This window comes from Sarcophilus harrisii, chromosome 3 (genome assembly GCF_902635505.1).
Source record: "Sarcophilus harrisii chromosome 3, mSarHar1.11, whole genome shotgun sequence".
Classification (NCBI taxonomy): Eukaryota; Metazoa; Chordata; class Mammalia; order Dasyuromorphia; family Dasyuridae; genus Sarcophilus; species Sarcophilus harrisii.
This window is the reverse complement of record NC_045428.1, coordinates 17,235,227-18,388,659: the sequence shown is the minus strand read 5'-3', so window position 1 is coordinate 18,388,659 and position 1,153,433 is coordinate 17,235,227. Positions and strand designations below refer to the sequence as shown.

At 38.8% G+C, this 1,153,433-nt stretch overlaps 4 protein-coding genes, 1 long non-coding RNA gene and 1 pseudogene across 9 annotated transcripts; 1 reads left to right on the top strand and 5 right to left on the bottom strand.

Moving 5' to 3' along the window:
* The first annotated feature begins 116,784 nt into the window (after nucleotides 1-116,784).
* CARD8 (caspase recruitment domain family member 8) lies at nucleotides 116,785-172,120 on the top strand. The gene is made up of 19 exons (XM_031957591.1): nucleotides 116,785-117,044; nucleotides 130,456-130,487; nucleotides 133,408-133,464; nucleotides 137,730-137,768; nucleotides 137,872-137,910; nucleotides 138,005-138,043; nucleotides 138,143-138,181; nucleotides 144,800-144,847; nucleotides 147,505-147,546; nucleotides 147,635-147,681; nucleotides 147,789-147,838; nucleotides 149,556-149,773; nucleotides 149,864-150,114; nucleotides 155,063-155,197; nucleotides 157,900-158,038; nucleotides 159,993-160,046; nucleotides 160,321-160,401; nucleotides 166,372-166,641; nucleotides 170,569-172,120. The coding sequence occupies exons 1-19, from the start codon at nucleotides 116,989-116,991 to the stop codon at nucleotides 170,580-170,582; spliced, it is 1,650 nt and encodes a 549-aa protein (XP_031813451.1). The 5' UTR covers nucleotides 116,785-116,988; the 3' UTR covers nucleotides 170,583-172,120.
* Nucleotides 172,121-180,236: 8,116 nt separating this feature from the next.
* On the bottom strand, nucleotides 180,237-187,751 carry IL12A (interleukin 12A). Its single transcript, XM_031957589.1, has 6 exons — nucleotides 187,421-187,751; nucleotides 186,044-186,189; nucleotides 183,203-183,310; nucleotides 183,059-183,100; nucleotides 182,825-182,965; nucleotides 180,237-180,878 (listed from the first exon to the last, which is right to left on the bottom strand). The coding sequence occupies exons 1-6, from the start codon at nucleotides 187,449-187,451 to the stop codon at nucleotides 180,687-180,689; spliced, it is 660 nt and encodes a 219-aa protein (XP_031813449.1). The 5' UTR covers nucleotides 187,452-187,751; the 3' UTR covers nucleotides 180,237-180,686.
* Nucleotides 187,752-271,066: 83,315 nt separating this feature from the next.
* On the bottom strand, nucleotides 271,067-847,258 carry LOC100913944 (schwannomin-interacting protein 1). Of its 5 annotated transcripts, none has more exons than XM_031957583.1 (8): nucleotides 846,696-847,258; nucleotides 431,906-432,658; nucleotides 312,746-312,864; nucleotides 288,531-288,648; nucleotides 287,122-287,319; nucleotides 285,432-285,555; nucleotides 279,734-279,827; nucleotides 271,067-271,727 (listed from the first exon to the last, which is right to left on the bottom strand). In XM_031957583.1, exons 1-8 carry the CDS (start codon nucleotides 846,756-846,758, stop codon nucleotides 271,676-271,678), a joined length of 1,521 nt encoding a protein of 506 aa, XP_031813443.1. In that variant the 5' UTR covers nucleotides 846,759-847,258; the 3' UTR covers nucleotides 271,067-271,675. The 5 variants fall into 5 exon arrangements, with proteins under 5 accessions (XP_031813443.1, XP_031813444.1, XP_031813445.1 ...); XM_031957584.1 differs by lacking the exon at nucleotides 846,696-847,258 and adding an exon at nucleotides 478,553-479,252 and having other exon boundaries at nucleotides 271,099-271,727; XM_031957585.1 differs by lacking the exon at nucleotides 846,696-847,258 and adding an exon at nucleotides 433,130-433,266 and having other exon boundaries at nucleotides 271,099-271,727.
* A 12,800-nt stretch (nucleotides 847,259-860,058) lies between these two features.
* On the bottom strand, nucleotides 860,059-1,033,424 carry IQCJ (IQ motif containing J). The gene is made up of 6 exons (XM_031961111.1): nucleotides 1,033,412-1,033,424; nucleotides 1,033,119-1,033,148; nucleotides 1,019,112-1,019,203; nucleotides 879,642-879,706; nucleotides 875,653-875,733; nucleotides 860,059-860,721 (listed from the first exon to the last, which is right to left on the bottom strand). The coding sequence occupies exons 1-6, from the start codon at nucleotides 1,033,422-1,033,424 to the stop codon at nucleotides 860,508-860,510; spliced, it is 495 nt and encodes a 164-aa protein (XP_031816971.1). The 3' UTR covers nucleotides 860,059-860,507.
* Nucleotides 885,549-886,611, bottom strand: LOC100934697 (annotated as a pseudogene).
* A 20,140-nt stretch (nucleotides 1,033,425-1,053,564) lies between the features above and the next one.
* LOC116422190 lies at nucleotides 1,053,565-1,075,931 on the bottom strand. The gene is made up of 5 exons (XR_004232741.1): nucleotides 1,075,345-1,075,931; nucleotides 1,074,609-1,074,762; nucleotides 1,058,176-1,058,277; nucleotides 1,053,894-1,054,010; nucleotides 1,053,565-1,053,682 (listed from the first exon to the last, which is right to left on the bottom strand). It is a non-coding gene; the product is annotated as an uncharacterized LOC116422190 (long non-coding RNA).
* Nucleotides 1,075,932-1,153,433: the final 77,502 nt, after the last annotated feature.

Here is a 1,153,433-nt window from a genome sequence, read left to right as displayed (position 1 = left end):
ATGTTTGGGGTGCTATTGTGAGATGACTCATGACTTCACTAAGAAGCTTTGTGTAGACCAGGGGTCCTCAAACTATGCCCCCGGGCCAGATGAGGCAGCTGAGGAAGTTTATCCCCCTCCCCCAGGGCTATGAAGTTTCTTTATTTAAAGGCCCACAAAACAAAGTTGTTGTTTTTACTATAATCCAGTTCTCCAACAGTCTGAGGGATAGTGAACTGGCCCCCTTTTTAAAAAGTTTGAGGACCCCTGGACTGTAGACTTTAAATTGGAGGCATGTACAGGATAATAGTCCTGATGTATATGTGTGCATGTGAACATCTGCCTCTACTTCCCCCACCCACCTTGTTCCTCAGATGGTCTCAACTTACCTTTGCCACAAAAACTCTCATTTTCCATTTTCTCTTCTCAGCTTCCAATCCCTTGAATCTACTTTTTTAGCTTTGCTGGCTCTCTCTGATCCAGAGGGATTCTGGTTAGAATAACTCCAAGTTACTTAAGATTTAAATGTATGTTTGTAAACACCCCCATTTTGAGTGGGTCCAGAGGCATTAGAGTAAAACTGGGTTCTTTTTTTTTTTTTCCTGAGGCAATTGGAGTTAAGTGACTTGCCCAGAGTCACACAGCTAGGAAGTATTAGTGTCTGAGGTCAGATTTGAACTCAGGTCCTCCTGACTTCAGGGCTGGTGCTCTATCTACAACACCATCTAGCTGCTCCTATAACTGGGTTCTTGATGCTAATCATGCTTAAGAGAAAATTGCTCTGAAATTAGGAACTGAACAGGGAATTCTGGGAAACTGCATGAATGGAGTAAAGCATTCTGGGAAAGTGACTCTTGGAGACAGAACTAATAGAAAGCCAGAGTCTCTTAGGGAAAATGACAAATACAGAGTTAGATATGCATTTCATTTTAAAGCCATTTATTCAGTACCTATCATATACCAGACACTTGATTAAGTGTTAAAGATACAAAGAAAGGCAAAAATGTTCCTGAGCTCAAAGAGTCTAATTTAATCCAACTCCTTCCATCCTTTAATGGAGTATCCATAAATGTAAGTCAGAACATGGGTTCAAATCCCATCTTGGTCAAGTCACCTCTGGGGGCCTCAGTTTCTCCATATTCAAAATAAGAGGATTAGACTTAATGGCCTCTTAGTTCTTTTCTCTTTTTAGCTCTATGATATTGGAACATGATAGAACTAGGGGATGGAGCCCCGGTGACTAAATATGGGCCTCTATCCCCTTCCAGGGGGCCATGTATCCAGAGCAGCAGACAAGTTAGTTCAGAGAAATCGTTTGATAGAAACCTCCTAAATACCAACAACAAGGGAGTGCTCCAAAACTAGCTGACCTCCAGGCTTCATGATGGCCCTGAAGAAGGGACTTGAGGGAAGTAGTAGAGAAGACCTGAAAATGGGACACAGAAACACAGACTCACACAGATGAGAGGAGAGGAGAGGGGGGAGGGAGAGAGAGACACACAGAGAGAGAGACACAGAGAGAGAGAGACAGAGAGAGACAGAGAGACAGAGACAGAGACAGTGAGAGAGAGAGAGAGAGAGAGAGAGAGAGAGACAAGAGAGAGAGAGAGAGAGAGAGAGAGAGAGAGAGAGAGAGAGAGAGAGAGAAGAGAAGAGAAGAAGGAGGAGGAGGAGGAGGAAAAAGAGGAGGAGGAGGAGAGAAAGAGAGAGAATGAGAGAGACAGAGACAGAGACCCATAAAAAGAGGCAGAAAGAGACAAAGCTAGATACGCACACATACACATAGCTAGATAAACTAATATATATCAGTTTAATTGATATAATGATTGATTGATAATTGATATAATAATATGACATATGTACTCATCAATTAAACTTAAAAAAAGAAAAGAAATAGTTTAGTGTTGGACAGGGAATAGTAGATAGGAATGAACTATCAATAAAGAATAATTGCTGAAAAGATTGTACTATTTTAGGGAGAACTGACCTGGGATATGACACAGGAGAGGTTCTAAAAAATCACAATAGCAGCTAATGATGGCTGCCATTTATATGGTACTTTCAGGTTTTCCAAGCACCTTTCACATAGTATCTCATTTTATTCTCATAGCAACCACTAAGTGGCATTATCATCCCCATTATTTAGATGAGGAAACTGAGGCTCAGGGAGGTTAATTGATTTGATTAGGGTCACACAGCTAGATTTAAATTCAGCTCTTCCTAACTGCAGGGCCGGCATTCCTGAAGAATGATCCAGCACACTACGGAGTGACAGGAGATGGGGATACTTATCTGTCCTGAAAATAAACGCTCTCCCTGGAATATCTTCTCTCTGTGTACTTTTAAATAGCTGATGGTATGTGTTCTGCAGCAGAGGACAATCACAGAATACAGGAGGGGAAAGGTCTTTAATCTGGGACTACAGAGTCCTTGGCTGAGAAGTACCCCAGGAGGCAGCCAACAAAAGCCAGCATGGAGACCCGATATCCAGAAGGAAGGAGATGCTAGACAGCCCCACTGTCAGACCGCAGCTGGAGCACTGGAGTCAGTTCCAGTTACCACATTTTAAGGAAAGGTATTGACAAGCTGGAAGGCATCCAACAAGTGGGGCCATGATAGTGAGGAGCTACAGAAGCGTAGTGCTAGAAAATCACTGAAGATGCTTAGCTGAGGGAAGATAAGATTTAGGGGCTGCAACATGATGGCTGTCTCCAAATATGTGAAGGGCCCTTGTGTGAAGGAGAGATTAGACTTGTTTTGCTTGGCCCTCGGGGGCAGCCATGGATGTTAGAAACAATCGAGTTTCCAAGTGCCACATTTAGGCTCAACGTGAGGGATGAACAAATGAATAAAATGCATTTACGCAATGATGACTCTTTTCCAAGCACTGAGCTAACCCCAAGGATACAGATATAAAATCGAGATTATCTCCATCTTTAGGAATCTGTATTCTAATAGGATGGGACAACACACATAGAAGAGCAGTTACTAGGCAGAGATGTTCTGATCTGTTGGAAATGGAATAGTAGGAGAGTTGATGAATCCACTTCTTCCATAGCAAGGAGAGCTTTTCTCAAAGCAAGGAGAAAAGGTGAAGGGAACAAGGGAGAATATGTATGAGGTAGCAAGGTGGATGAATAGAGAGGTGAAGAATCAGCAGGGCAAGTCTTGTCTAGAGTAGCCTAGATACAGTGATCTATGGGAGTTTGTATTCACCCACTCACCCATTCACCAGGACATAGATCCAAGAGAGAGAGTCTGAAAGCTGTTGATTCAGTCCCAGGGCTTTCTCTCTGAAGATCCAGAGATCTGAGAGTCTGGTATAACATCAGGCAAGACGACAAGAAGGTTTTTGGGGGAGTGGGGTGGTGGTGATGGAGATGACTATGGATGTGAAGCACCCCCCCCAACTCCTGATAATTAGGGTTTTCTAAAAAAAATGGAATTTGCTTTCCTTGGTACATGTGAGCATTGTTTTCATGAAGGTTTAGTAAAGATAAAGAAATAAGCATATGAAATAAAAATGAAATGAAATATGATGACTTCTCAGCCTTCTTTTTTGGATAGTAATAGCACACATTATAGTAGCTCAGAAAGCTTTCCAGTATGAGACATCAGTAGCTCTGCAGAGAATTGTGGGGAGCTTTGTGGGAGGTGTGTTTGATCTTGGAAATAACTGAAGTTCAAATGTTTTAGAGTATTGTGTTGTTACTCCTATGGGTGGTAACTTGTAACAGAATGTACTCCTGTGTACATGGGAGAATTTCCTTTGAGATCTAGCTTGCCATTTTGATTAAATTATTTTGTTCTGTGTTCATTTGTCTTTCATATAATCTCACTTTTGGGAGAAGGAGAAAGAAGTAGAAAGAAGAAAAGAGAAAGGAGGAGAAAGAAGGAGAAGGAAGGAGAAAGATTTTCTTTTCTAGAAGAAAAGAAAAAAGGAGGAGGAGGAAAAGGATAAGGAAGAAGAAGAAGCAGAAGAAGAAGAAGAAGAAGAAGAAGAAGAAGAAGAAGAAGAAGAAGAAGAAGAAGAAGGAGAAAGAAGAAGAAGAAAAGAAGAAGGAGTAAGAGGAGGATGAAGAAAGGGAGGAAGAGGAGGAGGATAGTGATGATGGATCCTGAATAGAAGCTTATCCAAAAATAGATGCTTAAACCAAACCCAAATGCTTTCTTTAGGAGGCACATGTTTAAGGGGAATCTAGGCTATAAACACATTGTGAAATCTGTTCCATTTTGTATCTATTTGTTGTCTTCCTGTGAATTCTATTTAAGAATGCTCTCAGGATGATGCATCTCAGTTGCATATGCGTTCTGTAACTTTATTACTTTTTCTACCTTTCCAGTCTTCTAGGAGGTGATACTGCTCATAACCTTCTACCATTCTCTTGCAAAGTGTTTAACAAACAAGTTTGTACTCTTTACTAAGGTTGCCCTTGGCTTCCATCTCTGTCTGCTTAGCAAGGAGATCAAGTGTTTGCTGGCTAAGGCAATTTCTCAACACTTTTGGCAGATGTTTTACATGAGCTAAACTTTTGCAGGAAACAGAGATAATCAAGGTCAATCTCTCCCCCTCCCATTTTCTAGGATAAGAATATCATGCAATATAATTTTAGGGGTTTTAAATATCTTTATTAATAGTGTTTTTTAATGTTATTTTTGAGTCTATCTGTCCATCTTCTCTATCCTTAATAACATAGAAAAAAACACAAATAAATTATATCAGCACATCAATAAAGTTTGGCAGTATATGTATTTTCCCACATTCATAGCCAACCTGCACCTCATCTCTCATATCACAAGGAGAGGAGAAAGTTCACTTTTCTTTTTAAACATTTTAAAAATTTATTTATATTCTGAACTGAAACCAAATAAAATAAGCAATTTACAAGGTAGCAAAAAAAGAAGATTGTACACAAAACCATGAGTATTGTATGTAGCTTGCTTTGCCTTTTAATGATAGATTCAAATTTTAATGCTATTCTGTTGAAGTCTTCCCTGTTTGTATCCTCTCTCCAAAACTACCTTCAATTTAACTATTTTGAATATGTTTGAATTTATTACCTTTATATTTATGCTACATGTTTTTACGCACATTTATTTTCTCCTTCGATTAGAAAATAAGTTCAGCAATCTTATAAAGTCTATTCTTTGCAGAGATCAAAAAAGAAGAAAAGGTCTCAACAGTGATGTTTATAGCAGCACTTCTGTGGTGATGAGGAACTGGAAACTAAGGGGCAATGATTGGGGAAATGACTAAATTAATGACTATTATTGTAAAGGAATACCTTGTGTTATTAAAAATGAGGAAAGATATTTACAGAGAAGTGTGGAAAGATTTCTATGAACTGATGGACAATGAAATGAGCAGAACCCAGAGAAAAATTTATGTTATTCCATCAATCTTATAATAACAAACAATTCCAAAAGACTTTAAAAACTCTAATTAATTTCTTGTTCAGCATGATAATCATGGAAATATAGATAGAAGAATTGCACATGTTTAACATATGTTGGATTATTTGCCATCTAGGATAGGGGGTGGGGGGAAAAGAGGATGAAAAAATTTGGAACACAAGGTTTTGAATATTGAAAGCTATCTATGCATGTGTTTTGAAAATAAATAACTTTATTTTAAAAATTATAGTCAACACAATGATTCCAAAAGACTGCCCATGAAGAATGCCGTGCACCTCATAACAAAGAGATGATGGTCAGAAGGAGAGACACATTTTTGGATGTGGTCAATGAACTCAGCTAATAAATGAGGGGGGGGGGAAATTAAGTCTAAAACCTGCTTTATAATTCCAATTTTTCCTTTCTTCATTGCTATTAAAGGAACAGCTCACTGGACAGACTCTTGTATGTAAAATTATTATAGTAAATTCTTTGTTGTAGCAAATAATTAGAAAAAGTGAGTGTCCAATTGATTTATGGCAATAAATTATGGTATATATATGAATGTAAGAAAGACATGGACTTAGTGGAAAGGAAATTGGTATCCCTGCTAGAAAGACTTGAATTCAGGTCCCACCTGAATTAGGACTGTAAGTTGATGAGAAGTGCTAACTTGTACAGGTAGAGGGAATTTCTTCATCTGGGAGTTCCCAAGACATTTATGAATGATTGGAATTATCACTGCAACATAAGAAATGACAAGGAAGACAAATTTAAAGAACTTGGCAAGAGCTGTAGGAATTGATACAGAAAGAGAACTAAGAAATGATGACCACAGTCATGTAAAGAAAAATAATTTTTCTACTACAGCTAGCTCCCGTTTATATATTATTTTAATATTTATTTAAGGTTTGCAAAGAGTTTTCCATGTGTTATCTCATTTGATCCTTACAACAACCCTCAGAGGTAGATGCTATTATTATTCCCATTTTAAAGATGAGGAAACTGAGGCAGACAGAGGTTAAGTGCCTGGGGTCAGCAAGTGTCTGAGGCTGGATTTGAATTCAGTTCTTCCTGACTTCAAGTCCCATGTACTCTTCACTACATATGCGTGATCAGTTCCGTGATCAATTGGCGACTTCAGGAGACATGGATCGTATGTAGTTGATGTGGTTTGTTTGATTGTAGCTTATTAATCATAAATAAGGGCTTTGTGTAGTTAAAGAAAGAGGGGACTTGCATATTTCCTCTTTGAATATGAACATCTTAGAAACTGTCCTCCAGTTTATTTTATTTTATTTATTTTCCAATCAAAATAAAGAGTCCCATTTTCCTTTGCTGTGGTTCTCTTAGGCTCTCAAGGTCACTTCGGACCTTGCCTCTGGATAGATAAAACAGTCCTATTTCTAGCTAATAATAATAAAGTTCTCCATCAAGGCCAAAATGCAGATGAACCAAAATTAGTTAGTCTAATGCTAAGAGAAAGTAGCTGAGGGATAGGAAAGATTCCTCCAAACCCGGAGCTCTCTGGGGAAAAGAAAGAACAAGGAGTCCTATGCTCAAGTGCACATCTGTCTGTCTTGTTTGTATTCCTTTAGGAAGGTTTCCGCTGGGTTGTCTGGGCTCTGACTCTTTCTGCCTCAATGGCTTCTAGCTTTTGTGCAGGGGCAGGGAGAAGAATTAGCAAGCACTGATAGAAACGCAATAATCTCCAAGGGAAAAAAAAGCACTAAAAGAAGAAAACAAGGAGATTCAGAAGGGGAACATCAGAACAATTTTGTTCCTGCTATATTACATTTAATTTACACTTAATTGTAAAAAAAATAAGTTCACTGCTTCATATATAATTGCCTTTTTGTGCCTTTTTTTTACACTGAAATGTTCATGTTTATTGAATTTATGTTAAATTCATAATAAAAAAGGAAAAAACCTTATCCATTAAAGGATATTAGAGGTCATTGAGTCCCACCCCCTCATTTTATTTTATTTTGCCCTTATAACCCATAAGAATAGTCAAGCAACACAAAATTTCTACACTGACCATCCAAAATTGGGTGTCTCATTCTACATGTTTAGTATATCACTTTTCTATCAAAAGTTAGATCATGCTTCATTTTACAAATGAGTAAATTTTATTCCGTAAAGAGAAATTTGCTTCTAGTTGTCCCACGCCTGAAACACACTGTCTCCTAAATTCCACCTACTGACTTCCATGACTTTCTTTACATCCCAATTAAAATCCTGTCTTTTGCAGGAAACCTTTCCTAACTGCTCTTAATTTAAGTGATTACCCTCTCTTACTTATTTTCTATGGATATTGTATAGAGTTCTTCAGCACTTGGCACAACGCCTAGCACACAGTAGATGCTTAATTAGTGTTTATCAATTTATTGATTGATTACAGGTTCACTGAGTTCTAACTCAGTTGTCTGAGAAAGCAGACTTAAGTCGAGGATAGTAAAATACCTGCTTTTGTTCCCTAACTTAGGAGGAGTCCAGAAGAGTTTGTAGTCTCCTGCATGGTGGCTTAGTAGTGACAGATCCATGGTCTTGCTTTCTGGAAATCACCCTAACATCCCTCATGTCATCTCTATTCCCTCCCCACACTACTTTGCTCAGATTTTCCTGAAAATCCACATAGATATATCGGTACTGTTCAGTTATATGCCAGCTGCTATGTCCTATCTTTTCTTTCTTTCTTTTTCCTTACACACTTGTCCCACCAGCCTAGTTAGGGGGACAACCACTGCCTTTACTGTGCAGGGAGGAGGACAGATGGCTTCCAGTCCTGCCTCTGTCACAAACCAGCTGCATTGGCTGTGGGAAATTAATTTTTACCCATCTGTAAAATAAGAAGGTAGCCCACATAATTTAAGGCATAATAAAACATATGTTTTTGGATACTGCCAGTGTGGGAATTTGTTTTGCTTGGAGCTTTGCTATCAAACAAAACCCACCATTCTTTTTGCTTCTCTTCCATGTTCCCCTCAAGGCAAATGCAGCCTATTTCCTGAACCTCAGAGACTTTCTCTGTCCTGGAAAGATAAGGCACCTCTGGCTGAGACAATATAATTTTAGAATTACTAATGGCAAGGCGGCAGAGTCCTTCCATTGGGGGGGGGGCTTTCCCCTAACTTCCCCATTTCATAGATTTGTGTCTTTCCCTTGTCTAGCCCTCTGATTGAGCCATCCCTTCCCCTCACCTGTGGCTTAACTGCAGAATCTCTGACTTTTGACCTCTTCATAACTTCAGGTAGTCGGCCCGGGAGCCCTTTTTTGGATCTGAACCTGTGATTTCTTGGTGTGGGCCTGCCAACTGTTCTTCGAATTGTGATGTCCCAGAGTGGGCTGAGGGAAAAAAAGGCCTGATGGGTAGTATTTGTGTCTTGGACTTCCAGAATCCAGTCCCGGAGTTCCATCCACTGAGCCACAGAGCTAGCAGTGACTCCTCCCACTTTGCTGCTCTCTTCTCTGAGGGACTTCTCCTTCTGTGGCCCCATCAGTGGTGAGAGTACCATCCTTGCCTTGCAGGAGCTATGGAAGTCCCCTTTCCTGCTTCATTTGGTCCTAGCAATGGTCCTAAAACAATGTTAAAGCACAACTAGCATTTCTATAACATTGCGAAGTTTGTAAAGATTTATGTATTTTATCTCATTAGATCCTAACAACCAACCTGAGGGAGGGAGGGACTGTTATTAGCTTTGTTTTATAAATGAAGAAACAGAAGTTAGGGTCTTGCTCTGGGTCATATGCTACCAAGTCTGCCTCAGTTTCTTCATCTGTAAAATGGGGCTGTAGGGGACAGTGTGGATAGAGGGCCAGGCCTGGAGTCAGGGAGACTCATCTTTTGAGTTCAAATCTCACATTTCATACTATCTAGCTGTGTGATCCTGTTCAAGTCACTTTACTCTGCCTCAGTTTCCTCATCTATAAAATGAACTGGAGAAGGAAATAGCCAATCACTTCAGTATCTTTGCTAAGAAAACTCCTAATGGGGTCATAAAGTATCAGCTATAAGTGAATGACTGGATGATGATGGCTGAGAAAATCTTTAAGCTGCATTGGTGAAGAACTTCTCCAAACTTAACGAGGTGGGGCTACAGAGGACATTTATGTGGTTCATCTCTGGTTATCCATACTCAGTGACTGCCCAGCTGGCCGAGATTTCCCAGATCTGGGCTCTGCCAGAGCAGTCTTGGAGAACCTAGGGCTAGTCTATCCCCTAATGAGGCATTAGGGGAGGACTTCAGCAAAGATTAAAGCATTTACTAGTAATTTTAAAATAATTTTTAAAAAATACAATCATAGAAAAAGCCACATACATGTATGAATACATGTATATATGTAAACTTTGGAAAATATTGATTTATGAAAAGCAAGCATTTGGTGAGGAGATTTCTGGGGAAAATGTTTCCTTCTTTCTCTTCCCCCTTCTCTCCTTTCTGTCCTTGCCTCAGCACTAAAAAAGAGCAAATAACAAGTACTAGGGGGAGAGTCCCTTTCAAGATTTGGATCCCTTCCATCTGTAGCTCTAAAACCATTTGAGAAGCTTGAAGTCCAAAGGTTTGGAACAAACCCCAACAACCAGGGCTCCCAAACGGTTTACGACTCGCAAATACTTTCTTGTTGAGCAGAAAGAAAGGAGGTTCCCGTGCTGACACATGACTCTAATTCCTTTCCAGACGAGGTCATTTCTTCTGCTAACAAGCTTGGAACACATCCAGAGACAAAATCATTTCTTCAACTAAATTAAACCCTGAAATGCTGCAACAAAATCATATCAGGAGCCCCAAGCTGTCAAGGTTCCCAGATTCCAACTGTGGGGACTGGATTTAACATCTTCCCCCTCTCTGCTGCTGGTGGGTGTAAGAATGATAAAGATTAGGATTTGATCCTAATAATATTTTCCTTGTCATAACAATAGCTCTGCTTAATGTCTAAGATAATAAACATGTCTGTGCGGTGACTTGTTACCAAAAAAAAAGGGGGGGGGTAAAAATCCCCTCATTCTTTTTTTTTTCAGTCCTTCTGCCCAAATGATTATTAGCAGATATTTGAATATTAAACAGAGTTCACTCTAAATCATCCAGATGCTGTAATGTCTAAGATTCAGAAAGAATACTAATTGTTACACTTGGAGCATCCCAGAAATCCAGGGGAAGGGCCTTTACTAATAATAATAAAAAAAGCTCTTTATTTTGTGGGGTATGTGTATGGAGGGGGGAGTTTTTCCAAACCACAGTTTGGGTTAGTCATGCACTTTCTCAAGAGGCAGTAATGATATGGTCATGAATTCTGAAGAGATGATTTCATATTTTCACTGTTATTTACAACTTAACTCCCAGACTCAAGCTGCTTTCCATTATTTATTGTTAAATATAGAAGCTCATTCTTGCCCGTTCATTTCTCCCCTTGGGGATTTTTTTTTCTTTGTCCCCCTCCTCAAGTCCCAGAGGGAGAGGGAGAGGCCCCTATCTCGTAATATCACTTTTTTGGTGACTCTTCAAGGTCAATTCAGATCCAGAAGGTGAACCAGACCAAATGCTCAGCAATTAAAACAAAAGTCGGCATTATGTTCTCTTGGCAATGTTCTAATTTGATAGAATGTTTTTCATAATTCTAACATATTTACATGCTTCCAAATGCATACACATACGTGCAAAACCCATAATACATCCATCTATCGATCGCTCTATCTAGATGCATAAACACACAGAGTCAATGGAAATATTATATAGGTTAGATTGTAGAGTCTTTCCTCCCCAATGAATCATATAGACAGTAAACAGATGAGCATTTAGGCAGTGGAGAGAGCTGTCAGCCTGGTTATAGAATCATCTTCTGTGAAGATATTCAATGTTCAGCTCAATCCCCGGGGACCGGGGTTCAATTATGGATAATGAATTCTGTCCTGTGATGCAAAGAGACAGAATTGATTACCACCAGTGAAGTTCCATTCAACCCAAATGACCCAAGGATGACGAATGGCCGGATAAAGGCCGATCCACAGCCATCAGCACTCCGGCTTCGGCCGCTCCTACCTGTGGGTTGCTCCGTTGGAGTTAAGTACCTGGGATTCTATATCGGGTTTCCGCAGAGAATTTTTACAGATGTTGAGCGCCTGAGATCTCATAGTGACTTCTCCGTTTCAGAACTCTAAAGAGGAATGAGCAAAATATATGTGTGTGTATACATATGGATGGATGGATATATATTTCCTTTTTTCAGGAGCTATGATACTTAAAGAATCATTCCAGATAAGACAAGACTTTAAAAACCATCACTGGGCAAATTAATTTGATTAATGTATGTTAAACTAGTCTCCTAATTAATTCAAATTGACCACATTGACTAAGTATAAGAATGATGAAGTTCACAACTTGATTTTGTTAATTTTTTTCCTTGTCATAATGTTGTCTGATGAAAATTTAAGATACTAAAAGTAGAACTGTTGGGTTTCACTTTGGCATCATGAAGGTCTGAGTTCAAATCCTGCCTTAAACATTTATTTAGCTATGTGACTTGGGCAGGTTACTTAAGTTCTTTCAGCCTTGCTTTATACATCTATAAAATGGGGATAATAATAGTGCTCACCTCCCAGGATAGCCATGAGCCATATTGGTAATATTTGTAAATACTTTGCATACTTTAATTAATAAATAAATGCTAGATATTTTTACTAGTCTTCTTCCCTAATGAAAGGAGGCAATTAGATATCTTCTCCACCTTACTTTCTGCAGTTGGCCTTTCCCTCTTGAGATTGCTGCCTACCTACTCTGTATCTATCTTGTATATGGCTAGTTATTTTCATATGGCTTCCCCTACTAGAATGTGAGCTCTTGAAAACAAGGACTATTTCCCCCCTTTTTTTGTAGCCCTAGAACTGAGCACATTACCCCTTCCCTCCACCACACACACTAGATGCTTAGTAATTTTTAATTAATTGATTGATAATGAACATTTACTACAATTGTTCCCCTTTTATTTTTATTTTATCATAGCTGTTTATTGACAGAACATATGCCTGGGTAATTTTTCAACATTGTCCCTTGCACTCACTTCTGTTCCAACTTTTCCCTTCCTTCTCTCCATCCCCTCCCCTAGATGGCAAGCAGTCCTATACATGTTAAACATGTTAAAGTATATCTAAAATAAAATATATGTATTCAGATCTGTACAGTTCTCTTGTTGAATTGCTCCCCCTTTAAATAACATCTCCTTTGAAGCATACTATTGATGTCTTTTGGATTTTTAAAACTAGCACAGTGATGTCTTGCTAAAATTGCTCACCCATTATTGAACCCTTCTTTGTACCTCTGATAAATAGTTAAGCATAATGAACCACATAGGGACCAAATCTGATAATGGATACAACATAATATACCCATAGTCCTCTATCTTTTCAAGAAAAGGGTGCGGAAATGCTAGATTATTTTTCTGGATTATAAGGAAAAAATATATCTATCTATATGTCTATATGTGTGTGTGGTGTGTGTGTATACATATATAACATCTATGGGTATATTTTTACGTACATATATACATACCTATATATACTGAAATATCTACATGGATATATATATATATATATATATAGCAAATGTATATGTATAGCAAATGATTGTGGCCTAAAAAGACAAAAGACAACAATAAAATTAAAATATAGTTAAGCACAACAAATGAACAGGGTTAATGCACATCTGTTCATGAATGCACCATTCTGCTCCCATATCCTCTCTTCTCTAGCAAGAGAAAGGAATCATATTGCATCACATGTTGTCTGAAACCAAAATTAGATGCCTTAGAATGTCAAAGCTTTGAATGTTAGTTCAAATTTGGGGAGCAACAGCAATAACTGACAAATTATTTTTTTTAAAGGCCATGGATAAGAACTTACTAACTTCTCAAAAACCCATGATTGCCATGAGAGAGCAAAAGAGTAACTGTAGACCTTTTGTAATTTTAAACAGGCTTTTCACAATAGGATTGTCATGTAAGTTTAAATAAACTCAACCATATGCTGATTGACTGAGCAACATCTGGCTGGCCCATTTGACCACCCAAAAGTAAGTTGTCCAGTAGCCAGCTTGAAATGAAACTGTAAGGATATAAAACTTGTTCAAGAAATAGTAAACTTTACATACAAAAAATAATAAATTCTAAACCCCAAACCACTTGAGCTGGCAGAAGGATCATGTACAGGGAAGAAGGGGTAGTGTAATCAAGAGATTTGCAAAATGGCCTATGGGAGATATGTTACCACTTGGGCAGGATATATTTGGGAGCCTGCCAATTCTCAAGGGAAAATATAATCTGTGAGGATGGGAAGAACTATCTTTTTCACTGTGAGGTGGCTCAAACAATGGGAGTGCTGAGCTGGGAGGTAAAATGTGTCAAATGTATCAAGGAAGAGAGAATTTTTCAGATCCTTGAGGGGAGAATAATGCCTTTTTTGGCTCTGAAGGAAATTATTCAAGATTTTCTCCCTTCCGTCCCCTCCCCACCACTTTGTCACCCTATTGCAATTCATAGTTGTTGAGAATGCTAGGGATCTGAGAGATCATTCAATCATTAACCACTCTCCTTCCATTTTGGACAAGAAAATCGAGGCTCCAGAGAAAGAAACCAATTAATTGACAAGCATTTGTGAGGCACTTACCACATGCCAGATACTGTGTTGGGTACTCAAGGTATAAGTAGAGGTTGCAGAATATTGACTCCAAGGACAAATATTGAGCCAGGGAAAGACTTCTAAATGCTTTTAACACTCTGGGTCCTATCCCAGATCAGTGCTCATTAGCTAAGCTATCTTGAGCTTCCTCTTTTATTAGAATGAAGGGGCAGGGATCTGGGTGGGGGGGATAGATTTGGATATGGGATGATAGGAAGTAGAGAAACATCAATTCATGGGGTCCCAGATTTAGAGCTAGGAGGGTCTAGGGAACATCTAGCTTAATCTTCTCTTTTACGGATGAGGAAACTGAGGCTCAGAGAGGTAAAAATTTTGCCCAAGTTTGCATAGGTAGTAAGTGAGACAGAATTTGAACCCAGGACCTTTACCTGCAGAGCCCATGCTCTTTCCATTGTACCGCACTCCCCTTTTTGTCTTTGTCTTCCACACATTTTTAAAATCAGGGATTTTGAGCCTGGGATCTGAGATTTTATTTTTTTAAAGAACATTTTGATAATGACATTTCGATATAATTGGTTTCTTTGGTAATCCTCTCTCTTTTATTTTATGCATTTAAAAACATGATTCCAAGAAGGGGAGCCCTTGACCTTTCCAGACTGACTGCCCAAGGGATCCAGGACATGAAGGGAAAGACCTCAGAATCTATGGGAAGATGCATGAAAATATCCCAGGGACCATTCTCAGAGAAAACTAGAATAGTAGAAAGAAATTATTAAGACAATCTAGCCAACATCCTCATCTGACTGAAGAAGAGACTCAGCCAGATTAAATGCCTTGTCCGCGGTTGCCCAATAGTAAAATGAACTCAAGTGGTCCTTACTGTTGCATACACCTTGATTTTGCAACTCTTATCACTTTTCTAGGGGGGAATCAATGTGAAGAGTATTTTTCCCAATTCAGTTCAATATAGTGGAAAGTTTACAGATCTGAGAAGAACGGGCTTTGGTGCAAGGGGAGGAATGGGGAGAGGAATGGACTTTCCCCTGAAGGTTTTTAGCAAAGGCCCCATGGCCAGGCTTTCAATATCTGGACATGGGTTCAGAAGATCCACCCTTCCAAATTCTGATATTTCATGATTAGTCGTTTTGATTTTTGTCTTGTTGCTGGACTTTGATGACTCTCAAAGAGAGAGGGGCTGATGACTGTGCAACGCTGCTCACTTAGATCCAATTCATGTGCAAGCAAAGACATTACTATGTGATGTCACTGGTCCTCTTCGAAAATGAAGGATAAACAATAGTTTTGTAATTTGGATCCTATGAGCTTGAAGCCCAGCCTGGTCCCTGACCCTCCGTGTAGCTTTAGGCAAAGACTTCAGTCTCTAAATCCTGGCCTCTTACTGTGCCCATCCATGCAGCTGCAACATGCCATCTAAGCAACTGGAGGATTGTCGTGCTTTCCACAACAGCTGGATGAGCTGGCAGGAGGGAAGGAGCTTCATTCATCTAACCTGAAGTATGTGTGGAAATGTTTGGACAACTGAGACAATGGTGTGACTCGGTGGGAGGATGGGTTAGAGAGTCTGGATTGGAGTTCCATTTCTGCCTCTCGTTATTGTGTGACCTCAAGTCACTTCCCTCTTTGAGCTTCAGCTTCCTCGATGGTTAAATAATGAGGTTGGGCTAGGTGGCTTGAATAAAGACATAAATGGCATGCTCATCAAACTGGGAGCTGGCGGTAATTGGAGAATGACTACAAACATGATGGATGATAGTCAGGATCTAAACAAATCTTGACAGGATGGAAAACTGGACTGAATCTAATGGGATGAATTCAAAAGGGATAAATGTGAAGTCTTACATGGAGGCAGAACCAAAAAAATCAATTTCCCAAGCTCATGGGAGAAACATGGTGAGAAAACAGTTTGCTTGAAAAATATGCAAGAGTTTTAATGATCCCCAAGCTCCTTTGGGACCATTACAAAAGAAAATGGCATCTTGGAGAACGTGAAGAGAGATGTGGGTCTCATCATACTCTGTTCTCCTCCAAATGCATGTAGAGTAGGATGTTCAATGCCTGGCACCACGGTGTAAGGAGGACACTGAACAGATTAAGATCCTACAGAGAGTGATAACCTCAATAGTGGAGGACTTTGTATGTCAAGGACTGGAATTATTAAGCTTGGAGAAGGCTGGCTCATTGCCTCTCCCATCAGTCTGTGAGCTCTCTTGAAAAGCAGGGGCTGCCTTTTGCCTCTTTTTGTCTCCTTAGCTTCACACTGTGTCAAGCACATAGTGGGTGTTTAATAAATATTGATTGATTGAAGAGAAGATTCAGGGGTAGCCAGATAGTCTGGTTTAAGTATCTGAAGGATTATCACGAAAGAAATGAGATCTATTTTTTTTTTTTTTGGCCTGGTGTGTATGCTCTGATGTCATGTTTTAACTTTCTTTATGCTTCTCCTCTTGGCTGAGACATTAACATAAAACAGTTAATGAATTTGACCTTGGCCTGTCTCTTTATGCCTGTCTGTGCTCCTTCTGGAATAGGAATAAGGCTCCCAGGCACACTATTGACATGACAGCATGCAGATCTATGGTCTGACAAGAGAAGTGCAAAAACGTGATCGGGAGAGCAGGTTTTGGAACATGGAGCAATCTTTTCTGAGCTACTAGAATCTTGGGCAAATTTCCTTTTATTTAAAAGGAGGGAGGGAGAGTGAACTGGTGGATGTTGTTCTTTCTAGTTGGGAGGCAAGACATCTCAGGGTTGGCTTGGCCAATAATTAGGTGTGTGGCTTTGCATAGGATCCCATGGTCCTGAGAAGGTGCTGTGGCAGTGTCTGATGCCATTGAATCATTAATGGAACAAGAACAGCAGGTCCTTGGACTAGTAGAAAGGCCAGGGGGACAAAAGGGCTCTAGTCCTTAGGCAACTTAATTGTCATGTCTGGGCTGTGGAAATGTTACAGAAAAGAAATGTGGAAGTGGACTAAAAGATGAATTCCAAAACTTCTTTAAGATGTAATTAGATACTAATATATATATAAAAAACACTTTAAGGTTTGTAAAACAAAAATGCATCATAATAGTGTAGATTTGGACTTTGAAAGGATCTGAAAGGCAATTGGGTCCTAACCTCAAATTTTGTAGAATATTATCTCTTTTGATCCTTATGACAGTCCTGTGAGGTAGGGACTGTCAACATCCTCATTTCAAAGATGAGGAAATCCAGACTGAGAGGTTAAGTTGTTCATCTAGGGTTCCACAGTAGTAATTATCTGTGGAAGGATTTTAGTAAGCCCTATGCCAAACTATTTCTGAGAGGTTTTTCAGCTTTGAAAGTCCAAGAATATTCTTTTATTATGGCTCTCCAGCTTTTAATATACTTCATAAATGTATAATTTAAAAATCAAGAGCACTGTTTTCCTCCTGTGGCAGTGATATGTTTGATGAGACTAGAAGCTGCCTCCCATTTTTAGTCTCCAAATTTGGAAGGGCACGAGTTTCATCAAATAACCAATTTTTTGGCAGAGACATTTTTTAAAAATGTAAATTGTGAGCCCTATTTTCATTTTCTTAAAATAAAATGACTGAGTCTTCTTGGAAGCAATTTTGGAGCAGATAATGAGAAGCCGAAAATCAGGGGATGTTATAGTTAGTGGAATCTACGATCGGGATCTCCACAGAGATTCTACCCTGTGTGATTGTGGTGGAGCCCTTGAAAATGCAATTCAATCCATTAATAGGCATTTAATTAGTTCTTACTTTGTGTCCAGCACTGGGTATATAAAAAAAGGTAAATATGGTCTCTGCTCACAGGAATTTCGCTGACATAATATGCAAATAACAATGTATCTGCACACACACACACACACACACATATATATATATATATATGCGCAGATACATTGTTATTACATATACATATGTATACATACAGATACATACATATATATATATATATATATATATATATATGTCAGCCATATATATATTAATGTATATGGGATAGCTAGGAGATAGAGCACTGATTTTGTCAGGAAGGCTCATTTTCCTGAGTTCAAATCTGGCCTCAGTCATTTATTATCTTTATGACCCTGGACAAGTAACTTAACCTGGCTTTTCAATAACCAGGGAAGGAGGATGGTTTCATTGGATGGGAGTAAAACATCAGGACACAGAAAAGGCAGAAGGAGATTAGATTCTGAAAGATTTTCAAATGCAGAAGACTTCATATTTGATGGTGGAAGTTATAGGAAGCCAAATAGCATCGTGAAGGGGTCCGGTGACCTGCTCAGGAGTGTACTTTGGGAAGATCACTTTGAAAGCTCAGTCGAAGATGGGCTGGTGTGGGAAGTGATGAGGTAAGGAGATGAGCCATCCAAGTGTGAAGTGATAAAGCTCAATGCTAGGATGGCGGCTCACAGAGAAAATGACCAAGCTGATCTTTTCTTCCCCCTATCTCAGGGCTAATGCTTGGGGGAGATAAGGAAGCATGAAATTGCTTCTTTCCACTTACCTGGTGCAAGTGACCTGCCAATATCCATCCTTGAGGTAAAAATGTCAATTTACTATCACTAACTAACCACTTACTGTTACGTCATGGTGTTATGCTGTTAACTCAGCACCATAAATGATAATAGTAGTAGTAATAGTAACAGCAACAACAGCTAGCATTTCTATAGCACCTTTACATTTGCAAAGTGCTTTAAAAATATTGCCCCATTTTACCCTCATAATAAATCTGAGAGGGAAATATTATTATATGAATTTTAAGGATAAGGAAATTGCAGCTGAAGGAGGTTAAGTGACTTGTCAGAGTCACACAGCTATAAATGTCTAAGGCTGGATTTGAACTCAAGCTTTCCTGAGTTCAGTGAGTTATGTGGCCCAGCTAGGTACCAGGGAATAGAAAGACAAAAAACTAAAAAGCCAAATCAGACAGACAAAAACTAGTCCTAGAACTCAAAGATCGTATACTATAGGAGAAAATATGACCACAATTAAATGAAACAAACAAATAAATATATAAATACAGAGATGAATTAATCAACAAAGGAATGAAAGAATAGATAAATAAACAATGGCTAGCATTTATAAGGCCTTAAAGTTTGCAAAACATTTTATATATACATCTCTCTCTCTCTCTCTCTCTCTCTCTCTCTCTCTATATATATATATATATTTTTTTTTTTTACTACTTTGGATCTTTACAAAACCCAGGGAGGTAGTGCTATTTTTACTCCCATTTTATAGATGAGGAAACCAAGGCAGCAAATGTTAATTGACTTGGCCAAGGTCACATGGTATTTGAATTCAAGTTTCTCTTACTTCTTAGACTCAAGGAACTTCATCACTCCAAGCTCTATCTATTGAGCCACCTATTTTGTATTTATGCAAAATAAATACCAAATGATTTTTTTTAGGGGTAGGGGATGGGAAAACACTAGCAATAAGGAGAATTGAGGATCAACTTCTTGTAAGAAATGGTACTTGAGTTGAGCCTGGAGGGAGCGACAGATTCTAAAAAAATGATAAAGAATTTATGAAATGTCTACTAAGTGCCAGACATTATACTAATGCTGGGGATATAAAACCAAAGGGGAAACAGTTCCTGCTCTCAAGCAGTTTCCCTTCTATCAGGGAAGAAAACATGTTCATAAATGAAAATATGCAAAATAAATACCAGATAGTTGTTTATGGGGGAAGGGAATTATAGGAGGATAATTTTTTTATGGATGTGCATCAAGGGATAGGAGAAATCAGGAAAAGCTTCATGTAGAAGTAGTATTTGCACCAAGCTCTGTGAGAAGGAAATGAATTCTAGGTATGTAAAGACAGATGGGAGAGAAAATGTGATTAAGGACTAGACTGGTTTGGATAGAACATGGAGCATGTGAAGGGGTTAGTAGCATGAAATTGGTCTGGAAAAGGTCTGGAGACAAGTTATGTAAGTCTTTAAATGCCAAATAGTGAAACTTTTAAATATTTCATCCCGAGGAAATAGAGCACTGTTGAAATTAATTCAGCCCAACTCAGCCTCTAGATCTGCCTTTGTCAGATGACTATTCTTTACTTTTTCTAGCTTATCACTGCCCTTCTCACCTCATTAATGAGTACTTGAGAGCCTTTCACACTCACCACACTGTGCTTTTCTATTTCAATCTCTGTCACTGGAGTTGGGAAAAGGAGAAAAACCAAAAGATTTGAGAAATGCAACCCTGAGCATATTCCATGTAGCACTTCCAAAACCTTTTGGTCTCTTACCCAGAGACATATTCAGCAGCTGATGGCCACCACCTGGGAGCTCAGTCATGGCATCCCTCCGTAACCACAGGCCCTGAGTCATCCAGGCTTTGATTAACGAATTCTCTTGAGCCAAAAGACAGGCCTCTGATTCTTGGATCTTATACTCATTAGCCATGTGTGATTCCAGGCAATAAAAACCTTTATTTTCAGTGATACTGTTGTAAAGGAAATACTAGTTTGGGAGAAAGTAAGTAATCAGCAAATCTAGGAAATTTAAATCCCCTTCGCATTTGATCCATCCAACTAGGCTCCTAGAATGTTACAGAAGACCAGGTCCAATTACACAGCTATTTTTACAAGTTTCGCTTTGTCTTGAAAACACGACAGATGAGTTGATTTTGTTCCATCCAGCATCTTCTCTGGAAATATGGAGATATAATTTATTTTCTACGTCTCTATAGAAAAACTAAAAGAGCCTTAGCTGCCTTGGAAGCGCTCAGATGAACATGTTGAACATGGGATCAACTTGATGATATCCAGAAACAACAAAAAGAAACCTGGAAAAGACCCAGATCCAAACCATGAAACACAATACCACACTTGCCTCCTCTGTGAGCCTGACCTCCTTCCCCAGGTACCTATAAAATCCTCCAAATTTGTGGTATTATTTTAGGATTAAGAGAATGTGCTTGGGGATAAGTGCTCAACCTACCATCGCAATATCTCTTCCCCCATCTCCTTCTTTCCTTTGACATTATCACTGCTGTGGTATGCCATGCCAGGAAAGGGAACCATGTCCATTTGAATTGCCTTAGGAAGGTTCAAAAGATCACTGGCAGGATAAATACCCAACAAGGAGCTCTTTTCTAGAGCTGAACTGCCAGCTTCAAACTCTATTGCAGAGAACACAACTATATTAGACTAGACACATTGTTTGAATGCCAAATATAATCCACCTAAAAGACTATAGGGGGCAGCTAGATGGTGCAGTGGATAGAACATCAGCCCTGAAGTCAGGAGGACCTGAGTTCTAATCTTACCTCAGACACTTAACACTGCTTAGCTGCATGACTTTGGGCAAGTCACTTAACCTCAACTGCCTCACTTTAAAAAAAAAAGACTCTAGAGAAGAGGTCAGAAGGAGTAGTTCATGGGAGACAATGGCAGAGGACTATCCAGGATGACAGACCCTCATTGGAAAAGGTGCTGTGCTCTGTGAGTGAAACAATTGCAATGCTCAAAAGAAATGAGATGTGCAAATTTAGACATCTTCACTCCAAATGTTCATGTGGACTATTTATGCCTGATCTGTGAGAGAGCCTTCTGAGCTTTTATTGGTCTGATCAGCTACAGTTAACACATTACATACAGATGTCATGTTGGTTCTCTTCCAGCACAAAGGGGAATAGTCAACCAGTTCTGGTGCAAAACCTTATCAACTCGCGTCTAGGCTAATGCAATAGCCTTTTGGCTAACTGGTCTACCTGCTTCAAATCTCTCCCCACAGCAGTCTACATTACAGTGGTTCTCAAACTTTTGTTTTCAGTCTCTTTATCCTATTAAAAATTTTGAGGATCTCTCCAAAGTGTTTTTGTTTATCTGGATTATATTTATAGACATTTTCCATATTGGCAATAAAAATTTTTTTTTTAATTTGTAGACCTTCTAAAAGGATTTCAGAAATCCCCAGGATTCTCTAGACCATACTTTGAGAACCACTGTATAGGACTCTCTCTTTCTTCTGAGTGGGAATTTTCTCCGGCTGCCTTAGAATACCTCCTTCCTCACGTCTACCTTCTAGCTTCTAAGGCTTCTTTTAAGTCTCAACTAAAACCCTACCTTTGGCAAGAAGCCTTTCCTAGCCCTTTTTTATATTAATGCTTCCCTTCTGTTGGTTATTTCCAATTTATTCTGTATGTAGTTTGTACATAGCTGTTTGCATGCTGTCCCCAGCCCTCCTGATGTCATTAGTTATTGGTAATTTGAAGGATGAACAACTACCACCAGGGATTTGCATAAAGTCTCTTAACAGAAAGAAGGGACTTCTAGAGAAGATGTTGTGATTAAACCTTATTACAAACATTTCTTAAACATGTGCCTTAATGATAGCGATCTTGATGGGATCCTTGGAAGCCAGTGAGTCATTGGGAAGGGTGTTGACAGAAGGCTTTTGTGGAACTTAAGCCACCCTTTGTTACAGTGGGCACTAGCTAAATTCTCAGTTACTCCCAGACGCAAGTGGGAGAGGGGGTGACATTATCTTGTCCTTAAATTACAGTGGACCCTTGTTGAATGCCTTGTCAAATTCCTCACAATGAAAAAATTATATGACTCCACATTTACAGTATCCTATCAGAAGGCCAAGTTATGATGTCAGCCTCTCAGGTTATTTTTCTCCTATAAAAGAATCTACTGGCACCCCATTTCTCTGCTAACTTTAGGGTTGGCCTGCTTACTAGCTTCATAATAGGTAACCTTTTTGGAAACTTATCCCACCGCATGTCAATGGCGTGATAATGAAATCTTTGCCTCTTGATTTGGAGATGGTCTAAGTCGAGACACCTCATGACACTGGCCTGAAACCCTAATATATTTTTGAGATTCAACCCCTGCACCTCAAAAGTTTTGTGTTTAAGCTTATTCCTCCTATTGAGTCTGTATTTGTTGAAAAGAGTAAACTAGATTCTTAGGAGAATGTCTTATTCTGTCTTTACCATGTTATCTAAGAATAATAATCACTGCCCTCTGGTAACACAATCTACCAATTCAAAAAGAAAATTGGGGAATTCTCCTTCTTCTCTTCTTCCTTCTTTTCTTCTTCATTTATTTGTTTTTATTGTTTTTGAAGAAGCTGAGACAATTTATTTTTTGTCCAGTATGGTTTTTACTTTTGATTTCTTGAAATACAGCTCTGAAAAGTCAGGCTTTTAAAAACCTATTGTGTTTTAAGTGGACCTACTTGTCTCGCCTGAAACCGTAATCACTCTGACTCTCATGGAATGGCCAATAATAGCCCTTAATCCAAGCCTCTGTGACTTATTGTTTGGGTTTTAATGTCTTAGAATGAGCTAGGTAGCGATTGTTTTTTGTTATGGCTAGGAATTCCGAGGCTCTTCCCCTCCCAAATGCTATCTTTGTGATAGTAAATTGAATGTTCTGAAGTATGGCCCCAGACAACTGAAACTGGGGAAACACCTTAATTTGGAAAGGTCAAGGGCACCCAGTGCATTCTGGGCTACTGTCAGTCATCAGTGCCTTAATCTTTGTCTTGTCAGTGGACTTCACGATTCTGGAGGGAAGAGTAAAGCCTACTCGTGCCCAATTCACATGCAAGTCAAAACCTTGCCCTTATTATGTCATCGGTCTTCTCTGAGAACAAAAAAGGACGACAACATGAGCTCCTTGAGGGTAAGGATTCTTTTTGCCTTTCTTGGTATCAACACCTGGCACATAGTGAATGTTTAGTAAATGTTTTGTTGACTTGACTGAACAAGCATTTATTATAGTGGGAAAGAAAAAAAAAAAAGCATGAATGTTGAATTCTTAAACCATGGGAAATAGGAAATTAGGTTCCTGCAACTCTTTGAATGGTAATCTTTCACTAAATTGCCGAAAATACACTTTTATGCCTACAATTCTTTATAAAAATATTAATTCTGATAACATGCACTTTTCTTAATGCAGTAACCATGAAATAACCCATAAAATGCAGGGGAGAGGAGAGGCAAGGGATTTCAGAAGAATCTGGAGATAGAAAAGTAGGGGAAACCTACCATCTCTAATCTCGCTTTTGACTGTTTGATTGAACTACTCCTTGATGAAAAGCACATGTTTTGGGTTGAGTTCCCTGCCCCTGGAACTCTGGCTTAGGGCAGCTGAGCTCAGCTCAGCCCAGTCAGGTTCTCTGTCTGTAGGAAAGGGATGAGGTGGGGGTGTGGGGTCTTGTTCAGAATTCTTGTAAGAGGTCAAAGGTGACCATCATTCATTTACCCACAAATTTTCCAATTCACTCATTATGCACTTAAAAGGTTACTTCAATACTTTCTGGAGCAGAATCAGGAACACTTTTATAAAAACTTTCCTCCTTTTTTGTGGATATAACAAATCATTGATTGTTTTAACACTGACTACACATTGGGCCCAGAGCCCAAAGAACTTGCATTATACTGTGGGGGCACATTTATAACACAAAAGTTGAGTTTAAAAGGCAAACCATGGAAATCCATAAAGAAACCATAAGGAACATTTTCCTCTACTACAGTAGGGTGAGCAAGACCAGTGAAGCACCTAATTAATTACTAGCTACTCCACAAACTAAGGTATTGGATCTCTCAATTTTTTCTCTACTGAATGTGTACTGTTGCCAATGAGAAAGTAAAAATGAGTTTACTAATAAAATATAGAAATGTTTGAAGTCACAAAAGTAAAAGGGGAATGTTAAAACTGACAATAAGTGTCAATCAAGTAATTACAAGGTGATTTTGGAGGAAGGGTACTAGAAAATCTTCATGTAGGAGACAGTGTTTAAGTTGAAGAATTGATTCTCTATTCCTTTCCATCAAGTAAGATCTATTTTCTCAAGGGATTTGTGCAGCCACCTTCAGAATTTTAATTGACTTTATGGTTGGGAATTTTCCCACCAGGAAAAAGGATTAATGTCATTAGGGAATCAGCCCCCTTCTTCCAATTCTTGACCAGGAATTCCTCTTTTTCTATCAGGAAACAGCATTCCCACTCTTTGAACTGGCCAGTGGCTCAGCAACTGCATTCTTATTTTCTCTTTAGTCATTAGTTCCCTATTGGCCATTCTGATCTATCATTTCCTTTGTAGAGATGATGGGGTTGGCGGCTCTGCCTTCTTTCTAGTATTCATTATCATTATATCATCTACTCCAAGTAATGGTTTCATCTATTCTGTGATCCTTTTTTTCTCCACACAGAAAAAAATATATCTTTCCCTTTGTGTTGTCCCTAGCTTCCTTTGCCAGCCTCAAGTTGTTCTGAGTTTTAGCATCTCACAGAATTTTATAGCATTGTGTCAAACTCCTACTTATCTTCAGTTACTTGGCCCTGCTCTCATCTTTCTTTATAAACTCTAAATTATTTGATGAATTCTCTTGCATTCACATCCATCTCTTTAGATAAATTCCATTTTTCCTTTTTGTTGAAATTCTTTCCTTTTGTGTCTTTAGAAAGTCATCCTTGAACATTGACTACTCCTCTTGAGCTTAATGCTTTCTCTGAAGCATTTTAGTCCTTTACTTCTTCCCTACCTTTCCTCTAAATCTTTTAGAATCCACTTTCCCCAAATCTGCATGTCAAATTAGGCCCAGATTTCCTCACTCCCATAACAAAGTCTTAAATAGAGAGTTTACTCCCCATCTAAATTTTATACTTTCCATCTCAGTTATTGAGGATCATGTCCAAAACCAAATTTCCCTTTATTGATTCCTTTGCCTATTAAAGGATAAAATTATCACTAAAGCAAGTCAAAAAGTTATTTTCTCCTATGTTTTTGACAGAGAGGAAGGGAGTTCTTTAAATATCTGGATAATTGAAATTTTTTCATTATTATATCACTGTCTATTACTCGTTTCAGGAATTTGATTTGTTCCCTAAAGTCTTTATCTAGTTCCCTTTTATGTCCAGATGGTCTATAGTTTATTCCGATGACAAAAATCATGTCTGTTCCTTTCTATTTTGACCTACATCCAAATAATCTCTATTATGCTTCCCACATGCTTCAATTTCTGGATTTCCTCACATGAGTTATTTTTTTGATATGCAATATCCCATCTTTTGTCAATCTAAAGCCACAGACCAGTCCTAGGTTTTATCTCACAATGTCTCAATGATAATTTTGAGGCCATATTTTACCACTGTGTTAACTTGTTCATTACCGAAACTTTCAGTATGCATTTATAAACATTTGCAGCCATAGGTCTTTATTTCATTATTTATTTATGGTGGCCACTAGGAATCTTTATTTTTAACCTTTTTTTGCTTTCTTAAATAGTATTTTTTCCAATTAAAGATAATTTTCAGCATTCATATTTTATAATATTTTGAATTCCAAATTCATCTCCTTCCTTCCTCTCTTTCCTTTTCCCCAAGATGGTAAGCAATCTGATGTAGGTTATAATGTGCAGTCATGTAAAACATAATTCTATGTTGGTCACAATGTGAAGGAAAAAAAAAGAAAAAAATAGAGAAAGTGAAAATAGTATTCTTTGATCTACATTCAGACTCCTCCCTCAGTCACGGTTCTTTCTTTGCATGTGGATCACTTTTGGTCATGGTCCAAAATATTATCTTGGTCATAGTTCAAAATATCGTCTTGGATCACTGTATTGAAGAGAAGAGTTAAGTTAACCATAGTTGATCATTACACTACACAATGCTGCTGTTACTGCGTACAGTGTTCTGGTTCTGCTCATTTCACTCAGCTTCAGTTCATGTAAGTCTTTGCAAGCTTTTCTAAAATTCACCTGCTCATCATTTCTTATAGCACAACAGTATTTCATTACATTCACATCCCACAACTTGGTTAGCCATTTCCCATTTGACAGGTATCCCTTCAATGTCCAATTTTTTTGTCACCATAAAAAGAGCTGCTATAAATACATTTATAAAATAAGGGCCCTGGGTTTTTATTATTGTCTCTTGTGATAGATTTGCCTCCCATGAATCTCTGGTTATCTCAACTGACATTCTTCTTTCTTTATGACCACTCTATAATATTTAACTTAGGAAATATAAATAAGCCATCTTCTATATCTTCTATCCTTTTAAAAGTACTTTTTGACTAAATATCCAAATTTGATGACATTAGGGATTATCAAATCCTACTTTTCAGATTTGACAGATGAGGAAACTGAGGTCTAGAGAGGTTGTGTGATTCTAAAATCTCTTCCAGCTCTAAATCCAATGATCATTGAACCATAGGATCATAGATAGAGAACTCAAAGATGTCTCAGAAGCCATTCAGCCCAATCCCCTCCTATTATTGATGAGGAAACAGGCCCAGAGAGATTAAATGACTTGTTATACAAATAGTTTGTTAGGGAGAATTTGGATTAGATTATCTTTTCAGAGTCAGTATCTTTTTCTTCATACCATATTGACTGATGAAGATACCTGCATTTTCTTTTTTGCCTGAGCTCTAAAGCAGGACTCTCTGTTGAGGATCATTCTTTGGTCAACCTGAGTGCCAGCTAGATAAGACTCTCCCATATCTGAACATTAAAAAAAAAACAAACAAAAAAACAGCATTTCATGTCCTTGTACCCTCCTTCCCTTTCCCTTTTGTTACTCACATACTCTTGCACCAATCTACTTCCTTCAGAAAACTTGCAGAATCAAAAAGATGCAATGATTAAAGGTTGTTGCATCCTATCTAAATCTAGCTTCAAGGGTCATTGTTGAGAACAATGTTCCCAAGCCTCCATAATAAGGGCCAAAAGGATACAGGCATCTTCTGTAGGCCACCAGATGCCCAGGCTGTGGTCTGCCAGAGTTTTCCTGAAATATTTCAATCCCTTGGACATCAGTGCCTCCAGATAGATCAAACCTACCCCTTCCTTCCTCACTCCCTGTTTGAGTGAGTCCTTTCACTGAACTTATTTTGCTTCTATTCCTTTGTTCAGCCTTTCTCCTTCCCAGGAAGGGCTTTGGGAGAAATCAGACTTGATGTTTATCCTTAAACTTAAGATTGTAGTGAATTTATAACTATAATATAGTTTAGAGAGGAGGATGCTTATCCAAACTGGAATTTATGAATTGAAAATGGGGTTTTAAAAATGTTTTAACTGCATTGAAAAACTTCAATATGACAGAAGAAACCAATTTTATTGAAATATAGTTATTGAAAAAATTTTAAACAGATTTTTGAACCTCAAATTAAAAATCCCTGCCCTAAGTAAATAGTGAATAAAATAAAGTTTGTACCTCGTGAAATTTAGAATTGGAACTCACATAGTTCTTAAACGAATTTTTTACTGAGTTCTTCTTTCCTGACTTAACTGAACATTTATTAGGTGCCTACTATATGCAGAACACTGCTAGGCAATGAGAATGTGAAGATGAAAAATAATATGATTTCTGATCTAAAAAGTTTATAACCCAGATTAGAAACCTATAAAAATAAGGACAATGAAAAGTAGACTATGATAGAGGCAAATACCAAGGACTCTATGACAATTAGAAGCAGATGATAATGCTTTCATATATTATTTGTCCTTCTTTCTCTAAGAGGATCATGATGTCAGGGAGATAATGCCATGCCACGCAAGTAAATCGGATTGAAGTGAGAGAGAGAGCTGTGCAGTCACCAGCCTTACTTTCTCCTCTGAGTCATCTGAAAATAGTGGTAAGATATAGATCAAGAAGACTGGAGATGAAATGAAAATTTTCATTTAGGGTAATCATGGAAGGCTTCAAGTAAGAAGTGACAAGAGATGGATCTTGAGAGCAAAAATGAATTTCAATATATAGAAATGAGGAAGGAATGCTTTATAGAAATGGGGACAGAAAAGAATCAAGTGGCACAAGATCAAGAAACTGAGTTTTTTTGTTTTTGTTTTTTAATAGTGTGTGGGAAAGAGTCATGGTATTTATTGATTGTGGTCCCTTTCCTCTCCTTCGTGAGGCACTCTGATGTGATACCTCACCCAGGTTTGCTCTCCCTGGCTGTTCTCAGACTTCAAAATATCTCCCAATTCCTACTTCCTTTCTATCAAAATTCATATTCCCTCAGTGCTCTATCCTCAGTTACCTATCAAGAGAAAAATAATTTAGACTAAGGTCTATACGACTAATAACAGATTTATGTGTTATCTTACCAGATAATTTAAAAGAGGTTGCTTGTCAATCCAAACCTTACTCTTCCAGAGCTAGCTTGGCTCTGTCTCCCTCTCAGAATCATAGAGATGTTCTTAAGAGTTTGGGGGTATTTCTTCTCTAAAGCCTACTATTCAAGCTCCCATTCTGGCATGAGCTCTTAACTGCCAGTGATTAATTTTCCAGTTTCATTTAATCCATTTACATCAGTTTGCTTTTATAAAGGGATATTTACTTCCCAGATATAGCAAGAACAGAATTATAAACATTTCTTCCCAAAATCTGAGGAGACTCTATCCAAAGTACCTTGTTCCTGGGAGGGCAGGATTCCAGTTTGTAACCCATTTCTCAGAGGATGACATCTTGTGTTGCTCTGCCTTGCTCCCTCCTGGGCACTCTGCTTTGTAGTAGGTGTCGCATCTCTGTTCCTCCCCACTAGGTGTCCAGATGGTTTGCAACAACGTAGTTATTTTCAGTCAGCTCATATCCTTGCTACTATCCAATACAGATGCTGTGGTTAGTAAAGCACTCCCTTTAAGGGAAAGACTACAGCCCTTATCAACCACTTTCACTCTCCGTTGGGGAAGTGGGGTTTGTAAGCCTCTCCCTGAAGGGAAAAGTCAACAGTCTCCCCCTGAAGGCAAAAGTTCTCCTCCTTCCTCAATTGCTTTCTCAGTCAGGGGCTTTGCAGTTTTCCTTTGCTACTACAAACAAAAATACCAACTGCATGTGCCAAGGTCACACTTGCTCTTTCATCTCTTCTTTTTTTTAAACTAACCCCTATTCTATAGCATCCACTGAGTTCCTCAGTTTTACTCCCTTCTGGATTAAGGCCAAAAATTAATTGTATTTCTTAGATTTTATTGCATCCCCCCATAAGCAAATATCCCTGGGGTCTAGCCTTCTCAATTGAAAAGAGGCTGAGAGATACTGCACCCAAACTACTCCCTTTTTGCTCCTCTGTTTTATGCATATTTACATAAGGGTTGAGCTGAATAACCGCAGAAATGGTTAATCTCTTTTGCCCAATCTCCCCCAACAACAAATCTCAATCTCTTCTATCTCTCTGGCCTTTCTACCCATGCATTTTTCTTGTTTGTTAATTAGAAAACATAATTCTCATTGACTTCAAAGTCCATTTGCTTAAACAAATCTCGATCTGTTCTATCTCTCTAAACTCTCTCTCTCTCTATACGTCATTGTTTGTTAATTAGAAAACATAATTCTCGTTGACTTAAAACCCCAATGGCCTAAACAAAATGGTGTAATGAATCTGTCTCTCTTTTTTTTTTCTTTTTTGGATTAAGACTTGGATAAATAAGGCAAAATTAGTGTCCCAACAGTCTAGAGAGCTGTTGAAATTATTTCTTATGCACAAGTCAAACCACTTTTCAGTTCAAAAATTGCCAGTGACATCTTATTGATTTCTAAGTGAAATTCCCATTTATTTTCTTGACATTCAGGGTTATCCAAAACCTCGCAGCTGAATTTTCCAGCTGTATCTTATATTATTCCTATCCACACACTGTATACTCCAGCCAAACTAGACTTTTCTCTGTCTCCTCAATGTCATGTACCTCCTGGATCTTTTCTTAAACAGTTCCTCATTCTTGACATAGAAAAATCTTAAACTGGAATGCCCTCCTCCTCTTTGCCTAATGAATTAATAACACTTATATGCATATTATATGTTGAGATATAAGAGAAGGGATCGCTTTATTCTTTATGCTCGAGTCACTAGTGTGTAACACGATGCCTGATCCACAGTGCTTAATGAATGCTTGTTGTTTCATTGAGAGCAGGAATATTTCACTAGTTATCTTTGCATCCCTAATGTTAGCATAATGCCTGGCACCTAACAAGCTCTTAATGAAAACTTGTTGATGGATTGAAAACAAGGTCTTTTTTCCCTTGTATTTTAATTGTCTTTTAGAGGCCTTTTGGCTATAGCGTGGATCCATGAAATTCATTTCAAAAGAAGTCTTTTTAAGAAAGGGTCCCTTTATATGGGACAGTTTTATGACCCTTCTAGAGACAGGCTTCTCAAAGTTTGGAGAGGGAGGAAGCAGGTCCATGAGCCTGAGCTGTCATTGAGAGTCTGCCTTCAAGATGCTGTGGACTAAGCCTGGAAATCTATGAAAAAAACCTTGGCTCCAACTTATGAATGTGGGAGCATTTTGGAAGCTCACTCCAAAAAAATGCAAAAAGCATAAACTCATCATTGACTAATAGACATTTCCTCGTTCACAGAAACCTCAGGAATTTTAAAAACCGCTCTGTGGGCGAGAAAAGTTGGAAAAATCCAAGTCTGATTTTTGCTTTTCCCATGAAGTCCTTGTTACATCAGCCTCATCTCATTATTAAGTATTTTTCTACCATGAGCTGTAAAAGTCTCCTTGAGCAACCAAGCAGCTGATTTTATCATCAGGATGGAAAAGGTTACTCACTGTCCATCCCTTAGTGTTGGGGGAAATCTAAAATTCCCTGGCCTTAGTGAGGCTTTGATTGTTTGGGATAGCAATGACTCCCTTATTTATGTCAACCAGACCCTCCTGTTATCTTGCAAGGGAGATATACTTTAATTTGGACCTGACATGGAAATCTGAACAAATAATCTAATGGCAGCATTCTTCAAAGACCTTTTGTTAAAAGAAAGGCAGAATAGACCTAGAGCTGGAAGAGGCCCTGAATGTCATTAAGTGCAACCTATTCATTTTATAGATGAGGAAGCTAAAGTCCCAGAGAAATTAATTGACTTGGCCATAATCAAACAACTAATTAGTACCTAAGGTAAGATTTAAGCCCAAGTCTTCCTAATTCCAAACCCAAAACTATCCACTATCTCAAACTGTCTCTTGGGCAATATGAACTATTTCAAGATAGATAAACAATGAAAGAAATCCAAATATCCCATCCTACCCCTATCATGCCATGCTCTATGATGGACCAAAATATTATCTGGAGATGCTAAAGATTTGCAAAAAAGAAAAAAAAAACATAATATATCCATCATCATTCTTTTTTGGAAAAAAAAATTATGTTGCTAGCTTTTGTTTTTACATTGCTTTAATTTCCCATTATATTCCTTGCTACTTCCCCACCCAGAGAGTCAGCAAAGAATTAAAAAAAAAAAAAAAAAAGAGGAAAAGTAGTTGAGCAAAATTAACTAGGTCAGCCAGTCAGTAAGCAGTCATTCATTAAGCATTTACTAAGCATGAGTCACTATGGCAAGCCCTGGGAATACAAAGAATAGTTCCTGCCCGAAATGAGATTATATTCTAATGAGGGAGAAACATCCAAATAACTAAGTACAGATAAGATTTATGAAGCCTGGGATTTAAACATTCAAAGCCCAGCTGCTCAGACTGGGATAATCCAAGACAGTTCTGAAGACTCCAACACTCTGTCCTGAGACTCCAAAAAGAGGGCTCTTGAGATCTAGGAGGGATGAACCCTGGAAAGTGGAGGTCCAGACAACATCCCCAAAATACCAAGAGGGCTGACCATCCCTCCTAAAAGCACATCAGGGGACAGAGCCTAGACCTGGCCCAAAGCCTCAGTTTGATAATGAAGGATGGATACAACAGTAAATTTAAAAAAAAAAAAAATATTATTATTTTTTTAAATATTGCAAATCCATTCCCATAATCACTTCACGCAGAAACTCAAAAGTTAAAAAAAAAAAAAAAAGAAAGGATTTTCCATAAGGATTGCATGAATTTTACATGAATGAAGTCCTGAAACAAGAGATAAAAATGAAATAAGATCTTAAGGGAAAAAAATTAGAGAATTATAAGTAGGTTAGAAGAAAGAGTGGTATAACCTTAACCAAGAAATAGAATCTCTAAAAACTAGAACAGATCAAACAGAAATCACTGACTCCTTGAGACAGCAAGAATGATTTGAGCCTTTTAAAGAAATACAATTTTGAAAACTTTGATCAAAGCAACAACCAAGCTTTTCTCCAAAGGATCTATGATGATGTAGAGCACCTGAGAAGATTATGGTCGATACAAAGTACAGATATTTACAATTTTGGATGTAGCCATTGTATACATTCATTTTGCTTGACTATATTTATTATTATTTTTTTTTACACAGGCATTTTCTCCCTGCCTTTCTTTCTCTGGGTTCAGGGACCAGGAGCATGGGAAGAGGGGATTAGATATGAGGCCAAAAAGAAAAAAAAAAAGAAGGCAATTGTGACATTTTAAAAAATACACAGAACAGAACAGAAAGAAGTACGGAAAAGTAGGACAGTTTTGAAACTGTAGAATTTATCATACGCTTAAAAAACAAAACAAGTGGTCTGAAATTGATTCTGGACAGGTCATAGTTAGGATTCATTTTATGTATAGGCTGGACTAGAGAGCCACTGAAGTTTTTGCTAATGTTCCATTTCTATAATCCATATAATTTTCCTCCCTGGGGACATTTTAAAAAAATAATCTTTTATTGAATCTTTTGTTCACCTCTTCCCCTTTCTCTTCTCCCAGAGAGCAGTTAGGTATTATAATAAATAGAGGGCGGGACTCATTAGGAAGAACTGAATTCAAATCTAAACACAGACTCTTATAATGTGATTTGGGTAAATCACTTAACCCTCTGCCTCCATTTTCTCATTTGTGAAATGGGGTAATAATAGCATCTGCCTCTCAGGGTTATTGTAATAATCAAATGAAATAATAATTTGTAAACTGCTTAGCACAGAACCTGGTACAAAGTAGCCACTGTATAAATGTTAATTCCTATTATAATAATTATTATCCTTATAACAGAAAATTTGAAAAAAAATAGTTCAGCAAATCTAATCAACATATCGAAAAGTTGGACATCGTATTCATTGTTCCACACATATAGTTCCCCACCCTTGCATCTTCTCATATCACTTATTTGGGGCCAAACTTAGTCATAATAATTTTGTAGCATTCACTTTCACTTGTTCCCTTGTTGTTCTTTCCCTTACACTGTTGTCATCATGGTATATACTGCTTTCCTGGTTCTGCTTCCTTCATTTTGCATCAGTTCTGATAAGCTTTCAACCTAGGATCATTCCTGAAGAAACACGCTTCCTATTCAGTTAAAGAGAGCTTGAAGTCAGGGATGAATTCTCTGCTCACTTTCCACTAAGACAGAAGACTACAAATTATATTGTAGAAACTAATAGCATTTTAGACATAGTGCCGGGTTTTATCCACCCCACTAAGTTGAGACAGAAAGAGGGTATGATAACAGTATATTTGAGCCTCATCTCATGGAGTCCATGCTTAAAAGCTGTGGTGAGGAGGTTCACTGCTGCTATAGCTGCATCTGATTTTGAAAAAAAAAAAAAATAGGAAAAAAGTCAATACTCCCTTCTGCTGTTGTGATGACTTACAGCCATCCCCTTCCTTTTCTCCATGTACTCCTTGGGCAAACAAGCCTTTTAATGCATACAAGACACAACTGCAGAAAAGCCCCAAGGTTGGAGGGTGTGGAGACTCCTTTCATTTTTTTTATTCTGTGAGGTTTTCCTCTAACTAGATTCTTTCCAGCTTGAAGATTTGATGGTTTCTATATAAAGGAGTGAAAAACCCTTCATTAGGCTACCAACATGGGGGATAATGAGAAAGACTGGGCTTGATCTCTCCATGCTGCCACAACCTGGTTTCTCACCCAGCCTGGCAGATGGATGGAAAGTGAAGTTTCTAGCCCCTCATCTCTTTATTAGTGTCTCTGTCACCTCCACTTTCCCCTGTGCTGCTAGAACTAGTTAATCCCATGGTGGAGATCACCAGGACTTGGAAAGGACTCCATGGTCTTTTGGTGTCCAAGTACCAGGCAGAAGATACTAATAGAGATCACTGTATTGACAATAATGATAAAATAATTATAAAACTTGGCCCACAGAAGGCGAAATGATGGTAAAACTCAAGTTCCTTCCAGTAGTTAAAGCTTTAAAATAGATTTTTTTGCTTCTGCTGCTGGAATGACTCGGCAGATCTCCAGAGTTTGCCCTCTATTCCTAGAAGCAAAGTTAACATCTAAACTTCCAGAATCAGATAATTATGACCAGTTGGAAGGAGCATTGGGCCAGTGCAGGAAAATCCTCAGAAACATTCCACAAATCAGGGGACTATTCCTTAGAATGTTTCCTCAGCTGTTAACCAATCAGTGCTATTTGATGCTGACAGAAAACATTTCCTTGAAGGCCTAGTGGTGGATTATTTGTTCAAGGGAGACCAAACAAGGGTGAAAGAATTGTTTGTAAAACACTAAATGGATTCACTCTTGGAAAATAGAACTTTATAAAAATATGCCTTTTTAGAAATGGGGGAAATTATGCTTGCTTCTGTTCTGATACTCAAAAAACCTTTTCTCTCCATAATTTTATATTATAGACTTTGTCATCAATAAAACTAATATTGAATTGGGAATGGGACAGTATGGATTTGGCCAGGGATTTTACCAGTGTAGAGAATTATTAGTGAGAAAATTTCCTTTACTTATGCTAGTTGGCTCCTGCTCAATAATTTAGAGTCTTAGAGATCTGCCTGGGAGTTCTAACAGGGTTTGTAACTTCCACGGGGTAATGTAAGCAGAATATGACATAAGACATGATCCCAAGAGTGACTCTTTGCTTACAAAGTCCTCCTGCCTTTCAACACTGAAATGAACAATTTACAAAATGAAATCTCTCTCTCTCTCTCTCTCTCTCTCTCTCTCTCTCTCTCTCTCTCTCTCTCTCTCTCTCTCTGTTTCTCTCTGTCTATCTCTGTATTTAAATGAATGCTATAAATGCCAACCTTATGTGAAGGTACTTTAAAGTGCTTATAACAAATGTCTGTTTCTGATTGCCTCTTCCCTCACCTCTGTCTCTGCTTCTCCTTCTCTCTTTCTCTCTCTCTCTCTCTCCCTTTCCCTCTCCCTCTCCCTCTCCCTCTCCCTCCCTCTCCTTTTCCCCTGTTTCTGTCTTTCTCTGTGTCTCTCTTTCCTTTCTCTGTCACACACACAAAAATCTCTAAACTTCGAACATGCTATTCATTTACAGTCAATTTAACAAAGATTAAGGCCAAAGAGAAGAGACTGCAACTTAAATCAAGATAAAAATCAATATTCTTTAGGAATAGTCAGATAAAAATGCTATTGGCTATAGAAATTTCCTTTCTCTCTCCATATGAATAAGAGCTCACCATGCTGTAACACCTTAAAGATGATAAAGCACTTATAAAGGATCTCTGATAAAAGTGGTACAAAGATAAGGTGGCTCAGCAAATAGAGTACTGTGCTTGGAACCAAAAACCCTGAGTTCAAATTCAACTTCAGATACTTTCTAGTGGTGTGACCCTAGGCAAGTCAATTATTTTCTCTCAGTCTCAATTTCTTAGTCTATAAAATGGGAAATAACCCTCACGTTATTGTGAGAATCAAATGAAATTAAAATATGTAAAGTTCTTTATAAAGCTTAAAGCACAATATGGATGCTTATTATTGTTATACAGTTGGGTTTTCAGGACTGTCAGCAGCATATACACTCTACCTCTCAGAAGCTCTTTAAACATGGGGCCTATGACGGATGGTGTTTTTCCAAGGACCAGCCTAGCCAGACAGGGAGTGGCCCATCACCCTAGGGTGAGGAGTTGTTAGGTTTGGCCATGGGAATCCATGTGTGGAAGGATCAATACCTGCATTGTTGGACAGAAAGCCATTCAAAGATTGTAGAACTGATGCTTGAGGAGAAGGCATTTTGTTGGGTTACATAGCTAATGAGCAACAGAACCTGTGCCCCAAACTGGCTTTTTCTGTTTATCACTTTAACACATGACTTCCCAATGCCAATCTAGTAAGTGACACACTAACAGCTCTTCCGAAGAAACACTTGGGAGGCGATAGGTGATTCAGTGATTGGTAGTCTGAAAGACCTGAGTTCAAATTCTGCCTCAGATACTTTTTACCTATGTGACTCTGGATAAGTCACTTAATTTTTCTCAGGCTGTTTCCTATTTGGAAAATGAGAATAATTGTATCTACCTCCTAGAGTATAATGTATAATAATAAGTATAGCACTTTGCAACCCTTAAATGCTATAAATAAATGGGATTTTAATCAATTAATATAATATTTAACAAATATAGCTAAAAATAATATATTAATTAATAAAGCATGCATTAACATATAAATATAGAGAAATTATAAATATAATAACTTGAAATATATTAAATGAATGTATAGATACTGGCTATATGTGAAGGTACTTTAATATAGCTATAAATAATATAAAATTGATCAATAAAACATCCATTAATATAAAAATATAGTGGAATTATAAATAATTTTTCATAAATCTATCAAATGAATGCAATAGATGCTATGTGTGAAGGTACTTTAAAGTACTTATAACAAATATCACACTAATATGATTATGTATGTTCTGTATAACTTGGTAGATAAACAACACAATGCAATGGAGGGTGTGTGTGTTGGGGGTAAATTGGTTCTGAGTCAGAAGAACCAGATTGAATCCCACTTCCCAACTTCTTGACTTTTGAGTTGGGATAAATCATTTCCCTTCTATGGGCCTCAGTTTCTCAGCTGTGGAATAAGGGAGTTGGACTAGGTGGTCTCTAAGATCCTTTACAACTCTAACCCATGATTCTATAAAGGAGTTTTCTAAGACTCAGAGAAAGGTTTTGTCACTTGCACATAGCCACCTAGTTACTTGGTACAAGTGGTACCCAGATACTGAACCTTGGCTGTTGATAAATAGTAACTATTTATTAAGATGCCTAAGTGAAGAGTGCCCAAAATAACCTGGAACATCTCATCAGAAGAACCATTAAGGAGGATCTAAAAATGTACGGTTTTTGTTTTCTTTATTAAGAAGACTTTATCCTCAATATTACCCTAATTAATGAACTTGCTATGCTCTTTAGTCAATACTTTTTCTTGCTAAGGATCAGTGAGTTGGACCGATTCTTCCCAACTCCAAGGCATCTGTTCTTTCTTCTTTCTGTCTCTCGTGACAGAGAAAAATCATTTATCCAGAAAAAGGACAAATCTAATTACTTTGCTTCAAGGAATATTTTCCTGTGCATAGATGCTGGACTGGCAAATGAGAATCCTCTTCCATCCTTTGGAAAAGAGCAAATGTCTGGACAGATACATTTGATCTCTCCTGAGAATTCTCCACAAAGTTATTCTTTGGGAAAGTGTGGCCAGGGATCTGGTAACGTGCTTTACTCATAAAGAACTACCCCCATCTGCTGGCTATAGTTAGGAATTAAATGTGTTGGGGCTTAAAGGATGCCTTATTTGGGGGCTGTGTTGGTATTTGATCAAAGCTCACACTGACCCTTTCCGCACATCTCCTTCTCCCCTCAAAGGTTATCCTAAAAGCTAGTTCCCAGTAGTGACTCCTGGATGAGTTCTGCTTTACCTCATCCCAATGATAAACACTTGTCTTTTTGAAATGGGTTGGATTAGGGTTAGTGGTATATATGTATAGATCTATAGATCTATCTACCACTAACTATATACATGTATATAGATATAATCTGTACCTATATTATATATAATCTTTACATTGTATATATAAATATAAATATATATATATATATATATATATATATATATATATATATATATATTATATACAGATTGTATCTTCCCAGGAAAATGAACACACTTGGAAGACAGGACTTATTTCCTTTGATCTTTGTGATTGGGACACCTAGCATGGGTCTTTGCTCATAAAGGTTTGTTGACTGAATGAATACTCATTGGTTAGGTATGGGTAAGCAGAAGCCAAAGTTTGCAGTTGGGTTTGCTACAGGAAAATAGGACAAGAGTGCCCCCTCTTGCTTTGTTTGGGGAATCTCCTATCTAGGCAAAGATTATTCAATCCTTCATAAAAGTCTTTCATAACATACACTACATATCTTTTATTTTTATGAAAGATACACAGGATGGCCAAATGTGGTAACCAATCAGGTAATACATGCAAACTAGACTGTTCTGGAGCCACAGAAGTCCATGGAGAGATTTCAAGGACTTTGTGAAATTGATTGGGGACAACAAGTCCAAATTTAACATTTCATTCATTTATTTAAAGATGTCATCCTAGATGGGCTAAGGGGCTTCAGCAGACTGCTAAATGGGTCCAAAACACATGGGTGTATGGTGGAAAAAAGCTCTGGATTTAGAATTAAAGGCTCTAGATTAAATGTCAGGCTCCATCATGTATTAGTTATATGGCCTTAGGCCAATTATTTCCAATTTCTGGGCTTCAGTTTTTTCATCTGTAAAAAGAGAAATTTGCTCTGCAAAGTTTTTTTTCTTCCAGTTTTCATTATGGGAATCCTTGATTTGCTTGTAGGTGGTAATCATGATGCAATTTGAGAACCAGCCCCAGTGAGTAGGGAGGGCTAAAGGAAGCTAACTCCATTTCTTCCTCTCAGGGAAATTCCACTTAATCTCTTCTGAGCTCCGGGATGTCAAGACTCTATGTCAGGTGCATAAAAAGCCTTCTTAAGGCAAATTGTCTCATAAATGACTTGTTGGAATCAGTCTGGGTCTTCCTGCTCCTTGTCTCTTAGGCTAGAGTATTCTCTAGATTAATTACTAGTAGTCTATGGCTTTGGGGGCTTACAATTGTGGTGCATGCCAGGTAACTAGAATTAAGTGATAGATCAGAGAATTATTCTCGGGGGAAGAAGGCATTGCTAGTAGCTGGGACTATGATAGATTTGGAGATTTTCCTGCTTGTCCATATTTTCCTCCCCCTCTCTTTCTCCATATATTATATATGGATATAAAATCTATACATACATAATATATTGTTGTTTTAAAATAATATTTTATTCCCACCAATTACATATAAAACAATTTTAATGTTTATGTTTTTAAAAATTTTGAATTCCAAATTTTCTCTTGTAACTTCCCTTTTCCCATCCCCAAGAGAGTAGTAAGCAATGTAATATACATTATGGATGTACACTCATGCAAAACATTTCCATAGTAGTCATTTTGTGCAAGAAGGAAAAAGGAAGGGAGGAAGGAAGAAAAGAAAGGAAGGAAGTAGAGAGGGAGGGAGGGAAGAAGGAAAGAAGGGAGAAAAAATAGAAGAAAGGGAGGAAGGAGAAAGGGAGGGAGAGATTGAGAGGAAGGAAGGAAAGAAGGAGAGAGAGAGAGGGAGGAAGAGTTAGAGGAAAGAAGGCAGGAAAAGAGGGAAAGAAGGAAGGAAGGAAGGAAGGGGAGAGAAAGAAGAAAAGTGAAAAATATGCTTCAGTCTATTGAGACATCGGTTCTTTCTCTGGAGATGTATAGCATTTTTCATCATGAATCCTTTTGGATTATCTTGGATCACTGTATAGTTCAGAATAGCCAAGTCATTCATAATCCTTCATTGTATAATATTCTTATTACCATGTATAACATTCTCCTGGTCCTGCTCACTTCACTTTATATCAGCTCATGTAAGTCTTTCTAGGCATCCTTCTTGTCATTCCTTATAGCATAGTAATATTCCTTTACAATCATATATCACAACTGGTTCAACTATTTCCCAGCTGATAGGCATCCTCTCAGTTTCCAGTTTTTAGCCACAATAAAAAGAGCTGCTATGAATATTTTTGTGCAAATAAGTTCTTTTCCTTTTTTAAAAATCTCATTGGGATACAGACCTAGCAGTGGTACTGCTGGTGGTTTTATAACCTTGGGTATAGTTCCAAATTACTCTCCAGAATGGTTGGATCATTTCACAACTCTACCAACAGTTATGTCTTCTGCTTTCGACAAGACAACTGAGGTCAAGATTGGGTCAAGCTACTTTCAACCTTGGGGACTTTTTGATAAAAAAAAAACCTCAAAAACAATTTTCCCGCTACTTAGGGTTACTTTGGGGACATCAGTAGTTTTCTCTTATCTTATCTTAAAAGGAAATGCAGTCAGTTACTATGTAAGTACTTGAGCAAACACAACATTAGCTATAGGACAGGAAAAAAAAGAGCTTTCCCTCAAATCTATAAATAATCAAGCCAACTCTCCTTTTCTGTCTTTCATCAGGTGAGCCCATGATCTGCTTGTAGCCAGTAATTATGATATAATGTGAGATTAAGTACCAGTGAGGAGGAAGGAGATGCAGCTAGATCGTTCAATGATTAGAGGCTGGTCCTCCAGTCAGGAAGATCTGAATTCAAATGTGACCTTAGACACTTATGACTCTGAGTCTTGGAGAGTCACTTAACATTTATTTGCCTTAATCCACTGGAGAAAGAAATGGTAAACCACTCCAGTAGCTTTCCCATGAAAACGCTCACGGACAGTATGGTCCATAGAGTCACAAAGAGTTGAACATAACTCAACAATAAGTGTAGGAAGGAAGAGCTGAATGAAACTGGAGCCAAAATGCATTTCAAGAGAACTTCAGTTTATTTCTCCTTGGGATTCCACCTTCCACAGGGATTCTTATTGTCTTTTATACTAATTATTGTATTTTTGCTTTCTTTTCATAAGGAAAAAAAAAATTTCAGGTTACTAGAGTATAAAAAAATCTCCCTTAATCAATCAGCAACCAAGTTCTGTGTCAGAGATACAAATTCAAGTACTTGGAAGGAGCTTACATCTAATGGGGAGATAACAAGTAAGGCTATATTAATAATTATAGCATAAATGTAAAGGGAACAAATTCCCACAAATGCAAAGTAATGATATGCTAGGAAATTTAGGACAGAGGACACTTGTAATTTCTGCTTTGGCATGAAGCCTTTTCTGATTCCTACAGCTTATAAGTACAGCAACTAGAAAAGGCTTCAAGCAGATGCTGAGAATTCAACTGAAGCTGAAAGGAAGAGAAAGATCCCTATGAGTTGGAGGTCAAGGAAGGAGTGCATTTCAGGCTTGTGGGAGGGTTGATGAAAAAACAAGGGAATTGGAGATGTATGTCCCATGTGAGAAAGAGAGAGTGAGAAGGCCACTTGACTGAATTACACAGTGTGGTAGATGGAGTCATTTTCTATAAAATTGAAAGAGAAGTTGAGACTAGATTGAGAAGGGATTTAGAATGTATATTTTATTTTTCAAAAAAGCAACAGAAAGCCACTGGCATTGATTAAGGCAGTGACATGATCAGGTTTGTGCTTAAGGAAAATCACTTTAACAGCAGAATGTATGATGGAGGAGAGTAAAAAAACTATGAGACCCGGAGGCCAGTGAGGAGGCTGGTACAGTAATCCAAGGGAGAGGTCATTAAAGCTGAAATGAAGGTAGAAGCTTTGTGAAGGCAGAAAAGGGGTTGGATGGGAAATACTAAAGAAGTCAAAGACAGACAGAAATCATCCTAGCAACACTTTGGGGGGTAGCTCAAAACCAGAAAAAAATAGCTTCTCTTGATTTAGAAATGGCTACATAACATAGAGTATGTGAATAAATGAACAAATTAAAGAAAAAGCATTGATTAAGCACTTACTCTGTACCAGGAACTCTGTCTAGGTAAAAAGGAATACTGGAATATTATTATACTCTGAAAAAGAACACACATAAAGAATTTAGTGAGGGGAAAAAAAAGATCTGTCTCAATTAATGCTAGGCAAGGAAAATAAAATGTGGAAAACAATTTATACAATGACTACAACAATATAAATGAAAGGGACAAGGTCAAAGTCCTGAAATTAGAATGAGCAATCTTGGCTTGAAAAAAGACAACACACTAACACCTTGTGAGTAGAAGTGATTTTGTTTCAGAATTCGGAGAGTTCTGTCTACTGTCAGACTTGGTGAGAATATTAATTGACTTTTCTTAGACAGCTGCTTTTTATTTTATTTTAAGGTCACTGAAGTTAAACAGAGGTATGTACAGAAATGACTGAAATATAGAAACCCAAAGTTTTAATAAAACTTTTTTTAAAAGATTGATAAAAATAAAAATTCAAAGAGAGAGAAGAGAGATTAAAGGGAAGAGAAAGAGATAGAGATGAGAGAAAGAGAAGGAGAGAGAGGGAGGAAAGGAGGGAGAGAAAGAGGGGGAGAGAGAGACAGAGACAGAGAGAAACGGAGACAGAGAGCGACAGAGAGACATACACAGAGACAGAGAGAGAGAGAGAGAGAGAGAGAGCGCACACTGACTGCAGAGCTCAGAAATATCTGTGGCTACACTTCCAGCTAGGGTCATGGCAAGACTTAGGTTTGTCATCTGAAGTTTAATATTACCTGTGGCTCTGTATATCTCTTTTTGGGAAACTCCAGAGACATTTTCAAATCCATAACAATTAACCCTGAGAATTAAAAAACTTTGTTTTGCCATTTGCCTAAGATAAACTTCAGATGAACATTTTTGGTCTCTCCATTTTTATAATCCCATTCTTGAAGAAAATAGTTGCTAAAAATCAACCTCAAGCACATAGTAAAGATTTCATTGCTATAGAAATGAAAATTCTTGCCTTTACGAATGTTGAAAGTTGCAAAGATAGCATTGAAACATTGGGATTTCTTCAGTTCATAAACATTTCTAAGGAAAAGCCAAGTTCCCATTGGTTTGAAACAAGGATGGCTTTGTGACAAGTCCTTACCCAAAGTCGATTTCAGAGGCCCCAAAGCCTCCAACAGCAAATGGCATTGTCTAGATACTCCTTGGACCCATGACAAGGATAGCACAAACGCTGGGTTTGTTCCAGGAGTAATATTCTAAAGAGGAGCCTTCTTAAGAGAAAAAGCTCTGTCGATTCAGTCTTCTAGTTAGGAGTTGGTGATGACCTTTTGCCTTTCTGAGAGCAGCTCAATCCAAAATGACTTTTCTCTTTTTAGGAAAAAAGGCTTCTTTCTGTGTGTGTGTGTGTGTGTGTGTGTGTTTAGGATTTGGAGACAAAGAGCTCATTTCACAGTTTTGCCCATTAGCCTGATAGGGTCCCTTTACATCTTGGCTCTTTGCAGCTGGGTTTTCTAAAAGGCTGGACATAAGGAACTGTCAATGGGCCATTTCACTACTAGGCACTGGGAACCTTGTCATAATCCCAACACAACCCCAATACTGAGATGGGATGCCTATTATTAGGGGCCTGGCAATAGGATAGGATTTTCATCACTGCCCATCACTGAACATCAGTTCACAGCAGATGGGTTACTGGGGCATCAGGAAGGAAAAGTTTCATGAGCCTCCAAAGAAGAATGGGTCTCTGAGGGTCTTTATTCTAACTCCTTCCTGTTCCGGAGAAAGTAAGCTATCCTGATTTCCAGAGAGGAGAAGAAATAGATGATTAAATTTGCTTCCATCTCCAAGCCGGCAAACTGATAACCAGATAGAAGTTATTGTTCATGGTGTTACCAAATAGGCTTGGTCTAAGGGGTCATAAGTCATAGGAGACAGACCTAAAGCTGAAGCCACCTGAGATTTGCTCCTGAGCACAAAGCCATTGAAAAACCTCCAGACATAAAGCCATTAAAAAACCTCCAAACACGAATATTCTTCTTACAATACAGAGTAATTGCAATCTTGGAATAGTGTAGCATCCAAAGAATCGAAGTCATGGATGATCCCAAGGGCCATAGAGAGAAGTACTTCTATCAAGAACCATAATTCCAATGATAACCTTTGTTCAAGAAGCAGCTTAAGGAATGTTATTAAGGAAAGGACAAGGAGACGGTTCATTCATGTGGTGAGTGTAAAGAATAATCAATGAACAGTGTCCATGCTCTCTTAGCATATGCTTGACTCTTTGATGCAGCCTCAGTAAGTGTCTGGGATTAAGCTAGGTGCCCTGGGTACTCAAGTTCGCACAAACCAAGACTCCTGTCCCCTAGGATTTTTAAGTCTCCTTGGGGGAGAGTAGACACATACCTGAAACTCTTGAGTGTGACACAAGAGATAAAAAAATAACGAATGATTCCAAAGTGTGACACAGACAATACAGTCATGGAGAAATCACTAGAGTCAGCTGGAACCACGGCATTCAATTTTGGTATTCCATGGGGCAGCTAGATAGCACAGTGCATATAGCATCAGACTTAGAGTCAAGAAGAATTGAAATAAAATCTATTCTCAGATATTTAATCTCTATTAGGAGATGTATTAGAAGGTGTGTCTGTTCAGATACCAATTGGAGTAGGGATCCTCTAAGGTATCCCTTCCAGGTCTGAGGTTCTATAATTCTGGGAACTATGAAAATGTTTATTTTACTTCTAATCCGTCATCTTGATGCTTTTCTTTTTTTTTATCTTATCATGGAGAAGTCACTAAGCATGTGCCTCAGTTTCCTCATCTGTAAAACCTCATCTAGTATTTCCCAGGGTTCTTGTGAGGATCAAATGAGAAATTATTTGTACAGTGTTTTGCAAACTTCAGAGCACTATATAAAGGCTGGCAATTGTTACTGAAGCAATATGTAAATACTAATTATTATTACTACTCTATTTTAATATTTGAGAGGGTCAGAGATTTCATCAGTGTGGGTATGTCCACCACCGGCGCCTTCCACTCCTCCATATTTTCTCATACTGTGTGATTTACTCCCCATAATCCTTCACAGGAAGCTATGAAACATTGGATCAAGAGCTTGCCTTGGAGTCGCCATGACCTGTGACACACACACATACCCACTGAGGGATTCTGGGGAAGTCTCTTCACTTCTCTTGGGAACTGCATGTGATCTGCAAAACAGCTAAACTTAAACAAGATTAAAATGTAACTGGGAAAAGTTTAACAACAACAAAAAAATACAATAAAACATAAATAATGTTTTAACATAAGTAATGTTAATTTGTGGTTTTAACAAGTAAAGTTAAACTTAAGAGATGTTAATTTGTGGTTTTCTAAGTCAGTTTGTAGCCTGCAGGGATCCCTTACTATTTGAGATTGCCTCCTATACCCTAGGCTAACTCTTTGAGACCCTAAGTTGTAGAGAAAGTACTGAAGTGTGCTAGTAAATTGGGTTTCCTCTTCTAGGAGGTCCACATATGGTGACAGATCAGTTCTACTTCTTATTGCTGTTCTTCATATACACCTCCACAGAGGGAGTTCCTTGTCTAGGTTTTTGTATTAGAGAAATTACAGGTCCAGTTCTTAGCCCCTATCCCTCTTTCTCAAGTTTTCTTTTATTCAGTTTATAGTCCTTTTGATTAGATTTGAAAGGGGAAGTGACCTCCCCCAGATGCCATAGAAAAAGACAGAACAGGATTTGAACTCACATCTTTTGACTAAAGAGGGAGCAGGGAGTGTTCTTCCACCACCAACCTTATATATCATATATCACTACATGCTGTATGCATTTGTGCTTATTGAATTGCAATGAAAACATTTAAGACAGAGAAAAGAATGAGCAGAATTTTATGTGGAAAAGGAAGTCATAAATAGGTACTGAAACTCAGAAAGATCTTACAGATGTTAAAAAATCAGCTGAAGGCAAACTTGTGCCTTGCATGGGCAGATGGAAAGGTTTAGAGCGGAGGTGCAGAAATCATTTTCAAAAAATCCTCCTCCTCAGACCTGTTTGAATCTTGTATAAGCATCTTGTTTAAATGGTTGGGGCTGGCAAGGGGGGGATTGACATCTGGTATGGCAGGGACATCAAAGGAAGGCCTCTTAGTAACAGAATAAGGCATTGCTCTAAAGCATCTTGTTATTGATCGACTTTCTTTGCTTCCAGGATAGTTTTCTTATTAGATCAGGAGGCTAGACCATCTGTATTCTGAGATTTAGCAGATCAAGCACAATGCTAGGCACAGAGCAGGTGCTCAGTATATACTTCTGAGCCAGACTGATTTCTGATTGATTTTTATATGTATATGGATGGAACTGGAAGGAAGACAGGATATATAAAACTTAGCCTTGGGGCACTAAAATGTATAGGATACAAAAATTTTATATAATAATTTAAATTTGGCATGTTTATTAAATTTGGCATGTTTATATAGAGATATTAGTAGGCTAGGAACAATTTATTTTAGCACCTAGCTAGCAGGAATAATTGCTAAAATAGGAAGATAACGGTTGGTAAACACAAATCTGTGAGCCAGTATAGTACCTAATCCCTGATTGTTGCTCAACTGAATCTATCTTAATTAGTTTTTGTATTATTTTCATGCTGTGAATTACAAAATTTATCTGAGGGTCTGATTTCTTGTTTGTTTTCGTGGCGTGCTTCTTGCCCAGGAATATACTTCGCTATAACTGTGTGCATGTGGTCAGTTTAAAGTTGGTATGGACAGAGATCAGGTGCCCTCTGACCTGGTTAAATAGCCATCTAAGCCAACCAAAAAAAAAAAAAAAACAAAAAAAAAAACCAAAACAAAACCCTCCCCTAGCCGGGAAGCTTGAGTGATACTTCCCAAGGAAACCAAGATTGATGGTGAATGGTCACTTTTGAGGTTGGCAGAGCTGTGGAGCAGAGGCATAATAGTCAGAGTCAGCAGCACCAAAGGAGCTTGAAGCCAGTGGAACCCTTCCTTCCCTTTGGAAGTTGCCAAGAAGCATATTTGGGGTTTTATGTCAGGAAAAAAAAAAAAACCCTTCCTACCAACTTGTCCCAAAGTAAGATAGGCTGTCCTAGAAGGCAGTGAGCTCCCCTCCTGGGAAGTCTTCAAGCTAAGCTGGGTGACTTCTTGTTGGGGATCTGTTAGAAGGTGTGTCTGTTCAGATACCAATTGGAGTAGGGATCCTCTAAGGTATCCCTTCTAGGTTTGAGGTTCTATAATTTTGGGAACTATGAAAATGTTTATTTTACTTCTAATCCCTCATATTGATTTTTTTTGTTGTTGTTCTTATCAGCTCCCCTATCCTTTCAAGTTGGACCTTCTCTTATAACAGAGAAAAACAATGAAACTCAACCATCTAGTTTGGATACAATATCATGTCCTACTTGTCTTCCATCTCTCTTATGTGGGAGAGGAACTATTGAACTGGAGATAGTTGATGAAACACATTGGATCAGAAGGGAATAGCTAAGGTGATATCCAATTCTAATAGAAATGGATTTCTACTGCCCCATATTGACTTAGAAAGCCATAAGTTCACTTTATGTCATAGGGTACTTTCATTTCATTAAACATTTTCTAATTATATTTTAATCTGATTTGGACCACACTGGGAAACTGTGGTTCTTCATGCTGTCGATGGAAAGCTATGATCGCCTCTCAGAGGGTCTGGTCTGAAGGGAAAAGTCTCAGATTTGAACTCGGGTCTTTAGAACTCAGTTTCCTTATCTGTAAAATGAAGGAGTTGAACAGTACTATGAAAAGAACTGACTTTGAGGTCAAAAGATACAAGTTCAAAACTTGCTTCTAACACTTGCTATTTGTGGATGTTCTTAAGAAAGTCATTTGTTCATCTGTAAAATGAGATAATTTTGCTTCCCTTTCACTCTCTGATACCCTGATTGTCTTCAGCTCTAGGACTTATGGGGGGAAGAAGGGGGAAGTAAGGATATTAATGGACACTTTGTCTTTGAGCAGTGGGATCTAATTGAAAGAATACTAGATTTGAGGATGGAATTCTGGCTTCACTATTTATGAATTGTATGACCTCAAGCAAATCATTGTACTCCTCGAGGTCCAAGTTTTCTCTTCTATAAAATAGAAATAACAATATTTTATCTCCTTTTGAAGAAATGCTGCTGGGTCCACAGGAGCCAAAGTGGACTTTGCCAGCCAAGGGGTCTTCTGACCTGAACCCAGATAAGCAGTTTGCACAAAATCCAGTTCCAGGGGATTGGCTCCCTTTTCTCACACTGTTTGACTCATTAAACTTTTAAAATGCCACATCAGGGAAAAATGATGTAAAGTTTAGATTAAGGGTCAATTAGATAGCACAGTGGATAGAGTACCAGCCCTGAAGTCAGGAGCCCCTGAGTTCAAATCCAGCCTCAGACAACTACCATTTACTAGCGGTGTGACAAGTAAGCATGTCACTTAATTCCAATTGCCTTCAAAAAAAAGTTTAGACTAATTCATAAGTAGAGCTCCCCCCTAGAAAGGAAGCAGTAATAAAAATAAAATAAAATAAAATAAAGGTAGTCAGTTTACAGTATGAATCAATTATAGGATTATAATTTATTCCTACACACAAAAGGGATGCCAAACACAGGACCATCCTAGTAGCACATTTGACAAAACCAAACTTAAGGCAGACTTCAGTCATTTAACTTATAACTAATGATATATCTTCTAGGAAGTTGGTACTTAAGCCTCAGAAGAAAATAAAACCATTTTCACGACCACTAACTATACATTCTATATTTCCTATATTTCACTCTAGCTCTGCCATGTCCAAATGACTTCCAGTACATCTTCTGATCAAAATGGCCATTCTTGGGTCAATACCTTTTGTGAGCAGCCATCTCCTGCAATAAGAGGCTTCCCTGCCACCAGCCACTTACGCCTAATTGTGCCCATTATCTTTGGACTTTTCAGACTCACAAACCTATACACAGCCGCTTCATAAGTTTTCTTCAGATCAGCAAAGAATAAGCTCAAAAGAAATAACCCAAACCCCAGCTCGTATCTGACAAGGAAAGGGCATGTGCTTTAGAAGCTGCGTACTCATGTTGTATGGAAACTAAGGAGGAGGACTCTGACATCAGGGAGGGATGCCATGACATCGGATTGAAGTGAGGGAGGGCTGGGCAAGGTCACCTACCTCACTTTCCCCTCCACAGCTATTTGGGTTCAGTGACCCGATATAGATCAGGACGACTGGAGGTGGCCCCAGATGTAGTAGGAGACCTTGGCCATTTTAAGCTAAGGTCTTTCCCTGGTCTCACTTTGACTGAAGCAATGCTTAATCAGTGATTAATGTCTAGGTAAGAAATGAGGCAGAAACCAAATCATTTCTAATGGAGCAGTAATGAACTGAACTAGCTATACCCAGAAAAAGAACTCTGGGAGATGACTAAAAACCATTACATTGAATTCCCAATCCCTATATTTATGCCCACCTGCATTTTTGATTTCCTTCACAAGCTAATTGTACAATAATTCAGAGTCTGATTCTTTTTGTACAGCAAAATAATGTTTTGGTCATGTATACTTATTGTGTATCTAAGTTATATTTTAATATATTTAACATCTACTGGTCATCCTGCCATTTAGGGGAGGGGGTGTGGGGGGGTAAGAGGTGAAAAATTGGAACAAGAGGTTTGGCAATTGTTAATGCTGTAAAGTTACCCATGTATATATCCTGTAAATAAAAGGCTATTAAAAAAAAAAAAAAAAAAAAAAGAAATGAGGCAGAGAATGGCCTCTTAACTAGTAAAAAAAAAAATCAATCTGGGAGAGTTTCTCAGAGGGGGATAGTGGGGTATGGGATAAGGCCAGTTAACTAATCCTACCCTCTCCTCAGGAAGCAGTTCTGACCTGATTCACTGCTAGAAAAGAAGAGGGAGACCAGTAGATGGGTCTCTTTTAAGGGTACCCTTTGTCACATCAAAATGCAAACCCTCGAGCCCCAAGTCATATGAATTCTTTGTAAATTGTAAAACACTAAACAAGCAGCAATATTAAATAATAGGACCTATGTATTCCTGATTATGGGTGTAGAGGGCGGTATATAGCCTTAATAGGTTTGTCAGAGACTCTTTCCTGATTAAGCCAGTCAGCTTGGAGCCAGGGGGGCAAATCATGACAAAAGCACCATCCTCTTCAACCTCTCAGGTAGATTAAGTCCTATTCCTCCCTATTCTTTTTCCTCCTCTCTTTCCTCCAGCCCATCATTCCTCTTACCTTCCTGCCATCTTCTTGTGCATGTGGATCCTAAGAAGGCAATGCATTACATGGAATCCTTTCTAAGCCTGACTTCAGTCAGAGTGTTGACCGCAAGGATGATGGTACCCTCAACAGAAAGAAGGAGTTCAGAAGAGTTGTGGACCTAAGAAAACACATACAAAATGCTGATTTGGACATGCTGAGTTTGGGATGTCTGTTGGACATTCTAAGAGGCAGTGGATCATCACCAATGGACTTAGCTTTGGAATTGTCAAGGCCCATCTCTTTTTCTTCACCTTTTAAAAAATTTCAATAGTATTTTATTTTTCCAGTTATGTGTATTTAATTTTCAACATTCGTTTTTGTAAGATTTTGAGTTCCAAAAAACCCGAACAAGAAACAAAAAAGATATTGAGTTCTGAATTTTTTTCTCCCTCCCTCCCTGACCTCCTCTCTCCCTAAGGCTGCAAGAAATCTGATATAGGCTATATTTGTCCAGTCATTTTAACCATATTTACATATTAGTCATGTTGTGAAAGAAAAATCAGAACAAAAAGGAAAAACCACTAGAAAACAAAACAAAACAAAAATTAGTGCACTTTGATTCATATTCAGTCTCCATAATTGTCTCTCTGGATACAGATGACATTTTCTATCCCAAGTCTATTGGAATTGGTAAGACCTACTTCAGACACATGTGGCTATGTGAACCTGGATAAGGCATTTTTTAATCTCTCAGTACTCAGGTGACTTTATGAGTATAGATTTCAGGGAAGGTGCCAGTGGATCCATGGAGTTTCCTCATCCTGAAGCTTCAAATACCAATGAAAACATAATTCCGCCCTCTATCACTATGGGACATATGCTTTGGCCATTGTGAGTTTCTTTTTCTTTTCTTTTCTTTTCTTTTTTGTCATCTTTTTTAAATAGCTTTTTATTGACAAAACATATGCATGGGTAATTTTTCAACACTGACCCTCGAAATTTCTATTCCAACTTTTCCCCTCTTTCCCTCCCCCCCCTCTTCTAGATGGCAGGTAATCCAATACATGTTAAATATGTTGAAGTATATGTTAAATACAATATATGTATACATATTTATATGTGGTTTCTTTAATAGGATAAATGCTGGTCATCAAATTAGGAAGTTTCTCCTCTTGCTCTTTTTAACTCAAAGCTCTGGGTTTTAGTGGATGCTTTCTTGGTTTGCTTTCCTTAACATCATCCCAGACTTTTCTTCCCACAACCCTCTCCCCAGAAGGATTCTTATCCTGGCATTTCTGTCAGCTCAGCTCTCTCTGACCTTCCCACTGTCTGCCCATCTTCCTCCCCACCTCCCTTTAATGCACTCAGCACTTTTGCTGTTCTTTGATATTCTCCAAGGGATAGTAGATTAGAGCTTTACTGAAAATTTGCATCTTAGGCAGAAAAGAGCTCTGGAACACTCCGAGAGGAAAAGGACACAAAGATCAAAGTGCTTTGGGAACAAAAGAGGGAAGGAGGGGCCATAAAATTTGAATGAGGAGACTGGAATAACAGGTAGGAGAAAAGTTGTATCTCATAAACATCTTGTGGCTATAAATCTGAGAAAGAAGGAAAGGTCAGGGCAAGAGAGAGAAAGAAAAGGAATTGTATGTTACGGTGCTTGATTTAAATGGAGTAATGCAATTCTGGTCAAAACATTCAGCTCCCATTCCATTATCTAGCTTCAAAGGACACAAATATATCAGTTCCATATTTAGCTGATTTGTAGAGAAGTCATCTATTTAATATTTTTCCTTGGTAGAGCTCATCATTAAATGTCTTACTGTAATGGAGCAAAGCATCATTTCTCAAGCTAAGGGTGAGGTTCCCAGAGAATAAGTCACTTTTGTAGTAGTCATAGAGCTCCCCGGCTATTAATAGCTGACATATTCTTTGTTAAAATGCTTTATATACATTATGTCATTCGATCATCATGATGAGCCTGGGGGATATTCATATACTAAAAACTACTCTGTGATCTCATCAATGTGACTATTCCTTCAACAATGCAAATCAGAGCTCAGCCATGATGCTTGCCCATCTTGCTTGGCCCTTTTCCAGTTTACCCCCTTAGTTCATTCACCAAAGGAGATTCATGCTGCAGATATTGTCCCCATTTTGCAAAGAGGAAACTGAGGTTCACAGAACATGAGTGATTTGGTCCCAGCCACACAAAAAGTGTTAGGGGAGGAAGGTAAGATCTCCTCGTATTATAAACTATCGTATCATTGTTTTAGAACAGGAGACCCAAGAGGCTTTCATTCAGTGTTCTCATTTTACAGATCAGGAAACAGAGGCTCACTCAGGTTAGATTTGTCTGTAGTCACACAGCTAATAGGACCAGAAGTCTAAGACCAATAGAATCTCTGAGCAGCTCCCATAGAGGCATGTAGCTTAGCTTTGACTTGATCTGAGGTGTTCATCCCAACTCTTACTCACGCTGATGAGTCAGGTACCCAGAGTTTAGCTACTATGTTCCTTAGGGCTCTAGGGATACCACTGAGGCACTGGAGACCATCTTTTCTAGTGCTATAGCTCATGAACTCCTCCTGGTGTGCTTTCTGACATAGTTATCAATTGAGAGTTATTTATTTAGTCAGCTGGACTCCTGCCCAATATATGTCACATTCTCCTATGAACAAATATAGAGTCTAGGGGAAAGTGAGCTCAGGCTTAGAGTTAACTTATAGGTCATGCCTTTGTCCCTTGCTTTCTCACTCCCCCTCCTCAGTTCCAACCTCGCCTTTGGAGGGCGCTCTCTCAAGGAATATCTTTACTGAGCTTTCAATAGAGCTGGAAATCTGCATCAAATATGTTCTTTGTTCTAGACTCTGTGACCAACGTCCGCTTTCCTAGAAGAGATGATAGAATCTCAATAGGAAGAAGGGAGGGTCACCAGACCTCACTTTATGGAAGTCACAGTATTGGATACGGGGGGACAGTAGAAGCATATGTGCAACTAGAATCTTCACTTGTTGACATGTATATTTCTAGATGTGGAAATCTATGGGCAGTGTACATTTGCTGATAGCAATACTGAGCACCTGATGGGGACCTTTGAGAATTAAAGGAAAGAGTTTTCTAGGCTGGATTTAGTTAAGACTTAGGTTGGCTTGGAGTTACAATCCCCTTGCCTACAATTCCATTTGAGTTATCAAGTAAATACAGGTTGCAGTGACTACCTTGGGAGCTCCATGAAAGCAAGAATTATCTGAACTTTGGATCTTCCTCAGCACCTAGCATGGAGCTCTAAACACAATCTGAATACAGAACCGATTTAACAAGTTAGGCTAGCAGAGACATTTTTAGAATGGATTCTAGATGCTACTTTTAGGTAAAAGCTCAAAAAGGAAGAATGTTTTAAAGTATTAGGATGGCTTTTTTTCTGTGTGTCGGTTACTAAATGCCATATATCATGCTTCAAGTCTCCTTATTATACCACGCAAGTGTGTTAATTTACACAGAAGCTATAACCATATTACAGCTAATTAACAATTCCATAGGAATCTTGCTTATTCAAGGCCAGCTGCCTACTGGGAAGGTAAAAAAGAGCTGCTATGAACGTACAATTATTAGGCATTGGGGAGAGAGGAGTAGCTGCTTGGGAAAAGAGGTAATAAACTTTGAAACTAATTAGCCCAAGATCTTGGACAATTGGGAAGTATTTATTAATGACTTCTTATGGGACTAGGCTGTACCAAGCATTATACCAAGGAAGCAGCCATGATACTTGCTATCAAGAAGTCTACAAAACACCAAGGGAAGTCAGGAATAACTATCTGGAATAATAAGAGAACCATTAGACAAAGAGTTATAGTATATATGTAATATATGGTTATTCTTAGGATCCCACCAGAAGTTGTTACATATAAACAACTAAAAATACATTATAGCGACGAGACGGTATAATTCAATACAATGGTACATTACAACCTGGCTCCCACATACTGTTGCTTGTGATTCATTATTCCCCTTTACGTATTTTCTGGTTCAGCCAAAAGGCCTTCTTATTAAAGTTTAAAACTGCACTAAGGATTTGGGACATTAGCTATATATACCTATAAATATACATATTTTTGTTCAGTGATTTCAGTCATGTCCAGATTCTCCATGATCTCATTTAGGGTTTTTTTTTGGGGGGGGGGCAGGAACAAGAGGAAGAGGGGAGAGAAGGAGGGAGAGGGAGAGAAAGAAAAGAGAGGAGAGAAACAGTGTGAGAGAGAGACAGACAGAGAAGAGAGAGACAGAGACAGAAAGAGAGATGGGAAAGGAAGAAGAGAGGAAGGGATAAAAAGAACAGAGGAGAAAGATATAGATTGGAATCAGTGGCCCCTCCCTTCTCCCCAGGTCACCAGCCCTGCTTCTAAGGAATCCCTTGTACCCATCATCAAGAGGAACTAACTTTGTGGAGGAAGGGCCCTGGGCCACCATCCCCACCACTAACTGCAGACTAACTACCACCAGCAGAAATCCAAGTGCAGCCTCAGAAACCATCTTCTCAGTGGATCATTCATTGCCCAAATATGTCTTTCTCTTCTGAAGGCCTTGCCTTCATTTGTCAGCATTGATGAATTCACAAATTGTGTTTCCCCTAATGCCACTGGTTTCTTTCTGGTCCAGGGCTTCATAGTTTTGAATGTATCTTAGTGGAAGATGTCAGAAATATAAAGTAGGAAAAAAAATTGCATTGATGAATTTTACTAAGAGATAACTTCGTTCCTATGAGATGTTGTGTGACTCTGAGCATGTCATTTAACTTCTATTTGCCTCAATTTCCTCATCTGATTTACAGTAGGGATAATAACAGTACCTACTTCCTAGGGTTATGGTAAAGATCAATTAAATAATGATTGTAAAGGTCCCTAACAATGCCTGGCACATAATAAGCACTAAATAAATGTTAACTATTATTACTATTAAAAATGTTTAAGTATTTACTTTCTCTCATCAGTGTCCTCCTTGGAGACCTCATCATTGCATGGAGGTAACCCTGAAGTCTTGAAGAGAATTCCAAATAGAGTGCAAACTTGAATAGGTAAAGGCTTCAAAGATTGGTCTGACAATGGATTGTGTGTCTGGTGCCTGAGGGGCCAGTGTAGTTAAGTTCTGATAGGGTCACTGTTAAAAAGTTTTCAATTACAATTAATTCACAATATTCTAACAAGGCATCGAAGGTTACCATGAATGAAGTGCTTATGCTGATGAAATAAAGATCTTTGAAATATTGAGGTTTATATTTAAAGCCATAGAGTTTAAGAATCGGGATCCGTGCCTTCTGAAGCTCACCTCTGCCACCAATTAGTTAAGGGCTGATGGGCCTTGTCCTCTTGTCCTCTCTGGGCTTATTCTCCCCTATAGAAGAAGAGAGTTGGACTGAACGGTGTTTTTCCTCATAAGATCCTATTTCTAGAATTGGCAGAGAACTTAGAAATTATCCAATAAAACTTCTTTCATTTTACAAAGAAACTGAGGCTGTGGATTTGGAGGCTGTGACTTGTCCATTGTTCTAAAGTTAGTAACATAGGATTTGAACTCAGGTTCTGTGGCTCCAGAGGCAACACCCATTCCAGTGTACTACACTGCATCTAAGTGATCCCCTTTAGCTTTTCTGAGTTCCTGGCTAAGATCTATAAGTCATCCCATGGTCTCTTTCCCAGCTCGGTTTGTGCCTGTGTTTTGGACCGAGACCTATTCTTTATGCTTCCTGCTCTCCAGCTGCAGGTTCTAAGGAGCATGCTGGGAATTAACTAATGAGATGAAGGTTGTTCATCCCCTATCCCCAAGGCACTTCTTTGTTTCAAGCTGCAACAAATCAGAAAGTTGGACAAAAGGAGTGAATTAACACAGTTAAAAAGTAATCCAGCATCCCCCAGAGGGCCTTGGGATGTAGATAAATACAGCAGTTGATACAGCAGACTGAGGGCTAGTAAACTGCAGCATCTCTTCAACATGATAACTTTGGCCTTGACTATCCTGTACGGATATGAACAGCTCCCTTTACTGTGGATTTCTTTTCCCTCCTTCTTAAAACCTCTGCCTTGGATTGTTTATTTTCCTTCATCTTCTGTGAAATTTCTCTCATAGCAGAGACTGCCATTCTTTTAGGAGTCAGAAAGAAGAGATTATAGAAGCCTGTCACAAGATGGAGAATGAGCTATATTAATGGCTAATGTCTTCAGGGCAGCTAGATGGTGCAATGGATAGAGCACCAGCCCTGAAGTCAGGAAGACCTGAGTTCAAATCACTTCCTAGTGACCCTGGGCAAGTTACTTAACCCCAATTGCCACAGCAAAAAACAAATAAACAAACAAATAAATAAATAATGTCTTCAACTTTCTTCCATAAATTGGATTCCCTGGCAGCTGGACTTCCTTTGCATCTGCCGGGGAAAATTCCTACTCCCACCTTCTCCCTACAGATGGAAGGTCACTGGACTCAATTGCTCCAGCCAAAGGCTGACAAAGGCTTCTATCTTTATTTATTTTGCTGAGGTGATTGTGGTTAAGTGACTCACCCAGGGTTACACTGCCTAGGAAGTATTAAGTATCTGAGGTCAAATTTGAACTCAGGTCCTCCTGACTTCAGGGCTGGTGCTCTATTCACTGCACCACTTAGCTGCCCCCAAAGGCTTACATTTTAATGGGTCTGTTTAATGGTGTGCCCATTCACAATATCATAAGAGGAAAGAAAGCAAAAACTCAGCTGTGAGAGAGGGTGGATTTTGTTTTAATTAGCCTCAATCATAGTCACAAAGGAGAGTTAGAAGTAGAAGTGACTTTAGAGGAGCTGTTCTCATTTTGCAGAATAGGAAAGTGAGGGACAGGAAGATAAGTGCTTGTCCGGACAAGGTAATGAGTGGCAAGTTTCCTACCCAGATCCTCTGACTCCAAATGAAGTATTCCTTCCACTGTGCCATACTGCCTCCCCATATCATTATGCTCTAGCTTATTGATTTCACACCCACAGACATATACACACACACACACACACACACACATACCCCCACATACACACACAGCGTGGTATTCAGCTGTTAATGAAGTGACTGGCAATATTGCTTATAGGAATCTATTTTGTGAACCCCAAATTAAGATACACAGTCAATGAAAGAGTTTCCCTGTTTAAACCATGTTTTTAGGATCACAAAATTCAGGACCAAAATGGACCCTATAGTTGTCTAGCTGAGGGAAGGGAGACCCAAATAGGCTAAGTAAGCAACTTGCCTCAAGTCGTATAACTAGTGAGTTGAAAAGAAAGGATTGAAATCTAGGTTTTCCAGTTCTAATTCCAGGACTCTTTCTGGTATACCTTTGGCTGTGTAGAAGGCAGGATCATCCCTAGAAATCAGGGTCACTAGTTGTTATACTTGTAGGTTACCTAGCACAGAAATTTCTTCAAAACATTCCCTAGTGAATGCCCTAGATGGCAAACCCATCCTTTCTGCTCACAGGAAGAAGTTGCCTTTATATGTAAGTGTAATGGGGCCTTTGGAACATGCCCAATTGGCTTAAGATGGTGACATCCCTATGGCGGGGCTTGCCTGGGGATTCCCAGGCCTCTTAAGACAAAGGATTTCTGGGTTTCTTTACTATATATATATATATATATATATATATATATATATATATACTTTCATGCATCTTAATGATCACACACATTCATATACACAAGCAGAAAAAAAAAATCCCTACCTTCAAGGAGCTTACATTGGAAAACTGGAGGACAGCCTCCAAAAAGGGTTCTAGAGAAGAGAGAGACACAGAGAAGCAGAATCGTGATTCTGAGGCCCACAAAGTCAGGAAGAGGTTAGGAGAGGAATGAAGGCAAGCTGGACCCTAAAACAAATATACTTCAGGAGGAATTCACCAAAAAGAGACAAGGCTGGGTTTTACAGAGGAGTTATATCATGATAAGCAGGTCGTGGAGACAACAAGATGTTCCAGGGCAAGGAGATCCCAAGCAGTGAAGGCAGTTCCAGAATAGGATGGTAGTAGATGGTTATGAAGTCAGAAAGTCAGGAGGGAAAATGAAGCACTTGAGAGAAACAATGAAAAAAGCATATTTTGACTTGATGGAACTAACAATGAGAATCATTTAAAAATGGTCTGAGCTACCTAGAGCAGTGGCGATCTCAGTCACTGGAAGTTTTAAACTGAATGTAGGGAATCTTGTAGAGAAGGTCCCTGCTCATATGTGAATTGGCATAAGTGTTTTTGAGGTCCCTTTTATTTATGAGACTCTGTTGATTATAATTTGTGACTTCATTAAGTCATGAAATTTGAAAAGTGAATCCTGGAGAGACAAACCAGTAAGTCAGGCTTTCCACATTTCTTAATTTGAAAAAACTATTTCTTTAGTTAATATTTTCATTTCATGGTTAAAACTGACTTTTCAAACTGACCTAAAGGAATCCAATTAAAAAGCTTGAGTTTCAGGGTTTAGATCAGAGGGTATCATCATGGGTTGACTCTTCTAAGAATAAGATCTCATGACATCAGCATCTTCTTAAAGTCAGCCAAGATGAGATGAATTTATTCTTTTACAATGTACCCTTTGAACTGAATTATTTAAATACCACAACCTTTCCTTCATTAAACAAACACGATTGGTGTGTCTGGGTGGAAGAAATTTACTGAAGCTTTGCGATGTAATTGACTGGAAGAAGTATTTGTATTTCTCATTTCTAAAGCTTTTTAAGGGTCACAAAGTCTTTCTTCACAATAAGCCTGTGAGGTAAGTAGTAGAGGCATTCTCATTTTTAACCAGTGTGGAAACTGAGGCTCAGAGGGCTTAAGTGACTTGCCATGATGGATAGACCTATAGGTAGGCAGAAAGAGAGAGGGGGAGGGAGGTAAGGAGGGAAGAAGGGAGGTGATTAGATATTTAAATATATAGATAGACTGATAGAAAGAGAAAGTGAGAAAGGAAGAAGAAAAAGAAAAAGTGATTAGATAGATATTTAGATAAATAGACAGACATAGGCAGATGGATAGATAGAGATATAGACAGATAAATAGACAGAAAGAAAGACAAATGATTAGATACTTAGCTAAATAGATATATAGATAGACTGATAGAAAGAGAGAGTGAGAAAGGAAGGAAGGCAGGCATATAGCTGATTAGATAGATATTTAGATAAATAGGCAGGTAGATGGAGGGATAGATATATAGAAGACAAAAAGATAGACAGGGAGAAAGATAGATGATTATAGATATGTAGATAAATAGGCCAATAGATAAAAAGATAGAAAAAGAAAGATATTTAGATAGAGAGAGACTGATAGAAAGAGAAAGTGAGAAAGGAAGAAAGAAAAAAGAAAAAGAAAGGAAGGTGATTAGATAGATACGTAGATAAATAGACAGGCAGATAGCTAGACAGACAGACAAACAGGTAAATTAATACATAGATATTTAGATAAATAGACAGGCAAGCAGGCAGATGAATGGATTGATAGATATATCGACAGATGACAGATAGAAAGATAAATGATTAGATAGCTATATAGATAAATAGGCAGGCAGATGGATGGATAAATATATAGACAGACAAAAAGATAGAAAGAAAGATAAATGATTAGATAGATATGTAGATAAATAGACAGCAGAAAGAAAGAAAAGAAAGAGGGAGGGAAAGAAGAAAGAAAGGAAGGAAGAAAAAATTGATTAGAGAGATACGTAAATAACTAGACAGACAGAAAGATGGGTAAATGAATAAAAGATATTTAGATAGACCGGCATATGAATGGATGAAAAAGCATTTATTAAGAATTCACTATATGTCAACCACTGTACTTAGAACCAGGGAATATAAATACAAGCTACCTTCAAGCTACATTCTAATGAAAGAAAACAACATATGAAAAGGACATGAAAGTAGGGATAAATAAAGGAGAATGTGGGGTGGGGAAGAGCAAGGTTGCTGGCAAAGAGAAGTTCAAAGTGTGAGGAGTGGAGGAGGGAGGGAAGTGAGTGTGGCTTGAGCACTTCATGAAATGGCAACCCAGGCTAGAGATTCCCAATCAGAAGACAAAACTCCAAGGTAGAAGCATCTCTAAAGTCCGTCTAGAAGACTGCTAGCAAGTAGGTAGAGGTGATCTAGAGAGTGAGGATGGTTGAGAAATGTAGAAGCCAGAATCCAAATCCAGGTCTCCTGGATCTAGATTATATCCCGTGCCAGACCCTGGGGAGGCCCCAGAAATACAAAGACAAAGGCAAAAAAGCTCTAGCCTTCAAAGATACTACATTTTAACAGGAGAGAGAACATGCACATGTATGTATGTATGTGTCTATGTATATTCATGTATACCAAAAATATCCCCAACCACCTCAGGAGTAAGGCTGAGCAGAGAGTCCCACACTTTCCCCACCACAGCACAGCATTGTGACTTCTGGAGGGTGGGACAAGGTGGGAGAAACAACTCGCCATCAGAAGAAAGTCCAGCCTTTTGAAACTACCTGAAACCAATCAGTGCCGATAAAACTTTCATTCAGATGGTGAATTAACCCTTTTTGCTATTCCAGTCTCTCTTCCAGGGCCAGAGCCACATCGGGGCAGTACCTCCCAGCATGCCTTGGGGCCCTCTTTACACTCAGTCACTTGTGATATGAATCATAATATTTCTCCTCAATTCCCCTCATAATAGTTGTCCCCATTGATGAATCAATCAATCAACAAATAAGTATTTATTAAATACTTACTGTATGTCTGGAACTATGTTAAGTGCTGTAAATATAAAAGAAGGCAAAAGACAGTCCCTTGTCCTCGAGAGGCTTACAATCTAACATGCGAATATGTACAAAAAAAGGAAATATTTTTTACATTTTTTGGTACATTCTGCAAGTATTTGCAGGATGAATGGGAAATAACAGAATAAAGACACTAAAACTAAGAAGGGATGAGGAAAGCTTTCTGTGTATGTGGTAAGGAGTAAGGTATAAGAGTGAAAAGACTAAGAGGTCTGTATGGAAAAGAAAGGAAAAAGAAGGGAAAGGACTAATTTATTATTTATTTTATTTTATTTTATTTTTATTATGATAACTTTTTATTGACAGAACCCATGCCAGGGTAATTTTCTTTACATTATCCCTTGCACTCACTTCTGTTCCAATTTTTCCCCACTCTCCCTCCACCTCCTCCCCTAGATACCAAGCAGTCCTATATATGTTGAATATGTCCTAGTAGGAAAGGACTAATTTATGCAAAAATGTAGCAGCTCTTTTGTGATGGCAAAGAATTGGAAATTGAAGGGATGTCCATTATTTGGGGAAGGGCAGAACAAGTTATGCTACATAATTGGGATGAGATACTATTTTGTTCTAAGAGATAATGAGCAGAATACTTTCAAAAAAATCTGGAAAGACTTAGGTGAACTGATGTAAAGCAAAATGAATAGAATCAGAATGATTCAGAATCAGATTCTATTCACGAATAGAACATTGTAAATAGTAACAACAATTTTGTGTAATTATCAACTATGATTGACTTAGCTGTGAGCAATACAGTGATCCAAGCTAATTCTAAAAGAGTCATGATAAGAAATGCCATCCATTTCCAGAGAAAGATCGAGTCTTAATGCAGACTGAAGCAAGGTATTTGTCACTTTTGGTTTTTCATGAGCTCTTTTAGTTTGGGGTTGGGTTTTGTTTTGTTGTTTGGGTTTTTGGTCTGTGTTTTCTTTCACAACATGACTAATATAGAAATAAGTTGTGCATGATTGCACATGTATAACCTATATCAAATTGCTTATTATTTCAAAGAGAGAGGAGGGAGGAGGGGATCAAAGAGAAAATTTGGAACTCAAGACTTCAAAAAATTTATGTGAAATGAATGTTAACAATTGTTTTCCATGTAAGTGTGAAAAATAAAATATTATTTTAAAAAAAAAGAATGGAAAGAAGTCACAAGCATTCTGAATGCTAAACAGAGGAAAATTACTCAGCTCCAGTCCTTAGTAACATGCCAAAAAAGGTCTGCCTTTGCCTTCATAGATTAATCATAAACCAGACATTCTTTATTTACAATTAGGTCTTGCCTTATTGGAGATGAGAGGATCACATTTTGTTTGGCAGCAATATTGTTATTCAGGCAGAGAGAGGGGGGGGATGTTATGATAAAAAGAAATATTAGAACTTTGCTAATATTCTACTAGGAGGAAAAAAATAGAATCAAGCCAAGGGAAATTAAGTTAATCCTGTTATATAGAATTTACTATTTTTTGCTAGACAGCTCCTTTCAGTTGTTGACTAATTGAATATGAAACCCATTAAAGGACAGAGTTAATTTATCATTTGAATGAAGGAAACTCAATTTCCTTGTAGAAATGGCCCACTACAGTCTATACTTCAAGTACTCTAAATTTGCTCCATTTCCCCAAGTAAATTAAACCCAACATTTCTGACTCTAATATTTCTAGCTCCGAAAAGATTTGTGAGGGCAGAGGGGAGATGGAAAGTAATTTGGCTTAAAAAGAATCACAAACCTTTGAATGTCAAATCTTTCTAGTGCTATTGTGTTTTTTCATTAGGTTATTTGTAAATATCTATTCTCATTGCATAGGAAAGGGGAAAAAATGGATGAACGAACTTGCTATGAATGTAGTTACTACGTTTCAGACACTGGAGATAGAAGGACAAAAGAAAGACATTCTAATAGAGAGAGAAAACATCTAGAAGGATGGTATCCCAGGGAAAATGAAGTGGGAGGTATGAGTGGAACCACCATTTCCAGAAATAATGGTAGTTGTTGATTTGATTATTGTTCCCAGAGCAAGTAGTAGGGAGTCTAGGGATGGGGTAGTAAGTGTCATGGAAGGAAAATTTTGTAATAAGGGAACAATTGTCCTAGTATAATATATGGCACAGTATAGTATAAACCAACATATTAGTCATAGCATCCAAGATTTAGAGCTGGAAGTGATATTAGAGGCTATCTAGTCCAACCCCCTTATTTTAAAGATGAATTATGTGACTTGCCCAAGGTCTTATAGCTAGTAAGTACCAAAGGCAACATTTGAACCCAAGGATACTTTGCACTGTATCACATTGATGACATGTGGTTGAGTGCCTGGAACTGGCAAGGTGTAGTAAACTCTAATGAAAAGGTTTGGGGATGTAAAGGGAAGTCAGGTAAACACTGAAAGTTTAAGGATTGGTTAGAATCCCTGATTCTGAAAGGCAGAGGGGATGTCAGGTATTTTTTAGGACAATATGCACTAGGTCGCCATCCCCTCTCCAGAATCCTTGGCGAATGGTTACCCAGTTTCAGCCTGAAGACTGCAAGTGATGCTAGAGCTCATGTTCTCCAGAGGAAATCCAGTTCAAATTGCTCAAAACTTGTTTTTCTTATATCAAACACAAATCTGCCTCCCTGAAATTTATTAGAGTTCAAATTGAAGATCTTTGATGGCATTTCAGAAGCTATAATAAAACATATGAAAAGATCAGAAATTCAAGAAGCTGGAACTTAATAGAGTCAGTTGGAATGTATTATGAAGTTTGGGAGAAATCTTCGTTTGAACATGAATAGCCATAGGTTTTCACCTGAAATCAAATCTTCATGGAATTATGGAAAGTTTCTCTTTCTGTGACTTTATTATTTGTTCTTCCAACTTCTTTTAAAGATTGCTTTTTCTTATTTCTACATTATTTTTTCTAGCTGCTATAGTTTGTTGGGTGAAGGGAGTATTACAGAATCATATAGGATACCATGGTGGTCTTCTCTGGTGAATCCACTGAAAGCACCAAGAAATGGAATAGCTTCTCCCGCATGGACCTTTATCCTGATTTCACCGCTTAGCTCTGTGGTCTGTTCCACAACCTTCTTTTCTGTTAAAAATGTCAAATCCTAAACTCACTGTGAAGAATGTATTTTTATTATGGACTTATGCATGAGCATTACAAGTATGCTCATCTCTGCATACAAAGAGCAGATTGTATATGAAACAATGAATCTCTGTTACTTAAAGTTTTTTAAGCATTAATAAATTTAACATAGTAATTCTGATAGTCTTATTAGCCTGCATCTCTTTTTAAACTTTCTTCTGCTCTCATTTATGTATTTTATAAATGTTGCATTGACATACTTTTTTCTTTTTCTTCCCTCCTTCTTTCCTTTCTTTCTTCCCTCCTTTCTTTTTTTTTCTCTCTCTCACAATTATCACACACCCTCTCTAATTCTGTTGTGTTTTTTCTGTTGTGAATCTCTATCGTCATTTATAGAAAAGTTGGATGCCAGAACTTTTTCCTATCAAGAACAAAGAAATGAATGGATGAAAAAAAGCAATATTAAGTACTTACTATGTACCAGACACTATTGAATCCTGAGGCCAGAGAGACAAAAGATTGTCCCTATCCTCAAGAATCTTATATTCTGATAGGGGAAGACAAAACATATAGAGTGATTGCAAGTTCTCTTGGCTCATGAATCTCCATCTTCATGCAAAGAAATTCCCTCTGGTAACAAAGAAGCAGAATCAAGCAAAATAGACCCAGACATTGGCCATGTCTAACAATGTATTCATTCTGCACTTCTAGAATATCATCTTCTTGTCAAGAGGAGGGAAAGTGTGATTCATCATTGGTCTTCTATAGTCGTGTTTGTCCATTGCCTTGATAAGAATTCTAAAGTCTTCAAAATTATTTTCCTTTACCATGTTGTAGTCATTGTATAAATTGTTCTCCTAATTATCTTTATTTTATTCTGTATCAAATATATATGTCTTCTCAGATTTCTCTAAATTCATTTCTTTTGTAAATCTTTATGGATTTGGAACTATATGCCATACTATATTAATATACCGCAACTTTATGTTAAATATTTATTAAGTACTTATAATGTGCCAGGTACAGTGGGTACATATTAAAAAAAAGAAAGAAAAGACAGTTCCAATCCTTAGGGAGCTTGGAATCTAAAGAGGGAAAATAATTAATAGAAAAAGAAAAAAAAGAATTCACAAAAAGAAATGGAAGATATGGGATACTAGAGGATACCTAATCAGGAAACATGATTATGATGTTAGAGTCAAAACAAAACAGAGCAGCTAGTGGCAAATAAATTGTCTCAGCATTCTCCAACTGATGAGTAAAACGTTTCTTTTTCCTGTCTTTTTTTTAAGTTTTTTTTTCCTAATTTAAAAAAAAAACATAAATATTTCCACAGATATTTTTGTATATGTGTGTCTCCTTTTTTTTTTTTTTTTTTTTTTTTTGATCTCTTTGGTGTATGATCATCTAATTGGAAGCTAGATCAACTGATAGAAAGAGCACTGAGTCAGGAGTCAGCAAAATCTGAGTTCAAATTTGGCATCAAATATTCACTAGCTATGTGATCCTAGAGTGTAAATCACTCATTTAACCTTGTCTGTCTCTACTTCCAGAGCTGTTATGAGGCCCAAAGGAAAAAAAAAAAAACTTGTAAAGTACCTAGCACAATATCTGACACATAATAGGTGCGATATAAATGTTAGCTAGTGGTAGTGGTGGTGTTATTGTTGTAGCGGCAGTCGTAGTTGTAGTAGTAGCAGTCGTATTTATAATAGTAGTAGTAGTGATGGTGTAGTAATAGTAGTAAATGTCATAGTCATAGTATTAGTAGCAGCATATTAGTAGTAATGTAGTTGTAGTAGTACTCATAGCTATAGTAGTCATAATATTTATTAGTAGTGATGGTGGTGATGGTGGTATAGTTGTAGTAGTACTTGTAGTTGTAATAATAGTAGTTGTAATAGTGGTGGTGGTGATGGTGGTATAGTTGTAGTACTTGTAGTTGTAATAATAGTAGTTGTAATAGTGGTTGTGGTGATGGTGGTATAGTTGTAGTAGTACTTGTAGTTGTAATAATAGTAGTTGTAGTTGTGGTTGTGGTGATGGAGGTATAGTTGTAGTTGTAGTAGTAATAGTACTAGAAATCTTAGTTATAGTAGTACTAGGAATGGTGGTGGTGGTGGTGCTGTAGTTGCAGTGGCACTCATAGATGTAGTAGTAATAGTAGTAGTAGTAGTCATAGTAGTCATAGGACAAAAGACATTCACAATTTGGGGATTTTTGGGGGGGATGGTGGAGTCTAATTCCAAATATTCTGTACTGTATTTTTATTTATTTTGTTAGATACACCCAGAATGGTCCCTGGATTTGCCATCTCTTATCTCTGGAATGGATCAAAGAAAGATAAAGTGATTTGTCGTTGTTGCTCAGTCATTTCAGTTATGTCCAGTTCTTTGTGACCCTACTTCTTGGCAGAGAGACTGGAATGGTTTGCCATTTTATTCTCCAGCTCATTTTAAAGATGAGGAAACTGAGGCAAACAGGATTAAGTGACTTCCCTAAGGTCACACAGCCAGTAAACATCTAAGGCCAGATTTGAAATCAGGAAGATGAATTTTCCTGACTCCAGATCTGGCACTTTATACACTACACCACTTAGCTGCCCTTATATATGTTTGGGGGACAGGAATAACAGAATCAAAAATCCAAAGATCACTGTTATTCCGTTCCACAACTCTGGAAGACCACTGGTAAAGGCCATGTACCATGAAGTTCATGTACCTATTGTGTGTCCATAGCCCTCTTATCCAGAGATTAAAACTTTCAAAGAACTGTAATTTTAATGTAAAAAAAGTTTCAAGGTTTGGGTATCATTTCCTTTTTGTTTTTATTGCTGAGGCAATTGGGGTTAAGTGACTTGCCCAGGGTCACACAGCCAGGAAATGTTAAGTGTCTGAGGCCAGAGTTGAACTCGGGTCTTCCTGACTTCAGGACTGATATCATTTCTTTTTTTAATCAGTACTTGAATCCCCTTTACCCATGAAACCTTTCACCAGAATCACTTGTTAAATTTTGCAGTCAAACTATTTTATTTCCTTTTCATTTCTTTTGCTCCCTGGAATGGTACCAAAAACCAGTGTAATAACAGATGTCCAACAAAAAAATATCCTCAAGAAGCTTGAGTGACCCACAAGCCAACTCTTGAATAAGTGACAGTTGGCTACATGTATTTAAATTTATTTTCAACTATAGCAGCTAAGAAATGGACATCTGTCCCAGAAAACATATATACACACGTATGTATATGTATATGTGTATACACACACACACACACATAAATATGTATATTTTAATACATTTTTCTCAAAACAGATTTGATCTTAGTTTGCTTTGAAGGACGCTCAGTTTTTTCATTGTGGGTGTTTCACTTACTCAGGTCTCAGTCCTTCTATAGTTGCTGATCTTGAATAATTATTATTTATATTTCACCTTAAATCTGCCATGGAGGATCTACTCTATATGTTAGCAGCCTTCCATTAGATTCATCAGTCCATCAAGAAAGCAATATTCTGCAGAATCCTAAAATCTGTTTGCCAGGAACTCAAAGGCCATCTTTCCTAGCTCTTACCCGACCAAGACTCCCTTTGCTACATCTGTGACAAGCAGTCATGCAATCTCTACTCTAGAACCTTTAGTCAAGGAGAACCCACCACCTCCAGACATAGCCCATTTCACTGTGGCTTCCTTTCCTTGACATCAAGTCTCAGTTTCCCTCTTTGTAGCTTCCACATATTGCTGTTTCTAACTTGGATCTCTGGAACCAAGCCAGGAAAAGGTGAATCCCCTTTCCAAAGGACAACCATTGAGTGCTAGAACAGAACCAATATATTCCCCTGGAATGAAGTCTTCCTATAAGGACCCTGTCTTTGGCACCTCATCTGCCCTTGCTGGATACTCTCTAATATATCATCATACTTCCTACACTATACTGTGTCGCCCAGACTCAAACCCAACACTCTTTGGCCATGATAGCACGTAGCAGGAAAATCAGCTCTCTGTTCTTCAAAGCTCTGCCTTTCTTAAGGATGGCCAAGATCTCATTTTCTAAACATACATACTAATAATCAAGTCTTTGACTTCTGCTTCTCCCATACAGGGAATCATTACTCGTACCAGGCTCATCCTGCCATCTTGTACTTTGATCCTATCTTTTTATTTCCCTATAAAGTACCTGCTATTTAGATTCTTCTGGGATTATGATGCTTCATGATCCCCAGCCATACACCATCACTGGGCCAATGCTGATGTTAAAGGGAAGGACTTTTCAATGACAGGACATTTTGGGATCATTCTGAGACCTGATAAATTCTGCATGGTAATTAAGTTCAAAATAAATCATAATCTTAACTTTATTTAATGTATATGTAATCCTTGTTTCTCATCTCCTGACAAAAATTATATCTGGAAGATTTTCTTATGCCTTATGGTCTTAGGAGCATAGACTTGGAGTTAGAAGGGACCTTTGAGACCATCTACCCTAATTACTTCATTTTGCAGAGGAGGAAACAGAATCTTTTTAAAGAGATTCCTAAGTTCCCAATGGTGACACAACTAAAACATATCAGAGGCAGAGTTTGAACTCATCTTCCTCCTGATTCCACTATCTATTATATCATCTTTCCTCTTACTTGTTTGCTTTCAAGAAACCTCAGAAAATCTCTGCATGGTTTTTCTATGATACTGAGACCAGTTCCCCATTCAAGTACATAGTGTTCCAGAAAGAAGGAAATTTAAGCTCGTGGCTTAAATTTCAGAAAGTAGCGAGTTTTGTTGTATAAATAGAGAAAAATGAACAATATTCTTGGGGGGAAAGGGGCAGAATCTCTCCCATGAACAGCCTTTTCCCAGAGATCTGTGAAAATTTCTAGTCCCTTGTGCTTCCAAGGGCTTTTCCTGTCTGTGATTCCCAGTTAAGTGCCTTTGGGGGATGCTCTCTGGGGCTCTTCCCAATGAACTTAACTGTCCTATGGCAACTTGGGTGCCTCAGTCCACTCTGCAGTTTCCTCAGTACCCCAGCAGAGGTCACTAAGTTTCACTCTAATCTTTGCCTTCAAAGTTTATTTGTGTTTTTACTATCAAACATCTCTCCATGACCTGCTTGCATCTTTGAGCACCAGATTCTCAAAATTCTAGAGGTTTCTCCTAAGGAGGATTCTGCTCGTTCATTAAACAAGTTTTTTTGTTTTTATTTTTACAATTACTAGTAGTAATGGCAGTGATTTCATTGGTATAAATAATTCCCGGATAAGAAAATTTCCTCTACCAAAGCAATTAGGTCCTTTCTGATTATAAATTCTTAGTGACCTTGTCTTGGACACAGAGAGGCCCAGGCTTGCACAGTTTATATATTTCAGCTACAAAATTAGCTCTCTCTATCCCACTATCACTGGATTCTCTCAATAAGATAATCCTCTTTCATTTACAAAACTCAAAGTTCACACAACCTTTCACCACTCAATCTCATTTGATCCTCACGACTCTTAGAGACAATACAGATATTAGTGCCATTTTATAGCTAAGCAAACAGGCTGAAGTTTAGAGATAAATCCAACTAGTTATTAGGATTTTAATTGGGATTTGAATCCAGGACTTCTTGACATGAAGTTCTTCCCTTCTCATTCCCAAAGCACACAATCTGGCACTGGGGACCCATTCATTCTACGGTGTCAGGGGCTAGTGAATCAAAATGTTAGCTCTATTAGGAGCAATCGCCTTTTAAATTAAATGTGGATCTAATGGATAAAATGCGGGATGGTTAGTCGGGAAAATATGAGTTTGAATTCTGATTCTGATTTTAGCCTAGCAGTAGCTGTGCAACCGCAGGCAAATCACTTAATTTCCCTGTGCCTCAATTTACTCAACTGTAAAATGGGGATAATAAGAGCACCTACTCACTGAGTTGTTATAAGGATCAAATATATGCAAAGTGACTTTGCAAACCTTGAAGTTCTATTTAAATGCTAACAATTGTTATAATTATTTTATTTTATTTTATTTTATTTTTTGACTTTCAACATACAGATTTTTATTTTATTTATTTTTTTTAATTTAATAGCCTTTTATTTACAGGATATATACATGGGTAACTTTACAGCATTAACAATTGCCAAACCTCTTGTTCCAATTTTTCACCTCTTACCCCCCCCCACCCCCTCCCCTAGATGGCAGGATGACCAGTAGATGTTAAATATATTAAAATTGTTATAATTATTTTAAAAGAAGATCTTTAACCCCAAGTCATGAATCTCTTAATGGTGTGGTGCTAGATAGGGAAAATATTTTTTAAATAGGATATCATCTTGACTTCTCTTAAATTATCCCACAGAGGTGACTGCCTCCATTGTTTGTGGGTAAGACCGACATTGAATTTGGACTAGGAAGACCTCAGTTAACGCTGCCATTTACCAGCTGGAGTCAAAGGACCTGGATTCAAAACCCATCTCTGCCACTTTAGCAGCTGTGTGGCTTTGTCCAAATCCCTTCATTTTCTGGGACTTATCTATAAAATGAGGGGTTTGAAGACTTTATTGTCAAGAGTCGCTCAAGAAGCATTTTCTAATTAGATGTCAGTTCTGTTCTTTGGAAACCAAAAGCTCAGCAGGCCTGGGGAGGAAGTACAATGCAAGGGGAGTACAAGTCTGGAAGAAATCACTGAAGAAAAGAACATGGGGCTGGTGGAAAGCAGGAGGGGAGTCTGAAAATATGCTGAAAAGCATTTCCACTGTTGGAAATTGTAATTTTCTGCTCAAGAGACTTCCTAAGCTATTACAAGAGGAGTTAAGTGTCATGGAAAACTGCAGGAAAGAGAATCACTCAGGATCATAGAAGCCAAAATATGGCATGTCAGTTCTGGGCAGGACTCGGGGCTCCTAGAAAAAAATAACATTTGATATCTGGAGAGTGTAGATTGCATAATGGTGAGTAAGGGGAAAAACCATCCCAAATGATGAAAAAAACTGGCCAAGATGTAAGGGAAGGTAAGCAAGGTGATATTAATAAGCGTAAGGTGAACGTGGTGCCCAGGGTGGTTAAGTTATTCTGAGAATTGGCTGAGACCATATTTTCCAACAGATCCGGATGACAGTAGAAACAAAGCTGATAACATTGAGCATGGAAGATCCAAGATAGTAAAGTGATTAGAAAGGGTATAAACTCCTCCAAACAGACCTAGAAACAGCACCAGATCAAATCCTGATGGGGAAATCTAGACAAGATCATAGTGAGTGTGTGTCTCTTGTCAAGATTACCTGAGGCGTCTACTCAGCCAATGTGTTGTCCATCTGATGTGCTAGTAACTATGTCTTCCAGTTACGTTGATACCATCCAACCAGGGTTCTGCTCATGAGAGCTAATGGCAAAGGTTGTGGTTGAGGTGATTTTACAGTGTCAGATTAGCATCGACTAATTATCCCTATTGTCAGTCTTCTCTGGCTTTTTGTACTCCTTTACTCTGGGTCTCTTCTTCTTACTTGTCCCTACTCCCATCCTTCTCATTCCCTACTCTTGCAAGGGCACTCAGTATATAAAATGGAATAAGCTTTATTTTATTCCTACAGAAAATGCCAAAGATGCTAAAAACTTGGAGGAACTATGATAATAATTTTTCATCTCTGATTTCCTTTGATTAATTTTTATGTTTGCAGCTAAGGGCTATTCCTTTTGCAGATTTTGTTTAATTTAAAGTCTGAGGCGGCACAATAGATAGAGAGCACCAGGACTGAAGTTAGGAGGATCTGAGTTTAAATCTGGCCTCAGACACTTAACACTTCCTGGCTGTGTGACCCTGGGCAAGTCACTTAAACCCCCATTGCTTCAGCAAAAAATTTTTTAAAAAATTAATTTAAAATCTGTCTTCTATTAATATTAAGCTCACTTGAGCAAAAATAGTGCTCACTATTGCTCCAGGGTAGAAGAAAGTGTGGGAGAGGTGCGGTATTTGAATGACTACCAAACTGAAGGTCTGCAGAGTAGTTGCCTGTGAAAACTGGACAGCATACCACCCCATGGCAGGATACTTAATCATTTCCATTTGAGTTGTTTTAGGAGGACTCTGAAGAGCACCTGGCAGGATAAAATATCAGACACTGAGGCCCTTTCTGGAACTAAACTGCCCACCAGCATTCCGACTCTACTGCAGAAATCTCAACTCCCTTGGGCTGGCCACATTGTTTGGATGCCAAATGTATGCTTGCCAAAAAGACTATGTTATGGAGATCTCACACAGGGCAAGTGCTGGCAAAGGTGGTCAGGAAAAGTGATAAAAAGGCACTCTCAACACCTCTCTTAAGAACTTTAGAACTGATTGTATGACATGAGAGACACTGGCTCAGAACATGGCGTGCCCTCATCAGGGAAGCTGCTGTGCCCTGTGAGCAAAGCAGGATTGAATTAACTCAGTAGAAAAGTCCCAAATGTCCATTTGTGTTTGACCCTTGGCAGAACATTCTGAGCTCAGATTGGCTTGATCAAGCCACAATCAAGCACTGTAACTTGACTCTAAAATGGTGATGTCATTTTGGTATGAAGGGCTTAACCAGTTCATTTTACAGATGAGAAAACGGAGGCAAATAGGATAAAGTGACTTGCTCAGGGTCACACAGCTAGGAAATGTGTGAGGTTAGATGTGAATTCAGGAAGATGAGAGTTCAAATCTAGCTTCATACACTTTACCACCAACTGGCCCATAAAGTCAAATAGACCATTTTATAAATGATCACTTAGTACAGTGCCTCACACATAATAAATATTTATCAGAATATGACCTTGGAGGTAATTGAAAACCACACTTAGGAGATGATTGAATTGGGGGTAGAGTGAGGAAGAGGGGGAATAATATAGTCAAACTTTTGCTTTAGGAAGATCAAATTGACGGCTAAGTGGAAAATGAATTGGAAAGGGGAAAGAGTTGAGGCAGAAAGACTAATCAAAGGGGTATTTCAATAGTCCAGGTACAAGGTGATCACCAGGATTAGAGAGAGAAGGAGACATAGGAGAGAAGCAACGAAGCAAGAAATAAAAAAACATAGCAACTGATTGAATAAAAAGGGCTGAAAGGGATTGAAGTTCAGGATGACCCCTAAATTTCGAGCCCAGGTGACCGAGAGGATGATAGCACTCTACAGCAAGGCTTCTTAAACACTTTCACTTGAAACTCTTTTTAGTTGGAGAAATTTTTATACAACCCTGGATATATAGGTATGTACAATAGGCATATAAATCAAACATTTACTGATAATCAATTATAATTTTACTACCCCCACATTCAGTTACATGACCCCATTTAAGTAGCTTAAGCTTTACAGTAACAGGGAAAGCAGGAAGAGGGGAAGATTTGGGGAAGAAAGAAAATAAATTCAGTTTTTGAATTTAAGATGTCTATGAGCCATCCAGTTAGTAATGTTCAATGAGAAACTGGAAGTCAGGAAACAGGTTAAGATTGCACAAATAAATATGAGAATCATCTACATGAAGATAAGAGTTGAATCTATGGGAGTTGATAAGATTATCAAGTGAAATAACATAGAGATTGCGGAGGGTTCAGGAGAGAGCCTTGAGGGACATCCATGGTTTGTTAAAGTGACCTGGCTGAAAATCCAGCTAATGCTCAGAGAGATAGGAGGAGAAACGCGGAAGCAGTGTGATGGAAATCGAAAAAGAAGAGAGTATCGGGGAAAGAGGGTGATAAACCGTGAGGAAATCTGCAGAGAGGCTGGAGACAAGATATTAGTTCTGTTAATTCAGAAATCATGGTTAACTTTGGAAAGAACAGCTTCAGTTTAATGATGAGATCAAAGGGTGGACTTTTAGAAAGGAAGGGAAGGTATAATGGTAGATAACTTTCTTGAGGAGATTAGCCAAAAAAGAGAGAAGACATAGAAAATGGTAACTAGCAGGGATGGTTGGGTCAAGTGAGAGGAGAGACATAGGTGGGGTTGTAGGTAGTGGATGGGGAGCCTGGAGATAACAGAGTGGGACATCCAGAGCCATCTCCAGCTGTTCTGATCTATATTGGGCTCCTGGACCCTGATGGCTCTGGAGGAGAAAGTGAGGGAGTGACTTTGCCCAGCCCTCCCTCATTTAAATCGAATTGCGCTTCATGGCATCACTTCCCTGAGGTTAAAGCTAAGAGTGGGGCCGATAGAAGGAGCAATTTTCCTCAGTAGATGGGATGGAATGAGATCATTTATGCATATGGAAGAGTTTGTTGTAGCAAGAAGGGCTATCTCTTCATGAGAAACAGGAAGAGACTGTATCAGAAGGCATCTCAGGGATACATGGGGAGGGGAGGAAAATAAATAATTAGTGCTCACATAGCACTTTCAGGTTTGCAATCACTTTTGCAAAATCATCTCATTTTCCCTTCCTCAAAATTGTAGGAAGTAGGTGCTCATATAATGCCCACTTTGTATATGAGGAAACTGAGGCAAATAAAAGTTTAAAAAGTTGCCCCAGGTCACACAGATAATGTCTGAGGTAGGATTTGAACGTTCTTCCTAAGTTGAGGCCCCCATGCTCTATCCATTGTTCCAGACTATCTGCCTGAATTTTTTCACCAAGTATATTCATTCTAACATAACCAGAAAATTGCATCTCTTGCATCCCCAGTTCCAGAGGATTGATTAATTCATGAATTTAATATTTAATAAACATTTATGAAGTGCCCACAGTTCCCATTATGAGCAGCCTTGGGTTCCAAAAAGGAATAAAGGCAGAATCAATGATTTCCAGGATCCTCAATTTTACTCCTCTTAGCTGAAAGAGTTGGGGTGGGGGTGAGGGATGTGGAGAAGCCATAGGAGGTTTGAGGAGAGATGAAAAAGATCACTAAAAGCTGCTCTGTAGAGTGGACCAGTCAATAAGGGAAGTGAGAAGGGACCACCCTATTGGAGTGAAGACTCCAGTTAAGATTACGCAACTTAAATCTGCTGCAGACTTAAGTCAACATAGTTTTACGATTTTTTTCCAGTTTGCGTGTAGGAGCAAAGACAGCAGATGTTGGGAATGATGCAAGACCGAGACTTAATAGGGCAAAATTGTTGATAATAAAAGGAGGCAAGGGACCCTAGTGGACAGTGTAGGGTTGCCTAATTTGTCAAATGATTAAGATGGGGGAGGAGAGTGTTTAGGCTGAGCTAAAAAAAACAAAACAAAAATCCCTCTCATTATTTTATCCTCCCCAACCAGTGGTGGTAAAGCTGGATTGATTCCATTATTGGCTTTGGTCAATGTCCTCAAGAGATTTTTTGCTTGTCTGCCAATGCTGCAATATGGAAAGTTAAAAAGATACGCCCCCATTCCATTCCACTCCCTGCCTAAAGGCTGGGATCTTGGGTTAGTTTTATAATTCTTCCAAGAAAGGTCTTAAAATTTGAACTTCAGGCTCTTTTAGATTTTCCCTGGAGGGAAGAAACTAATGGAGCCATATTGTCTTCCGTGGTGCCTTTGTGGCCCCAGAGCAAAACCCCCACAGCTTTGGAGGCAAGAGGCAGCTAGAAAGAGCTCTGCCTCGGAGCTCGTCCCCAAGGCAAGTTCTGTGAGGATTTCTGTGTGGTTGGGAAGAGAAAGTGAGGAGAGTACATACAGACTAAATTCCACAGTGACGCCTCAGAGTAACAAGGTAAAAATAAAACAAACAAGTAAAAGCAGGAAGAATAATAAAGGAAAGGTAAAGGGAAAAGGAAACTAAGCTTCCTTCACCAGAGGGAAAGTCCAGAGCCAAATCAACTCACAAGGCTTGAGGGATTTTTCCAATGTGAATTTGGAACTTGGGACAAATAGAGATTAATCCTTGGCTCTCAAGGGAAAAACATGTTTCTTCAAATGATCTAAAGCAATCCAAATAAGAGATCCCAAAGGAAGCTGAGGTTCATGGGAACACAGAGTTTACCTTCTGGTGACAAATCTATTGATCAGGCTTTTGTAGGCAATGGATGGGGTGCCTGGAGATAACAGAGTGGGGCCTCCAGAGCCATCTCCACTTGTTCTGATCTATATTGGGCCATTGGACCCTGATGGCTCTGGAGGGGAAAGTGAGGGAGTGACTTTGCCCATTCTTCCCTCATTTAAATCCAATTCACTTGCACTTCATGGCATCACCTCCCTGAGGTTCTCTCCCAAAGAGAAAGTGCTCAGGATCATCAAGAAAACCCCATCCTCTGGATCTGGAGTTCAAAAAGATTATGAGAGATAGGCACTATTGTTAACTCCCTTTTGCAATATTAAGAAACTGAGGCAGACCTTAAATGACTTGCCCAGGGTCACATAGCTAATAAGTGTCTGACTCCAGGTTCCTCACTCCCTCTACTGTACCACCTTGTTGCTCTTAGTTTTACAATAAACAATTATTTATCTGTCTTATTTTTCCTTTTGAAGAAATTTAACTTAAGGCATAGAGAATGGACCTATGATTTCATTAAAATAGATAACTCTAATAAGGAAACTTCCTCTATCAAAACAGGTTAACCCCTTCTCTGAATCTCAGTTTCAGAGAGTTGCCAGGGAGGGATGATAGTGGCTGATAGCTTAAATGACTTAACCAGAGTCATAGAGCCAGTTCAGGGCAGAGTCAGGGTTTACTCTCTATCCACTATGCCATGTGCCTCTAACTTTAGGCATATAATTTATATCTAGGTCAATGTAATAAAATTGAGCATCCTTGAAATCATTGATTCTACCTTTATTTCTTTTTTGGAATCCAAGGATGCTCATACTATGGGCATTTCATAAGTGTTTATTAAAAATATTGAATTTATGGATTAATCAATCCTCTGTACCTGGGGGATATAATCTTCTGGCTATGCTAGAATGAGTCAACTAGTGTTAACTGATTGCCTACCAGAAGCATAGTGTTACAGGACATTGTGGGTGATTTTGAAAAGGTAGAAGTCCCTATCCCTTAGTTTGTAAACTTCAGGTCATGAGTGTTTGGGAGCTGCAATTTGTCTAAGAGAGAAGAGTGAGAATCCAGGAGGGGAAACAAAGAGAGTTTTCTTTGGGAAACTTTTTTTTGGGACAGTATATTTATCCATGCCCTCCTGGGGAAAAAACGGGAGAATCAAAGCCACTAGGTCAGTGTTTCTAAGTGTTTGCAGGATGTTAAGCAGGAGCAAAACATAGAATTGGCTTGGGTCTCAGTAAAACAGTTGGCTTGGTTTAAAAAAATACTGTAATAAATCTTAATCATAGTAAGCCTGTAATGAGTCATAATTGCCTGTCCAGATTTTTTTTTTTTTTTTTTTTTGCAAACTGTCCCTCTCCCTCTTCCAAATGAACAAACAAAAAACTGAAGACACCCTGGGTGAGTGCAGAAAGCCAGAGAGGACTGTGGGAAATGGGCTGGTTGACAATGGAGATAATGTGGAGGGACAAAAATAATTGCTGGGGAATTTTATCTGTCAAATCACTAATGATTGCAGTCTTCTCTTTGACTATAAAACTACAAAACAAACATTTCTACAACTTTTGGGGAGGAATCTACACCTTGGACATAATCTTCTGTGCATTCCCTCTTTGTCCTCTTTTCCGGCCCAACATCTTAGCAAAGAAAAGACTGTATGAGCATGTGATTCACTAAATGGATCTGCATAATGCCCGTGGAGAAATAACGCCTGTTTCATATTCAGGGTCATAATAATTTACAGGTTCCATCTTAGATGAGGAAGGAGCATCCACTGTGCAGAGGTTCCTATGGTTTGGTAAAGAAAATCCTTCAGAGATGAGTCAGAACAGCCTGCAGAAGTCAAGAAATCTCCAAGTTGGATGGAATTTCAAAGGCTCTCTAGGCCAGCCTTTACCTAAACAAGAATATCATCATAATATGTCCAACAGATGCTTATCTAGTCTTTGTTTGAAGACATCCACATGGGGAGAACCCACTTCTTTCAGTGGCAGCTCATCCTACTTTGGGCAGTTCTAATTATTAGGAAATTTCCCTTATGTAAATCCTACATTTGCCAATCCCACCATCTGGGACCAAGCAAATATACATCCCCTATCTATACATCCCCTCCAATACATGAACTCCGCCATCCTGCGTCTGCTAAGTCTCTTCCGTAAGCTAACCAGCCCCAGATCCTTCAACTGACTCCTTTGTGGTTCACCATACTCGCTATTCCCCAACTTGGCTTCCACTGAGGCCTTTGAATAAAGATTAAAATCGAGATGTGAATATGGTCCATCATCTGTGCTTTGCCAATTCAAATCCAATGAGACTGGGATGTGGCTGAAAAATGACTTGGAGCTGACATCAGTGAAAGAACAGGGAAGGTTTCGTTTCCTCCCTCCCTTGTTGCCTGCAGAGGACAGAGATTCACATCCAAATTTCTCTGTTTTCTTCATTCGTGATTAATTTAACGTTTAGCCAATTAATTTAATTGTTAGATAATTCATGAAAATAGTAGCACCAAAAAGCCTGAAGCTTGGGATAATGTACCCAGCCCCCAGGTGAACAGAATTCAACATCAACTGGAAAAATGAATAAACAACAACAAAAAGAACCTGACCATAAAAAGCTACTTTGGTGACAATGAAGACCAATACAGAAATTCAGAAGATGATAACAAAGTGAAAACAGCTAGAAGCAACCCTCCCAACTCTCCAAAGATGTAGATTAAATACAAGCCCAGCGAAAATTCCTGGAAGAGCTCAAGAACGAGCAAAATATCATTTTAAAAAATAAAAGTAATAGGAAATGGGAAAAGAAATGAGCAACACAAAACAATAATGAAAAGAGAATTAACATGGTTTTAAAAAGACACAAAAATGCTGAATAAAAGACCTTAAAAATCAGAATTGGTCAAATGATAAAAGAGATTAAAAAAAAAAAACTTCTCTGGAGAAAAAAACTCAAGAATTGTGTTTGCTCGTTCCTTATGCAGATTTTAAAAGGTTTTCCAAGAAAATTTTAATGACAATTAAGAAAATCTGATGATCAAAATATATTCAGTTTCTTTTCGTTTTACTTTTTTTAAGTGGTGGATTTTATCTCCCAGCTGCTCAGGGTTGGAACTCCAAGCTTGGCAAAGCTACCGCGTGGCTTAGTCACCATTGGCAATTTATTTATTTGGCTTTCTCTCGGGTTAAAATAGGCCCACAGGGACCTGGTTTAAAATGCAAATTCTCCTGGGAATGGTTACACCTAAAGCCTTGTTTATACTGAGATGTCAGGACCAATTTTTCTTTGAAGCTATAGTAACAACTGAAAAAAATACCCTCTGGGGTCAGGAATGGCATTCTGTGGGTACAGGGCAGGATAAAGAAAAGGGAACCAAAGTGTACTGAAGAAAAATTTTGTCTATTGCAAATTCTGGCATATGTAGGCAGTCTACTCCTTTTTTCTGCTTTGGGCTCCTTATCCCAGAATCAGGCTGACAACATTAACTTCCTCAGGGTTCTCAGGGAGTGCTGGCCACTACTGTCATCAGTTTAAGCAGTGAGTGACTACCATTTAATATCAATTAGCTTTTATAAAGTCATATTTATTACCTCAAAATAGCAAGAACATAAATATAAACAATTGTTTCCAACATCTTAGGGGTACACTCTTCCAGATCACCCAATTCTTTGGAGACAGTGGGTTCAGACTTAGCAGAGTTTCTATATAGCATTGTTCCAACCAAGTTTGCCATGCAAATGCTTCCTCCCTGTGACTCTATAAAGTTAACCTCAATGTTGCTCCAGCATAGACTCAAGTCCTGGACTCCTCCATTCTCAGGCTCTCAGATGCCTAGTTCTCCAGACCTTTGGAAACTTACATAGCCTCCAACTTTCTACACCAAATACAAAACAGAAACACCCCCCACCCCCCAACAAATCTGAGAATGGATAAAGGACATAAGTCAAATTATTGAGCAGAGAGTTCAAGACCTCTCCCTTTACTGCATGGTTGTATTGCAGGAAGGGTCAGCTGTAGAGAAAAAATCCCAAGTCTCAAGCAGCTCAGGTCTTTGGAAGGTCTAGTTTCAGTTCCTCAATTGCAGAGAACCAAAAAGGCTAATATCCACCCTGTGGTTAGCAGACACAGCAGTCACACAGTGCGTACAAATGCTCCAAAGTCTCTTCAAGATGCTTCCATCTCAGTCATCACAACTTTCCTGGAAATGGACTCCAATCAGCATGACTCATAGGGACTGGGCCAGTCCCCTGTATTGGTCAGTGCTCCAGCACACATGTTTTTTTTATAAAGCATTACAGTGACCACAAGAAGCATCTGTGTGATCACTGTGATGGGTGTTAGGGAAGCAGTTTCCTGCAGCGGAAGATGTTCCAGATGTGGAATCAGGAAAGTTGGTTTCAAAGTCAGACTTCAAGAAAACTGTGGGATTGTGTCTGTCTGACCATCATTTTCCTCCCCTGTGATACAGGGAGGGGCGGATAATACCTGTACAATATATCTCCACAAAAGTCCTGTTCTCTACCAAAATGCAACTGTGTTCTTTTTTAAAATTTGCCTTAGGAAAAAATAAAATAAACAAAATTTGCCTTAGTTTGTATCTCCAGCCCTTAGCACAATGCCTACTACATAGTAGATTCCTAATAAATTTGGGTTGGTTAATTGACTGCCTGCTGTATCATCATGTCAGAAAGGTTATGGTTGTGGAATAAAAGCAATGATGGCTTCTATTATAGACTGGGAACACTTCAACAGTAGTTTAAGTGTAAATGTTCCAAATGGGAAATCTGCCCCACAAGCAAAGAAGTGATATACTACTCTAGAAAGTAGGCCATCATCTAGCATGTAAACTGAATCCATATTCTCCTTCTCACTAAAAAGAAATCCAAAGAAATAGAAAGGGGCATCCGCATGGAAGCATGACTGAAATTCCCTTTGGGTGGCTAATAAAGAGCTTTGTTATTCACTGAAAGGCAAAAAGAAAGCATTATATCATAGCACATATGATCAATTGGCTTTCAGTGTTCATCAAGCCAATAGTCAGCTAAGAAGCAGGATTGGGAAAGTGCTAGGTTTAGAATTAGTGCTAGATAAAACCTCAGATTAGCTGAGGTCTGAACCTCAGCTTTATCACTTGTGGGATCTTTGACAATTTATTTATCCTTTCTGAGACATAATTTTCTCATTTAATAAGAATTATAGCTAGCCTATATATATAATATATACATAGCACTTTAAGGTTTGTAGAAAGCTTTATATTATTACTTCATTTGAACCTCTGGGAGGCAAATGCTATTATTAGTCCCATTTTACAGATGATGAAACTGAAGTACCCAGAGATTAAGGAACATACTCAGAATCACATAGTAAATGGATGGAGCATGATTTGAACTCAGATCTTCCTGACTCAGGGTTCAGTATGTGAGCCACTTTGTTGTCTCTGGGTAGCCTGAGCCACATGATCTCAGAAGTTCCTTCCTGCACGAAATCTATGGTACTATGATGAACTCAAGAAAAAGACCAATATGAAGGTAATTGAAGATAATACGGTAATAATTGTTATGGAGAATGAAGAAATCAGGGAAAGTCGACAAAGAACCTGACTAAGGCAATCTCGGGACCTGTTGGCTACAGTGTCATAAGACTTGGGGAAAATGGTTAAAAAAAAACCTGGGAAAATGTGCTCCATGACAAAGCAATGAAGAAAGGCAGCTAGCGCCTACAAAAGGCTCCAAAGCCTCATGCCCATGAAAAATATCATGGATACCTTCTTTAGCAAATGAGTCAAAGGGTGCCAGATGTGACAGCCTTGACCATCATTCCCCCAAAACGGAAAGCAAAGCAAAGCAAAACGAAACTCAAACCCAAACTCCAAACAGGAAACCAAGCACTGCTTTCCCCCACAAAAATAGAGCAAAACGAAACAAAAGAAACTGGCTGCATCTATAGACATGGAATTACTGGTTTCTGAAGTGGAAATTATTACTGTAACAACGTATGCAATTTGATCATCAATTAAAACAAAGGTCAATATCACATTAAAAGAAAGAAGATTAGATTTTTAGTTACTCAGTTAATTTTTGTTGATTACTTAAACTATATTAAATATCATGAATATCTTCTTTAGTAAGTGAGTCAAAAGGTGCCAGATGTGAGAGCTCTGAGCATCATCCCCAAAACCAGAGAGCAAAACAGAGCAAAACAGAACTCAAATCCAAACTCCAAACAGGAAACCAAACACTGCCTCCCCCACAAAAACAAAAAAAAAATTGACTGCATCTTAATGGACTGGGAATTACTGGTTTCTGAAGTGGGAATTATTACTACTACAACTGTATGTAATTTGATCATCAATTAGAGCAAAAGTCAGTATCATGTTAGAAGAAAGAAGATTAGGTTTTTAGTTACTTAGTTAATTTTTGTTAATTATTGAAATTATATTCAATATCATGAATATCTTCTTCGTGAGACAAAAAGGGCCAGATGTGATAGCCCTGAACATCTTCACCCAAAACAGAAAGTATAATAAAACTTAAACCCAAACTCCAAACAGGAAACCGAGCACTGCTCTCCCCTCTCTTCCCCGAAAAACAAAACAAAACAAAAAAAGAAGTTGACTGCATTTTAACAGACAGCAATTACTGGTTTCTGAAGTGGAAATTATTACTGCAACCAAATATAATTTGATCATCAGTTAGGGCAAAGGTCAATATCACAGCAGAAGAAAGATTAGGTTTTAATTAATTGCCTAAATTATATTAATTATAATTATACATTTAATATGACTGTAAATGATATTAAGGAATAAAGATAAGGAGAAAGCAGTTTACTACTATCTCATAATCAATCTCACCTTTTTAAACAAAGTATTGACTGTCAAATGGAGAATAGACAAAAGAATGTATTTTCTCCAATAATCATCATTTTTAAGGCTTTTTAACTGATGTAAAATAATCACTACAAGAGGGAGATCAAAGGAGGTCAGAAGCTGCATTAGGGAGCAAACATTTCTTCTCCTTGCTGAGTGGAGAGAAATAAAAGCCCCAGGCAACTTCCATTTGGAGCACAAGCTCATTTTAAAACGTTATTATCGGGATGATAGAACACTGCAAGCCTATCATCCATCCCCACTGACAACCAAGAATGGGGGAAGGGAAATGGGTCCATAGAAAAGTATCTCAAGAACATTTATAAGCAAACCAGGAAGACGGGCAACAACTTCAACCTGCACCCCCCCCCCAAAAAAAAAAATAAACTGGTCAGATGTGTCACTATTACTAAAGAGAGCTACTCTTGTGACAGTTTCATCACTATATTTGTAATCTAACACCTTCCTTCCTAATGAGGTAGACTACAGAGTGGAAATGGTGCTTAAGAAATTGGAAACTAGGAATAACTGTGCCTGCCGAACTACACAGAAAAGAAATCCATTCTGGAGGAAAGCACGTCAAGATCAATTTCAAAGCTTTCTCACAAAAAGAGAAAATATCCCCAAATGGAGACAATTCATAAATAGCATTATTATGTAAAAACATTATCTAGAAGACGGCAGCAACTGCCAGTTAGTATTTCTCATTTCCTATTTTCACAAAATCTTGGAGAGTCGGCTTGGTTTAATGGATGGTGAACTAGGCTCAGAGCCAGGATAAGCTGAGTTCAAATCCTACCTCTGACCCATGATGGCACTTGTGATCTTGGACAATCATTTAATTCTTTCATGTCTTCAGCAACTCTTTTAAGACTATGTTGTAGAGAACAGGCTGCTTGAGGAAAGGAACTTTCCTCATTTGGGAGTTTCTTATATCAAAGAAAACATGGATCTCTTTCCTATTTCCCTAAAATCTTGATGACAATCTTCTCCCACGGCAGCAAGAGTATTCCTGATTAAAATATCAGAAAACACAAAACAGCCTTTATAGAGAATTTTCTCTAGCATGTCCCATCTGTACAGTACAAAATTCTGCTGTTTGTTCAGTTTTTAAAAAGTAGAGCAAAATGCAGTTTTAGAAACTGTCCTATAAATATGTGAAGATGGAACCACAGAGATGGCTTCATTTACTTGCTCTGCTGAATAAATGACCAAGGTTAGATTTTGGTGCTTCCCTGCATGCTCTTCTCTCCTGTTCGCCATGGTCTGCCACCACTCACCTTGGCTTCTGCATTCTGCCCTCCTCAGCTATAAATACCAGCTCTTTATCTACAGAGAAAATTCCCTATACCCACCAACTGAGAGCTGTGGCTGACAAAATGTGGTCTGTAGGGACCACTGGTGGCCTGGGGCATCCCTTCAGGAGGCCTGTCCCCCATCTTGGAGGATTCACATATACAATGTGAAAACATTTGGCCATGTGCTTCCGACATGACTCTATTATTTATATATGGACATTAAATAAGCTTTAAAAAAGCCAGACCTTATGATTTTATGATTTATTCAAAGCGGTGCCATTCTCCTAATTAATTCAGACAAGGTGGGTCTGTTTTTTTGGTTGGGGAAAGAGGTGGGGATTACTGATCTGCAGGATTTGTGCCCTAAATAAATGATTTGTTAATAAATACATTATAAGGTTATAATTATATAATTATAAGACTATCATTAGCCAGGATTCCATTCGATTCAATAGTCATTTATTGAGATCTTAAAGTACTATTCAATCATTTCAATCATATCCAACATTTCATGAGTTTATTTGGGATTTTCTTGGCAGAGATATTGAAATGGTTTGCCATTTCCTTCTCCAGCTCATTTTATAGTTGAGGAAACCAAGGCAAGCAGGGTTAAGTGACTTGCCCAGAGATGCACTGCTGAAAATGTCTGAGGCCAGATGTGTCTTCCTGATTCTAAGCCTGTTGCTTAATCCACTGATCCCCCTAGCTGCCCCTGCTAGTATAGATAGAAGTGCTAATTATTTAGCCCATGAAAAGATTTTCAAAAATATGTTATGAATATATATCATGTATATGTATATGTATATTATATTATGTACATTATACATTTTACAAGTGCTGTATAGTAGATAGAGTGCCTAGAGTCAGAAAAAACTTAGTCCAAATCTGACAACTTACTACTGTGATCCTGGGCAAGTCATTAACTTTGCCTCAGTTTCCTCATCTGTAAAATAAACTAGAGAAGGTAATGGTCAACCACTCCAGTATCTTTGCCAAGAAAACCCCAAATGGAGTCATAAAGAGTCAGACACAGTTGAACAACAAAAGGCATTTTGTTAGAAACAGGACTGATGGGGAAATGTGGTTTTCATAGCTAGAAAAAGGAACCATAGGATCATGTGCAAAAGTGCAGAAGTAACTTTTGAATAGGAAAGTGTGGGAAATTCTGAGTTCTTCAGAGAAGATAGGGTCACCAAGTGACACAGTCAGCTGTCTCAGGAGTCAGTTGCAAGTAAAGGGTGCTCCTGTTCCAAACTAAACAGAACCACGAGCAGTTGGAGCATTGCCACTGTTAAGAAGCGAGCTGACTGGGTAGACTTTGTACAGCTGGGTCCAGGTGAATTTATTCCTTCTCTTCTTCCTTCTCCTAAATATCCATATAAAGTATAAGATTTAATCTTGAATGTATATTCAAGTTCTCTATCTTTTTATCTCTGTCTCTGCCTCCCTCTCTGACCCCCCCCCCCTCTTTATAGCTATCACAAAGTCCATTGTCCATGAATAAACTTTATTATAATACCCATCATGTTCTTGGCACCTAGCACTAGCAACACAAAGAGTTACTCTGGGACTTTTTTTTTACACTGGAAGTTAGAGTGGAACTGGAGACTTTTGTTCTATATTCCTATGGCCACAATCAAATCTATATCCTAAGTAATAGCATTCTTCTCTGGCAGCACTCTTGAATTACATGACCTTTCATGCTAGCCTAGTCTACTTTCTATTTCTTATTGATGTTTAGTCGTTTCAGTCATGTCCAAGTCGTTATGACCCCATTCGGGCTTTCGTGGAAAAGATACTGGCGTGGCTTGCCGTTTTCAGCTCATTTTACAGATGAGCAAACTGAGGCAAACAGGGTTAAGTGACTTGCCCAAAGTCACACAATTAATAAATGTCTGAGGTCAGAGTCTTCCTGAATCGAGGATGGCACTTCATCATCTAGTTGCTTCTTGTTTCTTTACCTGAAGTGCTTACTTGACAAACAAAAGTCTTATGTTGATTTCATGATGTAATTTTTCCTTTTTTTGTCCATCTTCCTGTTTACTTTATTAGAATTACTTGGTGTCTTATTGATTTTTATGTTGTGAATTGAACAAAAAAACCTTTTAGGTATTTTAAAAATAATTCTCATTTCTTTGCTCTTATAATGATTTCCACACAAAAGTCCCACGAGGTAGGTAGAAAAATATTACCAAGCCCCTATTTCTCTCCATTGGGCGCTCTTCTCTCTTCTGTTCCTTATTGCCTCTCAGAGGTTCAAGTTCCTTCTTTATACAGATAACTCCAAGAGCTTTATATGCAGCCCTAGTGAGCACCAAGCTCACATCAGATGTTGGATAGCTCCATCTGGATGGTGATCATAAAGGTATCTCAAACCCAGCATGGCCACAACAGAATTTATGATCTCTCCACTTTAACCTACCCTGATCCTCGCTGCTGTTTTTAAGATGGACCAGATTCTCCACCTCAGAGTCATCTTTGCCTTTCTTCTAACTTTCATTTGTTCTCCTTAGTCAATGAGTTTCCAAATCTTACCACCATAACTCCTCTCGAATCCGAGCCCTTCTCTCCACTCCCATGGCCATCAATCCAATCCAGACCTTTACTGCTTCTTGCTTGGACGACTTCCATAGCCTCTTACTGGCTTCCCAGCATCTAACTTCTATCTCCAATCCATCCTCCATAGAGCCGACAAATTAGAATTCTTAAAACATGAGTCTGTCCATGAATATTATTCCTTTGCTTAATAAGCCCCCGATTGTCTTTGGGATAAAATACAAACTCTGTTAACATTTGAAGCTCTTTACTCTCTTTCTAGGGTGATTCCTCTTTATTTTCCTTCCAAACTCTACATTTCAATTCCTACTTGAATGTCCTACTTGCTGTCCCCCATCCCTACATACATGATAAGCCATTCCTCACTTCCATGCCTTTGCAGAGACCATCTCTCCTGCCTGAAATGCTCTCCATGCTTTCCTTCACTTCTCAGAACCCCTTTGTCTTTCAAGGCTCAGCAGAAGAACTTCCCTACTACTTCTGGTTACTTCTCAGTGTTTTCTTTATAGTCTTTCTCTAGAAAATGTGGATGGCAGAACTTGTGACATATCATCTCTTTCAGTTGTAGTAGCTGGAAGAATTCTGATAGTCTTCCATCTGCTACTCTACCTGCCTCAGAGGCTCAGCAAGATGTTGGACCCGAGAGGGGGTGAGAGTGGCCAGCAGGATCCAAGAACATCAGGCTCCAGAAGCAGAAGTCTTAGCTCAGAATGCTTTCCTGGGCCCCTTCTTACCACTGACTGTCATCTAGTCAGTAGCTCTATCCCCCACATAACTACTGTAGGATTTCTGTGGTCCACTGGGGCCTGGACTTTGGCTCCACTTACCCAGAAATCTCTGGGAAGTTGTAAATAGACAGTGATACTTTATGAACCTTTTCAGTGGCTTAGTCTTTCAAAGATCTCTTCTATAAAGACACCATGTTGCCCTTTATAGGCTCAAAAAAAAGCAAGACATTTTTCCTAATTCTCCCAGTTTTTAGTGTTTCTCCCTTTGTGATTGCTTTTAGACACGTGTATAGAGATATACACAACCATAACCACATACATATATGTGTGTGTGTCTAAGGTTTACATGATTACATGTACACACCAGCATGACTGTGGGTATATGTGGGTGACTGTGTATGTGTGTATATGGAGAGAGAGACAGACAGATAGATGACAGGTGGGTGAGAGACAGAAAAAGAGACAGGAGAGAAAAAGAGAGAGATAGAGACAGAAAGAGTGAGACAGAGAGAAACAGAAAGAGAGAGAGAGACAGAGAAAGGAGAGACAGAGAAGGAGGAAGGGAGAAGAAGTGAGAGAAGGGAAGAGGAGCAAGAAGGAGAGAGAGAGACAGGGACAGAGACAAAGAGCAGAGTTATCTGTGTCTAGGCCCTCTTTGAGGGCTTCATTTTCACGCCGGCATCCTCAGCCCTTATACAATGCCTAGTGGCACTTAATAAATCCTTGAAGAGTCGTCCTCCCTTTTTCCCATTTTCAGAACCCGAGGCTTAAGAGTTTAGTCCCAAACTGCACACTTAGCCCTGGCAAGAACAGGAAGCGCCGCCCCCCCACCCCCCCTCCCCGCCACTACTGCCTGGCTCTACCCTGGAGTCAGTGTCAAGTTCGTCCTTTGGGCTCTAATGCTGTGCTGTGTCTTTCTTCCTTCCGGTGGCCTTGCTGGTTGGCAGGTGTCCTAATTCGTGTGTATTATATATGTGTGTGTGTGTGTGTGTGTATGTTTTGTATATATGTGTGTGCTGTGTGTATTGTGTGTGTGTGTATTTCTCGGCCAGGCCTTGGCTCTTCCCCAGCCCTCTCACAGAGCAGGCCCTGTCCTGGCTTTCCAGCTGCCCCCTCCCTCTCCCCCTCCATGGGAGGGCCCTGTCTCTCCTCTTTGGGCCCTCCTCCCTCTGGCCCGGCAGCTCCTCCCCGAGCTCCAAGGCGGGCTTTTTCCAGGGCGCCCGGCTCGTCTGGGGGCGCCCACTTGGGTGACTGACAAATTAGAATTCTTAAAACCTGAGTCTGTCCATGTATATTATTCCTTTGCTCAAAAAGTCCCCGATTGCCTTTAGGATCAAATACAGACTCTGGTAACATTTGGAGCCCTTTACACTCTTTCTAGGCTGATTAGTCTATATTCCTATCGTTCCCGGGAGGGAAAGGCTGAACGGACATGATTCATTCAAGGTCAGCACTTGGAGCTGCGAGGTCTTGTTTTCTTCCCCTCAGCCTCCTGGTTGTTTGAACTCCGGAAAATCACTATTTCCTTTTACTGCCTGTGTTCTTTGAGAGATAGGGTTGGCGGGTAGCAATCGTGCTGGTTACAAAGACATGCTTTTGCAGTCATTAGCTGTGCAATCACTGGCAAGTCACCGTCCCTATATCTCAGTTTCCCCGTCTGTAAAAGAAGGCTAATACCAGCACCTGTTAGTGTAGCTCAAAGGACGGATGCAAGAATTCACTGAAATTAAACAGACCTGCTTAATGAGGTGTATCACGTGCCCTTTTTGCACCATACTGAAGCCAGAATCATGTTTATAAGTGTATAAAAATAAAACATACAGGATTACCAAGGAGACCAATTGCACTAGAATGCAGTGGGAAAAAGTATTTTAAAAGTCCGAAGACTCCAGGGTAAGAACTCCTCCCTTGAAGGAGTATAGAAATGAGAGCTCTGACTTTGGAGAAAAGCAAATTTCAGGTGGAAATTTGCAAGGGCTCCTTTTCTCCGGTTTGTAAAGCTCATCTGATTCCATGTGTGGCCCGTGTACACACTTAAAGCATGCTGTGAAGATCACCCAATTTGCACCACCATTCTCCTCACTGCAGTAAGCTGCAGCGTTTCTCCGCTTTGGACAAAACTTAACTCTCCTTGTGTAGAAATCCATGTTTGCAAGCCAGGGAGCTGCCATTTCCCAACAGGCCCGCTGGATAGTTTACAAAGCCCCGCCTCGGAGCCAAAAAACAGAGATGAATCCAACAGATTACAAAATCATGCCCTGGTTCGTTTGGGCAACTCGTTATCCTGCCATCCAATGAGAAAAGGCAAGGCTCATCTCCTAAATTTTCTGTAGCTTCACTGGAGAGGCTGTTGCCTGGAGTGCCAGATCCTCTGGGAAAGATCGATTGAATTCAACAATTTTAAAGCACATTAAGGTAACATGGAATGACGGAAAGAATACTGAACTCAGGCACATGGCCAGAATTTGAATTCTAGCTCTGCCCAAGAGGCCTAGATGAGTCATTTCATCTCCTTGGGCCTCAGTTTCCTTATCTGTATTAAGCTTCTCTATGCAGAGAGAAGGAAGGAGGGAAGGAAGGAGGGAGAGAAGGAGGGAAGAAAGGAAGGAACAAAGGAAAGAGGAAGAAGGAGGAGGAGAAGAAGGAAGAGGGGGAGGAGGGGAAGGAGGAGAAAGAGGGAGAGAAAAGGAAGAGGAGAAGGGGAAAAAGAAGAAGAAGAAGGGGAAGAAAGAGAAGGAGAAGGAGAGAAAGAAGAAGGAGAAGGAGAAGAAGGAGAAAAGAAGAAGAAAAAGAAGAAGAAGGAGAAGAAGAGAAGGAGGAGAAGAGGAAGGAGAAGAAAAGGAAGGAGAAGAAGAAGGAGAAGAAGAGGAAGAAGGAGAAGGAGAAGAAGGAGGAGGAAGAAGAAGGAAGAAGGAGGAGGAGAAGGAGAAGGAGAAGAAGGAGGAGGAGGAGAAAGGGGAAAGGAGAAAAGGAAGGAGAAAGGGAAGGGGAAGGGGAAGAAGAAGAACAACAACAACAGGAGGAGGAAGAGAGGGAGGTAATGAGAAATGGAAGGAAGAGAGATGAAGATAGTGAAAAATGGAGGGACAGAGTGGTAGAGAAATGAGGAGAGATGGGGAGACACACACACACACACACAGAGACAGACAGAGACAGAGACAGAGAGAGAGACACAGAGAAAGATACAAAGAGAGAGACAGAGATAGAGAGAGAGACACACAGAGAGAGGCAGAGACGGAGACACACAGAAAGAGAGACACACACACAGAGAGAGACAGAGACAGAGACACAAAGAGGCAGAGACAGAGAGACATACACACACAGACAGAGACAGAGAGACACAGAGAGACACATAGAGAGAGGCAGAGGCAGAGACAGAGAGAGACAGAGATTCAATATAGATTTGATGTTAAGTCTAAAGCTCTTTGTTAGATATTTCCCTTTGTACTCCCCTCCCCCCCCCCCATCCCCATGGTGTGGTCTCCTCCTTTACAGCAAATCTAAGAAGATAATAAAAATCACTATACTTGGATCTTGAAATACAGCCCATTTGCAATAAATAAGCAAGATAAGCAATTCCTGTTTGCCAGGCAGTGGTGAAGAAGAGAAGGGAAGGAAGTAGAGAGGGCATAAATTTACCTGGTCCTAATGTCGTCACCAAATCAACAAGCATTTATTAAATGCTTATTATTATTAAGTACTTACTGTTATATTGTGCTAAGCTGGGGCTAGTAATAAAACAAAAAGAGAGTCCTTGCCCTAAAAGAACTTCTATTCTAATGGAGAACTAAACATGTAAAAGGAAACTCAAAGGTGGGATGGCAGATGGTTTGAAGTGTGAGTGGTAGGTAGCCATGGTGGAAAAATTTGGAGAGTAAATGCTCTGACAAGGCATGTCCAGGCAGGTCACTATTTAAATGGATTGGTGAACCAGGCAAGGCTCTCACTATTCATGATTATATTCAGCTCTGGTCATTGTCCATGAACTCCTGGGATTCCTGCCTCCCATAATCCTTTAATTCATCCACACAATAAGAACAAAATTCACTTCCTATCAGTTCACTTGCCATAAGAGGGTATAATATAAAATGAGAGTTGGATTAAATGATCTCTGAAATCTTTTCAGCCTAGATCCAGATCACAGATCCATATGCAAAGGACAAAAGTGACAGCTTTCCCTAAGGAGTTTCCAATCTAACTAGGAGATAGGGACAAGTACATGAATAAGAATAAACCTGGGCATGATAAAATCTGTTCTAATCAGACTTTAAATTTACAGGGTATTTATATTTCAGAATTTGTTTTGTTCATTGTTTAGACTTTTTAAAAGTCTTAATAATGCAAATTAAACTTAAAAGTGTGTGTCGATACATTTCTCCCCAGAGAGCCTTCAGCTTAGATATTCAGCAGAACCCCACTTTATGGCTCTAAAGACATTGCATAAGCCCACCTGGAGGGTGAGAGAAAATTCAGAGAATGACATCATCACCAAACTGAAGGCTATTATTATGATTATCACTGTTATTGTTATTGTTATTGTTATTATAGTTGACATTTATATAGTAGTTAAGACTTGCAAAATACTTTTTATCTCTTATCTCATTTGAACCTCATAACTCCTTGATTATGAGACAGGAAAAGTCCAGACAAGGAGACTCTTCTATTGTGGCCTTGAAGGTTAAGGTGACTACTATTTGAGTACTATGGTTTGTAAACAAAGATGGGAGGAGTCCTTTTTTTAAAAAAAAAAAAAAAACCCTTTTGGTTTGTTATGTCTCTACCTATATATCTTTATGTTGATTTCAAGTATAAAATGAAGTAGTTGCATAAGGTAACCTTTAAGGTCCCTAAATGTTTATTCCTTTGGAATGTATTTATCCTGATTGCTTGGTGTTGGAAAAGTAGAATTACCCTTGGGGGCAGGGGAGAGTTGCCTTAGAAAACAGCCTCTGACATTAGATGAATGAATGGATCACAATATGGGATGTTTGTTCTTTTTGTTATTGTTTGTCATCTATTCTCAGTTCCCACAGTCCTCTACTCTCAGTTCCCGAAGTCCTCTCTCTGGGTGCAGATGGCTCTCTTTATCACAAGATCATTGGAATTGGCCTGAATCATCCCATTGTGGAAAAGAACCAGGTCCATCAAACTGATCATTAAATAATCTTGCCTTTCAATTGTTAATGCTGTAAAGTTACCCATGTATATATCCTGTAAATAAAAGGCTATTAAAAAATAATAATAATAATCTTGCCTTTGCCATGTCCAGTGATCCCCTGGTTCTGCTCATTTCACTTAACCTCAGTTAATGTAAGTCTCCCCAGGCCTCTTGGAAATCATCCTGCTGATTTGTTTCTTATAGAACAATAATATGCAATGTATAGTCTTAAAGAGTTAGCTGGGGCATTGAGTCTTTTAAAAAGACTTTAAAAGGTGACTTACTAAATATCATAAACCAGCATCTCTCAGAAGCAAGACTTGAACCTGTCTGTCTCTGTCTCTCCATGTCTCTCTTTGTATGTGTGTCATATATATACACACACAGATAAATAGCTATATCTCTATTTTTATTATATACATATTATATATAATAAATATATTCATTACAATACATACACAATACAATATAATACATATTCAATACAATACATACATTATAAAGAAATGTGTTGTATATTCATACATGTATATGTAAATTATCTCTTTGTGTATCTCCTACTGAGTGGGCAGTTCTTCATGGCTTGGTGAGCCATCATGTGCAACAGATAAATCATGGAAACCAAGGAACCAACTAGGAGCTTTCCATCTCCTTTGTCCTTTAGCTAAGGTTCGGAGCACATGTGACTGACCAAAAAAGGCTAAAGTGCAAACTAATTTATTACAAAGATAACTAAAAAAGCATTTAAATGATGATTTAAGATTTGCAAAATCCTTTGTGAATATTGTCTCATTCAATCTTCACAATAATCCTGAGAGGGAGTGCTATGATTATCCTCATTTTACAGATGAGGAAACTGAGGCAGGCAGAAATTAAGTGACTTGCCCAGATTCACACAGCTAGTAATGTGTGATGCTGGATTTGAACTTCAATTTTCCTTATTTTAGATGCAAAGCTCTATTCACTACACTATTTTTTGTGCATTCTCCATATGATGTCTTGTGACACACACACATACATGTGTATATATATATATATATATACATATACATATGTATAGTATATATTATATATATATTATGCATGTATATTCTTCCATATTGCTAGATAACATATACATAGTTACATATACAAATGTATAGATGTCTATTTATGTAGCATCATACACTCATAATGTTTGGTAATTCCATATTATAGGGGAATAAGATTTGATTCCAATAGAATTTTTTCACCTACATTGAAATCACAGTGCATCTCCCCAGCATTCATGACCTCACATCCAACAATCACGTGCAGCAGCCTCTCAGTCTCCCTGTGTTCCACTGGGAAATGAGTAATTGATCTTTCACTTTTTGACTCAGCTTTGCCTTTATTTTCCCCTGGGGCTCATCTTTCTACCACAGACGTGGTGAACCTGCCTTGCATTGAGTAATGAGTGCTTCATACTGTCTTGTTGACCTTTATTCCAAGACTTCATTTCAAAGAACTTTCTAAAAAAAGATTTTATTGTCTTGTCAGAAAAACTGAGGCATCCATTTAACAGCTGGTGTCTAAGTACCCTTAGTAATTCTGGGAAAGATATGTAAATAAGGGGCAGGTAAGTAGGGATGGTCTGCAATTAAACACTCATTTTAACATATTCATGATAAGGAAGATATGGATATTCCTTGCTTGTGGAGTCACTGAAATACCATGATTCTTTTTCTTCTTCTTTTTAATAGCTTTTTATTTACAAGATATATCCATGGGTAATTTTACAATATTGATAATTGCCAAACTTTTTGTTCCAATTTTTCCCCTCCTTCCCCCCACCCCTTCTCCCAGATGGCAGGTTGACCAATACATGTTAAATATGTTGAAGTATAAGTTAAATACAATATATGTATACATGTCCAAAGAGTTATTTTGCTGTACAAAAAGAATCGAATTTTGAAATAGTCTACAATTAGCCTGTGAAGGAAATCAAAAATGCAGGCGGACAAAAATAGAGGGATTAGGAATTCTATGTAATGGTTCATACTCATCTCCCAGAGTTCTTTCCCTGGGTGCAGCTGGTTCAGTTCATTACTGCTCTATTGGAACTGATTTGCTTCATCTCATTGTTGAAAATGGCCAGGTCCATCAGAATTGATCATCATATAATATTGTTGACATATATGATTATCTCCTGGTCCTGCTCATCTCACTCAGCATCGGTTCATGTAAGTCTCTCCAGGCCTTTCTGAAATCATCCTGCTGAATACCACGATTCTTAATCATGAAGCCTCATGGGAGAATATTTGTGTTGGAAGTGGTGGGGGGGAGTGTGAAACATTAATTGTGTAGAAATCATGGTAAGTTTTACACTTGCTCTAAATTCAATTGAGCCTAATCATTCAACTAATTCACATTTCTCTTCTACTTTAGGCTTTAAAAATACTTTATCTATAATGATCCCATGAGGTAGATTAGTGGATTCTACAGTCTATAGTAGAGATAGTTAAGTGATATCCCCATGATCACACATTTTCTGAGTATATAAGGTAGGAATCAAACCCATGTCTTCTGACTGCAAGTCTAGTTCTCTATAAATTATATATACTGTGCTACCTTTCTTCCTGTCCTTTTCATTTTTGGATCCAGTTCACGTCCCTCTGCAATGATGTTTCAAGAAATAAGTCCTGATATTCTAACTCATGTGGCCTGGCCATTGAATTGCATCATAATTTGAATAATATCAATCTTTCATCCACTTTGTTTTTCTAGTGTGTATTGGCTAAGCCAATTTAAAAGGACTGTGAATCTCTTTAAGACAGCACTAAAGTGTTCCAATCAGTCAACAAACATATATTAAAAGCCTACTGTGTGCTGGACACTGCACATACTGTGTACTGCACTGCACTGGACATGAAGAAAGGCAGAAAACAGTCCTTCTGTATTTAGATAGTGTTTGCCAAGTACTCAGTATATGTTAACTCATCTGATCTTCATAACTCTTGAGTGGGTACCATTAGTATCCCCATTTGACAGATGAGGAATCTGAAGCCCATGAGGATAAATGACTTGGACAGGGTCACTCAGATTGGGGATGTTTGAGGCAGAATTGAAAGTTAGCTCATCCTCACTCCTGTGCTCTATCCACTCTGCCACCTAGCCATACTCATTTATCACAGTGGTTATTCAGTTCTGTCTGACTCTGTGGCCCCATTTGGGATTTTCTTGGTTCCTGTTCCAAGACCATACGGGGAAGACAACTTGCAAACAACTCTGCTCTACACACACACACACACACGTGTATGTATATATATATATAGATAGATAGATAGATAGATATATAGATAGATATAAATATCTATCTATATATACAGAAATACACAATACAATATATGTGTAATAGCTAAAATGATGCCCTTCTTCTGAATCTATCTGGTCAGGTCCCTTAGTTTCCTGAGACTTCATTTTCTTGAATCCTACCATTGGAGCAGCAAAGGGAAGGTGCTAATGTGACAATTACAAAATTGTCACTGATAAAAATAGAAGGTGAGCGGAAAGTTGGCAGGGCCATTTCTTCTCAGGCTTATTGGTTATGGAAGTAAGCGTACTCCCCTGTCAGTCTCGGAGTGGCCACTTTGGACAGACACGAGGGACAGATAAGAGAGACAAAGAGAAGTGAAGTGTTTTCAGCTTTAAGTGGCCCAATTTGCTCCTTGTAAGGAACACGGGGCAGAGCCTGTGAGGTGAGATTCATGGAGTCTCAGTGGCCAGTTTGTGATTTGGAACGTCACAGGCCAGAACGCCCTCTCAGAAGGGCCCTGTTTTCTGAAACGCCACATGAACATCAGGAGAGACAGTGAACTTGTCCCTGAGAATCCAGGGCTTTCGATCGGGTTTTCCATCCACTCATTTATAGGAGCAGACAGCAGAGACTTAAGTGTTTTCGAGCTGGAAAACCCCGAACCCCAGAGCAGTTTGATCATTATTAGGCAAATAAGCACCATCTGGTTTATAGCCTAGCCTGCAATAAGCAACACTTCAAAAAATTGAATCTCCACTTCTCATAGAAGTCACCTTTCTGTTGTTATAGCTGCTAGACCCTCAAGCCTTCTACCTCTCAACAGACCATCAGAGTAGCCTACTAATGGCACTCCCTGACTCAAATTTCTCTGCTCTTCAGTCCATCCTCTATGCTGCTGGCAAAGGGCTTTTTCTAAAGTGCAGATCTGATCACATTGCTCTGCTTGTCTCACTCAGTAAACTCTGATGGCTCCCTATTGCTTTTAGGATCACATAATATGTCCTCTATTTGGCATTTAAAGCCTTTTCCAGTTTGGCCTGTTATCCATCCATTTTTTAATTAATGCCATTCCCTTCCACTCTCTATATCCATCTTGACTTGCTAGTCTTCTCACATGTGGCTCCATAAGTCTCCCTCTGCTTACAATGGCCTCCCTCCTCATTGAGATGCCCTGGCTTTCTTCAAAACTCAGCTCAGTCTCTTCCAGGAGATTTCCTGGTTCCCAGAGGGGACCCCGATGGCTACCTTTCATCTGCTCCAAGTTTATCTTGTCTACACTGACATATATGTTGTCTCCTCCAATCGAATGTAAGCTTTTTCAGGACAGAAACTGTTTTACTATTTGATAATTAATTTTTAAAAAGTCATTATTATAAGCTTTATTAGATGCCTACTATGTCCCAAGCATTGTGCTAAGCACTGAGGATCCAATGAAAGGCAAGCCTCAATTCCCCTCTTTGCTCTTAGTCCATTGGCCCCAATCGTTGATCCTAGATCTGCCATCTTGGACCAGGCAGAGCAAGCCTATTCCCCTAGAGCTGGAGGGAGGTTTAAAGCCAGAATCCAATCCCTCCTTTTATAGAGGAGAAAATTGCCTCCTTCCCCAAGGAGGAGCTTGTCTGGGGTCCTCCAGAAACCCAGGATCTGAGGTGGGATTTGAATACAGGTCTTCGTAGCTCCCAAGTCCTCTGCTATCCCACCATGCCCACACTGCTGCCCATGTCAGTGCCTTTCAGATATTTGCATTTGTAAAATTTGTTAAAGCCTGCTAAACACTTTCTCTTTTCTTCTTTTTCTAAATGGTTATTTTATTTGTTCTAATTACATGTAAAGATAGTTTTCAACATTCATTTTTTATAAGACTTTAAATTTCAAATTTCTTCTTTTGCCCTCTGTTCCACCTCCCTCCCCAAGATGATCAGTAATCACATATAGGTCATACATGTGCAATCATGTAAACATAGTTCCACATTAGTCATGAACAAAAGGAGAAAGCCATCAACAACAACAACAATGAAAATGAAATCAATATGCATTTATATTGGATTTAACATATATTTCTATCATGTTTAACATATATTGGACTACTTGCCATCTAGGGGAGGGGGTGAGAGAAGGGGGGGAATTGGAACACAAGGTTTTGCAAGGGTTAATGTTGAAGAATTAACCATGTATATGTTTTGAAGAATAAAAAGCTTAAATAGGAAAAAAAAACCCAAAAGTAAAATTATACAAAGAAAAAAAAGAAAGAAAATAATGCTTTGGTCTGCATTCGGCCTTCATAGTTCTTTCTCTGGAGGAAGACAGCATTTCCCATCATGTCTTTTTTGCCAAGCACTTTCATATGTGACCTTTCCAACCAGCCTCAGTGGGATGTAGGTGCTCTTGTTAGGCACAATTATTCCTTGGCTCCCCTCTAGGTGCTGGCCTTCACCCTCTGCACTTCTGGCTCCACCAGGCCCTTGGGTGGGCAGCCTTTCCTACTTTTCCCCCTTTCTTCCCTATGTTACCTGCCCATTAGAATAGAAGCTTCCTGTGACTGGGACCTATCCTTTTGCTTGTGTTTATATTCCTCACACTTAGCACAATGCCTGACCTATAGTAGACTCTTAATAACTGCTTGTTAATTGACTGATTCCATATACCCCAAACTGAGGTCTTCCTGATTCCAGGACAATAAGTCGATGAGAGATCTAGACTCTTAATTTTTATGTTAAACAACTCCGGAGATTATTTTTGAGACAAAATTTAAAGGTCTTTTCCTTCTACTATGGCATCTTAAAGATTTTTGCCTTCTGTATGTGAAATGAGGGTGAGTTTTTTGGCATTTGTTTTGGAACTTGGGAGTCTGCCATTTGGTCTTAATTGGTTGCAGGCCCAATTAACATTCAACATCAAGTGTTCCCCTCCCAGACTCCCCAACACCTCTGCTCCTCCCCCATTCTTCTTAGGGAATTTTTTAGTTTAGAGGAAATAATTTGCTTTAGCTCTTTTTCTGGTGCGCCAAATAATCTTGTGGTTCCTTTTGTGTGGTTACTGCCTCCACCAATGCAGACACTCCCCCCGCCCCATTTTCAGCAGATGAGTTTATGAATTTCTGTGCACAAAAACCAGCCAACTTTCTGGTTACGAGACTCTGGATTTTGCTAGGCTGGTTCTTGCGGACTGATACTCAAAGCGTTTCCAGATTTGTAGTCTGCTGGCAGAGCCTGCCAGGTTTTGCCACCTCCACAGTCTTCAAGACTCTGAAGGCACATTAGAGATTATGACCTTAGTGATGATCTTATTATGGAGAGGCACTGGAGGGCAGTGGATAGAGCATTGTATCCTAGAATCATGAAGACCAGAATTTATTCTTGCCTCAAACACCTAATAGGAATGTGATCTATCATTTAACCTCCATCTGACTCAATCTCCTCATCTGTAAAATGGAGGACAATAACAGCAGCTATTTGCCACAAGTTACGAGGATCAAATGAGATAATATCTATAAAGCACTTTACAAATCTAAAAGCAATGTAGAGATGTTGGCCATTATTATTTTAAATAAATTTTGGAATATTAGGATTCCATCCTGAAGGATGCTCTGGGATATGAAAGGACTTCCCTGGGATAATTAACACAGAGACTATGAAAAGCATTATTTCTTATTCTGATTTCTGAGAAACGGATTTTAAAGCAAATATTGACATTAGAGAATTAGAACTGGAAGGGACCTTAGAGGTCAACCCATCTTTGTATTTTACAGATAGAAAAACTGAGGCATAGAAAAGTTAAGTGACTTGCTCAAAGTCATGCTGGTAGTGTCATATGGCCAACATGATAAACCAGGTCTTCTGACTTGAAATAGAATCATATTTTTACAGGCATAGTTCAAGCTCATTACTTAAAGAACTATAAAAAAGCAAACCAAAGAAACTACTGGTAAAATCAATAACTGACTGCCCTACTGATCAATTTTGCAAACTTGGTGTATCCTAACTCAGTTAGAGCAAGACAGAGGATTATTTGTTACTTCTCTTCGCTCAGTGCTAATAACCCTGACTGGCTAGAAGGCTAAGATGGAGGCAGATATTGTAGCTTGGGCTTTTGCTTTCTAAAATATTTATTAGGGTGATTAAGAAACACATGTTGGGTTAAATAAAGGTGACTCAGGTCAGATTTTAGCCTTCTCTCTGAATTTGCTTGCTCTTCCAAATGGAGAATTAACAAATACTCAAAATCTTAGAAAGGAAATAAATACTTTGCCAAAGAACTGGATTCTCAAAGATAGCAAAGAAAAATGCCACCTTTTTGATTGAAAATAGGGTGGTACAATGGAAAGATTCAACTCTCATGCCCAATAACCTTTATTACTCTTTGACCTTGAAAAGACAATAGGACTGGTCACTAAGTCTTGGGTTCTAGTTTTGACAATGCTATTTATGGCTTATTGAGTAATTATGAATTTATTATGATTTTCTTTATTAATTTATTATTAATTATGAGTAAATATGAGTTTAATGAGTAAATTATCTAAAATTGTCTTATTTCAGGGGAAAACGTTGCCTTAGTCATCCATTAAAAACCATCTTTGATGACCAATAATTCTGAGAACTTTCTCCTCTCTGGCTCTCAATTCCTTTATCTGTGAAATAAGAACATGAAATAATATCATCCCTATGGTTCCTTTCAGCTCCAACATTCCATGATATTGGTGTTTAGTTATTTCAATCTGACTCCTCACCCCCTTGTTTGAGGTTTTCTTGGCAGAGCTACTGGAGTAGTTTACTATTTCTTTCTCTAGCTCATTTTACAGATGAGGAAACTGAGGCAAACAGGATTAAGTGACTTGCCCAGGATCCCGCAGTGACCCTGGTATTTCAAGTGCTTCACCAGCTTTTCCTAATTGAAGAGTTTCCAAGAAGAAATCATGAACTCTGGGCAGTACCATCACACCCAATTTCATATACACCATGTCTAATGTTAATGTAACTCTTATATCTGAACCCCTTGCACTTATCAGAATACTAATTTATAATTTTTTGGAGGCTCAGGGAGCCTCCTTATATTACTCAGGGCAGTGATAGCTAACTTTAGAGTGAGGAAGATCTGAGTTTGAACCCTACATTAGTCATAGACTAACTGTGACCTTAGGCAAGCCATTTTACTTTTAAATGTCCTCAAGTCCCTCTCTAAGATTAGAAGTGGCCAAACAGATGTTGATTTGCATCTGTGAGAGGGGTGCCCTCCAGGGAAAAATCTCTTGTCCAATGGTATCACTAGCTCAGCCACTTACACAAAAATATCAGAGAACTTGGGAATTCCTGACTCCAAACCCAGTCCTCCCTCAATAGGTCACATTACCTCAAAAGTTGAGGAAACCATGATCTCAGGATTCGGGGTTCCTTTCCAGCTTCTCATGCTCCTCCTATAGGGAATACCCAGTGCACTGCTGCCCCTTCTTAAAGCCTTTCCCACTCGGAATAGCCTTTCACAGTGCCCACCATCTCTTCAGGACACGAGGAGTTGAATTCAATTAGCCAGACAAATCTGATCAGACCTAAGTAGAGGCTAAATCCTATCCAACTGGAGATGTTAAATGTTCCAGGAAAATGACTACAGCATGTAAACATCCTGCTCTTAAACTCAATAAAAACTCTGTGGTTACCCAGCAGTCACATTCACTTTCTCTCCTCTCCACCATCTGGCGAAATGGTCCAGCAGGATCTTCCAGGTCTTAGCTCCATTACAGCCAGTACTTTGAATGCAGGGAGGGGAAGCGGGGCTGAATGTTTATCCAGTAGTCGGCTCCCGGAGGAGCTAGGACAACCAAGTGCCATAGTGAACAGAATCAGAAAGACTCTCTTTGTCAATCCCAGTGTAGTCTCAGACACTTTCTAGCTAGTAACCCTGGGCAAGTCACTTAACCTTGTTCACCTCAGTTTCCTCATCTGTAAAATAAACTGGAGAAGGAATTTTTTTTCTTTCTTTCTCTTTTTCCTCCTCCCTCTTTCTCTCTCTCACATCTATCTACTTACCTTTTTTTCTCTCCCTTCTTTCTTTCTTCCTTTCTTCCTTTCTTCCTTTCTTCCTTTCTTCCTTTCTTCCTTTCTTCCTTCCTTCCTTCCTTCCTTCCTTCCTTCCTTCCTTCCTTCCTTCCTTCCTTTCTTCCTTTCTTTCTTTCTTTCTTTCTTTTCTTTCTTTCTTTCTTTCTTTCTTTCTTTCTTTTTCTTTTCCTTCCTTCCTTCCTTCCTTCCTTCCTTCCTTCCTTCCTTCCTTCCTTTCTTTCTTTCTTTCTTTCTTTCTTTCTTTTTTCTTTCTTTCTTTCTTTCTTCCTTCCTTCCTTCCTTCCTTCCTTCCTTCCTTCCTTCCTTTCTTTCCTTTTCTTTCTTTCTTTCTTTCTTTCTTTCTTTTTTCTTTCTTTCTTTTCTTTCTTTCTTTCTTTCTTTTTCTTCCTTCCTTCCTTCCTTCCTTTCTTTTTCTTTCTTTCTTTCTCTTTCCTTCTTTCCTCTCTCTCTTCCTCCCTCCCTTCCTCTTCTATCTATCTATCTGTCTGTCTATCTATCTATGCCTAAAAGGCAGTTAGGTAGTACAGTGCATAGAGTATTAGGCCTGAAGTAAGGAAGACTCATCTTCTTGAGTTCAAATATGACCTCTGAAACTTATTAGTTTTGGAATCCTGGGCAAGTCATTAACTTTGCCTCAGTTTTCTCATTTGTAAAATGAGCTGGAGAAGGAAGTGGTAAATCACTGCAATATCTTTGACTTAAAAAAACTCAAATGGGGTCACTGACTCAGACATAAGTGAAAAAACAGTAAAAATATATTTATATATTTATTGTATTATATGATTATTGAGTAATATAGAATATATTATACATTTATAGAATTATTACATAAATTTACATCTACAAAAACGTATTGTTTATATACATGTCTTTACTCTCTCTATTCCCTGCAGGATGCAAAATCTCCTACTCAGGGAAGGGTTAGAGGCTCTACTATGGGGGTTGAGGGTGGGAGGAAGAAGAAATCGCTTCTCCTGTCTTTCTATCCTCTCATAGAGGTCCATGGGACACAGTCCACAAAATTGCTTTCTATCTCAGCTGTTTTACCTTTCTCTCGGAGATAGCAGCAAATTTGCTTTTGAAGGGCCACTAAGAGCATGGCCAATCTTGGGCTCGACAACAGAAAACTGACTCTCCAATTCCATTTTAGAGAATTCCTTTACTCTTTTGAAATGAGAAAGAGATAGATCTTTTAACTTCTTTTAATGCTTTAGTTCCCTGCTACTTTTTTCTGGGTGTAAACCAATGGAACTTTGAAGTGAGCTAGGGAACCAACTTTCTTGCTCCACCCCCAATATAGAGAAACTGTATCTTAAAGAAAACAGATCAAAAGCTATTCCTTTTAAGGGATTTCTGGTGCAATGAAAAAGAGATACCAAATGGCCTTGGAATAAATAGATTGTGTTTGAAAAGATAAGGAATATTCACTCAGTCATCTAGAAAATAATTATCAAGTATCTACTCACACATGTGCTCGGTATTGTGGAGGAGGGACACAAAAAATGAACCAATTACCCTAAAAAGTGGATATATTCCTAAGAGAAAACAACATGTATACAGATAAATCAATCCTCTGTCTCTGTCTCTCTGTCTCTGTTTGTCTCTATCTCTGTCTCTCTGTCTCTTGTCTCTGTCTCTCTGTCTCTGTGCCTCTCTCTCCTTCTGTCTCTTCTCCCTTCTTCCCTCTCCTTCCTATGCTTATTTCCTTCTGTCATATGTTTCTTTGAAGGTGGATAGCATCTTCCTGTATAGGTCTAAGTCTTGTCATGTTTTTCTAAATCAACCAGCTCATCATTTTCTACACAACAGCAATATTCCAAGCCAATCACATCCTTTCTGAGAGCTTGTCTATGAATTTTTTTCTGCATTCTTTTTATTCTTGACTATCTAGATCTTATTTATATAATTTTAACTTAAAATAACTGAAATTATCCTTTTCACTTTTCAGCAGTGTTCTTCCTTATAGTTTAAGGTCTGATACTGCTAAATTTACTTCCCTTCCATATTTTTATCCTGGTTTCTTCAGAGTACCTGACTTTTTGCTCTTCCAAATGAACTTTGTTATTATTTTTTCTAATGTAGTAAAGTAATTTTTAAATAATTCAATTGAGATGACATTGAATAAATAGATTAGTAAGGTTTTATTTTTAAAATTATATTGGCATTATCTACCAATGAACAATAAACATTCAATTATTTAGATCTCAATTTATTAGCATAAAAAGCATAAGTTCATATAGTTCCTGTCTGTATTTTGGCAGATGTGTGCTTGGTTCTAAATATTTCAAGTGGTCTAAAACAAGAGTGAATGATAATGCTGACCCATAGTATAGTTTCTCTATTTTTCACCTTTGATTAAATCTATTTTAATTTTAACTTTGTTTGAGATCATTACTATTCCTGCTTTTTTACATAATAAATTTTACTCCTGGCCTTTATTTTATTTTAGTGTGTAGGGATCACAGATTTAGAAAGGACCTCAGATTTCACTTTGCCTGAATATTTCACTTCACAGATGAGGTAATCAAAGTTCAGTAAGAAATTCCAGGATCCTGGGCAAGTGACTTAACCCTGTTTACCTCAGTTTCCTCATCTGTAAAATGAGCTGGAGAAGGAAATGGCAAGCCATTCCAGTATCTTTGCCAAACAAACACTCAATAGGGATCTCAAATACACTATTGAAAAACTACTAAATATTGAAGAATAGATTATTCCACATGTTCTAAATCCATTATCCTCAGAGACCCAATAATGCAGATTAGAGAAAGCAGAATCAGAAATATAATACAGTGATTCAAAATTACAAGGATCAGGACTCAGTTCATTGATTTAGGGTAAGCCCAGGTGAGACAGCTCCTTTGGTCAATGTAAAAATACAGCACCTTTAAGGAGAGTGAGAAGATTTAGATGTAAAGCAATTTGCCCAGTGTAGGAAAGATCCCACTCTATCTAGTGCTTTTATACTTGGTGTTTGTTACTGCAATAAATGTACAATTTGTAGATCTGACAGTTAACAAAAGGAGACTTAATTAGTCATAACACAGGAAGGATATTCAGGGAAGACACCAGATTAATTCAGCTGAGTCTGCTTGTTCAGCTCTTTGTTGCCTCTAACAATCAAGCATCAGGGGAAAGGTCTTTGTACTGGTTTTTTGGAGTCAGGTGACCAGTTACATCTTGAGAATGAGTTTAATACTTTTGAAGGAAAAAAAAATGAGGCTAGTCCACATGTCAGGGCAGGGCTCTCAAAAATATTCCTCCTGCTACACACAGGATCACTCTGCCAGGTATTCCTAGCCCTGAGGCCAGTTCTCTACATATCATAAAGACAAAATAGAATCTTTGAAAAAAAATTACAGAGGAACAAGTGCAGGAGGGCAGTGAATAAATGTTAATTGAAATTATAGTGACATTATATAATGATGTGATACAGTACCCTCTCTTTGTGAATGCAAAGGATCATGGGATATTTTCATTTCTTATAACTGAAAGCTTACATAGATGTTTTCTTATTTGAATGTGACATCTCTGAAATCAGGGAATGTCTTTCTTTTCTATTTGTGCATAGAGTAAGCACTTAATAAATGCTTTATTCGTGTGTGTGTGTGCATGCAGATCTGTCCACTACTTCAGCTCCCTTACCACTGGAAATTCTGGTTCAAAGCCTTCAAGTCTGGCTTGCCATGAGTTTATTTCGGGGTTGTTGTTCTGTCAAGGTCAGGGTTGATCACGATTAGAAATAGCATCTGCTCTGTCTCTTAGAGGACAGCATTGAAAATTCCTTCCTGGTTTTTCAAATGATCATTTCTCTTATGGGAATAATGCCAACCAAAGGCCTTCTCACGTTCAAGTTCCTTCAATTGTTTATGTTTCAGTGAGTGGGAGTCCAGAGTCCATCGGATCACTTGGGGCTAAATTGTCTGTGCCATCACCCAGAATGACCCACACTTCCTGGAGATAGAGAAAATAGTCCTTCAACTCTTTTCTAGATTAAACTCACTATAGTATGGGTAATTAGTAGAATCCCTCATATATTGGACAAGGGACCTTTCATAAAGCTTGACAGGGGCTCTAGATGCTTGCTGGGATACAGGCAACTTTCTGGGATGCTATCCAAAACCCCTGATTGGTCCACTGTGACTAAGGCTGCATCAAACATGATTGATAACTGAGTCAGGAGGATCAGATACTCCTCTAGGAACTCCCCTCCTCTGGGATCTATAAGGACAGATCAGGAGATATGGCCCTGTTTTCTTTTGTCATTCTTTTCCAGTGCTTTCTCTCCCTGGGATACCCAGCATGGGAGAATAAAAGAGGAATTTTTTTTTTTTTTTTTGTCTCCTCTGCCCTCCCAGCAGCAGTGGCAACTTTCAGAATCTGTCAGAACTCCCCTGCTTCCCCTGCCCCCCAGCCAATCTATTCCAAAGCACCAGAAAAAGATCCCAAAGAAAGCAGAGCCATTTGTCCTCTTTTGTTTCATTTATAGATTACTGAGGGAGAAGGTTCCTCTACAAGAGCTCTGCATGTCTTTCTCACTAATTCACTTTGACAAAGTCCTAATCGGTGATGACAGATCAGCACTTCCCTGTGTCATTCTCGGAAATAGCCTATCTCTCACTAAGGAACTAGAGCCCACATCCAGCTCTATAGGAGGTCTCCCAATCCAACAGCTCATGGAACCCCCCAGTTACTCATTCTGTGTTTAAATGGGATCTATAATCTCATCAGTGTGTTTATTCATCACAATCTTTCCAGAGCCCCGCCCTCATCATGTGCAATTCTTATCCACCTGCTTCCTTAAAACTACTCAAGACTTTCAAGTCTGCTTTTCTTTAATATACCAAGGGCTTACTTGGGCTGCCATTTTATTTTTTCTCATTCTTCCTTGATTGACCTGTCTCCTTTCTGAGTCCCTCATGTCTGTGACATGTAGTCCTCAGTGGTACTGTAATATCATTCTATTGTAATAGAATGAGCTCTGAGCATGGAGGTAGCAAACTTGAACTTAAATCCTTTCTTAAATAATCAATTAATTTATTTTTATTAAAGCTTTTTATTTTCAAAACTTATGCATGGATAATTTTTCAACATTGATCCTTGAAAAACCTTGTGTTCCAAATTTCTTCCCCTTTCTCCCACCCCTCCCTTAGATTGCAAGTAATCCAATATATGTTAAACATGTTTTTAAAAAATGTTAAATTCAATATATGCATAATATTTATACAATTATCATGCTGTACAAGAAAAATTAGATCAAAAAGGGAAAAAATGAGAAAGAAAACAAAATGCAAGCAAACAACAACAACAGAAAGAGTGAAAATGCTATATTGTGATCCACACTCGCTTCCCACGGTCCTCTCTCTGGGTGCAGACGGATCTCTCCATCCCAAGAAATTGGAATTGGTCTGAATCACCTCGCTGTTGAAAAGAGCCACCTTGTTCTCAAATCCTAAGTAGGTCTGGTACCTGCTCTCTGGCTGACCTTAAAGAAATCCTCCTATGTGTCTTCAGGAAAACCAAGACATGGAGATCACCCTAAACCACCATAAATGCAAATATTGCTACTGCTTGGAAGAAGAAATTAGCCTCATTACAGACAACAAATATGATGGGAGCCACGATAGTTCAAATACATGGTAATCTAACAGGTCACTTCCTTTGGAAGGGAAAGCTAAAGGCTAGTTAGAATGGATGCCAAAGCCTAAGACTAACTTTTGACTGATGTCAGCTTCCCGTATATGCTAATGTCTAGTTGGGAGTTTATTTGGATCTTAGAATCTAGCAAACATATACCTTGTAGCCGAAAAGTTTAACACTTTGGAAGGTCTGCAACAGTATCCCTTAGAAAAAACAAAGTGATCCACAGTGATGGATTTGCCTTTCATTTTGTAGACTTGCTTGGATACTTGGTTACTGTGTCAGAAAAGAATTCCCCTTATACAAAGTTATAATTCTAAAAGTTCTTAGGGTTTAATTGTCATAAACTTGAATTTTAAATTAAAAAAAAAATTAAATAAAAAAATTTTTAAATTTTACAATTTTGAATTTTAAAAATCAAGTCTATTTGGTAAGAGAGTTTTGGAGGAATGAAATTAACCATTTAAGATGAAGTCCATTGTGAGTGGAAATCAGGGGCAAAGATTCTCATTGGGGATGGACTGGATGGGGGAAGCTAGGTCTGGGGAGAGCCCTCAGGACAGAAACCTTTAGGAGGGGATGCTTGCCACATCACTCAGAGTAGGAAAACTTGCTCTTGCTGAGAAGTCCTCTGTCAGTGGGGAAAACAAGGCAGAATAAGTTGGAGCAAGACCACAGAGATCACTTGGGATGAATCCACCAGAGGGATAAAATTGTACCAATTAATTATTTTTATTAACTAGGTTGGAGCTCCATTATTTATAGCTGAAGTAGGACAAATGCTCCCAGCCCCTGGTACAGAACACTAGACATCTTGTTCTCTGGGAACAATAAGGTATGCAATGTGAGGGATCATTGATATTCAGAGGTCCTCAAACTACGGCCCTTGGGTCAGGTGCAGCAGCTGAGGATGTTTATCCCCCTCACCCAGGACTATGAAGTTTCTTTATTTAAAGGCCACAAAACAAAGGTTTTGTTTTTCACTACAGTCAGCCCTCCAACAACAGTCTGAGGGACAGTGAACTGGCCCCCTATTTAAAAAGTTTGAGGATCCCTGAATATTAATCAGTTCCGTGTTGAAATAAACTTCTCATGTCAACTTTAGTTGGTATTTTGTCTTTAGGTCTTGATTGGATATTGATCAACTTATTTAACTTCCTTGGGCCTCAGTTTCCTCATCTGCAAAACAGAGAATAGTATCTAAGTCATAGGGTTGTTAAGAGAATCAGATGAGATGATATTCTGAAGTGCTTAACGTAGTGCCCAGCACATAGTAGGCGTTTAACAAATATTTGTCCCCTTCCCTTAGTGGAAGATTTCTTAAAGGATGAGTCATCAAGAAGTACAAAATAGATAACATTAATTACATAAATAAAACTAAAAAGCTTTTATATGAACAAAATCAATGTTTAACAAAAGTGGAAGAGAAACTGTGGAATAGTAAAACATCTCTGATCTAATGTCACTGATGTAAGTCAGATTTCTAAGACATATAGGGAACTGATGCTAGTATTTAAAATGAAGGACCATAAGGAAAAGAACTGTTTTCAAAAGAAAAATTGCATATTATCAGCAACATATGAAATTCCACTCCAACTCACTAATAAGAGAAATGCAAATTAATTCACTCATACCCACCCAGTCTGGAAAGATGATCCAAGTTGGAATAGACAATGTTGAAAGGGTTATAGGAAGATAGATGGAGATCCCAAAGAAATGTTGGTAGGACCACTCTGAATATTAGTCAGTAAGGACGTATGTATGAAAAATGATTAAGCTGTTCACATCATATATCTATATTCCAATATATGACAAGAAATTCTGAGTTTTTTTATAATCTCCAAGAAGTAGAAACAAAGTAGGTTCCTAAATGAGGCTTGGAAAACAAATCAACAAACAGAGGAATTCAAAAACAATGGAGCAGTATAATTGTGCAGCAAGAAATAAGAAATATGAGGATTTTAGAGAAATATATTTATATGAACTGATACAGAATGAAATAAACAAAGTGTTAAAAACAAACAAAGTATTTATAAGGATATAAATGAAAAGATCACCAAAAGGAAGTTCAGTTCTGGGTAACTGAAAACTAGGGTAAAGATACACATCTCTCCCAGAGATATCCTCCCCTAGAAGGAAAGGTGACAATGAGGGTTTGTTGTTATTCAGTCATACTTGAGCCTTCATGACCTCACTTAAGGATTTCTTAGCAAAGATACTGGAGTAATTTGCCATTCCTTTCTCCAGCTCATTTTACATATGAGGAAACGAAGCAAACGGGATTAAGTGACTTGTCCAGGGTCACACAGCTAGTAAAATATCTGAGAACAGATTTGAACAAGATCTGTAAGATTTGTACAAGATAAGTATTTCAAAGCCAATAATCCACTCTATCTGCTCTATGCACTGCACCAAATAGTTGCCTAATTAGGTTGTATATAAAGTCAGGGATTCTTGTATGGTGTTTTTACTTAGCTGGTGGGGAGAAGTCTGATACAGAGAAGTTGAAAGGAAGTATTTCTTTTTCTTTTTTTTTTTTTTTTTTTTACATTTTTTGATTTAAAGTTTTGAGTTCCAAATTTTATCTCTTTCCTTTGTTCCCTCCCTCCCTCTCCCTGAAGCTATATAGATTATACATGTACAATTATGTAATGCATTTCTGTGCTAGTCATTTTATACAAGATGATTCCGAAAAAAAGAAAAAAATGAAAGAAAGTGAAAATAGCAAGTTTCAGTCTGTATTAAAACAATAGTAGTTCTTTCTGTGGAGCAGATAATATGCCTCTTCATTAGTCCTTTGGGATTGTCTTGGATCATTGTGTTGCTGAGAATAACAGTCTTCTCAGCTCTTCATGGAACAATATTGCTGTTACTGTGTACAACTTCTTCCTGGTTCTGTTCACTTCACTATGATATCAGTTTATGTAAATCTTTCCAGGTTTTCCTGAAATTTGCCTGCTTGTCATTTTTCATAGCACAATAATATTCCATCAGAATCATATACACAGCTTATTTAGCCATTCCTAGTTGATGGGCATCCTTGGAGGGAGTATTTCTGGAAATAACTATGGGATTATTAATAAATGTATGATTTCTTATTTTCTCAATAGTATTTTGTTTTTCCAAATACATTAAAAGTTAGTTTCCAACATTCATTTTTATAAGACTGTATTCCAATTTTTTTTCTCTTCCTCCCTTCTCTCTCCCTTCCCAGACAGCAAGCAATCTGATATAGATTGTACATGTACAGTCCTTTTAAACATATTTCCATATTTGTCAGGTTGTGTAAGAAAACTCCCACCAAAAGGGGAAAAAATGAGAAAAAAAACCAAGCAAACAAAGGTGAAAATACTATGCTTCAATCCACGTTCATTCTCCATAATTTTCTCTCTGGATGTGGATGGCATTTTCCATTCAAAGTCTTAAGTCCACCACAGTTGAGCATCACATAATCTTATTGTTACTGTGTACAATGTTCTCTTGGTTGTGCTTATCTCAGTATCAGTTCATGTAACTCTCCAGGCTTTTCTAAAATCAGCCTACTCATATAATTTCTTTCTTTCTTTCTTTCTTTCTTTCTTTTTTTTTTTAAAGGATTAGACCTCATGCCCAACCAGAAAAAATTTGGATGGATATAATTTGAATGGTTAGTTTAGGAAAATAAGGAAGAATTTTATGGCACAGGCACAATACCTGGAACATAGAAAATGCTTCATAAATGCATGTTGACTTGATTGATTCAACTGATGATCCTCAACCATTAGAAATTAATATTTATAGATTCAAATAACTATGGCTCTCATAGTGTTTATTGCCTGGAATAAACTTAACTTCTTACTCTAAGCTGTAGCAATATTCCCATTTATGACAGTTCAGGGTTGTCATGACTTGACCTTCCTGAAAACACATACCCCAAACACCAAAGGCCTCTTTTGATTTTTTTGAGTAACTCTAGGATCCTACTTGAGTTCTATCTCGCTAGGATCTTAATGCCCGACAACTAGGCCCTAAGGACATCTAAACTTCTGTGCTCAAGAAATCAATAATCTCTATAATAAAAAAAGTTAAAGAGCAGAATCAATCCAGCCACTTTAATATGATTTTTGTTATCTATGAAGACAGAATTATACTAATATATACAAATAACATATAAGAAATTATTTTAGAACTGGAGGAGACTTTAGAAATCATCTCCCCTCACCCCATTTTACAATTAAGGAAATCAAGGACCAGAGTAGAGCAATATTTCCTGAAGAAATTGTTTTCGTGTTTCTCCTTCCAACATAAAGGCCATTAAGTTTTCACAGCTAACACTATGAATGTATGAATTTAGCATACGAAATTAACACTATAGAGATATTCTTCAGCAAAAACAAAATTTCAGGCTTACTGAAAAGGTGATTTAGTTATGTACTGAAACCCTCTGACAGTTAAAAACACATTAGGTAAAGGAGGAATTAACTTATACCTATGAACTATTCCACAAGAGTGGCTGAATCTTATTACTCCTAAATGTTGTATATGTAGAAGCAATTGTTTCTTAAATGATATTTATACCTAATAAGTCTATTAGCAAGCCAGAAATTGACTGATGGCATATACACTTAGAGAGAACTAGCGCTTAAAAAAAATATTGGGCACAACTGGAAAATGTGATAATATACAATACTGAATTTTCCAAATAATAAGTTTAAAGTACCTTTGTTCAATCATTTTCAGTTATGTCCTTCTCTTTGTGACACCATTTAGGATTTTCTGGCAAAAATACTGGAATGGTTTGTCACTTCCTTCTCCAGCTCATTTTACTGATGAGGAAACTGAGGCAAACAGAGTAAAATGACTTGTCCAGGGTCATACAGTTAGTAATGTCTGAAGCTGGATTTGAATTCAGGAAGATGAGTCTTCCTGACATCAGGCCTGTACCACTTAACCTGCCCTTAAAGTACCTAAACTCCCTTTATTTAGATAAGTTTGGATGGTTAGATGCCCTTAAACAAAGAATAAGTCTACACCTTTTCAACCTTTTTTTTTTTTTTAAATAATTCATTGTCTTCCTTATGAATATTCATCATATCATCTTCTGATATAATCTTCTGAGTTTTTCCCCCCTGTATCTTCCTTGTAATATTCTTTTGTCAATTGTCACCACGCCTAGACCTTTTCATAGACTATCTTTTGCTATGATCCAAGGAACCAGGTAACTGATGCTGATAAGAATTCTGTAATAAAAGAGTCATTCTGAGTTGAGTGAGGGTATAAATCAAAGGACACCAATTTAATGAAGAAGTTCTTTTGACTGATTGAGGAATCACAAAGGACTTTTTTCTATTTGTTTCTTGATTTCCAGCTAGATTTCAAATATTGGGGTGTTCTTTATATAAAGGAACAATTGATCAGATATGTAGGTATCAAATGAAGTGGCTTTTCATTAAAGTTGGCCCAAAACAAGGAAAAAAACCCTGTTCTTTAATTCTCATCTTTCAACATTTGAAGATCAGTTGATTATACGAGGACTTCTTACACATTCTGTACTTGTGAGAAATTTTATGTGTAAAATAGGTATACAAATCATACATTTGCTGCTAATAAATCACTAAGAAGAAATTTATTTTAAAACAATTCTTTAGTACACATATAACTTTACTATTTATTAGACATGAAAACAAATTTGCACACTAATGAGATGGATAGGCTTGTTTATTTTTACATAAAGAATTAAATTTTCACAGTGTATTTAGTATTTTACTGTTGCCAAATTTTTCCATACCCCCACATTCAGTTACTTGACCCCAAATGGGGCGGTGATTCACAGTTTAAAAAGCTTTGGGTTATCTGACACTTCCTTTGTGATGTCCATGAGGTCTGACTGAATAGATTCCCTGTTACTATTCATCAATCACCTCCATTTGCAATCCCAGACTCCTCCCTATTTCTCACTCCCTGTGATTAGCTTTTTTTTTTTTTTTTCTTCCAAATCTTCATCTCTCTTGTCCTTTTTCTCTGCTCAGAAAGCTACCACCCTTTTTGGGATCCTGCACAGCCCCCTCCGCTCCCCATTTGGTCTCTATGATGAAAATTTCTCCTCTCTCTGATCCATCCTCCCCAAAAGTGGTACAAAAAGTAGAATTCCTAAAGCATAGGCGGGATGCGGTCATTTCCGAGCTCAATACAGTCCAATCCATTATAATTCTCGGTTTGGCATTTAGGCCCTTTAAAAATCTGGCTCCAATCAACCTTTCCGATATATATTCTTCAATCTTGTCAAATTGGTTTTCTTGTTTCTCCCAAAGGATGGCCATTTATATGTGGTCTCTGAGGTTTGTCTAGCCCTCAATTTAGAATGCCCTGCCTTCTAACTTCTGCCTTCAAGAATCCCTTGTTGCTATTGTTAAGTTGTTCCAGTCATGTCTGACTCGTGGATCTTCTCAGCAAAAAATACTGGAGTGGTTTGCCATTTTACAGATGAGGAAACTGAGGCAAACAGGCTTAAGGGACTTGCCTAGGGTGACATAGCTAGTGTCTGAGATCAGTTTCCAACTCAGGAACTTACGCTTTATTCATTGGGCTCCCTAGGTGTCTTTCCCCGCCTCCCTTCAGATTTCTTGTAGCCTTTAGGTTGCTGTTACTGTTGTGGTTTGATTAGTCATGTTTGTGTTCCTACTTGTGGTGGTTGCTTTTCTTTTTTTTTGACCAAGATATTGGAGTGATTTGCCATTTTCTTCTCCAGATTATTTTACAGATGAAGAAACGGAGGCAAACAGGGTGAAGTGTCATGGCTAGAAAGTATGGAGGTCAGATTTGAACTCCCGAAGATGAACCTTCCTGATTCCGGGCCTGGCTATGTACTATGTCGCCCCTTAGCTGCCCACCATGAATTCTTAGCTTCCTTTCAAGTTAGCTCAAACATCACCTCCTCTGGAAGGCCTTTCCCTGTGCCCCTAGAGGCTAATGCCCTACTCCCTTCCAAGTCATCTTGTATTTATTCTGTATAATATTAGTTGTGTATTGTCTATGTTTCCCTTTCATATAGAGGCAGTCTGACATGATGGAGAACCTGCCTTGAAATTTCTCTCTGTGGGTGAGCTATGGTTGCCTGAGCAAGTGGAAACCTCTCAGGCCATCCACAGTTGCTTGCCTCCTTACTCTTATCTTCCTCTCACCCCAACGTAGCCTCCTAGAGGTAGGGGCTGTTCCTTATATCTCAAGTGTCCTTCCTGGCACTTAAGAAGTGCTTGCGAAATGATTTGTAGGAGGAGAGCTTAACTTTCCTTTGGCAGTCTGGAGAAGCTGCCAATCTCTGAGCTTGAGACTTGGTTGTCTATATTCATGATGGAAGGAAATGGCTCATTTCAGTTAGAGGTTACTGATAAGAAACTTTTTTGTTTCCATCCAAGTTCAGGAATCTCTGATATATATGGGTGTCTGTTGACCACTAAGCCACACTTTTTAAAGGGTTTGTTTTCCAGTATTGGTAAGGAAAGGGGGAAGGGAGGGGAGAGAGGAGGGAAGGGATGGGAGAAAGGGGGAAGGGAGGGGAGAGAGGGGGGAAGGGAGGGAAGAGAGGGGGGAAGGGAGAGGAGAGAGGGAGGAAGGGAGAGAGATTCCCACACACGGAGAAGATAGAGACAGACAGACAAACAGACAAAGACACAGACAGAGAGAGAAAGAGAGAGAAGGAGGGAAGGGGAAGGAGTAAGGGAGGGAGACATACAAACACAGAGAGAAGAGAAACAGACAGAGAAAGAGACAGAGAGAAGGGGAAGGAGGAAAGGAGTGAAAGGAGGAAAAGAGAGACACAGACACAGAGACAGCCCTGATCTGTGTTTGTAACTTTCAATTAATGTTTGACTTGTCAGTATCCAAAAGGATCCTTGAGCACAAAACGTGCAGAAGACCCCTTCTTGCACACACAAACCTGCCCACGAACACGCATTCTCCCCTGCCATTTGGAGAACACCATTCTCCATTTTGACCACCTGGGAGAAAGCAAGTCCCCGGACTGCATCCACAGCGACTCAACGAGCCCCAGGACGAGCAGAGGTTGCAGGTTGCAGGGACAAAGGAGGAGCGTGGAGGCTGGCTCTGCAAGGGCCCGGGAATCGATGAACATCAGGCCTGGAAAGCGTCGCTCTCGCACTTTCGTTTTATAGAAGAGCCAACGACAACTGCAAGGGCTGAGCGTGAAAATACAAGGCTCGCGCTTCTCGGTGCCGTTCAAACAGAAAGTGGCCAGGCAGGTGCCTGCCTGCCGTACGGCATTGGTATTAGAAGCACCGCCCCCTCCCCCCCCCCTTTTTTTTTTTACAAAGAAGGAAACTGAGGTCCAGGGGCTTGTCCGGGCTTACCTCCCCCTCCCCCCCGCGGGCGGGAGAGATGACATCTCGGGATCGCTTAAAACCAACAGAAAACCCCAAACAAACCGAAGGCGGGACTCGGTCCCGCGGGCACTGAAGTCTGGGATTGTGTTGCTAATGAGGCGTTGAGCCCAGCCGCTCCGCCCGGGCTCGGAGGAAAGGAGCCGGGACTTGAAAATAGCCCAGAATTCTGCCTGTTTGCCCAAGTGTCTGAGCCAGAACCGGCGCCGAGGATCCCCGAGCGTGGGGGAGCGTGTGCGTGTGGGGATAGCGGGAGCTTGCTCCCGAGCGGGCTCGGCACAGCGGCAGATGCGCAGCGTCACCCCCCGCCCCCCGCCCCCCTCCCTCCGTCCCTCCTCCTTCCCTCCCTCCCTCCCTCTTCTCCCTCCCCTCTGCGGGCTCGGAGGCTCATTTCTCCCTCCCGCCACCCTCGGGCGGACGCAGCGCTGGCCTCTCGCCGCCCGCCGCGGGCTCGGCTCTCCTCGCAGCCCCGGCTCTCCTCGCAGCCCCTTCCCTCCCGGTGATCCCCTCGCGCGCAGGGCTGTAAGGTGCGGGGGGCCGGGTCTGGCGACCATGAGCCGCAGTCGGGCCAGCCTGGAGCGCGAGCGCCAGGCGCAGGAAGAAGATAGGTGAGAGGCGCGCGGGCGCCCGGGGCACGCAGGGGGGCACGCGGCGGGCTGGCCGCCAGACCCGCTCCGGCCGCGGGCGGGCGGGGAAGACGGGGCCCACGGGCCCGCGTGTGGGGAGGGGGTACTCGCCGAGGGCGGCGGGGGCGGGGGCGGGCAGCGCGGGGCCCGGGGCTCGGCGGGCAGGAGCCGCTGGGCTGGGAGCCTCCGGCGGCTGCTCTGGATCGTGCTCCGCGGCCCCCACAGACTCTCGCCTCAGTTCCCATGGCCCGGGGAGGGAGATTGAGAATCAAAGGGGGGGGGGCGCTCGACATCCTCCTCCCCTTAATCTCCCTCCCCTCTTCTTTTTCTCCTTTCTCCTTCTCCCCTTCATCTCCCTCTTTCTCCTCTTCATCTCCCTCTTTCTCCCCTTCATCTCCCTCCTCCCTCTCTCCTCTCCCTTTCTCCTCCCCTCTCCCCTCTTCTTTTTCTCCTTTCTCCCTTCTCCCCTTCATCTCCCTCCTCCCTGTCTCCTCTCCCTTTCTCCTCCCCCCTCCCCATTTCTTTTTCTCCTTTCCCCCTTCATCTCCCTCTTTCTCCCTTCATCTCCCTCCTCCCTGTCTCCTCTCCCTTTCTCCTCCCCCCTCCCCATTTCTTTTTCTCCTTTCCCCCTTCATCTCCCTCTTTCTCCCCTTCATCTCCCTCCTCCCTGTCTCCTCTCCCTTTCTCCTCCCCCCTCCCCTCTTCTTTTTCTCCTTTCTCCCTTCTCCCCTTCATCTCCCTCTTTCTCCCCTTCATCTCCCTCCTCCCTGTCTCCTCTCCCTTTCTCCTCCCCCCTCCCTCTTCTTTTTCTCCTTTCTCCCTTCTCCCCTTCATCTCCCTCTTTCTCCCCTTCATCTCCCTCCTCCCTGTCTCCTCTCCCTTTCTCCTCCCCCCTCCCCATTTCTTTTTCTCCTCTCCCCGTTTCTTTTCTTCATCTCCCTCCCCCTTTTCTCTTCTCCTTCCTCCTATCGATTATTTGAACCAAAAAGGCTTTAAAAATTAAGTCACTAATCCCTTTTGGGCCTAAACTTACAGAGTGCACAGAGTGCACAGATTGTTCATCTTTTGGTTATTGGACTCCTCCCCACTTCCCTTTTTTAATTGTTCATTTCAGTTGTGTCCCCCTCTTTGTGACTTCATTGAGGTTTTCGTGGCAATGATCCTGGAATGGTTTGCCATTTCCTTCCACATCTTATTTTCCAGAGGAGTAAACTGAGGAAATCGGGGTTAAGTCACTTTCCCAGAATCACAGCCATTGAACTCAGAGCCTCCTGACACCTGGCTCAGAATTCTGTCCACTTTGCTACCATTCATTGAATTGAATTGAATTGGTTGGAACTTGAATCTTGGCATGTAATTGTGGATTGCTTATCAGAACAGTTGTTTTTAATAAAAGTAGTGAGTGACCTGTCAGCAGTCTGGAAGCATTTACATTAAGTGATTATTGTATGCAAAACTATGCTAAGTAGGGAGGATACAAAGAAAGACTGGATCATTTGTACAGGGTTTGTTAATAGAATTTGTTTCCTCTTGCCCTTTGGGCAGACTGGTGAGGCTGCACCTCACAATCACATTTGAAAATACATAACATTAATTTAATAAAAATAAAACTAAATTATAAGATTGTAAAGGAAACTTGCTTACATTCAAATACAATTATTTTAAAAATGAAAGAAAAAGATTTAGAGGGGCCTATTCTTATAAAGCCAGCTTATTAAATTATAGGTGATGACCTCAAATGGGGTCTCTTACTAAAGGTGAGGTTTGTGAAATTATGATATATTATCAGTAAATGTTTGATTTGTATAGCTATAGCTATATGCCTGGGGTCATGTTAAAATTTCTTGGGTGAAAATGGGTCACAAGTGGAAAAAGTTTTAAGAAGTTCTGTTCTAATACACTTGTGCATATCAGATATGTACACTCGGTCTGGCCTTTCCATCATTAGCAAAATCTTGGTACCTGGGTCCAGAATGTATTACTGTGGCGGTAGGTACTCTATCTAGAAGGCCTACTGGAGAGATGAGAATTCTGTCTGAACATTGTAACATCTCCTTCTAGGGGCTAGAAGGGAAAGAAAGGGAATAAACATTATCAGCACCTAGCTACCTTTATACTTGATGGAATATGTGTGTACATGTATATAGAGTGGTAGATTTAAAGCTGGAAGGGACAGCATAGGCCTTCTGCTCCTACCTTTAGCCATTTAGGTTTAGAATGGCCAAGAGCCTGATTGTATCAGATAAGATAGGAAATTGGGTTACCTGACTTCCAGTACAATACATCCTTCCTCTGTCTCTGTCTCTGTCTCTGTCTCTATCTCTCTCTCTCCATATATATATATACACATACACACACACATAATAATGGGCAACAGTTGTCTTTTGCCATTGTATTCCCAGCATCTAGAACTATTCTGGTACTTAATTCCCAATGATCCATTGATTAAATAACTGTTGAGTTGATGTCTGGAGAAGAAGCTGGTAATCACCAGAGCCATTTTTATATAATCCTCTTTTCCTATCATCCTAAATCCATAGCATCTCTTGAGAAGTTCATCCCCTTCATTGCAGAGACCCTGACTAAGGGAACTTGCATTATCTAAAAATCTTGACTGTTGGGCTCACATCCTGCCAGCCAGACTAGGAACTCACTTGCTGCTTTTCTAAGTAAGAGGGCAAAGGATCCTGAAGCTGAGAACCTTCCTGACTTGTGGAACAGATGGATTGTCTTTAGAGAATTGACTCTCTCTGGGAGAGTCCTCCCTAAAGAGGGAGGGCTAGAAGTAGCTACCTTTGTTGAATAGATCATCTTGCTGTGGCTTCTGCCTGTTGGGAGGAGATGACACTCAAGGCCAGTAGGTCATTGTTTTTTCACTTTTTATCAATTTTTAAAAATTTATTTATTAATTTTAAGCATTTACTTTTATAATATTTTGATTTCCATTCTTTCCCCTCCCTTTTCCCTCTCCCCAAGATAGTAATCAATCTGATATTGGTTATGCATATACAATCTTCTTAGACATATTTCCACAGTAGTTGTGTTGTGAAAGAAGAATCAGAACAAAAGGGAAAAAATCACAGAAAGAAAACAACAACGAAAAGTGAAAATAGCCTCATTTGATTTGCAATTAGATTCTATACTTCTTTCTCTGGATGTGGATAGCATTTTTCATCATGAGTCCTTTGAACTTGTCATAGATCATTGTATTGCTCATAAGAGTAGAGTCTGTCAAAGGTGATTATTTACACTGTATTGTTAACAGGTGGTTTTCACATGGAGACTTTTGAGAGAGTTTTTCCTGTATCTGATAGCTATTAATGGGGTCTGTCCCCACTAGAAGCCTGGCACCGGGCATGGAAGGAACACCAAAACAAATCTCTGCTCTCAAGGAGATTATATTTTAATAGGGAAGAGAAAATGTAAACAACAAGATTTAGAGGGTAGATGACCTTCTTGGAAGGGAGTTAAAGGTAGGGGGATAAATATGTTAAGTAAGTTTTTGAAAATATAAAAACATACCAGTGTTGCAACAGTTTATAAAAGCCCATGGGCATGGGTAGAGTGAGGCAATCTGGTCTACACCTTCCAGACCCCCATGTTGCTACCGATTATTCAGAATGTCCTACTGCATGGGTTTTCTAATATTTGTCTCTTTTTTGTCTTTTTTTAATGTAGTTTTTAATGTATTTTTTTATTTTTTAAAGCTTTTTATTTTCAAAACATATATAGCGATAGTTTTCAACATTTACTCTTGCAAAACCTTGTGTTCCAGATTTTTTTCTCCCTCCCTTCCCTCCTACCCTCTTCTCTAGATGGCAAATAATCCAATATATGTTAAACACATAAATTTTGATGGGAAAAGAGGCAAAAAAAAAAATCAATTCAACAAGGATTTACTAAAATAGGTCTTGAGAGAGGCAAAAAAGGACAGCCTCTGTCCTCAAGAGATAAAGATTCAGGCCAGTTCCAATGGACTTGTGACAGAGCATCTGCACCCTGAGAAGGACTGTGGGAACTGAGTGGGGATCACAAGAGAGTGTTTTTATTTTTTGCATGTTCTTTTGCACGAATTTTTTTTTCTTTCTCAGGTTTTGATCTGATTTTTCTTGTGTAGCATGATAACTGTGGAAACATGTATAGAAGAATTTATTCAAATTTATGTGGCACATATGTTAAGAGAGCTGATTCAACCACAAGCTTTATGAAGGCAGAGTGTATAAACCTGACTAGCTTCTTTCTTTTTGGATTTGACCCTTGGATTTTCACCTGAGGGAGGTGAAAGGTTATTTGCAGATTGAGGCAAGATTTTGTCTGCTGAGAACAAAAGAGCTTCACGTGGCTTCGCTGAGATAAGTTCTTGGTAGGTTATTCTAGGAAACCTCCTGGCCCTTAGTTAGGCTCCCCTTCTAAAGCTGGAAGGACCCTCAGGGGCCACCCAGTCTAGTCCAGATAGGGAAACAGGCCCAGGGAGGGGAGGCCATCAAGGGAATAAGTGTTAGAATGAGGATCTGAACCCAGGATAGCAAATTTTCTTTCCCCTGCAATGTATTACAGAAAACACTAAATTTGCAGGGTGGGTAAAGAAAAAAAATGTTTTTAAGATCAGGATTTTTTTTTTTTCTTCGAAGGAAATAGATGCTTTGATATATACATATTTACTAGAGTGAACTTTTATACACAAATAGAGGAAATCTTTAGTTTACCTGTGCCCTCCATGTACAAACCGGAGCTGGGCTTCCCTGCAGCTGAGACTGCTGCTAGGGTGGGCCCTGTTTGCTTTACCTCCTGCAGGTACTGTAGATCCTGAGGTCTGATTTAGTGGCAGATCAGCCTGTCAGTGACAAAGGGAAAGACAATGGGACAGTAATCTCCCTCCTCCCTGACCAAAACTGCTCCCTTCTTCCCTAGCTCCCACTTTAGGGCTAGTGTGTGGGATGGCACCCCTTCCTCTCCTCCACAAATGAGTGAGAGCTGGAATGATTGAGAAGTAGTGGGGAGAGTGGGTGCAGAATTTGCCTTGGAGTAGAATGGAGCCTGAAGTCAGGAAGAACTGGGTGCAGGAAACTTAGGCAAGTCATTTAATGTCTGTCTGCCTCAGTTTCTTCAACTGTAAAATGGGTCTAACAATAGTATCTAAGGTTGTGAGTTTGAAATGAGATACACACAGACACACACACATATTTATTGCTTAGCACAGTGTCAGGCATTTGGTAGGTGCTTAATAATTCCCCCTCACATCTCCTCTTCCCACTGAAATCTGGAAGCCCTGGATTCAAAAACCTCCCTCCTGGGGTGAGATTATTTCACTTTCCTGATCCATAATTTCATCACTTTTAAAATGGGGCAAATAATCCTTCTGTCACCCACCTCGGTTTGCTCTAGGAATCCACTGAGATTTGTTTGAAATGTTGGGCAAACATTGAAGCAGCCCTCTAAGTGCCATAGAGAAAAATGGGAATGATGGATGATGGATGCCAGGTTGTTCTGGCAGAGTCCTCCTCTCTGCCTGTGACTTCCACCCAAACCCTCATCCTGTCCTGTGCCATTCTGCCTTCCTCCACTGCTTGCCCCAGGTCAGGGCCTGCATTTAATGACTTAGAGGTGGAAGAGTGGTTTTTTCACTTACTGACTGGCAGGTTGAGGCATGTGGTTGGTCAGAGAGAGGAAGGGAGGATGGCATGAAGAATCAACCCCCCCTCCCCCCCCCGTTCTGTTGCCAGAGCATCATCCTACAGTAGGACCCTTGTATTTTCCCTTTAGGGTGTTAGTGCTAGTATAGTACCAGACTTGAGGTATATTATGTTCTGTGGGCCCCAACATGTAGCATGGAAGTATGGGGCACCATGGTTTAAGAAAGACATTGATGAGATGGAGAATGTCCAGCTGAGGTCAGTCAGTGAAATGAAAGTCCTTGGCTCCATGCCATGTAAAGTAGGGGAAGTAAGTTAGCTGCCAGGGCAAGGAAGGGATGAGGTTCCTTCTAGGTGTTATTTAGTGTGAAGAAGAGAAGTCTGGTTGGTGCTGGGGGAGAGTGAAAGTTGTAATTGAAGGCCTGTTATGTGGACAAGGAATTAGTCAGATTCTGTTGACAAAGAGACAAATCTGGCAACCCACTGGAGCTGTCCAGTGGTGGAATGGGCTGCCTGGATTCCACCTCTCAGAGATCTCCAAACAAAGGTTCAGTGCCCACGTGTCATATATGTTGTAGTGAGCATTTCTTTTGGGCTGAAGCTGAGACTTGATGGCCACTGAATCCCCTTCGAACTTACCAACCTAATTGTGAGGCTTTTCACATGAACCTAGTCTAGTGTTCCCTTGGAGAACAGCCTCTTCTCCAAGACCCTGGTTATAGTGACTATGACTTAAATGCAGTCTCTTTATAAACAGCATTTTGGAGCAGATTCAGTTGATCTCATTTACTTCCTCATTTTAAGTTTTCAATTTTTGCAGGCAGTAAAAAAAAGATTACTCAGACAGCAACTGTGGTAGCCAGAATGCATATGATCCGGTAGGGGAAAAAACCCCTAAGGACAATAAACAGGAAGTCAGGTGGATTGTTGTAGTCCCAGGTCTGCCCTATTGTTCCTATAAAAATCCCAGTTCTGCTCTTCCTTTCTCCTGATTTTATTTCCTCTTTGCTGCCTCATCATCTCCATATAACAAATGCAAAAAAGGAGTATCATAGGATTATGTAATTGAAACTGGGAAGGGTCTTATAGAACATGCAGTTTGATATCCTCCTTAATCAGATGAAAAGACTGAGACACAGAGAGGTAAGGTTCCTGGCATATAACTTGGAAAATACATGAGGTGAGATTTGAACTCAAGTTTTCTTTAGTTCATGATGTCTTACTGATGAGAGGGCATCTCCTCAAGAGTCTCATTTTCTAAGTAAAAGTGTTCTACCCCAGGAAGAAAGAGATTTTCAGTTGCTTTTTCCTCTCAGTACAGCCAGTCAGTGAAGCAGACACGGACTCTACATGTGAAACTAAGAGTCAGCAGCCAAACGATTGTGACTTTGCCTTTCTAGATACAGAAGATGACAAAAACAACAATAACGACCCCCTTTAGTTCCTAATGTAAAAACCAAAAAAAAAAAAAAAAAAAAGCTTTTTTCATACAGGAAGACAGACACAAAAGTTGGTTCTGTTGGAAACTATACATCTCTATTTCTGACTACTTGCCCTTATCTCTGTTACTTTCAAAACTGTCCTGTTTTTCCTGTGCTTCTTTCTGTTCTCTTCTGGATATTTGTTTTTATTTGTTTGGTTTTTGGCATTTCTCTTGCTAATCCTCTTCCTCCACCTTCATCCTTGCACTAAAAACCTAAAGAAAGAAAGAGAAAACTAAAATCCTTTTAAACAAATAACAAAAAAAGAGTGTCTTGGGTTCACCATCTGTCAAGGGATTCATATGGGAGAATGGATTTTGGTTATGATATTCCTGTGTCTTTATATCACACTTCATTTCTGGGTATAACCAGGGTCTTAAAGAAGAGATCATTCTCCAAGGGAACACTGGACTAAGTTCATCACATTTCATTTTATCTCCAGATTGAAACCAATAAACAAAGAAAAACAGTTCTGCAAAAAGCACTCCTTGCATCACCAATTCTGTATTTGTATATCATATTCTACCAGGGATCCTCAAACTTTTTAAATAGGGGGCCAGTTCACTTTCCCTCAGACTGTTGGAGGGCCTCACTATAGTAAAAACAAAACCTTTGTTTTGTGGGCCTTTAAATAAAGAAACTTCATAGCCCTGGGTAAGGGGAATAAACCTCCTCAGCTGCTGCATCTGGCCCGCAGGGGTCCGTAGTTTGAGGACCCCTGTTAACTACACCTTCACCTTTGCTTCTCTGCTATGGGGAAGCATTCGATCGCTCTGTCTATAATGAAGTAGGTTTTAAGCTGATCTGCTCTGTATTGGTTGTGCATGAGTTATTTATTCCATTTTAAAACAAAAAAATCATTCAGTTAAATTTGTTACATAAGACGACAATTAGGGACCAACAAGCCAAGAAAACGCTGGTTGGCTAAGCTATTTTCACACTTGAGCCTTTTGTCAACATGTCTGTCTATCCAAGTTGTTAGAAACACCCACCGATTGGAGTGGAGGTTCAGTGTTAAAGGTTAAAAACATTAGAACTGAAAGTAGTTCTTAGAACAATAGAAATCTGAGTTTTATTGCAAGCTTGGGAATCCCTAGAATGAGTCAGTGTGTATGCTTCCCAAGACTGTAGACTATTGAGTGTTCTGTGCTTGTCAGCTGAGCAATCTCGATGATCTCTTGAAAATAAGGGTGGAGAAAGTAGGGGAGGGAAATTAGCTCCGGGGGCAAGGAAAGCAGTATTGAAGAGGAAATAGAGCTTGTCTACAATCCCAGAGGAGCAGAGGATAATTGTTTGGCCTGTCCCAGAGCTACATCCATGACCTTTTTTGTGGATGATTCCTGGGTCTGGATATCTTCGCCCAATCTCTCCTCATTTCTCCTGGCCAGGATCTCCAGTTGCCTGTTTAGTGTCTCTGCCTGAGATATTCCAACATCACCTCAAACTGAACATGTTCCTAATGGAACCCTTCATCACCCTTCATCATCTAGCTAACTCCTTCCTTCCCTTCTGGATCTTTGCAGTTTCTCTTAATGGAGCCGCCATCTTTCCAGTCACTCAGAAAGATTCTTCAGAATCATCTTTGAAATTTAACTCTTCCTCTGCTCTCTAATTCTGGTCAGGGAGCACATTGTTGAGTAAATTCTACATCAAACATCATTTCACTCCCCTTCCTCCCTTTATTCCCCTTCTTCCCCCACTTCAGCTCTTGATTCCCTTTCTCTTGAACATTTGCTTAAAGCAGCATCCTTGAGGTTTTCTTGCCTTTGGTGTCTCCCAGCCCCAAAGCAAACTTTACCCCAAAACCAAAGTAATCGCCTTAATAGATATGTCTAATTATTTTCTTTATTCAAAAATCTTTGATGTGTGCTTTTCCATTGCCTATTGAAATGATATAAATTTAATTTTTAAGAAAAATCTCTTCCTTCTCCTTCCCTTTCTCTCTTCCTCCTCTCAATTGGGAGGGGTGGGGGAGAAAAGCAAAGCCCTTATAACAAATAAACATAGTTAATTAAAACAAATTTCCTTATTCTCCATGTCTGGGTGTCTCATTCTGTTTTCAAAGCCACTTCTTTGTTAGGAAGTAGATATTACTTTGTCATTGGTCCTTTGGAATTATAACTGGTAATTGATTGGAGTTTTTTTTAAGGAAGCTAGGTGACACCATAGTGCTGGGCCTAGAGTCAGGAAGATTCACCTTCCTGAATTCAAATCCAGCCTCAGACATTTACTAGCTATGTGTCCCCGGACATGTCACTTAATCTTCTCTCCCTCAATTTTCTCATCTATAAAATAAGCTGCAAAAGGAAATGAAAAACTATTCAAGGATCTTTGCCAAGAAAACTCCAGATGGGTCACAAAGAGTCAGGCAGGACTAATCAGAGTTCTTACATCTTTCAAAACTGCATCTTTAAGATGTTGTTTTATTCATTATTCCCCTGCTTTTGTTCACTTCTCAGTGCCCTCAGTTCATACGAGTACATTTTCTGTCAAATTCAAAAGATGGTACTTTTCACCAGTGCTTGTGGCCCAATTTGTATTCACACACCCCATTTCCTCTTCAAGGGCCTTTCCGGTCTGATTGCTAACTGTCTTTCCCACCTTGTCTCACAAGTCTTATTTTTCTTGTTCTCTTATGTGCCAGTGAAACTGGGCTAATAGCTATTTCCCTATTTTGATGCTTCTGTGAAGAAGTCCTTCAAAGCAGAAAGCTCTGCATTTTGGAATAAGATCTTGGACTAGAATATTGAAGAACTCTGGGTCCCTGCGATGGGATGATTTCTTGAAAGAGCTGGGGATATTTAGCCTAAAGAGAGAGAGCTCAAGGGGGGTTAATAGGGGATACAGATTCTTTCTCGAAGGGCTGGTGTGTGAAACAGGAATTAGAATTTAAAGCCCATCTCAAATGTCCTTAGCCCAGATATCCTTCTCTTCAGCCTCTTAGCCAGAAATGACTCCTCTCCCAGGATCTCTTCCTTGTTCCTCGCTGAATCTCTCCTAGACACAAATCACATTTGGCTATTTATTCATTCATTCTTTTGCTTATTTATCATTTTCTATTTATTTGCTAATTATAGACGGAGACTGTTAGGTACTGGGAGATACCTTAGGGATCATGCAGTTCATCCAGCCAGCCAACCAACCAGTCATCTCTGAGCAGCACAGTGACCTCTCCTGGCCACCGCCAGCATCTTTATTGTATTTCCTTACTCTTGTTTGCTAAAGGAGAATTTATTGGGCTCTCGCCTCATGTCAGTAAATATTTATTAGGCACTACTCCTGTGCTAAGCACTGAGGATACAAAGAAAGATAAAGAATTGTCTCAGCCTCAAGGAGATCACAGACTAACAGGAAAACAGCATGCAGATAACCATGTTATATAGGGGACCAAAAGGAAATGAGCAACAGAGGGAAGACAGTAAAATGAAGGGGAAGCAGGACAGGCTTCTTGTAGAAGGTGAAAGGGAGGCTCTTGAGCTTTTTGAGTTGGGTGAGGAGGGTTGGTATGGCTGCATCTGTTCTGTCAGAAGAGCATTTTGCTGGCTGATGGATTGGTTCAGGAAGAGACGTGTTAAGTGTTATCAACAGGCAATTGTAATATTCCAGGTATGAGTTGATGAGGGGACTGTACTAGAGTAACGTCAGTGTCAGAAGAGGGGGAGTATTTGAAAAAAGTTGTAAAGTGAAAATCTACAGACTGTGGCAACAGATTGGCTCTGGGGATTGGTGGCAAATGAGAAAGTGGGAAGTTGAGAAATGACATCTAGGTTGCAAGACTGGGTGACTGAAAGCAGAGTGGTGCCTTATTTGTGGGCAGCTTGGTGGTGCAGTGGATTGCGCCCTGGGCCAGGAGTCAGGAAATCTGAGGTCAAATACAACCATAGACGTGTACTAAGACATGTGATCTTGAGCAAGTTACTTAACCTTGTTTGCCTCAATTCCCTTATCTGTAAGATTGAGCTGGAGAAGGAAATGGCAACCTCTGCCAAGGACAATCCTAAATGTGGCCATTCAGAGTTGGGCATCTGAAACAGCAAAAACAGCAAATGTAAATAGGGAAGTTTGGGGAGAAAGCCAGTGATCTTGGTTGAGTTTGTGTCCTAGATATCCTATAGGCAGTTGGAGATGTGAAACTTGGAGATCAGTGGGTTAGGATTAGGACTGGATAAATTGAATAAATATCTAGAGGAAGAAGAGAGTCCTGGGGAAACCCTTAGGGACCCTCATGATTAGGAGGCTTGATTTGGAAGAAGATTCAGCAAAGGATCCTGAGGAGATCAATTTGGAGAAGAATCACAGAGAACAGAGTGATCACCAATGTCCAAGGAGGTGCAGAGGGCTGAGTATTGAAAAAAGATCACTGGTTATGGTAACTGAGAGATCACCAGTGAGCATGGAGAGAGTGGAATGATGAGGCTGGAATTCGGGCTTTGCTGTCCCAGGTGGTACAATCTGGATTCTATGACTTGAAGACATGATAAATGCCAGAACTTTAGGAGCAGATAGAAGAACAGACAATCAGGAACCAGAGAGTGACCCTACAGCTGTGTGACTCGGTGGGTGCATAAGGTGCTGTATTTAGAGTCAGGCAAACCCGAGTTCACATCTTGTTTCAGATCCTTGCAGCTGTGTGGATGTAATGTAATCTCTGGAAACCTCAATTTTCTTATTTGCAAAATGGAGCTATTAATAATACTTTCTCTGGCTTATGAAGAGCAGATGATATAACATAAGCAAAGCACTTTGCAAGCCCCAGAGTTCTATATTAAATGCCAGTTTTATGTCATTGCCTAGAATCAAATGACTAGGTACAAAGTAGAGAATTATACTATCTCTGTAGGTGCTAAAGATGGGTCAGTGGAAAAAATACTGGTTCTTCTTTTTATTATTTATTTAATATTTTTATTTTCCCCAGTTACATGAAAAACAAATTTTTTTCCAATTGTTTTTAAAACTTTCAGTTCCAAATTCTCTGCCTTCTTCCCCACCCTCTGTGAATTGAGAAGGCCCATGTGAAGTTGTACAAAACAAAAGTACTGGTTCTTTAATGAGATCCTGAGTTCAAACCCTTAATGATCCTGGGCAAGTCACTGAATACCTTATTTCTTTATCTGAAAAATGAAAACTTGAATTAGATGGCCTCTGAGGTCTCCTCTAGCTCGAAAAATAAACCCACTGAGTGATGAGAAATTCTTCTGTTAAATAGAGAATAGACAAAAAGAAAACAAAAAAAAGATCCTGCTCATATAAACATTTCCTCTGTTTTTTTTTTTAATGATAGGAAAAAACAGGGTAAAACTTGATGCCCCAAGATTGGGGAATGAGTATACAGATGGTGATGTTAACTGTTAATGGAGGGTGATCCCTTGAAAGGGAAAAATGCAGGGATTATCAGGAAATATGGAAAGACATCGAAAGTGATGTTGGAATGATGTCCAGTGAGGGAAGGAATAGATAGTCAAACTGGACTATGGTTTTTTTAAATTAAAAAAAAAGAGGAAGACATGATAAAGACATTTTAGCAAACATGTAGAAAGTTAGGCACAAGAAAATATATGGTGAGTATGTTGTTATTAATCAATTACAGTATATTGTATTTAAAATAATTCAGATTATGTAGCCATATTGAGTTTGAGGATTTTTTTCTTGCTGTTGTAACAAATTTATAATAAAAAAAATTAACAGTTCCTCAGTATTAGAATGTCCTCTACCAACTAAGGTGCATCCCTTCTGTGACTCAGTACATATGCCCTAGGGAGCTGTCTGAGGCACATAAAAGGTTGAAATACTTGAACCCGTATTTTATGGATTCCAAACCTGCTACACTTACTGCTACATCTGAGGAAAATATCTGAGTTGTATGGAATAATTTTTTATCATTGTATTTTTTATTCTGGAAATTTATCTTTAGTATTTTGGGGAAAGAGGAGTAGGTGAAGCCATAGTGTTTGAGTGCCGGGCCTGGAGTCAAGAAAATTGATCTTCTTGAGTTCATATTCTGCCTTAGACACTTCCTAGTTGTGTGACCCTGAACAAGTCACTTAATCCTGTTTGCCTTGGTTTCTTTATCTGTAATATGAGTTGGAGAAGAAAATGGCAAACCACTCCAGTATCTTTGCCAAGAAAATCTCGAATGTGGTCACAGCAAACCCATTGAAAAAAAACATCACACATTTTTGGGAAAACATTTTATAATGGGCATCTTGAAGAACAGCATAACCATGTTGTCTAGAAAACATTCTGATTTAATATCTTGTTTTATTTTTTCCCCCATTCTAGTGGTTATGATACTCTCTCTTCACAAGATAGAGGTATGGTCATTTAAAATCTTTATGTATTTATTCGAAGGCTGAAACTGTACTCAATAGCCATTGTTTTCTTGGTAACTGGCAACTGATTTCCTATTTCCTGGACAAAGACGATGTTTTGTCAGACTGAGAATCTTTGCAATGTCATAGAAAGTACAACCTCCAACAAAAGTACTTTGTGGTTATTTGAGAATTAAAAATGAACCATCTTTTTAATTGACAGAGTCAATTAAAGCTCCTTTAAAAAATGGAAAAGAAACCTAATGAGAAATCAAAGGAAATTTCCCATAAGGTCACAATAAAACTGGTAGCATAAATGAAAAAAATCTGAATGTAAAAAATAGAATAATTGAAAAGGTAAATAACATCAGAGTTGCTGTTTTGACATTAATTAAATTGCCATCTGGGCAGTAAAATAATAAAACCAACATGACCAAAAAGATAAAGGAGAGGAGAGATCCCAGTACTGAGTTAAAGTTAAAGAGTGCTAAGTTTGAAGTTAGAAAAACTGGCCTTGGATCCCAGTTCTGCCTCTTATTAATGGTGTGATGATCTTGGGCAAGTGATGGCTCTTGACTTTAGTTTTCACATCTGTAAAATAATAATAATAATAACTAGATTTTGCAAAGTGTTTTAAGGTTCACAGAGTGTTTATCTCATTTTACTCCCTTGACGGCCCAAGGAGATAGGTTTTATTAGTAACCTCATTTTACATATGAGGAAACTGAGGCAGACAGAGTTAAAATTACTTTCCTAGGATTAGTTTCTGAGGCTGGAGTTAAGCTTGGGTCTTCTGAACTCCAAGAGTAAAATGTAAATTGAAGAAGTTTCACTAGATGACCTTTTAGAGTCCCTTCCATATTGAAATTGATGATCTCGATTAAAAAAAATAATTACACATCTTGTATCAGAGATATGCTGATCAGTATTTAACAAATGGCTCTCTGTAGGAAAAAAAATGTATACACAACAGTTTTAACTTCTACATGAATATTTTTGCCATCCTTATCTTGAAGTCTATCAGGGATCCTCAAACTTTTTAAATAGGGGGCCAGCTCACTGTCCCTCAGACTGTTGGAGGCCAGACTATAATAAAAACAAAAACTTTCTTTTGTGGGCCTTTAAATAGAGAAACTTCATAGCCCTGGGGGAGGGGGATAATCCTCCTCAGCTGCCGCATCTGGCCCTCGGGCCTTAGTTTGAGGACCCCTGCTTAGACAATCAACAATAAGTCAAATCCTGATTTGTAGCATAGTCAATTCCCAAGGTGGAAATGCTGGCACTGAAAATTTAACAGTGGGTTCTTGCAAACCTCCAAAACTGGATGCGGAACACCATCACTTTGTGCTTATCAAATTGAAAAAAAAAATGAGAACTCTTAATGTGTATGTGGGGAGAAAGTGTGTGAGAATGTAGAGAAAGAAGTATAATATGAAACATCTGGGAGAATTTCATTTTTCTTGGGACTCAATCTGACCATACAGTAGAAGAGTGATGAAACAGGTCTTCTGTAGCTCATGACTCAATGATTTATTCATCAAAATATATTCTGACCATGTAATTGAAAATTTTTGTTTTTATGACTTTTTTTTTTGAGAGGTAATTGGGAGATTTTTTTTAAAAAGCCATACAGAATTTTTCATAATATCTTTGTAAAGAAGGAAAAATTAATTCAATCTCAATAACAGATAAATGATTGTGGAACAGTTTAGTGGAATATGAGATGACCGGCCTGTTCCAAGTAAAAAATGTGTGAAAAATGCCTGGAAAGATGAAATGATAATGAAACAGTGGACAATAAAGGAAGGATCAGAGAAGCAGCAGGAACAGACTGATTTTTTAATATTAAGAAACAACAAAGTGTCTGTATATAGTCGTATATGTGATATATATGACTATATATGTATATATGTATATGTGATATATATGACACGTAAAAGGACAAGGAGACAGGAGAAAAATATATTGAACATGTTGATCTTTGTTACTGAGGTATACTTTTATGATAAGTCATTCAGGTTATGTGGTCATGTTGAGTTTCTTGTGGATTTTTTTATTGTTATTAAAATGGTTACTTTTATAGTAATCTTTCTACCAAACAAAAGGAGCTCACTTTATCTCTTTGTTGAACCTTGTATCAAGGATCAACTCCTTGTCACATCAGGAGTAAGTGTTTCCTTCCCCCCACCCCCTCCCACCTTATTTATTCAACCTCATTTTGTGTTATTTTCTAGCTGAGGAATCATAATCATTTTGCCAGATTCCTTAGAGATCATTTTCCAGGGAGGAAACTGAGGTTCAGAAAGATTCAGCAGTACCACTGGCACATACTTAGTCGATCAAAATAAAAGAAAAGCATTTGGCTGATGTGGTTAAATAGACTGTTGGTACAGGAGTTTTCTGTTACACAATAGATCTAAAAAAGTAGATATTCCGCTGCCTCCTTTATTGCTTCCTCAATAACAGGGAATGTTAGCTCCAAGCTGGTGGCAACAAAGCAGACCTTACAGTTTCCTTTGTTTAAAGTCGGCTGATGACTAAGAAACCAAGTCAAACCCTGCCCCACCCTGTGGTAGATGATTTATTTGGTTTTTTGTGACAATCCTTCCCCTTACTGGATCTAAAATAATTTCCCTGCTAGAATATAGGTCAAATATATTTTAAAGGCATGCGTTTGATATTCGAGCCTTGTTTTTGTGATGAGAACTAGCCAAGGTGAATCACCATTGAAAGTCAAGGTTTGAGATGGATCTCATGTCAAAATCAGTGATTGGATTGTGAAGGAGACCTGTTTGTGATACATGTGGTCCTGGCTTATGGGATTAAAATAGACACGAATGGGGTGGGGATCTTTGCACTGTTTATTCACCTTTGTTTTTTACTTATATTTTGAATTTTCCTTTTCCCCCCGCCTTGAATTTAGAAAGTTTATCAGAGCTTCCTGGTGATTCCCAGAGTATTTCTTCAATCTCCCAATCAGGTATGGAGAAGATTCTGACAGTTTCATGTGTTGACATATGTTTGACAGTTTCAGATGGCTGGAAAGCAGATTAATCAAAACGTCAGAATGCGTGATGATTCTTTATTGGGCAGAATGAACCCGATTGGCCCTGGGGGGTGGCCGTGCTGCCTGGTTATAGTTCTGTTCTGTCGTGTGTAGCCACAGCCAATATGTGACTATTAAAAAACCAACATCCAGCAACACCTTGTTACCTGTAGAATGTTTTTGCAGTTGCTAATTATAAATTCCTTATTGTAGCCTTGGAATCTAGACCATCATTCAGGGCTCGCTTCAGAGGCTGCTTTGCCCCCTTGTTCCTGCCCTCCCTATCCAATTACTTTGTATTTGGTTGCTGTGTATATGCATCATACTTTCTTCTGCACTTATGTTATATCTCTGCCTTGGAACAGAAGTTTCTTTAGGGCAGGAACTCTCCATTTTTGTCTAGTTGATTCTTTTTCAGCCTCCTAAATTGAATTGAATTATGTATGGTCTAGTCTTTCAGAAGCTTCTGCATGAGATAACCCTTTATTCCAGACTGGCCTTTTTCTCTAGGCTCATACTTGTGACAATGGAGGGGATAACTAACAAAGTTTTGTCCAGATGGGATATGTCTAAACACAGGGATGTGGCTTGGCAAATAGCCTGGGAAGTCTTACTTTAGTCTAGCCAAGGCAAAAGATGGCTCTGCAGTTTCTTTTGTTGTATCGAGGCAGCGTGGCCCTGGGGGAGAGAGCTGGGCTTGGGAGTGGGGAAGATTTGGATTCCTATACTGCCCCTGACACTGGCTGGGTGAGCCTCAGTAACTCTCTTAAGCTGTCTCTTACCTTGGACAGCTTCCTAGTGCTACTCAGTGACCCGTGGCTCCTGATCTGTCCCATATCTCCTCACTGAGGAAATCCCAGCTCTTCCTTGGCTGACCCATATATTGTGGGAGGGAGGCTAGGATCGAGGTGGCTAAGTGTTTCTGAAGACCAATGCAATTGTACCTATTTTGGAGGGGTCATATTTGCTGTTTTACCCTCAAAGTCATGGTCCAGGGTGGCTGTTTTTCCATAGTGGCTTGTCCAAGCTCCTATGAAAAAAGGCCTAACAGGTACTACTGAGATAGGGAATCAACTCCATCTTGCCTGATATCAGACAGGCTTAAATAAGAACAACTGCTAAAATCTACATTTAAATAATGAAGAATGTTATTAAAGGGGGAAAAAGATAGCGGTGTTATTTGTAATGGAAAAGAAACTGGAAACAATGTACTTGCCCAGTGATTGGGGGAAGAGTGAATCAAACTATGGGATTTAAACATAATGCAATTTTTTTGGGCCCTAGGATATGACAAAGATGAAGACTAAAATTCAAATGAGAAGAATGCTGAATTTGGAATTTGAACGTCCAGATTCTTATTCTTGGCTCTGACAATTAACTGGTGTAATTTCAAGAAAAAAACATTCATCTCTTTGGGCCTCAATTTCTTTATTTGTAAAACGGGAAGATTAAACTAGATAATCCCTAAAGATCCTAAATTCTGTGATCTTTATTCTGATTAGAATGGGCAGGGTATATACAGAATCAGAATATAAGTAACAAGGATTGGATCTGGAGCTGTTATTTCATTTATGTAGGGAATGACCAGATAAGAAACCTTTTCTGTAGTACTTCTGAAAAGTGATCTAGAGCACTAGAGCTTGTATCTCACCCATTACTGTAGATTTGACATTGTAAGGAAATGCAAAATTTGCAAGAGATCTGACAGTTAGCAAAAGGGAATTTTATCAGCCATAGCACAGGAAGGATAATTAGAGAGGAGACTATTTTAATTCAGCTCAGTGCTGCTTCTGTCTCTTTGTTCTCAACCAGCTGATGTTCCAGTATCTGAAGGACATATACCTTGTGGCTTTTGGTTCTCAGGCAACCAATTAAATCTTGAGCCTGGCTTCAGATTCTTCATAGGAAAGAACCAGCCAGATCCACATGGCAAGGGCTTCTTCTCCCATACTCGGGATCTCTCTCTCAATGTGTATCAAGGGTGGGCTTGGAACCCAGAACCCTTAGATCAGATTTCTTCTCTATTACATCCTAATAGAAAAACAAAATCCTCAAGGAAAAGTTTGCATGAGCAAAGTGAAGAAGCCATGTTAATAGATTTCTCTGGGGTCCTACAATCCAGGTTCTCCAGACTCCAAACCCAGTGTTCTATCCACTAAGCCACCTCACTGCCATTGTGGGATAACTGGGAGACACTAGGCTGACTTTTTGGGTCCCTCCCACCTAGCTACCTTTTTCTTCTTCTCTCTCAGGGGCAGCTTCCTGCTCTACAGTTAAACCACCAGGTGGCACTAATAGCCACCCACCTGATCCTATTCTGTTCTGCCCTGGAAAGTCCCTTGTTTACCTTGACGTTTATGACCAACTCCTAACTCCACTAGGAGCTGACAGGAAAACCTAAATTTCCAGGAGCTGACAGCCCTTAATTCTGCCTCTTATGACCTGCTATTCTAAGGGTGTGGTTCGTGTGAGTTTATTTAAAATGATTCCCCTTCCAACAGGAAGCTCTGCTGTAAATGATCATAAGATTTTTTTTAAAGGACATCTGCAACACAAGCAAAAATAGGCAGATGAATTTAACTATATACATCATTTTAAATTCTTTGGTATAGAATCAAAGAAATGTAATGGAGTCTCACCAACACAGCTTCCATTTCAATTAATAAATCAATAAACATTTAGTAATCAGCTACTCTATACCAGGCATTGTACTAAGTGCTAAGGATACCAAAGGAGCCAAAAGACAGTACCTGACCTCAAAAAGTTTACAATCTAATGGGAAGAATGGGCTTATTGCAGCTGGGGACTTCTCATTATTATTATTATTATTATTTTTGCTGAGGCAGCTGGGATTAAGTGATTTTCCCAGGGTCACACAGCCAGGAAGTGTTAAGTGTCTGAGGCCAGATTTGAACTCCTCCTGACTTCAGGGCTGGTGCTCTATCCGTGGGCCTTATTTTCAGCAAGTTAATCCTCCTGTTTCTCCTCCCTATTACTTTATTCCTTCAGACACCATAAAGGGGCTCAAGACTAGCCCAGCTTGGTATTGGAGATCAAAGTATCCTGGCTAGAACTAGAAGTTTCAAGGTTAGGGCCTAGTGGAGACAGCCAGTTGAATCCAGTATGCCAGCTTGGGCAGTGAAGTGGGAGCGGGAGGGGAGAGGATGGGCTTTGTTATACTCTAAGCTTGTACAGGCCTGAACAATAGAAACTGCCTTTATCATTTATCTCAACTGCATATGAAAGATTCCAGGCTCTTACCTTTTCCCCAGAGTGGAAAAACATCGGGGCACGATCTTGGATGGGAGATATTTCCTTCATTTTTGTCTTGGAGAAAAAGGAAATTTAGATTACCTTGGGGACGAGAGAAGGTAACACCATTTTAGCCAAACCCATTATTTGAAATCTTGACCAAAGAACTAAGACATATCTCTCTCCTTGCTGCCAAGAAGCAAAACTTTTTTCCCCCCATAATTTTTATTCTTTCTTTTATTTATATTAGAGCCATTTCTTGATGTACTCTCCTATAGCATCCTTCCATTGTAATAAAAAAAGAGGGTCTAGTAAAGCTTTCTGTGTATGACCCATGACTCTCCACTCCTTCCCCCCAACTGAACGTGGGCAAAATTGTTTTAATCATTTGCTCTCTTGGAACAATGTTGGTTATTGCCTTTGGTCAAAGTTCAGTTTACAGTTATGTTTTTGCAATTACTGTGTCTCTCTCATATTGTTTTTGCAGTTACTGTGACTTAGTCTCCTGTGTCTATTCTCTTCCAATTGCCTCAGCTCCTATAGTTCCTCCCATTTTCTAAAATTCTTCATATTTATTATTTACTGCACAGTAATATTCCAACACATTGACATGTCATAATTTATTTACCCAATCGCCAAACTATGGGCACATCCATTTTCCAGTTTTTTTGCTACTATAAAATGCTATGTTTTGAATACTGTTTGGTATATTTGGTACCATTTGATATCCATGTTAGTTAATAATGGGATTGGGGGATGTGAACGGTTTAATATGAGCCTTCTCATTTTATAAAGCATGCTTCTGACTTAAGCAGTTTAACAAAATAACATGATTAAAACAGAAAATTAGATGATATTAATTGAATTTTAAAGTGCCTTTAAATATTCTTTTTAAAATGCTTGTTTTTTATTGTTTGTTTAATACATGTTATATGATTTTTATTTAGAAGGAAATAATTCTGAGAGGACTTCCGAAACAGATTCTGGTGAGAATTCAATTAATTGAATTTTAAGTTTACTTTAAGTATTTTTAAAAATATGCTTGTTTTTTATTGTTTGTTTAATACATGTTATATGATTTTTATTTAGAAGAAAATAATTCTGAGAGGATTTCTGAAACAGAGTCTGGTGAGAATTCGATTAATTGAATTTTAAGTTTAAGTATTTTGAAAATATGCTTTTTTATTGTTTGTTTAATACATATTATATGATTTTTATTTAGAAGAAAATAATTCTGAGAGGACTTCAGAAGCAGATTCTGGTGAGAATTCAATTAATTGAATTTCAAGTTTACTTTAAGTATTTTTTAAAATATGCTTTTTTATTGTTTGTTTAATACATATTATGTGTTTTTATTTAGGAGAAAATAGTTCTGAGAGCAGTTCTGAAACAGAGTTTGGTGAGTTTCAAATAATATTTATTTATTTATTTATAAATGAGAAAGAAAATAAAATGCAAGCTAACAACAACAAAAAGAATGAAAATGTTATATTGTGAACCACACTCAGTTCCCACAATCCTCTCTCTGGGTGTAGATGGCTCTCTTCATCACAAGACCATTGGAACTAGTCTGAATCCTCTCATTGTTGAAGAGAGCCACGTCCATCAGAATTGATCATCATATAATCTTGTTGCCGTGTATAATGATCTCCTGATTCTGCTCATCAAATGATATTTATGAAAAAAAACTATCAATAATCAATTATTCTTAATCATTTAAATGACTTAGTCAAGTGACTGTAATCTTTCAGCAGAGTCTGGTGAGTTTCAAATGATATTTATGAAAAAAAACTATCAATAATTAATTATTCTTAATCATTCAAATGACTCAGTCAAGTGCCTGTAATCTTTCAAGAGCCAGGAATCCTCGGCCGTCTGCTATTCATAAGTGATTGTGCCTCTCGCTGAATCCTGACCAGTCTGATGGATGCCATGTTTTACTGTGATTATTCACAATAAGTGGACATGCCGTTTCTTTTTAAACCAAAGTCATACCCAGCGGGCTTAACTATCGGGAGATAGTTGTTATGGGCACTTTGACAGCCGGGCAGGACCTTGGGGAAGACAAGTCGCTCCAGGGGCTCACGTAGCACATAGGTTTATAATTGGCAAATGAAAGTGGCAAAACAGGATGATGTGATGAAGAATGATAGGAAGTGGTTGCTATGGGAACAGGTAAATCTCTGTTTTTATTGGCCTGAGTTCCTAGCAGCCGTGTTTGTTTCATGCTCAGTGTCATTCTGAAACTAATTAGGACGGTTTTCTTTTGTAGAGAGTCAAGAGTCAAGTAAATGCACTGTCTCTTGCTTTTTATTTTTTTTCACTGTTAAAAATCAGTAGAAACCCGGGAACTCTTCAAGTTTAAGGTTTTCTGGTTCATCTTGCATTGTACCAGCTTAAATGATCATTTCACATATCTTTTTTTCATTTCGTTCTTCATTTTTGCATCACTTAATGTGGCACCTCGTACATAATATGAGATAATTTAGTTTTTGTATTAATTATGTATATTTTAATGGGATGACATGATTTCAAATATTTTTAATAAAATTATTTTTAAAAATTGAAATTTATGTGTGGAGGTACCATGTTATTCAATAAACTCCAGTTGCTCCAATTTAGCTCTAGAATAAAATAAAACTTTGCTTGCCAATTAAAGCCACAGTCTCTTCAGCTGGATGGATTCCCTTCCTGCCCTCTCCAGTCCAGGGCCTTCTGTTCCTTGGCCTCCCTCATTTCTTGGGGTACCATCTCCTTCCTTGATCCCCGGGCTGACAGTACCTCTATATCCCAAATTACTTTTATATATATAATTGAATATAATATGGTGTATGATCGTATATAATATTGTAATCATATATATGTGTGTATGTGTGTGTATATATATATATATATATATATATATATATACACACACATATACACTTATATGGTATACAAATACACCGTGTACATGTGAGTATATATATATATATATATATATATATACTTCTGTCTATATCTACTTGTATATCTAAAATCTCCCCTAATAGAGCGGATTCTTCTTTGAGAAGCCGCTTCTTTTTGTATTCCCAGTGCCTAATATAGCACTTGCCTATGGTAGGTGCTCAATAAACTCATTGATTGATTGGGACACGCGGATTATGTTAACACTAGTAATACTAGCTACTGCGAGCAGCAATCTGCTCCTTTACTGAGAGGCAGTACGGGGTCATGGAGAGAGTAATGGGCTCAGAGATAGGAAAACTGATTTCCTATCTGCCATGTTCACCAGCTCTGTGGTCAGGCCATGAGCAACTCACCTTAGCTCCCTGAGCCTCAGTGCCCTCGTGTGTAAAAATAGTAATGATCATAATTGTGGTCGCCACTCCCTAGGATATGGGGGACGCCCAAGTGAGATGATGTAGTATAACTCGCTGCAATTCTGAAAGTACAATATACATTTTAATAAAATGGGCATAGATACAACATAGCAACCTCCTGATTCTTTGCATGTTTTAATGCAGAGAGTCAGGAAGCACCTGCCTTTAACACTTACTCATTTGTGATTCCAGGAAAGTCAAATCTCTCAGTTTCTCTAAGATAATTTGTTACTGATCGGTTAGGGAGGAGGGGGTTTCTACACTGAGAGAGTGTCCTAGGCTAATGAAATCAAAAGGCTAAACTGCACCCTTCAGAATCCTCAAAAATGGGCACAGTGGTACCTGTAATGTAAACTGACCTCCCAGGACTGCTGGGAGGCTTCATGAGATGATGTATATAAAGGTCTTTACCAACTTTCGAGGGCGTAGAAATGGTACTGGACTTGTATTTGGGTCTTTCTGACTAGGTCCAGCGCACTGACCACTAGAACACCGTTGATACTCAGTGTGTTGTCATATTGGCCACCAGTGGACCCCACGTTCATCATGAACACTTGCTGGATTGGGTTGGACTGGACTGGATGTCTTTTGTCATCAGGAAGCTAGCCAGGGACTGGGCTAGCGGGGCAAAAGCCGCTGGAGAAGCTAGGAGCAGGGGATGGGAGAGGTTGTTGCTCTTGGAGACCCGAGAGGATGTGGCTCAGGGCCTGTTGCTGCAGACAGAGTAGTCAGACTCCTTATGGGAAGGGCCAGGGCGGGCAGAGGGAAGCAGCAGGGCAGAAAGCCCTGGCAGTCCCAGGGTGGCTCTCTGCGGTTGGGATGCACTTAGGGCTTCGGAGGGCCATTATCTTAGAAAGCGCGGACCTACCCACTTGACTCCATCTCTCTCAGGCATGCTGGCTGTGAAATGGCTCTTAGCCCCGTATGTCAGGGCCTTCTGTGGAGCTAGGGAACCAGCCTCCTCCTGAAGCTCATTACAATGCTTTATCCATAATAAACACCAGGAGATAGTTATTCTCTCTTCCAAAAGGTCTTGTTCCTTATTCTTCTGGCCCGAATGGGCCCCACAGGGAGCTCATAACTATTAAGCTGGTTAGCTGGGATGAGGTACTTGTCTTCTTCGTTAGAAATTTCCTTCTGGATGCCTTCTATCACAGGCCTGTGTCCTCAACTGTCATCCAGGAAGGGTCAGGGAAGGAATAAAGATTCATTAAGCACCTGCTTTGTGCCAGTCGCTCTGCTAGTCGCTTTCCAAGTGTCTCATTTGGTCTTCACAGCAAGCTAAGGAGGGAGGTATTATTATTGTTCCCATTTTACAGTTGAGGAAACTGAGGCAGACAGTGATTTGCCTAGGGTCTTACAGCTAATGTCAGACTTGAACTCCAGGCCCTTGCTCTGTTCACCACCCTATTTGGCTGCCCCCTCTCTAAAGGTCAAATAATTTGAGGATTGTGACTTGGTTACTTGGTTACCTTTTATTCTTTGATTTGCCCTTCCATAGAGGAACACTGAATCTCCTCATTCCCAGGAGATGAGAGGGGGTGGCGGAGTGAAGGGAAGCTTTTTTCCAGATGGCAGAAAATGAGAGTAGAGAATATTTTTGCAGGAAGAGGAGAAGGAATTCAGGAGAGAGAGGAAGTGATTGCTTGTAGGAAGGGCCAGGTGGAGCAAGGCTGAGAGCTCAGAGAGAAGGATCTGCCCCGGGAAAGAATTGGAGATGGATGATGGTAAGGAGATAATTTGACATAATCCATCAGAAAGCACTTATTAAGTCTGTTCTGTGGTATTGTGACTAGAAGTCATAGGTCGGAAAACCCGGGATTAAAATCCTACCTCTGACACATATTGGAAGACGTTCTGGGCAAGCCGTTTAATGAAGGTAAGTCTCCAAGTCTGTGAAGTGCCTCAGTAGTAAGTGACCTCCACTGGCAGAATGAGTTTCCTCTTCTGGGAGTTGCCTAGATTGATGACATAGCTTATCAATTGGTATCTTACCATGGCCGCCATCTTGAGAGGCAGCAAGATGCACTAGAAAGAGTACTGGATGTGGAGTCAGAGCCCGGGTCCAAAGCAAGAGGTGGGTACCAGATGATCACAACGGTCGCTCCTAGCCCTGAATCTGTGATCCTACCTGTTTGACCTGGAGCAAGCCATTCTTTCACTGAGCCTCTGTTTCTCCGGGTTGAAAATGGGACAAATAATACTTGTTCTGCCTGCCTTCCATTGTCATTGGAAGTTGGATTCAATGAGGTGATGTAAAAAAGGGCTCTGTAATGCATGAAAGACTAAGTAACTATTTGGTTGTTCTCTTGACCACCTAGGAGAGAAGCTAGAAGGAGGTTCTCATTTTAGTAGTGAGTCCATGTGTTCTTGTTGAAGGAAAACATTAGCTTGTCTCCTGGGGCCAGTAATAGAATGGAAAGAATATGGAATCTGAAATTAGAGTTCTGATCCGAGCTTTGCCACTTAATATCTCTGTGATCTTGGACCCTTGATCTCTCTGGCCCTCGGGGTCAGAGGTAAAATGTGAAGGTTGGACTTTGACTTCAGAGATCTTTTCTGGCTTCAAGTCTGTGTTTTTGTGATTCTCAGGAAAGTAAGAGTACAGGACATCGGCTGCTGGACAGGGAAATTATTGGAGGCTAAGGATGTGGGTAAACATCAACCACTACTGAAGAAGCATTTGGAGCTGGTCCATTGGATGAGCTGATGTGAATTTGAGGGTGTGAGCAACACTGTGATGGGAACAGTCATAGTGATTCTTTTCATTTCTTACAAACCATTTACTCGTCTACAAAATCCAGCATTTCGTGGAAATGGTTTATTTTAAAAAATTGTCTATTTTGGGGCAGCTGGATGACACAATGGATAGAATACCAGCTCTGAAGTCAGGAGGATCTGAGTTCAAAGGTGATGTCAGACACGACACTTAATTCTTCTTAGCTGTGTGACCCTGGGCGAGTTACTTAACTGCAATTGCCTCAGCGAATGAATGAATGAATGAATGAATAAATAAATAAACGGTCTATTTTACATACAGTGAACTATCACATAGTGCAGATGTGGGCAAAGAGGAAATGGAAAAAAGAAATGAAATTCATAAGTAATACAAAATTTGATTTTAGCCATGTTTTGTACTATCTCCAAGGTATAAGATTTTTCCAGTATAGAACTTCTCACTCTTTTCCCTGACCAGCCACAAGGTAGCCAAAAAGCAAGGTACCAAAGACGAGGGGCTGGTGCAGCATTCCCATTGAATAGCAGGCTCTTAGGTGATTTAGAATTCATCATCATAACTGTTCTCATGATAAGAAATGGATTTTTAAAATTTAAATACCATTGTTGAGTCATTTCCAATCTTTTCGTGAGTCCATTTCTAATTTTCTTGGCAGATGCTGGAGTGATTTGCCATTCCCTTTACCAGTTCATTTTATAGAAACTGAGGCAGGCAGGATTAAATGACTTGTCCAGGGTCACATGGTTAGTAGTAGTAGTAGTAGTAGTAGATTGGATTTGAACTCAGGAAGATTCATCTTCCTGATTACAAGACTAGTGCTCTATCTACTTCCTCACCAACTGTCTATAAATAATGCACAAATGCAGTAATCCTTAAACATCCTTCTCTAGACTCTACCATCCCCTCCCTGTCCCTTCTTCCTCCTGTATTCAATGCTTTGCCCTGTGGCTGCTGACCTCTTCTGATCTCATTGTTTGCTCTGATTAACTAGAAAACGGACGGTTTCCGCCCTTGTCCTTCTCAAATGTTGCTGTTGCCAGCGCGGGAGCCCACGGGAGGGTCTTATTAGATGCTGGTTGGCTGGGACCGAACGGTGACTTGGAGGTCCCCTTTAGCAGCAGCCGTCACGGTACAGGACTGACTGGCAAGGTCCCAAGCAGTCTGGTTGGGAGGGAACAGTTAAGGTCATGTTGAGGTAAAACTGATGGGCATCAACCCAACCATTGTTGACTCAACAGCTATTGGGAAAGAAGTAACTGAAGCAAGATAATTCATTCTCTTGCTGAAAATGAACGTGGCCTTGGCGCTGTTTAGCCTAGATAAGCTGCAGCCATAGCTACAGTTCTTCTGCCCCGAGGTTCCCTGGGACCTCCTCTCCATTGGGATTCTTCACCTGGGCACCCGTGATTGGGGAGATTTCAGAGAGAGTGTGGTGGGAAAAAATCCCCCTTTATTTGAATTTATCTCTAAGGGAAATTGAGCTTGGGCTTCTTTATGAATGAAAGCTGGGAAGGGAATCTGTGGGGTCTCAGGCTGCCACAGGACAGTTGGAGAACATCCGCCAGATCACGAGTGCCCTGCTAATACCATCCCAAACCTCCTGGGCCTTGCCATCTGCCCGATCGCTGCTCCCTTAGCCTCACCAGCCCTGCCATGGTGTCAGTGGGAGCTTCTCCCAAACAGCAACTGCCTAATTTGACTTTTCACACCCCCAGCACGTAGCACAGTACTTGGCCCATGGGAGTGAGCACTTAGTAAGTACTTTCTCATCTGTTTTTCATTAGCTGCCAATCTGACCAGCTCCTCTGCCCGGGCCCCTGGGCTGCTGTGGCTGGCTTGGATTACCCTGGTCTCAGATCCACAGGCTGGGCTCACTCACTGATGGATATTAATGAGGTTGGATTACTTGTCTCCACAGGTGAGGAGCAGAGTGAATCTTCAGCTGAGGAATCATCATTCTCCCAAGGTAAAATGAGGTCCTTGATTGCTCCCCCTCTACCTGTGAACATCCCTCTTCCTTCAAAGGCTCAGAGACGGAACTTGTTAGAATGAGAGTGAACTGAAGCTTATATTGAACCTGACAAGATTAGCATTAGGGAAAGAGGTTTCTGAAAGGGGGATATGAAATCCTGGGCTGCAAAACGAGTCCCTGTTGCATTCAGTCAGTCAGCCAGTATTTACTAAGCACCTACTATGTGCAGCACTATGCTAAATAGTGTAATATAAAGAAACACCAAAAAATGGGCTTTGATCTCAAGGAATTCTCAGTCCAGTGGAGGATTCAGCCTGCAAATGATTGTGCCAAAAAGATGGGGGGGGGGGAGGGGAGGGAGAGGGGATTCAGGGAAGGAGAGGAGAGGAGATGGAGACCTGGGAAAGGCTTTCAGCAGAAGGTGGGGATTTGGTATTTGAAGGAAGCCAGGGAAGTTGGGAGTCAGGATAAGAAGGGGGAGCATTCCAGGCCTGGGGGCAGCCAATCAGGAGGTGCAGGGTCTGGTTTGAGACACAGCCAGGAGCCTGACTTTACTGGATCCAAGAGTCAGGAGACTTAATCCTTAGGGATAAGGAGGTAACAAGTTTAAACTGGAAAAATTGGCCTCTGTTTTCCGATTTGTGAAATGAAAAGATGGGAAGAAGTGGTTTCCAAGGCCCTTTCCAGTTCTCAGGCTATTAACTTGATTCTGAAGAAAGGAGGAAAAGGTTTTCAGTTTTCTCAAGTTGAAATGTACTTTTGAAAAAAAAAATGGAGCATGTTAAAAGAAAACTAATAGAAGGGGACAGAATCTGTGGGGTCAGAAGACCTGGCTTCTAATTGTATGTTGCTGTTTATTAACTTAGGTGATCTCCCACTTCTTCAGGCCTCGGTTTCCCCATTTGTAAACTTAGCAGGTTAAATTCAATGTTCCTTTTAGCTTTAAATCTCAGATCCCCTGATCTCCCCAAATGTGGATCATTGGCCTGCTTGTCTTTAGATCTCAGGGATATGCTTTAAGGATTCCAAGGAAAATGGATGTGGGAAAATATGAGGAGGCAGGGTTTGGCCAGGTAACAAGCATTTATTAAATACCTGCTGTATGCCAGGCACTGGGCTAAGCTTGGCAGATACAAATACAGGCAAGAGTAAAGAGATCCTGCCCTCAAAGAGCTTACAGTCTAAGGGGGATGAGAGTGGTAGTAACAGCATGCAAAAGGGAGTTGGAAAACTGGAGGCCAGGTACCTCTGAGGGAGTCCAGAAAATCAGACTGAAGGTGGCTCATCCCAAGGCAGAAGACTTCGAGGGGCTGGAGAGCTGTTCTAGGGAAAGGAGGCTCCGGGCACTGAGGGAAGTTCCAGGGAGGGAAGCGACTGAGGCATGGGGTCAGGGTCTGGGAGATCAGAAACAAAGCTGGGAGGTGGGGGGAATTAGGAGAATGGGGGACAATGGAGGGACCAATATTTGTAGTCAGGATCTGAATTCAAACACTAGCTTTATCACTTACCTGTGTAACCTTGATCAACCACTCATCCCTTGGTCTCAGTTTCTTCTCTGTAAAATGGGATTGGACTAGACCTTTAAGATTTCTTCCATTTTTTTAAATCTTTTAATAGTATTTTATTTTTCCAAATACATACAAAAATAGATTTCAACATTCACCTTTGCTAAAACTTGTGTTTCAGATTTTTCTCCCTCTCTCTACCCCTTTACCCCCTTTCTCAAGAGAGCAAGCAATCTGATACAGATTAAACATGTGCAATTCTTCCTAACATATTTCCATGTTTGTAATGCTGCTCAAGAAAAATCAGATCAAAAGGAAAAAAATACAACCAGAAAAAAGTAAATAAATAACCACAACAACCAACAAAGGTGAAAATACTATGCTGTGATCCCCATTCAGTCTCCATAGTCCTCACTCTGGATGCGGATGGCTCTCAAGTCTATTGGAATTGCCTTGAATTGTTGAGTAGAACCAAGTCTGTCACAGTTGACCATCAGCATAATCTTGTTGTTGCTGTGTACACTGTTCTATTGGTTCTGCTCACTTCACTTAGCATCAGTTCATGTAAGTCTTCCCAGGCTTTTCTGAAATCAGTCAGCTCATTTTTCTTATGGTCTCATCCAGTTCTAAATCTATGGTTTTATAATGTTTTGTATCTATACATTATTTGTATCTATTATAAATTTGTGTCTATAAATTGCTGTTAAAAATGAGGTATTAAAAAGCAGCCATTTTGAAAATCATATATTAACTTGTATTCATGGTTGTGATGTAGAAATTTTTTATTTTTGATCCACGCCTATAATTTTTTTTACCTTTGGGGAACTCCAGGTATGGATAGTCCTGTAGGATACCTCATAATAAGTAGGGGATGGCTTGGGCCACTGAAATAACTTGACTAGATTTCCCTAGTTGGTCTGTGGAAAAGTTTGAACCCAGATCTTCCTAGTTTGAAGAGAGACAGAATGGAATCCATAAAATTGGCTTTCTGTCCTTTGGGGTGACTTGGACCCCTCCCTGATGCTGACACTCGTGCCTTAGTCAGCTGTCCATATAAAGACTTGCCATTGCATTGTGGGTATGAGAGAGTCTCCCGAAGCTTTTCTCACGTGTTTACACGGCCTGGTTTTTTTTTCCTTTTTACAGTGGAAGACCTGACGGAGGGATTCCCGGCTCCTTTCCCATCAGGTATGGCCTCCGCTTGACAAGGGGTTCATTTTACAGAGCGTCAATAATATTCACAGAAAGTAAGCGAGATTTTCTCTCCCTTATTTAGGGTTTGGCTGTTCTCCTGCACACTGTGGACACTGCATCACTGAGAATGTAAGTGGACTCAGGATCAAAGGGGCTTTTTTTTTTTTTTTTTTTTTAATTTTACAAAGAGCCCCATCCAGTCATTGACCCCTGTGTGTTTATCTTTTTATCTTTAGAAGCAGAATGAGCAGGTGGTGCCCAGACTGCTTTCCAGGGGACAATTTTTGTAAGTGATCCTGAATGTCATATTAGGGCAGCTTCATGCTTTTTAAAGACTTTACCCATATCCCAGATCAGAGAGTCTCCAAGGATTCGTTAACAAGTCATTATGGGGCCTTTCTGTGGTGTTGTGTGGGATGGTGACTCTTACTCGAGGTTGGCCATTGGGCTCTTGCCTCTGCCTCTGGTCTCTGTTTTTGGAAATCTTAGCGCACTCAAAGGCTCTTTCCCCCAAAGCCTTCCCTGATCCTTCCACCTGCAGCCCGTGGCTCTTTGGAGCAGCCATTTCTCTGTTCCATTTAGTCTCATTCTGTTCTGGTCCAGTCAGATCTGCTTGCTAATTACCCGACAGCTGGATATTAGCTTTGTTATTCTCTGCCTGCTTGGGAGGTGACTCGATGGCCCAGGAAGCAGAGGGCTCGGGCTTTGGGGTCGGGATCCTCTCTGTGTGAGCCTCTGGTACGGGCTGGCTGGGTGACCCTCAGCGTGCCCACGAGCCCCGGGCGCTGCTCTGAGAGCAGAAGGGACAGGAGAGCTGTCCGTCCGTATCATGGGGGCAGGGCTTGGGTCCGGGATCCACAGTGTCTGCATGTCTGTGACTGTGCGTATTTGTGCAAGCATGTACCTGTGCGCACACGTGTGGGTGTGCAGATGCAGGTGTTCTGTGTCTCTGCACATGTGCTTGTGCCCTCATGCATTTGTATGTGCACATGCCTGTGAGGGCGTGTTCATGCACATGGGTGCCCCGTGACAGCATACCTAGTCACAGGTACATGCATATTGGTGTGTGTGCGCATGAACACACATGTCCGTGTATGACTGTAATGTGTAATTGTGTGTGCATGTGTGTGCACACAGCTGTGTATAACAACTCTTTCCGTGCATTTGCTTTCCTGTGACCCTGTGTTATTTTGTTTTTAATTAGCTGTCTAGCAATCTGGGGAGGGATCCATTTGCCTCACCATGTGGTCCCAAGGGGCCATGAGACAAATAAAGCTTAAGAACTTCCGTGGTGGAGGGAGTTTCCACAGTGGCACTTTAGCCCATTGACCACATTTGAGGTTCAGATCTTATTTATTCCCCCAGATCATCTCCTCCCCTGCTAGACTGCCCCTTGGGTGAGGGCAGGGACCAAGACTTCATGATTTTAGTGCCTTTCCCATTCACCAAAGCAGGCACTTTTTCTGTGATTATTTCCAATTTCTCTTGGATACGTATAGTTGTTTGCTGTTGTCTCCTCCATGAGCAAGAACAATGACTATTTTTTTTTAGTCTTTCTTTGCTTCCCCATCACTTAATACGGTGCCTGACATATCACAACCAATCAGTAAATGCTTGTTGATTGACTGACTTTTTGGGATGTACAGACCACGATTTAATCGATATAAAGAACCCCCATAACAAGTGCAGATCCACCCCTGGTAGATGGCGCGTGGTTTTGGGGTATCACCTGGGGTTGCCCAAAGCTTGGGCCTGAGGCCATACATACTACAACAACATGTTTCAGAGGGAGGACTTGAACTCAAGCCTCTCAACTCTGAGGCTGGCTTTCTACCTTGTACTGCCTCAAATAGACACTTTGAAATGAGGGAATGAATTCTAATGAGACCATCCTTGGTCTTTGAAGTAAATTAAAAACTTAAATAGCTTTTAAGTCATTTTTTCCACAAATAATAGAGACAGTTTTAAACTAACTCACTGTTAACATAAAGTATCTGATGCAGGTTGAAGGTGGACTGTGAGGGAACCTACCAGTGTGCCCGGACCGGCCTGATTTTTGAGGTCAACAAGAAGACTGACATCAAGTACTCAGTTTTGTCCTGGAGCAAATACGCCGACTTGGTGGTTAAGCCGTGGGTTGTTGGCGGGCCCTTATTCGACGTCAAATGTGACCCCTCCATCCTCGTCTCCATCCAGTTTCCACATTCCCTCTGCTTGGGCGGTAAGTGTCCTCAGGCCTCCTGTACCTGCTTAGAAGGACTTATTTCCATGGCAGGCCAGCAGGTAACAGCGCCTTTGCACCTCTTCACAGACCACGAGTCCCTGATGACGTTCAAGGTGTTCCACATCACAAAATCCGGTCCCGCTCTGGAGTCCACCGTAGATCACTCCAACACCCACGTCAAGTGGCACGTGAGCTCCCTTTCTCCAGTTGGGCCCGTCATTCAGGCCCAGGAGACCGTGCAGCACCACGGGGCAGTGATTCTGTACAAAGTCATCGACGGCCATCCGTCCTTGTCCTTCCGCGTCTACGTTGCTACAAATAACGACTCCTTCATCAGGGTAAGGCCATTTCAAGCATCTCCAGAGTTCAGTTTCCCTTGGCATCCATGGGCCCCTTTTAGCTTTTAGATGCTCCTGTGCAGTTGCTTTGCAACCTAAGTGAGTCCCAGAGGCCCGAGGCTAGCAAGACCGTAAACGCGCGGTGCTCACTACAAATAGTCCATTTCAGCCCAACTTGATTTATCACGCTAGGGCATCTTCTGTACAAAGGTACAGATTTACTTCACCTCATTTGCCTCAGTTTCCTCATTTGTAAACTGAACCAGAGAAGAAAATGGCAAGTCAGTCCAGTATCTCTGCCAAGAAAGCTCCAAATGGGGTCACAAAAAGCCAGAGACAATTGAAAAATGATTCAGTAACAATTATCATAGTGAAGGGAACCTGTATGGGGCAGGTAGGCTTCTGAGTATAAGCCATTTCTTGTGTTCAGAAATGAAATATAGTTACTCATAATAACTTAAAGGTTGCAAAAAGCAGTTACGCTGGGTTCATGAGGAGTCAACCCATGGCTTTGGGGACAGTTTGGTGTATTCCAGGGATAGGAGGCCGACTTTCTAATCTGTTTCTTGTGTGAGACATCACAGCCACTGTTCTTGGACAGGGACTGGGGTGACACAAGACTTAGATGGGAGACTGTCCATCTCCATTCAGTTTAACCTGAATTGGAGGCTGCTGCTGCTTTTTTTTTTTTTTTTTTTGCTGAGACATTTGGGGTTAACTGACTTGCCCAGGGTCACACAGCCAGGAAGTGTTAAATGTCTGAGGCTGGATTTGAACTCAGGTCCTCCTGACTTGAGGCCTGGTGCTCTATCCACTGCACCACCTAGCAGCTCCCAATGTGGTTTATTCTTTCCATTTAGATGATTCTAGTCACATACGTAGTTTATAATTCTGCCCACCTCGCTTTGCCTTAGTTTGTACAAATCTTCCTATACTTCTCTGAATTCTTCTTATTCAGTGTTGCTTTTTTTGAAATAGATTTTTATTCCTATCTTTGCTTTTGCATCAGGTAGCTTTTTCCTTGTATCCTTCAGAGAGAAACATTCCTGTTATCAATTTTTATTTTTGGGGGTGGGGAAGAGGGAGAGAGGGTGAGGTATTTGAGGATAAATGACTTGTCCACAGCTAGTAATGTTGAGTGAGGCCAGATTTGAATTCAGGTCTTCCTGATTACAGTGCTGATGCTTTATCCTCTGTGACATTGGCTGCCTCCCCCCAAATTTTTAAGAAGCGGGAAGAGCAATCCAGTAAAACCCATCAGCACTATTGAAAGAAGCCTGATGGGAGAGGCAATGATTGACAGCCATGGGCCCCCTGAGTTCTTCAGAGGGTCATCTCCTGTCTGGGGCCAAGAGTATTGCTTTCCAGCATCAAGTTTTGTGGCTGTTGTTCTTTCCATTTCCATGGCTGTGATCACTGTGGGTACCATCTTCCCGGCTCTCTGTGCCTTGTCATTTTGCATCAGTTCACTTAAGTCTTTGTGTGCTTCTTGGTATTCATCATATTTGTCATTTCTTACAGCTCAAGAAGGTCTCACTACACTTATTTGCCATCCTTGGGCTCCCCATTCTCCAATCAATGGCCGTCTTTGTTTCCAGTTCTTTGCCACTACAGAAAGTCTTGCTAGGAATATTTTGTTGTTTGTGGGCACTTTTCTTTCTGTCTTTAATCTCCTAGAAGCCTGTACCTAGCGGTGGGAACCCTCGATTGAAGGGGTATGGACATTTTATATACTTTTTTTTTTTTTTAAGTGTAATTCTAAGTTGCTTTCCAGAATGGCTGGGCCTGTTCCTGGGCCTGTTCCTGGGCCCGGTCCTGGTCCTCGCTGCCGCTTACTCTTCCAGAGCTCTGCTAACACTGGCCCTTTTCCTGCTTTGCTTTCTTTGCTGGTTTGTCATGTGAAATGCTAACAGGCACTTATTAAATATTTATTATGTGCCATATGTTCTGCCCATCACTCAGTCTTGATACATACATTAAACGCTAAATACATATGTCTTTTAAACTTCAAAATCGTGTATTGAAAACCACTTTTTGGGACATCTGAGGCAAGGGCAGGAAATAATGATTTGACTATTAAAAAAACAACAATCAACCTGAGCCAGGTGATTTAGGCTGCAAATGAGGCTCCACCTTTCTGACCTAATCAGCAGTTAAAAATATTGTTAAAAATTTGTCCAAAGATTTTTTTTTTTTGAATCTCAGCAAAACCACTAAATGCTCAGTAGTTTGAGTGAAATGGGGAATCCTATGGGTTAATGAGAGATCTGAATTATAGAAGGTTTTCCTTAAAATTGTGACTTTGAGTGCTGTGTAATTGTAATGATCAAGTTTGTCTCTCCCCTGCAAAGAGTGGGGGAGATAGAGTTCTGTATGTTGCATGTCCTGACAAATTCTTAGCTATTAACTGGTGTTGCCAAACTGAGTTTGTACTCTAATATTCTTTATTCTAACAATAATAGTAGTAGCTTGCATTTATATTGCACTTGAAGTTTGCAAATCACCTCAGAAATATTATCTCATTTGATGCTCACAATAACCTTAGGAGGTAAGGTATCCTTTCTCTCTTCTACTTTTCCTTCTGCCTCTGTCTGTTTCTCTCTGTGCTGTTGCTTTCACTCTCTGTCCCTCTTTCTTGCTATTACTCTCTCTCCCTCTTGCTCTCTCTCTCTCTTTCTCTTTCTTTCTGTCTCTTTCTCTGGCTTTCACTCTCTGTCCCTCTTTCTTGCTGTTGCTCTCTTTCCCTCTCACTTTTGCTCTCTCTCTCACTCTTTCTCTCTTGTTCTCTCACTCTCGCTCTCTCACTCTCACTCTCTCATAGTTGAGGAAACCGAGGCAAGCAGTGGTTAAGTGGAGGAGTAGTTAAGGAAGAGGAGGAATATATTTGAAAATGAAGGTGATATGAAAACAAAAAGCAAACAATGAGTTGTTTTTTTTTTTAAGAAAATAGATTAGCATGTATTTATTAAAAATTAAACAACAAAAAAGCATAGTTCTGTTATTTTCAAGAGTATAGGTCCTTTGGATTCTGCACTTGTATCTCTGCTGACCAGACCACTGTGACCCCCCTCCCAGGAACTCCCTCCTACTTTTCTGGATCTTGTGTTTATGGTGTGGGGGGCCCCTTTTGAATGCATGTGCCCCGAAGGCAAAACTCCTTGGGTTTTACTATTCTTGATGTAAGTTAGCTTGTCTAGCCCTTAATCAAAGCTAAATTGCTCAACTGACCCAAGTAGGTGAACTCCTTCATTAACATATCAATTGTTAATGTGTTAGAGATGTTAAAAACTTTTCTTTCCCTTTTCAATCTGGTTAAAGCAGCTCTGCCTTCTTATTCACAGAGTCATTTACTTGAGGGAAAATTCTCTGATTACCTCCGGCAAACTTGCCTAGGTAGAAATGCCACAGATTCAGAATTTGTGACTTTGTGCTTAATAAGGCGTTAACTAAGAAAAACAATGGAAAGAAGTTGTTTTTTTTTGGTTTTTTTTTTTTAAAGCTTTAAAAAGCTGCTTTGATGAAGTTGAGGTGAGGAATAGAGGCCCCGGGAGAGAGGTCTGGTTTTTTAAAGGAAGAAAATACACTGAGGAAGGAAGTGCGTTTCATCTGTTATTTTTAGGGTTTGTGGGTTTGGGGCCCTTTTTTTCCTAGGGTGACTTTTCCTGTTAGACGGAGAGGGAAAGGTAGCCCTGACCTCTGCACTCAGGAAACCTGGTTGGGTCCTAGCTGTGGCTGCCCTGTTGCCACTTGGAGACACTTCCTTATTTGTAATCTTGGAATAATACTCTCATCCATCCCTCTCCTCTTAAAATAGGCAGTTAGGTGGTGCAGTGAATAGAGTGTCTATTTGGAGTGAGAAAGGAGTAAGTTCAAATATGACTACAGATACTGTGTGACCCCGGGCAAGTCACTTAACTCTATTTGCCTCAGTTTCCAAAATGAGCTGGAGAAGGAAATGACAAACCATTCCAGAGTCTTTGCCAAGAAAACACCAAATGAGGTCACAGAGAATCAGACCTAATTAAAATGACTGAACATCAGCCACCCTTTCCCCCCGGCCCTTCTGCTGGCTATGAGAGGAAAACAAAACAAGAGATCAGTTCAGGAAATCTTCCTATTATTCTGTCTGGGACCTTCCATTGGGAGCCTGCAATGAAGAAACACCAATCAGGCTAAGAAGCAGTAAGGCCTAGGAGACAGCGAGGTATCCCAGCAATCTCTAAGACCCAAATGGAAATCTTGCCTCTGGCCCATCCTGGCTGTTTGATTCTGGGCTGGGAAGCTCCGTCATCTGTCAGGGTTCTAGGCAGCACCTCTAGAATGATACATTGAGGAGAAGGTACTAGTCTGCACTGGGAATAGGGATCAAATCAAAAGGCTATTTGAATTAGAATGACAATACCCAGTGCTCATTCACGCCATACTCTAGAAAAGGGAAAGCTACTAAAATATGGAGATGTCGGCAAAGAAATCAGCCATGTGGGGACAGACTGCTCCTTCCTTTTTGGCCTGTCTGCTGCAGAGCCCTCCCAAAGATACCTGAGCTAGCCAAAGATGAGTTTCCATCCCAATCCTTGTATCTCATTATAAAAAGCAACCATTGTGTTTCAGAGAATAAGTGGGTAGCAGGAATCCTAGCAGAATGGCCATTACCTGCCCTTGGAGCCCTTCTCTCCAAACTCCACTGAAAAAAGGGGGGTTGAAATCATGATGATGACAATGACCTTATCCACAGAATTCTTCCCTGATCATTCAAGTGTGAGGGTCCGAGGAGCTCCGGAGGAAACAGGCAGCTTTCCCTGCTTCCTTGTCCCTGAGTTCCTGGACACTGTTGCTAGCAGCAGCAGGAAAGGCCGGGGTGCTGGGAACAGGTGCCTCTTGGCTCTGTTCTGCCTTTAGATGTCCTTCCGGGGTTGAATTCCAGCTTAATCCCTGTTTTCCCCTTTAGGATATCGCCAAAGCTGTCAAACACTCTTCCAAGAAGTTCATGAAGATTGACAAGCCTCCCGTGTGTCTGAAACTGCTGGAGAATGGGAAGCGATACCGCCTGGTCAGCGAGCCGGAAGCCGAGATCACCCCGGAGGTTGGTGACGTCTTTATGTTCCATAAAACTGAAGAGGTCCCTTTGGGGTCTGGTATATAACTTTCAAATCACCAGCATTTAGAGTCAGGAAGACCTGAATTCAAATTCAGGCTCAGATATTTGCTAGCTAATGTGATGCTGGCCAAGGTACTTAATCCTTCTGCTTCAGTTTCCTCAACTGTAAAAATGGAGATAATAATAGAACCTGCCTCCCATGTTCTGAGTATCAAAGGAGATATTTATGTAGTACTTAATCCTTAAAGTGACAGTGATTATTGTTACCATTATCCCTAATTGTCTTGAATTGACTTTAAAAAGTAGAAAATGAATTTTAGACTTCACTTTGTCTTTTTGGTTTACCCTCCCTCCCCCTTTTAGTTAGGGTTTAAATTAATTAAAATCCTTTTAAAAACTACTTAGTTTCAAATGAATTAAAAATGGAAGATCCATGGGCTATTGTATTCATTGCTTATATCAGGAGCCTTTGGTTTGGAACTCTGGTTTTCCTTTTAGTATTTGTGGGATCTTTGCTAAGTCATTTAACTTTTCTGTGCTAAATCATTTAACTTTTCTGAGACTCAGTTGTTCCATCTGCAAAATGAGGAGATTGGGCTTCCAGCTTAAATCTGTGGTTTTGTGATAAAGGTAGAAGGGACTGGGGAAGGGAGGAAGGAAAGTCGTTTGGAGCTTCTGTTGACTGGGCCATTTGACCAAGAATCACCTTGATTTCTTTGATCATTTGCCCCGCCTCAGAATGGCCTTATTTCTACAAGTGGTTTTTTAAAAAGAGGTTCTTATTCTCTTTATTCCTAGCCACAGTTTGACTATTCCCTACTCCATGTTCCCCTCACTTGCTTTCCAAAAGTGTCCTCAGAATACTTTGATCTATGACAATGAAACTTGTTGTTTCTTTGATCTTCACAGAATATCTGCATGGACCTGGGGATCTAGAACCAGAGCTTGCTGTTTAGCTTTTTATTCCTTAGAATTCCAGATTACAAATACATTGCCAATTGCCATAAATAAGCCCTTCCATGATGTGAGAAAAAGCTGAACATTTTACAAAAGCTGAATTTGAATTGGGTTGGGAAGATTAATAAACTAATAGAAAAATAGGATGTGGTTACAGCAGGTTGGGCAGGTGCAAAACTTCCCTGTAAGAAAGACATTTTCTTACGGTGCTTCAGATGGCATGCAGAATTGTGTATAATAATATGATGTTCTCTAGGAGCACCACAAAATTAGAAGGCCGAAACCCTGATCCCACTTTTGGCAACTGATTAGAAATATTATGTAAAACTTTGAGAAGGTTCCTATGAGCATGGAGTCCCAGAAAGTAAAAAACAGTGAGTTAGGGAGTAGGGGAAAGATAGGGAGTCCCATCGATCAATTAGTTCTGAAACCACTTAAATATACTATCTTGCCATTTCTACCCTGTTCATAAAAACACCACACTATGCTTTGTAGTAGATTGAATGCTGGATTTGAAGTCACAAAGACCTGAGTTCAAATCTTGCCTCAAAAATTATACAAGCTCTGTGAATTTGGGCAATTTACTTAACTTATTTGAGTCTTAGTTCCATACACATAAAATGAAGAGTTTGGATTTGATTTTTTAAAATTTCCCTTTCAGTTCTAAATATACAATCTTGTGATCCCTTTGGTTGAAACGCTGATATTCCATCATATTTTTTCCCCTCTGCTTTCTCTGTTTTCTCATTATTTAAAATTTCTCATTATTATTATCTAATTAATTATTACTAGTTCTCATTATTTAATATTTTATTTTACATGTAAAAACAATTTTAACATTTTTTCCCCCAACTTTTTGAGTTCTAAATTCTCTCCTTCCCTTTCCTTCTCCCCTCATTGAGAAAGCATGCAGTCTGACATAGATTACGCATGTGTAGTCATGCATAACGCATTTCTCCGTATTCTGTGAAAAAAAAAGACACATAAAATCCAATGAAAAATAAATTTAAAAATCCAATAATAAATAAAGAAAAAATGTACTGGATTTGCATGTAGGCTCTTGTGAGCTTGCTTTTTAAAAATACCTATAGATATATTTCAGTAACAACATTGCAAAGGTAGTTTTAGTTTCTTTTGTAGTTTCACTTGTTCCACACATAATAGATAATCGATTTTCATTGTAATCTTTTGTATTTTATTTAATGTATTTAAAAATTCTCTGGGAAGAGCTCTGGAAGGTTTTCCAGGCTCCCAAAGAGGAGGTCTATGATCAAAAAAAGGAGAATTGTGTGGCAAAGGGACATGCTGAAAGGAATATGGACGATTGGGTCAGTTGTCATTTGTTCTCTCATGAGGACAAATTGTTTTCCTGAATGGTTGGTGCAGTAAAGCTCAGTTTTATGGGCCTTTCTTCCCACAGCCCTTCCAGCACTGACTCTTAGCATCTTTTCTCAACTTTGATAAAATTTGATCACCTTGGCCACAGTGCATCTGTGGCTTTAGCCTTACACAGTGCCCTTAGTGATGTGTTTTGCTGTGAATAAGCATGTTTTTTTCCCCCTGAGAAAATTAGGGTTAAGTGACTTGCCCAGGGTCACACACAGGAAGGGTTAAGTGTCTGAGACCAGATTTGAACTCGGGTCCTTCTGACTTCAGGGCTGGTGCTCTACCCACTGCGCCACCCAGCTGCCCTAATAAGCGTGTTTTTAAAAAATTCTTTCGGCTTATAGGAAATTGAATTTGTCGATGGTTCCCTTCTGAAGTTGAAAAGTTACATCGAAGTCTTTTTGGAGCAACCTTTGGAGTTCAAGTTGTCTTTGGTTGAGCTGGAGTCTGACGAAATTGTTTGGAAAGCAAAACTCCGAGAATGTGAGTGTTCCTCCTGTTGGCTGAGGTTTGTTTGCTTCTTCTGGAGGGAATTAGTGCTTATGTCAACCCAGGTTCAGGTCCTGACCTCAATACACATTGACTGTGAGACCCTGATTCTCAGTGCTCTAAGCAACCCCTGAAAGATATACACTGTAGAAAAGGCATTGGTCAATGCATAGACAGAGGGACTTTCCTCAACTTGGAATTCCTTAGGCCAGTGAAATGACGCGTCCTGTCCCTTTTTTCCTGTCCCTTTTAATGAGCTCTCCCTGTAATAGTGGGAATTCTGATCTTTAAATGTGGGATCAGAACTAGGTCCCAGATGACAGAAATAGGAGTTTGTCTTGAAAATGAGTAGATCCTTTGAAAAGGGGATTGGGCTGTTTGAGGAAGTCAGGAACCTTTTGCTAGGATGGGAGAGGGGGAAGGAACAATGAGCCCTGCTCAGGTTGATGGATTTTTGGTCAGGTTGATCACAAAGATCCATTCTAATTTTCTAAACACTCTGATTTTGGAAAGCTGTTTATTCTGAATCCTTTCCTTCCAGTCCCTGTATAAACAGTTAAATCCTTATATGATACAAAGAATCACCGGATAACGAGTCAACAAACTCCCTTTTTGTCCTTGCAAATAATCTAGTTTTTAATTACTTAGTCTTCAAGTCTTAATTCGTATAGTAAACGACTCCAACAATATAGAATCTCTTCTTGCTTATAAGCAGGAGATTCTGAATTTTGACATATTTTAATCAACAGTGTTTGCTTATGTTGCTGATCAATTGAACATTTGTTGATGTTTTCCTTGTTATTTCTAGATTTGCATTTCTAGATTTAATAAGCTTAGAATAAATGACTATTTATCACTCAATACCATTTCTATGGAAATAATATTCACAGACTGTATAATAATAATAGCAACAGTCCAAGGAAAATGATGAAATTTCATTCTTTACTCAACTGATAATCGCTTTTAAGTGTTGGGGGAATAGAGATAGAGGGACTTAGATAAGAAAATTTCTTGATAGTGAGATGTGAACCGTTATTATCCTATTCTTTTTGTTCAGAGTCAATTCATTCATCAAGATTTTCCCAAAGTTTTAGGGATTTCTATTAAATGTACCCAGAGAAACGGGTTTCATTTGACGTTTGAATTGAAATAGAATCGTCTGCCCAGTTCCGTGGGAGAGGCAAAAACAGTTTGAGGATTATGGCTTCCCATGGACAAAGGAGTTGGTTTTCAGGGAAGCTTCGAGGAAGGAAGAATGTCTGTTCCCAAAGCTGTCTTAGTTCCAGATCCCAAACCCACCTACCATCTGGTGTCCTTGCCCGTACAGGAAGGGGCCGCTGCAGGGAAGCAGATTAGGTAGCGGGAACCGTGCCAGCGGTTAGAGGTGACTGACTGCTGAGAGGCAATGGACAGGCTCCTGGAAATGGGGGCAGAGGATTTCAAGTATAACTCTCCATTGTAGGAGTCGAACTAGTTCAAAGGTCAAATCCAGAATGACTTGAAATATCAGATCCAGAAGCTGGGCCAGAAAGCATCCTCTAAATTTGGAGAGTAACGGGTCCAAGTCAGGGAGAATTCCATAGAGAGCTAGATGAGGAAAGCGTCCCAGAGAGTGAGTTTGGCGCCCGTAATGGCTTAACTCCCTTCAGCAGACATTGAGGAAGGGCCCAGTGGGTGCAGAACCCAGTGACGACTTGCTGCTTCCTGCAGAGTCAGCCCAGGGCCAGCTGCGTGTGAGATAGCCCCCTTCCCATGATGGAAATCCAGAGGTGGCTTTCTGGGACATCCTGCCGACAAGCCAATAAAAGCAAATCAAGCTCAGATTGTTATTCTTCTCCCGGGAGCATGGGATTACTTCCACTGCCCTGGCACCTCCTAGTTCCCCAGTTCCTCTCCAAAATGCTTTTTCGTTCCCTTCCAAGATACTCATCTTTGAATATTTTAACAGGTGACTGGATCCAACATGATCAGAACCAGAATATTCAGAAAAACAACACAAACAGTAAGTTACCACTTTGCATCTATGGGACATGGCGTGTAAAAAACCCAAATCAATGGATTTATTTCCTTCTGCCGCCCTGCACAGTGTCTGATCTCCTGCTCTAATGCAAAAGCATGGCAAGCGTTGCTTGAGTTGGGGCCTGGGGGGGACCCTTCTATCTCTTCTCCTGAATCATTCTGTAATTTGTTTCTCTCTGAATCTTGACTTTGTGCTCCGAGAGGAAAAAGGGTGAAGGTGAAATCAAGAAATGAAAGATCATTTGTTTTATCTTTAGTTAACAGAAGACGGAAAATGAGTGACAGTTTACCTGAAGAGGAGAATTGCGTGAAAAGAATAAAGCAAATTGATACTTCAGGTGTGTAAAACTTTTTGATCAGTTTCAGTGCTTGTGCTCACCCCCATTCCCTCAGTGATCCCTCAGCTCATCTTGTGGCCCAGAATTTCTGTCTCCCTCTCAGGCTGCCCTTCCCACTTCTGCCTCAGTGGCCTTCTAAAACCTCAGCCTTGACTCCATTGTCTCCCTGCACACACTCCATCAGCGTTCCCATAAGCACTCACTGGCCTTGGATAAAGTCTGAACTCCTCAGTTTGGGAGTGTAGGCCCTCCACTCCATGGCACCCAGCAGGCCCTGCCCTCTTGCCAAACAGAGCCCCTCACCAGCGCCCTGAGCAAGCTGCCCTTCTCCTGCTTCTGTTTCTCTGTGGAAATCTTGCCCATTTCAAATGCCACATGCTTTTTCAGGATGCTTTCTCCACCCTGCAGTTCCTCCCAGAAGTTCTTGTTCTCTCTCCCCTTCTTTTCCTTCTCTATTCCTTTCCCTCTCTATTCCCCCTCTCTTTGCCTCTCTCATTCTCTCTGTCTCTCTCTTGTCTCTCTCTCTCTCTGTCTCTGTCTTGTCTCTGTCTCTTTCTGTCTCTGTGTCTGTCTGTCTCTTCTCTGTCTTTCTGGCTCTGCCTGTTTCTCTTATCTCTCTCTGTCTCTTGTTTCTCTCTCTTTGTCTCTGTCTCTTTCTGTCTCTGTGTCTGTCTGTCTCTTCTCTGTCTTTCTGGCTCTGCCTGTTTCTCTTATCTCTGTCTCTTGTTTCTCTCTCTTTGTCTCTGTCTCTTTCTGTCTCTGTGTCTCTCTGTCTGTCTCTTCTCTGTCTTTCTGGCTCTGCCTGTTTCTCTTATCTCTCTCTGTCTCTTGTTTCTCTCTCTTTGTCTCTGTCTCTTTCTGTCTCTGTGTCTGTCTGTCTCTTCTCTGTCTTTCTGGCTCTGCCTGTTTCTCTTATCTCTGTCTCTTGTTTCTCTCTCTTTGTCTCTGTCTCTTTCTGTCTCTGTGTCTCTCTGTCTGTCTCTTCTCTGTCTTTCTGGCTCTGCCTGTTTCTCTTATCTCTCTCTGTCTCTTGTTTCTCTCTCTTTGTCTCTGTCTCTTTCTGTCTCTGTGTCTGTCTGTCTCTTCTCTGTCTTTCTGGCTCTGCCTGTTTCTCTTATCTCTGTCTCTTGTTTCTCTCTCTTTGTCTCTGTCTCTTTCTGTCTCTGTGTCTCTCTGTCTGTCTCTTCTCTGTCTTTCTGGCTCTGCCTGTTTCTCTTATCTCTCTCTGTCTCTTGTTTCTCTCTCTTTGTCTCTGTCTCTTTCTGTCTCTGTGTCTGTCTGTCTCTTCTCTGTCTTTCTGGCTCTGCCTGTTTCTCTTATCTCTGTCTCTTGTTTCTCTCTCTTTGTCTCTGTCTCTTTCTGTCTCTGTGTCTCTCTGTCTGTCTCTTCTCTGTCTTTCTGGCTCTGCCTGTTTCTCTTATCTCTGTCTCTTGTTTCTCTCTCTTTGTCTCTGTCTCTTTCTGTCTCTGTGTCTCTGTCTGTCTCTTCTCTGTCTTTCTGGCTCTGCCTGTTTCTCTTATCTCTCTCTGTCTCTTGTTTCTCTCTCTTTGTCTCTGTCTCTTTCTGTCTCTGTGTCTGTCTGTCTCTTCTCTGTCTTTCTGGCTCTGCCTGTTTCTCTTATCTCTCTCTGTCTCTTGTTTCTCTCTCTTTGTCTCTGTCTCTTTCTGTCTCTGTGTCTCTCTGTCTGTCTCTTCTCTGTCTTTCTGGCTCTGCCTGTTTCTCTTATCTCTCTCTGTCTCTTGTTTCTCTCTCTTTGTCTCTGTCTCTGTCTCTCTCCCTTTCCCTTTCCCACTCTGCACTCCCTCCTTTGGGCTCCCCAAGCTCTTGCTTAGTATCCCTTTTATGGCACTCGGTCGTTTGGTTGTCCAACTGTTTGTGACCTTATTGAGGTTTCCTTGGCAGAGACACTGGAGAGGGCGGCTGTTTCCTTCTCTCTCTCATTCACATGTGAGGAAACGAGGCGAGCAGGGCTGAGTGACTTGTCCAGGCGCCCACAGTCAGTGTCTGAGGCTGCATTTGAACTCGGAGAGGAGTCTTCTGATGCCCTCTAGTGGCCCCAATGACCAGATTTTATTTTCCTCATGCTTCCTTCCTACATCTTTCCCTGATTTAACACCCGAGTCTCTTGCGTAAAAGGGGCTTCTTGTTTTGATCATTTTAACAAATAATCAAGCAGCGTCAGGGGCTCTCGGCAGTGGCAGGCGAGGAAATGTTCAACCATCGGCTCTCCCCATTCTCCCAAATGCGCACTTGACAGACTTAAACGTTTCTCCGCTTTAATGACGTTTTTCCTGTCACTTTCTTAAACATAGACAATAACAAAATTAATCGAGGCCTGCTGTGGAGCAATTGCCAATTTCTGAGGTGCAAACCTTCGCAGAGAAAAGTTAACATTCGGCTCCCCACTCTGAGCTCCCTCCAGCACGCCCCTGCGTCTAGCAGATAGATTGCTGGTCTTGAGTTCACTTCTGGCTTCAGACACTTCACTCAGTTTCACTCAGCCTCAGTTTCCTTAGGTGCAAAATGAGAATTCCCCTAGCACCTGACGCACAGAGTTTGAGAACTGAAAGATTCAGATGGAAAGTGCTTTGCAAAGCTCAACACACCACATAAACACCAGCTGTCATGATCATGATCATGATCATCATCACCATCATCACCATTATTCCCGAGTGTCTTGCAGACCCTAAGGTAGGCACTGGGAAAACAAAGATGAAAATGAGCTTGTTCCTGTCTCAAGGAGCTTTTAGTCAACTTTCCTTCCTGTATACCCCAGAGTACCTCGCCACGTCTTGCACATGGCAGGTGTGTCTTGTACCTAGTAGGAGTTTACTAAGTGTTTTTTTTTGGAGGGGGGAGGTGGTTTTTATTTTTAAAATTAAATTTAATTAAATTAGATTTTATTAATTATTAAATTATTATATATTATTAAATTAAATATATTATTTTGTACCATACATTTTATATTAATATATTATGTATTAATTAATATTAACATATTAATTAATATATTATATATTGGTTAACATTTGTATTTTGTACATTAATTATCAATGATTTTAACAGAATATAATTATAATTTAAATTAAATTATTAAATTAATTTAAATTAAATTAATAAAATCATAAGTAACTTTTTTGTTTGTTTGTTTTTCTGAGGCAATTAGGATTATTCAGGGCCATACAGCTAGTAAGTGTTAACTGTCTGAGTTTGGATTTGAACTCAAGTCCTCCTGACTTCAGAGCCAAAGCTTTATCCACTGCGCCATCACGCTGCCCCTATGAGGGACATTTTAAAAACAACTCAGCCTTGTGACAGGCCTTTCTGGGGAAGTACAACTTGTTTTGAGAGACTGTTGTTTAATTCTTTGAAAAATGTATCCCTGGGGGTGCAGTGGTTACAGCACCAGACCTGAAGACAGGAGGACCTGAGTTCAAATCTAGCCTCAGACACTTAACTTCCCCCCTGTGTGACCCAGGGCAAGTCACTTAACCCCAATTGCCTCAGGGGGAAAAAGTGTGTCCCTGGCCGCCCAGGCTGTACATGCATGGGCTTTTCTCTGACTTCCTGAGTGTCTATTAACAGAATTAATTAATCAATGCTCTTGGTGCCCAATTTCTCAAAAGTTAAGAAATGGCATCATTCTGGTGTTTAGGAAAAAACAAAACAAGACAATTGTTAACCAGGCAGCTTAAGTACTTCTCTCTAATTTCTATTTCAGGTTTTTTTTTTTTTTTTTTTAATTTTACGCACCCTTTTAAAGGGAGGTTTTAAAAGTTAGAAATATCCCAATTAGTATAAATAGGACTAAAATTATGAGTATAAATAGGAACAATTAAGGGATGAGAATCACAGCTCAGACTTGTCTTTGCTTTCCCAGTCTGGGGACGGAAGTGTTTAGAAGGGACCTTGGGCCTTAAGCTGCCCAATCCTGGTGCTCTACAGGGAGGAAATAACCTTGGGGGGCCCTGGGTGACAGCGCTACAGAGGTGCCTTGTGTCTCTCTCTGTCTCTCTCTCTCTGTCTCTCTCTGTGTCTCTGTCTCTCTCTGTCTCTTGTCTCTCTCTCTGTCTCTCTGTCTCTCTCTGTGTCTCTGTCTCTCTCTGTCTCTTGTCTCTCTCTCTGTCTCTTGTCTCTGTCTCTCTTGTCTCTCTCTCTGTCTCTCTCTGTCTCTGTCTCTCGTTTCTCTTGTGTCTCACGTGATCCTTGTGTTAACTCTGCGGAGGAAGGGCCGGGCCATTATTATCCCCATTTTGATGGGTCAGAAAACCGATGACGAGTTGAGAACTGAGGCCGGAGCCAGGGCTGTGAGCAGCGGGCTTCACATTGAGACGTTCGGGAGAAAGGAGGGACTCAGTGCAGAGCTCCAGCTGTTCAGGCCTCCGGCTGTTCCAGGCATCCACTGCCCCAGGGGCCTTCAGAGCACGGCACGTCAGCCTTGGCAGCTTCTGGGCCAGCGGGCAGTCACACAGCCCGCTTAAAAGCTGCCGCCGCGCAGATGTGAGCTCCGTTGTTGGGGGCGTCCCTGGGGGGCCTAACGGAAACCTCCCACACGCATGCGCACACGGGGTCCCAACAGTTTTAAGCAAGTACAACTTGAGCCTGTGAGAAGTCCGGGTCAGCACCTGGAGGCCTCAGAATCAGCCCAGTCGGGGTCAGCCCAAGTCCTCGGTCTTTATTCTTGGTCTTTAGGGGCAGGAGCGAAGGGGACGGAGGCAGGATTTACGGCCAAAGTGACCCTGGCTCGTCTTACTCGGCCCCCCTTCCTTCCCACAGTTCTCTGGCTGCCCCGGCAGGCGGAGCCAGCGCAGGAGAGGGAAGGGCCGTTTCCCAGCAGGGGCTCATATTGTCCCTAATTAGCCCTCGGGGCCCTTTACAAGCCCGCGGGGGACTTTTGGGGCGCAGCTTGTGTGCGTCTCTGCGCAGGGTCCCCGCTGAGGTGACGGCCGAGGCAGCGCCCACAGAATGAGTCTCTTTCTGGGGGGAGGGGGGAGGCAGAGCCCGAGACAGGCAGGTAAGGGACTTGTCGGGGCCCCGCCGCCCGGCCTGTGTTTGTGAGGGGGAGGGGGGAGGGTGATTGCTGCTCTCCCCAGCGCTGGGGCTTCTCTAAGTGGGCACGATACGGAAATATGGAAGTGACGTCATCGCAGTATCTAGAACCAGTTTTGTGAATATCTAACCCCCTCTAACCTGTGCCCACTGCTCCTCCCCCCCCCCCATCCTTACAGAGAACCTTCTCATGGAATATAAGGGAAGAGAAAAGCTCCAGCCCCCCCTCCCCCCGCCCCCCAAGTCTGACGGTCTCCGCCCCCCTTCCACAAAGGCTGAAGCTCCCGCACATTCCGGGACCCCCCGCCGGCCTGGACCATTATGGGCTAACGTGACATGGTGCCCGGGGTGAGGGGAACGAAGCGGCCGCTAGAGGGCGCTGCGTCCTTTATTACGGTTCCTTTTTTCCAACCTTGCCCAAGAGCGGAGGAGGCTGGTCCGGGGCACCGGCCTCCTCCCTGGGGAGCGCTTTTCTGCAGGAGATGGGGGGTGTCGGGCAGGGCCGGGTCTCGCCTCTTTTCCTTGCTGCCGCCCCGGTAAAAGTGGGTCCCCCGGAGAGCCCCCGGTTTTAACTGGGCCTTTAGGGAGAGGGATGCTCCGAACCCCGAGTCCGCGCCTTTATCCAGCGGAGCCCAAGGCCGGGAGCAGGCGCCTCTCCTTCCCGCGGTGCCGCCCTCAGTCCCGGCCCCGCAGGGTCCCGAGAGCCTGGCTCCTTGTGCCGTCCCGGCTCCCTCCCTTATTCTTGTCGGCCTGCCTCCCCCGCGGGCCGCTGCCGCGCTCCTCCGCGTCCCCGGCGCCTGGCCCCTGCTCGGCGGGCACTTAGCAAGCGGCTGTGCGCGGACCTCAGGGCGCCCCTCCCCTCTGCGAGCGGTTACGGCGCTGAGTGGGCCGGCAGCGTGGCTCAGCCCCCTCTCTTTTCAGACCCCGCCAAGAGGGAGCTGCTGTCCGACAAGCAGCTGATGACCCTGGCCAGGAAGTTTGGGAAGGAGTGGATCCAGCTTGCCGTGGCCAACCTGGGCCTGGAGATCGCCGACATCGACGCCCTCCAGGAAAAGGCTGACGACGTGACGGTTTGCAAGTTCAGGATGCTGAAGAAATGGCAGGAGAGGGAGCGCAGCAATGCGACGCCCAAGAACCTCTACAACTGCCTGGAAAGCGACGTCTCCATCGAGGTCCTCGACATCCTGAAAGGTGCCGGGGGGGGGGGGGGGGCCCCAGGAACGACGGCTCCCCTTGGGGTCTTGCGCCTCGGGGAGCTAGAAAGTCGGCCTAGACTTGTTTGGCTTTACCGGAGAAGTCCGAACTAGGGGCCGTTGGGAGATAAAGTGGGTTGTAGAGCTATCTGTGTCACGCTTCTCCTGCCGTCTGGGGCTTCCTTAAAACGCCTCCCAAGTTCCCCTTCGGTTTCACGCACTGCCCTGCGAGACAGCACAGCAGTGCGCCTAAAATGAGAGATGCCTGTACAGGTAGCGCCTGCCTAGGCAGAGTGTGCGAGGGGCTTGGCCGGTGAGCGTTGGCCTTTGTGCTGTGAGCTGGAATGGACAATGAGCTGGTACAGGGGTGGATGAATGGAGCTCTCGGAGCGGGACAGGGGTCTGCAGGACTGAGGATAACTGCGAATTATATGTGTTTACCAGTGCATGCGCCAATATACACCCGTACACATATAGGCACATGCATGTTTACACACACAGATAAGGCATTTTTGAAACTGTTGTATCTTCCTAATTCCTCTGGTCTATGGATTCTGATGTTGGTTTCTGGACTTCATGCAGCTCCATCCTTTTCGTGGAAACATTCTCATATTCCTCCCTAGTTTCTCATTTAAAAATCCAGATAGTTTGATTCCTCACTTTCCGGATTTCTCTACTTCATTGCCCACCACTCTCTCACACGGAAGAAGCCTCTGGCCTTTGGCCCTCTGCACCGATTGGAGAGTCTGGACCGCCATTTCTCGAGACTCCCAGACCCTGATGGCTTCATTTTTGGGCCTGCCCCTCACCCTCCTTCCTCTCTTTCAGCCTTGTCTTTTTAATCGCTATCCTCTTCCATTAGAAGGTAAAACTCCTTGCCTTTTGTTGCTTCTCCTTGTAACCTCAGCCTTTAATCCCAGACTGACAAATAGCAAAGGGCTAATAAATGCTCCATTCATCCATCTCTATTCCAGCTCATTGTTTATTCTGCTATAATATTTATTATAATGCTATAACAAGCTTTACAATACAAAACGGTCAACATTTATTGATAAAGTCCTTTATATATTTTGCATATTTGTTACCTATAAAGATAATAATCATCATCATAATATTGATGATGTGAATAAGCTTGTTTATGGCACTGAGTGTTTCAGAACTAATGTTAGTGTCATAGATCCTGCTAACGCCATTTCAGCTTATAATCGAGATCAATATATTGTCTTTTTAACAGCCAGAGCAGAATATCTCATCATACTTGTCCCTGACAAATGGGCTCCTCGTCAATTCTGGAAAGATCAGGGGTTTTAAAATGAATTAATTGTTTTTCTGTTAGCTATTGAGTAGCTGGTGCTCTACAGTGCTATGTCAGGGAATGCTTCTGTTTTATTTGTAGGGTAGATATTTGTAAAATTAGGAAATACGATGTTTGTTTCGCCAATGTGTTTTCTGTGTCTTAACATTTTTATTACTGCAGATAGAAAGGAGAACAAAAGGGGAAATGATAGTACAGCATTGGCAGGTGCCAACAGTAGCATGAGGCTTCAGTCCTTGGTCCCCTGATCCTGGATTAAGGTTTTTTAACCTGGGATTTTGAAACTGGGATTTAAGAAACATTATACACACACACACCAATTGTATGTGTGTACGTGTGTGTGTGTACATGCATGTGTGTATGTATACATTTATATAAATTTGAATTCAATATCATAGTTTCCTATATGTTTTATATATTTAAAACTATTACTCTGAGAAGATATCCACAGGCTTCCCTAAACTGGCTGCCTAAATAGTCCAGGATAACCAAAAAGATGTCTCCCATTTGGTTTTCAATTATAGATTCATCATTTTCCCCTGTCATTTATATGATATAGGATAAAAATTTAGATTAAATATTGTTTGAAATCAAAGCAGGCCAAAAAGTATTATTCCCCTTTCTTATTTTTTAAAGTTATATTGGGAACCCAAAGAACTGTTTCAAAACTACGTGGTGGGCACCACATTGCTCCTTCCTTTATTTCTCATCTGGTGTGATGGATGAAGTTAGAGCAATCTGGTTCATCATTTTAGCTTCTTATCCTTGGGCACCAAATAGATTTTGAATAGCTCAGTAGGGATGGAACTTATGGAACACAGAAACCTTTCACAACATAAACCAAGGGGATGAATTTTTTTTGGAATTTTGAGTAAATTTCTCTTCATTTTTCTCCAAAAGACACCCACTCTAAATTGATTATATGTTATTATATTATTTTTCTTTTTTAAAATTTTTGTCTGTGGGTTTTTCAGCCAAGGGGTCACCTTTAAGTGCAAATTAGAAACTTTCCCAGAGCACCAAGAAATTGTTCCTTGCCTTGGGATATGTATAGAGTAAGTGGGAGGTAACCTTAGAGGAAGGGGAAAAACTTCCTCAAGAAAAAGCCTTTGAACTCTCTTGGAAGAATCCAGGGGATATGGGAAGAGATGAGGAAAGAACCTTTCAGAATCAGGGACAAGAGATGCAGATTCAAGGAGGTAGAGGATGGAGCGTCATTAGCAAAGAAAAACAAGTAAGCTGGTATCCATAAATTATAGAAGGTGTTCAGGAAGCAGTAAAAGATTGAAAAAGTAGAAGGGGACAGGCTTAAATGCCTTAAATGCCAGATGGAGAACTATCTTCGAGACTAGGCATCCTTGGAGGTGTTAGGCAATTTCATATTGCAGAGAAGGGGCTGCAGGGGGCTGATGGGAAGCTTTTCATGGGGAGCTCCTTCCATTGATCTGGCATTTAAATTGCTTTCTTTCCCAGATATATTCCCTATTAGCATTGAATTTCCCTTGAAGCTAATAAAAATCATTGGGCAAAATTAACCCTTGCTGTGACCACTTCACGCATTGTATACATTGCGGTAGCCCCGTATGCTCACATCTCTCTGGAGAGAGGAAGGAGACATGAGGGTGGAGGGAAGGACATGGGAAAGAGAGAGACGGATATTGGTCTTTTCATGGTGACTTTTAATTTCCTGTTGCTCTTCATTGATATTATTTTAGTTAGCATATATTTTTTCATTTGATTCTGTTAATTTTATCCTGTTCTCTAGCACTGAATTTCCCTTTCTTGTAGCTAGTAAAAACCATTGGGCAAAGTTAACCAATACTGTGACCACTTTACCCAGTATATGCATTGGGGTATCCCCATATGCTCACACTCTCTGTAGAGAGGAAGGAGATATGATGGCGGAAGGAAGGACATGGGAAAGAGAGACCCATACTGGCCTTTTCACAGTCACTCAGGATTTAACTTCCAGTTGCTCTTCATTGATAGTTAACATATATATTTTTCACTTGATTCTGGTAATTTTATCCTGTTCTCTGGACAAATTGCTTCATCCTTATCTAGCAAACGAGCTGGAGAAGGAAATGGCCAACCACTCCCCTACCTTTGCCAAGAAAACCCCAAATGGAGTCAGAGAATAGTTGATTGAACAATGACAAAAACATGTTCATAGATGTGTACTATGTGTACAAAAAAATAATACTTTTTGGCCTGTCTTGATTTCAAACAATATTTAATCTAAATTTTTATCCTATATCATATAAATGACGGGGGAAAATGATGAATCTATAATTGAAAATCAAATGTGAGACATCTTTTTGGTTATCCTGGACTATTTAGGCAGCCAGTTTAGGGAAGCCTGTGGATATGTGGATAAAAAAAAAACATGTTTAGTATTTCAGCAAATTTCTCGTATTCATCACTTCTTTCGTTAACTAATCAGTGAAAACTTAGTTAAGCATCTACCATGTTCCAGGCACTGTGCTAAGTGCTTTGGATACCAAAGGCAAATAAATGACAGAACCTACCCCCCCAGGAGTTCGCAATCCAAGGGCACTCCTATATTTCCTTGTACTCACCTACATGTGTCTTTTTTTTTTTTCCTCACAGGTTTCTTGGCATGAATGTGAAATCTTAGAAGAATCTCTAAAAAATGGAAACTTCAGGAAGCTTTTTAAAGAGTTTAGACTCTTCCGAGTGTCCATTACTTGATGCAGCTTCAGGATTATAAGCCAGTGATGAAACTGTTCCGACGTTTCATGGATAACTACATTTTCGAGGTCAAAAAAAGCTGAGGAAAAATGGAAGATAAATTGGGCCAGAAACTTGAAGAGAGCAAGGCAGGAGGGAAGAGGCTAGAATATTGAGAATGTTCTTTCTCTCTCCCGACTCCCGACTCTCTCCCTTCTTTCCCCAAATCAATGTAGCATTTGCTTAGATCTTCCATGGTGCTTGAACATTGTTGACCTTTTAGCTGCAAGTGAAACGTGATCATTTTTCTTAGGAAAATTGTGTCAGGCATTTGAAGCCTCTCCAGCCGAAAGTGGTGGCCATATTCTTGATGGTAATTTCAGGTAGCTTTCCTATAACATTAATAACAAACTCACCTTCTTTCTGTTATTTAATGTAGAACCTGCCATACGCACCCGCCTATGCATGCAAACACACTCACACATTCTCTCATTTGTCCTGGGACTCCTTCCACCCCTGGGTCAAGTGTCTTTTTCCTGTGGAACTTCATCTTCACTTCCCTGCGGCTGTGCCTTGGGATTAGCTGGATTGCAGACAGCCCACTTTGTTTAAGTTGTGGAATCATGTTCCCTCACTCAGGATGAAGGGAAAGGTATGGAACTTCTTCCTACCTTCGGGCCCTTTCAAGTGGTGAACACAGACTAAAACCTTGATCTTCTTCTGCTGTCAAAGGATTTCAGGCCATACATCTCCAGTGGGTGTGTGTACAAGCCAACCACTACAACTACTTAACCTCGCCTTGCCAGGGCCAAGATGCTGAGCCCCGAGCAGAGCCAAGGAAGGATTGTTCTCTCTTCTCGTGGAAGATTTTCCCCAAGGAATTATAGGGCCACATTGGTTCTCTTTGGTTATTGATTTGTTTTTTGTACACTATTGTGATAACCCCCTGAATCTGGTCTATTTGGGGGGGCAGGGATCGAAATGTCTTGGACAATTGTACTAGCTACAATCATGTTTAAGAAGCAGAAATGGACTAGGAGGTCAGTGGTCTGTGTAGCATCGAGAAAAGCAAAGGCTGATGTTAAAAGGACCTCTACAGAAATGATATCCAACTTTGATCTACAGTGTTTAATACGCTGTATTAAAGATAACACTTTTTCAAAAAATAATTCTTGTCTATGAGTTAGGATTATTTTTAATATTCAAGAATCCATTGGGAATCTATGAATTTCTTTTTTTATATGTGATGTAGCCTAGAAAATAAGGTGGGAGGTAGTAAAGGTAGGCTTTTAAAACTATATAAATGGGCTTAGTTCAATTTTTATTTTGACTTTTTTAGAAGTATGCTAAAAAAATGTTCATTTCAACAAACTTCTGCAGAATGAGATAATGTGATATTTTCCACCATTTTTATCAGCTTCTCTTTGTGAGTAAATAGGGAGGAGAAAATAAATCTGCTTGTGTACAGAAGTGTTTGTCTCCTCCTTTTCATGTATTTTATGCAAATTGATTGCTTGGGTGTGCTCTTAGATTCTGCTCCTGTTATTAATGAAAAACAGCATGAGGTACACTTCAGAGGGAGGCAGATTTGATATCCAGAGAGAGCTGGTTACATGACAGTGAGCAAAGTCACTTAACTGTTCTGACCCTCAGATAATAAACCTTGTTGAGAGCTGTGATTTCACTGGCACATGAATCCCCTGTTCAGAAAACTACTTCTCTCAACGTGGAAGGGCAATATTTCTGTATCTTAAAGAATTGTTTGGAAATACCAAGGTTCAGTGACATCACCAATAGCACACAGGCAATAAGTGTTAGAGCCAGTTTTTTGTTTGTTTGTTTCTTTTGAGGCATAATAGTTTATTTTTTCCCTAATTATATATTAACCTATTTTTAGACTTGTTTTAGGTTTTGAGTTTCAAATTTTCTCTCTTCCTCCCTCCCTGAGATGGTAAATAATCAGAGATAGGTTGTATATATAGTTACAGTGCTTGAACTCAGATCTTCTCACTCTTGATATTCTACTAGACTATGTTACCTCTTATAATTTTTTTATCAATATTTGAAAATATGATCATTAAGAAACAAAACAAAACACCAAAGACTAATATAAACTGGTGGCCCCAGAGGACAGAATTAGGAATAATGGCTGAAAGGGCACGGAAGTACATTGACTTGACGTAAGGAATATTTTCTTAATGAAAGCTATATGGAAGTGGAATGTCTGCCTTCGGAGGTAATGGGGTCCCCTTTGCTGGTTGTTTTCAGATTTGTACAAGGTAAAACTGAGTAGCTTAGACTAGATAACCTGTAAAGTTCCATTTACCTTTGCATCTTTATAATTCTATGATTCTCATGTCAGTGTGGCTTGGCCACAATGAACTGAACTTTTTCCAAGCCTGATAGCCTATGATTCCATTTTCTGAATTGTAAAATGGGGCTGTTGGCAGCCCCCAATTATCTGTGAGGATCCAACAGAAGCAGACATGGAATGAGCTTTCGTTAAATCCTAAAGTGATAGGTAAAAGTCAGGTCTTAATGGTTGTTACTAATTTATTCATCCGCTTCCCTTTCTGGGTCTGTTTTTCTGTAAAATGGACATTGTGGTAACTTAGTATAGATTGAGGCTTTCTTAACCTGGGGTCCATGAACATTAAAGAAAGATATTTGGGAAATTAATTGATTTTTATGTGTTTTTTTATGCATTTGAACATGTTATTCTAAGAAGCACACCGGCTTCACCAGCTGGGCCGACAAAGGTGATCTCAAGGTCATTTGTAGCTCTCACATCCTGGGATTTTTTGGATAGGATGAGTCACTTTCTCTGGCTCGGTTCCAGGCAGGTTATTGTCAGCAGTTCTCTAAAAATTAAAAACAGGATAGAATCCTATTTGTTTTCTTTTTCCCCCTATATCTTACTCAAAATCAGGCCCAGCCCAGAGACTTGTCCCCTATGTGTCTCAGACGGTGTGTTATTATTATAAACAGGCAGATGGATAGCTGGTCCTCCAAAGTGTGTCTTGCTGATTGGTCTCTCTCCACGACAGCAGGGAGTGCGCTCTGTAAATTTGTTTGTTGCGTTCAACAAGAAACAAAATGCTTCCTTCTTGCTTTTTCATGAGGCTGTAAGTTTTCAGTCCATTTTCTCATTAGGAGACCATAGGGTTCGCTGATTTAAAAGAATAATCATAATAAAATAAAACAAAGTGTCCCCGAGGGAGAGCTCCGTTTTCAACAGTTGGTGTAGTTTATGTTTCCCATAGCTGGAAATCTCTCTTTGGGGCTAAATACCTATTTAAACATGTCAAACCATTTGTTAACGGGTGTTGTCCTGGAAGGATATTGAGGGATTTACTACTGTAATGATAGGCATTAAGTTTACAAGAGGGCCCCTCATTCCTATCCCTTAAGCGGTAGCTCAAGATAATCGTTCCACATCTGGTAAATACTCGTCTTGTGTTTGGATTTCTGGGATAAGTTAGGATGTCAAAATTGGGAAAAGATCTTGAGTCCGACCATCTGGTTTTATAGCTAACACTCTGAAGGCACAGGAGTGGGTGATGACTTGTCCAAAGTCGTTCAATGTATACCTCTGCCTTTACTAGTGGCTATAATCTTCCAACCCTTATTATAAAATAATTATATAAAAATTACGCTAAACCAGTCTTCCCACAGTGCAGTTGACTCAGTCGTTGAAGCTTGACGAAGAGAAATGGAAACTTCTGCAGGTTATACCTTGTCACTGGGTTGGAGACCCTATGATGAACCTCTTGTCTGATAGACTCATCATGAAGTTGACTATATCTGTTTTCAGCCACATCAGTTCATAAGACATGAAAGGATCGAAATCTCTGTTGGTGAGGGGAAAACTCAAACCTGGACGCCTAGATCTTCGAAGGAATTTAAAAAATAACTTCTTCCAATGACTTGGTTGTGAAATTGGAATTAGAGTTATATTTTCAATCAGAATATCTAGGTTCAAATACTCCCCAAATGCTGAGTGTGTTTTCCTGAAGCAACTTCCTAAGTGCTAGCTAAGTCAAAGGCAGCAAAGTACTGTGGAAGGAGACAAGGGGCCTAGATTCAAATCCTGACCCATAGGTATACTAGCAATCTGACCTTGGGTAAGGTAATTTACTTATATGGACCTCAGTTTCCTGATCTGTAAAGTGAAATGGCTTTTAAGGTCTCTAGTAACTCTACCTCTATGCTCTTATGATCCATTATATCATGTTCCTTTTGTCCTGTTGCTTCAAAATAATTAGTTATTTTGCTTATACAAGTTAACCTGCAAAGGGATTTTAACTATAAGTTTCCTTATAGTTCTAAAACTATGATTCAAAATAAATTATTGGGACGGGAAATATCTCCAGTTAAGGGAGATGGAGTGATGGTGACATGTTGGATTTGAAGGACAATTGCCCAAATAGTGCTTATATTATTTTATATAGCCAAAACAATGGGCTCGTGGATTTCGGCTCTTTTCTTCAACAATAAGCATATATGATTTGAAATGAAACAAGTAAACATGATTTTGAATTTTGAACCATTTTAATTCTGAGGAAAATATTTTTCTTTGAAATGTTATTTACCACTTTCTTGAAATATCATTATTTTGACTACGTGGGATGTTTTTTCTTCAAGAAAAAGTTTATTTTGGGGCAGCTAGTTGGTGAAGTGGGTAGAGTACCATCCCTGAAGTCAGGGTCTGAGTTCAAATCTGACCTCAAACACTTAACACTTCCTAACTGGGCAAGTCACTTAACCCCAATTACCTCAGGAAAAAAAAATCAGTTTATTTTCCCAAGTTAACTTGGAAATATAAAGCAATGAACTTAGTCTTCCTCCTTGTTTATTCATAGAATAGGCAAAAAAAAAAAAAAATTAGGATCTGGGTTCAACTCTTGGTTGTATTATACTATTTAATACCAGGATGATTCTGTAAAATCACTTCCTATTTCTGCATTTCAGTTTCTGCAACAATTTGTGCTCCACATCCCCACCCCAGTTTACAGAATTATGGAAGGCCTAGATTAATACTGTCAAAATCAAATAGAGATTGGGCCACTAAAGTATAATAAGGATCCCTCAGGCACCTGTTGACTTAGAAAATCACAGTTAACATGATTTATATTTTATTGTATTTTTATTTCTTTTGTTAAATAGTCTCTCTCCTCCCAATACATTGTAATATAGTTCAGCCTCACTAGGAGTGTTGCCTGAATGCAGACATCTTTGTGGTGAAGGGTAATAGCCACTGGAGGGGTAAGGAAAAGCCCCATTTGATGGTAGAATTTGAGCTTTGCTTTCAGGAAAGCAAAGGGTTTTAAGAGAGAGAGATGAGGAGAGAGTACAAGTTGCACACTAAGACTTTCTTGGATGGACCCAAGCCTGGAACATGGCTCTGAAGGATGTTGCTCATTCAGAAAAAAAAAAGGTGCATTATGGTAGGGAGGGAGGGGAATGATATATCTTAAGAAGGAATACATGTGAGGAAATCCAAGAATGAAATGGAGAGCAATGGAGGCAGAAAGGCAACAATAATTACCACTTGACATGTCTGTAGACCATTTGCACACAAAGGAGGAAAGGCTGAGGAGTGTGGGAGGCAAATACCAAGACTGGTACATGATGGGAAATATGTTAAGGCTTTCTGGACAACTGCTGGAACTCCACCAGATGCAGGGCAGCTAATAAATGATCCATTTGTTTCCAGGCAAATTTATCCTTTGAAAGGTGGAGAAGCCATCAAGGGGAATGCGATTCTTGATCTGCTCCCAACCAACAAGCTGGAACTGGTTGATGGGGTGGAAAGGATGGGAGCTTTGAGAAAGGGAAATTTCATCTTAGAGTTGGTGATAGGAAGTGAAAGGAATTGCAGTCATGCACTTTTTGATTTTGGGAAAAGACATTTCAAAGTGTTCAGAAGCGAGATAGATAGGACCTTATGGACTAAAATTCTCTAGGGGAACTGAGCCAGGAGATAATCGGGACTTTCAACAATGAAATTCTGAAGATACAAAGAAAAATGATTCTGATGAGGAGGAAAAAGTGGAAATCATCTAGACGCATTGATATGAATAAACTGAGAACATAGCAGCCAATAGATCTTTTCTTTTTCTTTAAAAACATAGGTTCAAGATGGAAATAAGGTTTGGCAAGTAAGACTGAATAAAGTTTCATCTTCCCATCCTGTAAGAAAAGCATCAGGAGAGTTACAACTTAGGAGAGTGAGAAAAACCAAGAGCCCCCAAAAGGATGGTTTTATGCAAGATCTAATTGGGGAATTTTTTTAAATCAAAGAAATAGCAATATTTTGCAGGATAGAAAAGATGATAAGAGACCACAGAATAATTGCTAAATTTGTATTTTGCTTGTTTATTCTGCCAAGCAAAATTTCCTTTGAACTGGAAAGGACAGAATAAAGATGGTTAATAGGGAATTGCTACTCAAGCTAGAGAAGGGAGGTACCAATAGAACATCTGGCTGTTGAGTTAGCCTGGCCTAGAACTCCAGTCTTAGGGATCGGAAGAACTGGCAAATATGATCTTGCCAGCCACCTAGGACAGATCTTGGAGTAGTCAGGCAACAAGCACTTATTCAATAGGAGAGATAGTGCTGAATTGAAGAAAGACAATTGTCCTGATTTAAAAAAAAAAAGATCATGTAATTATATAAATATGCATGCTTATATTGGATTTAACATATTTTGAAAATAATTATAACTTTTTATTGCCAGAACCCATGCCAGGGTAATTTTTTACAACATTATCCCTTGCACTCATTTCTGTTCTGACTTTTCCCCCCCCTCCCTCTACCCCCTCCCTCAGATGGCAAGCAGTCCTATACATGTTAAATTGGTCACAGTATATCCTAGATGTAATATATGTGTGCAGAACCAAACAGTTCTCTTGTAATATTTTTTTTTTAACCACGTTTAACATATATTGTATATTTAGGGGAGGGAATGGGGGGAAGAGAGGGAAAAAACTGGAACACAAGGTTTTTCAAGGGTCAGTGTTGAAAAAATTATCCTTGCATATGTTTTGAAAATAAAAAAAAACTTCAATAAAAAATAAATAAAAAAGATCATGGAAATACTTTGCATAACTGCATATGTATGATCTATATTAAATTGCTTATTTTCTCCTGGAAGAGGAATGGTTGGAGAAAGAATTTACAATGCAAAATTTAAAGAAATAGATGTTAAAAAAATTTTACTTACATGTAATTGAGAAAAAAGTACTGAAAAAAGGATGACAGTGGAAAAGGCAAAATATAGGTCAATGAACTTGACCTTGATTTTTGGGCAAAATTCGAGAATATTTTATTAAAGGGATGGGTCATTAGCAAATTGGAAAATCCCAAAGAGCCAACATGGCTTAATCAAATACAGGTCATACCAGACTAACAGTGCTTACTTTTGTTGAGGTCAATAACTGATGAGATCAAGGAAAAGCTATAAGATTTAGGTTAATGGGATGGACAGATCAGTTTTTGAGGGTAGGGCAGACATGAATATGCAGGGAGATAGTAGGCAAGCCACCGGAGATATGGAGAGAATGAAGATAATGAAGATAAATGGGAGTTGATGATAAGAGGGCCAATCTGCTGGAGAAGACTGGATGTGGAGAGATTGGCTGTGGCAAGGAGACTGGACTAAGTCTTCATGTGAGATGAAGGTGAAGATAGTGACAGAAAGATCTAGGTGATTTGGGAGGAAGAGCAAGAAAGAAAAAGAACTTCTAGGTGAACAGCCTCAACTTTTTCTTAGTGAAATACGAGACAACGTTTTTAGTTGAGAGAGTGGGGAGAAGAGAAGCCATAAGAGTTTTGAGGAGGGCTGAAAAAATTTGGAAAAGCTGCTATGGTGAGTAGGAGTTAATTGTTGTAAGGTTAATTGTTGTATAGTCATTTCCCAGATATGTCTGACTCTTTGTGACCCCATACTAAAGTGGTTTGCCATTTCCTTCTCCAATTCATTTTACAGATGAGAAAATTGAGGCAATTGATATTGAGCGTTTTGCCAAGAGTCACACAACTAACTAGTAAGCGTCTGAGGATTGATTTAAACTCAGGTTTTCCTAACTCCAGGCTTGGTGCTTTATTTACTATGCTATGTGATTAATTATCTAGTGAATTAATTAGGGAGGTGTAAATGGACTGCCTTGCAGCAGTGAGGGCCCATTTGGGATGAAGTAACAAATTTAGAATGAACCCATATGGGATGGTTTCATGATTTTCTTTAGCTTCCTGCAGTACCAAGAGGAGTGAAAAAGTGGATAATGGGAGTAACCCAAGGCTGAAGTTTAAGGCAAGATCTTTTCTATGATAAAATGGCCAGAGACTGGAAAGAAGAGGATAACATAGCTTTAAGTGGCTCACCAAGAGCTGGAGAGAGCTAAGGGAGAAGAGCATAACTAGTGCAGCACTGATGACCTGGGAAAGAACAGAGAGGTCATGGCTTCGGATGTCACAGTGAAAATAAAGAAGACCTGAAGCTTCACAGCTCAGAGAGGGCTGGAATATAACAAATCAGATAAGAGGCCTTCAGAGTTCACAAAGTGTGTGTTTGTGGGAGGTGACAAGGCTAAGTTATGACCATCGGTCACACAAACAGAATCTTTAAGGTCAAAAGGGAACTTGGCCATCATCTGGTCTAACCTACATCTAATACATTCTAAACTTAGAAAAGTTCTCCAGCTTGAAAAGTTTTCCAGATGGAAAACCTTTGGTGAGGAAGAACCCATTTCTCCAGGAGGGGTGTTTGGGCAGCTCTAATTGTTGGGATGCTTTTCTAATCTTAATTTGCTTTCTGCAAATCTCACTGCTACATAGGACTTCCATTCTAGAGCTCTGCAGGACAAGCCATACAGCACCCAGAGAAGTGTGAAGTTTTCAATGATCTCAAGCTTTCTTCTAGCATAAAACAAAATATTTTAATGCCAAATCTTCTGGTAGCCTTTTAATGCCTTTTTCATGAGAGAGATGGCACAGAGTAATGGAGGGAGAGCCAGAATCCCATTTCTGACACATACCAGTTGTGGGACCCTAAACAAATAACTAATCAAGTCTCAGGGCTCAGACTGCCTCAAAATGGGCTCTCTAAGTTGCAGAGTAAGTGCTGATGAGCATTAATGGAGGGAGTTTCCTTGAAGGGAATTCCTTTTGCCAATGGTATCATGGGTTTGGTCCAAAAAAATAAATAAATAAAAGATTATTCTGGTTAAAAGGTGAAATGGAGAATGGAAGGAGGAAGATCTGGGTTCAGTTCAAAAGATTGTTGATGACTCTAGCTGACTCACAGAGTCTATCCATTATAGTTAAATTCCTGACCTGTTTATTGATGAGAGGGCTTTTCACAAAGGAAGGTCCTTATACCTTTGAAACCATAAGTCCAAATCCCACCAAAAATATTCTTCTGGTGATATTCAATGGCTTCAAAGCATGACACACCACAATCTCTGTATCATCAAAACTTTATTCATATAAGAACAAAATTCACAGAGAATGCCTCAAATTTATTAGATAATAAATATTTGAATAAATATAAATAAATATGTTACTTTTCAACATGCTTCCACAAAAACTTTAAAAGGCATAAATAAATATTTCTGAATAAATATTCCTGAATAAATATTTCTGAATACATTCAAGTCTTCCACGTTTCAGACATTTAGGTACAGAAATAGCTTATAAATACTTGTTTTCCCTATCAAAGTGAAAGAGGAAGATGTTTAGTCAGAACATTCATTTGGTCAAGAAAATCAAGATGATTCCATCCATTGTAAAGTTAGTGATATACTGATCAAATGAATGGTTCGTATTGACCATATCTTTCATGGACTGTGCTATGGAGAATGTAAACAAAGGCAATATAAATAGAATAATTTAAGCAAAATGATATGGAACCCAGCTGATCCTCCCCTTTCCCTAATTCCCCAAATCATTCCCAATAAAAACTGCTATTGGGTAATATCTCATGGAAATTTCACAGGAATTCCCATGATGGTGATGATGATCTTCAGGATCTCTGCTTATCCCAAAGACCTGAAGCCACTGGGTGATGAGTCCTTTAGGAAGCACAGGTAGTTCCTCATTCTATCGATGGTCACAACCCGGATTCTAAAAGCATGAAGGAGGAGGCAGAGCTTGACTTTAGCCTTGTAGAAGTCAGGTTCTTTGGGTGAAGGGGTCACTGTCATGTTTTCACTACTGAAATTCAGGGCCTAGGACAGTAAGAATAGAGCATGACATAGAATGTGTTCCAAAATGAAAACAAATCTATCAGAAGAATGGGAAAATCCAGCATTCAGCTCAGATCCTCTACCACAGATCTAGAGTTGGACAAGACATAAGGGACCATCTACTCCAACACCCCTCATTTAAATATGTTTTATATTTAAAATTAGAAAAAAGAATTGAGTTGTTCAAGATGGTGCCCACAGGAAGTGACCAAGTCAAGCTTTCAATCCAGGTCCCCTGATTTCTAAGTCTCGGCTCTTTCCTCATACTATACTAACTTCTCAGTGATTTCCCAGATCTCAAGCTTGGTCTCCCAACTGACTTTCAACCAGATGACCAGACAGAAGGGAAGACATTACCCACAGGGTAATGGACCAAGGGCCAAGGACCAGTTAGAGAACTTTGAAAAATCTCTAGAAGCCTGTTTGGAAACCATCACTTGGGAGATGGTAAGGAACAATCCAATGAAGATGGTCTCTACTGCAATTCTCGATTATTTTTAAAGTGTTACATTAAAAATTGTAATCACTTTAGAATCAGAATCGATTCATGTAGTTGATCAGAACTATTTTAGTAATCTCCTATGACTCATGATTCTCCATTTAGTTCTTTCCCAAAGTTAGCGCTTTCTCTCAGTTGAAATGGCTTTATATATATCTTGTGTTTTTTTTAAGTTAAGTCAAATCAAAAAGCATTTATTAAGTACCTACTCTGTGCTAGGAAACAAAGAAAGGCAATTCTTGTCTTTAAACTCACATTTATGGGAAGAGACAATATGCCAATGACGAGGCTCCGTACAAGATATAGACAGAGTAGATGGAAGATAATTTGGGAAAGAATGGAGATTGGAGATTGGAGATACATATATCTTTTCCTAGTAGACTGCATTTTTTTTTTTCTGAGGCAATTGGGGTTAAGCCCAAGGTCACACAGCTAAGAAGTGTTGACTGTTGGAGGTCAAATTTGAACTCAGGTCCTTCTGATTTTAGGGCTGGTGCTCTATCCACTGCACCACCTAGCTGCCCCGACTGCAAATTCTTTAAGGACAGGAACTGTTTGGTTTTTGTCTTTGTATCCCCAGTGCCTAGTACATAGAAAGAACTTCATAAATGCTGGGTCACAGGTTGAATGACTTGCCTATGATCAATAGCACATAGTAGGCACTTAATCAAAGTTGGGTCACAGCTTGAGTGACTTGCTTATGATCAATGGCACATAGTCGGGACTTAATAAATCTTGGGTGAAAGGTTAAGTGACTTGCCTATGGTCAGCAGCACATAGTAGGCATCTTCCTGAGTTCCAATCTGACCTCAAACACTTCCTACTAGTCTGATCACAGGCAAGTCACTCCAACCCGTGTGCCTCAGTTTCCTCATGTGTAAAATAAGTTGGAAAAGGAAATGGTAAGCCACTCCAGTATTTTTGCCAAGAAAACCCCAAAGGGAGCTATGAAGAGTCAGACATGACTGAACAAGAACATTGCATTGACTCTTATGAACACAGGACATTGTAATACTACTATGCTAAGTACAGTTGCTGCTATCATTCAATATACACATTCAATAAATACTAATAAATCAAGCACCCCTGTTCTTTGTCATCTGTAAGCTCCTAGACAGTAAGAGACTTTATTCTTAAGTCAAGTCAATAAGCATTTATTAGATGCCTACTATGTGCCAGGAAACAAAGAAAGGCAATCCTTGACTTCAAGCTCACCCTCTAAGGGAAAGAAACTACATGCCAATAATTAGGCTCCGTAAAAGATACAAAAAAAGTAGGCAGAAGGTAATTTGAGAGAGGATGCATAACTCTAGAGCTTAGCATAGTGCCTGGCTCACAGTAGTCATTTAATAAATGTTATATTGATCGACTGACATATAATACAAGTAAATAAACACAAGCAATATATATATATATATTTTTTTTTTACCTGCATCATCTCATCAATAGCAGCCAACATATTTTGATCCAGAGAAATCTGCCTTGTAGGGTCCTTTGCAAGAGTTTCCTCGACCACTTTAAACTCAGTCTTATAAGTCTCCAGATCCTTATAGATGCTCTTAAGACACAACTGTTACAGGATATAACATAAGGTTAGGGAAACATAAAATTTCACCAAAAACTTTTAAGAAAAAAATCATAATAAGGGAGCTTCCTGTTTTACCTTAACGGAAAGTTTCTCTTTGGAATCCAGGCAACTTCCATTCTAAAATCAGAGAAGTCAGACATTAATGATGAAAATTTTCCCCGTTGGATTAGAAATGAAATTCTTTTGAAGAGGATAACAAAAGACAAAAACCATTTCTACCTTGATCAATTCTGGGGGTAAGCAGACCCTGCCTGTGTTGCTTTCGGTGATATCTTCATGATCGATCTCTTCCAAGGAACAAGAGTAAAGTTCAAGTTTTTGTCTTGCCTGTAGAAGAAATAAAGGCACCAGATTGATCAGTTTCTCAAATGTCCTATCTGATGAATTTTACCAGAATTTCACTAGAATATTAGGGTCAGCTTGGGCTACCCTGACTTCCATCTCCTTGTTCTGTTCAAAATCTTATCAACCACAAAAAGATAGGAAACAGCCCATTTCAATCACGCGTATCTCTCTTTGATCCCCCACTTCAAACATGCTTCTTTCAGTGATTGTTTTCTATTATACAAACAGCATCAATCATTTCAACAAAATGGGCTGATTAGTACCCGCCCTTCTTTGATACTTGTTTGTGGCAAATAGCTTTTTTTCCTCAGACAAATCTTTTTTCAAATATAATTTTCAAAGAAGGAAACATTAAGGATGCTTTAAAAAAATTTCCCCCCCATTTTGACCTATGATTTCATGAGTATAAGGAACTTCAGCTATGGAAATTCCCTCCAATGAAGCAGATAGGCAACTTCATGAGATTGGAGTCCATAGAAACATCTTTAGAGCTGGGAAGAACCTTAAAGATCAGACACTCCAGAAGTTTTATATTAAAAAACAAAAACAAAAACAAATAACAAACAGAAATCAACTTCTTTCTCTACAAAGATACACTGTTTGTTGCTCTTTGCAAAATAAGTAGCTACTTTGGCACTTTGTTCCAGTGAGTTTGACAAGGTGAATGCTATGACCCCCCTGAGATTAAATACAGGAGCTTTTCAACTCAATTACTGTTACTTGGTAACTGACAACTTTCACTTAAAACAGGACTTTTTAAACTTTTCCCACTCGTGTCCCTTTTTTGCCCAAGAAACTTTTATGTGACCTCGGATATATAGGCATAAAAAATAGGATGCGAGTCAAACATTTATAGATATTAAATCATAATTTCTCAACCCTCACATTCAGTTAGAGACCCCATATGGGTTCTGAAAACCACAGTTTAAGGAATTGGGGCTTAGAACAAACTTTCTTCTTAACAGGAAACAAAATAGCTTGTCCTGGTCGGACTTTGAGATTATCAAAACAGTATACAATATATCCAATCAAAGCATTTTTTTTCTCTCCACCTGATAAGCTATTCCTCAGCTTGGTGAGCATCCCTTGTGTGCAGCTTTGGGGCACAGTGGATAAAACACTGGGCCTGAGTTCAGGAAGAACTGAGTTGAAATCCAGTTTTAAATACTTCTGGTTATGTGATGCTGGACAAGTCACTTATGCTTTGTTTGCCTTAGTTTCCCCATCAATAAAATGAGAATAATAATAGCATCTACCTCTCAGAGTTGTAAGGATTAAATGAAATAAGTGTAAAGTACTTGCCACATAAGTACTATATAAATGTTAGCTGTTATTATTTTTAATCAAGATTGGGCTCAATGATGGCTTCACTTTGTGAAGCTCTAGGAAATGTTAAAGGAGAAAGCCTGGGTTGAAAGAGATCTTGTGGCCTGGAAGTAAGATGGAAAAGTGTTTCTATAATATCCAGTATGGAAATACCTAAAGAAAGTTTTAATACAGTGTCAGGGTCACAAATAGAAATATCAGCTCTTCTACAACACAAATTAGGTTTGAGTACTTCCAAAAAGATATTGTTTGCTTTTGCCTTTTAAAATGAGAAATCCAGATGTTACCAGGAGCAGGAAATAAGATTGGGAGTTTGTGTTTTGGGGTGGGGGACGGGGATGGTTTGTGATTTAATTGTATGGAAATTCCCTCCATACTGCAAGGCTACAAATCACAAATTGGAGAGTCTCTAAGACCCTATTAAGAGAGTTGCCAGTGCTCTAAGCTTTGAGTTTTGGTCTTCTTTCAAATGGGCGTCCAAATAATTCTCAGATATAGTGAAACTTGGGGAAAACAAAGCCTTTGCACTCACAAGATCTCTCAGTTCAAAGCTCTAATGTATAGAGCAAGGGAAGGGCCATATTAAGGTAACAGGGCAAAATAGAAAATAGAAAATCTGCTCTAAATTAGTTGTCGCTGGCATTATCTATGCCATCTATAATAATTCAATTGCATCTTCCTCTTGGCCAGTTTCAGAACTTCCTTCCTTCCTTCTTTCCTTCCTTCCTTCCTGCGCAGTTTAATGATTTGTCCAGAGTCACAGAGCTAGTAAGTCTCTGAGGTAGGATTTGAACTCAGATTCTCCTGACTCCAAGACTAGTGCTCTATCCACTGAGCCATCCCACTGCCTTCAGAGCCATTCTTAAACAATCAATTGATTAATGCTCTTTTACTAATGTCTCCTTCAATGATAGTTAACCAGTTTGATAATTTAACCAACCCTTTTAAGAATGGGGGAACTGTCTGTTGACAGCCACATTCAACTTTAAAAATCACACAACTTTGAAAGGCTTAAGAATTCTTGCTCAGAGCCAAAACCAACTACAATTAACTACGATTCCAGAGAACGGATGAGGAAGCAAGCTACCCACAATCTAGCAAAGAGATGAAGGACCCAGGGAGCAGAAAAAGACACTTCTGGACATTTTTTGACGTGGGCAACGGGGGAGTGTGATTTATTTAACTATGCATATTCTTTATAAAGTTTTAGTTTTCCTTTTCCCCTTCCAGTGGGGGCAGGGAAGAAGAGAAAGTAAATGTTTTGGGTTGAAAAAATTCAAAACTTTAAAAATTACTTTGGTCCCTTTCGGTGTTGACAAGGAAAGAGAGGCACATTTTAAATGCTACAAGACTCTAAAATATCACAGAGGAAAAGGATCTTTGCTTTACCTGCTGAAGAGTCTCAGTGACGGTCCCCAGTAGGTTCTTGGAGCCTCTGAGATACTGGTGCATGCTGGGTTCAGACTGGATCACAGGAATGCTCTTGACCCAGTTGACTTGGCTAAGGCCAATAAGTATGGCAATGAGGAAGGTATCTGGAAGAGAGAGCGTTCATCTCAAGCTGTCTTTCTCTTCTCTTTTGGGGGTACAGACATTCTGATCAACAGCATATCTATTCCTCCCCTCCTCTTCCCCCCAGGGTTCAGATCTCTCTCATGCCTTATTCACTGCTTCCTTCCCTTTCCCATGTCAATCGCTTCGGGAAGATCAATGCCCTGACACAGGTTACCTACTTTCCCACTTGTCTCCCAGCCCAGCTTGTCCATCCACTAGATCTCCTTTGCTGTATTTTGCCTGCTCTCTATCACATTTTCCTTTCCCTCTCCACTCCTTCCCCAGCCCTTTTCTATTCTTCAAATCTCTTTTCTCAAAAAAAAAAAAAAAAAAAAAAAAAAAAAAAAAAAAAAACAGCTCTTTGTTGTATGCTTCCCCTGTTAGGGGGTACAATCCTGTTGGCAATTGCCATCCTGTGGATGGCTAAGGATTTGAGGGAAGCCATTTCGTTTCTGTGCCATCCTTCTGCGTTCTTGGGCACTCCACACAAAGGATCTGTAGTCACCGGAGATATTCAGTCCTAAACTGAGCAAGTTGTTTTTTTTTCCCCCCTCCTGAGGCAATTGGGGTTAAGTGACTTGTCCAGGGTCATACAGCAAGGAAATGTTAAGCGTCTGAGACTAGATTTGAGCTCAGATCTCCTGACTTCAGGGCCGGTGCTCTATCCACTGCACCACCTAGCTGCCCTGAAAGGATTATCCAAATCCATACAGGTAGGAAGGAGCAGAACTGAGGTTTGAACTCATAGCTTCAAAGCCCGGATCCACCAATCGTTTCCTTTATCATAAGATCCTAGATAGAGTCCAATTCCCTCATTTCCCAATTGGGTAAACTGAGTCACGATGGGACTTGGCCAAGGTAGGCAGCAGAGTTGGGATTTGCCCCCACATTGCCTCACACCGGATTCAGCATTTTCCCTCCTGGACCTTTCATGGACTCCTCTCCTCTCCTCCTTTAACAGATAAGGAAACTGAGGACCTCAAAAGGTACCCAAGGTCGCATGGTACCCAAATTGGGCCATTCGAACCCAGGTCTCCCCTATTCCAGCTCCAGCGGGGTTCATTACAGGACCCTGCTTCTGCCGGAAGGCTGGAGCTCCTCCCGATCGCATGCCCTGCATCCCGCCCCCTCCGGCCCCTCGGCCCGCGTCCCGTCCCCAGGCAGGGGGCCTGCAGGGCCGCCCGAGGGCCGCGGGTCCCGGTGACTACTCACATCGGAGCTGAGCGTCGCGACGTGGGCCCATGACGAGAGCGGAGAGGGAACGAGCGAGCCGGGCCGGGAGCGGGAGCGCAGGTGGGAGCCGGATGGAAGGTGGCCGGGGGGCGGCCCCTTTTATAGCGAGCGTCGGGACTTTCCTGGCTCCTCTGGGGCCCCTCTCGCCCCCTCCCCCTCCTCTCTTCTTTCTCTCTGTCTGTCTGTCTCTCCCAAGCTCCGGCTTTCTCTACCTCAGCTCTCGGTCTCACGTGGAGCCGGCTTGAGCCGGGCTCTCTTTCGGATTAAGTGTCCGGGCCGTCCATCCCACTCATCCCGAGACCCGGCCGAGCCCGGGCCGCCCGTCCCCGCCCCGCTCCGCCCCTCCCCGCCCCGTCCTGCCCCGTCCCGGAGCCCGCCCGGGATCCACCGCCGCCGCCCCCGGGCAAAACCGAAAGCTGGCCTTGGGAGTGGGGGCGGGGGTACCTGGCACAGCCGGCCGCCGCGAACGCAGCCCCGGGAGGCGAGGCGCTTGCCGGGGGACGCGCGGCGACAAGTGTCGAGAGCCGTCGAGAACCGGGACCGCTCTGCCGGCGCCCCTCCGCCACAGGCTCCCAACCTCAGGAGGCCCTGGGCGGGAAGACGCTGTTTAACTGGGTATGACTTTGGCGGGGGGGGGGCACAATCAGCCTCCCTTAGCGCCTGGTTCCAGGGAGCTGATGCCCTCGGAGGCCCTTTTTTATTTTTTAAAATCGCTTTTAATTTCCACAACACACGCAAAGAGAGTTTTCAACATCCACCCTTGCAGAACTTTGTGTTCCAGGTCTGTCTCCCTTTCCCTGGAAGGCAAGCAATCCAATGTATAGTAAACGTGTGATTCTCCTGGGCACAATGATCCTGCTGCACCCGAAAAATCAGATCAAAAAGAAAAAAAAAAGGACAAGAAAAAGAAAAAGAAAAGCAAACAACAATAACAACAAATAGATGTAAGTCTTATGTTGTGATCCACTCAATCCCTGGGACCTCTTTCAGGTGCAGCTGGCTCTCTCCATCACAAGACCATTGGAACTGGCCTGAATCATTATTGAAAAGAGCCACATCCACCAGAGTTGATCATCCCATAATCTTGTTGCCCTGTACAATGTTCTCTGAGGCTCTTTCTCTGATTTTATGCGAATCTTTAACTAAATTTCATTAGTTTCTTAAGGGGGAGTGTCAATGAACTTGGTTTTTAAATCAAGTATCTTGGTGGCTGTAGTGCAACGTAATTGGTTCCTTTTGTATTTTATACATTTAAAAACATTTTTTTTTCCTGAGAAAGGGTTCAGAGAAAGACATCACCAAAATAGGGAGAGGGAGCCGTGACAAAATGAGGAGCAGATTTCACCCATTAGACCAACATTTTCCCGGCCAGATGGAGACCACAGTGGACTCATTTGTGCAAGAGAGAGAAAAGGCAGTCAGATTGCTATGTTGCCACAGAAGGGTTAAGGACTGGAGTTGTGATTTCCAAATGTCGAAGGCTTATAAGGTAGAACAAGGAACCAAAAAGTTCTCCACAGGTTTTTGGGGCTGAAATTCATTAGGCGTAAATGCAAAGATTGAGGTTTGGGGAAAAAAAAGAATCTGACTTGGAGACTTGCTTAGAGAATCATTTATCCCATATAACAATAACAACAACTAAGAGGTTCATACTCTGAGCTCAACATGAATCATTGGTGTGAATTTGTTGTTCAGTTGTGATTCTTTGTGACCTCAAAGATCTTGGAGTGGTTTGTCATTTCCTTCTCTGGCTCATTTGATAGATGAGGAAACTGAGGCAAACAGGGTGAAGTGACTTGCTCAGAGTCACACATTAAGTGTCTAGGGCATATTTGAATTCAGGAAGAGAAGTCTTGGCTTCAGCCCTGACACTCTGCACTCTGGCATCTTGCATGATTCAAAACAAAGAGAGCTGGGGTAGTGGCAAGGGTTAGAAAGGGGCTGGAACTATGATGTCATTGGGATAGGGAACTCTTAGATGAGGAAATTCCCTTCATCAATGCAAGTCAGTCCCCTTTTCTGCCACTTAGTCTTGGAGAGTGATAGGAGAGACCAGGCATCCAGAAATAAGGAAATGATGGTCCCTGAGCACTCTGTCCCAGTCAAAGCACACCTGCAGTATTGCAGTATATCCCTTCTGGCTGTTGAAGTGTGAGGAGACTAATAGATGGTTAAGGAGCTGTGTCCTGTAGGAACAACTGCAAACTGGGCATGGCAGCACACGATTATGTCTCTCAGTCATGAGCAAAAGGGATTAGACTTGTTCTGTTTGGATTCAGAAGGCAGCAGCAGGATCAGTGGGTGGAAATTAGGAAAAAGGCAAATCAAAGCTTGATGCCAGAAACAACTTGGATGTCTTGGGAGGCGGAGGGCTCATTTGACTGGAGCAGAGGGTGAAGGATCCCTCATTGAGTGAATCTTACTGGGGGAACAGATTGGGTTGGATGGACACTGGTGTTCCTTCCAACTCGGACTGGCTGGGAACTCTTCAAAATGTGCAGAGCACTTAGAGTATGCTATTTCATTTGAATCTCAATCCAAATCTATAACTGGCACAACCACCCCCAGTTTGTGAGTTGTAGAATCTGACTCACCTAGATGAAGTTACTTGCTTGGGGAGCTCACTTGCCAGTGGTCATTGAGGTAGCTTATGCCAAAGGCAGGACTGGAGGGGTGAGACTTTCCAACTTTGGACTATCACCCTTTCCACTATAGTAGGTAACCCCTGTTCTCTGTGTGTATACAGTATAATGGAGGGAAGGATAAGTACATATAAAAATATATTGGCTTAATATAAAAGTTGACAAATACACATTTCTGTGTATGAAGAGAGAGAGAAAGAGGGAAGAGGGAAGGAGGAAAAGTGAGAGAAAAAGTGAGAAAGAGAGAAAAGGAGTAGGGAGGGAGAGGAGAGAGAGACAGAGAGAGACAGAGAGAGAGAGGAAAACAGAGGGAGGGAGGAAGAGAGAAAGAGAGAGAAAGAGAGAAACACACAGAGAGAAACAGAGTCAGAGAAAGATGGAGAAAGAGAGAGAGAAGTTGGGGCCAGGTTACAGAAGGCAAAAGACATCTCACATGGGATTCTGGTTTAGAGTAAAATGTTTTGGGTGGGAATCATTTAGGTTCTGCCCCTCTGTAAAACTTTGGGCAAATAGCTAGAATGTTATAGTGACAAGATACCTCCTTTTCCTCAACTGTAAAATGAAGGAGTTGGATGAACTGTAAGATCTCACGGGTGGTTCTTAATTTATGATTTCCTAGTCATCAGAGAGTAACAGGGGAAGGACCTGTGATCTTGTTCTTATAGGAAACTCTCAGTTGAGAAAAGTCCCTCTACCAATACAAGTTGACATTCTTTTTGCCACTTGGAGCACTGGGGTAGAGTAGAGGTTTTGTTCCTTTCTCAGGGTCCCACAGCAAGTATGGGTCAGAGGCCATCTCTTTATCCATGACTCGATACCATTTTGAACTCTACCCAGTTCAAATCAAATTTTAAAACACCTACACGGTCGTTCAATGTCTGCTATGTGCCAAATACATGCCAGGCACTCAGCAGACAACAGAAGGATAGCTGAGATACAATCCTTAAGGGAATAAGCATTTAAGTCGTGCCTATTGTGTGCTCCCAAAGATGAAAGTAGGAGAAAACCCCTTGCCCTCCCTCATTTGTAGAGATGGGAGCCCGTTGTTGAGAAACATCATACATACTGTCAGCCTCGGTTATGTATCAGTCAGTTGGTTTTGCTGAACTATTTTTATCCATCATTCTTTTTTTTTATTCTTTGTTACATGAAAAGGCTTACTGTGTAAGGGGAAGGGAGAAATCTCTTCAGAAATGAGGATGTAAAAATATAAGATAGTGCAAATTAAATTGAAATCCCCAAAGACAATGGTGAATTCCATTGTTGTGGATGTTCCTGGAGAGGCTGCTGCAGAGAAGTCTACCAGAATGGGGGTTTTTGGGTGTTTGCATTGCTCTGCCTAGCCACAACTCTGGGTGGGCTCAGATGCGGCTTGTTGGCCCACATGGATATTCCACCCAACTCTACTCTCATACACTGATTTCATTTTCCTCGGACCAGTTGTATGTTACCACTCTTGGGTCATTCCCTTCTCTTTTGGCAGTGGTCTGCCTGATTTCCCTAGAGGAGAACCTAGTCTCTTTTTAACCCCCCTCCCCCCATGTTGAATCTAGCTATCATGTCCTTGTCCCCATATTGATTCTTCTCTGTGCTCCATATCCTTAGTTCTTTCAGGCGATCCACATATGGGGAGGTCTCAAGGCTCCTTATTGGATTGGTTTTCTTCTGGATGACATGTCAGTGTCCATCCCTAAAGAATGACACCAGAACCAAATACAACACTCAAAGGGTACCATCATCTCCATTGTGGATATCAGGCAACCTATGATTGGGCTAGTCATTTTAAAATATCATTTCATTGACGGCATCTGCTTAGTTCTTTTCTATTTCTTCTCTTTCTGTGGAAGTTTGTCTACCTCAGTAACATCTACTTTTTTCTTTCCTTCTTTCTTCCTTTCTTTTTTCTCCTCTAATTCTTCTTTTCCTTTCTGTTTCTATGATTAGCTGGCCCCAATTTGAAATCAGAATATATTTAAAATATCTGTTATATTTTGAATGAAATTTGTTCATATTCTGAATTTTACAACCAAGTTTTGTTCTCTCTTTCCTTCCTTCCTTCCTTCCTTCCTTCCCTTCCTTCCTTCCTTCCTTCCTTTCCTTCCTTCCTTCCTTCCTTCCTTCCTTTCTTCCTTTCTTCCTTCCTTCCTTCCTTCCTTCCTTCCTTCCTTCCTCCTTCCTTCCTTCCTTCCTTTCCTTTCTTTCTTTCTTTCTTTCTTTCTTTCTTTCTTTCTTTTCTTTCTTTCTTTTCTTTTCTTTCTTTCTTTCCTTTCCTTCCTTCCTTCCTTCCTTCCTTTCCTTTCTCTTTCTTCTTTCTTTCTTTCTTTCTTTCTTTCTTTCTTTCTTTCTTCTTTCTTCTTCCTTCCTTCCTTCCTTCCTTCCTTTCTTCTTTCTTTCTTTCTTTCTTTCTTTCTTTCTTTCTTTCTTTCTTTCTTTCTTTCTTTCCTTCCTTCCTTCCTTCCTTCCTTTCTTTCTTTCTTTCTTTCTTTCTTTCTTTCTTTCTTTCTTTCTTTTCTTTCTTTCTTTCTTTCTTTCTTTCTTTCTTTCTTCCTTCCTTCCTTCCTTCCTTCCTTCCTTCCTTCCTTCCTTCCTTCCTTTCTTTCTTCCCTCTCTTTCTTATATACACATACAGATACAGACAGATGCACAAAAAACTTTAGTCAATCCTTCTTTAAAATGCCAATGAAGTTAAGTTGTTTTTAACTTAACTTACAGTGCAGGTTAAAAAATGTATATAGAATCTGGGAAGGATAATGAAGATGAAGGTGCTGGTGGTAACTGTGTGTGTGTGTGAGTCCACATCCAGAATTTTTATCTCAAATTTGAACTAATCTGACAAAGTATATTGACAACGGAGAAATTTGGTTAATTATTAACATTTTAATGAAACTTTCCTATATTTATTAACAAAATGTCACCATTTAACACACATCACCCTACTACTTCCCTCCATGATTTAATGAATTAGATAGATTTATTTCATACTGGATTATTTTTCCTTAAGAAAATTGGCATATTTTTTCTAGACAGTATTATCTTCAGGGACCAAAGAGCAAACAAAGAAAATATTATTTTTTTCTTAAAATTTTTTTTATCACAACCTATTTTGCAACCAATATTTCCTTCATTTCTTAATCTCTCTCCCATTCCTCTTCCTAGCGAACCATCCCTTGTGATAAAAAATTAAAAGACATCTTATGTAAAAGTTCAGCAAAACCAATCAATGTTTCAGTCACATCTGAAGTATATGCAAGATTTTCCAAGTCTATAGTGGCCCACTCATGCAAGGAAGGGAAGTGCATATTCTAAACACGTCTCCAGAGCTGAGATTGGGCATTCTAATTTACAAAACGATCAGTTTTCTCTTCCCTTTTTTGTTTCATTCTTTTTCTTTCCATTGTTGTGATCATTATGCATCTTGTTCCCTGGTTTTGCTCACTTCATTCTGTCTCTGATCATTCAAGTTTTTCCATACTTCTCTGAATTCTTCACATTTGTGGTTTCTTCCAGCACAGTAATATTCCGTGACATTCACGTACCACCAGGAAGCAGGTGTTTTCAAAACCCTGGGGTTGCAGATTGGTTCTTTGTCAAGAGTAATGACAACCATCTTTAAGGTACTTCCCCTTCTTTGCAGTCATCCCGCTATCTGAGGTGGCAGAACAGAAAAAGGAAAGAGACTTGTGGTTCAGAAGAAGTTTTTATTTTTATCTACTTCAGGGAAGAAGGAAAATTGTGTAGATTTTATGTGTACAGTTTTCTTCCCTCATAGGATGTAAAGGAAGGCTCTATTTCATTCTTAGCTTTGCATCTCTAGTGTTTGCCACAATGCATGGAATAAAGGAGACATTAAATAAACACATATTGATTGATTAATTAGTTAGTTATTCAGTTGGTTGGTTTAGGTTAATGGCTTCTATTCAAGGAGAGTGCTTTGAAAATAGTTCAAAATGTGTACAGCTGTAGAAAATCAAAATTGCCTAAGCTCAGAGTGGAAAAAACACCCAGTGGCCATCAAAAGCCTGACCAAGAATCCTGATGGACAAATGATGTTGTAACCTGTATTTGAAGCCGCTTAATAGGAGGAACCCACTCTCTCTTGAGGCCTTTTGACAACTTTATTGTTAAGAAGCTTTTCCTGATTTGGAGCTAAATTAGATTCTTTGCAGTTTTTAGACAGTAATTTATGATCTGCCTCAGACACATTTCCTTAATTTATGGGTATTCTTAGTAAATTTAGCCTAATAACTAAAGTCTATGCTTCCATCCAAAAGTTTAGAAACCAGACTTTAGCTTTGACTATATAATCCTCCCTAGAAAAATGTTTCTTTTGCTGACTAATCAATTCATGAAGAGTAACTGCTCACTCTGGAAAATATAGGAATGAGTCATTGAGGTTAGGGAATATCCTACATACTCATTGCTCTAGTTAAAACTTCAACTCATTTAAAACTGATTAAAGGAGCACATAACAAGCAACAAGCTATTTAGTTTTCTCTTTCTGGTTCATAGGAGATAATATTTCACGTTTGGTCAGAAATTCCCCACTTCCTTGGAAATTATTAATGGATTGCAAAAGCCAATATTCTTGACTTTATTCCAAGACCAGTTCTTTTTTTTTTTTTTTTTTTTTTAAGGCATTTAAGTAAACATTTTGAAGATCACAGACCTAAATTTACAGCATTTCTATTATTTTATGTGTAAATAAGTAGTGAATACATTTCCACCCACTCACTTATTCTACTAAACATTCGAAATAATTATAATATAAAATAATAGATAAGTTAAATATGAATAATTTTTTAAAAGTTTAGTCATTGGATTAATTGAGAGGCACACAATTGAAAAATGACTTTGTTTCATTTATCTGATTTCCCCCCCTCCCCCAATTAATACATGTGATTTCATTGCTCTAAGGAGCTCCTATTGTATAAACTCACTTTACACAGTACTTCAGCTGCTCTGCAACTTAGAGTCTTAGAGACTTGTCTGGGGCTCTGAGAAGTTGTGTAATGAGAATTGCACGGTGAACATGGAGAAAAGCAAAAATGGGCTCTCTGTCCCAAGGCAGCTCACATTCTAATAGGGTAGACACCATGCAAATAATTATAAATTATAATAAAATATGATAAGAAAAAAATTAAAAATAGATCTATCATCTATCTATCATCCTCTATCTATCATCTATCTATCTATCTATCCATCTATCTATCTATCCATCTATCTATCTCTCTATCTCTCTATTATCTATTTATCATCTGTCTATCTATATCTATGTATTTATCCACACATACATATCTCTTGAGCCATTGCCAGCTACCTTTCTAGCTGACATTCTGATTCACTGATCATTGACTAGAAATATGGTGTCTTGTCTCCCCAAAGTGAAGGATCTAGGAAACCACCTAAATTAACCATACTTTACACACACGCACAACACATGAATATATATGCATAAATGATGAGTACATACATGTAATGCACAATGGGTACTTACAAACATGTGTTTTATATGTATGTACATGTGTATGACTATAAATACACAGATGGATGCATATTTCTCCTTTTCCCTGAATTTATCTGAGTCTCTGCCTATTTTTCTCTCTCATTCTCATTTCTTTCTTTTGCCTTTACTACTTATAACAGAATAATATATGTACATATACATTGTTTTTTATTAAATTACTCAGAGAAAAGCCTCCAGGAAGCCCTAGAAGAGGCAAGAGAAGGTGAAAGTAAAGCATGTGACTGCTTCAGTTTTGATGTAATAATGAAGGTTCATGTCCTCAATCATAGTACAAACCCATATGTATATATTAAAATATATAAGTGGATACGCACATGCATGTGAATGGTGACAACAGGGCAAATAGAGTGAGAGTCTTGGAGTCAAGGAAATACTGACACTCATTAACTCTGTGACCCTGGGCAAGTCATGTAATCTCATCAACTACCCCTTTGTCCTGGACTCCTCATTCACACTCATAATATACACCCAATACTGTCAAGTCTTGAAGTCTCTGCCTTCACAATGCTCTCTATGCTTACCACTGCCATCTTAATTCAACTTCTTACCCCTTCCTGTCTAAACTATTGCAGCAGCCTCCGCAGTGATCTTTCTGACTCAAGTCTCTCCCCACTGCAGTCCTTTTGACACGGAACATGCCAGTAATGTCCCTAAGTGCAGAGATATGTGACTCTTATACTCAATCAATCCCTATTGGTCCTCCATTGCCTCTACGCTCAAATACAAAGTCCTCTGTTGAACAACCTGGCCCCAACTTATTCTCCTTCCCTCCACATATACTTCTATCATTTAATCTGTCTATCTATCTCTTTATCTATCTGTCCATCCTTTATATTTATGCTCTATCTATTTTGTACTTTTCCCATTAGACTGTAAGCTCTGTAAACAAGGCTTGTGCTAGTCTTTTTACTTGAATCCTCAGGCCTGGGCACTTAATAAATTCTTTGATTGATTGATGTAAGTAACTTCTGAATACCTCAGGTAACCCCCTACAACACAATCTATTAAATCATAGAGGGTTTGCTTGGCAGCGGTGAACTCCTATAGGAATTTCCCAGCATAGATTGGCAAAAACTTGAAATGCTGGGGATTTGCCTCAAGCACGTGGAGGTAAAATTCTTCTTCCAGTTGTCCAGCTAGAAAATGTCAGAAATGGTATTTGAATTTGAATGTTTCTGCCTAAATTTCTCTTCTCTCCTTTCTGTTCCCCTCCCTCCCTACTTCTCTCCTCCCTTTCTCTCTCCTCTCTTCTTTCTCCTTCCCTTCTCTCTTCTCTCCTCTCTCTCCTCCCTTTCCCTCTCCTCTTCTCTTTTCCTTTCCCCTCCCCCTCCTTTTCCTTCCCCTTTCCCCTCCTCTTCTATCATCTATCTATCTATCTATTTATCTATCATCTATTATCTTTCTATCCTTTATATTTATCCTCTACATATTTTGTACTTTTCCCATTAGACTGTAAGCTCTGTGAACAAGGATTGTACTAGTCTTTTTACTTAAATCCTCAGGCCTGGGCACTTAATAAATTCTTTGATTGATTGATGTAAGTAACTTCTGAATACGTCAGGTAACCCCCTACAACACAATCTATTAAATCATAGAGGGTTTGCTTGGCAGCGGTGAACTCCTATAGGAATTTCCCAGCCCAGATTGGAAAAACTTGAAATGCTGGGGATTTGCCTCAAGCACGTGGAGGTAAAATTCTTTTCCCAGTTGTCCAGCTGGAAAATATCAGAAAGCATATTTGAACCTGAGTCTTCCTGTCTAAATTTCTTTCCCCTCCTCTTTCCTCTCCTTCTCTCCCCTCTTCTCCTTTCCCTTTCAATTTCTTCTTCTCCTTTCTCCTCCCCTTCCCTCTTCTCCTCTCCTCTGCCTTCCCCTCTCCTCTCCTCCCTCCCTTCCCTTCTTATTCCCTTCTCTTCTCTCTTTTCCCCTCCCCTCCCTTTCCTTCCCCTTCCCTTCCCTCTTCTATCCATCCATCCATTTTCTTTCTCCCTCCTTCCCTTCCTCCCTCCCTCCCCTTCCTTCTTTCCTTCCCTCCTTCCTTCCTTCCTAAAAAGTTAGGGCAACAGGATCCAGTGGGTGACCTTGGCATTTTCTGTGTGTGACCAAGCACTCCACATTACCTGCTGCAGTCACCTTCATGGCTGTTGGCCAAATTGTTCTCATCTGTCCATTCCTTCGGGGGAAGTCTTCCCATGATGCTTGGGGTACACATCCCTCTAATTCACTGATGGGTTTGAGATTTTGGGTTCCCCTCATCCAGGTTTAGCATGTTTACTGAGGTGGGTTTACCAGGATGTGGCCACTGTGCATCCTCCAGCTTCTCGGAGTCATGGGTAAGAATTGGGTGACAAGTGAACACTGAAGATGGATGAGTGGCCCTGAAAAGGGTTCAGTAAGCCCTTATATCAGAGATACTAGTCTACCCTGAACACCCATGCACCTCAAGGTAGCCCGAGTGTAGGTGTGTGCCTGTGTATATGAGAAGATGCCTGTTGTTGTTGTTACAGAGTTTTGGTCGGTAGCCAAACCGAAGGGCTCCCCCCTTCTCCTGCCTCCCCCTTTTAGTGCTTTCTAAGGTTTCTTTAGGCTTCAGGATAATTTCAATGGCCTTATCTTCATCATGGAGGTGGGAGTAAAAGATAGTCAGAGTTGGAATTTAGTAACTCTAATAAAACTGGGAGTTCATTTATTAATTCATTCATTATTAATTCATTTATTCATCCATCCATCCATGTCAAAGGTCTATTCTAATATTTCACGATATTAGACAAGATGATAATGAGATGACACATTTGCCTATTTGGGGGAAGGAGAAGTGTTGTCCAGGAAATGTTTTTTATTCTAAACAGGGATCTCCTATTCGAAGTCTGACTTCTTAGTTTTACATAGGAAGAAACTAAGATCAGACCTATAAAAAAAAAATCACATTCAGAATGAATTGTTCTGTCTGCTAAAAACCTGCATGAAATAGGATGAAGGCAATATCCTAGCCTCTTTCTGAGGAAGGTTTGTGCTGTAACACAGGATTGGATCGCCAAATGATGATATGGAAAAGCATCAGCATAAAAAAATTTTATGTCAGTTATGATTATTTAATCTCTGCCGTTTCCCAGGTGTATCTTCTCTGCCATGCTGTTGATAAACAATGACAGATGAAGTGACCTGGGAGTTTCCCATATCTCTTGGAATTGAAAATAGAGATGGCAAAGAAACATGAAGGAGAACAATGGGCAACGGCTGATGTTCACCTTAGCTTCTAAAAAAAGCTGTAATGGCCCAAGAACACCTACTACCCTGCATGTTTTCTGGAAGCTGAAAGTGTCACTTGGATCTTTTTTATTTATTTTTGCTGAGGCAATTGGAGTTAAGTGACTTGCCCCAGGTCACACAGCTAGGAAATGTTAAGTGTCTGAGGCCACATTTGAACTCAGGTCCTCCTGACTATAGGGCTGGTAGTCCACTAGCTGCCCTGTGTTACCTGGATCTTGCTTGGGCTGTTATGCACAAGTCTTGCCACTTCCCATGCTTCAAATGCTTTTAGGCAAGATGGCCATTTCTCTCAAATTCTACCTTTGTGTTATGTGCTTATTGTCCAAAATGAAAGATTTTTTTGTCAACTTCCTTAGGAAGCTGCTATTGTCTTTGCATTCATGGTGTTTAGCATAGTGCTTGGCATACTGCAGGTGTTTAATAAAAATTGATTGTTTCATATAGTGCTTCATATATTTAGTAGTGTGGTAGAGCTAAGCTAGATTCAGATCCTGATCTATTTGGATGATCTCTGAGTCACTTAACTATTTGGACCTCAATTTCCTCCTTTGGAAAAAGGAAGGAGTTGACTTCCAAGTGGTGCTTTACTGTCTCTTGACACAGTGTTCTCATTAACAAAAAGCATATTTGGCTAGGACTCAGCAGGCTGTTCATTCCCTTTCTTTTATCTTCTAAATAAAAGTTTTATATTTGTTTTAAATATATATCTTGCCCCAGTTTTAAAAGAAAGACTTTATTTTTTTTCTTAATTTTTGTCTAGTGATTTGTTTTTCTCCAAGAGATTTGTAGGGGAGTGGTTTTTCCCATTAGTCTTAGTTGATGGTAATTTTCAACGAAGTTGACATGTGAATTTCTCTTTCTTTTAGATTTCAATGGTATCTTATTTTTCCAATTCCATGTAAAGATAGTTCTCAACATTAATTTTTGTAAGATTTAGAGTTCCAAATCTTTTCCTCCCTCCCTCCTTTACTCCCTTCCTCTAGATAGCAAACAATCTAATATAGGTTATACATTTGCAATCGTTTTAAATATAAATATATTAGTCATATTGTGAATGAAAAACAGAATAAAATGGAAAAATCACAAGAAAGAAAAAGCAAACAAGCAAAAAGGTGAAAATACTATGCTTCCATCTGCATTCAGTCTCCATAGTTCTCTCTCTAGATACAGATTTTATTTTCTATCCCAGATCTCTTGAATGGTTTTGGATCACCACATTATAAAGTCTATGTCTATCATAGTTGGTCATCACATAATCTTGCTCTCACTGTGTACAATGTTCTTCTGGTTCTGCTCACTTAATTCAGCATCAATTCTTTCTAGGATTTTCTGAAAACTGACTGCTCAATATTTCTTATAAAACAATCTTATTCCATTACATTCATAGACTATAACTTATTTAGTTATTCCCCAATTGACAGGTATCCACTCTTGGCAAATCAATTTCTAGAAGTATAGGTTCCTTTGTGTGTGTTCTTGAGTTTTGATTTATGTTTTGAACCAATAGAGAGAAGCTGTGTTATCTTAAAATCCAATAAATGGTTGACTACCATCTTCAAAAAAGCCAAAAGAAGAGTTTTGAACCAGATAACTATATAGATAACCTTCAGATCTCTTCTAACTTTGACATTGTATGATTAGAAAATTAAATTCAAAGGAAGCTATAATTTGGTTGGCAAGTCTTGGAAGACTGGGTTGGAGATGGAGGACCTGAGCTCAATCCCCAATTTTGCTACTTCTTATTTGTGCAAAATTGAGCAATTCTTTTCACTTGCTATTTTCAGCTTGCTCATTAAAATCATACATACTTAACAATAATAATGCTAACACAATTTGACAATTGTTTAAGATGCTGAAAATCATTATGAAAATAAATTACTATTTGTAACAATCATTTTAGTATCTTCTATTTAACAATATAGGGAAATAGCCTCTTAGAAAATTTATTTATATATAAAGCTTAGATTTATAGCCACAACTAACATACTGATTTCTTTTGCTTGATCACTTCTTTGTTGTTTTTATTTTAGGTGAGGTCATTGGGAAGTAATAGCAATGTTAAAAATAACAATAAAAAAGCATTCCCTTACATCTCCTCTATTCCCTATGATCATTATTTTCTAATCTTAAAAAAATTTTATTTAATCATCCATCATTTTTTTTTCTTTCTTCCAACTTGGAAAAAAGAAGAAATACAAAGTCCCTGTCACATATGAATATAATCAAGCAAAACAAATCCCCACATTGGTCATGTTTAAAAATGTGTGTCTGTCTGCATATTACTTTATCATCTATACGTTATGAAGTGGACATCATTCATCATCATCAATCCTTTGGAATCATGGCTGCTCATTGCACTGATCAGAGATCTTAAGTCTCTCAGAATTGTTCATTTTTATGATATTGCTATTATAAATTGTTTTCCTAGTTCTGCTCATTTTACTCTCTATTAGTTCATACAAATCTCTGAAAACATCCCTTCCATCATTTCTTATACTATAGTTTTCCATTATGTTCATATACCATAATTTGTTTTACCACATCCCAATCTGTAATAATTTCTTTAGTTTCCATGTCTTCACCACAAAAGAATGCTGCTATAAATATTTTTAGGGACATGTGTATCATTTAACTTTTTCTTTGAGTACAGTTTAGTAGTGGTTTCCCAGGGTCAAAATGCATGCTTGGTTTAGTAACCTTTTGGAAATAGTTCCTTTTTTCTTTCCTAAATGGCTGGATCAATTCACAGTTCCACCAACAGTACCACTACCCGTCAACCTCTTCCTACCTACTGGATCTGTCTTACTTAAGTGTCTCCAATCTTTAAAAAATCCTCACTTGATCCTAATATCCCCTTTAACTATCATTTTCTTTGTCTCCTACTTTTCACAGTCAAAATCTTAAAAAAACTTGTCTTTTCTTGTTGAGCTCACTTCCTCCCTTTCATTCACTTTGCAAAAAAGCTTCTGATTTCATCACTTAGCTGAAAGCACGTTCTCTAAGGTTATTCCCTGATCTCTAAATTGGCAAATCCCATGGCCTTTTCTCAGTCCCCTAGGCATTTTTCTGGATACCCTGGGAATATTTAGTAAATAGAGAGAAGCTATTGAAATGGACCAGATAGTCTTCTATGTAGCAATTTGCCTGACATCTCTGTATCATTTAACTTCGGTGATCATCCTTTCCTCCTGAATAGTCTCTCTTCTCTAGGTTTTTTTTTTTTGTTGTTGTTGTTGTTCTCTTTCTACTTAAGCCCATGAAAGATGCTCAAGTTAGATTAGACAAGAATTTATTGGGCATTTATTATGTGTCAGGCACTGTACTAACCACCAGAAATACAAATACAAGCAAAAGTAAGGACCATTCCCACCTTTAAATAGCTTATAGTAGACAACAAAGCATAAAAGTAAGTTGAACAAATGATGGGAAGTAACTTTGAGGGAGCAAGGCAGCAGAGTCTAAAGAGATGAGAGCAGAACTAGGTAAAGCATCATAGTTAAGCGACATGGTCTTCCAGCAGGATCTAAAATGAGAAAATTGATACATGAGGATCTGGTCCATGGGACTTAAATGCCAACCACTTTCTCCTTTATTCTTTAAACATTTCCAGGACGTACCACAAAGTCCATGAATGTTTGGAACGGCTTTTTATTTTCTTGATGGAATACACTGAGAAGTTATATAATCTGCTTGAATAACTGGGGGTAGAATGAGTGGAAAGCTGGTCTGACAAAGAGAAATCTTTGAGGGGGAAGAAAGGAAGCAGAGGGGACGTAAAGATCCTACTCTCAAAAAATACTTGGTTATGTTTCTCTCTATGCCAGAGATCGTGTCTTTGCATGATGTCCTCTCTATTTTCTTGTTAAAGCTTGTTTGAAGACTTGAACAGGACCAACTTCATTTAGGAGATGTGATTTATTGTGACCATAAAAACAAGCAAACAAAACCCCAAGAGAATTTGTATTAAACTCCCTTCTCCTACTGCTTACCACTATGTGATCTTGAATAAGGCATTTCACATCATGGAGTATCAGTTCCTTCACTGTAAAATAAGGAAATTGGATTAGATGTTCTCTTCTTCCCCTTGATTTTTTTTTTCCTGAGGCAATTGGGGTTAAGTGACTTGTCTGAGGCCAGCTTTGAACTCGGGTCCTTCTGACTTCAGACCCATACTCTATCTACTGCACCATCTAGCTGCCCCTTCCCTTTGATTTCTAAGCCTAAATACAAGAACACTTCTTGTAGAAGCCAGGACTGCTTAGAAAATTTCAGATCACAGTATTTTAGAGACAATCAAGAAAATAATATTTATTACTTTATAATCAGAAAAAATAATTATAACCAAACCATTATTAGTCAGATTCACTGCCAATTTCATTTATCTGACTTGACCTCAAATGAGTTTTGAATGTTCCCATGGAGTGAAAATATTCAAATGATTGCCTTGCAGCCTTTGAAAGCAGTGCTCAAAGGTAAGTGTTAAAAATATTTTAAGCACCTAAAATATAACCACATTAACAGTGTGTAAAAAAGTTCGCCTTCAGGGGCTGCTTTGAGCAGATCAACACTCATTTGATGTACAAATATGGATTTTAATACAAAATGCACATGGCAAAGGAAATCATCACTGACAGGGTTTTATTCAGAAGTTTGCCCCAAGTCCAACTGGGTCTAAACAAAATCTCCACAGGCTTTGTGGAGATCCACAGATCGGCACCCTTTGAATCAAGCCATCAGATTAAAGTATTATCTTAAGGAACTAATAGAGTGTTTGTGCAAAATGATAAGTAAATCTTAAAATTATATAAAAATGGCTACTGTTGTTATTATTCTTTGAAAGACGCCACAACAAAGACAGCTTAGTTTGATGATGATTTTGGTTGTTATGAGAATTATAAAACAAGGAGAGCGCTATTGTCATGAAGGATGTCTGTCCAGTGCAGAGCCAATCTTTCAATTAAATATTTACTAAATACCTACTATGTATTAAAAGTTCTGGGGTTACAAATATAAAGTATTAAAAAGAGCTTGCATTTTATGATAGACAAATACTTGTTGTTTGTCCTTTGTTCTCAAAGAGGACCATGACATGCTAATAAATTGGATTTGAATGAGGGAGGGCTGTGCAAGGTCACCTACCTCACCTTGCCCTCCAGAGCCATCTGGGTTCAGTGACAAGATAAAGGTCAAGAAAATTTAAGATGGCCCTGGATGAAATGGGGAGATCTTGGCCTTTTTAAGTAAAAGTTTTCAACAGGTCTCAGTTTGACTGAGGCAACACCCATTCAGTGACTAAGGCTTTCCCCTAGTCCAAAAAGAATCTGTGAAAGAGGAGACAATATACAAACACAAACGGCAGAAATATGCCATGTGGCCGACCCAGGCTTAACTCTGAAGCTCAGGCCAATTTGAAGACACCAGCACTTCCAGCCAATGGAAAAAAGGTTCCTTTTAATTGTGTGGTAGGGCAGTGAAGAACGTCCACTCATGCTCCAGTTTGTGATTAACCCAGAAACAGCCCTCTAGTATATTCCCCATGGGTAATGCAGATGGCATTTACACATTCACCAGACCCCAATAACACTGCGCCCCATGTGAAAAACTTCCCATCCCTGGCAAACAGTCAGGTGTGTACTTTGAATATTATCTAGCATCCTTTTCTTGGGTCTGAGAAGATGCTCATCGGACCCTGCTAACACTATGTCCCATGTGAAAAACTTTCCATCCCTGGCAAATAGTCAGGTGTGTACTTTGAACACAATCTAGCATCGTTTTCTTGGGTCTGTAAAGATGCTCATCGGACCCTGCTAACACTATGTCCCATGTGAAAAAGTTCCCATCCCTGGCAAATAGTCAGGTGTGTACTTTGAATACAATCAAGCATCGTTTTCTTGGGTCTGGGAAGATGCAGAAACCTTTTTTTTCATTTCACTTGCCAGTGTCACCTGAGAAAGTCTCATTTTCCATCTGGCTACACATCTTTGAACCTCATCATGCTCTCTAGAATCTCATCATCCTGCAAGATTACATCACCCTGAAACTTACACCCCCTCACTGCCCCTGGCTTCCAGGTCCCTCCCATCTTCCTTCTGATTGGAGAGAGTCAAGACTAAATAATGGAGAGCTCCTCCCACATCATGACTGATGAACTGAAAAGAGGTAATGTAGTGTGAACTACAATTCCACATAGTCAGTGGAAATCACAATGATAGGGCAGCTAAAAAGGGAGGGGGCAGTGGGCAGAACATTGGCTCTGGACTCAGGAGGACCTGAGTTCAAATGTGGCACTTGACACTAGCTAGCTGTGTGACCTGGGCAAGTCACTTGAAAAAAGGAAAGAAAGTCACAATTATGTCCCAATAGAAACTTTTGTGGGATCAATAACAAAAAAGGGAACAATTCACAATGTTTACCAACTTTACAAAGTTCTCAACAAATGCCTGGTATTGTTTGCTTGAATGGTTTTTCTCAAGCAAAACAAAAAAAAAGGGGGGGGGGAGGAAGAAAGAAAGGAAAGGAAGAAAGAAGGAAGGAGGAAAAAAACCCCAAGGATAAAATAATAGATTTCTTGCCTTAGAAATCCAGAGTTTCCCAGACCAAGTGGAACTTTTCCCATAGAGAAGTCAGCTGTGGTAAGCAAAAACTCTGCCATGGTTTTTTCCATACATGATATCATCCAAATAGGGTCTGCACAACATTTTCTAGGGATCTTTATGCAGAACATACCAACATTTCTCTAGGCGTGCCTGTACCATAATGCAATCTTAGGAAAGACACTGCCAAATTTCCCCTGGCTCCAAAGGGTACCTCAGTTGTCTCCCAATAGATCCCAATGACTTCAGGATAATCCAAAAGGAACTTCAAGCTTATCGGACAGGTTCAGTTAGGAAAAGGACAAAATCAAATACTTGGAGTTGCTCTGAACATAGGCAGATTTTATGAAGTTTTAGGGAATATTGATCTCACGATAGGAGAAGAAATTGCATCTCTTTAAATGTGAAAGGAAAAAAAAATCAACACTTTCCAACCAGTATTCTTGTGGTATAAACTCTATATTTTTCATTTTAGAATCAATACCAATATTTACACAAGATTCAGCCATACAAGTATCTCTCAAAGAATCGATAAATGAAAAATTTACAAAATTACCTTAATGGAACTGAATTGAAAGGAAACATATCCTGGAATAATAATAGCCAACATTCATAGAGTGCTTACCATGTGCCAGGCATTGTGTTAAGCTCTTTATGATTATTATTTCATTTGCTCCTCACAATCCTGGGAGGCAAGTGCCATCATTATCTCCATTTCATAGATGGGGAAACTGAGGCAAAGACTTGTTCAAGATAATAAAGCTAGTAAATGTCTGAGAATGAAAAACCCTTCACTTCTGATTACAGCCTAGTAAATTTTATGTACTATGCTACCTAGCTTCCCTGGGTGGAGTGTGAGAGGGTAGTGATGGTGGAGAATCAATAGTACAATTATAATTTAAGGATTTTTTTTTAGTAAATTTCTCCAGGATCCCACAAATTTAGTGTCTCTAAAACTTAAATTACAAGGGAGAGGGACTTTCTAGTCATTCTCTTAAATGTGAAGGGCTTTATTTTATCCTGCAGCAGGCCCTACATGCAACATGGTTGACTGATCCCATTTTCTCATGGCTGTAAGTTCCTTCTTACTTTAAGATTATTTTTAAGATTAAGACTTTAAGATTATTTTGAAGATTACTTTCAGTACCCTGAAGGGTCTGAGATCTCTCTCTTAGTGTCATTATCTTAATATTCCACCCCATCCCTGGTGTCCTCTCATTTTAGGAGCCCAGTCACTAGCATCTTAGTTCCATTTAACTAATTAATCTAACTTTTACAAAGGAATATTTATTTAGAAGCTATAGCAAGAACAAATATGCCAACATTCTTCCCATCACCTCAGAGACATAATCCTCCATGTTATTTACCTCATATTTACCTTGTCCAATCCTTCTTGGTTACAAATAAGTTAATGTGGACTGTTATACCCGGAGAAAAAGTTCCCTTCTGCCCTAAAAGCTTAAGTCTGTTAATCCACAGGTTCCAAAGACTGAGCTGTCTGTGGAATGGCCAAGTCGTTCTGCTTGGGGAGATCTTTCTTTAGTTACCTCTTAAAGGAGGAGTCCTGAAAAAGCCTGGTAAGTGGTACCATGAATTATGCATAAGGGACTTATTTCAAGTCATGCATTTAAAATGGGCATTAAAAATATAACCTTGATTCTCTGTTTTCTTTGCAACCAGCCCCAGGAGCTCACCAGCACAGAAGCAAAATGGAGTCTGATTGATTGGATTGGAGACATTTACATAATGGGAAATTTCTCACAGAGTAAAAAGCCAATCCCATAGAAACAGATGGCTCCTAGCTGAGAGCCACCAGATTCGGTTCTCGGATGGCTCTCTTTTGGACTTCTCTTTCCTGTACTAACTGATGGATCTGTCATGCTGATCTTCTCAATCCTGACCTTGCCTCTATTCCACAGGCTGGAAAATGGCAGTTAAATGGGTTGCTGAAACCTTCAGATAGAAGCAGAGGAGTTTCAAGAGCTCCTTCCATCACATCCTGCTAAAGGGGCCAACAGAAGCCAATGTCTAATCTTGTGGTGATTCTCCATTAGGTTCCGGTGTCACTAATTTTTTATGGATGAATCACATTCTGTATTGATGTGAGATAATTCCCTCTCAGCATCAGGGAGACCTAAATACAAGAACACAGAAGAAATATACATACCAAGTGAAACCAAAGGAACCAAGGAATAGGATGATCAAGATTGTGACTCCACAGGGTCATCAGATGACTTAAACTCACCATCAAGAAAGCTGTGATCAAGCTCCAATAAATCCATTTGCAGAACTTCTATAATGGATCTACCGATAACCAGTAGAAATCCTTCCTTCCAGATAACCTAAAATTGGGCCAACTTCTGTGACTCAAATCTTACGGAAATGGAAACTATTCAATTGCCCTTCTTATAATAAAACTAACATTAGAATGTCAGACCTTTTTTTGTATCTTCAGCACAGTGTCTGGTACATAGTAAATGCCAAATAAATGCCTATTGACTGACTGTCATTCACATATATTACATGTTCTACAATTTCAGAGTTTCAATGATTGTCTTGGGAGTGCTTTTTCAGTAGCTCAAAAGAAGCACAAGGTGCACAAATTCGTCCATTTTAGCTGTTTAGATGGATTATTTGTGCTTGGCTTGTGGTAGAGCTCTCTTGGCTCATGCTGGTCTGATTAGCCACAGACTACATTATTATAGATTAGTCAGACACATTGTATGCTGACCCTGACATAGTGATTTCATTTTGGTTCTCTTGGATTACAAAGGACAACAGCCATTTTTGGGATAATTAATTAGAGAAATTATGACTTGAGCCCCCATCCATATAACATAATTTATTATGGCCAGTCAGATAAACTCAGTGGCAAAAACATTTGATCAAAACAATGGAAACAACAAGGAGGCAGTCACAACTGCAACTTTTAGCTCTAGATGGGATATAGTGAAATTTCCCTTTAATTCCTCTGATTCCCCAGTAGGAAAGTAAGATGGAGTCACTTTAGAACTCACAGTGCAGGGGTAAGCACTTAGAGTATCTGACTCTTAGAATTTCTTTTTAAGAAGTTTTCCTCCTTGTTTCCCCTTCTACCCAAAGGGACCAGATTTAAATTAAATGTCCCATTTTCCTGGGAATGTTGCAAATGCCATAGGTGTGCCTGATGGCCAAAGAGTTGATTCCCTTCTTTATTGGAAGTCTTTTAACTATGATGAATGTGCGGGGTGTGTGTGTGTGTGTGTGTGTGTGTGTGTGTGTGTGTATGTCTTGTGTATGTGTATGTTGTGTGTGTGTATGTCTTGTGTGTGTGTGTGTGTGTGTGTGTGTGTGTTTAAAAGGTATAATTCCAGCTGAACTGGCCAGCCAGCCACTTTATCGATGATTTTATGCAGATTGACTCCTCTGTGTCTTGGTATCCCACACCAACTCAGATCAAGCACCTTTTCTGATTCCTCTCCCTCTTCCTCTCACTGTTAATCCCATGCCCTCTGAAACTGCTTTGTATTTATCTTATATATATCCTGTATTTATTTATCTGGGAACATAGTGCATTCTCACAGTAGAACAGTAAAGCCCGTGAGGACAGGAGCTGTCTCATATTTGGGATTCACACTAGCAAGTCAGCCCATAATAAATGCTTATTATTGTTATTGCTATTATTATAAAAGTCTCTCCCATCTCTGGAGTTATCTGGTCCTAGTTACAATTTCTGGCTTCGAATATTCCATGGTAAATTGTTCCATGTAATTTTCTTCTGACTGAATAATTTGCTATGCCCTCCTACCCGTGCAGACACTGTGGGAAATAAAGTCCTAAGAGCTGTCCACCTCCATCAGTAATTTTACAAAATGCTTTATATACATCAACTCCTTTGATAGTCCAAACCACGCTGCATGAAGGGACATTAAACAGACGTCAGCCCCAGCTTGCAGATGAAACTCGGAGGATAAATGCTTTGCAGGGATCACATAGCTACTGGGGTTCAGAGGTAGAATTTGCATCCAGCCATCCTTTCTACGTTGCTCTGCTGTCTTTCCTTTTATGATAGACAGGAACTGCAGCCCATGGAGTTAGCAGGCTCAGTTGTGCTTTGAAGCCCATTTGGATGGTCTGCTTTCCTTCCAGCTCAGGAAGGTTAGGATAAAAATACAGCTTCACTTCCATTTTGAACTTTTCACAGTAGCTTTAAAAATGACCTTAAAAGTGATCCAGATCAGAGTTCTATATACATACTAACACATATGGATATATACACACATGTAAATGTATGTGTGTCTATCTATCATCTATCTATCTATCTGTCTAATTTTTAGGGGCACAATGGATGCTGCTTTTTACATGAGGATTCTGGGAAATATAGTGATGATGACCCCAAGATGTGAACTGGGTAGACATGGGAACCAGTCTGTAAAGACTGGTGAGTTCTAGGAGCAGTCACAGTAGCAACAACAACAGTAGCAATCTAAAGAGAAGAAGCAGATGTGGGAGAAAGGGGAGAAAGGGAGAGAGGATGAGAAAGAGAGAGAGAGAGGCTGTGAGAGAGTGGAAAAATAGAATTGAGAGGCTGCTACAAATGGGAGTCCTGTCCCTCTCTTCCCCCCAGGATCAGCCACAAGCTTCCAGAAGGGAGCACTCCAGAATGGGAGTTGGGCTGATCCCTTTCAGCTGTGAACCCCTGCAATGGAGGGGCCATTTCTTTCACCTCTTCCTCCCTCCTTACTCTCCCCTTTTATCCAAAGGAACCAGATTTAAACCAAATGTCCCATTTCCCTGGAAATGTTGCAAATGCCATAGGTGTGCCTGATGGCCAAAGACCTGCTTTCCTTCTTTTCTGGAAGTCTTTTAACTGTGATGAGTGTGTAGTGTGCAGGTGTGTGTGTGTGTGTGTGTGTGTGTGTCTTTAAAAGATTTTGAAAAGTAGTCTCCACACTATCTAAGACAGAACTTCTGGGTTTGCTGGGCTAGGGGTCTATCTGGGAGCACATTTTACCACTATTTTATCCTATTTATAAACTATTATAAATTTCCAAGAGCAAAATGGAAAAGGAAGTGCCTTTAGTTTTATCTACCCCCTCAGAGATAGAGAAAAAGAGAGACAGACAGGCAGACAGACAAACAGACCGACAGAGATACACACAGAGAGACAGAGACACAGAGAGACAGAAATAGAGAGAGAGACAGAGGGAAAGATAGAGACACACAGAGGAGAGGAGAGAAACACATACCGAGAAATATACAGAGACAGACAGAGACACATACAGAGGAGAGGAGAGGAGAGGGGAGAGAGACAGAGCCATACACAGATAAGAGTAGAGAAACAGAGAAAGAGACAAAGAAAAAGAGAGAGAAATAGACATAGAGAGACAGAGAGACCCAGAAAGAGAGAAAAGGGAGAGGAGAGGTGAAGAGGGGACAGGATTCATTGCCTCTACTAGTAGAATGTAAGCTCCTTAAGGATAAAATCTGTTTCCTTTTGTCCATATAGTATCACATATCTCTAGTATAGGAAGAGGGGGAGAGGGAGAAGGGAAGAATGGGAAAGGTGGGGGGAAGAAAGATTCCCCACCTATGCCATTAGAATATCAGTTTCTTGAGGGCAAGATTTCTTTTTTTTTCTTTTGTCCTTATATTTCCTCTACCTAGTATGGTGACCCTACACTTAGCAAGTGCTTAATAAAAGTTGAATTAAATTCCATTTTTGGCCATTGTAATTAATATGAGTTAAGATCTCTCTCCTCTCTCTCCTTTTCTCCCTCTCTCCCTCTCCTTCCTCCCCTCTCTCTCTGTTTGCCATTATGGTAGCCATTTATGAATAAAATTTTTCTGAAATCATGATTGCTTTCTTGCTTTCTTCATTTTCTTCATAGATTGGCTCATATAAGTTAAGAAAAACCTCAATTTTTGGAATTCTGTACATCCATCATTTTCCCCAGTGCAATGATGTTCCACTATATCCCATGCCATGATTTATTCAGCGATTTTCTTGTCAGTGGGCACCCATTTTGTTTCCAGTTTTTGCTACTGGGAAATGTGCTCCTATGGACTTTCATAGTGTTTTTGGTCCTAGCTGGGGCCCTAGAATTGATGTGTCAAAGAGCTTGACCAGTTTGGTTCTAAAAGATTCTATAAGACTACAGGTTTAGAACTGGAAGATATTTGGATAATTCCAAATTATTTTTCGTAATAGAAAATGCACTACATCTTAGTTTCTTGATTGGCAATCTCATCTGAGTTGGTCAAACTCTATTCTAGAGAGCCTTCCCATCTCTGGCGATCTCTTCTTTCTCAATATTTTACATCATGAATCTATTTAAGAAATAGAATATTCTCATTTTACAGAGGAGGTCTGATGCCTGGACAGGAGAAGTGACTTGCCTAAAATCCCTAAGAGAGTTAGGGTTTGAATCCTCTGAATCCATATCTAAGACTTGCCTAAAATCCCTAAGAGAGTTAGGATTTTAATCTTCTGAATCCATATCTAAGACTTGCCTAAAATCCCTAAGAAAGTTAACGTTTCAATCCTTTGAATCATTATCTAAGGTTCTTTCTGATACTTAGCACGATGCATGGGACTCATGAGTGCCTAACTCATGCTTGTTCATAGACTCCTTGACTCTTCCCTTCCCTTCTCTAAGCTTACTATATACTACTCATTTAAGACTTCAGTATACTTCTCAAGTAAGATTAGAGCTAGAAGAGATCTTCATGGTAATCCAGTCTTGTATTTTTCGTTTTATAAATGGAGGAGCTGAGATTCATAAAGGACAATGACTGGCCCAAGATCGAGTAAATGACCAAGTTAGAATTTGCACCCAGATCTTATTCTCTGTCAGTCCAAAATGAGGGCAGAGCCTCTGTTTTCCATTTCTTTCTATTCTCCAAGAATTAGTCTGATGCTGACTGAATGTTCTCTCCTGCAAGATCTTTATTCCTCTGCCTGGAGAAGAACACCGAACCCAGCACCTGCACCAGGAAGGCACCACCATAACCAAACCCAACACACGCCTCAGGAGGGCATCAACCTGCTCCCAGGTGGGGCTGGGCTGAGACTGAGGGATGTGGAGGCTGAGAGGAATTCTCCAATGGGGCTCTTTCCGGGATGTCCTCGATTTGGAGAGTACTTCCCCTGTAGCTTGTGGTTGAGATCACTGAGTGAAGTCACTCTTAGCCAGAATTGTAATGTAAAAAGGAAAGTGCTGGATCCCCTTCCCTCTCATGGGCCCATTTTGACAAGACTTGCCAAGAGTCTGGCGGAGGGGAGCCCCAGATCTGCTGACTGATGTCCAAGCAAGGGAGGCAGCCAGGAGGTCAAATGACAGTCTACAGCGGTTGTTGTCTGGGAGAAATGAGGACAGCAGCCTTTTTTTGTGTAGTAGACTAAAAACTCCCAATCAGGCTGTCTCAATTTTGACATTTCTCAGAGCCCAGGATGGTATTCTCTACCCCATCTCCCCTTCCATTCATCTTTTTTTTTTTTCATTGAACATTTCTTTTTTCTTTCTTCTCCTCCTAACTGAGCAACAATAACAAAAGCCAAAAAAAGCTTTTTTTCCCTCCATCTTTTTGTTATTTTATTTAATGTCTATTGTGGATAGAGGGAAAAGAATAAAAAAACTCAACATTATGGTAAAAAAAAATCAATTTTCTTTAATTATGATTCATTATAGACCTACATACAAATCACTAATATCATACATTTCAATGTAGAAATGGCACTAAACTAGATGTATGGGGTTATACAAGTACTGTAATCTCTCAGGACTTCAGATTTCTCTTCTATAAATAGACACAATTTGCTGAAGTAGTTAATTTTCTTTCAGCATGGACAATTCATGATTATAAGAGTACAAACACTTAACTAGCTGTTTCTGTGTATTACCACACATATATATGTGAGAGGGAACTTAAAGGAAAACATTAATTTATATCCAAAAGCAATTATCAATTGCTTTATCAAATACAGTTTTTGTAACAAATAAGAAAATTCTTGTGTCAGCCATATCAAAAACCATACATTTTGTTCTACATCTCTGTCAGGAGATGGGTAGAGGCTTTATCTTCTGTTTTCTGGAATTGGGCTCAGAAATCTCAAACCTTTCCAAGTTGTTCTTACTTACAATGTTGTTATTGTCTCGCATGATATCCAGATTCTTCTCTTTTCATTCTATGTTAGTTTTCTCCAAAGTCCCTCATCTCCTCATTTCAAATAGCACAATAATATTTTGTTATATTCATATATGGTTCAGCTAGATGGTGCACACTCTGTGCCTGGCCTGGAGTTAGGAAGACTCATCTTCATGACTTCAAATCTGGATGAGGTTATTTACTGGATGCATTATTTACATTATTATTACAGTACATTTACAGTACAGTATTTACATTACATTACAGTATTATTTACTGGACCCTGAAAAAGTCACTTAACTCTGTTTGCCTCAGTTTCCTTGTCAGTAAAATAGGCTGGAGAAGGAAATAGCAAACCACCCCAGTATCTCTACTAAGAAACCCACAAAACGGGGTCATGGAGAATCGGACACAACTGAAAACAAGTGACTAATATTCACATACCGTCATTTGTTTACTCATTTCCCAAAAGATGGGCACCCTCCTAGTTTCCAGTTCTTTGCCACCACAACAAAGAGATGCAGTAGATATTTTTGACGTACTTTATCTCTTTCTTCGATCTCTTTGGTCTTTGGTGCTGGATCGAAGGGGAAGCAGTTCCGTGACTTTTTGGACATAATTTCCACTTGCTTCCAAGAAATCCAGCCCAATTTTCTGCACACATCAGTTGCGTGATAAAATCTTGTTGAACAAATGAATGAAGGGGTTGAGTAAAAGTTTGCAAAAAGAGAGTATATTATAGTGGAAGGATTCTGCTATCTAGAGTCAGAAGAGACCAGGGCTGGAAATCCACCTCAATTAACCAATTAGAATAGGGACTGCAGCTGTGATTTTATTGACATAGGGAATTCCCGGGTGAGGAAAGTCCCTCCATTAATGCAGCTGGGCATCTTTTCAGTGGCTTATCTTAAAGAGCAGCCTGTACTCATAGTGAGAGGATGATTTTCCTAGGGTCATCTAGACAGCGTGTGCGAGGGACATGACTTGAATCCAGATGTTCCTGGCTCTAAACAATGAATTAACAAGGATTTTAAAGCTCTTTCTGTGTACCAAAACATTGTGCCAGCCTTGGGGGTACGAGGGCCAAAGGGAAACGTTCCTTTCCTCCAGTATCTTTCAGAAGAGACAACATGAATCCAATTTTTACTGCTAGGTGACCATAGTTGAATCACAGAACCATCCTGAACATTTGTTTCCTCCTCTGTAAAATGGTGCCAGGAGTCAGGGACGTTTCTGTTTTGATCGTTTTTGCATCTGTAGGACCTTGGCACATAGTGGGTACTTTTGTTGTTTAGTCATTTTGTGGGTTATGAATGACTCTGTGATTTCATTTAGAGCATTTTTGGCAAAGACACTGAATAGATGCTTAATGCTTGATTAATTGGATGAAAAGAAACTCTTAGTTTCATAGATTTGAAGATCTGGGGCTGGAAGGGCTTATAGGACCGAAGAAGCCACATTTACCAGTTTTACCTATTAATGCAAGGATCTGGGAGGTCTCTGTTTGGGAGATGGCAGGGCATAGAGATGTCTGGAACTCTGTTTTTCAGTAAAGGCCCAGGGGGCAGAAGAACATCTCCAATGAAGAGGAAGTGAGAGTCCTTACTGTGTGCCTTGCTACGTTAAAGCAAACCAACTAACCAACCCTTCTGATAAGCAAAGGCTTTGGGGGTTATTCTTGGGAGCAGGAAGAGTGCAGGGTGCTTGCTCCATCTCATTAATGACCAATCAAATGCCCTCGCTACTGTGGCCCAGTTTAGCGTGTGAATGCTCAAGATAAGCTCCTAACCTTTTCTTTCTCCAAATAGACTGTGGGAGTTGCTGTGGGTGCAGGACTCTCCAGGCTGGAGATAATGACAATCCAATTTGCCGGTCACACTTTTCTGTCCCATGCTGACATGTTGCAGGCGACTTGTTGGAGAGTTGTGTGATATTTCAGATAGTGCATGCTGCTTCTGGACAGTGTGTCAGCACCAGAATGCTCCCTGCTCCCCAGGGCCAATTCTGAGAAGCACCCCCAGCCTTTCTACTCCTCCCCCCCGGCTCTATCTCTTTGACATTTGAGGGGAAAGGAAGAACAGCAGCCACCAGCAGGAGAGGAAGGCTGCCACATGAAGCCATGAAGATAAATTAAAGGAAAATTAGCTGATGGGAAGGTTTTTGGTTAATAGTCCATTATAATGTGAAGGAACGATTTTTACCAGCGGTAGTGGATGGATTTGTAAGGAGTGTCTCACCTCTCTGGATCAGAGTTTTCTCATCTATAAGGAGCTAGGCTAGATGAATTCTAAAGTCTATTGGGGTATTTAGCTTACGGTTTATGATCCTGGATGCACAGAGCTCCTTGAATGGGAATAAATAGGGAATTTAAAAAATCCCCATTTCTATGTGACCCAGATTCATGAGTTTCAACTAGTTTTGTGAGCTTATTGGGGTAGCTTAGATTTACAAAATTCATACATAATGCAATTCTCTCCTTCTCTCTGCCTTTCCATGTTTATCACCTTTAACCCACTTATCTTCCTTTGGCGTCTAGCTCAGTTCAGTTCGAGTGTCTGCTGTCTACAGAACACTAGAGGGATTAGACAACAACACCATTAAAGCAAATAATTGTGAGGTCTTGGGGGGAAAGATTGCAGCCAACTTGAAGGAATAAGGGAAGGTTACTTGGAAAAGATGGTCTTTGATCTGGCTATTAAAGAATAGGCAGAGATTCATCTGGTGAAGAAGGGGAACAAAGACATTAAAGGCATGGAAAATAGAATTATTCAAGATTCAGAAATGAGCTATTAAGTGACTCAAGATAGACTGACAGCTGGCCTTTTCATATACAGTGGAGCTATTCCTTCTTCAGAACTTTTCGAAGGTAGAGTGCTTCCTTGACATCGGAAAGGTCTTCCTTCCTTTTACATGTAGTGTTTGTCTTTTGCCACTTCCAACCTTCAGCTTTATTTATAAAATCTGTGTAAAACTGAATATATTCTGATTATCACTTCCTGGAGCTTCATGAATGGATTGTTTAGTCAGAAAGAAATGGAATATTGAGTCAGGTGCTTATCGCTTGCAAGAGCTTGATCTAATGGATAGACCACTGGGCTTAATAACAGCAGGAAAATCTGGGTTCAAATCCATCCTTCAGACACTTCCTAACTGTGGATATCTCTTCCCCTCTCTAGACCTCAGCTTTTTAATTTGTAAAATGATGGGATAGGGCTTGACCCATGAGGCACTTCTCTGTTCTGGATCTGTGATTCTTCTGATTAGCTCCTTTATCTCCAGTACCTTGGGAAAGCAGGTGAAATTACAAATGTGATCAGGTAAGGTTTTTTTGGGTTACTTCAGTTACAAAAAACATTTTAGCTTAGGTTTGGCCAGTGAATTCAAACCACAGATATGGATATTGTATAAACCAATGATAATTTATATTCAATCTCCTCTCCTATTGCTAAGCCATTCTTGGGCTTTCTAGTTTTCTTTTCTATGAATATACTTGGTTTTTGATCTGTTTGTTTCATTATAGAAATGAAAGGAAGCCAATTTGGTTGCTGGGGAAGCTCTAAATTTCCTTCTCATCAACTTGCTTCCTTTAATTTTGGTATTTCCAATTCTTACGTAAAAAGGACATTTTTGGACCCACAGCTTTTTGTAGTGCAAGGAATTGGAAATTGAATGGATGCCCATCAATTGGGAAATGACTGAATAAGTTATGGTCAATAAATATAATGGAATATTATTGTTCTATTAGAAATATTAAGCAGGAAGATTTCAGAAAAACCTGGAAAGACTTCCACGAACTGATGCTGAGTGAAGTGAGCAGAAGCAGGAGAACATTGTAAAAGTAAGATTGTGTGATGATTGACTATGATAGTCTTAGTTCTTCTACAGTGATCCAAGAGGATTCAGTAGACTTGGGATGGAAAATGCCATTCACACCCAGAGAAAGAACTATGGAGACTGAATATGATTGCAGCATAATATTTTCATCTTTTTTGGTTTGCTTTTTCTTTCCCGTATTTTTTCCCCTTTTGGTCTGATTTTTCTTTCACAACATGACAAATATAGAAATATATTTAGAAGTATTATACATGTTTAACCTATTGCTTGCAGTCTTGGAGAAGGGATAGGTGGGGGAGGGAGGGAGGGAGAAAAAAAATTGGAATACAAAATCTTACAGAAATAAATGTTGAAAACTATCTTCATATGTATTTGGAAAAATAAAATACTATTGAGGAAAAAATGTTCTTTTTGACTGACTAATCAAACTTTGGAGATGTCCACTCTAATATATTCAATGTGAAATTCACATGACATATTTATTCCAGACTCCTGGCATTTCTCCCCAAGTATGTCGCACATAGCAGAAAGTGTTGCTAGCTGTGTTTGAGTGTAATAATAGAATTCACTGGCTCTCAGGGCCTGGGATATTCATCCCTTTCCACCAAAGACCCTAGTCTTGAGGGAGTGACTAGCTTTTAAAAAAAGAAGGTTCAGCCTCCTTTTCCTTATTGCCTGGAATTATTTAAAACCTTGCCCTGGAGCCTTGGGGAGAATCACTTAAAACTTAGGTTTGGTTCGTGTCAAGGATCTCCTCCAAAGGGAAGTAGAAAATTCTCAAATATATAACATCTTTTAGCTACAGGATGGCTATTTATTGTTCCACAAAAGAAAGGTGTATATACACATTTGTAAACTTCATAAGTGCACATTGACAAGGACAGATATGAAACGGTGGCTTAATTATCTTGTTATACTCTCCTGGGAGTATAATATGGAGTATTTAGTGATTGTTTTGAAAAGGCATTCAACCTTCACTTCAAGTTATTCAAATAACTCCCTCAGAGCCGATGTCTTCTGGGCAAGTTAGACCAGGATTTGAACCCATCCTTTTTGACGATCATCTTCTTCATGGAGAGAGTTGGAACAGCTGAAGTAGTTGTCGCCCAAAGTGCAGCCGGTACTGACAGAGGAGCCCAGCACTTTCCAAGAAAACCCCTCCTGAAAAGTCCTTAATTTTTTTTTTTAAAGACTTCTGTCCCCTTGTTCTCATGGAGGCAAGGAATCATGTCATCCCAAAGCACAGAACACATGGCCCATGGGAAAGGGTCAAGGCAAATGTATGACTCAAAGAACTCCATATTTAAGGACTTATTATTAGCACATGTCATTTTGGAAGAGGCCCAGCAACAGGTAAATTGATTCTTTAACCAGAGCTGATCAATTAATAAAGGAGATAAATAAGGTAATTCTCTAACCTCTAGTCTCAGTTTCCTCATCTATAAATGAAGAGGTTGAACTAGGTAACCTTTGAAGTGTCCCTTCCAGTTCCAGGTCTGAAAGTTACATTACATATTGGCAGGAGGAAAAATCTTTTGGGAATTTTTTCCCCTAACATGTTTTTCAACCAAATTTTCTCAGTCTTGTAGTTCATCCTTAGAAAACGTTCACAGAATCAGAATTTAAGAGTTAAAGGGACCATCAATGATCATCTAGTCGAACCGACATATGAGAAGGAATCCCAAATATAACCCATCAACAAGCAATCATCCAGTCTGTGCTTGAAGGCCTTGAATTAAGGTGAGCGCAGTACCTCTCATAGTAGCCCATTCCACTTTGAGACAATTTTAATTATTTGGAAATCTTTCCTGACATCATCTTTCAGAACTTCTTCCTAGAGACTCTCTATTTTTCAAACTTTAAAAAAAGTTTTAAAATTTATTTTAAATCTAAGCAAAAAAAGAAAAAAAATGCCATGAATATAATAGAAGATAAGAGATGATTCAATATAAGGCATTCAATTTCTATGTTAAGAAAAATGATATAATAATTACTACATATTATTTTTAAAGCTGTCCAGCTTTCCTTTGCTTTTTTGTAGGTTTTCTTTTGTTCTCTATTGTACAATTTTTACTCTCCCCCAACTCAAGGAAGCTACTATTAAGCATACAATACATAGATCTCTATAAACATATACTCATTTATACATATGAGTACACATATACATAAGACCATTCTATGTTTATTTCTACTTATTCTCTATCACCATCATCATGGATAGCATCTTCTTTCATAAATCCAAATCTCTCCATGTTTTTCTAAATTAACTAATTCACCATTACCTATATCACAGCAATATTTCAATACAACCTTATTCTATCTGAGATATCCATGAAAGTTCCCTCCACTCCCGCTATTTTTCTGCCTTCTTTCTATTCTTGGTTACATAGGTTTTATTTATATAAGAAAATTTTAATTAAAAAATTTTTTTGCATTTGAACAGTACTCTTATCTTATAGGATTGTTTAAAGTCTGATACTACCAAACTTGTTTCCTTTACATATCCCTCTCTACTCCATTCCACTCCAGTTTCTTTGAAATTCATAACATTTTGTTCTTCTGAATGAACTTTGTTATTTTATATTATTATTTTAGATAATATAATAGATAATAGATGATAATAGATGATAATATGATGTCATATAAATATTTTTCATATACTATATTTATATTATATTATTTCTATAAGATAATTTTAAAAAGTAATGTACTTGGGATGGCTTTAGATAGGTTAGGTAAAAGTGTCATTTTTATTATATTGGCTTTGACACCCCAAGAATAATAAATATTACTTCAATTATTTAGATCTAACTTTATTTGTGTAAAAAGTATTTTATGTTTATATTCATGTAGTTCTTGTGCCTGTTTTGGCAGGTAATATTGTCTAGTTATAAAAACAATATTGAATAATATGGCAGACATTCTTTTTTTTTTCTCTTTTGATTAAATCTATTTTAGCTTTGACTTTGTTTGAAATCATGATCACTACCTCTTCTTTTTAAGTAATAATTTCTATTCCTGACCTTTATTTTATCTTTGTGTGTATCTCTCATTTTCATAGTGTTTTCTGAAAACAACTCTAAAAACAATTGTTGAATTCAAATTTTTAATTTGTTATCAGTTTCTATTTTATGGGTAAATTCATCCCATTTACATTTTAAGCTATAATTACTTATTGTATGTTTCCCACCTTCCTATTTTTCTCACTATCCTTCTCACCTTATTTCTGTTCCTCTGCTTTCCTTCTATGCACTACATTGCCTACCTATTTCTTAACCTGACCCCCCCCCCCAAGAATTCCTCCCTAATCCTCATTCCACCCTATCCATTTGCCATCTTATTTCTTTCTGAATTTAGAAAACTTTCATACACATACACATGCATTCATGTTGTTCTCTTTGTGACCCATTCCCAATGAGATTAAGTTTTCAGCATTATCCACCTTCCCTTACAAACTTTTTCTATATCAATTTTTTTTGCCTCATTTTATGAGGTAATCACTCCTTTTTTATCTTCCTACACATTATTTTTAGAATCACCCCATCATATGCAGCTGAGATCAAGCCTTTCTTTTACACTACCCAAATAAAAAATGAGTCATAAAAGAACTGATAATATTTTCACAAATAAGAAACAAATGATTTGACCTTATTGAGTCTGTTAAAATGGGCCATTAATGTTTATATCTCTCCTGGATATTATATGTCAAATTTTCCCTTCAGTTCTTCTGTTTTTATCACAAATACCCAGAAGTCTTTCAGTTCATTAAATGTCCCTTTTTCTTTTTTCCCATTAAGAATTATACTTAAGGGCAGCTAGGTGGTGCAATGGATAGACCACCAGTCCTGAAGTCAGGAAGATCTGAATTCAAATGTGGCCTCAGACACTTAACACTTCCTAGCTGTGTGATCCTAGGCAATTGCCTCAGGAAACAAACAAACAAACAAATAAATAAATATAAATTAAAAAATAAATAAATAAGAATTATACTTAACTTTCTTGGCCAAATTACTCTTGATTGTAACTTCAACTCTTCTACTCTATGAAATATAGTATTTCAAAACTGACGGTTTTTCATTGTAGTAGCTGCTATGTCTTGTGTAATCCTAATTGAAGCTTCATGATATTTAAATTGTTTAGTTTTCTTGTGGCTTCCAATCTTTTCTCCTTAACCTAGAAGCCTTGAAACTTAATAGTCATGTAAGTTTTTCTTCTGGGATCTCTTTCATGTAGTAATTGGTGGATTTTTTCTATTTCTGCTTAGCCTTCTTGTTCTAGAACTTTAGAGGAATTTTTTTTGATAATTTCTTTAATGATTTCTTTTGATAAATTGTTTTGATTTTGGTTTATTATTTCTTTGTGTCCTAGAACATTATTAGCTTTTTTCTGTCCAATATTCCTTTACAAGGAATTATTTTCTTCCTTAAGTTTTTGGTTCTCTATTTCAAGTTGACTGTTTTCTTTTCATAATTTTCTTTATTTTCTTAAATTGCTGTTATTTTTCTTTTTCTAATTTTTTTCTCAATTTCTCCTATTTTATTTTAAAAGTCCTTTTAAAGTTCTCCTAAAAAATCTTTTTCTGCTTGGGACCATTTGACATTTTTCATTGAAAAAAGAGTGACTTTCAGTTCCATTATCTTCCTCTGAACATGAATTCAGATCTTCTATGTTCCTATAGTAGCTACTTATTGTTGGTTTTTTTCTCCTTTTCCTGCTCATATTTCTCTCTTTATTTTTTAAAAGCTTTTAGCATGATCCAATTCTAGGGCTGAGATACAAGTCTTGCCTACTTTTATTTTCTGAGTCATTCTACAGCTCAATCTTGGGCTTCTTCCTAAATCTCCTAAACCAAGGTTAGTGCCCCTAGTTATGATGTCCCACAAATGATCTTGCTCCCTGCCATCCTTCCAGTGGCTACAAACTACAGCTGTCCTCTATACCTGGGAACTGAAACCAAGGATTGTGTTCTCATGCAAGTATCCAAAGCCAACAGGGTCCCTTCCCTGCTCCTTGTGACTGCATTCTCCAAGTGTATGCTAGTTTTTCTCTCCCCCCCTTCCCCAGGGCAGCAGTTCACTCCAGGACATGTCTGGTCAATGTAGCTGCACCCGACATCCCTCAACAACAGAAGGTCTTTCAATCTTCTTTTACTCGGCTGTCAGACCCCTACCCCATTGGGGAGATGAAAGCTTCTATCTCAGGCTGTCCCCCAAGCCCAGCTTGGCCAGGGCTTGTTATTGATTCTGCAGAGTTGGGCTGGAGGTGTTTGCAAACCTCTGTCTCTGGAGGCCAGGTCTTTCCTGGAGTCTTCTTAGGTTGTTTTAAGAGAGCACAAGTGCTTTAGCCTGACTCTTGTTTATTTTCCACTCTTCTACATTCCCTCTGAGGCAATGATCTGTCTTTTTTCTGTGGAGGAAATTTGGAGAGCTGAAAGTTTTCTGAACTACTCTGCCTTCCCAGAATCTTCTCCCCTCTATTCCTCAAACTTTAACTTTTTTAAGACTTTCCATTGAAGTAAGATTTCAAGATAAAATTTTCCTAATGGATCCTTTGAAATATGGAGAAATTTCCTAAAAATAAATAATTGATAGAAAGATGGTTCTAGATGGAGACCAAGAACATTGAACTTAATCTACAATTAATGGTGTGAGATATTGGTCAAATTATGGCATCTCCCTGGGCTTTAGTTTCTCCATCTGTAAAACAAGAGTTCTGAACTCAATGTATTTTAAGACCTCTTCCAGATCAACTCTAGTTGTAGGAACTTGATAGTTCTAGGAACTGTCCTGATGGAAAAATTACTTCCTATGCCTCTGTTGGATTACAGCCCTTGTTACATTTTCTTGAAAATGATCTATTAAGTGATTCTGGTATCTTAAGAACATTAAGGAAATTCTCTTAATACATTTAATGACCTATGTCCAGAATTGTGTCAAGGATCAAATGAGAAAATATTTGTAAAGTACTTTACAAACCCTTAAAGCTCTCTATAAATGCTCAGTGTTATTCATGAGCCTTCGAGGTTTGTCCTTGCGAGCCTGGGTTCTGTGATTCTACCCCCCAGGGTCACAGGGCTAGTATGTAACTGGCATTGAAGCCCAAGTCTTTGTATTTTCCACCTGATGCTCTTTCTATTCCCTGCCCTGATTTTGAATGTTCCTATTATATCACTTCACACTAGAATCTGAACATTCCCCCTTGAGAGCTACTCTATCCCTGGGATAGTTTTCCACAAAAACTTCCAGTCAGCCTCCTATCTCAGACTCATCCAATTCTTATTAGATGCTTAGTTCTCTGCTCTTCCACTCAGACCACAGGATCATAGCCCCAGGTTTGGAAGTTACCTTGGAAGTCACCATTAGGACTCCTAATTTTACTGACAGGGAAACTGAGGCTCATAGAACTAACAAGATGCTCTCAATGTCATCCAGTAAGTGGTAGAATGTGGGTTTTCTCACTCCAGATCCAGTACCTTTCCCACTGCATTTGGCTGATAAAAATGAATGTTTTTCTGGGACACTGATGCACCGTTGGTGAAGTTGTGAACGAATCCAACCATTCTGGAGAGCAATCTGGAGTTATGCTCAAAAGTTATCAAACTGCGCATACCCTTTGATCTAGCAGTGCTACTACTTGGCTTATACCCCCAAAGAGATACTAAAGAAGGGAAAGGGACCTGTATGTGGCAGGTTTGTTTGTGGCATGTTTGTGGCAGCCCTGTTTGTAGTGGCTAAAAGCTGGAAAATGAATGGATGCCCATCAATTGGAGAATAGTGGGATAAATTGTGGTATATGAATGCTATGGAATATTATTGTTCTGTAAGAAATGACCAGCAGGATGAATACAGAGAGGCTTGGAGAGACTTACATGAATTGATGCTAAGTGAAATGAGCAGAACCAGGAGATCATTGTATACCTCAGCAACGATACTGTATGAGGATGTATTCTGATGGAAGTGGATTTCTTTGATGAAGAGAAGATCTAACTTAGTTTCAATTGATCAACGATGGACAGAAGCAGCTACACCCAAAGAAAGAACACTGGGGAATGAATATAAACTGTTTGCATTTTGTTTTTTTTTTCCCTGGGTTATTTTTACCTTCTGAATCCAATTCTTCCTGTGCAACAAGAGAACTGTTTGGTTCTGCACACATATATTGTATCTAGGACATACTGTGACATATTTAACACATATAGGACTGCTTGCCATCTGGGGTGGGGGGGGGAGGAAGGGAGAAAGGGGAAAAGTCGGAACAGAAGTGAGTGCAAGGGATAATGTTGTAAAAATTACCCAGGCATGGGCTCTGTCAATAAAAAGTTATAATTATGAAAAAATAAAAGTAGATGAAAATAAATTTGTATGAGATCCCCCAAAATATTCCTAGTTGTACTCACAATTCTGTAATGTAGTAAGTAGATACTATTTCTCATTAAAATTGTCTAAGATTGAATTTGTATAAGACATTATGTAAACATAATGTAATTGATATGATGTCACTTTTTCAAAGCACAGAATTATTCAAACAGGGAAACTAAAAGTCTCAGTGGAATATGATTCTAAGATCATAGTGTTCAGTAATCCTTGCTCTTTCATAATCAAGGGGGAAAAACAATTTTTCTTTGGAAATCAACTTATTTTTGAAGTTAATAAGGGGCACAACATAAAAAAAAACAAGGAAAAAAGAATGGTTTTTTGTTCTATTCTGCATCATGGAAGATCCAATATTAAACATATAAGTGCTGTATTTTCTCTTGTTTTGCAAGAATCCATATTCCCTCTTCCATTTCTCTGAAGGTGCAAAAAATGTAAACATTGCGGCAAGTTATGAATGAATTCATTTCTCTCGCAGCGGCATTTTCAGGAAGTCATAAGATGGGTTGCTTCTGCTCTCAGAAACTCTCAGTCAAGTGCCGTCTTGCTCTGTGGGAGACACTTCCACATTCTGGTGGTGTCGAGCTCACACCTGGGAAAATTTCTCAGCCTACACATTGCTGGGTGTTTCAGTACAAGTTGTCAGTGAGCTGATGTGAAATCTGAATAGGAACAAAGGGGGAGGGAGCAAAATGGGGCAGTACGAAGCTGTCATTTCAGAAGGGATTTCTTGACATCATAGAAATTTCTCCTCTCTGGAGGTGTGGTCTTTGATGCCAAATTATGCTGAGATGAGAGTGAGTCTTCCCCCATCACCTTGAAGAGAGAAAGAGGAACAGGTAAGGGCTCGGTTGGATTCTCCAAAGAATTCTTCAGAAGTCTTGAGGATATTCCACAATTTCCAGAGACGAGTTGAACTTTCACAATAATATAGGGAGGGAGGTTTGCACAAACAAAATTAAAAAAAATTATGACTGTCTTGTATTTTTACATGACCTTCATTTCCAAATATATCTTTTCTCTTCCCTCTACCCAATGAATCATTTCTTGTAACAAAGGCCTTTTATTTTAAAGAGAGAGAAAAAGCAATTTAGCAAAACTAACCAATACATCAACTATATCTGAAAGCATATGTAATAGTTCATACTTGTAATATTCCACATATATAAAGAAGAAAAAGAATTCATTTCATCAAGTCTTCTCCAGGGCCAAGTTTGGTTAATAAAACTGTATAGCATATAGGTTTTAGAGGGTAATTTTCCCCATTTACATTGTAGTAGTCATTGTATACATTGTTTTCTTGGTTCTGTTTGTTTCAACTCTTTCCATGAATGTCTTTTTGAATTTTTCTGAGTTCCTGGTATTTATCATTTTTAAAAAATGATTCAGGATTATTCCCTTATAGTTAGTTTTTACTCTTCCTCAAAATTTGGATATCTATTTTGTTTCCATTTTTTCCCCAATATCAAACATTCTGCTATGATATTTCAGTAGATATGAGACTTTTCTGTCTTTGATCTCCATGGGCAAGTATGTCCCACAGTGGGGGCTTTATGTCAAAGACATTCTTGTCACTTTTAAAAGCATAATTCACAATTGCTTTCCAAAATGGTAAAACGAACTCCCAGCTCTACCAACAACACATGCCTGTCTTTCCCTAGCCCCTCCAGCATTGACGATTTCCACTTTTTGGTTTTCTTTACTAATTTCCTGGGTGTGGGATGAAATTGAGGTTAATTTTTACTTGGAATGGATAATTCTTTTTTCATTAGCAGGACTAAAATCGGGGAGGTATTAGGTGATACTAGTATGCTCTGATGTCAGTCAGTGAATAAATGACAAATATTATAGCAAAATCTCTAGGCAACCCCAAAACAGTGCTCTGAGATTTAAGGTAGTCTGAAGCCTATTCTGCTTGTTCAGAGGAGGAAAAAAATTAGCCTGAAATAATTCAGAACTGAGTTTTGAATTTATTTAGAAGTGGCTCTCTCTATTTCTGAGTGATCCTTAGAAACAAGTTTTGAAAAAAATATTATTTTAAACAAATAGCTCTCTCTAGGTTTCTAAGGGCTGTAGATTGAGAGCTGGAATAGACTTTAGAGATCATCTAATACAGTTCTGCTTAATTTACCAAAATTAAGTCTCAGAGAAGGAAAGTTACTTGTTATTAGCTCATACTAAGAGTAAGCAGCAGAATTTAAATACTGGTCCTTGTGACTTCAAATCTAGGATTCTGATCTAAGGCTTACATCTTATTCTGGGTACTTAGTATGTGACGCAAGCTATTTTACTCCTTTGAAGTTCTGTTTGCTCATCTGTAAAATGGGTATAACAGTAGAACCTACTTTATACAGTTGCTGTGAGAATGAACTGATTTAATGTACATCAGTTTGCAGTCCTTAGAGTTCTAGAATGTGTTTGCTTTTCCTCATATTGTTATTATTTTCTTTCTTTCTTTTTCTCTATTTGATAGAATTCAGATTGTCCCTGACCTGGGAGAAACTACCTTTTTACTATAAAATTTTTAGATCTGTTATTCAGCAGTCTACTTCACAGCAGTCAAAATGTTGTTTTATAAGTGAATAAAAGTGTCAGGATATAAGTTAATAACAAAAACAAGAAATAACAATAACCGCGCAATCTCTGATGTGCACTAGTAACTTAATTTTTTTTCTTTTTTCTTTTTTTAATAGCTTTTTATTTACAAGTTATATGCATGGGTAACTTTACAGCATTGACAATTGCCAAATCTTTTGTTCCAATTTTTCCCCTCCTTCCCCCCACCCCCTCCCCTAGATGGCAGGATGTCCAGTAGATGTTAAATATATTAAAGTATAAATTAAATACCAAATAAGTATACATGACCAAACCATTATTTTGCTGTACAAAAAGAATCGGACTCTGAAATAGTGTACAATTAGCCTGTGAAGGAAATCCAAAATGCAGGTGGGCGTAAATATAGGGATTGGGAATTCAATGTAATGGTTCCTGGTCATCTCCCAGAGTTCTTTCGCTGGGTGTAGCTGGTTCAGTTCATTACTGCTCTATTGGAACTGACTTGGTTCATCTCATTGCTGAAGATGGTCAGGTCTATCAGAATTGACCATCATATAGTATTGTTGTTGAAGTATATAATGATCTCTTGGTCCTGCTCATTTCACTCAGCATCAGTTCGTGTTAGTCTCTCCAGGTCTTTCTGAAAGCATCCTATTGGTCATTTCTTACCGAACAATAATATTCCATAATATTCATATACCAATTTATTCAGTCATTCTCCAGTTGATGGGCATCTACTCAGAATAACGTTAAGTTTGATGTTCCAGATACTCTCTAAGATTTGAAGTTGCAAACAGGCATTGGAAGAGGGAATTTCCTCCTCTGAGAGTTTCCAATACCTTGGAAATGATGGGTCATATCTAGTTCCAATTCTTTCCTCTAAACACTGCTGTCTGTTCTTAACTGGGAGCCAGGTCCAGGTTAACTGTCTGGGCATTCCAGCTCCCTTCTAGATTTGGGAAAATTTTCACCTGCAATAGTTTAAACCTGGAGAAAATGTCTAATCTATTACCTGGAGTCAGAGGTGAAATCCTTCTGAAGAGTCAGGTGATTTGGAAATCAAACAATAGCTTTGAAGATCTTGAAAACCAGAAAGTTAAATAGAATTCAAATGTTGTGGGGCAGCTAGATGGCACAGTGGATGGAGTACTGGCATGGGACTGAGGAGGACCTGAGTTCAAATTTAGCTTCAGACACTAGATGTGAGACCCTGAAACAAGTCACTTAATCCCAATTAGCTTGCAAAAAAGTGCCAAAACTCAAATGTTGAGACCAGACAAATACTAGGATTGGGAAGAAATGTTTACCTTTAAGGAGCACCAATAACATTGGTTATTGTCTTTATAATGGTTGATAAAGCATTAGCTTCAGCTGAACCCCCAGGAGATGAATAAGCAGGAATCCAGCTCAGTTTTCAGGGTTTTCTAGAGACATTAATTCATTCATTCCACAAATATATACCTATTCTATCCTACACATTTTAAATACAAAATCCAAAGTGAACAGTCTCTGTCCTGATGGAGTTTATAATCATAAGGAGAGCAACACATACACAAGCCAGTATAAAATAAAGAGAACTGCATTTCTAAGAAGAAAGAGTACTGATATCTGGGTGGGGTGGGAATGAGGAAGGGCATCTGCTAGGTGATGGCAACTGACCTGTGCCTCTAAGGGAGCTACAGATGGGTTAGGAGGCAAAGGTGAGGAGAGAGCACTTTGTGGACATGACTGAGAGCCTGAGAGACAAAGATGGAGGATGGAATTTCATGTAAGGGGAACAGTTAGTTAGGTGGGAATGGAGAATGTGTGAAAGGAAATAAGAAGTAGAAAGGCAAAGAGGAAAGACTGGAGTTTTGCTTTTTGCAACACAATTTCAAAATCCACACACGCTCCCATACAATGCTCATCTTGAACATCCTTTTAAAAAATACCAAGAATTTAATTGATGTGGTTTTGAGATCACCTTAATTTCTCCCTCTTCCTCCCTCCCCTCCCTGTCTCTCACCCTACTTTTGTCACATTAAAATCCATTTCTTGTCTCTCTGGAGCACACTGATCAGAGCAAAGATGATTCAGGAAAGTCATCTCAGTGCTGAGTCTGACTGTAGATACTTGACATAGTGAGACCTTGACTGCTTTTTGCCTTCTTCCTCCTTCGGTCTCTCATCATTCATTTATTGAATGAAGGACGAGAGTTTTACAATAACAAGGAAGAGAAACTCCCTTTGCAAGGGACACGTAAGCTAATGTGCTAGCACAGACTTCCCATAAGTCTTCATTCAAATTTTTTTGGGGGCTGCCCTTTGTAAATGATTATTAATTACTAAATTGAGATGCTTTTTGACCTTTCTTTGCGGTCTGAATCTTTAGAATTGTTCCTGGGACATGATAAGCACTTAATACATGTTTGTAGCCTGACCGATGGACTGAACTACTTCAATATCTTTATACCTTCCATTTGAATTAAATGATATAAATTGTGCACCAAATCCCTATTATAGTCAATAAGGATCATATAAAATGACTCAGATTTGAAAATTCTACACAAATAGCATTTAACGGATTTATTAAGCACCTACTATGTGTTATGGGCACTGTGCTAAGTGAATGAATGAATCAAAATGTGTTTTCTATGTGCCAAGCACTTGATAAGGTGGAGATACAAAAAAGAGAAGCAGAGATGGTCCTTGCCCTCAAGGAGTTTACTATGTAATGGGAGAGATGATACATAGAGAAGTAGAAGACCAGCAGGAGCATTTTGATTCAGAATCATCCGGGTATGGTGAATGGGGACCTAAGAATATAACTGAATACAGCCCTTCCTTCCAGGAGCAATGGATGAGTTGATTTGGTCCTGGCTACAGAACTTGAAGTAGGGTAGGGAGAAAGTGAAGAGTAGAAAATGGCCTGGGGAAAATGAGAATACAAAGAAGCGGGTCATTCTCCAGCATATTCTAAGTTCCTTTTGGGCACAGAGTTTTTGTTTGGCCTTTGTGTCCCCAGGGTGTAGTTGAGAGCCTCATTTTTAGAAGGGCTTGCTCCCTAGATCTGTAATTCTCTCCACTGACACAAATTAGCAACATCTCTCTAACTTTAGGATTTAGGGGTTATGAGGAATAAAGTGACAGCTAGGAGATGTCAGTGGTAGGACCTGAACCTTAAGTGTCCCCCTATTTATTATAGCAACCTGTCTAAGAAGTATTAAATAAACATATACTGGATCAGTTTTATTTACCCATAAAGACAAGGCTGAAGGTTGTTGAGGTTTAGGCTTATAACTTGCAATCTGGTTGAAATAAAAAGTTAAACACATCAATAACTCAATGGCTATATGAGCACATCCACGTGGGTATTTCCATCCATTTGTTCATATAGCAACCTGACTATAGTTTCCCATCCTATTGAATAATCAACAAACATTTATTAGGAACTTACTACTCTGAGTATGACTATGATGATGAGTACTATTATTAATACTAGCTGACATTTATATTTCACTTACAAGTCTGTAAAAATGCTTTACAAATATTATTTCATTTTATCCTCACAGTAATAATGGGATTCAGAGTTAACGTTTATCCCCATTTTACAGATGATGAAACTGAGTTAGCTAATGAGCACTTATTAAGTGCCATTACTAGGTGCCAGACAGGAGCAGTTAGGTGGTGCATATTGAAATTTGCATTCCTGGAGTCAGGAAGACTCATTCTCCCGAGTTCAAATATGGCCTCAGGCACTTACTAGTTGGGTGATCCTGGATAAGCCATTTTACTTTATTTGCCTCAGTTTCCTTATCCTGAAAAATGAGTTGAAAAAGGAAATGGCAAACCACTCCAATATCTTTGCTAAGAAGACTCCAAAAATAATCATAAAGATCAGACACAACTGAGAATGACTGAACAACAATAACATATGCCAGGTATTATGTTATTCCTGAGACCGCAACAACAAAGGAAAAACTAGTTCCTGCTCTTAAGGAATCCATGACTTAATGTAGTAGATAGCATGACAAAAATGATATGTAAACAAGGTATATGCAGCATAAATTGAAGAAAACCATGAGATGGGAAATAACTAGCATTAAAGGGGATCAAGAAAGATTTATTTAACCTTAATTCTGAGGTAAAGCTGCCTAAAGAAACATAGATAGTAAATGTTTGAGACTGGATTTGAACTCATTTTCTTGATTTCTGAACCAGTGTTCTAACTACTGAACCACTGAGATGTCTCTGTGCTAACTGCTGAGGATACAAAAAATAGAATTCTTGTCTTTTTTGCTTATAGAACCCTGAAAGATTTACTCAATGTAGTTTTAGTTTCTAGTTTTGTTGTTGTTGTTGTTGTTGTTGTTGTTTACAATTCATTGGTAAAATGAGGGGTCTGCAAGAGGTGGCCTCTGAAATCCTTCTTAGCTCTAGATCTAAGAGTCACTGAACGTTGCTGCTTCCCCATGATTGAGTCATCTTCTCTTCCCACTATTCATTTCCTGTATGACTTCCTGTGTGAAGGGCATTGTTGGAAAGATGTTGCAGCCTTCTCACACTTAGAATGTGTCTCTCCTTTGCCTTTTTAGCTACCTGTAAATTCGATTTTCTGCAGACTTTGGCATTCTATTCGAATTCATTTCACCAAACATTTGTTAAGCACATATCTGTGCTTAAAGCTGTGTATAAAGCTGTATGGTATAATAGAGAATATATTTCTCCATTTGGAAAGGTCCGGGTTCAAATCCTCTCTCTGACACATGCTATGTCACTTAGATTTTCAATGTCTTGGACAATTCTCTCAATCTATACATCACTAGCAAATGCCAGTGTATAGTGATGGAAGGAATTTCCTCACTGGGAGATCCTTATACTAATGAAATCACAGACAAGACCCGAAAAGGAAAAAATAAGATGCAAGTCTCTGTCCTAGGTGCTGATGGTACGAGGACAAAATGCAAAGCACTGGCAGCCATCAAGGAGCTTAAGGTGTTTTACAACACTAAATGGCTAAGCATATGCATCTTTTGGGCTGGGAAAGTCCATTCGCAGCCTTAATCTCTGACTTGTGCCCGGAACAAGAGGAGAAAAGGTAAAAAGTGCGGAGAATTCTAAGATTTGCAACCATATATTCCAGAAGAACAAAAATGATGCTCAAAAGATAAATGAGCATGTGTATATGGGCATATGGAGGAGCAGTCTAGGATCATTAAAAGCAAGATGCAATAGATATTTTTCATCCCTTTTGTTTTTCCTCTGTGTATTTAAGTTGTTCTCTTGGAAATTGCTTTTTTTAAATTATAAAATAATTGACTCCTCTCCCATCCTACCTTTTTTCAGTTACCAACAAATCATAAAGGGACTGGCTTGATTTAACTTATCTGATGGGTAGACCATTATACAAAGAACTGGCCAAAAGCAGAAGTAGAAGCTATAATTCATGCCATCTTCCTTCAGGTGAGCAATAAGGGAAAGGATCTACTAATGAGATTAGAGAAATTCTGAATAATAAAAGCCAACCCCAGTAAGCATTTATTAAGTGTTTACTATGCACCAGATTTATATATCCCCTTGAAATCTAGGTTAAGGTTTCTGATAACAAGGGAGAAAAGAAGAGGACCTATCTTCATAGGACCTTGGCTGATGGTTAGTGGATGGAACACAGATGAGGAAACAATAAAGGAGTAAAGTAAAAAAGAACATTTGGACACATAAGAGGAGAACCAGGAAAGAGCAGTGTCATAAAAACCTAGTGGGAGGAAAGAGTATCCAGAAGGACAAGATGACCAGTTGTGTCCGATATTGCAGAGTGATAAAAAAAAAGATGAGGACTGAAAAAAGGCCTTTGGATTTGGTTAATTAGAAACATAGGTAACTTTGAAGAAAGCAATTTCAGTTGAGTGGTGATGTTGGAAACCAGAGGGTTTTGAAGAGAGTGAGTGAGATTGAATCATGGAAGTTTCCTCTACTGGAACCTGAAATCTTAGGAATTTGAAGGACTTGGGATTTCAGCGACTTTTTAGAAACCTTCTCTCATACCTCTCAACCATAGTTATGCCAGAAGCTTTCCTGTCATCCTGCCTCTGATACATCTTTCCCTAGAGGAAGAAATTCTTCCTTTTATTCATAAAGAAATTAACAGCTTGTTGCAAAGGAAAATTGCTTAGGATAGAGCTGATTCATGCAAAATGAAAAATCTCTTCTTCCTATTTAATTTGATGAATGATACATGTAGTTCATAAGACTTGGAGCCCAATTACTATCCTTTCCTCCTATAGTATTACTCCACTCTGAGTCAGTCCATATTAGTTTTAAAAAAAGACTTTCCTTGTCAATTCAAGTGGTTTGTTTGCCTTGGTCACACAGAGTGAAGAATGAATGATTCAGCCTCTATGAACTACTCATTGGCTTCAGAGGGGAATTCCCAAGCAATACCACTTCAGATTTTGGTGGGTATTTCCTTGGTATAGTACCTGATCATAATACCTGCTTTTTGAGCTTCCGTGGTTTGGGATCCAGAAATAGTATTATCAGAGCTCCTCACTCATTTTTAGCTGAGATGTAGCATGCCATCCAGGCTACTCAAGAGGGAAGCTTCTGTATTTTCATTTCTCCTATTCTCTAGGAAACAACCTAGGTGCCATTGTTTGAAGTTCTTCTACTTCTCTGGAAAGTGTCATTTCAAGTCTTGGATACTGTTTAGGTTATTCTTTTAATTATTCCCCCCAAATCATCACAGCACAGTCCAGGTTGCTCTTGTTAGAAGTAAAGAAATGAATTATTTCAAACAAGAGAAAGGAGCTCGAAAATTTAAAAATACAGAAATGGAGAGTTGGAAGAAACCATCTAGTGCAGCCTATTCCTGAAAGGAATTATCGATATAACGTGTTCAGTCTCCTGACTCCCGACTCTTGATCAGCCCCTGCTTAAAGCTGGGAGCACTGAGGACAGCTCCCTTCCTTAGAAAGCTTTGGCCAGTATCAAAATTAAATTTTCCCTGTTAGAATTTCCAATCATTATTGAACCAGCTACACCCAGCAAAAGAACTCTGAGAAATGAGTATGAACCACTACATAGAATTCCCAATCTCTCTATTTTTGTCCACCTGCATTTTGGATTTCCTTCACAGGTTAATTGCACACTATTTCAAAGTCCGATTCTTTTTGTGCAGCAGAATAAGTGTATGGACATGTATATATATATATATATATATATATATATATATATTGTACTTAATTTATACTTTAACATATTTAACATGTATTGGTCAACCTGCCATCTGGAGGAGGGGAAAAATTGGAACAAAAGGTTTTGCAATTGTCAATGCTGAAAAATTATCCATGCATATGTCTTGTAAATAAAAAGCTATAATAAAAACTTAAAAAAAAAGAACTTCTTCTTAGAAAAAAAAGAATTTCCAATTATTTCTCTTGAGTAGAGGTAAAGATTTGACACTTAAAGGTCATCACAGACTGCTTCCAACTTACCTTTGCAGGCTTTCCCTCAAAGTCTTTATGCTCCAATCAAAGTGACCAGGAGTGCTTTTACACAAATGGTTCTCCATGTTTCAATACTCTTTCTATTCATCTCCAGCTCTTCAAATCTCAAACCTTTTTTAAAAGTGCAGTGCAGGTGCCACCTGTCATGTGAGGCTTTCTCTCATACTCCCAGTCCTTAGTGATCTTTTTTTCTTAAAATAATTCTGAATTTCTTTGTATACAGATTGTACTAAGTGATTTCTGAACTCATTGTATCCCCTTAGTAGAATGTAAGCTCTTTGATGGCAGGCACTATTTTATTCTTGTCTTTGGGCAGAGTTTCTTGAGTATATAATCAAAATTCATTCAGTTGAATCTAGTCCCACCTCTTCAAATCAAAAGTGTACCTGTCAGATGAACATTTATTAAATAACTTCTTTCCTGTGCTCAGTTTGGGGAATTACAAAGGGAGATAAAACCAGATGTGCTCCCCAAGATGTTTGCATTTGATTAGGGGAGAAAAGTTGAAATTAAATTGCATATACAAGATAAATTCTGAGTAGATTGTAACCTCAGAAGGAAAGCATGGTTTGGGAGCAGAGACAGGAAAAGTTTGCCTCAGTGGGTAGGATTTAGGATAAATCTAACAGAAATCCAGAAGACAGAAATGAGAGGAGAGGAAATTCCAGGCTGGGGAGAGGAGGTGGAGAACACAACCATTGCAAAGATCTGGAGTCTGGGGTTGTGGAGCATCAAGCAGGCCAAGGTCATTGGTTTGTAGAGTGTCTGGAAGGGAGAAAAAGGTAAAGATGTCAGAAGTGTAGGAAAAAGATTATGAAGGTCTTTAAAAGGGAACAGAAGGTATTCTACTTCATCCTGTAGGGAATAGAAATTCACTAAAGTTTATAGAGTAGGGCAGCAACATAAACTTTAGGAAAAAAACTAGGAACTGAATGGAAGATGGACTGGAAGGGTGAGAAAAGTGAGGCAGGGAGACCATCCAGAAGCTAATAGCAGTAGTTAAAAGGTGATGGGAATCCATGCAGGGGGTGGCTATGTGAGAAGAGAGAAGGGGATAAATAATAAATAAGAGAAATGTTATGAAAGTAGAAATGAAAAGATATGGAGAGAGGCTGAATATATGAGCTGTGTATGAGTAAGGGATTGATGATGGTTACTTAAGTGTGAGCCTGGATGATTGGGAAAGCGGTGTTACTCTCAATAGTAACAGAGAAGTTTAGAAGAGGAGCGGATTTTTTTTTTTTTGAGGAAGAAGGTAATGAATTCTGTTTGGGATATGTTGATGCAAATCCAGTTCAATATACTCCAGAGGCAGTTGGTAATGCTGAAAAGAAGCTAGTGCTTGATAGAAAAATCATCAATGGGGAAATGATAATTGAACCCATAGAAGTTGAAATCATCAAGGGAGATAACATAGAGGGAAAAGAAAAAAGGCCTAGGACAGAATATCGAGGAACACTCATGATTAGTGGGGATGATGTAGATAAAGATTCAGCAAAGGAGACTGAGAAGGAGCAGTCTGAGAAGTAAAAAGAGAAACATGAGAGAGCAGGGGCCCAAAGACCTAAAGAAAGTAAAGGAAAGTGATCAACAGTATTAGAGATTGAAGAAAAGAAAAGAATAGTGAAATATTGAAATTGAAAATTTGAAAATAATGAAATGAAAAAGAATAAAAAAATAAAGAAATAATAAAAAAATGAAAGACTGAGGAAAGGCCATTAGATCAGACAATTAAGAGATCATTGCCAACTTTGGAACTTGGCAGTTACAGTTTAATTATGGGATTAAAAACCAGGACACAGAGTGCTAAGAAGCAAGGGAGAGGAGAGGAAGGGAGGCAATGAGCATACATGAATTCCTCAAAGAGTTTAGCTAAAAAGAGGAGGAGAAAAGATGTTGGATGATAGAGAGTGGGCCAGGATGAATGAAATGTGGTGTTTTCAAATATGAAAGAGGTACCCTGAAACTTGTGGGCAGCAGCAAAGCAGTGGGTAGACAGGGCAATATTGAAGATTAGTGAGAATGGGGATGGTAACGGGGAAATCTGCCAGAGATGAGAAGATGGAATGAAATCAAGGATACGTGTAGGATGTGCAAAGGTCCATTAAGGTATCTTGTCAAAGGTCAGGGCTACCTCTTCATGTAAGGTAGTGGTGAAGGAGGAGGAAGCAAGTGAAGACATGAGTAATAATCAGTGAGAAGGAAAGCAGGTGTGTGGGATTCATATTGAATAGCTTTAACATTTTCAGTGAAGAAGAGGCGACATCCTCAGGTGAGATGGTGGAGTCAGAGATTGCTGTGGAAGATTTGTGGAGGGATGGCGAGATTTGAAACAGTTGCTATGGGGAGTGAGAGAGTGATTTCTTTTGAGGGGGGGGGAGTGATTTGATCAGGGAGGTTTGCCTTCATGCAAAGCCCAACTGAGATTGTATGACATATTTGCATTATATAGGCAGACTCAATGATACATGATTAGATTAACTCAGAAGTTCAGACTTGACCTTGGAAGTGGGACACTTGTGGATGATGGATGGTAGGATCAATGTATGACTGGTTCTGTGAGTAGTTGGGGTGGAGGGGAGAAGTAGGACATGGCAGTTGAGAAATGGAGGTAAGTAAAGGGACTTGCAAATGTATTAGTATGTATGTTGCAGTACTCCAGTATGATTGAAGGAGATGAGCTGGCAAGGAATACTGTGAGTCATAGACTGAATTTACTGAGTAAGAAAAGAGAATATGAGAGAGGTCAGTTGATAATAGCTGCCACTGTCTGGATTGAGTGATAAATTTGGACTGACTGAACCTCAAAGGAGGAGAGATTGCTGAGTGATGGTGGTTGAGGGAAAGTCTGGAAGAGGCAATGTGAAGCTCCAACTCACTCACCAAGAACAAACATTTGGGAGGATGAGAGAAAGTGCTACCAGTATTAGAAAGGGGAGCCCAGAAGATTGTGTCATCAGCAGGGCACCAAGTCTAACTGAAAGCCAGAAGACTGAGGGAGTGCTTTAAGATAAAAGCAACTTTGTTACTTAAGGTGTAGACATTTCAGAGAAGGAGCAGATAGACGTGGGATGTAACCCTATTGAGATCAAATTCTCTCCTCCCTCCTCCTCCTTCTTCTTCTTCTTCTTCTTCTTCTTCTTCTTCTTCTTCTTCTTCTTCTTCTTCTTCTTCTTCTTCTTCTTCTTCTTCTTCTTCTTCTTCTTCTTCTTCTTCTTCTCTCTCTCTCTCTCTCTCTCTCTCTCTGTCTTTGTCTTTCTTATTCTGTCCTGTCCAGCCTTTTCTTCTCCTCTCCTCTCTAGTCTATGTAGTGAAGCAACTTGTCTGTTCAGTAAGAGGGAAATCATAGCTTTAGAGCCAAATGAAAACTTGGATTCCATCTAGTCCAATTCCTCCATTTCACAGATGAGAAAATGGAGGGTCAAAGAGTTAAGGTCTCAGAGATTACACTGGTTCAGTTAGTGGCAGAGCTGGAATTCACACTCATGTCCTGTTTCCAAGTCCAGTAATATTTCCACTGCCTCATATCATTTTTCATAGTCAACTGTGAAGTTGCCTCTCCACACTTCTGGGTTTTGGGGGGGTTTCTTTTTGTTCCTACCACTGTTATGACTATACCAGGTATCAAAGAAGATTTGGCCCATCTACCCTTCTTGATTGTGAATTCCAGAATGAACATCCAATCTCACTATTACTTGGAGATCCCAATAGAAGCTTCATTGGTGAGGGGCTCTGGTTGATTGGGGGGCATCCCCTGCACTCTTCAAACACTTTAGCTGAGGGATGACATCATAGGGATTTCCCTTCTCTTGCTTCTCTTGCTCCTTACACCAAGTCCCTTTGGTATTTTAAAATACCAGATTTTTTGTTTATTGGTTGCATGTGCCCTAGAGTTTCATTTCATGGAATCATAGACTAGAATCATGGATTCAGAACTAGAAGAGATTTAAGAACCACAACATTTTACCAAAAAAAAAAGGAAACTGAGATCAAGCAATTTAACCAGGATCACACAGTGAAAATTATTTGGGTTCAAGCTAAGTCTCCCTTGTTCCACATTTCATGGATTGCTTGTGAGAGCTATGTTGTTCCTCTGCGAGGTCCAGAAGGCAGGACTGCCTCATCTAAAGAATGCTCTGTGCGTGGTAAACACTTGACAAATGCTTTTTTTTTTATTACAAAAAGGACTTTTATTTTAAGGTGTAGACGCCTACCCAAGAAGAGAAGAAAACCAGCTCTCTAGGTTTCCTCTTTTCTCTAGGATCCCTTTGGCCGATCTTTCTCGGTTCTCTGAGTTTGGTTCCCTCTGGTGTTCATAATGACAGAACAAGAGCAGTGCTAGCGTTTAGCATGAAACAGCAGTGATATACAAAGGTTGCTTAATTTAGGAACAAAAAATGAATTTTTCATAGCCTCACGATATATGTTCTAGGAAAATAGAGGTTCTCACCTGCCCTCTACCTTGTCTACAAAGCTTAGGAACTGGATGAGGTCAGAGAAAACCAAAGGGAAGAAAATGTTTAAAAAAGGAAGGTCTGCAAGATTGAGGGATTGGTGTCGGCTAGGGTGTGTGTGTGTGTATGTGTGTGTATGTGTGCATGCATGTGTACACACATGTGTGCATGTATGTGTTTGTGTACATGTATATGTTATAAATGTATGTATATGTATGCATGTGTTTGTGTATATGTGTATATTTAATGTATGTATTTGTGTGTTTGTGTGTATATATAAGCTCTTCTTCTCTCCTTGTGTGGTTTTTCATGTTCTAGATCAGAGCTTCTCAAACCCCTTTTAGCCTGAGAAATTTTTATGCAACCTCAACATATAGATATGTAAAATAGGCATAAAAATTAAGCATTTGCAGTTAATAAATAATAATTTGCAACCCCATTATTTATGACCTCATATGGGATTGCAACCCATAGCTTAAGAAGCTACCCAAGAGCACCATCCATTGTGGGTATAATTGACAGAGAGACAGGCAGTCAACTGTCTGAGAAGCAGAGAGAGTTGGATGTTTAGCCCCGATCGTTTTCTGTTCTTCTGTGGAAAGAATAGCAAGTAGAGATGGATTGTAGGAAAGCTGAAGGCGGTTGGACAACAGTGCCTCCCTACAAAGGCACTGAGGAATCTGATATTTTGGGAGGTTGGAGGGGCAGAATGATGAGGTGCCCTGCTCAAGGCAATGGGGAAGCTCAGAATGTGCCATCCAGGTCTTTGGAACCAGTGCTTATTCTTTCCTCGTTCGTCTCTTTGCCCACTGAGACCTACTTTGACCTTATCTTGGCTCTGGTTTTTAAAATTTGGTAGAAATCACTAATCAATCACAAAAGATTCTGAATCTTTGGAGTTGACCCTGCATGAAAAGTACCTTTGGAGCTAGACCAGAAATTCTTTGGAGCTAGACCTTTTTATTTCATTGAGTATTTGCTCAGTTAACAACTCTACCTCAGCTCCATCACTCAACAGATTCTTCAGTTCCACTGTCCGCTTTGGTTCTTGGCTGTAGACTGTTCCATGACTCCTTTTCTCAATTCAACATTATATGCTTTTTTTTTTTGTTTCCTCATATTGGTTTGGTGAAGGAAAGGATCCAATGGGGAAATGGTGACTAACATGGCAGAAAAGAGTTGATGACATTCTTTGTGGTTCAGCAATAGGCCAGTTGCCACAGAGCCAACTGGCTTCAGAAGTGGGAAAAGAAGGGTACACTATTAAAGTCTTGTTCACAGACAAGGCTTTGTAGCCTTGAAATTAGGGCTTATTTGTAAAGACACACTTCATCTGAGAAGAGTAATACAATAAATATGTAAAGAAGGCATTGAGTTTGTATCAGAGGACTTGGGTTCAAATCTCAGTTCTTATTTTCTGAATAACTTCTGGGCCTCAGTTTCCCCACTGATAAAAGAAAAGGGATTAGAGGATCTTCTGTTTTTTAGCCTAGGGCCTTATAAATTCAATAAGACTTTCCAAGTTTACAGTTTTGCTTTAAAAGAGTTCAATTTGATTTTCTACTTGAATAACTTTGATTGGTCTTCAGTTTCCCATCAAATTGCTTCTTTGATTTGCCTTCAAGGGATGCACAATGACATTTCTCAAGAGAGAGGGTGTTAAAAATAATCTTCGCATGCTTCATTCATTAAATCCTTCCAGAGAAAGAGGGGAGAGAGAGAGAAACAGAGAGAGGTAGAGAAACAGAGAGAGACAGAGACAGAGACACAGAGAAACACAGAGAGAGACAGAGAGACACCAGAGACTGAGACAGAGACACAGAGACAGAGAGGGAGAGAGAAATACACACAGAGAAACAGAGACAGACAGATATAAAGAGACAAAAAGACACACACAGAGATAGAGACAGCGAGAGACAGATTCAGAGATAGAGAGACAGATATTCAGAGACAGAGAGAGAGATAGACACACAGAGAGGCAGAGAAACAAAGAATGAGAGAGATAGACAGACAGAGACCATCATGCACACACAAAGGACATTAGAAAAGAACAAAGACATGAGCATTAAGGGAAGAGAAAATACCTGTCTCCAGCTCTAATGCTAATGACTGACTTTTACAGAACATCTTTGAGAATATTGTAACTGTATGCATAGTATCTCATTTGATCTTGACAGTGATTCTATGAAGTTAAATGCTACATTCCTCTCACCCCTATGTTGCTGATAAGGAAACTGAGGCCCAGAAAGGTTAAGCAGCTTCTCCATTGCCATATATATTATAAAGGTCAGAGGCAGGATTTGAACTCTAACCACTCCCAAGGTTCTGCCCTGAGCCCCATCATATACACTCAGATTATTTCATGTGGTGATCTCATCAGCTCCCATGAACTCAGTGATTATCTTTATTCAGATGATTTGCAGGTCTATTTATCCAGGTTTCATCTTTTTCCTGAGTTCTTCATTACCAACAGCCTACTGGGCATCTTGAACTGAAAGTCCCCCAGACATCTTAAACTCAACACATCTGAAAATAAGCTCATTATCTTCCTCCAGACCCTCCCCTCTTCCTAGCTTCTTTGTTGCTGTGGAGGACACTGCCACCTCCCCAATACTCAGGCTCTCAATCTGGGAGTCATCTTCTATGACTCAATGACTCACCTTGTCTCTCTTCCATCCCCTCATATCCAATCTGTTGTCAACATTTATTGCTATGCCTTCTGCCCATTCCCATATATGCCCTCTTCTCTCTTCTGACACTGCTATCACTCTAAATCAGATCCTTATCCCCTTATATCTGGAAGAGAAAACCGAGGCAGTCACACAGCTAGTAAGTTTCTGATGCCAAATTCAGATCTTTCTGACCAGGTCCAGCACCATCAGCTGCCAAGAGGGCCTATATGTCTCTGGAAAAGCAAAGATCTGTGGGCAGGAGTGCTGAGAAGTCTGTGCTTTTTCAGCTTCTTAGACATCTCCACTACCATGGAGAGCAATGAGTTCAGCAAGCCACATTACAGGAGGTGAAAGATAATGGAGTGAAAGTGAAAGGAGTACAGAGTACAGGAACGTCAGGATCTTGAAGGCAGAGGCTGGTTTGGTTTGTGGGCCTTTTCTGAGTTCCCAGTGCCTTCTGCAATTTGGCACTTAGGAGACTTTATTGGATCGATTCGGGTTTCAGGAGACATCACTGTAAATATTGAGGTCCCTAGGAAAGGCTGAGGTAAAAAGAAAGACTATGGGCCAAATCTTGAACTACTTAAAGAAGGGAAGAGAATGAGTTAGATTCTGGAGAGGGGAGATGACAATAAGGACATGGAAGGGGTGATAGAGCCAGAAGAAATGTGTTTCCAAGGTAGAATTTGATGAGAGATGGTGACAATGGGATGTAGAAAGTAAGTTGTTTCCTCCTCCTGGCCCAGGGTATTGGAGGGCATGAGAGTGAGTGCCCAGCTCTGGAGCAGATGTCAAGGGACTAGCTGTCTTCCAGGAGAGTTTAGGCTTCTGAGCACCAGAAGATAAAATGAGTGGAAAGAAGAGATTCTGAAACTTCTCACTCCTCCCAGGCTCTGTGAGAACATGTAATACCATCCTTAGTCTGCCTTTGTTCCCAGGCACGCTATGATTCATGTATAACCTGAATACTATCCTAGGCTGCATTAGGAGAGATATAGATTCCAGTCATAAGGATTGAGAGTCTCATTGTATTCTAGTTTTGAAGGTCACATCCTTAGAGCACATCTGCTCAGTTCCAAATGGTACATTTAGGAAGGAAATTGGTAGATGAAAGAGAATTCAGAGGATAGCAACCAGGATGGTAAAAAATCTTTTTTTTTTAGGCTTATTCTTTAGAACAAAGAATATTTAATTTGGCAAAGAGAAGGCTTCAGGATCTCATGACAGCTGTATTCAAATATTTGATGGCTTCCAACTGGATCCACTGTAATGAAGCTTTTCTCCTAAGAGACAACAAATTCATCCATCAATAACCATTTATTACATTCCTACTATATGCTGGGTGCTGTCCAGGGTACTGAGAATTCCAAGACAAAAATACCAAGACGATCCCTAATCTCCAGGAATTTCTTCCTTTCCCCTAAGTATTCTTCAACTTTTATAACCTCTTTCTTTACCCAACTAAAGCTGCAGCATCACCCTAAGGCGCCCCTTCTCCATGATCTTGAACTTGTCATTTCCTTCTTTCCTCCTCCCCTTCTTCCTATTTCTGTTGAGATCACCATTCTTCTGGTTACCTAATCTCATAGACTGGCAAATTCTCTTCCCTTTCATTCACCCTTCATAGACAAAGTAGGTGCCAAGTCCTGGTGATTCTCTCTTTCTCGGCATCTATCCAATCCATTTTCTACTCACTCTATTACTGTCCTACTTTAGGTTCTCATCATCTTTCACTTGGACTATTGAGTAATTTATAGTTCTTTATCATATAATATTATCATTATTGTGTATAATGTGCTCCTGGTTCTGATCACTTCACTTTGCATCAGTTCTTGTAAACCCTTCTAGGTGTTTCTGAAATCACCCTGCTTGCCATTTCTTTATAGCAGAGTAAATTTCATCACAATAATATATCACAGCTTCTTTAGTCATTCCCCAATTGATGGCCATCTTCTCAATTTCCAATTATGAGCCACCACAAAAAAGCTGCTATAAATATTTTCTGTACTAATAGGTTCTCTGCTCTATTTTGTGTCTGGATTATAGGCTTAACAGTGGTATTGCTGAATCAAAGGATATGTACAGTTTTACAATCCTTTGGGCATAATTCCAAATTATTCTCCAGAATAGTTGGTTTGGTTCACAACTCCAATAACAATGCTTTACTATTTCAGTTTCCCCACATCTCCTCAAACATTTATCATTTTTTCTTTTTTGGTGGTCATGTTAGTCAATCTGATACATGTACCTCAGAATTGTTTTAATTTGTATTTTTCTAATTAATAGTGATTTAGAGCATTTCCCCATATGATTATACATAGTTTTAATTTCTTTGTCCGAAAACTTCTTGTTCATATCTTTTGACCATTTAACCATTGGGGATGACTTGCACTTTTAAAAATTTGACTCAGTTCTCTATGAATTTGAGAAATTAGTTCTTTATCAGAGTTATTTGTTGCAAAAATTTGCTTCCAGCTCCTTTTAAGTTTGATTGCATTAGTTTTGTTTGTGCAAAAGTTTTTTAATAAATTTTTATATAGTCAAAATTATCTATTTTTCATTTTGTAATAATCTATATTTTCTTGGTCCTACATTATTTCCTTATCCATAAATCTGTGCCTTTTCACTGGCTGCTCCCCAAACCTAACCCCTCTCCTCCAATCTCACCCCCACTTATCCTGGGTTTCTTTCAAAATTCAAGTCAAATTCATCATTGGTAAGACTCTCTTTGATTACTTTCCATTTACACCATGGGTACTTTTAAGTACAGTTTTTTACATATTCTCTCCCTCATTCGAACATAAGCTCTTTGAGAGCAGAGATTGAGCTTCTGCTTTTTTGTCCCCCTAGCTTTTGGCCCAGTGACTGATAAATATTAATGACAGCTAGATGGTAAAGTAGATAGAACATTGAACTTGGAGTTAGATAGACCTAAGTTCAAATACAGCTTCAGAACTTAGTAGATATGTACTCCTGAACAAGTCACTTAGTATTCACTTATCTCAGTTTCCTTATCTGCCATAATAATGGCACCTACTTCCCAGGGTTGGTGTGAAATGTAATTAGATAATATTTATAAAGCACTTTGTCAACTTTAAAGTGCTAAATAAATGCTGGTATTGTTAGTAATAAGGGCTCAAAAAATCCTTGTTGATTTATGCTGAACAGACCATTCATTGTTCCTTGAGCTTGACCTTCTACCACCTCCTGTTGCCTCTGTGTGTGTTCATGAAGGCTGGTTGGTTCCCATTCTTGAGTGCTGCTTAATGCTTCATCCCTTTTCTGCCTTCAGAATCTTTTTTTAAAATTTTTACCTTTGATGCAGGTACCACCTGCTCTTGGTATCTGTTTTTGTTCCTTCCAACACAAAGTTCTCCCACCAAATCCCTTTGTTAGCTTTCCCTTTCAGCACTTAATCATATTTAATGGTATCATTTTATAACCTGTATGCTTCCTACACTTCAAATGCAAACGATTTGAGAGAAGGAACTTTGTTATTCTTATATCACCAATATCCAGAAAAGGGATTGTACTTTTGGAGACAGGACTTTAATTTCTGGGATTTAACAGGTAAGGAGTTTCCAGAGAGGCAATTCCCTCTCCCATTGATGTTGGCAACTCATCTTAGAAAGTTGTTTCAGAAAGTGAGAAGTGAAGTGACTTACCCAGAGTCACGCAGCCAGGATATGTCAAAGATGGGGGTGGGGAGGAGAGAGATCATACATGGTAGGCATTCAGTAAATATTGGATGAATTCCTGTCAGTTTTGCCAGAAGAGACTAGAAGGTAGCCTTGGATGCTGCCCATATGTGAATACCTAGGGATGGGTGCTAAACCTTGGGATATCTGATCCATAGTGGGAGATTCTGATCGATGAAGAAATGATTTCCATGAAAGGGGGAGGGAGAGAGAGAGAGAGAGAGAGAGAGAGAGAGAGGGAGAGGGAGAGAGAGGAGGGAGAGAGAGGAGAAGGAAGAGGAGAAGGAGGAGGAGGAGGAGAAGGAAAAGGAGGAGGAGGAGGAGGAGGAGGAGGAGGAGGAGGAGGAGAAGAAGAAGAAGGAGAAGAAGAAGAAGAAGGAGAAGAAGAAGAAGAAGAAGGAGAAGAAGAAGAAGAAGAAGAGAAAAGAGAGAGAAGAAAGAAAAGAGAGGAGAGAAAAAGAGGAGAGAGAAAGGGAAAGGGAGGGAGGGAGGGAAAAAGGGAGGAAGAGAAGGAGAGAGAGGGAGAGGGAGAAATGAGGAAAATGAAGGAGGGGGAAGAAAAGAGTTAAACACTTGGGAGGTAGGTATAAAGGCATTGTTTAGCCACTCAACTGCTCCTCAAGTTTTGGGGGAGATTGTGTTGCTGTACTAGTGTGAATAACAAGTTAACAAGACCTGAGGCAGGAGATGGGTGGGAGTGATATTGTTTAAAGAAAAAGAACCGAGGTCAGCATTTAGTTTATAACCCATGAGTCAGTGGCTGACCGGGCTGGTGTGTGGCACTGAGATAAGCAAACAGCCTGGAGACCCTCCCAGGAGAGAGGAGATTTGGCATGAAGTGAAATGAAGCAAGCATGGCATACTGATCAGGGCACTCGGAGTATCAAAGGCACACTCCTTGCTGGTCTCCTTGGGCAGCAGAGCTGCTGGTTATTTAGGGAAGAGGGCAGCAGTTCGCCTGCAACAAAAGCTCAGGGGGCACCCCCAGAGTGATCTCCATCCCATCTGCTTCAGGGACCCCTGAGGCAACATTCACTTTGCTGGTAAACTTACTGTTGGCTCAGCTGGAGCTCATGTAGTGTGTGTGTGTGTGTGTGTGTGTGTGTGTGTGTGTGTGTATGTGAGAGAGAGAGACAGACAGACAGACAGACAGACAGATAGAGAGACAGAGACAGAGAGACAGAAAGATGACACAGAGAAACAGAGAGACAGAGATAGAGAGGGAGACAGAGAGAAACAGAGAGACAGGGAGAGCAAGAGAGACAGACACACACAGAGACACAGACAAAGAAAGAGACAGACAGAGAAACAGAGAAACAGAAGAGAGAGAGAGACAGATGGAGAGAGAGAGAAAGGAAGAAAGTGCTTGCTTCTGTGTGTGTGTGTGTGTGTGTGTGTGTGTGTGGTGGAGCTGATTGTTTATCATCATGTCCCCCTGGATCCAATCACCAGAAATGTCCCTACCCATCTGCTTGCATTTCCTTCCTCAAATCTCAGCCCTAACTGAAGATTGATGGTTTGTTCCCTCAAAGTCAGGAAAAGGGCAAAGGAGGCCGTGGGCCTCTAGGGGGATGGAGAGAGAGTGGGAAGGGCCCAGCTGTCAGGAAGCACAGTTGTTTGTCGAGCTGCTCCTTGTCTTTGGGGATTTTTCAGTGTGATTTTAGAAACGCATGGAAGCAATTCTCTCTGGCTGACTATGAAGTGAGCTGGGGTAAGGGGTGGGGGTGGGGAAATAAGGAAAGTCAGAAGTGCATTGACTCCCTTCTTGACCATATTCTGCATCTCATATTGGGAATATCTTGATTTCCCAAATCAACTCGGATTTTGGTATAGATCCAAGATTCTGGCAAGTGATTCTTATTCTTTAGAACCCCGTCATGGGTTAAGGAAGAGATATTTTGACTCTTAGGATACATAGCTAAGTTTTGGGGTCCTGGCTGTGAGCTGTCATTTATGGTTCCATTCATTCATTTTTGAGCTTCTTTCCAAATCCAGCTCAGAAACATTTTCTTGTATGGGACTTTTCCTGGTCTTTCTAGTGCCCCCTCAAATTACTTTGGATTTCTTTTGTGTGTATAATAATAGTAATTAATAACAATAATCATTGGAATTTACATAGCACATTAAAATTTGTAAATCACTTTATAATTATTGGGGTAACTAGCTGGCTCAGTGGATAGAGTTCTAGGCCTGGAAGAGATAGGAAGACTTTTCTTCCCGAGTTCAAATCTAGTCTCAGACACTTATTAGTTGAATGATCCCAGGCAAGTCACTTAGCTCTGTTGTCTAAGTTCTTCATCTATAAAATAAGCTGGAGAAGAAAATGGCAGACCATGCCAGTATCTCTGGCAAGAAAACCCCAAATGGGATCATGAAGAGTTGGACATGATTGAAACAATTCAGCAAAAATAAATTATCTCATTTGATCTTCACAAAATCTTGTGAGGAGGAGCCATTATTATTCCATTTTATAGATAAGTTAACTCAGGATGAATTATATTATATTATTTGTGTTCTCACCATAAATGTCTGGGGCACGATTTGAATTGATGGCAAGTCTATACTCCACCAATTGTGCTATACTTATATGAATGTGTAGATTCATTGAATTTGAGTGGGAAAAGACTTCAGAGACCATTCTAATCTAACTCTCTCATTTTACAGATTGAGAAAAATCAGACACAGACGTGGGAAGTAATTTTGAAGCCAGATTCTTTGACTCTAAATCCAAACCCAGTATTCATTCCATGCTGCCATCTATGTAGCTCCAGAAGAGTAGCAACTATTTGCATTTTGTCTTTGTGTTCACAGAATATAGCATTGTATGGTCTTGTGATGAAGAGAGCCATTTGCACCCAGAGCAAGGACTGTGGGGATTGAGTGTGGATGACAACATAGTATTTTCACTCTTTTTGTTGTTGTTTGTTTCCATTGTTTTCTTTCTCATTTTTTCTTTTTGATCTGATTTTTCTTGTACAGTATAGTAATTGTGGAAATATATATATATATATATAAGAATTGCACATGTTTGCTATATATTGGATTACCTGCCATCTAGGGGTGAGGAGAAGGGAGGGGAAAAAATTTTGAACACAAGGGTTTGCAAGGATGAATGTTGAAAATTATCTATGTATATGTTTTGAAAATTAAAAGCTTTAATAAAAAATATAACATTGTATCTGGCACATAATAGGAGTTTAATACATTTTTATTTATTTTTTAAATTTTAATTGTTAATTTCCCCAAAGAAAGACTATTTTATCTAGGAGGTGTTAGAGGAGGGAATCTGAGATGGGTTCCCTCTTCCTATGTGTGATCTATCTAGACAAGATGAGAAATCACATGATTAGCCTCATTATCCAATATGAAGATCTTTTGGCAATAGTTACCTCTTTGTGACTTTGGGATTATCAGAGTCAAACTTCTATATCTCATTTTCAAAAGTCCTCTGCCTTCTGCTCCATTCTCAGATTTTTCTAGCACTCTTGAGGTCTGAAATGAACTTCAGGAGGAAGAAAAATTCAAATCTTCTTTTAACTGATATTAATTTTGTGTACTTTGTTATCCTACAGAACAACATATCCTAGAAAGAAGCTGATGGACAAAGTTGAGAAACAAAAAAAGGGGAAATAAGATGGAAAACCAGGTGGGGGAGAATACGAAAACTTGTTATAATTAATCAATTTTCAGTTGTTTGATTCCATTAAATTTAACTCAACAAGCACTTATTAAGTGACTATTATATACAGAAACTGTGCTATGTATGGGTATACAAAAGCAAAAAAAAAAAAAAAATCCCTGCCCTCATAGAGTTTATATTCTTTTGGGGTAAAACGCCATGCACATAAATGAATACAATATAGTTACAAGGCATATTGTGGGAGCAGAAGTGAGGAAGCATCAATTATCACTGGAGGAAAATGATATAAACTGGATTGGAGGAGTTGACTTAATATCAATTACACCATGTTGGAGTGGTTGTGGAAAGACTGGCACATGAATATACTATTTTTTATTAAAGTTTTTTATTTTTCAAAACACCTGCATGGATAATTCTGCAACATTAACTCTTGCAAAACTTTGCATTCCAGTTCCCCCTCCTTTGCTCATCCCCTGCACTAGATGGCAAATAGTGCTATATATTAACATTATAGAAATAACTAATATACTATTAATAGAGCTGAGAAAGCAATTTGAAATTATGCTCAGAAAGGGACAAAAATGCTCTTACCTTTTCATTCCTTACCTTTTGATCCTGAAATACCATTGCTAAGCATATACCCCAAGGAGGCCAAAGATGAAAAAAAAAAGATAGACCCACATCTGCCAAAATATTTATAGCAACACTTTTAAATCAGAGTATAATGGGGAACTGGCTTCCTCTCCCCCTGAGTCAGCAAAAATAGAGAGTATATGATAAGCCTAATGGGGGACTGGGCAATGAGTCGAATTCTTAGGAGCCTGGGCAAAGTGCTCAACTGACACAATTCCATCACAGACTTTAGCTTGCAAAGACCTGCTATAACTGGCTTCAGTCTGCTAATGATGCAGTGAACAGAAGTGTCTTTGGCTGAGGATGAGTGATTGCAAACAGGGCTATACTCAGAAGATATTAACCGACAAAAGGATTAGACAGACCTCTTGGTTCAATTTTTTTTCTGAGCTGGTGGAATTCTAGTGAGAGAAGAAATGGTGATATAAAGGAAGAGAGAAATAATGTTAACTGCTTCCCTGTAACTGGGGTACTCTCTTCTTCTTCCTGCTCTTTAGGGGTGATTTCCTCTAGATAGCTAATGAGCAATTGGATCACCTGGAATGAGCAGTATAAAAGATAGCGTCAAATCAACATGTTAAGAGAAAATCTTTGGGGTTGGGGATGTGGGGAATGGGAGTCCAAGTGGAATGGGCGTGAGGAGGAGTCCAGGACACAAGATCTCATGGTCACTAAACTCTTTGTGAATCCTCAGGATTATTAGCACAATTTATGACCCATAGTAGGTGCTTAACAAATGCTGGTTTACTAAAAGATTGATTTTGTTCATTCATTTTTAATTGTGTTTGACTCTTTAAGATCCTATTTGACAGAGATATCGGAGTGTTTTGGTATTTCCTTCTCCAACTTATTTTACAGATGAGGAAACTGAGGCAAATAGGTGGCCAGAATTACATAGCTAGGAAGTTTCTGAGGCCAGATTTGAACTCGGGAAGACGGGTCATTCTTCTTGACTTTAGACCAGACACTCTATGTCTTCTAATTGCCTGAGCTTATCCAGGTAATAGGACGTGTCTGGGACAGGGAAAAGCTCATTCCAGTTCTTGGTCACCAAGGAAGGAAAGAACTATCTGGTAGCTTTCTATTTGTACTTGTAAATACATTATGAGTGTGTTGCTTCTATCACTGAGGTGCTAAGAGAGAGCAAGCCCTTTCTGGGCACCACTGAGAAAACCAAAATAGGGAGCTTAAAACCAAGAAGGTACTAAAGGATCTTTTCCTACAACAGTCTCTAAGGGAGGAGAGAAAGAGAGACCTTAACTCCTTCCAGAACCTCTGAATATCAAAGAAAGAGGAGGTTTTTCCAGATAAGATCTCCTTTATACAGGAAAGTTCCCAATACAATATATTGAGGTAAAATACGTGGCTAACAGTGATCTCCCTGAAGTGCAAGTAAAAGTGCACCTTTTACCTGAGGGTAGCCCTCCCCCCACTATCCAATAAACTCGAGGTCCCTCTATTACCTCCAAGATCAAATATAAAGTAGTTTTTGGCTTTTAAAGCCCTCCTTCACCAGATGACTTCTTATCTTTCTAGTCTTTTATCTTTACTTATCATGGACACATGATTGAGTGATACTGAGCTCCTAGTTCTAAGCAGGAGCATTTTATCTCTTGGCTCCGGGCATTTTCTCTGGCTGTCCCCCTTCCCCAATAACTGGAATGATCTGACTCCCAATCTCTACCTCCTGGCTTCCCCCACCCGATCTCCTTAGATGCTGATACCTTCATTCACATTTATTTGTTTGTACTTGGTTGTTTGCATGTTGACTATCCCATTACATTGTGGTCCTTGAGCTCCTTGAGAACAGGGTCTTGTCTTCTGCCTTTCTTTGCACAGTAGGGGCTTAATAAATGCTTGTTGATTTGACAAGGAGAGAGAAAAATGGATTGCCAACTTTTGGGCAAAATTCTCATTTGAAATAGATTGGGAATTGTTGGACTGAGAATGGGAAAAGGACTTCATAATTTTAATTCAGAAGCTCCTCATCTTTTCCTGTCCTGGAATCTCTTAGCAGTTATTTGATGAAGTCTATGGAGCGTTTCTTATGACAGTGCATAAATGCATAAAATAAAACATATATGGTTACAAAGGAAATCAAGTATATTTTTCAAAAAAAAAAAAACAAAAACCGATCATGGTCCCAAGGTCAAGATTCAGTTCAAAGTCCTTAATTTTACACTGGAAGAAACTGAGACCCAGAGAGATTGGTGACTGCTTCTAGATCATTCTAGTCAAAGGAACAAAACCTGAATTTGAACCTAGACCATCAGGGTTCAAATTCTGCTCTCCTTTCCCCACCCCACCCCAGCCTTCACTCCAAAAAGATTAAGGGACAATTTTGAATGCTTTTGCAGGAAATGTGAATATATTTTCAAATTCTTTGAGCAACAGAATAAAGTGACCTTCCTAAACAGAGTCACGAAAACTATCTGCCATGACTACCATGTAAATAATCACAAAACAAACAAAAGTGAATGAAGTAAAATTACAAAGAACAAACATGGGTCCAAGCAAAAAAAAAAAAAGTGAGAAGCCATCACAACCCCATTCTTTGGTAGAGGTGAGAGATTTGCTAGACATGGGAGGGTGGGAAGGTGATATGTTGCCTTTATTTTCATATTCCTCCCAATATATATTTTATCCCCAATGTCTTAGTACATTTTTAAGCAATGAAAGCTTTGGGATAACCTGCATTGACTGTTTTTCCTGGTTTTAAAAAAGACATTCTCTCTGACACTCTCTCTCTCTCTCTCTCTCTCTCTCTCTCTCTCTCTCTCTCTCTCTCTCTCTCTCTCTCTCTCTCTCCTCCCTTGGTCTCTGTCTCTCTCCACTCTCTTTGTCTCTGTCTTTCTCCTCTCTTTGTCTCTCTCCTCCCTCTGTCTCTGTCTGTCTCTCTCTCACACATACATATCTATTGCACATGATGATAGAAGGAGGGTTATGAGGAGAAATTCTATAAAAACAAAATATATCAATAACATATTTTTAAAATGGAACTGATAAAAATAATTTGTAGAGGAATATCAAAACATTCCTTTTCCTTTAGATATTTGGTTTAAATAAAGTCCTGTGATTTCTCATAAAGACCTAAATGTTCCATCGTCTAGCTCAAATCCCTTGCCTTATAGATCAGGAAGTTGGAAATCTCAGAGAAGTGACTTGCCCAAAATCACACAGGACATAAGGAGGCAGAAATGGGAGCCTGGAATTCAGCTCCAAACCAAATAAATGCTCTTTTCGTTGTCTTTTGCTCTTCAATTAAATTCTAATATTCCTTCAAAGCTTAAGATCCTGTAATTCTATAAAATGCTTGATTTTTTTTTTTTTGCTAATTTCTAGAGAAAGATAGAGAGAGAGAGAGACAGAAAGAGAGGGAGACAGACAGACAGACACACACACACACACACACAGAGAGAGAGAGAGAGAGAGAGAGAGAGAGAGAGAGAGAGAGAACCTATGATAATATAAATGAAAACAGCCCTAAAAGGGGGAGGGGGAGGAAAAGCCAAAGATTCCCCCAAATCAATTTCTAAGAATTTCATTTCTTTTTGCAGAATTTGGAATTTTTTTTTTTTTTTATGGAGTTCTCAGACATCCATAGGGTAGAAGCCCAGAAAGCTATTTTGACAAACGTATTTGCTAAATTTACGCAAGTTTACCAGTCTGTGGAGTTCTGTTAATTAGCAGGGTTATCACAAAGATGCTTCCTCAGGGCTGGGCTTTTCCTCCTAGGCACTCTCTATCCCTTCAGGAAGGTAGGACTTTCTACAAGCTTTGTAGGAGAGGTTTTCCTCTCAAATTGGTCTCTGGGAAAACAATGGGAAGGAAGGTGGTACACGCCCCATCTCCTGAGGCAGCCCAGCTGGTCTCAAATCTTCAGCCAGACTGCTGACTCATTCATTCATGGCTTACTCTGAAGTCTCGGAATGGATTTTTTTCTCTTGGGATTTTTTTTTTTTTAAGATTAAATAATTATCTTTCTCACAGCTCTGAACTTCTATTCAGAGAATAGAGGGGAGTTAACAATATATGGAGCTTGTTTCTACTCTCCTGGTCACTTATTTACAATATTTTTTTGCTGCATTACAGTAAGGATAAACATTTGTGGCAATGAAATGACCAAGTACAGTTTTTAGACACAAAAGATGAAGTAAATAGACAAGTAAAATTAAGGACAAAGGTCAGGTTTTGGAAAGGGAGAAAATCCCTGGAGAGAGTATGAAGGGAAAAAAAAGGATGGGAAAAATGGAGGACTCATCCTTTGTGAGTCTGCTTTTAGGGGGAAAAAATGAAACAGCAACTTTTCCAATAGACCTTGTCTATGGTACATGATCCATAGGGTACCCAGCACCACTCTTGCAGTCCTAAACTTCTCCCTTTTCTGCATATTACTCTGGTGGTACTGTCCCTCTTCCCCTCTCTTTCCCTCCTTTCCCTCCCATATTTATTTGTCCACAATTCCTTAGCTAGGACAATAGATCTTAGAATCTTATCAATCACTCTCTGCAAGTCCCCAGGTTAAGGTAAATTTGGGGATGAGGAGAAGGGTTAAAAAAAAAAAAAGCAAGCACTGGGAGAACACTGGGAGCTACACAACCAGCAGGGCCCTTCTCCATGCAGGAACCTGATAGTGCCACAATATACAAAGACAATAGAGAGAAGGGCCAGACATAGGATTTTATTGGTATAGAGAACCCCTTCTGAAGGAAACTCCCAATATTTTAGGTTAGGCAATTTATTGGCCAAGAGAGTTGCCTCAAGCAGAAAAATTAAATTACCCAGGATCACATAGATAGTATGTGTCAGAGGTGGGATTCTACATACACACAGATACATATACACATCCCTACTATATATGCAAATACAGATATGAATCAATTCCTACTTCCAAGGAGTTTACAATCTTTTCTTTTAAAATAGTGTTTTATTTTTTCCAAATATATTGCAAAAATAGTTCTCAACATTCACCTTTGCAAAATCTTATGTTCCATTTTTTTTCTCCCTCTCTTTCTCCTTTCCCCCTCCCCAAGAGAGCAAAAAATCCAACAAAGGTTAAACATGTACAATTCTTTTAAACATTTCTATTATTTATCATGCTGCACACACACACACACACACACACACACAATCAGATCAAAAAGGAAAAAAAAAAACATACAAGAAGAAAAAAATCCAAGCAAGCAAACAACAACAACAAAAAGTGAAAATACTTTTCTTTGATTTGAATTCAGTCTCCACACTTCTTTCTCTGGATGTAGATGGAACTTTCCATCACACGTCTATTAGAATTGCCTTTAATCACCTCATTGTTGAAAAGAATCAAGTCTATCACAGTTGAATATCACCTAATCTTGTTGCTGTGCACAACATTCTCTCAGTTCTGCTCATTTCACCGAATGTCAGTACATGTAAGTCTCCTCAGGCCTTTCTGAAATCATCCTGCTGATCATTTCTTATTGAACAATAATATTCCATAGCATTCATATCCCATAACTTATTCAGCCATTCCCCAGCTGATGGGCATCCACTCAGTTTCCAGTTCCTCGCCACTATAAAAAGGTCTGCTATAAACATTTTTGCACATGAAGGTCCTTTTCTTTCCTTTATGATTTCTTTGGGATACAGACTTAGTAAATATATTAAGCATATATATCAAAGTGTACGCACAGTTTGATAGCCCTTTGGGCATAGTTCCAAATTGCTAGGAGTTTACATTCTAATGGGGGAGACAACAAAAATGTTTTTAAAAAGCATAAATATAAATAAATATCACATATTTGCACAATGAATGTGTGTACATAGATATTAAAAACACCACATTGTGATGGAGCCATCGTCCATCCTTCTCAATATGTATTTATTAATTTTGTATTTATGCCATCTCTATTTTTATCCATCCTATTGTCTCCCCCACCGGAATATAAGCTCTTTGACACTAGACATTTTTTCCTTCTTTGTATCACCCTGCCTTGGTTACCATCATACTTGGCACATAGTGGGTGCTTAATAAATACTTGTTGATTGATTATTTATCTGATAGATCTGATGTTCATTTTTTATGCTAAGTGTGTCACCAATGATCAAATTTAGCTCTGATGCGTAAAGTATTGGGTTCAAGTTCTGGCTTTGCTACTTATATAATCTTGGCTAAGTCATTTTCTGGACCTCAGTTTCTTTATCTGAAAAAATGAGATGTTTGAACTAGATAACCTATAAGATTCCTCTCAGTTCTAATTCTATGATTCTGTGATTTTATTGATTATAAAACTGTAATCAAAATTATACTATGAACATAGTACTAGAATTAGGTCAGCCTCTTTCTCAACTTGTTGACCTCTCTTAAATCTTCTTTGTCTTGTTTCTCAGGCCAGGAAGGGAAGTGGTCCTACTCCATTCTTTAGTGATATAGCTCAGCAACTCACAAAGTTTTCTTAGACACTCGTGGATAGATAAGGGCCCGTGGCAATGAGCTTTCATCAAACCCAAGAGCTGTTGCTTGTTCATCAGAAAGACAAAACCGTCACAGTAAGAGGGTGGAAATTTGTTTAGACAATTATTGATTTTGAATTCTTCAATCAGAGAGACCTTAAAGATCACAGGGTTCAATGCCCTTCTTTCACAGATGAGTGTATGAGTTCAAGTGATTTTCCTGAGTCGAAATCAGTAGAACTCCATCTGATGTCAGTGGGAAAGCTATATCCGCAGCCCCCTCCCCTTTATACAAATGTAAACACTCACATACATGTGTATGCATGCATGAAGATTATCCATAATTATCCATAACTCTGGGTATGCATTAAAAATGTCATATTGTGACAAAGCCACCATCCATCCTTCTTAATATTCTGTCAAATGGTGGTACCAGTCACTGTGCTGTGGGAGGATCACCTTTCTCAGCAAAAGCCTGAATGTTAATGATATAGTCAGGAGTGCATTGTACACCTGCATGGAGGTACAAGATGGTGGGATGAGGTTTGGGAATAGCTGGTGGTTTAGCTTCATTGGAACACTGAGCATATGAAAGGGAGTCAAGTGAACTCTGGCTGGAAAGGTAGATTGGTGCTAGAGATATCAAGTCAAGGAATTCATATTTTATTCTAGAAGCCATATGGAGCCACCGAAGACTCTTGAGCAGAGTACCAACATATTCACGGCTCGTTCTGACACTGTGTGAAGAAAGGTTTGGGAAAGAGAAAGACAGGAGCGAAGGAAATCAGCTGGGATGCAATTACAGAACTGTATCCTTGTGAGTGAGAAGGGTCTGAGTCAGGATGGGGCTAGGGGCTGTGAGTGGAAGGAGAGGAACAGATGGGAAATTGGGATTGACAGGACTTGGCAGTTGATGAAGTGCTGAGGGAGGTAGGGGAGGGGGAAGCTTCAGAAATGACTCTGCTGTGCAATCTTGTCAACATCACTGAATGATGCTGGTGGTGAGCACTGCTGGTGACGGACTGGCAGAGAAGACAGTCAGTGTTCAAGTCCAGGGTTCACAAAGCTGCCTGAGAAGAAATGCAGTTTTGAGGGATATGGCACTTGGCGGAGGGATGAAGGGACACTGTTTATCTACAGTGACTTCCTCTGGGCTTCTGTCTACAGGGGAGGGAGTAGATGAATTTTGAGGAACACTCTAGTTTGGAACCCTAGGAGCCTGGGAACAAACATTTGTTTGAAGTTTATGCCTTGAAAAATGGACCTGTGTTTTGGGAGCACCACTGAATAGAGATTACAAGGTACAAGACATGCTGCTGGGTGCTATGGGATTCACATAATTTTGGCTAAGAAGTTTCCCTTAAGGAGTGTGTTGAAGAATTAGACCAAGAGTTAGTAACAGGTGGGTCTAGTTATAGAAGGTCCCTGATGGCAGGCCACAACCATAGAATGAGAGAGCTTGGGAAGGGAAAAGTATAAGCAAAAATTAGAGCCAAAGCAAAGAGCAGGAAAGAAAGTAGATAGCTACCATTTGGGAAAATGCTGAAAAAACTCTGCTATACAAATGGGGCAGGATGGGATATTGTCAACACACACCTCTCTCTCTCTCTCTCTCTCTCTCTCTCTCTCTCTCTCTCTCTCTCTCTCTCTCTCTCTCTCTGTGAGAGAGAGACACACAGAGAGAGACAGAGATACAGAGAGAGACAGAGAACCTATGATAATATAAATGAAAACAGCCCTAAAAGGCAGTCAAATTCTGATTAATTCCAGTAACCAGTTTTGGTGCGGGACAGATAACTCAATACAGCTTCTTCTTGTTAGAGAGCCAGCAGGCTATACGTACAGAATGGGGTAAACACTATCAGAAGCAATCATTGTTTTGGTTGATTTTAACTTTTCTTTTTGTAATAAGAAAAGGTCCAATGGAAGTGAGTGTATATTAGAACTGAAAATGCCATGAAATAAAAGGAATCCATTTAAAAAATTTAAAAAAGTAATACTTTTTTTTTTTAGAAGAAAGGAAAATATACAAAGATATACACTGAAAAATATTGGAATTTCAGGCTACACTCAAGTTTTTATATGTCAAACATGTGGGAAAATTATTGCCTGTGCTTGGTCTGATTCTGTCTGACAGGTGTGTAATGCTTTCCAGATCATATGTTTTCTTGAACATTATTTTATTTCAGCTTTAGAACAATCACATATGTAGCTATACCCACTTTACAGACTTGCCACTCAGGCTCAAGAAGATTAAATGATTTGCACACCGTCACAAATTGGTAAATGGCACAGAGGGAACTCAAATAAGTTCTTCCTGACTCGCTTGAGGAGGCAAAATGAGTAGTGGATAGAAAGTTTTTGGATTTGGAATGAAGTAGTTCTGGATTCAAATTTTGCCTCTGAAACCTACTTTCTGTGAGAACCCTGGTTCTCTTTATCTTGACCTTTCTTTGTCTTAATAGAGTTGTTATGAAGCCAAAATGAGATATAAAATGCTTTTCTAATTTTTAATATGTTTATAAGTTAGTTATAACATTGTTTGGGTGTGCTGGTAAATGTTTAACAATCAGTTTTCCTTAAAAAAAAAAGCATTCACTACAAACTTTTAAATTTAATTTGCACTATTAACATTTTTCTCTATCATTTTCTTAAGACCCTGCTGCTTGAATGGGCAACATTCATCATTGAGATTAGATTAAATTAAAAGGGGCAGTTAATTGGTGTAGTGGATAGAGTATCAGTCTTGAAGTCAGGAGACCTGAGTTCAAATTTGACCTCAGACATCTAATACTTCCTGACTGGGTGACTCTGGGCTAGTCACTTAAGCCCAATTCCTCAACAATAGCAACAGCAGCAGCAGCAGCAGCAGCTAGATGGCACAGTAGATAGTGTACCACCCTGAAGTCAGGAGGACCTGAGTTCAAATCTGACCTCAGACCCTTAACACTTCCTAGCTGTGTGACCCTGGGCAAGTCACTTAACCTCAATTGCCTCAGCCAAAAAAAAAAAAAAGGAACAAATTTAACAAAATAAATAAAAACACAATAAAACATTAATTTTAAAATGATCTCAATGTGCATTCGGCAGAGATCCTTATATATGGTTCATGTGTTGTTCCGTTGTTAAGTCCTGCCTGATTCATTATGACTCCGTTTGGGGTTTTCTTGGCAAAGATATTGGAGTGGTTTGCAATTTACTTCTCCAGTTCATTTTATAGATGAGGAAACTGAGGCAGACAGAATTAAGTGACTTTTCCAGGCTCAAAGAGCTGGGAAGTATCTAAAAGTAGATTTGAACTCAGGAGGATGAATCTTTCTGACTCAGAGGCCTGATGCTCTGTGTACTATGACACCATGTAGCTCAGTTTGACTGAGGCTATACCCATTCAACAGTCCTCCCTCACTTAAATCAATTCACTTGCATGTTATAACTACTTCCCTGATGTCATGGGATGTCATGGTCACGGTCCTGAGAACAAAGGACAAAGCCACATCTAGCTGTTAATTAATAATAAAAATCCACATGAAATGACTAATTGCTATGGCAGAAATATTCGTCCCCTAGTGGCAGGCCTCTGGTGAGGAAGCCCGCCATGCTGGCTACAGCCGTCCTGTTTCTCTGATGACAGGCACACAGGCTGCTGCCAGAAAGTGTGTGAAGGCTTCCCAGCCTCGGCAAAAGCTGCCAAATTCTCCCTCTGCTGTTGTCGTTTTCAGAAAGTCAAGGTCACCTCCACATAGGGAGAGCCGATAAATGGTAAACAATCACTCCAAGAAAAAAAAATTACCCATGAAACATTTTTTAAGCTTAATTTGCATCATTGCCATTTTTTCCAGCACATTCTTAAGTCTAGACAATCAACAAAACAATAAACCAAGCCGTGATCGGTATCATTTGCCGATAAGGTATAAATGCTCAGACTGAATATTTAATTATTGTCTGGATGTGGTTCAGGCTGGCTCCAGCAAATTCTGGCTTTCACACACAAAGCATCAAGTAGAAGATGGATTATTTGTTGTAAAGAAATCCCCCAAATCTTTTGCCCTTCTGTAATCTCTTCCACTGGGCAGGAACTCATTTCAAGGATGCAAATAGCAACCCATGACTGTTCATACGATGGGCCTCGAGCACATAAATTTACCAGAGGGTCAGGTCTTACTTGAATTCTGTCAATGTTGTGGGGATCCCAAGGGAACACATGACTTGTCCATCATCCTTTGCTCTGGCAAAGGCTGGCCATCCCCTGGTCTGGCTCGGTCATATGGTGCTTTGGAACCCAGCCTTTGTCCCAACTCCTCACACTGTTTCTTTCTATTACCCTTTGGGCCAGATCGTAGGGTTCCATGATTTTCGACCATCCAGAAGCATCAGAAGAATATGACTCTTTGTTTTCAGGGAAAATTGGAAATATGTAATTATTGAGAAAACTTAAATCACGTTCAGTTGGAGGAATATGTTTCAAAGGCAGAGACTATTTAATTTCTGCCTGAGAGTATCTGGCATCTAGCATCATATCTGGTGCCTAATAAATGCATGTTGATTGATTTTTAGTTTGGATTCAAAAAGACCTGCCTCAGACATACTCCTGGGCAAATCATTTGACTTTTCTCATTCTGAAAAATAGCATCTGCTTCCCAGGATTGTTGTGAGGATCAAATGAAATAACAGATTGATAGAGTGTTTTTTTTTTAAACCTTAAAACTCTATAAATTATTTATTATTGTTGTTGTTCTTCACAGTTCTTAGCTATGTTATCCTGGAGAAGTCATTTGGCTTTTCTCATTCTGAATAATCTCCTTCCCAAGATCAAATGAAATAACAAATTTATAGAGTGTTTTTTAAACCTTAAATTGCCATAAATTATTAGGTATTATTGTTGTTTCTATTGTGTATTCTATTGGATCCTATTTTCTGGTTAGTCTTGGGTGGCAAAAATGATTGTTGCTGGGTATTGGCTTTCTTTTTTTTTTGCTTTCTTTTTTTCTTTTCTTTTTTGCAGTTTCTCTGGTCTTTGTCATTGCTGCAGAGCTGTCTGGGATCAGGCTCTGACTCTCCTAGTCTTCAGCCGACTATACTTGGCTTTCTTTGAGGACTCATCCCTGAATAAACCTAAATCTCCATCATTCCTCCTCCTTCTGGCCCTCTCCATTACCCTGCTCATTTCTTCCCTATCTTCTTTACCTCTGAGGCCCTCTGCGATCTGAGCAGTCTATATCCATCTGTTCTCCAAAATCAAGGCAGGAAGGCAGCAATTCTACCATGGCTATTGCCCATACACTCAAAGGTCTCTGGTCTCTCCTGCAAGGGCTGCATCCTGAAACAAACTGAAGCTCCCTAAATCCAATTGTCTCCTTCTCTCCTTGAGCATTGCTATATCCCTGGTTCAGGCCCTCACCCCCTCACAAGTCTTCTTGTATCAAGTCTCCCCAGTGAGCTCTTAAAGTGATCTTCCCAAAGTTTAGGCAGATCTGACCACATCCTCCTCCTCCTCCATAGTCTTTTGTGGCTCCTTATCATCTCCAAGACTAAATAAGAAATCCTCTACATGGCATTCAAAGCTTTTCATAACTTCCCCTACATCCTACTGTTCAGTCTTTTTACATTTCTCCCTGCCATGTACTCTGATCTACTGCCATTGGTCTCCTTGCTGATCTTTGAACAAGACACTCTCATCTCTGAATTTTAGGAATTTTCATTGGTTATGGTCTCCTTCCTTATTGAAGCCTCCAGGCTTCCTTCAAATCACAGATTAAACCCCACTTTATAAAGGAAATTTTGCTAATATCTTTCATTGAATTATTTCTTTTTTATTCTCTCTGAGCTCATTTGTACATATTTGTTTGCTTGCTGTTTTCCCCATTAGATTATAAATCACTCTAGAGCAGGACAGCATTATACCTTTTCTGCACCTGTAGCACTTAACTTAGTGTCTGGTACACAGCTGGTGCTTAATAAATGTTTATTGACTGCCTGATCATGTTTAAAGTCCCTTTCCACTCTCATATTCTTGAATGATGGCACCCGAACTTGACTCCCATTGTAGCTCTTAACCGTCCCCTTCCCCAATTATGGAGTGTCAATGTTCCCTGGTTTACTCAGATAAATTTCACAAGCGTGGCTGGTGATGCAGAAATCAAAAATGAAAGGCCCTCAGATTAGCTCAAAAACCAAGCCACAACTCAAACTCAGCTTCCCAGCCCTCTCTCCTTACTTTCATTTTCAGTTCAGACAGAGGCAACTTTGAGTCTACCCATTTCCTCTTGGCTTCTAGGGATTGCCCAAAGTCTCGAGTCATGGGAAAACTAGGATCAATTAGAGCAGAAGCTGCTGCCTTGACATTTATATTATTCTTAGCATGTCTGAAGAATCTTTGTGACCACTCCTTGACTTTGCTCCCCCAAACTTATGAGAAATCTAGCTTCCAGGTTCCACTTAATATCTTTAAATTCCCCAGTGAAACTGGGGAAGACTCCCATTCATTTAAGGGGGAAAAAACCCATTCTTAAGATTGAAGTCAAGGAGAAGAAACTCCACCTTTTTAAAAATAGATATTCATAATTTTGTTTTTATCTTGCTTAAAATTTCTTCTTGCTTAAAATTTCCATTTTATCCCTCCTCACCCCCCTGCAAATCAATCCATGTAACAACACTCTTTTTTAAAGAAAAAAGAGAAAGAAAAATCAGCCAAAATGACCAATACATAAAAAAATGGAAAATAGATGCACTATTCCATACTTGTGTATTTCTCACCTCTACAAAGGAGTAAGGCTGAACTAGAGGAGCTTTTTTTCACACCTTTTCTTTGGGGCTATTTATTCTTTGTAATTTTGCAACATTTACTTTTGATTGTTTTGTGGTGATTTCTTTCTCCATTTACATTGTTGTAGTTGTTGTGTATATTGTTTTTCTGTTCTGCTTACTTTGTGTCAGTTTGTGGAAGTCTTCCATGCTTTCTTGTATTTATTACATAAACTGTTTCTTACAGCCCAGTACTACTCAGTTACATTTGTATGCAATTTGTTTCACCATTTCCCAATCGGAGGGCATCAAGTTTGTTTCCAGTTCTTTGCTACCACAAAAAGTCGTCTGATTTTTAAAGGAGCCAAGAGAGGGGTTCCACTCTAAAGACAAAACAAATAGAGCTTCCATGATGCTTCAGCTTGTTTGAACACAGTTCTTTGTGGGTCGATTTTCCCATTAGACTGTTAGCTTCTTGAGGGCAAGGGCTGGCTTTGCCTCTCTTTGTATCCCAGCACTTAGCACAGTGCCTGACATGCAGTACGTGTAGACTACAGCTTCATGGATTTGACTGACTTGATTTATCTAGAACACTGAGAATTTGTGTCTTGCACAGTCACACAACCAAGTGTGTGTCCCCAATACGACTTCAGTCTAGGTCTTTCTGGTCTTCTGGGCTGACCTATCCATGTTGCCTTACTGTTGCTAGTCCTACTAATGGAAGGAAATAACGTTCATTAAACACTTACTACTTTTAAGGACTTTGCTGGGGATGCAAACAGAAAAAGAAGGCACTTCCTGCTTTTAAGGAGCTGGTGCTCTCCTTGAGTGTTCTGTTAAAGGACAGATGGTTAATTAGAACAGACCTGGGGAACAAGGAAGGTGATCCCTGGGGAGGGGAAAGGGACAGGCTTCCCTGAGTTACTCCTTCACCCTCCCCACCCTTGGTACTTGGGCTACAGGGAGATGGGAAGGGAAGGAAAATCTCCCTTAATTATATCGAAAATACAATTATAAACACAATAGTAGCTTAGTGGTTTTTTTCTATTTCTGGAATCCCACTGAAAAAAATCAATCAGATAAATAGGATTTATTAAATACCAACTGAGCACTGATCAGATCTGTGAATTCAAGGTTCTAATGGGGGAGGCAACTTGCAGGCAATTGCAGGTAACAAGATAGAGATAGTTGGAGATAATAGAAAGAAGGTATTCATATTAACATTGAGGGGATGTGGAAAGACTTCTTGTAGAAAGTGGGACATCAGCTGAGTCTTGAAGGGTACCGGGTACATGAGGAGGCTGAAATGAGGAGGGAGAACATTCTAGGCATGGAGGTGGGGGTTGTCAGTGAACACACAGGGAGCTGTATCTTGTTGGAGAAACAGCAAAGCCTCTTTCTGCCCTGATGGAAGGAATAGCCAGACAGGTGAGATGACAAATCCATTTAGGTAATAGCTGACATTTATGTGGCATTTTATACTTTGACAAGTTTATAAAGCATTCTCTGCACAGGAGCTCATATAAATCCTCCTTGCAACCCCATGAGGTAGGTGGGTATTGCTACTTTCCCATTCTGTAAATCAGGAAACTGAAGTTCAAGGACCAAATAACCTGCTCAAACTCACCTGGCTAGTAAATGGTAGAAGCAGGATTCAAGTCTGGTCTCTCTCTTGACTCTAACGTCAGGGCTCTGTCTACACTGAACCATATTCTGAGTTACCTTGGTGATATTTATTCCTACTTATTAAAGAGGAGGGACAGAGGGACACAAGAGAGAGAAACGCAGAAAGAAATGAAGAGAGAGACAGAGGAGAGACAGAGAGACAGAGATAGAATCAGAGACAGAGATAGAGAAACAGAGAGTTAGAGAGTTCCTGGAAGGTGGGAGGGGGCTGCCTCAGATAAAGTCGGGCTTTTAGAGCTGGGAATGAGCACAACCTCCAATTCTTTGGAGTCCCAGGGATTACAACTAACACCAAGGTGTGACTTTCATTTTCTGTTGTTCAGTGAAAATGAAGGCCCCATTGTCCCATTCATTAGCATTGGAGGAAAATCCTTCTCGTAGTCACCTGAAACCAAAGTCACTCAATAAACTTTTTGCCTTCCCCCACATCCACAATCCTTGGAGGCCAGGGCTGGCTGGAGGCTCCCGGTTATTGAGAACTAGGGCCCCTCTATCTGTCCACATCCCATCTTGGGGCTGAGAAAATTGGTTTGGAACTGGGGTTTTAATTGGACCCAGATGAGAGCTTTGAGGTTTTCTCAGCCAAACTCACTGGACAGTTGGTGTTTCTTTTAGGAAGCGATACCCATCTGTGCACTTTAAAAAGGGAAGTGGATGTCTTGACTCTTGATTCAACGGGACAGGGTGGAATCTTGGTGCTCTCAGGCTGGGGCAACTGCTATGCAAATCAGCCCTAGCCCCAACCTCTGGGGAAGGTTCCTAGGAAGGAAACTAGGCAGAGATAATAATGGAAATAAAAACTAGCCAGCATTCACTCCAGACTATTTTGAGGAAGGCTCTTTCAAACCCTTTCAAAAAAAAACAATGAGGACTTTTTGTCAGAAAATAAAGGGCTGGGATATGAACAGACAATTTTCAGATGACCGAATTTAAGCCATCTATAGTTATGTGAAAAAATGCTCTAAATCACTATTGATCAGAGAAATGCAAATTAAAACAATTCTGAAGTACCACCTCATACCTCTCAGAGTGGCTAAGATGACAGAAAAAGAGAATGATAAATGTTGGAAGGGATGTGGGAAAACTGTGACACTAATGCATTGTTGATGGAGTTGTGAACTGATCCCACCATTCTGAAGAGCAACATGGAACTATGCTCACAGGGCTATCAACTTAGCTATCAAACTATTCATACCCTTTGATCCAGCAGTGTTTCTACTGGGTTTATATCCTAAAGAGATATTAAAGAAGCGAAAGGGACTCACATGTGCAAAAATGTTTGTGGCCGCTTTTTTGTGGTAGCAAAGAATTAGAAAATGAATAGATGTCCATCAATTGAGGAATGGCTGAACAAGTTGTGCGACATGAAGGTAATGGAATATTATTGTTCTACAAAAATGATGAACAAGCTGATTTTTAGAAAAGTCTGGAAAGATTTACATGAACTGATGCTGAGTGAAACAAGCAGGACCAGGAATACATTATACATGATATCAGCAAGAACGTGTGATGATTAACTATGAAAGACTTGGTTCTTCTCAGCGGTTCAGTGATCCAAAGCAATCCCAATAGATTAGGACAGAAAACGCCATCTGCATCCAGAAAAAGAACTAAGAATTCTGAATGTAAATCAACACATACTGTGTTTACTTCTTTTTTCTGTTTTTTTTTCTTTAATCTTTCCCATGGTTTTTCTTTTGCTCTGACTTTTCTCTCCTAACGGCATTCATAAAGCAATGTGTATTAAAATAATTCAAAAAGAAAATAAAGGGCTGACACTTTTAAAGTCTATTTTAATTCTTCATTATTTATGCTAACTTGGTACCTAGCACAATCTTGGCATACATTAGGCACTTAATGTATGCTTGCTTATTGATTGATTAATTGTTGTAGGAGAAGTTGTCTAGCCAGTCAAATTCGTTTTGTTTTTCATTTTGGAGCCAAATTTAAGGCTCGATAGTAGGGGAAAAATTCTAAGGTTTTTGCTGTTGTGAGTCATTTCTTACTCTTTGTGACCCCACTTGGGGTTTTCTTGGCAAAGGTACTGAAGTGGTTTGCCATTTCCTTCTCCAGCAATAATCTTGTGTACATCAGTCCCGTTTTACAAATGAGAAAACTCAGATTGAAAGTGGCTAGATTGGTTTGTTCAGATTTATGGAGCCAAAGTGTCTGAGAGGATCTGAACTCAGGATCTGATTCCAAGTCCAGTGTTCTATACTCTGGAGTCTTCAGCTGAGTTAGACCTGGAAGAGATGTAGACTCATGTAGTCTGGTTTTTCTTTTTGTTTTTATGCCTTTTCCTGCTTCATTGTCTCCTCTTTGGCAGGTGGTGGAACCCAGGGACCTCTTCTCAGAATCTTGTCTTTAAAATGACTCACAAAAGACATCAGTTATGTTGACAATTATCAAAACATGGCGAGCTATTTTTTAGTTGCCCCAACCGTGTTTGTCTCTTTGTGATCCCATTTGGGGTTTTCTTGGCAAAGATACTGGAAGAGTTTGTCATGACCTTCTCTCGCTCATTTTACAGACAAGGAAACTGAGGCAATTAGGGTGACGTGACTTGCGTTAGAAGGTTGGGATGAAGGTTTTCCTCTGCTTCTCCTCCTGACTTACCCATCATTTCAAAGGTGAATTCATTTCCATCTATACAAGACACACACCCCTAATCCTTTTTGTTGCAGCCTTCATGACTTCTCTTAAAAAATTGCTTACTATGAACAAGCTTTCCCATTAGGAAACAAGCATTCCCTGCCTAGTCTGGGTTGATGACAACAGACTTTATTGATGGCCTCCCCACTGGGATGAGAGTCCTTGATCCTTGACTTCACTGACAAAGAGATGAATCTTCTTGGTTGAAAGCTGGAATTTTCACCTTCCCTCAACCTCAGGGGCCTCCTCTTGATTTCTGGATTAAATTGTCTTTGAGTCAAACAATTTTTTTAATTAAAATTTTTTAAAAAAATTCAAAACAAATTCTCTGTACTTAAAAAAAATAAAACTGAATTGCAAATGTGAGTTGGGGCTTTAACCCCAGAGACTTAACTATCACAGGATGTACAAGACTTTGTCCCTGGAGAAAAAGTGGGGAACATGGGAAGGGGCAGGTATTTTTTCTGAGGTGATCAGGGTAAATGATTTGCCCAGGTAAGGATCAAATACAGATTTGAACTCAGGTCCACAGGCAGGACTTTATCCAACTAACTACCCCTGAAGTGGGGAATTTCTCTCTGGGGACTAGCTCTGTCTTCCTTTGGGGTCCTGCTCCATTGTCAGGAACCCTCCCTGTGGTGCTCCTCTCCTGGGATGTTTCCCCCTTAACTTCTGCAGGGATGGGAACCACATCGTCCCTTCTCATTGCATGATAGGACTTCACAGCTTTCTGTCTGTCAGTTAGTTGTGAACCAAACAGAGAGGTGTAGTTAGGCCTCCATATCTCTGAGGGAGGAAGCAGAAATTGCCTGAACTTTCTCATCTGTGCCCACACCAGAGCCACCCACCATTGTTTCCCGATTGCCCAAGGACAAAATGCTTATTACTTACTAAAGAGGGAAAAATTTGAAGTTAAGTAAAAAAAAAAAGTCCTTCTAACCACAGTAAAGAGGAAAATGGGCAATCTGATTAATGGGGACTGTGGTGAACTTTATATTTGGGTTGGGGAAATGGATTCTTAGACCTAGAGAGTCATTTCAGCCATGTCTAACTCTTCATGACCCCATCTGGGGTTTTCTTGGTAGAGATATTGGAGTGCTTTATCATTTCCTTCTCTGACTCCTTTTACAGATGAGGAAATGGAGGCAAATGGGGTGAAGTGATTTGCCCAGGGTCACACAGCTAGGCAATGTGTGAGCCTAGATTTTAATTCCCGTCTTCCTGACTCAAATCCCTATCCATTGTGCCCCATGACTCTCCACTAAGAAGTGCTCTTAGGTAGTACTCTTTCAATCTCTTTATTTTATGGATGAGGAAACTGAGACTAGGGAAGCACTGCGGTAGAGTGGAACACATCACCTCCCCGGGTTCCATTCTCTGGATCTGTAGACAAATGAGGGCTGGACAATATGGCTTCTGGGACCCTTTCAAAGGTTTAAAGCCTATAATTTTGGAAGCAGAAGGCCTGGGTTCAAATTCAGTCTGTGATTTGCTACCTGTATGATGACTGCTGGGTAGCAGGTAGGTCAGTGAAGCTGTCCTGGCAGCTGAACATGGCTTTCTGTTCTTCCTGTCCACTCTGCCACTACTAATAGTTTGTTTCTTAAAACCAATTGGTTTTAGTGTTGGTGAACGATTGATTTGTTATCAGTGCTCTGAAGCAAGATCCTTTTGGGTTCTTGTTTATTCTTGTTAATTAAAAAGTCATTTTAATTGGTGCCCAGCCAGAACATTGATGTTCATCATTTAATTATGATTAATTAAAGACAACCTCTTTAAAGCATCCTGAAAGATCATTATCTTGGGATGAATGCTATATCTCATTTGTGGAGAAATGAACGTAAATTCAGAAGGAAGTTTGTTCCTTGCAGGATTCAGATTTGGCAGGAGTCGGGGCTCTCCAACTATGATCCCATGATTGTGGGCCAGGAAGTTAATTATAATAGCTCACACTTATATAATTCTTTAAAGTTTGCTAAATGCTTCACAAAATTGCCTTCAATGATTTTCACAATAGCTCTTGAGAGGTAAATCCCATTTTACAGATGAGAAAACTGAGGCAGACAGAGGTTGGTGACTTTCATAGGGTCACCCAGCCAGAAAGAGTCTGAAGTCACATTTGAACTCAGTTCTATATTCGACTTTGTCAAAAGCCATAGGATAAGAGAAGTAGGTAGAAAGGGATTTAGAGATCCTAAGTTTCATGCTTTCAGGATTAGAAAGTTGAAGTGGTTTGACCAAAGTTATATGGTAACTTGGTTGCCGGAGACTAGAACTCAGGCTTTCAAATTCCCAGTTCCCCATTTTATTCATGGATACACTTTCAGGATATTTAAAGACAATGACTTGTCCTACTATGTGCCAGGTACATAATCAGTGCTTAATATATGATTATTGTTTGATTGATTTCTATCTCCTACCTTTGGTCACTAGTGACATATGGCAGAGAATAGGGTGGCGACTGAGAGGATGAAGGAGGTGGCCTTTTACTTTGAGTAACTAATTTATAAAAAAGGCCCTCATAAAAAAAGCCAGAAAGACCGAGGCTGGAAATCAAGATCTCCCAGGATCAATACAGGCTGTTGTTTAGTTGTGTTCAATTCTTTGTGACCCCATTTGGAGTTTTCTTGGCAGATATTCAATAGTATGCCTTTTTCTTCTCTAGCTCTTTTTATAGAAGAGGAAAATGAGGCATCAGGAAGTGAGTTGCCCAGGGTCACACAGCTAAGTAAGTGTCTCAGGCTGGATTTTTTTTTTTTTTTGCTGAGACAATTGGGATTAAATGATTCACCCAGGGTCACAACAGCTAGGAAGTGTTGTGTCTGAGGTCAGATTTGAACTCAGGTCCTCCTGTCTTCAGGGCTGGTGTTCTAACTACTATAGCATCTAACTGCCCCTCTCAGGCTAGATTTTAACTCAGGAAGATGGGTCCTGATTCCTAGCTCAGTACTCTGTGTTCCATGAGGCATCCCAGTTCAACTCAATACTCATTACCTGCCTGTTGTCTACACTAGTCCATGATTAGACTTTGGGTCCAAGTGGGTGCCCAAATATTAGCTCCAACAGAATTTCAGCGTTAGAAGGTACCTCAGCATCCACTTACTCTAACACTTCCCTACCTTCCTCCATTTATGACTAGTGATTGTCCAACTGCTACACGAAGGACGAAGACTTTTGATGAAGGGACCCACCCCACCTCTCCTGGCAGTCCATTCCCATTTTTGGTCACTCTCTGAATTATGAAGTTTTGTTGACAGCGGGCCACCATTTGTCTCTCTGCAATTTCCACTCTGTTCAATAATGTTTCTAAAGAATTTTCAAGTCCTTATAAATTCTGGGTTTCTTTTAGGGTTTTTTTTTAGGGTATTGGTTAAGACTGATGGCCAGTGAGATTGCTTCTGACTCTGAATTCTATCCTTTTGGGCAAAGAAACAGTCCTTCTTTGAGTTCAGATCAACTCAGAATGCTTGGGACATCTTATGATGCAGTCTCGTTGCCTCCCTGCAATTGTTGACGGAACTGGCTGCGATGAACTTGCCTGCACTAAAAACCGCAAGATGGAGAACTTCTCCCTTGCAAGGCACCATGTCTACTGCTGAACAAAAAGACATATCCTATGAAACAAATTTTCAATTTTTATTTTACATATTTATACATAAAACGTTCCAGGGAAACTCTCTGAATCCAGCTCAATGTTAATAGCACATCTAAAAATGAAGGTCAGGTAGTCAACATTCACAAAATGTTGAAAACTGATTAAAATATCCAGATGACGGAAAGCTACAACTTCACGACGAGGCAGGCAGGTATGGTTTGGACTTGGATAGCACCGGCTTTGACAGCTTCTTCTTTAGAGTGAACTACAGTGAAGAGTAAAAGTAGGCAATGGGAAAGGACGGGTCCAACTGAAAGTCTCTAAACAAATAAAAAATAAAGTTAAACTACCCTCTGTTCCCAACCATGGTTTGTAACAGCATGGCTACTGTACATTTTCTTCTCATAACTGTATTTTATTAAAATGCCGGTTATTTAGTGGCACGAGTTAAAATTAAAATAAATTAAGAAGCAAAGGCCAATCACTGGACATGAAGCTTCGGACATCATCAATGACTAACACTGATTTTTTTTTGTTTCTTGGTGCACCCCTTCAAGGGTGTATCCACATTTTACGACCACAGAAGTACAATAGTTTTCGAGCGTGGTCTCCTGGTGGGGGCTCCGGGTTCATTTTGCTGGCATTTTCTCGGCCAAGTGCTTCTGCTGGCTTTCAGCATGTCTGTAAAATTAATCACAAGATTCATTATTTTACTTCCAAGAGAAAGACACTCCACAGTTCTCTGATTTTCCAGGGATGGCACCAGTTGAGCAAAGGGTCAGATCAGCTCATGAAGAAATATATTTCCAAGAACCGCTAAACTATACTCTACTAAGATCAATTTAATTTGTGGACAATTTCTATTCCATATAATTATTTCTCAAATAAACAGTTAGATAAATTGTGGGGTTCTATCCACTAATCAGGGTGTCTGTAACAGGTTCTTTACTTTGTTACATATCCTGGTCAACCTCTGGAAGTCTGATGAAACCCTTGTACCCCTTTCTCAGAATCATGTTTTTAAAAGCATAAGCTACACAGGATCACTAAGGAAACCAATTATATTGAAATACATTTAAAAATGTCAAATATTTTATGTGAAAATATATTTAAAAACCCAAGTTCATACCCCAAGGTCAAAAATGCCTAGTTTCTAACCTAATGGTGAGAAGGGAAGTCATAGAATGCATTGAAAAATGAAGGGATTTAGGGAAAGTTCTATGGAACAAAGGAGGTTGGCCATTGGGAAGTGTCAATAATTAAAAAAGAACCCAAGAAAACTTTTATTTTGAAGGGGGGGAATAAGAATAAACAACTTCACAAAATCCAATTGCACATAAAATAAACAAGCCAAAAGAATCAAGTAACCTAAGGTGCATGATGGGAATCTGAGATTATATATATATCCTTAGTTTTACCAAGGTTAATTGGTATTTTATCACATTTATCACAATTATATATTCTATATTAATACAGAACATATAATTACATATATAAATCATATAATAAAGGAAAAATAATAATAATAATTAACATGTGTGTTAAACAAACTTAATTAATTAAATGTGTGTTAATTAAGCAAAGTCTGATATAATATCTTCTCTGAACCCCTTGGTTGGGTGGTTTTGGTGAATGGAGACTGGGTCTGGTGTCAGGAGACCCGGATTCAAGGCCCGCATCTGATGCATCCTGGCTGTGTGATCCTGGACATGTCACTGATCTACTCAGGGCAATTACAAATTACAGTGCTAATTCCAAGGTCAGGCGACTGAGTCTAGATCTTGACTCCAACCAGTCAAAGTCATTACTGAATACTGCTCCTGATCATGTTCATTTTCGTACAGTTCCATCACCCGCCTCCCTCCCCAGATCCCTCATTTCAGGTGTTTATGGCTCAAGGAGCCAGGAATGATCTTGTCACACACACGAGCAATATGAGCAGGAGGCCCCGTGCCAGAGCGGGTCCTGCCCAGGAAGCCGCTCACGTGGCCAGGGAGCCCGAGGCTGCCCAGTCTGACAGCAGGCCGAACAGCGGGCACAGGAAGGTGGAATGGCCGAGTCCAAAGCTTGCCTCATGCTAACGAGCACTAATTAACCATGTTGTTTGGGGAAAACGTGCTCAAGGATAGCAAAACACAATGGATTCACCCAGATGGTTTTTGGAAATGGCCAGGCTGGCCCGAGAAGGGAAATGCAAGCTCTCCTCTGTCCTGGGGAGGAGAGACACACTCTACTTCCCGGCTGTTGAATGGTTGGGGATGGATTTCCCAGATGGTGTTGGATTGGTGTGAACCTCAAATGGAACAACTTTAGGGAGATTGTCCTTCACATCTCTTTAAGGAATATGGCAGTACACAAAGTCTCCCTCCCTGTCAGAGCTTGTGGCTCTGGGGATGAAAACATTTCAGGACGAGAGAAGCAGAAGCCAGGCAGGAAAAGGTTAAAAGCATCAGTCATCTTATACCGAGAAAAGACATCTGGAAGGAAGGAACACTCAATCCCGTCTCCCAGTGTCCCTCTGGGTGCCCACAGAGAGCCCTCTTTGTTGGGCCTGGCTCCTGAAACTTGGCACGAGGAACAGCGAGATGCCCAATGAGCTGCCCCGCCTGAGACTGTGGTGCCAGGAAGCCCAGCTGATGACCAGATAGCAAGCATCCACTATGTGCCAGGCTTCATGCCAAGTCACTAGCGCTGTAGCCAATTCGATTCAATTTAATTCAATTCAATAAACATATAGGATATGGATACCAGGGGGAGTCCAATCTCCTTATTTTTATAGATTAGGAAACAAGTTAGTGATTTGTCCAAGATCATATAATTAGAAAGTGTTAGAGCCATGAATCAAAAGAAGGGCCCTTGTTCCAGATACAGTGTTCTTTACTCTCAATGTCAAAAGTACTAACTTATCCTTGTTGTGTGTGAAAGTATTTGTGTTTGTGTGTGAGTGTGCATATGTTTGTGTGTGAATGTGTGTGTTTGTGTGTATATGTATTTGTGTGTATGTATTTGTGTTCCTGTGTGTGGGTTTGTGGGTATGCATTTTACTTTTGAGGGTGGGGTAAAAGTAAACAGGATGGGCTGGGAAGGCTTTAGAAACCTCCCAGATTGCGTATTTACTTGAAGGTGGAGTTGGCCAGGGAAATGTTGCTCCTAGAAACATTGAAAATACTCTATTTCTCCCTCCCTGTAAGATGAAAAAGTGCAGCCCTCATCCCAGTCCCCCATGTGAAGATCGTGCACTCCCATCAGTGCACTGGGGACGGGGTGGCGGGACTGACAGCTCTGCCACAATGTGATCTCCTCAAACTTACTGCATCCCCATCGAATGATTCACGTTTCCCTGTGAACTTATGCTCCCTCTGGGTTTTCCTGGTTACTGAGGGCGCCCCCCACCCCCAGGTCACTGACATTCTGAGAGTTCCTCTCACCCTTCCATCTCCTTTACCTCCCTCTACACCATCTCTCACATGGGCTGGGAGGATGGCAGCTTGTACAGTGGGAAATCAGAGGACATTCAAGGGCCGGCTCTGACTTACCCTCGATGAATCACTTAACTTATCTGAGGCTCAGTTTCTACATATGTAAAATGAGAAGCTTAAGGAACTGGCTTTTAAAACTACACATCAATGATCTGCCCCCATTCTCTATTCTGGATGGCCACTGGAAACTCATCTGGATTTGATGAGCCTCCCTGACTCCAGACTCATCTCTTTCTGACACAGATCTTAAAACATGGATCTAATGAGGTCCCTCCCTTGCTCTGGAACCACTGGTGGCTCCTTATGGGTTCTAGGATAGAGTACAGATTGCTTGGCACTTACAGTGCTCCACAGTATGTCTCCAGTCAGCTTTTCTTGATTATTCTTCCCCTTTATGCCCTCCAGATTGCAGACATATTGGAGTGCTAGTGCTCTCAGGGACTCAATAAGAACCTGAAGAAACAGGGTTGCCTCTGACGTCAAAGGACCAGGGGCTCCTTTCTCTACCACGTGTGAACTTCTCTGCACTTCGTCTTTTTCAAGTTTGCAATGAGGGATTTGGCTAAGATCACTTTTCTTCAGCTGTAAATCTACAATCCTATGTCTCTCAACTCCATGCATTTATAAAGGTCATTGACTCCCCTTGGTTTGTTATTATGTAATAATAAAAATACAGTATAATAATCATAAAAATGTAAGAATAAAATATAGTATAATAAAATAATAGCATAATAAAACAAGTATAGTAATGACATATAATTATAACATATGATGTTAAATATACTATAATGATATATAATTATAATATATGATATCAAAATAGTAAAATAATAAATGACAGAATTATAATATATGATATTAAAATGTAGAATAATTGTTATGCAATTATGTGATATATACAATGATAACATATGGCATTAACTATAGTATAATGATATATAATCATGATATCAAAATAGTAAAATAATAAATGACAGGATTATAATATGATATTAAAATATAGTCTAATTAATGATATATAATTATAATATTGAGCACTAAAATAGAGTATATTATATGCTGTGAAAATAAACATTCCAATATTTAATAATTAATGTGGTAGAAAAATTAATAAGTGATTGTTATAACTATTTAATAATAATTATTATGCTTGTCCCTATTTGATACCAGGGGTGTAGCTTAATAAATGACATAGAATTAAAATGTGATATTAAAATATAATTAATGCTATACAATTATACCACATTAAAATATAGTATATGATATGCTACATTAGAATAAATATCCCATATTTAATAATTAATATGGCATCAAAACTAATGAGTGATTATTGTTATAACTTTAATAACATAATGATTATGCTTGTTGAATGGAATTGATACCTTGCTCCTATTTGAGACCAGGGGTTTATATTTAGCTTAACAGTGCCATGAAAACAAATATTTTTAGCCTGTGGTCTCTGCAGTACTTTCTGCTGTGAAATGAGCGTGAAATATATTGCAATTATAAATAAGGGAGGAAGAATACTGCTCATTTCTCACCTCCCTCTTTTAACTCCCTTTTTAAAACTGAAAAATGCTACTGCTGTTCCAAGTCCTAGAGAGGCGGTCTTTATTCTCCCTGACAGGATTCATCAGTGATTGAGAGTTCAGATAGCTGTGTCCGGAGAGCTTTCACAAGGGACAGAGCCCCGGTTGGTTAAGCCGGTGTTACTGTATTTGTTCTGAGGGAAATTTACTCATTGGGGTAGCATGGGCTTATGGTCATATAAACTCATTATACTGTAAAAATCTTATTAATAATAAGATTTGCAAAGCACTCTACAAATGTGATCTCATTTGAGCCTCACAATAGCCCTGGGAGGTAGTTATTATTATGACCCCCATTTTACAGTTGAGGAAACTGAGGCAGACAGAGGTCAAAGGACTTGCTTAGGGTTGTGCAATTAGTAAATTACTGAGTCTATATTTGAACTGAAGTCTTTATGAGGTGCTCTATCCACTGTACCATCCAATTGTTTTAACATCAGATAGCTATTAAATATCTGAATCTACATTCAGAACTTGGATCTTTCTAACTCCAGGCCTATTAAAGTGCACGCGCTCTCTCTCTCTCTCTCTGTATATATATATATATATATATATATATATATATATATATATATGTGTGTGTGTGTGTATACATATTTAATAATGACTCTGAGGTTTTGGGTCTACACGGCACCAATGAGTCATTTCCCTTTTCACATCTCTGTGTAGGTCTCCTCTGCTCCAGTCCCTGCTCCTTTGGAGGCCCCTGCTGATCCTTCTACTTCAGGTACCCTGCAGATACAGGGTCTATCTCCCCCACCCCAGGACTGAGGGCAGGGACTCTTATTTTTGTTTTTCTTCCCAGCCCCTAGCACAGTGTGTGCCATAATGGGTGACAAGGAAATGTTCTTCCAGTTCCCTTCCTACAGTTTCCTTCCAGGTTGGGCTGGTCTTGAATGCTAATCTTATAGTCCCTTTGCCAGGGTGATCCCTGAAGCCTCTTAAATATGGCAGAAACATCTTCCATGAGAACAGTCTCTAAGAATCCAGGATCCTCTCCATCTTACCATGAAGCCCAGAGTAGGCTGTTATTCATCATCATTATTAGAAAAATTAATTTTATAAGTTTAATATAATTGAAGACAAGACATCACTGTAAGTGCCCTAAACATTACTTTTGTAGTTTGTTTCCTATTCTCTTCCTTGAGAGGATACTCGATCACCTAGATTAACTAGATGTGTGCTCTTGGCAAATATTATATTTGTCCTTTCACCTGGACTATGCAAATGTCTCCCAGTTTGGACCCCTGGTTTCCAATCTCTCCTTCTGATCCAGCTGCCCTATGTATAATCCTCCTGATGCCTTTTGGACTGACCAAAACTTGCCTTGCTCAAGCATTCCCTGTTGTCTCTAGGACAAAGCTCACTCTCCATTTAACGTCCATCACAATCTGGCTCTTGTTGATCTTTTCAAACTCACTGTTCATTACTCCCCTTCACACAACATGTTCCCCTGAAACTAAACTATATTTCCTGCCTCAGCATTTTTGCCCAAGCTGTACCTTATGCCAGGGATGTCCTTCAAGGCTCACCTCAGACTTGCCCAGAATCATTTGACTAGTTAGTGCACGGTTAGAATGGAAGCCAGATTTTCTGTCTCTGAGCTCGGGGCTCTTTCCTACCTGTTGGGGCCCATTAGTCCTGCTGGTCTGGACCTTGTTAGTAGAGATAGCCCTTGGCTCAGACACTGCAGGACTTTTAGTCTTTGTTCCACCACCCAGTCCCACTGGGGGATTATGGATGAGGTTTTGTTTCCTCATCTATAAAGTGGGGGCTTGAGTGAGACAGTTGCTAAGTTTCCTTATGCTAGCAGCAGACTGTAAACCGATAGCGGTCACCTCCGAAATTCTGCCAGTCGAGACTTCCTAGCAATCAATGCCTCCTCTTCTAGACTCCTCAGTCTAGGCCCCGGGGAAGAACACAAAGGCCCAAATGGCCTTTTGGGGTATTTCCTTCTCATGTGCTTCCTGCCATGGTCATCTGTTTCGTGGGTGAACTTCAGAACTGTGCCACTGGACCGACTTTGACCTAGTTTGTTGGCGTCTGAGGGAAGGAGGATCCGCTGCCCCTTGGCAGGGAGGCTACTGGAGCTCAGGCCAAATGAGAGAGTCGAGTTTGTGATTCACCACGCAGGAAGGGCAATCTGTCAGCAAGCCTGGGGCCTGGTAGAAGCCAGGGCCAGGCAGGGCTTTTTCTAAGGCTACCTCCCACACATGGGGAAGGGTGCTCTCCATGGCCTTCCTGGGTGGGCTCAGAGCCCCTTCCCCACTAGGGGCAGATGAAATCAGTGGAGGCCCCATTGGGAAGTCTATCTTTACATGTGAGAGCCCAAGACTGCCTAAAAGGTTGTGATTCAGTGAAAATGGACAGGACTTCTGTGGTGGCTAAGAAAGCAATGCATTTAGTCAGGACTGAGAGCTGGAAATGGTGGTCATGGAAGGAACACTTTTTATGGGGCCTTTAAAAAAAGACCTGCCTCTTCTGTAGAGAAACAGCCAACTCTCTCTGTGTGTCTCTGTCTCTCTTTCTCTGTCTGTCTGTCTGTCATTTGTGTTTCTGTCTCTCTCTGTGGCTCTGTCTTTGTGTATCTGTCTTTCTCTCTGACTGTCTCTGTTTCTCTCTCTTTTTCCCTCCCTCCCTCTCTCCCTCCTTTCTCTCTTTTTCCTCTCTCCCTCCTTTCTTTCTCTCTCTTAGCTGTCTCTTTCTTTTTCCCTCCCTCCCTCCCCCTCCTTTCTCTTTCTGTCTTTCTTTCTAAACCCTTTCTTCTATTTTTTTATTTTATTTTATTTTATTTTTTATTTTATTTTTTTTTATTTAATAGCCTTTAATTTACAGGATATATACATGGGTAACTTTACAGCATTAACAATTGCCAAAACTCTTGTTCCAATTTTTCACCTCTTACCCCCCCACCCCCTCCCCTAGATGGCAGGATGACCAGTAGATGTTAAATATATTAAAATATAAATTAGATACACAATAAGTATACATGACCAAAACGTTATTTTGCTGTACAAAAAGAATCAGACTCTGAATTATTGTACAATTAGCTTGTGAAGGAAATCAAAGATGCAGGTGTGCATAAATATAGGGACTGGGAATTCAATGTAATGGTTTTTAGTCATCTCCCAGAGTTCTTTTTCTGGGTATAGCTAGTTCAGTTCATTACTGCTCCATTAGAAATGATTTTAAACCCTTTCTTCTAAACCCTTCTTTCTCTTTTCCCTCTCTCCCTCCTTTCTCTCTCTCTTAGTCTGTCTCTTTCTTTTCCCTCCCTCCCTCCTTTCTCTCTCTTTTCCCTCCCTCCCTCTCTCCCTCCTTTCTCTCTTTTCCCTCTCTCCCTCCTTTCTCTCTTTTCCCTCTCTCCCTCCTTTCTCTCTCTCTCTTAGTCTGTCTTTTTCTTTTCCCTCCCTCCCTCCTTTTTCTCTCTTTTCCCTTCCTCCCTCTCTCCCTCCTTTCTCTCTGTCTCGTATGTGCTAGATGCCATGTCGGGTTCTGGGGTTACAAAGACAAACAGTTCAGTAATCCCTGCCCTTACTTCCCCCTGGGAACGATGGTGGTGATCCAGCAAGCCCATCACCCGAATGCTGGAGATGGTGTCCCTGTCCACAGCACTCACCTAGTCAGATCTTCTATGTCAACCAGCATGGCATCTTGCTCCGTGTGCAATTCATCCCGGATGAGTAGCAGCTGCACCAACTCTTCGTTCAAGCCTGGGGCCGGAGCAGAGAGAAACTACCGTCAAGACATTTTTTTTTTGAGCTGATTTTTCTTGTGCAGCATGATCATTGTGGAAATATATACATATTCACACATATTTAACATATATTGGATTACTCGATGGCTAGGGGAGGGTGTGGGGGAAGGAAGCAAAAAATTTTGAATGTAACATTTTGCAAGGGTGAATGTTGAAAACTTTCTATGCATGTGCTTTGAAAATAAAAAAACTTAAAAAAAAAAAAAAGGGCAGCTAGATGGCACCAGCCCTGAAGTCAGGAGGACCTGAGTTCAAATTTGGCCTCAGACACTTAATACTTCCTAGCTGTGTGACCCTGAGCAAGTCACTTAACCCTAATTGCTTCAGCAAAAATTAAAAAAAAAATTAAAATTAAGAAAGAGGCAAATAGAGACACAAAAACAAACAGGGAACTAGATTTGGCCTCCGGGTCATAATTTGCCAGTCTTTTCCTTAAAAGAAAACAAGCAAGAAGGCTTTTACATTAGGCATATGGAACTAACATTGATCACTGCAATGGACTTGATTACATTTGGTTTTTAGTAGGTTTCTTCATTTACATTATTTTAATCAATCCATTTGTGTAAATACTGTAGTCCTCCTGCTGGGAACTACTGTCTACTCTCATCTCTGCCTTTTTAAGGGACAGCTCTGATGTTTTCTCCTCCAAGAAGGCCCTCCTGATTTCTCCAGTTGCTAAAAGATTCTTTTTTTAAAACGACATCAACTCATCGACGTTTGCTCAGTAGAACATAAGCTCATTGAGGACAAGAACAGTTTCATTTTTGTCTTTTTTTTCTCACTGGTTGGTCCCAACTAAACACTTAGTAAATGAAATATACCAGAGTAGGTCTGCTCTGTATACAGTAGGCACTTACTGCTTATTATCTTGGTTTGTGTTGTTTGCTCTGGTGTGATTTGGTATGGTATGATATATTCAGAGAACATTTATTTGTTTCTTCTTGCTATATCTTTGAAGTAAATATCCTTCTACTTATAGCTATCTGATGTTAAGTGATTAAATGGAACTGGGTTTTAGTCTCTGGCCCTTTAATAAAGAAAGGAAGACAGCTGGTAGAGGCTTGAACTAATCACAGTAGAAAAAAAAAAGCCCTCAGGCGGCCTTAGACTCTTGAGGGGCAACTGGTGCATCCTGGTGTGAGAGAGGAACAGAGTGATTCGCTATGTGAGAAGACCTGGTCTGGGATAAAATTAGGCCTTTCTTATTTACAGGGAGCCCTCGAGAAACCCAGAATTTTCTTATTTACAGGAAGCCCTCAAGAGATCCAGGACTTTCTTATTTACAGGAAACCTTCAAGAGATCCAGGACTTTCTTATTTACAGGGAGCCCTCAAGAAACCCAGGATTTTCTTATTTACAGGCAGCCCTCAAGAGATGCAGGACTTTCTTATTTATAGGGAGCCCTCAAGAGATCCAGGACTTTCATTTTTGGATACTCTAATTTTAGGGTTCTTGAACAATTAGCAATCTATATCTATCTGTATTCTTACAAATGGCTATAACTGTACAGTTGGTTTTTTTTCCAGTTGTTAGCTTTCTTTAGCCCCTTCAGTGGAGATGATTTTGCAAACTTTCACATTTGTTTTTGCTTGATATTTAAAGTGTTATTTGCTATGCTTCCAGAACCTGTGCAAGTATTGACACTGAATTTAATACAAGAAATACGGACGTTGCATCATATCTGATATCTTATTGTGAGATAGAAAAGAAGAATCCAACTTTCATACTGATAATCCGAGGCTGCTACATCATGCTCAGTGGTCTTCTATCAAGACCCACCGATCCTAATCCTTAAAATCACCCTGGGGAAAGATGCCTGGAGTCAGCCTCCCGGCAAGAATGATGTTATAAAGAAGTAAGAAATACTAAATTAGTAGTACCATCTGAAACTAGAAGTGCAGCAGAAGAACTTAATTAGCCTCTTGGGGGAAGGTATGCCAGTAAGAAAAACAACAGCAGAGACCTGGAATAAAAACTGCATCTGTGGAATAATTCCAACTCTTATGGAGTAAGAGTCACATGTGCTCATTTGGCCGGGGCTACCGGAAAGGATGACTAAATGGCGTGTTCTTCTCTTTCCATAATGAGAGTTCTCCCAGGAGACCTTAAGGTTTTGCCTCAACAGAACTAGGCTTGTAGGATTAACGGCCATCTGAACACCTCAATGTGGCAAGGGGACACAGAGGAAATGGAGGGACAAAGCAAGAACATAATAAATACTTGTAGATTGGCTACTTGCTTCTAAAATTATAAATAGCAATGTTAATTCAAGATCCAACGTGACTTGAACTTCCCAAAGAAAAATGGAGCTGCTACTAATAGAGATAATGGGTATTCCCTCTTTGGAGGTCTTTAAAGAAAGACTGGATGACCACCTGTTGTATTTGGTGCAGCATGGGCTGGACTAGCTTGGTCTCTAGACCCCTTCTAAGTTGGAGAGTCTATGAACTAGAACCTCATGCTGATCCTTGAAAAACTACCAGATAACAACTTTGTGATCTCAAAAACAGCAAAGAAATGAACAGTAAAATAGTGAAATGTACTTTATAGCATTCATAATTATTCATTCTCTATGAAAAAAACAACAACAACTGCAGGCTAAATTTTTTTTTTTAATTTAGGGAAAGGAAATCATTCCAGATAGAGAAGTAGCAGCTTTATTTATACAAATTTTGCAGGGCCAGATTATTTTCTTCCTGAGTTCCAAATAGTTTGCTAGTGTAAAGAGATAGGGAGTTGAAGTTGGGCTTCCCAAGAATACTCTTATACAATCATTGCCTTGATGGCAGTTCTGAAGTATTTTCATATTTTTCTTTACAATATTATAGACTTGATGTGAATTCTTCTCCTGGTTTTCCCCCTTAATTCTCCCTGAGTTTATATAAATCTTTCCAGAGTCCTCTGAATCTGTCCCTTTAATTATCACATAAAAAAATCCCATTCCATTCTATTGATATGCTAGGACTTGGTTAGCCAGCCCTCCATGGATGGACTCTTAGTTTCCTCGTTGCTACATCAAAAAGTGCTACTATGAGTATTTTTGTACTGATGGAAATGTTCCTTCTTTTTTTTTTTTTGAACTCTTTGGGATATGAACCTGGTAAGAAGTATTGCTGGGTCAAAGAATATGTACAAAGCAGTAACTATTTGGCCTTACTTCCAAATTGTTTTTTAGAATAATTGTATTAAATACTTAGTTTTCTCTCTCAATCCTTTGTTTGGTCAAGAAGTCTTAAGTGTCATTTTACCTCCTAAGCTATCATGAATCCAGATCAGGTAACTTTTGGAGGCTGATTGTGGGATATGGCATGAAAATGCTGATGTGAATCTAATTTCTGTCACACTGTTTTTCAATTTCTCCTATAGTTTTTATTGAAGGAGTTCTTCCAACAGAAGTTGGGAGCTCTGTTTTTTTTCCTAACCTACTCTATACTATCATGCTCATATGTTTCTACATCTTGTATTTCTGATCTCTCCCACTGATCTACTTCACTATTTTTAACCAGTATTAAGTAGTTTTGATGATAACCACCTTTTGAGACTGCTAAGTCCTCTTGTTTCCCATTTCTCCCCTATTTTTCTCATGAGATTTTTGATTGTTCTTCCAGATGAATTTTGTTATTATTTTTTTTCTAGTTCTATAACAAAACCCTTTGGTAGTTAGGTTGACATAAATTAAAAAAATAAATTTAGGTAATATTGTCACTATTGTATTGTCATGACCCAACCATGGATAATAAACATTTTTCTGTTTAAATCTTTTATTTTTATTCCATTGTTACCGTCCAGTCATTTTCACTTATGCCTGACTCTTCATGATTTGGGTTTTTTTTCCCTTGGCAAAGATATTAGAGAGGTTTGCCATTTCCTTCTTCAATTCATTTGACAGATGAAGAAACTGAGGCACATAGGGTTCAGTGACTTGCCTAGGATCATACAGATAGAAAGGGTCTGAGGCTAGATTTGATTTCAGGAAAGATAAGTTCACCTGACATCAGGCCTGGTACTCTACCTGCATTATCTATTTCTTGAGCTCAGATTCCTATCTTATGCTCCTATCCCCTTTCAATCCTCCTGTTATTAGTTGTCTACCAAAATTGAAGTTTGTTTTATCTGTGGTTTTAGTTCCCCCAACTTTTATCTTTCCTCTTAAACTTCTTCTTCCTTGTCCTTAATTAATTTATTTTTTAAATTTAATGTAGCAATACACAAGCTATTTTCCCTCTTCCTCCCCCCCCCCCCCCCCCATCACCCTGGTCTTTGTCTCTCTGTCTCTCTCTCTCCACATCTCTTCTGTTTGGTATAAATAAGAATGGGGTTAATGTTATTCCTGCACCTCATCCCTTCTTCCATTGTGCATATTCTTCTTATATACCCCAATTATAAGAAATAGTAAGTATCCCATTTCTCTTCCTCATTTCTTCCCTAGCATATTCATACATACTTCTCTTTTATTTCCTTTGTTAAAGTCATCAAAATAGAAAAAAAAAAAACCAACCACCAGTCCCTATAAATAAGGGGAAATTAAAATCGTCACTGTGACCTTTGAAGTCATTGGATTCTAACGAAATATACCTCTTTATTTTCCATTATATCATCAGTTTTTTGGAATTTTCCTCTTCTGGATTTATATCTTGGTTGTATTTTGATCCATAACATTTCTTAATAGTGTTCAGTAGGTATTCTTTGATTCATTCACTCTCGCCTCAGCTTCTGATTTAGGACTTTTTTGGGGCCTCCACTTTTTCCTACACTCTTGAATTTTATAGTTAGGTCCTGTTTGGCTCTGACCCTACTTTCCTGGGCTCCTACTTCTGGTTTCCACTTTTGTTGAGTTTGCTCTCTGAGTAGCGTCCAAATACCAGATATGGGGTCAGCAATTTGTGGCTGATTATCCCTGGTTAGGATACTCCTATGGTCTACCACTCTGTCGCCACAACTTCCCTGGTTGCAATGCTGCTATAATCTTCCAACCCCCCCTTCTCCCATGGTTTTCCACAGGCAGAACTGTGCCATGGGCCCATTCATCTGATTTTGTGTTGGTTTCTCTGACGGGTTCCATCTTTCAGCAACCAGAACTTCTTGCTTTATTTTTATGTAGTCTTGGGTTGGATGAAGGAGCTAACTGAAATTTCTCTTTGAATTTCTTGATCATCGGTCAGTTTAATATTCTTTTTAGATCCTGTAAGTAGGAGCAGTCTAGAGCTGGGTCCTTCTGAATTTTTCATACCCTCATCTTAGCCAGAAGTTGCTATTTCCTCCATATGAACTAGATGACTACCTAAGTGGGTATTCATATACTTGTTGGGTAACTATGAATATAAAGATATCTAGGTTATCCTCATGCTTCATTTTAAAACATTCAATATTTTGTCATATAATTAACTCAAGGCATAATTACTTATTTATGTGTCAAATCCTTTTAGCTGACTATAAGCTCTAGGAAGATCAAGACTATGCTTTATCTAAAGTTTATCTTTCTGCCAGCACCTACATATAACAGGTGCTTAATAAATGCTTGTTGAATTCAGTTGGACAAAACAAGGTGTCTTATACTTACTCTCTATTTGGGAGTGGAGATCATTGACTATCACTTGTAGTTGCCCAATGGTCATATCTCTCAGGTCGGTAGGTTTTAAACTTCTTTTCATCAAACATTCACTTATATGAGGCATATGTGGCAGCTAAAGATTGGTAAGGAAAGGGAAAAAAGAAATAGAAACTGCCTGATTAAAGTTGAGAAATTCACCCATCATCATCATCATCATTACTACCACCACCACACCACTATCATCATCCTCATAATACTGATTCATATATATATGAGACATTCTAAGGTTTACAAAGAACTTTCCTCTGATTAATCCTATAAAATGGGTGATCAAGGTTATAATCTCAATTTTGCTAGATGAGGGAACTTGAGACTTGAGTTCATACAACTTGGAACTTGTTGAGATGGGAGTCGAATCCAGATATCTATTTCTAAGATCAGGGCACTATCCAGTCTTCCATAAAAAAGGAAGAACATTTATTGCTATTTGGTTACTATTAATTTAGGAAATCTACTTTTAAAGCATCTCAGTTTATATCTTTCTAATAAGGGTGCCCTGGATCAGTAGGTGTACATATGGTTTTTACCCAAATATTTTAAAACAGTTCTTATGTCAAAAACTTCCTGACTGAGTTTTGGGAAAAGATTATTAAGCTGGGAGTCTTCTGAAGGGATATAGCTAGGAATCTAGGGTACCTGAGGGCTTAACTATGGAACCAAATGAGTAGCTAGAGCTCTCTGATACATTATGCAACCAGGGCTAGAAATATGTAATATGCAAATAAGGAAGTTGCTATGATCATACATTTTAATGGATGTATTTTTTTATTCTGCTACTTTATTGAATCTACTGATTATCTCAATTAGTTTCTTTGCTAATTCTCTAGGGTTTACCTAAGTAAAACATCAGGGCATCAGCAAAAAAAGGAGACTTTTATCTTTTCTTTACCTATTTTTTCCCTTATGTTATTGCTATTACTAGTATTTCTAAACCTATGTGCATAACAATGGGGGAAAATAACATCCTTGCTTTATTTCTGCATTTGTAGGGAAAGCCTCTATCATTACCTCCATTGCTAATAATGCTAACTTTCGGCTTTAGGTCTATCATTAAATCATTTTTAAGAGACTGAATTTTAAAAATTCTTTGGGGTTCCAGAATTTCTGAACATAGGACTAGTATGACTTAGGGAAGCCGATTAAGACATACATATTTTGGAAAAATCAGCAAGAAATATGAATTCCCAAAATCCTGCAATTCATGCAAGAAAAATGGGAAATTTGGTAGTGTAGAAAGGACAGTGGGTTGAATGGAGGAGATTGGTTGAAAATAAAATTTTATTACTAACTCCCTATGGGACCTTGAACTAATTTTCTTCTCTCTTGGCCTCAAATTTCTATCTGTAAAATGGGGTAGAGGAAAGATCAGATGCTCTTATTTCCAAGGTCTCTTTTACATCTAAGGTCTTTTTCTAATATCAGTTTCCCTTTTGAGAAATCTTTTGTTTATATAGTTTTCATCTAGTAAGAGACAAAATCCTGGGAACAAAAAGAATCACAATGACCTGTTTCCCAATAACATTAGGTACTTTTCTAAAAAATGCCATTGAGAAATCCAGGATTGTGTAACTCTGAGTAAGGGAGGACTGAGATGACATAGGCCACTTGGGAGCTTTCTAATCGTCGTGTGGATACTTACGAGATCGGCCACTGGAGATTTTTTCCTGTTTTGCTTCTCCACTTCCACTTGCATCTTGGCCATTGGTTTGGCCATAGCGAGAGCCATCTTGGCCTCTGCCTGCAGCTTCCTTTGTCTGGTGAGGAAATCCATGTCATCCAGGGATTCTGACTCCTCTTCAGTTGTGTCTCTGTCAGAATAGGAAGAGCTCTGCTTGCTCTGTGGGGTGACAAGGACAACAAAGATCGAGAACTCCTTTAATTTTTCCATGTTCCAGGAAATGGACACCCATTAGGGAACCAGATAAGCACTCTTCTATTCCACAACAACTTTGAATATCTGAATGCTTTGGACTTGAATCAATGTTCACTTTCCCATTCATTCCCAAACAACTCCCTACGTTTTTGGTGTCCTTGGTGCGGAAACCAACCCTCCAAATGTCTTTTCAATCAATGCCAGGAGCAGAAGCTTTCTGATTTCAGTACAAGCAGGATGTGAGGGAGATGATGCAATAAATTATGAGAGATTTAAATTTGTAAAATTAAAACTTTTCGTGATTGGGTCTATTTTTTTTTAATGAGTGGCCAGACAAAACAAAAAACCGTCAAAGTTCGTTCTGAAATTTAATCCAAAATTTATGCAATCTGGGGCAGAGCACTTTGTTTGTGAAGAACCTCACTTTGTGAATCAAATGAAACTATGACACTCAACCTGCAGAAATGAAGTAATGATCTCAGGATCTGATCTTCTATAGAGAAAATCACCTTTAATAGTGTCTTCCCAGGCCTTCAATGCTTTGCCTTCTCATCCCTCCCCACCCCCCGCCCCGGATTCTTTATTTTCCTTTGAGATTCAGCTCAGGGAATACTTTCTACATGAAGCCTTGCTAGTTACTCCTGCTCTCCCAACAAAACTACTTTAATTGACCTTGTGTGCCTTTTGAATCATAAATTTAGATGTGGAACAGAAGTTGTAATTCAACCTCTCCCTTTTATGAAGGTAGAAGCTGAGGGTCAGCAAACTTAAATGACTTGCTCGAGTTTACCTAGTGAATGTCAGAGGATGGATTTGAACTCGGGTCTTCCTGATTCCAACTGAAGCACTCTATCTACTAATCGGATGGTCTTTTTGATACCAACCAATGATGGTTGGAATTTCTACTTAAAAGCTTACGTGGGAAGGGAATACTCCCTCATATACTTCCTCCATTGGAATATTCAACTTGCATTTACTTCAAAGTCACTGTACAACTTTAAACCTCATTTGTACTTCCAATGCACCAACATTTCTTTCTTCAAGAACTTCCAAGAGGCTTAAAAATGGGAGAAATTTCACCTGATTTTTCTGCCACAACTTTTGTCTCCCAATGAACCAACCAGACGAGCTCAGTGAAGGGACACAATGGGAGTTTAGTATTGCCATGGGCTTACCATAGGTGACAAAGGAGTGTCCAGGCTTGTTTCTGTCTTACTGTCATCTGCATCACTGTCTTTGTCACTGCCGCTGTCATTCACAAAACAAATCTGCAAATTCATCCCACTTTGTAGCCTGGACCAGAAAAAAAGGAGGGAGGGGGTAGAGTGAGTTAGAGTGAGTTATATAATTTTGTGGTTTTCTTCTTCAACTGCATTCAGATTATTTCCTTGAGAAAAAGGTTTTCAGGAAAGTACCAAAGAGGCAGTGACTTGAAAGCCTATGTGGAGAGAGAAAGAGAGAGAAAAGAGGGGGTAGGGATGGAGATACAGAGAGAGAGAGAGAGAGAGAGAGAGAGAGAGAGAGAGAGAGACAGAGACACACACAGAGAGAGACAGAGAGAGAGAGAAAAAGAGAGAAAGTAAAGAGAAAAGGAAGAGAGAGATTAAGAGAGAGAAAGAAAGGAAGGAAAGAATAAAAGAAGAAAAAGAAATAAAGAAGTTTAACTGTTGATACACAGTAAATATTTGATGCTGGACAACTAACTCACTTAGCTATTTGCTGAATGTGCCAGGTAGCTCTCTAACATGCTGTTACAGATGACTGGTTAATGAGTATCCATGAAAAATCATACATCTGGAAACTTTCTCTGGTGCCCCCCCATCCTCCATCATCTTTGCCAAAACAGTAAAATTACTATTGTTTAGAGTGTCTTAAACTGCATCCAGGAGATTGCATTCCTTGTAACTGCTCACTTAATAGTGTGATCCAGGGCAAGTCATGAGCCTTACCTTTCTCTCTGTTGGTAAAGTGAAAAGGGGGCTAAATTTGGAGTTGGGAAGCTTTAATAGTTTCCAACTGCACTAAAGGATTTGGGGACATTCTACATATGTAGCAAATCTTAAAGTGCTAGGCAAAAGGCATGTTTCATTTTTTAAATTCTGGTAATCAGTTTCAGAGGCATCTCTGTGAAAAGAATGGGAAAAGCCTCATCTTCCACCATGTTGTTTGGAGTTGGAGCCAATGGACCACTATATATATATGTGTGTGTGTGTGTGTGTGTGTGTGTATAATTATTATTATTTTAAAGCTTTTTAGTTTTCAAAACATATGAGTGGACAATTTTTCAACATTAGTCCTTGCAAAACCCTGTGCTATAATTTCCCCCTCTCCCCCTCCCCTAGATGGCAAGTAGACCAATATATATTCAACATGGTAGAAATATATGTTAAATTCAATATATGCATACATATTTATACAATTATTGTGCTGCACAAGAAAAAAAGAGAAACAAAATAAAATGCAAGCAAACAACAACGAAAAGAGTGAAAATGCTATGTTGTGGTCCACACTCAGTTCCCATAGTCTCTCTCTGAGTGTAGATGGCTCTCTTTATCACTGAACAATTGGAATTGGTTTGATTTATCTCATTATTGAAGAGAGCCAAAGATGGATCACTTTCTAATTGATTTCCACTTCCAGCTATATTCAGATCTGCTGGAGTCTTTAGAAGGACAAAGATGATTATTGCTTCAGGTGTTTCCTTCGCTCAGGCTCTGTAGTTCTGCCACAGGTTAGATGCTCCTAAATACCCAGAGCAAATGTTACCTCACTTGGAGGAGAATGCCTTCAGGAGGAAAACCCAGACAATTTTTTCCCAAGTAATTCATAACAGAAACATCCTAAGGGGGCTTGCTGGAGAATATTTGCCAACCATCATCATTGGGAGTTTGTATCCTTTTTGAAACTAAAAAAAGACCAGTACCCACAAGTATAGGGGACTCCAGGCACTTGGAGCTCTCAAATCTCAGAAATAACTGGGAATTCATGGACCCTCTAGGGTTCCATGGATGGATCTCTGGAGACTATGAAATTGGAAAAAAGGACATCTCCCTATTTTCACTAACCTCTAGCTATAAAATTATTTTGAAGTATTCTTTTGAGAAGGTAGATCTCAACTGACTGCCAAAGGGCTTTGACACACAAGGTCAAGAACTCCTACTCTATGAAGACTTGGTGTTGAACACTTGGTCTGCAGAACCTGGAAGACTGGAAGAACCTTTTGGAGCGAGATGGATTCCAGGAACCTGGCTCTCCACAATGTATAGGCAGCTCAGCCCCTATGGAACTGCACGTCTTTGGTAATCGAGTCCCCAGAGGTAACTTAAAATATATCTGTAGTATGCATTGTTCATATGCGCATGTAAGTCACTCTGAGAATCTTATTGTGGGACTTAAAGTGTACAAGATATTCTTTAAGAAGACTAGATTTGCAGTCAGAAGTAAATCTCAGATTTATCACTGATAACAACTTTGGTCAAATCACAAACTTTTGGGGGCTCAGTTTCCTTATCAAACACTTGGACAAGATGTCCTTGAGAGTGTCTTCCAGCTTTAAGCCTGTGGTCCATTGCTGTTTGATAATTAGTTGAAAAGAGCACTTTCCATAGTCCTTTCCTTAGCCCCAGTCTTCAAGAAGGGAGAGGAATTAGATTCCCGACTTTATTGGTATCAGGAATTTCTCTATGAGGGAATTCCTACCAATTCATAGAGTTGACTTTAGTCTTAGAAAGCTGCCCAGAATCCTGAAAGGTTTGGTGATTTTCCCAATGTCACACCATATGAATCCAAGGTGGGACTTGAACTCAGGTCTGTCTCATGATCTTTCCCCTAGTTTCCCAAGAATTGCTCACTGGACTAATCTGAGCCAGGTTATGGGGTCCAGAGGATGATGGGACTGGATTCCTCCTAGCACTACTGTCTCTTCTCTATGCAGAAACAACTTCTCAGATGCATTTGTAATTTATTTCCACATAGCCTAAATGCTAAAGGGCCAGTTCTCACAAAGCCCAACAAAGAGACTTCCTTTGATTCAAAGCAATAAGGAAGTTGCCAGACAACAGAGCGGCAACGGTAGTCTGGTGCCATCTATTGTTGAAATCTGTGACTAATAGAAGTTTTGAGGGCTTTCTACTCTACAGCACATCTGGACTCCCAGAGCCGGGGGCTATGCAATAATGGCCATCCATCAATCTCCCAAGCATGAATTCAGTGCTTTCTATGTTCCAGGCATTGTCAAATCGATGGTTTCTAGGAGAGGATGGAAGCTTCCCTGGAACCTTTGAGAACACTGGTCTTCAGGTGCCATGTCTTCTCCCTTGTATGAGACTGGCTTATGGTTTGATGCATCCATCCATCTCTCTCTCCTTTCTCTCTTTCTATTTCTATTTCTGCCTCTCTGTCACTGTCTTTCTCTGTGTGTCTCTTGTCTTCTTTCCCATTCTCTCTGTCTGTCTCTTTTTTCTCTCTGTCTCACTCCCTCTATGTGTCTGTGTATATATGTATATACATACATACATACACACAGAGAAGGAGAGGGAGAAAGAAAGAGAGGGGAAGGGGGGAGGGAGAGAGAGACAAAGAGAGTAGAGACAGGAAGATATAGAGAGACAGAGAGAGAGAGAAAAAAAAAAGAGAGAGAGAAACAACGAGAGAGAAAGACAAAGAGAGAGAGAAAAAGAGAGAGAGAGAAAGAGAGAGAGAGACAAAGACAAAGAGGGGGGGGTATAGAGAAATAAAAGGCAAAGAGACAGAGACAGACCACATAAAGAAATGTTCCATATATAATAGAAACAAAATCTGAGATCCAGATCTAGAAGATACTTCAGAGACATCTAGTCCAACTTTTTGCATTTGAAAATGAGGAAAATGAGGACCCAGTAAGGTTAAGGGATTTGCCTGTGGTTACAAGAGCAGTTCATATCAGAGGTGTGATTTGAACTCAGGCCCTTTGACACAAGCCTCAGCGCTCTTCCCACATCACCAGAGCTAAGCTTATTTAAAGCCTATAGGTTTTCATCTTGAACCACTGTTAATTCTGATAATAAATTCTACAATCCAGTCCTAAAAGATTCCCCCTGGGGGGATGAAGATTTAGCACTGCAGACCAAACCAGAAGCATTTATCCAGTCTAATACTTCTAAGGCAGGAGAGTGCAAAGGGAAGTGGGCAGGATTTAGCAGTCGGAGGAAATAAAATAAGAAAGCCCCCTTGGGTAAAAATTCAGGAAATCGCCTTAGTACGGTTTTATCACCGTGGGAAGCTGGATAGACTTTTTTCTAGGGCGAGACCCATAATTCCTTACAGAACTAATCACCAAGAATGTGACTCCCTGGAAAAGGAAATGATATGACATGACAGCGAATGGTTCAGAAGGGATTGTAGTAAAACTACCTTACAATGAGCTCAGGTTTCAAGAGGGATTCATTTGCTTTTCACTGAGTTCTGAGCACGGATTAAGATGAAGGAGCCTGCACATGATTCCCGGCTCAGCTTTCCGAGCAGCTACTTGAAGTCTGGGGACAGCTGAGTCCTCTTGCTGGAACTTTTGTCCTGTCTGGAGCAGGGTGATGGATGAGACAATCCCTTGTCTCACCCAGGAAGGGTTCTGCCCAGAATGCTTTCTGAGAGGCAGGGGACTATGGCAGCGGGATGCTGCATACTCCCTTAGAACCTTGTTGTTCAGTTTTGCTTAAGAGCCTTTCTTTGTTATATGGAGGAATTCGAAGGCTGGGATCAGGAAACGACTAGCTAAAACAAACTCTCAAAGACATAAATATAAAATTAAAAAAATGAATTCAGTAGTAAGTCTAAGTCATTTGGAACTTTGAAAGTCATTTTAAGCAAAAATAAAGAGATACTTTCAGCCTCTTTTATTCAACAAGGATTTATTGAATGACTACTATGTACTGAGAGCCATGCTGCTCATCATTTAATTTGTTCACAGACAAAAAATAAAAAGACTTTCAATCCCATCGAATTTACATTTTTATTTTTTAGGGAAGGGGAATGGTATGAACATAGGAAAGAAGATAGAAATATATATGGGAAATAGACACAAAATCATCTGGTGGGAGGAGAGCAGTAACCACCAGAGGGAAGCTGGTGCTTGGAGAATTTAGGATTTGGGACTCTCTCCTATTGCAGATCCCACTGGTTCTAGACTTTTGCAGATGGCTTCCTGCACTGCTGCAGTTGGAAAAAACACTGCATCTTTTGGTACTGAATCCCTCAGAACTTCCCTTCACTGGTCTTAAGCAATAGGCACCCAGTACCCATTGTCAGGTTCATATTCCAGTCTTTCCAGCTCAGTGGGACCCATAAGGGCTTATGTTCCACTGGCAAAGCCTTCAAGAGTCCAAGGTCACCTCTCTGCTACAAAGGAGGCATCGGAAACAGGCTTTAAATAGAGAATCCACTTGATCGGGGAGAGTTTCAAGGAATTTAACCCAGTAATAAATATTTAACACAACTATTCTCTGAAGGAACAATAAATACCCTTTAAGATTAATCTTCATTATTAGCATTTTGTTCAACATTTTATTAAGTCTAGACAATCAACACAGCAATAAATCAAGCCTTGATTTGTAGCCTTTGCCAACTTTTGAGGTATAAATGCTCACACTGAAAATTTAACAATCAATTCTGGTCCCAGGATCCTTTTGAACCTAACTTAGGTTACTCAGTTACTGTTTGTTCTGTGGTGCATCTAATGTGATGTGCCATTTTAAAGTAGGACTTGCTGGCTGGGGACCCTTCACAAAGATCAGCATCCTGGTTACCTAAGGAACCATTTGTCACCTATGCATACACAGCAATGAACAAGAAAAGATGATGTCTCACAGTTATTGCCAGGGAAGGCCAGGGATCTGAAAACAGGAGAGAATCTCCATGGAGAAGGCTCAAGAAGCATTAAATGAGAAATGATCATTGAACCTTTTGGAGAATTCAGAGGAGCTAGAAGTACCTTTCTGTGTTCTAATGATGGAGTCCTAATCATGAAAAGAAGTGGAGGAGAATGAAAGAGAATTAGGGTGAGAGGAAGCCAGGGAGGGAAAAAAAAGGAGAAGGGAAAAATTGAGAGGTAGAGGAGGGGAGAGAGAGACAGAGACAGAGAGGAGAGAAGGAAACACAGAGATAGAGAAACAGAGACATGCAGAGAGAGAATAATGTCTTAGTTAATCCTTTAATGTTGATAGATTTTAAATCTAGCCCTTAGAACAGGGAACTCAGTCAGTCTAATTCCAATACTCTATCTGTCTGCTATCCCTTTATAGGTGCCATTATTCCCAAGGACATCATGAGTAAGTTTCAGAGCCTGAGATGATGGGTAAAGTTTTTTTTTTTTTTTTAAAGGAAGAGAGTTCTTAACTACTAAGAAGATACCAATAAGATAGATTGAAGAACGGCGAATCCCCTTCATACAAAAATCTCCTTTAGCTTGCTCTTCCCCCTGCCCCCTAAGAAAAGTAAGTATAAGATCCTAGATGAAGAGTTGAAAAAGTCTTTAGGGGTCTTTTTGTCCAATCCCCTCATTTAAAAGATGAGAAAACTTAGGCCTTGGGAGGTCACAGATTCATAGAACTAGAAGGGACTTTAGGACTCATCTAGTCCAACTTGTTCATTTTACAGATAAAGAAACTGAGGCTTAAAGAGTAGAAGTGATGTTACCTAGTATTAACAGAGTGAAGAGTCATATCCCAGTGCTCTGATTTCTAATCCAGTACTCATTTATTCCCCCCCCCCCAGGAAATACTATCCTATTTTTTTTTTCAGAGCAGAGATAACCTTGGAACAAATTTGCAAGCCACAAGCAAGTGTGACCCAGACACCTCCCCAAGGCCACCCGTCTTGATAACTTTCTCTTTAAGGACATTCCTGAACAACAGGACCATCCTCAAGCTGCCATTTGTAGACAGGAAGCAAGATCAATATTGAGAAAATAAACATGGCGCGTCTTGGTATCTGCTTTTCTTTCAGAGCATTTTTAATGAAGGTACGAGGGATTAGCGGATAGTCATCCAGCCTGGGTGAGTCCTTTGGCCCCTCTGAACTGTAGTTTGGTCAGGTGAAAAGTGGAGATGATGATAGCATCTATGAGACAATGTTGTTATGAGGATCAAATAAGGAAAATAGGGTGTCCTCAATGTCTTACTGCAGTCCTTTGCAAACTTTAAAGCCATAGATAAAATATATGCCCTAGCTATCCTCTCCCTCTCCCTCCCTCTCTCTGTCTGTCATTGTTTCTGTCTCTCTCTCTTCCTCCCTCCCTCCCTCTCCCTCTCCTTTTCCTTTTCCTTCTCCTTCTCCTTCTCCATTTGGTATCTGACCATAAGTAAGCTGAGAATTAGGCAATGGGTTCCCTAGTACTTCGAGTTCTTGGAATGAGTTCTGCTTAGAGTTCAGGCTTAAAGTTCCCCAGTTTGGATTTCTAAGACCCAGTGACTCTCATATACTATTTCATTCTGAACAAAGCCAGGAAGAACCTGTAAGAAGATGGTGATGTTGGGGAGAGAATGGGGGAAATGGAGACTTGGGTTAGGGCTCAAATCCTGTTTCTTACTCGTATGCCCTCAGGCAGTCATTTCATCTTTCCAGTTTCTCATTGTAAGATGAGGCAGTTGGACAAGATCTCCTCTTCCTCGCTCTAATTGGATGATTTCTCATCCAGTGGCTTCATTTTACAAAAGAGTAAAAAAAAATAAAAATCCATAAAGCCTAACTAAAATTCAGCTGACTTCCCCCAAATCACACAGTCCATCCAGAATTCAGATCTTGCCTTTCTTGGACTCAGAACGCACTAGTCTTTCTACTTTTTGATTTTGCCAGTGTGGGTACTTCTTCCTTGGGCCCACGTCAGGGCCCTGACACTACCCTAGGACATCATTTCCCTAATTGCAATGGCCCAAATAGAATTTACCCACCAATGGCCAACCTCCTAAGCATGAAGCTTTCTTGCTTTGGCTAGCCCCATCCTTCCACAGTAGGTATAAATACAGCTCCCAAGTGGCCTTCCTCCACTAAAGGCCTTCCCAGCTTGACAGGACCTTGGGTCCTGCTGGCTTTGCTTTTGAGAATTCAGGCTCACCTCTGTGCCAAAAAGGAGTGTCTGAGTCATACTTTAATGGAGATCCAAGAATAACAAATCATAACAAAGACAGGTCGCAATTATTTGCTTCCTCTTAGAAGGATTTGTGCAGTCTTTATTGTCAATCCACCACAGGTAGAAGTTTCCGTGTGTTTAGCTTTTTCATAAATGCATTTTGCATTATCTGCCTGAGACGGCTCCAAAGCTATCTGCCCAACTATGCTATTCTTGACTCAATATTCCCAATCCTTTCTGGGATAGGCCGTTAAAATACATTATTTTCCATTTATTTTAATGGCTCTTTGATGCATTATTCATAAGCAGTATATATAATGAATAATCACCCATATTTTTATGCCATATCTCTTTTTCTATTTCATGAGGATTTCGGAGGGGATGGAGCATAAAATATGAATTACCACTATTCAAGGGCAGCTGTAAACACATGCAATTTTCCTTAAAACTTGTTGCCTGGAGAGAATATGGGAAATGTTCAGATTTGCGCAGGATGGGCTTGTCATTATGGGTACTTTAAAGTACCTGCATGTGTATTACACACACACACACACACACACACACACACACACACACACAAGCTGATCCATATGTTTGGATAGAGAAACATGGCTTTGGATTTTGAAATGAGGCACAGTCAGTAAAATGAAATTGAGAAACAAAGGCACCATAAAATGTGATGGATGATTAACAATAGGCTGGGTTACTCTATGTATATGTATTAGATAGACAGGGAAGAAGTATTTATTAGTAAAGGGAAAAGGGGAAGGAAAAAAAAAGCCTTTAAGTGCCTACTATGTGCCAGGCACTATGCTGAGCACTTATCCAATATTATCTCATTTGATCCCCTTGACAGCCTTGGAAGGTGGGCGCCGTTATTATCCCCATCATACAGTTGAATAAATAAATAGCTGACATTTCTAGAGTGCCTACTATGTGCCAGGCACTGGGCTAAGTGCTTTACAAATATCTCATTTGATCCCCTTGACAGCCTTGGGAGGTGGGCGCCATTATTATCCCTATCATACAGATGAATAAATAAATAGTAGACATTTATATAGTGCCTACTATGTGCCAGGTACTGGGCTAAGTGCTTTACAAATATTATTTCAGTTTTTTAGATTATTCCCATTTTGCAGATGAGGAAACTGAGGCAGACAGAGATTAGGTGATCTAGTCAGGATCACACAGGGTGTATTTGAACTCAGATTTTCCTGCCTCTCTCCCCTATGTCACATAGCTGCTTTTAACCCTACTGGTTACCAGCCCCTGTAATAATGACTTCACAAATATTATCATGTCTGATCGGATCGATGGTAGATAGAGAGAACAGAGGGCTTTATATGTGTGGGTTAGAGATTTGACCTGTGATTGAATCAATATTGGAATCTTCCAAATAAGGGACTCCCTTCTGCACCTTCTCCACCACTTATGGTCTTAGGGAGTCTCCAAGAAGCAGGGAGAGGGCCAAGGGAGGGAAATGACTTGGCCAAGATCACACAACGAGACTGTGTCTCTCTAGCCAACCTCAGTTATCCTGAACCAAGATGAAGTTGGAGGCCAGAATCTTGATCCGACTTCCATTATTAGATGGTCCTTCTGGGCACTTTGCTGGCTTTGTGCTTCCAGAATCTGGCTCGGTTTGTCTTTCCAGACTAGATGGCACACAGTATTCCTGCTCACTAGCCCTAGCTACTGGCCGGTCTCCTGGAGACTCCTTGTGCAAGCTATCCCATTTCCCACCTCGGGATCTTTGCACAGGCCATCTCCTCCTCCCCTGTGCCTGAGAAGCTCTGCCTGCCCAGTGCTCAGTGCCTCCTTTTAGAACCAGCTGCCTCCTCCCACAAACCACCCATCTCTCCCGTCCTCACTCCATTTGCTAGTGCTTCTACTATTGCCTTCGAATTGCTTTGTATTTCCTGAGCACCTATTTCTACTGACTTATCTGTGTCCATGGCATCTCCCCCTGGAGATCTCCATCTGTGAGAGTGAGTAGCGTTTAAATTTGGTCTGTGTCTCCCCAGGGTCAAACCCACTGTGTGGCACAAAGGGCCAACCTACAAAGTAGGCTGCTTATGCAAACGTCTCCTGCGCTGAAATGTGCTTTTACATTTATGGCTGAATAAGCGGACGCCTTATTTAGGAAAATCAAGTGGCTCTGATCATGGGGGTGAGAGGAAGAAGAGCAAAGGATGAAGCTAGAAGTGATGGGGAGCCCGCATTATACGCAATCTCTATTCCCTTCTCTCTCCTTGACCCTCTTGCTCCTCATCACCATTTGTTGGCTCTGTTGGCCTGCAGCTCTAGGTAACTCCTGCATGCTGGCTTCTTTTTCAGTCATATCCAACTCTTTATGACCCCGTTTGGGATTTTCTTGGCAGAGATACTGGAATGTTTTGCCATTTCCTTCTTCAACTCATTTTGCAGATGAGGAAATGGAGGCAAATAGGATCGAGTGACTTATTCAGGGTCACATAGCGGGTAAATATCTAAATCTGGATCTGAAGGAAGATGAGTCTTCTTGACACTAGGAATGGTATTGTATCCACTGTGCTACCTGGCTGCCTTGCCTGCTAACTTCTCTGTTTAAATTTACATCATCTCCTTCTTTAGAATATAAGCTCTTTGGGGCAGGGTTTTTTTTTCAGGCACATAGTAGGTCCCCAGCACATAATAGGTGCTTATAGATGGAAAATCTGGAGAAAATCATGAAGATGATGCTAAATCTGCACCTGTGTCTTAACTGAGGCAGAGCAATCCTTTTTATTTATCTTATTTTGCATCTTGTGAGTGGATCATTTACTGCAGATAAATGATGAACTATTTGCAGAAGATAAAGGTAAAGGCAAAGAAGGTAAAAATTCATCTGCTAGACGAGAATGATCCATGCACAACCTGGAAAGGAAATGTTTATCTTTTCTTCTTCTTTTAGGAAGTTCTCCCAGTAGATGAGCAGTTGTAGCTCATTAGCAGCTGGCCAAAGAACCAGCCATGTCCCCGGTAGCCTTTAAAAAACAAACCATGCTCTAAAATGTCTATTAAGAGAGATGCCCCAGAGTTTGACAAAGGGGGAGGAGGGAGGGATTTCTTCCTCTCTCACATCAGCATCCAAAGGAGCAGAGACCTTTGTGGAGTGAGTCACGAGAGGCTGAGACAGCCATGATGGTCCAGGTTGAGTTGCAGAGGGAGCACGTTCAGGAAGCCCCCAGGTGAGGGATGGTGAGGGGGGAGCAAGGATACAGTGAGAAAAGAAAGAACAATGCAGCCCCGTGTTTCCTTGGCTACTGGTATTCCCTAAATGGATGTCTTTCTGTCAGCGTCCAAATGGGCCTATTTTATCTTGGGTTCCTTTTTTTCTTCTCTGACTTTTCTCCTTTAGGGATTTTGTGAATTGGCTCCCCAAATCATATCTCGACAGAAGACTCCCGTCTCTCCATCTCCTCCTTGGATCATTAGTTTCTCATTTTCAATTGCCTCGTGGGTATCCATGGCTGTGTATCCCATCAGCACTTCAAGTTCAACATGGGCAAAGCTGCCTTCGTCATCTGCTCCCACAAAACTGGCCTCTTCCCTGACTTCTGTGGAAGGTATAACCATTTGCCCAGTCAACTGGGCTTCAAACGGCTTTGGCTTTCTTTCTCTCCTGCCTCCACATCTGATTCAATCTTACCCCAAGTCCTATAAATAGAATTTCTAACTGTCTTCATATCCATATCCTCCTTGCCATTCTCACAGTGCCTGGTACACAGCAGTCACTTAATAAATGCATGTTGATTAATTGCTTACAGAGACTACTGGAATAGTTTCTTAATTTGGGTTTCCCCCTGGTGCTCTCAGTGCCTGAAGAATATTTCTGTTTCTTACTCCCCTCTCTCTTTTCCTTCACAGTCCAATCCTCCCAGAAGTATTCCTAGGTATCTTGGTGGTACAATGAATAGAGCACTGGAGTCCCGAGTTCAAATTTGACTAAAAACTATTAGCTGTGTCATCCTTGGAAACCTTTGTCTCCCTCAGCTTTCTTGTGTATAAAATGGGGATAACATCATCACTCCCAGGGTTGTTGTGCAGATAAAACAAGGTAATATTTGTAAAGTGCTTCACGAACCTCAAAGTGCTTATAAAAACAAGCTATTTTATTATTATGCTAACAATCAGTCTGGAGTTCAGTCAAAGCGACTTCTCTGTTCCTTACATCCATCTGGCACTTATGTGCCTTTGCATGGGCTGGGCTTAATTGCACACAAGCCAGATGTGACTTTAAATCCACTTTTCTCTCTTTCCACCACTCAGAGGCAGCCTTCAAATCCTGATCCCTGGGAAGGATCTTTTGGGACCTGGAGAAGGGAGATCGTGTCCTTTCCCAGCCTTTGTCCTATGGTTCAGATCAGAAAATTGACCCCATCCTTAATCTGCTTGGACAAATGCCCAGAAGCAAAGAGATGGAGGTCACAAAGGTGGTAGAATAAAACATCCTTTTCTCTCTGGGAGATTGTGTGACTATTATCATTGAGAAGGCACTGGCTTGAGTTCAAATCCTGCTTCAAGTGCTTCCTCACTGATCTGCCTCCCCAGATCTCTGTTTCCTCGACTGTACAAGATTGCCAAGATGACCTCTGAGGTCCCTCCCAGCTCCATATCTCTGGTCCAATGGAGCCCCACATCCTTTTTTCTTTTTCCTTTTTGGAATAAGTCTCAAAGTTCAGATACTGGACACATGCACAGGCTGAGCGATGCTGGGAATCCAGCTAGCACTAAGTGGCCATTAAAGCCTCTCACTGTTCGAAAAACAAGCTGGTTGTGGTTCTCAACGCTTGCCAGCTCTGGCTCAAACATCACCACAGAAGCCACTTTTTAGGATAATTATGAAAGCTGGGAAAGGACAGAAGCTTTTCATCTCTGCAGCCTCAGCCTACACGCCTTCCCTATGGTTCTCTGGAGGGCCATGACCACTCGGCTGTTTTATGCCTGGGTCCATTTCCACCACTAACAAATACTCACACATGATTACATTTGGAATGCAAAGATGCTAATGTAGGAAGGGGGGTGGGGAGAGGAGAATTAGAGAGCATGCTGGGTAATTCTCTGCCTTGAGTGATGCTTCTTTTCTGGTATTGTGTTTCTATCTTGAGTCAGACAAATTCAGTTTCTCTTAACTTGGGAGAAGAGTAAAGTAAGAACTCAAGCACTAAATATTTTGTAAAACTATAAAGATCTCATTAGAATAAAAAAGGGAAGATGAAAAAAGGAAGGGAAGGGAGAAGCAGAAAGGGAAGCAACAGTACTATGAGGCAGCATGGTCCACAAGTGGAAAGGGTACCAGCCTTGGGAAACCCTGCCTCTGATACTACCCAAGAGACCTTAGGGACATCATGGGTCTCTCTGGACCTCAGTTTCTTTATCTATAATGTATGATGTGTTAGTCTCTGAGGTTGCTCCCAGTCCTAGCTTGAAATCCAATTAACCCAAGTCAAAGCCTTCATGACCAATGTAGGAGATCTTGTGCCTGAAATTATTCAACATCACTTCTATAATGTGCCTAATTCTGCAGATTACCCAATGATCTCTTATTGGCCAAAGTTAATTTTTTTTCCTTTCTTAATACTATTATTTCTTAATTTCAACAGTCCGGGGCACTCCTGGCCATCATTTTCTTCTGGATTCTCTCTCCTGTCTGAGTTTTCCTGAGGCTCTTCTCTCGATTCCCTTCCTATCTGTTTGACCTACCTCAGTCTCCTGTTTTCATCCATCATCCATGTCCCATTCTGTACCTGCGAAGGTACCAAGGTTCTGTCCTGGGTCCTCTTTCTTTTTTCTATGCTCTCTCACTTGGGGATTCCTTTAGCTCCCATAGGTTTCAGACTCATTCTATGCCGACGATCCCCAAATCCACTGATGCAGTTCTAGTCTTTCTCCTGAGGGTCACATCCCAGTGGACATCTCAAACTGGATTTTTCTGAGACATATCAAATTTTGTCATGCTCAGAGCTGAACTCATTATTTCCCTTTAAGTTCATCCCTTCTCTAATCTCTGGAGGCCACTACCATCCTTTTAGTCATCTGGGTGCTCAATTTTGAACTCATTTCATATATTCCCTCAGTTGCCAAATTTGCTGTTCTTATTGTTGCAATATCTTCTGAATATCTCCCCTTCTCTCTACTTGTTCAGCCACAACCCTCATTCAAGGTCTCATACCCTCTTCCCAGACTTAGTCCACTTGGCTTCTGTACCTCAAGTCACTTCCTACTCCAATCTACCTTTTCATGGCTAGATATGACCTCTACTCAGTGAACTCCTATGGCTCCCTATTTCCTTGAAGATCACAAAGAAACTCCTGTGGAAGATATTTCAAGCCCTTCTCCACTCAGCCCCAAGTTGACACACAGTCCTTTCCAGCCATTCCTCTTCTGCCCTCTCTCATCTCCATGCCTTTGCAGTGGCCATTGCCCTGGGGTGAAATATTCTCCCTCCTCCCCTTTTGTAATCACTGCCATCTTTCAAGACTTAGATCAAATGCCACCTTTCATAGGAGGCCTTTTCTTGTTCTCCCAGCTCCTAGGTTCCCACCTCCTCCACCTTGATTTGTTTTGTTTTTCTCTATAATTCTGTATGTGCATGTTGTTTCCCTTTTAGACCATAAGCTTCTTGAGGGCAGGGGAGATTTTGCTTCTGTCCTTGTGTTTCCAATGACCAGGACAGTCTCTGGTGCTTAATAAATGAGTGTTATTTGCATGTCTTGGTTGATCCAAGGGGCAGCCATTTAAAGACTCCCCCATCCCTTCCCCTCCCACCCAAAGTACATTTTTATATCATTAAGCTAATTTGTGAGTGTTTGTCCTTTGGGAGCTCTGTGGGCCTTGTTTGATCGGGCCATGTGATCTAAGGGGATCCCTTTTTCTATTGAATATATTCCAGGATTTTTAATGTCTGTGGAATTGCCTACATTTCAACTAAACAGAAAAGTGAGACTGAGATTCTCCTGGCTGCTTTGAACAGAATTACTATAGATCATCTTTTAGTTTAAAGCCTGGAGGCCAGAATTTAAGGTTTTTTTTTTTTTTTTTTTAATATTGTGATAACATAGTAGTTTCACTTTTTTATAGTTGTTTACTTGCATTTTGTTTTCTTTCTCATTTTTTTCCTTTTTGATCTGATTTTTCTTGTGCAGCATGATAATTATGGAAATATATATATATATGCATATGTTTAACATATTGGATTACTTGCTGTCTAGGGGAGGAAGTGGGGGGGAAGGGAGGGAAAACAATTTGGAACGCAAGGTTTTGCAAGGGTGAATGTTGGAAATTAAATATACATATGTTTTAAAAATAATAATAATAAAAAAGAAAAATATTGTGATAACTACATTTTAATATAATTGGTTTCCTTTGTAATTTGATGTATTTTATTTAGAGCTGAGAAGGGATCCTTAGGCTTCGCCAGAATGCCTAAGAGACCAAAACACACAAAAGGGGAAGAACTCCTGGCTTTAGAGGCAGTATGGTACAATGGCAAGAGTCTCAGATTTGGTTCATGGCTCTAACACTTAAAAGCTCTGGACCTCTCTTGTCCCAGTATAAAATGAAGGTGAGAAAATCCCCTACCTAGTAGGATTGTGGTGAGGATCACATGGTGAGCCTCAGGGACCTTTAAAGTCATTGAATCCAACTGTGAGGAAGGCAACCCCTCTGGGGACCAAATGAGATCTAGTGTGGAAATATTCCAATCTTGTGACAAGCCATTTTTCATTTTTTGGCTCAGATGTACACGGTATTCCCAGTGGGGAAATACCCTCCACCAATGATTGTTCAGCAATTTTTTGTCTTAGAGAGGTGCCTGGGGGCACTGAGAAGTTGCTAGTTATAAGACAGAGTCAGGGGATTGATCATGGACGTGTCCAACCGTAACTCAGCTTCCTTCAATTCCCTGCTAAAATCCCACCATTTCCAAAAAGCCCCTCCCAATCTCCCTAATTCTAGGGCCTTTCCTCTGTGATTATTCCTAATTTATCCTGTCTTTATTTTTTTGCACTTTGCCTCCACTAGACTGTGGACTCCTTGAGGGCAGGAACATCTTTCCCCTTTGCATCCCCAGCTCTTTGCACAGCTCCTGGCACATGGTAAATACTTAATCAAGGCTTGTTAATTTAATCCGTTCCTTCTTTCACTTCCATCTTCCCTCTCTTTTGCAAACAAGAAAGGTTAAATAAACATCGGCTCTCTTTGCTGGTTTTCCCCCAGTACTGATGGATGGATGGATGTTAAAGACGCTATTTCTCTTTCCCTTGGCTGGTTACACAACTAACCTCATAAGCAACGATCACGCAATGGGAATTAGGGCCTGGGTAATAAAATCCCCAGGGCCACCCACTGATGATGCATCTTCATCTTGAAAGACGAATTCTTCATAGAAGATACTTTAATTAACATTCCCCTGTCCAGTGTAGCCATTAAAAAATATAAAAAGCAGCCCTTTGGCCCTTTCCTCTCTACTTCCCACTCCCTTATAATAAATGCAGGCAATTTAGACCTCATGGGTGACCCAAAAGAAAAAAAAAATCACAAGTGAGGGTCCAGCTGGGGATGCTGCTAACTGCATGTCAAAATGAACTCGCACAAAATTAATTGTACGTAATTAAACTGGGCCCTGTGACACTGCTTTAAAGGCAGCTATTTATTAGACAAAGGAATAGCAATTTGCTGCTTTTTTAGCTCTGGAAAAAGAATAAGATTACTTTTCATAATTCAATTGATTTTGATCAGATTTAATTTCTTACATGTCCCTTTCTCCCTCCAAAAAGTTCTCTTTCAAAAGGGAACATCAGGGGATAGACTTTGGACATCTGGTCATGAAATGGCTTAATAATCATTGTAAATTTTCTAATAAAGTCATCCATTCAGCTCTCACTAACTTAGAACATGTCATCACAAGGATATAACTCAAGCTTATACCTTAATCTAGGAAGCCAATTGTATAAATAAAGCAATGTAAGTTCCTGGAGATTCTATGTAGTCCTCCTCTAGAAGATATCTTCTAAGAGCAGTTTTTCCTTGCCACGGCCTGCCGGACTCAGCTATACCACAACTTTGAGTCAAAGCTAATTTTCCCACACTCCACTTGGAGTTCATCAAAACCATTCTGGCCCCATTCCTTATAGGAGAGCACACATACCTTATTGCTGATACCAAAAACCAAATAATTTTATTTTTCCAAGATCTGATTTGCCAGGTAAACATAGCCATGGAAGTCTGGATTTGTTTTTATTGGTCAGATATGCCAGGTAAACATAGCCCGTGGAAGTCTGGATTTGTTTCTATTGGTCGGTTTACCAGGTAAACAAAACCATGGAAGTCTGGAATTGTTTCTATTGATCAAATTTGCCAGGTAAACTTAGCCCATGGAAGTTTGGATTTGTTTTTATCTATACATCACACTGACAGACACCTTCCCACTCATGAACTTGCCGTTAGTAATACTATATCCAAACAAATTTTTAAGTTAAATTTTTATTTTTTTAAATTAATTTTTAAAATTAAAATTTAAGTAAAATGATGTTTTTTTTCCCATTCGACTTTAAATATTCACAATACTGCTAGTATATACTCCAGTTCTGGAAAAGGACAAGAAAGACATGGGAGTCTGGAGTTGAGGGCTGTTAGGATCTTAGTGACATGTAAGCTGTGATCCCCACCAAAGCAGCTGCTAACACACCCCATTTCCCTGGGGGATCTCTGCTACTGACAATCATCTCCAGTGCCTGGAGAATTGCAACATTTCCTCTTCTCAGAGCACAACCTCATTAATTACATTTATACTTTATGAGTAAGGATGCCCAAGACACACAAGTGAACACAAAGGGTGGGGTGAGATACAAGAAGATGGGAGAGAATCTTACTCATTAAAGGGGCTTCTTGACAACATTAATTTCCCCACAAATGTCGCGAGCCAGAATATAAAACAAAACGTCCATGTTTATATTATAAAGGCTTATCCTGTCCTGTGTTATTTTAGTACTGAAATAAGTTTCCATCCCCTGCATTAAGAGAAGGATAAACAGAGGTATATAATTTTTTAAAAAAGAGAATATAACTAAATATAGTATCTCTTTTTCTTGGAGTGGACTGTGATTTCTTTGGCATACAAAGCCCCCAGGAAAGACACTCCCTCTATCATTGTTCATTAGCACTTTTTCTATAATTTACAGTCTCAGTGTAGACCCAGTGACTCAAGGAAGGCCCATGAGACTGAAGAGCTTGATGAAGGAGGGAGGGTCACACAGTGTGTGTCAGGGCAGAACTTGACACTCGGGGAGGATGTCACCATGTCAGCCCTCCTGATTTGGAGAGATCTACCTCATTTTGTGGTATTTATTCCTTTACTGATTTTTGCCCCACCCCACCCCATCCCACTTTTATAGATTTTGCTGTTGATTTTTCTTAGGTGGGAAAAACATGTCCAAAGTTGGAACATTTTTTAAAATGCTGTCTGAGAGTATCTATGAAATAGCTTTTTGAATTTTTAAAAGCATTGCCTGTATTTGCCCCCTTTTTGGTAAAGTCTCAATAAATAGTCAGAAGATAAGCAAAGAATATAGGGAGGCAAGGAATATAGGAAGTGGCCATCTTAAGTATTAGTAGGTCATTCAAGGCCATTCAAAGAGCTTCTGGGGGTTATCATAAGTTTCATTTCCACTTATATTATGTAACCCGTTAAACTTGACAGAAAGACAACTTTGTGAGCCCACAACATCCTGGAGAGCCTAGTGGTCAGGGAAACCAACTGAGATGATATCATAGACCAGCAATGAGACAGAAAAAATGGAAATAGCCAATCTCTAAGCCCTTGAGGCTGTCTGAATATGATTCATATAGAGTAGATGCAAAATTTACTTATAATAGTTAATTCAATTTATATAAATACTAGACTGTAATAATCAAAACAAAGGAAAAATATACAGCAAGAGCAAGATGCCAACAATAGAACGGAAAGAAAGCAACAAAAATCAAAATGGAGTATTGTATAATTATAATGGCCACACTTGATTCTACAGAAGAGATAAGGGAATGTATCCCTTCTTCTGTGTCCCACATGCATGGATGTGAAGTGCCATATATATCCTGGTGTATTTATGACTGGATTGGTTAGTTTTGCTAAGATGCTTTTTTTAAATTTATTTTTTTATAAGATACTGGGGAAGAGGGATATATTGGGAAAATAAGGTGACATCAAAACATGCCATCAATAATTATATATTTTTTAAAAACGTTAAAATAAACCGTATTCTTGGAAAGCTAAATTAGACACAGCCCTATAATGTCACCCTTCTTGCTCAAGCACCAGCTTGAACTGGCAGAATCTGATTATTCTTGATCATAACCGGGGTACATTTCATCAGAAGAATGACCAAATCTTGGCAGGAAAAGGAACTTTTTGAAATTCCTTTAATCCAGTGTTTCTCAAAGTATGGGCTGGGGACTTCTGTTGGTCACCCAGAGCCTTTTGGGAGTCCATTAGATCAAGACAATTTGCATTATTATATTGATATTTTAACATTTAATTTGGAGGAAGCTCAATAATTTTTAAGTGAATAAAGGGGTCCTTAAACCAAATAGCTTGAGAACCACTATTGTAACCTACTTTGCAGATAAAGAAAGGGTATCCTAGGGAGGCCCAAGTAAGTCATCAATTTATTGACTATTAATTTCTCTGCCTATTACCTTTAATACGAGTGCGTGTGTGTGTGTGTGTGTGTGTGTGTGTGTCTATGTGTGAGTGTGTGTCTGTGTGTGTGCATTTATACACAGGTTCTGACTCATATTTCCATTGAGCTCTTCCAGATCTCTAGGGAGAGATTCAGTCATATACAACATTAATGTATTTTTAAAATTTTGCTTGAAAATGAACTAAAAATGTTAATATTCCCTAAAATGTTTAACTTATAAGGTAGAAGAATTACCCATAAATATAGAATAGAAGCCCAGGGATTATCATTGGAAGTTACTGATTGTAACTTCTTTGTTTCTATTCTTTGAATGCAATTCTGCCTAATTCCTACTGGCCCTTATGTTTTCTGTAGATGTAGCATAGCTTCAATGCAAAGAACCAATACAGAGCTAATGATACATAGCTTTAAAGGTATTTAACTTGTTGGATTATCTAACAGAGTCATAGGGCAGTCTATGATATGATGGGTTGATAGGTGGTGGAAATGTAGTTAAACTGTGCTTCTAGAGGAAGCAGGACCCTGGAATATGGGATGGATGTTTTATCTAAAATGAGATCTAGAGAGGCTGGTTTCTTCTCAAAATCTGTCATGAGAACAGATGGATGGAAAAGATACTGGGTTTGGAGAAAGATGATGCTTGTTCTAGCCCCGCACGGCCATTATAGAGCTTTGGACAAAGTGTTTGATCTCTTTAGTTACCAACTGAAAACACTTCAGCTCGTAACCTAGGGATATATGATCTAGGGATATATGACAGATTCTGAAACAAAACTAATTTGTCTTGAATAATAACAGTGATCGAGTCTCATCATCCATGATGGTCATAAACGACTACATTTGAATACTACTAACACCTCTGCTTTCAGTCTGGTGGAATTCTCACATGAGGGAGGCTCTTCCTCTGCTCTGTTAGCAGACTGAATAATGAAACTTCAGCAGGCTCCAAGGCTTCCTCAATGAGACTCAAGCTACTCAGGAGACCAGCTCTACGATACAGAGCAGTGCATGGTTGGAAGCCTAATTTACTGAATTACTACAGCAGGACAATCTAATTTTCCTGAATGGGAGTGACAGATGAACAATGAGCCGAACCTAGATCAGAACAGAGGTAGGAAAATGTGCTAATTTTTATCTGAGAAATTACGAAGCTACAAAAAGTCCACTTAAAAAAAAACACCCATATTTTTCTGGAGCTACTTTACAGCTACAAACCTAACATGATGATCTCAGAAGAATCAAAACTGAAGTGACCCAATGACCAATGAAAATGCATCCTGAATAAAAGTGGGTTTGATGGGGGCCTGCGAGAACTTTGGTGAATCTAACTCTAAAGCCCAAATTTCTAGTTAGGGTTCTGCCTGGCTATAATGTGCATAACTACTGATATTGTTACTATTCTTTTTTCTATTGGAATCAAAGTATAGATTACTTGTAACATACTACAACTGGAATTGTTATATTTCAGTCCTTTTTTTTTGATCCTGTGACCCCTTTTGGGGTTCCCTTGGTAGAACTACTGGAATGGTTTGCCATTTTCTTCTCCAGTCCATTTTACAGATGAGGAAACCGAGGCAAACAATTAAATGACTTACAGTCATGTAACAGGGTCATACAGTGCGTGAGTATCTGAGGTAGGATTTCTACTCAGGAAGATGAGTCTTCCTCACTTCAGGTCTGGCACTCTATCCACTGAGTCATCTAATTGCACTAAAACAAGTGATAAATGAGAGCTAATAAATGATCTCCCCTCGAGTTTCCAATTTCGCCTTTTAACGTAGAAACTCTCTAAATGAGATAATATTTGTAAGGCACATTGCCATTCTTAAGTACTATATAGAGCTAGCTATTGCTATTATAATTAAGATTTGGAAAGTGCTTTATCTATGTTTTCTCATGTGATCCTCATAACAATTCTGGGAATTTTGTGTATAATTATCCCTATTTTACTGTGGAGAAACTGAGGTTGGGAGGGCTTAGTAAAAGTCTAAAAGTCTAAGACAGAATATGAACTCGGATCTTCTTGCCTTCCGGCCCCAAAATCCCCCACTGGGCCATCTTGATGCCTCTTGGACATAAGATAATATCAACAAAGATATATAATGTTAGGCCAGAAAAGGGGAAGGGCTATCTTCTGTCAACAGTGAGGAATAACAGAGGGGAGTTTGAGTGATATACTAGCACTCAAAAGGAAGGCCTTCAGTGTGCTGGAAAGATCTAAGATGGCTGCAAGCTTTAAAAACCATGTGGGCCACTTTTCTTATTACTGTTATCCTTGTCTTTGGAGGAGATGGGAGGCAGGGAGAAGTAGGGGAGGGGAGATGAGCTCCACCCTGATGGAAGAGTGTTTTCCTTGCTGACTCCATCAGGGATCCATCAGCGTTCTACATGGCTCTCTGCAAGAGCCAACTCTGCAAGAGTTGTGGAACTAAAATGGGAACCATCAGTCTCATCATTTTACAAATGAGGAACTGAGGGCCAGAAAGATGAGGAGATAAAGATTAAGATTACAATTATAAGAGGATGATCTGGGTCTCCCGACTCCAGAGATTTTTCCATTATAACATTTTGATACAATCTGCCCCCCAATTGGCAGAAGAGCTCATAATGGTTTCTACTCAAAAAGAAGATTTTATTTTTCTTTATGAGGACCTTGGAGAAAAAAGGGAAAGTTTCTAAGTTGAAGAGGGATCCAGAAACTCAAGGTAAAAGTAGCTTTGTCCTCACCATTGCTTAGTCAGAGGACCCAGGTTCAAAGCTCACCTCTGATCCTATTTGTATGCACTTGGACTATCATTTAAGCTTCCTAGAGTTCCACTTCCTCCTCTGTAAAAGTTGGAGGTTGGCCAGTAGACCTTGGGTTTCCTTTCTAGCTCTGGATTTGTGGTCCTAGGATCTTTGTTTAAAATAAGGATCAGGGCAGCTGGGTGGTGCAGTGGATAGAGCCCCAGCCCTGAAGTCAGGAGGATCTGAGTTCAAATCTGGCCTCAGACACTTAATATTTCCTGGCTGTGTGACCCTAGGCAAGTCACTTAACCCTAATTGTCACAGCAAAATAATAATAATAATAAAGATCATCATTTGGAAGAAATACCACCAACACAGCATACTGAAAGAGCTGTCAAAGAAATGGTCTTAAAAAAAACCCAAAGGGAAGAAAAAAAAGCTTGGGCAGTCATGTACATCACCCCTAGCCAAAGCTATAATGGGGATTCTGGTGCCAAGGGCAAGCTTCACAAAGTATTAGCAATAATAATGATTTTTATATGTGTGTGTATACACACACACACACACACACACACACACACACACACACACATATATATACATTCACATACGTATGAGTGTGTGTGTATCTGTATACAGACATACGCACACAGAGGGGCAATCAGGAGTTAAGTGACTTGTCCAGGGTCACATAATTAGTGTGAAGTTGTTTGGATTTGAATTCAGGTCTTCCTGACTCAAAATCTAGCACTCTATCAACTGTGCCATCTAACTGCTTCAAAAGACATGTGGGAATAAAGAAAAGCAAAGCAAAAGGCAGGGCAGCTAGGTGGTGCTCTTGACAGAAAACTGGCCCTAGAGTCAAGAGATTTGAATTCAAATCTGACTTTAGACACTTATTAGTTGTTTGACCCTGGACAAGTCATTTAACTCTAATTTCCTCTTTAAAAAACAACAACAACATGTGAGAGCCTCTTCCAATCAATACTTGAACCACAGGGTGACTCACTTCTATTCTGACAAAAACAGACTCCTAATTGAAATGAGTTTATAAATTCAACTGGCTGAGTGTAGATGGGGGGGGAGAGGTCACAGGGCACAAGGACTCTGTGGGACCCCAGGAGGCAGCTGGGAGTAGGGGTCAGGAGCCATACCATGGCGTGGCTGCTTATTTTAATTATTTACTCTCCTGAATTAGTTGCTGAGATTCTTTGTTTCCACTTTATCGAAGGAGCACAGGTGATGCCAGTGCCCGTATCCCAGCTGCTCTGCCCTCTTTGCACTGACTGCTCCCCAAGGGCCTTAGAATCTAAAATAAATTCAAATGATCCTTCAAAAATCATCAACTTGGGGACAAATGAGCATGAGAGTCACCATGCAATTCCGAGCACGGACCCAGAGTTCTTAGAATCACCCTCATTCCTTCCAGCCGCGGCATCGCTTGGACGACGCTGGCAGCTTCGGGAGGGCTTAATGGAAATGTTGGTGGGCTGCCACCTCGCTTTGGCTGCTTTTGGGGCTGCCTCAGGGTGTCTCGATTCCATCCTGGCAAATACTAAATTATAACTGAAATGGGTCTAGAAGAGTGAAAGATAGAAAGCTGACCTCAGACAACTTAGCCAGTGGAAAACAAAAATTAAAAAATAACAACTCGGTGGATCACCTGAAACTGAGAGGGGCCACTTTAAGGATACCATTACCCAAAGACCTTGAAAAACCAAGGTCATCTTTCATTTAGGACATTTTCTGTCCAACTTCAGGCAGATATAAAAAATGATCAGGCGGGTGTACGCGTGTAGAGCGACATTTTGGAGACCATGATTTCAAGGAACATTCGACTCACCGGGAAGAAAGGCTTGGTTTCCCACTTTTGCTGCAGCTGGTATAGATTCCTGGGCCATCGTCAAAGAAACTCCCAAGAGCCAACTTCTGTCTGATGGATTCTCTTTCATTTTTCTGTGCCTAAAATTTGGGAAACAGAAGCAAAAGTCCCGATAAGTGCCCCGTGCTCGACTTCCCTGCTGCTTCTTAGATCTGCAACACCAAAAGGCAATTATACTCACGTGGCTGCCCCATGACAAAAGTGGCAGAAATGTTTGTGGGAGCCCCAAGTGCCCTGGGCTTGGTGCCTTGGGCTGTTCCCCTAGGTGCAATCGGTTTCCATTTGATTTCATCATTTCTCTGCAATCGCTGTGATCACCTCAAGCTGATCTTTGACAGGAGGGCACAAGGGGATTGTACAGAAGGCCTTTCCTAATCTGCCAACATGTTAGCACCATCCCTTCTCAGCTTTCACTCCCTCTACATCTTACATATCTTGTATGTACCTGGTAATTTCTATGTCAGCTTCCGCAGGAGAACGCAGACTCCTTAAAGGAAAGGACTTATTTATTTCTTTTTGTTGCTTTTCTTTGTATCCTACTTACAACAGTACCTAGTGCATAGTAGGTGCTTGATAAATGTTTGTCGATTGGTTGAGAAGACTATGAAGATTTCTCTCTACTTATCAACTAGTCTAAACAAAGACAAATGGGAAATGATTCCCTTCAAACCAAGAGGTCTTTGTATCAATGACATGGAGTTAGAGATTGAGATCAGGAAGGGACCCACCAGAGGTCATCTGGTCTAATGCCCAGAGGAGGAAACTGAGGCTTGGGATAGTTAAGGTCACACAGACATAAAAGGGGAAGCTGGAATTTAACCAGGTCTTCAATCTCCAAACCCAGTTCCATTTCCATACCATCATCTTCCTTGTAAACACGGCACCTTCTTTTCCCTGTCCCAACCTTCTCTTCTCTAATCAATCAACATGCATTCATTAAGTGACCACGGCATGTCTGGCACTCCTGCCATCTTACTGAAGATCTCACCACTCCCTCAAGCCCTGCAGAAGCCATCCTGATTTTGCAAGTCTTGGAATGTAGGAAAAAATTAATAATTAGCATTTATATAGGATTTCATATAATTAATTGATTTGCAATTTGGAGCAGAACTGGGGCTGGAGTCAGGAAATCCTGAGTTCAAATCCCACCTCTGGTACATATTAGCTGGGGGATCCTGGGCAAGTCACTTAATCTTGATCAGTCTTAGTTTCTTTATCCACAAAATGGGAATAATAATAATAATAATAATAACAATATCACCTACCTCCCAGGGCTTTTGTGAGGTTCAAGTTAGGGAACATATGTAAAGTACTTTGCAAATCTTAAAGTGCTATTGTTATGATGATAATTAAGATTATTGGATTTGCTTTGTTCATGTACTTCATCCATTTTTAGGAGAAAAAAAGTCAGATTGGGTGGGAAAAAGGTTGTAAAATTAGACTAGGTGTGATTTACAACATCTTTCCTTTCCCCCATGGGATCTCACCAAGACAAAAGCTTTCTAAATATGGACAAAACAAAACAGAAGGAATTCTGGATAGAGAACAACTATGAGAACTTGGCTTTCCAAGGATATTGCATCATTTTTGAATTCAGAAAAGGGGAACAGTTTGTTGATCACCACATCACATCACAAAGTCAGGGTCACAGATCATAGAATGACAATGTAGGAAGGAACCTTTGGTGTCATCTAGTCCTTATTTTCTTGAGGATGACCCTGGGGATCAGAGAGGTCAAGTCATTTGACCAAGGTCACAGAGCAGCTATAGCAGCTATAGTTAAGGAGGGACCCAAAACCTTCTGGTTTCCACGTAGTATCTTCAAACACTTCAAGCACCAGTTCTTAGCTCTGCCTTCTTACAATCTCCCAGATCCCAGGTAGAACCAGATGGATTTAGGAGATTATATGAACTAGAGCTCTTCCTTTTTTACAGATGAGGTGGCTGAATCTCCCCAAAAGTAAAATGACTTCTCCAAGATCACACAAGTCAGAAGGGGCCAGGTTGGGATTCAGAACCTGGTCTGCTGAATCCAAGTGGGGAAGAGAGAGAGGGTTCAAACCTATGATTTCAACACTATGGGCTACTCCATGTATCTAGAGTCCATCCCCCGGTACAAATCAGCATTTCCTCTGTAATCTATATCATTACAAAGTTGCTACGGCATCCATGATCATCAAATCAGTAGGTGACAATGGCGGGATGTGAACCCGGGAAAAATCGACTCCAATCAGGAGTCCCCCCACCAAAGCAGCCTGCTTCTATCTGTCATTCTTAGCCCTTCTCTTTTCCCCTTTTGGCACTTATCTAAAGTGCTAGGCAAATTGTCTTACTTGCTCTTTTTTTTTTTGTATTATATAATATAGGTAAATAATAATTGTTGCAATACAATTATAATGCAGATTTTACAGATTGATTACTAGTGCTTTCTATGGTAACCCCAAGCCCTTAAAAAGCAACTAAAAGCTTGTAGAGATAAATAAGAATAACTTTAATTTTATTCATAACTTTTTCAACTTTGATATATATACATTTGGAAAATATAGGCCTGAGCACCCGGGGCCATCTTGACAAAATAGAATTAAGTATCTCTTGAAATTAACCAAATTTCCAAGATACTACAATCTAGTAAAAATACCAAATCGAACCAGCTTCATCAATGTCACTCTGGTAGTTATTTTTCCCTTTCGATTTAAAAACTGTGGAAAAACTCACCAAATTTCATATGAAAACCAAGACCAAGCTTCTTAAGGTCTGAGGACTGAGGCGCTGCAGTGGATTTTTAAAGAACGACAGTATAGAATTTTAATCAATGATGTAGAGGGCCGCAGATAATAGGGGAATTCTGGGTAAGGTATAAGACCATTTAGCCCAGAGGAAACCCGATATCTGTGGCCCTCTACAAATTCAAGGACCGGCCATATTTGATAGTGAAGCAGAGAGGTGCTGGTTTTCTGTGGGTGGAATGAGACATGTTTTGCCAGATGTGGACTTTGCATTAATTTGTTGTACTTCTTCATTAGAAGGGAGCGTTCCTTATAGAAGGAAAGCCACTGGAACTGTGTCTGTGTATATGTTTAAAAGGCATCAATTTATTCTTTTTTCATCAGTCACAAAGTATCCGTCCAACGTGTTTTCCATTGCCCTATGCTACTCAGTATAAAAGTCCAAATAAATATTTGTTAGATATTGTTAGATATTTATTAAATAATAAATGATTGTAAAGAGTAAATATTGGTTAAAGAAAAATATACACAATACATAATGATATATTTGGCACTGATGGTATGGCTAAGTTTGACACCCTTATTGAAAAAGTTGGCTAATATATTCTAGAATATTTTTTAATTCATGAAAAAAGGTACAGGAACACACTTTTGATTTCATAACTTGGAAGATTTAACCTGATGGTGGAAACGGATTGAGGGGACAGATTTTTGTATCTTAAATTACTGAACATTAGCCAGTGCCTCAAAACTAACACTTGCCTCCATTCTCTAATCATCTTCATCTACTGAGATACAAAGCAGTAGAGGAGAAAGCATATCAGTCTTGAATTTTTGAGGACCTGGGTTCAAATTTCACTTTTAAAACTTAGCTTGGCTGCATGGTACACGGAAAGCCACTTCTCTTTTACCAGCTTCTAACTCGTGGTGATAATAATGGCACCCACCTCACTGGCTTGACAGGAACAACTGGAGGAAGGAATGGAAATATTTTTGCCAGTATTTTATAATTGCTAAAATGCCATGGAAGTGGAAGCTCTTTATCATTATCATTTTTGTTGTTGTTACCACTATTACTCTAAGGCCATTTTCTGAATATTTCAGGATACTTACTACTAAAAAAAACCCTGCAACATGTCAAAGGTCTGTGATTTTGTGAAATGGAACTCCCATTTTAGATTCCTTAAGACAACAGAGAACTCAGAAATGAGAGAAGCTTAAAAAAACAATAACAAAACAAACTACAAAATCCAGCCCATTACCTATTCCTCCCGGCCAGATGAGATTCATTCATCTTCATATTGTATGTTTCCCCTGAGCTCATTGCCTCCGGCCTTCGAGACCCCATCCTTACATTCCCCTCTGCTCCTACTTCTTTTTCGGGTGGTTCTGTCTATGGAAAACATTAGCCAACTAATGAAGAGCCATTCATCTTCATATTGTACGTTTCCACCAAACTCATTGCCTCTGGCCTTTGAGACCCCATCCTTACATCCCCTCTGTTCCTATTTCTCTTTTGGGTGGTTCTGTCTATGGAAAACGTCAGCCAACTCTCTCAATAAGGACGTTGACCTCATCTACAAGACCAATGCCAAATATATCATTATATATTGTATTTTCTTTCTTTTTTTTCTTAGACAATTCCACTGGGGGCAAATACAATTCCAAGCATTTGAAATAATGGGCTACTGCCAAACTTAGCATCACTTATTACGCATTCAATCAATGTGCTGCAGTCAGGGCCAGATGATTTTATTTTTTCCTGAGTGAGCCCATGGGCATCTCCATGCATTGGTAAGTTCCAAAGCTCTATTGTTTTCCCAGGAATAATGTCCTCTGGATTCTTCCTCCTCTGACCCCGGGAGCCCAAACCAATGAGGCAGGGAGAGGAGCAGCTGCACATCACCCGCATATCTCCCCAGCACATGAGGAGCTTTGGCAAATCTATTTTTTCTGGCCGTGGCTAGAACAAGCTGTGCCCATTTCCACTCTCAGAAATCAGCTTTTGGAAATACTCAAAGCGCCCACGGGGACATCTTCAGGCTGCTTGTGATTATGAAAAGCACAGACTCAGATTCCCAGACTGAGAATTGGAAGAGGCCTCAGAGACCCGCTGGCCCAACTTCCTCATTTAAGGTTCAGCAAACTGAGGCCAGAAGGGGTTAAGTCGTGTGCCCCGGACCAGGCAGGGAGTCAGCATCAGAGGTGGAATGGATTCTTCGCCCTCTGTGGCCAAATCCCTTCTTGCCATCGTAACCGAGGGGAAGCAGGAAAGTAGTTCAGAGCCCAATAAAGCAAAAATCATCCTTGGATTCAGTTGTATTTAGCCCTGGTTTACCAGTGCTGAACTTCTCGGTGCCAGCTTCTATAGCAAGCCCACCAAAGCTCACCACGACTCAAAGAGCAGAAAAACTGGAACTTGCCCCTGGCTAACAGGGCTTTGCTTCAGGGCACTGACATGGAGTGAGCATCTCCATGCCCACTCTTACTTCACAGGCCTGTAGAGTCATAGGTCCTCCTCCCCACTCCAGCAGCCACTGGATATCTACTTTCGAATTCAATTCCCCAAGTGGAGGTCTGGCCAATACAGGGCTTAATGGTAGGGCTGTAGGAGCTTAAGAACCTTTCAGAAACAACCCCATTTCCTTCTCTCCCTCCCTCCCATCCTTGTATGTATAGTCAGCTAGGTGAATCAGTGGATAGAAAACCAGTCAGGAAGATCTGTGTCCAAATCCTGCTTTTGACACTTATTAGGTGTATAACCCTAGAAGAATCCCCTAGCTTTCCCCAGCCTGCTTTCTCAACTACAAAAGGGGAATGATAATGAGAGCATCCAATGAGAGATCTTTGTAGATCTTTAAAGTGCTATACACTCTGAATGTTATATCTCCACCACCTCCACCACTAACCATCATCATCATCATCACATCTGTACTATTTCACACTCAAAGTAAATAAGTACAAAAAAAATGGATAGTTGGTAAAAGGGAAATAAAGATAAAACTGTTTGGGGACCATCGGCCAGAAAGAACCTCAGGGAAATCTAATCTAACCATCTTGTTTTCCAGCTGAGAAAGCCGAGACCCCGAGTTACACATACACACACATATATATGTAGTTCATACATGCATATATGTGTATGTACATGTGTCTGTGTATATGTGGCTACCCCCAAAGATAGCAAGAATCAGGGGCGCAATCTGGACTCAGGCTCTGATCCCAGAAGTAGAGCTCGTTCTATGGGCTTCTTTCCAATTTTATATGAAGAAAAAGATGCTTATAAATGTCAGATGACTGGCCCAGAGTCATATAAGTAGTCAGTGGAAGGAGTGGAATTGGAACCTGAGCCCTGGGCCTCTGAGCAACAGTACTGCCAGTCAAGGTGAGCGGGGATGCAGATGGCTCCCACCTCCCAACGGCTGATTCCCCTTTCCAGTTTGCCCCTCATATGGGGCTCTGGGCTCACAGTCCCAGCTCTTCTGGGCTACTTTTGTTCTAGTAACAGATGCCTCTCTCATGGGTTCCTAGCTCTCAGTTTTCAGGGACTCCAACAACCTTGTTGAGGCCTCTGGATGACAGTCATCCAGCTGTTCTCAGCCCGTCTCTCTCCTCCGCGGGAACCCACAATGATTTCTGTTGGACTATTTTCATAGTTGATTGTGAACACAAATATACACGCACACATGAACATTAATAAGAATAATGATAGCCTGATCTCTTAGTAAGACAATAAAAGGCACTTCCATGGATGTTAGCTCATTTAATTGATTTCTTTGAGGCAGCTAGATCATGCAGCAGACAGGGTTCTGCAGTCCGGGCAAGCTGGATTCGAATCCTGCCCCCAATACTTACTAGCCCTAGATAAATCACTAAAAGATTGAAGCCTCAGTTTCTTTGTCTGTAGGAAGAGATGGTTGGAGTAAATGGACTCAAATCCTTTCTGGCTTTAATTCTATGCTCTTCTGATCTTCACAATTACCTTACAAAGTAAGGAAGGCAGGTGTGATTATTTATTTTATGGAAAAGGAAACTGAGCCTTAGGAAAGTTAGTGGAGACCTTGCCCACAGTTATTGGGTAGTGAGTGAAAAGGCCAGGTGTTGGGTTTAGACATCCTGATTCTAGTTGCAGGGTTTGTTCTCCTGTTCTTTGTTGCCTTTTTGCTAAAGGGATGGGGCAGCTTTCCCCTAGAAAGGGCCTCCAGGGCCTATGGGAAGAGATTACTTAACTACATCCAAGGTGGAACCAAGGCTATTTAGGGAGTCTGTGGAAGGACTATGTGCCGGGTACAGTGCCAGGATCTAGGAATACATATCTAAAGAATAGCATCACAGCAAAAAGGAAGAAGCTTACATTTGAATGGGAAGAAAAAGGAGAGGCTTTAAAAAGTACCTACTATGTGTCAGACACTATGGATTTAGGGTTACAGTCAGAGGGCTAGGGTTAGATATATAAAATAAATGGAAGGAGAGTTCATAAGAATTAACAAAAGTAATTAACTACTAGGTCATACTTTTTTTCTGGGGGGGGGGGAGGCAGAATCAGTAATTGGAGAAGATCAGTAAAGAGTTCCTACCTTTGGTTTCTCAGAGCAATTCCTAATTCCTCAAACTAGTCCAATCCCACCTTAGCAAGCCAATGTTTTTTTCCTTCATGAAGTCCAACAGATTTCCCTGACCTAATCCGAGAAGATTTACTCCTTCCTGCTGATGTAACTTGGCCCATGTAAGGAGCTAAAAGGGACTTTATAGGACATCCAATCCAATCTCCTTGTTGTATAGATAAGGACATGGTGAAGCTAGTCAATAACTGATTACTAGATAGCTAAGGTGGGCCAACTAGGCTTTCGTCCCAAAGTGTCAACATTCGGAGGATGGTGAACTTTTTAGCCAGTAGAAAAACAACTGAACCCAGCATTAATTACAAGAACAATTAGTTAAATTAGGAAGCAAGCAGATGGTGTCCTTCCTCCCCCCATTGACTAATTCATCCTAGATGAGCTTTCCCACCTGTACCTGGCCCCCTACCGCTCATTTCCCAGCAATAGCCTCCTGGTACCCCAGGGCATCTCCAGTGTCATTCCAAGACCAAAGATTTCTTTTCCCTACGCCCAGCTGAATCCCTCTTACAAAGTTGCTTTGAGAGCATCTTCCATGATGCTTTGGGCGAGGCTCAGAATTGCTGATTAGGGGATTTGATGCTACTCTTTCTCCCACAAACTTCCTGATACAAATGTAAGCCTAAAATGCCATACACACACATACAGATTTCTTGATACAAATACAAGGTTTAAATAGCTATATGTGAACCAATATAATATGCCATATACATATATATTTATTCTCTCTCTGTCTCTCTCTGTCTTTCCCTTCCTCCCTCCCTCCCCCCCCCCTCTCTCTGTCTCTGTCTCTCTCTCTGTCTCTCCCTCCTCCCCCCTCCCCTCTTTCATTTGAATTTACTAAGAACTGGCTTCATATGGCACATTCCCCATAGGCCTTAGAACGAGGCTAATTTAGATTGTAAGTTGTTTGTGTTCTTCCCAGGTTTTGCCATATGGTCTGTTTTGAAGCAATTAGCATGAGCCTCTGGCCTCCGTGGGATCTCCAGCCTCATGATTTCTGGCATCCTCACCCTAAGCAGAAGCTGCAGGGAATAAGGCTGTGAATCTGGAGCCCCTGATGTACAATGCTATCCTCTTTAATAAAAGGGTTCTCTTGCTCACTTTCCCAGCCATGCACCGGCGCCTCTGTAGGAGTATAGCAGGGCAGTTAAGTTAGAGATCGTCCCTCCGAAAAACCAGTTGGAATCATGGGGAACAGTTCACTAAACTGTTTATACCCTTAGACCGAGTAACCCCATGCTCCTGGGACCATCCTCTAAGGGCAATGACAGAATGGAAGGCACCCTATGGGAATACATATCCCCAGCAACTCTCTTTGTAGTAGCTCAACTTTGGAAACACAGTGGGTGCCCGTCATCCAGAGGATGGCTGGACAAAGAATAGGACACAAGTACGTGGTACAAGAATGTGGGCCACCTGAAACTCTGTCCTGCGACCTTGGACAGCCCCTCTGGCTTCCTCCTCTTGGTGGTGGGTTGGGAAGGAGTCCTTTGAGCTCTCAAGTCATCCCAAACTATGAGGGTTTTTCTTTCTTTTCTGACATTGACTGGACACATGTCCAATCACTACTATTTATGGTTCTTTCTTATCTTTGACTCCTAAGTCCCCACACTGGACATTTGTGAACTAACTAGATAATGAGGGGCAGATTAGGGAGGGTCTCCTGCAGAAAATAGGAAATGAGCTGAGCCTTGAAGCAGGAGAGAAATTTCAAAACACTGTAGCTTTCCAAACTACCAATAAGCCTTATATATCATATGCTGGCTGTGGAGCTGGGAGTCCCCTGTGTCAATCCACAGAAGACCTGTTGTCATGGGAGGGTTAAAAAAGTCCAAGAGTTGGGAAATCTGAAGAGCCCAAGAGAGGAGATTCAAGGGCCCTGTTGCTCCCTTTGGTTTGTTTTCCAAAGCGCTGGCATGTTACCAGGCTCAGTAGAGGAATGGGGACCTTTGGATACAGGCCAAGTGATTTTTAATAAGCTTAAGGGTGAGAATTGTTTTTTTTCACTATGCATCCTTAAATATAAAATATCTTTGTGTGGGGTAGACACTGCCAAATGGGGCCAGCTATAACACTCCTCTATGATTACTCTTTACAGGCTAATTTAGATAAATTATTTTATTTCAGCTACATAAAACAAAGCGATTTAGTAAGGACCTACCCTCCAAAGCATTGTGGTAGGGAACAAAGTTTTAAAAATGGTGCCATCTCTAATATTTAGGCACTTACAACCTATAAAGGAGTATATGGTCTGTTTGAGAATGAACATATTATTTTTTTAAAAAGAGGGTTACAAAGAAGAGATGGGGGCAAACTATTCATTATGAATTCAAGGTGGGTAGAGCGCCATTTTCAGTGGGTGTTGTGGAACCAGGGAAGGCTTGACGAAAGAGGAAGCACCTTATCTGAGCTTTAAAGGAAGAGAAGGATTGTTTGCAAGATAGAGATGAGGAGAAACACTTTTTGTTGGAATAAGGAGTAGCTTTCATGAATCCATATCAAGAACAAAAAATCAACAGCAATATGGGATGCCCAGGGATCATGTCTTCTCCCCTTACCCTGGGGAGGGGGGGAGCTGAATTCATTCAGCTTTGGAACTCTACCCTGGGGCTGAGTCACCCTGATTGATGGGGGAATGTCAAGACCATGCTTCCTATCCCATCCTGCCATCCTCTGGGAAAGTGGGGTCTACCTAGCCTGAGGACCGTGGCACCTGTTCCAACCCCCTCTTGCATTTCTCCCCTTCCTCTGCTCTATTTACCCATTCCTGAGATGTCACCTTTTCTTGAACTTGACTATCCTCTATAGAGAATATCAGAATAAATGCTCCTGGAGGGCGGGGGCTGGCTCCCTTTTATGTTTTTGTGCTCAGGACCTGTTCAGTGTACAAAGTAGGTGCTTAATATTCATTCCTTCTTATCAGTTGGCTGGCACATAGGATGGAGGAAAGGTAACAATAGGAAATGGGTTGTCAAGATTGGAACCAGAAGGTGGCCAAATATCTGAAATTGTCCCCAAATCACAGGCACTTGGGAGGGGGTCACATCCTGACTGACTGAATAGGGAGGTCAACCCCTTCTTAGATGGCTATGGCTTTTGTCAATGGGAACTAAAGATTAAATGAAGGATACCAGGAAAGCAGAAGATGGCAAGGTTTGGTATCAGATCCTAAGATGGGGTTAGGAAAAGCAAAGAGATGGCGAGTTTTCCTTCTGTAGGGCAAGACTGAGCGCTAGGAAACCTCTGACCTCATCTTGTTTACCTCCATGACTTCCTGCATAAACAACTCTTCCAGGCTAGCTCAACTTTCTAATTCATCCCATCCTCCCAACCCACTACATAATTTCACATTGCCAGAACTTCTGTGCCGATGAGGTAATCTCTATTTTATCAGCTGGAACGTCTCTGAAGTAACAAAAAAAGTCTGCTCATCTCCACCAACATCCCACCGTCCGTACCAACATCGATGCTGCAAAACACGTCCTAACTGTTCATTAAAGTTTTGGCTGCTCAGTACCCAGGAGAATCCAACTTCAAAGTCAACGCCAACAGTGGAAGATGTAAAATTAAAGGAAGCAGGGCTGTAAATAGCCTGGAAGGAGCCAGGGACATATAATTAATAATAATGATGATAACAACAATAGTGATAATAACTAGCATTTATGTGGCACCATAAGGCTCCCGAAGAGCTTTACATATGTCATCTCATTTTATCCCTACAACAGCCCAAGGACAGAGATCCTGGTTATTACTCCCATTTTAAAGATTAAACAGCATCACACGCTTGTCTCCACAGACTTGTCTGAGGCAAGATTTGAATCCAAGTTTTCCTGCCTCCAAGCATAGCACTCTGCCCACAAAATTGCCTATTTGCCTGAAGGAGAGATCAAAAAGATTGAGGAAGCTACAAAAAAGGGAGAAGCAGGTAACTAAAGGAGAAAAGCAAGATGGAAAGAAAGAACAGCATAATGTGAAAAACTGAGAACAACTGTTGAATTATAATTCACTTAAAATGTAATTATTACTTAAAATGTGCAATGTAAAGACAATAAGAGATTAGCCTTGTCGTTGAGCAGCTTATGGGTGATAGAAGCTGATTAATAATAATAATAACAACAAAGAATACACAAAGTTATTTCAAGAAGAAAAATGGGAGGTGAGAGCCTGCCTGGCCAACCCAATTAGAAAAGTAGATGGGAGGCCGACTACCAAGCGCTTCGAATGTCAGGCTGAGGATTTCTTCTTTTATCCCAGAATCAGGAAGGAGCAAGATTTCTGAGTGGGTAAGTGACAAGATTAGGTTGGCAGCCATGTGGCAGATAGACTGTGACATCAATATTACAAAAATGAACAATCCCGCAGGCTTTTATAAGTTGATGAAGAATGAAATGAGTAGAACCAGGACAACAATGTATACAGTGACGATGATACTGTAAAAACAGCCAACTCTGAAAGCTCTAGGAACGATGATCGATACGGTAACTCCAGAGGACGGAAGATGAAACATAGTCTCCATTATGGAGAGGTGCGGGGTGGATTAAGGGTGTGTATGGGATGGCACACACATACACACATGTAAATATACACACAAATATATTTATTCACATATAGAAACATGCATCCATATTTTGTATACAGCCATTGTATACAATTTATCTGATGAGACATATTTGTTAAAACAAATTTGTTTTGCTTTTTTTCTGCAATGGGTAGGATGTAGGACCAAGAGAAAACAGGGATCTATTTTTTTAAAAAGAGGTAGCATGTGTATGTGTGTGGAGGAGTATGGTTTCTTGCTGTGAAATGTTGCAAGCACTTCAGATGAGGTCATCGAGGTATTAATTTTATTGGACAGTCTTTGTTTATTACAAAAGACCTTTTATAGGGTAGGAACAATTTGTAAATGTTTGTAATTTAAAAGAATCCCTCCTTAAAAACTTAGTGGTAATAAAAATGGGGGGATGGAAGAGCCTGAAAGCAAGGAGATGGGTTCAGAGATAATAGCAAAGTCTATGTGAAAGGCGATGGTGATGGTGAAGATGATGATGGTGGTAATGAAATGATGAAGATGATGGTGATGTGATGGCAATGATGAAGATGATGGTGAAGAAAGCTTTCATTTCTATGATGCTTTAAGATTTGTAAAGCACTTATCATGTGGTGTTTTTGAATAACCCTGAGGTAGGTGTTTTTATTATTTCCATTTTACAGATAAGGAAACTGAGACAGTTAATCAGCAATCCCAATCCCTTTAAACAAACAAACAAAAAAATAGGTGAAACTAATCAACACTGGATAGAATAAATTGCTGAAAATCTGGATAATGATAAATATAAAATTATATAACTACTTATAAATATATATTCATACAAATATTTAATAAAAATATAAACTACAATCATACAAATATTACATAAATATAAAATATATGTAAATTATATAAGTATAAAAATAATAACTGGAAATCTGTCATCTGGAAAACTACCAGTAGGATACAGTAGGTTCAAATCCTGATTCTGCTACTTAATCACCTGTGTGACTTTAGTCAAATCACTTTAACTTCTCAGACCCTCAAGTGCAAATCAAAGAGCAAAGGGGAAAGGGCAGATCAGATGACCTCTGAGGTCCTTTGCATTTCTAAGTCTATGATCCCCAAGTCTACACTATGAATGAGATTTAGAAAACCTACCAGATCAAGTCCCATAATTCTGTCAGCACTTTGTGAAGCACTGTATAAATAGGCCTGATCATTGTACTATTTATTAATTGTTTAACTCAGAGATATTTCAAGTAACTCGAAATCCCTTCATCAGTTAAAAGACCCAAACCTGTGAAGACTAAGAGAGGAGAAAGGAGTCATTCTTTTAATTGTATAGTAAGAGGAATCCTTAGCTAGGATGGCTGCTATTTATTATGTTTCTAACAAACACTCATTTCTGTTCATCTTCAAAAAGACACAAGAACAGCTGCCAGCAGACTTTAAATATTGTTCCTTGTAGCTTTTCAATTTTTCATGTGTTTCTCCCTAACCTTTTAACATAATGGGACACAGAGAGCAGTCCCCATGCCAATTGTCATTAACATATATGTGTAAAAATATACACACACACACGTTTTAAAAAATGCTACAAATAAAGCTTCTTTTCGTCTGTCCAATAGAGCCCACCAACACCCTTCTAATGTAATATGGAATGGCCCCCCCTTTTTTTTTTTTGGTTTTGCTTTCTAAGTTATACCTATTTTCTCTGCTGAGAGAAATTAGAGGCTTCATTGTCTGTAATTTTCATCATTTTCTTCCCTCTTCCTCAATCAGTATAATTTGATTTATCCTTCAATGATGGCTGCACATCCGCCCAATTTTGCAAGTCTACTGGGTACGTACGGTGATATTTGATTTGATGAGTCTGTGAGATTGGCTTTCTAGTGTCTGCTGGCTCTGGCCTAAAACCCATCTATTTCATGGGGAGTTGCTAAAAACAAATTAAGAGATGTTAAGCAGTAAAGAAAGGAGAAAGATGGCCTGGATATTGTAGATGGAGGATTCTGGAAAGCCAGCTGTCTCCTTCCGTCCCATCTGGCTGGAAATGAGTTTTGAGAAGCTATATTTTTTTTTCATTACCATATCCCCATTATTATCAGACAACAGTGCCGTACCGACTTTGTGGGCCATTAGGCCCTTCCTTCAGGAAAGGGAACAATTACATCACCTTTTCCTTCCTCTGCCACCAGAGAATCTAATTTTAATTACAGGAAAGTGACCTTGACTAGAAGACTGTTTTGTTTGCTTTCCGAATGCTCCTGATAAAATCGACAAAAGACATCCATCAGTGCCTTGTCCATCAGCCTGTACAACTCCACGCACAACCGACACATGTGCTCGTTCACACATCTGAGGAATATCTCATTTTTGCCATAGGCTAGAAGATGGCAAGTGTCAGAGGAGAAACTGCTAGAAGATCAGTAGCAATCTGCTGAGGGTAACGTTGTCAGATTCTCTTTCTCATCTAACAAATTCTCGCTATTTTTGTCATATCTATTTCCCTGTCAACTCATCAGGACCGCCACTCAAGGGATCCCTTTTAGAAAAATGGAACCGGCACCCAGCCAGGCTACCATCAGAATTACAGTTCTAGCCAGGAGTCCGAACTGCCTTCGCCTGAAAAGGTGGGCACACATTCACGGGTAAGGGAGAAAACTCTACTGGTTACATGGATACCGCAAACGTAACATTTCTCAGACCTGAGTACGAGAGCAAGGCCTGAAAGCAAGACGTCCCAATGGATTCTGGAAATCTGTGGGCAGGGACATATCCTGGGAGTCTCGTCTACTGCTTCTTTGTAATCACCAGTCTCCATTGCCTTTGAAATCAGCCTAAACATTCTTTAGTTAGGATGAGATAATGATTCAACAATGCAACTCTGTTTTGTTTGGTTTTTTGTTAAGGCTATTTCAAACTCTGTTTCCTGCTTTTCTTTGCGATGTTTCAGATTACCGGCATACTGTTCACTTGTTCCAGAGACCTGGCGCTGACTTTTCTAAGCCCAGAAAGTCAACCCAAATCAATACTTGATCTCCTCAGCATTGGTAAGAATGTGGCTTACATTTTCGCCAGCCCATCTCAACGTCGACTTTTTGTGTACGGGGGCCAACTGAGGAATGAAGTTCAAGAACAGAAATATCACCTATCAGCATTGTAATAAGTATCATGGAAATCAATCCCAGGGGTGGTTTTTGAAGGGGTCCACAGGATACGCATTCTACTGATTGTCTGCTCTCCCAGACTTTTTCCACAAAGAAGGCAGCAGCCGGAGGTGTTCGGGTTTTGTGACTCGGGAACTTATCACTGAATGTTGCTCTCACTTTTCCCTTCTGTATAATGCATGATTCCCAAAGGCTCCTTTCTGTTCTTAACAATCTATGCTTCTATGACACTCATTCCTTATTTGGAGCCCAGGGAAAGAAGTGAGAATGAAGATTGCAATATTTTTCTATTGGCCCTTACTCTATCCCAAACATTTTTTAATATATTTGAATAAAGGTTACTTAAAATACATAAAATAGACCTAAAAAACCTCATATTCACTTACAATTTGATTTACGATGTAGGAAAAAAAATCACATTCTGTAAATTCAGGTTAAGGAACTAGGAAGTGCAAGCAGACAAAAACAGAAGACAATTTCCTCTTTTCACATTCCAACCTTCAAAAGAAATTCAACTCACAAAAGAAGAACATTTAGTCTCATTGCAAATTTTTTTTTTTTTTTTTTTGCAATATATTAATCTGACAGAGGCAAATAGATGAGGACTCAGATCCTGCTTCTGATACTTATAAAACACATGGCTATAGATAAATCACTTAATCTCTCAGTGGTGAAGGCCAATCTCTAAGATTTTAGGTAACAGTTTATCAGTATTTGTGAAGGGGAGTCCCCATAAAATCAAAGTTCAAATGCAAATGGGAATTGATTTCATAAAATCGTTTCTAGACCTACCGGGGTGGGACTCGTATATAGGGAGCGAACTCATACTTGACTTCTGAAAAATTAGAAGGGGGAAAAGAAATGTGGCGAGTGCCTGTGGACAGACAAGCCTATACTCTCTGCTGAATGTCATGACCTCAGCCATATAACTAAAGCTATTTTTACTTGGGTCTGTTATTACCCGACAATTACCATATTTAAAGTTCCCAAAATATACAAGCTAACATTAGAAAGACTCAACTTATCAATTATGTCTCCCCTCTCCAAAAGGCCCCAGACAACTACCTTTTCACAAAAGTGACTGTCATATTCTTCACAATAAAGATCATGTATGTCAGATACCGACAAGGAAATTAAACTTTTCAGGATGAATTCATTGCAAGTGAAATTTGTCATAAATGTTGCTGAAAAATGCTCAGGTAACATCTGCCAAAATGTCCCATGAGCTTTTGGAGATGGTGCTCCAACATATATGGTCTCCTTTTTTTGTTTTTGCACAGTAAAATGAAATGAAAGAAGTCTAGAAGCCAGAGAAAAAAGGTTTCCTCCCCACTCCCATGTCCACCTGACATTTAATTCAGTCACGAACTTCATTTAGCTTTCTGGATGTCACAGGTCAAGCTACTTACCAAAGGAGCTCTTGGACCACTATAAATTTTAATTCTCTTTCAGCTAGGAAAAAAGCATACCCCAACAAAGAGTTCGACAAGCTCTTTTTCTATCTCTTACCTTCTTATAATTCCCCTCTATGTCCATTGTGGACATTTTGCCAATGATGTCAGCCATTCCATCACTGTCCAGATTCATTCTTTAAGTCATAAAAATTTCCCGGGAGAGAGAAAATCCCAGTGTCCCAAAAAGCTTACTGTTGTGCCCAGTATCCAAGAACCTTTACAACTTTTCATCCTTTAAACACGAAGAACCAAGGGAAGGCTAAACCGTGGCCGACGTCCTTGTGGCTGGGTCTGTCAGGGACGCCACCCCGCACTGACTTCCCTGCCCGTGTCCCTCATGCTGGCACAGGGACAGCTGCCGGTCACTCGACACAGTTAGAAGCTGACTCCTTCCTGACACCTGGGCCTCTGGAGCCCTGCTCTCACCACCATCGGCCGTCACCTCCCTCTGAAGAACTCGGCCCTCTCCGAAGCACCTTCCTTGCCCCGGTTAGAGGAAATGAGAGCTTCCAGGCTGGGCCAGCTGACTCAACTCCCGAGTTCAACAGTAACTGTGGGTTGGAGCAAGACGGCAACCGTGCTCTGAACTGATGGCAGAGCAGGATAAAAATAGCCAGCAACTTGCCTTGCTGACTTCCCCCCGTGTGGGGCGAGCCGGCCAGCCGGGTATCTTATGACAAAAACTAAATCGGCAGGACTGAAGTCTTCAGGGCTGTGAGCGAGGGGCTCCGACTTTTTCTGCATCAAGCATCACATTTCCAAACCAGACAGATGTCAACATCCCCTCTCCCTCTGGCAGCCTGGAACAATTTAAACATTGATTTCTAGCACAGAGGAGCCCTTCTGTGAGCGCCCGGAGTCGGAGCCGTGTTTCACTAATCTAGTTGGGGGCTAGGGCAGGAGGGCATGGGCTAGGTGGAGAGAGGGAAGAGCCCTCAGCTTTTCTTTCATGCGAGGGCCGGCCTTGTCACAATGAAGGCCTCATCTTGCTATTGCTCATTTGAACCTTTTCCCATGGCTTCTCACTCTGTTTACTGATTATATCCAGGGGAAAGGATTGCACAGCTGGAGGATGTTTTGGTGCAAGAAGCAAATGAGACACACACACACACACACACACACACACACACACACACACACACACACTCTCTCTCTCTCTCTCTCACACTCCACACACAAATAGCTACTCACATTCTTGAAAAATTCTTTCCTCTGCTTTAGACTTGCCAGGCTGAATAATATTGAGGGGGAGGGGAGGGGAGGGTTAGCCTAGTTGGCTTCGGAGGTCCCTGCCAGCTCTCTGTCTCAGATCTGATTTCACTGACTTAGTCTGTCACAAATGCCAGCTGTCTGTAAGGATTTATATCATCCAGATTACCTTGTTCTTATTTTTTATATAGAATGTATTCATTCAGCCTATATTTAATAACATTTTTTTGATTGATCGGTATATTTTTAAGTGTTCATATTTTTTTCCCTGATAAAAAGCAAACTTTTTGAGGTGAGGGATGATTTTGCTGTTGACTTTAAATCTCCACTACTTAGCAAAGTGAATGACCTGTGACATCCTCAAAGGCTAAATGAAGTTCATGATTGAATTAAATGCCTGGATCTCAGGTGGACATGGCTGGGGGGGGGGCGGGGGGGAAGATAACCTTCTTACTCTGATTTCTAGAGTTCTTTCATTACATTTTACTGTTAAAAAAAAAGAGACCATATATGGGTACCATATAATAAGAGACCATATAGGGGCTCCCTAGTGCATATTCACATAAAACACAGTGGTGTTTAATAAATGCTTATTGGTTGATCTAAACAATGAGTAGTCATGGGTAGGTAGGGCGGGGTCTTGGAGCTGGGGAGGGGCACGGTGGTGAGTTACTGTTCTTTGTCACCAAGCCCTAATAAGCTCCTTCCACTTGCCAGGCACTAGGCTAAGTGCTGGGGATACAAATAAAAGCTGTATCTACATTCAAGGAGCTCGCCTTCTAATACAGGAAACACCATGCAAATGTCTACGTATGAACAAGACATATAACGAATAAACTGGATGATAATCAGCAGAGGAAAAGCACTAACATGGAAATCTGAGAAAGATTGGGGGCCATTGTGATGGCTCGGGAGCGAGGCGATGAAATCTTAATGCTGTTCCTTGTTATGGATGCTCTTTGCTTTTCCCTTATGGTTTGGGTAACTGCACATTACCCAACCACTGGAAACAAGTCTCAACAAAAAAAGAGAATTAATGGAGACAGAGACATCTTTGTTCAAATTCTTTGTCCAGGCCGCCATACGTGGAAGGAAAAATACATACTGCCTCGCCTCCCCTTTCTTCCCCCTCCCCAAATTTAAGTAAATAACAGTGCTAAACATTTTATGGGATAAGATCAGTGGACAAAGCATTTGAAATGTCTACTGCACTTTGCATACATTGTCTCATTTTGTCAGAGATCTTGGTTGCACATGGAAGGAAACTCATTCTGAATTCAAACCAGATGCAAGCTCAGTCCCAAGGGAGCCTCAGTCAGCCTCTGGAGGAAATGGGGACAGAGATAGGTTACAATATAGGCTTAGAGCCAGGAGGGACGTCTTCCTCCCCGTTTTGTGTAGCTTAGGAAAATGGGACGACTGACAAAGGTCACAAAGACAGTAGGTGGACAGTAGGGAAATCTGCTCTACCCATGAGTCCCCTCTCTAACTTAGTTCATACCAAGTCAAAGTATTTGGTGCCTTGGTAGTTTCTGTGCCAACATGACAACTGTAAAACTTTCTCTTCTTTCCTTTCTCCTCTCCCTCCTCCTCCTCCTCCTCCTCCTCTTTTCCTTCCTCCTTCCCTTTCTTGTCTACATTGTTTCCCCCCAATAGAATGTGAATTAATTGAGGGTAGACACACTTCTTTGTTTTTTTTTTTTTTTTTACCTTTCTATCCTACAAATGGAAGGATGATTGTAAATGGCAAAGTAAATAACTGTTATCAGTGTTTGCATGTACATCAACACATACTTTCTTTAGCCAACCAATCTTTAGTTTCCTTTACCAGAGTTGAATGTAAGCAGGAAAATCGACTTATTTGAATCATATTTTCTTTCTATTCCCCTAGCCCTAGTATTAGTGTTTATCCTCAGGTATTTTTTTTAATGAGAAATTCTGTTTTCATAGAAAAAATAACAAGTGGGGAAGTGTGATGCTCTCTGTTAACTGCATCTCTGGGAAGCTGAGCTGTTCTGATCATTCCCAAGTGAAAAAAAGAATATTTGATAATTGTATACATAAAAGATGGCTTTCCCCTCCTTCCCTCGAGGTGGAGGTCTGAAGGAGGAAATCCTTTCTTGGTTTGAATAAAGAGGAGGGAATTGTTCCCCCCCCCCCATATCACATTAGAATTAAATCCTAAAGAGCCATGTTTCCTTGAATCAATAGCTCTTCAATATGTTCAGACTTTGGAAGGGTCAAAGAGCTTCAGCAATTCTAAAACTTGCGAGCCAAAAGCTGAAAGAACTAGGTGGGACAGATATAGAGAACTGGGAGTCAAGAAGAACTGAATTCAAATACAGTCTGAGATAAATTAGCTGAGCTGAGCTGCACAAGTCACTTAACTTCTATTTGCCTCAGTTTCCTCACTTATAAAATGGGGATAATAACAGCACCTATTTCATAGGGCTGTTGTAAGGATCCAATGAGATAATATTTGTAAAGTTTGTTGCAAATTTTAAAGAGAAACAGAAATAAATACTATTATCATAGATAGCTAGGTAAAGCAATGGACTGATTGTGGGCCTGGAAGGAGGAAGACCTGAATTTGAAATCTATCTCAATTATTAGTTATAATGAGCAAGGCACTTAAATGTTATCTGCCTCAGTTTCCTCAGCTGTAAAATAAGGACATGACAAACTACTCCAGTATCTTTGCCAGGAAAACCTCAAATAGGGTCACGAAGGGTTGGACACAACTGAACCATATAACAAATTATTAGCAACTCTATGAGTGCTTTTCCCACCACTTGTGAGCCATGCTTTGGTGATATAAATGCCAAAGTTTCCTCAAGGAACTTGCATATGACTAAGAAGTTTTCTGGTTACTGCACTTATGTCATCTGTCTTTACCAGACTTAAAAAAAGGTCCCCTTTATTTTCTTCAAAGATGCTTACACTCACATTGAAAGATTGCTAAGCACCTCACTCCGCCCAATCACAGTGCTTTGGACATGGGCCAATTCCCAGGTATAGCTCAGAACCCAACTCAACCTTTCTGCATGATTTAATTCAGGCCATGTTCTGAGGCACTGTCCATTCCCTTGATGTTGCTTCTATCAATGGAGCTCCCAATCACAGTAGCTTTACTGGGGTTGCTGTCACACTGTTGACTCAAACTGAGCTTGTAATCTCCCCCAAAATACAAATGAACAAAATTGCCAGGTCACTAAATGAATTTTAGCTACAGTAGAAAAATAGACTACAAAGATAACATTTTGTTTTAAAAACACAACTTTTTACAGATAGTGACATACCATGTTTTATTCCTCTTCGATTCTCTCAAGCTTGCCGACAAATGATTATTCCACAGTGTCCCTAAAATTTACTTTCTTGGTATAAAAGAACCCTAAAATATTTACTTGCCTAGCTTTGGGGGATCTTTTTTTCACAAAGCACAGACTTATTCATGAACTCGACATTTATTTCTAAGTGAATGATTATTCCACTGTGTCCCTAAAATGTACTTTCTTGGTATAAAAGAACCCTAAAATGTTTACTTGCTAAGCTTTGGGGGATCTCACATCCTCACTCATGAACTCAACATTTATTTCTAAGTGAATGATTATTCCCCGTATCCAGGAGTTTCTGGGAGCCCTCTAGTTTTCTTCCAGCACCGTAAATCTATGAGTAAAGTTAGATCTTGAATAGGGAAGAAAAAACATTTTCTTTCTCTTGGCAGAGCAGTGGGGAACTATGGGGGCAGAATGCTGCATACTTTATCAGAAACAGTTACTAAAAAGCTTATTTTTGCTTAACTATTTCTCCTTGCTAAAGAGAAGGGTTCATTTCTGGGGCTATTAAGGGGGTTCAATTCTGGGGAAAAAGTTTATATGTGGAAGTGAGGGGCAGCTAGGTGGTGCAGTAGATAGAGCACCAGCTCTGAAATCAGGAAGATCTGAGTTCAAATTTGACCTCAGACACTTAACCACTTACTAGCTGTGTGAACCTGAGCAATTTACTTAACCCCAATTGCCTCAGCAAAAAACAAAAAACAAAAAAGAAAGAAAGAAAAAAAGAATAAATAAACAAATAAACAAACAAATAAATGAATGAATAAATAAAATGCATTTACTATTAAAAAAAGAAATGACTGGATTACGTATGTATGTATTTATCTGTATATCCATGTTTGTATATGTGCATATAATATATATATATATGTATATATATATATATATATATATACATATATATATATATTGAAAGCCTTAAAGACACACTGAGAACCTGGAAAAATGCTACATTATCATCATTCATATTAAGAATGACGTCTTAACCGTAATTTATTTATATATCACCAAAATATTTTTATTAAGTGTGGATAGCAGGGGAGACTGTAGTGTAGTAAAGAGAGCATAGAATGGATGTGAACCCTAGCTTTGCTACCCACTTATCTGTGTGACTTGGGCAAATCACTTCATGTCTCTGTGCCTCAGTTTCACCATTGAAAACTGAAGCATTAGAATAGATAACTTCTAAGATCTCTTCTAACTGTAGTGCCATTATCACATAAATTGCATTTCTGCCTTCTCATTCTGTTGGCCCAAGCTTCTTCCCTCCACTGTTAACACCCCAATTCCATATGTTGTACAAGCTGACACCAGATCTGTAGCTCTCTTTTTCAGTGAACCACACTTTTTATGGCCATTTGAGCTCTGCCTGCTGAAAAACAGATCAGTTGTTTATAAACACAGAATTCAAGAAAAGTTGGAAATAATTTCTCTAATAATTTCTCTTCTATTGCAAAGTTTCAGATAGGTAAAAACATAGAAGACCATAGTTTTGAGGGGTGGCTCTGCTATGAAGAGTTCAGAGGCATGTGGACTCCGTGATGTCATCTGCAGGGCCCTAAGAACCAATGCTACAAACAGTTCTTCTAAACTTGCTGAGACTCAGAACAAACAACACGATTTCATTCAACTCACTCATTAATTTAGCCCCTATTCCAGGCCCTCCCCCAAAGAGGAGAAAAATTAAATAGTCCCTATCTTCAAGGAGTTTACATTTCTAGCAGGAGAATCTTATATGTACACAGATAAGTCAATAAGAGCAAATAAAAAAATAATGGAAAGACATTTCAAGAGGGAGAGGCCATTAACCACTAGAAGGAATCAAGAAAGGATTGAGGGAGGACATAGTACATGAGCTCTGTATGTTTTCCCATTGGAGTTGCCTTGGATGTCCAAGCACATGGTACGTGCTTAATTTATCACTGATTGTTATGAGGGAATCTAGGATCTCTGAGAGACAGAGGTGAGGAGAGAGAGGATTCTGGACATAGAGGTCCAGATATGCAAAAACATAAAGATAGAGATGCCATATTTTATATGGAGAACAGCTCAGTTGATCAGAGAAGGAATGGAGAGTGCTATAATATAAGCCATGGTGGAAATCTGTTCTTCAGAGTAATCCCCTGGGAATGATCTCTTCCAATGATGTTACTACACCTTCCAACTCAATGAGTGACATATGTGCCAAAGCTTCCATTGATAATCATCTCTAAAGTTACATATCTTGTGAAAAGTTATCATGTCCTTTAAAAGATTTTAGTTGTAGCTGTCATTCCTTCCCTCCGTACATTTCTACTTTTCTCTATGAGAGAGAAACACAAATAAACAAATGTGCAAATAAATAGGTGATAGAAGTGATAATACAGATAAATAGATGACAGAGATAGAAATAATGAAAGAAGGAAGGAAGGAAGGAAGGAAGAAGGATGGAAAGGAAGGAAGAAAAAAGGAAGAAAGAAAGAAGGATGGAAAGAAAGAAAACAAAGAAAGAAAAAAGAATGAAAGAAGGGAAGAAAAAGAAAGTAAATCAAGAAAGGACAGAAAGAAAGAAAAAGACAAAGGATGGGAAAGAAAGGAAGAAAAGAAGGTAAGAAAAAATAAAGAAAGAAAGAAAAGAAAAAAGAAGGAAAAAAGGAAGAAAGAAAGAAGAATGGAAAGAAGAAAAAATGGAAAGAAAGAAAGGAAGAATGGGCGGAAAGAAAAAAAGAAGCATGAAAATTAAGAAAGGAATGAAGGAAGGAAGGAAGGAAGAAAAGAAATTAAGAAAAAATAAGTAAGGAAGAAAGAAGGAAAAAGAAAAAAAGAAAGAAAAAGGAAAGAAGTGAAGAATAAAAAGAAAACAAAGAAAGGAAGGAAGGAAGGGTGGAAAGGAAGAAAGTGAGAGAGAAAGAAAATAAGTGAGTAAAAAAGAAAAGAAAAAGGATGAAAAGAAAAAAGGATAGAAAGAAACTAAGAAAGAAAGAAAAGGAAGGCTGTAAAAAAAGGAAAAAAGGAAGAAGAAAAGAGAAAGGGAGGAAGAAAGAAAAAATAGAGAGGGACAATAAAGAAAAGAATGAAAGAAAAGAAAAAAAGAAAGAAAGAAAATCAAGAACTCGGTTGGGCTCATCTCTCCTGTGAGGTTGAGTTTTTGTCTGTGAAGCTGTGATCTCTTATCCTGTGGCTGAGAAAAAGGGGATTGTTTTACACGAGACTGGAAAGCCTCTGTTGCCCCCCAAAGCATCTGTGCGGGGATTTATTGCAATCCAGCTGTTGCGTTTCCTTCTCTCCCCCCATAACCCTCCTCTTCCAGGAGGAGGCAGGCAGATTCTTTAAAGTTTGGCTTCTGTTAGCATGGATGTTGTTTTGTAATCACTGGGGTTTGAATCTCAACCATGGGAGCCCAAGGACTGCTCTGAGCATGAGCACTTGCCAGCTGTCTTCCTATCTCACATTTGGCTGTGGAGCGAAGTCCGGCAGAAATTCTGTAGAGTATGTCCCTCCCTTTATTTTCAACCTTCTTTTTGGGGAATACATTTTTCAGTGTCTTATCACAAGATGATGGATTTGGAAGTGGGAGAGATCTCTGGAATCTCCAGAGCAACCCTTCACTGTATAGCTAGGAACAGGAAGCCTTGAGATGTTTAAATGTCTTGCCCAAGGTAACCCAGGCAACACATGGCCACGCCTACATTCTAGACAAGATGCTGCAAGTGTGTCTTTTCTCCAAAGCAAACTACACATCTTCGCAATTCCAAACAACAAAAGATTGACTAATGGTTAGTTTCTGATCTTACCCAAACTGAAAACCTAAAACATTTTTCTATTAAAAAAATCAAAACTGAAATATTATCTCTACAGAATAAAATATAGAATGGCTTATTAGAACTTGTATTAAAAGAACACATTATTACATGTATCATGTGGGCCAATAACATGAAATGTTACACGAGCAAGGCTCAAATAATCATTAACCAGTTCTGTGAAAACACGATGTCGGGTGACATGATGTCATGAGAGAGAGTTAGTTCCATGGAAACGATGCTATGAAGTGGGTGAGAGGCCAAAGATGACCTCTAATTTTGACTTTAATGTAAGGAAATCACTGACTAGCATGGCAATCAATCTACCAAATAAGTGCCCATCACGTGCCGGGCTCTAGAAATCCCAAGACAAGAATAAAAGTGTCTGTGGAGCTTACGTTCTATGGTGGAAGAGAACCGGTCAATGGGTGCATAAATACATGCCAGGAATGGGGACCAGACCTGGGGTATCTAGAACTCCCAGGAGGGAAAACTCCCTTTACCAGTGCAAGTCGGTGCCTTCTCTGCAACTTCTAGTCTCAGAGAGTTGCCCTGAGAGAGTAAGTAGTTTCTCCAAATGGTTTCATGTAGTCATTATCTACCAGGGGTAAGAGTAGAACTCAGATTTTTAATTTAATTTATTTAATTTAATTTTTTTAGAACTCGGATTTGATGAAGCTAAGCCAGCGTGGCTCATTTCTAAGGCCCTTCTTTTGTGATATCCCAACTTTCACATAAAGCGTCACATCCATTATTTCAGATCCTGCCCATTTTATTCCCACAGTTATTCTTGATAAGGAAAAACTTAGCTAAGTGGAATACTGTACGCTTGATACAATATTGGATTGAATACAATATTGATGGGGTTTGATGCTACCTCTTTCTGCATGAAAGAGAAACAGAATAAAAAAAATATATAAGGAAATTTGAGGTCAAAGCTCCAGCATTTGGACAGATCAGAAAAAGTCTTCTGCAGAAGGCGCTGAGCTTTAATGGAAACGATGAATTCTAAGAGGCAGAGGCGTGAGTGGCTGACATGGGGGGGGGCATTCAGTACAAAGCCACAGAGATGGGACATGTGTCTTTTGTGGGGATAAAAATATCAGTTTGGATTAAAGAGTGTCTGGAAGGAGTTGAGGGGGAGGAGGGAGAAATAGGTTATAGGATGGTTAAGTTTTAGTCAGAATGGGAAGGATTTTAAGTACCAGATGTATTTAATGTATTTCATCCTAGAATTCACAGGGAGCCATAGCTTTTAGAGGGTAAATATTTTGTGAGGGAAGCCTGTGATATTCCATTTAGTTAGTTTTTTTCCCCTATCAAAGGTGACTGTGGGAATAAAATGGGCAGGATCTAAAATAACTTGAATATGATGCCTTATGTGAAAGTTGGAATATCACAGATACACAGAAGAAGGGCCTGAGAAATGAGCCATGCTGGCTTGGAATCTCAAATATTCTCTGCCTCCCTTCCCCCCTCTTTATTTTTAACCATTGCAGTCTGGGTATTCTTTTCAGCAAGCCGCCAAAAAGACCTAGGGTGTCCTGCTCTAAATTAAACTGGTAGGATCACACTCGACCCACTTTCCCCATCTGTGACCTAGTTTACAGACCTCTTATTCATTTGCTAAGTCTGAACACAACATTTCAATCAGCAGTTTAGAAAATGTGATGTTCCTTCCCCCCCCCCCATGGGGTTCAGTATTTGGGGGTGTTAGTTATAGAATTTTACAGTTGAAGGCTCCTTAAAGGCCATCCAGGCTGGTGCATCCTTCCCAAAGGATTCATACTATTGTCATCTAGACCCCATCCAAAAACCTCCAGAGAGGGGATCCCCCTCTCTCCTGGGGCAGCTTTCATCCTTGGCTCCCCCGCCTTTCACACTTTGAAGACAATGCTCATGTCTCCTCTTCTAAGCTTCCTTTTACCAATTCCCACTTGAAAACTCTCAGCACCCCAATATCTATCCCAAATTGTGGTGATACCCAGGATGGAACACAATCCTCCGGGGTAGGGGGTCTGATGGGGAAAGAGACTTTCTTTGGATACTCTTGGAACATTCTGACGCTTTGGGGAAATTAAGGGGCTCCAGTAAAAAAAAATGTGGGAAGTAGTCAGAAGTACTTTTTAGGGGGAAAAATATCAGCAAGAAAGCCAGTATCCTGCTGGATGTGTGGCTGCAAAAAGATATGAGAGGAGTCAACCTGACCAGACCCCTTTATTTTATAAATGAGGCACAGAGTCCCGGGGATAGGAAATAGGATGGTCAGGATTTGCATCTGGATCCCCTGCCTTTAAGATTCTGCGTCCTTATACCTTTGCCCAATTTGTATGTTGGCAAAATCCCCTTTGGTGGATCTCTATAAGCTTTTCCTGTAGATTCATTGGTAAACCAGCTGATCCCTATCATCCCAGTTTTGCTACAAAGCCTTACTGTCCGTGTGCTGGGATGTGGCCACACACCGGAGCATCTCAGACCAGGAAGGTGCATGGAGGCTGTTTCAGGAGCATCTGTAGAGATGGGTTTGGAAATCCAAGCTCAGAGGACAGCTCTTCTCAGCAGAGAAGGGAGGCCCCCTGAGCCTCGCAGCCAGACACCCTGAGGAGGGAAGAGTTAGGGTCCTAATCCATTCCCAACACTAGCTCTGCCATTAGCCACGCTGGTTCTGTGCCAGAATAACTGGGAGCATAAAACAACAATAAACAAAAACAATCATGGCCGGGGCTGTGGGGGAAGGGAAAGCATTAAGGAGTGATTTCCAAATTTGTCCACTCAAATCCAGTTTTGGAAAAAGGAAAGACTTTGAAAAAAATGTAAATGTATACTTCCCCTGCCCCAGGCTTCTGGGTTGCTATTTTTCTAAGGTATCAGAGATAATTTGGAAGAGAGAGCTTCTTAAAAGGTACCAAGATGGATTCTGGGGCCAGTGCTCTTCCCTGAAGAGACTGGCTCTGTTCCAAGAGTGGAGAATGGAGGTCGATAGCTCCATCTCTTAACACAGCTCCAACCGTAAATGACATGGCCCCCAATAACCTCCTCATCTCTAATACACTGCTAAGGGGTGGGGGTGGGGGAAGAAGGAGGCAGCCAGCTTCAGCCAGCCCCCAGCCCAATGAGTCAGGGGCTCTAACGCGCTCTGAATCACCCAGATTACACTGGAATTATCCTCGGCTCTCTCGGCTACAACATAAATTATAGAAACGGGCTGGAAGCCAAGGGAGGACCTCAGCCTATCTCCTCCATTCTCAGGGCTAACACTCCAGCACAGGTTCTAGTGATCACTTTGGTGATAATAATAATCTTTATATTTCTATTTAGGTTTTGCCAAGCACTTTCCCTAGGCAACCCTGTGAGACTCTCTGCTTTATGGATGCGGAAACTGAGGCTGGAAAAGACTGTTTGACCTTTCCAGGTTCATACAACAAGTATGAGAGGCAGGTCTTCAGCCGGCCACCTTGCTGCCAAGGCAATCTCTTTATGGGGGTCTTCTGATCACCCACCCCTCTCTGCCCTAGAATCTCTCCTTGGGGCAGCAGCCATTAAAAAAAAATCTTTGCAGTTAGCTAAGCATTTGACAAAACAAACAAACAAACAAACAAACAAACAAAAAACAAAAGAAAAAACCATCAGTGGCTCCCTATTGCCCCAAAGCAGGACCAACCCCCTCACTTTATAAATGAGGAAATGCTGTGATTTCTTCAAGATCCCACAGATACCAGTAGTATTCCAAAATCATTTCTCCTTTTGAATCCCTAGTCATCGAAGGATGCAAAGCTCTATAACTTCTTCAGGAAACCTCGGATGCTCTGGCTCAGGAATCACTTACCCCCAGTTCTAACTAAGTTTGTGATCTTATGCCCTCACATAGAGCTTTGCTTTGGACTCTCTAATACACTAATGATGCAATAGTGTACATTACTATTATTGTATGCTCTATTCATTCTCAGGTGAAGTTCTCCACCTTGCCCTTTCTGTTTTCTTCCCTCTCTTTCCAGCTCTCTATTATGAGTTGTCCTACCCCATTAGAATAAAAGCTTCTGGGGGGAGATGCTTTGCTTAAATCTTTATACATAGCACTTAGTAGTGCCTATACATAGTAAGAAATCTCACCCTCCTTTTCTTCCTTCCTCCCCCTCACTCTCTTCTCTCTTTCTCTTTCCCCTTCTCTTTCTCTCCCATTCCCTCCTTCCCTCCCTCTGTCTCTGTCTCTCCCCTCTCTCTTTTCCCCATCTCTTTCCCTCCCTCTGTCTCTGTCTCTCCCCTCTCTCTCTTCCCCATCTCTTTCTCTCCCCTTCCCTCCTTCCCTCCCTCTCTTTCTGTTTCCGTCTTGTCTGTCTTTCTGTGTCTCTCTGCCCTCTTTCTTTCTCTGTGTCTCTGTCTCCATCCATCCATCCATCCATCCACAGACAGTAAACTTCACATGGGGAAGGAGCTGGTGATTCATCTAAACTTATTCCCCCCAGTGCCTAGCCCAGCCTCCAGTTCACAATAAGTTGAGCATGAGTGAGGCCTTGCGGTTTAGTATATAAGATGTCCAACCTCTTGGGTTGAACTTCAGTAAGTTAACCAACAAGCATTTATTAAGCACCTGCTGTATGCCAGGACCTATGATCAGAGAGAAACAGTTTCTGGCCTCAAGGAGCAGATTCCCCAGGAGGAAACAACATGGATGGATGTCAGAATGAGCAGAAACTGCCCAGGGAAGCAGGAGCTTAGTCTGCATGGGAATCCACTGGATTTCTTCCCCATCAAAACTCTATAATCACTTAGACTCTATTCCCTGCCAAGGCATTCTTCGTTCTCTCAGCTGCCACCATGTTTTCTCCTGCCTACACTGGTTAGAACCTTATTATTCTGTGGCTCCTTTCCAACTTTGCCTCCTACTCCCCCAAAACAGGGAGAGGGGATGTTCCGCCCTACGTTGAAGCGCTTCCCTAGCAGGTCTTGGCTTCTCCCTCTTGCATACATTGGTCTTTGCCATTCTCCTCCCCCGGACCTTGCCCTTCGCTTTGCCTCTTGGCTTCTCACCCATTCCCTTCAGGCCCAGTTCAAAGGCCGCCTCCTCCATGAAGCCAACTTGGAGCCTGCAGCTAGAAGCTATCCTTCCTCTGAACAGCTACATAATTTGGTGAGTACTTTTCTTGTGGTCTTTATCAGGTATCAGTCTTGCATTTTGTACCTTGCTTAATTTTTGTTGCAAGATGGTGAACTCCAAGCACCAGGTTTTCTACAGCTTTGCATCTTCTCTGTGTGCTACAAATACTTAAGAAATATGTATCAAATGAATGAATTGATCAACCAACAATTTTGGGCTCTACAAATAGCACTGGGCAGGCCCTGTAAGGGATGTAAAAATGCAGAAAGCCAGGTCTTAGTCCTTAAGAGACAACAGATCTGATACCGGATGACTTAAAAAATCCAACTCCTCTGCATCCATGGAGGTTTCTAAAGAGATGCCCTGGGTTCATCCAGCCTAAGATTTCCCATGATCCAAGAGATGGCCCTTAAATCCCAGGTCCAAGTTTCCTAAACTTCCTGTAATGAGCTAGAGCTGGTGCAAACAGAGGCTCTTTCACTTCCATACCCAAGGCTGCCTAGATCCCACCCCCAACCTTCCTAACAATAAATCTCTTCTTTCTTGGCCGGATGCTATCATCCCCCGAACCCCAAATTCCCATCCCACTCTAACCCTTCCCTTCTTCGCAATGGCAGTAGGCCAGTACCCTGCAGGCTTCCTACTGGGTTGAATGCTAGACTTTGGACCTTCTCATTTGCCCCTCCATCATACCAAGAAAACCTTAGGATCTTTCTTGCCACTCTTCAGCCAATCGCCTCTGTCTCCTCATTGTTGTCTTCCTCATTAGAATGTGAATTCCTTGAGAACAGAGACTGTCTCATTTTTCTATTTGTATTCCCAATTCCTAATAATGCTTTAAATACTTGCATTCTGATGAAAATCCTCCCCAGATCTAAAAAAATTAATGTTTCTATATTTACTATTTTAAAAAGATATTTAGTTTTTAAATCAATAAGTAATTTAGGATTAACACTAAGTTTCTATGACTGACATCTGCTTATTATTTCAGGTACAAAGTTTCCTTTCTTTTTCGATTTCTTTTAAATCCATCAATTAAAAACATTTCAGGTTTTTTTTTGTTAGTACACAGATATTTTCCCTTAGTGAAATAGAGATTCCATTTTGAGGCGCCTGCTCTTTTTTGTTGTTGTGGTACATTTGGAAGACCACTAGCATTGTTAACCTTTCTGGACTCATAGAAAGCATTTAATAAATCCTTATTCATTAATTTATGCACTCATTCACTCATCACAGAAGAAGTTTACAGGTGACATTTGTGTTGTACCCATTATAAATTGTGATCCTTTTTGGACTATATCTTATAATCAATGTTTATTTTTTCAGGAAGGGGGAAGGAGAGAAAGAGAGAGAAAGATTCTCTTCTGGGTTTCTTTAAGTTTTACTAATTAAATATTTTAGAACACAAACCTGTACTAAGACAAATAATCAAACATACATATGTGATTTAGTACAGTGGGAAAAAAAATTCAGAATTTGGAATCAGGTAACCTGGGCTTGAAACTTGACCTACCACAGATTTGCTATCTGTGTGACCTTGGACAAATTACTCTAAGGACCTCAGTTTCCTTATCTGTATAAAAAAAGAGGGAGGGGGCGTAGGACTAGATAGTCTCTGAAGACTCCCAGTTTCTATAAATCCAACCCCAGTAACACAGATGCCTAATAAATAAAACCCATAAGAGGCCATTCACCATTTCTCACATTCTTGGGACGTAGCTCCTACATCAACAGGCATATTCATATAATCTGACAACAAAACAACAAGACTAATACAAGTCAATGGTTACTTTGGAAAAAAAAAATCCCACCATATTGAATATTTTGACAGTGAGTGTTAGCAGCTGCTGGCTTCCAAAGTGCTTGAGAAGAGAAAGTTTTGCATTAAAGAAAGAGCTTCTTTATTTCTATCATTTGAGTCTGGGCCACAAATGGATTCCTAAAGACGCCAGCTCTGAAAATGAATTTGCTCATGGTCAAAGCACGCTGTCATCCAAGTTAGGAGACTGGAGTTTGTTATTAAGAGCCTCAGTTTCCTCGTGGGTCAAATGAAAATGATACTGGGACTTCTCAGGGTGATTGTGACAGAAGAACTTGGAAATGCACTGGAAAGAAATGCGAATTATTGATAATAATACTAATGAAAGTGTTTTTTTTTTATTTTTTAAAGCAAGGAATTTAGCAGTTTTAATTTAAGTTTTTTTTTTTTTTTTTTGCTGAGGCCGTTGGGGTTGAGTGATTTGCCCAGGGTCACACAGCTAGGAAGTGTTAAGTGTCTAAGGCCAAATTTGAACTCAGGTCCCCCTGACTTCAGGGCTGGTGCTCTATCCACTGCATTACTTAACTGTCCTAATTTTCATTTTTAAAAAGATTAAAATCTGCATCCACCCATTCCAACGTACATCAGTCGAGCACCCACTGAATTAAACATAATGGATTCAAAGACAAAACACAAATGATTACTGTCCTCAAGGAGCTTAGAGTTGACTGAGTGAGAATCACTATAGAGACAGATGAATACAAGTATAATAATTTGAGGAGGGATAGCTAGAGTGCTATTAATTTAGGGGAGGATGAAGGAATATATCCTAATCTTCCAAAAGGAGTTGGAATACCAGCTAAATCTTGAGAGAAACTAGGGATTTTGAGGAAGAGATGGAGGGGAACTGTTTTCCAAGCTCGGAAGGGAGAAGAAACTACTTCTGCAAAGAAACAGTCAAGAGCCAGAAAGCAGAGGTGAAGCAATGGTCTGTTTCACTGGATGCAGAACGCAGGAAGGGAGGGAATGTAAAAGCAGGGAGTCTCTGAAAGGCACCGAACTGCTGATCTTCCAGCTGACTAAGGCAACCTCACCTGGCCTCTCCCCATCCCCTTGGAGCCAAACACTGAGGAAAACAGCCCTTCCCCGCACCCAGCCAAACATGGCCTCTGGTTTGACTGGAAGGCCTAGGATTTTTGAGAAGAATGTTTTTCCTTCAAGGCTAATAAGCTTCTCCCCACCTTGGTCTCCGCCCTGCTCCATGTAACCAAATAGCAAGTGGGTTTTAAAAGAAACTCTTCTTGCGTGACAGTTCTAAGTGAAGAACATCATTAAGATGCAAAATCCAATACGGCCTCTTCCTAATGACCCACTTGTGCATTTATTTTTCTGGGGAGGGGCTGAGCAGCCCTATTAAAGGGAACCTGTTAATGGACAAGCTGAGTTCTTTAAGAGGAAAGCCATTACTATGGTCTAATCACTTCCCGTCTCTCAGTCCGCTGCCCGAGAAGAACAATGGGCGTGTGCTCCCACTAACCCCCCAACTCCCAGTAGTGGGTCTGGAGGAACCTCCATTGCCATTAGTAGGTTACACATCAATAAATCAACTCAACCAGCATTTATTTACTAAGAACTGTGCCAAGTATTGTGCTAGGCAGAAGGGATGGAAGGGGGAATAGAGGCCAGTCCAATCCTATTACCCAGCCTTAACCCCGTGTGACCTCAGGCAAGTCCCTTACATCTCTTTGAATCCTCAGTTTTCTCATCTGTAAAATGGGTGGTCTCTGAAAACCATTTCAGTTCTTGAGTAATGATCCTATCACCATCTAAATTGGAAACCATGGTGCTAAATCAGCATCGATATTAAAAAAAAAAACAAAAAACTATCAACCACACATTTCTCTAGAGCTTCAAAGTTTATAAAAGGTTTTAATCCTAATAGCTTTGTGGGGTGGGCTGTATTATGACCCCTGTTTTATTGATGAGGAAACTGAACTCAGTGACATTAAGGGACTTGTTTACAGTCACAGTGTGAGAATTTAAACCCGGGCCCTTCCTGATTTCAAGCCCAGTGCTCTTCTCCATTACATGAGTTCAACACAATTAAAATGGAGAAAATGGCAAGGTAATGATGGTAAATCCAGGCAATCCAGTCTCACCCTCTTTAGGGACCCCTCCCTCTCCCTCCCTCTCCTTCCCATCCTAGTCACTACATACATGACAAATGTAGCTTAAACTGACAAAACCCCAAATGGCAGAACCCTGGTTCTGAAGATAGAAGAATACTTTTCTTCAGCTCCAAGGTCTCCACAGAGGGAAGGACCCCCTGTCACCCATTTTGTCAAATGCCCCGAAACTCCATCTCCTGAGAGAAACACCTGCTGGGCTCAAGTAACAGGTCCCACGGAAGAAGGCACAGCCCAAGTTATGGAATTACACACTCCGGGTCTGGGTAGCAGTCTGTCCTCTGAAATCATACCCCCGCCAATCAAGTGCCAGCACCGGCCTGGCACTGTGGCCAGCTGTTCAATGCCACCATTAAAAAAATAACACAAATCCAGCTTAGCTCGTGATCAGTAACCACTGCCCTGTTGCGGCCAGCTCCCGAAGGGATCCAGGCAATCCCAAAGGAATGGCTAACGACTGCGAGGCGAGCTCTCCCAAACCCACCGAATCCCAACTCGTTTCCTAACTCCAAACATCGAACTAACATGGGCACCAGCCGCGAATGTACTGAGGGAAAAAAAGGGCTAGTTTGCGTCGGGTTCCGAAACCTGAGATTTTCCTGCTACGTTTATTGCCCTTTCCGGGCAACATCCTCGTTTCAGGAACCCGACGAGCCCCCCAAAACACCCAGCTGCAACTTGAGCCGAGTACAGGACGGCAGAATGCAAAGCAGGGAACGTTTTGTAAACGCCTAGTTTCAATTATTGGCCCCTCTCCCTGTAATTAGCCAAGATTGGACTCAAAACGTGGGGGGTGGACCCGTTCCCACACTGAACCCGAGGAGGGAGGCCATACATTTTGGCGTTATATAACACTGAGCGGAGGGGGGGGCGTTTCCCCCACTGTCTCCCCTTCCCTGAAATTCAATTACATTAAAGCCCCCTCCCCTCCCTCTCTCTCCTCCCCAGGCACCCAGAATGTGCAGAAGCGATTACCTCTATGGATTTCCCAACACTTGAAAGGCCAAAGAAGCAGGATTTTCTGCTACATTACTCCCAGAAACCCTAATTACGATTCAGAGGTTGTTACGCTGGGAAGGGGGAAGCGGAGGGCGGCGAAAGCCCTGGGAAAACGGCGAAAAGGGGGCAACCTGCTGCTGTGGGAGAAGCAGCCGGGCCTCCCCGCCCCCTCCGGCCCCCTCACCTGATACGAGCAGTTTTCCTGATGGACCATCTCAGAGCATCATAGAGGGCGGCCAGCAGGACGGACGACGGGCTCGGGGCGCCGGGGGGCGCCGAGCATCCGGGGGACAGGGGCCGGAGGAGCTTCCCCGCAGGTTAAGATGGATGCTGCTCCTGCCGCCGCCCGCTCGCTCGCTCCCGCACCCTGCCGCAATGGTCCTGTCCGCCTTCCCCAGGAGCGGAGCCCGAGCCGAGGCAGGCGAGGCAGGCGAGGCAGGCGAGGCAGGCGAGGCAGGAGAGGCAGGAGAGGCAGGCGAGGCAGGCGAGGCAGGCGAGGCAGGCGAGGCAGGCGAGGCAGGCGAGGCAGGAGAGGCAGGAGAGGCAGGCGAGGCGCTCTCCCCGGGAAAGCAGCGAGCAGCTTTAATAGCAGGAGCCAGGCTGCGCTGGGGGAGGGGGCTCACTCATCACTGGCACAATCAGCCAATTATATTATAGGCACAAAGAAAGGGATCAGGGCCCGGGCTGCTGTGACCTTCGGGTGCTTTATGAAGGCAGCCAACTAATGTGCAAATGGGCGAGCCCTCATTAAAGGGAAGAAAACCCCGAGCGGATCAAAAAGGAGAGCCGGAGGCCCCTCCCCGCGGCCGCTGACCACGCCGACCTCCCGCCGCATCCCGGCCGAACAAAACGCTTAGCCACCAAGTGTCAGCCGCGAAAGAGCCTCAAAAATCATTTTATTTTGTCAAGTTTTAGCAGATTGGGGGGGGGGGGAAGAGAAGCCATTCTGGATTTGGTCCCGCAGAGATAAGCATTATGGGGGGTGGTGTTTGAAAAACTGCTAGAAGCTCTCGGAAAGCCAAGAGCCATGATGTGTCTGCACCCGGAAAACACTATTTTGCAGTTTATTCAATTCGCGCTTGCATTGGGGCTTTTTCTTTTTTTAAGCAACAGTAAATAGCTACTGGGCTTCCCTTCTCCAAATCACAGGGGAATTATTGTATTGGATGAAAATAACTGGAGTTCGTTCATTTTTCCACATGCAAATTCGGGGAACTCAAGCTTTGGGGAACCAGAGCTTTTCAGAAGGAGGTTTGCTCCTTTGGAAAGTGGAAAAGTCCACTGGAGGAACCATGTTTTTTCCGGCCCTTGAAAGAGATGACAATTATACCTAACGGATGCTGAGAAAAGAAAGCTTCCATACCGGGAGGGAGGCAGTAACTAAGGCAGAGAGACCTGGGCTTTCCCCCAGGGCGTTTGCCATCTTTCCGCAGTTAGAAACAATAGGGCTTGGCATCTAGTTAACAAGAGTAATTAGGAAAGAGAGGAAGTCCCTCCTCTGCCCTGCCCTGCCCTACTGGCCTCTCAGTCCCCTCTGCAAAGCATGATCCCGGAGGGCCATGAAAGACAATAAAAGATTTCTCATATTTTCGCAAAACATTTGTGGAAAAACACACTTCACCTCTACACAAATTTCTAAAACATTTTAAGCCTGATTATTTGATATAGGAAACGACTAGATCCAGGATCTTCTGAGGCTGAGAAAGGAGATTTTTCTTGAAAAATAAAAATAAATTAAATAGAAATTCTTCTTTTTTCTCACAACACCAAATATAATTCCTTAGTTGAAGTTTGTTGATAGTGTTGATCCACATTAATTGTGGGCTGATTGAGCAAAAGACTTCTCCAATCCCCACCTTTCTTCAAAAAGGATATTCTCCATCACTCATCCTAGTGATCAAAAAGGCCCATTCCCAATGACCTCTCTTACTATCGAGAGAAATCAAAGGACTGGAAAAATCCATACCTTCTTTAGTTAGGGACTGGGGGAGACAAAGCCCTCCTCTGTCTTTACAATCAAATCAGCATGTTTGACAAGTTTCCATATCAAGAGCAATCTGATAGATTGGTATGAACCAATGCTAGGAATTTTTGTTAATGGCCTTTTGATTTTCAAATTATTTTCTATATTTCCCTGAAAGAAAACAGAAATTCACAGCCCAAAATATCGAGACTCAGGTGGAAGTGGTGACACAGATGTACCAAAAGGCTTCAGAGTGGGGGAAAAAGAGATATCAATGTATAGCAGGTGGAAAAAAGGAAAACAGATTTTGATTTGATTCCACAGACATTTATTAGGTTCTCACTGTGGTCAGGGTACAATGTAAAGGCGGTCATGGCGCAGCAGACTGATGCTGGCCTCAGAGGCCCCAGGAAGGCCAGGGTTCAAGATTCCTCACTGATACATACTGACTGTGTGACACTGGACAAGTCCCATAATCTCTCTAAAACGATACAATATAGAACTAGAGAAAATTAACTCACAGGGAATTCCCTGGAGGGATAAAATCACAGATGCAGCCCCAAAATAAATTAGAACCTTAAGTTATTTGCAGGGGACACATAGATAAAACCAGGTATTCAAGATTTGAATGGAGAATGGACTTGCCATACTTGCCTCTGTCAATACCAACTATGGATCGGTTGCCTTCAATAGGTACCTAAGTCCAAGAGAACCCCCTCTTTCCTCCCTGTCCCAGCCCCTGATTTAGATCCGCTTCTGGACAGCAGCCCCTAATCCTGGGAAGTAATCCTTGTGACCTGCTTTCAGTCAAATAACCAACCAGCATCTATTAAGTGCCTACTATGTGCCAGGAGCTGTGCTACATGCTTGAGATACAAAGAGAAGCAGAAGGTGGGCTCTGCTCTCTGAGAGCCTCCACAGCAGCCAGAGCTCCTAAAAGCCAAGGAAAGAAAGTCCTCATTACCAAAGTCTGTAGCACTGTCAGATGGCTCAGCTGATAGAGTCTCGTCAGCAGAAGTGACAATAATGAAGATGTATTATCAACTGAGCTATCACTAAACCCTAAGGACCTCCGTGACCTTCCCATCAGATTTACTGGGAAAACCGTCTGTTTCTTCTGCCTCCCCCCTTTTTGTATGTATATCCATGCACATGTGACATACATATATACACAATACAGACCTAGAATACATATTCTAAATACACATATTTGTATATACATAATGTGTTTACAGAATACATGCATATGTACAAACACGTGTATATGTGTATATATACACATGTACGCATCCATGTTTGGGTTATCTCTGCCATTAGGATGTGAAATCCTTGAGAGCATGGATTTTTAAAACTATATCGCTAGTACTTAAACCGTGTTCATTCATTCGTTCATAAGTATCTTCCTTCAATAAACTCGTAGGGAATACAAAATGTTAGAGGAAAAAGGGACGTATGATCAATCCCATCTTTCTCATATTAACAACCATAACAGACGGGATGATAAATGGTGGCCTGTGGTCCCTTTCTACTTTGATGGGGACTGGAACTGCCATTTCATTAATACAGAGAATCCCTGGGTAAAGAGTGATGAATGGCACCTTCTGGGTAATTTTAGACTGGATACTGGGAAAGGGGAAGGGACTTATTTAGCCAGCTGGGGTCAGAGGCCAACTTACTCTCGATGTAACTACAACATGTCATCTTTCTTCTATCTGAACCCCTTAATATCTGGATTCTAGACTAAGAAATTCTAACTGTGCTTAAGAGCAGCTGTTCCAAGAAAGCAAGAAGTCCCTTCTTAAAGGCCATAAGAATGGACTCAGGGTGGTCAGAGTTGGAAGGGACCCCCAAAGACATGTAGCCTCGAGCTGTTATTCTACAGGGAGCAAACTGATGAAGGGCAAGAAGTTCAGAGGTAGGATTTGGACAGGAGTCCTTGGGCCAGCAAGCCATACTTAACGTAGATACTCCCGTTGATTCAGGCTCCGACCCCTCCACCTGCCAGAAGGCAGCCTTTGTGAGTTGCTGTACCTGGGAAAAGCCATCGGTGATGGCCACCCTTGTGTCCATGAATCTCTCGGATCCTAATGAGCCCGGTTATCTTAGGACCATACAGGGTCCAGCCTTAGACCTGTGTATACGCACTGACTTGAGGGTTGGTGGGACCTACCAGAGCTGCTGCTCTGCTGGCGAAGTCTCATCTCAATCCTACACTATATTAACTCACTGGAATAGGTCTTTAATGAATCACACAGTAAAAATTCCATGATTGATACATATGGCAGAATTCCCAAACGCCTCACATCTTCACTTTCAAAATCTACCTAGTGTTCACTCAGGTGACCATAGTTTAAATCCACTGCAGCACAGAGCACTAGACCTATCGTCAGGAGGTTCTGGATTCAAATCCTGCCTCAGACATGTATGATAAGCACTGTTATTCTGATCAAGGCACCATCTCCCCAGATCTTACTTTTCTCATCAGTAACAGGAGGGCCTCCAAGATGACAAATGTTTCTGAATTTGTGTCCTGTGATCTATAAACATGCTTTGTATTATATAAGTGGTTTCAAATATGCAAAAATGATTATTTTGCTGACTTTTTAAAACATTATTATCACAGTCCCATAAGCAGTTCCCTCTACCACACTCTTCTTTTTAACAAAATGGGAAGGGAAGGGGCAGCTAGGTGGCCCAGTAGATAGAGCCCCAGCCCTGAAGTCAGGAGGACCTAAGTTCAAATCTATCTCAGACACTTAATATTTCCTGACTGTGGGACCCTGGGCAAGTCACTTAACCCCAATTGCCTCAGCAAAAAGAAAAAAAAAAAAAAGGAAAGGGAAGTAGCACTTCCCATAGAGGCAGACATGCATTGGGCAGTCACTCCTAAATGGTTCCTTGCCCCTTGTATTGAAGGTTGTACATGCTCTTTAACAAGAGATCAGGGCTAGGTGCTTGTCCAGCTCTAAAGGAAATGTCCCACTCATTTCCCTTTTCAAAAGAAAAGTCCTGTCTGACTGTATATAGCATTCCTACATCTTTAGACCCCATCCCTCCGAGAAGAGGAAAGAAGGTTAGGAGCTTCTGCAAGAGGCTCCCTACCCTCCACCCCCACCCCTAAAGGAGGAGGGTACTTGCATACATTACATAAGTTCTTAAAGACATTTATCATGAGTCACTGCCATGAGCTTCGATGTTCCCCCACTGTTCACACTTGCTATTCTATGAATAGTGGAGGTGACTCAGAAACTGCTTAGGAGAGAACAGATTTCTGAAAATTGTAGCCCAAATCTTGTCAAAAAACACTTCAAGGTGTAAACAAGATTAAAAACAGAAGAACTCAAACTTCCTTCCTTTTATAGTCATTCATCGAAAAGGACTTTGTGCAATAAGTTACCCTGTGGTTTGTGAATGCAGAAAACTTTGGAAGGGAAACCAGATGTTAGAGGATTATTTAAGCCAGAAATACTTCCCAAAGTAACACTAGATGATATTTTTAACTAAGTGAAATATATCAACGAGATTTGACTTTGGTTGTTGGGAAGCAAACTTCAACAAGTATTTTTTTTTTTTTAACAGCTATCTTCCTTTTGAGGCAATAGGGGAAGGAAAGAATTTTAGGGCTGGGAGAGACCAAGGAGATTGGTTCAGATCTCTTATTTCACAGATGGAGAAGATAATGAAATGACTTGCCTAATTCTTTAAAAAAAAATCTTATTGACATGTTGCCTTTTCAAAATCTTCACCTCCAAATATATTCCTCCTACCTTATCTACCCCAATGAGCCAACCTTTATAACAAAGAAAAAAAGTGGGAAGAACCAATTCTGGCAAACAAACCATTACCAAAACTAAGGCTGACAATTTAATTTTCCAATTTGGCAAAGAAGGGAGGAGGCAGGATTTTTTTCAACTCTACTTTAGTATCAGCATTCAGGTTTTTTCTTTTTTATTCTTGTTTTCACTTTCATTGTTGTAGTCATTGTGTATATTCTTTTCTTGGTTCACTGATTTTTCATCAGATCACATAAGTCTTCCTGTGTTTTTCTAAATTCCTCAAGTATATCATTTCCTATAATAGAGTAATATTTTGCATTATGTTTATGCAAGACCACTTTAAACATTTTCCAATCAACAGGCAAATATTAAATATTCTGTTTCCAGGTCTTTGTTGTCACAAAAAGTGCTGCCATGAATATGTTGGTATATGTGAAGCTTTTCTTTTTGTCTTTGACCTCCTTGTGGCGTATACTAAATAGTGGGATATCTCTGGATCAAAGGGTACGGCCTTTAAGTCACTTTTGGGGGGAGGCATGATTTCAAATTACTTCTCACAAATCAGATTAGTTCATACTGGTGAAGTATTACTAAAGTATCTACTAAATGGAATGAGGGTCCTCCCTCAATACTCCTTCCTCACCAACCTCCCTACACCCTTCCTTACCCCTCCTCAGTGGTAAACACAAGCAATCTTGCAAGCTTATGCTTGAGGGTCCAAACTTTTGGTGGACTTCTAAGAGAACCACAGAACAATAATGAGAAACTCCAAAAAAGGTCAAAAGAGAAATAAAATTCATCAGAAACGCTTATTGAATTAAATTAAATTCAAGTGGAAGCAACCAGGAAGGTGTTGGAAAGATAATCCTGAAGCTCTGAGAGAAGAGAGGGATAGAGGTAGATATTGAGTGATTTCATGGTGTTCACCATTGAAACAGAGGAGCAGACAGGATCCCCAAAGGTCAGCATGCAGAATGGAGAGACTTGGAGGGGACCTGTAGCCTTAGTAAGGAAAGTGGATGGCAAGATAGCAAAAGAGACTTGGGTGATTAGAGGGGTGGGAGAACCACAGAATCAGAATTATGGAAATAAGACACTTTTAGGAATGGGATGGTGGTGAACAACAGCATTATTGCCAGCCCAAGGAACAGTCCACTAGATCCATGATGTCCTGAGGTGGGCATTCTGACAATGCAGACCACAACTGGTCAATGTCTGTCCACTCCCCTCAACAATGGATTATCTGAAACATGGGAGGATGGGAACGGAAAAATCGAGGTCATGAGATAGGCGACAAGGGATTAGTCAGTGACCTCCCTGGGAGCTATTTCAGTGAGGTGGTGGTGATGGAAGCCAGATTTCCAGGGAGTAAGGAATGAGTGGGTGTGAGGAGCTGGATGGCAGGGATGTCAGAGGCATACGGGGTTTACAGGGCAGAAGGGTTAAGCAAAGGTATTTTTTAAAGGTTCTGGACATATCTGTTGGTTGAAAGGGAAGACTGAGAGTGACTGATGAAGCAAAAACAAGGCATAGAGAAGGAAAGAAGGGAACAGCAAAATATCAGGGTACTTAGTGGGATGAAGCCAAAGGTCACTTATCTGAATAATGGTCCTAAGCACAAAATCAAATATACAAGATTATGAAGAATTTATAATATGAAAGTAGAGTTTTAAAAATATATTTTAAGTATAAGTTCATGGGTCCAGATTAAAAAAAAAACCCAACATTTGATCTAGATGAAGTCTAAGTAATGGCAGATCAATTTTTGGGTCCTAGAGGAGACCACAGGCAGACCAGTCAGCCAGGATATGTGTGTGTCTGTCTGTCTATCTATCTATCTATCCCTCCATGCATTCACTTTAGAAAGGGCCAAACCAGTCTTGCCTTGAGAATTGGAATCCTAAGTGAGCACAATGAGGTGGCCTCATCCCCCACACTCTCAGAGACTCACCAAGTACTGGAGCTGAGAGGGACCTTGGGGATAATCTAGTCACTTTGGAAATGAGGAAACTAAAATTGGGGGAGAGAGCCTATACTTATCTTTCCATTTATTTGCTGTTGGAAATTCCCTTAATGGGGACAAAGTCCTTAGTTCCACAATTCAGATCTGGGACAAACTAACAGCTCTCAGGAAACTGGAGTCTCAAATTTATCCATTTCCCCCTACCCCCCGCCCCCCCACTCCCAAAGGAAGTAGGGGATGAGAAAAAGTCTTCACTTAGAATGAAACTGGTTTACCTCAAAACATAATCATCCAGCAATTTATAGGACTCCTCTCAGATCCTTTCCTATTTTAATAGAAGCAAGAGAGCACAACCACAACTAGCATTTACATAGCACTTTAAGGTTTACAAAGCACAAATAGATTCTATTATTATTCCCATTTTACAAGTGAGGAAACTGAGGCTTCCAGAGATTAAGCTACTTGTTCATGATCAACAACCAGTAGATGTCCGAGCCAACCTAGTGGTTTACGTAAGTAAAAAGATAGTAGATGATAAAGAGAAGGAAATTGGATATGTTATAATGCCAGGTATTCTATTTCTTGTCTTCTCAATGGGTGGTAGAGGGAGTGAAGGGAAGGAAAACATTCAGAACTGGAAATAAAAAAAAATAAAAAGGGGGAAAGGATGTAGGGGTGGCCGGTTGGGAGGAAATGGTAGATGCTGTGGATAAAAAGATGGTAGAGAATCCTCAATCAGGATTATATGTAAATGAGCAGGCTATGCTTCGGAGACAACTAAGGGCAGTAGTTCCTCTAGTAGCTAGATGGTTGGCAAAGAAAAAAAGCTGGAGAGGAGGGAGTGAAGTGTGAAAAGTGCTTTGATAAGGCTGAGTATGCATAAATGTAAGAGGCTATTCTATTAACATAATAATAATACTGATAATAATTTAAGGTTTTAAAAGATGCTTTACTAGTGTTATCTCAGTTGATCTTCATGACAATCATGGAGAATAAGTATTATTGTGAGCCCCATTTTACAGATGAAGAAAATGAGGCAGACAGAGATCAAATGATTTGCCTATGGTTACCCAACTAGTAAATGTCTACAGCTGGATTTGAATTCATCTTCCTGACTCCAAGTCCAGGGTTCTATCTACTGTGTCACCTCATTGCTTCATAATAAATAATATTATTATTAAGAAACAACATTATTAATAATTAAATATAATTAATAATTATAATTACCATCCTACCACTAATTTTAAGAGTTCCTTTCATACTTTATCTTTTCACTTAAATTCTATTATCATCTCAAGGAATTCAAAAGCTTTTCAGATACTTGGAAGCATATTTTGTAGGCTGGGGAATAAAACCTACTTTAGGCTGACAAGACAGAACAGCTAGGTGGTAGCGTGGATGGGACACTGGACGCGGTGTCAAGAAGACCTGAATTCAAATTCTGTTTCAGACATTTTATTAGCTAGATGGCTGTGGAGTGTCACTTAACCTATTGTTCTTCAGTTTCCTCATCTATAAAATGGAAATAATAATAAGTCTTACCTAAATGGACAGTTGTGAGGCTCAAATAAGAATTGTAAAGTATGGTGCAAACCTTGAAGTGTTTTATTATTATTATTATAGTTTAGACTGCTCCATCTAGCTTAGATCCAATGCTCAGGGTCATTCATGCATGCATGCTGAGCTTTACATTTCAAATTCAGATTTCTCCATTTTCTAACTGTGTGGTCTTGGACAAACCACCGGGACCTTTCTGGCCTTCAATTTTCTCATCTGCATAATAATAGGGTTCACACTAAAGCTTCTTTCCCCTCAGAACTCTCTAGGTCCTGAATTAGCTTACTTACACTTGCAATATCCTTATCACAGAATGGCGAGGCAGTAAGGTTTGCTGGCAGCACAGAACAACACGGGCACTAGAATTAGATGGTTTGGATTCCAGTCCCTATTCTTTCCTAATCAAGTGATCTTGGTAAAGTCATTGAATCTCTCAGCCTAAATTTTCTTACTTTTAAGATGGAGATGAGATTAGTTATAAGGAAAAACTCTCCAGGGGTGTTATTTGTGGAAGGAGGGATATAGGTAGAAATAGGGATGAGGTTAAAACAAGAGGGTATTCTATTAAATTAATTATTATAACAATATATTATTATATTATAATCTATTAATTAATTAATAATAATATTGATAACAATTTAAGTTTTTTTCCCTGAGGCAATTGGGATTAAGTGACTTGCTCAGGGTCACCCAGCCAGGAAGTGTTAAGCATCTGAGGCCATATTTGAACTCAGGTCCTCCTGACTTCAGAGCTGGCGCTCTATCCACCGGGCCACTCAGCCGCCCCAACAATGTAAGTTTTAAAAAATACTTTACTAATGTCATCCCAGTGGATCTTCACAACAATTAAGATTTATTTTTTAAACATAATTTTTACTTTGAGAGGATCAAACAAGCTACTGGACATCAATGGAGTTTTTAAGACCTGGATTGACATCCTGAATGTTATATTACTACCAGTCTAACCTTAGACAAATCACTTCAATGATCTGAGCCTCAGTTTACTTATCTGCAGACAGAGGTGTAGGACCAAATGGCCTCCAAAGCCACTTTCAGCTTGAAATCTATGCTCCAACTTCAGTGGCAATGCTTACTTTAGTACTGAAAAAAGACTGTTATTTACATTAGTACCAACTGGGGCTGATGTCTTTTGCTGGGATCTGGTGATTTTTAATTCTTTGAAGTCTTCTGGGTCTTTTTTTTTTTTTTTATCATAACATACAGCCTTCATCTCTAGGGTATTAGGGGGACAGAGTCCAGACAGGCCGGAGGAGGCAGGAGCCGCTCCATATACTCTAGGGAATTCTAGGTTTCCTCAGACATAGGCTGAAACTCAATACATTGGACAGCTCTATTGTATCCCAAGCCCATCACTATCTCCCGCCCTCCCCCTCCTCCCCCCCACCCCTGACATTAATGAGAAGCTTTGTCCAACAGCACATGCCCAAATCCTCATCGATTGGCCATGGGCTGGAGCCACTCCCGCCCCTTCCCTCCCCTCCACCCTATATTCTGTCCAAAGCTTATTGAAATTCCCACAGAACTGGAAATAGCAATGGATTCAAAGGCTAATTTGGGCAAAGTTTGCATGTTTCCGTTCCAAATTTGTGTCAACTTCTAAGGAACAGTCCCTTTCACTGGATTGTTTGTGAGGCTGAGGCTTTGAACACAAAACCCTAATCCCAGGCCAGGGAACAGAGGAGACCAAAAGTGGTTTAAACATGCTCGGGGGCGATGAGGAAGGTTCTGAATGAAGATAAATGTTTAATGTGAGCGTCATGGACAACCCAGGGAAGGACCAGCATCTGGGTCCACTCCCTTCTTATTCCTTCTGGGTAGCATGAGCACACACACACACACACATACTCACACACATACACACACTCATACTCACAATCACTCACACACACTCACACACACACTCACATACACACACACACTCACAAACACACACATACTTACACACACATACACACACTCACACATTCACACATACACACACACACACACTTATGCACACACACACTCACACTTATGCACACACACTCTCTCACACACTTATGCACACACACTCACACTCACACACACTTATGCACACACACTCACACACACTCACTCACACACACTTATACACACTCACATTCACACTCACACACACACTCACACACTTATGCACACACACTCACACATACACTCACACACATGGGTGTGAATAAATATATGTAGGGTGTGTATGTGTGAATCTACAAGTATAAATATGTAGTAACACAAAGACACATGCCATAAAGCTCTGGCAGACTTTTATTATTATTATTATTTTTTAGCAGAAAAAAAGGTCTGATAGTTTAAGAAAATGAAACTTTCAGGGGTAGGGAGACTTAAGGGAAACAATTGACCTTCATCTTGTAGAAAGGTGCCCCCTAGTGGATAAATCAAGATAAACCAGGTGACATCTGTAGAGTGAAAGGCGCTTAGGGGATTTTGAGTCTGTCCCCGGTACAGAAATGTGGAAACTGAGACTCACAAAGGTAAGGTGACCTGGCCAAGATCCCACAGATCCTATGTGACAGAAGCAGGATTTGAACCCAGGTCCTCTGGCCGCAGATGTGGGTAATCTCGCTACTGAGCAATGTTATTTGTATAACATCTTGTCTAAAAGGGATGTTTTCCTGGAAGCTGTCTTGTTTTCCAGGACACTTTTTTGCAATATACTACGGTGTACACACCACTTCCCACAAATTTGTTGAAGTTTCTCTATTCGGTAATTCTTGGCTCTGAACCTATGATTTTTAGCGATATGGGGAGCTCCCAGGGCAGAAACTCTATTCACTGATACAGATCGCCAGCTCTTAGTTACAGGAGAGAGTTAGAGAAGTGCTCCTTGTGTGTGTTAACAAGCAGACCTGAGCACTCACTCCAAGCTTGGGCTCTGTTCACCATGGCACGCTGCCCATATTTGAAGTCAAATCAACCTTTGAGCTTAAATGATCAAAGAGGTTCTCAACTCCGGGTCCATGGATAGGTTTCAGGAGGTCTATGAAGTAGGATGGGGAAAAACAATGGCTTTATTTTGCTAAAATTGGTTTCTTTGAAGTCCTGTGTAATTTATTTTATGCATTTAAAAACATGATGGTGAGAAGGGTTCACAGGCTTTACCAGAGAGACCACCCGGGGGGGGGGTCCAGGACACAGAAAAAATTAAGAACCCTGGGTCTTTCTGTCTTTCTCTGCCAATTATATACAATCACGTTTATAATTGAGGCAGCTTTGGCAGAGGACTGAGACACCATCTAGAGTAAGGAAAAGCCAGTTTCAACGGATGCTTCTGACACAGTGACTGTGTGACCCTGGCTAAGTCAGTGTCTCAGGACCACAGGAAGAGGAGGACCACTGGATGAGGGCTGCCAAGCCCTTTTCAGGCTGCACTCCATCTTTGCCATCCACCTGGTCCACCTAACTCTCCCCTATGGCTCCAAGGAACTGTGGGGTGTACAATGGCCGTACCTTGGTAAACCATTTCAGCAGATGGGCTAAACTTGGTTGAGGGAAAGCAAGACCCTACAGGGAGTCAGGGGTGTCTTGGGAGGATGAGGACAATTTGTTCCAATGGCCACCAGGCAGCTGAAGTAGGTATTTAGAGCTTGATTAGCCAATGAAGACACATCCACTGCATCTTGAGTCATTGACAGTTATCTTGACTCTGTCCTGCCACTGGCCTGTGATAACTCTGCGAGAACAAGATTAATAATTCAGGAAACTCTGCCTCGCTTAAATCCAATTTATGCACAAATCGAAAGACATCACCCATATCATTTTACCATTTTTTTAAAACCTGTCTCAAGTCCTATGGCAAGAGGTAAGTAATGAAGCAGCAGGTGCAGACACACTGAGAGCTGCAATCCCAACCCTAATACAGGTCGCCCAAGCCATAGGATCATCTTCTCACTGGGATTTGGTGGCTCCCTGCATGTCTGGGGAGCCTTCTAAGGACTGCACTGCTCACATCCTGGTATGAGGAAAGGAAAATTGTCTAAATTATCTACTTATTTAAAATCGTCTGCTTACTTAACCCCGATCCGATTACTGCAGCAGGTGGGGATGTCATCCTGTGACTGAAGGACGGACACACACACAGAGTACAAAAACTCCTGAAAAAATTATCCCATCCATCATCAATACATAGAACATTCACACATTTACAGACAGCACAAAATCCAGTAGACCTGAAAGATGAACAGCTCTTGTTGCAAGAGAACTCAGCAGGTATCACATCCAAATAGCACTCCTGAGTGAAACAAAGCTGGCAAATGAAGTCTGAGCAGAATACATGTTTTTTTCTCAAGTGGCTGCAGTGAAAGGGAATGCTGTGAAGTTGATTTTGCAATCAAAACTAATCTAGTCAACAAATTTGTAAGCCCACCAAAAGGAGTGAATGATAGGCTTGTCATAATGCGATTGCCACTTGCAGGAAAATGCCATGTCACCGTCATCAAGACCTATGTTCCCACCATGACAACTCTGATGAGATAAAAAAGAAATTATTAAGACCTGGAAAGCCTTATCATCAATGTGCCAAAAGAGACCAAGATTATCATTCGGAGTGACTTTAATGCAAGAATAAAGACATGGCAGAGCATCTTTGGGAGGAATGGAGTTGGAAACCAGTTGGTCACTTACTAATGAAAACTTGTGCATCTCATGACCTTCTCATCACCAATACTGTCTTCTATTTACCTAAATACGATACAACTTCATGGATGCACCCTTGCAGAAAACATTGGCGTTTAATAGACTATGTGATTATAAAGAGAATAGACAGTGATAAAGGTAAAATGTGGTGCAGAGTTCTGGAGTGATCATAGACTTATCCTCTCCAAATTAAATACTCTCAATCAACAAGGCAAAATGACTATTACAAGACTTGATATCGACAAATTAGAATGCTTTTCTGAGGGGGAAGAGTTCATTGCTAACTTGGAGGGAAAGTTGGGCCAACTCATAGCTGGCAAAAATGGAGCAGAAAACGAGTGGGCAGCTTTCAGAGATTTGGGGTGTACCAAATGCACTGCATTTATTCATCTGATTAAGAAAATTTGCAAACATTAAAGCCGGTTTGATGAAAATGATGGGGAAATTCAGAGGTTGCTAAATGAAAAACAAGAATTCCACAGGGTTTACAAGCAGAATAATTTATCCATTTCTAAGAAGGCAGTGTTTAACTCCATCAAAAGTACAAGCAAAGGTTAGAGAGATGCAGGATTCCTGCCTCAGTAATAAGGCAGACGAAATTAAATTTTATGCTGATAATAACAATCCAAAGCACTTTTATGATGCCCTAAAGACTAGATAAAGAAATATGGTGCATCTCAACTACTCAGTGCTGATAAAGCCACATTGATTAGTTATAAGGACATGATCCTGGAGAGATAGGCTGAATACTTCCATAGTGTTCTCAAGAGACCATCATCAATCAATGCTGAAATCACTGACCTTTACCTAGGTTGAAGTCAATCCTTTTCTAGTCAAATTTTTAACTGAAGAAAGGGTTTTGAATGCCATTAAGGGCCTCTCCTGTGCCAAAGTATTTGGTAATGATTTTATTCCAGCTGAGATTTATAAGGTGGTGGGTCCATTACTCATATAAAAGCTGATTGAAATTTTCGAGTTATATGGCAAGAGGAAGTTATCTCACAGGAATTCAAGAATGCCTCCACTGTCTATCTCTATAAAATAAAGGAAATAGATTGTCCTATGACAACCACAGAAGGACCTCTCTCTTTGACTTTGTTGGCAAGCTTTTCACCAGAGTCTTCCTTAATAGGTTGATCCTTCACCTGGAAGACGACCATCTACCCGAGAACTACTGTGGGTTCAGAAAGGGTTGAGGAATGGATGATGTGGTGTTTCTGACCAACTTTAGGAGAAATGTCAAGAGCAGAATAAAAGTCGGTGCATAATGTTTGTAGATCTGACCATGGGATTTGATATTCTAAGTCATGAGGGCTTATGGAAAATTATGTCACAATTTGGTTGCCCGGAGAAGTTCATCCCTATTGCACATCAGTTCCATGACGGCACGCTTGCCCGGATTCTGGATAAAGCTCTCATGCTTTCCTAGTCACCAATGTAGTGAAACAAGGCTATATGTCTATTCCCATGATGTTTCCAGCCATATTGTCAAATACCTTCAATGAAGACGAACATGGTATCAGCTACTGCCCTGATGGTAAATTCTTTAACTTGAAAAGGCCACAAGTCGAGAGTGAAGTGGAGGGAGCACTGATGAGGGAGTTTTTGCTTGTGAATGATTGTGCACTCAGTGCAGCCTCTGAGAAGTGACAAAGCATTTACTGATTCCCTGCTGCTTGTGCTAATTTGGGTCTAACAATTAAAACCAAGAAAACACAGGTGCTCCATCATTCCATCCATATGTGGAACCATCAGTTACAACAAATGGAGAAGTTTTGAATTCTGTGGATAAATTCACTTGCCTTGGCAGTTTACTTTCCGGAGATGTACACATTGATATTGTGCACATATACTGCCAGAGCCAGCTCAGTGTTTGGGAGGCTCTGAAGGAAAGCGTGGGAGAGGAGAGGGATTAGACTATCAAACTGAAGGTAACCTGTTCAGTATACCAGTGCCATGCCAGGAAATGGAATCACTTCCATTGGAATTGTCTTAGGAAGATTCTGAAGATCACCTGGAGGGAAAAAGTACCAGACACTGAAGCTGTTTCTTGAACTAAACTGCAGAGAATGCAACTTCGATGGGCTGGCTGCGTTGTTCGAATGCCAAATGGAACCTTCTCCAAAAGACTATTTATTTTACTATTTGCTCACACAAAGTAGTCAGAAAAAAGTGATATAAGGACATTCTCATGGTCTTTCTTAAGAACTTTGGAATTGATTATGTGACAGAAGAAATTGCATGACTGGTACAAGACTGCCCAGCCTGCTGTGCCCTCATCAAACAAGGCGCTGTGCTCTATGAGCAAAGCAGAATTAAAATGGCTCAGAAGAAACATGAGATGCACAAAGGGAGACAATACACCCCAAAGGTTCATAGGGACTATTTGTGCCCAACCTATGGCAGAGCATTCTGAGCTCGGACTGGTCTGATCAGCCACAGTCAGGCATACTGTAATTCTAACATAGTAATATCATTTTGATCCTCTTGGAAGGACAACGACTAACCAGCCAAGGGTAGCTAACTGAGACTGTCCGCTGTAGGGAAGAGTTGCTGACTGTGGGGAACTCTGAATGATGATGAAATCACTGGTGTGGACACAACTAACTACACACACACACACACACACACACACACACACACACACACACAAGAAAACAAACAAAAAATAAATAGTATAAAATAAATGAAAGCAGCTTGGGTAAATCACTAAATCTCTCTTAGAACTCAGTTTCCTTATCTGTAAAATTGTGAAGGTGGAGTGGGGGATGTTCTCTCTTCACTAACATTCTCTAACACTGTGATTTCAAAAGAATACCCTGAGTTACTTAATTATTACATCTGTCATACTGTGAAGATAAAGGGAAGAGAGATCAAAATAGCCAAGTTTTTGTTGTGGCAAGTTTGTTTGTTTTGGAGGAAAGACTAATTATATCATTTACCAGAATTGCTCTTCTCTGAAGCGGACGATCTCTCTCCCACCCTCATGTCTTCCCCACCATGTCTGGAAAGTACTTTCTCCTGATGCACATCTCTTCCAGTGGAATCCCTGATTTCTTTCAAGATTCACGCACCAATTTCCTAAGGAAAGGCTCTTTGAATTCCTTCATTGTGAGTGCTCCCTTTCCCATTAAATTACTTAATTTTTATTATTCTCTTTCCAAGCTGGTTTGCCTCCAGTAGATTTAAGGTCTTTGAAGGCTGGGGATGATTTTTACTTTGTTTTGGTATTCCTAGAGCTTAACACAGTACCTGATTATAGCAGGTGCTTATTAACCCTTGTCAGATTGGATATAAAAATACTAAATAGCATTAAAAATTATTTCAAAATGGAATACTATTAAGTAAAAAAAAATCCAACCATTCAGACTGTGATTTCTTACTCCCTTTTGTAGTCTATTGACACATCTTATTTTTCTTTGTCTTTCATTTTTCAAGAGAACCAATGTTAAAAAAAAAAAGGAAAACATTCCAGGCATGGCAACAAGGAGTAGGATGCACCATATCTTGACTTTGGGTCTTCACTCTGGCTGTCTTTTTTGCCAAAAAATACCCTTGTTGATCACCATCTCATCAAATCCCTGTTTTCCTTTTTTTTCCTTTCTGAAAAAATTGGGGTTAAGTGACTTGCCCAGGATCACATAGCTAGGAAGTGTTAGGTGTCTGAGGCCAGATTTGAACTTAAGTCCTCCTGATTTCAGGGTTGGTGCTCTACCCACTGTGCCATCAAGCTGTTCCCCCCCCCCCATTTTCCTTTATAATTCAGCACAAGCATCACTTTCTCTATGCCTTTCCTGGTCTCTCCTATCGTTGGTCACCTCCTTTTGTCATCATTTAAAAATCTATTTTTTACATTCTTTGGAAAATAATTGTTTTCTTCCTTTTGTTGAATGTAAGCTTCTTGACTGCAAATACTGTTTTATTCTTGTCTTTGTATTCCCAGCATCTAGCTCAGTGCCTGATACCTCATAGGTATCATTTCTATTTAGCTTATTGATCATTTCTAATTTACTCCAATTTCTGTACAATAAATACGATTCTCAGAAGAGTTTTAACTTTCTGAGCAAAACTAGGAGAACACTGTACACCGTAACAACAACACTGGGCAGTGATCAACTATGATTGACTTGACTCTTCTCAGTGATGTAATGACCTAAGACAATTCCAAAAAACTAATTATGGAAAATTCTCTCCACATCCAGAGAAAGAACTAGGGAATCTTAAGGCAGATAAAAGCATATTATTTTCACTTTTTTTTCCTTGTGGTTTTTCCTTTTTGCTCTTTCACAACGTGATTAATGTTCAGCATGATTGTACATGTATAACCTATATCAGATTGCTTGCTTTCCTAGGGAGTAGGGAGGGAAGCGAGGGAAGGAGAAAAATTTAGAACTCAAAATCTTACAAAGATGAATGTTAAAAACTATCTTTAATATTAAATTATTATTACTTAATACTATTAAGTTATATAATATATATTATAAATATTATTAAGTTTAAAAAAGATACAAAAAAGTTTTAACTTTTTATAACTCCAAAAGAAAATGGAGATTGTGTTATAGAGTTGTTTTGAGGTTGTAAAGGTGATCCCTACCAATAAAACAGCCACCTAAATTCTGCTAACTTGGACACATGCTTGCCCTGTTTATTTGGTCAACCTCATCTGTGTTCTCCCTTCCTTCCCTCTTCTAACAGGTCTCTCCCATTGAATTAGCACTGGCTACCTGGAGCATTAGTCCCCATGTTTGTCAGATGACATCCAGCCATGCTTACTCCACGTGATGTCAAGGATATAGATGCTTAGTAGAAAGAGTTGCTACGCAAGTATTATTTCTGGAAACGCTGCTCCTCTGCCTTGCAGGCCTTCCTGCTGAGTTAGGATTCCTTCTCCTTGTCTAGAGGCCATAATTCCTCCATGCACATGCAAGGCCGGGCTCTCACAACAGTGGAAAATCAAGCAGGAACTTACTTCTATGCACAGAAATACACACATCATGTGCTCGACATAAATGACACTAATATGCTCATGTCCTAGTGGGAGTTAAATTCAACTTGTGGGATTTTGCAGGAGCAAAATAAATAGCACTAATAAATCAGAAAGGAAGAATGGCTTAAAAATAAACTACGGTGTATGCATGTAACAGAATGACATTATACACCAAGAAATGATGCATCTGAAAACTTCTGAGAAATAGAGGGAGAGTCATAGGAGCTGATGCATCAAGAAACAGCACACCCTGAATAATAATATACACGATAATGATAGTAAAGGAAATGAGTGAAAGGATCACGAGAAAGAAGTTGAATTCTTGGTAACCAAAAATATCAGTGAAGGCCCCAGCTTACAGGTAATCCATCTCAATCCCCTCCTTTGTAAAACGAAGGTGCTGGATTTGTTGGCCTCCACCTTTAGATCTATGATCCTATGAACATACATCACTTGTCATCAGAGAAGGATGACAGATGTTCAAGACAAGATGCTGCAAACATTAGCAGGTGCTACTGATGAATCATATAGCTTATTTTCATTTTTTTTTGTCACAAAAGTGCTCAGTCCAGAGTTGGAGAGGTACATTTCCAGAAATGATAAGAATATAAAGGCAAAAAATATCAACTGTATTGGAGGGATAGGAGAAATTAATCAGATAAGCCCTGATTAATTGTTTCTCCCTCCAAAGAAAAACTTCAGATGAAGAAATTATAGAACATAAGGGATAAGAACAAAAATAACCTTAAGCGTTGAGGTGGGAAAAAATATTTACACTTTGTTACCTTTTACAGAGCATGAAAAAGACCTTGAATAATGTTAATGGAGGACTGCTAGCCAGTGATTGGATGAAGACTCAGCCAAGACCTTGGGGGGGGGTCCTTTAAAATTCAAGACACATTCTCTAGGGAGTAAGTCAAGGCAGGAGATAAGTCTGAGGAGTGCAAGCTCTGGCAGCTTGGAAGAGAGCCAGCTATGGAGGAATAATCCCGCTCTTGAGAAAGAATTGCTCAGGGCCTGTTGAAGTGGGGGCTTGGGTCAGTATGGGGGAGAGAATCTCTCTCTCCCACTTACTCTTACTCATTGTCCACTGTATCTGGCATGGGAGCTATTCCCTTAGTTGGAGAGGTTGCCCAGCAGGGAGCAGGCAGCGGCCCAGTGGAGGAGCTCTGGGAGCTGAGCTAGTCATGGCAGTCAAAAGTTGAGCTATGGAGGGTAAGAAGGCAGAGGGTGGCCCAATAATTGATCTATCCTGAAGAGACCCTGCAAGGAGGCCTAGAGAGAGAGATGAAATGAGAAAGATTAGTGGGGACCTGTCACAAGGGAGGCATGCTTATTAACAGTTGGACTCTATGTATGTATTTTAAAGAGAATATACCCCAAGTCTGAAGGGATTTTAAAGCTCCTAGTCATTTGATGACATTAAAAAAATTTTTATTTTTCTTTTAACAGCCTTTATTTTTGTTTCTTTCCCCAACCCTCAATTTGAAAGAAGAAAAGAAAATCAAAACACTCATATCAAATGTGCAGAACAAAGCAAAACAAATTTCCATATTGTTCTTGGCCAAAAAAAATCTATGTACCTTATCGCCTCTCTTTCAGGGTCTGGCTAGCATCAATCATGGTGCCATCCAGTACTGGATGGCACCTCAAAGCCTCTGGAGACCCAGCTTGCTAATGTGAGATACTGGGAAGCATGGGAATAACCCTAGAGGGAGTTCCATGCAATAAAACTAGGAAGAAAGAAAAAGAAAGGGCAGAAGCAAAGAGAGGAAAGAAGGAAGAAAAAAACAATTATAAGCCAAACTCCCCCTCCAAGAGGCTATGACTTTAAACGTCAATTTTCTTTTCTTTTCTGTAACACTTATTTATATGTTCCTCCAATTTCTGAATAATAAATTAAATTCCCCTAATAACTTTATGCCTTTCTAAAACTAAAGAAAGTGACAATACAAGCTTCTAACTTCCATTCATCTCTTGCTTTGAGGTTTCCAAAATGCTTTCCCTCACAACAACCTTGTTACATGCCCTTCACGCAAATAAAAAAAAAAAGATAGAAAATGAGTATTCACCAGGTTTTTGATGCTCTCAATTATTTCTTTATTTACAAATGACACGGTTAAGATGTTTTTCATTATTTTGAAATTTTCCATCATCAGCTAAAAGCTTGAAACTGAAATCTGATGATAAACTAAATTACCTTCCTCCACTGCAATCAGCCTCCACCAATTACCTTGTTTACATGAATAGTTAATTTCTTCCCCACCCCTCCTTTTTTGGAAAGGAGGAAGGAAGAGAAGAAAAGGGTGAAAGAACTCAGAATGGGAGTCCCTTTATGAACTGGGGAAGTTCCCTACAAATTTCCATGGAAAAAAATTATAATTCTTGGGCACTGGAGCACTAGAATAGAAAAATAATTTTGTTTAATGAGAGTGAAAAAATAAAATGCGTCCTGTTGAGGAAGGATTAAGGTAATTTAAAAATGACTAGCAATAGAGCAATCTGGACTTAAAATGATTGCTCTATTGAGCATTTATGATCAGGAAGGGGGATAAGAGAGATAATGATTTAAAGTGTAAAGATTCCCAATACTTGGATTTGTCATTCAGGGTCTAAGCAAAGGATGTCATTCCTGTGAAAGCTACTGCCAGATGGAGAGATAATATGCAACAAAGACATTAAAAAATGAGTCACGTTCGTTTCTCTTTTATCCATATTATCCCTCTGGTTTCCTTTGCTTTGGCCCACCGACCACTATTATGGAAAAATTTAGCAAACAATTCTGAAAATAAGATCTATTTGGGATAATCAACAACAAAAAGGCAATTTCAATAAGGGCAATCATGAAAGGCTTCATGTAGAAGGTGGGATTTTAGCTGGGATTTGACGGAAGCCATGGGTGTCAGGAAGCAAAGATAGCGCAGTGGTTTACTATTTCCTTTTCCAACTCATTTTATAAACTAAGATAAAGGGGGTTAAGTGACTTGCTCAGGGTCACACAGCTTGTGTGTCTGAGGCCATTTCTGAACACAGGTTAAAATGAATCTTCTTGACTTCAGGTCTATATGTTCATTATCCACTGCAGCACCACTTAGCTGCCCAGGTAGGAGTTACAGCCTCGGAAAAGAGGGATTTAAAGGAAGCCAGAGGAGTTAGTGACAGTGGAGAGAAAGAGCTCCAGACATGAGGAAATGGCCAGAGAAATGCCCAGGCTGGAGGCTTTCTCAGAAGGCAGAAGGGGACATTTTAGAGGAGATGCAAAGGTAGAAATGACAGTAATTGACCCCTGATGGGATATGTAGGGTAAGAGAGAATGAGGAATTGAGAATGACGTTTAGGTTGGGAGACGGGGGACTAGGAGGATGGAGGATGGCAATAGGAAAGTTTGGAAGAGGGGTGAGGATGGGGAGTAAGAAAGTTTGGTTTTGGAGAAGTTGAATGGATAGCACAAAGATTTTTGGGATTAATAAAATGAAAACAATGGGAAAGTGAGAGTGTGGGAAAAAGAGAGAGAAAGGAAAGTAAGCAAACAACTACCCTGTGGGAAACCCTGAGAAGATTTTAGGGAGAGAAAATAGGAGAGAGGAAAACTCAAGAGATTAAATAAATTCTGCACACTTTTGGAGAAATAAATTTCTCTCTTACTAGGCTTTTCTTCTTTTGGATTGTAACCACCTCTTCTTCACTGTCTTTTATAATACTAAATTGGTGGTTAACCATTTCTTCCAGCTTTTGGACATCTCTTTATTCCCAAATTTTGGAGTTCCCTTGGGAAGGGATCACCTGCAGAAAAATTACCTTGGAGCTACCTTCAGGGGAAAATTTCCAGCCTGGTATCTATCTAGATTGCATCCATCTCATTTCATAAAAGACTGGTGTGTCCTGAACAAATAAAGTTTCCATAAAACTGGAAGATTGAAATTGGATTCCAGTTACACAAAATCTACATGACAGAAAAGTGATATATTACTTTTATCTCTTCTATATGATATTTATTAAAATGAAGTACATCTGTAAGGGTGTAAGAAAAATTAAACAAAAGCATTAGGCACATATCTATAATGCAACATAAATAAGTGCTTCAAAGTTTGCAAAGCACTTTATATCCATCATCTCCTTTAAGGTTCACAAGAACACCGGGAAGTAGATGGTATTTTTACCATCATCCCCATTTTGTAGATGTAGAAACTGAGGCTGAGAGGGATTGTGTGATTTGCTCAAGAGCTGGTGTCTAAAGACAGAATCTCAACCCAGGTCTTCCGACTCCAAGCCCATTGCTCCAATGACTACATAAAAGGCCATAAACACCCCCCCCCCCTCCCAGATGCAGCATGAATCACATTAAAATGTAATTGGGAAACAATTCACACAATAAGTAAAAACACAATAAGACATAGAAACATTACATTTTCAAATAAATCAATATGTGCCCCTAAGGATCCTTATGAATGGATTAGAGGCTTCCCCCTCCCTCCCACTGAGTTTGACTCCCCAGTGACACTCCCCAGCTGCCTCCTGTCATTGAAGAATAAGGCTGGAAGTCTCCTAAATAGTAAAAATTAACACGCCAACACCGAGTAGAACAAAGGTCTTAAGCAAAAATTGACAGCCTGCCTTAAATCCCTCCCATGTTGTCATACAGAACCCATTATTTGAAAACTGTACTAATGCAGTTAAAAGGAAATCACCTTGGGTCAGCATGAGTTGATGCAAATCTGATCTAATCAGTAACAAGCAAATATCTTCTTAAAGAGACCCTTCAGAGAACAACATGTCTAATTGTTTCTTTGATGTGAGCTGGGGAGGAAGCGACCAGTCAACACTCAAAAAACATCTTCACGCTAATAGGAAAATTGCTTTAGACCTGGTTAAGTACTTTCCAAAGCAATTTTCTTCTGGTGGAAAGCAGACACAATTCAAAGTCTATGTTGCTTTATATCAGGCTTAAGGTTATTAGAAATCTATTCAGTTCTCTGTTTTCTGTCAAAAACTCCCTGTGGCTTTTTTGCCTTTCTTAAATCCCCCAAGTCTTTCCAGCTGGTTACTGGAGTCATTTTTAATGCTCCAAGAGAAATTCTTCATAGGAAGTAACCGCTGTGTGGTTCGATTCCATATTGTCGCTTCATTTGTTGTTGTTTCAGCTAAATGAGGTCAAACCCTAGGTGACTGGTATATGCCCAGCTGTTATGAGTAGCTGATTTCAATGGAGAGTTCGATTCCACGGTATTGAACCTTAATCACTGAGCCTTAATCAAGTTGGTTAAGGTACACTGAGGTGGGGATGACGGCCTCTGGAGGGTTTTGTTGGGACCCTAACAAAATGCAAGGGCTTCCATCTCCCCAATCCAATGCTTGCTGATCAGATAACCTGGAAATACTCAACCACTTCCCATCCAATTTTTCTCCTTGGTAATCTTACAGGGTTTTTGTATGACTAAAAGTGGGGTCATACGTGCAGAGTATTTTGTAAACCTAACTGGAAAACATCATTATTATTATGATTTTAGTTGCGATCCTGATGTTCAAAGCCATCATTGACTGGTCCCATTCAAGGCAATTAAACCAATTTACTAAATTTTAAATATGGATTAGACTTTAGTGAAAGGCCAGGCCAAGTAAAGCTACATCATGTAAGGAACAATGAATGACGAAACCTAGGCAGTCTGTAGGACTGTACAAAACTAACTCTTTCTGTACGCCAAATCCAATTTATTTCCAAACATCTTTGTAACCCCAACCTAATCAGGAATCACACATTTAGAGTTGGAAGGCACTCTAGTCCAAATCTATTTTATCTTTTCATTATGAACTTGATAGTCAACATCAACAATAATAGACGAATTACTTATTACAAAGAAGGACAAAAAAAATATTCCATGTAGAATTGGAAATCAATGGAGCATACTTTAATTCCCTCATTATAACAGATGAGGAAACGGAGGCTCGGAGAGGTCCAGTCAGGACAACAAGCATTTATTCAGCTCCTACTATGTGTCAGGACTGTGCTAAGTGAAGATGAAAGGCAAAATTAACCCTGAACGCAAGGAACTTACAATGTAACGGGGGAGACAATATGGAAATAACTCTGGGCAATGGGCTACAGACAGGGTAAACTAGAGAAAATCATAGAGGGAGTTAAATAGTAGCAAAGATGACTTGCTAGAAGTTGGGATTTTGGTGGAATTCTGAAGCAAGTCACAAAAGCCAAGAAGTTGAAGAAAGGAAAGAGAGCATTGCAGGCATAGAAAACCAGGAGAAATGTAGATGGAGAGATGGGATGACTTGATTAAGTTACAGTAAGGAGGTGACTTATCCAAGAAGATCCCAAAGGCAGTACCTCTGACTTCCAGACCAAGGCTTGATCCCCAAAATGCAGCACCTCTAATCAGCAACTACACTGCTAATGCCTAATAATTAAGATAATAGTCTTGGCGATGAAAAATGCTTGAAGCTACCAATTTATTTCCCTTCAATTAAAAACCAAGTATGTGCTCACAAAATTTTCCATTTCAAGACTGTGGTAAGCTTGGGTGCTTGATCACCCTGTAACTGTTATTTGATTTTTTTTCACTCTACAATTTTCATCACCTCTATATTTTGCCTTCCTCCCTTTCTTTCCCCTCTCAAAAAAAAAAAAAAAAAAGAGTTCTTGTTAATTATTCTCCTGGCATGTATTTTCCACTGCCTTTGACAACACCCTCTAGTTCAAGTCTCAACTTCTCCCTGATTAGGCTGACAGTGGTATTTTCTTCCTCCTCTCTGAGCATCTTGGCACGTCCAGTAATTACACTCCACAATTTAATTGTGGGGCACCCTGAGCAGTGTGTCCAATGCTGGATTTGAGTCAAGAGAGTGGGGTTAGCAAGGTAAGACACAAAGGAGCATTTATGAAATGTTAGTTGCTTGAGTTTTGATTGACTGCATTGGAATTTTGGCTTTGACATTGAACTGATTCAATTAAAAGTATTTGATATGTATTTACTAGAAATCCAGCACTGGTAGGGTTCCAAACCCCCAAACCAGCCCTTCATATAGGGACTGGCATATAGCTGGGGCTTAATTAATGTTTAGTGACTGAAACCAACCAAACAAAATGAAACCATCTCCTAACTCCCAGAAGCTTCACTTTGCTAGGGAATAGCACCTACGTCAAAGGAGATTTGTGGTGAACTTACAGCCTAAGACTATGCAGGACACCGTACCTTTGTGAGCCCCATCTTCCTTGTTTGTAAAATGGGGATGATGTTACTTGTATCTCTTGAGGTTGCTGCGGGGAAAGCATCTTACAAATCTTAAAGCATTCTAGAAATGTAAGCTTTCATTCTGAACTTTCTGGGGTCCTGAATTGTCTTCTCAATTGGCTTCCCCCGCAAATGGATTTTTTCACAGAATACTAGGTCTAAAGCTGGGATGGAAGGAGCTTTAAAAGTCAGCTAAGGCAAGCCCCTCATTATCCAGATGAAGCCCATAGAGGCCACACAGAGAAGTCGCTGGACTAAGATTTGAACTCTCCACAATCCACAGGACTGCCCAGAATGAGGGCAGGGAGCAGAGCCAAAATCATTTCATCAGGAAATCTAATACACAAGCTGGCTGGCTTCATGTTACGGGTTAATGGACTTTGTGGCCAGATCCGAGCCCCGAACCACTGTGTGTAGATTCTTGGGGAAAATGTGTTCCACCTTCCAAAAAGCCGCCTTCCCCAGGCTCCTTTGAAGTGCGGCCCATCTGTCAGTTGGGAGGCAGCTCTCCTTCCCCCATATCCCTCCCAGAACCTGGCAGTGCCAGCCAGCAGCCTGCTCCAGAATCGTGATGGCTGCTTGAAGCTGTAGCTTGGTCCTCTCTAGAGCGGCCTCCAAACAACAGTGACTTGTCCAGTCAGAGAATTTTCAACCTCACAACACCCTGGTGAGATCAGTGCTCACATTTTTACAGCTGAGGAAGCTGAGGCTCAGAAAACAAAAGGGATTTGCCCAGGGATGGCAGATGCTCAATCATCTCCAGATCTCACTTACAACATGTCTTTTTTTTTTTTTAACCTTATTTTACAATTTTTTTCTGGTTTCCTTGTGTCGTTACACCCAATCCTGCCTTCCTGACTCCACCTTTCCCACTGAATCCTCCTTAGTAACCAAGAAAAACATTTAAGCAAAACTAGCTAATGGAGACCGAGCTTGACAGTGTATCTACCCCATCGCCCAGGGTGCTGCCGCATGTAGCCAGCGTCTATCTCCCTCCATTAAAGATGGACGTTGAATATGAAATTAATACAAATGAACCAGAAATTATTTTTTCTAAAGCTCTGATTCCATTTTCAAATAGCACACTGAGCAGCAACTTCCTTCTAGATACATGGCACTCCCTCCTTGCAGCATCCGAGCACTTCAGAAAAACACGTCAACATCATTTATATACTTGGCTCATGAGAAAGAAGGATGGGGAAAAACATCAAGGCTTTGAAAACAGGTGTGCTGGTGGATTAGCTGGCATATTCCCCTGTGCCATTCATTACTAGTCTATTTATACATCAGCTCAACTGAACCCCAAAGAAACCTCCCCTTTTCTCCCTGAGGCACAACCGTTAGTGGAAAGCTGAAGCATATTCAAGACTGGCCCACAGGCAGTGGGCTTGGCGGTTTTTGAGTTTTGCTTCATGACAGAGTGAGCTTGGGCTGATAATTTTGGGAACTCCTGAGAGGGGTGCAGAATGGCTCTGTGTTGCGAATAAAAATGACTACTTTATTCCAGAAATTACACCCAGTCAACTGCATTAGCCCTTAGCACAATGCTTGGCACACAACAGGTACTTAATAATGGCTTGTTATTTGATTTCAAAGGATTGACATGTTGTGGCTATATTTGTTATACCAAAAAGTACAGAATATATACTTATTCCCTTTTCACTGACATGGAAACTGAGGCTGTGAGGAATTAAATGATTTCCCACTGATCCAAAAGTTAATGAAGGTGATTTAAGCAAGTTAATAGGCTCTCTCAGCCTGTAAAATGGGAATAACAACATCACCTCCCTCACATGGTGGTGAGGACCAAAGGAGCTACCACATTAGTACTAGGTATCAGAGGTAGGCTTGAACCCAGGCCTCCTCATTTATCCTTGTGCTCATCCACCAGGCAACACCTCCTCCACTAAATAAATTTACCATGAGAGCCCGATTATCAAGATAATAGCTTAATGCCATTTGTTCCCTTTAATTAAAAAATCAAAATTGAGTTTATAAAACACCCTCCCTCCTCTTCAGAGGGAAGTTCTGAATCCCTTCATATCTTGTACCTTCAATCCTCCTCCAACTGGGATTTACTTTTATGTTTTTTCTTCTTACACTGTCTTCACTTCTCTCTGAAGCATCCCGGCCTCCCCCCTTTCTCCCTTCAAAAGACTAAAGCCATTGTTAATTATTCTCCTGGCCTGGCAGCACATCTCCCCAGCTGGGAGGGCAGGAGAACCCGGGGGAGCAAGCAAAGTGCCCTCACACTCATTTCCTTCCACCCAACAGCTCTTTGGAGTCCTGTGGTTTGATCGGCCACAGTTTCTTGAAAGAAATCAACCCGTTCCTGGACCCCTGATGGAGAAACACAGATCTAGACACTCTCGGTTTCCGTATACCCAGCCTGCAGCTTCCAAAGGCGGCCACAGACAGACAACTTCTGTCCTTTCACGGAAGGAACTTCATCTGAAATCCTGTCTTTGAGCCCCCCATTTCCTGACCTGGTCCAGGACTCCGAGCGAGCACTCCATCAATGATTACTAACTGTTTATAGTTCTGTCTCCCATGGTAAGCCTTCATTTTTATACCCACGAAGCATGAAATATGGGTATGATAATGATGACGACGACAATCATAATACGATCAATTTACCTAAGGCCTTAAGCTTCCCGATGTGTTTTCATGACCTACATTTTCTATGACACAGAGAGCATAACTATTACACTCTCCCTTTTATGGGCAACAGAACTGAGGCCCCAGATGATCAAAGTCCCAGAGGACCAAGCTGTAAAATCAGAACTTAGGGCTTTTCTGGCTACAAAGTCCGTGTTCTTTTTCCTTGAGACCATTTTCCACATGGGGTTAAATGAAAGACTGGCAGAGGAGACGGGGAGACGGCCTGAGAGGCAGGCAGATTGGGGTCTAAGAGCTGCTTCTCACACTTATTAAAGCTTGTGATCAGTGTCTAGGCAACTGCCTGGAAAATGATTAGTTGAAGAAGGATAGCAGGCTATCTAGATGAAGGGAATTTTCTCATATGGGAGTTCCTTATGCTAGTACTCTTCTTTATGCCTTGTAGATCTGCTTTAAAAAATGAGGATAAAAAGACTCTTATTGACTCTCTCATAGGCTTGTTGTGACATCAAAATAGATGAAAAGGTCAGGAGAGAGGTTAGTGCCGGACTGACAGATCTGAGAATCGACTGCTTTGAGAAAGATTATATTCCCTAGAGTTGTTCACCCTCCTTTTCAAAGAAGACCAGCGACTTCATGGGTGATGTCCGGACTGGCTCATGAACTGGATTTAAGTGAGACAACGTTTACAGAAGTCATCAGTCTTACTCTCTTCCACAGAAGTCCAGTGGCGAGACTAAAGTTAAGATTAAATATTATATCCAACAAAATTATCTACAATATTCAATGGGAAAAAAGGGATTTTCAATGAATTTGTAGATTTTCAAAATTTTCTATCAACCAAACCCAAACGTAATAGAAAATTGAACATATCAGAGTCAATATCAAAGAGCAACTTTAAGGAACTCAACATGGATAAATTAATTATGTTTTTTTTTAACATGGGAAATGTATACTTTATCTTTAAGATTTATATCAACAATAGGGTAAGCTCATCTTTTTTTTTCATTCTGTTTTTTCAAATAAAATAAATTTGGAAAAAAAAAGACAACTGGCAATAGCCCGGGATGCAGTGGGTGACATTGGCATCTTCCATGTCTCGCCAAGCTCTAAGCACTCCACGTGCTCACTTCAGCTGCTTTTGTGGCATTTGGAACAAGTCGTTACCATTTGCCCATTTTGCCAGGGGAAGTCTTCCTATGCTTGGGAGAGACATCTCCCCAGCTCATCAATGGCTTTGAGGTCTTTAACCTAGTCTGGCTTGTTTTCTGAGATGGTTTTACTGACGGATGGCTGATGTACATGGCACAGGTGAGAGTGCGGCAAATCAAGTGGACACTATATGGATGGATGAGCAGCTCTCACACCAGCCATGTAGTGCTCTTGAATACCCTATAAGCTCTCTATGCTATAAAGGGAGGAAAAATGGGTCCAAGAAGGGGATCTTAGGACACCCATGATTAATGGGGTGACTTGGATACAAATCCAGCAAAGAAAACTGAGAAGGAGCAGTCAGATAGGTGGGAGGATACCTGGGAGAGAGAGGAGGAAGAGGAGAAAGGAGAAGAAGGAGAAAGAGAGGGAGGAGAGAAGAGAGAAAGGGAGAGGGAGAAGGAGAGAAGAGAAAGAAGGAAAGAGGAGAGAGGAAGAGGGAGAAGGAAAGAAGAGAGAGGAAGAGGGAGAAGAAGAGAGAAGGGAGAGGGAGAGAAGAGAAAGAAGAGAGAGGAAAGAAGAGAAAGAGAGAAAGAAGAGAGGGAGAAAGAGGGAGAAGGAGGGAAAAGAAAGAGGGAGAGTGAGAGAAGAGAGAGAAAAGAAGAGGGAGAGGAAGGGAGAGAAAAGAGAATATCAAGGAAAGGAGAATGATAAATACTTTCAGAGGCTGCAGAAGAGTCAGGACAGATGAGGACTGAGAAGAGGCCATTAGATGTGGCAGTTAAGATATTGTTAGCAACTACAGAAAGAGCAGTTTCCATTAAATGAGGAGGTCAGAAGCCAGACTGAGTAAGAGGAAAGGAAGGGGAAGCATCAATTGCAGATGGCCTCTCCTGGGTTTGATACCTGGACCAGCGCAGTCTGCGCTCCATTAAACAATTCCCTTAATCTCTCTGGGTCTTAACTTCTTTATCTATTTCTTATAGGGGCTGATGATCCTGAAGGTCCATTGCAGTCAAATCCTTAAAGCTATAACACAATACCAGCTATTATTCTCATGATTATAGAAATTATTACGCTAAGGGGAGAATAAAGCTATTTCCCTAACTTCAGAAAATGGCCAAAGGGTGCTGTTTGATCCGGTTCCCCCAAATGATTCTCAACCAATTATCCTGTACAACAAATGCTTCCCCTGAGTCTCTTCCTAATAGTTGCTATTCTAGAGAACAAAAATACTTGATTATGTATTGTTTGTACTGTTGAAAAATAACAGCTCACACTTGTATCTCCATGCTAATTTTTCGGAGCCCTTTCACATCAATTATCTCATTTTATCATTAGCATAATTAAAAGGGCTATATGCAAATGGATGCAGGTGGGTTGGCCAGTGAGTTGCAGCTCTCCCAAGCTATTGGGAAGGAAATGATTTGACAGGAAGAGGCTGTCAAGCTACTTTCCCACAAAATTGAAGTTTGCAAGGTAAAGAGAACCGATTGGATCCATGGGACCTGAGTTCAAATTCTAACTCTGACCTTCACTTGTGTCAGTTGGGCAAGTCATTTCCCTTTGATGTTTCCATTTTTTCATCCACTTAACTTGAGATGTGCAGATTCAATGACCTTTAAGATGCTCCCCAGTTTGAGATCTAGGGTCCAAGCTCCCTCACCAGGAAAATAAAACAAAACAAGATAAACACAAAGCAAAATTAAATGGTGCATCTCAAGCTATCCAACTCCCTGAAGCCCTTTCCCTTTTTATCTCTCTTTCTGTCTGTTTCTGTGCCTTTTCCTACATCTCTATCTCTCTGAAATACTTAAAATTATCTGCTTGCTCCTGAATGAGAATGTTTCCTCTGACAATTTAGATCGAAATTCGCTTGTACCTATTTATCCTGTCTGATACGTGAAGGTGATCCTGGGTTCTCAGAGGTCCAATCAGCAGAAGACAATCTGGCAAATTCTGTGGGAATGCAAAGGCTTTGAGAATGCTTTTAGCAACAGACTGCATCTGCACTCTAAGGGCAGTTCCAGCTAAATCTGCACAGGTTCATTGCCAGGAGACTGGTCTCTTGATTTTGAATTCTTTGGCCTCTTGGCTATGAAATCCCTGGTTACTGGGACCCTGAAAGAATCTCAGTGCACGTGTGCTCTCGGATACATGACTGTAACTAAAAGAATGAGGTTGGGTGTTATGGCCATAGAAATTTCCTCTTCCTTCTTTCCCTAACTAATTTTGAAGATCTTATTTTTCCCCCATTTATTTGATCTGCACAAAAAGACTGAGCTTCAGTAATTTCTTTTTTTCAATTCGGAAAAATCCAGAATTTGATTTCTCCCAATGTAGTGAATGTACCTAATCAATCAACAAGCATTTATTAGCTGCTTATGCTAAGCTGAGAATATAAAAATACAGGTGAAATAATTCTGGACCTCAATGAGATTATATTCCAATAGGAGAGAAAATATATTACAAATGCAAAAAAATCCCATTTATACATATATATCCACACAGAGACATGCATTTATATACATATATGTACATATCTATTTTACATACATTTATACTCATGTGTATGTGTATAAATGTCTATGTCTATATCTACATCTATGTATAAAAAAGGCCTTTGATGGGGCAGCTAAGTGGTACAGTGGTTAGAGCACCAGCCCTAAAGTCAGGAGGATCTGAGTTCAAATATGATCTCAGACACTTAACACTTCCTAGCTGTGTGACCCTGGATAAATCATTTACCCCTAATTGCCTCAGGGGAAAAAAACAGGCCTTTGACTTCATTGTTAGAGAGAAATAAGGAAACACTCTCTACACATTCTCTGCAGTCTGCATGTCATGTCTGACTCTTCTTATTTGGGATTTTCTTGGCAAAGATACTGAAGTGGTTTGCCATTCCCTCCAGCTAATTTTACAGATGAGGAAAATTGAGGCAAACAAGGTGAAGTGACTTGCCCAGAGTCACATCTGAGGCCAGATTTGAATTTAAGAAGATGACTCTTCCCATCTCAATAGTCTGACACTCTATCCGATCGCCTAGTTGCAAATTAAAGTCTCAGAGAGTTTCCTAGAGATTAAATGATTTGCCCAGGGTCACACAGTCAGTGTGAGTCAAAGGCAGGCCTTGGAGCCAAGTCTTCTTGATTCTGAGGCTGCTCTCTATTCACTACGTTGCCTCTTACAAACATCAGTATTTACAAAAACATACAAAATAGACACCAGCTTACCCTAGACAGTGAAACTAAGTGATACCCAGTGTACCCAGAAGAACAATGGAGGCTGTCAGCTCTGTGATCTAGAAAGAATCCCTCAATCTCTCTAGATCACAGTTTCCTCATCTTTTGCAAGAGAGAGCTGTGCTACAAGATTACTAAGATCCTTCCAGATCGAATACACCATGATTCCCTACAAATTATCACCATTATAAGTTATTTCTAGCAACTCACTAAAAACAGTTAAGAAGGGGATTGAATCCCATACCAAGGCTGATTAGTAAATTAGCTCCATCATTCTGTACAATCAGTACATTAGCTAGAAGAGGAGATTTAGGGCTGGAAGAAAGACTTTCTACTTTAATATTTGTTTAAAAGATCTCTTCCATCCAGTTCCATCTTTTTCCTTAAGAGAAAAGAGAACTAGAACAGAAGAAAGCAGTGAAACTAAGCAGCTCCCTTCATCTTCTCGATGCTAACAACTGTTTCCCACCCACAGCAAGAGCCCCGGGGTGTTTGGTTGGTTGCTCAGCAGAGTAGCTGGTATTTTAATGCAATTAAAAAAGATCCTCTGTAGAAGGCTGATAATGTTCCTGTTGCAATGTGTGTATCTGTATGGCGCAGGGTTGAGTCAAATCTTGGAGACTCAAAGCCCAGTCACACATCCTTCACATAAGTTTTTAAAGGAAATTCCTGGTGGGTTGTAAATGACTCACTCATCATCTTGTTCCCCAGAGATCACTTTGTGGAGGAGCAATTCTTGGAGAAGAAGCCAAAAAGGAAGGAAGGGAGGGAGGGGGGAAGATGAGGGAATGAAGGGAAAGAAGAGGAAAATAAAGTAAGAAGGAAGGAAGAAAGGGAGGGGTAAATGAAGAAAGTAAGAAAAAAAGGAAGAAAAAGAGAAGGAAAGGAGTTAAGGAGGGAGAAGGTTATGAAGAAGGAAGGAGAAAGTGAAAAAAGAGATAACGAAGGGATCAAGGAAGGGAGAAGGAAATAAATTAGGTTTGTGATCTTTATTACTGAAGATCTCGGGTACCTCCAAAAGAGGAACTGACCTAGAGCAGCTGTCTGGTGAAACTCATTAGGAGATATAGAAAATGAAAATCCATCTAATTTAATGTTTTTTCTTTCTGTGTGATGAATATACACACATACACACACCCTCACTCACTCACTCTCTCTCTTAACTTACAAATGGGTTGTCTTCCAAAACTTTGGAAGTTGGGCGCTTGGAAATTGAAATGCATTTTTCCATAGAAACAAAGTTATAAATAGTGATTGAGTTCCTAAGCCAGCCCACGAAAGCCTATATTACTTAGAGCTGAGTTACAATATTGTACATTTTCAATAGGAAAAAAATACAGAAAGTAATTTTGTCATAATAGTAGTTACTAAGTAGGATAAGAAAATGGAATACAAAATAGATAATACAATTTAAAAATCCCCCACTTTAAAAAGACCTGGGACTTGAAGAGAAGCAAGTTTAATCTCCAATGATCAGAAAGTTCTGTGCTCTTAACGTCAGGGTCCTTTGCTCTCTGAAAGGTAGCAGATGGCTCCTTAGGAGTTTTCAAGGCGATAGAGGTGTTACTGAGCTTCAGAAACAGACTCATTTTGTTTCTCTGTACCTAGGACAGCTTTCTACCATAAGATTTCCTGGGGACACCTTCTAAGGGATCACAACCAGATGGGCTCTGGGAAAGGTGCCCGGGATCACCAGAGCCTCCAGCCATACGGCTGCAATATGAAGAAATGTCGGGCAGCTTGTTAGCTCTCCCTCCTCTTAAGATGATCAGCCAAGAGTTCCACTGTCACCAACTTGTATGCGTTCATGACACACAGTCTTAGCATGGAACCAGAGAATGGTCCAAAGTTAATGGCTGAGTCCACTATTTTTCCAGCCCTATGGTTCCAATGCTTTACTTTCCTTTTTGTGGTAACAATTAGAGCAAGAATACAGAAATTACTAAGCCAGATATTTCCTAAAGGTAAGGACCAAAGTTTTAATTTTGTATCCCCTGATGCTTAGCATAAAACATTATATACAGCAACCACTCCATAAATATTTTTCATCCAAATGAAGGTCCGAATGAATAAAAATTATGAAAAAATGCTTAATGGGGACAACTAGGAGGCAGCAGGGGGAGAGCACTGAACTTAGAATCAGGAAGACAGTTCAAATCTTGCTCTAGACACTTAGCAAATCAGCTCCTCTTGACTTGAGAGAGTTGTAAAAATAAGAGGGCTGAAGTAAAAAATGCTCAAGGTCCTTTCAGATCTAAATCCATGATTCTATGATAAGCGTTCCTTATTGTATCTAATTTTCCTTTTCCTGACTATAAGTCCCATCACTCCCTCTCCTGTTTAATTGTCTGCTCTGTGGAGGATCATTTGAAGGGAGGGAATGAGGGCAAGGAGTGAGAGATCAAGGCAAAGGGATAAGGAGTTGGTTTCACATTAGTAAAATGAGAAAGAGATTTGAACTGATACGCAGATGGGTAAAAGCAAGGGGAATGAAGACCCCCAAACCCCCTATTAAGAAGAAAGGAAGCAGATGTAGAAAGGAATTGAGAGAAAAAGCAATCCAGTGATTCACAAGCTGTGGGCTGACTCCTGGGAGGCCCCAGTTGCTGATCCACAAAACCGCAAGGATCGTAATTTGGGATCTTCATTTAACTCAAAGTATGCAATGTGACTTGGTATCACAAAGAAACAATTTCTGTAGATGGTTTAACATAATATTACAACTTTTCAAGTGTATACAGATGCTATTATAGTTAATAATAGAAATTTCTTTTAAATCATAACTAAATTTCTGGTAACCTTTAGACTTTATCTATTTTCTTAATCATTGGATACTAATAGTATAACTACTATCTCATGGGAGTGTGGAAAATTGTTTTGACTTTTTAAATGGATCTTCATACTCAAGAAGATTGGGTACCACTGATTTAAGTTTTGCTAATGTTGTTCTTCACTTGTGTCCAATTCTTTGTGATGACCTCCTTTGGAATACTCTTGCCAGAGATACTGGCATGGCTTACCATTTCCTTCTCAGGCTCATTTTACAGATGAGGAAACTGAGGGAAACACAGTTAAGTGACTTTCGCATAATCGGACAGCTATAAATGTCTGAGGCTGGATTTGAATTCTTGAAGATGAATCTTTCTGACTTCAGGGCTGGCTCTTATTCACTGTGTCACCTAGCTGCTCCTGATCTAGGATAACGTCCTCATTTTACAGAGTAGATAATGCAAGTTCTGAGGTTAGGTGATGGGCAATGCTGAGTCAGGAAGAACTCTTGAAGAACTGGCCACTGGGTGGTGCCCCTGATTCAGGAGAGCATGATGGTGGCAACAGAAGGCTGGCTTTGGAGTAGGATTGTAGAAGTCCGAATATCCAAGCTCTGCTACTTATAACCTGGATGACTCTGGACAAATCAGCATTTCTGGGGCTCAGTTTCCTCATATGTAAAATGAAAGGATTATACTTTCCCTTCTGGTTCTGAATTGACGAGCCTATGACACAGGTGGGAAGCAGGAAGAGGAGCACGGTGTACAAGTAGATTTTTTGTGAGTGGATGTGGAAATCAACTCAGGAAATGCCTGTATCCATTCCTCCCTTTAGAGATCCCTGCACACAAATTTTCTAAAGTCAACCTTAGAGTTGAATCAGTCTTAAGGAAATCTGAGACCCTCCCCTTGCCCTTGATTTCTCCATTTACCTGGTTGCAAGGGCTATTCATTTTACTTCCATAACCTTTCTCACATCCATCATCTTCTCTCCACCTTAATCCAGGCCTTCATTGACTCGCCAATGGATTATTTCATTTGCTAGACTCCTAATTGGGCCTCCCAGCTTCCCAAGTCTCAGGTCTCCAAATCAATCTCCACATAGTAGCCAAATGACTATTCTCTTTTAAAAAATTTTTAATAATAGCTCTCCATTTTCAAAATACATACCAAGATAGTTCTCAACATTTAACCCTGCAAAACCTCATGCTACAAACTCTTCTCCCCTTCTCCCTGATAGCAGACTATCCAATATAGATTAAACATGTGCAATTCTTCTATACATATTTTCACGTTTAACATGCTGCCCAAGAAAAATCAGATCAAAAAGGAAAAAATGAGAAAGAAAAAAAGCAAACAAACAATAAAAAAGGTGTAAATACTATGTTATGATCTACACTCAGTCCCCACAGGCCTCCTTGTGGATGCAGATGGAGCTCTCCATCACGAGTCCACTGGAATTGGCCCAGTCACTCCATCAAACGACTAATCTCAAAACTCAGACCTGACAATGCTACCCCCTTACTTAAAAAATCTTCTCGGTCTTCTTCTTGCCTTTAAGATAAATGATGAAATCCTCCTTGGCCTTATATTTTAAATTCTCTACAAGCTGGTTCCCACCTACTTTCTTGATCTTGTTTTCTCCTACTTGCTCACCCCGTGTTCCTGTCAAACTAGCTTACCAGTTGGTTCCGTACAGGACATTCCACCCCCTTCTTCTGGGACCTTCCACAGTCTGTCTTTTTGTCTGGAATTCACTCCCTTCTCCCCTCCACACTTTAGAACCTTGAGCTTCCTCCAAAAGCACAACCACAACCAACTGGAGGCCTTGCCCAAGCCCACTGCGGTTTGTTCGTGTTCTCTCTCTCTTAAAAGCATTTTGTATTACTGTGGATCTAATTTGCATTTACTCATTTCTGTGCATGGTGTCACCCTCATGAAGCTCACTGAAGGCAAGGACTTTTCTGTCTTTGCCTTTGTGTCCTTACTTAGGATATAGCAGGTATCTAATAAACATTTGCTGAACTGAATTTCAGGTGAACATACCTGTCCATTTCTTGTCTTTGCCTTTGTATCCTTACCTAGTGTATAACAGGTATTTCTGTCTTTGCCTTTGTATCCTTATCTAGAATATAGCAGGTATTTAATAAACATTTGCTGAATTGAATTTCTGGTGAATACAGTTGTCTATTTCTTGTCTTTGTCTTTGTATTCTTACCTCGTATATAATATATAGTATGTAATATATTTAATAAACATTTGCTGAATTGGATTTCAGGTGAAGACACCTGCCCATTTCTTGTCTTTGCCCTTGTATCCTTACCTAGTATATAGCAAGTATTTAATAAACATTTGCTGAATTGAATTTCAGATGAACACACCTGTCCATTTCTTGTCTTTGTCTTTGTATCCTTACCTACTATATAATATATAGTACGTAGTATATTTAATAAACATTTGCTAAACTGGATTTCAAGTGAACACACCTGTCCATTTCTTGTCTTTGCCTTTGTATCCTTCCCTAGTATATAATATATAGTATGTAGTATATTTAATAAACATTTGCTGAACTGGATTTCACACACCTGTCCATTTCTTGTCTTTGCCTTTGTATCCTTCCCTAGTATATGATTTACCTTTTTATCCTTACCTAGTATGTAGCAGGTATTTAATAAACATTTGCCAAATTTTATTCCAGGTGAACACACCTGTCCATTTCTTGCTACTGCATTTTATCAAAATATGCTGTGCCCCAGTGTCCCCCAAGTTACTCTTGCTCTGTGGCGGTAGATAAAAAGAAATCTGATCCCTTACTTAATTTCCTTCTCAAGCATGGATGTGGCAAGCAGCCAGAACTATAGACACACCTCTGGTCTGGAAAGCATGGGAGCATTCACCTGAATCCATCACCTTGGGGCAACTAGCTGAGCAATGGAATAGTTCTGCTGGTTACTCAATGGAAGACAGAGATAAAGGTATGTGGGTCAAACCATTGTCCTGGCTCCCGGCCCTTCTGTATCACCCCAAAGGTGCTCTCCGGCAGGCTGAGCTTCACTAGCAAAAGACAATGAAATGGAAAATTCCAGTGGCTCTCTAATGGCGATTTTAAAAATCCAAACAAACAAAATCCAAAACAAAATCTTATTCCAGAGCAGAAGGTCAAGATTTCAAGAGCACTTTCCAGGGGGAAAGTTCTGCCTTCTGTTTACCACAAGCCCATTTTAGGTGTAATTTTAGGTGTAGACTATTGTGCTTGATAAATTCTCTGTTTCTAAATGGTGCCTTTGTTTTTGCATACCCGGCTGTCCTAAAAATAGAAGGAAAGTTGGAAGAGGGAGAGAAACAAAATTTGTGTTTTCTCTGAGAGCTTCATTTCATTCATCCTTTCAGGAAGAAGTTATTAAGTGCCTTCTGTGAGGCAAGCAGAATGCTAGACTAGATCACAGGGATAAAGGGGGGATTAAATAGTCCCTGACCTCAGGGAGCTTAAGTTTTAATGGGAACTTTCATTTGAAAATATAGTCTATAAGTGGCTAAGGAGTCTAATAGTAGTTAGATGTCAGGAAAAACCCAGGACAATGAGCTTCCAGGGCAAACTCCTTGTTGTGAACATGTTAAAAATGGTGAGGGATGGCTTAGAGTCTCTGGAAGAACATCCAAATGGATGAGTGAGATCCCAGACTTAGATTCTGTGTAGCCCTACACTGAACGAAAGCTCTTTGAAGCTTGTTTTGGGCTTTGTATAGAGACCAGCTAGATGGTCACAATGCACAGGGCACTGGGCTTAGAGTTAGGAAGATCTGAATTCAAATCTAGCTTCAAACACTTACTAGGTGTATAATCTGGGCAGGTCCCTTAACTTCTGTTTACCTTAATTTACTCACTTAGAAAAGGAGGAAAATAACAGAACCTTCCTCAAAGAATGGCTGTGAGGATAAAATGAGATAATTAGTGAAGTGCTTAGCACACAGTGTCTGGTGCATTTAGGGTTCTTAGTAAATGTTTCTTCTCTTACCTGCCTTGGGACCTACCCATAGTGGCTTCTTAATAAAGGTCTGATGAATGTTAAATGTTAAACAAAACCAACATTTTAGTAATGATTTTTCCTTACTTTGGAAAAGTTTCATGAGACAGCAAGGAGGAGCTAAAAACATTGAGGAGGCAGAATGTAGAGAGACTAGGAAACGATGGGGAGCATAATACGGTCATAAGTACCAAGTTTTAGAGATTAAACAACGTTGTAAAATTTTGTACTGGACTGTTGGAGATGGATACCAACAGGAAAGAGAAAATGACTAAGGTACTTGGTACCTAAGTGTTTGAGGACTGTCCTAGGAAGTTCTATTTTTTTTTTAATTTAACTGAGACATTTGTGATTTTGACTTGCCCAGGGTCTCACAGCCAGGAAGTGTTAAGTGTCTGAGATCAAATTTGAACTCAGGTCCTCCTGACTTCAGGGCTGGTGCGCTATTCACTGCACCAACAAGCTACCCTGACCTAGAAAGTCTGTTAATCTGGTACAGTTGAAATGCTCAAATTGGGGTAAATCCTGCTTCTGGGACACTATGTACCTCATTCTGGGCCTCAGTTTCCCAAATGCACAATGAGATGACTCGACTAGGTGGGCCTCAGAGCCACTTTTGAAACCAAATCTGGGATCCCCTTTTATAAACAATTCTGAAATGCAGATGAAACCCCTCCTTCTCCTAAGATGCAGAAGGAGCTCTTTCAGGGCCTGTTAGAAACCTTTCTGAGGGAAGGTTTGAGGTTGAGCCGGTGGGTGTGGACCTACAGGGCAACGGGAAGCCAACAGCCAAAAACAACAGGAAAATCCAGCATTAGTCATGGAAAGAAGGAATTATATAGGGGCTGTTCGTGGGCCTTTGTTCAGACTAAATGACCTCACTTGGGAGAAAGGGACTGAGCTCGTGTCCAGAAGATTTCTGACTTTTTCTGTCTATATTTAGCCTTCAGAGTTTGGTTTTCCCTCAGTTTTCCTGTGATGTGAATTCTGGCATCTTGGGTAGTAATTACCAGCCCCAAACCATCATCTCTTCACATAGTCTGAGGGTCTAAGGAGCTTCAGGGCTGCATTGGCCACAGCTGCAGTGGATGCCGACTTTACTGTGTGCTCGACTTTAGAATATTTGTTAATAGACCAGAGGAGTGGAGGGCGGAATGGATATTGCCCTTAGTAAACACGTCTTCCTGGAGCTAGATCTCGTGCTTTATTAGAGAAACAAGTCTCCCAGCTGTCACAGGTTCACAGATGGAAAACTGGAGGAGTTGTTGGAAGCCTTTCCACCCAAGCCTCTCATTTTATAGATGGGTTCCCTGGGGCTCTGGGACACTACGTGACATAGTACCCAAGGTCCTGTGGGCGGTAAATGTCCAGGATATTTGTTTTTTTAATTGGGAGCCTTGAAAGAGCCCACAAAGTTGTGTCAAAAACAAAATTGCCTAAACATATGGTTTAATTGGTCCAAGGTATTCCTAATGAGAAAATCCATTCTACAAGTGCAGCTTTGCACCTGCTTTGCAATATGTAGTCTTAGGGGGGGTTTTGAGGCCCTGTGAGGGTCACGCAGCCATTATGTATCAGACACAGGGCTTGAACCCTGGTCCTCCAGAATCTGAAGGCAGTTCTCTCTTTGTCACTCAGTATTTCTCTTACTTGGTTTCTGTCAGGGGCCATTGACACAAGGAGGGGGAAAGGATCATTTCTGTAAAATGAGGAGGCAATAAGTGTAAAAATCCACTAGCTTTGGAGACAGAGACTGTGAGTTTAAATCCCACCTCTCATGACTCTGGACAGGTCACTCAATCCTTCTGTGTGACTCAGTTTCATCATCTACAGAATATACAGGTTGAACAAAATGATCTCCACAGACTCTTGTAGCTCCAAATCTATGATCCTCTGCCCTCCCATTTCTTTATTTGTAAAGTAGCCCTAATAATTCAATTAAATGAATACTTATTATATGACTAACACTGTGATAAGCACTTGCAATCTCCAAAAAGTGAGACAGTCTTTGTCTTCAAAGAGCTTATATTTTAATTTGGATAAGATAGGATGAGAGGGAGAGGTAGGTCATAGTAGGTAAGGCAGCAGCAGGGTGGAAGGCAAGTCCCCATGGTGCTCAGTGTTCATAGGCAGGGTAAACAATAAGGTCCGGGGGGTTGTTAGGGTCCATTGGGAGCAGAAGGCAGTTCTCAGAGCTCTCGAGATGTGCTCTATGTCAGGATAAGGAAGCAGGTGGTGCAAAGCCAATACTGGTAACAGAAGTAGGCCACTTTGTCCAGAACATAAAGTCTAATGGGAGTAACGTGACAGGTCGGAAAGGGAAACGGCTGCGAGATGGGAGAGGTTTTTAAATGGCAAGCCGAGGAGTTTACAATCCTCAAGGCAAAAAGCACCTATGGAATCTTCCTGAGCTGGGGGAACACAGTCAGATTTATGCCTCGGGAAGATTACTTGGGCAGCCATGTGGAGGAAAGGTGAGAGACACCGTTAGAGCTTAGCGAGATATCCATTCTGGGAGGGCAGAAGGGCCACCTTCCTTTGCAGATTGCCTTAGCCTTAAGCTCTCATTTATTCAGAAACAGCCATAGTTACAACAGTGATAAACCCACACAGAAGCACCTATATAAATGTTAGGGAATCTTCCAAGATGAAATGCAAATAGCCTACAAGCGTTCTGAACTGCTCTTGGAAGCAAAGAAAGAAAGAAAGATTAAGTTTCATATTTTTGTGATTTCATATCATCAGAATTCTATTCTGTATATAGAGGGACTGCATTTTATTGGAGAATTTGATGAATAATTCCTTGCTGTTTTTTCTTAAACACATGTTTAAAAAGTGCTAGAAGGATGTGAAATCTTAGGGATAAAATGAAATAAAGCACAAAGAAAACCCAATCAGTGAAGAAGGGGAACTCATACTTCTTTGTCAGTGGTTTCCTCACAAAGCTGGAGAGCTGTGATTCAGCACTGAGATACCCCCTCTTTCAGGGAAACAGGTCCAGGGAGACTTGACTGAACCATCAACTTAATTTTTTTCTGTTAAATTAGGGATTGAGCAGGTCCAGCTCAGAGCCTTTTTGGTCCTACTAGAAAAGCCTAAAACTACTAGACAATATTTTAAATAATAAGATAGGTTCAGGAGCATTAGTGTGGATCCCTGGAAGGGAGGACACGCTAGTTGCTCCCACACTATTTTCCTCCTCAGCATTTTATGTACCCGTTCAATTTGGAACATGTTTAAATCCAGAGGAGTTATAGGTATGTTCATTCAAGGAAAGAAAGCTTATAAACAATACATATATCCCTGACCTCTTTAAAAAGTTTACTTTGAAAATCAATCACCTAAGAGAATAATAAGGAATCTCAGGGACCACTTCAGTATCTGCCACTTTCTACTGTGTAATGTTGGACAAATCTTTTAATTTCTTAGGCCTTGGTTTCCTCATCTGTAAAAATGGGATTGAGTAGTCTTTGAAGCTCTTGACATCTATGACTGTAGGAAATCTTAGGAGATCACAGACAGGTAGCTTTGTGGTGGTGGAAGGGACAGAGAAGTGAACATGGAGTCAGAAAAATCTGAGTTTAAATCTGACTTCAGATACTGACTCTGGACTTGTCACCCGACCTCTCCCCAACTCCATTTCCTCATCTCTAAAGTGGGGAAAATAATAGCATGTACCTCCCAAGGTTGTTGTGAGGAGAAAATGAGATATTTGTAAAGTGCTTCATGAAACATAAAGAACCACATAAACTGCAGTTGTTATCATCTTCCTTCTCCTCCTCTTCATCATCATTATCTGCTTCTAGAGATATTACCTCAGTTCTCCCTCTCACTGGTGGACCAGGTCCTCCTATTCCTGGTCCTATCAAATAAGTTAAGGATACTGGGGCTCTTTCACTGTTGCTAACAAACCCCGAGCAGTGGTCTTCCCGTTGATTATCAGCAAGTAACCTCAACTAGCTTTTACACAATTTATTTATATACTAAGAATAGCTAATATCTATATAGTGTTTCCTATGTGCTTTGCACTGTACTAAGCACTTTATACATATTATCTTATTTGATTTTCATAACAATCCTGGGAGATGGGAGCTGTTACAATTCCCATTTTACAGATGAGGAAACTGAGGCAAACAAATGAAGTAACTTGCTCAGAATCACACAGTAAGTGTCTAAGACTGGATTTGAAATCAGGTATTTCTGGCTGTAGGTCCATGATTCTTATTCACTGAGACATTAATATAAAAATGTCACTCCTTTCTTTCTCTCTCTCTCTCTCTCTCTCTCTCTCTCTCTCTCTCTCTCACGCACACGCACACACACACACACACACACACACACACACACACACACCCCTAAGCAATTCCTTGTCAAAAGCTTGGCTGGAGTTTTCTCCCTGTGGGATGAGTCCATCACTAGGGACTAACTATTTTATAAATAGTATGGGTTAGAAAAATGGGGCAGGGAGCTAAAATTTGATCAAATATCATTAAAAAACATTACATTATTTGAAAGCAAGAGCTTTGTAAATCATTTCTCCAAGCCACACTCCCTAAATGCACAAAAGCAGACAGAGACAAGTCTTTGAGGGAATTTTGCAAATGATAACCTCTAAGGGAAAGAGGAAGGAAAAACCAGGCTGTGTCCACATTAACAGATGGAATTCTAATGCTCCCCAGCTCCCTCTTTCATAAATTCAGTGAATCATTCCATCAAATGAAAAGTTGCTGTAAAAACTAAATTTTTAATAACTCACTAAAAGCATTTCAGTTCTCAGCGGAGCCACGGCCTTGGCACTGAGACCAGGTCTGTTATGCTGGGAGAGCGGATGTTTGATGGGGCTGCTTCAGGAGAAACAAACAGAGCTGGATCCTCACCTCAAATGTCACTCAATTTTGAGAAAGTACAATCACTTTTCAGGTTATTGGTTTAAAACCAAAAAGTAGCCAATGTCGGTTCTGTTTTAATTTTGCTGACTGTTACTCTTTGCCAAACCATCCAGGAATGTAGCTAGAGAGACAACAAGCAAACATTATCTATCTATATCTATATACACATATACATATATACACTTATACATACATGCACACATATATACACATAAACTATGTATATACACATATACATATATATGTGTATATATATGTCTGTGTGTATACACACACACACACACAAACATACACACACACACACATACATATACAGGATAAAGAAAATAATGAACAGGGAGAAGGCACTAGAATTTGTGTGTCCAGACTAGCTCTCTGTAGGACCTCAGTACTGGCCAGAGTCCTTGGTCTTAGAAGAGGATTGAAGAGGCAGGACTCATATGGATGGTCAAACATTGAGTCTGTTTATTCCAAATTCTCTCAGCCTTATATACTCTAATACCTTTACATAACCATAGCACACTGAGCATGGGCTCATATACTGTGCATGTGGGATCACATAAAGAACTTGCTATTGTGTTTAAATACTTCTTTGCCACTTGGTATCCCTCTTTAATTACAGGGCGGTTGTCACCACCCCCTAACTTCTCAGGAAGGCTGAGAGCCCTTAGGGGAGATGGGGAGCCAAACCAGATATTGTCAGCAGGTTCCCTCTGGGCTGAAGGGTCTTATACCTTACCCAGAGTTCCCCCACCGTCTGTGGGCCTCTACAATTAAGAAGGTTGGGGAAGGTTTCCTGTAGGAGTTGAGATTTTAGTTGGGATCTATAAGAAGCCCGAGAGGTCAGTAGTCAGGAGTGGGGTGGGGCAGCTGGAGAAAATGTCCAGAGCCCAAAGATGGAGGATCATCTATTATCTAAGGGGCCATGCAGGATTGTACGCATCTACCTAGCTTCAGTCATAACCATAGCTAACATTTGTGTAATGATTTAAGTTTTGCCAAACAATTCAGAAATGTTGTCTCATTTGAGTCTACAATAGCTCTGAGAAGTGGGTGCCATTATTATCATCCTCATTTAACAGATAAAGAAACTGAGGTAGGGAGAGAGTATATGCTTTGTCCAATAGTCACACCTGGATTAAGTTCCTGAGGTAAGATTAGAATCCAGGTTTCCTTGACTCCGAATCTCTTCTCTCTGCTCCTCACACATGATACAAAACATCTCCTCTCAACCCCACTTCCGTCACCTCAGCTCCATGTCTGTCTTCCTTTGAGAAATAACTTAAGCATCAGCTCTTCATGACCCCCCTGAAGGTTTTCTTGGCAGAGATACTAGAATGATTTACCACTTCCTTCTCCTGCTCATTTTACAGGTAAGGAAACTGAGGCAAACAGGGTAAGGTGATTTACCCAGGGTCACACAGCTAGTCAGTATCTGAGGTCAGATTTAAATTCTGGAAGACGAGTCTTCCTGATTCTAGGTCCAGTGCTCTGTCCACTGAGCCACCCAGCTGCCCTCAAGTACCATCTTCTATACGAAATCTCTGCTGATTCTCCCAACTGCTAGAGCCCAGCCTTCCAATCTAAATCACAGGCACTTATTTATCCCCTTAATATTTATTCTGTATAGATTTATATATGTCTGTGCAATCAGCTCATTAGAATGCAGGCTTTGTGAGTAGAGATTGTTTCCTACCTTGTATTTATCAAATAGGTGCTCAATAAACTCTTACTGATTGATAAGCTAGAGTTTAACTTAGAAAAGTCTGGCTTCAAATCCTGCCTGTGATACTGCTAAAGCATGATTATGGACAAATTCTCTGAGCCTCAGTTTTTTGACCTGTACAATGGGGAGAACAGTATCCTGTAATTTCTGCTTGCTAAGGTTGTTGTAAAGCAAAAAAAGGAACTTTAAGGGCATTCTTTAAAGTACTATGTGAATGTCAGGTACCATTACAGTCAATTTCCCAGTCCAAGAGGCGTGGCTTAGCAAGAAGGGGGCTTGGTTTAGCAGCAAAGGGGGGTGGATATCCCTGCTCCTGGCTAGGGATGAATCGGAGAGCACAAAGGATGAGAGCTCTGGGAATCCAACTCTTGGTTCCTTCACTCTGCCTGGGCAATCAAACCCAACTGGGCCACAAAAATGGATAAAGATGAGGAACAGAGAGGAAAGGAGGAAACATTGATATGAACCGATAAGGAATAAAGCAAGCTGAGCTAGGAAAACCATGTACGCGGTGACTGCGCACTGCGACAGAATGAAAAATCTGATAGAAAGTAACAGACCGCCTCAAGCCCAGAGAACAGATGAAACTCCCCCCTTAGTTTGCCACAAAAAGGTAGAGGCCTATGGGTGTATAGAAGGGCACACACCCCTGATCAGGTGGCTGTCTTTAATTGTCTTTGCTGGAAAGAAAGTTCAGGGAAGGGCGAGGGAGCTGCCTGTAGTGTAAAAATAAAAGGCATCACTAAACTAAAGAGAAATGACATTAGTCAGAGTAGCTGCACACGGGTAGGCCTAGGAATAGCTTCCAGCACTTTTCTAGGAAGGAACAGCAAGATGGGAACGTGGTTATTGGCAGCTCTGGAGCTTCTCAGATGCTAACTTTATAGGCAAAGGATTAACAGGTTGCTGGGATTGGATTCTGCTGAAATCCTATATAAAGCAATTATTTTGGGTTCCATGTCTACAGTAAGCTTGAAAGGATTTAAATATGTTGAGCAAAATAGTTCTTCCTCGAGATTCATCACAAACTCAAGAACCAACTTAGATCTGAGGATTTTGAAGACATATACTAAGTACATAGCATATATAAAGAAAGACTTTTCTGGCTGTGTGACATTAGCCAAGTCCCTTAACCTTTCTCCAACTCTTCTCATATCCAGTCCTCCTTTTCTCTTTTCCTCTCCCTTTTCTTATTCTCTATCCTCTCCTCTCCTCCTCTCTTCTTCTCTGTTATTTCTTTTTTCCTCTCTCTTTTTCTGTCCTCTCCTTCCCTATTCTCCTCTCTCTCCTATTTTTCCCCCTCTCTTCTCTTTTCCCTCCTACTCCCAGCTCCACCCTTTCCTTCTCTTCCTCATTCCTCTCCTCTCCCATCTCTCTCCTCCTTCCTGTTTTCTCCTCTTCTATTCTTCCCCTCCCTTTCCTCTCTTTTCTTCCATTCCTGTTTTCTCTGTTTACTATAAGTCCTTGTTTTTCTCTTCTCCTCTTCCCCCACCCCAACTCCCTATTCCTATATATATAAGCACACAAACATCATGAGTCCATTTTAGATGGTGCCATCTGAAGACCTTGGTAACTCTATGAGGACCTGCTGGTGCTCTGAGGACAACCGGCCATTTTATGTAAATGATAATCTGCACTTAGAGTTCGTGGCTTGTAAGTAATCATGGATTTGAAATGTCTACAACTGCAACAACCCACATTTGAATGTGTTTCCCAGGCATTTACTTCATGGTTTCTTTTAGAAGAAAATAAACCTCATATTTCAATTTAGAAGGTACCTTAGTAATAGAGAAAAATGAAAAGAATATGATTCGCTTTCAGGGACTACCCAAATCATACCAGGAAAAAAAGAGGACAAGTTTTATTGAAAACTAAGCCTGATTTCCACTTCTAAAACTGTCAGTTTGTTATGGGAAAAAAAATCCAGAGGAGGATATAAAAAAATTCCCAGAGTGCATCATAAAAATAAAGCTGATAATTCCAACTGATTAATTTTCTATAAACACAATATTCATTCTTTTGTGAAAGAAAGCCCGAGCTCTTCTACAGTGATACAATACAAGGCTCTTTTGTGTCTGCAAAGAGCCAGCAGCTCTGGGAGCACACACTGGGGGTTTTGTTGCAATTTCTAAGAAACACTCTCTTTATTATCCAAATTAATCAAGAAAATATATCTTTGGTTAAGTTGAAATAGGTGGTGTTGACGGCAATCATTTGTTGTTGTGGATTGTTTTCATTTAATCCAGCTCTGAAAGTTGACATCCGAGATATTTACTGTCTTTCTCTGCCTTCAAACAAAAAGCCATTTCTCTGCAGGGAAGGCTTTCGGTATTTACATTCTGCTGAACACATTAGGATTTACCATGGCCTAGGCCTCTGAAAGTCACCTCTTGGCTGCTGATCAATATTTAATCACTGTGCAGGTATGAAGAGGACAGGAAACATCCCATCTCTTGATGACATGCCTTTGATATTAAAAAAAAGAAGCAAAAAATGATTTTATGGAGATCTAATAATATTTTTAAAAAAGTAAACAGTATGAAACCAAAAAGTCATAAAAAGATGAAGAGCAAGACAGAGAAAGAGACAGAAAGATAGAGAAATAGAGAAACAGAGAAAGAGACAAAGACAGAGACAGAAAAATAGAGAGACAGAGAAAGAGACAAAGATAGACAACAGAGACAGAGACCGACAGAAATGGAGACAGAAAGACAGAGACAGACAGAGACACAGAGAAAGAGAGAAACACACACAGAGAAAGCTGCAGAAAGAGAGAATGACTCTTAATAAGGCATTTTAAGTGTATAATGTTTGGTAGATTTAGAAAACAAAAAACTGAAATTTTTTTTTTTTTTTGCATTTTCTTGCCTTTGGGTTCCATGTACCACAGACCGATAACAAATAGACACAGTAGATAACAAATTTCTTATTTTTCATTCTAATATTAGAGTATTCACCATGTGGAACACAAAATCATTATATTCAATATAGAATACATTGAACATAGAACTTAAGAATAGAAAGAGATCAAAGACACAGCTCCAGGGGTGGAAGGGCCCTCAGAGACCAAGGAATTTAACCATCTCATTTTACAGATAGGAAAACTGAGGCCCAGAAGGTGAAGTTATTGGTCCCAAGCCACATGTCAGTGACAGAATAAGGATTTAAACCCAGGTCCTCTGAATCTATATCAAGTGCTCTTCCCCTTTCACTATCCTGCCACTGTTTTTATTTTTCATAAACCTGCATATTCACAATATTTTTTCTTCTGATAGGATGTAAATTCTTGAAGATCAGAACTGTTCATTTTTTGGTTTTTGCACTCCCAAGGGTACAAAGTGCTCAGCACATGATAGGCTCTTTTAATAAATGCTTATTGATGAATAGCTGTGCGGCACAGTAGATAGAGTGCCAGGCCTGGTGTCAGGAAGCCCGAGTCCAAATCCAACCTCAACAACCTGTTTACTTCTGTTTCTTCATCTGTAAAATGAGCTGGAGAAGGAAATGGCCAGCCACTGCAGTGTCTTTGCCAAGAGAACCCCAAATGGGCTTGTGAAGAGTCAGACATGATTGAACAACCATGACAAAAATGGATGGATTCATTGCATTACAATTTATTTGTTCATAGAATATGTTTAATTATAACATTACGGTTCTCAACTTTGGGGGACTAGAAATTTGAAAGAACATAATACTTCTTATAATTTTTTTATAAGATTTTTTTCTCTCATGCAAACTGAGCTGGCTGACACAGTGGTTAAAGCACTGGGCTTGGAATCAGGACAACTCATCTTCATGAGTTCAAATCTGGCCTCAAACACTTCCTAGTCATGTGATCCTGGGGACTGAACCCTGTCTACCTCAGTTTCCTTATCTGTAAATCATTTTACAGATGGAGAAGGAAATGGCAAACCACTCCAGTATCTTTGCCAAGAAAACCCCAAATGGGGTTATGAAGAGCTGGATGTGATTGAACAACTTAGAAAACATGGATGGATTCACTGCACTGTTTGATTTGTTCATATAATATATTTAATTACAACATTATGACTCTTACTTTTGAGGGATCTGGGATCTGGAAGATTATTAGAGTATTCAGAGCATGTGTCCATCAGCCAGTTGAGTCAAGAAACTTTCTTCTTCTTCTTTTTTAAAGTGTTTGCTAGGTCCCAGACTTGTGCTCAAGCATTAGGAATACACAGAAAGGCAAATGATCCTTGAACTGAGAGAGCTTATTTTCTACAGGAGGAGTCATGGTAGGATAACTAGGAACACACAAGAGAGGAATAGAGTAAATGGAAAGCAATGTCACTGGTGTGTGTGAGTGCACCTAAGAGGTTGTGAGATAAAGAGTCAGAACTGTCCAGGTTTGAGGGCAGCTAGGGTGCAAGAGCACTAGCCGAAGTTGGGTTTTCTGAGGGCCAGCGATATGGGTTTCCCCTACCAATGAAACAGAACCTTGACCATTGTCAGAGTCCAAACTACTCATTTTACAAAAGGAGGCAAGTGAAATCCATGGAAGTGAAAGAACCTACCCAGATCACACAGTTAGGAAGCGGAAGAACTGAGATTTGAGCCCAGGACAGCCAAGTCCAATTTTAGGGCCTTCTACACAGTGGCACTAAGGCACCATGGCAGTTACCACTCAGCTTCACAAAGCCATGGCTTAGTTAACCATGCTTAACATTTTGGGGCAATAAGCTGCCCCATTAAAAAAAATAATGGTAATATTAAACTCATTTCTTCCCTCCTTTTAATTTTCCTCTCAAAATAAGCTCACTATGGATTTCTCATCTAGTAAGTAAGTAGAGACAAAAGGCAGTGTTCCTACCTTTGGAGAGATAAGTCAAAACTAGCCCTGGGCAAACTGGATATTGTTCCAGGGGGCTGATAAGTTATGGAGGTGAGTAGGGTACACATTTTGATTCAGGAGGGTTTTCTAAGACAAGTTTCTCAACTTTTTCCACTTGTGATACCTTTTTGCCCAAGAAATTTTTACATGACCCCAAGTATATAGGTATAAAAAATAGGTATGGAAATCAAACATTTATTAATAATAAATCATTAAGAAATTTATTTTAAAACAATTCTTTAGTATATATTTAATCTTACCATTTATTAAAGATGAAAGAAAATTTGCATAGTGAGAGGGATGTACTTGTTAATTTTTACATAAAGAATTAAATATTGCTGGAATATCTGATGCTGCAGGATATAGGATTCAGAAACCTTCTACTGTTGCCATATTTTTCAGGACCACGGTGGTGACCTATAGCTTAAGAAGCTTTATTTTAGAAAGCCTGCCTTAGTGTATGGTCTCTGGCTACCACTATCATAGCTTAATCTCAGTGGTCCGGAATAGTCACTATTGAGTCCCTCCAGACACATCCTTTTTCTAGAACTTCCTTCCTTCCATTGCCCATTTTACTCAGTTCCCTTAGTTGCTCACCCCAAAGATTGCCTGCCCAATTAAAGAGAAGGCCTCAGGGTCTTCTGAGAATTATTCTCTGATTGGCCAGACTCCATTTTCTTTACCCACCTTAATGTTTTTATATCAAGTGATGCTTGGGGGACTTACATGGGCCAATAGACTCTCCATTTTGTTCTTTTTAAGTCATATTCATTGTGTTATTGTTATGAGGCTGTCCCCTATTTCCTCCTTTAAAACCAATGAAGGCATTTTACATTTTAGAATTTAGCTGAGGGGCAGCTAGAGAGATGGTGCAGTGGATAAAATACCAGCCCTGAAGTCAGGAGGACCTGAATTCAGATATGACCTCTAACACTTAACACTTCTTATCTGTGTGACCCCAGACAAGTCACTTAACCCCAACTGCCTCAGTAAAAGAAAAAAAAGTAAATGATAAAATAGATTTCTCTTTACAAAAAAAAGATAAAATAAAAAACAAACAAAAAAAAAGAATTTAGCTGAAAAGACTCTTTAAAGTAAAATGAGGGGAGGAAACAGACAATGAGAGGATTATAGATAGAGCCAGAAGGTCATCTCATCAAGATCTTTTTTTTAAATAAAAGTTTATTGGCAGCTGTTGCTTGGACATCACCTCTATTTCTCAATGTATCCTGCCTCCAACTTCCTGAGCCAAAGAGCCAAGAATTAAAAATTAGAAAATTCCAGTGTAATGCCAGAGAAACTGAGGCAAGATAAAGATTAGAGAGTTTTTAATATTTTATTTGGATTTCTGAGAGGGAGAGATCATGCTGGGGGCCTGGTGCCCCCCAGGGCTGATGTCCAAAGCATCTAGCAGGGAATGGGAGTTCTCAAAGACATATTTATAGCTCTTAGCTCAGGTAGCTAAACAAAGGCAGGGGGGTTGGAGTCTAAACTCTGGTGAGCAGGAATCTCCAGGCAGGGACCATCAATCCGGTTCTGACAGTTAGGGGGTAGGGCCATAAATTCTAACAAACTGGGAGTTAAGGAGGTATCCAGCTTAGAGTCAGGAAGTGTGGACTTAGAGGTATAAACAAGCCAATTAGGTATCTGAGATAGGACATCTGGAGTCTTATCTTCTGGAATGCCAGATCTCCACAGCCCTAATTATCTCAATTCTAATGAGCAGAAAAGGGGGGTTGCAACCAGGGAAACTGAGGCAGGACCATTAGGGAAACTGAGTCAGGACAATAAAAGGGAACTGTGGCACAACACTAGCAAAATTAACCAAGAAATCCAAGCAGGCTAATGTTACCCGCAGTATTTGGTACCCATGCTCTAGCAAAGAGGCAGGGGGAAGCATCTTCTCCCCTCTGAGACCCAGCTTGCTCATTACAATTTCCCAGCATTCAGCACATTCTGTTTCAGTGTTTGCTCCTTTTCCATTATTTTAGTCATTTTGCAGATCATTTCCCTAGTTCTGCTTTTTTTTTTTTTACCAGCAGTCCATGTGAATCTTCTCATATTTCTCTATATTTGTCATATTCCCTGTTCCTTACAATTCACTAATAGGTCATTATATCCAAGTGCCACAATTTGTTTGGCCATTTTCCAACCGATGGGGTGTTGATTTTGTTTCCAGTTCTTTTTTTTTTTTAGTTACAATTAAAAAGCATTGCTATAAATATGTTGATATACAAGCACACCTTCTACTATTGCACCTCACAGGTTTTTAAATACAAATAGAGAGAGAGAGAGAGAGGGGGAGGGGGGGGGGGGGGGGGGGGGGGGGGGGGGGGGGGGGGGGGGGGGGGGGGGGAGGGGAAAGGAAATGAGTGCATTATATCCATGGGCAATGCAAAGGCATGGCACTGGAAGCTGGAAGAAGGTACAAGGCCTAGGGATCAGTTCAGTTTATCAAGTCCCCGCATGCCCATGGGCTGAAGGCAGATCAGGAGGACTTTAAAAAGCCACCAGAAGGTTTTGGTTGGCCCTAAAGGCAAGAGGGAGGTTGGAACTTCCTGAGCAGGGCTGTAACTGTGTTCTCAGAACATTGATTGGGCCACTGTTAGGAGCACAGATTGGAGGGACAGGTTCATTCCTTCAGTATTTGACAGACAACAGCTGCACTCAAGTAAACAACGAGCAGGAATTCAACAGGTAATTATTGTTTACACAAAGAACATTCTTCTTCTGCTTGTGTCTCCTTGGACTAATGAACTCTGGGTATTTGGCACAGAATAGTCACTTCAAAGCTTCGGAACACCTTTGATAGTCAATAGCACTTTTAGAGATCATTAAAACAGAAGAAGGAGAAGTGGGAGCCTCCAACTCTCCAGACCCTTAACCAGGAGTCCTCAAACTTTTTAAATAGGGGTCCAGTTCACTGTCCCTCAGACTGTTGGAGGGCCGGACTATAGTAAAAACAAAAACTTTGTTTTGTGGGCCTTTAAATAAAGAAACTTCATAGCCCTGGGGGAGGGGGATAAACGTCCTTAACTGCCACATCTGGCCCTCGGCCCGTAGTTTGAGGACTCCTGCCTTTAACTGTGACCCTAGAAGTAGAAGCTCCTTCCCCACTGTGATGATGGATCCCCTTGCCTCAATGCACCAAAGGTAAGGGCAGAAGGAATGGGTCTTCATGTTTGGTAGCGGATGGGAGCAGAACCTGAGTTCCTGAGCCATGTGAAGAGCCCATCCCTCCTTCCCCATCATTCCAATCACCCACAGCCATCAAATGCCGGAGTCAGAGCTGCAAGGTACGTCAGAGGCTGGTTACCCTAATCACCCTAGACTGAACAAGTTAGTAAATGGAGGCCCAGTGAAGTGACATGATTGGCCAACATCCCAGCACTGCAAAGGCTTGGAGATGGGAGATGGACCTGTAACATCCGACCTTCATCTTAGAGAATAATTATATAATCAGAGATCTTTAAGAAGGGACCCTGCCTGACCTCTCTGCCATGATAGAAATCACTTCGATGCATTCCTGGCATAATCAGTCACCAAACTGCTGCTTGAAGAGTGGCTGAAGTGAGGGGATGTAATGGAAAAAGTGATGGCACTTAAGTCAGAAAGGAAGGGGTTCAAATTCTTCCTAGCCATGTGAACTCGCTGAGCCTGTTTGAAAACTGTAAAACAGGGGCAACTAGATGGCACGGTGGATAGAGTACCAGTCCTGAAGTCAGGAGGACCTGAGTTTAAATCTGACCTCAGACACTTAACACTTCCTAGCTGTGTGACCCTGGGCAAGTTACAAGAAAGAAAGGAAAGAAAGGAAAGAAAGGAAAGAAAGAAAAGAAAGAAAGAAAGAAAGAAAGAAAGAAAGAAAGAAAGAAAGAAAGAAAGAAAGAAAGAAAGAAAGAAAGAAAGGAAGAAAGGAAGAAAGGAAGGAAGGAAGGAAGGAAGGAAGGAAGGAAGGAAGGAAGGAAAGGAGGGAGGAAAGAAGGAAGGAAGGAAGGAAGGAAGGAAGGAAGAAAGAAAGAAAGAGAAAAGAAACCTGTAAAACAGAGTTTCTACCTGTGACTAGATTGCCAGATTAGGAATCAGGAAGACAAGTTCAGATCCTGCCTTAGAGACTAGTTATATGACTCTAGGCAAATCACTAAGCTGCTTACCTGCCTTAGTTTCTTCACCTATAAAATAGGAAAAATAATTATCTCACAGAACTGTTGTGAGAATCAGATGAGATAATGTCCATTGAGCATTTTGTAAAGCTTAGAATCAAGTCAAATATTATTTATGAGTTGTTATTACTATTGCCTGTTATTGTTCTTATTATTATTGTTCACAAAACAAGATTTTGACATGGAAGAAACAACTTATTCCACTGTGAGAAAATGTATGTTTACCCCAGAATAATATTCCTGACCTTATAACGTTGAGTTTACAGCTCCTAACTAGTGTGTTTTTATTTTCCAGCCCAGTTGTCTCTGCTTCAGTTCCTTCCAGAAAGCTGAGGGGGTTCCCAAAGAGAAATATACACAGGGAGGACCATAATAGAGCTCCTATTGTTTAGAGAGTCTAACACTGAGAACTGCCTTCCAACTTCACAAGGCCGTGCATCTTCTCATCTGCCATCAAAAGAAACTCAGAGAACATTGTACGCAGAAATGGCAACGTCGTCAGATGATCAAAAGTGAATTACTTAGCTCTTCTCAGCATTCCAATAATTCAAGACCATTCTAAACAACTCAAGATGGAAAATGCTCTCTACATTCAGAGGAAGAACTGATGGAGTGTGAATGCATACTGAAACAGACAATTTTCACTTGGGGTTTTTTTAGGGGAGTGTTTTTCCTTTTGTTCTGTTTCTTCTTTTTAACATGACTAATGTGGAAATCTGTTTACATGATTGAACAGATATAACCAATATCAAATTGCTTGCAGTCTTGGAGAGGGGGAAGGGAGGGAAGAGAGGGAGAGAGAAACATTCAGCACTCAAGATTTTTCAAAAAATGAATTGAAAATTGCTTTTACACGTAACTAGAAAAATAAAATACTATAAATAAGTAACTCAGATATTGAGAAATGGTTGGGTGCTCTGTTGTAAGGGATAGGAATAGGATGAATTCCCAGAAAGAAGGCAAAATTTCAGTGAATAAAACAAACTAAAATGGGAATAAGAAAAGATGCTATACCATAACTAAAACAATGTAAATGAAAAGAACAAAGCAAATGAAACTGAATGTGATGTAAGTATAAAGGCTAAACTCGCTCATTCAAGAGAGAAAATGCATCACCTTACTTGCTTTCCAGAGGTCAGGGGGACTATGAGTATGGATCACTGCCTGTGCTTTTAGACATAATTTATGTACTTGTTGGTTTTACTCCACTGCTCTTCCTTTTAATATTTTTGTTAAAAGGCGTAGAAGAGAAAACAAATCCAAAATGAAGGTGTATTAGAACCCAAGAACCCCTCATCTCAAGTAGCTTTACTAATTCAGGCAAAAAAAAAAGCTATCTAATTTTCTCACCCTCTACAAAAAGAAAATATAAACACTAAAAAATATAGAAGCTCAAATTGAGAAGCAGCAGAAGTAATTAGTTTTCTAAATGGATTCAAAGAACTTTCTTGTTTTCATATAAATTTAGACATAAGAAAGAATAGAGTAACTTTTGCCCCTAAACTAATCCAGAATAAAAGAGGATTGAAAGCTTGAGGAATGCAAGTGAGTCTTTGACCTAACTTTAAAAAAACAATAATAGTAACTTTTTATTTTTCAAAATACACGTAAAGATAGTTTTCCATATGTAAAACCTTGTGTTCCCAATTTTTTTTCGCTCCCTCCCTCTCCTTCCCTCTCCCTTAGATAGCAAGTAACCTAATATAGGTTACACATGAACAGTTCTAAACATATTTCCCCACATATCATGCTGTGAAAGAAAAATCAGATAAAAAGGAGCAAGAAAATAAACAAAAAACAATAACAATGAAGGTGCAAGCATTATGTTGTGATCCAGATTAGTCTCCATAATCTACTCTCTGAATGTAAATGGCTCTTTCCATCACAAGTCTATTGGAACTGCCTTGAATTGCCTGGTTGCTGAAAAGAGCCAAGTTGGGCCTAACTTTTTGAGGACTTCTCTAACAGTCCCTGTCACCATCACTGCTTCCCCCTTAACGAGAGTTCCAATAGTTCTAAAGAATCACAGACTTAACATTGATCATGTAATCATTTCTTCTGGCTGTTATCAGTTCTGGCCATAACGGATCACTTCACTTAATGAGTGATGGCTTAAATACGATGGCTCGTGACTAGACTTTGGAGAAGCATCCTGGTTCTTCTGACAGATGGTGAACGCATCCATCATTTCAACAACTTCTCCAGCAATGCAGATGACAATCTGCTCTCTTGAATAATTTCTCTCCTACATTACCCCCACACTGAGGGATTTTCCTCATAACCTCTTGACATTGTAAATGGGCTAAAGATCCCATCATAGCACACGGATTATTCTCCACAAAAAAGTCCTTTAGGCAAATACACATTTGGCATTTTGACAATCGGCTAGCCCATCAGAGATGTCTGGGAAGAGCAATGGCTCTGTAGTCTAAAGGTCCTGGGTTCAAATCCTATCCCTAAAATTTACTATGGGGGACTTTGGATAAGTCATTTAATGTTAATTTCTTCCCCTATAAAATAAGAGGGTTAGACTAGATGGATTTTAAAGTTTATTTAAGCAGTATATCTATGAACCTCAGTGATATACATATATGTACACACATATTATATATATATATATATATATACACACACACATATTTTATATATATACAGAGAGAGAGAGAGAGAGAGAGAGAGAGAGAGAGAGAGAGAGAGAGAGAGAGAAGAAAGAAACTAACTACCTTTGGTAATATAGAGATGTAGTTCTATGTTAGGGAGAAGGTTAAGGTCCTTAAGATCTAAAAACTTTGCCACTTTCAAGAAGTGAAGCAGTGAAGGTGGTCAGAGGGAAGAAATGTGAATGGATCAGGCAATTCCATCACCAATGATAAAGAATGAATTTGGAGCATAAACTCATTTGCTGGTGAGTCCTATGGGAAGGGCAGCACATGGAAATAACCATATTTCTGACCAATAGATTATAAGACTATATTATTGATTAAATTATTAATTTTAGATTTATTATAGATAACAAATAGATTATTATTATAGATTATAGATCTGCCCACGTTATTTCTGGTGGGCAGATAACAGATGAATTTTTTAAAAAAACCTCATGGACTCTCTTTGGCAGACTCCATGAAGTCTGAAAACTTGTTATGTTGGTGAGAGGAAAGGAGGAGGGCAGGCTCCCCCTGGAGTCTCTCTAAGGAACAGATGCCAAACAGATTCCCTTAGCTCAGACAGAGACCCCGTTACCATCAGAGGACTGACCCTGGTTTGTAGCTAATCAGGAGGATTTGGCTACAGAAGGTCCACAATCTGTCCCTCCTTCCCAGAAGCCGCACTCATTGGCCCCTCCTCTCTCTTCTAAAAAGGATTTGAATTCTGGGTTCTTTAAGAATCCCTGGACATGCAGTGTGTTCTCTCCTAACAGACCCTGTCAAGAGCAGGTTGTCATGTCCATCCTATTTATATTAAAATTAGTATTAGCAAGATAATAAAATAAATCTGAGTCCATTAATATTCATTTTAATGTGAAAGGTCCCATCATAGAGGTTTAAAGAGGCTCTACAGCTTGCCATTCTTTCAGGCAGACTTTTTAGCCACTAAATCTAAGAATCATAAATTATAGCATCATAGATTCATGGCTAGAAGGGGACTCAGCAACCAGCAAGTCCAAGCACCTCATTTTGAAAATGAGAAAACTGAGGGCCAGAGGGCTAAAGTGGCAACCCAGGCGGTCAGAAAATAATAAGCACGGGGGGCAGCATTTGAACCCAGATGATCTAATTGCAAATCCACCATTCTTTCCATTGTGTCATGGCACCTCTTAGCCAATTTTGGTCCTGAACTAGAATTCCAATAAGCATTTCCAGGCCTTTGTAATATGTGTGCCAGGTACTATGCAGGGAACCAGGGCTCCAATGACCAAACGACTTAATCCTGGCCCTCCAGGAGCCTACATTCTACTGGAGGAAGCAGAAGACAGAAGGCATCTGCCTTTGGGATATTTCATTAAAAATATTTTCAAGAGGACAGCTAGACAGCGCAGTGGATACAGCACCAACCATGAAATCAGGAGGACCTGAGCTCAAATCTAGCCTCAGACACTTAACATTTCCTGGCTGTCTGACCCTGGGCAAGTCACTTAACACCAATTGCCTCAGCAAAAATATACAAATATATATATATTTTTTCAAGTAATTTTCTAAGCATGAATAACCAGTCAGAAGATATTCGTTCTTCTTATTTGGCAAAATGCAAAAAGGTGAATCAAAATCAAGTGCTGGACAGGACCAGAGATATCATTTAGCCTTTTTTTTTTTTTTACATATAAGAAAACTGAGACTGGGAGATACAATGAGATTCGGGCAAGGGTGAGGCAAGTCAACAATTAAGCACTTACTATGTGTCAGGCACTGTGTTAATAAGTGCTTGGGATACAAAGGTAAAAAATAGTCCCTGCTCTCAAAATGCTCCTAGTCTAAGTGGAGACAACATGCAAACAACTGTGTACAGACAAGATAGATACAGAATAAATCAGAGATAACCTTGAAGAGAGGGGGGACACTAACGTTAAAGGGGTCTAGCAAGTCTTCTTGCAGACGATGGGATTTTAGCTGAGATTTCAAGAAGCAAAGGTAGCTATGAGGAGGTAGCCTGTCCCAGAGGTTTCTCTCGTCTGCTTCTTCCACCATGTATGTTCCTGGAGGGCAGAGATTAAGTTGTTTGGTCATTGAAGCCTCTGTACAGTCCCTGGAACATATATTATAAATGGCCTGGAAATGCTCACTCCAATTCTTGCTCAGTATCAGAACTGACTGAGAGGCCCCATGATACAGTGGGAAAAAATGGTGGATTTAGAATTAGATCATCTGGGTTCAAACGCTGCCTCCAGCGCTTACGTGAGGAGAGAGAGAGCATTCCAGGCATGGGGAACAGCCCATTCTGAGTATGTGTCAGAAGTGACATTTGAACCCCCCCTTGTTGGCCTCCAAAGCCAATGTTCTTTCCACTGTACCAACACTTCTGATTGGCTGAAGAAAAACCCAGCTATAACAAACAAAAACCTAATCTTTGAACCCTTTGGAATGAGTTATAGTGGACACTCCCTAGCTCTTGGAGATAAAAGGAGATCTTGCCTTCAGTTGTGAGTCAAGAAAATTCATGAGAGACACCATCCAGATTTCAAGAAAGAAAAATCTTCTTGTAGCACTAACTTCCTCTGGGGAGGGGAAAGAGAATGTGGGGGGGGGGGCAATTTCATCAAACATGTTTTCTAATAGACTTCTCTGAGTCGGTACACAACCCAATAGAATTATGCAAGGCCTTGGAGAGAGAAAGCACATAATTTTCCATGTGATCAGACTAGACTTGCTGAAAGAGTAGTTAGTTAGTAGCCTTATAATCTATGACACATCAAACATATAATTAGCCCGTAAAAGAACTCTGGGAAAATTAACGAGACTTGAGAAAATCATTTAGTCTGACATCGAAGGCAGGCAACCCAAAGACAAAAGAATTAGTAACAATAAAGGCCTCTATTTACGTGAAATAATCATTTCACTGAGCTCAGTGTCAACTGTGTTCAAGACTATGGTTGGTCCTAATTAACATTTTAATTCTAAGGAGTCAGATAAACAGTGACAATTATGAAATTCTAGAAAACAATCTTTTCTACTTGCATGAAAAGCTTTATATTCCCCAACCCTTTTCTTTACTAATTGGTGAATCTTTCTGCAGGTGATTTTTTTTTTCCACAAAGATCTATGGCTCTACAAATACCTCTTCTTGTCATTCATTTATTTGGAAAGCCACCTTTTTTCCTCCATTATCATTGCTGGAGAATAGTAGTGCAGAAGGAAAGAAGTCTGCATTTGTCCTGGACTCATTCAAGAAAAGGGAGGAGGCCCTTCTTTCCTTCCCAGGCAGATGGGTGGGGATTATGGGAACAGTGCACAAATTATTAGGCTCCGATGCTGTCTTGGTTAGGTTTGTGGAACTGCCTTTTTGACTCTTTCTTTCTTTCTTTTTTGTTTTTTAAATTTTTTTTGCCTTTTTTTTTTAATTATTTGTTTACAAGGAATCAGTCTCAGCCCAAAAGGTAGAACCTATGAGTACACAACCAGAGCAATGTGGAGAGAGCTCTAAACCAGGAGTTAAAATCCTTCTCCTCCCCTATAAAAATAGCACTTCCCTCACAGCGTTGTTATGAGGATAAACTTGTTAATATTTTTAAAGTATATTGTAAACCTTAAAGTACTATAAAAATACTAGCTATTATTTTTATAATTATGATTAATGGGTACAAGTGTAGAGCATTTGTCAAATCTATTGTCACATGTCACCACTGTTTTGCTTGACTGCTTTTGTTTGCTTTAATGGGGCATTCTTTGGAGCAAAAACTCTTTTGAAAGGAAAGAAGAAATAAAGGAAGCAAACAAGCATTTACCAAATGCTGGGTCCTGTGCTAAGTGCTTTATAAATATTATCTCATTTTGGAAAGTGATTGTGTTGTGCCCCCCCAAAAAATACAGCAATAAAATATATTTTTACAAAGAGGGTGGATTACTAGAAAGGCAGAGAGGGATATATTTAGTATTGAAGTTGAAAAAACAAAACAAAAACAATACTTGTCCCCCACTTTGTCTTTTTGCAGAGATGGGGGTCCATGATATATTGCATTCAGTAGTTGGACTTTTTTGATATATTAAGTTTTGCTGATATTTTTCTTCCTTTTCTTTTCTGCTTTAAAACATATTGTTATTTGGGATAACTCTCTGGAAGGGAAAGAGATACTGTGAGAAATTAAGTAAAACAAGAAACAAATGACTATCAAAATATTATTAAAAAACAAAAATTGTCAGGAGACCTTTTTAGGAAGAATCAATGCTGCCTATATGGAGTCTACATGGTCAGACAGACCCTGTGAGTTGATTTGATTTACCTGACTACATTTAGTCATTAGGGATGGGAAGAGAGAGTGTGTAGAGGCAGTAAGCAATGACCATGAAGTTTTTGTAAAAAGAGCGTTAGTCAGTCAACAAACATTTATTAAGTACCTACTATGTGCCAGGCCTTGTGCTAAGCTGCTGGGGATATAAAATCAATAAATCAGCATTTATTAAGTGTTACTATGAGCCAATCACTGTGTTAAGCACTATAAAAATCAGTTCATCAATCAATATTTATTAAGCACCTACTATGTGTTACGTTATAAGGAGAGGCAAAAATCAGCTCCTGCTCTGGAGGAGTTTCCAGTCTAATGGATCAACAATAGAAACTTTTGTAGTTTTTGTAAAAGGAATATTCTGGTGAAACAGCCTCAGCCAAAGGTTAGAGGGAGAACAGAGTGACAGTCTAGGGGTCAGGCAAAACTGGGGTTTGAATGCCACTTCAGGCACTAACTAGCTGTGTGACTCGAGGCAAGTGATTTAATCCTGTTTGCATGAATCTCTTACATTTCTCTGGGCCTCAGTCTCCCCATCTGTAAAATGAGAGAGTGGAAAGATGGCTTTCAGCTCTAGGTCTGGGATCCAGGCTATGAGCAGGAATGAATGTCCATACATGATCTCATCTGGTTCTCACAGCCACCCCAGGAGACAGAGGCTCATAAAAAGAGCTAGAAGGAGCCCCCCCCCAGCACAAGCCAATGTACTTTATATGGTAACACCCCCATAGCCAAGTAGGGAGAGGCCCAAGGACACAATACGTGCCCAACAGTTATCCTAATTTCTACTTAGCCAACTTCTACAGGTCTCAGAAGTCTACTTCCTATGTCCTGCCCAGATGGTCTGTGGTTCCGGCAATTACTTCTAATATACAGGTCAGGGTTTGTAAGGGATGGATGGGTGGCTCAATGGATGGAAAGCTGGGCCTGAAGTAAGGAAGTCCTGAGTTCAAATCCAGTCTCAGATGTCTACTAACTCTGTGACACCAGGCAAGTCACTTAATCCTATTTGCCTTTAATCCACTGGAGCAGGAAATGACTAATGACTCCAGTACCTTCGGCAAGAAAACTTCACGGTCAGTGTCATCCAAGAAGTGTCTGACTCTTCATGAAAGCTTAATTCTAATCCAGGAGAACACAAGTAGGTAGGTCTACACAAGATGGCTTCAGAGGAGCCGGAAGAGAACTTGAGATGGGAAGGCAGTAGAAGCTGCTGCTGGTGGTGGTGGTGGTGGTGGGAGGGAGGGCAGGGAAGGCCTTCAGACAGCGGCTTTTGAGGTGAGTCTTAAAGAAAATCATGGATTCCAAAGGGGAAAGGTGGAAAGAAAGAACATTCGGGCATCCAAGACAAAGGTGTGGAGGGAGATGGAGCATCAGATATGAGAATTGCAAATGAACCAGAAAAATAATTTATGAGAAAATGGGAAAAGGTGTGTTCATTTTCACTATTTAACCCACATGTCTTAAAATACAGTGAAAGATTTTTGCGGAGATTGTGTTGTGCTTCAGTGTCTGTGTTGGGAAAGGCAGGGATCCTGGCCACAAAGGGCTGTCTTTGTTTACAATAGTTAATTGTGGGGGACAGTGTGTGTGTGTGTGTGTGTGTGTGTGTGTGTGTGTATCGGGGGGGGGGGGGGGACTGGAATAATTTAGCTTGGAAAATGGTAGCAGTCAAGTAGCTGCTGAGCTGTGATCTGAAGAGGGCAAAGGAGGGAGCCAGGTAGGACAGGGGAGGGGTGGGGAAGGAAGGGACAATGGGGCCTGAACTCAGAGAAGGGTCCACCCTCAGCCTTTGGCTTCATTTTCTAAGATCTGGGGAAAATAGCTCGTCACAGCTCAGAAAACGATTTTCTTTTCTAAGGCTTGCTGTGGCCATGCCATTAAAAGAACAAAGCCTGGGAAGGTTTGATAAGGCAACAAAAGCCTCTCTGGGCCTCAGTTTCCTTGTCTGTAAAACGAGGAGATTGCCAGGTAGTCTCTGAGGCACACTGCAGCACGAACATTCAATAACTGTGGGATGCTCTGTGAGCACTGCTTAAAACCCATTTCTTTCGGTAGGTTTTTTTTTTTTTAATCCTTTGAGTTATTTGTCTGTTGGCTTCCTCTTCTGTTATCATCCCCACTAGGGTCCAATAGACCAAAACCCTGAGCTTGATTTGAAAAATAGGCTCAGAGCAATTCCGCAGATACTGGTTTTAATGAAACTTGCAAGCACTGGTGGACTTTACTACTGGGAGGAAGTTTGTGTTTGGGAAGCCGGGTTTCTTTGTGTGCAGCAGGGGAGACTTGGGGTACATGGGGGGATGAGATTAGCTGTGGGAGGCATGAAGACCTGAGCTCCAAATGGGTCTTGGGGTTTTGCAGCCCTGGGCCATCTGAATCTGAGTCTTGGTCCCTAAACTTGGCAGGATTATAAAATAGGAGGTGATAACGTATGTAAAGTTCAAAACACAATAGAAAGGCCCAAATCACCTGGCAATTGCCATCCCAACATGATGCTCTTACTTCTGGGAAGTTCCTGGAAGATGATTTAGTCAGAGGCTCTCTATACATACAGCTCCTGCTCAGCACTTCAAGATAACTAGGAATAGGCTATAGAGAGCAAAAGAGCAACAGCAGCTAAAAGAAGGGGAAAGAAAGAAATACTCCTAGAAAAAGAATAGCAAAATGTTTGAGGAAATAAGCTAGGAAGAAGAAGAGGAGAAGGAAGAAAGAGAAGAAAAAGAACAAAGAAGAAAAAGAAATATTATGAAGTAAAAGAAGGCAGAAAGACAGTATGGAAGAGTGGATAGATTCCTACATTAGGAGTTGAGGAGATCTGTGTTCAAATCCCACCCTTGCAACTTATTAGCTGTATGACTTTGGATAAAGCACTTAATCTCAGTGCCTCAGTCCCCTCAGCTGTAAAACGTAGACCTTCCTTCCATCTCTAAAGTTATGATCCAATGCTCTAATTTTTGTTTTACTCAGCAACTCACCCTTTCATGGGCTCAGATGCCCTCAGAAGCAGAAGGCCATTTTCTGCCACTAATACTCTGGGACTTGCTGGGCAACTGTGGGCAGGCAACTCTGCTTCAGCCTTTAATTGTTCCCTTGCAGCTTAGCTAAAGGAGGTATGGGGTGACTCGGTTTGCCCTCTGGGTTCTCCATCTATCTATTCAGTCTCTCCAGGGTAGAAGTCGGGTATTTTTTCTTCAGTATGAATTTTTCTTCGTTCTGTAGAGCTTGAATTTAAAATTCCCTTTCAGTATTTTTTGCTTGCTCTTTCCATGGCAAAGCAGAAAGAGGAAATACAAAACAAATCATTGGTTGACTTTTAGGTGTGTGAGGAAAACTGTGATGTCTTCCTTCCAAACAGAAAAAGACTTATTTGGCAGCTGTTTCTATCACTCATACTAACTTTCCTACCAATTCCAAACTTACAAAGAGAAGATTTCTTTCTTAAAGCAGATTAAAAATACAATTATTGATGCTTTTTGTTACTATATTGTATTCTTTTCCAAACATACTCTTGTTCTATTCCCTCTTCATCAAACTGCTCCTTATAATAATATCAAAAAAGAGAGGAGGGGAAGCTAGGTGGCGCAGTAAATAGAGCACCAGCCCTTAAGTCAGGAAGACCTGAGTTCAAATGTGACTTCAGACATCTAACGGTTCCTGGCTGTGTGACCTTGGGCAAGTCATTTAACCCCAATTGCCTCAGCCAAAAAAGGGGGGGGCAAACAAATCCGTATAATTTAGGATGGAATATAACAATACATGTGATATTTTCCATCTATAGTTCCCCATCTCTGCAATGAGAGTTTTTCCACTCCCAGAAAGCCATTCAAATCACATTCCAAAGGGCAGTGATAACCTATTCCCAAATTCAAGATACTCCTTTAATCATTTACTTTGCTAATCAGCTACCACAGAATCCTATCTCCCTCTTCTTGCCTTTGCAACTCATCTCTCCATGTCACTGTCCCGGTGTTACTTGTAAATTCATTATTAATCAGAGGAAGTAAAAAAAAAATTCTGATGAAACTTCCAACCAAGTTTTTGTTGTTGTTATTTTTTATGACTGTACAAATATACCAGTGTATAAACCAGCTTTTTACTAGAGAAAAAATTTCAGGTGATTTTGTACCAAAAGTCAGCGTCAATTAACAGAAAATGGCCCCTTCTCCAATAATATTCTGTTTAATATTAAAGTGAAGGAGAGAGACAAAAATAAAATAAAAAGTACACCACAGAGAACAAAAGAAAATCTAGAAGGAAGCACAGAAAAGCTGGGTTGCTTTGAAAACGTGTAGGCTTTATTACATAGGGTTTTGTGACATGAAAATTTATGGTTTTTATATTGAATCTTCTCTTATGTTCTGCTATTCTTCTCTCCTACTTTTTTTCATGTTGTATTTGTATTTAAATATAAAATAGAAATAAGAAACCTTAAAAAGTGAAGTGAAATAAAGGTAGAGCCCAAAGGTCAAGAAGTGGGTTTAGTTGGACTAAATCTAGATGAGAGTGGTGTAAATTGAAGTCATCTGTTGTCTATGTCCATCAGTCTATGGAGTCATCTGTAAAGAGCTGACAATTAAGGCCGCCGGAACTGATGGGATCATAAAGAGGGAAGAGAGAACAGAAGAGGCCCCAGAATGGAGCTGCTGAGAATGGCCACATTTGGTGAGCATGATGGGGATGATGAACCAAGGAGTGGCCGGACAGGAGGGGAGAACCAGGAGTGAGTACTGTCACAAAACCCTAGAGAGGAGAGAGTACTTACTTAGGAGGAGAGATCAAGTAGTTTGAAGATGGAGAAAAGACGATGGACCAATGAAGACTTGAACACTGGTAACTCTGGAAGAAGCAGTTCCAGTTGATGATGAGATCAGAACCAGATAGAAGGTCAAGGAGTAAGAGAAGACATGGGGACTATTGAAGAGTTTGGCTTCGAAAGGAACAATCTAGGGGCTAGGGGAGCTTAGTGAAGACTTTTTTTAAGGATAAAGGAGAGAACTCAAGATGTCTTATTGTAAAGCTAGAGTGGATGTCCAATGGCACAAGGAATTACTGTATCGGTAAACAGTCTCAGGTCCAATACAAAAAAAAGATGAAAAAAGGGAAAAAAGAATGACATCAAAGTCCTAAGAGTAGAAGGAGTCCTGACCTTGTGATGAGCAACTGTGTGGCAGTGAACAGTTCATTAAAACTGCGTACCTCAGTTTCTCCATTTGTAATGAAGGGAAAGAGTCTAGATGGACTCAAGATTCCTCATACTTCTAAATCTATCATTCTCATGGATAAAACAGGGAAAATAATAAAAGTACTTATCTACCTCCCAGGGCTAACTTTGGAGAGTGTTTGGTAATGTTTAAGGTCTCAAAAAAGTTATTGTTATTGTAACAATGGGCCTCTAAATCAAATTTTAATACAATGAAACCACTGTGATTTAATGTAACAAAGATTTATTAAGCAACTCCTACAGCAAGTTGTGGCTGAGAGAGAAATACAAAGTTTGATCAGAAGTTTTCAAAGAGCATATTATGTAAAGGGGGAGTGGCGGTGGGGGTGGGGAGGGGAAGGGCAGATATCCAAGTAACTGTTAAATAAGGGGGAATCATGAGGGAGAGGAAGAGAAGAGGAGGGGGAAAAAGAGGAGGAACAAAGACCATACTTTAATAAATCAATAAATATTTTTTTTAAAGTATCTCCTATGTGCCAGATACTGTTCTAAATGCTGGGGATACAAAAAGAGGCAAAAATAGCCATCTTTAAGACTGGCAAAAAAAAAAGTCTAATCCTATGGTTGATAGCGGAGACTCAGGACAATGCCTTTCTCCCTTTCTAATCTGGGTTATCTCACATCAAAGCTGGGTCTAATAAAAATGGGACAAAGGTTTTGTGAATAGTCAGACTCCATTAGTGTTTGTTTATGACTCACAAATGAATCTGGGACCTTTTGCTTCTCATGAACTAGCTCTTAGTTTCAAAGATTAGGTGGTTTTCTGGAAGGAAAGAAGGATTGAAAGAGAAAAGGAGAAGGGGAAGGGGAAAGAGTCCCCAAATAGTCATCGTACTCCATGTAGGTATCTTCTAGACTTTATTTGTTTAATTGTAATGAAATCCTTTGGAGAGAGTGTTCTTTGTTGGATTGCTTTTTTGCTGTTCTTTTCATGTCTTAAAGATTATGGTTCATATTTGCTTCTATCAAAAGCAAGGAAGGCTCTATTCCTTCAGTCTCTAGTACAGCTGACAAAACCCCTTTCCCTTTTATGGATTACAAGGAGTAGCCCATTAGTCAGCAACCAATTTCTGCATATTCAGTCATTTAGGAGGATTTTATTGCCTATGTCTTGAGAGATGAAATAGATTCCTTTAGAATATATCTCCAATGTGGGAAGGATGCCCAAGTCATTCATGGTGGTTTCTTACCAAAACACACAAAGAAAATCTAGAGCAGTAAAAAAGAGAGAAACTCCAGCTAAAATCTAAAAAAAAAAAAAAGAAAAAAAAAAGACAAATTGGCTTAAAAAAAAAAACCCCACCACCCCAAAACTTTCCCCCTTCCCTTTTCCCAAGTCTACTAAATAATCATGGATCTAGAAATCTAAATGAGAGAAATAATTATTAAAGAACTAATTGTTATATGGGAAAAACACAATAAGAAAAACCTTCTGAAACCTTAACAGACCAAACCAACATCTGAAAGATATGGCTCCTTAATCTTGTTCAGCCCCCACCCAGGTAGGAAGGCCCACAATAATCTACTCAGGTTTGGGGGATAAATTCTTTGATTAGATTGCCCAAGGCTGGAGGTGATTTGGAATTAAATGATGGAGATAAAAGTCTGCCTCAGTCCCTTATTAGAAAAAGTCCTTTTCTCATCATACTCTTTATTTTCTCTCCTTACTTTCCAACCAATCGGAATAGATTTCCACTCTCAGGAAACATCCACTCTTCCAAGGGTATATAAGAGTTGAATGGTTTCCTTGAGGGGTCTTGGCATTCAAAAGTGTCACTGACCCCTTTTGTTAATAGTATGCTAGCATTATTAATAAAATAATTCATTACCCAGAAACTATGGCTCTTCAACTCTTTTATATGAACATAGAGGCCATCTAATTCATTTTACCAAAGAGAAAACAGATCTAGAGAGGTTATGTAATTAGTAATTAGTTACTAAAAGAGGCAGGATTCAACTGAGGTCCTTTGGCTACAAATCTAGTACTTTTGGGATCCTAAATCTGGAACTGCTTAAGACAAGTGAGATTCTCTATTCAAGTAGCATTATCTTACAAATGAAGAAACTGAGATCTGGGGTGGAAGGGGGGAGTGAGGAGGAAAGAGGGTAAGGATCTTACTCCAAAGGGCAACTCAGTGCTGCTGCAGTGGAGAGAACACCAGGTCTAGAGTCAGGAAGATCTGAGTTCAACTTTGACCTTAGACATTTACTAGCTGTGTGATCCTAAGCAAGTCATCATCTGTATTTGTCTCAGTTTCCTCATTTGTAAAATGGGAATAATAATAGCACCTACCTCCAGGCTTTGTCTGAGGATCTGATGAGATCTAGCATAATGTCTATAGATATAGATATTAGCTTCATCAGCTACTACTTTCTACTACTATTATTAAACACAGTCAGATATAATTTCATTAATGTTTCTGTTTAATTTTTGATGACTATGATATAAAGATAAAAAAACTATTTATAAAGTTAAAGAAATATCTGAGATCTTGAAAAGGAAAGGAAAAAATACTATTTTTTTTAACTGAGACAAAATCATAATTCGTTTCAGTTCTGAGAGGATAACTCCATAATTCACAACTCATTAAGTCTTAATTTGTCATTTAAACTGGGTTTGAAAGAGCTCTTGTTTTATCTGATATTCAGCAGAATGGAAAAATATGAAGAGAAAACTACTTCAGCCCTGCCTGCCCATGTGGAAAGAGCCCTGGGCTAAAAGTTGAGAGAAATGGGTTTCAAGTTCCAGTTTTGCTGAGTGACTTTGGTGAAGTACTTTCACTTTTCTGGGATTGAGTTTCCTCTCCTGAGAAACATAAACAAAAGCCCTCCAAGGTGACTTTCAGCTGTGGTGAATGTGATTTTAACAAGTTTGATTTGCTTGGATTTCCAGATTCTTAGGAGTTTATTTCAGTAAAAAGTATCTTGGATCCTGTTTTTAGTAAAGACTGTTTTGCTCAGACAGGTAAGACCAAAAGAGAAATCATTCCCATTTCTCTTTCCAAAACCATAAAGGCCCAGAGTCAATAAATGGATGCTGTAAAAGATATCACTCCACCAGCCAATTAAGCAACACAAACAAGTGTTTATGTGCAAGGGAGAAGGTCAAGACTATGTGAGATGGAGGACCCCTATGACTTATCACATGAACTACAGAACCCACCACTGTCACCTACTAACGGCTTAAAGACCTGTGGGCTCCATAAATATTCCCTTGAGATTTTAAGGTCTTTCCATTTGGCTAGAAACTAGCCTTCTTTTTCTAGATTGTCTCCACTAATTCAAGGGAAGGCTTATGAAAATAGGGCTGATAGAAATTCCATTTGAATCCTCAGAAAGCACTTAGGACATGTTTTTTCATCCTATTCATTCTTCCAACTCTTAATATCCTCCTTTTCTAACTGCTTTGAATTTATATTTTATAATAGACATAATTGTATTTGTACTTGGTCTCTCCCATCACTCATCCCCTTTAAAATATTAAATTAAGAACAAATTCTTGCCTGACACAGAGTAGACTCTTAAAGACTGCTGATTGACTGATATGGCGGCATATCTGGGTGATATTTTGGGTTTGGTTCCAGACCATTAAAATAAAATGAATATTGGAATAAAGCGCATCGTGTGAATTTTTTTTTTTTTTTTTGCTCCTCGGTGCATATAAAAGTTATGTTTACACTATCTTGTAATCTATTAAGTGTTCAGTAATATTGTGTTTTAAAAAGTGTTGTGATATGGGAGCCACCTGCCAGTGGCTGCTGGAGGTCTAACTCAGACCATGTGAGAGGATAATGATGATGATACAAGGAGACCGAGAGGCAGTTGCTGTTCTCTAACCTCTCTTCTTCCCTCTTGCCTCCAATTTATTTCATTTCCCATCCACAAGGAGCATCTGCGTCAGCAAAGGCTGCTTTGCAACTCCTTCAGATGTTATGATCCACAGCTGTGGAGGCTATTGGAGAATTGACCTGCCCCTTCACTTAGCCATGGTCGGGAACAAAAAAACCAATGTATATGTCTTAATTAAAAATACTTTATTGCTAAAAAAAATTGCTAAACATCACTCGGAGCCTTTCTTGAATTATAATCTCTTTGCTGATGGAAGGGCTTGCCTTGATGTTGATGGCTGCTGACTACTCAGGATGGGGGTGGCTGAAAGTTGAGGTGACTTGCAACAGTAAGACAATAGTGAAGTTTGCCATATCAATTGATTCTCCCATTCACTTCCACTGTAGGATTATTAACTAAGCCTAATTTCAAAATTGTTGTGTCTCAGAGAACAGAGATGGCCCAAAGATAGACAGAGAGACAGGAATGGCTGGGCAGTCTTACATGGGCATGGTTTATGGTGCCCCCAAACAATTATAATAATATCAAAGATCCTTGATCACAGATCACCATAACGGATATAATAATGAAAAAGTTTAAATATTGCAAGGGTCACCGAGGTGACAGAGAGACGCAATGTCAGAGCATGCTGTTGGGAAAATGGTCCTTGACACAAGATGCCACAAATTTTCAATTAAAAAAAATCAAACACCCAACTTCCTACAGGAGGTCTACATGTACAGCAGACGTTGGTATCTTCCTTTACATCCATGGTAGCTCCATTGATATGCTCTTCACTCCTGTGAAATCCCAGTAGGTCTGTGCCAGAGTAGATGGTTAGTCATCACTCTGTGACTGTGACTGTGCTGATCCAAATTTAGCTCGGCTGGTCTTGAATAAAAGATCTCACCAGTTGCTCTGGGGCTCCTGAAGTCAGGAGAAGCTAAGTTTAAATCCTGTCTCAGACACTTACTAACTGTGTGACTACTTTGCAAGTCATTCAACCTTAGTTTCCTTATCTCCAAAGTGGATACAATAATAGCACCTGCCTCCCTAGATTGGTCTGAGAATCTGATGAAATATTTGTAAAATGTCTAGCAAACCTTAAAACAGCACAAAAATATTAAAATGGCCTGAGGTACAAGAAATGTGGAGAAGGAGAAAACTACAGGAAAGTACAATGGCCTTCAATACCAAGTACCTTTTGGACTTCCCTGGACCAATGGGTTCAAATTCACCTTAATCCAACAGTCAAATGACAAGGGAGTAGAAACACTCATGAAAATAAAACAGGTCAATCCATCCTAACCACCTGCTCTGCTCATTTGACAAATAAGGGTACAGGATTCTGATTTTACAATGACTTCAGAGAATGTATTTTGTCCTTATGGGAAGAGCGCTACATTTGGACTCATGATATGACTTGATTTTCAGCTCTGCTACTTAGGTTTCATTTGTGTGACTTTTGTGTCATAATATTTTGGAGGTAGCCTGTTTCTCAGCGTTAAGGCCCAGCAAGTAGGCTGTGTCCTGAGCTTAGCATAACAACAATCCTTTGTGCTCAGGATGACCTCACCCTCTGGCAGTGTATGGCTAGGACCGGAACTAAATGTTCACTGAGGGATTTAGCTCCCCCTATTTCCCAGGGCCATCCATCACATATTCACAATTCCTGTTCCCCGTTACTGACAGGGACTCCATTCCTGTTCCCATCACAGAATTCTGGTTCTGTGCCTCCTAGGGTGGGAACAACCCCTAAGACTTGAGACAATACTCTTCCCCCAGTTCCAGTGGGAATAATAACTCAAGACCCAAAACAAGTGAGAGACTGGTTCTGGTCCAGTTGACATTGGGTAAGGAGAGGAACGAGATGGCCTCCAAATCTCCCTCTAACTCTAAGCTCTCGAGGGCCACTTTTCTCATATGAAAAATGATAGTGTTGGATTGTATGATTTCAAAGACAATCCAAAGGATTCTAGATTTGTATATAGAGAATTTAAGGATCTGTAGCTCTGCTCACTCCTAGACTTTCTATACCTGAATGAGGAATGTTAGCTACAAGGTTTCTTGGTCTAGTGGATTGAGCATTAGACTTGGAGTAAAAAAACAAACAAACAAACCCGAGTTCAAGTTCTGATACAGAACTAGCTGTAGGATCCTTATGTAGCAAGTCATTTCACTTCTTGTAAATAAAATGAAAGGATTGGATTTCATAAACCTTAAGATTGTCTCTGATTCCATGCCTAGGATCACACAGTTAGTGTCAGTGAAATCTGAATCCAGTTCTTCCCCAGGCCAAGCTCAGCACTCCATTCCCCAAACCTGGCCACCCCCACAGCTTAGCCAAACAATGATCTTTCCCAAATCATGAGATTTTTCATGTCCCTCCCACACAATGATGAAGCAGCTGATTCATCCACTCACTCAACATCCTGGAAACATCCCTGGAAAGCACCACGCTGGCTTGTGGGTGACTGGCAAGAAAGGCTAAGACTAAAAACTCTCAGCGCCAGTGGTGCATTATTCAAGAAGAGTTTAATTCCATTTTTACTTCTCAGCAGCTTGGTTTCTGCTAGACCCTGCCCAAAACAAATTACAAGCGAGATCAATACAAAGTAATCTCAGGGTGCCAAGAGCATTAACAACTAAGAGAAAGCAGGAAAGGCCTCTCTTATGAGGTGGTGCTTGAACAGATTGGGCTTCTGGGAGGCAGAGGTAAGAAAGAAGAATATTTCAAGCCCCGAGGAAATGCAAATTATCATTTGAGCCTTGAAGGATGGATAGGATTTGGTACAGCCCAGGTTATCATTTGAACTTTGAAGGATGGATAGGATTTGCTATAGCAGCCTTGGAAAACTCAAGGAAATTGGGCTCCAGTTCTCATCCCAATATTGACTAGATGCTTGTTGCTAAGAAATCTTGACTTTTCCAGAAATTAGCTCCCATGTTTGCCAAATCAATGGGTTTGATCAGGTGATGTCTAAGGATCCTGCCAGCTCTATGCAGGATTCTATGATTTCAATAGGCAGATATTGAAGGGAAGTCAAACTTATTAGGAATGTTGTGAACAGAGGCACATTTCAGGAAGTATGTTCAGGAGCAGAAAGGCACACTGGGAGAACCAATTTGCCTGGGAAGATTGGCAGTGTCACTGAATTTAAGGCTGATTTGGTGAACAACAAGGAACCGTTGTAGATTTTTTGAGCAGGAAAGGATACGATCAAAATTGTATATTAGGAAGATTAACTTTCCAGGCTAATCACACACTACTCCCTCCCTCTCCACACTCAGAGGTTCTGCCATACTAACCTTCTTGCCATTCCTCTATGGCATTCTATGTCTTCTCTCTGTAACTCTGTATTGTTTATCCTCCATGTCTTACTCACTCTTTCTTGTCCCCAAGATTCAGCCCAAGAGCTTCCTTCTGCACAAGGTCTCTCTTAGTTCCCTTCCCCATTGAGGCTGCCTCATAGATGCTTTGTAATTTTAGAATACTTGATGTATTAGAATGTAAACATATTGAAGGCAGGGATTGTTTCATTTTTGTCTTTATATCTCTAATACCTACCAGAGGGCCTGGTACTTTTTTTAATTAAAAAAAGAGGGCCTTTTTAAAAATAGTGGACATTTATTAAATCAAATTGATCGATGAGTGAGACCCAAAACAGAGTAAGTCAGACATCCCAAGCTCATACTCAGTGGATCGGTAAAAGCCAGCCAACCAGCCAGCCACATATACACACAGAGTGAAGTTTTAATGTAAGGTGGGAAAGAATTCAGAATGCTTGTGTCATAGGGTCTCCATTTTCTCAAGAAAGCTGAGTGAGGTCATCTTCTGAGAGGCACAAAATGAGACAGGCTGAGGAGCTTGAGGAGAAAGGAAAGGAAAAGGTCAGGAAGATGCACAGTAAGAAATATGATGAATTGTGAATGAGTCAAACTGATGTGTATTTATTCCCAGGTACATATTATTTCCAGGTACAGAAAGTGCTGAAGATACAAATACAAGCAAAAAAAATAGACAGTCCCAGCCACCAGAGAGTTACAATCTTGTGCGTAAAGATAACAGGGAGAAAAGGCTTACTGGGCAGTATTGAGGGCCCAACTGAGATTATATAGCATGAATTTACCATAGATTTAATTAGCGAATTTCTCCAAGTGTCCAGCAACCCGAGAGCAGAGAAAACAGATAGTTCCTTAAGGTTTCTGAGAGATGATAAACCAATTAAAGGATTCTAGGGTAACTTGTGAGATCATCATCGAAATGGATGATTATGGTAGGTCAAGCTGGGTAGGGAGTCAACTAAAGCCAGAAGAGGCTGATGGCTCAAGAGAACAGACTTGATACTCAGACCAAAGAACTGATGGTCACTAAAAAGGGGCAAGAGTGGTGGATGAGTAGGGCAAATGGAAGTGGTGAGATTACTGTAAGAGAGGAGAATGTCACTTCAACATCATGGAGACAGGGGAGGGTCAAGAAAGGGATGGTCCTAAGGGTTATCCTGTTGTAGATGGGTAGCTATACTTGGTAGAAGAGGGGAGTAGCACCAAATTTGAAGAGGACTATGCATCAGATGCTGAAATCTGTGAAGAAGTGAGCTTGATCTTTAGCTTGGTAGACAACAGTAATTAAAATGGGGGAGAGGAAGGCACGAGACCATGCTGGACTCTCTCTCCGAAATGGAGAGGTTATTGAGGGAGAGTGGAGGTGTGAGCAGGAGAGAATAAAGAGAGACTTCTACACAGCACCATGAGGTTGGCAAAATGCTTTCCAGGGGATCCTCCCAAGAACCCTCTGAGAACAAGTGTTCCACATAGTGTTGTTACCATCCCTTGTAGCTACATGGAGAAAGCAAAGCTTGGAGAGGTTACATCAGTGACTTGTTACCATAAAACGAGGAAGTATAAAGGAACCCAGGGATTTCCTGCCTACAAGGACAGGATTCTTTCCATCACTTTTCCAGAGATCAAAGTTATATATACGCTCCCATCAAACAAACTCAGACACCCAGACAGCTCCTATATACATATATATACACACACAAAATATATATGCACTGCACCATATACATACATATCATAATTTCACATACACCACACATGTACATACTATACAAAATGAGTTCACTGGCAGAAGGAACTCACAGTGCCATGTTAGACCAGCTATTGCTCTTCAACTCACAATACTAGAAAGTCCCCTGGGACATCAAATGACAACTTGACCATGGTACCAAGAGGAGGTATCAAAAGGCAGGATTTTAAATCTCAGTCAAGTAACTCAAGGTCAAGATCATGTGAGGTAACTTATGTCCAGTGCTTTCAACCATAAATAAGCTATGTTAAGTGATTTTTTTTTTTGTCCATGTCACAGTCATGTGTCCCCAGAGGTATGCTAATAAATGACCAGACAAATACATATATGACACACTTTTAACTTTAAACCACATCATTATTATTTTCTCAAATACTTTCTTAAGTTTGGATAATCAACAAAACCAAAACTCAAGCCTTGCTTTGTGTAAATGCTCACACTGAAAAATTGAACAATTTGCTAGTAACATGTATATCTTTAAGTGTTCTGTAAAAGTCACCTCTGATTTATCGTGGATTGATCTTGTATGTACATAGTTGTTTGCAAAGTTTGAGCTTCTTGAGGGACCTTCTTTGTCTCTCTAATGCCTGGCATAGTGCCCCCCTCCCCCCCCCACGTAGTAGGTGCTTTATAAATACTTGCTGACTTGGCTTGTTTTGATTTATAATTCACACGCCCATGATGTATCATTCACATAACTCATGCACACAAGTTTTTACCATACCCCAATCTACTCTAATATGAAAGGATTTGAAATATGATGGCTCGGCCTTGGACCTTATCCAGGAGATTTTATGGTCAGATGTAACAAAAGAAGAAAAGTAATAACATCATGATACTTAAAAAAAAAAAAAAAGTCCCGCTGAATGAGCCAAAAACAGCATTAGAACAAGGCCGCAGGGTATTTCTTTTCTTTTTAATTTCTAAAGAGTTTCTCTAAATTAGCATTAAAGTTTATATTTATAAGTTCAATGTATTTATATTACATTATAAAGTTTGCAGATTCCAGGGGGGGCCCGGGCAGCAGCTGCCTCAGGCCATCAGCCACTGCCAGGCTGGTACCCCAAAGCTTTTGGACAGGGGGTCCGGCCTGTCCAGACTCTGATATACAGCTGGATGGTTAGTGCTCTGAGTCAGCTTGTTAGCACATATATGTCAGACGGCCTCCGGAGACGGACAATGGATTTGGCTCAGAATTGAATAGGAGGAAGGGAGGGGGCTGGGTTGCCTTTGGGAATCAGAATGGTGTTTTCAACCACTGAAAGAGGCCAATGTTTGGTGCAAAACTCACTTTGGAAAACCACAAACATCCTCTTAACTTAGGACCTCATCATTCAACTGAAGCTGTTCTGTGGAGAGCGACTATAATCTCTTCATGGCCAAATTCAACACATCTTGCTCCAGTTTTGGACATCCTGGACCTCTCTACCATGTTTCATACTATTAATCACCATCACCTCCTGGAGATTCTTTGCTCCCTAGTTTTGCTTGCCAAGGTTTTCTCCAGATCATCCCTTTTTTATTGCCCTTTCGTCAATGTCATACTCACATTATGGGTGTTCCCAGGACTATGCTGATAAAAGTCAGGTAAGAAGGGATGCGTAACGTATTTTAAGTTTAAACTACATTATTCACATTTTGTCTATCACTTAAGTTTGGACAATCAACAAAATAAAAACTCAAGTCACAATGTGGGTAAATGCGTACACTGAACATCTGACGGTTGGTTTTTGTGAGCTGTTTTGAACTGGCTTCAGAGGCCATTGCCCATCATCTTGACCTAGGTCTTGCCAATGGGATCCTGATGACTCTGGGGGAAAGAGTATGGCAGATCTGCCTCATATAAATATAATTCATTTGCAAGTCAAGCCATCACCATTCTGATGGATCAGTGACATCAGATCCACTATAAGAATGAAGGAAAAAGAACAATAACAACAATAAAAAGCCCACCTGAGGGTGTCAAAAGATAGTTTGCCACATTTACTCTCACAAAATCTTGTGCTCCTTCTCTTTCCTCCACCCCCTCTCCTGGACATCAAGTAATCCAGTATAGATTAAACCTGTGCAATTCTTCTACACAGATTTCCACATTTATCATGCTGCATGAGACAAATCAGATCAAAAGGAGGAAAAGCGAGAAAGCAAAAAACCCAAGCAAACAAATAACAAAAAGGTGAAAATACCATGCTGTGGTCCGCATTCAGTTCCCATAGTTCTCTCTCTGGATGAGGATGGCTCTTTCCAACACAAGTTTATTGGAATTGCCTTGAATCACCTCATTGTTGAAAAGAGCCACATCCATCACAGTTGATCATCACATAATCTTGTTGCCGTGTTATGTAGATGATTCTTAAATCTACTCGACATCCAGCTTAACTTCTCTACTGAGCTAGTCACTTTAAATCAACTGCCTCTTCGACTTCTCAAACTGGATGTCTAGAAGGCACCTCAAATTCAAGAGGTCAAAAACCAAAGTACTTCCTGTCTCCCTGGACTCTCCTGTCCCCCATTCCAAAATTCTCTAGACCTCTCAAAGGTACCATCTTCTTCCCAGTTCTCAAGGCTCCCAATCTTGGTATACCCTCAACTTTTTATTCTCCCTCCCCCCAGAAATCCAATCCATTGCCAAATCTTGTTGTTTCTAGGATTATAACATCTCTCGTGTGCACTCTCTACTCCAACAAGTCACCAGACTAATGCCTTCTCGCTGATTTCCTTGCCTCTAGCCTCTCCTCACTCCATTTATCCACCATTTGACATCAAGGTGATTTTTCTAATACACAGGTCGGGCCATATTCCATCGATTCCTTATTTTACCCAAGATCAAATATCAAATCCTCCATTTGTCATGTAAGGTACTTACTACCTTCTGGTCTTCCCACACTCTCTGACCCAGCTACCCTGGCCTCCTTGCTCCATCTCGATCTCCCCGCTCCATGATTTTGTCCTGGCTGTCTCCAATGCTTGGGATTCTCTCTCTCGTCAGCTCTGTCTTTTAGATTCACAGGCTCCCTTCAAGATTCAAATCGAATCCCACCTGTTGTCTGAGCGCCCCCAGCAGCTCATGCCTTTCTCTCTGACATCCCCTTCAATTTAGTCTCCATCTTGTATTTTCATTATTTTTGTGTTCTTTCTCCCTTTAGAAATATGAGCTCCTTGAGGACACAAACTGGTTTTTGTTTTTCTTTTGATTCCCAGACTTCTGTCCCATATGTGGCATACAGAAAGTGCTTAATAAATGCATGATGATTGAAGTGGAATGGCTGCCATTTCCAGCTATGATAAGAACTGTTGTAAAGTGTATTATCTAGGAAGCAGGAACAGAAAGGATTTTTTTTTTGCTTGTCCAGGGTCACACAGCTAGAAAGAGTTAAGTGCCTGAGACCAGATTTGAACTCAGGTCCTCCTGACTTCAGGGTTGGTGCTTAATCCACTGCACCACCTAGCTGCCCCCCTCTCACAATTAACTCTTGGCTGGATACGAATGGGAGGATAAACAGATACAGGGCAGCATAGTTGGATTCCTTTATTTAAAAGGAAACAAAAATACACTCACTGAAGCTCAGCGGAACCCTCCCCTCCTCCACCTTGGGTGTCCCCTACACCATACTTTGGTAGAAAGCATACTTTCTCAAAAGGAGACTTGTCGTAGTCATGGAAATGAACAGAGCCACCAAGTGGCAGAAAGAGATCATTTAGTACAATCTCATTTTACAGAAGAAACTGGGAACCAGAGAGATGAGGTCGCCCAGGAGGATGAGTCAAGATTTGAACCTGGGCCCTCTGCCTCTGAATCTGGGGCTCTTTCCATACTACTATGCCTCTGTGCAAGGACCATAACCCTGAGTTCTACATAGATAACGTATAGACAAAAGCACTACAGGAAGTGGGAAGGGAAGGGAAAGAAAGGGAACAAGCCTACTACGTGCTCAGTATTATATTTAGAAATATTGTCTTATTTAATCCTCACAATAATCCTGTGAGGTAAATTATCCCCATCTTAAAGTTGAAGAAATTGAGGCAGACAGAGGTTAAGTGACTTGCCCAAATTCACAAAGCTAGTAAATATTTGAGGTCAGGTTTGAACTCAGGACTTTCTGCCTCCAAGCCTGATGCACTTATTTACTGTGCTAACTGATCACATGATTAGGCAGTGGAGCAGTTTGAGGCATTTTGGGATCAGGTTTTGGGTTTGCTATTCCTTCTCCTGGGTTCTCTCAGTTTCTGAATGCTACGAGTAGAAGAAGATGTCCGAATCTGGGGCAGAGTGGTGCTGGTGGAGGGGAAGGGGAGGAAATGGGAGATCAACCCATGACGACGGTTTTTAGGAGAGCACCCAGTAAGGCACCACGCTGAGGCTCCAAGTGATGGGAAGTCATGGGAAAGTTTTGGGATTGCACTTGCTAAATGGTATTCAGTGGAGCATACGTTGAACTTTCAGAAATCTTCACCAAGCGTGAGAACAAATGTCTGAGAAGGGTTTGTGCTGAGTTGAACTCCTTGCTGCTCTCATAAAGCATCCCACAACCTTATTTTAGGCAGTTAAAAAAGACAAGCTCTGGGGCAGCTAGATGGTGCAGTGGATAGAGTAGCAGCCCTGAAGTCAAGGAAGATCCAGGTTCAAATCTGACCTCAGACACTTAACACTTCCTGGCTGGGTGACCCCAGTTGCCTCAGGCAAAAAAACGAATAAATAAACAAATAATAAAAAATTAAAAAGACGAGCTCTCCCAATGGCATGCTAAAACATAAGATAAAGTATTATTCAATACCACAAGCTTTAATTAGTTACTGCCAGGTTAATTATGGAGAAAGACAACATGGTTTAGTGTTTTCTGAGCTGGCCCTGGAGCCAGTTAAGACCTGGGTTCAAGTGAAGCCTCTGAAACGCTCAGGTTGTATGATCCTAGGCAAGTCACTCAATTGCTCAGTCTTCAAGGCAATTCTTTAAGATTAGAAGTTGCAGGAAAATGCCCAATTACATTGGTGAAGGGAATTTCCTCACCTTGGGATTTCTCTGGACTTTTGACATCACAGGTCTAGAACCTAGATATGGCAACTTGAGACAAGCAGTGTGTGTGTGTGTGTGTGTGTGTGTGTGTGTGTGAAGACAGAGGGACAGAGAGACAGAGAAACAGAGGCATAGAGATAGACACAAACACAGAGACAAAAAGAGAGAGAGAAAAGGAAGGAAAGAAAGAGAATGAAAGACAGAGACACAGAGAAACAATAGAGAGACATAGAGACACAGAAAGAGACAGAGAAAAGGAGAGACAGACCGACAGAGAAAGAGACTGTATAGTCTCTTGCCCAAGGTTTTGAGAAGTTGAGTAATGGATCCATAGTAATACTACTACCAGTTAAACAGTAATATCTGGGTTGGAGGCCCCAGCTCCCAGCCCAAGACTCTCTTCGCTATCCCATGCTGCCTCTCCCAATGAAAAACTTTTGGCAAAACTGAGACCATTTCAAAAATGGTCCTTCAGTCTTCCCTGAAGCTTGCTCTCATGATCCATGATCCAGAGGTAAGGCCTAAAAGGGGAAATGTAGAGGAAGGAGCAGAAGAGGCGCTGTGGTACAGTGGTAAGGACTTTGGTTTCTGAACCAGAAGATCTGGGTTCCAATTCTGCCTCTGTTCTGCCTCCCCAGATAATTCTGGGCCAGTCACTGGGCCTCTGTTTCCAAACCTGTAAAATGAAGGAGAGGAACTGGCTGGCCTCCAAATCTCCCTCCAACTCTAGCTCTCTGATCCCCGGACTACAGGACATCCTAAATCCCTTCCAGCACTAAACCAATAATCGCTTCCTCTCATTCTCCCCGGCTGCTTTCTCATAACAACATAACAACCACCACCATATTGAACAACTTCTCTCTGGGACTCCAATCTTAGTCAGAAGTTCAGCTTGGGAACAGACTTATTCCACTTGCAATAAAGCCACTGTCAACAAGCATCGAAGCCCAGGCCCTGCTGATGGATGCCCGAATTTCTAAATATCAAAATTTCAAGTGTCCCTGGATTGCACAAATGTCATCACCAGGGATACAACAGTAAATAAAAAGCTGTCCCTTCACCGGCAGGCAAGGCTTGGAGAAGAGATTGGCTCTGTGAAGGATGAGAGAGAGAGACAGAGACACACAGAGACACAGAGAGACAGAGAGATAGGGAAAGGAGGGGAGGAGGTAGAGAGAGACAGAGAAAAGCAGAGGGGGAGGGAAGGAGGGAAAGAGACAGACTGACAGATAGACAGAGGAGGGAGGGGGAGAGAGAGACAGAAAGAGACACAGAGAGGCAGAGGAGAGAAGTGGGGGAGGGGGGAGAAGGGGGGCTGTGCGATTTCCCCAGTGCAAGTGGGAGTATTTGGCTTTGATGGAAAGATTCCATGTCTTCAAGTCACAAAGAGGCGAATGACAGTGGTAAACTCACCAGCCATAATTAAAACAGTTTTTATGTTCTGTTAATTTAATAGGCGCTTTCTCCAGGGAGTCCGGGCAATAGCTTGTGCAAGCAGCGGCCCCGGCGAAAGGTGCCCCCCCCCCCCTCCCCGAAGGCTCCGATGTTTTCTGGGAAATGCAGTTACTATCCTGGCCCCCGGTGTCAGAAGTGCACGCACCCAATTTCCACTAGCCCCGGGCCCTGGAGGCTGAAAATTATACCTGCAAGGCAAGCATTTTCTGCCGCTTCCTTGCAGCTGTCACACAGCAGCTCATTTCAACTCTGCCCCTCGGTTGCATGGGAGGGCAGCATTAATGATTTTAAATGGCAACTGGTGCTCTGGCTCCAAAACAGCGCTGGATGGGAGCGCTAGCCCTCCAACGAGGAAAGGCAGCGGCCGGCCAGCCGTCCTTCTCTCCCGAGCAAAAAGGACGTGGGACATGTACCGGCCTGTCCAGGATTCCTGCTCCAGATGCTCCCAGAAGCAGCCCTCTCCTGCTCTCCCTCCTCCTCCTTCCTTCCCATACTCCTCCCCCTCGTCTGGGTTTCCTGAATTCAAGGCAGTCGCCTCCGGGAAGGACTGGAGATGGCCCCGTTATCAGCCCGGAGGCAGGCAGCCCGACTCACAGAAAGGCAGACGTTGCCCTCTCCCAGCGGCGGGCAGGGCAGTTTCTCCCGAACAATAGCGTCCATCTCGGGAAAGCCCCAAGTCCCCGCGGCCGCCAGGAACGGGCCGACCCGGAGCACGCAGGATAAGGGCGAGGTGCCTTCCTGCTGCTCGGGGCACCCGCCCCCTCGGCAGCCCGAGCCCGAGCCGCCACCACCCAGCAGCTCCATCTCGGAGACTCCCCACAGGGTCTAGGTGTCGAGCATCGCCCCGGTGACTCAGCCCCCCTCCCTCCCCCCAGAACATCGGCGCTCTCGTCGGCAAAAGTCCAAACCAGGGGAATGAGTCGCCCCGTTCCCTGAATCCCAGACTTTGCCCGGCCCTCCCTCCCTCCCTGCCTCTCCTCCCCTGGTCCCCACCCCAAAGGCCAGACAGCTCAGTCTCGGGAGTGTGAGCGGAGGCTGCGAGGGGATGGGGGAGGGCAGCAGAATGAATGGGCCGAGCTCGCCCATCACCCGGCAACTTACCGAGGTGGAGTTTGGCTTCGCGTGGCCCTGGTTGCGCCCCTCCTGCTCCTGGAACTGTAAGCCGGCCAGATGCCTTTCCAAAGCCTCCCAGTCCATGGTGGGGAGCTGGGGCTCCTCCTTGACACAAGTCCCACCGTCCAAGGGGTGCAGCGGGAGGAGCCCCGCGGGCCCGGGGCCCCCCGGCCTCCCCCCCGCAGGCCGACCTTTCTGCAGGGGGGCGGGGTGGCCTCCCCGGTGTCCGGCCGCCACCACGTTGCCGTTGTGCCTGAGGTCCGGAGGGGGCTGAAGGTTGCCGTTGGGGATCGGGGGCGGCATGACGGTGCCCCGGGCGCCGGTGCCGGTGCCGCCGCAGCCGCCGGTGCTCTTGCTGGAGGTGGGGGGCTTCACCCCCCTCAGCTCCTTGGCGTGACCCCTCCCGTTGGCCGGCTTTTCATAGCGCTGGTGGCCGGCGGTGTGCCCGTAGTCCCGGTAGCCCCGGTTGTTGTCCTCTTCTTCCTCCTCCTCTTCCTCCTCGTCCTCTTCTTCTTCCCACTCATCAATCACCTTCTTCCGATAGACCTGGAAACTCTCCTCCTCCTCATAGTCCTCCAGGGCAGCCACCAAGTCCAGGCTGCCGGGGGAGGAGGAGGAGGAGGGCGACGAGGAGGATTTGCACTCGGAGCACGGGGTCACTTTGCTGGAGTTGGACCGGGAGCTGGAGCGGCTGCTGCTGCAAGCGTCACTGGCTAAATCCATCCCATCCTCTCGGTAATCCTGGGCCAGAGCAGAGAGGAAGACACAGTGAGAGGGAGAAAGAAATCCCGGGCAGAATGAGCCCCCGAGCCGGGCGTCCACCGGAGCGAGCCTCCTCCTCCCCGGCCGGCTGGCGGCAAGGCGGCGGCCACCGCTGCTGCCGCCGCTGCCGGGCCGGGGAAACCGAGTCTCCTCCTCTCCCCGCCCCCCGCCCCTACTCCTGACCCCGGGCCGGAGCCGCCCGGAACGGCCCCCAGTCCGGTCCCCGGCTGCGCAGCACTCCACTTGGAAGGGGGCACTGGGGCGGAGAGCGGAGGCGGGGGGGGGGTTTCCTTTCTCACCCCACCCAGTCCTCCCCCCACCCCACCCCGCCCCCTGCTAGTCCTTCCTGAGGACCAGAAAGAGACTGAGAGGTGGATGCACAGCAATGGACGCTCGGAGACTTTTAATGAAGGGGGAGGGGGACCGGGGGAGAGGGGAGCTGCTTCTTACAGTTTCCCGATTGGAGCTCCTCTGCGACCCCCTCCTCAGGGGCGGGCGGGCGGACACACGCGCACACACACACACACACACACACAACCTTTCCGGAGCCAACACTTTTACATGGTCTGGGAGGGAGAAGGGCACGGGCGGCGGGGCAGCCGCTAGTTTGGGATTCTGCAGCTGCTACAGTTGCCCCTCCTTTTCTCATTTCCCCCCCTCTCGTTCCCCCCCTCCCCTCCCATGGCAAGCCTGGGGGGCGGGGGCGGGTCCATTGGTGCTTACAACTCTGACCACGACTGACTTTCTGTGAGAGCCAGCGGCAAGTGGGGTGGGGCTTGGCCCCTTCTTGCTCTCTCCTGCCCCCTCCCTGCCCCGTCGGCTGCCCCGGCGCCCGCACCCCCGGCTCCCCAGCAAGTCCGGCCGCAGGAGGCATCGCCTGCGTGGGTTTCCTCCCGCGCCTGCCCACCGGGCTGGGACCTGGGCTGGGGCCGCCGCTGATTCGGCTCTCCCCGGGCTTGGCTCCGCCTCGTGGCCAGCCTGGGCTCCCGGCTCTCCCTCCTCCTCCCTCCAGCCCCGCCAGCCTGGGCTGCCCCAGCCCCGAGCCGGCTCATGCCCGGCGGAGCAGCAGCAGCAGCAGCCCGAGCCCCCGAGGCACGGCCCGGCAGCAGAGGGAAAGCTCCTTCCTGGCGACCCAGAGCCCGTCCGGCTACGGAGCATGCCCAGACCGGGGCCTGGGCGTTTCAGGCACGCAGTCCGCTCCGCCCGGTTTTCGCTGCAGCTGGGATAGGGGTGGGAGCTGGGCTGGGGGATTCAGGGGCCGGCCCGGGATGGGGCCCGGAGAGCGGGGGAGACAGACAGGGGGCGGGAGAGGGGCTGGGGGAGGGGGAGGCCCTCGGCATCCCGGCACTTCTCCCGCGGTGGCCAGCCTTCCCTGGCCCGGCTCTCCGAGTGGCAGCCGCTCTGGGGATGCCCCCCATCTGCAGACAGGCGGACAGAGGCACACGCACGCACACGCACGCACCGTGGGAGAGACAGCGGGGCCACAGCCCGAGCCCGGGACGTGGGGGGGCCGAGAGGTCCCTGGTCTATGGTTAAAGAAGGCGATCCCCAGCGCCGTGCTCCAGCCAGACTCGTTGGATCCCTGGCTGAGGGCCCGAACCTAGGACTCCAGCGTGCCCTTAAGGCGTCTGGCCCTCCCAACGCTCTTTCTCCTAGCCCCGATGGGTGCCGGGAATCCCCCAAACCGAAGCCTCCTGAAGTCCCCGAGTGACCCCATGTTGGAATCTCCAGTTTGGGAACCCGGATGACGAGCGCTCCGTGCTCTCCATCATTTCCCCTCCCACCCACCATCCTCCGGGCAGCTTCCTCTCCTGCTCGCTTCCCTCCGGATCCCCCCACACCCCATCCCCTTTCAGAGTTCAAGAGCCGAACCTGTTGCTGCCTAAGCTTTCCTTCCCTGCTTCTCCTGGGAAATGCATGACTTCTGCAAGGAGAGAAGCTGTTGGCCAGCTCCTGGTGCACTGCCCACGGTATCTTTGCCCGGCCTGGCCCCTAGTCTCAAATGTACTCTCTCCTCACCCCTGCTCCTGAGGATGCCTCTCAGCTCTGGGGCCCCTTCTTATGGGAAGGCCTTTCCTCTGCCCTGTCTCTGGAAACTGCTTTGTAAGTGTCCAGTTGTGTAATTGTGTGTATCTGAAAAAATTGTGTGCCCAGTGGACCGTTGGGCCTGGAGTTTGAAAGCAGAGTTCAGATCTGATCTCAAACACTAGCTGTATGACCCTGAACAAGTCCTTAACCCTATTTGCCTCTGTTTAGTCAGCTGGAGAATGAGTTGGAATATCACTCCAGTATCTGGCAACATTTTCCCAGATGGGATTATAAAGAGTGACGCAGGACTTAACAGTGAGTCTGGGTGCCCTGTGAATATGGATGAGATGGTTGAGCTTTGCCCCTGAGCTTGGAATCATAGGATCTGAGGTCGAATCCAACTCCTTTCTCTATGATTCAGTTTCTTCATGTGGGAATTGGATAAGGTGACGTAGGAGGTTCCTCCCTCTCTTAACTGGCCTTAGGTGGAAGCCGTCATCCTCTCTGAGCTGGTTTTCTAATCTGTGAAAAAGGGATAATCATGCCTCCAGCTCTCACTCCACAGGGTTGCTGTGAGACTTAAATGAGCTCTTGTTTGTAGACTACTCTGCAAAGCTTAAAAAACTATCATCATACAGATATCAGTTATTACTATTGATATAGCATCCCCCAGTGGAACATAAGCTCTTTGAGAAGACAGATTATTTTCTGTTTTGTCTTTGCGTTCCCTGTCACTAGAACAAACGCAGTTTTTGGAATTAGTAGCCTCTTAACAAATACTTCTCGAATGAATGAACAGAAGAGGCCCCTGCCAGATTTGTTTTCAAGATTATTTTGTTTGGGCCAAAGGTTTGAGGCTAAGGAATAATTCCGGGAGGGAATCACCAAAAATCTAATTTTTGGAAATAGGTGACAATCTCAGCCCAGGAAGTTTCCTCGGCCTGCAATGGGCAGCTGAGTGATTTTGAAAACTATCAGTTAACTTGCAAAGCTGATGGAGAAACCGTTTGGCTGTAGTGCTAATGGGGGAGCTGGCAGCTGCTCCCCAAGGTGTTGGATTCAGTTTGGCTCAGCTAACCCAACCACTCTCCTTTAGCCGGGCTAGACCAGGAGGAATGAGGAAATATTTGGGATTCCTCAAAGGGGAGGGGTTGCTGCATTTACTTTTCTGCTTGAGGATCTCGGTTTTTAAAGATTTCTGGGAAGTGAGAAATCTTTCTTTTCTTGGTTAAGTCTTGGCTAGAGAAGATAGGGTTGACTATTAACTCGTCCTAATGCCTCGGTCTTGTAAAACAGCTCCCTTAAGTGGTCTGCGCCCGACTCTTTAAAAATAGAATAACCAATTATTACTTTAATATGGGTCTTTTTACGGTGGTTTCCATAAAACAGCTTGGCCCGTGATCTTAACAGAGCGCGATTTTGTCGAATTGCGGAGCCTTGTGTCAACTGGCTGCCGCCCCACGCTGCCACAGCAACTGCCGAGTTTAACACCCTATTAAAGGCTGACAGGGTCACATGTTGTCAGTCATCACATAAAATGACTGTCTTTCAGTTGCCCAAGTCCTGCGCTGCCACTCCTGGGGCTCAGAAAGTCCTGCGGGCACTTGGATCCATAAACAAAGCCCGATTCAGTTCATAGAAAGTACATTAGTCCCATTTTCTATCCAGCGGCCCTTCTTCCTTTTTCTCCCCCACCCCCATTGACATTCAGTCACCCATACCCAGGCTATTTGCTTCACACAGAAAGCCTCTTGGTGTGCTGGACACAATCAACAGGATTTTGACATTAGCCAAAGCTGGTAAGTTTCCTCATCTGCTAAATGGACACAATGCCACCTGTAGTTCTGTCTTTACGGTTAATGGGTTTGAATTTCTTTACAAAATATGAAAAGTCTTTAGATTCCTTCAGGACATGTCACCGCCTGCATTTTTCAGTCATGACCTGAGTCTTCATGATCCCATGAGGGTCCACGAACACGGTGTTTCCTTGGCTAGAAGGTAAATGCGTTGAGGGCAGGGCCTTTTGCTTCAGTCTCTGTATCTTCAAGGCCTAATCTAATGCTGGGCATTAATAAATGCTTGTAATTGATAATATCCAGTTGAGGGTTAATGAGCGTGTGGATTACTGGTCTTGTATTCCCTCCACCTGCTCCCCATATGTAAGGCTAACAAATAAAAATTTTAAACAGAACAAAAACTCCACCTCCTACATACAACCTTTCTTTCTGTCCCCGGATGTTATCCCTAAAAGTATACTTAGATATTTGCCATTTACTTTGCTGTGTGCGTGCTTTCACACCTTGCTAGAATGTAAGCTCCCTGAGGGCTGGAATTATCTTGGTTTTGTCATGTTGCAACTGAATGGAATAAAATATTGGTCCCCATTTACATAACCGGCTGCTTGAAGTCTTGACCCATATGACCCCCCCCCAAAAAAAAAAAAATCAACTAACAAGGCAACTAATCTAAGACTAACTCATTTGGCAAGGTAATCCCTGGGGGGTGGGATGGGCAAAGGGAGATATAAAACATTGTGCAGTCCATTTTTTTTGGATTATTAGTAGCTTTGAATGATTTCAGAGGGCTCAGACATCCTAGATTGGCTAAATTTGTCCCCACTTTCACCTTCTTCTCCCAGAGGGCCTGCTGGCCCACTTTCCCTTCCACATCCATTCTCTTGCCAGCAATCATCTTACCTTGGCATTTGAAGCCCTGGCTCCTCCCAGACCTGAAGGGGATTGGAGAGAGAGAGAGAGAGAGAGACAGAGAGAGAGAGAGAGAGAGAGAGAGGAGCACCAGAGCCAAATGGGGAGGTAAAGCTTATTTTTTTCCCCCTAATTTTTAGCTTGGTGACTTTGGATCTTTATTTGTTGCCTGATCCCTCAGAGGGAACAATTAAATAAGGATGGTTTAACACATTTAGGTTGGGGTTGGGGGGTTTTGTCCCCCCAGCACATAGCGCATTGTGCTTGGCACATAGTAGGTGTTTTAGAATGCTTGTTGAATGACTGAACTTCAGGGTAGAGAAACCAAACACAGAAAGTATTTCCCAGGAATGGAGTCCAGAAATGCAGCTTTGGGAAATACATAAGAATCTTGGCCCAGGCAAGTTGAGCCGGCCAGACGAGCGGTGAGTGACACAGCCTGGATTTGAGGCGGAGTTCTTTGGTGGCCTCTCCAGGGGACTGGCCTGTTTCTTTTAACCAGTGTGAACGAATCCCAAACCTGCAGGCCTCCAAGATGACAAGTAACTATTTCAGAAAGGCCCCCTTACCCCAACTGCCATCAAAGGACTCCTCAGGCCCCAGGCTATCTATGGGGTTCCTTGAGGCATATTTTATTTTTGCACAAGGAAAAGGAGAAAGCTGACAAGAGCAGCATCTCTCTCTTTACCTTTCTCTTTCTACTATCTCTGTCTCTTTGTCTGTCTGTCTCTGTCTGTCTGTCTCTCTCTCTCTCTCTCTCACACACACACACACACACACACACACGCACGCACTCACGCTCACCTGCTTTACCAATTTAAGTGAAGTACCATTCCCCAAGTTAATTCTTTGTGCAGGACCAATGAGGGCACTGGGTCCTTCAGCATCCCCCCTAACCAACCTCACTGGGTATAAGAAAGGCAGGGCTGGGATGGCCTGGGAACTTAGGTCCTAGACCTGATTTTGTTGCCAAGTAGCTGCAATACTTTCTTTTCAAGGCTCAGCTCAAATCCTGCCTTCAGCAGGAAGCCAGCCCCTCCCTGGTCTTGTCAGTGCCTTTGGGTCCTAACCTCTGCGATGACGTCAGCTCTCTATCTGTAGGTAAGCAGCGGTTTGCTTGCGGTCTCTTCCATTAGAATCTAAGCTCCTTGAAGGCAGGGACTTCTGCCTTTCTTTGTATCCTTGACACACAGTAAGTGCTTAATAAATACTGGCTTGCTACAATCATAGATGAGAGCTGGATGAGAGCATAGATGAAGGGCCAAGGTAAAGAAGAAAGGTTGAATGGCTAATCTGGGATGATGTACATAGTAAATGTGAAGGACTTCCATTTCCTCATTTGTAAATTGAGCAGACTGGTGCCCTTGGATTGAGGGATGACTGACAAATTGTGGAATATAAACATAATGAATATTCTAGCCCTTTGTAGGAAATAGAGAATAAGAGATTCTATGAACATGGGAAAATTAATATGAACTGATGCAAAGAGAAGAAAAGCAGAAACTCAAGGAAAAGGCAAATACAATGACTACGATAATATATAGAAACAAAAAAATAATTTATTAAACAGATAATTATAATAACTGATCTTGGTCCTAAGGAAAGTTAAAGACACGTAGCTTCTCTTTTTCTTGAAGAGATGGAAGACTAAGGGACCTATGGATACTGAACACTGTATATTTTACCCCAGGTAACCCTCAATATTTGTTAGAAGGCCACTGGATTGGGATGAATTGGACATATCTGGAAAGTACTGCTCTATGCAAAATTTTGACTATATATATTTATAAATACACACATATATATATATATATATATATATACATACACACACATACATATGTATATAAAATTTGTTTGGATCAGTGATTTAATGGTTTTAATTAGTTTGGATTAAAGAAACTTCTTCAGCCAAGACTTATGAGCAACTATTCTGACTCATAATCTAAAAGTCGCCCTTGGGGACACTTAGAGGTTAAATGAGTTTCCAGGGTCACATAGTCAGTATGTACTTAACTTCAAGTAAGCTCTGAATAAATGAAACATATAACAATCGAGTCTTCACAGAATCGAGAGATGAACCGTTTTGCTTTAATAAGGAACTGACTTAAAAGGGCAGCTAAGAAGTGCAGCCGATAAAGCAACAGGCCTGGAGTTGGGAAGAACAGAGTTCAAGTCCAGCCTCAGATACTTAGTAACTGTGTGATCCTGGGCAAGTCACTTAATCTTGTTTATCTCGGTTTCCTCCTCTGGAGATGGAAATGGCAAAACACTCTAGAATATTTGCCAAGATCACCCTAAATGGGTTCATGAAGACAAAAACTGACTTAGAGACAGCAAACCAAAGCAATCTTTCTCTAGATGGATCAATGTTAAAAATCAGGGTTCCATTGGAATCGGTACTAGATGAGATTTCCTTCTAGAAATCTAGAATATCATGGCAAGTTCATAAAATCATCAAAATCATCAAAAATAATGAAAAGAAATGCAAGCCAATACTGGTAGAGTTGTAGAGAAACAGCCATACTAATTCACAGCTGGGAAAACTATAAATATGTAGAATATTTCTGGAAAGCATTCTGTCCTCACATAGCCATACAAAACAAAAGTTACCCAAACAACATACCCTTTAATCTAATATTATCCATAGTTGGGAATATATTCGGATAGTGTAATCAAGGACAAAATTGTGCTATTTGTTCAAAGATTTTCGTAGTGATATTTTAATTAAAAAATAATTGGAAGCAAAGGAAACATTCAATTAGGATAATGGTTTAATAAATTGTGGTACAAATAAGGTAGTGGAATACTATCGGGCAATTAAGATTAACAAGTATGGAAAATATAGAAAGGCCTTAATCAAATAATACAGAGTGAAAAAAGTAGAAGCAGAAGAATAAGTGGTTGTACTGTTATTCAACACTGAGTGTTTCATAATTTTTTTTTTTAAATGGAAAGGTATAAAAAAATGGAAATGTCCAAATAGGACAATGAAAAGTATGGGAATTGGGGCAACTAGGTGGTGCAGTGGTTAGAGCACCAGCCCTGAAGTCAAGAGGACCTGAGTTCAACTCTGGCCTCAGACATTTAACCCTTCCTAGCTGTGTATGACCCTGGGCAAGTTACTCAACCCCAGTTACCTCAGCAAAAATAAATAAATAAATAAATAAATGAAAAATGAAAAAAAGGAAAAAGAAAAGTATGGGAGTAGACTTAAAGACTGCCATTTATAAACATGCTAGAAATAGTTGGAATCCTTACTTTGGAAGAGTAAAAGTTCTTTAAAAGAACTCTGAGTTTCTAGTTTCCAGGTGCTGGCGGACAGTAGGGCTATAAACTTTGGTTAAGGGGTTCTAAAGAGGTAGACAAATAATAATGTTTTACATGTGGGAGAAGTGTGCATTCATGAGAGAACTCAGTCACCTCTATGTGACCAATGCATGTCTAAATTATGAAATTAAGTTATAAATAGGCAGCTAGATGATATAACAGATAGATTGGCCCAGGAAGTGTCAACTCAAATCCTATTTCAGACATTTACTAGTTGTGTTATTCCTGGGCAAGTAATTTAATCTGTTTCAGACTTAGTTTCCCCTTATGTAAAACGAGATTTTCCATTCATTCATTCTCTCTCTTTTCTCCCATTATCTTTCTTCTTTTCTTTTTCTCTCCTATTTCACCATCTCACCCCATTACATCTTGCTCAATAGAGACTGACCACATGTAATTTTTAAATGTTCTATATCATCTAATTCTTTCCATTAGAGCAGAAAATCAGGAATTCCCTCTAATATTAAAGCTAGTTACAGGGTAAGTAACTTTTCAAAAAATAGGGAGGAAAGTCCTACCAGTTCTTAATCATGATATCTCACTGTAATATTAGTGTTTGCAAAGCCCCTTTATTTATTTTGACCATGAGAAGTGATCAATACTACAACTTTTCTGAATGTTCTCTCAGGTACTTCATGAATGTCTTCCAAATGATGAATGATGTTCAGTTGACCATCTGGTCAAGAATTCTCAAACCCTTTTTGTTGCTTTTACTTTGGATAAGGTAGGTATATAGGCACTTTGCAGACCTTGAGTACTTAATAAATGCTATTATAAAGGGGTGAAACTCTGAGTTGATGCACTGAGGTCGGACAACTGGGCACTTAAGGCTAACTACCCATTGGACAATACTCTGTTTACCATGGAAACACTAAGGAAATACAAATTGCACATAGCTCCAGAAAAAATTCAAAGACATGCTCCTTTTCAATATTTAGGATATGAAGTATACTCTAAGGTGCTTACAGTACAAAAACTGTCCTTAAGAACAGAGAAGCTAAATCATTAAATGACTTTCAGAAATTGATAGGAGATAACCAATGGATGCCTCCAGTGTTAGGCTTGACTACCTATCAATTGCAACTGTTATATGACATTTTAAGGGGAGACAGTGCTTTAAACTCGCCATGCCAGCTTACAAAAGAAGCTCAAGAGGCTTTGAGAGAAGTTGAACTGGCTTTATCCAATGTGGTTGAAAGAGTCACTCAAAGACCCTTGGAAATATCAGTTTTTGCTTCACAAGAGGCACCCACAGCAGTCCTTCATCAAGGAGACAGTGTGATAGAGTGGGTGAACTTCCCGGCACAACCAGAACAAAGCCTTACTCCTTACCCAATGCTTGTGGCTAGAATTTTATTAAAGGCCATTAAGCGAGCAGTACAATTATCTGGAATAAGACCTGACAAGGTATACACCTTTTATACCAATGCACAAATTAATGTATGCTGTCAAACCATCCCGGAGTGGCAAATTTTATTAGCCATGGCTCCAAATTTTACACACGGGTCTCCATTAAAGATTATTACATAATTGGCGATGGATTCTTAAAGAAAAGGTTTCTAAAGTTCCTCTTAAAGGACCAACTATCTTTACAGATGCATCCAAACATAATATTTGTGCTATATACTCTCGTGACTTAACTGTAAAGAGAGTAGTCAGAATGCCTTTTCAGTCCACTCAGCAGAATGAATTGTATGCGATCATTCTAGCTCTTACTTATTATCCAGGAGACATAAATATAATATCTGATTCGGCCTATTCAGTAGGTGTGGTACAAAGAATTGCCACAGCCCAAATAAAATTTGTAGCCTCTAATATATATCAGCTCTTTAAGGAACTTCAAGAGCATGTGAGAAAGCATCCAGGGAAGATTTATATCTTGCATGTCCACTCTCATAGTGGACTTCCAGGTCCCATTTTTGATGACAATTCAAAGGCAGATAGCCTTCTAACTATGTTGGTCAATACTCCTTTATTCCAAGAAGCCCAGGCATCTCATTCTAAATATCATCAGGCTGCTCGAGCTTTACGTTTACAATTTGGAATAACACGAGAGGAAGCTAGGAGCATAGTAAAAGTCTGTACGACTTACCCTCCTTTTCATGTTCCTACACTGCCTCCAGGGAAGAACCCTTGTGGTTTGAGACCCAATGAAATCTGGCAAATGGATGTGACCCATTATCAATCTTTTGGTCATTTGTCTTTTATCCATGTTGTGGTAGATACTTTTTCAGGATTCACTTTTGCAATACCAGCAACAAAAGAGACAGCTCAAGTGGTTGCTGAATTCCTCACACAAGCATTTGCCATTACGGGTGTGCCACAAGCCATAAAAACAGACAATGGACCTGCATATACTTCTAAACATTTTGCACACTTTTGTGCACAGTATAAGATTTTACACACTACTGGCATACCTTTTAATCCTCAAGGACAGGCAATAGTGGAGAGGAGAAACAGAGACATTAAGACGCTCCTCCAAAAACAAAAGAAAGGGGGAGCTACAGGTAACCCTAGAGAACTTCTAAATCTAACCCTTTATACTATTAACTTCTTGATTTTTGACAAAGATGCACTGGCTCCGGCAGACAGGTTTTATAACCCACCGGAAGGGCAGTGTCCAGTGTGAGCAGCCCCACTATCTTTACATAATCGCCAGGTATGTGGAGAGACCCAGAAAGTAGTGAATGGAAGGACCAGATAGGCTAACTGCTTGGGGGAGAGGGTTTGCTTGTATCTCTACAGGTGGAGAAGGAATTATATGGGTGCCAACGAGCTGTATTTGCCTTGTCCATTGCAGAGAGATGGAGCAGACCCTTGAAATGAAGGAGAAGACCCAAGAAACATCGGGTGGTTCCATCACTGACTGTGCTCACCACTGAAAGAGCCTGGCAGTTATGGCATTTGACTCATGGACATCAAAAATTGGTGGACTTCAAAACCCTCAGGAATCATTGGGCTTTCTGAGACATGATAAAATTGTTGTAGGACTTGAAAACCCTCAGGAATCAATGGATTCTCTGAGACATAAGATTGTTGTAGGATTTGAAAGCCCTCAGGAATCATTGGATTCTCTGAGACATGAAAGGACTGTTGCAGGACTTCAAAACCCTCAGGAATCATTGGATTCTCTGAGACATGATAAGACTGTTGTAGGACTTGAAAACCCTCAGAAATCACTGGATTTTCTGAGACATGATAAGACTGTTGCAGGACTTCAAAATCTGCAGGAATCATTGAACTCCTTGACCTGTGAAGCAATGGATAATAGATTGGCTTTGGACTATCTCTTGGCTGCTGAAGAAGGCGTATGTGTAACTGTTGTTTACATACCCTCCTTCTAGGACTTCTGGAAATCTTTTACAACACCATGCTGATTTATATTGTTTGTTATACCACTACTTGTGTGTACAATTCATGTTTGTTGCACCACATCGAGCCTGCACTGACTGAGGGGAGGGTCATCACTAATAGCCTGTGTGTTATTGCTATGTGTTTGTGTAATATCTCCCATACTGATGAGTTTGTGCATATCTGTTTCTAATAAGAGCCTTCAGTCCAGAAACCCACTAGCAATCCCTACTTCCCTTTGGTGCTTTTCATCTCCCTTCCTCAGATGTCAGGGAGGGCGTGATCATTTCCTTTTTAATGCTTTCAGAAGTCGGCGGGGGGTGGGGGGGGGAGTGACCACCTGTGTTCTAAAACAAAAGAAAGTGGGAGATGTAAAGGGCTGAAACTCTGAGTTGATGCACTGAGGTCGGACAAACGAGCACTTAAGGCTAATTACCTATTGGACAATACTCTAAGCATATGCTTGGAAAATGGCCCTTCCCACTATTCTGTGCTGGCTCAATAATTGGTGTATATAGAGAATTGTGGGAAGGATTAAGGGTTGAAATAAGACAAGCCAGAGTCACTTTGGCGGTAGATGAGGAGAAGGGAGGTCGTGGAGATCCTGCGTCCATCCTGTTCACTAAAGACCAAGAATAAAGACCAAGGGCTTTTGCTTATCCTGATTCTGGCTGATTCTAAGGCATCCAGGTGCTAACTCGGTCTTCACATGCTATAACTCTCATTACTTCAGATTTTGAAAGTATTCCTGATATAGATCAGGCAGGAAATGTCAAAATAAGTAGAAAAGGGAAAGATGATGTTAATGCATTGAAGATAACAGTAAAATGCTGAGAGTTTATGCTTACTATGCAAATTTAGCACAAATGACATGCCATAAAACGGATGGCCCTTCTAACTATTTCTGCAATCTGTATGTGGTCACTTAGTGATCTTTTAATCAAGACTATTGCCAGAGACTGTGAAAAGATCACTTTTAAAAAATTTTGGTTTTTGGGCTGAGGCAGTTGGGGTTAAGTCACTTGCCCAGGGCCACACAGCCAGGACGTGTTGAGTGTCTGAGGCCAGATTTGAACTCAGGTCCTCCTGAATTCAGGGCTGATGCTACAGTATCCTCTACACCAACTAGCTGCCCCTGAAAGATCACCTTTTAAAGGAGGTGGATGAGACCTCCAGGGGACATCTAGTCCAGTTTTTTTTATTTTATAGGTGAGGAAACTGAGGTCTAGAGGGATTAAATAAATTGCTCAGTATCACACAAGTAGCAGAATACAATTAAGATTTATACCCAGTTTTTCTGACTCCCTTAGGAGTTCAACTCTTTGAAGTGTATCGTACACTTTTAACAGTCTTAAGAGAAGCAAAGCCCTCTTTTTTGGTCAACTCCTTAATGAAATTTAAAAGCTACAGGCATCCTTTATTAATCAATCAATCAATTAGCAATGGTTGAATGGCAAAAATGCTATATTCAATCAGCGGCTGGGTCCTTTTGCTTCCACCTTTGTGACTTTGGTATATGTTCTTTTCTCTTCTCTGTCATGGCCAATGTCCTGGTTCAGGCCCACATCACCTCCCACCGGGATTATTTGGGCAGCTTTTTTGTTGGACTTTCCGCTTCAGGTCTCTCCAATGCAGTCTGTATTCCACTTGGCTATAGAACTGATCTTTCCAAATTACAAGTCTGATTGTCCTGATACCTCACCTGCCAATTTAATAAACTCCAGTGACTTCACATTGTCTCCAGGGGCAATGATCCAGTCATCTCTTTGACTTTTAAGGCAATTCATAACCTGACCTCTTCCTTCCTTTCCCGGCCTCTTAACACTATTCTCCGCTGAATCCAGGGACCAGGCTCCTTGACATTATATCTCTGGACTTTGAGAATTTTCTCTAGTTGTCCCCCATACCTGGAAAGCTCCCCCCATTCATCTCTGCCCACTGGGTCCAGTCACATGCTCACTAAAATTCTACCCTCTACAGGATGACTTTCTCAGTTTTCAATTCCAAATGCCTTAGCTCTATTGATTACTTCCAACTTACTGGCGCAATGGATAGACCACTGAATTTGGAATCGGGAAGATATCTTCCTGAGTTCAAATCTGACCTCAGACACTTAGTAGCTGTGTGACCCTGGGCAAGTCACTTAATTCTATTTGCCTCAGTTTCCTCATCTGGAAAACACACTGGAGAAGGAAATGGCCAACCACCTTTGCCAAAAAAACCCCAAATGGGGTCACACTGAAATGACTAAATAACAGTATGTAGGTATAGACAAATACAAAATGTATTTCAATGTGAAGGTGAATGGGGGAAGGCATAAACAGCTTAGGAGGATCAGGCAAAGCTTCATGGTGCTCAAATTGAGTTTTGAAGAAAATTCAGGATTTTAAAAGGTTCAGATGAGAAAATTTCATGCCAGACATACGGAATAACCCCCTGCAAAGACCCAGAAATGGAAGAGAAAAGAGCTTAGGTGAAGGTGTTTGTAAATCAAGTTAAGAAGAGTACAAGTGGGACACCTAGGGGGTGCAGTGGATAGAGCACCAGCTCTGAAGTCAGGAGGACCCGAGTTCAAATGTGATCTCAGATACTTAACACTTCCTAGCAAGTCACTTAACCCCAATTGCCTGGGGGGTGGGGGGAGGAGGAGGAGAAGGGGGAAGAAGAGTAGAAGTAAGTAGTACTAAGCACGAGCCATCATGCTAAACCCAGCCCCAATATTCCAGATCAACAGAACAAATTGAGATTAGCCCAGATGAAGCAACTGGGTGATAGTGACTACATATCTATCCATATAATCAAGAAGAGCAAGCTTAGCTGTGGTAAGTCCAAGTGTACAATTAGTTACCCTTTCTCCCAGCCTCAGTTTCCTTATTTGTGAAATGGGGTGGTGACAGCTGCAGACCCTACTTCACAGGCTTGTTGCAGGCTCAAATGGAAGGTAGTAAGGCCCTTTGTAAACCATAATATGCTGGATAAATGTGAGTTTGTTATAAATAGTGCTGGGTACTGACTATGGTTTTAGGAAGACTTTCCCCCCTGCCATTTACAGACACACATTAACTGAATATTTCTCTAAAATCATTAAAAGCATCTCAACCTTCAGTCCTTTTTAGTTTCTATTTTACTGTCTCAAAGAGAAAAAAAAATTCTGGAATAGAAATAAAAGGAAAATTCCTTGGCAGCTTTCAACATGGGGAACAGAACTCCCAGATGGAAGACGATTACACAAGGGTCTGTGGAGGACGAGTGACATTGTGGGTGTCACCATTGACGGCAGAATGGAAGCATGTGGTGTGGTTGGAGGCAGGAATCCTGGCTTCCGCTCCAGACTCTGCCACTTTCTGTCAATGAAATCCTGTGGAAATCAGGAGATTTCTACATGTGACCTCCTTTTTCACATCTGTAAAATGAAGCAGCTGGGCTAAAGGATTGCTTTAAGCAAAGAAAATTTGTCCTCAGTGGGATTAGTTGGGGTTATGACGTGGGTGGTAGTTAGGTGGCCCAGTGGGGACAGAGGACCTGCTCTGGAATCAGGAAGATACGACTTCAAATCTGTCCTTAGACACTTACTAGCTGTGTGACCCTGGAGAAGTCACTCAACCCTGTTTATCTTGGTTTCCTCATTTGTAAAATGAGCAGAAGGAAAAGGCAAACTACTCTGGTGTCTTTTTTTAAGAAAACTGGCCCCTCCAGGGAAGATCTGGGTCCAAGGTTTGTTTTTTAAAGTATCCTAGCTGTGGGACCTTAGAGAAATCAATTAAACTCTCTATACTCTGCTCTATCCTCTAAGTCAAGTGAGTAAACCATGGGTTTCCTCGTTAGGACATTTATACTAATGAAGTCACAGGTGAGCCCTAATCACTAGTACTAGTTAGGGACACGCTTGCCTGGGCAAACCTGATTCACTGGAAATAAGTGACGGAATGGGAAGAACACTAGGCTGCCCACCCCTTAGAATGGTTCATTCCTTTCTTTGGGTACCTCAATCACCTCTGGGATGGCACAGAATTTAGGTTACCTCTCTGGGTCCCAGTATTCTTTCCCCTCTTTGCCAAAAGGTACCTTTATTTAAGAGAAAAAGCTACAGACAAGATGAAGGGGTAAAACAGGCACCAGGCGTGTATGAAGTAGACTTGGGAGAGCAATAGAAATCAGCAAGGAAAGGGACTTGGAAGAAGCCATGAAAGGAATAAGCCATGAGATCTGAGTACGCCAGGGACTGACGGGCTAAATCCACAGAAGAGTTTAGCAGAGTAACCAGAGTTAGCTACAGTCAGGAGAAAGATGTCATTGAAGGTAAAGAGCACCTCATTAGCCTTAGTATTCTTCTGTAGAAAATAAGGTGTCATGGACCCCATGTTATTCTTTTTTTTCCCTTTTTTTTTTGCTGAGGCAATTGGGGTTAAGTGACTTGCCCAGGGTCACACAGATAGGAAGTGTTAAGTGTCGGAGGCCACATTTGAACTCAGATCATCCTGACTTCAGGGCTGGACCCCCATGTTATTCTTCAGAAGCCCTTAGACCTTTTTTCAGAAGAAGACTTTTAAATCCATATAATAAAATGCATAGGATTACAATGGAAATCAATTATATTAAAATTCAACCAATCAATCAACTTTTATTAAGTGTCTGCTATGTTTTAGGCACTGTACTAAATGGTGAGGATTAAAAAAAAAAACCCTGTTCTCAAGAAGCTTATGGGGAAACAACAGGCAAACACATTTATACAAATTAAGCAATATATAGAATAAATATGAAATAATTTAGAGAGGAAAGGCAGTAGAATAAGGAGGAGCTGGAGAAGGCATAGAAAGTAGGGTTTTAATTGGCACTTTAATTCATATATATATATACATTTATGTACATACATATATATATATGTATACATACATGTATATGGAAAAAGAGAGAGCTGAATATATACTTATTGACTGAATGATTCAAACTATATCAAGGATATATTTTAAAAAGTTTGATATATACACCAGAGATTTAAACATAAAACAAAAAGGAAACTTTTGTTACTTAAATTAGACCTATAGAAAATATGGAAAAGAATTAGATGGCTTAGGAAGAGGTTGTCATTTTACAGATAAAGAAACTGAGGTTTAGAAAGAGGTCAAGTAACATCTATGATAGATCATACAACTAGTAAGTGCCTGAGGCAAACCAAAATTGTTGTTAGCCTATATTTACTGCTATGTGACACTGGGAAAATTACACGCCCTCTCTGGACCTGATCTCTAAAACAGTAGAGATGTACAGATGATTCTCAAGGCTCCTTTTGACTCCCAACTTTAAGAACATAAGTTTAGTAGTAAATAGTATGGCAGCCTGGGTTCAATCAAAAAGCTCCCTAGGAATCTGTAGGGGGATATCCCCATGGACTAGCAGTGTCATTTATAGAAGAAAGGACCTTAGAGATGATCAAGTCCAGCCTCAGCATTTTACAGATGACTCTGAGAGGAAATGATGGGCCTGATGGCACCTATGTATCTTGTGCTAGGATTCAGAAACTGTGAGGGAGGCCAGGCTCCATTCTCTGGGAGCACTAGCAAGATGGGGATAACCCAGTCTGGCCTGAAGCAGGATCAAAGGGACGTGTCCCCGTGCAGACCAAGCTGGAGTTCATGAGAGCAGCTGGGCTGCTTTGAGATGCTAGAAAGAACCTAGAAAGACAGGAAAATTAGAGAAGTTAAAATGAAGAGCTTGGGGCTACTGAATTTGCTGATTCCTTTCCCGCCCTTCCTTTTCAGTAACATATATGTATAGTGATTAAAAGATGATCTCAGTCTGAATCATGTTCTGATAGAGGAAGGAAGTATGGCGTGCTAGAACATGGGACAGTCAGGAAGACCTGACTGCAGGCGCTCACTGGGCAAGTCTCTCCAAGTCTTATCTGTAAAAGGAGGAGGTTAGATTAGATGAGCTCTAAGGTCCAGATTGGCTCTTTTGGATTCTAAAACAAAGCGTCCCTCCAATTTTTATTTTTTTTGTTGCCTCAAATGGACCGCCCCTCAGAGCCTTAAAATGCCTAATATTCTGCACAACTCAGCTCCAGGTCCACTTTATGAGATCTTTCCTGTTTTTCCCCTAATCCTCAGCTGCTAGTGTCTTCTCTGAAATAATTATCTTGTATTCATTGTGTGTACATGCACACACACAAACACCCACACACATGAATACAGACTTATGTATGTTTAGATACAGTCATATGTGTGTGTTTGTGTTTTCTTATTTGAGATCAGTGAGTATCCCATTTTTGTTTTTCAATCCCAAGTGCAATGTTTAGCACATGGTAGGCAATTAAATGGTATTATTGATTCGTTGATTAATTTCGGACTTTATAGTTGGAGAGAAAAAGCAAACAAATGGATAAACCAAGTCCTTGAGGATGTATGAGCTGTCATCTCATTTTATGAGTGAGGTCAGGACTGGAATTGTCATTCAGATGCAATGGCTCAATTTTCCTTAAGTGCTGCTGATTGATTCAATTTTTAATTTTGTTAATCACAAATAAATAACTTGCTTTCTCATTTTATGATACAATATTATGGCTCATTGGTGCTTCAGATAAGACGTGAATTTGCTGACTCTAACGAATACCTTTAATAGGAGGACATATGTATGTGTTCAATTAATCTTCTCAATGGCACCCACATTAACATCTTCCCAATTAGCTTTTCAAAACCCAGACATATGTGTAAGCAATAGAGCATGGATGACTGGTGACCTTGCCCCGTGGCATACTGGTTAATGTATTATGATAACCTTCAGGAGTTGGCAAGGAGTGGATGGAGAGGTTCTGTGTGCCAGCTTAAGAATTCAACACAGCCAATTACTGGAACTTGGAATACAGTGCTGGACTTAGAAGTTCCTATTAGTAATGTAGGATGGGTTCCATGTTGTTAATAACTTTTTACTGAATTAAAAAAATTCATAGTCTTTGTTAGAAGGATTATTCTGTAGGAGGCAAAGAAAGGAGGGATATGTTGGGTGATGTAAAACAAAGGGAGGACAGGAACTCAACTTGTGATTACATTAGCATGGAGGACTCCCTCCAACCAATTCTGGTTCGGTATCTCCTACAGATGCCTAAAGCACTGACTTGCCCAGAGTCATACAGCTTTTTGAAGTGAGAGACAAGCGTGAACTCAGATCTTATGCCAGGTTATTACTCTATATGAGTGAAAGATAATATGAGCAGGCTGAAAGACTTAAATGAACGGATGCTGACCAAAACGAGCAGAACTAAGAGGACATTGTACGAAGGAACAACCAGATTGTGTATGGTCAGCTGTGAAGGCCTTGGCTCTTTTCAACAATGAGGTGATTCCAATCGATTTGTGATGGAGAGAGCCATCTGTATATGAGAGAAAATTATGGAGAGTGACTGTGGATCACAGAATAATATGTTTACCTTTTTGTTTTTTTCTCATGTTTTTTTCCTTTTTATCTGATTTTTCTTGAGTAGCATGAAGAGTATTGAAATACGTTTATAGAAGAATTGCACATTTAACCTATATCAGTTTGTTGTCGAGGGAAAAAAATATTGGAACACAGTTTTACTAAGGTGAATGTTGAAGACTATCTGTGCAGGTATTTAGAAAAATAAAATACCGTAAAAAGATAATCAATAGTAATTTTTAAAGGAAATAAAAAAGTACTACAAGCAACATTCCATACATGTTAAGAGTGATAAAGAAAAGTCGTGCTTTCTGAAGTAGAAATAACAAATCATAGAATGTTTGACCGAATACTGCTTCTTGTTTCTGACCAATATCCCTTTCTTTCTACTTCTCCTAGCTTACGGAGCTAAAAAGGGAATTTTACAATTAGGTCTATGGGAGTTTTAAGTTATCGATGGTAAATTCCTATATTCTAGGCCTCCCCTGACACCTTGCTGCTTTATTTCTCATGATTGGATATCTTGCACCTCTGAGTATCAGAAGTTTTCTTCAAAATTCAGCTCAAGCACTTCTTTCTGCACAAGACCTTTCCCGATCCCTTCCTTTGACGGTAGCTTCCCTTCCAAATCTCCTTGTAGTATTATCTATTTTCTATTTATTTTTCATAGACTTATACTGTGCTCAGGAAGACCGGTGAGGTCCAAGTCCCACATCTGAAACATGTGATCTTGAGCGAGTTATTTAAAGCATCAGAGTGCTAGGCAAACATTCAGAATCCTAAGTCTGAGAGAAGACGCTGACTTGTTTTGGTAGAAGGAGTTTCCTTATATGGATGTGATGTACTATACCTGCTGCCATGGGAGTCTATTGCTGTTACGTTTTCTCAGAATTCTGAGGGAAGCAGTCACTGAAGTTTCTCTCTGACTCAGTTCTGACGCTTTTGAATGTGACAATCTGTAGTAAATCAGGCAGATAGGAATACTAGAAATGTTGTCTGTATGATTTGGGAGCAAATATAATGTATCTGATTACAGACAGAAGATCAGAATTTGATTCCACTCAGAAGCTAAGGTGAGGTCAGAACCCTGAGGCTGAACCCAAAATGATAAAGGATGAGAGAAGCCAAAGGATAGATTTCAGAACTGCAGCAGCTCAGTTTGAAAATGGAAGTGGTGGGTTGATTGTACAGCTGATGAAAAGTAAGCTGAGGTGAGGCAGATAAATACTTTGGAAACAGAATCATTGGAACAACTCAGTAGATCATTTCATGATCATCTCAGTTTAGTATTAAAAGGATCTATTCAATATAGAACCTACCTACATCAAGGGACTTTATGGTCATTTCTGAGCCAGAAAGAGGATTACTCAAGTTTTCAGTTTGAGAGATGGTATGTTACCCTGAACAGGATGTTACCATTCACACGTCTCCTTGAAAGGTTTTTGTATGTCTGATCTCCTCAAATTGCTCGAATGAGTGACCCAAGTTTATGTGTAGATTGTGGCCCACATGCTTTAATATCTGAATATCTGTAATATTATTAATGTTTCTTTTGGCTTATTGTTAATTAAGTGGAGAGATGTAAGATCTAAATGTGTCATTAAAGAAACAACTTTGGAATTTTATAGACACTGATCACCTGACTCGATTCCGCTTATTCAGTTTTTGGCTTCACTTGCTGTCTCTTTGCTGTGTCTTTCTAAGCTATTTATAGCTACATGCCATCTAAAGTTATTACCTTTCTATATTCTATGTATTCTGCATATGGCTATTTATGATAATTTTTTCTTTACAAGAGTGTTTCTTTAAAAAAAAAACAGCAAAATTCATCTGGAGAAACAAAGAGTCAAGAAGTTCAAGGGAAATAATAAGAAATAATTTTTAAAAAGGAGGCAACAAAGGTGGCTTAGTAATACCAGGTCTCAGACTATGCTATTCACCAATGTATATGTATTCACCAACAAATTGGAAACTTGGTCAGTGGGACCTTTTAGACCCACAAAATATGAACACATTAGTATAGTGTCCAATATACTCAAAGATCCCTTACTGAAGTAAAAGGACTTATTATTCAATAAAAACTGCTGAGAAAACTAGAAAGTATGCTGAAATTAAGTATAAATTAACATTTCAGATCCCAGGCCAAGTTAAACTCTAAATGGACATATGACCTAGACATAAAAAGTGACGTTGTGAGCAAATTAGAAGAGCAAGGAAGAAATTACCATGAAGATTTATCCATGGGGATGAGTTTATGGGCAAAGGATAGAGTTAATCAAAGAGAAAATGAACAATTTTGATGATAGAAAATTAGTTTCTGCACAAATAAAATCAAATGTAGTTAAAATTAGAAGGAAAACAGATAATTGGGGCAAAAGTCTTTGTAGAGGGGTTTTCTTTTTAATAAAAATCTTATATCTCTAAGACATAAAAAGAACCAATTCAAATTTAAAGGAATCAGAGCCATTTCCCAATAGATAAATAGTCAAAGAATATGAAAGGAAGTTTTCATAGAAAAAGTACAAACCATAATAAAAATACTCCAAGTCAATAATAGTTAGAGAAATTCACATTAAATCATTCTATTGGTAAAAATAACAAATGAGGAATATGAAAAATGTTAGAGTGGCTTTGGGAAAACACACACTACTGCATTATTGGTAGAGCTGTGAATTACTTTAGCCATTCTGGGAAGCAATCCAAGTTACCAATATGTGTATACCCTTTATTAAAAAAACAAATTACATTAATTTTTGATTGTATTTTAAGTTCCAAGCTGTCTTCCTACCTCTTTCATCACCCCACGCTAGAGCAGTCTACCATTTGATACACACCTATAGATATAAACATACACACGTACATACTGAATATTTTAGACATTCTATATTCTGAGGAATAGCTTAAATATTTAGTTATTCTTTGAACAATTATTGTTGTCACTGTATCCAACTACATCTTGGTTCTGCTCATTTCACTCTTCATTATCTCATGCAAGTCTTTCCATGTTTTTCTAAAATTAACTTACTTATTACAATACAGTGGTATTCTATCACTGTCATATACCACAACTTGTTTAGCCATTCCCTAATTGATGGACATCCCCACAATTTGCAGTTCTTTGCCATCACATCTGCCATGAATATTTTAGAGCACATAAATTCTTTTCCTTTTTCCCTAATCACTCTGGGAAACAGACCTAATAGTGGAATTGCTGGGTAAAAGGATATATACAATTTTATATTTCTTTGGCATAATTTTTTGGGTATCATTCCAGATTGCTCTTCAAAATAGTTGGATCACTTCACAGTCCCACCAACAGTCTATTAGTGTCCTGATTTTTCTACATTCTGTAGAATTAGTCCAGTGATCCCACTACTAGGCACAACCACCTAAAGAGATCAAAGGAAAAGGGAAAAGACCCCACGTGTAGACAAAAATTTATATCAGTTCTTTATTTCTAGTAACAACAAGAAAAAAGAAGCTTGAGTTGTACTTATTAATAAATGACCAAACAAATCATAATATGTGAACTTCTGCATTATTTTGAAGTAAGAAATGAAAAAGTGTTCCATTTCAGAGAAAACAGATCTGTATGAACTGATGCATTATTAGCAAAGCAGAACCAAGAGACAATTTATACAATGACAACAACATTCTGACAAAAAACAAATTTGAAAGACCTGAACTTTGATCAGCATATTGACAAATCACAATTAGAGAAGACTTAGAAGAACCATTTAACCCAATTCTTGACAAAAAAGTGATGGATGTAAAATGCCGAATAAGATATATACTTTTTGATGTGATGATTGAGGGAATCTGCCTTATTTGACTGTGCATTTCTGTCATGAAGTTTGCTTTATCTTTTTCTTTTTTTTGTTCAGATGGGGAGATAAAGGAGGAAGAGAAAAGAAATATTAGTTAGATGAAAAAAATTAATTCTTAAAAAAAGGAGAGCAGAGGCTGTTTTTATATTTTCTTTCAATCTTCAGTACTTAGTACTGGTACGCAGTAAGCATTTAATAAATGCTTGATGATGGATTGATCTATGTCTATCTATTGATGGATGTCTAAAAATGAAGCTAACAAAATTAGATTTATGACCAGGAAACAAAGGAAAATTTAACTCAGGAAAACCACAAATGAATGCATCAGGGAAATCTGCTATGAGTTGACTGTTGAACAGGAAGAGGAAACCTGAAAAATAGGCAGGCTGAAAAAGGACCTAAGGGAAAAGGTAGAAAGCAAATTAAATGTGAGTCAGAAATGCGGTCTGGCCCATTTCAAACATGTCCATTAATGTGCCGGGGCTTCAGCAAAATAGCTCAGCCGCAGACAGGGTTGCCGCATGACCAATGGCAAAGGCCAATGGCTAACCCGAGCCTGGCCAACCCTTACGTGGGGATATTCGTACTCACGTGGCCGCCCAAATCTCAGAGACAGACCGCAAGGAGTTCAAATAAGTGGGGACAAAAATAATCAGAGGAAGGAATTGATTGGAGAAGGAAGATCAAAGGGAGCTAAGCAGAGAGGCTGGCTGGCCAAGAGTCAAAAAAGGAACAAGCTATTTGAAGAATGTAAACGGTGAAGCAAGATAAGAGATGAGAAGTCATGGGGTGGAAGTGAGCCAAGAGGGAAGCTAGGCTGACTAACAGGCACGGAAAACTCTCTGACGGCAAGCGCCGTGTGGAGGATGGCATTTGAAAGCAGCATCATATTATAGTTTAAAACAGGATTTCTCCTAAATGGACCATATTATGTCAGAATCTGGGATAATCCTCCAAAGAAACAGACAATATTTGAAGCTTTCAAAGAGAATTGGGGAGAGCAAAATTCACTGTAGGATCAGTCTTATGCTGGTTGAGCTGTGTACTCACTGAGACTTTCTCTCTAATGTGCCAGAAAGGGAAGGTCAAAAACTCCTAATCCCTCCAGATTTAAGAGCAACCCAAGCAGTTAGCAAAGTGTTCCCCGGCGATGGAAAGTCTCACAAAATGGGGAGCCACCTGGTAATGTGCTGGTGCTAAGGATCATATTTTCAATTTTCATTTAATTCCTTATTTGGCTTTTTTGAAAGCCCTGAACTAATTGTCTCCTCCAGACCCTAGACCTGACAGTCTAAAAGCTAATTTGTGTGATGTTCCAAAAATCACATTTCTACACCAGACTTAGAAAAAAGTAATTAAAATGATCAAAGAAATGGAATAGCATCTGTGTATGCATAGACTAACAAGATTAGGACTTTTTCATCCGGAAAAGGGCAAGGCCGAGAGGGGACATGATTGACAAATCATTCCAAGTAGGTATGAATGTGTTTGCCGACTTTACTTATTTATATTAGGGACAGCTGGGAGTGCATGGGATAAAGTAAGTCTGGAATCAGAAAGACCCGAATTCAAATCTGACCTTAGATTCTTACTATGTGACTCTGAGCATGTCACTTGGTTGGAATTTGCCTCAGTTTCCTCATCCATAAAATGGGGATATTAATAGCCTCCACCTTCCAGGGTTATTGTGAAGATCAAATAACATAATTGTAAGAGCATTTAACAGGATACCTGATGTGTAGTAAGTTATATATACATCTATGAGATAGATGTATATATATATATGTGTGTGTGTGTATATATATATATACACACACATATATATATATATGCACACACACACACAAATTTAACACACATCTATCTAGATATGTAGATATAAACACATATACAGACACAAAACATACATGTACATATACACATTCACATATATATACATACAGATACATATATGTATATATTCATTTTCACTATTATTATTTGTTACATGACAAAGTTCTACTGAATTAAACACGAGTCACTGGAAAGTTACAACGATATAGAAGCAGAGCGTTAAGAAGAAAAGAACAACATATAAAATTATTAATGAAATGCAAGTTATGAAAGTTCTATTAGAGATACTCAAATGACTCTTTACCTTTGAGGACAAAGGTACAGGAGTTATAGGAATTACCTGGAAGTCAAAGGAATTATATTCAGCTTGCGCTTCTACCACTTATACGCTTAATAATCCCTCCCTTACCTCTATAGGGCACGCTCTGTTCATCTGTAAAATGGACTCCTTCCCAGAATCATATTTTTAAACAATTCAATGAAACACTAAATTTCCGTGACAAGTTAGCGTGAGTAAAGATGGACTCTCTTCCCCTCTCCTATTTAAGCTCATGGATAATTTGAAATCTCTCCATAGACTCCTGGGAATCTAAACAATCCAAGTGAAAAAAGTCAGGACTAGATGATCTCAAAGATTTTTTTCTCTGTCGAAGTTGGAAACCAGGGGCTAGTATGAAGATATTATTGGGCTGGTCCAATATGGCATTTCTTTTTTCTTTTCTTTTCTTTCTTTTTTTTTTCCAATATGGCATTTCTTTTTCTTTTTCTTTCTTTCCAATATGGCATTTCTAAGACTTTCAGGAATCATCAGGTGGCTGGGGAAAACTCTTAATGTACTTGATAAATTAAATATCAAGAAGGATCAAAGACTGTGGAAGGAGGTGCAGACAATCTTGAAGCTTTTAATTTGATCTGCCAGTGATGCCAGCCTGCAGGGACAAGTGCCCAGGACCAGCTGATTCCATTCAGGGAATTGGGAGCTCCCAGAATCAATCTTTTTTACTTTTAGCAGCATTTCACAATGATAAAAGATTACACAAAGGCTGAGGCTAAATGAAGTACTTCCAAAATCTGAAGGTGTTAGAAGAGCTCATTGGACACATTGAGACTCTGGTGATGAGAAGAGAAGCTAGATTATGGGCCGAATATATGAAAATCATAAGTCTAAAAGTCCCAGACAGTCTATGCCAATTTAATGAGAAATAATATCAATAACACAATGATACTAGGGATTAAGAGCTGGTCTTGGGAGCCAAACAATCATCCCCAAAGCATTTGTTACACCCTTACTGTTGTAATAACAATGACAAAAACAATAATAATCGTGGGTGTATGGCACTTTAAAATTTGCAAAGTGCTTTACAAGTATTATCTCATTTTATCCTCATTAACAACTCTGGGAGCTAAGAGCTATAATGGTAACTATGATGTTAATATTAATATTAATTAATAGCTAACATTTATAAAGTGGTATTTTCTGTGACCATCCTCTGTGCCTGGGATGCTCTCTCTCTTCTGTTATGATTACTCACTTCCTTGGTTTGCTTTAAGTTTGAATTAAAATTCACATTCTACTGGAATCTTTACCCATTTCCAGAAGGGCCTTGTTTCTGTTAGTTATTTTCTATTTATCCTGAATATCATTTGCTGTGTGTATGTGTATGTATGTGTGTGTGTGTGTGTGTGTGTGTGTGTATGTATAAATTTACATGCCTCCCCCACCCCAATTAGATTGTAAGCTCCTTGGGGGCAGGGACTATTTTTTTGCCTTCCTTTGTATCCCCAGCATTTGGCATAGATGCTTATTAACTATTTAATGAATGATTGAATACATGAATGCTTATTGTGTGCCAAGTATCGTACTAGACTCTTTAAAATGATCTCATTTGATCCTCACATCTCTGGTAGGTAGATGCTATTCTTACTCCCATTTTATAGATGAGAAGATAAGGCAGATAGAGGTTTAGAGATTTTGCTTAGCTAGTAAGTGTCTGAGGTGAGATTTGATCTAAGGTCTTTCTGACTTCAGACTCAGTTCTCTATCCACTGGGCCACCAGCTGCCAAGTTACTTGGCCTCCTGATGCCCCCAAATAGCTCTTTAAGGTCATTAAGCTATGGAAACCCTTGAAATATCTCGTCTTCAGGAAAAGTCCCAAATATGAAGACGTGACTTTCTCTTCCAATTCTTCCCTATTCCCTTCTTGAATCTCAGGTAGATTTGTATTTCAGTCTGTATAGCAGTGTTACAGCCCAGCTCTGTTCCTCATGCTGTCTGCCCTTTGCCACTTGGTTTTCACGAATACCTCGGAAGCCCACCTTCACCCAGGGAACACCAACAGTGAATTGTTCTCATCAAATGAGATCATATTTGTAATTGGGCGTAGCATGGTGTAGGTGCTGTATAAATGCTTTTTTCTTTCCTTCCCTTGCAGAAGAGTCATTTCCCTCAGCAGTAGGGTAGGAACAGAGGACAAAGATATAGACACACTATGTTCTGTCTACTGTGTGCCTTGGGATGGCGGCGGCGAATACAGCTCGTATGTATTATGTGATCGGCTTGCCAAGTTGGGGAGTTAAAGAGAATAAGGATGTCCAGGGTTTGGGATGACTGGAACTTTTCCATTGGATGCAAAAATTCAGGGCACTGACACCATCATCCTGAGTCTGGGCTTCCCCCCATGATGACCTTACATAATGGCTGGCACTTTGGAATGCTTTTTCGTTCACTCATTTATAATTTCATCCCACTTGCCCTATTCATGGCAGTAAAACCTTGTCTCAAACTATTCTTGTCCCTGATGGCGACTTCCCTTTGGATAATAATTCCCACCCCCTCCAACATTCCCTCCACCCCACACTTTGACTCAGGTGCCGATTTTGTCAGTTATGACTCTGGGAACATCCAAGAAATAGTAAGGATAGTATTGTTAAAAATAATGAGAATAGGGAGGCTAGACCAGCTGGGATTTTGTGGGCCTAAAGCAGTTGGTAACTTATTTGCACAACTGAAAGGCCTAATTAAAATGAATAATAAAATGCCCAAATTCTCTTCGATAAAGCTAACTCTCTCTTGTCATCTATTGGCTCCTTGAGTTACTCTCTTAACAAAAAAGAAAAAAGATTTTCTCTTACTCATTGATACATTCTGCTGGTACCTTTTAAAAAATTATACATGTGGGCTAATTCCTATTGACCTTTTACAGAAAGAAATCACATCTTGTTATTCAAACCACACGTGTCATTTTATAGCTAAATCAAATAGATTCCACCCTGCAGCAATGAATGGCTTGAAATGCATGGGAATATGGGAGGGGAGGGAGGACAGATATGAGAGTTTATGGATAGAAGCTATGGCTACATTGTAATTTTGGGCAGTGAAAGAGGGGTCTAGAATGGAAACAGAAGCCAATTGATTTTAAAACAGAATGTGCTCCAAGTAACAAAAACAAAACCTAAACTTAATGGAGTCCATTGAGTTAGTTCATTGGTTTATCTGTTTGGAGGAGGAAATGCCCATAAGTCGTGTGCTGGACCTAGAACCGAATGGGGCAGGGAAAGAGCTGGACAGATTGGATTTGGAAAATTACAGATGGTTTTCAGTGATCTCTGACCTTTCCCCTGACATAAAGCTCAACAATTCTTCCATTGACAGTATATGACTATAATTTCTAAAGGATCAAAGGTATAAATGTCTCAAGAAGTAATGGAAACCCACATCCCTGGGAAATGGTGTCACTGGATCACAGCATCTTACTCTATGATGACTTGCACATGAAAAATAATTGATGCTTAAGTTATTATACAAAAAATATAGACTTGGAAAGGAGACAAGGTAGTTACATATCAGAAGTGAAAGATAACAGATGGGCAGCCCAAAGGATCCATTGTACCCATAAATTGTTCAAAACCCAGCATAGCAGTAAAGAAACTTTTTGATGTTGGGGCCCCTTTACACTCTTAAAAGTGATCAAGGACCTCCCAAGAGCTTTTGTTTATGTGGGTTTTATCTATAGATATGTATGCAATAGAAATCAAAATGACTGTGTTGTTATGAAAATAATTTTGACCTGGAAGCCCTTTGGAAGAGTCTTACCTACCCCAGAGGTCCCTGAACTACAATTTGAGAAGCCCTGACCCGGAGGAAGATGTCTGCCTCATTGACTATATCCTTCAAACAGGAGTTATGGGAAAGTATGGATAAGAATGGCATAAGAGTTGAAGAGCATTTGATCTGTGTCACTTAAGAAAGTGCTTATAGTGATGAATTCAAGGATCAAGTGAAGAAGAAATAAACAAAAATGTAGATTGAATGTTAATGTGAACCCTTGCCCACTTTAGTAATAATATCTTAAGACTCAAAGGGGGGGAGGGAGGGATTATAAAGAGGGTAAGCATCGTGATACAAGAGGGGTACATAAGTTTAAAAGGGGGAAAGAGGGTTGGGGGAGGCAAGAATAAGTAAAGCATAATCTGGGGTTATTAGGATGGCAGGAAATACAGATTTAGTAATTCTAACCGTAAATGTGAATGGGATGAACTCCCCCATAAAGAGGAGGCAGATAGCAGACTGGATCAAAAGTCAGAACCCTACAATATGTTGTTTACAAGAAACACATTTAAAGCAGGGAGATACATATAGAGTAAAGGTAAAAGGCTGGAGCAAAATCTATTATGCTTCAGGTGAAGTCAAAAAAGGAGGGTAGCCATCCTTATCTCAGATCAAGCAAAAGTAAAAATTGATCTAATTAAAAGAGATAAGGAAGGAAACTACATCCTGCTAAAGGGTAGCATAAACAACGAAGCAATATCAATATTAAACATATATGCACCAAGTGGTATGGCATCCAACTTCCTAAAGGAGAAGTTAAGAGAATTGCAAGAAGAAATAGACAACAAAACTGTAATAGGGAGATCTCAACCTTGCACTCTCAGAATTAGACAAATCAAACCACAAAACAAATAAGAAAGAAATTAAAGAAGTAAATAGAATATTAGAAAAATTAGGTATGTTAGATCTTTGGAGAAAATTGAATGGAGATAGAAAGGAATATACTTTCTTCTCAGCAGTTCATGGAACCTATTCAAAAACTGACCATATATTAGGACATAAAGACCTCAAAATTAAATGCAAGAAAGCAGAAATAGCAAATGCTTTCTTTTCAGATCATGATGCAATAAAAACTACATTCAACAAAAAGTTAGGGGAAATAGACCAAAAAGTAATTGGAAACTAAACAATTTCATCTTAAAGAATGATTGGGTGAAGCAGCAAATTATAGATACAATTAATAATTTCACTCAAGATAATGACAATGATGAGACGTCATACCAAAATTTGTGGGAAGCAGCCAAAGCGGTAATAAGAGGGAATTTTATATCCTTAGAGGCTTACTTGAATAAAACAGAGAAAGAAAAGATTAATGAATTGGGCTTGAACTAAAAAACTAAAAAGACCAAATTAAAACCCCAATCAAATACTAAATTGGAAATTCTAAAATTAAAAGGAGAAATTAAAAATATTGAAAGTAAAAAACTATTGAACTAATTAATAAAACTAAGAGTTGGTTCTATGAAAAGCCAATAAAATAGATAAGCCTTTGGTAAATCTGATTAGAAAAGGAGGAGGAAAATGAAATTAGTAGTCTTAAAATGAAAAGGGAGAACTTTCCACCAATGAAGAGGAAATTAGAGAAATAATAAGGAGTTATTTTGCTCAACTTTATGCCAATAAATTTGATAACCTAAGTGAAATGGATGACTACCTCCAAAAATATAGACTTCCCAGACTAACAGAGGAGGAAGTAAATTGCTTGAATAGTCCCATTTCAGAAAAGAAATAGAACAGGCAATTAAACACCTCCCTAAGAAAAATCCCCAGGACCAGATGGATTTACATGTGAATTTTACCAAACATTTAAAGAACAATTGGCCCCAATGCTATATAAATTATTTGATAAAATAGGGAATGAAGGAGTCCTACCAAATTCCTTCTATGACACAGACATGGTACTGATACCTAAACCAGGTAGGCTGAAAACAGAGAAAGAAAATTATAGACCAATCTCCCTAATGAATATTGATGCTAAAATCTTAAATAAGATATTAGCAAAAAGACTACAGAAAATCATCTCCAAGATGATACACTATGATCAAATAGGATTTATACCAGGAATGCAGGGCTGGTTCAATATTAGGAAAACTATCAATATAATTGGCCATGTTAATAACCAAATTAACAAAAACCATATGATCATCTCAATAGATGCAGAAAAAGCATTTGATAAAATCCAACATCCATTCCTATTAAAAACACTTGAGAGTATAGGAATAAATGGACTTTTCCTTAAAATAATCAGCAGCATCTATTTAAAACCATCAGTAAGCATCATATATAATGGAGACAAACTGCAACCATTCCCAATAAGATCTGGAGTGAAACAAGGTTGCCCACTATCACCGTTACTATTTAATATTGTATTAGAAACGCTAGCTTTAGCAATAAGAGCTGAGAAAGAGATTAAAGGAATAAGAATAGGCAATGAGGAAACCAAATTATCACTCTTTGCTGATGACATGATGGTATACTTAGAGAACCCCGGAGATTCTACTAAAAAGTTATTAGAAATAATCCACAACTTTAGCAAAGTTGCTGGTTATAAAATAAACCCACATAAGTCATCAGCATTCTTATATATCCCTAACAAAATCCAACAGTCAGAGTTACAAAGAGAAATTCCATTTAAAGTAACTACTGATAATATAAAATATTTAGGAATCTATCTTCCAAGGGAAAATCAGAAACTTTATGAGCAAAATTACAGACCACTTTTCACACAAATTAAGTCTGATCTAACCAATTGAAAAATATTAAATGCTCTTGGATAGGGCAGCAAATATAATAAAGATGACAATATTACCTAAACTAATCTATTTATTTAGCGCTATACCGATCAGAGTCCCAAAAAACTATTTTAATGACCTAGAAAAAATAACAACAAAATTCATATGGAAAAACAAAAGGTCAAGAATTTCAAGGGAATTAATGAAAAAAAAAATCAAATGAAGGTGGCTTAACTGTACCAGATCTAAAATTATATTATAGAGCAGCAGTTACCAAAACTATTTGGTATTGGCTAAGGAATAGATTAGTTGATCAGTGGAATAGATTAGGTTCAAGGGATAAAACAGTCAACAAATATAGCAACCTAGTCTTTGACAAACCCAAAGATCCCAGCTTTTGGGATAAGAACTTACTGTTTGATAAAAATTGCTGGGAAAATTGGAAACTAATATGGCAGAAACTAGGCATTGATCCATACTTAACGCCATACACCAAAATAAGGTCAAAATGGGTTCATGACCTAGGCATAAAGAATGAAATTATTAATAAATTAGAGGAACACAGGATAGTTTACCTCTCAGACCTGTGGAAGGGAAGGTCTTTATGACCAAAGAAGAACTAGAGATCATTACTGATCACAAAATAGAAAATTTCGATTATACTCAAACTGAAAAGTTTTGTACAAACAAAACTAATGCAGACAAGATTAGAAGGAAGCAATAAACTGGGAAAATATTTTTACAGTCAAAGGTTCTGATAAAGGCCTCATTTCAAAATATATAGAGAATTAACTCTAATTTATAAAAATCAAGCCATTCTCCAATTGAAAAATGGTCAAAGGATATGAACAGACAATTCTCAGATGAAGAAATTGAAACTATTTCTAGTCATATGAAAAGATGCTCCAAGTCATTACTAATCAGAGAAATGCAAATTAAGACAACTCTAAGATACCACTACATACCTGTCAGATTGGCTAAAATGACAGGAAAAAATAATGATGATTGTTGGAGGGGATGCGGGAAAACTGGGACATTGATGCATTGTTGGTGGAGTTGTGAACAATCCAACCATTTTGAGAGTAGTTTGGAACTATGCTCAAAAAGTTATCAAACTGTGCATACCCTTTGATCCAGCAGTGTTACTACTGGGATTATATCCTAAAGAGATTATAAAGAAGGGAAAGGGACCTGTATGTGCACGAATGTTTGTGGCAGCCCTTTTTGTAGTGGCTAAAAACTGGAAACTGAATGGATGTCCATCGGTTGGAGAATGGCTGAACAAATTGTGGTATATGAATATTATGGAATATTACTGTTCTGTAAGAAATGACCAACAGGATGATTTCAGAAAGGCCTGGAGAGACTTACACGAACTGATGCTGAGTGAAATGAGCAGGACCAGGAGATCATTATATACTTCAACAACAATACTATATGATGACCAGTTCTGATGGACCAGGCCATCCTCAGCAACAAGATCAACCAAATCATTTCCAATGGAGCAGTAATGAACTGAACCAGCTATGCCCAGAAAAGAACTCTGGGAGATGACTAAAACCATTACATTGAATTCCCAATCCCTATATTTATGCACACATGCATTTTTGATTTCCTTCACAAGCTAATTGTACAATATTTCAGAGTCTGATTCTTTTTGTACAGCAAAATAACGTTTGGTATACTTATTGGTTATCTAATTTATATTTTAATGTATTTAACATCTACTGGTCATCCTGTCATCTGGGGGAGGGAGTGGGGGGGTAAGAGGTGAAAAATTGGAACAAGAGGTTTGGCAATTGTTAATGCTGTAAAGTTACCCATGCATATATCCTGTAAATAAAAGGCTATTAAATAAAAAAAAAAAGTAATAATATCTTATGTTTACAGTGAACAGAATTGGGGGGGGGGTAGGTTAGAGTAAGGAAGACCAGAGTTCAAATTCTGCCTCAGACACTTATTGGCTAGGAGAGCAGTGGGTCCATCACTTAACTTTTCTGAACCAGTCTCCTCATCTGCAAAATGGGAATAATGACAATGACTCTCCTTCTTGGGTCTTCACTTTTCTCATCTAGAAATGGGAGTGTGAACTTTCTACTTCTGAAATTCTGTGATTACAATGAACCAATATCCAAGTAGTATAATTCATATAGTTCCCCTTCACCTACAATAACCCCTTGAACAACTACAAGTATTATCAGGCTCCTTTGTTTCAGATGCCCAGAAAGGTTCAGAAATTTGCTTTTGATAAGTCCCATAGACAGCATTTGGACTTATCTTTCTGATGCTAATTTTGTCATGCCATAAGGGCAATGGTTGAGTATACTTTGGAGCAGCCAGGTGTTGCAGTGGAAAGAGTGCTGAGCCTGGAATTAGGAAGTCTTCTCTTCCTGAATTAAAATCCGGCCTCAGACACTCATTAGCTGTGTGATCTTGGACAAGTCACTTAGCCTTGTTTGCCTCAGTTTCCTCATCTATAAAATGATCAGGAGAAGGGAATGGCCAAACACATCAGTGTCTTTGTCAAGAAAATCCCAAATGGGGTAAAAAAAAAATCATACACAACTGGACAACAACTGAGTAAACTATGACATGTTGTTATGGTGTTACATAATTGCAGAACTTCAGTCTTAGGAGAAATCTTTAATCCCCACCCATAAAAACATCCTTCTTACAACATGAGCTGACAAGTGTCCATCTTCCCTGGAATAGAAAATCTCTAATCGGGTCACACCTCTACCCTGAGGCAGCTCATTCTGCTTCTATACAATGTACTTCCTTAGAAAGTTTTTCCTGCCATCAAATCTAGATTCATCTCTATATCTGACATTTCTAGTTCTTCTGGTGGGGGCCAAAGTGAACAAGTGTAGATTCTTCCATGGGACGGTTCCTCCCATACGTGAAGCTGGCTATGATATTGTACTTGAATATTCTCTATCCTTTATATAGATATTATATAGCATTAGACAACATTTTAGAATGGCAAGAATATTGACTTTGGTAATGTATGATCCAAGTCAAAAAAGCTACAGGGACTTGAGGACTCATGCATTTAATTTCATTTTATTTATAAAAAATTATGGTAAGTGGGAAAGGAAGAGAACAGAATAGCTTGTACTACTACAACTAGGCCCAAATATTTATATGTTTATTAACAGAAGGCAAAAGGGAATTATGGTATTGAAAATTGCAGCTTCCTTTTTGGTAAAGTTTTTTCAAGTTTACATTCAAGGAAAGACTTGAAACTGCTAAAGCTTTAGATGAGAAGCATAGAAATACTTTTTTCCCTAGAAAAGAGGGGCAAGATGAAAAATTTATGATTCCCATGAACTGTGATATTTCTGATCAAGGCCATGAACTTGCTTAACAAGATCGGATGCAGGAAAGCATCTGTGAGAACTTCCCAACTCGAATTTTGTGGTTTTCTTCAAAGATAAGCAACATATATGAAGAAGTATAAATCAAGTTGCATTTCTTTTATTGATGAGGAAATCTGGCTGGCAGATAAGGGGGACATTGTTGGAATTCATCAAAGCATCGGTAAAATCTTTCATGGTATGCTTGAAAAACATGAGCTAGGTGAGAACAGAATTAGCCATTTGGAAGGGGTTGAATGATCAAACTAATTATTAATGGTAACTTGGAAGGGTGTGTGTGTGTGTGTGTGTGTGTGTGTGTCTCCATCTCCCTTAAGAATCTGCCCTTGGCCTTATGTGTTCAAATTTTTTAGCTAGTGACTGACTTGGGTAAAAGCATTAAAAAATATGCCTGTCAAACCTGCAGGTGACACAAAACTTGGAGTAATAGGTAACAACAAATGACAGAGTCTGGACCCCAAATGACTAACTCAATAAATCAGAACTAATAAAATGAGAAAAATCTAATAAAAATGTCAAGTTTAACCCTTGGGTTAAAAACAAAGTCAACTTTCAAGTAATAAGATGAGAGGTGTATGGTAAGATCACAGTTTGTCTGGGGAAAAAATAAAACTCAAAACTCATGGTTTTAATGGACTGGATGCTCATTGTGAGTCAACGATGTGAGATGGTAGCCAAAGAAGGAGTTCTACTTTAGGTTTCATTAAAAGAGGCCTACGGTCCAAGACCAGGGGGTCAGTTTTATCGTGCCCTGCCTTTTCTTCCAGATGTGATAGCTTGTGCTCAAGTCTGGGTACCCCATTTTAGGAGACACATAACTAGCCTGGAATGTGTCCAGAAAAGGAAAATCAAGATGGTAAAAGAACTAGAGAAAATGTTAGATGAAGATCTACTAGGTGGGAGAACTGGGGACTATTTGGGCCAGGAGAAGAAAAGACTAGTAGGGAGATTAGTATGTAAACTCTTCCAGAGGAGGCTTTTGCTTCATTTGTTGTTCAGAGATGTAAATCTCCAGTGTCTAGCACAATTCCTGGCACACTACAGTGTGACTGCCTCAGGAAGCAGTGGGTTTCCTTTCCCACAAGTCTTCAAGTAGAAGTTGGATGACCACTTGTTCAATGGATTCTTGGCCAGATATGAGCTGCATTAGGTCTCTTCTATCTCTTAGATATCATGATTCCGTGAATGCTGGTAAGCACAGAAATGGATTTTAGAAGAAGGTCTCAGAAGTTCATTCCCCGAAGATCTTTAAAAATAAGGTAGACAACCATTGGCTTGGGTTGCTATAAGTACAATTCTGCCTAAAGGCAGAAGATGTTACCCAATGCTCTCTTAAAATCCCTTTCTCATTTTATGATTCTATGAATGAAATTTATCTGACAAGCCCAAGGTGATGGAAATTCCAGAGGGGAAAAGAAGCCAAAGAGATGTCAGCAAACTCAACTTCATCCTGCAAATAGAAATCTTTTCTGCCTGTGGATTCAATGTTGCACTGTTAGAGAATTATATGGACTTAAAAAATATCATATTCTCCTTTCCCATTTTAATCTCTAAATAATATTAGCTTACCCGACTTTCTGTTAATGCTAGTCCTCAAGTTCATTTCCCTTGGTTCCAGAAATTTAAAAAGAAAAACAAAATAAAGGATCTGAAATTTTGCCTGTTCCAAAGCGTCTCTGTATTTGGAGGAGTCTCTTAGCACCATCTTTTGGAAAGGGATCCATCAGAGATACTATCAGTCAGCTTAGATTTCTTCCCAGATGTCCAAGTAGCTAGGAAGCAAAATTATCACTAGATAGGCTTTCATTAATTTATTTGACATAGTACATAAGTGTCACATAGGTAACCAACACAATATTTCTGCAACCCAAACCAGATTTAAGTATAATTTAATTGGGAAATATTTATCAAAACAAAAAATCAACAAAACATAGATAATATTACATTGTTAAACTAAGTTGATGTGTCACGGTAGACAAGGATCCTTAGGTAAGAGTCAATGGTCCCCTTTTCTGTTTGAGGCTCCTGCTATAGTGCATGGGGAGTCTGCTGCCTTGAAGTCGTTAGAATCTAGACCTAGAACAGGAATGCTCATAGAGACTAGTCTATGTATCATCATTGTACAGATGGAAAAAGCTCAATGATACTAAGATTATTCAGATAAGCAAGTATCAGATGTAAGACTGGAACCCAGTTCTTCTGACTCCAGTATCATCATTGTACAGATGGAAAAAGCTCAATGATACCAAGACCATTCAGGTAAGCAAGTACCAGATGTAAGATTGGAACCCAGTTGCTCTGACTGCAGAGTCGATGATTCTCTCCATGATAGATGAAGCCAGGAAGACCTGGTTAGACCCTCCTTGTGAACATAGACATATTGTTTAACTTTTCAATGTTCCAGGATGAATTGGCTAATTTTCAGGTTGGCCTGAGAAATTAGGCTTTAGTTGTTGAAAGGATTTAGGAATAGAAGGTCCAGTGTAGGGAGAACTGGTTCACCAGGATTTTAGGGGAATTCCTATTGCCCCATGGGGATGTCTTCCTCACTGAATATTGCTGATTGCTATGGGAGAGCAGGATTCTAGTTAAGTTTAATCAGAGATTGTATCTTTTTCAATCCTATCTCAAATAAAGTTGCTTTTATTGAATTTTATAGCCTATATGTTCCTCATTGAATTTTAATTCTGAGCTGAATCACTAGACTGGCCTGACCTGGACCTAGCTGGAATATTTGGCATTTGTCTGCCAAGGTTTTCTGCAGTGACTTCAAGGTTAAACTCGTTGTTGAAACAGGGGGAAAGGTGATGCAGAAAGAAAGAGAGCTTCAGGTGAGTGGATGACTACATATAGGACTTGGTACCTTGTAGCACTTTTGCCAGGAACCCTCTAAGTGGGATAAAGAGGAAACCCCCATTCACTCTGTAATGAATTCTTAGAGGCTTGACAAGGAAATTTTTTTTGAAAAATAGCAAACTTAAGCACCCTTAGTTCTTGGTGATAGCTTTAGAGAAGGCTAGATTGTCATTGTGAGGAAAATGAAGAGAAATTGCTTATTAGGCAATTAGAAGCAGAGGTGAATATGGTTTTGATTTTCAAGGATCATGCTTTTACTAGGATGGTTTATAGATCTAATAGAGATCATGGGAATAAAGGGTAATGCTAATGGGAGCAAAGACTGATAGGCTATCAGATTTAACCCTGAAGACAATTGGAGAGTGTGTTAACCCCTGTTAAGGATATAAAAGAAGAGAACCCGAACAGCAGATGAGGACTGCGATTCGGATCCAGTAGGAAAAAGGCCTTTGGTCTATTCCATTATTACTCTCGGATATTGCCTTTTAGGGAATGGCTCTCTCCTCAGGGAAGTCAATGGATTCCTACCAAGGAACTTGGAAGGTCTCTTCAGAAGTTTAAGCAGCAAGTGAATAAATTATTAGAAAAATGGCTAATGAGGTCATAGTGCAAAGGAGTCCACACAGAATCTTTGCCAACTGCAGAGTTCCATTGATCTGGAGAGCTTCGGAGGAAATGAAGCAATCAGAGTTTGGGATTGAGATTATCCCCCTTATCTCTAGTGACTCAGATGGATAGTTCTGCATACTTCCTGATAAAGAGTTCCATTTAATTTGTAGCTGGTTCCCAGATGGCCTTTGCAAACAAAGAGATGAAGTTTTAAAAAGAGATAGATTGGTAGATTGGATTGGGCCCCCTTCCCATAAACCCTCATTTCCTATAACTAGATCATTTTGGGGGTATAGTTAGATCCAGTTTTTTGATGGAGCCCCACCTGAACATCAGCCTTTAGCTAAATGCCTTCTTTCCCAGAATACCCTAAAGGTCTGGGCAGACCAATTAGTGAAGTCTGAATAGGAAACTGGGGCATCCTCAGCTGTCTGGGCAGAGAGGGCTCTCCACATAAATAGACACCTGGGATATCATTTGAGAAGACCCCACTTTAGGTGTTGTAAGGAGAGGTACTCTTTCCTTTAAGGAGTTTTTGAAACATGGAGTGAACAAGATTGATGGTTACCTGAAGGGGGGTGGTATTCATACCATTTTATTGGAACATCTGGGACCTGGATGTTAAGGATTCATCTGCTTCTCCCAAATTTAAGGATTCTCAACTTAGTTATCTCTCATCCCATGTGACCATCGAGTCACCCAAAGTTCTCTATCCATATTTGAGTGGCTGACTACAGAGGGGAATCAGTCAGTCAGTCAGCAAGTACTTATTAAACTCTTACTGTACATCAGGGATTGTGTTCTATGCTAGGGATTCAAAGAAAGGAGACCAATCCCTCTTCTCAAGAAGCTCACAGTCTAACAGAAGAGGCCATATCAAAATTAGTACGGAGAGACATTGTCTCTATGAAAGTAATTGGGAAAGGGATGTATTAGCATCTCTCCTAGAGTGAGGATCAAAGTTCATCCAGAACAGAAGCCAAAAGCCCAATCAAATCACTGAGACTTAGGAAGGCAGGGGACAGATACAGTATTCACACCGTATGGCTTCAAGTCTTGCTAAGCTGCAGTCTCTAAATAATGAAAATGGAGGCTCTCTCAAAGGGCAATGCAAGGACAGCCTTGGCATCCTGCCCAGCTCCTCCTCCTCCTTCACCCTGCATGTCCAACCAATTGGTGGTTTTTAAGATTTCTGCCTTCACGGCTCTGATGTCCAACCCCTTTCCTCAACTCACAAAGCTGCTATCTTAGTTCAGGAAATCATCACCTCTTCCCTTGATTATTGCAAAAGTTCCCAAGCAGTCCCCTGCATCAAGTCCATCCTACACAATAATGTCAAAGCCATTTCCTTAAGAAGAGATCTGACTGTGATTCTCCTTAATTAGATCTAGTGGCTTCCTATTGCTTCTAGAATAAAATACAAATCCTTTTCTAATTATTAAAGCCCTTCCTAGCCTGTTCTCAAATGGTCTTGCCAGCCTCTTCAGCTCTGATTCCTCCTCTCACACTCCGGTCCAGCCAGACCGGTCTCTTCTCTGTTCCTCGGTTGGTGGATCCCAACTCCTAAAGTGTTCTTTTTTACCCCTGCCTCATAGAGCCCTTCTGAGATGGGTCTGACTCAGGGCAGTGCCCAGGTAGTTTAAGCTTGATAATGAAAAGAGGGAAAGAGAGAGATAGAGAGATAAAAAGAAAAAAAGAGAGAAACAGGGAAAGAGAGACAGGCAGACTGACAGACAGACTGTCATTCTGAGGGGTGGGTCATTCAACTACTGACAAAAGAATATTTAATTAGCTATAGGAAAAGGATAAACCACTACATAGAATTCCCAATCCCTCTATTTTTGTCTGCCTGCATTTTGGATTTCCTTCACAGGCTAATTGTACATTATTTCAGAGTCCGATTCTTCTTGTGCAGCAAAATAACTGTATGGACATGTATACGTATATTGTATTTAACTTATACTTTAACATATTTAACATGTATTGGTCAACCTGCCATCTGGAAGAAGGAGTGGGGGGAAGGAGGGGAAAAACTGGAACAAAATGTTTGGCAATTGTCAATGCTGTAAAATTACCCCTGCATATATCTTGTAAATAAAAAGCTATAATAAAAAAAGATGAAAAAATTTTAAAAAAGAAAGAGAAGGATATTAAACATGGAGACATTGCTTACCTATGTGATTCAGCCAAGTCCCCAAGAGAATGGGGAGAATCTTATGTTTGCAATGAGGAAGCAATGCCACAAGCCTTAGTTCCTTAAGTTGATCAAGTCTCAAAAATGATCCTCATGTTTCTTAAGGGAAAAAATTAACCTGACTTTGTAGAGGCAGAAGTAAGGATATTGCGAGTACCATGAGACTCCTTCTTTTCCTTTATGATACAGCTCGAGCACGTCCTTCTAAATGCTAGTGCTCTTCTTTCTAAACTGCCTGCATTTAAATACTTTTTATTTATTTGTATTTGTTCTCTATATTTACTCTTTATTTACTTATATCCGTACTTGCTGTTTCCCCATTAGAATATAATCTGCTTGAGATTCAGGATTATTTCATTCTTTGTACTTGTAGTTCCAGGGTTTGGTACAGTGGCTGGCACATAGTAAGCACTTAATAAATGCTTGTTGATCAATTGAATTGATGGGAGATGAAGCTAAGGCTAAGACAGAGAGAAGGCATTGTTATCCCCATTTTACAGATGAGAATACCGAGCCTCAGACAGAATAAATGACTTTCCCGAAGTCAGAGCTGGGGACTCGAATTTTCATTTCCAAATCCAACCGGACACAGAACAGATGGGCTGCTAAAATGGGGAGCCATGCCCTCCCTCAACCAAGCCAACCTGTTGAAAGTGGGGATAATGTTTTGTGGGATCGACTTCACCTGGTTGTCTGGGAGACTCAAACAGAATAATGTATGTAAAGTACTTTGCAAATCCTTAAAGTGTTAATTATCACTATCCTTGCTAACACATGGTTCTGTGTCTTCTTCTATGCTGGATCTCAACGCTCTCCCGTCAAGTGTCAAGTGCATTATGAAATATTTTTATGTCAAAGGAAACCGGCCGATTGTTCTCCCTTTTTACCGAGCACAGAAGGAGAAGAAAGATGTATTCGTGGGGTCATGAGGGACGTGGGCTAGATTTAAGAACTCCCTAACAAAAAAAGAGACTCGGCGGTCACTGGAAAGCGGTACCTATGGGAGACGTGGAAATGGATTTTAAAAAACCAGTTGGGTCTTTCTCAGTCTACAACATGTTTGACCTCAGTGACTGACCTTCTGTGCATCTCTGATTCCTTTGGTTCTATAAATATGTTCTTGCCATATTCCCGAATTATGGAATTGAATTACTGAATGATTACTTTGCCAAGACAATATGATCATAGTATCCTACGATGAACGTAGGAGGGATAGATTATCATCTCCATTTCAAAGACACAGAGACTGAGTCACAATGTAAATTAGGCGGTTAAAATAATAAATCTCCAGCTGAACATTTTTCCTTCAATCTGTGTAACTTAAGGAAGCGCAATCGTTTCTCTTTTTTTAAAAACACGCTTCGATTTTGCTTACGACAGAAGCCGGCTTATCCTTTTTTGGAGAGTTCCTAGGATGGGGCTGGGCTTTGGACTTTGGATTCTAATTTTGAAATTCTGACACTTTTCCTGGGTGAGCTCAGATAAACTGTTGAATGTCTCTGGGCCTAACATGTTTTACTGTATAAACAGAAGATCAGCTGGCTCTGATCCCAGCTCCCCAGCTCCAAATCCAGAATCCCATCAGCCTATATTCAAAGCAGCTTTCTGGATTGTATCCGATGCAGAATGTAGGAGAGAAGGCAGAGCTGGAGGCTTCCCTCTCTCCTGCGTTAGGAAAGCAGAAGGGACTGTTTTGCTAAGGACTCGAGTTATTCTGAATTTATGAGGCCTGTTGGAGGCCTCTGTGACTCATAGGGTCAAGAGCACACCTTTCTGTTGAGTTCCTGAATGATGGGCTTTCTTACCACTTACCCAGAAAGGGAAGAGGGGGAAAGAGACCTTGATGCAGAAGGTACCTGAAAACGAAATCAGAAAATCCTGTCTTTCTTTCGAAAGTTCCTAGGGCAGATGGAGAACCTGTTAGTTAATAATCAAAAGAATTCTTCAGTGACTGCTCAGATGAATAAATATTTTAAAAAGCCATGGAGTATGTAAAGAATTTTAATCTAGCCTGGGTGTTCACTCCCCTCAACAACAACTGCTGAGAAACCACTGGCCTCTGAATGATTCATGGGCCTAAATACAAGGAAGACTGATAGGGAGGATCCCACCTTAGACTTGCAAAATGGGATCCTTCTTTTATCTCCTGGGCTGGCTTTTCCTCCAGAGTGAATGGGAGCCCCAGTGGAGGTTGAGGGGCACAGGTCCCCCCTCCACCTCCTCCATTGACCCCGGGGCTCAGTAAGGGTCTCACTAGGAGGACCTGACAAGCAGTTAACATTTATAGAACATTTTTAAGGTTTTCAAAGTGCTCCACACATATTATCTCACTGTATCTTCCCAATAACCCTACAAGGTGGGTGCCATTATTATCTCTGTTTTATAGAGGAGGAAACTGAGGCTGAAAAAGTTTGATCTGATTGATTCCGGGATGGAAGGGAGCTGGAAGGCTGTCAGTTCCAGCACCTTTATAGATAAGGTAAATGAGGTTTAAAGAGCCCACGTGATTAGCTCATGATGGCTAATAGGTAGAGCAACAGGGCCTAAAGTCAGGAAGTCCCAAAGTTCAAATCTAGCCTCAGACACTACTGGCTGTGTGACCCTGGGCACGTTAATCTCCTGTTCTCTTTTGGAAAATGAGCTGGAGAAGGAAGTAGCCATCCACTCCAGGAACTCTTCCAAGCAAACCCCAAATAGTATTCTCGAGATTGCACAAGACAGACAGTAGGAGTCAGAGCACAATTTGAATCCGGTTCTTTCTGTTGCCAACTTGGACACATTTGTCACTTTCCCCCTGGGCTGTATAGGCTTAATCTGGGCTTACATACACAAGCCCACAGAATCCTGTGCATGTGGAATTGAGCAAGAGTTTTGAACTCTGGGAAGTATTACTGTAGAAACAAGCCTGGATTGGCCACCAAAGACCTGAGTTTGAATTCCAGTCTGCCTTTTACTAACTATGTGCCTTTGGGCAAATGACTTCTTTCCACAGATCTCAGCTTTTTCTTTTTTAATAAAATGAAGGGGAAGGGGCCACGGTCTAGACATCTTTAAGTCCCTGCTAACACTCGGTCTGATTGCTCAATTCTCATCTCCCTGCGGCGAATGACCTTGAACAAATTTCTTTCTACAGGAAGTGGGAATGATATTTTGAGGAAATTCTCCCCTCCCCCCACCATGCCTCAGTGTCTTTGTCTGTAAAAATGGGATCAGCAGACATCCAAAAGGTAATTGTGAGAAAGTCCCTTAGTAAGCAATAAAGCACCTCGAAACAGAGCCCATGGCTATGGAGAAGACACTGGATCACGCATAGAGAGTTCAGTTGGGCCTTCCAGGTCTAGTTCGACCTCATTTGACAGATGAGGAAACTGAGGCCCAGGGTGGCTAAATAGCTTTCTTGAAGTCACCAAAGAGAAAGAGCATTGACTCAAAAGGAAGAAGACCTGGATTCAGATTGTATGATCATAGTGGTGTGACCCTGGCCAGTCACTTGACGTGCTCAGGTCTCAGTTTCCTCATCTGTGAAAAGAGCTGGCTGGACTAAATCATCTCTAAGATCCTTTTTCAGCTCCAGCTTTATGAACATATGTTTGAATTCTCAGAGCCAATCTTTGAACTCAGATCTTCTCACTACAAAAATCATCACAAAAATCTCCTGATATCATACTTCCCAAAGGTCTGGCCTTGGAATCGGGAAGTCATGGGATTGGGATTTTCCTTTGGAGCCGACTAGCTATGTGTCGCTAAACTCCCCAGTAAGAGCTGAGGTGCTGCCCTGCTCTGGTGCAGGAGATTTCCATGTCAGGAGATTCCCACACCAATGAAAAGGCAATCCAGACCAAATCCAACAATAGCCAATAATAGCCATTTAGTATCTAATAACATCTACTATATCCATTTACAGCTAATCTTTTATATCTGATAATAGCTAATAAATGCAGCAAATCAATAGTCACAGCTAATAGTAGCTAATGAACAAGCTTTCAATTGCTAAAAATGGCTATCCATATCTAATAGTAATTAATAAACAGCTGATCAATAGCCATGGCTAATAATAGCTAATGAACACGGCTGGTCATAGCCAATAATAGCTATTTATGCATAATAATAGCTAATAAGCACAGCTGATGAATAGCCACAGCTCATCATAGCTGATGAATACAGGAGATCAATCACTAATAATAGCTAATAAGCATAGCGGATCATAATCACATCTAATAGCTAATGAATACAGCCGGGCAATAACTAATAGCTCATACCGCTGAATAATAGCCACTTATAAATAATAATACCTAATAAGTGTGCATGTTCAATAGCTAACAATAGCTAATAAGTACAGCTGATCAATAGCCACATGTAATCATAGCTGATGAATACAGACCAATAACTAATCTTAGCTAATAATCACAGCTTATCATAATCACATCTAATAGCTGATGTTTACAGCTGATCAATAGCGAAAGCTACTTATAAATAATAATACCTAATAAGCGCATCTATTCAATAGCTAATAAGCACAACTGATCATAATCACATCTAATAGCTAATAGCTAATAATCATAGCTAATCAGTAGCCACAGATAATCAGCTGATCGATAACTAATAATAGCTACTTATAAATAATAATGTCTAATAAATACAGCTGTTCAGTAGCTAATAATAACTAATAAGCACAGCTGGTCAGTAATCACATCTAAGTAGCGAATGACTACAGCTGAGTAATAGCCACATCTAATAATAACTGATGAATGCAGCTGATCGATAGCTAATAAAAGCTATTTATCCGTCAGAGTTGATCAGCCCAGCGGATGGATCGCTCCCATCAGGCTCTGTAAGGTTGGCAAAGTGCTTTATGCAGATGACCTCATGTGACCCTCCCCAGCACCCCGGGAGGCAGCGGCGGCGGCGGCGGCGGCGGCGGCTCTCCCCATTTCCCGGAGCGCGCGCACACACAGCCAGGAGGCTGCAGAGGTCACACTGGGACCCCTGGCTTTCACACCCCCAGGCCGGCCCTTCATGCCCCAGGTTTCCCTTGGGGATGACGCCCGGTCTGTGAAGCCTTAAAAGTTGGACGGAAGCTCGGGGTGGCCGGCGGGGCCGCCTGCCGTGCGGACGGAGGGCTCTCCCGGCCCCGGCTCGGGCCGCCCGCTCCCCGCTCCGTGCCCCGGGGGCGCCGGGCAGTAAATGGCAGCGTTCTGCCCCCGCCCCCACGTTCCCGCATCCCAGACCTGTCCGCTCCGAAACCAGCTGCGTTTGGGGACCGAAGGGGCCCGGGGGCCACCGCGCCGTAACCGGTCGCCCCTTGCCCCGAGCCGCGGCTCTGGCCCTGCCTCATCCCCCATCGCCCCCAGGAGCACACGCCCGGCGCCCGCGTCTCTGCGTCCCGGAATGCCCACGGGGCTTTGGAGACTCGCACCGGCTTCCTTCCCCGCGCCCGGGCCTGATCGGCGCTGAGCCCGCAGCTCCGTGGGGAGGGGGGGGGGGGTCCTGTAACTTAGCCGGCTCCACTTACCCCCTGCCCTCGCTCAGATTCCCGGCCTCCTCCGGGCACATGTCCTTACATGCATCTCCGGGGCCCGGCCGCAGGCTGCCCGTGCCCGACGCCAGTGCAGATACCCGTCCCGGTGCCAAGCCCGGCGCCTTCCGTAACCTTGATGGGCCGTCCTACCCTGGAAGTTAGGGCGGCCGCGTGTCCGCCCCCGCCATCCCCGGGCGCCGGGGCCGCTGCCCTGACACTCAAACTTCGGCCAACTCCGGCCCGGCCCCCTCCCCCAACACCGTGCCCAGCCCGCCGGCCCCGGGGCCTCCGGGAGGCGCGTTCCTAGGGAAGGTCCGGGAGCTCCCCTGCAAAGCGGCCAGGATCGCGCCCCGGAGGCTGAGGCTGCTGCAAAACTTCCAGGGGATGTCTGCAGCCCCATCTCCCGGCCTTAAAGGGACAGGGCCCTTTTCACCATATAAGGAGAGAAGCTGCTTCTTTCCAGAGCTGCCAGCGAAGCTGGGAGGCCAGGGGGCTCACTACCTGCCGTTGGGACGCACCAGTGAGTCATCGGTGTAAATTCGGGGCTCGGAAGGGGGTTGCCTAGAGGAGGACTCTCGAGCTCAAGAGCTAACCTGCACATCATCTCATCCAACTTATTTTACAGATGAGGAAACGGCATCAGAGGCAAACGCCTTTTTCTCGGTCAAAAAGTTAAGATCAGGAGCGGTTAGGTGGCTCAGTGGATAAAGCACCAATCCTGAAGTCAGGACGACTTGAGTTCAGACACTTGACACTAGCTGGGTGACTCTGGTCAAGTCACCTAACCCCATTGCCTAGCCAAAATCAAACCAAAACAAAAAGATAATATCATGCACTATAACTTTAGGAATGTAACTTAGATTTTATTTAATTTAGAATATAACAATTTTTTCCCCTTCCTCTCTCCCTCCTCCTTCTCCTCCTCTCTCCCCCTATTTCTCTCTCTCTCTCTCTCTTTCTCCCTCCCTCCCTCTATTTTTTCCTCTCTCTCTTCCCCCTTCTCCCCTTTCTTTTTCTGTCTCCCCCTTTGTCTCTGTCTATCTCTCTCTTCCTCCTTCTCTCAGACTCTGTCTCCCCATCTTCCCCCACTTTTTCTTCTCCCCCTCACTCTCCCTTTCCCTTCCTCTTTCCTTCCCCCCTTCTTTCTTCTCTCTTCCTTCCTTTCTTTCTCTCTGTCTCTGTCTCTCCTCCTCCCCTCCCATTCTACTGACAGTTAAAGTTTGACAGCTTCATTTACTTCAGACAGGCAGGGATTAAAACCTGAATGTGTTTAAACAAAAATTCTGCTGATCCTTCACTATAAAGCTGACCTATTGAAAGGGGGCAGATTAAAAGCATTTATGTGTTATTTTTTTTAAGAAGTAAAGAGGTTTTGCTGAAGCTCCCCAAAGTGGAGCACCCACCTTCCTGGCAAGGCTCTCTCTCTAGCCCCTCACCCACCCACTTGCTGGACTAGTTGAGTAGATCTCAGTGATTTAGAGGTCAGAAGTCCTCATCTCCCTATTTTTATAGGGGAGGAATCCAGCAATTTGCCCAAATTGTTACTCGGGCAGTAAATGATCGATTTGGAATTCTCACTCAGATCCTGACTTCAGATGCAACATTCTCTCCACAGAACAACCCAGGCTCCTTGAACCCTTCCTACTGAGCCTTCCAACTTTGAATCCTCTCTTCTTGATTTTCCCTCAATGCTAATTCTGCTGGGTTATTAAACAGCTTTTGGTGTTCAATTCTATTTAGTTCATGCCTCTATTGCATACATCGTGGTTCTGTAGAGAAAGCCTTGGTGGTTGAATCAGGAGACCTGGTGGGAATTAGCAGTGTCATCTTGGGCAAGTCCCTCACCTCCTCTGAGAACCAATGACCTCACATGTGAATCAAAGAGGCTTTAAAGCACATCAACTCTGGGAATATAAAGAAAGACAAAACCAGTATTATTTAGATCTCAGCTTGTGTGTGTGTGTGTGTGTGTCCGTGTGTCCGTCTCCTAGATCCCTCTGGCAATGTGGAGAACTCTTCTCAGAATAATGTTTTTAGTGTTAAAATAAAGCACATTAGGTTACCGAGGAAATTGATCCCATCACAATAGTCACACAAATTACAAAAAACAACCACAAGATCACTAGAGTTCAGGTGAAAAGAGCCCCTGACAGGGAAGTTGGAAGGAAGGATGGGTTCCATTTTGGTCCCTTTGGTGTCTCCTGTAAGATTCCTTCCAGCTAAAATCTCTGGTCTTATTCCCTAATGTTTTTCTTTAATTGTCCCCAGCCTACAGATCTTACTCCTGTAAATGGGAAGGTACAAAGCTCTAGGAAGGAAATGGACACTTCCCTCGGCCCGAGCCCAGTTCTGTTCATCTAGGAGGCATCAGACAAACCCCCAATGATGGAAGGAAAGGAGGAATGCTTAGGGGAATTTGTGCTTCATCACCTTTTCTCCATCCTCTGACATTCCTTTCCTCCCAGCACAGTGGCCAAAGAATGCCTTTAAAAGTTAATCATTGGCCCTTCAGCTTAAACATTGGCATCTCACGTTGCACCCTTCCCCCCTTCAGTTGACTCCTTCCCAGCACCCACTACATTTTGCTCTAAGTGGGCTATGAATTTAAATCTTCTAATAGAAAACAACAATCTATCTAAATATTTGTGAGATCTTACTTAAGTCGCCTAACCTTCCTGAACCTCAGTTTCCCCATCTGTAAAATGATAGTTCTGAAGGAAATCACTTTTGAGGTCTTTTCTCATTCTAATTCATTTACTTGCCTCTGTGGTGGTGTCTGGACAAAGAATTCCCTTCACTTATGGTTTATAATGTTGAAGATTTGTTATTCAGATGACTAGTAGAATTTAAATCCAAGTCCCTCTGACATTAAGGTTGACTCTATCATCACTGGACTTGGATGGCTCTGTAGATGTTATCTCAATGCTAGCAATAACCCTGAGAGGAAGAGGATTTAATCCCAGTTTTCAGTTTTTCTTTTCACGGACTCCTTATCTGTCTACAGACATTCCCAGCTCCCCTAGAGTCCCAAACAAAGCCTTCTCATGATTATCCTCCCTCATCTGGCTACCAGCAAACTTCTTTTCTCCCTTTCATTGCTAGTTTTCTTGAAAATGATGTCTCCTTCTTCAAGTCCATCATCACTTGTCCCCTTTGCAACATTCTTGGCTCCTTCGGGTACTCTATGATCCAGGGATATTGGGCTCTTTGCTGTATCTCACACAGGTCTCTGCACATCTTCTCTGCCTGGAACTCTAGTCCTCCTTATTTCCACATTCTGTCTACCAAGGTTTTCTTCAAGCCTCAACTCAATCTACCTTCTGCAAGAAGTCCTTGCCAGTTCCCCCTCAATGCTAGTGCCTTCCCCCTGAAGTTTTCTCTTATTTATCTCATATATCTGTACAGAGTTCTGTGAATATTTATCCCATCAGATCTTGAGCTCTTCAAAGGTAGGGTCTGTTTTTGCCTTTCTTTGTATCCCCTAGAGCTTAGCACAGTACCTGATGCACAGTAAATGCTTAATAAATGCTTGTTGCCTTGCCTTGACTCTACCCACATTTTCCTCTCAACCTTTTACAATTCGATCCTTACCTCTGTTATTCTAATGAAACTCTTCTTTCCAAAGTTATCAGTGACTTAATAGCTCAGAGTAATGGCTTCATTCCTGGCTTCTGACTTCTTGGTTCCATTGGATAGAGGCAACCCTCCCTTCCCTCTGCATTGGATCTGCCATTTTGGCTCAGAAGCTCCATACTGTTCCTATCTCTCCAACTGCTTCCTTTCTGTATACTTTGATCATTCCAATGCCTTAAAAATTAGAAGTAAAGATCCGTCCTTTATCTTGTTCTCTCTTTATATTTTCTCCTACGGCAGGCTCATTTACTCTCCAAGCTCCATTATTACATTTATATAGGTAACTCCCAAACTCTCATCTCCAGGCCTTTTCACCTCCCCAGGCTCTCAGAGTCCAACAATTTTCCAACGCATTTACATTTTTCCCATGAATAAAGATAGAGCTGGGGCCCTATTCCAATAAATAGTGAAGCGGTGCCATTATTCAGGTTCATATTGCTTACTTCCACTGGGTTGGAATCAATTACCTACTTATATTACTTACTTCATACTTAGCTTAAGAAAGCCCTATATAAACATGAGCTGTTATGATTATATTTCTCAAGTTTGGATGTTTATATGCTGAGATGTCCTAGATGGCGAGAGCTTCATAATAAAAATGATATGGAGTCCAGAGTGGGAGAAGGGCTAGGGAGCTGGTTGTTTTTGGGTAGACGGGAAGTTATAGGGAACCAAGACCAAAGAAAACTCCACTGGCCCAACCTTCAATTTCTCTTACAGACATCATTACGTTCTGCCTTAGTTTCTCTCTCTTGCAAGAACCTGAAACTAAAATGTCTCTCCATGGGAGAGTGGAGGAAAAGGAAGGTAATTCAGTTGTAAGGTGAACCCCCTGCAGAGCTGATAATGGAATCTGAGCCCCTTCGTGATTAGGCGAATATAGGATAACACTTCCGAGTTCTCAAGGTTTTAGAAGGGAGCTTTTGTTAAACCAGCTGGGGCTACTGTGAGAAGTCACCTATCTCCCACAGGCCTATTCAGAGTTCCCAGGGATTCGATAGAACATGGCAGCAAAGCAAATAGATGGAAGAGGCAGATTATTTGTACCCAAAACAAGGAGAACGAGGTGGAGACATAGACAGAGAGAGGTGGGGGGAAGGAGAGAAGGAGAGGGAGACAGAGACAGAGAGACTGATACAAAAAGACATACACAGAGAGAGGGAGAGATAGACACACACAAACAGACAAAGACAGAGAGAGAGGCAGACATAGAGACAGAGAAAGAGAAAAAGACAGAGACAGAGAGAGACAAGAAACAGACACGAGACAGACAGACAGAAACAGGCAGAGAGAGAGAGAGAGAGAGAGAGAGTTACAGTGAGGAAAGATCTCTGTCCTCTAAGGTCATTCATTCATCATATATGGAGAACTGAAAAGGACCTCAGAGGTCATTAACTTTAACTCGAACATTTAAAAATAAAGAAACGAAAGCCTGAGAAATAAGTGAACTTGTCCAAGGTCACATGACCAGAAAGAGCAAAGGTGAGATTAGAACTCAGCTACTGTTGGTTCCATCCAGCCCGAAGCTACATACAAGTTTTTCCTGACATCAAACCTCAGTCTCCACCTTTGGGACCTCTACCTACTGCTCCTATTTCTGTCTGTCGGGACACAGGTTCACTACCTGGGCTCCGTGAACTGTTTCTTTTTCATTTTAAAACATTTTAGCAACTATATTTCAGTATAATTAGATTTCTTTGTATTCCTATGTATATTTTCATGCTCTGTTTTGAGAAGTCCACAGCTCAAAGGAAGCCTAAGAACTCAGGTTCTGGGGCCAAGCAGGATTTGCTTGCATTCCTCTTCCAATGCAACATGGGAAACTTCCACCCTTCTCCATTTCTGTTTCCCCAGTCTGGAATTAGGGAGACCTGCATGCGAATCCTGCCTCAGACACTAGCTGTGTGAACATGGGCCAAGTCTCTTAATCACTGATGTGTAAGATGGGGATAATATTTATCTCCTAGGGTTGTTGGGAAGGTCAAATGAGGTAATATCTATAATGGACTTAGCACAGTTTCTGGCATATAGTAGGTGCTTAATGAAAGTTTATTCCCTTCCCTTTGCTCAATGATAATAACTGCCTTTCATATAGCCCTTTCAAGTTTTCAAAATGTTTTGCAGACATTATATCATTTGAGTTAAAGAACCCCTTTGTGAGGGAAAGGGCTGTAGGACTTTTTACACCGATTTTATACATGAGGAAGAGAGGAGATGGCCTGCTCGTGGTCACAGAAGCTAGTCAACATCAGACATAAAATCTGGATCCAGGTCGTCCCGATAGCAAGTCCCCTTTGTCTATTGGTTACATCACACTGTTGACTTCAAGTTAGGATGGATCGGCTGCCCTCATTCGGTGCGGGAAACTCGGTGTGCATTCAACAGATGCTTGTTTATTGCTAGATTGATGAGAAGAGTTGGCGATAAACGGCTGGATTCTGCTGTGCACCCCGCAGCTGACTGACAAATTACAAATTACTGGGGGTGGGGGGACTCCAAGCCTCAGAGACTCTAGCTACTTTTCTAGTGAGGAGGGCAAAAACCGTTTTCGACATTATTTGCAGCACTCAGGATCTCTGGGGCAGCATGAGCATGCTGGCGAGGTTTCCAGTGGACACCTGCCTTTCTTTGGCAATTTCTCTTTCACAAAAGTCCTTTCACCAGCAAACTTTGACCCTGATTCTCAGTGGGTGAGTTGATGCTGGATCCAGATGAAGATTTACTGAATAAAACCCCCAATGCAACAAGCTTTCCCCATCCCCTTAGATTGTGAGGGTTTATTTTTTGCCTCTTTTTGTATCCCTAGTGCTTGGCACAGTGCCTGGGTCATTGTGGGTACTCAATAAATGTTTATCGATTGATAAGAAAAATAATCATTATTGTTGTTAATATCATAATTATCCCCCATTGGGGTTCTCAAAGGCGATGTCAGTGGATGACAAGCTCTAGAAGAATCTTTTCTAGCCTAGAATATTAGCTCTGTGATGAGCTCGGAGGATCAATCTTACCAAGCACAGAGGCTTAGTATAAGAACATTGGCCAATAAGTGATAAATGTGGCGATATGGAGGAAGTGTAATAAAGATAAATCTAGTTGACATTTGTATAGCACTTTGTAGATTCCAAAGTATCATCCGTACATTCTCCCATTGATTACCTGTAAGGTAAGTTTTCAGATATTCTATCCATTTTACAGAGTGAAAAAATTGAATCTCAAGGAAGTAAAATGACTCTAGTTCAAGGGAACCAAGACAACAACCAGCACCTTTATGAGAAAAGTGTTCATTTATTCAGATGCAAAATAAAATTAAATTAGAATCCCAACTTCCCACTAAAATGGTGCTCCATGGTGGTAGACACATGATCCTGGCTTTTGGTGATGTCACAAGGGCCCTGTCATGGACAGTGTATGTGTGTGTGTGTGTGTCTGTGTGTATGAGTGAGTTTGTGTGTGTGTGTGTGTGTGTGTGTGTGTGTGTGCAGTGTGTAGTGTGTGAGTGAGTGAGAGTGTGTGTGTGTGTGTGTGTGTGTGTGTGTGTGTATTAGCTAAATGTAGAAAGGACTCATCAACTGGATCTTGGCAATACCTTTATCCCCTCCCCTAAATAAATAATTTTTTGGGGGGAAAGGAAGATGTCCATCACACATGGTAGAGATAGTAGTGTTCAATGGAAGAGCACTGGCTCTGTAGCCAGAGGATCTGGGTCCAAATCTTGCCTCTGATACTTAGAATCCGTCTGATTTTAGACAAATGCTTTATTCTCTCTGGGTCCCAGTTTTCTTATCCGAAAATGAAAAGTTTGACTTAGGTGGCCTTCACTGTCCCTTTCAGCTTTCTCTCCACGATCCCAGAGTTTTAGTAAGGCTTTGAAGCATTGTTAACTACCGTGGAAGAGGGAATGCTCATAAAACGAATGAACGAACGAAAAACTATTTACTGAGCACTTACTCTGGGCAAAACACTAGACTAAGAAATTGTTGGGATATGGAGGCTCCAGAAGCACACCTTCTAATAAAGGGGGACAAGCTTCCTTGAATCATTGAAGAGCACTCTCAGCCAGCCAGAGCCTGCCATATTGTGAGCCCTCTCTTAGATTTGCCTTCATCTAACCTAATTTCAAAGCTCCCTCCTTTGCTTGGCTCTAAGGAGGAGTGCTCGCCAGCTGGGAAGGCCCCCGTTGTGTGGAGAGCTGCGAGAGAACACTCTGGCACATCTAAGATATGTGGAACTTGCTGTCAAGAACTCCGTTTTCTAATGGAGTGAGCTGAGTCACTGACTTGGCACGTAAGCTATTTCAGAAGGGGTAGAGGGCAGGATCTTTTTTTAGTGGGGAGAGCTGGACTCCAGAGCCAAAACTCTCGCAAGCTCATTTCCATCTTTGGGCAATCAAAGCCACAGTCTTTTTTAAATTCCCAAGGAAATTTTACGTGGAAGCCGGAATAATATTCAGCCTGGCTGGCTCATAAACAAGTCATACGTGAAGACATGACTCCAGGAAGGTCTTTGATTACAAGCCTTAAGGGGAGCCATAATCATGGGAGGTAGAGGTATTAAGTAATTAATTTGAGGGTGATGATGGCCAAGAACTTAACCTTTTGTAGTCTGTGAATCTCTACCATGAGACTGCTTGGAGTGTTTGAGGTGGGTGATCGCATCCCTGATCCTATAAATTGCTAGAGAAAGGCAACCAGTGAATGGATGGTCTGGGTTCCAGCCTTCTCTCTCTATGGTCAGGGATGGCTGAGAAAAGAGTTCATTTTCCTGGAATTTGGGGCATTCCAGACTGGTTGATGCCAGAGAAAATTTAGTCATTCATTGGTTGGCACCTGAGGTAACTGCAATTTTCTAGGATGAGAACAATTGGCTGCCTGGTCAGAGCATCGTTGGTTAGAACAAAGGTCAAAATAAATTGCATTGTGGGAGAAAGGCTATATGAGGTGAAAATATTTGTGTTACAGAAGTTAGGATACAAATTGATTAAACATTTTAGCAACTCTAAAATATGGGAAAAGGATAAAGTAAAAAAAAATGACTCTAGCATCGTTTTTAAAGGGATCATTAATTGATAGGAAAATAGTCGCCATAAAAAAGACGTAAAAAAAAATCTCAAAACCATTCCATTGGAGAAACGTGTGACCTTGTAGAGGAACACAGATACCGTTTATTTGTAAAACACTTCAGAGCAGGAGAAGGAAAAGTGTGAATTGTGGCTATACTATTATCTGTCACTTCTCAGAGCCTCAGTTTCTTCAAGTACAAATGAGGGGCATCCTGGGGTCTTCTAAATAATGAGTAATAATAGTTAATATTTATAATGCTTTAATATATGTGAAGTATTTTAAAAAAATTATCCCATTTGATCCTCACCAAAACCCTGGGAGGTAAATGCTATTATTGTCTTCATCGCACAGCTGAGGAAACTGAGGAAGATAAAAATAAAGTAACTTGCTATAGTTAGTAAATATCTAAGGGAGAATTTTAACTCAAGTCTTCCTAATATCAAATCTGACAAACATCTCTTTGCCTAGAAGGAGATTGGGCTAAACAAATTTTAAGGTAACAAGATGTGCTTTCTAAGCTCCCCAACTTTTCATTTTTGCAAAAGCTCATCTTTTAAATGTTAGTCTTCTCCTAGTAATGTCTTATGATTTGGGGACAAAGAATTTGGGGACAAAATCCAAATCACAAATGTTTAAAACGGCAATGCAAGGAGGATACGCTGGGATTAAGGGGCATATGAACAGGTGGTATCAGGTTATTATAGTTATGATTTCTTATGAAAAACTGAATTATTAAGGGTGCCAGGAAAGGGAAGGGTCCAGTCCTAGACCAATAAAGAGAAGCAATCTAAGGATGATTCATTTACAGTTTATGGGGTGACTCCTTCATGGGGGGTTCTTGGAAAAACTTGGATAAAAATCACAAAGAATGAGAAGGCATGGAAGTTTGTAAGAAGAAGGAATGATTACTTTGATGACTATAGAACCATCAGAGTACCAAAAGATCATGGCGAGCTCCCATCATCCATTTGCTTTTCAAGTGTAACAGCAGCTTTAACAGTCCTACCCTAACACTGGAGATATTGTTATTCTGTCTTTAAGGAACAATGGAAGCTCACTAGTAACAGATTTCCCTTTGTAGCCATGAATCATATTCTGTTTTCTATCCTGAAATCTGGAAGAGGAATGCCCTTGCTAGGGTGAGCTACTTGAAAATTATTTTCATTACCTTTGATCGGGTGGTAGGAGAAGAGATAGATGGCTTATAAATTTTATCAAATGGGATAATTTTTGAGCAGTGATTTTTTCAATTAAAATCCATAGAGAGGAAGGGTTAAGTACCATGGGGATGATCTACAAGTATAGTGTAAACTCATGGCCTAAGCTGACAGAGTCAAAGGAGCTGGATTCCTGCTAGTCTGGGACTACAAACCCAACCCACTAACCTTCGGTTTTGTCATCTGTAAAGAAGGGATCATAATACCTGCTCCCTTCTGCCTGTCCTACAGGGTCGGTACAAGGATCAAAGGAACTATTTATTACCTGTTTCCTTTGAATGGATTTTATTATTACAAAACAGACACAACTGAATGTGAGAGGCAGTCACGGGTAGAGTGTGAGCAATGAAGTCTTGGAGTTGAAGTCTGATACCAACTAAACAAATTACCTCGATCAGGTCATCTAACCTCTCTTGACCTCAGTTTCCTCAGCTGTGAAATGGTGATAAAAATATCTATTTATCTCTGCCTCATAGATTATTGTGAGACTCACATGAGAGAACACATAGAAAATATTTTGCAAATGTTGAAATGTATTTGTCTATTATTATTAAGAAATGATTATTATTTGTAATACACAACTCTAAAGTGCAGAGAGGAGCATTGTTCAAGGCTGTTTCCTCACTAGCAATTCCCTACCATTTTAAAGTAATAAGTCCAGTCACTTCCCCCCTTCCAATTTTTTCCCCCTGAGATAATTGGGGTCAAGTGACTTGCCCAGGGACACACAGGTAGGAAGTATTAAGTGTCTGAAGTCACATTTGAACTCGGGTCCTCCTGACTTCAGGGCTGGTGCTCTATCTACTGCACCTCCCAGCTACCCCCTTCCAATTTTTTACACATTGTATTTCTCACAGATTTTCTTCAATAGGACATTTAAACTCCTCTATTGATGGAATTATTTTGCTTTTGTCTTTGTAACCCCAGTACCTAGCACCGTGCCTTGTGCATTGTTGGTGTTGATAAGTACTTGTTGATCACTTCCTATTATATTGTTCTTACAGCTTAATTGGAAATTGAGTCTTGCCATTCTCTGCCCTTCACTTTCCTCATCTATAAAATGACTCACAAGTCAATGACCTCCAAGGTCTTTTCCAGCTCTGAGTCATACAATCCTAAGATTTTATGATTCAACTGGGGCAGCTGTCCTGGGTGCACAATAGACACTTGTCTACTGTATACAATGGCATTCAGAATCATCTTTTTGTTCTCAGTTCTTCAGAAACTTTTATGTATGGTTTAGCTTTTATCTGAACGTGATAAGTATCATTTTTTCTCCTTTTGCATCAACAATGCTAACAGATTCATATTTTATTGCCGCTTCAAAGGAGAAATTTGATATTCTAAGAGAGTGGAGAGTGGTGTGTGTGTGTGTGTGTGTGTGTGTGTGTGTGTGTGTTTGTGTGTGTGTGATTTTAAACATGCCATCCAAGCAGGGAAAAACTAAAAATCTTGACATTTCATCAGAATTCTGGCTAAATTTCAATTCTTGTTGAAAGTCAACTTTTCCCCATTTAATTAAAAAATTATTAATTGACGTTGATAGTGCTTTATTACAAATGCTCTGATTTGAGCCTTGTGAGGAAGGTACTATAACTATCACTCCTGCTGTACAGATGAACCAACTGAGGCTGGAGGTCAAGGTCACATATTCAATAAGAGCAGAGCCTTGTCCTGTTGTGGGAGCGGACATGATTGTGGAAAATAAAACTCTAATTCTTGAGTGGCAGTGACCAAGAGGAGAAAGTTCACATTCACGTCCTCATCAGCCATTGAGAGCCATTCTTTAGAGTCAGGTTGATGTTCATTTTTCCATTCTCTTATTTCTGGATGGGCTGTTTTAGAATATATGAGGTAATATGGTGGGATGGAAATAAAATAGGATTTAAAATTGGAAGTTCTGGATTTGAGTTCCAGCTGTGCCTCTGTGTGCCTTTGATTAAATCATTGAATTTCTGTGAGCCTCAGTTTCCCCATCTGTAAACGGAGGTCTTGTCCTATCAGTCAACTAGATCAGTTAACAACAAGTTAAGTTCTAAGGATATAAAGAAAGGTAAAAACATAAAATCAGTTTCTGGCTTCAAGGAGATTAATGGGAAGACATAGAAATAGATACATACAAAAGACATGATTTTCAAGCACCAAATGACACGTTCCTATGTGAAAAGTTTTAGATAAGTAAAGGAGAAGTGAAGATGTTGTTAGGCAGTTTTCCCATCATCCTTGTGATATGACTTCACCATACCCCATCCCAGTGGAATGAAGGAGGTCCAGACCTCTCCACTGGATCTGTCAATCAGTCAAAGGTGAAAATTAGGGGCAAATATCCCTTAATTAATTTGGGAAGGGTGAAGTACTTTAGTCATTGAATGCACTGGGATTGGTTGAAAGAATCAAACACATCTTTGTGCCTATATATTAAAGTATTTCAGCCAGATATTTTGAAGAATTAGTGTTATGTTGGTCAAGAAAATGTCCCTTTGTTTGCTGAGTGGGGGATAGGGTGAAGATTGAGTGCACTCTCTCTCTCTGTCTCTCTGTGTCTCTCTCTGTGTCTCTGTCTCTCAACCTTTCTCTGTCTCTGTGTCTCTCTGTTTCTTTGTTTCTCTGTCTCTCTGTTTCTTTGTTTCTCTGTCTCTGTCTCTCTGTCTCTCTGTCTCTCTCTCTCTCTCTTCCACTCCACCTCTCCATGGATCAGAGACTGCAATTATGAACTTTGAAATGTTATAGTGAGGTTTGGACATCTTACTGGTGTCACTAGCAACGTCCCTGGGACAGAAGGAGATGATGGCAGCCTTTTCACTGGATGCTGAGATCCATAATGAAGAAAAGCTAGATACCCAAGGCAAGCCCTCTTCCAGACTCCATAAGGACACTGACTTTTAGAACCCAAAAGAGAGCTACATTGAAGGGGAACTTCATGGGGGGAAAAGGGCTTTCAGTCATCAGAAATCATGAGTTACCCTTTGACCATGTTTGCTGTCTAGGTGTGAGCCCACTCTCTCCAGGACTCCTGAGTCTGAGGTTGTGTCCCTATTGGAGAAAATGCTTCATACCAATTATTCTAACTATATTATATTCTTACAATATTAGTATATGTCTTTCAAATGCTAATTAACTCTGGCTGGCTAATCAGTGCCGAGCACATGGGATGGGAGCTTGTGATCAACAATATGAGAAAAATTCTCGATGCCCCAAGGACCACCTCTAGAAGCCTGAATGGAGAAGTAGTCAGCTGTGTTCTAAAGACCCAACCTGCCATTGCTTTGGGGGATTGGGGTAGTGAGCCCAGAGGAACTGTATCTTCTCATTTTCTTGTTTCACTTCTCTGGGCTTCAGTTTCTATACAAAAGACTATTTCCCTTTTATGGTATCTTTCAGATTTAAAATTCTTTGATATTCTTCTAGACGACCTGTTACCTCGTTGGTACAGCCAGTTACCAATCTCTTATACACTATAGCTTATTACAGCACTCACATATATCTGTGAATGTGATATGTCATATCTCGTTTCCAGTCCCAATAAGTTAACATTTCCTTATTGATAGCAGATAGAAATTCGTTCCATACCTCCGCTTGTTCTGCACCGATTGGAGACTTTGCTGCTAGATTCCAGACTTCCTTTACCCCAGACACTCAATGTTTTTCCAGCAGATGAAGAGGGAATGACTCTTAAATTGTCCATTATTCAACGGACTCATTTAAAGAATGAGAATGTAATGTTTCGATAGCCTAAGAGTGAGCACTGACTGTTTTTATACTGAGAGTCCTACAGGATTTCCAAAGGTCACCCTCAGTTCCTGAAGTAGTGTCTCTTACTTGGCATACTTCAGTTGAAATGGAAAAGATGGAAAAATAAAGCTGATACATTATATATATACAGCAAGGAATGGCTGGGGCTCTGAGGAGGCCACCAGGAGCCACAAGACAGGCTGCCTTTCTCTTTTCCATTCACAATCCCTCTGGCTGGTCTGTCCATCTCCTGGGTAAACCACCCACCAAGCTAGACTTCCCTTCAAGATGCCAGCTGAGAGCCAAGAGGTGTCAAGGATCAGTGGGGAAGTGAAAGTCTCATGACTCCTCTCCCTACTAATAGCTTCAGTTCATGGCCTGTCTGGTCCCTTAGTCACCTCTGCCTTCTCTTCATCCTCTGTCCAATAAAGCCTTTCTTTACTGTTAATTCAGATAATCATAGAGTTAGGGTTGGAATGGACACCAGGGGGTATCTAGTTCTACCCCATTTTTTTTTAAGAGGAGAAAATTGAGAAACAGAGAGGTCAGGGGACTTGACAGAGCCAGGATTGGAACTCAGCTCCCGTGGCTCCAAATCTAGCAAACTTCTCACCATTCTTCCTTACTCTAAGTCCCCTTTGGTTCCATTCCTTCCATGTTCTAGCACTGGCTAAGCCTGGAGACATTCCATCCCTTGACTTTTCTTCAAACACAGAGATCACAACAATGCTGTGCCCCTCTACTGTTCTACTCTAGTCAATGTCATCCTATCTTAGCATTTATTAAACACCTACTGTGTGCTGGGCACTGTGCTAAGTATTTTACATTATGATATTATTCAGTCCTCACAACAACCCTGGGTGATAGATGCTATTATTGTCCCCATTTTACAGTTGAGGAAACTGAGGCAGAGATGAAGTGACTTGCCCAGATTTAAACTGTTAGAATCTGAGGCAGGATTTGAACTTGCATCTTCCTGACTTCACACCCAGTGCTCTATCTACTGCGCAAACCAATGGACTTGCTAACACTTGGAGCATTTTAGCCATCTTCTTCTCATTCCTTCTTCCCACCAAGTGATTATCAAGCTATCAGCTCCTCTTTAATTCTTATCCATTTCTCTGACGGCATCTCTTCTTCCTGCACAGGCTCACTAAGTACCTTTTTAGTGCTCTTTGTGTGCTATTTATCTTTAATTCTTCTGAGACTGGCTTTAATATTTATAGTTCCATGTTGTACTGACAGACAACAGTTATCTCTTCACACACTCACTGAAATGGCTTTATTTTTTGTTAAATCAAGGTTGTTTTTAATGATCACAATCAAGCATTTACTTTTAGCTCCTTTAGTCTTGTGGAAAAGAAAAACAAATCCTTAAAACAAACCGTGTATTGCCAAGAAATGCACATTTCTCCACTCACTGGCCACATTTAGAAATGGGAATCCCGTCGGGTCCCCTGAGTCTATCTTCTATCTGTCGGGGTTCTTCGCTGGCTCTCAGGAATCATGGTTGGTCCCGACACTGAACACCCACTTAAGCCTTTCAACGCCCCGTTGCTTTCTTCAGAATCCCATACATCTCCTAGTTTTCACCTTCAGTCAGGATGTTAGTCAAGAAGCGTTTGAGCGGTAATTGTGAAGCGTGAGGAGCTGCAGGTTTTCCAGTGACATATGAGCTCGTGTTGTTTACACAAGGAGAAAGAAAAGAGCTGTCTTAGGTCTATTTGCCTGATTAGAAAGGGAGAGCTGGGTTTCTTTTGTAGCATTCCTCTGCCAGTCACCCAGTCAGCTACAGAGCTGGATTGGATTTCTTTGTAACAGTTGCCAAGTTTCACTTGTGGTTGAAAGTAAGTCTTCTTTATTAATTCTGATGAGATCATGTTTAGAAGAGGCTTAGCATAGTGACTGAAATATAGTTGGCGCTTAATAAATGCACGTTCCTATCCCTTTCCCCCTGTAGAAAAGCAATCCCTCAGTGGCAATGGTAACGGGGAGGGGAGGCGTTCTACCTCATTCATTTGGGGGCTCTCTGGATTGTTTCTTTGTTATAAAGCTCAACAAGCTCACTGATCCATTCTCTCATCGGTGAATGAACAGGTTGCTTTTTATCAGTGATTCTCACTCAGCCTGGTGAAATTTGACATTTATGCTCATTGGGCAGCTCCCAAATGACCTCCTACTTCCAAAATGATTATGAATATCCACGCTCCAAAGTTAGGAAAATCCGGAAAATTTAGAGAGTTCTCTTAACATCCTTTTTTGTACCCATAGGCAGGGAAGGCTGATGGATAGGACCAATTTAGAGAGAAGACATCCTGCTGTGAGAGCTGACGCGTGCAAAGGCAAAAGGAGGAGGCTGCTGTCCTGATGTAGATATTAGAGATCCCTTTATGCAAATTAGAATGCCCAGCAAAATTGTTTGGATAAATTACACCTCTGGATGGATGGGGACGAGATAAGCACGCCGCCGTGTGAATTTGTAGCCGGGCATTTATTTACTGGTTTCTAATGTCTAATCAAGTATGAAGGAATTAAATCATTTTTTATAGAAGTTGGCGGACCCGCTGGAAGATTAAACATTTCTAATGAGCATAAATTGAATGTCAATTGCAATCACAGACTATTATTGCTGGAAGAGCTTTAGGAATCATGTCCTCCAATCCTTGGATTTCTGAACTGAGGAAACTGCGATCTGTCACTGTAACAGATAACCCAGAACTGAAGTTTGGGATCCATGGATTGGTTCCAAACTTGTGATTTTTCTTTTCTATTTTTTTTTAAAGCTCTCTTTCCCCATCTGCCAGCCAGGAAGAACTTATTATGTGTCTACTACAATGTCCTAAGTGAGGAGACTATTAAAAAAGCAAGCAAAAAGGAAAAGTCCCTGCCCTTGAGGAGTTCACAGTTTCGTGAGAAGACAACATGCAAATGATTAAACTAACATGGGATAGACAGCGTATGTCTGAAATAACCACCAGAGGGAAAGCAAGAGTATTTTTTGTTGTTGTTGAGACAATTGGGGTTAAGTGACTTGCCCAGGGTCACACAGCTAGGAAGTATTAAGTGCCTGAGGCTGGATTTGAACTCAGGTCCTCCTGACTCCAGTGCTGGTGTTTTTATCCACTGTGCTATCTGTGCCTGAAAGCAACAGTATTAAGAGGGAACAGAATGGCTTTTTCTAGAAAGTGGGACTTCAGCTTGTATTTGAAGAAAGCCCGGCTACAATGATGAAGAGGGAGAAAATTCCAGTCATGGGAAATAGCCATTGAAAATTCTCTGAATAAGGAAAGTGAATGTCCTGTCATAGGAAGAACAAGGAGGTCAGAGACTTTTTGGCTTATGGTATACTCAAGGCTTCTGAGAACATCAGATTTTGGTTTGCTTTATCCCTAAAATCAAAACAACTCTCCTTCTATCCCTGGTAAGACACCACCTCCTCCAGAAACTTAAATATAGCAGTGAGGTGCCCATGGATGGAGTAGCAGACCTGGAGTCAAGGTGAAATGAGTTCCATTCCAGTTTCTGTGGCTCTATGACCTAGCCAAATCATTTCAGTTCTGTCTGCCTTGGTTTCCTTATCTGTAAAGTGGGGATAATAATAGCATCTACCTCCTGGGGTCATTGTAAAGATAAAATAATTGCAAATCTTTGAGTTTGGCAATATTATTTATACATATTTACATATATATTATATAACTATTGATAGTAATAATAATACTATCATTATAATAATACCATCATTCATATAGGACTTCAAAGTTTACTACTACCAGGGAAAACTGCTACTTCTCTTCCTCTTCCACAAAGGGTGGAAGAGTGTTGAGCAAAGCAGTGGATTTAGAGTTCTAAACTTGGAGTCTATAAGTTTTTTAACAGATACTTTGATACCAATATTTTGATAGAGTTGGTCTTCTCCGCAATACTCGGCATTTTGGTTTGTGCATTTAAAAACAGACTTCTGAAAAGGGGTCCATCGGCCCACTTAAAAGGCTGAGGACCCCCAGGCAAGGGAACTTTGAAGGTCCCCGTAGCATTCTAGGGTTCCTTAGTACCTGTGTCATCAAGGGCAAATCCCAGCCCCTTTCGCCTTTCTTTCTGGTCTCTGCAGTGAGGGCTTTGGGTCCCTTGTCATTCTAAATATAGGATTCTCTGACTTGTTCATGGTCTGCAGACTCCATCTAGCAAACTGTTGGAGATGTATGGACCAGTAGGGGAGGGAACAAGGCTAAGATTTAGATTCTCAGGGTTAAAAACTAAGGGAAAAAGCTTTGAGTAGGCCGACCGAAACCATGGCCATCACAGGCATCAGAATTTCATTTTTATTCCTTATTCACGATGTTCTTTGGGTTTTTGCAATGTTGCGACTGAACTTATGAAATGTCCGACAGTGGTTGAGTATATTTACTATCAGAATTGACTCATGAAGAACTCTGGGGTGGAGGAATCTTCTTTCTTCTTGAACCAATAAAAATTACAGATGGTAACTCAGAGGACCCAAGATGCAAACTACCTTGGGAGAAAGAGTAATCCAGCTCTAATATATCCACGGCCTCTAACATCCACTTGGATATTCATGACTCCTCATGGATCACTCTTCCTTCCCTGTTAACTTTCTCCTCATCCTCTGGCTCCTGAGCAGAGCGGGAGAGGGGAAAGGCACAACTGGGAATATATTTTTGGCCCTGAAAGGTGACTTAGGCATGGGAGGGACCCGGGCAGAGGTGACGTGGGAAGGATGTCAGGGCCCAGCCAGGCAGAATGAGCTTTGGCGAAGGGGAATAGCAACAGAGACAATATGGTGGCAGGCACTGATCCAGCTTGTGTCTCGCCCTCCAGCTGTTTTCCTGAAATACTATTTTAAGTGGGAGCCTGGGCATATGCCAGGCCCAGGGGCAAGTGATGGAGGCAGGTGGAGCTGATCTGACAGCAGAGGTGGAGAGGAGGGAGCCAGGCTTCAGCCCAGGCTGCCATTGTGGCTAAGCTGCTTCTGTAGACACGGCCCAGTGAAGCTTCCCCGAATTTTGTCATTTCCCAAAAGTGCATTTCAGGGGCTGCCCAGGCCAGCTTTCCCATTTTACAACTGAGAAAACTGAGGGCCCCAAAAGGGAAGCCACTTGTCTAAGGGCTTCTGGGACTGGGGCTGCCCTGTTCCTGAAGTGGGCTGTTTGCCTGGGAGGATGCATGGGCTCCCAGGAGATGCAAGCAGCCGTGACTTTGATGCATTTCTAATATTATGATTAAAGAGCTCTGATACAGTGGGCTTTTATGAACAGCCTTAGTTGAAGGATATTATGGGTCAGAGGAGGGACAGTCTTTCATAAGTGGGTAGGAGGGACCAAGACACAAACCAAGAATCCAACTATTTATATTATGCAGATAAGCATTTTTTCTTTTCTCTTCCTTCCTCCCTTCCTCTGACTCTTTATTTTCTTCCCTTCCCTCCCTCCCTCCCTCCCTCCCTCCCTTCCTTCCTTCCTTCCTTCCTTCCTTCCTTCCTTCCTTCCTTCCTTCCTTCCTTCCTTCCTTCCTTCCTTCCTTCCTTCCTTCCTTCCTTCCTTCCTTCTTTCCCCCAATAATTAGGTAAATAGGTAGAAGATAGCGCACTGGGACCAGCATCAGGAAGACCTGAGTTCAAATGGGACCTCAGACACATATATACCTGTGTGACTTTGGACACCTCTGTCTACCTTAGTTTCCTTATCTACCAAGTGGGGATAATAATAGCACTGCCCACTGTACCATACTGCTTCTCACCATAACAGACATGAAGAACTCTAGCCTTTCTGTGCAGCTGAATGTCCAGATTGCTTTCATCAGGATGTCCCTTTGCTGTTTGATTAAGCTCTTATTTCCTCCCCCACTTAATAGGAAAAGGGTTTAGGTGACCTGAGTTCAAGTTCATGCTCTGACTCATATTGACTCTGTCCTTACACATGTTACTTGAATGCTTTAGCCCTTGGTTTCTCCACCTGGAAAATGTAGGAGCTGGGACAGTCAAGCTCTCAGGTCTTTAATCTGACCTGAAGTTAAGAAGATGAGTTCAAATCCAGTCTCAGACACTTATTAATGTGTGAGTCTGGGCAAGTCTCTTAAATTCTGTCTGCCTCACTTTTCTCATCTGTCAAATGGGAACAATAATAATATCTACCTCCCAGAGATGTTGTGAGGATCAACTGAGATAGCTCTGGAAACTGTATACATACTGTTATTATTATTGTTAACCTACAGGTCTATAAGAAACTGAGCTCTACATGTTTCTTAGCAATCTGATAGACTTCCCATTGTTGCCAGAAGAATAAAATACTTAATTTAACTGTGAGTGGGGATTATGTCTCCCAAAGTAAAACCAACATTTGTGTGAACTATTACATGAATCTAGATCAGGTTAAAGTCATCAAAACAATTTAGGGAAAAAATGTAACTTTGAGAACTTTTTTCTTAATTGCTGTTGATAATTCCCATTATTCCCTCTCTCACAGACAATCAGGGTTAAGTGACTTGCCTAGAGTCACACACAGTTAGAAAGCATCTGAGGTTAGATTTGAACTCAGCTCCTCTGGATACCAAACTTCCATGTTACCTAGATGCCCTTTCCCATGATTCTTTTTGGCAGATACTGTAGGTGCCCTTAAGATGAGACAGCCTGCTTAATGAAATAAGCAAAGAACTGGCTTTGAAAATAATGTGTGAAGTTCCCATGATAACGCAGAAGATGAATTTTGCTGAATCCTCTTTGATCTAAGCTCAGTGTGGAGAATAAGCCAGGAGCAGAAAGCCTGCCACTGTCACGTGCCATTGGAGGCAATGGATGGAGGTCTGCGAAGGGGTCATTTTTGCAGTTGTTTCTTTGTTTTGGATCTCTCTCAGCTCTCCCTTTATTCTCTGTGACTCACACTAGTTATTATGCAGACAAAATATAATTATCAAATTTTAATTGCCCCATCGTGGACGTTATATAAAAGATGATGACAAAATAGCGTGTGCGAGCTGTGGTAGTGACTTTCGGGTTGTCACGGAGGCCACGTTTGGATAAATGAGATGCTTTTCACTTCTCTTAGAAACATTTATTATTGTACCTATTTTTAAAAAGGAGATTATCTATTACCATGGAGCTTTCCTGCCAGATTTATTGATACGAATTAATAGAAAAACCTTCTGAATTTTTATATCATTTCCCCAATGTTTTCCTATATTTATTTGAAACTCCTCAATTGGGGAGCTTAGCTCAAGAATCAAATTCTGAGTGGAGTTGTGAACGAATCCAACCATTTTGGAGAGTAGTTTGGAACTATGCTCAGAAACTTATCAAACTGTGCATACCCTTTGATCCAGCAGTGTTACTACTGGGATTATATCCCAAAGAGATTATAAAGAAGGGAAAGGGACCTGTATGTGCACGAATGCTTGTGGCAGCCCTCTTTGTAGTGGCTAGAAACTGGAAACTGAGTGCATGTCCATCAGTTGGAGAATGGCTGAATAAATTGTGGTATATGAATATTATGGAATATTACTGTTCTGTAAGAAATGACCAACAGGATGATTTCAGAAAGGCCTGGAGAGACTTACGCGAACTGATGCTGAGTGAAATGAGCAGGACCAGGAGATCATTATATACTTCAACAACAATACTATATGATGACCAGTTCTGATGGACCAGGCCATCCTCAGCAACGAGATCAACCAAATCATTTAATGGAGCAGTAATGAACTGAACTAGCTATACCCAGAGAAAGAACTCTGGGAGAAGACTAAAAACCATTACATTCAATTCCCAATCCCTATATTTATGCACACCTGCATTTTTTATTTCCTTCACAAGCTAATTGTACAATATTTCAGAGTCCGATTCTTTTTGTACAGCAAAATAACGTTTTGGTCATGTATACTTATTGTGTATCTAATTTATATTTTAATATATTTAACATCTACTGGTCATCCTGCCATCTAGGGGAGGGGGTGGAGGGGGGTAAGAGGTGAAAAATTGGAACAAGAGGTTTGGCAACTGTTAACGCTGTAAAGTTACCCATGCATATATCCTGTAAATAAAAGGCTATTAAATAAAAAAAAAAAAGAGAAAATCTCAAAAAAAAAAAAAAAAAAAAGAATCAAATTCTGAAAATGGATTTTCACCTAAATTTTGATATCCCGGGGCCAGATCTAGTTGCCCTGGCCTAGTTATGGCTTGTAAATCATTCTAAATCAAGTATTTGGGGATGCATGAACACCTGAACCTAATTCTAATGTGATTATTTAGAATTAAGTTGTACCTTTCCTGGCGTTTTGTTATGGAAACAGCAATCTCACCCAGAAAGAGGGCCCATCTTTAATGTACCAAAGTAACAAGACTTCTGAGTAGTCTTTCAATGACACAGGTAAGTCTTCTAAGTTGACTCTGTAATGTTTTTTAGTAGAGAAAACATTCGCTGACCCCATTCAAGAAACCCTTATAGCATGATGGAGAAAAGAGAGACCCAAACTTCGGCCTTATCTCACTAATGATGCTAAACAAGTCCCTTACCCTCATTGTACCTTAGTTGCCCCATCTTGAAATTTGGGCTAACCATAGAATCATAGATCTAGAGCTGGACAGGCTTTCCAAAATAGGTCTAGACCTGGAAAAGCCCCTCAGAATAAAACATTTTAGCTTCCTTCCCTTTGCTTGGAGGAAACTACAGCCCAGGGAAGTGGTGACTTCTCTAGGATCACTCAAGGAGCAAGTGGTAGAAGGAAGCTTTGAACCCTGATCCTTTGGCTCCAAACTAGTTCTCTTTACATTGCAGAAACCAGCAATACTTCATAACTTTCCCCACCATTTTATGCATCTTGAGACCCTCTCTAAATATGAATTATTAGTGTGGTTATCATTCATCGCAATGTCAAAATCTAGGCATGATTCATCCATTGAACGGGTGCCCGGCTGAGCAATTTGATTTGCCTGGAACCTGGAAACAATTTTAAAAACAAAGCTGAATGGCATTCCAGTGTTGCCCCTTTAATGGAGAAATGGGCTGAGATAAACCTTTAGTCTAGCCGGCCTCTGCTTAGCTTCAGGAACTGGCCAAGGGGCTAAGTTAAGCAAAGGGGGAAGTTTCCTCCATGAATCTGTGGGCAGCAGACTTGGCACCAGCTTACTCATCCGACAGGAAATCTGCCTGACCCCCTCCAGATGCTGATGCCTTCTCTCCCTCCAAATTATTGTGGATTTATATATGATTTACTTGTGGGTATCAGAGCTTCCTTTGATAGTGTATAAACCTTGGAGGTGAGGGCTGTTCTGTTTTATCTTTGCTTCCCCAGCATCTAGAACACATAGTAGTAAGGACAGGTTTAGGGGCTTGCTCTGTGATTTCAGGGGGTTCAAGAATTCCTAGGTGAAGCAGTGGATAGAATGTCAGACCCAAAGGAGGAAATCTTATCGGGAAGATCTGACTTTAGGCACTTGTTAGCTGTGTGACCCTAGATGAGTCACGTAAGCCGATTTGCCTCAGTTTCCTAATCTGTAAAATGAGCTGTAGAAGAAAATGGCAAACCGTTCTAGTATCTTCACTGAGAAAACCCCAAACAGGGTCATGAGGAGTTGGACATGACTAGAATGACTGAACAGCAGCAATGGACCGGCGATTTACAATTTTATAGCTCCAGGCACTAAAATAGTTAAGGGACTTGCTCAGGTTCACACAGCCTTAATGTATCAGAAATAATACTTGAACACGGGATTTCCACAACTCAAGTCCTGTTTTATTCTATGGTAAGTTGATTCTCATCCCACTATTTAGTTCAACTCTCCAGCTTAACAAGTGCTGACTGACTGATGGATGGAACTGTGCTGACTTTGTCATGCATTTCCTTTTTCAGCCTGCTGACTATTATTTCCCTTAAACAGAAATTTTCTTTTTTTTATTAGAGCTTTTTATTTTTCAAAACATATGCATGGATACTTTTTCAACATCGACCCTTGCAAAACTTTGTGTTTCAGATTTTCCCCTCCTTCCCCTTACTCCCTCCCCTAGATGGCAAGTAATCCAATATATGTTAAACAAACAGAAATTTTCAACAAAATAAGGTACATCACTAAAAAGCGACTGCAGAGGGATCCATTGCCTACAAACCAGGAAGATGGGCGTAGTTGGGCATTCAAGATCAGCAGCATCATTACTTCTTGCCCATCTCCATCATCCACAAAGAGACACATGTACAGAACATACAGCCCATAACCCAGACCGTACAAGCTCATGGTTAGTATTCCAGGGAAGACTCAGCCCTCGTTCTGGTAGGAACGATGAGGCAGCTACTTTGACATTCACCCCCTCACTTCCAACTTTATCAAATGATTTTTTCATACTCTGTTGAATACTTGATATTGAAATGATTTCCTTTTTGGCAAAATGGTCTCTAAAGATCAGTAGCTACCCATCTAAGATATTTTTCTTTGACAAATTTAAATTCAGGGTTAATTTTGTGGATGACTGAAAAGTTCTTGAAAATGGGAGGGATTATTTTTCCTTCTTATTGATGTAGATGTATAGAGAATCAGTTGCTGACAGTGTAGAGGTAGAATGTAAGCTTATGGAGAGGTGGAAAATTTTCTTTTCTCGACTTTGTGTTTGAAGGACTAGTATAGAACTGTGTAAATAGGAAGCAATGCAGTGGAGAAGGCCCTGGATTTGGAGGGAAGAAGACCATTGCCTCTCATGCTTATTAGTTGTGTGACCTGATACTCTTAATGCCTCAGTTTCCTTGTCTGAACAATGGGAGGGGTGTGTGTGTGTGTGTGTGTGTGTGTGTGTGTGTATGTTGGTTTGGACTTGACTTCTATGATCCTTTCTAGCTCTAAATCTATAATTCTATGTTGTTAAAATTGACTTTCAATCACATCAAGAATAGAGAAAAAACAATAGCATTGGTGGCTCATTATGATTTCTAGGGGTATTTCTGTTTTCATTAAGAGACACTGATCTCTCTTTACTCCCTTGTTTGAAGAACCAGGCTGGCATTCCTCAAAGGTTTCTGTGCTTCCAATTAATTCCTTTTCTGGTAATTTTGTACCCAAGATTTGAGTTCAAATCTTGCCTCTGACACTTATTAGTCGTGCTCCTCTGGTACTTTTAGTGCCTCAGTTTCCTCATCTGAACAATGGGAGGGGTATGTGTATCTTTAGGTCTGGACATGACTTCTGTAATCTTTTCTAGTTCTACATCTATAATTCCACATTTTTAAAACTGAAATTCTGGCACACCCAAGAACTGAGAAAAAACAGTAGCATTGGTAGCTCTTTCATTATGATTTCTAGGGGTATTTCTGTTTTCATTAAGAAACATTGATCTCTACTCCTTTGTTTGGAGAGTCAGGATGGATTCACTCAAAGATTGGTATACTTCCAATTAACTCCTTTTGAGACAATTTTATACCCAGGGCTGCCAAACTAAAGAGTCACCTCAAGTTGTCTCCCAAGCTGCCAAGGAGGAGGATTTCATCCACCCTCTATTTGTGGATCCTTGAAGATAAAGTGTGATCTCAGAATTTGTATTCCTTTGTGTTGAGACTGTTTCTACTTGGATGAAGCCCAAATTATTTTTCAATAACATTAGCTCCTGGAATATGTTAAAAACAAGGAGCAAAATGATTTTGAATCTGACAACCACAACGCAGGTCTTCACTGAAAACAGCTCCCCAGGGGCAACCATGTTCAGAGATGACTCAGTCAGGGTAGTGATAGATAGGACTCACGCTGAAGATAAACAAGAGAGAGCCCAACTTCAGGCCTGTTGGCCAAAATAAATATGCATCCTTCCTTCACATCTCTCTAGTGCTCATGGCTTTGAGTTCATGGCACTCACCATTGTCATTCAGCCCGACTGATGGGCTGCCTCTCGATGATGACATGCCTTCTGGATACAGAGGGCAAACGATGGGAAATGTTCATTTGTTGTAGCGGGATTTAGTTATGATGAGAACATGGCTAGAGAGCACATCCCGGTTCTGTATGAGTTGGAGACAAAAGAACTTTCATTCTGCTTCTCTGGGATGTTAATTGGCAAGGGGATACTTAAGCCAGTAGGAGAAAGGAAAGGGGACACACTACATGCGCTCACCTTCATCTCTCTCTTTGTTCAAGTTCCCAGTTCTTTGGTTTGAATGGGCAAATTAAGGGACTTAGGCCATTTCCCCCCCTTCCCCCTTTCCTTGGAGGATAGCAATATCTGAGTTTGGGAGGCATGAAGGCGATATGCTTAATGGCGGACAAAGGGACTCTGAAAGCTGAATTCTCAGATTCCCGGCACACAGTGAAATAGTTTCATTAAAATAAATACTTGTTACATGGACAGGAGCCAGAGAAAACATTTGTTGTACAGACTTATTTGTTGTAAGTAGATTAGCAAAACACTGTTACTTTGGGCCACCATGCTGGGACATGGAAATAGCTTTGTTATAATTTCTGAATAATAATATTCTCTGTAATGGGATTTAATCAGTACTCTATGATATTGGAGGATGCAAAACAAACAGAAGATCTAATCCTTGTCCTTGAGGAATTTAAAGTTTATTTGGTGGAAAAAGAGCTGGTCCCCTCTCTTCCCCCACTTACACACACATACATACGTGTTAGAAAATCATGTGTAACTTAAATAGGCTGAGAAAGACACATACACAAAGACACAAACAGAGAGACAGATGAGAAAAGAGAGAGAAAGAGAGAGAGAGAGAGAGAGAGAGAGAGAGAGAGAGAGAGAGAGAAGAAGGAGAGAAAAAAAAAAATAATAATTTAGAGTGAATTTAAAAGTATGTTATGAATATATATATATATATATATATATCCCCCCTAGAAAGTTGCTTGTTAAATATTTAACATACTCTTGCACCCTATGAATCCACAAGTACAGGAGTTGATGATTTTGGTGACAGAATAATAAGAATTAGATCTAAATAAGTACATAGAGACCATCTAGTCCAATTGCCTCATTTTACAAATGTAACACACGTCCACAAGTAACAGAGCCAATATAAAATCCAAGTCTATATTCAGTGCTCCATTCACTGTAGCACTCTTGGAAATGGTATTTTAGGCAGGAGAAGTATGAAGTCCAAAGATAGGGGAAGGAATCTGTTATAGATAGAGATAGAAATAGATTGAGAGATGAAGTTGGTAGAGTGATGGTGGTGGGACTCCATTAATGAAGGACTAAGTGGAAGAATCTGGACATGGCAAAGTGGGCATCAAATGGAATCAACGTTAAGTTCAATGTGGATACTCAAGGAAGGAATGACATGATGAATATAATATTTGGGAAAGATTATTCTAGGATGAACTGGATTACAGTGATAGGCAACTGAAACCCAATGTGTTGGTTCAGAGGCCATTACTGCCATCAAAACAGTTGAGGTGGATAGAATGCTGGATTTGGAGGCAAAGAATGTGACTTAGAATTCTGGCTTTTTGAATGACTTTGGGCAAACCATTAGACCTCCTTGGGCCTCAGCTTCCTCATTTGCAAAATAGGATTTTTGAAACTTTCTCACAAAATTGTTGAGAAGGTCAAATGAGCTATTTAAAGTGCTATGAGCTATGTAAAGTGCTTTGTAAATTTAAATTGCTTTATAAATGTGAGCTACCAATAGGGAAATTAATAAGAGGAGTTTTGAGTATGTGTCTTAGCAGCAGTACCTATTTTGTGTTTATGTGGAAGTGTGTGTGTGTGTGTGTGTGTGTGTGTGTGTGTTTGTGGATGTGAAATACATTGAGCTTAGTTTTTTACATGCCATATTTCTCTGCACTTATCTATTTCTTTTTTTTGTTTTTGTCCAAGGATAGCTTTAATTATGTGAAACTAAAATGCTTTTGCATAGACAAAATTAACACATCGAGTATAAGAAGAGAACATTTGAATGGGAAAAATGGATCAAAATTTCCAAATTAGAGTTTGGTATCCAAGCCATATAGCCAATGAAAAGATACACACTCATACATACACCTACTCCAAGACCATTTCCCATTAGATAAATGATCAAAGGATATGCATGAATAGCTCTTCAAAGAAAAATGGCAAACTATTTACAATTATACAGAAAATGCACCAAATCACTAATATTAAAAGAAATGCAAATCAGAATAACTTTGAGGTTTTACCTTTTGCCCTGAAAATTGGTAAAGATGACAAAAATATAAATAATCAATATTAAAGGGGTTGTGGGAAAATAGCTATGCTAGTGCATTATTGGTAGAACTGTGAAGTTTCTCTTCCTTACTCACATTTGCTATATCTAATGTCATTTTGGAACACTCAACATTTTGAAAAGCAATTTAGAATTATGAAAATAAAATAACTAAAATGTCTAGAGATTCCGCTATTAGATTTATACTACAAGGAGGTTATTGATAAGTAGAAACTTCCTATGTGAACCAAAATATTTATAGTCGTACTTTTTGTGGTAGCAAAGAACTGCAAAAAAGATGTCTGTTCAGTGGGAAATGGCTAAACAAATTGTGGCATATGAATGTCATGTAATTTTATTGTGTTGTAAGAAACAGGAAATATGATGCAGAGAAGTATGAAGTGATTTATGTGTTCTCATGCAGAATGAACTAAGCAGAGTCAATAAAACAAAATATAAAGCAACTTAAACCACGTATATGGAAAAACAACAACCACAAGACTATCAAAAGTGAATATTGTGAAATTATAAAGAAGAAACATGGCCTGAAATAAAAGATAAGAGAAGATACCCAGATGCCCTTTACAGAAGTGGGAGGTCCACATCATGTGTACATGTCTAGATCTATATAACAAACTTTTTCACTGTTTTCATTGATTTTACTTTTCTGTCCCCCCCATTCTTTCTCTCTTTTTTTCTACTTTAAAAATATTGTTACAGGAAGTAGCTTTCTGGGATAGAGAGGAATACTGGGAGAAGCCAGATTTTTGTTATTGTTCTTGTAGATGGCTCTTCCACATGCTAAAGTCATATTGTGGCTGAGAGAGGTGGATCAAAGTAGCTCTTATCTATTGTTTTTACTCAATGTAAGGAGGATTTTGAGAATGGTGATTTTCATAGCCCTTCCTTGATATAGCTCTTGTGGCTTTTCTTTGGTAAAATTTCCAAACTAAGTCTTGGGATCACAGAAACACTATCAGGTATTAAACAGCATTCATGAAGAACTATCTATCCCTAAGTCAAATAGTTGTCTGGGACCATAGATTTTGCATCACTATCAGTGCAGGCAGGCAAAAGTTTGGATTTAATCTTAGCCTAGAGATGAATCTAATAAAAAATCCTCAAGAGCTGAGGTTCAGAAGCTGGTAGCAGAGAGGAGATCAGTAACTATGAAACCAAAGGATATACCTTCAAGGACATGATGTCTATTAGAGACCAGAGCTAGGATGCTTAGTGGAAGCACAGTTCCACTACTATGGATAATGGTAGGTCTGTAGAATTAGAAGAATGATTTTTCTTGACCACTTCTATACTTAGGCCATGCATCTCTTCTGGTTGGATGTCCTCCCTCCATGTGCACTCTTGGTATGAGCCTTTTCATTTATATTTCCTGGCCATATATGCTTTCTAGTGAATGGGTATTCCCTCTGTGTGTCCATTTCCCTGTGGTGAATATTGACCTGTGGGCTCCCACAAAAGCATAGAGGAATCTTTTATTTTGCTATAATATTTGACTAAGTGCTTTTTGTTTTAATTGATGTGACTTCTGATTGGATAGTAAAAGTAAATACACTGGTGGGGGCTCTTAAATTATGGTATTGAGTAGATTCTACATAGAATGCCTTGAAACTAAGATAATTTTTCTGGTAGTCCACATATAAAGAGGTATGGCTACTACCTCTTTTAATACCTTCCAGCTTTTCTTAATACTTATAAGCTCAAGAAGGATTTAAAGACATTCATGAGTGATAGATTGACAGGGACTTCAGGAGAGTAATGACTTCTCTAAGCTTACTCTCCCATGTATAATATAGTTTTTCCTCTTTGTCTAAATATTTCTTCCTTCAGACTTCAAGGGTTGCTACATACTTAAGAGTTTTAAACCATATGTGCAGAAGGGAGAAAACTGCTAATATATTTATTAAACATATATATTTATATAATATAAAATATAATAAATATATTTATTAATATGTATTTATTAAATCAGATATCATAAGACTAGCAGACATAACATAGGAAGACTATTAGACAGGAGCAATAACTCCTGGGAAATAATATTTAAGAAGAGCAACAATGAAGCGTGTTATATTTGTGACAAAATATAAAAAATGAGATTTTAATTCAAAATTGGTTATTTAGTTTCTCCACTGAGACTTGGTGTGGTGGGACATCTTATAATACCTGACATTTAGATAGCATTTATCCTTGAAGTGATTAAAGAGTTATCAGAAAAAAAAAGGAATAAAACTTGTTAGGCTTGGTCCAGAGAACACAGCTAGGAATGGCAATTGGAGGGTAAAAAGGGATAGATTTCTGCTTGATGTAAGGAAATGCTTCCTGACAAGCAGAACTTTCTCAAAATAGAATTGGCTGCTTCGAGAGGTGATATGCTCCCCTTCTTTGGAGCAAAAAGTTAGGCGATTACCATTTGGGGATGTTGTAGAGATGATAGTTTTGGGGATCTGGGTTAGATTTGATGAGGTACCTTCCAAATCAAAATTCTATTTGATTCTATGAATCAGACCACTGGGATGTAATTATCTTGATCTTGTGGATAAATTTCTTAATCTTTAATAGGATATGGTATGGTTGCTTTATTGCTTTTTATCCATGTTTTTAGTGACCCCATTTGGGCTTTTCTTGGAAAAGATACTGGAGCAGTTCTGCCATTTCTTTTTCCAACTCATTTTACAGATGAGGAAACTGAGGCAAACAGGGTTAAATTGCTTGCCTAAGATCACACAGCTAGTAAATGTCTGAAACCACATATAAACTCAGGAGTGTTCCTGACTCCGGATCTGACACTCTATTCAATGAGCCACTTGGCTGTCCGGTGTGACATGGTACGAGGGCATAAAACAGTATTCCATTTGTTTTTCAGTTTTCAATCTGGAATTTTCCCAATTCTGTAATAGTTCTGCTTCTCAGTATATCAATATGCTAATTAGAATCCATCATCTGTCCCAGGAGGACAAGATTTCCTGGCCCCCAAACTCTTACTGACATTTTTTTGGGCATGTGGATGTTTCCAGATCTTACAGCCTCACCTGAATTTCCTCTGACCACAGTTTTAAGATAATTTTGACAGGAAAGTAGAGGATAGACAGAAAGGGAGAGGTCAGAGGCAGGCTCATCCACCGGTAGCTACTGCACTAGGCCAGGTGTGAGGGGCTGAGGGACTACATCAGAGTGAGGGTAGTGCCAGAGAAGAGAAGGGGCGTAGGTATAGAAGGTAAAATGAATAGAACTTGATCACTGATTGGTTATGGGGCATGAGGGAGAGTAGGAAATTGGGGAGGACGCTATTGTGAGCCTGTGCCCGAAAAAATAGTGGTGTCCTTGAGAGTAAGAAGAAAGTGAGGAAAAAGATGAGTTCGGTTTTGTACATACTGAGTTTAAGATTTCTATGAGACCTCAGGATGCCAGAATGGAGGTTAGGGAAGAGGTTATGGCGAGATGAAGAGATGTGAGAAGGATCTGTATGGAAATAATCATCGAAACCATGGGAAGTGATGAAATCACCGAGGGACGCAGTATATAGAGGGACCAGAGGTCTCAGGCACCCTAAGATACATCCACAGGCAATGGGTTTGATATGGATGGAAATTCAGCAAAGGAGACCGAGAAAAATCAGGAATAAAACGTGTTTCAGAAAACTAGAAAGAAGAGAACATCAAGGAGAATGCGGTGATGAACAGGGTCAAAGATTGTAGAGGTCAAGGTCAAGAAGGATTAGGTTTGAGGAAAATCTATTAGATTTGGCAATTAAGAACTCAATTATAACTTTTGAGAAAGTGGGTTCATTGGATAGAGTGTGAGTCAAAAGACTGAAGTTCAAATTCTATCTCAGGCACTTACAGGAACATATCTGATCCTTAACCAGCCTTAGCCTCTGTTTCCCCATCTGTAAAATGGGAATAATAATAGCACTGATAGAACAGAGTTTTTATGAGGCTCAAATGAGAAACTGCATAATACAGGGCACTGTAAAAATGAAAGCATATTATGTATAGTATGATAGAAAATATATCATAGGTAGTTCAGAATTTTCTAAGCAGTTGCTGATACTAGAATATATTTGCTATCTTTTTTGGGGAAGTGTATGTGAATGGTGTTTAAAAAAAACCATTTATGAATTAGAAGGCCCAAACTCTTATTTTCATAATATTAAAAAGCACCAAGCAGCTGGACACCAGCTGTAGGGCCTGGGATCATTACTATCGTGGTGAAGAAAAATTGTGATGTTTTGAATCTCCCCAGAATTAAGAGCTCACAGCACAATTATGAAATGCCACTGCTTCCAGGTCATATCATTCTGCAGAAGAGCAAATAAACAGAATTGCTTTTATTCACCAGCTTTGATAAATCCAGCATCTTCCATAGAGATGAAGACCTAAGCTGGATCTCATCCAATAACACAGACTGCTGGACATCAGGGCCAGGGCAGGACCTAATTACTAATGGATATTAGCTGGACCGTTGATCCAGCTTGCCAGGATTCCATTTTTGAACAGATGTTCTCCAACTGGAAATTTCTCAATAGAAAAATAGCTATCAGAGACTGCTGGTGTTGTCATGTAAGCGTCTACGGCAGAGACATATAGACATATTTCCATCCGCGAGCTAGATTTAATCATCAGATTTCAAAGTTATTCTCTGTATGACAGACAGAGAGCCGGGGAGGGGGAGAATGGGATGTTGATATTCTTGGCAACTTTTGATGGCTCTTTACGGTGAGAGCACTGAGTATGTTCGTTCCCCTTTTAGGGGAGGGAAGGGTGCAGACCAGAAAAAACCAAACAATAACCGTATCTGTACAACATGTGGCCTTCTCCTTTGAATAGCTATTCTATTTTGGCTTAGGGTGTAAGACAATTGTGTTTAAACTAACTTTATTTTACAAAGTAGAGGGATTTTTACTTTATTGAATTGCACCCAAATAAAGGAGATATCAGATTTTATCCATGAAACTCATGCCATTAGCAAGTTCTCCGAACCAAGAATCTGCTTCCAAACATCCTCCTCCCCCAACAGTGTCAGAAATTCTCTACTTTGGTTTTGTTATATTCTCTGAAATCCCCTGATTTGTGATTAAGTGAGTGCTGTTCTTTAAAAAAGATTTAAAAAAAACTTCTAAAGGCTTATGTTAGAGAATTATCATTCATTTACACTTTTATATGAATCAGTTTTAACAATTAATTTAATTGATTATAATTTTAATTTAACACATTTAGACTCAATTGAATTTTAACATAATTGAAATCTTTCCAATTTAGGGAATGGAGACTTTTTGTGGAAGAGGGGTGCCATGGAGGGAGAGAACAGATCCAGATAGGGTGCTCTCATTCTGGGTGGAATAGAAAGGAGAAAACTATGGGCAAAAGAGCAGTGGGTGCTTGAGGAAAAGGGAGACCAGGAAGAGATATGAAGAGATAAGAAAGACAAACTTAATTTTCTTTGAAATTTTTCCCAGAATCAATTTTTTTCTATCTCCAACCTTCTGATTTTTCCTCTTTTTTGTAAGCATCGAGTTCCCTCTGTCTTCCTAGACTGAATGGAAGCCAATGACCATTTTGGCTTTCCCCAGTTTTCACAGAGCTCCATGTCTGAGACTATACATCAAGTTACATCAAAATGTTATTTTTTTAAAAATTTCTTGCGCCTAATAACATCATTTGTGAAGAAAAAGTATCCGATGATCCTTGAAGCATTTATTTTGACAGTAAAATAGAAATTTCTGAAGGACTGAGTGAGCTTAATTTGATAAATAGTAATTAGCAGTGGTTTTAAATAGAAAATTATTTCAAGAACGGCATAGGATCACAGTTTATCTCTAGCGTAATCTAAGTAATTAACTACTCTCCTGAACTTTTTTCTGTTAAAAGGGGAAGGTCCCATCTGTTTCCTTGGGAAGAATGTTTTGGAGAAGAAGAAGTCCCAAAGTCTACATCTTGGAAGCCCCATCAGGACCAATTACTGCTGCTGTGGCAATTGTCCAATCAGGGAGGTCGCAGCCCATATCTCCTTCTCTATGGACATGCAAATACTATAAGTATATTAACACACATCCATCCCCTGGCTCCTTATCAGTCCAAGTCTCGTCACAAGAGTTAAAGAGAGAAAAAGCATTATTTGTCTCTTACATATGGCATCATTTCTAAGCTGGAGGGCCCCTGATAAAGGGACTCTCAATTTGACAGTTAAGGTCAGTGCTAAGTTAATACTCATGCCTTCCCTTCGCATTTCCCCCCATTTATCCTGTATATAGCTTGTTTGTACAGAGATGCTCATGTGCCATCTGCTCCATTAAAAGGCAACTCCTTTTAGCCCTAGCGCTTAGCATGATACCTGGACGTAGCAGATGCTTAATAAATGCTTGGTTCTTGATACAGTGGAATCACACGATGAGATGAGGAGAGCCGGTGTGGGATAGATAATGGTCAGGGTGCTAATCTCAAAGTTAAGAAGACCCAAATGCTGACTGTGGGACCTTGGCTAAGTATCTACCCCGGGATGGCCCTTGGCAATACTCTATATCACCATATATTACCTATATATTGCCAAAAAATGCTGACCTGCTTCAGGAAGCTCCCTGTATTCGTGAAATCACAGATCTAGTCAAAGAATGAATAGGGTAAAGAAAAAGGTGTTGGGCTTGAAGGCTCATAGTTTAGTGTGTTTCTCTAGAGTTGTTATGAGCATCGATCGAGTGTCAAGATATATGCAAAGGTTGCAAAGCGAATTGCGCGTTCTAAGTGTCATTTATTCTTTTTTCCCCCTGAGGCAATTGGGGTTAAGTGACTTGCTCAGGGTCATAAGTGTCATTTATTCTTGATTGCTTTCATCAGTCATTACAAACACAGTACACTGGAAAGAAGGCTGGATGCGGAATCTGGGTCCGACTCCCAGCAACTTCACTTGATTTATCTCTGCAACCTTGGACAGTTCCCGAGTTCCATCTGGCTTGGGTTCCCCCAGTTCTCCAGGCAACCCCGTAAGTCCTAGAGTAGCTTTAAGCTGATTATGGTATAAAGCTGCCTAGAATGGTCAATTGAGGGCCAGAAGGGAACTCAGGGCTCATCTACTGCAAGCCTTTCATTATTCAGGTCGCTCAAAGGCAATAAGCTTAACCTTGCCCTTGGACAGTCTGTAAAGCAGAGGGTTGGACCTCTCAGCTCTTAATCTAAGGATCTGTGATCTGCATCAAAAGGCTCATTCGCTGCTCACCAGACTTTCACCTAGAGACCAGCCGAGTCCAGTGACTGATCGAAGCTCGGATTTTTCCACACAGCCTCTGACTCAACGCCGATTCTCAGTGGATTGGCCAGATCGCGGAGGGATGTCAATCATTGCCATCATAATTTCCCGAAACCACTAGGTACCGTGGGGACGTTACAGAGAACAGCTGAGCTGTGGCCCGTGACCTTGACAACATGCAGTCTAAGGGGGAAAGGGAAATCCAGCCAACCATAGAAACATATCTGTCTGTAGACATGTCTAAAACGAGAGCCAAGATGGATTAGGAAAAAATGCTTGTTCTGGAGACAGGAAAACCAGAATTCAGAACCCATCTCTATTAGGTGCTAGTGACATGACAGAGCACCGGATCTCAGTTTCTTCATTTGTAAAATGGGGATGATAATCCCTGTCACACTTTTTCAGGATTGTTTGCAGGGTTGAAACTTTAAACTCCAGCTGTGGTTGTCTCAATGAGCCTCACGCTCATTGACAAATTTACTGGCAGCATAGAATTAGGAGTTGAGGACTTCAGACATCATCATGTCCAGCTCCCCTATTTTATAGAACTGTAAACCGAGCCTCTACAATGTTGAAAGGTAATAATAACTTTTATTTATGTGGCACTTTAAGGGTCATAAAGCACTGTACAAATATCTCATGTTATCTTTACAACAACCCTGGGAAGTAGATTCTATTATTATCCTTACTTTATTTCATTTTTTTACAGCTGAGGAAATTGAGGCAGATGGAGGTGAAATCACTTGAGTAGCATCTCATGGCTAGTGAATAATTGAAGCTGAATTTGAAGTCAGGTTTTCCTGAATCCTGGTGTCTAACCATTGTACCATTGACCTGCCTCGATCACACATGTAATCAGTGACAGAAGTGAGAGTTGCACTTTGGAGTGAAACCACTGTAGTACTCCTCCTCTTCCTCCTCCTCTTAATAATAATAATAATAATGATGATGATGATGATGATGGCTAAAATTTCTATGGAACCTTAAGTCTGTAAAGAGCTGTACAGAAGTTACCTCATCTGATCTCTCTGGAGATAAATGACTTGTTAAAAGGTAGAAAGTGGCAGATCTGAGATTTGAACCCTTGTCTTCTTATTAAAATGCAGGATTCTTTTTACTGTGCCAGACTGACTACCCAGTGCCTTCCCTTTTGTGGGCTTCCCACTTTGGAACCCTTAATATCCTGTCCTAAGTGAGGGGCAGTGAGGCTGTTTTAGAGAGCGCCACACCATGCGGTACCAGGAGACTGGACTTGAAGTTAGGAGAGTCCTGAATTCAAATTCCATCCTTGACACCTGCTAGCTGTGCAGTCTTGAACATGTATTTAAACCTCAGCCTTTATTTCTGCATTCATAAATAGGGGTGAAAATACCAGCATTATTTCCCTTAAGGCATGGAGGCAGAAAGACCTGAATTCAAATCCTGCCTCAGGCACTCACTAGCCCTGTCACTTCTGGCAAATCATTTACTCTCTTCCAACCTCAATTTCCACATCTGTCAAGTGGGTATTATTATGTTGTTATTATAAATAGTAAATGCTGTCATTAGAGTGCTTACCTCCCAGAGTAGTTATGAATATCAAATGAGATAAAATATGTAAAGCACAATGCAAACCTTAAAGTTCTCTATATAATTGTATGTCATAGTATGTAGTTATTTAATTATCCAACAATGATGTTATATGATATAATAGCACATATAGATAGAAATAGCAATCATAAATATATTGATTATATATTATATTTATTATAATAAATATATTAATATAATATTTATATACTGTATTTGTGATTTATTATACCATATTTATATTTATAATATATTATATGTTTATAATATATTATTATATTAACATTATATATTATATGCATTTTATGTATTATAATATATAATGTGAAATCATAAACACCATAGATAATATAGATATAATAAATATAAATAAAATAAAAATAATCTAAAAATGGCAATAAATATGTAATTGTGTAAATATGTACATAACATATTACATAATTACATTACAAATAATAATGACTATTCTAATATAACTCTTAAAGTACTACAGATTATAGATAGGAGCTAATTTAAGGAGCTAGGAAGAGCCTCACTATCTGTCACAATGCTTTTAAAATCAAAGCTTTATGTGATTAGGTAGTATTTCATTTTTTACCATACCCCTGCATCTGCCAAAAGCGGTCAGCATTCAGTAAGTGCTTAGTGGATTCTTGTTGACTGATCATGTTGACAATTAGGAAGTTCTCTAAAGGAGCAGCTTTAATAGAGTGATGAAGGCTGGGATGAATCTCTCTAAATTGGGGTGGGGACATTTCAAGCAAGAGTAGACAATGCAAAAGGGGAACAAGAAATTTAGTAGGAAATTGACTTGTCCAAGAAATTTAGCAGCGAATAAGAGAAGAAACTTGGAATGGTGGCTTGAAGAAAAAGTTGGGTGAAAGGAAGATTTTTTTTTTCTTTTGGAATAAATGGCAACCATATGGTGAAGGGGCAGAAGGAACCCCCTTTCTCTTGGAGTGGGTAACCTAGACTCTGAGTACCCAAGGGAAGTTCATTTAAGACATTTCCATCAAAGAACGTGCTCACCTGTAACCAGGATGTACAGACAGCAGGAATTTCGTCTGATTCCTGCTTGGAAAAAAATCCACACTTATTAAAGCAAAAAGTAGGAAAACTTTGATATCCTCATACAATTAGATAAAGGTTCATCTGTGAGACAGGGCACTGCGAGGGCATGCAGAAATCTATTGATTGAGCCAAATTAAGAGATGCAGACCCGCCAGACACTACGTGTCAGAGTGGTGACCCAGGGGACACGCCAGCGTGCAACTTGGCTGTGACAAGATGTCTGGATTCTCTGCCCCTTGCTCTGAGCCCTGTGCTTGTTAAACCAGCCCCATACATCTTAAACAGATCTTTTTTTTCCTTCTGGGGTTACTGCTTTGACAGAGATGAGGACAGGGACAGATTGACAATGTTAGCAGGCCGAAGAACAGGAAAGAGAAGCCGTTTCTGGTCTCCATCGTTGGAGAATTGAGATTTTTCAGTTCATATAGAGGAGGAGAAGTAGGTAGCCCGAGGAGGAATGATCTTAGCACAAACTCCAGGAGCCCAAACTGGAAATGAAACAGGGTCGGGGGAAGGAAAGCATCTATTTGTATTTGGGGGATTTTTTTCTCCTCTTCCACAGAATGTTCTTCCTCTCATATCTCAGATGTCCAAAGTGAAGAGTAACATACATTTTGCTGGAATATTAAACTGAAAGTCAATAGTTTTTGCCACTAGAAGGCATTTCCTCCTTTCTCAAACATAACTATTGAATTTGAACCCTAATGTATGAATATAACAGGTGAATATCACATAAATTTCTTGGTATGGCTGCCATCCATGAGGGGTGGGAGGACTGATGAGCTGTGTGACCCTAGACAAGCTACTTAGGCTGACTGAGCCTTTGTATCTGCTCTATAAAACAAATGGGATTCAATAGCTTCAAAAGTCTTTTCCGGATCTGAATCCATATTCCTATGACTACTTCTGGTCCATATGTTGGCAATCCCATTTCATTCCTGATCTGTCTCTGACTAAATTCGACAAACATTTAGTATCTAATGGATATAAGACACTGAGACTATCATCAAGATGAGAGCTATAAATCAGTCCTTGTCCTTAAGGAGCAAATATTGGACTAGCTCTCTCTCTCTCTCTCTCTCTCTCTCTCTCTCTCTCTCTCTCTCTCTCCCTCCCTCTCCCCCTCTCTCTCTTTCTGTCTCTCTGTGTCTCTTTCTGTCTCCGTGTGTCTGTGTGTTTGATAATATGTCTACAGATAGATATAAAGTATATAGAAAGTAATTTCAAGAGAGTCATAGACTGGGATGTATGGAAATGAAGAAAAATCTCCTGTAAGAGGTAGCGCCTGAGCAGGGATTTGAAAGACTAGGGATTCTTAGAGAATGAAGGGAGGAGACAGTGGCTCCCAGACGTGGGGAAGAGCAGTCCCCAGGCCACTTCGACAGGAGCAGAGACTGTGGGAAGGAGGATAAAGCAAATAAAAGTGACATGACCTTTGGCCACAGTTTATAATTAGGAAAGTTCAGCAAAAGGAAACCGGAGTCCAAGAGCAACATAAGGACATCCTCAGGGTGTCAATGACATTGGAAAATTCGGTCCTTAATTCTTTGTGAGATGACTATACTTTGACTACATTTCCCATTCCAGCTTTGCTCACTGAAAAGTGTATCTGGTCAAGCTTGAAATGTCAAAGAGGGAGGGATTTCTTGAACCATTGTTGGGGAATCTACCAATTATTCGATAGAGTTGAATATCATCGTTAATACTGCTCCAATCAAGCTGTCTCTAGTACCTGGCGTTTCATCCTCCCCTTCCTTCTCCACCCCGCTTCCCTCAGCCTTGCTTGCTTCCCTCTGGTTATAAAGGCAAGGATTTAGTTCCTCAAAGTCCTCCCCTCTTTCAACTCTGAAAGCACCAATTGGAAATGCTCCTGTTGAAATGTCCTTTTCAGATATACAGCGGCCCAGAAGTGTATCTGATTCTTTAAATCAATCCCAATATATTTTATCATCTGATTTCATCCAAGGCTCAAAGCATCCTGTTCTTCTAACCTAGTTTTCACCTTTCGGTTGATTTATTGATTTAATAGAGATGTCTAAAAAAAACCATATCTAGTTTACACGTAAGATTGATTCTGTAACTCAATCATGACAGTGGGTATCATTGCAAAAAGTACCAGGGAATACAGTGTCTCATTGATTACATTATTTGAGGTTTGAGTTGATAAAAATCTCTTTTGGACAAAGGAAATAGTTTCTGCCCTCTGGGAGAATACATTTTAATGAGGGAAGAAAAGATTTATACAAACTCTGGGAGGGAGAAGGAGTCTTGAGACGGCACGGTTTGGAAAGAGCATGGGAAGTGATGTGGAGGCCTGGATCTGGGCAAGATGCCAGGCTTAGGAGTCCCAGAAGCAGAGTCTAAGGGGGGAGCAGAGATGGGGATGATGACCTGAGTGTAGTCTGCATGGTTTGGAAATGGGGATGGGTGGGGAAGTGGCTCCACCTCTATTAAACTTGCTTCTCATTTAAAAAAATCAAATCCATTTCCCCAGTAACAGTGAATTTGGGAGTGTCCCCTTGGAGATGGAATTCACTTTTTGATAGGATTTTTTGTTTGAAATCACACCTGTGATTTTATTGGTATAGGGAACTCTGGGTTGAATCCCTATACCAAAGCAGTTGGGGACCTATTATTAGAGGGCTACCTGGGCCACTCTGTAAGTGACTTACTCAGGATCATAATGTCAGTATATGTCAGGGGAGGGATTTGAACTGAGACTTTTCTGACTCCAAGACTGGCCCACTGTGTAAAGCGTCTCTTCTTGTATCTCTCTCAAAGTGTCTCATCTGGGAATTATTCTGGGAGCAAGATTATAGTTGATTGGTCAAGTGACATCATGGTCCCTAGCCCTCTGTTGTAATTAAGTGATTTAATGGACTGACTCTGAACTAGATCTCCGAGCTCTAGAAGGAATTTTAGAAGCTACTAGATCCAATCCCTTCATTTACAGATGAAACCCAGAGACCATAAATGATCTATCCAAGAGCACTCAAATATTCAAGGAAAAGAGGGGTTTGAACCAGCATTTCCTGTCCACACAGTGTTAGATTTTTGAGAACCTGGCCCATTTGCTCAACCATTCCCATTTTCAGATCAGTAAGTGCACGGAGAAAACCAGCTAAGGGCTGGTTTCTCAGGCTAAGGGACCACGTGGGGAATTACAACGTATGAAGAAGAATAACAGCATGAAATTCCTCCTTGCCTCCTTGAATCAATCTCCCAAAGCCACATGAGCCTTACCTACATCCAGACAACCACTTGGGACTATCGAAATGAACTGAAGTTTCAATTAACCATGAAGATGCTCCTCGACCGGCTTGTGATAAATAGGCGAAACAATGCAGCAACTCTAGTAGATGGATGTATCGAGGAGTGATAAGCTGGCTTTGAGGGTTTCAGGAGGCAGAGGGAGACTGCACAATGAGCTCTGCTTGGTCGGGGCTTAGTTTTAGTTGTTCAGCCTGGGAGAGCTGACGGCCCCGCTGGTTTTGTGCTTCCCCGTGTGTCCGTGGACACTGTAGGATGTACCTCAGCTGCCATAATGGGCACATTTCCACAACATCCTTGCCAATGCATACCATGCACCCGTTAAGTCTTTTGCTGTGTCTGGCTAAACCTCTCCCCTCAAGAAGTCGATTCCCTCCTGCCCCGGCCCCGCAGATACACTAATATTCTGCACAATTGATTTCTTTCTTAGAGTTTTGTACAACATCTTCCCCTCAAGGTGAATTCCTCCTTTAGCTGTCCAGGATTCGTGGGCTGATAAATCTCTGCTCTCTAGAGAGTCATCTTCCCTCGCAGATCATCTCCCCCCAGATAGATGTTCACCTACACAATTTCACTGATGATGTCCAAACTCTCACACACCTCTCCTTCCACACTCCTGCCTTCCTCGATGAGCTTAACCAGCCCTCCTGCTCTTAGGACTGGATGATAAAACGGCCTGGGCCCGAGCCGCCCTGAGAAAAGAACCCTTGTGACAAATCCTTTACTTGTCATATTGGAGCGTACATCTGCCAGAAGAGTCAGTGGCTGGCTGGCCTTGAGTCAGGAAGTCCCAGAAGCTCAGAAGCATATGCCCTTGCCTAGCAGACTGTGGACAAGTCATTTGAACTCTCAGTCGCCCAAACAACTCTCTAAGGCTATAAATTCTAGGATAGGTGCCCAGCTAGAAGGAGGTTTCTCACTGACATTGAAATAATAGTTTGAGTTAAAAAAAGAGACTAAAACACAGTATTTTAATTTTTAAAATTATTCTATGTTCACACAGCAGCATTATGTGAAACCGTCAAGTGAGGGGAAACACACTAGCTCCTAGCTAGTAGCTTTTGTATTGTTACTAGAGTTTCTCCTTGTCTCATGCCTCAGTTTCCCCCTTTGTAATTTCATCCTATTGCTTCTCACTTTTTTTTTGAGACCAAGCAGCGCAAGCCTAATTCCTCTATATTACTACTCTTTCAGTACTTGAGACTGCTATTCTATCACTCCTCATTTTTTCCTTTGAGACCAAGCAGCACAAGCCTAACTCTTCTATCTTACTGTCCTTCACATATTAAGATCACTATTGAATCCCCCCAAAGTCTTTTCTTTTCCAATCAACCAGCAAGCTTTTATTAATAATAATATATTTATATATAAATTATAAATAAATAGAAACTATATAAAATTATAAATTAAATATAAATTAAATATTATTTAATATATAAAAATAAATTATACATTATAGAAATAAAATAAAATATATGATAAACAAAATTTGTGATAATATATTAAATGAATAAATATAATACAATAAATAATAATAATAATAAATGACAAAATAATCACACCCAGTTTATTGAACCACATGATTTGATTTTGAGACACTGAACCCTCAATGGCCTCCTTTGGACCCTCTTCAGCCTCCAAAGTTCTTCCTAAAATGTCTCATTGTGCCAGCTAATCGTTAATAATAAGAAGACTGTTTTTAACCCTCATGAAGCTTACAGTCTAAAGGGGGAAGACAACACAGGAGAAGAGGTGACAGTGCATGGGGGGAGGGATAGGACATCAGGAAGTACTTGGGTGTGGGGGCATCTTGTTTCATGGAACTGAAACTAGGCAGGGAACAGATGCACGGTGGAGTGAGGAGCTGATGATTGCGTTTCTGACATCTATAAAGGACAGCTTTGGAAGGAGCTTGATAGAGAGGAGAGGAAGCTGAGGAAGGCAGCATCAATACAGCTTAAGTTAGTAGCATGATGCTGATTTTAGAAGTGAGAAGTTTATCCTGGGAGAGTCATCTTGTTCCATGGAGCTGAACCCAGACAGGGCATCTGAGGCAGAGTAGAGTGAGGAACTATCTTTATTTATGATGAAATCAAAACCCAAAGAAAGGACACTACTTTGTTGATTAAATGACCAATTGTTTGACTGATACAGATATCAAATAAGGGAACTGAGGCATAAATTGTAGAGTTGATCAAATCCAATCCCCTTATTTGACAAATGAGGACCTGAGGTACAGAGAAGTGAAGTAACTTACTCAGAAGGTAAGCAGGATCCCGGGGCCATAGATTGAAGAAAGAAATTCTGTTCTAATTCCCACCGACTCATTTCCAATGATTGGAAGAATCCCCACATAGCACAAATAGTAGTAGAGCAAGGATCCCTAAGCTTCTCTTTCCCTTAAACAACTCATAGGGTTGTTGGGTAGGACCAATGAGACAAGGCAGGAACATTTCATAACCATGAAGAATTATATACAAGTATGTGATTAATGGGGATCATAAAATATTTTCTCTGTGGCCCCCATCATGAGCTGTCTAAGGATGAATGATGGAGTCCATTGGGAACATAAATGTTCTAGCATCTTGTATATCTAGGAGGGGCTTAATAAACATTTGTTTCATAGGTTATTGGATGTAATGAAATATCCATAGGTACTACAGTCTATGGTCTTGTAAACTTTTCTTTCTTTGTGCAGAACTCACATTCCCAGGCAGTATACACTGATGTTTATTTATAAAGTAAAACTTCTGGCCCAATAGAAGGAGAAAAAAGAAAAATTCAGCTCATGTGAGGGAGGTGAAGGAAGGAGAGGAATGAGACGAGCATTGCCTGAAAATCCATCTGAAGGTATAAAGATTTTTATCCTAGTGATGAGCTCTATCCAATAAAAAATGAAAAGGGACTGCCTCTCATGGGAGTTTTCGGGCTGAGCAAGGCTAGCTAGTCCCTTCTGTGGCTCCACAGAACAAAAAAAAGTCAAGCCTTTCTAAGCAAGCAGACTTCTATTTTCAAGTACCCAAATAGCTCCCATGATATCTCTCCAGAAAATGCCTGAAAGGAGAAGCTTGGGATTGTCTAGGATCAAAGATTTAGATCTAGAAAGGGCCACAGAGACCATGTAGGCTAATCCCTTCTTTGGACAGATAAAATAGAAACTGAGGCCCAGAAATATAAGATAATTTTTCTAGGTCACAAAAGTCAACCCAATCCAGTTAAGTTAGCATAAGTGCTTAGTACGTACAGAGTGCTAGGTTTACAAAAACAAAAAAGACTTCCTACTTTCATGGAACTTACATTCTATTAGAAGAGCCATGATTTGAAATTATGTCCACAGACTTCAAATTTAAGGTTTTTCCCCTTCTATGATACCACATTGTTTCATAGAGATAGAAGGGATTATATAACTTTTTTGCTTCAACCCTACAGATATGGAAACTGAGGTCCGGGGAGACAATTTGCCCAATGTCACAAGAAACAAAAAGCAAAACCAGGATTCATAGTATCACAGGGTCATAGATATGACCTTATGGGCCATCTAGTCCAACCCCCTTATTTTACATATGGAGAAACTAAGGCCCATAGAAGTTAAGTGACTTGACCAAAATCACCCAAGTAGTGACAGAGATGAGATTTGAACCCTAAATCTAGGCTTCCAGGATTCCTTTTTGGTTTCTGGAATACCTTGGAAATCAATAAATTAATCAACAAACATTTATTAAGTGTCTACTAATAATAGACACCATGGAAAGATGAGGGGGCAGGTATATGTCTCCCTCCGCCATATTACTTTGGAAATAATATATTTGAATATGTATATGTATGTGTGTATATGTATATATATGTTATTAGCTGTGAGTCAGGATTGTGAAACTTCTATATACTGAGCAAGATCAAATTTTTCTTATGGGCTTTTTTTGTGGGGAGAGCGAAGGGGGCAACTCATTGCCCTGATTCTTCTATCTAAAAGACAGATCATCTCTCCAGCCTTCCCTATGCTCTCTTTATTCTCTCTCCCCACACTCATCTATTCTTCTCTGCTCTGAGCCAAGCCACTGGGGAATATGTCAGTGATGGAAGAATGCTTCCTCCTTTTTTCTCCCCAGATCTGAGTGCTCAGACTAAAGAGCTGAGGTAGGAGGGAGCGGAGGAGATGCTAAACCAAGCAGGAAATTAATCATGCTGGAGCCCTTCCCAAGTGTCTGCTTGGCTTTATTTTGGGAGTGAATTGGAAATTCCTGCTCCTCCACGTGGACTGTTTCATGACCAGAAATAATAAGTCAGAGAAAGAGATTCCAGTTAGGTCTGGGTACAAGGGGTAGGATCCCAGAGTTATAGAGTTATAGCTGAATGGGACCTTAGGGGTCATGGGATTATAAAATCACAGATTTGGAGCTGGAAGTGACAACAGAGATTGTGACCTTACAAATTGGCGCAGAAATCTTCTCAGGTGTCTTGGGAACAGTGAATTAGTGATGGATGTGATCTTAGAGGTCATGGCATCATGAATTTGGAGCTGGGAGTGACCTCATGAGAGATTACAGATTTCTAAGTTGGAAGAAAACAAAGAGAACAAAAGATGACAGAGTTAGAGAAATAAGTCACCTTAGACATCCTGGGATTAAGGAAACAGATTTAGAGCTGGAAATGATTTCAAGTGACTTGGGAACATTGATTTGGTGATGGATGGGATCTTATAAGTCATAGTGTCATGAATTTGGAACTAGAAGTGTCTTCAGAACCCATAAGATGATAGATTTGGAGCTGAAAGAGAGCCAATAGGCCAAGGGATTTATAGATTTGGAGCTGGAAGTGACCTTGGGTATAAAGAGATTATAAATTTAGATCTGGGAGTGATGTTAGAGGACACGGTCTCAGACTTGGAGATGGACACAACTCCAGAGCTCATGAGCTCATAGATTTGGAGTTGGAAGTGACCAATAGAAGTCACAAGATCAACAAATCACCTAATTGGAGTGGGAAGTGACCACGGGTTAACAGATTTAGATCCGGAAATGACCTCAACTGTCTTGGAAACATTGATTTAGAGAGGGATGGGATCTTAAAGGTAAAGGCATCATGAGTTGAAACTGCAAGTGTCCTCAGAACCTATGAGATGCTAGATTCAGAGCTGGAAGAGAGTCAGGAGATGAAGGCATGTTAAGTCACTAAAAAAGTCATGGGATAGAAAAAACCTTATTGAACAGTTTTCATGGGATCCTAGATGAGTCCTGGGAGCATTGTCTCTTAGATGTTCATCTGGAAAGGACCTCAGAGGTCATCATCTGACTACTTTATTTACTACACGAGGAATAGGGGTTCAGAGAGTTCAAACTTATCTTTCCAAAATTACTGAGGTCATACAAAATAGAACTGAAATTCAGAACCAGGCTCTTTGGTTCCAAAACCAGGGCTTACTCCACTGACCTCTCTACTGCAGCTTCTTGAGTTTTAATTTTGTTTTAAATTAAATTTGAGTTTAATTTAAATCGGTTCTTAGAGTATCACAAGTATTCAGTGTGACATCCGCGAGTGACAACAAAATGCTTTTGACATTGTGTGTCCTACTATTGGTTTATTCTAAAATGTTTTGTAGATAAGTTTATCAGTCACCTCCCAATATATTCTTCTCCCTACTGGCTCCTCCCTTGTAGCAAATTTTAAAGATATTAGCTCACTTTATTTAGTGCATAAAGTTTACAAAGCACTTGACACATTATTGGCAAAAACTGACCCCAATAATGTGGACATCCAGGGTGGTATTGCTATCTCACACCTGCAATTCCCCCCCTATCAAGAAGAGGGAAGAAGGCTCCTTCAGTTATTCTACAGTTCAATGTCACTTCATCTCAATTTTGTGTAAGTGTCCACTAAACTGCCTTTTTTTCAAGACTATTTAGAGATATCTGGAGAGAGTTCAGATCTCTTCCTTGTGAGAGGCGATACATTCACTGAAATACACTCGATGACATTCCCTTAGCTCATGTCTGGTTTCAGTTTCTCCATTTCCACTGCAAAGATGAGAAAGTCATTGTTTACCTGAGAAGTGGAGAGACGATACCATATGTAGCCAGCACAATTCAGGTGAAGCTTGCTGCCTTTGGACCCTAAAGACCCTGATTGAAATTGTCTTACCCATTTTCTAAAGCAGGGGTCCTCAAACTTTTAAAATAGGGGGCCAGTTCACTGTCCCTCAGACTGATGGAGGGCCGGACTATAGTAAAAACAAAAACTTTGTTTTGTGGGCCTTTAAATAAAGAAACTTCATAGCCCTGGGTGAGGGGGATAAACGTCCTCAGCTGCCGCATCTGGCGGGCGGGCCGTAGTTTGAGGACCCCTGAATGATCTTGACTATCATTTTCCTTTTTTAGACTTCATTTAGCTCATTTAAAAATGGTGGTTGTGGATGGAAAGAAGGATTAGATTAGATGATCTCTAAGTCCTTTGAGTTCTAAATCTATGACAAGTAATAAGTGGGTATTATTCCTGTTTCCTCAAAGAAGTTAGTTAAATAAGTCTGAATAAAAAATAGTTATGAAGCTTCTGATGAGCATGGATGGGACCTATACTTTTTTTTTTTTTAAGAAAGTCTCACTTATTTTATTATGAAGCATTTCATTTGTATTTTTAATGTTTAAAACTATGGAAAGTCTTAGACATATCTTAGACAGTCTCCCAGAGGGGAGATGTCATGGAACAGATTCCAAATGTCAAGCGGCTGCTACCTATTGGACCTACACTTTAAGAACCTCCCAAAGCAGCTGTAGCCTAAAAAAACCCAGGAGGAGCATTTGCTTTTTGGAAATCACAGAGGGAATGTAAAAATTTCTGTTGATTCACCAGCATTGTTCATTCATATGTATTTCCTAGATTTGCTGAGAAGCACAATAAAGACCCTTCTTAAATCAGATCCCATTCATCTACTCCATTCAGAATCATCAGAATTCATTGTGGGCCAATCTGAAGTTTACCTCCACACTATCTACGCACAAAAGGTTCGCTAACAATAACAAGAATGTTAACAATATCAATTTATAGAGAATTTGAAGGTTTACAAATTCAGTCCAATTAACAGTAAGAAAATGATTGCCGGGTCCATGGTTAGTCTACTATAAGAGAATAAATTTGTAAAAAAACAATTTAGTATTGTGCTTTGTTTGTTTGCAGATGTAGACATCACTCTCCTAATTGGTCTTTCTATTACTCGTTTCTCCATTCTTCAATCTCTCTGCCACACAGCAGATAATGATTAGAGACTGAGTAAGAATTGAGACCAGCTCTGCCTCACTAAGTCCAATTCACACACAAAGCAAGGCAGCATCCTTCTGATGTCTTTGCTCTTCTTTGGGAATGAAGCACAAACAACAACAAGAACTATAACAACAACAATAACAAACAATAACAACAACAGTAATAGATGAGGAAGTTGATGCTCAGGGATATTAAATCATTTGCCAATCAATATCACATAATAAACACCAAAGGGAGGATCTGAACCAAGTTTTCTGGCTCCATAGGCAGTGAGTGTCCCTTCTCCTTTTCTACACCATCTGATCATGTTAATCCTAGCACAAGTCTTTGGAGAATGCCTTTAGGATAAAATATAAACTTCTCCCCTTGCCATTCTAGCCTTTTGTATCCTGGCTCCAGGTTACTTTTCCAGACTGAATTCATATTACATCCTTTCATGCTTCTTTTGCAGTTAAATAAGGCTTCCTGGCATTGCTAGCACTCAGCATTCCGACCCCTGCCTTCCCTCTTGCATTACTAACATGTGCTCCCTCCTTTGCTGACCTGTTACACACTTTGCTTCAAGGTTCAGCTCAAGATCTTCCTCCAGGAAGTCTTTCCTGCTCCCTTAATTGTTAATATTCCATCTCTCTTCAGATTCATTTGAATTTTCTAGTCTGTGCATAAATTTTATGAGGGAAAGCTTTTTGTTGTCTTTGTAGCCACAAGAACCTTGGACAGTGCCTTGAATCTGGTAAATACTTAAAAGCTTGCTGAATTAAGTTGAAATGATTTAAAAAAAATCTATTTATTAAACCTGTGCAAAGATGTACTTGTTAACATTGGCTCCCAATTACTGTATCTATTTGAAAATTATAAAATTGTTGTAAATATAAAGTTGTATTTCTGTCCTAAGGTGGATCAGAGGAAGCCCTTACTTACAGGACTGAGTTTTCTGCCCACGGGCAGGAAATGCACCCTGGCCCCTCACCAAGGGGCCTTGTTTGATGTCCCAGCACCTTCCACTTGTCCTTAATGACATGAGGATGACTTTTCTCTATTTCATCTTTCATTAATTCAGATTAGCAGTCCCGGAGACACAACCCTGAAATGGAGGGAGGGCAGTGTTAGTTTCTCATTTTCCAGATGAGAAAGATGAAGGGCACCGAGGGTGAGATATGTTCAGTTCCTATGGCAAGTAGGCATCTGACTTCTTCTGGCTTCAAGTTCGCCTCTGTGATAGACAAGCTATGTAATCACTGGCAGGTTCTTAACCTCGAGGTGCCCTCGCCAAACCTCCAAGACTTTAAGTTATCCGAGAGTTGCTGGTCTGTATCACTGAAGGGAGTGTTAACAGCAGAAATAGCCAATTTAAGAATGAAATCACAGATGCAGACTCCTCTTGCACCCTTCTCCAAATATAATACTGGAGGCAGAAGACCTGGCTTCAACATTACCCCCATGACCTTGGTTGAGTTAAGTTCCCGATCTCAGTTTCTTTTTCTGTAAAACCAGGATGAAATGCTTTTTTGGTCCCTTTCAGTCTTAGATCAATGTGTCAGTGTTTAACTACTTCAGGTATAAGTGGTGAAGGTGAAGGCTGTCTCAGAGTCTTAATAGCAACAATAAAAGAGATTTTAGGCTCTATTGCCACTACCAGCACCAAGGAAGGACTGGAGTTTTGACCTGGATTTTTTTTTTTGACTGTGATGATTGGGGAAAGATACTGATGATGGAAAGGGATGGGAAGAAATGAATCAAGATGGTAATGAATAAAATATAACTTTTTTTTCCTTCCTCTCATACATATTTCTGTATCTACAGAGATTAGTATTACTACTCTAGGATTTAGTCCAATAACAAGTCCCTGCTCCTCTCCTTTTCCTAGTGCACACATAAAAACACCAACTCCAAAACAAAGAAATAGAAAAATCTTAAATTACCAAATATGAGATCAGACCCAATTTAAACTTTGTAGGCAATTTTACAGAGACTTTTTAAAATAAGATTATGTGATATTAAGGTCAAAGAAATGCCAGATTTTTTTGTCTTTCATGCTATATTATAATTCGTGAGAATGAAATCTTTCTGTGTGCTTCAGACCATGAGCAAGAAGCTGCTGGGGAAATGTGATTAAAACTTGAGAAATATACGACTTTAATCTTGATATTCCTGTTTTTGTGCACAGAGAGAGGCAGCCTAAGTCAGAACATTAATATTTAATAAACCATGTCAAAGCCATTGGTTGGTTTGGTCAGGCCAGTCAAGAGGTCATTTTGGCATTTGTGTGTGTGTGTGTGTGTGTGTGTGTGTATGTACACATACATGTATTTGGGAAAAGTTGTAGGAGCCTTGATTGTCTGAAATAGAGGAATCTCAGGGAATATCCAGTCTGATTTCTACCTGGAATATGGCTCTTGTATGCAACACTCCAACATGAGGTCATCCAGCCTTTGGTTAAAGATTTGCAATGATAGGGGAGCTCAATGATGTTTCATTGTAGGGTAGCCTTTTAAATATTGAAAATTGCCATCAAGTTCTTGGGCTTCTTTAAGTATTCTCAATTCCTTCAATATAGTTACTTTAAATCATATAGCAATGTATAGTTTCAGGTCTTCTTCTTTTTTATTCCTATTGATCTCCAAAAGGAAAAGGATTCTCTGGTGTGTGAGACCTTCCAGATGCCCCTGGTTGTGGTATCAGGTTGACTGCATCATGCCACCAGATTCTGTAGAATCTCCTAGATTTGATCCATAAGTCCAATTCATGAGTCTGGGCTATCTACAAAGGATATTCTAAGTGGATGAAAAATGTCTATGATCCATAACATGATAAACAGTTGGATGGACAATGGAAACTGACAATGAAAAGCAAACTAGGACTCAGACTGAAGAGGAGGGGGCATGAAGGCTGCATCATCTTAAATAAATTGGAAAAAAAGAGAATTACCCCCAATTTCTCCAAACAAAACTCCATTTTCTATTTATTTTTCATTTCATTTTTGAGGGCCATCTTTTAAATAATCATATCCTTCAAATGATGTTACAGGACTATGAGTCACGGAATGTTACTATTTTGTAAAGAATTGAAGTGGAGGACCAGCCAAAGTAACAGGAGCATGGTAGATATGAACATGGTAGATGATAATATGGCACAGTGGATATAATAGGAATTATAGGTAATTATGCAAGATTATGCAAAAAATAGAGCAGTTATGTGGCACACTGGATAGGGTACCAGGTTTGGCATCAGGGAAACTTCTTTCTGAGTTTAAATCTGGCCTCAGACACTTACTAACTGTTTAACCTTGGAAAAGTCACTTAAATCCATTTGTCTCAGTCTCTTCATCTGTAAAATGAGCCAGAGAAGGAAATGGCAAGTCACTCTATCTCTACCAAGAAAACCTTAAATGGAATCACCAAGAATTGGACATGAATGAAAATGGAACAATATATACAAAAGAACTAGTGTCAAGTAGCTTATTGGTGAAATATGTATTAAAAAAAATGGGAGGGTCATGTAATGAGAATGAGCAATAATGGATAGTCAATATGATGCATTGATACTCACACAATATTAAGAGAAATCTAGAAGATCCCTTAGTATCTTTACTGAGTAAATTTATAAGAAGATGTGGGCAAGGAAGGAGTACCTACGCTGCTAAGATCACAGATCTATAAGAAAATAAATGTATATAAATAGAATCTTACAAGACTTAGCCCATCATTCAACCGTATTGAACAATTTTAGATTCTGATTCTGTTGTGGAATATAATGGGCAATCTTTTCAACTTTGTGTCATCTATGAATCTGGTCATATGCCATTGAACTCAGACGTCATCCAAGTCACTGATTAAAATGTTGAACAGAGTAGGGTCAAGCATATGGCACAGAACTAGAGATATTTCTCCGCATTGAAATCCCTCCAATCAATACTATGAATATAGTCATTTAGCTAATGCCCAAACCATCTAATTTCACATTCATTAAATATGCATTTCTTCACCTTATCTCTAAGAATGCCATAAAAATCTTTGCTATATTTTTTGTTGCAATCCAGATGTGCCCTATCTATGGAATTCCCATTATTTACTTGGCTTATCAGTATTTTAGACTAGTTCTTACAAGTTCAGCTTGTTCTTTTAAATTTTTAGCACTTTTTATTTTTAAACTCACTGGTATATCTTCTTTTTCCTGTAGAATGAGCAAGATGTTACAAGGGCAAATGGTGTCATTAGGGCAAATGACCAAATTGGGACAACGACCCATTGGCACTTATCTTCAGATGACTACTTGCAAGGAAAGCCACGTGCTCTAGAGTGTTTTCTTTTTGATACCATGAGACATCCTCGGGGAGAACTGGTGACCAAACCTTCCTGACTTTCCCACAGCTCACTGTGTACAACTTGCTATTCCTTTTCAATACACAGCAAAGTTAACTTGTAAATCCCCCCTTTTTTTATTAAAGCTTTTTATTTACAAAACATATGCATAGGTAATTTTTCAACATTGATCCTTGCAAAACCTTGTGTTCCAAATTTCCCCCTCCTTTCCCTATTTCCTCCCATAGATGGCAGGTAGTCCAATATATGTTAAATATGCTATAATACATGTTAAATCCAATATATGGATACATATTTATATACTGATCTTGCTGCACAAGAAAAATCAGATCAAGAAGGAAAAAAAAACTGAGAAAGAAAACAAAATGCAAACAAACAACAGAAAGAGTGAGAATGCTATGTTGTGGTCCACACTCAGTTCCCACAGTCTCTCTCTGGGTGTAGATGGCTCTCTCCATCCCAAGGCCTCAATCATCTCATTGTTGGAAAGAGCCACGTCCAGCAGAATTGACTCATGATCACTTTTTATTGTGACTGGAGAATCTTATGGGCTCTTTGAAGGTAGGGAGAGAGTATGGATGAAGAGGATCACTTGACTCATTTAGAGAGTAGAGGAGGAAAGGAGATTCTTATTCCAGTGAGTATCAGCTTTAGGCACAGGGTTGCAAGCAGGAAAATCCAGCTAAGAACAAAGATTTAAGACTGGAAGGGCCCTTGGAGATTATAATCTAGTCTAGTTGTTTCCTTTACCAGATAAGAAAGCTGAGGCTTAGAGGAGTCTTACTTGTTATTCATATAGTTGCTAAATGGCAGAGTTTCTTTGAATCCTTCCACTGATGAGGAATTTAATACTTTTATTTATCAGATCATTCCATTTTGGGGACAGCTCCAGTTATAAGAAAATTTTTCCCTATTGATCCTTTCTATCTCTTATAGCTCAAACCTAATCATTCTTGGGGTGATTTTCATTGAGCCCAAATCTGTTCATTTATCTGAATTCTCATCTGAAGCTAAACAGACTAACTCGACTTCCCTTATTCACAAAAAAAGCTCTTCAAATATCTGAAGGTTGTGTACATCTCCATCCTTAATCTCCTATTCCCAGTTCCTTCAAATGATCCTTGTGTGATGTGACCTCAGGTCTCTTGTAGCTGCTCTTCATCTTCCTCTGAAGATACTACAGTTTGTCTCTTAAACATGTGAGGGTAGTTAGGTGGCACTAACTGTGTGACCCTGAGCAAGTCACTTTAGTCCATTTGTCTCATTTTCATCATTTGCAAAATGAGCTGGAGAAGGAAATGGCCAACCATTCTAGTATCTTTTCCAATAAAACCTCAAATAGGATCACAAATAGTCAAAGAGGGCTGAAATGACTGAATAACAAAGCAAACATATGGTGCCCAGAATGAGGACTTCAGTTGTGTCCTCCGATTGCTTCAAGTGGAGAGGGATTATTGGCTGTCATATTCTGTGAATATAAAGTGATTATATTTACATTTTGACTTTCACTTTATATTCACATTGAATTTACACTAAAGTAAAATGAGGCACCATTAATTCAGATCTCCAGTCTCCTAATTTTGTACATATGAAGTTGATTTTTAAATTGACTTGCTGTAAACATTATATTTATTCTATTAATAATGACATTTTAATGTATGGACACATATACATATATTGTTTTTAAGATACACTTTAACATATTTAACTTGTATTGGTCAACCTGCCATCTGGGGGAGGAGGTGGGAGGAATGAGGGGAAAAACTGGAACAAAAGATTTTGTAATTATCAATGCTGAAAAATTACCCCTGCATCTAACTTATAAATAAAAAACTATAATAAAATTGGCATTTTAAACTTTGTAGGGACTTTACCTACATTATTTCATTTAATAAAAATCTTATCAAGGCAGATACTATGGGTATTTCACCTCTATCTTACAGACAAGGAAACTGAGGCTCAAAGAGAAAGCCTTGCCCATGACCACCCAGTGAGTCTGAGGCAGGATTCAAAACTGTCTAATTAACATATCCAAAGGGAAATGATTTGATTTTTTTCCTGCATAATCCATATTTCATACACACACGTGTCCATGTACATGGATGCCTAGAACACAATGTTCTCCATATCCTCCTTATACAACAATAATAAAAGCTTTAACGATAACATTAATAATAACTAACATTTATATAGGACTTAAAAAACTACAGAGCCCTTTTATAAGTATGATCTCATTTAATCCTCATAATAATCCTGAGAGGTAGGTGCCATTATTATTCCCATTTTAAAAATCAAGAAACTGAGGCATAGAGATTAGATGACTTACTCAAGATCACAAGTTAGTAAGTACCTTTTCTCTATTGGTTATCTCCAGTTTATCTTGTATATATTTTGGTCATCCACAGTTGCCTTCTTACTGCCTCTCCTATTAGACTGTGAGTTTCTTGAGAGTAGAGACTTTTACCATTAAAAAAATCCCCAGGGTTTAGCACAATGTCTGGCAGAGAATAAGTGCTTAATAAATGCTTGTTGACTGACTTTCAATTAAGAGACTAAGTAATGATACATATTTCATATATGTTATATATAAATATATTTCATATATTTTATCCTCATAGTAACTGGAGGAAGGTACTACTATTAACCCATTTTGCTTACAAGAAAACAGAGGTTGAGAGAGATTAAGTAACCTGACAAAAGTACAAAAGTTCACATAACTAGTGAGTGTGTAGGGTTGGATTTGAATCCAGGCCTTTCTGACTCCAGTCCATCACTTTCCATACCTATGTATCACTTTCCATTTGAAGTTTTTTTTGCTCCCCCCATTATCCTCCCTCCTAAATTACCCTATATTTATTTGTATTTGTTCTCTTTATATTTATTCTACATATATTATATATTTATTATATTTATATTTATTCTGCATATGTTGTATATGTTCTTCTTGTCTTCCTCATTAAATTGGAAGCTCCCTGATACTAGAAATTAATATATATGTGCACACGCATATATTCTCTCACAATATGTAGAATGTGTGTTATATAATTGTACATATGTATATATATTACATATATCCATATACATGTATATGGACTATATCTGTACATATATATATATCCAGTACTGGGTACATAGTTGGTGCTTAATAAATGCTCCTTGATAAAGTGCTTTGCAAACTTCCTCGGTGTTAGCTAGCACTAGCGAATGTTCTCGATAAATCATACGTTGTAGCTATGGGAGCCATTGACTTGGTTTCCCCTCTACTCATCTGCCTTGGTTTTTGTTCCATCTTAGATGTATTTGTTCTGTTTGATCCAGTCTGAGGAGAATCCTCTTGCCAAGTAATCTGGAAATGACAGGAGCTGGATCTCAAGTCCTTCCAGCTGTCTGTTGGCGCTGAAGCATCTGCCCCAATCCTGGTTGGTTCTGGATACCAAGGATCGAAGGGCTGTAGATTCCAGGGCACCTTTGCTATCTTCGTGCCTTGCCCAGACCTCCGTTGCTCCTTTCAGGCCTTGCATCTTTCAGGTCTTTATCTCTGCAGACTCTACATGATAGATTCATGCTGCTTTTAGACAGTGGTTAGCTCTTAGCAATGTGCTCTCCTTGCATCTTTTGAATCGATTCTTTAAAAAAGGAGATCTTTGAACAGTTCCCTTGACAAGTCACTGAGATTTTCTATCTTGCCCCTCCTTTTTTCTTATCCATTTATGCTAGTTGTAGTGTGTGCATTTCATTTTTAATAGCCTTCCATTAAGAAACAGGAGTGTATCTATCATTCACCCCAATTTTTTAAAAGCCTAGCTTGAATGCACAGGATGATCTTGTAGTGGTCATTATTGTTTCCTTATATCCACTAAGGGTATGGTGGATAGAGACTTAGCCCTGGAGGGTATTCCTGGAGTCAGGAAAACCTGAATTCAAATCAGCCTCAGATACTTCCTAGTTGTGTGACTCTGGGCAAGTCACTTAACCCTGTTTGCCTCAGTTTCCTCAATTGTAAAATGGAGATAACAGCATCTGCCTCCCAGAATTGTTCCAAGGATCAAATGAGTTGATATTTGTCAAGCAGCACAACGGCTCTGTAGACCTTCACCTTGGTAGTCAGTTTAATACCTTTCTTTTCCCACACTTTCCTCTGGAGCTTTCCAAACCCTGAGCTAGCTCTGGCAATGCATGTGTCAATCTCATTACCAATGTGGGCATCCCTGGAAAGTTTACTCTCATGTATCTCTTAAGAACTTCAAATCGATGGGATACACTGGGACAGGACCATGCCCTCATCAGAGAAGATGCTGTGCTCTATGAGGAAAGCAGAATTGAATTAATGGGAGATGCACAAACTTAAAGAAGTTGCCCCAATTGTTCATATTCGTGTCCGACCTGTGGCAGAGCATTCTGAGCTTGGACTGATCTGATCAGCCCCAGTGGGACACACTGTAACTCGACTCTAACATAATGATGCCATTTTGGTCCTTTTCAAGGATGAAGGACAATAATCAGCTATTTATCAAATACTTGGTTCAGTATCTAACACACAGTAGGCACTTAATACATGCCCTTCATATCAGGAAGAGATGATTACAGAGATTGTGTCTGTCATCTATTTTCTTTGTCCACGTGACTGCACCTTGTAAGATGCTGTCAAAACGCTGAGTAGATGCTCTGAAAAGACTTGTTCAGAGTATAAAGTAAACTCCGAGGGCAGAGACTATTTCATTGTTATATTAATATCCTTAACTAGCCTTTGTGTCAGGAAAACTGGGGTTCAAGCTCCATCTGACATCTAACTCTGTGTCTTTGGTCAAGACATTTAATCTCTCATTGCCCCTGGATAATTCTTTAAGATCCTTCTGGGTGATTATGAGTAGGTCACTTGGTCTCTACAGAATTCTACATAAATCAATGATGTATCACCAATCTGCACTGGTGAAGATTTTCTTTTTTCATTTATTTTTAATAACATTGTTTTTTCTTTTTTTGCTTATTTATTTTTAATATACATTATTTTATGAATTATATTGGGAGAGAAAAATCAGAGCAGAAGGGAAAAACCATGGGAGAGATAAAAAAAAAGAAAAAAAAGAAATGAACATAACCTGTGTTGATTTATATTCAGTCTCCTTAGTTCTTTTTCTGGAGGCAGATGACATTTTCTGTCCAAAGTCAATTGGGATTGCTTTGGAACATGAACCACTGAGAAGGACCAAGCCTTTCATAGTGGTTCATTGCACATTCTTGAATTCAATGTATTCCTGGTTCTGCTTTTTCACTCAGCATCAGTTCATGTAAATTTTTCGGGCCTTTCTATGATCAGCTTGTTCATCATTTTTTATAGAACAATAATATTCCATTTTCTTCATAAAGCACAACTTGTTCAGCATTCCCCAAATGGTGGGCATCTCCTCATTTTCCAATTCTTTGCTACCACAAAAAGAGCGGCTCCAAACATTTTTTGCCCATGTGGGTCCTTTTCCCTCTTTTATGATTTCTTTGGGATACAGACCCAGTAATGACTCTGCTGAGTCAAAGGATGGGCATAGTTTTATATCCCTTTGGGCATAGTTCCAGATTGCTCTCCAGAATGATTGGATCATTTGACAACTCTACCAATAATGCATTAGTCTCCAACATTTATCATTATCCTTTCCTGTCATCTTAGATAATCCAAGAGGTGTGAGATGGTACTTCAGAGTTATTTTAATTTGTATCTCTCTAATCAATAGTCATTTAGGGCATTTTTCATATAATTATAAATGGCTTTAATTTCATCATTTGAAAATTATCTGTTCATATCCTTTGATCATTTATCAATTGGGGAATGAAGTATAATCTTATAAATTTAATACAGTTCTTTATATATTTTAGAAATAAGAGCTTTAGCAGAAATACTGGCTGCAAAGATTTTTCCCCAGCTTTGTACTTCCTTTTTAATCTTGTTTCTGTTAGTTTTATTTGTGCAAATTCTTTTTTCATTTAATGTAATCAAAGTTGTCCCTTTTGCCTTTTATAATCTTCTTTGGTCATAAATTCCTCTCTTCTCCAAAGATCTGATAATAAATTACCCCTTGTTCTCCTAATTTGTTTATGAAATCATCTTTATGGCCAAATCATGTATCCATTTTGACCTTATTTTGCATACCAAAAGTTTTCTGATAAAATCACAGCTGGACATTCTAAATATGTACAAGGTTCTAGGTTTCCCTTGTTCCATTTCCTTTGGTCCATCTCCTAAGAAATATTCCGTGGCCACTCATTCATGGAATGACTTAATCAAAATAATTATTTATTAGGCACCTGTTATGTACCAGGCACTCAGGATGCAAAGTACAAAGTATAAAACAATCCCTCCTCTCTAGGAGCTTACATTCTAATTCTAAATTATTGACTTATTGTCTGGTCTTTAAGACTCCAAATGAAGAGTAATACCATGCTCCCTTCTCTTTTTATCCATTCAGGCTTTAGAATTTTCATTGTTCATCCCTTTTCAGCCACGAATGGCTTGGAACTTTTCTCTAATTTTTTTCCCCAGCACCATGAGAAAGGAACGAAGCACTGCAGTTAACTGGTGGGTATTTTCATAATTAACTACATGCAGCTCAGACTCAAAACTGGTTTCAGGAAAAAAATGACAATGGCTCAAGATATGAAAGGGAAAAATGTTCTTGTTCTTTTTTTGCTTTTTTACGTGGGTAAGATTCCCATCTTCGTGCATACACTGTGCTTTCTCTTCAAGTTATTTGATAGTCAATTCCAATAATAATTTGGACAGGAGAGATAAGGGAAACCAGCTGCAGTGGTCCCTGCTCTTCCCCACTCCTTTGATGTTCGGGGCTTTCTTTCCTCTTCGTGACCATTCCTCCAGGACTCAGAGGGTAAGCTTGAAAATAGACTTTGATTCACAGGGCATCAAAAAAGACTTAAGTCTTCCGAGCAGCTTCCAGAGTCAGAGGGAATGAAATGAAGTGGCCATGGATTTCAGTATCCTGCTCCCTAAATGACTCGACAATGCCCCCAAGTTATCTGAATTTGCCCCCCTTTAAGGGTCTGGAGATCTCTGGACAAGATTGGAAGATTAGCCACTTATCTTCCCCAAAGCTTGTCTCCTCCACATTTTCATGATTTGACTGTTAGCAAGAAAAAAAAAAAACAAAAAACAGAAGCAACTCTTGTGTCTCATTTGAATTATTCATGTGACTCTGTTCTACCAATTCTAGCCTACTTTGGAAATCATTAATATGTCATGACTTTTTTTCATCCTGTCACCCTCTGATTTAAAAATGGCATTCTGATTCATTGACACAAATGCATCTTTCTGTGTTTAGTTTACGATTTTTGAAAGAACATGATTGTAGAGGAAAAAATATGGGACAAAGAATCAGGAAGCTGGGTTTGCCTCTGGGCTCTTCTGGTTAAGTACTGGCTGTGTGATTTTGGGGGAAATGGCTTAACCTCTCTGAGATCCAGCTTTTTCAGGTGTGAGAGGGTGATGATAGGAGAATGGATTTCAAGATGGAAGGGGTTTGGTTGGTCATTGGGTGTGATCCAAAGATGGGGAAACCAAAGCCTTCAGAGCCAGCATGATGGCCAAAGTCAGTCAGTCCATCAGTCAGTCAACAAGCATTTACTAAATGCATGCATGTTGCCAGGCCCTGTGGAACGTTCTAGGGATACAAAGAAAAGGGAAGACGCTGTCCTTGCCTTCAGTGGCAAGATCAGAATCCTGGTTCTCCATGTTTTCCACTGGACCATAATAACTGCAGGATTTAATTGTGTAACTACTGGGAGATCACTAAGCCTCCTGAGCCACAGTTACCGAATCAGGGAAATGGGCTTCATAATACGTATCTGTACAGCACAGGCCTTGATGGAGAAAGTGCTTTGTAAGTGCCACAAAATGTGAACTGTTATTATCGATTCTGTCGCATAACCTCAAGAGGGTTGATTGTCCACTGCTGAAAATCACACACCTTCAGGATCAGAGGCTTAATGTCCCAAAGGATGACTGCTTTGAGACATTCATCCAGCAATAATACCTCCGTGAAACTCTAACTCGTAGTTTCAAAATCCCTGGAAACTCTCTGTAGACATGAACATTAACTACAGAACAACCAAGTCAATAAGAAGTCCGGTTTTACAAATAGCATCTCATTTATTCTCACAAGGATTCACCTGGGTTCAGATATTGCCTTTGACACTTACTGGTTCTGCGCGATGGACATGCTACTTTACCCTCAGCCTCAGTTTTTGCATCTGTCAAACAACTTTGAGAAAGCTCTTAATAGCTAACCCTCAGGATTGTCAGGAATAAGGCAGTATAGCTCTCTTAATGTTCCTGACACATAGGAGGCTGGTTGCCTGGCTGAATAAAGTGTTTGGCCAACCTTTAAGCTCTCTATGAATGGTAATAATGGGCAATTAGAAACTTCAATCATGGAAGGACAACTGTTGAACTAGCTAGAATTTCTATTTGTCTCACAACATCCTTTAATTTCAATCAGTAAACATTTACTCACAGCTCATTATTAGAACTGAAATGTCAGTGTGAACTAGAAGGGAAAACATTTATTAAAGCGCCTACTATGTGTTAGGCACTGTGCTAAGTGCTTTAGAGATATTATCCAGAAAAGAATTCCCACAAAAGGGAATTGGAAAAACCAGGTTCTGAAATCTCTTATAAGTCACAATCTCCAGCTCTATAAAGAACCACCAGCCTTGTAAGCTTTCTGGGTCAGAATTCCAGCTGCAATCCACCCAGGCCCTTGAATGGATAAGTACTTCTCAAGTTTTCTGTGGAAGTGTGTCTTGGGACTCAACAGAAATGGGTCAGAACTTGGGGAATCCTCTCCAGAGTTTAGCTCCATGGGGTTCTCTGGAATATATCGGGGAATAGTGTCAGCAAATAGCTTTCCACCCCCCTGGGATTTGGGAAGTTTGAAAGCTGAATGTGATTGTAATTGCCTTGCTGGTATCATCCTGGTTCTTGGCTTTCTGCATCCCAATGTCTGTCTCCCGGAGAACAGACCCATTGCCATAGCAACTACATCCACGTAATGTACCTCCAAATGCCCCTCGAGTCCTTTTACTCTATTCTCCTCTATGGATGGCACTTATTAATTTAAAATCAAATCTAACAATTAGCTTGTCAACAGGAAGCTAATATCTCTCCTAATCCCCACTGTTCTACTTGTGGCTGGAAGATCCAGTAATCTCCACACTGTTTCCTGGAGAGTTAAGTGACATTTGGCCCGCAGTAAATTTCTACCAATAAAATTGCCATCTAAGCGGGTAGACTTTTTATCATCATTTAAATTATTCTCCACACTTGACGTGTATTTATTGGTCAGCTTAGACTTGGTGACAGATTTGCTTTGGGTCACATGGAGTGTGACTAACGGCCTTCCCTAACAACCTTAATGACAAGCTTGGAAACGGAGCGTGGTGTAAATGCACATCGTCATCTTCTAATAATATCTCTAGGCTCGTTATGGAGAAGCTCAAATAAATGAAAGGACAATAATCAGGACACTGGAGTCCATGGAAAGCCACTGATGGGCACCAGGAGGCTGCCTTGGGCTGTACCACACAGAGATGTGCTGATTTCACAGGACAGTTGGGTATCTCTGGATCTTAGAATCCTCAAAAGTGTGTGTGTGTGTGTGTGTGTGTGTGTGTGTGCGTGCACATTGATTGTTTCTTGTTAGCTTTAGTGTCTCCTTGGCATTTTTATTAAATAGGAAAAATTGCTCTAATAATTGTGATTCTCTTTTTCTTCTCCCCCCTCCCGGCCTGGTCTTTTTTGGACTATTAAAATTCATTTTGTTTTTAGTCAAGTATTTGATGTAGGTGACTAGAAGTGAGACTCAGATTTGCAAGGGAAATCTTAGAGATCATTTAGTCAAATATCCTCATTTTTATAGATGAGAAAAAAAAAAGATTCAGAGAACTTAACTAACTTGTTTAAAGTCATATGTGTAGTAGCTAAGGGGACTCTAGGATTGAGACCCAGATCAGCTTTATGTATATAGATCAGGGTAGTAGGCTTCACGCAGCAGGGGATTTAAGAGGCAGCTCATCTTGTTTTCTCACAAATATTCTATTCTTTCCCCGTCCCCAGACTGGAAAGCTCTATCATTGTTGCTCTTTGGATGAGACACTGGTCCTCTAAAAAACTCAGGCAACATGGGCCACATTGTGGGGGCAGGAGAATGGAGGGAGGTAGAAAATGGGAACATCGAAATGCACAAATGAGGAGACTGTTCTTTCCGAAGATGTAATATCCCTCCCGCCCATCCTGTGAGACTTTCCCAGAATTAAACAGGAGGGAAACAGCTGCTTGGTTTGCCTTTGGGAAATCTGCAGAGTTTCTCTGATGACCCCACAATTTTCTCAGAAACAAAAGGCCATCTTTTTAATACCAGTAGTCTAGCAGGGATGTTGGATGGTATGGCAATGAGTTCTAGATCACTCTAATCGCCAAAATAAAATTGAAAATGAGTTTCATATAGAGGTGCATGGTAAGTGTGAACAGGTTATATTTCCCCCTTTCTCCCTTTTTCTCCTCTTTCCTCCCCCTCTTTCTCCTTACTTTCTTTTTTTTCTTCTTTCCTGCTCTCTCACTACATGCTAACTTACCAGTCTCCCAGATAAGCCCATGTAAGATGGGTGTAGACAAAAAAAAAGGAGCATTAATAAAACATTACAAAAATATACAGGAGAGAACAAGCAAACAAAAAGGAGCTGAAGGGGAAAAGCAGGGCCACTTTGTTTCTAATAATAATAGATAACAGGTATGGAGTACCTACTATGTGTCAGCCATTGTATCAAGCACACTACAGATATCCCATTTGATCCTCCCAACAGTGCTGGCAAATTGATCAATTACATTTTATTCAAATTAAAGATTAAATGATTAATTTAAATTAACTAAATATTAGATTATTAATAGATAATAATAGATATCTCCATTTTTACACTTAGGGAAACTGAGACAAACTAAGGTTAAGTAACTTGTACAAGTATTTGAGGCTGGATTTGAATTGAGGTCTTTTTCTTTCCAAGTCCATCAACTCTATTTTTCAGTTTAGCAGCCCAAATTAATTTTTTTTCAAAAATCTTGTTAAATTATACACATATAACATTATATACATATATATCTTCATAACAGTTCATGGTTTTATATATAGCCCTGTTTTTTGATTTTCTTTTGAAAACTGCAGTGTTCATGTTTGTTTATGATTATAAAATTCACAATAAAAAATTAAAAAGAAAAAAATGATGGATTATTAATAACATGGTTAGAATGAGAGAGAACTAGATGGACAGTCCACAGATACATCCTTGGAATTTCAAAAGGAAGCAACAAAGGCCCCCCTCTGGTGTGGGCAGCCGACCCCCTGTGGTGAATTTATTAATCTACCGACGTCCATTAGTACTACTGCAGACATCAGGTGATCAGATTGTTAGATGTCACCTGGGGAACTGGGGTATTGTCGCGGACGGGCAGCTGGGTGTCCTAGTGGCTAGATGTCCTGGGGAACCAACAAAATGCAGGGGGGCAGGAAGGCAGGATGATGGGAAGGAAAATTATTGCTTAGTTTGCCTTTATGCTTGAGGCTAAATGACACTCTACTACATTATCCTGTAGAAGTCTGTTGTGCATATGTACACAATATATTTACTGTCTTTTTAAAAAAATGTGTCAGAACCAATATTCCTCTTGTGTCCTTGACTGTCATCCATCATTTAGATATCCACGAGGCAGCTGCACTGAGCCCTACCGAGCCCATCTCTAAGCCGGGGTCTTATGCCCTAATCACAGAAGCCCGACAGCCGGTGTCACCTTCAGAAGCATCCGTAAGGAATGAGGATGCTTCCCACCCACACATTACCTTGTCAGAAATATCGTTAGCAGAGGTTGAAATAATACAGAAAGCATAGGGATGTCTTCCAGGATGTCAGATAAGGGGAGTTATGGTGCAAAAGCGCTATTAAATTTATATCAAGACGTCAAGGGTCTGCGTGATTTCATTTGTGCGAGAACTCCCACCACCAACCCAGAACCAACTTAGCAGACAGTGACGCAGTGACGCTCTGGGCTCAGCTCCTCCTCGGTGACCTGTCTTGGGTCATCCGGCCAGGAAGGGCCACATGTGCCATCGAAGAACCAGTTTTCCTGACAACCAAGGCCGATATTCAAGATGAAGGGTTTTTAATCTTGGTCCACAAATGGACCTTTGCCTCCTTCTGTCCTAAAATCCCCAAGTAGGTATCTTTGGTTTTCTGTACATTTGATATCCATATGTTTAATCTTTGAATTGGACCCATGAATAGATTTCAAAAGCTTGATGAATTTGGAGGAGAAAAAAAACTTATCTTTATTATCTTTAGTTTCTAGCTGAAATTTAGCATTTCCTTCCATTATGAATTAAGAAATGTTTTTTTTTTGAAAAAAGGATTTATTGGTTTTGCCAGACTCCCAGAGGAATCCATGACATACAAAAAATTGCAGAACTTCTACTCTAAAGACTATATTATTTGGTTTTAAAATTAAAATATACTCATGTATTTAAAGGGATTCAAGAACAATCTTATCAATTAACACCCATTGATACTGATCACAATTGAACTGAGTGTAAATGTTCTCTGTGTCTCATCTACTCCTCTAATAAATTTGTCTTGGGAGGGCACTCAAGATGCCCAAGCCCTTCCTTGATTCCTCCTGATGTTGTATATTAAACATAAGGCTCTCACATGTACAGAAAACTGAAGATACCTATTTGGGGATTTTAGGACAGAAAGAGGCAAAGGTCCTGGAGGGAGAGAGCCTACTACAAGAGGGTAGGGTGTGAACTAGTTCCTGAAAGGAACTGGTGGGAAGAGGACACGTGTGCTTTAACTGTGTGAATCTGAGTAAATCATATAAATTCTCTATACCAACTTTGCAATGGGATTCTCTAATAAAGGTCTCACTTCTAAAATATACAAGGAATTGATTTAAATGGATAAGATAAAGCTATTCCCAATAAATAATCAGTCAGAAGATATGAAGAGGAAGAAATTAAGCTATTTATGGCTATTCATAGTTAAAAGCACTATGATTATGTGGGAAATGATCTATATCACTAATATTAGCTGAATACAAATTAAAATACTTCGAGGTCCTAAGTTACACCTTATTGGACTGGCAAAGATACAGAAAATGACAAATATTGGACAATATTTGTCCCACAGCCTTGTGGGCAGACAAGTATGCCAGTGTACCCTTGATGGAGCTGAGAATTTGTCTGGCTGTTCTGGGAAGCTCAAAAATATGATCAAATTCTGCGTGTCTTTTGACCTCGCTATACCACTACTTGGGCTATACTACAAGGGATCAAAGAAAATAAAAAAGGACATATTGGTGTAAAAGGGTCAATAACAGCTCTGTTCATGGTAGTCCCAAAATGGTGAGATAGAGACAGAGAAAGACAGAGAGACAAAGAGAGAGACAAAGATAGAGAAAGACACACAGAGACAGATAGAGAGACACAGAGACAGACAGAGACAGACACACAGAGAAAGATAAAGACAGTCACAGAGAAAGAGGGATACACAGATACACAGACACACACACATATATACACAAATAGAGAGACAGAAACACAGAGAGAGAGAGAGAGAGAGAGAGATAAACACACATACAGAGACAGAAGAGACAGAGGGATAAATAGACACACACATACATACACAGATAGAGAGAAAAAGAGAGAGAGAGAGAAAGAGAAAGAGAGAGAGAGAGAGAGAGAGAGAGAGAGAGTGTGTGTGTGTTTGTGTACGTTCAAAGAAAGTAACTTGTTTGAATGCACAATCCAGTGTCATAATGAATGATAAAATCGACAATTTCAGAGAAGAATGAGAAAACCCTTATAAACTGATGTGGGATGAGGTAAGCTTAATTAGTAAAATAGTCTATACAGTGACAAAACTGCTATAGTTTGATCAACACAATGATAAACCAAAAGTCCCAAAGCATACAGATGAAATCTGCCACCCCACCTTTCACCAGTGAGATGAACCTAAAATATATAGAGACATGCATTTATGGACGCAGCTAATGTGGGAATTCATTTTCTTACACTACGTAGATATGTACTGAGTGATTTGTTTTTCAGATTTGTTTGCTTTGTAATTTAATCACGAATAAAATTGTACAGAGATTCATTCCTACATTGCCATACAAGCACTGTGGTAGAGTGCCACAAACACTCTATTACACCATCTATTTTTGATCTAGACCTGGAAAATCAACCATGTAGGGTACTATTGTCATGGACACCTCCTCTTCTGATGATTTTATCTGTGAAACATGGTCTTGGAGAGTTAGTTGGGTACATTGAATGGTTAACTGGCTTGCCCATGCCCATAGTCTATATCACAGGGAAGATTTGAATCCATGACTTCCTAACTCCACATCTGTCTGCTCTGTCTTGCTTCCTCTCACATGTGGTCATATAAATACCAAATACTTATGTTAGATAAGTAGATAAATGAGTATTTGATAAATGGTAGAGAGTTATTAGGTGAGGAAAAAAAGAGGAGGAGGAGATAAGAAAGTATGAATGGGAAAGAAAAAGACCAGCAAAGAGTAAGTACTTGAGACTCTAGAGAAGGGGTCCTTTAGCTGGGGTCTATGATTTAAAAATGTCTTAACTAATATTTCAACATAACTGCTATCATTGACAATCCTAGATATTATAGTTCATGCTTATAAAACCATGATTCTGAGGGGAGATTCATAGGCTTTCCCCAGCGATTGCCCAAGGGGTCCAGGACATAATAACGAGGTCAGAAATGCTGCTCTAGAGGGTGGATAGCTATCCCAGTGATGACAGGCGTTCATTTCTCCCTTGAAATGAAACTTTTCTTTACTCCAAAGGTGTGGGAAGACAGCTGGAGTGGTTGAGTTCTCTGACATGCCATTTTTTTTAGTGATTCAATGTGAATAGCTTTCTAATTATTTATGAATGGCAATTAAAAATAACATTTTATACTTCATGTAAGAAAATAGGAAAAAGTGACTCGGCTGATGAGAAGAGATAATTTTCTAAGATGAAACCTTGCCAATCATTGCAAACTATGAAATTAAAGTTTCAGACAAGGCCATTCCTCCCAAGTATCCCAGATCTAGAAGTGAAAGGACCCTAGAAGGCCATCTAGTCTACCCTCTTCATTTCTCATCCCACCAGCAGGAAATGTGAAAGATGGGGCTTAAAATGAACAATTTGGACTCCATAGTTGATGTTCTTTCCATTACCCTATGCTGCTTCCCTCCAGATATCATCTAAAATCTAGCAGATCCCTCCATGTTCAACCCCACACTCTTGACTCAATTCAGTCCAGTCCTACCTGCCTATTATCACTAGGATCAAATACAAATCCTCTGTTTAGCTTCTGAAGCTCTTAACAATTGGTCTCCAGCTTTTTTTAGTCTTCTTACACCTTCCCTTCCACCTCCTATTCTTTGATCTTGCTGGTCAATGAACATCTCTTGTCTCTGGGCATTTTCTCTGGCTGTCACCCATGCCTAAAAGGCTCTCCCTTCTCTCTTCCACTTCCTAGTTCCCTTTAAGTCCTAGCTGAAATTCTACTTTCTACAGGAAACCTTTCCCAAGCCCTCTTAATTCTAGCCTTCTAGTAATTATTTCTCATTTACTTGGTTATACTTATTTGTTTACTTATCTTCCTCATTAGATTGTGAGCTCTTTAAAAACATGGATTGTCCTTTGTTTCCATTTGTATTCCAAGACTTTAGCCTCCTGATGTCAATGGTCCTCTTCCAAAATAATGAACAATAACACTTCTCTGCACTGATGCCTGGCACAAGGTATTCATTTTAAAAAGTTGACAGGCTGACAAAGAAGTAGGAGCTTGGAGGCAGAGACTTGGGTCAAGTCTTGCTACTGATGCTTACCCTGAAGAATTCAGTCAAATAGTTTCTCATCCCTAGCCTCAATTTTTTTATTCATAAAATAAAGGGGTTTAACCAGCAGCCCTCTAAAGTCCCTTCCAGAATCTATAATTTCAAGGATGAAATTGGTGGGATTTAGCAAAAGTTAATTTTGTAAAAGAAACTCAGTTCATTTTTGAGGATTCTCCTTTCCCTTCTATCATTGTTACTTTCTCCTCCTTTTCACGTAGACATGTATGTTTATGGGTGTTGGATAATGTCCACCCAAATTAGCAAATTGGTGGATTTTGCCTTTGTTAAAGCTTCACAGTTGACTTCTAAGTCTTCTTATCTGGGGCTTTTAGCACACCAAAATCCAGTTGTTGCTGTTGTTATTTTTAAGTCTCAGATTTTAGTGGTGAAATGAAACAACTAAATTCAAATGTACTTTCTTCCTTTGTTCAGTTTAAGGAGCAAACTACTAGACTGTAGCCTGAACTACCCCCAGCAAAGCCTGTAGCCAGAACTAGCCCCAGTAAAGACTGTAGTCAGAACTACCCCTAGCAAAGACTGTAGCCAGGACTATCTCTAGGAAAGATTGTAGCCAGAACTACTCCCAGTTAAGATTGTAGCCAGAACTACCCCTAGCAAAGATTGTAGCCAGGACTACTCCCAGCAAACACTTCTTATCTGGGATTTTTAGCACACCCAAATCCAGTTGTTTAGCACACCAAAATCCTTCCTTCCTATCATTTTACTGGATTTTTTTTGTTGTTCACTTCTTCAGTCATGTGCAATTCTTTGTGATCCCATAGCATGTCAATACTGTCCGTGGGGTTTTCTTGACAAAGATATTAAAGTGGTTTGCCATTTCTTTCTTCAGTGTCAAAGAAGTGACTTGCCCAGGATCACAGAGCTAGTAAGTGCCTGAAGCTGGATTTAAATTCAAGTTTTCCTGATTCTAGGTTCAGCATTCTATCCACTGAGTTATTTGGCTGCCTCAACTTTACTGTTAAGCTGTCCTAATTATCCTAAGAGAACTAGAGTGCTCTAAGTATATATATATATATATATATATATATATATATATATATATGTGTGTGTGTGTGTGTGTGTGTGTGTGTAATAAATACAATATATAATATATAAGAAATTTATAAATTTCTTATTCCAAAGTTTGTAAGGTCAGAGAAATTGTAAGTCAAATGATCTCTATTATATTCATAATTGGTTTACAATTTTCTCTTCATCTCTAGTTTCTTTCCCATTGGCACTAACAGCAAATTGTGATGTCCCTAATGCAGTAATAAGAGCATAAAAGCATTTTAATGTAGTTGAGGCCATAATCAAACTATCATATTGCTCGCAATCGTGGCAGTGAAACTTAGCTTAATAGAGCATCTTCATGCAAATGGAATCAAAGCTGGTTTTGTGAGGGCAATGATATTATGAAACAATAGTTTAATGAAAACCTAAAATTTTGATCTCTATTTGCTATGTTTTGAATAAGAACAAGGGCAGCAGACTAAATCCCCTTATTCTAGAGTTAACATATTAAGGCCTATTACTCACAAAGCATTTGTGTGCTACTTATCAAACAATGAAATAAACTCCTTAATGGAATTAGGGAAGCATTACTTGGGATTTGGGGTTGATTTCATGTTTTTATTTTTAATGCAGTATTCCATTCTCTACCTGAGGCTGGTTTCTTATGATTCATTCTCTATTCTGCCCTAGAAATGGTCAAGAATTGGTGCATGTCCTGAATGGTTTAAATCAAATACTCTCTCAAGGCTCCTCCCAGATTTTTTATTTTTTGAAACTGGAAAAAACCCCAATCTCCAAGCTCCTGAGTGTTTGTGTTTGAAATGCTGATGTTAAACTTTCAACACAGTCATTCTTCTGGAAAATTAGAGAGAATGACAGAACCTTCTAAGTTGGCTGGAGCTTCTGAGGCCATCTAGACCAACTCACATCCATCAAAGAGACAACATACCCAATAAATAGTCATCTAGATTTAAAAGGAAGACCACCAGTAAGATGTGACCAAGGGTGATCAGGGCCAGCCCAGTTCGTTTTGGGGTGGGGAACATTTTTGTATAATAAGCCTATATTGGCTTCTAGTCCATTGGTTCTACTTCCTGTCCTTTGGGGTCTAGGAGAACAATTGATAGCCTTTTGAACACTGGAAAGCAGTTAAGAAACCTTTAGGTTTTCCTCCTCCAAGCCAAGTACCTCCAGCTCTTTCAACTGATTCTCAGACAGCATAAACTCAAGAGCCTCTCCAAAATGATGACTCTCTTCTGAACAAACAATGTCTTTTCTAAAATGTGATGCTCAGATCACACCCCTAGAAAGGATGGCATGAATCAAATTCATTTGAAAACTGTGTCTGTTGAGTCTGGTCTGGAATGAGATACAAGGACATAACTTTGGCTCTTCCTTTTGCTATTGATTCCTAGTAAATGAAAGCTCTCTGCACACGATCCCCGGTCCTCCTCTTTATTTAGTATGCCTTCCCTCAAGCAAAAGTTAAGATGGGGTAGAAGGTCATGAAGGGAAAATGAGACTGATTTCTTGGATCCAGAGTTGGACCATGAAGGACATATGAAACCCAAAATACCCTCTTGGAAGAAAATTCTGCCTGATATGGTGAAGAATGAGGCATGGGGTCAAAAGACCTGAGTCTGGATACTGAGTTCTCCCTCTTAGGGACTGTATATTCTTGAACAAGTCACTGGTATTGTGGGAAAAGGACTGTGTTTAGTACTCCTGGACCTAGGTTGAATAGCTTAGTGATGTTAGATACTTAACATCTCTCAGCCTCAAATCTTTATCTGCAAAAGGGGGACAAGAATAACTCTTATCTCACAGGATTGTTGTGAAAATAAATTTGAATTCAATAAAATTGAATTAAAAATAAACATTTTTAGGTGCCTACAATAAACATTTAGTAAGTGCCAGGCACTGTGCTAAGTACTGGACCAAATGAGATCAAATGAGATAACATACACTTCAGAGTTCAAATGTAGCCTCAAGCAAGTCACTTAAGCTCTGTCAGCCTCAGTTTCCTCATCTGTAAAATGGGGATTTAATAGTCCCTTACCATTGGAAGGATAAAATGTGATAATATTTGTAAAGTGCTTTGAAAACCTTAAAGCTCTATGTAGATGCTAATTATTATTATTATAGTATTATTATTATTACTAAAGACCCCTCTCCTTTGTGAGGTCATAATGTTCCCTCCTCTTGCACAGTGTATTCCAGAACGTACAATCCATACTACTAATTTGATATGCTACCCTGTATTATTGTGATTATTATTATTATTGCTAGTATTTATATAGCACTTTGAGGTTAGTAAAGCATTTCACAGATGTTACCTTTTTTTGATCTCATAACAACCTTGGGAAATAAATGCTATTATTATTTCTCTTTTACAGGGAAGGAAGCTGAGGCAGAAAGAAATAGCTGGTGAGATTTGAATTCAGATCTTCCTGACTTCCAGCCCAATATGCTAACACTGTGTTACCCAGCTGCCCTATGTCACACAATCATTAGCATATCTTTTATTTTTAGATTGTCCTTTCCATACATACTCCTGTCCCCTGAACCATTGTCTATAATAGCGGGAAACAGTGTAATTCTGTGTCACAGTGTACGCAGCCTATCTGTAGTCTGCATCTCTTTGCTAAAAAGAAAGAAAACGCCAAGATGGTGTCGGAAACTACCACAGAAATCATCTAGTTTGCCTCCCTTTATAGCTGAGGAAACTGAGACACAGCATGTGGCATCAAGTAAATGGCTTTTACCGGGCGTTTTTAACCAAAGTCCTCTGGTAACAAACGCAGCTCTCTTTCTGCTGACTGCTCCACATTGTCCAGGCTTCATTATCTGCTCTCTAGGACTACAATTAGTCTTTGCAACTACCCAGAATTCTACCGCTCTGTTTCCGTTAAATCTTCATGTGCCTGCTCCTTGAGAGCAGGCAGGTATGGACTTCATCCCTCACTTTCCCTCAGCCCCAAGTGGAGTTAGGACAATGTTTCAAATACTCAGGTGCTCAATAAATGTTTGTTGACTGGATAGTTGAGAGTCCAACCCTGGGCACCCCAGATTTCTGGGGTTTATATTCCAAGTGAATCCTCCATCACTATAGACCAGAATTCCCATGTAGTGCAAGGGCTGTAGCAGGGATCCGCCACTGAGATTCCAGGATTTTCTGATATAAAATAAACAAGTCAGAGCAGGGAACCTTAATAAGTGGGGGAGATGGATGATCCCATGACCTCATAAAATGACAAAGGAAGCCTTTGATTTGAATTCAGTGGCTGTGACAACAGTCCCAGATATGTGCCAAGCAGCCTTTTTCTCCTGTTGCTGAAACAACAAACACCAGGAGCCATATGTTCATTGATCTCCATGAAATGAGCTTGTTAGATAATCTTGATTTGATATCATTTAGGGCAATAGCACATTATGGGGGCAAGAAAGAAAATGTAAACACCTATTCCAAAGGAAACAGGAAATCTTGAATAAAGGGGATTGTTGATTTTTCATCACCTGGAAAGATCAAAAGCTGTACAATGAAAGATAAAAAAGTTTTTCCTGAAATTGTAGTCTATATCCATCCATCCATCTATTCATCTTCTCTTTTATTTCTTTCTTTCCTCCTTCATTTATTTGTTCCTTTTTGTTGTTTCCTTTTCTTCTTTCTTTTTCTCTTTTTTCCCTCCCCTCTTCCCTACCTTCCCACCTTCTTTCTTTCTATTTCCCCCTCATTCCCTCCCTTCTTTTTATTCCTCCTGCCTTCCTTCCTTTCTTTTCTTCCTTCCCTCCTTCTTTGTTTTCCTTCCTTCCTTCCTTCCTTCCTTCCTTCCTTCCTTCCTTCCTTCCTTCCTTCCTTCTTTCCTTCCTTCCTTCCTTCCTTCCTTCCTTCCTTCCTCCCTCCCTCCCTCCCTTCTTACCTTTCCTTCCCACTTTTCCTTCCTTCCTTTCTTCCAAATTTATTACAATTTCATTAACATATAAACCAATATTACATGTAGAAGAAAGCTGACAAGTCATACAGAGATATTTCTAATTTATAAAATAACTACAATCAAAATATTAGACTTTCTTTCTGCAGTTTCTCAAAACATGGCACTTTTGATGTCCCTACTCCTCCTAATTATTTTTCAACTACTTATCTCTTTTTTTTTTCCTTTTACTAATCTGCCTTCCTACACGTTGTTAATTGAGCCAGTGATCAGTGGCAAACCAGTTTCAGAATGTTCATAAGAAGGATTGTAAGGTAGAATGAAGATAGCAGAACCAAAATAACAATACACATAATGACCAAAATAATTAAAAAAGAACCAGCACTAAAAAACACTGGTACTTGAATGAAGGCAATGACCATTTATAACTCCAGAGAACTGATTATAGCTAGGTCTCCCTTCTTTCAGTAGGGAGGCAGTGACCTACTGGTGAGAAACGTGGGAAATGTTAGATATTGTCTATGTATATGTTTATTTTGCTTAATTTTCCTTCATTATAGGAAAGGCTTTTTTGTGGATGGATGGGGTATTAAGAAATGAATAAATTCAAAAAGGACCTGTTTTATTTGGATGTTGTCTCCAATGAAACAGATAACAATGCACTCATGGCAGCTCATTCTGTATGGTTCTTATCAATGCCCTCCCATGAATTCATGATAGACAGTCTACCCAGTATACCGAAGGCCTTCCTTCCTTTCTTATTGTTGTTCAGTCATTTTCAATCATGTCTGATTCTTTGTGACTACATTTGGGCCTTTCCTGGCGAAGGTACTTGAGCAGTTGCCATTTCCTTTTCCTGTTTATTTTACAGATGAGGAAACTGAGGCAAACATGGTGAAGTGACTTGCCGGGGGTCCCACAGCTACTAAAGTGTCTGAAGCCAGATTTAAACTGGGGAAGATGAGTTTTCTGACTCCAATCTAGCACTCTATCCATTGCATTACCTTAGCTGCTTTGTATACACACATATACACACATGCATGCATGCACCCATATGTATATATATGCAGATATATTTATAATCTTGTACTTATCTTGAATGTACCCTTCTATACACATCTCCCCCAACAGAATGCTAACTCCTTGAGCATAAGGATATTTCCTTTAATCTTTGTATTACCAATGTCTATCATGTTGTTGGAACTGAATAAATCTGATTGATTCCAGTAGTCCCACCCTTTCATTTGACAGACAAGGAAACTGAGGCTCCGAGAGATGACAGGGTTTTTACCAACGTCACACTAGTTTCACCTCTTCTCGGGAGAGGGAGGAGACTGGAGCTCCTGGATGAATTATCATCCCTTTTCCCAGGTAGCCCAGGATCTTCTCCGAGTCAGAGTCAGAGAGAGCCATCTGATGTTCTGAAAGATCAAGTGACTCGCTTGGCCAAGATCACACAGCCATGAGGTGAATGTGTTAGCACAGGACTTGACACACAGTAGGCATTTAATAATGCTCATTGATCGACTGATGCGGTAGGGTAGGATTTGAACCCAAGTTTTTCTCACTCTAAGATTAGCTCTCTTTCCACTGTACCATCTGGCGTTATTGACAATGTTCTCATTAAAATCAAAACACACGGGAGCTAGATCCCAGGTTGGAATCGAAAATTACAAAAATAGTCCCATTTCCAGGTATACAAAAATATAAGCAGATCAACACTTTCCCCGTTTTCCCTCCATATGTTTTACCGTGGACTGCCTCTGTCCTAAAACAATAGTCTAAGCTGAGGACTTGGCAAGAATATTTGATTATCTCTGGGATTGCCGTATGTTTCTTTGTTCAGGGAAGTTGCTCTGCTTTTGAGATTATGCCTCTGAGCCTTGTCTGATGTGCTGTAAATGCAGAATTACAATAACTTAGGAGGCAAGGCAAACACTGGGGACTCCTTCAGTAGTTGAAACTAGCCATTTTTGGGATATTTTTTAGAAACATGGTCCAATTTCTGGTCCATTTGTGATGTAGATTGTGATAGCGTTGCTATTTTCACAAGAAGATGCTAAAATAAAAAGCCCTATTCAGACTTTATTTCTGTCTCTCTGCTCTTTCTGTCCCTGTCTCTTTATTTCTGTCTCTCTCTGCCTCTGTCTCTGACTCTGTTTCTCACTTGTCTCTCTCTTTGTCTCTGTTTCTGTCTTTTTCTTTCCATCTCTCCATCTATCTTTCTCTGTCTCTCTGCTCTTTCTGTTCCTGTCTCTTTATTTCTGTCTCTGCCTCTGTCTCTGACTCTGTTTCTCACTTGTCTCTCTCTTTGTCTCTGTTTCTGTCTTTTTCTTTCCATCTCTCCATCTGTCTATCTTTCTCTGTCTCTCTGCTCTTTCTGTCCCTGTCTCTTTATTTCTGTCTCTCTCTGCCTCTGTCTCTGACTCTGTTTCTCACTTGTCTCTCTCTTTGTCTCTGTTTCTGTCTTTTTCTTTCCATCTCTCCATCTATCTTTCTCTGTCTCTCTGCTCTTTCTGTTCCTGTCTTTTTGTTTCTGTCTCTCTCTCTGCCTCTTTGTCTCTTACTGTTTCTCATTGTGTGTCTCTCTTTATCCCTGTTTCTGTTTTCTGTCTTTTTCTTTCCCTATCTCTCTGTCTCTTTACTTATTTCTGTCTATTTCTCTGTCTCTCTTTTTCTGTCTTTCTGCTTCTGTCTCTCTCTGTTTCTGTTTCTCTCTGTCTCTGTTTCTTACTGCGTGTCTCTCTCTTTGTCTCTGTTTCTCTCTCTCTTTTTTCTTTCCTTATCTCTCTCTCTTTCTCTGTCTCTTTGCCTCTTTCTGTCTCTTTCTCTCTTTCTCTGTCTCTCTCTGTCCCTCTCTCTCTTTCTCTGTCTTTCTGCTTCTGTGTCTCTCTGTCTGTTTCACATACACTTACAATTTCAGCTCACTCTAGGAAACACGTTAAATTTAAGAGCATGATATTCTGTGATGACTTTTGGACAAATGAGATCTGCAGCTATGAGATTCTCAGGGCCCACAACTGTTTGGTCTTTAGCTAAATCTGCACCCATGTGTATGAAGGTCCAGTGGAGTGGGGCAGTGTGGACCTTCAGGGGAGCCAATGGTCACCAACCACTTCCTCACCTCAGTTTCATTCCCACTATGAAAATCTTTGAGAGTCTTTCAAAGTTGCCTCCCTAAATTTTTTGGGACCCATCTTTGGGTCAAATACCTTGATCCCTGTGGCAGATTCTCACCTGCTGATCCTGAGCATGGGGTAGAGAGAATGTGTTGTGGGGGAATTGGGGAATAGGTAGTAGGAGGTGGGCCAACTTTTCTTGCTCTGGTGGGATATGGGATGACTTAGAGGTAAAAATTCTCTGCAAATCCTAAAGCGTCGTTCAAATATAAGGCAGCGTTATTATTAAAGCTCACACAAATACACTCTTTGTTCTAGGATGATAATAATCAGGGCTGGATAATTAATCATTCCAATGTTACCGATTCAAATCAGTGGTAGATGATTCTAAAAACAGCATGGGGCATTCATGTTTTTAAAAGCTAAGACTTTATTAAGGGCAGCTCTGAAGAGGTATCTTGCCTGCGTCAGCCCTAACCCTTGGGACTGCACCGACCACAATCTGCCAGGGAAATGAATGACTTTCCAATGTTGGTGAGACAACCTTTAAGCTTGGGGAGCACGCAGCTTGTCACTCGTTCCCAGAGGGGATTGAAGACTTTAGAAGATCACTCACTGACCTTTCTGAAGCATTTCCCAGACCATGCTCGAGCAGGAGTTCCACATTTTCAGGATTATTTTGCCGATGAGGAGACAAAGAGGTGGGTAAGCTCTGGGCCTGCAGGAAATGAGTGAATCCCGCCACCTCCTCCACCAGCTTATAAGGTTATAACCTTCTCTTGGTCTGACATTTGGGAGAAATCCAGGGGCTTTCATTTTAGGGTCAAAGATCAAAAGTCACATTGAGATTCCCTTTTGTGAATCTAGTTCAGAAGACTGTGGATTATTTTCTCTATTAAACTTCTTGGACTTTTCCTCAAGAACATCCCGTCTGCTGGCAGAGAGATAACAAAGCACCCTTTTCCCTCTTTATATCTTCAGATGCAAAGATTAAAATCAAACCCTGAAGTTGGAGGCCACAGGATAACTCAAAACACCCAATGAACAAGATTAGCTGTGACCTCTCAGAGAAGCACTCACTTGAATTCCCACTATGAAAACCTTTACGAGTCTTTCAAGAGCCTTGAGGCACCCGGAGGAAAAGGACAAGAGTGTCAGAATTGACAATTATGTGTAGGAATGGCTTTAAAGGCCTTTTTAGATCCAGGAAATGAATGCTTCAATGTGATAAGAAGAGAGACAGTGTAGCATAGTAGTGAGAGCACTGGCCTAACTCCATCCCCAGCTCTGACATATACTGTACCTCGGTTAAGTCAGTAGAGAGATGGCGACATACATGGATTTTCTCATCCATTTTTCCAGAATCACTGAGATCACAGTTCCTATCCCTACATAATAGAATTATTATGTAATAAATGAGAATTGTACATAATAGAATTATTACAGCATGATACAATAAAAGGAATGATCCTGGATCCCCTTAATTACTCAGTAACTTAGTTTTCTCATCTGGAAAATGAGGAAAAAATGCATGGGTTACCTGGAGAGAGCAGGGAGAACTTATGGACATCTGTCAGTGCCTTTGTATTCTCCCATTGTCTAGAGAAAGTGAAGAAGGCCCGAATGTGTGGAGGATCCTCCAGTGTTCAACTTATGGGAGGATGAAATGAATCGACAAGCATGGATGGGTCATCCTCAAAGGGAGATCCCATGTCCACTGGAGTACTTGAATATATGCCTCAATTATTATTAGTGTTGGTGAAGCATAGAGAGATGCCCTTGGAATCACGAGAGCCTGAGTTCAAATTCTGTCTTATTAGCTATTGACCTGGGGTAAATCACTTAATTTCTCTCTGCCTCAGTTTCCTCATCTGTAAAATGGAGATAAGAATAGCATCTTTGTTTTTGTTGTGAAGATCAAATGAATTAGAATATATAAAATATTTTACAAACCTTAAGGTGCTATAGAAATGCTAGATATTATTATTATTAAATTAGTCAAATCTTATAAATAAAATATCTCTTCCTCAGCTTCCACAATGACAAAAACATGAGTTTTGGAATAGCCATTATGAAGTAGCCATCAAAATATAGCAAATCCTGAAGATGGAGGCCACAGGATAATTCAACTCACCCAATGAACAAGATTAGCTGGGATCTCTCAGAGAACCACTCAGTTGGATTCCCACTATGAAACCCTTTCAGAGTCTTTCAAGATTCTTGAGACACTTGGAAGAACAGAACAAGTATGTAGGAATTGACAATTATGTATAATAATGAGCTTAAATATCTTTTTACATTTTAATTTAACTTTTAAAGTATTGCTGTTACTAATTCAGTTGTATGTAACTCTTCCTGACCAATATTTGTGGCTTTTTTGCCAGAGATACTAGAGTGGTTTGCTGTTTCTTTCTCCAGTTCATTTGACAGATAAGGAAACTGAGGTAAACAGGGTTACATTACTTGCATAGACTCACACAGTTAGTAAGTATCTAAAACCAGATTTGAACTTAGGTATTCCTGACTCCAAGCCAGGCATTTTATCTACCCAGCTGCCCTACTACCATCATCACTGCCCCCATCCAGCTGGGAGCTAGTGCTTTTCCCTCAACTTACTCTGTGTTTATTTTGTAGGTCATTAAATGTATCCTCAGTAGAATGTAAGCTCCTTGAGGGTAGGGCTTGTTTCATTTTTGTTCTAGTATCTCCAGTGCTCAAATTAAAATAAATACTTAATTGTTTGTCGATTGTGGCATCTCCGTTGATTGCTTATTCTTAGGAAACTTAAAACCTAACTGTCACAGAGTGAAGGACAGGGAAGTACTCTGAGGATGATAATGAGACTTTTTTTTAAGAGTTCATGAGTATAGTCTTCTTCAAAATAGTTGTGTCAAGAGATAGTATGTACTCCTGCTGGTCCAACTCTGCTGGAAGAATCTCTACCTAGCAAGGGATTATGGGTCCAAATTTAGCGAAGCTCTTCATCAGAAGATGCATCATCCCTTGGATGATTGTTTTAATGAATTTACAGAATCTCAGAATTAGAAGGGAATTACCCCTGGCTGTAACAATTCATGAAAAGCCCCTGTAAATGTATGGAGTGGACATGGGTTTGAATAATCAAGAGGGTTTCCTTGAAGGTGAAAATAAAGTTCCCCAAATAGGTATGGATAACGTGATGTGGCTAAGTTGGATAATCAGTACATCTTACTGACTTTCTTTTCCATGATGAAGTCATGGGAGATTAATTGTAGAAAGCCTTGGTCTGATTGGGGTGCTCGCCAACTTGGAACATTTCAATCTCTCTACCTGGCAGTCCTTGGCAGAAATGCTTAGCATCATGCCTGGCACATAGGAAGCCCTCAATCAATGCTTTTGACAGGGCTTGTTGACTACAGGTGGGCGACTGCACTTGGATGGAAGCCAACCCAGAGGGACTCCGCCTAATTTGCAGCATCCTAAGGTAAGAAAATAGTCTTGTGATGTGATATGAAGAGGTAGAGAAAACAATCCTTGGTTCTTTGGTGGTCAGGCTTTTCAGAAGTGATATTAAAGTAGAGACTTTCTTAAGTGAGGTTGAAAGGTCATTGATATGTTCTTTTCTTGGGGGTGGGGTGGGGCAGGGAGAATGGTTGATTGGATATGGGTATGGGAGTTGGTAACTAGAAAATCTTTGACTGTCTATTTGACCCTAAGCACCCCTTCTCAGGGCTTCAAGGCTGTAATTTTCAGAGAAGGTGCTCACCTCCATCAATAGATAAGAGTTTTCTCACCCAGGAGTTCCCTAAATCAATGAAGTCCCAGGCCAGTCTTTGTCTTGACACTTTGATTATACATGTACATGATGTCTCCCTTATAGAGTGCTTTGAGGGCAGGGATGGTCTCATTTCTCAATGTGTATCTCAGAAGCTAGTGCTGTGCCTAACACATACTTGGTACACAATAAACTCTTGTTGATTGATGAGCTGGGGAGTCCTGGGGAAGTCACTTACTCTGTCTTAAGTTCCTTGACCAGAAAATTGGAATTATAATATTATTTGTGTATTATCTGCCTAATAATATTGTGAGAGGGTTCAGATGAGAACATGTTTAGACAAGACTTGGCAATTTAAAACACTGTAGAAATGGGAGATTTCAGCTTGCTAAAATAGGATCTCTATCAGATAAGGATCATCAGTGTAGGGTTTCAAAGAGCCTCAGAGGCCAATGAGTCCAATCAAATGGGGAGCCTGAGGCCCAGAATCCCAGATTTCATGGCATGTCAGCATTGGCAGGGAATTAATCCTGGTGCTGTCCCTCTGAGATTACCCATAATTTATCCTGTCTATAGTTTGTTTGTACCTAGTTGTTAATATGTTCTTTCCCCCCATTTAACTGTGAGCACCTTGAGAGAAGTTTTCTTTTGCTTCTGTTTCATCCCCAGAGCTTAGTCTAGTGACTGGCACATAGTAGGCCATTAATAAATCTGTCTGACTGACTGAATTCACAGATGATGGATTTCTAAATTGTTTTCATGTTATAGATGAGAAAACCAAGGCCCAGGGAAGAGAAGGGACATGCCCAGAGATATTATCTGAGAGAGAGGCTGGGCCAGAATCCTAATCTTCCCCTTTCTGGCCAGTGCTCTCCCACCAAATCTTTTATGAGAGAGGAGAGGTTTGGGCAAACCATACCATAATACCTTTATTTATGATGATGGTGGAGCTTGAAAACTTAAGTCCTGTTCATGTTTAACTTTTCTTTCTACATACATGTCAGGAAAAGTATTCCTGGGAGAGTATTTTTGGTATTCAGACTGAAAGAAGTAAGTACTAAGGATTATAAAGAACTCTTTAAACACACACACACACACACACACACACACACACACACACTCAAACAACCAACCAAACCACTTAAATATATGTGAAGATCAACGAGAATCGTCTCTACTCTGAATTTAAAATTTCCTTAGAATTTCTGTTCATATTCAGAGGCAGAAAGGATCATACCCCAGGGAGCTTGCTTTGATCCCAAGACACAGAACAGGAAGGTCTCTAAACTGGTACAAATTATTGACAGCTTCCCTTTTATAAGCCATCCAAATGCAAAATACACATATATGTATACATATATAACATGTGCAAATATATACAGATGTATTCTCTCTATGTGACTCTTTCTTTCTGTGTCTGTTTCTTTCTCTGCCTCTATATCTGTGTCTCTTTCTATTATACATCATTGACAGTTTCCCTTTTTATAGGCAGTTGAATATATAATGTACATAATGTATACTTACATAATATATGTACACATGTATTCTGTGTGTCACTGTTTCTGTTTCTCTCTGTCTCTGCCTTTTTCTGTGCCTCTGCTCTCTATCTGTGCCTATCTATTTCTCTTTGTCTGTCTGTCTCTGTCTTTCTGTGTCTGTGCCTATCTTTCTGTCTCTATTTCTCTGTCTGTGTCTGTTGCTGTCTGTCTGTCTGTCTGTCTTTCTGTGTCTGTGCCTATCTCTCTGTCTATTTCTCTGTGTCTGTCTCTCAGTCTGTGTTTGTCTCTGTCTCTTTATCTCTCTCTCTGTCTCTGTGTCTGTCTGTCTCTCTTATTATTTACTAAGTGCTGCAGAAGATAGGATGCTAGACCTGGAGTTAGAAAGACTCATCTTTCTAAGTTCAAATCTGGCTTCAAATACTTACTGTGTGACCCTGGGCAAGTTACTGTACCCTGTTTGCCTCAGTTTCCTCATCTGTAAAATGAACTGGAGAAGGAAATGGCAAATCACTCTAGCATCTTTGCCAAGAAAACCCCAAAAGGGATCAGGAAGAGCTGCACACAACTGAACAATAGTAACAACAATACTTTAAAAATTGGAGTTCCGAGTTTTGAGTTCAGTTATTTATAGCAAAGGGAAATTTTTGTTCAAACTTCTCAGCTTGTTTTATGATGTTAACTTTAAGGTCCGCAATGCACTTTCCATACAATAACAATCATAATAATAGCAGCATTTATATGTTCCTTTATTATTTACAAACTGTTTTCCAAATATTATCTTATTTGATCCTTAAAACAATCCTGGGAAGTAAATTGTGATTTTCTTCTTTTTATAGATGAGGAAACTGAGAAAGCCTGAGATCCAATCCTTGGGCAAGAACTTGGGCAAGTTCCCATAGCTAGACTCTAAATCACAATGTTGAACTTTGACAATCTTTGTTTGAGATCTGGTGCTCTCTACACTGCTCCATTTAATTCTCCTTTGTAATCTTATTTAATCTTCATAATAATCTTATGAAGCTGCTATTATAGGCTTTATTTCCCAAGTTTTACAGTTGAAGTTGAGAGGGGTGAAGTGTTTTGCTCAGGTTCACTTAGCTAGATAATGTCAGCTGTGAGATATGAACACAGTTCTTTCTATGAACTTTCTATGAAGGATTGTAACTTTCTAAGGGATGAGTAATTTGGACCAAATTTGGCTCACTTCTCAGGGGAAGGGAATATTCCTCAAATTTTGATTTTGAGGTCATTACTCGCCCTTTCTTTGTGTCCCAGAACTCAATGCAGTCTTTGACATGTAGAAATGCTTATTGCTTAAATGGACAAGTCACTTCACTCTGCACTTCAGTTCTCTAATTTGTAATTTGAAGAGTCTGGATAAGATAATTTTTAAGGTTCCTTCTGGCTCAACATCCATGATCTTAAGATCCTAAGACTAACTTGGCTTAAGGGAAGGAAAAATTTCCTGTCAATGAGCGTAATTCCAAAGTGGAATGAATTGCATTGGGAGGTGATAAATTTCCCATCACTATAGGGTTTCAAGCTGTGACTGGCTGACAGTTCACCCAGTGTCCTGCAGAAGGGCTCTTGCTCAGATCCATGTTGGGCCAACTAAGCTTCTTTCAATCTGGGGATTCTGAGGCACTATGCAAGGGCAGCACTTGGAAGCATCTTGCACTTTGAAAGGAGCCCATCACTCTAGCTTCCTATTAATGGCACCATATCAATAAACCAAATCCTTCCCAAACATTATCATTAGCTTAGGGGCAGGAGTCCTCAAACTACAGCCCACAGGCCAGATGCAGCAGCTGAGGACGATTATCCCCCTATCCAGGGCTATGAAGTTTCTTTATTTAAAAGCCCATAAAACAAAGTTTTTGTTTTTACTATAATCCAGCCCTCCAACAGTCTGAGGGACAGTGAACTGGCCCTCTATTTAAAAAGTGTGAGGACCCCTGGCTTAGGGAATACTCAGCGATGATCTTCTCCAAACCTGAGGAGCCCAAAGGACTGCTGATGAAGTATTGGAAAAAGTGAGATGATACTTGGCTCACAGTCTATCCCTTTGAAAGTAGTTTGTGTGGGTCCATTTCTATCATATCCCATTAGTCATAGGGACTCAAAAGAAAAGAAATTGCTTTAATATACCCAAATTCTCAGTGGACTCTGGGAAAGCCAGGCGATATATCTTCTGAAAAATATAATCCTTTGATAAATTTATCTCATGCTAGTTTGTTTCCTGGATAAAACATGCTTCTTGATGTGTGAATCCATGTTTAGACTCCAGCTGGCCTGGCACATCACATATGCTGATTACTTCTTCATTTAAATTTCAGGAAGGAAAATAGCTGTAAATTCCATGATCAAACTGAAAGTGGCTTCTTTTGCAATTCCTTGTCTGTACTAGTTGGTAACTTTTGGGATACTCAGAATTGATTTTTTTCTTACAAATCTAATTTTCTCTTAACTATTTATAGATTTCTCCCTTCTCTAATTAACTTTGGTGGAAAAAATAGAGAGTTATCATTGCAATGTTAGTTATTGTTTTGCTATTTCTCCCAAAGAAGGGTGGGTTGGATAGTATGATGAAGTTGTGTCAATGATCCCAGCTACTCTCTACCATAAACACCCATTTTTTGACATAAATGTTTTTTTTTCAGGCATGAAATATGAACACCACAATCTCAGAATAATCACTAAGCTAGAGAAAGAAATATGGCACTTGTATGTAGACTGTCACAACATTCTGGTTCTAAGTCTAAAATCATGATTATTATTTGCATACAATAGACATAGAATCATTCATCTAGAGTTGGACACCATAAAGAATGAATATGACTAGGGAAGATGGTGGCCAGTCGTGCTTCCAAAGTGAGGCACTAGTATGAACAAGGTATTGAAAAGATTTAAAGAAAGAAGAAAGGGGCAGCTAGTTGGTGCAGTAGATAGAGCATCAGCCCTGAAGTCAGGAGGTCCTGAGTTCAAATCTGGCCTCAGACACTTAACACTTCCTAGCTGTGTGATCCTGGGCAAGTCACTTAACCCCAATTGCCTCAGGGGAAAAAAAAGAAGGAAGACTTGCATTGAAATATGAAAGAATGTCTGACGCACAGGCCTATAAGTTTAAAAGCAACCTAGAGAAATCCTGAGGACTTTTTCCTATTAGGGACAATTTTGAGTAAGAATCTTAACAAAACTAATACCTCTTCAACAAGAGTGCAAAAGAAAACAAAATAGTTTGGGATCTCTACTCTTTATCACTTTAGTATACATTTCCCAACCCCTTATTTCCCCCCATTATTCACTTCATGTCTAAGATCTTTGGGTCTGAAAGATTTCTCCCAACTTATATTTTGGTATCATTCCCTTTAAATGTGAAATATTGTGAGACCTAGGACAATGAATGTAATGAAACTATATAGAGAGATAATTAGAGCTTTCCGCCACCGTTTCTTGGTTATTATTTACTGGTGAGATATTGATGGATAAGCCTTTCCCTGTTAAGGTGGGATTTAATACAGAGTCTAGAGCAATGAGCCAACAAAAACCAATCAAAGCCAGAGGAAGTGTCTAACTTAAATCTCTTCTTTTGGTCACCTCTGATACCAAGTCCTGCATGATCTAGGATTAGAACCTGTATCAAATCCTGATAATTAGTCTGCATTTCCAAATTCTTTTTTGTAGACTTGCCTGACAAAATCCCATAGGAGCTTTGAGGGGACTTCAGAGACCCTGTTTGCCTCAATCCTGTGATAATCTCTAAGGGACAAATAAACCTAGCTGGGGAAAGGACAAAAATGAACGGAATACAAATGATACCATTTCCTTTACAGGTTTTTCCTGATCTTCCCCAGCTCCCAATACCAAAAATTACTTGATATATTTATTATTTTTTATGTATATAGGGTATATATTACTTTGTATACGTCTTTGGGGGTGAGTGTATGTATATACATGTACACACATATATACAGACACATACCCATACATATACACATATATGTAGATGTATGTTTTTGTATGTAGGCTGTTTACTCCCTAGTAGAAGGTAAACTCCTTGAGGGTAGGTGCTATATAGTTTTTATCCCCTTATCGCTCTAGCACTAGAACAGTGCATGTAGTAGCTAAGGATAGGGATGGGATTGTAATTTCATTGGTACAGAAAGAACTTCCGGGTGAGGAAATTCCCTCTAAGGATGCAGGCCGACACCCTGTCTGTAACGGATCTCAGAGAGCATCCTATGCCCCGTGTCAGTGATGGAGTTTGAACCTAGGCCACGGTGACTTTGAGATCGATTCTCTATCCCGGTTCCGGCCTTCTTCTGGTTGTTTCAGAAATGCCTGTTGGATGAATGAACAACCCAGTAGTTATGGCCGTAGGCTGGGTTTGCAAACTGTGGGAACGTGTCTGTTTTTCTGCAGTTGGGTGGAGCATCTCCCAACACAAGACTAGAAATTTAGTCCTTTTGTTTGTTTCACTTCATCCCTCCCTTGTGTCTTCCAATCTGCATTTGAAGTGTCCATTAAAGCTTCCCTTCCCTGCCTGATGACAGTCTGCAAAATCGGAGAAATCAAGAAGAGGGGAAAAGGCCGGGAAAAGAATGGCTCCAAAGATGGTGATTACGCTGCAAAATGTCTCATTCACATCTAATAGACACTTAAGCAAGTGTGTTACCAACACAGCTGAGCAAAGCCTGCAGTCTGCCCCTGGAGCTCTGGGGATTGAGATTGTATGGTCTAGACAAGAAGCTCAAAAAATAACCTATCGGTGGCAGGGCCCGCACACATGAGGGAGCATCTCTAAGTTCCAGCAGAAAGGCCCAGCTTTCCAGGAGCAAAAGAACAACCAATTGGGTTCTTTGCCTTCCTTAAATTGTCCACCGAAGTGTGAGCAAATCTCAGTTACAATCTGACCACTTGGGACGTTCGGCTCTTCCGCCTGCTGGTTCTGAGATGGCTTCTGGAGGAAATGATGGCATTTAACCGGAACTTCTACCTTGCTCAAGGCGGACCTAATCCTCAATTTGTAGCCCTTGGACTTGAAACATGGTAAAATGAAAAATGAAAAATGGAGCTGAAGATGTTAGGATCCTAGATTTATTTAAAGGATGAAGTTATTTTAGAAGCCAATGGACAAGCATTTGGTAAGGACCAGGGACCATGTATGGACTAAGACAGAAAGACAGGCAGGAAATCTGGTCGTTTGGCCCAACTGGGAAACAACCAAGTACAAATATTGGCACATAGAAAATATCTCCCGAAAAGATACAAGGTGATTTGGTCGGGGGAGAGGAAATGTTTTGGGACCTGGGAGGATCAGGAAGGGTAGCCAGGAGGGAGTTCCTTCTAGACCAGTATGAAGGCAGAGAGGCTGGAAGTAGAGTCCAGTTTGATTGGACTATAAAGATAGAGAATTATCTATATTTTTCTATATACATATATTTTATAATACATTGCAATCAATAATCAATCAACCAATAACTATTTATTAAACTCCTACTGTACACCAGTCAGGCAATTAGGCGGTACAGTAGACAGAATACCAACTCTGGAGTCAGGAGGACTCATCTTCCCAAGTTCAAATCTGGTCTCAGCACTTATTAAGTTCTGCAATCCTGACCCTCAGTTTCTGCATCTGTAAAATGAACTGGAGGAGGAAATAGCAAACACTCCACTATTTGTCTCTGCGAGGAAAACTCCTCAGGGGGTCACAGAGAGTTGGAGATGACTGAAGCAACTGAACAACAACAGAACGGAAAGATTGCTGAGTACAGGCTACCTAAAGGGGGAATGAAAATCTCATGAATCTAAATATCGGCTCTGAAGACAATTCTCAAACCAGCAGACTTTCTTTGTTCTCTTTTGGATTAAGAAGTCGCAGAAGGGAATTTGACACGAGGGGCAACGGACCATAGAGGAAAGAGTTCTGGATGGAGCATCAGCAGAAATGAGTCCAAATCTTGGCTCTGCCACTTATTCCTTGTGTGAACTACAGCAAATCTCTTGACCTCAATGGGCCTTGAAGATTTCCTCATTTTATAAATGAGGGAGTGAACTAGTTAATGTCCAAGGTCCCCTGCCAGCCCCAGATTCATGATATTATGGTGAAACTACAAACCAGTGCTACAGTCCTACGATTCCCTAAGATCTTTACTGCAGAGTTACCAGATCTCTCAGTGGGCAGGGATTTGAGGGGTCACCTAAGCCAACCCATAGCTAGCTGAGAATCCCCTGAAGAGTACTTTGGATCAATGGTACTGTTGCTGTGGCTTGGGGTTCATTAGTTTCTGAGCCTAACCCAGATAATCAAATTCAACTCCAGGAATACTTTAGGCATGTGATAATGGGGAAAAAATCTTACCCCAAGAAGTCATTCAGTAGAATGTAAGCATCCTGAGGGAAGGGGCTGTTTTTTTCACCAATTAGGATGACCAATAATTAATAATAATAATAATATATAACATAATTAAGTATAATAATAATGACTCAATGTAGAATCAAATTGAACTTCCCATCTTTCAGAAGGAGAATTCCTATTTTACAACTGATGTAAATCATTGAAATGTAATGTAGGCTTTTATCCATTCAAGCCGTGACAAATGAGGGAGAGAATATTGGATTCTAGAGTGGGCAAAGGGAAGTGGGGTTTGGCCGTCCAAGTCAAGTGCCCCCTGAATCAGTAGGGCATCCAGCACAGTCCCAATTCCGGGACTATTTTCAGAAATGGGGTGGCCAAAACTACCCACCATTTGGGTTCTTAGAGCGATCCTTGGCAGAGCATCAGAGGCTGCTTGAGGGATGCACCAAGAGGAATGTCCCTGCTTCCCCTGGAGTCAGGCTGAAGAAAATTCATGGGCGTGGACTAAGCTTATTGTGTTCAACCTCCTATTCCTCTCTCCTGGCAGGGATGCCCGCATGAAAACACAAATGTACCTTTCAGAACATGATACATAAAAGGCGTGGCCATAGCCAGAGGAAGACCCCTCTTTTCAAGAGACTTCCTGTCTAACTATTTGCCAACATGGTATCAATGCCCCATATAGCAAGGCCAAGGGAACTGTTCCATTAACCATCCAGAGAAAAGATATCGCTTTGAAAATGAAGATTGAACATTTCTGGCCCTGTTTGGGGTCTTGAAAGCAGAGTGATAATAATATTTTAAAAATTCAGACAGCTGACATTAACCTTTCTTTGAAGAAACCTCAATTTTCTTCATCTCTAAAGTGGGGATAATAATATCCAGAGTGATAATTATTATTTTTCATTCCCGGGACAGAAACACAAAAAACACCACCAAATCAACTTTAAGACTTTTTTTCATTGGAGACAAGGGGGAAAACAGAGACCCTGGAACACAGAAAGGATATTTTAGAGACTCACCTGGGATACAATTGCCAAAGTAAAAAAGGTAGTAATTCCTTTTTTAGCTAATTATTTTTGCTAACTCAGTATTAAAATTGCTGTCTCCACCTTCTAGGTTTCTTCCTTGGGATAAAGCCCTATCTCATCACCCTACTTATGACTCTGCTAATATCTATACCACATTCTTCACGGGGTTGTTATGAGGATTGGAAAAGATTCTATATATATCTTTTTTTCTCTCTCTCTCTCCCTCCCTTCTTCCTTCCCTCTTTCCTCCTTCCCTCCTTCCTTCCTTCCTTCCTTCCTTCCTTCCTTCCTTCCTTCCTTCCTTCCTTCCTTCCTATCTATCCATATGTTACATACATCCATATTCATCATCATCAACTTTCTGGACATTCCCTACTTAGTCTAAGTGTGGAAAATTTAACACATACAAATGAAACTCATTGTGTCTCCTTCTCTTCCTAACTCCCTCCCCTTCCATCAACTTTGTGTTGGACCATCAGCCACATCCTAGTTTCTTCCTTTCCTCCTCATTCACCAAAACAAAGCAAATCAGTTGTCAAGTTCTGTTGCTTTTTCTATTTTGATATACTTGAATCTTTCCCCTTCTTTGCACTCACAAGGTGATCACCCAAGTTCAAACCATTCTCCCCTTCTGCCCAGCTGACTATAATACCCTTATATTTGATTCCCATGCCTCTGGCCTCTTCCTTTTCTAAGTTATTCTTTGTTTATCTCTCAAAATCATCTTTCAAAGGCCCTATTCCTTGCATATTCCAGCTCCTCAGTTTGGCATTCAAGGCCATGCACAATCTGGCTCCCATTTACCTTTCCAGGCCTAATTCACATTTCTCCTCTGAAGGAACTTTTTCTTATAGCCAAATTGAACTGCTAACCACTACTCAAACTCTCCTCTCTATCCAGGGCATCATCCCTTATAGCCGGAATGATTTTTTTCCTTTTCTCTCAGAAGCTTTTCACTTAATTTAGCTTATCACTTCCTCCATGAAGTCTTCTCTGATTCCACTACAAGTATTAGTGCTTTCTCCTTCCACAATTTGTTTTTCTTTATATTTATTAATGTGTGTCCATATATACACACACAAATTTTCAGTGAGGCATATGTATCTCTTACTCTGTATATGTATGTATATGTATATCTTACTCTGAGAAGCTTGTTGGGTCCATTCAGTAGAATGTAAACATCCTAAGGGAAAGGACTATTTAATTTTTCACCCATTAGGATGACAAATCATTAATAACAATATTATAGATAACATAGTTATATGTAATAATAATATACACACAGTGTCTGATACATCTGTGACTGTTAAATGCTCTTGATTTCATTCATGTTTCTTATACTGTAGATTATAAGCTCCGTGGTGGCAGGAATCATTGCGTTTTCCTGTGTTCTCTTGCATACAGTAAGAGTTTAATAAACGTTTGCTAATTTGACATTGCTTATAAATTGTTCAGATCCGGAATCGGGGACCCTGGAGGTCACCTAATTCACCCAGTTTATTTTACTGATGAAAGAACCTGAGACTCACAGAAGTTAATTGATTGGCTCAATGTCATACACTAAAGTGGATCTAGGATGAGAACTTAGGTGCTCTGGTTCCCACATTTAAGGCTTTTTCTATCAACATAATCATAATTCTCAATTCCTTACCCTCATGACACCTTTATGCTCTTAAAAATTGTTGAGGGCGCTGCCCCTAGAAGCTTTTGTTTATGTGGGTTATGTCTACAGATAGTCACCTTATTAGAAATTAATATTATGAAAATAGTTTTGAGCTCATGAATCCCCTGAAAGAGCTATAGAATGTCCAGGAGCTCCCCAAAGCCACTTTGCCCTATCCATGGGGCAACCTCAAGGAAGCATCTCTCTGTTTGAGGTCTCATCCATGCCAAGGGACGTGATTTCACCATTGAGAGTGGGGTGGCTTTCTACATAAATAAGGCTGGTGGGAAGGGAGCATTCATACATACAAAATTGCCAAGATGAGCTGAGAGATTTTGCTCAGAAATGGGGACAGATTGCAGGAAGCTCTGCCAAAGGAACAAGAATTACGTAAGGAGATTACTTGGAGGAAGCAGAGGACAAGTTTATGCACAATCCAGATAACAGTTTAAATGAAGCTTCAGTCTTTTAAAATATGAGCGACTTGGACGCCACGTTCTCTTAGAAATCTGCCCTCCTCCCCCTGTGCCCTGGATCCTCATAGAATTCAATTTGGACTTGTTCATCTGCAAGGGCCTCAGAAGTTGGGGTCCTGGGGATTCCCTCTGCAGACACAGATCACAGGCCCTCTGTATGTGAAGAAGATTTCACATCAAGGCAATGAGCACTGCCAAGGGTTGGGGCCTGAGGACCCAAACAAGAGAGGAATAGTCTCTGCCCTCAGAGAGCTTATGTTCTACTCAGGGAGGAGGGAAATGCTAAAGCAGGTCTACCTGGAGAATTACTTTGGCCAAACAAATACATCATGCTGCAGCCAACCTGATGATAAATCTCTTATTTTACTTTCATTCCCTTCTTACTCTGCTTTGCCCCATCACGCTCTATTTTATATTTTACTTTTGAGTGTTTCTTTTCTTTCCTTCTAATGGCACGTAAGTTCCCTGAGGGCAGAGCAGTTCCATTATTTATCTTCCGTCTCTCCCAGAGTGCCTTGCTCATCACGGTTGTTTAATGACTATTTATGGGATTGAATTTGGACCAGCAGTCTATAAAGGTTACGAAGGTATTCCTGTTCATTCCTATTTAGGTTCAGAGCATCCCGGCATCTGTGACTGTCCTTATTGTTCCACAAGGCCCAGGGCCAGACGACATCTGACAGATCACAAGCGCTCGCCAATCCCAAGACATCTACAAGGGGTAGGTCAAGAATACAGGCCGACAGATGGACTGCCTCAATTAACCACTAATGAATGGCTTTGGTAAGAAACCTCCCTGCATGATGACAGAACAGAGCAGTTTGGGGAAGATGTTTCATTGACGGGGACAGCCTCGGTGGTCCATTTTGGCTGGTAAGAAGCTATTACTCACGTCCATAATCACCGGTCTCTTTGCCCCTAACTGTTGTTTTTGTTGTTCGGTTGCCTTTGTTGATTAGCAGATATGGTAATTTATTCATTCATGAAAGAAAGGTGGGATTCTTGCATATGCTGGGACAGACTGACGATGAGAGACAAGGCAGTCGGGATAAAAATAAAAATGGATACATCGATGGCACTTTAGCCTAGTGTGACAGACAGAAGGCTTCAAAGAAGAGTTCAAAATCTACTTCTGTCACTTTGAAACCAGATGTCTCCTCAGATTGCTCTGAGTCTCAGGCAAGTCTCAGAGACTATGTTATAGACCCAATCTTCTTAAACTGTTGGTCGCAACCCCATATGGGGTCATATAACCGAACGTGGGGGATTGCAGAATTATGGTTTATTTTCATTAAATGTGTGATTTGTATGCCCATTTTACATACCTAAATATTTGGGGTTATATAAAGATTTCACACGTGAAAAGGGGTCATGAGTGGGAAAAGCTTAAGAAGCCCTATATGGACAGGCTGTGATTAACCTTGGTGGATGGAGTCACTGCTGAGGAAATCCCAGGTCCCAGATTTTTGCTTGGACCAATTCCAGGGATCAAATCAAAAGCAGATTGTGACTTCCCCTTGTTCAGAGTTTTAGGAAGAATCCTCCATTGTCTGTCTCAAATTCAGAGAATTTGCATGGGACTTCCATTCCCAGGGGAAGGGAGTGAAGAGAACACAGGAGAAGGGAAGATTCAGTGACTGCTGGATGTTCTGAGAGAAAAGGAGGAAGTAGAACACGGACTCCCCATGAGTGAATTTAATGGTCTCTCTCTGACAATCTCCCTTTCCCCTGTAGGTTTTCCTCTCACAATAGGTGGAATCCAATTTCTCCTGATTTTATGCTTTTAAGAATCTACTTCTATACCGAAGGGCACTCTACAGTGCGCACACCTGCCTTTACTGCCTAAGATGTGGGAGTCTCCTGCAGTATCTGCTTCTCAGCGATTACTAGGGAAAGAAGCCAGTCCTTTCCCAGCCCTGTTTCTGGATTATTGAGAGGGCAGGTTCCGAGAGGGTTTCGTCTGGGATGTGGAGACAGAGATGATCATTAGAAGGAACACTTGTGCACTGCTGGATAGTCTCAATACTTGTGGGGGGCAGGAGCTATTATTAGACAGGAAAAAGTGGTAGAACAGAGAATAAAGTCATCTGATTAAAAAGTGTCTTGAGGCACACTGGGGACGCAACTTGGGTTCGTGCATTCAAAAATATTTTGATAACTACTTTTTTCATATGATTGATTTTCTTTGTAACTCTAGGGGTTTTATTTTATGCATTTAAAGCTATTATTTCAAGATGAGGGCCAGAAACTTTACAAGGATCCCATGATCACCTAGTAAAAGGTTAAAAAATTTTCTGATTCAAAATAGTTTGATTTCCTCTGTGTGCAAAAGACTGGTTTTCTGCAGAATCCCATGGGGCAGCTGTGTGGTCCTATAGGAGGGAAAGCAGCACAGTGAACAGCCCCTTGGCTTTGGAAGGAAAAGGTGTGAGTTCAAATCAGACCACCTGTGTAACCTGGGTAACCACTGAATCTCTGGTTGGCTTCCACATCTGGAATATGAGGAAGTTGGACTATGTGGTCTCTGAGGCCCCTTGACCACATGACCCATGAACTGCCAACTGAGGCTGGTTGCAGACTCAGGGAGCATGCCAGCTGAACCAAATGTGCTTCCCCTCATGCTGAGCATCTCTCATGTCACCGTAGGAGTTATTTATTTTTATAATTACGTTAGCTCAAAATTGGCAGGGCCCTTTCGCTATGAATGTAAAAATGGAAGCGAGGCAGCTGTGTTGACATGGCTGGTTTGGCCTTGTGCCCTGTGTCACCCACAGTAGACATTTCTCCATTAACTTTGGTCTACTCTGCTCCTGTCCATGTGCCAGGATGGTGCTCTGCCTGTGCCGAAAGCCCGGTGGCAGCTGGGTGACTTAGGCTCAGGCTTTGGGTGGGTGGTCTAAATTTTGATGTTTTGTGGACTGTTGATTCTTTCATTAACAAGAGGACAGGGGATGGATGGCACAGCTGTAAGACAGAAGTTCTTATAAAACGCCCCTGCCCACAAAGGACGCTGCTGTCCTTTATGAAAGAAGCAGCCTTCTTGCTCTCACCAGACAGAAAATGCAGTGATTAGGGTCATTCTTGGAGAACACCAGTGCTTTCTTTAGGGAAGGTATTGCTCTAGGCATCTGGGACAACTAGAGATGAACACAAAGGAAGAGGAGAAAAGGAACAACAACCAAAAGGAACACTCCTCCCACAACAGACTAATGGTACTGGATTAAAACCTGAACTTGTTAACAGAAAGATTTAGAATCCTCGGGGGCTTTGTATAGTTTCTTTGGTCCCTGGAAACCCATTGGTGTTGGCTGAGATTCCCTTCAAGAAGAGGATGCTCTTTTTTCTTTGTCTGAAATTCAAATCCTGTTCATGTTACGGCACATCTGATAAACCAAGGACCTTTTGCCTCTTCTCTGATGCATTGGATACTCCCCCAAATTTCCCACCCTGACCTCTGGACCACTCCTGCCCCCAGCTCCATGTCCTTCCACTGGGGATCCTTGCCAGCCATCACATCTGTCACAGAGCCCGCTCACCATGTTTCACATGGCTGTGACTTTTTTTTTAGTACAACAGCAAGGAACAACTAACTCCCTAATTTATTTGTTTTTTATTTGGATTCTGAATTTAGAAAACTCCAACTAGAACGAGCACTTCAATAAATGCAGGGGGGTACAAATGCAGGTCTCCTGTCTGAAATGCTTGCTTTTAAAAATAATTACATTTACCTAGCTCTTCATGGCTTGCAAAACACTTGAAATGTTCATTCATTTGATCCTCACCTCACTGGGTGAAATACGTGATACGATTGATCCCCTTTTATAGATTCCCATAGACTGAAAGAAATCAAGAGATCTCTCTGGGAGATGAGGGTTTAAGTCTGGGTTTGAACTCAGGGCTTCTTGATTCCAGAACCAGTGATCTCTCCACGGTGCCACTCGACTGCTTCTTTAATAATTAATCAGTCATATTAGTCAACAATTAGTCAATCAGCAGCTTTCAAATCGGTCTTTGGCTGGTCTTTTTTTTTTTTTTTTTTTGCCTTTCCTTCTCATCTTTTCTCTTCATTAAAAAGAGTGCAACATGTCCTATTGTGATAACATTTGTGTGTATGCACATATGTTATATAATATAATAATTATAATACTATTAGAATAATATAGATTTATTCTATATCATGTAAACACACAAAATATCAATATATTATTACATATAGTCAGCTTTTCTGAGCCTTAGTTTTCTCGTCTTAGATGGGATAATGATAGTTCCAATCTTTCAGTCTTTCATGTCAGCCAACAATTAGTCAATCAGCAGCTTTCAAAGCTCTTCTTGGCTGGTCTTTTTTCTGCCTTTCCTTCTCATCTTTTCTCTCCATTGAAAAAAAGTACCATATGTCCTATTGTGATAGCATGTGCATGTATGTACACATGTTATATTATAACATGTTTTATAATAATATAATATTAATTATAACAATATAGATTTCTATTATGCCCATTAAGTATATCCATGAATTATATATATTATATTATATAAATATATTATATTTATTATATATTATATGTATGTAAATATATAATATATAAATAGATCATTATTACATATTGCCACCTTTTCGGAGCCTCAGTTTCTCAACTTAAATGGGATAATGACAGCTCTAATCTTTCAAGGTTGTCTGAAGATTAAATGAGGTACAGCCCATAAAGTCCTTCAGCAACCACCAGAAGCTTTATAAATAGGAGCACTTATTGTTCTAATGCAATCTCTTGGCCCTATGCAGCAGCTGGACTTTCGTCTTGCTCTCCTACAAGATGACATCCATTTGGAAGCTCATTCCACCTCAGAATTATATCCCTTCTTTCCCCTTGGAGTCCCTTCTTTCTTCTAATTGTAGATGGTAGAGGGTGGTAGTGGAGAGCTTCCCCCATATCCTTATTTAAGGAGGGCATCCAGAGTAGCCCACTCAACGTTTCTCATCTAGCCCAACACATTCTGGACTCATTAGCTTGACTGGTGACCCTGATCAAATTAATTAATTTCCATCTGCCTTAGTTTCTCCAGCTGTAAAAAGGAGGTAACAATAGCAATAACTGACAATTATTGAAGATCAAATGTGATATTTGTAAATTGTACATCATAGGTACTTTAATAAACGCTTGTTTCTTTCTTTCTAACACCCTCATCAAAAATGCTCTAAATGCATGAATAGATGATTCTTATATTTAAATGGATGGAAAAATGGCAGATGGACCCAGCCTTCTCTTGATAACCTTGGAGCTCTGGAGCCCAAATCTCATGGTTTCCACTTGTATTGGAAATCAGTGTACAAGGGAATATTCTGAGACTGGCTCTTTGTCTGATAGCAGCCAACAGCATCTTTGTCACCAGTTCTATCAACTCTTCAGTTTTTAAGGGGCAGGACAGACACCTCACGGTGGGGCTACACTTTCCAGCAGAAAGATTAAGGTTGTCAACCGGAAAGAAGAAACCTTTGGGATCGTCTCTGACTTATGCTTTCTGGATCTTTGCACAGAGTTGCTCGTGTGTTGGCTCCCTCATTACATTGTGAGCTCCTTGAGAGCTGGGACTATATTTTGCTTTTCTTTATATCCCTAGAACTTGACACAGAGCCTGGCATTTAGTAGACACTTAAAAAATACTCACTGAACAACTGGTTTGGAAACCATAGTCTGAGTTCAAAACTCAGCTCTACCATTAACTGCCCCTGGGTTTAGGGGTCATAACTTCTCTGGCTCTTTTTTTTTTCACTTGTATAATGTACTCATATGAGATTTTGGGGCATTTAAATGGTAGAGGGGCTAGAGCGTCAGATCTGGAGTCAGGAATACTGCTCTTCCTGAATTTAAATCTAGCCTCAGAGACTTCCTAGCTGTGTGATCTGAGTGAATCACTTTACACTGTTTGCCTCCGTTTCCTCATCTGTCAAATGAGCTATAGGAGGAAATGTCAAACCATTCCAGAATTTTTGCTTAAAAAAACAAACAAATCCAAATGAGATCACAAAGAGTCGGATGTGACTGAAATGACTCACCAACAACTAGGTGACCTATGAGTTCCTTTCTAGCTCTATGGCTCTGATCTTTGACCTTGGAGGTCTGTTCTAGTCGGTTCCATATTTATCATCCTCTGCTCAGTCAATCAACAAACATTTACTAAGAGCTGATAAGTGTGGGCTGAGTCCTGGGGGTACCAAGGCATCCATGGAATAGATGCAGTATCAGGAGGTTCTGTGTGCTCCTGTGCCCTTCCTCCCATTTGAATGTAAGTCTATACATAATATTTACAATTTGAATAAGAGGCATTTTAGAGAGTGAGCAGATGGGAGTGGGGATGGATCAAAAAAGGTTTCACGTCAAAGGGAGCACGTGATCTGTATCTCAAAATGAGGAAATGAGGAATCCCAAGTGGCAAGGTGAAATGGGAGGGAATCTCAGGTTTGGGGAAATCCAATGCAAAAGCACAGAGGCTGGACCTGGAGCTGGACTGTGCACGACACTGCGGGCCAGGATGGGGAGATTTCAAAGTGCAAGGAGGGGAGTCATGTGGAAGCGAATTAGGAAGGTATAATGTGAAGTACAAGCGAGGGAAGTCAACCATCTAGAACATCAGTACCAATAATAATAAAGACTGACATTTACTGAGCACTTTAAATCTTGAGAAGTACATTATCTTATTCATTCGAAGTGATAGTTGGCAACGGTGAGAGTTTTCCAGTATGAATGCAAAATGTGCAAAGCGTTTTGTAAACTTTAGGAAGACTATATAAATGTCATATATTATTATCATTCTCATTATTATTGGAGAGGATTTAAAGCCCGTTTATGTAAGGGTTCCTCATGAAGTTCTCTCTAAAAGAAAGCAAAGGTCCACCTGAGTAATTTAGATTCAAACAAATCCTGATAGAAGCTTCATTCTATAAATACTCTCTTTCTTTCCTTCCCCCCACTCCTGTCTGTATCTCTGTCTCCACTTCCTTCTTTTTTCCTCTCTCCCTCCCTCAATCCTATCTCTCCCTCTCTCTTCCTCTCTCTTCTTTCCCTCTCTCACTCTGTTTCTGTCTCCCTCTATTTCTCCCCCCTCTATCTCTGTCTCTTTTTCTGTCTGTCTTTGTTTCTCTGTCTCTCACCTCTCTCTATCTCTGTCTCTCTGTCCCTGTCTGTCTGTCTATCTCTCTTTTTACTGGGAATTACCTTTAGAACTGCCAACTGAGTTACACAACTCCTCTCCTGATAAGCATTGCTGCAAAGAAGGAACCGACTTGAAGGACCCAGTTTCTAGTGATAATTTCATTTATTTTTACCCTAAACAAAAACAGGCCATCTGGCCCATGTGATCTCCAGGAATGTATTCAGTGTTTTCCTACCTGTGACAGCATTGGATTACAGCAGCGAGGCAATTAGCAGTTTTATAAGATGTGAGTCAGAAACAAAGTCATGTGGAATAGAGGGATTCCACAAACATTGCAAGGGCTTATGGGCTTTATTGTATTAGAAGGAAGAAGATTGGGCTTGGATGTAATTTCATTCTTTAAAAAAGTTTTTAAATTAAATTAAAATTTTTTTAAAGAAGTGAAAATGCTATGTTGTGATCCACACTCAGTTCTCACAGTCCTCTCTACGTGCAGATGGCTCTCTTCATCACAAGATGATTGGAACTGGCCTGAATCGTCTCATTGTTGAGAAGAGCCACGTCCATCAGAATTGATTCTCATACAGTATCGTTGTTGAAGTGTATAATGATCTCCTGGTCCTGCTCATTTTACTCAGCATCAGTTCATGTAAGTCTCTTTAAGCCTCTCTGAAATGTATGTGGTTTCTATGGTTATAGGGAACACCCAAATGAGGAGATTTCCTTCAGCAATGCGGATTGGTACCATTTCTGTAACTCTGAGTCTTAGAGTTTCCTGGATGAGTGACCAGAGACCAGGGACCAGATAGTGTATGTCAGAGGTGAGATCTGAATCTGAGTCTTCTTGGTTTTGAAGCTGTCCTTCAATGACACCAGGGTATCCTAAATGTGTTAGAATTTGCATTTAGGTCATCTATGATGCCTCCTCGTGGTATGCAGGTAAGCCTTGGGAGCTCTGCCAATGGGATCCAAGCTACAGCAGTCTTAGCAAGCAGAAGAGCTTCAAGTTCTATGGCTACATTATTAACTCTCTGTCTATTGTCTGGGACCAACCTAGCTTGTTGAAGCAGTTGAAACACCAACGTGTTGAAGTTTGGGGCTACCACAACTCTAGAAAATTATCTATGAAGTTATTATTGTTTTGTGATAGGATTTATGGTGTCATTGGTGTGGGTGACTATTGGTGAGGGAAGGCCCTTCCCAAGGCCAACCAGAATCTGACTGCAGTGAGCGGTGAGGGTGTCCAGGATCACACAGCCCACAGGTATCAAAGGCTGAACTTTAACCCATGTTTTTCTTATGCTGAGACCAGCTCTTGATCCATCTGTAGTGCCTGGGTAACAAGCCATGTTAATAGTGGGAGCCACATGCCTATAAAATCACAAATTCTATTTTTAACTTGAGAATCTGAAGTAAAACCCAAATATGCTATTTCTTTGGGTGAAATAAACCATCTTAGATCCCTGCTTTGTTTTTAAAAAAGAATGAGAAGGATTATCTTTTATGATATTAAATGTATCCTATCTGGAGCCTTTCTCTGCAAGGATATTTGCAGACCAGTCCAAGGTGAGAATATTTGCAGTGTAAGAGAGGAAAAAGAAAGAAAGCAAAGCATCAGAGACTTCCCAGCATCCTATTCTTCTTCCACCAAGGAAGCTTGGTGACCCAGCATATAGAGCACTGGCCTGAAGTCAGGAAAACCTGAGTTCAAATCTAACCTCAGATACTGACTGTGAAACTCTGGCCAAGCCATTTAACCTCTGTCTGTCTCTGCTTTCTCACTTGTAAAATTGGGATCATAATAGCAGCCGTTTCCCAGGGACGTCATGAGGATCAAATGAGATAATATTTGTACAGTGCTTAGCATAGTGCCTGTCTCAGAGCTGGTGCTAATATAAAAATGCTTATTCTTTCCCCCTTTAATCTCCTTCCCAATCAAAGTTCATTTGCATCAGGACTAGAGCTCCCTTCCAAATCTAAATTGATTAGATGTAAAATATTAGATAAATCATAATCATTAGACATAAAGCTATAAGGAGGACAAGACTGGTTGTCATCAATGAGAGTGAAGATGGGGGCTGAACACAATGAGAATTCTTCAGACACAAGAAAAGATGATTTTTTGATGAGGTGATGGTGGTAGGATGGGAACTGGGGAGAGAGTCCATTAATTTCAGCTGCAAAAAGATATGGAGCTTTCAGGCTTTATACCTGGGGGATCCTAGCACCTGGACCAGGGGAGGGATTTAGGTGAGGCAGTCAATAGTCAAAAGCTTATGTTAAGTACCTACTATGTGTCAGACAGAGTATTAAGTATTAGGGGACTTCTTGGAGAATGAGGAGGGCAGAAATGGGAATAAGACAGAACCATGAGAATCACTGAAAGAAGGAAAAGGATGGGGACAGGCTGGAGAGCCTTGAAGCATGGAAGATCCTGGGATTCTGACTCTCTCTGCTACATCTTTATTGTGGTTTTCCTGTAAACAATTTTCTCAAAGTCAGACGTGCTCCTCTAGAGAATGGCCTGTGTCCTGGAAGTGAATTCAATTCAGTAAACATTTATTAAGTACCTACTATGTGCCAGGCACTATGCAAAATGCCGAGGATACAAAAAGAGGCAAAAACCAGTATCTGCCTCTGAGAAGCTTACGGTCTAATGAAATCAACAATTTTGAAGCTTCTCGTCTTTGGGAGGAATATACATGGGGGGGGGGTGGAAGTTGGGAACTCTGGTAGTGAAAAAGCAGCAGAAGGGGTGTGTGTGTGTAGGAGCATGGGAACTGGCAAATTTCAGAGACTACCAGATCACTGAGGAGAAAACTTGGTTCTCATAAAGAGAAATTCTAACTGTGGTTCTGTTTCAAGGTCAGAGGGTAAATTCCTAATTAGAAATGGGCATACCTTCTAATTTGCTGATTGAGGATTTTGTCAGTGTAGAAACTCCCTTCACAGATACAGACTGGCACCTCCAGGAGTAAGTAGTAGCACCTATATTTTATAAATTGAGCAGGGTTTTCCCTTTAAGCTAGAGAGGCCATCTTTGGGATTTGGTTGGTTGCAGGGGTCCTCAAACTACGCCCCGTGGGCCAGATGCGGCAGCTGAGGACGATTATCCCCCTCACCCAGGGCTATGAAGTTTTTTTATTTAAAGGCCCACAACACAAAGTTTTTGTTTTTACTCTAGTCAGGCCCTCCAACAGTCTGAGGGACAGTGAACTGGCCCCCTATTTAAAAAGTTTGAGGACCCCCGGAGCCTCTAGAGCAACAGAGCTACTATTGGTCACACAGCTCCAGAGAGATTTTAACTGTAACTCTTATACCTTCATGGAGTGCTTTTTTTCTGGGCCCTAGGTTTGCTAGGTTCAAGACAATGAGCCAACCCAGAGAGTGAATGAGTATCCATATGCCGTGCATGAAAAGTGTAAGGTAGTACATAACGGATACTTACTTGACACATGTATTTAATAAGTAAAGTTATTTTTATTGCATTTTATGGCCTATGGGTGCCTCATTTCCTTGAGCCTAGATTATTGCACTAGACCTAGCTAGGGCTTGTTTTTATACTCTTATTTACATCTGTAACTTTCTGGAGCTCCTGTCCTATTTCCAGAGCCTTCGGGAACCCAAGGTCACCTCTGCTCCAAAATGAATCATCAAAGGAGAAATTTAATGGGGGACAGAAACAGATAAGGAAAATAATGTCAGAGTTTTATTATAGTACATTGTGAAAAAGCATTGTGACCCTCAAGAAATGAAATATAGTTAAAAAATAACATTACACCAAGAGAAATGAGAATTGGGTCATATTTTACTTTGTATGAAGTCCTAGTCTACAAAGATATTGCTCTTTTTTGATCGTAATCATTGTAGCAACAGATGTATCACAGTAACTATAGATCATTGTAGTAACAATATATTCATACTATTGGATGAAGATGCAAAGGATTCTGCCTAAACTCGAAATGAAAAGAGTAAATATTCAGTATTCTTAGATATGGTTGAGCAAACCTGTTGATAGCCATTTCACACATGGCTACTTGGTTGCTTCATAATAGCTTTCAAAAAAAACCCACCGATTCTGATCCAATGGTACCAAAGGTCCAATTCAATTTCAATTCAACAACCGTGAGAGGCATGTGGGGTCGTGGTTCAAGAAAGCCAGCATCCAAGCCAGGATGATCTGGATTCAAGTCCTATATAGTAGAAGCAGTCTCCTAACTCCTCCCCCCATGCAATTTAGGCAACTTTTTCCTTAAAAGGGATTGGAACCTGCTTTGAGATTTGGTTAGTTCACAGAACTGCTGATGACGCTTTCTTATTATTTCAGTCTAAAGTGGCCACAAGGTGCTAGAAAAGCTCCTACATGATTGACATGATATAATGGAATGGGTTAGGGACAGATTTACTCTGCTAAATCAACTTGATGAATCCTTAAATGCCTATTAAATCTCCTATTCCTGTTATGTTTCAGTAAATAAATCTCCTTTTGTTAACTGTTGAATATCCTGTAAATGTCTGTTTTGTTCCAGTATTGAACCTAACTACTAGGGACCTAGGGCTAGAATCATCTTACTTTTGATTCAATCTGGCTATACGATCCTGGACAAGTCACTTAATATCTCAGTGCTCCGGGGAACTCTCTAAGATTATAAATTGCGTAGAAGGAGTCAATTTATTGGTAAAAGGAGTTTCCTGATTTGAGAATTCCTTGTCATTGAAATCACAAGTCCCATTCCTATTCTGTCCCTAAGCATAAATTAATATCTACTATGGGCAAGATTATGGGAAGTTAAGCAGAGCAGTGGTTAGAGAGAGGAGTCGAGAGTCAGAGATCACTCAGGTTTTAAATGTGAAAGACCAGGAGATGTTGATGTCAAAAAAAAAAAAAAAAAAAAAAAGAGGACAAATTTTGAATCGCTTAACCTATATTTAAGATGCCTTACATTTGACTTATGAAAGTCTGACATTTTGACACTTGATGAAATTTGCTAAGATTTGTGAAATGATTTTGGGGGGAGGCTTTTTAAAGCCCCTTTAATTTAAATTAAAATCACAACATGGATCAAGGTTAGAGATAAAATTATTTCACCCAAAATAAATAGAGGGACCTATCATCAATCTTCCAATGAATCTCACTTAATTATCACCTTAAAATAACTCAGCGAATGATAATTGTGCTTCTTGCTTTTTATCTGATACCCGGAACAAAGTCCATGGTTCTCAGAACCATTAGCCAAATAAGCAATAGCCTGAGGGATCTCTCTTGCCAGTAGGACAAACTGTGGAAAACCCAGATCTTGATGAGGAGGGCAGATATGCTGCCTCGTACTCCATCACTTATCTAGATTTACCAGTCTCTAGATAGTAAATTTTGCTAAATTTCAAAAGATGAAAAATGTAGGTTTGGATTCCAGCTTATAAATTAAATCCATTTTGGTTTGTTATTTATCAAAGTGACATATGCTGTTTCCATGTCTTCAGCTACAGTGACCAGAATGTTTGTGCTATTTGAACAAAAATGACTTTTCCCTGATATTTAAAATTAAAAAAATCGGTACCATTATTGTCATTGTACTTTTGATCCATTGTCATTTCATCTTTTGACAATACTGACTTAAAAGTCACTTTTTAAAAATGAAACTTGAAATTAGAAAAATATGAACAACACCTGGATAACAACTCAAATCCCTTGGAGAACTGTTTGGAGACATCCAGATATACATATTCAAACAAACATTGGGACTTTAGGTGTCATCACTTTAAAATTCCCATTTCAGAGAGGAACACAACAAGTGGTTCCCTCCATTTTTTTTGTTTGTTTCTCAAATCCCTTTCAACAATATCAAAAAATATTGTGAACTTCAGGATAATTCAATTTGCTAATCATAATATTTGTTGTTGTTGCTTGTTGTTCAGTTATTTTTCAATCATGTCCAACTCTTCATGATCCCATTTGGGATTCTCCTAGCAGAGATACTAGAGTAGTCTGCCATTTCCTTCTCCAGATCATTTTATAGATGATGAGGAAACTGAGGCAAACAGTGTTAAATGACTTGCCCAGTCACATAGCTAGTAATATCAGAGGCTAGATTTGAACTTGGGAAGAAGACTCTTTTCTTCCCCATTGATCCAGACTGGGCACTGTATCCACTGTACCACCTAACTGCCCTAACTTTTTTTTTTTCTGAGGCAATTGGGGTTAAGTGACTTGCCCAGGGTCACACAGCTAAAGAAGTGGTCTGCGACCACATTTGAACTCAGGTCCTCCTGACTTCAGGGCTGATGTTCTACCCACTATGCCACTTAGCTGTCACCAAAGTGTCAATAAATACGACTATTGTATAAGTGTCATTAAAGCATTTTTAGCATGAACTCCTTGAACCATCATGCTATACTCTATTAAATGATCTCCAAAGCTGCCTCCAGCACTATGCCAGAACTGTGGAGAAATAACTATGAGGCTACACAAAGATGGAAGTCATGAAACTCATCAAGGCTGATACCAGTAAGAGCCACCTTCTTGCGGTGTAGCGCTAATAAAAAGTCTGTCTCCACACTCTTCACACAGCCGAAGAGAGCTAGCACCCCAGCCCGACAAGAACCGGGACTCCTAGGTCAAGTGTGAAGGGTGTCCAGGAGGTCTCCTAGTGATTGCCAGTGTGTATCATAAAAGCTTGTCACGGAGCATCTATGTGAAAGCAAGGGAGAACTCATGGGAACTTACTCTAACTGGGGGCACCAAAGAGCTGCCAATAATATTATTGGAGGGGGTCAGGGGAGGCAAAGTTGCTGCTGGATGGGCCTCAGAGAACCGAGTTCAGCAGCAGAGTTATAGCCGTCTCACTAGTGTGGGAATTGTCCATGTGAAGCTGTGGGAATCAGGACAGTATTCCATTTCTTGCTGAAAGATGCTCTTTGAATCTATTTTCTCTCTGAATAAAACTTTCTGTGATATTTTCTTTGCAAAGAACACGGAAATGGGGAACTGGTGTCGTATTGGGGGCTGCCAATGATGAGATTTCCTCAGGTTTTCTCAGTTGTAGCTCAAGCCAGTATAAATATGAAGCCTTCCAAAATTAACTTAGATCCTATGTGTGATGGGTTTCTGAATTAGGGCTATACTCTTAAAAAAATCTTATGATGTCATCATTTTATATTTTTAACTAGGTAGTGGAAAAGAAAGGGCACCGAGTCAGAAGCAATTAAGTATACGTTAAGCACCTACTATGTACCAAGCACTGTGTCAGCTGTGGAGGAGAAAATGAAACAATGAATGAGACAATCTCTTTTTGCAGTAAGCTTATATTCTATTATGTCTGAAGGTTTGGATTGTAGCCCTGATTCTCCCGCTTAATCAGCTGCATGACCCTGAATGGGTCATGTGCTTTCTATGAGACATTTTTGTTGTTGAATCGTTTCAGTGGTGTACAACTCTCTGGGTTCCATTTGGATTCTTCTTGGCAAAGATACTGGAGTGGTTTGTCCTATTTCCTTCTCCAGCTCATTTTACAGATGAGGAAACTGAGTCAACAAGATTAAGTGACTTGTCCCAGGTCACCTAGCTAGAAAGTGTCTGTAGAGAAATTTGAATTCAGATCCTCCTGATTCCAGGTCTTGCACCTTTTCACGGTGTCACTTCGCTACCCTGCTATGAGGCATAGTTTTACCATTTACAAAATAGAGGTAATGATTTTTCTATTATCTACCTCACAAATAGATGTTTCTACAAGTCTCAGTTTCCTCATCTATATGATGGGAATAATACTGGAGAGGTATCTATCTATCTATCTATCTATATATATATAAGGGACACTTTAATAGATTACACATTTAGGGCTGGAAGAGTTGTTAAAGATAATTTTGTTCAAATTCTCTGCATTTTACATTTGAGAAAACTGAAGTATTGAGAGGGAGAATTGATTTGCCCAAGGTGATGCAGCTAACATGAAGCATAGCTGGGAATTAAAGCAGGTGTCCATAAGAGGTGCTCTTAAACTAGACCTCTTCTCTCAACAAAGTGGCTGATCTTTTTGTAAAAATGTATTTTATTTTTCCAAGATACACACAAGATAGTTTTCAACATTCACCTTCACAAAACCTTGTGCTCTAATTTTTTCTTTCCTCCCCTCCCTTCCCAAGACAGCAAGCAATCTGATATAGGTTAAACATGTGCAGTTCTTCCTTCTAAACATATTTCCATATTCATTATTTTACTCAAGAAAAACAAGATCCAAAAAAAACCCATGAAAAAGGAAGAAAAAAAAACAAGTGAACAAAGAACCGCCACAAAACAGGTGAAAACACCATGCTTTGGTCCACATTCATTCTCCATAGCTGTCTCTCTGGATGCGGATGGCATTTTCCATCACAAGTCTATTGGAATTATGGCTCCTTTCCTTTTAGACAGATCATTTTGTATTTATTTCTTCTTTCTAGTGCTTGTTTATGTCAATTGCTAAGTCCTCCCTGAATGGCCTACCCACAGTGCTTTTTGTATCTGATGGACATCAGCACTCCACATCATTTTGTAATATTGTCTCATTTGGTAGAGCTGCTGGTGAACATCTGAGACATAAGTAGAGGATCTAAATAAGGAAAGGTTAAACTGATTCTTCAATTTGGGTCCAGGGAGGAATTTTTCCTCTGGGTGTTTTGCTGCCTTCATTACATGGACTGCACACCTCCAGGTGACTGCATTATTTAATAGACTGATGTAAATTAAGTTGCCCTCCATACATTTTAAAAATATCATTTCCAAACAAGATTGACAGTCCAAACAAAAGATACATCGGTTAGTTTCAGGACAGACTGGAGTGAATAAACCAACCCCTCAGCTTGGGGAAAAAACAGTAATGATGTAGCTTCAGTTTTGGCATTTTAAATGTTCAGCAGCTAAGGGAGTAGGAGTAATGGAGAAGAGAAGACACATTAATCCTAGAAGATGTATATTACAAGTGTTTTCATAAGTCATCAAAAGCTAGAAACCCAAAGACCAAAGAAGAAATTGACTGGTATGATTCATGGAAGCAACAAGAGAAAATAATGTCAGTTCTAAGTTCAAATAAAAGCATTCTGGTATTCCACACCATCATCCTTCCATGATGCAAAATGGCGCACGGATTGGTGATTCCATCGACTTTGGGATTCTGGTGTTGGAATCAATGCATATTGTGGACTACAACTGGCTGTGATTGGGGAGACATGTCTGAGAGAGTTGTCCAAGGCCTAAATACCGTCTTAGAGGTAGGGCTAACAGGGGCCTTGGAAACCCTCTGATTTTAACTGAAGTTAAGTGACTTATCTAAAGATACATAAGCATTAGCAGTGAGATTGGAAACCAGTTTTTCCTAACTGTAAGCCAGCTTTTCTATCATATTTCTATAAGATGGGATAAAAATAACATTAAGAATGCATTTCTACAACAAGATTTAGCAAACATTTTCTCCAAATGAGCATATGTGATAGGAAGCAAGGTATTATACTTTCATTTTATAGGATTATAGGATTTTAGAGAATTCAGCTATCTAAATGGCAGTACAGTGAATAGAATCAGGAATATCTGAATTCAAATCCTGCCTCAGAGTCAGGCTATGCGATCCTGGGTGTATCATTTGACTTCTCTCAAGCTTCAGCTTCCTTCTCCTGAAAACAGGGACAATCATAGCACCTGTATCTTGGACTTTTGGGAAGGATCGTGTGAGATTACATATGGAAAATGATTTGCAAATTGAAAAGTGCTCTAGAAATACTGGTTACTGGTATTAGAGTTGGGAGAAATCTTAGAGATTATCTGAACTAAATCTTAATTTTCTCAATAAGGAAGTAAAGATCCAGAGCAAGTAAAGGAATTGGCCAAACATTTGTTAGCATTGGCTGGGAGATGCAAATCTCTAAATATCTCATTAGATATTTTTCAGCCTGTTGGGGGAGTGAGGCTTGGTTAAGTTCCCTTGGCCAAATACTGGACTGTTCCTTTGGAGAGCTCTAAGAGCTAAGTTTATCTGATGAGCTATTGGCTGAAAGGCAGCGAGAAAGGAGATGCTATATTGGTTGTGATGTCCAAAGTATCTCACATCTAATGCCCCTATTTCTATGAAAAGCACTTCCAAGTTTACAACCTCAGAGCCATCCTGTAGTCTGGCTGGTTATTTTCTGGGCCTGATTAATTCAATTTCTATATCTCTTACATCAGTCCCCCTTTTGCCCTCATAAATCTACCACCATTCAGGTTGCCATGATTATTCCAAAAGACTCTGGCAGCTAGGTGTTGCTGTGGATAGAGCACTGGGCCTGAAGTCAATAAGACTCTTCTTCCTGAATTCAAATCTGGCCTTACTAGTTGTGTGACCTTGGGCAAATCACTTAATCTTATTTGCCTCAGTTTCCTAATATGTAAATTGAGCTGGGAAAAGAAATGGCAAACCACCCCAGTATCTTTGCCAAGAAAACAAATGGGGTCACGAAGAAGCAGATGTTACTAAAATGACACAACAATACCACCACCAACAAAAATCAAATCATTGTGTGACTTTCCTTCTTTAATCTATCTCCCCTATAGCTACTAAAATAATTTTTCTGTTTTTCCCTTTTTTAAATTAAATTTTATTTTTTCAAGCAACAAAAATCAAATCATTGTGTGATTTTCCTTTTTTAATACATCTCCCCTATAGCTACTAAAATTATTTTTCTGTTTTTCCTTTTAAAAAAATTAAATTTTATTTTTTCAAGCAACAAAAATCTACTTTCTGCCCTTCTACTCTCCCCTGAATTGAAAAAGAAATAAAGAAAAATAAAACCCTTGTATGAATATGCATTGTTAAGCAAAACAAATTTCCACATTGGCTGTTGCCAGAATAAAACAGAAGAAATGTCTCACTTTTCATTCTGAATCTTTCATTACACTAATTTTCCTAAAGCATGCATTTGATCTCTCCTCAAGAAAATTAAATGGCTCCCTATTGATTCTAGAGAAAAATAGAATTCACCAGCATTTAGGGCTTTTTACAATCTGGTCCTATCTTGTTTTTTGGAGCTTAGTTCACATTATTCTCCTTTTGTGCATTCTATAAGATAGATGATTTCCTTGCTCATCTTTAAACTCAGCTTTTCTAACTCAGTGTCTGTCTGTCTATCTATCTATACATATATACATACAAAAATATACATATATATGTATATATATATACATACACAGTAGGTATTCAATAAGTGGCCATTGAATACATCTGAATTGAAGTGCCATGATATGGTAGACTTGGAGCCTTTTAAACTAGGTTCAAGTCTTGACTCTTATCCTTGTTGTAGTGATGATCGGTAGGTAAGCCACATGAACTCTCTGAGCCTCAATTTCCTCATCTGTAAAAATGATGGGATTGGATTAGATGGATTTTCATGTTCTCTGTTGCTTTAACTCTATGATTTTGAGTTAATATAACAACGAATCATTTAGTCAAGAGAGGGAAGTCATTTTGTGATTTCCAGAGTAAAGAAATGGGTTGCACAACTTTTTATCCTACCATTTTGGAAGGCGGGGGTAAGCAGAGTTATCTGTAACACATAGATAAAATGTGTATATAAAAGATGGGTGAATTGGTGCAGGAGGAAGGCCGTGACTCGGGCAAGGATCACCCTCAGAATTCCAATATGGTGCCACTCAAATCATTCCTCTCTCATGGAGAAGCAACAACTCCAATCTTATTTCTTCCCAGCATTTCTAGGCTTTGAGAACAAATCAGGAAGATGAAGCCCAGAAGCCATTCTTTGAAGCTCATGATTAATGGCCTCCAAACCCTTACCATCACATCACCAACTTCACAAGGCTATTTAAGAACAATTGCATTTATGGGGAATTGAAATTTAATTTGAAGACCCAAACTGAGATTGTCACCAGACAAATAGCCTAGTGAGGAAAAGAGTGAATGGAAAGTGAAGAAAAGAAATGGAATGGGAGAAATTAGGGGGCAGGCTGTGTTGTTGCCCAGCGAGCCTCCGAAGATAGCTTCAGTTTTCTCAGAAAGACATTTGGAGAGACAGTCTCTGCAACACCGAGTGTCATTACCTAAACAACCAACAAAATGATCTGGAAGGCTTGATTTTCAAGCAATAAGATGCCCCCAAAGCCATTTATTTTGAAGTGGTTTCTAGTCCTGGCTCTGCCACTTACTTGTGACAAGCCCTTGGCCCCGTCAATTCCTCTCCCCAAACCTCAGTTTTCTCATCGATTAAAATGAAAGGGTTGGGACAGAAAATGTCTAGGGTTCTCAGGTACAAATTATCAGTTCTGGTTTGTTCAGGCTGTCATTCATCCCTGAAACGTTCCAGCTGTCAATTTTCACCTATCAAAAAGTGACCATGTGTTTCTTTTGTCTATACCTATAAATACAGATATTGTCCCCCCACCTTAGTAGAAAGTGGGGTATTTGAGAATGGAGATTGTTTTACTCCTGTTATTGGACCCCCAACATCTAGTAAGGACAGTTTGGCACATAGTAGGTGTTTAATAAATATGAGCTGATTGGTTGCTCAAGTCTCTTGGATAAGACAGAGACTAGGAAATATGGCTCCAGGAGGTTGGGGAGGAGTTTATTCTCCTGACACAGAATAATTTGGTGATCCTGGGAATCATCCTAGAGGCCTGAGGTCAGGATTCCTACCTTGGACTTATGTACCCTGAGAATCAGGACTCAAATGATCTGCCCTTGGCCAATAGAGATCCCGAAAAGGGATCCCTTCAGTTCTCTGTTCCTCATTCACCTTTATGTGAAAAAAAAAAGAAAGACTAGCACCACATCAAAGGCCTAGTATTTATAATTAAATTAAGCTTTAATTTAAATCTGTCAGGCTGATGTGTTAGCCTTCCCTGTGCCAAAAAACAGCCGTTTTGCCATTGGCAATATTATGTTGTTTATTCACAAAAACTCCCATATCTTATCTACTATCATTTTCTGACTGGTTTTGTGAAACCCTTGTGCTTCATGTTAGATTTTATCATCCTGGCCCTGCTATTAACCAGCTGTGTGATATTGGGTAAGTCGTTCCACCACTGTTTTTTTTTTCCTTTTAAAATCTATAAAATTAAAGGTTGGGGGTTATTGATTTCAAAGGCTCCTTCCTACTCTGAAGTTCTAGGATTCTTTGATTCATGAGCTGAGTCTCAATTACTTCCCAACCCTTATGACACCCAAGAGTTCAAACACTGGTTCAACCTCATAAATTAATTGCCGTGTTTTTAATTCATTTTGCCAGCTTTTTTATGATTGTGCTTGTGTCAATGTGAAATTTAATGTGGCGGTTCAGGAACCCATCAGATGAAGGTCTTTGTAAACTGGAGGGTGTTCCTGAAAGTCTGTTGTTGGAAAATCTTTCCCACTTTCTCCATCCTGGGCTGTTTTCCTTGTCAGTAATAGTACTTATTCCTAATGTCTTATAATTATCTTCCATAGTTAAGCTGTTGCCAAGGCCTGCAACATCTCTCAAATTTGCCTCCTCTTCTCCTCTGATAATGATTCCACTCTAGTGTGGGCCCCTATCCCTCATGCCTGGACTATTGTTTAGCTGCTGGGGGCTCTGCTTGCCTCAAGTCTCTCCCCACTCCAATCTACCCTCCACTCAGCCATTAAAATGATTTTTCTAAGTATAATATCCCACTACTCCTTACTTCCACCCTACTCAGTTTCCAGTGGCTCCCTCTTACCTGTAAGAGCAAATAAAAAATGCTCTGTTTGGCATTCAAAGCCATTCCTACTAGCCCCCTCTTAATTTTCCAGTCTTCTTATACTTTACTTCCTGACACATCCTCTTCAATACAGTGACACTGGTCTTCTGGCTATCCCACAAACATCTCTCTGTTTGGGGAATTTTCTCTGATTATTCTTTATGGCTGGACTCTCCTCCCTCCTGATCTCCATCTCAGGAGCTTTATATTTTTTTAATCCTAACTAAAATCCCACCTTCTACAAGAAACCTTTTCCAACCCCTCAACTCCAGTGTCTTCTCTCTTTTTAATTATTTCTCCTGTATTTAGCTTACATGAATATATTTCTCTTCTTCTTATCTTCCCCATTAGATTATAAGTTTCTGAGGACAGCGACTATCTTTTGCCTCTTTTTGTGTCCTCAGATGCCAATAAATATTTATTATCTGACTGCAGAGGTAATTAAAAAAATCAAATCAGTGTGTCTCTATCAGCAGAAATAGATAATTTCATAGGTTAGAGGATGATGGTCTGTTCTTGTCTGAGTTAACTCTTTTTAACTGACTTCTGTTATTTTCAAAAAGATGTGGGGAATTAAAGGTCCCTGCAGTTGTTCCTGTTCTTATGGAAAACCTCTGGATAGAAAATAAAGCCATCTAGATTAGGACTTTTAACCTGAAGTCCAAAAACTCCTAAAAATCCATAGAAACATTTCAGGCATTCCATGAACTTAGAGAGAGAAAAAATGACATTTATTTTCATTGTAATATTAGTTTATTCATTTAAAAACATGCTTCTGACATGGTACCCACAAGGTTTGGTTGATCTCTTATTGTGTTAGATGCTAAGGATGCAAGAGACAAAATTAGTCCTTACCTTCCTGGAACTTATGTCTATTGGGGAAATCAACGTATTTGCCAAAAGATAAATACAAAATGGGAGAAGGAGGGTCATAACAAATAGGGGCACTGTATACAGAGGGGCACGTGAACTGAGTCTAGAAAGGATCTGAGAATGGGGAACCAAGAAATCTAAAAATTATCAGGATGCTGAGCATAAAGGAGATAATACATACAGATGATTATCTAAATTTTTCATGCTTCAGTCTGTTAGCTAGTTGCCAACGTAACCTCTGGCTTGAATGTATTTGGAACTGTGGGGATGGAGCATTTCAAATCATCCTCTGCTTGCACCTGAATCCCTTTATAACCAGCTCTTACTTCCTTGTGATCAGGTACATCTGACCCTATTGAGGTGATGAGGGCAAGTAAAGTAGACAATGACGAATTCACCTACATGATGGTCTAGGGTCCCCAAGATGGCCTTCTTATCGAGAGGACCACCCAGACTCACTACCTATTAATATTAACCTATGGCCTCAGGATATAGAGTGCTACATTAGGCTTTCTAGAGTGGGAGATGTTATACATCAAGGAAGAGACAGTTGTTGTTTTATTTTTATAACTCACTCACACAAGTTGGGGAAACCTACCAAGAAATGAGTCACCTTTGGTGTAGGTAAATTTGCCATCCGGGTTCTCATGCCTCGACTCGATATTGGAACTACAGGCTTCCTGGGGAAATGACTCAATAATTATCTTATTACTTTGAGAAGCAAAAAGACACAGAGCAAGACAGAGAGGAACACACAGAAAGTCAAAATGAGAGAACCGCTCAGTATTTTGGCATTTTCCCCTTTTGTTTAAAATAAAATTGCAGAAAGAAATTCAGCAACGGCTCATATCTATTGCTCCAAGACATGCAGCAGATCAGGGCTTCCTTAGTTCTCCTACAGAGGCAGGAGTTTCCTGACACTACTTCTTCCAGGTACAGCAAAGGTACCATCTAGGTCCTGATCAAAGAAACATACATGAATTTCCTAACTCATTTTTGGTATGATCCCATTGCACCAGGGGCAGAGACATAACTAGCCATTTTGACACCCAAGGTGAGCTTTCCAAGATAAATGAATGGGAAGCCTCCTGAATTCTTCTTTCCCATTAATTTTTTTCTTTGGCAAAAAGTGGATTTATTTAGAGGAATAAATTACAGACAAAATGAGGAGATATGATAGACACTAGGAATGATAAACATGAAATAGAGTTTTCCCATTAACTTTTAAAGAAAAAAAAATAGTTGATGTGTGGATGGACCCTTAGGCTGCTTGGAAGATTGAGTGCTAGAGGGAAAGGTAGAGAGTAGTTCACTGCAGTACAGACCACTATGTGCAGTAAGTACACCATATGGAAGTTTCCTGGTTTAATTAATTATTCCTGCTAGTGAGATACTAAGCTCAATCGTTTTCATGCTGTTGATGGTGTCCAAGTAACGCCAGCTCATCCTTTAAATTTCAGCACCCTGTGGCAAAATGCTAGTCATCTTATTCTAGGTACGCCCCAGGTAGCTTTGGAAGGAACGTTAGAGAACATCTACTTTGTCTGTCTCTGTTTACAAATAAGGAAAGTGATGTGTGAGAGAGAGAAGAAATGATTTAATTATGACTAATTAGTGAAATAGCTGGGAATAGAACTCAGGCCTCCAGATTCTCCAGTTTACAACTTTTTAAAAAACACTATGATGATTTATTACAGACAATGGTAATTTTAGGGAACGAAACCAAAATATCAAAAAAAAGGTCCTTGGACTTTCATGGGTGACTTGTACTCATATTATCATGGCCCCAGCTCTTCCAAAGGTGGAAATATTATTTAGGGAAAACCTTGGAGAAAGAGTGTGGCACATTTTGCCTTCACGGATCCCTTATCCCATTCCTGAATTCTTTCCTTCCCCATAATGCTTCTTGCCCAGACCCTGCCAACGTCCCTGCCCTTCAGGCTCTGGTACTCTCTGCTTCTTTCCTGTTTCCCCTTTCCAGACAGTTCCTCAGACATTGCTCTTCATCATCTACCTTTGTCCTTCTGTACCGGCCATTGCCCAAGACTAGAATTCTCTGGCCCTCACTTCGACATCTTCATCTCCATTCCTTCTTTCATGACTCAGTTCAAATCCCACCATCTGTTAAAAGTCTTTCCCTGCTCATCCAGCAGCTATTTTCTTCCTCTGTCAGGTTATTTTCTATCTGTTCTGTATAGATATCTTCCAGGTACCTGATGATTTTTATATTGTTTCTCCTATTTGAATACAAGTTTCTTGAGGGCAAGAACCATTTTGGCCAATCATAGCATAGTGCCCAGCAAATAGTAATTGCTCAATAAATTCTTGTTGACAGAGAAGGATCTGTCTTTATTAACTTATACCAAAATGTAAAGCAGGCTCTACCCCCTTCTCAAAAATTCTGTTACTTCTAGGATAAAATAGAAACTCTATTTTTCCAGGTAAATTTCATATTGCCTCTAAACACACACACACACACACACACACACACACACACACACACACACACACACACATCCCAGTGTTCAGCCAAACTGTCCCTCTAGATATTTCTGGAACTGAGATTACATCCCCTAGCTCTTTGCCTTTGCCTACATTGTCTTCCAAACTTATGACACATTCTGATCTCACCTCCAGCTTTTAGAATTTTTCAATTCTTTGAGACTCAGCTCACTTGCACCTTTCACAAGAAATCAAACGTGGCAGGGCCAGGTGTGAGTAATCTACCTATTCTCGGATAACAGTTGTACTTATATCTGTATATATAACCCTTAAGAGAAGTGACCATTTCAAATTGATCCCTGAAATCCTAGCTAGACTTTGCTTTCTTTTTTTTTTTTTTTGCTGTATAGATGGAGTGTGAATTTCAATTATACTCCCATCAATCAGCCTATCACCTAGCCTTTATTTCTCACCTGATAGGCCCTATCCAAGGTACTAGAGTAAAAAAGACCAAAAAGTAAAGTAATACCTGTAACTCAAGGGGATTACATTCTATCCAGGAATATTTGCATTTCTAATAAGAAAGTGAAGTCTTTGTCCCTCTTTGAAGGAATATGGGACCATTCTGAGCAAGAGGGTAGATCACAAGAAGCAGGAAATTGTCCAGTCTCCCCTTAAGCAAGTTAGATACTTTAGACCAAGATAAGGTCAATACATATGAAGAAATAAGAGAAAATTCTGAAGAGTAAATATTGCTATGCTATGGCTCTGAGCATAGTAGCCATCTGCCCTCCCAAATCACCTCTTCTTGTGCAATAGTGAGCACTGGGGAATTGAAAAGATTGTCCATCATTTGCCCAAGGTACCATGGTGGAGTCATTGGCATTTCTAGATGAGCTTAGAATTCCAATTTTATAGATGTCCTGACCTTATATCCACATCATTAGCTGATTATAACCCAGGCAGCAACTCTCATTGATGCCATTTTGTTATGCATTGGGCTGTGATGGAAGAATCCTTCTCTTTTCCAAGAACTAATGGCAGATGCTGGCAAAAAATCATTGAAGTCACTAGAGGAAAGATGGCATTTGGAGACAGCCAATCTCTGCAGCTCCTTTCCATTCAAGGGGTTTTTAATTCAACTCTCCAGACATTTATCAAATACCTGCTGTGTGCCAAACATAGTGGTAGGCACCAGGGATATAGGGGGCAAAAATAAAATGATCCCTAATCTTGAAGAACTGACTTCTGCTGGATGGATAAAGCATACATACGAGTACATATACATGGGTCAACAAATATATTTATCTAAACATGCATAAACAAACATATGTGTGTGATATTAGAATGCAAAGTAATTTCAGGATGGAGAGATATTAATAACTAAGAACTTTAGGAAAGATCCTATGGAGGGCCCCTTATTTGTAATGAGTCCCTTCTCCTGATTCACCCCACAAAGCTGGGAATTCCATGAATCAGAAATGCAGAGATGGGGTATGGCGGATGTGGGAATGTCTTGTACCAGGGCCACGGGCAGGAGATGCAAAGTTTCATTTGGGGTAAACAGCCAGTGGGCTAGTTTGAAGAGAATAGAACACTCCATGGGAGAAAGATGAAACAATAGCTGGGAATCAGATTGGGGAAGGCTGTAAATGTCAGTCTGAGAATTTCATTTGGGATGGACGCCAAACCTCTTTCCCTTCTCTCCTCTCTCGGTACCTGGCAACACACGAGCCAATTCGGGAAGCAACAACAGTGCTTGTGCTTTCAAAAGTCATTGTTCCCATCATTAAAAGACCGAGCTGGGGGAATGGCTTCAGTGCTAGGTACACAAATGGCATAGAAGTGAATGGACTCAACCAATGGAGTTCATATTGAGGGAATAATATTATGGTTAAATCTATAAAGAGTTGGTTTTTCTCCAAACTCAAGACCTTGTTAATGAATTTTCAAACAACGCTTCCCTAACTTCCCACAGCCAAATGTTATTCAAAACTCACGGTTCACAGATTGCAGCTTCCCCAGTGACGGCCTGGGTATGGAATATGATTGATCACTGCTTAACTTCAGCCAAGCGCTAAAAGAATTACAAACTCTAGCGGCGAGTCTAGGAGCCACCCGGCCCATAATTTCAAGTGCCAAAAGCTACCTAGAATGGATGGAATCCAATATTTTCATTACCTTTCTCTTCAATTAACTTTCCTTTATCCTCGTCAGGGAACATGTCTTATTGTCACTCAGTGTCAGAAGGCAATTAACCCATTGACACAACATGTGAAATGGAATGTTCAAAGATAAAGAAAATAAGCCTGGCAAAGATTACTGAGCTATTTCCTCAATTTATTTCTTCACTCTCAAGACCTTGGATTCTTTCTTTTCTTTTTTTCTCTTTCTTTCATTCTTTCTTTCTTTCTTTCTTTCTCTCCCTCTCTCTTTCTCTCTCTCTCTCTCCCTCCCTCTCTTTCTTTCTCTCTCTCCCTCTCTCTTTCTCTTTCTTTCTTTTTCTCTCTTTCTCTTTCTTTCTTTCTCTCTCTTTCTCTTTCTTTCTCTCTTTCCCTCTCTCTTTCTTTCTTTCTCTTTCTCTTTCTCTCTCTCCCTCCCTCTTTCTCTTTCTTTCTTTCTCTCTTTCTCTTTTTTCTTTCTCTCTCTCTTTCTCTTTCTCTTCTCTCTCTTTCTTTCTCTGTCTTTCTCTTTCTCTTTCTTTCTTTGTCTCTCTTTCTCTTTCTTTCTTTCTTGGTTGTTTTTGTCAAGCTAACATGGAAAGGCTGGTGAATTAATATAATTCATAATCTGTCAAAATAATGTGAACAATGGCAGCATCCTCTTAGGCCTCTAGGACCAGCCCCAAAATGTGCCCATCTCTCTTCTTTACACTAAGGAGTAATCTTGCATTACAAGATGGCCATACCTGGAGCTCCTTCAGGCTGGATTTTGGAAGACACCTTGGAGTTATCACAACTAGAACATTTCCCAGAAATAGATGCTTCATGATCTGGCAGCCAGAAAGAGAAATAACCAAAGCAGCTGTCAGCAGAGCAGAAACTGTGCTTCAGTGGAAGGGAGCTGGCCTCTCTTGTTTATGCTAGGAATTTTATCTTATATCTTTCTGCCATGTAATGTAAAAAGGGAATCAGGGATCCCAGAAACAGTCTTTGAATCACCTCCATCATTCCAACTGCACAACCTCTCTTGCCAAACTTTTGCTGAGTTTAAGAGGAGGTGGCACAGTCAGTAGGGTGTTGGACTTGGGAGATGACTGGTCGGAGTTCTAATCCTGCTTCGGACATGTCTTAGTTGTGTGGACGTGGTCAAGTCATAACTGCTCTCAGTCTTAGTTTCTTTATCTAGACATTGGGGACAATAATATCTACCTTCCACGGTGGGGAGCAAATCAGATAATAAACCTGAGTGCTTTTACAAACAGTGCTGGAGAAAAATATTAGCTCTATTATTGTCTTTGTCATGCTCAACAACTTTATTATTATAATCCGAGTTTCTCTGGAATGATCATTTCTAACATGGAGTCAGTGTGAGAGGCCTTTGGAACAAGCTCCATTTATCTAACCTGGAGCTCACTGTGCCCCTTGCTACCTGCTCTGTCTTTAAAACCAGTGAGACTGAGCTAGTCACTTTTTTTGGCTGCTTTTCCCACCATCTTTTTGATTATATTCTGTTCCAGCATCTTTTTAGTCATATCTAATATGGATGCTATGAAATGAACTGGGGAGAGAGGAAGGACTTGACTTCCCTTTCTACTTCTCTTTTACCCCACCTCTGGGTATTTGTTTCTGTTGCATGTCCTCAGTTTTAGGTGCCAGAGGTGATCCCCAGAGCACTCAGTCATGGAGTCATGGAGTATCTAAGTCCATGGTGACTTGGGAGCCATGATTGTAAGTGGGACAGTTCAGCCAGCCAGCCCAGAATAGGAACCCTGAGAAGCCAGAGTGCCTGGGACTTGAGTCCAAGGAGAGCTTTTGGACTTGGAACAGGACTGTGCTCTTCAAGAACTAAGCTATGAATGCCATTTCCTTCCCTTCCCCAGAAACCAAAGTGGTTTGAGAATAAGGAGGATTATATTTCTCCTGTGTTGGGGCAGCAAATGTGTGTATTTGTGATTATGCCTGCCGAAATAAGTATTTCTACATACAAACTAATCTTATTGTCACTGGCTGTCCCCTATAATTGAGGAAGTAGTATCGGTGGGGGCCAGAACCACTGGCAGAGAGTTTAAACAATCCCAGGCCTCTTATGGGTACCAGAAAATCCTGATTGTTGTGGGGTGAAATGTAACCTAATGGACCTTCAGGAAGTGAGGGCCAGGAGAGCATTGTTACTTTATTATTACAACTGTAGCATCTCATAGCCACAATTGAGATATGTCTTCTTAGTGCCCTAGAAAATCCAAATGGTTTGAGTTTCAGCTATTCAAGTGAGGATTTAGTTATCGGACCTTCTCTCATCAATTAGTTAATTAAAAGCTACTCATTAAACATCTGTTTTGTCCCAGGCACTGTTCTAGGTGCTGTGAATATAGAGAAAAAAATGGAACATCTGTTGGTCCCAACAAGGGCTCTCTTGGTTCCCTCTCTTGGTCCCCTCTCTGGTCATTCCTTCCAGCTAAGGTTATCCCATACTTTTTTTTGTATATGTCTTCTATGGATTTACCTACATGCAATGTAACTCCCCCAGTAAGTTGAGCCAGGTTCCTCTGGGAATTAGAGAGCTGTTTGTGCTGAAGGCTAAGGCAAGGTTGAACTCTTTATTTTACTTCCCCTCCTATATAACTTAGAGTGTGGACAGAAGGGATGTGTTCTCCCTTTTTTGTATACCCAGAATTTAGCCTAGTTCAAGGTAGACATTAAGTATCTAATAAGTGCTTATGGACTGACTGATTTTAGAGCCAAATTTAGTAGGTCTATATGACCATGTCCTGTGGATATTGAGTCCTTGCTTCCAAGGCAGGTGAAAACAGGTTTTCCCCTAAAATGTAGATAAATCTTACTTAAGTCTTAAAAATCTGTTACCAATTCTTTAGATGTTTGCCTTTGTTTATGGGATTGAAGAGGAGGGAAAAAAAGGAAGTTGAGGGAGGGTCTAAGAAGGGAGCCTTTTAATGTTTTTTTTCCCCCACTTTGTTACTAGCAATACATTCAATAGAAAAATTCCAAAGGAACAGATACTTGGTGAGGGACAGGACAGGTGAGGAGGAAGCTATAAGTTTGCTTTTAACCCAGTGGATCAGGGAGAGAGAAAACCCAAGCTGGGAAGAAAAGGTGAGGGCCACAGAAAAGGAAAATCCCTAGAGGCCTCAGAGGAAAAATAATGGCACTTGGTGAGTTGTCTAGGACCTCGAAATCTGGCAGGAATCCCATGACCTTCTTTATCTGAAGCTTTTGCATCCTGACCTTCTAATACCTCAGGACCAGGGTATAATCATCAGTCCTAGTGATGTATATTTGGGATTATTCTTGCTCCCAAGGGGAGCAAAGGGCCTGGTTCAACTGCAGCTGAGGGAGATGTGTTCTTGGTGTTTCTGGGACTCTGAGCAAGTATTTCACAGAAATATTGGGGTTTAGGTTTACATTCTAGGGTACTGTGAGCATGGTACCGTGGTTCTGGTACAGTGTAGATTAAACAGGCAATTGTAGGCTACCCTGGGAACCTCATCATTATACATGACATGTTTTTTCCTCTCTTGGGAAATTTATTCCAAATTAAAAAAAAACTTTCAGGATTATTTCGGGAACACAAACATTTTTGTAAGCTGGGCTCTCTTGGTACGGTTTCAATGTGCAGTTTGAATTATTCTTTAGCACTTGGGAGGTAGGCGGACCACTTTGAGATCCTTCCCCAGGCTTCCCTTCCTCCAAAATCATTACCTGTATGGTAAAGAAAAATTCTTCAACTACATGTTGGTCTAAACATTTCTGATTCTGCCAATGGCCACAAACTGTCACGGTGCGTCCACCAAACACCGGACAAATTCTCCTATAAGAGATAAGAAGTTTTTTTTTCTCTCGATGAAAGCAAATCAGCTCTAACTAAAAACCCTAAAGAGGGGGGAATCTTTCTATTTCTGAGAAGACAGTGGCTAGAGTTATTAGCTCAGTGCTTGTTCAAGTTCATTGGGCCCCATCTTTGGAACTAATCTAATACTATGCTATGACCTCCAAGGAAGGTCAAAGTAGAATGACCTCAATGACTTCTCTGGAGGTTCCGATGATGTGGCCAGAATGGGGAATCGTGTGCCCCGCTCTAATCAGCATTTTATTATTCTCCTGGCATTAGAATCTGCGGCATGCTTTGTGGCAAACACAAATCCATGCCCTTTGCAGGATAATGGGAAGAAGCACTAAGCCTTTCAGTGAGGCACATAATTGGGTCGACTTATTACCTTTCAGACAGAATGAGGATCTGTTCATGTCTCTGGGGGAGAAGATTAAAAACCTGGAGTGTAATAACACATCCTCATCAGTGATGATGAGAATAAGTGAAGAAAGAACAAAGCAACAAATCCTCCCGACTTCTAAATAATAAACATTAATTTTTTTTTAAAAGAGAAGCTAAAGTAGTACTCATAAAAACAATGACCTGCAAGTATTCATTGGGAAGAGACAGTAGAGAGAATACTAAGTGGGAAGAAATGGGAAAATAGGAGAGCTGGCATCAGATAATGGAATCATTGCAAGGGGAAGTCTGAATTATGTGCATCTTATTTTGTATTTATGGGAAACTTGTAAATTCGATTGGAATATGGTCCGTGATACTAGACATGAGCAGATTATGCAGTAGCAGGGAGACCTAGATGCTCAGCCAAAGGACAAATGCGTATTGGGAATGGGAGGAGGATAACAATTAGGAAAGTGATTAAGTTGATGTGGATGAGGCTTCTGTATGCCAACAGATTTCACCTTCCTGTGGAAAAGAAGCCCGAAGTGCTGAAAAGATTTCAGAGACATTGATTTTTAGAACGTGATTGATTAAGGAATTCCTGGCCTTAGGAGATTTAAATTATAAAGGAGCGTTTCATATCTCAGAGCTATTACCAAACCATTTTCAAATGGGCCACTCACTTCATTTTCTCTGCTTTGTGATGCTCTGCTCTGGGCTCTGGGAAAGCTCCCATTTCTTTCCAGTGGAAGTCAAGCTTACAACAAGCTATCAACTTCAGCTAAACTCATTTTCAGAATTAATGTCAGGAATCCTTAGCTGAGACCAGGGTCATAAAAAAATAGTGGAAGGATGATTTTAACAATTACTTGCACTTTGCTAAGGTGCGAGCATAGGAAAGGGCTGACAATTGCCAATTACGGACTCGCTTTTACATTCGTGGGGATTATATACCAGCCGGTTCTACCCTTCAGTGCTTCCATGGATTTGTGGTCTCATCGATGTGGCTAATTCTTTGAATGGGACACATGGCCCATCTTGTATGCCTCTTGTTCATGCTTTTCCCATAAATGTTATACAGAGGGTCCATTCAGGATGCTGGAAACCTTTTAGACTTTTGAACACGGAAACATAGGAACATGTGTAGAATTTGCTGTGATGATTATTTGTCCCTTACTATTACCGTGTGACTGAATCTCTTCCTTTTTGGTTATAATCTACTAGAACAGGAGTCCCATCAACTTCTTAATTTTTATAACTATTTCAATATAAATACCTTTCAATATAATTATAAATACATACAAATGTATGTTTTTTTTAATATTATCTTTTTAAAAAATATGATTCTGAAAAAGGGTCTGACTATACCAGACTGCCAAAGAAGTTCTCTGGAACACAAAGAAAGGTGAAAACTTTCTTCTCTGGATTAGGTTCCTTATGGCAATTCTTGGGCCCAAGTCAGTATCATTTATCTGTAGTATCCTACTTGTACATGTCACAAAAATCTTCCTTCTCCTTCCAGACACCCACAAGCTTGAATCTTTGGAGAGTATAGTATTCCTTGATTTGTCACCCATAGAATCACTAAAAGAACATGAATTTTTAAAAGATGGGCTTTTATATCAAGGAATAGTTTGGGATCCATAAAAGGACTGCTTAATTTCCCCAAAGCAATCTAGTCTGCTCTCTTATGTTAGTTCTGGTTCCAGCTAATTGTCCATCTGTAGTGTCTGTACATCTTGTATATCTGGTATATATAAGTATATCTTGAGGGACTAGCTCAGGAGGATGTCCTTGCAGCCGAGCCTGTACCATTCTTAAATTTTCATTACTGAGGAAGGTCAGTATCAACTCTGATCTCCTTCATGCATGTGTACAAGAGCCTTCAATGACTCTCTATTGCTACTAAGTCCAAATTCTTTAATTTGTGATTTTAGGCTCTTTAAGGATCTTGTTTCAATCTACCTTTTCAAAACGAGTCATACAACTCCCTCTCACCCATTATATACATATAATATTATATATATATTTTATTATTGAACATATACTGAACACATCACAAAATACTGAACATATCTTGAATATATATTTATTATTGAACAAGTGAATGAGTCAAAATGTGAAATAAAGAGTGGAAACCAAAAGAACAAAATATAGTATGAGAGTGTTCTTGATGAAGAAACCATAAACTTAATCAGATTTGGCTGCCTTTTTGCAATAAGCCAAAATTTTTAAAAGTTTATTTTGTATATTTCATAATTACATATAAGTCAACAAGTATAAATTAAAACTCAAATAAATACCAGTCATTGTGCCTAGTCCACAATAAGAAAATATTTCAATCTCAAAAAGATTCAAGAATGTTTTGAAATTCTTGATGTTATGTCTGTCATAGCCAAAAACAATACTAGCATCGTCTGAAACCACTAAAAATTATAACTCAATAATTAATCGGGGTCCAATTATTATAAATTACAATGATTTTTCCTTTTTTAAGAAAATTGTCATATATTCATTAAATTAATTTTTATTCATGAATATGAATTTTAAAAATATCATTCTGACCTTTTCTTGTTGCATTTTATAGTAGAAACATAGACTACCAGGGCTTATTTGGGAAGTTAATTAATCAGACCCAGAATTCAATGGGGCACAGAGAAATGCAAATACAGGTAGGTCCTGATTAATGTGAATAATGAGTCCCATGGAATGGTCATATGTATTTGAATTCATCCTATTTGAAATTATATTATGCAAAATATAATGGGGAGTTCTGTCTTGGTTCCTTTTCCAATTGGTAGCTGAAGAAAAGGGCTCTTCCACTAATAGTCTAAGGGCGATACCTTCAATGTCTCTGGTTTTATATAAATATTTATCTTTAGTTTTTTAAATCTTAATTCTGGAATTGGTAACTGTTCTTTTTTGCTTTCCTTTTAATTTCCAGTCAGAACACAAGGCCAAACGCTCAGCTCTCTGGACATAGTTGGAGAGAGAGCTGGAATGGACACCTTGTATTTTGGACTCTCAGCTTCAAGAAAACATAGTCATAATCCTTTCAAACTGTGGGGCCAGGTATTTGTCACAGAAATATTACCTCGATTTTGCTTTAAAGCTATACATTGTAAAGCCTTATTTACATAATTCATCAAGACTGAAATAAAATTCTCAATTTGCATGGTCAAAAAAATGCTTCCTCAACTGTTAAATTACATCCTTCACACAGACATAGGGTCCTCATCAGGAAATAATTTGAGCCCTAAATGAATCTGTTAGCTGTAGCCCAAAGGGATCTCTAATGTCTCCTCACAAAAGGTGCTCTGTCAGCACTGACAAGCTATTTTGCATTTGGGGATTGTATTTGTAAAATGGGAGGAAAAGGGGTCACCTTGTCTCTGCAGGTGTATCTTTGGAAAGGCGACGATGCTTTTCATCTCTAAGAGGGGAAAGAAGGGAAGGAAAATACTCTGTGGCCACAGAAGTCCCAGTTTTGCCTGTTTCTGCCATTCTTCTGGGATTTGGGAGAATAATTTCATGAAACAGCCCTTCTTTTCCAAGTGCTAGATTAATCATTGTGAAGACCCGAGTTCAAATCCAGTTTCAGACACTTACTGGTTGTGTGAGCCTGAGTCAATTCCTTTCTGCACCTCAGTGTATAAAATAGAAATAATAATTGCACTCAGCTCATAGGGTTTCTGTGAGGGTCACATATTTTACATTGTAAAGTGCTAGATAAATGCTATGATTGTTGTTGCTTTTGCTGTTGTAATTCTACCAAAGCCACTTAAACATTTCAAGGAGAGACAGAGACAGAGATAGTCTATTTCTCTTCCAGTAGAAAAATGATCTGATTTGCTTGGTCCACAGACATTTTCTTTGGGATGGGGAGGGATGTTTGGGAATTGATGTCTGGGATGATATTGAAAAACATGGCATGCTTGGCCAAATCTCGGCTATCATTAATGGCAAGGTGGATGGTCTTTCACTGGAACAATAAAGTGGAAAGAGCTCTTGTTCTAGAGTCTCAGGACTTGGCTTTCCAATCTTGACTTTGTGTAACTGACTTTGGGCACGCCACTTGGCTTCCATTTCTTCACCTGTTAAACAGAAGGCTTGCAATGGATGGTCCTTATCGAGGTTTCCTTCTTTGGAAAACTATTTGATAAAAATAATTCAATTCCCTTTGGAGGATTATTCCATCTTTCACATAATGATTTTTATGGAACATTTTTCAATAGTGTTGTAAAAAAAAGTTCTGGTGTTTTACCTTTAGTTTTTGGAGCTAGATCTAACTCCCATGTCCTAATGGTCATTGCTCTAAGTTCCTCTTCCTTCTTAGAGGGAACAAGGGACCAATATGTATTAAATGGGATCTGGGACCAAGGAGGCTAAAAATCATTATGTGAAATATGGAATCATAATTGTTCCAGTGAAAGAACATATACCTTGCCATTAATGACAGCTGAGAATTGGCCAAGCATGCTATTTTTTCCAATATCATCCCAGACATCAATTCCCGGACATCCTTCCCCATCCCAAAGATCAGATCGTTTTTCTATAGGAAAAGAAATAGACTCTCTCTGTCTCTGTCTCTCCTTGAAATGTTTGTCATGTGGAATATGGCCCCTGCCCCTTAGGGGTCATATTCCACATGATGCCAAGCATGACGTAGATGATTAATAAATAGTAAATAATCACAAGGGAAGTAGCTTGGGTATGGGGCTTAGGTAACTAGTGCTGGAAGAATTGGGTTCAAGACCTGCCTTAGGATGTTTAAGCTGCATGACCCTGTACCGATAGCCATTTCTTTGGTTCCCAAGTCACTCTCTAAGGCTAGAAGTTGCAAAGTAGGTGCTGATCTACTTTGATAGAGAGAGTTTTTTCTGAAAGTTAATCTGCATGGATGAAATCATAGGTCCAAGGAACCCTCACTGCAAAATAGAAGCAGTGGAATAAAGCAGCTAGTGATGATTACGATGATAACAACAAGCATTTATATAGCACCTACTATGTGCCAGACACTGGGATAAACACATTATCTAATTATTATCTATTTGATCCTCCCGATATCCTTGTGAGATAGATGCTATTATCCCCATTTTACAGCTGAGGAAACTGAGGCAGATAGATGTTAAATGACTTGGTCAGGATAACACAATAAGTATCTGAGGTTGGAAAGAGCTAGAGATCTTTCTACTTTATTGTTCCAGTGAAAGATCATCTATCTTGCCATTAATGGCAGCTAAGAGTTGGCTCATCTCCATTCAGTTCTTTCTTTACTGTTCCACCTAATAGGCTGAGCTGGATTCAAATCTTACTCCTACCCCTAGCATTTGATCCTAGGTAAGTCACTTAAATCAACATTTCTCGCTCCCTATGATTTATCTTCTGAGTCAAGGGTGAGCAAAGTGGTGGGTGGAAGAAGAAATGACTGAGAAACAAAGATCTGATCTCCCGAAAGAATTTTGATTTATTGAGCAACGTAGCCAATCATCTAACAAGTCAGGAGCAGCTTCTTCCTCAGCTTCGGCTGGATCCCAAACACAAGCGGAGGCAGATTTTATTGTGTCACAGAATGGAAGATGTAGAGCATTAAGACGTTTTGATATGTAGGGGAAGTCAGAAGGGCTCTCGGTACCCTGAAAACTGGCCAGTTTGGGGACATCTTGGCAAGCCCTTTCATAGTCGAGTTTCTCCAGCAGGAACACAGTGAATGCTACATCCTGGAAACCTCCCGATCATTTCTATTTCTTCTGTTTCCCTTTGCCCTTGTTGTTATGCCCTTCACTGCCACCATCAATCTAACCTAAGAAGTTAATGTTTCAGAACTGAGCAAAGGAAAATGCAGGAGCATCAATGTTTGCACTGAAAAATGGGCCTTTTCATTTTTCATTTCTTTCAGTCTCCATCACTCAGCCTATTGTCTTGCACATAGTAGGAACCTCAAGAATGGTTATTAAATTGGAGAGGAACAGCTAATAATACTTGGAGGAGGAGTAGCTCATTTCCACTGGGTGAGGGAGGGATGAATCAAGGGAGACCCCATGGAGAGGGTGGAACTAAATTGGAGTTGATCTCACATTTTAAGTTTTGCAAAGTGCTTTAAAGTATTATTTCATTTTATTATCACAGTGACCCTGAGAAACAGGAATTTATATCGTTTTCATTTTGCAAATGAGGGAACTGAGGCAGAAGGTGGTTAAATGATTTGCTTAAGTTCACACAGCTACTCAGTGACTCTAGTGGGATTTGAACTCAAGGCCCTCTTGCTTGCTGGGCAATGGATAGAGAGGTGGGTCTGGATCTAGTTCAAATCTGGCCTCAAACACTTACAATCTATGTGACCTTGGGCAAAATCACTTACTCCTTTTTGCCTCAGTTTCCTCATCTGTAATATGAGTTGGAGAAGGAAATGGCAAACCATTCCAGTATCTTTACCACGAAAACCTCTAAAGGAGTAAGTAATGAAGAGTCAGACATGACTGAAAGTGACTGAATAATAGCTTTTTATCTCCAGATCTAGTGCTCTATCCATTGCACCGCCTATCCATCGATCCGATTCTCTCATGTATCTCTCTCTACACAAAGCCCAAAGCCCAGGTGCCTCTCTGAATACGCCACTGATTTTTCCTAATTCTGCCTTTTAGGGAGGAACAAAACATGTCACTTTCCTGTTCCCAGTATCAGCTCTTCAAATACAGAAAGAGAGCCTATCATATCTCCCAGAAGTCTTCTCCAGGCTAACCAGCCCCCTTCCTTTAATCCATCCTCATATGACCGCTCCTTGAATTCATGGATTGTTTCATTTATTATATTTGTATTTGCAGTGGCTAACTCAGATCCTGATATACAGTAGGTGCTTAATAAATGCTTGCTTTATCTCTCTCCTCTACATGACCTTTATCAATGACCTTCTTAAAGTAGAAAACAGAATGCATTCATTGGGATACTTCAGCCCAGGCAGAGTTCAGCAGCACCATGGCCTTCTCATTGGCCAACAGCTCCAGAGACACTTAACCGTTGAGTTCATTGACTTGGGGGTCATTTTCCCCCCGTCCCTCCTTCTGCCTAGGGCTCAGTGATTTATGAATCTGTCTTGTTTCCCCTTCTGGAAGCCAGAGACCTTGTCCTATTCCCCAAGTGTTTTTCCTCTCCTACCATTGCTTAGGGAATTGTATTGAATAAGTATTTGTCGAATGAAGAAATGCATAATTGATAAGGTTAGGAGAACGTGGCGGATACACAAAGATCCTTCAGAGAGCTTGGGCTCTGCATGGTGGCTGCCCCTGCTGCTTTCTTGGGCACCTGATCACATCTGCATCCTCATATTTCTGAGGGAGAGCTATTTTAATAGCAATAAGGTGCATTTATAGAGCACCTACTGCTTTGTAAATTGCTTCACAAACACGTCTGTTGAGTAACTCAATGGATAGAGTGCTGGGTCTGGAATCAAGAAGACAGAGTTCAAATGCAGCCTCAGACACACTATTTATGTGAGCCCAAGCAAGTCTCTTAATGTGTTTGCCTCAGTTTTCTCATCTGTAAAGTGGGGGTAATGATAGCTTCCATCTCCCATGGATGTTGTGAGAATCAGATGAAATAATAATTATAAAGCACGTAGCTCAAAGCCTGACACATAGTGAGCACCACATTTAGCTGTTATTGTAAATATTAAGCCCTTATCAATCTCTATGAAGTCAGTCCTATAGATATTATGTGAAATATGGATATCCTATAGATATTAACTCCATTTTAGACATGACATTTAGGGATTAAAATACTTATTCCCTTTGATTACTTTCAGGCTTAGAAGTACTTTATAATAATATTCTATAATACAGGAATTTTTGGTGCCCAATTTTAGGAGAGGAGACGACTTGTCCATTGTGACAAAGCCAGTAAGTGTAAGAAGCAAGACTTGAATCCAGACCTTGCTGATTTCTAGGAATCCTTACTCTACTTGTTTGACAGTAGGGACAGAAAATGTAATCAATTTAATGGGGTAGCCTGGGTTAGCAGTGCCTCCCAGGGGCTCCAGGACTTCTTGCTCATACTGGCAAAAGCCGTCTCTATGATACTAAATATACGTAGGGAAAAGGAAAGAACACTCAAAAATCAATCTGGATGCTTTTAAACATACACATTTTTGGCATCGTTTTGAGAAAAGATGCCAAAATACATTAAAAATGTATTTTTTTCCTATCTCCATCTGTATATTTAGCATTCGATAGACACAGCCAAAATGAAACACTAAATTGAGTCATTTGGCATTGAGCAAGCAGGTTAACCTCTCTGAGACTCAGTTTTCTCATCTGTTGGATGGGATAACAAAGGCCTTGCCTTTCTCAGAATAAATAAGCTCTGAGGAGCAAATAAGCTAATTGAAATAAGAGCTCCTTTAAGATGCTATGCAAATGTAAGATGTCACTTTGATTTTTTTTCTTTTTTTTTCCTTTTTTTCTTTTTTTTTCACTTTCATTTTTGAAATTATTAAATCATTTGCATTTAAATACTTGAATTATCTGGACATATCTTATGAAGATGAAGTCTTGTGAGTCTTTTGTCATTTCTTATTTTTGGTTTCTTGAGGTGACAAGTAGAACCAATTAGATTTTCATAGCAAATGGTATTATAGACAATTATCAGGATGGAAAAAAAAAAGTTGGCTTAAGTTTTACAAAAAGAAGCTGCTTTTCTTTTTGTTCTAATCATCTTTCCTGAGAATAGTGGTGCTTCTTCCAAGGTAAAATCAAAATTCTAAGACTTTTTGATATCAGGAGAGAATTCTAGTGCTTATAAATTAGTATATCCTGGCCAATTCTTTAAAAGTCACCTCGAGTTCTTATAGAGACACTGTTCTTGGATCTCTTGTTGGCTTGGTGGGAGGGAGAATGTGTGGGATGTTTAAAGCGATATCTGTTGGTAAGCAGAACGCAGCCAAGGGGGATCAAAAGATGTCTGTGTCTCTTCATGGTTCACCGTAATTTTCATGGTAACTCCTTAACAATCTGGTTGCATAATTCCAATTTAATAGGAAAATAATCATGGGACTATGGTTTTAGAAGTGGAAAGGACTTCAGAGATGATCTAATCAGCCCTTATTTTACAGTTGGGGAAACTGAGGCCCATAGTCATCTAGGTGTCAGGGTCTGGATTTCAAATTGGGTCCCCAGTTCTGTTTTCTATGTACCATAGTTCTTCCATTCATTAAAGGAAAAAATTGGCTTTATAAAAATAATTGCCTTTTCTGGCACAATAAATATAACTAATTTTCACCATATTATATATGGGAAAATTCCTTCCTTCCTTCCTTCCTTCCTTCCTTCCTTCCTTCCTTCCTTCCTTCCTTCCTTCCTTCCTTCCTTCTCTTCTCCTTCTTTCCCTCCTTTCTTTCCTCCTTCCTTCCTTCCTTCCTTCCTTCCTTCCTTCCTTCCTTCCTTCCTTCCTTCCTTCCTTCCTTCCCTCCTTTCCTGCCTTCTTCTTCTTCTTCTTCTTCTTCTTCTTCTTCTTCTTCTTCTTCTTCTTCTTCTTCTTCTTTCTTTCTTTCTTTCTTTCTTTCTCTTTCTTTCTCCCTCCCTCCTTCCTTCCCTTCCTTCCTCCTTCCCTCCTTCCTTTTTCTTTCTTTCTTTCTTTCTTTCTTTCTTTCTTTCTTTCTTTCTTTCTTTCTTTCTTTCTTTTTTCTTTCTTTCTTTCTTTCTTTTTTCTTTTTTTCTTTCTTTCTTTCTTTCTTTCTTTCTTTCTTTCTTTCTTTCTTTCTTTCTTTTTTCTTTCTTTTTTCTTTCTTTCTTTCTTTCTTTCCTTCCTTCCTCCCTCCCTTCCTCCCTTCTCCCTTGTCCTCTCTCTGTGTGTCTCTCTCTGTGTGTCTCTCTCTGTCTCTCTCTCTCTCTCTCTCTCTCTCTCTCTCTCTCTGTCTCTGTCTCTCTCTCTCTGAATCTGTCTCTCTCTCTCTCTCTTTCTTGGTGGAGAGGAAAAGTAGAGTAAATCTCTTACTGCACTGAAGCAATTGGTGTTAAATTATGTGCCCAGAGTCACACAGCTAGGAAGTGTTAAGTGTCTGAGGCCAGATTTGAACCCAAGTTCTCCTGACTTCAGGGCTGCTACTCTATCCACTGCACCACCTAGCTTCCCCCAAGCTTTTTCTTTTTGGATAAGTAAATTACGCACCTTAATTTCAAATAACAAAGAAAAAAATCAAACAACTGACAGCTTTATTACCCCCTCCCATTTTTCAACTAAAACAAGAATATGAAAATGATGTCTATAAAGCAAAATGTAGAAAGACTTTATTTGGAATTGTATTTAAAGGGTATTTTATTCATAATTTTTAATAAGCGCTTTGAACAGGCCCTATGTAGCACATACAGCAGGGCAACTAGGTGGTGCAGTAGAAAGAGTACCAGGTCTAGAGTCAGGAAATCCTGAGTTCGAATCTAGCCTCAAACACTTATTATGATGCTGGGCAAGTCACTTAATTCTGTTTATCTCAGTTTTCTTATGTGTCAAATGAGCTGGTGAAGGAAACTGCATGAAAACCTCCTGAAATGGGGTCACAGAATCAAAACAACTCAACAAGAACAAAAGCACATTCAGTAAGAAGAGAATTGAGTTTGGAGATAGGAAACCTAAGCTAGAATCCAGGCTCTTGGTGACTTGGCTAAATCAGTTTTCTCATATATACAATCAGCAGTTAGGTTAGATCATCTCTGTTGTTCCATTATCTTTAAATCCAGCGTCCAACATGAAAGGCTGCACCAGGATCCCCAGTCAGTGTCATTAACCAGTCTTGTGAAACAACATTGGGTGATGTGATGTGACAGGGACGGTTTATTTAGATATAACAACAACCGTTGGCATTTACATAGAATTTGAAGATTTGCAAAATGTTTTGCAAAGGTCTCGTTTTATCCTGTCCACCCTGGGAGCTTAAGTTCTACTATTATCCTCATTTTACAGATGAGGAAACTGAGGTAAACAGAGGTTAAGTGACTAGCCCAGCTAGTCCCACAGCTAGTGAGTAGGTGGGGTTTTAATTCAGGTCTTGCAGACTCCCAGTCCCATGCTCTACTCATAAATTCATCTCTAATAATATTAGCGAACAGAAGCGACCGTGGGGTTTGGTTGACGTCTAAATGGTTCCTTGACCAAAGTCTTCTGCTGCCTTATCATGGGATGGAAACGAATGAAGAATTTATGAGCCAGATTAGATCATTACCAGATTTACAGTAGCTTTGGCTTGTAAATTATTCCTTATTCACTCCATCTCCTGCTGTGATGCACAGAACATTACGGGCTATTTCATACCCAGAATGGACTTTGTTCTCACCCCACTCCTTAGTTTTCTTCTCTAGTCTAAAAATCTCTAAGCAATAATGATCAGCTGCTCATCTATCACTCTGAGAGGTGATTGGGACATTGTCCAGGGTCACACAACATGAAGAAATTCAAGCTCTGGTCTTTCTGATTCAGTCTACGCCATTGGATACATCTTGTTTCTCACTTGTAGAAATAAAACATTTAGGTGACATACTCTCTCTCCCCTCATGGAGTTTACCATTGAACAGAATCTGATTCTTCCCTTTTGAAGGTAAGAAGGAGAAATCTTCCTTCCTTGGTCCTTCTCCTGGTTTCCAAGGAACCAACGCTTGTGTGTCTTTTCCTGAAAAAGTGCTTTGCAGTTGCTATAGCAGCTCTCCCGCCTAGAGATTCACAGAGAACTAGTAGTGGACAGGTAGAAATGTGTCCCCCATTGTGATATTTGGAGTCCCCCTCCCTGGGCTTGGCAGGGCCTCTAAATGGGGCTGCCTGGTGCTAAGAACATATTGTGTAGAAGGGTCCTGGTCCTGTTGATAATTGAAATGATTTCTCCTCCCCTAATTGGCCTCCCGCCACCCAGGAAAGCTAGGAATGGATGCCAAAGGCACCCCTGTTGTCTCCCAATAGCCCATTTTCTACTTCTAAGTCAAGGAAAATTGAACTGTCCATATTTCATTTGCCTGCTGAATGTAGTATAGCTTCCATTGCCTTTATCAATGCTGACACACGCACAACGATTATTTTTGTTTTACATTTCTAGAGTACTACAACCGCTGGTCTAGTTGACCCTCATCCTGGCATTTGAAGCCCTGGAGAATCAGGCTGTGGCCATATCTTTCTTCTGTCGTCCACTTTATGGTCAAGCTGCTGATAACTCCAAGAACACCGACTGAGAATGAGGAGGGTGAATCAAACCCAGGCTCTCTGATGTCAAATCCAGTGGTTTTCTCTTCCCCCAAGAGAATCTGGTTATCACAGCATCAATGTTTGTAGTCTCACAGAGTCCTGAATTTAATGGTAAAAGGAGCTTCAAGGCCATAAAATTCAAGCCCTTCATTTCTCAGTTAGAGAAACTAAAGCTAAAGAAGTGACTTGCTCAGTTATTACGTTTTCAAGGTAGGATTTGAAGTCAGATCTCTCTGACTCCAAAGTCAGGACTTTACCCACTGAGCCACTTCAGTGCCCCTGCATGGTAGGCTTTCTGATTTCTTCCTAGTTTCTCTTTTAGATGGAACTTGCCATTGGGAAAGAGGGAATCAATTGGCAAAGCAAACTGGACAGGTTTTCATTTTTCTGAGATTATTTTCCTATGGTGGAGGGGCACAGGAGATGGAGGTGGCTTGAGAGAAAGGAAGTCCTGGTCCAAATCCTTTCTTCAACTTTGTCTGGGATGTGTTCTAGGCAGCTGTAACTCTAAGACAATTTACAGACCATTAATAGAGAGAGTTTCTTCTCTGGTACTTATATAAGCTAACAAAAGGGTCTGTTCTCTCCACCCTGAAACCTTTACCAATGACATTACCGTAACAGGGACACCTTTAAGTAGTACTCATAACTGGAGTGACCACTTCAGTCTGTTTCCTATGCTTTTCTGGGAAACTGATCCTGGATTCTCAAGATATCTCCCCAAGTAAAAGAATATTTCCTACAATCCTAGGAGAAACTGAGTTTCTCTAAAGTCTTTCTTAAGATTAGAGAGGCTCATTGTTAGACATTTAACAGGAAGGGATGGATTTTCAGGCCCAGAATCACAAAGACCACCTACCAAAGATTAGGTGTTTGGGATAAGTGTTGGTGAAAGGAATACCCCTACAGGTAAAATTAAGTGACCTTGAACCACTGAAGTTTCCAAAACACTTTCAAATGTATCATCCTGCCTTATTTTCAGTGAGCAACATAAACATTACTGTTCTCTGTTTTTAGAGAAAACAAATTGAACGCCTTAGCCAATTCATTCACATTAGAAGCAGAAGCACAGGTTCTGTGAGAAGGACTACATTATAGCTGGCTCCACACAAAATACAGTAATAATGAGAACCCACTTCTCACTATTGCTTTCGGATTCACAAAAAATTCAATGAAATTGATAGGACCAACATTACTCTCCCCATTTTACTAATAAGGAAATTGAGGTAGAAGATACTAATCTAGTATTACTAGATTCTATACGATTCGACTAATCTAGAATACTAAACTAATGAAGATTATTAAGTCTACATTCATAGACCAATACTAGTTTCCATATCATACTAACAATAAATAGCATTATATTGTACTTTGTAGCTACTATTTTATTTGGTTCTCCCAAGAATCATGTGAGGTAGAACTATTATGATCATCTTCATTTTACAGATGAAAAAACTGAGGCAGTCAGAAATTAAATGCCTTGAGGAAAGTCACACAGCAGGTAAGTATCTAAAGCAGGATTTGAACTCACGTCTTCTTGATTTTAAATCCAGCAGGCTATCCAATGGACTACTGAGTTACCAAGAAATGATTTGCCCAAGATATCCTAGCTCATTACATCAGTTCCTGGTCCAAGTATTAGACATCATGACTCTTGCCTTTAGGACCAAAACTCTCTTCCTCAGCTTACTGCCAACCAGGTCTGTCTCCCTAAAACAGCCAACATTCTCCCGGGAAGTTTATTTCTGGGAAGACTAATTATTTTCCCCTTCCTTCCTTGAAAAACAAGATATACTTCAAATAAAATGTGACACCAAAGGCACTCTATGATGTTTGCCCTGGTTTTCTAAAAGGAAAAAATGGGCTCCCATTTGGGAAATTACAGCATTTGTCATAGGACAAATCTTTCTTGACAGAAGCATTTTAATGGTAGGGCGCTAATTAGTGGAAGCATGTGGAGAATGTGGGGAATATAAATTCTGAGCATTGCATACATTCAATAGAACCATTGGTTATCGGTCTTACTGCAGTCAACAGACTTCCCCTTTTATTTTGTTAAATCACATAGACCACAAAGAAAGAAAAGAAAAAAATATATACCTTAGAAAAGCAGCCAATTAAGTTCTTTTTGGCAAAGTCTAGAGACCTGTTCGCTCTACAAAAAAGTATGTAATGGCTATTAGTGTCAACAGGAATGATGAGCCTCTGTGGAGATGGAGAGGCCCCCTTAGCGTGCAAACGTTTAACAAATATCGACCATCTGTGTCCACAACTGTTGTTTTTTCTGATGGAGGAGGAAAAGAGGGAGAAAAGGAAGACAGAATGGGAACACTGTGATCAAGGCAGCAGGTAAGAAGCACCTTTCCGTTGATATCGGCCCTCTTGGGACCAATGGAAACCGTATTCTTATTTTTTTCTTAACTATAGAAATTGATAGCCCATCATATATTATATGTGTAGTTAGGCCCTTGCTTTCTGAGATCCTGAAAGTCTCAAGATGAGGAAGAAAGAAAAGAAAGAAGGCTTATGTTTTTGCATTTAGGGAAAGACTAAGGAAGGATCTGCGGGCTACCATTAAGGTGATTGAAATAATGATAATTGGTAAGGAAGAGGAGAGATAGCCATTCTAGGAGCAACCCACTCTGAGTTTTCTGTGAGTCACTAAGTCCACCAGCCAAGCCAAAAAATATCCACTAAATACGCTGAACAGACCACTGGGGTCAAGCCGGGAAGGATGATCAAAGTGTCCAATGGAGGAAACAAATGGTGTTTCTTCTGCCTTCAAGTCGCTCAGTGCATAGAATGAATCTAGCTTAAAAAAAAAAAAAAACTAAGGCAAAATATTGCCTCAGTTTCCTCATCTGTCAGTTCAGAATGTTGTACTCCAGGGCCTACTCCATGGCTTTAGACACAGATGGGGCACAATGTCTACTCATAAGTTGAAGTATTCGGTGTCTGGAAGTCACGGATAATTGGCTGGCCATCGCAGAACCTACCAGGCTGAACTTTGAAACTCCTGATGGCCACGTGTCAGGCTTCCCTCTGAAAAAATGAAGATTTCCTATTTATAAAAATCAACAACGATACTTTCTCTTTAAGTAGGTAGCCATTGAGGGCTGGTATGGTTTAATTGGTACCAATTCAGTTGTGGAGGGAGCTAGGCCAGGGGTGGTGCACCCAAAGGCACTTAGACCTTGAGCGAGAAGGACTGAGTTTAAATCCTGGCTCTATCATTGCCCTGTTGGGTGACTTTGGACACCTCTCTGAGTCTCTTTCTTCATCTGTGAAATGGGTCTCAGGGTATTTCTACCATGTGCTTCACAGCATTGTTGTGAATGTAAAAGGGGTTTAAATAGCTGGGACTGAGCTGACACTGGACAAGGATTGCCGTGTGTGTGTAGTTAGAAAATTAATTGTGACCAGTATATGCACCTGTGCATGTACACCCTGGTATATTTAGAACACTGGACTTGGACTCAGGACAAACTGGGTTCCAACTTGGGTAAGTCACTTGCCTGCTCTGAATTCAGTTTCCACTCTGAGATCTTTTCTAGATTATTTTTGTTTTTGTTTTTTTTTTTGCTGAAGCAGTTTGGGTTAAGTGAGTTGCTCAAGGTCACAAAGCTAGGAAATGTTCATTGTCTGAGTCTAGATTTGAACTCAGGTCCTCCTGACTTCAGAGCTGGTGCTCTATCCACTGCACCACCCAGCTGCCCCCCCTGCAGTGTATTTTGATGATTTATTTGTGATCCATCTGCCAACCTAGAACATGTCACACAGCTATGTGACAGTGTCTTGAGTCAAGTTTTCTGGTGGCTGGACTTTTTTTCCCAAGGTGCCAGAGAATGTGATTTTATTCTAAATCATGTATGATTCTTTAGATAAATCACTCACTTTCTTTGAACCCCAGTGTCCTCATCTGTATAATAGGACATTGGACTCGATTATTACTAATGTCCCTTCTATGAATTCAAAGCAAATTTCTCTTTTCTTTCTTTCCCCACTCTCCACTCCCAGTTTTTATTCCTAAGTAATCTGTGGGTACTGATAGCCACAGGAGAAGGATAACAAAGCTCGGCTGTTTACAGAAACTTGGCAAATAGACTCTCATAAAAATAAAATAAAACAGCTGACATTTATAGAAGGCTTTATATATACTGTCTCATTTGATTCTCATGAGTACTCTGGGATAAAGCCACTCTAGGTATTGTTATCTCATTTGTCTCACCTTCTTCCACTATAAAATCAGGGAGCCGGCCCAAATAGCTTCTTCAATTGCTTCTGGCTCTAATTCTCTGATCTTCTGATCCCCAATTGGCAGCTGAGGAAACCAGGAAGCTCAGAGTGTTTAGGGGGATATTGTGGATCCAAGGACCCAGATTTGAATTCTATTTCAGCTACTTATTTCCTATGGGCCAATTTTCTCAACTATAAAATGAAGAAGATGAACTTGGTGGCCTTTGAGGTACCTTCCATGTTTGGGTCCGGTACCCTCTGGTTCCCTGACTTAGCCATGGGCACATAGCTGGTGAATATCAGATGTGGGGTCCCTGTCCAGATCTTGTATGTCCCCAAATTCACTGTTTTCCCACTATGCCCTATCGTTTTGCAATGCTCAAAACATGGCGGGGGCTTTACAGAGTAAAAAAATCAAAGAAAAGGAATTTTCAAATGGAATACTTGGAGCTTCATGAAATCAAAACTACCCGGATCGCCAAGATTTACAAGTGGGAAACAAACTATCCTTGAAACACCACAGAGAGAATTCTGGCTACATCTGTTCAGGAGGCGGCAACGAGAGCAGCGAGGGATCATAAAAGTGCTGCCGGCCTCTCGCCATTTTTCTCAAAGCTTGTCAGTGGGGAAAATCATTAAACAGCGGGAAAAGGGAAACAAAAAAGATCCTAAGTGGAGGGGAAGAGAAAGGAAAGAGAGAAATGAGAAGCAAGGAGGGAAGGAGTGGTGCTGCTTGTTAGATTGAAGTCGTGTGGGAAATTCAGTTTTAAAAATGAATGAAAGGACAGGAGGAAAAAGAAGCTCAAGCTGGGGAGGGGGCAAGGTCCCTCCAGAGGACTCGGAAAGAAAGGCAGATGCAATACAGGCAAATGGAGGGGGATATCCTACTTAAAGCTCATGCAATAATGGAATGGGGGAGAGAAGCAAGAAATGTAAGGAAAGAAAAGTCAAACAAAGACATGCTGGGCAAATGTAAAAAAAGTCTTGTGGATCAGAAGTTTATCTTAAAATTTAATATGCAAAACAATGGGCCAGAAAGCTCCTCTCTGCATGTGTTTGCCAGGCCATTAGGGTACCATTACTGAGCACGAGGGAGCAGTAATTTACCAAATAGCATCTCTGCAAGGAGACATGCCCCCCTTTGTACTACTTAACTTACAACCCAAGAGTAGTTTACTTACTTAGCAAAAATGCAGCGTGCTGTGGTTTTGATTTTTTTCCCAAAGTGGAAAAATAGAATCATAGAATAATCATTAGAAGGAATTGTAGACACCATTTAGGTCAACTCATGCCCGAACCAGTATCTAACAGTCAATACAGGAAAATTCAGTCTTTATCTGGAAAGCTCCAGATTGAGGAGACCCATTACCTCTATGGACAGCTTCCTCTGCTTTTAAAAATAGTTAGCAGTTAGTAAGCAGCAGCTAGGTGGTACAATGGCTGGAGTCAGAAAGACTCATCTTCCTCAGACATTTACTAGTTGTGGGACTTTATATAAATCACCTAACTCTGGCTCGGTTTCCACATCTGTAAAATGAACTGGAGAGGAAAATGGCAAACCACTCCACTCCAAGTAGAGTCCTGAAGAGTCAGTTATGACTGAAAAATAACTCAATGACAACAAAAATGGTTAGTCGGTTTTTCCTCTGCCTACATGTAGCTCTGGGACCAATCAGAATGATCTCTCTTCCATGTGATAGACCTTCAGATATTTGAAGACAGTTATTATTTTCTAGACTCAACATTTTCAGTTCCTTTAGCCAATCCTCAGGGTGGCATGAAATTGAGTCCCTTCCCCATCTTGACTATCTCCCTCTGAACACTCTCTAGTATGTTGCCTAGCACTGAATACCATCCTCAGGCTGTGATCTGACTAGGGCAGGACATAGCAGGGACCACAACTCTAATCCTTGGTAGAATGAATCTCTTATTGCCAACTTATATCCTGTTAACATTCTTGGTTACCATATCATATTGAGCTAAATGGTCCACTAAAATCCTCAGATTGTTTTCAGATAAACTTTTCTAACCATGTACTTCCCTCCCTATTTTATACTCAAGAGGTTGATTTTTAAACATATATATATTTTATTCCCTTCCAATTAAATGTTAATTTAATTGTTAAATTAAATTAATTATTAAATTAAATTACACGTTAAAATGAGATTGCTTTTTCAATCCTATGTTTACAACTTTATACTTATCCTTATTACATTTCATTTTACTAGATTTGGGCCCAAACTGGCCCAAAGATATTCCCTGGAAAGAGTTTTTAAGCAAGCTATCTGAAGAGATACTTATCTCCATTCCCTTTAATTCAGCATTCTGGAGTGATACTGCTCAATGGAGAGTGTTTTCAGAAATCAAAAAAATTATACCTTGACCTTCAATAAAATTATTGCTTTTCCAAGCAAGAACAGTGTGTATCCTTTTCTTTTGTAGGCTATTAGATATGTGTGGGCAGGAGGTGAAGATGACTGATGCTAGATAATGATTCCCATTTGACTCATTTCTCTTTGATAATTAGTCATTTGGAAATGTTAAATTTACTTGTATTTCAGCCAAATGTTCCTCAGATTTGACTGAATGCAAAGGTTCATTGTGAAAAAATCATTATCCCATGGATTCAACGGCAGAAATAAAAAATAACCTGACTGAGAAAATGACTCTGCATTAAAATGAACTGTCATATGAAGGAAATGTCCAATGAGACATGAGACGAAGTGCAGATGACTGGCTCCATTTGGGTGCTCGTTTCTGTCGGAGTTGGTCTCTGGGGTGGATATCTGATTTCATGACAGAAATCTTTGACCTTCACAAGGCTCATACAGTCTCCTTAGAGCTGGTGGGACCTCAGAGATCATTCAGTCCAGTGGTGTCAAGGTCAAATAAACGTGGGGCTGTAAAGTCATAGCTGGAGATTGTTGTGAGCTACTTATGCTACAATGCTGTCTGTCTTATTGTATTTTTATTTGTTTTGTCAGATCTTTTGCAAGTAAATTTTTATCTGATTTGGGCAACTTAAATGTTGGCTGTTGTAGTCCATCTGTTTGAAAGGGATTTCAGAGATAACCCAGCTCTCATTTTGCAGATGAATAAACTGAATCCCAAAGAAGCAAAGTTACGTTTCCAAGGTCACATCAAATGGGAGAGTCAGGTTCAAAATCTTCTGACTTCAAACCTAGCCTCTTTTTTATTACACCAGACACTCACTAGTCTGTTATGCCCTGTTTGCTTCTTATTGATGTCTATCCTTGGAAATTATGTTTAGCTAAATCAGGCTGATCAAGAAATATTGATAATGATTATCAAAAACCCTAATTGTCTTCAGGTGTGGCTGTGACATTGTGACAAGGAGGGGACTAGCCTTTGCTTCTGAAGCATTTTATACTCTTTCTGAGGCAGCAGAGGGCCAGGGTATGAATTGATATCTTGAATTAATCAATTGACATCTTAAAAACAAGCAGATGGCTATTCACTCAACAAGCAAGTGAAGTGCTTATATTACCAGGAACTGTCCTAGACGCTAGAAATACAGCAACAAGGGAACCAGTCTCTGCCCTCGAGGGAATTACCTTGCACTGGAGAAAATCACATGCATATATAAGCACACAGACAAACACAAAGGAGATATAAAGCAATTTGGGGTAGGAAGTCTTCAACAATTGGGGACATTGGAAATACTCTTCATCTATGTCTGCTTATTCCTCCATCCATACATCTAACTGCTTACAACTGGAAAGATACAGAGCTTCTTTTGCCTAAGACTGAGTGCACATTGGACCTGTTGTGATGGGACAGATGGCAGTCAGGATTACAAGAAGGCAGAAAGGGGATCATCAAAAAGAGTGGTCTACACTGAGCCACTTTGCCTCTTTGGAATCAGTTTCCTTATTTGTGAATAATAAATTGACAAATTGGTCAGATTAATTGGATTTCAGAGGTCCCTTTCCTGCTCTAGTTGTCATGACCTCCAACATACACACCTGTATAAATATGGTGTGAGAATGAGGTTTTTCACTAATTTTCAGCCCTTTAATTTAGGGTCTTTTTCATACCATCCCTCCTATAAGTATGGTCTCTTTTGTCTGAACTTGGTGAAATGAATTGGTGAAATCTCAGATTCATCACAACATAATTTTGTACTCGCTATACACGAGTGGTATACTTATATACATGACTTGGTCTACACAACATAGCTTTGCATACTTTATGAGTCAAATCATGTACCACGTCCTTCCTCCATTTACAGAAGTGTATATGACACACCGTGCAAGGTAGACAGTCATTTTGTGCCTCGACTCCAACATTTTGAGTTTTCTCCTTTCTTTTTTTCATCAAGCAAGGGCCTGTTGCATTGCTAATGAATTAGGCAGCTTATTCTGTGTCAATTGACATTTAGCTCAACTCCACACACGTCTGCCCAGTTACCACTCACTGTGAGCATTAGAAAACCACTCAGTGGTTTGGAGAAGTCAGTATTTTCAATTCTGAACATTGTACAGTTAAAGCAAAAAGAGAATCCCAAAGTAAAACAGCAATAAGCCCTAATGACTCTAAAGACCATTACAAAACTGGCAATAGAATTAACTCACAGTGTGTGCTTCAGGCTTTCAATCCACAGAGCCTCGGGTTCATTAGCTTCCTACTAACACTGGGTTCTTAGCATCAATGTCAAACACAGACAAAAAAACTTTATGAAAAAAATAAGAAATTCTTCCTATCAATCCAGGTAAAATGGCTAACATTGTTTTGAATCAACAAAAATACCTGTAACCATGAATACATAGATTTAGCTCATTGTATTGCTCTTTTTTTTTATTGAACATTGTAGATTGCTTTTTATCAGTACCAATCAAACGTTTGTGGTGAATCCACATCAAGCAAGACTATTGACGCCATTTTCCCAAGAGCATGTGTTTACATCCTGCCTCTGTGTTGCAGTTTGGTAATTCTCATATTTATTTCAAATTGTTTCATTATTATTATATCTTTTATGATGTTTTGTGATCAGTGATCTTTGATATTGCTATGGTAATTGGTTGGGTCATCATAAAATGGCAAACAATTGATAAATGTTGCGTGCGTTCTGATTGTTTCATCAATTCACTGTTCTTTTCTCTCTCTTCTCAAGCCTCCCTATTCCCTGAAACACAATAATATTGAATTAGGCCAATTAATAACCCTACAGTGGCTTCTAAGTGATCAAGTGAAAGGAAGAGTCCATTGATGCTGGAAACTTCATTGCTATCTTATTGTAAGAAATTGCCACAGACAACTCATCCTTCAGCAACCACCACTGATCAGTCAGTAGATATCAACATGGAGGCAAGATCTTCCACCAAAAAAGATTATGATTCACTAAAGGCTCTGACGATGATTAGCATCCTTAGCAATAAAATTTTCTAAATTAAGGCAGGTTCAGGTTCATTGCTCTTTTAGACATAATGTTATAGACTATTGAACAGACTATAGTATAGAGTGTTAACATTTATATGCACTAGGAAACCAAAAACTTTGTATGGTTCACTTTTCTGTGATTTTTGCTCTATTTTGGTAATCTGGAAATGAAGCCACAACCTATTAGAGGTGTGCCTATACTGCATTTCATTTAATCCTTGAACACTCCCATAGTGAGATCGTTTGCAGAAGAAGAGATTGAAAGAGATGCTAAATGACTTACAAACTGGTTGAACTGGGATTGGGACACTGATATATAGATGCATTGCTTTTTCATGCTCTCTCATCATCTAAACCATGGTGGGGAAACTTTTGTCTGTTAATGGCCATTTAGATATTTATAAACATCATTCACAGGCCACACAAAATTATCAACTTATAGGAGTTAACCAGTGGGAGGTTGTTGTCCTTAGCTTTCAGCTCATCCTCACCTGTGGTTACCCTTGCAAATGATTTCACAAGCCTTATATGGCCCAGAGGCTAGGTGTTCCCCACCTCTGATCCAAACTCTTCTCACTTATCCACAGCTACTTCTTCCTTTGAAGTGGGTCATGGAAATGCTCCTAACTGTATATGGGAGTGGAAAGTTCAGGTGATCATTGGAAGAAGCCTGGGCAATTTCTAGGGCATCATGAGAAAATGCTCCAGCAGTCACACACATTGCTGACCTTGTAGAGACTGGTCCTTAAGGGTTGTACGTGACTATCGAAGACAATGTTTAGTAATAGGTATCACTGACTCTGCCTCAATTCAATAGTAATGTCTATATTTATGCCCTGTGATATGGCAAAGAAACTTGGTGCAGGGGATGTAGCTGGGGAGAGCCTCTCCCCAATGACCTTTTGATTTCATAAGGAATCTCACTAGGTACTTTGTGAATTAATTTTTTTGTTGTTGTTGAAGACAAAAAACACAAAAAATAAAAGAAATCACAAGATGAACAAATCTATTTAATATATCAAAGATCTGAAATTTTATTGGTGTGGTCCCTTCCTTTATTAATGAACCTCCAGGAGCACTCACTCCTTCTATAACCTAATAGATGATTTTCTAGAATGGCTATGATTGACTAATTTATCAGTCCAAAACCTTGAAAGCAATCTGAGTTTGTTAGGTCTTCTGAAATTCATCTAGATTGAGTGTAAGGCAGTAGATTTCCGATCTATCCCAACCTATGTTGGAAGCTTTTGCATTTTAATAGACTTGCCAGAACTTTTAGGCTGCTGGTAACAGATCAGAAATCACAGTTATTCCATAATAAAAGGAAAAAAAATATATTTTTTCTAAATCTTTTGACTCAAGGCAAAATAGCTTACTGAGATTTATGTGCAGAATATCAACAGAGGTTTTGGACTGAATATCTTGGGAATAACATGGTCTTGCCTAGATCAAACTCAAGATTTATCCTTTTTTACCGAATCTTTTCTCAACCTTTGCCTACCACGCAGAAGGATAACTTGTCTTCTCATCACCCAATAAAACTGGGGTCGATTTTCTTCCCTGATCTGTGAGGAGCTTCTGCTTTCTATATTTGGACGAACACTTCTGCAGAGAGAGTGTCATTTTTATTTCCCATGCTTCCCTAAGAGAACATTCAAAGACTGGCCAGAGCACATGTCTATGTTATATGCCATTTGTATCCAAAACACTCATAACTGGAAATACTGCCTTATAAGGAAGGGAAAATCATTTCCCTTGCTTATATATAATAGGAGATGTCAGCTGAGCACTGTCTTTCAGTTTTCTAATTTGTAACATGATATGATGGCATTTTTTTGGACAGTAACTGAAATGATCTATGACCATAAAGATACAGTCTCATGGTTATAAGAAAGATTTATGATTCTGGTTGTAACCGATATTTTACTCCCCGGCAACATTATAGGCATGGCTGCAAGCCCGACAAAATCGAAATAAATGCACAGAATGAGCAAGCTTGTCAGGTAATAAAGGAAGTTCTTCAAATAAATGGTAAGGTTAGGGAAGGGGCTGAAGTCTGATTACACAGCTAACAATTCTAATGCTGTTTTACAATTCTTCCTCAAATATTTCCAGATCCACATCTGCCTGTTGTGTTTGGAAAAGTAATTTTCCTCTTCAAAATAAATGAAAGGGTGGGAAGGGTTGACTAAATGCTTTTAAAGATAGTTATCATATAATTCTACATGCCATAATTTGCTTTTATGGAAGTTATTGACTCTTCCTGAAGAATGTTTTGAAAAATGACTGCATCTGAAATCCTCCTTGAGATTGTGTATAATGATGTTTTAGAAGGGAATGGGCTACAATTAAAAATGCAACTACAACCACATTGACATTCAAACTTGGAGAACACAAATGGCTCCCTTCAGTGGGAGCATGAACAAGGAATGGTGATTAGGAAACTCAAGGGCAGCTGGGTTGCTCCAAAGCCCTTGTCCAAAGCAAGGTTTCCAATTAAAATGCAAGGGATGATAGAAGGGATATCACACAAAGAGCAAGTGCAAATAAGGGAATTTTGCATTTCTCCTTTTGCAGGAATTAAAGTTACCTCCACCGAAGTTAACGTTATACAGATTTTTTAATGCCAGATTAGAGAAACACCAATGGGAGGGGGGAAAACCTTGCCCAGAATCTTATTTCTGCTGCTCTAATGATGCTTCTAAATGTCAGGCACAATATGGATATTTCTGACCTCATGACTCATTTTTAGTCCATTCCAATTAAGTTGGTTTAGTCTTTAAAAAATCGCACATTATTCAAAAACAACATTTAACATAAGAAGTTAGATTCTCATTTTGAACAAGAGGAGCATAAGAAATACATGATTGAAAGCAAAAGGAAAGATGTCATTGACAACATTTACCAGTGCATCACTATAATGGGAGCTTTGACTTTTTTTGTAAGAAAAATGGAGGCATCAGGACTAGGTTATTAAAGCACTGGATTGGAATGGAAAGAACACTCTTGGTTTGATGTGGGTTTGCTTTCCAGTTCTTCTAGTTCTTAGGTGTGTGACTTTAGATGTGTCTTTTCTTTAAGCCTCATCCATAAAATATTACAGCTGAGAGAGGGAATGCCTTGGAGCTAGGAAGAGTTGAGGTCAAGTCTCTGATTTATACTGACTGTGTGGGTCTGTGTAGACCCAAATTTGGAGTCATTTCCCTCTGTGTCTAGGCAACCAGACACTCGTTGACCTGTGGCTAGGCAACTAGAACCACTACGTGCTGACCTATTTTAGTAGAAGGAGCTTTCTCCCTTGGGAGTTTCTGATGATGAAATCACAGGTCCACCCCCTTCCCCTACTTACCTAACAGAATTCATGTGAAGCTAAAATGGGATAATCAACACAAGGGGATTTATTGCCACATGGAAATATGGATATTATTTTAAAATTAGTATTAAATATTTCAGATGATACATAATTTATCAAAGGAATCTTTTTATTACCGCATATTGTACCCTATTTGCATCTTCTTATTCTTTAAAACTCTTGCCCAAATTTTACATTGAATCTTCACAGAAACCAACATGGCAGAGACCTTCCTATACTTCTTTTGACCGGTTATGGGTATTAATGTTACAAATGTTCAATATGACCATTTCTTTTTCCATACTTTTTCTCCAGAATGGGTCTGTTTCCTTTTCTGGTTGCACTTTGTACCACTGATGACTCTAATGCCCTTTTGGAATGTTCGACAGCGTAAAAATGGTAGGGGAAAAACAAATGATAGGATTGTCTCATTCTTTATATTTGTATCTACAGCATCTAGCCCCTTGCCTGGCAGATAGTGGGGCTTAATAAGTGCTTATAGATTAATGCTTATAGATTAATTGATTAAAATTGATTTGACAAAATTGCAGCATATGGACCCATCTGTGAAGATGGATGTTAATACATGGAGATGAAGAAGGCAAGGGAAAGAGCCAGCAGTTCCCTTTGAATGGAGCATGGAATAGATGAAAAGCAGTAGTACTGAGTGAAGCAAAAAGGGGATTGGGAACATGGTTGTGAAGAGTCTTAAATTACAGGCTAAGCAACTCATATATTACAGGAAATGGGGAGCTATTGAGGGTTTTTAGACAGATGGGAGAGACATAGACTTATGCATTAGTATGATTGTTTTAGTCTTCTGAATTCTAGTCTAATTGCCTCAGAAAACCATAGTAACTCCAAGCTGGATGGAATTTAGAGATCTGGTCAACCCAGAGCTGGATAAAGACTGCCCTAAACAACTATTCTTGCCAAGTACTAATCTCTCCTCTTCACAAAGATCATCAATAATGGGGAATGGATCACATCCTGAAGGAGCCTATTCCCAATTTTGTTATTCTTGTAATTCAGCTATTTTAGTTGTGTCCAACTCTTTGTGATTCCATTTGGGGTTTTCTTGGTAAAGGTAATCGAGTGGCTTGCTATTTCCTTCTCCAGCTTATTTTCCAGATGAGGAAATGGAGGCAGAGTTAAGTGACTTGCTCAGGTTTATACAATTAGTGAGTGTCTGATGCCAGATTTGAACTTAGGTTCTCCTGACTTCAGGCTCAGTGTTTTATCTATCTCACCACTTACTGTCCATAATTCAAATTTGTGCAGCTCCAATTGTTAGGAAGTTGTGATGTATCAAACCGATGTCTCACTATAACTTCCACCCATTACTCTTGGTGGGATCTTCTGAGATTAAATAGAACAAATCTATTCTGCTTTAACACAATTGTCATTCATACACCTGAAGATAAGTTATCAAATCTCCCTGTAAGTCGTCTCTTTCCTGGCAAAACTGTCACCTTCATCTTTTTATCATACAGCATTGGATTCTGTCATCATTCTCATCACCTTATGATCCAACTTATCAATGACTGTAAAGTCACTATGGTAATATGTAAAATATGGTATCAGAATTGATTTTAATATTTCAGATTTTTAATTCCTCATTAGATTTTATTAAATTTTCATTTTGTTTACTACAAAAAATCCATAAAAGTTTTGTTTTTGTATAGTAACATGTATTATTTTTATTTTCTTTTTTTGCTGAGGCAATTGGGGTAAGTGATTTGCCCAGAGTCACACACCTAGGAAGTTTAAGTGTCTGAGGCCAGATTTGAACTCTGGTTCTCCTGACTTCAGGGCTGGTGCTCTATCCACTGCATCATCTACCCCCCCCCCTTTTTTTTTTTTTAACAAATCCAAGACAAATGATTAGAACTTGTTGTTGTTGTTATCCGGTTACTTGTTTATTGCATAGACCAAAAGTGATTTGGTCATTCTGAATAATAGAAGGGATAGTGTCATCTATCCATCCAGCATTGAACTCTAGTGGAAAAAGAGGTATGATTAGGAGTTGTTACAAAGAATATGTTTTCCATTTTTAATCCCTTCAGATATTTTTTTGTAGGAGAAGGCACTGAGTATATCCTTCCCTTGGTGGTGGATATTGTAACTCATGTCTTTTTTTTTAAACAAATTCAAGACAAATGATTAGAACTTTTTGTTGTTGTTATCTGGTTACTCATTCATAGTATAGACCAAAAGTGATTTGGTCATTCTGGATAGTAGAAGGATTTAATAGAATGGATATAATGGCTCTAGTTACACAAGTAATTCAATTTCAGTTCAACATTTCGAGCTGCCATAGCCATTGCTGATTCATATTGAACCTGAAGCCCACTAAAACTTTGATTGTTTTTGAAAGAATGTTATGTATCATATTGGGCTTGTACAGTTGATTTTTGAACCAAAGTGTAGGACTTTACATTGATCTCTATTGAAGATATTTATTAGATTTAAATTGTTTTCTAGCCTGTTAAGAACTATTTTGGATCCTAAGTTTTCAGCTGGCATAGCTACTATTCCCAGCTTTGTGATATCTGAAAGTTTAGAAAATACACCATCTACGCCTTCATCCAAGACATTGACTAAGACATTGATCGGCATCACCAGGACCTCAATCCTTTCATCATGACTTTCTAAATCAGATCGTTTAACCAGCTGGGAACCCACCTGAGTCTATCATCAGATTGTTGATACCACTATCTTGTCCTAACGGTATGGTAAAAATCTTGTCAATTAGAGATGTCAAATCCAAGTATATTTTGCCTGTGGTGATCTGTTTTTTGAACAGTCTAATAACTGTGGGAAAAGGAAATGCAGTTCATCTGGCATTAGTTCTTGATGAAGCCAGACTGGCTTTTAAGAATAAAGATTTCCTTTCTAAATGATCATAAACTCTTCCTTAATAAAACATTCTGGAATTTGGGCAGGAAATGAAGTGAAGATGTAGTACAGAGGACCATGGGGTTAATCTTCTTAAGCTGTTGTCTTGATCATATCAAGATAACTCTGCTCTCTCAGATTCAGCATTTATACAAATGCATTACCTTGGCAGCACAAGACAGCCTCAACCTACTTTTCTATTACTCTTTTACTTAAAGAGAAAAACCCCAGACTTGACTCTACCTAGCTTCCTGACCTTTCCCCATTTTCCCCACCACCGAGTCTACTTACATTCACAAAAGCAAAGCATATATAGTCTCTTTGAATTTCTACCACCAATCAGAATGACTCAGTCTGGTTATTCACTTACTTTAATTCACTATGACTCAGCCAGTTCTACATTAAACACCTCTTTGTCTCATCATCGCTTAGGATGAAGATGAAGAACACCATAGTCTTTGCCCCTAAGGAGTTCCAAACAGATCTAATCTTGAGGGCTGCCAATTGCCAAGGCAGAACGTAGCTCCCCAGTAGACTGTAAGCTTCTTGCAGGCAGATACCATTTCAGTTTTGTTCTTGTATCCCCAATGCCTACAACAAGGTCTTGGTATAAAGTAGACATTTCAGAAATGCATTTCTTTGGAGTGTTGAATGAAAGAACAAAGATTTATCATGTTAGACATGACACTAAATATCACTTTGGATGATCTGAAAAAAGAATGGAAGACAATCTGAAGGCAATCCAAAATAAAAGTTAGCAAAATAGTTTGAAGAACACTATGTGTGACTGGGAGAAAGCACCTGCTCTCTAAAAAGGTCAATGTCCATTTGGATGCCCAAGTTTGAATATATCTGTTTATTCGCTGTCTTGTTATTTCAGACTTTTGCTGTCACCAGGCCCCTGGTTATCTGTAGGCTACTTATTGCCTGCATTGCATCTTTATCCTTAGACTCAAATACAAATACTTCTGTTAGGCTTTTAAGGTTTTTCAGAAATTGGCTCCAATCTACTTTTTCCTTCTGATTATCCACAACACCCTTTTGGTTCACTCAATGGCCAAACTGGCTTACCAATGGCTCTCTATGACTTTGCACAGGCTGACATCTCAGTCAGAAATGTCCTTCTTCTTCCTGGCTGCTTCTCAGAAGCCTTAGTTTCCTTCACAGCTCAGCACAAGCATCACTTTCCATGGGAGTTTTTCTTGTTCTCCCTCCTACCAGTTGCTAGTGCCACCCCCAAGCGTCTCATTTTAATTCCGTATATATTTATAAATGTTCATGTTTCCCTTGGTGTGCAACATCACGTGTAAGCGCAGGAATTTTTGTTGCTCTAATTTTGGTTTGCAACTTGATGAAATCTCAATTCCTGGGCACTATAATCCCAGTGACTTCACTTTTTGGTTCCTAGTAGAGTTTTGTTCAAATCCCAAACTTGAAGATTTGAATAATTCAACCCGGATGAAATTGTATAGAAAAATGTGAATACTATGAAATCAGTCTTCCCCTTCTCTGCTTTATAGGCAGCATTTTAGCCTGATGATCAAGACTTTGGACTACATACAAAGAGCTTAGAAAGTCAAAGTGGTCACTCCTCTCTAAAAAATAAACCTTTCTTGGTTCCCAATTTCCTCTAGGATAAAATACAACGTCCTTAGTCTGTCAACTAAGGCCATCCACAACTTGGCTCCAACCTTATTTCAGGTTCCTTCCCTTTACCCACTAACTTCTAGCAAAGTTCTGATTTTTGAATGGATTTCTCATCTTCTACATACTGTATCAAATTCAAAATAAATGAAAGGGTGGGAAGGGTTGACTAAATGCTTTTAAAGATAGTTATATAATTCTACATCTTACTTTCTTCTCATCCTTTCAGAATTCTTTTTTTCCTTCAACATTCAGTTAAGAACCCACGTCTACCAAGGAACCTTATTTGCTATTCCCAAATGAAATTGTTTTTTTCCTTCCTCAAATATCCTTAGAGCATGTTGCCTGGGTTCCACTGTTTCCCTGTGACATTTATCTGCATTTATCTATGCACATGTTGTACTTCCCGCCTTCCCCTTAATATTCCCACCACTCAGTGAAACCAGACTGGAAGGCAGAAAGGATCCTCACAACATTTCTGAGAGGTTAATGCTATTGTTATTTCCATTTTACAGTTGAGGAAACTGAGGCAGCCAAAGGGGTAAGTGACTTATGTAGGATCACACAGCTAGTAAGTGTTGTGACTGGATTTGAATTCAGGTCTTCCTGACTCCAGGCCCAGGATTCTATCCACCAAGAATGAGCCACTTTTATTTTCCTCCTCAGGACCTAGCGGTGTCTTGCACATAACAGAAACCTAATAAAAGTTTATGGAATTGAATTGCATAGGACTCCTGGGCTATTCAACTCTGATCACTGTTTTCACAACAAGGGAAACATACAACATATATTTCTTGGGTCAATTTCTTCATTTCAATTGTAATTTTGAAAGATATAGAAGTTGACTAAGTCAATGAGAAACCAGAACAAGACCTGGCTATTTCCTGGATTTAAGGGATCTTTCAAATGGCAGAGATGGGGAATTCTTTGCCAAAGTTTACAGTGTTATCAAATATCTCTAGCAAGTTAGAAGCTGGATAAAACCCTTAGGAACTCCATAACAATGGTTGTTTCAATAGGAGTCTCTGGATGGCTAAATGCCAATAGAATGGTATTTTGAAAGAATAAAAGTCCATGGAAAATATGCTGAGATAGTCCCCAGTAGAGACTTGAAGCGTTGGCATTTCAAGTCTTGGGTTAATTGTTGCTGGCTTAAGTAAGGCATAATTCCTTTCTACTTCCCATTTTCTTTCCTCTTTTCTTCCTTTCCTCTCCTTTCCTTTCTTCTAAAAACAAATGAGAAAAAGTATAAAAGAACAGAGAAAAATGCCCATCCAACACGCCAATGAAAGATGCCAAAACACCAGGGAGTGACTAGAATGCCAGATGAATGTAGGATCATTAGATTGGAGCATTAAGGGGCCTTCGAGGTTACTGAGTCCAATTCTCTCATTTTACAGATGAGAAATCAAAGTCACAGTGAATTTCAATCATTTGTCCCAGGTTAAACAGGTACTATGTGAGAGAGGTGGGGACCAAACCCTGCTCCTATAACTTAAAATTCAGTTCTCCATCCTCTGTACCATATTTTCTGTGGCAAGCTTATTGTGCTAAAGCTTCATCCCCATAAAACTGAAATAGGAAACCTTCAGCTCTTGTAAAGGATGTGCTCTACTTTATTAGTTTGGATTTTGCCCTTTGAAATTCTCTGAGTTTCCTAGTTTGGGACATGGAAAATACACACACTCCTTCCCTCCATGATCAAAAAAGCCAAATTGCACAGGACATTGAGGAAAGTGTAATCCTGTTTGCCCAATTATTTGGGATCAGAAGTCCCTCTCGATTACTTTTAAAAGAGGATAAAAACACTACATTTGTTTCCATTAATTTTTTATTAAGTAAGAAACGATCCATGATTCCTCCACTAAAGCATGATGATAACCCTGATAGAAGTGCCCTGGTTGGCTCTGCTAGTAAGCTCCAAATTTGGGTCCAGGTCTGCAGAAAGATCCGGGCTCAAGAATCACCTCTAAAATCCTTAAAAGCAGGGCAAGACACATTTCTCTGGGCCCCAGTTTCCTTATCTTTCAAATGTGGGGGCTGGAGTAGATAGCTTTTACTTTTTCTATGATCCTATTACTATAATGGTGATTCTGTAAAACACCTTGCAATCTACTATCTTTTCTTTTTTCTCTTTGTGTTTATTTGGCATATATAAATGTATATATATTTTTGGCATATATAAGTGTATATCTATATCTATCTACATACATACATATATATATATATATATATATATATATATATATATTTTGTTATCCCTAGTACCTATACAGTGCTAGCACATAGCAGGTACTTAAGTTTTTGATTAATGATGACTGATGTGACTATAGCCTTTAGAGTTTGTGAAACACTTTATATACACTGTCTCATTTAAGTTTCACAACATTTCTGCAAGATGGTATAATTATCTCTGTTATGCAGAAGGGGAACCTGAATCTCAGAGAAGTTGCATGATTTACCCATGATTACACAGTCAGGAAGCATCATAGACATAAATTTGACCCAGATCTTTCTGAATCCAAGTCTACAACTTCATCCTTTGATAGATTTGGAGGAGTCATAAGTGACATTAGGGGAAAGAACACCCATATCAATTATATTCCAGCTCTTTTGAGAGACTAAAGTATGAACAAGACTATGAGCCAGGCAGGTGACACAGCAGATAGAGTGCCAGGCAGGCAGTCATGGAGATGGGTTCAAATCTGGTCTCAGAGACTTACTAGCTGTGTGATTCTGGGCAAGTCACTTTATCTGCCTCAGTTTCCTCATTTGTAAAATGAAAATGTTAATAATAATATCTGCTTCCCAAGTCTGTTGTGAGAATAAATCATATAATATTTGTAAAATATTTTATAAACCTTTATGTACTATATAAATAATATTATTATTAGTTTATTAAACAATAGTTCATGTTTTTTTTCTTATATGTATTTTATCTCTTCCCCTCATCAGAGACTGAAGTCTGACCTATACAAATGTCCATAAATCTATCAGAGAGCAGTGAAATTTCTTATCTTTTCATAGGAGTGGATAGAGTGGATCTATGAAAATACATTTTAGTAACTCTTGCCAGAGAGGTATATTAATCATATAAAGGGAAAGCAATGGAGTAATCTTATCTTCATTTTGCTCTCAGACCCAACTATACTTACAGAAAGCTCTTAGGTTTCTCTCTCCCTTCTCACCTCTCTCTTTCTTTCTGCTTCTCTATCTATCTCTTTCTCTTTCAATCTCTCTCTGTGGTCTGTCTGTCTGCCTTTTTCTCTCTGTATGTGTATGTGTGTACTGATCATGAAACTTTTATGCCCACGTCACCATCTGCAACAGCCTTCAGTTGAGTTAATATCTCAAAAACACATCTAATCTCTTTTCCAATTTAGTTCACTACACATTTCAATATTGCCAATTTCCATTGAAATGGCCGCTCGTCCCTCCAGTCTTTGGAAATCCCATGGACATCTAGCAGCCCGTCCTTTCAAACTGCATGGCAAGTCCAATTCTTTGGCTGACCCTTCTGCTGAGTGTCTTTATGACCGAGTTTTTCCAGGAGAACGGCAGGACTGGAGGTTCCTTTGGCTCATCTGTAGCCCGTTACACTAATGAGTTTCAAGGCAGCATTTTATCAAAGTCATGTGTCAGAGCCTTTCTGTTATTGCTCCGTGTTTTGATGGGTTAGTCTTAGTTATTAAAGGGGAACTCATATCTTTCCTTTCCTTGACGGGGAGAGAAAGTTGAGGGCCTTCCAAAATAGGTACTAGAAGACAAACAGCTGGTGAACCGGCTAACGATGCATCGCTGCATTGTTAACTTAAAGCTGTTATATGCCTTGGTAAACACATAATGGGCCTCATGAAATTAAGAGAAAATTAAAATGTAAATGTTTACCCAAACCATATTTCCTTTGTCTCTTCCTCGAGTCGACTACACCTGCAATCTACATGTAAATAAAGTGCTTTCTTAGCAGAAAGAAGGTCCCTGTCCCCATAGTGGTTTGCAATGAGGAGCAGCAAGAGCCGCCCTTCTTCCCATCCATCATAGATGGAGCACAGGCAAAACTAGGTCTATGGGGCTCCAAGAAGGCCCCAACCTGGCTTTCTTTAGGATTTAGAAAAGCCGTGTTCCTTCTGGGTTGGTGGCCCCAGCTGTGTTCAACATCCTCCTCACGAGAGTAAAAAAGCATGGCGGCAAGTCCTCAGTTCAGAATTTTGCTAATTGATGGGAGGTGATGGTAAAATGCATGGTCCTCTGCTTAGCTGCTTTCGGGGAGAGTGCAATAAATAACAGCGGTTGTTACTGAGAGGAATCCCACAGCACAGGAGAGAAAGAGCCCTTCTCAGCAGTTTCCACTAGATAAATGGGACTGCTTGGCATAAATAACTGGTTTTTTCCCCAGGTTCATTAAGTTTACAATCTTGGGGAACAGGGGCCCTAACTCTTGTGTGGAAAACTGGGGTGTTGCCCTAAAAAGCCTCTCTCACTAACACCAGAGAAAATTTGTATGCTCAGGAATTATGGGAAAATTAAAGGGAAAAGGCAATCTGTAAGGAGAGAGAAAAGGGGAGAGGGAAGAATAAAGAGAAAGTTAAGGAGAGAAAGAAGGAAGGAAGAAGGGAGGAAGAGAGGGAAAGGGCAAAAAAAAGGAGCTGTTATGGCCAGTAATTGGAAGCTGGGAGAACTTGGCCATTTCATGAGTTCTTTTTTTTGAAAATGGGTCCTTCAGTGACAAACAGAAATAGTAGCTGCACCAGCAACTCCAACAACACAGGGACTTGGGCAGGCTCTGAAACAGAAAGTGATTTCTCTAAGAAATGTTTCAAAATTAGCATGTTTCCTAAAGATACAAGAATAAGTTATTTGATTTGTTTTAATGTAGGGTAACTCCCATTCTCCTTCTTTTTGGCATTTTTACTAAAATTCAAGTAATTTAAATATCCATATGGAGAGAGAGAGAGAGAGAAAGAGACACAGAGAGATAGAGAAAGAGAGATAGAGAGAAAGAGGGAGAGAGAATCAGATAGAAACAGAGAGAGAGAGAGAGAGAGAGAGAGAGAGAGAGAGAGAGAGACAGAGAAACAGAGAGACAGAAAGACAGACAGAGAGACACAGACAGAGAGATATAGACAGAGAGATACAGAGAAATAAAGAGAGATAGACCAAGATAGACAGAAACAAAGAGAAAGAGACAGAGAGACAGAGATAGAGACTAGAGAGACACAGACACACAGAGAGAAACAGAGAAAGATAGACAAAGAGAGAGAGTGACAAAGAGAAAGAGAGAAATAGACAGACAGAAAGACACAGTAAGAGACAGACAGAGAATCAGAGACAGATAGGGAGAGAGAGACACACACACACACACAGTTGGGGTTAATGAAGGAAAGAGAGTATATGTGTATACACATTGGAGGAGTTCTCTTGAATTTTCGTTTTATAACTTTGCTATTTCTCTGTTAGATTAATAGTTGAAAGATGGGCAATAGTTCGAGGAATAGATAGTACCTATTAATGCCTTCCATTTTTAAAATGTATGCACACCTTTCTTTTTATTCTTATCTATTTATCACATATCTATGCGTAAATCCCTGAAAAGTGAGCGGTTTACGCAGGCTCATGCAGCCAGCAAGTATCAGAGATGTTGTTGAACCCAGATCTTCCTGCCTACAAGCCCCAAACACTTCCTATTACGCCAGGTTTCACTTCAGAAAATTATAACTTCTTACATTTTCTTTAAAGCAACCCTGTAGGTAGACGCCATAAATATTATGACAAGTTTTGACAGTGGAGAAACTAAGACTTACAAAGGCAGACACAGGATTCCGGTCCTCGTTTGCCAAAAGCGAGTGTTTTTCCATTACAAAATGTTGCTTCTAAAGCAAAAATGCTGCTCAAGTTTTGTATGTCTAGACACAACCTGAATTCCCATTAACTTTTCCAGAGGATAAGTATGGTGGGGTGATAAAGGCCTTGGTCAAGGGCATGAAATTTAAAAAATACTGATAGTATTTGCATTCTAGTAGCATAGAAATAATGGAGTGTATCATCGAATTAGCAAGAATAACCAGTTAATAGTCAGACTGAAACAGAGAAGTATGTAGAGGATCATTTCACATTACATATGCCAAAGTGTATCTCTAGACTGGGATGGGGGGAAGGAGAAAAAAAGGGAAAAATTATACTTTATTATATATTATATTTATATTTATTATGTATTTATTTAATTTTTAAAATTATATATTTAAAAGAAATATCAAATTGCACATACTAGATTTGCAGTTTCATGTACAATCAAGGTTTTTATTATACTATGTTGTGAAAATTTTTTATTCTATTCAATAAATTAAAAATAATTTTATTAAAAAAAAAAAGGATAAATGGCAAGATGGAGGATTGTACGTCCTCTTCGCTCATTCTATGTTCCCTACCTTAACAAAGGGTATGTTTTATACTATTTCCCCCAGGCCCATTTTCAGATGTATTGGGGGGAAAAGGGGAAGAAAGTCTGCACTGAGGCTTTTGTCTTTATGGAAGTCTATTCAAAGAAAATATGGTTATGACATTATTGGGTTTTCTCCATTCACAAATCATTAGATTCCACCTCTTTAGTATCAATACTGGGAACTCAGTAAACACTCAAATACTATAATCAAACAATTCATAAATAAACCACAAGTTCAGTTCATTTATTTCAACAACCCAGTGCCCATTTTCTTCCCCTGACCTTCGTCTTGTCCATTTGAAAAGTCAGATTTTGCTCTCCTTCTCCCCTGTCAGTTTCTACTTAAAAGGTTACTGTTCTATTTAATTCACAACAAAAAATCTTTGCAAACTAAATTTAAAAAAATATTTCTTCTTTAAAAGCTTCTAAAATTAACAGTGGTGGCCATATCTCCTGCATGAATTTCCAAGGACATCTCAGCATTCTACTGACTTCATTGAAATAGATTGTACAGTAGCCAAGTATGGATAGACTAGAAGAGAAATGAAATTTGGTGACTGAATCTGAAACCAATTTTCAGGGTTTTTAAAAGCTCCCTCGCTGTGATCCTAGGAGAGACTACTCCTTAATTACTTTATTTCAAGTAGCAGGTAGGAAAATTCCTGTGGGTAAGAGGACTTCTCATGAATTCCAAAAATGATGAAAAGAAAATGTGCTGAAGTCCGGACAATTCTTGGAAAGGAATGCATTATCATATGCTTCATTTAAAAATATCTCCTGTTATCATGTGGGTATCATTAAATTTTACCAGATGGAGAGGCTAATACTGACATTCAGAAAGGCAGTATCTGTGCCTGCTGTAAAGGAGCCTGAGTTTGAAATTTTTGTAGCTTTTGAGAAAGCCCATGAACTTGCAGTGCAAACAGCAGAAGAGAAATATATGACTCCTAAAAAATCATTTCATTTTTTTAAGCCTCAGTTTACCTATCTGTAAAATAGGGAGAAATTTTTTTTTTTGCTCTACCTAACTCAGTAGGTTGTTGTGAGGAAAGCATTTCATAAAACTAAAAAAGTAAATAAATATGTTATTTTTTTTTTTTCATTTAAGACTGTTTTTCTATAGGTGCAGGAATTCAAGGTGTGGAAAGTGAGAAATAAGGCCCTCTTGATCACCTGTGAATGCTTCGGTCATCAGGCTAAAGCAGGGACTTACCAGCTGTCGATTTTACTAATTGGAACAAAGTAAAAGAACAAGTAGAAACAAAATGGAACGGATTTCCCAGAATTTCTAAATGTTCTGTTTGTAGCAGTGACATCAAAAGTATCCTATTTACACTCTATGAAGAAGTGACCATGGCTCTTCAGAAGAGGAAGATGGGAAGAAGAATTGAGCCTGACCATGTAAGCACAGGAAAAATCTATTCTGCAGATGTTTGTTTTTAAGATACTCGAGAAGCAAATTGAAATAATGTGAAGAGAGGGAATGTGGAATAGTATCTAAACGCAGGGGGCCTCAAACTTTTAAAATAGGGGGTCAGTTCACTGTCCCTCAGATGGAGGACTGGATTATAGTAAAAACAAAAACTTTGTTTTGTGGGCCTTTAAATAAAGAAAATTCATAGCCCTGGGTAAGGGCGATAAACGTCCTCAGCTGCCACATCTGGCCCCTGGGCCGTAGTTTGAGGACCCCTGATTTTCTAGAGACCTGTCTTAAGCCAGAGAGACCTGGGTTCAAATCCTATTTCTGACCCATATTAGCTGTGTAACCCAGAAAAATTGTAGAATACAAAATTTACCCACATAAATCACCAGCCTTTCTGTATGTTACCAACTGAGTCCAGCAGCAAGAGATACAAAGAGAAATTCCATTTAAAATAGCTAGATAATATAAAATATTTGGAAGTTTACCTGCCAAGACAAAGTCAGGAACTATATGAACACAAGTACAAAATACTTTCCACACCAATAAAGTCAGATCTAAACAAATGGAGGAATATCAGGGAGGTAGGGAGGTGGAGCGAATATAATAAAAATGACAATACTACCTAAATTAATCTCCTTATTCAGTGCCATACCAATCAAACTGCCAAGATGTTACTTTACAGAGCTAGAAAAAATAATAGCAAAGTTCATCTGGAAGAACAAGGGAAGAATTTCAAGGGAATTACTGAAGATGGCTTAGCTGTGCCAGACCTAAAACTATATTATAAAGCAGTGGTTATGGAAACCGTTTGGTACTGGCTAAGAAATAGAGTAGTCCATCAGCTGTGTAACCTGGTTAAACTCACTTTACACATCAGCACTCGAGGCAATGCTTGAAAGCTCTTGGGTTTGCAGAGAAGTGGTTGGCTTGCATTGGTAATGGGAACTTGCTTCCCTGGGAGTTTCCTGTTCATGAAAGCACAGGACCAGTTCCTGTCCCTCTAAGAGAAAAAGATGCCAAAAGAATGGAGGGAAAATTATGGACGGCATCATTATTCAAGAAGGTCATCCGAGGAATCATCAGGATTTATTGACCCATATGCTTACCTTCTTTTAATTATAGCATCTTTTTGAGAATGGTCTCCATATATATTGAGGATATTTTTGAAGAAAATATGAAAATCGGCAGGGTTTTATAGCTGGTTACCTGCAGATGGCTACATCTTCACTCATTTAATTGACTAGAAGGTATAGAAAATGCAAAATTCTTTTTGTTTTGGATAGTTTTTATTGTTTGTTGATTACTTTCTTCCCTTGCCCCGAATAAAGATTTGATATATCAAAACACAGTCAATAAGATGTCTTTTGTGAGTATGTTAAAATCCTTCAAGATTCTTTGAAGCTACAAGAGTTAGATTTGTCCAACCCTACTGTTATTATTAGAACTGAGTAAAATCTAAAAGGAGTCCTATATTTACTAAAATTCACCACTGAGTCACAGAGCAATGATCACACCTTTGCTCTCACCATTACTTATAACTGTTCTTTCTCATAATTCCTAACTCTAACTTTCCTTTTTTGGATCCTGGTCTTCTAACTTCCCATATCTCCTTCTAATTTTTCCCAAATTTGTTGGGAAGTCAGTGGAAAGAGCACTGGCTCTATAGTTGGAGCATTCATATCTCATTTCTATGAATTTTCATGTTTGTGACAATGACCTCCCTAGTTTCCTTCCTGTTTTCTTTATGTGCAAATTGAGGGAGTTTATCAGATCCATGTGAATCTGAAAACTCCCAAGTGTTTCTCAAAATCAGAGTAAAATGTAATTAGAAAATGTCTAATAAAATAAAATAAATAAAATAATAATATAAAATTAAATTAAATTAAAAATATATTAAAATTTTATATAAATTTTATTATATTAAAAATATAATAGAACATAAATAATGTTAATTTATGGTTTTCTAAGTTAATATATGTGTTTCTATTTGAGTTTGAAACCATTAGTCTGGATGAACTTTAAGGTCTCTTCTAGCTCTTAATCTAGGATACTTTTTTTTTCTTGCTCTAGTCTCATATCCCCCCTTCACAGGATTGACCAAATAGTTAATTAGTTCTACTTTATAGTATCATTTTTCCTTGAATTCCTTAATCATTTATCCTTGTCAAATCTAAGTGAGCTTGCCCCTATCTTTTGGCTTCTTAATTCCTACTCAAATCCTGTTAAATGCCTGAAGGAAGTCATGAAATCATGATGATTGGGTTATCTGAGCTCTATTAGGCCCTTAATGTTCCAATGTAATCCTTTATCTCTTGGGTCTCCATCATATTCCCCATGGTGACTACTCCAAGTCTTCCATTCTCTCTTCAGGTTTATACCATCTTCTTCTTACTAGAAAACACTCCTTTACAGAGAAATGCATTCTGGTCTTCACTTCGCATTGTAGACCTTAACACTCCTACATGTCACTCCCCAGACCTATTGCCCTGAATAATATTAGCTAATATTTACATAGTGTTTTAATATTTGCAAAGTACATTATCTCTGTTATTCAATGTGATCCTCACACTATCCTGAAAGGTAAATGCTGTTTTTAACCTCATTTAATAGATAAGGAAAATGAAGCTGAGAGGTTAAGTGGCTTCTTTAGGGAGTAAATGTCTGAGGGAGGATTTGAACTCAGGTTTTTGAGACTCCAGTCCAACACTCTAAGCACTACACAATCTAGTTGTAGTTTCTGAAGACAAAACGACTCAAGTCCTTACAATGATCATCCCTACTACTTGTATCATCTGGGAACATACCACTTTTATCACTTCTTTCCTTTATCAACTGATTTCTTCCCTAACACCTAAAAACTTGCCCAGACTCCATTTTTCCTCATCCTTAAAATACCTTCTCCTGAGACTTTCACCCCTTAAAACTATCATGCTATTTTTCTTCTCCTTTCCCACCAGAATTTCTAGAAAAAGCCATATATTCATGTTGCTTTCTTTATCTTCTCTACCTACTTCTTAATCTCTTACAATCTGGTTTCTTACCCCATTACTCTACCATACTTGATCCTTCCATGGTCATTAATGATCTTATCACTGAAACAATACTATCTGCAGTAATCAACATTAGAATATTTTATCAAGAGGGAATACCCTCTTGATCTGCCATCAGCTTTGATCCCTCTGACCACTCTTCCTCTGGGATACTTTGGTGATACCTCCTTTCCTGTTTTTCTGCCTACATATCTGATTGCTCCTTCTTATACCCCTTAGACACACGATCATTCACACACCTTCTCCCCTTGTAAGAATGATCCATTAAGTTCTGTTTTGGATTTTCCCATTCATTGCTGCACCCATGCCCTTACTGAACCCACCAATGCCTTTGCATTCAATTATCATTTTGATAAAGATGATTTCTAGGTCTACATCATTTTTTTTTATGGGAAGGGTTAAGTGACTTGCCCAGGGTCATACAGCTATGAAGTGTTAAGTATCTAAGGCCAGATTTGAACTCAGGTCCTCCAAACTTCAGGGCTGGTGCTCTACCCACTGCACCACCTAACTGACCCCTACATCTATATCTTAACTTATCTTCTTGCTTGTATAAGTCAATTAACATGAACAATTTTAGGATATTATACTAATAGGATATTACTATTAACTGCAACTTTTATAGTAATAGGATATACCACTTTTTCAGTTTACGATGAGAACCAATATGTAGAAATCACTGGAGACAAAGACTAGGTAGAGGTTTTCCACACCAAAGATCCCTGATGCTTAAACACCTTAGTCACGTACAATACCTTTTTTTCTCTTGCACACATTTTACGTTTTTATGGTGGTATTTTTGCTGTGTCAAGGTTGTAACTATGAAATATTCCTCAACTTCTTGGCTAATATGGCACATTACATCCAATAAATTATGGCTGTTGTCACCTAAGAAGATATGTTGGATGTTTTAGAAACAAAAAGATTTTTGAAAGAAAAAGTTCCCTGTTCTTCCTGTTTGAAAGTAAAGTATGATAATCTCTTTTCTATTTTAAAAGCTTTTAATTTCAAAATAAACCTATGGATACCTTTCGCCTCTGTTCCACAGTCATTTCCTGAGATAACCCCTCCGCAATTCTCCCATGTAATGAAGAAAAGCTGTTAAGCAGAACCAACCAATATACCAACTGTTTCTAACAATATATACAATATTATACCTCAAGATTTCCCAACTTTGATATCAGTAGGAAGGAAGAGAATTTAGCTTCTAGATAAGTAGTTTCTCTCCTTTTTTGGTCTGTAAACCAATTTCATTTAAAAAGTATTGTGAACCTCTAAAGTAGTAATATAGCACTCAGAATATTCTGCAATTATTTAATACTTAAGGCAACATTAAAGAATTTTTAACTAGAACACCTAAATTAAATATGATCTGTATAGAGCACAGATCATTTATTTCTTAATCATAGTTCACTACCTTTTAGTTTGTTTATATTGTTGTAATTAACTACTTCTTTTCCATATCAACTCCTATGATCCTTCTGATATTTCTCTGAGCATATATCATTTCTTAATTTCCTTGAGAGTAGCTATCAGTTCATTTTTGGTTTTGTATTTCTAGTGTTAGCAATATGCCGCACACAAGCATTTAATAAATGGTCATTGCTTGATTTCTTTCTGGTTCTTTCTCACAAAAGTGATAGCTATTGTATGTTTTGATTATTTAGCTTTTTTGATGGTGGAGGCGAGTATGGAACCTTTCTTGGTTATATACCCAATAGTTAAACATTAATATTAAAATAAACACAAGTAAATTAAATTGCAAGATACCTAGGATTTGGGAAGGGGAAGCAAAATCCTCCCATTATTAGTAGGAAAAACCTGTCAATTTGTGGTTAAAGGTGCCTTTTCTTATTGGTGAACTAGCACAAGATGATTGCTTTTCTCTCCTTGAAAAAATAATGACTGTACTCCTAAAACTCCCCCTCCCTACTCCAACAGTACTGGATAACCTTTAAATTCATCTTTTTTTTTTTTTTTTTTTTTTTTTAAAGAGCGATTCCTGGTATGATATCCTTTTTTTTTCCTTTTTAAATCTCCAGCCTTTACATCAGAATGCTTCTAATTGCATGTCAGGGCTGTGCCCGGCTTTTCTCGTTTTCTTCTGAACAAGAATGCCTCATTCATCACCGCAGCAACATGGATAATCTCCCTTGATCCATGACAGCCTGTGGATCAGGTCACAGCCAAAGATAATGTTTAATAATTTGTGTCAAGAGGTAAATGAGTTTGTGCCTGTTGGCTTCAGTGAGATGCATGGTTCTAATTTAATCTTCTGTGAATTGCTTTAATACAATATGTGCATTAGTTTCCGCTGTTTATATCTATACTTAGACTTGAATATTTAAAGCTGATAACAGTTAATTCCTCCTAAGTCATGGGAAGATGCTTTTCTTATTTTATAATAAGAACTTTGACAAACTTAAACAAAGTCATAAAAGTTAAAATTGTGTGTTCACATAGATTTAAGCTGGGTCTTTCCCCTCCCTTTCTGTAGAAGTTAATGGCTTATATGAGTTGATTTTGGCAGGGTGTCTTTGGCGCAAGGCAAATCCTGGGGAGCAGGGAAGGAAGAGTGAGGGAATTATCGTGAGTGGGGCTCAAGAGGCAGTGGGACAGACTATGCCCAGACTATGCCAAGACTGGGCACTTGGGCCAGGTAAAGGCTGATGGGCTAACCATGAGAGATGGCCAGGGGTCTGTTACTCTAAGGAGAAGAATAGAGACTGTTTATTCGACTCCTACAGTATCAAAAATACTAGAGCTCAGGTAGTCCTTCTCTCTGTATATACACATACAAATATAATTTGCATATTATATAATAGATGAAGAATATTATATATTGTAATTGGGGAAAAGTAAAATTAGGTAACTTTCTTATATAGTAAATGGCAATAATGGGAACATTAAAGACCAAGTGGTAGAAGCATCAAGGGATAGTTGAAAGAGGCTGGATTTAGAAATAGGAAGAACTGGTTTTGATCCTGACTCCGACATTTCTGAGTTACGTCACCTTGGCCAAGTAGCTTAGCTTCTTTCACTTGTAATTTTCTCATTTATAAAATGGGGCTAATAAGAGCATTAAGTTCACTTATCTCATAGGGGTATTGTGATTTTAATAAAGAGAATTTGTATGTATGGATATATATATAATATCATATACATATATGTCCATGTGTAATCCAATTTTATACATGTGTAATTGAATAATATGTATAAATGTATAATAATACATATATTATACAACTATGTGTATATATAGCAACTATATGTGTACATACATGTTCACATAAAATGTCATTTTATTATCACAATAACCCTGCTCTGTAAGAAAAGTGTTATTATACATTTACATATATGTACATATATAAGTATTTTTCAAACCTTAACTGGCTATATAAATGCTAGCTATTATTATTAATGTATAAAAGACTCTGGAAAATACTGAGGATATGCTTTTTTAAAGTATTCAAGAGTCTTACATTTTCTTTCTTTCTTTCTCTTCCTTCCTTTTTCTCTTTCTTTCTTTTTTCTCTTTCTTCTCTCTTTTTTCTTTCTCTTTCTTTTTTCTCTTTCTTCTTTTTCTTTTTTTCTCTCTCTTCTCTTTCTTTTCTCTCTTTCTTTTCTCTCTCTTTCTTTCTTTTCTTTCTTTTTTCTCTCTCTTTCTTTCTCATTTTCTCTTTTGCTTTGTCTCTCCCTCCCTCCCTCCCTCCCTCCCTTCCTCTTTCCTTTCCTTCCTTCCTTCCTTCCTTCTCCCCTCCCTTCCCCTTTTCTCCTCCCCTCCTCTTTTCTTTCCCCTCGCCTTCTTTCTTTTCTCCTATCTTCTACTCTCCCCTCCTCCTCAAAAGAATCCAACCTGTGATTTCATTAGTCTAAGGAACATCAAGGGAGAGAGAAGAAACTCTGCTAATTAAGTCATTAAGGGCTCTGTTACTTTTAGTCTTATAGTCACACAGTTGTCATGGGTCTGAAGACACAAAGGAGAAAAGGAAATGCTTTTAAATGACATTTCATTTTGGTTTGGGCTTTTCATTTGGGCCTTCCAAGTGTCTTAAACCTTTCCTATTTCCATGGCAACTGCTGATCAAACCCATTTCCCAAGAGCGTATAAGACAAGTAGTGAAAAAATACTGGAAGATAAGGCGAGTGCAGGAGGAATTTCTCTCACCTAGTGAAGGAGGGGAAGCAAGTCAGAGGATCACAAGTTTTAGATCCAAAAAGGAACATAAAAGTCAGCACTTCTTCCTTCCTCGTTTTTACAATAATCTGGTCAGGACCACACCAGGAAGATTTGGTCACGGTCACACAGCAAGTAAATGTCAGAGGCAGGATTTGAACTTAGCTCTTCCTGACTTGAGGTCCAATGCTCTCTGCACCCCCTTGCTTCTGGCCATGACTTGCAGCATTCTACATCATGTCTTACTCACTGAAAATAACGGGGATCTCCCCTTGGGAACTCAGAGCTGACAGCTGGATTTCTAGACAGTGGATCCCCACTGTGTAAACCTCCATTATTCACAATTCTTTATATATATTTTTGGGGGACCAGACTTGACATTAGTGGGGAAATTCCTGCCATTTCAGAGGCTTGCAGAGGGTCCCTCACTGGCCGGTTGATTTGTCTGGGGTCACACAACCACATGAGTCAGAGGCAAAGCTTGAACCCAAGTTCTGATGAGAAAATCAGTGCCCCTAACTCTCCATCTGCCCCTTCACTGGAAAGCTGCCTTCCCGGGCTGTTTGTTTTCAGACAGCATCCTCTCCTCCAATTGACCACCTAGGTACCTAGCAAGGACTGCAAGGAAGACAGGTTTCCAGCTCCTGGAAATGGTTAGAGACTATAAGATCATAAAACAGCTCAAATAATTCACTTTTTTCATTAGAAACGTGCACATGAGTGTAGCAGAAGACACTGAGATTTTTCTTAGTTCTTACTCAATAATGGGGCCGATAAATCACCCATTGATTGCCTATTACATCCAGGAGATTGCCCTGGGAATGAGTCGCAGTAAAAGCCTCAAACTCCCAGTCACTTGTGTGCAAACAATAAACATTGTTTGCCATTTTTATATTTATGCCGATGATTACAAAATAGGCAAAGCCGGGCCATATTTGGGGGGAGCGGCATCCTGCGTGCTTATTGTGGTCCTCGGGAAGAAAATTGTGTGCGTTTGGAACTGATCATATCGCTGCTGCAAAAGCGTAATGGGAAAGAGGCAACAATCTCAGAGACCATTTATAGTTCTGCTATCAGTTCTATGATAATGAATTAAAGAATGAGAGCTTTTCTAATATGGAGATAAGGGATTCTTCCTGTTCTGTCACAAATGATATTTCTGGGGGTGTATTTTAGGCTAATGGAGGGGTACTGGTGGACAGAGCTGAAATTAGGGTTAGGCATTTGGGGCTTTATCACAAGGTTGCCAATTTAAAGGGAACTCTTTGCACCTTTTTAGAAATGACTCTGTTATTGCTTATCCAAACCCTGACAGTAATGGACTCTATGGGGCTGGTCTTCTTTCTTTTCTCCCTCCATCCCTCACTCCATCCTTCACTCCATCCCTCTCTCCCTTCCTTCCTACCTTCCTTTCTTCCTTCCTTCCTTCCTTCCTTCCTTCCTTCCCTCCTTCAGTCCCTCTCTCCTTCCTTCCTTCCTTCCTTCCTTCCTTCCTTCCTTCCTTCCTTCCTTCCTTCCTTCCTTCCTTCCTTTCCTCCCTCCCTTCTTTCTTCCTTTCCTCCTTCCTTCCTTTTGTCTTTCCTTCCTTCCTCCTTCCCTCCCTTGCTTCCTCCCCCTCTCCCTCTCTTGCTTCCTTCCTTCTTTCCTTCCTTCCTTTTTCTTTTTTTCTCATCAGTACGAGATAGACTTAACAGTCTCTAAGGTCCATTCTTTCTCTGCCTCTTTATTCTTTGATCTAAGTGGGGAGACAAGCTATTTGTATAAGAAACAAGTAGTCAGTGATCATAATTAAAAATGCAAACAAGTACAGTTCTGTGAGGTCAGGATGGACAGCTTCTTGCAGTCACGGGAGCTTCTTAAGCTGGTCCCAGCCTTGAACTTGGCTAAGTGGAGACAAAGCAGTGGATGAGGCCAGGAATGGGGCAATTATCTCTAGGAAATGTTTTAATGGCTGTGGTGAGTAATTAATCTAGGTTATTTTCACCTCTGCCTTGACACTTTGCATTTAAGAGGATAATTTATTATTATAAGTTGTCTGAAGCTTCTAAGTGTTAGTTAACAATGACTCCAAAAATATTTCAATAATTAAACTATTCCTACCAGGATCATAATTCTAAAAGCATTCCAGGTCTGTGGGGAAAGTAAGTAGTGTGGCATATAAATGGGGGCTCAGATTCACCTGGAGGTGACAAGATGGATCTTGAAGGTGTGCTGGCAAAGGAAAAGTGTCCGCCATGTTGGAAAGGCTTTGAGAGCTAACCTAGTAACAGGCTATGTTTTTATTCTGAGGGTCAGCCCAGCTACCTTCATGCTCCCTAGTCATTTGGAGATCAATTCTTTGTTTATGGCAATTTATTAAATAAAAAGCATTCATTTTATAAAATTAATTTTATTTTTTAATTTCCTAAATCAATCATTTAATTAAATTTATTTTTTAAACCCTGAATTTAAGGAGCAAAACCAAAAATTCTCCAATCTAAAATAGAACAGAAAGAAGTGATTATATGTGAAATTGAGAATCTTTATTAATACTGTTTGGTTTTTAAAATTACATATTGAAAAAGAAAGTTTAAGAAATTCAATGGTACTTTAAAAAAATGTTATTTCTAAAGTTGACCTGCTGGTCTGTTTTCTGAATTTCCTTTTATTTGCTTTTGTTCATTAAAAACATATTTCCCTAACTCTTTTCTCTTTTTTTCTTTTGTTTTGTGCTGGGGGATAGGATTCAAAATTTATTTTTAAGGATTCAGAATGTGAGGTGGGGGCAGGAGAAGTATTTGGTTTCAATTATTTGAGAAATAAAGCAGTAATATTCATATGTTGAGTCAGGCAGACAGACCATCAGTGGGTCAGCGTTAGAGCACGCTTAGAATACTACAAAAATCTAACCAGTGAGCCTTCCTACTTTGGGTTGTAAGACTAGAACGTCCCAAGAACTTTATGTCCAGTGTATGTCTGAAAAAGCATAGAACTGCTCCCCTGGAGGCTGTGGCTCTCTGACCATCAGGATTCTGTGGGTTATGCTGCTCACACGTGTTGGAGAAAAAGGTGCGTGGCCACTGCCACCAAAAAGGAAAGATACATGTGGCATCTGCCAGTCTTTATTCCTAGCACATAAGAGTGGGGAGATAAAGGATCTGAAAAGAAGCTAAAGAAAGAAGGGGGATGGAGTCCCTCCGCTATGGGCCGATTTCACTAGGGAAGGAAAGCCAAATTTTTCAGGTCTTTAATCAACCCCAGAAGGTCAATAATGTAATGCTGGGGAAAGTGAGGCAAGATAGAGATTAGAGAGTTTTTAATATTTTATTTAAATTTCTGAGAGGGAGAGATTGTGCTGGGGGCATGTTGCCTCCAGTGCTGATGTCCAAAGTATCCAGCGGCGAATTTCTTAAACTTCCTTTTTTAATATGTACTTTAAAAACCAAACTACTAATAAAGATTCTCAATTTCATTGTTCTATTTTGGATTTGGGAATTTTTTTTTTTTTTTTGCTCTTTAAATTCAGGATTTTTTAAAAAAATCAACTTTATAAAATGAATGTTTTTTATTTCAATGATATATTTAGAGCTCTTAACTCAGGTAGCTAAACAAAGGCAGGGGGGTGGGGTCCAAACTCTGGTGAGCCAGAATCTCCAGGCAGGGAGATCTGGTTTTGACAGGTTGTGGGATAGGACCATAAATTCTAACAAACTGGGAGTTAAGGAGATGTCCAGCTTAGAGCCAGGAAGTCTGGACTTAGAGGGATAAACAATGCCAATTAAGCATCTGCAATTGGACATCTGGAGTCTTAACTTCTGAAGTGTCAGATCTCCACAGCCCTAATTATCTCAGTTCTAATGGGCAGAAAAGGGGGGTTTGCAACCAGGGAAACTGAGGCAGAACAATTCAAGGAAACTGAGGCAGAACAATTCAGGGAAACTGAGGCAGAACAATTCAAGGAAACTGAGGCAGGAACATTAGGGAACTGTGGCACAACAATACTTCCTATGGTCTCCTCACTATGACCCTACTCTCTGACTACCTCTACAGATTATTAGGCTTCTCCTCTAATTCCTTTTCCCCTCCCCCTCCAATAGGTGGGTGCCAATTATCTAGGCCTCCCCATTTCTTCCTGCAGCCTTCTTATTATTCTCTCTGATCAGTCAGTATGACACTGGACTTGGGGAGAGGAAGAGTTGGATTCAGGTTTTGCTTCAGATGTGAGTCTGGGCAAATGATTTCATCTCCCTGGGCTCCAGCAAGAGGAGGGGGTTAGAATGCCAGCTCTTAAATACCATCTTATTATCCTGTGAAGTGGGAGGAAGCCCCTGCTGGGGCGGAGCCCACATCACATCTCATTCATCTGCCATTTCTCTGCCATCCTCTGAGTCACTGATCACTCCCAACGGCTGGCCACCCCCATGTTGCAAACTTCCAGTGTGGGTGTCCTTTCTGAAAGCCTACTCTATTTTATTTTCTAATCACCCATCATTTTCAAAATGTAAATGAACAAATTTAAATATCTTGTTCTCAACTTAACAATTTCATGTTTCATTCCAAGCTTGAAATAAAGCTACCCAGGTGTTCTCTTATAAATAGGACCACATGAATTTAAACAAACCTTTGCATTATTCATTTGAACAAAGGAAGCCTAAGTCCCTGCCCAGGATATAACTAATTTTAACTCTTAAAAAACAAACTCCTGAATGTAATTAGCACATCACTAAGTATTTTCTTTAACAGATGCATCAAGTTGTGACTTTGAAATCATTATGTCCAACAGACAATTATTCTGAAATCCACTAAAAGTTATCTGTCATCTCCTTCCTGCTATAGTGACTTTGCATTATCATAAATTGTTTTAATTCAGGCCCTTGGCAAACAATTTAAATGAGACTGGCAATACAACGGTGCTAATCTCATGGCTGAAATATTAAAAACTCCATGCATGAAAGATTCATTGCTCTCCAAAGAGCCATCATCCTGGAAGGGAAAAAAGAAACAAACAAAAAAATCCCCTCCAACCTACCACCACCTCAAAGCTTGACTCCCAAGTGAATTAAACAAAAGCTGCCTCTTACCTAGACGCTTAAATGCAATGGGCTCTGATCTCGATGAGAACAGAGATATGTTTCAGTGCCAGCTCTTCTCGTGCTCAGAGTGCTGCCCTCAAAAGAGAGAACTTTGACTTTTTAGCCTAAACAAAAGACTCAAGAAAGGGAGGTACTGGGAGAGGAACAGCTGAATTGGAAAGTAGGTAAAGAGTAGTGAAGTAGAAAAAGACTGGATGCATAGGAAGGGATGGGTTGACAGAAGCTATAAATGCCAAATAAGTGATTTTATATTTGATGCTTTAGATAATGGAAAATGTGGGAGTCTGTGGAGGAGGGGGAGAGGAAACAGGATCAGAACTTCCCCTTAGGAAAATCCCTTTGAGAGCTGATGGAGTGGAGAGTCAAAGACTTGAGAAAGGGGAGCCTGTCCCCAGGAGGAAATTGCAATAATATGGGTATGAATTTAGAATGGACCACGTCATTTCCCTTGGAAACCGGCGTCATCCAAGAGCTTCCAATCGTTGGCAGCTTAATCAGTTCAAATTGGCCCTAGAAAACGTTAGCATCTGGTTGTTTGATTTTTCCTTCTTTTCTGGGAGAACCAGTATGGGCCCCAACTTAAAGCAGGCCTGGATGGGGGACAGGTGGGGCAGCACATCTGCCAAAGCCCATTAGTGGTGTCTGGAGGAAATGGGTTTCATGTGTCATCAGAACTTGAAAAGATTTTAGGATGATCTGGCCCTTCCTTCTCCTTCAATAGTTCAGGTTCCAGAGAAATCCCAGAAGGATTGAAGGGCCTTGCCCAAGGTCTCCCAGGTTTACATGAAAGCTAGAAAAAAGTCCCCTGCTACCCTATCTGCTTCATCATGTTGTCTTATAACTGAAAAATCTCGTTTCATCAGTTGTATTCATTTGCCACATTCTTCTTACAGCCAGTGAAACGAATTATGAATTCAAACCAGGTATCCGCTCAGAGATCCTATCTTATTTAAGCCTGGGGCAATACCCTTGGCCAAGTTTTGAAGCTCAGAGGATCTTGATTTCTTTCACTTGTGTCTCTTCTTTGACACAACATTTCTTTGATATGGTTTCTGTAGAGCTACATGTTTTCATAAAATAGGTTGACAGGTTATGTTCTCAACCAGTGTACTTTTGATCTAAAATGTGCTTTTCATCAGCTGTCCCCTCCTCAGTTACTCTAAGCTCCCCACTGAAGAGGCAAGATGGTGCACTGTGCAAATGGAGTCCAGATGGACTGGGGGTCAGGACAACCGGGTTCAGATTTTGCCTCTGACATATAGCAGTGATGACACGCTGGGCAAACCCACTTAACCTTGCCACCCTCCAAGGCGATTCTCTAAGTGACATAGGGTAATTAATTTTGGCAAGGGAAGGAGTTTTACTATGTGGATGAAATCACAGATCTGAACTTAAAACAAGCAAAAGAAATTGAACTGAAAATACTTTCCCCATTATTTATTTTTTGAAGCATTGCTTCTCTTTTTAATTGATTCTTTCTTATGGAGACATATCAGCACCTTAACCCAATGGGTTCTGGTTTTAGATGTATAGAGGTATAGATGGCTAGGTAGATAAATAGAGCATTTCTGTGGTCCAGCACTTAATGTATGGTCCAGGCACCTTGCCAAGCACTGAGGATAGAAATACAAGGGAGCAGGCAGTCATTCTCCCCAAGGGACTTCTATTCTAATGGAGAAGCTAACACAAAAAGAGAAAGTAGAAAATTGGGTAGGGAAGTTGGCATGGGGAAAGTGATGTGGCTGGCTGGGTCACAGCAAGAGAAGGCAAAACCTTACCCTCAGAATTGGGGAAACCAAGGAAAACATTAAACAAACATTAAAGGCATCCAGAGGCAGCAAATGAAGAATACCATACTGACACTCCATCTCTTTTCTCTCCCTTCCTTCTTTCACTTTCTCTCTTCCTTTCTCCCTCCCTCCCTCTCTCCTTCTTTTCTTTCCTCCCTTCTTCCTCTATTCCTTCCTTCCTTCCTTCCTTCCTTCCTTCCTTCCTTCCTTCCTTCCTCCCTCTCTCCCTCCCTTCTTCTTTCTTTCTTTCTTTCTTTCTTTCTTTCTTTCTTTCTTTCTTTCTTTCTTTCTTTCTTTCTTTCTTTCTTCCTTCCTTCCTTCCTTCCTTCCTTCCTTCCTTCCTTCCTTTCTTTCTCTCTCCTTCTTTCCTTCTTCCTTCCTTCCTTCCTTCCTTCCTTCCTTCCTTCCTTCCTTCCTCCCTCCCTCCCTCCCTCCCTTCTTTCCTTCCTTCCTTCCTTCTTTCCTTCCTTCCTTCCTTCCTTCCTTCCTTCCTTCCTTCCTTCCTTCCTTCCTGCCTTCCTTCCTTTCTCCTTTTCTTCCTCTCTCCCTTTCTCCCTTCTTCCATTTTGACTTCATTTTATACCTAGCCTTAATCACTGAATGGGTGTTGCCCCAGATAAACTGACACTTGGTAAAGACATAAGTCAAAGTCTCCCACTGCATCCAGGGCTATCTCCAGTCATCCTGATCTATATCTTGTCACTGGAGTCAGATTGCATGTCATTGTATCACCTTTGTGATCCTCTCTGAAAACAAAAGGCAAACAACCAACAAGCACCAACAAAACACGAGTATGTTCTAGTCTCTCCAACAGTGATCTTTCTTGTCTTTTGTAAGTTTTGATCCATTTTTATTTACATTAGCCCACAGCCCAGTGACTTTCACAGCCCTGATTTTATGGCACTCCTCTTCTTGTACTCTCCAATTTAGCCAAGACAAAATACTAACTTTTTCTAGATTTCAGTCTCTATCTCCCACCTCAGTATCTTTGGACAAATCTCTACTATGTGCATCCTTCTGAACCCTTCCCAGATTTCCTTAGTTTTTAATATTCTCATCATCCTCAAATGATCTTGAAATTTACTTTTAGTACCACACTTTCTCTCCCTCCGCTGGTCTTGTCTTATCTCCATTAGAATGTAAGTTCACTGAAGCCAGGGACTGTTTCATTATTGTCTTTTGTGTCTCCTTCACCTCCCTAAGTAACACACTCCATAGCTGCTTAATAGATATTTGTTGAATACACCTTTATCCTAAGAGTTTGAGCCTATTCCTTTTATCCTGAGTTCTGCCAGTTTATTTCCCATAATTTTATTTATATCTCAATTGAAAAGACATTCAGACTATCCAAATATTTGTGTGCATGCACATAAACACAAGCATTTCATTTCCTTCCTTCTCCCCATTTTCACTGGAGGTCAATTTCTCTGAGGGCCATGGCTGAATTTAAAAATCCCTTCCATTGTGTTGAGTTCCTGGCTTCTAATACTAAAGTTGACATTAAGTGTAAGAGAACTGGTGTATGAGGCCCCAAAGGGCTCTATTTTAAAACACGGAACAAATTATCTCCATTCTTCTCCATTAATTCCACAGGTTTGCACTATTTGTACATTGGCAGGGATGATAGATCTCTTAGTGGGGAAGGTGGATGGAGCATCTTTTTTAAAAGGTAAAAGTCATTTGAATAAAACAAACCTTTAAAGCATTCCCTTTCCAGCTCATTGGATAAATTACTTTAGAAAGGATGCCCCGAGACCCCTGCTTTGTGTTTCACAAATGCTCCATTTTACTTACCAACCTAAGCATAAATCCCCGCTATGTGTTTAACTAAGATTTACTAACGCCAATAAGGTAGAACCCAGGTCCCATTTCTTTTGACAAAATTATGTGTTTATGTCCTACTCCTTTGTTCCCTTTTATCCTAAGAGTTCTGCCATCTCCATTCCACATAATTTTATTTATATCTCAATTGAAGAGACACTCAGCCACCTGAATATTTCATGTTATTTTAATTCTTGCACACGGTTCATTGTATAAGTAACTGCCTACAGCATTCTTACACCTTCCACAGAAAGACATCAAATTAAACTTTTGAACTTAATGGCAAGGCTAGGATTCTGTCCTGTGATTTTAAAGATATTTGGAAATTTAATTGGCTATTATTTTTTTTTTAATAATGGTGACTGTCACCTCTTTCCGATGGAGAAGCGTTCATGAACAGTATTATCAAGGAGTAATACCTGCCGCTCTGGATTGCTGGGAGGCTCAAATGAAATAGTTTATGTAAAACACTCTGTAAGCTTTAAGGCACTATATAAATGTCAATTATTATTTGTGTATTTCTTTAGAAAATATAGTTATGTAGATTTCTAAGAACAAATGTGCAAATATATATATCCCATACCCATACTATTACAATTTCCTGCTGGGGACAGTCTCCCTTTCTCAAGGCTTTCACTCTCCATTCTATTAGCTCTCAAAGGGATTTTCCTAAGGGGAAGTTCTGATCCTGTTTCCCCTCCCCCTGCTCCACAGACTACAGCATTGTGCATTATCTAAAGGATCAAATATAAAATCATTTATTTGGCATTTATAGCTTTTGTCAACCCATCCCTTCCTACGCGTCCAGTCTTTTTCTATTTCACTACTCTTTACATACTTTCCAATTCAGCTGTTCCTCTCCCAGCACCTCTCTTTCTTGAGCCCTTTGGCTTCCCCTTAAACCTGAAATGCTCTCTCCTCTTTAAATCCACCACCTAGAGAAGAGGTGTGCTGCTCTGGGCTCTCTCTCCCCTTCAAGTTCTATAAGTCCAATGGCTTACATTTCTAGAATTAGAGGATGGCCCATGATCAGGAATTTAAATTTATAAACTATATAAAACATATGTTATATATGCATGTATGTATTTATATGTGGGAGAAAGAGAGAAAAAGAAAGAATCAGAGACAGAGAAGAGAGAGAGAAGAGAAACAGAGAGAGTGAGGGAAAGAGAGAGAAGAGAAACAGAGATAATGAGGGAAAGAGAGAGAAGAGAAAGAGAGAAAGAGAGAGGAAGATAGAAAGGGAAAGGAAGTGGGAGAGGCAAAGAGAGAAGCAGAGAAGAAGGAGAGAGGGAGAGAGAAATGAGAGAGAATATAAAGCTTGTTCACTTTCTGAGTGTCTGTCCTGTTCCTTGGAATCACTTTTAGAGAAGAGGTGTGCTACTCTGGGCTCTCTCTCCCCTTCAAGTTCTATAAGTCCAATGGCTTACATTTCTAGAATTAGAGGATGGCCCATGATCAGGAATTTAAATTTAAGCTATCTGGTCTTTATGCTTATCACTTGATGAGGACTAAATCTAAATTCAAATAATACAAGATCGAAAAAGTCCACAAATAAGTACATGTAAAAATCTTTAAAATAATCCAGTCTCTCCAGTTTATCAGTGATTATTTGGTGATACATAGACTTAAAGAAACAATGATTAAAAGCTAAGCATCTTCACTGAGGTCATTGATTCCAATTTCTTATTTCAGAGAAGACCAAGATGAGACTCAGAAAAGGCATGACTTGCCCAAGAATCCAGGGATAGTAAGTATCTGAGGTAGGATGTGAATTCAGATCTTCTTGACTTGACATCTCACATGTTATTTTCTATATCATGCTGCCCTGTGAATATGCTGTTTCATAATTCCAAGCTGAAAACTACCATTTTGGCCATCATCATTAATAGCATTACTCTAGAACAAAAAGTTTCCCAGAATCCCATTTTGAAATTTAGAGAAAGACCTCATACCTAGACAGAAACCTCTGCTTGACAACCTTCATTTCTAGAGTCCCCACTAATTTGGTGCCATTTTGTTTTCAGTGGCCCTTATTGTTAGGTTGCCCCTTTTGTGTCAAACTTCAATTTTCCTTTTTGTAACTTCGTTCTTCTTGCTCTTAACTCTTCTAAGCAGAATGAGTCTAAATTCTTTCAAATGGAAAAGTTGTCCAAACACTTGATAACTATTATCTCCATTTCTGTTCTCTTCTCCAGCTTTTCTCCAACTCTTTTAAGCAGTTCTCATATGGCTGCAATCCAGGTAGATCATACTTAGAGTTTTTCTTTATCTACTAGTCTAGTGATTCTGTCACACGCACACAATGGAAATGAAGTCAACTGGCATGGATGATCTGTTCTTGATAAAGGGTCGCCGCTTCCCCTTCTAAATGCTCACACACCATCTCTTTAATAACATGTTCTTGAATTTGGCAGGAATCCAAGGCAAGATTAATAGTTTTTGTTTTGAAGACTGTGCATTATTTCTTTTTTTTTTTTTAGTTGGGACTATGTTTGCCCCTCTTTAGGTCTGTAGCACTCCTTTTTCTTTACCATCTTTCAAAAATCCCTGGAATAGCTCAGTAATCTCATCTAGCAGTAGTTTTAATAAACACTGTACTTTATCTGGGCTTTGTGATGAGTTCAGTGATGGCAATTAGGTGCCATCAGAATCAGTTGCCTCATTTATCTTATGAAGTAGCTATATTTGGTTAGACTTGTTATTGTAATATGGATTGAGTTTGATCTTTCCATCTTTTCTTAGATGTCTTCTCTAGCTTCTTGCCTATATTAACAATCTTCTTTTTGGTGTGTTATCCATCACCAGAGTGTCTTTTAAGCTGTGCCCAATTCTCTGAATTAATTGGTGTTTCCACCAGGAACAGTGAATTCTTCCATCACATATTGTTGTTTGCTAAGAAAAACCAATTGTTTGCTTCCTTGATCCTTTGGTTTCTTTTTTTTTAATTTCATATTTTAACTATTAAAAGTTATTCTTCCTCACTAAGATCTAAAATCTTTTTAAAAAACCCAATACTTAGAAATATATTAATGCAATTTAAATGGATTCTTATTGACTCTCATAGTGTAATGGATGGAATGCTCGACTTGCAATAAAAAAATGGCGAGTTCTAATCTTATTTCAAATACTTACTGTATGACCCTGGGTAAACATTGATCCTCAATTTCTTTATCTCTAAAATGAGGAGAGAAATACTTACAGTAACTACTTTGAGGATTGTTAGGAGGCAAAAAAGAGGTAATGGATTTAAAGTGCTTTATAGATTTTAAGGTTTTATTAAAGACCATATAATATCAGCCAATTTTGTTGTGATCAGCATGTTAATATGCTTCATTAAAAAAAACAACAACATAGATTGAAATATAGACCAATCCTCAAATCTAAATATTTTTCAGTGCATTATTTCATTCTTTCATCTTTTATTTTACAGAATAGAAAACTTAGACTTGGAGAAGTTAAGTGATTGGTCAAACCAGGTGTTTTATAGGTTTAATTTGAACTTAGGTCCTCTGACTCCAAATTCAGGGCAAGTAACATGAACAGTCATGTTACCTTCTTGCTTTATCTTTGTCACTTTTTGCACATCATTAATTAACAGTGGGTCAACTGCCTTTTTTTTTTTTTGTCCACTGATGATTAGGCTCTTGCTGTATTCCATACTGTGTCCTATCTGGTCTTTTGATCTTCTAGTATTTTTCCTTTCCCCCAAACTCTAGGTATTTCTTCCTCTGTCTATGCTTGCTTATTCCTTACCTTTTGTTTGTCCCATCGATAGCATGGCTCCTTCAATAGCCATTAGCTCTCCTTCTTTTGTGTTCCTTTTACCTTCTCTTTTCTTCTGTTCATACAGCGATGACCACATTATCTTTTAGCTTGCCTCTCTAAATTTTTATTGAATAGTTCTTTTAAGACATTTTATTCTGAGCTCTCAAAAGCATATTTACAAGCAAATATCATCACTGTCGTGGACTTTGTTTTCTTAAATGGAAACCATCTATCATCCAAATAGAAAAAGACTACTCCCCCAAGGCTAAACAATGGACATCACTAATTATCTTGGTTCAGCCTTTGAGACTTGCTACTGCATTTTTACCTGGATATCTTGGAAAAATCTAACCTGAAATCAACCCTGACAGGTTTTAATGAGAATAGATTGTGTATTCTCAACAAACTCATGGGTGTTAGGGCTGCTCATTGAGATGGAAAGTGTTGTGAAACAGATTTATTGGGGGAACAATGAAAGATGTTTAATAGCCCACAAGAAAGGAGTAGTATCAATTGTCCTTTGTCATGGCTGGCAAGGGCTTTGCTTGGATTTCCACCAGCAGAGTGTGTTTTTGGATATTAGGAGATTATTCTACCCCGTGTTGTCCGATCTCTCAGAATTTGCCATTTAATATATTTGCCTTGTTTATTCAGAGGGTGGTGCAGTGAATCTTTAGCATACACTAGAAGTCTTGTGCCAGCTTTTAAGTCTTAATAGAGTAGTTTTACACAAACTTGCCATCTGGTTGGATCTAAATAATAGACATTAAAGATATTGGTGGGGGGATGGAGAGGACAGTTCTTGATCTCAAAGAGCTTACATTCTAATGGAGGTGGGTGGGCAACAAATACATATAAAATCAATAAAATTACATTTACAAAATATATACAAAGTAATTTGTGAGAGGAAAGGCTACTTACAATTGGAGGAATGGAATCATTGGCTCAACAAGCATTTATTAATTACCCATTTGTGCTAGGATACAAAGAAAAAGCAAAATAATCCCTGCCCTTAAGGAATTTACATTGTCCACATATTTCAGGAGTACATAGTAGATACATACAATATTATCTTTTTTTCTTTTCTTTTCTTTTTTCTTTTTTTTGCTGAGGCAATTGAGATTAAGTGACTTCCCCAGGGTCACACAGCTAGGAAGTATTAAATGCTGAGGTCAGATTTGTACTCAAGTCCTCCTGACTTCAGGGCCTGTGGCCTAATAATTCACCATGCCATTTAACTGCCCCCAGTGTTATCTTGGATCAGACATATGGAAAAAGGTTTTGTGAAGGAGAGGCTGTCTTTATATCCCCTCAGAGTCATGCACATGGGAAGTTCTTACTGAATAGATGAAGCTAGAAAGTGCAATTGACATCTTCCTAACATTGCCCCATTTTTTCTGTTCTCAGTTAGACACCCATTTTCTTTTCTTCACCCAAAGGAGGCCAATCAATCAGGTTTCTACTTGGCTCACTCTACGCTTTGTTTATAATACCAAAAACTGGAACGCACCACAGCCGAAGGAGGCAGGGCTAAAAGAATTACTATTTTAAAATGCAAATGGAAATTGGTGAAAATCAAGAGAAAAGCAAATTTAGATCTGTCTGGGTGCCTGACAATTTCTCCTCAGGTCTTAGGCTTCTATGTTCTGATGACTCTCTTTGGAAACCTTAGGTTTTCCATGTAAGACTGACTCAAACGTGACCGTTTTGGAGAGCTGGCGGTAGTAAGTAAAATGAAAATATATCTTGCTGTAAGAAATATTCATTTGGCCAGAAGAGGCTGTGTTCTATGATCTGTCCACGTTAGAGAAAATTAATGCCTTAAGGAAGGAGTTCAATTAGCCAGATAATAAAAACTCTAAGTTATTTCATCTAGTCATGGGAATAAAATAGGTCACATTTTTTTTCCCCAAGCAAGTAAGGTGTCTCAAGGATTACAAAACATTTTCCTTAAACACAGGAGGAAATTAAGAATCCTATGGGTTAAACAGTTCTCCCATCGTCACCCAGCTAGTTAGTAGCACAACTGGAATTCAAATCTCTGACTTCGGTCCACAAATTCTATGTCCTTCCTCTTATGTCACCGTGCTTTTTAAAAATGAAAATGGACAAAGAGAGTGAGGGAATGATATTTTGTTTGTTAACAAGTACAAACATGATAAAACCATTTAACTTCTCTGTCATCATTCCCACTTGTAAAATGGGCATAACCATGGTCCTTAACTCCTCGGCTTTTTGTGAGATCAAATGAGACAATTCATGGAAAGCATTAAAGTCTTAAAGTGATATAGATCACATTCATCATCATCATATTTAATAATTCACATTAAATTAGTAATTAGAACCCAAGATGTCATTTCTTTTTTTTGATTTTTAAAAATGATTTTTATTGATATTTTCCATTGCTCATATCACAAGAATATCCCATATTTCTCACCTTCTCCCCCTTCTGAGAGACATCCACTATGACAAATAGCATATCTTTTAGAGAAGGAAAAAAAATCAGTTGATCAATACACTGAAAAAAGTCTGAATACATGTGCACTGCGTAACAATAGATCTCCTCCCAACACAAAGGGGTAGATTGAGAGTGTCTTCTCATATCTCATCACTCAAGTCCCATTTATCGTTCTAATTTTGTCATATTTACTTTTGATTCTTTTATTAAAGCTTTTTATTTTCAAAACATATTCATGGATAATTTTTCAACATTGACCCTTGCAACACCTTGTGTTCCAGATTTCCCCCTCTTCACTCCCCTAGATGGCAAGTAATCCAATATGTGTTAACTATGTTAAAATATATCTTAGGGGGCAACTAGGTGGCGCCGTGGCTAGAGCACCTGTCCTGAAGTCAGGAGGACTTGAGTTCAAATCTGATCTCTGACACTTAACACTTCTTAGCTGTGTGAACCTGGACAAGTCACTTAACCCCAATTGTCTCAGCAAATATATATATATATATATATATATATATATATGTATATTATCATAAATCCAATATATGTATATATATTTATGCAATTATCTTTCTGCACAAGAAGAATCAGATAAAAAAAGGAAAAAATGAGAAAGAAAATAAAACGCAAGTGAACAACAACAAAAAGAGTGAAAATGCTATGTTGTGATCCACATTCAATTCCCACAGTCCTCTCTCTGGGTTCAGATGGCTCTCTCCATCACAAGATCACAAGATGTCATTTTTTAAGAGAATCCTTCATAGTCTATTTAAATGCAGAAGGAGTTATCTTCAGAATTCTAGGGATGGTAATGAAAATGTAGAAGGGAATCTTTATGTATTATGAATTCTGAATTTGGCCCTAGAAAAGGGATAAGAACATGTAACTCTTCTTTCAGTAAAAAAGAAAAGGGCAAACCAGCTAGCATTTATACAGCGCAAAACATCAATTTACAAATAATATCAGATTTGAGCCTTACAATGATGTAGGGAGGTAGATACTATTATTTTCATTTTATACATAAGGAAACCAAGACAGACAGATATTAAGTGACTTGCCCAGGGACACACATCTAATGATGTCTGAGGTTGGGATGGAGCTGTTCCTGAATTTTCAGGTTCCGCATTCTATCCATCGCACCTCTGAACTCTTAATGATGTGCCAGGACATAGATATCATCCATGATATATCTAGTTCTTTTTACTTAGCAATTTTTCTTTGTCACAAGGGAAGGTTCACTATGACAAAGATTTTTTTAAACTGATAAGTTCTATTTTTATTTATTTTTAATAAACTGATAAGTTTATTTTTATATTATGTTTATTCCTAAATCTCTCTCTACTCTTACATCCACTGAAACATCAAACAAGATGGGGGAAGCAGTTCAGCAAACAAACAAACAAACAAAAAACCAACATATCTACTCTGGCTACCAATGTCTGTAAGAATCAACACCCAGAATCCTCCATTTCCCCAAAGGAAGGCCAGAGGTGTCCTCCTTTCTTCCTACTTCACTAAGGCCAAACTTGATCATTACCAGGATCAAGCAGCTTTTGGAAGCTGTGCTCATTCTTAGTTTTGTAGGAATTGTTTTGTACAAGATAAGTGCTTTTCAAATGACTGGGACTTTATGTCTCCTGGGGAAGAGGACTCCACTCTGAAGCTACTTCAGCTGGAAAAGAAGAGACTGGTTCTCCAGATGTCCATGGACTGAGTCCATTGCTGGGTTCAGTGCAAATCTGACTCCTGGATTGTCAGCTCATCTGATTAATTGTGTGTGTGTGTGTGTGTGTGTGTAAAATCATTGCCAAGCCCATCTCCTTTTTACACAGAAAGAAGCCCATCTTCAATCCAGTTCAGAATAAGAATTGGTAGCACTGTGTAGTCTCAGGAGCAAGGGCCATTAGAATTAGTGGCTGGAAAAGCAAATAGAGCATGGGTAAATGGAGCTCTCCACATTCTATTAATTTGATTTTAACTATGGCTGGAACAAGTGTGTGCTTGGATTTACTGCACTGGATGTGAGCATCGGCTTCAGTAAACTAGTGTCTTCTCAGGTACATTTGGAATGATATTAACACTCATATAATCTTTCCCCTCTCTCTCCTTCCCTTTATCTTCTTTCCCTCCTTCCCCCCTCCCTTCCTTCTTTTCTCTTACTCTTTCTTCTTTCCTTCTTCCTTTCTTCTTTCCTTCCTTGCTTCCTTGCTTCCTTCTTTTCTCTTTCATTTTCTTCCTTCCTTTTCAACTTCTGTTTGCTTTAATCCACTGGAGAAAGAAATGGCAAACCATCAAGTAGTTTTGCCAAGAAAACATCATGGACTGTATTCAAATGCTACAATCCACAGTGTCATGAAGAGTTAGGAATGATTGAACGACAGCAACAAAGATAATTCAGTGAATATTTTCTTAGTTGCATGATCTTATCTGCATGTACCCTCCCTCCATCCATGTGAGATTGCACCTCATCTACTTCTCCTCATCCTATTGACATAAGTCTATGTCCTCCCATACATCCTCTATAGAGAATTCACTCAAGTTGATGGGGGAAGGTTCTTCTAGATCTTATCATTATAAGTCAGACAGCTGATCTTTGATCAATTGCCCGACCCAGAAATCCTAGGGTATAATCATAAAGTATTAATGAGGGGTTAAATGAATTATAAGGCTATATATGTAAAGCTATATATATATATACACACATATAAAGCTATCTATCTATATTTATATATCTATATCTATCCATCTATCTACCTACCTATCTTGAGGCCTTTGGGGGAAATGAATACATTTCTCTGATTAGGAATTAAAAGTAACAACCTCATTGAATAAATAGGGATATAAACAGTTAAGAGCCAGGGAGGGAGAATTTAGTTCTGAGGGATGCCCATTAGCCAAGAGGAGGGAGAGGGATTTTTCTCATCCTCCCTCCTATTGGCCACATAAGCTGTGAAGGGAAATTCCTTAACTGGGAGGAGAAAGCTGCATCCAGCACGGAACAGAAACACATGCTCCAGACAGACAAGGATATAGAAGGGCCATCATTTAAGGGAGGATGTAGTTGTAAGGAACAAGACTTCTGCCAGCAAAGAAGAGAGCTGGCTTTGAGAAAGAGCAGACCCTGGGAACACAGCCAAGCAGCCTGTCTAGAAAAGACACTGTACCTGAAGAGAACTTCATGAGAACTCAATCAAGGCAGAAAAGACTTCTAGGCACTGCAATACCAGGAGTCAGGAATTGTTTTGCCCCCTTAGGGGCCTATCACTCTTTCCATGGACACTATGTATTTGTGAGAGAGTGCCTCAGTTATTTTGTTGCTAGTGAGATTTTTTTTGGTGGTTTTTGTTTGATTACTTGGTGTTTTTCCTATGATATCTTGGTAAATCCCTTTTCTAGGAACTGATTATATTCATTGTCTGACTATTAAAGTGAAGTACCCTGGTGAGGGCTCATGATTTATATAAAGTTAGGAGTAACCGCAATGCTAGCCTAGAATCGGAGATACATTTATCTTCTTGGGGAGTATACCTGAAAATGCCTTGCAAATCTGGGGAATTAACTCCTAGGAAGTGCTAGGTATAAGTACCAGGACAGATCTCTATTTTACACCTGTTTTCTCTCTTGTTATATAGCCACTCTAACTCATTTCCCTAGTCTTCATTTTGTGGGAGCTATTTTTTCTGGCACGTCTTACATATAAATCATCACTGTTCAGACACCGTTCCCTGGTTGCACTCACAATGAGTATATCCACTGACCTTTCAATCACCCCCAATTTTTGATTTCCAGTGATTGTGGTGATCCATGAGTCAGAGCTGCATAGTGTTTCCAGGAGATTATTGGTGTTTTAAAAATATATGAGTTTTTGCTGGAGGGAGTAGTTTAAGATAATTGAAAGCTATGAACAGTTTCCCAAATTCATTCCAGTCCATTCTGTTTGTCCTTTTCAATTTGGGGGCCAGAACACTATTCATTTGCAGTTTCTGTTTAAACTGTTTACATATAGAATAGTGAACAAATTATCGTCACATGTGTATCTTGCACATACGGATTAGTGTATATGATGTCTTCCCCATTAGAATGGAAGCCCTCCATATCCCAAAGAGATCATAAGGGAGGGAAAGGGACTTGTATGTGCCAAAATATTTATGGCAGCCCTCTTTGTAGTGGCCAGAAACTGGAAACTGAGTGGATTCCCATCAATTGGAGAATGGCTGAATATATTGTGGTATATGAATGTTATGGAATATATTCTGTAAGAAATGACCAATGGCGTGATTTCAGAGAGTCCTGGAAAGACTTACAGGAACCAGAGCAGAACCAGAAGATCATTGCACATGACAGCATCAGTATTATATGATAATCAATTCTGATGAACGTGACCCTTTTCAACAATGAGATGATTCAGGCCAGTTCCAATGATCTTGTGATGAAGAGAGCCACCTACATACAGAAAGAGAACTGTGGGAACTGAGGGTAGATCACAACATAGCATTTTCACTCTCTCTGTTGTTGTTTGCTTGCATTTTGTTTTCTTTTTCATTTTTTTCCTTTTTGATCTGATTCTTCTTGTGCAGCAACATAATTGTATAAATATGTATGCATATATTGAATTTAACATATTCTTACCATGCTTAACATATATTGGATTACTTGCCATCTAGGGAGGGGGTGGAGAGAAGGGGAAGAAACATTTGGAACACAAGGTTTTGCAAGGGTCTATGTTGAAAAATTATCCATGCATATGATATGTTTTGAAAATAAAAAGCTTTAATATAAAGAAAGAATGGAAGCCACCATCTAGAGATACAAAAAGGCCGTCACATGGGGGAGCATATGGGACTGTACTTTTTGCTTTTTTCTGCATTTCCAGAGCTTAGCACAATGCTTGACACATAATAGGTGCTTAATAACTGATGACAGGATTGACCACAGAAAATTATGTACAAGTAGAGTTTATCTTTAGAACAACTTAACACATCCACAGGTCTGCCATGATCATAGTCTGAATTTGATTTCAAATTCTGTGCTATCTTTTTACTCCTTGGATAATGCCATGTCTTCTCTCTGATCTGTCATAATTATCTGCCTTGAATCTCATTCTCACAAGGCCCACAGTGCCTTCCAGTGCACTGCTGGATCTTTGTCAAATCTTGCATTTCTGAGACTCGGTTTACCTCTATGACCCCTTCCAATTCCAAATCTATGATCTTAATTTCTGAGCAATCATGTGGTAGAGGATGCAAAGGGATCCCGCCTCAAAGGCAGAAGAGCCAGGTTTAAGTCCTGTTCTTGACAATGAGTTGCAGAATTCTGGACAGGTCAGTCAGCACCCTGGAGAGCTCTATGAAAATAAGTTGAAGAGAGGGGGTTGGCCTGCATTGGTAGATTGGTCTGCCTCCCAGAGGAGTTCCACAAACTCATGGTTCCTTTCAACTAGTCTTGTGTGTATCCCTTTGTACACAGCTATTTGCCTTAAACTGAGAGATTATTTTTGCCTTCTTAAAAAATCTCCAGCACTTAGCACAGTGTCTGGTAAACAGTAGGTACTTAATGAGTATCTGTTGATTGATTGATGAAATAGCATCTCTAAGTCATTTATTCATGCTGCAAACACTTATTAAGCACCTACTTTTTGTCAAACACTGTTAGTGGTTTATAACTGATATCTAGCACTCAGCACTTAGGGTAGCCAGTAGATTGATGTTTCCTTATGGGATTTCACGTGACTTTTATCTCAAGCAAGGGGCACAAATGCTGCAATCAGCAGGTTCTCTTACACAATGAAAGTGGAAGGTTAATCCTTCCATCGTTCCCAAAGGAGGGCCACATCTCTAAATTTTCCGTGCTATATGTTGACATGGATCTCTGGATGCCATCAGTTCTGAAGGAGGATATTGCCAATGCATAATTGGGCAACTTTCCAATTAGCAAGAGTCTCTGGATGCCAGTCCTTGTATTTGAGGGTGATAACTCAGATAATCATTGCTATTTCTGTGTTTGGAAAAGTGAGAATGCTGCCAGATAGTTTGGCCTTCTTATCTTGGAGAACTGAGGGTAGGATCTTTCCCAGGATAGAGTTCAAATCTATTCCCAGACACTTACTATCTGCATGACCCTGAACAGGTCACTTAACCTTGTTTGCCTCAGTTTCCTCATCTGTAAAATGAGCTAGAGAAGAAAAAGCTGGAGAAACCACTCCAATATCTTTGGTAAGAAAACCCCAAGGGGATCATGAAGGGTCAGACATGATTGAGACAACTGAAGTTATTGTTGAGTTGGCAATTTAATTTTTCAGTCCACAGCAGATTAGAAGTGACCTCTTACAAGGGAGGAGGGCTACCCCAGGACCTTGATTATCATTTTACTGTTGTTAGAAATAAAAAGACAAAAAAGGAACTAAAATCAGACACAAAAACTGGGAAATAGCTGAACCATATCTATTAATAGGAAAATATAGGAATGATTGGTACCTGTAATGATGTTCCTGGGGCATCAAGAAAAGATTGAATTTTGCTCAATATGAACTGTTTAAGAAAGCAGGAAGTAGAAATGATTGATTTTTAGAAAGACTTCCATCCCTTCCCCCCAAATTAAATACTTAAAAGGTAATAAAAATAAAATGCTCCAGTAATCTAGGGTGACTTCAGTTTCCTCATCAGTAAAATGGGCAATTAGGGATGAAATTAGACAATTTCTGAGTCTTCTTAATGGTTTTAACATTATAAGATTTTCTACCTATTTTATTAACAGTTCTGGATAGAGATGTTTTATTTTTAAAAATTAACTCTAAAATTATTATTGAATATTAATTTAAAAATTAACCTTAAATATAAAAAGGATATATTTCTTTTAGACATCTCTTTTCCTTAAATCAAGTTCAAAGTGCATCAGTTGCCCTTCAAGCTTGTTCATTTTCTTATTCAAATTTGTTCTTTCCTCAGAATGTGGAAGTCTCTAGTGGAAGTTTAAATGGACCTACTTACTTTACTTGAGAAAGGGAAGCAACTGGTAATTTTTATGTATTTATTACTGGACCAATATTCAATATTCTACAATATGCTACATACTCTAATGGATGCTAATTAATTTGACAAATAGTACTCTGAAGGAGATGAAGAGGCTATGTGAGTACTTAGTACATGTTCCTTCATTCATCTGCCTCAACTTAGCCCCTCCGGACCTAAATTTCTTTGTCTATAACATGGGAATGACACCTATATTTGCCGCACCAAGTTCAATGGCCTGTCAAAGGATCCACAGTGAGTTCAGATAAGTAACACAGTGTTTTCCTGATTCCCAAGACATTTATTACCTGTTTAAAAATAGAGAATTTTCCAAAGAGGTGATTTGCAGCGAGAGAATCTTCAGTAATAAGCTGTTACTGAGCAAGTTAATTTAAATGTAAGCTCTTTAAAGTCAAGGACTATTTACTTCCCCTTGGTCTCTGCTCCCCAGTGCCTGGTATACAGTAGGTACTTACTAAATGCTCCATGATCACTTAGCTGGTTCCTCAGCTGTGGAATCCTTGGTGTCTGCAGTCAAGCTAGTGGTGAGCATGAATAAACAAAATCCAATCTAGTTGTGCCAGATAATTTACTGTTACTACCATCGTGAGCTGACATTTATGTGGAACCTTACAGTTTACAAAGTGCTTTGCATATATTATGATGGAAATAGCTTAGACCTAGGCAGAAGTAAATAGTAGAAATCAAATTGTGTGCTAATGCCTTCTCCTCTAAGGCTTCCATCAGCTCAGTTTGTCTTGCTTGTATTGCTATATGTATACAGGGGCTACCCCCATGACAACATAAGCTCGTTGGGGTCAGGGACCATGCTTTTATTTTACTTTATATCCCCAGAACTTAGCATGATGTCTGGAACATTTTAAGTGTTTAGTGGATGTTTGTTGACCTATTACTACAGGAAAGGCAAAGTGGGACAAAGTTGGGCTTGAAGTCAGGTGAACCTTATGTTTGAAATTGAACTCTGACACTTTCTGACTGTGCTATCTTGAGCAAGCCCATTAACCTTTCTAATTCCTGTTGTTTTTTTTTTTTTTTAGGAATAATCTAAGTTACCTAGTTCTATATATTTAGAGCTAAAAGGGACTTAAAAGTTATCTAGTCCCATCACCTCATTATTTAATTTTAAATTATAACATAAATGATAAATTTTATTATAAAATTAAAGGATGAAAATAGGGCCCAGAGAGATTAGGTGTATTGTTCATGGTCATACAGGATAGCAAAGCCAGGACCAATTGAGTATTCTTTTCCACTCTATCACACAATCTCTCTGAGACTCACTTTCTTCATTTATTTTTGAAGGTTTGTTGACTTTAATATCTAGTTTAAATATACTGATTTTTAAAAAAGAGTACACCATAAAACTTTATTTTACAGAAGTATAAATGTGCATACTTCTACCCTATAGAAAAACAGCTATGAAAATAAACTCATTTTAAAAATTATAATCCAGAGCCAGTCAATTTAAGTTCACTTGTTAAAATGAACTCAGGACAAAAGTGATGATGAGGAAATGGTAATACGACGTGGTGATGATCACTCTATTTGTCTTTTACTTCAACCTCCACCTGGGTTTCCAAATGCCATGTACGAGCCGACGTTGGAATGATTCCATTTTCGTTATAATCTTTTATATATTGATATAAGAATATTTCTTTCAAAGATATAAATACATAGCACATCCTACTGAAAAATCCTACTGAATCTTTTATCTTCATTTGGGGAAATGGGGATTCTGGAGTCTTAAGTTTCCTCAACACCAAAGACAAGCAAATATAAACATTACCCCCAGGAGATTATTACAGACATATAATAATGAGGATGAGATTCCAGTGGAGCTCCTCCCTCTTTTCACTGTTTAAGGAGCTCTTGGAATCTGACAAGCTGTTCCCCCTGCTGCTACTACACACCACGTACATATGTGTATACATATACATGTATACAAGTACACAAAACACATATGAACACAATACACATGTACACACATATGTGTATATATGTGTGTGTATATACACACATATCTATATATAGAAATATATAGATAAAGCTGTATATAAACACATAGTACATATACATATGTTTATGTACAATATGTATTCTTATTTCTATTACGCCGCTACATTGCCTTTTTACCTCCTGCTGAGAACTATTAGCTAAAATTACTGGTTGATTGTCCCTTTTACAAATTAAGTGGGTCCATTGGATAACCAGAGATTTCAACACTGTGGGGAATTAATGAATCTGAATATAAGAATAAACAAAACTGAAGGACTGCTGAGATATACATAGAGATGCATAGTTAAATAAATGCCAGCTATTACAAAGGCTTTGTAGAACTGAGCTGCAGAAATGTCGGTTCTTGAAATGGCCCAACTCCTTCTAAAACAATTCTTTAACAGTTATCAGGATACAGAAATGGGTTCCATTATCAATGAGCATAATTTTGAACCAGGGTCAAATGACAATCAAGGAATCCTCCATCATTCTCCCCTTATCTTTAGCTACAACAACCCATTTTACTGGAAAGATAATCTAAGATTAATGGACATCAGGAATTTTGTAGGTGACAATCTTCCAACTAAAGTGGTGAGGAGAGAGAATTCATTGGTTTCCAAAGTCTAAAACCAGCCAATTCTCCATCTTTTCCTTTAGTAGGTAAGGAAACAGAAGCCAAACACTGAAGAGAAGTGATGAATTTCAGGAGCCGGCAAAAGGCAGTGACCCAGTCAGAATCTGGAGTCACAGGCAATGAGTTGGGGCTGATATTTATTAGACCAAATAGCTTTCTCTCCTTTTCAAATGCATAAGATCCCTCACGTGATCCAGAAGTACAAGTTTTAGAGGCTTTAGAAGTATTCTTTTCTGGAGAGGGTCTCTCAAAATATTTTGTGCATGACATTTTGACTTGAATATACTTCAGTCGCCATAAAACCAGCATGTCCCAAACCGAGCACATCCAGGAGCTTCCCTTGAGCTCTTCATCAATGGCCAGCAATATTTGAATGAGTTATCTAAAACTTCAAAGCTTGACATTATCTTTGACTCAACTATCTCTATACCCCTTCCCCTAACCTGCCAGTCTCCTAAGTCCCCTAGATTTCAGATAGTTTTATCTTCGAGATTTCATTCTCATCTTAATCCTTTCCTTTCTGTTTCCAGAGCTGATGCCTGATCCAAGTCTTCATTCTGGCCTGGATTATTTTGAAGTCACATTACTGATTTCCTTAAGTCTTGTTTTCTCTCCTCCATTTCACAAAATGAAATCTTCTGAAAGTTCACTTTTATCCAGTAGTTCCCTTGTTTACCTGAGGACTGTCTCTTCAAGGATGCACATTTCAACTCATCCACGCCTGCTCAGCCAGACTTTCTCTTCTTTTTTCCCATTCCCTTTTCTAAGTTTTAGATGGGTAGCTCACCCAGTGCCCTTTCTCTTTTGCAACTTTGACATTGAGAGGACACCGATGATGGCACACTATGAGATTTATTTAACCCTCATCCATTCTACATCCATTCCATTCCTGCCTATCTTTTTCACTCATATATTTCATTTACAAAATGCTTTATTTGGGTTCTGTCATTTATTCCATGCTAGAAATGTATTGCAGCTTGCTCACATCCATTGCATGCCAGCAATGGCTTATCAATGCCTGAAAAATCAACTTAAATATATTTGGCTGACTTTCAAGCTGGCTAAAAACCTGGTCCCCACCTGCCTATCTACTACCCACTAACACAGACTTCACTCCAGTCATGCTGGTCTCCCTGATTTTCCACAAGCATTTTATTTTTAAAAGCCCATCTAAGTTATTTACTGCTATAAGAATTTCATACTTCACAAGGCTATTTTTTAAAGATTCAAAACAAAATCACTATAGACTTTTCTTGGGAAATAGGGATATGGTAAAGAGTGAGAAACCAATCACCTGAAGTTTGCTTTTTTTAGAAAAGAAAGCATTATGTTTATGTGGGTCAAAGGCACTCATGTCAAAACAATTCATCTTTGACATAGAAGGACAGAGAAACAAATTGGAATTTATGAATAGGGACAGAGGGAAATTTCTTCCACAGGCAATGCCTCTATGATTATTTCCTTTATGAAGTGATACTTCTAATTAGGAACTTAAGGAAATGATCAAGGTGATAGGAGATGAGGTCCTGAGTTAACCCAAAAGAAATAAACATCACCCTTGTAAAATGATTCCATGTTGCCTTAACTCATCTTGGAATGATCTCCCCCAATCTTCCCTTGCACCTGCTTATCCTTCAGAAGTGAATTTAATGCCCCTTTCCCCCTTGAAGCCTTTCCAGGGTATTTGGCCCTTGATTACTGATGTCTTCTTCTCTGAAGTAGGCAGTTAAGATAGATTTAGGAAGATGACCTAAACAAGTGGCCCCAAACAAATCACATAGCCACGATTTGTCTCAGTTTCCTCACTTATAAAATGGGAATAATAATAGCACCTACATCCCCTCCTCACCTTGCTCTTAAGAAGTTCACAGTCCAATGAGAGAATTGGGAAAGTATTAATGCAATTACAAAGTCTTGCTCTTTCTACCGTAAAAAAGGAAACTAAACTCTTGGAGCACAGGATCTGTTTCATTTTTGACTTTGTCACTTCAGTACCTAGCATGGCACAGAGAACACGTCTAATAAGCATGGCTAAAATTTAATCAAATGACTGAATAAAAATACCCAGATGACTAAGTTAGCTTTTAGATACTCAAACACAGTTCTATGGAAGACTTTTCAGAGATAGAAAAATGCTTAGACCCGTTCTTCCCCTTCATCTCCCCCTTCTTCCAGGATATTTCTCTAAATAAAATTATTAGCCTATTTCTGGTTAATCTTCTTAACCTTTATTTTTTCCTTTTTGGCAATCTGAAGCAATTTTCTCTTACAGTGCAAAGAATTATCAGTTATTCTTTTTTTGCATCTTTTTCATATTCATAAGAGAGAATCACTGCCCTTTGAACAAGACAATTATTCACTATAAAGATAGAAATGAGTTTACTTTCCCTACGGTTCTAAAGTAATTATATAAACAAAATTTTTAGGATGCAAGTGAGAATATCTGAATAGAATGAGTTGTTGGCAAAGTTAATTGGCCGATCTGCTTATGGAGATCTAATTTGGAATGTCAATTGAATCTTTGGAAATTATTGCTTATTTCCTTTGAGGATTATTTATTGGTACATGCAATTTGAATGTATAATATATAGTTTACTCACCTCTGTATTATGGTTTGAATGGGAAAATTCTTTCCATTATGCAGGTTTTAAAAATTCATTCCTTAATCTGTTTTGTGCTTTTCCATTGTTAGTTTAAGGAAAGCGTAGCAAATGTTAGAATGAGGACATTGCTGCAATCATAAATAGAAAATGCTTCCCTTTTTCCTAATTCAATTATTTACACACTTGAATGACTCCCAGTAACCCAGTAAATTTATTGGTAACTAGGTACTCTGTGTGTAATAGTCAATGGATCTTTACCTCCTTACTTTGGCAACCTGCTTAGGGCCAAAGAAGAACTTACTGTAACCGTGGAGTGCCATAGGAAGAAAAACAATGGCTATTTTTCTATCAAAATCATGAGGAAAGCCAACAGCAAGATGAGAAGACCTCCTAAGGAACACTGAAGGGAGGACATTGGTGAGAAGGAGAAATTAGGTGATGCAGTGTTCTGAACTTGGAGTCAGGAAGACCAGAGTCCAAATCCTACCTCAGAAACTATGTATCTCTGGTAAGTACTTATCTTTCCAGGTTTCAACCTCCTCTTTGGTAAAATGAGGGAAATGGATTTGTTGATCTCAATGTCCCTTCCAACTCTCCATTTATGAACTCACGGAATTCTGGGTCTAGAAGGAATCATGCAGTCCAACACCTTATGTTATGCATTGCAGACTCTCAGAGTTTGAGAAAATCTCAAAACTTTTTTTTCAGCCTTTATTTGAAGACTGTCAGCGAGGGGCAAACCATTACATCTCAAGGCAGCCCAGTCCACTTTGGAGTAGTTCCATTTGTTAAGAAGTCTGATCTGACATCGTTACATATCCCTCTTTTGAAACGTTTGCGTATTGCCCTCTGGGGACAACTAGAATATGTCTAATTTCTCTGCTCCAGGAAAGTCCTCCATGAAGACAGCTTGAAGTCCTCTCTGCTTTTCCTTCTCCAAACTAAATAGCTCCAGTTCTTTTACAAATGTGCACGTTGCATGATCATTGTAATTCTTTTCAATAATCTTCCTCTGAAGGCTCTCTAATCATCAGCATCCTTCCTAATACATGGCATCCAGAATGGAATACAGTATTTCAGAAGTATTCTGACCATGAGAGAGCAGTGAGATAATCACCTCCTTATTCCTGGAAATCTTTTTGTCTCTCTTAAAGCAAGCAGAGATCACATGAGCTTTTTGGACCAAAATATTATTGACTCACATTGAGTTGGGGTTTTACTTATCATACCCTTTTCTTACAAATGGTTTCCTAATCATACCTCTGCCATCTTGTCCTTGTTCTGTCTCTCCATTTCAACCGATGAAGAGTTCTACTGCAGAGAAGAGAAGGAACCTTCTGGTCACAGGAAGAATAAGCTGCTAGGTCACAGAAATGCCAAAGAAACTAGAATTTGCTGCATCAAAGAAGAGTAAAGCTACAAGGTTTTGTCCTGGCATCCGACTTTAAAATTAATTTTTAGATAAAGCAGATTTCATTGGAAGCATTAGACAGGCTATGAGAGTTTGATCATTACTCCTTGAGTTCTCGAGAAAATAAATCACATCTTGAATAAAAAGTCCATTCTGAATCTTATTTTAGATCTCCAGGGCCCTTTCCTGAAAATACTCATTGCTCAGATTCATAATAGTTGAACTAATGTTATGTTTTAATTGCACTTATGCCTCAGCACATACTCTTGTAGAGTGAACCATAACACTAATTGTTTTCACATTTTGATTAAGCTATACAGAATAACTTCCCATCTTTTATTTTAAGCATGTTGCCCCAGTTGCAACTGAAGTTAAATATTCAATGAGAAGCTCTGCTGGTGGAAACAGGTGTCTATGTTGCTCTCTTTAAGAAAGGGGAGTAGAGCAGTCTGGAAAGTCCCCTTGACCTGGATATACTGAAATGTAGCTGTCTGCTGGCAATTGGGATGAGGAAGAGCCTAGGATAAGGAGAAAGAAGGAGCAAGAGGATGGAAATGATGAGACGTTCCGGTGGTGGAAACAGGTATCTATGTTGCTCTCTATGAGAGTAGGGAGTAGAGCGGTCTGGAAAAGTCCCCTCAACTTAGATATATTTAGATATAAATGTAGTTATCTGCTGGCAATTGGAATGAGGAAGAACTGAGGATGAGGAGAAAGAAGGAGCAAGAGGAAGGAAAGAACTATAAAATAACCAGGAGAATGGGACCCATTCAGCAACAAAAAGAAAAAAAAATATCAGGGAGGAAAAAATGGAGTCCAGAATTCATGTTATTTCAAAGTCTATCCAAGAGATTTTCATTTGAAGATATGAGAGTTTGAGTTTGGGGGCAAAGTGAATGAACACATTCATGTACAAAAATGTGTGTATATCTATCTATCTTACACTTACATATGTGTAAATACATGCACATATGTCTGTATATGTGTGTACAAGCATATAGCATCAACATGTGAATATAACTATGCACACATATATGTATGTATACAAATCTGTATAAGAGATAGTTATTTACATAGTACTTAGATTTGCAAAATAATTTATATATGTTATTTCATTTGATCCTTATGCCAACCTCTCAGTTAAAAAAATGAGCCTCCATCCATCCATCCCCAATACATTTATATTTATCTATTTATAAATTCATCCTAACTGAAAAACTGCATCAATTCCTCAGTACTAGTACCATCACTCTTTTGGCTTTCTCAGATTTGTCTTGAACATATCTAGTTTGTTTAGTTGTTTACATATGTCCCCCATTGGTCTGGGAGCCCTTTGAAAGCAAGGACTATTTTTTGCCTTTCTTTGTTTATCCAATACTTAGCACATAGTAGGTGCTTAATAAATGCATATTGATTGATCACACATATGTATGAATCATTACGTGATTGTAAAACAAACACCAAAACTTTTTAAAAATTTGAAATAAAATGGAAATAACATCCTAGAGTTATTTGGGAGGGAGGCACAGTAGGTTTACTAGGTAGGGAGTGAAATGGTTAGACCTGTATGTAAAGAAAATTTCTTTGGTCACTTTGGGAAAGATAGTCTGGAAAAGCAAGATACTTAAAACAAGGAATCATTCATATAAAAAGTGATCGGGCCTGAACACAGGTGGTAGCCATGAGAATAGGGAGAGAGAATAGAGGATACAGGGGTTATAGAAAAAGAAATAACAACATTACACCATTATTTGGCTATGAGACGGAGCTGAGTGATAGTGAGGAGTCAGGATGGGATATGGGTTGCAAACTGAGGTGACTAAAAATATGGTAAATCATCGGTAATAATCTCAGAAAAAGAGGGGTTTGCAGGAGAGAAAGAGAATGGTATAAGATCTTTGATGAAAACCACTAATCCTGTGTAACTCTATCTTCCTACCAAAACAGGAAAAATAGGAAGGGAGTACTTTTCCAACCATTGCTCCAAACAGTAATCTAGGCTTGATGGGGATGAGAACCCTTCGTTACCAGTTCATTGTCTTGGAATTGTATCCACATTTCCCTGCTGCAATCTCTGATGTTGCTGTTTTTTTTTAAATGAATTAATTTATTTTATTATAGCTTTTTATTTACAAGATATATACATGGGTAGTTTTTCATCATTGACCCTCACAAAACCTTCGGTTCCAACTTTTCCCCTCCTCCCCCACCTTCCCCAGATGGCAAGTAGTCTCATACATGTTAAATATGTTAAAGTATATGTTAAATACAATATATGTATACATATCTGATGCTGATGTTTGAGGACCTTGTGGGGTTGATATGCCATTAAAGGTGGACTCTCAAAGATCAAAAAATTACAAGACACAATGGAACCATTAGCAGAGACTTCTGAATGCAGAAACTGAGGAAGATGTGGAAGGCATGGGCTAATAGACTGGAGCCAAAACAAACTCAAAGAACTGTATGGGTGAGCTCTGAGCTTACTGAATTCTCCTAGGCACAGAGAGCTAGTTTTTAAAGCTGGGGCTCCCTTTCCTCAAGGTCAAATTCTAAGACACTAAAACCACAGCTAGGAAATTAGAATCCACAAACGGAATGTAAAATATCACTCTTTTTCAAAAGAAGGAAAAGAGGAAGAAAAATGAGCTAAAAAAATTAAGTATTAGTATAACTTTGGACATTATTGAAGGGCAAGAATCTGAAGAGTTGTCTTGACTTGATTCAGGCAGAAAACACTGACGGAATTCTGCGCATTTGTAACATGGTTTTTTGTTCTTCTGAATGGTCTCTATTTTTAATATCTATAGGATATGATTTTAATAAACTTATATTGCATCTTAGGTAGCTTCTGACAGAAACTGCAAATGTGAGTGATACTTCTAAATAGAAAAATTAGTGTTGAACTATAAAGGACAGGACTAGGTGATCTCTAATGATCAAGTACTTGCAGTTTTACAAAACTTTCTTATAACAGATTGTCTTCTCTCTCTCTCTCTCTCTCTCTCTCTCTCTCTCTCTCTCTCTCTCTCTCCCTCTCTCTCTCTCTCTCTCAAAACATTATGTGCAAAAAATGAAACAAACACAAAAATCTCCCAAGTATTTAACTTCTTAGCATCTTATCTGGATGTACCTGGCAGCAGGGGCAAGATACGCAGACTGTGGCTGTGTGAAAAAGGGCAGCATCATAAACAACTCACCTTTCAGTAGCACTTGGAAATTTATAAAGCATCTTCCTCACACCAGGCCTTTGAAATGGTCAGAATTGTCACCCCCATTTCACAGATGAGAAAAGTGAAGCTCATGAAGACTAAGAGATTTGGAGAGACTGAGCCTAGGGTAAAGTTGGTATTCAAAACCAGAGTATCTAATTCCAAATTAAGTGTTATTTATCATATATGTTATATATATTCTGATATATGAGGATCAAAATATTGTTTTGTGATTGTTGTTATTCAGTTGTTTCAGTCTTATATGACTTTGTGATCTTATTTGGGGTTTTCTTGCCAAAGATAGTGGAGGGGTTTACTATTTCCTTCTCTAGCTCATTTTACAGATGAGGAAACTGAAGTTAGGAGAGTTAAATGACTTGTCCTCAATCACACAGCCAGTAAGTGTCTAAGGCTGGATTTGAATTTGGGGAGGTAAGACTTCCTGACTCTAACCATGACAGATTTTATCTGCATGATTTTATCTATGGCAGATATTTTCACACTTTGCCATTAGCCAAAAGTACATGATCTTAAAACTTTTTTTCTCTCTCTTTCCTTTCTATTCATTAGCTTCCACCAACAAAACAGAGAATTAAATCTAGACTTCTCCAAATTCCCTGAAAAGAAAACAAAACCCTCATTAGGGTATAATCTTTTGTTTTCTAATTAAGCAAAAGACAAAGCAGTACCTGGAATAAAGCAGAGGAAATCACAAAAGCTCCTCTACCCAGAAGATCTCACAGGATTGTTTCTGTCTTGAATTATTTTAAGGGGGAAAGGACCTGGTTAATGATGAAAGAAGACGTGAGGGATTCAAGTCTGTGCTAATCTCACATTGGCCAAGTCTTGGCAGAAAGAGCCTGTACTGATCTCATCTACATTAAAGCAGGATCAGGAAATTACAGGGCTTCACTTCCCCCCCTTCCTCATTTAAAACAATTTTCAACATTTTTTTCAGTTGGTAAGAATTTCTTTTCTCTCCTCATTGTCCTCACTTCCAAAGGGAATAAAAAACCCAATGCCTATTACAAAATATACAGTAAAGCAAACCAAATTCATCCATTGGCCACATTGAGGCTACTAAAGATGGCACCAGTAGTTCTTAAAAAAAGGATTTCTAGCCAAATAAGCTCAATAGTGGGGGGTAGGGAGGGGAGCAAGGTTAATTCTCTGGGACAGAACTGACTGGAGCAGAGCTGGTGGGGATTGGGGACCATGTGTCAGTGCTGACAGTGCTGGGATTGAATGATGAATGTTGCAATGAGTTTAGACCTCCATGTTTATTGTGACACCCGCCGATCGAGACAATGTTATTCAGGGTGTTGCTGTGCCAGGAATCAGCACTTTGATGAATCATCCTCCTTATTGCCCCCAGTAGGTTTTAAGCTTCTTGCGGATCAGAAAGGGATTTATTAAGTGCTTGCTAAGTGACACTCATCTGCTAAGAATGGAATACACATAGAAATGGAAGCAAATCCCTGCTTTTCAGGAGCTCACATTCTATTTTCTGAAGGGGAAGAAGGGGAATGGAGAGAGTAGATAAAACAGGGTTCATAATGTCTCTTATTTCATTGCATATGGAAAAGCCTAATGGTACTTGGGCAGAGAAACTAAGAGAGTCCAGAGGACCTTGGGGAGCAATGACAGGATAGAGGGACTCTGATGAAGAAGACAGGGCATTCAAGGATCAGAGCAGAGTGGGATTCTGGGATGTCTGTAACATAGGGCCATCCTGACAGTTGGCAGGCTTGGTAATGATGAGGAAGGTCCCTGACTCCTTGCCATAGTGGACTTTTTATATCCTTACTACTTTATACATGGCAGACATTCAACAAACTTGTATTGAATTAAATATTTTATATCAAATTACATAAAGTTTCCCATATGTGTTAGAGTGATTTTTGAATCATGTCTTAAACTCAGTCATTTTAATTTGTGGTACTCAGCCACATGGCAAAAGGTCTTAACTATGCTGAATTTCACTATAACTGGAGCCATAACTGGGACAGGGCCACTGGGACTCAATTCCACAGCCCTGATGTGAAGGCAGCAGACTTTCTCACTTCAGAGGTCTTCTATACCTTATGATCCTTGGTCAACCCTGTGTCTCCTGCAGAATTTAATTTTCCACCTAAAATATCCTTCCTTTGCTCTCCCAGAGGGCCAGCCCTTATAATGAAAACTTATTTTAAAAAAACCTTAGAAAATCATCCCCAAACCTACTGGAAACAATTCACAGCTTTAGCAAAGTTGCAGGATATAAAATAAATTCACACGAATCATCAACATTTCACAAAGCCCATGAGCAAGAGATAGAAAGACATCCATTTACCCATCCATCTTTTCCTTTATCTATCTATTCATCCAGGCATCTATCTATTCCTTTATCTCTCTATTTATCCATCCATCCATCTATTCTTTTATCTATCTATTTATCCATCCATCCATCTATTCCTCTGTCTATTTTTTATCTATCCATCCATCCATCCATCTATTCCTTTATCTATCTATTCACCCATCCATCCATCCATCTATTCCTCTATCTATTTTTTTAATCTATCTATCTATGAATCTATCTGGTCTTGTTGTCTGATTTCTCTCAGACAATACCTTATTCCCTAAAATTCCCTATTGTGATTTACAGATTCTAAGGTTAAACATATCATTTTCAGTAACTCAAAAACATAAATACTATTAAGTGGAGTGATAATTACTGTTTTCTGCAGTTCTTGCATGTCATAAAGCTTTATATCAGCACAAACTCAAAGGTTCCTTCCTTGCCCACCCTCATATGAAGGAAAACAAGGGAGACTTTGTTCACCTCCCAGTGAAAACCAAGCCATCTTTTGGGGAGACTCCTTCCTTGCAAAGCTGATCTGCTAGGAAAGCCTCCATGCAAAGGAGAGTAGAGGAGCTGGTGGGCACCCCTGCTCTGTTTGCCATCCCGATCTTTCTGACACCTCTGCCCACACTGGCTGAAAGTGGATATTTTGGGGAAATCATTTGATTAACCTCAGGTGATACCGAGTGTGAATTTTCATTATGTCTAAGATCAAAGTCGGGCAGGTTTGATTCACTTGTGGTCTCCTGGGCCAGGCAGGGCAGGGAAATGAAATTGCTGCGGGCTGACTGAGGGTGTTGATGGAAAAGGGAAGGAGGGGCATATTTGCAGTGGGCCTTGTTAGGAGAGATAAACCCCAGTTTTCTCACTTCCCCCAGAAGAGAGGGTTCCAGAATACAAAAGTAGAAATGGACCAGGGAAAAGAGACCCAACATTTTCAACCAATCAAAGAGAACAAATAGGCTTTCAACCTATCACCCTTCCCTTCCCTTTCCCTAGATCCTGCACAAATGGAAGCCATTTCTTAGAATAGAAGATCTAGAGCTGCAAAGCATCTTAGAGGCTGACTCCCTCATTTTACCCAGCAAGATTCTGAGGAGTAAAGAGATGAAGGGACTTGCCCAGAGTCACATAGGGAGTCAATGGTAAGCACCAAAATTTGAACCTAGATCCTTTGATTTCACAGCAAGGACAATGCAAAACATTCTGGATTTAAAGAATAGAGTTCAAATTCTGACACTGCCCTTTACTATCTGTGCCATATGGTCCAAACTCGCCATTTTACAAAGAAGGAAACTGAGATCAAGAGAGTCAAAAGGGACTTGGCTAAAATCCCACAGGGAGTCACTCCATTTCACTGTGCCTCAATTTACTTATCTGTAAAATAATGTGGTTGGATTAGATGACTTCAAAAGTATGAATATTTACAGCTGTGGAAGTTAGGGATGAATTTAAGGAGTAGACTACTTCCCTCAGAATAAAGAGGAGGAATTCCACAGGCAGTCATTAGGAGGAAGTGCAGTCCAGTTCTCAAATCACAATCCCACCATTCAGAAGGAGGTCAAATGAGAAGCAATGCTCTTGTGCAAAGAAGACCGGGATCACTACTGCCCCATAAAGGTCCTGTATGAGAGCACAGGAAGCTAATTTTGAGTCTAGTGCTACTGATAATTACTAACTAAATTTGTGGGATACCAAATTAAATCTCATTTAATTTCTTTGCCTCAATGTTATATCTATTAATATAAAATGGGTGGTAGGATCAGACCAGATAGTCACTAAAGCTCTTTGTGGTGTGCTCAAATTTTTTGATTTCATGAAATCATTTTTATTCACATTTGTTTAGTGGAGGATGTCTATAAAGTACTTCCCAAACCTTACCTCATTTTATCCAAATCACCCCAGGAGGCAGGTGCTATTATTATCCTCAGATCATATGAGGAAGCTGAGGAGGCTCAAAGGGGCTTAGTGACTTCTTGCAGTCAGCCAGGGATGAAATGCATCATTTATCCCAGGAAGATCCCCTTATTCTACTCTCACATTTATGAAGGCAGGAAGGAGCATGGACACATCACAAAGGTGTTTAAAACACCCTTCAGTCCTTTGAGCAATCAGGTTTCTCCTCTGCCATGTTTATTCCTTCCAATATTCTGGATTCTGGCCAATTTATGCATTCATTTCCCATATAATGTACCTGAAATCCTCTGTTACACCACCCATAGAGAGTCCATTCCACCTTCTGGTATTCTGAAAATACTTTTCAGTATTTTCTTTCTCCTTAAGCTTTAGTTATTCATAAATTCACATTACACCAAATTCTTCTTTTCCCGAGCACCCTGGTTAGCCAAGGTTTTATGGCAGAGTGTTTTGCTGAATTATTGTTTTGAGCCAATAATTATAATTGCAAAGCATTTAACAATTGACAATTTAACAGCTCTTTAGTGACTATTCTGTCCAAAGCTCATGGTACTAAGGACTGGGTTATCAAAAAGAAAAAGAAATCATCTGCTCTCAAGAGACTTAGAGCCTAATAAATGTTTCTCGAATGGATTTCAGTTTTGTGCACCTAAAACAGTGGTTCTCAACCTTTTTTTTTCCTGGAGAAATTCCAAAACACTAAACATCTCAGTTAGTGGCAAAAATGGCACCCAAACAGCTGAGTCTCTAGATCCAATCAAAACCTGGGCTTGGAATTAATCTGTCTCTCTGATTTATTTTTTTATTCTTCATTTCTCCAGGACTCCTGACAATAGGAGACTTTGTGCTTCCAAGGTCATGGCAACTGCTTCCCAGTGTTGAACCTGGAAGGTCAACAAATGCATCAGGGGATGGTAGCTGGGCAGTTTGGATGTTGAAAACTCAGGACACATGCCCTTCGACAGTCGCATGGAACTCATGGAGTTACATGATCCTCTAGTAAAGATTCAAAAACATTAGAACATAACTGTTTATAAATATAAGGGTTCAGAGAAATAAATGGAAGTACCTTGGGAGCAGATCAGTTTTTGTATCCCTAGTGTTTGACACACAATAGGGGATTTGACAAAATCTTGTTGGATTGCACCAAAAGCACCTCAGAGATTACATAATCTAACTCCTGAGATTTAGAAAGACTAATGAGTTGGCTAACACAGTTTACCAGTTGGTAAATAGACATAGATTGTTGGATTGAATTGAATGAATTCATTCATGCCTTTTGTAAACAGGATAAAAACCAAAAGGGGTTGGCTGGGGGGAGCCCAGGAGTAAATTCCCATTTCCCAAAAGCCACAGGTACACATTTCAGTGTGCTAGAGTTAATTCCCTTGCTTGCTCCTTTTTCTTCCAAAGCCTTGTGGAGAATAATAGTTAATTCAGCCGCTTCTCAAATTAAAGTTGAATGCTGTGTCTGGGGCATTCTCCCCCTCACTTGCCATTTTCTCATTTGCTATCTTTGGAAATTTCCAGGGTTATTGAATGACTGATTTCCCAGACTGAGATATTCTCTAATTTATCAAAAACCCAGTCAATGACAACGTCTGCTTTAAGGAGTCAAATCAATTGTTTGTTGCTCTGCATCCTGCACCACGTAGGGGGATCATTTTGGTAGCTATAATAATAGAGCTACTTGAAGGCCAACAGACAGTGAAGACAAATAAGAGTGTACCAGCGTCATCGTGTCAATCAATACGTTGAACAAGAGTTTAGCAATAGCCCTGTCTGTTTTCCCACAATCACCCTTGGGAGTATCTGAAGGCAGCCGCTTCTTTGTCTACAGAGAAGATCTTGAACCGGATTTTGGAATAAGTGGCTATCGGTACCGAAATCAAGATTGGGGAGTAGGGGACACAAGAATTGTGAGGGAAGTGCCGATGTTCTCATTTACAAAGGAAATAGAATCTGTCTTTGAAGAATAAATGATTCCAAATCATTCTCATTCTCTGTCTCTACCTGATAATGTTAAGATGACTTTTCTTTGGAATATATACTATAAAAAGATCACACCCAGGGATGTAGGTGAAAATGGATTCGGCCTGTATTCAGATGCTTTGTTTCTACAGTAGCTGTAGTGTAGGCTAATAGTAGGTCACTAATACTCCATAAAAGCTATTTTTGAGTCCAGTGCAGCTAAATACCCCTCGATTTCAGTATACTTTTGGACGCAAGTTTCCAGCCTTCCTGGGGAGGCTAGAGTCTGGTTGCCAGCTATTCTATAATGATGACTTCTGTGGATTAGGCTCTGAGGCTGCCGAAATTCCAGAAAACATGGGGTCTTGATAGAGACCCCCAAAACAAGTTTGCAAAGAGTAACAAAATTTGCTTTTTAGTATTAATAGGATTTCCCCAAGGATGCATTTTTCTGTCAGAACTAATCCCTGTGATCAACAAATAAGGGCTCCAAGAGATGCTGTAAGCTTTCTTTTCTTTTCAGTTCTTTTCTCAGTTATTCTTACATATCTTCCAGGGTCTCTTTTAGCATAGGAATTGCTGACATTTCTGTCTCCCCTCTGCTGAAACCCTCTAGATTTTTAGCTAAAGAGCAGAATAATGGAGCCATTTTTTCTTCTTCTAAGGACATTAACAAGCATAATTCATTAGAAGCATCATGGCACTTTGGAAAGGCTCTAGATTCATAGTCAGAAGACAGAGCTCAAACCCTGGTTGTTCTGCTTCCTCCCTCTATGTCTTTGGATGATTCCCAGTCTCGTGGTAGCTTATCTATGAATCCACAACTGAAAAGGGCAGTGACAGAATTCAAGCCTGAATCTTCCTGACTCTAAATCTGGTCCTTTAGCCACTGAACCATTGGTCAAATAATTGGATGTGGAAAAGAAATAGAGAATTAAAGTAGGGGCAGGTTTTTTGGGGGGGACATTGGAAAATTTGGTTTTAGACATGTAATTTGAAGCACTGCAGAGACAGCCAGATAGAACTAACCAACAAATGGTTTAGAATATAGGCTTGGAGCTCTGAGGGAGAATTTGGGGAATGAAAGGCTCTTTGGGTCACAGTTTCCTTATCTGTAAAATGGACCTGAAGTTATTTCAAGTCAACAAACTTGTATCAGGTACCTACTATGCTTCAGGAACTGTGCTAGGAATCAATTTGAAAGGTCAATTCTTAAAAACCCAAAAGTTTTTTAGCAATCAAAATTTACAGGTTTCTGTGTGTGACAGATCCTGTTACCTTTTATTTTTTCTCTTCCAAAAAAGCTTTTCTGACAGTATTTTTGTGGGTTTATCAGGAATTGGGATTTTTTTAAAATATTCAAATTATCAAGTCTGGAAAAGTGTTTCTCAATAAAGAAGTAAAACCTTTAAAATGTGTTGAAGATACAAAGATCCTTTCCCTCTTTAAGAAAACACAATTTATGCTTTCAAGGAATTCACAATTGAACAGGATAGATGACATTGTACCAATTATACACTCACACAATACACATATACACAATACATAAATATTCACATGTACATATACACATATACATGTATGTATATATCCATATATAGATATATACATATACATATGTATATATACACATAGACATATCAATATCTATCTATCTAAGCTAGCTAGCTAGATTTGGAATGGAAAAGATTTCTGTAGGAAGGGAGTTTTTAGCTAGGACTAGAAAAAAGTCAGGGAAGGCTAGAGCTTGAGATGATGGAGAAAATTCACAGCATAGGAAAGATGGAGTGTTGGTTGGGAAGTCAGGCAGTCAGAGGTTGAGGTTCTGCCCCTGAAGTTTGTTAGCTGTGGCCCCACATGGAAGCCACGGAAACTTTTGGCCATAATTTCCTCATATATAACATATATGTATATAACATGTAAATAAGACCTGTTGTGTCCATTTCAATGGATTGCTATAGGGTACAAGTGAGATGACATAATAGGAAGTATTTGGCAGACATGAAAGCAGAGTGTAAATATCAGTTTTTCTTCCTCTTGCAATTACTCTCCCTTTAAACCTTGGACCCACCTTGAATTCTTCCCTCCATCATTGTCAACTTCCAATCAGTTGATAAGGCCTGTCATTTGGGCCACTGAAATATCTCCCACATCTCTCCCTCTTTTTCTAATTCTGTTGCAGCCTCCCTGGTTCAAGCCCTCATCACTTTGCAGCTGGACATCTGTAATAATGCACTAATTGGTTTCCCTGCCCCCGAGCTATCCTGCACATTGATGCTCACAATGTCTTCCACACAAAATTTTAGCATCTCTCCTTTATTGACGTGATAAAGGAAAAATTCTTCATTTCCTAAAAGTTCCAATCTGACTACACGTTACTTTTCTCAAGAGGCAGCGGGGATGGTCACAGGGGAAATAGTCCTAACATGGGAATCAGGAAACCAGGATTCAAAAATCATTTAAAATTCTATCTATGTAATCATAGTTCAATCATCATCTCTCAGATCCTCAGTTTCTTCATCTTTTCAAGGGTATGCAGATAGTTGAACTAGCACACAAAGGTGTTTTGAAAAAAGTGCTTTAAAGCATCTTAGTGCCCTGTGTAAATCTGAGTTCTAAGAGACCTTAGAAATCATCCCATTTCACAGATGAGAAATTGGAGGTCCACAGAGGTGAAATCAATTCCTAGAACCACACAACCAGAAAAGTCTGAGATGGGAGTCTAATTTAGCTCTTTTTGCCTCAAAGTCCTAGGTTCTAGCCACTGTACTATGCTACCTCATTATTATTTCCTAATACTCTTCTTCATGTTCTCCACGTTTTGGTCAAATTGTATGAGTAAATAGTTCTTCCTGTCTTTTCCTCTCTTACCTTGGTGCCTTTCCTTATGGTGTCCTTCTTGTTTGGAACAGATCTCCACTCTTATTTCCCTGTCTCATGGCTCCACCTGTTGAAATCTCTCCCTTCCTTAAGATCCATACTTCTTATTCTCTCTCATCCTAGACATGATCTCTCCTTCCTCAAATGTGTGCTTTGTCTATGTTTCTATGTTGTACCTTCCACATTGTACCCCTCATCCTAGTGACTGATGTATATTTTTGAGACACCCATTAGGCTATAAGCTCCCTGAGATAGCATCTAGATCCTATTTCATCCTTGTATATCCAGAAGGCCTTCAATAAACAACTGTTTAATTTAATTGGTCATATCTGCTGAGTAACTAGTTTGATCTTTAAAAATTATGGATGAGTTATTTACACAGAGACACAATCTGAGTCACATTTAGGTACAGAGGTAGGTGTAGTTAGTGTTTATTGGGAGGAGAAAAGAGGGAGAGGGAAGGATTTCCTTCCTTTGTTCCCACTATAGACAATACCATCTTGAAACAGAGTAACTTACACAATAGGAAATACTATCCCCAGCAGAAAGCAAGCCCAATGAGACCAAGTAGATTGTGTAGATGAGTTGTGGGGAGAGAAGGCTGAGGGAGTAAAGCGGAGTTGGACAGAGGCGCTGCACCTGGTGGCATAACATAAAAGTACAGTGAGAAGCAGGAAGACCTCAGGGCCCCAGTGCTGGAGCTGGGAATTATCTTGGCCCCACGTGTGTCTGCTTCCTTGGTGTATGCTATATGTTCTATGCATGTACACATCCTTGCCACTAAAGCTCTATGTATTTATGGGAGAAGTCACCCCAGGTTAATATTTTTAATTACTATTCATACAATAGCATTTAGGTAAATCCCTTTCTGTTGATGTAATTATATCAAATGACAAATTATGAAAGGGTCAATATAATGACGTGAAGATCCACAGGGTCCCCTTTAGTGAGGAAGTCTTACCCTGGAGAAGCATCAGTAAAGGCACATTGTACTTCTTCCAGGTACCTTAATAACTTCTAAAATGAAATGACAGTGGAGATTTTTATATTCAGGCTATAATCCAAAGGGGTCACTGTAATGTGAAATTTTGTCCTGGATATATTTGGAAAGGTCTTAGTAGCTTCAGGGCCTCGAAAGAAATGAATACTTGTGTTTTATTTTTAGAATTCAGCCATCAGACTGTGTTTCCTTTACAAGTCAGACACATTTCTCTGAGATAACTTTTCCCCAGTTGATGGCGTGAGTACAAATATCTGTCGTCATAATTGGTTTTCATTCCAAGTATGGCAGCCAACGTGAGTTGCATGGAGGTTGTATCCCTTGAAGGCTGGTGCTGAGTACTGGATCCAGAATTTCCTGTGTAGGATCATCTATGGCAATGATGAACACTAGTATTATGGTTATTATTACTTTAGAGTCATTCTAGTCTGCGTGCTTTATTTTGACATGAGTGTGAAGAGCTTGTCTAATACATTATGGTTTTCAAGTCCATAGAATGAGGTTTTTCCCATGGACAAGTAATGGACCCAAGTGACTTAATCCCTTTTTGGGAGAGCCACACCTCTGGGGGCTTTTCTGAGTTGCTTATCCTAGCAAAATGAGTTTCCCTCTCATTTGATATACCTTATGTGCAGCAAGACTTGACTGGAGAAATTTAACATGCCTTATGTGTTTCCTGGACCCCAAAACAGCAACCTTTCATCTTGAGCATTTTAGGAAAAGTGATCTTCTCTATGAAGCTTCTTTACTTTTTCACTCAATAGCAAATTTATCAGGCACTTATGAGGTCAGTAGAGTCATGAAGAATAGAAAGAGGAATAAGGCTTAGTTCCTGCTCTGATGGAGCTTACAATCTAGAAAGGGAGGTAAACTAGATCCATTAAAATACAAAGCAAAGTGCAAAAGTACAGAAATATAGTCTGATGCAATATAAAACATTATTAGATACCTACTGTGTGCAAGGCACTGTGCTAGACATGCTAAGTTATTTTACAGCTAGAAGAGTTGACTTCAATTTAGGTAAGGTATCATGGAAAAATTGCTATGGATACTATTCTTGAGGAATAAATAGGTGCTAGAAAGTCAAAGCTAATGGAGAAAGGTGTCAGGAAGCATATTGCTACAGGTAGTCAACCTGAATACCACAACGTAATATAACACATTTATAAAGTACCTACTACATGTAGAGCTCTTTGCTTCATAGTAGGGAAATTCAAAATTTAGATAAGACAAGGACCCTGCCCTCATAACACTTACACTACAAAATATAAGACTCCAAAATGGGAAGTCATCTCTTATGATACAGTAGAATAAATTCTTCAGGAAATTAAGAAACAAAACTGCTGCATGAAAACCAAGGGAGATGGTTATTACCAACTTGGGAGAATCAGGGAATTGTAAGACTCCTGGTATTCACAAGAGACAGGTCAATTAACATAACAAAGGATTATAATTTCTATGACAATAGGAGTGTGTGGGCTGAAGTTTGTCATAGGAAATTAATATGAATTATTATATTGTGATATGCTGCAGCAACAAGAAAAAATGAAAAAAAAACAAACAAGTCAAGACTGTCAATTATGGAAGATAGAGGGCTACTTATAAAGTTGGAAGTGACCCTAGAGGGTCATCAAATGCAATCTCCTCATCTTATTTACCATTGAAAAAACCAAAGCACAGAAAGTTTATTTCTTGACCGAGAAAAAGCAGCAGTTAAGTGGCAGAATTGGGATTTGAACCCAGGATTATTTGCAGCAGCTACAAGCCCAGTGGATCGAGACGTGGGTCTGGAGTCAGGAAGACTGAGTTCAAACTGGACCTCGGGTACTTACTATATATATGAACCTGGGCAAGTCACTTTAGCTTTCTTTGTTTCAGTTTCTGCATTTGTAAAATGGGAGAAATAAGAGCACCTTCCTCCTAGGGTTGTTGTGATGACCCAATGAGAATTAATATCTGTAAGCACATAGCACAGTTGTTGGCACACAATAGTCTCTCTCTCTCTCTCTCTCTCTCTCTCTCTCTCTCTCTCTCTCTCTCTCTTTATATGTGTGTGTGTGTGTGTGTGTGTGTGTGTGTGTGTGTGTGTATAAATAAAAAACATCACTTCTTGGAAGGGCTGGGCCAAGACTAAATGGGTGATTCAGAAGCTATGAGTTTTGGGGCACTCACCCTCTCTGGATCTCAATTTTCTCATGTGTAAAATGATCATGTTAGTCCTGAGCTTTAAAACCCCTTCCAGATCTAATAACAAATGTATAGTCTAGGAATATGTGATTGGGGGTGAGGAAGGGATGAGGTTGACTTTGTTTCCCTGGAAATGCAAAAGAAACAACATGGAGGTTGTAGCTATAAATACAAAAAGCTTAACCTAGCATTGATGGCTGCATCACCATCTAGACTGCTTATGGGACATTGTGGAGACAATGACCAACCCACTGCTAAGGTAAAACTCCTCTCTCCATCCTCTCTTTCTCTGTCAGTGATCAGCTCCTATGTGTTTAATCACCATTTCTGTGCAGATGTTCCTCAAGTGTACATATGCAGTCCTTGATTCTCCACCCTGCCTCGCCAACTGCCTGCAAGATGTCTCCATCTGCAGGTACCATATATATCTGGAACTTAACATGTCCTAACTAGAGTTTACCATTTTTCCTGCAAAAGCCACCACTCTTTCCAATTTATCTTCCAGGTACCTTCACGGCCTCAGGAAAATCCTTGAATTCCTACCCATTGTCCTATTTCTTTGGACAATTTCTTGATCTTTCTTACTTGTAGCTGTAATGGGTCAGAACTCTGAAACCAGGATTCTTACAAGGTGTTAAATCAATGGAATTGAGAAGACAATAGTTACCTAGTTTAGCATGGTGCTTCATAGTTCTCTAATTCAGTATGATTGAATTAGTCTTAAAACAAATGGTTCCCTAGTGATAGAATGATTGGTTTATACTCAGTATACTGCATATAAACTGGGACAAACTCAGCCAGAGGCAGACTCAGAGAAGACAGAGGACTGGAGATGGGAGCACAAGCTCTTGGAGCCCAGGAGAGATGTTTATTCCATCGTCTACCTTTGTGGTGACTGGAGGCTGGAGCACAAGCCCTCAGACTCAGAGAGATTCATTCCATCTCCCACCACTGTGAGGACTAGGACAGACTTGGGGAAGATAGAGGACTTGAGGCTGGAGCACAAGCTCTCAGACTGAGATAGACTTCAAGACAGAGACCATCATGGTGGTCCTCCTGCTTCTTCCATAGAAACCAAGACACACTCCAGAGGCCCTCCAGAAAGCTGGCCTGGGCGGGCCCCAGGCAAGGAGACAAGACTTTGAAGGAGATAATAAAGACTTTGGACTTTATCCCTGGATATTCTCATGGTGATTACTCAGCTGAAACTAAGGCTGGTCCAGAGACCTCCAGAAAACCAATCAGAACATTACATCCCCAGAGGAATGGGGGAACTAGAGGAAACTAAGGATGTTTAAGGAATCAAAGCTGGATTGGATTAGAACCAAATTATTTAGTCTTTTAAATTCCCATAAGATTATCATAATGACTACTGGTTAATATAATTACCAACCAAGGTAAGGTCCCCATCATATTTTGTTTGACATAATCCCAAATCATACTCATTCTTCCAGTTTCTTTAATCCATCCTTTATACAATTGTCAAATTATTCTCCCTTACCCAGAGTTCTGATCATATGCCTTCCCTATTCCAAAGTTACACTGGATTATGGCTTTTTGAGACACAGGACAGCTTTTCTTTCTCTCTTTCTTTCTCTTTCTTTCTTTCTTTCTTTCTTTCTTTCTTTCTTTCTTTCTTTCTTTCTTTCTTTCTTTCTTTCTTTCTTTCTTTCTTTCTTTTTTGCTGAGGCAATTGGGGTTAAGTGACTTGCCCAGGATCACATAGCTAGGTTAAGTGTCTGAGGTCAGATTTGAACTCAGATCCTCTGACTTCAGGGTTGGTGCTCCATTCACTGTGCCACCTAGCTGCCCCCAGGGAAACTTTCCTGTTTGGCATTTAAAGACTTTCCCAATCTGGCCTGCATTTATATTTCTAGAAAGATTTCATATTATTTGTCTTCATATACCCTATAACTATTGTGTTTACTATTATATGGATATGAAAATCTATTTGCTATCTTTAAACCTTTGAATAAATTGTCCCCCTAATTCCTGGAATGCTTTTTCTCTTCACCTTTCCATGAGGAAATTGATAGCTTTCTTCAAAATTCATCTCAAGTGCCATCTCCTACATGGGGAACTTCTTAATTCCCCCCCGGGAGCTAGGGTTTCCCCTAAATTAATAACCATGACAGTAGTAGTAAGCACTTACATAGCACTGTAAAATTTTCAAAGTGCTTTTACCTTATTTTATCCTCACAACAACCCTGGGAGATAAGTGTGATTATTATCCTCATTTTTCTAGAAGAGGAAACTGAAGCAGGAAGCAATAAAATGATTTGCCCAGGATCACACAGCTAGCAAGCATCTGGATTTGAACTCAGGTCTCTGGGACTCCAGATTGGGTGCTCTAATCATTGGCCATTCAGCAGTCCACAAATTGCTTTTATATAATTTATGTTGACTTCTTGGGGTACCTGGTGCTCCTCCTAGTAAAATGTAAAATGCTTAAGGGTAAGTAAGGCTTATTTCATTTTTGCCTTCATATTTTTTGCACCTAGAAAAGAGTAGGGGCATAATAAATACTTGCTGAATAATATTTAACTGGCTAGGTTTTTTTCCCTTGACTTTCCAGCTCAATGATTTGTGTACTGTCTAAATCTAGCCACGGTCAGCTAAACTCTTCTAAAGCCATTAAGACATCTTTGCTTGAAAACTAGAGGAAACTAAGGATGTTTAAGGAATCAAAGCTGGATTGGACTAGAACCAAATTATTTAGTCTTTTAAATTCCCATAAGATTATCATAATGACTACTGGTTGACATTTTGAGCCCTGCACAGTTTGGCTTCCATCTATCTTTCCAGATTTATTGGATAGTATTCTTCCTTATAGATTGTCTTCCAGGCCTTTGAGCCGGTTACTGTCCACACCTTCCAATTCCTTTACAATCCTCTTATACTGCACTGTCCATGGTGCTTGAAATGAGCTTAATACTCACCTCTCCCTTGTTATTCTTGGGTATCTTCCAAACTCTTTTGTCACCATTTTCTATATACAACCTTTCTTGATCCTCCCAGCTAGTGAGTATAATTATATAATTCATTTTATTTTGTTTTTATATTAATTATAATATATAATTTAAATTAGTGAGTATAATTTTATAATTTATAATTTTGCCTACATGTTGTTGTTACTCATTTAGGCACTTGTTATTTTCCTCTTGCCCCTCTAATTTCCTGGAAAACATAGATGATTTTATTTTTTGTTTATTTTTTTGGTCTCTAGGCTTGCATACATAGGGCACTTAATAAATGCTTTTAATTTAACTGAATGAATTTGGTAGTTCATTCCAATAAAATAAAGCTAAATTTGGAAAACAAAAGGACTTTAATATTATTTTCTAAATTTTTTACTGATAGTATTTGAGATCCCTCTGATAATTGATGTTCATTTATAGAATGAATATTCCAAAGATAAAGCTAGATTTGGAAAATAAAATAATTCTTTACTGACAATAGTTGGGATCCCTCTGATAACTATATTCATTTTTAGAATTTGAAATATTTTATACCTATAAAATAGAAGTGTTTGTCTTGATCTATCCATAAGAAGAAATGAGTATGAGATTTAGATATCTATGTTCCTTCAATAAGATGAATTAGTACAGATTGTTTTTACTTTACTCCTTTACTGGAGTCCTGCACAGGTCCTTGAGGGTTATTCTAGCAGAAACCAAGCATCAATGTATCAAACAATACTTAGAATACAATTCAGATGACTATTTGCTTCTCTTTTGTCCAAAGACCAGTCTAGGTAGATTTAGAAAGACTTTTCAAAAGATTGGTGATAGGGCAATGGATTTTCTTAAAAAAAAAAAAGCTACTCCTAAAGCCTACCTACTAAGTAAAAAAGGAGTTGACTTTGGTATCAATGATCAAATCAGAGTTTGTTTGATATATGCATAATGTAATCCAGGTTGCCTGCCAAGCATGAGACCCTCCTAAGTGGTAAAGGAAATGTGGATATAACACAAAACTATTACGTGGCCTCCTTGGTGAGGGGCAGTGTTGTTAGAGAGCTTTAGAGAGGAGAACCATCCTTCACTCTTTTGGAGAAAGACATATGCGGTTCTAGACTTTTTAGAACAAACTTCAAGGAGGAGGAGGAGAAATACTCTCTCAAAGACTACCAGAAAAAACCTCCACAAAAGAAACAGACTCCAGACAGGTGAATAAAATTAATTTAAAAACAGTACAGTAGTCTGCAGAGATGAGAGATGGAACAAACTCTCCAGAACTTAAATCAGCATCAACGTGGAAAAATAGTGTCTGCCCAGTTGACAGTTAACCAAATGGACAAGAGACAAAGCAAAGTTGGTTAAATTAACCCAGTCTAGATTCTGGCTGAGCGCCACCTATTCAGAGGAAGTAATGAAGTCATGTGGTCATTTAATGCATATATTATAGACAAATAATTTTATGGCCCTCCAGTGCAGGGTATGCCATTATGGTGCCCAACAGCCCATATCTATACAAGACCTGCAACATTTGCAAAGTGTTTTCTTCTCAATAGCCTTGTAATATAGGGAAAGAAAGCATGATTAAAATCCCATTTTAGAGCTGAGGACTTTGGGGATCTGCCAGGGTAAGAGATTAGTCCACAGGGACAGAGCTAGCAAGGGTTTAGGAGCAGGTTTCCTGGATTTGAGGCCCTTGGCTCCTGGTCTGTGATATATTATAAGCTTAGTGATGCTTATGGTCAGGGTTAAAAGTTTTTTTTTTAAGTATCAACTTAATTTAAAACTGCACTCAACTCAGTTTAATGATTTTCTTTTATTAGATGTATGCATTCAGAAGTTTGATTAGGTTGGTTTTTATTACTAATTACATATACTTATTTTAAAAATCTTATTTCCAGGGCCAGCTAGGTAGTGCAGTGCATAGATTACCAGCTCTGAATTCAGGAAGACCTGAGTTCAAATCTGATCTCAGACACTTAACTCATCCTAGCTGTGTGACCCTGGGCAAGTCATTTAACCCCAATTGTCTCAGCAAAAAAAAAATTCTTATTTCCAAATATTAATTTTAAACAACTACTCTTTCCTTATCTTCATAAGGGAAAAAAATTGAGAATTGATTTTAGGTGATTTTTTGCTTTATGTTTTGCTTTACCAAGCTTTATATATTTGTAAAAGTATGGAAAATCATTTTAGAAGGAAAGAAAATTCTATTTGGTAGTTCAGAAATACAAATAAAAGGTTTGATAACAATGTCTCAGAGTTTGTATGAGAATGTAGGTGACAGATATCAGATCAAGTAGCAAAAAATTAGGAAACTACTGTTCTACCTGTAATTCTGGTGTTCAGATTCATCACACATAAGATAGAGACTAGAGAGAAATGGTGAAGGGGATAAATGCTGGACTTTGAGTCAGGAACATCTAGATTCCAATACAGATGCTTAGTAGCTATGAAAACCTCTGGGTATCTCAGTTTCCCCTTCTGCCAAATGGGGATAATCACGCATCTATCTCTCAGGGTTGTTGTGAAGATTAAATTAGATAATATTTGTAAATCATTTTGCAAACCTTAAAGCACTACATGAATGTGAACCATTATTGTCTATTTTCTTATTATTTATTGTGAATCAAAATGAATTTGGATTTTTCACAAATATATTGAAATTCCATTTATTTTGCATTGCATAGCAGGGACTCGGGTTCAGCAAACGCTTTCCTGTGATAGCATCTATAATCGTTGACCATAAGGGGTCACTTAAGCTAATAAATGGTTATCATTTACCATAGAAGTATTAAAGAGCCTTGACTAATTAGTTTGGTAATTATTCTTCCCTCCTGTGGCCACTGGGCAGTGTTCAGTCATTAGACAGAATGCATAAACTTTTTGTTTCAGGAAATATAAAAATTTATTGCGACTCAAAGGAAATATTGACCTTGACTTTGCCTTTGTCGGTATTTTTCCCCAGGGTCAATAAATCTCAATATTTACCTGAGCACAAGTGAAGATCTAGTATAGGCCTAGGATAGCTCATTTAATCCTATATTTCTGGAGACATAAATCACTATGTGAAAAAGGTACACCCACAGTTCAATATGCAGCATTGAAATGAGCCCCAGTTCCCCAAATGATAATCATTTCAGCTGGGATTTAGCTACGATTGGCCAAAATAAGTATTTTTTCCATCTTAAAAAAAGATCAATCCAGATCAGTATTTTAAAAATTAAAAGGTACTATCTGATTCTTCCCTTTATCATTTGACAAGGTTTTTCAAGCAATGCTTCTCATTGCCTTACCAGGTTATCTTACTATGTCCCAGTTTATTACTTGTGGGGTCTGGCCGTAACAGAGAATTTTCCCCAGCTTTCCAAGAGAGTTTTTTTAAACTAATTTCACTACTATTTTGATTCAAGAAACCTAAAAAACTTACATAGTCCCACCTCTTCAATTTGCAGAGCAGACTGAGGTCTAGAGATATAGTATAACTGATCCAAGTCCAAAGTTAAGAAAATAGTGGAGTGGGACTTCAAACTCAGGTTTTCCAACTCTTACTTCAATCATTTGGTTATACATTTATCCTAAGAGACCAAAATGGGAAAAAACAAATAAATGCAAGGATAATGGAAGATTTTCCATCTTATTTGGCTGGTTTGGTCTTATCGTGGACATGACCCTAAATTATTTTGTTTTGTTTCAATAGCGAATGGCTTCAAAAGATTTTTGCCCTCAGGAATAATACTGTGAAGAGCTGAAGTTGGTCGGGTTTATAAACACATAGAGGCGATCAATATGTCTAATGATTTCCTTATTTCCTTACTGACAATGCTGAGAGCCACCATGTTGATTCAAAAGTAGCACATTCAGTTTCCAGGCAAAGAGAAAAAGGGGGTACAGATTTTTATTAATAACAGCTCACATACCACAAAATTATATAGTGCTTTAAGGCTTACAGAAAGCACTTTGAACACATCAATCCAATCAGGTAAACACACACAGCAACTTTCTTACAGATGAGGAAACTGAGGCTCAGGGAAGTAAAATTATTTGACGAGCTAGTACATTTGAATCTCAATCACTACCATTCTCTTTTACTTCTGGCATTTCCTGGCCTATCTTAACATAACTTCCTTTTCCAGATTTTTTTCCTGGCTATCATTTGTTGTGATATCCATGGATCCAAATATGGTAGGAGGTAGTAGGATAATTATGCAGGAATATGGAAAAAAGAGTTCTTGTTGCTGTCCAGTCACTTCCTACTCTTTGTGATGCTTTTTTGGGTTTTTTGCAAAAGTTCTGGAGTCGCTTGCCATTTCCTTTTCCAATTCATTCTATAGATGTAAAAATAGAAGCATATGGAGTTAAATGATTTGCTTAGGGGCACACAGGGGGAAAGTGTCTGAGGTTGAATTTGAACTCAGGAAGATGGGTCTTGCTGACTTCAGGTCTGGCCCTCTATTCACTGCACCACTTACCTGTCCCTAAAAGTCCATTAAAATTTAGATGAAAATTTAGAATTAAAAATTAAAAATTTAGAATAAAAATTAGAATTAAAATAATTTAGAATTAAATTTTCTAAATTAAATTTAGAATTAAAATTTATATAAAAAGAGTATTAATGAAAGTATGATTGAAAAGAGCATGGGTTGGACATGTAGCAACAGCCAGGGGCACATGATGGAGATGGGTTACTTATGGGATACATTGGTTTCTTCGGGATATCAAAGAAATATCATGAGGGACTCTCAGCACATTGGGTGGACTACCTATGGCAAGCTTAGGGAAAGATTAAAAAGAGAGTCATACTTTGATGAATATATGTACTATCTGCAACACTAGAAGGAATATAAACTAGTTCGGTGACTCATTCCTTTGGAACATGGTAGAATCGTTGAAGGTCTACAAAGAGCTTTCCATACCACTCTGCAGAATAGTAGATTCTATTACATATCTATTTAGAAATGGAAGAGACCTTGGAAGCCACTAGTTCATCCCCTCATTTTATAGAGGAGAAAAGTGAATCAGAGAGAGATGTCATGACTTTACCCAAAATCATATAGCCAGTAAGTGACTGAGACAGAAGTTAAACTTAGAATCAACTCATGTTATTGATTCTTGCAATGACATCGGGAGGTGAGTGCTGTAAGTATTATTATCTCCATTTTACAGATGAGGAAAGTGAAGCACATAAAGGTTGTGACATCCAGCATTATACAACTTATAAGTCTGGGACAGGATCTGAATCCAAGACTTGCTGACTTCATCTCCCCTACATACTCCACTGCCTTTTGAAGAGAACACTTGATTTCAATCTGATGTAACCCATAAGAAACTGACTTCCCAACTGAAATTGTTAACATTATTTTAAAGTGTATTTTGGAGCCATATTTGATTTTTACTTTTTCTGCTTTGAGGGCTTGGATACAGTAGAGAAATTTTAATGTGACCTGAGCTAGGGCACCAGGATGCAGCAAAGCAAACAGATGAGTTTGGATAAATGAAAATCAATACACAAAAGGGCCTCTTTTATTCGATTGATCCAAGCTCAGTGGTAATAGCTGAGCAGTATGTGGAATGGTGTTAACATGAGACTGGTGCAAATCCCATTCATGGAGAATACAAGCAGAAAAGGTGAAAGGAGCAGGCAAATTTAATGAAACACGGTGATTTCTTTACAGAAAACTTTTGAAAGTTTTTGAATATTGGTGATTCTTCACACAAGATCATCAGAACTTTTAAGATCCAAAGTAACCCTTCCCAGGGAGGCAAAAATTATCCAACTGAGGAAATATCAGGGGCATTTCCAAGCAGTCTCAGAGATACCAAGAGGACTGGAGGGATATAGCTTTGTTGTTGTTGTTGTCATGCTCAACATGTCGTGTTCAGTTGACAATCTTAACTACCCTTCTCTGATGGCTCGGTGATGAGGGTTTCTTTGTGGGGAGAACAAGAGAGGCAGCCATGTTAAATTTTCCTTCAAACAAGAAACTGTCAGTCAGTGAGTGTGCTCCCCTGTCTGTTATAGAAGACAGAAGCAATGGTTAAGAGCTGTCCCTAGACTCAGAAGACCCAGATTCCAGTCCTGCCTTTGGCTTTGTGACGAAGAGCAAGCCATTTGTATTCTCAGGGTACCAGGTAGCCCACTGTCTCTGACTGCTAAAGAGCAGATGCTGACCAGCATTTGTACAGGGAGTCTCCTTATCAAGAATTCTCATCACCAAAGAAATCGTATTTGCTGTTGGGAGACAAAAATACTTCTCATGGTGTGCCCATCTGGGTCCTGTTATCAGTTCTATTCCAACAGAGATGATGATTGAAACATGGAAATGGGCTTGTATTTGTGTGCTTATTTTAAATATACTTTTATTTTATATACTGCTTCCTCTGATAGAAGAAGCTGAGACTTCAGTGCATGGTTTAAATTTTGGCTAAGTTTTTTCAATATATTTATAAACTAATTATTTCAGGATAATAAGAAAATTTTAATTTAAATTCAATTCAATAAATTACAAAGTTTATCATATTTGAATCTGTAGCAACATTAATTATTCTCATTTTACAGATGAGGAAACTGAGGCTCATAAAGATTAAATAATTTATCTAAGGTCATATGATCATAGACTTTGATCTAGGAAGGAACTTAGAGTCATCTAAGGCCACCTAGAAGTCACAGTGGATAGAGCTTGACTTGAAGTCAGAAAGACCTGAGTTTAAATATTCCCTTAGACATTTACTAGCTGTATGACCCTGGGAAAGGATTTAACCTTTATTTGTCTCAGTTTTCTGATCTGTAAAATTGAGATAATAACAGCATCTACCCTCCAGGGTTGTGGTGGGGATCAAATGAGATAATCTTTACAAAGCAATTTGTAAAACTTACAGAAATATGTAAATACTTTTTCTTTTTTTTTTCTTTTTATTAACAAACCTTACTTTATGAATCATGTCGGGAGAGAAAAATCAGGGCAAAACCACAGGAGAGATTAAAAAAAAACCGAATAAAGAAGTGAACTAGCATGTGTTGATTTACATTCAGTCTTCATAGTTCTTTTTCTGGATTCAGATGACATTTTCTGTCCAAAGTCTATTGGGATTGCTTTGGAAATATATAAATGTTATTATTCATCATTATTATTGTTTTATTTATTGTTGTAATTACCTTATTTTGCAGGTGAGGAAACTTAAGACCAGCTCCAACGAGGGACTTTCCCATATTCGTGCAAATAATAAATGTCAAGGGTAAGATTTAAGCTCAAGTATTTGAATTCCCATAACTTCATTATTGACAAGACTAATGACATTTCCACCTCTACGGGGAATGCCTTACAAACCTTCCTATGGAGCTGCTCCTTTGTTTTCCACAAAGAAAGATCACAAATAATTATAAACGTCTTGCCACTGGCATAAAGAAAAAAAGCATCAAACTCCCAAAGCTCATATCTCCCACTCTCCGAACTTGCATTCTATTACTTTTTGATTAGTGATTTCTGATCCATAACCTAAGCTGGTGGCAATGAAATCACTGAGCTTTGAGACAAGCCTTGTAAAACCTCGGAGGTTCCCTGGGGACTAAGTACCTAGGACAGCAACGTTTCCAGACAGCTGGTAGGTTTTTAAGAGGGTGTAAAGAACATGAAGGAGTAGTAAACATGATTGAAAACCTTTTTCTTTTCTTTTTTTTTTTCTTTTTGCAAAAACAGTTAACGTGTCCCTATTAAATTGTGGATAATTTTTAGAAGGAAAAATAGAACTTTTAATGATCTTCCTGGGGATGTTCAAATACATAACTACTAGATATAATCGCATAGCATTTCTTTCTAAACTTTGGAATAATAAGACAGTGACATACTTATGGATTTTTTTTCTTGTGCCCATTCTTATGATTTTATTGGTGTAGGGAAATCCCAGGTGAGGACACTCCCTTTTCCGATGCAGATTTGCATCGGTACTTATTCTGAAACTTATGGTCTGAGAAAGTTGCTGAGAGCATTGAAAGCTTAAGTCACTTGTAAAACATCACATAGCCAGCAGAGGAGAAAGATTTAAACTTAAGGCATCAGGCTCAGAGGATGGCTCTCTCCACTACACCAGATTGCCTCCCACTTATAGAAATTATATAGTGTAATATCAGAAAAGGTAATGTGATGTAATGCGTGAGTCCTGGACTTGAAGCTAAGAAGATCTGAGTTCAAATGCCCACTTGACATTATTGTGGGACTCAGTACAAGCCATGTAACCTCTCTCTCATTTTCCTTAATTGTAAAATGACCCTTGGCCTTACAGGGTTGTATGAGTTTCACAAAGTATTATAGAAGGTGAGCTGTTTTCAGAAAAAAAGATCATTATTATGTATTATAGAAAATATTCAATACAATTATCATATAAAATTATGATTAGCAGTGGCTCAGAGAAAAAAATCAGGGCTCAAATCCCAGCTGCCAGAATAGTTGTGAGATGGGCAAGACGTGTTTCAGGTTGCATTTTCTTCATCTTTAATGGAAAGAATATTCATATCTCTTAGTGTGGTTGTGAGGTGTTTTTCAAACATCACATTTACCTAATCTACCTTATTATCTTCTGAGCCATGGTTCTATAACAAATCAAGTTTTTATAAAATCTATAATCCTCTAAGCTTTTAAAAAAGATAAAAGAAGATTACACTAGAAATATATCTAAAGAATATATTCCTGTTCATTAAAGTTTGGCAGAGTGGACAGAGTGCTGGTCATCAAGACAGGAAGAGTAGAGTTCCAATTTGACCTTAGACATCTCTCCCTAGGCTAGTCATTAAACCTCTCTTAGGTTGTTTCCTTCTCTATTAAAAGGAGAGGATGAAGTCAATGGCTTCTGAGGTCACTTCCCAATTTTAAATCTACATATAGCAAAATCTATTTTTCTAATAGATATATGAATGTATCATAAACATATAATTAGAATATATGATTCAAATATACCAATTTATATTCATTCACATAAGAAAATATATTCTCTTCCCATATATTTATTGATTAAAATATATTTCATTTGTACAAAAGATATTCATGTGTAACGATATTGACATAAGTGGATGCATGGATGAGATGCTGTTATTGGGATGCTGTAGGTTATATATGGCTACATGGGTCTGTCTCAGTGTGGAGCAGAGAGACCTCTTCATTTCCTTTCTCTTCCCTTGTCCAAAGAAGAACGATTTGTGCCAAGAAGGGAAGCAGGAGATTGAAGCTGAAGGCCATCATTCTCTTTTTCTCGAGACAATGGGCAAGAATTATCTATCTGCCCTCTTAAATATCATTTGTCTAGGGGAAGTAGTTTTCAGGTTAAAGCTAAGCTCCTGAATGCTGTTCATTAATGGGCAGGAGAATGTCAATCTTTGTTTCCAAAGCTTGACTCCTTTCCCACCAATGCCAGTTCCACAATGAACACACATGGTCCATAGTAAAGAAATCCATTTATCAAAGTTGATAGCAAAAAAAGAAAGAAATCAGAGAACGTATACATAGGAAAATATTTTTTAAAAAGGGGGGCAGCTAGGTGGCACAGTGGATAGAACACCAGCCCTGGAGTCAGGAAGACCTAAATTCAAATCTGCCCTCAGACACTTAACACTTCCTAGCTGTGTGACCTTGGGCAAGTCATTTAACCTCAGTTACCTCACAAGGAAAGGAATATATATTAAATTGTAGATTGAATAAACTCTCCCTTTAGGAGTGACATAGATCTATCAAGAGAGTGTGAGATTTCACAAAGAAGAAATTCCCTAAAATCTCTAGTATAGCAAACTGGAAATGAGAACATGATTAAACTTCTGCATGTCAACTTCTCTCCTATCTTTTTCCCTTTATGGATTTAGAGAGGTTGGAATAGCACATCTCTGTTGGATGTCAGAAATCCCTCTTCTCTTTAGCTTTTATCAACTCTATCTTGAGGCATATTTAATTTCTACGAATAATAACGTTCAAAACAATTGGCCCTTTGCACCAAGGGCAACATTTATGTGTGTGTATGTGTGTGTGTATATATATATGTATGTGTGTGTGTATATATATATACATATCTATCTATATATCTATATATATATAGATAGATATGCATATGTAGATATAAATAAATACTAATTACATGTTACATATTTATAACATGTGTTTATATGTTATTAGAATCATAATATAAATATGTATATAACTTCATAGATGTATGAGAAAATAAGACCTTTAATCTAAGTCCATACTCTGACTTATACAGCTTTGTAACCATGGACAAGTTCTATAACGTCTTAGCATCTTCAGGAAATTCTCTAAGTAGAAATCTGCAGTGGCAGAGGAAGTTTACTCATCAGGAATTCCCTGAACTAATGAAATTCCCTTCTTTCAAAAAAGGAAAAAAAAAAGAAAATTAATACCTACACCTCCGATTCTCAGAGCATTTAGAATACTCTTGTTTCAGTTACTTCTGAGAGTACACACTCTTTGAAAAAGACTGTATTTTTCAGAAAAACTTAACTCTCACAAGATTCATTTTTTATCAAATGGCAGGATAAAAGACTAGAATTTTGGACTTCTCTTTCAATTTTCTAGCAGATATGGGTTCAAGGATAATTTCCTGATGTTATTTCATGAACAATTATTGCCTGTAACAAAAAGAAATGTCCAGTGCCTTAGTCAATTATTTTCACTTGGTTCAAATCCCCTAAATACCTTTACTACCTATTACAAAGAGCTATTATAATCTTCCTAGACCAATAAAAATTTAAATGAAAAGCCAAATCAGTCCACCTATTATGATCCTCAACTCACATATGATTTTCTATATTCATGGCCACTTGTCTTTTTCTAGAAGCTAGTGAGAGAAAGGGACATGGCAGAAAATCCTGGGACCCCTGTGCCTTTTAGGGCATTAAACCTCAAGTCTGCCTTTCTTTGGCAATTTTATGATTTTGTTTTGGAGAGAAGATTTTAGGTTTCTGCTAGCTAGACATATGATCTTATGGGAGAGGAACGTAGATCTTGAGAAGAAAGTGACATTTTTCTGTTTAAACAGAGGAAAATAACTGTCCTCTGAGTGAACAACTTGCTTTTTTGTGTATGACAAGCAAGGGAGAACAATTGGTCAGGAGCAAGCAGACAAGGGGAGTGGAACCAGTGACTGAATATGCAAATGCAGACAAATAAACATGACTGTGAGTGAGCAAAATTGAATCATTTTGGCGTAGCTTCCTTATCCCTCATGGCAAGTCAGATTTATCTGGGAAATTGGTTCATTTCTCTATGATATGTGGCAAATATAATTGTGGTGAAGAAATGCACAATATTTTATGTTTCTTTGGTAGAAGGATCCTCAAAATTGTAATATACAAACATATATATATATATATATATATATATATATATATATATATGTTCAGGTACATATGAATGTTCAGGTTTAAAGCAGCATGTTTTCCAATTAAATTTTAGAGAATCTTTTCTCTTCTGTCCATTTAACTATTTTTTAAACTGGACTTGTGATTTCACTGGTACAGGGAACTCCTTCCCAGTGTGGAAACTCACTCTAACAATGAAGATTAGCATTTACTCTGAAACTGAGTTTTCCCATGTAAATGCACAGCGGTCCTTGGCTAAGGTCCTTTGCTACTTAAAAAAAAATCATTCTCTAATAAAGCCTTCTCTAGAAATGCTAAGCTAAGAAAAGACATAGTTGCCAACATGTGCTTGGGATTTTCAAATCACAACCAAAACAAAATACTTATTAGACACCTACTGGGTATGCCATGCTCAAAATGGAACTTGTTATCTTTCCTTTCATTCTGCCCCTTCTTCTAACTTCCTTATTTCTGTCATGGGCACTACCATTCTTTCAATCCCTCAGGGGTGACAGAGCTAAGTAATCCCTCACTCTTCAGTAGCTCTGATTCCACGAACGATTTAGCTGACAAGTCTTTTTGATTCTACCTCCACAAAAACTACAGGAGCCATCCCTAGTAATGTACTCATTGAGATGCCCTTCTCACCTTTCACTTGGAATCTTGCATGGCTTCCTGTGATTGGGTTTCCTGATTGTCTCCCCTCTCTAAGCCATCCACCACACAATTGTCCAAATGATTTTGAGACCAAAAAGGTATTTTCAGACAGGATCGTAGACTTAGAGCTGGAGAGCTGAGACTTTAGAGGCCATTAGTCCAAACTCTCCATTTTACAGGTAAGAAAACAGAGGGTCACAGATAATAAATGACTAAGGGATTATCTAACCATATCATTCTCCTTCTCAAGGAACTTCAGTGGTTCTCTGTTTCCTCCAGGGTCAAACACAATTTCTTCTTTTAAGTATTTAAAACACAAAATGCAATTCCAGCCTATTTTTCCAGAATGATTTCATATCATTCCTCTATCCACAGAGTATATTCTAGCCAATCTAGCCTATTTGCTGTTTCCTGTAAATGATGTCCCATTGCTTGCCTTTTTCTGGGCTCGTCATCATTTCAGGAATTCAGTCCTGACTCCCCTCTTTTTTTTTTTTTAAACCATTCTCAGTTTTTGCTAAGATTCAGCTCAACTGATTCTTCTAGCTGGCATGGCCTTTCCTCATTTGCCAGATTCTAATACCATCTTGCCATTATTCGACAGTCACTTTGAATTGTTTTATGGGTTCATGCTGTTCTTTTTCCTCAGAAGAATATAAACATTTTGAGAACAGTGATTGTTTGGCTTTTGTTATTGTATATTTTGAGTCTAGCAGGATTTCTGACATATAGAGAGCCCTAAGAAATGATCTTGGGTTGAATGAATGAGTGAATTAATGAATAAATCCCTTGGGATGCAGAAATAAAATTGGAATTGTCCCTCTTTTCAAGGCACTTCTATTCTTCTGGAGGATGTTATATATACACAGATAAATTAAGATTATATGTTTATTAAGCAATTTCAAGAGGGGAAGATTTTTGAGGCAGGGTAGGGAAGATCAAGGAAGGCTCCTGTAGGAGTTAATAGTCAAGCTGTACCTTGAAGGACATAAGTATTCCAGGAGATTTCCATTGCCATTCAGTGGGACTGAAAAGGAAATAATTTTTTATGCAAAGGAAAATGGGATTCCCACTATTATCTGAGAACTTAATTCTGGTTGTACTACTTAGTCTTAATAGAATCAAAATATAATGCCAATTTGAACATTTTATATCCTACTTCAATTTCATATAGCTTCCAATAAATGTTTCATGATCTTTATTTCATTAGTAGAATCATGTTCCTTTGTACTTGTATTGGATTTCAGACATTTTTTAACTACTAATGTTCCTTTTTTCACTCCTGAGACTTTTGATTCAAAAGCATAACAGTTTTTCTTCCTTTATTTTGTGAATCTAAGTAAAAATGGCTAAATGGCACAGTTTACAGAGTGACAAGTCTAAAGTCAGGAATATGAGGCTTCCTGAGTTCAAATCTAACTTAACAGATCCACGAGCAGAGTGATCCTGAACAAGTCACTTACCCTGTTTGCCTTAGTTCCTCTTTTGTAAAATGAGCTGGAGAAGGAAAGGGCAAAGCACTCCATTTCAATAAATATTTATTAAGGACAGACTATGTCAGGCACTGTGAGAACAGTCAGATAAAGCTTACTGCCCTTTAATTCAATGGTGGGACTCTAGGGCTTATTGGAAGTAAAGAGGGCAAAGAGAGAGAAGATGGCTTTCTTGGGATCCATGTCTAGCCACATGTCTAGCCGGCACAGGAGCCACAGGAGCCTGAGGAGGGGCTGGAGGGTGGGAATTGTGGCTGGAATGGATCACAAACACACCTCAAAATAAAGATCTTATTAAAAAATAATCGCCAGTATTTCTATAGATGCTCTGGTTTGCAAATATTATCTCCCCTTACCCTCACAACAACCCTGGGAGATCGATGCTATTTATTATTATTATATTTCCATTTTACAGGTAAGGAAAAGGAGGCTGAGAAGGTTAACTGAGCTCTCCAGGTGCTCAGAACAAGAAAGTGGTACCAATAAATTCAAGATTAGGACTTCCTTTCTCTAAGCCCAGCTTTTCCAAGGGAATAGGAAGGTCTCAGATTTTTCTTTTAAAAGCCAGTGAATCCATTATTGGGCAGAAGCCAATTTGTCATTTTAGCATCAGAATCTTAACATCATCCACTGCTCAGCTTAAATTTCTTCCTTGTCTTAACACGGGTCATGCTCTGGCATGGTGTGGATGTGCTTGTGTGTGGGTCTGGGAACGTGCTCATTAACACACAGCATATAGTGGTGATCCAAGTGAGTCTGTCCTGATCAGAAGCCAGCTCCCCTGTGGCCCCTGCTGCTACCTGTCTACTGGTCTGGCCTGCCCATAACCAGAGGACACAATGAAATGACAATGCAAGAAGCATTTATTAAGCACCTGCTGTGTGCTGTCAGTTGATACAACTGCAAAGATGAAACAGGCCTTCCCCTCAAGGAGTTTACATTCTAATTCAGGTGGGGAAACACCATGTACAAAGATAAATACATGTACATATTGATGAATATACCTAACATTTCCCCTCCATCTGTTATTTTATCTAGCACAGGGTGAACTCCCCAGCCCACAGAGCCTGAAAATTTTCTGCAATTTATAGTCTGGGACATAGCGAGGTCATCATCCACCCAGGTCTGTGTATGTCAGAGGCAGACCTTGAACCCGGGATGGCAAAGTGAAAACAGTGTCAGTTCTGGCATCTGAAGACTGGAGTTCAAATCTACCCTTAGATACTGACTAATTATATGACCCAGGCAAGTCACTTAACTCTGTTTTCCTCAGTTTCCTTATCTGTAAAATAAGCTGAAAAAGGAAATGACAAACAATTCCACTCTCTGCATCGAATACAATTGAAATGACCGAACAGTAACAAAGAAGATCCATGTCGTCTTGACCCCAAATCTGGCCCTTGTTCCAGCACACTGTTTCCCAAATACAAAAGCATACACAAAATAATAGGAGGGGAGCACTGATGACTATGGGCAGAGAGCAAGAAGCAATGGACATAGAATCAGAAAACATGGGATCTTGGAGTAATCAAATCTCTTTCCTTCCTTCTTCCCATAATATTTGTGATGAGTCGTCATCAAGCTCGAGTCTAATTATTTCTGGTGATGGGGAGCATATTACTTCAAAAGACAATCTACATGGATTATTATAATCATAGGGAAGCTTTTCTTTATATTAAATGGAACCTGCAATTTCCACCCATTGTGCCCTTGGAGCCAAGCAGAATCAGTCTAATTCTCTTTTCCAACCTTTCAAACTTTTGAAGACATATTTTTTTTCTTCTTTGATATCCCTCCTCAGTGGTCAGTTCTTGAGGCAAAACACTCCCTGCTGATTCAACCATTGCTTCTATGTCCTAGTTTCTGATCCCTTCTCACTCTTCTCTGGGTGTTCTCAGAAATTTTTCTCAATAGGCTCCAATTTTTATAAAAATTTGACACCAGAATAAACAGGATAGTCTAGATGGGGCCTGATGAGCCTTTATTCTGAGCCTAATAACTCAGTTAATGGGACTTAAATTATATATATGTATTATATATAGTATATAATTATACATAATACATAAAAATATATTTTTATTAAAATTTTAAAAATTTTTATTAATTAATTAAATCACCAATTCCCTATTATAATTAAAATTAAATTAATTAAAAATAAAAATTTATTAAAAACATATTTTATTATATATATAAAATATATTTTATATTATAAAAATAATGTAATAAAATATATTTATATTATCATATATTTTATATATGATAAAATATACTATAATATATATTTATATTATAAAATATAAAAATATATATTTATATATAAATATTGAAATTTCAAAAAAATACTTAAATTTAAATAAGTCCTTAGATTTAAAAATTATTTACATATATATGTATGTGTGTGTAATTGGCAGCTATATACAGTGGCTGACATATTGAATTTGCAATTTAATAAGATTCACAAGAATTTTTGAAATGAACTGCTATCAAGTAATGTTATACCCCTTGAACTTTTATTCTTATTACATTCTATACATTGACAATTGGTTTTTGAAGCCATGTAGAATTTTATATTAATCCTGATTTAACTTTATTTTGTTAAATTTGGCTCATTGGTCTAGCCTGAAAAATCTTTTTGGATCCCTGAATTTTATCCAACACTATTAGTAACAGCTTCTATGTCCTTATCCAAATTGTTGATCACATGTTGAAGAGAACAGTATTTAGGAGTAAGGGCCATGGAATACTAACTTAGGGCTTCCCCCTACGCAGACTGACATCAATCCATTATTCATTGTTCCTTAAGGATGAATATTTCAAAACAAGAAATTCAGCTGGTTTTACTAGCATCCAGTCCATTTTTCTTCATCCTTTTCACAAGCAAACCACGAGAGATTCTCCAAATGCTTCTGACCACTGAGCTATCCGTGTCTCCATCGTTCCTCTGTCCCATCAGTCTGCTAGCCCCATCACATGCTGGAAACAATCTGTTTGCTCACTTGCTAATGGGTTCTGCAGCTCAGTTATCTGCTAATCTTGCATTCTTCCTGAACTTATCTGACCTGTCTGGACTTAAATCCTTGTCTGCTTAGGTTCCAATACTTGTCAGGTGCATTTTGTTCATAATACTTCCTGTCCTATGTCTACCCAGTCAGTCCTGAAGCTCATATTGTACACACGCACACGCACACGCACACACACTCACTCTCTCTCTCTCTCTCTCTCTCTCTCTCTCTCTCTCTCTCTCTCTCTCTCTCTCCACCCAAGAACACTATCCAAGCTCTCTATTAAGTTTGCACTATCACAAAATCTTTAACTGAGCTTGCATTAGGTGAAAAGCACATCAGTCAGGTAATTGCCCTCCCTTGGAAACCAATTCCACTCATTACACTATACAATTTCAGGGCTGTTAATTGCATCTCATTTCCAGGCAGAGCCAAGATATTAGAAACTTACTAATTCATCTCCTGCTGTCAGTAGAAAAACATATCCAAGACAACATGTTCGTTTCCTGTTCTGTTAAAACAAAAAGTCTCCACTTACAGCAGACACCTCGGTCCTCCCATCCCAGTTTATGAGATACCTCATTTTCAAGCACCTGAATAGGTACGGTATTAAGAAGAAAAAAACTGAACCTGGAAGCATATTTTAGAATAATTTACTATCATTTGATAAGAATTTTCAAGTATGATCCTGAGTTTTCAGATTAAGTATTAAATGCGATACCTATAAAAGTAAATTACACAAAGACCAAAATAAAATGAAGAGGAATAAGATCCCCTTATAAAGCATTAGAATAGAACAGGAAGAAAGTCAGGAGGAATTACAGATAAGACGCCCAATTGGAAAGTTACATATTGAATTGATTTTATATTTAAAGAGAAAGGCAAACTCTACTTGGACGGTAGATTCAGATACAATGGAAATGCTCATTTTATTTGATGTTTGCGAAGTTCAGAATTTTTTTCCAAAAAAGGAAAAAGATTATTAAAAAAAATTATACTTTTTTTCTTTCCTGAACCCACAGTAATATCCAGCACATGATTAAAATTTGGAGACCAGTGGCAGGTAAATGTCAGATGGAAGTGGATGCTTGAACCACTTCTGAAGTGACAGAAAGCTTAACTCTTGTCTGACTATGAGTGTCAGGTCACCAAAGGCAGGGACCGAGTACAGAGCTGGAGATAGGAGGGCTGAGGTCAGAGGGGAAAGGATGGCATGGAATGAAAGTGGGCAAGGACAAAATAACAGGAGAAAGACTTATAGTAGTCAAGGTAAAGCAGGCATTGTGAGGCCGTGGCTGCAGTTTGGAGAGATGTATTAATATGAGAGGGAAAAATGAAGCAGTGGGCTGGAGAAAGAGACTTAGGTGAAGCATTTAAAGACTCTAATGGGAAGCAAAGGACAATGTCTCCAATTATTTGCCTACTCAAAATACAGTTATCCCTTCCACATGTGACTTTCCATGTGCAGTTTCGATATATCACAGATTGGAAGAAAAATTAAATGGGAATTTAGGGAAATTTTGCAGAAGCCAGAGATTACATACAAAGGCCAACAGATAACACATAACCAAATACTAACCAAGTTTTAAAATAAGGTTCTATAAACACCCCATAAAAGAAAAAGAAAAATAATCAGACTTCTTCTCCAGGTCTAAAAAATTTTAGGCACATTTGCAGATCATTGTGTTGCCATATCCTTTACCTCTGTGATGTGGAAGGGATAACCCTAATTTAAACCTACTTCAGAGATTTAGAAAAGCCCAGAAAATGAACCTGGATGGCTATCTCAAAGCCACTCAGAGTAGGGTGTTAAGTGATGATATCAGACATGGAAAGCAAAGGGAATTGAAGGCAGGATACACCGAATTCACTTAATGATCTTGGTTTGTGATTGCGCATTTAGTGACTCCAATATTCAACCTGACTTTTGATCAGCATCTCATCCATGTCCTTGCCATGTGAGCTGGCTTCCACAATTAGAACAGAAAGGAAGTCAAACCTCAAAGGTTAGAGAAGACCATTTTAGAGTCCAGGGAGACAATCTGGTCTGCAATTCCTAAGGGATTTGAGGGAGTAGGATCAGGAATCACCGCAACAGGGACATGGCCCCAGGGACAAGGATGACCTTACTCTCAACCCAGGGCTTTGCTTCAGCTCAGGTGTTCCCTGATATTGTTTCCCTTCCATTCTTGAAGAAGACCATGACCCCGGAAGATGTCATGACTTGCCATTGAATTGGATGTAAGTGAGAGAAGGCTGTGCAAAGTCATCAGCCTCAATTTCTCTTCTGAAGCCATCTTCTTCCAGTGACAAGATCTGGATCAGGACCACCAGAGATGACCCGATGTTTCCCAATAGGGCAAAAGCCAAAGTTAGCTCATCTGGTACCAGAAAGTGGAAACAAGTGGGAGTACTCGGATTCAGTGACTGGAAAAGCTGCAGCTGACAATGATCGAATTCAATACCACAGGGCCTGGCACACAATAGGTGCTTAATAAATACCTGTTGATTAGTTAATTGTTGATTAATTAGAACTGTCTGCTTTAATGAACATTAGCCTATGGTAGGATAGTTGCAGTCTTATTGATTCTTTTCTTTCTTTTTAATCAAAATGCAAAAGAGGATAATGTCCTGAGAATGGTTGTTGTAGCTGACAGAAGTGCACATTTCCAGAGCTAGGAGGGACCTCACAGACCATCTAGCTCCTCGCTGCTGACAGAGTCCGTTCTGTGTTATAGCTGACAAGCAAATATTCAGACTTTCTTGAATAGCTCCAGTGAGGGGAATCCCATGAGCTCTTCAAGCAGCCCAGTCCACTTTAATCTGGCTTTTATTAATTTGAAGTTTTTTCTTACATCAACCTTAAATCTGCTTCTTGAAACTTATACCCATTGTTCCTAGTTCCACTCTCTGGAGACAAGGAGAACAAGTTAGATTCTACTTTAGTGACAATTCTTTAAGTAATTAAAGGCAGTAGCAAATAATAATGATAATATCTAACATTTACATGTATTTTAAGGTTTGCAAAGTACTTGACACATATGATCTCAGTGGATCCTCACAATGATTTCATGAGGTAGATGCCATTAATATTTCCATCTTACAGATAAAGAAACTGAGGTGCAGAAAGATTGACATCTTCAGCATCATAGTGTCAACAAGTTTTTGAGGCATGATTCACTCTCAGGTTTGCCTGACTGTCAATCTAAATTCTACAGCACCCGATACAATGTTAGCCATCTCTTCTCCATGTTAAACATCTTTCATTGATCCTCAAATGAAATGATCTCAGAACCCTTCCCCATCCTGCTCATTCTCCTCTGGACATTTTGCATGTCATCAGTATCCTTCCAAAACTATGACTAAGTTGCTTTCTTTACAATAATCCTGTGAGGTAGCTAGGACAAGTGTTCATATTGTCATTTTACAGAAAAGAAAACAAGCTGAGATAACTGGACCATGTAGCCTCTGAGGTTCATTCAAACTCTAGATCTATATGATCTACTAATGATAAAAGCAAGGAGATGTGTGAAATGTCTTGAACCCTGGCCTCCTGATCCCAAGACTAGCGTTCTTGCTGATACTTTTCTTCTCCCATACTACGTTCCTCTATATTTATAATGTTCTTGTCGTGTTGTATCATGTCACGTCATTCTTATTTTTAAAACAAGTCTTTTTTTTTACAATAATGGAACTGAAATGGCAAAAACAAATCTTAAAATTCCTCAAAAAGTAAGTATTTCTTTTAAATTTTGTCCTTCTTGGATAAATGACTTCTAGACCATGAAGGTAGAAAATTTTTCCCTGTGATCTTTACATCTTTTTCTCTCCCCTGTGAGAAGTGAAGAACTCAATAAGTTTATTGCCCTATTTGTGCAGATGGCCGCCAGGGACAGCTTCGTGGCAGAGTGGACAGAGTGCCAGGTCCAGAATTAGGACCTTGACCCTCACTTTGCTCTTCTATAAAATGACCTGGAGAAGGAAATGGTAAATGACTCCAGTACCTTCACAAGAAAACCCCAAATGGGGTCCTAAAGAGCCAGATATGGTTAAACAACTCAACAATCTTAATAATGACTTGCCTCTACATTTGAATTTTTGTGCCTTGGGTCCTATCGTCTCCAAGATGTCTCCTCAGATATTTAGATGCAAATCACCATGCTTGTGGGGAGGGGAGAATAAGCACATGGCAGTGATGAAGATTGGTATAGGATTACAGAATGGAATAACATAAGCATAGTAGATAGCAATAAATGTTTCTTCAAGGAATATGCAGACAAATGAATGTGAAGGATTGCAGCTATCAATTGAATATCTTGTGCTTGAGTAAAACAGTATTGATTTAATCTTCCCCAGATTAATAGATCTGGAGTAGCATAATCTAATTAATAATGAAGGTCAATCAAAGTATAAGTCCCTGTCTTTCTAAATGATCTAGTGATTTAACTAAACTTGAAATGGCAAAGAAGATGTATGCCTGAGATGCACACAAAAGCTGTCTTCTTGGGATAAGAGCAGAATTAGTAATTAATCAAATATGGTTTATTTCCATGGCCAGTTTCATTTAGTCTTCTGTTATATAGCTGCAAGTTATGGAAGACTGAAGTCTAGGAGAAATTATAGATGAGAATTACCCATAGGGCAATGGAGAGGTATGTGGTAGGTGTGACCAGGATACAAAGCATTACCAACCAGACATTATACAAGAGAAAGAGTGAAAAGGATGTCATTAAAAATGTGGTCAGAACAAAGAAAGATGGGCTGGTCATTTCACAAGAGTGAGGGAAAAACAGTAGACAGTTTGTGTATCACAAGAAGCTATGCTATGTCAAGAGACTGCCAATGCTGTCCCTCACAAACTGTTTTGTGTTCAACTATATTGTATTCATTTCCTTTTTTATTTATTCTGTATATATATATATATATATATATATATATATATATATATATATATATATCTTTGTTGTGTCTCTCATTAGAATATCAAGGTTTTAGGAATAGGAACTATTTAATTCATTCAAGTCATTCTTTGTATTTATATTTCCAGTACCAGGGACAGTGCCTGGAATGCATTAGTTCTTTCTGTCTCTAGCTTCTGTCTTTCTCTGTCTCTGTCTTTTTTCTCTCTCTTTCTGTCTCTCTCTCTCTCTCTTCTTCACTACTACTCTTGGCTTCTCAGGTTTCCTTCAAATCCCAATTAAAATCTCATTTTCTACAGGCAGTCTTTCTCAACCTCTTTTAATTCGAGTGCCTTTTGTTGATTATTCTCCATTTATCTTGTATAAAGTTTATTTGTAAATATATGTTTGCACGTTGTTTCCCTCATTAAATACAGTTTCTTGAGGGGAGAAATGAACTTTTACCCTTCTTCACACCCTCACTATCTAGCAAAATGCCTGACACTTAGTAGTAATAAATGCTGATGGACTTAGTGCCTGACACAGAGTAGATACTTTGTAAGTGCTTGCTGATTGACTGACTGAGTGAGAATTAGGTCCTCCACAGCCTGGGTAGAGTCCTTTTGTTGAATTTATAGGACATAAAGAGTCTCATAGGATGTGTTATAATTTGCATTGCTAGAGGGAATATCCCTACTATCAAGATCATAGATCAAGCAGAGTACCTTAGTATGATTCCTATGATAACTAGGTTCTTTTTTGTTTTTTTTTAAAGAACTGGAAGAAGGGAAAAGAAATATTATTGCTATGAAAAGTTTGTGCAAACACCAATTTGGAAATGTTGAAAACCATAGTGTAGTGTCCATTTTCTCCATAATCAGAGTATACGACTCCTAATTATGTATATCTAAACTTTTAGCTGAAAGCCATAGCTTGTTCCAAAATGAATTAACTGAGGTAATTGAAAACCTCATACCAATTATATGAGAATAAATTGTGTAGAGCTTACCATTTTGTGCACTTCCAATAAAATGAGTTTTGTCAATAGATACATGCCTCACCTAAGATCATTAATTTTTTTTGGGGGGGAAACACAATATTAGAGGGTAGTTATATAAAAATATTTTTGTAACTAGATAGTTGACAATATGGGGGGAAGGCATGAGATCCTGGGGTCATGGCAGGTTTGGGTTAAAACATCAGTGATGTTAGAATGAAAATACCTTCTTTAGGGAAACATTCTGAGGGGAATCATAATGCAAAGAAATTCAGAGTTTAGCAAACATGACAAAAATGTCTCTATCATTAGACCCTATTTTCATTATAGTCAAGCCTTAATAATTCCATTGGACCTACAGTTTATCATAAGTAAACAGGCATATTCAGGCCAGTTCCAGTGATCTTATGATGAGAACCACCTACACTCAGAGAGAAGTCTGTGGGAACTGAGTGTGGATCACAAGAATTTTCACTTCTTTTGTTGTTGTTTGCTTGCATTTTATTTTCTTTCTCATTTTTCCCTTTTTTGATCTGATTCTTTTTATGCAAAAAGATAATTGTATAAATATGTATACCCATATTGGATTTACATATATTTTTACCATGTCTAGCATATATTAGATTACTTGCCATGTAGGGGAGGAGGTGGAGGGAAGAGGGGAAACTGGAACACAAGGTTTTGCAAAAATTATCCTTACATATGTTTTTTTTGGGGAAAAGGCTTCAATAAATAAATAAATAAAATAGAATCCACTGTAAAAAACAAAACAAAACAAATAAACAGTCTAGAGATAGAACACATTCACAAAGAATAGAGACAAAGATAAAGACTGGGAGAGGAAGAGAGGAAGGGAATTTTAAAAAGGAAGAAAGGAAGGGAGGAAGATAGAAAGAAGGAAGGAATGACAAAAGGAAGAAGGAAAGTAAAATACTGAAATCATTTGTTTTTATATTACCTTCATTTTCAAATATATTCCTTTTTTCTACCTTAATCCAAAGAACCTTCTTTTGTAGCTAAGAATGAAAGAGAAAGAAAGAGCTAAAATAAATTCAGTAAAAGCAATCAATACATCAGATGAATCTGATGGTCCACATAGTCCTTGACCTTTGGAAAGTATCTTAGAGTGAGGCACATTTTCTCATTTCTTCTTTGGACCAAGTTTGGCACATTATAAATATATAGCATTCAGCTAATTTTCCCCTTGTCCTTTCCTTTTTCAGTGTATCCTCTTTTCTCCTAAATGCTCCTCTCTAGTATTTTTCAGTCACAGGGGACATTAATGTGATGACATTTTCAAGATATCGATGCTTATTTGTAAGTGAAGTAACCAAACTCATGGAAGTTATAGAAGTAGCATGGTACAGGACTTTGACTTAGGAGTTCTAGGTTGAAATTCTGCCTCAGATTAGTTTTGTGACTTTGGGAGAGTAATTTTTCTTTTATTAGCCTCAGTTTTCCTCTGTAAAAGTATCTACAAAACTTACCTGTTGGGATTGTTGTGGCAATGAAATGAGGGAAAACAATATTTTTAAAAGCTTAAAGTACTGTATAAATGCTATTATTTATAGAATGAACAAAAAATGAGATTATCACTCACTTTACTCCTCTAAAACTATTTTATACATATCTGAATATTATTATTAAATAAGTTCTCATTCCTAAAAGATCCTTAGGAAAGAGATGTTGGTTTAAATGTCAAAATATTATTTTTTTCTTTTTGCAGTGATATGGGTGAAAATAATATCATCTCATTTATCATCCTAAAGTTTACAAAGCAACTTTACAATGGACTCTTTGAGGTAGCTCATATATGACTGCAATTTTTTAGAGATGAGGAAACTGAGTGTCAGAGAGGTAAACTGATTTACAAAGTCACACACAATAAATAGCTGATTACAAATCAGTTCTGTTATACAACATATTTTTTTTTTTGCTGAGGTAATTGGGGTTAAGTGACTTGCCCAGGTTCACACAGCTAGGAAATGTTAAGTGTTTGAAATCACATTTGAACTCAGGTCCTCCTGAGTTTAGGGCTGGTGCTACAACATGGCATTTTAAAAACATGCTATTTAGTATGTTTCATGATTTCTTCTTTAGGTTCCTACTTCAATGGATTTGTGAATTCAGGGATCTGTGTGTTCTGACCTGTGGGACAGTCTGTCCCCTATGGGACTCCTATCCTAAGCACATTTGATGAGGTCTAAGTAACTAGGTGCAGTTGGCAGAAAAGACTGGAATATTGTTGGAATTACTTCCTGAGGTCTGAAGGGGATAAGTTTAGCCTCATAGTCCACCCTCTATGGAGGTTGTGGATAGTCCTACCTTGCTCTGTCCAGTAAGAAATCCAAGTTATATCAAACTTCTAAGGTTAAATTTGCCCTATAAATCTATCCATAAATCTACCATCTTTGCAGAAACTTTTTGGGTAACACTTGCCATGACACTCTGCCTTATGGTATCTTTCCCCTTCCTTGTCTCCCATACCATGTGGTGTCTTTCCTCTCATCCCCTATCATGCCTCTATTGTTTCTCCTTCTTATAGCTAATTAACTTTTTAGGATACTTAATCCCTTTTAAGATTTAGCCTGCCAGCTAAGGGCTTTCACCAACCTCATAACCTTCTCTTGCTTTAATCATAAGTTCAAGTAGGGAATTTGTCTTTTCCATCATTAATTGTTAAAACCCCTTTCCTTGCTCACTAAATGCTCTCCCAACTCTATTTCATATTTACAGCTCCGGATGACTATTGTATCTCTTCTCCTAAATAAACCTACCTTTTGCCAAAAAGAATGGCCACGTGAATTCTTCACATGACCGAATCTCAACATTCAGTGCCTGAACACAAGCACATCATTTGGAACCAGGAATTGCTCTCCTACATCATTTCATGTTTAACGTTGCATTTGAAACCATAACAAGTCTGGAAGGGCATTATGGCCAGGGAATCATTGTTGCTTTGCCCTTTTTTCCCTGCAAATTTATTTTATTTGAAGAAACAAAAGAAGAAAAAAGAAAAGAAATATAAAACAAAATGAAACAAAAGAAAAGAACATTATCATGTGCCCAGCAGAACATCAGGAAGGATTCAAAATATGTAATAACAATTACCAATTTAAGAAAGTGTATATATATATATATATATATTTATACATATATGTAGAAGAAATTATATTCATCAGTGTCCATCTTTACTTCTTTGTAAAATGTTCTGTCCTTCCTTCTTAAAGAGGACCATGCTATCAGAAAGCTGATGACATGATATGCTAGTGAATTGGATTTAAGTGAGAGAGGCTGTGCAAAGTCTCCAGCTTCACTTTCTCCTCTGGATCCATCTGGGTCCAATGGCAAGGCATAGATCAAGAAGATAAGAGTTGCCCCTGGGTGCATCTTTGACCTTTTTAAGAGAAGGTTTTTCCCAGGTCTAAATTTGACACCCATTCAGTGATTAAGACTAGGCAAGCAATGAGGCAAAGATCTCTTTTACCTAGTCAGAAAAAATAATCTGGGAGGGGAAGACACTCAAGGTTTCAATTGTTATTTACATTCACTCTGGGCAATTAGGGCCCAAATAATGACCACTTGGGGCTTGGTCTGGGACCTTGTTGGACAATCAATGAGAGCCAGACTGACTCTAGCCTTGGGCAAAAGACCAGCAATCAAGTCCTTCCTCAGACATAATATTAAATCATGTGAGTGCAGGCAAGTCACTTAACACATTTGTCTCTTTCTATCCATTGCTGATCTTCACTAATGGAGAGAGTTGTCATTTCAGGGAGTTTCTGACACTGATGAAATCACAACTAGGTCCACCAAAAAAAAGATCAAAAGAAATAATAATGACTCTAAGTGGGACAAATCTGGCTGAACTTAGATGTTCAGATGTCTCATGTGATCACTTCATCATGCATCTTCAACATGAATCCTTTAGAGTGATTTTTTTATTGATCACCAAAACATACCTAGGTGAGACAGAACAAAATTCAATGCAAAGTTTTAGAATAGCGACTTGAAAAACACTTTAAATGCGTGCCATTGCACAGATACGACTTATTTCAAGCAATTCAATGAAATGTGTTCCTTTAAACTGAGGGCAATCTTGTCAAAGAGAGAGAGAGAAAAATTAAGTAACATAACTTATAGGTCCCTTGTGTCTTCCAGGTCACTAGGCATCCCCTTAATAGCCCAGAAGAGGAAGGGAATCTAACAACCATTCACTCACTCATGAATTCATTCAATATATGTCAACCCAGAAGTCTTTGTAGCCTCTATGTTTACAAAGCCGGACCTAAAAATTGGCGAACATGGAGCAAAGGCCACAAACCAGACTGAGAGAAAAAGGTAGGAAATTAAGGTAAAGTAGGGGATGGGAGACTGTCCAGAGAGAGGAAAAGAGACCCTGAGACACCAGCATCGGGATGATGCTATGAAGTAGGGCAGATATTCACCTCAGCCTACACCATCTAATAGCTTTCAATTTTAATTATTCTGGTTAATTATTTTTCCAAGTGTTTTGGTTCATATTTGATTGAATGACTGTAAATGCTATCAAGACCTTCTAAATTTGGCCCCTTGGGGCAAAGTGCCCTCATTATAGCTCTTTTTATTTCATAATTAGAGAAACTGAGGACGGAGCTTTTGGTCAAATGGTAGAACTGTAATTGCAGTTCTGTGACCTGTAACTATAACTAGTTCTTTCATTAAAAACCTATTGCTATTTTGACCTAAATGTCTTCAGGTTAATCAGTGATCATGAATAATGCCTTGAAACACAGCAGTAGTTTCCTGATTGTATAGAGTATATTGCAGGGTTGGCTACTCATTTCAAGTTTACATTTATTTCCTAATCTATAAAGTAAGAAAAGCATTTTTTGCAAGACATGATAAGAAAAAATGAAAAATAAGTAAGCTAGAATTTTATCTAATTGCAAAATACAAAATGCCACCTATTTTGTTGTGATATTTTTCTTCATTCCTGCACATCCCCCTGGGGATACTTGTTAGCTTGAAAAGGGTTTTCAGTACTGCCTGATTTGACTAATCTTCACTTCCATGTCTACATAATTTCTAAAGACACAGACTAGAATAACGGAAGCCTTACTAACTTAATGCACTTTCCCAGGGATCTCCTCACTTCCCTCTATGCATGCTGTTATGTATCACTATCGTGGATTTTCTTTTCTTTTTTGTTCAATCATTTTCACTTGTATCCAACTCTTCCTGACCCCATTTGGAATTTCCTTGGCAAAGATATGAGAGTGGTTTGTCATTTCATTCTCCAGCTCATTCTAGAGGTAAGGTACTCAAGTCAAGTGACTTGTCTAGAGTAACACAGCTAATAAATGTCTGAGACCAGATTCGAATTCATGATTCCAAGGAGTCTTCCTGATTCCAAGCCAAGTGCTCTATCCACTACATCACTTAGCTGCCCATACTCTGGGTTTCATTTTTCATTCTTGGGTCCATATCCCAAATCTAATATTTTTTAACTAAATAAAGGCAAAGGAGGTACATTGGATAAATGATAAACTCATTTACCTGTCTCATTTTGATGAAGGAAAAAGAAACATCGCAGGAAGAGACAAGGTATAGATCAGTGGTTTCAAATTCAAATAGAATCAGGGCCTCTAAACCCTAGATGACTTAGAAATCCCATAAGTTTGCATTATCTATGCTACATTATATTTTTATTTATTTTATAAAACATTTCATAATTATATTTTAATTTAATTAATAAATATAATTTAATTTAATAAACAATACTTTAATAAATATATTTAATAATATATAATTTAAATTTAAATTAAAATAATTTAATAATATTTACTCATAATTGAATAATATAATTAATTTAATAATTAATAAAATATAATTTAATAATTTATTTGGACCCCATTGGGAAGTTTTGTGGCAGCTGCAAGTCTGACCCATCTGAAAGTACCATCTGTAAGTAAACACATTAATGATTTTCCAAAAAATAACTACCATTTTAATCCAAAGAACCTTAAAACAAGGTGGGATATTTGAGTATGACTCTTTTCCTTCACTACCACTATCCTTTCTTCATTTGTAAAATCATACTTTGATATTTGCTATTCAATTCACAATATCAGGTCATCCATTTAGAGCCTGCAGACAGTCAAAATTATTTGGTCTGACTCTCATTTTTTAGATGGGACAATTGAGACCTTGAGAATTTAAGTAGTTTGAGACATATAAAAAGTGGCCATGGCAGGATTCCAGTTCTTGGCTTCTGACTCCAGAGTCAGTTCTCTTTCTGTTGTTGAGGGTACAGTACCAATAACATATATTGAATAGTTTATCCTTCCCTCATCCCTAAATCAGCCTAAATTTTCTCTTCTTTACAGTTCAACCAAAGGTCCACCTTAAGTGTCCTGATCTACTTGTCAAGGTCCAAGCCTAATTCCTCTTTGATTGGTGCTAATGAATATTTGGCTAAAGGTCTTCTGAAAATTAAGTGGAGACATGAGAAAGAGGTGAATGCAAATGATTGTCACAAAAGTGAAATTCACCAGCCCTCATTGGTGAGTCTGATCCTTGGTGAGATTCTGGGAGAGATGGACTTATGTTCGGGGCTAACATGCCTGTTGATAAGAGATCACTGACATAATACAAGTGTGTTATTTACATGGGAAAAAAGAAAAGATAAGAAAAGCAGAAGATCTTAGTAGAGGGAGTTAAGAAATCTTCTGGTCCAATCCTAGAAAATGGCATATTCTATCCTCAATCTCGGTATCAAACGATGGGGAGACCAGTAGAGTGTTGCCCAATTCTGTGACTTCATGGGCTAAAATGGCATTATTTGGAGCACAGACCCCAAAACATAACTCTTGCTGTTTGTTTGACAGCTAGAGGGCTGGTTACTCTCTATTTGGGAGCAATCAGAAGCATTCTCCAATCACACTGAGTCTCATGTAATGAAAAGCTCAGCCCAAGAAAGCCTACCTGATCAGAAAGATAAATATTCTTCAGAGAAAGGCCACGTTTAGCATGATAAAAAGAGCAATTCACTTTCCCAACTTCTCCTCTTTTTTTCCCCCGATCCCATCCTGTCAGACAAAATAGCAGTCACACGTGAAATATTTTCAAACTCAAGCTGGCAGGTTTATGGAAAATTACTCTAAATATCTTTGAGCTCAGACCAACTCTCCCAGCTCTAGATTATTCATGATAAGCAGGAGTTCCAAGTCTTGGCATTGTCAGGTTTCCCTATTAATTGTTAATGTAACAGCTAAGTCTCCCCGGGGTGTGTGTTATTTTCTCATTTATAAAATCACAAGCCCTGGGATAATCCCTCATTAGATCAATAATCTTCTCATCAAATAAAGGCAACACAGTCCTGGTGATGTGCACAGTAGGTAAATGCTGAAAAAAAGCAGCATCCTTATTAATGGGTGCACAGGTCCTTCTCAATCACGATAACGACCAAATAGACAATTCCCCCGGTAGCTGACACCATTCCTTCTGCTTGGGATGAATTCCCATTTGTCCCAAACCCCTGTGTCTCCTATTGCTCTCTGACTGTTAGACTTCCAGTCATCCTTCAAGGCTTAATTGGATGCTCCCCTTTCCATGAAATTTCCTGGATTTTCCTCTCTTTTGTTGGATCACTCATGGCTCTTTGTGCTTCTCCCAGAATCCATCACTCCCAAGATGTTGCCATCAAAATGGGATGGGATATCCTACCTGGATACGGATTCTCTGTGGGTCAACTCCTTGCTGGATGGGAAGCTCTCTGAAGGCTTGGGCTGTGTCTTCTTAAGAACTGCAGGACCTAAGTTAAAGGAATCTTAGAGTCTGTTCGGTCCAGTGCAAATTGGAACCAGAATCTCTTGTACAGGAGACAAGGTGGAGCTATGGGGGAAAGCTGTAAAGACTGATGTTGCTTCATATGGGCCACGAGGTGGCGCCATAGTGCAAAGAGCCCTGGGCTGGGAGTCCTGAAAAACCGACCTCACACACTAGAACCTGGGCAAGTCAGTTCATTTTTGGTTACCTCAGTTTCCTCAGCTGCAAAATGGGCATCACCAGAGCAGTTTTTTCAGCATTTACCTGCTGTGCACCCAACTGTAAAATGAGCATCACAAGAGCACCTTGATTTGTTGTGAGACTGAGATGAGATAATAAGCATAAAGTGTTCTCCACAGAGGCACACAGTTGGTGCTCAATAAAGGTTTGGTACCTTCTTTCTCTCGCCTCTAGGAAGTCATAGTTTTAAATGGTATTTGGAAGGGTCCTTAGAGGACATTGGATCAGAGCGTTTAAGTGACATGTCCAAGATCTCACAGCTGTAAGTCTCTGAGGTGGGATTTGAACCTGGATCTTTGACACCCTTATCATTGGAGAAGAGGGTCCTCATCATTGGATGTATTCAGGCACGGGATTGAGGAACCCCTGGCTTTGGAATCACAGGACCTGGGTTCAGATGCTGCCCTCATCATTTCCCACCTGTCATTTCACTTTCCTGTGACACAGTTTTCTTCTTTTGTAAGATAATGACTTTGGACCAGTTGGCTTCTGAAGACCCATATAGATCTAAATCTGTAATTCTGTGATGTGTATGTCCTTGAAATACACATAAAAAGGACATATGTATGTGTTGCTTATATGTTTTAGTGTATTGACTATACTTATAGCCTACGAATTACATTCCCTATTCTACAGGATCATATCTTCCCTGTGTCCTGAGCAGGATGGGTGCCCAATAAACAGTAAGAAAATCATCAATATTGTAGGGATCGGCTATGGAGAACTCCTTTCTGTGAAACTTTATGAAGGTTAGGAAAAGCTAACAGAACACCACTCTTAATTGCCTTAAAAAGGTCAAAGGGAAATAAAACCCTACTTAGCCAAATCATTCTCCATGACGTTTTTTTTAACAATCTCTAGGACTTCAGGAGGACTGTTCCTCTGCGCTATTTTAGACAGGCTGACAATGAAGCTCACACACATTATTAAGCTTGATCATCATTGGGCCATATCCCATAATCCCATCTTTTGACTGATTCCAGGCCTTTCCTGATTCTGAGTGCTTAAATACCTGACTCTTGGTCATCCCTTTCAATACCAGCTCCCCTCATCAACTTAATCGTGACCCCTGTCACTTTCTCATTCATGGAGCTTACCTTGGGAGATCTCAGGAGATCCATTACCTTTTATATAAAGATAGACAAGGGGAAGAGTTTCTGAGGTAATGACATCTCTCTCTGCCCTGAACCGAGAGTTATAAAGAAGGACAAATGAAGAAAAGTTATCTTTCCCCCTGTTTTGAACACTGATGCCTTGTTAGGCTGAGTGACGCAAGGATTGAAATGGAACTGGCATCCATTAACAATATTTATTGAGGGTCAGCTCTGTGATTAGCAACGAAGGAGACACTGGCCACAAAAAACTCTAGTAGAAGAAATAGTCTGTGATTTCAGGAGGATTATCACTGACTGAGGGAAAAGCAGATAAGCAGTATATATCCATATGTACGTCGACATACATATACATAAAGGTAAACCTTATAGATATATCAATACATACATATATTTAAATGTGCATAGAATTGCATAGATATATGAATAGCAGCCCAGTTAATTAATGATTATGCCCTCAATGCAACTGGGTTCAAATTTCATGTCAGGCTTTTACTAGGTTCATGGCCATGACAAGTTATTTAACTTTTCCAAGTCTCAGTTTCTTCATCTCTAAAATGGATGATAATCATCTCTGTAGCAACAATTTCACGGGATTGTTGCAGGAAAAGTGCTGTGGAAATTTTACTGTTACATGTAAGGAAGAGTAAATAAGAAATGTCTATTATTTCAAGTAGATCTAGTTTGTGTATACATACGTGTATTTATCTGAACTGTTAATTTCATTGATCTAGATAATTCTGCCTCTCTCAGTGTCTCTTTCTCTGGTGTCTCTATCTCTCTTTTTGTGAGGCTGTTGGAGTTAAATGCATGGGATCACACAGCTAGAAAGTGTTAAATGTCTGAGACCAAATTTGAATTCAGGTCCTCCTGACTCCAGGGCCGATGCTCTATCCATCGTGCCATCTAGCTACTCCCCAATCTCAAAAATTCCCCATGATGAATACCTTAATACCAGTGTAGACGGGCAACTGCTCTACCATTCAGTCTTAGAGTTTCATGAATAACTTAAAGATTAAGGAGTTGGTCCAGAGTCACACAGGCAGTATGTTCAAGAGGTAAGACTGAACCCTCAAATTTCAAAGTCTGGGGCTGGCTCTCTATCCACAACACCATGTTGCTTCCCTGTCCCTGTCTCGTACAAGAACACACACATACACGTGCACCCCCACCTCCCCACACACATGCCCATAGGGACATGCATAAAGATAACCAACAGAACAAAGCAATCTAAAAGAAATGCTGTAATTGGAGTTTTGCTGTTGTTTAATCCTTTCAGTCATGTTTGATTCTCTGACCTCATTTGGGGTTTCCTTGGCAAAGATACCGGAGTGGTTTGTATTTCCTCCTCCAGCTCATTTTATACATGAAGAAACTGAGGAGAGTTAAGAGACATGTCTAGGGTCACACAGCTAGAAAGTATCTAAAACTAGAATTGAATTCATGAAGATGAATCTTTCTGTTTCCAAGCCCAGGCTCTATCCATGACTCCAGTAAAAAACCCTTTTGATTGGATCTCATTCCTGGTTCTAACCATCCAGGAAAAAATACCAAAGCTAACTGTCCAAAGAGAAATGAATGATTCTGGGAGCTCTTGACATATATATTGGGCAATCAAAATTCTGGCCAAAGAGCTCTCTCTCCACCACGCAGAATTTTATTATAAAAGAGGGCACATGAGCAGTAACGGTACACATAATGAATGTGCTTTTTGCCCTCACTGTTACCGCTCAGCCTCTATTTAACTCACTTTTTTAATGGTTTCCAGGTAGCCTTGAGTACAAAAGTCATGAAAAAGACCCATATTTTGCCTCTTATAATGTGATCTGGATATAGTACAGCTAGTGAGTATCTCTTATAAGTGCAAGTTAATGACAGCCATTTTGATTAGGTTTGCCAAGAATTAATTATTTTAACCATTATTACTAGAAATAAATTAACATACGGTCAAGTATATTTCTCAGGTCTTCTCAAGATGATAGGTGTGAAGAAGCTTGAAAAAAAGATTTAAAAAATCTTTTATTAGTAAATTTCCTGATATGCTCTGACTAGTAAGGAAATAATTTCTACTATTATAGGATTATGTTTAAAAAATTTTGACCAAACCTATGATTTTATTGAAATTAGTCAGTTGTTGTTCAGTCATTTTGAGACATGTCTGACGTTTCATGACCCTGTTGGGGAATTTCTTGGTAAAGATACTGAAGTAGTTCACCATTTTCTTTAGAGATTTTATAGATGAGGAAACTGAGGCATAAAGGATTAAGTGACCTGTATAGGGTCACAAAGCTAGTATCAGACACCAGATTTGAATTTAGGAAGATGAGTATTTCTGACTGCAGGGCCAGTACTCTAGCTGCCCTTTTATTGAAATAGGCAACTTCAATGAAAATATCTCTTTAGTTTTAGGGATTTACTGATATAAATTTGGATCTGAAAGGGTCCTTAGCAGCCATTCCGTCTGGTCTCCTCATGTTTACAGATGAGAAAACTGAAACCGATACAGGTTAAGTGACTTTAAAAACTCATTGGCTTTAGGACTAGTAGAAGCAAACAGCCATGAGCCAGATTAAAATTAAACAGAGCATCATCCAAAAGCAAAGAGGAGAGGCTCTAAGGAGCATCATGTGATCAAGACAGCATTTGCCCCAAAAGGCCAGCAAGGGCCAGACTTAGGAGGAACATCATGATGACATCACTCAAAATGCAGAAGCTCCTGCAGTCAGTTGGCATCCTGAATGGCTCCTCCTTGTGTGAATCCTGATCCCATGTGTTTCCTACTTATGTGCCCTTTCACTTGTACACTCTGGTCATTAATGTTTCCTAAGTCTGTACCTCCCATGTCTGTTCTCTAGACCTGTGCACTCCTCACTTTTGTGTGGGAGAGTGTGCTTTGAGTTCATGGAGACTTTATTTATTTTTCATATTATGCCATTTCATTAAATGCCTTTGTTGTAAATTAATCATGTCCTTTGTTTGGCTAGTAAACGTAAAACCACCAGTGGGGGCTTATGATCTTTGTGATTTTATGATTTTTGTGGTTATGAACTAGATGCAGACCTACTGAGAAGCTTGCCATTGATTTTCTTTTTTCTGAGAGTCGCCCCATATGCAAAAGGAGGGTTTCCCAAGATGCTACCCATTTTAGCAGCTTTCTGTTGGCTCTTCTTTTTTCCACTAAAGCTTTCAGACTTGGCTGTCAGGTCACATCAGTTAAGACACACGCTTAGGAGGTGCTTATCATGCAAACACAACTAATCTGCTTTTCTTCTGTTTAGCTTGGCTGCCCGTATAGCCTTCCAGAGCGATATGATTCAATAAACTTGGCTCTTATACAAATTGAGTTAGATTATAGAAAATTATTACTCACCCACTTCAGATATCTCAAAGGATTAGCGCCTCGTGCTATAGAAACACAGACCTGCTTTGAAGTAAAGAGATGCTCTTATTTTCTTCCAAGGGAAAGACATCTTAACATTGGCCAGTTTTGTGGGATAGCTGAATGTGAGTGTGAGCTTCCTTATTAGTCCATTTTGAATATTTCATTAGATAATGAGATAAAGTTTGCATTTATATCCCTAAGGCTTGGAATAATGAGCTTTGTCATGGGAATGAACCTTACCTCCTTCACAACCCAAAGGCAAGCTATGTCATACTTCCTCCCTCAGTCTGCTTTTCCTCATTTTAATGGATGACCCAAGAATTCCAAGGAGATATAAATGAATCAAAGGCCATATTGCAAGGATTCATTGCAAGAGCAAAAATAATCATTTAGCAAATCTCTAAGAGCTAATGCTTGATAAGGACTCTAAGAATAACACTTGGGATGGGTAGAGCCAATATTTAATTCAATTAGTCAAATATGCATTTAGGGCACATTATGTGTGGGGTACTATGCTAGGGAATATCAAGCAGGGTCAGAGATAGTCAATATTTTCACTGGAGAAAAAAAGGATGCATAGAGAAAGATTCTAAATACTGACTTGATAAGCACATAATTGAGGTACAAAGAAAGTATAATTGTATGATGGTTGTTGTTTGTTCTGCATACTGGAAGAGGACCTTATTATCAAGGAGGTGATAGCATGACATGCTAGAGAATTGAATGTAAGTGAGAGAGAGCTGTATAAGGGCAGAAACTTTATTTTCTCCTCTGGGTCCAGTAGCAAGATACAGATCAGGATAATTGGAGATGGTCCTGGATGGTGTGGGTTTCTTTAAAAGTGACCTTTTAAAGCTAAGATCTTAGTAGTACAAAGAATAAAAGCACAGAGCCATAACTAGGGTGAAGCAATCATAGTTTTGTTCCTGGGTGCCACAATTTCATGGATGATATAAATAGAAAGAGCTTCCTAATACTCTAATCATAGCATCTCATTAGCCAAAATAATGAAAATATGAGAAATAAGCTAAATTAAAATCAAACTAAACAAAATGAAAGAGAAAACTCGATGAGGAATACACTCTTCCCCCTCCCAGCCCAGGTGAATATATTCCTTCCTGTACCTTCACCTCCCAATTCAATTTTCAGTAGTGTCTCCATATGAGAAACTATACTCTAAATTTGGTTTTTCTTAGTAATGACTTCATGGAACTTTGGAACATGTTTTGACAAGCCAACATGCATTTATTAACTTTTTACTGGCTGCCAAGACTGTGCTAAGTCCTGGGGAATACAAAGGAAGTTGTTTTTGCTGTAGCGGTAACTCCCCAGGTAATTCTTTCCTTGACTGTTCCAGCAGCAACTCCAAATGCTAGCCAGACTCTGGGAATGTGTTTGTAGGTAACAAAGAAAGGACAGTATATGGATCACAATACTTCAGTAAACTACAAGGGGACTCAGAGTTTTACAATTTGAACATGTTTTCAAAGAATTATCTCTGGATTTATTTGGATTTCTGGGTTCACAAAAAAAACTTAATGGATGTTTCAAAGGATGGTACTCATGTCAGTCTCCTACATTAATGAAAGGTATAATAAGCTCCTCCTGTGTTCCCACCCCATATTCCCTGTCCCATAGTCATCACAATTTAATCACAGGAGATGCAAGAAGGATTCAAGTATACGTGATCACTGCCACCATCTTGTTTTCCATAACAAAAGCTTCACCGGAGGTGTGAGGCAGGTGAGATGGGCCCAAGAGAAGGGTCAGACAGTGGTGACATTCAGCGTTCTTCAAAAGTTCTTTAAGTCATACCATTATATGGATTTGACACAGCCCCGGCATCTGAGCTTTTATAATGGCAACCTGTTTCTTAAAGAGTACCTTTGATTTTTATCTGGATCCATTTCTAAAAGGGATATTTTGGGAGAGTGGAAAATAGTACAAGGAAACAAAGAGCTGGAGTAGTGATAATAGTACTAGCAAATAGCATCTCCCCTACCTTCATTCCCTCTAACTGGGAGAGATCCAAGAATGAGCAAATGCCCCCCATGGTGTTGTATTCTTCCCTCATCTCCATATATATTCCGCCCCCCCCATATTCCCCAGCTCTGTTATTCATCATGGTTGAGAAAGTTGGCACCTGGACTCTTTATGTCAAAGCACTGGCTTAATTATATTTCCTCTGGACATCCATTTTTGCTCAGTTTTTATTTCCATTCAAGGATGCTAGCAGCCAGTTTTTCCTCTCCTAAGCACTCCTTCCTTCTCCCCTGGTCCTGTGCCCCTCCCCCAGGCAAATAGACCACAGCCACTGATTTTATTCTTTATTTAAAAAGCATAGGGGCCAATCAAAGATTAGGTGTTAGGTTGAGAGGGAAAAAAGGTATTATCAGTCCATAGCAAATTAGTTTAGAGAGATTTTATACCAAAGACTTTTTTTTTTAAGAGCGCAGAAAGATGTGAAGTCTAATTACTTGGCTGAGCTTGAGCTGCCTTTTCAGCTTGTACTAGACTCTCGCTCAACACAAACTGTGCTTCCCCTTGCATACAAAATGAGCCTCATTAATTCAGCTTTCCTTCCAAGTCCACTGGGAGAAAGCTGAACTAAAACTGGGGGGCAAAGTCTTCTCTTTGCGACCATGTTCATGCATTAGAGGTGATGCCCTAACCCTGCCTCTTTCTGCACGGACAAGGGTTCTTTCTGTTCCCATTGGGTCACTAGGCCAAGCCTGGCACCAATGGACCCTCTGTGGCCAGCAGTGTTGTCTACCCTGGGAAGTCTGCTACATGAGAGAATGCTTACAAATAAGAGCTCTACAGAATCCCAAAGCCATTTCAGGGAAGCTGCATTCATTTGCTTCTTCCCATCCCCTTCCTTTGGGAGTTGGGGGGCTGGATGATAAAAACATGCTTGATTCTAGGATCGTAGCTTTAGAAGTAGTAAGAATCTCCGAGGCCATCTAGTCTGCCTCCCCTTCCCAGAAATCTGAAGTTACTCTGTCAATTCCCCAAAAGCAGCAAGCTGGAGGTATTAGCAAATGCTGGATCTGATCATTAAAACAAATATATTTCTTAACTTACACCGAAGAATTCTGCATTAGTCCTTGGAGGAAACACTTTAGATGTTTCCTTGATAAGCATAGCACAGTGGAGTGAGCGTTGAGATGCAGGATGTGAAGGTTCCATCCTTACCTCTGACACAGTCAAGCCTGTGTGAACACTTGCAAATTGGTGGACCTCTCTCAGGCTTCATTCATGACTTGACTTTGAAAATTCTAGTTTGTATTATAGCAGAGTTAGTTGGTGAAGAGTCAGGAACAAAGCAGGAACTGATATCTGTAAACATCTTTATAGAGGGCTGAAACTCTTGAGTCGATGCACTGAGGTCGGTTCAAGCACATAGGGCTAATTACTGATTGGACAATACTCTATGGGAATATGCTTGGAAAATGGTCCTTCCCACTATTTTGTGCTGGCTCAATGATTGGTGTATACAGAGGATTGTAGGAGGGACTAGAGGATGGAGTAAGACTAGCCAGAGTCACACTTGGGTGGTAGACAAGGGAGAAAGCAGTTGTGGAGATTCTGCTTCCATCCTGTTCAATCCTGCATCTAAAGACTAAGAACTTTTGCTTATCCTGACTCCAGCTGATTCTGGGGTGTCCTGGGTGCTAGCACAGTCATCACAATCTTAACAATGATTCTGCTGCCCTTGGTACAGGATACTGTACCCCACTGAGACAAAGTGGGGGCTTTATAAATGCAAGTTAGCATGAGCTCTTATTGATCATAGGATCTACATCGCTTCATCAGAAACAGACATGACAATTCAGCTGCAATGATAGGAAACCTAGATAGGTAAACCCAGGAAATGCTATAGATGGGTTTTTACCGATTTTAGGAAAGTTTTAGGAAAGCATTTAACAAAACCTTCTAATTTATTCTTACAGAAGAAAAAAAAAACATTGAGCTAGATAATGGTAGAGAAAGATGGATACAGAACTATTTGGAGGGTCTGGAAGTCACCGGTGGAGGGCCCTTGGAAGCTATGATTGACTCTGTGCTGTTTAATATTTTTATAAATGACATTTGATAAAAGCATAGATGGAATGCTTATCATATTTGTATATGAGACAAAGTGTGATCTTTGACACCACGTGGGGCAAAAATAATCACCATAGTAACTAAGAGGGAGGAGGGGACTTGTTCTACATTAAGGTAGGTAGTGGAACTAAGAAGAATAGGTAAAAGTGACTCTGAAAAGTCTTTTAGGCTTAATATAAAGAAAAATAAAAAAAATTGAGAATATGGAATGAGGTGTCTCAGGAGATAGTGGATTCCTTTGTTTGGAGAGGGAACTCCTTAAAGTTTTTAAAGAGAGTTAAAGGGTCAGGCATGCTGAAAAGCAGTATTGTCCTGTAGATATGCAGCCCTCAACACTCCTATATGATGCTGGAACCAGACTAAAGATGCCTAACTAAATAAAAAGTCAGTAGAACAAAGATAATGTGAATAGGTGGTTTTCTAAGGCACTTCAGAGTTATGTGCAATGTAGTGGATCCTCCTATTGGAGATGGACGTCTCTCTACCCTGATTGCCCAGTCTAGATAGCTGTGATTTGCACCAGATGGCCATTAAGTTCCCTTTCAACTCTGGGCTTCTCTGATTCTGTCAGATCCTGGTTTACTTAAGGAAATGGTTGTGTCTAAATTTCTTTTTTGTCCTAAATGCTTAAATTAAGTACAGTTTCAAAAAAAACTTAAGTGCTTAAGGATCATGCAGTGTCCTCAATATGCACAAGTCCCAGAAACTATGGGGAGCGAGTTGAATGTGTGGATCGGGAGTAGAACATAGCCTCAGGAAGAAATCATTTGGGGCCCTCTATCATTACTAGTCTGATTGCTTTGCTTAATTCTGGTTTCTTATGGCTGATGTAGGTTGGATCTAAAATTAAAATAAATTACTTAATTTTTACATTAAAAATGAACAATTTCCATAATGTCAGTCTTTCATTTTAAAAATGAAAGTCAGAATAAACCCATAGCAAAGCTCAGCTCTGGGTTCTAAGGAGGGAGATGGGAGGGAAGAGAGGAAAAGAAAGAGGAGAAAAAAAGAGTGAGAAGATGAGAGACAGAAAGAGAAAGATAGAGACAGAGAGAAAAAGAGAGACAGAAAGATGGGGGAAAGAGAGGTGGAGGAAAAGGTAAAAGAGGAGGAGGAAGATGAAGAGCAGAAGAAGGAAGAAGAGGAGGAGGAAGAGGAGGAAAAAGAGGAGGAGGGAAATGAAGAGGAGGAGGAGGAGGAAAAGAAGGAGAAGAAAGAAAATGAAGAAGAAGAGAAGGAGGAGGAAGAGGAAAAGATTGAGAGAAGGGAGAAGAGAAAAGATAAAGAAGAGGGGAAGGAGGGGGAAAAGATGAGAGAGAAAGAAAGGGAAGAGAGAGGGTAGAGGAGGAAGTGTTTATTAAGCACAGCATTTATTAAGCCAGACAGTGTGCCAAACCCTGGAGATGTAGATACAAGTAAGCAAGATAAACTCCCCCAAAGAAGTTTCCATTCATGGAGAAGATAACATATAAATGTGAATTGGACACAGGGATATGGGGTAACAACCAAGGCCCTAGCTAGCCCAAAGCTCACCGGCCAGAACTGAGAACCAGCAGCAGAGTCCAGGTTAAGGATGGAGGGAGGTAAAGGTGTCTAAGTAGAGAAAGAGGAGCATGGAGTAATCATTACAAGATGATTATTTTCAGAAACACATGAGAAGAAATTCATCCTAATAACAACACCTAAGACTTAGAGGCAAGACAGTGTAGTAGGTAGGAACTCACTTCAGTCAAGAAACCCTATTTTTAGTCCAGCTATTGACACATACTAGGGGCAGCTAGTTGACACAGTGGGTAGAGGGCTGGATCTAGAAACAAGAAGATCCTTCTTTATGAGTTCAAATCTGGCCTCGGACACTTACTAGCTGTGTGACCCTGGGCAAGTCACTTCACCCTGTTTACTTCAGTTTCCTCAGCTGTAAAATGAACTACAGAAAGAAATGACAAACTACTCCAGTGTCTTTGCCCAGAAAACTCTGTGCAGTCTTGAAGAATAGGACATTACTAATCACTGACAAAATGACAATTGCTGCATACTAGTTGAGAGATGCTTCTTAGTGCCCCAAGTAACAAACTCCCTACAAGGATATGTTGCAGAGCAGTGGCTGATGGGTACTGGTCGTTCATAGAGGAAGTTACCTCCACCAAAGAAAATATAGGTTTGTCTTTAAAAGAAAAGCAAATCATGAAATTTGAATGGCACCTTAAAGTTTAGAAGATATTTTACATACAAAACCAAATTTAAGATTCACTAGAACTATGTGGGGTTAGACAGTCAAGATAGTAAACCTGCCCCTATATTATAAGATAGTCTCAGAGAGGTTAGGGGACTAATCTCCAGTCACGTAGGTGCTACATGTAGTAAGTAGGATTCACGTCTTCTTGCTTTTATATATAACATTCTATCATCTACATTTGTTGCTCTTGGTCGATCATGTCCAGCTCTTGATCACCCCATTTGGGATTTTCTTGGCAAAAATATGGGTTTGCTGTTTTCTTCTCCATTTCATTTTCCAGAGAAGGAAACTGAGGTAAAGATGGTTAAGTGACTTGCTTAGGGTCACACAGCTGGTAAGTTTCTGAGGCCAGATTTGAACTTGGGAAGAGGAGTCTTCCTGACTCCAGACCCAGGATTTTATGCACTGTATCACCTAGCTGTTCTATCATCTAGATTATTCTTCCTCTAAATCAAGAATAGACAGTCATCTTGGTGGCACAGATAGTAGAACACTGGGCTTGAAGTCAGAAAAATCTCAGTTCAAATCTGGCCTCAGATGCTAGTTGTGTGATCCTGAAAAAATCCCTTAGCCTTGTTTGCCTCAATTTCCTCATGTGAAAAGGAGCAGGGGAATGGTAAGCCATCTCAGTCTCTTTTTTGAAGGGGTCAAGGCAATTGAGGTTAAATAACACATAGCTAGAAAGTTTTAAGTGTCTAAGTCCAAATTTGAACTCGGGACTTCCTGACTCCAAGACCTATGTTCTATCCACTGCACCATCTAGCTGCCCCGTCACTATGGTATCTTTGCCAAGAAAACTCCAAATGGGGCCACCAGGAGTCAGATATGATTGAAATAACTTTACAATTCAAGAAGAACACATTTAATCACAAGCATCCAGAGAAGTAGAAGTGATCAATCTAATTTAGCTATGATTTCTCTAGGCATTCATTAAGTATGGTATGCTTTCTCACATTTTAAAAAGTAACAAATGAAAGGGGGTTTGGTACATTAGAAAGAGACTAGTTCACTTTTGAAACAGAATCCTGGGTTCAAATTTCATCTCTGATACTTGCCTATATGACTTTAGACAAGTTACTTAATTTCCCAAGCCTCCGTTTCTCTACCTGCAAAGTAAAGGACTGGACTAAATGGCCTCTGAAGTTCCAAGGGCTATGATATCTATTCTCTCATCAGGTGATTTTACAACCAAGGTACAAAATCCACCTCTGACATTGACTATCTGTCTTGCTGTGTGTCTAATACTTTTCTGTAGCTCAGTTTTCATGATTACATGTAACCCGTATAAGCTCTGAGGTACTTTCATCCAAATTCCCACTCTCACTTATCGGTTGGGTTCCCGGATTTGGTTAGCTCTCTGTAGGAATTCTAGGGGTACCTTCTGAAGGATCAGGATTAAGTTTACTTTTACTTAAGCCTCCATGGGTGTGTTTCTCTCCCCTCCAAGATGATCAGCTGAAAGTCATTAGCTTTCCAAAGGGTGCGTTTACTTATACAACACAGGAAGAAGAATTGGTACGAAGGTCACATTACCCCTCCAAAGGCTGTGGTACGCTCTCCTCAAAGTTCATGGGATTACTTAAAGTTTCTTACTTCTAAAAGCTCTGTCCTCCCACTCATGGACTGTTTATTGGATTCACCTTAAGCAGGGAGGCCTTTCTTTGCCGGACTCCTTTTAGAGCCATGAATCGTGTCTGTCCTTGATTCCCAATGATGAAGACACAATCTTTGATCCAAGCATCTTTTAGCCCACACCTGAAGACAAGAGCTCTTGCTATACCAGAGATAGACATGACCAAGGTTAAAGCTATGGAGTCTTCTCTTCCTTTCCCCAGACCAGATGTGGAGCTAGAATGCCATGTTCTGCCTTCTCTAATTCCTTCCCTTCTCAATTCAAGTAATAATTTATAAACGGGCCACAATAAGATATTCTTGGCCTGAATTCTTGTAAAATATCATTCCATTTTGAAGGTCTTTTCTTATATATCTAAGGTCTTTTGATCCATTGATTAAAAGATATTCTCACCTAGATAAGATAAGGTATTAGAGCTAAAATAAATTGGGATAATTTTCATTTCATTCTTATCAGAGTGTCCAAAAATCTACTGCACTCAGACTTTGGGGACACCCAATATAGAAAACAAAAAGGTCAGATTAGATGGTTTTTTAAGGTCCCTTGATCCTCCAGTCCCAATGTTCCTCCAGTAATAATTTTTCTTTAGCTTAAAAGAGAATATTTCTAATAACTATTGACTAGTGTTTTTTTGGTTCCCTGACACCAGAATTTTATTGTTTTTCTCCCTTCCTGTAGATCTTTGACCACAGCCCTGAAAGCCAGGGCATAGGTGACATGCCTAAGTCACTAGTGGGACTGTATTTGAGTAAAACAAATGCAAGCTCCAAGTCCATCTTTCCCATCTAATGTGACAAAAACTCCTCTGAGGCTTTATTTATGCAACTTGTATCCTCAGTCTTAAAATGTGGTAATTTGATTTCACAAAGGCCTCAGGCAGATAAGTATTTATTTTATGATCCCAGACCCCATCAAAGAGATGTTCTAACCTATCCTCATGTTTGCCTTTAATAAATGAAGGGATGTGAGCTGGAAATGCCTCTAGTTTCATGGTGAGGGAAGGGAAAGAGAAGATAGGAAGAATGTGTCGGTTACCGATGATTCTTTAATCAATTTCTTTGCTAAGTTTTAATTATTATTTTCAACTCCCATTGAATTTTCTGTTATTAGAATAATGGACTTGAAATGTGATCATTGGATCATAGATTTACAGCTGGAAGGGACCGTAAAGCTCATTGAGTCTGACTTTTCATTTTCTAGATAAGGAAACTGAGGCAGAGAAAGATTAAGTGAAACCTGCATAATATATACATATATATTTCAAATAGTAGAAGGTGTATTATACTTGAAGCCTGGATGTCTGAGATATACCCTTTCCTCGCTATATATTTATCTGTGCATACATTTAAGATCCAGAGGAGTAGGCACTATTCTGCATTTTTGTCTTTATCTCACCAGCACCTATCACAGTGCTTTGTAGTACTTAATAAATACTTATTGAATGAAACTCTATGAGGAAAGCATCTGGAAAATATCATCTGGTAATCATATTTCTTGTGTTGTAGCTCCCATGGTAAGTCTAATGATGCATATATGTGGTGCTTAATACATGCTTATTGAATGAAATTCTAATTGCTTTGTGGGATGGGGGAGGCATCTGGAAAATATCATCTGGCAATCATATTTCTTGTATTGTGGATCTCATGGTAAGTTTAATGATGGCTATATGTAGCTTAATAAATGCTCATTGAGGGGCAGCTAGTTGGTGCAGTAGATAGACCAGTCCTGAAGTCAGGAGGACCTGAGTTCAAATATGACCTCAGACACTTTACACTTCCTAACTGTGTGATCCTGGGCAAGTCACTTAAACTCAATTGCCTCAGCAAAAAATAAAAAAAAAATGCTCAATGAATGAAACTATAATTGCTAATGGGATGGGAGAGGCATCTGATAAATATCATCTGGTAATCATATTTCTTGTACTGTAGCTTCAAAAATGATAAGTTTAATGATGCATATATGTGGTGTTTAATACATGCTTATTGAATGAAACTCTAATTGCTTTATGGGATGGGAGGAGGCATCTGGTAAATATCATCTGGTAACCGTATTTCTTGTGTTGTAGATCCCATGGTAAGTTTAATGATCATCCTAAGTGAAAGGGATGCATTTCTGTTATTGGGGAAAGTGCTGTTGAAAATGAGCCTAAAATAATGACCATTGTAAAGACAATGAGTCTTTATTAAAATTTTTAAAAATCAACTGTTAGGAGTACGTGATTAAAAAAAGTTTCAAGTCTACTGGGCTAGATGACTTCTAAGGATTCTTTCTGGTTTCTCTTAAGACTCTACTTTCTAATCAGATCTCTGATAGGATGCTTATCCCCTGAACATGCCATGTTCATCCCACCTCCATACTTGGCTCACATTCTCCTCAATGGGAATTTCCTGTGAATTTATCTACTAGCCCTAATTTTAGGCCTTGTTCATATCTTCAAGCCATATTTGAACCTCCTCCCCTCCCACAATATGGATAATATTTATTGTCTGCATTAATTATTTGGTATTTAACATGAGGATCATTTATATTATATTTTTATTGGATCACTAAGGGCAACTGCTAGAGTCTATGTAGTGGCTAATCAACAACCTGGATAAAACATTTATCAAATTTGCTGCTGCCTAGGATGACCGTGCTAACACCCAGGATATCTTAGAATCAGCTGGAGTCAGGATAAGCAAAAGTCCTTGGTCTTTATTCTTAGTTTTTAGGGGTAGAAGTGAAGGGGATCTTCTGCAACCACCTTCTTCCTGGTCCACCGCAAAAATGACTCTGACTAGTCTTACTCTACCCCCATTCCCTCCTACAATCCTCTGTATACACCAATCATTGAGCCAGCACAGGGTAGCAGGAAGGGCCATTTTCCAAGCATATGCCCATAGAGTATTGTCCGATCAGTATTTAGCCTCCACTGCTCAGCTGTCCTGACCTCAGTGTATTGACTCAAGAGTTTCAGCCCTCTACAGCTGCCATAAAACTAAGAGTGGAATTGGTGAATGACAAAATCAAAATTCAAAAAGATGTTCATTTGCTAGAATCGCAAAATATCAGTCTCACCACAACAATGTATTGATGGTAATAGTGCCCATTCTGATGGTATTGAGGTCAACAATGAAAATAGACACTAAACAAATAGAAAATCACGCCTTATTCTTGTGGGAAGCTGGGTGATACATGTCCTCACATAAATCATTTAAAATAAATCTCCCTAAATTCCCTTAGGAGCCTTCTTTACTACAGATATTGAACAAAACCACATCTGATTAATTATTGGGCATCACTTAGAGTGTCCACCCCCTGACTCTTGCCCTAACTACAAGGCCCATCACCTCACCAATGGTGCATTTCACTGACAATCTCTCTCATATCATCACTTCTTATATACATTAAGCTGTTATATATCACAACATGGAGACATAACTTGAGGAAGAAGGTCTAAAGTACCGTAAGGAAGTTAATCCCGTCCTCATTTATTGAATGTGCAGAATTTATTCTTGACTGCTGAACCAACCGGTAATCTACACTCTTGAGTATATCTCTCTATCCAGATTCTCAAGTGGAAGCAAGATTGGTAACTGTGCATGTGCCAGGATGATTGTGGGATTTCTATATACATACACACATAGTCTTATCTATCTGGATGCATTAAAAGTGTTTATACTACATAATTATTACTCTAGGTTATGAAATAATATTTTCTCTTTCCATTCTTCAATTCCTAATATTGAAAACCTAAATCCATTTTGAAAAACCCATCAGACACTTCATTTTACTGTACGGTGCATACAAATGAAAAACTTAAGTATATAATCCAGTTAAGGTGCTGATCCAACAGCATACCTATGCAATCAATATATAATGAACTTGAGAAAATTCCTCCCCCTCCAGCTCACACTGTTTTCTTTAGAACCTGTTGTTACTTGACACCAGAGTGAGAACTACAACATGGTGTCTCATTGTATCCTACCACTGTATTCTTCTTCCGAACCATTTATAAGTGGATACATTGGTAAGAGGCACAGTGTCACTACACAACAGTTAATAGCTACATTTCATTTTCCTTTAGAACCTTTTGTTGGCTAAACCATTGAAAAGAACTACACAGTGGCCAATCTCGATAACTAAACACTTCCATTTTTTTCTTTTTGTCCTTTAGAACTTTCAGTTCTTTTTTTAACTAGAAACTTTGATAAGAACTGCTCAGTGGGATAGTACAATGGCTAACAACACTATTGTATTCTTTCTTAGAACCTTTGGTCAGCTGTCGTGTTGAGAGGAACTACACAGGAGCCAATCACAATGGCTAACGGTTATGTTGTATTTTCCTTTAGAACCTTTTTTTAGCAGATACTTTTGAGAAGAAGTGCACAGTGGCTCACAGCTACATTTTATAGTCCTTCCAGCTAGTCTTTAATTAGAAATGGAAAAAAGGAATAAAAGGGACCATTGCTTGCCAAAATGGTATCCTATGCTTGTGAAGACAGCAATTTTTTCCCGGCATAAAAAGAAAATGTCAGTTTATTGCTCACTACCTCAGAGACAGGTCTATCAGTGTTATATACCTGAGTGCCTAAGTTAAAATATTTAAGAGCATAATCTAAATGGAAACGAGCTTTGCTATTTTTTTTTAAGACTATGGCTCTTTCCGTACACACAAACTAGCTTGAGTCTTCTAATGGGAAAATCAGTTGAAAAAAGACTTGACTTTCTTTTTTCTTGGTTAAGTCAGAACTGACTGTCTATAGTAAGTAGGGTATGAGGTTTAGAAACAAGGTCAATTGTAAATCTCTGTTCTATCACTAAATGCTAGACTTTAGGAAATCACTTTATTTCTCTGGACCCAGTTTTCATTATCCATATAATGAAGGGATTAGAATAGATGATCTTTAACATATCTTCCAATTTGAAATCTTACAAAACATAAAATGTACTAAATTATATTCTATTCTTTGGATTTTCATTGTTAGGCACTAATATTTAGTTTTATAATAATTTAAAGTAATCAAAAATTCAGACATATTGTGGAATACAAAATTTTGAAAGGAAAGAAAATCATGGGTCATTCTGTTCTACATCTCTGCATTGTCCACCCAGGACACTGTCTTCCATTGTCTCCTCTGAGGGCCAAACAAAATAAGTCTAATCTCTTTTCTAATTGATAGCTCTTCAGATATTTAAAGACCATTATCTGGCCCATGTCAATTTATCCTCTCTAGGTCAGAGTTCCGTTTCCTCTACCAATCTTAAATGACATGATCCAAAAGGTAATTTTACAATATTGGAGACTCTTTTCTGGCCAATCTCCAGTTTATCATTGTCCTGTCCAAACATAGTGCCCATAACTGGATGCAATACTCTAGATGTGGGCTGATTAGGTTTGAGCATAGCAGAGCTATCACTTCTCTTGTTCCAGAGCCCTTGGTTCCCAATGGACCCTTATATGTATTTGTTGTTCTTGTCATTTAAGTAGGATATCCAGCAGATCATTTAAGGCAGAGACCCCTAGAATCTAGCACAGTGCTCTGAACATAATTGTTGCTCAGTATAATTGTTAAATTAATTTGAATATCACACTATTGATCTAAATTGATGTAGTAATCCACTTACTACAAAAAAGTGTTAATATTTTAATTTTAATTAAATTAAAGTAAAATAAATTTAATTAATTAAATAAAATTAAATAATTTTGAATTAAAAAACTACAAAAATTAAAATACAAGGCATATGATAAGGTTGATTTTTTTGAACCAATCAAATTTCATCTTGTTTGATTTGACCCAGTGTTCTAGACAGTGTATACCTCTTGGATTCTGACTGCCATTCAACTTATTGGATAGACCTAGTTTTGTGATATTTGCAGATTTGATAAGAATGTCATTCTCCAAGGTACATAGAACATTATTCAATAGAGTGTGGTCAAGAACAGATTTCCTAGTGCATTCTATTAGAGATCTCTGTCTGTGTTGACACTGACCTCCTGATAACTAATTTTTGAGACTGTCCCATCACTGAAGTTCTTCTAAGTCCACCTCCCCGTATTAGTATCCAGTCTACAAATCTTCATTTTAATGAAAGGGATAACATGAGGGATTTGGTCCAAGATTTTAAAAGAAGATCTTGCTCATTCACATGAATTTGTAATTAGGGCAATGTATGAAAAAGCCATTTTTAATTTGAGAGATCTCACCTTTGTCTACGGAACTCCAGAAGAATGGAATTGAATGCATGAAAGCTATTCAGGAAAGGTCATATAGGATTGAACACAGGAAGAAAAAAATGGCTTTTTGAGTCCATCATAAGACTATGGGAGTTAGAATTGGGAAGAACCTTTTAGAATATTTGGTCCTACCTTTGTTTTACAGATAAGGAAACTGAAATTCAGGATCCTGATAATGCAAAACATCTAGTTAATGTATGATATTAAATCACTTTGCTGTGACTGAGTGCATCATTGGTAACTGAGTAGGAAACAGCTGATTTGCAGGCATATAACGACATGGACCTCACAAATAACAATAATGAAACAATAATTGACCCTTATATAATAATGGTGTTAACAATAACAACTACACCACTGCAGCTTGTATTTAACATGCATCTTTAAAATCATGAAATAGACAGTAATGGGTTAGAAAAATGTCTTTAAAATCCCAGAGGACATTAATAAGACAGAAGGGTTATCCCTAAGGTAGCTTTGGAAAGGTTAATAATGCCTTGCCAAAAAGAAGAATGATATCTGTTCTTAGAACACTTTATAAAGAAGGTTTAAAAAATTTAGTAGAAACTGGCAGCATGTAGACATGATTGGACTTGCTGAGTATAGCCAAAGCTTACTGCTGGATTGAGTCTATAGAAAGGCTATCAAGGGAACCCAGAGGACTTCCATGGGCCATATCCACACAAATTTGGCCAAGAATGTGTTGACATAGAAAACCCGTCTTGTTTCCCAAACAGCTCTATGTGACTCAGCCATTCATCCAATGTTTTTTTTTTTCTTTTGTCAGCTAATGATGGATAGATAGAAAGAGAGAGAGAGATAGACAAACATCTCTTAGACCAACACTTGAGTGATCCAAGTCATGTGTCTCCAAGGCAGGCACTCATTGGAATATAGCCTAGGGTCTCATTAGAATATTCATTCTTTTATTAATTGTTACCCAATCAGAGTGGATTGCCACCCTCAGGAACACCTGCTCTTCCAAGGGCCCATCACCATGAGGGATCTTTGGCATTCAAGAGTCTCACTGACCTTTTTATTAATAATATACTAGCATTATTAGGAAAAGTATTTAATTACATGCAAATGATGTCTCTCAAACTTTTAAATGTCACAAGGACAAATTAAATTGACTCATAATTTTTCCATCTCACTGGCTACTCTTCAGAAATCTGCGCTCCTTAAATGTCCACTGATTCATTACTATGCATCAATAAGCAAACAGTTGTGATCGATATTAATTTTTTGAAACAGCAAAATTATGAATTTAAGTTAATGACTCCTCTGCTAAAGGATTCTATGAAAATAAGCGTCCCTTGGTGATATAGGCCCTTCCCATTTGACTGTTTGCATTCCCCTCTCTCCCTTTCACTAGTCGATGTCTGGCAGTAGAATATTCACTGAGGGAAAATATAGCATCCCAGTGCCAATCACGCATCTAAAGATTTACTGGGAGAGGTGGCTGGGAGAATTGGTGGGCACTTTCTAAGTAGACTTTACACATAAAAGAAGCAGTCACATTTTTTTGACAGTCACCAAAACTGGCTACCTGGCAGAAAGTTGTTGCCATTGATAATGACTTTTAAGACCTGTAAAGCCTGCTTCTATTTTCCCCATCTTTAGTCAGTATTATTGTGGGAAATAAACTGAAGGTGGTTATCCACATTCAGACAGACAGTCCTATCTACACTGTACCTTATTAGCCGCGTCATGTTGCGGTTCTTCTCCTCACATCATTTGCCAAGATTTGCTCCAAACAAATCCAGGGACTGATTTCTCCTGCAGACTAATGAGCTTCTGTGCTAGCAGGAGACAGGGGCTTGCTAAGCCTAGGTCAAAGTCATTAGCAGCTGAGTTGGAGGAGCTTTCAAGAGAATCTGACTGAGGGAGTCTGGGAAATAACAGAAAGGCTCAGCACATGGCTCCAAGCCCTGAAGCTCTGAATATTCACAGACCCATGATGACTGTCATAGTTCCCAATGGAGCAGCTTTGGAAAGCCACCCTCCTCTGCCCAACCCCCTCACTTTAGTTTCTTGTTTTCATGATTCTAAGAACTTTGGGGAGATGACAGAGGGAAATCCCTTTTGAATGAAGTCAATTCAATTTTATAACTGTTTATTAAGCCTCTACTATGTACCAGGCAGGGTTCAGAAGAATGAAAATAGTCCCTGCCCTCAGAGAGTTCACATTCTATTCAAGGAAATAGTATGTACTATAAATACAAATGTCATACACAGTATTTTGGGGAAAAGGGTGCTAACGGTTGCTGGGATCAAGAAAAGCCTTCCTGTAAGATATGATATTGAGCAGAAACTTGTAAGGAACTAAATATTCTACAAGGTAAAATAGTAATAGAATTCTAGGATCTGGAGCATAGCTTATAGAAATGCATGGAGGTGGGAGAGAAAACATCAGGTCCAGGGAAGAGGAATACAACCATTCTGAGGGAATATATGGTGCATGATAGAGAGTAATATGAAATCATTCTAGATCAGATTATGAACGACCCTAAATTCCAGAAAGGAGTAGTATCTTATTCTAAACGCAAAGGGGAGCTACTGATACTTCTTGAGTAAGGGAATCCTATAATCAAAGTTTTGCAATAGAAATATCAACTTGGCAATTATAGGGAAGATGGATTAGAAGGAGAGAGAGGAGAAACTGGGAATAGAAAGACCAATCAGGGATAGACCAGACAAGTAGTGATTAGGTCTTGCTGAGTAACTATAAATCTAAAAATTGTTGCTAGTGAAGTGAGTTCCTCTTTGGGCTCCTGATTGGTGCAAAGCTTAAGTCTAGGACACAAGCAGCCTGGACTTGGGTAACCATGGATGTGGAATATGTTATTTTATAGGATTTTTAAAGAGGCAGTATAGCAGAGTGAGTAGAGCCCTAGGTCTGAAAGCTGAAACATCTGGGTTCAAATCATCCTCTAGATCAGGGGTCCTCAAACTACGTCCTGCGGGCCAGATGCGGCAGCTGAGGACGTTTAACCCCCTCACCCAGGGCTATGAAGTTTCTTTATTTAAAGGCCCACAAAACAAAGTTTTTGTTTTTACGATAGTCTGGCCCTCCAACAGTCTGAGGGACAGTGAACTGGCCCCTTATTTAAAAAGTTTGAGGACCTCTTATCTAGACACTCAATCATTGTATAGTTTTAACTTCTCTGAGATTTAGTTTTTCCTGTAACTGCCAAATGGCAATAACTTTGGGTCAAGTCAATTAACCTACTTTAACAACACGTAATATGACATGTAGAGACTTGGAAAGATAACCTCCCCCCAATTTCATCTATCTACTGCAAATCGACAAATTGACAAATTTCATTTTCATTGGGACTGGGAAAGCCTCAGGTTTGTGATGGGGAAGGCTGAGGGAACTATTCTCCTGCCAAGATGATAGATTCAATTCAATTTACCATGCAAATTCTGTCCCTATAACTCCCACCGACTAGCCCTTTTGGTACGTAAGCACATACTTATAAATATGGAATTACAGGATTTTCAAACTCGAAGGAATATCAGAGATGATATTTTCTAGTCTTGTATTTTTCTAAGTAAGTAAGCAGGCAGTCCCAGAGGAGAGAGGACAAGGTCATGGTCAGAGAGAGGTCATAGGGTTAGTGCCAGAACTCAAAGTCATGTGGGTCAGATTGGGAAGAACAAATTTAATCACTTCTCCATAATATCCCTTCAAATACTTCAGTTTTTAATAGTTTAAAGCTACACTAAAACTTCTGGAACACCTTGAATTTAAAATATCAAAGCTTAAAACTACATTAAGACTTTTGGAAGTTGTTATTTGAAGCTAACAAAAATGCAAATTAAGCATTTCCATTTCTTTCCATCTATCTTCATATGGCATGATCACGAGGTCCATTCACCACAAGGGTATCTATTCCTGGATGTTCTCCAGGTCCGTAATATTCTTCCTAAAGGGTGGATCCAACATACAAACACAGTACTCCAGATGGGGTCTGACCAAGGCATCATATATCACAGCTGACATCTCCTTAGTCTTGGCGAAGAACTCATAATACATTAGCTTTCTTGCCTGCCATATCACACTGGAGAATCATATTGAGAGAGCAGCCTATAAGTATCCTTGGATCTTCTTCAGATCCTAAGATCATAGATCTAAAAGTAGAAAGACTCTATCTGATTTAACTCCTTTGGTTTAAAATTATAATTGCTCAGTCATGTTTCCCCCATCTTGTACTTTTGAAATCATTTTTAGAAGCCCAATGATAAGAATTTTAAATTCATCCCAGTTACATTTCATTGTATTAGAACATTGGCCCAATGTTCTAGCCTGTCAAGATCTTTTTGGATCCTGACTCTGTTATCTAATGTATTAGCCATTGTTTACAACTTTGTCTTATCCACAAATTTGATAAGCCCGTCATCTATGTCTTTAATCAAATCTTTGATAAAAATATTAAATAGTTGATGAGCAAGCATTGTTCCCTGGGGAAGTACATTAGAGACCTCTTTCCATAATGACATCAAACCACATTGAAGACTAATCATAGGGTCAGAAATTGAGAAGTGCAGGAAGCTTAGAGACCGTCTTGAATCATCTCATTCATCACATAGATCAAATCTCTCTCTCCCTTCTCTTTCTCTCTCTCTCTCTCTCTCTCTCTCTCTCTCTCTCTCTCTCTCTGTCTCTCTCTGTCTCTCTCTATCTCTCTGTATCTCTCTCTCTGTCTCTCTGTATCTCTCTCTGTCTCTGTCTCTCTCCAAACACACATATACACAATTAGTTTGTCTAGGTATTGTCAACTGGACTGGAAATGGCCTCTTACTTGTGGGTGGCTGAACCATCAGACAAAGCAGGTTAGAGAGATGAGAGTCAGGATGTAAACAAAAGTTTAATTAATTTCAGAGCTAGAAAAATGATATTTGCAAAGGAAAGGCCTCCTCCTAAGAAGGAGGGCTTAAAGACAGTTTATATACATGCTGAGCTGCACCATGACAAAAACATTTTTATGTCTTGAATCACTGTTCCCAGAGGTCCTCTGTGAATAGTTCTTAAGTTGATTGTCTCAAGTGCTAGAGGGCATGATTACTCTGTGGGGTACAGAATCAGAGTTCTGTGATTGGAATAGGAGTACAAGAAACATGAGGTTGACTCTCAGGTCCCTGGGAAATAGGGGGAGCTGAGATCATAAATCCTTCTGTGAATGCCCGACTTTGGTCAAAGCAATATACTTTGCCAAAGGGTGAGATCATCCAAAGCACAAAGGATTATTGTTATGCCAGGCTCAGGAAACAGCTTGCTTACCAGTCTTTAGCTCTAAGAACCAAAGGGTCTCCAAAATATTTTGACATTGTAGAATTGCCAGCAAAAATTCTACATTGATATCTCATCAGGGTGTGGAAGTTGCTTTGGGATAGGAGACTGTGGAATCCATAATGATGAGAGAAAACAACTGAGCCCTCCTCAGCCCTATCTATGTCTACCTCTCCTCCATCACTTCTGAGGAACACCTGGGCAAATAGACTCCCATTTAGCCCCTGTCTGTCTCTGTCTGTCTTTTGAGTTTTATTCAAGGGAATCAGAAGTCAGAAGACTAGTGAAGAGAGACTGAAATTCATCTTCATCCATGAGTACAGTTGACTCCTTTCTTTTGATAAGCCACCAGTTCTGCCACCAAGGAGGATCCAAGTGCACTCCAATAGTATATTGAATAAATAAACGGTATTTAATGCTAGCAAGCTTACATGGTGGTTGTAATGGTCGTAGAAAGGAGAGAGGGAAAGAGCTAGAGAGGAACAGTGACAAAGAAAGAAAAGAGAAAGATAGGTAGAAAGAAAATGTGTTAAGTATCACGTTAAGGATCAGAGTTCAAAGCTCTGCTAGAGAGGATAATGGTTCAAGTGGAGAAACATGGAATGGAAATCGCCAAAAAAATGAGTGTTACCCTGAGAATGTCTGTTCAGGTTGACATTTCTTGAATGAACTGAAGAGCATACCCATTGCTTAGAAATACTAAGTAATCTATTATTTGTTATTAATTGCACATAGATATAGATTTTACTATGTAGCACCAAAGAGATAACTTGAGAGCTGAGACAACCACTCAAAAGAACTGCACGAGCATAAATTAGGGAAGAAGGTATCGGGAAGAGGAAACTTACCACTTTGGGAATATTCCAAAATATTCTTAATGTTATGGAAGAATTCATGGGAAGATGGCTAATAGGGAAAGAGAATAACAAGACAGCAAAGTAATATAATGAACAGAGATCTAGGAAAGTTAGGAAAGTTGGAGTTGGGAAAATATGAGTTCAACCCTCCCTGAGACATAAGCTGTGTGATGTAATTTAATTTCTCTCAGCCTCAGTTTCTTCAACTGTAAATTGAATAATAGCACTTATAGCATTGCTTTGAGTACTAAATGAAACGACACGTGCAAATCACTTCATAAACTTTTAAGCACCATATAGATATTAGTTATTATTATTATTGAAGTAAAAGTAGTTTCTGCTTTTATAGGGTCTTCAGGTTCACTTATTATATTAGATGCATTGTATCATGGGACCCCATCTTTGCAAGTAGAACCTTTGTCTACCTATAGTATCTGACACAAAATAGGTATTTAATAAAACCTTAAATAGTAACTAATGATCCTCACAACCTTGTGAGATAGAAAGCTGAGGATCATTATCCCCATTTAACAGATTAGAAATAACTGAGGCTCAGAGGAAACATTACACCATGATATAAAATCTAGGTCTTTTGAGTCCAAATCTAATGCTCTTTCCCAGATACCAAGGCTCTTTCTCTCTTATCAGTAAAGCTTCCCATATATTCTATTCTTTGTTCATTCATTCTTGTGCTCTTTCATTCACTCATTCATTCCATCATAGATAGATGGAACATTAGATCCTCCATTAGAATATGAGCTTTTATAAATGTGGAAATATGTATAGAATCGCACATGTTTAACATATATTGAATTAGTTGCTGTCTAGAGTTGAGGGTAGGGAAAGGGAGGGAGAAAAATTTGGAACACAAGATTTTGCCAAGGTGACTGTTGAAAACTATCTGCATTTTTGAAAATAAAAATCTATTATTAAAAAAGAATGTTAACACAGACTATTTTTTTCATTTTTTTTGTCACCACATAGTGTCTTACAATCTGATGAATGGATGACCATTGTGTTCCCTCTATGTGTACCTTTAATTCCATTTATTCAAGTCTTCATTAGCAGTTACTTACCCCCATGCTTACTCCCTCATCTTCACTCTCTCCCTCTCTTCTGGCCCTTTTTGGCTGCCTACAAATAGACTCATGTTTGGTCCCTTCTTTAAAAACTCTCATAGAAACTACCAATCCCTCTGGTTATCATATTCTAATTCTTTCTTAAACTCTTGAGAAAGGAATCTAGACTTGAAGCTTACCTTACTTCTCTCAATTTCTTGTAAACTCTCCTCAGTCTGTCTTCTCGCTGAAATTATCATACTTCAATTCACCAATGATTTATTTCTTAATTGGCAAATCTAATGGCTTTTTCTTAATTAATCCTCTTCCTTCCTGATTTCTTCACAACATTTGATATTTTCCAACTGAATTTGCCCTTTTTTCTATTTTCTCAACCTACCTGTCATTTTGGTTTTCTTTCTACCTGTCTGAAAGGTCCTTCTCAATTTCAGTTGAACTGGTCACCTTTCCAGACCTCAGAGACACCACTCCACCTTTCATTTCCATGCCTTTGCCCTGGCTGGCCCCTATAATATTCTCCTTTCTAACCTCTGTCTCTTAGAAGTCTTGGCTTCTCTGACTTAGACATGCAGATAACCTTCCTGGATCCAACCAGCTAATAGTGATTTGCTGAGCTAATATAATAAAAAATGACAATTTTACCTAAATTAATCTACATATTCAGTGCCATACAAATCAAACTGCCAAAATTTTACTTTATAGAGCTAGCAAAATGCTAACAAAATTCATCTGGAAAAAATAAAAGGTTAAGAATATCAAGGGAATTAAGATTAGTGGAATTGGGTAGGTACATGAAATACAATAGTCAATGACTTATAGTAATCTAGTATAGTAATCTAAAGCCAAAAACTCTAGCTCTGTATATTTGACAAAAATTGCTGGGAAAATTGGAAAATCATGGCAGAAACTAGGCATTGACTAACATCTGACACCTCATACCAAGTTAAAGTCAAGATGGGTTCATGATTTAGACATAAAGGGTAACAATAAGCAAATTAGTAGAGCGTAGGATAGTCTACTTGTTGGATCTGTGGAGAAGTAAGGAATTTATGGCCAAAGAAGAACTAGAGAACATTATGAAATGCAAAATGGATTATTTGGATTACATTAAATTAAAAAAAGTTTTTGTACAAAAAAACCCCAATGCAGCCAAGGGAAACAGAAAGCTGGGAAACAATTTTTATAGTCAGTGTTTCTGATAAAGGTCTCATTTCCAAAATATAGAGAGAACTGACTCAAATTTATGAGAATACACATCGCTCCCTAATTAATAGATGGTCAAAGGATATGAACAGACAATTTTCAGATGAAGACATTGAAGCTATTTCTAGCCATATAAAAATGATCTAATGAACATCTGCACCCAGAGAGAGGATTGTGGGGAATGAATGTGGATCACAACATAGTAATTTCATTATGTTTGTTGTTGTTTGCTTACACTTTGTTTTCTTTCTCATTTTTCCCTTTTTGATTTGATTTTTCTTGTATAGCATGATAATTGTGGAAATATGTATAGAAGAATTGCAAATGTTTACCATATATTTGATTACTTGCTGTCAAGGGGAGGTTGGGGAGGGAGGGAAAAATTTGGAACATAAGGTTTTGCAAGAGTGAATGTTGAAAACAATCTATGCATATGTTTTGAAAATAAAAAAGCTTTATAAAAATAAAAATGCTCTAAATCAATATTGATTAGAGAAATGCAAATTAAGTCAACTCTAAAATATTATTTCACACCTCTCAAACTGATCAAGATGACAGGAAAAGATAATGATAAAGGGGGATGTGGGAGAACTGGGACACTAATGCATTGTTGGTATGGTTGTGAAATACAATTCTGGAAAGCAAATTGGAATTAGCCAAGGGAAAAGGACCACATGTGCAAAAATGTTTGTGGCAGCTCTTTTTGTAGTGGAAACAAATTGAAAATTGAGTGGATACCGATAAGTTGGGGAATGGCTGAATAAGTTATGGTATATGAAGATAATGGTATATTATTATTTTATATGATTTCAGAAAAGCCTGGAAAGACTTACATGAATTGATGCTGAGTGAAGTGAGCAGAACCAGGAGAACATTGTACATGGTAACAAGATTATATGATGATCAACTGTGATGGACTTGGCTCTTCTCAACAATTAAGCTATTGAAAGTCATTCCAATAGATTTTCGATGGAAAATGCCAATCACATTCAGAGAGAGAACTGTGGAGATTGAATGTGGATTGAAGCACAGTATTTTCACCTTTTTGGTCGTTTTTTTTCTTTCTTTTGATTTTTTTCCTTTTGGTCCAATTTTTCTAGCACAGCATGACAAATATGGAAATATATTTGAAAGGATACTACATACTTAACCTATGTCAAATTCTTTGATGTCTTGGGGAGGGAAGAGATAAGGAAGCAAGGGAGAAAATTTTAGAACAAAAATTTCACAAAAATCAATGTTGAAAACAATCTTTACATGTATTTGGAAAAGTAAAATATTATTAAGGATTGCCAGAAGAAAGAAAAGAAGAAAGAGAAGGAAGGGAAAAGGGAAGGAAGAGAAGGAAGGAAGGAAGGAAGGAAGGAAGGAAGGAAGGAAGGAAGGAAGGGAAGAAAAGGAAGAAAGGAAGGAGGGAAAGGAAAAAAGAAAGGAAAGGAAGGAAGGAAGGAAAGAAGAGTATAAGATCCTAAAGACAGGGACAATAATAGCCTGAGATTTCACATGCTTGGAATGCATCTACTCTTCACCTTTGCTGCAAAGGATGCCTCTCTTTCTTCAAAATGCAGCCCAAATACCACCTTTCTACATGAAACCTTTCCGGATCTACCTTCCACTCTCATCCCAGATAACATGCTCTCTTCCAAATGAAATCATGGTGAACTATTTTTGTATTTAATCCCTTTATATATTCTATATATACTTAGGTATGCCATTAAATTCCCCATAAGAATGTAAACTCCCTATAAGAAGGGATTGCTTCATTCCTTATGTCCCCAGTGCCCAGAACATAGTAGGCACTTAAAAAAGACACAGAAAGTCCTCTGTAATTGGCAGCCATTATAACAGGGACTAGAAGGAGTTAATGTAGGGACCAGTTACAGGTAATAGATGCTAGAAATGCTGTTTTGGTTTTTTCCAGGTGTGTGCACAACACACTTCACTGCTTCCCCCCAGAAGTCCTGCTGTGTCCCCTGATGCATCGATCCTAGAGGATTTTCTTTGTAAAAGTGTATCATTTTTACACTAAATATTCTCAATAACACCTATTAGTGTTCTTCACTGAAATAAACACAGTCACACATCTGCGGACGTGAAATTGAACATTTGCATGAAATCATTTAAAATCCCAAGTTCAATAATATTTGAGGGGGATGGATTCAAGCAGAGAGGAAAAAAACCAGGCCATAAGAAGTGGAGCTTTTAAGAGCTCAATTTTGTTGGCAGAGGAGAGCATGTCCACCATAATGGGACAATTTAAATGCATAACTGTTAAAACAAACTCTTTAAACTATTCCCTGCATGTCCTGACATTCATCATGTTGACTAGCAAGACATCAATTTTTCATAAAATACTGTATAACTGAAAAGGAGACATTTAAAGGAAGGGGAGGGGGATGGGACTGACTGGTTTAGCTCTGGCTCTGATGATTTCAGTATTTTATATAGTGATTAAATGATTACATGGTGGGAAGAAACAAAGAGGTACCTCTCATAGCTTTACAGATTAAGTCCTCTCTGTTGGCAGTTTTGTTTATATGTATATATATTTTTCCATTTAACACTTTGGTTCTTCATAATCTTCCTCCAAATCCCCTACCCACCCACTTATCCACCTAGGGCTAAACTGCTATGACTCTTGGGAAAATACCTCAGCTGCAACAAAAACGTTTAGACAATGGGGCTTTCATTTTTGTCTCAGCAAATCCCGATGCCCAAGTTTGCGTGTGGTACTGATGATTACAGCTAGGTACAATTCTGTTTGGATGAAATGAAATACCCACAAGGCCCCTTTCTCAACAAAGGGGGAAACGATTGTGGTGGAAAGATCTGTTTTTAACAGACTCTTCTTAAAGTTACCCGCAAATGATTGACTGTAATAGTAGTGGGAAAGGACCACTAATCATTTTCATACACTGAACCACTTTACTGTAACTTATTCTTTTTTTTTGGGGGGGGGACCCTATGGAAAGGAACTTGATGGATGGTATTGCTATGTTAAGTTCCATAGAGTCCCAAAGAGTTGGACGTGACTGAACAACTACAACAAAGAATCTAGGTATGACTTAAAGGGTGGGAAGATCATAATCCAAGACTGGATGGGACCTTCAAGGTTATCTATCTAGTCCAAGCTCTCTCATTTTCTGAGGCCTGGAGATGTTAGGACACATAAATGCAAGAGATATCCACTGTAATAAAGAGAGTATGAAGGGGAACCATTACCTAGATGGTGAATGGCAAAGTTGAGATTCAAATTCAGATCACAAACTACTAGTGGGTGGAATTCCATTGGGAAGGAGGTGGATTTAAGCTTGAGGTAAAGCAACAGTTCGAGTTATTCCAGAGTAGAATGGGATATCTTGGAAACCATCCCACCACCACCATTGCTGGAGCCAGTGTGATAAATTTCCAGCATCAGCATTTACATCTCAGAAAGCTGCAAACAGCCACAAATCACGACTTGATTTATTGTTCTGTTGATTGTCTCGACTTAAGAAAGTGATGAAGAAAATGTTAATAATACAGATTAAATTGAAAAGTGTGCACTGCATGCATTTTCCTTTAGAAAGGTGGTTGTTAAATATTTCCCAGCACAGCCCCCATCCTCTTTCATTGAAGGTCTTTGCAAAGGTTAAATAAACCCTTGTTTAAGACACCACTTTTAAGACAGATTAGATGGCTTCACTTCCAGTTCCTTGATACTGTGGTAAGTCCAACTCCCCCTAAACAGATATTAAGCTCCATAATTAGAGTTCTTCCAAGATATAAAGGTGCCAGCTCCTGAAGCAGCAAGCTGGGTTTCCCTTCCCTGGAAGTCTATAAGCAAAGGCTGGATTGTGGGTTATGGAGAGGATTATTATTCAAAACACAGAAGACAGGGATGGCCTCTGACACTTGTCTGATTCTATTTGCCACATTCTCTCCGGTCCCAAATACATGCCTGAAAGCAGGGTCCATGTCTCCTTTTCTTCTGTATCTACCTGAGTTCCCAGAAGAATATTTTTTAAACATTCTACAATCCTTAAACTAAGGATCTGTAATGTCTTTTGGGTAGACATTCCTATTGATCGATCAACCAACATGTATTTATTAAGCCCTACTATGTGCTAGATACTAGGCTAAATATCGCAGGATACAAAGACAGAAGTGAATCATTTCTTACCTTCAAGGAGTTTAGATTTTGATGGCAAAGAAAAGCCATCATGTGGATTTTAATCTGATTCCCGGGAAAGTTGGTAACTAACTTTTTGAGAATTATTCTAGATTAAAATTTCATTATCCGAGAGCCAATATCACAATAAAAACCAAAGGCAGAATGTGCTTAATAAATGTTGAACATTCAACAACCCTAATATGAACTTCAGCCAGAGTTTTTTGTTCTCATTTATTCAAAAAACATTTCTTAGACTTTGTTTGCCTGGCACTGCACTTGGCAGTACTTGGCCCTGGGGATTCAGGGACAAAAAGAAACAGTGAAATGCCATGCTCAACTGATAGAGAATGAAGCAGCCTTCCTCCAGCCTCATCTGGTCATGGTCTAAAGTTCTGAATTAATTATAAACAAGTATTAATTAGGGATTTAATATGTGCCCTGTGCCAACCATGTGTGTGTGTGTCTCTCTCTCCCTCCTCCTCTCTTTCCATATATACTATATATAATTATATATCATATTTATTTATTCTATCTTGTCTCATTTCAAATTTGTGCCTAGCACAGTGTTGACTTCATGATGTCATGAGTCAACAGGAAAAGAGCATCTTTATGACCATCACTATCTCATAAGAAAATCCTACCAAAATTGTTGTTTGCTCCCAAGTAATTGCATTCTCCATCTCTGTCTGATTCTGTCTCTGTCTCTGTCTCTTTCTGTCCCTCCTCTTCTTCCCTCCATATATATTATATATAATTATATATCATTTATTTATTCTATTTTGTGTCTCATTTCAAGTTTTTTGGGTTCATGGTGGCTGCTTAATAATTTTTAAAAATTTTAATTGAATTAAATTGAAGGTGGAACCCTAGTATTTCTTCCTCTTCAAAGTTACGTCCCAATCATATATGGTTGAATCTTGGCAGGAGAAATAAACAACAAATATTCACTTCTGTCTTTGCAAATGTGAAAAACATTCTCTTGAGCGAGTTCTTCTTTGGCTGAATGGAAATGGGGCCTGACTCTTAGCTGGCGCTGTCTGCTGGAGAATCAGAATCAGAACTCTCTTAAATTTGAAGGAAATAGGAGCATTGATGAGTCCATCCATCTTCACACTCATCATCAATTGCACCCATCCCACATTACTCTGTTAGCTTGTAATTTATCTTTTTTCTTTATTTTTATTAATCTATGACTTGTACAACTGTAAAAAGAAACTGCCTTCAGTGATTCATCTAGCATACGAACCCTCATAAACCAACTCTAGTAAATTAGGCATTTTCTTGTAAATGTGGTTCATGAGCCCATTAAAATTTACCCACGTGAAAGGGAGACTTATTTGACACCTTTATAGCATTAATAGGGGCTCAGATCTCAATTCCTCCTTAAGCTTAACTACAAATGGCCATGGATAATGCTGCTCTAATAACAATAGCATCTCACATTTATATGGTGTTTGAAGGTTCAGAAAGCGTTTTGGTTATATTACTAGTTTAAGTCATGTATGTCTTGATGGTTATAATTTCACCTGCCACTCATGCAAAAGCCAAGGGCGTCTCAGGCAGAATGAACTGGAGGCAAGTGACTAGATGTCGCTTTCACCAGAAGAAAGAGCGCGGTTCTGTCTGCCGTCATGCTCTGGACATGGTAGTTTGAGAGTCCAGAGAGGACTCACGGGTCTGATGAAAAGGGGAGACATAAATTATAAATGTCAGCCTGACACATATTAGAAACATTGAGAACACGGACAGAGAACAGGGAAACTGAAATTATTTCCTGATGTGATGGCGATATGAAATACACTGGGGGGAAATGATAAGCAGGAAAACTTTACCTCCCCACTTCTTTGTCATGGGAAGTCTTGGTCTGTATTCAGGTGTTTCTATCTAGGTGATGGTTGGGCAGTCTTGGATTTTAAAGACAAGACAAGATCTCTGGTCTAGCAACTGACTATCACAAGTAACACCGTTTTTCATAGATGATTCTCCATTCTTTGTTCAGCCCACCAAGCCTAAAGTACATACCTACTTCATCTCACTCCTTAGAATCCATGTTGTTATCTTTTAATCAGCTCAAATGCTATCTTCCACATGAAACTTCTTCTGCTCCCCTAAATGCTCCTGTTTTCCCAGACAAAATTAGTGTGCTCTGTATAAAGGGCGCTGGTATGAATCCATGATTCCTTGAACCATAAGTTTAAAGCTGTCAAAGACCTTTGCACCATCCTTTCCAACCACAGATGAAGAAACCCAGGTTCAGAGAATTTAAGTGACACAGCCAAAGTCACATGACTAATAGTGTCAGATGCAGGATATAAACCAAGGGATTAACTCCAAATCAAGCACATTTTCTGATCATAAAAGTCAGCGGATTCACTTCCAGATACAGAGATTATTGTAGCATAAATTTAGGTCTAATCCCTCCTTCTATAGAGAAAGAAAGTTCACATAGGTTCAATTGAAATCCACTCGTCCAGTGTGGCAGAACATGACAGGAAAAAAGTCCAGTAAGGTAAGTGATGACCAGATTGGGGAGGGAGTTGATTGTTCCTGTAGTAGTTTATTGCCTCTAAGGAGACTCTCTTTCCTAACTTCACTCTTCCCTCAATAACTCCATGGCTTAGTGCAATGGCTTCTGGGTTTTACATCAGAAAACCTGAGTTTATCTCCCAGTTCTGTGATATACTTCTGTTATGTTGAGGAAGTCACTTCTTTCTGGGCTTTAGTTTCCTCATTTATAAAATGAGAAAGTTGGACTAGATGCTCTTTAAAATCCCTTTCAGCTCTATATCCAATGCTTTCATTACTATTTTGCTATCCTTTGTCCAAAGTAATACCTCAGCTCCCACAAAGATTAGCGTCTTCCCCTCTCAGACTGCCTTTTATCTATCCTATATTTATCTTGTACATGCTTATTTTATTTACATAATTTCTCCACTATTAGAATGAAAATTCAATGAAGTTAAGGACTGTTTTTGCCTTTCTTTGTATTCCCTAGTAGTTAGAACAGTACCTGACACATGTAATTATCCTTTTCATATCCCGCCTCCTTTCCCCATCATGGTTTTGATGTATCAAGGGCTGGCATAAGAAATTAACTGGGAATTTGGGGGAGAGTTTTGTGGAAGCCACAGATGAAACATGGAAGCTGCAGAAAGAGCTGAAGGCCAGCGGATGACTCAGAGCCTATGACCAAATATTTAAATCCAATTTTACAATAAGGTACTGTAAATATCTCATAAAAGAAAAAGGGGAAAAAAAAGCAGATTTCTCTGGTAGGAAGGAAGGATCAAAAAGTTTTAGGGGATTTCCTAGATTACAGTCCCTTTGATATGGAAGGGATTACTGTAGTAGGTATTTAATAAATGCTTATTAATTGACTGACTCTGCCTCCAACTCAGTCATGAAAATAATCCTCTTTGGTCATGGTTATAAGTCAGTAGCCATATTCCTGTGTTAGGATCTCAGTGAAAACTAGTTTCTAATTTTTCACCCACCCTAAAGGTAATGCCATATGAAAAAAGGGGACTCTAGGGATAATTGCCATAATAATCAGAAGCCAATTCAAATCTTCCACATCAGATTAAAGCCCTAAATGTCAATTTGGAGAATGAAAATTAGTTATTTGCAGTAATTACAAATTATAACACACAATTTTACACATAGATAGTTAAAAAGACACTGAGGGCTATAAAATCATTGGCTAATGAAAAGAACATCCTAATGTATTTTTTTTAATTTATTGTTGCTGCTATCAGAGAGGACCACAGCCACTATTATGAATGTGTAAACAACCTTCATGAAAGCTTAATGTGCTTTTATCACCTATTTCCATTGTCTGGATGAAGCTCTGGTGTCTGGCTATATTGTTTAATTAAGATCCCTTTGCTAGAAAGAGAAGTAAAGACAGTTATCAACTAATTTATGAAAGGAACAGGATGGATCTTCCATTACAACTAAGAATAGCAGGAGGAATTCTGGGTTTGGTATTGATGTTATGAATTGCTCCTGTGAATGGCTAGGCAGATGCTCAAATACAAAGCACACACAAGTGGCTGGTCCCTGGGTGATGATAACAAATCGTGGTTTGAGGAATCCAGCTTTCAAACTAATTCCAAATCACTTGCTTCTTTGGCCGAGAGAATACAGAGGCTTGCTTTCTTCAGTGGCAACACAAGAACAATAAAGAATATGATCCAAACCAGCCTGAAAACCAGCTCCAGTTCTCAAGTACAGAGTCTTGGAAGAGTAATACTGGCCCAATGAGAAATAAACAAAGGACTTAATGGAAATTGACTGGAGACTTTCTCTATTTATTTTCTTTGTGTTTTTTCTTCTTGGGAACCTGTGCTTCTGAGGGAAATTTGTGACTGTAGCTATACACCAGATCCCAAATGATTCAGACTCCTAGTTTTTGACATAGAAGCAATCAGAAAGACCATTTAATTAGGCTTTGCCCCTGAATTAATTTGGCTATGAAACATTCTGGGTCTTGGAAAAATTGCTGGATTGTACAAATGACTTTGGAGGGCTGCACATATGGGATACTCTCAAGGGCAAAGGGGAAACTTTTGGACCAAGATAAAATAAATTGAACCTATATTAATTTTGAAAAATTACCTCATTTATATACATATATACATGTATATCTTCAGATTTGATATTTTAGAGGGAAAATATCATTAGCATCAACATTTTCTTATATGCCACTCTTTCCAGTTTTTTAAAAAACATTTTTATTTAAAATGTAGAGTTTCAAATTCTATCCTTTCCTCTATCCCTCTTTGAGATGGTAAGCCATCAGATATAGGTTATACATGTGGAGTTATGTAAAACATTTCCAGAGTAGAAATTTTATACAAGAAGACTCGAATAAAAGAAAGAAAGAAAGAGAAAAACAGCATCCTTCAGTGTGTATTCAAATAGTATCAGTTCTTTCTCTGGAGGCAGATAATATGCTTCATCCCTCGTCTTGGGATCAGTGTATTGCTGAGAATAACGAAGTCATTTACAATTCTTCATCAAACAATATCACTGTTAGCATGTACAATGTTCTCCCGGTTCTGTTCACTTAGTATTCATTCCATGTCTTTCGAGGTTTTTCTGAAATCATCCTGTTTGTCATTTCTTATAGCACAATAATATTCCATTACAATCATATACCGAAGCTTGTTTAGCCATTCCCCATTGGTGGATATTCCCTTCAATTTTTATCAACCATCACAAAAAGAGCTGCTATAAATATTTTTGTACAATGGGTCCTTTCCCTCTTTTTTCAGATGTCTTTGGGATATAGACCTAGTAGTGCTGTATTGCTGGAATACCATGTGGTATTACCGTGGCTCTATCTAATCAGAGGCCTGGGTTCCAAGCTTAGTTCAGCTGCTAATTAGCTTCATGACACTGGCCTTCAGTCTTGTAATCTTTGAAATAAGATGGTTGAATTGGATGATATCTGAGATTTCTCCTATATCTAAATATATGCTCCTATAAATGTCAAAAACATTTTCATTGTCAAAAGCATTTAGGATCAGAAGAGAAACAATTAACTGGAAAAATCTTTGCAGCAAGTTTCTCCGATAAATGCTAATATCTCAGATAGATAAGGAATCAATATAAAGATAGAAGGATGAATCATTCTGCAATGGATCAAATGGTCAAAGGAGATGAATAGCTAGTCACTTATTAATCACTGATCATATGCTGAGCACTCTTCTAAGCAACGGGGATAGAAAGAATGGTAAAAACACAGTTCTTGTCCTCAATGAGCCATCTAAAAGGGGTGCAAAAACAGTACATTTGAGATACACATGTGTGCAAAAATAGTACACTTGAGATACACATGAGGTATATATATATATATATGTGACTGTGCATGTACATGCACATGTATATGTGTATATATAGATACATGTGCAACACACATAAATAATATTCACACAGACATATAAGTATGTGTCCATGTGTATCTATGTATGTGTATACACACACACACACACACACACACACATTGGAGAACACTAAAGGACTAAAGTGGGGGAAGAGATGGGGCAACAGCATAAAAGGCTCTTCTCTTGGCTCTGAAATGTTTCTGTGCATTATCAAAAGGTGCTTGATGAAGGGCATTTTCTTATATGGACATTCCTTCTATGGTGCTTTTTTCTTAAGGAGAGTCCAAATGAAAGGATTTAACATAATGACAATACCGGTACAGTCATTCCATAGTATGTTTTTCTTTTTTCCTTTTAGGGGAACTTTACATCAGCGTAATGATGCCGGGTTGGAAGAATTATAAAATCTGATAAAAATGGAGGACTCACTAGAACAGGAAGAGAAGCGGATTCATTGTTCGCATATAGGAAGCCTTTCCCCATCCCCCTCAATGCCTATGCATTCCCTCTATTGATCACTTTGTATTTACCCTGTATATACTTTCTTTGTACATATTTATTTGCTTGTCATCTCTTGCATTTGATTGTGAGTTCCTTAAGGGCATCAATAGTTCCTTACCTTTTTCTTTTATCCCTCACAAATAGTACAATATCTAGTACAACAAATAGTACATTTTTTTTGTTCAATTGTTTTAGTTATGGATGACTCTTTGTGACCACATTTGGGTTTTTTTTGTTTGTTTGTTTTTTTGGCAAAGACACTTAAGTGGTTTGCCATTTTCTTCTTTACAGATGAAGAAACTGAGGCAAACAGGGTTAATAAGTAACTTGCCCAGGGTCACACAGCAAGTAAGTGTCTGAGACTCTATTTGAATTTAGGAATATCAGGCTTCTTGATTCCAATTCCAGTACTCAATCCACTCTGCCACCTACCTGCTCTATTGGGTATGCAGTAGGTGCTTACCAAATGCATATTAAAAGACAGAGCTATAATGAATTTGTCATCTTTTTTTTATGAAATCTATGAGTCCCTTGTCTTTTCTTCATTTTGGTTGGGTGAAATTATAGTTATCCATATCCATATCTATAAATCACCCTACATGCATTTATTTTACCTTGAATGCTTGTGTAGGACCTTGTTATCCATATTTGTAAAAACCTAGATTTAGGCTTTGGTAAGCCACATATGAAAATCTCCCAAAATAAATCTGCTCCCCAAAAGATAATTATCTTCTCAGAGTTATCTTTGAAATTAAGCCTGGCCCATGGAGACCCGGAGATGAGGGGGCTCTGAAGCCATGAGTTTTACTTATAAAGAGAAATATTATCTAAGAAAATTAAGCTTAAAAAAAGCATCCTGTATTAGACTGACTGACAGGGAGAGTGTTTTCTCTGTCCTCTGAGGGCACTTCCAATTATAAGTGAGGATGAAGGTCATGGGTTTTACTTATAAAGAGAAGTAATAGCTAGGAAAATTAAGCTTTAAAAAGGATGCTGTACCATCCTGACTGACAGGCTAGCAGTGTTTCTGATTATGGATGAGGATGAAGGTCCTACTTCTTGCTGATTTTCTTCAGGGGACAAAGCCACTTATACCATCGCCTTCCAAGTCTCTTTGCTTGTACTTTGCTCAGTTGTACCTTCAACTGATAAGAGTCAAATATTTTCTGCACAGTGGATGTTTATGTCACTGATGCTCTGTAAAAGGGTGGACTACCGCAAGCTGACTAAGGGGCTAAAAATACACAAATTAATTCTGGATTATGTAGTTCCATAAGAAAAAGAACAAAAGTCATCCAATGGAAGTGACTCACAATCCCCAGGAAAGGATCATTTCTTTCAACATATTATAAACCAACTGCCTCAATGAGTCATTGACTTTGACAGTTACCATTAACAAAAGCACGGTCCCAAGACTGGAGTGATGACCTCAGGCTAAATAAATTTGCTCATTTGGCACCGCATCTGCTTTTTACTTAACTTAAGCTTATCTGTTCATGTAACCTACATGTGGGGATAACAAGAAGTCATCTACAAAGGGAGGAAATAATGGTGCACCTATCCTTGATGGAGACTTGAAAGTCAAGCTTAGTAAATTCAGTGTGAAGACAGAGAAAAAACATTTAGTGAGGTAAGACTCAGCCTGCTTTGTGGTGGGGAAAAATACTCACGAACATAAGTTGATATCCAAATGTCTAAGTTCAATCAACTAATAAGCCGTTATTAAGCAGCCAGGTACTCATCCTACAAAGTCAAACTCCCTAGATTCTAGTCCTTCCACATTCTGACAATTTATGGCACTACAGGTGCTCTCTGGGTTCCTGATCCCCCTCCTCTTTATCCAGGCTGACATCCTCAGCATTTGAGAAATAAACACTATTGAACTCTCTCCTGCTTTTGCTTATCAGGATTTTCTTTGGATTATAATTTAATAGCTTAAAGCTACACTAATAGTTTAGGGATGGTATATACACATAATACACACATTTATAGGTACAGATACATACACATGGAGGGCAGCAATGGGAAGAATGACATACTGACAATATCAGAAGAGAATATCTTCCCATCACAAGCAATTCTGTGAAAACGGAGGGGTTATGGAGTGAAGGATGGGTATAAAAGTGCCCGCCTTGACCAGGCTACAGAGGAACCCAATCTAGACTTCATTATAAGTCATAACTCTTCAGGAAAAGCACTGTTCACTGAGGAATATCACTGTTTTCCTCTGCCACAAGTATAAATCCTTTTTCTCTTAACTTGAAACTAAAATTGTTTGGCAGGAGCCTTGTGAGCCTGTGTGCTTATAAGGGGAGCCAGTGAATAGGGTTTACCAGGAACTGACATTCTATATAACCTGGGTGAGGACAGTCTACTAAAGAGTGAGAAGTCCAAGAATACCTAGGTCCTTGGTAAAAGAAGGGGACTTTTGAGTATATATGCAAAGAGGAACATATTTAATGTAAATTTCTCTGTCTTTTTCCAGGATATTAATATCATGCTATGTTCTTAAAATTCCTGAACTGGATCTACTTGCTTAAGGCAATTACATTAACACCCCTAGAACTCAGTGTCCTCAAGGAAATACTATAGTTGGTCATTTCATGACCAAAATGGGGATAATAATATTTCTCCATACCTCCCATGCTTTTTGTCAAGTTAAAATGTAACAAGATCTGCTCTGGACAATTCACAAGTTCATCACATTTTAGGAAAACCATAATACAATGTCAAAAGATGTTTGATCAAAAGAATGATGTTTAAACTATAGTAGAAAAGACTTGGGGATAGATGTGATAATTATTCAAGTATTTGAAGGTCCACCTCAGAGAATAAGGATTAGGCTTGTTTTGCTTGGTCCAAGAGATGGAACAAAGAACAATGGGCTGTAAAATAATGCAGGTTTAGATTTGATATAAAAGTAAGCTTCTAACAAAGCATATTGGGCTTCCTTTGGAAGAAGAGAGTTCCCCATCACTGAAGGTCTTCAGCCAAAACCTGGATGGCTACTTGACAGGTACGAAATAGAAAAAATTCTTGGTCAGATAAGGGTTGGACTAGGCAGTTTCTGAGAGTCCTTCCAAATACCAGATTCCGAATGAAAGCCCTTTGCCAAATGAAAGGTTCTAAATAATCATCTGGGAGGTGGTACAGTTATTTAATCAAATTAACACGTCCCTTCCATTTCCAGCTACCAATCCTTAGGCTTCTGTGACTTTCATTCCCGAGCAGATTCCATTTTTAGCTCTCCTTTGGAATCGAAGGTCCTCGTTGTTCCTTTCCCAACTCTAATTAACAACGTGTACACTTGAGAAATGGAGCCAAGCTTATTTTAAGAGTGACGCGATGTGTGTTTTCTGTCGGAGTGTCCTATTTAATTTGTTCTCCAGCTGAGAAATTAGAGATAGCAGCTGTTAATTACTGGAAAAGGTTAAAAAAATTTCCTTCCATACACAGAATCCAGCCATGCATTTGGTGACCAGTGTTAATGTTTTAGGTTCATAGACTTGGAGCTCTAGGGGACAAGTGTAAAAGGTACATGCTATTGTTACTCCCCTTTTATCATTGAAGAAACTGAGGCAAATGGAGGTTAAATGATTTCTCCAGAGTTGCATGATTAGTGAAGATCTGAGGCTAGATTTGTTCACTCTTCCACCATGTTTTATAGGTCTGATCATGTGGAACTCTTGCTCAATGAATTGCAGCAGTCCCCTAATACTCCCAGGATCAAATTCTTTTCTTGGGCACTTATAGCTCTGCATAATCCAGTTTCTCCCTGCCCTTCCAATCTTCTTACACCAGATTTACCCTGTTTCCTGCCTCACTGTGCCCCCATACTGTAGGACCTAGCCCTTCCTGGTTTCCTTGCTGTTATTCTTTGCACAGGGTGCTACATCTCCCATCTTGGTGCCTTTGTACTGGCTGTGCTTGGAATGCTCTGCCCCACTGTCTCTACCTCTTAGCTTTCCTGACTTCCTTCAAGACTCAGCTCCCATTCCCTGAGCTTCTAGTGCCTTCTCCTGAAATGAACTTCCATTTACTCAGTATATATTGTCTACATGTCCAGTTTTCAGGAGCTTTTCAATCATGTCTGACTCTTCATGTCCCCATTTGGGGTTTTTCTGGCAAAGATACTGGAGCGGTTTGTCATTTCCTTCTCCAGCTCATTTTACAGACTGAAGCTAACAGTTCAGGGTCATCCATTTAATAAGTGTCTGAGGCCAGATTTGAACTCGCAAAGCTCTCTCCATTTAATGTGAGCTTCCTTTTGCCTTTCTTTCTATCTCCACTACAGTGCCTTTCACAAAATAGACACTTGATAAATACTAGTTGACTAATTGATGAAAATTATTTTTGAAGTCAACTACACAACTTTATTAACTAGATCTCTTCCTTTCTTAGATTCTGCACCCTGTGATCTATGGACCCTCAAAAGAAATGAACTGAAATATTTGGAAACATGCAATATTTTTCATGTAGACATGCTTGGAGATGACATTTAAATCTAGTGCTTTGTGGTTAAAAAAAAGCATTTTCTATCTGTTAGCTTCTTCAATCAATCAACATGTATTTATGGTGTTCATATTCCAGGGACTGAATAAGCTGCACAGTAGTACAAATGCCAAACTGTTACTGTCCTCGAATAGCTTCTTTCCCATCACAGGAGATGATAAGCACGAACATTAACATGTAAAAATAGGTACAAAATAAAAACAAGGTAATTTGCGGGGAGATGCCAACAGGCAGCGAGGAGGGGCGTCTCTGGAAAGGCTTCAGTGGAGAGGGGGGTTCTTAAGCTGGGTTTTGAAAGAAGTCAAGGATTTGAAGAATAGAAGTGAGTATTCTCCCCAGTTCGGGCTTGGAGGACAGTCTGGGCCAGTGGTCCTCAAAGTGTAGTCCAAAGAATTGTTGGGGTCTCTGAAACCCTTTCAGAGGGTCTACAAATTCAAAATTATTTTTTATTTCTAATATAGTAAATAGCTATAAATATAACCCAGGTGAACAAAAACTCTTTGAACAGATCCTCGATAGTGTTTTAACAACATGAAGATACTGAGAACAAAAGTTTGAGAACCACTGGTCTGGGCAAAGAAAAGGAGTCATTTCCAAGGTAAGTATTTAATGTGCTTCAATCAACATGCTCAAAGTGATCCATGGTGAGGAGAGAGAATATATTAAGAGTTGTATCCATGATTGGGGTAGAAGTGCATAAAAAGGGGAGCAAAGCATCCGTGACTTGGGAGATCAGGGAGCACTTCCTGGAGAAAGGGGCATTTGAGTCATATGTTAAAATACAGATATGAAATCAGCAGATAAAAAAGGAAAAGGAATATATATACATATATATATATAAATAAACAAATGTGTGTGTATATTATATATATATATATATATAAATATCTGTGCATATATATATATATATATATATATGCACAGAGATTTATGGGACTGGGTGTGGTCCAGGTTGACTGAAGGACTCAGTGCATACTTAACTATCTCCCATGCTTGGAATTCTCTGCCTCCTCATCTCACCCCCCAGCCCTCAACCAGCCACCCAACAAGAAGCCTTTCTTGGTCTCTATTCATGCTGTGTCTTCTCTCAGTGATTGCTTCAAGTTTATTTTGTATATGATCTTGTTTGTTCATAGTTGTTTGTATGTTGGGTCTCCCATTAGCCTGCGAGCTCCTTGACAGCAAAGAATCCCCCCTTTCATACATATTCTTGGTACGTAGCGCAGTGCATGGCACAAAGTTTGCTGTTCTTGTTCAGTTGCTTCAGTGATGTCTGACTCTCTGTAACCCCATTTGGGGTTTTCTTAGCAGAGATATTGAAATGTTTGTCATTTCTTTTTCCTATTCATTTTACAAATGAGAAAATTGAGGCAAATATGGTTAAGGGACTTGTCCAGGGTCCCACAGATACTGAGTGTGTGAACCTGAATTTGGACTCAGACCTTCCTGACTCTGGGCCTGATGCTCTATCCATTGCACCACCTAGGTATCCTGACACATAGTGAGCACTTAATAAATGCTTGCTGGCGTGACTTGGTAAGCCTTTGAGAACTATTTAACATTTTCAAACAAAAACATGACATGACCAGATCATGTCTTTATCTTTCTCACCATATATACATATATGTAACAGCTTTCATACCACATCCAGGGTAATTTTCTACATGTATGCACACATGTGTACACAAATCAGCAAATATGTACACACAAATGTATCCCTGTACACATTTCCATATATATATGTATATATATATATATATATATCTGTGTGTGTATTTATATGTGTATATATCATACATCTATACACATATTTACACACACACACACACACACACACACACATGAATATGTAACATCACTCTGGAGGTGTTTGAAGAAAGGTTTTTGGAAGGAAAGGAAAGAAGAAAGTTGGAGAAGGCAGTTAGGAAGCTCTTACTTTGTCAAAACAAGTAGTAATGGGGATCTGTACAGAGATGCGCCTTGCCATTGTGGTTGGAGCACTGCATTTAAAGCTAGCCCTGCCTCTGACACTCATGAGTTGGATGACTCAACACACTCATTGAATTTCATCATTGAAAGAGCCCAGAATCCCACACAGGTCTGGTAAGGAGCAAACCAGATGACGCATGGGAAATATGTTCAGGAAGAAGCTTCCAAAAATGGTAGCCCATCTTCCTGCTCCAGGGAAGAATCATGCTAGGAGCCAATGACAGACTGGCCCTGTCAGGGAAGATTCCCAAAGTGGAATGTCTATGTGTGGAGGGATGCCAGCCTCGACAGAACAATTGGATTAGCCTTCATAGCTGATGGCGGAGGCTGTCAAAGTGCCATCGTCTGGTGCCCTTGCAATCCTTCTCTCTCTGGGAATCCTGCGTGCCAGGTGTGGGACTGGTAATGAGTCCTGTTGCCATTCAGGTTCACCTGGCTCTGGAGCTCTGTCAGCTCCAATTCTTGCCATGAAAATAAATGCTCGATTTAGTGAGCCACTGCAGTGGATGGCTGAACTATAAGCCTATTAGACTCTTCTTTATTGTGCTGAGAAGGTTTTAAAACATAATCAGCAAATCCTCTTATACAGCCTTGGAGGGAATGCACACGTGGGCACACACACACACACACACACACACACATGGATTTCTCTAGGAAAGAAGGAAGCAACATGTACCATACTCAATTTTGTACATAAAGGATCAAGAGCATCCTTCTGTGAAATGTACAAATGTCCAGCCCATGAGATTCACATTAAGTCCAATGTGCTCCAGCCATTGTTTTTTTTCCATTAGAAGGGACAGGGTCCTTCTGCAGCTGCCTTAGATTGTTTTCTGGACTTGGCCAACCAATCCCTCATTAGGAAGTGCCTACTATGTGCCAGGGACTATAACAGGAACTGTGAACACAGATAAACGTGATCCAGGACTTAGTTTAAGGAGTTTATGAGATTCTTAGGGACTCATTAATGAAATTTTCTAGCTCTTCTGGTTTAACTTCTTTCTACTAGACAGTGGCAAAGAAGAGTTTTCCATGGAAGGCAGCTAGAAAGGCAAGCAGGAAGCCATGTGGAGAACCAGATGGGAATATGGCATTCTCTAAAGCAGTCACATACTCTCCACTAATGATAACTGCATATAAAAAGTAAATGTAGAGCACTATCATTCAGACCATCACTTTTCTTCCCCTTCTGAGAAAAAATTGCACTCTGACCCTGAAACTTTCATAGACTTTCTAAGGCCAGCAATGGCCTGTGATCATTTCCAGTTCTCCTTTAGGTATTGTCTTTCCTTATTAGATACAAGCTCTTTGAGGAGAAGCATTTTCTTGTTGTATTTATACCTCCAGCACTTAACACAGTGCCTAGAATATGGTGAGTACTTAACAAATGTTCTATTTTTCTCCCTCCCTCCCTCCTTCCCTTCCTTCCTTCCTTCCTTCCTTCCTTCCTTCCTTCCTTCCTTCCTTCCTTCCTTCCTTCCTTCCTTCCTTCCTTCCTTCCTTCCTTCCTTTCTTCCCTCCTTCCTTCCTTCCTTCCTTCCTTCCTTCCTTCCTTCCTTCTTCCCTTCCTTTTCCCTTCCTTCCTTTCTCCCTTTTTCCTTCCCCCTTTCTTTATCTCTGTTCCTTTTACTTCCATTTTACTATTTTCATGTGGCTATGAAATTGTAAATTTAGTTGCTATCTCCTGTTGCCCTGTACATGATCTCACATAATATCAAAGAGAAAAAAATAGTACCTTGAGTAAGGAAGGAGACTTGGTTTCAGTTTTACCTTTTTCTCTTACTACTATGTGGCCAAGTGCCTTGTTCCACCTGTTGGAACCTCAATTTCATTATGTTAGGGGGGTTGGAATGGGAAGTCACCATCCCTTACAGTTCCATCATTCCATGAGGCTGTGATTCTAATCAGTCAATAAGTACTTATTCAATTTTTTGCTTTGCACTGTATTGTTATTTGAATTATCCCATTATATTATTATTATTTGAATAATGCTCTCTAAACATACAAACTCTGTGTATGTGCAGGCTTACAGCAAAAAAAAAAAAAAAAAGCAGAGAATGGTTGCAGAAGATGTCTTTTCAATAAGAAAGGAACCTTCTCGGTTTTGATTGAGTTCTAGTTAAATAAAAGATAACAATTGGAATCTATTTTCCAGTTTGGATTCTGATCTGCGTGAATGCCCTCCCTCATTCTTCCTCAGGCACTTTGCAAAAATAGATCTCATTATCAATAGCTCACAACCTGTCTTTATTCTTCTGGCAGAATAAGGGGAAATGATACAAAACAGTCTTTGTCAAGAAAATAAGTCTGTAAATCCAAGTCCCAGTTTAAAATAACTTTCTAAAATGTAAAGATTGATAGTCATTTGAAAGAGTTAGCATTGAACCTCAGAGGTCACCTAGTCCAACTTTCTTGTACAGATGAGGAAACTGAGACCCATGGAAGTAAAGTCACTTGCCTGGGGATCACAAGGCAGTTCTCAACTTAGGTCCTCTGGCTCCAGAGTCAACTTTCTTTTTTCCATGCTCCCTTACTTCTCAACATGAAGGAGAAATCTCTGTCAGGTAGGTGGGCAGTGATTAAAACACTGAATCCAAAAAAATTTAAGTTCAAATTTGGCCTGAGACATTTTTTGGCTGTGTGACCCTGGGAAAGTCACTTTAACCCATTTACCTCAGTTTCCTCTAGAAAGTAGGAGTAATGAAAATGTCTATTTCATAGGGTTGTTGTGAGGGCCAAAGGAGATAATATTTGTAAAGTGCTTTGCAAGCCTTAAGGTTTTATATAAATATTAGTCATTATTGTAGTTATATGCAAATATTCATTCTGGTGGAATTATTGGATTAGCATTTTTCCAAGGGATTAAGGTTTCCCAGCATCCTCCATAATGATGCTAAGGAAGGGAGGAGAAGAGGAAAGGAGAAGGGAGGAGAAAAGAAAAAGAAGGGTCCTTCCAGATCTTGAATCCACCCTGTCAGTCTGAGTTTTATATCAATCAGCCTCTTTCTATCCATGGTTAGCTCAGTTTCTATCTTTTATTTCTGTGGGGTTTATCGCTCATTAAATGGCAGATTCTTGATATTTAGGATTATAGCACAGTTTTTCCTCCTTATGGGCATTTATTCACCTATTCTGTCTCTATCTTGTTCTCATATATGGTCCTCTCTTCTACATCATGGAGGTTAAGATGCATGGCCTGCAGTCCTATTTAGAAATGGAGTGAGTCAAAATTTCTGGGCTGATCAGCAGTGGAATTGGGCCAAAAGGGGAAGAGAGGGACAAATTCACAATGTGAGGGCAACTAGATGAGAAAATGTTCATTTTTAAAAGATAGGGTGGCTGTCCTAAGAAATGATGAAAGAGATGGTCAGAGAAGGGTAGAAATGGTCTAACAGAATAAAGTGAGTAGGACAATTGAATTCATTATACACTTATGAGAACACTATAAAAAGAAAAAAGAAAACCTTTGAGATACTCAAGCACTCTGATCAGTTCAATGAGCAACTACATTTCCAGGGGAGCCATAATGAAGCATGCTATCCATCTCCTGACAGAGGAGGTAGATTGAAGATACAATATAAAATGCACATTTTTGGACATGGACATTATGAAAATGTATTTTGTTTGAATATTCATATTTAGGGTTATACTTTTGGTTTTTTGTTTTTGAGGGAGGTATTGGGGGGAAGAGAAAAAAATTTCTGTTAATTAAAAAATTAAAACAAAATCAAGGACTATAAACTTAATGTGAATCCATATGATTTAGTGGCCAAAAAGCTGTCAGGTAGGATTATTTTTATTATAAGTTAGAAAACAATCCCAAAGAGAGAACCAAGATGGTGAAGTGGATGGGATCATGCCATATGAAGATCTTTTAATGGAAAGAGACACATTTAAAGAGAACTCTTGGGGTAGGGTATGATAGATGTCTTTAGAGATTTGAAAGATTATCATGGTGAAAAATGAATAAATTTATTGTCCTTGACTCCAAAAGGCAAATCTCAGGCCAATGGATGGAAGTTACAAAAAAGACATGATATCTGTTTTCCCTTCCTTTCCCACACCATTTTCAGATGATACTTTCTTTACAAGACCTATTCCCTTCCTCTACTTTCCCAACCAAGTGAATATGATCTTTCTCCCAAAATTTATTCAAATCTAATCCCTAGCCCTTTCCTTTGGACTTATAATCATGATGTCTGGGCCCATGAAATGAATCATCATGTCCCCTTTCCACATTCTTGCCACACTGCCTTGCTCCTGGCTCTCCTATTTCAACCCTGGGCTCTTGATGAATGAGTTTTCGACATCTTGGTACTCTAGATCCACTACAATGCATTATAGACATGTTCATCCTTTTGTTTTGTTCTACTCTCTCTTCCTGTGACTCGAATCTTCTAAGCCATGTAATCAAATTAATACTTCAATTAATACAATCAAAAATACAAATTAATATTCTTAGAAGGAACATGTCAATCAACTCTCTCTTGCCACCAACCATCCCAAAGGGGAATTTCCAGAAAGGAAAAAAATCCCTTTCTGGGTTCCACTCATATATATGTTATCTTCCCTTAAGAGAATGTAAGCTCTTTAAGTGCTAGGGCTATCTTGCTTGCTTGTATTTAAATCCCTACTCTCTGCAACATATGTGTTTTAAAAGTGTTTTCTCATTCATTCATTTAGTCATTCATTTATTTATTTTCTCTGGTATCAGATTTGTATGTGAGTCCACCTCCCCCCACTCTCTATTAGACAATAGAATTCTTGAGAGCAGAATACAGGATGAATCTCTTCCTGTCTCATCAGTGCCTAGCAAGTATTTAATAAATGTTTGCTGGATTGAATGGAATTGAATCTAATTCAGTTTCTCAGATCATCATAGTCTTATTAATTTTTGAATTGGCTTCCGAGGAGGAATTTACTAATCGGACAAAGAGCACAGTGATAAATCTCCACAGGTTTCTCCTTGATTCTGTATTCCCCAGAAGCACCGGAGCTTTCACTCAGCTTTATCTGACTTTGAAATGGATCGGCATATAACCTGCCCAGTTTGCCAACCCTTTGAAAGATTGATGAGCACTAAGCTGCACAGACACGTGACTCAATTCTCACACGAGACTCTGAGTGAGCCATAGTTCTTATCACTGTGTTTGCATCTGTGTTTCACCACCAAATGACCTCATTAGGACAGGTCTTAACACATCCGGGGTCACTTGTCTCTTATTTATTCTTGGCCGGTCATGTCACGCCTTTTTTCGTGATGGTGCTGTTCTTACAAATTGATTTGTAGATTTTGCTTATGTAGCATGATTTTAAACACTGCAAGTTTCAGCTACTATCACAGCGATGCTTCCATTCAGTCTTTTTATTAAACCTCTACAGGATTCTGCTACATTATTCTTTAAAGACATAGACCCAGTTGGGTCTGACCAGGACAATCAATTCTCTAGCTCTGATTATTCTGGTACCTCCAAAATGATTTGTAATTTTCCTGATGTGGGTAACTCCCTCCAGAGATGCGGATTGCTCATCTTCTGTGACTCATATTTTGGTCTCCTATAAATCAATCACAAAGGAGTAACCAACATCCTGGACATTTCCTCGAAATAATCAATGGCCCAAACCCTCCTTCAAAAGATCTGGGATCAGATGTTCTGTTGAAAACTTGGAGAATGACGCAGAGGGTCAGAGAAGAGAGACTCCTCGCTATTATTGAAAAGTCCAGTTTCAATATCAAAGAAAAATGGAGGAAGGAAAAAGCACCAGAGCTTGCAAACCCCCTCCCTTGTCTACTCTTGATTCTGTCCTTTCAGTTAGAAGCACAATATTCAGGATGCCCCCAGAGGCTGGAAAATAATGGCAGTCAATAGCCTGAACTCACAATGAGAGGACAGAGGAGCGGCCCTTAGCATTCTCATCAACAATGGCTTTCTCTAATTTGCCATGATTTCCCTCTGGGTACAGAAGGAAAACAAAAAAGAATTCAAATAGACAGCAGAATGCGATGTGATGGGTTATAGTGACACCGGAGTTCCTTTTGACACTGCATGGACACCACGAAGCACATGGGCTCTTCCTCTTTTATCCTTTGCTTTACTAAATGAGCAGCCAAGTTTTTCTAGTCCTTCCCGTCTTGGACAGCCTCCTTATGTCCCCTCTCCTGCATAACTCCTCCTGTAAGCCACCTTATACATGTTCATTTCTCCATTGACTTTTTGATCATCTCGAGCTTTTGTCTTGGAGATTGGGAACAGGTCTTCTAATGCAATTTTAGGCTAGAATCTTTAGTTGTTTATTTACATGGTGTCTTTCCCATTAGACTGTGAGTTTCTTGAAAGAGGGAACTCTTCTTGCTTTTCCTTATAATCTTATTACTTAGCACTGTGCCTAAAACACTGGAAATGCTTAATGTGTACTTGTCTGGCTATCTAACAGCAATAATTGCCAACATTTATAGAGAAGAAAACTAAATCAAATGTTAAGTGACTTCTTTTTTATTATATTATAGCTTTTTATTTACAAGTTATATGCATGGGTAATTTTTCAGCATTGACAATTGCAAAACCTTCTGTTCCAACTTTTCCCCTCCTTCCCCCATCCTTCCCTCAGATGGCAGGTTCACCAATACATGCTAAATATGTTGAAGTAAGTGACTTCTTTAGGGTCACAAGACTAGAAAGCATCTAAGGTCAAATTTAAACTCAGATCTTCCTGACTCCAAGCCTAGCACGCTATCCACGGCAGCACCACCTACTGCAACACACTGGGATAGTCTGTTGTCTAACTGGAAAGCTGATTTTTTCAAACTAACTTTTCAGATTTTATGTTTTTCTTATTTCATTACATCATACATTTTGGCCCAGCATTTAAGGCCCATGAGACCTTTTAGATCCTGCCATCTAACACAGGCATTAATCCAAATTAGCTCAAACTCTCCCACTAAGGGACTTCAACATTACATATTGATTCTTCCTCAACTACCCTAACCAGGTATTTCCTCAAACTGTTCACCTCCCAAGATCTATTCCTCCACTCTACTTCAAACACACACAAAGATGGTTATTCTCTTGATCTTTCCATCACTCACCAATGTGCCAACCTCTGTGTTCAAGAATTTTGAGATTCTCTTATCTGACTATAATATATTGGTTTTTCCCTTCTCCCTCTGTCTTCCTTTACATAAGTCTCCTCTTCATCCATGCTTTAGGTCCTTCTCCCCCAGTTCTCTCTCAGGTCATCTCCATGTATTCGCTTCTCTCCCTTCTTATTCCCATCTTGACTCCCTGGTGAACCAATTGAACATTGTCCTCCTTTTCTTGAATCTCTCTCTGCTTTAGCATTTCACCAATAATATCCATTCAAGCTTTAGCCTTAGCTCGCCCTCAGTGTTCAATGACTTGAACACACATGCCACTGAATGAAAGTTTAAAAAAAGCATGCAATCATTCTGAGCGAATCCACTATAAATTTATCTTATGTAATTTCAATTGGGCCCTCACTGCTTGTAGGCAATCCTACTATAGCTCCCTTTATAACTCACTTTCCTACTCTCTGCAGGAGCTTTTCCAAACCTTTTCATCCTTTCCTCATATCTCCATGATCTCCTCTCCTCCTCTGAGCCGAGAGCCTTGCCTCATATTTTACAGAGAAAATTAAGACTGTTTGTTGTGAACCCCCTCTTCTTCCCTCTACCTTGCCTCCTATATCACTCCGATGCTTTCTGCCACTCTCTTTTTCTTTACCCTTGTCTCACATGATAAACTAGCTTTATTCCTTACCCAGGTTAACCCTTCTACTTCTTCGAAAAATCCCATTCCATCCTGTCTCCTTTGATAGATTCCCATCTTTGTCATCCCCACACTTTCACTCATTTTCAAATTCATTCTGTCTCTCTCTCTTGTTCTGTGTGTGTTTCTATATCTTCCTCTCAGTGTGTGTGTTCCTCTATGTCTGTCTCTGTCTCTGTCTCTGTCCATCTTTCTCTGTGTGTATATGTTTCTATCTCCCTCTGTATGTGTGTCTCTCTGTGTGTCTGTGTCGACCTGTCTCCCTTTCCTTCTTTCCCCCCATTCTGTGTGTATCTGTATCTCCTCCTCTCTCTGTATGTGTATAGCTCTCTCTCTCTCTCTCTCTCTCTCTCTCTCTCTCTCTCCCCCTCTGTCTGTGTGTGTGTGTCTCTTTTTCTCCTTTTCCCTTCTTTCTTTTTCCCAGCTCATTTCCTACTGTCTACAAACATGCCCGTGTTTCCCCTATCCTGAAAAAAACCCTCACTTGATCATTCTTGTCCTAAATCTGTCCTTTGTAGCTAAACTCCAAAAGGCCATCCACAATAGGAGTCCCCATTGTCTGACCTTTCGCTTTTTTCTTAACCCCTTGCAATCTGGCTTCTGACTTCTGGCTTCTGGCTTTATCATTTCTTTGGAACTATCCTTTGCAGAGTTACTGATTATCGCTTAGTTACCAAATCAATGGGCTTTTTAGTCTTCATTTTTTCCACTTCTTTGTAGCTTCTGACTGTGTCTGTTATTTCCTCCTATTGGATATTATTGTCTCTCCAGCTTTTCAGGATGTCATTCTCTCCTGGTTTTCCTCTGACTTTTTTGACCACTCCTTTTCTGTGTCTCTGTTGGATTCTCTTCCAAATCACGCCCTCTACCTACAGGTGTCTCTCACGCTTGGAAGTAGGAAGGCCTGAGTTGACATACCACTCTTGGTACTTATCAGCAATGTACTTTGAGGTACTTTATGCACTTCATGCAACTCCCTGGGTTGTATCCATGAAGTCAGAGGTGTCAATCATGTGCAGCCAAAGGCTGCATTGTAACACTTCCAATGTACCCAAACCAGATTAAAATGCAATTGGGAAATATTTGACAAAATACATAGTAAGAAAATAGAACACAGTCATTAATTTGTGCTATTCTAAGTCAATATACAGCTCCCATCTTTTATTTTATTTTATTTTTATTTATTTATTTGCTGAGGTAATTGGGGTTAAGTGACTTGCCCAGGGTCACACAGCTGGTAAGTGTTAAGTATCTGAGGCTAGATTTGAACTCAGGTCCTCCTGACTTCAGGGCTAGTGCTCTATCCACTGCACCACCTAGCTGCCCCCACCATCTATTTTTAGGTATAGATTACTGATCCCCATTTCTATTTGAGTTTGATACCATTACACAATGTTTCAACAACTTGTGATCTGCACCAATGGAGGGATTTTTCTCACACTGATGAAACCAGAGAGATCCTATTTGTTCCTGTTTCTCTATCCAAAAAGCAATTAATCCCTCTTTGAGTTCAGCCTTGCAATTGGCAATATGTCTAAATGTACAAAGAAGGTTGGAATTATTGATAAATATGGAACACATTTTTCTGTGTCCCTGAGAAAAACGAAGAAAATTGAAATTAGCCAACACACCAAGCAAACCTGCTCTTTCTGTGGCAAGATCAAAAAATGAAGGGAAGGACCAGGAGTATCTGGCATTGTGGATCCTGTATGAAAACAGTAGCTGGTGATACGAGTTCCATTCCATTCTGTATTCTCATTCTCTCATTCTCTCTCGCTCTCTCTCTGTCTCTCTCTTTCTCTCTCTCTGTCTCTGTGTGTGTGTGTGTTTCCTTCCCTCTCTGTCTCTCATTCTGTCTCTGTCTCTCTCTGTCTCTCTTTCCCTCTCTCTCTCTCTGAATGTGTGTGTGTGTGTGTGTGTATGTGTGTGTGTGTGTGTGTGTGTTCTTCCCTCTCTGTCTCTTATTCTGTCTCTGACCTGGACCTAAAATATCAGCTCTGCAGATCTGCCAGCAGAAGATTGAAAGAAGTGAAAGACCAATAAAATCTCATCAAATATCCAGAGCCCACAGTCCATGGATTAATTTATGGAGGGGACAAAAAGCAATTCAATTCATCACCAAAATTTTTCCGTGATTGTTTCAACATTTCATAAACATTGATTCTGTGGCCTTTTAATTTTGTCAAAGGTGATTTTACGTCCACTTACTCTACAGAAATACATGGAGCATGGGAGCACATTGGATTCTGATGATCTGGATTCAAATTTTGACTCTGTTGCTTTTTGGGATCTTGGGTAAACCACTTCCTTTTATTTAGTCTCAGTTTCCTAATCTGTTAAGCGAGGAAGTTCAGCTATATGAACTTTAAAATTTTGTGATTTCCTATAACTTCTTTTTTTTTTTATCAAATAAAGTTATAGCTCTCCCTTGCTAGTTTCTCTTCATGCAGATATCTGACTGATAAACTGTAGAATGGTCTTTGGGGGTCCCTCTCCTCTACTTGGATTTCATTAGCCTCATTTTAATAACTAAAACCATCACTGTTAGACAATGAAACATTTTGAATTCCAGTTATATTTGATAATAGGAAAGCTACCACTTTCTCCCTTGAAACAAGTCTCTCTCTTTATAAAAACTCATTCTCTAAATTTGTATTAAGGTACTTTATCTTAAGTTTGATCTAACTCAATTCAACTAATGTGGATTGCATTGAGATTATGAGGAAAAGAATACATAAAACTAGGTTGGTTGTTCAGATTTATTTTTCCTTCAGATATTCAATTTGGTGTAAAAGAATTGAATTCATTTGCCATGTTCCTGTTCATAGCCATTGTGAGAAAGCATAATTTAGAACCGCTCTCTCCTTTTGCATGGACACTACAAGACATAATGGGGCTCTCAATGCCATCTTCGGATATAATGAACATGCCGTTCTACCCATCTGCCCAGATGTGAACTGCTCCTCCAGGTACAAGGTTAAAAACATAATGAGCCAAATTCTCCCAGGATCCAAATTACTTCTTGGCAGCAAATTAGGCTTTTTTGGAAGCTTGACTCTTTCACACCAGTTAAAATACTTAGAAGAGTGAATCTTCCTAATGGACCAAGAGAGTTGATGTCATTTTCAAAGTTGACTAATTAGCTATAGAATAACTCAGGTGTTGGAAGACTGAATTATTTTTGGCAAGCAGATGGATTTTCACTTCCCAACCCCACCTCTACATATCCATTAGTTGTCCAAATATCAGATATTAGCAATAAAACCAAAGCCAAAGTCTTCAAGGCGAGAAAAACGACTGCGACTCAATAACAGCCTGAGTGTCGTGATTGTACCAAAGCAAGATGAAGATAAGAAGAATGATGAATAAAAGAAAAAAATATTAAATACTTATTTGCAAATCACTTTGATACCCTCAGATGATACATAGAAAGCAGAAGCAGTTCTTGCTCTCAAGGACTTCCCATTCTAATGGAGGAGATAAAGTATAAAGGAATTCTCAGCTCCAAATCGGATGGAAAGGTCTCATGATCTCTAGGGGATAGCAGCAAAGTAAGTAGTAATCCATTGGAATTAAGAGACTTATCCTTATCTGAATGGGACTACAAGGAAATTGAAGGATGGTGACGTTAAGGGCTAAGTCCTTTGTATCAGGGTAGGGTATTTCTAGCATGAAAAATCCTTCTTTTATGCAACTGATAATCAAGAAGCATTTATTTAGCATCCATATGAGCTAGACACTATATGAGATTAGCTATCTGTAATAAAATGTGGGATTAAAAAATAAAAAAATAGTTCAAATTTAAAAGTTATTTTCCACATAAACATCTGTTTTCTTTCTTTTTTAAATAATAGCTTTTTTATTTTCAAAAGACATAGAAAGATAGTTTTTAACATTCACCCTTGCAAAACTTTGTGTTTCAAATATTTCTTTCTCCCTTCTTCCCACTCCTTCCTCTGAACAGCAAGTAAGCTAATGTATAAACATCTGTTTTTCTTGGAGGAATTTCTAAATTGTATTCCTTTACCCTTACCACTAGTCTCTAAAATTAAAGAATAAATATGTTTTTCATATGCATCATCAATAGCACAGCGCTTGCTTTCTCAGGAGGTGGGAGGAGGAAAGGAGGGAAGGAGAGGAGAAAAGGAAGGACAAAGAGACAGAGACAGACAGACACACATAAGCTCAGAGAAAAAGACAAGGAGACACAGAGAATCCTAAACTATTAGGCTTTTTCTCAAAATGTGTTAATCTCAAACCCCATCCCCCTATTCTTTCACCATAAAAAAGAAAACAGTGGGAAGCTGCTCTGCTCCAGAATCAGTCAGGAGAGAAACAAATAAGTGAGGTGTGGGGAGGAGGGGACAGGATGCTGTAGAAATGGTGGGATGGAAATGATCTCCTCTCCCAGGAATCGAATACAATTTTCAGTCTTGGGTAAGTGCTGGGCACCACAAGTACAATAGATGCTTATCAAGCTTCCATTTCATGCATCTGAGGAAATTGATTTTCAGATTTCTGAGGACTGAGCTATCTGATCGGGTGCAATATCACTTTCCTGGGCACTAATGACTAAGATGAATGTGCTTGGCTCTGGCTGTTTGGATCCAGTCATTTCCTTGTTTGCAAGCTCAGACAGTGATAGCATTGGGTGGCTCAGGGTGAGATAGGCTTTCCATTTGGAGAGAGCCATTGATTTATGCCCTCTGACAGGCTTTCATGAAGTAAATTATGAGGCCCTTTTTATTCTTTTACAGTACTCGTTCAATTTCTTTAAACTTGTTCCCTCAGTGAATTTCATTTTCTGAAAATGCCTCATGTCGACAGAACTGCTCAGATCACCCCCGAGTCAGCCAGTTGCTACAGTTCCCAAGATCCACTGATGATGACTTCCAAGCTTCTCTTGCCTCCGAGGTGGCTCCAGCTGCTATAGAGCTGCATTAAGACCTGGCATGAGTTTGTTGGACACTTTCGAGTTAAACATTTATCTTGTCTTTGGGGGACAGACTGACTCCAGAAAGCAAGCCATTTGGTTCTAGCACGCTTCATTGGGGAAACCAGTATAGTTCCAACTCAAGATGATCTTCATTACGGATGTTGCTTCCTCATTCTGATCCCTTCTTCCCCCTGGCTCATTTTCATGTGTTCCTTCCTGACACCGTTTCAGAACGCTAGAATCCTGGCTCATCTCATATTAAATGTCTATCGTATTCACTAGGCATGGACACCAATGTTAAGTCGTTTCTTATTATATCATTATTATATATCCTGCCAAGTCAGATTGATAGCATCCTAGATTTAGAAATGGAAGAAACATCTTTAAGAGGGTTTAGCCTAAACCCTCCATGTAGCATTGGAGGAAACTGATTCCCCAGAGAGGTCCAATGCAAGATTCTTTCTACCTTACAGTGTCACCTCCTATTAGAACAAAGAAGAGTAAAAAGTAATTCTTGAATACAATTTTCAATATAAACATATTAGTATCTGCATTTTTTCCAACAAAAGTCACACTTTATCCTCCAAAATTCGAATATGGAGAATCTCATTAAAAAGCTTGACTTTTAAAATATAGGGGAAAGAACTAAGAGAAAATCATTAACAAATGCAGAAATATTCTTTTGGTGAAAGAGAAAGCCCATTGCCTGCCTTCATAATATACAGTTTAAAAAAAGCCCTATGAATTAATGCAGTGATAAATATTACAGATATAGCCTCTAGACATATAGTAGCACGATGTTGCTAATTCAGATGCAGCAAGAGTCTCAAATACAAAATGGTTCTTTAACATTAAGAGCCAGAATTAGAAATGCTTGTGTTAAAGCACATCAACCCATTTCCGATGGGTATTTTCAGTAAAAATTGGCTAAATTTATTTTGGGGGGACACAGAAATTGTAGAGTAAATCCAGCTGAAAGAACAGATTTGTTTTCTATGACATAAATCAGGAAGTTGTAGATTTTTTCATTCAACTTCCTTGTGTTTAGAATTACATCACCAGGGGAATTTTGTATGGCTACAAGAAATCATGGAAACCCATGTCCCCACGAAGAAGTGAAGTTGACCTTTATTCACAGTGGGCATGGGCAATTTTTCTAAAGGGATGCTCTGATCATGTCTCTCTCTAGGCAGTGAAGTCCAATAGTTCTATTACCTCCCACATCAAATATGAAATACTGTCTTTGGCTTTTAAAGCTTTTCACAATTTGGCCACTTCCCACCTTTCCAGTCTTCTTAACTTTTATTCTCCTCCATTGGAGCTCTAAAATCTAGAGGTGCTCCTTATTATTCTACATAACTTTTCATTTCTTACTGTGATTTTCTCTGGCCAGCCTCCATGGCCAAAATACTCTCTCTTTTCAATTTTGCCTCTTAACTTTTCTGGCTTTCTATAAGATTCAGTTCAAATGCTACTTTGGTATCTTCCCTCTGAGACTACCTCCCATTTACACTATATTTGTCTTATAAGGCATACCTCATTTTATAGTGCTTTGTAGATTGTTTTTCCATTTTTAACAACTTAAAAAAATAAACTGAAGGTTTTTGGCAACCCTGCATTGAACAAGTCTACTAGAAAGTCATTTTTCCAAGAGCTCTGGGGTTACTAACCATAGTAGCCATATAAGACAGTGAACTTAAATTTTGTGTCTGTACTGACTGCTCTGACTACTTACTGTTATTTGTCTTTCTCCCCCTCCTCAAGCCTCCCTATTCCCTGAGACACAATACTGAAAAAATAGTATATAAAAGAAGATTGACTCCAATTTTGAAAGAAATTCTACCTTGGGTAAAATGCTATCAAACAGCATCACATACTACAGAAAATATTTCATGAAAAGAAGAGTCAGCCAGTGAGGTAAATTTCATTATGGTCTTATTTCCCCTTCACTTAATACTATTTTATTTTTTCAATTACATGTAAATATGTTTTTCAACATTAACTTTTATGAGATTTTGATTTCCATTTTTTCTCTCTTCTTTTTTCATCTCTTGGTACCCTAAGATGGCAAGCAACCTGATTATATATATATATATATATATATATATATATATACACATAATTCCATACTTGTCATGTTGTAAAAAAAAAGAATCAGAATAAAGGGGAAAAACTATGAGAAAAAAAAAGACCAAATAAAGGGAAAATAGTCTTCTTGGATCTGCATTCGGACTCCATAGTTCTTTCTCTGGATGTGTATAGCATTTTTCATCATGAGTTCTTTGGAAATGTCTTGCATCATTGTATTGCTGAGAAGAGCTAAGTCTGTCAAAGTAGATCATCACACCATGTTGCTGTTACCGTGTACAATGTTCTGGTTCTGCTCACTTCACTCAGCATCAGTTTATGTGAGTTCATGTTAAGCTTTTTAAAAAATCTTTCTGCTCATCATTTCTCATAACAGAATAGTATTCCATTAAATTCATATGCCACAATTTGTTCAACCGTTTCCCAATTGATGGGCATCCCCTCGATTTCGAGTTCCTTGCCTCTACAAAGTTATAAACTTTATTGTCTTATTTTAAGAAATCACCTCAGACACCCCATCTATCAGCAATCACCAACCTGATCAGTCAGCATTCATCAAACCTGAAGCAAGACCCTCCACCCACCAAAAGATTATGACTTGCTGAAGGTTCAGACTATGGTTAGCATTTTTTAGCAGTAAAGTATCTCCTAATTAAGGTATGTACAATTTTTAGATAAAATACTATTGCACACTTAACTACAGGATGGTTTCAACATAATTTTATATGCATGAGGAAAACAAAAAAAATTGTATGACTTGATTTATTATGATATTTGTTGGGATCTGGAACTGAATTTGCAATGAGGTGTGACTGTATATACATAATTACTTTCATGCTTTCTTCCCTATTACATTGGGAGCTTTGTGAAGGCAGAGACTATCTTTTACCTTTGTTTGTATCCCTTGTGCTTACCACAAGTCCTTGCTGCAAAATATATATTGAACAAATACTTAAAAATATTGTTGACAGGATTGGCAGGCACTGGAAAACTGCAATGTTGAAATGGCTATCCATAGTATCACAAACCCATCAATATATTAGAATTTTATTTTAAAAAAGAGAAACATGTCCACATATTCTTTTTCTTTTTTATTAAAGCTTTTTAGTTTCAAAACATATGTATGGATAATTTTTCAACATTGACCCTTGCAAAATCTTGCGTTCCAAATTTTTCCCTCCTTCCCCCAACCCCCTCGCCTAGATGGCAGGTAATCCAATATATGTTAAACATGTTATAATACCATATATTTTTTTAAAAAGAGAAAGGAAAACAACACCTGACCTCTTAACAATTTTAATAAACTTTAATTTGTGATTCATTAACAAATGAGGTTATATGAGATAGAGGAATATTTAGGCAATTTAAAAATTCTATCTCCCTTTCTCCCCATTCCATAGAACAAAGATTTTTTAAAAGAAAAAAAGAGGAAGAAAAAATAAATCAGTAAAACCCATCAATACACTGAAAAATTCTGAAAACATATGCAGTGTCATATCTATGAACTTCCCACCTCCTTGAAGAGTTAGACAAAAGTATCCTCTCAAATTTCTTATAAGGGGAAGAGTTTTGCCATTAAATTGTTTCTGTTCTAATCCTAGGTGCATTATTTTTGTTTATGCAAAACCTTTTCCATTTCATGTACTCAAAAACTAGATACTATAATATCTAGTTTATCTTTTACAATTTACCTTTTCTCTTGTTTGGTTAAGAACCCATCTCGTATCCATGGAAAAAAACTTATGATCTGTTTTTCTTCTAATCATTGTATATGATTTTAAATATTCAGGTCATATACCTATTTTGTATTTATTATGTAATATGAGATAAGATGCTGGTTGAAGCTTAATTCCTGCCAGATTTTTCTACTAGTTTTAATCAAATAAGGAGCTCTTTCCTGAGTAAATTGTTTTAAGGTTTATTAGCATTTGATTATTATTTCCATGATTATTGATTCTCCCTTATAATATGTAAAATAGTATATAAATTATAGTTATTGTTATTATTAGTCTTTTCTATTTTTCTCACTATCCTTTAATCACATTATTTGGGTTTTGATTACTCTGAGTTAAATAGCAATTGTTTCTGCTGTTCTGGCTAGAAATTGAGGGTTTTCCCCTCTTAGACTGATTCTTTTCTGAAGTCAAACTAGGCCATCTTTTGCCTCAATTATTATCTAGTCTTTAATCACGGATTGGATATTACTTCAAACATCTCTAGAGTTGGGAAAAATTTTAGCTTAAAATGCCGAGGGTCTTGCATTGTTTCTGGGGTCATTGCCTGTCATCCTGACCTATGTCTTGTCATTGGATCCCAATAATTCTGGGAGAGAGAGTCTGATGGCTTTGCACAGTCCTACCTCAGTTAAATCTAATTCACTTGCAATTCAAGACATGATCCTCCCAATGTCATTGGTCCTCTTCTAGAATGAAGGATGTCCAACAGCATAAACAATGCTTTAATCAACACTAGATAATTTTGATAATTGTTTCTTTAAACATAGTTGCTCTAAACACAGAAAGTAGTTTCATCCAGGAGGGAGGCTGCCTTATATTGACAAGCAAGGACTATGTGGTATACTAGAAAGAATATTTGTCTCCTGACTCCAATACTTCCTAGATGTGTGACTTCCTTAAATTTCAATTTCCTCATCTGCAAAATGGAAGTAATAACATTTATACAACTGATCTCTCATTCATAAAGTGCTTTGTAAATTTTTAAAAATGTGCAATATGAATATAAACTATTATTATTATTATTATTACCAATTAGTTTATAATATTTGTCAGTGCTTACTAAGTGCCATGTGGTGAGACAGATGCTAGCTAAACTATTTATTACATTTGGATCACAATGTGGGATCACATCAGTGTGGATATTCCAATTTCTTTGCTTTCTTCTCATCCCTTGGAACGCTTCTCCATGTCCATAAGTCCTCCACAGGAAATCCTTCCGACACATTGCTACAAGGTATTTCTAGATCTCTTGACATTGAACAAACTAGAAAGTCTGGTTGTGCTTTGGTTCTCTCTTGTTTGTGGTTTATGAATTCTCTAACTCCTTTTCCAGAAAAGAACTGGTCTGCTGATTTCTCCTCCTCCTTAACTCCTGGCTTCTCTGATATGAGTCACCAGCAACCCATTGCAGATATAATTAAAACCATATTTCACTAAATTGATTGACTTTTGAAGTTTCTGAATCACATCATTATTTCACACCTCTTTCCTTCATAGGTTCTATATTCTATTCTAAGTAGTCTCCTTGCTTATGTACCTTTATACAGCTCTCCCTGAACATTTCAAATGATTTATCTCTGCCTCTCAACATGCTTTGCTTTCTTATATAAAACCTTTCCTAATTTCCTTATTTGGCAATGTTCCCTCCACTCTAGAATGATTATGTATTTTAATCAATTATTTTTTAAATTAATTTTCTTTTTTCCATTAACAAACATGTATTCTCTCCTTCTATTATTTCTTCCACCACCACAAAAAAGAAAGCAAACAGAAGAAGAAAAGGAAGAGGAAACTTGTCACAAATATGGATAGTCAAGAAAGATATGTTCCTGCATTGGTCATGACTAGTAGAAAATGAGCTTTTTTGAGGGCAGGGACTGCAGAGCACTTGTAGAACAGGTGCTAAATCATGGCTTGTTAACTACAATGGCAGTCACAGCAATAGCATCCCTGGAGGTTATTCTGTGGGATGTTTACTTGAGGGGATGTTTGACTTAGAGAAGAGAAGACTTGGAGAAACATCTTCAAGCTTTGGAAAGGCCATTGCTTGAGATAAATTAAACTTTGTTTTCTTGCCTCAAGACAGCCAGACAAGGAACAAGTGGAGGAAGCTGCAGAAATAGATTTATATCCTACTTGTAGAAGGGAAAATATGTTAATAACGGGAACTATCCTAGAATGCAATAAACTACCCTAGAGATCCTCAAGCACAGAGTGGGTGATGGGAATGAGAAGGAATTTTTATTCAGGTGTACTTCAGACTAAATGACCTCAGAGGCTCCTTGGAACTTATATCTTATGATTCTCTGATCTCTAACTGATGCTCCTTGTCTCATATAGTTGTATAGAAAAAATAAATATTCAATATATGTTATTATTAAATTAGAAAGATAGAATTTAAGCTGCTAAAGGTGAAGGTCTGTTTCATTTTTTTTCTTTTTATCTAGGATCTAGCATCATTCTTGGCAAATGGTACTCAATTAAATGTTAATTATTATCATTATCATTATCCTTGTGTTATATATGTGCATGTATCCAATAAATGCACAATAATTAAAATATAGCACTTAATATATTCTAGTTAATACACACACATATATAGGCATGTATATGTATACTTAAGTTGGATATAATAAGTTCAAGCTAAAGATGCATATAGATACATACATATTATAATAAAAATGTGTGTGATTACATTCACACACATATATACTATATTTTACCAACTGTGTGTATATGTGATTTTTTTTTTACTGGTGAGTTCCCTGTGCCATCTGGATCACTATGTCGATATCTGTATCTATCGCTATATATGTGGCTACCTTTTTAAACTTGTACTCATCGTGTCCAATATGGATAAAGAGTTAAAGTAGCACTGGAAAATTTTGTTTACCCTATAATCTTCACCAACTCTGGAAAATACAGCCCTCGGGATGACTATGCGCTTTCACAGGGAAATGAGGGCACTCCTTTCACTTCCACAGGAAATTTTGCCTAATGGCTTCATTCTGCTTTACTTACCTGCACTAACTCAGCAAGCAGCCATTCCATTTGGACCAACAATGTGCTAGATGAAGCAGCAGTAGTGACCAGATTCTTTAAACAGTCTTACCTAGACAGGATACGAATTCATTTTCTCCCCACTAATCCACTATCTTTCATAAGGATAGAAAGGAAAAAGTACAACTGAATGACCTACAGGGGAAGGAGATCTCCCCCCCAGGATAGTTCAAAATAGGTGGCAAACAGGATCGTAATTTCCTCCCAATTGCATAGTCCCTCTGCTTATTAAATTTTGAAGAGGTTATCAATTTGGAATATAACCTAAAGAGTTTATGTTTCATAATTTTACTTTATCACTGAAATATTTATGCAAATATTCAGTGTAGGAAGATGCTGCCAGATGGAAATGCAATAGCTGTGGAATTCTTCGTGGCATTTCCGACAGAATATATAATACCAAATCGCTTTATGCTAATGTGTTCCAATGGAATACATATTTTATAGCTACTTTGAAATGCAAATTTTCAAGATTTGAACACTTCAAAAGCCCTGCCAATGCAAAATAAAACAATAGAAAAAATAGAAGTTAGATCTATAAATTACAACCATGTCACATCAGTGGCATTTTGGTAAAAGTAATGAGCCATGTCTTCACTGGCTTTGTGTAAATACATTTAAATCTTTAAAATAAAAGTGTTTTTCTAGGAAGATTAATGTTAACTAACATCCACACATATAGATATAGCATCTGTCAAAGAACTTACTGTTATAAAATAACTGTCAAGTATACTTCATTTTGTCACTCCCCTTTCTCACCCTACAAATTTCCATAATTGGTATGGTCCTTATAGTTTTCTTGTGTCCTCCTGGCATCTGGAGTGCCAACAGATTGATATGGGGACCTGGAAGACTTGTCTAGAAAGGACCGAGTCTTATAAAGATTAAAATTTCATTCTGTTAGAGGTGGTGAAGATAAAGATGAAGATTTGGAAAATCTACAACTTCTCTAGGTAGTTTCTTTTAATTATTAATAATAGAGAAGCAGAATGATATAGTGGGGAGACATCTGGGCTTGGAATTAGGAGTCTGGGCTATATACTATCTTTGTGATCGAATAAATCACTCAATCATTTATTGGTCAAGACAACTTTCTAAGATTCTATTTTGTAAAGAAGTCAGTGATCTGTACTTGTTGAAAGAATTTCCACGCTGGTAAAATCATAGAATCGATATGTGTGTGTGTGTGTGTGTGTGTGTGTGTGAGAGAGAGAGAGAGAGAGAGAGAGAGAGAGAGAGAGAGAGAGAAAGGAAAGAGAATTTTACTGTAGTTACTAGAATCATTTGTATCTGCTCTATATTTATATTTGCATCTGTGGCTATACCAACTATATCTATAGTAATCCTTGAGTATTAATTAAGTGCCTACTATGTATCAGGTACTGTGTCAAATCCTAACAAAGAAAAAAGAAATTCATTCTTTTAATAAAATTACTGTTTAATGGAGAAGACAAGAACTACCTATATAAATATATACATACACAATACATATATATAGCATAAATGTGACTGAATGGAGGTATACAAAGTAGTTACATATAAGGTAGTTTAGGAAGACAGGTCCTAATAGTGAGGAGAATAAAGAAAATCTTTATTCAACTGCACCTTCAAGAGAAAAACTCTGTGTGGTGGAAGTAAGGAGGAATTGAACCTAGTCATGGGGGCAAAGGCATAGAGATGGGAGATGGAGGGAAAATCCTGTGTGGAGATCTAGTTTCTCTGGATCCATGAGTGAGAGAGGGAGAGTAATGTCCAAAGAGGTTGAAAAGACAGAGCCACGTGGTGTTTACATTTTCTTCTAGGGTTAATAGATAGCTATTGTGGTAATTGAATAAGGAAACCACATGGCTCAAGTTTATGTTCAAGAAAAATGATCTTAGCAGCTGTACATAGGATAGAATGGAGTTTTAAGATAGTTGAGGCAAGAGATCAATTAAGAAGCTACTTTAATAACCTACCCAAGAGAGCATAAGGATTTAAACTAAAGTAGTATCTGTGGGAGTGGAAAGAAGGAATCAGATATGAGGGATGTAATAAAGGTAGAAACATCAAGATTTGGCAGTTGGTCGGACTTGGATGGTGGTGAGGGAGACTGAAGAGTTGAAAGTAATGCTAAAGTTATAAAATTGAGATTGGTTAGATGGTGGTTGCTTTGATGGAAATGTAAAGAATAGTTATTGGTACTTATTTGACCCTAATTTGATTCTTATATCTTTTAATTCATCTGAAATATCAGTAAAGAAATATTTTGGCAATTACCTGGCATTTCAAAGAGATCTTAAATTATGGAATCACCAAATACTTTTATATGAAAATATTCGTAATAAATAATGTAGCTAATATGACATATTGAACTACAATCCTAATCTATCTTTTCAAGTTATAAATAAACTATATTTAATGTTAATTATGAATAAAGCTATGTTTCCTACATCACTTGAAATGTATTTTTAAAAAATTTTTCTTAAGAAAAAAAGAACAGTGAGTTCGGTAGATAACTCAGCAGATTAAATCACTCTGTTGCATTGTAAATGGACTTTGTTTTCAGGAATGGATTGGATAAAATGAACTCTGAAGTCCTATCAATTCAGATTCTATGATCATAATCTCTGTCTGCATACTGCTGTCTCTCCTCCTCCCCCCCCTTTCTCTCTTCCCCTCCTTTTCTCTCTCTAGTTTTTATGAAAAAAAATCTCTTAAGGCTTTATTCATTTTGCCAGGTTTTTGATGAATATTATTTGGATTTTTAAGGAAAGGGCATTTTGAAAAGTGTGTTGGTTTTTACCTTGTAGTTTTGAGGTTTGGTTTGGTTTTTTTCATATCTTGGATTGAGATTTTGATTTCATCCATATAGGCTATTCCAAGTAAGGAAATTCCCTGTACCAATGAGGATTAGCACCTGTTCTGCAATTTATAGCCTTATAGAATTACCTTATCACAGTGTAAGGTTAATTAAGTGACTTATTCAAAATCTTTTAGTATATGCTATAAGCTAGAATTCAGCCCAGTTGAGATTTTAGATTTCTGTCTTTAGTTCAGAAGTTTTTCCATGCTCAGATTTGAGTCAAAGTAACAAAACTTCTCTGTGTCACCGTTTCCTGCATCTATAAAATGAGGATATTAAGTTAGAAGCCCTTCAGGCATCCTTTCTAGTTCTAAGTTTATGACCCTATGATTAGAAAAAGTGTATAGGAGAAGATCCCCTTTCTTTCCTTATCCCCACATAAAATCCCTTATCATTATTCTGTGTAGAATCTGCTCTCCCAATGTGACATTTGACTACAGTATCTTCTCACAAGTAATAAATTTGAGTATCTTTATAAACTCCATGAAAATGTGCCCCCCTCCCCCAGTGGTCTTAAGCAGTGATGCAAAATCAGAGCCATTTCCCTCTTTTTACACAAAACTCCATTGTGCTATTAAATCCACATGTGGGGAACCATTAAAGGAGAATGGAAGAGACCAAGCTTGTCCACACTCACATGGTTCCCCAGCTCCGAAGCAATGTTTGGAAGAATTATTTTGCAAAGCAAGATTATTCTTCTCTATAAGGCACCCGCTCCAGCTAATCAAAAATGAATCATGTGGCTCCCAACACATTTGAGGTAAATTAGGAATCACCATCTGTCACAGAGCTTTTCTTCCTAAAATTACTCTCCCCCTTTTAAATTAAAACATGTTTTAATTAAATATAGACATGTCAAGAAGCACTGTGTATCAATTATATGACTGAGAATATGCTTTCATTTTTAAATGAAACATGTAAGCCAGAAAAGGATGGTTCCTCCCATGAGAAATGGTCAATTTTAGAACTAAAACCCAAATAACCAGGGCCAATAGTCGCTTTACCTTCATCAAAAGGGGAGGCTTGATATATAGAAAGGTTGATTACTTTTATTTTCTGAGTTTAAGAAGCAAGTGCTGTCTCTTTTTGGAAGAAATTTCATAAGTGACTCTACCACCCATCCACCCAGGGTCACCAGCTGTTTCAGAGAAATCATTCTAAACTAATTTTCACTAAGGCCAATTAATCAATCAATGAACAACCATGTATTAAGCACCTGTTCTATGCCAGGGCTGTGAGAAAGGGAAGGCAAGTGACTTGTTCATAATGACACAGAGAGTAAGTGTCTGAGGTCTGAGATGAGATTTGAATCCAAGTCTCCCTGACTCCAGTAGAGCCATGCTACTTCTCCTCTGAGGTTCTTTCTTATTAGTATCCATGGTTATTGAGAGCAAGAATGAATGATTATCTGTGTGGATTACTTTAATAATAACTCATTGGTGTCTTTTTTTTTTACAGATTAATTAAATGTCTTTCAAATAAGAAAACATGAGAGGAGAAAAATATCTTTTGATTCTTGGTTGTTTGTTGTTTTTTGTTCTCAAAAAGGACCAAAATGGCATCACTATGCTAGAGTCAAATCACAGCGTCTCTGATTGTGGTTGATCAGACCAATACTAGCTCAGTGCTCTGCCACAGGGCAGACACAAATATCCCACATGAATATTTGGAATGGTTTCTCTAATTTTTTGCATCTCGCAGTTCTTCTGAGCTAATTCAATTCTGCTTTGTTTGTAGATCCCATCATTTTCTCTGATAAGAGCGTGCCATTTTGGGCAGTCCTATGCTAGTGTTTTCCAAGTCATACGATCAATTCTGAAGTTCTTGAGAGATCTCAAGAGTGTCCTTGTATTGCTTTGTCTGACCACCTTGTGAGCACTTGCCCTGTGTGAGTTCTTTATGAAATAATCTTTTTGGCAAGCATACATTTGGTTCTTAAACAGGAACTATTAGTTTATATTTTTTTAGTGGCTCCCATATCTATTCCAATTAAATACTTATATTTTCGTTCACTAAGACAATTGGGTGCTACAATGGATAGAAAGTGGGACTTTGCAGTTTGGAAAATTTGAGGTCAAATTCAACCTTAGATGCTTACCAGCTATGTTAGTTGTATGACCCTAAGTAAATCATTTAATTTCTATTTGCCTCAGTTTCTTATCCATAAAATGGAGATAATAATAGCAGCTACCTCTTAGGCTTATTGTGAGAATCAAGTAGGATAAAATTTGAAAAGTACGTTTCAAACTTGAAAGTGCCAATTAAGTGATAACTAAATGTTAACTAGAGCAATGCATAAGAGGCTTACATGTATTAAGAGTAAATTTTAAGCCAGATGTCTTAATGAGCACAGTTGGGCAGCAGGGATCTGGACCCATGATTTAATCTTTGTACTAAAAGCATGTAATATTTCAAATAAACAAAAACATAATTTATCCAAAAAATGTTCCAAAAAGGGGATGATAAAACCTAATTGTTTTCAAGTAACTGGGAGTGGGAAGAGGAGCTTGGTCTAAATCGGAAAAGCCTGAAGTTATAAACTATTATTTAAAGTTCAAGTTTATAATTTTCAAATATATGTAGACGCTAGAGCTTGGCTAACAAAGGGTTGTCTAATGGAGTCCGTTGGGGGATTTACTTTAATGAATAGATCAGAAATATCCATAAATAATATCACAGTTGTTTTGCATGACTGCCTCTGAAGTGTTTGTATTTTAAAATAGCTATAATTAATTTACATATTCTCCAACCATCTTGCTCCCTATATTCATCTGTACTGTGAATAAATGGCCTATTATTTATTGAGTTTTCTTTATGTCCAATAGTGTCTAACCCAGGTCTTTGCATAAAGCAGAGGCACAAAAATGTTTCTTGGATTGGATTGGAGAACAAGGGATAATGTTTGGTCCAACTTCTATCCAAATTAGTTACTTCAAATTCCAGTTTAGCAGAGTTTGAATTAATGAACTTTCAAAATATTTCCTAATGGATCACTTTTGTTCAACTTGACATTGACTTGTAATTTGGCAAAGCCATCGTTTGACTCATTTAGAATACTCTAAGAATTCATAGCCTTTGGATTAGGATGGCTAGCTTTGAGTTTTCCAAAGGAAAGCTACTTCATGAAATCCTTTTAGCTTTCAATTGTGTTTGATTTCTAGTTAATTTTTTGTATGATCTTAAATACAATCTCTATTTCAAATCTAACACTGAGATTTATAAAAATGAAACTAAGATGAATGGCTCCCCAAAAATAAGCTACTTATTAAGTTAAATGAGTTATGAATGACAAAAAGTTGGCTCAATAAATAAGTTTTCATTTGATAACATATTGTTTAGAAATGTCACAAATCAATATTTTCATTTAATAGACTTGGACAATAAAGCATATATTTTTATACTTACTAAATTTTGATTAGAACTTCAAAATATGCCATTACCAAAGTTAAAGTTATATTGAGGGCAGTAAGGTGACATGGTGGATATAGTTTTAGCCTTGAGTCAGAATGATCTGACTTCAAATCCAGTTTTTATTAATTTAATTTTATTAATTATTAATAAATCATTTAAACTCTATCTGATTTAGTTTCGTCATCTGTAAAATGATAATAAAACTTACCTCTCACCCAGAATTGTTGTGAGGATAAACATTCTATTTGTAAAGCATTTCATAAAATTTAAACAACTATATAAATGCTATTACCTCATATCAAAAAGCAGAGACATAACTAAGAATTCTAATTTAATTGATCTCAGTTTTGGGACAGTTGGAAAGGACAATTCAGAATACAGCCCATCCCACTTTCTTCAATCACTCTGGGAGAGAGGTTGGTGGTATAGTAAAAAGTATACTCCTTGCTGCCAGGCCATGCCATTGCTGATATCTTAACCTTCCTCCATCAACCCTGAGGAAGTAGTATGAATAGCTGAGCACAGGAGAAGGAACAAGTGATAGGCAGCATGAGGAGGACGGAAGACTCCCACTTGCAGAGGGCATTTGATAAATGTGAGGACTATTGTTTAGGGGGGGAAAAAACCCTTAATATTAGGATCTTATGGCAAAGTCCAGAATGACTTACCCTAGTTTGAATCTACCTATCTTTGGTGTTAAAATAACACTAATATTCATTTTGCATCACTTTTACTGTTCCATAAAAAGTACATTTCTTCAGCAACCTGATCTGCCCCAACCAATTCTATTCTTTTACTTACTTTATGTCCAATTCTATTCTTTTACTTACTTTATGTCTACTCAGCACTTTGAACATCTATAGCTGTTAGCACAATGGGGAAGGTGAGACAACTAAACAGCAAGGTGATAATGAAGTAACTTCAGTTGCTGCACTAGTGGTACTAACCTGCATTTGATTCCAGAATTTCATATAAAGAGAATATTTAAGTAGTCAGAGGGATTACCACCATTGTCTATGTTTGAGACTGCCTCTGAGGACATGAAACAATGATGTGTAGAGTTGTCAACAAACATTTATTAAATATCTATTATCTTCCAGGCATTGTACTAAGCATTGTGGACACACACACACACACACACACACACATACACATACACATAAATGGAAAATAAAAACCAGCCCATGTGCTCAAGGAGCTCATAGTTAAAGGATTCTAAGATCAGGTAGGACTTCATCCTGATAAGAGGGCATAGCAATAAAAGTCTCAGTGTGCTTTCATTCACTTGCATATCCTGTTGGAGGGCCACCAGGATGATTAGGAGGATGGCAACTTGTAAGGATTCTAAGGGTGTCTTGTATGCAATTACATTGCCCTGAGGTCCCAGGATGCTCTATGCTACTCAGGCACTGAGCTGCCATGACTGCCTGTCCCAGCATGCCCTCTTGATAATCCAATAACAATACAATCTGATTAACAGGTATCAAACATTTCTGAATATGACAGACACTGTTTGTGATCCATGACATGAAATATCTTAAAAGAATTTGGCTCGTGGATGAGGCTCACTGTTTATAAGCTAACATGTTGTGGGTTTTCCTGATATAGTGATAGCAAACGGAAAGCTGTCACTAAGCTCTGTTTCCTCCAAAGCACAGAAGAAATAAACCCACTGATAAAGAAGGGAATGGGACCAAGATTGGCAGCCTTATGCTTCTGATAAAACTGAAGGCCTGAAGAGGAGAATTAAGTCTGGAAAGTTATGAATTAAGGTCTCTGTTAATCAGTTTCACTGACATTTTTCATAGGCAGTGGTCAAAATCGTTGGGTCAAACAAGATTTTATTTATTTTATTGAACCAAACCTGTGACTTTTTTTTTAGCATGAGGAAATCCTGATGAGAAACTTACTCCACTAACTGAAGTCATCCCTGCTCTATAATTTATTATTTTAGAACAGGACTTCTTATTCATTTTTGTGTCCATAACCCCCTTTTACAGTCTAGTAAAGTCATTAGATTCCTCAGATCATTTGTTAAAATGCATGAAGTAAAATGTATAAGATTACAAAAGAAATCACTTATAAAGTTCAATTATCAAAAATATTTTATAAGCAAGTTAAAGGATCTTGAGTTAAGAATCTAGGTCTCCATAGGCTAAGCTAACATAATATATAAAATATTTATAATATGATAAAGTGACAATTCTATTTAATTAATCTCCTTATTTAGTGCCATACTGATTGAACAGCCAAAAAATTACTTTGTAGAGCTAAAAAAAATGATAAAATTCACCCAAAAGGACAAAAAGTCAAGAATATTGAGGGAATTAATGTAGAAAATGCAAAGGAAGGAGGTCTAGTCATACCAGATCTACAAAGATAAAAAATGATTTGCTTAAGAAATAAAGTAGTAGATCAGTAGAATAGATTGGGTACACAAAATCTATTCCACTGATTAGGTACATGAAACACAACAGTCAATGACTATAATAAGGTAGTATTTGATAAATTCAAAGACTTAAGCTTCTGCGATAAGAACTCATTATTTGACAAAAATTGCTGGGAAAATTGGGAAATCATGGCAGAAACTACACATGGACCAACATATAATACCTTATACCAAGATAAAATCAAAATGGATTCATGATTTAGACATAGAAGGTGATATTATAAGCAAATCAGCAGAGCACAGGATAGTCTACTTGTTGGATCTGTGGAGAAGAGAAAAACTGATGGCCAAAGAAGAACTAGAAAACATTATGAAATTCAAAATAGATCATTTGGATTGGTTTTTGCACAAAGCCAATGCAGCCAAGATTAGAAAGGAAGCAAAAAGATGGGAAATAATTTTTTATAGTCAGTGTTTCTGATAAGAACCTCATTTCTAAAATACACAGAGAACTGACTCAAATTTATAGGAATAAAAGTCATTCTCCAACTGATAAATGGTCAAAGGATATGAACAATTTTCAGATGAAAAAATTAAAGTTATTTCTAGTCATATGAAAAAGGGCTCTAAATCACTATTGATCAGAGAAATGCAAATGAAGACAACTCTGAAATATTATTTCACATCTCCCAGATAAACTAAGAAGATAGGAAAGGATAATGATATATGTTAGAGGGCATGTGGGAAAACTGGGACACTAATGCATTGTTAGTAGACTTGTGAGATGTTCCAACCAGCAAATTAGAACAATACCAAAGGGTTGTAAGACTACAGGGCTTACCCTTTGATCCAGAAGTCTCACTACTGGGTCTGTATCCCAAAGAGATCATAAAACAAAGAGAAGGTGAAAAAATGTTTGTAGCAACTTTTTGTAGTGGCAAGGAACTGGAAACTGAGTGGATGCCCATCAGTTGGAAAATGGCTGAATAAGATATGGTATATGAAGGTAATGGAATATTATTGTTCTATAAGCAATAATGAGAAATAATGATTTCAGAAAAGTCTGCAAAGACAAATAAATTAATTCTGAATAAAGTGAGCAGAATAGGAGATCATTAACAAGATTATATGAAGATCAACTGGGATATCCTTGGCTCTTTTCAATAATACAATGATTCAAAATAATTCCAATAGACTTGGAATGGAAAATGCTAATTCCATAGAGAGAGAGAATATGGAGACTGAATACATATCAAAGCATAGTATTTTCACCTTTTTGTTTGCTTGCTTGTTTTTTTTCTTTCTTATGTTTTTCCCCTTTTGGTCTGATTTTTTCTTGTACATCAATATGGTAAATATGGAAATATGATTAAAAGGATAGTATGTATTTAATCATTATCAGATTGCTTGCTGTCTTGGGGAGGGGGAAGATAAGGGAGCAAGGGAGAAAAATTTGGAATACCAAGTCTTACAAAAGTGAATGTGGAAATTTAGAAAAATAAAATATTATTGAGAAAAAAGCAAAGAAAAGAACCCATGTTTCTTGGAAGTGCTTAGAGCCCTAGAAACTTGTAATTTGCCTGGGATCCAAAAAGCAGGATGCATCAGGAGGTAGGACTCATCTGGATGCTAAAGTTGACTCTGCAACCTCTAAGATCCAGTGAATTTCTCTGTGTCAAGATGAACCTGATAGCAATGGAATCTTAGGCTGATTTTAATGAACAGCATGGCTCCTCTGGCTACAGTTCAGTTGGTTGAACTAGATATGCATAGGGATGGATGACAGGAGGATATTTGAAGGACAGGCAGGTGAATCAGGTAGGGAACATGCTAAAGGAACATTTGGAGTCCCAGAGTATTGGGACTCTGACCTCTGATCTCTAGGAAGCACCACTCATTGAAAGACCCATAATCGATCAGCAGAGATCAGAGATAAGTAGGCTATGGCTCTTGGCTTAGTCAAACATAAAGAGGGAGCCATAATTAGTAAAAAAAAAAAAAGAAAGAAAGAAAAAGAAAAAAAGGAAAAAAAGCTCTAATTGACAGCCAACCAGAGGTTGTGGATGGATCAGTCTGGGAAGTATTGTAGGTCATATATCACACTATAATCATATAGATCAGATCCATGAATACTATCACTTTAAAAAAAATAGAATGATGAGCAAATTCTTGAGAGGAGGCTTTCTGTCACATCATAACATTTTTTTAATCAATTAGCACTTGCTAAACACCTACTATGTGCTATTCACTATGCAAAGAATTGGAAATATAAAAGGAAACACAAAATAGACCTTTACCTCAAGGAGCCACTTAGGCAGGACTTGTTCTTGCAATATTTTCAAATGACTAAGATAACAACTATGAGATGGTAAGTTTTGCCCCAGTTCTTATCCTCATTGTCAAGAGACAAATGAGAGCCAAAAAGAGTCTCTTAATTCCACTTTGAGTCTCTCCTGAAACTGATCCATTCTCTGTTAAGCTGCCAAGGTGATTTTTCTAAAGGATAAATCTGTCACCTCTTCATTTCAAGGAGCTCTAGTGGATCCCTATTATCTCCAGACTATAGTTCTTTGGTTTTTCACAAAATCAATTCAAAACTTCTTTGACCTTAACTCTTCTCCATGATCTCACTACATGAATTTGCTTGCAGGTACTTATATGCAACATTCCTTGTCCCATCTCCAAGACCCTGACTGTCTGTTCCCCATTCCTAGGGAATCTTCTCCTTTTATCTCAGCCTCCAGTTATCTAGATTCCTCCAAGGCTCAGCTCAGAAACCTTCTGTGAGAGCTCTTTCCAGGTCTCCCTATTGCTGAATACTCCCCTCTCATATTTCCTTCACATATTCTGTATACATCCTGTATACACCTAGATTGTGATATGTTGTCTGTCATTTGACTATGAGGCTCGTTAAAAGCATGAGCTGTGGTCATTAGTTTGTATATGTGTTTTTTATCTCTAGGACTTAGCACAGTGGCTGATGAATAAAGTGGCTTTTTATCAGTGCTTTTTGATGACTAATTGTAATTCCTTTCATAGCACACTTACCTTTCCATATTGCAATTTACTCCATTAAGGTTATGATATAGCACGTCATCATAAGAAATTAATTGGCAGTTTTGGGGGAGTTTTGCAAAAATTATAGATAAAACACAAAGGCCAGAAGATAACATAGAAAATGTTTATAAACTCAGGAAAAAAATATATATGTAGTATCATATAATATCATGATATTTTAATATCACAATAATTTAGACTTCTCTGAAGAAGTCTGGTAGAAAGGAAGGGCTAAATTTTTTTACATGAATTTTCTAGATTGTGGTGATACTGTGCTCCTAACACCTGTGATCTAGAAGGGATAATGACATCTTATTTTTGTTAATTGTCCAATCAGAATGTGATACACTTCACATTGTATTTTCTCTCGGTATACAGTGGACCTGGACCACACTCTCCCAAGTCACTGCAGACCTATTACATGTTAATCTATTCATTAAGACTAACGAAGACTATCACTGAGGAGCTTTTGATCTTCTCTTAAATGTTTTCCTTAGCTCAAACCACCAGTGTTCATCGTAAGATTTCATAACCGAGTCGTTTGACCATATTTCCAAATAAATAAAACTTAAATTTTAAAGGTTTAAATTTAGGGTTATTTGAAAGTTTAAATGCCATGTTTACTTGAGAAAAATTGCTAGCATTAGTGCATTTATTTTATTATTTAATTTAGAGCATTTCTTTTTTACAGAAATGATGCCCACAGTCTCCTTCTGAAAGCTTCAGAGTATTTAGTTTCATTTTTAGACTGAAATAAAAGGGAAAATATCTTTAATAAAAGGTGAATCCATCAAGCACATGCATAAGGAGAGCCTACTAAGGGAAAGGTGACATGGTTTTTGAATGGGAAAAAATAATAATGGCTAATTTTTAATGTGCTAATAGAGTACGGTGCTCAGCACTTTACAATTCTTTTCTCATTTGATCCTGACAACAAGCCAAGGAAGAAGATGTTATCAAACCCATTTTACATATTTGGAAACTGAGGTCAATTATAATCTACGAAAGTCTGACTAAATCTGAAGTATTGTGTTTAGTTCTGGGTATCACATCTTTTAGGAACAACTTTAATAAACCAGAGAGTATCCACTGGAGATGCACTCAGCAGAGAGAAGGACCTTGAGCTCTTAAAATATGAAGACTGTTTGAAGGGACTTATGAGAAGGATCTTGGAAGGCCATGAGAGCCGCTTTTTCAGAATCTCAAAGTTGGTCATCTCAAAGAGAGATTAGTTTTGCTCTGTCTGGCCTCAGAGGTCAGTCCTAGAAAAAAAAGGGTGGAAATTATAAAGAAAATTATAAGTTTAAGCTTGAAATTGGGGGAAAAATAACTAACACCTTCCTAATAATCACTGTTCTCCAGAGGCAGAATGGTCTCTCTCAGAATGTATATTGTCCATCTGCTTGAACAATACCCAGCTGCTTATAGGGATACATATATCTTCTTATAGGTATATAAGCTGCCCTGACTTGGGACAGTGTCTGGCTATAGCAGGATCTTAATAAAAGCTAGTTGACCACTTCCTCTTATAGACTGTAAGCACATTGAGGGCAAGAACTATCTTGATTTTGTCTTTGTTTACTCAGCACTAGAGCCCGAAACATAGTAGGGGTTGAATAAATGGATTTTTATGGATTGAGATCTTTGTAGACTTTACTGTAGACAAGTTTGCTGCTGTTGTTGAGTTGGGCTTCTGCAGTCCCCTACAACTCGGACCTCTGACTCTCTGATATAGTCTTCCTTTGTGGACACTAGAGTCCTTCCTAAATCAAAATAGACTTGAATTTCACAACAGCATTTAAATTGACCAGCTCACTCTCCTCACTAGGAATGCAATTAATTCATAACTTAAATGGAAGGTTGCAAACGCTGCATCAGAAAAGTGCTCCTAGGAACTCAAAATTGGAACAGGAAAGGTCCTAACGGGAAGGAATTATGAAAAGTCATTTTTACAAATGAATTTGTTCACTGTTTCTGTAATGAAATAGTCACCAAGGGTGTGATGTTTAGAACCAAAGGCCTTGTAATGTCCAAGCTGGTGATTTTGCTTTGGGAATTTTATGTTTTGGGAGTAGACCATGGAGATGGATATCCACAGTTTAATTTGGATGCCCTGGTGCTCACAGAATTTAAATCAGCATCAGTCAATATGACAGTCACATGGCTTCATGTAAAGGTCTGGGGCTGATGGGAGTGGGGGGAATGTAACACATACTCATTTTTTATACTTTACAGATTATGAAAGTGAAATCAATACCCATCAATTACAAAGGAATTAAAGGGCCATGCATCAGAATTTTCACTGAACTATTCATGTGTCTCCAGCTCTGAGAACTGCTTATGTGTCCATAATTTTAATGGCAAGAACAAAGCAGTGTCGCCTTCAAAATATATAAGATAGACATGATGTTCTGTGGCTTCAGGGAAAAGAAAGAATGCTTCCCTTCAAACCTGGGATTTCTGCAATGAGATATATACAATTTAAATTTTCTAAGAGGATAATTTCCCAAGGCAAATGGGGTGGGTTGTGTGTGTTTTGAGGAAATAAAGGAAAATATCAATTTGCTCCAAAATAAATGCTTTGTTCCTGCAGTTTCACAGGAAGGGAAACTTGCAATAAGGAAATTCTATCTATCAATGTAGATGAGCCATTATTCCACATCCTATGGTTTTAGATAGTTGTCTAGGGCACAGAGTACTTCATTGACTTTCCCAGTGTGATCCAGTCAAATGGACTTGGATTCAAGTTCTGACTAAAGCCAAGATTTCTGTCTGCTATTCTGTGTGGTGAATTAATAATTAGTTCATCTGTGAAAGGCATCATGGAAAAAGAACTGCATTGGCAGGAAGGAAGGAAGGAAAAAAGGAAAGAAGCAAGGATAGATGGAAAGAAGAAAGGAAGGAAGGAAGAAAGGAAGTAAGGAAGAAAAATGAGGGAGGGAAGGAAGAAAGGAGGAAAAGAATGTAGGAGGGAAGAAAGGGAAAGAAAGGAAGGAAGGAAGGAAGGAAGGAAGGAATGTAGGAGGGAAGAAAGGAAGGAAGGAAGGAAGGAAGGAAGAAAGAAAGGAAGGAAGGAAGCAAGGAAGAAAGGAAAGAAGGAAGGAAGGAAGGCAGGAAGGAAGGAAGGAAGGAAGGAAGAAAGGAAGGAAGGAAGGAAGGAAGAATACCTGGATATTCCAATAGCTCATGACTCTTTTCTCTCTTTTACTCCTAGATTCATGGTTCTGCTCAACTTTAAGCATCTTTGGATTCTTTATTTGGTGGAGCTCTTTATTACCTGTCAGTTCAATGACTAATGAAGCATGCTGAAAATTAATCAAGTAAAATTTTTAAAAATATGTATCTGTATCTGTCATTTTGACAGCAGAATTACAATCCTACAAATTATAAAGAGTCACATTTTTAAACTAGAATGTTCTAACCTGAGTATTCATTAATATCTGCAACTGCACAAAAGAGCACAGGGGCATCATTGAGCCCCTGGGATGAGACCCCTGCATGCTGGTACCCTGCCTGACCTGGGAAGGGGGGCTTGTCTCTTATCAGGATCAAGGTCCTGGAGGCTTCTTTCCATCGGGTACCTTTAAACTTTCCCTGGAACCCTTGTTCCTTCTCACTCGTGCTGGTTTTTAGCCTTTGGTCCTGTTTGATGCCTGCTGTAAGCAGAATTCTTCATTTTTCAATAATTCAAATCAATGCAATAAACATTATTACAAGCTTAGTATATGCCGGGCATTGTGCAAACCCAGATGATGCTTTCTCAAACCATCACTGTCATTCATCTCAGTGACGTCCACTGACTGAAAGGATCCTCTCTTTAACTGTTAAAGCAAAATATGTCTTCACAAGGGCCATGTTCACTTCATTCCCCACCCCCAGCTCATGGTCAAGTGATGGCTGGGAAGCCTCATTATGTCAGGCTCCTGGAGTCACCAGGGGACCTACAAGTGAACAGAAATTCTGAAGCTTTTCAATCCTAGTTCTCCTTCTATGACTGTGGTCAGCATCTGAATGTTCTACTTACTTTGTTAAGTTCTGCTTCACCCAAATCTTTGCAAGTTTCTTAAAATATTCCATATTCATAATTTTTTATAATATAAAATATTCCATTCCATTCTCATTCCCTGACTTGTTTAGCCAAGACCCACCCACAGGCAGCAATGTTCCTTCCAGTTCTTGGCTGCTATAAAAAATGTAACTGCAACTATTTATGTGTGTATATGTACGTAGATGTATGTGTGTATACTTTTCCTTCTTTTTCTTTCTCTTCCTTCATTCTTCCTTCCTCTTTTCTTTCTTTTCTTCTTTCTTTCTTTTTGTTCTCTTTCTTTCTCTTTCTTTCCTTCCTTTCTTTTCTTTCTTTCTCTTTCCTTCCTTCCTTCTTTCTTTCCTTCTCTCTCTTTCCATACATAGACCTATATGTGCATACCAATTCATATTATATATGTATATATATATATATAATTTATGAATACCCATAAGCTTTTTCATTTGATATCTTATTATCTTTCACAAGAAGTCATGGGATCAGGGATCATGGGATCACATGTTTACCACTAAAAGAGTGCTAGTACCTTCTTTCTACAGAGCAGGATAGCAAGACTCAGAGAGCTCAAGAAACAATTTAAAGACCAAATTAAGACTTCAACCTAGCTCTTCAGCTTTATGATTTACTACTGTCCTTCTGGCACTCCAACGTCCAGCCAAGCTGGTCTTACATCTGCCATCCTTATGTATCTGTGCTGACCACCCCTATACTGAGGATGCACACCTTAGAGAAACTTCATTACTTCAAGATGCAGTGCAATTACCACCTTTAACATGAAGCTTTCCCTGAACCCCCCACCCAACTACTGGGACTTGTTTTCTCTGTGTGTGTGTATACAGATATTATATATTCATAGAGAGACATAGCCATATATAACACAGATATCTATCTATCTATACATATTGATATATGTATTGACATACATATGATATATATTATATATACATATATATGATATATATGATATGATATATATATAGACATACATTTGTATGTGTGTGTATATATGTGTATACACACACATATTGTCTTTTATCCCTGAGATCTAGAAAAGTGTGTGTACTTAGCAGGTGCTTACTAAGTGTTTGGTGATTGATTGTGCCGGAAAACAAACCTTGATTCTCACTTCTAGCAGCAAGGTCAGAGGCTTTGGTTCTCTGGTCCTACGATAAAGGCCATAATACTTTACTGTTGTCTTTACTGCTGAGCATAGTTCCTTTTTTATCTTTCCCAGTCATACTTGTCTATTACTGCCCTCCATCCCTCTATTTTCTGGGGATCATGATGTCTTGTGTCAAGAGAGCAAGTCTAGCAACATTCTGGGATGGTACTGATTTGTACCATTATTTTTGCAGGAAGGCTTATGCGTTTGTAAACTTAGAGTTAGCTTTCAGTAGCATATTCTCAATTTATAGAAAATAATTTCCATAGATTTGCACATTTATACTGAGCTAGTAATTTCTCCTTAAGTCTATGTTCTTGCAAGTAATTTTCATTACATCTATCTTTTGTGTCTTTAATGAGTGAAATTAAGCTGCCTACAGTGTTCTATAGATCATTTGCTTACAAGACTCGCAGAATTTCCCACATGCAAAATCTCTTTCTGGAGAAGTGTTGAGAGAGTGTGGCAGAGAATTCAGGAAAAGAATTCATGATCGATATATTGCTAATATATCCACAAGAATATATTATCACAAGACACCTCCTCCATGTAAACAATGAATTGCATGCTGGGATGCTTGTTATCCCCCACATTTCAGTCTAAGATGAGATGTTTCCATTTCTCTTCACTTGCCACCATGGGCTCATGTGAAGATCCTTCCACTCAGCTTTTCAAGCTTTCTCTCAAACTTGCCTTACTTTAGTTTTTTGATGAATTTGTGACATCATTGATATGGATATTAGCTTCAATACCTCAGATCCCAGACCAATCATAATCCCTCACTTGCCATAACTCTTGGTCAAGACCTTCTGAAGGACAACCAACATGCTAGAAGCCTCCCTTTAGATCAGAAGTATCAAAACTGCAGTGCTTGGCTCGTAATACTCCTAAGTGCAGGTCAGACCAGTTTAAAATGCAATTGGGAAATAATTAAGAAAGATGATAAAATGTAGATAATATTGCTCTTTAAAACTAAGTCAGTATACAAACTGAGGAGTTCCTTATCATGATTAGGGGCTCATTGGTTTTATTTCAGAATGACATTACTGCTTTACATGTTTGGTTCTACATGGATCCTAATGGAACACAGAGCTGATCCTTTAACTTTCTCTTACTCCAACCATTAGTAGGAGAGGTACTGAGAATTTAAATTACTCATTTGTGGCTACACTGTTAGTATATTTCAAAATAAGAACATTAATCCAGGTTTTCCTGATTCCAAGGCCAATTTGCTACACCACAGAAAGAACCCATCTTTTCCAGTTATATTTTTCTCCACTGATAACCTCCCTACCATTTCTTCTACTCAATTCTCAGTAAAATACAGCTTCAACTATAGTAGAGTCTTATTGGAACATGGCTCTGCTCCACTGCTTCAGATACTGCTCAAACCAAAGAAGGAAAGAGGCAAAGGAAGTAAGCACTTACTTTGTACCAGGCACTGTGCTAAGCACTGGACAAATATTATCTCCTTTGATCCTCACAACAACCCTGGGATGTGGGTACTATTATTGGGTCCATGTCACATCTAAAGAAACTGAGGCAGACAGAAGTTTTGACTTGTCCAAGGTAATACAGATAGTAAGTCTGGGAAATGATATTTAAAATCAGGTCCTTCTGACTCTTGGTCTAATGCTCTACTGCATCACTTAACTACTTTAAACATGATCCTCAAAATATAAACTCAAAGTATACACTACAATTATGTTTAGCATAAATAGAAATTAAATATTAGCTCTATCCCTTAAAACCACCAATACAAAGGAGATGCATTTTAAATAGTTAATGCCGCCAAAGCTAGAGTTTAGTTTTTATTTTTAAACGAAATGAAATTCAACTTTGTTAGTATTTATTGGACATATACTAGATGCAGAGGTCTATATAAGATACTAAAATGTCTTTTAATTTCAATTAAGTTGTCCTGGGCAAAACTGCTATATTTGGAAGTACAACTGACTCCACAGAAGTATGAACTCCATTCTCATCTCAAGAAAACAAGATATGTAATTATTTAACTGCATCTTTATGGCAGAAAAACTAAAGGGAAACAAGCATTGGACTGTGACATTGGGATAAGACATGAGTTTCAAATTAGCATTTGCCATTAAAATGTTATTTCTGTGGATGGAAAGGTCATTAGTTCTGTACACTTCTCTCTGGGTTTTAAGAAATAAACAGGGTTATGGAAATATACACACACATATAATTTACTCTTCAAGAAAAAGATGCTTGCTAAATAAACTTTCTAGCTTACCAGGGTGCACCTTTTATCTTCAGATGGAGAACATTAAAAATATGGGGTTTTTTCCTGGAAAATAAATGTCTCCATAAACTATTTTCCCTCTGAAATGAAAAGATTATGTCCCCAGCCCTCAGGTTTGAGGGGCACACTGTGGGCATATTAAGACCATATAACTAATACTATATAGTATTAATTTAATACTCTGTAATTAATATTATTTAAGTATAATAATAACCTAACATTATGTAACTCATGATCCCACACTGGTGTTTCTTTTTGGCAATCAGCCAGGAGATAAAATTCTAAGCAAAGACATTTATTAAGATGGCAGAACAGTAGCTACAAAACATTCCTCTCATAACCCTCACGTACTTTCTTTCACTAACATATAGAATGTCCCTGGCTTTTTCTGATCTTAATCTTTGACTTCTCTGTAGCTTTGAAAACTGTCAAACTATCTATCTGGTATCTCCTCTTTTCCTTTCATCACATTGTTCTTGCATTTCTTCTCCTACCCATGAAACTACTCATTCTCTTTTTCCTTTGCTTCAATATAATTCCTGTCTTTTTCCTCCCACCTCAAGACTCTGTCCTGGGGGTCTCTTCTCTCTTTAAATTACCTTCTTAAAAATCAGATCAATTCTCATGGATTCACCTCCTGGCCAAGAAGTGATGGACACAATGCAAAATGGATTTATTTTTGCTTTATTGTTTTTGTGTCACTATAGAAGATGTGTTTTGGGTAGGTGCGTGGGATTTACAAGAAAGATGGAAAAGGTAATAGCAATGCCAAAAAAAATAAAAGAAAGAAAATGTTATAGAAGTATTTAAGAAAACAGAGAATGGAAATAAATTTGGAGGGATACACAGAAAAACAATATGACTTTGAAAATAACATATTTATTTTATTTTTATAGAAATCTCTTTGTAATAGAGATTCATAATTTCATAACCAGTGCATTTTTTCTTTATATGGAAATTTTCAAAATAAAAATAAAATTATTTCTAAAAAAATTCCATTGGGTTTAAGAATCATTTCTAGGCAGATACCTCCACAAACTAATTAGCTAGCCATTATCTCTCTCCCAGGGCCAGTTCTGTATCACCAGTTGTTTTCTGAACATTTTCATTTGATATTCTGAAGAAATCTCAAGCTCAATACATCCAAAGAGATCTGATTATATGTGCTTCCAAACTCATCCTTTTCCCAAAGGTTCCATTTTTTCTGTGGAGAGTATCATCAGCATCTGCAACCCAGGAATCATCCTTGATTCTTCCTGTTCTCTATTCCCCTTCTCACCCATTCATTTATTAAGACATCATTTGTATGTCTACAGTATTTGCTCCTCTTCATAGTTCAGGTCCTTATCATTTCTTTTTTTAAAATTTATTTTATTTTAAAAAAACAGAATAAGAAAAAAACAGAAAAGGAATACAAAACAAAATAAAACAAAACAAAAGAGAACATTGTCATATGCCCAAAAGAACATCAGAAAGTATTCAAAATACATAACAGCAAATTACCAGTTCAAGAATATATATATATATATATATATATATATATATATATATATATATATACACATGTTAGTAAGGGAAATTATATTCATGAGTGTCCATCTTTTCTTTATTTCCTTGTAAATTTTTCTTTTGTTCTCTGGTGTATATCGTTTTTACTTTATCCTTTTTTCCCCTTTCATACCCCCCATTACTCCCAAGCAGGCTATAATTAAGAAGGATATATTTATGTATTGATCTATAGATCTATACATACACATACATCCACACACTGTTCCCCCACCTTTTACACACACACATCTTTACTATCCCTGCTGATTCTGCTTTAATTATACTCCTTACTTTTTTCTTACTTAACCTCCCCCCACTGATGGATTCCTCCTTTGTCTTCTTTCCTCACCCTTTGTTTCCCCATCTGCACATCCTTCTTCCTTTATTTCTTTATAGATTTTGATAGGTGCTATACCCTTTATGTTATATATGTATATGGTATATATATTATATATAACATATATATATATATATATATATATATATATATATATATATATACACACACACACACATATGTTGCCTATTTAATCTATTACTGATGAGAGCAGGTTTTCATAACTGATCCCTTTTCCCCCTCTACTGCCTATGTGTCTAGTCTTCTTCTGCACCTCATTTATATAATATGATTGCTATTTTTACCTGAACTCTGCCCCAGTCTTTTTTATGACTTATCCTATTATTGGTATCACTCTTAAGCATATTGTATATATTTCCCATGTAAAAAAAAACACAACTTGTACATGCTGAGTTCCCTGAAAATGATCTTTGATATTGGTTCTTATATTTTAATTTTTTTTTACCAAGTTTGGGTTTGCTTGATAGAAAGTCCTGAAAATCTGCAAGTCCATTTCCTTCGTTCAATATTATAGATAATTTTGATGGATATGGTATTTTTGGCCACAGGCTCAGTTTTTTTTGACTATCAGTAGATGTGATTCCAGGATCATATTCCAGGTCATTTATTGTGGCTGCTAATAAGTCTTGTACAATTTTAATTGTAGTTCCAGCATATCTGAATTGTTTTTTTCTTGTTTCTCATAAAATTTTCTCTTTGATTTGGGGGGTTTAAAAAATTTGGCAACAATATTCCTATGTATTTTCCACAAAGGATCTCTTTAAGATGGTGACTGGTAAAATTTTTCTATTTCTACTTTCCCTTCGTGTTCTGATGACAATTTTCTTGGTTTATTTCTTCCATTATTGTGTTAAGGTTCTTTTTGTTGGACCCAACTTTCATGCAATCCAATTATTCTTATATTTTTCTTCTTGATCTGTTCTCCAGATCTGTCATTTTCTTATATTTAAAATTCTGTTCTATTTTTTTATTCTTTATAATCTGTTTTGTTATTTCTTAGACTCTCATAGTTTCATTGGCTTTCCCTTGCCCAATTATAATTTTCAGAATTGTTTTCATCTTTGAGATTTTTTCTAGTTAACTTTTTTCATGATCTTGTTTTTATTGTATTTTTTTCAGTTTTTCCTCTTTGTCATTTATTTGATTTTAAAATTCTTTTTTGAGTTCTTCTATCAATTTTTTCTAGGAAGGGAGTCATTTCACATTACTCTTTGGAGGAAAAGCTTTAAGAATCCCAGTCTTCGCTGTTCCCATAGTACATTACTATGGTGAAATTCTTTGTTTGCTCGTTCATTTTTTTAAATCTAATTGTGAAGTGGGGGAATGGTGCTTCAAGTTTCCCTTAAATTCTCCCCTCTGACTTGGAACCCTAAATCAAGAGCTCTACCCTCCAGCAAGTATTTACAGCATCCCTACCCCACTGCCTCCTTGTGGGAGGCACTCCTGGTGTGCTAGTTCCTTCTTGCCCAGGGCCTTGTCCCTGCAGCATAGCTGGGCTTGACATTCCCAATCAGTTGAGGTTCCTTCTGTCTTCCCAGACTCAGACCCCTGACTTCATGCTGTCAGGAAGGCGAAAGTTTCTGTGGTTCCTGCTGAGGCTCCAGCCAAATCCAGCTAATCCCAGGGCTCCCCACTTGATATTTGTACTGAGCTAGCCCAGAGATGTTGGCACTTAACATGAGTTAATCCTCGGCCTGAGGCTTTCTTCAGATCTTCTGGGGTTTTACCAGGAGGACCCCAGTTCTTCCCCAAGTCATCTTGATTTTTCAGATTATATTTATCTTAAGGCACAAAGGTCTTCTATTTGTAGGGAAAATCTGAAAAGCTTGAAATTTACCACTCTACACTGCCATATTCCCAGAATCCTTCTTCCTCATCATTTCTGACCTAAACTAATGAAATAGATTTCTTTTACTTATAAATGGCTTAAATTTTGTCTTCTGAAAATTGTCTATTCATATCCTTTTAACCATTTCTCAATTGGGGAATGACTTTTTAATTTAATGTAATCAAAGTTGTCCCTTTTGCCTTTCATAATGTTCTCTAGTTCTTCTTTGGTCATAAATTCCTCGCTTCTTCAAAGATCTGAAAGGTAAATTTTTTCTTGTTCTCCTAATTTATGGTATCCTTTATGCCCAAATTATGCATCCATTTTGACCTTATTTTAGTATGTGGTGTGAGATATAAGGTCTATATCGATTTTCTGACATTATTTTCCAGTTTTCCCAGCAATTTTCATCAAATACTGAGTTCTTATTTCAGAAGCTGGAGTTTGGGCATTTATCAGAAACTAGATTGCTATAGGTCTTGATTATTGTGTGTGCATATAATCTATTCTATTGATCTACCACTCTATTTCTTAGTAAGTAGCAAATGGTTTTGATCACTGCTGCTTTATAATATAGTTTTAGGTTTGGTACTGCTAAGCCATCATCCTTTGTATTTTTTTTTCCATTAATTCCCTTGTCATTCTTGACCTTTTGTTCTTCCAGATGAATTTTATTATTTTTTTCCTAATATAAAATAATGTTTTGACAGTTTGATTGGTAAGGCATTGAGTAAGTAGACCAATTTAGGCAGAATTGTCATTTTGATTACATTAGCTCTGCCTAGCCATAAACAATTGACATTTTTCAAGTTGTTTAGATCTGATTTTATTTGTGTGACAAGTGTTTTGTAATTGTTCTTCATATAGTTCTTGGGTTTGTCTTGGCAGGTAGACCCCCACATATTTTATTTTGTCTACAGTAATTTTAAATTGAATTTGTCTATCTCTTGCTAATGGGCTTTGTCAGTAATATATAGAAATGCTGATGATTTGTGTGGGTTTATGTAATAGACATCTAATAGGCTTCCTTGTTTACAGACTTTATTTTCCCCAATTCAGAAAGAAAGAAGAGAAGGAAAATGTCAAAATTCCTGTCATTAAATTTAGGGTAAGTTCTCCAATGTTTCACAGCATCCTTGATCATTCCTTGATGAGCTAACAACATATCCATTTTAGAGTCACCTTATTCTTATCTCAAAATGTTTTCGTTATGCTTTCATTTGGTTTGGCAAAATATCAGCTCCCAAAATGCAATACTAAAGTTGGACTCTGTGCCCAAAGTCAAGGAGAACATAGGCATGATATAAAAATTATAATACCATCAGGCAGCAATTAAAATGCACTATCATCTTTTAAGAGTAATTCAGATACTCTATTATTATTGATCTCCTTCTATATGCCAGGCACTGTGCTATGTAACCACCAGTATACAAAAACAGACAAAAGATAATCCTTGTTCTTAAGAAGTTCACAGTCTGCTATAGAAGACGATATTAAACAATCATAAACATACAAGACGATAAATCAATCAGTGGTAGTCTCAGTTGAAAGAGCAAGATTAAAGAGACTGGGAAAGCTTTGACATGTCTTGGTTAGAAAATAGTCATTAAATACACAAGAACTTCAAGGATCATTAGTTTCATCAAAGTAGAGATATGTTGCACCAATATACTTCATAACCTTTCCAGTATTTTGAAGCCCATCGTCCATTAGTGTGGCCAAAGCCAGAGCTTTTATCACTTCTCTGCCAAGCCAGTGATGAGCCTCTCAGGTTTATCCAGGCTAGACCTTGGACAAAAAAATATGCAATCCACTATTGAGTTTGTGTTCAAAATTTTATCAGTCTGGGAGAGTTGCCAGATGACCTTGTGCTCTGCTGGCAAAGGTTGCAAGAATCAAAGGTCATCTCCTAACCAAATTGTGGGGCTGAAGCCATAATATCATAGATTTGGGGTTAAGAGGGATCTTAGAGATCATCAATTCCAACATCCCTACTTTACAAATGTGGGAACAAGGCAAACTAATTTAAATAGCTTAATGTTCTTTTGCTAAAATTCAGCATCAGTTCCTTCCTTCAGATGATCACTAGCTTTTATTGAAACTGTAAGGCATGTTGAGCCTTGGAGACTCTGTGCCCTTTTCACATGAAAAGCAAACATTATCTTAAGGCAAAAGCAACAGTCTGGAGATGGTGAGAAAATGGTCACTGCCCATCTAGTGCTATGGCAGCAGAGGTCATTTAAGTGACCAGAATAAGAATTTGGTGGTTCCCTCTCCTTACCAATTTTGACCTGATACCAAAAAATTTATCCAAGTCATCCAAGATTGATCTAGAGTTACTCTACTCTTCTAATGGGCAATTATACCCCTGTGAACATTACTGAAGTATCTCAAAGCTCTTGCAAGGTAAATTCAATTCAATAGGCCTTGTCTGGTACCAACTGTTTGCTTGGCATTACACTGGGACTATAGAGACAAAATCTAAAATTATAATATCCTCAAGGACCATGGGTACCACAATAAATTATACTATGTTGCATAGAGTAGGTGCTCAATAAATGATTAGTCAATATTATCAATTAGGAAAGTCTCTCCCCACCCTTAAATCTAACCATTTAACTTCTACAATGGACTTAAATTTCTTTCAATTCTGTATTAATCTTTACCCATGATTATATTTCCAATGGTAAAGTGAAGTTTTTCTTTGGGTAATAAGTATGTCTCAAGTCAATCCTTTTCCAAAGCTATTAAGTCCCTAAGCTGGCCATGAGAGTCAAAGACTGGGTGGAGTTAGAATGAACAAAGGGGAGGCAGCCATCTTTGGGGGCTTTCAAGAGAGAATAAACTCAAGATGATGAGTGACATGGAGACAGTCTGATTTACTTGCCTGCAAACAGATATTAATAGCAAGGCTGTATTTTTGAGTCTAAGTGAGATTGAAGGTGTATGAAGCCTTGAGAAGCAGGTGGCAGGATCAGAGGAGTCACTAAGGAAATCAAGGGAGAAAGAAAGCACAGAAGCAGGAGCCAGTTGGTACCTCTAGTATCTAGACTAAATATAAGAAATAGGAAATGAACTCAATTTCCCCCCACTTCCCCTTTCCCTTCCTCCTTTCCTCCCTCCCTTATACCCTCTTTCTCTGTGTCTCTCTTCCCCCCTCACTCTTTCCTCCCTATCTCTGTGTCTCTCTCCCCCTCTCTCCCTTTTCTCCCCCTTTCCTCTCTTTCTCCTCTCCTCCCTCTCTCTTTATGTCTCTGTTTCTCTCTCCCTCTGTCTCTCTCTCCCTCTCTGTCAGTCTCTGTCTCTCTATCTCTGGCTTTCTCTGTGTCCCCCCCCCCCCACTATCAGCAAGAAAGAAAGATTTGTATCTAACAGGAACATGAGCTGAGTTTGATCCTGGGTTTTGCCATAGAAAAAGGAGAGGTTCGGACTGTTTGCTCTCAGAGAAAGCCTAAGCTACCCAATCCACAATGAATAATTCCCTAGTTTTGGTTTTATTATTTTTTCTATTTGATTTCTTTTTCTTTCCATTTAATTCTTTAATATATGTATATCTTATATATATCCACATATATAAAATTATAGCTGTGTGTATGTGTGCCTGTTCATATATATATATATATATACACACACACATAGAGATGTTAACTATATCCAGTTCTTTAATATTTGAGTCTTTGTCTATGTACACATATACATACATACATATTTTAAAAGACTGGATTTAGTTTATATCTATATTTTTATATATGCATGGATCTACATGTATATTTACATATACACTTAAATACACATATAAAAAAACTGAATATATTTGTGCCTATGTATATGCCTTCAATTAAAATAAAATAGAGTTGGAAGTGAAATGATTTCTCTAGTAAGGGCTAAACTAGAGGAAATGCTATTGGGCAAATCTATGTTAAGTACTACCATCCACAAAGGGTACTGAGCTCAGAAAAAGAGGTGGCCAGCTTTCTGAGAGCCAGAAAGAGCTTACCAAACCTCTGACCCAAGGACCCACTAGTGTTGGGCAGAGTGCATAGCCACCATGGATAAGTCAAGCCATCACTCTGTGATGTCATTGGTCCTCTTCAAAAATAGAAAAACAGCAACAATAAGTCTATGGATTGATAACACAGCCATTATTAATGAACAGGACCGGGCAACTTGTACACAGTATTCCTTTGTGGTTAAATGTGGGAAGTTATGGCTGTTGTTTTCAATTTATATATAATGAATTAGTTGAAAAAATAAACATGTTTTTATTCTTCCTGGTTTTCTGGGTCTTTGAGGGAGAAAAACCATCATGTTCTCAGAGATATTGTCAAATAATACATGGATTCCCTGGAGCCAAAACACAATCTCAAATTTTTTTAAACCAAATAATCCATTTTTCTATAGCTGAAGCTTTCAGTAGAATCAAACAAGGCTACATTTTGAATTAACCTAGTATAGGATTTATAGGAAATGGTCAAATCTTCTCTTATTTGCTGACCACATTTATAATACAAGCCACTGCCTAAAATTTCCAGAGAAATTAGAGAAAAGCTTATGTTTTTGTGTGTGGATCTGAGCAGACAGCAGCTGTGTTACCCTGAAAATGGCACCAAATCTTGATAAAAGAAATAGCAAATGGACCACAAGGAACAATGAGTTATTTTTTTAAATTGTTTTCTCTTCACTCCTATCTCTGCCTGAGTAACTCAATCACTCACCTAATTGCTTTGTATTTAAGTATTAATCTATAGCCTGTGGGAAACTGCATGTTCTATTAAGAGGGAAAACAGACTTCCTCTGTTTTTCCCCTTTTCAGCCAGAATAAGAGGAAAATAAATCTAAAGTATTAAATGAAGGTGAGTCAACCGTTAAAGCCACTTGTCACTGTGTGTGGGAGAGAGGGCAAATATGGGGGAGGGAAGATTCAAGAGGGACTTAGGTGGCATTTTTTTTTGTAATTGCAAATTGTGATAATTATGAAAGATCCCCTAGAAAGATAAATACTGAATAAGAGTGGGAGGGGCTTGATCAATGAAAGACAGTTTTTATAGGAAACTACAGCACTCATCTCTGCATTGATAAGAGATGGCCAATGGGTCCAAAATGTCACAGAGGCATGGGTCAGGGTTGCATTTTGCAGTCCAGGGGGGGGAATCGATGGAACCAGCTTTGCAGGGCAAATCTGCTTCATTATCTATAGATGAAGGTGATCTCTGTTGGAATAAATTGTCAACAGAGAAAACCTATGATATATTTTACCACTTAATTGGCCAAAATCAAGCCATTAGCCAACACAAAGTATAAGCTGATAAATGGAGAAAAGAGCAAATTAGATTATGTGAGGGGGCAAAATGAATTTTACCATTAATTACATTCAGAAACTAGAAACCAACAAGGTTCCAGTATATTTTCAACTTGAAATGATGCCGTGCATGGGCAACAAAGAAGTAACTAAAACAAAAGAAGGCAAACTAACAAAACAATAAATAATATTATTAGGAATTTTAAAATATCTATGACAAAGGCAAATAAACTTGAACAGGAGCATATGAGGAGTTGAGCTAAATGAAATTGAAAGCCTAATTAGTTATGATAGTTCATGAGAAGCTTCTTTGACAAATACTTTAATGGAAACTAAATATGCTCATTGGAGGAATAACAGACTTTTTTAGTATCTTTAACAAGTATGGTCCAATGTGGGAATACATACTAAGTATGTTGAGTGATAATATGGTCTGAGACAAGAGGCTTCGCCTTAATTGGAAGTAGGAAAGACCTAGATGCAAATGTTACCTTTGACACTTAGTCCCTATGTGAACCTGAGAAATTCATTAAACCTCAATTTCCTTTAGTGCTGAACTCAAAAAGTGGTTTTGAGGAGCAAAGCATATTGTGTAGATAAAGGACTTTTCAAGGATGAAATTGCTATAGAAATTCCAGTTATCATCATCATCATTATCATCATTAGGTACAAGCAAGTTATCACAAAAACTATGAAATGATGGACCCACATCTTTATTATCATACAATTGATTGAAAGAGAGAGAGAATATAAGAACTCATTGTTATTCTTGTTTGTTGATAATGAAAGAGTATTTGATTTGTTAGAGCAAAATAGTGCCCTAGAGGCTCTTTTAACAAAGCATCTCCTATTTATTAATCAATAATATAGTTAATAATAGCTTACATTTATATGGAACTTTGATTTTACAAAGTCACTTTGCATATATTATTCACCCTAACAACAACCCTTCAAAGTAGATTCGGTTATTATCTCCATTTTTGATGATGAGGAAACTGAGACTAAGAGTATTTGAGTAATTTACCCAGGATCACATATCTAGGAAGTAGCTGAGAATGAATTCAAATTTCAGATCTTCCTAGCTCCAAGTCTAGATATCTACCCTTAATACCAAATATCACTTGAATTCCAACCCAAATACCAGGCTTCTTCAAAATCAAACTCATGCAAGATTCCTTCAAAGTATTACAATAAAAATGACTCTATTCAATGACCTATTGATAAAAAACCTGGTTTATTTTCACAAAATTAGTTATTTCCAATTATTCAGAGTGGAGAAGGGGAATCTTTCAGGTAACTCGGTAAATATCCAAACATCGATTTTATCTTATTCTGGCAATGGACAAGTTGATTGGTTTTTCTTTCCTCAGCACTGAGCACAGTTGTCTGTATGATAGTACTTAATAAACACTTGTTGACTTGACCTCTCTGGACATCAGTTTCCTCATATAAAAATTAAGGAGTTGGACAGGACCACCTTTAAGGCCCTTCCTAGATCCGAATCAATGTTCCTGTGTGACCAGGATGATTTAAAACTCTAAGGATCTTATTACCGAGACATACAACTCTTGCTGTACCAGCAGTCATAGGTTTCAGCATTAGGGGAAAATGTTTTCTATTGGTCTGAGAGATACTCAGCAGTTACAGATATCTAACAAATATTTGAGGCAAAGAACTCATCCTGTCACTAGATAAATTAAGATGAGTACATATAAAATATAAACAAAGTTATAGAGAGAGGAGAGCACCTAGAAGCACAGTGGAAAGAGAGGTGACTCGAGTTAGGAACACTTATCTTCATGAGGGCAAATCTGACCTCAGATACTGCTAGCCATATGACTCTGGCCAAGTCATTTTACCTTATTTGCCTCAATTTACTCATCTGTAAAATGAGACAAAAGAGATGACCTTTTCCACCTTTAAATCTCTTATCCTAAGACCTTATACAACAAAGGATCACCAGTTAGAATCTTGCTTCTCTTAATAATCACTTAATTAAATTAATTAATAATCACTGGATTTCATGATGAGTAAATCATAGTTCTATTAAGGGAGCAATAAAGATCAGGAGACATTATATTCAGACTCAATTTCCAAATTTGAGTTTTATAATAAAAATTCTCCAACAAAGATAAGCAAGCTGTAATATAATTTGCCCTACTTCCTCTGTGGCAGTGGCAGTTGTGTGGAACAACAGAACCAATATCATGGTCCCTAGGCGCTGACCATAAAAACAAGAAAATAGAAAGTGGCTGAGGGACACAGGGAAGGATATAAACTGGCAAAAAAATGCATCTTAAGAAACCAAACTGCTCTGCTGTTATACTAATTCCTTCCCCTACCTGTTATAACATGGTCCAGCAATTGTTTTCATCTTGGATTTTTGAACTCTTAAATCTTCTATCTTTATCCTTGCAATCACTGATAAAGCAGTTTCTTTCTTTGTGGACTAACTGCATTATGTTGTTTTAAAGAATATAAGAGCTCTGGTGCCTCCCTGAAAAGTCTTCATCACCTGATTGAATTACCTTTAAGAGAAGAGGTAAATTCATACTTCGGAGTTTGGGAATATTATTCAAAAGCTTAGCATCTGAAATTTCTTCAGAAGAAAGAAGAGAGAGACTTCCTAGATTCATTATCTCTTCCCCTCTCCGAAAACTGTCCATGGATATTCCTTTTAATTTGGGAAATGGCAAAATCTGAGACAGAATACTTAGTCAAGAAGACATGATTCAAATTTTTCCTCAGGCATCTGCAAGTTTTGTAATTTTGGGGGTCATCTTTTTGAATCTCATTTTCTTATTTGTGAAATAAGGATAATTCTAACACCTGACTCATAGTGTGGGCAACTTGGTGGTTGAGTGAATTGAGTGTCAACTTTGGAGTTGGGCAGTCCTGAGTTCTAAAATAGGCTTATATACTTATTAGCTCTGTGACTCTGGCCAAGTCATTTAATTCATTTAAGTGGTAGAATGTAGAGAAAATGTCTATTTGGAAAATATCTCTTTGAGTTTAATGATCCAGAAAATCATGAATTACCCCCAGTTTGCCAAAGGAAGCAATTCTTATCAGTCTGAGATTCCATTTAATGGGAAAATTTTGCTCAGAATTAATTTTTATACATAGCCGTTAGAGCAGACTTAGGTTTCAGGATACCAGGTGTGGTGTCATTTAATTTCTCTTCTGTAAAATGAATTGAACAAGAAAATGGCAAACCGCTCCAGTATCTTTGCCAAGAAAGTCTCAAATGGGATCATGGAGAATCAAACCAAACTGAATTGACTGAACAACCACAAAAGTTTATCTGATTATTATAGGGAATAAAATAAGATAGTGTATGTAGAGTGATTTCAAACAATTGTACAAATTCCAGCTATTGCTATTGTTAGATACTATTATGCATTGCAATATTATGATGTTATTATATTATAATGGAGGAGGGACACTAGTGATTTCCTTGAGGCTAGAATTCATCCAATAAGCAAATTCCTTCTACCAAGGCAGAATATACCCAGACACTTCAATGTCTGGTCTTACAGAGTAGCCAGAAAGCAATGAGAAGTTGAGGGGCTCATCCGGGATCATATAGGCAGTAGGTGCTGGATACAGGACTTGAATCCCAAACTGGATTCACTGTAGCTTTTTAGAAGGGTTTATTGAGTATTCTTTCATTACTATCATAATCAAAACACACACACATAAGAAACTTCTCTCCCTTTAGTTACAGTTGCCACTAAATATCTGAATTTTGGCCATTCTATCAAATAATGTGCCAGAAAGGGGCTTATTGCAAAATAATACATGAGTAGTAAACAGGTTTTGAGGGACACCTGCCAGCTCTGAAGGACATCAATGACACAGAACAAAGAGAAATGAGATGAGGGCTGCATTTGGAGGAGAGGCAGAATCCTATTGCTTCTACCTAGCAAATGTGTGACCACTCAGCTACTTGGAAATGAGAGGCAACAGGCATTTATTAAGCACTTAAAGTGTACATCACAGGATAATATGCTGGGAATATAAAGACCAGAGTCCTTAAAGAACTTTCATCACTCAGAAAGTATGTGCTTTATGAATCTCTAAACAATATAAAACTCCCACTTATTACAGCTAAGTCCCATTTACTGCGAATAATGAATCCCCTGAAGTGATCACAAGTATTTGAATTCTATTATTTGAAATTCTAACCATGTAAAATATGGTTTGTGGCTCCATTTTACTGGAAATATGCAATGTGAAGTTGAATAATGTGACTTTTTTGTACTACTCAGAACCTAGCTCAGAGCCTTATCCCCATTTCTTAAATTATCCATTGGGTAATTACATGCTAATAATAATTTGCAATGGCATGGCATAAATAAAAAAAGACTGAGTCTAAAATGGTTCAGCTTAGGAGCTATTGATTCAATAATATCAAGACAAGACATCCCTGGAGAAAACTGATCTCCATCACACACCACACCTGGGTAGCCTGAAACCTAAGTCTGCTCTAAAGGCTATGCATAAAAATTAATTCTGAGCAAAATTTTCCCATTTAATGGAATTTCAGACTGATAAGAATTGCCTCCATTGGCAAACTGGGGGTAATTCTTGATTTTCTGGATCATTAAACCCAAATAGATATTTTCCAAATAGACATTTCTCCACATTCCACCATGGCAGTTAAGAAATCATTTTAGTTTAGGCTGTTTTTCCACAACAGGTACTTTGGATAGGGGGCATTTGGTTCATTTGTTTGTTTGCTTTAGTTCTTAACAAAAAAGAATTTCAATGGCTATGAAAGGTGAAGGTTAATTAGAAAGCAATTTTTTAAAATAGCTCTTTTTTTTCTGACTTGATAACTAGTGAGACCTCTTTTTTTTTTTTGAGAGGAGAAAGTGAAGGAAGGAAGGAGGGGTGAATCAAGCAATACGCAGCTCCTCCCTCTGAGAGATGGAAAGGACCTTGAAGAAAGATATCGAAGGTTAATTTTGCCGTACTTCCCTCAATAGCTCCACCTCCCATTGGTTGAAATATGGACTACTTTCCCAAGTTACATCTGAGTTATAATTGATGTAGGTTTTGATGCAGGGTGCCATCTAAAGCCATATTATCAAAGTCTTCCTCACCATTGCTTTAATTTATTATCACAATGTGGTTAATCTAATTTGTGAATTCATCCCTAAAGATACTGAAATTCCAAGTTATAGCTAGGATCTCTTTGAAACATGCTCTACCGCATTGAATTTCTGTCCCAAATAGCTGATTTAAGCCCTTGATCTAGTATAGCAGGTGCCCCATTCATTGTGTTATCATTTTATACAGTCTGTCCATAAAAACCCCAAGAGAAGAATGCACTGTCTGTCCATGAAAAATAACCCACTGTCTGTGGCTCATGGAAACAGCGATAGAATTTTAAATACCTGGGAAAAGCCAGGTGGAGCCGCAGAAGTTGGTGTTTTGATAGTCTTTCCAGCAGAAAGACAGCATTCAAGTAATAATAATAATAAAAAAATAACAATAACCCAATTAAAAATTCTCTAAAAAGGACCCCCGAATTAAAATGTTTTTGTCAGTGTTCAAAACAAAAGGCTCCAAAATTAAAATAACAAAGTAGCCTGACTGCTGGTGAGAAGTAAGGAATGCATTATTAGCCCCAGCAGTAAATGCCAAATATAATATACAACTGCAATAGTCTTCAGTTTGACTGTGGCTGCTTTATTTCTTGTTCTTCCAGGGCTCCTGCTGTTAACTGTTCATCTCCCATCAATTTTCTCCTCATCAGCAGTTGCCCTGGTCAGGCAGAAAGATCGTTTTTGTTTAATTAAATGCCCCAACTAATAAGGTAAAGTTAAGCAAGTACAGACATGCCTCAAGCATCGAGCTTTCCATTTCAGCAAGAGGGCAGCAATGGTGAGGTTCCCAATAATCCCCGGGTTGGTTTATTTTGAACAAGAAGAAGTATACTCTGTCCCATATCACTCCTCCATTCCAAAACCTCCTCCAGGATGTAATCTACATCAAAGTAATTGTTATTGATTTCCATGAAAGGGAATTCAGTCATTGTAACTTCAGAGAAATGATGCACGTGATGAATTTCCCACAAAATCAAAACAAGAAAGCTAAATCTTCCCGTCTGAATGGTAGGGGAGGTTTCATTAAAGATCAAATTTCAGGGAAATATGATTTAAATTGTTTGGAGAAGTAATCTGAAGCATTGCTTCATCTGGGATGAAGTATCTTCAATTGAAGCATCTTCAATCATCTGGGAAACAAGGATGCCAGTCAATTATCTTTACAGAATCATTCATTTTGTATGTTGCTCTATTTACTTAGGATTATAGGTTTCCATTAAGAAGAAAGCCTAGAGGTCACTAAATTCAAATCCTCATGTTGCAGATGAGGAACATGAATCTCAGGGAGGTTAAATAATTCCAGATGTAACATGGAAAAGCCACACAACAAGCAAGTGGCTGAAGCAGCATTAGCACCCAGATCTTCCCATGTCCAAATCTGGCAAGCACTACTTTTCCACACGGTCAGGTTTTACTTCTTGTAGAATATGTATTTATTGAAGGAACGTTTAAGAGGAAGCTTAATTAGGCTAGTTGCATTTCACTGTATTAAATAGCAAAAAAAGGGGGCTGGGGTAGGATCAATGAGTGATATCTTTGAGATGTGCCAGAAGTAAATGGCTCTTCCAAAGTCAGTCAGTGTATAAACATTTATGAAAAATCTACTATGTACCAGGCATTCTAATAAGTGTATGTGATATAAAGAAAGGCAATGTAGCTAACTGATTAGAACCATGTTCAATCTGATGGAAATGGTGGCAAAAAAATTCACTTCTTTCAAAACTGGAAAAAAAATTACTACGTGACATCATCAGTGATGTCAGAAAAGCACTGCACTTTGGCTGTAGTTGGAAAAAAAAAAACAGGTGATGTTCTACATCCCATCTGGGAAATTGTATGTCACTGAAAGATGAAATTGGATTGATTAGTTTCTGAAAACATCTCAATTACTCCCAAGTAAGAATATGAATAAGTATCAGCCTTTCTTCCAAGATTAGTACTTTTCAGTGGTAACAATAATGATGCATATTATTGAATCCTCACTAAGTCTGACCAATTCTGGGTGATAGACAATTTTGAATCAATGGATGACTTGAATTACAAACTATGTTTTTTATATTATACATGTGTATGAATATATATATACATACACATATGTATATACATATATAATCTTTAAAGTACATATACTCATTTAAATAAGGATAACAAAGAGGTCTTATACAGACTTAAATGAAAAGAATTAGAAGCAGCTTGGTAGAGTAAAAAGAAGACCTTGTAGTCCAAGAAGTGCCTGTTTGTTTTTTTGTTTTTTTTTACATATACTGGTTGTATCAATGTGACAATGGAATCATAGATTTAGCAATGAAAAAAATTGAGGCCAGGGATGAAGTGATCACTTATTACCTTTCTAACAGATAGGGAGTAGGAATGGTAATATTTGAACCAGTTCTTTAATCGCTCAGTGTCTTACACAACTGTCTCAGACTACATAATATGAGGTCATGCTTAAATAAATAATGAATGAATGAATGAATGAACAAATGAGTAAATAAACAAAAGCAATGTACTGTAATTGGCCTATAAGCTATTTCAGTAAAAATAGATTTTTCTTTAGTGTTAAAATACAATTTTCCCCATTGTCTCTAGGAACAAATATTAACATTTTGGTTCACCATTTAAAATTGTTTACAACCTGTTCCCTTTCCAATTTCTCAGTACACTGCTCCCTTCCTTGCCCTCTGTTATTCCTCCATATTAACCTCCTAGCTATTCTTCATACATGAAACTCCATCTTCCATCTCTATGCCTTTATATCAGCTGTATTTCAGACCTGAAATGCACTCCCTCCTTACCTTGGAATCCCTGGATTTCTTCAAGACTCGATACAAGTACTACATTCTTAATTCAACTTTTTAAAAAAACATTTCCCCCTATTCCTCACTCTTAGGATACTCCCTCCCAAAGTAGTCTGAATTCACTTTGTATATATTCCATGTATACTGATACATGCCTGTACTAGAATGTGAGGTTCTCTAGAGAAGGAATTATTTCAGTTTTTCTATCTATTCCCAGCTTTGTAGAATAGATGCTCAGCAAATGCTTGTTGATTGATTGACTTAAACAAACATTTCCCCAGAAATCTTGCTTTGCTATTGATATTTTTAGGAAACTCTTTCTTTTCTGATAGCTCAAAGATAACCTTCAATTTAGCCTCTGTCTGTATGATTATATAAATTCTGAAACTTAAACTAGTGGCTTTTCACTGGATCCCTTTTTGTACAAACAATCAATTCCTGAATTGGAGTTAAATATCCATCAGTGTTCTTTATGTTGCAAGAAACTGCTAGAGGATGGGGAATTTTGTTTATTTATCAGGTGGGTGTAGCTCACTCCCACAATCCAGACTAGGTAATGGACCCTGTCACATTGCAGACACTGATGGCCATGTGGTGTTTTTAACTACAGCTGCTGTTTGCAGAGCCTGAGTTGGTCTCAGTATGATGGGAAAGGAGCTATCTTGTCTCTCATTTCTCACAGCTGTCTGTCCCTGAAATTCCTTGGTAGTCTCAGTTCTATCCCTCTTGCAACAGCACTTCCCTCTGTGAATCCAAGAGGATATACAAAACTTCTCTCTTGGCCAACACAGACACAAATGTGCCCATAGGCACACACAATTACAAGGAAAAAATAAAGATCAACTTCATATCAATTAGGCTGACTCCAGAATCTCATCCACAAATATATGGCGAAATCACTCACATATTAGCCTGGTATTTTTGAGACCTGGAAGAGTTTAAGAGCTGGAAGAGATCACAGAGATCTAATCCAGAGATTCTTACTCTTTTTGTATCACTGATTCCTCGGGAATTTGGGGTAAACCTATGGACTCCATCTCAGAATCGAGTTTTTAATGGAGGGAAATGCTAAATTTCAGTTAGATGTCTGTGAAAATGAAGATGAGTTTTTTTCCCATCCAAGTTTATAAACCCCTGTCTGAAATCTATTCACTGATTCCTTTAAGGGGTGTGGACTTTGAGTAGGAGTCCCCCAAATTTCATTTTACAGAGGAGAAAACTAAAACAGAAAAAGTAATAATACAGCTACATCTTCATGCCTGGGAGTATCATTTATAGTATTTGAGAGCTGGCTGGGAACATTTACAGTATAAGTGAGTTATCTTGGTACATATAGTTAATGTGTCAGAAAAAGGACTTTAACTACATATCCTATTTCTAAGTTATTATTCTACCCAACATACTAAACTGCTGCCACCACCAGCACCACCACTACCACCATCACCATCATCTTCATCATCATCATCACCATCATCATCATCGTGACAATTATATATTCAAATGGCTAGATGTACAAAAAAGCAGTTTTATGAGCCATGACTATCATACAGAAGACAGTTCCATGTGGATATATGGAACTGGAAATCATTTACACAGAGAAATGAGTTGAATCCATGGCAGCTGCTGAGATGACCAAGTGAGATAGTAAAGAGTGAAAAAGGGAAAGCCCTGTAGGATACTCAATTACTGTGCTTGACATCAATAAAGTAGACTAAGAAGGATGTGATCGAATGCATAGGAAAGGAGAATTCAAAGTGTGTAGTGTCAGAAAAATATAAAGGTGTGAGAGTTTCCAACAGAGCTGATTCTTTCAAGGCAGGAAGAAAGCTGGCTGGTAATTTTAGTGGCAGTGATGGCTCCCATTAGTTCCCATTATACAAATGAGGAAACTGAGGTTTAAGGACAAAAGCATAGCTAAGTATCAGAGAGAAATTTTATTTGATGTACCCAATGATTGGCATAAGACTCTTATCCCATTTTATTAATCCTACTTACTAAAGCTTATTCTCATGCTCTTTTGAATTTTCTGGCAGATTGCCCCAATTGTCTTTCTTACTCTCCATTATCTTTAATCTCCAGAACCTATTATCTCCTTCCCTTTTGGCTACACACAAGCACACATCCTTGTTTATATGACCATCCTTAAGAACCCCTCTTAATCTATCTGTCCATCCACCCCAACTATATCCTCTATCTCCCCTTTCCTTAATGACTAATTGCCTTGAGGAAACCATTTACAATAGATGCCTCCACTTTCTCTCCTGACTCTCTTCTAGACCCTCTGATTTCTGACCTTATCATCCAATGAAAATTGCCTTCTTCAAGGTTACCCATGATCTTTTAGTTATCAAATCTAATGACTTCTTCATTTTTCTCAAGCTCTTTCTGCATCTTTTGACAGTATTCGTAATTTTTTTCCTGTTGGAAACAGGAAACATGGTTTAAAATAAACACTCTTCTCTGTTGGCATTTATAAGAGTATTTTTTAACTTCCTTCTTTATCTCTCCACCATTTAAAATATAAATGTGAATTCATCTGATAGAAATATAAAACAAATAAAAATGTGTGACAGCGGGACGGATGTCTGAAAGAAAAATAATCTGAAAAGAAAATGTTAAGTGCCAACAGGTATTTTTGGTTCTCCCCTTTGTCCCACTTGAAACTACTATGGAATAAATTGGAAGGATGTTCTTAAGATTCTCAAAATTTTAAATGCGAATCCCTTCCTATGAAAAGTCATTTCCAGCCAAAAGTCTTTCTCTCCAACTCTGTGTGGTAATACTGAATCTCCAACAAGTATAGACTCTATCCCCTGGTACCAGAGCCATAAGTAGGAATTTTTGCATGCAATACTCAAAGAAGTGCCCAAGGAAGCTTTGACAAATCATTTCCAGGGACTTCTAGCATGAGGCAGCTGTTAAGGGAAAGCAGGGTAGGGTGGAAGATCTTGTGCTAACCTATCATTAGTATCCTGTTTTAATTTATTAATTTATTAAGCAATGCATGTTTATTGCCCAACAAATCAAGACCAATACCCTCCCTCAGCTTTGGCACTGGACCACAGATGTAGGGAAAGACAGATTTTTGAAATTCATTAAAATCAATTAATCAAATAAGATCAATTGATTAATCTTAGCTTATCTGATTTCTATTTGGAAAAAAGTAGAGACTTTTGAAGTTAGTCAGGAAAGAGTGAACAGGTGTAGATTCCCTGAATTCAGAAAAAGAGGTATCCCATCCCCCTAAGTGTCTTCAATCAAAAGAACATGGAAACAATAGTTCGTTGACCAGTACAGGCATGGTTTTCAGATAAGATATAGAGGCTGCTTGAGACAAATAATTATGTGAAAACCATTTGCATAAATCTTTGAAATTGATTGGGTTTTCTTCAGGATACCTAGGTTCTTTAGTTAAGAGTCTTTAAGCAATAAGTAGAGATGGCAAAACTTCCCAACTAGGCCTGGGTTCAAATAATATAATAAGATTTTCTTACATTTCCCACACTTTAATAAAGTTTTGTCATGACACAAAGGAGGAACCTTAGCTACATCCAGAACTGACTTATAAGACAAAGTCAGTGAATTTTACCCAATCTCCACAAACATTTCCTGTTCCAGTACCCTCAACTCCTTCATACCTAGGTGTTAAACTTTATTATTTTTATTTTTATGACGGATTCAAAGTGTTACCAGCACTTTCTACCTTTGGGACAATCCAAGTTTGGTACCCTTTAAATTCAGAGTCCTATTTGGTATCCAAGTTAAGGATCTCTTCTACTAAGGAAGAAGTAGAACTTGAGATCTATCATTTAAGGCTTCTCTGGGGGGTTGCCTTAGGAGACCTAAGTTCCATTCAAATTGTCCAGCAGCAGTATGGAACAAAAATGCTGGAGGGTCACCCAACTTGACGTGGGAGATGGCAAAATGAAATGTTTTTCTTTAATGTGATCAGTTTCTAGTTGTAAAATCATGCTCAAAAAATGCAAACAGTTGGGGTAATCTCAAGTAACTGAAACATTTCCTTAAATGAAATTAGGGTGTGAAAATCAATCACTCATGGAAACTCCTTTTTGAATCATTTTTCCTTCATGTCTGTCCACTACCTTTCAGTACTTAGATTCCCATTTTCTTCCAGGAGCGTGTGTATAGCCCTCTGAGTAATTTAGCTGTGCTGTAGTCCCTGGTCTCTGTTCTGTTCTGCCAGACATGAATATGATGGCAATTAAGAAACTACTAATGTCAGCAAATATTACAGCGACTTCCCAAGAGAATGAGATAAAAAAAAAACACAAAGACAGCAAAAACACAATAAGCCTAAATCTAAAAAGTGTGACTACTTATTTGCACCAATTGACTTGATTCTTAAATTTAATATTTGGCAAAGGTGGTGACTATGTATCAACAGATCCATGATCTCATCAGTGGGAATTCTTGGCAACAGCGTAGATTGGACTGGAAGAGTCTATTTTAGCAATGAAATCTGAGGAATGGAAAGCTAATGAAAAGGGAGAATTTAAAAGAATTTTAAATTTTGGTGTATGGATGTGATAGAATGCCATTGTACTGCACAAAATAAGGAAATAGATGATTTAAAGAGATATGGGGAAAACTCATATAAATTTGTACAGAGTGATATGATCAGAATAAAAAAACTAATTGATCCATAATATCAATATCATAATCATTAATAAATTTGAAGATATAGATTGGTTAGGAATGAAATAAGCAAAATTAAGAAAATAATCTTTACAAGAACAATAACATTGGAAAACCAAACAACTTTGAAAATCATGAGAACTATGATCAATACAATGAAAATCCATGATTCCAGAAAAACAATTAAAACACACTTTCTACCTTTTGACAGAGACATGATATATTTAGGGCATGGAATTTTTTTTAGTGTGTGAATAGCCAATATTTTCCAGTTTTCTAAGTCACTGCCAAAAATCTGGCCATATCATATTTTATATCTATTCTCCTGCCTTAATTTGGTGATTGCTTGAATGAGTTTTTTTTAATTTGTAAAACTATCTTCATTTCTCTGCACCTAAATGTCTTCAAATCTCCAATGGGAACAATGATCCTCTTGCCAAGATGATATGCCTCAGTTAGAGTTATGCTTGAGAAAAAAACCTTAAGAGTATTATATCAATTTCAGCTAGTCTTATTCCAATGAAATGATAAAAAGTTCATTTCTTTTTCTCCATTTGGGTCTCTTGGCATCTATGAGCATGATACTCTGCATAGTCAGGATATGACCACTGTTTCAACTCCTCAAGTGTCAAATGTGTGCTGATGGGGGAAAAACTTAGACATTGAAGAGCTTCTCAGGAATGTCTAAAATACATCTCCTTTGGCAGTACTTTAACATCCTAGTGCTCAGTTATGCTTGATACCAAATAAACAGTACACTTCTTAAGCTAAGTAACTAACTTGTGAAAAAAAATTGCCTGAAACAATGAATAACAAACTCTTTCAAACGCAGAGACTCAGGAGCAATTCCTGGGGGTAAGGGGAATTCTGCTACTAGTCTTCTTTGTGGATGGAATAGGAAGACTTTCACATATCAGAGAACCCTGTCTAGACATCAATATTTACTTCACTGAGCGACAACTAGCCCAGTTCTTGCAAAAACAGTCTGGCTCAATGTATCATGTACTTATTTGATGGCAGAGAAAGTGATTGAGAATCCTGGCTCTGTCATTTATTTCCTGTGTGACCTTGTGCAAACCACTCCATGTTTCTGGGTCTCAGTTTCCATATCAGTAAAATTAAATGGTTGACCTCTCAAGTCCCTTTCAAATTGAAGTCTAAGTTACTAGGATTCCTTTGCAAAGTTTCTGGATCCCAAACTGTCCTGTTTTTCATTTTCAGACTAATGAAGAAATGGGAAGCATTGGTCAAAGCTATTGATATTTAAATTGCATGTTAGGGTTTACAAAAGACTTTGCATGCCTCATCTCATGAGAGCTTCTCCACATCCCTTTGCCCCAGAGATGAGGAAACTGAAGTCCAGAAAAATTGAGTGATTTATAGACTCTTAAATTGTACCAGAGAAGGATTCAAACCTTGATCTCTCTCTGACTCCAGATCCAGGTGTTTTTTCTAATGCACCTTTCTGCTTCAACTGAGCCGAATTCCAAATTTCTAAATGTTATCTGCTACTTCGCAAGAATTTGTTTGGCTTTCATATTATATTCACCAGCTCTGATCATGATCTTTCTAATCATGGTTTTTGAGAGTTACAATGACTGGAACAATCCATTTCCCTACAAAAAGTAGGGAGTAGGATGAGAGAATAGAAAATCCTTAAAGGTAAGGGTCATCTCAATGTCATATTTGCCATTTTCAGTTCCTATTATAATGCCTAGCATATGGTAGATATTTAATAAATATTTCTTGATGAGCTAATGACCTTTTCTCCCTTCAGTAGGCTGATTCTCAAATTAGAGGCAGTCTATAAATAGACTCATACCCAAGGCCTTTCCAATCTGGTAGAGCCTCCCAGAGTTTGGTTCCATTCATATAGTTTTCAAGAACAAGAGTTGGGTCACCTTCATTCCATGAGATGTAAGGGGAAGACACGGGTAGTAGAATCTTTGGTCACACAGTTGATTGTATTGAAGAAAAATATATTGACTTTGCTATAAGATAAACTATTTTGTGATAGTTATATGAATAAAATTGTTTTTATTTGGAAAAACCTTATTTAATATCATAATGTGCTATTGAGAAGATAGTATAGATGCTTGGAGATATATGTTGAATTTGGAGTCAGGGAAATTGTATTCTAATCCTGGCTCATCCACTTGCTGTGTATGTGACTATGGACAAGTCCATTCATCTTTCTGATGATCAATTTCTTCATCTATAAAACGAGGAGTTTAGATTCAGTGACCTGCCATTGTTGTTCAGTCATTGGTCATATCCTACTCTGTGATCCATCTATAAAAAGAAGAGAATGGATTACTGGTCATGGGGTTTTCTTGGTAAATATACTGGAGTGCTTTGTCATTTCCTTCTCCAGTGGATTAAGATAAACAGAGATCAAGTGACTTGCATAGAATCATACAGCTATAGTAATATCCTGAGCTAAAGTAAATTTTCTGAATTAAATTCAAGTCTTCCTAATTCCAGGCCAAATGCTATAGATACTAAGCCACGTGACTGCCTCTTTAATGAAATCTAGACATACAATGACCTTCTATTTCTAAATCTATGATTTCATGATCCATTCTTCCATGGCAAATCAATGTATGAGCAGAAATCTTGAGTCCATAAGAATAAAACCCAGCGATACGGTGTGGTTTCCATAGTGAGTATGCAAGTCCCTGAAATATCTCCTCTCTAATTTATCATGTTGTTTCTTCTCATGGGAAGTATTTGCCAGCCTTATCCAGTATTCCGGCTTTGTTATAGATATTTACAAAGATGTGACACTTCAAAACCTAGTAACATCTATCTGCCAATGAAGAGACAATATATAAAAATTCATGGGTCTTCATGACATTGAAATCAGAGTCTAAATTCAGAGAAAATAACTTATGGGAAGTGGGATTTGAAAATCTCAACAAGAGAATTAGTTTAACAATTCATTTCCATGTGTAGGAAACCACTCTCATTTGTTTTTTTTATATTTATGCTATATAATGGCATAATTTTATTAAAGACTGACCCTCCTGAGATAACTATAGCCCACACTCATATAGTTCTTCAAGATTTGAAAAATATTTTACACATATCTCATTTAATCTTAAAAGGAATTCTTTGGGGATGTTGCTATTATTAAGTCCATTTTGCCGGAGAGATCAAATAAATTGATGAAGCTCAGTAACTGAGTAACTCCAGTAACTGAAATATATTCCAGGTCTTGCTTATTCCAAGTAGAGCACTCTATCTACTATTATTGATGATCCTATATTCAAATTCAAGATTTCTTAGTAAGAAATAGGCAGTATGAAGAAAGAAAAAGAAACATTTCATAGAATCTGTTTTTTTTTTTTGTGGGGAGGGTTAGAATTGACCTTAATGGCCACATAGTCCAATTGATCCCCACTCTAACACACCCAGGTACATGCTCAGCCTCTGCTTAAAGACTTCTGAGGAAGGAAAACCACTTCCTCCTTGAGTTATATTGAGTTCTCAGTGTTAGGGTGTTATTGCTGCCATTATAGGACCTGCTTCCTATTCCTCCCTGTTGCTCCCTCTGTGTCTCAGGCAAGTCACTTTCATCTCTCTGCATGTAGCTTCTTTATCCATAAAAAGGAGAAGATGGATTAGATGTCTCCTAGAGTATCTTTCATTTCTGAATGTTCTTGCCTTAGTTAAATGGTGAATCAATGAATTTTATTCCATTAGAGTGTGTGTTCTTAACATTTTTGGCATTATGGACCAGTTGGGTAATCTAGTGAAGCATATGGACATCTTAGAAAAATGTGTTTAAATATAGAAAAGAAAATACATGGAATTATAAAGGAAACCAGTTCTGCTGAAATATAGGTATTGGAACTTAGTTGATAGACTCAGGTTAAGAACTCAATTCTCCAAGTTTAGGCCAAATTACAAGACTAATTCTAACCCAAACTTGGGGTCTATTCTTCAAAGCCAAGAGGAAGAATTCCACCATCAGTGGGCTCTTCCAGATGTGCCCTGTGCCAAGTCACCTGAAGTGTCTCTGAAAACTCCAGTGACAATCTGAAGAGCGGATTCTGCCTCAAAATCTAGCAATTTAAATTTCTAGGTTTCTCTAGATAAAGTGGCAAGAATGAGTATGTGTGTGTTCATGTGTATGTATGTTGTTTCATGTGTTTTTCTTAAAGATCTCCATGATAAGCTGAACATGTTGTAGTAGGAACTCTTAGTATCTAGAAAAATAACTCAATGTATTTGGCAGCATTTGTATAATTTTTCAAGTTTTTGCAGCATATGCAGACAATATCCAAATAAAGTTATAAATCACGCTGTGCCACTCGAGAGTGCTGTTGAAAAGAAAAATGTCATCTCAGATCTTTGCCAAAAGGTAGGCTATAAATAAATGCCCATATATTCTCAAGTTACGATCTCTAAAGCTGTTTTACTGCTCAAGGCAGGGAATGGGGGGGAAGCATACATTTTAAAAGTATCTTGTTAGCAGTTCTATCTTTTACAAAACTCATTGCAAATTCACAGGCAAACCCTGACTGTCCATGTAAGACATTGGTATTTAATGTTTATGGGAAGACGGAACTCCATAAACATCCTGTAAGTAGTAAAATGAGAATGATCTCCTAATTTTTCAAGTTGTCCAAAAAAAAATCCCCCATACCCAAGTTTACAATTTTAGGAGGTCCACTTTTTATCCCGAGAAAAGAGAGGGTAGAGCAGAATTTCTTAGTGGCACCTGGAATGAAATGCTTTTTTCTCCCTTATTCAATCTGAGTTAGGAACAAGCCTTGGGTACCCATGACCAGCTGCCATCACCCTAGGGATACCAGGTCTTCTTGATAGTCCATACACCTGGCCCTTGGAAGACAGTAGTATCATCCATATTGCCATCAATTAGTGTTTTTATAGTAAAGAAAGATAGATAGTGTGTATATATTTATATGTATACATGTGTGATGTATATTATATACATATACAAATATATGCTGTATATATTATATACTTTATAGTATCTATGCAAACATATTCTATTTGAGTATATATTTATATGTGCATGTATATTTATATGTAATACATACATGTGCATTTATGTTATGTAAGTATAGTATATGTACTTTGTCATTTATATGTGTATAGTATCTTCATTTTATAGTGTTTTTATGTAAATGTGTCTTGTGGGTTTATACTAGTCCAGTTTCCTGAGACAGGATCTTCATCTAGCTCCAATGTATCCTGTTGCTTCCCTTGTAAAGGAGCTGGATGGTTTAATGGATGGAGCTCTGGTCTTGAAATAAGGAAAGCCAGAAACTAATCCTGCCTTAGACATTTCCTTCCTCTGTGACCCTAGAGAAGTCAGTTAACTATTTTGTCTGTTTCCTCATTTGTATATTGGGAATAAGGAGAGCATTCATCTCACAGATTTATATTAAGAATCAAAAAGAAACAATATATGTAAACCACTTAAAATATTGTATTAAAGCTTATTATTTTATTTATTAAAACACTATATAAAAGCTTAACTTTTGTTAAAAGTCTTTTTATTTAAATAGAGAAGGGAACGAATGGATGGATGCCGTTGGGATTACCCCAATTCAAACCCAAATCATGAAGAGAATCCTAGAGTTTTTGTTGATTGTATCCTATAGGTTAGACTACATCAGATTCAGAAAACACCCCTGGGCCCAAAAGATTTGGCTTTGATTTTGTCATTTTGTAAATGACAAGAATAATCTGTCATATCAATGCTATGGGGAAAAGAACATGGTCTCAGAAATTCATGTTAGGCATGTAACAACAGCTGGGCCTGGAGGATTCCAGTAATCCTCCCCCAAACACTCTCTGTGTGCTCAGGTCCCTGAGGACCCCTCCAACATGGACCCAGACACGGCACACCACTAAGAGAAGCCTCATGAGATAACTTTCAGGGCTTCTTGTTTTAGATCCGAAGCACCCACCAGAGGTACAGATGGGGAGAAGCAGTAACACATAAGGGAAAACCAAACCACTGTGACCCAGTAGATTCTCTGTGGGTGCTTTTCTACTCTTTCTCTTACTGTCTCATAATAAATCACTCTATAGCAGCAGCAGCAGCATGTGCCAGATTTGGAGACAGAAGACCTTAATTAGCTCTGACTCTCACTCCCTGGATATACAAGTCACTTAACTTAACTCTCAGAGTTCTCATGCCCGTGAAATCTGTGAAAGGAAGGTCTTGGATTTGATCTCCAGGCTCTAAATCCATCAGGCAGCCAGAAATTAAGCATTAATTAATTAATTACACTCTCCCCTATTATATGCTAGGCCCTTTGCTAAGAATTAGGAATACAAAGTATGGAAAAGAGCAATCCCTACTCTTAAGGGGTCTTATGGGGAAGAAAACGTGCAAATAACTGTGTACAAACAAAATCTATATGGGGGAAACTGGAGTTAATAAGCAGAAAGAAGGGGGACCAGTAGTCCTATGACATTATGATTATGAATAGTCCTCTTAAATTAACAAACATTAATGATGCTTCTTCCAACATAAGAAAATGGCTGGTCCTCCCTAAAGAGGGGCAACTTTGGCTCCCTCCTGCCATGAGAGAAACGCTTCCAGTAGTAGTCACCAAATATGGCTGTTCTCATGCTAGTATCGAAAATATCTTCAAGTATAGAAAACTCCAAGAGCAAAATAAAGCTCTTATCTAGGTCAAGGACAAGGCTCAAATGTAGGATGAGCCATGCTTCAAGTGACCATAAATACAGACCTTTATACATAATGGAAAGAAAGATCTCTTCGATGACATCCCAAAGTCTCAATCAGTGGGTAACAAGGAAATCAATGGTTGATATGCATTTTCCACATCAGGCAGGGTATTCTATTGGCAATTTGTGATACATAAATAGATAACAGAGTTCAATAGAGTTATATATATATATATATATAAAATGTATGTGTCTCTATATACACACATTTACATACATATATACATATGTGTATATACACATGTATATAATATGGACTCCTATATAGCTACATGTAACATAAAGCTATATATCATGTATACATAATTATATAAATTAAATATGGCTATATATAGTATATTTGCTAGATATAAAACTATATATTACATAACCAGATATAGATATAGATATAGATATATCTATAAAACAAAGTTATATAGTGTATATACCAAGTTATATACATAAACCATATGTGGTAATATGTTATAGATATAGATATATATACACACATATGTATATAAAACAAAATTTATATAGTTTATATGCCAAGTTATATATATATATATATATATAATATATATATATTTGAGTATAAAACTATATGTGTGTATAAAACTATTTTATACACAAAAAATATATGTATTTTTAGTGCATGTATACCTGGGTGTGTATATCATAGATAAATGGAGCATGGTTTATTATACAAATGAGCTATATCCTTAACCTTAACCATATATATATATATATATATATATATATATATATATATATATATACATACACACATGTATATATGTATATGCACATATATGTATGCATATGCATATATGTATATATATACAACAAATATCTGCATAAACATACATATACAAATATATGTATGCATATATGCATGCACACATATACAGTACATATATACAGATACACATAAACATGTATACATATATTTTTATTACTGTTTCAAAATAATTGGTTTACTTTTTAATCCTCTGTATTTTATTTTACACATTTAAAATCCTTTTTTTTCTGAGAAAAGAGCTATAAGTCTCATCAATCAAAAGGGTCCATTGCAAAGATGTACTGGGAAATGTTTAATGATACAGCCCTCTGGGAAAAAAATATGTAAACATGAAACATTTATAAGTTTAATCTGCATTGTTAAAATTTTCTCCCTCACTTTCTCAAGTCTAGTTAATCAAGAAAATAATAAATCAAACCCTAATTTATAGCTGGCCAATTTCTGAGTCGTAAAAACTTAATAGCCAGATCCCCATTGGTTCCAGCTGGCTCCAGCATGTTCCTTGGTTCCTGACAATAAAGGTTAAGAATTTTTGTTATCTGTATTTTAAAATATAATTTAGTCATATATTCTCTGAAAAATGTGTATAAACTTATTTGTTGCAGTATTTCAAAGACTCATAAAAATTCTATACAATCTTGCTAATTCTGATCCTATTTGTTATCAGTAAAGAGTATCTGAATTGGGGTGAAAAAACCCTTATTTTTATTTTGTCTCAGGTATGGAAAGTCTTAGGCTAACTCGGATAGCTCAGGGTTTTAGGCTATCCCAGATAGAGTACAAGTCTTAGACTGTCTCAGGTAGAGCCTGAACTGCAACCTTCTGCTCTGTTTACCCATCCAGCCATCTGACTTTTCAGGCCCTTCACTGTAGCATTTCTGTTTCTGGCTCTGATAAATATCTATTTTATCAATATTATCTTTCTCTGACAAATTTTCTACTCATTTTATTCTACTTTCAGAAAAGTGAATCCCAACTCCCACCTATCTGGATCCTTACTTCTCTACCCTTATATTATCAAATGAAGAGAATGGCCCAACAGAAAATAAATAAACAAGGCTGACAATGCATGGCTCTTCTGATCATTCTTTTGCAGAGGAAATAAACAGTATTTAATCCATCAGAACAATGACAGGTCACTTGGACTCTTACTCTTGCTTAATCGTGAATGAATCACTTCCTTTTATGACCATCTTGGAATTCCATAGGCAAGTTTGAATGTTTTGGTTTTATTTGTTTTCCGAACCTAGGTTCCTCAACAATTTTTATTCTCCTTTACACTTGTCAACTTTTAAAAACCAATTTTGATCCCAGTCAAAAAGTAAATGATCTTAAGTTATTTCATTACAGTTTCCTCACAAAGGAAAATCCCGATTCCCAAGTAGAATTAATAAATGCATACCACCTAAAGCACTATACAATTTTAATGTTTTCTAATCACGTGTTGCCTATTGCAATGTTAAATACATGTTTTCAAAGGTGCTAAAAAGAAATTAAATCTGAATTCTTCCTCTAGCCCTGAGGCTTCTTGCTTTTTTTTTTCTCAAATCTTACTCTCTCCCCAGATTACAAATCTCAAAATATCCCTTTGTCCATTTTAGTTTGGCTGAAATAAGCACTTATGATGAGGTCTAGATATGGGGTACCCAAATGAAATTAGGATTTAATTGAGGTCTAGTGGCAGGTTTGGGGTACAGGGAGTCAAATAGAGCTCCCCTGCAACCCCATTGGATTTGGTGCAAGGATACTGAGCTAAATAAAGTCTAGAACTGGCGCGAGTTCCCAATAAAGGAATTTATTGGCCTGAAAAGTAGATTGATAAAAGAGGTTTATTAAGGGGTTTCGAAGTAAGGTTAAAGTATAGTTAAGGAAATAGGTGAAGGTAGAGATAAGAAGGGCACCAGACACAGAGTTCCAGTGGACAGAAAGTCCTGACATGCCAGGCATAAGGTTAACATGTTTGGAGCCTCTGCAAAGAGAGGGTCCCAACTTGGCCCCTTTTATAATGGGAGATTTAGCTAGAGGGGCCTGTGGGTGTAGCTCCAAGTTGGCCCAGATCTGGATGGGGCTGGGACAGGCCTGGATCTTCTAATGGAATTCGAAGGGACCAGGATTTATGAATCAAAAAGTCCTTGATTGATAATTACATCAACTAGGAGGGTTTGGGAATGAGAAAGAAAGGAATCTTAAAGGGACCACACCTGCATCACTTATGCCCAAATATCTAGGGTTTTTTTTCCCTCCAAGACAGAATTAAGGAAGAGAATCCTCAAGTAGTTTTGATGCATTTGAGAGAAATGTGCCCTTGGTAGTGCACTGATTTGTGACCATGATGGAAATAGTCTACTTGGTAAATTTCCCATATATATACACATGACAAAGCTAAAGCATCTTTATGCTTCCCAATACAGAGTTCTGAGAATTATCCTGAAAGTAATAGACTTTCTAAATCTGGGAGCTAATTTATACTTCACATATCAAAAGAAAAAGAGGAGGGATGAGGGAAGAGAGTCATCTTCTATTTGTCTTCTATCCCTTCTTTTTTAAACATTCCCTATGTTTGATTTATAATCTTTGTGGTCTTTCTGCTACACTATATTATCAACACTGACCTCTCAGATGAACACATGGCTTTAGGCCACAGCTCAGAATAATCGAAGCATGGAAGATAGAGAAATGTAGAGGATAAAAATCGAGCCCTCTGAACTTCACTCATTCATATAACTCTAGATCCCATCAGGAGTTAGGGAATAGGTTTGGCTGCACAGAGATGTTTATAAAAACCCTAAGGCTTCCTGTGTGATGGGGCAGATAGTCTCCAGTAATGAAAGAATTGATGCTTTCCTTTCTGATCCAAACCGATCACAAACAAGGAAGTGAAGTTGCACAAAAACCGTCTCTTTTTTTGTCCTGCAAGAAGCCATGTTTTTGGATAAGCAAAAAATAAACTCAGAAACTAGAATTAGAATGAAGTATAGTATTTCTAGAAGGCCCCTCAATCTTAAAAGATTTAAACATGACACAAGGAGAAAAGTGCAAGAACTCTGGAATAAAATCCCATTAAGAAAAGGAGGGGGGGGTAGAAGGAGAGAGGGAATGGAAGAGAAGAGGAAGAAGGAAGACAGTGAAAAAATAAAGAGAGAAATGAGGAATAAAAGTGGAAAGGAGAGGAAGGAGAGAAAGGAAGGGGACAGTTAGAGGGGAGGTGGGAGAAGAGAAAGCGAGAGATAAAAAAGAAAGATGGAGGGGGAAGAGGAAGGAGAGGGAAAGATCATCTGCTAAGCCATGGCAGGGTAATCTGTCAATACAGGGATGAAGGAAATCTTGATCCTTCTCTTATTTGACCAGTAAAATATCTTCTGGCTGAATCTAATCAGACTAAATATTATATTCACCTCAGACTAGAAATGTCTTCAGAAATCTTTGAGATATTTATCTATGAATTATTACAGGATGATCAGCTATTTGAAATGTGAAGATGCTTGAAGAGGAGAGATACTGAATTATTTTAGCAGCATCTGCACCACCCTGTGGACTGAGATTACTCCTGATTACTCCTGCTGTGGCCACCAAGGTGGTGCTGGTGTCAGGGGAGCAAAGAGGGCATAAATAAGAGATGTCATGAAAATAGAATCGATAGAACTTGGTGACCGATTGGGTGGAGGGAGTAATAGAGTGAGGAGATGAGGATGACATTTAGTTCTGACCTGAGAGGATTGGTGATACCCTCAACACAAGTAGTGAAGTTATCTAGAGGGAAGCATTTTGAATTTAAGAGAAGACATCTGGTTGGAGAAGGATATGCAGAAGCCAGGCTGCGGTCAATTAATAAGAGAGTGAGAGTAGAGTAAATGGAGATGCTGATTAGTAAAAGGAAGAAGAGAATTAGGGTGGTAGCCAGTAGGATAAGATGGATCAAGTGAGCATTTCTTGGGGATAAGGGAGACACGGGCATGGTGTAGGTTTAAGGAAGTGACTAACAGCAGAAGAAAGATTGAACATTAATGAGAGAGTGATGATGATAGAGGAGGCGATCTATTAGAAAAGATAATATGGAATCAGTTCACTTGCTCATATAGAGGGATTTGCCTTGGCAAAGAGAAGGGCCATCTCTTTGTGTGAGACAGGAGTTACAGCAGAGAAAATAGAAGAATATATTTGCATGATACGCAATGAGGAGGAGCAGAAAAGAAAGAGCTCTTAGAGAATACTTTTTTAAAAATTTTATTATTATAGATTTTTATTTACAAGACATATACATGGGTAATTTTTTCAGCATTGACCCTTGCAAAACCTTCTGTTCCAACTTTTCCTCTCCTTCCCCCCATCCCCTCCCCTAGATGGCAGATAGACCAATACATATTAAATATGTTAAAGTATATATTAAATACAATATATGTATATATATATATATATATCCATATGGTTATTTTGCTGCACAAGAAAAATTGGACTTAGAAATGAGGTAAAAATAATTGAGAAGGAAATAAAAAATGCAAGCGGACAAAAACAGAAGGAGTGGAAATATTATGTTGTGGTTCTTACTCATTTCAATACTTAATTTTTCAATGAAATATGAGGAAGTTCTCTGCTGAGAGAGTAAAGAGAAGAGCCTAAGAGAGGAATGTTAAAGGAGAGATGAAAAAAGCCGCAGGAGTGAATGGGAGAGTGATTTAATTAGGTAGATGCACAGTGAGGTCTGGTTGACATTACATTTATAACATAAATTTGTATTTATGTTACATATGAATACATATACATGAATACATATGAACTTGGACCCATTCAGCAGGGTTTCTTGACTTTATCCAGATTTATTCAGCAGTTCCTATGTAGGGACCAAGTCAGAGTGGATGGGAGAAACCTAAGACAAAAGTTTCTCTGGATAATATTTTTAATGGACCAAAGGAACAAGGGACTGAACCAAAATATCTTCCTGGCCCTACATCCACTAGGCCATGCTATCTGTTTGAGATTCATATTAGCCAAGCAGAAGATAAAAATAATTAACACTACTACTAAGAAAACACGTCACACTATGAGTTATTTTCTATAAATAGAAAGCTAAAGTGGGAGCCAGTATATCTTTTCAAAATCTCCAAATTCTAGTAGACTGAGATTTTCTAAAGCAAGACCATGAATTTTCATCTTGCTATTTATCCTGCAGTGTCCACCTAGCACCTTGGACAGAGTTGATTTCCATAAATGTTTTTCAACTGAATTTGCATGTGATTATATTATGTACTTTGCTCTATTTTTCCATGGTAATTTATTGTAACAGATTCAGAAATAGCAAGATGGAAGATGGTTCAATTATAAACATAAAGTAAAAGGCAACAATAAGACGTAAGAAAAATTCAAAGTACAAATAAAATGGACAGTTTAGGTTTGTTTGCTTGGTTGGCAAATTTATGAGAGTAGGGGGTGTGTCAGGTGTGAAAGCTACATCAAATGGTGCATTTTAGCAATTCTGTCCCTTAGGATATGAAGTAGAGAATTCCTTGGGGACACTGAGAGATTAAAGTATCTTCCCTATGGTCCACACAGCCAATATATCTTAGAGGAAGATGCAGAAATAGGTATTTCTGATACCAGGTTAGCTTATATTTATAATGGAATGCGCTCTTATCTTTAACAATATCAGATTTAAATATTCAACGTTAATGTGTGCATGAGTGAGTGTGAATATGAGTATTAGAGGGAAAGAAATTGACCAATGATTTGATGGATACAGGGAACACACAAACTAAAGAAACTTTCACCATCTCCATAAATCTGTAACTGCTCTGTAACTTACAGACTTAGAGAACTGCTTTGAGAACTGAGTGGTTAAGTGACTTGGCCAAGGTCATACTGCCAGTGTATATCACAGGTGAGATTTTGAATCCAGGTCTTCAAAAAATATAAGATGACCACCACTTCCCATCCCTTATAAATACAACTCAAGATTGCCCTGTCCAAATGTGGAAAACTCAAGGGATTATCAAAGTCATCTGTACATTAGTTTTTGTTTTAAGTAAACAACTCTCTCATGACTTTCTAACCAATATTGCTGCTTTTATGTGTCTTAATAAGGCCATTAAAATAAAGTTGTCAAAGTCTTCGTGTTTCATTAGTTTTTTATTCTGCTTATAAGTTATTTATTCTGCTTATGAGAAATCTTTGCATTTACTTCTAGTTCGCTAAAATGTGTTGACACTTTGGGATGCTGTAACTGACTATAAACAGTGCTCAGAACTCAGGTAAGGTCCATTCATATCACAAACAGCCTGGCCTATCTACAAATAATCAGGGCTTGCAACAGAAAGGAAAGTCTCTTTACAAACAGCCAGCTTTTCACAATTAGACAAGAGCATCTGTGGAGTTATTAATTCTAGTTTCATGGGCTTCTTCTATTGGAACAGGCCAGAGTTGTTATGAGAGGAAGGGAAGCACCAATCATCATTTGCAGGCCTTGAATTGTTCAGCATTTGTTCCATTCTATTTTTCCTTTCATAATTGTGCGATTTTTGAAGGATATAACCGTGGTACAACATCATCCTTTACAATCACCTAATTCTGTCACCAAGGAAAGAAAATATTGCGGGCTCTGAAAAAGAGCACTTTGAGCTATTTGTGCCATGAAAAAAAAAAAAAAACAGGAACTGCTCCAAAAGGCCTCAAAGCTAAAATGGAACTGACAAAATGCCAAAGATCTCCTTGGAATTAAGTTTTCGCTCCTTTTTTTCCTTTTCAGTTAACAGCTTGTAGATATAATAATGGGATAATGCTACCTTATATTCCAGATCTCAAAGCAGTATCTCATTAAGCTTCTTTCTCAGTATCCCTTTGAGGAGGCAATTGTGGTTAGGAAGGAAAAACATGAAGGTCAAGTAATTTACTCAAAGTCAATGAGATCCACCAGGTTCAGAGTGGACTTGGAACTCTACTAACTTCTCTCTCCAGTCTTCTCTAAACTAAACAACATCAACTTGTTTATGAGATGCTTATTTGATGCCAAAGCAACTTTCAGGTATAATTAAGCATCATAGACAAGAGTTAATAAGATTTGGGCAGAAGGGATCTTAGAGTCAATGTATTCCAACTCTTTTATTCTACATTGAAGAAACTGAGCCTCAGAGAACTTATTTGTTCAACGTCCCACAGGCAGTAAGTAGTAAAGGGATTGGGACCCAAATTTTCTAAATCCAAATCTAGTGTTCTTTCTATTGTATCACATGAGCTTCGTGTCAAATCCTTTAGTTGGTAAGCAGAATTGATCATTGTCAGAATTTGAACTAATCTTAATCACTTGCTTAAAAGTAATGGTTCTGTTCTTTACTTTGACCTACTATTCTTTTCTCCAAATGAAATAACATATTTCTTTAGCTTTTTCCTCTCTTTTTTCTGAGGCAATTGAGGTTAAGTGACTTGCCCAGGGTCATACATCTAGGACGTGTTAAATGTCTAAGATCAGATTTGAACTCAGGTCCTCCTGATTTTAGGGCTGGTGCTTTATCCACTGCACCACCTAACTGCCCCTCTTTAGTTTTTTCTCATAAGTTCTCTATTTCTTCCCACCACCACCAATTTAATCAATATTTAATCAATTTAATCATTGCCTCATTGCTAAGCTCTGCTCAGTCCTTGAGAATCCAATACTCTGAAAAATGTTCAATGTTCCTAAGTATGAGTGCAAATTCCATAGGACCCTAAATTCTGGCTCTCTGCTACACCTCTTAGTAGCTTTTCATAATTCTCTTCTCTTTATTGATTTTCTTTCACTCTTTCCCCACTCCTTTCTTCTCTTTCCCAGCTAATCCAAAAGTGATGAGTGGAAGATATGCTGAGAGAACTGGGTGAAGTCTCCTTAACCTTGGTTTTTATTTTTCTCTATTTAAACCAATCAATCAATCAATCAGCCATTCAAGGATAAATCAGCCCAAATGATATCTTTACATCTCTTAGTCAACTATGAGCCTCAGAAAGCCTATTGGTCAAGAACCACCTATCATCTTTGTACAGAGCCAACCCATCCAGTGTTCTTCCTGTTTTTATTTCAATCTGAATCATAGAAAAATGGACTCTTGGGAGATATGTAGGATGAAGTCATTTATTCCTGCCATTCTCCGAAAGCAAGAATTCCTTCCACAGCATACCAGACATATAATCATTCAACTCCTACTAAAATATCTTCAGAGATTAGGAACTCACTACTTAATAGACCTATTTCTTTATTTTTAATTTATGGGAAAAAAGTATTTCTATACACGATACAATAAAAAAGATGATTATAATTAGTGGGGGGAAGAATGCAGGTGTGGGAGAAGATAAAGTAACAGAAATAGGGCAAAAAGAGAGTCTAAGAAGTCCTAATTATTTCACTGCTGGACAATTTTAAGTAATAGTGAGTGTGACTAATCAAGGAATAGACAAATTGTTACATATGAATATAATGAAATAAATTTGAGTACATTTGGGAAGATATGTATGAACTGCTGTATAGTGTATAGTGAAGTATAGTGCTGTATAGTGAAGTAAACAGAACTATAGGAATGATTTACACAAAGAAAAAGAAAATCAAAAGAAATCAGAATCCTGGTCAATGCCATCATCAGATAGGACTAAAAAGCACCCATGATAAAATACTCAACAGAAGTGGTAGACTATAGATCCAGAACAGGGAATGCTATGTGATATCTATGTGCATGTGTAGATATTTTTTATTCAACTAATTCATTATTATGAGGAAAGGTAATTAGATGGGCTATCATTATGAAAAGAAAACAATAGAAAAGGAAACCAATATACTAAACTTGTCAAATTAACTTAAAAAGAAGAGTTTAAATAAATATTTTCTCTACATCCTCTTTTTGTTCCAGTCTATGAAAATATAAGCATCTGATCACTAAGTCCCATTAAGCTGTGATTCTTTGATACGATGATCAGTGTGCTGTCTCTGGATTCTAATGTCCACATATTTACAACACTGCCAGAAAAAACCTGTTACTCACTCAAATAAAATCAATACATTGCTGCAATACTTCTGTCCCTAGGTAACCTAAACTTAACCTTCTTCCCATGACCTAACAATCTTTGAATCTTAGGCCAATTCTTTCTTGGTTTTATTGATTGGAAGAGCATCTGGCAAGGAGTTTCCTAAGGGAAATCAAAATCTGTGGTTGTGTGATTTTGTGTGTGTGTGTCTAAGTGCCAGTTGTTTTTTTTTTTGTCCTTAGTTCTCAAAGAAAACCAGTAAATCACAGAGATGATGCCATGATGCAAATGAGGGAAGGCTGTGCAAAGTTACCAGCCTCATTTTCTCCTCCAGAATCTAGAGAAGCTGAGGATGCTGGAGATGGCTTAGAATGTTGTTTCAGGAGGACTAGCTCTGGAATCTATAAAATGGTGTCAAGATCAACTTTCTCCTCTTAGAGTTGAGTTGGCTGACGGGAAGGGTTATCAGACTTGAACACAGAATGTATTTGATTGATAACTCAAGCACTAGTCATGTTTAGCTCTCAAGTGCTGGAGCTTAGGGGCATGTTTTACAGGCATTTAATGAGCCCCCCAGAGCCTTTAGTTCATAGGGCAACAAAAGCCCTCTGAAAATTCATGGGTCAAGGAAGAAAGCATTGTGAGAACATTTTTACACAGACAATTTTAAAAAGTGCCATTCAACTAAACTTAAGATCTTCCACAAACATCTGCTCCCTCCAGAATGCTAGGAAGGAGGGAGGTGGGTGGCAATAGGGAGAAGCATGTTTATAGCTTCAGAGTCAAGTGGCTGTGAAGTGGACTGAGTAAAGCCAGGCATTTTCTAGCATTCAGGTGACTTATGTGGTTTCATGGATGACTGAGAGGATATCACAAATGTTTGTGATTTGCTTTGCAACAATCATTTCTGATCCAATAAATATGTAGAGAAGCACATCCAAACTCCGTGAGACAAGCCAAACAGCTGTGGTTATAAATCCAGAGACATTGTCAGAGGGGCAATACAAGTAGAATGTTAACCGAGAGAGAATGAAATACTGAATGAGGGGCAGCTGTCCCAGCCCAGCCCTAATTAGAAAATAGATTTGAATTATGGCACAAATCTTGGATCTAGTCGATCACAGTATTACAGACTAATGAGCCAGGATGATTTATTCAAACTTCGCAGGCAGCATTGAAAGGGCACAGTTCTTCTTAAAAGAGCAATCAATATGGAAAAACCCCAAATGCATGCCCTCTGGTGGTACCAAAGATACTTTTCACTCACCTCTAAAATCAGACTCATTTGAAAAGTTGGAAAGAAAAGCACCCAAACATTAGGTATCCTTGACTGCTCCACTACCTTCCAATATCATCTATTCTGAGTTACTCACAAATTAAACATCCAGATAATTTCTAGGAGACCAGATTATGAAAGTGTACCTGTTGTGTCTGAGAAATGAAATTCAGTCTCTACAACACCAATACAGAAATGGCATTTTTAGAAAGTGGCATTCCTGGTCACCTAATCTCGTAACCACTTGTAATTCTTTTGATTTATATTTATTATGTATTTATACTTATGAGGATTACACATAATAATTACCTAAGAAGTCTGTATTTTATATGACTTTTTTCTCTTTGAAATAGAAGACAAATGAGAGGATAGAATTTCACAGAAGACTACCAAAAACCAATTTTCTCAAAATTATTTTTAAAAGAAAATATTTAACCTATTCGTCTGACTCTCCTGAGACACAGGTTTGTTTTAAAAGATGTTCAATTTTATAAATTACATATTTTTATAATTTTGACTCTATTTAAAGTTATATAATTCTATGGACATTATCAATGTAGCTGAACTTGCTATCTTCCAAATTCTTTTTTAAAATTTCTCTTTCTCTCCATCTGCTATATCTCTTTTCCCTCACCCCTTTTTCTCTCTGCATTTCCCTTTTCTTCCCTCTCCATCTCTGATTATCAAATCTGAATTATATTATTGAAGAATTATTAAAGCGAAGATCCATCTTGAAAAAATTAATTGTCTTTTTTCTGGTTTTGACAGTTTAACTAGTTTACCTTTAGCTAAGCAAACAGATCCTAATGAAGGATGAAAGTATATTTGATGTTATGGAAGACAGGGATCAAGAGGCTCATGCCAACCACTTTATAATAAGGTATCACTGCAATTTGTAGTTAGCAGAAATCTCTCTTTACTTTTCCAACCACACATGGTTCCAGAGTCATTTGGAGTTATTTGGTCTGTTTCAGTGTTCCAATGAGTACCCTGAAGTACCCAACAGACTAAACTTATTCTTATCACTTACTGGTTGAAGTATTAATATGACCAATAAATGCAAATCCAAAAATGACAATTAACTTTCTGTGAATTAATCAATTTGAAAATCACATTTCCAAAATTAGTGACCAATAATTTTTATAACAAATGGTATCACAAAAAAGTCATGCAAAATATTTCCAACTTTAGTGTTTTAGATGCATTTTATTTTTTCCAATTGCATGTAAAGAGAGTTTTCAGCATTCATTTTTAATAAGGATTTGAGTTCCAATTTTTTCTTTCTTCCTTACTCTCCTCCCCCCTCCCCAAGACAGCAGTAATCTGACATAGGTTATACATGTGCAATGCTGTAAACATATTTTCACATCATTCATGTTGTGAAAAGAGAAACAGAATAAAAGTATCCACACTATTTATATAAAAACATTAAATGTTGCCCTCAATTTGGGGAGGAAAAGGAAGAACTACCATATTATCATTGTCTTAAACTTCCCCTCATCTACAGAATGTTCTTGTGATTTATCAATAGCTTGTAAAAATATGGTTCATGTAAGAGATAAAATATTTTGGTGCACTTACATTGTCAGATTTTTTCTCCTGGCCAGATTCCCAAAAGATTTGTTGCTGTCCTGAGCTCTCCATGGTGCTGAAGAGAGTGAACCTTGCCCATTTGAAAGAATAAACCTTGTTTATTTGGATTGCAGGAGAGAAAAATCCATGAAGTATTGTGCTGGAAAGTAAACTTATCTGAAGAATATCTCTAACACGCACTACAAAGAAAGAGTTGCTGCCCTTCAGACATGCAGCATAGCTCTTAAGCAGCCCAAAGTAAGACTGCACAGCAGAAATCTTCAAACACCAACTGAAAAAGTGGTGAGCTCTTTGGAAGCTGGATTTAGACTGAATTTCATCAATTCTCTTCAAACTGAAACATACACAACAGAGAAGCCAGGATTCCAGACAACTACTTGATCCTAATGCAGACTCCAAACTCCCTTCAGTCCCAAGCTGCTAATGCTTTTCATCCTGCCAAATGCTTTTACTTCTAAAATGAATAAATAAATAAATAAGATGAGACCTAGGATTCCATAGCTGCAATGTGCAAACTCTCCTCACTTAGAGAAGAGTCCTGCTGCACCCCTGCCGTTGCCTCTGTTTGCTGAGACGTAGCACAGACAGAAATGAGGCACTGGTGGCTTTCACAGATTATCTCTTTCTGAGACTGAACTGTTAAGGAGCCACATGACACCCAATGATGTCATCTCTAAAACAGGTCACAGTGGCTGCTGTATGGAGATGAAGCCTTTCTAGTGAAGTGTTTGGCATAATGATTTCCTTGAAAACCCAGTGGAACTAAAGGGCTTGGTCTTTCGCTAACATACTTAACTCTGAAGGGAAAATCAGACTGCTACTCATACATCCAGCAGAATCACTGTGTGAGCCATGGGCAGCTTTTCATTCTGCTCAGGGAAAGAATTTTAATGCAGTCGCTCCAGTTTAAAAAAGGGGTTTCCTTTCTCTGCTTAGGAGAACAGTTGCAACAACTGGTGGAAGAAATGAAATGTGCTTTTAAAACACCTTTTTGTTTATAACAGATGTTTTCTTTATAATCAGTTACAGTTTTTAACTAAAAATTACAAGATAAAAATGAATGGATTTATATTTAGAACCTAACCAAATATATCTCAAAGGAATAAAAAAAACCTTCCCATGTAAGGCAGAAGTTTGAGGATCTGTTTTTTTTATTTCAGAAACTGTCTTGTCACGCAAATTTTTCAAGTCTAGAAAACATGAACTTTTCAGTCTTTAGTTTATATGATTTTAATTAGTCTGGGTATGTAATTGGTACTAGATATTATATGTAGATACTGCCTTTAATGAATCATTCATGCTAATTAGGAAGTAAAAGATTCCATTTCATGTAATTTATAACTTTAATGCTAGCCAGAATATTTAGTCATACTCTAGAATGCGAGATTTTCTGGTTATAATTGACATTCCTTCCTGCTAATACATAAAACATCTCATCCCCTTTTATGTTCACTAAATAATCCAGACTGAAAAATAACGACCACCTATGAACTAATTTGTTCGATTTTTTAAAACAGTAATCATTAACACAGTGATATTGTCATTTGAGGAAAGTCTCCTTTTGTGTTGACCCTGAGCAAATCATTTAGCAGTTATATGCCTCAGTTTCCTCAAACATAAAGCAGGGATTAAGGGCTATTGTGAGGATCAAATGAGAGTATAGTAGACACCTAATACATTCTGGTTCCTTTACCTTCTTATGATAAAAAAAAGTCATAGTTGTGATTCCAAATTTAAATTAAATTTGTAATATTTATTTGAATAAAAGCTATGAGCTCAGTCCAAGGGATCAACTTTTCTTCCTGACATGGTTGGGATTTTATTTCTGTATTTCTAGCACTCAGCACATGCTAGGCATAACAAATAATGCTTATTAAAGTAAATATTTCATAAAACACCAATGTACAAATAAATCCCCAAAGTATATCTATCCCCTAATAAAACAAGAAAAATTCAGCCAGACAAACTTGGGTTGTTGAAGAAATATAGCTATTTTTTCCTTAAAATATTCTAAAGTCCAACTTAAATTCCATTTCTTCCCAGAACCTTCCCAACAGTGTGTTTAGTTCCTCTCTAATGCATTTAAATGCAATACTCTAGATTGCAACTCTTAATGCTAGAATCTCACCCTCCCACAAAGTCCAGAACTGTCTTCTCTAAAACTTTGTGTCCTCCTCAGTATGAGAAACATTGCTCTATAAAGAGTAGGGGCTTACTAAATGTAGGCTGAATTCTAATTCTGGCTCGAAATAGAATTAATGGAAAAGTTGTTTTCTGTTTCTTCATCTGTTAAAGTAAAGCACTTGTATTAGATCCAGAGATCTATACAATTTTTTTTCTGTTTTGGAGCTTTCTGACAGTCTGATAAAGCCCAACACCTCTTCTTAAAATGATATTTTAATGCATAAAATAAATTATATAGGATTAATATTATATTATATATATAGGATTATCATCAATCCTAATGAATAATAGTTTTCAATTAAAAATAAGTTTGCTGGCCTCATGCTAAGAACTTGTGGACTTGATGGACTCTGATCTTCAGTTAACCTAAGTGGAAGACAAGTGTATACAGTCTGATGATGATGATAGAGATCATATAGTAATTTCAAGTTTAAAAAGCACTTTAATAGATTTAATTCAACTTAATAAATATTTGTTAAGTGCTCACCTTAGCATTATGCTAAATACTGAGGATGCAAAAAGGGTCAAATAACAGCTCTTGCCCCCAAAGAGCTTACAATCTATTGGAGGAGACAACATGCAAACAGATACAAAGCAAATCATATATAGGATAATATGAAATCATTAACAGAGGGAAGTGATTGGAATTAAGATGGATTAAGAAAGGCTTCCTGTAGGAGAGAGGATTTTAGTTCAGACTTAAAGGAAAATAGAGAAGATAATGGTCAGAGTGAGGTGGGAGAGTGTTCCATGCAGAGGGGACAGCCAAAAGGACTTCAAAAGATGGAGTGTCTTGTTCATGGACCAATCAGAAGGTCAGTGTCACATGATCAACAAGTGAGGAGATTAAGTAAAAAGATTAGAAAGGTAGGAGGAGGGTAGGTTTTGAAAGTCTTTGAATGCCAAATAGAGAACTCTATATTTGAAGCTGGAGGGAATAGGGAGCCTGGAGTTTATTGAGATAAGAAAGCAGGGAGACAGGATGGGTTTTGTGTTGTAGGAAAGTCACTTTTAGTGACTACATGGACAATGGGCTGGATTGGGGAGAGAATTAAGGCACAAGAAGCCTCCAACACATACAGTTTTAATTCAGGCATGAATGACACCCCGGACCAGGATGGTGGCAGATAACATTATTATTATCACTCTCTTTTTCCAAATAATTTATCATGAAAGTAGTGAAACGGCTTCTCTTGTCTTGACCCTTCTGAACTTTCTCCTGCTCTGTGCTTTACTTTTTGTATTTTATATTGTCTTTTTTGCATATTTTATAAGTATCTCATTGATGTTCTTTTTCCTTTTTGCATCTTTTTCACTCTCCTACAACATCTCTCCTCCAACCTGCTCCCTAAAGAGAAGCCCTTCTCTTTAACAAATATATTTAAAGAAAATAAATTACCAAAATATGAGAGTGTATGACTCATTCTGCATCTTTAGTATATCACTTCTCAGCCAAAAGGCATGAATAATAATTGTTAGTCTTCTGACAATCATTGAACTGATCCGAGTCCTGAAATTTTTTCTTTTACTTTATTTCTTTCTCAATAGTATTTTATTTTTCAGAATACTCATTTTTGTATTTCAAACTCATTTTTGTAAAACTTTTTCAAATTTTCAAATTATTTCAAATTATTTCAAATTTTTCAAATTATTTCAAATTATTCTCCTTCCCTGCCTTACCTCCTCTCTCCCCAAGACAGCAAGTAATCTGATTTGGGTTAAATATGTGCAATCCTTTTAAACATATTTACATATTTACCATGTTGTGCAAGAAAAATCAGACCAAAAGGGGAAAAAATAAGATGAAAGAAAAAAATAAAAATGGTGAAAATACTGTGCTTCTATACATTCAGTCTTAATGGCTCTCTCTCTGGTTTGTCTATATTCTTGACATAATTGAAGATAATGCTAGTTGATAAGAGAGATGCTATTGTGTTGCAATGGGCTGGGAGGTAGGGTACAATGTTTTTCTGGGAGCTAGACCTTCCAGATGTTCTAAAAAGGTATACCAGTACTTAGAATACTAATTCTATCTAACATGGTAAATATAAAGAAGGGAAGGTAGATCTCGTCTTTAAGAGCAAGTGAAAAATTACTGCATTCTACAGCCATCTACACCCAGAGAGGTGAACTGTGGGAACTGAGGGTGGATCTCAACATAGAATTTTCATTTCTTTTATTATTGTTTCCTTGAATTTTATTTTCTTTCTCATTTTTTCCTTTTTGATTTGATTTTTCTTGTGCAAGATAATTGTATAAATATGTATGCACATATTGGATTTATATATATTTTAATGTTTAAATATATTGGATTACTTGCCATTTAAGGGAGGGAGTGGGAGCAAGGGGGAAAATTGGAACAAAAGATTTTGCAAGGGTTAATATTGAAAAAGTTACCATGTACATATTTCAAAAATAAAAAGCTTTCATAAAAAAGGAAAGGAGATTTAAAAAAAATTATTCCCTTCTGATTATAGAGAGTTTTGTGGTAAGTGATTACCTTCCCTAAGGAAAAGCTATGAGAACTACTGAGGCAACTAGAGAAATCGAGAAGGCAAACCCATATGTGCCTTTGGATTAGCACTGAAGAAGTCAGGTATTTCTCACTAGAAAAGGGAAGAAATCCTGGAAGAACTCCGATACCAATAAAGCATCTGAGCCTCAGAACTACGTTCACAAGGTAGAAAGGTTTTGAAGATAACTAAGAGAAACAAAGGATGTTATAAAGAAAAATTCTCATCAAGTTCCACAAGAAGTCACTGCTGCTTGTGGAAGGAGGACTGGATTTGAAGCCAGAAGATATGAATTTGAAACTAACCTGGGTCACTGCTATGGGCAAGTTGTCTTCTCTATAAGATTGAATGTCTTTGTAAAATGAGGATGAGCTCTAGGATCTCTTTTAACTTTAATTATTATGGATTTTTAAAATAAGATTGTTATTGTTATTCTTCATTCATTTTCAGTCATGGCTGACTCTTCACAATGCCATTGATACTGGAATGTTTTGTCATTTCCTTCTTCAATGCATTTGCTAGATGAGGAAACCAAGGCAACTAGGATCAAATGATTTGCCTTGAATCACACAGTTAGGAAGTGTCTGAGGTTGGATTTAAAATTAGGTCTTCTTGATTTAAAGCCAAGCCTTCCACTGTGCCATCTACTTGCCAATACAATTAAGATTAACAACTGATTAAAAATAATAATAGTTTAAGATTCATTGGGAAAGATAATAAAAACTACCTAAGCAGAGTTATTTTGATTTTCTTGTTCTTGTTCTAGTTCATATTAGTGATTTCGTTGACAAAAGGATTTTCCAGTGGAAAAAACTCTCGCAGATCAGTGTCTATTCCACAATTCCTGGTTGGAGCACTGGAAACTGTTAGATTCCCCTAGCCAGCTTGTTCCAGGCATCAAATTTGAAACTCAGCCTTTTGAATTCAAGGATGGCTCTTTAACCACTAAATAACACTGTCTTTCAAAGTAATCTGGTACTTTAAAACTGGTTCCTATGACCGTATATTTCAACTATTGTTTTTATCTTTTTAATACCTATTAATTTATTATAAAGTGTGAGAAAAAACTGGGATTTCTGGACTTGTTTTATAAAAATACTTTGAAGACTCTTTTTCAATATAATTTGCTGGATTTGTAATCCTTATTTTATGTATTTAAAAGCTTTATTCTGAAAGATAAGTCCATGGTTTCATAAGTTGTCCAAAAATATTCACGATACTATGTAATATTGAGCATGTGTTGCTCTGCATTGTCAGGGAAGTTTCTTACTGGGAGCTACTTCTACCAAAGAAGTCAAAAGTTTAGTTTTTCAAAAAGGTGCAAGACACCTACCACTGTTTACCAAATACCTCCTCTTTGAATAGCACTTAGGTTGTAAGAGTTCTCATCCAAAGGCAATGGGCCAGTAAAATTTTTGAGTCAACAGGTTTTGAATCCAATTAAAATGGCAGCCTTTATTACCACGTCACTTTCCATAGACATGTTTCCTCAGGAGGCTAAGCATTCCTCCCACTGAACTCCCTCCTACTTTCTCCTTGAGTCTAGAACATCATCCACACTTTCCAATGCCAGGGAAAAGCTGAAATGTGATCATCAAACCAGAATCTGTAACAGAAGCTCTTCTCTGTGTTTCATTTAAGGAGCTAGTAATTTATCCAACTTCAAGCCCTGCAATAGGGACATGACAGTCGGTATAATCTGTCTAAGTACAAATGCTGAGCATGTGCTAGCAGTGCTCTGGAAAAATATGAGTCCTCCCTGGAACATCTTTCTCAGATAAAGAAGTGGTTAATCCAAAGGTCTTTGAATCCATATGTGTAAGATCAATAGGCTCTAAGCGGGTGCGGGAGTTTGTCACCACAGATGGATGAGTCAGCAGTCAAGAAATAGTCTGTAAAGCCAGCCAATTCTCCTAAATGTGGCACCTATTCAATGTTAGTGGCGTCTCCAAAATCAAGACCTCCCAAAACTCAACTATAAGCACATTTTAAGCCATGGAAGCTGTGAAAAAAAATAGCTGGAAAGTTTCTTTTTTAATTCTTAATTCTTTGATTTCTTAAAAGAATAATTTTGGATAAGTGTTACAGAATCATAGGATATAGAAGCAGAAAGGAACTGTAAGGATGTATAGGTTTAGCAGAGACAGAGTGGGAGGGGCATTCCTGGAAGGGAGAAAGTAGAAGAAAAAGGCACAGAGCCAAATTATACTTGTAAAATACCTTGATGGATCTGACCTCGGCCCATACTTCCACACCACAAATCAATACTGCACAAATATACATGGGACCTCAGTAAAGCATGGCCCTGGAGAGCTTGGAATTTAAGATAAAAAGTGTCAGCTAAGAGGGACCTATCTTGTGTGTAAATACCCCAGCCATCTCTGTTCTTCACATGTAGAAATGCATTTCTTATCTTTGTATCTCTGCACAGTCCATCCTCTACATCTAGCATCAATATTTCATTGAACTCCTCTATTCCTTCAATATATAGCTCAGGGATAACCTTCTCCATGACACTTTCCATGGATTTCTTTCCACCCAACTGGCAGTGCCCTCTCCCTCTAACTACTTCGTAAGTATTTTGTATTTTTTCTATACATGTAGTTTTTGCTTCCCCCTAAAGAATACAAACATATATCACTGAGCACAAAGACAGTTGTATTCCTTATAGTTGTCACAATTGAAATTAAGATAAAGTGAGGCACAAGGTTCTGAAGACATTCAATTTCTTGATAGGCTTAGAAATGACCAATAAAATGGGTCTCTCAGATCCCCAGTCAGCCAAAGGACCACAAAGCAGGGATTAGTAGCCTACATGTAGTTTTGGAAAATGTAAAAGAACAAAGAAAAGGAAGCATAACAGATGGGAAACAATATGATAGACTGCAAAGGCTGAAGTTTCACAAATTATGGGAAAAATTGATCCGTTGGGAGTGAAGGGGTAGCAACAACCCCTTCTTCCATCTTGATGCTTGCAGAGCTCATCAGTGGTGTCCACTGCATGGCTTGTTATTGTCGCAGCAAAAGTGGACCAGACTTTCTTAAAGCACAGCCAGCATTGTAGAGATAACAGACCAAACACCTTAGTATCTAACTGCACCTTCAAGGATAAGAAATGTCTTCTAATTGCACAAGAGCAGCTAGTGGTATAGAGATAACAGTTTTCTTTCAATTAAGGTGATTTAGAGGGAAACAACTTTTAAATTTAACTGAGAGGAGAAAATTAAAGTTCTAGACTCATGAATTTCTAAACTTTACACAGAGACAAAGAAACATGAGTCAGGCAAATTACAGAATAGAATCAATTACAGAATGGAATCAAATAAAAAATAATAAATCAATATTTGATTTTCTCATTGTTTTATCTATCATCTAGTATAATATCCTGCACATAATAGGTGCTCAATAAACACTTACTGATAACCATGGCCTAGAAGCAAGAAACATGAATCAGGCAAATGACAGAATAGAATCAGTTACAAAATGGAATCAAATGAAAAATAATAAATCAACATTTGACTTTCTTGTCATTTTATACCTAGCACCTAGTACAATGTCTGACACATCATAGGTGCTCAATAAACACAATTATTGATAAATGTGGCCTAGAAGCAACTTAATGGTTCAGTATTTAAAGCATTGACTTATCATCGGGAAGATCTGAGTTCAGATCTTTTCTCAGATACTTTAATTTCATGACCCTGGGCAAATCAGTGGACTTCTCTATGCTTCAGCTATCTCATTTATAAAATGGAATTACTAATAGCACCTCCCTCCTGGGATTATTGTGAAGATTAAATAAAATAGCATATGTAAAATCTAAAGCCCTATGGAAATATTCAGAGCTGGAAGGGATGTTAAAGATCATTAAGTACAATCCTCATCATTTTAAAGATCAGGAAACTGATCTTTAAAGTGGTTTTATTAATGTGCTTATCGTCTAGCTCATAAGTACTAGAAACAGTAATTGAACCTAGATATTCTCACTCCAGATCCAGCATTTTTCCAATTGTACCAAGAAGCCCCCTATTTTATATATTTTGCAGGTGATCAAAGGGAAATCCGCTAGCTAAACTGTCTTATCCAAGCTTCTCTAACTATTAAGTAGCAAAAATATGATCCATACCTATCATTTGACAGATGAGGACACGGAGATAAGATAGACACTTCCCCTGATTCACAGTGAATTAAATGCATAGTCCAAACTGAGTCCCAGTGCTCATACACTTTCCATAGCACCCAGCAAAATGTTTGTATTCAGTAAATATTCACTACTCCAATTACTGCTAAGAAAGTCTACATTCACTAAAATATTTATAGTAAACACTTTTGTTATAGTAAGGAATTGGAAACAAAGCAAAAACTTATTTATTGGGGAATGGCTAAATAAATTCTGATATATAAATGTGATGGACTATTACTGTATTGTAAGAAACAGTGAATATGATGAATATAAAAAAGCATGAGGAGATTTACATGATCTATGCAGAGTGAGCATAGCTAAGAAAACTATGTTCAATGACTATAACAATATGAAAAGAAAGAACAATCACAAAAAAATCAAAAATGAATTTGCAAAATGTCAGAGAACATCATACCCCCAAAGAAGATATGTGAGAAGACGCATCTCCCTAATGCTTTGTCAATGTGGGAGGTGTATCTATCTATGCATACTCCATACATGTATACATGTGTTTGCATATATAAAACACACAAATCTATAACCACATATGCATATATATACATGCATGTAAACATCCATATATGTGTACATACATGTTTTGGGACTTTTTCATATGATTGGTTTTGCTGATTTTTATCTCCTTTTTTTCTTTAAAAGGTATTCTTTGTTCAATGATATGGCTCATTGAGATTAGGAGAAGCAGCAGACTGGAAAAAAAATTAAGAAAATAAAGCAGAAGATAACAGGGAAAGTCTTGTAAAATATTGACTTGTCCAGAAGGTAATGAGAACAAAATGGAGAGAGAGAGAGAGAGAGAGAGAGAGAGAGAGAGAGAGAGAGAGAGAGAGAACACACAGATTTTATCTTGAAATGATTTCAAAAATTTTTTATGATACCAATAAGCTATTACTCAATCAAGGGTGATTCTTTTATTTTGTCATGAAAACTATCCAAAAGCGAAACAGCCTCTCTTGGAAGGTAGCGAATTCTCCTTTGAATTAGTGACTAATTTCAAGTAGTGGCTGAATGGCCACTTTACTAGATGGCATCTGAAACCCTTTCCAGCTCTGAAAGCAGATGATTCTACGGATACATTTACCTTACAAGATATCTGTAGATTCCACTAAAGTATGATTCTGCCACTGTGTGACAATGCAATTGAGCAATTATGAGAAATAGGATAATTTTTAAAGTGCAAAAGCATTTTCAACTATTGAATTGAGCATGAATTTCTCTAATTTTTCAGAGTAAAAGTACTAATATGTGATTCTTTTTTTCTCTTCCATTACCACTGATCCATTTCCTAACCACAAAACTGTTACTATTCAAAATTACTTTTGCTAAAACAGAAATTTTCTATTGCTACACAATATATTATGGTATGAGGTTACTTAATATGCAAATTGCTAATATAATTTAATATTATCTTCCCTCCTGTTGCTCTTTAATTTGGCCCTGAGCAGCTGAGGATTGAGGTTTTAATCAAAGAACATCAAGAAGGCAATTTATAAGCTCAAACAAGGGTTTTTTCCCAATCATTTTATCCACTGTTTATAACCCACCAATTGTGAAATTGTCATGGAAATAGATTGCCTTATTACCCCTCCTGTGGTTATATACTGGTTTGTTGTTGTTGTTGTTGTTTTGATGCTACAACTATGGGAGAGCATATTGAAACTTAAAACAAAGCCCAAGTTTCATTCTCTTCCTCCTTATTTCCACAAACCACAAAGACCGTAATGATTGACTAACCTAGTAAATATAGATTTCTGGATTGTTGTAACCTGCAAAAATATCCATCACTCCAACATCAGTAATATTGAGGACTCAGCTAAGTAAACCCATTTTTTTTTTCTATCCAGAGCAGGATTGGGCAATGCAGGAGCCATAGGTTCAAAATCAGGTTCCATATAATCAAGGCACACAGATGGCACAGAGAAATTATTTTAGTCAGGATGGAATTGGAGTCGGAAAGGTTTTTTTTTTTTTAATCAGAGTTTGAGCATCAAGTGCAAAGGTTAGGGTTCAAAATAAGCAAAGACTGCTTTACTCAGATAAAGAAGAGTCAGATGTACTAACTACAGAAAGAGAAAGTCAAATACCAAGGACAGCTCCTTGGGAACTAAGGTGCTAAATTTTCAAGCCCAGAGCCCCAGGTTTATTCAATGTAAGAGCTGGGAGGGAGGGAGAGACTATCTAGTTCAATATCTTACTTTATAAGTGAGGATCCTGATGCTAAAGCTAAGTTGTCCAAATACTATGGGTCTCATATCAAGTAGGAATTATCTGGCAGTCATAGGAAAATTATGTGTTTTTACCAGGCTTACGTCCCTCCCAGTCTACAGAATCATAGCATATAAGTTCCTAGCTTTATATTATTGTCTTTGTTATTCTCAGCATTTGGCAGAGTGACTGGCATATGTTAAGTACTTAATAAATGCTTATCAATTACTTAATAAGTCCTCATAAAGCCTATGGCTTCCTCATTACAAGGCAGGACCACATTTTCGGCTCTGACTTGGGTCACTTTGGGCATGTCAGCGTCCCATAGAGTTTACTTGGCCGCTTGACCAAGGAACCTTATCTTCTTTTTTGATCCTTCCCTGGAAACTTCTGTTTGTGAGGTAGCTCTATGTGGAGCTGGGATTGTCAACTGACAGATATAAATCAGTATGATTAAAATTTGAATAATAATGGTTACAGTTGGCATCAGTCTGCCACCTTGTGGGTAACTACAGCCTAAACTGGAAGATTTCTGTTTTGACATAAGGTCAAAATGGTTGGATTGAAAATTTAAAAAAATCAATTGCCCAGATATTTTACTCATGTAACATAAATGTACATTTCCATATGATAGCTATAATTTTTCATTCAGATAGTTGGTATAATTTAATCAATCAAGGGAAATATCGATGCAAACTAGGAATAGAGGGGATTCTGTATAATGGCAGTTACTGTCCATATATTTGAAAATAATTTATTTTCCTTTTATAACAGACCATATTTGCCATGCTTTATATCAAAATCAATTCAAAATTCTACCAAGCTGATCTTATGTAGATTAAGTTCATTAAAAAATGAATATAACCCTTCCCTTTACAGCACAAGGGAATATATAAGTGCTCAAAAAACCTATGGCTTCCTCATTACAAGGCAGAACCACATTTTCTGCTCGGACTTGGGTCACTTTGGGCATGTCAGTGTCCCATAGAGTCTACTTGGCTGCTTGGCCAAAGATGAATATGGCAAGTGGAAAGGACAGCCCTCAGGATGCAACTACTCCTGTAATGGTACCATCAATTCTAGTGCATGCATCTCATCTGGAACTAAAGATGGGATCTTTTTTCAAGTGATAAAGGGCTTCTATGTGAGGCTAAAATTTAAATGATAAGTATCTGTCTGGAACTTTAAGAGAAGAAATAACCAAGTGCTATAAAGTCATGAACTACAAATAAGGCTGAAGTTAGCACAATGATTTCCCCACTCATGAAATACTAAGAAATAAACACACAGCATTTAAAATAAGCAGCAGAAACAAAAGCAAGCCTTTAAGTCTTTCAGTATTTCATCCAAACAAAATTTCAAACACGATTAAAACAAGCTAAAAACCATTATCTATATATCTCATAGTCTCAGCTGTCTATGCTAAAGAAATACTGAAATGTTCTAGCAACTGAGGTCGATAAAAATAGCTAGCAAAGGTAGGTGCAGAATCAATGAAACCAAACCCCCAAACCACACATGAAAGTGATTTTTGACCTTCCATCGATAGAGTTCAGATATAATCTTACAAAAATGATTCTAATAGCATCCACAATGACGGCAATCGAAATGGCCAGATTTCCATATTATTTCGCACTCCCAAATCATGAATTAACAATAAGATGTCTAACCCAAAGCCTTTCCTACATGGTGGAAGAGAGACCTCTAGTGTCTTTTAGTCTGCCTACAGCAAGCCAATGAAATCTCTTGCCTGAAAGAAACCATTTTACTAAAACCATTTTGAGTGTCAGCCAGAATAAATCTTTCTTTGCTATTTACCTTACTATGAAAGTTCCTTTCATTGCCTCTGCTTTAAAATTCATAATGTGATAAAAACTGTTTATTAAAATAAATACAAATAAATCATTTCCCAAACATCTCAAAGAAGATAGCATTGCATTAACTTCTTCCCTAAATGCATACCGTCTTCCAAATGCTGTGAAATCTTTTATTACTAAACAGAAGAGATTATGAAAGATAACAATGGACGTTTTTAAAAATACCTGTGGATAATGACTTCATTTCAATTTTCTCAAATTAAAAAACTACCAATCTAATGAAATAAAACAACCTACTCACAACTACTTCCTACTAGAAGTATTCAATTCATAGAATTCGACACTACAAATGAAATAGATGATCATTTCCTCTCATATTGCTTATAGAGCAATGTCTAAATATATGTCTATATTATGTATATGTTTCTATATCTATATATCTTTATCTCCCTATGTGTGTGTGTATAGACGCACACACACACACACACACACACACACATACACGGTATAATAGAGAAAAAAACCATCTCACAGCCTATAGAAATCTCTGCTATAAAAAGAGAAGCCCAATCATTCTAGTATGATATTGCCTTCATAAAATCTCTCCAGCCCAAGATTCCAAGAGTATTCTGATCATGAATAAGAAAACCTTCAACCACGGTGAATGTAGGGAAAGCTCAGTTTCCTCATGGCATTTTAGATATATTTCAAATGCAGAATATTTTTCTTCACAAACATCTCTTTGGGTTCATAAATTGAAATCTCTATTTGAACTAGAGATGATTAGAACTCAATCCCTTCCCATAAATGGAAACCAAACCCTTATATTCACAATCTAAACCAAGTCCTTATCTCTCATGAGGAAATTTCTCTTTTGATTTCAAGGATCAGACCATTGCTTGTGCATATTAAAACCAAAAAGAAGAAAAACTAGATGACTTACAGGTGTGCTGCCATCAGAAAAGGTGTTCATGCTGATAGAGCTGCTCATCTTATCAGAGGAGACAGAAGGAGGAGATGGACTCCGCTTCTCCAGGTGATCCTGGTGGGACAGATCCTGACGTTGAAGGTATTCCCGCCATGCTCTTTGGATGCTGGAACCAAAAGCAAAACACAAAGACTTATGGGATGATCATAGTCTAATACTTCAGAAAAACATTAAAGTTCATAGAGCACCAATTTTGGAAAGAAGGAAGTTCTGAGGACCCTAATCCTAATTATGCTACAAGCTGGTCTAATGTTTTATTTGATAATGGATAAAACAAGCTTAAACTATCCCCATTTGGTGCAAAAGTTATCAGTCAAGAGTCAAATTCCTTACTAGGCATAAGTGTGGCTTGAATTTGGAATATGCATACATAATGATATTAATAATTGATACAAAACTTTAAAGTTTGTGAAGTTTCTTGTGTTATTTAATTTTATCATCCCAACAACCCTGGGCAGTACATATTGTTTTTATCTCTGTTTTGTTGATGTGGAAACTGAGGTTTAAAGGGGTAAAATGACTGGTTCGTGGTTGCTTGCCTACAGTGTGGGGAAGGATTTGATATCAAGTCTTCCTGATTTCATGTTTAGTGCTAGATCCACCAGGCCACCTCTGATACACGAAACTGTAAGTTTGTGGACAAAATAGCATTCTACATATGAAAAGTCATTATTTTAAAGGAAGAATTGCACTTTGTACACACCACTTTGTTTTTAATTTGCATTTTGTTTTGATGTACATGTGACTCCCTCAGATGGTAATGGGTTTCCTCCTTTGGAAATCTTCAAATCAATGTTGGGTATAGAAATCTCTGCCTGTACAGCCATACTACTATTAGTTTAGATGCATATTTACATATGGGTAAATGCATATATATATATATATATAGTCTGAATATATGAGATATGTATGCATGTTGCTCTGTGTATGTATATATAGATAAATGTATGTTTGGGTGGGTGTGAAAGTATATGTATATGTGGGGGACAGGAGTTATGGGCCTGTGTTTATGTACATATGTGTGTATTTATATATGCATATATAAATATATCTGTGCTTAACTATAGCCTGCTTGGGGGAGGTGGAGGCTATATAAGGGGGATAAATGCACTTTGTACATAATTTTTTTAAAAATAAAATACTCAAAGAATTGTGGAATGAATGGAAAAAAGGTAGTAGTTCAATGTATATATGGATAGTTAGATCCAGCCAAGCTGTATAATTGGTTATTTCTACAGCAAGCTCCTTTGATTGTTTTGATTGACTGGCTATGTCAATTCAATCTCTTTAAATCTAGAAGACAAAAGGATTACCTTATAAATTGATATTCGAATGGATGGAAATCCTTTAATGATATTTATTAAGATTCTATTTTATTTCTAAGGGGGAATAATACTAAACTGAACATGCTCATGAGACATTTTAAAAGTGGATCTGTTGCTGATCTGATCTGGGAGGTGAACCGCCCTTCTATGTTCTGAAATATGTGATTCCTTCCCAGTGCCCTTCATTTAATATAAACATTTTCCCCTTTGAGCCATCATTTGGCAATCGGTTCTCACTAATGAGAAGTATCACAGAAAGCAGTAGGTGCACTGGCTTTAGAGGCTTTGATGTCGAATTCTGCCTGTTATTTCCCACCTATGTGAGTTTTAACAATTCATTTGAACTTTCTGAGGTAAGTTTTTCTAGATAGCCTCTAAGCTCCAAAACAAGGATCCTTTGATAATACATCTATAATTAAGTTTTTTTATTTCCTAGTTAAATTGTAAATTTCATGAAGTGTAGAGGTACTTAAAATGGTGTCATGTATAGTACATACTTCATAAATGTTGGTTAAATTCACCAGAATCAACATGGTATCATCATATGACTAGTAGCTGGAAGACAAGGATTTGAATGGTGACCCCAAGGCCTTTTAGATCTGGGAAAATTACTTTCCCTTGGTACCCCTCAATTGGGGGATGGCTGAACAAGTTATGGTATATGGTTGTAATAAAATATTACTCTGCTGTTAAAAATATAAGCAAGTAGATTTCATAAAAGCCTGGAATGATTTATATCAATTGATGCAAAGTCAACAAAACCAGAAGAACATTGTTCACAATAATAATAATACTATATAATGACCAATCATAAATGACTTGATTAATCTCAGCAAGATAATGATTCAAGACTCCCAATGACAAATACTATTAACCCCAAGAAAGAATTAAAGGAGTCTGAAAACAGATAAAAGTCTATTACTTTTCATTTTCTGTATTTTTTCATGTTTTTCCCCCTTTGGGTTTGTCTTCTTTTACAAAATTACTAATATAATTATATGATTTGCATGATTGAACATGTATAACCTATATCAAATTTCTTATTGTCTCAAAGGGAAAGGGAAGTGAGGGAGGGAGAGAAAGATTTGGAACTCAAAAAATGTTAAATAATTGTTAAAAACTATCTTTATATATAACTGGAAAAATAAAATTTTGTTTCAAAAAAAGAAAATTGATTTTCCTCACTGGGATTTATTTCACTCATTTGTAAAATGTGAGAGTTGTAGGAGAACAAATTAGATATAAAGGTTTGGCCTGTGCAAAGCATGAAAGCAAAAGATGAAATATTTTTCATAGGCAAGAGAAAGTATGCCAAGTTGTCTGCAGTATAAAGTGCTTAAGGGAGGATTAAGTTGAAATAAATGGGAAGAGATATTGGAGATATGTTGTGAAGGTCTCTAAGAGCCAAAAAGATAATTTTGCATTTTATACCAAAAGGAAAAGGGAATCTTAAGCCGGAGATATAGCCAAACCTTTGCTTTATGGATGTCAATTGGCAGCTGTGTAGAGTATGAATAGCCTGACGTGTAGTAGGTGCTTAGTAAACGTTTATTGATTGATTAGATTGGAGAGAGCAAACATTGGAGTCAGAAAGACCAGCTAGGAGCTATTGCAATAGTCAAAGTGAGGGATAGGTCGTAAGGGCCTGAATGAGGGTTCTTGTTAATGGAAAGAAGGTCATGAAAAGCAGTGATGATGTGGAATTATAATCAACAAGACTTGGCAATTAATTGAACATGGAATTAAGAGAAAAGGGGAGAAAAGAGTAAAAGAAAACCCTCAGTGTTATAAATCTAACTAATAGTACACTGAGAGGTAGGGAAATTAGGAAGAGAAAGGAATTAAAATGAGGAAGAAAATGGGTTGTGTTTGGATTGTGTTAAGTTTGAGGTGCCTATGAAATAACTAGGCAAAGATACACAATATGCAGTTGGAGATGGAGTGTTAGAGTCCAGGAAGAAGGAGGGATGTAATAAGTAGATTTGGGAGACATCTGCAGAGATTACTGAACTTCTAGGAACTGACAAAATTGCTAAGAGAAAAAATTTAGAAGGGAAAAGGGGTTCTAGGGCTCAGCCCTTGGGCGCGCATGCGCACACGCACACACACACACACACACACACACACACAAAACACATACACTCTTGGATGTGGGACAAGAATGACAGTCCAGAAAATCAGACTGAGAAGCAATGATCAAAAATGGAAGAGGAGAATCAAGAAAAAAACAGTGGTATGGAAGCTTAGAGATAAGAAAATATCCTGAATATGATTGATAATTGTTTAACAAGCATTCAGTAAGTGCTAACCTTGTGCCAGCAACTGTATTAAATATTTTATAGAGATTACAAAAGGATGAGGATTGAGAAAAAATCATTAGATTTAACAATTAAGAACTCAGTTATCAGTTGGGACAAGAAGAGAAACAGTTACCTAGGAAAATATTTATAAGAAAATTTCTCTTATAAAGATCTGACCTCTAAGATATATAGAGAATTGACATTTTAAAATAATACAAGAACAAGATGTACTCTCCAAATGATAAGTGACCAGCGATTATGAATGGGCAGTATTCAAAAGAAGAAATTCAAGCTATCAATAACCAATGAAGAATGTTTCAAATTATCAGTAATAAAAAAGATGGTAAGGAAAAGTTAAAAATTAGAAAGACAAAAAGAAATTTCTAGCTCCCAGAGGAGATGATATGATTAGAAGTTGAGGGACTGATGTGGGCAAGAAGAGCCAATTAAAAGAGAATTAATCCAACCTCTTCATTTTATAGATAAAGAAACTGAAGCTTATAGGGAATCATTGGTTTACTCAAAGTCACATAGGTAGTAACAGAGCTTAGATTTGAACCCAGGTCCTCTTTCTCTAATAAGTATAGGGAAGAAAAGGAGGAATGGCATGCAGCAGTGAGAGTTTAAAGATTAAAAATAACAGAGGCAGAATTTGATTTCAAGTCCTTTAGCTCCAAGGCCAGTGTATTTCTACTCTTTATTATGTGTCTTTTCATTAGCAAATTGCAAAAACCAATTGCCAAATGATGTGTCAAAGGGGAAAATCTTTATATTAAAGGGAGTAATTGGGAAGGATTCACAGAGATCTTGTACATGGGAATGTGATTCAACTCTGAAATCTCTCCAAATTCTCTTCTTCCCTCTGCTTCTCTCTTATCCATCAAGGAAGCAAGAAATACAATACCCATTAGACATCTGAATTTATGTAAAACTCATTTCTGCATTAGACATATTCTAAGGGTAAGGGAAGCAACAAAAAATTGCACTCAGATTTCCTCTGTTCTCTGTCTGGAACTGATAGGAGCTGTTTTATCAGGTAAGAAAGTAAGAGTTGCCTGGGGCACTGAGAGATTGTGACTTGTCTAAGGTCATATGACCAATATGGGACAATGCAGTTTTAGTCAGCAATGCCGCAGATCTTTCAGAAAAGATTCAGATTCTTTCATAATGTTTTTGGTTTTTCCTGGGATCCTATAAGCCTAAAATTAGACAAGAGATAGCAGGAAAAACCTTTTAAGTTTACAATCTAAGGCTTTCTCCTTGAAGGTCTCAAAAATTCAACTGCTTTAATGAGTTTTTCTTAGGGAATCACTAAATAATAGCAAAGCCCTGTGCTTTCTTATTCTAGATCAGAGACACCTGTGTAATGTTGGAAAGACGCTTCTCTTCTCTAGACCTCGTTTCCTTATCTGTAAAATGGTTGAATAATCTCCCATCGCCTTGGTTTCTTTATTTGTAAAATGAGGATAATAATAACTCCTACTTCATAGAGTTATTATAAGGATCAATTATGTAAAGTACTTTAAAATCTTAAAGTTTTATATATACACATATATCTAAATATGTTTATATAAACAAATACACAATAATATAGCATATATACATAAACATTTATAATATATACACATGTTTTATATACATATATATATATATATATACACATATATATATGTGTGTGTGTGTGTGTGTGTGTGTGTGTGTGTATACTTGTTCCTTATAGTGATTACTTTATAGCTGAGGAAAATGAAGGTTAGAAAGGTTTAGTATCTTGCTTAGGACCTGTAGCTGGTAATAATATCTGAGATTTCTATCATACTGTACAAGTATTATTATTCCCATTTTATAGATGAATGAATGGTGATCAGAGATGTTTAGTGTCTTGCTTGGGGGCCTGCATTACGTAACAAAAGGAGCTGCTAGTTCTATAAGGCTTGACAGATGTGCAAACTTCACAAACATAATTTCATTTTATCCCTCTATTGGCCCACTGAGGAAGGTATTACAATCCCCATTTTGTAGATGAGGAAACTGAGATTTTGGCAAGTAAAGTGACTTGTCTCTAAAGGCAGCAAATCAGTCTCCTACTTGGTTTGAACCAGTTGTCAACTCATTCTAAAATAGCTACTTTTAATCATTATGTCACAAAAGGGAACCGATTGTTTTGCACTTAACATTTCATCACTCTCATACAACTGTGTAGACTGGCTGTATTTGAAATATAGTTTCTGTAAAGGAAATAATTTAAGGGGGCAAAAATCTTTAATTTATGTTAACAGAGAAGGAAATGGAACTTGCTTAGGGCAATATTGATATTATTCATGCCTTGAGAATATTTCCTATCTGGAGTAAACCCATTCTAGCAGAGCTCGATGCTGTATTTAATAACAAGGAGCATGAAGTAGAAATGGACATACAAATCATAGGATACACAGGGTTCAGACATTCTACAACATCCCCATCTTGGTACTGTTCTGACCAGCTGAGACTTACCCCTTTTTTCTAGCATCTAATCAATGAATCAATAAAACTGTTTCCTCAGTTATTAGATTCACAGTTATCACTCCATTCCATCTGGTAAATGTACTTCCTTTTTTTTCCTTTGGAGAGAAAGATGCTGTGTAAGGTACAGGATATACTGCCCAAGCGCTAGAGATATAGAAGTCCATCTCAAGTGCTTTTTCTAATTGTGCAGAATTATATAATAATTATGTGATGACAATAATAATAATATAATATTGACAGACACTGGAGTCATCCTAGTCTTCCCACTATCATCTCTATCCCATGTTCAAGCTCTTGTTAAGCTCTGTCAATTTTATCTTTTCAGCATTTCTCTACTACACCCCTTCTCCCCTCTCACTCTGCCCCCATGCTAGTACAGACCTACATTACCTCACCCCTGGACCTGCCATAGCTGCTGGGGATCTGTCTGCCCCAATCTGCTTTTCTCCCCATTCCAGTCTATACTCTATTCATCACCAGAGTGACTTTACTAAATGTCAGGTCTGATCATGTCACCTTTCCCTGATTCAAAAAACTCTAGTGATTGATTATTGCTTCTGTGATCAAATATAAAATTCTCCACCTGGCATTCAAAATCTTTCACAACCTGATCTGCCCTTACCTTTCCAGTTTTCTTACACTATACCGCCCAACAAGTATTCTTCAATGAAGTAACACTGGCCTCCTGGCTCTTCAGTAAAGAAGATCATCTATTGTAGAGGGCTGAAACTCTTGAGTTCATGCACTGAGGTCATTTCAAGCACTTAAGGCTAATTACTGATTGGACAATACTCTATGGGTATATGTTTGGAAAATGGCCCTTCCCACTATTCTGTACTGGCTCAATAATTGGTGTATACAGAGAATTGCAGGAAGGACTAGGGGATGGAGTAAGTTGAGTCAGGGTCACTTTGACGGTGGACAAGGAAGAAGGAGGTTGTGGAGCTCCTGCTTCCATCCCCTTCACTTCTACGCCTAAAGACCAAGAACAAAGACTAAGGACTTTTGCTTCTCCTGACTCCGGCTGATTCTAAGGTATCCTGGGTGCTAACGTGGTCGTCACAATCCATTCCCTGTCTCTGGCCATTATCTTTGACTGTCCCCCATTCCTGCTAAGCTTTCCCTCCTTCACCCATTTATTCCCTGGCTTCCTTTAATTATTCCCATCTACAGAAAGCCTTCCCTGCCTCTCAATTCTACTGCCTTCCTTCTGTTAATCATTTCCTATTAATGCTTTGTTTAATTTCCTTTGTAAATATTTCTGTGCATATTATTTCTCCCACTAGATTGTAAAGTCCTTGAGAGCAGGAACTGACTTTTGCTTTTTTTTTTTTATTTCCAGCTCTTAGCCAAGTGCCAGATACATAATAGGCACTTAATGAATGTTTTTTAAAATTTATTTACATAATATCATTTTAATTCTAATAATATTATCATTATTTTATAATAATCATAATTTACCATTTCTAGTATTATAAAATGTGTAAAACAAAGTCCTCATGACAACATATTGCCAGGATCTTTATTCCACTTTGATAGAAGGGGTCAGGTGGGCAGACTGGAATGGACTTTAAGGAGTGATCTTGAGCAAGTAAGTCAACTTGAATGTTCAATAATTTCTTCATCAGAAAAATGGAAATAATAGATGTGGATAGCTTTCTGAATTCAAGTCCATCATTCTTTCCACTTTGCTATCATTACTCTCCCATTACTCTATTGGTTATTTGTGGGATCACAATTGTTCCTTCCTTTCTCCTTTATAGTAAAGGACTTGCCAGACTCAAAAAAACCACTGCTGATACTTCAGGGCCCTGTGAAGTTCCTACACAAAGCCAGTGTGCCTGCATCCTCTGGAGAGATCTACCTGGTCCTTCCCTGAACAATATACCTAGAAGTTAAAAGGAAATTAACAGACATGGTAAAGATTTAATTCCTCCCAAAATCAAGATAACTAATTCAACTCTGAAGAGAGTTTTTCCATTTGTTTTTATTTCATCTGGGCTTTCAGGCAAGATAGGAAAACTCACAAAGTATTTCTTTTGTTGCTCTTCTTAGAATTAAACTTTTGTGTATTCTACACCAGAGGGCAGTGTGACATTTTAAAGGCACCAAGTTGAACATTTTGCAGCCCAGGGTAGCAACATTGATCAAATAAATTCATGTATACTTTCCAAATTCTCTCTGGAGGCGACATCTTCTCTGCAGGCTGGTGTTGGACATGAGAGTTTTCTTTAAATTAGGGGCTCTAAATCCCCAGACTATCATTTTTATCTTGCTTCTTTTCACTCCATACAGATGATTACCTGATATACTTCCTATCAGTGCTATTTTGAATCCGTGCTAATGTTACACAATTTTAGGGGGATTACACTAGACTAGTAAGTCAGAAAGCATTTATTAAGCACCTACTATGTGACAGGCTTGAAATAAAAAAAAAATTTCCTAAAATCTATTTCCTACCCTCCAAGAATACAGTCTAATGGAACTTCTTACATTTGGGGAAACTTGCAGGTTGGTGGTGTTATTTTTCTATGATATTTTTACATATCTTGAGAAGGGCAGTGTGATACAATGGGCAGAGTAACACACATGAAGGCAGGAAAACTAGACATCATATCCCACCTTACACACTTAGCAATTGTGTGACCCTGACCAAGACTCACCTCTCTAGCCTTTAATTTCCTCATCAACAAAATGAGGCTCCTAATAGCACATCTCTCAAAGAAATTGTGAGACTCAAATAATTCATGTGAGAAATTTGCATATCTTAAAGCAGCATATAAATAGGAGCGGTTATTATTTTCTTGTCCCACAAATATTTAAAACATAATGGGCCTAATTAGTGCAAATAGTAGGAGAATATCCTATAAATTACAAGGGACTCCAAATGTTCCTATTTTTGTATGACTACACATTAATTGCATCTAGCCTTGGAAATCAGCACAAAGCATTCCCAGTGACAGCCACAGCCAAGGAAAAGGAGTCAATAGAGTTATTCCCATCAGAAAGACAAAGTGAAAGAGGCTGATTTTTAGATGATGTGCAACTAGGCAGACTGTCCATTTAACTGGTTACCATAATTCTGAGGCAGCCGTGTAGTAGAGCTCTGGGCCTGGAGTCAGGAAGGCCTAAGGTCACATCCAGTCTCAGATACTTACTAGTTGTGAGACTCTAAGCAACCCACTTAAATTCTATCTGCCTCAGTTTCCTCAAATGTAAAATGGGGATGATCAGAGCACCTACTTTTCAGGGATGTTGTGAGGATCAAATGAAATATTTATAAAAGGCTTTGCATAGTTCCTGACACATAAAAGGTGCCTATTTCTTTCCTTTCTTCTTCTAAATGTGACTTTATCTCAGGGAGGCATTGAAGAGCAAGTGTGAAGTTTTGCCCAGAGAGAATAGGAAAAAGAGACTGGGGCAAATTGATTTGAGAAACTGCACAGAGCTTTCAGTGATCTTAGCTTCTCCCTGCCATAAAAGATTGTCTTTTTAGCCCTAATGTCTCACTAATGAAGCCACATGACTAAATTCCATAATTTCAGAAGAAATATTATGTCAAGGAGTCTGAAGGGCTGGGAAAAGATGTATGGTATCTCTTACTTCTGTCTCTCTGTCTCTGTCTCTGTCTCTGTCTCTCTCTCTCTCTCTCTCTCTTTCTCTCTCTCTCTCTCTCTCTCTCTCTCTCTCTCACACACACACACACACACACACACACATACACACCCTTGATATGGCTGGTGACCAAGAGGACATTGTCAGCTTCCTACCCTCAGAGCAAAGTTGATCCAGGAGCTACAATCTCCCTCCCTTCCCAGAAAAACTTAACTTCCAATCCCACCTCTTCCATTAGACTGTAAGCTTCTTAAAGGCAGGGATTGTCTTTTGCTTCTTTTTATATCCCCAGCACAATGCTTGGCACATAGTAGGGGTTTAATAAATGTTTATTGAATTGAATTGAATCTCTGACCCCACTGGCCACTTGATTGCAACCATGGAAGTCACTTAACTTCTCAATGTTCTGGATCAATGATACTGAATTCAAATAGAAATTGGGGTTACTACATCATACATAAGAATGTACGGACCAACTACACACAGCCTTCTAAAACTCCCACTCGTTTATATTTTTTATTATTACATCAACACATTAAAATCAGACATTATTGTTGTTGTTCAGTCTGACTCTTTATAGTTCCCCTTGGGCTTCTCTTAGCAAAGATACTGTAATGGTTTGCCATTTCCTTCTCCAGCTCATTTTGCGGATGAGGAAACTGAGGGAAATAGAGTTGCGTGACTTCACTGAGGTCACAAGCTAGTAAGTATCTTATGCCAGATTTGAATTCCATTTTACCTTATTTCATGCACAACTCTCTCTATACTGATGACCTCATTGCCCATTAAAATCATATAGGAACTACATTCAGATTTGGTCTCTGCAGCATGTGGAACTATTGTAGGTCACGTGTGCCATGAGCCCCATCTTTGACCCCTCTGTTCTAGGCAATGCTTTAATATTCTAAGTTGCTTTGGTAGAAAAAATATTTCTCATGCAGAAGTTCTCTACACCAATGAAATAATTCCATCCTTCAACTTAAAGACTTTGAAGAGCTGAGATTCCAGCACTCTCCTGCACTCACTGATCCTTCCAACTCTTCCCTTTATGCCTTTATGAGTTACTACATCCAAGGAAATTGAGCAACTAGTCCAGTAATGATGCACATTTTGGCTGGTCCTTACATAGCAGACGTACAATCCATTTCCCAACCCATCTGGGAAGAAGGACCAAGAGCTCATACTCCATCAGCATGGCCTCGGGGACCCCAAAGCCATTTCTCTATCAGGATGAGGTATTGGAGTAGGACTCCAAATGGAGAAAATATGACGCTGATATTTTTGGAAAACAGGAATGAAATCAAGTATATTCTAGGCAGAGACTATTAAATGATTGGATGTGGGAAAAATTAGACCCTTTTTACTTTGAGCAAATGTGATTTTAAAGGAGGGATCCTGATTTCCATGGGGCTTATAAAATCAGTCTTTTTACTTGACAGTCAGTCTTCTGCCCTGAGAAATGCCCGCCTTTCAGTTTTATTCGTCTTTCTGGCCACTCTTGTTTAGCTCTCTGGCTATTAAGAGTACAATAGTCTCATCTTTACATTCCTGGGTTGAAAACCTTCAATTTTCCCTCTTTTATGATTCTTCTTTTCTTTACTAAATTTTGTGACTTGTGAGTCTTGAATTTGCTTATTCTTCAGAAAACCCAGCTTTCTTGGCTCCAAATGACTGCTTTCTAAAGGAAATACCTTCTTCATTCTCTCGGCTTTTTTGCATTGAGTCCCTTGATCTTTCAAGTCTAAAACCTTCAATTACCTCTTAATATTTTCAGTCTTATTCCAGGTCCCTTCTGTAATACTATTACAGCATGCTTTAAAATTCCATTAGCAAGTCACCTCTCTGTTTATAGATTTAAAAAAAAAACATTCAAGTCACTCTATACATCCTGTCAATCACTTATCAGCATTTGGTCTGGATTTACTCCTATTAATAGCCCATACTGCTCAAAGGGCAATTTCATGTGTGTAGTTCAAATACTCTTTCCTTTTGGGGGGGTGGGAGGGTCAGGAGATGATTAGAATAGCCATTTTACTAATATAGAGGGACAGAGTCTTGCTTCTTCAATAAACACTGGAAATTATCTACTATTTGCCAGGCACTGTGCTAGGCTCAGAATATATACCAAAAAAGGGGGAAAAAAGAGCTTACAGTCTAATAATGAAGCTACCATGTCCACATAATGATGCAAAAATTCAAAATAACTTATAATTTTAGACAGTTGACTTAAGCACTGAGTGCTCAAACTGACTTTATTCTAGCTAACACCAGAGGCTAGAATTGAACCCAGGAATTCAAGTTTTAATCACTCCAAGGCTGATTGAATTATACCATTTTGCCACACACAATCTTTCCTCCCTTTTCATAGAATTATATAATCTGTTGAAGTAAAGGGAAATTTAGAAATCACCTAATCTAACTGCCTCTATTTACAGGTGAAAAAATGGGGGAGGGAGGGAAGAAAGGAGGGAGTCGGGGGAGAGAGAAAGAAAAAGAGGTAGGGGAGGGAAGAAAGGAGAGAGATACAGAGAGAGACAGACACAGAGACAGATAGACATTCAGAGACAGAAAGAGACAGAGAATGTCTGTATATCAGTATCTAACTTATACTTTCCAAATTATAATTTCATGTATAAATTTCTGTAATCCTACTCCCTAATTTGTCATTCTAAGAGGTAGGGGAGGGAAGGAGGGAGAGAGAGACAGACAGAGAGAGACAAACATTCAGAGACAGAGACAGAGAATGTCTGTATTTCAGTATCTAACTTAGACTTTCCAAATTATAATTTCATGTATAAATTTCCATAGTCCTACCCCCTAATTTGTCATTCTAATTTTGGGGAGTCACTGTTACATAGCAGATAAAGTTCTAGACTAAGATTAAAGTGGATCTAGATTTAAATACCACATTTAAAATTTAGTTTTGTGACCATAGGCTAATCACTAACATCTGGGTAACCTCAGGCAATCAAAAATATATTACCTATAGGAAAAATGAATAAATATTTCTTCATTAATAGTTCAGGTTTTTATCTGTAAAATGGATATAGCAATTCTTCTCGTGCCTAACTCTTGGGATTATTAGGACAGACCAATGAGATAATGTCTGAAAATTGCTTTATGAATGTTAAAGTGTTATATAAATATGAAGCAATGTAATTATTTATTTTGAGAATTAGTCATTTCTCAATTTGATGCCAGTTCTCTCTATATATACCAGGCTGTTTCTCACAAAGACTTCTATATTACAATAATACTGATGATGGTGGTAGTGAAATGATAATATATAGGGTTCATGCAGGTCCATGCTTAAAATAGCCTTTTACTCTGAGGCTCACTCCCTGATTACAGAAAATGGTTTGGAGCACTTCTTTTTTCCATGAATTTGCCACTGCTTTCCTAGCCAAATTGATTATGACACTAGGTTCTATTTTGTCCTGAGAGGTAACGTCATATGCTAGCTCTGGAATGGATTCTTCCACAAACAACAGTGTCCTCAGTTGATCTTGTGTGTGGGTTTTTTATTTGATGCTCTCTATAGTCTATGTTACATTAATTCCCAATTTTGAGGACAATTTTTTCTCTAGGCTATCTTTCACAAAAGTAAATATTACAAGGATTATCATCTCCACGTTAGGGAAGAGAAAACTAAGTTTCATAAAACTTTAATAACTTGGTCGATATTACTCAGCTCTGAGATGGAAGAATGGAGTCTTGAATCTAAGTTTCTTGACTCCAAGAATCCAATTAGGAGCAGAGATCCACAGCTGCAAGGGACTTCAGGATCCATCTAGACCAATGCTTTCAATTTGCAGATAAGGAAACTGAGGAATACCGAGATTAAGTAACTTTCTCAAAGTCACACACAGATGGCATATGTCTGAGAAGAATTACTACTTATTGGAGGCTGATCTTGGTCCCGTACCACTTGGGACTACTCTGGAGAAGGAAGAATTTTTCTCTGATTGCAGGGGATCTCATGGAGAGGGGGACTTTAAGGGCATCATGACAGATTCTACCTGGACAGAAAGAATATCTCAAAGCCCTGGACAGGAGTAGTTATCAAATGCATTCATTTCAAAGAGTTTGGCCTGATCTTTAAATAATCATTATGGTAGAAACTAATCCCTTACACCAAGATTTTTGGTCCCTCATATTCCCATAGTGTACCCACTATAGCCCCATTGCTCCTAGTTCCAACCTATCCATAGGCATCTCAGATCATAATCAATGATCCAGCAGGAACAGGCTATATAGAGAGAACTCTTTCTCTTCTGCCCCACTCCCATTATTTTCTCCTAATTCGATGCTGCCCCTCCTCACCACATCCTTAAAGATAATTCAGAATCCTCTTCCATTCTTAACTTCCCAGTAATGACTTTCTCGCCAGAGTTAAATAATGAGGAACATTGCCACTTATAACTCTTGGTTGATCAGGGACTTATCAGCTGTAATCATTCTGTTAAGATGGTGAATCAATGAGTCTTGTCAGTCCAGAGCTGCTTTTCCCATTGTGCTCTACACAATGATCATTCTGTATGCCAATGAACCTGAAAGATTTCTGTGCTTTTCTTATTCTTCCTGAATGCTAAAATACCCTTGGGTCATGCCATCTACCCTGAAACTGCGCCCTCCTTTATGTGTTTTCTACCCTAATTGGAATGAGCTCCTTGTGACTTTCTTTTCTATTTGTGTCCTCATCAATTAGCGCAATTCTTGGCACATAGTAAGTGTTTAATGAATTCTTTTTCCACCTCACTCATACTCTTCAACTTCTCTTGGACCAGGAAATGAAATTCTTCATTATAATTCTGTCTGTGATGATAAGAACAGGAGATAAAGAGATAGTTGAGAAGGGGGAAAGAAAAAGAGAGAACAAATCTTCTAAAGGCAATAAGGAAAGATTTGGAAGAAGAGGATGTTAATGGATGGGAAAGAAATCAAGGAGGAAGATGCTTGGGCAGAAATTAACTTAGAAGAAAGAAGAATGTGTAAATTGCCTCAGAAAAGTTGGTAGAAAAAAATAAGTTGGATCAGAAAGTTTCCCATATTGGTCAGTAGATGGCACCATGAGCTCAGTACAGCTTGGTGAGAAGTCCAGGACATCAGGCAATGCAGAGAAAAGTAGAGTGATGTAAGGGTGACTGAGAGGAGGCAGTGTGGAACCAGATGGTCAGATATGCAGAATGGCCATAAAGCCACTGTTCGTAATGCAGACAGGGCCTGTAACAAGAAAAATCCAACTAAAACCTCCACAAAATCAGAATGTAGCACGTGGATTTTGAGATTACTCACATTTTCACTTTTGACTCCAAGGGCTGAAGACTGAGGTTGTATTTTTCAATATTATTCTCCATATCCATGGAAATCTGGTGGCTGGAAAAAGAATTAATATTATAATGTTTATTTAAGTAGCTGTATTCCTTTTCCAGGCTAATTGATATTCATTTTATAGAGTTGTCATAAATTTACCTTTGCCTTTACTTATGAAGAGATTACTTCACCAAATTACTAGTGATGCATTCAAACAACAAAAGTGATATTAAAAAAAAGCAATTTTACCTTTTACTTTCTCACTCTTTTTTGGTCTGTTATTTCAATTTAAGAACAAAATGGTTGCATATCATGGGAGAACAAAAGAACTGATATTTGCAATGTGTTTTGTTTCAATTGACTATTTTGGTGCTCAGCATGATCCTTTCATGTATGTACCACAGGTATTATTATATCCATTTTATGGATGAGGAAACTAAAGTCAGAGAGACGAAGTCATTCAAGCATAGCTCTATGGTTAGTAAATGGCATTCAAACACAGGTAATATGTGAGAAAAAAAAAACTTATTTCGAAATCACTGGGGACCCTCTGCCATTTATCAAACAAAAAATTTTGAAGAGTTTAGAGATGAATTTATGGAAATTTTGATGTCATTGACCCATTCTTAAGGTAAGTTATACAGTTCCCTAGAATAAACCACTAGATTATACCATAAGTCAAGGACAGATTTGTTACGAATTAGTAACAAGGGAAGAGAGACAGGAGAGTGGGGACAAAGCTCTGAGGATGATTTAATGACTTCAACAGAGTAAGGAAAAGCAACACAAGCATTTATTAAGCCCCCATTATGTGCGGGGCATTGTGTTAAGTGCTTTACCAATATTGCTTCACAGGGTTATTGTGAGGATCGAATGAGACATATCTCTTACAAAAATGTCCCTGCAATGAATTTATGAAGCAATATGGAGCTTTGAGGTCCCACAAACATTATTAGTTGACCGTTTACCCTTTGTCTCTAAAAAATAGAGTTTGTGTTTCACAAACAGAAAGAGTTTGTGACTTGCGCAGAGTCACATAGTTAGAAATGCCTGATTCTGGATTTAAACTCAGATGCCACTTTCCCTAGGTTGGCTTCTTGCTGCCTTTAGCGTGAGGGAAGAACTATAAAGACATTCAAATATTGTAAAAATATGTCATCATATTTCTAGTGGACATTCTGGAGAGATCTATATTTTTATTCCTTCTATGTCACTCAAAACAGTCATGCTAAGAATCTAGGATGATCATTATAAGCAAAAATAAATAAATATTTAATGAATACTTATGGTGGAAGAGGCACTTTGGGGGATTCAATTTAGTGGACATTTATTTACTACATGCAAGGCATTGTCCTAGAAACTGTGAGTAGAAAGGCAAAACAATTAGACTCTCCTTGTCCTTAAGTTTACAACATACTATTGGAATTCACAATAATAATATTTATTAGCAATATTTTATATTTCATAATATTAACCTGTATGTAGTTTTAAATATAATTATATAGTTCTATATTAAAACATGAATATTAATTATAAATTTTAAATAGTTTATATTGATATTTATGCCATAATAATAGTAATAACATTTATACAGTATTTACTCTGTGCCAGGCATTATGTTGTGTTTTATGATCTCATTTGAACCTCCGCACTGTAAAAGTAAGTAATATGGTTATCTCCATTTTATAGATAAGGAAACTAAGGCAGAGACTAAATGACTTGACTGGGTCCACAGCTAATAAATGTCTGTGGACACATTTTTAGCTTGGGTCTTCTGACTTCAAGTTCAGAACTCTATTCACTGAACCACTTTGGCTGCTATTATAGAAAAGTAAATACAAACCAATTAGAAGGAGAACTAATATAGGTTTCCTATAGAAGATAATCCCTTGTATGGATTCTTGGAAACAGAATATATTATGATCATGGATAACAGCCTATGCAAAAATATAGATTAAGTGTCATATTTAGGAAAGGGTTGGCAGGCCATTTTGACTGGTGTGTAACTCAGCTTCATGTCTCACCTCTGATGGGGGAGAATGTGGAAACCCTAACCTAATTTTTCTCTCTTTCTCTCCTCTCTTTTTCCTTTTTTTCCTTCTTTAGATAAGATAATATGACATGATGACTGTCCTCATAAGGGGTCTGAAGTTGAACAGGGCAGTAAGTCACCCTAGCACACTGCATGCTGAGTGCATCAGAGAGTTATAAACCAGGACCGGATGTGAAGACAGAAGAGAAAGGTCACTGAGAATCAGGGAGATCAGGAAGAGGTAATTAGTGCAAGGAGGTAGGGGAGATGACCTATTAGCAGAACATCCATCTTCAAATCTTCATGTGATAAAACATAGTTAGAAAAGTTCATCTACCACACACATATATATCAAGCTTTGGCTGTCATTTATTACAGAATTGGAGTCAATTAACATGAGCGTACACATGCACACATGAACACAAAGAACACAAACATGTAAACACACATGTGTGCACAGGCATAAAGTTCCATTCAGGTTTCATTTCCTAGGTTTAAATGGATAATGAGCATCAGGAGAGGAAAGTTCAATGAAAAGTACATTGAGCCATGTTTGGAAGGCCATTATCCTGGAGAATTACCCATCTCCTTACCATCGCTGTCTAAGCAACAAGGATTGAAAATGTCTTCCTGAACAGTTTCACTATAAGACTGATCTCCATTTAATTAAATTATCTTCAAATGACAGAGATAGAGACAGAGAGAAAGACAAAAACATGGGGGAGCAAGGAGAGAGAGGAAAAGGGAAAGGAAAAGGAAGGGAAGGAGTCAGGGAGGGAGGGAGGAAGGGAGGGAAAGAAGGAAAGATGAGAGAAATAACAAATAAAACCTCCCCGAAATTATTATTTCTATATAAGTATTAAGAAGGAAGTAGAGAAGAGAACAGGAACTACAGTTAATTCTGAATTATCCACATTAAGTGGAGCTTGGAATATCATAATCCAGGAATAACATTTGAGTTAACAAACTCAAGCTCTTTCTCAACAGCTCCTTTACCAAAAGTTCTAACAAATGATAAATAGCCAGGCAGCTAGATGGCACAGTGGATAGAGTGCCAGCCCTGAAGTCAGGAGGATCTGAGTTCAAATCTGACCTTAGACACTTAATACTTCTAGCTGTGTGACCCTGGGCAAGTCACTTAAATCCAATTGCCTTGGCAAAATAATAATGATGATGATGATGATGATGATGATGATGATGATAAATAGCCAAAGAAGAAAGTTGGAATTTTACTTACTCCTGCCTTGGGGCTGATTCTGAATAGGAATCTGGGCCATCTTGGAGGAACCCAACAACAGTGTAGGACCTCCTCCAAAGATGAGTCATTCCCTACAATGAATTTCTGAAGCAATATGGAACCTTGAAGCCCCCAGACATGAGTAGTTGGCTTTTTAATTATCCTCTTTACTTCTAAAGCAGCCAACCAGAGAAAAAAGGAGTGAAGTCTTATTTCCACCAATTTTAGATGTAAAAATCAGTCAGAAAATATTTATTAAGCACTTCCTGTGTGCATGGCACTGTACAAACTATACCTGGCATGGGGATAACTATTTTAATTACTTTTTTCACACTGTTAGTTCATAACAAGTCTGTAGTCAGCTCCAACTTTATATTTTTACACATGGTATAATCTACAAATCCACATTTCTCAATTCTAGACGTGTGTGACTGATGCTTTAAATTTAAATCCAGCATTTTACATTTGGCTGGTAAATGCTATCTTGGTGCCTACATTTCATAATTTCAATTTCTTAAGTTTATGTTGAATCTTGGATTCCTATATCCTTAGAGCCAGAAGAAATATCCCAAATCACCTGAGCCAACCCTCTCATTTTCTGTACATATTTTTACCTTTCCCTATCATTATAAAACATGAACATTTCCTAACTGAAGCAGTATTTTATGGCATTTTAGCAATCAAGTACTTTTAAATACTTACTTTTCAAGTACGTATTTTCCATCACTAACTTCTTCTATTGTTGGCTGCAATCTTTTCAGTTCTTCCTGTAAAAAGAAAATGTGTCTTGATTATACATCTTAATGACCACACTCATCTGCTCATATGCAACAACCAAAAACTTCTATATGTAAAAGATTTCTAACCTCATCAGCAGGAACCTTGAGGTATGAAAATTTCCTATACAAATGTCAATCACAAATTGTCTACAATGTAAGTACCAGAATACTGCTTGAGGCATATAGTTTAAATGGCTTCCCCAAGGTCACACAACTAATAATTATCTGAGGAGGAATTTAAACCCACATCTTTTAAAATCCATTGCCAAACACTCTATCAAAAATATCATGCTATCCAAAAAGAGAACTATGGATACTGAATGCTGATCAAAGCAGACTATTTTCACCTTTTTGTTGGTGTTGCTTATTTTTTCTTTCTCGTGATTTTTTTCCTTCTGTTCTGATTTTTCTTTCACAACTTGAATAATGTTATTGTGTTTAAAATGATTGTATGTCTCTGTCTCTCTCTGTGTGTATATATATATATCATATCAGATTGCTTATTGTCATGGGAAGAGTAAAGGAATAGAAGGGAGAGAAAAAATTGGATTACAAAAAAAACCTTTGGATTACAAAAAATGAATGCTGAAAATTATCTTTGCATGTAATTAGAAAAATACAATATTATTGAAAAATTTAAAAATCTCATACTGCTTTCTTCAGGAGGCACATAAATAGACACATGGCATGGGGAAATAAAATAATTTAGAAAAAATTATTGCTCAGAAAACCAAAATAGTAGATCTTTTCAGTGACAAAAATGATGTTTGAGATGAGTTCAAATAGGCAATACAACTTACTGTTCAATTAAGAATAAATGCTTTTTCTCCCTTCCCTTGGAGAAAATGGGGGGGGTATGGGGTATGGAATATTGCATACACTGTCTGTCTCCATTGATGTGCTAGTTAATTTGCTGAATTGCCTTATTTTGGAGGCTTTCTTTCATTTGTTGTTTTTGTTACAAGGAATAGCCTTCTGGATAAGGGAAAGAGAAAGGACCGACATATTTGGAAATTGATAGTGTAAAGCAAGAGATATTGATAAAGTTAAATTAAATTATTTTATCCTAAAAATAAGGATAAATTCCCTAGTTTAATATAATTTGCTTTCCTTCCTATAGGAAGACAAGATTTTGAGTGTTTCCTAGTGGTAAGGATAGTTCATAAAAACATCCACATGCATTCACCCATTATGACCACCCCTGTGGGATTAACAATATTACTAAAGAATATTTTTTAAAAGGGAAAGTCCTAATCTTTTTAGCAAAATCAACCAGACTACAGATACATGTAAAGTTATTACCCCTTTTCTTATGTGGAGATTTAATTTACTGGAAAGGGCAAAAGAGGAGGACACTTGTGTAAGAAGAAGAAAAAACAATTTGAGGAGAAACAGAGAAAGTTTTAAGAGGACCTGAGAGAAAACTAGGACCTCACATAGATGCTTGAGAAGAGACACATACAAGAAATGCCTGATTTGAGCCAGAAGACAGAACAGAAAAACAGGAGAATTAAAAGGTAGAAGCTAATCTAAGAAGCCCTCAGAGTTAAGAAGTGACAGCAAGAGAAACCAAATGGAGACTGCCTATCTGGAACAAACTAAGTAGAGTCAGGCAAGCTCTGCAGTTGATTTTGGGGAGCTGATCTGATTGAAGGAAAGTTCTGCTGCTAGAAGCTGACTGGACAGAGCAGTGTCCGCTACTGTTTCAAGAGCTGACTGGATAAAACCTGCCTTGTTCCAGAGTGCTGTCTCCAGCTTAAGATAGAGAAAACCTCTCAGAAGCTGTCAATATTACTCTGGTTTGAGAACGTAAAGCCTGTAAAAAAAAAAAAAAAAAAAAAAAAAAAAAAAAAGCTCAGAGAAGTGTCCTAAACAGCTTTGCAAATCTCAAGCTTAAAAGATCCACTTTTCATTGAAAGAGTATAATATTGGCACAGTGCTCAACTAAGGCAGCATCACTGGGAAGCTCCACAGATCTCAGGCATAAGGCTGTGGTGGACTAAAGCAGCTTACCACCGCCTCATTCATCGAAGAACAGCAGAGAAGCGGGTTCACTGAGAAAGTGGATAGACTCAGATTAGCAAGAGTCCCACTCAGGGGGTGAGACACACAACGGGCTATTCCTTAAGGAGACCAAGGGTAGGAAGGACAACCATCAGCTGTTTCAGACCCTACGTTTCTCTACTCTTGTGCTTCAAAGACACTGTACGCATGAGTGGGAAAGTGAGACTGAGCCTGATGAATGAACTGTCATGTCACATTATGTCTATTATCTCTTTGTCACTTGTTAATAAGTTTCATCACTCAGATAATAGTTTGCTATTTATAGGATGCTTTAAGGTTAACAGAGAATTTTGCATATGTTATCTCATTTAATAACAATTCTGTGAGGTGGGTACTTTCATTTATCCCCACACGGCCCTTTCTATCTGCAGTCCTGTCTGATTCCAACTCCTTAAAACAAGATGCCACTTTCAGGGATAAGCTCATCAGTTCTAAACTCATCATCATTCTCTGTTGGTTCAAGCCTTGATGGACTCCATGTACTTCAGTCTCCTCTCCCTTCTAGAGGACTAGAGCATCGAGTACCACATTTCTCCCAGTGCCTTATTTTTCATAGGATGTCTTACCTGCTTTCAACCCTTCAGTAAATGATGCCCCCACATTGGGGTCTTTCCGCCATGTTTTCTTTTTTCCTTTTGTGTGTGGTCTCCTCATTTATATTGTAAGTGCTTTGAGGGCAGGGACTCTTTCCCCAATCCTTAGAACATTTCCTGGCATGTTGTAGGTACTTGATACATGTTTATTGGGGAAAAATCACTATTGATCAGAGAAATGCAAAATAAGACAACTCTGAAGTACCACTACACACCTTTCAGATTCACTAAAATAACAGGAAAAAATAATGATGAATGTTGGGGGTGGGGACTGGGATGCTAATACATTGTTGGTGGAGTTGTGAAATGATCCAACTATTTGGAGAACAGTATGGAACTATGCTCAAAATTTTATCAAACTTTGGATACTCTTTGATCTATCAGTGTCTCTACTGAACTTGTATCCCAAAGAGATCATAAAAATGTTTGCAAAATGTGCAAAAAGCAGCCCTTTTATAGTGGCTAGGAACTGGAAACTGAGTGGATGACCATAGCTGGAGAATGACTGAATAAATTATGGTACATGGATATTATGGAATATTATTGTTCTATAAGAAATGATCAGCAGGATGATTTTAGAGAGACCTGAAGAGACTTACATGAACTGATGCTATGTGAAATGAATAGAACCAAGAGAACATGGTACACAGCAACAAGTTTATATGATGATCAATTCTGATAGGACATGACACTTTTCAATAGTAAGGAGATTCAGGCTAGTTCCAACGGTCTTATGATGGAGAGAGCCATCTGCACCTAGAAAGAGAACTGTGGGAACTGAATGTGGATCACAACATAATATTCTCACTCTTTATGTTGCTGTTCACTTGCATTTTATTTTCTTTCTCATTATTTTCCTTTCTGATCTGGTTTTTTTTTTTGTGTGTGTAGCATGATAATTGTGGAAATACATATAGAAGAATTGCCCATGTTTAACATATATTGGATTACTTGCTGTCTAGGAAAAGAGTAGGGGAAGGAGAAAAAATTGGAATATAAAGTTTTGCAAGGGTTAATGTTGAAAACTATCTCTACATGTATTTCAAAAGTAAAAAATACGCTTTATAAAAAAGGGGGAAAAAGAAATGTGCTGTGGATGTCCATAATTTTGCTTCAAGTTTCCAAATTTAGTCCTATATCCATCACATCATATTCTCACTTAAAGCAGAGCAGAAAGAACAAAGGGATTCAAGTAAGAATATGAAGGAGGCTCCCATACCATACCTTGCTCTCTACAATGGTTATAATCTTATTGGAACTAAACATATCTCAATGGTCCATAAAGAAAGCTTAAAACCTGACCTAAATGCTCCATTACAGAATTACATGTTGATCAAGCATCTTGTTACTCAATTTCATTAAGAAATGTAGTCCTCTTCTTTCTACAAACCTTTGTTGTGCTCCTTTCTTTATGGCTTATTTAAGGACTTCACATAGAGCACTTTAAAAACTGTACCTGGTGAAGCTGGATATTATTTTGAGCACAAACGAAGGTATAGCATAAATGTCCTCTCTAACATGCAGCTAAAGGACAGGGGCAAGGAAGGGTCTGGATTGACTGGCTCATGATTCTCATCTAATAATAATTAGGCAAGAAACAAGGAAATGGAAATATTTAAAATTTTCCCCTCTTAGAATGCATTCTCATTGTCACTTTCTTATTTCCTTTCCTCTGGGATGTGGAGTGTTGCAGGAAACATTTTTCCCCTCACAAGAACGTGCCAGCTGCCCTCTCTGACGATCCTTTCATTGCAGGGAGCTGGGGGAGAAGGCCTACCATGAATTAAAGGAACAACTTTCTATATTCTATGAAATCCTATTGAACAGAAGGTCAATGACTACCCAGAACATTCTGAACAGCTGCTCAACTGACAATTTGGAGGATTGATTTCAGCATTTGGCGATTTAAGCTAACTATATGGAAGTATCACAATACAATTGGCAGAGGGTTTTTTTTAATGAGTGTGTGTGTGTGTGCCTGGGTGAGTGTGTGAACAAGAGAGATAGTGAGACAGAGAAAGAGACAAAGACAAGGAGATGAAGACAGATATAGAGGCAGAGTTGGCAGAGAAGCAAGTTTCATTCATTAGGCCCTTCCTTCTGTCCACTGAACTGCCTTTGATCTAGGACCAGAATTGCATAGATTTGGGGATAGCCAGATCAGAAAGCTCCCTCCACTGCTGCAGATTGGCTATTCATCTCCGCCTCTTCATTTGAGAGAGTTGCTTGGATCACTGGGAAATTGCCTGCCTTGCCTCTAGTTACAGAGCCGGTGTGTTTCAGAGGCAGGACTTGGATGCAGGCCTTTCACTCTCAAGGCTGACCTATCATACATTGCACCATACTGTCTTGGATGATACTTCACAGCTTCCAGAATTTTAGTTTTGTAGAAATTTGATATGAAAAATCTCTGCCTTTATTTGTTCTTTCTACCATTTCCCTCAATTTTATTTCTCTTCAGAAGAACCAAAAAAAACCCCACAAATGTAAAAGAAATTTCAAAAATTTTCTTCTAGTCTCAGATGTCCCCTGTTTCCCACCTACAGCCATCATCCTCTGCTTCTGTTTTCTTTTTTTACATTAAATTGATATCTTATAAGGAGGCAGGAAGTTTGGTCCCTATTGATTTCGTAGGCCTATATAGAGTCACCTCTTCAGCCCATTTATAGACAAAGCAGCATCAAAGCCTTTCTTTGACATTTATTACTTAGATATCCCTGGATAAGCCACTCAGTTTTCACATCTGTAAAAGGACAATTGCCCTCGATGGCAAATGAGGTCCCTTCCAGAGCCTCTGCCAGCTAAGCAGTTCATTGTGTTAGAGGGCTGGTCCTATACCCAGGAAGATCTGTGTGACCCTGGGCAAGCCCCTTAACTCCGTACTGCCTCAGCTGTAAAGTGGGGATAATAATAGAACTTATTTCCCAGGGTTGTTGTGAGAATCAAATGAGATGATATTTTTTCAGACCAGAAGAATAATTTGTCATTTCAGCATTCAGCAACATTTCAGCCATTAAAAAAATCTCTAATGTCAAAGGAAGGAAGGAAGACTTCTCTACAACATGATTAGGTGGGCTGCATCCAGAATTTCCCAGGGAGCCACAGGTGGGAAGGTTGGTGGTTATTCATTCATCCAATAAATTAGGAAGCACAGAACACAGGAGGCCAACTGCTCATTTCTGGGCTGGAAAAAAGTCATCAAAGGGCTGGCCCTGCTCCTAATGCTTCTCCATTTCAATGAACAATTTCACACCATGCATCACCATTTGCACCAGCTCCACCTCTGAGAAGCCTAATTGTCCAGGACTGCAGATGTCAAAGGCACCACTCACAACTTTTGGGTCCCCCTTTTCTGGAGCCTCAGCTTCTTTAGCCCCTCACCAAACTTCTCATGGTGGCCCAGATGGAGAAGTTTGATATAAACACTTGCACGTAAGCTTGAGCCTAAATTGTAGGGAGGAGTCAGGATGTAGCCCAATTAGGGGTTCCACATGATCTTGTAGCTCTTAGTCTTACTAGGGTTTTCAATTTGGGTGAGTCCCATGAAGAAATGTGTGAGCACCTTCATGCTACTTTTCTTCTGCATAGAAATAATTCTCAGGTGATCTTCCTCACTGATTCACACCAGAAAGATCTTATTATTGTGCCAAGGGTCCAGAATTGGACTATTCCAGATGCCAAAAGGAGTAGAAATGCAGACTTGTTGAAGAGGAAGAGGTCATCAATCAGCTGCTACTGTTGCTGCTCAGTTATGTTCTTTAAAACAAAGAATTTCCCATTCAGGGTCCCTTTTAGGTGGCCAGCACTTCCAAAGGGAGCTTCTCTATGGCACGGTGCTCACCCAGCTACAAGATGGGGACAAACAGAACCTTTGAATGCTCTCACTAGTTCAAACCTGAGAACTCAACACATAGGATCCAGGTCATCACTACCCTGCAGATTGTCAAGGTTAAGATCAGTCTTATTCTCATTCGAAGGCTTGTAGCCTCCATGTCAATCCTCAATGATAGGATCAAACTCTTTCTTGAATACATTCTAGCTCTATTCATCTCCAGTCTCTTAGCCCACAGTCATGATGAATGGGTTCCCTGGGTTTTCCACACCAATGTGGATGACACCATCTAGGATAAAATCTCTGAGGGCAGTTTTATCTCAGAATTTTTCATAGAGTTTTGGCATCAGCACCTTAGCCAGGTGGTCATTGTATGAGGGGAAGTGGCTACTGGAGAATGGCATGATGGCAGGAGGCAAAGATCCCCTAGGGTGGTCACAAAAGGGAAGAGGTTTGGAAGATGCTTCTGCTGTTACCACTGTTGCTGCTGAGCTGTGATCCCAGACCACCTTAGTCTGAGCTCAGTCACTGAGTCCCAAATGAGATAATATTCTAAAGAGCTCAGAAAGTACCTGAGATGATAGGCACTCGATACACACTTATTTCCTTCCTTCCAGTTCCTGATCTGTGATCCCATTCTCATCTCAGTGTACTCTGGCGAATCCTCCTCATTGTATTCCTCTGTATAACTCTGCCTTCTTTGAATTCAGGTTAAGCCACTCTGTGAACCTGATCTTGAATTATTCAAGTGCAACAAAGACAGAAGTTCACACTTATTTTCTATCCGTCCTTCACAAAGAAATTTGTGCTGTGAAAATTTAGGATTTATCCAGAACTATGACAAAACAACCACTGTGTAATTTTTATAAAGCACCATAGATCAGCAGTAACAGATTTACTATCAGCACCCAATGTTTTCCGGTGTCCTTAGACCTGTCTGTCATTCCAAGATACACAGGCAGTAAATGGTTGGCAGGATTGTGAATGCAGAATTTCACCCTTTGGTTTTCCAGATTGGTCTTCCTGCTCCTGTCCCTGTAGGTTTTCCTCTTACATAAATATTGAAATGCTAGTTAGAAATCTTATCACTTCCAGTCACTTAGGCAGCCATTGGAGCTGTCCAGCAATCAACCTGCCTACTTGGCTTTCCTCTTCGAATATCCACCTTCCAATCTCACAGGACATGTTCTTTGGACAGATTTGAAAGCTGGAACTCCCTCAAAATTGCTTTCCTCTACCATGCACGTGTGTCTGAAAGCTAACCTTCTAACCCTAGGACTTACCACTCTGACCGTTTTCTTACCTGCATATCCCAGAATTATGTGTGGTCATTTAAAAGAGAAATAATCTGCGATTTACTTCATTAATATCTCTGGGTAACAAACCCCATACCCCTTACATAAATTATAGTGTATATGTAGAATAATTTAACTTCTGGGAAAGCCTTTTTAAAAATTTAAAAAATTGGTTTTGACATTATTTGACTGTGAAATCATTCAATTATATATCACTGGGTATTTTTTGGTATTTTTAATGAAAGTGTAATAAAAGCAGTACAAAAGGGATTACTAATGTTTGTATAATTTGGGAAAGCAGAAGATGTGAAAATCTATACTAATTTTTGCTTTGCATCATTAAACATGAAGTATTGATTATTTCTCTTTGCAACAAAATTTATGGAGCTGGCTGTGTTGCTATGTCCACATAAAGTGATTCTGATGTTTTGCCCTCAGACCCCAATGGCTATAAATGATGGTCCTTGGGTGACAGCTGGGATGTCGGGCTTCCAATCCACAGTCTTAAGAGATACATTTCACAGATTAGACTACAAGTGACCCAGCTGCAAACTCGAACTTCAGAAAATTAAATTGGAGAGAATCCAAACTTCTGTTGGAATAACTGTGTGAATTACAATGCCTCTATAAACCTTGCTATAATGTAAATGTACTTTCAAATTTACTGCCATTTCCCTTCTCCCCTGCTGTGAATTTGGACATTAATAGTCATCTCATATAACCCTCCCCTTGCCAAAAAAAGGCATTGAGAATAAAAATACAAGATTCATTTTCCCCCTCTCTGAAGCAAAAAATCCAAATCCAAATCCCTTTTTTCTTTTACCATCATTTTTCAGAGAGACTATAAGTTTTGTTTATGTTTTATTCATTAATATTTTTATGGATGACAGATCTGTAAATTTCATAGAGCAAATTATGTTGCAACTGAACATGATTTTCTTTGGTGGGAAAATCTAATAGTGTATCAGCAACTCATTTAAAGGCTTCCTCCAACTAAGTTATTAAATAAGACACGTGAGGGGTGACAGTTGACTTTAGAAGGTGTTCTCATCTCTTTCCAGCACTTTACACACTCATTCTTCAAGGTACAGGACAAAATCCCTATGTGACTACACCAGGATGTGAATTCTTATTCGCTATCTCCCTAGAATCATCTTTGGTTTTTGCTACTTTGTCTCAGGCACAGAAATCATTTCACTATATAGAAATAATGATGGGGTTATCAGAGTTGTTTCAATATCATCATTTCTTTTCTTCTTGCCTTCCAAGAAAGGCATTTTTATAGGACAGATAAGATACCATTCTCTTATTCTCATAAGGACAAGGCTAATATGTGGATTTGTTTAACCAGACACAAAATGAAAATAGATTCGAATCAAGAACCAAGATAGAGGTCTCTAAGTTATTCAACCTAGACAACTGAAAGCTTCTGTCAGTGAGTGCCCTGCAATAGGACTTTAGAACTATCATGTGAATATGACTCCTGTCTATTAACTGCACTATTTCTTGGTAGACTCACCTTAGGTTTCTCCCTCTCTTCAATTCATTCAAATCAGCCTAGTATTTAAGGCCCTATACACACTAGCCTTGTCCTATAGTCACAACATCATCTTACTACTCTCTTCATGTCCCCTAAATCCCAACCAAACTCGACAATTAGCTGTTGTCTGAAATTAAAATTCCACTTCCAACTTTAGAACATAGTTTCACAAAAATGAGTCTCATTCTAAGATTTCCTTACTCTTCCATTGACCACATCAATCTGTTTTTTGTGATGGAGGTAAAACTTCCTGGAAGCAGGTAGGGATCATAACCTTTTATACCACCCATTGCTACTTCTTCTCTCCCTCCTCCTCCCCTTACTCTCCTTCCCTTTTTTTCCCTCCTCCTCTTCCTTTTCCTTCTCTTCTGACTCCTCCTCCTCTTCTTCTTCCTTCTCCTTCTTTCTCTCTATCTCTGTCTGTCCCCTCTCTTCTCTCTTCCTGTTTCCCTATCTCTATACACAGAGTAATACTAAGTAGTTATGGCTCAAATGCATAAAGTACACTATCAATACATGTTGGCTACTGGATTGATTGGTGATATTTTTAAAACATGTGAATGAATGAATGAAATGGGAAATATTCCTTTAAAACTTTAATAAGCCCTATAAATGTGTAGCTATGGTCATATTAAATAGAAGTGTCAGTAGTTATCAAATGGTATTTGGATAAATTGAAATTTCATAAAGCATAGATGCATAATTGAGAAAATATACATTGAGAGAATATAGAGGAGGAAGTAAATTTTTCTGAAATTAAAAGAGAAAATAGAGAAAAGATGGCATACCATTTCCTATGGTGCTCTAGAGGGTAGAACTTAAAAGAATTAAGTATCAAATTTTGATGTTCTTAAAATGTGACTCATGGGATCATGGGAGAGCCTTTCAGGGAGTTCACAGTCAAAACTATTTTCATAATAATACTAAGATTTGCTAATATTCAAAATATCAATACATATAACCTACACAAGCAAAAGGTCTTGAGGGAGCTTGCTAATTTCAAAAATGCCAAACACCAAAAATCTGAGAACTGTCGATCCAGCTTTACAGATAAAGAAACTGAATCTGATGTATTTTGAATGATTTGCCCAAGGTGACAAAGGTAGTATCTGAAGGTGAATTTGAAGACATTCATTTTTGACTCCAAGTTCTCTCTTCACTCCACTACAAATCTATAATCACAGGATCCCAGTTTTTAGATCTAGTAAGATCTAGGTTAATGGCGTCAACTTTAAACAGAAATGAATCCTTATGGGCTGCATGTTGACTTACTTTTGATACTTTTAGGAATGTCTGGGCTATGCATGATCGTTTAAAAATATATGTTTGCTTATTTTTTAAATATAAGTTGTTGAATATGATTCACTCTACTCCTAATCAAACCTACCTCTACATCAAAGGAAAATGGTAAAACAAAAGAAGCGCATAATGTGATGTATTGACTAAGCTATATATGTACCGTTCTGTCCCCATTGTGTGCCACTTTTCATAGGAGAGGAGGGAAATAATAACATCCTAGGATCATAGATTTAGATATGCATTAAACCACAGAGGCCATCTAGTCCAACCCACACAGTTTTAGATGGAGACATTGATATCCAGAGTGATTTGCCTAAGAACACACAGGCAATAAATGGCAGGCAAAACTCTTCAAAACTGTACCTTCTCTTCTAAGAAAGAAAAACAGGAAAAACCATGCCATATGAAGACCACTTCTGACAATGTATACAATATTCGGGTGTAATACCTTTTTATTCCTCCAAAACTACTTGCCAGAGAACTCAGAACTTTGTTCATCACAGTAAACGTTGATTGGATACCTACTGAGCCCATAACACTCTATGTAGAAATTCATAAGGTGCTGGAATAGGAAGACACATATCATCTATAATGCATTATATTTAAAGAGGCAATTACAATATTGTCAAGCACCACCTGATACCCAAATTTAGGGGAGTCCCATATATTTAGGAATCGTAGCTCAAGGAAAGGAAGCATGGCATTTTATAAGGAATAAATAGTCTCAAGCGCTAGGTTCCCATATCTCAAAAATATCAATAAAGGTAGTTACAAGCCTTAATAGACCTTGGAAATCAATTAGGCACAATTTTCTGTTGGCCTAATAATTTATGATAATTACAAATTCATTAGAACAGAATTTACTGTGGACTTTCCTGATATCTGAGGCAATGTGCATTCTCAAGGTCAAATGTGTCATCTTCTCTGTTCATGAAGTCAACTAAACCCCACCCAAAGTCTTATTTGAATGATTCACAAAGCATCCCATTACTTCAACCTGGATCATTTAGAGATTTTTTTTTCCCTGTTAACTCAAAGACATAAACCTAACAGCCTTGTACTATCTCATTAAGCCTCCTGACTTCAGCAACTGTCTGGTATGAACTGAAATCAATCTAATGTATGTGCTTAAATGGCCCTTGTTCACCTTTCCCTCCAATTAGCAAATAAAGGCAAATCGCACATGTAAGCACCCTCTTTCCCTTCCCTATTACTGATGCACAAACTTCTGTTTAGTTTTTATTTGAACTGATACTATTTGAATCCTTTGGTCTATAAAATAAAGAATACTTTTAATTGTAGAGTTGCCAAAGCACTTCTCCAGTTTCCAAAAATTTATTATTTGAGCCCTCTGGGGCAGTATGTGTCCCAAGAATACAATCTATCTCGCAAAAATCCATGGCGTATCCCAAGAATACAATGCAACCAGCAAAAAATGCATGTTAAAACTCATTGCCAATATCAATCAGCATGTCTGTTTTTCTCCAATGAAATAAACTTTGAAATAGTCTGGGATGGGATGTTCCTCTCTTTTGCTGCTTTATTTTGGATGCCCTGAGTATTTTCTAGTTATTGACAGTCGCTCACTTCCAAAATCTTTCACTTGGCCTTTAAAGCTTCATTCCAGCTCTTTGGGTTTCTCATTAATTCTATTAATGCACTCTATTGAAATCAAACTGGCCTGCTATTAAGTCTAACTCCAACTCCACTTGCTGTAGTCTTTCAACTATTTGCAGACTATTATCATGGCCCAAATCAAGTTTTCTCTTCTCCAAGTTAAATGTGCCTTATTCCTTTAAGTAACGTTCATGTAAGTCAAAGACTCAAAGTCCTTTACTATCTTTGTTGTTTTCCATTTCCCCTCCATCTTATTGATGTCTTTTCTAATCTGTGGCAACTGCACATGGTATTCCCAATAAGGTTTGACAGAAATGGAGTACAAAGTAACTACTCAATCCCTATTCCCCAAAGCTACACGTTTCAAGATTGCATTAACCCTTTTTGATCACCATAATGTTGGATCATACTCAGAATTCAGGCCACTAAAATCTCCATTTTTATAAGGCAAAAAAAATATCTAATCATACTTTTCGTATTTTATATCCATGGAGTTGATTTTTTTACTCATGTGCAAAACTTTATATTTATCAGTACTGAGTTTTGTGTTATTATATTACCCTACCAATATCTTTTTATATTCTTACTATCATCCACCGTGTTAGTTATCCTACCTAACTTATTGCAAATTGGATACAATATATGCCTTTATCCAAGACATTGATAAAAACGTTAAACATTGCAGAGCCAAGCATAGATCCCTGGGGCACTCTACTGGAGACCTCCTGCCATTTACAAAACTCTGAGCCAAAATATCTGACCATTCTGAATTCATTTAATCATATTACCATTTAGTCCAAATGTCTCTATTTTCTCTACAAGAAAACTATGATATACTTTATAAAAATATTTGCTAAATATAAGAAAATTATATGGCTTTAGTTCCCTTCATTCTTCCTAATATTCCTTTCATATACTACTATAGTAATCCTCTCAAAAAAGAAAAGAAATTCATGATATGTTTATGATGAAGCCATCCTGGCTCCTTGTAGTTTTATGTATGTCTCTTTCGCGATGTTTGCTAATCATCCCATTAATGATCTGCTCCAGTACTCTCTTGGGAAAAGCAGTTAAGTCTATTGGACTACAATTGACTAATTCTGATCTCTTCTCATTATTGTCAATCAAGATAACTTTTTCCTTTCCCCCAATTGGTAGTTTCTCTCTCATTTTCATCATTTAAAACTCCCAGAAAATGGCTTAGAAAATACATCTGTTAGTTCTTTTAAGATTTAATAATTTTGTTCATCTGGCCCAGGTAAACTGGATTCATCAAGGCCATATAAAAGCTCCTTACTTATCTTGAATATCAACTCATTGTTGGGCATTTTTATGTCATTTCCAGAGCCATTCTTTGCAGAGAAAATACAAATAAGACTGAAGCAGTTTTTCAGTTCTTATCATCCTACCTCACCAAGCAGAGGTGTTACCCATGTGGTGATCCTCCTCCTTCTCCCAATATAGCTTTATAAACATTAGCTTTAATCATTAGCTTCCCTCACTAGCTTCAGCTCATTCTGATTAGCTCTCTTGGTAAAACTGTACAACTCTTGCATTCATAGTATATATGTGTATGGATTCTTTCAGGAAGTTGTTTCCTCTTTTCTGGAAGGCTTTCAGCAAAAGTGGAATGAGATACTTGAGGAGGCTGTAATAGTGGGTAGTTTCTGAGATTCTATGATTTTGTGACTTATCCATGATCACAGACTTCAAAACCAGAGTATTAACCATAGCTGTATATGTAAATATACAGTTATATATACATCTATATCCATATTTATCTATCTATAAATATAGATACATAGATAGATAGATAATTTCATTTTAAAACCAACCTTATTTGATAACTTCCCTCGTAATTCACTTTAGTGTCCTCTGCCAAATCCAATTTTGCCTCCCCAATGGAATTGTTTATATTTTCTCATAATTTCCTTCTTAATTGTCTCTTATCCTCCATGGATTGACTTCCCTGAAGTATTACATTCCATTAGTTCCTGTTTATCTCTCCTCCAAATCCTCCAAAATCTGTTTTTTCCCAATTTGAGGTTGTATGTCAGACTATCCTAAAATTTTTCTCCCCTATTATAAACTCTAGTATCAAATGATAACTTCCCTTTAAGTTTCCCATCATTTCTATCCCAGAAATCAGTTCTTCCCATTAAGGAGAATCAAATGCAGAAGAGAATTTTTTCTTACTGAATCCTCCACTTTTTTGAAGAATGAAATTATAACTCAGACAAACCAATAAACAAGTAGATGATCTCTTTTAATCATAGAGAGCTCTAGAAAATATCTAGATAATTAAAGTCCCACATCATGGCTCAGTGACAGGCTTGCACTCTGTTCTTCAAACTTTTCTCTTTTCCTGAGTGTTTTTCTTATCTGACTACAAAATCAATTGGTTTTTCAGCTTCACCCAAATATCCTCCATCATCCTTTCTCTTTTTTGGACCCTTCATTTCTACACAAAAGGAAACCTTTTTAATATGCTACTCCACCACCATTTTGAATTGTTTTAAATGAAATATACCTATCCAGAGGCATAGTCGAATTCTGAGTTTTATTTCATCAAATCTCAGTGATGCATATGGAGTCAAATAAGTTCCTCTCTCTTGAGTTATGAATATTTTCTTTTGCTTGCCTAAACTTTGGACACTTATATGTAGAAACTTGAGACCATAAATTTTATTCTCATCTCCTTGGTTGTATATCATTTCCTGTAAATTTGTAGGTGTCAAAACAGATATTTTTCTTCCTTCTATGTGACCACTATCTGTAACATCTATTATGGATAGGCTGTATACAGGCAATATTCTCTATCCCCAGTCATTTTTAGTTAAAGTCCCTTTGATTAGATTTGTAAAACAAAACAAAACAAGCAAAAACCTGGCATATACATTCTTATCAGCCCATTTTAGGTTCATTTCATCTATGGCCAGAAATCTGTCAACTATATTTATAAGCTGTGATGCACAAATCCAAATCTCATTTCTAGATACCACTTTCTAGTCAGCTATTCACTTCCAAAATTAATTTTTCTCTTTTGTATCCCTTCGCTTCAATGGAGAAAAGTAAGGAAAATAAACCATATACTCTACAGTCTTCAGTTTCCTGATGAAAGAAATTCATGAGAAATCCTATTGATAATGATAAATTCCAGCAAAAATAAGTGGCAATAATGATAATAACAATATTTTATATTTATACAGCACTTTAAGTTTTGCAAACCATATCCTAAACTATCCTTTAGGTAGGTGGAGTAAGAATTGCTTTTATTACCATTTTACACATTAGAAAACTTAGGCTCTGAATGGTAAGGTGAGGGAAAGTTGTAAGGTCAATAATGCTTTATGAAGAATTAGATTTGTTTGGTTTAGTACAATGCCTGACACATTGTAAATGCTTCATAAATGCTTCTTGGCTTGCTTCTATAAATGGAAGCCATGGATAGAAGTAGCAAAGAAGAGAATTTAGGCTTGAATTGATCCAAATAGTTAGATTTGTCTCTAAGTGGGATGGATCCTTCAAGGAGGTTGTTTCCCCTTTTCTAGAAGACTTTCAGCAAAAGTGGAATGAGGTACTTGAGGAGGCTATAATATTGGGTAGTTTCTGATATTCTGTGATTTTGTGACTTATCCATGATCACAGACTTCAAAACCAGAGTATTAACCATTACAGCATGATGTCCCCATTTCCTCCTAGATCCATCAGGAATATAGCCAAGCAATAGGAAAGGCCTTAAATGAGTACCAATTTGGGATCTCTACAGCCTCTTAGAGTCATGGGACTTCAAAGGTTTCCGCAGGTTGTTTCAACTTCAAGGAAGCTGGCAGGATTTATAATGATTTCAGTGACTCCCTGTAGAAAACCACTCAGATGCAATCACCTTCAGGCATCTTCCTCCAGAACCTCGGACAGCAGCCACGTGATCATTTAAAATCCCATCTTTTAACAAGTGTCCCTTAGCCCTGGAAGCCTCCCTCTCAGTGGAGGGCTTATGATACAAGACATTTTGACATGAGGGGAAAAATGCCTTTGTGGCTATAGCTCCATTTGTTTTTCTGTCTCCTTCCTTAATTCACATGCCTTCTCTTCTCTCATTCTCAAATTGATTTTCTGAGGCTAGCAACTCAATTGTTATTTCCCTCCCAATGTCAGATTTCCCTTCCATATTTACACAAAATCACTGAATTCAAATCCCGGAAGAGGCAAATGAACAGAAATTTAACTGAATTGCAGATTTATTCTTCCCCAGTGCACCCATTCTTAGCTCTCTCTTTCTAAACACTCTATAGAGCCTTCCATCTCAAGTTTGACACAGTGAGAATAAAAATGTCTAACTCTTAAAGGGGCATGTTGCTGAATTTAGATGAATGAAAAAACAGGAAAATCTATGCTATATTTCTTTTCTTTTTCTCCTTTCTTGCAGTCAAAGAAAAATTTTAAATAAGAGGAAATGAACAAGCTGTAAAAATTTCTCTAGAAAAGCCACTTACATAAAAGGAACTCTTCCTCTTTAGAAAGGCCTTTTTCCTTATAAAAGTAATGAAGTAATAAGCCATGTTCACTTTCCATTAGTAGTAAGATTTCAAACTTGAAAGTGAATTAGAAATACATGTAGGGAATGCCCTTAAAAGGGATCAGATTATAATTTTTAAATGAAGAATTAATACTTCAATACTTGAAAGATTTGTGATTTCAGTGAGAGCTCTCTCCACCAACACTAATCTAACAACTCCTCTATATCTTAACATGCCATTTTAGGTGATTGTAGCTAAAAAAAATTCTTCATCCAGAAGCCAATAGGATGAGGAACCTCTTTCAATTCATTTAAGACTGTCCCTTCATTGATAGCATGTAGTTTTTCTTCAAGCCTACCATTAGTTTGTTTTTGTTATTTGAGTATCAGTTAAGTGTTTCTTTGTTTTGAGGATCTGGAAGACTAGAAGAACAATTCCATAAGCAACACGATTGCCTTCTTACCCATCTTAACTCAAGCCATAGTTGGTTTAAGTGTATGTACTCAAACTAAGAAAAAATACACCTTCCAGAAGAATTCTATTTCTTCCGGCTATTTTACTGGAGCCTCTCTCTATCTTGTTTCAAGAAAAAAATTAAATAGTAAATATCTCCATCCCTTGCCCCCAACTGTAAAAATACCTAAGCCTCAAAACTCCTAGATTCCTCTTCTTTCATTCTCCTGTCCCATTTTTCCTATCCCAACAAGTTCAAGCTATATAAGAAAAGGAAAGTGTAAGTTTCAAGTGATAATTAAATCCTTATATTTCTTCCTTCTCTAGCTTTATTAAGATGAGGAATATTTAATGATTTCTCCCATGGGGCCACAGGACTCTAACTGGCCTATGTCCTGTCATCAAGGGATAAATTGGTGGTGTGATTTTAGGAAAGTCTATCACCTCCCTGGGCCTCAGTTAAGTCATTTGTAGAATGCTGGGGTCAGGAGATGAGAGGGGAGTGCCTTTCATTTATGGAGGATGGTTAGTGCAAAGGCACAAAATAAGGAAAAAGAGAGAGAGTCATGTGTGAGATGGTCAATTTGGCAGAAGCTAAAGGGGTAATGTATAATAAGGTTGAAAATAAACATAAAAGCCAGATAATTAAGAACTTTAAAAGACTAAGGAGATTAGAGGGATTAGATTGGTTTTTATTGTGTTGTGCCATGGTCAAGTCTAGACTCAAGAAAAATAATTTTTAGAGCTAGAGGATATATTAGTGCAGCAAGACAGTGAAGGCAGGAAATTCTGTGAATCATCCCATAGCCACAGCTCACCACTTCTTATCAGATGGTCTTTATGGATTGCTGTGGCCAGAAATAATAAACATCTTATGGTCAGCCACAGGCAATGGCCTGAATCTAGCTGGACTGGCCAGAAGCATATTCACTTTCTGGAAGACACAGAAAACCTCTCCAGCTTTGAAGGACTTGGTTGTGCCCTCCTGGAATTCCTAAAGGAAGATGGGGTCCTTTCCAGATCAAGAAATGTATATGTATGGGCTTATTTTGGATAAGAGAATATGTACTTATTATGTGCTTATCATGTCCCAGAACCTTGCTAAATGATATCCAAATGTAGCATGTGATCTCACAATGGTACTATTTGATTGGTATTAACTTGTGAGGATCCATTTATCAAAATGCTGAGTTTATCCTTTGCCCTTTATCTACCTTTCTTTAAGTCTCAGAAAGTCTTGCAGGAAGTCTCTTGGGGCTTTCACCCTATCCTACGCTACCACTAACCCCAGTTGCTATAGTTTTTCCACTCTAAAGTGACCTTCCAACTTCTTGTAATTATTGTGTATGCACTAATTTCCATATATGTGTCTCACTCTTTAAAATGTAAGCTCTTTGAGGGAAAAGGCTGCTTTTGCCTTTTCTTCTTATTACCCAGTTTGGTATCTGGCACACAGAAGTACTTAAGAAAGGCTTGTTGATTCATGGGAGTTCTTGATATTATGTGGAAAATTTCAGTCAAGTGCATTATCACCTAACAAAAATGTCTCTAAAATTATTCAATCGCCTTCTCCCTAAAAGCTTAAAAGACAATTTTCAAAGATCACACACTTTATCTATCAAAGGGTAGAGTCACTGGTCCCTAATTTCTGCACATTTCAGTCTACTAGGTGCAAAATGCATTTCTTTAATTGGTAAAGTAAGGTGCGATACTTTGGGTAGTCAATTTCTCTGAGCATTCTAGCTTGCCTCACTAGCTTCATATATTATCACAGCCAGACATTTGCTCCCCTTTTCTTAAAAATGTCATTATTATCTTTCTGTCAAGGGTAGCTGGAAGAGGTGACTTGCTAAAAATTCTTTCTTTTATTTCCATACTGAAAAGCACACTAATCAGGAGCTGGCTGTGTGGGCTCTCATCCAGACATTTGTCTCTAATAAGAAAAAAATATGCTTGTGTGTCATTCAAGAAGCAAGACCCAAGTTGTTATAATAATAAAGCCCAGACTAGGCAGAGAACAGGAAACAAAGGGCATCCTAATGAGTCCCTTGCAAGCTAAGGGCAGGGTTACAGACTGATGAGAATCTGGGCAGGAACAATGATAAGGGGACTAGTTGTTTATTAAGGAACTATTCATGTAAATTACTTGATGGATAAGCCTACAAGCAGGCTGTTTAAGATTCCATTGATAAGATAAGACTTAAGAACATAGTGGACATTAAGCAATTGGCAAACATCCCAAGAAGTGAGAGTTGAGAGCTCTTTGTTACCTGGGAGGAAAGAAGGAAGAAGGAAGAAAAGAAGGAAGGAAGGAAGGAAGGAAGGAAAATGAAAGGAAGGAAGGAAAATGAAAGAAAGGAAAGAAGGAAGGAAGATATCTCATTTGATCCTCATAGCAACCCTGTAAAGTGAGTGCTAATAAGGCTACTAAGAGTGAGATCATGGAAAGAAAAGGTAAGAGGAGTTGTGCCAGACCCTTGGGGAATAGACCCTTCATTTAGAAGTCATGATATGGATGAAGAAACCCGGAAGAGGTCAAATGAAAAGTCATAAGAAAGTAGGATCACAAAAAGTCAGAGATGAAAGAAAATCCAGGAAGAGGGGAATATAAAATGTAGCTGGTGGTCAAGGATAAAGACTGAGAAAAGACCAATAGATTTGGTAATTAAGAGATCATTGGCAATTTTTGTGGTGATCACTAGAGATAAGATGGGAAGCCAGATTTAAAAAGAGAGAGATGTAAATGTGTGGATGAGAAGTGTAGATAATTAGTATAGACAGCTTTATTTATGGAGTTAAATTGAGAAATGGAGAAAAGAAGAAGGATAACTTCGGGGGATGATTTAAAAATCTATTCAATATGTTATTTAAAGGACGGGAGATTTGAAATTATATTTGCTTCCTATTTTATACCCTTAACCCACTGGATCATACTCAACATGTCTATTCTTCCAAACTGGTTTTTCTTCTTTTAAAATTAATTTAGTTTAATCATTAAAATTGTTTGAAACACCTGTGCCATGCCATCTGTACAGTTCAAAGGTTAATATGTGTGTGTGGGTTTTTTTTTTTTTCTAGTTCTCTTTTTATATAAGAAAACAATTGGGAAGGGAGAGAGAAAGTCATATTTGAAGGCAATAAGAAAGGAATTGGTTGATGGACAAAGGTTGAAGGTTTGAAAGAGGGAATGATTGAGGGAGCAATCTGCTGGAAAACACAGAAAAAGATAGAATCTAGTGTGTATGTAAAGGAGTCAGCAATTGCAAGGAGGAGGGCCAGCTCTTTGTCAGAGACTCAGGATGGAAAAGAGAAGAGATACATGATTTCATAATATGAAGAAAATGAGAAGAAAGAGTTCATGTTGAGTAGCCTCAATTTTCTCAATAAAATAAGAGGCACCATCCTTAGCTAAGGGGAGAGGAGAAGTTTATGGTGATTGAAAAGAAAATAGAAAGTTTGGAAAACCCCCGTGAGGAATGAGATGCATTCCAACTCTACTGCTGAGAGCACAACTCTGTTGGGCTGGCCACATTGTTCAAACGCCAAATGTGTGCTTGCCAAAAAGACTATTTCATGGAGACTTCACACAGAGCAAGTGCTCACAAGGTGGTCAGAAAAGTGATACAAAGAAACTCTCAAAGTCTCTCTTAAGAACCATAGAATTGATCGTATGACATGGGAGACGCTGGCACAGGATCGCCCAGCATGGCGTACCCTCATCAGAGAAGGGACTGTACTCTGTGAGCAAAGTAGAATTGAATTAGCCCCAAAGAAACACAAGATGCATAAAATTAGAGAAGCTACCCCAAATGTTCACAGGGACTATCTGTGTCTCACTGTGGCGGAGCATTCCAAGCTCATAAATTTGATTTGATCAGCCACAGTTAACCGTTAATTTGACTATAAAATAGTGGTGTCATTTTAGTCCCTTTTAAGTATGAAGGACAACAACCAACCAACCAAAGGGATTCATTTAGGAGGATGCATTGTTGGAGATGAGATTTGATAATTTGACTTTGCTGTATATCCAGTGAGCATAATTATGTGATTTTTTTCAGAACTCACTCAGTTGTTTCTAAGTAAGAGTGAGGAGGCAGGTGGAAAGAGAAATCCAGATTTCAGGTTTAGCAGAAGGAAAGGAAAAGTATAGATCAAGGGGGAGGAGGAATTAGAGAAGCATGTAGCACCCACTGAGTTTCCTAGTCTCTCAAGAAGGCACTTACTAAATTAATTCTTATGGACTACCTGGATAACTGTCTCAAAAAAAAAAAAAAAAAAGGTAAGAGGGAGAACTGGCTTACCACTATAGGGATATGGGGAAGAGCTTCGTAAGGCACAAGACATTTGACTTAGCAATAGAATGTCAACAGAGAGAGATGGAAGATGGAAACAGAAAGAGGGTAATGGATTTCCAGAGAGAATTTGAGGTGGAAGGAATGGCACAAAAGTTTGATGTTGGGAAAGAAGGTCTGGTCAGAGACTGCCAAAGATTCCAGTCTGACTGAAATATAATATATATATATATATATATATATATATATATATATATATATTACAGATTTTAGCATCTTCAAGTTGCGGAGGACCTTAGACATAGTGTGATTCATCTTAGACTGAAAAGGGATCCTTTCTACACCATGCCCAACAAGCCTTTCCTTGAACATTTCTATTGATGGGGAAATTGCTACCACATGACAATTCATTCTGTTTCTGAAATGTCACTCACACAAACACAAACACAAATGAATATATGTCCTTCTATGACACCTACGAATGTCCATTCATCTCCTCCTCATTCCTCCTTCCCTCCTCCAGAGTCCAAGAGAAATATTGAATTCATCTTCTGCATACCTTTCAAATACTTGAATATAGTAATCAAATAGCAATCCATTCTCCTTCCTCGGGCAAAACAGCAAAGAGGGAATCATGTGATGAGACTAACTAAGGAGAAAGAATCAGACTGAGGAGGACCTTGAATGCCAAGATTTTCATCTTGGTAGTTAACATGGGATCCCTCAAAGGTTCTGAGCCTGGGGATTACATGACAGGGCATGCAGGATGCTTTAAAGGGAAAAAAATTCACATACACTCAGCTACTCTAGAAATAAGAATACCAATATCTCCCTCCTTCTTTTCTCTTTTTGAGCTCATCTTATTTTTTTCTTCTTCTCTAACTGTGATAAAAGTCCCAGCTCTGAGGATGCACCTTTAACCTCAGTTCCCTCTTGAGACATTGTCTCACCTCAAGCTGTTTCTGAGCACTCCTTTTAAGTGTGACACTTACTTTAGCTCATAGTCTTTCTTCCCTTTGAATAAATAGAAAGCTAGGATTTAGGGCAGGAAGAGCTCTTTGGCAGAGGAGCAAAGATGTGGAACTGATAAGGGCTGTAGGCCATCTGGTCCTTTCCCTGAAATAATCTTGTATCTCTTTGTACATACCTAGATATGCACACATACATTATCTTCCCTTAATAGATTATAAAATTCTCAAAAGAAGGGACTTTCACTTTTGGCTGGGTAATCTCAGAGCCCAGTATATATTAGGCAGTAATAAATGCTTATTGATTGATTGATTTTGTTTAATCTCATTTTCCAGATAAGGAAACTGAGGCTCAGGGAGGTGAGGGGACTCAGATAGTATCAAAAGTGATCCTTGAACCCAGGTGTTCTGAGTGCTTAATACAGTGGCTGGCATGTAGCAGCATAAATATAAATGGTTATTCCCTTCCCCTTCTATCTTTCTCTGGGCTTTTGCACAAGCTGCTCCCCCCTTACTTGGAATCCTCTCCTTAATCCTGTGTCTTTTGGACTGTTGAGCTTCAATCAAAGCTAAAATTACTTTGCACTTGACTGTTTATAATTTATATTTCCTTATCTGTCTATTCTTCTCCTTCCAATGGGTTATAAGCTTATTGAGGGCAGAAATTCTTTTCATTTTGTCTTCTGATCCCCACAGTCTCTCGCAATGCCCTCTGAATACAGTAGACATTTAATAAGTGCTGCTTGGAAAAACTGCATTCTTAATATCTCTCTCCTTCTTTTCTCTTTTTGAGCTCATCTTATTTTTTTCTTCTTCTCTAACTGTGATAAAAGTCCTCCTACCCCACTTCTGAAAAATACAAGAACAAGAATTAATGGATGTATAACCCTTTAAAGTGAATGTTACAACCCCCTTTTTTTCCCTCTGGTGAATCAATAGTGGACTATATACAACTATAGAAATCTTGACTTGAATTCAGGAAGACCTGAATTCAAATCCTATCTCATACTTCAGCGCACACTTAAAAAATAAATAGGACTTATCTTCCTTTCACATTTAAGGAAATTGAAATCCATGGTACTGGAATAACGTGCCTAAATTTTCACAGGCAGAGTGTCAAAGACAGAACTCGAACCCAGCTCCTCTGACTCAATATCAATTCTCTTGCCCCTCTATCATACTGGGTAGGCCTGGCAATCATATGACAGGAAACATAAATCACTTGACTTCTCCAAGACTCCATTAGCACTCCAAGACTATAAGCTATCACTATAAGCTAGTAATCCTAGCTCCTACAAGTATCTGGAACACAGTAGGTGCTTAATACATGTTACTGACTAATTGACTCTTGGCAAAGCTGACAACTGCTTGTCTCATTCATAAGCACATTTTCTAAACAAAATTTTTAAAAAGTTAACTGAGTAAATCATTTAGTATTTGCAGGTCCTAATCTACTGATTTCACACTGCTGGTCTACCATCAATATTGCCTTTATTTGCTTATTATTATTATTATTATTATTGCTGGACTGGCAAGTTCGTTGCTTTAGGGACTTTTCACATAAAGAAATTCCCTTTATTCATGATGGTTGGCAAGTTTTGTTACAACTTAAATTCTTAGAATATTGCCTAAAACACTAAGTTAAGTTACATGTCTAGGATCTTACTGTCAGCAAGTGTCAGAGTTGGGATCTGAACGCAGAATTTTCTGTCTGTGAAGCCATCTTTCTAGTAGAAGTTGGATGTATATGTGATGGTGACCAGGCCACTGTGGTGGAGTGACTACAGACCTTAATTCAGGTCTTTCTGTCTCCTAGCCCAGTGCTCTATGGTTTTGCAAGAGACTGATATAAAAGTCATTTACATCTTCTGAATTTAAGCTTTCTCACCTTCAAAATGGAAAAGATAATAGCATCTTCTGTACCTAGTGGGCAGGGTTATTGTAAGGTTCCCATGAGGCAATGTGCATAAATTATTTACCAATTTTAAAACGTGCTGTAAAAATATCAGTTACTAGTATGGGTTCCTTTAAAAAGGAAGTCCATGTCCCTTATTTGTATTTCTCCCAATACCCACCACTGCCCATCATTCCGTACTTCAGGATTTTAATGTATCAATTTTTTTCATTCTTTGTTGTCAATCACAACCTATTGACATCCTACTCTTGTGAAATTCTTGTTGATTCTTTCATAAATGTCCCACCAAGAATCTACCCAATTGGGGCAGGTAGGTGGTGCTATGGACAGAGCACCAGCTCTGAAGTCAGAAGGATTTGAGTTCAAATCTGGTCTCAGACACTTAACACTTCCTAGCTGTGTGATTAATTAATCCCAATTGCCTCAGCAAAAAAAAAAAATCTACCCAATCTCCTTCCCAACTTCCCTGGGTAGCAGGGTAGCTCTTGAATTGTCCATCAGGTATTCCCTTTTTCTGTCACATGACTGGCTTGCCTCCATCAAATTATCTCATACAATATAGATGAACCATGAGCTGGACCCGAAAATGAATAGGAAGAAGAGAGCTCCCTAGAATCCATTTGAGAAACTTCTCATCCCAAACTGCTCCCTTACACTGAAAAACCCAGTCTTTTAAACACTCATTTTCTTCTAGTCATCCCTGATACCTATGAATCTTAGCCCACTAAGAACCAAGGTCAGGGGAGATGAGACCAAAGAGATACAGCAAGACTACAATATGAATAAGTAGGAGACATCGGATTGCCAGTGATTAATTATATATTGTAGGCAATAAATGTTTACTGAATTAATGAATGAGTGGAAAGATGTCTTCTTGGGTTGTCCCTTTCCCATAAAGCATTCCTATACCCCATCAGCAGACGGGTGATCTCTCTGTCCTCTGATCTCTTTGCACTCATTATTTATGCTGCTCATATAGAAATTCATAACATCCCTTGCATTTTTCTAATTATTGCTCCATAAATACTGTTCTCTCATTTAACTCTTCATGTGCTAAGCTTTTCTCTCTCCATGAGGCTGAAAAGTCCTTGAAGGAGGAAGTATGGCCAGAGACTAGACACCTCATCTCATTTCACCCCAACTCCTTCATCTGTACTTTTGATGGAGTTGGACTACAGCAGTAGTTCTCAAACCCTTGTTCTCAGTCTCTTTATGCTATTATAAATAATTGAGGATCTGCCCAAAGAGTTTTTATTCATGTGGATTATATTTTTAGATATTTACTGTATTTGAAATAGAAATGGATTTTGAATTTGTAGGACTCCGAGAGGGTTTCAGAGATGCGTCGGATTCTCTGACCCAGACTTTGAGAACTACTGGCCTAGATGGCACGTAAGATCCCTTTCAGCTCTGACAGCATTTACATCTGAAGCCTTACACTTCTTTGCACGGTAGGCTCGAGACATACAATGATGACTGGCTGATTAGGTCGGCTTTGTTTTAATAAGCACAGTCACTCTGGCCAATGCACCCCATTCAGTAAGAGAGAAAGTTCCCTCCCCCCACATGTGGGAAACCGCAATCCAAGGAATGCTTCCACAAGGAACTCTTTCAAATGAAAAGGTCTCTGGACTTGATGGTCCATGAAGACTCAATGAGTTCATTTTTTTCTCGCTTCTCCGGGCCTCCACTCCTACGGCCGTAAACTGTACATGCGTTATCTTGTCACAACTCTGCTAAAGGGTAAATCTGAAAATGACTGACTCAGTACAGCAGCCCTAATTGCCACCAAACAAGATCATTTGTTTTTAAAATGTGTGTATACAAATAAAGCGGGATGAAGGGTTGGCGTTTACTTTCCTGTTTGTTCAGTCACGGAAGCACAAGGAACAAATCAGTATGATTCCCAAGGGATTAATCCAATGCAACTGAATAAGCATTTATTAAATGCCTACTAAGCACCAAGCTAGAGATAAAAAGACAATACATAAATCATTCAGAAAGCAGTAAATGCCTTCTGTGTGCCAGGCTGCCGTTAGAAAAACAATAACTAATCAAAAAGCATTTACTGGGTGCTTCTACATACCGTCCTTTAGGCCCGGGATTCAAGGACAAAAGTTAACGTTCCTGCTCTCTCACTACTGGGAGTGATGCAGCATGGAAACAGATAAATATATTCATCATAATTTGAGGAGAAAAGAGACAACACCTAAGGAGGTCAGGGAAGTTTCCCAGTAGGTGCTTAACCATGAAATGAGCCTTGAAGGAAGTTAGTGATTCCAAGAGAGAATATGTTGCGGGAATGGAAGACAAAGATGGAGAAGGAGAAAACAGGCCGAGCTTGGGAATTGGCAAATGAGCTATTTTCCTGAAGAACAGGTTGTATTAAATGAGCTAATAATCCAGGAAAGGGAGGACCACAAAGAGCTGGACATTCCAATGCAAGGAGCATGGAAATGGATCCACTGTAAAGTTTCTCAACAAGTGAAAGGGCTGGCCAGATTTGTATTTTAGGCAGATTATGTCAGTAGCTGTTTGGAAGATGGATTGGAAAGCCACAAGGTTGTAAGGATGAAGATGGATTAAGAGGTGAGAGGTTATGGGGGCTTGAACAAGGATGGGTGAAGAACAAGGGACCCAACTCCCCAAAGTGCTGATGAGAAAGGTCACTCACACAAAGTCGTCCACCCGGATTGAGAGGGAAGTAGATTTGGAAACCAAACACTCCGAAGTTTGGAATCATCACTATAACAGTAAGACATAAGTTTGGGCAAATTAGCCTATCTCTTTGAGCTTACTCATCTGTAAAGTGAAAAGTTTGGATGAGTGGAACTTTAAGATTAAAGGAGGTTCTAAATCCCCATGAATAATACCATTTTACAATGAAAGCAGCTATTTCATAACTACTACTGTGTTGTACTATATGTATATCCCACTGCTCAGCCTTCCTCTCCTCCCATCTGTTCTTGTGCTCTGATCAGAAATATTGTTTAAAGCTTTTATAATAAATAACCTAGTCTATTGCTCCCCTCTTGGCCATTTTACCCTCATGACATCAGGGCTGTGACCACCATGAAACCATTCTGACAACAAGAAAGGGACTCCCAGAGCCCCACTTGTCTCTTTCCCCCCCAAAAAAGCACACTGCTCGTTCAATCATCACCTTTTTGATGTTTGTGTGGTACCTTGAGTTTTACCCATAATCCTTTATTCCAAAATACCCAAGCTCTCAGCTTTCATATTTTATCAATTGAGAAAAAATGATGAATGAAAACAAAACAATAAAACCTTCTTGGTCTGTAGGTTTTTATCATCCAGCACTGCTGAATGCTGCAGTCAATTGGGTATTGAGGGAAGGCTGTGAAGTAATATGGCAATCAAAGGACATTAACTATGCAATGAATTTACATCAATGACACAAAAGCAGAAAAGGGCTTGCAAAGCAGGACATATATAAATATAAACTCCATATGTAAATATGGATGACTAAAGCAATACAGGATATATCAGATTTGTAAGAATGTAGATGGGAGACAAATGGGACTTGTTCAGCCTTGAGTTCTTAGGCAAAAATGCATTCTGCAGTGAATTCAAAGCATCACAGAAATTTGTTGTGGTTTGGGTTTGGATGGGTAGGGTTGATGCTCACTTTACACGTGCTGGTAAAGGTAAAGACATCGGCCAATACTGAGAGAAAAGTCCATTCATTCTCATTTACTTCTCTCCATTTGATTGGAGTTAGTATGAACTTTATTTTTATCATTCTGCTTTTTTTTCCCATCTTGCATTATATCAAGAAAGTATTTCTAGATCTCTTTGTATTCTTTGTAATTGCCTGTGTTAATTCCTCAAGGTCATCTGGGAATCTTTCATGTAGGGTATTGGTAGGACTTGAACTTCCTGCCTCAGCTATCAGCTTTCTGTATACTGTACTGTATAGTTCTTATCACATTAATTTCCTGGAAATTATTTAACTGTTAGACATTTAGATCATTTCTAGGGGTTTTATATTATAGAGTCAATAACATATTGCACAATAATGCATTTCAGTTATATATTGAAATCATTGAACAGCTCGCTCTGGGTTTTATTTATTTTAGTAAGGTATATTAACGCATCTCATTAAAAATATAAAAGAGAGAGGACAATATCTCTCAGAGTAGAAATGAGGAGAAAGCAAGAAATTGGCATCTTGATGCCATGGTACATTAAGGTGGCTTTTGCATTTAGCTGCATAAGATTCCCATAAGAGCACTTAGATCTTAAGAAATAACTGGTATATAAGGAAAAGAGCACTGAATTTGGAGTCTGGGGACCCAGGATCAGGTGCTAGTTCCATCTTTTTTACACTTGTAGTGACTCATACAAGTAATTTTGCTTCCCTAGGCCTCAGTTTCTTGATGTGCAAAATGAGTTGGACTTGATGACCTCTAAGAATTTCTCAGTTGTACACTTAGGATCCTCAAGTCCTGTGAAAACAAGACATGAAGCACCTCCATTGAATTTGCTCTCCTTTCAAGAGGCGTTAGGCCAACCAGAGCCCAAGAAAGCCTGATAAAAATGGGCAAGCTGAAGCGGGAGGTGGATAAAAGCAGGATCTAGCTTAACAGAAATCGATGAAGGTTAATTCCCAAAAGGAACACAGAGCAAATGAACTATTCAGATGGACAAGGCCCTGGCTTTACAGTAATCAGGAGAAAAATGTCCAGTACTCACTCAAAACAGCAAAGCTGGCAATAAAGCACGGTAGCTGCACTACAAATGCTGAATTTTGTGCTCAAAGTGATCTGGTCTTCCATCAGGAAGAAAGGCCTTTAGATGTTTTTTCCTAGAAGTGGGGATGAGCTAGACTGGGCCATCCACACTCCTGCCTATGCCCAACGGCACACATTTGTAAGGTGACTAGTCAAGGTGAAGGATATATCCTCATTCCAAGATGTCTCTTCCAGAATATTCAGTATAAAAGGGTTAATTTTAGTGTGGAGCAACAGAAAGAGGCCTGCATTGTGGATCCTCTCAGTTCAAATCCTAACTCTGACACCTATTGATGTTGTACTGCTGGTGATGGTGAGATTGTCAGTCACGCCTGACTCCTTGGGATCCCTTTTGGGGTTTTCTTGGCAAAGATGCTGGAACAGTTTGCCATGTCCTTCTCCAGCTCATCTTACAGATGAGGAAACTGAGGCAAACAGGGTTATATGACTTGCCCAGGGTCCCACAGCTACATATATCTATGAATGGATTTGAATTAGATGAGTCTTCCTGATTCCAAGCCCAGTGTTCTACCCACTATACCATCAAGCTGCTCAGTTAGGCAATCATTAATTTGTTTCCTATTCCTAAAAAAGAGAGCTCCTCTAGAAAATGAGAAGATCCTTTCCAGCTCTCAGTATGAGATCTGATCATTTGGAGTCTATGATTTCCTTGGGTTTGATAAGAACACATCATTCTGTTTGGAACCAACTCAACTCTCATCTTTGCAGAAGTCTTTCCTTTCTCTTCCTGCCCCCCACTAGTGTTTTCTTCTTTCAGACTCCCTTCTGTTCTTTGCATACTGAGATATCTGCAAGTTGTCTCCACTATTAGAATGTCAACTCCTTCACAACAGAGCCTGTTTTTTGTTTTTCTTTGCATCTCAGCATTTAGTTTAGTACATGAACTTGTTGACTGGAATTCTATTTGTGAAGAGTGGTATAGATACCCTCTATAGGAAAAAAAGGTATAAATCAAAAAGGTCTGAAAAGTCTGCTGAAGTTTCAACAAAGAAATGATTAAAAATATAGGGGGATTAAAAAAATTCATTGATATAAATAAATAAATAAAAATAAAAATATAGGGGGATCAAAAGTCATAGAGAAGGTGTGTCAGTGACCAGGTCCATAGGAAAGATGGTTCAGTTCAACAAATAAGAAAATAGCTCCTGTCCTCCATGAGCTTACATGCTATTGGGGAAGACAATATATATATATATATATATATATATATACAAGTAAAATCAAAGCATATTCTATGTGATCAAGTAATTTTAAGAGAAAGGAAATACTAATAAGTAGAAGAATTAGGAAAGGAGGCGCATCTGAGATGTACATTTAAGGAACCTGGGAATTCTGCAAGATGGAAAATACTTGAGAAGTGGATTTTAAAAATCAGCTCTTGTGGCCCCTCTAGGTCTAAATCTCTTTTTTCTTAGTTTAGACTTACAGATTGCAGTCTCTTGGGAAATGGCTCCCACATATTTGAGATACTCTGAGATATGATCACAAAATTATAGCTCACAAGTCCCCATCAGCGTTCTCAACTTTGAGAGGTAGCAAGTAGATAAAATTAGCTCAGAATAAAAGTATTTACTGAGAAGACAAAAAAACAGAAGAATAATAGTAAGAAAACATTCCCCAATTAAACCTGGGGCACACTTGCTCATAACTTTATTTAATATCAGTGAGAGGAATAAACACATATAATGTAGAGAGGCAGAGACATAGGGGGCACATATGACCCAGGCAGTGTAGAGCCCCAGCATCCTTCTCATGATACACTCACATTTCTCCCCTTAGAAGCAATAATATTCCTGGGAATAATGTTCATCCGAGCTCTGTGGGCCTGTTCCTCCCTACAGTTCAACACCCAATGACTCTCTTCTTGACCCATAGTGGTCATATTTCTCAAACTGTCCTGCTCAGTTGTCTCTAAAGGTGTCTCAGGGGTCTCTAAAAGGCAGATAATCCTATTGCAGGACATTCTAACTAAAAGGGAGAGTAGTAGGTGAGAAGAGAGATGAATTTTCCTTTCTTCTTGAGAAGCAAAAAACAGTTCCAGAGTTGGATTGAACCTGTGGTCTCAAAAGAAACACAATGAGGAAACTCCCTCCGCCATTTTGTTCTCTTGCTGAGTAACTTAATGTTTTAGAAAGTTGCCTAGGGTCTGGAAAAGTTAAATGGCCTTTCCTGGGTCCCATGGCCAGGATGTGTTAGAAACAGTCCCCAATTTTCCCCACCCTGAGGCCAGCTCGCCATCCAGTATACCATTCTGCCTCTTGACCACTCACAGAGAAAGCATTTAACACATTTGTTCAATTAAAGGGGAAGAATTGAGCCCTCAGAGGAGGAGATGATGAGCTTTGATACAGAAGATATTTAGGGGCAGGTGGGAGGTGACTCATCCCAAATCATGGTTCAGGAAACAGGAAGACTGTTCCTGGTGAGTGTCCTGTGAAAAACAGAAATCTGCCTCATTTCCCTTCTCGAGGGACCTGAAACTCACATCAGAAGGAAGGAAAAAGGATGCCACGAGGCACCCAAAGTTATTTCATTTCTGGCTAACGATGCGCTCAGAGCCAAAAGGGGCTGACTTAACGACGCATTTCTTTGGATAGTAGATCAACAACAGCTATTAGGTAAGGGTCAGCGAGCAGTTTGAAATCTTATAGTCAATTAAAAATCCATTGTACCGGATACAAATAATCTGTTTTGCTTGTCTGTAGGCTCAGCTGTGAGCACCGAGCTGAAGAGAAAGCCATTCTCACTCAATCCTTTCCACAAATAGCGCAGTCGGCCATCTTCACAATTATGCTTCTTTATAGTATGGAAGGAGTGCCCCTAAACAAGTACTCTGATTTCAACACTGAAAATCTGCTTAGTCTTCAATGCCAAATATTATCCTTCTTCGAGACGTGAAATCAGGGGGGAAAGAGAATGGTGGAAGATATCCTTCCATGCCATCCCCCGTCACCCTCCCATGGCTGCAGAGAGAACCCCTTTGTATGGTATCTGCCACCTTCTGGAAGAGAAGCCTTAATGGGGAAAAGGAAGGGGGAAAGGAAGGGAGGGAATGAATGAAGAAGGAAGGAAAGAAAGAAGGGAGGGAGGGAATGAAGAAGGAAGGAAAGAAAGAAGGGAGAGAGAGAAGGAAGAAGGGAAGAAAGGAGGAAGGGAGATAGGGAGGGAAGGAGGGAGAAAGGAAAGAAAGAACGGAAGGAGGGGAGAGAGGGAGGGAGGAAGTGAGGAAGGGAAGAAAGGAAAAAAGGAGGGAGGAAGGAAGAGAAGGAAGGAAAAAAAAAGAAGGGAGGGAGGAAGGAAACGTTTTCCTTCCATGAGGTCCTCATTCACTACCAGTGAAATAGAAACTCCTAATAATGTGGCTGTCAGAAGGGTCATACAATATTAACTGTATATTACATTGTGATGACCACAAAACAGAGTGAAAAAGTGGTTCAATTTGTAATTAGCCAACCTGTGCTGGAATCTACTTTGCACCACCTTAGCCTTTGAACACCATTTAATCTCTAGGCCTTAATTTCCTCATCCATAAAATGGGGTTAAACAATATGACAGCTAAGGCCCTTTGTATCTCTAGGTTTATAATCTAATGACCTTGACTTCATGCCCCATCATCAATCATTGATCAGAACCAGTTTCCTAGTCCCTGCCTTGGAATCAAAACCCTTTTCTGATCATCACTAAGTCTGAAACCCAGTTTTATCATCTGTAAAATGGGAATAAAAATATTGCCTACAGGTTCTATTTCACAGGGATAAGAAAAGTGAGGTGTTTTGAAAACCTTAAAATGTAATGGAAATGGAAACTCTTACCATTTACCACCCACTGGGGAAGCTCCAGCCATAGAGATGGTTAGTTCCCCCTCCCACACCAATCTTACTTAGCTCATTGACTCTCCACATACTTGTCGGAAAGCCTAGACTCAGAAAGGCCGGCCAAGGTGCTTTTTCAAATTCTTTTCATTAATCCTAAGATCTCCTGCTGTTCAGTATCAGAGAAACTTGCCTGAGTGGGGAAATGTTCAGCTGGTGACCCGTGGGCATTTGATTACAATTTCACAGCCCATCTAGTTACCTTATAACCACCGAAGGAAGGAGATTCCTTTTTGGCCATCTCTTGCTTGTTTAATGGGATGAACCTCATTTGGAAGATTATGGGAGAGCACTTTTCATTAGGTTTTATGGGGCCTCATTTTCAAATTTGTGACATTAGGCTATTTGCAACTCAACCAGAGATTCCCTGCACTCAAAGAGACAAACAGACACCTGTGTGATATCCTGGCTGTACCTGCTACCACTCTCACAAAGCCCTCGATCTTTTCTCTTCTGGGTATTAACTCTTTGAACTGTTCTTTCTATGCTTTGCCAAAGATCAAAAGTGAGAATGGGCCAGGAGACTCAAATGTGAGAGCGGATCACTGGGGCTCTCGTTTGGAATGATCAGATCCGGAGAATTAAAGCAGGAAAGAATCTCAGAGGTCTCCTAGTCCCAACCCCTCGCTTTACAAATGAGGAAACTGAGACCCAGCAGAAGTTAAGTGACTTGAGATGTGGCTCATAGAAAAGTATCCCACATCCTCTGTGGACTAGAGGATGGGCTTAGGGGCTAAGATTTCCTCTTATAGAATGTAGAATAAAATCACAAATGTTTCCTTTTTTTTTTTGGTCTTTTTTGAATAAAAGAGTTTTTAGAATTGTAATTCAAATCTGCCAGATTTGACAGTTTTAGTAAAAGTGGGGAAAACCATTGTTTAAAATCTCGGTATCAAAGTCTATACTTTGTTATTTGTGTCTAGATCAAGACCTCCAACAAGCCCAGGTCTACGATCATTTATTAAAAGATTCCAAAGAATGGAGAAACCAAAAAAACAAAAACAAAAACAAAAAAAACCACTGCTATTAAAGGCAATTGTGATCACAAATCTTCGGGAATAATGAAATCTCTGAAAATTGGCCTTGAAAACTAGAAACGGCAACAATCATAACATTACACAAAGAGAAATTAAGTCTTGGCAAGGGAAATCCAGGTTGTAATCTTGGCTCTGACACTATTGAGCAGTGGTTCTCAAACTTTTGTTTTCAGTATCTTTATCCTATTAAAAATTAGTGAGGGTCTCTCCAAAGAGTTTTTGTTTATCTGGGTTATATTTATAGACATTTACCATATTGGAAATAAAAACTATTTTTGAATTTGTAGACCCTCTAAAAAGGTTTCAGAGATCCCCAGGATTCTCTAGACCATACTTTGAGAACCACTGTTATTGAGCTTTGTGATCTTGGCCAAGTCAATTATTCACCTGGGTCTCAGTTTCCTCAGCAGTAAAATGAGCCACTTGGATTCTAAGCTCTCTTACAGCTCTTATACTTCCAATTCTAATCTGTTACAAGAGTCTACATACTCTATAATTTCAGTTTTCTCCCATGACTGTCTAAGGGTTAGGTGAGAAGCTTACAGGCTTCTGATCGCAAGTGACCTGCCATGTCCAATGTACCCAATTAGCAGATATTATTTACATATATTTCAGAGATATTCACTAATAACTTGGAATAGTACATTTACATAGTCCATTGGCTATTATATAAATTTGAATAAGGAGTCTATCAAGAAACCGACAGATGATTTATCATGTTTCTGTGTTCTTATATATAAATATATTCATATAATATATACATATTTACATATTATATATAAACACATATATTGTATAAATATGTTACACATATTTATATAATTATTGCAAGGGAAGTCAAATTGAAAGTTTAGACCTGGAAGACACCGCAGTCAATCTGATCCAATCACTTTATTTCACAAATAAGAAACTGAGACCCAGATTAACCAGCAGGTTTGCTCCCAGCCAACACAGGTACTGAATAGCAGATCCAAGATGGGAACCCACAACCTCCAGCTCCAGCTCCAGACTTCTCTCTCTGTCGCATTGTTTTCCCAATAAATATCCAAGAGGGGAGCCAAAACTCTGGCTTTTGAGCAAGATTTCATTCAAAGAACTTGACAAAGGTCCCAAAACGTGCAGCAATATGGCAGGTGCTACAACTTTCTAGCCACCATTCCCAGCATCCTCTTTTAAACAGTAAGTTTTAGTCACTTCACCTCCACTGCCTCAGTTTCCTCATATCTAAAAATGGGATAATAATAAGTGGTTGTGAGAAACAAATGAGATAAGATTTATAAAACTCTTCACAAACCTTATAGTACCATATCATTGCTACACCTTATTACTATCACCACCATCATTATTATTTTATTACTGTTTTATGCAGCTGGTGGTGCAATGAATAAAGTGCTCTGTCTGGAGACAGAAAGATCTGAGTTCAAATCTGACCCCAGACACTTACTAGCTGTATGACCCTAAGCAAGTCATTTAACTTCTGTTTCATGTAAAATGACACAATGAATAGCCTATATAGCACAGCTGTTGAGAATCAAATAGATGTCTGTAAGAGGCACTTAGCAAAGTAGATGACACATTGTAGGCACTATAGAGATGTTCTTCCCCTTCAATTATTATTATTACTATCATTTTTATCATCATCATTATTATTATTGCTGGGTCAACCCCATTTCCATCAAAAAGGAGTGCCAGCATATTGAGGGGAAGAGAAGGAATAACCGCTCAGCTGAGAGATAGAGCTGGCTCAGATCAATTAAACTTTGCAGTCAATGAGTAAGCATTTATTGAGTACCTACTCTGGTCCAGGCATCGTGCAAAGAATTAAGGATACAAAAAGAGGCAAAATCCAGTCCCTGCTCACAAGGTGCACCCAGTTCAGAGCGCTAGCTCTGCCACTCACTATGCAACCCTTGAGCACACCATTTTTCAGGGTCTCAGTTTCCTTATCCGTAAAACAGACTTATTGAACTACATGATATGCAGTTCAGAGGTCCCATTCTATCTTTGAAAATCAATAATTCTTTTTATTATTATTATAGATTTTTATTTATAAAACATATGCATGGGTGATTTTTCAACATTGATTCTTGCAAAACCTTCTGTTCCAACTTTTCCCCTTCCCCCTCAATGGCAGGTAATCCAATACATGTAAAATATGTTAAAGTATATGTTAAATCTAATATACGTGTACATATTTATACAGTTTTCTCACTGCATAAGAAAAATCAGATCTAGAAAGAAGGTAAAAAAGCCTGAGAAGGAAAACAAAAATGCAATCAAATAATAACAGAAAGAGTGGAGATGCTATGTTGTGGTCCACATTTATTTCCTATAGTTTTCTTTCTGGATTTATCTGATTCTCTTCTTTACTGGACAATTGGAACTGGTTTGGATCCTCTCATTGCCAAAGATATCTACTTCCATCAGAATTGATCATCATATAGTATTGTTGTTGAAGTGGATAATGATCTCCTGGCCCTGCTCATTTCACTCAGCATCAGTTCGTGTAAGTCTCTCCAGGCCTTTCTGAAATCATCCTGCTGGTCATTTCTTACAGAACAGTAATATTCCATAACATTCATGTACCACAATTTACTCAACCATTCTCCAATTGATAGGCATCCACTCAGTTTCCAGTTTCTGGCCATTACAAAGAGGGCTGCCACAAACATTTTTGCGCGTACAGGTCCCTTCCCCTTCTTTAAGATCTCTTTGGGGTATAAGCCCAGTAGTAACACTGCTAGATCAAAGGATATGTACTGTTTGATAACTTTTTGAGCATAGTTCCAAATAGCTCTCCAGAATAGTTGGATGTATTCACAGTTCCACCAACAATGCATCGGTTCCCAGTTTTCCCGCATCCCCTCCAACATTCCACATTATCTTTCCCTGTCATTCTGGCCAATCTGACAGGTGTGTAGTGGTATCTCAGAGTTGTCTTAATTTGCATTTCTCTGATCAATAATTATTTGGAGCACCTTTTCATATGACTAGAAATAATTTCAATTTCTTCAGCCAAAAATTATCTGTTCATATCCTTTGACCATTTATCAATTGGAGAATGGCTTGATTTCTTATAAATTAGAGTCAATCCTCTATATATTTTGGAAATGAGGCCTTTATCAGAACCTTTGACTATAAAAATGTTTTTCCAGTTTATTGCTTCTTTTCTAATCTTGTCTGCATTAGTTTTGTTTGTATAAAAGCTTTTTAACTTGATATAATCAAAATATTCTGTTTTGTGATCAATAATGATCTCTAGTCCTTCCCTGGTTACAAACTCCTTCCTCCTCCACAAGTCTGAGAGGTAAATGACCCTATGTTCTTCTAATTTATTTATAATCTCATTCTTTATGTCTTTTTTATTTTGATCTTATCTTGGTGTATGGTGTTAAGTGTGGGTCAATACCAAGTTTCTGCCATACTAGTTTCCAATTTCCCAGCAGTTTTTGTCAAATAGTGAGTTCTTATCATAAAAGCTGGGGTCTTTGGATTTATCAAAGACTAGATTATTAACAATTATTGACTATTTTGTCCTGTGAACCTAACCTATCCCACTGATCAACTAGCCTATTTCTTAGCCAGTACCAAATGGTTTTGATGACCACTGCTTTATAATATAGTTTTAGGTCTGGCACAGGTAGCCCACCTTCATTTGAGAAAATCAACAATTCTTAAATGGATCTTCATAATTCCCTCTGGTAACTTGTATCCTCTACTACACCTCATCTGCCACATTGTCCTCAGTCTTCTTTTGGTTAAGTTACTATGGCCATGCAAAATTTCCCTGATTTCCCAGGTCCTTTTTCCCCTGAACTCTGTCTGCATATTGACTTGAGCCTGTCTTCCAGATCTGCAAGTCCCCCCTCTCTTCTTTCCCCTCCCAAAACTTCAAATTTTATATCTCATTCCCATAGGACTCTGTAAAATGATGAGCCAGTTAATCTGGTAAACTGATTCAAAATAAAACATCATTGACTGAACATTTTTCTTCCAGGATAACATTTGGTCTAATAAGGTTCTCCTGGAGACCAGGGGAGAACTCTCTTAGAGGAGGATTTCTAGGGTTGTGATAAGGTATAGATATATGTGGGACCATATGAACTGACCGACATGTGATTTCTGAGGTGTAAGGGATTCCTTTGGCAAGGAAACTATTGAATTGATGGTCAGCTACTTCTCGGGTTACAGTCTTAGAGTGTTGAGCAATTATTGAGAGGTAAGTGACTCAGTAAAAGTCTCACAGCCAATATGTGAGACTTGAAGCCTACTCTCCTTTACCTACCACATCTTCCCATTGTGGAAGCCACAGAAACCTGGGTTCAAGTGTGTCCTCTGACATAGTGATGTTGGGACTCTCAACAAATCACTTATGCTCTCTTACTCTATTTAAACTATTCTCTAAGACTATACATTGCAAGGTAGGTCCTGTACTACTTTGTTCAGCCAGTCAATAAACATTTATTATACACCTATTATATGCTAGGCATTGTGCTAAGCATTGGTAGAGGAATTGTCATTATTCAAGAGTTCCCTAGACCAGTCAGTCCAGAATTCTAGCCTTTTTTCCTTTCTTTCCTTTCCTTGCCTTGCCTTGCCTTTCTTTCCTTGCCTTGCCTTGCCTTGTCTTTCTTTCTTTTTCATTGTTTCTAACCATCTTTATCCAGATATAAGAAAAAACTTGGGATGATCATCGTTAGCTTCAACTATTTCAGTCAGTCAACAATCATCTATTAAGCACCCATTTTGTGTCAGATACTATGCTAATAATTGAAAAAACCAAGACTGGGGGGAGGAAATCAGTTCATATCCCCAAGAAGTTCACAGTCTGATAGGGAAGACACATGGAAGTAACTGTATACAATGACACTGATACCTAAACCAGGAAAAGTAAAAACAAATTCTAGATCGATTTCATTAATGAACGTGGAGGCACAAATCCTAAATAAAATGTCAGCTAAAATATCGCAACAATATAATACAAAAATTATACATTATGATCAAGTGGGATTTATATTAAGAATGCAGGGATGATTTAAAAAGAAAGCTGTTAACACATAATTGATTATATCAAGAATAAAAGTAAAATAATGATTATCTGAATAGATGCAAAAAAGCTTTTGATAAAGTTCAATACTCATTTCTATTTAAAGAAGCACTTGAAAGTATTGATATAAATGATTTTTTTCTTTAACTGATAAAAAGCATTTATCTAAACCATCAACGAACAAGTTATATACAAGGTAAATTGGAAATAATCAGACCTGATGGGTACAAGAGAGACTTGTCCATTTTGGTCCCAGAGGATGGAACTGAGAGCAGTTGATAAATATTGAAAAGGTAAAAATTGAAAATGTATGCTTGATTTAAGGGAAAATTTCTAAAGGATTAGAATTATTTCACAAAATAAGGGGTTGCCCACTTTGGAGGTCTTCAAGCAAAAGATGGATTTGAACTTGTCTTCCTATTATACCATTTTTATCAACTGAATGGAAACAGACCTTATGGCACTGGTAGGATTTACCACCACCACCCCTTTGAGAAAGAACCTCTCATTGATTTGTCCCATGATGTACTAAACTTGATCTTTATCTCAGACTAGTCAACCACAAGCAGAAAATTTTTCTTGCTATCTACCTATAGAGTGTATAAGTTATAGTATAAAGTGAAGCAGAGAGGAGACAGAACTCCTTCTCCAAAGTCAACTTTCCTGGACTCCATCACCAGTCTAACTATTGGGAAGCCTGAAATTTCCAAGGTGGTGATAGGAAAAAACACCTCATAGTGATAGCCAAGATTAAATGGCACTCTGCCCAGTGGACTACCTGCTCTTTCAGCAGGAGGATGGTGATAAATGCCCAGTTGGTGACCATAATTACCACCCAATCAATCAATCTGTGATTTATATTAGTTAACCAAAACATCCTCTTATCCACTTGTCCCCAACCTCTCTTTGCCATTGACCTGAGTGAAATATCAGCATATGTCTGTCTGCTTTCTCTCAGCTATATATCCCCTAGTTATCCAAGGGTTAGTGCTACACAGTTTGAGTGCTCAAAGAATCCCCGGGGTCCTAGATAACTTGAGGAAAGATTATTGTTTTAAGAAGTTATTAAAAAGGGACAATTATATGCAGTTCATAGCCAGTACTGAGTCATCATTAATGTTGACCCCTAAATGAAGTACTCTACATTTCTCTTGGCAAATCTGTATTGATGTTGAGTTATACCTGATATAGAAATCCTTTGGGGGTAGTTTTTTAATGCTATATGTGCATTTTGTAAAACTTTGTAGATGTTAGATTTTCTGAAGGGTTACAAATATTTCTCATAATATTGAACTCATTATTTTCTCCAAAAATTCTTTGCAATTTTTGTTCGTATATATTTGAGTCTTTAAAAAATAAAAGGAAAATGGAAAGGAAAGGAAAACACTCTACTCAAGTTCACAAAAGGAAACCAGAAGAACAGAAAACCCACATCAGAACACTGGCGAGCTCGTTGCCCAGCCCCAAAGAGAATGAGAACAGCAATAATAATGAGGAGAATGCATCAGATACAAAGCAGTTTGCAGCCTCTAAAGCCCTACATAAGTGTTTGTAATCATTAGTCAAATGGAAGAGGGGATCTCTGTGGACCCCATTAGCCTGTGAAGGAAAACACACCAGAAACAGTGAAAAGAAAAGCTGCGCCATGTTGAAAAAGTCTCACATGAAGACTGGCACTGGGTGGATTTCAGACACATCCTCTGTGTCTCTAGATCCAATGTAGTATTTTTAACCTTGACCAGAGTGTTCTCAGTCTGGCTTCATATTAACTTGTAACAGAGATAGAATCATCCTGTTAAAACAGCTATAATATTAGTTACCTCTGGGCGATGCTGTCAGGCTTTATAAAGCACTTTGGAGCTCCCTGGATAAAAGCCGAGAGAGGCCTGCAATGTTATTATTTATTAGCTCGAAGGGCTATTTGGCTAACCCTCCAAGTGAACTCACTCCAATAAACCGACTCAAAAGACCCTAGGAGCTATAAATCCATTCTCCCACTTTCCTTCAGCAAAGATGGCCACCTGCTACTTGAACCTTATAGAGGGTCCCACATTCAGGCCCATGGCAGTGGGAAAAATGAGGAGGATGAATTGGAGTCAGTCTGGACTCATGGTCGGGTTGCAATGGCCAGGTTCTAGGCCCATTTCCTGGCAGAGTTGTCAGGGTTTGATCCAAACAGTAAGGTGGAGGAACCAACTGAATTCAGTTTAATGAGCATTTATTACAAGGTTTATTATGTGCCAGACAAAAGGATTATGTCAAGATAATAAGGAAAACAGACCCAATCCTCAAAGTTCATCTGTTTTACTGGGGGAAAACATGTGTGCAGATATGTAAATACAAACCACATGCATAAATTTAAAGTAGGACAGAGAAGGAGGGCAGACATTAACACACAGACAGGGAACCCAGGAAGGACATTCAAGGGAGAGAGATCCTGAAGGGAGCATGGGGTTTTCCCCTTTAGTCATCACACTGTGTGTTGAACTTAGTGTCCAGAGAACCTGGATTCAAATCCTGCTTCTGACCCTATGACCATATATATGTCACTCACTGGGGCCTGAACAAGATGGTCTCTAATATTTCTTCTATCCCTCAAGCTATGATCCTATGTTTTACTTCTGGACAGATATTCTAAAGGTGCTATTTCCCTTAAAACAATAGAAAAAGAGTTAAAGTGGCTTGGCCAGGGTCACAACTAGTTAGAATCTGAGGCCAGATTTGAAGTAAGGTCTTTGTGATTCCTCCCCTGCATCAATGCCAGCTTTCATAATTTACTAAATTATTTCTTCCCTTTGCAATGTAGGTACTTTCATTCCCATTTTATAGCTAAAGAAACTGAGGTTTGGAATTCCAGGCCATTTCCTTGTCTGTCTTCTCATTTGCTGATTAAAATATAAAAACCCAAAGAGAGGTGCTAATATGTATTAAGCCATCTCCACATTAATTGTTGGGGTTTATTAGCTCCTGTCCTGGGGAAAAACCTCAGGAGCAGAAAGTTGGTTTTCCAATCAGGATATCTCATGGTTCTATGACCTTGGGCAAGTAAGACCCTCAGGAACTCTCTCTGATGCTCAAACTTTCCAGGCAGGTGCCCATTGGCCTTGGGAGACGTCCTGAGTTCTGGTACCATTGTGGACAAGACTGAGGGCTGAACAGTTTGAGAAAAGTTCTTTTGTTGAACCTTCTCATTAGCCTCTCCTAGACAAGACATAGATCAACCATAGTCTCATGGGATTCAGAGGAAATTAATCTCTTTGTATGCCATGTGATTGACAGCTTTCCTATTACCTTCATCATCTTCCAATGCCAGGAGAAATACTCAGTGTCGTAGAGGAAGATCTGATTTCAAATACAGCCTCAGAAACGTACTAAACCAATTTCTTTTTGTTTGAAGCTTTTTATTTTCAAACCATATGTATGGATAATTTCCCAACATTGACCCTTGCAAATCCTTTTGTCAGAATATATGACTAACCCAATTTCTTAACCAATGTTTGTTTCAGTTTCCTCATCTGTAAAAGTGAGGAAAATAATAGCCTCTTTATCTCATCTCAGGGAGAGTTGCTGTGAAGGTAGATATTGTAAAGTATTTTGCAAACCTAAAAGCAATTTATAAACAGTGGCTATTTTATCATCATCCTCACCATCATTATTATTCCTCAGATGTGCATATCGTGATCCTTTTCCAGGACTTTGGAAGATTGTGAGATTTTTGCTGAATGTGAGAAACTCGATGGTTAACTGAACACCTGTGAGAATTTTAAAGAAAGGAATAGGGGAGGTGGAGTACAAATAACCTTAGCCATCTTTTGCTTTTTTTGGAAAAGCAAATTATTCATTATCTCCAAAAGTTGAAAGTTTTGAAAATTTTGTGACTAATTTTAAGAAACATCTTCCAACTTTTTTCTAAAATTTAAGAACCACAGAATTGAAATTGACTTGAGAGAGCTTATATGGCAAAGTATTCATGTTAATAATACACAAGAAAACCCAGATATGGACCGAATAAGGGATCTGACCAAAGACAAGCCGCCAGCTTGAGACAGAGAGAATGAGGACGTAGTCTGTTGGATTGCTGGTTCTTGCTCTCCCAATAATCCTCCCAACAAAAACCTTGCTATACCTGCATACTAACATATAGAACCAGATGAATTCATCTGGTTCTATATGTTAGTATGCAGTATGTGTTCATAAGAGTAAAATATGATCATGGTATTTATTCTAGGTTTATTTGCATGATATTAATGGGCAGCAGAGAGGTGGCCTTTGCATAGAGAAGAAAGAGCTGGGCTGAGAAGTCTTGGGTTTAAGACTGGCTTCAAATGCATCCTGTGTGAGACAGGGAAAGTCACCGAACCTCTTGGTATCCCCCAATAATTCAATAATACTAAAAATTGTAGAGCAGGACATTTTCCTCAATGAGAATTCCCAACAACAATGAAGTCATATTTTTAAAAAGGCAATATGGAAGTTGGGGGCTACTTGGTCACTGAACTTAGTGAAAGAAAACCTGGCTTTGTTGATTTTAGAAAGAACTGGAAAGATTTACACGAACTGATGCTCAAGGAAACAAGCAGAACCAGGAATAATACATCATAATAATAACAGCAAGAATGTGTGATGATTAACTATGAAAGGCTTACTTCTTCTCAGTGGTTCAGTGATCCAAAGCAATCCCAACATTTTGGTCAGAAAATGTCGTCTGCATCCAGAAAAAGACGAATGTGCAGCAACACATATTATGTTCACTTCTTTTTTTTCTGTTTTGTTTTTCCTTTTTGCTCTGATTTTTCTCTCCCAACATGATTCATAAAGCATTGTGTGTTAAAAATAAATAAACTAAAAAAAAAGTAGATCTGGCTTTGAATCTTGTCTCTCACATTGACTGGGCAAACTTGTACAAGTCACTTAGTCTCTCTGGGCCTTGGCTTTTTTTCATCTGTAGAATGTCATTAATAATTTTTGCCCTATATACCTCAAAGGGTCATTTCAAGGAAAGCATTTTGGAAACTAAGGAAGTTGTATAAATATTTCATTATTACTTTGCACCATGTCTTACCTTCCCCTATTACTTTTTAAGCTCTTTGATGAGCTTACATCATATAAAATACATAATATAATGCATCACATACATATATGTCACATATGTATTATATACATTATAATTTATACATGGAATATGCATGATATAATCATCATAGGGCCCCAGTATTTAGCACACATGGTGAATGTTGAACAAATGTCAAATGGGACACAGCAGGTTATGAGGTAGGTGCTCCTCCCAGCCCTCAATATCAGCAGAATGAAGTCCCATTTGCAAGAAGTGTTCTGTGTGATGGGATGCGCCTCCCTTCAGCGACATTATCTAAACTTGTTTTCTTCCCATCTCATAAAATTGACAGAATGACAAAAAAGCCCTGTTAAGGTGACCAGCCATCCTGCCCCTTTCCCAATCCCCCGTCAGTTTAAGGACAAAATTGTTATGCTAGTTTACAGCTCCTAGGAGACATCGAGGTGTGAAAAATTGGCAGCTCTTTCAGAAAGTACGTCTTGCTAGACAGGAAGCATCTTTTCAAGAAGAGCAGGAGGATGGCTCTGCAGAGGAGCTTGGGAATAAATAGGATAATCACAGCCACCTCTTTTCCCATGGTATTTAGAGGGCTGAGAGACTGAAGACTTTTATGCTGAGAGAAAGAAAAGATTCTTTAAGATCAAGATGAGATAGGGTTGTTGATGGATGCTTGGCTGCAGCTCCTCTCTAGTGATTTCTGATCCTCAAGGAGAGATTGCAAAGAATTTTTGTCTATGAATTTGGTGATGTGTGAGTCACCCCGAGTCCCTCAAAACCTCTGACTCTCTTATTTTATTTTATTTTTGCTGAGGCAATTGGGGTTAAGTGACCTGCCCAGTGTCACACAGCTAGGAAGTGTGAAATATCTGAGACCAGATTTGAACTCAGGTCCTCCTGGCTCCAGAGTACTAGATTTGGAGCCAGTAAGACATGGAGTTCAAATTCTCCCTCTGACATTCAGTAACTTTATGACTTTTGAGAAATCATTTAACCTGCATCAATGTAAATTTTCTCATCTTTAAAAGAGGCTAATGATTTTGAATCTCCATTTTAGGGGTACTCTGAGTATTAAATGACTAGCATATATTAATTCTTTTAATGAACATTGAATAAGCACCTACTATGTACTAGGCACTATGCTAAGCACTGGAGATACAAAAAGAGGCAATAAAATAATTCTGGCTCTCAAAGGGCTTACAATTTATAAAAAAGATTGCAAACATTAAAGCATTATATAGATATTATTAAAATTATAAGTGCTGAATATTATTATGTGTCAGAGTTGAGCCTTGATCATTCTAATGTGGCTAGTTTTTTACGTGGTACACCATGGCGATATGAGAACAATCTGACTCCAACATCTGTTTTTCCAATAATTGTCATGGTTGATTGGGATTGTGAGCCTAACCAGTGGAGTTTGGGGGAAGAGGGGGCTATCCCCTTTCTTCCAATCAGCTCCATGAACAGCCTTTCTGAAGCTACACTAAGAAAAGAACCACTTTCCTTACTAGAGATTCACCTCTCATTGGTCAAGGGTAACAGCCCACTCCTGCCTGTCAGAACAAACCCCCACAGACTCTCCCTGAGGAGGTGAAAGCGTTTCCATGTTTCACTGACCTGGGCCTTCCATTCCATGTACTCCTCCTGGATTCAGGTTTCTCTCGGGTGACCCTCCTCTTTTAATGTTTCTGGGGACTTTGCTATGGAGGGGATTTTCAGTATTTATGAAGCTCATAACCAGGTTAAATGTGTAATTCATGGTCTCATAACTAGCAAAAGCTCAGACCCAATTCTCACCTAACTCCCAATGTGGTACATCTATCAAACACAACGTATGGAGCACTTATTATATATCAAGTACTGTGTCAAGCATGGAGTCAAATATATATTCATATACATTAAGTGTGCATATAACATGTAAGTATACATATACGTGAGCTTCTCTGCCATCCATTCATCAATAAGCATTTATTTTTAATTAATAGGCATTTATAAAGCACCTACTATGTGCTAGGTTCTATTATACGAAGATAAAATGCAAGCAAACCCTGACCTCCAGGATCTTAGCTTTCAATAGCTAAACAACAAGCATATACATGTGTATGTAGAGAGCAGACAAATTCTAAGGGGAAGGCACAAGGAACTGGGGCAGTCTAGAGAGGCTTCATGGAGGTGGCAGCAGTTGAACTAAACCTTGAAAAAATCAAAATATTCTGAGAAGGAGAGAACTAGAATACATTCCTATTCTTCACCAACTGCACTTTGCATACAGAAGGTGCTTAAGAAACATTGTGCAGTTGAATTTAGTCCCAGCAAGCTTTTTGAGGGCAGGAATTAATTTTCTGTTATCTCTATTTCTACCACCTAGGATAGAGTCTGATACTATAGTGACATAAAAAATACATGTTTAATTATAGCTTGGCTGATTAAAAATGTGTGTTGAGAGTGTGATCCTGGATTAATCACTTAATCTCTGCATGCCTCAGTTTACTCATCTGTGAAATGAGAGGGTTGGTCTTAATTGTCTTTAAATTTTCTTTCTAAACTTTTTTTTGCATACTCAGTCATGTCCAACTCTTTGCAACCCTGTGGACCATAATGTCCGTGGTGTTTCCTTGGGAAAACTGCCATATCATCTCTTATTTGTATATTCAGAACGGACTGGGCTCTCTCCCAACCACTATCTACTTATTGCCACAAATAATTGGTCTGCTTGTGCCCAACGTTTCCCCCATTCCAAAACCTCCTCCCTAGGCCACCATTTTCCCTAAGATATTTGTCTAATCATGATTTTGTTGTTATGGGAATTCCCAGAAGCAAAACTCCCTCTGCCAATAGAGAAGTAGGAGAGCACTCTGCATCCTCCAGTCTTAGAAAACTGCTTAGAACCCTGAAGGGGTAGCGCAACTTGCCTAGAATTCCAAAGTCAGTATGTGTCAAAGGTGAGACTGGACCAGACAGATGATTGAGAGCAAACCCTTACCCAGCCTGGGTTGTAGGTGGCATGCAAATTGCAAGGAAATCTCAGATAACTGATCCTCCTTAGTAGCCAGTACAGGGAAGGGACTGGTACTAGATCTGTGAATACATGATTATAGGGGATTCTCCAATGAAGAAACCCCTTCTACCAGTGTTAGTCAAGTCAACCCTTTCTCTGAACTCTTTAGTATCAAGGAGTAGATTAAATTCAGAGCTTCTTAAACATTTTTCCACTTGTGATGCCTTTTTGTCTAAGAAATTTTACATTACTCCAAATATATAGGTATATAAAAAGTGTACAAATCCAACAGTTACTGATAATAAAACATAATTTTGCAAAGCTCACATGCAGGTATGAGATCCCAAATGAGATCTAAAACCACAATTTAAGAAGCTGTGATCCTGACCATCAAAAGAGCACAGAGAAAATACTAGACTGCCCAAGATCAAATAGCCATTATGTGTCAAAGGTGAGACTTGAATCCTGATCTTCCTGGCTTTGAAGCCAGCTCTTTCTAGTACAACTCACTGTCTTTCAGGCAACTTAAACTGACTTCAAAGTCAATGATTCTTAAACTTCTGTGTGTATCAGCACAGTACTAGCTTCTTGGGATACAGAGATTAAAATTTAGAAAGCCCCAGTTCTGAGGAAACTCTCCTTCTCCTGAGGGATATAATATATGCATAAGCAAAAAAGAAAACATCTGAAAAGGAAGAAATGGCTAGCAAATGGGATGGGGTAGAAAGGGAAGGTTATAGCTGAGCTAAACTTTGAAGAAGGAAAAATCTAAAAGACACAGATGAAGAAGTACAGAATTCACAGATGAAGAGGTATAGAATTCCAGACAAGGGAATGATGACCTTTGAGGAAAAAAAAGAGGAGATTTTGTATTGAGCTCAGAGAAGATTCAGAGGGAAAGGGGAGCTCATGAATGGGAACAGTTCAAAATAAAGCTAAGTAGGCAAGTTGGAACCAGATCATAGAAATCCTCAAGTGTCAGGTGGGGGAGTGTTTATCAAGACACACTAGGGAGTTACTAGGGAGTCACTGATGATTTCTGAAGGGGAGGTGATATGGTTAGATCCGAGCCCTGGGAAGGATATTTTGGCAGCTGTAGGGCTGTTGGAAAGACTTGCAGCAGGGCCATTGCCCTAGGTCAGGTGTGAGGTGATGAACTAGGGTGGTGACCTCCTGTAGAAAGAAGTGAACAGAAAGGCCTTCATTGGAAGAAAAGAAACAAAACAGATAAGACTGGGGATGGAAGTATCCATTGCATTAAGCTATTGCTAGGAGTTAATTTTGTCTTTCACGGGATCAAACAAGCTCTGTTGCCAAGGGCGGTCATCGGGATCTCAGAAATGTTCTCTATCTAGTGAACTTTCTGCTGCCATGGTAGTCATTGCAATGAGATTAGCCCTATTAAATATTTCCTTAAATAGGAACGTAGTATTTATAGTGGCTCAGCTGGACCTTCGCAGTAAGCCAGTCCAAACCCTACATTTGAAAAATAAGAAAGCTAAGGCACAGATATGGGGTAGAGCTTGAGTCTTGGATTTCGCCCCCATGTCTATTCCAGTATGGCAATGTTCAGAACTTGTAAAGACCAATAATGTTCTGAGCTCCTGTGGGAAAGTGGTAGAGAATTAGTATTTCCATGATAGAATTAGACTTTTACACAAATTCCTCTAATCTCCACTGTCCCAGAGGAAGGCAAAAAGATCAATTTTATTTCTTGTTTTATCAGTTATAAAAATGAAACAGTAGCTCACTCCTTCAGGTTGTATGTGTATATGTGTAGATACATTTTCCTCTAACCTATGTGATACTTAAGAGGAAGAAATCAACCTTCTTTCTCTCCTAGTGTCACCTGAGCAGTATTGGATCAGAGAAACTATTATAATAGCCCCAGGTGTGTAGGGAGAATGGGTCATAACTCACAGCAAATAGCAATTTCACTCTGTGGAGAAAATGCTAGTATTTGGGCCACATCTTGGAGAATATTTTGGAAAGTCTATAGATTTTGCCAAGATGAAAAAAAAAAGTAGCAAGAAGAGTTTGAAACTGAAATAAAAAGTTAAAATATTTTATCTATAAGTTGGCCAAGAATATGATTTTTTCCTCCCTTCTGCCTTTGACTGATTGCTAAGCTAGCAGTTCAAAAGAAGAAAAAGGAAATGAGACTTTCAAGAGATCTGCAAGGGAAATAGGGAAAGTCTCTAAATACAGCAATGCCAAGGAGGATGACTAAGAAAACATCACACCTTTATTAGGTGGGAAACCAAGGCTAATAATATTAGCTGGCACCCAAAAGACGGATGATTTCAAGGAGCGTTTTTAGACGCTCAGTCTTTGCAGAGACAGCGAAGGGAAATCTGTCATCGACACAAGGTTAGCGAAAGCTCTCTGCCCGGCTAGATTATCACACACAGGGCCAATGTCTCTCACCCAGATGAGTAATGAACCATAGGCTTTAATGCTCAGGACCATTTGACTCTGCCAGGGTCAATTATCTTCCCTCTATATGATCTAAAAACCTTTTAAAAATCCCCTGAATTGGATATTCTAAAATCAAGGTAAAGCAAGGCAAGATTGAGAGAAAAAACTGAGAGTTGGGGGGAGAGGGGTAGCAGAAAAAATCATGGTGCCATTTTTAAGAAAAAAAAGAACATTGGCTGGGAAGTTAGAAGATCTGGCTTTGGGCTGTTCCACTAATGCATGTAGGTTACCTCCATAAGTCATCTGAGAGGCCATATGGTATGATGGTGAAAGAGCTGAATGGGAAGCCAGTGGTCCCAGATCTGCCAATCCACTGCTGATGTCATCTTGGCCACTTTCTTAACCTCCTGGGCTTGTTTCCTCATCTACAAAATGAGAGGGTTGGTCCTCTCTGACTCAGTCTGTGATACTGGGACCCTTCTGGATCCCACTTTTCTCATCCATAAAATGAGATAAGTGGACTTTTAAATTTTTATCTTTGGCAAAGGTTTTTTAAATCAGTGGGATAAATCCAATTTATTTATTTTTACTATGAAGATCACAGAAGCCCAGAGTCTGAAAGACATTAAACCAAGACTGAAAATTATTTAAAATTTGAACAGATGCTAAGAGTGGAACTACAGGCTAATCATATTCATCATTATTAGACCCTACATTATGATTTTATGTGAGCGAAAGGGTCCTGGTGTAACTCCCAGTTCCCTACATTCAGGGGGTAAGTTTGCAGCATCCTGCCTTCACCACCAGGCTACTCTTCTTGGGACCTTGAGATCATGTCTCCCTCTCCCCCACTTTCAGCCTCCCTTTCTCTGCGATCTTCTATTAGACTGCAAACTCCTTCTGGGAGAGGACTATGTTCCCTTTTGTATATGTATTCCCAGCATTTAGCACAGTATTTGGTTCACAGTAAACATTTAATGTTTGTTGATTATTGACCGACTGACCGATCTTTTCCTCCGAATAAGCCGTTCCAGTCACTGACCCAAGACCCCAGCATATTCCCTTAGATTTGATTTTAAGCCTTGGATGTGATTCTTCCCTCCATTGCAGCTTAGATGCTTTGGACCAGATCCAACCAAGAACATCTGTGTTCTACAGGCAAGGATGAAAAACCATGCTCCCCTCCCAAGTTCACCCACTCCTCAGTGTGTAAATACTGCAATGGCCTGGGGTTCCTGTTTACTAAAGGCTTTGGGTTTGCTCAACTACACCCAGGAGGCCATTGCAAGAGTTACAACACTCTCTAAGAGCCAGTCCCTCTTATTACTGTATTGGTCTGGCTCTGTGCTTCCATGGGTACCAGGAGTTGGCTGGACAGGAAAATACCTCAATAAACATATTCCAGAACCTCAGGACCTGAAATCTAAAACCAAAAGAGATCTCAAATCATCTCTTCCAACCCTCTCATGTCAGAGAGGAACAAATTGAGCTCAATGGAGCCAAAGTAACTGCCCCAAAGTTACATGGGTAGTAAATTTTAGAGGCAAGAGTTGAATCCAGGTCTTTTGACTCCAGTACAATGTTATTTCTATCTTACTATGCAATCTTTGGTCTTGGAAGCATTGTCTAGATCCCTGACGAAATAAGGGACTTATCCACAGTGATACCACCAGTATGTGTCCAAGACAGGTTCAAGGTGTTAATGAACCTTACTTATGAAGTTTCTGCTATGAATAAGTTAACAAGTATTTATTAAGCACCTACTATGTGCTAGTCCTGGGAATCCAAGGACAGTCACTGTCTGGTAGGTGTTACCAGTGTAGTATAATAGAGTTGTAATGATATAATTTGAATATATAAAAGAAAATAGATTATGACAAGGGAAATACAAATAATTTGAGAACAAAGCATGCTAACCAGGGGAAAAACCAGGACAAGTTCCTACAGGATGATCACCTAAATTGTTTTTAACAAAAATTGATAAAATTGAACTGAATGCTGGGAATAATAATGTTGTTAGTCTTCCCAGAGCTATGTCTGAGATAGATTTTTCATTTCAAAATCCTTTCATACAGATGATAGCTCTCTGAAGAGCAAAACTCTGAAAGTGGGGCTGGAAATGGGGTGAGCAGACACTGGCCATAGGATGTGGGATTTGGGAGAGAGATTCCTTGTCTGTTTCTGACAACCACATGTATGTGATTCTTTGGCATACCTGTGGTGTTTTGGTGTGATATGGCAAACCCTGGGTAGTTTCTTGGTTCTCTCCCTGCCCCATGGCAGGGGCAATAGTGAGAGGGGGAAGAGAAAGACAGATAAATAAAGAGAGAGAGATAGAGACAGAGAGACAGAGAGAGACAGAAAGGCAGAGAGAGAGAGAGAGAGAGAGAGAGAGAGAGAGAGAGAGAGAGAGAGAGAGAGTATGTGTGTTTCCTTTTATCTCCCTTGTCTCTTAGCCTGTAGGTGCCTTTTCCATCTCATATGAGTGGGCCACCATTGTCATTCTGAAGATCACTTGCCTTGATGGACCTAAGATCTCTCTTCCCTTCAGGATCATCCTTAAATCTGGACATATCCATCTTGAGAACACTGTTAATGACCTCCTCACATGGGATGGCAAAGACACTTGGACTGGAGTCAGAGAATCTGAGTTCAAATTCTGTCTTTGACTCTTCCTATTCAGTGGGTAAGTTACTTCATCTCTCTGGGTCTGAGTTTGCTCATTTGCCTCCAAGGGCCAGCATTAGATCTGTGATTTTGTAAACCCGGGATTCTAGACCCAAATGACTTTTGACCTAAGTGCTGGTGACCAGCCCCTCGTGTATTTGCTAAAGAAGCAAAGGTAACATGGTCCAGAACCCTGAGGCATTTCTCTTATCACAGCAATTTTTGACTCATTTCAGAACTCAGGGAGCAAGTACAAAAGTGCCCTAACGACCCCAGAAGCCATTTTTCTAAAACACCAAATAATTCTCCCGGGATAGCCCCGACTCCAAGGACTGTGTTCTTCCCCTCCCAAATAAATTACACTAAAGCTGCTGTCTGAGGCAATCAGATGGGCAAGGTCATCAGAGAGAGAGGCTGGGGAACGTGGCCCAGAGACCGATAGGTCACTTGACCCATGTTGAAAATTGCAGATCTGGAGGCAAAGCCGTGCTTGATGAAGTCACGGCCAAGGAAGCGTGAGGAGGAGTGAGAGAACAAGGACAGGATCTGTGGAGGCTGTTCCTGTTTGCAGAGGGACGGCTGCCGAGTGATCTCATTTCTCACATGCTGCAGCTGGTGAAAAGGAAGGTAGCGGGGATCGTGTGGTACGACATTGTGTGTGCACACGTGTTTACATGTGTGTGCTGCTTTTTTAGCACTGAAAATGGTTGCCTAGCAATTTGTCCCGACATCACACGGCGCCGTTATGATTTCCACCTGCTGCACATAAACATCAATAAAACAATTTCTTTGGAAATGAGAGAAATAACAAAATGAAGGTTTTCCTCGGCATGAATTCGCACCAAACTCGCAAGATGAGCGCTCCTAAAGACAATGCACTTATTAAAGAAAATATCTCTCTGTATTCACACACACACTTTTTTCCCCAAAATGTACTCTAGCATAATGAAAAGCAGTCGGTTTTGCCACATATATACATATACAAGCACACGTGCACATATAGAACATGTATATACATACATGTATTGTGTGAATGTGTGTATATATACATATTTATACATTGCACATTTATATATGAATACACATATGTCTATATGTGAATACATGTATGTCTGTATATATGAATGCATGGGCATATAAATATATGCATGTATGTATATATGAATACATATGTCTGTATAAAGATTTGTGTGCATGTACATGGGCTATTGTACATACATGTGTTTATAAGCATACACACATGTGTATTGTATAGGTGTATATATGTGTGTGCATGCACACATATGCATATACATGTGTATATGAGTATAGTGCATATACATATATCTATTGTGTGAATGCATATATATTATATATTGCACATTTATATATGAAAGTATACATGAATACATATATGTTGGATATGTGAATACATGTGTCTATAAAATACGTGCACACGTATATGGCTGTTATACATGCACATAAACATGCACACATGTGTATATAAAGATGTCTATATATGTATATGTGTATACATGTACATACTCATGTATGTATGTGTGCATGTGAGAATGTGTATATACATGTGTGTGTTATATGTGTGTGGATGTGTGCTGCTCTGGTAGTGCTTTTATGTCATAAATGACAATAAATTTCAAACCTCAGGGCAGTCAGCTGACCACAAGTGCAGACAAGAGAAGGCAGCCCCTGTGTGGTACATCTGTGAGACATGACAAAGATGGCACGTGCTCAGAAATGGCTTCCCCACTGCCCTGCCACTGAACCAGAAATCAGCAGCATTTAATACACATTTCAGGCTTCCAGAGGCCCTGTTGAAAGGTTCTTCTGGAAGGGGTAAAACATATAACTGACCGGTGATGTTGAATTGCATCACACCCCATGTTTAGATTTGTCACTTAGACTTCCGAGACATTTATTCTTGACTCAAAAGAGCCTCCCTTTGGGTACACTGTCGCCAGGAAACAGTGACTTTAGCATAATTCCATGATTAAAAACAGACTTATGCTATAAGCTTGATTAATCTAAAGATATTTGGATGTAGCTGGAAATTTTATGTATTCATATTATGGATTAAGTAGAATTTTGTGGCTTAATTTGGATTAACCATTATTTGGAGGCGGGGTAAAGAAGATCAAGGGAAAGAAAGACTCTTGCATTGAAATGAAAAGGCCCTATATTTAAATCCTGCCTCTCCTCCTCAAGAGTTTTGTAATATTGGCCATATTCCTAATCCTCCCTGGCTCTTACCTTCCTCATCTGTAAGATGAGACAGAAGGGAGGGGTTTCTATAGAAAGGATAACTATTAATAGATGACCTCTAAAAGTTCTAAATCTAATTTCCTATCATGAAATATCATTTCAGGATGAAAACATATTCAGAGTTCCAAGGACCAAACTTAAAAGATGAATTTTAGAATATAACTTATTTGTAAACTGGGGACTATCTATAGAGTTTTTTAAAATAAAGTTTTCAAGAAATAACTGTCTGGATTTAGTTTGAGAACTTTATCACTAATTCTTTTCTTTAATTAACCACAGTAAAACTGAACCTGGTGATCCCCGCAGAAGAGATTTGAAAGTCTCTAAATTCCCCCTTGTTCTTTCTCTTGAAGTCAGCGTTGTGCAGTCTTTCTCAGAATTTCCAGGACTTCAGTCTGGGTCAACTTCAAAAGTCTTTCTGAAATCTCACACTTGCTAGCTACAAAAATTTCTTAATGATGTCTCTCTAATTGCCATGAGTCATCTTATTCAATGACTGATGCTCAGTATCCCAACTAAGTATTTCCTGAAGTTTTTTCCTAGGTAGCAAAGAAATATCTGAAAAGAAGAAAAAACAACCTCTCCAAGTTCTTTATCCCAGTTTTCTTAGTCTTCAGCACACTCAAGATGCTGTTGTTATTCAATTGTGTCTGACTCTGTGACCCCATTTGGGGTTTTCTTGGCAAAGTTACATGGGAGATTGGCCTTTTCCTTCTCCAGTTCATTTTATAGATGAGGAAACTGAGGCAAACAGTATTTAGTGACTTTTCAAGGGTCATATAGCTAGTAAGAGTCTGAGACCAGATTTGAATTCAGGTTTGAACTTCCTGTCCACAGGCCCACCAGTCTAACCACTGTGCCTCCCTCAAGAGAAGGAAGAAGTATAATCTGGGCACATGATATGGTCTCCTATCAACAGCATGAAATCAAACTGAATGCCTTTATGTTCATTTAATATGCCTTAGTTTCTCTTACAACAGATTTCGATTTCCAAAAAAGGGAACTCATCCTTCCCAGAACATTTTTTTTAAAAAATGAAGCATAAGAAACTCTTTAAAAACAATTAAATTTTATGTCAAGTTCAATATACCAGGACTTCTTGAACTTTATCCCCGTGACCCCTTTTCTTCCAAGAAATTTTTATATGACCTTAGGAAAAAAGGTATAGAAGATAGGTATACAAATCAAACATAATTCCCACACTCAGTTATAAGACTCCATATGGAATCATAAGCCATGGTTTAAGAAATTGTGCTATATACAATTAACAGACACATGATCCTATTTTCTTTCCTCTCGGAGTCGGTCATATTTATTTCCTCCAAAACCCAAGTAGAATGTAAGCTCCTTGAGGACAAGTACTGTTTTGTTTCTCTGCCTTGTGTATACATAGGCACTAACAATTAGGTATTTAATGGATGGCTTAAGATATTTTAACTCCACAATTTCCTGCAGATAAGTTTTACCAATTTCCCCATTTTGCCTGGAAGCTATATTAGATGTAAGGGTGATTTTTTGTTTTTGTTTTTCTTTTTTTTTAACTTAAAAAAGATGGAGGTGTCTCTAAAAGTCAGGACTGTTATTGAAAATAGGCCGTGTACCCATCCCTTGACTTTCTTTGCAGAGAGGGGAGAAAATTGCATATGTGAGGGTTTTTCAATGTGATGGTTGGTTTTCCAGAGCTTTCCAGAGAAGGTTTTTCCCCTTCCTTTTTCTTCTTTATTTATAAATGATGGCTCATATATGGATATATTTGGAAATGTGGATGATGTAAAAACAAAAGATGTCATAAATAAAATTTTAAACACTTACGTGGTAGTACATTTATAAACTTCAAATCTATGATTTTTTTTTAAAGAGAATTGCTTCACAGAGCATTTGTTTGTGAGATAAATAGGAGCAAGTTGGCTGAACCGTGAAAGAGCCCTGACCAGTCTTAATTACCTGAGACTTGCATGCCTTCCAATTAAAGCCTGGATTCTAAAGTGTGGGAGGTAGCCCAGAAGACACTTAATGGAGCTGATACCTGCAAAATATTAACCTTTCCATCTCAAACAAGTAGCTCACCTTTCCTTATAAACTTCTAGCAAGGAGAAGCTCACTCATCATAATCTGAAGTAGCTCATTCTGTCATTTTGAGAAAACTCATTTTTAAGAAGTTATTCTTAGCTCAAAACTAAGGCTATCTTTTTGCTACTTGCCCCCATGGTTCCTTGTTCTGTTCTTCAAGGCCAACTAGACCAAGTCTAGTTCTTCTTTTAAGCTGAACCATTCCACCACATGACAGTCCTAGCTCTCAGAGTATGTGATAAACTCTTTAACCTTAGTTAGCTTGATCCCCCAGCAATGTCTCCCCATTTTTCTGTTATTGTGTACTCAGAAAGTGAAGACTTTTTTTATTAAGGCAATTGGGATGAAAGTGAGTTGCCCAGGGTCATGCAGTTAGGAACTGTTAAGTGTCTGAGGTCACATTTGAACTCAGGTCTTCCTGACTTCAGGGCTGGTGCTCTATGCACTGCACCACCTAGCTGTCCCAGACTAGTTCTTATATTAATCAAGGGAAAACACAGATAGGAAGATAAATCTTCTGGAGAAAAAATAATCAAAAACATGCTTGAGCCAAATAGAAATGACAAAATACTCCTTCTATGAATCCAACTAAGCAGGGGATGGTCTTTGGATGATTCAGTAGAGGGAAATTATTCCAATAATCCATCTAAGTGTCCTTTAAAATCTTCCTCAAGATACTTCCCATCATATCTCCAATGATGTCTCTCCTGGCCCTTTTTGAAATTTTAGTGTATTCTTTACTAGTAAAGTACACCAGCCAGGAAGCCGAGGATGGTGAAAGAATAGATTCAGAGCCAACTGTTCAAAGTCAACTTGGACATTAGTTGTGTGACCACAAGTTAAATCCTTTAATGTCTCTCTTGCTCAGTCTCCTTCTCTGTAAATTGGGATGATTAAAAAAGGGGGAGAAGAGTAAAGACATATAAAGAGCTTACTATTTTCCAGGCACTGTGCTAAGAACTTTATAAATATTATAATGGTGTTTGGTCTTCATTCCCAGAGAAGACCAAAATAGCATCACTCCATCAGATGCAGCACATCCAACTGTGGTCAATCGGACCAATATGAGCTCAAAAGCTTCTACTGCAGGTCAAGCACAAATAGCCCATGTGAACATTTGAAATAAAGATGCCCCTAGTTAGTGGATCTCACATTTATTTCTATCTCATTTGATCTCCATAACAACCATGGGAGGTGGATGCTGTTATTATCCCAGCTTTTCAGTTAAGGAAAAGAGAGGCAGTCAGAGGTTAAGTGACTTGTGAAGAACTTGTGAAGAAGACTTGTGAAGAACATCTGAGTCCACTCTGGAACTCAGGTCTTTTAGAAGCTCTACAAACTGAACATGATTTTCATAATAATAAGAAGATGCAACTCGATTGTTAAAATACCCATCCCTTCCCTAATCTGTAAGTGGATTTTCTTCATACACCTCAAAAAACTAAAAGTCCCAACACATCCCAACACATAGGCTACAGAAGGAGATAGGAAAATCCAGCTGTCTTCCATTTTCATCAGATATTAAAGAGATTTGCAAAAATATACAAAACAATCCCATTCTTTTACTAAATATTTTTTGTTTTGGAATATATGATCATTTTTTCATAAAATGTTCTATTCATATTAACATAGTATTATTACTGTTTTAAATTAATTCATAAACATTTTTAAATGTATCCGTTTTAATTTCTAATATGGTAAATAATAAACTACATAGAAAGCAAGTTTTTAGGAATGCTCAATAATTTTTAAGAGTGTAAAGGGGTCCTAACACCAAGAAGTTTAAGGACTACTGGTCTAGATAATGTCTTAAATCCTTCATACTTTTACATTGGTGAGTCTATAAATCTTAAAGAATGGCATAGAGAAGTTACATGATTTTTTTCAGGGTCACACAGCAAGCATTAAAGGCTGGGTTTAAATCTACATGTTCCTGACTATCCAGCCATTTTAACAGTATCTTTTGAGATCACAGATATGACTTTAAAATTAGGAGAGTGGGTGACAGATATAGAACCATGTAAAGATCAGGACACCTGAATTTAAGGCTTTCTTTCTTGCTATATGGCCTTAAACTCCACTTGTTTGATGCTGAGTTTTTTCATCTGTAAAATGTTTCAGTGGTCTATAATTTCACCAGCTGGCATTTTTATAAAGCTTTAAGACTTCTAAAGTACTGTACCTTACAAAAATGACCTCATTTGATCCTTACAACAGGTTTGGAAACTGAGTGCTATGATTATCTCCATTTTATGGATGAGGAAACTGAGGCAAAGAGACGTCAAGTGACTTTATTTGTCCAGCTAGGAAGTGTCTGAGGCGGGATTTGAACTCAGGTTTAGCAGTCTATCCACTGGGCCACCTCGCTGCACCCATTGGTTCAAAGTGGAACTCCCTACAATGTAAATTTGTAAGAGGAAATTCTCGAGAGGCTCACCAAGACATCCACGCTGCCGCCGGTCTGGCGACGAGCATCCCCGGTGTTAGCTAGGTTGGCCACCGGACGTACAATCTATCACGAGGCTCGTGTGTCTATAAAACAGGTTTAGTAATTACTTCCCCAATCTACTTGACAGGGTTATTGTGAGGCCCAAATGAAACAATGTGTGCAAAGTGCCTCGCAGACTGTAAAATATTACATAAATGTCAGCTACTGTTTTCATTTTAAGATTCAGGAATATTCGTAGGCTAGAAAAAATGTATCCATTCATTCTCTCACTCCACACTAAGGTGCTATATATGCAGAACATTTATATTATTATGGGGAAAGTAAAGAAGATAAAGGACTTGGTCATGGCTTCGGAAGAATTCACCAGATAGGGGAGAAGAAAAGACAAATGCAAATAAAACCATTAAAGAAAGATTCCGAAGCAACGGAATATCAAACGTGGCACCTTAGCTTGAGATGGGTCCTAATCTTAACTCACTTACTTAATAATCATGGAACCAAGGCCAAGTCACTTGACCACTGCCAATTCTTTCATCTGTACAATAGGGATGATAATAAATATTTGCCTTTGGTGGCAGGTGGGCACACTCATGAAAGTGTTCCACAAAACAGAAACTGCCACATGTGGCATGATTTCTAAGATATAGTTTTCCACATATTGCCTCTCTCCCTCATAGAAGCTATTCATTAACACACCCTCTTCCCTGTTGCCTACAGGAGAAAATAAAAATGCTTAATACCTATTATAGACAATCATATAGACATGTAGATATATACATATATATGTTTGTATCTGGTTATATATAATGCATGCATTCATCTGGAGAGAAATATGGCAGAATATTTAGAAAGATAAGACTTAAAATTAGCAATACCTGGTTTGAAATCTTATCTCAGATGCTAAATGGCCATAAACTGAGAATAATAGTCGCACCAACCTCACAGAGTGATTAGGGAATCAAATGAGATAATACAGACAAAATACATGCAAATCTTAAGGTATTATAAACACAGTGGTTAATACTATATTGCTCTCATATTACACATATATGTACACTAGTGTGTGTATATACTCACACGTGTGTGTGTGTGTGTGTGTGTACAAACTGAACTTATGGTTTTATTCCCACAGCGAACCTCTGAATGACTCTTATGTACTATTAATGTGGATCAGATTGAAACTTAATTAGTCTTCCAGACTCAAAGACCAGCTCACTTACCCACTACACCACACTGCCTCTCACGGCCATGGACCACAAGCCATGTGTGTGTGTGTGTGTGTGTGTGTGTGTGTGTGTGTGTGAGCCTGTTTATAAATATTTTTCCCTTAAAAACACCTTCCTGGATGGGAGCAGCACCCAGGAGGGGTCTAACTTGCTGCTTCAGAATAGACATGGCTCGTAGCACCGGAAGAGCAGCGTAGGAAGTACCTGCACCCCAGACTTAGCCCAAAACTGGATTTTCATTATCCAGGAGAAGTGTAATCCACTCCCTCTTCCCTGAGAAACATGTTTACACAACAGACCTGTCAGGCTAAGGCAGGAAGGGAACGCAATGTTGAACTAGGAGTCAGATAGATCCAATTTCAAATCCTACCTCACTAGATTGTGATCTTGAGCAGATCATTTAGCCTTGCTCAGTCTCAGTTTCTTCATCTGTAAAAGGGGGATAATTGGACTTACCTCAAAGGGTTGTAGTGAGGGTTAAATGACAGAACATATTAAAAGACTCTATAGAAATATTAGTGATGATGATGATAATGGTAATGATATATAAATATCAATCAGACCTAACAGTTAATATTAAGATGACCCATATATTTTAGATAGTAGTTAATATTTAAAAATATATGAATATTGAGTCTTCTTTCACAATATAACCAATGTGGAAATGTTTAACACGACTGCACATGCATTGCCTATATCGGATTTGTATCTTGGGGCTGAGGGAGGGGAAAAAATTTGGAGCTCAAAATCTTTCAAAGATGAATGTTGAAAACTAACTTTACATGTAATTGTGGGAAAATACTATTGAGAAAAAAAATGAATACAGATGGATATTGGACTCTACCATTCATCCCTACTATGTGAAAGGCCCTTAAGTTCATGAGTATTAAATCAAATGAGTAAAAAAAAAGTTCTGGTTCAGAACCAATGGATTTTGTTCTTATAGAGAAGTTTTGGCACTGAAAGTCACTTCAGTGATACAGATCAGCATCTTAGTTGTAATTTTAGACTTAGAAAGATTCCAGTACCTGAAGGGTATAATTGAGAAGTTAAGTGACTTTCCCAGGATTGCACAACTAGTACACATCAGGCTCAGGACCTGAATCCGTGTTTTATGGACTCCGTGACTGGTTTTCTGTCCCCAAGTCCTGCTGTTTCCAACTAGCTATAAAAAACAATGTTGATCTGTGGGTCGAGAGCTGAATCATTCACTTATCTCACTATGCATTTTTTCATCTATAAAATAATCAAATGAAGAACCATTATAATTTATTTTCAAGGTCACCAACATACCATTAACAAGTATTTACTTAGCTTCCATATGGTACATACCACTCCACAAAGATTTTCTTAGCTTTGTTGTGTGACTAATAAACGTTACTGTAAAGTCTCATATGAAGCTGATGAGTTTTATTATGCTTAAATTTCTAGTTGCTTTCAAGTGATTTACAAGTTTCTGAAATGTTAAACATTTAATATTTATGAAAGTTCTAAGAAAAATGGTAACTCCACTTGGGTACAATAAAACTAAAATAAAGTAAGAGTGACTGGAAAATTCATTCACAGTATTTATACATGAATAACAATGGAGAAGGCAATAAAAACCAAGAGTACTTTCTTAAAACACATAATTTGAGTACTTTTGTAATCGAATAATGGAAATATATTATGGCAAATCAATTTTAAATGAGTTAATAAATAAGGTTCCATTTTTTAAAAAGGAGCATATGTTAGTGTAGGCCATGAAGAAATAAATAATTACCCTTGTTCAACCCCACATCAAAGGAAAGCCTGAAAGAAACATCTAGTATGGATCTGAGCAAGGATTGTACCCAAATGCTTAACAAATGGTGTCAACGGGCAGAAAAATGAAAAGAATACTTGTTTTATCAATCACCATTATCTCATAAGAGGAGAGAGACAAAAGTGAAAGAGATTTGTGAACTAAAAGTGCCAAAAAAAAAGTCATTTACTTTTCTTCCTTCTGTATTGATGAAGCAGTCAAAAAAAATATCAATCAGCAAGCATTTACTGAATAATTTCTCTGTGCCAGACACTGTTCTAGGCACTGAGGGTACAGAGACCAAAACAAACAAGTTCTTGCTCACAAAGAGTCTCCAATCTATTAGGGAAAGCAACACATACATTTATAAGTACCAAATTTATACTAATAAATATAATACATTTCAGGGGTGGGCGCCTGGATTTGTAGGTTGGGGGATCAGGAAAGCTTTTGTATAGAAGATAACATCTCAGCCCAACTTTGAAAGGAGCTAATGATATTTGCTCAAGAAAGTTAGTCAGAAATCACAAGAAATCAAGGGATGATGGCAGATTATCAAAGGATACAAACAAATAGTTCTCAAAAGAATTGCAAACTCTGTACAAGCCCATGAATGAAGGCTCCAAATTACTAATAAGAGAAATATGAAATCTTATTTTGAAGTAAGATTTCAGTTCACACTCTGCAAATTGGCAAAAATGGTCCCAAAATGGCAACATTAATGTTGGAAGGATTATGGAATGATGGACAAATACCCATTGTTGGTGGGGCTGTGAAATAATATAACTGTTTTGGAAAGCAATTTGGAATTATATACATAAAGGGACAAAAATGTCTGTACCCTTTGACCTAGAAACTCCAGTAATGGACTTAATCCCAAAGGAGCCGTAGATAAGAAAAAAGTCTCCACATAATATTTAGAGCAACAATGTGTGTGTGTGTGTGTGTGTGTGTGTGTGTGTGTGTGTGTTTGCAAAGAATTAGAAATAAAGTTGATGCCCTTCAGTTGTGGAATGGTTAAGCAAATGGTGGTATACACATTTAATGGAATATGACTATGACATAAATGGTGTATGTGATGAATTCAAAGAAGAACCATTTTTAAAAGCAATTTAACCACTAAATAATAATTATTATCACCAATGATAACGGAAAAGGCGTTAAATCTAGGTCAGATTCCATTCCAGTTATATTAGCTGTATCACTTGTCCTCTCAAGGCCTCTGGTTTTTTATCTATGAAATGGATTCACTAATACTAGTACCATCTACCCTCAAAGAGTTATGTACTTTGAAGAGTTATACAAATGTAGGCTATTATTTTATAATATGCTATTTTTCCCTTTGAAGCTACTGGGGTATCTTCATATAGGTGTGGGTTTGGGTGGCTTAGTGAAAAGATGGGTGGACTTAGAGCTCAGAAGATCTCATTCAAATTCTGGTTGTGTAATCACAGTCAAGTCATATAACCTGGCTCAGACTCATTTTCCTCACCTTAAAAATAAAGATAATGATGACATCTACCTCAGATGATACTAAAATAATATATGCAACATATTATAATAAATTTATATGTACTATAGCAATGTTATATCAGTACATATGGCATAATATGTTATAAAATAAAGTAAGATATATTATCATAACGTACATATGTATAAGGCAACATGTAATATGATTAAATGGAAAGTAATATATTTTTATATATTATAATAATGCAATATATATGCATATACTGTATAAGGTATTATATATATATATATATTTTACAAACCTTAAAGTTCTATATTGACTTGTCATAATTACAATTATCCTATTTCCTCTCTCATTTTAGCTAGTTGTTAACAGGGTCAGTATGTTGGCTTTTGTCACAATTGCTTGTTTTGGAACCATGAGAATATTGTACATGGTAGCAAGAATATGTGATGATCAACTGATATGAACTTGACTCTTTTCTTTTTTTCCTTATATACAAATTCATATATATATATATATATATATATAATTCTTCAATATTAACCCTTGCAAAATCTTATGTCCTAATTTTTCCCTCTTCCTCCGTCCCTTCTCCTAGATGGCAAGTAGTCCAATATACATTAAACATGGTGGAAATATGGGTTAAATCCAATATATGCACATATAGTTATACAATTATCTTGCTGCACAAGAAAAAATCAAATCAAACCAGAAAAAATGAGAAAGAAAATAAAATGCAAGCAAACAACAATAAAAAAAGTGAAAATGCTGTGTTGTGAATCATACTCAGTGAACTTGAATCTTTTCAACAATGAAATGATTCAAGGCAATCCTAATAGACTTTTATTATTTTTATTTTTATTTTTTTTTGCTGAAGCAATTGGGGTTAAGTGACTTGCCTAGGGTCACACAGCTAAGAAGTGTTAAGTATCTGAGGCCAGATTTGAACTCAGGTCCTCCTGACTTCAAGGCTCTATCCACTGCACCACCTAGCTACCCTTCTCATGGACTTTTAATGGAAAGTGCCATCTGCATCCAGAGGGGAAACAATGGAGATTGAATGTGGATCAAAACATAGTATTTTCACCTTTTGTTGTTGTTGTTTGTTTGCCTTTTTTTCTTGTGTTTTTTTCCCCTTTTGATCTGATTTTTCTTGAGCAGCATGATGAATATGGAAATACATTTAGAAGAATTGCACATGTTAACCTGTCTCAGATTGTTTGCATGTTGGGGAAGGGAAAGGGTACAGAGAGGAAGAAAGATTTTGAACACAAGGTTTTGTAGGGATGGATGTTGAAGACTACGTTTGCATGTATTTGGAAAATAAAATACTATTTAAAAAAAACAACCAAAAAAAACCACTGAATTTTCTCTTTCTGATTCGCAATACATAGATAATTCAGGACAATCGGTCCTGTTAACATTCACTTCGAAATAAGGGTAGGAACATGCTAAGGAGTATGGCCGGAGCTTTAGCAGACAGCCTTTGTAACTTCCCTGTATCCCATTGCCACTTCCCCTTCTCCCTCTCTGGGACTATTTATTCCCTGGTTCTACTCTGCCTCTCCAAGAGGGAAATCGCCATATCAGTAACTTCCAGATAAGGGAGTGAGATTGTTTTCACTCATTTTCTGATTTTTTTTTCATTTTCTACACAAGCAACTACCAGGGAAAGAATGTGCTGATAAGGCAACATGGATATTAGTTAGCTCGGTCATTCTCTTTCTCATGAATTATTGAATTAGCTTTCTGGCCCAAAATCAGTAATGAGAATAGCTCTCTAACCCCATCTCTGCTACCTGTCGAGAAGCTGGAACCGGAGCCAATGGGAGCCCACTACGCTCAAGCTCTGCAGCTAATTATGGCCTGCTTCCTGAGGCCCAGAATCCCACCCTGGCTGAGGTGGAGGGACCTTGGACAGTGGGAGAGATGGAAAGACTGTAATTTGGAGAAATTAATGTGGCGATGGCTGAACCAGGAGAAAGGTGAAGAGGAAGGCAGTCTGCTGGGCTGGGCTGACATCTGGAAAACTGGCCCCCCTCTCTTTCTGGATGTCTTCTGGATACCCTGCCCTCTGTAAGAGCTTTAGAGGGTCACTGTTTATTTGTTTTTGACACTGTGCTCCTCTGGTTCTCCTCCTCACTGCTGGCTTCTCATTCTCTTTTACAGGAGTTTCATCCATGTAACACCCACTTATAGTGACATAACAGGGTGAGGTGAAGGTCACAGAAAACAAAGAAGGCATTTCTTTATTAGACACCTACTGTCTTCCAAACACTATGGTAAATGCTTGACAAATATTCTTTCATTTGAGCCTCAGAACCCCTTGGGAAGTGGATACCATGATTTTCATTTTCCAGATGAGGGAACTTCCTTAGGATTACACAGATGGTAAGTATCTGAGGCTGGGTTTGAATTCAGGTCTTCCTGACCTTAGGTCCCACACTCTATCCTAGCTGTCTAGGAGAGTCTCCCAAAGCTCTGTCAAGGGCCCTTTTCTCTTTTCTTTCTCTGTTATTTCACTTGCTGTATGGGCTTTCCATGAGGACTGCCACCTCTTGCCACATCCTTTTCAGGGCTGCTCATTCACCCTTGCCATGGATCCAACTCTTACCTGAGGGTCCAAGAAGCTATAGCAGGTGCAGTGGTCAAGCCCTGGTAGAACCATTTCAATAGACAGACTACACCAGGTTGGGGAATAGCTAATAACTTCAAAGCTGTGGGTGAGTTAGGGCAATGTCTATCCCAAGCATATAAAGCACTGTCCCCAAGAGAAATGGGGAGATGAGAACAATTTGATCCGATGACTATGAAGGTAGCTGAAGTAGGCACTGTGAAGCACTTAGAATTTGACCAGACATCAGTGGGCCATGGTCTTTCACTATCCCTCAGATCATGGCCAGCCATCTTGACTCTTGTCCTGCTGCTAGAATTTAATGACTCAGGAAGAGTGAGATTGATAACTTTGTGAAATTCTCCCTCACTTAAATCCAGTTTACTTACACACAAGTCAAGACATCACCCCATGATATCATTGGTCCTTTTTGAAAATGAAGGATGAACAGCAACATTTCATTGGGTGGCCAATAGTTCCTTTGGGTTCGATGATCATTTCTATGCTTGTGATTCCCACATTTATTGATTCAACCCCATTCAGTTTCTTGAGCCTGTGTCATATCATCAACTACTGGAGGTCTCATATGAGAGAGTTCCAAATACTTGGAAAGTAGTCACATGGAAGAGCGATTGAATCCACTCTGCTGAGTCCCATAGGGGCAGATAGAAACTTTAAGTTATAGAGAAGCAAATATCAGCTTGATATAAAGAGGAATTCCCAAATGTCACTTAGAGGAAAAAGGAGAATAAGCTTTTCTTACTAAGTGCTTACTTTGTGCCAAGAAATGTGCTAAGTTCTGGGATACAAATAAAAACAAAAAGACATTTCTTGCCTTTGAGGAGCTTATAATCTGATGGAAGACACTACCCAAAATGAAGGTGAAGACCAGGGGAGAGGGAGGCAGTCAATAATGGCCCATGATGTTCAAGTGTGATTTTCAAGTCCAGTCAGAAGCAAAGTATGGAGAGGAATGAAGGCTGACCAGCCAGGGCCCTTCTATAAAAAGGAGGTTCCTGAAAATCCATCAATGAGAGGAAATGGCAGCTCATTATAGGGGCTATTTTAGGGCTAGATGACCACAACATGAGTCAGAAACTCCAGGATGAGAAGACCACAGGTAGATTAGATATTCCAGAAGAAGACGACAGGAGTAGTCAATCATCCCATGGATATAACTAGATGTTCTGGTTCAAGGAAGCAGAAACTAAGGGAAGTTCCAACATGAAATAGCAACAGAGGTACAGTTTTAAGAAGCAGAGCCAAAGGGGAAGGAGAGCTATCCAAAAGTGGAATTGACTGCTTCCAAGATGGTTTTCCCATCACTGGAGGTCACCAGCAAAAACCCAATGACCTTTTTTCCCCCAGAAAAGTCAGAGAATGAATTTGGAAACAGGGGAAGGTTTGGGCCAATAGATTCAGTGACCACAAAAGTCCTTTGCAACTCTTAAATTCTGTGATTCCATAAAAGTCAGAAATAGTTTATGCTAGAGTTATAAAATGACTCTAGCCTAGCTGCTAACTAGCTATGCAAACCACAAGAACTAGACAAGATAACCCTTAAATTGTCATCTTATTCTCCGATTGTGTCAAGCTGAGATTTGCAACTGTCTCATCCTAAAGCAGTCACTTACCCTAAAATGGATCTTTGAAGGCAATGGCATTTTCCAAAATGGCACCATGAAAGCGACATTAGCCCAAGCTGACAAGCTTCCAGAGACAGTTCTGTGCTCCCTCCCTGCCTTTCCAAGTAAAACCTCAGTATTAGTCACAATACAGGCCAGCAATTTTCAGTGTTCTGCTGATACTATCCTGCCCGGAAGCATCCAGGAGGTGCTCTAAACAGAAAAGCCATTCCATTAAAAAAAAAAACCTCCCAACAAAAGGGAAGCAGCATGCAAAGCTCTATGAAAGGCGCTAGTCCCCTTCACTATCTGAAAGAGCTATAGTTTATATGAATAATTCAAAAACAGCTACAGACAAATGATCCTGGGTTTATATGGAAATAGAAAAACCTCCAGAGTCTGCCTTTCCTTTTATTATAGCCTGGTTCACATTGAGTACTGTTTTCTCTGGGGTTATTTCTTCTCTAAATGTGCAGTCAATAAGGCAAGAGCTGCCTCCGATAGCTCCTGGGTGACAGCCTAAAGAGGAATCATTTTTATCTTCTATTCATTTTCACCTTGTAAATTATTCATTTACATGGATTGGGCAATTGGGTGAAAATTAAAAATAAGCAAATTAGTCTTCATTTGTTTATGTTAATTATTCCAGGGGCTCACTAGTTTGTATTATGAGACATTTTGCAAGCTGAAGCTTGAGGCTGAAGATCTGTGTTGGCTCTGCAGACATGGAAGAAATGAGCGTGGCAGGACCGCCTTTCAAGAGGGCTTTAGAAACAGGGCATCGGTGCCCAGATGGTTTAACTGCCATTATGGCTGACATTCAATGTCTTCATTATTGCTTTACCCTAGGCATGTTTCACTGGCATATTGAAAAAAAAAAAAGGATACTTTGGTATTCCTAAAACACAGGTCTGCATTTGTCACACACAGTATACACACACCCTCCTCCCCCAAACAAATAGCTCCCATCCTTGCTTATTGCTGTAAGGATAAAATAGAAATCTCTCATAGTGGATGGAGAGCTGGTCTAGAATCCAAGAGAAGATAGGTTTAAGTCTTGCCTCTGATATACACTGGTAATGTGAGCCTGGTGGTCCTCGTGTTCCAGGAAACTAAGACTGTACATTGTGGAGAAATTAGTGACCTGCACATAGAAGGGGTTTTCTCACCTTCCCCACATGAATGAAATGACTGGTCCAATAGCTAATCTATTTGCTATCGCTGCATCTAAAACTCTATACAATCTGCACTCCAAGTTTTTCATATTATTCTTCTCCGTACTTCCCCCCATTCCAGAAAAACTGGCCTCCTATCTCTTCCTTATGATATTATTCCATCTCTCCATATTTAACGTACATTCTCTCCTCTCTGCCTCATGGAATTCTGGGCCAGCTCAGATGCCACTTCCTAAAAGAGGTCTTCCTTGATGTCCCCAGTTATTCTCCCTCTTCAAAATGCCTTGTGCAGCTAGGTTCTGCCCCAGGGGATAAAGTATCAAGCCTGGAGTCAGAAAGACCGATCTTCCTGAATTAAAATCTGGTCTCAGACACTTACTAGCCACGCAGCCCTGGACAAGTCACTTAACCCTGTGTTGCAAAATCAAATCAACAAGCATTTATAAATCCTTCATGTAATTTATAAATGCCTCAGTTGCCTCATAGGTAAAATGAGCTGGAGAAGAAAATGGCAAAAAATCTCCAATATCTATGCCAAAAAAAAAAATGGGAATGTGAAGAGTCAGATGTGACTGAAATGACTTAACAACTTGATATGTACTTTTTGGTTAATTAATAACAACAATCAAAGATAGTGTTTATATAGTGTTTCAGGTTTTTGAGGACTCTGCAAATATTATCTCATTTTATTCCTACAATAAACCCAGGAAATATATACTATCATTATCTCCATTTTACAAATGAGGAAACTAAGGCAGTGAGAGGTAAAGGATCACAGAGCCATTTGTGAACCATATTTGAACTCAGGTCTTTCTGGCTCCAGGTCCAGTGTTCTATTCACTGTGCTACTGAGGTACCCTTTACTGACTTTTGTATGTGTAGCAGCCCATTTATCCACCTAGACTGCAGAATGTAAGGCCTTTGAGATGAAAGATTGTTTCATTTTTCTCTTTGTGTTCCCACTACTCGATATATTACTTCACACATAGTAGGTAATTTATAATGCATGTCGAATTAAATATTTACATAGAAAGACTGGTTTATCATGTTATTATTCATTAAAATTAATGCACTCAGAAAACTAACACCTTTTTTTCCCTTTCCCATTCTGTACAAATTAATGAATAGATTTCATCTTTCTTCACATGTGCTAAGATCCAGCATATTAAGGATGGGAAACCATTAGTGTAGAAACTCTCTCCATCCATACAGAAACTGTCCATTTCTTACAGTGATTAATGGTTGCCTAAGGCTTGGAACACTTAAATGGCTTGTCCATGATCATTCCACCAGTATAGAAACAGGTTTAGCACCCATCTTCAAGCCCAGATTGTCACTGCCACTTTTCCAACACGTGTTAATAAAACCATAAAATAATGGCAGCAAGTTCAAAGAAGAATCCTTTGGTAGCGGGGGCAATTTCTTCCAAGAAGTGTATCCTGACAGGAGGACGTGCTAGAAGCCTGTCAGAGGAAATTAGGAATGATCGTTTGAAAATATTGGTGTTAATGGATTACTTGGTATATGTGAGAGAATGTGATGTTTAAAATTTCAGTCAAAACTCACAAAAGTGTTCCGGCATATGTCTCCTCAACTCAGTCTATTCATAATCCATTTATAAAATTTCCACCTGAATTGTTTTCTAATTCTTTTGTTATTTTCTATAGACAATCTAATCTGAAAAGAAATAACGAACTAAAAACTGGTCAACCATGCAATCATTTCTATTTCTTTTTTTTCCTTTTAAAATCTGTACTTGATGCCTGCTTCTTTGTATATCATTGTTAACTTCCCAACAATCACCTCTGCCTCTAAACTCCCAATTTTAAGAAATAAGTAAAATGAAGCACACAAATCGACAAATCAATCATGACTGAAAATATATTCTCCAACTCACACTTCTAGTCAATCATCTCTCTTCTGTAGGTAAGACACATGCTTCCCCATCAGTCCAATGAAGTCACAATTGGGTGCTGCACTGTTTTTGTATTTTTACTTTACTTTAGTGTCTACAAAAGGACCTTCTACATCTATGCATTTCATTCCATATTGATTCAGACTAGTCTTCCCAAGTTCCTTTGAACACTACATATTTAAAAGAAATAATATGTGTTTATATGTTTTTATGTAAGCACTTACAAATTACATGAAGGACTTACAAATGCCTGTTGACTTGATTTTGCCAACCTTAAAACATTACATAAAATGTTGGCTACTGTTATTATTATTCCTCATTCCTTACTGTATAATAAAATCCCACTACTATCATATAATACAATTCCTCAGTCAGTGGGTGCCCTGACATTTTAGCTCTTTGCTATGACAAAAAGTGCTACGAAAATTATTTTTGTATATATGGGACCTTCCTCTGTTTGACTATCTTGAGATATGTGTGAGCAGTACAACAGTTCCCCAAATGAAACTTCCATTATTGCTTATAAAATAGCACTGGAATTTGGTATAATTTAAAAGGATACCATTAACCTTATTCTCTTGCTCATTTCAACCAATAGAGTCAGTGAATTGACAGGATATTTATCAGGTTAAGCTATGGGAACTTATGAAAGAAACACCTTAGAAATAAAGAACTGGCGTTAGAGTATTGGATCTGGAGTCAGGAAGACCTCAGTTCAAATTCTCTCTCAGATTGTTACAATAAGCTGTGTGAATCTTTCTTAGCCTCAGTTTCCTTATATGTAAAATAGAGATAACAGCACCTACCTCACAGGTTTATTGTGAGGACCAAATGAAATAATATGTGAAAATTGCTTTGCAAGCCTTATATCGTTATATAAATATTCTTCTGTTCAGGCATGTCCAATTCTCCCAGATCCCATTTGGGGTTTTCTTGATGAAAGATATTAGTTTGCCATTCCTTTCTCCATGTCACTTTACAGATGGGGAAATTGAGGCAAACAGTGCTAGATAACTTGCTTAGGGTCACACAGCTAACGTGTCTGAGACGAGATTTGAACTCATCAAAATGATTTTTGTAACTCCACTCAGCACTCTATCCCCTACAGCGCCACCTAGACGCCATATGTAAATGCTAGCGCTAGCTACTGTAACTTTTAAATAATGTTGGAAATAGTAGATATCCCAGCAGCTCAATCAGGCCATGTTGCCCCTGAAAACACCAGGGATAAATCCACGTCAGCTTAGCAATGATTATACCAAACAATCCTTTTATAGGATGGACTTTTTATAAGAAAGAAAGGCTCGTGGACACTACAGCTTTATTGATCCAGACCCAAAGTTGCTTTGGCTGGGAATTATTCACCAGTGACATTTGAAGAGTTTCTAGATGGGGGAAGAAGTGAAACTAATAGCTCTTGAGAGACCAAAGGACACATTTTGATTTGAGAAAGCTGGGCTTGAGAGGCCAGAAGAAGCCTATGGAATCTTGCTGAACCATATCTGTGAATATCTAAGATAAAATACATGGGATTACAAAAAAAGCTCAATTATACTGAAATAGTTATCAATGTATATTTTAAGCAAGTTCAATTATGGACACCAAGTTAAGAATCCTTTGGTTATAACCTTAGGATTCCAACAGCAATAGGGGAGACCAAAAAAAGAAAGAAAGAAATCCAATGTCTTATTTGGAAGTATGTGGGAGTCATAAACCACTACAATATGTGAAGAGTCCATTGAGATTTCCTGCAAATCACAGGATAAAACAAGAGAGCAGCCATACCATCTCTCTAGTCTCAGTTTCTTTATCTATAAAATTCAGATCTTGGTCTATCTGACCTCCAAGGTCTCTTCCTGATCTAAATCCTTGAAGGCAATTTCCTTAGAGTGTGCATTCACAATATTTTTAAAAAGGCAAACAGATATTGAAAATTCAATCATAAATGATATTTTAATCATCAAAGAAATTAAGACAACTTAATTTTCAAAAATTAATAACTAAACTTTACTCCAAAAATAGTCATACAAAATAAGAAGCAAAAGGTTATATTTGTACTATAGTAATAACCAGGAATATGTAAAGCCAGTCAGTTTTCAAGATTATTATTAATAACTTGATAATGAATATATCTCAAATGACAAAAACAAATTTAGATTTCTTCACCTTTTTTATGCTAGAGAATTATTTATCATTCACAAGGTATGGACTGCAGGCTTAAATTCTTATAATTAAATGACCAAGCCAATTCCGCTTCAACACAGGAAAATGTGAATCAAGGTGCTCAGGGTACAATGTGCTTTCTAGATTTTTTTAAAACACTGATTTAAAAAAATCTTTCACAAATATGGAGCTATCAAGAGGCAAGACTGAAAAAGTGCCTTTTTTTCTGGAGATATTAGGTTGTCCAAGTAAGTGTGTACCGACTCCATTACTATCTAGGTAAATATTACACAGGTCCTTGCAGGTCCTTGATTCTATAAGTAAATCTAAGGTAACACAGTTATCTCTGCAAAGCCACAACTGTATCCAGAGACAATTCAGTTAAGGGCAAAGGAGGAAGCATGTAACACTCTGATGTGGGAGTAAAAGAAAAGGAACAATTGGATGGAAAAGGAAGGGGGAGTTTGGTAGCACAGTCTCACGCAGGTGCTTGATCACCAGAAGAGGGCAGCTTGTGCCCCAGAGTTAGCTAATTGGAAGAAAGAAATATGGTAAGGCAACCTTCAGAGAATAAGCAAACTGCTTCCCCCCAACTATCTCCAGGGCTCATGTCAGTGCCCTGAGACAAAGTCTCATTTGCTTCATACCGGTTACCTCTCTGACTCTAGACACAACTAGGTCCAATTCGGTTCTATTTGATATTTTGGAATTGTAGGGAAAGTTAGGTGGTGTAGTGGATAGAGCACCAGTCCTGATGTCAAGAGGACCTGAGTTCAAATCTGATTTCAGACATTTAACACTGTCTAACTGTGTTACCCTGGGCAAGTCACTTAACCCCAATTGCCTCAGGGGGAAAAATATATTTTGAAATTGTTTTAAAGGCTAACTTTACGTTAAAAATAAAACCAAACTGAGTCAAGTGTCCTTTTTGGTTTCTATTATTATTATGTTCAGTGCTAGTAAAGAGTCTGTTACTCCCTCTTGAGAAGCCACCGGGAAGAGGAAGAGCGAGAATGGAGACCTACATGTGAACCGTTTCCTCAGATTGCATGCTTTCTCACCTGCTGAAAATGATAGCCCTTTATGCCTTAATGAATATTTTAAGCACAGTCCAAATTCCAGCCTCAGATGTATAAATCATACCCCTTTTGCTAAACAAGCAAAAGTGCTCGGCTATCTCCCAAATCACTGGATTCCAAAGACCGCGCTCTGTCTTCTGAAGGGAATATTTCTCCCTCAGACAAACAATGCCCCTTTTCCCCCAGGAGCATTCAAAGAAAATCACATTTACCCAAAAAACCGAGGGGGCTCCTTCTATAAGAAAATCCCCAGCCACGAGCATAACCCGATTCTAATGATTCACAGGAAATGGATAAATCCCCCATTGACCAATGAGGATAACAATATGGCACCTCTGAGTGCACTTTGTTCACTTAGGTTAATAACTGGCAGGAAGTTTTAATTATTTATGATAATTCATAATAGTATCTTTTGTGAGAGTTATGAAACCTTGGCAAGCCAAGTCCACCTACCAGCTTGAGACCATTTAATCTTTACTGAAAAGAGGGACGGGACCACGAGGCTCAGAGTAGAATCTCTGAGGCTTATGAATTAATGACAAGAGAAGGTTTCTTTTGCTGATGTTGTAAATGACTGCATGGATTCTCTCATCCCAGCAGAATCATGTTCTATACCATGAGACCTCTTTTCTAGCCTTAAGATTCTATGATCTATGATGTGATTGGAAAAGCCCAGGGTGGGAGAGTGGGGTGGGGGAGTTGGCTGGGGAGTGAAGTGGGAATACGAGGTATGAAAACATACTGCCCGGCAACTAGGTGGTGCTATTACCGAGCACTGGTTCTGGAGTGAGAAAGAGCAGAGTTCAAATGTGCCCTAGGATATTTACTAGATGCATGATCCTGGGTGAGGATCTTACTTGACTTAAAGTAAGTCTTGACTTACTTTGACTTGACTTAAAGTTGGAGGACAAACCACTCCAGTATCTTTACCAAAAAAACTCCTTGGACTGTTGGGCCATGGGATCACAAAATGTAAGACGCAACTGAAGAACAATAGCACCAGGGATTAGCAAATAATAGGTACTTAATAAATATGTATTGATTGATTTATTTAAAAAAAAATACTAGCTAATATTATCCTTCTTTGTTCTGCATGAGTTAGATGCCTCTTGAGGACAGGAAATCATTCTGTGTAAGATGTACACCTAAAATCCCAGACAGCATCAGAATAAAAGGATGTTTAAACCTCAACTGATGTCTTAATTATTTTAAGTGACCTTTGATATAAGAAAATTAATACGGACAAGCCTTTGGAACTCACTATAAAGAGAGGTAACTTAAGTCACGCAGCTCTGCCACTCAATGATGGTGGAATCTCAGACAAAGCACTTCACTTTGTGTGCCTCAGTTTCTTCATCTGTAAAGTCATCATCTCTGCTAATTTCTGAAGTATCTTGCAGCTGAAAATCTATTTTAATAACAGGACAACGTTCCTCCCCACTGTGGCTGAAAAATATCACATGGGAATACCATGATGGGAATACCAGGATACCTACGTGGATATCCTGGTATTCCCATCTCCCTGCGACCCCTGATAAGTATAAAAACACAGCCGGAATTTGTGATTTAGCTGGCCCATTATCAGGAGAGTTTCTAAAAAACTCCTTGAATTAGCTAATCATCTCTGAGAGTTCTTATGACTTAAAAACTCATCCTCTGTGGATTGTTCTCTAGACTAAATGTCTCCTTCATGTAGAAGGAGTTTAAGTCACATTCATCTTTAAGTCACAGAATCTTCATTTTGGTTAAAGTGCTCCATAAAATGAGGGACCCAAACAGAATATTCTCCTCCATATATGGCCCTCTCTTTTCTGTCTTCCTGAGCTTTGGCCTTTCTGTCAGGGCATTTTGAGCTTGTAGAACATTAAAGTTCCCAGAGTTATTGTCTAACCATAATCTCCCCATCCCAACCCCTACTCTAGCAGCTCTCCTTCTCCCATTCTTGCACTAGAATTACTGATCTTTTGAAGACAGGTATAAGACTATATATGTGTGTACATATACTTGTGTATATATATATATATATATATATATATATATATATATATATATATATTTATACATAAAAGTTAAATTTTATCTTATTAGATTTGGTCCACCATTTTGGATCAAGAAGATCTTTTAGGATACTATCCAAGCTTTATGATATCTATACATTGTAAAAGCGCACCATCTGGTATATTCATCCAAATCATTGATTATAAAACAAACACACACACACACACACACACACACACACACACACACACATATACACACACGGTTAAGAACAAAATCTTGTGGTTTTTCTTAAAAGAAAAACCTCCATGTGGACATTGGTACATGAACCAATATTTACATCAATAACCACTCATTCTACTGAATTCAACTTTATATTTTACCCAGCTTACATCTTTCTAGGCAGTCGTGTGTCCTAGTGGATAGGACAATGGACTTAGTTGGAATAAGGAAGAGCTGAATTCAAATCCTCTCTAACTGTGGCTTTGAGCAAATCATTTAACTTATGCCCACCTCAGTTTCCTCTTCTATAAAATAGAAATAATAATAGGACTGCCCATGATTGTTACAAGGATCAAAAGAAATATATACATATATATGCATGTAATATTTTTCAATACTGAAGCATTATGGAATGATGATGATTATTATAATGTCCACAGAATATCTCAAGAGCCCTTGCCAAATGATTAGTTAAAATCTAGACACACTATGTTTGTCATATAAATCCTGATCTTACCCAAAAAGGAAGTTTCAGCTGCAATTATTTGTAATGAACACCCATAAAAGTTCACAGTGTGATTGCTGCTCTTTTCTAAGAGCTCCCAAAACATCCTTTTAATTATTAATTCAAGACTGTAGCCAGGCTTTAAGTCATGTTCACCAGTCTATTTCTGGAGAAATCCATCTTCTTTTTCTCTTTTGAACTCTTAAGAACATTTAGGTTTAAAGGTTCATCTTCAACATAATTCATCATCATTTTATTCAAATAATACATAGATGCAAAAAAGTACAACATAGAGGCAAGTCACTTAACATTATTTGCCTCAGTTTTCTCATCTGTAAAATGAACTAAAGGAAGACATGGCAAATTACTCCAGAATCTTTGCCAAGAAAACTCCAAATGAGGTCACAGAGAGTGAATAACAATATAATCACATCGATAAAACAAAATGTGCAAAGCTTTTCATTCATTGATCAAAATTCCTCCCTAGACCATCTCTACTGGTTCATTTAGACAGATTGACTTTAAAAGGGACCTTGTCATCATGAGAAGCAGCCCTTGCTGCCTGGGTCAGCTTCTTCAAAGAACAAAGGGAAGAACATTCATTTAAAAGGGATTTACTTTGATTTCTTAGAATCATAGAATATTTATATTGGAAAGGACCTTAGAAACCAACTGTTTTAACTCACGCATTTTACAAATTAAAAAACTGAGCCCCAGAGAGGTAATAATGATGATAATGCTAATAAGAGCATAAGAAAATACTTTAATTTTGCAAAAATGTTTACAACTATTATTTTATCTCACAAATACCATGGCAGTGGGGAGGGGCAATGAAGCCTATTATTATTTCCATCTTATATATAGGGAAAACTGAAGTGGGCAAGAGTTAAGTGATTTGCTCATAGTTAGACAGATACTAAGTGTCTGAGACTGGATTTAAACTCAGTCCTTCCTCTCTCCAGGCCCAGTGCTCTACCCATTATCCTACCTTGGTGCTTCATAGCTCACTCCCATGTGAGTTCAATCATTTAGTCAATTAATACTTATTAAATACAACCTATGTGCCAGCCACTATGCTATGCATCCATAGGCAAAGAAAGGGGGGAGGGGAGGAAACAGTCTCTGCTCGCAAAGAACTCCAGCTCCTACAAAGGCAACCCTTCTGTCTCTAGTCCCTCTCTTTTATTTCATTCAGCCAACCTATGCCTCTTTAATCCGGTTTCAATGAATCATATATTTATAGCTAGAGGTTAACCTCTCATTTCACAAATGGGGTAACTGAAGCACAGAACGAGTGACTTCCCCAGGGTCATACAACTGGTGTCTTCTTCACTCCCAATCAATTTTCTTTTTAAAAATGTGAAATGTTTAAAATAGAAAAGAAAAATAATTGAGGCATCAGGTGTTTCCCAACCATGATAATTTCTCCTATAAATCACATTCATTATTCTAAGTCCTAACTGGGGAAAAATGACACTCAAAAACACGACCTTTGGACTTAGAAGACCACTAATGGTGTATTTTATCCTCCACATCATAAAGTCCTGTCTTGTTTCTTCCCATAATTCACCTGGACTTTCCTTTGATTGCTTTATCTGAATTAATACTGATCTGCTTCACAGACAAGAAGTGACCTATGGAAACCTTGCTGCCTCTCACTTGGTCTGCTTCCATTCCACCATCCTCTTCACAACCCTTTTTCTTCTTTCTTCAGTTTCTGTCTTTATTGGTAGGGAGTCACCATGGCAACCATCTGAAATAAATCAATTCAGCGACTGTTTTTTAGATGTTACAGCCCTGTTCTGAGGTCAGGTTTCAAAGAAAGCAGAAAACTGAAGTTTCTGACACATGAATGAAATGGATTTTTTTTTCCTGTTCACCTGAATATCTCTGAAAAGAATCAGAAGATGATCTCATCGTTATAGACTTCTTCCAGGGAGGCAGTTGCAAAAACAACCCCATATCACTTAGATTTCCTTTTGAAGACACTTTTAACCATCTGAGATCAGAACTGAGAGCTTTTCTGTGCAATTACATTTTTCAATAGATAGGGAGTTGACATGGAGCAGGGGGGTGTAGTATAGGGAAAAGAGATCGACTTCAAATGCTGGGTCTGCAACCTTGAGGAAGTTGTTTTACCTATGTGAGCTCAGGTTTCCTTATTTGTTAAACAAGGGGAGCTGGATTGGGTCTTCTCCTTCTCCTCTGAAAATCCCATGATCTTACATTTCTCTGTATTCAAAACTATTTAGATAAGCAGTCACTGAGGGACTCAAAGGAAGGAAGCAAGAACCAAGCCTTTATGAGGTAGGAGATACCTTGTACAGCAGGAAGAGCTACCCAGTAGTTATGCCTGAAATGGGGAGTCCTGGACAGCCACAAGTCAACATGTATAGTGAGTATTGATAGAGCTAAGAAGGATCCCAAGAGCAGAGAAAGAAACCCAAAGGTCTATCTACCTGGACCAGGATCAAGAATATCCACCTCAATGTATCTGGTTGGTCTCATTCTGTGCTCCCTCAGCAGCACTTTTACCAACTGGAGGTAGAATAAGGAGAAAGAGATAATCCCCATGAGCAGAAACTACAGGGAAGCAGATTTCTACTTAGTTTAGTGGAAAACCTCCTAACTATTAAAGAACCCCCAAAATGGAATGGACAATGAGTTCTCCATCCCAGACATCTGCAGGTTTTCACTGATAACTTGTTGGTAATATTGCAAAAGAAATTCATGTCTAAGCTAAACTAGTTGAGGGTACTTCCAATTCTGAGTCTGTTTCAGTGTTGTGTGGATTAAGTGAGATAAAGTAAAATAATTCAATGTACTAACCATGCAACAAACTGTATAAATTCTCATGTCTTGAAAAACTTTTTCTCCTGCACTATCTTCTCTTTTGTTACAATCATTGATTTTAAAATGTCTTGGCATTAAAGCATAAGTTTGACACATATTCTTTCATTCTTCATCATGAAGTCCCACTTTCAACACTTTGGATATTAAATATACCTTTAACAGACTCCATTTTCCAAGTCTTGATGATACTCAATCAGGCAAGGTTCTACACTATTGAACAAATATATCTTCACCTCTGCTAAACTTAATAACTTTTGATGACATGCACAAGTTCATGTTACAATATTTGGGAAAGTTGCATTTGAGAATTTATAAATTCCTAAAAATATGCTTCTCAGTATATTCATATATTTTTTAGAGTTTTCCTCATTTCCTCAATGGGGATAAGACTTCTAGATCCACTGGAAGTAAAAAATTTACATAACATTTTTGGGATGTGTTTTACAATCTGATATCCAGATCTCAAACTCGTACTTGAACTTTTTCTCACAATGGTTTTAGAATTATCTTGAATGAAGTGAATTCCATCAGTGATAATTACTTTGCTTCACTATTTAGAACTCTAGTTTTGATATTGCCTCGCATATGATAAAGTTTTAATTAGGTTATTTCCCAGCAATAATTTGTCATTTTTTGGTGTTGCTTTTTCATTTTTGATTTTACTTTGCGCTTTAGTGCAGCAGATTCTGTATTGTTATAGGTTTGAATGTTCCTTAAAGCTTTTCATTACCCCCATCCCAACAGCCACTGCAATATCTCTAAAAGCTAGTGAAGTGTGCTCTTTAAGAGCCACAAATAATGCACATTGGAGTGCCTTGGAGTGATGAACATCCATTCTCTAAGACTACGCAGTTGAAAACACAACAACAGATAGTAGTGAAATATGTGAATGGCACAAAATCTGTTACTCAGCTGGCAGGGACCAAGCTAAAAGTGGGAAAACCAGTTAATCTATCTGATAAAGGTAAGAATTAGCCAGGTATCAGCAGAAACACATGTACACGTGTCTGTTGCTGTTACAAAATTAAAAATTAAAAATTGTTGCTTGTTAACAAGTAATTCACAGAGCTCTAGATATGTTCCAATAAACTAACTCAATGGGCTATTTTGACATATAGGTGTTTTTTTTTCATTCACTTTATGCTTCCATTATAAACTTCTAGATGGATCCCTTTCCCGTTGCTAAGATTTCACTGAAAAAACTGTGTAATGTTCTGCCCTTGGGGTAGTTAAATACACTATCATCTATGAACAGGAACATTTGAAGCATCTCTCCATCACTTGAGAATCATTCAGTTGCTTTTTAATGAGAAATCTTTCCTAATAGTTTGAGCTCACATTCACAGCATGCCGGAAAATATTTTCCTCACAGCTCACAATGCCGGGAGATGGGGACTATCCCAATTCTGTGGGTAAAGAACTAAAAGACATGGAGCTTCGGCAACTCCTTTACCATCACAAGTTTCAGAATCAGATAGTGACTCTAAGCTTCTGGCCTCTAGGTATAAACACTTATCATGCCATATTTTAGGTGGGCATATGTGGACGGAATTAAAGATTTACCTCCCTCATCCCTCTTTACACTGTATGATGCCAATTTACAATAGAGAGTACAAACATCTCCACTCTCCAGGATGCGTTGGAGACTGAGAACCAAACAGTACAAAAATGAAACTTATTTTATCTTAACAAACAGGAATCGACTAGTTCCAGTTAGAGTCATCTGTGAACATTCAGATCCTCAAGTGGTTCGAACAAAGGTCCAAGTAAATATCTAATTAGAAGAAAAGATAAAATGGGAAGACTCTGCATGAGACTCCAGCAGCAGCCTGCCTTCCTCCGCCCCAGTCTGTTTAAGCAAGCTGTCAACTCGGGAAAAAATGAGAAATTGATTAAAGTAAAGCTGTTGACTCTATTACCATTTCTGAGAGAACTTTAGTTTTATGCCAAAGAGTCGTCACATTAAAGATACTGAAATAGATCGGAAATCGTATCAACGGGCAAATACTTCATCTTCCCGACAGAGCAGAGACATGGGCAGAATCGGATCAGAAAACGAACTGCAAAGCATCAGAGGAGAAAAACTAGGAGCAGAAAGGAAGACTTCACTAAAGGTTAAAGAGGGTTTGAAAAAATAAAGGTACCTTCTCAGTGCTTGATGAGAGACCCAGCTAAGCCAAACTTTTCAGGAAGATGTATAGATGAAACCAGGAGGAAAACAAATAGGTACGAGATGGAACAGATCGGCCAGCATAGTGATCTATCTTTATCACTAAAAGGACTAGTTAAAGATAGAGTCAATTCCCTCAGTACAGATGAATATATTTGCAATTTGTCAGTCAGAAGCAGATTATGCATGAAAAATGACATTTATGAAGATGAAGTTGGGAATGATGACTGAACTGGACCCAAACCATGTGTAAGAAATCTATAATAGAGGCAACACAATTTTCAAGCTTTCCAACGATTGATTGTCCAAATATCTCAAAGAAGAAAAGATTTTGAAAGAAGATAAAATGATGTAGAAGTTTCTTTTATCGACAAGAAACAACCAAGAAGACTTCAATGATGCACGACCCATCTACACACAAAATTGCAGGTGATACAAATGATTTCTCGTAATTAGCATTTGCACATCACTGGCAAGGCTTTCATTCTACAGCATTTAGAAAGTGCAGAGTAGGTTTCCAGCCCACTGTTGGGTGCTAGAAACAGAGACAAAGATCAAATAGGCTTTGTCCTCAAGAAGCTTTCATCCTATTTGGGGGGAAATGTAATTACAGGAGAATACTAAAGGAAGAGAATTCAAACAATGGTGAGATCACCATGGATTTTGTGAGAGGCTTAGCAACTTGGACATGGTCACAGAACTTCGATCTGAAGTGCAATATTCCAATCCTGTATCATTGAACCAAGTTCATGATATTATGTTGCCTCTCATTGGCCGTTTTTCACATATATCAAGAAGATTCTACATAAAAACAGAAGGGCATAGTTTTCTCCAGTAGACTATAACTCTACAGTCACACAACTGAAGTGTACATTATTTGATTTGATGAATTGTTGATTAGTTTTGCTAGAACATTTTCCTGTTTTTTATTTATTTTGCTATGATGGTGGTTTTTAAAAGATATTGACAAAATTCTGTTTTTACTGAAAAAGTATTTGACCCCAAAGACCAATATGGAAACTTGAAGACTCCTTATACAGAGTGTCTCTCATACATACATGAAAATCATATAAGAGAAAAGAGATAAATAACAATAATAATAATAATTCCACTGAGGGATGATTTTTCCCTCTCCAGCAGCTTAGGATGTTTCATAGAATCACAGAATTTCACCCAATCCAACCCACAATGGAGAAGAATCCACCATAATACTCCTCCCAGATAATTAACCAATTTGAAGACCTCAAAATAACAAAAATCCACCACCTCTAGGAAGATCTTATTCTATTTATGACACTGAGGGAAGATTTCTGCACAACTCCCCAATACCTGCCATTTTGCAGCCTCTACACTTTGATCTTGGATTTGTCCTCTGGGACCAAACTCAAAGAGAGTTAACATATCTACTTCAATTCTCTTCTCTAGGACTGAGTCCCTTCATATCTATATCTATATATACACATATATATCCTTTTACATTCATCTGATCAAAGTCAGACATTCAAGATTAGCGATGTGTCAGCAGAAACACACACACCCGTGCCTATTGCTGTCACAAAATAAAAACACACAAAAATTGTTGCTTGTTAAAAAGTGATTCACATAGCTCTCTATATGTTCCAATAAACTAACTCAATGGGCTACTTTGACATGTCTGTATTATGTGTTTTTTCATTCACTTTATATTTCCATAATAAACTTCTACATGGATCCTTTTCCCATTACTAAGGTTTCACAAACCTTACTAATCTTTCAATTTTAAGTGAAATAGAAATTTCAAACACCTGTAGGGCAGATCCTGGAACCTCACAAGTTATACAGAAGCTATGTCTACTACAAGCCACTAGCTCAAGTCTTTTATCTAAAGGCATTTGGCTAAGGGTTTTCCCATACACAAGAAGGGAAAAACATTTCTCTGTAAAAGACTGTGTTTTATGGCTAGAATGAAAAATCTTTCAGAAAATCCATATTATAGGAGCTTGAAGAAGGTGACTGGGGCTTTTAAGGTTAGCTACTACATATGTTTCTCAAAACCAAGAGCAACCTTGCTGGTAGACACATCTGTTCATCTGTTTTAACCATGAACCAAGAAGTTAGCCAGTATAAAAATCTACATCTATGGGTAAAATGGTCAAACCACTTAGGGTTTATTGAACTGAAATAATCTGTTGCAAAGGTCTGTTTACTTGAGTCTTCTAAACAATCAATTCAATTCATTTCATGGTCAATGCTATCGATGAGACTGTAGTCGATTGTTAGTACAGATCAGGAGAAAGAATTGACAGTGTGGATACTCTGAAGTGTGGCTTTAGTTCAACTCTGTTAATTACTGAATTTCAAACTGGAAGAGACCTCAGTGGTCCTAGAGAGCCTTCTTTAATTGTGTATCTAAAATTAAAGCCAACACAGAGGTACCTAGCTCTTACTGGAAGACCTCCAAGGAGCAGGAACCCACTATGCTTTGTGGAAAGTCATTCCAATTTTGGACAGCTCTCATCATTAAGGAGTTTTTTCTTGCACAGCCTAATTTATCTTTTCAACACTTACCCATCCATTGCCCTTACTTCACAGAACTGCAGAGTTGGACAAAACTTTAGATGCAAAATAAATTCTCCTTAGCACAGTATTTGGCACATAGTAGATACGAAAAAAATGCAAGCTGATTTACATGTATACCTTTCCAAATATATGTTAAAGTCATAATGCTCTCCCACCCCAAGCCTTCTCTTTTCCATCTAGGTAGCTAGGTGGCTGGAATCAGAAAAATTTGAATTCAAATCTGGTCTCAGACACTTACTAGTTGTATAATCCTGGAAAAGACATTTAATTGCTATCTGCCTCAGTTTCCACAATTGTAAAATAAGAATAATAAATACATTTACATTGCAGGGTTATTATGAAGATCAAATGAGATAATTTTGGAAATCACTTAGCTCATTGCCTGTCACATGGGAAATGCTCTATTAATGCTTAATCCTTTTCATCTCTTTCATTTTTTAGAAGGACTATCCTTAGTTCCTTTCACCTAAACTTCTATGGCATATTCTTAATTCTCTTCATCTGCTCCCAATCCTCTCGACAGTCCCCAGATCAGTGACATCTTTCCTACTCTTTGATATCCACATTTTCCAGTGAGATCTGTCACAAATGGTGCTACCAGTGTTTCCCTTCTGCAAGAGGAGCATGACTTTGTCAATTGGCCCTGAAAGCTTACGAAGAGATGTTCAGGTTGGGTCTGATCAAGTGGCCCTGCGATCTTAATTCAAAAAATGTTCCAGTTGGGTCTGGATATGCTTTCAAATAGCTCTCAAAGAAAGAAATCCAAAGCATCAAAAGTCAATTTTTTAAATGCTCCAAATAACTAATAGAAAAGAATAAGGATAATTCATAAAACAACTCTGAGGTTCCACCTCATATTCCAGTGTTGGAGACATTGTAAAAATAAGTATGTGTAATGGCCGGGCTACCTCTCTGGAGGATCTTGGGGCCAGCCTTGGTCTTAGTGGAGGACTGAAGTAGGCAGGAGAGCCACCAGGAGGAGGGTCAAAAATGGAATGTATCTATTTCCAGTCCTCTCTCAGCCTTTAAATGCTTCAGAATAATTATATCATTACAGCACACTAAGTATGTGTGAACTAGAGAACCATTATCTCATCAGTCATACTGAGTAAAAACCTTGTTGTAAGTATCCTTGTTTCAAGTATACTTCTCCAGAGTTCCGGCCCTCTGCAAATATGTTCGTTTATTTTTGGTGGAATTGGGAACTAGTCCATCTATTCTAAAAAGCAACTTAGAACTTTGCCCCCCAAATTATCTATGACCCTTTGATACAGCTACACATTTCCAGTAAGCTATTATACATGTCCTACTCCTATCCAGTCTTGGGACTTATCCCACACAATAGGACTTGGTTTAGCAAGTATCATTTCTATCCTAATGAGACTGGCAGACTTCCATCACCCTGTGCCCAGGGCATCACTTTACCTTTCTTCATTAGCTATACAGGTAAATGATGCTGATAAAGCAAAAGACTAGAATAGAGAGAAGAAATGACAAATATCAAAGGTTCAAAAGGAAATGAGAAGCTAGATGAATTAGTGAAGAAGAAGAAATAGGAGAAGAGGTACACATAAGGAGTTTGATCATGGAAACTAAAAAGCCCTAAAAGGAAAATGTATGCTATGGAATTATAATGACTGCTCTTGACCCCAGGGAAAGGGAATTGAAAATATATCTCCTTCCCACCTTTGCAGAGGTGAGACACTATGGATGTGTAAGGTGGAAACAAGGTCAGACATGACTGGGTGAGTTGGCTTTGTAGAACTAATTTTCTTTGTTTAAGAGAAGACACACTACAAGAATGGCAGTGAGGAAGAGAGCAAAAGGCACCATGTTGTTAAGGGAAATAACTGAAACATAAAGAAAAAAGGTCAATAAACAATGTTTTAAAAGCTGGGACAGAGCCAAGTCTCACAGTCCCACGGTTATAAAGTGCCTAAAAGTTGACCATAACAAAAAAGCATATTTTTAAAGTAATGCTGTTTTTGCATATGGCTTTAAAAAAATAAATAGAAAATCTAAGCTACTCCTCCTTTAATTTTGTTACTTGATGGCCCAAGTGTCGACAGAACAAGCTTAGGATTCATTTTCCCATTAATATGTTGGAGTATCTATGTACAAGTGATCACTCAAAGCCCATCCAAAGCAAAAACCAGCCCTGTTTTCATATCCTTTTCAATCATGAAAATCAATTTCTGTAAATGGGTGACTGGGAATATACAAATTTACCTACACGTTAATTTGGTTTCTTAAGGAAATGAAGAAATGCATTTTGAAGCCTCAGCTATGCAAAAGAAAAATTACTATTTAGTTCAAGGCTGAATGACAAACAGATCCTTTAATCAAATCTTCAGGTCTCAGATTCAGGACCTTATTGCTAGAAGCAAGTGGCTGCTTTTCATACAAACATAAATCAATACTTTATAGGGAAATCCCAAATTGCTTCTCATAAAAGACAAACACAAAGAAAAAGGCATCCATGGTAACGTATCAACGATCAGATTGAGGGAGAGCTAGAGGAGAATGTAAAATTAAGCTGAATCCTTGGGATTTGAAAGACTGGAGGGAGACCAGGTGTGAGCTCAGGTCCCATTTTTTCATAAAATATCAGCTGCAGCTTTAGAGCTAGAAGGGCCCTTGGAGATTGTGTGGACTGATTCATTCATTGAGAGAGGAAAAAATGAAAGTCCAGAGGGGAAGGAACCTGGCCAGATAATAAGGGAACAAAGAGCAGGAGTAGACTTTAAGTCCCTGTCCTCAGACCAAGCAAGGGTAGATCTAGGGATTTTCTGTCCTGGGATAAAAAGAGCTGGGAGAATACAGTAAAAGAAGCAAGTTCACCCCACCCACGCACAGATACCATTCTGCTTAAAGAGGCTAGTATTGGGGGTGCCAGACTTGAAAGGTCAGTGAGGAATAATGAGGAGGTGTAGGGATAGTGATTATAAAAAGAAAGAAATGAACTCTTTGTAGAGGGAAATATGGCCCCCTCAAATGTCAGTGTCCTTGGGCAAAGACCCATTCAACTTGTGCTTTTATTAGTTTGCCATGGCCTAGTTATATGGTGATCATTCCATTGATGATCTATATGATGACTATATGATTTGTATAACTATGTGATCTTTTCTTTTCTTTTATGAAAAAGGGACCAAGTTTCCTGGACCCATACCAGAGGCTAAAACACCATCCCATGACAGGAAAAAATAATGATGATTGTTGGAGGGGATGCGGGAAAACTGGGATATTGATGCATTGTTGGTGGAGCTGTGAACGAATCCAACCATTTTGGAGAGTAGTTTGGAACTATGCTCAAAAAGTTATCAAACTGTGCATACCCTTTGATCCAGCAGTGTTACTACTGGGATTATATCCCAAAGAGATTATAAAGAAGGGAAAGGGACCTGTATGTGCACGAATGTTTGTGGCAGCCCTTTTCGTAGTGGCTAAAAACTGGAAACTGAATGGATGTCCATCAGTTGGAGAATGGCTGAATAAATTGTGGTATATGAAAATTATGGAATATTACTGTTCTGTAAGAAATGACCAACAGGATGATTTCAGAAAGGCCTGGAGAGACTTACACGAACTGATGCTGAGTGAAATGAGCAGGACCAGGAGATCATTATATACTTCAACAACAATACTAGATGATGACCAGTTCTGATGGATGGCCATCCTCAGCAACGAGATCAACCAAATCATTTATAATGGAGCAGTAATGAACTGAACCAGCTATGCCCAGAAAAAGAACTCTGGGAGATGACTAAAAACCATTACATTGAATTCCCAATCCCTATATTTATGCACACCTGCATTTTTGATTTCCTTCACAAGCTAATTGTACAATATTTCAGAGTCTGATTCTTTTTGTACAGCAAAATAACGTTTTGGTCATGTATACTTATTGTGTATCTAATTTATATTTTAATATATTTAACATCTAATGGTCATCCTGCCATCTAGGGGAGGGGGTGGGGGGGGTAAGAGGTGAAAAATTGGAACAAGAGGTTTGGCAATTGTTAATGCTGTAAAGTTACCCATGTATATATCCTGTAAATAAAAGGCTATTAAATAAAAATAAAAATAAAAAAAAACACCATCCCAATCAATCTGCCTTATGTGGTCCCAATCTGATTGGATCAGAAAATTTTTCCCATCTCATTCATCTTCAAACTGTCCATGCTTTTATTTACTGGTACCATAGTTTTTGATCCTTTAAATAGAGGGCGTTAACCTTTGTATGTATTATAAAGCTCAATGGCCCCCAATGTAGCCAGTGACCTCCTCCAAACAATACAAAGAAAAGGCTTCCCAATGATACCAATGACCTTAAAACATAGTTGTTAAAATATTTATTCCTATCCAAGTTCCCAAACTCCCAGAAATCTATCCATGGACCCCTTAGGGAATCAGTGGGTTTTTGGTTAAAGATGCATGATCTAAACAAGATGTAGTCAATGAAAGCATGGTAGAAGAATATAGAAACCTCCTTTCAGTGAGGCTGCTGTGTATTATTTGGTACCAAAGGATTCAATGAAATATTTAGTGTATAATTTTTACTCTGGCTGACCACACTTGTATTTCAATGATACCTCCAAAAATAGCGGAACTCATTCAAACCCTTCATCAAAGCACTTTTGTCTGGGGGAAATTGGGTGAAGGTTTGGTTTCTGGTTTTTAATTGGGTGGAATTGTGGGTGCTAAGAGATTAAATGAAGCAAAGTCATATTCTAATTTCATCAACATAATTTTGATATTGACTTCTTTCATTTCTATTCTTCAATCAAGAAATTGATAGAAAAAGAAAATGGACAAACCATATGGAGGAAGCCAGAGAGGACAGCCAGATAATACCACTGTACCCTTGTGATGTCAGGAGGAATCAAGAGAGACTGCTAGCATGTTGAGAAGACACCTTGTGGCAGAATGATGGGACAAAAGGGGTCATGGATTAAAATCACACAAGTGAGCAGGTATGGACTAGATCTGAATGGTGTTGGCGGAGGAAGATTCCAAAAGCAGATGTGATTTAACGTTTAAATGTTCAAACAGAAATAGCAGCAGCAATTTGGCATAGTGGACAGAGAGCTCAGCTGGGAGGTTGGGAATTCTGGGACTGAAGCTGTGTCCTACTGGGTGTCCCTTAATATGTACCTCAGGCTTTGTCTGTATTAAGGATCTTATTATATGGCGGGCACTGGACTAGCTATGAATAATACAAAGACAAAATTAAACATCCCCTTACCTCAAAGAGTTTACAGTCTAATAAAGAGGAGGTAAGAACAGAAGGGAAGTATATAAATAAATATGTGTATACAAAATATGTATGAAATAAATGCAAGGGGGGGATCCCCTAGTAACTGGTCTGTTTCCTTATACCACAAAGTTTTGGACAATTTTTACACAAAATAATCCTGGAAAAGGAGGATGGGACTATGTTATAAAAGCCAGAGTAGTTTATATTTGGTCATCGAAGCAATAGGGATGCATGGGAAGTAATTGAACTGGAAGTGAATGGATCAGGTCTTTGCTTCAAGGAAAAAATCACTATGGCAGCTACATGGAGGGTATTTTGGAGAGGGGAGAGATGTGAGGCAGGAAACCAAGTAGTAGGCTACTGTTGTAATGGGGGCCAGAGGTGATGAGGAGAGTGGAAGCCAGGATTTGAACACAGGAGCCTTATTTCAAGTCCAACATTCTTTAAACCCTGTCTGAATAAAAGCTCCTTAAGGGTAGGGACTGTCTTTGTATCCCAACACCCACTCCAAGTTCTGTAGTGTCTAATTACATTATTAGGTGGTTAATAACAGCGTGATGAGTAAATGATTGACCCTACATTTAAACAGTTCAGTATCAGTGTTGTCTTTCTTTGGTGACATCCTCCTTCAGTGACAGTGTGACTTCATAGAAACAGCACGAAATTTAGCATCCGGAAAAACCTTCATCTAAACCTCATTTTTGATGCATTCTAGCTGTTGTGACCCCGGACAAGTCACTTAACTTTTATAAAACCTTTTTTTATCTAAACGATTCCCTTAACTCTAAAAAATTTTTTTAAATCTAAATAATTCCCAAATGTTACAATATAATAATGATAATACACTGCCCATCTCACAATGTTGCTGTGAGGAAAACACTTAGTAAAATTTTAAAACACTGTATCAAACACAATAAATATTTATTTAGGTGCTTCTCATGTGGAAGCCACTGTGCTAAGAGCTAAAAATAAAATAATGAGTGTTTGCCCTCAAGAAGCTTACATTCTGGAGTGGGGGATAGAATACAAGTGAGAAAAGTACAATACATGGTTAGGTGAAATGGAGGCAAAGAGGACACACAAAAGTAGTGCTGTAGGAAAACTAAAGCAGGGGAAGAAGGACCTTTTCTGTGAAATTTCACAGAGGAAATATCACCTGAACTGAAGGAAGGGAAGTAATCAGCAAGGCAGAGATCAATCTATCAATAAACATGTAATAAATGCTGACTATGTGCCAGGTACTGTGCCAAGTCCTAAGGATACAAAAATAGACAAAAAACAGTCCCTGCCCTCGAGCATCTTATAATCTAATGGAAGAGGCAACGTGCAAACAAATATATGCAGAGCAAATTTTATAGAAGATAAGTAGGAAATAATTGAAAGAGAAAAAGCCCTAGAATTGGAGAAGGAGAGAGTTTCTTTCAGGTTCCATGACTGTACAAAGGTCAAAGGCAGCTCATGCGTCTGGAAAATTTCCAAAGGGTATTTTGGCCATAATAGAGAGTATGGGGTTGACTTTATCTCTGGAGAGGTAAGTAAGGGGTAGTCAAATGGCAGAGGACCTTGTAAGAGTTTGTACTTTTTTCCCTGGAAGTAATAAGGGAGACTTTTGAGCCACAAAAAACACAGTCTGACAAGAAAATATCCCATGGTACCACTGCTCGCTGCTCATTATTCCTGAGAGCCCTCTTACAAGAACTCCCTGTTCCAGTCATTGCTCCCATACATGCGTGGAATATATTCTTCTTGAGGACAGGGACCGTCACACTTTGTCTTTGCATCTCCTGTACTTAGCGCAGTGCCCGGCACATAGTAGATGCTTAGTGTTTGCATTCATTCATCCAAAATCAAACCATGGGGAGATTATTTTGATGGTTGTATGGAGGATGAATTGGGGTGGTGAGACTAGAGTCAAGGAGAATATTAAAACAGTCCAAATGAGAGGTGATGAGAATCTGAAAGTGTCAATACTATATGAGGAAAGAAGGAGATGGCTCTGAAAGACATAGAGATGGGGCACAAATAACCAATTATCATGAGCTGCAAGGATTTGTTTTTTTGCCATCCCAGAATCTAACAAGATCCACAATATGTAGGAGACACATAATAAATGCTTGTTGACTGACAGGATATTGGGGGGAAGATAAATAAGGAGGTGGATAGATGAAAAAATCAGAGCTAGTGAACCTGAGTAACCATAAAGGAGGTTATTGGTGAGAGAAACACGGTAGGTAGCCGAGAAGATGGGGAGATTTCCAGAGGAAAGATGAGTTTAATTTTGGCCAAATTAAGTTGTGCTGCTAGTGAGATATCACATAGAAATGAGTTATTATTATTATTTAAGTAAAAGATCACAGTCATAAAGAAGCAGGAACCCTGGCTGCAACTGCCTCCCATAAATATAATTAAAAGGGGAAAGCAGCGACATTTTGTCGCACATTTAGGTCTGGTCTTTTTAGGGGGCATTGTGGCTTTCATAGTGCATCTGTCAAAATCTGAAGATTTGAGATAAAGGTTACAAAGGCTGGTCTTTATCTAATCTTTTTTTTCTTTATAGATTGAAAGTATGAAATAGTAAAGGTCAGATCACCAACACCAGGATATTCCTTCATATTCTTTATAACCTTTACTCATAAAGAAGCATGAAGGGCAAATCAATAGTTTTATGTAATATTATCTGCACCAAAGCAAACTTTAATCATTTGTGGGATTTTCTACGGCTCAATATATTTGTGAACGCCAAGAGCTGGCAACGGGAGATTTAGAAATGCTCTTTCTATTTGTGCTATCAATCCTTAATATGGGAGAGATACCAGGATGGCTCAGAGGTTGAGATCATCTAAAATTAACTTGTAGTTATACCCTGCCCTTTCTGGATTAAATAAGTACTTTGCTACACAAACACACACACACACACACACACACACACACACACACACACACACACCTTTTTTCCTTATAAATTTCTACATTTATGTATTTCTATAAGTATCTAAGAAACCTAAAGGGGAAAAAAGAAATAATTCTTTCATTGGAAACCTTGAAAAAAGTTCTCAAATTGTGAGCGACACTATTCTTCAATGCAAAAGAAGTAGTGGATCTCAGAGATCTAGCATCTTCCTTAGGATGCTCTCATGACAAACTCCTACATTCTGCTATTTACTAGTCCAGAAGAGGTATGCTAGTGAATATTTAACAACCAACTATCTGAAAAAACAAAATGGCTCCATGACCCAATTTTAATTTAATCTGCCTTGTTATCATCTTCTCTCGCTTTTTAAAAGTTAGACAAACAACAACAAAATAGTTAAGTTAATCCCTGATTTTTAGCACTGACCAATTTTCAAGATTTCATGCTGAAAATTTAACAACTGGCTCATGTGCTGGTCTGAGCTGGCTTGCTATTCTTAGGGGGAGTTAATCTTTCAGGCCTTAGTTACCTAATCAGTGAAAAAAGAAGTTAAAATCTTACCTGTCTTACAGCAAGGAACTAGATAAGATGGTATCAGAGTCCCCTTTATCTCCAAGGTAAAGACCTGTTTTGATTTATATTCATTGGTCATTTCCTTTTACCTTCAAGTAGCTTTAAAAATCAGCTTTAATGAAAATGCAACAAGAAATCTCTACCACTTCAATTTTTACATGCCATACCTCATTATTATTATTAACATTGTTATTTACAAAAATAAATCTTAAAATCTTTTTAAAGTGCATTTACAGAACATTTTATTCCTCACTGAACTCTAATTCACTTGCAGATCAAGTCATCACCTTCCTGTTGTCATTGGATCCTCTTCCAAAATAAAAGAGTAACAAGGACAATAACAAATATCATCTGGTTTCATCCTCAAAACAGTGGAAGGTGAATGTTATTATCAGCACCACTTTTACAAGCGGGAAAATTGAGATAGACAGAGATTAAATGACTTGCCTAAAGTCACACAGCTAGTAAGGGCCTGCAAGCTAGAGTTCAACTTCCTATTGTCCAACACTAAACATTGTGCCATCTAATTACTTTTTGACTCCTAACTGCTTCCTATGAGTTAAGACTTTGGAAGCCCTCATGAAATGCAATTTGGAAGAAGGACACAAGGGCATTATTGCCCATTAAAACTTTCTCTGGAATTGCCTGACAAGATGAGTTAGCCAGCCATCTCTCAGGGCTCTGAGAGAAAGGGGATCAGAACATGTAAATTTGGAGAAGAGGAAGTTCACAGCTAAGTCTAGGATATTGATGGAATCTAAGTTGCTGCCCCCACTGGCATGATTTCTTGTACCCCATCATAGAGTTCTGCTCAAAAAGGAAACTCATTCATATCATTACATACTTCAACAACGATACTGTATGAGAATGTATTCTGATAGAAGTGGATTTCTTTGACAAAGAGAAGATCTAACTCAGTTTCAATTGATCAATGATGGACAGAAGCAGCTACACCCAAAGAAAGAACTGTGCGTAAATGTGTGTAAACTGTTTGCATTTTTGTTTTTCTTCCCGGGTTATTTTTACCTTCTGAATCCAATTCTCCCTGTGCAACAAGAGAACTGTTTGGTTCTGCACACATATATTGTATCTAGGATATACTGCGACCTATTTAACATGTATAGGACTGCTTGCCATCTGGGGGAGAAGGTGGAGAAAGGGAGGGGAAAAGTCGGAACAGAAGTGAGTGCAAGGGATAATGTTGTAAAAAATTACCCTGGCATGGGTTCTGTCAATAAAAGCCATAATTATGAAAAAAAGGGAAAAAAAAGAAAATGCATATAAAACCAGTGATCAGGCGCAAGCTTTTTCTTCCTTCTTTATTTCTTTCCTTATTTTCTTCCTTCCTCCTTCCCTCCCTTTCATTCTTTTCTTACTTTTTCCCTCCTTTTCTTCCTTTCCCCCTCCCTCCTTCCACTAGAATAAATAAAGAATAAAAGAAAAAAAACAAAAAGGTCACTCACATAAAATACAAAATAGGGACCCTGGATATTTAGGGTCCCACGTGAATACATAAGGATTATGATGATGACCTGCTGAAAGACAGTAAAGGTCAAATAGAGAGGTAGAGAGGTAGCAGGAAAGACAGTTGGTCAATTAGAATTGATTAAGCACCTTTTATGTACCAGGTGCTGTGCAAAGTTGGGGACTTCTGTTTCATAATGGTTATCCAGGAGCTCCAGGATGGATAGATAGGTAGATGGATTTCATAATGATTCCCAGCCACTCCTGAGATTTTCTTTTGCCTCTGTCTATACATACAAAGCCATTTGACAGATCCGACGGATACTTCTTTACTGATTTACTCAGGGAAATAAAGTCTCAGCATTTTATACTGCTACAGGCTGGTATATGTACAACAATTATTCCCACTTGGGTTGTATATAATAATAATGGCTGGTATTTATGTAGTGTTTTGCGGTTACTAACACATTTTAAATATGTAATGTGTGCCCCTGCCAATTTAATCCCATCTCAGCTTCTCTCAGGTTCAAAGTACAGTTCTGAGTGATTAATCATTCTGGAATTATGGCTCTGAACCCCGACTGATACCACATCCAGTGCCCAGTTGACACAGAACTATACATCTACTTTATCCACACACACACACACACACACACACACACACACATATACATTTATATTATGTCATATACCTATTTGTCTCATATACATACATACACATATATCATATGTATTATGTATGTACATACAAATGCATGCACACAAAGTCACTATCAGGTAATATGAGCTGAATGAGATATGAGCCGCTGGTGGGTAGGAATCAGGAAAAATCTCATGTAGAACTCAGGGGCCTTCAGTGAGCTTTGAAGAAAAGTAGAGGTTCTCCAGAGCAGAAATAAAGGGCAGGGTGCTATTTAGGCATGAGGAGAAGCCTAGATAGATAGACAGACAGACAGACAGACAGAGATAAATTTATATAGAGATATAGGCAGATATAGATAAATATATAGGTATAGATTTAGGTAGGTAGATAGGTAGATAGATAGATGATAGATGGATAAGTAGATAATTAGACTGATGGATCAGTGGATAGATAGATGGATGGATAGATAAATACATGGATGGCTGGATGGATGAATAGATGAATGGATAGATGGATAGATAGATGGATGGATTAATCAATGGATGGATAAATAGATGGATCAATCTATGGATGACTGGATGGGGGGGTGGATAGATAAATAGATATGTAAGGGGAAAAAGGAGCTAATGTGTGGTGTGACATATAACAACACGATTAGTTGGTCTGGTTCAGAGTGTGTAAATAGGAAGGATACATAAAAAATTTAGATTGAGAGATTAGAAAACATCTTCTGATAAGCTTAAAATGATAAACAGAGAATTTTACATTTGACCCCAAAGGCAACAGAGTGATTACAATGATTAGAACCAAATTTTAAAGATATCAATTTGAAAGCCAAGTAAATGATCATTTGGAGAAAAGGGGAACTTAAGGCAAGAGACTCATTTGGGACACTTGCGACAATCCAGGTCAGGGGAAGAGGACCTGTTGGGGTAACTCTCTCAATAGAGAGAATGGGAAAGACACAAGAGATTGGGTGGAGATAGAATCAACAATTCTAGTCAACCAACTGGATATGTGGAGTGAGTCAAGAATGTCACTCTATTTGTGAACCTGGCTGATAGAAATGAGGGTGGGATGCTTGACAAAGCAATTCAGGAAAATTCAGAAGAGACAAGGATTTGGAGAGGAAATAATTCTCTTTTGGATGTATTAATTTTAAAATGTCTTTGTGATACTTTCTTCTAATAATCAATTGATGACAGAATGAGAGGTTAGAAAAAATACTGAAACTTGATAAATCAATCGGCAAATCATCTTGTAAATGCAAAAATTAAAGCTATGATAGATGAAGACTTGGAGAATAAGAACAGAGGAAAAATCAGCCTAAAAGAGAGATTCAGGGCCTTCCTACTGCTGGGTCAGGATCTAAGTAATGACCCAACCATGGAAACTGAAATGCAGATATAGACTATGGGAAGACAAATGAGATCACAAATGGCAAAGTGTTTTGGAAAAGCTAAAACCCAGAATTTGCATTGTTATTTTCTCTTTGAGCCTCCCCAGCTGTGGGGCCTCCTCCACAGCTGTCACAACTTTTTTAATGTCAAGCCTACTATTTGCCCAAGTTACTTTACATGCAGTTTGTCTGGGATTAAAAGGCTTAAGGCCGTTCAGAAAAAAATGCCAGATCTCTTCCTTCCTGGTTGGCAAATCCAGTCATGCTGGAATATTATGATCATGATGCCCTTTCACTTTAGATAATGTCACAGCTCTACTTACTCACTCACTCTCCCATGTACCTAGCCTCCATCCAGGAATATATTCATAAATGTTTAACAATTGGCCTTCCAAAAAATGTACACGCAGCACATTTTCATGTTTGAAATTATTATGATTAATTCATTTAAGGGACGAATTATTAATGATCTTATATTTGATATTATCATGTTTGGTATTATTTTAAATTTTTTTCCAACTTTCTTAAGTCTAGACAATCAACAAAATGATAAATCAATGCAGAATTTATTGCATTGGCCAATTTCCAAGGTGGAAATGCTTAGATTGTAAATGTAATAATCAGCTCTGATAAACTCAGAAGCTCACTGAAGTCTACCTCAGAAATTTCACACTCAGTCCTCTTTGCTTTCCCTCTTATACTAAGGCAAAATGTTACCTTCTAGTCTGGGATGATAGTATCTTAAAACCTACCCATGATACAGCACTGCTAAGTTAAGTTCATCACCATGGTAGTAAATATCTTTGGGAAGTTACTGTTCAAATTTTTTTAGACATACACTCTCCTTAAGAGTTGTTCAACTGAGAATCACGATTACAGAAATGTGAAGGACCTTAGAGATCAATTGATTCAACCTCGTTATTTTAAATATGAGGAAACTGAGCCTCCACAAGGAAAAGAACTTGGTTAAGGTCATAGCATCAAATATCTAGAGCTAAGAAGGAACTTAGAAATCAGATCTATGAACGCTCTCATTTTACAGATAAGGAAACTGAGGCACAGAGGCGTTAAGTGAGTAATTCAAGGTCAGTGCTCTTCTGTTGCACTATATTCCCTCCCATTGATTACGTAGCTGACAGAGCCAATAGAGCAGCGGGAGTCACAAAGATCTGAGTTCAAATTCCACCTAGATATTTACTATCCATGTGACTCTGGATGAGTCACTTAAATAGTGGAAGACTCAAATAAAAATGGAGACTACTAAACCATAGATCCTTGAGGATAGCAAATTGACTTAGAAAGGCCCATATTAACATTACCTGTTGTCTATTGTATTTATTTCTTTTATAAAATATTTCCCATTTATATTTTAATCTGGTTTGGACACCAGTAACCCAACTTCTATCTGCCTCAGTTTCTCCATTTGTACAATGATAATAATAGCACCTATCTCCCAGAGTTGTTGTAAGGAGCAAAATTAAATAATATTTATAAAGCACTTTTCAAGCCTTATACCACAATATAAATGATAGTTGTTGTTTTTGCTGCTGTTATAACTTACTCACTCAGAGCTGTCCAGTTCAGGGACACTCTGTACTAGCTCAGGCTGGTAAAGAAAAAGTTAAGGAGTCTCTCCCCATGTTAATAGTAAGGAAAAAGCTTAAAGGAGAATGGGCATTTAGAGAATAATAAAAATAATAATGAATCTAAATGTTTGAAAAAAGGTTGCTATAGCTCACACAAATCTATGCAAATTAAATCCGAATAAGGAGCTAAGTGTTCAGCAGCCATGAAAGAAAGGTTGGGAATCTTCTTTGCATATCACAAGATTCAGTTCAACAAATCTGTATAAAGCACCTACTATGTTCTAGGCACTATCCTAGCCACTAAAAATATCAAACAGTTCCTGTTCTCGGGACTCTCTGATTTTAGCTGAGAACTATAACCTGTAATCAAACCCAAGTAAGTCAATATAAAACATATACAAAGATATAGCAATTGATTCTGGAGGGAGAGAGAGCTAATGGGAGGATCTTGACAATACCTTGGGTAAGAGATGTAAGATGTAAGATCACCTGATAGTAAGTGCAGCGGTTTTGCTGGAGTGGAAATTTTGATCTCCTCCAAGCCCATATTCCTCAACCCCAGTCCTTGTTCTCATTCTTGTCACTATTAAACGCTCTGACTCATTGACCTGCTTCCTCTCCAGCCACATTTCCAAACATGGCCCATTCTAGAAAGCTGCTTCCTTTGTTTAAGCCATCAGGGCCAACCCATTGAGGACTAGCCTGGTTCTCAACACTATGTCTGATAAAGGTCAGCCTGGGAAATCCTCAGTTGTCTTTGAGGTTGTTGGTTGCAAGGTGAGTTCAGGGGTTCCCCGAGTGTCTTTTCAGACCAGTCTTCTGGATCTTTTGTAGTTGATCAAAGGAAAATTTGTGCAAACCCATAAAATCCCTTGAAACAGAAGAGAACTTATGTAAAGTGCTTTGCTATTCTCAGTACAAAAAGAAATCAGTTTAATTGTTGTTTCTTTCCCAATGCCTTTCCTCTCCCATTGATCTCCAATTTATATGTATATCTATTTGTGTGTGTATATGTTGTGTATGTATATACATATATATGTATATAGGTTTACATATGCATCATGTACACATACATACCACAATGTATATATGTAAATATTCACGTAGCATCTTTTCTTTGTATATGTATGTATACATATATGTGCAGAGATGCACATATTTAATCTGTACATAATTGTTTGCATGTTGCATAATCCATTAGGTGATAAGCATCTTGGGGACCACCTTTTGTCTCTCTTTGTATCATTAGTGCTTAGCACAGCATATGGTAGGTATTTAATAAATGCTTTTTGATTATCATTATTCTTTTTCTTCTCATTTCATATTCAATAGATTTTAGGTAGAAATTACTCCAAGCAAAGTCATTTTTAAAATATTTTATTATTTTTTATTTTTATTTATATTTTAACATATTTTTATTTTATTAATTTATTTGTTATATAAAATATTTGATATTTGATATTAATCATAAGTTGGACACATGGATAACTGTTATTGAAACCTTTTGGACAGAGGCACCCATGTGAAATCAAGTGCTGGATGTAGGCTTAATGATACCTGAGTTCAAATTTAGCCTCAGACACTTGCTAACTGTATTATTTAACACCTCTTTGCCTCAGTTTCCTCATCTGTAAAGTGGGAATAGCCCCTGTCCTGTCCATTAATATTGTTGTAATCAGTGTATATAATATTTTCCCAATTCTTCCATCTTTACTTTGCATCAGCTCATATAAGTCTTTTCGTGCTTCCCTATATTTTCCAGAATCATCATTTCTTAAAGCACCATAATCTTCCTTTTTATCCATGCAATCTTACTTAGCCATTGCCTACTAGATGGACATTTCTATTTTTTTCCTTTTTTTTAATTAAAGCTTTTTATTTTTTAAATATATATATGGATAATTTTCAACATTAACCCTTACAAAATTTTGCGTCTAAAATATTTCCCTTCCTTCTCCCCACCCTCTTCCCTAAATGACAAGTAATTCAATATATGTTAATTGTGGGCAATTCTTCTACACATATTTCCACAAATATCCTGCCGCACGAGAAAAATCAAATTGAAAAGGAGAAAAATGAGAAAGAAAACAAAATGTAAACAAACAACAATAAAAAGAATGAAAATTTTATGTTGTGATCCACACTCAGTTCCCATAGAGCTCTCTCTGGGTGTGGATGGCTCTCTCCATCACCAGACCACTGGACCTGGCCTGAATCATCTCATTGTTGAGGAGAGCCACATCCCAGATGGATATTCCCTTTGTTTCCAGTTCTTGGGTTTGGCACCTTTGTATCTCATTCAAACAAAGCACATTCTCACAAACATCATTTGACCAATTCCTCGGTTGCCACACCCAGTCCCTCTGCCCAGCCAATGCCCGTTTCCTCACTTCTGCCTCCCAGAATCCTTAGCTGTCATCTCCCCGCTCTGCCAGACCTTTCCCAACTCTCCCAGCTCTTACTGTTTTCCTCTAAAAGTTATCTGCTGTTTTTCTGCATTTACATGTCTCCCTCAAATAGAATATGAGCTCCTTGAGGGTGGTAAGGATCCCATTTATCTTTTTACTCTTAGCATAAGGTCTGTCAAATAACGGGAGCTAAATAAACACCTGTCAAACTGAAGCAACAGTAGGAGAGGCCCTTTTCCCCTCTGCCCACATGATGCCTTTGTCTGCCTTCTTCCTCCTCACTATTAAAAAACAGGTGACATGTCCGAGTTGAAGCCAGGCTGAGCTGTCTTGCAGGCTATAATGATGGTGACCTGGAAATGGCAGTTTCAAATATCACCCCCTGTGTACTCTCCAATAATTAGAAATTAAAACACGCTTGTTCTTCCTTTAAAAAGGCACCAGCAATAGCTTGTAAAAAATCAATGACAATAGTCAACCATACAAGCACCGCGGGATTATGGTAACGCCGAGATTAGAAAAGCCGCATTTATTATTACACGTCTGCATTGCAGTAGGATTTTTGATATGCTCTGTGAAGTCAACCCCAAGCACCCCCTACTGGGTTTTAATTAAATATCATTCCTACTGAGTTAATAAGCATGCTATCTATCAGCAACGTGGCTTTCCCTTAATGTTGCAATAATAATAGTTCAAGCTGGGTTTGGTAATTACTGATAGAAGATTTGATAAAAAATTCTTTTGTTGCTTCTCTCCTCTATCTATGGCTACCTAGCATAGCATTCCTCGGGAGCCCACCGATAATTAACCTTTCCGTCATTAATGCTTCGATAAAACAGGAGTGGCCAACTTCATCTAGCAAGTGATGTCACCAGGAAACTCCTCTAGGAGACATTCGCTCATTGCTTTATAATGAGCAAAAGTGATGTTTGTGCCCAGATGGATCTGGGACTTAGTTCATTTGGAAGTTGCTTCCAATAATGCAGATGGCGGCCCTTCTATTCCTGAGTCATTCCTATCTGTCCAAGTCCTCCCATAAATTAGCGACCCACTAGCGACCCTTCTCACTTTCTCTTGTCATTGAGAAGAGACCAGAAAAGCACTTGGATGTTTCATCTACCATCGCTCTTGTGACCTTCCTGTCTCCTCTCCTTATCCTACATTTGTCTAATGAAGTCCCTTTGTCTGTTCTCCAAAGCACTTCACAAGTTCCCGCCATGGAACTACCACTACCATGGGTCTCACTACTTTCTACTCTGTCACATGCACTTTCAGTTTTTCAAGAGCCTCATGAACTCCGTGTCTCCTTGCTGATCGAATGTTGATATTTAAAAGGTGAGTCTGATTCCAGAAGAAGCTTGTGGTCATTGTGGAAGCTATGCAATTTCCTAAGAGCATTTTTATAGCTCTAAAGATAGCAATGTACTTTCTGTATCGAATCTCTGATTTTAACCACCGGGCAGCCCTGTAAGGTAGGGACTCTGGATGTCTCTGTCCCGATTCTGCAGATGAGATCACTCCAATGATGGGCTTGTTTTTTGCTCTCTGGTATTCTCCAGCCCCCAGAAGATTGCTCTCTCTGGAAGATGCCCTGCCTTGGCAGTATTCTCCCTGTGGAAAATCCCTCTGTGCTCTCTTTCCATTGGGGAGTCTCTCCAGGATCTCCATGTTGAGAAAATGTCAAGGCCATCTATTCTCACTCAACTTTTCATTACTCTCTCAGCTCTGCATCTAACTCTATACTCCTCCATGTCTGGACTTTTCCCCCAGATCCTACTTTTCAATTCCTCTTTGTGTATCATGTTTTCTCACTGGAATATAAACTCCTTTAAGGGAGACATTCCCTGTATTTCTTATTTTTGCCTTCCCAATGCTTAGCACAATCCCTGGCTACATATTATGGGATTATCAAGTATGGTGGACTTGGGTCTTTTCAACAATGAAATGATTTAAGGCAATTCCAATAGACTTGTGATGGAAAGTGCCATCCAGATCCAGAGAGAGCACTCTGAAAACTGAATATGCATCAAAGCATAGTATTTTCAACTTTTGTTGTTGTTTGCTTGTTTTTTCCTCCTTTCTTGTGTTTTTTTCCTTTTTTTATATTTTTTGCTCTTCACAATTAATATAGTTATATATTTAGAAGGATTATACAAATTTAATCTATATCAGATTGTTTTCTGTCTTATGTAGGGAGGAAGGGGGAAGAGGGAAAAAAATCTGGAACACACAGTTTTGCAAAGGTGAATGGTGAAAACTATCTTTGCATGTATTTGGAAAAATACCATTTAAAAATGCAGTTAGGAAAACATCTTTGTGCTATTGTATCCCTTAAGCTAATGTAATCAATCTATAGACCTAAAATAACATGTTTTCCCAGAATATCCTGAAATGAAACCAGAGTGTACATGTTTACAGCTTTTGATCCATTTCTATTAAAAAAATATCTTTCAATAAATCTTGCTTGGTGTCACATTAAAAAAGAAGAAATGCTTGTTGACTTGTTGACAGTGTCAAAATCATTAAATAATTTGTCCATGGATAGCAAGGCAGTAAGTCATCAAGCCAAGATTTGAACTCACATCTTGCTGATCACATGGCTACTGATCTTGAGCAATGAGCCCTGCTGCTCCTTTCTCTTTTAAATCATGGGATCACAGGTGGAAGAATCCTTGAGGTCATCACATCTAGTGATTTTACAGCAACTGGAACCAAGACTTATTGCCATGCCCAAAGAAAGTATCTAAGGCAGGGTTTGAACCTACTTTTCCTACCTCCAAGTTGATGATTCTATTCCCTGTACTACAATCCTTCCCTTCCATGAACATTGTCCTATTTTCTACCTTGTCATTCCAAACGCTGATAACTATCACCAAGGTTTGTTGCTGTTGTTCAGTCTTTATGATCATGTCCAGCTCTCCATGATCCATTTGGGTTTTTCTTGGCAAAGTTATTAGAGTGGATTGTCATTTTCTTCTCTAGTTCATTTTACAGATTAGGAATTTGAGGCAAATAAGGTTAAGTGACTTGCCCAAGATCAAGCAGTTAGTGTCTGAGACAACGTTTGAACTCAGGCCTTCCTGCCCCCAGGCTTGGTGTTCTACCCATTTTGCCACCTAGCTGCCCCTAAATTTATATATAATTTCTTGAGTCTGAAGGTAATTACTTGTCATCACTGGACACCTGGTAGTATCCCATAAGCATTGACTTGAACATACGATTATAGGATCTGGGACTAAAAAGAATCTTGAGATCAGCTCATGCAACTCTCTCTAGAAATGGAGAACTGAAAGGTTCGATGATTTTCCTGAGATCATGGAGTTATTAAGTCTCTGCAAGGTCAGTGAAGTTACTTACTCCCCACCTGGCTACAAAACATGTCCTCTGACTCCAAATCTGACTCCTCTCTGCTCCAGGGCACCGTGATGCTTCCATCTCACAGCAACCTAGAGCTGCAGCTGGAGGCATCTTTCATTGTCATCCAGTTCAACTGCCTCATTTCAGATGTGGGAAAACCAGGGGCCTACCGAGCTGAAATGACCAATTCAAGGCCACATAGGTAGTAATAATAATCTTGACAATTATAAATGTTGTATTTAATGTCTGCAAAAGTCATCTGAATTTCACAATAACCCTATGAGGTAAGGATCGCAGGTACCATGACACCCAATTTTCAGATGTAAAAAATGAGGCTCAGGAAGGTCAATATGTTGAATCCCAAAATTCCTCTTTCTAGTCCTCTATCCACTATGCCGTGGACAGGGCCGGCTACATGATGAATGTAAAATAGGTCCTAGATACATACCCAGTAACCCTAATGTTAATTTCCTAAATGTGTGTTAACTCATTAACCTGCCAATATTGATTTATTCATGCTAGCCTGCCTCTACCTTCCCCTTCCTTCTCTCTCTTTCTCTCCTTCTCTGTCTCTGTCTCTGTCTCTCTCCCCTCCCTCTCCCTTTCTCTCTCCCTCCCTGCTTCGCTCCCTCACTTTGTCTGTCTCTGTATCTCTCTTCTCTTCCTTCTCTCTCTCTCTCTCTCTCTCTCTCTCTCTCTCTCTCTCTCTCTCTCTCTCTCTCTCTTTCTCTCTCCCTCCCTCCCTCTCCCTCTTTCTCTCCCTCTCCCTCCTTCTCTCCCTCTCCCTCCTTCTCTCACTACCTCCCTCTCTCCCTTACTGCTTCCCTCCCTCATTTTGTCTCTCTCTCACTTTGTCTCTCTGTCACCTTCCCTCCCTCTTTCTCTCTCTCCCTCCCTCCCTCCATCTCTGTCTCTGTCTTTCCTTCCCTCCCTCCTTGTATCTCTTTCTCACGTGCACGCGCACATACACACCACACACACACACACACACACACTCTCTCTCTCTCTCTCTCTCTCTCTCTCAATAAAAGGTCAAGCTAAGCCTGCCCCTTGATTCCCCATGGGGCTCAGGACAGTGCTCACTGTTTGGCTCATCCTGGCTCGTGTCCTGTGAGCAACATCAAGCCAGTCTGAAGGCAGCACAGGCTAAGCTTGGATGTGAGGAGCATTTTCAATTAACTTGGGAAAAATGAGCTTTCTCCCTTTTTTGGAAAGGGATGCCAGGGAGCTCACTCCTTAAAAGCTAACTCCCTGCCTGGGTAGAAAGCAGCCTGGGAGTGTTTGAGGCTAGTCTCATGTTTGAAGGCCCTGCTATCTGCTCAGCTCCCCAGGCTCGAGACTCATGAAAACAGCCTTCATGTTTATTTTGAGGAACTTTCTTCCACAAATATGGGTGTGGTAGAAAAACGAGAGAGAGAGAGAGAGAGAGAGAGAGAGAGAGAGAGAGAGAGAGAGAGAGAAACAGAGAGAGACAGAGAAATACAGAGACACAGGGGCACTCTCCAATGCATCAAAAACTTGGTACTTTCCTGATATAGGAAGTCCCTTTCCTAATGCACTTCATATTCCATCTATAATTTATAGTGTTACAAAGCTTGCCTAGATCGGATCAGCTCACTACAAACCAGCAGTCACCAGATTCAGCCTGATCAAGTTGCTTGTCCAGGATCCTGTAGTTCATGATTTAGTCAAGAAGCAAAGATGGAACTTGAACCTCCTGACTCCCAAGTTAGCCTTCTAACCCCTGCTCCTCACTGCTCCTTTTATCAGGAGGTATCAGCTGAGAAATCAGCTGCCAGTTCAAAGGGGACCATCTTACTCCCTATTTTCTCCCTCCTAGGTCCCATTAGCCATGCAGCTGAATTAATTGATGCATTTTTTTTACTTCCTGTCAAATGGAAAATTTACTATTTGAAAGGGACAACTCCACCGCTGCCTCACCTTCTGAATTCAGTGGCCAGCTGGGCTTGAGGTTGTTTGTTCTGCAATAGGACAAATTCAAATAAAAGACTATGATGAAGGAGAACCATAATAATAATAGATATCATCAGCATTCATCTTAGGAGTCATTACCCATTCATCCTGGCTCCCATGGAGATTTAAGCTCTGCTTAAAATGCAAAAAGGGAACGAGATTGAAGAATTCAGTTTATTTATTTACTTTACAGTGGAAACTCTATCCTGCTACCCAAAGACTTTTCCCGAGGTCTTGACAGCTGAATTACTCCTTATCCTAGCAAAGAGCTCTGGGAGAAAGACGTTAATGAAGAGTTGCGTTCTCTCCCTTCTTTCTCACTTAGGAGAGCGATGTTTACCAGGACGAAGTCAAAAGGGAAGTCTAGGCCGAAAGAACGCAAACTCTGGGAAAGGCCAGGGCCAAATGATTTGGGGTCAGCCCAAAGCAATGCCAACAGAAGCCAACGTGTCGATAGCTTTTAGGCTTGTCAACAGCATGATGCCCTTATATCATTTCATTGATAGGCACTACAAGTTTACATCATCATCATAATAATAGCTAACATTTATAGAGCACTGACTATCACCTACAACTAGGCGTTGTGCTAAATGTTTTACAATTATTATCTCATTTGATTTTCGTGACAATCTTAGGAGGTAGATTTTGTTGTTATCCCCATTTTTAAAGATAAGGAAACTGAGGCAAATCAAGGTTAAATGACTTATGCAAAATCACATAACTAGTGAGTGCCTAAGACTGGATTTTAACCCAGTTCTTCCTGATTCCACAAAACCAGCCCTCTATCTATTGCATCAATTCATATTACAGATGATAAAACTGAGACAAAGAGGGCTTATGACTTTCCCAATCAATAAATCAATGAGCAAACATTTAAATGACTACCATATACCCAGAACAGCACCTGCTATGTAGCCTAATAAAGCTACACAATCCATGCTTGAAGCAAGATTTGAACCCATATCCTCCTGCCTCCAACTTCAAAATGTTTTCACTAAATCAGTGACCAGCTCAGTGAAAATACTAGTTTCCCCTAAGTTGGATGGATAGAAGAGTTCTTTAAAGTCTGCAAGTGGCTTTACAAATATTATCTCATTTTATTGTCCAAAAACCCTCCTGAGAAGCAGGTGCTACTAGTCTTCTTTTTTCTTTACAGATGAGGAAACTGAGGCAGAAAGCTTTTACGTGAGCTGTCCAGAGTCACACAGCTAGTGAGTGTGGGTCTTTCTGATTCTATGTCCAATGTTATGTCCTCTAAGCTACCTCCTTATGTACTCAATGCTGCCTAAAATGGATACAGAATTTCTTGGAGTCAGCAAATCTAGATCTGAGTTGTGACTTTAAAATTTGTTAAACATGAAAATTTGGGTGGGCCTTTCTCTGGGGCAGTTTCTACATCTTAACAAAGGAGGTTAGAAGTCATTTAAAGCTTATGACATATTAGAAGAACCGCATCTTTTTAATGTATATTAGATTGCTTGCTACCTTGATGAAGGGGTAAAGGGGTTTCAAAATTGGAACACAAGGTTCTGTAAAGGTGAGTGCTGAAAACTATCTTTGCAAATATTTGGGAAAATAAAATGCTATTTTTTAATATTAATGAAATTATTAATTATTAATGAAAGGACAGAGCTACAGGTCACTTGAGCTAATATAAAAAAAAAATCAAAGTAAATTCATTTCTGCAAACGTTAAGCACTTGCTAGGTCAGCTTGGTGTTAGGATTGGAAGGTGACTTGTACCTCTCTCTGCCTCTATTCTTCTAAGTAAAGGCTCCCCCAGGAAAGATTTTGTTTGGAGGAGCCATCCCACCTCCCTACGAATACTGGTTTTTTCTCCCCTGCCATCTCAGTTCCACCAAGGTGTAACCGATAGTCCTAAAGCTGGAGCCAGAGAATTTGGGGGTTACTCTTCTATTTATGTGATACTTGGGGCTATTCCCTCTTTGAGCCTCCATTTCTGTCTAATGAAGAAAATACACTATTTGGGGAAGTTGGAGTTTGTTTTCTTGTTTATTACCTCAATGAAAAAAGAGAAAAATGAGACAGGAGCGATGTTTAGAAAAGAGAGATGAACAAGAGAGCCAAATGCTACTCAGTTTATCTTTAGCTTCTGGATTTTGTTTTTCAGAAGCAGAGAATGAAGTGACAGTGATGGAATGAGAGACCAGAGGATGAGAGCAATGTTAAGGGCAGGAATCACAGACAGATGCCCCTTTCAAATCATTGAGGAAACATTCTCCCATCCCACAGGGCAGTCCTGAATCCCTTGATTCATGGGAAGGAGAGGGGCAGGAATCACAGACAGATGCCCCTTTCAAATCATTGAGGAAACATTCTCCCATCCCACAGGGCAGTCCTGAATCCCTTGATTCATGGGAAGGAGAGAGATGTTATTTAGTCATTTATGCGGTATCAAATTCCTCATGATCCCACTTGGGATTTTCCTGGCAGAGATATTGGAGTGGCTTACCATCTCCTTCTCCAGCTCATTTGACAGATGAGGGAAACTGAGGCAAACAGCAGCCATACTTTCTGAAGTAAGTTAAAGCACCAAGGGATATTGCTCCACTATGGGACCAGCTTCCCTCTCCCTCATTGTTTACACTAACCTTCTTGTCCTTTTTCAACTTTACCTAGAAGGCACAGACCTACTGACCAGCATATACTAATAAAAGCCATGCTGGCCATCCTGATGCTAATTGTCAGCTCACTCATGCAGCGATGATGGGAGAGAGAGAGTAGCCCCCTTCTCTCCTCTCATGTGACTCAATTATTTCTTACTTAGCCTAAAATTCTTGCATAAGGACAATGATGAGGGAAGTATTTTTGTAAACAGTAGAGGGCTAGACAAAGTGAGAGATTAATTATGATGACTCTGGGCCTAATCTAGTAGGTCCTTGATGAATGCTTACTGACTGACCATTACTGAAATACTCTAATACAATTCAGTTTTTGGAGTGACTAGAAATACAGTAAACATAAAGCCATGATCAGAGCTAACAGAAGGCTAAACAAAGTGAAAGATTAATTATGATGACTCTGGGCCTAATTTACCAGGTGCTTAATAAATGCTTATTGACTGACCACTACTGAAATACTCTAATGCAATTCATTTTTCAGGAGTGACTAGAAATATAGTAAACACAAAGACATGATCAGAGCTAATAGAGGGCTAAACAAAGTGAAAGATTAATTATGATGACTCTGGACCTAATTTACCAGGTGCTTAATAAATGCTTACTGACTGACCATTACTGAAATACTCCTCTCTAATGCAATTCAGTTTTCAGGAGTGACTAGAAAGATAGTCAACATGAAGAAATGATCAGGACTAGGTAATTTTTTATTGTTTTATTGCTGCATTTATTTTTGTTGTTATTGTTGCCCACCATAGAGTTTTCCTTGTAGTAAAAATTTTAAAAAGAAAATAAATTTGGATGTCAATCATGTCTAACTGCATATGCAGCATTCTGTACCCATAGGCCACCACTTCTCCATCAAGAGAAGGGCATTTGGGGGGCTACTGTGTTACTGTGTGCAGGATGCTGAACTCGGAGTCATGGTCCCAAGTTTGAATTTCAGCTCTCCTGCTATAAGACCTAGGATTTCTCCTTGCTGAATATCAGAATCCTCCTCTATAAAATGAAGGGGTTCTATGTTGTTTTCCTTTATGTAGTTATAACCTTTGTGTCTACTTTTCTCTTGGTTTGCCCTTCTTCCCTGTGTATCAGTTCACATGCACCTTCCAACATTTCTCCAAATTCATCATATTCTTCAATCAATAAATATCAATTAAGCGTCTCCTGCGGGAAGAGCCCTGGATTCTTATGACCGAAAGACGCCCTAGGACAACACCCAGTCCTCAAATAATTGACTCACCCTTTGGATCCAGTTTGGAGTTTTGTTTGTTAGTTTATGGAAGAAGGGGAGAGAGAAGGTCTCAGCTGCAAAGTTGTCCTTTGCCTATTTTGGGATGCACCAGAGTGTTCCCCCTTTCTCTGACCTCTTCGGGGTCATGGCTCATGAGAAAAGTGGTTTTTCTGCATTCTTTCCCTCCCCTTGTGAATTGTTCATTCTCATCCTAGTCAAGCCCAAAGTGCAAACAAGGACCATGGGGCCAGCACCCCTGGGCTTCCAGCGCCAACTCTCATTTTCTTTCAATTTCCAAGTGAGAATAAGAGGAAGAGAAGGAAAGGGAAAAGCTCAAAGAAAGGGAAAGTTACATGGGTTTTCAATGATCTAAAAATCAGAAGCCATTTTAATGCTTTAGTCAGTCAGTAGGCACTAATGGAAAGCCTACTCTGTACTAGGCACTCTGCTAATTGCAAAGCACTGACTTTAGAGTCAGAAAGTCTTGAATTCAAATCCAACTTCAGATAGTTGTTTAATACTGGGCAAATCACCAAACTTCTGTGTGCTTCAGTTCCTTCAAGTATAAGATGGAGATGATGATAATTCCTACTTTGCAGGGTTGTTGTAAGTATTAAATGAGATCATTCTAATAAAGCACTTAACACGGAACTTGGCACACAGTAAGGTGATTAATCAATGTGCATTTCCTTTCTTCCTTCCTTAACCACTGGGCCTTCTACTCTATGGATTTGGGGGGAAATACCACATATCACCCATGGCAGCGACACATGATTTTCTCCAATAATTTTCATGCTTCTCTCTTTTTGGATTGAAGGTACAAGGCAGTTCCAAATTTAGCCCTAAGAAACTACATAAAATGATTTAGAAACAAGAAGTCTTGCGTGAAATTAAGGCTGTTGATAAGTGTGAAATGCTTAAGAATTATTCCCCTCCCAGAGAACACCGGGGCATTCAGCATCCACTTTCTCTGCAGAGATGACCCAGGGTCCTGGTGAGCTCAACTAGGGAATGTGCAAATGTCATTTCTCGGCCATATGAGAAAGCTGACCACTAATGACCACATGTAGATAGCGATCTTGGCGGGGGCTCAATTACCTCCTTCTGATTTGGGGGGAGGCTGTAAGAAAGAGAAATATACTCCAGATACGCTTGACAGACACTTTGGCACTGAAAGCTAGAGTAAGGTTCAAGGGCATCTCTTCTCACCATTGTCTTTAGCAAGCTTGTGCTGTCAAACATTAACATCTATTCCTAAGCAATTACAGTCTCTTAATTTTCCAAGGTATAAGAAAACCTTTCAGATTTCTTTTCTCCCTGATTATGGGACTATTAATCTTTCCTGCTACTTCAGGCCCCAGAGGTTCCATACAATTTATGCCACCAGAGATCATGGAGTAAGTCGTAGTTAATTATAAATGGAAGGCTCAGAATTACGGAACGCTTTCTTCCAGCAGGTCCCTCCTGCCACTGTCCCCTGAATTCTGACAGCTGTCAGCAATGGAATTACCATCTCCGCCTGTTTTATCTTAGTGCCCAAGATAGCATTTTACAAACTGAATATTGTCCAGTTGGGCGCTATCTCTGAACTCTGTGCTACTTATCAAATGAACATAAAGCAATCCCATAGGCGACAAAACCCAATATTTTACATTATTCCTGGAAGAATATTCATGGACTTCTTGGCAACAAGATCTGTCACTGAGGTCTATATGAAATTGCTTTCCCCCTCCCTCCCTTTGAATATGTTTGCTGTCCTTGTGATAAATCTACAGTCGATTCCATGCAGAAGAAAAATGGTTGGGACTTCTCCACTTGCCGGAACTGGAGGCCACATCCATCATCCTCCCAGCGACTCTTTTACTTCTAATTACCACACTTCACTCAGAAATTTGACTTCAAATCATAAGCCTAAGGAGAACCTGGGTTTTCATTTACAGAGCTCCAGCTAAATATCATTTTTCCTGAGCTATATTTCACAGTCAAGAGAAAGTCATGGAGGCTCTTAAACCAACCAGAAAACATGGCCATTTATCTTCAGACTGAGATTTTTTGCTAAAATCAAACCTAAATTCACCTACATCCCATCTGCCCATAAGTTACTGTAAGATTACATTCACCAAGCTGCCACACAGCATACCCCGGCTTGAATTAATCACACATTAGAGAGAAATTTTCTTAAATGCACCATTTCCTCAGGAACTTTTGACAGTTGATTTAAACCTATCTTTTGGGCTAGATAGATCTTTCAATATAGTCAGTGCTTCACTTCAATGCAGAAAACTCTTTCTTCTCCTTCACTCTACCCCTCCCTTTCTTGTTCTATCACTTTTTTGGTATCCCTCTATATTTCCTTTCATTTCCCTCTCTCCTTCCCTTCATTCCTCTCCTTTCTCACTCCTTTTGCTTTTCCACTTTTATATTAAACTAATAATTGCAAATATACACATAGCACTTTAAGATTTACAAAATGTCTCACAAACACTATCTCATTTTATCCTTACAACAACTCTGGAAAATTAATATTATTAGTATCATCCCTATTTTGCATATGAGGAAACTGAGGCAGACAGCAGCTACATGAATTGCCCAGGGTTGCCAAAGCTCGTAAATGCTTGAGACACAATTTAAATTCAAGTCGTTGTGACTTCAGAGCCAATTTTCTATTTAATGTGCTACCTAGCTATTCATTCAGGATGGTCTGGCTTGTGGTTCTAGACCAATGGCCAGGATGGTTTGACTGATGGTTCTAAGGCATGCTATGCAATAGGCTTTTGATAGCAAAATAAAAAATCTTGTGTCTATGGCCCTAGAGGTCAAGGTTTTAATGTACCCATTAAAAAATTCTTTTAAATGATTCTAAGGAGCCCAACAAGAATAATCACACATCATGAAAACAGATTGACTTAACAATAATGACCACAGGCTTGGCGATTCCCAGTTGGCAGTTTGGTTCAAGAAGCAAAAATAAAAATAAATCTAATTTTATAGATCAAGTCAGAAGAGAAGTCGATAGTCAGCACATGTCACTTTCATGATTGCTGAGCACTGAAAGAGGATTCTGGGAAGATGGTGGAATACGTCACAAAACTTTGGGCTCTACAAATTTCCTTCAGAGAAAAAGAAAACATTGTCTCAGAGGTAATGTAGAGCAACAGAAATAAACAAAAATCAAGGTAAAACAGTAGTTCTAAGACAATTTATGAAGATCCCAGGAAAAACCTGACCTCTAGGGAGGCCCCGAGTGAAGTACAAATACCTATAGGTCAGCTCTGTGGAATCAATAAATAGCAGACCCCAGCAGAAACTGGTGTTAGAAGGCAATTTTAGCTTCAGAAAATTTCATATCTCAATGAGCAGGGCTAACAACTGAGTAGGGGAAGATCGAGGGATGGCAAGCACAGTTATGGTGACCAAGGTCCTGGGCCAGGCTGCCTCTGCAGAAGAAAAGGAACCAGCACACATCTGGAGAGTGAAATAGTGAGGGACTGTTAGCCGTGGATGCTAACATGAGAGCCGAGTTCTAGAAGAAGGTAAAGCAGAAATAGAAAAAAATTCACCAATGACCACTTGAACGAGATTGCAAAAGGAAAATGTACAGGATTATCACAGCCAAGTTTCAAAGCTCCTGTGTCAAGGAGAAAGTATTGGAAACAACAATAAAAAAATAAATATACTGGAGCAACAATAAAGATTACACAAGATCTAACAACTATTGCATTGAAGGATTGTGGATCTTGGAATATTATATTTCATAGAGCAAAGGAGCTAGTTACAAATAAGGGAAACTTAAATTATATCTCTCAGAATTTTGGAGATATTCCCTGCCTAAACTCCTAGTCATTTGAAAGAGAAGAAGATTTCTTTTTTTTTTCCTTCCCTCTTTCTACCACTATTACTGATCTATAGCAAGAAGGGTAGGATTGTAGTGTGGAAAAACATTGGACTCAGATTTGAAAGACAAGGGTGGGAAGCATGGTTCTTTAATTAATTATGCAAGTTTAACAAGACAGTAATAAACTGTCTTGTTTTCTGACTTCTCCAAGTCTCAGATTCCACATCAATAAAATAGAATTAATCAAAACAAGCAAACAAACAAATAAAGGTAATTTACCCAGCAAGGTTAAGCATAATCCCGAATGGGAAAAAAAATTGACAGACTGGAAGACATTCAGTTACTTTGACAAAAATAGGAGAACTTATGGGAAAATTGAACACATAACATTCAGGAGATATACAAAGTAAACATAAAGGACCATTTATAAGGTAATCAATGAAGTTAGACTATTTACTTCCTATATGTAAAAATATTATCAGTTCTTTTATTACTGTCATTTTTCTTTGGGTAGCTTAAAAGAAAGACAGACTCAGCTGAGTATGATGAGGTGATTTGTGGGTGTGGGTATGTGAAGGAGTATATAGGGAGACATAAAAAGGGTGCAAGTATTTCATACTAATGAGGCAAAAAAAGAAAAATAGATACAAAAAAAGCTAGCGGGGAAAAGGTAGATAGTATTGCGACTTTATCTCCTTAGGAAGGGCTTAAAGAAAAATGTATATATTATATATATATATATATATAAAATATATATATTTGGAAAGGTATAAAAATTTTCTAAATTCAGATGGAAACAAGAGGGCAAGAGAATAGAGTAGGGGACAGGAGAAGGGAGGGATTCTTGAAAAAAAGGGTAAGTTAAGAAATAGGAGACATTAAAGTCGGGAAAAGTAGAGTCAGAAGGGATAGGAATAGGGTGAGAAGGATAGTGAGGAAAATAAACAATAGACGCAAATTGGATGAATCCACCCATAAAATGGAAACAGAATTCAGCAATATGTTGCTTCCAGGAAATGTTATAATATTGAGAGAGAGACACAGACATAAAATAATGATCAGGAGTAGAATTTATTATGTAAAAAAGTAAGAGTAATAATCATGACTTCAGACAACTCATGATCTTAAAGTTAAAATAGATTTAGTCAAAAAATATAGCGAAACTACATTATGTCAGCTATATTAATCAATATTGTTTTAGACTAAAATAACTTGACAGCATATGGTTGGAATATGGCTGTGGTATAGGAAATGAGTTGGTTGATTTAGGAAAAGATGATAAGGCTTGGACTTATGAAGGAAGATGCTATTCAACTTCAGAGAAGTTGAACAAGTGCAAATAAGCATAGTATGGTCTTACATAAATGAATATGGGGGCAGCTAGATAGCACAGTGAAAAGAGCACTGATCCTGAAGTCAGGAGGACCTGAGTTCAAATAGTTCTTCAGACACTAAACACTGTCTGTGTGACCCTGGGCAAGTCATTTAACCCTAATTACTTCACACACACCAACACACACACACACAAATTCTAGTAACATAGATGCATGTGAATGTATATATGAGTATGTGCAAATGATTATAAAACTTTTGCATTTGCATGGGGAAGGGTAACTATCCATAATTAAACTCTTCTTAGGGGATGATGAGGAAGAGGAAGAAAGAATAAAATAAAAAAGTACACAGCAGAGAACAAAAGAAAACCTACAAGGAAGCAAATGGACAGCTCAACACAATGTGCAATATTTATTACATAGGCTTTCTTGAAATGGAAATTTATTGCTTTATATTTTGAATTTTATGTTCTATCATGCCCATGGCAAATTGTTTTTTCTTATTTTGTATTTAAGTGTAAAATAAAAACAAAAGATTACCGAGCACTTATAATATGCAAAACACTGATGATTATGGTATTGTCAGAAAAGCTATGAAAATTTGGATTAATGGTCTAGTCTATCTGTCACTGCTTAAAGGTAACTATTTTCCCTAAGTATCAAACCTAATGTTTTCCTAGTGAAGATAATCAGAGAAAGCTGGAAGGCAGAGTCCTCTGACCTCTTGGGTCTTGTCTTATACAGTCCTGAAGGATTCGAAGTGCTTACAACTACCTTAAAATCATTGTGAAATTCAAACTGACATCATTTTCCCAGAAATTAAACCTTCTACAATGAAAAGAAGATCCTAACTCTTCATCAGTCCTTCAAATGCTGTGATCTGGGAAGCCAAATTTATTGTGTGTGCCTATGTTTTGTTGTTGAATTGTTTTTTATTGAGTCCAATTCTTGTTTTTATTTAAAAGTATTCTATTTCTTCAATTACATTTAAAGATTTTTCAACATTCATTTTTATAATATTTGAAGTTCCAAATTTTTCTTCCTCCCTTGCTCTCTTCTTCCCTCTTGAAGACAGACAGCGATCTGGAAATAGATTATATATGTACCATCATGTTAAATGTATTTCCACATTAGTCATTTTATGAAAAAAGAATCAAAACAAAAAGAAAAAACCATGGGAGAAAAAAAGCAAAAAACCAACAAGGGGAGAAATATTATGCTTTGATCTGCATTTAGATCTGCATTCAGACCATGCAGTTTTTTTTTTTTCTGACTGTGCATAGCATTCTCTATCATGAAGTCTTTCGGAATTATATTGCTAAGACGAGCTAAGTCAGTCATAGTTCATCATTGTATAATATTTCTGTTACCAGGTACAATGTTCTCCTAGTTCTGCTTACTTCACTTAGTATCAGTTCATGCAAGTTTTTCCAGCTTTTTCTGAAATCCACCTTTCATTATTTCTTCTAGCAAAATAATATTCCATTATATTTATATTCCACATCTTGTTCAGCCATTCCCCCCTTGATGGACATTTCATCAATTTCTAATTCTTTGCCACAAAAAAAAAAGTTGCTACAAATATTTTGTGCACGTGGGTTCTTTTCCACTTGTTAAGATCTCTTAGGGATACAGAACCATTAGTGGCTGGATCAAAGGGTATGCATGGTTTTAAAGCCCTTTGGGCATAGTTCCATATTGTTCTCCAGAATGGTTAGATCAGTTTATAAGTCTACCCACAATGCATTAGCGTTCCAATTTTCAGAACCTCTTCTCCAACAGTTATCATTTTTCTTTTCGGTCTTGTTAACCAATCAGATAAGTGTGAGATAAGTGTGAGAGTATCTTGGAGTTATTTTAATTTGTATTTCTCTAAACAATAGTAATTTAGAGCATTTTTCACAAGATTATAGGTAGCTTTAATTTCATTTAAAAATTGCCTATTCATATCCTTTGATCGTTTATCAATTGGGGAATGACTTGTATCCTTATCAATTTGACTCATTTCTCTATATATTTGAAAAATGAGGACTTTATCAGAAACATCGAGAAAAAATTTTTTCCCAGTTTTCTGCTTTCCTGCTAATCTTGGTTGTATTGGTTTTGTTTGTACAAAAACTTTTTAAATTTAATGCAATCAAAGTTATTCATTGAACATTTCATGATGTTCTTTCTCTTGTTTGGTCCTAGATTTTACCCTTCTCCACAGATATGACCAGTAAACTATTCTGTGCTCTTGTAGTTTGCTTATAGTATCACTCTTTGTGTCTAAACCATGTGATCACTTTGATCATATCTTGGAATACAATGTCAAATGTTTGTCTATGTCTAGTTTCTGCTATTTTCCAATTTTCCCCTCGGCTTTTGTTAAATAATGAATTCTCATTCCAGAAGCTGGAGTCTTTGAGTTTATCAAAGCATAGATTATTATAGACATTTACTACTGTTTGTTATACATCTAATCTATTCTGCTGATCCAACAGTCTATTTTGCAGCCAGTATTAAATAGTTTTGATGGTTGCTGCTTTGTAATATAGTTAGATCTGAGCTGACTAGGCTACCCTCCTTTTTCATTAATTCCCTTTATATTCTTGACTTATTGTTCTTCCATATTATATCCAACTCTTTGTGACCTCACTTGGGGTTTTCGTGGCAAAGACATTGGAATAGTTTACCTTTTCTGGCTCATTTTGCAAATGAAGACAGGGTTAAATGATTTGCCTGAGATCATCTAGTAAGTATCTGAAATCATATTTGAACTCATGTAGATAACGTGTTCCTGACTCCAGGCTTAGCACCTCTATTCACTGCTATTAGAGCACAGATTATCTTTTTCTTTTCATTATATCTCCAATGCTTAGTATGGTACCTGGCACACAGTAAGTTTTTACTGAATGCTTACTGATTTAGTGGCAAATGGTGATTAAATTCTTGTTGTGTCAAGAATTGTGCTGAGATTACAAAGAAAAATTGCAAAATTAACTTGTCCTCAAAGAGCTTGCATTCTTGTGGATGATTTAACATTGATGATGGAGTACATTTGGAAAGGAAGGTGGTGTGGGATAGTGTTAGTAGCAATCGGGTGAGCTGGGTTCAAATTCAGTCTCTGTAGATGACTACCTATATGAACTTGAGTGATTAAGTCACATAATTTCTTCTGCACCTCAATTTCCTCCAAATAAAGAAATTAAATTCACTGGCCCCTCATATTGTTTTCCTCAGCTCTAAACACTACAATCCTGATCTACTCTCCCCATTTCACCCCTGACTTTACCCTCATCTCAGCCCTTGCCATATATCTCTGAGAGTACAACTTACAGCCTCTCCTAGGGGAGGGACCTCCAGGCCTGGTCTTCTCTTGCTCCCAAATTGGAGAAGCTTTCACCTGAACCATGGGAGCCCCAAACTGCCAGATTTCAACAATGTTTATAACTTATAATTAATTGGAAAGGAGCTGTGTTTTATGGGAATTCTAATAAGGTCCTTAATTTTCCTGACATTAACCTTCATTGGACTCTCATAGCTCTGAAACTCTCTCACAAGGCTATGTGGAAGGGCAATTCCTCCTACATTGTTGGTCTTGGAAAATGTGAATTGTGAAAACATGCTTGCCATAGGAAGAGGCGGGAACTGACAGCCCCTGAGGCTGAGTGCTTCTGAAGGACTTAGAAAGTAGAAGGAAAGTGGGGAGACTTGTTCATGTTTTTTCATGGCAGAATGTTTAAAGACTTACAAGTTCTAATAGGTTATTCCTGTTTATCTTTGTTATTAGAATGTAAAATGGCACTTTTATATCAGGAGCTCATTCTAGTAGTATGATATTGAATAAAATAAGGAGAAAGATAAAATAAGGCATCCTTAAAATAGCACAATTCATTTACAAGTTTTGAGATCCATGATATACTGTTGGCATATAAGCTGCTTTTTTAAAACACATATTCAATGAAATTAAAATTTGTGGTGATTTTTTTTTAAAAGAAGGCAAAAGAAAACTAAATGAGTTATGTTTTGCATATGTTGTGTTGGAGATAGTATTGGGATATATTATTCAAAATGCCCAATAAGCAGTTCATGATGTGAGACTGAAGTTGAGGGGAATACAAGAGATAAGTACATAGATCCGAGAACACTGCATAGAGATGAAAATTGAACTTGTGGGAATTAATGAAATAAAAAAAATCACCACATAGAACAAAAAAAGAGTTGATGACCTATCATAGAACCATGAGGGAGACTTGCAGTTAGGGGACATGGCATGGAGTAAGAGCTATCAAAGGAGACTGAGAAGGAATAATCAGATAAGAAAGAAGATCAGAAGAGAATGGTGTTATGAAAATCCAGAGGAAATAAAATATCTGTGAAAAAAAAGATTGTCAACAACATCAAAAACTACAGCAGAAAGGTCAAGAAAGATGATGATTGAGAAGAATATATTTGTGGTACTTGACATATGCATTGTCTCATTTAATCTCCACCATAGTCCCATGAGATAAGTCCCGATAACATTATTATTCTTATCTTACAGATGAAGAAACTTAGATTCAGGTAGATTAATAATGGACTTGCCAGTGGTAGGACAACTAAAAGTGCCAAGTTAGTCCATTACAGAGGAGAAATTTTGATGCAGATCTTTTGATTCTACTATAGTGGGACTCTTTTCATCACTGGCTACCTCCTCTTTGGCAAAAATAAACTAGCACATTGGTCAGCTCCTCAGACTGCACAGTTCTAATGGAAACACAAAGAATGAATGATTTATGAATGTTTACTAAAGTCCGCATTTGAAACTAAGAAACTGCTCTGCTCTCAAAGCATTTTCAATTATAAGGTTTGTTTGGGGCAAAAATAAAAAGAAATGGTGTTGGTGATCTTTTGGTCTTCTGATTTCTTAGAGAGGAGAGGGAAAATGAATACAATCAACCTATTTTTTCTCTTAGGGTATTGTCCCATTTGTCAACCAGCTGGCTTTCCTAAATCTTAAAGGAAGTGGAAGGTCAGTGATTCAGTGACTGACACTATGTAAACTATCATGGTTTATGAACACCCTGGGAGGTAAGGAATTCTAAGTCTGTCTGCCCACCCAAACAGCAGGAAAATAAAATAATGACTTCCTGGGGAGGGAAAGGACTGGAGGTAGACTGCTCTATTTCCTGGTGCTTCTTGGACTAAAGAACTCTACTAACCAATATTACAAGTTTGAGTTCCAGAGCATCTGAGTATCCAGTGGATCAACAAATACAGATGCCCCTGCTGCACTGGCTCCTAGAAAACTGGACCCCAAGAAAAAAACACACACACACACACATACATACACACACACACACACACACACACACACACACACAGAAAATGGAGCAGGTTACAATGAACCCTTTTGCTATTTTGCCAATTTCATAGCTGATTCTATGGCAGAATAGTAGGTACTGAAGTTATCAAGATAGAGGCATGTTTCTGCTGCGATAATCTTGGGGGATCAAACACCAACAAATGTTTTCAATGCTCTTTTGAAGCTAATCTGTATATTAAAATGTAAATCCTTCTTTAGCTTTTTTCTCCTTTTCCCAGATTAACTAAGCAGGGGAGTACAACTTTAAAGTCTCGATAAATAGAAAAATACATTTTTCCTTCCTTGTTACCTGTTTCATACAGGAAGGAATTAAAACATCAGTGAAGTCCTAGGATCATAGATTTTAAGCTAAAAGAAACTACAATGGTCACTTAGTCTAGAACCTTCAGTTTAAAGGCCATGGGATTATAGACTGAGAGCCAGGAGACATCTTAGAGACCCCCTTGTCCAACTCCCTAGTTCATGGATGTTTAGATGATTTGCTCAGGACCATACGATGAGCTAGGATTTGGTATAGCTGGTCTGTGAAATCACCTGCTATGACATCAGACCCAGATTTCTTTCATCTATACTACAGAATAAGGAAGCTAAGGTCCATCCAAGATGAAGAAACTACTTACCCACTCAGAAAATCAATGACAATTAGGATTTGAATCTAGGTTTTCTGCTTCCAAACCTAAAACCACTATATCACCTATTGGTGTGTGTGCCATCGCTGGGAGGGCATATCAGTCATGCCATTTAAAGAGAGGCATTTTGGAAGAGTGGATAGGTCAGCAGATTTGAAATAAAATGACTCAATTGACAGTCACATGACCTCCTCAAACCTCAGTCTCCTCATCTAAGAAAACGAGAAGAGTGGATTATCTGCTCTCCAAGGTCTTTATTAGAATTTACATGTCACAGAGGATAGATTATGGGCCCTGAGGTCCAAAAGACTTGAGTTCAAATCTCACCCCATCACATATTAGCTCCATTACCCTAGCCAAGTCACACTGCCTCAGTTTCCTTATCTATAAAAAAAGGATAATAGCAGCCACTTTTTCCAAGGGTTATTGTGAAGACAAGATGAAATATTTGTGATGGGCTTGGCAAACCTTAAAGCACTATGTAAATAGGAGCTATTATCAGCACAATTATAATTCTATAATTCTGCAAATAAAGAAACACACCAGGTCAAATCACAGCAGCTTTGTCTTTTCTGACTCCTTGGGATCACCTTGTCTTCTTCTTTATTTATTTTAAATGAAGGAAGTTTGAGGTTTAACCCGGGATGATTAACAAAATACTTACAATAAATCCAGGCATTCCTTTTAACCACTTTCTCCTTGACAGTTGCTGACCAAGGAAGAAAGTGCTGAATTTCATCTCCAGTTTGTCAATATTTACACTCTAAATAAAGCAGTCATCTCAACAGCTAGCTTGTTTGGGTTGGATTACAGAGGTTCCCATTTCACTTGTATGAGCCCAAAGTAGTTCATTTCCTTAAGATCCCAATGCCAGTCTGCCATTTCTCTGGGTCTGTTCTTCTCTAGGACATTTATACTTATGTATCCTTGGAGTAATGCCAAAATCTAGGCCGTCAATGCTCAGCAAGATCACAGGAAAACTCAAGAAATGCCAAAGAGGAGAAGATGGAATCTTTCTCCCTATGTGCAAAGAGAGTCATTAATTTTGGAAGAAGCTGCGCATGTCCAGTTCAGGGTTCCACCAGCAGAACTTGCTTCATTGGAAAGATAGTACATGGAAAGTGTGTGGAGTCAGAATAATGAGGTGCTGAATAGAGTGTAGTTGGCAGAGAAAAACTGAAGAATTATTAAAAAGTATTCCCCAGGACAGACTGGAAAAAGGCTCTGATAATTGAGATCCATTTAGTTTCATGGTCCCATCAGTCAGATATCCAAGTTATACCATGTCCCTGAGGCTAAATTTTCTTATTAAAACAACTTATAGCCCATGGCTTCATTACTGCTCTCCTTTGGATCAGTCTTTCTAAGGTCCCCCATAACTCTAAATCTATGATCCAACGAACCTACCCTCCCTCCCTATATTTGAAATTTACAGTGCTAAATGATTGCCTGGAAAACTGTATTGCCCAAGGTCACATAGGAAGGACTTATTAGAGGTGGGATTCAGGTCTTCCTGGCTCCTAGGCTAGATCTTCTCATGTTGTCTCAACCATTGAGTGGTTTTTTTTTTTTTTTTTTAATTATAAAGTCTTTTGGAGCAGACATGTCAAACCTACAGGTCATAACATTTCCAAGTGCCACAGAAACCAGGTTACAATATAACTAAGAAATGTTTAACAAAATGAATAAAAACACAATATAACTGACAGAATTTTATATTTGAAAACTAAGTTAATATGTAGTCTGTAGGAAACCTCATCTACCAATTAGTGGCTCTTGTTTCTATTTGAGATAGAAACCCCTAGTCTAGTGCTTTTAAAAGTGACATTTAAAACAACCAAAAAGTTGTTACATGTTAATTTTGAGGGAAATGACCAGTAGGTACTTCCCCCAATGTCTCCCATCTCATTTAAGGGCCCTATGAGCTGCAGGCAATATAAAGCTTAAAGTCTATTCATACAAGAATCTCAAATCTATGAATTTTCTCTTCCTCCTTAACAACACACATACAAAGGCAATAGCTTCTTTATATATTTGGAACCCTCCATAAACCAGTGCTCCATTCATTTAATATACCACATATCCTCTTATCAATTCAACATAGAAGTTGTCACCATTTTGGTTTGGTTTTATTTTTTAATTTATCACCAGAACTGTGACTTCATCCACATGGATAGTCCCTCCTGTAGTACAGATTACAATCTGCTCACAACCTTCCCCATTGTGCAATTGTTCTTCCATAGAGGATCCATTTGAGATCTTCTTAAAATACATACTTGAAATCTTCTAGGTCTCTTTCATTCTGGAAGTAGAATTAGGCTACTAGGTTACTTATCTTACCCTTCATGGGCAATAGATGACCAGCTAATTCTGCTTCTAATCATACATTTTCTCAATGATATTCTCTGTTCATTTTCATTAAATTCTCTTATTTGAAGAGCTTTCAAGTGTACAAAACATAGTCTTATTCACATTAGTGAAGACTTATTATCTAAACATAGACCATGACACTCAAATAGAAAATTCTATTCACATGATACAACATGCCTTACTTGAAGAGAATGCCATCCATTAACTGCTAAGTTGTATGGACCAGATACTGTGTAATAATACATAAAGAAAACATATTTACCTTCAAAACTTGCCCTCAAAATTCTTTTTGAAAAAAAGTCTTTATCCTTATAATAAAAATTATATACTTCAGATATCATATAATCTTAGAATTAAAAGGAACTTTAGATTTCCTCTGATCTGACTACATTTTTAATGTATAAATGACCTTCTATGATATCTTCCAAAAGCAGGGTATCATCTAGCTTCTCTTTAGATAGTTCCAGTGATGGGAAACATATTCCAAAGACGCCCATTTGGCTTTTGGAGCATTCTAATTATTTAAGAAACTCTCTACAGTGAATTAAAATCAGTCTTTATAAATTTGTAAATTTGAAGGTGATTCAGTTTGCAAGATGTTTTTGTTTCTGGGTCAGATTCAATAGCGATGTTATCATTATGGAAATCAAAAACCTTTTTAAAAAGTAAATCCAAAATGTTTCATAAATATTTTATTTCTAAGCAGCGGGTTAAGTTTTGATTATTTTTGTGGTTCAAAATTGATATGCAAAATCAGCATAAAACATCTTGGTTCTGGGTTGATGAGAGTACAGGTTCTGAAATGCTCCCAAATCAAACCATGTGCAGTGATAACTGCATTTTCTATGTAATTTACTTACAAAGTACTCTGATGGCAGAATATCGCACACTTCAGCAAGCTTTTCAAAATGTATATTAGAACACTTGTAGGCAGTCAGGAGAAAGAAAACAAAGGTCGGTCATCATTTTATCTATGATAGATCGAATTCTCCAGGTGGGCTATCTTATTTCCTATAGCCAATGGAAAATGCCCAGCTGTGCTTGCAAATAAGTAATTATGAATACAATTTGCAAAAGAAAGACTAATGGCCTAGTAGCATCTCCTGCATGAACAACTTGTGTGGCATCTTGTGTGATGTGGTGTCTGGCATGAAATCATGTACATAGAACAATAAAAAGTCAATGACATTTCATAAATGTGGAAACTCTTTCCATGAATGCTTTTATATACTTCTTTAACTCACAGTCTTGGAGAGTTGCCTGAGGTACAAAGAGGCTGGAGTAACTTGCCCAAGATCATGACTGCTAGTAGACTCAGAGGCTGGCTATGAATCCAGACCATCTGGCTTCCAAGTCTAGCACTTTATGCAGTGAATCTGTTATACACTAACCATGTTAATAAAGCTTGGTGAATTGGGCTGCTTTGTAAACAGCATCCTTATAACCAAAATGCTGATATTGAAGAAAGGAGTGGCAAAATTGGTAGTGATATAAGATGACACACAAGTTATCCATGAAGGAGATGGACCTCAATGGCTATTCTAGGTCATCGGTCTTTGTTTTACAAATTGTGTCCATAATTACTTAGTTTGTGAGCATAGAAAGGTATTTTCCATTGGATATGGAAATTTGATATTCCCCCTATCTTTCATAGATAGAAAAGGATGACATTTGTTTTTTTCTCCTTTGGCTACCAACATATGTTCTAGTAACCAACAACCTGAAATACATGTGTAATTTCAACTTTGGAGAAAGGGAGAAAGGCAACAATAAATGGACAGCTTCTACTTTCAGATTCGGTGTATAAACTTTTATTTTTAAGCAAAAAGGCAGATAGAGTCTCTAGTTACTATGGTAAATGAAATTGGTTCAATTTAGGTAGTGATAGCAAAAGTTATATAGGGAACTATGACATTTTAGCATGACACCTTTTGAAAAATCTGAGGCTTCGTCTATGTAGAAAATGCAAGAAGTCACCAACTTTTTCCAATTTCCTCTGTCTTACACCATAGAGATAAAGACTATGTGATGACATCAACAGTGGAGAAAAATTCAATAATTCATTTAAAAAATGGTCCGATATGTACTTTCATAGCCATGATTGATTATTTACTTGTTTAAATATGAGAGAATCTTGAATTCACTAAAGCTATTTGGGTCAATAAGCAAAAATTGCATTTCCAGAAAAACTGTATTTCCTTCTTAGCCAGGAACCCAGTCCAGAATTGTCTATTTCTTTTCATACACCTCCTCTTCATCTATTATCTTGCTATCCTCGAAGGGCCTCTGCCTTGAGGGTCCTTTACTTAGGAAGGACTCTCGACTTGATTCATCCTACTTGCCTGAACTCTTTCATTTCCTCCTTACCTTTAGTATATATCCCCCTATGCTTTCTAGATTTCCTATTTGTGCTGTCTGCTCCCATTAGAATAGAAGCTCTTTAAGAGTAGGGATTGTCTTGCTTACTTATATTTTTATTTGGAGAATTTGATACATTGCTTGGAACAGGAGTATGTTGATAAATATAAGAACTGGTTTTCCAACAACCATCAAAAAATTCGGATCATTCACTTTTAAATTTAATCTGAATTACTGGTATTTTCCCTATCCCTTTCTTAAATTTAGACAATAAACAAAGCAATAACTCAAACCTTGTTTGTAGCGTTTGCCAATTTCTGAGGTGTAAATGTTCACATTGAAAAATTAATTGGCTCAAGCTGGCCCATCATATCCCTGGTACAGAGTAAGTACTTAATAACTGTTCATCTCCATATCTTACCTAGCTAGCTAAGACCTCATCCAGACCCAAGACTTCACTACCACTAACATATGAAAGCAATCTCAGGATAACTATTGATTATCCTTTGAAAAAGATGTGTACCTAAAACATTAATTCATAAATTTGAACATTGTTCTTCCATCCTAGGGAGGATATTACAATATCTGATTTTATAAAAAAAAAACTCAGAGATCATATAAAAAATTAAAAATTATGAAGATAAGGCAGAGAAAGCTAGCTCACATTTCTATAGTACTATAAGGCTTCAAAGGAGGATGCGCTCCAGGTGAATGCCTTTGCACTCTTTAGCATAAGTAATCAAAATAGCTCATACTTGTATAGAGATTACAGGATTGCAATGTGTTTTTTCTGCATCTCTATATAAACGGTGGTATCATGGGGAAACTGAGAGCTCAAGAAATTTGCCTAAAGTCACCCATCTAAGTAAATATCAGCATTGGAATTTGAACTAAATTTATTCCTGTCTCCAAATTCAGCCCTCCTTCTCCAATACTTTACAAATGTCCTTTCAAACTGTAACTGATAAATAAAGCTTAATACCCTCATTTTACAGGCCAATCTCTGAGGAATAAATGTAGTGTCTGCTTTTAGGTCTTAAACTTCATCTTTCTCAATGTGCTCTTTAGAACAGACTTCCCAAATTTCTCAATAGAGTTGCCCTTTCTCACTCTCTCCCTAGGTGATAAGGAGGATAAATACTATTATGGAGGTATGCTGAGGAAGTGAATATATTTTAATAGGATTATGATAAGAGAGAATTTTTATCCTGTGACTTTGACAAAGAGAAATTGAGAGGTACTGTGTTTTAAGATCAAGGAATAGACATTCAAATGAAAAGAGGATTATCTTATTAGCATGCTACCTGATGGACTATCTCAATGTCATGTTTTTTTGTTCGAAAGGAGGATGGGCTCCAGAGCTGCTGGCACAATAGGCATTTTAGCAAAAAATAAAACTAAAAAATCTGGTCACCGACAAAGCCATCCATTTGCATAGAGTGCTATAGAACTCTAGGCAAATCACACCAGATGTGATTACTCTTTTTCTGAAGTTGAAAGGAAATCTAATGGACCACTAGCTAAAGGTATACAGCTGCTAACGCATCGAGAGCATATAAATAATGTCTAGGAAAATCTAGCCCCAAAATCTGCTTGCAAAAGCTGCTTGGGAAGAAACATTTTCAAATAGACCATGAAACCATTTAGTGGGCACACCCTTTTGCATCCTGAAAAAGAAGAGTGGCTAATTGAGCTTAGGGGGAAACACCTGGCCACGCAGGAGGCCGGAAGCTGGGTTTGGTTCACTGAAACCTTGTCATTTATAGTCTTTTAAAGCCTGAGAGAGTAGCATTTTCCCCATCAAATACTAAAACACACACATCCAAAGGATGTGAAAATACTCAAAGCAAGAGAATAAGTATAAATGTGCCCAGATAATACATTAAATGTTAACTTGTTCCAATAGTTCTCAGTGAAACAGATTGGTAGCATTATTTAGTGCTTTGAGTTATGTAAAGCTTTTTTTTTACAATTTGATCCACACAACCACTTTAGGAGATGTCTTAGTACTATCCCCATTTTACAAAAGAGGAAATTGAGGTAGATAGTGGTTAAGTGACTTGCCAAGGGTCACACAGTTAAGCAAGTATCCAAGTCATCTTGACTTCAGATCCACTTTACCACTTAGTTGCCTATGTCTTTAATATTGATTCACAGTGGATCAATATGTAGCAATAACGGTAGAATCTATTATACTATAACACATTATTTTGTGATTTTTGGCTAGATTCCGTCTCCCAAACCATAAATTCATTTAATAAAAATTTCCATTTCTAACAAATAGGGGGAAGGGTGAATGATAGATGATATATTAACGGTTTCTTCCTACTCCAAACTTCTATGATATTCTGACTTGAGAATGTTGGCTGTTAATATAAGTTTTAATGATGTCTTCAAAATCCAATGTTTAGGAAGCCCCAACATCTCAATTTTTCTCAAATCCTTGAACCCATTTACAAAGAAAAGGTAGCTAGCAGGACTTGCTATTTCAATTTGACAAGCATTTCTTAAGCATCTACAACATAGAAGACCTGTGTTTGGCAACAGAGATATAAGGATAAAAATGAAATCATTCCTGACCTCAAAGAGCTTAAATTCTATCGGCAAATATAGAAGTAGATAATATAAATTAGATACATAAATAGATAGAGGTAGATAAATATAGATTATAAACAAAATAATAGAAAATAATTTCCAAAAAAGAGAACATTAAAAACTGGAAGAATCACCTGAGCTGGGATGTGAAGGAATCTAAGATTTTTCATTCACTTCCAGGCCCTAAAGAAAGGGATAAAAGGAAGTGAATTCTGGGCTCCTCTATGATTTATTGAAACTTCTCTCTCTCAGTTCTTTGTATGAATAGCAAATCAGAAAATAACCAGATAGCATCCATTAGAAGTCTGGGGGGTAACACAGTGGCAAGAAAGATTCATGAGTTCAATGAAATCATTGATTTCTTCTAGAAAGACTTCAAATACTACATCCAAAATTGAATGTTTGTTGACTGAGAAAATGCATTGTAGACATTTTCTCCTTTTTCTTATGTTGTTAGCTAAAAATATTTTTTTAATTATAAGAATCAAAAGAGGAGTATGTGACCTAATGCTCCCTTTAAAAAAGGAAGAATGGCTTAGGGTGAATCATAGGATCTGAGCATTATGAAGGATGAGCAAGGAGATGAAGTTAAATCTTTAGAAAATTAGGTTGCACAAGAGGACCATTTAGAAAGCATATGCAAAAAAACCCATCCATTGAACACATTAAAACCCAAGCAATCACAAGAACGGGAAAGAAAAAGGAAACTAGGAAGTTGAAATCCTATCATTTCCATTTCCAATTATTGTCCTTTAGAAGTCACCAACTAATGACTTCAACTAAAGCTTGGCTGGGGGCCAGAGTGGGTGGGGGGGAAGAGGAGAGGCTGGCTGGGACAGAGATAGCTTAACTTCCACCTGCAAATTTTCATAAGAGAACTAATAAAATGGCAGATATGGGGGTGAGGAAGCTTGAATCATGCAAGCTTCCTACATAGCAATACAAGGATGAGAATTTTGAAGAAAGTCTCTGAAGGACACAGGAGATTAAGAAGAATCCAAGAGCCTGCTTCTCTGTCACTAGGGAAGAATTAAATTAAAAAGAGACAGAAGAGCCAGAAAAACGGGAGAGACAAAAGACAGACTACTGCAGGCTAGTTCTAAATGAAGCAGTTTGATCATTTGAAATGAGAAATAGCCAAACTGAGAGCTGGAAAGTCAAAGATCAAGGGAGATTACATCTATGTGGCCAATCTGATTTCATTTCTGTGGACATCTACCCAGTTATTTCTAATCGAGAACTTTATCATATTCGAAAAGGTGAGATCCAGGTAAACTGCAACTCCCAAGGAGCTGGACAAGAAGAAAAATTCAATATGTTAAGAATCCCTGATTTTTTTTTTATCAGTGAAGGCTCTTCCCTCCACTTCTGCAGATCCCAAACCCTTATGTTCTAATCAACTGAGCAAGCATTTGTTAAGTGCCTACTGTATACCACGTACTGCTAGGAATGAGCAATATGAATGCACACATGGAAAAATAATCATCCCTATACTCAAGCAGCCTACATTGTTTTGGAATTGATATTCTCTATGTTCTAGGAGGCCATCTCCACGAGACGGAGTCCCAGATCTCAGGGTCCATTCTTGAAGTCTTTCTAAATTGGAAAATAGCTGGTAAAAGCCAAACAGAACCCAGAATCAAATCCTTGCCAACAAGAGGCACTGCAGCATGATTTACATGGAAGAGGAAAGAATTACTTATATTAACAATATAAAAATAATTTTATAAATGGCCATAAAGCAATCAGATTGAAAGGTACCTTGTTCAAACAACAAAAATAAATCTACTTTATATTATTATGATAGCAAAAACATAAATCACACCACTGCCCAGATTTTTGCTAATTAAATATAAGATTATGATGGAATTGCTTGAGAACAAACCCTTAAAGATAAAATAAGAATTTGCTTTACTTACATCCTAGATCATCTATAAATATGAAGTTAACAGTCTTCTTTTTTGATTTCTGTTAGTTATAATTCTGTATATAATTTAGAAACTATGACAGTTATCCAAAAATCATTTAGGAAAATCAGTGCACTTTAAAAGGGAAAAATTACTTTGGTGCAGTTTCCTGAAAAGTAGAAAAGTGAAGTAGCTTTTACAATACACGTACAAGCAACCAAGCAAGCTACTAACTGTAGCAATTTAAACAAACTGGCAAATTTACTTGGGGGGAGGAAGATGTTTATGGAATCGGGCAAACAAATAGTTTGGCTGCACCGATCATTTTTAAAAATAGAAAAGATAGGTCTTTCCTCCAAGTCCAGTCAATCTTACACTGGTTATTGTTGTTGTCTGTACTTCGTTTTTGAAAAGCACCGATGACATGTTGATGTGATGAGTGATGTCTTGAAACAGATTTAAGTGAGACAGAGGTGCATGAAGTTATCAGCATCACTGTCTCTTCCACAGTTATCAAAGTCAAAACAAGTGGTGATGATCCAGGATGTGGTGTATGACCTTGGCATTTTTAAGGTCTAAACGAGCTCTGGTTGTGACTGATTCAGTCATCTTCATGGCGCATTTTAACAGATTGTTCTTATCTGCTCATACTACAGAGGGATAATTATACTAGACCAAAAAGAGGCACCAGAAACTCAGAAGATGGGTTTAGACTGCATTATCAATAAAAGTTCACTAGATTAAAGCACATGGTCTTGGAGTCACAAAGTTGAAAGGCAAGTCAAAGGCTATCTTATCCAACTCAAACCTAGAATCATATTCACTCCACAATGCAAAAGACAAGTGGTCATCCCGATTTTGCTCAAAGAGCCCCAGTGAGGCTTCCCAAGCTAACTCTTTCCATTTTGGCAAAACTGTCATTGTTAGAAAGTTGTTTTTTTCTCCTTATATCAAACCTAAACTTGTTTTTTTGCACCTCCTACCCAGAGTTCTAGTTCTGTCCTCTGGGTCCAAGGGAAATAATTCGATCCCCTATTCCATGGAATGGCTCTTCTGATACTTGAGGACACTTACGATAACCATAGCCTCCTCTACCCTGTCTATTTTTTTGCGGGTGAATATCTCCAGTTGATTCCATAAATTTACCTATGACTCACTTTTGAGGATCTTTACCCTCCTGGTCACAATCCCACTGGATGTGCTATAGTTTGTCAATATCCTTTCTAAAATACGATGGCCCGGACTGAGCATAATACCCCAGATGTGATCTGATCAAAGCAGAGCAGGGGGAGTTATCAACTCCCTTTCCTGATTTGCTATTCCTTACCCCACAATTTTCTCCATTTGAGAAATGCTCTTTTCTTTACCTTTGCCTCCTATTATTCCTTGTTTCACTCCATACTCAGTTCAAAAGCCACCTTCTTCCTGATTCCAGCCCTTTCCTCAATCTAGAGCCTTCTCCCAAATATTTATTCACGTATTATCTTCAATTCTTAGAACAAAACCTCCTTGAGGGCAGAGGTTTTTTTGGCTTTTCTTTGAATTCCTAATTCTTAACACAGTTCCTGCCACATAACCAGTACTTCATCAATGCTTCTTAAATATCTAAATGATACAGTTCTCAATGTCGTCTAAAATGACATTAGCTTTTTAAGCTGTCATGTCACTGTTGATTTATACTGTATTTGAAAGCCACTCAAACATCAGATTTTTTTTTGGATGAATTGTTATGTGTTCACAGGTTGACTAGACCAGCTATTTTAAGTATTCCAACAAGGCAACCGTTTTGACTGATATTTTTCACAGAATTGACCTGCTGCTTTATTGAATTGATCACCTTGGCTAAAATGTGGAAAGAGGGCCTCTGAGGGAAAATGATGCCAATAGCAGTTGGAGGATGACTGACTAGGCTGTGGAAAAGGAGAAAGCCAGAACTTAACCGTGAAAGAAAATCCATGAGCACATGAGCTACACTTCACACCAGGGCATTGTCCATCTTCAGTTTCCATGGAAATCTGTGTTTCTGCACATCCTCTCAGTACATCAAGGAGAGATGGAATAGAAAAGCTGGAGAATGTTGGACAATTTGTTTAAGAGTAAGAATATACAACTCTGGTAGTAAAAAGTGATTAAAGTCATAATGATAGCTAGATTTACCATATTGTGGACTATTTTATGGAAAAGCTATGGAAAGTATAGAAAGCTGTTGTATTTTTGTTGTTATTGTAAAATCATGCTCCTGGTTTTTGTTCACTTCATACTAATAATCCCAAGTTTATTGAAATCACCTCTTTAATCATGTATCAAAATACACACACACACACACACACACACACACACACATATATATATATATATAGAAAGAGAGAGAGAGAGGAGAGGGGGGAGGGAGGGAGGGAAAGGGAGAGAATAAAAAAAGTACCTTTGGATTCAATTATATGTGGTTTTTTAATGTTGCTTCCTAGAAAATATATAGGAAGAATATAATATAAGAATTACATTCTTATATCAAATCCCTTCAGAATGTGTGTATGTGCACCCACATATAAAATTAGCAGTCTTCATATGCTCTTGGATAGATTGGGCTAGATGGCATTTCATAAAGTACACACTAGACCCTAGTCTAGTTGATGAGATATTGAGAATTGAGAGATATGAGCTCAAGTCAAATCTCTGACTAGCTAACTAGCTAACTGACCTTGAGCCAGTCACATTACTTACACAGAATTGTTTCCTCAGTTTCCAGTGCTGGATATATGTGATCTCTTTAATCTTCACCAGATCTAATATAGGAGCATAAATAGCTAGGTAACACAGTGGAGAGAACACTGGACTTAGAATCAAAAAGGTTCATATTCCTAAATTCAAATCTAGCCTCAGACACTTACTAGCTGTATGACCTTGGGAAAGTCATTTAACTCTGTTTGCTTTAGTTTCCTCATCTGTAAAATGAGTCAGAGAAAGAAATGCAAAGCACTTCAGAACCTTTGCCAAGAAACCCCCCCACACACACACACAGGGTCACAATCAGACACAACAACAATAACAGCAAAGTGGGCAGAATGCTGGATTTGGAACCATGAAAACCTATATTCAAATTCTGCCCCAGATACTTTGTAAGTGTATGACTTTCCCCAAGTCACTTCACCTATCTCAGTTTCAGTTTCCTCATCTATAACATGAGGGATTTAGGTCCCCTTTCTACTCTACAACCATTGCTCCATGAAAATACTCACATAATAATAAAAGCAGCCTGCATTTAGAATAGTTCTTTAAGATTTCTGCTCATAGCAACTGGGTGAAGTCGTTAAAACAGAGGATAATTATCCCCATTTTGCTGGTGAAGAAAGCAAGACTCGGAAAACTCAAGTGATTTCTTCAAATCCACGCAGTTTGCCAGTAAGGGGGGGGACCACAGCATGGTGCAGAAGCCTTAGAAAACCCAGTGCGCTGTCCATGGTACCACATGCGAGGTAAACCTGCTTCCTTAGCTAATGAAATGGAGAACTGAAGTCCTGGATTCCCATCCTGCTTCACAGACACACACATATACACATTCACACATAGGTACTCACACAGTACACACATGCACTTACACAGTATAAGTCCACATATACTGCACACACACATACACATACATATATATATATATATATATATACACATGTACAAGTGCAATCACATAGATATTCACACACACACACACACACACACACACACACACACACTGTATGCTACACACGTTACTTAGCCACTTTGCACTCTAGACAACTCTCCAAGAATGCAAGTTAGAGATGAAGTTGCTTCAGTAAAAGGCAGTTTTCTTACTTAGGAATTCTTTATACCAAATCACAATAGCTAAGATTTAAATAGTGCTTTAAGATTTGCAAAGCACTTTATGTATGATAAACTCATTTGATCTTCAAAACACCTCTGGGAGATAGATGCTATTATCCCCATTTTACGGATGAAGAAACTGAGGTAAATAGAGGTGAAGTGTTTTGTACAGATTATACACCTAATAACTGTCTGAAGCAAGATTTGAACCCAGAGTTTCCTGAGACAAGGTCTAATGTTTTCGTCACTGTGCACTGTAGCTGTTTTTATCCATCTAGCTCCCCATCCTAATAGAACTTATGTTCCCTAAGAGCAGGGATTATTTGTTTTGAAGGATTTCAAATCTGGTTTCAGACACTTAACACTTAGTAGCTCTGTGACCCTGTGCAAATCACTTAACCTAAACTGCCTCACAAAACAACAAAAAGATAAATAAATTAAAAATGAATTGAATTGTTTTAAAGAGAAAGACCCTAGAATTCAGTTTGCTTTAAGTATATTGGTCCTTGAATTGACCATGGGAGAAGATAAACAATTTGGTTAGCTTCTGCGCTGGCAATTCTTTTCCAAGCTGATAAATACACTAGCTCAGGTCAGTGTGCCATTTCCTCAGATGAAGATGTGACTTTGTTCTCTCTTTCCCATTAAGAAGCTTGCTGGCAGAGGTGCCAGTGTCATTAAGACTCATTGCTACTTAAAAAAATATTCCAAGATGAATGTTTCTGGTACAATGCCCAGGGTGGCACAGGAAGGTTTGGACTTGGTTACCTTTGTCTAGAGAGAAAATTAATGCAGAATAAAAGAGCTAATGGACTCTTGATTGTTTTAGACTGACTCCTTAAAGACAGCAGGAGGGTTGGATTCATAGGCAGTATGTAACCCATTTGTAATGTATGAGTTTCTATTCCAGATTTTTCCAGTTTCAATTATATTCTAGCAAAAGCCATAGACTGTCTCTTTGGAGGTTAAATATATTCCATGGGTTGAATTCTTTCCCTCTTCAGAAAAACTAAATTGCCTGTGGCACTGTGCATGCACTGGTACATAAAATAAAAATATAAACAAGAAAAAAAGATTTTCAACCTCCAAAAAGAGAAGAATGTAACTATTAAATCGACATCCTACTGATGAAACAAAGCAATTGTTTACCATAAGTATTTACATTTAAAATAATTCACATGTATTAAAGGCATAGTCATGACATGCAAATTTATGAAGCAAGTTCTTACCTTCAGGAAACTTCCAAGCTAGCTAGGGAGAACTAAGGCAAGAGAGATAGCCAGGTTTAGTGGAAGGAAAGAGGACACAGGAGGACCTTGAACCAGTCCTCACCCCATCACCTTACTGAATAGAGCAGGGCACATCATTGTGCTCCTTTGCCTCAGGTTCCTCATCTGTAAAATAGCGGGTTAGAAAGAATGACCTTAAATGTCTATTCCAGATCTCAAACCCCATGTCACACCCTTGTTACAGTTTCTTATTTCCTCCTGCATGGCCTTTGCAATAGCTGCTGGTGGTCCTGCCTGCCTCAAGACTCTCCTCACTCCTGTCCATCTCCACTCGTCTATCAAATTATCTAACAAGGCAGATCTGACCATATCACTAACAAACCCAGTTAATAAACTCCAATGGCTCCTTATAAACTCTAGGATTGATTTTATTTTTAATCTGATATTAAAAGCTTTTCATAATCTGCCTCTTCCCTTTCTGTTCTGATCCTTTATCCTCTCCCAGGGGTTCTTCAACTCAATGACACTGAACTTCAACCCATCAACACTGAATTCCTTGTTGTCCCTCACACCAGGGACATTTGTACTAGCTGGCCCCATCCTTATAATGTTCTCCCTCTTTGACTTCTTTCAAGTCCCATCTTTTGCAGGAAGTCTTTCCTGATCCCTGTATTTCTACTGCCTTTTCTCTGTTGATTATTTCCAACTTATCTAGCTTGTTTGCACATAGCTATTACATCTTGTATTCCCTCATTAGACTGTGCACTACTCCAGGACAAGAGAATAGCCTTTTTTTGTATCCCCAGTACTTTCTGTATTGCCTGGCACATAGTAGGTGTTCAATAAATATTTGCTGATTGAATGATTTAGAACTAAAGCTAGATTCCCATATTTTGCAAATATCCCTAAGTCCCCTAAAGTGCTAATGTCATATTAATTCACTTACCAGTTTGCATATATTTCTGTTGGGTTGAGACCACTGAACACATTTTACATAATTATCACTTCAAATAGTGTAAATTCAAATACATGTATTTAACAAATTAAGGTAAGATGAGTATATAGGGGCAAAGTCAGGGCAATAATAAAGGGGATGAGAATTTTGGAACAAGAAAGTATTATCAAAAGATTTTGAAAAGAAAATAGGCACAATGTACAGAACAAAAGGAACTTTAGAGAAGACATTTTACTTCTTGGGGGCTTAATTTCCTCATTTGTAAAAATGAGGATATTGGATCTGATGATTTCTAAAGTCTTTTCAATTCACAACCTTTGGTCATTCCAAAAAAAGTAGGAAATAAAACAGTAACATTTGCTTGGGTGAAGTATGAATCTGACCTTTATTCTACCACAAGGGAGTTTTAAATAATCAGGGCACATTTTTCCTTTGGACCAACCTTTGATTTCACTAGCTTATGGAATCCTAAATGAAGAAACTCCCTCCATTTGCTTTAGAACTTTAGAGGCACAGAAAATTGTCTGGGAGCATGAAGGTCAAGAAAATTGCTCAGTGACACAGCGAAGATATATCAGAAGCAGAATTTGAACCCAGCCCTTCCCAAATGCAAGACCACATCTCTATCATTATACCTTGCATTCACACTCAAACAGAACACTGATATCATTCCTTGACAGAATGATGAATTCCCTTATCATATGTACAATCAGTACTGAACCTCTACCAGCTGAGGAAGTGAACATGGCAATACCTCAGAAATTTTAGAATCAGTGATTTCATCTGTCTTCACCAATATAAAGGCCAATCTCTCCATGACTTAGTAAATGACCTTCAATGCTAGCTGTGGTCAAAAACTTCATCTTTAGTCACTCTAATGATGAATCACTGTAGATTTAGCCACACTGGTTCTCAGATGAAAGACACACAGCCCTTAAGACTTGGTAGGACATTCTAGACTTGAGATTCATTCTTACATAGCTTTCAAGAACCCAGGATATTTATGCCTGGTATCAGGTATCATAGTAGATATGTTGTAAAAATCAGAGGATCAAGAATTTAAAGTTAGAAAATACTTTAAAGGTCTAATAAACGCCCCTCATTTCATAAATGTGTGAACTGAAGTCCATAGTCTTCTCCAGACTCAACACCCCCAGTTCTTTTCATTGATTCTCATAAAGCATGAGCTTTAGAGCATAATCCAACCACCCACATTTTAAAGGCACATGTGACTCCAAGCCAATTATCTTTCATAGCTTATTGCTTCCTCTAGAAGAACATACATATGATTTCAAGTGTAATTTGTGGGTGGATTCACTTTAGGGGTTCAAGTGGGGAAAGACTAATAATGGGGGTGATGGGAGCCAGGTGCCTCAGTGGATAGAATGCCATCCCTGGAAGTGCAAAACATAACCTCAGGCACTTAACATCTTTGGGACACTGGGCTTCCCATCTTCTTCATCTGTAAAAATAGGGATAGGAACAACGCCTGTATATAAGGGTGATTATGAGGAGAATAATTGTAAAGTGCTTGCCTTAGGGTATGCTACAAATGTTAGCTATTACTATGTGAAGTGGGGAGGAAAGAAAAGGAAGTTTTTAGGGAACTGGTCTCAAATTTTTTTAGTGAAGCAAGGTTCTCAGCTAAAACAGTGGGAGGAAGAGGTGCTATGAAGGCCATGAGAAGTGTTGAGAAAGTTTAGAACTGCAGTGGTAGTGAGTGGGATAATGATTCAGTAGTGTTCAAAAAAAAAAGTTGCCTTGCTGCAGTGAGGGCCCAATAGATTTTATGAAACATAAATCTGTAGAAAACTCAATTAACACAATTCAATGATTTCTTCCAGCTCTATTCAGTAGCACATGAATAGGAAAAAAAAAAAAGGAATGATGGGAGCAGCGTAAGGCTGGGTTTGGCAATACCTTAGCTAAGATATGACAAGAGGGTAAGGAATTCCAGTGAAAAGTTACCTAATTCACTAAAGGGTAGGGACAGGGGAGAAAGGAGAGTATATCCAATGCAGGAATAATAGCCTGGGAAAGAACACAGGTATAGAGGGATTAAAGGACAGATTGAGGGTAAACTCAGCTTCTGTTGCATTTCTCTTCGAGACTTTGCCCTGTCGAGGATGTGTTTGGGACCCTGGATGCAGCATCTCTGAGAAAGTAAAGCTTCAAATCAAATTGCAAGGAGCAGTTTAGTGGAACGAAGAGATTAAAACCCAATCTGTGATAAATCAGTGTGATCTTACACAAATGAGAATTTCTTTAAGCCTCAATTGTCTCATTTGTTAAATGGAAATAAAGTGCCTGCTCTACCTATCTTACAGAGTTTTTGTTTATGAAAATCAGGTGAGATTAAGCAGATGAGAGGATTTTGGAAAGAACAACCATAGACAGTGATGGTTGTTATTATTATATATCCTGTTTTATATATATAATGTATATATTATACAATTATATATAATATGTATATGTATATATATAAATATATTACACAATATCATAATGTAATATATATTACATATAATATATATACATATATGTAATGATATATGATATAAAAGATCAATATAATGATATTGTGTTAATGTATATAATAATACCCTGTAAGGTAACTAGCAAAGCACCCTTGTCTTCTTAATCTTACCTGATTACAGGGCAGTTGGTGGTGCAGTGGATAGAGCACCAGCCCTGAAGTCGGGAGAACATGAATTCAAATCTGGCCTCAGACACTTAACACTTCCTAGCTGTGTGACCCTGGGCAAGTCACTTAACCCCAATTGCTTTAGCCAAAAAAAAAAAAAAAAAACCTTGTCTGATTATATCTATGATTATATCATGTTTTATGGTATAATATGTAATATACAACATATTACATATATGTGTGCACATATATATATATATATATATATATATATATATATAATTATCCCTTATACAGCTATACTTTCCAAAGCTTTGGAATATAATATCACGCTAAATATAATATATATCATAGATCACATAAAATATAATAATGCTATTATTATTATACTACTATGTCTATGTTACCTAAGAACCAAAGACTGGAATACAATGAAAAATTGTCATGATATTTTCTCAGGGACGGTGGGATTGAAAAAAGAAACTCATTTAAACCTTGATCTCAGGTTCCCAGCTCAGGTGAGATGTTTTCCCATGTTTCACATTCGCTTTGGCAATCCCAAGGAAGTCTTTGACTCGATGCTTCTCTCACACACCAAGGGCTCTGATTTAATGCTTCTCCTCAAAGTGCACGACCTTTGAAAACAACAGCAATTTAAGCCTCCAGATTTCCAATTCCATGAGACTTGATATAAGAAAATATCCTTCATCACTCCCATTTCTGCTGTGAATGTTAGTGGGGGAAGGGAGGAAGGGAGGAGAATATCTCTGGATTTTTGCTTAGAATGTGTTGGCTTTGCTCAGTGTCTTTCAAATGCTTTGCCGAGATTTAAGTTCGGTTGCAAATCGTTTAACTGCTGGCCTTATATTAAATGTTCTTTATGTCCTAGGTCTTCTGGAAATGTGTGTAAAAATACTAAAACCAATCTTCCAAACAAAGCCCGTTAATGATTCCCACCTCCCTCTTCTCAGGAAACAGGTAGTGGGCTCCAAATCTGAACCCTGCCTCCATTATTGGATGCTACTGCTGAGATGTTGGGTTTTGAGGAACTATTCTTTTTGTTGGTGGTGGTTTTTTCCCCTACGAATGAGATTTCTATTTGAAACAAAGATGTTGCGAAGTAACAATGATGTCCAGAAAAAATCATCAATGAATTATTTTTAATGTGTAAAAACACACAAATACATACATCAGCTTATGATGGATGATGACATTCATTGAATTTGGAATCTCACCTTAAAAATTTTTATTTCTCTATTCCATCCAAATATAATTAATAAATGTCAGCTACTATAATTTTCTTATTTTATATAGGAGGAAATTGCAGACCAGAGGGTTTCAGTGACTTGTTTAAAGTCACACAGCTAACAAACAAATGGGAGAAATGGGATTTAAACTGAGGTTGTTCTGTGCCTCCAGGTTCAGCACTTTTTTTTACTGAATGCCTCATCTGTGAAAGATGTAAAAAAAAAGTCAAATTTAAGCCCAATAGTTCTAATTTCTCATAAGTAGAGTTATCCAAAAGTAGCCTAGCCTACCTCAGGAGGGAGTCCAGTTCCATGGCCCTGCCCCTACTGTAGAAGTTTTCAAATTAAGAATTGTTGGTATATATGACATTGAAGAGACTCTCGGTCAGGTCTAGCTTTGACCAGATATCTTCTGAAATCCCTTCCAATTCTAAGATTCTGTGGTTTTATAATTTTTTACTAAATCCCATCTCTAAAATGGGGTTAATTGCATTATCTACCTCTCAATATATTGAAAGGGGAGAGCCTCAAAAGGCTATGAAAATGTGGATAGATATTATTACTAACTCAGTCAACAAGAATGGCCCTTAAAGCCATCATTGTAGTGTTAGTAATCACTCCTGTGTAGCCATCAAATATGCTCAACACTCTTGCAACAGGTGCCTTTTTTAGATTACTAACTAGCTTTAAAAAGACACAGGTGGCAAGAGACAAAATCTGATTTTCTACAAAGCTTTCCTCAGTTCTAAACCTCAGATTCTGTTGTACACATCAGCTCTCAAACTCAAGGTGACTTCCTCTGTTTTGAGGGGGCAGGAAGGGAATAGTTTCAGGGTAATCTGATGAACCTTTGAGTTATGAGGCCATGAAAATTCAAGAGGTTCATTTTAAAACAGTACTCTGACCTTTCTGCTCCTTCATAACTCAAAACCGCTTGCAGTTAAAAGTTCAAGCTTGTCATGCAGCTAAACTTGAAAAGGACAAGCTCGTAGCATGCTTGGGGGAAACTCAGGGAGCTGGAGGTCAGCATCCTCGGTGCTTCTCCATATGCAGATGGGACCGGCAAAACTACGATCCAATAGGCACTTTGATGGCCACTTTCTGGGCTCTAAGCTGGGAGACAGCATCCTGAAAGGATGCTGAAGGGACCTCCTCCTGGCCCTACCTCTTCATTTCAGTGATAGCAAGAGTTCTGCGGTTTACCCAAAGTCAACCAGGGAATAAACATCAAAGGGAGGGCTTCAGTGGAAAGGAAGACGAATTTGGGATCAGAGATTCTGAGTTCAAATCCTCATTTTGCCACTTACTACCTATCTAGTCATCAGTAAATAATTTCACTTCTGTGGAGCTCAGTAAAATAGGAAATTTGCCACCAAATGCTCTCTTTAGTCTCTCCAACCAAGTTTATGAACACATGATTTCTACTTGGCATGTCCGACTCATCCAGAATGCTGCCGCTGAGACAACTGTATGGAGTGGAAGGTAGAATTAGATGAACTCCTTGGCCCCTTCCATTCCAGAGCATTAATGAGTCCCCTTAGGTCATCTAGAATAAGAATGACCCCTTCTCAACAAAACACATTTGCCAATAGCTTCTGCTATTCATTATCCAGCTAACTCGAATATCAAGTCTCAATTCCTCCCTGCAAATGTTTGTTTTTTCTAATTCCAGTTTGGCTTCTCTGTGACACTCCATTTGGGTTGGTGTGTGCTCAGGGAATGCAGATGTATTTGAATAATATTTATTATTACTAATAAATTATTCATCGAATATGATTTATTAATGTTATCTATAGCAAATAATTTATAGAGATAAAGCTGGTACTGAGAAAAATCACCTAATGTGTCCCCAAGCCACATATAAAGGATTTTGGGGATTAGCCATTTTCGCGCTGTGTGATTCTGGGCAAGTCACTTCACTTGCTTACCTCAGTTCCCTCAAATGTAAAATGAGGATATTATTATCCTCATTATATATTATTATATATTACCTCATTATATTATAATAGTAGCTAGTGAAGATCAACTGAGATAGTACTTGTCAATGCTCAGCATGATTATCTGACCCACAGTAAACACATCATCAATGCTTATTTCTTGGCCTCACTACTAAAGATTTACTCCAGTGCCTCACTGTGGTATGGAGGTAGCCCAGGGAGTTCTCCACAGCTATTCCAACAGAGTAAGAACAGCAGGTTTTTCCAAACTGAAAGACACTAAGCATATAGATCCAATGGCATCAGTGATGCTCCAATGCTGACTTCACTGAATCAAAGAGAATTATCACCAGGGTGACTAAAAGCTGGTGATATTTAAACCACAACAAGTTTCAACAGCCATAGATCATAGAAAGGCTTTGGGCTGAAGGGGATGGGAGAGATTAACTCATTCATTTTCCTATTTTGTACATCTAGAAACTGGTCTTGGTTGGCATACAGGTAGATTTGATCATGAGTAATGGGAAAAGCACTGGATTTGGAACCAGATATCCAGAGTTCAAGTCTGAGATACCATTACTTCTTGCCTCCATGGTCTTGGGGAAATCATTTCATCACAAGGAGCCACAGTTTCTTCATCTGTAAAATTATGACTTCCATGTCCCCTGATGTCCTTTCCAGTTCTATGCCCTAGAATAACTCTAAAAATCCTCACCTACAAAAAAGTAGGTGACATGATCCCAGGGCCAGCTTTCAGACTGGGTGTGGGGTTTGATTTCACCTAAAAATCAGCTGGAATCATGGATAGATAGACCCTAGAGCTACAAGGAATCGTTAGTGATCCCAAGGTCCATCTTTCTCCCTGATTTCAGCCAGGTGAGGTATTGGCATTTCTGATCTCTTTAGGAGCCAGCAAAATTGTATTTTTGACTAAGAGTAGCCTGAAGAGATTTGTATTCAAGCCTCCTCCCTCCATTCTTCCTACTTTGTCCACCATGTAATTCATCCCAAACCGAGTTGAACAAGGCCTGTGCTAGAACAGATGCTATAATTCTCATCTGGCTGAAGACAGAGAGAAAGCTGGAAGTCTTTCCAGAAAGATTTTGCTTTGATCTGCCTCCACTTGGTCAGCTGAGAACAGAATCCAAAGTGTTTTGATTTTGTGTTTTGTTTGGATCTTCCTTTTCCAGACCTCACCCTCTGATCTCTCAGCCACACTTGAAACTGTTGAGTGCTTTCCTCATTCTCTCTATTTTCTTGAGATTTTCATGACATTTCTCTAACCTGTTTTCCTCCTACCTGCTTGACTATTGTTTCTTTATCCCTCTGGCTGGCTCATCATCCACTGTCACTCCCTTTAGTTGGATATTAGCCAAAGCTCTGTCCCGGACTCTTTTCCTTATTTTTCTCCCTACACTCTTGGTAACCTCATCAGCTTCATGGGGTTCAATTGTCCCTTCCCTGTAGATAATTCACACATTGGTTTATCATGTATCAATATATCCTATCCTGGTCTTTTGCCCAAGCATCAGTCTTGAGTCATATATTGGACATTTTAAGCTGGAGGTCTTATAAGTATCTCGAACTTAACATGTCCAAACCAGAACTTATCTCCTTTTGCCCCAACCCTCCCCTTTCCCAAATTCCCCTATTTCCATTGAAGGAACTACCATTTTTCCAGTCTTCCAAATGAATAATCTAAATATTGCTTAGATATTGCAATGGTTTCCCTCACTCAAGTCTCTCTCCACTCCAATATATCCTTCACACATCTGTTAATGTGATTTCCCATAAGGGAAGATCTGTCTTTGTTGTTCCCCAACTCAATAAGCTTTACTTTCACTATCCCCTCTAGAAAAAAATAAACACCTCCTTAGCTTGGCTTTTAAAGTCTCACACAACCTAGTTCCATCCTATCTTTATATTCTCATTATAAATTGCTCCCTTTCCCTGACTATACAGTTTAATTAAACTGGCCTTCTCTCTGTTTTTTACACATGGGAATTGATCTTCCATACTTGGAATGTTCTTTCTTATTATTGTTGCTTAATGGAATATTTCTCCTCCTTCAACAAGCAGTTCAATCTTCTATTTAAAGCTTTTCCCTATCCCCCAAACTGCTAATGTCCTTCATCCCTATCTTGGGTTAGTTATGTATTTATCCTACATAGCATATCCCAAAAATCTTAGTTCTGTTCTAAATTTTAATAGCTCAAAACCCCATACACACACACACACACACACACACACACACACACACACACACATGTCTATCCATCACTACAGTGTAAGTCGCTTAAAAATCAGGATTGTTTCATATTGTCTTTGTTTCCTTCCCATCCAGCACCATGCTGAACACATGGTAGGAACTTAATAAACACGTACTGATGGATTGACCTGTGGTTTCATTGGTTGATAAATTCATTGTTATTTGGTCATTTCAGTTGTATCTGAATCTTCCTGACCCTGCTTGGGGTTTTCTTGGCAAAAATACTGGAGTGCTTTGCCATTTCCTTCTCCAGTTCATTTTAAAAAGAAAGAAACTGAGGCAAACAGGGTCAAATAGCTTACCCAAGGTCATATTTCTAATAAAGATCTGAGGTCAGATTTGAACTTCAGAAGATGACTCTTCTTGACTTGAAGCCTAGAACTCTATCCATTGTGCACCTAACTACCTAATGTAATGTAGACCTAGTTTCAAAACATTCTCCATTGGTACAGGTTTGTAAAACTGGTCTATAGACTACAGTGTTGCATGAACATTGAGAGTTTGTGTCTAGCCCATGATTACATGGCAAGTTCATAGTGCCAAAGGGTACATAAGTTAATTGTAAATTTTAACCTTTTCTAAATTCCATTCAATGGTCTCCCAGTATAAAAAATCATAACAATCACCAAAGGTTCCAAAAATACTCTCTATTAAAAGATTAAGACTTCAGAAAAGGATTGCCAGGTATCCTATTCAAGTTCATCCTTTATTTATTGCCTTTTCTTGTTTTTGTAGCTGTCAGGATGAGTAATTATGCCATATAGGATGCCATCAGGAAATCAGCTCCTATACATGATGCATGACATTCTCCTACCCAGCTCACCATTACACACCCTTAGTTAGAAATCTGGAATCCCCAGTTAAATGTAGATTGTCAATTGTGTGGCTTGGCCAAGATGAAATATACATTGGTGGGTCCCTGGTCTTCCCCACACTCAGGGCATCCGACCCAGGATCTATCTACACCAACTGCTACTAATAGAACATAAGTGCATTTTTACCTGAAAATTTCCTCTCCTCATATAGCTCATACACTAATGTAGTCACTTCAATGCAAACGATCAATACGCTTCCATATTCTATAGGCAGATTCTTCAAATTCGGGAAATTCTGTCAATACTTTCACTGCACTGATTCGTTAATTTGTTTTGCAGCAAACATAAATAGGTTTTAGTCACCATGTTGCAGAGCAAACCCATGTATAATTAATTCACTATCCATTTCTCAGGAAGGACAAGATAATAAATGAAAGCATGGACAGTATTATTATGCAAAAAAAGACAGTTGAGAGGTCATAACCAACTACCGATCCATAAGCATGCTTTCTTCAGCTTTATGAAAATCTTTATAAAATGTTCTATATTCATATCAAGGGAACTGAAGATGAAAATGACAGAAGGAAACTCATAGGCTATAATGAGTCATTTTCTACAGCAGACCACAGCTTTATAGTCACATTGAAAGGTGCAGAGAATCCAAGATCCCACTGTGTTTGTTACTGGGGGGAGAGAGGAAGAGGGGGAAAAGCATTCGATTTCACAGAGAAAATGCTACCTTAAAGGTTTTCCTCTAATGAGGAATGTGCTGTTCACATGCTATTAAAATACAAGGTTCTAGGATAAGTTCAATTATCCTCTTATTATTCATGTCTATAGAAAAATCAGGAGGTTTAGGCTGATCAGAAGTGCTTACCGCTGTGGATTTCATGCATGGGATACAAATGAAAAGGGCAGCCCTGATTTTTTTTTTGGAAGGGGCTACCAGTGCAGCAACCATTTACGGTCCTAAACCAGTGCGACATTTATGCTGTTTTTCTAACAATCCTTCCTTAGATAATCTTGTGTTCCCAAGCATTCATTATATGAATATCTTGCTTAGTTCAGATCCCTAATCAGCTTTATAAGTATTACAGCTCAGACTGCTAGAACTCAAGAGATCCAAAAGCCACTAGCAAAAATTACTGCCATCCCCCTCCTCCATACACACACCTGGCAAGACATGCCCTGTGGATGATGAGGTCCACAGTAAGGTCAAGTCCTCCCCAATGATCTCCTGTTATGAATGACATTGAGCTGGTTGCAACACAGCCCAATCATGGTTCTATTATTGCTTAAAGGACATCCAAACCAAATCTAACAGTCCACTTAAGAAAAAACTAAATGAATAAAAATGCTTATTGACTAGTTTATGGCCTGCTGCTTGTTCAATTACATAACTGAAGAGCAAGAAGTGACCTCAGATACCTTGTAGTTCAACTTGACCCTGAACAAGAATCCCCTCCACAAATTCCCCAAGCAGTGATCATCTAGCCCCTGCTTGAAAACCATCGCCTCCTAGAGCAGCCTCGCTCTATAAGAAATAAATCAATTTGTAAAAAGGGTTTATCTCTTTATAGCAAGCTTAAATCTATCTTTCTGTAATGTTCTAGACACAATGGTGTCATCCCACTCAATTCATTTCACAAACATTTACTGCAGGGCCCACTAGGTGTAAGATGCTGCCGAGGGAGACAAGATTAAGGCAAAAACAAAACAACACCTGCCCTTGGAGAGTTTACAGTGTCCTTAAGCCAGTTGCCTGAGTGCAAGTAAGTCAAGGCAAAGATTTTCAAGAGCGAGAGACCACTAGCGATGAGGTCATTAAAAGAGGCTTCACAGGAAGGGACCCAAAGATTATAAGAGCCAGAGAGGGAGAGGAAAGGAGAGAATGAAAGAAAAGAGTCAGATTTTTAAAAAAGAACCATTATTTTCAATGGACAACCCTGCTCTCTCCTTCCTGTTCCATTTAGGGTCCAACTCATTATCCATTTGCAGTGATCTTTCCACATTTTAAATAAGTGTATATGTGTGTATTAGGAGAGATAGATGTAGAAGGGGAGAAGAAAGAGAGAAAGAGGAGAAAAGGGAGTGATGGTAGAGGGTGGGAGTGGAGGGCAATGGAAAAGAGAAGGGAAAGATGATATAGAGTGGAGAGATAAAGAGATAAAGGGAGGGAATAGGAGAGGGAGAATAATGGGCCAAAACCACAGGTAATGAAGCCTACTTCCCTCCTTTCAGCAGAGACATACAGGAGTACTAGGACAAAATATTGCCCAGATTTCCAGATGCATTCACTTTATCAGCTGTTTTTGCTTAACTATTTTCCTTCCCTACAAATAATGCTTCAATTTCTGGGTGGGAGAGTGGGGAAAGAAAAATAATTCCAGAAATGACCTTAATGTGTGTGTGTGTGTGTGTATGTATAGTTATACATACGCTTATTTAAGGGAGAATATATACACACGCACGTATATGCTGACACCAAGCCCTACAGAAGGGCTTCTTAACATTTTTTGTGTCTCCCTTTTGAGACCCTGGACTCCTCCAGATAAGGAATTATCTTTTGTTTTTTCTATATCCTCAGTGACTGGCAGAAGGTGAGTACTTATTTTTAAGCAATTGTTTTTATCAAGTCTTGTCTGACTCTTGATGACCCATTTCTTGGCAGAGATATTATAGTGGTTTGCTATTAACTTCTCCAGCTCATTTTACAGATGAGGAAACTGAGGCAAACACAGTGAAGTGGCTTGCTCAAGGTCATACAAGTTAATAACTGAGACTGGAAGATGAATCTTTCTGGCTCCAACAAGCCTGGCACTCTGCCCACTGTGCCACGTAGCACTTGCAAAGTATTTAATTACATTTGTTCACTTGATTTTGCCAGTCTGACAAAACCTATGAATCACTTCTCAGAAAAATGTTTTTAAATGCACGAAATAAAATCTATTGGAATACAAAGGAAATTAACATATTAAAATATGGATATGTAGATTATTTTTTAAAAAAACAGGTTTTCAGAGTCCAGTCTGAGAGTCCCTGTCACAGGTTTCCCATCCAGGCACAAGTCAAAAGCTAAACAATAGCCAGTTTTAAAGAGGAAACCATTCTTACATTCCCAACCTCCCAAATTTGGTCTGTAAAAAAGCACTTAATAAATTCTAAGCTGCTCCATAAATGTGAGTTGTTGCTATTTTCTTCCATTGTTTGTGTATCTGAGGGTGGAACTACCTCTTATTCATCTTCCCCCTCACCTACCTCCATCACCTTTGGCCATCACCTTCCACGAATCTGTTACATCCTGAGTGCCCATGTGCTAATGAATGAGCTAGCTATATAAAAATCTAAACCATGGTCTCATGGGTAGCTTTTTCTTTTGTTTTGCTATTTTGGGGGGTTTAGGTTTTTTTGTTTTTTAAAGCTTTGCAACATAAAGTGAACATCCAAATTCAGAATGCCCATCACTCCAAATTCAATCAGAGAGAGGTAGCTTTTTTAGCCCATGTCATTGTGGCTATTTTTAGCTCAGCTACTCAGGGATGGGATAGTTTGAATCTTTTGAAGAGGCAGCAGGATTGTTTCTGGACCTCCCGAGAAGAGGCAGAATGGTGTTTCGCATCACTTTGTCCTATTTCAAGCCCTGTTTAAACACTTGCAACCTGAGAAATCATGAGCCACCAAGCAAGAATCAATCCATTTTTCCCCTGAATATTTTATGGAGATCAATTAATCAATCAAGAAACTGTATCATACTTAGCACTGTGCTGGACCCTCTGGAAAATGTAAGCAAAATATTAGAAATTTCCTGCTTTCAAAAGTTTATAACTTATTTGGGGAGGAAACCTTAATGCAAATGGGAAAAATAAGCAATAATAATAACTATAATTATAGAGTTTTGGGGTGAAAGACTTTTTTGGAGAGTTTTGGGACCTCTGCTGTTGTCCAATTTAACCCCATATGAATCCTTCTTCCAACCCACTCAACAAGTGTCTATTCACCTTCTGCTTGGAAGCCTGCCAACACTCAAGGCAACCCACTGGGCTTGGGGGCAGCTCTATGAGGTAGAAAGTTGTTTTTCCCCTCACTTTAAGCCTTAATTGCAGCTTCCTACATCCTGCTCTTGGTTCTGTTGTCTTGGGCCAACAGAACAAGCCCAATTTCTCTCCCACTGGCAGCTCTCCAAAGACTTGAAGTGTTTGTCTTGAGTTTTCATTCCCCAGTCCCTCCAAACAGCATTCTGGCTTGGATTCAAAGCAGCTAGAGACCATAATAAAAAGAGCAATGAACCTGCCATCAAGAAGAACCAAGTTCAAAGCTGGCCTCAGACACTTACTAGCTATGGGACCCTGGGCAACTTGTGTTAATGTCTGTCTGCCATCTGTTAAAGAAAATAAGAATAATAACGGCACCTACTTTGCAGGGTTGTGAGAACCAAATGTGAGCGTTGTAAAATTCTTTGAAACCTTCAAGCATTCTAAACAGGCTAACTACTATTATGCTAACCCTTTACCCACCTAATCACCCTTCCCTGGTTGCTCTCTAGCTTATTAATTAACAGTATTCCTGAATGGTGGTACTTAGAATTTAATAAGATATACCCAATATGAATTTAATAGGACAATAGTAAAAACAAAAAAGACATAGAGGAGCAATATGATATAGTCAGTTTGGGCATGGAGAAAATTTGCATTTTAGTCTCACTTCTAACATACTGCGTATATGACAGAATATTTGGAGTGTCGGCATTCTGAATTTGGATGTTGCAAAGCTTTAAAAGACACAAAACCAAAAACCAAAAAAATAGCAAAACAAAAAAAAAGCTACCCATGAGACCATGGGTTTAGATTTTTATACAGCTAGCTCATTCATTAGCACGTGGGCACTCAGGATGTAACAGATCCGTGGAAGGTGATGGCTAAAGGTGATGGAGGTAGGTGAGGGGGAAGATGAATAAGAGCTAGTTCCACCCTCAGATACACAAACAATGGAAGAAAATAGGAACAGCTCATATTTAACCTCTCGTGGTCCCTACATGATTCTGTCAAGTGCAGAGTAATTGCAGGTGTGTGTTTGTGGAGGGGATGTCCTCACCTGGGAGTTCTCTGTACCAATGAAGTTAAGACTGCCAGTGCAACAGATTGATACTAGATATATAGACAGAAATAAATGAGGTCTAAGTTGATGGTTCAAAGTCCAAGTGCCAAGATATGTTAGCATTAACAGAGGTAGAATGGGGGAGTAAAGTGGGCACTGGCCATGGAACTGGGGTGCTGAGGTTGGAGTCTGGCTTTGTCTCTTCCACCCAAGAGAAATTGGACAAATCGGGTCATCTGTCTGGGTCAGTTTCCTTGCCAATGAAATAAGGGACTTGGACCACATGATTCTCAAGTTGCCGTCCTGTACTGTCAAGTCCGAACTAAACTCTGGACCTATTGAAATTGATCTCAGCTGCTTCTTCCATCACCTTGTCCCCCGTCAGTGCCCCATCCATACAAGTGCCGAATAAATATTTGATGACTGATTGGTTAGTTGATTGGATTTGCTCTCATCTAATATAGACCTCTTCCAGAGTCCCAAACTCTGGGACTTCGGTACCCCCAGGTGTTGACCATCCAAGAATCTAGGATAAGACATAACCTTCCCTGATTTTTATTTCATGTGTAACATAGGAAATAATAATAGTAATAGCTAATATTCACAAAATACTTCAAAGTTTTCAATATAGTTTATGTATGTTAATTCTCACAACAAACTTATGAGATGGTTGCTATTATTATCCCCATTTTACAGATGAGTAACTAGAGACAAACAGAAGTTACGTGATTGGTTCAGATCACACAGCAAAACATTGTCTGAGGCAGGATTAAAACTTGGGCCTTCCTTAATTCAAGCTCAGATAGAGATCTGGATAGGGCTCCAGGTCTTACCAAGGATAAGGGATAGAGATCCCTCAGGTTACTTAACTGCCTAATTTGCCTTCTCTAGACCTCAGTTTCCCTACCTGTAAAATGAAATAATAGATAAGAAGATCTCTAAGTTCACTAGTGAATCTGGGGTTTAGGATCCAATGTCTAAGGCTCCTACTCCCATCTCTCCCTCTGGCATATATAAGTCTGGATTTATGTCGGACTAGCTCCAAACAAGCTATTCCATAATTCATGATAGTTTAGTCTTGAGACCAGCTGGTCAACGGTCAGTTGTCTGCCCCGGGGCCCAGCTTTGCTCAGGATAATTTAACTACTGGGTTATTCAGCATTGGGGAGCTGGCCTGCACAGCTAAAACACAGCAAGGGCCCTCAGGGAGAGGGATTTTGAGAAGAAACTAGGGGAGGGGGGAAGGTGGGGACAAGAATGGGCAAGGTTTGGGCTGGGATCAATGGAACATCAAGGAACAAGTGAAAGAGTAAAGCAGATGTGAGAGACGGGGCTGAAGGGTCAGATCTGGGGAGAAAGGAACATTTTGTTGGCTATATATATATATGTGTGTGTGTACATATATATGTATACATGCATATATGTGTGTGTGTGCATATGTATATATATATATATATATGTCTATGTGTATATATATACAAACATACACATACATGTATAGGTTCATAAACAAAGGAATACAGAGTGAGAATTTTTGTTCATTTTCCCATGGAACTTGCTGAAGTGGATAATTATTAGGCTAATCAAGTTTAATTGAAACATTTTAAAATTACATTGGAGCATCCCTTAACCACCTTTCTCATTATTCTACAATTTGGCCCCACTTCTCTAGTTAAAATAATCCAGCTTAAAGTCTTCCCCCCCGCACGTGCTGCTCCATCCACCTCTCCATCACCCATCAGACTCTCACCTGCCTTTGCAAGGGACCTGGGATATAAACAAATAATCTTGGCTGTGCTGAGGGGTAGACCCGGCTTAACTGGTGCAATTTATAGTTATCTATTTATTGCCTTATGATCTTGGCCGATTGACTTCTATTTTCTGGTTCTCCGTGTGCTCATCTATAAAACAGGAGGATTGAATTAAATGTTCTCTAAGATTCCTTTCAGTTCTGAAGCCTAAAAAAAGGAACCAAATCTTCAATACTGCCTCCAAATTGAGCATTTGCAGAAAGCCTTCTGTAACTAATGCATCTAACCCCGATGACTTCTCTACTTGGCACTCATCTCAAGCACACATCAATCCAGCCACAAACACTTATTAAGCTCCTACTGTTCACCGCATTGTGCTAAGTCCTAGAGGAAAACATTTATTAAGTATTTACTACATGGCAGGCACTTTTTTAAAAGCACTTTGTAAATCTCATTTTATTCTCACAATTCCAAGGGGCAGGTGCTTTAGATCCCCATTTTATAGCTGAGGAAACTGAGGTAGACAGGGATTATGTGACTTGTCCAGGGTCACACAGCTTGTAAGTGTCTCAGGCTGGATTTGATCTCAGGTATTCCTGATTCCAAGCCCTATGATCTATCTACTGTGCCATCTAGCTACTTCTGGAGATATCAGAGAGAGACAGAGAGAGATAGAGACAGAGAGGGAGACAAACAGACAGAGAGACAGAGAGAGATAGAGACAGAGAAGGAGACAGACAGACAGAGAGACAGAGATATAGACACACAGAGACAGAAAGACAAAAAGAGAGACAGAGAGACACAGAGTTAAAGAGAAAGACAGAAACAGAAAGACAGAGAGAGGCAGAGGGTCAGGGACACAGAGACATAAAGATAAAGAGAGACAGAGGTAGTCCCTACCCTCAAGGAACTTATATTCCAAAAGACTAAGCAAGGATGCACCATTTTGTACCTAACAGAAACCCCAACTACAATGTCAGGAAGAGCTACCCATTTGGGGACTCCAAAGTACTTTCAATAATGCTTCTGGCCCCACTCACTCAATCTCTCTCCCCTTTGACCAATAAGAATGTACCACATGAACTCACAGCATGGTGAGAAGGAGAACAACTTATTTAAAACAGAAGCATCACAATCTCAGGAAAGCCTCCAAAGACAAATAGCACAAAACACGTCAGACATTATCAGTGTCCCAAGGCCACTTGGTTGCATTCTCCAAAAGCCCGGCCCTCAGCTGACCAGAGCCAGGAGTCTGCAGTAACTTGTCCACCACGCCTGGTCTAAATTGACGAGCACAAGACTGGCCAACGATGATGCCCCAAAGGGCTGCATCTGGGTGCTGGCAATAACTGGGTCTCACCATTCATTGAGTGAGGTCTCTGTCCTACCTGCATCATCCTGCAGGTACCACATGGCCCCTAGAAGAAGGAGGTTCAAAAGCCGTGTGCTTACATCAGGCTGGGATCAGCAAAAATGAAAAAACCCTGCCTCTTCTGCCATGGCAGCTCTGAATCCCCCCTCCGGGCTACCACTGACAGGAACCAAAAGTACCAATCACCGAAATACTTCCCAAAGGACCCAACAAGGCTGACAAACACCTGGCCCCAGCAGTCATTCCTTTTTCTCCCCACTTATATACTCATCTTCTGGCTCTATATCCTAATATTAGACTATCTTCTACCTTCATCCCGCATGGTTTAAACCATTCAAGTCCTTCATATGTGGGTCCTAAGGTTGTACCAGAGGCTTCCACTGATATGTCAACTACTAGAAAAGAGCTCACAGTCACCTGGGAGTTCTATCAACTGACCCACTATGTGCCTTACACTTAGGTCATTCCATGCGTGTAGATTATGTTCCCGAGAAACTAAGTTTTTCAAAGGCAAAGGACCATGTTCCCTATTTCCTAAAACCCGACTCAAAAATGAGAAGAATCAGCCTAAATCCCACCTCTGCTTCTCGCTGCCTGTGGGATCCTCAGGAAGTCATTTGACCTCCACGGCCCTCAGTTTCTTCACCTGTAAAATGAAGTGCCTGGAATAGGGAGCCCCTCCCATCCCCTCCAGTTCTGCAGCTCTCCTACCTTGAGCCTGCCTAAACCCTTTTGTGCAACGTTCTGCCCCAGTGGGTGCTCAGTAAATGCTTATTGGATAAATGGTCTCCTAACATTGATATATGTTCAGTCTGCATGGTATATTTCTCTACTTTCAGCCGATGAGATTTAAAAAATGAAATATTTGGAAAGACATCCTCAGGCACAAGAAAAAGTATCATATCTGATCTGTCTAAGCATCAGTCATGTCATGGGGAAACTCTCACATGGGGTGAGAGAGGCTGATTGCAATAATTTCAAACATTATGTATAATAAAAGCTATGTTTTATATGGGTCTGCATGTATGATGAATACATATATGTGTATATACATATATGAGCATGTATATGTGTGTACACACACACACACACACGTGTGTATTTTAAGTTGACAGAAAAATCTCCATTAGAGACATATGGCAAAAAGATCATCCTTTTCCCTCTAGAGAATTCTCACAAAATGCCCTATTAAAATGGCACTAGACTATTTTTCCTGTGACAAAAGAGGTAGGAGCTTAAGAAAAATAGGACTTTTTTGGTCCGTGTTGTTAGCATCAAATAAAACAATCAACTTTTAAAGTCACACACTCACTCACAGATCTGACAATCTGGGCTAATGCCGCTTAAAAGTCCTGCCCCATTTGATACCTTCACTGTGCATTAATATTGTCAAATGTGTCATTAAGCCTTCAAATGCTCCTCTTTCACAACACCATAAACTCTCCTTCGAGCAAATTTGCTCTCTGTCTCGCCACCACAGCACGTATTTTATAATATTGGAAAAGAGTGAGATCTAAAATTAAGATGTTACACACAGAGAAATTCAAGGATGTCATGTTAATATCTTGCACCAGATTATAATGGCTACTAATGGAGCATACCACTCCAAAGAACCCTCTCTGCGTTTGAAGCACCTTTACCTTTGGATAGTTCTAAATTTGAAAACAGGTTTTTAAGTTTAAAGTTAGCTGGGTAATAAAACAAAGTTGATGACATTTTTAAGCATTCAAAATCACTTCCTTTTTAACCACACAGCCAGAGAAAGGAGAAATAGCCAAACTTTTAACTTCAAAAATAAGCTTGAACCCCAAAGCATGAATTTTTACTGGTGCTGATCCATTTTTATATGTTTGCTAATTTTCTTTGTCAAAAAGGAATTGGAAACTAATGGATTGTTTTATTAGCAGTAACACAAAGTCACAAAGTCATTATCATTAATTTATAACTGATAAAACACCTTGACTACATTCATATCTTAACTAGAGAATGTCCCCAAAAATATTAGTGCAGTGTTAAGCTTTTTAATTTTTTTTTATTTATATTAAGAAACTACTACTGTTGATGAAGTATCTAATATTAATATCATCTGCATGATTTTAAAAAGTTAATACTTGAAGCTCTCAATCAGCATTTATTAAATCCATATTCTGTCCCTGGGGTTGTGTTCAGCACTGTCCTATGAGAATCAGTCTTTTACATACACACACACACACACACACACACACACTACGGACACACAGAACATTTGGTGAATTCCCTCTAAAATCTACCATTTTAAATGTCTCAGAAGCCCACTGCCAATGAGTTCAGCGTACTTCTCCTTTTAGTGTTCTTTGGATGGTTATGATACTTCATCATCTTCATGATAATTAGTGACCATCAATCTCCCAGGAAACTAGTGGGACATGATATTAAAGAGATATCATTTGCTATTAATAAGAAATGAATAGAATGTAAAAGTAGACAGGGTAATTCTATTATACTAAGATGAGAAATCATAAAAATCAAAAGAAACCTGCTGTGGATTATTTTTTTTTTTGCCCAATAGCACACAGCTCACTGTGTTCCCAAGCACTCAGCCATTCCGGATTTGAACATGTTTTAATCTGTAAGAGAAGTCTTTTAAATAGAGTGGAGTGTGTCTGTGGAGCATCTCTCTGGCTGAAGGAATCATAACCTCATTGAAGTCTGAAATAGACTTTGGACCACTAAATCATTACTCTCCACCGCTAACGACGCCAAGTCCCGAGGATGTAAATCTCCCTAAATGAGAAAAGGGATGCTGGATTTGATTATTAATTGCTAAGCATTCTCTTAATTTTAGCCCTCGGTGGCGCCCGGGGGGAGATGTGATTTAGTAAGCCCACATTTTCACAGGACCTCCCGAGTTCAATAAACACATGCACTCCATATATGTACAGAGTTTGACGTGATTGCTACATGTCAGAAAATGTAGAGAGACCCAGCTACAGGCAATCTACCCTGATGTACTTATTATTCAAGGACTAGTATTTAGAATACCTACACTGCCTGCTGAACACTGCAGCTCAAAATCCCTATGGGCTTACTCTGAACCATAACCACATTTTTTTTCCCTTCAGTGATTACTGAGTTAAAAAAGAAGCGGGTAAGGCTGGAGAGAAATCCTCTAGCAGCAAAAAGCATAACTCTTCTGCCACATTTTGAAACAAAACCCTATTTTTCCCACCCAGGAAGAAGAGAAGAGGGGCTGTTGTTGTTGTTATTTTAATAGGTGTCTCAAACATTAGGGATGTGTAAAACTGGGGTGGGTGGGGGGGAATGATGCCTTTGCTCCTCACTGTTAATTTATAAAATGCTTGCCAATCTGGATGGTGAATACTGTATCTATACATAAAAGTATTATCTCATGAACATTGCCTTCAGTATAATCTGCCTATGCACACACAGGTTTAGATAGAGACAGACAGATAGACAGACAGACAAATAAGAAGACAGACAGATAGATAGATAGATAAGATAGACAGACAGATAGATAGATAAGACAGACAGACATAGATAAATAGATAAGATAGGATAGATACATAGACAAGATAGATAGATAAATATAGACAGACAGACAGATAGATGGACCACCTATATGTACACAGGTATTTACAAAGATAGAAATACACACAGACACAAAACCCTGGACTGGCTATTACCACCACCCTATGCTCTAGCCTCTCTAAATCTTTTAAAATTCACTTTATTCCAAATATAGACAGTAAAAACAAAAACAAGCCAGCAGACAGCTCTCTATGGGAACAACAAAGTAGCTTATTTAGAAAATTCAATACATTACCAGACGCATCTTGAAGTTTCTGGGCAGGTAAAAGGAGCCTGTGAATCTGCTGTCGGTACTGGTATTCCGTAATCTCCCAGAGACCGATGTGAGTGTCGGGGAATATCTGGCGAGTGTGAGGCTGAAAATCCTTTTGAGTTGAGCTTACTCTAGGCATCAGAAAGCCTCAAAGAGGGAGGGAGAAAAAACCCAGCAACCCACAGACAGCTAGATGAGAAACTTCTGGCACCTCTCCAGCTCAGGAATGAATTCTCTGTAATTTGGAGATGGATAGTGATGGAAATGAAAGGAAACCTCGATTTCCAGAAGAATTGGATCATGCCTTAGTGGCCACGCAGAAACGTGCAGGTAGCGGTCTCTCGGCTCATTTTAAAAACAGTCATCAAGAACAATACTGAACGGGGAGAAAAATTAACTGGCATCCTTTTTCAAAAGGGAAGGTTACTCTAGTTAGCTCTCCAAGACGAATGTGGAAACTTCCAATGCTTCACTCCAACAGTTACACATTTTATTAATCCCAGCACGGAGGTAAACTAGAAAATCTAATTCCTTTTATGTAGAAAATGGGATTTATTGCTCCTTTTATAATGCACTTCAGACATATAAATATATGGATTTATTTATGGGGTTTTGGTTGCTTACATAAAATTACCACTGTGGAGCTCAGATAAAATGCTCCAAAAGCTAATTCACAGCTTTTCAAGCAAGTGGGGAGGGGTGCATTTAATACTCAGGAGCTGAACACAGTCCAAATATTTAAATTTAGAGCTGGAAGCAAAATCGGATGTAAAGGAAGAGACCTGAACAATTGACACATGAGAAATATGGTTTCACACGTGGATATTGAGTGTGCAGGTGGGTACAGTCTAAAAGTACATAAATAATTAAGGGTAGGAAGAAAACAGCTTTAGCAAATGAAGTTTTTAGAACAACAGCTGAGACTCTGGGGGTAAGTTTGCAAAAAGGTTAATGATTTATGGAAACAGCCCGGAGTACTTCACACAATGAATGCCTAAGAATATCTAAAAATCGAATTTGCCTAGCCATGCCCCCCATCTCCAATTGTAGAACACTGTGTCGGGTGCCATCCAATATGGGAAACCCTTTTTTTAAATCACAGTCAGCACAGTAAGTTCTCCATCAAACCACCTGAATGAAATGTCTTGGGGGAGGAGGAGGGACCACCACCCACTAAAACCAAACCATTACCCAGTAATCAGCCTTATCATAGATCTAGACCTAGAAGGATCTTAGAAATCAATCCATCCAACTCCTCTCTACCACTCTCACACACACACAAAATATATGCTCCCTGAAATCAGGGACTCTTCATTTTTCATTTTAGTATCTCCAGCACTCAACATCATGTCTGGCAAAAGTCCAATCATTTCAATTATGTCAAACTCTGTGATCCCATTTAGAATATTTTGGTTTGGTTTGGTTTTGGGCAAAGATCCAGAGCAATTTGACATTTTCTTCTCTAGATAATTTTTCAGATAAAGAAACTGAGGCAGTTATGTGATCTGCCCAGGGGTCACACAACTAGTAAGGGTCTGATGTTGCATTTAAGGTCTTCCTAACTCCGGATCCAGAGCTTTATCCCTTGAACCACTTAGCTGCTCGATGTGCCTTGCACAGAGAAGGCATTTGATGAAGGCTTCTTGAAGGTTGTTCATTTCCCACATGGCAAGTACTCCTGGACTCCAGTATAGTTTCCAGAAATTCATGATCATGAAAAATATCAATTCCGAAACTCACACCTCTCCTCAGTATCCCCTCTCCTTGTGTTTGTCTCTGTCTCTATCTCTCTCTCATTAAGGAAGGAAGGTAATAGACATCAGAGAGTTCCCTCTCAATCTTCCATTTAAAGAGGGAATCCAGGGTAAGCCATCTAATTATTTTCTACTTGAATACAGGATTTCATCTCTCCTGTCTCCCATTACCCCTTCTTTTATGTGTGGTCTTCTCCCAAGAAATTGTAAGCTTCAATAGGGAAAGGACTGTCTTTTGTTTTTTTGTCTCCCCAGTGCTTAGCATAGTACTCAGCACATAGCAAGAATAATATTTATTGACTTTAGTATTGAACGAATTGACAGATAAAGGGACTATTTTGCCCAAAGTAAGATCCATCATCATAAATCTATAACTGGAACTTCCCCTAGAGTTCATCTTGTTCAGAAGCTTTTAACCTGTGATCTGTGAACTTGTTTTTAAAGATATTTTGAGAATTGAATATCAATACAATGTTTCTTTTGTAATCCTATGTGTTTTATTTTGTTCATTTAAGATTATTTGGAGAAAGGATCCATAGACTTCATAAGAATGATTGTCCATGAGACAAAAGATTGACTAAGAACCCCTAAACTAGCCCAACCTTCCCGTTTTGAGGATATCTAGAAAAGGAAAGTGAATTATTGTCCAAGGTCACACAGGTTGTAAGTGACAGTCGAGACTGAACCTAAATGATCCACATCCGATACCCGTTCTATTCCAATATGTATCTTTAACAGATGTCTGGTTCCATTTTACAGGGGAGTAAAGTAAATTCTGGGAAACTTGTGATTTCCCTGTGACTTATTAAAGTTTCAGAGGCAACTTGAAACAGATATTTCTGACTCCACATCAAATGAAATTTTTATAGAAATGAGTAAAGCTTATGACTATTTTTTTTCTAGTCCCTTTCTAGTCTAGTCCCCTACGCTATTATCCAGCATTTTTTTGGCCTTTGGGGCCATATGTGGCCAATCTTCAGGGTATGATGCACAACTGATGACTTCCTGAGCTGGGAGGGTGGGGTCAAAATCACATTCTATTGGGAACCTTCTACCCATTGCCCTATCTCATATTTACCTACAATGAAGTTCATATCTCCCTGGAGCCATTTCCTCATCTGAAAAATGAAGGCCATAGCACTTATATGACATACCTTAGAAAGGAATGACAAACCTATTGGATAATTCCCAGCATCCTACTGGTGTAAAAGTATCTTCCATGGTAGGGAATAATATTCCAAGATTTTGGTTCTTTATTTCGTTCTAGAGGATTGTACTCCATATTCAGTTTGGTGTGTTTATACATACATACATGTACAGATATATGATAGAGAGAAGGATGGATAGATACAAATGTGTACCCACATATATACATATATATTAATATTACGTGCATGTGTCCATTTGTGCACATAAATACGTGAAAATTAAGAATACCTTATCACATAATAATCACATCAGAACACGAAATCGATTTGTGTTGGCTCAGAAATTGAAAGCCAATAAGAAAAAGTGGAAGAAACAGATTCTGAATGGCAACCCAAATAAGAGGGAAGTAGGTAAGCCTGGCTAGAAACCAAGAATCATGACAACATCTAGCTAGGTACAAATGACATATATGGCATAAACCTAATGTCACCAAGTGCTCAGAAGTGTCAAATAATTCAAGATCCAAAGTAAATATCAAGTAACAGAGCAATAAAGTGCTTTTTCATCTACTCTACTACATCTTTAAGGATCGCTGGACATATCCATGAGTCCTGCAATTGGATTCTACTATATGTGTTGTCTCCCTTAATTAGAATGTGAGCTCCTAGAGAGTACAAGATATTTTGCTTTTCCATTTGTATTCCCAGCACTCAGTATAGTGCTGGCACCTAGATAACACTTAATACACGCTTTTTGATTGATTGATTCATATACACAAAACAAGAAGAAACATTTTCCTTATTGTATTCTGACAATGATCTCAGTTAGTTTCATGCCATTTTTTTCATTAGTGCCCAAGTTTAATTTGGAGCCCTATGCCCTATAAAAGATAAACTACCATCCCATCCTTGTTCTAGCATTTTATGAAATAACAAATCCATGAAATCTGAAAAAATTACATATAAGTCATCCTAAATAACAAAGTAAGACAAATTAAGTATCAAAGGCAAGTTCCCATTTGTAGCCCATTGATTATTGAACACCTAGTTCTGAGTTGGTGAATATCACCATTCCTGGCAAGCAATCCCTCAGGGAGGTATTTAAAAAGCTGGTATTAGTCCCAGATGACAAAAGTATTCCGGAGTTTGTCATCTCATTCTTCTTTACTTTTTTGATGGAGTTCAGATAAAAATCACCTGAGGACAAATTGCCATCCTATTGGTTTTCCATTTTTAACGTTTTATACATTCATGGGCAGAGAGATTCTAAACAAAACCCTGCTTTTTGTAGCTTAGTGAGAATTGAGACATGTAAGCTCATCTTCTACAGGCTCCTTGTAGCAGAAGGGATGATGGGAATGATGTGTACTTCATTATCTTCCCACATGACTTTAATTTCTTTCACTCGGTCTCTACATTTTGAAAGTTTTTCATGTCATGTATCTTGGAAAATATAAAAAGTCAGAATGGCACCATCTATTTTAAATCTTCCTAAATTTTTATAGAGAGATGTTATGACCATATGATTATAGGCAACAGTTTTACATGTGATAGTCCTCTGGTTTCAGAGGTCTGGGTTTTTATTTTTAACTCTCCAGGATATTTGGCGACTTGTATTTGTATTGTCAGGTTTTGTTACTGTAGAGTTCATAATGAAGTAATAAGTGAACTGTTAGCTTATTATTCTGTCATTACTATTATCATTATTTTTATTACTATAGGTTGATCACCTAAGCAAATATCTCATGCAGAGGCAATTATTCTTTCCTGACTCCAAGAAATACCTCCAAATTCCTGATAGCAAAGAAGGAGCTCTAAGTTCAGCACCAATTACAGCATCACATATCCATTCTAGCCAAAGCAGTCACCAATACCATGATCAGAAAGTGGTTGGGAGCTCCTAGTTTCAGACAATGACCCAACTCTCAAAGCTCCTGGGAATAGAGAAAAGATGTAGTGCTTTGTAGCATTTCTTGTCTCTGACCCACAGAGCTTCAATCTCATGAGTCACTAGTCCACAATGAAGTAGGCACCCTATGGATTACTTTGACTACATTAGGATTCTTTCAACTTCTCGCACCATGTCAAATTATAGCTGGAATTGTTAAGAGGCCTTGCCAGGTCATCTCCAAAGATCAGAAATTTGTGATCTATGTGATAAAATATAAGGAGTAGTCAGTCTATTAATAAGTTTTTGTTTATATATATATATATATATATATATATATATATATATATTCTTTTATAGGGCAAAATAATTTAAAACGCTAGGGACACCTATCAAAATGTGTTTATATGAATGTTGTGAATTAAGAAATGAAGTGATAGTTTCAGAGAAATTGAGGAAGAATTATATGAACTTATGCAGAGGGAAATGAATAGAACAAGAACAATTTATAAATACAATAAATGTTGGAATAAATAACAATGTTGGAAAGGTAAACAACTCTGAAAGACATATGAACTCTGGTCAATTCAATGACCAACCATGACTCCAATGATGTATAAGTAAACCATGCTACCTATATCCTGAAAGAGAAGTGATGAGCTCAAGTTGCAGACTGAGATATGTAGTTTTAGACATGGCCAATACAGGAATTTGTTTTCCTTGACTATACAGATTTCCTTAAAATTTTTAGTTTTTCTTCCTTTTTTTCTAATATCATGAGGAAATTGTAAGATCAACTAAATACTTTTTTAAGCTTAAAGCCTTTGTTGTTGTTTTGATGGAGAGAAAATTTTTACCCATGGTAGCAAGTGAGCTAGCCAATGGCCAGTTGCCACCAAATGCCACAGCCACCCATAACACCCTCACAAAACACACTTTTCTTACTTAAGTTTTATCCTGAGGATCTTGGTAGCTTCATATCATTTTCCACAAACAGCAAATGGTAACTTCACTTCCTCCCACTATTAATCATCATGACTATATAGGACAGACAGCATAGTTCCTCCACCTCAAGTCCTAACACTTTCACTCACTAGATGACAAGCTTCTACTAATTAAAAGAGGGCTCAGAATATACCTCGACTTCATCTGTAATCAAAGGTAGGACCTGATAAAAAAAAATTGGCAGCTCAATAGCCACATCCACATGATCGAAATCATCAGAGATGAGCATGGCCAAGCTCTCTGATAACTGATTCATTCATTTGAGAGCAATAAGCCAATGAAAATCCTGATTTAAAGGACAGGAGATGGTCTATTCTATAACAGTTTCTCGTCCTAGAAGCAGGCTGTAGAAGCAGAATCTTCTACTTAATAAGCTCAGCATTAAGAAGTCCTCTTGAGCTCTGAAGAAATCCTTCCACATTTCCCACTGAGGGACTATTTTCTGAGAAGCGGGAAGATGCCTGCTGGACAAGATATCACAAAAGCCACCTAAGCTCAGCCTATGGGCAACTCCTGGCAAGAATATCCGTAAGTCATTTTCTCTGGGTTAGAAATGCTAGAGGGAGATATTTGAGAGGCATCCAGGTACACTCAAGTCAAGGGTTCATAACCTGTTATGTGGTGGATCCCCGTGGCAGCCTGATGAAGTTTAGGGACTCTTCTCAGAATAATTTAACTACATAAAGTGAAATAGATAGGATTTCAAATCAGACTTATTATACTGAAGTAAAGATGTATTTTTCCCATCCAAATGGATGGATCCCTGAAATTTAGCCAGTATTAATCATCCCTGCATTAAGGGCCAGCAGTGATAATTCTAGTCATCACCTGAGCCAGAAAGCTGGTTCTTTCCAAGGAGTTCCTATACTTCCCAGCAAAGCCTGTTCCTCAAAAGTCTGTGCTGGGGGCAGCTAGTTGGTGGATAGAGCACCTGCTCTGAAGTCAGGAGGACGCTTAACACTTCCTAGCTGTGTGACCCTGGGCAAGTCACTTAACCCCAATTGCCTCAGGGGGGAAAAAAAAGTCTGCACTGACTCCTCCATCTCTGGTATCTGTTCTAGGGGGACTTTGAGAATACAAAACAGGTCTGTCGCTATTAGCCAGCGCCTTTTTAGGGAGACCATCAGTACTATACAAGTTAGGCACATAAATATGTGCCTGTGATTCAAACAACCACTGAATATCTCAGAATAATGGTTAGCAAAAAACGTGGGAGATATTTAGCCTGAGAAGAAGAGATCTGAGGAAGGGTCTGAGAAAGGGTCTGAGGAAGGGTAGGTTGTTCTGAGAGGAAAAGAAAATTCTCAATGTGATAAGTGAGTAGGGTCAGGGCAGAATCAGGAAATCTGCTGGGTTTCCAAGTCCAAGGCATTTAGAAGTGAACCAGAAGGAAGAGAAAGGAGTAATTTGAGGTGCTGATAGCCTGGGGAGCAGAAAGCAGAACACAACAAGAGGAGGGGGGTCGAACATCTGCAAGGCTCCAGATGTCCGTCAGAGTTTCACTTTGGCATGGCACCCCCACAACTTGTGCAGACATGTCAGGGCAATGTAGCCTCAGCATTAGGCTCTTGGGTAACTTCCCACCGTTTCCCTTAAGTTTACCTTTTCCTCTGGTAACTTCACTTTATCCCATCATTAGTCATCAAGAGACTCAAAATCCATGATCCCATTTGGGTTTTTCTTGGCAGAGAGACCAGAGTGTTTGCCATTTCCTTCTCCAGCCCATTTTACAGATAAGAAAATTGATTTAAACAGAATAAAGTGACTTGATAGTTGGGATAAAAATCACGCAACTAGTGAGTTTTGAACTCAGAAAAATGAGTCTTCTTGCCTTCAGTGCCAGCTGCCCATTCAAAGGTGAAAAAGTCCTAATTATTAAGGATATTTTTCTGCACCTCAAAATTAAATGTCTCTTTTCAACTTCCATCCATCATTTCTAGCTCCTTTTAGAAGCTTAATAGAAGCTCAATCCCTCTTCCCCATGACGTTCTTTCAGATGCTTGAAGAGGGCCGCAAGGCTCCCTTGTACAATTTGTACCTTCCAACAAAGAGCAGTAATAGCTGGTGGGAAGCACGACTGGAGCACTACCTGATCTCTGCTCCTTTCCAGTTCCCCAGCTCCAGGGACTCACGGGAGAGACAAGAAGCCTCCAAGTGATTGGTTTGGACGGGCAGAGTTGGAAGGCACTTTCTGTTCCAGGAAAGGCACCCACAGGCAGCTTTGGCACTGTTTCAAATTTTGGCACATTTCCTTTCCTAGAACTGGTCACTTCCCTAGGGTGGAGGAGAGGAGCAGCAACTCTTGCTCTGAAGGTTATTTTGTCTGAGTCCTTTCATATTTGCAAGAGGATGGAGGGAGGATGGAGCCCTTGTCCCCAGGTCTCTATCCACCCTCTCATGACATGATATCCCTGTGCTTCAAAAACTTACATTCTTGTGGATAGAGCCCCAGCCCTGAACTCAGGAGAACCTGAGTTCAAATCTGGTCTCAGCCACTTAACACTTCCTGTCTGTGTGACCCTGGGCAAGTCACTTAACTTCAATTGCCTCAAGGGGAAAAAAACTTACATTCTTTCTAAGAAGCCATGATTTTATGCAAACAGGAATGAAAAGTGGGTATATAGACATGCTTACATTGTATACATGTGTGTACACACATATAACACAAACATACAAACACCCGAGGCTATTTGGCACTGAGCAAATCTGTAGACTCCTTTCTCCTCCAATATTTCCAATTTCTTTTGCCAACCATTATTCTGACATGGATTCAAGGCCCTTCCCATCTTGCAAGCTCACCCCTGAATACTCCCCAGCTTCTCAATGGCTTTTCTAAAATGCTAAGATCTTGATTTTTCTTAGCATGATAACTGAAGATTTGTAAAGAATAATTGCATATGTTTAACATATATTGGATTACTTGCCATCTAAAGGAGGGAAGAGGAGAAGGGAGGGAGAAAAAAATCTGGAACACAAGGTTTCCTAAGGGTGAGTGTTGAAAACTATCTATGTATATGTTTTGAAAATAAAAGACTTTATAAAAATTAAATTAAATGCTAAGATCTGAACATAAAACTTCAGATGTGGTCCGACTAACACCCTATCTTTGCTGCTTGACACTCTTCCTATAAGTTGAGGATTCCAGGTAAACAGGGGGTCTTCAAAAGAAAGGGAAGAAAGTCACTGCATAACACTATCAGCCGGTGCACTCTTCTCAAATCTACGGTTTAGGGGAAATCTACGTATGGAAGCCAACAGCAGAGTTTAAATGCTTTGTTCTTCCTCCTTTCTACCTCCTCCACTGGAATGGAAGCACCTTGAAGGCAAGGATTATTTTGGTTTTTTATTCCCAAAGCTTGATGTGGTATCTTGTGATGACCGAGTTAGCATCCTGGATACCTTAGAATCAGCCGGAGTCAGGATAAGCAAAAGTCTTTAGTCTTTATTCTTGGTCTTTAGACATCAATCATCGAGCCAGCACAGGATAGTGGGAAGGGCCATTTTCCAAGCATATGGCCATAGAGTATTGTCCAATCGGTAGTTAGCCTTAAGTGCTCCACTGTCCTGACCTCAGTGCGTCGACTCAAAGAGTTCCAAGCCCATTACAGTACTTGGTACATACTGGGTACATAATAATTCTTTGGTGAATTAGTGATTGAATAACTCGAGGAAGAAAATTTACTACATTTGCAAATATATTCCTCTTTACTTCAAGATTCTCCTAGCATAAATATATATATATATATATATATATATTATACATCGAAGCTAGTATATATGCATATATATAAATATATATTATTTATAGCAGAATATATGCATCTATACACACTAGTGTAATTCTATACACTAGTAGAATATATGCATATTTATAAATATATGCTAATAGTATATTTATATACAAAAATACAAATATATATAGTCATACACAAATAACTAAATATTACAGTTATCCCTTCCATACTGCAACTTTCCCCATTGTGATTTTTATATATTGCAGGGAAGCATAAGAAATTGAGCGGGAATTTTGGAGTTTTATGGAACTCACAGATAACATGTAAAGGCCAACAGATAATATAGAGCCTATGACCAAATGCTTAACTCAAATTTTACACTAAGGTACTGTAAACACTCCATAAAAGAAAAGGAAAAATTCAGACTTCTTTTTTCGTACAAAAGGAGGGCCAATAATTTTACATGGATCTTCTAGATCACAGGGGGCCCATACCCCTGACCGCCCCAATGTGGAAGGAATAATTCTCCATGCACATGCATATGAGTGTGGACTAGTACATATATAAAAGTTAGCCCTGAATATATAAATGGAATAAGGATATAAACAAAGTTATCAAAACAATTTCAAAGTATCCGCAACCACATTCAATACATGTAACAAATCACTAATAGCAAGAGAAAATCCAAGCAAAATCATCCTAAGGATTATGAAAAATGGCAATGGGCAATGTTAGAGGGGGTGTGGAAAGATAAGCAAATACATTGTTGGTAGATCTATAAAATGGCACGACCATTTTGTAAAAAGATTGGAATTATTGTACAAATAAATAGCCAAGATGCTGTTCTTTTTGAACCAGAGATTCCATTACTGATCTTACATCCCAAGGAAGTCACTGATAAGAAGAGTCCCCATTTATTCCAAAATATTTACAATAGTATTTGTGTGTATGTGAAAGCTAAGAATTAAAAATGAAATGGATATCACTAACTGGGAACTGGCTAACCAAAAAATGTGCACATAAATATAATGGAATATTATTGCGCAGTAAGAAAATAATCTATGTAGTAGTAGGTAGAAAAAATGACCCACCAAAAAAATCACAAATAAATGCAACAAAATGATAACGATCAAGTGGGACTTGAATGAAGAGATAAGGGAAGATTCCCATATACTTGGGACTTTATTTGGGGACTATATCAATCCACTGTAACTTTTTTCCTCTCCAAAAAATACTATTTTTACAGATCTGTAGGAGAGAGGAAGTAAAAGATGCTATGGTGACATAAGAAATAGAAAGTATCATTTTTTAAGTATTATTTTTATTTATTTTATGTATTTTTTAAAGACTTTACTATAAACAAGGCTTTTCTCTTTTCCTTCAGTTTTCAGGCTTTAAATATCAGCAAGCCTTTTTCTTGAAGCCCAGATAGTTAAGGACAGGCTGCCTACTGTAAATAAAGATGGACCAAAATCATGTGCAGAAATGAAGATTAAAATTATCAAGTGTTGATTTACTCTTGACATCTTCCCAAGAAAAGGTTTTTTTTGAGCAACAGGTTCAAATCAGCCAAGGGAAGAGATAACATAATTGGATGGAGCCCATTTTGACTACTTGAAACTTGGGAGTATTTATTGCTACTGCCATTGAGTTGTAAACCTGTCAAGGGGAAGATTTTTCATTTATCTCTGTAATCAATCCATTAAGATCTATCAGGGAGTCTTTGTGCAATTTTTTTTTGCTTTTTAAAAAATGTATTTTTTTAACTGAACCTAAGAAATAAAACAAGCATTTCTATAACATTAATAGAATAGGGAAAAATGACTGCACATGAAATTACAAATTATTTCAGTACAGCTTGCTATTTCTTTTAAATATATACTGAAGTTATTGTGTAACTTACTTTTTTCCTTTCTTCCCCACACTCCACCCCTACCCCTACTTCAGCAATGGTTACCATTAGACACATATATAGAGAGATGTATGTATGTACATATGTGAAGGCATCCTATGCATACTTCTATTCATCAGTTCTTTCTAGATGCAGATGGCATCTTCTTTCTTAAGTCTTTTGTATTTAATTTGTCCCTTTTAAAAACATTCTATGATTCCTCATCTCCAAACAGGGGATTGTTTCCCCACTCATTTCCTCAACTGTTTAGACTCTAAGTCACTTAAATCCAAGAGTATTTGGCTCGTTTTTTGTTCATTTGCTTGCTTTTTTTATTTTTAAGTGCAACAAGGTTTTTTCATTAAAATTTCGGCGATCTGACCATGGCTATTTGTTTCTGAAAGAGAAGCAATATTGGCTCTTCCATTCAAAATATTTCATAACAGAAGCCTCCAACTGCTGTGGCTGATATAAGACTTAGGGCCTGAGTACCACCACAGTTCTGGAACATCTGCATAAATTGTTGCGACTCTCTCTTCTTACCGATGAAGTCTGAATATTTTTTCTTTTATGGAGTGCAAGCATTTGGGTCAAGCATCTGGTTATGGGCTCTGGGTTATCTGCTGATTTTTGTATGTTGTCTGCACTTTCCACAAAACACTCCCCAAAAAAATCCCATTTAATTTCTTATACTGACATGAAATATATTGAAATCCCACTGGAAAAAGTTGCAATATGGAAGGGATAACTGTACTTTATATTTGCTTCTTTGTGTATCTAGTCCCAGGGGAAAGTAAATTCTTAGAGGGTAAGGATTGTTTCATTTGGGAGGGGGGGGTTTCCTCAGTGCCTAGTGTATCCTAAGCCTTTAGTATTTATTGAATTAAGTTGAATTGAACCAAATTCAATCAATCAATGACTATCGAGTGCCTACTATGTGCTGGGCACGGAACTGAATCCATTGTTACAGAGAAGCCGACAACGGCCACTAACACCTCAATTAATCTGAAAAGCATGTGTCTGCTCTGATACAGTATGGGCACATGGATAGCTTTATCTGCTACGATCCCATATGGGACTCGCTTTCTATTCTGAAATAGAGGCATTTGTGAGTGACCCATTTAGAAGCTGGCAAGCACCCATAGCCAGAATGGCTCCTAGCGTGGAGATTTCTGGTGACTAGCTAGTCCCAGAGGCCATAATCTCATGATCCAGCCAGGAACCACAGATGTTAAACAGCCCAGCCCTTCCATCATCGCCTGAGTGGCAGAAAGCCATGGAACTGTACCTGAAGCCTTGGCCAAGGAGCTATTTGCATGGTTTGACAAGCCCTCTGTTTCGTTCCAAATGGAACCAAATCCAGCTGAGGACAACGGGCTGGGATGGGGGATTGATGATGTGTCACCAAAGCTTTTCAGAGAGCTCCAGCACCTGTAGGCAGCTGCCTTTCATGGAAAATAAGCATGGGATCCTTTCCCCTTACTGACTTGGCAGTGAGTAATTCCATATTCCTCTGGATGGGTCTGGTTTTTGTGAGATGGAAGGCCTGAGGTCCAGGGAGATTTAACAGTAATTGGCAGAGCTCGGGTTGGAACACAAACCATCTGACCCCCTGCAAAAGACTCCCTCAAAAATATCTCATTGTGCCCACGTGACCATTAATAATTACAATGACGATAATAGCCATGGAATAGGGACTAGGTCTGTAATTTCATTGGTATAGGAACTCCCAGGTGAGGAAATTCTCTCTAACAACGCAGGTTGGCATTTTTTCTGAGAAAGTTGCCTAGAACTGGACAGAGAAGTTGCCCATGATCACACAGCTGGTCAGAAGGGGAGGTTTGAATCTAGGCCTTCCTGACTTTAGGCCCAGCTCTGTACCCACTCGATCCATGTTGCTACTATCACAAAAAACATAATAAAGACAGTGGTGGTAGCTGTAATAGTGACCGTAGGTGGCAATCCTCCAGGGCAGCCTGGAGAAGCTGTTTAGTTAACAACTGTCCATCTGGGTGACTCCAGGCCTTGAAGCCCAACCTGTTTGAGTCTGCCTCCACCTGTGGCCACAAGGGCCAGGAGGACCAGAAAGGGATTCTTCATCTGAGGATTATCTGAGGGAGACACAGCATCAGTCTTGATGTGAAGGTGTTCTCCTGATAAAAGTACCTGACGAGAATCCCTTTGATATGAGCCATCCGTATATTTGACAGCAGCCTTCAGTCGGTATCACAGAGGTCAGTCACCAGTGGTATTATGTGGCCCTCTTGCCTAACAGTTTCTCAGAGCCATAGATTTAAGCCTGGAAGACAGCTTATCTGATGGACTGGCCATGCAGTCCAATATCTTCATTTTACACATAAGGAACTAAAATCCAGAGAGGAAAATGGACCTGCCTAAGGTCACATAGATAGTGAATGGCAGGAGCAAGATGTAAACATTAAGGCCTCTGATTGCCAATCTAGAATTCACCCCCTGAAAGTGCTGCCCCCCAAATGCCATGTTTGCTGTTATTGCTCTTGTTTTCAGTCATGTTCAATACTTTGTGAACCCAGGAAGATTTGTCGGTAAATTTCAAGCTTTCCAGATTTCCCCTACAAACAGAATAAATTTGCACTTCAGGGTGAACATAGACTGGAGAAAAATCAAGAATAAGAGACATTGAGGAAAAACTGAAAAAAATAAAAATAAATAAATAAAAATCATCCAAGAAAATAAGATTATTAAAAAAAAGATAACTTACCAGAAAAGGAAATATAGAGTCTCAGAAATGAAAATAATTCTTTGAAAATTGGAACTGGGCAAAGGGAAGGCAATGAAGCTAAGAGAGACCAAGAAATCACAAAATAGATTATAAAGAATGAAAAAATAAAACAGAATGTGAAACATAAGAAAAATGACAGATCTAGAGAACAGATCAAGAAGAGAAAATATAAGGATAATTGGACTGCCTGAAAGTTGTGACCAAAAAGAGGACCTTGACACAATAATGCAAAAAATGATCCAAGGAAATTATTCTGGAGTGCTAGAACGTGAGGGGAAAGTAGAAATAGAAAAAATCTACCGATCACCACCTCAAAGAGATACTTTGTAGGAAACAAGGGAATATTACTGCCAAATTTTGAAGCCCCCAGATCAAAGAGAAAATCTTGCAAGAAACAAGAAAAAATTCAAATATGCTGGAGCTACAATTAGAATTGTACAAGACTTATCAGCAGCTACAATAAAAGACCAGAGCTCCTGGAATCATATCTACCAACATTCAAAAGAACTAGACCTATAGCCAACAACATCATATCCAGAAAAATTATCTCTAATTTTGAATGAGAAAAAATGGACCTTCAATGAACTTGCAGATTTTCAGGCGTTTCTATCAAGCAAACCAGAACTTAACAGAAAATTTAACATATAAGAACTAATATCAAAGATCAGTTTCAAGGAACGCAATATGGACAAATTGGTTTTTTTTAAACATAGGAAATGTATACTATATGTTTAAGGTTGACATCAATAATAGGATAGCTAAAAAAAAGATTGGGGTAGAGTTAAGGTTAAAATAATAATTATGATAATGTATATGAAATATAAAGGAAGAATAGACACAAAAGCATTAAAGAGAGATGAACTCGTACTTCTGAAAACTATTCACACCAAGATTGGGTTAAATAGGCAATATTACATACATACCATGAAGAGTATAGCATCCCCCTCAATCTATATAGAAAAAAGGGGAGGGATAGGGGAATGTGGAAGCAAAGGGTGAGGGAAGAAGACAAAAGAGGGATTCATGGGTGGGGGGAGGTTAAGTAATAGCAAGACAAGCTAAGGAGCAGAATTAAAACAAAGAAGCAGCAGGGATAGGGAAAATATATGGGGGTGAGTGATGTGTATGTGTGTACATGCATGTATATATCTACATATCTCCACATAAATATATCTTTTCTTAACAATAGCCTGCTTGGAGGAGGTAGGGGAGGGGTTGAAAGGGGGAAAAAAAGAAGAAAGTAAAAAACGTGTGCAATAGAGAACAAAAGAACAATTTATAAGGGAAGTAAAAAGAAAGATGGACACTCATGAATATAATTTCTTGTACAGATATATATTTTTTTCTTGATCTGATAATTTGCTGTTATATATTTTGAATCTTCCCTGATGTTCTTCTGGGCACATGACAATGTTCTATTTTGTTTTATTTTGTATTCCTTCTCTGTTTTTCTTTTTTTCTTATTTTTTTAATAAAATAAATTTTAAAAATACTTTGTGAATCCATTTGGAGTTTTAATGGCAAAGATACTGAAGTGATTCACCAATTCCTTCTCCAGATCATTTTACAAATAAGGAAACTAAGGCAAATAGAGCTGAGTGACTTACTCAGGGTCACATAGCTAGTGTCTAAGGCTAAATGTTAACTTGGGAAGATAAGTCTCTCTGAAACCAAGCCTAGCACACTATTCCTAGCTCCAATTAGTTGCCTAGTATGTTATTTTCCTGCAAGCCTATATATACAGCTATATAGATCTTTTAGGTGTCTAGAATTTCTTTTTGGGAAACTGAATTTTAGTCCATTACTTCCTATAGCCTAAACCCAAATAAGAGTCAAAAACTAAGTCACAACCTCTTTCCACTCAATGGATCATTAGAAAAGAGAAGAAAACACCAGCTACAGAACTCCAAGTTATAGGACTTCATTGTATCTTAGATACGTAAAGTCATCCAGAAGGGATAGCTGAGGTTTTCCAAACCAACCTTTCTTTTTACAATTCAGGAAACTTAGGTCTGGGGAATGACTTGCCTAAGACCACTAGAGAAAGTAACAGCAAAAGCTAAGTTAGGTCTTCTTTTGTCGCTCTCCCATGTTCACTCATGGAGTAAGGCAATGCTATCAAGGGTCTGCCCCAATGTTAGAATTTCAGAAGGGACTAGCTATGGACTACTAGCTCTTCAGATTGGCAGCAGAAAAAGGTTGAGGTCACAACAAGTGACCCCCCTACCATAGTCATTGAACATGTTTGGATCAACAAGTATCTCTGCAGGTATATGGTGGCAACATGTTACTCATGCCCAAAAGATCAGAGCCAGAATTTGAAACTTTAACCAGCATAATCAATATAAAGACCATAGCATGATCTATAAAGAGGAACTAATCAACTTTTATGATAAAGTCCCAATCTCAGCAATTAAATACTGTCTGGTTGGCAACCCTACCTGGATGCTGATGACTCGAAACGCATTCTGGTCACCTTCATGCTTTGTATCTTCCATCATAATAAACGCCATTCTTGAAGATCACATGTGTCCCATGTAACCAGATTTAGAAGTTTGCTGTTGAGAAAAACAGCATCTGGTTTGTGATTCTCACCCATGGAAATGAAAAGTCACTGAAATACAAAGGAAAGCTTTTCATTTAAATAAAGGAGGAGATAACAGGCCTATCCTAAACACAGGACTAATAGAAAATTTGTTTCTCTTTTATTGTGATGAGTGAGGGCACTGGGATATTGTTATAAGAGCTATGGTGTACAAGTCAAGTTACCTGATTTCAAATCCTGACTCTGACCATTTTTACTCTTCTGTGACTTTCCGGGTCTCAGTTTCAATATCTCCAAAAGGACTCCAAAGGTTCCTTTCAGTTCTAAATTCTATGAACACGCTTATTTAAAAAAAAAAAAAAAAAGTAACAGAAAGGCAATCTTGTATGAAGATTTCTGCTTCTGTAAGAAAAGCAGAGCAAGCTAAAGAAACGGTCTTTAAAGGAAAAAAAGAGACTCCAATTAGCAATTTCAAAAGTGACAACCACCTGAGAAAACATGATTACCAGACAATGTGGCAGTATGCGAACAATTACTAGTGAAATAAGGAGACCTGAAAAAAATCCCTCCTTCTTTGTATGCTAACACAAAAGTTTATCAGTGATTAATGTCACTCCAGTGATGGCCTTTAAGAGTCCCCAATTTCTTTGGCCAAGAAGTCAGAACATTATGGCTAAATTCCAAGGCGGGGAGCACATATATTTCCCTTAATTTATATGGCTTACATAATATCAATGTCAAGGACAAATGTAAATCTCAAATTACAGAGGGTTATGGCAGGACTCAAAGTATAGATAACACTGTCCAAATGCCCCTTTGTCAGCAAAGATTAATTGAGATTAATATTGGGTCTAGTTTTATTTAACATTCATTAATGATCTGGAAACCTCATGTTAATTAAATTCACAGATGAGTCTAAATCGAGTAATGCAGTTAACAACTTGGAAGTTAGAAGGGGAAAAAAAAAACACAGAAGCCTGGAAGAGAGCAGAAATTTAGGCAAAAACTAATAAAATAATTTCCAATTTGGAACTTGAGTAAAAAACAGACAGAAAAATCTGAGCTATTCTATACCACGCAATGTTTTGAATTAGATCATATATACTCTGAGGGGCTTTGTCTCAATAGCTCTTATAGAGGAGTCTCAGTTCCCTAGAGCTGGATTGCTTGGTAGTTTATGGCTCCCTTAATGGTCTGAGGGATAATCCCTGATGCATCAGAGAAGATGCTTTAATGTCATCAGCTTGAGCCCCCACTGGTCATCTTCCCTCCAAGGTTACCAGCTGAGAGTCATAGTCAGCTAGCTTTAAGTAGCTTTTAGAAAGAGATAGTTAAGGAGATAATACAATAATAGTAGTGGGTATGAAACATTATACCAACTCCTGAGATTAACCTTCAGAAATTCTGAGAGCATTTAAGGCAATTAGGGGGTGCAGCAGACAGAGTACAAGACAAAGCCAGGAAGACCCGAAATGGACTCTTTTTATAGACATTTCCTAACTGTGAGAATGGGCAAGTCATTAAACCTGTCTTTCTCAGTCTCTTCATCTATTTCCTAAGCACATGCCATGATAAAATGAGAAAATTATTGTAAATCATCCTTTGCAAATCTTAAAGCATTATATAAATATTAACTATAGTTTTTATAGATTTCATAAGTTGTCTTCTATATCATAGCAATATGTTTTGCTTCTTACAAAGATAAGTAAATCATTAAATATGAAAACAAAGTGGCAAAAAAGATGAGACATGTTTGGGGGAATAAATAATAACAACTAATATTTTTATAGTGCTTTCAATTTGACTATACACATATATATAAAACATCATTTAATGTTTACCATGGCTCTGTGAAATAGGCACTATTATTACACCCATTTTGCAGAAGAGGAAAATGGACTACAAGAAGTTAATACATAATACATACCTTGCCCAGAGTTATACAGCTAACTAGAATCTGAAATAGTATTTTGCCTCAATTAAAACACATCTCCACTGATTCCCAAATCTAGTGATCTATCATTGAATCATGCAATCTCTCACAAGTAGTGATCACATCTCATTTAGGGCATAAAACAGGATGTGAATCAGATTGTTTCAGTCTAAGTTGGGCAGCAATAAGGGGCTGTACCTGTTCCTTTTTCCCTTCCCAAGTTGGCCTCTGCTATAATAATATTCATTTCTAGCTTTGACTGGCTAAAATAGCTTGTCTCCTTAAAATAAAGACATTTGGCAGAACAGAGACTGCCCATCTCCACTATCTAGCTCCATCTCTCCCACACACTCCCATTTTCCCCTATAGAGTTCCAAGACCCTCTAAAAGACTCTCTAAAACCATGCTTCTTAATGATGTGGGGTGATGAGAGACATAATAGAGTTACTTCTGGGAGAAGACATTCTGTGTTCTCTTACCATGTGGGTGGAAACAGCCTCTTTCCACTGGCTGTGTAGCCAGAACAGGCTGTACTTTTTAAAAAAATGAGTCTGTCTGTCTCTCTTTCTCTATCTTCTCTCTCTTTTCTCTGTCTCTCTCCCTCTCTCTATTTCCCTATCTCCCTCTCTCTTGCTCTCTCTCTCTCTCTCTCTCTTTCACTCTCTCTCTCTCTCTCCCTCTGTGTGTCTCTCTCTCTCTCTGTCTCTCTCTCTGTGTCTATCTCTCTGTGTCTGTCTCTCTCTCTCTCTCATTGTGTTTACTTGGAACACACGAGTGTCATAAACCAAGTAAGTAAGGAAAAGGGCTACAATTCCCCCTCTTACAATTTGTGCCCCCATAAAACAGGCTTACAGGCTTGTTCTATCTCAATTGTGCTTTCATTTCTAGTTAGAGGGAGTGGAATCCCAGGCTTGGGCAATTGAAGCCATGGTGACCTAGAAGGCTGGATCCCAGGGCAGGCTGCCAGCCCAGCAAGAAAGCCCTGAGAAGCCAGGGTACCACGGTACACACCCAGGTGGGCCTGAGACTTGGAACTTAATGAGCTTCATGAAAGGTAGATGGATAGATAGATGATAGATAGATAGCAGAGAGGTGTATAGACAATGTAACTGATATTTTTAGGTTCTGAGCTGAACTGTGAACCTAACTTCCCTTTATCTTCAGAGATTGATTGATGCAGTTAGGGGGGATTACGCTCCCATTTGTTGAGTAGATGTTTGTAAACATATTCTTTTGTTCTATAAATCTGAAGTAAATATTCATTTGCAAAATCAAATTTGTTAAGTAGTTAAATGTACTTGGGTAGGAGGACCCTAAAATTGGGGGAGCACAATCAATAGGGGTTTAAGTCAATGAGAAAGAGACTAGGTATCCCCAAACTCCCTTAAGACTACCAGAGAATTCTGGGAGAGAGATGAAACATAACATGCTTTTCCTTCAGGGAACAGAGTCCCAGGTAATCATGGTTAAAGAAAACAAGCATTTATTGTCTCCTATGTGCAAAGCAGTAGGCAGCCGGGCAGTGCTAGTTCCAGATCCAGGAGTTCTGGACCCTGACATGTGTGACCCCAAACAAGTCATTTAACCCCTTGGTGCTCTGGGCACCTAATTCAGAGTTGCAGAATCATTGTTGATCTACATTAACAGAGGGAATTCACCCACCAGGAATCCTCTAAACTGATGAAACCACTAGCACTGACCCCAAAATAACTATAAATAAGCACAAGACACTGTTACAGGCCTGAGACACAAAGATAAGCTCAAAACAGCTCCAGGGTTCCTAGTATCACGTGGGGGGATGTGACATTACCCAGATTCAAAGATTATCGATTTTCAGTTGAAAAGGGTCTTGGAAGTCGCTGAATTTTTACAGGCCCACAAAGAATAAAAACAAGATAATTTGGGGGGGTTAGCGTTTACCCATGGGGGAAAGGAAGAACTTCCTAGAGGAGCCGGCAAATGAGCTAAGCCATGAAGGAAGTTAGAGTTCTTAAGAGGAAAAAGTACAAAGGGAATGTGTTCCAAGCATGGGGCATAGCATGGGCAAAGACCGGAGGTGGGATGTGACTTTGTGGCAATAGCGAATTGGCCCTTGTAGGCTCATATCTGTGCCCTCTGAGTTTCTATGTGATTCTTTGAAAGTGGGAAAGACGTTTCAAGAAAAACTCGATGACTCCTTATCTAAGAAAAATGCAAGTGGCCCTTTGACAGAGCAGCAGGTGGGCCCGGCTAGGACTGAGCTCCAGGTTCATTTTAATTGGGCACAGCATCATGGAATATTTACCCAGAATTCTCAGATGAGAAGAGATACCATCCGAGGAATGACAAGTAAGCGCACCATGGTGAGTTAGAAATAAATTGTTCCCAGGGCGATATCAGAGCCTCAGCTGCTCACTCCCTTGTTCCATGTTCTCTGTGTGGAGGATGTTTTGAATATATCATGGATTTAGAGAAATTAAGTGTAAACCGGGTATCTAATCTCAGTCCAAGGATCTAGATAGAAAAAGCTGAATTCTGATCATTGAAAATTCAGTAAACTGAAAGGGTCCCAGAAAGCAGATAATGAAACAAACCTCCCTCCTGGCAAAGCGGGGATTTTGCAGGGAGGAAGTTCTCTCTGTCGGTGGATGTGATCATTGGGTCTGATTATTTTTCTTTGTCACAAAGGATTCCATCTGAAAGAGAGGCAGAAATGACTGCTATAAAGACAAAAAAACATCAATAAAAATGATTTCTCTGGTGAAAGTGTTGAACTAGAAGGTCTCCGAGGTCCCTTTCAATTCCAATATTCTATAGTTTTATAGTCTCTAAACTTTACTATTATTGTCTGAACCTCCTTACAATGCCACACTGTACCATACTGACCCAAAGATGCTAACATAATAGCAACTGACATTTATGTGGTGCTGCACATAAATTATCTCATACAAACCTTCTGAGGTAGCTACCATGGATATGACCATTTCTAAACTACAAATTTTAAAAGAGTTAATGGTTTTCCCAAAGTAATGCAGTCACTAAGTATCTGAGATAGGATTTGCATTCAGCTCTTTCTGTCTCCAGGTCCAACACCACTTGAACCCACTACCTGGCAATTATCTTTAAGTGGTTCTCAAATTGCTTGGCCAACCAGATCTGATTTCCTTTGAATGCTCAATAGCAATAGTAAATTAATAATTGTTGAAAGGATTCATGAATTCTTATTTTCTAGCCCTAAAACCTATGGTCTTGAGCAACTTATTGAATCTCTTCCAGCCTCAGTTTCCTTTTCTGTAAAATGAAAGGGTTGGACTCAGTACCCTTTAAGATCTCTCCCAATTTCCAATCTGTAATGACAATCATTACTCTTATAAATTTAAAAAAACCCTCTGAAATTTAGGGGATGCTAAGAAGGTCTATATTTTCACTCTCTGTTACTTTCTTGGGTATATTTTTTATCTCTAGTGTCTAATAATTCTAGAGAATGAAATAGATTTAGAGAAATTAAATTTAAACCAGGCATCTAATCTCAGTCCAAAGATCTAGGTGAATTCTGTGTAACTGAAAATTTGGTGAAGGTCCCAAAAAGCTTTCCAATCTAAAAGCTTTACTGTATCGTTGAATGGCAAAGCTGGAAGGAACCATCACCTTCATTTTATAGAATTAGGTAATTAGGGTGCAGAGAACACAAAAAGTTAAATAGTGATTGATCTGGAACCTGAGGCTAAGTCTTCGTACTTAGGCCTGGCCTCTTTCCTCTTGGCCACAAATAAAACTGTTTGAACACTGATCCCAAAATTGCTGATGTGTAATGTAGACCCATATATCAAGTACACCTCAGCAGCCATGACACAATTTCCAAAAAGGAGCAGGAGAGGCAATAGGGAATAAGGCCTCCAGTCTTAAAGGAATTGTGACCAGCATGTGACTATAGGGGTCCTGATGTGGATATTATCTGAAACAGGCATTTCGACATCAGCGGGAAAACATATAGCAATGGAGGTTTTATCCACTGTCTTAAAGGATACCATCGCCAATCAAAGGGGTTCCAAATAGGTGTTTCTTAAAATAAGCTGTAATATTTCAGTCACATTTATAACATGAATCACAATAGCACAGAGATGAAAAAAGCCACTTTGGATCATGAACACAACATGACTTCAGGGGACATCATGGTGTCTCTTTTTAAAAAATCATTTGCCAAACTTCAGACTATAAAATCTCTGCAATCTCCAATGACCTTTCTGTGAAAATTCAGCCTGTTGGGAAAGAGAGATGGAGGTAAAATGCCTTCAAGTCTTTCTCTAATCTTTCCTTAGGGGAAAAATAAGTACATCAGAGTAGAAGGGGGATGGGTGGGAAAGAGGTAGCTGCTTCTTGTGTGTGTATGTGTGTTTTTAAAAGAAACTATTTGTGGATAATTAGGAAGATGAATGATTTCATCATTGAGATAGTAACAGACCATTAAAGACAGAGTACATGGATTTCTGGATTTGATTCTTGTTCCTAACTTTTCAATTTAACTACAGTTTTGTGAGATTGTAACAAAGGCCACATGCCTCTTGAGCACTCTTTTATCCATTTTAGTGCCCCCCTTATATGGCATCAAAAGCAAAATATTTCAAAGGAAGACAAGAAAATCCCAGCATGCCACAGGGCCCACTGTGTTAAGCTGTGTGTGGGGAGAGAGATTTCCTTCTGCTGGCAATCAGCTTATACCCTGAAGTACTAAAGAGTTTCACACCTCCCTGTGTACAGGGAGGTAGATCAGCCTTGGAAACGTGGAGATAAAATATTTAGTCATTGGAAAATGGGCAGCATCAGCCAGTAGAGACTACTGAGTGTAATGGATGCATTTATTACTTTCTCAGAATGAGGAAATGTGTGATTGGACACTCCCTAGTGCATGGTTGACTCTCAAAATGCATTACTGAGAAATAGGAAGCACAGATCTGTGTTCCCTCCATTTGAACTGAGAAATTCTTATTTTCATTTTCTTGGAAAGGTTAGAAAGAAGGATCCCATTTATGTTTTTAGAATCTCAAATTCATTGGTTAAGATGTCTCTAGATATCTTTGGAAGTTCCAACCCCAGTTTGGGGCAATATTGTACCAGTATTATATTTTTCCAATTTTTTTCTTTTATATGAAACAACTTTAAAAACATCTGCATTCCACATTGATTTTCATAGATACATATATAAGGATTTGCATATGTATTTTTAAATGAACAAGGATTTATTTACTCTCCATTCCAAGAAGATTTATATGAACTGATACATAACGAAGTGAATAAAACCCAAAAACAGTTTATAGAATAATATTTCAAATTGATTTTCTTGGTAACCTTTTCTTATTAGTCTCCTATTAATGAGCTCTTTATTGTATTCTTCAAGTTCTACTGCCTCTGGAATCTATAAGTTTGGTGAAGGTGGAGGAAGTTAATTAATAGAGAATGATAAATTAAGATTTTTTTTCCCATTCATTTCTCACATCCAAATTTAAGCTCATGTAAGTAGGGTTATCTCTCCCTAAAACTGGTTTCTGGTCTAATTTCTATGTTTTTTATTCATTAAAATAATTTGAATATGTTATAAATTATAATATAAATATTATAAATAAAACTCATGCCAGATACCATAATGGTTCAGGGCTATTGCCTTCAGACTAGAAATAGGAAAAATTAGAATGTAGTAAAATTTCAAAGCAAGAAACCAAAGGCAAGTTCCTCTAGACAAGAATCTTAAATTTGGGTTTACAATCATGTAGAGATTTTATGGGGTCTGTGAAAATGAGTGAGGAAAAAAAATCTTGATCTTTACTAACTTGTAAGGGAAAGTTGCATTTCCTTCAATTATTTAAAGACATTATTCTGAGAAGATACTTTTAGACCTCCCTGGATGACCAAAGGGGTCCATGACAGAAAAAGGTGAAGCTCTATACCATTCCAAGAAGGGATCTTGAAACATCTTCAAAAATGTCCATATTGGGCGCTTCAGGCCTCCTGCTTGATATCTATAAAGATTAGTCCACTTTGGATTATAGAGATATTCTTTTTTTTACATCTTAATTTATCCTCTCTGTCCCAGCAAATTTTCCAAAAGAGAATTTACCAATCATATTCACAGCTGCCGTGGCACTTGAAATGCTCTGGGTTCTCTCTGTTTTGCTGTAGGCTGGCATCTGGGCTCCTTTCTCACTGATGATCATTGACTTATGACCATGATGCTAGGGCTATCTCCCATCTTTCCAGTCCTCTTACATCTTACTAGCCAACAACATCTTCAATCCAGTGTCTGGCCTCTAGTTTGTTCTATGAACAAGATACTCCATGACTGGGATCCAGGAATTTTCCCTGGCTATCCCTCATCTCTTCTACACTCTGATGGCCTCCTTTCAGTCCCAGTTGAATTCTCACTTTCTACAGGAAGTCTTCCCCAACCCTTCCTAACTCCAATGCTTTACCTCTTTTAATTATTCCCCACTTACCCTAGACATTGCTTGTTTTGCCTATATTGTCTCCCCCATGGAGGGCAGGGACTGCCTCTTTTTGTACCTCTGGCACTTAGCACCACACATAGTATTTAATAAACATATTTTGAATGAATGAATTTTGATCTTACATCTTTGGATCACAGATCTTTAGCTGGGAGGATCTGAGAAACCACAGAATCCTTGTATTTTATTTTATTATTTTTTTTTTTGCTGAGGCAATTGGGGTTAAGTCCAGGCTCACACAGATAGGAAAGGAAGCGTTAAGTATCTGAGACTAGATTTGAACTCAGGTCTTCCTGACTTCAGGGCTGGTGCTCTATCCACTGGGCCACCTAGCTGCCCAAAATCCTTGTATGTAAAAGATGAGGATAAAGAAATTAAGAGGATATCCAGAAAAAGAGTCCCTTCTTCTAGACCTTTCAAAAATGTGGACATAGCAGCCAAAGCGGTAATAAGGGGAAATTTTATATCCTTAGAGGCTTACTTGAATAAAATAGAGAAAGAGAAAATCAATGAATTGGGCTTGCAACTTAAAAAGCTAGAAAAAGACCAAATTAAAAAACCCCAATCAATTACTAAACGTGAAATTCTAAAATTAAAAGGAGAAATTAATAAAATTGAAAGTAAAAAAAACTATTGAACTAATAAATAAAAGTAAGAGTTGGTTTTATGAGAAAACGAATAAAATTGATAAACCTTTGGCAAATCTGATTAGAAAAAGGAGAGAGGAAAATCAAATTAGTGGTCTTAAAAATGAAAAGGGAGAACTTTCCACCAATGAAGAAGAAATTAAAGAAATAATAAGGGGTTACTTTGCCCAACTTTACGCCAATAAATTTGATAACCTAAGCAAAATGGATGACTACCTCCAAAAATATAGGCTTCCCAGATTATCAGAGAAGGAAGTAAATTACTTAAATAGTCCCATTTCAGAAAAAGAAATAGAACAAGCTATTAATCAACTCCCTAAAAAAAATCCCCAGGACCAGATGGATTTACATGTGAATTCTACCAAACATTCAAAGAACATTGGCCCCAATGCTATATAAACTATTTGAAAAAATAGGGAAAGAAGGAGTCCTACCAAATTCCTTTTATGACACAGACATGGTACTGATATCTAAACCAGGTAGGTTGAAAACAGAGAAAGAAAATTATAGACCAATCTCCCTAATGAATCTTGATGCTAAAATCTTAAATAAAATATTAGCAAAAAGATTACAGAAAATCATCCCCAGGACAATACACCACAATCAAGTAGGATTTATACCAGGAATGCAGGGCTGGTTCAATATTAGGAAAACTATCAGTATAATTGGCCATATTAATAACCAAAGAAACAAAAACCATATGATCATCTCAATAGATGCAGAAAAAGCATTTGATAAAAATGTGGACATACCATTACAGTACCCAGGTAATCCAGCTGTCAATTCTTACTCTCAATAACCAATGTGGCTCCTTTTCTGATCATACATTTGCTGAACATTCCTTATATTAGTTCTTGCACAAAACTGTCCACTGATAATATTGTATGGCCAACTGAAACCCACCAAATATCTCAACATCACCTGCTGGGCACGCTATAATTTTGTTCTTCAGTTTGAGGTGGCTCTATTTTGGCTCCAGAAAGGATCGCTAGAATATTGTTGTTGTTATTTTTTAAAGAAAAAGTTGGCTTTTTATCAGAGAGAAGCTTAGGATCATTTAAGTGCCATGTAATTTTCCAAGTGAAATCCAGTCCAGAATGAAAAGGAACATTGAGACCAGCTCATTGTCCATCTGGAAGCCTGTTCCAGATATGTGCACCAATTTACTAATTCAGTGAAGTGAATGTCATAAGACATTTGTCATCCATTTAACTTTTTTCCCAAAGATGGTCAGGTCAGACTCTTTTTAATGATTGAGGACATCATTTAGAAGACTCTACTGTTCTATGGGCTCAAAGCAACTAGTACAATGTGACCTACCCTCCAACAGGAGCATCTGTCCACCTACAGAGACCAACGCTGAGGTTCATTTGAAATCGAGGCTGGGTGTCTCCCATGAAGGTAGAACATACCTTCAGTGAGTTTACATCTCATTTGGTACAAAAATGGGTGGACTAGTGACTTCAAAGAAAGGCTATTGCAGGCTCTATTTATACTTATTTGAAAAAGATTTTGCTTATAACTGCATTTTAGATGAAGAATACAGACTTAAAAGCACGCTATGTTTTAGACAAAAGAGGAACTACACAGCACAAAACTACTGTGAGCCAAGAACATTTAAGCCAAATCTGGTCTTTTACACCCACTACAGAAGATAAATCATTTCTTCAATAGCCTTTTATTTTCCTAACACTACTAATTAACCTAATGAGAGGGATTTAGGAGAGTTGGCAAGTGTAGTACCAAATTTGGAGAAGGACTTTTTGTGTCTGACATTACTCTGGAACAGCAGGGTAGTAAATTCTCCATCAATGTGTTTAATAGGCTCTTCAGCCATCATAATGCTGTTTTCTCCAACTTGCAGGGCTTTTTGTCTCCAAAAATCTCTCTTCAGCTATAACCACACAAAGAATGAATTCACAGAGCACAGAACGAACCATAATAGCATTGAGACTAGTCTCAAATTCCATTTTTCAAATGTCACTGCAGATTTGTATTAAGGAACAGGAAATTATAGCTTCATGATAATAAAGCCTTTACCCAGCAGAAAAATTAATAAACAATGTGTCATTAGTGTAATCTGGTTCTTTTGGAAAGAAAAACAAAAGTCAGTGTCACGTGCCATATGCATTCTACCTTCTATGTAGCATTTTCAGCTTTTGTGGCCATCAGCACTGTCTTTGGATCTGAAATGATACCTTCCCTGAATGCCAATGGGAGGCCAACATTACTGGTTCCCTTTATTCAAAGCTGAACCCGGAACAAAAAAAAAAAAGGAAAAAATTTTCCTCCTGGGAGCTAATTAGTACAGAGCTGCTTGCTGACAATCCCGGGGATCTCAAAGCACCCCATATGCGATCATTTAAAGCTATAGGTTACCTATCCAGATTGAAGGCACTCAACAGCTCTTTGAAACAGCTGCATTTTGTTGTTAATGGAAATCAGTTCAATTTAAAATGTTTTCTTAGCCTATCCATGATATTCAGATTGCATGATTATTGCCACTAACAAGCAAGGAAAAAAATAGATGACTATCTTTTCTCTGAATATCCTTCTTATATTTACTTTAAATTAGTCTGATAAAAGTAATATATCAAACTGATCCTTATATTTTGTTAAGAGAAGACAGAGAGACAGAGATCTATACTATCTATATCTATATCTATATATATGATATATATATATATATCATATATATATAGTTGTTTGTTTTGTTGTTCTTGAAGGGGACCAATGACGTCTAGAAGATAGTCTTGATTTACAAGTGAATTGGATTTAAATGAAGCACAAATGTGTAAACCACCAGCCTCTGTATCTCCTCCAGAGACATCTGGGTCCAATGGCAAGATATAGATGAAGATGACTACAAATGGCCCTGGTTACAGTGAAAGACCTTGGCCTTTTAAAAAAAAAAAAATCTTTCTCATATTTTATTTTGTAAGAGGCAACATCCATTCAGTGATTAAGGCTAGGTAAGAAGTAAGACCAAAATGGTGGATTCTTTTACCTACTATTCAAAAAAAAAAAAAGAAAAGAAAAAGAAAAAGAAATCCTTCTGGGAGGGGAAGATCCTTGGGTTTCTGACCGGAAAAGAAACAATTGCTATTTACACTCACCCAGAGCCATCAAAACCCAAACAATGATCAATGAGGCGTGGACTGGGATCTATCATTGGCCAATCAGTGAGAGCCAGAATGATTTGTATTTAAGGCTTGGTCAACTTCATTTAAATCCCAATGGGCTTTATAGAAGCTGGTTTTTCAAGGCTATATTTCAAGAAATTTTAAATGAAATTACATGAGACAAAAGAGTTAATTGTCCCAATTTTTTTTTTAATGATAGAATAAATATGTATTTGCATGGTAGTTTACATGTAGTCTCCCCATTATAGTGTAAGCTCCTTGAGAGAAGTAATAGTTTTTTTCTTTTTGCTTTTGTTCATATAGCCCTTAATGGGGAATTGGAAGGTATAGGGAAGAAAAAGGAACAGGATTTATTAAGCACCTACTACATGCTAGATACTGTGCTGAGTGCTTGATTCTCACAAAATCTAAAGAGATGGGTCTTAATGAGGAAACTGAGAAAACAGCTTCAGTGAGTTGCCCAGAGTCCCATTACTGTTCTCTGAGGATAGATTTAAGTTCAGGTCTTCCTGATCTCAGGCCCAGCAGTCTCTTGAATGTACCACCCAGTTGCCTCTAACTACTTTCTGATTGACAAGATAGATAGATGGGAAGTGGGAGGGAGAAGGAATGGCGTGTGTGACTGCTTCAGTGGCACAAAGTATCTCAAAATGTGATGTGTATATCTGGGCCTAGACAAAATAAAACAAACGTTCACCCTCAGAAAAGCAATCCTAGAGAGAAGGGTTACAAGGAGAGTCCAAGTAGAAGCCAAATGTCTCCTCCTTGAAATAGAGCAAGGTATCACTCTCATGCTGTCATTGGTCCTCTTTGAGAACAAGGGATGAATAATCATTGTAACTGCATAAAAAAGAATAAAGCCTACCAGCCAATGACTAGCACACAATCTGGTAACCTCGAGGTGGAAATGACCTCATTTAGCTGACTTTCAACTTGACCTATCCCACACCCAAATCAGGACTGAAGAGCTCCATTCTTCCATTTTGTGTATGATCTGTCCATATATATTTCGTACTCTAGTTTTACCTTTGTTTGAATCCCCAGCACTTAGCATAGTAACTAGCACAATCCCAACTAAGTCTAATCTTTACATTGAATCAGAAATTTTGGGGGAAAGGAGTAGAGTTTATTTTATGCTAAATTAATCAGTTTCTCTCATAATACCTCATGAGGATAGTTTTAGAGCCAGAGGAAACCATGGAAGTCAACAAGTCCCACCCTTCATTTAACTGAGACCCAGAGATTTTATGTGATTTGACCATATCATAAGTACCTGACCCCAGGGCCTGTGTCCTCTCCACTGGGACACACAACTTTAGTTTAATACTTCCAGATAATCTTCTTAGATCACTTATCAGACTTTAGTTGCCTCCACTTTCATGAATGATCCCTATAAACAGGCCAATTTGCATGGAATACAAGGTGCATCAAGGGAAGCCACATGAAATAAATCAAGAAAGGTAGACTGGACTCAGGTTATAAAAAGTTGGGTATTTTAGCTCAGAGGCAACAGGAGCCATTAAAGAGCTTTGAGAAAGGGAATGACATGTCCAGAACAGTGCCTTAGAAAAATATTATATTAAATATATTAACAAGGGAGAAATTGTATACAAGAAGGACAATTAGGAAGGTATTATAATAGTCCAGACAAGTGGTACTGAGGGTTTCAACTAGGCATTTATGAGTAGAATGAAGGGCATGATGATTGAGAAAAATATTGTGGAGGCAGAATCAACAAGGCAATTGAGTGAATCCAGAGAGAGATAGGAAAGAACCGAGGAGGATTTTGAAATTTCTAATCTGGATGTCTGCGAAGTTGGAAGTACCATCAACAGAAACAAGACGGATAAAAGAGACCTACATGATCATCTGATTCAATATTCTCATATTACAACAGAATAAACTGAGGTTCAAAGAGGGGAAGTCATTGCATCATTGTTATTGACTCAGATTTTGCCCTTGTATTATATGGCTTCAGGCCATTCCTAACTGGCTCAGCACTGCACACAATGAGTGACATCCATTTAAAGATTTTCTAAATCAAAGGAAATCAATGAGCTCACAACTTCATAACCTTAGAGAAAATCTGCACTTTTGATGACTGGCAGAAATGGATATTCATTTCTCTATTAATGCAAGGAAACCTATCAGAAAGTTTTCTGATGAATGGAAATACAATGGGAAAGATTTTTCCTATAAGACCCAAATCATGATATGTAATCCTACCCAACAAGGACTAGTGTTGTTTTTCTTAAAAAGGACGAGCCCTTTCTTAGGACACTGGATGTCCTTTGTTTTGTTTCTAATGTTTATTGCACCAAACATATTTCAGTGTCATTTCAAAACACAAATTTCTTTCATAAAACACAACAAGCCCTGGAGCATATCTGCATTCTTCAAGAGGGGAGGTGCTAGCACAGCCAAATAAGTCCCTTTCAGTCGCATTGCTTCTGTTCTCATCCAATTGCTAGGGTGATAGTTAGAAATAATTAAGATCCTCAAAACCATTTTGCTTGGTACACAGAGTTCTGCCACTCAAACCTTTAATTATAAACTGACAGCTAATAAAGGAGAATGTCAAGGAGCTAATGCAATGGTGCTCCCGCCTAGCAATTTTATCATGGACCTTGGTTTATAAAAAGCCTACAGTGCCGATCATTTTTAATTAAATAAAGGCAAGGCTTCCCAGAGCAAGACTTACAATAAAAGTAGGCTTTTCCAGGGGAGCAGCTGTGTAAACGTGCTCCAAAATTAATCTAGTCATTGCCAAGCTGGGTTTTACAACTTTAGTGTCTTCTCTAGTCTACATCAGGAAGAGAAAATGAATTTTCTCAAGAACTTCCCATGTGTTTTCTGTTCAGTTCTTTTTAATAATGCCATCACTACCTTATGCTTATCAATTCCAGGGCAGGAGGTAGGGGTGGGGTGGGACAGAAGAGATGAGGGTGACATCAAAAGCTGTCTTTCAAGGATATTACTTTTTTTCAACGTAGTGTTGACAGTCCTGAAATAACAGCTCCGTCCCTGCCCAAGGGATCTGTGATATAAACAAGACAAACAAGAGCCTGATGAATAACTTAGGCTGATAATCAGGAGCTGGCATCTGATTTTGATTTGTCCTTATTGCTTCCTCAGAATCTGCGGGGAAAATGTTATTGGAGCAGTAGGACTGGGTTTGTCAATTCCCCCTCCAATTCTTCTCCATTCAGGGAGGCCAGTGGCAAGAATTACATAAATAACTTCATGAAAGACTTGGTAGGAGAAAAAGTACAAGAAGAGTTTCCCATCCTTCCCAATCCTGCCTTCATATCTGGAGCAGTCAGGGAGAGAGAAGGGAGTAAGACTAAGGCATATCAAGAGCGTATGAGGAAGAATTGGGTATACATTTCATGGTAAGTGGAAAGAGCCCCAAACCTGAAGTTGGGAAGTCATAGTCTGAATCCAAGTTCTGCTCTACACTAGCTGTGTGACCTTTGTTACTTTAATCAACCTGAGCTTTTAGTTTTTTCTTATGAAATGGAAATAGCAATACATACTCCTGACTTCACAGAGCTTTTGTGAAGCTCAAGTATGATGAGGTATATACAGAGTATCACAAAAGTCTTAATACAGTTTTAATATTTTATAGTTTGAATAAGTTTTAATCTCTTAAAGCTGCATTGATGTTTTTGTGGGATCTTCTCTAAAGATATACATTTCTCCTTAGATCATAGGACCTTGGAAGAATTGAAAACTTAGAGACCCCTAGAACTAACTCTGAAAATAGTAACACAAAAAGCCTGAAGCTTGAGACAATGCCTAATATCCCATGGGAATAAAGCTCAACTTTAACAAAGTTTAAAGTCAAAAAATGGGCTGAAAGAATAAGCAAACAACAGAAAAAGAATCTGATCATAGAAAGTTATTGTGGTGAAAACACACACCAAAAGACAATTTTTTGAGATCCTGAAAGCTCTCAAAATGGATTTTTAAAATTAAATAAGAGAGGTAGAAGGGGGAAATGGGAAAAGAAATGAGATAAATGCAAGAAAACCATGAAGAATTTCAACAGCTTGATAAAGCCCAAAAATATACTGAAGAAAATAATACCTTTTAAAAAAACAGAATAGATCAAATGCCAAAAAGCACAAAAATTCACTGAAAAATGGATCTTAAAAAGCAAAATTAGTCAAATGGAAAAGAAGATTCAGAAGTTCACCAAAAGTATTCCTTCAAATTGAAAATTGGGAGAGCCAGCTAAATGGCACAGTAGTAGCACACCATCCCTGAAGTCAGAAGTACCTGTGTTCAAATACCTGCCTAACTGTGTGACCCTGTGCAAGTCGCTTAACCCCAATTGCCTTTGAGAAAAAAAGAGAATTGGGAAAGTGAAAGTTGATGAGGTAGGTATGCTTGGAACAGCAACAATTTTAAAAATCAAAAGAATAACAAAATAGAAGAAAATAGAAGAAAATGGGAAAGTGATCTGAAAAATAGATCCAGGAGAGATAATTTAAGAAGTATTACACTATCTGCAAGTCATTTCAAAAAAAAAAAAAAGGAGCCTGGGCATCATATTTGAAGAAATTATCAAGGAAATTTACAGACTCCAAGAACCACTTCTTCAAAGAAATCCTAAAATGAAAACTCTCAGGAATATTAATAGCCAAGTTCCCAAAACTCTCAGGTCAAGAAGTAAGTAGCCAGAAAGAAACTATAGCATCATCTTAGATGCTCAGATAGCTAGCATATATATGGTTCTTTAAAGTTTGCAAAAATTTATCCCTATGTCATTTCATTTGAGCCTCACAAGGCCACTATGAGAAAGGTACTGTTTTTTCCTCCTTCTACAGATGAGGACAATGAGCCTGAGAGAGGTAACATAACATGCCTAGTAAGTTTCTGAGCCAGGATTTGAACTCGCTTCTTCTTTACTCCACAACCAGAATTCTATCCCCTGTGCTACAGAATTATATTTTCAGAAAAAAATACTTTCTGACACAAGACATTAAAGGAATTATTTCTGAGATGAAGAGTGAGAAGAAGGACAATCGGAACTAAAGGAATGGTCCCTTTCAACTCAATGATCCATAATTCCATCTTCTGTGTTTCAATATGACATCATACAATTAAATTCATTCCTTCATATCTTGAACACCTAGATTTTTAAAATACTGTTTTTTCATGACAATTGCATTTTGTTCCATAGACACTGCTTGGCCTGATTATTCAAACAATGATCTTTGAAATTCACATTAAATGAAAGTTGATAAGTAACAGAAATGATGAAAATTTCCAGATCATCTGTTACTTTTGCTATAAAGAGCATTCCTGGTAGATTGTACTGAATGACATGTGTTGGACTTTCCTCTAGGGTTAAAAGTGAAGAGGAGAGGATATGGCGATAGGAAAGTGCTCTCTTTATATATACTTTCTATTGAAGGAATCTTTTTACCCGTTAGAAACTTAGGTGTTTGTGTACCTTTGGCAGGAAGTGGGGAGGGAAAATGAACCATGTATAATATCCAGAGATAGAGAAAGCTCTGGGAGCAGATGAAAATAGCAACAAGTACACAGTGTCTACTGAATTTAAAGAAAGTCTGTTTCCACAGGCCTCAATTTTCTTTTGTGAAGAATTATAGGTTTTTACCAGATGGCCTTGAAGATCACATCAAGATCCAAATCCACAAATGTATGAGCCCACCTTTTCCTATGATCAGGAAAATAGGTACAGGATGTAAAATCATTTAGCAAAAAAAAGAAAGAAAGAAAGAAAGAGAACTGGCTTCAAAGTCAGGGCACTTGGATTTAATACTTATTTGAATTCTAATATTTACTTTCAGGTAGTCTAATATTTCTTAAATTATCTCTCTTGCATCTATTTTTTTCAAATTGGTTGTTTTTCCAGTGAGATATTTCTCATTTTCTTCTATTTTTTTATTCTTTTGACTTTTAAAATTGTTGATGGTCCAAGCATGTTTCATTAGCTTCCAATTTTCCCAATTCTCATTTTTTGGTGTTTGGGCAAAATACTTGGGGCAAGGAGCAAGTCACTCCTTGACCTTAAATTTTTAAATGTGTAAAATGAAAAGTTAGACTGAGCACTCTCTAAGGTCTCTTCCAAAGCTATCTCTATAATCCTATGATAACAGAGACAATCTCAGTTGGAGTGGAAACTTCATGTCAAAAAGGTCACAGGCTGCAGCAAAGAAATCATGGTGACTCAGCCTCTGTGAGACCAGGCTACTAAAGGGAGCTATTGAGAAAAGTCATTAGGTACTCTAAAACTGACTCTAGACTCATAATCCAATACCAATCTAAGGAAATGGCAAGCCGGTTAAATCAAAGTGAGGGGATATATACTATTGGTAATATGAAACCTAGAAAGTTAGCTGGAATATTATACTGAGAAAGAATCTCTCCTTTCCATGGTAACATGGAGCTTTTCCCTGGTGAATAACTAGTAAGTCCAAAATGAGGAAAGATAAAAAATCAAGATAAAAGACTTAGCCACAAAGATATGAGCTCCTTGAGAGCAGGATGTGTTTCATTCTATTCTTTATGCCCAGGATAACTACCTCAGCTTCTTGTTTGTTCTTTGTATCCAAACATTAATAGCATCCCAGTAGATGTTTTGGATTTAAATGAGGCAAACTTGCATAAAGTCATTCTATCTTCCTGAATTATCAAAATCCAGTGGCAAGACAAAAGTCAGGACAGTGGCCTGAGAAACAGTGGGTGACTTTGGCATCTTTGGTGTTTGGCCCGAGCTCTGAGTACTTCAGCCCACCTTCAGTGCTCTCATCTGCTCATTCACTGGGAAATATCTTCACACACACACATACACAAATCCCCAATAGATTTGAGGTCTATTGGTTACTTTCAACTTGGCCTAGACCATCGATGGAGATGATTTACCAGAGGGTGACTCCTGCATGTGCTACAACTTCTTGGAGCTTCCCTTGCACAGGTAAGGATTAGTTGAAGATGGGTCCTACCAGAAGAAATGCCTACTACATTTCCTGAGTGTCTATACCCCAAGTTTTCTGGGGAAGAGGCCCTGGAAGTATTGAAATATCAAATGCCTTTCTCCTCTTTTATGTGCCATATAATTCCATGTCATAAATCTAGTAATATCATAAAGTAATCTAATCAGAATAGGAAGGAAGTTAGAGACTCATAGTCCCACCCACTCATTTTACAGATATGTGAAATATCTTGCCTAAAAATCACATAGGTAGAAAGTAGAAAAGATAGACTTTCATTCCAAATCTTCTAATTCCAAACTCAGAATTATTTTTTAAAAGACAATTTACCTTAAGAGATATATTCTATCTCTAGGAAGCAGGACAAAGATATGGAAAAATAGTTCCAAATCCAGATTTATTTTTTAAAAGAAAATTTATCCTTAAAGAGCCATATTCTGTCTCTAGGAAGCAGGACAAAGATATGGGAAAATAGGACTATTTTCCTGCTGACAGCTCAGGTTTGGTGATGGGAAACCCAAGAAGCCTGGGAGACAATAGTAATAAAAGGAAAGACAATAAGTTTCCAGCAAGACAAATCCTGGACTTTGGGGAGCAGTACAGCAGAAGACACGTCCGAGGCCCTGGGATGACATGGATTTTAATCTCTCCCAGCACTAAGATCTGAGATTCTCTTGCCTCTGTAATATTGAACAGTTGTGAATAATTAATGTGCTCCTCAAGTTCTGCTTAAAAGATGTTACTATTATTCAAATGCAGTTTGTTTCTATTAAAGTATTTAAATGTGACATTCTCCTTTCTTCAACTGATGCAGCATTGCTCTGGGAATTAGATCATGTGTAATTTGTTCAATGCAAATCTCATTTTAAATATGCATATACCATATTTGCATTTTTAAAAGAAATTTCAAGGGAGAGACAAGAAGAGAGGGAAACCAGATTGAACTAGTATAGTAAGAAATAAATGATACCTACCTTAGCATGAAGACACTGGCAGCTATTTATAGCACAATGAAGGAGGCCTTACCCAGAAGCCCTAGGTCAGGAGGGAGCCAGAAGCCAGGATTATTCCCTACAAGATTTCTGGGGTCGGAGAGCAATAGATAATGAAGCACAGATCTTAGTCTGACTCAAGGAGATTTCCTAGACAGATAGAAATCATCTTTACCTTTTCTTTTCTCAGCATGCTTCCTAGGCTTATGGCCAAGTCCAACTCTGTGAGAATAGCATGGATCCTTTCTACTTTTTATAAGTGAATATACTGAACATGCTACAGAGAATTATGAATAGTGAGAGCAGCACCAACAAATTAAAGAATTTTACAATTATCTTAAATATTCAACTCACTGACCAACTAAAGAAAAGTAGGTCTTGGCATCCTAGGACATAGAGCTAGAAGTGACCTTACAGCCCATCAAACCCAACTCCCCTAGGCAGCTAGGGTGTACAAGGCTTAGAGTCAGGAAAATGGGATTTTCAGTCACACTTCCTAGTAGAATGACCCTGTTTTTCACTTCCACGTCAAATGCAGAGAATAATAATAGCAAACTACCTCCCAGGGTTCTTGTGAAGATCAAATATGATATCTGTAAAGCATTTATCACAGTCCTTGATATATAATACTTGTTCTCTTCCCCCATTCTCCTTCACCTCATTTTATAGAACAATTAACTGAGGTCCAGACAAGTGAAGAGACTTTCCAAAGTCATATATCAAAAAGCGGGGAGAGCTGGCAGCCAAAGTCACATCCTCAGCCCCTAAAACCAATGTTCTTACCAGGATATGACATGGATCTTCTCAGGAATTTCTCCTCTAACAGACCTCAAATCCTGAGCTTCTCAGAGGCAAATCAACTTCAGATAAAGCCCCAAAGTGAGATATGAACTGGTCCCCATTTCACAAGGCTTTCTTGGAAGATTTCATAAAGGATCTAAAAAGAGTTAGAAGAAAAATGGGAAAAGGAAATGAGATCTTTGCAAGAAGGGATGGGGAAAGTATATAATTCCCTACAAAATAGATTTGAGAAAATAGAAAAAGCAAATAACTCCTTACAGGAATTTCTCCTCTGCATTACATCATCTACCCAAAAAGATATTGACAACAGCAGTGTAAATTTTCAAGTACAAAAAAAAAAATAAGTAGAGCAGAAAATCAGAAATTACTTCAATCCAACTCAAATATTTATTGTGTCTACTGTATAAAAGACTCAGTATTTTAAAAATTAAGTAATATATGCATGTAGAAAGAGAGGGGATTGATAGTCTGAATGGTATACTGTTAACCCAAAAATGGGGCTAGGGGAACAGAGCTAGAGAGGAAGACTTACAGAAAAGCCTTCATCAAATTAACTCAAATCTTCAGTGGAAGTGGGGTGGTCTAGGAAAATAAGAATCAAGATCCTTGAACTTATACATCTCTCTTCCCTTTCATGGTCCCAATCCTTAAAGTGGTTTGTCATTCTTAAATCCACTAATTCATTCTTAAACCCTTGAAATCTAGTTTCTGATCTCACCACTTAACTGAAGAAGCCCTCTTCAAAGTTAGCAGTGATTTCAATCTCCAAATCTGGTAACTTTTTCTCAGTCTTCATACTTTGTGACCTCTGTGCAGAATTTTGTATTGTTCCTCCTCTCTTTCTTAATAGTTTTTTTTTCCTTTTGGTTTTTCATGACATTGTTTTACCTTAGTTGTTCTCCCACCTGTCTGACCATTCCATGGCCTCCTTTCTAGAAGTATAATTAACCCTCTTACCTCAAATGTCTAAGGCATATCTGGGCTTTTTTTCCTAGATACTCTTTCAGCGATTTCATCCATTGCTATGGGTCCAATTATCATTCCTATTGCAAGAATTCCTAAATCTATATATCTAACCCTGGTTTCCCTGGGAGCAAGATATCCTGCAGGTATCTCAAATTCAAAATATCCAAAACAGAACTCATTATTCCTCCCCAAACTCGACCAAACCAATAAAGTTTGGAAAATGAGTGAGTGTAGCAAGCACTATTCTTTCAGTCATTTGAGTGCCAGTCTCAGAGCACTTAACTCTCACTCTCCTTCACCATATATTCTGTTGCCAATGTTTTGTCAATTCTACCTTGAAATGCTTCCCACTACTCACTAGTCTTTATTCACTCAGCCATCACCCGGGGTCAGGTGCTCATCCCATGATGTAATAATCACCTGGATGACTGCAATAGCCTCCTAGTTGGCCTCCCTGCCTCAACTTCCTCCCCATTTTGAGCCATCCTTTGTCACACCCATCAATTTGGCAGCTGTATAATGTCACTTTCCTGCTCAAAAAGCACAATGCCTCTAGATAAAATGGTGACTTTTCTGTTTGCTTTGGGGAGGCCTTTATAATGTGGTTCCAGTCTCCCTTTTGGGGGTTTTGATTATCCTGAATGCACACTCATGATGCTCTCTTTTCCATCTCCATGAATATGCACAGGATGTTCCCCCTTCCCAGAATATCCTCTTCCTGACTCCTGCTTCAAAGCACAGTTTAAGCACCATCTCAGTAAAAATGATTTTACTGATTTCCCCCCAACAGCTAGTAAGTATCCTACCTCCCTTTGTCCCTCTCTCCTTCTCCCTTTCCCATCTCTCTCTGTATCCTTCTCTCCCTCTCCTTCTCCCTTCCCCCTCTTTCTTCTTCTTCCCTCCTTTCTCTCTCTCTTTCTCTCTCTTTGCATCTCTCTGTATCTGTGTGTGTGTGTCTGTCTGTGTGTATGTCTTCGTCTCCATCTCTCTCTCCTTCCTCTTCCTCTCTCTCTCTCTCTCTCTCTCTCTCTCTCTCTCTCTCTCTCACACACACACACACACACACACACACACTCTCACACACACCCCTCATATTTATATTTTTTTTACTTTATATATGATGTCATTCTTGGGGCAATTCGGTGGCATAATAGACAGAATGTTGAGCTGGAGTCAGGAAGACTCACCTTCCTAAATTCAAATCTGGCCTCAGACACTTAACTAGCTGTATGATCCTCAGCAAGACACTTCACCCTGTCTGCCTCAGTTTCCTCATCTGTAAAATGAGCTGAAGAAGGGAAAGACAAATCCTTCTAGCATCTTTTCCAAGAAAACCCCAAATGGACTCACAAAGAATCAAATATGATAGAAAAATGACCGAACAATAACAACAATAATGGGATTTCATTAGTGTAGGAACCCCATGAGGAGAAAGCTTCCTCTGCTAATGTCAATTAGCACTTGCTCTGAAATGGCTTAGAGAGTTGCCTGAGGCACTGAGAGATTAAGTGACTTGCCCGGCATCAAAGAACCTAAAACTCACTGGAAAATCTGACTAAGTATGCCTGAGGAGTCCGGCCCTCTGGCCTGCATGGTATGCCATTCTCTTACTCAATATGTATTTTTACGTGCTTGTGTTGCTGTTGCTTCTCCCAATACAGTATAAATTCCTTGAGTGAAGTGATTATCTCAATTTTGTTTTTTGTATCCCCAATGACTAAAAAACAGTCACTGTTTCATAAATGCCTGATTCACGAGTCAGGGGCCAAAACAAATTTTCACTTGTTGGTGACCAAGCTCCTGATAAAGAGTTTCTCTGAAGTTGTCTGGTCTGGTCCGGTCCTGAGCATCAGAGAAAAGCACAGAATTGGGGGACTGAAAGCGATCTCTATCTAAACCTATCAAATGATCACCCAATCTCATTGGAAGATGCTAAAGAAAGGTAACCTCAGTTCTTGAGACAAATCATTCCACTTTTGGATAAATCTCAATAGACCTAAGTGGACCATTTAGACCTAAATGGGCTAAATGGATCAAATCCAGTTCTTCATCCATAGGACAGACACTTGAATATTTTAGTTAACTCTCATATCCACTCCAAAGAGTCTCTTCCCCTGCCCATTTCTTTCATTTCAACCCTCGTGTAACACAGGCTTTTTAATTATTCATGTTGCCTTTCTCTAGCAAGTTTCCAGTTTATCAACATCCTTTTTAACCCCCAAAACTTAACACAATACCAGACAGTACCTGGAACATAATAGACACTTGAGAGATGCTAGTTGACTGACTGACAGTATTGTAAATGAGATCTGATGAGAGCAAACAATAATGCTTTCTATTCCTGTAAACTCTGCCCTCTTTATACACAGGATCATATGATCAAGTGGCTGCTACATCACACTGTTGCTTTATATGGCACTTATGGTTCACCAAAATCTCTAGATTTTTTTTAGCCCAGCTTCTGATCCTTATCCCCCTCCATCATATGTATGTGAAATCCATCTTTTGCACTCAAGCACAATGCTTTAAGTTGATTCCTATTGAGTTTTTCATCTCATTAGATTCAACCAAAAGCTCTATCCCGTTGAGATCTTTTTGGATCCTGCCTTTATCACGCCCTCTGTTAGCTGTCCTCCTCAGGTTTGTGTCAACTATGAAAATAATGAGCATATGATGAAACAGAACAAGAAAAGTTAAGGAACTCACTGTACCATGGGGCACTTCCTCTTGGAATTATTGTTGAAGATAAATATCAATGAATCAGCTCAACAAATATTCATCAACAGAGTCTTTCCTCTGTTCTCAGTAGGGTGACTTCTAGAATGAATCGTTTTTTTTGGCAAATTTAAGTGTCTATGGGGTCTTTTGAAGTATGAAAATGACCTACCATGCAAAGTTTTTAAATAAGATTATCCACTATTTGAAAAATATTAAAAAAAAAAGAGAGAGAAAATAATGAGCATAACAACCATTCTTTTATCTGAATCACTAGAAAAATCTTTAAACAGCACAGGACTGAGTACAGAGCCATGAAGTACTCCCCCACTGAACTCCTACACTGACACTGAGCTATCAGCAACTACTTTTCAGGTCTGGGCACCCAACTGTTCCAGAACTCATTCAACTGTATCAATGCCTAATGTATATCTCTCCATCATCTCGGCAATGATACTAAAGAATCACGTATCAAAAAGACTTGCCAAAAAAATGCAAACTGTATTGACAACATTCCCCTCATCTACTAATTTAGTAATCCTGTCAAGAAAGGAAACAAAGCTTCGCTGGCACATTCATTCCATGAAGTCATTCTGGTTCTTTGTGATCACTATGCCTCTTTCTAGACATTTGTCAGCCATCCCTCTGATTAAAAAGAGAGAAAAAATACCTCCCACCAAAGCAATCCAAAGATACACAGATTTGGGGGCAGCTAGGTGGTGCAGTGGATAGAGCATTAGCCCTGAAGTCAGGAGGACCAGAGTTCAAATCTAGTCTCAGACACTTAACACTTCCTAGCTGTGTGATCCTGGGCAAGTCACTTAATCCCCATTGCCTCAGGAAAAAAATACATGGATTTTGTCAAGGTTAGATTGACCATTTTCAGCACCAGAAAGTTTGTCTTTTAATCATTATAACATTCTAAAGAGTGATTGAGATCCCCCCCACTCAAAGTCTCTAAGCACTTGACAGAACTTGCTCTCCACTGGAACTGAGACCCTGTGTCACCTCTGTGACATGATATGAAATCACCCAAATAGGATTTAAATGGGATGTGTTTAAGCAATGTTTCCACCATACGTAGAGTGTTGTGTTCAGTTCTGGGCAATATATTTTAACAAGGTTATAGATGATCTAGAAACCTTCTAGATGAGGAAACAACTGGGATGGTAAAGAGCAAGTGAGGACTTTTTGGAAGCAATGACTGATGCTCAGTTTGGAGAAAAGAAAAATCAGAATGAGGCAGAGAGATAGAGTTGCTTTCTTCATTATTCGAAAGGTTGTCATGGAGACAAATGACTTGGCCCCCAGGTTCAAATATAAGATCAAGGGGGAGATGTTAGGAAGAGGCATATGTGGGTTCACTTGAAGAGGAAAACTTTCTAATAATAATTAATGCCATCCTAAGATAGAATGGAGTGCTTTGGGATAATATGGTTTCTTCTCCACTGGAGCTGTCATTCAGTAGTTTTTCAATCATTTTCACCCTCTTTTGGAGTTTCCTTTGCAAAGAAACTACAATGGTCTGTCATTTTCTCCTTTAGCCCATTTCTTAAAGATGAGAAAACTGAGGTAAGCAGGATTAAGTGACTTAGCTGGGGGTCACATAGCTAGTAAGTGTGTGAGGATGGATTTGAACTCGATGAGTCTTCCTGGCTCCAGGCTTGGTATTCTATCTGCTGTGCTACCCAGCCACCCTCATTGTACAAACTTGATCCAGATGAGCACTGGCCAGGTATGTTATTTGTGAGGTATACACTATACTGCACATATCTAAAGTGATCCATTTCAGCTCTGAATTCTTGTGATTCAAGATTCTATGTGGTATGCTTTTTTATGTTTTATTTTTAAAATGGCAAAACCCATCTCTCTCAAGTGATGAATACAAAACATAACTCTTGCTACTTTAAAATAAAACCAACAGCAATTACCAAAATCCATGATAGAGACTGAGTTCTATGAATTATTAGCCTTGGCAAGTTGACTTCAGCTGCAGATTCATGGGCTTCTTTCTCCAAATTCAACCCTGTAGAAATCCAACTACCAGATTGAATTGATTAAAAGAAAGACTGCAATAGTAAGCTGCCAGCACTTGGGTAAGCTGTGTTTGGCAGACAAATCAAAATGAGAGAATTTTGGCTCCAAGGGAAATTAAAGAGAGTCCTTGATCCTGGACAAAATAGATTAGGGGAGAGAAGAATTTTGCATTTTCTGAGGAAAAAAATGGGTGACCATTTGAGAAGGAACACGTGAGGACCCCAGCTCTCCCTGGGCATTAGCTTCCCAACTGGGGTTTGCAGGAGTCTGAAGTAAAGCAAGTTCTTGCTTCTGGTGTAATGCAACTTCAGATGTTCTCAAAATATGTATTAGTAATTAGTGGCTGGCACATCTTCCCCCAAGATCCTGGCATCCTTTCCCAAAGAGTCTGAGTGTAAGAGATTCTGTTCCCTGCCATCTGTAGTGTCAGTGCTGCTCTCATTAGACAGCCTCCAGCTCCTTACTAAGCAGGATCAATATTCAGCTTGAAGGCAATGTTGATCTAACCATCATCAACTCTAAGTGCAGAAAGCAGAACCATGGACAACGCCCTACAAGTCTTAGCAAAAATATAGTTCATAGGCTCTGCTTGAAGGAACTGGCCAGTGGGGCTAAGCGGAGATCTAGAGGAAGGTCCTGAAATGCTAATGGTCTAAGCCATACTGGGCCAAATTGGCTTTTCTCTTCATTCTGTACTATCACCTCAGGATGCATGTTTTTCTTTGTTCTGGCTTTTTTTTTACTATATCTTCCTAGTATTTTTTTCCCTTAAAGCTGCTGCTGTTGTTCATTTTAACCTGATTCCAAAAATACTGGTGGGAAGAAAATGAGAGAGACAAGGATTCAGCATGACTCTCTAAGCTCTCTGCTCCCCAGCTTCTATGTCCTGGAATCAAAAACTGGAAGAAAACTTTGAGAGAAAAGAATGACAAGACAATGGCATTTATATCACATTTTAAGATTTGTAGTGCATCACATATACTCTCATTTGAACCACCATCATGTATGTACATATAAATGTACATATATGTCTATATGTGTGTATACACATACACACACACACACACACACACACACACACACACACAACTCAAGAACCCCTTAATCTTGCTATCTACCCAGCAGCTGCACCCTTAGGACTTCTGGGTCTTTCCATCTGCTTTGCAGGGTTTTTTAATATGTCATAACCTCCAAGTAGAATGCAAACTCCTTGAGAGCAGAACCAATCTTAATTATTCCTTTTGTACTTCAAGAGCTTAGCACTTCCTGGCACATAATAAGATTTTTTATCCATGTATTTGCCCTTCAATAAGCTCCTGTAAGATAAGTGTTATTTTTCTCCCCATTTTATAGATGAACAAACTGAGATGTTCTATAGCTGGACCAGTATTATAGTAATATTGTAATTGTAATTACAATAGATAATTACTATAATTATTACTTGTCACATGATTCAAAATAAAGTCTTTTTTATTCCAAGACCGATGCAACCTGCTATGTCATGCTGATAAGGTTCTGTCTAGCTCCAAATTAAGAATATCCCCTATGATGCATCCCAAACCTATCATTTCATGAGAAGATGGGGAACCTGTGCCCCATGGAGGACAAAGGACTTGTCCAAAATAACAGCAGTAGTAGGAAGTAGTAAAGTCATGATCAGAAGCTAGATTTCCAGTCTTAAACGCAGGGTTCTTCCCATGAGGTTGAATTGCTTTCCACTGACAACTCTGCCTCCAGATAAACTGTCCCCAAAATAACCTGGAATGGGAAGCTATAAAAGAGTTATTGCACAGGTCTCTAGAATCTTTCAGGTAAAATTCACAGAAATAGGACTAAAGCATCCTCTCAAAATAGTATACATCTTTTCAGCTCAAGAGCAAAAGAAAGAGGTGGGAAAAATCTCCCAAGAACTCAGACAGCAACAAGAGGCTTCTTTTTTCCCCTGTTGAATGTTGTGGATAAAAGTGACAAACACGCCAGACAGAATTCCCATAGCTCAGTAACAATGCACCATTATTCACTTTAAGCAACAGAGCTCACGTGTTGGGCAGCCGTGATGCCAGTCGGGATTGGACCTGGCACAGAGTTAAGAAAAGATGGAGCAGGTGAAAAGGCTGCGAAAAAAGCAGCATCTGTAGCAGAAGCAGGGGCATGACTTGGCAAAGCCGTAATTTGGGGGAATTTTGCTGCCATTCAGCCTTTCAGATCACCCCTCCCTCTTTGTGGGGTATGGCCAGCCCCCACACTATTCTCCCATCAAGCATCCAGGGCTGTTTATCTTCCCTTTGCTCATTCTTTCCTACCAATTCATGGATCATTTTCCAGGCTATCCTCCTAACTGTCCTCTTAGACTTTATTATATTCCAAGAACCTCTTCATCTTAGAAGCTCACTCTAGCCTTGCACTTCACACACTGGAAGTACCTTTACCCATGAAACCCCACTCTCTGACTGACTAGCTCCTCCCAGAACTTCCATTTTAAGAAAGCCTCCCAGTCCATTTGTATTTTGGTTCCTCTTTAGCTGTTTACCTCTTTCTTCTCCCATGTTTTCTCAACAAAGCCTCCATAGCAGATTTTTTGATTTTTCAAAATACATGTAAAGATAGTTTTCAACATTCACTTTTGTAAAACTTTGTGTTTTTCTTAGTCCCACCCTTACCTTTCCCCTCCCCAAGATGGCAGATAATCTGATGTAGGGTAAATATGTGTAATTCTTTAAAGCATATTTCCATATTTATCATGTTATGAAAAATCAGATCAAAAGGGGAAAAAATCACAAGAAAGACAAAAAAGAAGCAAGCAAACAAACAACCACAAAAGTGAAAACACTGTGCTTCAATCCACATTTAGTCTCTAGAGTTCTGCATTTTCCATTCCAACTCTGCTGAAATTGCCTTGAATCATCTTGTTGAAAAGAGCCAAGTCCATTACAGCTGATCACAGAATCAGTTCATGTAAATCCTTTCTGGCTTTTCTAAAACCAGCTTGCTCATTATTTCTTATAGAACAATAATATTCCATCACATTCATATACCACAACTTATTCAGCCATTCTCCCATGATAGGCAGCCACTCCATTTCCAGTTCCTTACCACTATAAAAAGGGCTGCCACAGACACGGTTGCACATGTGGGTCCTTCTCCCTGTTTTATGATCTCTTTGGGATACAAACCCAGTGGTGACGCTGCTGGATCAAAGGGTATATATTTTTATAGCACCTTTGGATGGAGTTCCAAATTGCTTTCCAGAATGGTTGGATTATTTCACAATTCCACCAACAATGTTCTTCTTTCTGTTTATAATTGCCTTCCTGTCACTTAATATAGAGTTTTGCATTGTGTAAGCCTTCAATAAATACAAGCTGATATGACTCGATTCTCATAGAATTGTTCATTTCTGTTATGAATTCACTTGTTAAATTCTGTTATGGCTTTAAGGAGAGATGATTGCACAAATCTAGGACCTCATCCCTTTGGAAATATTAGCACATGCATGGCTTCTCATCCCATGTGATCCTCAGGCCAGCCCCATCCACGTATTCCTATAAATATATGCAAGATGCCTGGGGCCATTCCCTGGATCCTTCCACATGACATGCAAATCGATGGAATACAAGAGCTCCCTGCCGGTCACACATTTCTCTAATAGCATCCTTTGTGTTACTTCACCTGTGCAGATGCTTATTTGTAATGTGTCGCCACCTGTTCCGACCAATCCTAAACCCCTGTCTTTGAAGAGTTAAAGTTGGGCTCTACTGAAAGGGCAGAGACCATAGCTTGACCAACAGCCATTATTACACCCCAGAAGAATCTTAACATAAAAAGAAATGGACTTTTGTCTCGGGAAGAAGTCTGGGATGCCGCTTTGTGCGCTAATACCAAAGCCATTCAGACTGCTGGCTACCTTCTGTTCCGTTCCGAGCCCACTGTTCGATGACAGTATCTGGGATTTTATATCCTGACGGTCATGTAGCTAGCTGCATATATTAGCCAAAAGATTTCTCCCAAGTATCCCGACAATTTACTCACTTGAGGAGGGATTCCTGCCAGCACTATCCCCTCCTAATCCAGACTATGCTGACTTTCTGAACTAGTTCTCTCCCTCACTACCACTCGAGTCCCTCCCCTCCGCTTTTCAGTTCCCTTTGATGTGTCAGTCTCCCCCACTAGAAATTTAGGAGTAAAGAGAGGATGCTCCTTCAGGAGCCCAGTACCTGAAACGTAGTTAAATATTTAACAAATTCTTTATCCACCTTAATATTTCTCCCACATTATTTAAATTTTAAAGGGCAGAATTTCATCTTAAAAGGGAATGGCGCGAGGCAATGTGGGATAAGAGCAAAGAAAGACTCACATTTGGATTAATAAGATCTGACTTCAGATTCCTTTTGCACCGCTTACTGACTATATGACCTTGGGCATGTTAACAGTACCTCAGTTCCTTTGCTAGAAGATGGCTTGCATCCTAGAGAGGATGAATTGAAATCGTGTGGGAAAATGAGCCAAGTCCATCAGTTCCCAAGCTAGGAGGGGTCTCAGAAGTCAGGATATGGAAGACCAGATATCAGTTGAGCTGCCTGAGTCTTTACAGCTAGCAAATAACAGACCGATGATAGGAATCAAAATGTTTTGATTCCAAAATACTGGCAGAAGTATTATCATCATCAATGACTGAATTCTGGGCATTGGAGAATGAGCAAGAAGAAATGGTCCTGTGTGGGAACGAGTGGGTGGGAAGCAGTTCTGGGTACTTCTCAAATCAGAGCAAATAAGCTACCACCTGTCTGCCCAAGCATGACAAAAACATCTTCAGAAGTTAGCCAAGGGAAATCGGCATGAGCTACCCCATGAAAGTGTAGTCAGTCTACAGCCTAAAAGGCTCAGCTTGCACTGCCTCCAGCCGAGCAAACTGATTAAAGCTGGGGAGGAAGAAATCTAGACAAGCCTTCATGCTTCTCGCAAATACCCATTCTATCGAGCTGGCTAGTTTCCAAAGCATCCTGGTGAACCCAGCTATGGGAAGTGAATCAGACCTTCCCTTTACTCCCAACTGGAACCATCAGCAAGAGTGTTCCGTTGTCAGAGATTCAGAAAGCATTATGGGGCCATGGGGATGGGGATGGGGTGTTAGGAGGTACAGTAACTTCTCAGCCATCTCTGCACAAGGTACTGCCTTCCAAGTGGCTGTCACCCTCACTTTCAACCATTTGCATGCTTGCAACAGAGCAACTCAGTAAGAGAAATTGAAATAATAGAAGATTGAAATATTTCACTTCTGGAGCATTTTGAGGTTCACAAAGCATATCCATTCTCAAAAGCTACTCTTTAAAATATGAGGTAGAGAATATTAATATTATCCCCACTTTACAGATAAGAAAACTGAGCTTCAGGAAATTCTAATAACTTGCTTTTTGACCAGCTAATCCTGAGCCAGGGCTTAAATCTGAGTATATCTCCTGTACTCTAAGGATCACAGATCTAGAACTAGAAGGAACCTCAAGTCAAGTCTAAACCCTCATTTTTATGGATTAGGAAACTGAAGACTCAGAAGACTGGTGGTTTTCCCAAAATCACCCAGGTGTCAGAGGCAAGATTTGAACCCAAGTTTATTCCTGCCAGATCTCATGCTCTTCCCATGATATCACAGTGATGTTCAGATTCTGGGATGTGCTTTCTCCGATTCTATTTGGAAACAGGAGCACACTCTTCATAGTTTGAGTTGGACTTGTTGAGCTCTTCCATGCTCTTCCCTCAAGAAGCTTATACTCTTTGGGGGAGGAAGAGAACATGTGCATGTGTAAGCAAATCCTTTGTACTCACATGGAAGACACGAACATTTATCCCTAGCAAATTCTCCCTGCCCAAGTGGAGAATGGGAATATGGCCCCGGTGTAGGGTTAACTCAGGAAGGTCACTCTTCCATGGAGCAGATAGGATGTGTGTTTCCCTGCCACAAGGTAGCCTGTTAAAGATCTGAGCAGTCCCACACATCCTTCTTTTCTGAATCTGGCTGGCTTTAGCCTCAAGGAATTATCTCTACTAAATTTAGGAGCACATTTACACCTATGTCATTTATCTCTCTCTGTTTATAGACTCCCTTGTTTATAGAAACTTGTACTTAATAGGGCTATGAAAGCAATGTGCCTTCACTGCTTGGTGACTTCTGAATGGAGTTGCTGTGAGACCTTCCTCTGCAGAGATCTGACTCTTTCCCCAAATCCCTACCCAGGCCAGCTCAATGACCACTAGACTCTTCCTTTATATAAAGGGGAGAACTAAATGATAATGATGAAAGGAAAATTAACAATCAGAGAGCAGCATTTGTCTGAACAGGAAGATGTCTGGCTGACAGCAGTTTCTCCGGCTGAGTTCAGCCTTCTCCAAAAGAGAAAAATCTCCACCAGCTCCACAGAAGAGGAGCTTTGAGATCATCTTGCAGCTAAATGAGGGGGATAGACACTTCCATTTGGTTGTCATATATTCTTCAAAAAGGGGGAGAGGGAGAGGAGCACACAATGTTTCGCAGCTTCTGATTGCTACGTCAGCTTCTCAGAGTTTGAAGAAGGGGAGCTGGCCAGAGGTCAGGTGCCTCGTACCTTGACCTTGTCTGTACTTCCCATTGTGTGGCTGGCAACATGAATGGATTCTCTATCTTCCTTCCACCATCTCTCCCATAATCCTCCTAGAAATCCAAGTATAAATTTGTCGTCAGCTGGTAAATTTGGGGGGAGTGTCTACTTGAATCTTTTACCTCCATAGAACATGCTACATATTCAAAGGGAAGCCCCTGGGGCAACCCCCAAGAATCTCCCAGAAGGTCACTCTCTCAAAACCATAATTCCCGAGTTCCTACCAGTCTACTTTTGGAGCTTTCTCAGAGAAGGCGTCTGGTTCTTGAACCACTATGACAGCCTCTTCATCTCCCTGTCTCATCTCATCTCATCTCATTCTGATCCATCCACCAGCTGCCAGACTAACTTTTCTTAAGCCTAGACTCTTCAGTACTCTCTGGTAGCTCATGGAGCAAATACAAACTGCTCTGTTTGGCAATTAAAAGGTTTTGCCTCCTGGTTCCAACCTAACTTCCCCTTGTTATTACACCTTATTACCCTCCCTATTGATCTAGTCTCTTTACTTATCGCTGCACTGTCAAGTCCCATGCTTGGAGCTCACCCCATCTACCCTCACAAAGCTTTCTGCACTTTACTTAAAAATTCACTGAGACACAAGTGACGGCATCAAGCCTTTCCTGGGCTCCCCAGCGGTTAGTGCCGCCCTGCCCTGCCCCATATATGCCCATACATGGACTTGTTTCCTTCAGTGGAAGGCAAGTGCTTTGTGAACAGGAGCAAACACACTCTGTCTTTGTATTCCTGGAGTTTGGCCAAATGTCTGCCACATAAGAGGAGCCAAGGAAGGATTTGGGGATTGGTTCAAATAAAAGACCTTCGATAAAACAACATACAAAAGAAAGGGATGAGATTATGTACCTTACATGGTAAGGAAATATCACTTACTCATCTATCTGGGGGCAGACACTATATGTAGTCATTGGTCAACCATTACTAGCTAATTGTCTTTCTGGGGTCTGATAACTTAATTCATTGAACTTATACTGTAATTCTAATACAATCGCCTAGGTGGGTCACAGGACCCTTGGCAGGCAATTCCTGAAGTTTTGGGGAACATGTCCCATATTTGTTTGTGGTGTGAATTTCAGATATCCTACACAGGATCAAGAACATTCATATTCCCTAGAAAATAGACACTTCCAGGGCTTCCATTGGTCTATGAATGGGATCAGGATTTAGTGGTTCTGAAGGTCACTGTATCATAGATTTAGAGCTGGAAGGGATATCAGGAGTTATCAAGAACAACCCCTTCATTTGACAAATAAGGAAACTGAGGCTCTCCAGAGGTAAAGTGCCTTGCCCAAGGTCACCCAGGCAGTAAATGTCTCAGGTGGGATTCACACCCAGGTAGCATCTGATGGAGTGTGGCTTACAGATCCATCTTGGAGACCAAATAATGCAGGTTCCCACCTTTGATCTGCTATAGATAAAAATAGAACAGAGAAGCCGACTAACCATGACAATATGTCATGTAATTCTACCTAGTCTATTCCACTGAGCAACTTGGACTTTGTCAGCATAATTAGCAGTTTATGAAATGACACCCAAGAGGTGTCATTCCAATATGGCACAAACTATGTTACAGTCATCGTAAAAAGCCACCGATGTACCCAATGGCACCCAAAGGGATTGAAAGAGTTAATTCACCTCCAGAAGGTGAGTCATTTACTCCCTAATTGCCAATAAGATTAGGTCCATTATGTTCACCATCCAGAAATGACATTTGTTTAACAGAGATATTAGCAGGCTTAAGATATACACTTTTCAAAGCAAATTAAGTTCTTTTTCTAAACTCATATTGTTGTTGTTCACTAGTGAGTGCGGAGTGATAAAAGGACAAAGGAAACATTCATAACAGCAGAACCAACAGGTGAATGGCACACCTTTCCATCAAAACAACTTCCCCTGAACTCAGCTGAAATCTCTCAACGTCTTTCTCTTATTAGGAGAAACAACTATGTCTGGGTAGAATGATGGGCTTTTAATATTTACAATGGTTTTTCATGCATTCTAATGTCTTGAAGAAGAAAACACAAGAGAGATTGGAAATGACACTTTGCAAAATTGTTACTAATGTAAAATTCACTATGGAGGCGAGAATGCTAATCCATTCCTAGAAGAGATATGCACTGTTCCCACCATTCTGGAAAAATAGCATGGAATTCTGTAATGCAAGTTACTAAAATGTTCCAACTTTTGACCCAAGAATTCCACCAATGAGATTATACCCCCAGGTATTGATAGCCAGGAAAAAAATCCATGGCTACAAAAATACTCATATTGGTATTACTTGTTATAACAAAAAGCTAGAAGCAAAATGTATGCATAATCCTTGGGAAATGGTTGGACAAACTATGGTGTATGAATTGCCATAAGATGTTACTGTGCCATAAGAATCAAGAATTTGCAGGAACGTGGGAAGGAATGGAGGAAGTAAAGAAAGCATGCTCCAAAGAACAGAATTGATATAACTTGTGGATTGGGTTCTCAAGTTTTAAAGACTAGGTTCATTCTCTCCAATGAAATTCCTCTCTTTGGCCCATTATGCACTCCAGAGTTTAATTCCAGGAAAGCTAACAATATAGCTTGTAACAGTAAGTCCATACATAGGAGTAACAGGTTTCCCAGAGCTCATATTAGCATTAAACAGAACGAGCATTAAAAGTCAAGCTTTATTCCACCTCCACCATCCCTCAAAATACAAAAACAACCAGCCATACAGGACCCTTACATTGTCGATATAAATCTCCCTGTCCAGTGTTGGTCTTGTACTTTTCCCAAGAGGGCTGAAGTCATCCAGGCCCACAGTGTCACTGACAACTGAAACTCTCCTTAGAAGGTAAGTGAACCTGGGTTTTCTAGACAAGGAACACCTCCCACATTCCCACTTTCTACAAGGACACATGCAGTCTAGAAAACACAGAGTGACCCTGTTCCACATTTAAAAAACACAGTTAAAATCCTATAGTTAACTCATTTTGTTGCTCTTTACTAAAAATAGTCATCCCCTTCCATGACCTACCCCAAAATAAAAATTCACTTGAGGATATTAGAAGGGTAAACTCTGGAAACTCTCACTATTTAATTTCATTTCCCTTCTCCCCATCTTCCAAGTGATTGAGAGACTGACACCACTGTCAGGCCAATGCTGGGTTCCAGAACATAACTATATTAAAACAAATCTCCCCCCAAGCCACATGGATGGGGGAACCTGCTTCTGCCTTCAAACAACTAGAAATAGTTCACAAGTGTGGAGATATATCCTTCCCTGGCTCCCATTCTGCTCTTAGTAATGATGATCTCTCAAGATCTCCTCATAAGAAAGGAAAAAGAGCCAAGTCTATGATGAAGATTCCCTTTTATGGGCCTACACAGAAATGGTATCTCCCAGCAGTCTGGTCCAAAACAATAAAAAGAATCATGAAAGAGAGCATCGATGAACATACATTCCAAAAGTCATTCTGGGACATGTCTATACCCTCTCCAGAGCGAGTTATGATCAGAGTCTCGAACAAAACCTCAACATCATATAGCTCATTAAGTTATACAGGGAACCCCCCAGTATTCACGATGATTCCAATAGTATTTTATTTTGTTTTCTTTTAGTTTATTTTTAATACACATTGTTTTAGGAATTATGTTGGGAGCGAAAAATCAGAGCAAAAGAGAAAAACCATAGGAGATAAAAAAGACAGAAAAAAGAAGTGAACATAGCATGTATTGATTTACACTGTCTCCTTAGTTCTTTTTCTGGATGCAGATCCAATAATGTTTTGTTTTTTTTTAAAGACAACACTGAGGCAATAAAATCTGGGTCAAAGGAAGCAGGCAATGTTGGTACTTTGTTATCAACAATGGTTTCATAATGGATAAAGAACTGGCCTAGAAGACAGGAAGATCTGGATTGTTGAACTGCCTTATTGGATGGTGAGCTAGAGTAAGTCACTTAACTTGGCAACACTTTGGACCAGATACATCAAATACATAACCCATGGTCCACATGCCTGTAACACTTGAATTTGGCCCATACCAGATTAAACTATAACTGAAAAATATTTAACAAAATAAAAATGTAATAAAACATAGATAACATTTCATTTTAAAGCTAAGTCAATACATGACCTGCAGTGATTCTTATGTATGGATTAGTGGCCGCCATTTCTATCTGATAACACTGCTCTAGGCAATCTTCCTTTTCTCTGTTGCAGGAAAGCTGTTCACTTGACTTGGTACAGGAGGTTTCCTTTCATATAAAAAAGAAAACCGAAGGTCCAGTCCCTATACTGCTATCAAAATTAAAGTATGTGTCCTTTCTTTCTATTAACAATTAGTCAACTAGAAAAGCGGAAAGTGGTGGTTATTTAAATGTTTCAGTGAAAATCTATGTGATTAAAAAAATGATAAAGAATCCATATGATACAAAGTCTATTTCTATTCACCTTAATGGGGAAGTTATGGGGAATTCCTGGAGCCTGCTAAAGTCCCCCTCTTTTCCCTCCCATTCTACCCAAATTACAGACACTTAAATGCTATCTATTCTTGATAGTATTTACCAAAAGAGAAAAAGAGGAGGAGGAAGAGGTAGAAGAGGAGGATGTAGAGGAGGAAGACATAGAAAAGGAAGAGGGAGAACAGGAGAACTGATTAGTGTGTAAGAAAGCAAAGGACAATGAAAATAACTGACTGCTTTCTGCTCTGTTTGGTCTTCAACTTTTCTGTATTCTGATGCAGCCATGTATTTTTTAGGGTGGTTCATCATCACAAGGGACGTCAGGCTTGACTACCCAAAGCAGTTTCACCTGGGAAACTCAGCCTGAAAAGCATTCCCTGGCTTTCGAATTGGAAACAACCACAGGTGCCCTTTAATTGCCATTTCAAATAAGAGGCGTTCAGAATTGGAAGCTGCTTCAGTGGCCAACAAATCCAAGCTATAATAAAAGTAGCTAGAAAACACAATGGATAGAGCACCAGCTCTGGAGTCAGAGGACCTGAGTTTTCAAATCCACTCTCAGAAACGTAATACTTACTAGCTGTATGACCCTAGACAAGTCACTTAATCTCAATTCCCTTGGAAAAAATTAAATTAAAAAAAAAGGAATTCCCTAATAAGCGCCTTGTTGAAAATCTCTAAGGAGGAGGAGCCCATCACTCCCACCTCTCCCACCCACTCCCAGGCAGTCTGCTTCTATTTTGGTCTGATCTAAATGTTGGGAAGTTTTTCCTGACATGGAGTCTCAACTTCCCTCTCTACCATATCTAACCCTTGTTTTTATCCACTCACCTTGCCCACCTTGGTCTACGTCCTTCTCTATTTCTCCAACAATAGGGAAGAGTGTCTATATTGATGAAATCAAGCCCTTAAGAGCTTAAAGAAAACCATCATGGGATCAGATAAGAAGTGAAAGGAGTCTCTGAGACCAGATAGCCCAATCTGCTAATTTTACAGATAAGGAAACTGAAGATTTATGAAGATAGTAAGCACTGCAGATGAGATTTGAACTGAGGTCCTATATTTCCATAGTTATTGTTCTTAAGATCACATCATCCATTAAAGTGGAGATCTGTAAAAGCAAGTTGTCCTTAAAGTAAGGGATGGATATACATTGTAGGGGGTCTCTTGGGTGCTTATTGGGAAATGTATTTTGTTCAGATAAATGCATTGATGAAAACAGTAGCTTCTTTAATGCTACCAGAATGATTGAGCACTGTTTCACAAAGCCACGACCCCGTAACCCTTCAGAAAAGGGATTTATAATGATATGGGAGATAGAGACTGAGGGCAATGTTCTAGCCATTCTTTTAGTATAGAGAGTCTTTAAAATTCAGTAAGTAAGAACTTGTAATTACCTCTGCACATCATCCTGATGTAAAGCTAACAAGAATTATGATGGCCATGTAGACCAAATACAGTTGAGATCATGGAAATACCATAGGACTGAGAATCAGAACAGCTGGGTCTACATCAGCTGCTTTTCCTCATCTCTTTAAGTGTAGGGCTGTCTTCTGAGAGCCAATATGGCAGAGTGGAAAGACCAGGGCTCGTAGCATCAGAGGATGTGAGTTCGACTCCCAGTTCTGACAAACTGAACTGTGTGACTCTGGAGAAGTCACTTAATCCCTCCTTGATTCAGGCAATTGTCCATAACCATGAGTTTTAGAGACAGTGCTGCCCTAACTTGATAGAAAGCATTATTTCAATGGAGACTTATTTCACTGATGAAATCACAGGTCTAATAGTTATCCTAATTGGGAGGAACTGTTTTTCCTGCTATTGGTTTCCATTTACTCCTTTGAAACCTCTGCCTCATCAGTAAGCATCATATGTAATGGAGACAAACTGCAACCATTCCCAATAAGATCTGGAGTGAAACAAGGTTGCCCACTATCACTGTTACTATTTAATATTGTATTAGAAACGCTAGCTATAGCAATAAGAGCTGAGAAAGAGATTAAAGGAATAAGAATAGGCAATGAGGAAGCCAAATTATCACTCTTTGCCGATGACATGATGGTATACTTAGAGAACCCCAGAGATTCTGCTAAAAAGTTATTAGAAATAATCCACAACTTTAGCAAAGTTGCTGGTTATAAAATAAACCCACATAAGTCATCAGCATTCTTATATATCACTAACAAAATCCAACAGTCAGAGTTACAAAGAGAAATTCCATTTAAAGTAACTACTGATAATATAAAATATTTAGGAATCTATCTGCCAAGGGAAATTCAGAAACTTTATGAGCAAAATTACAGACCACTTTTCACACAAATTAAGTCTGATCTAACCAATTGGAAAAATATTAAATGCTCTTGGATAGGGCGAGCAAATATAATAAAGATGACAATATTACCTAAACTAATCTATTTATTTAGCGCTATACCAATCAGACTCCCAAAAACTATTTTAATGACCTAGAAAAAATAACAACAAAGTTCATATGGAAAACAAAAGGTCAAGAATTTCAAGGAATTAATGAAAAAAAATCAAATGATGGTGGCTTAGCTGTACCAGATCTAAAATTATATTATAGAGCAGCAGTTACCAAAACTATTTGGTATTGGCTAAGGAATAGATTAGTTGATCAGTGGAATAGATTAGGTTCAAGGGATAAAACAGTCAACAAATATAGCAACCTAGTCTTTGACAAACCCAAAGATCCCAGCTTTTGGGATAAGAACTTACTGTTTGATAAAATTGCTGGGAAAATTGGAAACTAATATGGCAGAAACTAGGCATTGATCCATACTTAACACCGTACACCAAGATAAGGTCAAAATGGGTTCATGACCTAGGCATAAAGAATGAAATTATTAATAAATTAGAGGAACATAGGATAGTTTACCTCTCAGACCTGTGGAAGGGAAGGTCTTTATGACCAAAGCAGAACTAGAGATCATTACTGATCACAAAATAGAAAATTTCTGATTATACCTAAACTGAAAAGTTTTTGTACAAACAAAACTAATGCAGACAAGATTAGAAGGGAAGCAATAAACTGGGAAAATATTTTTACAGTCAAAGGTTCTGATAAAGGCCTCATTTCCAAAATATATAGAGAATTAACTCTAATTTATAAAAATCAAACCATTCTCCAATTGAAAAATGGTCAAAGGATATGAACAGACAATTTCAGATGAAGAAATTGAAACTATTTCTAGTCATATGAAAAGATGCTCCAAGTCATTATTAATCAGAGAAATGCAAATTAAAACAACTCTAAGATACCACTACACACCTGTCAGATTGGCTAAGATGACAGGAAAAATAATGATGATTGTTGGAGGGATGTGGGAAAACTGGGACATTGATTCATTGTTGGTGGAGTTGTGAACGAATCCAACCATTTTGGAGAGTAGTTTGGATCTATGCTCAAAAAGTTATCAAACTGTGCATACCCTTTGATCCAGCAGTGTTACTACTGGGATTATATCCCAAAGAGATTATAAAGAAGGGAAAGGGACCTGTATGTGCACGAATGTTTGTGGCAGCCCTTTTGTAGTGGCTAGAAACTGGAAACTGAATGGATGTCCATCAGTTGGAGAATGGCTGAATAAATTGTGGTATATGAAAATTATGGAATATTACTGTTCTGTAAGAAATGACCAACAGGATGATTTCAGAAAGGCCTGGAGAGACTTACACGAACTGATGCTGAGTGAAATGAGCAGGACCAGGAGATCATTATATACTTCTACAACAATACTAGATGATGACCAGTTCTGATGGATCAGGCCATCCTCAGCAACGAGATCAACCAAATCATTTCTAATGGAGCAGTAATGAACTGAACTAGCTATACCCAGAAAAAGAACTCTGGGAGATGACTAAAAACCATTACATTGAATTTCAATCCCTATAGTTATGCACACCTGCATTTTTGATTTCCTTCACAAGCTAATTGTACAATAATTCAGAGTCTGATTCTTTTTGTACAGCAAAATAATGTTTTGGTCATGTATACTTATTGTGTATCTAAGTTATATTTTAATATATTTTAACATCTACTGGTCATCCTGACATTTAGGGGAGGGGGGGGGTGAGAGGTGAAAAATTGGAACAAGAGGTTTGGCAATTGTTAATGCTGTAAAGTTATCTATGTATATATCCTGTAAATAAAAGGCTATTAAATAAATAAAAAAAAAAAGAAAGAAACCTCTGCCCAATGCTTCTAGTCCAACCCCAGTTGGGCTAAACAATATTTTACATGCCTCTTCCAATACAGCCCTTCAAATGTGGCTTCCTTTCACCAGGCTAACCATTCCCAGTTCTTTCAACTGGTGTTCACATCTCCTGGATACAAGGTCCTTCTCTGGATTGGCAATGTTTCCCAGATGTTCTTCATGCCAGATTGTTGAGTTTCAGAGGAAACCCCAAAAGTTTGGGGTCACAGTGTTGAGAGGTGTCTCAAAAGAATTTCCAGGCTTGAACCCATCTCCAAGTCAAGGGGCAAAAATTATTGTAAATGTAACACTGATTGAAGCGTGCTAAGTTCCAAAATGATTTAGCAAAGAATCAGGAGCAAGAAGACAAATTTATAGCAAAGAGGGAGAGATTTGGTTCTTGATGTCACTGATATGCTAATCTGTGTCCCAGAGATAGAATTGAGGAGTGGTCCAGTATGCATCTCACCATTTGTCTCAGAAACCTTATTATTACTGACCAATAGATTGTCACCTGGCATTTGGTAGTTTCTAGGACTGTAATAAAGTATTCCTAAAGGCAGGAGACTTTGGGATCATTGACAAAGAGGTTGTTAGAACAATAGCACTCCTAAGGTCTAGGAGCCTCAGGATTACTGCTATATTTCTCCTAGAAGCTGCACTCCATCATGCTGTAGCCCCAAAGTATAATGGGCTGCCTTGGGATGAACTTGACACCTCCTTGGTAAGTCTTCCAGCAGAGGCTAAATGACTACATGTATCACCAGTGTGACCTCAGACAAGGAGCTTCTGTAAACCTAGGTTTCCTCATCTGTGAAATGGGTAGGTTAGACTATTTTTAAACTCCCCCAAATCCTCTTCCAGCTCTAGTCTTTAATTCTAAAGAAAGATTCTGTAAAAGCACCTCTAATCATGGGTGGAGAAGAGGAACAATCCTCTAGCTTCCCTTCGGCTCACCCCTCTGACCTGGAACCCCAAAGCAAAAGCCCCCCCTTCTGCAAGTGTCTTTAGCCAGCATCATCCCTGTTCCATGGCTTCTGCATTCTCTGTATGGTGGATCCTTCCTGGCCAGGGCAACTTCTCATCAGCACAGCTGGGCTGATGTTCCTGATCAGCCGAGGCTCCCTCAATCTTCCCAAATGCCCCAACCTGTCTGGGAGGTGAAGGTTCATGTAGTTCTTTTTGATAATCCCTTAAACCCAATTAGTCTCAAAGCTGCTTCTGGCTGTTTCTACAGAGCTAGCTTGGCCATGTTTACATTTCACACAGGTGAAACCCATATCCTGGAGTCTTCTAGTCTTCTCTCATTGTCCCAGGAGGACCCTATTCTGCCCCAAGTCTTATTTGTTTTTCTTCCATCTATGTGTACCCTAAGGCACAATTTTGTTTTATTTGTGGAGGAAATCTGGAAAGCTTGAAATTTTCTGACCTATTCTCCCATATTCCCAGAATCCTCCTCAAGAGACCTCTTCTAAACAAAGCTGCCCTCCCCAGTCAAAAGGAATCTATACATTATTCTAGTTATGTTCTGAGCTGAAAACTTTTTTCTTCCAGTCCAATCACAAACTCACATTTCTCCAGTTTGTGGATATTAGGAGCCCTTCAATTTCTACCCCAGACCAGGTCCCAATGCCATAGCAATTGCCTTAGTTGAATCCCCCAGGAAGGAAATTAATCCTAATTACTGGATATCTTTCATCAGATCTCCTGGATGGTACTAGGTTTTACTTCTGGGTTTTTTGAAGAGTAGTAGATGGAAGGACTATCCCCAGATAACAATAGTACAAACAGCAAATGTTTCCAGCTCTTCAGGCTAATTACCAGGGTGTTTATTCTCCAAATTACCCTCTGTTTAAAGTCATAAAAGGGCTGGTTGATTAACCTGAAACATAAAACAGCCAGGTCTGGCTTTAGCACTGTAATCTGCCCATAAGCTTAATGAACTCTATTCCTATTAAGCAGTAATCCATATCTTTGAATGGCTACTGTGGGGACTAAAAGAGGACTCATCAATTCTGAGTTGCAAGCTCCAATCACCAGAAGCTAAATTTGGGGTTGACATGGAAAGAACCTGTCCAGATTTTGATTGAGCTCATGCGCAGTTTAAGCCAACTGCTTCTTAAGCATCCTACTTTTGGAATAAAACAGTAATCATCCTCCAATACTTTGACAGTAAAAAATTGGGCATGGATCTGGAAAAGCTTCTACTTTCCAAAAGCAGAGCACATCAGTCAACCATGATCATTGGGATTGCTCTGGTTAACTGAACTGTCCACTTGATCACTGGAGACTTACAGTGTCCTCATCTCGAAAATGGAGGTGATAATAATAGCAAACTCACAAGGTTGGTGTTAGGACGATAGTAAATGTGGTTTCAATGGTATGGTACAGTGTCAAACTTAAATAGAAAGGGAGGCCACTAAAGCAAACATAAGGATCCTTAGGGACTGCCTTTCCATGTAGAAAACACGTTGCTGTTCTTCTTTTATTTTGAGGAGGACCAGTGACATCAAGGGTGACATCTTGCCTTGTGCATGAACTGGATTTCAGTGAGCAGTGTTGCAGAAAGTCAGCAGCCTCACTCTGTCTTCCGGAATCATAGAAGTCCAGGGAAGACAAGTCGAATGACTGACGATGGCCTGGGATGCAGTGGATGATTTTGGCATCTTTGATGTCTCACCAAGCTCTGAGCTTTCCACAGAGCCTGCTTCAACCACCTGCATGGCCACTAAAACCAATTGTTGTCGTCCACTCAATCTGCCATGCTTGGGGCAGACATCCCCTAATTCACCTATGGGGATAGGGTTTATCAGTTACCCTCAGCCTGATTTAGCCCATCCACCACATGTGGCCACTGTGCACGTTACCACTTCTTGGGGCCACAGGTGAGAGTTGGGTGAAGGTGGGCTCTAAAGGTGAATGAGAAGCACTGAAAAAGGGCTTGGCAAGTCTTCACAACAGAGGTGCTGGTCCTCCCTGAACACCCCATATACCCTTAGGAACCTATTATTAAATTTATTTTATATTAAATAAAATTTTAATTAATTATATTAAATGTTAAATATTTATTAAATTATCTATTTATATTTATTAAAATTATTTTAAAATATATCATATTATATTAATAATAGATTATTAAATTTAAAAGGAAATATAAAATGTTAAAAATATTCAAAAATAAATAAATGTAAACATATTAAATACATTACCTATATTTCATTATATTTTTTCATTTTTAAAATATATTTCCCGATTGCACTGGCTTAGGCCACATTCAGGATTGTTGTGGGCTATGGGCCTACATATCTGACACCTAGGGTGTCAAACTTTTCCCAGTGTAGATTGGGATCCCCACTTAATGTTGAGTCCTAGGTGCCTAGAGTTTTGAGAAGTTAATTGACTTACCTAGGATCCCACAACCAGTATATCAGAGGTGAGTGTTGAACCAACTCAACATTTAAACCAGCTCTCTTTTCACTGTCATATTGACATTCAATCATAGGAATATTTAACTCATTCATTTAATAGTCTTGTATCAAGGAGGTGACAAGCACTTTGTTCTAGGCACTGACTCTGACCTATGACTTCACTGTTTTAGGAAGTTGCCAGGAAAGACCTTCCTTCTTCCTATATAGCTTTACAGCTGGGCTTCAATGTGTGATTTTAGTTGCTTGGGTTACAGAAGGATTAAGTTATCACCTCCAGCATCACATAACTAGTATCAGGGGTATATTTTGAACTCAGGACTTCCAGATCCCAAAGCCGGTTTTTATCTAAAGGAAGTATTCTTTGAACGTGGTGATCCAAGATTTCTGTGGTTCACCAGAAAGATAGAAAAATGTATTCAATTATTTGCAGAACTAATATGCGGATGATGCATGATATTTGTTCTATTTGGCATCCTAGAGCAAAACTAGTAAAACTTGTTGGAAACTTCAGAGAGACAGATTTAAGCTTAATGTCATGCTCTATGTCTTCCTTATAGTCACCTTTCTACTAGGGACCAGGAACCAGAAAAGTAATGGACTACCCACAGATAGCTCAAAATCTAGTTAGGGAGCCAAGAGGACCTTGTGTGAAACTGGAATATAGAATTATCAGTAACATGGAAGTCATTTTGAGTAATAGTGAGAAGTTATGTATTTTTAAACATCAAAATGAATGATTCAAATAATTCTTAACCTGACCCAGGATTTGAGAGAGAAAGGAAAGCAGTCATGGCTAGACCAGTTGGAAAATGCCTCAAGGAGGGATGGGAACTTAAGCTGAACCTTGAAAGATAGTTAACATCAGAGGGGGAAGACTATTCTTTGTTGCTATAGCAACATGAGCTTTTATCCAAGTCACTGAAAAAAATTTTAAGCAATAAAGGGAGGACAGATTTCAGAAATGTCCCACCAAAGGCTCCCTACCATGTTGACGTTGAACCATTGGCAATTTAAGTCTGCCCATCTGTGGATTCATATGATTGTATTATCATCTAATTAGTATCTCTCCATCTCCTCCACAAGAATAGTATGAGACTCTTTATTGAAGGCTTTTCTAAATCTAGACACGTCCATAGCGTTTTGCTCATTTACTAGCTTAGTGATTCCTGTTCAAAGAAGGAAATGAAGTTCATTTGATTTGACTAGTTCTTGCAGATACCAGGCTTGTTTCTTTTCTTTTCTTTCCTTTCTTTCCTTTTCTTCTTTCCTTCTGTCTTTCCTTCTTTCTTTCTTTTTTGCTGAGGCAACTAGGGTTAAGTGACTTGCCCAGGGTCCCACAGCTAGGAAGTGTTAAGTGTCTCAGGCTGGTTCTTTCTAATCACTGTTCCCCTTTCTAGATATTTATGAATCAAAGCAAAAATCACTGATCTCAAGTTTGCAGACTTTATTCTCTTCTCTTTTTCAAAATTGGAAGAACATTGGGTCTTTTTGAATCTTTCAGGATTTCTCCCATTTCCCATGAATTTTCAAATATCACAAATGATTGCTCAACAAAAAAGTCATGGAAGACACCTATGTCCTCTCTTACTTTCTCCTTATCTTGGTTATCAATCCCTGTTAGATATTTTTGTTTTGTCATTTCCTATGCAAAGATCTTTCCCCCTTGACTGCTAAAGAAAGATTGTGCAGCTCTTTCAATTGCTCTGTTGTCTCTTGGTTCTTATCATCCCACCCATCCCAATATCCTTAGCCTTCTTTAATCCAAAATTTCCTCCCAATATTGCTTTTTTAAAAAATCCCTATTTTGTTTTTCCTGATTTCCTTGCCAGCCCCAGCTCATGAACTTTAGTGATCTTGAAGTTGTTTTTGTCGCAGACATGTTCTTATAGTCATTACTGTTGACTTAGCTTCCATTACCTGTGTATTTTTGTCATCTAAGTTTGTTGGTGAATTTCCTGTGTGTCCACACTGTTCCCTCCAGATGAATGCTATTTTCCTCATCAATGGAATATTGCCATTTGTGTCCCAAGAATTTCATTCTTGAGCATCTCTCCTCCCTCCTGGGCTGACTTCCTGGTGGTATTTTAGTTCCTGGAATCCTACCTACCTTTTATTTGAAAATGTTAACATCTGCTTTCCTTAAATGAGGAATCCACAATAGACCATGTCCAGATTTCCTCTTTTTTTCTATCAGAAATGTTAGGAGAGAGTGATCTCTTCTCTCCTCCTCAGATTTCCCATCATTTCTATCCCAACAACCAGCTTTTCCCTATCAGTGAGGATAAGATTCCGAATAGCATTTCCCCTTGTTAGTTCCTATACCTTTGGAAGGATTAAATTATCACCAAGGAACATCAAGCTGCAATGCATTTGGCAGAGAGGGAGCGCCTGCAGATGTCTAGATAATTGAAACCCCTCATCACTTCTCTATCAGAGCTCTGTGAAATGATTGTTATATATTACCCAAACTACCCATCCAATTCCTCCAGTATCCTGGCACATACTACAGTGACAAAATCATTTCTGCTCCTTCCTCTCTCAATAGCAAATTCCTCTGAATGCTTCCCCCTGTTTCCTAGATTTTCTCCTGTGAGTTTGCCCTCTTAATATACAAGCATTGCCCCTTTTCCTCACCCTGAACAAAGAGCACCTCTCCAGAACCGTGGTCCAGTCATGCATTTAAGCTCACCATGTCTTCTTAAGAACTTGAGGTCAAATTGCCTCCTTTAATTTAGACCTCTACTTCTCCTCATTAATTGCTTAAACTCTGGTCATTTGTCTATAGAAATTTGAAACCATAGATTTTACCATTGGCTCCTTCCTTGGATCTGCCTTATTGGTGAACTTCTGGGTATTTTTTTTAAAGGAAGTTCTTCTTCCTTGTTTGTAGCTTATGGCATTTAACTTAGGATAGACGCGGAGGTCTTGTCCTTCCTCCATCCATTTATCTTTGGATCAAATTTTCAAGACACCTACCAAATTATCATCAGTCATTTTAGGAATATTCTACCAATTCTCAACTCCAGATTTTATTCTATAATCCAGATAATTCTATTTGCGGACCCCATTCTCCTTGCTTACTCTTCAATTCCCGGATTCATTTTCCTCTTCTTCATTCCTCTCCTCAGTGGGCAAAAGTGAAAACAACATAACTCAGGCCTTTAAGTTCTCCATTTCTTGCCCAAGATTTCGTAATTGTTGAGGATACTTTTAGGTTCCTTCTGGCGCTCTCATTTGTGCCCACACAAATCACTAGATGTGGGTAGTTGTCATCTGTTTTGATAAGTTTGGAGGAGGTTCTCTGTTAAATCTTGGATACAAGCCCCAGAATGATAACAGACTTCACAAGTGCTGCTATCAGGTCAATAAATAGGGGAAGGGAGGAAGGAACAACTATTTATTAAGCTCTTAGTATGGGCCAGGCACTCTGCTAAGTGCTTTATAAATATAAACTCAGTTGATCCCCATAACAGCCCTGTATGATAGGTGCTGTTACAAGCCTCATTTTATAGTTGAGAGAACCAAGCTAGAGAACGAATAAGTGACTTTCTTAGACATAGCTCACAAGTGTCTGAAGCCAGATTTGAACTCGGCTTTTCCTGACTTTGAGCTCAGAGCTGTAGCCATTGCTCCACAGAGTTTCTAATGCTTTTTTTTCTGACCTTTACAGATGGCCTCTCACCTGAGAATTTCTGGGCTCTGCCATATCATTCTCAGGAAGGATATGCACCATATCTAGCTCCCCACTCTTTGGAAGAGCTTCATACCGACAAAGCCTTTTGATCCTTTCTAAGTTAGAGTTCATCTTTCTTAACTAAGTATGGTTATTCCTGTTTTTTTACCCAAAATCCCAATTCTTCTAAAACTCTTGGTGTTTTTTAGGGTAGTACACCAAAGTGTTACCATGGATAGATTATGGGATTTGGTATCAAAGACCTTCTAATCCAATACCAGCCCAGGCACTGGCTATCCAGATCAATTTTAGCAAGTTATATAAGTCCTCTGGACCTCAAAAGGATTCCAATCTAAATTTTCTCAAGTCAATATAATAGCCCACTCACCTCTCCCAATGTAACCCATGCAATGGGTAAGAACAAGGATAAGAGTTTCCAGGATTTTATTTTTATGATGCTTAGGGTCCAGAAAACATCATTCACTGGGGGAAAATTACTCGAGCCACTTTATCTAAAAAGCTATTTGACTTTTTTTTAAAAAGCTATTTATCTGGCAGAAGAGGGAATCAAAAAACAAGGACTCTAATTGACAAGAAGAATTAACAAGGAGTTAATGGTTTGGTCATGTATACTTATTTTGTATTTAATTTATACTTTAATATATTTAATATGTATTGGTCATCCTGCCATCTAGGGGAGGGGGTGTGGGGAAGGAAGGGAAAAATTGGAACAAAAGGTTTGGCAATTGTCAATACTTTAAAATTACTCATGCATATAACTTGTAAATAAAAAAGCTATTTAAAAAATCAAATTTACTAAAAAAATAAAAAAAAAAAAGACCGTTAGGAGGTAATTTAAGACACAGGGTAATGAAAGGAGGAGATAGGTAGGTACTAGAAAGCAAGATTTGCTTGTGGATGGAGCAGTGAGGTAGAAGGGGAACCCATGTCGCAGTAAGTCCATGATAACCCTTAACCCAGGAACCCAAAGAGTCTTTGGGAGCTAAACCTAGTTGAGAAGTGTTAGCAGTTCAACATGAGATAAAGGGCATCAAATCCTGAGTTTTTTACCATGGGGTCATTATTTCTGAAGTTAAAATGTGTTTGTTTATGTATGTGTGTGTATATATATAGATATAGATAGATATAGAAAGCTAAAGATATAGATAGATAGGAGAAATTAAAGGTGAAATAGATAAATTAAAAATATATATGGGGCTGAAACTTGCTCTACAGCCTGATTATTTATTGTAATTCATGTTATTTTTATGTCTAAAGTGCTTTTTTTGCTATTTAATTTTTTTATTTTTGTAGTCTGAAAATAGTATGCACTAATAGGAACTCAGACCTGAATTTGCAAAGGGGAATACTCAGAATATCCAACAACAAATCTACCAGAGGGCTTCAGGACCAGGGCTAAGAAGGGGACTTTCTGAGGCCCAATATTATTCCTAAAAAGGGAATGGTTTTCACATTAGCACTTCCATGTAAACACTAAAAGGAGCACTCAGGCTCTGAAGTCTCCATGCTCCTTAGTCCCTCTTCTACCTCATCGCCCCCTTCCCCAAAAAATAGCTAAATGGAAAAAAGAAATATGTGCATCGAATTACCATTTGGTTATTCAAATTTGCTCAACCAACATGAACCTTTAAAAGATCCATGTTTCTAAGTACACAAAAAGCTATATCAACCCTGAACAAATCCGAGATGCAATTTAAAAGATCCGCTGTTTCAGCCAAAGCCCAAGCAGAAACAACTGCTGCCAATTCCCCAAGGTGAAGCCGGGATTGCACTGACTAAGAGCAAATAGCAATCACACGTGAGAAGAGTCAAGAGAGCCAAGGGAGGGGGGGATTTTAGCATGCAGAGAGGCTAATGCATCTATTGAAGGGAAAACGTGAACTACGCGTCCTCTCATCGGGGACTCGTTTCAGTGAGATTTTGGAAAAATTAGCCATAGATGTGCCAACAATAGTTACAGAAAGTCATCCATCTTTGGGGAGAACCATCAGAAACAGAGAGAGCCTAATGAATAGCAGGTAAGCAAATACAGGAAGCAATCCGAGTGGCTTGTAGACATCAACCTGTAAAAAGCAATGTCATTTCCCAAGCAAAATTCAAGTCATCTTAGAGGAAAATATGTCCTGCCATTCAGTTTATGGCTAAGGTGAGTCACCCTCTTTAAATAAATCAAGAGTTACTGGCATTAGATGTCATTTATAAGCTTCAATAATTTTAAAAACCATCTTCTTGTTCTAACACTAAAAGACGAGTCATAAAAGGCAACTTGAGACAAAGAGTTGTCAGTAACCTACAAGACCTCCCTCTTTGTAAAAATTTTATAATATAAGGGAGCAAAGGCATAAGCAGGGGTTTTCTGTGTCTGGGGAAAGCATCACAAAACAGATCTGATCCTAGCAAGGATTTGGAGAGGGCACATAATAGATACTTAATATTTATTGGTTGAAGGCTCCCTTGGGAGGGCAGGTAGAGAGGAGGGCAAGACAGAGGAGGAGGGCTAATTCTGATTTCATCATCCCCTCCTGGGTCACACAGACTTTTGATACCCCCCCACCTGGTGCTGGCAGCTGGAAAATCCCTACCCCAGGGTTGCCATATATATATATATATATATATATATATATATATATATATATATATATATATATATATATATATGATTTGATCACATTCAGACCTCCTAAAAGGGGGGGATCTACAGAGGAGACATCAGTAACTTCCTACCTAGAGGCAGGAGAATTAGCACATGTGGAGGCATTAGGTATTGGCTAACCATATGGTTGGAAGACACTTTTTTTCTTTGACTACAGAGCCCGACCTGGCTGTATCTTTAAAAGAATCTTGTGAGGGCAACTCGATGGTGCAGTGGATAGAGTCAGGAGGACGACCTGAGTTCAAATCTGGTCTCAGGCACTTAACACTTCTTAGCTGTGTGATCCTGGGCAAGTCACTTAACCCCAATTGCCTCAGCAAAAAAAAAAAAAGTACCTGATAGGGACACCTAGGTAGTGCAGTGGATAGAGCGCTGGCCCTGAAGTCAGAGAAGCAGAATTCAAATCTGACTTCAGACATGTAACACTTACTATCTGCGTGACCCTGATCAAGTCACTTAACTTCAATTATCTTGCTCCCCAAAATAAAAAATAAATAAAACTTTCTGATGACATTAAGAAATGAAGGGCTCGTTCTCTCACAGCACTAAATAATATGAAATAAGTTGACCTAGAGGCACCATGGCCAATCCTAAGCCATGTGATTCTGAAAGGGGACTCTATCCTTTTCAGTTCTAGGCACACAGAGGGGAGTCCTCCTTGGGGCAGTGGTGACCTTGGAGTAAGGATTTCAGGTAGGACGTTGCAGCCAGCCCAGCAGGGAAACCCTGAAAAGCCAAGTTGCTTTGGAGCTGGAGCTTGATGAAATTAATGCTTATTTAGAACCAGATCCCCTTCTATTCCCAAAGACTGAAGTGGTACAAGGTAGAAGGAGGAAGACGATGTGGAAGAAGGAATTATGTTCCACTGGTATTAGAAGATGTGTATATATTTGTTTTTGCTGTATCTTGGAAGCAAATCCTGTGTGGTAAAATGAAACAGATACTGGGAACCCCTAAAATTGGAAATACAGTCGGTGGGGACTCTAAGCCATGGCAGAAAGCAGAAACTCCCCAACTCCTTGGAGGACTGGAGAACCTGAGGGCAGGATGTCCTGACCTTTAAGCAGCAGGGACCCAGAGCACCCCAACCCCCCTGAAAAATCCCTCTCAACTCTAATAAAATTTAGCGAACAAAATATTTAGCAGCTCAAAAAGAAACTCTTTTGTAGAAGGCATATTCCCCACTACACTGTAAATTAAAAACATCTGCTAACCTAGTTTTTCACTGTTGCTTTAACAATTAAAAAACATAGGGTCTCCAGCAATTAACAACAAGCAAACAGACACCCCAAAGCACTAAGGAGCCAGTGGAACATTTGGCAAACTTCAGGAATCACCAGGAGCCCAGGAAGACGCCTAAATCCTCGGCAAAGGGGAGGCACCTGAGTACGGGCCAGACTGACGGCTTAGGCCGAGCAGATGTTCTCAGCCACCAGAGGTAGCAGACTCTCATGCTTGCCTGCACATCCAAGGAGGAAGGATTGTCCCAACAGGAGCTGGGCAGCTCTTGTTTCATGATTCGCTGGTTCTCCGTCTTGTAGCATCACACCAAGAGGCCCCAAAGATCAAAAATGAATGCAGAGCCCAGCAAGAAGGGCGAGGGACGGGGAGCCTCCCAATGAACTGGCTTCTTGGCCGGAGCAGAACTCCTCTGGGAAGGGAAGACACTAAATTGATCGCCTGAGAAACTAAAAGGGAAATATTAGCCAATTAGTTCCATGAGCCACTGCCACAAATAGGCAGCCAGCAATCATTCCACTTGAAAGATCCCATTCCATCTGAATGAGCCCAAAATAAAAATAAAATAGTAACGGTAAGGCAGGGTTGGCTTTAAATGGAGTAGTTCTCATTGGAAGGTCTGCTTTTGCACCCTCTAATTATCCTTCCTGCCATCTTCTCTCTCAATTTCCCCCTCAGAGGTTTATCTCACTGCCGTGAGATATTACCCCCTATAAATGCCTGAGGAAAACAGTAAGCTATTAAAGTTTGGGCAATCATTTACACTTTAGTGTGAGTTAGGCTATGGCATCCTTTCCAGATTCACAGATAGATGAGAGCAGGTGAGGATAGGAAAAGAGAGATATCCCAGAGGGTATGGGGAGGGGAAAATGGAGCAGGGCTTTTCTTGGGCAAAGCAGGTTTAGAGAAAGGTTAAGATAGAAGAACGAATCAAAGGGATTCTGAAAGAATGGAAGTGACAGACTGGAGTGCCATGGAAAAGAGAGAAAAAAAAGGGAAAGGTTGGCCAGGTTGGGAATTTTGGCAAAGGTCAGCCCTCCGTTTAAGTGAGGTTAACCAATTCTTTCTTGGACTATGGCCTGTTTACTTTCTCCAGATAGGGAAGAATATACTTTCTATTTAAATCCCTGGATTGATACATCTGACAGAAACAACTTGAGGGAAGCCGCTGTCTCGGGAATATGGGGACCCAACTCTGCCAAATATTCTCTGTGTGACTGTGGGCAATTCCTCTAATCTTTCTGAACCTCATTTTCCTCATTTGCAAAATGGAGCTGGATTGTAATATAAAGTTTCTTCTAGATCTAAAATTATGACCCAATGAGAGAGACAGAGAGATGATGGATAAATAAATAATAAATACATATGTAGATAACAAATAAGTAGATGATTAGATGATATAATAAATAAAGGTAGATAATAAATAAATAGGTAGATGGATACATAGATCATATATAAGAGATTAAAAGGTAGTAAGAAGGGGTCGCTAGGTGGCACAGTGGGTAGAGCACCAGCCCTGAAGTCAGGAGGATCTGAGTTCAAAATCTGGCCTCAGACACTTAATACTTCCTAGCTGTGTGATTGCCTCAGCAAAAAAAAAAAAAAAAAAAAGGTAGTAAGAAGATAGATAATAGATATATAAGTAGATGATAGATAATAACATAAGCAAATAAATAGTAATAGATATATACATAGACAAAAAATAGATTAGACAGATTATAGCTAATAGATACATAGGTAAATTCATATGTAGGTAAGTAAATAGATAATAAATACATGTAGATTCATAGGTAGATAGATAATAGATACATAGAAAAATAGATGATAGTAGATACATAGGTAGATTCATAGGTAGATAGATGATAGATAATAGATACATAGATAGATACATAAATACGTAAATTTATGTATTTATACATAAATACATGGATATATAGATGGCAAATAATAGATATGTGATAGGTAATAGATCTATATGGATGATAGATGATAAATACATAGGTAGAAACAGATCTATAGATAGTAGAGAGATGGATGGACAGACAGACGGATAAATAGAATGTACAAAGAGCTTACTTACATGCTGGTTACTGTGGTAAGATTAAAAATATAAACATAAGCTTAAAATGAGTCTGCTCTGATCCCTATTACAGAAGCAAACAAGACAGTCACTGTCTTCCAATCCTAATGGGGGAAGACAACCTGTCAAGATGAGCTGGGAGGAGGTGAAAAGAAAGGAAGCCCGTGCAGAGGACATATGGCAAATGAGAAGGAGGAGGGCTCCACGGATAGAACCAAGGTGGGAATGAAGAGAAGTATGACTGAAATCCTTAAGTGGTCCGGCTGGGGAGTCACTAAGAAGAGGAGAGCCCTGGGGCAGAGAGATCTCCCAGTGCCAATTCAGCAGGTAAGGAGAAAGAGGAAAAATCTACAGAGAAAGTCCATGAATGACAGGGACTGGAGCTGTATTTTCACTGGCACAGGAAACCATGCATGACAGACATATCCTTGCAGGCTGGACCCTTTTTTTGGTAGCTCACACTGAGGAGTTAAGAATCTTGTCCAGAAGCACGTGCCCAATATATGCCAGAAGGAGCACTTGAACACAAGTCTTTCGAGATTTAAGGGCAGCTCTTTCTCTCTCAAGTGCATCATAGTTACTCTCTATGTCACCATATAAAATGAAAGAGTCCCACTAGTCTAAAGCCCTTCCAGAAACCACAGTATGCCATATATTCCTCCCACCTAAACAATGAAGTCCAGAGAGAAATGTTTTCATAAACCAAGGATGAGAGTAAAAGCTTTGTGTTCTTTCCTAACTCTCCTATTGTCATTTGGGCTAGATCTGAGAACTGGCCACTCCAGCAAAAAAAAAAAAAAAGGGGGGGGGAAGAAAAAAAGAAAAAGAAAGAAACAGAGAAAAACATCTTGTTCTCACTGATATGTCTTAAGTAAGATTCACCATAGATTTAATAAATTGCCACAGCACTCAATAAAGGAGCAGTTAGTATGCCCAATTATGTGCCTGGAAATCACAGAAACTCCATTGAAGTCATGCTTGGAGAAACTGACCAGCTAATGCCCCCTGCCAGCCTCTGAATGGAGTGCCAGGGATAGCAGATGAAATGCTTCCTTCCTGGAAGCCTCTGTTACTCCCCTCTAACTCCCTCCTTCTCTCCCTCCCTCCCTGGTTCCAAGTTGGCTGAGATTGATGGGATTCCATGGCAGGGACAATGAAGATAAGTCACCACTTAGAGGGAAAATTCCCAGCTATTTAGAGCATCACCATTCTGAGTAACTAAAAGGCTTGTACTTTCAAAATAAATAGTGGTTTATCTTCATTCTCGAGGTAGCGGGACCACTCAGCACACTCAGGCCCCAAGCAGCTGCTCCCAAAATACTGTCTTCTTGCCTTAGGGCCCCAAAAATAGGAGTAAAAGAAAGAAAGAGAGAGAGAGAGAGAGAGAGAGAGAGAGAGAGAGAGAGAGAGAGAGCGAGCGACAGCGCACGCACTTAGGGTTCCAAAAATACAAGTAAAAGAAACATATATATATATGGCTTGGGGTTCCAAAAATACAAGTAAAAGGAATGGTGGGGCAGAGCCAAGATGGTGGAGACCAGACACAATTCTATAACCTCCTCTTTCTCTCAGACCAACAGCAGATTAAGCCTCTAAACTGGTTCTAAACTGACAGAACCCACAAATATCTGGAGTACAATACATTTCCAGATGATACCTTGAAAGAACTTCAGAGCAGATCTGTTTCAATGGGGCAGGGAGACCGTCTGTGAGGCCAGACTGTAGCAAACAGCTCCTGGGACAAGGAGCTGGAGGGGAGTCAGAGTGTTGCAGCTTCCACACACCTGGGAATTCTCTATGAGACACTTAGGCTACTAGTTGCAAGTGGATGATCTAGCAGATTTGCTACAAAAGGCAAATTGCAAACCTCTGAGCCCAGGGAAGTCAATCAACAGAACTGCCCCCAGGGCAAACTAAAGTAGCTCTCATTAAGAGCAGACGTCAAGCCTTAAAAAAGGAGCAAAAAAACAAAAAGCACTCTCACCATTGACAGCTTTTATGGAGAGAGATTACAGACCTCAAATCCTGAGGTTCCTAAAGGAAAATCAACTCCAGATGAAGCCCCAAAGGGAGATATAAACTGGTCCCCATTTCACAAGACTTTCTTGGAAGATTTCATAAAGGATCTTAATAGAGAGTTAGAAGAAAAAGGGGGAAGGAAATAAGATCTTTGCAAGAAGGGATGGGAAAAGTACATACCTCCCTACAAAATACATTTGATAAAATGTAAAAGCATATAACTCCTTACCAAATATATATGAAAAAGATACCAATTTGTTGAAAAACAGAATTTGTGAAACGGAAAAAAAAATGCAATGAACAAAACAATTCAGTTGGCCAAATATAAAAGGAGCTACAAAAGGTAACTGAAGAAAATAATACACTAAAAATTAGAAATGAAGAAGTAGAAGTGAATGACTCAAGACTGCAAGAATCAAACAAAATCAAAACAATGAAAAAATAGAAGAAAATATAAAATACAAGTAAAAGAAACATACACACATACATATATATACATATGTATGTGTGTATACATATATGTATATATATATATATGACTTAGGCCCAAAAAAGTACAAGTAAAAGAAATATAAATATATATATATAAATATATACATATATATATATATATATATATATATATATATATATATATATATATATTTAAAATCATAGACCAGTAGACAGATATTTATGACTTGGGGCCCAAAAAATACATAAAAGAAATATATATATATATGTGTGTGTGTGTGTGTATCTATATATAAAATATGTTATATGTAAGTGTGTGTGTGTGTATAATAATAGACCAGTAGGCAGATAAATATGGCTTAGGGCATAAAAATGCCCTAAAAGGAAGAAATTATATATATATAACATATAATATATGTTTAGGGCCCAAAAAATATAAGTTAAAGAAATACATACATATATATATATATATATATATATATATATCATAGACCAGTAGGCAGAAAACAAAATCCAGTTCTGATTGAATGAGCATAAGCTAATATGTTCCCTAATGAGGGACTGTTGCCTCCACTGTATTTGAAAGATAATCTCTCTTTTTTCTAATGTCCTAAATTATTCTACAGTGGAGTTTAAATGGAAGTTTAAAGGTACCATCTTCAGATACATAACAGGCAGTTCAGAAAAGCTTTAGACCATTGATGGAATCAGGGAGCAGGCCAAGGAAGAGTATTTTGAATAGTGTGGGGGTTACATTCCAAGAAGGAATTCGTTCTGCTAACTCTGGGTTAAGCTCAGTTCTTCATAGGTTAACATCCTCTACATTTTAATGTCCTTGGAGGAATCCCCAGTTACTCCACAGTAGTTAGAACTCTGGTCAGCCTAGTTATTTCTGTGTCAGGTCCTGAATTCTCCCAGCTGATTCCATTTGAATTTGTCACCCAGTGCTGACAGAAGATAAAACTCTCTCTCCACCCCACCAGCCTCATTCAACATTAAGCTCTAAATAAACCTTAATGTGAACTTAATTAACTCAGTTGAAATTAGTCCCAGAGTGGGATCCTAAATTGACAATTACCCCCTTCATTCTAGGGGGGAAAAGATGTTTAATGCAAAATAATTGGAAGCTTAATATTGAATTCCAAGTGGAAGACCACATTGCACTTAACCCTACCTACAAGAATTCTATTGACATCTGGGATATTACTAACTCTGAGCTAAAAAAAAAAAAGCCATATCTTTATGTTAAAACAAATAATGAAGACTATAGGCTGGAGGTAAAAAGAAATACATCAAGAAAATATCACACATAATGAGAAGGCAGTATGGCAGAAGAGATAGAATATTGGTTGAGAAAGCTAAAGCTGCCCACAATACCTACTAAGTCTCTCAGGCTCAGTTTCCTCATTTGGAAAATGAAAATAGTAATATCTGTAATGTTTCCTTAGGTAATAAATGTATATCACTCTGTAAACTTTGAATCCCTACATTATTATTACCATGGTGTGGGGTACTAAATTAACACTGTACCAGGAGTCCATTCATGACTGTGACATTGTGACACTGAGCAAGTCATTTCACTTTTATGGGTCCTGGCTCCCCATCAGTCAAAAAAAAGATGATTTTAACCAGGTGCCATCTAAAATACAGCTCTAATGTTATATGATCTGTCATTATAGCTTGAAAGATCCTCTGCCATTACAGGTGGGGTGCTTCTGGGGTATGATATTCAAATAAAAGCCAAATCTTCTAAGTTTCTGATTTACTTAAAGTCATTGTTTATAGAGAAAATAATCACAGTATCCTTCCTATTTATGAACTATGTTTGAAAAAAAACTAACTTCAAAAAGTCCACTCACGTGAATGCACATGAGAAAGAGAAAACAACAGAGAGAGCCAGAGACAGAAAAAAAAGAAAAAGAAAGAGAAACAGAGAACAATTTGCTATAGCAAGGCTGTTTGAACTTCTGAGAAGATAGAGAACTCAACCATGTTACAAAAAAATAGTTTACCCAAACTATTTATTAGTATTTATTAATTTATTGATATATTAATAATTTATAATGTGATATTCTTGATTTATCATTGGTAATTTATCATTTGGTAATAAATAATTTATTTGTGGTAATTACCAATTTATCATTGGTAATTACCAATTATTATTGGTAATTTATCTATGTGCTGCTTTCTTAAAGAGGACCCTGACATCAGGGAGGTAAAGCTGTGATATGCAAGTGACTTGCATTAAGTGAGGAAGAGCTGTGCAAGGTCACCAGCTCCCCTTTATCGCCAGCCATATGGGACCAGTGACAAGATATAGATCAGGATGACTGAAGGTGGTCCTGGATGCAGTGGAAGAACTTGGTCTTTTTTAAGCTAAAGTTTTAATATGTTTTACCTTTAACATGTAAAAGTTTAACAGTTTGAGTAAAGTAATATCCAATCAGTGAATAAAACAAAATGAGAAATGAGGAAGAGAATAACCTCTTTTACCAAGTTTGGAAAAAAAATCAAAAAAATCAATCTGATCTTCAGGGTTTCTGGATAAAGCAGAAACAATTGTTATTCACCCTGAGCCAATCAGAGCCCCAACAATGACTAACAATATGTCCGGTGGTAATTTATTAATGATTTATTCAAACTTGTCCAATTTCTCACGCCACATGAGAAACATTTGGAGAAAATCTCTATGTGGGATTGTTTTTTTTCCATTCCAAGGATAAGATTTCACATTATCTCGGCCTCTGTCTGGTGCTAAGCAATTCGAGAGTATTTTTGTTTTTCCTATAGGGTTTCCTTCCTTTGGGTGACTGAAGAAATTGTTAATGGATCCAATGTCTTTAATCTCTAAGTCATTCTTGTCGAAGTCACCCAAATCATTGATCAAATTCCAAATTAAAAAAATAGAATTATTGTAATGGTGTAGAGGAGTCTTGCCACAGATACAGTCTATTTCTGTCTCCTCTTTCTTCCACTTATGCAAGATAATTACAGATATAATTTATTTTTTTAAATTTATTCACCTGGAAGCTATCTAAGTCTATTTCTCTCATTCAATTCAGCAAACACTTAAGTGTCTACTATGTCCAAAGCATTGTGGCCTTTGCTTCCTAAACTATTTAATTATATTCTAGTTTCTATGTTTCTCTTTCTCTTTAATCTATAATCTGTTTATTGGTTTTTCTGGTTCTTATTTTTCACCTCAGCAAACTTTCCAGGCTTTAATTTGTCTCTAGTCCTTTTATTTCTATTGTTCCCATAATCTTGCCTCCTGGGTACTCATCATTAATTAAATATACCTTCTTTCTTTCATCATGCCCCCCCTCTCCAAAATCCTTCCTCCCTTATCAATCAGTAACAGAAAATTTGAATTAAGCCTTTTAGTCTCTCCTCCCTATTATCAAATTACTTCCTGTTCCATAATAGACTATTTATGTTTCCAATACACAAATTCTGGCTATAATTCTCCACAGCTTTGGAAATGGCATGTTATATCCCCTGGCCCCCACTTCAAAGAACCATCCTTGGGCAGTCAAGAAACAATCAACAAAAATTACATAACTGAGAGTTGGGCTGGATTTCTTTTTGTGAGAATCTTTGGATCTCTAGACAATATCATCATTCTTTGAATCAAGAATGAAAACCGAATCAAAATGTTTTCAGAAATTGTGATATGACTCAACTAGTTAAGGAGGATATCACTACTGATGGAGACCTAATAAAATTATTCCAGGATAGGGAAACAACCCCTCTCCCTGAACCAGATGGCCTCTCAATTAAATTCTGCAAGAAATTTAGAACTTATTACAGGAACTGCACTCTTCTCCCAGCTAGAGATTATATCCTCTTTGTTTTTACACTAATAGCATGTTCTTTTAGAAATGTCCTAATGATTGAGTTTGGCGCCCATTAAATAAATAATCATGGACTATGGCCTCTGCACGCCTGCTTTCAAAGACAACAGTTGAAAAGCTCAAATATTAAAAGGGGAAATCAGCTAGATTTTTGGCATATGCATAAATCGGGTTTGATGTGATCCTGAGTGTCGCTTGAGTATGAAAATTTAGAATTCTGGATGGGGAAGAAAGAAGGAAAAGTCCTAAAAGTCACAATAAAAATTAATATTTGTAAATTAGTAAAGTTTGAAGCACTCAGTGAATAATGATTCATTTGAGTCTCAAAAAACAGCCCTAAGAGGTAAGGATTATAGCTACTATTATCTACTTTTTACAGATAAAGAAACTGAGGCATACAAGTTAACTGACTTGCACAGGGAACTGGGAAATTCTTCATTGATACAAATCACATCCCATTTATGACTTAGTATATAAGACCTATGGAAGTATTTGACCTATATGGTGTCTTTTCTTCATACTAATACTAAATACTAAATAAGTGACCTGCCCATAGTCACATAGTCAGTGTGAGACAAATCTCAAACCCAGGTTTGCCTCAGTGCATGTTCGGCACTTTATTTTCTGTCATGACCTTCATTCAGGAGTTATTCTCCAAGTTTTAGAAGAAATGTACAATGCTCAAGTACCAACCAATGTGACTAATTGAAATTATTTCAGTAAACTAGAAAGAAGGAAGGAAAAAAATAGTGAAGAAGGGAAATAAAGGAGGAAGAATGAGAGGAAGGAAGGAAAGGAGAGAGAGGAACAGAGGAAAGGATGAAGGATGGATGAAAGAAGGAAGGAAAGAATGAAAGAACAACCAAATGAAGAGAGGGAGGTGAAAAGGGAGAAAGTAAAGAGGGAAGCAGGAAGAAAAGGGGGAAGAAGGAAGGAAAATACAGAGGAAGAGGGGGGATAAAAGAAGGAGGAAAGGAAAGAAAGAAATAGTGAAGAAGGGAAATAAAGGAGGAAAAATCAGAGGAAGGAAAGGAAAGGAGAGAGGAACAGAGGAAAGGAGGAAGGATAGATGAAAGAAGGAAAGAAAGAATGAAAGAACAACCAAATGAAGGGAGGGAGGTGAAAAGGGAGAAAGTAGAGTAGGAAGCAGGAAGGGAAGAGGGAAGAGGGAAGAAGGAAGGAAAAGACAGAGGAAGAGAAGGGAGGATAAAAAAAAGGAAAGAAGCCAGAAAATCCTAGTACAGGTTTAGGAAACTGGTTCTATTAAAATTAAAATTTTCAAATGATAAATATTTATCTTTTTAATTATAGTTCTCATATCTAGTTATGCAAGGAGTTCTCTTCTCCAAAAGAATCTTTCCTACTCCTTAATATTAGTGTCTTCCTCTGAGATTCTCTCCAGTTTATAATCCATGTATCGTGTTTCTGGATAGTTGCTGGCATGTTGTCTCCCCCATTAAATTGTAAGTCCTTGGGGACTTTTGTTTAGTTTCTTATATCCCCTGTGCTTATCACAATGCCTGGCCCATAGCAGTTGTTTAGCAAATACCTGTTGTCTTGACTTCTCTCCGCCACGTTTGCCCTTGCTATCTCCCCTCTGCAAGTACCCAGAGAAGGAAGCTTTCCAGGGTTTTTCTGCTATAACACCTCTTTTCCTGCATGAAGAAGGGACAGTCCATGAACAGATAGCTTCTGTGCCCTATAATATTTAAGTGAATGGGGAAGACAAATTTGAAAGTTAGTTTGGGACAAACAGTAAACATTTGAAGAATACTTTTTCCCCCACAATCAGCCAAACAATTCGATGGTAAAAGCATTTGCCTTAGAATATCGCTAAAGTCAAAAAACCAAGATACGAGTCTGAGTTTGCGTTAGCTATATATAGATATAGGCATTCATCTATATATAGATATAGACATAGACACACACGCACCAGAATTCACTGAGCGACTTCCATATTACTAAAGTGAACAGTTAGCAAACAGTCTGTTGATTTCAGCATTATGTGCTGATTAAGACATTGGATAGGATCCAATGTGGACAACCAGGATGGTGGGAGATCTCAAGAACATGCCATCTAAGAAACAATTGAAGGGATTAGGAGTGTTTAGTGTGAAGAAAAGATGCTGTGCAGGTCAAATAGTTCTATTATGAACCGCGGAGCAGTGATGACATTAAGATAATGAGTTACAATAAGAAGACAGCCACAGAGATCCATGTTCTCTATCAGGGCTGACAGGGATGAACTGGACTTCTCAGAGATGATACAGCAGATCGGGTCTCGGAGTGTGACATGAGACTGTAAGTCATAACAGGCTGTTCTCTACTATAGAAGGAAAAACACCCCAGTGTCATCTCTATTGGATCATGATTGGATCATGATCTGTATTCTTTTCCCAAAGCAGAAAGTACTTGTAATGCTTTCTTACTACATCAACTATGCTATGTTTAAGGAAATTTTATTGTTTTAGGAGGGGAAGCAAGATATTAATGAATATCAAATATCAACATGCTATAGGAATGCTATTATTGTTAAAGTGACTATCATTATTATTGACTTCCAGTAAATTACAGAAAAATCTTCTAAAATTATTTTTCATGTCTTTTAACAAAGAACATAAGGTATTTTTTAAAGTCAATGTGGGATATTTCACAGTCTGAGAAACATTGCTTTATTCAACAAGTTGCAAGGGAACCTATACTGGGAGAGGGAGCTTCTTTCTTGAGGAATTCCCTGTAACAATGAAATGCCAGGTCCAATCCCAATCTCTAGCTTGTTTTGAGTTTAAAAATAAATGAGTGAATTAAATGCTCTGAGTTCTTAATTGTCCTCTTCTAGAAGCTTCAATGTCTTGGCCATGCTATCGATCAGATGAGTTCTTTTGCCCAAGAGCAGTGATACAAACTACAGACCCAGTGCACCCTGAGGAAACTGGACAGCCAAAGAAAGCAAGAGAAAACTTCATCTTGGGCAGTTTGACTCAACAGATGGAACTGATTGTCCAGTTCTTTGACTATTGAGACAATCCTGTTGAGTCTTATAACACACACACACACACACACACACACACACATACACATATACACACTCACATTCACACACACTCATACATACACATGCACTCACACACACTCATACACACACATGCACTCACACACATTCATACTCATACACATACTCATACACATCCATCCTCTCACACACACTCTGATCCAATGACAATGACCTCCTTACGGTTCTTTGAACAAAACTCTCTGTCTCCCCACTCCAGGCATTTTCCCTAGCCGTGCCCCCTGCCTGGAATGCTCTCGCTCCTCATCTCCACCTCCCAGCTTCCTTGGCTTCCTTTAAATCCCAGCTAACATCCTACCTTTTATAACAGGAATAGGAGCCTTTTTTCTGCCAGGGGCCTTTTGGATATTTATAATCTCATTCATGGGCCATCCAAAATTATCAACTTATAGGACTCAAACAGTAGGAAATTGTTGTCCCTAGATTTCACTCATCATCGGCTGCAGTTGCCTTGGCAGGGCCAGACCAAAGGATTGTGTGGGCCTTATATGGCCTGCGAGCCAGATGTCCCCCACCCCATTCTACAGGAAGCCATCCCCAATAACTTTTAATAGTAATACCTCCCCCCTGCCAATTACCTCATTTATCCTGTCCATAAATATTTGTATATAGTTCTTTGCATGTTTTCTCCCCCCATCAAAATGGAAGTTTGATTTTGTCTTCCTACATAGTCTCAGCACTTAGCACAGTGCCTGGACCATAGTAGGTGCTTTAAAAATATTTATTGAGGAAGGATTCTGGGAAGATGGTGGAGAAGTAAATTTCAAGTTCTCCCAGTTTCCCCACAAACAGAACCAATTTGCACCAATATGCAAACATAGACTGATGAAAAATCAAAAAAACTTGGGATAGGACAGGGTCCTCCAGGTACAACCCTAGAAAATCTAAACAAAGACCCTGGACTGGGGATTAATTTGTGTGAAGCACAAACATCTCCAGGCTAGCTCTTCACAAATACCAAATTAACAGACCTCAAGCTAGCTAGGTATGGCTAGAGCCTCAGCAGGAACCACAGAGACTTTCAACTCCTGGATTATTTTTGGAGTCAGGGTCTGAGTCCAAGAAAATTGAGGGATCTTTAACTGACTGGGAACTCCAGACCTGGCTATGCTGCTGAGACAGGGCCCTGGACAGGAAGAAACCAGCCCACTGGGAGTGCAGAAGCAGTGGGGAAGGGATGCTGCTGGCTGCAGATCCTTATAGGAGGAGAGAGCTCTTAGTTTGGGGTTCTAGGTTAGAGGGGAGAGCTGAGGTGAAGACAGGGCATATCCCCCCACCCCACAATTAGAATTGTTTATACTAATACCTCTTATTGAAAAAAATGACCAAAACGGAAAGAACCCCACTATAGAAACCTACTATGGGAACAGGGAAGACTGGGGCTCATCTTCAGAGGAGCACAATGAAATAAAAAAAAAAAAGCTTCTACTCCAAAGGATAAAGTGAAATGGCTCTCTGCCCAGAGAGAATTTATAGAACTCAAAAAAAATTTAAAAATCAAATGAGAGACATTGAGGAAACACTTTAAAAAATTAAAATCATCCACAAAGAATCATGAGAAAATTCAACCAACTAGAAAAGGAGGAAAGAGTTTCCAAGGTGAAAATAATTCTTTGAAAATTAAAATTGGGTTCTAGGAAAGCCAGTGAAGCTATGAGAGACCAAGAAATAACAAAACTGATTATAAAGAATTAAAAAATAGAACAGAACGTGAAACATCGTATAAGAAAAATGACAGATCTGGAGAAAATATAAGAATAACTGGATTCCCTTAAAGTTGTGATGAAGAAAAAGAACCTTGACATAATCATGCAAGAAATAATCCAAATATCTGTAAGAAATGACCAGCAAGATGAATACAGAGAAGCTTGGAGAGAATTACATGAACTGATGCTAAGTGAAATGAGCAGAACCAAGAGATCATTATATACTTCAACAACAATACTGTATGAAGATGTAATCTGATGGAAGTGGATTTCTTTGACAAAGAGACCTAATTCAGTTTCAATTGATCAATGATGGACAGAAGCAGCTACACCCAAAGGAAAAAAAACACTGGGAAATGAATGTAAACTGTTTGCATTTTTGTTTTTCTTCCCGGGTTATTTCTACCTTCTGAATCCAATTCTCCCTGTGCAACAAGAAAACTGTTTGGATCTGCACACATACATTGTATCTAGGATATACTAGGACATATTCAACATATATAGGACTGCTTGCCATCTAGGGGAGGGGGTGGAGGGTGGGAGGAAAAATCGGAACAGAAGTGAGTGCAAGGGATAATGTTGTAAAAAAAAATTACCCTGGCATGGATTCTGTCAATAAAAAGTTACTATAATAAAAAAATAAAAATAAAAAAATAAAAAAAGAAATAATGCAAATAAATTGTCCTGGAGTGATAGAACATAAGGGGAAAGTAGAAACAGAAAAAAAAAATCCACCAATCACCACCCCAGTGAGTTCCTTTGTAGAAAACACACAGGAATGTTGTTGCCAAATTTTGAAACTCCCAGATCAAAGAGAAAATTTTGCAAGAAACAAGAAAAAATTTTGAATTTTTTTCTTGTTTCTTGCAAAATTGTAGAGGATTTACCAATAGCCACAATAAAAGACCATAGGTCCTGGAATCATATCTACTGACAATCAAAATAACTAGGTCTGTGGCCAAAAATATCATACCCAGCAAAATTACTTATAATATCGAATGACAAAATAGATATTCAACAAACTTAGATATTTTTCAGGACTTTCTAATCAACCTGTATGATGAGCTGTATGATGCTCAAACTTAATAGAAAATTTAACCTGTAAGAGCCAAGATCAAGGATCAATTTCAAGGAATTCAATATGGATAAATTGTTTATGTTTCTTTCACATGGGAAATGTATACTATGTGTTTAAGATTGACATCAACATTAGGACAGGTCAAAAGAAAGATTGGGGCAGAGTTAAGATAAAAATAGTAATATGTTATATATATGAGATAGAGAGGAAGAATAGATACAGAAGCTTTAGAGAGGGGAGGAGGGCTCTTAGTTCTGAAAACCTACTCACATCAGGAAAGAGTTAAATAAACAACACTCCATACATACCATGAAGGGTATAGCACCCTCTAAAATCTATTTAAGAAATAAGGAGGAAGGGATAAGTGGGCAGGGAAGCAAAGAGTGAGGGAAGAAAAGGTAGGGAAGTTAAATAATAGCAAGGCAAGTTAAGGAGCAGAATTAAAGCAAAGAGTTAGCAGAGATAGGAAAAATATGTGTGTGTATGTGGTGGGGTGTATATATATATGTGTGTGTGTGTGTGTGTGTGTGCATGTATATATATCTTGTATACATATCTAGATATGTATACAAGAATATCTGCTTTCTTAATTACAGCCTGCTTGGGGGTGGTGAAGAAGATAAAAGGGGAAAAAGGAATAAAGTAAAAAAAGATACACAGTAGAGAACAAAAGAACAATTTACAAGGAAGTAAAAAATATGGATACTCATGAATATATTTTCTTCTACTAATACATATACTTTGTTGATCTGGTAATTTGTTGTTATATATTTTGAATCCTCCCAGATGTTCTGCTAGGCACGTGACAATGTTCTCCTTGGTTTGTTTTATTTTGTTATGTGTTCTTTTTCTGTTTTTTTTTCCTCATCCTGTTTTTCAATTAAAAAAAAGAAAAAGACTATTAAAAATGTTTATTGAGTTACCTGACAATCTGATCAAAAACCTCTTTTCTCACAAGAATGAGGTTTGCTAACACAAGATGGGTGCATTTCTAAAAGGTACTGGTTCCTGTTGTTTACTTCTGAGCATAAAGCAGTGTATTCTAGAATCACAAGTCTGCAATCATGATAGAGCTGGCCAGTTCCTGGGAAGACCTCACATGTATTGTGAGGAGGAAGAAATGGATCTGGGTGGTGATGATAGAAGCTACCTACATAAATCCTCTGAATGGAAGATGTCTGTGTCTCTTTTGTAAATCCCAACTCTGCCCAACATTGCAAGGGCAGAGCTTTTGTTAGTCTGGTGTTTCTATAAGAAGAATATGACCACATCGGAGATCTGCAACCAACTATTTTTGACTGGATTGAAGGATTTGCCAATTTAGCTGATCATTTGATCAAACGTTTTTCCCTAAATTGACCAAATGTATCAGTAGTTTTAGTATCAGGCAAATAAAGACTAAAAGTAAAATGTAACATCCTTAATTTAAGAGGAAGAACTATATTTGCTTTACTTTTTGTATACTCAGGGATGAATACAGTGCTGGTTTCAGTCATTTGAACTGTATCCAATTCTTTTTTACCCCATTTGGGATTTTCCCGGCAGATACTAGAGTGATTTGCCCTTTCCTATTCCAGCTCATTTTACAGATGAAGATATAAGCAAATAGGGTTAAATGACTTTTCCCAAGATCACATAGCTAGTAAGTGTCTGAGGCCAGATCTGAACTCACCAAGCTGAGACTTCTGACTTCAGGGCCGACATTCTATCTCCTATATCACCAAGCTGTCCATGCTTGGCAAATAGTAGGTGCTTAATAAATGTTTGTTGCATGAATGTGCAGTTGGGATTCATATTTACCTACCTAATTGGAAGAATCATGTCTAAACTGGGGCTCAATACCTAGCACATAGTAGGTGCTTAATAACTTTATTGACTCCTCAGTCAAGATATTATGTTGAAACCATCACTCGGCTGAGGCTATACAGTTGAATTAAGCCGAGTTCAGGCAAAGGCCATGGTCATGCTTACACAAAATCAGCAAGCAAATGGAATGAATCATCAGCATCTTAGAGAGATGGAAAGACTCTGAAAGTCACTTAGCCTCTTCATTTCACAGTTGAGGAAACTGAGGCCTTGAGAAATAAAGCAATTTAGGAAGAGATCTAGAATTAATCTAGTCCAATGCTCTTGTTTGACAGTATTTTCGTGCCCCAGGCAACTCTCTGAAACCATAAAGTCAGTTGATGATCTACACTGGTTAATGGAATTTACATATTTCATCAACGTACCAGCGCCACAGCTCCTGGATCTCATTATTACAAGAACTTCCTCACACCAGAGGAATCACAGACCGTGCTTCCCACCCATCCCCAAAAGGACATACAACTGTTTACTAAGCTAAGATGAGAAAGTGTCTCCAGAGAGAGCCATAGTGCACGAGCACTGAGCCTGAAGTTGGCGAGATGTTCAAATTCATCCTCAAACGCTCACTAACCGTATGATGCTCAGCAAGTCACTAAACTTGGATTGCTCAGTTTCCTCAACTGTAAAACAGAAATAACAGTAATAGAACCTATCCTCACAAGGCTGTGGGGAGGATCGAATGAAATAATATTCCTAAGGCACATAAAATCGATGCTTAATAAATGCTCATCCCCTTTCCCTTCCTGAAATCCGACCATGGTTCGGGGGTATTAAAAGGAAGCAAATTAAGGAATGCTTGGGAAGCACACCCCAGATCCAGATTACCAGCGTCTATATCCAAACAGCTGAGGAAACTTTCTGTCTAGCATTGTCCAGGCTCCTGCTTCCCTGAAAGGGTTCCAACGATTTAAAACTATTTTACTTAAAGTTCAACAAGGCTGCCTTAGGATGAGACCAGGATTTATTTTCTCTGATATTTCATCAATGTCAAGGTGAACTCAATCTGCCATTTGGAAGCACTACCATTCTTGCATCTCATTATTGCAAGCAAGAAGGAGCCATGCCCTGAACTATGAGTCTAGGAAGTAATCAAGTTGCTGATGAGTTATACTTCAGCCAATCTATCTCTAGCTGGCAGAAATGACAGCTTGGTTAATGTATATGAAATAGAAGCTCGTAATGGAAACAAACCCTCATGGGGCTCCAACTATGTGGCACTAATAGATACAACTATGAGCCAATTTATTTTTATTTTCTCATAGTTTCCAAGGCAGGTCACATTAAAAGAGTTCCTTGCAGAGATCTGGGTCCTACAACGTCACGGTATAAGTGGCAAGGAGAGTGCCGATTGAGAGTTGAAAGGATGGGTTGTAGTTTAAATCCTGCCAATGTCATTTACTAACTCTATGACCTTGAATGACCTGCTTCCCATTATGAACATCTGTTTCTTCATCTGTAAAATGAATGCATGCTGACTCACAGAGTACCTGGAACCTGCTTTTCTAGGGCCCATATTGGGAAGGAAACCTGGGTTGCTACATAAAAACTAGCGGCAGACAAGTTGGGCTTTTTTCCCCAAAGGTAGACATCTGCTTTACTCACGACTGCAATCCATGTGTCCACTAGCCAATGTTCTTCCCTTGGTGAAAATATTAAGAACCCTGAAGATCATGATTAGGAATTGTGCATTATTAATGAGACAAATATGCCTCCCATCCCATGTTCTTGAGAATGGAGGCTTCTTAAATCACTATTTATTGAAAAAGACAGACCGTATCAAAATTTAAATGTCATCATTTTCTTTCTGAAACAAATCGCTTAATTAAGAACATTGAAAGAGGAAAACCATTTCTATTTAACTCTCTGAAATAATCTTCTTAGATGGGAACATGTCACATGAATGAGCTTTACAGTCTGTTTCCTCCTTTAGGCTGAAGGAGGATATCAATTACTCAATAACTAGGAACAGAATGTCAGCTATATGCCCAGTCTTCTGCTAAGCCCCATCTGGTTAAATCTAGACTTCTGATATGATTCCATTAACAAATACAACAGGCAAGAAACCGGAAACTGAGTGACTGTCCATCAGTTGGAGAATGGCTGAATAAGTTATGATACATGAAAGTTATGGAATATTATTGTTCTGTAGGAAACAATCAGCAGGGTGATTTCAGAGAGGCCTGGAGAGACTTACATGAACTGAGGTTAAATGAAATGAAAAGAACAAGAGATCACTGTACACGGCAATAAGATTATAAAATGAACAATTCTGATGGACGTGGTTCTTTTCAACAATGAGATGATTCAGACCAGTTCTAACGGCTTTTTGATGGACAAAGCCATTTGCACCCAAAGAGACTGTGGGGACTGAGTGTAGATCATAACATAGTATTTTCACTCTTTTTGTTGTTGTTTGCATGAATTTAATTTTCTCATTTTTCCCTTTTTGATCTGATTTTTCTTGTGCAGCAAGATAATTGTATAAATAAGTTTACATATATTGGATTTACATATATATTTTACCATGTTTAACATATATTGGATGACTTGCCATCTAAGGGAGGGAGTGGGGGAAGGAAGGCAAATTGGAACACAAGATTTTGCCAGGGTCAATGGTGAAAAATTATCCTTACATATGTTTTGAAAATAAAAAGACTCAATAAAAAAAAAACAAATACAACAGGAATGAGTCTGAAAATCAAAGAAGATAGTCACGTAAAACTTGAGGAGGATTTCCCCTTTTTGTTCTTGCTGTTTTCTCCAAACCCCATGCATCCAGCCACAAGAAGCATAAGTGAGAATTTTGTCAGAGCTCTATTCCTACTGGATTTGGCCAGCCTGCCTTCCTGCCTTTTCAGTAAAACACAATCAAGAAACATTTGCATGTCTAGCAACCAATCAACAACTGTTTATCATGTCCTCCTATGTATGTGCCAGGTACTGTGCTAGATATGGGGAATTCAAGTCCAAAGAAGGAAACTCTGTGTATGTGGTGGTGGGGTGTTTGTGTACCTACACAGAGAGATAGTTTAGAGAATTATATATTGTTATATATACATATATATCAATATATATATAACTAACATATATATTATACCTACACACAATGTATATATACTATATACATATGCACTGTGTACATATACACACACTCATACATACACATAGATGAATAAAATAGATACATGTATATATAATAGAAATACTATATACTATATAGAAAATAATGAGAGGGAGGAGACAGAGAGAATAGTTAAATACAAGATAGTTCAGGTGGAAGGACCTGAGCAATGGGCAATCAGGAAAGCTTTCTGGCAGAAGATGGTGGCTAACTTGTAATTTAAAGAAAGAGAGGGATTCTCTACAAAAAAAGATAGAGGTCATAAGGATACTCTCCTCAAAACTCCATGTTGTGTTCTGGAGGCAAAATTGAAATTCTTCTTGCTTTGCCTCCCTCTAATTGCCACGGTTGAAGGCACTTACCCAATACATGCAAGCTTAATCCCATTCAAGTCTTTGGGGCAAATCTGATCCTATGGAAATGACTCTTCATTGGACTTATTATAAAAAAGATTCATGTGATGGCTTGAAGGTTAGACCAGATGAGGACAAAGATCTCTGAGATTCTGCTTTAATGTGTATCATAGCTCCAGTATAGATGATACCTCCCCTCTTTTCTTCTCCCTTCCTTCCCTCCTTCTGCCTTCTCTCCCCCTTCACAGATATTTAGTAACAATAATAGCTAACATTTAGATGCTGCTTAATAAGTGCCAGATCTTGTGCTTAGTACTTTGTATTTATGTACTTTTTCCAAAGGGATTTAGCATAAGAAACATTTACAAATGTTGAGCATTTATGATTTCATTGGTGAGGATGATTCCATTGTTGACTCAGATCCTTACTCTTTATACCTTTAAAAAAAGCTGTCCCTGGGAGTAAAGGTGATGCAAATGCTAATTTTCTATTGCTGAATAATTCATTACACTTTAGTCAGCTTGGTGATGAACCTCTCTGGCTTTAGCCTGATTTATTCAGATGAATGATGAAGAAATGGTTCTTCTTTCAGGCTGTAAATGTGATCTCACCATTTATCCACTCAACAAAGATTTATAAAGTTCCTACTATGTGGGAGACACTGAGACAGAAACCAAGGAGACAAGATTGAAAATGGAAACTAGTCTCGACCTTATAATTGGATCCAGATCCAACTCGGTGTAGGTCCTGGCAACACTTCTGCTCTGCCGCGATAGCCTTGAGAACCTTGGTTGCCTTCTTGCCATAAGGAAGCAATCCACTAACAAGCATTTATCAAATGCTTATTTTAGGCCAGGCATTGTACCAGTGCTGGGATACAAATCCATCTGTGAACGTCACTGCTTTTATGGAACTTACGTTCTAATAGAGACAACATGTAGTGATAAAAGGGTATTCAAGATTAAACCAAAGAAATAAAAGTGAGTGTGTGTGTGTGTGTGTGTGTGTGTGTGTGTGTGTGTGTGTGTGTTACTAACACCTGGAAAGAAATTTGAAGTATCAGAGAATGATGTAAGTGAAATATTACAAGGAAGATCCATTGAATTGGAAGTTGCCAATGGACTCATCTGGCATCAATGCCATAATCAGATGTGAATTAGTAAGATCAACAATCTAAAGAAATTGAGGCCACTCTCCCCAAAGATGGGATAGGGAGTATTCCCAAGCTAAAGGTTAAATGTTTGTACTTCTGACTTTACTATATATTTGAAGTCACTAGGGAGTACAGTGGATAGAGCACTGGGACTGGAGTCTTCTAGCCTCAAATACTTCCTAGCTGTGTGACCTCAGTCAAGTCACTTAACCTCAATTTGTCTCAGTTTCCTCAACTGCAAAATTGGGATAATAATAGGACCAACCTTCCAGAGTTGTCATGAGAATTAAATGACATCAAAATTGTAAAGCACTCAGCACAGGGCTTGTTGTAGTAAGCACTATGTAAATGTGATTGGTTTGCTTGAAATAGCTATCCATTTTATAAAAACTAATTGATGTTCATTGGTTAAGTGGAACTGGCAGCTAATATGGAGGGAACACAATACAATGAAGTTTCAAGTCAATAGGATTAAAGAAAAGATACCCCTAGCCCCTCAAGGATACTCCTAGAATCTAGACTTGAAATCCAAAAGACCAGAGTTCAAAACTTGCCTCAGACCCCAGGCAAGTCTTTCCAGGTCTCAGTTTCCTCATCAGTAAAATGAAAATCATGGCAGCACAGTGTGTTAGGAAGATCAAATGAGATTATCTGTATAAATGCTTTACAAACTTTAAGGTGTTCTAGAAATGTAAGTTGTGGTCATAGTAATGATGATGATACCAAAATCTCTGCACTAAAGCCGATCTCCATCATGGCACACTGGCTCACCCGGGGTCCTATGGTTAGTAACATGAGATATATCTAAAGATTAAATTACTTGTCAAAGGTCACAGGTCAGAGGTGAAATATGAACTTAGGTTTTGACTTCAAGCCCATTGTACTCTATCCAGTCTCTATCTACTAAGCCATACTGCCACAGAGAAAGAATTTCCAGCCAAATCCAGGTTCAGAAGATGGGATTTTGTAGCAAGGCGTCAGAAGAAGCATTTGCCAATTTGTTTTTCACTTCTTAATACCTTGCAGACCATTTGTCTTATTTCCTCCCTATATGTTTTGTACCTGCTCTTCATCGTATTAGAGACCAGTACTTAAATGAAAACTGAGGGAAAAATAAACCAAAGCATTTGTATTGATTTCTTCTGATCTGTGTCCTCAATCACTCTGTGGAGCTAATGCTCTTTTGCCCAATGAGCTCCTCAGTTCCCTATTTTTTCTCATCTGCCCGTGGTCCATGAATCTGGGCTCTTCACTCTGTTCTTCCATTAAAATGCTATTACTTAACCTCTGTGTTATTTCTGTAAACTGATGACTCAGCATAAACCCTCAACCTCATTTCACTTGCCCTTCAATTAAATTTAGATATGAGATAAACCTTATTATGACCCCCACCTGGAACCACAACACAGCCTCAGAAATAACATTTTAAAAATTTCTATTTGCTCTGATCGTGCTGTTCGGATCCAATTGGAAGGGCTAAATTTCATTTTTCTTTTCAGGGAACAATGTTATTTTACCAATTTTTTGTTCTTAGAAAACCTCAAAGGACTCACCTAAGTTTATAAAGAGAAAAACTACAAACTTTACCCAAAATCAGTGTTTTTCTTGCCCTAAACATCGAAAGCCCTCTATGACATTGTAGGAAATGAAAGTCTAGATGTAACAACTGTCAACTCCCAGAATGTTAGAGGTAGGAGGAATCCCCAAAGGCATCTAGTCCAAGTCAATAAGGGAAGTCAACAAGGATTTATTAATCTAATCCCTTCATTTTCCATATGAAAAAAGTACACAGAGAAATGAAGTGACTGCCTTAGGTGATTGCTCTTATGGAACTTATGTTCTAATAGAGAGATAAATGACAAAGTCAGCTCTATCTCATCCTTTTCAAAAGAACTATATATCGTGGCCTTTTTTGGAAATCTGTTGTCAGCCTCTGATCCCACCAAACCCCAGGATCATGCTTCCTTCTGCTAGCACAGGCCCATTTCTCTTCCGCCACTCACCAAAACCCAAAAATAAGTGGAGGTTAACTGGAAATGAAGGTACCCAGCGGGGTGAGAGAAGGAAGGAAAGGTGAATGGAGTTTTGCCACTTCATTCATGCTATTTGCTTTTTTATTCTCTGTTTCATACATATCCTTAAAGATATTATAAATATACTACATAAGAAATCTACTCCTCGAGATGTCACTTTGTAGCATGGGACTTTTTGGTGCTCATATTGGAGCAATAGATGTACTCTCACAACATGGGGAAACATTAACATTCTAACCAGGCATTCACTGTTTCAATGGGCATCCTTTGATCCATAGTTGGAACTAAGTAGATAAACAGATGTATAGACAGACTTATAAAGTGTTTTACACTCAAAGAACTATTGAAATATCATCTATCAGATAAAATACAAAAATAATAGGTAGGAGAGAAAGAAAGAGAAACAGAGACAGAAAGGGGAAAGAGAAAAAAAGATAAGAGATGAGGGAAAGAGGGTGAGAGAGAAAAGGACAGGGAAGAAAGGAGGGAGGGACAGAGACAGAGAGGGAGAAATAGAAGTTAAAGTACTAAAAAGAAAAAATAGATTATATAGATAAAATAGGAAGATAGTTCAATAGTTCAAAAGCTCGAATGGATAATAGATTTGATTGGTCCATTGATTAGCATCAAACTGCCTAATTAACAGAATTAACAACAGCATGAACACCATTGCAAAGCCCATTGGCAATATTATGAATTGTGAAGAGCCATCATCTTAAAAGAACTAGTATCACAACCCACTCAAAGGAAAAGATGCCTGATACAAGTAAATTATAAATGTTACCATTGGTTACCAATGGTCAGCCTACACCAGCAGTTCTGTATATGGGTCCATGAATCCCATTGTAAGAAAGACACTGTTAATTCAAAAAGAATGTGGCCTAGGAGGAGCAGGGCTGAAGACCCTTGAAATCCCACACCATGAAGAGCAAATGGCATTTGTCTTAATATATCAACAGCAGAGATCATTTTTTCCTAAAAAGCAGAATGCTTAGGAAGGACCGTAGCCAAGTCTCCAAGTATTTGAAGTGTTGTCGCATAAAAGAATTATTAATTTTAACTTCCTGGCTCGGGAAGACAGAACTAGGAGTAATTAGCAGACCACTGAAACTAGACAATTTTAGATTTGATATTAGGTAAGATCCTCCCACTCCCAGAGCCAGGATGCTGCATCTTCTTCTTAAGTACAAGGGGAATCCTGAGGGATTTAATGCATCTCTTCTCTAATACCATTGGCCTCAACCCCGACTAGTTATCCCCTCCCTATGCTAGCTGTCAGTTTTCAATGCAGTTCCATTTAACGACTTAACATCAATTATCTTTAACAGTATATCTACTTCGAAGATATCAGCAAGAACAAAAATATAAATATTTTCTCTCATCTCTTTAGGGGTATTTCACTCTTTGGGGATAACGAGCTCCAACTTAACTCAATTCACAAACAACATTAGAGAAACATAACTCTGACATCCCAAAGTCATATGTCTACCAGATGAGTCATCTTCTTGGCTTCCACTGGGTTGGGTTCCCAAACATCACTTACAAAGGTTATTCCTTGCTTTTCTGGGCATTGATGCTGAGCTGACTATAAATCCTGAATGAGTGGATACTGGAATATGAGGGATCCCAAAAGCCTAGACAATCATTCTCTTAATCTTTTCAAAGTCAAAAGATCAAAGGCCCTATACTTCACCTAGAATAGACAAGAACAAACAGATAGAACAAAGACTGGGGCTGGTTTCATGGGGCCCCATGGCCTCCAATGGGAGAAGGCTCCCAAGGCCTCCTCCTTTAAAGCATCTCTATCAGATGCCATCAGCAAAAGAGTTAAACGAGTGAGTGAAATGAACTCAGTCTTTACTGAATGTCTCCATAGGTGATCAGTTCTTTGTGTGGCTACGCAACCAGAACCAAATACAAAAAGTCTTTCCAAGACATTTCTATTACCTTTCATGTAGACTCTCTTGGAAGCAAGCTCTCCAGGATCTCCATGTGGGGATACACCATCAAAGGTGTTCTGTAGATGTGTTGGTCCTTGTTAAAGAAGAAAAACTCCCTAACAGTTAGTGTTGTCCCAAAGTTGTACTGGGATGCATTGGCAAGAAAAGACCAAACGATTCTTGGTCAGGTATATTATTTTATATATTATAAACACTACGCTCATGTTTCTTTTACAATCAAAAATTCAGTAAATCTGTGAAACATGGAAAAAAATATTTACATTTATGAGAAAGGTAAAAATGGTGTTAACCTTAATCCTTGCAGTCATATGTCAAATAAATCTAGATGAGAAGTTAAAATGGCATCTACATGGAACTGGCTCTACTGGAAAATGGCTGCACATTTCTGGAAACAAGAGCTTCAGCGAGAAGTTTCTAATTGGAGTTCTTTCTGAAAGGATTTTTTTGGTAAACTGCCACGCTTTTATCTCAAGCATTGCTTCATTTTTTCTGATTAGAACAGCCCCACAGACTGTCCTATCACTTTAAGATTCCCTCAGAGCCCTTTCCTGGGTCTTAATTCAATGGAGAATGATTTATTCGTACAAGAAACATGTGCTTCTGTATATCACTGCCATCTAAGCACGCTTGCAGAAAGATTTAGTAGACACAATATATTAGGATAGCAATTATCACATAATGGCAGAACATTTAGCATTTTATATTTTTGAAACATTACATGAATAATTTGAGCCCTGTGCCTATACAGCTCTTATAATTCACATGTTTGTTTCCCAAACATTTCCTGAATCTAAAAGACAACTATTCCTTACTTGAAAGCAACACGCAGATATTTCATGGGTTCCTTGATTTATATGCCGGGGATAAAGTCATCTCTGATCAAGGCAGAGGGGATTTCAGCAATGCTGAAAACATCTTCCATTTTTAATAAATAAATTAAATTAATTTTAAATTACTCCTGAAAATGAGAAAACATGGAATATTATTAACACTTGGAAATTATTTATGGGTATTTAAAAAAAAGAAAAGCTAATAAGTTTCCCAGAGCCCAAAGGAAGTCTGTTGGAATTATTCTCTAGTCATCTGCATAAAATGAGATAATGATAATATTGGTGTCAAGTTTAATTCTGTGCAGATAGTTCCTCAAGTTAAAATGTAATTAAAAGCAAAATGCACCAAGATTCTGAATTTAGCCAAGTTTAAGAAGTAGATGATATCATTTGTAACCCAGTAAAAGGTTACCTCCAAAAGTAAGAGCAACTGAAAATTATCCCTCTCTTTTTCATTTATAATACCCTTCTGTATACTCTTTCTGTATGTCTCTTCTGTCTTCTGTTCTATTCTTTGAGTCCTAAGCTACAACCTCTTGGAGGGCAGAGATTATGTATATTTCTTCTCTGTAATGCTGAAATTCCCGACTCATGTTAGGTACCTTATTGCTGATCTTTCAAAGATACATCTCTGAGATGGTCTTGGGTGTTCACACATCTATAGCATTGTGTTTTATCTTGGGTACCCAAGATAAATACAATGCTATAGATGTGCTATGACTCACAAAAAGTATAAGAGAACTATTTCCTCCCTCATGCTCAACACTTCTATGCCTGTTTTAATGAACCTAAGATTGCATTTGTGGTTTGACTGCCATGTCAAACCACTTGCATCATATTAAGTTTTCAATCCACTAAACTTCCTGATTGTTGCTGTTGTTGTTCAGTCACGTCCAACTCCTTGTGACCCCATTTGGGGTTTAATTGGCAAGGACACTGAAGTGGTTTGCCATTTCCTTTTCAGTTTATTTTGCAAATAAGAATCAGAGGCAAATGGGATTTAAGTAACTGCTCAGGGTCACTCAGCTGGTGAATGAGGACAGATTGAACTTGGAAGATGGGTCTTTCTGACTTCAGGCCTGGCATTCTATCCACTACAACCCACCTAGATTCCCCAGACTTCCTGACTGTATAAGTTCACCCTCCCTATGAATTCCCAAGCCAAAATTGCCTTTCCTAGAAAACATTCTCCTATTTCTATTGTCTCTCTCCATTAAAAATATAAATTATTTGAAGTCAAAAATAGTCTTGCTTTTTGTATTTGTATGTTGGTGCTTAGCAAAGTATTTACTGCTTGCTAAAGGCTTAGATACTTTTTTTTCATTCATTTTTCATTCATTTATTCATTCATTTTATTCACATTACAAAGTGAGCTGATTGGGAACAGTCTTACAAAAGAGCAATGATGCTATATCCACCCCACTCAGGAAGAAGTCACTGCAACAGATGACAATTCCAGCAAACAGCACCAGCAGTGGATGCTCTGGTCTTCCGACTGATCCAGCACATGGCAATAGAAGTCTAAGGGGAAAGCAGCGATGGTAGATTTGGAGGCAGACAGAATGGTGGCCAGAGTTTGGCAGCTGCAGAAATAAATGGATCAGGAGCTCTGGAGGCCAGGTAGCAGCCGTAGAAAAGAAGGTGCCAAGAATCCAACAATGAAATTGCAAAGGATAAAACCAGGAAGCAGCGAGTCAAAGAAGAAGACAAGAGAAGTGCTTTGACCATAACACAACTTTTCATTCTTGGGAGTATGAGACGTCCAGAAAAGGTTCTTTTCCTTATTTACATGTGAGTCTGTAAGGGATTTGTACCCTTCCATCTCTATGGGTTGGAGGGCATAATTGTGTCCACTGCTTGAATTTCTGTTTTCATTTACTCAGTATTCTGTTCTAATTACATGCTTTTGTTATTTCGTTTCATGTTTCTCTGGATAAAAGTTTGAACCATATTTATGTGATTCTCGTTATACTCCTCTCTCCACCCCTCAAAAAACACCCTCCCTCACTAATCCTAAAGAATAAAAGCTTTCCAAAGTCAAATGGAAACCATGTTATATATAAATGCAAGATTCATTCCTATGACTATCCAGTTATATGAAAAAAATAATGGATGCTTCAGGGTCATAATTTTAAATCTAAAACCAGTCCTATGATTTATTCAGGCAGGTATATTTTTCAACTTTTCTATAAGATGCTATGTGGGAAAAATACTATCATGAAGAAGGTTTTTAACTGAAATAATAACAGAACTATCCCCCAAAACACATAACAAAGGAAAAAATATATATTAAAATATAACAATGTTATTATTAAACTAAATTAATTTTATTTATTAATTAAATTATTAAATTAAAATATATTATTATTAAAAATAATAATAAAGAAAATAAAATATATATTAAAGCTTATGCAAGTACACACCAAAGCATTTATAGCTCACACAAAATAAGTTTGCAGATTATAATAGCTACTTTCCTATTCTTTGAATATTTACAAATTTTATTATATGCATTTTGTCATTTGAACCTCATAACACCATTGTGAGACGTATTCCATAAGTATTGTGATTATGTGTGTGTTTTATACACACCCATTGTATACCCACACGTGTCATTTTTCAGTCATGTCCAACTCTTCATGGTCCATTTGGGGTTTTCTTGGCAAAGATACTGGAGTGGTTTACCATTTCCTTTTCCAGCTCATTTTATCGATGAGGAAGTGAGGGATATGGGTTTAAACAACTTGCCTGGGGTGACACTGCTAGTAACATCTAGTAAGTGCCTGAGACCAAAATTGAACTCACAAAAATGAGTCTTCCTGACTCCAAGCCTGACACTCTAGTTACTAGGCCACTTAGTTGCATGTGTGTGTGTGTGTGTGTGTGTGTGTGTGTGTGTGTGTGTGATCTGATGATACAATATATAGAGCACTGGTCCTGAAGCTAGGAAGATGAAGATCTAAGTTCAAATTCAGCCTGAGGAGACACTAACTTTACATCATGTTTTTAGCCAAGTTACTTAACCTCTTTCTGCCTCAGTTTCCTCATCTGTAAAATGGACCCCCATCACAGCACCTACCTTTTAGCATTGTTGTGAAGATCGAATGAAATATTTGTGTAAAAAAAAAAAAAGTTCTTAGCCCAGTGTCTGGCACATAATAGGTTCTACATAAATGCTTATTCCTTCCCCTTCCCTCATTTTACAGGCACATAAACTTTAAGTTAATAGTCTTTTCCTACGGTCCCACAACTAATGAGAAAATGTCAAAGGGAGAATTTGAAATCAGGTCTCACTTCAAGCCCAGGATTCTCTCCATTATATCCCACCTTGATTAGTTTCTGAAACATCGGACCCCTGAAAAAATCTTCTATTTCCCATATCATGTGGATGATCAATTTGAAAAACTACAACTACAATTTCTAATATTCTATTTTCCAATGAGAAGCTACTTGAGAGCCAGAAACAGTTTTTGCCTCTTTGTCTCTCATTACCAACTGGCTAGTGCAGCTCTTGTGCCTATTCAGTGCTTCATGAAGGTGTTGTAAGTTTACTCAGATGACAATTCATTGGCTGATAATAACTTACTCTTTATTAACATGCAGAAATGAACCAGACTTAGGGGTCTATTTTGAAGAATTGTTTCAAGTGGATTCTCCTACAAGGAATTCCATATTGTAAAATCCTCCCAATAAAAGAGGAAGAGAAAGTGAAAACATTGATTAATTAGGAAGCCAAAGCATTGATTACCAGTCAATAGTCTTCCAATTAGTCTTCCTGCTCTTCAAGTATTCCCATACACACACTCCAATCCAGCCTCCTGACAGCTGCCAAAGGGATTTTTTCTGAACCACAGACCTGACTACCCACTTCCCATCAATAAATTCCAGAGCCCCCTTATTACTTCTCAGTCAAACACAAACTGTTCCACTTGACATTTCAAGGTCATTACAGCCAAGTCTCACCTCCTATATTATACATAACTCCCCTGGGTGCATTCTACAATCCAGTCAAACTGGGTTTTCTTACTCTTCTTCATACACAATTCTGTATCTCTAATCTCAGAGTCTTTGCCCATGCTTATCACACTTGTCTAGAATGGACTTCACCCACTTCTTAGCCTCTCCATTTTGTTAAGTGATCCCCTCAGAGTTCATCTTTTCTCCCAAAAGCTATTGCCTTCCTCCTAAAATCCTTATATTCATCTTTTCTGAATATTTTGCATATATTTATATGTGTACATGACTCCTCTGGTAGAATATAAGCCCCCTGAAGGAAGGCATTGTTTCTTTTTTGTCTTTGAATCACCAGTGCCTGGCATATAATTAGTACCTAATAAGTGATTGATTGATGGGAATACAAATAAAGAATAATTCTTGCCTTCAACGAATTTGCATTCTAAAGGATGACACACTGTGAGTAAAACTCTCCACATTGGGTAACTACACCAAGATTCCAAAGAAAATCCAAAATATAAAAGAACAGCAGAACGTACTCCCCCATCGCTTAAAGACATTGCAAAGAGAACTGTTTTTAAAATGGTATGAACTGTCAGGAAAATTCAGTCTTAGCATTTTCTTGTCTCGGGACAACATGGGAATTAGTAACCATTCTTTATGTCAGCTAGGCAATTGGCTCTGTTATTTCGATGGTACTTTACTGCTAGAAGAGCAAATTAAAACGATTATTTTCCTTGCTTCTCTACCTTGACATGTGGCAGCAGGTGAGTTGGGGATTTTTTGTCTTTCTTTATCCAGATCTGAGAGGTTATATGTAAATAATCAACTGAGTTTTTTAAAAGAGAGGCTGCCAAGGTGAAAGTAACTTGAAGACTCAATAAGCTTTATGTGAAAGTTCCTTTTGTGGGTCAGCTTTTTCAGTATTCTCTTGCATCATTTTTTATTTCCTTAGCTGATTTCAGAATCACAGTTATCACTATGGATTCTTGTGCCCTCAATAAGCCTAGTTAGCTATCAGATGTCACAAAAGGTGACCTAAGTTAGAAGTGAAGCAAAAATCAGGCATGAAGGAGAACAGGGCAGAGGAGGAAGATAATGCAAGGTTACCACTGGGAAAAACATGAGAGAAGACATGATAGGAAAGCAACTCACTTTAGTACACTGAACTAAAAGGTCTAATCATGTCTTTTATATCCAGAGCATTCTGAATTCAGCATCCTGTACAAAGCCCGAGTGACCCATCCTGCTTCCAATTCCATTTATAACCATATTTAAGTTTATCTATTAATACATATAGCCAATGAAGTTAAGAATGAACTTGCCTTGTTTAAGTGTGAAGTTAACCAATAGATTAACAGTAGGGCACTTGTGATTTTGAACCTGGGTGTTTGAAATGCTCCTAAATTATACAGTCATCCCTCGTCAGCTCTGACCCTGATGGGCACCATTGTCTCTTGTCGCTGGATCTTTGAAGGAAAAGGAAGAGAGAATTGTGAGTAAAAGCTCTATCCTCTGATACCATAATGCTATATAAAAACCCATCCCACAAAATATGGCAGAGTCATATCTGATCCCTAGCTTTTTTATTCCTTCATATTTTTAACTTTTGTTCCTCTCCCCCTTAGGATTGTCCATGCTAGGAATACTGTTCTGTAAAAATATGAGTCTTGGTTCTTCCTTAGGAGGAAAGACTAAAATGTTGTATTTGAGGGATTGGAGGATGGATTTGATTTTATGGCCCATAGTAGATTCTTAAGAAATGCTTATTGAATTAATGAATAAATGAATTTCTATTAAAAATTATGGTGACACAAAGACATCAAAAAGGGAAAAGGGACCTATTTGTACAAAAAAAAATATTCATAGTAATTCTTTTTCTGATGATTCAGAATTGGAAATAAAATGGACATCCATCTACTGAAGAACCAAGCTGTGGTATATGATTGTGATGGAATATTGTTATGATATAAGAAATGACAAACAGGATGATTTTTAAAAACCTGGAAAGACCTGAATGAATTGATGCAAACTGAAGTGAGCAGAACCAGAAAGATATTGTAGATATCACAGCAACTGTGAATGATTTAGCTAATCTCAGCAATACAATGATCTAAGATAATCCCAAAGGAATCAATATGAAGCATACTATCCATCTCCACAGAAAGAAATCATAGTGTTTGAATACAGACTAAGGCATCTCACTTTTTCACTTTCTTTCATCCTTTGTCATTTATTCGTCTTATTGTAAAAAATGATTAATGTGAAAATATTTTACATATTTGCACATATATAACCTATATCTGATTGTTCATCATCTCAAGGAAATGGAGGGACAGAATTTGGAACTCAAAACATTAAAAAAGTGTTTTAATATGTAATCAAAGTAAGAAAAATATATGTATATATGTGTGTATTTACATATGCATATACGTGTGTGTCTGTATGAATTGAAGAATTCCCAACAAAAAAGGAAAGAAAATTATGAATTTGGACTAGATGATACTACGAGATGAGATCACAGGAGAAAGAGTTAAAAAATAAATGGGAAAAAAAAAACATTTCCAGTGAAAATTGGTACATTAATGAATTGCTGATGGAACAGGAAAGTTGTCTAACCATTCTGAGAAGCAATATGGAAATACGCCCAAAGAGCTTTAACATCCTTGATGTTACTCCTTGATCCAGCAATCTTGCTACTAAGTCTATGACAAAGAGAGAGGGAAAGTATACTTAAAAATATTTGTAACAGCTCTTTTTGGATTGAACTAAAATGGGGAAAGGGAGGGAGGGAGTCCATCAATTGAGGAATGGCCAAATAGTTAAGTGGCACAATGGAAAGCACACCAGACCAGGAGGCAGGAAGATCTGAGTTCAAATCTGGAATCTGACACTTACTAACTATGCATTCCTGGATAAGTCACTTAACCCTGTTTGCTCCAGTTTCCTCTTCTGTGAAATGAGCTGGAGAAGGAAGTGGTGAAGCATTTCAGTATCTTTGCCAAGAAAACATCAAATGGGATCACAAAGGAGTTGAACCCAACTAAAATGACTGAACAACAAGAACAAGTTATGATATATAAACGTGATTGAATACTATTGTGCTATAATGATGGCGAGAATTGTTTCAGGAAAGATTTAAATGAATTGATGTCAAGTAAAGTAAGCATAATTAGGAGAACAATTTATATAATAGCAACAATATTATAATGACAAACAAAAGTGAGACTCCAGATCTCTAATCTATACAATGATTATGCTTCTACAGGGCTAAAAATAATAAAAAGTGCCACCTACCTCCTAATAAAAAAGTGGTGAACTTAAAGTACTGATTGAGATATAGGTATACATATATACATATAAACCTTTATGCATTTACATGTATGTTGCCTAGATGTGTGTTTGTGTGTGTGTATTAATACATATACATTATTATAATTTGATTCCTTGCTTATATATAGGCTGTTATTTTTCTCTTTCAATGGAGCTGGAACAAAGGAGAAGAGAATTTTTGGTCATCAAAAAATTAATTTAATTTAGAAGAGAAAATCCATTTCCAGATCTTCAAAAGTAATTGTAAGTAAATGCCTTGTAGATCTTTTTTCCTATGTTAAAGATACATGAGCACTCACTGTTGAAATTTCCAAAGCAAAATTGACAGTAAACAACACAATGGCTTCCAAACTTGAAACATTCATATTTGTATTAGATATTTTATTTAAAATGTCATTAAATATCAATAACTAATATAATTGCTCAACCAAGTTTACTATTGCTTTTTAAAAATCTTGTGAATAAAGTATAATAATAGTCATTCCTCTTAATTCTGTTAATCCCTTGACAATTATTCTCTTTTCTTCATATATGGTAGTCATATTATCAAATGAGAAAAAAAAGTATAGTGTTTAAGATAGTTCCTGGTATTATATAAATGTTACCTATATAAGTATGTACTAATATACTATAAATATAATAATATTATTATTGATAGAATACTTACCCTAGAGTTAGGAAGCTTTCAATTCAAATGTGTCCTTATATACTTTCTTTACCTTAAATAAGTCACTTTACCTCTGTCTGCCTCAGTTTCCTCATCGGCAAAATAAAAATGATAATAGCACCTACTTCCCAGGATAGTAGTGAGAATAAAATATTTATAAAGTACTTTGCAAACTCTAAAGTGCTATATAAATGCTAGCAATTATCACTTTTATCAATACTTTTTAATGTATATTGCTTACAACTGATGTACTATGTCAAAAAGAAACATCGATTTTTATGATGATAATGAAATTCTAAGCTTTCAAGGCCTTTGCCTTGAATTTTCTCATTGTAAGTTTTCACTAATGTATTCGTGTTCTTTACATCACAATCATTTTCCCATACACCCTTCCCATTCCATCCCCCAAAGCCTCCCTTGCAATACAAAAAAAGCAGTCAAACAAAATGAACTAATACAATCCTGTACTTGCTCATTTCTGCCATATTCAGATTGGCATCTGACTTCTAGATTCAAGGCTGGCCATTGTATTTATTCTGAATTTAGTTTTCTTTGCGTACTTTTATTTATAGTGTTTTACTCATGGCATATATTTTCCCTGATTCTGTTTACTCTTTTAGTTTTACTTATAAATTAAAGTTCACGTAAATCTTCCTATGTTTTTCTGGATTCCTCATATTCATTGTTTCTTATGGTACAATAATTCTATTTCATCCCTCAATGAATGGACCCTACCTGTTTCCAATTCTTTCCCATCATCCAAAAAAAAAAAATGCTGCTGTGAATAGCTCCACATATATAGGAGACTTCTTTTTGTCTTTGACTTCCTTAGAATATATTCTAGATAGTGGGCTTCCTGGGTAAATGCTTTAGCCTCTTTTCTCACATAATTCTAAATTATTTTTCATAAAGGTTGAATCCATTTAGAGGTCCAAATATATCTTATGTGCCTGACGTCCCACTGCCTCTCCAGCATTGACTTTCCCATCTTTTATCTATCATCTTTGCCAAATTTCAGGGCATTCTGTGAAACCTCAAAGTTTTAATTTGCATTTATTTTATTATTAGTGACTTAGAGCATTTTTCCAAATGCTTCCTGAAAAGTGTGAAAGTCTGCCTTTTCTTTGGATATCTGCCTGACTTTTCAAGAGGCAAGAAATGTAGAGGAAAATGACTTAACAACTTTAATGTAAACTGCCCTTAGTTAAATGTGCTTTTCTCTTGAAATCGCTGCTACAGACATAAGCCATTTTCAAAACTAAAAACAGCCAGAGGTAACTCTCAACATTTGTGCCCTTCAGAGTGACTTATTCCTTTTTACCAATCCCATTCACGATAATTCACTTGGCCCATTCTGCCTGCACCCATCAGCTGAGGAGATTTGCAGATACATCACTGCAATAAATACAGCAGGTCAGCCCTCCTATTCTTCATGAGGTTTAAAGATGGAAATCACTCAAGTTAAGACAGGTCAGCCTGGATGGACAACCATCTACTGGGTAAACATAAAAACAGGTAAAAATAGACCGCCTCTCATGGAAATATGCATTCCTTTTCTTCAGTGTTTAGCTAAAGACCAACCACTGACTTGAAAATGAGTTTGAATCCTATATTTGAGTGTATCAGGACAGGCTAAGGATCTAAGATCAGAAGATCCTAGATTTAGCCCTAAAAGTCACTTCAAGGTCATCTAATCTATTTTTCTGGCTCATACACACCTAGGACACCTACTTCCTCCATAAATACAGATAAGCAATTCACTTCTTTTTTTTTTAATTAAAGCTTTTTATTTTCAAAAGGATAATTGAACCTTTGTATAACCTTGTGTTCCAATCCCCCCCTTCTCCAACCCCCTCCCTTAGATGGCAAGTAATCCAACATAATGTTAAACATGGTAAAAATAGATGTTAAATCCACTATATGGCATACATAGTTATACAATTATTTTGCTGCACAAGAAAAATCAAATCAAACAGGGAAAATTGAGAAAGAAAATAAAATTCAAGCAAACAACAAAAAGTGAGAATGCTATGTTATGATCCATACTTAGTTCCCACAGTCCTCTCTCTGGGTGTAGATGGCTCTCTTTATCACAAGATCATTGGAACTGGTCTGAATTATCTCACTTTTAGCAACTCACTTTTTTTCCTGATTTCAATGCTCTTCATTCTTTTATTGAATAACAATTTTTTCCAATTACATATGAAAACAATTTTGAACCCTTTTAAAAAAAGTTTCAAATTCTGTCCCTTCTTTCTTCCCCTTACTCCTCCCTGAAATAGTAAGCAATTTGGTTCTACATATACATAATCATGCAAAACATACTTCTATATTACTCATGTTATGAAAAACATAAATAAATACACACAAATAAAGAAAAAGAAAGTAGTATGTTTCAATCTGCATCCAGACTCCATCAGTTTAGGTGGCTAGCATTGTTCATCATGATTCTTTTGGAAATGTCTTGGATCATTCTACTGTTTAGAATTGCTAAGTCATTCACAATTTGTTCCTTTTACAATATTGCTATTTCTACATATAATGTATCAGGTTCGATAAGTCTTTTCAGGTTTTTTCTGAAAGCATCCTGCTCATCATTTCTTATAATACAATTGTATTCTATTACAACAACCACAACTTGCTCAGCTATTTCCCAATTGATGGGCATATACTCAATTTCCAATTCTTTAATAATACAAAAAGAGCTGCTATAAATATTTTTATATAAGTAGATCATATTCCTTTATTTTAATCCTCTTAGGATACATACCTAGTAATGATATTGCTGGTCAAAGGATATGGACGGTTTGATTGACTATTGAGCGATCCAAATTGCTCTCCAGAATAATTGGATCAGTTCACAACTCCACAAACAATGCATGAGTGTCCCAATTTTCCCACCATGCTTCAAACATTTATCATTTTCCTTTTCTGTCATATTATCCAATCTGATAGGTGTGAGATAACACCTCTGAGTTGTTTTAATTTGCATTTCCCTAATCAGTTCTGATTTTGAGCATTATTTCATATGTCTATGGATAGCTTTGATGGTTTTTTTTTTTCTGAAAGCTGCCTATTCATATGCTATGACTATTTGCATAGAGAAATGATACATCATTTTTATTTTTAATTTATTATTTTTATTTTTGGGGGGAGCTTATTTTTAATTTATAATTTTACTGAGTTTAATGAAACAGTGAGTATTTAAGTAAATTGTCCAAGTTTACACATCCAGTATGTGTCAGAAGCAAGACTTGAACCCATATCTCTCTAACTCAAAGGAAGGTTCTTATACAATGCTATCTCTCCTTTTATTTTTTTACAAAAGTGAAAACTGAGGAAGTCCAGAGAGGGGAGATTACTTGCTCAATGTCACTTAGATTATAATCATTATAAAAGCTCAGTCATATAAAACTTTAAAGTTTACAAAGTACCTTATATCTTTATCCTTACAATAATCCCAGGAGGGAGGGTTGATATTCATATTTTACATTTAAACCGCAAGTGATTTAAGTCTATTTCTCAGGATCAGTTAGCTAGTAAAGGGCTCAGATAAGATTTTATTCAGCAAGAATTTATTTTTATTAAAAAAATTTTTCAAGTTAACAAGCATTTATTTTGTCTCCTGCCCATTTGGAAAATAGATGGAGAAAATGAAATCCTTATAATAAATAAATATAACAAAGCTAAAAATATTTTCATATTATCTTTGTCCAAAATTTGGATCTCATTCTGCCTATTTATTCCATCAATCACCTCCCTGTCAGGGGAGTCCTCTGGGATAATGGTTGATGATTTTGTTGATCAGAGTTATTAAATGTTTCAAAGTTATTTGCCTTTCTATGCCTTTGTGGTCATTATTCAAATCCTTCTCCTGGCTCTGGTCATTTCGCTCTACATCAGTTCATACAAGTCTTCCCAGATCTCTCTTAAGCCACTATCTTTGTAATTTCTTACAGGACATTATTATTCTAAATATTTACATGCCATAATTTGCTCAGTCACTTCCTGATTGATAGGCAGTTTTCAAAAAAAATTTTTTTAATTGTTTCTAATTTTTGCCAGCACAAAAAGAGATATTCTAAATATATTTGCACCCAAATGAGCTTTTCTTCTATCATTGATCACTTTGTGAAATAGAATTAGGAATTGTCAAAGATTATGCACAGTTCAGTAACTTTTTGTATATGGAAAATATTTATCAAGGGCCTATTATTTGGCAAGCACTGAGAAATAATTGGAGATATGAAGAGAAAAACCCTAAATCCCCTCTCAACAACCTTATACTTTTTTTCATTTGAACCCAGGTCCTCTTTATTTCAATTCCTATGTTCTATCCATTGTGCCATGAGCAGCAAATAAGCATCATTTAGTATTTTATAATTTTAAAATCAAATTATATTTATCAGTTAGAAGCCAGAAAACAACACAGGGGAATTAAACTATTTCCTTAATTTTGGAAAACATCAGCAAATTGCCTTTATCACCGGTCCATTCGTGCTGCCAGAGGTAGTTCTTATAATTTGGTCCTAATATAACATTTTCTCTAGGACATGAACCCAGACCAGAAGGTTTAGAAGTACTGATGTGATCCTCTTTCCCTACAGGGTCCCCCATGAATGTGAAGTTTCGGTTCTCTTCAAGAGCTGTAATATGTCTCTTTTTTTCTTTGTTACAAATAAGAATTTGATTGACTGGACTCGCTGAGAATTAATAAAAGGCTAACTTTTGCCACAAGGCTTCTGATTCCCTCGTGGAATGATGGCAGCTCAGGAGCTTCTCTGGAGGTCACCCAAAGGTGTCAGGAGAGTCAGACATTTCATATGAGGTTGAGGGATGTTGCAGTTGAAGGATGTTGCCAATATCTGAGATGATTTGAGGGAAAGGAAGATACAGAAAAAGTAATTGAAAGAAGGGATAGCACTTTAGGAGAAATTAAAGGAAATAGACTTTTCCCTCAAGAAAATACAGCTCTAATAATAGCAAAGGTGGAAGGAAGGTGAATTTCTATAAAGTAGATCCATCAATTGAACTGAAAACTTCTGGTGTTGGAGAAATGGGTCACAATAACAATCAAATCTTTGCCATTCCAGGGGTTATTTGCAAAGGACGCTTTTGCAATTTTTAGAGCATTTCTCCAGTTTCAGGATCTTCTTACCTACTTGTTCCTTAACCTTCCCACAAACCATGGCCATTTCTCCTATTATTTTATTGAACTATTCCCTCATTCAGTCAGTTTCTATTATGTATTTACAATGTGTAAGTCATTGTCCTAGATACATTGTCCTAGAGACCAAAAAAATAGCGGACACTTCAAGAGGCTTACATTCTACCGAAAAGAGATGATATGTAAATATGTAAATATATATATATATATATATATATATATATATATATATATATATATATAAAGAAATGTTCCCAGGAAAGACCTGTAAGCACCAGAGGATTCATTTAAGATTTTCATTAGCAAATAGTTCTTGTACCTGAATCTTGACGGAAGCTAGAGATCCCCAGAAGAGAGGAGGATGGATTGCATTCTTCACATCTTTTGTCAGGTTATTTGTAAACGCCAAATTTGAGTCTCAGTAATATTGAGCTAGAGGTCATGAAGTGCAGATTCTTCATTTTACAGAAGTTGAAAGGGAAACCCAAAAAAGTTAGGAACTTTTCCCAAAATCATCAAACTAAAAAAGGAATGGAGTTGGATCCAAATCAGGGTCTCTTGATTAATAGGACAGGACAGATGGACAGCAAAGTGGATAAATTACTGGATTTGAAATCAGGAAGATTTAAATTAAAATCTAGCCTCATTTATTTCCTAGATAATTAACCCAAGGGAAGTCACTGAATTTGTTTGCCTCAGTTTCTTCATCTGTAAAATGGGAATAATAATAATGTGTCTCCCATGATGGTTGTAAGGGTCAAATGAGACGATCATTATAAAACACTTAGCCTGGCACATAGTAAGAATTATATAAATGGGTTTTTTGACATATGTGAAGTGCTTTGCAAATGGTAAAGTGCTATATAAGTGCTATTATTATTATTATTCCTATTGTACTTACTGCATTGTGTTTTTGCAGTGCTAGGCCATAAAACCTTGTTTTAGCACTAGGTGATCTCTTGGTAAGAAGTTAGCTAGCTTTTAAGTCTAATAAGTTAAAGGCATCTCATTCTAAAAGTTAATTTTTCTTTTTTAAAAAATCACTTTTGGAAAACATGTTTTCTTTTGCTTTAAGGTCACTAATCATTCTCTCAGTTCAAAATGGATCCTAAATGGAGCATCAGCAATATTCTTTCATTTCTATAAATGGGGGTTATTAATGAGAGGTTCTTCTTATGTGAAAAGAAGGTAATACCATAGCCTGGGAAACATGTCCTCCATTTAAGAATAACAAATTTAACTTACAACTCTGCTCCCAAATTATTATGTTAACATGATTTTAGTAATTTCCAGGTGTCAATGGTTCACATATATTGTCATTTAGGAATGATCATTTTTATAGGAGAATTTTTAAAATAAGTTGTAATGATTACTTTTGTCTTTATATCATAATCATTTCTGGATATTTGTCTCTCCCCCTGACCCAGCCCAAATGGAATATTCTGTTGTAAATTTTTTAAGCGGTTTATCAGGAACAATCTATATAGTGACTACATCAGAAATTATAGTCAACATTCTGGCCTACTGCTCCTCCACCTCCCTGTTCTATAGGGCTATTTCTAATTTTTCAATTACTTAGATTTTAGTTTCCTTTTTTCCACCTTTCCATTTGCATTGTAGTCATGGTATAACTTCTTTTCATTCACTTCTTTCACTTTCCATCTCTTCATACAAATCTTCCCTCATTTCTGTAAAAATCTTCATACTTGTTATCTATTACCTGATAACTTTCCATTGGATTCTCATGGTAATAATTTGTTCAGCCATTCTCCAATTTATGGGCATTCTTTGTGTTTTTGGTTCTTTGCTACCACAAAAAAAGAGCCAATATGGATACTTGAGTATATACTGGACCTTTGTTTCCAAGGTTGCTTTCTTGGGATATAGGTCAATAGTGAGATTGCTGGGTCAAAAGGGTCCAAAAGAATATAGGCATTGAATTTTCAGATGAAGACATTAAAGCCATCTATAGTTATGTGAGAAAAAAAAAAAAGTTCTAAATCACTATTGATTAGAGAAATGCAAATTAAAGCAACTGAAGTATCACCTCACACCTATCAGATTAGGCAAGTTAATAGGAAAAGATAACAAGTGTTGGGGGGGATGTGGGAATATTGGGCCACTAATGCATTATTGGTGAAATTGCGAATTGATCCATTTATTCTGAAGAGCAATTTGGAACCATGCCCAAAGGACTATAAAACTGTGCATTTCCTTTGATCCAGCAATGTCATTATGGTCTGTATCCTAAAGTGATCATAAAATAGGGGAAAGGACCCATATCCATATGTGCAAAAAATTTTTTTTGTAGTTGCTCTTTTTGTGGTGACAAGATATTGGAAATAGAGTAGCGGTCCATGAATTGGGGAATGGCTGAATAAGTTATAATATGTAAATATGACACAATACATGTTCTATAAGAAATGATGAGCAGACTGATTTCAGAAAAGCTTAGAAAGACTTACATGAACTGATGTTGAGTGAAGTGAGCAGAACCAGGAGAACATTGTGCATAGTAGCAGTAAGATCATAGTTGATCATCCATTATGATGGATTGAGCTCTTCTCAGCAATATAACGATCTAAGATCATTCCAATAGACTTATGATGGAAAATGCCATCCTCATCCAGAGAAAACACAGTGGAGATTGAATGCAGGTCAAAGAATACTATTTTTATCTTTTTCTTTTGTTTGTCCTTTTAATGGTTTTTCCTCTTTTTTCTGATTTTTCTCTACCACCATGATTAATATGTAATTATGTTTAAAATGATTGGACAGGGACAGCGCAGTGGATAGAGAACCAGACCTGAAGTCAAGAGGACCTGAGTTTAAATCTGATTTCAAACACTTAAAACACTTCCTAGCTTGTGACCCTGGGCAAGTCACTTAATCCTAATTGCCTCAGGAAAAAAAATGATCAGACATACATAACCTAAATCAGATTGCTTGCTGTCTTGGGGAGGATGGAGACAAAGGAGAGAGAAAAAAAATTGGAACTCAAAATCTTACCAAAAAAATGAATGTTGAAAACTATCTTTTCATGTAATTGGAAAATTAAATATTATTTAAAAATTTTAAAGTTATATACAAAGGTACAGTTACTTCTAGATTAATTCCAAATTATTTTCCAGAGTAGCTAAACATTACATACTTCTAGCAACAATAAACTGATGTACCAGTGTCCTCATAGTCCCTCCAATACTGTTTCTAATTTATCTTGACAGTTTTTAGAGTGAGAAATAAAATATAAGAATTGTTTTCTCTTATTGCATTTCTCTTGTTTTTAGTGATTTGGATCATATATCCATGTGGTCAGTGATAAGTTGCAATTCTTTTGAAAACTTTTTTTTCATATTTTTAATTATTTATTAAAATAACCCTTGTTCACATATTGTGAGGTTTCTTATTTGTTATAAATCTAACTTGCTAATGACAGGTGAAAAGTTATTTGTTTCTTTTGACAATTTTTCTTCTTATTCTAGGTGCATTGATTTCATCTGTGCAAAAGCTTTTAAATCATAGTTATTCAAAATTGTAAATCTTACCTTTTATGATCATTTCTATCCCCACTGTGGCTAAACAGTCAAAGAAAATATTTAGCCATATTTAGCCACAACAGTTAAGGAATCTTCTTCTATTCTCTCTAATTTCTTGAGATGTGACATTTTAAAATTTGGATTGCAGATTCATTTGGAGCTTATATAATATGCTGGTCTAAAAAAAGTAGTTTATCGTGAATTACAACCAAGGCTATCCAGAAACACAATCCAATGGACATCATCATATTGTACCTCCTAAGCAACTTGTCAGAAGTTTTCAGTTCTGCCTCTGCCTCTCCATAGAACGTTCCATACCACAAATTTAGAATCTTGAAACCCCATTTTCAATTCAAGAACAATATATGGCCACAGTCAAAATTGTCAGAACCACTGGGGTTCTGGCATTTCCCAAAGAGCCTGTGGGTAAGTTGGGCCAATGGGAATTTATAAAACTCAGCACTGCTTTACTCCCAAATCCTTTCTTGTTTATTGATGCACTCAATGAATTATAATTTCAACACCAGCATGAAAATGCATGAAGCTTTCCCTATTTATTCCTCGGGGGATTTCACTTAACAAAGGAATCTAAACAACTCAGGGGTCTAAGTTTGCAGTCTGGAGGTTAGAACTGAGGAGATAAATACATAAATAATGAACCTGCATATGCACATTTGTAACAAAGGAACTTCATACCTGAATAAGAATAGGTGTTAAAGTAACTGGGTAATTTAGAAGGGAAAGTAAGAGAAGAGAGAGGTAGAAGAAGAAAGAAAGGAGGGAAGGGAGGGAGGAAGAAGGAGAGAAGCACCAGAGTTCCTGAGGAGCCAGGGTTTATTTCTTTCCTCCTTTCTCCTTTCTTCTCTTCTGTCCTTCCTTCTTTCATGCCCTTAGAATTTATCTTCAATTTTTCTTTCATCTTCTTCCTTTCCTCTTCTCCCTGATTCTTTTCCTTCCTATTTCTTTCCCTCCCTCTATCTTTTCCTCATACCCAACTTCCTCTTACTTATCCCTTTGTAATTTCTCCCTCTCTCTTCTCTCTCCTTCCCCTCCTTCTCTCACCTCCCCATCTCTCCTCTTCCTTTCCCTATTTCTTTCTCTATTGCTCTCTTCTTCTATTCCCTGCCTTTCCCATCCTACCTCATACCCAGTTCTATCAGTAATGAATTTATACCATTCTTCCCTTCTTATTGGAATTTGATAACCACTTGATAATATAATTCACATTGTAATTATTTTTGGGTAATGGGGGGAATGGAGATGCCATAAAATTCAACTTTCAGAATGTTGTGGTCTTCTGAGGTTCTTTCAATGAATTCCTTCTCCTCCTTCTCCTTCTCCTTCTCCTTCTCCTTCTCCTTCTCCTTCTCCTTCTCCTTCTCCTTCTCCTTCTCCTTCTCCTTCTCCTTCTCCTTCTCCTTCTCCTTCTCCTTCTCCTTCTCCTTCTCCTTCTCCTTCTTCTTCTTCACAGATTTTAACCCATGAAGATAAGTCTTCTATCCGGCACTCTATCCAATATACCATCTAGCTGCCCATGTGGGAGTGTTAAAAAAAATTAATACAAAAATTTTTCAAGGCCATTCCTCAATTTTTGTTCATTAGTATTTATTCCATACTTCAATTTACTATTTTCTCTGTTATTTTAGTAATATTTAGTATTTTGGTAATATCCAATTCTGCTCCTTTATCCTACAATCAAAGAATTATAGAAAAAACTCATTTCATAAAAACATTTCCTCACTGTTCTATAATAAAAAATGCTCATGATTAACACTGAAATTTAGGACATAAATCTATAGGGGGAAATCATTGCACCCTAATTGATATGACTATTGAAATGATGGAAATGTTTTAAATGGGCATTTCTACAAGTAGATGTTTTTGCTTATGAAGCTTCTTTTAAAATGACTTTATAAGCTTTCATAATTCCAACAACTGCCTATGTTGAATTTGAAACATGTCAGGATAAGAGGTCAGATGACGGAATATTTGGGTCCCTTACAACTCTAAGGCTCAGTGATTCTGGGTCATCTCAGCTGCCAACTCAGGCCCTTACAGAATCAGAATAGCCCTGATCCTCCTCCTTCCCTGTCACATTCTCATGCTGACTTTGCCCATTGGTAGGAAGCATAGACTGAGAGATCTGTTTATTTTTATTTATCTAAATGGGACCAACTCAATCTCAACATGTGTCATCTTCTTTAGTGTAGTGCTCCGTAACTGTGACTCCTTCTATCCTTCTATTTGTAAAGGTTTTGGACCCTCGATTCAAGAGAATGTGCCTGTCTTCACTGCTACCCATAAACCTATTCCTGCTAGACCTTAGGAGAAAATGGTCAGAGGCAGCTGAAATAGGATCAGGGAAGTCAAAAAACAGATAGCTCTGTCAAAATGATGCTGAAATGAATTCTCTGAAAAGAATCAGCCATTTGAGCTAAAATATCAATTTTGTCTTTAGAAAAATATATTGACTAGAAAGGCTAAAGACAACACAGGAACTTACAATAATGCAAGGAGCCAAAGAAAGACCATAGTCGCTTAATGGAGCCCCAATTAAGAATTTATGGGGAGCTCTCTTTAGCCTGGCTCTCATTTTCCTTTCTGGTTTTATTTCAGTTTATTTTCTGCATTTCCCACTGGAGTCAGACTGGTCATCTAGTTGTTTCCCATGCATGGCGGTTCTTTTGCAGTTTTGATGCCCTTGTGAAGTTGTCCCCATGCTTGGAAAGTGTTCCTTCCTCATTTTTACCCTTAGAATCTCTTTCTTTCCTCAAGACAATTCAGGTACCATATCCTATTCCAGACGAGGTGTTTCCTGAACATGGCCTCCATCATTGGCGATATCTCATATAAATTACTTTACCTCATTCTCTAGATAGTTGGGATATGTCCTAAGAGAATCTAAGTTCTTTGTAACAAGGGGCCCTTTTGTCTTTGTCTCTGTGGCATCTAGCACAGGTTCTTGGAAATTAAGGTAAATCACAATGACAAGAATTATACAAGACAAGAAGGGAGAAAGGGATCATGATCTGAACTGGTGAGATCCTGACTCCACTGAAGCATTGAATGAACAAAACTGGTCAATGCCAAGAATATTTCACTTTTTAATCAGTTGTCTTGTAGAAGTAGCCTTCATTTTTATTAAGCAATTACACTAAAGTCAATAAAGAAGGTTGTGGGGGGAGGGACAGTACTCTTAGTTGATGGGATACTTCTCTCCTTGTCAGAAGCATTGGTCTACAAACCATTTGAGTACTATAATACACCCTTGGGATCTGTGTCAAATCAAACAACAGCAGTCGATATACCACTTAAGACTTTGCCACCAAAACAATCCATCCTCTGGGAGGATGAGAAGAGTCATCCATCCAGCAATAGAGTTTCCTTGGCACTATGGCTAGGATTGATATTGTCGTTCACTCGTTTCAGTCATGTCTGATTCTTCATGATCCCATTTGGGCTTTTCTTGGCAAAGATACTGGAGGGGTTTGTCATTTTCTTCTCCAGTTCATTTTACAGATAAGGAAACTGAGGCAAACAAGATTAATACATTTGCCCACAACTAGTAAATGTCCGATGTCATATTTGAACTCATGAAGATGAGTCTTCTTGAGTCTAGGTCTCTAGCCACTTTGCCACCCAGCTGCCCAGGATTACTGAATCAAAGCTTTATCTGAAGGCAATTTAAATGTATACCTCGCAGCATCAAAATACTTATAGATAGGACCTCAAAACAAATTTCAACTTTAATTTATTAGGTCAAGCAAATTAGAACAATCCATCACTATTCCACATCTTGGTATCCACGGCAGACCTGAACAACTAAAGTTTTGGTTTTAGTAGATAAGGAAGATTATAATCCAAAGAAAACCCAGTTTCTATGGAACATGAAGTCAGCCAACAAGACACAAGATGGAAGAGATTCCTATAATAGCATCTAAAGATGAATGGAAAAGTCAGAGAGAAAAGCAACTTTAGAAATGTATCAGATGTACCATGCAATTACCTTTTCAATAAATACCCAATGCTTCCCAACCTGTGTGTATAAAGTGTCAATGTTATAATTGTGTTTTAAAAGCAAGATCGTGCAGAAGTCAGGACGAGAATAAAATGAATGAAGTCAATATCCTCTCTGTACTTTGCCTAGCATTTTATTACATTCTCCCTCACAAGAGGCAGAGTTATGCTATCTAATTTCAACTAGACCCTCACAACTGTTCGATTCAATTAATTGTTAAACTGAATTACCTCGGTGTTCTCATCTCTCTGCCTTTAGACATAGATCCTATGTCTAAAATGGGGTCAGAGTAATGTACTACTGTACACACACTCACTCACACACATACACATACACATGCACAAGCACACACACTCATGTGCATGTACACACCCACGTACCCCCTTCCTCTAAAGTCCTTCCCTTTCTTTAAAGCCCATTTCAGATGCCTCCTACTCCATGGATCCTCCCTTCTTCTCTCCCTCAAGTGAAAATAAAAGGATTACAAAGTTCAGCATCTAACTGGTACCTCCCCAAGGATTCCCTCT

What these genes read in the sequence shown, in the direction of transcription:
- IL12A (XM_031957589.1), bottom strand. Translation starts at nt 187,451, where the DNA reads ATGGGCCCACGTCGCGACGCTCAGCTCCGAT. An exon ending in TCACTGAGACTCTTCAGCAG is followed by an intron (nt 183,311 to 186,043) that starts GTAAAGCAAAGA and finishes TTTCTTCTACAG; the next exon opens with GCAAGACAAAAACTTGAACT. An exon ending in CTATTGATGAGATGATGCAG is followed by an intron (nt 180,879 to 182,824) that starts GTAAAAAAAAAA and finishes TTACTGTCCTAG; the next exon opens with GCCCTGAATTTCAGTAGTGA.
- IQCJ (XM_031961111.1), bottom strand. An exon ending in GGAAAATACGTACTTGAAAA is followed by an intron (nt 875,734 to 879,641) that starts GTAAGTATTTAA and finishes TTCTTTTTCCAG; the next exon opens with CCACCAGATTTCCATGGATA. An exon ending in TTGGAGTCAAAAGTGAAAAT is followed by an intron (nt 860,722 to 875,652) that starts GTGAGTAATCTC and finishes TTTTGGTTCCAG; the next exon opens with CATCCAAAGAGCATGGCGGG.
- CARD8 (XM_031957591.1), top strand. Translation starts at nt 116,989, where the DNA reads ATGAGCCGCAGTCGGGCCAGCCTGGAGCGCGAGCGCCAGGCGCAGGAA. An exon ending in GACTTCCGAAACAGATTCTG is followed by an intron (nt 137,769 to 137,871) that starts GTGAGAATTCAA and finishes ATTTTTATTTAG; the next exon opens with AAGAAAATAATTCTGAGAGG. An exon ending in CTTTCCAGGGGACAATTTTT is followed by an intron (nt 147,839 to 149,555) that starts GTAAGTGATCCT and finishes TATCTGATGCAG; the next exon opens with GTTGAAGGTGGACTGTGAGG.
- LOC100913944 (XM_031957583.1), bottom strand. Translation starts at nt 846,758, where the DNA reads ATGGAGAGCTCAGGACAGCAACAAATCTTTTGGGAATCTGGCCAGGAG. An exon ending in AGGAGAAAAAATCTGACAAT is followed by an intron (nt 432,659 to 846,695) that starts GTAAGTGCACCA and finishes GCTCTGGCCCAG; the next exon opens with GATTACCGAGAGGATGGGAT. An exon ending in AAACCAAGCCTTTCTTCCCG is followed by an intron (nt 288,649 to 312,745) that starts GTGAGTCGAATG and finishes TTTCTGGTCCAG; the next exon opens with GCTACAAAGTGGGATGAATT.